At 48.6% G+C, this 982,022-nt stretch overlaps 2 protein-coding genes across 3 annotated transcripts; one reads left to right on the top strand and one right to left on the bottom strand.

Moving 5' to 3' along the window:
• Positions 1 to 7,411: 7,411 nt before the first annotated feature.
• Positions 7,412 to 831,158, top strand: adamts17 (ADAM metallopeptidase with thrombospondin type 1 motif, 17). Of its 2 annotated transcripts, XR_011587458.1 has the most exons (23): positions 7,412 to 7,704; positions 17,344 to 17,503; positions 85,293 to 85,456; positions 118,389 to 118,472; positions 119,009 to 119,163; positions 172,562 to 172,605; positions 275,193 to 275,298; positions 353,273 to 353,413; positions 367,216 to 367,366; positions 437,791 to 437,892; positions 457,579 to 457,724; positions 465,322 to 465,488; positions 483,774 to 483,901; positions 495,671 to 495,791; positions 541,387 to 541,467; positions 552,374 to 552,531; positions 564,271 to 564,430; positions 578,894 to 579,029; positions 586,472 to 586,676; positions 610,706 to 610,858; positions 673,292 to 673,469; positions 826,780 to 827,278; positions 827,439 to 831,158. XR_011587458.1 is itself a non-coding variant. In XM_070858706.1 (22 exons), the coding sequence occupies exons 1-22, from the start codon at positions 7,456 to 7,458 to the stop codon at positions 826,929 to 826,931; spliced, it is 3,141 nt and encodes a 1,046-aa protein (XP_070714807.1). In that variant the 5' UTR covers positions 7,412 to 7,455; the 3' UTR covers positions 826,932 to 831,158. The 2 variants fall into 2 exon arrangements, 1 of the variants encoding a protein (XP_070714807.1); XM_070858706.1 differs by having other exon boundaries at positions 826,780 to 831,158.
• A 7,534-nt stretch (positions 831,159 to 838,692) lies between these two features.
• Positions 838,693 to 839,130, bottom strand: LOC139227974 (uncharacterized). The gene has a single exon (XM_070859132.1). It carries the CDS (start codon positions 839,128 to 839,130, stop codon positions 838,693 to 838,695), a length of 438 nt encoding a protein of 145 aa, XP_070715233.1.
• Positions 839,131 to 982,022: the final 142,892 nt, after the last annotated feature.

The raw sequence follows: 982,022 nt of genomic DNA, 5'->3' as shown, positions 1-982,022 counted from the left end.
CTCTTCCGCCCCCCCCAGTCTCTTCCGCCCCCCCAGTCTCTTCCGCCCCCCCCAGTCTCTTCCGCCCCCCCCAGTCTCTTCCGCCCCCCCCAGTCTCTTCCGCCCCCCCCAGTCTCTTCCGCCCCCCCCAGTCTCTTCCGCCCCCCCCAGTCTCTTCCGCCCCCCCCAGTCTCTTCCGCCCCCCCCAGTCTCTTCCGCCCCCCCCAGTCTCTTCCGCCCCCCCCAGTCTCTTCCGCCCCCCCAGTCTCTTCCGCCCCCCCCAGTCTCTTCCGCCCCCCCCAGTCTCTTCCGCCCCCCCCAGTCTCTTCCGCCCCCCCCAGTCTCTTCCGCCCCCCCAGTCTCTTCCGCCCCCCCCAGTCTCTTCCGCCCCCCCCAGTCTCTTCCGCCCCCCCCAGTCTCTTCCGCCCCCCCCAGTCTCTTCCGCCCCCCCCAGTCTCTTCCGCCCCCCCCAGTCTCTTCCGCCCCCCCCCAGTCTCTTCCGCCCCCCCCAGTCTCTTCCGCCCCCCCAGTCTCTTCCGCCCCCCCCAGTCTCTTCCGCCCCCCCCAGTCTCTTCCGCCCCCCCCAGTCTCTTCCGCCCCCCCCAGTCTCTTCCGCCCCCCCCAGTCTCTTCCGCCCCCCCCAGTCTCTTCCGCCCCCCCCAGTCTCTTCCGCCCCCCCCAGTCTCTTCCGCCCCCCCCAGTCTCTTCCGCCCCCCCCAGTCTCTTCCGCCCCCCCCAGTCTCTTCCGCCCCCCCCAGTCTCTTCCGCCCCCCCCAGTCTCTTCCGCCCCCCCCAGTCTCTTCCGCCCCCCCCAGTCTCTTCCGCCCCCCCCAGTCTCTTCCGCCCCCCCAGTCTCTTCCGCCCCCCCCAGTCTCTTCCGCCCCCCCCAGTCTCTTCCGCCCCCCCCAGTCTCTTCCGCCCCCCCCAGTCTCTTCCGCCCCCCCCAGTCTCTTCCGCCCCCCCCAGTCTCTTCCGCCCCCCCAGTCTCTTCCGCCCCCCCCAGTCTCTTCCGCCCCCCCCAGTCTCTTCCGCCCCCCCCAGTCTCTTCCGCCCCCCCCAGTCTCTTCCGCCCCCCCCAGTCTCTTCCGCCCCCCCCAGTCTCTTCCGCCCCCCCCAGTCTCTTCCGCCCCCCCCAGTCTCTTCCGCCCCCCCCAGTCTCTTCCGCCCCCCCCAGTCTCTTCCGCCCCCCCCAGTCTCTTCCGCCCCCCCCAGTCTCTTCCGCCCCCCCCAGTCTCTTCCGCCCCCCCAGTCTCTTCCGCCCCCCCAGTCTCTTCCGCCCCCCCCAGTCTCTTCCGCCCCCCCCAGTCTCTTCCGCCCCCCCCAGTCTCTTCCGCCCCCCCCAGTCTCTTCCGCCCCCCCCAGTCTCTTCCGCCCCCCCCAGTCTCTTCCGCCCCCCCCAGTCTCTTCCGCCCCCCCCAGTCTCTTCCGCCCCCCCCAGTCTCTTCCGCCCCCCCCCAGTCTCTTCCGCCCCCCCAGTCTCTTCCGCCCCCCCCAGTCTCTTCCGCCCCCCCAGTCTCTTCCGCCCCCCCAGTCTCTTCCGCCCCCCCCAGTCTCTTCCGCCCCCCCCAGTCTCTTCCGCCCCCCCCAGTCTCTTCCGCCCCCCCCAGTCTCTTCCGCCCCCCCCAGTCTCTTCCGCCCCCCCCAGTCTCTTCCGCCCCCCCCAGTCTCTTCCGCCCCCCCCAGTCTCTTCCGCCCCCCCCAGTCTCTTCCGCCCCCCCCAGTCTCTTCCGCCCCCCCAGTCTCTTCCGCCCCCCCCAGTCTCTTCCGCCCCCCCCAGTCTCTTCCGCCCCCCCAGTCTCTTCCGCCCCCCCCAGTCTCTTCCGCCCCCCCCAGTCTCTTCCGCCCCCCCCAGTCTCTTCCGCCCCCCCCAGTCTCTTCCGCCCCCCCCAGTCTCTTCCGCCCCCCCCAGTCTCTTCCGCCCCCCCCAGTCTCTTCCGCTTTCCCCCCCAGTCTCTTCCGCCCCCCCCAGTCTCTTCCGCCCCCCCCAGTCTCTTCCGCCCCCCCCAGTCTCTTCCGCCCCCCCCAGTCTCTTCCGCCCCCCCCAGTCTCTTCCGCCCCCCCCAGTCTCTTCCGCCCCCCCAGTCTCTTCCGCCCCCCCCAGTCTCTTCCGCCCCCCCCAGTCTCTTCCGCCCCCCCCAGTCTCTTCCGCCCCCCCCAGTCTCTCCGCCCCCCCCAGTCTCTTCCGCCCCCCCCAGTCTCTTCCGCCCCCCCCAGTCTCTTCCGCCCCCCCCAGTCTCTTCCGCCCCCCCCAGTCTCTTCCGCCCCCCCCAGTCTCTTCCGCCCCCCCCAGTCTCTTCCGCCCCCCCCAGTCTCTTCCGCCCCCCCCAGTCTCTCCCGCCCCCCCCAGTCTCTTCCGCCCCCCCCAGTCTCTTCCGCCCCCCCCAGTCTCTTCCGCCCCCCCCAGTCTCTTCCCGCCCCCCCCAGTCTCTTCCGCCCCCCCAGTCTCTCCGCCCCCCCCAGTCTCTTCCGCCCCCCCCAGTCTCTCCCGCCCCCCCCAGTCTCTCCGCCCCCCCCAGTCTCTCCCGCCCCCCCCAGTCTCTCCCGCCCCCCCAGTCTCTCCCGCCCCCCCAGTCTCTCCCGCCCCCCCCAGTCTCTCCCGCCCCCCCCAGTCTCTCCCGCCCCCCCCAGTCTCTCCCGCCCCCCCCAGTCTCTCCCGCCCCCCCCAGTCTCTCCCGCCCCCCCAGTCTCTCCCGCCCCCCCCCAGTCTCTCCCGCCCCCCCCAGTCTCTCCCGCCCCCCCAGTCTCTCCCGCCCCCCCCAGTCTCTCCCGCCCCCCCCAGTCTCTCCCGCCCCCCCCAGTCTCTCCCGCCCCCCCCAGTCTCTCCCGCCCCCCCCAGTCTCTCCCGCCCCCCCCAGTCTCTCCCGCCCCCCCCAGTCTCTCCCGCCCCCCCCAGTCTCTCCCGCCCCCCCCAGTCTCTCCCGCCCCCCCCAGTCTCTCCCGCCCCCCCCAGTCTCTCCCGCCCCCCCCAGTCTCTCCCGCCCCCCCCAGTCTCTCCCGCCCCCCCCAGTCTCTCCCGCCCCCCCCAGTCTCTCCCGCCCCCCCAGTCTCCCCCGCCCCCCCAGTCTCTCCCGCCCCCCCCAGTCTCTCCCGCCCCCCCCAGTCTCTCCCGCCCCCCCAGTCTCTCCCGCCCCCCCAGTCTCTCCCGCCCCCCCCAGTCTCTCCCGCCCCCCCCAGTCTCTCCCGCCCCCCCCAGTCTCTCCCGCCCCCCCCAGTCTCTCCCGCCCCCCCCAGTCTCTCCCGCCCCCCCCAGTCTCTCCCGCCCCCCCCAGTCTCTCCCGCCCCCCCCAGTCTCTCCCGCCCCCCCCAGTCTCTCCCGCCCCCCCCAGTCTCTCCCGCCCCCCCCAGTCTCTCCCGCCCCCCCCAGTCTCTCCCGCCCCCCCCAGTCTCTCCCGCCCCCCCCAGTCTCTCCCGCCCCCCCCAGTCTCTCCCGCCCCCCCCAGTCTCTCCCGCCCCCCCCAGTCTCTCCCGCCCCCCCCAGTCTCTCCCGCCCCCCCAGTCTCTCCCGCTCTCTCCCCCCCAGTCTCTCCCGCCCCCCCAGTCTCTCCCGCCCCCCCCAGTCTCTCCCGCCCCCCCCAGTCTCTCCCGCCCCCCCCAGTCTCTCCCGCCCCCCCCAGTCTCTCCCGCCCCCCCCAGTCTCTCCCGCCCCCCCCAGTCTCTCCCGCCCCCCCAGTCTCTCCCGCCCCCCCAGTCTCTCCCGCCCCCCCCAGTCTCTTCCGCCCCCCCCAGTCTCTCCCGCCCCCCCCAGTCTCTTCCCGCCCCCCCAGTCTCTTCCGCCCCCCCCAGTCTCTTCCGCCCCCCCAGTCTCTTCCGCCCCCCCCAGTCTCTTCCGCCCCCCCCAGTCTCTTCCGCCCCCCCCAGTCTCTTCCGCCCCCCCCAGTCTCTTCCGCCCCCCCCAGTCTCTTCCGCCCCCCCCCAGTCTCTTCCGCCCCCCCAGTCTCTTCCGCCCCCCCAGTCTCTTCCGCCCCCCCCAGTCTCTTCCGCCCCCCCCAGTCTCTTCCGCCCCCCCAGTCTCTTCCGCCCCCCCCAGTCTCTTCCGCCCCCCCCAGTCTCTTCCGCCCCCCCCAGTCTCTTCCGCCCCCCCCAGTCTCTTCCGCCCCCCCCAGTCTCTTCCGCCCCCCCCAGTCTCTTCCGCCCCCCCCAGTCTCTTCCGCCCCCCCCAGTCTCTTCCGCCCCCCCCAGTCTCTTCCGCCCCCCCCAGTCTCTTCCGCCCCCCCCAGTCTCTTCCGCCCCCCCCAGTCTCTTCCGCCCCCCCCAGTCTCTTCCGCCCCCCCCAGTCTCTTCCGCCCCCCCCAGTCTCTTCCGCCCCCCCCAGTCTCTTCCGCCTTCCCCCCAGTCTCTTCCGCCCCCCCCAGTCTCTTCCGCCCCCCCCAGTCTCTTCCGCCCCCCCCAGTCTCTTCCGCCCCCCCAGTCTCTTCCGCCCCCCCCAGTCTCTTCCGCCCCCCCCAGTCTCTTCCGCCCCCCCCAGTCTCTTCCGCCCCCCCCAGTCTCTTCCGCCCCCCCCAGTCTCTTCCGCCCCCCCCAGTCTCTTCCGCCCCCCCCCAGTCTCTTCCGCCCCCCCCAGTCTCTTCCGCCCCCCCCAGTCTCTTCCGCCCCCCCCAGTCTCTTCCGCCCCCCCCAGTCTCTTCCGCCCCCCCAGTCTCTTCCGCCCCCCCCAGTCTCTTCCGCCCCCCCCAGTCTCTTCCGCCCCCCCCAGTCTCTTCCGCCCCCCCAGTCTCTTCCGCCCCCCCCAGTCTCTTCCGCCCCCCCCAGTCTCTTCCGCCCCCCCCAGTCTCTTCCGCCCCCCCCAGTCTCTTCCGCCCCCCCAGTCTCTTCCGCCCCCCCCAGTCTCTTCCGCCCCCCCCAGTCTCTTCCGCCCCCCCCAGTCTCTTCCGCCCCCCCCAGTCTCTTCCGCCCCCCCCAGTCTCTTCCGCCCCCCCCAGTCTCTTCCGCCCCCCCCAGTCTCTTCCGCCCCCCCCAGTCTCTTCCGCCCCCCCCAGTCTCTTCCGCCCCCCCCAGTCTCTTCCGCCCCCCCCAGTCTCTTCCGCCCCCCCCAGTCTCTTCCGCCCCCCCCAGTCTCTTCCGCCCCCCCCAGTCTCTTCCGCCCCCCCCAGTCTCTTCCGCCCCCCCCAGTCTCTTCCGCCCCCGCTTGCCCAGTCTCTTCCGCCCCCCCCAGTCTCTTCCGCCCCCCCCAGTCTCTTCCGCCCCCCCCAGTCTCTTCCGCCCCCCCCAGTCTCTTCCGCCCCCCCCAGTCTCTTCCGCCCCCCCCAGTCTCTTCCGCCCCCCCCAGTCTCTTCCGCCCCCCCCAGTCTCTTCCGCCCCCCCCAGTCTCTTCCGCCCCCCCCAGTCTCTTCCGCCCCCCCCAGTCTCTTCCGCCCCCCCCAGTCTCTTCCGCCCCCCCCAGTCTCTTCCGCCCCCCCCAGTCTCTTCCGCCCCCCCCAGTCTCTTCCGCCCCCCCCAGTCTCTTCCGCCCCCCCCAGTCTCTTCCGCCCCCCCCAGTCTCTTCCGCCCCCCCCAGTCTCTTCCGCCCCCCCCAGTCTCTTCCGCCCCCCCCAGTCTCTTCCGCCCCCCCCAGTCTCTTCCGCCCCCCCCAGTCTCTTCCGCCCCCCCCAGTCTCTTCCGCCCCCCCCAGTCTCTTCCGCCCCCCCCAGTCTCTTCCGCCCCCCCAGTCTCTTCCGCCCCCCCCAGTCTCTTCCGCCCCCCCCAGTCTCTTCCGCCCCCCCCCCAGTCTCTTCCGCCCCCCCAGTCTCTTCCGCCCCCCCCAGTCTCTTCCGCCCCCCCCAGTCTCTTCCGCCCCCCCCAGTCTCTTCCGCCCCCCCCAGTCTCTTCCGCCCCCCCCAGTCTCTTCCGCCCCCCCCAGTCTCTTCCGCCCCCCCCAGTCTCTTCCGCCCCCCCCAGTCTCTTCCGCCCCCCCCAGTCTCTTCCGCCCCCCCCAGTCTCTTCCGCCCCCCCCAGTCTCTTCCGCCCCCCCCAGTCTCTTCCGCCCCCCCCAGTCTCTTCCGCCCCCCCCAGTCTCTTCCGCCCCCCCCAGTCTCTTCCGCCCCCCCCAGTCTCTTCCGCCCCCCCCAGTCTCTTCCGCCCCCCCCAGTCTCTTCCGCCCCCCCCAGTCTCTTCCGCCCCCCCCAGTCTCTTCCGCCCCCCCCAGTCTCTTCCGCCCCCCCAGTCTCTTCCGCCCCCCCCAGTCTCTTCCGCCCCCCCCAGTCTCTTCCGCCCCCCCCAGTCTCTTCCGCCCCCCCCAGTCTCTTCCGCCCCCCCCAGTCTCTTCCGCCCCCCCCAGTCTCTTCCGCCCCCCCCAGTCTCTTCCGCCCCCCCAGTCTCTTCCGCCCCCCCAGTCTCTTCCGCCCCCCCCAGTCTCTTCCGCCCCCCCCAGTCTCTTCCGCCCCCCCCAGTCTCTTCCGCCCCCCCCAGTCTCTTCCGCCCCCCCCAGTCTCTTCCGCCCCCCCCAGTCTCTTCCGCCCCCCCCAGTCTCTTCCGCCCCCCCCAGTCTCTTCCGCCCCCCCCAGTCTCTTCCGCCCCCCCCAGTCTCTTCCGCCCCCCCCAGTCTCTTCCGCCCCCCCCAGTCTCTTCCGCCCCCCCCAGTCTCTTCCGCCCCCCCCAGTCTCTTCCGCCCCCCCCAGTCTCTTCCGCCCCCCCCAGTCTCTTCCGCCCCCCCCAGTCTCTTCCGCCCCCCCCAGTCTCTTCCGCCCCCCCCAGTCTCTTCCGCCCCCCCCAGTCTCTTCCGCCCCCCCCAGTCTCTTCCGCCCCCCCCAGTCTCTTCCGCCCCCCCAGTCTCTTCCGCCCCCCCCAGTCTCTTCCGCCCCCCCCAGTCTCTTCCGCCCCCCCCAGTCTCTTCCGCCCCCCCCAGTCTCTTCCGCCCCCCCCAGTCTCTTCCGCCCCCCCCAGTCTCTTCCGCCCCCCCCAGTCTCTTCCGCCCCCCCCAGTCTCTTCCGCCCCCCCCAGTCTCTTCCGCCCCCCCCAGTCTCTTCCGCCCCCCCCAGTCTCTTCCGCCCCCCCCAGTCTCTTCCGCCCCCCCCAGTCTCTTCCGCCCCCCCCAGTCTCTTCCGCCCCCCCCAGTCTCTTCCGCCCCCCCCAGTCTCTTCCGCCCCCCCCAGTCTCTTCCGCCCCCCCCAGTCTCTTCCCCCCCCCCCCCCAGTCTCTTCCCCCCCCCCCCCCAGTCTCTTCCCCCCCCCCCCCCAGTCTCTTCCCCCCCCCCCCCCCAGTCTCTTCCCCCCCCCCCCCCCCAGTCTCTTCCCCCCCCCCCCCCCCAGTCTCTTCCCCCCCCCCCCCCCCAGTCTCTTCCCCCCCCCCCCCCCCAGTCTCTTCCCCCCCCCCCCCCCCCCAGTCTCTTCCCCCCCCCCCCCCCAGTCTCTTTCTTTCTCCCCCCTCCCCTCCCCCGTCCCCGGTTGAAAGCCTCCCACTAACTTGCCCCTTTTTTGCTCCACTCTAGCGGCGGGCGAGCTTACGATCCCGCGGTGGATGGCGGAACCGGGGGATGGAGCAAGGCGACGGGGTCCGCGGTCCATGGACCCCTGCGGTGATGGAGCAGCCAGCGGGGACCAGCTCTACCTCAGCCTGCCGGCGCTTGGCTCCCAGCTGACCCTGTCCCTCCGGCGGGACCTGCACTTCCTGGCGCCGGCCTTCAGCGTGGAGGAGCGGGGCGAGGGGTTGCTGGCCGGCCGACCCAGCCTTGCCCCGCAGTTATGCTTCTACACCGGCCACGTACTCAACCATAGCCGCTCGTTTGCCTCACTCAGCACCTGCAGCGGACTGGTAATGGCTTCATGTGATCCACAAGGGGGGGTCGCTCGGCCCATCGTGTCTGTGCCAGCTCACGGGGATTAGAGAACACGTGAGGCTAAACTCAGTTCCCTGTTAGCCCTGCTGCCTGGATCTGAGAATTTTAGCTATGAGGAAAGATCGGATAGACTGGTTGTTTTCTTTGGAACAGAGGAGACTGAGAGGAGACTTTCTTGAGGTGTAGAAAATTGAGATAGTGAATAGGAAGGACCTATTTCCCTTAACACAATGGTCAAAAACCAGGGGGCATAGATTTAAAGGAATTGGGAGGAGGAGATTTGAGGGAAAATGTTTTCACCCAGAGGGTGGTGGGGATCTGAGGCAGAAACCCTCACCACATTGAAAAAGTACTTGAAGTACCGTAATCTATAGGGCTACGGACCAAGAGCTGCAAAGTGGGATTATTCTTTTAAGCAGGCGTGGACACGATGGACCGAAATGGCCTCCTTCCGTGCTGTAAATTTCTATGATCTATGGGCTAGAATTTGCGCTGGTTCACCGCCCAGTTTCTGGGCGGGATTGGCTGGTTTGGGTGAGAACCGGGTCGCCGCAAAATTTCCCAGCTGAGGCACGCCGGCGGATTCGAAGTCGCGCTGGGAGCGGACCGCTGGCGTGCACCGTCCATAGATCACCCTGGCACCATCCTAGGCTGAGCGGGGACCCATAGGTAAACTGCCCACGAGGATCGGCAGAGCTGGGCAGGAGGTCTGCAACAAGGGACGTGATTGATTTTTAACTATGTTGGGGTGAATTTATTTAAGTGTCTTGGGAATGTTTTTTTGATTTTTTTTTTAAGTTAGGTATTTAAAAAAAATTATTTTTATTTTTCTCGTTCGGCCCAACCTGCAGCCTTGGGGTAAATTTTTATAGATTTTTAAATTTATCACCCATTTTCTTTAGGCACCGCCCAATCTAGCCAAAATTGCACTTTCCTGCCCAGATTAGGGTGGGGCAAGACTCAGATGTATAGGCTGGGCGGATTTAAAAAAAAAATTTGGGAAGTTATCGCCGGTGATAATCTTCTCGGCCTTTGCTGTCCAAAAACATGCTATCAGCCGCTGGTGGGCTTTGGGGAAATTCTAGCCCTATGACTCCTTTCTCTCTCTGTCCTGGGCTACTGTGCGCCTGCCTGCTCCTTTCTCTAGTCTGCCTTTTAGTTTAATTTTGTTGGAGCCCACTGGGATGGGTAGCAGCTTCAGTGACCATTAATGCAGTGAATCAGACTGTCCTGCCCCAGTCCAACCCTTGCACTCGTCCTGGGGCAGGCTGCAGGGTGCTGTCACTTTAAGATGAGGCATCAATAGTTTAGTTTCTCTGTTTTTGAGTGGGGGTGTGGAGGAATGCAGATCTAGGTCTGCCAGAGCCCGAATATGATGCCCTCACTGTGAAAAGGACACTTTCTCCCCCGAGTATCACCACCTCACTCGTTTGTGTTTACACTGAGATTCGTGCAACACTCGTGAGAAAGCGGATCTAACCCAGACTGACTGACTGCAGCAAATAGCACTGAGTGGGGAACAAATTAGAGAGCTGGTAACAATTTACGCACAGTAATCCCTGGCAGGATGGCTTGGATTGAGTGCGAGGGTGGGGCTGGGGCAGGTGTGCAGACCAGAGGCTGGGATTTGGATTGGCAGTGGGAGCTGAATTGAGGACTTGGCTCCAGGTCAGGAACATGGAAAGCGGCGAGAAGTCATGAATCCAGCTTGGAATGGAGCCAGCCAGCGGACACATGCTGTTCGCCCTGACACCTTGCATTCCTTTAGAAGCTAGATGTGGGGGGGAGGTGACTGATCGATGGCATGAGTGTCTCTCCAAGATTTCTCGAACTCTTCAAATCCAATCACTCCAGCTTAAAAACACATTGGAGGGCCTTAATTCAGAGCCAGAAGTGAATGTGACTGAATCTAGGGTAAGGACTAATTAGAGGTTGATTGGAGAAACACTGGTGCTGGGAGTCAGTCTCAGCTTGAACCCGGTGCCCGTTAACTCGGTGCAATTGGTTCATTTAATTTAGCCGAAATATTTCTGCGTGATTGTTTTTTCTTATCCTAGAATCACAGAAATTTACAGCACGGAAGGAGGCCATTTTGGCCCATTGTGTCCGTGCCGGCCAACAAGAGGCTAACCAGCCTAATCCCACTTTCCAGCTCTAGGTCCGTAGCCCTGCAGGTTACAGCACTTCAGGTGCACATCCAAGTACTTTTTAAATGTGTTGAGGGTTTCAGCCTCTACCACCCTTTCAGGCTGTGAGTTCCAAACTCCCACCACCCTCTGGGTGAAGAAATTTCCCCTCAAATCCCCTCTAAACCTTCTACCAATTACTTTAAATCTATGCCCCCTGGTTATTGACCCCTCTGCTAAGGGAAATAGGCCCTTTCTATCCACTCTATCCTGGCCCCTCATAATTTTATACACCTCAATGAGATCTTCCCTCAGCCTCCTCTGTTCCAATTAAAACCAATCCAGCCAACTAATCTGTCCTCAGAGCTTAGATACTCCACTACCGGCAACATCCTCATAAATCTCCTCTGTACCTTCTCCAGTGCAATCACGTCCTTCCAGTAATGTGGTGACCAGAACTGCACGCAGTACTCCAGCTGTGGCCTAACCAGTGTTTTTCTAGTTCAAGCATAAACCCCCTGCTCTTGTATTCTATGCCTAGGCTAATAAAGGCAAGCATTCCGTATACCACCTTAACCACCTTATCTACCTGGCCTACTTTCAGGGATCTGTGGACCTGCACTACAAGGTCCCTTTGTTCCTCTACACTTCTCAGTATCCTACCATTTAATGTGTATTCCCTTTCCTTGTTAGCCCTCCACAAATGCATTACCTCACGCTTCGCTGGATTAAATTCCATTTGCCACTGTTCTGCCCACCTGACCAGTTGATTGATATCTTCCTGCAGTCCGCAGCTTTCTTCTTTATTATCGACCACACAGTCGATTTTGGTATCAACTGCAAACTTCTTAATCATATCCCCTATATTGAAGTCTAGATCATTGATGTATTTCATAAAAAGCAAGGGACCGAGTATTGAGGCCTGCGGAACCCCACTGGATACAGCCTTCCAGTCACAAAAACACCCATCAACCATTACCCTTTGCTACCTGCCTCTGAGCTATTTTGGATCCAACTTGCCACTTTGCCCTGGATCCCATGGGCTTTTACTTTTGTGACCAGTCTGCCATGTGGGACCTTGTCAAAAGCCTTGCCAAAATCCATATACACTACATCATATGCACTGTCCTCATCGACTCTCCTGGTTACCTCCTCGAAAAATTCCATCAAGTGAGTCAGACACGACCTTCCCTTAACAAATCTGTGCTGACTATCCTTGATTAATCCGTGTCTTTCTAAGTGAAGATTTATCCTGTCCTTCAGGATTTTTTCCAATCATTTTCCCACCAATGAGGTTCGGCTGACTGGCCTGTAATTACTCTGTCTATCCCTTTCTCCCTATTTAAACAAAGGTGCAACATTAGCAGTCCTCCAGTCCTCTGGCACCACACCTGTAGCCAGAGAGGATTGGAAAATGATCGTCAAAGCCTCTGCTATTTCCTCTTTTGCTTCATTTAACAGCCTGGAATACATTTCATCCGGGCCTGGGGACTTGCCTATTTTCAAAACTGCTAAACCCCTCTATACCGTCTCTCATACTAGGTTTATTTCATCTAATATTTCACACTCCTCCTTGATGGTAGTGTCTGCATCGTCCCTCTCCTTTGTGAAAACAGATGCAAAGTATTCATTAAGAACCATACCTACATCTTCCACCTCCATACACAGATTACCCTCATGGTCTCCAATAGGCCCTATCCTTTAGTTATCCTCTTGCTCGTAATATATTTGTAAAATATCTTTGGGTTTTCCTTGATTGTACTTGCCAAGAATTTTTCATGCTCTCTCTTTGCTTTCCTAATGTCCTTTTTTAATTTCATCCCTGCACTTTCTATACTCCTAGAGTTTCTGCAGCATTGAGCCTTCAGTATCTGTCATAAACCTCCCTTTTTTTCTTTATCCCTACCCTGTATGTCCCTAGACATCCAGGGGGCTCTAGATTTGTTGATCCCACCCTTTTTCTTTAAGGGCACATATTTGGCCTGAACCCTGCGGATCTCCTCCTTGAATGCTCTGACACTGATTTACCTTCAAGTAGCTGTTTCCAGACCACTATGGCCAAATCACTTCTCAGCTTAACAAAGTTGGCTTTTCCCCAATTTAGAACTTTTATTCCTGGTCTGTCCTTGTCCTTTTCCATAACTACCTTAAATCTAACCGAATTATGGTCACTAGCACCTAAGTGCACTCTCATTGATACCCCTTCCACCTGCCCAGATTCATTCCCTGAAACTAAATCCAGAATCGCCCCTCCCGTGTTGGGCTTGTTACATACTGACTAAAAAGGTTCTCTTGAATGCATTTTAGAAATTCTGCACTCTCTATACCCTTCACTAATTTTAACCCCGTTAATATTAGGATAGTTGAAATTCCCTACTATTACTGCCCTATAGTTTTTGCACTTCAGAAATTTGCCCACATATTTGATCTTTCTCCCTCTTGCTGTTTGGGGGCTCTATAGTACACTCCCAGCAGTGTGATCGCCCCTTTCTTGTTTTTCAGTTCGACCCATATGGTCTCGTTTGATGATCCCTCTAACATATCATCCCTCCTCACCGCTGTAATAGTTTCTTTAATCAATATTGCAACCCCCCCCTTCATTTTTACCCCCCCCCTCTATCCTGTCTGAAGATCCTGTAACCAGGAATGTTAAGCTGCCATACCTTCCCCTCTTTTAACCATGTCTCTAATAGCTATATCATACCTGAGTGTCTACCTGTGCTCTCATAGAAACATAGAAAATAGGTGCAGGAGCAGGCCATTCAGCCCTTCTAGCCTGCACCGCCATTCAATGAGTTCATGGCTGAACATGAAACTTCAGTACCCCCTTCCTGCTTTCACGCCATACCACTTGATCCCCCGAGTAGTAAGGACTTCATCTAACTCCCTTTTGAATATATTTAGTGAATTGGCCTCAACTACTTTCTGTGGTAGAGAATTCCACAGGTTCACCACTCTCTGGGTGAAGAAGTTTCTCCTCATCTCGGTCCGAAATGGCTTACCCCTTATCCTTAGACTGTGACCCCTGGTTCTGGACTTCCCCAACATTGGGAACATTCTTCCTGCATCCAACCTGTCCAAACCCGTCAGAATTTTAAACGTTTCTATGAGGTCCCCTCTCACTCTTCTGAACTCCAGTGAATACAAGCCCAGTTGATCCAGTCTTTCTTGATAGGTCAGTCCCACCATCCCGGGAATCAGTCTGGTGAATCTTCGCTGCACTCCCTCAATATTAAGAATGTCCTTCCTCAAGTTAGGAGACCAAAACTGTACACAATACTCCAGGTGTGGCATCACCAAGGCCCTGTACAACTGTAGCAACATCTCCCTGCCCCTGTACTCAAATCCCCTCGCTATGAAGGCCAACATGCCATTTGCTTTCTTAACCGCCTGCTGTACCTGCATGCCAACCTTCAATGACTGATGTACCATGACACCCAGGTCTCGTTGCTCCTTCCCTTTTCCTAATCTGTCACCATTCAGATAATAGTCTGTCTCTCTGTTTTTACCACCAAAGTGGATACCCTCACATTTATCCACATTATACTTCATCTGCCACGTATTTGCCCACTCACCTAACCTATCCAAGTCACTCTGCAGCCTCATAGCATCCTCCTCGCAGCTCACACTGCCACCCAATTTAGTGTCATCCGCAAATTTGGAGATACCACATTTAATCCCCTCGTCTAAATCATTAATGTACAATGTAAACAGCTGGGGCCCCAGCACAGAACCTTGCGGTACCCCACTAGTCGCTGCCTGCCATTCTGAAAAGTATCCATTTACTCCTACTCTTTGCTTCCTGTCTGAGAACCAGTTCTCAATCCACGTCAGCACACTACCCCCAATCCCATGTGCTTTAACTTTGCACATTAATCTCCTGTGTGGGACCTTGTCGAAAGCCTTCTGAAAGTCCAAATATACCACATCTACTGGTTCTCCTTTGTCCACTTTACTGGAAACATCCTCAAAAAAATTCCAGAAGATTTGTCAAGCATAATCTCCCTTTCACAAATCCATGCTGACTTGGACCTATCATGTCACCATTTTCCAAATGCGCTGCTATGACATCCTTAATAATTGATTCCATCATTTTACCCACTAATGAGGTCAGGCTGACCGGTCTATAATTCCCTACTTTCTCTCTCCCTCCTTTTTTAAAAAGTGGGGTTACATTGGCTACCCTCCACTCGATAGGAACTGATCCAGAGTCTATGGAATGTTGGAAAATGACTGTCAATGCATCCGCTATTTCCAAAGCCACCTCCTTAAGTACTCTGGGATGCAGTCCATCAGGCCCTGGGGATTTATCGGCCTTCAATCCCATCAATTTCCCCAACACAATTTCCCGATTAATAAAGATTTCCCTCAGTTCCTCCTCTTTACTTGACCCTCTGACCCCTTTTATATCCGGAAGGTTGTTTGTGTCCTCCTTAGTGAATACTGAACCAAAGTACTTGTTCAATTGGTCTGCCATTTCTTTGTTCCCCGTTATGACTTCCCCTGATTCTGACTGCAGGGGACCTACGTTTGTCTTTACTAACCTTTTTCTCTTTACATACCTATAGAAACTTTTGCAATCCGCCTTAATGTTCCCTGCAAGCTTTTTCTCGTACTCCATTTTCCCTGCCCTAATCAAACCCTTTGTCCTCTTCTGCTGAGTTCTAAATTTCTCCCAGTCCCCGGGTTCGCTGCTATTTCTGGCCAATTTGTATGCCACTTCCTTGGCTTTAATACTATCCCTGATTTCCCTAGATAGCCACGGTTGAGCCACCTTCCCTTTTTTATTTTTACGCCAGACAGGAATGTACAATTGTTGTAATTCATCCATGGGGTCTCTAAATGTCTGCCATTGCCCATCCACAGTCAACCCCTTAAGTATCATTCGCCAATCTATCTTAGCCAATTCACGCCTCATACCTTCAAAGTTACCCTTCTTTAAGTTCTGGACCATGGTCTCTGAATTAACTGTTTCATTCTCCATCTTAATGCAGAATTCCACCATATTATGGTCATCTTTATTCGTTATACTCCTTGCATTGAAGTATATACCATTTAGTACAGCCAGACCTCCTTGTTGACTACATTCTAGCCTTTATTTCCTCTGTCCTTCAAATTCACTTTCTACATTTCTGCTTTCTGATTCCAGCTTTACTCCCCTCCCTACTGAATCTATTCTCAGGTTCCCATTCCCTTGCCAAACTAGATTAAACCCTCCCCAACCGCACAAGCAACCTTCCTCCAGCGAGAATATTGGTCCCGGCTCTGTTGAGGTGCAACCCGTCCGGCTCGTCCAGGTCCCACCTCCCCCAGAAATGGTCCCAGTGCCTCAGGAATCTAAAGCCCTTCTGCCTGCACCATCTCTCCAGCCACGTATTCTTCTAACTGAAAAATTCTGGAGCATTCTTCTTATTAAAACTGACCCTTGTACAATATTGTCACAACAGCGACCGATTACACTCATTTGTCAGGGGTTATTTTTTATATCCTTCTATAAATGAATCCCAATTATTTTAAAGGAAAATAGTCGATTTTGAGAAGTGGATAAACTTGCCGCAGAGCCTCAGCTCCAAGGCTGCGATACTGGGAACCCGGGGAGAGTCTGCAAGTACAAAGTGTGTGTGCAAGCCTCTTGTTCCCCAGTGCTTGAAACATGTTACGGTCGGGAGACAGTCGGTAGTGCAATGACCAGCCACATATAATTCGTCATGTGAGACCACTTCTCAGTTAAACAACAGCAAACCACATTGTCAGCAAAGTTCCCGCTGTTCAGAAGGTGCTTTATTGAAATCCAACGTTTGGCGAGTCGCCCCACATCCAGCTGTTCAGCGTTAAGCACGTGTTGCATCCTTGGACTTGCTGTACAGATAAAACCTGTAGATGTTGCTGCTGCTGCTGAGCAGATGTTTTGCGGCCAGATGGGCCAGCTGTTTGCAAAAAGGGTTAATCGAGGTCACAGCTCCTCCGAGTGCAAGCACACCATTCCACATTGCAGCTTTACAGGATGGGTTCAGAGACGAGCACAAGGAGGGATTGCGTGTGTTTGATTCCCTGCAACTCGCGATTCAGGCGGCCCAAGTCCAGCTTTAGTTACAGCTCCAGCTTTAATAAGTGCAATGCTCCGCAACCTTTGAAAGAAGAAACAGTAATTATGCAGACATTTTATTCACTTTCGCAACAGTTCTGGCAAATGACAAATGCTGTACTTGCGATTTATTTAACGTTAACCCTTTGATTAATGGAATAATATTTTAAGCTCATCGGAGTTTAAATTTCTTCAGAATATATTAAAACATTGCTCTTTGCACATTTGCAAATCAACAGCCACAATACACTGCCAGTACATCCGTGCATTCCTTGTACACAGGCACTTTGAGGTTTGAAGGGCTCTGAAGATGATCAGTTATTGGAGAATTCTGACCTTATTACTGATGGATGGCACTGCAGGAATGCACCAGGACAAAGACTTACTACACATCGAGGGCGAGCCAGGAGCCCAATATCCCCTCTCCTATATTCACCTTAAACTTACCTTTACACATGGGTTTATAAACTCTCAGCATTCTGCTCAATCATAGAGCAATTCTCAATTTGCACTTGAGGTTCAATAAGCTGACTGCCCCATGCCCCATGTCATGTGCTCTTAGCCAGAAACAACAACAATTTATATAGCCCCTTTCCAAGGCGCTTCACAGGAGCATTGTGAGGTAAAATTTGACAGCGAGCCACAGAGATATATTAGGACAGGTGACTAAAAGCTTGGTCAAAGTGGCAGGTTTTAAGGAGCATCTTAAAGGAGGACAGCCAGCAGAAGAGGACTAAAGTATAATATTTCCATACAATTGGCTATTGAGTGTCCATTATCCAATTTATGTTTCAGAATAGACGGAAAGGAAATAAAGACATACCTGTATTTATATAGCGCCTTTCACAACCTCAGGATGTCTCAAAGCGCTTTACAGCCAATGAAGTACTTTTGAAGTGTAGTCACTGTTGTAATGTAGGAAACACGGCGCCAATTTAGGCACAGCAATCTCCCATAAACAGCAATGTGATAATGACCAGATAATCTGTTGATTGAGGGAAAAATACTGGCCAGGACACTGGGGATAATTCCCCTGCTCCTCTTCGAAGCAGTGCCATGGGATCTTTTACCTTCACCCGAGTGAGCAGATTAATCTCTAATCTGAAAGACGGCACTTCCGACAGTGCAGCACTCCCTCAGCACTGCACTGGAGTGTCAGCCTAGATTTATGTGCTCAGGTCTCTGGAGTGGGACTTGAACCCACGACCTTCTGACTCTGAGTTGGCACTGAGCCGTGGTCCTCAACTCTTTCTCTGCCCTTGAACCTTATGGCTCAAGTGCATGGGAGGAAGTAATGAGATGGCACTTGGCACAGGGATTTTATTTAAAATATAAGATGGATAAATATAAGGCACTTTTTCGAGTCAATGAAAACTGCTTTGAAATGTTTCATTTTTTTCCAGTTTGGGTATATCCAGATTGGGGATGATCTGTTGTCAATAGAACCTGTAAATAAAATGAACTCGTCGTTCAGCGGAGAACCTCACCAGATCTACAGGCACAAACGGTCCTCCACATCCAAGAAGAATCGCCTCTTCCACGACTTCTGCAAAGTGGTCAAAGGTAATCTTCCTTTTTAAAATTCGGGTCCAAAGAGGACGTGGTGCATGTAAACAGCTGGGTGACAAACGTCCATTTTGCGAATCGAGCGCAGTGTGAAGGACTGGTCAGCACCAGCACACGTTGGAAAATCACCGGCACACTCTCAGATTTATCGGCGGGGGGTGGGGGGGGGGGTGATGGAAAGGAATCACTCGGATAAAGATCTGGATTGGGATTTTCCACTTCAGTGTTCCTGGCGCACACATTGACTGCGTATGGGGAAATTGACAGTTGAGAAATGGCGGGCTTGACTTTGGAATTTCCTACATGTGTTTCCACCGTGCGCCAGCAGTTCTGAGGAGGAAAATCCACACCCATTTCATTTCTGTGGATAAAAGCAGGGAAGTCTTGCTACAGTTATGCAGGGTATTGGTGAGGCTACACCTGGAATACTGATGCAGTTTTGGTTTCCATATTTACAAAAGGATATACTTGCTTTGGAGGCAGTTCAGAAAGGGAACACAAGGTTGATTCTGGAGATGAGAGGGTTGACTTATGAGGAAAGGTTGCGTAGGTTGGCTCTACTCATTGGAGTTCAGAAGAATGAGAGGTGATCTTATCGAAATGTATAAGATTATGAGGGGGCTTGACAGGGTTGATGCAGAGAGGATGTTTTCACTGGTGGGGGAGACTAGAACTAGAGGGCATAATCTTAGAATAAGGGGCCGCCCATTTAAAACTGAGACGAGGAAAAATTTCTTCTGAGGGTTGTGGAACTGTGGAGTTCGCTGCCTTAGAGAGCTGTGGAATATGGGACATTAAATAAATTTAAGACCGAAATAGACAGTTTCTTAACCGATAAGGGGTTATGGGGAACGGGCAGGGAAGTGGACCCGAATCCATGATCGGATCAGCCATGATCTTATTGAATGGCGGAGCAGGCTCGAGGGGCCATACGGCCTGCTCCTGCTTCTATTTCTTATGTTCTTATGTTTCTCTAAAAGGAGAAAATGACGTTTGCTTTCCTGCTGCTTGTTTGTAAGAACCTAAGACACGAGCAGAGTAGGCCATCCGACCTTCCGGGCCTGCTCTGCTATTCAATAAGATCATGGCTGATTATCGACCTCAAATCCACTTGCCCGATCCCCATATCCCTCGATTCCCCTAGAGCCCAACAATCTATCCATCTCAGCCTTGAATATGCTCAACGACTGAGCATCCACAGCTCTTTCAGGTAGAGAATTCCAAAGATTCACAAACCTCCAGTGAAGAAATTTCTCCTCATCTCAATCTTAAATGGCCAATCCCTTAACTGTGTCCCCTAGTTCTAGACTCTCCAGCCAGGGGAAACAGCCTCTCAGCATCTACCCTGTCAATCCCCTTCACTACACTTAACCTGTCTATATCCCTTTGCAGGCTCTTTGTGTCCTCCTCACAGCATACTTTCCCACCTTGCTTTGTATCAACAACTAACTTGGATACATTGCACTCAGTTCCTTCAAAATATAAATTGTAAATAGCTGAGGCCCCAGCACTGATCCTTGCTGCACCCCATTAGTTACAGTCTGCCAACCGGAAAATGACCCATTTTTCCCTACTCTGTTTTCTGTCCATTAACCAATCCTCTCTCCATGCTAATATATTACCCCAACTCCATGAGCCCTGATTTTGCATAACAATCTTTTATGTGGCACCTTATCGAATGCCTTTTGGAAATCCAAATATACTACATCCCCTGGTTCCTCTTTATCTACCCTGCTAGTTACATCCTCAAACAACTCTAAGAAATTTATCAAACATGATTTCCCTTTCATAAAACCAAGTTGACTCTGCCCAATCATATGATTTTCTGCGTGTCCTGATGCCACCTCTTTAATAATGGAATCCCGACGACTGACATCAGGCTAACTGGCCTGTAGTTCCCTATTTACTCTCTCCCTCATTTCTTGAATAGTGGGGTTAAATTTACAACCTTCCAATCCACTGGGACCGGTATAGAATCTAGGTAATTTTAGAAGATCATTGTCTTTAAATGTAAGGTTGTTTACAATATTGCGAAAACAATACTTAAAATGGGAAATGGTTTATAGTATGCAGATTATTTCACAATCTGTTCATACCCCAACCCTTCATTACTCTTCAACCTTCCTATGTTCCTGCTGCCCCCACAACTGCCCCATCCTACTCTCTCGCGACTTTCCCACCTAGCGCGCCTGCCAATCTCCCCGTCCAACTCACCCCTCCCAGTGTTGACCCTGTGGCCTCTGACAGTGGATCAGCTATCACTGACCCTCTCCACATCTCCCTCCAGAATGTCTGTTCACTTGTGAACAAGGCTCTTGCCATCCATGAGCTTATCGTGGATGATTGCACCGACATCATGGCCTTGACTGAAACCTGGCTGAGGGGTGGTGACACCCACCCTCTAGATCAAGCCTCCCACTTTCCTATACACTTGCCCTGCCCAGGCCATGGAAGCGGCAGTGTAGCTCTCATCATCAAATCACTAAATGCCTGTCCCCCTACCTCTCTGCACACTTCTCCTCCTTTGAACATTTCATCTTGTTTCACCCCTCTCTCCTCTCATTTAAAATGATCATTCTCCACCGAGATATCTTCACTGCTTTCCTCCACCGGCCTCAGCGACGACTTATCCTCTGTGATTTCAGCCTCCATCTAAATTAACCAAGCACTCTCTCCTGAGTTCACTACCCACCTATCCTCCCTTAATCTCTCACTCCATGTAAACTCCCCAACCCATATTCATGGCAACCCCCTCGACCTTGCCATCTCCCGTGGCCTCGCTACTCCCATCATGTCAATCACCAATAAGGCCATCTCTGACCGCTCCCTCATCTCCCCTTTCTCCACTCACATCCCCTTCCCGCCCCACATAACCCCTACTTCTGAGTTTGCCCCTAGAAAAAACTCTCTCCCAACTAATTTATAACTGCGCTACAAAATCCCAAATGTCCAGTCTTTGGCCCTCCATTCACCATCACATTTTGGTAGCCAATAATCTGCTCAACTACACCCTCACCACCACTTTGATGCCCGAGACACTATTAAAATCATTACTCTCTCTCACCCTGGCAGGTCCCCTTGGTATGGTCCTCATCTTTGCTCCCTTAATTTCTAGGGACACAGACATGAACGGATATGTTGGCAACTGGTTTATCCATTAGCCATTCACCGCCAGATCTGCTGGACCTCCTAAAGCAGCAGATCCTGCTCTTGTCTGCCAAAACTGCTCACTATTCCAAGTTAATTCTAGAAAGCAAAGATAACCCCGGCTTCTTTTCGCGACTGCTAATTGTCCCTCTCCCCTGTCTCCTCCCCTCACCTGCACAGTCCTCATGGACTTTTGTCTCTAAGATTGAGACCTTCCGATCAGCTGCCTCTGCCACTTCCCTTCCTTCCCCCAGCCCACTGGGCCAAACTTCCTCTGAGGTTCCTCCCCTGCCCTAGCCCTGAACTCTCATCTTTCTCCAGTTTCTCTCTGATCTCCCCTCATGATCTCCCCTCATGACCTCTCCGAGCTCATCTTGTCCACGAGACTCACATCCTGCTCCCTATTCCCACCAAACTGCTGACCACCCAACTTACTTTTCTGGCTCCTATGTTAGCTGACATTGTTAACTGTTCGCTTCCTCGGGTACTGTTCCCCTCTCTTTCAAATCTGCCGTCATCACCCCTCTTCTCAAAAATCAACCCTTAACCCCACTGTACTTGCTAGCTACCGCCCCATCTCCAATCTCCCTTTCCTCTCAAGTCCTTGGACATGTCGCCTCCCAAATCCGTGGCCATCTTTCCCAGAACTCCATGTTTCAATCCCTCCAATCAGGTTTCTGCTCCTGCCACAGTACTGAAACGCCTCTCATCAAAGTCACAAATGACATCCTTTGTGTCTGTGACAAAGGTAAATTATCCCTCCTTGTCCTCCTGGACCTGTCTGCAGCCTTTGACACGGTTGACCACTCTATCCTCCTCCAACGCTTTTCCACCATCGTCCAGCTGGGTGGGACTGCACTCGCCTGGTTCCATTCTTATCTATCTAATCGTAGCCAGAAAATCTCCTGCAATGGTTTCTCTTCCCGCCCTCATCGTTGGCTCTGGTGTCCCCCAAGAATCTATCCTTGGCCCCCTCCTGTTTCTCCTTGGCGACATCATCCGAAAACACAGCATCAGTTCTACCTCACCACCACCTTCTCTCGATTCCTCCATGGTCTCTAAATTGTCAGACTGCTGACTGACATCCAGTACTAGATGAGCATAAATTTTCTCCAATTAAATACTGGGAAGATCGAAGCCATTGTCTTTGGTCTCTGCCACAAAATCCATTCCCTAGCTACTGACTCCATCCCTCTTCCCAACCTGCCTGAGGCTGAATCAGACTGTTTGCAACCTAGGTGTCATATTTGACCCTAAAATGAGCTTCCGACCACACATCCGCGCCCATAATTAAGACCTCTCCATAACATCGCCCCTGTCTCAGCTCATCTGCTGAAACCCTCATCCATGCCTTTGTTACCTCTAGACTTGACTATTCCAACGCACTCCTGGCTGGCCTCCCACGTTCTACCCTATGTAAACTTGAGATCACCCAAAACTCGCACCAAGTCCCATTCACCCATCACCCCTGTGCTCGCTGATCTACATTGGTTCCCTGTTAAGCAATCCCTCAATTTTAAAATTCTGACCCTTGTTTTTAAATCCCTCCATGGCCTCACCGCTCCCAATTTCTGTAACCTCCAACCCCACAACGGCCCCAAGATATCTGCGATCCTCTAATTCTGCCCTCTTGAGAAGGGGGTGGGATAGAGTTGCTGGTTAAAGAGGAGATTAATGCAATAGTAAGGAAGGACATTAGCTTGGATAATGTGGAATCTGTATGGGTAGAGCTGCGGAACACCAAAGGGCAGAAAACGCTAGTGGGAGTTGTGTACAGACCATCAAACAGCAGTAGTGAGGTTGGGGATGACATCAAACAGGAAATTAGGGATGCTTGCAATAAAGGTACAGCAGTTATCATGGGTGACTTTAATCTACATATAGATTGGGCCAACCAAACTGGTAGCAATACGGTGGAGGAGGATTTCCTGGAGTGTATAAGGGATGGTTTTCCAGACCAATATGTGGAGGAACCAACTAGAGAGCTGACCATCCTAGACTGGATGTTGTGTAATGAGAGAGGATTAATTAGCAATCTTGTGCGAGGCCCCTTGGGGAAGAGTGACCAAAAAATGGTAGAATTCTTTATTAAGATGGAGATTGACACAGTTAATTCAGAGACTAGGGTCCTGAACTTAAAGAAAGGTAACTTCGATTGTATGAGATGTGAATTGGCTAGGATAGACTGGCGAATGATACTTAAAGGGTTGATGGTGGATAGGCAATGGCAGACATTTAAAGATCACATGGATGAACTTCAACAATTGTACATCCTTGTCTGGCGTAAAAATAAAACGGGGAAGGTGGCTCAACGGGGAAGGGAAATTAGGGATAGTGCTAAATCCAAGGAAGAGGCATATAAATTGGCCAGAAAAAGTAGCAAACCTGAGGACTGGGAGAAATTTAGAACTCAGCAAAGGAGGACAAAGGGCTTAATTAGGAGGGGCAAAATAGAGTATGAGAGTAAGCTTGCAGGGAACATAAAAACTGACTGCAAAAGCTTCTATAGATATGTGAAGAGAAAAAGATTAATGAAGACAAATGTAGGTCCCTTGCAGTCAGAATCAGGTGAATTTATAATAGGGAACAAAGAAGTGGCAGACCAATTGAACAAATACTTTGGTTCTGTCTTCATTAAGGAAGACACAAATAACCTTCTGGAAATACTAGGGGACCGAGGGTCTAGCGGGAAGGAGGAACTGAAGAAAATCCTTATTAGTCAGGAAATTGTGTTAGGAGAATTGATGGGATTGAAGACTGATAAATCCCCAGGGCCTGATAATTGTACCCCAGAGTACTTAAGGAAGTGGCCCTAGAAATAGTGGATGCATTGGTTGCCATTTTCCAACATTCTATAGACTCTGGATCAGTTCCTATGGATTGGAGGGTAGCTAATGTAACCACACTTTTTTTAAAAAAGGAGGAAAAGAAAACGGAATTATAGACCGGTTAGCCTGACATCGGTCGTGGGGAAAATGTTGGAATCAATTATTAAAGATTTAATTGCAACGCATTTGGAAAGCAGTGACAGGATCAGTCCAAGTCAACATGGATTTATGAAAGGGAAATTGTGCTTGACAAATCTTCCAGAATCTTTTGAGGATGTAACTAGTAGAGTGGACAAGGGAGAACCAGTGGATGTGGTGTATTTGGACTTTCAAAAGGCTTTTGACAAGGTCCCACACAAGAGATTAGTGTGCAAAATTAAAGCACATGGTATTGGGGGTAATGTATTGACGTTGATAGAGAACTGGTTGGCAGATAGGAAGCACAGAGTAGGGATAAACGGGTCCTTTTCAGAATGGCATGCAGTGACTAGTGGAGTGCCGCAGGGCTCAGTGCTGGGACCCCAGCTATTCACAATATACATTAATGATTTAGACGAAGGAATTGAAGGTAATATCTCCAAGTTTGCAGATGACACTAAGCTGGTTGCAGTATGAGCTGTGAGGAGGATGCTAAGAGGCTGCAGAGTGACTTGGACAGGTTAGGTGAGTGGTCAAATGCATAGCAGATGCAGTATAATGTCGATAAATGTGAGGTTATCCACTTTGGTGGCAAAAACAGGAAGGCAGACTATTATCTGAATGGTGACAGATTAGGAAAAGGGGAGGTGCAACGAGACCTGGGTGTCATGGTACATCAGTCATTGAAAGTTGGCATGCAGGTACAGCAGGCGGTGAATAAGGCAAATGGTGTGTTGGCCTTCATAGCGAGAGGATTTGAGTATAGGAGCAGGGAGGTCTTACTGCAGTTGTACAGGGCCTTGGTGAGGCCACACCTTGAATATTGTGTGCAGTTTTGGTCTCCTAATCTGAGGAAGGACGTTCTTGCTACTGAGGGAGTGCCGTAAAGGTTCACCAGACTGATTCCCGGAATGGCAAGACTGACATATGAAGAAATACTGGATCGACTAGGCTTGTATTCACTGGAATTTAGAAGAGGGGACCTCATAGAAACATAAAATTCTGATGGGATTGGACAGGTTAGATGCAGGAAGAATGTTCCCAATGTTGGGGAAGTCCAGAACCAGGGGTCACAGTCTAAGGATAAGGGGTGTGCCATTTAGGACCGCGATGAGGAGAAACTTCTTTACTCAGAGTTGTGAACCTGTGGAATTCTTTACCACAAAGTTGTTGAGGCCAGTTCGTTAGATATATTCAAAAGGAAGTTAGATGTGACCTTTACAGCTGAAGGGATCAAGGGGTATGGAGAGAAAGCAGGAATGGGGTACTGAAGTTGCATGATCAGCCATGATCATATTTAGTGGTGGTGCAGGCTCGAATGGCCGAATGGCCTACTCCACCTATTTTCTATGTTTCTATCCCTGATTATAATCGCTCCATCATTGGTGGTTGTGCCTTCAGCTGCCTGGGCCCCAAGCTCTGGAACTCCCTCCCTAAAACTCTCTGCCTCTCTACCTCTCTCTCCTCCTTTAAGACGCTCCTTAAAATCTACCTCTAACCAAGCTTTTAGTTATCTACTTCAATTTCTCCTTGTGTGGTTTGGTGTCAAGTTTTGTTTTATAACGCTCCTGTCAAGTGTCTTGGGATGTTTTACTACGTTAAAGGCGCTAAATAAATAAAGTTGTTTTGTTAAAGATCTAGGTATAATTATTAGATTTTCTGCCTGTGATCACTTGCTGGAAATGTATGTTGGGTGAAGATATGATACAGCTTTCATGATTCATCCATGTGGCTGATTAATCTGGTCATACTTGCTTGTGAATTTTGGTTAAGATATTGGAGGGAGTTTGTACCTCTGGAACCATACTACAGACCCACTGCAGTCAGGGGCAAGCAGAGGTTACACTCCTATTTCAGGGAATGTTCTGAGCTCCCTCAGCTCTTCGATCACTCCAATCTTTTCCACGCCTTGCTGTTGAGCACGTTCGATTGGCCGTACCCCTTTACAGTGATTGCCAGTCATTCATCATCATCATTGGCAGTCTCTCGAAATCGAGGAAGATTTGCTTCCACTCTAAAAGTGAGTTCTGAGGTGACTGAACAGTCCCGTACAGGAATTACAGTCTCTGTCACAGGTGGGACAGACAGTTGTTGAAGGAAAGGGTGGGTGGGACTGGTTTGCCGTACGCTCCTTCCGCTGCCTGCGCTTGTTTTCTGCATGCTCTCGACGACGACACTCGAGGTGCTTAGCGTCCTCCCGGATGCACTTCCTCCATTTAGGGTGGTCTTTGGCCAAGGCCTCCCAGTTGTTAGTATGGATGTTGCACTTTATCAAGAAGGCTTTGAGGGTCCCCTTGAAAAGTTTCCTCTGCCTACCTGGGGCTCGCTTGCTGTGTAGGAGTTCCGAGTAGAGCGCTTCCTTTGGGAGTCTTGTGTCGGGCATGCGAACAACGTGGCCCGCCAAAAGGAGCTGGTCAAATATGGTTAGTGCTTCGATGCTGGGGATGTTGGCCTGATCGAGAACACTGACGGGGATTTGCAGGATTTTGCGGAGGCATCGTTGGTGGTATTTCTCCAGCGATTTGAGGTGTCTACTGTATGCGGTCCACGCGAATCATTAACGTGTGTCCATGCGCAGATTATGGGGATCACTTTACCAGTGCGCACATCCGGGGGAGCCTTGCCCGCTGGGAGTGTATATTGGCAGAGTGCGTCCCACTGTCTTCTGATTTGTGCTCCCGTCAAGCAGGGCAACCCTTGGAGTGCCCATTTGATAAAGGTGCTTCTTGAGCATAGACTTAGAGGACTGATTCACCAATTAGGTGCTCCCAGCGGGGAGTGTCACTAGCTGGGAACACGGGTCAGGGTATCTTAGGCCTGCAGTCCCCGACTTTCCTTCCAGAAAATCAAATTCTGAGGCCCACAATTTCCTGACGCTGCCCCAGTGAGCTGATCCTCGGCAGGAGTTGTCCGATTGTGTGAAAACAATTATATTCAGAACCCCGGCCTTTGAGGACAACACAATTTCACCAGAATGTTTGTTTCTTTTTAAAACTGGGCTGATCTGATGGGTGCCCTCCCGCCTCCCCATGCCAATACTCGCTATCTGCACTGACACACATGAGGAATGCTCAGTTGGATGAAGTAATGGAGAACTCTTATTTAGAATGTGCTAACGTCTTCGGAAAAGGAGAGGAGAAAATTGGGAGGGGACAGTTTATTTTGGATTGTTTGTAGCTCCTCGATGCGACTGCTCCTGTAAAAGGAGATTCAATCCTAGAATGATGGACTGTTACGACACAGGAAAAGGCCATTCAGCCCTTCAAGTTGGTGCCTGTATTTTTTCCATGAGCTACTGTGTCTGATCCCAGTCTCTTACTCACTCCTCAATATATCTCTTTCAAGCACCTATCAAATTTCCATTTTAAAATGATTCCAGTGTAAAAATTGTTTCCCTAACCTCCCGTTTTGCAATCGTCTCCCATTTCTGCCCCCTCATTAATGCCTTGTAAGCCGATGGAGGCCAACTATTGCTATTTACCCAGTCATGGCCCATATCCTCCAGCCTGGAGGATGGGGAATTGTTTGCAACACAGAGTTCTCCAGTGACGGCCAGCGTTGTTTAATCACCAGCTGGGGTGAGCTTCAGTCTCGCTCCCTGTGAACTTGGACATTGGGATAAATGTAAGCGTTTAGTATTTCCCCACGCAGCCCCATGACCGGAGCGTGCGTGAGGAATTCACGTGTGAAGGCCCATGTGCCCAGTCTGCAGCCATCCAATAGTCCATTCTTTAAGCAATGTCAGTTCACATCAGGCCTGCTGATTTCTGGGCTCGTATTCCCAATACACACTCCCATTGAATCAAACTCAACGCTGCCAGATAGCTACATTTATCCCGTTGTTTCCAAATTATGCTTCGTCTATTCTGAGTTTTATGTTTTGTGTTTCAAACTTGACCTGTTGGTTAATCCGCTGATCGAATTGGATGGATTTGCAGCGAGGAATACTCTGAAGGAAAGTTCTGTGTGTCTGCGCATTTCCTTAGGATTTTTGATTTTGTGTTTATGAAGCCAAGGGGGATAGCTGTGAACTGGAACACCTTATTTACTTTGTACACAAAGATGAGTCCCACTCCAAATCCAGCAGTTCTGCAGAGCTCCCTTTACCCTATCGACATCACTCTGCTAAATCGCAACCTCTAAATCAAAACCCACAGACCTTTTCCTCTCCTTTCAAATGTTCATTGGGATTGCATTGAGGGAGCCGACTCTCCTTAAATGTAGGATGAATAAACGCCATTTGGGAACATCTAGGCGAATGGAGGAGATTTTCAGCTCGTCAGCCTAATTTGAGTTCAAATCAGAATTCATTGGCAAATGAATTTCAATACAGATAACTGAGGTGCTGCGTATTGGTAGGAAGAGTAGAGGCCACATACTCCTTGGAGAATGAGTCTAAATGAGGTAGAGGGGATACAGATACACACATCATTAAAAGTAATGATGCATAAGGCCATACAAAAAAAACAAGGCACTAGAGTTCATTTCTAAATTGAATTGTAAAGCAAATAAGTTATGTTAAACTTGTATAGAACTTGGTTAGACCACACTTGGAGTACTGTGCACTGTTCTGGTCTCCATATTATAGAAAGAATAGAGAGGCGCTGGAGAAGCAGCATAAAAGATTTGCTAAGACGATACCAGAGATTATAACGATCAGGAAAGGCTGAACAGGCTGGGGTTCTCTTCCCTCAAACAAAAGGCAAGACTGAGGGGTGACCTTTCAAGAATGAAAGTGATTGATACGGTAGACAGAGAAAATGTTTCCACTTGTGGGGAGACCAAAACATGAGGTCATAAATATAAGATAGTCACTTATAAATCCAATAGGGAGTTCGGGAGAAACTTCTTTACCCAGAGAGTGGTTAGAATGTGGGACTCGCTACCACAGGGAGTAGTTGAGGTGAATAGTATCGATGCATTTAAGGGGAAGCTGGATAAACACATGATGGAGAAAGGACAGAACGATATGATGGAGAAAGGACAGAACGATATGCTGATGTGGTTAGATGAAGAGGGAAGGTGTGCGTGGAGTATAAACTCCGGCAACCAAATGGCCTGTGTCTCTGCTGTAGACTCTGCAAGTTGTTTAATCCCTTTCTCTATATTTGGATCAGTGCATTTCTGTAATTCCTTTGCTCTGGTTCTGTTGTGTTTTTTTGAAGAAAGGCAGCTGTTTCTTGCATTTAATTCACACTGGATCCTACTCTCAGTGCCTGAAAAAATGCCTGTCTGATCTTTGAGTGTTTTCATGATTTTTGGCGATTGAACTTTTCCAGTTCACGTTGGCTGTGTATTAAAACATTTACAGCAACAAGTCATGGATACACTCTGAAGACAGCAAGGCTATGTGGTACAGCATGCCGTTAGTTTGACGATTATGACAAATACAGAACTGTTTTAACAATTAAAGACTGTTTTAACAATCAAAGCTGAAATGTGAAATTGCTGCCCTTGAATCTGTAAATGCAACACTGGTGTGTATTACAAATTGGATCAGCTGTTGATATCTTCTTGGACCATTTACAAGAACAACGAATGCTACTGAACGCGATTGTCTTTCTTTTATGGGGGTTGATGCACACCACCGAATCTCTGGGGTCAAGTTTCGACCTGAGTTGCTCCTATTTTTTTTTTTGGAGCAACTGGTTTAGAATGGAGTATCTTAGAAATTGCAATTCTCGGCATTTAGTTTGCTCCAGTTCTAGTCAGTTAGAACAGTTTCACTTTGAACAAATTTTTTTTTCAAAAGGGGACGTGTCCGGCCACTTATGCCCGTTTTGAAAGTTTAGGCAGTGAAAACTTACTCCAAATTAACTTAGAATGGAGTAAGTGTAGATTTTTGTACGCTCAGCAAAACCTTGCCTACACTTTAACAAATCAGGTGGGGGGGGGGGGGGAAGTAATTAAATTCTACAAGCATTCAACAGTCTTACTTATACAAATAAAGAGCCATCCTGACTAAAAAAATTATAAACAAAGCAAAGACAAAATATTGAATATCCTACCTGTGTGAAGCAGCAGCAGCCTTTGAGCTGCGGTGCTTCAGGTAAGCCTTCCGTGTTGGAGACGGGGGCGGTGGCAGTGGCTGACGGCGGCCCAACAACAACGGCAGCAAGCAGCCTTCGAGCTGCGGTGCTTCAGGCAGGCCTTTCTTCTATGTAGGAGACGGGTGGCGTCAGTGGCTCGACGGCAACCGAAGACACAGCAAGCAAGCAGCCTTCGAGCTGCGAGGGAAGCTGAGGCCATTTGGCCACGGGATAGGGGCGGCGGCAGTGGCTGATGGCGGTCGAAGACACAGCAAGCAGCCTTCGAGCTGCGAGGGGGACTGAGGCCATTTGGCCAGGGACAGGGAGAGGCAGCCAGATAGCCTGTTTGAAACTTAAATTTGCAGAATGGGTGCTGCATTGTCAACACCACGGATTATGCAATGGTTCGCCAGCAATTCACTGCATAGGAGAGAATTGATTAGAGCTCACCACACCAGGAACATCATAGCCCGTAGGCTGATGGGCAGGAGACTTTACCCACGTCGGCAATATCGAGCCAGGCGCTCGTACCTGGACATGAGTGAGGCTAATTGTGTCAAAAGGCTGCGTTTTCGCAGAGAAGTTGTTGCTGAGATCTGTGATATGCTGAGAGCAGATTTGCAGCCCAGAAGCAGAACGCCAACTGCCTTGTCTGTTGAAGTGAAGGTAACAGCTGCACTTGCCTTCTATGCCTCGGGATCGTTTCAGGCTACAATTGGAGATGTGTGTGTCATCTCTCAACGTGCAATACATGCCTGCGTTTACCAGGTCAAGGCTGCACTGTATGCGCGGAGGAATGACTTCATCAATTTCCCAATGACCGCAGAAGCGATACATGAGAGGGCTGTGGGCTTCTTCAGGATTGCCGGCTTCCCAAAGGTACAGGGCTGCATTGATTGTACCCACATAGCCTTGCGAGCACCTATTGAGGATTCCAAGCAGTAGAGGAATAGAAAAGGTTTCCACTCCATCAATGTGCAGCTCGTGTCTAGCGACAAGCAGCGCATCATGGCAGTCGATGCGAGATATCCTGGCAGCACCCATGATGCGTTCATCCTACGCGACAGCGCTATATCTGACATGTTTGAGCAGCAGCCAGAGGGGCAGAGCTGGCTACTGGGAGACAAAGGGTACGGCCTGACCACCTGGCTCATGACGCCCCACGCGTGACACGGGACAGAAGCTGACCATCAATACAACATGGCGCACATTGCGATGCGCAGCATCATTGAGAAGACCGTTGGCATATTGAAACAGCGATTCCGATGCCTGGACCATTCCAGAGGCCACTTGCAATACTCTCCTCAGATTGTCGGTCATTTCACTGTTGTGTGGTGCATGCTCCATAACTTAGCCATCATGAGGCAGCAGGAGCTGGTAGTGGAACAAGAAGACCTACGTGAGGGTCCAGTGTATGATAGTATTACGGAACAGCAGGATGTGGATGATGATGATGACTACGATCAGGAAAGCATGCAAGTGACTGATGCCGGAGCATGAGGTCGGAGGAGGGCCGTCCAAAGTGCTTCTTGAACGATTGCTCGAGTCTTGCGCGAGCAGCTCACCGTGAATGCTTCAACTACTGATGCCTGAGGGCTCTGCGACCACTGTTGCGCATGGACATGTTTATTCTTTGCAGTTGTTCCTACGTTGTGTTGTGTTAATGGAAGATGAATCAGTTTTAATGAAAAAATATTTTATTGAAAAGTTAACGTCACTAATAAAATATTTGTTGTATCAAACTATACTTTTTAATATGACTCTTGAAGATCACTTAATAACTAAGATGATTTATAAACTTGTAAAGTTACAAAACTTAAACAATTTCAATGTGAAAAATGTTGTACTCTTAAGATCACTTAGACTTCAGGATCACTTTTTAGGTGCAAAATTAAGTAAGATACAAAATGAGAGCATTTACTCTAAGATCATTTAAAAACCCTAAGATCACTTAAGTTGTAAGGTTACAAAACTTACGAACCAATTTCAATTTGAAAAACGCTACTACAGCTACATCAAGAACAAGAACAAAAGCAGCAAAGAAAGGCTGCAACCATCTCTCATCCACATCTCAGTGAATGTTCACTTCTTCATGGGGGTGTCATTTGATTGGCGGGGCTGTGTGCCCTTATTGCAGCTGCTATCTCCATGACGGCCTGTGCTGTCGTTTGCACTCCCTTGGACATTCCCTCCCTAAGTTTCCATGTCATTACTACTATTTCTCCCGGCAGGCCCGTCACCTCTTCACCCACTGCAATGACGCCACTGATGAGTGATCGGGTAAGCTCATTGGTCTCCATACCCAATGCCACAACCTGAGCCGCATCTGTTGCACGCTGCATCTCAGGAGAGCGTTTCTCCAATGCCTCGGTCTGCCTCGTGGCACCACTACACAGGGAGGCACGGGCTGGGACGCTCTGTGTTCCAGATGGTAGTACTAGAGAGAGAGGCATGGGCTCCAGACAGCAGTACTAGAGAGAGAGGCATGGGCTGGGATGGTGGGATGCTTTGTGCTCCAGACGACAGCACTCGAGTGTGAGCCGTATGCTGGGATGGTGGGTGAATGGGTGTAAACTGCTCCATTATATCACCAGCACCACTGGGACCTGCAATGTCGGAATCAAAACCATGGAAGGTGGAACCAGAACCTATGCAAGGGGTTGAAACTCTGATGCCCCTTAATGGGGGCTCATAAACATTAATTTGGAAGTTCTCGTCCGCATCTGGTTGTACTGGTTCTTGTTCTGTATCTTCAGGATCCTCAGGGTTGGCGGCGGCAGCAGCAGCATCATCATCATGTTCTGCAAAATACATCAGAACAGTCAAATGTTTAACAGCAAGGGAGGGGGCCGGATGGGTACTCTCACACATAGTAGGCCAGGCAGCAGGTTGATTTGAAGGGCCACGATGCATTTTCAGGACTTCGCCTCTTCCTCGTGTGCGGGCCCAGCTTGTGCTGTACTGATCGCTTTTCTCCATGTACGACTCATCATAGCAACTACCCTCTGTTCCAAGGGTGTCAGTGGATGCAGATTGGGCATGCCTCCTCCTGTTCGAGTTGCTTTCCTTTTGTTGTGGGCCAATTTCTTCTGCAAAGAATAAAATATAACTTTTTACAGAGTGCGTCTTTCTGCAGGGTGGGACATACAGATAGGCACATTACAATTACGATTACATTAAAAATGGAAAATATTACTTACACTAACTACTTGACCAAGGTCGTGCCATTTCTTTTTACACTGGCTTCCAGATCTCATGGTATGCACCGCTGCGCAGTAATCTTCTGTAACTTGGTTCCAGCATTTCTTCTTTTCTTTAGGTGGCACTTTTATGCGACCTCTGTTGCTGGTATCTAGCTCCTGCCATCTCTGCTCAATGACGTTGACTAATATCTCCACTTCCTCATGCAAGAAATTCTTTGTTCTTGGTGGACGTTGTTCCATTGCTGTATTGAATTGACACTTATTTTTCAAAACACACAGTCCTTAATTTGCATGCAGCACTTGCTCTGGAAATTTAGCAGTGAAAAGCAGCACTCACTGATTTCAGTAGGTGATTTATTCAACAGTGCTGCTAAAAGCACTCCTTCAGACACAAAAAAATCACCAAAATTCAATCCCAAACCTTTCCAGGGGTCCACGAGACAAATCAACACTTTTCTTTAAGTCCCTTTAAAAATGGCCAAGTGCCAATGTTTCTGGGCTACTGCGCATGTGCGCGCGCTCCAATGCACACGCGCAGGGCTGCCGGCACGACATTGCCTCATTAAACTTAGCCCCCCCGCCCTCCACTTGCAGAATCGGCGCGACTCTGTGGCTCCGTCCCCCGCTGCTGTGTGCGCGCCGTGCCGAGCTCCCAGGGACCAGCAAGGAGCCAGAGAATTAAGAGGTATTTTTCTGTCGCACTTTTAGGTGCGAAAAATGGGACGCACACGTCAGGGCTGCACCGTTCTAGGCGCGGCCCGAAACTTGACCCCTCTGAGTGGAACCCGGGGGTGTAACATCATCCGTTTGTGACTTGAATCAAATATTTGTGTGGTTTACAATTGTTCTTCAATCCCTCAGAAGACAGACTGAACACTGTGAGACTAGGCATAATGTCACTCATAGAATGGTTACAGTGTGGAAGGAGGCCATTCAGCCCGTGGAGCCCATGCCGGCTCTCTGCAGGAGCACCTCAGCCAGACCCACTCCCCCGCCCTTTCCCCGGAGCACTGCAAATTGTTTTACTTCGGGTACTTATCCAATTCCCTTCTGAAAGCCACGATTGAATCTATCTCCACCTCCCTCAGGCAGTACAGATCTTAACCATTCATTGCGAAAAAGGGTTTTTCTCATGTCGCCTTTGGTTCTTTTGTCAGTCACCTTAAATCTGTGCCCTCTGGTTCTCGACCCTTCCGCCAATGGGAACAGTTTCTCTCTATCTACTCTGCCCAGACCCCTCATGATTTTGAACACCTCGATCAAATCTCCTCTCAACCTTCTCTGCTCCAAGAAGCACAACCCCAGTTTCTCCAGTCTATCTACGTAACTCAAATCCCTCATCCCTGGAACCATTCTTGTAAATCTTTTCTGCACACTCGCTAAGGCCTTCACATCCATCCTAAAGTGCGGTGCCCAGAACTGGACACAATATTCCAGTTGAGGCCGAACCGTGTTTTATAAAGGTTAATCATAACTTTCTTGCTTTTGTACTCTTTGGGCTAGATTTTCGGTTTTCGGCGAAAAGAGTAGTTTTACGGCAAAATTACCGTTTTCGCTGCGCTACCGTTTTTAGGCCTAACTTTCGGCCTTTACGTAAAGTCGGCGTTGCATGAGGACCGCGAGTTTCGGCAACTTTAGTCTGGGGTCGATAGCGCTGCGAGAGAGGCCTTGGGAGGGGGGGAAAAAATAAAACAAACTCAAACAACATTCACAAAACATTCCAAAAACCCTTACCTACTAAATTGCTGAAAAATAATTTTAAAAAAAATAAAGACTTTAACTTACCTTTTTGCAGGTCTTCATACTTACCGCTGCTGGCAGGGCTGCACCCGCTGGTTTGACCCTGTCGGTATTCTGGGCACAGAGTACGGATCAGGAGAGTGCCGAAAGTCTGACGGTAACGCAATCTGCGGTGTTGTTCGTCGGCGCACTCTCCGTGGAAGCGGCGCCGCAAAGAGGTGCCCGAGGATCCCACTGACCGGGTTTTCGCCGCGCAGGGTCAAATTGCAGCGAAAACCTGATCGTAAAGTAGGAGCAAATCCAGGATATGCCTCTATTTATGAAGGCCAGGATCCCGTAAACTTTTTTAACCACTTTCTCAACCTACCCTGCCACCTTCAACGATTTACACACATATACCCCCAGGTCTCTCTGTTCATGCTCCCCCTTTAGGATTGTACCCTTTAGTTTATATTGCCTCTCCTCATTCTTCCTACCAAAATGTATCATTTTGCACTTTTCTGCATTAAATTTCATCTGCCATGTGCCATCCATTCGACCAGCCTCTCTCTGTCTTGTCGTCTATCACTAACCTCCTGACTGTTCACTATACTTCCATGTTTTAATATGCTACTCTAGGTCAACAGTAAGGTGAAAATACAGAACAGGCGTTGTGAACTGACTCACTTAATTCAAACCCTACAACTTATCTTTGCGTAATAATACAACATAAAGAATATGCTTCACTTCCCCCACTTCACATCATTTGACTTGGATATTCCATCCTCTGACTGCACCTCTCCCTGTGTCGGTTTTATTTCTCGCTGTTCACAGCCAGAATAGCAAAGCTGCCAGACCTTCCGCTCAGTGCCTCAGACCATTTACTCTAACAACATGTGCGAGTCATTTATCAATTACTGAGACTAGCTAACCAATTGCTAACCCACAGTCCAACCACAAAAATTTGCATTTATATAGTTCCTTTAACCCAGTAAAACATCCCAAGGCATTTAATAAACAAAATTTGACACAAAAGCTTGGGCAAAGAGGTAAAAGATAGGTTTTCAGGAGCAACTTAAAGGAGGGAATGGAGAGAGGCAGAGAGGTTTGGGGGGGGGGGAATTCCAGAGCTTGGAACCCAGGCAGTTCAACCATAGTCGCCAAAATGGAGCTTTTAAAATTGGAGATGAGCACTGAGATCTGAGGGTTGTGGGGCTGGAGGAGATTACAGAGGTATTGAAGGGTGAGGCCATAGAGGGATTTGAAAACAAGGATGAGAATTTTAACACTGAGTCACTGTGGTTCAGCGAGCACAGGGGTAGATGGGTGAATAGGACTTGGTGGGAGGATAGAAAGCAGAGTTTTGAATTTTACGGAGATTGTAAAGTGGAAGGCTGACCAGGAGAACTTTGGAATAGTCAAGCCTAGAGCTACCAAAGGCATTGATGAGGGTTTCAGCAGCAGATGGGCTGAGGCAGGGTGGAGATGGAAGTAGGTGGTCTTGGTGATGGGGCAGATATATGGTCTGAAGCTCAACTCACGGTCAAATAGAATGTCACGGTTGTGAACGGTCTGGTTCAGTCTCAGACAGTGGTTAGGGAGAGGGCTGGAGTCGGTAGCTAGGGAACTGAGTTTCTGTTGGGGACCAAAGACAATGGCTTCAGTCTTCCCAATATTTAATTGGAAAACATTTCTGCACATCCAGTACTGTATGTTTGACAAGCAGCATGCCCGATCCGAGGCAGTGAACGGGACAAGAGAAGTGGTGGTGAGATGGAGCTGGGTGTCGTCAGCATATGTCTGGAACTGGATGTTATTTTCGGATGGTGTTGCCAAGGGACAGCATGTAGATGAGAAATAGGAGGGGGCCCAAGGATAGATCCTGGGGGGACTCGAGGTAACAGTGTGGGAAGCGAAGCCTTTGCAGGACATTGTCTGGCTGATTGGTTAGATAGGAATGGAACCAGGCGAGTGCAGTCCCACCCAGATGGACAACGGAGGCGAGGCGTTGGAGGAGGATAGTGTGGTCAACCATGTCAAAGGTTCCAGACAGATTGAGAAGGATGAGGAGGGATAGTGTACCACAGTCACGTAGAATGTCCTATGTGACTGTGATAAGAGCTGTTTCAGCGCTGTGGCAGGGGCGGAAACCTGATTGGAGGGATTCAAACATGGGGTTGCGGGAAAGATGGTCACAGATTTGGGAGGCATGTTCAAGGACTTTGGAGAGGAAAAGGAGGTCAAGGGTGAGTTTTTTGAGGCAGGGGTGATGCCAGCAAATTTGAAGGAGGGGGGTGCAGTACCTTAGGAGAGGGAACAGTTAACAAAGAGTCGGGCTTCTTACCCATTTAAAGTTTGAGAATAGGTTGAGATCGTTTCGGCCCCAAGACCTCTAATCATTCGCTTTACCAGATAAAACTGCGTGTGGACGAGCACCAGCTATCCTGAGGGAAACTTCGGAGGGAACCAGCTACTAGATGGTTCGATTAGTCTTTCGCCCCTATACCCAGGTCGGACGATATATCAACTAGGATGGGGGGCCATGAACAGAAGTTGGATGGTCAGCAGTTTGGTGGGAATATGGTCGAGGGAGCAGAAGGTGGGTCTCGTAGGAATGTGTGTTGGCCATTCAGCCCCTGAAGCCTGTTCAGTGAGATCATGGCTCATCGTATCCGAACTTCATCCCCCCTCTCTTGGCTCAATATCCCTAAATACCCTTGGCTAGGGTCTTGTGGGCACGATGTGCTCTGAGGGGCATGAGAGACAGGAGGGAAATGAGAGAAAGATGCAAGTTCATGGCTTGGGCAGCAGGGAGCCTTGGTTTGGTGGGCTGGGGTGAGGGAGAGCTGAGGCAGCTGAATGGATGGTCTCAATCTCTGAGAAAGAAGTTCATGAGCTGCTTCTCATTTGTTGGTGAGGGTCTAAGGAGAAAGAACAACAAATCTCACTTATTAGCATCTTAACCATCTAACGTGTGAATACACAATGCTTGAAACTCAACATTTGAACTAAGTTTATTTCAAATCCTTTCTGTGGGGGAGAAATTGATGTAAAGATCCCAGAGTGTGACGGTTCAGAAACCATTTTCATTTATTGCCACGAGAATCTTTATAACTTCTCTCTGTAATTATTGATGGTTGTGAGAATACCACTTTCAGTTGATTGCTACAGGTTTGTTGTTTCTCTGATGGCGAAGAATCCTAGTTGACAAGGCTGTGATTTGTTTCCAGTCTCTGCTCTCCACTCAGCGCAGCCTCACCACAACCACTGCTGTTAAATGTTCGAGCTTCACCAGATGATCGCAGTGTTTGGGAAGCTGTTTCGAGGTTTCCGGAAGAGTCTGGATGTCGGGAAGAGGCAGTTGCTGTAGTGCACGTGCCAGCCAGGGTCTTTTGATTGTATACATTGGGAGCCCTGTGCCGAGGTAGAGAAACATAATTTTAGTGGACTAATGATTGGGATTGGGGTCTGCAATTTCGGGGGGGGGGTGCGGGTGGGGGCGGCGGGGGCTCCATTTACCGTTGCACTCGCCGGTCACTGGAGCTCTTCCTACTGCACCAGGTCCTTGAGCTGATTAATTGCCCAAAACAAGTCTAGGTGGGTGGTGAGGAGACGATATTGGTGGTTTATCTGGAGCCCAGGTGAGGGGCTTGGAATTTGATGTGTCATTAACCTTTGAGCCCTCCATTTCCACGGTAGATGTGCTTTCAATACGATAACCACTGGCCACAAATGTTTATTTTTGGTCATTGGGGGCGGGGAGCTGTCTGATACACCAGGCACCAGCACTGAAGCCCGGATGGGGCCCACAAGGATACACATTCTCTGCCCCCATTTGCCTCAATCCAGGCAATTTAAGGCTGAAATGGCAAATCCTCTGTCACTGTCCTGGGATGACTGCTAATATTGCGCAGATAGCAGCTAACGGGTATGATGTAATTGGCATCACGGAGACATGGCTCCAGGGTGACCAAAGCTGGGAACTCAACATCCAGGGGTATTCAATATTTAGGAAGGATAGACAGAAAGGAAATGGAGGCGGTGTGGCATTGCTGGTTAAAGAGGAAATTAATGCAAAAGTAAGAAAGGACATTAGCTTGGAAGATGTGGAATCGGTATGGGTGGAGCTACGGAATACCAAGGGGCAGAAAATGCTAGTGGGAGTTTTGTACAGACCACCAAACAGTAGTAGTAAGATTGGGGACAGCATCAAATAAGAAATTAGGGATGCATGCAATAAAGGTACACCAGTTATCATGGGTGACTTTAATCTACATATTGATTGGGCTAACCAAACTGGTAGTAATGCGGTGGAGGAGGATTTCCTGGAGTGTATTAGGGATGGTTTTATAGACCAATATGTCGAGGAACCAACTAGGGAGCTAGCCATCCTAGACTGGGTGATGTGTAATGAGAAATGACTAATTAGCAATCTTGTTGTGCGAGGCCCCTTGGGGAAGAAGTGACCATAACATGGTAGAATTCTTTATTAAGATGGAGACTGACACGGTTAATTCAGAAACTAGTGTCCTGAACTTAAGAAAAGATAACTTCGATGGTTTGAGGCGTGAATTGGCTAGAATAGACTGGCGAGTGATACTTAATGGGTTGACGGTGGATAGGCAATGGCAAACATTTAAAGATCACATGGATGAACTTCTGCAATTGTACATCCCTGACTGGAGTAAAAATAAAACGAGGAATGTGGCTCAACCGTGACTAACGGGGGAAATTAAGGATAGTGTTAAATCCAAGGAAGAGGCATATAAATTGGCCAGAAAAAGTAACAAACCTGAGGACTGGTAGAAACTTAGAATTCAGCAGAGGAGGACAAAGGGTTTAATTAGGAGGGGGAAAATAGAGTACGAGAAGAAGCTTGCCGAGAACATAAAAACTGACTGCAAAAGCTTCTATAGATATTTGAAGAGAAAAAGATTAGTGAAGACAAACGTAGGTCCCTTGCAGGTGAATTTATAATGGGGAACAAAGAAATGACAGACCAATTGAACAAATACTTTGGTTCTGTCTTCACGAAGGAAGACACAAATAACCTTCTGGAAGTACTAGGGGACCGAGGGTTTAGTGAGAAGGAGGAACTGAAGGATATCCTTATTAGGCGGGAAATTGTGTTACGGAAATTGATGGAATTGAAGGCCGATAAATCCCCGGGGCCTGATAGTCTGCATCCCAAAGTACTTAAGAAAGTGGTCCTAGAAATAGTGGATGCATTGGTGATCATTTTCCAACAGTCTATCGACTCTGGATCAGTTCCTATGGACTGGAGGGTAGCTAATGTAACACCACTTTTTAAAAAGGGAGGGAGAGTGAAAGTGGGTAATTATAGTCCGGTTAGCCTGACATCAGTAGTGAGGAATATGTTGGAATCAATGATTAAGGATGAAATAGCAGCGCATTTGGAAAGCAGCGTGGATTTATAAAAGGGAAATCATGCTTGACAAATCTTCTGGAATTTTTTGAGGATGTAACTAGTAGAGTGGACAAGGGAGAACCAGTGGATGTGGTGTATTTGGACTTTCAAAAGTCTTTTGACAAGGTCCCACACAAGAAATTGGTGTGCAAAATCAAAGCACATGGTATTGGGGGTAATATACTGACGTGGATAGAGAACTTGTTGGCAGACAGGAAGCAGAGAGTTGGGATAAACGGGTCATTTTCAGAATGGCAGGCAGTGACTAGTGGAGTGCCGCAGGGCTCAGTGCTGGGACCCCAGCTCTTTACAATATACATCAATGATTTGGATGAAGGAATTGAGTGTAATATCTCCAAGTTTGCAGATGACACTAAACTGGGTGGTGGTGTGAGGGGGACGCTAGGAGGCTGCAGGGTGACTTGGACAGGTTAGGTGAGTGGGCAAATGCATGGCAGATGCAGTATGATGTGGATAAATGTGAGGTTATCCACTTTGGGGCAAAAACTCGAAGACAGGAAAAGGGGAGGTGCAATGAGACCTGGGTGTCATGGTTCATCAGTCTTTGAAAGTTGGCATGCAGATACAGCAGGCGGTGAAGAAGGCAAAATGGTATGTTGGCCTTCATAGCTAGGGAATTTGAGTATAGGAGCATAGAGGTCTTACTGCAGTTGTGCAGGGCCTTAGTGAGGCCTCACCTGCAATATTGTGTTCAGTTTTGGTCTCCTAATCTGAGGAAGGACGTTCTTGCTATTGAGAGAGTGCAGCGTAGGTTCACCAGACTGATTCCCAGGATGCCAGGACTGACATATGAGGAGAAACTGGATCAACTGGGCCTTTATACATTGGAGTTTAGAAGGATGAGAGGGGATCTCATAGAAACATTACTAATGGGAGGCGCAAATGCACCCATATCCCAAGAACAATTTCATTATTTTATGAAATCTGGTAGCTGGTGGAGAGATTGAAGAATATGTAAATATATTGTGGAAGAAAATGGTCTATACCATCACAAGTTGGCACATTGACTCCCACATCTCCCCATAACTGCCAAGCCAATGCTCATTTCAAGGATGGCCATTGCTTGCTCTTCATGCTGAATTAATGTCTGATGTTTACTTGCCCCCAAGTGGCCTGCTAGTATCTGCCAATGTGACCTGCAGGAGAAATGCACCAGCGCTGACTTTAATTCCCGGTGTGTGTCGTGCCGTGGGATTCAAGGCGGCGAGCAAAATGTCTGACCCTCTGCAGCGTGCCTGATCCTTGTAGGTGCTGCCCATCTCCTGGCCAAATCTGACCAAGTGCTAGCTGGATGGCAGCGCGGTATGGGCAGCAGGAGGTCACAGCTTCTTTTGTTGCCAGGATAGCCTCGCAGGGAAGCCACGCACTAAAATTGCAGTCGGGCATTTTTATTTTTACATCAATTGCCTGATCTGCATATTTGAGGGACCCCACTGCTGCTGGTGGGCGTGCCCCTCACCAGCTCAGAAGCAGGTTAAGGTTGCAACCCGCAGAAAGGCAGTAGGATTGGTGCGGGTGAGTCACTGCGGCCATTTTAACAGCTCGGTCCCCCAACCCCCCACCGGCGGACTGGGTTTACATCGCCCCGATAGTGTCCACGCCCTGCTGTCTCAATCTGCCAGGATGGTACTGATGGTCAGTGGGAGGGAACACGGACCCAGGATGGCCTGGGATTAGACTGGATGACCTTTTGTTGGACGGAGCAGATATAATGGTAAGTACTGCAGGGAATAGAATACGGCCAGGGTGATATCCTGGACTCGTTTCGATCGCCTGGATGGGTCGGAGAGGAATTTTCCCAGAATTTTTCTCCCCAAATTGGCCTGGGTTTTTAATCTGGTTTTTGCCTCTCCCAGGAGATCACATAGCTCCGGTTGGGGTGGAATGTAGAATGTTTTAGTATAAGGGGTGTCGCAGTTGTGGTGAGGCGGATTGGTTGGGCTGGGTGCTCTTTGCCTTTCTGGTACTGAGGGAATGATCAGCCATGATCTTATTGAATGGTGGTGCAGGCTCTAAGGGCCGAATGGCCTACTCCTGCACTTATTTTCTATGTTTCTATGTCATTGTTCATAGGTTTATATGTAACTTTTAGTGCTGCTGACCAAGGGCTGTGTGGCTCTTTGTCGGCCGGAGCAGAAACGATGGGCCGAAATGGCCTCCTTCTGCACCGTAAATTTCTATGTTTCAATGGTGTTCTAGTTTACAAGATGTGAGACAGTTGACGAGTGCTGGGCTCCAGTGCTTCTGGTGCAAGGAGCAAGGTGCTGTGAGACAGGACAGAGCTGGAACTCTGGGGCAGGGAATACCCATTCGCTTCACTGTTTCCGTGAGCCTTCCTGTTATTCGGTTGACCATACACTTATTTTTGAGGACCTTGTGAGGTCATTAAATTTATGACACCAAGTGGTAGTTCGGGGAGGAGCAGCTAGCTGCAGCTGGTGCAGGGTCAAAAGTAAGAAAGAAGTAAAAAGAAATCGAAGTGTGACGTCACAGCCACGATGGTAACTGATTGGCTGGTTGATTGGTGAGTAATTTTTCTTTTTCTTTATCTTTTTTATTTTTCTGATCAGTAAGAAACCTTTGGCGTTGTTACCAATTAAGTTAATCTAAGAGTTAAATCATGGCAGGAGAACCCAGATCCGTGTCATGCTCCTCTTGTGCTATGTGGGAAATCAGGGACGCTTACAGTGTCCCTGACAACTACATGTGCAGGAAATGTATCCAGCTGCAGCTCCTGACAGACTGCATTGCGACACTGGAGCTGCGCATGGACTCACGCTGGAGCATCCGCGATGCTGAGGATGTCGTGAATAGCACGTTTATTGAGTTGGTCACACCGCAGGTAAAGATTACACAGCCAGATAGGGAATGGGTGACCATTAGGCAGAGCAGTGGAAGTAAGGTAGTGCAGGGGTCCTCTGCGGTCATCTCCCTCCAAAACAGATACACCACCTTGAATACTGTTGGGGGAGATGACTCATCAGGGGAAAGCAGCAGCAGCCAAGTCCATGGCACCAGGATTGGCTCTGCTGCACAGGAGTGCAGGAAAAAGAGTGGGAGAGCTATAGTGATAGGGGATTCGATTGTAAGGGGAATAGATGGGCATTTTTGCGGCCGCAAACGAGACTTCAGGATGGTATGTTGCCTCCCTGGTGCAAGGGTCAAGGATGTCTTGGAGCGGCTGCAGCGCATTCTGGAGGGGGAGGGTGAACAGCCAGCTGTTGTGGTACATATTGGTACCAACGATATAGGTAAAAAATGGGATGAGGTCCTACAAGCTGACTTTAGGGAGCTAGGAGTTAAATTAAAAAGCAGAACCTCAAAGGTAGTAATCTCAGGATTGCTACCAGTGCCATGTGCGAGTCAGAGTAGGAATTACAGGATAGCTCAGATGAATACGTGGCTTGAGGAATGGTGCAAGGGAGAGAGATTCAAATTCCTGGGACATTGGAACCGGTTCTGGGGGAGGTGAGACCAGCACAAACCGGATGGTCTGCACTTGGGCAGGACTGGAACAGATGTCCTAAGCAGAGTGTTTGCTAGTGCTGTTGGGGAGGGTTTAAACTAATATGTCAAGGGAATGGAAATCTATGCAGGGAGACAGAGGGAAGTAAAAAGGGGGCAGAAGCAAAAGGTAGGAAGGAGAAAAGCAAGAGTGGAGGGCAGAGAAATCAAGGGCAAAAATCAAAAAGGGCCACATTACAGCATAATTCAAAAATGACAGAGTGTTTAAAAAACAAGCCTGAAGGCTGAGTCTCAATGCGAGGAGCATTCGATGGATGAATTGACTGCGCAAATAGCTGTTAATGGGCATGATGTAATTGGGATAACGGAGACATGGTTCCAGAGTAACTAAGGCTGGGAACTCAACATCCAGGGGTATTCAATAGTCAGGAAGGACAGACGGGAAGGAAAAGGAGGTGGAGTAGAGTTACTGGTTAAAGAGGAGATTAATGCTATATGAAGGAAGGACGTGGATGATGTGGGATCTATATGGGTAGAGCTGCGAAACACAACAGGGCAGAAAACGTTAGTTGGAGTTGTGTACAGACCACCAAACAGTAGTAGGGAGGTTGGGGATGGCATCCAACAGGAAATTAGGGACGCGTGCAATAAGGGTACAGCAGTTATCATGGGTGACTTTAATCTAGATATTGATTGGGCTAACCTAACATAGCAATACTGTGGAGGAGGATTTCCTGGAGTGTATAAGGGATGGTTTTCTAGAGCAATATGTCAGGAACCAACTAGAGAGCAGGCCATTCTAGACTGGGTCTTGTGTAATGAGAAAGGATTAATTAGCAATCTGGTCGTGCTTGGGGAAGAGTGACCATAATATGGTAGAATTCTTCATTTAAGATGGAGAGTGACACAATTAATTCAGAGACGAGGGTCCTGAATTCAAAGAAAGGAAACTTCGACGGTATGAGACGTGAATTGGCTAGGATAGATTGGAGAATGATACTTAAAGGGTTGACGATGGATATGCAATGGTGGACATTTAAAGATTACATGGATGAACTACAACAATTGTACATCGCTGTGTGGTGTAAGAATAAAAAAGGGAAGGTGGCTCAACTGTGGCTAACAAGGGAAATTAGAGAAAGTGTTAAATCCAAGGAAGAGGCATATAAATTGGCCAGAAAAAGCAGCAAACCTGAAGACTGGGAGAAATTTAGAATTCAGCAGGGGAGGACTAAGGGTTTAATTAGGAGGGGGAAAATAGAGTATGAGAGTAAGCTTGCAGGGAACATAGAAACTGACTGCAAAAGCTTCTTTATGCGAAGAGAAAAAGATTAGTGAAGACTAATGTAGGTCCCTTGCAGTCAGAATCAGGTGAACAAGGAAATGGCAGACAGATTGAATAAATACTTTGGTCTGTCTTCACTGAGGAAGACACTGATAACCTCCCGAAAATACTAGGGGACCGAGGGTCTAGCGAGAAGGGGGAACTGAGGGAAATCCTTATGTCAGGAAATGGTGTTGGGGAAATTGAAGGGACTGAAGGCCGATAAATCCCCAGGGCCTGATAGTCTGCATCCCAGAGTACTTAAGGAAGTGGCCCTAGAAATAGTAGATGCTTTGGTAGTCATTTTCTAACATTCCATGGACTCTGGTCAGTTCCTGTGGATTGGAGGGTAGCTAATGTAACCCCACTTTTTAAAAAAGGAGGGAGAGAGAAAACAAGGAATTATAGACCGGTCAGCCTGACATCGGTAGTGGGGAAAATGCTGGAATCAATTATTAAAGATGTAGTGGCAGCGCATCTAGAAAGCAGTGACAGGATCGGTCGAAGTCAGCATGGATTTATGAAAGGGGAATCATGCTTGACAAATCTAGAGTTTTTTGAGGATGTAACTAGTAGAGTGGACAAGGGAGAACCAGTGGATGTGGTGTATTTGGACTTTCAAAAGGCTTTTGACAAGGTCCCACACAAGAGATTAGTGTGCAAAATTAAGGCACATGGTATTGAGGGTAATGTATTGACGTGTATAGAGAACTGGTTGGCAGACAAGAAGCAAAGAGTGGGAATAAACGGGTCCTTTTCAGAATGGCAGGCAGTGACTAGTGGGGTGCCGCAGGGCTCAGTGCTGGGACCCCAGCTATTTACAATATACACTAATGATTTAGACGAAGAAATTGAATGTAATATCTCCAAGTTTGCAGATGACACTAAGCTGGGTGGCAGTGTGAGCTGCGAGGAGGATGCCAAGAGGCTGCAGAGGGACTTGGACAGGTTAGGTGAATGGACAAATGCATGGCAGATGCAGTATAATGTGGATAAATGTGAGGTTATCCACTTTGGTGGCAAAAACAGGAAGGCAGATTATTATCTGAATGGTGACAGATTAGTAAAAGCGGAGGTGCAAAGAGTCCTGGGTGTCATGGTACATCAGTCATTGAAGGTAGGCATGCAGGTACAGCAGGCAGTAAAGAAAGCAAATGGCATGCTGGCCTTCATAGCGAGGGGATTTGAGTATAGGAGCAGGGAGGTCTTACTGCAGTTGTATAGGGCCTTGGTGAGACCACACCTTGAGTATTGTGTGCAGTTTTGGTCTCCTAATCTGAGGAAGGACATGCTTGCTATTGAGGGAGTGCAGCGAAGGTTCACCAGACTGATTCCCGGGATGGCAGGAGTGACATGAGGAAAGACTGGATCGGCTAGGCTTATACTCACTGGTATTTAGAAGAATGAGAGGGGATCTCATAGAAACTTATAAATTTCTGATGGAACTGGACAGATTAGATGCAGGTAGAATGTTCCCGAAGTTGGGGAAGTCAAGAACCAGGGGTCACAGTCTTAAAGATAATGGATAAGCCATATAGGACCGAGATGAGGAGAAACTTTTTCACTCAGAGAGTTGTGATCCTGTGGAATTCTCTGCCACAGAAAGTTGTTGAGTCCAGTTCATTGGGCATAATCAAAAGGAAGTTAGATGTGGCCATTACGGCTAAAGGGATCAGAGGGTATGGAGAGAAGGCAGGGTTGGAGTACTGAGGTTGCATGATCAGCCATGATCATATTGAATGGCGGTGCAGGCTCGAAGGGCCGAATGGCCTGCTCTTGCACCTATTTTCTATGCTTCTATGTCATCGGTCACTGCTACGTCTTCCCAACTAGCTGCCTTTGGCTTACTCCCACCAATTCAAACAGTAGCACCCTCTCCTTTCTTCCATTTTAGACAGCAAAACTTCAATAACAGACTCAGAATAATGTGATGCTGATCATGGAATTGCCATTTCATTCCCACGTACCTGGGTCTGCTCATCCCTTTAAATCGACGCGGTCCTTTCCAAATGTAGTCGGTGTGCATCTGTTTCATCCTGTTCCAGAACATTTCACCCCGCCGGGCACACCTGGCCTGTTGCTGGCAGGATTTGCCTCCGTGTCCTACCCAGCGTTTTAGGAAAGAGCTGACCCCGGGGTCGTGCCCTTGGATATCAGTGGGCAGCAGTCTCACCGTGACACACTTTCACCAACGCACATCGGGGACACTGACATTTCAGAGCCTGTGGCTCCATCAGCATCTGAAAAGAAAATAAGTAGATTAATATTTTGGGTCAGATGCTCTACATTACCTCGAGACTCTTTTCGTCATTTCCTTTGATCTCAACTGGGGCTTCTACATCACCTCCATTACTAAAGGGTCAATTTCCTCTTTCATGTTAAATATTTCAGTCCCAGTTATCAGGCAAGTGTAAACCACCCAGCTTCCCCCAAAATTACCGTGCTGCATTTCCTTAGCTACTTGCCCTGAGTCCTAATTGTTGACGGGAACATATCTCTTTTTGTACCCCATTGTCGTTTTCTGTCCCACCACCCTTGCTGGTCATCTGTTTCGCGTGTTTATTGTCCTTTTACTGCGGAAATATAATTGGCTAAATTTCCCATTTTCTGTTATTGTCCTTAATTTGAAACTGTGAATCATTTTTGTTGAACTTCATGCATGCCAAAATCCTCTTCCAAACCACTCGTATTCTTGCATATGTGCTAGAAAATCACACATGATCACTTTTTCAAGGGAGAATAGTCCCAAGGTGACTAACCTAGGACTAACCTTAGGAAGAATTAGGGTGGGCAGAGGTGCATGAGGAGCATAAACACCGACATACACCAATAGGGCCGAATGGCCTGTTCCTACGTTGCAAATTCTATGTACTCTCTCCTCATTGCCCTGTCTCTCCGATTCCGAGAATAATTTAGCAGCCCTCCCCTGAACTACGGTTGGTCAAATTGTATCTGGAACTCTATCAGCTGACGGCATGATATTGAAGTGTGTTGACTTCTAGATTTTATCTCGACAATGGTTCAGACCCGACTCGGTCCCAGGAATACTCCCTGGGGTCAGTTTCATCTGATGTATTTTTTTTTGTCTTGTCTGCTCATCAATCGGATGAGTTTTCACCATCTTGATGTGTATAGAGAGCGTTGTTTTTATCTTTGCTTGAACTCAGGACTTCAGGAAGTCTTGACAGTTATTTGTGTCAATGGAAAGACACAATGATGAAGCACCAACTCGTGAAATGGCTAATGGAATTTATTCAGCTGGTCAACATCCCTCTGATCTCTAATCTCTTTATTCCATGGCTACTTCTTGGTTTCTTTTAGTCAAATTTCCATTGCATCTCTGTGGAGTACGACCAGGAGAGTCGATGAGGGCAGTGCGTATGATGTAGTGAATATGGATTTTAGCAAAGCTTTTGATAAAGTCCCACATGGCAGACTGGTCACAAAAGCAAAAGCCCATGGGATCCGGGGCACAGTTGCAAGTTGGATCCAAAATTGGCTGAGGTAGGAAGCAAAGGGTAATGGTTGATGGGTGTTTTTGCGACTGGACGGCTGTTGCCAGTGGTGTTCCGCAGGGCTTAGTACTGGGTCCCTTGCATTTTGTGATTTACATCAATGATCCTAGACTTGAATACAGGGAGATATGATTAAGAAGTTTGCAGATGATACTAAAATTGGCTGTGTGGTTGATAATGAAGAAGAAAGCTGCGGACTGCAGGAAGATACCAATCAACTGGTCAGAAACATAGAAACATAGAAAATAGGTGCAGGAGCATGCCATTCGGCCCTTCGAGCCCGCACCACCATTCAATAAGATCATGGCTGATCATTCCCTCAGTACTCCTTTCCTGCTTTCTCTCTATACCCCTTGATCCCTTTAGCCGTAAGGGCCATATCTAACTCCCTCTTGAATATATCCAATGAACTTGCATCAACAACTCTCTGCGGTAGGGAATTCCACAGATTAACAACTCTCTGAGTGAAGAAGTTTCTCCTAATCTCAGTCCTAAATGGTCTACCCCTTATCCTATGTCCCCTAGTTCTGGACTTCCCCAACATCGGGAACAGTCTTCCCGCATCTAACCTGTCCAGTCTCGTCAGAATCTTATATGTTTCTATGAGATCCCCTCTCATCCTTCTAAACTCCAGTGTATAAAGGCCCAGTTGATTCAGTCTCTCCTCATATGTCAGTCCAGCCATCCCGGAAATCGGTCTGTTGAATCTTCGCTGCACTTCCTCAATAGCAAGAACGCCCTTCCTCAGGTTAGGAGACCAAAACTGAACACAATATTCCAGATGAGGCCTCACCAAGGCCCTGTACAATTGCAGTGAGACCTCCCTGCTCCTATACTCAAATCCCCTAGCTATGAAGGCCAACATATCATTTGCCTTCTTCACCGCCTGCTGTACGTGCATGCCAACTTTCAATGACTGATGAACCAGGTCTTGTTGCACCTCCCCTTTTCCTAATCTGCTGCCATTCAAAAAATATTGTGCCTTCGTGTTTTTGCCCCCAAAGTGGATGACCTCACATTTATCCACATTATACTGCATCTGCCATGCATTTGCCCACTCACCTAAGTCACCCTGCAGGCTCTTAGCATCCTCCTCACAGCTCACACTGCCATCCAGTTTAATGTCATCTGCAAACTTGGAGATATTACACTCAATTTCTTCATCTAAATCATTAATGTATATTGTAAAGAGCTGGGGTCCCAGCACTAAGCCCTGTGGCACCCCATTAGTCACTGCCTGCCATTCTGAAAAGGACCCGTTTATCCCGACTCTCTGCTTGCTGTCTGCCAACCAGTTCTCTATCCACATCAGTACATTACCCCCAATAACATGTGCTTTAATTTTGCACACCAATTTCTTGTGTGGGACCTTGTCAAAAGCCTTTTGAAAGTCCAAATACACCACATCCACTGGTTCTCCCATATCCACTCTACTAGTTACATCCTTAAAAAATTCCACAAGATTTGTCAAGTATAATTTCACTTTCTTAAATATATGCTGACTTGGACCGATCCTGTCACTGCTTTCCAAATGCGCTGCTATTTCATCTTTAATAATTCATTCCAACATTTTCCCCACTCCTGATGTCAGGCAAACCGGTCTATAATTACCTGTTTTCTCTCCCCTTCCTTTTTGACATTACATTAGCTATCCTCCAGTCCATAGGGACTGATCCAGAGTCGATAGACCATTGGAAAATCATCACCAATGCATCCACTATTTCTAGGGCCACTTCCTTAAGTACTCTGGGATGCAAACTATCAGGCCCCGGGGATTTATCGGCCTTCAATCCCATCAATTTCCCCAACACAATTTCTAGCCTAATCAGTTCCTCCTTCTCACTCGGTCCCCTAGTCCTTCCGGAAGGTTATTTGTGTCTTCCTTCGTGAAGACAGAACCAAAGTATTTGTTCAGCTGGTCTGCAATTTCTTTGTTCCGCTTTATAAATTCACCTGAATCTGACTGCAAGAGTCCAACGTTTGTCTTCACTAATCTTTTTCTCTTCACATATCTATAGAAGCTTTTGGAGTCAGTTTTTATGTTCCCCCCAAGCTTCCTCTCATACTCTATTTTCCCCCTCCTAATTAAACCCCTCGTCCTCCTCTGCTGAATTCTAAATTTTTCCCAGTCCTCAGGTTTGCTGCTTTTTCTGGCCAATTTATATGCCTCTTCCTTGGATTTAACACTGTCCTTAATTTCCCTTGTTAGCCACGGTTGAGCCACCTTTCCTGTTTTATTTTTACTCCAGACAGGGATGTACAATTGTTGAAGTTCATCCATGTGATCTTTAAATGTTTGCCATTGCCTATTCATCGGCAACCCTTTAAGTATCATTTGCCGGTCTATTCTCGCCAATTCACGTATCATACCATCGAAGTTACCTTTCCTTAAGTTCAGGACCCGAGTTTCTGGATTAACTGTGTCACTCTCCATCTTAATAAAGAATTCTACGATATTATGGTCGCTCTTCCCCAAGGGGGCTCGCACAACAAGATTGCTAATTAGTACTTTCTCATTACACATCACCCAGCCCTCTAGTTGGTTCCTCGACATATTGGTCTGGAAAACCATCCCTAATACACTCCAGGAAATCCTCCTCCACCGTGTTGCTACCACTTTGGTTAGCCCAATCTATATGTAGATTAAAGTCGCCCATGATATCCGCTGTACCTTTATTGCACGCATCCTAATTTCTTGTTTGAAGCTGTCCCCAACCTCACTACTACTGTTTGGTGGTCTGTACACAATTCCCACTAGAGTTTTCTGCCCTTTGGTATTCCGCAGCTCCACCCATACAGATTCCACATCATCTAAGCTAATGTCCTTCCTTACTATTGTGTTAATTTCCTCTTTAACCAGCAACGCCACCCTACCTCCTTTTCCTTTCTGTCTATCCTTCCTGACTGTTGAATACCCCTAGATGTTGAGTTCCCAGCCTTGGTCACCCTGGAGCCATGTCTCCGTGATGCCAATTATATCATATTCACTAATTGTTGCCTGTGCAGTTAATTCGTCCACCTTATTACGAATACTCCTTGCATTGAGGCACAGAGCCTTCAGGCTTGTCTTTTTAACATACTTTGCTCTTTCAGAATTTTGCTGTAATGTGGCCCTTTTTGATTTTTGCCTTGGGTTTCTCTGCCCTCCACTTTTACTTTTCATCTTTCTATCTTTTGCTTCTTCCCCCATTCTACTTCCCTCTGTCTCCCTGCATAGGTTCCCATCCCCTGCCATATTAGTTTAACTCCTCCCCAACAGCACTTGCAAACACTCCCCATAGGACATTGGTTCCGGTCCTGCCCAGGTGCAGACCGTCTGGTTTGGACTGGTCCCACCTCCCCCAGAACTGGTTCCAGTGTCCCAGGAATTTGAATCCCTTCCTTCTGCACCACTCCTCAAACTACGTATTCATCTGAGCTATCCTGCAATTCCTACTCTGACTAGCATGTGGCAATGGTAGCAATCCTGAGATTACTATCTTTGAGGTCCTACTTTTTAATTTAACTCCTAGCTCCCTAAATTCATCTTGTGGGACCTCATCTCATTTTTTCCCCAATATCGTTGGTACCTATGTGCACCACGACAAATGGATGTTCACGCTCCTGCTCCAAAATGTCCTGCAACCGCTCTGAGACATCCTTGACCCTTGAACCAGGGAGGCAACATTCCATCCTGGAGTCTCGATTGCGGCTATAGAAACGTCTATCTATTCCCTTTACAATAGAATCGCCTACCACTATAGCTCTCCCACTCTTTTTCCTGCCCTCCTGTGCAACAGAACCACCCACGGTCCCATGGACTTGGCTGCTGCTGCCTTCCCCTGATGAGTCATCCCCCCCTACAATACCCAAAACAGTGTATCTGTTTTGGAGGGGGATGACTGCAGGGGACCTCTGCACTACCTTCCTTGCACTGCTCTTCCTGTTGCTCATCCATTCCCTATCTGTCTGTGTAACCTTTGCCTGTGGTCTGACGAACTCACTAAACGTGCTATTCACGATATCCTCAGCATCGCGGATGCTCCAGAGTGAATCCACCCACAGCTCCAGTGCCGCAATGCGGTCGGTCAGGAGCTGCAGCAGGACACACTTCCCACACATGTAGCTGTCAGGGACACTGGAAGCATCCGAGTTCCCACATAGCACAGGGGGAGCATAACATGTGTCCGAGCTCTCCTGCCATGACTTCATCCCTAGATTAACTTAATTTGGTAATAACAATGATAAAGGTTACCTACTGATAAAGAAAAGAGAAACTACTCACCAATCACCAGCCAATCACTTACTCCCTTGGCTGTGATGTCACCTTTCGATTTCTTTCTACTTCTTTGTTTACCTTTTGCCCCTGCAGCTGCACGGCTGGCCTCACGAACTGCTGCCTCTCCGATGCTGCTACTCGACTCCCCGGACTCACGCTGGGCCTTTTATAGGCTTCACGAACTGCAGCCCGATCTCCCGCCTCTCCGACACTGCTCCTCAACTCCCCGGACTCGCGCTGGGCCTTTTATAGGCCTCACGAACTGCCGCTCGAACTCCCGCCTCTTCGACGCTGCTCCTCGACTCCCCGGACTCGCGCTGGGCCTTTTATAGGCTTCACGAACTGCAGCCCGAACTCCCGCCTCTCCGACACTGCTCCTCAACTCCCCGGACTCACGCTGGGCCTTTTATAGGCCTCACGAACTGCAGCCCGAGCTCCCGCCTCTCCGACGCTGCTCCTCAACTCCCCGGACTCGTGCTGGGCCTTTTATAGGCCTCACGAACTGCCGCCTCTCCGACGCTGCTCCTCAACTCCCCGGACTCGCGCTGGGTCTTTTATAGGTCTCACGAACTGCCGCCCGAACTCCCGTCTCTCCGACGCTGCTCCTAAGGTGGGTAGAACAATGGAAAATGGAGTTTAATCTGGAGTAGTGTGAGGTAATGCATTTTGAGAGGACTGGCCAGGAAAGGGAATACACATTAAATGGTAGGACACTGAAGAGTAGAGGAAAAAAGGAACCTTGGAGTACATTTCCACAGATCTCTGAAAGTAGCAGGCCAGGTAGATAAGGTGATTAAGAAGGCTTAAGAAGTGCTTGCATTTATTAGCCGAGGCATAGAATACAAGAACAGGGTGGTTATGCTTGAATTGTATAAAACATTGGTTAGCCCACAGCTGGAGTACTGCATGCAGTTCTGGTCACCGCATTACAGGAAAGATGTGATTGCACTGGAGAGGGTGTAGAGGAGATTTACGAGGATGTTGCCGGGAGTGGAGGATCTAAGCTATGAGGACAGTTTAGATAGGCTGGATTTGTTTTCCTTGGAACAGAGGAGACTGAGGCGAGACCTTATTGAGGTCTATAAAATTGAGGGGCCGAGATATAGTGGATAGAAAAGGCTTGTTTCCCTTAGCAGAGGGGCCAACCAGGGGGCAATAGATTTAAAGTAATGGTAGAAGGTTTTGAGGGGAAATTTCTTCACGCAGAGGGTGGCGGGGGTCTGGAACTCACTGCCTGAAAGGGTGGTAGAGGCAGAAACCCTCACCACATTTAAAAAGTCCTTGGATGTGCACCTGAAGTGCCATAACATGCAGGGCTACGGACCGAGAGCTGGAAAGTGAGATTAGGCTAGATAGCCTTTTGTTGGCCGGCATGGACACGACGGGCTGGAATGGCCTCCTTCCGTGCTGTAAACTTCTATGATTCTATGATTCCTCAGACGTGTGCCGGATTATAGTTTAAATTTAGGCAACACCCAGGCAATGTTTTTGCAGTGCGCGTTGTAAAATCCCAGTTAGAGCTCTTTCTCCTTTCTCCGCCCCCCCCTCCTCCGCACCCCCCCGTGTTACAGCGTTGCTTTGTGAAGGATGCTGTAACATTACCAACCTTGTGGGGTCGGCACTATTTTCAGAGGGATAACATCCTTCACATGGCATAATTCCCCCAGGCAATCTCCTCGTCCCTGCTGATTATGTTATGGTCCAGGAGTTTTGTAGGAAGCTGTTTTTTGAATACTGTTGGTTGAATGAGAATGGTGCTATTTCCAGGTCCTGTGCCTTTATACAAGGTATAGCCAGTGGGTCACAAGGTGCAAACAATTGGAGCACTAAACACACAATGGGGTGTGATCTGTAATTGCAAGTTTAGCAAAGGCTGTGATGGACCAAGGAAATATTGAACGGGTTACTGTTAACCCTGGGAAAACTCTAGGGCAGAGGGGCATCCCTCCTGAGATGATCTTCCAAAGACCCTCACCTATGATGAAGCACACCTTTCCAGTACAGTGGAGTCCGATATGAGCTGCCTGCCAATAAAACCAACTACTTTTTTGAATTGTTACAAGAAAAGAATGGAGGCAGATGATGTCATTTGAAGATGAAGGCTATGATGCTAAGACTCGTGTTAATGGGAGGAGAGCTCCTTGAGTTTATTTTTCTTATTGGAGGCTGTTGGTGATTCTTGAAGCCGTGATGGTTGCCTCTTAACTCATCCAGGAAGCTCAACACCATCCAGACACTTGATTGGCACCCCTGCCACTAGCCTTATTATCCAGCTCCTCCATTGACAGTGTACGGCGGCTGCAGTACGTACAACCTACACGATGCATTGCAGCAGCTTGCCAAGGTTACTTTTGGCAGCACTTCTTTTTCTCCGCATTCTTTGTCACCAAGAGCAGCAATGACATGGGTGATGCCATCATCTCCAAGTTGCACACCATCTTGACTTGGATGTCTATCACCGTCCCTTCATCGTCAGTGGGTCAATATCCTGGAATTCCCTAGCTAACACCATTGTGGGAGCACCATCAGCACCTGGACTGCATTGGTTTGCAGGAGAAAGTCCAACACCGGTTTTCACGCCAGCTAGGGATGCGGTCTTGCCAGTATCGTCCAGTCCCAAGAAATAAATGGAAACAAACCTGCTAGTTGTTTAAAGTAGTAATCTGTAAAAAGATTCCGGCCTGAGTTATGAACTTGTGCTCCTGGACTACATGTCGGGAAAGATGCACTCTCCATATTGATCAGAAATTGTGGGTAGTGTGACGGTGTTTTCCTGATGGGCCTTCGTGGAGGGCGAGGTTCAGTACCACAAGTGTGAATTCATATAATCGGCCCTTTCACATCAGCTGGGTTTTAATACACCCGTGCCGTACTTGAGCACCAAACCATCTTGTCTGTTGATTCTGGGTTCAATACATGTTCACAGTTTACAGATTCACCACCTGATGTTCTCGATGTTGTGAATCGGTGTCCAAGAATGAGCTGCTTCCATTATGGGTCGATGGAGTTGAGGTATTGATCAGCCAGGATTTAAATGGGGCTCGAGGAGCTGAATGGCTGCCTCCTGTTCCTAGGTGTTTATTGACTGATCCCAACGCAGACTGACCCAGTGGGTGCCAACTCATGTGTTTGTTGGTCTCTACCTCCCTCAGCCACGCATTGTTGGAGATGCTGGGCAGGGGTCTAAGTAGGGTTCCTTTTAAGCAAAATATATATTTTTAAGAGATACTGTGCATCAAAGACATGAAAAGCGACTGTGCTTTGTGTTAAGTATCTGCTCCAACAGCTGACTGGGTAGTGTACCTCCTGCAAGGCTGGCAGACTGAAGAATGGAAAATGCAGCTTATGATGTGGCTTTGAAAATTTATCACCAAATTTTGGGTCATTTCAACATGAACATTTTGACCAGCGATGATTGCCAGTGGAGCAGAAATAGTTGAGGCAAATTTAATGGAATTTTTTGAAATTGTGAAGGGTTTTAAAAAGGGAAAGACTTTCCTCTAAATCTGTCGATCAAAAGTTGAGTGGAGCATAAACGCTGGCAGGGACTAATTGGGCCGAATGGCCTGTTTCTGTGTCGTATATCCAATGTAATCCTATGAAATGCTTTAATTTATATTTTCACGGCCTCGGGACATCCCAAAGTGCTTTACAGCTAATAAAAGTACTTGTGAAGTGTAGTCACTTTTGTAATGTGGCAGCCAAGGTCACAGCAAGGTCCCACAAACAGTAATGTGATAATGAATAGATCATTTTTTTTTGTGATAACTATTGGCCTAGGACACTGGGGAGAACTCTCCTGCCTTTGAATAGTGCTTGAGATCTTTTACGCCACCGGGACCTCGACTAACATCTCATCTGAAAAACAGCATCACCGACGGTGTAGCACTCCCTCAGTACTGCACTGGAGTGACAGCCTAGATTTTGTGCTGCAGTCCCTGGAATGGGGCTCAAACGCCGAACTTTCTAACTCGGAGACGAGAGTGCTACCCACTGAGCCATGGCTGATGTAAGAGTGAGGAGAGAGTATGAGAAATGTCTTTAGTTGTTGGAGCATGGAATGCTTTAGCAGGGAGAGGTGGGTAACATTTGAGCGAAAAGTGGATAGAGTTTTGAGGCAGAGGAAGTTACGGGGCTATAGGGAGAGAGTGGCTCAATGGGATTGCTTTTGGATTATTCGGGAGGGGTGAGGGGCAAACAGCATAGAGGCATAGGCTATATGGCAGCCTCCTGGGCTGTACACTTCAGGTTTCTAGTGCTTAATAATTGCTTTTCTATTTTGAAGTGGGATTTTCAGGATATGAGGTGTAATTTTAACCATCATCATCATAGGCAGTCCCTCGAAATCGAGGAAGACTTGCTTCCACTCTAAAAGTGAGTTCTCAGGTAACTGTACAGTCCAATATGGGAATTACAGTCTCTGTCACAGGTGGGACAGATAGTCGTTGCAGGAAAGGGTGGGTAGGGAGTTTGGTTTGCTGCACACTCCTTCCGCTGCCTGCGCTTGCTTTTCTGCATGCTCTCGGTGACGAGACTCGAGGTGCTCAGCGCCCTCCCGGATCCACTTAGGGCGGTCTTTGATCAGGGATTCCCAGGTGTCAGTGGGGATGTGACACTTTGTCAAGGAGGCTTTGAGGGTGTCCTTGAAATGTTTCCTCTGCCCACCTGGGGCTCGCTTGCCGTGTAGGAGTTACCAAAGTAAAATTCTAAACCTAGAAATGTCCTGCTGATGATATTAGTGGACAAACACTGAAAGTGGTCCATCCACCACTTCATCAGCGTTAACCCCCTTTAGCTGGTTGATGTCTGAATCGAAGGACTGGCTAGAGGAATATCATACGAACGCTTTGAGTGTTTGGCTGTCGATATTGCCTGCAGCCATTTCTTCGTTGTAGTGTTTTTGGAGAATTCATCACCATTTCTTCAGCGTAAGAATATTTCTAGAGACCGTATCCAAGATATTTGAGACCACGCGACAATGAAAATTTTGTTGGGAATCGGCTGCTGTATTTGCCCGAGGACTGGTAATCAGTGCGGTACAGTGGCGGTTTACTACATATTGGAAAAACCCTGCTTGTGTGCTGCTGATTTTGCTGCTTAATTTAAATTGGAAACAGCAGCCGAGAGTTGAGTATGTCCCCGAGATGACGTGTATATACCCAGCTGTGTGCTGGAGTGTGCAGTATCGATCGATCATCTGAGCCAGCCTTTCAACCTAGTCAAAGATTTTGTGTGGAATAATTCACAGGGCTCTGGGAAAAGAGCAAGGGTGAGGGACTAATTGGATAGTGCTTTCAAATAGCCGGCACAGGCGTAATGGCTGAATCACTGCTGTTAAGCTCATATAAAGGATGAAACTGAGTTCTGTGTACAATGAGCAAATGTGACCTTAGCTCCTTTAATGCGACTCCAGAGTGCCTTGTGGGTGGCCTGCTTATATACCATGTTCCCAAGGGATGCTGGGATCCCTTGGGAATCCAACAGGTAGGCCCTCTGGTGGTAGTGTAATACAGGTTACAAGGGGTTAAATACATAACTTCACGGGGAAGTGATATTAACAGTACACTTATTTACAAGGTGAGATGATCTGGGGCTTTTCGCTCCCTTGTCGATCGTCTCGGTACAAATGCGGGTGTGGATGAGTTGGTTAGTTCTTCACTGGGCTGTTGGACAGCCAGCCATGCCGGGCTGCTGGGGATGGTGAGTTCGGCTTCGTGGTCAACCGTGATGTCGGTTGCCACTTGTGTGTGTTGGAGGGTCAAAGTTGGTGTCTTCGGGTTGTTCGTAGCTGTTGATGAACCGCAATTTGATTTGGTCCAAATGTTTTCTGTGCATTTGTCCGTTTGCCAATTTGACCTGAAACACCCTATTCCCCTCTTTGGCTGTGACCGTGCCAGCGAGCCATTTGGGACCATGTCCATAATTGAGCACAAACACAGGATCATTGATCTCAATATCACGTGACAAATTTGTGCAGTCATGGTACACACTTTGTTGATGCCACCTGCCCTCCACGTGATCATGGAGATCAGGGTGGACAAGAGAGAGCCTTGTTTTAAGCGGCCTTTTCAGGAGCAGCTTGGCTGGGGGAACCCCGGTGAGTGAGCGGGGTCTGGTACGGTAGCTGAGCAGTACTTGGAACAACCAGGTCTGCAGGGAGCCTTCCAACACATGTTTCAAGCTTTGCTTGATGATCTGAACTGCCCGTTCTGCCTGGCCGTTGGATACGGGCTTGAATGGGGCAGATGTGACGTGTTTGATCCCATTGCGGGTCATGAATTCTTTGAATTCAGCACTGGTGAAACACGGCCCATTGTCGCTGACTAGGACATCAGGCATGCCGTGTGTGGCAAACATGGCTCGTAGGCTTTCAGACATTATTGCACATTCAATCCATTTTGAGTAAGCGTCCACGACAGCCAAAAACATTTTGCCTAGAAATGGGCCCGCATAGTCCACGTGGATCCTTGACCACGGTTTGGAAGGCCATGGCCTCAAACTTAGTGGTGCCTCTCTGGGTGCATTGCTCAGCTGAGAGCAAGTGTTGCACGGGCACTCGCATGACTCTAAATCTGAGTTGTTGCCCGCCACCGCACATAGGATCTGGCTATGGCTTTCATCATTACAATGTCCGGGTGGGTGCTGTGCAGTTCACAAATGAACGTATCTCTGCCTTTCTTGGGCAAGACCATGCGATTGCCCCACAACAAACAGTCCGCCTGCAGGGACATTTCGTCTTTGCACCTGTGGAACGGCTTAATCACCTCCTGCATCTCCGCTGGGACACTGGTCCAGCTCCCTTGGAGGACACAGTTTTTTTTACCAAGGACAGTAAAGGATCCTGGCTGGTCCAGGTTCTGATCTGGCGGGCCGTAACGGGGGACTTTTCATTCTCTAATGCCTCCATCACCATGAGCAAGTCTGCCGGTGGTGGGCAATGGCAGCCTACTGAGAGCATCTGCGCAGTTCTCTCTGGTGGATTACATAGTTGTATGCCGACAGCGTGAGCGCCCATCTTTGGATGCGGGCAGAGGCATTGGTGTTAATCCCTTTGCTCTCAGAGAACAGCAATATGAGCGGTTTGTGGTCAGTTTCAAGCTCAAACTTTTTTTTACCCTGTAAAAAGCCTCTTTTTCAATCATACTGTTGGCCCTTTCGGCCTTAGACAAACTCCTGGACGCATACGCGACCGGTTGCAAGATCCCCGATTCGTTAGCTTGTTGTAACACACACCCGACCCCGTATGATGACGCATCGAAAGCTAGTACTAATCTTTTACAAGGGTTATACAGGACAAGCAGTTTGTTAGAGCATAATAAGTTTCTGACTTTCTTAAAGGCAGCCTCTTGTGAATACCCCCATACCCAGTCGTCTCCCTTGCGCAGTAGCGCCTGTAGGGGTTCTAGCAGGGTGCTTAACCCAGGTAGGAAATTCCCGAAATAGTGAAGGAGTCCCAGGAATGACCGCAGCTCCGTCACATTCTGTGGTCTCGGCGCGTTCTTGGTGGCCTCCGTCTTGGCGTCGGTGAGTCTGATGCCGTCTGCTGCGATTCTTCTTCCCAAGAACTCGACCTCCTGCACCAGGAAAATACACTTTGAGCGTTTCAACCTGAGCCCCATGCGATCCAACCGACTTAAGAATCTCTTACAGATTCTTCAAGTGTTCAATGGTGTCCCGACCTGTAACCAGTATGTCGTCCTGGAAAACCACGGTGCGAGGAGCCGACTTTAGCAGGCTCTCCATGTTCCGTTGGAAGATTGCCGCTGCCGACCGAATCCCGAACGGGCACCTGTTATAGATGAACAGACCTTTGTGCGTGTTGATGCAGGTGAGGCCTTTCAAAGACTCCTCCAGCTCCTGCATCATGTAGGCTGAGGTCAGGTCCAGCTTGGTCGTCTGCCTTGGGTACTGGTCCTGCAGCGAAAAACGGTTAATCGTTACTTTATAGTCCCCACAAATTCTAACCGTGCCGTCCTCTTTAATTACCGGGACAATCGGACTAGCCCACTCGATGAATTCCACCAGCGCGATGATGCCTTCTCGCTGCAACCTGTCCAGCTCAATTCCTACTTTCTCACGCATCATGTACGGTACCGCCCGTGCCTTGTGGTGAATGGGTCACATACCGGGAACCAAATGGATCTGCACTTTCGCCCATGAGAAGCTTCCAGTGCCTGGCTCAAACAATGACGGGGGTCTTTGGTGGCTGTTGGTGTATTGGGCCTCTCTGTCCCTTCTAGGGGACGGTCCAGCAGCTTATGGCTCGCTGACCACTAAACTGGTGGTTTCGAAGCGCCCTAGCACCCCTATTTGGTTCTAACCTCAGAATTTTGGTGGATTATGAGCTTCCATAAGGGTAAACAAAACACTCAGAGACAAGTCGTCCTTGGAACGAAAAAAATGGGCAAGCCCAATTTATTAACCACGGTAAGTTTCCAACAAGGTCAAACTTCATCAAAACACATATCTGACACACACTTATAAACTATGAAAATCTATGGGAAGAAACAGACACAACGAAAACTTAACACAATTTTATCTTTACAAGACATTTTCAACACCACCTCCACCCCCCTTTTTACCTGACCGACCTAGGCTGACAGTTGGGAAAAGAAACCCCAGGATAATACTTACCATCCCTTTTGACAGTTATTTTTTTAGCCTTAGGATGGTTGGGTTATGGGGTAGCTGGAGTGAATGTTGCCTCTCCCAGTTACTTCGGTTTCCGGTTCTTCAGCTGGTTGGCCTCGGAGTGTTGTTCGGTGTGCGGCTCGGCTTCTTGAGTCGATGTTGGGCCTCTCGGTAGTTGGGTTGTATATTCTGCACACAAGTCGAGTCCAGGGCCCGTTCAATGGTAGGTTTCCCAGCCGGTAACAGTCCGTCTCCGTTCTCTCTCGGTTTTTGTCTGCCTGTGACTGCTACTGCTCCTCGACTCCTTCTCCTACTGCTCCAGCTGCTTCTCCTCCTGGTGGTTCCATAGGTCGTATATTTGTATCCAATTTGTATCCAAGTTCTGGCCTTTTCGCGCCCAAACTCAGTTGGTGGTCCATTGTGTAAGTTTGGGTGGGGAGATAGCTTTGAATATTTAATCAGAAGATGTCACAGGTGCAGGTAGGTGTGAGGACAGGGGTAGTGTTTCAGTGCACATTGGTGCCTCAAAGTCTGCTGGTCCATTGTAACAGTCCTGGGAGTCAATTGGTTTGGGCCTCCCCTTTGATGGGCCATCACCGCAGTGATCTCAGGACTATTGTCCACTGTCCATATTAATGAGGTAGATGATGGTCCACATTCATAATTTGATTAGGGGTGAGTCATATTTTCCAACTGGGCTGGGTAGTTCCCATTGGTTGAGGATTTCCCCGCTTCAGGCCCGACTCGACCCCTGATTGGCCTGCCAGAATGCACTTTTCCCCATTGGCCAGTGCCTCTGTCTCGCTTGTGAGCTAGAGTCCACAATGTCTGCATCCGCCCACACGTTTCCCAGCCTGCCTGGTCTGAGGATTTTACTGGGCCAAAAATGTTCATTTAAAATGTATAGGACGATCCCATCTTGGTTTTCTTGTCCTTAGGGTGTTCCAATAAAATGCGGCCGTGGATTTTCGAACCTTACAAGGCTCCGATTGCATGAACCTCCACACAAAGTCGCTAAATGTTTTCACGTTTGTGTTGCTAATTGTGCAAAAGCTGTACCCTTTTCGTAACAAATTTAAAGTGACTAGTTTGTCATCTAAATCTAAACACAAAATCAACTGGAATGACTTGGGCAGGACCAGCTGTGCTGACCTCGGTCTGAAATGTAGTGATACTTTAAAAGAATGTTGTGATGTGTGACTGGCTCCGATTGTAACTCGGCGGGGCTGGGGAGGGCGGGAGGGAGGGAGGCCTCGGTGATGCCACCGGTCTGAGATGATCTCCATTTTAACTCCCGGGCCTCATTGAAATGATGCAAAACTGATCCCTACCCGAACCTGGGAGGCAGGAGGCCATTGCTGGGTATCTGAGGGAATGGTCCACGGCTAAAGGTTAGTGGCCAAAAGGTGGTCGGGAAGGGAAACCTGTGGCGGGGGAGGCCCAAGGTTATCATTTTCCCTTCCACCCAGCGGACCCTTCACCTATTGGGCCGGCAAATGGCCCGAAGATGAGATTTTGGAATGGTAATGGAGCCCAGTGGGATCCCATACCTGGGAAGATATTCCATTATGGGACCGGAAAAGTGCAGCAATCCTCATCCTGATAAGGACCTTGGTTTCCCCCATTGGGGCGGCAGTGTGCTGCTCTGGGATTCTGTGTGGCGGCCACCCCACCCGCCCAGGAGATCTCACCTTTGACCTCGCCATTGCCGTCGTTCCGGTGCGAAAAACAGAGCGCAAAGAACCGGAAAATCTGCCCCATGTGTTACATGCGTACTCGCACCCAATGCCAAGATCATCGAGGATGCTTTGCCACAGAAGATGCAGACACTGGTCGGCTGAGTTAAACCCTCCAGATGTCTCCCTTCTCCATCTCCAAACCCATGGCTATGGTTTTATTCCATTTATTGTGTTGGTAGCTGCACTGATACTGCAGGCCTCAGCGCCTTCTCACAATTACAATCTCCATTTGTATGTTTTGTGGTCTCGTACAGAAAAACACTGGTGTTTTGGGGTTAGTGGGATTATCAAAGAGCCATTCTACCAAAACAATGATATGGAGACTCCAGCTTAGTGAAGTGAATCTAAATGTTAAACATGTGCAAGACCAGCTCAGAAGCAGGCTATGGTTAAACTTTGTACCGACATTGCACTTAGTTAATAGATGCATTATTTTGTCAAATGATTTCCCTTACTATTTCTTAAACTTAATTTGCTAACAGTGTCTCACTTCAAAAGCATCACTTATCTTGTAGGATCACAAAATAGCAATTGGTTGCAATTACTCTGTTACTGATTGACCAATCATAGGATATACGGCAGAAACAGGCCATTCGGCCCAAGCAGTCCATGCCGGCGTTTATGCTCCACTCGAGCCTCCTCCTGTCTTTCCTCATCTAAATTTTATCAGCATTACCCTCTGTTCCCTTCCTTGTATGCTTGTCTAGCCTCCCTTTAAGTGAATCTATACTATTTGCTTCAATCACTCCCTGTGGCAGCGAGTTCCACATTCTCACCACGCTTTGGGTAAAGAAGTTTCTTCTGAGTTCCCCCCTGGATTTCTTGGTGACTATCTTATATTGGCCTCTAGTTATGCTCTTCCCCATAAGTGGAAACATTCTCTCTGTATCCACTCTTTCATAATTTTAAAGACCTCTATTAGGTCACCCCTCAGCCTTTTTTCAAGAGAAAAAAGACCCAACCTGTTCATCCTTTCCTGATATATATATCCTCGCATTTCTGGTATTGTCCTTGTAAATCTTCACTGCACCCTCTCCAGTATCTCTATATCCTTTTTATAATATAAGAATATAAGAAATAGGAGCAGAGGTAGGCCATAAGGTCCCTCGAGCCTGCTCCGCCATTCAATAAAATCATGGCTGATCTGATTATGGACACAGCTCCATTTCCCTTCCCAACCCCATAACCCCTCATCCCCCCCCAATCGCTCAAGGAACTGTCTATTTCGGTCTTAGATTTATTTAATGTCCCAGCTTCCACAGCTCTCTGAGGCAGCGAATTCCACAGATTCACAACCCTCTGAGAGAAGACATTTCTCCTCATCTCAGTTCTAAATGGGCGGCCCCTTATTCTAAGATCATGCCCTCTAGTTCGAGTCTCCCCCACCAGTGGAAACATCCTCTCTACATCCACCTTGTCAAGCCCCCTCATAATCTTATATGTTTCTATAAGATCACTTCTCATTCTTCTGAATTCCAATGAGTGGAGGCCCAACCTACTCAACCTTTCCTCATAAGTCAACCCCCTCATCCCCGGGATCAACCTAGTGAACCTTCTCTGAATTACCTCCAAGCAAGTATATCCTTTTGTAAATATGGAAACCAAAACTGCACGCTGTATTCCAGATGTAGCCTCACCAATACCCTGTACAGCTATAACAAGACTTCCCAGGTCCCACTGTATTGCAGCACTTTGCAATCTTTCTCCATTTAAATAATAACTTGCTCTTTGATTTTTTTCTGCCAAAGTGCATGACCTCACACTTTCCAACATTATACTCCATCTGCCAAATTCTTGCCCACTCACTTAGCCTGTCTACGTCCTCCTGCAGCCTATTTATGTCCTCCTCATACATTGCCCTTCCTCCCATCTTTGTATCGTCAGCAAACTTGACTACGTTACATTCAGTCCCCTCTTCCAAGTCGTTAATATAGATTAAAAATAGTTGAAGTCCCAGCATTGATCCCTGCGGCACTGCACCGGTTACTGATTGCCAACCAGAGAATGAACCATTTATCCCGACTATCTGTTTTCTGTTTGTCAGCCAATCTTCTATCCATGCTAAAATATTACCCCCAACCCCGTGAATTTTTATCTTGTGCAGTAACCTTTTGTGTGGCACCTTATCAAATGCCTTCTGGATGTCCAAATACACCACATCCAATTCCCCTTTATCCAATCTGTTTGTTACATCAAAGAATTCCAGCAAATTTGTCAAACATGACTTCCCTTTCATAAATCCATGCTGACTTTGCCTGACCAAATTTTGCTTTTCCAAATGTCCTGTTACTGCTTCTTTAAATATGGCGACCAGAACTGTACGCAGTACTCTAACTGTGATCTAACCAAGGTTCAATACAGGTTTACTTTTCAATTCTATACTTCTAGAAATAAACCCGAGTGCTTGGTTTGCATTATTATGGCTTTTGTAACTTGTGTCGCAACTTTTAGTGATTTGTGTATTTGTACTCCAAAATCCCTTTGTTCCTCTACCCCACCTGGACTTGCACCCTCCAAGTAATAAGCGAACTCCCTATTCTTCCTAACAAAATGTAATACCTCATATTTATCTGTGGTGAACTTCATTTTCCAATTATATGCCCATTCTGCAAGTTTATTAATGTCGTCCTGTAATTTGTTGCAGTCCTCCTCAGTATTGACTATCCCCCCTAATTTGGTGTCATCCGCAAATTTAGAAATGTTTGATTCCAAAGTCTAAATGGTTAATATAAATTGTGAACAACAGTGGTCCCAGTACTGACCCTTGTGGAACACCACTACCCACCTTCTGCTACTGTGAATAGCTATCCTTTACTCCTACTCTCTGCTTTCTGTCTTGAAGCCAGCTAGCTATCCATTCTACTACTTGTCCCCTGACTCTGCATTCTTTGATCTTGTTCATCAGTCTATTATGGGGTACCTTATCGAAAGCCTTTTGAAAATCTAGATAAATTACATCTACTGCATTACCATTGTCTATTCTCTCAATTTTTTGTCGAGGTAACAATGAGGTTGGTCAAGCAGGACTTTCCCTTTTGAAATCCATACAGACTATTCGTTATTATATTTTTGGTTTCTAGATGTTCTTTTAGAGTCTCCTTCAGTAGGGATTCCATTATTTTTCCTACCACCGATGTTAAGCTGACTTGTCTATAATTTCCTGGATGTGTCCTATACCTCTTCTTAAATATAGGTATTACGTTTGTTATCCACCAGTCCTCTAGCACTATACCTTTTTCTAATGAATTATAAAAAATGTGTAGTAATGCCTCTGCTATCTTTTCCCTAGATTCTTTTAAAATGCGTGGATGCAATCCATCCAGACCAGGGGTTTTATCCTCTTTGTGTTTGATTAGCTTATTTAATATATCCCCTCTATCTATTTTAAATGTACTTATCTCATTACTAATCTCATCATCCAATGTCATGTCCACCTGTTCTATCTCCCTGGTAAATACTGAAGCGAAATAATTATTTAATATTTCTGTCATCTCTCTATCGTTACCTGTGGTATTCTCCTGTCTATCTCTGGCCCTATTCCCATCCCAACCTTCCTTTTTTATTGATATGCCTGTAAAATATTTTACTATTTTGTTTTATATTCCTTGATAATTTAACTTCATAGTTTCTCTTTGCCTTCCCAATTGTTTTTTGACCTCTCTCCTAATCATTTTGTATTCTCCCTTATCATGCTGTCTATGTATTTATTGTATGCCTCTTTCCTTACCCTCAATTGTTCCCTTAGGGCTTCATTCATCCATGGAGTCTCATTAGTGTTTAGTTTGTTCTTTCCTTTAGCAGAATATATTATTCCTGCTCTCTGTTGAACACCGCTTCAAATGTTTCCCATTGCTGCTCTGTTTTTTGCCAATATTGTTGCCCGTTTTATTTTCCCAAGTTCTATTCTCAGCCCCTCAAAATTTGCTTTTCTCCAATCTATTACCCTGGTTTTCATACTTATGTCTTTCTCAGTTATCATCTTAAAGCGTATTATATTATGGTCACTATTGCTTAGATGTTCCCCTACTTGTACTTCTCATCTGCTCTGGTTCATTCCATATTACGAGATCCAATAGTGAATCCTCCCTTGGGCTTTTTACATGTTGGGTTAGAAAGGAGTCCTGTCCACATTGTAGGAACTCCCTTCCCTTATCCCCTTTACCTACCTCTTCTGTCCAATTAATATCAGGGGTAGTTGAAATCCCCCATGATGATTATTCTATATTTTTTACACATTTCCCTAATTTGTCTGCATATTTCTTCCACCACCTCCCTTCCACTATTAGGTGGACTGTAGACTACCCCTATTAGCGTGATTGATCCTTTATTGGGCCTGAAACCCTGGTTTCTTCGACAAAAAATAGGACAAAAGATGTGCACTTACCCTTTGGTCGAACACCCGCCAGAGATCCCAGACTCGTGACCTCCTTTCTTGCGCAACCGAGCGCGTTCACGTTGTGACGTCCGTAAGAGTGGGTGTCCAGGCCCACGTGAATCACGGTAAAGTATTTTCTCATTCATAGTAATAGTTGTTTCGTAAGTCCGAAACTCATTACTATGAATGAGAAACACCCCCAAACACCCAAATACTACATAAAGCATTGAAAAAACACCTCACAAATACATTAAAGGAATTAAAGTTGATAGACCAGTTAGCCTGACATCAGGAGTGGGGAAAATGTTGGATTCAGTAATTGAAGATGAAATAGCAGCGCATTTGGAAAGCAGTGACAGTATCGGTCCAAGTCAGCATGGATTTATGAAAGGGAAATCATGCTTGACAAATCTTGTAGAATGTTTTGAGGATGTAACTAGTAGAGTGGACAAGGGAGAACCAGTGGATGTGGTGTATTTGGACTTTCAAAAGGCTTTTGCCAAGGTCCCACACAAGAGATTGGTGTGCAAAATCAAAGCACATGATATTGGGGGTAATGTGCTGACGTGGATAGAGAACTGGTTGGCAGACAGGAAGCAGAGTCAGGATAAACGGGTCCTTTTCAGAATGGCAGGCAGTGACTAGTGGGGTGCCGCAGGGCTCAGTGCTGGGACCCCAGCTCTTTACAATATACATTAATGATTTAGATGAAGGAATTGAGTGTAATATCTCCAAGTTTGCAGATGATACTAAACGGGGTGGCGGTGTGAGCTGTGAGGAAGACGCTAAGAGGTTGCAGGGTGACTTGGACAGGTTAGGTGAGTGGACAAATGCATGGCAGATGCAGTATAATGTGGATAAATGTGAGGTTATCCACTTTGGGGGCAAAAACACTAAGGCAGAATATTATCTGAATGATGGCAGATTAGGAAAAGGGGAGGTGCAACGAGACCTGGGTGTCATGGTTCATTAGTCATTGAAAGTTGGCATGTAGGTACAGCAGCGGTGAAAAAGGCAAATGGTATGTTGGCCTTCATAGCTAGGGGATTTGAGTATATGAGCAGGGAGGTCTTACTGCAGTTGTACAGGGCTTTAGTGAGGCCTCACCTGGAATATTGTGTTCAGTTTTGGTCTCCTAATCTGGGGAAGGACGTTCTTGCTATTGAAGGAGCGCAGCGAAGGTTCACCAGACTGATTCCTGGGATGGCAGGAGTGACATATGAGGAGAGACTGGATCAACTGGACCTTTATACACTGGAGTTTAGAATGATGAAAGGGGACCTCATAGAAACATATAAGATTCTGACGGGACTGGACAGGTTAGATGCGGGAAGAATGTTCCCGATGTTGAGGAAGTCCAGAACCAGGGGACATAGTCTTAGGATAAGGGGTAGGCCATTTAGGACTGAGATGAGGAAAAACTTCTTCACTCAGAGTTGTTAACTTGTGGAATTCCCAACCGCAGAGAGTTGTTGAGACTAGTTCATTCGATATATTCAAAAGTGAGTTAGATATGGCCCTTACGGCTAAAGGGATCAAGGGGTATGGAGAGAAAGCAGGAAAGGGGTACTGAGGGAATGATCAGCCATGATCTTATTGAAAGGCAGTGCAGGCTCGAAAGGCCGAATGGCCTACTCCTGCACCTATTTTCTATGTTTCTATGATTTTGAAATTTTTTTTTTCTGATTCTTAAAGTTTTAATTATGATTTAAAATAAAATTACCTGAGTGGGGCAAGGTTTTAAACATAAATATGTATTTTAAAATTTTATTTTTGTGTGTTTTTGATATGTTTTAAAACTCTTACGCTGGTAAAAGTAGCCAAGCGACTGCTTTTACCAGGCGCAAGAGTTTTAAGGACATTCGCTGGGCCATCTGTCAAGCCAGAAACTTAACCGATTGGAAAAGTCGGGTTTTGGCACATGCGCATTGCGCACCGAAAACCGGCTTTTGCGATGCCTTCCCGGTTCCGTACACAGTACGTACGGACCCGGGAAGGCCGGAATTTCAGGCCCATTACCTTTTATCTCTATCCACGTGGATTCTATTTCTGTCTTGCTGATAGCTGCGACTCTTTTTTTTCTACAGCCATTATGTTATCCCTAGTAAGTACAGATACTCCATCTCATCTTTTTTCCCTTTTATCTTTTTTAATTAAGTTATACCCTGCAACGTTTACCCTGTCCTGATTTTTCTGTAGCCATGTCTCAGTAATCTCTGCTATGTCTGGTCCCTCCCAACGCTTGATTGCCTCCAGCTCCCCTGTTTTATTACGGACACTGTCTTAGGATAAGGGTACAGATAGTTTCACTCATTTTAATAGGATTTCCTCTCTTTTTATGTTTAACCATCTTTTTAGACTCCTGTTCTATAACTGTTTATTCCCTGGCCATCAATGTCCTCTCTTACTTTATTATTTTCTATGCTCTCTTTTCCTGTTTTGTTTATATTTAGGCTGGTTACATTTCTTGTAGATCCCTCCCTGCATCTTACTAGTTTAAAGCCTTTGCCACCTGCCTATTTACTCTTTCCGCTAGGACACGGGTCCTATCCCGGTTGAGGTGGAACCCGTCCCATCGATATAGCTCCTTCTTGTCCCAGTACTGGTGCCAGTGTCCCATGAAAATGAACCTGTCGTTCCCACACCAGACCTTCAGCCACGTGTTAATTCTCCTGATCTGTCTGTTTCTATGCCAATTTGCACGTGGCTCAGGCAATAATCCAGAGATTATTACCCTCGAGATCCTGCTTTTTAATTTAGCCCCTAACTCCTGATACTCTTTCAGCAGTACCTCCTCCCTGTTCTTACCAATGTTGTTTGTTCTGACATGGATCACGACAATTGGATTTACCCCCTCCCTTTCCAAGTTGCTCTCCAGCTGCCATGAGATATCCCTGACCCTAGCACCGGGTAGGCCACACACCCTTCGGGATTCTCGTTCTTGGCTGCAGAGGACGCTATCGATCCCCCTAATTAGAGTCCCCTATCACCAACACATTTATATTCTGCTCTCTTCCCCCCCCCTCCCTTGGACAGCTTCTGAGCCATGGTGCCTTGGTCTGCACTGTGGCTGTTCTCCCTGCAGTCTGTCTCCTTGTCGTCACAGGTAGCGAGTACATCGTACATGTTGGAATGGACCAGTGTCTGGGGACCTCCTACTCAGCCTCTCCTAAATCCCTGCTACTCAACTCCCTAACAGTCACACCCACCTTTTCCTGAACCTGTGCTTTCCTCTGGGGTGTGATTGCATTCTGGATAAAACTGTCCAGAAATTCCTCCCCCTCCCTTATGTGTCGGAATGTCTCCAACTCGCACTCCAGTTCAATGACTCTGAGCTGGGGAGATTCGAGATGAGATATCGCCTGCAGACGTGTTTGCTCGGGACAGTCTCGCTGTCCACAAACTCCCACATACTACCATCCAGCCACACCACCTGCTCTGCCATATCTTAGTCTAGCTTTATTAAATTTAATTAGTTAAAGTCTTAATTTAATTTTGTTTATAGTTATATTAATTAGTTTAGCTAGTTAAGCTATAAGTTTAATACAGTATTTTGTAGTTTCTTGCACCTAGATTAAACCACAGTCCTTGGTTAGTGAGAAAAGTGAGAAATAACATCTTTATACTCACCAACCAATCATCTACCTGCTGTCCTTGATTCTTTTGGAAATTGCCGAAGGTCCCACCTCCACTGATATCTTCCCCAATTAGGTCCTTCCCTCTCATCTTCAAATTCCCACTCTTTCCAAATAAACCACTCTGTTTCAGTGGACTCCAGTTAAGACACTCTAGGGCTTAAATTGCCCCTTTCCTTAAGGCCGCTAACACCAGAAATTGGCGGCCGCGCTGAGGGGTGCAATGGCTGCCAACTTTTCGTGTAATGGCTGCCATTATCAAAATTCCGTTCCCGTGTTATCCAGGTGGTGATCCGCTTCGCTGCTGCTGATCTGTGCTAAATCCGTCATCACCGTGTGCACCACCGATCTACCCCACCCCCCACCCGATGGCTAAATTCCACCGTAATAATCTTTGGCCCGCCCAGTGGTGCCAAAACAAGCTTTTTCGCAATGGCCTTCTGCAATGGTGGCACGACTCTCCTTAAAGGGGAGGGCGCACTGCCACTCCCGCTGCCGCTATGTGTTTCTTTGTCGACAGACTGCCATGTCAGCTCGACAATTATGTCTCTGGGTTCGGCTTGGGTGCCAGGCCGCTGGCCCGGCCGAAACCCTCCCTGGTGGCCCAGTGAGCTGAAGTTTAACGATCGTGCAGGCAACGCGGCACCATGATGACGTCATCGGCGGCCATTCCGCACCACCCCCAACTTCCGCCCCTCTAGTGTTGTCAGCGCCGCATATCTGCCCCCATTATGAGCGACTTCCGGACCTGAGTGAAAAAAAAACAAAGAGCAGAATTTCACGCAAGAGGCCATCTCAACCACCGCGGCAGTAAAATCCATTGAAACTAGGTGCGTGCGTGTGTGCGCCTCATTTCGGGTGGGGGGAAATTTCTGTGCTTCTGCAGAACTGTTTACTTTTATACTATAGGAGCCTCACCAAAGTTACAAGTGATGACTCAGCCCCCTGGTCTTGGTGATTAGCAACTCTTCAGGACAAATACTGACAGCTGACTGACTGTTAACTGCCGCTGCCAAAAGCAGTTCCATTCATCAGGCAGGTAGTAAAAGCAACCAGTAACCAGCTCAAAATCGAGCAATCAAATAGGTTACTGTTTTCAAAACTCCCACTCCCGTCCCAGCAAACTCCCGCAGCAAACACCCATTCCCGTCCCAGCAAACTCCCGCAACAAACTCCCATTCCCGTCCCATCAAACTCTCGCAGCAAACTCCCATTCCTGTCCCAGCAAACTCCCGCAGCAAACTCCCATTCCCGTCCCAGCAAACTCCCACAGCAAACTCCCATTCCCGTCCCAGCAAACTCCCGCAGCAAACTCCCATTCCCGTCCCAGCAAACTCCCGCTGTAAACTCCCATTCCCATCCCATCAAACTCCCACAGCAAACTCCCATTCCCATTCCAGCAAACACCACTTACAAACTTTGACCTAGCTTCTTGCTACATCCATCCTGCCTTTCATGACCACAAATAGAATGCTCATCAATAAAAATAAATACTTTCATGTAAATAAATTTGGGATATTTTGTAGTCTAGGTTAATTTACTTGTGAAATATCCACTGCTACAATAAGTACATCAGGTCAAACTTTATTATAGCAAAGTGGATCAGCAGGTAATGATTACAGCAAGAAGTTTAAGCCTCCCACAGCTTTAAGTGTCTCATATGTTAAGTTCAATATCTCTTTGAGAGGCAGCTAGTCATTGAAATATTTCTCGCTGCCACAGACAATCTGGCGAAATGTTCAAACATTCCAAGGAAATAAAACCTCCTTTTCTTGTTGCATGGAGATATTTTAAGGGCAAACAGGTTAGGGATGGATGTAGCAAATGTTGTGACCTGGTGCAACTGTAAAAGAGACAGATTTGATTGACTTTCTCCTGAACATGGATGAACTTAAGTGACCTGGTTAACTGGGCAGGTTGGGTAGGGGGTAGGTCGCATAAAATACTGCTGGAGTGGGAGCGGGGGTTCATTGACATGCTTATTTCCAAGTAGAGATATACCATACAAAAGCAAATGTATCATGGGCCTTTCCCCTCGGCTATTTCTTGTAGCACCGTGGAAGTGCTGTTGTGGAGCTCGGGGCCGGTATAAAGCCCCACGTGTATGAGTGGCAGTACAGGTGCTGGCCCAGGTTCATTATTCTAGGGAGTGGGAGCTGGTTGTTGCACCTTTTGCTGTTTTTGAACCCAAGGAAAAGACAGTCTGTAAAAATAGTGCAGACCTCGGTGTTGTCATTTGTATTGTCACTTGTTAGTGCTAACATGTCACTGTTCTATATTCCCTAATGCAAGTCTTGGTCTGATGGTGATTGTCCTTCTATCAGAAGATCATGAGGGCTTTTGTGACCTGCCCCTGAGCTAAATAAATGAAGGGTTTCAGTGTGACGCCTGGGTTAAGCTACAAAACCAAGGCAACCCAAGGCAAAAATCAAAAAGGGCCACATTACAGCAAAAGTCTAAAGGGGCAAAGTGTGTTAAAAAGACAAGCTTGAAGGCTCTGTGCCTCAATGCGAGGAGTATTCGTAATAAGGTGGACGAATTAACTGCACGGGCAGCAATTAATGAAAATGACATAATTGGCATCACGGAGACATGGCTCCAGGGTGACCAAGACTGGGAACTCAACATCCAGGGGTATTCAACATTAAGGAAGGATAGACAGAAAGGAAAAGGAGGTGGGGTAGTGTTGCTAGTTAAAGAGGAAATTAACGCAATAGTAAGGAAGGACATTAGCTTTAATGATGTAGATTCTGTATGGATGGAGCTGCGGAATACCAAAGGGGAGTTGTGTACAGACCACCAAACAGTAGTAGTGAGGTTGGGGACAGCATCAAACAAGAAATTAGGGATGCGTGCAATAAAAATACAGCAGTTATCATGGGCGACTTTAATCTACATATAGATTGGGCTAACCAAACTGGTAGCAATACGGTGGAAGAGGATTTCCAGAAGTGTATTAGGGATGGTTTTCTAGACCAATATGTCGAGGAACCAACCAGAGGGCTGGCCATCCTAGACTGGGTGATGTGTAATGAGAAAGGACTAATTAGCAATCTTGTGCGAGGCCCTTTGAGGAAGAGTGACCATAATATGGTAGAATTCTTTATTAAGATGGAGAGTGACAAAGTTAATTCAGAGACAAGGGTCCTGAACTTAAGGAAATGTAACTTCGATGGTATGAGACGTGAATTGGCTAGTATAGACTGGTGAATGATACTTAAAGGGTTGACGGCGGATAGGAATGGCAAACATTTAAAGAACACATAGATGAACAATTGTATATCACTGTCTGGAGTAAAAATAAAACAGAGAAGGTGGCTCAACCGTGGCTAACAAGGGAAATTAAGGATAGTGTTAAATCCAAGGAAGAGGCATATAAATTGGCCAGAAAAAGCAGCAAACCTGAGGACTGGAAGAAATTTAGAATTCAGCAGAGGAGGACAAAGGGTTTAATTAGGAGGGGAGAAATAGAGTATGAGAGGAAGCCTGCTAGGAACATAGAAACTGACTGCAAAAGCTTCTATAGATATGTGAAGAGAAAAGGATAAGTGAAGACAAACGTAAGTCCCTTGCAGTCAGATTCGGGTGAATTTATAATGGGGAACAAAGAAATGGCTGACCAGCTGAACAAATACTTTGGTTTTGTCTTCACAAAGGAAGACACAAATAACCTTCCGGAACTACTCAGGGTTCGATGATCGAATGAGAAGGAGGAACTGAAGGAAATCCTTATTAGGCTGGAAATTGTGTTAGGGAAATTGATGGGATTGAAGGCTGATAAATCCCCGGGGCCTGATAGCCTGCATCCCAGAGTACTTAAGGAAGTGGTCTTAGAAATAGTGGATGCATTGGTGATAATTTTTCAACAGTCTATTGACTCTGGATCAGTTCCTATGGACTGGAGGGTAGCTAATGTAACAACACTTTTTAAAAAAGGAGGGAGAGAGAAAACAGGTAATTATAGACTGGTTAGCCTGACATCAGTAGTGGGGAAAATGTTGGAATCAATTATTAAAGATGAAATAGCAGCGCATTTGGAAAGCAGTGACAGGATCGGTCCAAGTCAGCATGAAGTTATGAAAGGGAAATCATGCTTGACAAATCTGGAATTTCTTGAGGATGTAACTAGTACAGTGGACAAGGGAGAATCAGTGAATGTGGTGTATTTGGACTTTCAAAAGGCTTTTGACAAGGTCCCACACAAGAGATTGGTGTACAAAATTAAAGCACATGTTATTGGGGGTAATGTACTGACGTAGATAGAGAACTGGTTGGCAGACAGGAAGCAGGGAGTCGGGATAAACGCTTCCTTTTCAGAATGGCAGGCAGTGACTAGTGGGGTGCCGCAGGGCTCAGTGCTGGGACCCCAGATATTTACTATATACATTAATGATTTAGATGAAGAAATTGAGTGTAATATCTCCAAGTTTGCAGATGACACCCAGCTGGGTGGTGGTGTGAGCTGTGAGGAGGACGCTAAGAGGTTGCAGGGTGACTTGGACAGGTTAGGTGAGTGGGCAAATGCATGGCAGATGCAGTATAATGTAGATAAATGTGAGGTTATCCACTTTGGGGGCAAAAACACGGAGGCAGAATATTATCTGAATGGCGGTAAATTAGGAAAAGGGGAGGTGCAACAAGACCTGGGTGTCATGGTTCATCAGTCATTGAAAGTTGGCATGCAGGTACAGCAGGCGGTGAAGAAGGCAAATGGTATGTTGGCCTTCATAGCGAGAGGATTTGAGTATCGGAGCAGGGAGGTCTTACTGCAGTTGTATAGGGCCTTTGTGAGACCTCACCTGGAATATTGTGTTCAGTTCTGGGGAAGGACGTTCTTGCTATTAAGGGAGTGCAGCGAAGGTTCACCAGACTAATTCCCGGGATGGCAGGACTGACATATGAGGAGAGACTGGATCGACTGGGCTTGTATTCACTGGAGTTTAGAAGCATGAGAAAGGATCTCATAGAAACATATAAAATTCTGACGGGCTGGACAGGTTGGATGCAGGAAGAATGTTCCCGATGTTGGTGAAGTCCAGAACCAGGGGACACAGTCTAAGGATAAGGGGAAGGCAGGAAAGGGGTACTGAGGTGCATGATCAGCCATAATCTTATTGAATGGTGGTGCAGGCTTGAAGAGCCGAATGGCCTACTCTTGCACCTATTTTCTATGTTTCTATGTTTCTAAAACCAGAGATTGTGAGCGTGTAAAGTCGCAGTTGAATTTGTGGGGAAGGGTCACGGGTTCACGTCGAGGGGTGCTCTTTGGTGAGCGCAAGCTGCCTGGTGAAAACCTCCGACCGTAACAGCAGATGGGCAACTCGTTGTTTCAGGTACATAACGCGGAGCGCTCGATGAAGAAAGGAGTTTGTGATAATGAGCATTTTAGCGTACTGTCATTTATGCTTTTATAGTTTGTTGATGGCTGTAACAGTGGAAAGATCATGTTAAATAATCTCTTTTGTACTCCTGGTAATTAAATATTGACCTTTCTTCTGTTTACCACCACACGGACTGCAGCGGTTCAGGAAGGCGGCTCACCACCACCTTCTCGTGGGCAATTACTGATGGGCAATAAATGCTGGTGACGCCCACATCCCATGAACGAATACATTGAAAAATTGCACGAAGATAGAAACAATAATCCGAGAACTCGAATTCTGTAGCGGTGCCATCAATAATTACCTGAGCTGTACTCCATTTAACAAGGGGACTGGAATCAGAGGAGTCAGTTAGTTGGAGGATTAAATCCTTTGTGTGTAAAATTCTGTGTTGCCAGCTTGGGAAGGATTACTCGGTGCTGGAAAAGGAACATCTGTCCTTGTGTTTTAGTGGATATTGGTCCAACACGAGGCACATCACAATGGCACAAGCTTGCGTCGGGACTGGCACACACTCTGAAGTAAGCATCCAAGTGTTGCGAATGTCCTTCGCCCTTCTGCACGTACTCACTCATTGTGCCAAAGATGTTGGGCACACTCTACTTGTAAGAGTTGAGGACTGTCAAGCTGAGAAGGTTACTCTGCTGCTTACAGGGTTTTGCTGTTGATACAGAGGTGGGCTGTTCTCCTGACAGCCACGTGCCCAGCATTCTTCACTTTCAAACAGAGCTTTGTGGGCCTCTGCACAATGTAGGGTTTGTGGCTGATTCCAGGATCAAGGCCATTGACCAGGATAATGATGGCTCTGTGGTCAGATACCTCCTGAACAGTAAATGAATGGGAACCCTCCTTCTATGTAGACCATGAGGTTGATGTGAAGATCTTGGATGACCATGTGGGTGCCTGCATTCGAGGGAGTTCTTGCACTCTGTCCAACTGATCCCTTCTTTCTGCAAGACCAGTGATGATGGTGTTGCCTCTTGTGAGCGGTGTTTGTCATTTGCTTGATGCAGGTGTGTGCGCTGCAGACTGTCTGATGTGGCAGAGGGTCCCTTGGAGTGGATCACCACCACCATGGGCAGTCCCTCGGGGTGGAGGATGACTTGCTTCCACACTAAAAATGAGTACTCAGGTGACTGATGAACTCATTTTAAACGGTAGAAGATGCCTGTGCGTGAATTCTTTTAACATGGGTGGCCGTTGCACACCAGCCACCACACGGGCTTGACGGAGCACGGTCTTGGTCACATCCCTCGGGGTGGATAGCAAGGATGTGATGTCGTGAAAGCATTGTGCTGTGGTACCTTCCCTTCTATGGAACAGCTGCCTTATTCCAGATGTTGACTGCAGATTGTCCTGCAGCAGATGGTGCAACGGTGTGGTGGCTGTATTTGTGTACCGGAGGCAGTAAAGGCAGTCCTCCTGAGCTATCCCCTTCATCATCATAGGCAGTCCCTCGGAATCGAGGAAGACTTGCTTCCACTCTAAAAATGAGTCCTTAGGTGAACAGTTCAATACGAGAGCCACAGTCCCTGTCATAGTCGTTGAGGGAAGGGGTGGGACTGACTCCCAAGTATCGGTGGGGATGTCCTGGGGCCCGACTCCCAAGTATCGGTGGGGATGTTGCACTTTATCAGGGAGGCTTTGAGGGTGTCCTTTTAACGTTTCCTCTGCCCACCTTTTGGCTCGTTTGCCGTGTAGGAGTTCCGAGTAGAGCGCTCGTTTTGGGAGTCTTGTGTCAGGCATGCGGACAATGTGGCCTGCCCAGCAGAGCTGATCAAGAGTGGTCAGTGCTTCAAAGCTGGGGATGTTGGCCTGATCGAAGACGCTAAGGTGCGACAGGTTTAACAAATGCAGAGCATGGGTTATTGACTGGTGTAAGCTAAAGTGCTCTGGTTGCTCCTCATCAACTTGCCTGCCTTATTCACGCCAGTTTCTGTGCTGTCTATTGGAAAGTTGGGCACCAGAATTTCTGACCCTGCTCACCACTGGCAGACCTCTGGATAATCTATTGACTTGTGACTCAGTGGGTGGCACAGTCAGAAGGTTGTGGGTTCACTCGAGGAGCTTGAGCCCATAATCTAAGCTGACGCTCCTATGCGGTACTTGATGGAGTGCTGCACTGTCTGAGGCGCTGCCTTTCGGATGAGACAATAACCTGAGGCGCCGTCTTCCCTTGGGTGGATATAAAAGATTCCATGGTACTATTTTGACGAGGAGCAGGGGAGTTCTCCCTGGTAACCTGGTCACTATTTATCCCTCAATCACCAGCACTAAAACAGATTATCTGGTCATTATCACATTGCTATTTGTGGGAGCTTGCTGTGCACAAATGGCTGCCACGTTTCCCACATTACGACAGTGACTACACTTCAAGAGTACTTCATTGGCTGGAAAGCGCTTTGGGACTTCCTGGGACACCAGTTCTTTCTGCTTAAACGTCACTGGACTGTAAAGCTTTTCATCAAGCTGGTGTTCAGAGTGTGTGTGTGGTCAGTGCTTCAATGCTGGGGATGTTGGCCTAATCGAGAACACTGGCATTGGTGCGTCTATTCTCCTAGTGGATTTGCAGGATCTAGTGGAGGCATTGTTGGTGGTACTTCTCCAGCGTTTTGGCGTGTCGAATGTATATGGTCCATGTTTCTGAGCCATATCGGAGGACAGATATCACGACAGTCCTGTAGACCAAAAGCTTGGTGCCAGATTTGAGGTTCTGGTCTTCAAACACTCTCTTCCTCCGGCGACTGAAGGCTGCGCTGGCACACTGGAGGCGGTGTTGGATCTCGTCGTCGATGTCTGCCCTTGTTTAATAGTAAGCTCCCGAGGTATAGAAAATGGCCCCACATTATCCAAGGCCATGCCGTGGATTTTGATGACTGGGGGACAGTGCTGAGTGGCGGGGTCAGGTTGGTGGAGGACCTTTTTCTTACGGATGTTAAGTGTAAGGCCCATTCTTTCGTATGCCTCGGTGAGGATGTTGACGATGGCTTGGAGTTCAGCCTCTGAATGTGTGCAGACGGATGCCTGTCACAAGACTCCCAAAGCAAGCGCTCTACTCGGAACTCGGACACGGCAAGCGAGCCCCAGGTGAGCAGAGGAAATGCTTCAAGGACACCCTCAAAGCCTCCTTGATAAAATGCAACATCCCCACCGGCACCTGGGAATTCCTGGCCCAAGTCTGCCCTAAGTGGAGGAAGAGCATCCGGGAGGGCGCTGAGCACCTCGAGTCTCGTCGCCGAGAACATGCAGAAACCAAGCGTAGACAGCGGAAGGAGCGTGCGGCAAACTAGTCCCACCCACCCTTTCCCTCAACGACTGTCTGTCCCACCTGTGACAGAGACTGTAATTCCCGTATTGGACTGTACAGTTATCTGAGAACTCACTTCAGGAGTGGAAGCAAGTCTTCCTCGATTCCGAGGGACTGCCTATGATGATGATGATGTTCACCGAGAAGCATTGCGCGACGATTTGCTACAAGCACCTTCACGGATATGTTGCTGCATCATTTCTAAGGGGTGGGTCAGTGTGTGGGAGGTGGTTTGTGTTTCCTTTGTGGATGGAAGTACAGTGCTCAACTCCATTGTCATTTCATTCTGCGATAAGTATACTTGTCGACTTGTGTCAGACATGGTCCAGTTGCATGGATAACACAGGCACTTTGGCAGAATGTCTTATTCTAAAAACAACATGTGAACATTCGCAGTGCATCACCGTTATCGTGCAGCTGACTTTCTACAACTGGTAGGCTTGGAGTACGTGGGAAGTTGCTGCAGCATTTCAATACGAGGACAGTTTAGGATGGCTGGGTTTGGTGCATTAAATAGCCTCCAGCTGATGTTGAGAATCTCTATTTAATCAGATTAGATGAGCAGTTCAGATTAACCACTTCCAAAACTGAAAATGAGAGTATGACTTGTTCTGATTATTCTGAATTTCACCGGCCGGTATGAACACTGCCAGAACTGCTTCACTGACGCACTGACACAGGCTTGGAGCAAACTCTGGTCCTCCAGCATTGCAATGGTCTTCCTGGAACATTGTGGGCTGCCCCGACCTGTGTGAGAACACCACTGCAGGTTAGGGCTATAAATAGAGCTGGAGCGCCGAGCCCTGGAACATCGTGGGTGAAGGTGCAGCGAATGAGGGTACGGGGCCCAGAAGAGCTCAGGGGCAGCACGGGCCAGCCCACACTGCGATATGTGTGTGCACTAGGTCTGTGCAGCAGAGCAGGTTTCCAGTCATCCTATTTAATCCTTGCCACTGGATAAAGGCCTAGCTCTGTCAAGCCCGTGTGGTGGCTGGTGTGCAACGGTCACCACGCGTTAAAAAAAAATCCACGCACAGGCATCTTCCACCCCTTCAATTGGAGTTCAGAACTGGAACATCGAGTCCTTCATTGAAACATCTGTGAACTCGTGGAAGCAAGTCATCCTCGTTCGAGGGACCGCCTATGATGATGATGATGATTTAGTACGACATTATTTCAAAGAATAAGTACAATCTTCAGTGATAAATTGAATAATACAGGTCTGGGTGAGCAGCTGTGAGGGAACATAGTTGGGTGAGGATTGTCATGGTGTTGGACAAGTAGAAACATGGAAACGTAGAAATTTACAGCGCAGAAGGAGGCCATTTCAGCCCATTGTGTCCGCGCCAGCCGACAAAGAGCCGCACGGCCCTCGGTCAGCAGCCTAGAAAGTTACATATAAATCTATGAACAATGATGGAAAGGAAAAGAGCACCCAGCCCAACCAGTCCGCCCCACACAACTGCAACACCCCTTAGGCAATCCCTGCACCAAGGGCAAGGCTTGGCTGGGATGGATGTAGAGCCCTGATCTGAGGTCAATTTAAGACTGGTGTCAGGCAATTCTTCACACGAGTGATTATGAAACAGGACGAGTAGTGGAGGTGAATACCCTGGAATTTTTAAATACCTAATTAGATGCTGAAATGGGGCCACTTTAGGATGTCTCTGATCAGATAAAGTGAGATGGGCCAAATGTCCTTCCTCATCCATAACTATCTTGTGATCTTGGGAATGTAGCATGTTTGCACTATTACTGCTAATGATATGCTGCAAACTGTGTGTCCGAGTCTATCTACATTATAATATTTGGGGGGGGGGAGAAATTCGGTCTGTTGCGCATTGTCCCGGGCGGAGCAGTACATTTTGCGCAGGCATATAGATTGCCTCTCCCGCCGCAAAGTTCATCAGCTGGGCCCCAAGTTTGGAACGGAGTGCGAAGGGAGGCATTGCACACCTCTTTGGGTGGCTGAGCAAGCGAAAATCCCAAGCTAAACACCCGATCTCGGAGCGCCGTAAGAGAGGCCGTGGGCGGGGAGAAAACCACCAAAAACATTCTCAATGCATAACTCACGCCACCACAACATTAATCGCGAAAAAAAAACAATCACGCTGTGACCTCAGGTTGACATTACCGACCTCTCTGCAGCTGCTGCAGCTCGGACCGCCAGCTTCCACGGGCGTTTCAACTAGGACACGTTACGTAGCGCTTCGGGTCAGACGCAAAGCAAATATCGAGCCGTTGTTGCAACCAGGGATATTGCACATCTCCCGGATGGTAATGCTCTGCGCCGCCTCGAAACCGGCACCAAATGTCCGGGGGCACGCTGGAAGCTGGCTGCCCACCCAGAAATGCATATCGGCGCCATTGCTGCCCCTTCGGGGTACTAACAGGAGTGACAGAAGAATGAAAATCCAGCCCTCAAAGTCTTTATTTATTTGAAGTCTTGTTTCAGTGTAACTGATACTCGTCACTCATTCCATCACCCTTTTTCTGGCACTAACTTGATTGTCACTGTCTCTGATGTTGAGTCAAAAGTGAGGCAAGTAACCAGAAAACCAGCTAAGGATTAATGAAAATATTCAATCCTGAATGGCCAGTGAAAAGAAACTAAGGTGTTGTTTGAATGTTTTTTTTGTCTGCCTTGTGAGCTCGGTTTGAAACCAAAAGGGGCGATTTTAACTCTTTCCCGAAAGGAGCGGGGGAGGATTTAAACTGGAGTGGCTCCATTCCGCTCTCCGATCCCACCCATTTCCCCATTTTAATGCCGCTGGTTTTGGCAGTGAATGAGACTCTTGCCAGACACTGGCAGGAACCTATCTAATAAATGCAAATTGACGTATATGGGGCCCTGAAGGGATTTTAACCCCCTGCTGAGCAAGTTGGAAAAGCTTGGACCTGGCAGGAGTATGCGCACTCTGTTGTGAAACCATTGGGAACTGGGATCAGGAGTATGAGACGGGACTGGATTCTGCCCAGAGCCACAGCAGAGGCCCCAAAGGCTGCATTTAGGTGCACGTTAGCCTAGTTACGATGCTGAACTAACAACTTGGAGATTGAGAGTTCAAATCCCACCCTGGCAAGTTGTAAAATTGAATTCTACAATTGAATGTGAGCTAGCACCAAAACAAAGTCACCATGAAAGGTGATGGTTTCATGGAAAACCCATCTGTTTCACTAATCTTCAGGGAGGAGAACCTGCCAGAACTGGCTTATTCCTCGATTCTTTCTGCCCTGTGAAGTGACCGAGCAAGGCACTCAGTTGTACAAGGAATAAATGCTCATAAATATGGCCTTGGCTGCATCGATCATATCTCGTGAAGGGAAATATATTGAATATCATGCACTCTTCTGTTTCTCGCCCCTGATTGTCTTCCCTCCTCTCTTCCTATCTCCTCTGCTCTGTTTTCTTTGTTGAAATGTTTGACGGGCCTGAGTGAAAATCGCAGAAGGACCTCGCCAACGTCAAACAGGCGTCCTTCCTGCCTGCTCAGAAGAGCAGATAAAAATTGTAATTCAGGCAGGAAATCAGCAGGGAAGTCACCCGAGCATTTGCACACTCGCCTGGTTTCTGCTAAAATCCTCACCCACCCCCCCCAACTCCCAAAGTGCCTCACTAGCGTGCTTCGTCTGTGAGATGGCAGAGCAGGCAAGAGCCATTGCCCCAAGATGGTGTCATCTCTTGTCACCAGACTCTGGGTAAATGTCACCAGGAGGACCATGTGGACAAGTCCAAGGTTTGGAAAGTCTGCCCCTTGTGATTGAAGGATGACGTCTAACGTGCAAGAACTGCAGGTTAGAACCTAGTGAGGAAGTACCATAAAATGATGTGCAACTAACCAAAAGCTTGCAAGTTTTGATGAATGTGACATATATATTGTGTATAATATAACGTTTAAAGCATTTGCTTCATTTTGTAGAATTCCAAATTTGATGTTTATCAAGAAATAAATGATGCAAACCCGACATGGGCCTTTGATCTGCATTTCTGTTCTCTTGATAAATGGGCTCGCTCACAATCCTCTGCAGGCTGCATTTCCCACAATAGAAAACAATTATCTAACTTTGAAATGTATTTTGTGAAGCCCGTTTCCCCTTCCCACCTCATTAGGTGTCTTCTGCGCACACATCTGGCCTCCATGCCTGCTCCTTAAGATGATGAGTTGGGATAAATGGTTCATTCTCGGGTTGGCAATCAGTAACCAGTGGGGTGCCGCAGGGATCAGTGCTGGGCCCCAACTATTTACAATCGATATTAACGACTTGGAATTTAGGACTGAGAGTAACGTAACCAAGTTTGCTGATAATACAAAGATGGGAAGAAAAGCAATGTGTGAGGCGGACACACAAAATCTGCAAAAGGACATAGACAGGCTAAGTGAGTGGGCAGAAATTTGACAGATGGAGTATAATGTTGGAAAGTGAGAGGTCATGCACTTTGGCAGAAAAAAAATCAAAGAGCAAGTTATTATTTAAATGGAGAAAAATTGCAAAGTGCTGCAGTACAGCGGGACCTGGGGGTACTTGTGCATGAAACAAAAAAGATTAGTATGCAGGTACAGCAAGTGATCAGGAAGGCCAATGGAATCTTGGCCTTTATTACAAAGGAGATGGAGTATAAAAGCAGGGAAGTCTTGCTACAATTGTACAGAGTATTGGTGAGGCCACACCTGAAATACTGCGTGTAGTTTTGGTTTCCATATTTACGAAAGGATATACTTTCTTTGGAGGCAGTTCAGAAAAGATTCACGAGGTGGATTCCAGAGATGGGGGGTTGACTTATGAGGAAAGGTTGAGTAGGTTGGGCCTCTACTCATTGGAATTCAGACGAATGAGAGGTGATCTTATCAAAACGTATAAGATTATGAGGGGGCTTGACAAGGTGGATGCAGAGAGGATGTTTCCACTGACTAGAACTAGAGGGCATGATCTTAGAATAAGGGGTCGCCCATTTAAAACTGAGATGAGGAGAAATTTCTTCTGAGGGTTGTGGATCTGTGGAATTCGCTGCCTCAGAGAGCTGTGGAAGGTGGGACATTGAATAGATTTAAGACAGAAATAGATAGTTTCTTAAACAATAAGGGAATAAGGGGTTATGGAGAGCGGGCAGGGAAGTGGACCTGAGTCCATGATTGGATCAGCAATCGTATTAAATGGCGGAACAGGCTCGAGGGACCATATGGCCTTCTCCTGCTGTTTCTTATGTTCTTATTAAGCTGGGAGAGTGAGACCAATGCACTTGCATTTCCAAAACCTTTGCCAACATATTCCTCTTGTCAGCTGGCCAGAAGTGAAATGAGATAAATATGGTCCATTTCCCCTCTTTCCTTCTTATCTTTTCCCCCCCCACCCTCCTCCAGCCCCTCCAGGATAGAAGAGTTTTACCATTCAGGTGTATAGAACTCTCCAGAATGGACCAGTCTGTAATCCAGAGGTGATCCACACAGTCCCTGGATAAAGTGAATGAGACAAGAGATGGGCAAGTGGAGTTTGAATGCTGGGCAGCCATAGTTTGTAAATCTGCCTCCATCTGGTCAGGAGACTAGAGCTGCGACTACTGGGTTAATCGGTTGCCGATGCTGTGTATTTCTGAATGATTGCGCTAGTTGAGCGTGTGCCTAAATGTGTAAACTCTCTTTCCAGGAAGAAAGAGACTGAAGAAGGCTGATGGCAGGCGGCCCAGAAGAAACGCCATTCGATTAACCAATGAATACACAGTGGAGACGGTGGTGGTGGCGGATTCTGACATGGTCGAATATCACGGTGCAGAGGCTGCCCAGCGATTCATACTGACCGTCATGAACATGGTATGTTGCTTCAAGTGCTGTGGTGAATGTAAGAGCATAACCAATGGAAGAGACAGTTGGGGCCTTGTGTAGCAGCGATTCTGCTGAGTGTCTGAATAATAGTGTGTGATTCTATGTGAGTCTTCCTCAGGCCCTTTGTGCTGGTTGCTGTGATTAGCCACCCTGCCTCAATACACCCGACATACCCAACACGTGGTGAAACAAGAGATCTGAATGGATTTTCAAGAAGGAACTGGACAGATTCTTGTCAACAAATGAGATTCAGGATTCATTGAAATGTTCCAAGGGAATAAAAAGAAAAGGACGACTTGAATTTCTCTAGCGCCTTTTACTCCTCAGGATGTCCCAATGTGCTTTACAGCCAATCAAGAACTTTTGAAGTGCAGTCATTGTTGTAATGTAGGAAACGCGGGAGACAATTTCCACACCTCACAAAATGACCAGATTATCCGCTTTGGTTATGGGATAAATGTTGGCCAGGACACATACTGTGGCTAGATGGACTGAGCGTCCTCTCCATTCTAAAACTTACTGTCCTCCTATGTAAACCAACAACTTTTGCTGGGCATCGTTGGCATTTGAATGGACTCTTCCAAGAGGAAAAATGAGAAATTGATGTCACTTTATATAGGTTGAAACTTCCCTTATCCGGAACCCTTGGAACCTGGCCTGTTCCGGGTGAGGGATTTTTCCGGACGAGGAGTGGTCACATTAAATTGGATGGTACAGGTACTGAGCAAGGGGATCTTGGGGCTGGGAGTGCGGCAGAGCGATCGTGGTGGGGGAGGGAGAGGCGGTGGATCGCGGGGTCAGGCCAGCGATTGCGGGAATCGGCAGCGAGGAAGGACTTTAATTTGTTTAAGTCGGAGTTCTGCACATGCGTCACCCGGTGGCCGGGAATGGTTCTGGATGAGGGGTGGTTTCGGATAAGGGAGTTCTGGATAAAGGAGGTTCAACCTGTATAGGAAATTAGCTGGTCTGCAGTGTTGATGTGTCATGCAAATGTGATCTGTGTCCAATCTCTTAACAAAAGCAGTTTTCTCTCTTTGGGTTAAATAATTGAGAAAATGTTCATTAAGCAGGTGCCACTATGAATTAATAGTTTGAAAAAAGAACTTCTTGCTCAAGACGAGATGTGAGTGTTCCCTTGGAGTCCAGAGATTGAGGGCATCAGAGAGATGGGTCTAGTGGTCTCGTGACCTGATCTGTGTCCAATTTAGAGTGAGGAATGCAAGCTTCAGTGGAGTGAAGTTCCCAATGGCCAGTGGAGAGCTCCATGCTCCTTGCATATGACCAAATGATCTTTAATGTCCATTTGTGGAGTCTGATGGGACTTCAGTTTAATATCTCTGACAGTATTGCACTGAAAGGTCAGCCTAGATTAGCCCTCGAATGGGATTTGAACCCACAACTTTCTCACAGGAGAACATTCTACCAACCAAATCAGACTGACACATAACTAGTCATGTTACAAATTGTTGTGGACACAAACTTCTGTCCAAAATCCTGATGTGCTCTCCTGATGGTGAAGTTCTGCTCCAGGAGTATAAATTCAAGGTTTATCCTTTACTTTATAGTGTCTGTTTAGAATGTTCTTGTGTTACTTTCCTATTTAAGGGTGGGGGAATGAGGGGAGCTTTAACGGTTGTGGGTTTCTGGTAAGAATCCGCTGGCTCCAGTTAGTTTCCTGCCGCCTGCGGCAGTATGCGGTGATGGCGATTTTAACTGCCGTGCCTCATTAACGTGCCGCTGATCCACTTACCAACCTTGACCACTCGGTCGAGCGTAGGGGAGTGGGCTTTGGGTGGGGGGGTCCTCTGGAGGCACTCCTGCTTGCACAAAGGAAAGGTTTTAAAAAACTTAGCTGGAGGACCTGTTCAGCTTCCCGATCCTCTTCACGCTGACATTCTCCTGCAGGGAAGACCGCTCAGGACAGAGTTACAATAGCTGTCGGGGTCCAACTATGTCATTGCACCCTGATTAGCGTATGTAAATTCGAATCCCACTGGCTCTGGGGTGGCGGCTTTGTTAAAATTGGGAATAGCTGGGCCTGTGTGGCTGCAGGGCGGGTAAGTAACCCGGGTTCATTTGAACTGCCAACCCACACCATTTCTGCTGGCCAGATAGCGTTCGAATCCCTCACTGAACTCTCTCAACCGTGAGGTGTTTGCAGTCCTCTTCGGCAATCCCTGTCTGTTCAACTCAGAACAGAGCGTGAGCATCGTGAGAGAGAGAGAGCAAGGGACAACATTTTGTTCATGTCTAAAATCAAACCAGGAAATGCTGGAGATATGCAGCGACTCAATCGGCGTTAGGAAGGAGAAGGGACTGATCAATCTTTCAGTACCGCACATGCATGAAATGTTAACCTATATTTTCTCTTTCCCGATGCTGACTGACCCGTTGTGCGCTTCTAACACTGTCTGGTTTGATTTCAGACTTGCAGAAGTGATTTATAGTGAGGCTTACAACTAAATCAGCAGGACTAACTGCTTCTGCTCAGGGCACTGTGCGATTATCGCCCACACACAATAGATCAGTCCAGCTGGACTATGTTCACACAGCCCTCTATTTCTACTTGTTTCTTCACATCAGACATCAGTCTGGCTGTTCTTCACAGCCTTGCGCTTGAATTAACTAAAAAATAATCTTTTGAACCCTGTTTTTAGCCAATCAAATGAGCATTTTCTTAAATAAAGTCACTTCCACCAAATGGAGAGTAGTGTGAGGAAAATATTCTAAACTTTAAAAAAAGGAAAAGATAAGTAGAACATATTAAATTAGTTAGGGAAGAAAATGTAAGTTTGAATCAGAGAAAACCTGCAGAGAGTGACCAGAACCGGTGTTAAAATTGTAACTCTAAAATTTTTGGGGATTTAGCATCTAAATAGTGCATGGAAAATTGGCCCTAAGCACAGGAAAATTGGGCTGCAAGCTTTTGCCCGCTGCACCTGAACACTGCAACCGAGTTTTCTGTGGCTTTTCAGCTGGTTGTACCTGACTCTGCCTCTAGAGGGTGCACCAATATAAATTGCAGGCTGCAGCATGTCCGACACGTATCTGATCCCCTGCTCCAGCAGCTCAGAGGCCAACCACTCTCGCCACAGCACCCAACGCTGCCATTTCGATGTCTCTGACATGCTTTTCCTGCAATTTTCCAGAAGTGGGGCTTGCAAACAGGTTGTGGCATGCTGTGTGAAGGGCCAGTCTTGTTTTCTGACTTGCACCAAGATAGGAACAGGAGGCGGCCATTCGGCCCCTCAAATCTGCTGTGCCAATCAGTTTGATCACGGCTGATCTGTACCTCAACTCCATTTACCCTGCAAACTTCAATTGCTTTTCCCCCCCAAAGCAGCTTTATCATTGGATATCAAACCCAAGAAAGAATTGTCAGAGCAGACCACCCTAAGTGGAGGAAGAGCATCCGGGAGGGCGTTGAGCACCGCGAGTCTCGTCGCCAAGAGCACGCAGAAATCAGTGGCAGGGTCGTGTGGAAAACCAGACTCCCCACCCACCCTTTCCTTCAACCACTGTCTGTCCCACCTGTGACAGAGACTGTAATTCCTGTATTGGACTGTTCAGCCACCTGAGAACTCACTTTTAGAGTGGAAGCAAGTCTTCCTCGATTTCGAGGGTCTGCCGATGATGATGATCCCCTGTTTCACTCTCGGGGGTCTAGTGTTATTTTACAAACCCTATGCCACTCTCCCTGGCTTACTGTGCGTTACTCCCCAGCCTCCCCATCCCCTGCACTGGTCCACTCCCAACTTGGGCTGGGACCACTTTAAATGTCGCAACTGCACTCCAGACCCCGGACTACTCGAGAGCAATGCTGCAGGAGATCAGTTAGTAATATATTAAACGTCTTGAGGAGAATCAAACTTCAAAAGTATCTGTAGGACAAAAAAAAAATCCATCATGCTTTTATGATTCCAATACTCAACCAATGTAAAAGCACTTAATACTTACCTCGTAGTCTCTCCAATCGCTAACAAAATGCTTTTCAGTTCCCAGGTTGCACTGATGAACCTTTTGGCCTGGACGTTCCATGAGTGGGGGGTGAGGGGGTGGTTCTGGTAGTTACTGCAGCATTGTGTCCACCATAGAACTTCACCTGCTGAACTGGTGCAGCAAACTGCCAGATATTGAGACTGTGAGGTTCTGCCTTTATTTGAATAAATATGAAAGCTTTAAAGAGGCTGGTGCCCTGGATCAGCACAAGCCGCCTGCTCCCCTAGCGATGCCTGGTCTGAAAACTCATAGTGGCTGCAATGCCTCTGCCTCTCGTGTGCAAGAGCAGAATTTCTACTCTATACTGAACACCCACTGTATCCAGCCCCCTCACATGAGCATCATCATAGGCAGTCCCTCGGAATCGAGGAAGATTTGCTTCCACTTTTAGCATGAGTTCTTAGGTGGCTGTACAGTCCAATATGAGAACCAGTCTCTGTCACAGGTGGGACAAATAGTTGTTAAGGGAAGGGGTGGATGGGACTGGTTTGCCGCACACTCCTTCTGCTGCCTGCGCTTGATTTCGGCATGCGCTCTTGGCGACGAGACTCGAAGTGCTCAGCCACAGGAAAACCACTAGTCGAAGAATCAGGTCAGCTCTCCTCGCCTCATCTTGACTCCTCCTGGTCTTTCTCTCCTTCCTCATCAGTTTGCGAACAAGAAGGCAGTTCTTGTGTTTGTGCAGGATGTGTCTGTCTGTATAAGCAGTAACTCTTTATTTGCAGGAATGGACCTTGATTCTTCCAAGTCATGAGACCAGCAATGGTCACTGTTCACTCCCTAAAACTCCCCAGTTCCCCATGTAATGTCTGGATGGTTGGCCCCACCAGCCAGGCTACCGGCTGATGCTGGGGCTACAGTAAGACCGACTGCTCCCTGGTTAAGTATGATGCAGGTCCCGGTAAGAAAAATTAAACACAAAATCACAAACAAAATGGCCATCAAACTCCAGAAATCAGTTGCGTTGCTATCTGGTGACTTGGCCCGTGCTGCGCCTAAATGTTTGGGTGTAAATCTACGCCAGTGAATCATTTGCGTAAATCCAGGAAACTCGCGCGAGATGGACTTTGCATATGGGCTGGGCTATGTAAAAGAGCAGCCGATGTATCTGCAGTGGTGCAAACGATTGAGGACATTTGCTTTAACTGTGTCTTGGTGTAAAACCAGTGTATATCAATTATGCATGAATTTACTCTCAAAATCGGCGCAACTCTGCACTTGCACCATAGTTAGGCCAAAAAGTTCCATTAAAGTTCGGGCCAATGTGACTAATAATGATCCACTTCCTCTTTGTTCCCCTCTGTGACAAGCACACAGATTTTTGCGTTTGTTTTTTGTTTGACTTTGGTCTGATGAATCAGAAGTCCGATGGTTCCCGCTAGTTGTACCTTTACAGGAATGGCTTTTGTCTGTGACAGTGGAGGATGACTATTCATGTAACCAGTGAGATCCACCACGTAATTGCTGAGTCTTGTGGCTGAGATGGTTTTACTTGATGCCTCTTCAGCAATGGATTATGTCAAAAGGTTACTCTGAGTCAGTGTCCTTTTGAGATCATGACCCCTGCGGCTCAGCTGACTGGCTGGGGAGGCACTCGTTGTTTCTGCTAGCTGAACCATTGAGGGAATGGATGAGAGGAAGTCGGAAAATATCGCGACCATTAACAGCTGCTCCTCACTCTGGAATGCAAACAATTCCTACCACTGGTTGACTTTTTATTCCAAGGTCTTTGGTCTGAAATATGTTGGAGAGATCACTCAATCTTTTGCTCAGTTCAGAATTGAGCTCTGGGTGGTTGACTTGAATCTCAGCACTTGTGTACAACATCACATTGAGTGTTTCATCCAAGAGCCTTGTTGTGGAACAAGTTATATTCGAAATACAGGTACACGCTAGAAAAGGCTATTCATCCCTTGTGAATCGATCCTATCTGTTATTGTCGATGTACTTTTCATTTCCGGCTATAGACAGCAAATTAACCCATAACAATGACCTAAAATAAAGTTCCTACTTTACATTATCTCTATCTCTGCAACTCCTCCAGCTCTATAACCCTGCGCAATCTCTGCGCTCCTCCAATTTTGGCCTCTTGCACATCCCAGATTTTCATCGCTCCACCCTTGGTGGCCGTGCCTTCAGTTGACTGGGCCCTAAGCTCTGAAATTCCCTCACTAAACCTCTTCACTTCTCTACCCCTTTAAGACGCTCTTTAAAGCCTAACGTTAATGGTGCTATATCAATGCATGTTCTGGTTATTATACAAAACAAACATTTAGTTACCTTTACTGCTCAAGTTACCTTTACTGCTCCTAATAATCCAGGGGCCATTGGAGGGAGCAGCATGCGGCGGCCCAACCCGGAAATTGGCGCGGTCCCGGCCTGCAAGACCATCAGCAGGCTGGAGTCATTGGAGGGAGCAGCATGCGGCGGCATACCACTGCAGGGAGCAGCGCATGCTGCTGCAGGAGGGCGATGGCTAGGAAGCAGGTCGCTGATTGCAGTGCGGGAAGGCACAGCAGGAGGGGCGAAAGTGCGGCAAGAGTTTGTAGAGGAAAGTGACCGGGGCCCAGGAGAGGCGTGAATCTGGGGCCCAGAAGAGGTGAGGGCCCAGGGGCAGCACGAGCCAGCCCACACTACGATATGTGTGCATGCTCGGTCTGTGCAGCAGAGCTAGTCTCCAGTTAGTCATGGGTAATCCTTGCCACTGGACCAAGACCTAGCTCTGTCAAGCCCGTGTGGTGGCTGGTGTGCAACGGTCACCCACGTTAAAAAAATCCACGCACAGGCATCTTCCACCCTTCAGGATGTAGTTCGGGATCTGGAATATTAGGTCCTTCATTGAAAACCTGTGAACTCATCTCTTTTTGGCGTGGAAGCAGTCATCCTCGCTTCGAAGGATTACCTATGATGATGAATAATCCTTGGCTGTGGGTGATGTCGGCCGTTTTTGCGTTACCTGATGGAAGGGGATGGATAGGGCTCACAAACCGTGGCATGTTCTGTGAATGGCTGGCCTTACTGCTCATTATTTGTTTTTAAATCCTGATATCTTATGTGCCCTGTTCATTGCCAGCACCTGCTGCAGTTCATTTAACTTAGACGGGAAGTGTAATGTATTTGCTTCATGGGTTCTTTGCTTAAGACATTGCTATTAAGAACTAGTTGGTTTATCAGCAAAAGGTTTAACAATCACACTACACATTACCAGTTCATCCACCAAGCTCACAACCACCTGCCTCATCATGGATCCCCCGAACCCAACTGGCTGGGGTTTTATTGAGTCTTGTGAACATCAAGTGACTGGCTAAGCCACTCCCAACTCAACAGCTCTACAACTATTTTAAAGTTGCACCTGTAAATCAAGTAAATCAAGCAGTCAACTGGTTCAAATTTAAATTTGGTTGCCGGGGGTGATGATGCACTCCAGTCTCTCCGGCGCCCACCTCTCGCGGAAGGCCGTGAACGTACCAGTGGACATCGCGTGCTCCATCTCCAGTGACACTCTCGGATGTAACTGCGAAAGAGAGGCAGGCAGTCGGGCTGAACGATCCCCTTGACCGCCTGCTGCCTGGACCGGCTGATGACCTCCTTGGCCATGCCCAAGAGCAGTCCTACGAGGAGGCATTTTGACTCAACAGCTCTACAACTCTTTTTGATTGGAGAAAAAATAAACATTAACTCAAGTGCCCCCTGATCTGGGGGACACTCCAAACACTTTCAAACAAGTGCCTTTTTTTGTTTTTATTTATGTGTTTTTTTTGTTTTTTTGGATTTTTTGGAGGCACTAAAACCATAAAATTACAAGTGCCCCCTATTAAAGGGGAGGGGGACACTAAAACCCGGCAATTAAAACAAATTAAACTTTAAAACATATAAAATCAAATTAAAATTTGGTTGCCGGGGGTAATAATGCACTCCAGTCCCTCCGGTGTCCACCTCTCGCGGAAGGCCGCGAGTGTACCGGTGGACACCGCGTGCTCCATCTCTAAGGACACTCTGTCTCGAATGTAAGCACGGAAGAGAGGCAGGCAGTCAGGCTGAAAGACCCCATCGACCGCCCGCTGCCTGGACCGGCTGATGGCCTCCTTGACCATGCCCAGGAGCAGTCCTACGAGGAGGCATTCTGACTCAACAGCTCTACAAACCTGTGAGCATCCTCACAGGTGCATACATTGCAGGGAGCAGCCTAATTCATGTTCTTGAAACAAAAATGAGGGGTGGGTTTCGCCATACTTGACATGAGTACCAAAACCATTTTGGTGGAACGATTTTACCTGGTTAGGATATTGGTGAGGCGGTAGAAGACAGAGTAGGGACAATGCATATGTACTTGAATTGGAAGGAAATGATTAGTGGCGTCCCACAAGGATCTGTCTGGGATATCAACTATTCACTATGTTAATAACTTGGATAACACAATGGAGAGCCATATATCCAGGTTTGATGATGACACAAAGACTGGTGGTACAATAAGTAGACTGGACGAGAGCACAACATTACAAAAACATTGATCGATGAGATGAGTGGGCAAAACTCTGGCAGATAGATTTCAATGCAGGTAAGCATGAGGTCATTCATTTTAGACCAAAAAAGGATAGATCTGAGTGTTTTTTAAATGGCAAAAAGGTAGGAAAGGTGGAAGTCCAAAGAGATTTCGGGGTCCATTTACACAGATCACTAAAATATATTGGTCGGTTTAAAAAATTAATCAACAACTAAAGGAATGTTAGCCTTTCTCACTAAAGGGCAAGAGTATAAAGGGGAGCACATTTTGCGAAAGCTATACAAAGTCCTGGTTAGATTACATGTGGAGCACTGTGTACAGCTTTGGGCACCACACCTTGGGATATATTGGCCTTGGAAGGAGCAGCTCAGATTCACCAGAATGTTACCAGGGCTCCATGGGTTAGATGGAGGAGAGATTACACAAACTAAGCTTGTATTCCCTGGAATATAGATGGTTAAAGGGTGATCTGGTTGAGGTTTTTCAGATTTTAAAAGGAATTGATAGGGTAGATAGAGAGAAACATTTTCTGCTGGTGGGGGAATATCCTTAAAATCAGATCCAGGCCATTGAGTAAACACTCAATGGTGGTAGAAGTGTGGAACATTCCCCCACAAAAAAAACAGTAGATGTTAGCTCAGCTAATCATTTTAAATGGGAGATCGATAGATTTTTGTAAGCAAAGGGTATTGAGATAATGAGTTAGGTCACAGATCAGCCATGATCTAATTGAATGGCGCAACAGGCTCGAGAGGCTGAATGGCCTCCTCCTGTTCAATAGGAACATAGGATTAGCAAAATTAAGAATGACAAAGCCCAACTCAATAATCAAAGATCGAGGCAAGTGCTCTAACATGGGCTCCTGACATGAGCTCACTGTGCAATACATCTTTCTAATTCTGGCCTCTTGTGCATCCGTGATTTCCTTTGCTCCAGCATTGGAGACCGTGCCTTCAGCTGTCCAGGTCCTGAACTCTGGAATCCTTTCCCCAGTTGTTCTTGTGAGAATTTGTTTTACAACAGCGTAGTTACAACCTATGCATACAAGCAAGCATTTTACTTCAACTTTAATTTATTTGTGTTATTTTATAGATATTACATATAAATTTTCAAAGATGTCATTAAGAAGGTATTGCAAATCCAACTCTCAAAATATAAGGAGCAATTTGATTGATTTATTTGCTGCTTGCCAATTTGGGATTGGGAAAAAGTTGGGTGATTTAGTGTTCTGACGTATACTTACTAACTGTTCCTGTTCAATCCATGAAATCTTTGGTAACAAGGTACAAGTGCTCTCTTCAGTTGGTCAATAATTTTTTATCGTATGAACACAGCACAACTTGGGGTATGATGCCCTGTGATGTGACAACTCAGGAATGTGACGCCTCAATGTGTTACATTGTGGTCTGTGACACTGGAGATACAGCCAGAGGAAGGGCAGCAGCATTTTGGGTTTTATAAATGGGGGCAGAGTGCAGGAGAAAGGGAGTGATGATGAATTTGTACAAAACACCAGTTGTGTGCAGTTTTGGGTCACCCGTTATAGAAAGGTTATGAAAGCCACAGAGAGTTTGCAGTGTTAATTCACCAGGATGATGCTGCGATGGGGAACTCTCACTGTGAGGAGAGACTTGAGATACTGGGACTGTTTCCCCTGGAGCAGAGAAAGATGAGCGGAGATTTAAGAGGATTTCAAAATTAAGAAGGATTTGATAGATTAAGTAGGGAAAGACAATTTCCTTTTGGTGAGGAATCGTGGATTTAAAGTTCAGACTTAGGAGAAATTTCTTATGTAGAGGGTTGGTGAACTATGGAATGCTTTGTCACAAGGAATGGTTAAGGCAGAGACCATTGCATCTGCTAAGGAATCTTTCAAGTGAAAATTTGATTAAATATTTGCAACAGAAGAATATGTAGGGCAATGGGGAGAGAGTGGGGCAAATGGGTTAGTTTTGGACTGCGCTAATAAAGAGCCGGCTCAAATGATGGTTCGATGGCCTCTCTGTGCTGTAAATGCTATGGTGCTCTATGATGCCTGTTGGATGACACTTTTAGTGGTGATGTCTCGAAGGCACATGGAATGAATGCGTAATAGAAACAGAAAACGTTGCCCCCCCCCCCAATCCACGTCTCCCCTCCCCCCCCACCCACGCCTCCCCCCCACCCCCATCCCCCACCTCTTCTTCTCCCCCCCACCTCTTCTCTCCCCCCCACCTCTTCTTCTTCTCCCCTCCCACCTCTTTTCTTCTGCCCCCTCCTCTTTTTCTTCTGCCCCCCCACCTCTTTTTTTCTGACCCCCCACCTCTTCGCCGACCCCCATTCCTCCTCCCCCCTCCCCCAGCCCACGTCTCGGAGGGAGGGGGAGAGAGATCGGGGAGAGCGAGAGAGGGGAGAGATTGGTGGGGTGGGGGGTGGGGGGAAGAGATCGGAAGGAGGGATAGAGAGAGAGAGAGATCGGAGGGAGGGATCAGATGGGGGGGATGAGATAGAGAGGGGGGGATCGGAGAGTGGGACTGGGGAAGGGAGGGGGATTTGTGGGAGGGGATGGGGAGGAGGAACTCAGTTGGTGGGGTAAAGAGCACAGTGGGGAGAGCGGAAGAATGTGATCCAGGTCTAAAGGTGGGGTGGGTGGGGGGGTGGTTGAGACCGAGAACGTGATGCTGATGGTGAGACTGGATGAAATCTGGAAGTCACTTCACTGTCACTATTCACTTCATACCCAATAAACCAATCTGTGACCCATACACAATGTCCCATCTATGGCAGGGAGGGCAGCAACTTGTTGGGTGGAGAACATCATGAATCTGTTGGGGAGGAACTTGGGGGTTGGGGGCAGGAACTTCTTTGTGGGGTGGGAGAAGGTCTTAACCCGTGAGAGTGAGCCCTGTCTGTTCCAAGTGAGCTCTGTTCTGTCTGGAGTCGGCAGTCAGAGTGGCTCGAATTGATCACATGACCCAGAGTAACTGCTGGGCGTGTCTTATCCTCCAGGTGGACCAATCAGCACTCAGGTCATGTGATCAAGGGGACCCAATTGGAGCTTTTTGGTGTTGCAAATAAACATGTCCAATTAAAATGGCAAGTGACTGGAAACTCAGGGTCACGCTTGTGGACTGAACAAAGGTATTTCAGCAAAGCGCTCACCCAATCAGCGTTTGGTCTCCCCAGTGTAGAGGAGACCACATCGTGAGCAGCGAATACAGTATACTAAATTGCAAGGTGTACGAGTCAATCGCTGTTTCACCTGGAAGGAGTGTTTGGGGCCCTGGACTGTGAGAAGGGCAGGTGTTCCATCTCCTGCGCTTGATGAGAAGGTCCCAGGGGCAGGGGAGGTAGATATTGGGGGTGATGGAGGAGTGAACCAGGGTGTCGCGGAGGGAACGGATCCTTTGGAATGCTGGGAGGGAAGGGGAAGTTGTATTTGGTGGCATCCTGATGATTGAGGTAGCGGAAATGACAGAGGCATTTTCTACTTTAATTTCAGATTTCCAGTGTCTGCAGTATTTTGCTTTTGCAATTGACACGTGTTTGATGCAAGACATTTAATTGAGTAGATATGAGCCCGGATTTTATGGCCCAGAATTTGCTGCTAAAATAACGGTTTAATGACACTCTTGTTATTACTGTGTAAATCACCCAGCAACTTGTGGCGTGGGAGATATGCCGTGAATTCCAAAATGCCACAAGTTGCTGGACAATTTGCGAAACTCCGCCGTTAACCTCGTGAAAACAGCAGCTCGCCCTCCACCTCCCCGTGAGTTTCACGGAATTCTTTAATTGGTGACTAACGCACAAATTCAACTCATTGCAGAAAGTTGGGGCTGGTGATTAACAGTGTAAGTACCTTTCACGTGATAATTGTTAATCTGATGTCAATCAACCGTTCGAGCCCAGAAAGGGAACTATTTAAACTGTTCACTCTCATTCCTAATTGCAGTAAATGCTCCTTGGTGCTTGAAATGTTTTTTTTTTAATTTTAATTTTTTTCTTTTCCTTTCAGTCCAATTTTCCCCTCTCTTTATTTCTCTTTCTGTGCCTGATTTGACTCTAATTCACCCTGTTTCCTCCTCTGTCGTTTCCTGTTTCTTTCTCCATCCCTAAACCTCACGGGTTAAGGAGATACACTGTTTGCCCATCGCTCACCGAGGTACCAGATGCCCCGTTGCCCGCGCCGCCCTGTTATCAGCTCGCTTCCAGTAACTTGCAGGGCACACAATGTTCGGGCTTGAAGAGTGAGGGGAAAATCCAGTTCCTGGTGTACCCCGCTCTAGCAATTTCTGGGTCAATGTCAGCAATGAATGTCTTGCATTAATGAGCCGTAGGTTCATTGATCATTAATGACACTCACTCCCTTCACTGTTCCAATCTCGCATTTTGCTCTGCGCACACCACATTCTGGGTAGCATTAACTAATATTTGAAGACAGATTAGTATAAAGAAGCAAAGTGGTTGAGCAGCACAGTTGGAATTAATTCAGGTTTTAAAACCCACATTCTCAGCTGATTAACAACAGTATAGTAAGGGTTCATTCTGAAACGTATATAAAATATCCAATCGATGGTAACCCAATCTACTCACAGCTGCGATGAATGCTCGAACATCTTGATCCTGAAATGAAGCACTGTGAGCTAGTTAAAGCGTTTATTGCAATTTTCTGGTCCCTGTTCCCGCATAAAACTCACTATATTTCTGTTTATGCAGCGAGTTGTAGTCTTATTTAAAGTGTTAATGGTTTGCACCTTTTGTACCATTCTAGAATTAAATCCTGCAGAAAAACAGCAGGAAGTTTAAGATGATGTCAGCTTGGCTCAGTGGTACCGCACTTGGCTCTTGAGTCAGAAAGTTGTGGGTTCAAGCCCCACTCTCGAGACTTGGGCATATAATCCAGGCTGACACTTCAGTACAGAACTGTCGGAGGCACCGTCTTTCACTGAGATGTTAAACGTGGTTGTGGTGGGTATTGGGGATCCCGTGGCATTATTTGAAGATGAGCAACAGGCTCTCCTGGTGTCCTGACCAACATTCCTACCGTCACCGGCTTCGGTTTGTGGGGTCTTGCTGTGCGCAGATTGGCTGCTGTCTTTGCGTGCATAACACTTCAAAAATAATGAATTGAATGGTTGTGAATTGCTGAGGATGTATATAAGTGCAAATTTCCTCCATTGAATTGATTGCTTAAAACAAGTAAGTCTCAAATGTTCCATTGAAATAAATAGCTGCTGAAAATATCGCTGTTGGAAAACATCTAGTCTGTTACAAGTGGTTTAGAATTTAGGGGCGTACGACAAAATCAAGCACCCCACCCACCCACCCGTCCCTCCAACCACCACCTGTCCCACCTGTGACAGAGACTGTAGGTTCCACATTGGTCTCATCAGTCACCTTAGAACTCATGTTAGTGTGGCAGCAAGTCATCCTCGACTCCAGGGGAACTGCCGAAGAAGAAGTAGTTTAGAATCGACTCTAAAAAGCTCATTTTCTGAATGTTTGCTCCTGCTATCAGGACCGAACATGGGGAAATTGCAGATGCTGGACCATAATATTTTCCTTACGGCACAGGATAGCTCCTGTACGTCACAGCTACTAGAACTGTACCCAGCCCAGAGCACGTCCAACTCCTGCTGCACCTCTCCGTCACAATACCTCGCATTTTCCTGATGAGTATTTCAAGTTGTACAAAGGTGACTGTATGGGAATCGAGTTGCATTGTTTTATCAGCACATTCATTCCTTGTGCTGTGGTGTTTAGACTCTACAGCAGTGGGTCATGTTCAAATGGAAGGAATGGAAAAATAACCCAGAAAAGGTGCCTGTGTGTTTTCTGCTCTGCACTTTGGGAGTAATTAGACCCAATTTCTAAAATGTATAATTGAAAAAAAAAATCAGTTTTTGCTGTAACGTCTGAAATAGTTGGTCTGCTTTTACTAAAGTTACTAAGGGTGTGCACTTTGAATGTTGAGGATTTACTCTGGTGTTTGTGCCCAGTAAAACACTTTCCTTCCAAATCTGAAGATGCTGACGTATCTTCCATTAGAGGAGAGTGGGTGCGTTCTCTGTGGCTGTGATTCCTGTTCTACGTGCCGCCTGGGAATTGTTCCTGTCATTCAGCTTTTACTGCTCCGACATCAGGCTGGTGCCAAAACCGCACTGTAGGAAGCTGTTGCAGCTGGGACTCCTCCAGGCCCAGGACTCCCCGCTGACCAGTAAATGATCCGCATTTTCCTGCCCTTTTATCTATGATGTCTTGGCCACACAGTTAAGAGGCTCCCGGGGTATGGGAACTAGTCCACGTTGTCCAGAGCCGCGCCATGGATCTTGATGACTGGGGGGGGCGCAGTGCTGTGTGGCGAGGACAGCCTGGTGGAGGACCTTTGTCTTACGGATGTTTAGCGTAAGGCCTATGCTTTCTTTTGCCTCAGTAAATACGTCGACTATATCCTGAAGTTCAGCCTCAGAATGTGCGCAGACGCAGGCGTCTTCCGTGTTCTGTAGCTCAATGACAGAGGGTTGGGGTGATCTTGGACTTGGCCTGGAGGCGGCGAAGGTTAAACAGCTTCCCACTGGTTCTGTAGTTTAATTCCACTCCAGCGGGGAGCTTGTTGATTGTGAGATGGAACATGGCAGCGAGGAAGATTGAGAAGAGGGTTGGAGCGATGACGCATTGACGACTAGATTCAACACCGCCTCCAGTGCGCCAGTGCAACCTTCGGCCGCCTAAGGAAAATAGTGTTTGAAGATCAGGCCCTCAAATCTACCACAAAGCTCATGGTCTACAGGGCTGTAGTAATACCCGCCCTCCTGTATGGTTCAGAGACATGGACCATGTACAGTAGACACCAAGTCGCTGGAGAAATATCACCAACGATGTCTCCACAAGATCCTACAAATCCCCTGGGAGGACAGGCGCACCAACATCAGCGTCCTCGTCCAGGCCAACATCCTCAGCATTGAAGCACTGACCATACTTGATCAGCTCCGCTCGGCAGGCCACATAGTTTGCATGCCAGATACGAGACTCCCAAAGCAAGTGCTTTATGCGAAGCTCTCCTTCACGGCAAATGAGCCAAAGATGGGCAGTAGAAACGCTACAAGGACACCCTCAAAGCCTCCCTGATAAAGTGCGACATCCCCATTGACACCTGGGAATCCCTGGCCCAAGACCGTCCTAAGTGGAGAAAGTGCATCCGGGAGGGCGCTGAGCACTTCAAGTCTCAACGCCGAGAGCATGCAGAAATCAAGCGCAGGCAGCGGAAAGAGCGTGCGGCAAACCAGTTCCACCCACCCTTTCTCTCAACGACTATCTGTCCCACCTATGACAGAGTCTGTGGCTCTCGTATTGGACTGTTCAGCCACCAAAGAACTCACCAAGAGTGGAAGCAGGTCTTCCTCGATGCCGAGGGACTGCCTATGATGATGATGATGGCCACATAGTGAAACTTGCTCCTCTCTCGCGGATTGACTCGTTCAGCAAATTGGTCCATTGATGACTTATCTCTGCGGCTGGGCGCTCAGGAGGAGAAAGTGTCTTGGTGTTCTTGCCCTGATGTTGATGAATGTCCCACTGACTTGTCGAGCTGCAGAGGGTGGGGACCTTCCATCAGGCTGCCTGGAGCTCGTGTCCACCTCCGTGGTTCCAGCCCTACCTGCCACAATACAAACACTACATCTCCTCAAACCATTTCTGCTCATGTCTCCACATCTGTGGTGTGCTCGAGTCCTCTACATCCTTGACCACTCTCCTATTCATCATCTACATCCTCCCCCTCCATCACCGGATCTGCAAGCACCGGATCATAGCTTCCTGTCGAGAAATAAAAGAAAGACTTGCATTTATATAGCGCCCTCCACCACCACCGAATGTCTCAAAGCGCTTTACAGCCAATGAAATCCATTTGGAGCGTAGTCACTGTTGTAATGTGGGAAATGCAGCAGCCAGTTTGCACACAGCAAGCTCCCACAAACAGCAATGTGATAATGACCAGACAATCTGTTTTTTAGTGATGTTGATTGAGGGATAAATATTGGCCAGGACACCGGGGATAACTCCCCTGCTCTTCTTCAAAATAGTGCCGTGGGATCTTTTACATCCACCTGAGAGAGCAGACGGTCTCGGTTTAATGTCTGATCTGAAAGATGGTACCTCCGACAGTGCAGCACTCCTTCAGCACTGCACTGGGAGTGCCAGCCTGGATCACTTGAAGAACTCGCCTTGGTTGGGTAATCTGTTCAACCAGCACATCTCTGCCTCCATGCCTGGCTCCAGTTTCCTGCCTGTATTCCAGCATCACAGACTGATCTTTCATCCATCACAATGTCGCCCTTTGGAATTCTCTTCCAAAATCACTTTGCCTCGCTACTTCTCTCCTTGCCTTCAAGAACCCCTCTCTTCAGCCCGGCTTTCTGGTTCCCGTCCGCCCCCAGTGTATTTGTGATATGGCATCATTACCTGGGTGCCACTCTTTCACACATGACTGTGACTACTTTGGATTTGCTGTGTCAACCGTTGAATCAGATGCATTGACCGGCTGATTTAACAGCACAGATTAGCTTCTGCACGGCACGTGCTTGTGTTATAACGATGTCACTGCAAGATCCTGCAAATCCCTTGGGAGGACAGGTGTACCAACATCAGTGTCCTCGTCCAGGCTAACATCTCCAGCATTGAAGTACTGACCACACTTCGCTGGTCAGGCCACATAGTTCGCATGCCGGACTCAAGACTCCCCAAACAAATGCTCTACGTGGAGCTCCTTCATGGCAAACGAGCCAAAGGTGGGCAGCGGAAATGTTACAAAAACACCCTTAAAGCCTCCCTGGTAAAGTGCGACATCACCACTGACATCTGGGAGTGCCTAGCCCAAGACCGTCCTAGGTGGAGAAAGTGCATCCGGGAGGACATTGAGCTCTTCGAATCTCAACGCTGCGTGCGTGAAGAAATCAAGCGCAGGCAGCGGAAGGAGCGTGCGGTAAACTAGTCCCACCCACCCCTTCCCCCGACGAATGTCTGTCCCATCTGTGACAGGGTCTGTGGCTCTCATATTGGACTGTTCAGCCACCAAAGAAGTCACTTCAGGAGTGGAAGCAAGTCTTCCTCGATTCTGAGGGACTGTCCATAATGATGATCATTAAGTAGAAAATAAGCATGTCGCAAATGGAAACTCCCCAGGCCTGTGGCAGTCGGGGATATATTTCATTAAAGACAGCTTCCAGAGCCAACATATATGAGGTAGACACTGCCATTTTGTTTGGAAGCGGATCAGTGGTGTAATAAAACTTAAAATGAGCACATGTTGAATCCTGGCCAGTATGGGAAGAGGAACACACTCAGCACAGCAAAACCCAGGTATCACCGGCAGAATGTCGGCCGCACACCTTCAGCTGTGATGCGACATTTGTAAAAAGGCGATCTACTACCCGGTGTGAGGGGGCGCTTGCCCCGCACAGTGTGAGGGGGCTTTGCCCCACGGTGGGGCAGGACTGAACCGGCAGGTTTTTTTTAATAGACTTGTTACAGGTGATATGTCCACCAGAGGGCAGAATCAGTTTAATGTCTCATCCAAAAGACGGCACCTCCGACAATACAACACTCCCTCAGCACTGCACTGGAGTGTCAGTGTGGATTTTGTGCTCCAGTCTCTGGAGTGGGACTTGAACCTACGACCTGACTCCAAGAGAACTCTCTGCTGTGCTGCAAATGATGAAAGCGGGCTCACCCTCCGATTGCACCCTCTCTATCTCTCGGCATTTCATCTCTTCTCCTGATGGTCATGGCAACGACGGGAGCTCATCAAGTGAAGGAGGTGAGACACTCGCCACAGAATACCCAGCCTTTGACCTGCTCTTGTTGCCGCGGTATTTCTGTGGCTGGTCCAGTTAAGTTTCTGGTCAATGGTGTCCCCACAGGATGTCGACTGTGGGGGATTCGGCGATGGTAATGCCGTTGAATGTTAAGTGGCGGTGGTTAGACACTCGCTTGTTAGAGATGATTGTTGCCTGGCACTTGTGTGGCACGAATGATACTTACCACTCCACGTCTAAATGTCGTCCAGGTCTTGCTGCATGCAGGCATGGACTGCTCCATTATCTGAGGAGTTGTGAATGGAACTGAACACTGTGCAATCATCAGCGAACATCCCCACTTCTGGCCTTATGATGGAGGGAAGGTCATTGATGAAACAGCTGAAGATGGCTGGGCCTAGGACACTGCCCTGAGGAACTCCTGCTGCGATGTCCTGGGGCTGGGATGATTGACCTCCAACCACCACAACCATCTTCCTTTGTGCTAGGTATGACTCCAGCCAGTGGAGAATTTTCCCCCTGATCCCCATTGACTTCAGTTTTACGAGGGTTCCTTGATGCCACACTCTGTCAAATGCTGCCTTGATGTCAAGGGCAGTCACTCTCACTTCACCACTGGAATTCAGATCTTTTGTCCATGTTTGGACCAGAGTAGTAATGAGGTCTGGAGCCAAGTGTTCCTGGCGGCATCGGTGAGCAGGTTATTGATAAGTAAGTGCCACTTTATAGCACTGTCGACGACACCTTCCATCACTTTGCTAAATGATTGAGAGTTGACTGATGGGGCGGTAATTGGCCAGATTGGATTTGTCCTGCTTTTTGTGGACAGGACATACCTGGGCAGTTTTCCACATTGTCGGATAGATGCCAGTGTTGTAGCTGTACTGGAACAGCTTGGCTAGAGGCGCGGCTAGTTCTGGACCACAAGTCTTCAGCACAACAGCCGGGATGTTGTCGGGGTTCATAGCTTTTGCTGTATCCAGTGCGCTCAGCCATTTCCTGATATCACGTGGAGTGAATCGAATTGGCTTCTGTGATGGTGGGGATCTCAGGAGGAGGCCGATATGGATCATCCACTCGGCACTTCTGGCTGAAGATGGTTCCAATCGCTTCAGTCTTGTCTTTTGCACTCACGTGCTGGGCTCCACCATCATATTCATGGAGCCCTCTCCTCCTGTTAGTTGTTTAATTGTCCACCACCATTCACGACTGGATGTGGCAGGACTGCAGAGCTTTGACCTTATCCATTGATTTTGGGATCGCTTAGCCTTGTCTATAGCATGCTGCTTCCACTGTTTAGCATGCATGTAGTCCTGTGTTGCAGCTTCCCCAGGTTGGCACCTCATTTTTAGGTACACCTGGTGCTGCTCCTGGCATGCTCTTCTGCACTCCTCATTGAACCAGGGTTGGTTCCCTGGCTTGATGGTAATGGTAGAGTGAGGGATATGCTGGGCCATGAGGTTACAGATTGTGGTGGAGTACAATTCTGCTGCTGCTGATGGCTCATAACGCCTCAAAGATGTCCAATTTTGAGCTGCTAGATCTGTTCTGAATCATCCCATTTAGCATGGTGGTAGTGCCACACAACACGATGGAGCGTGTCCTCAGTGTGAAGACGGGATTTCGTCTCCATGAGGACTGTGCGGTAGTCACTCTAACTAATACTATCATGGACTGATGCATTTGCGACTGGTAGATTGGTGAGGACGAGGTCAAATAGGTTTTGCCCTAGTGTTGGTTCTCTCCACCTGTCGCAGGACCAGTCTGGCAGCTATGTCCTTCAGGACTCGGCCAGTTCGATCAGTAGTGGTGCTCCCGAGCCACTCTTGGTGATAGACATTGAAGTCCCCCACCCAGAGTACATTCTGTGCCCTTGCTACCCTCAGTTCTTCTTCCAAGTGGTGTTCAACATGGAGGAGCAGTGATTCACCAGCTGAGGGAGGGTGGTAGGTGGTAATCAGCAGGAGGTTTCCTTGTCCATGCTTGACCCGAAGCCACGAGACTTCGTGGGGTCCGGACCCCATGTTGAGGACTCCCAGGGCCATTCCCTCCTGACTGTATAGCACTGTGCCGCCACCTCAGGTGGGTCTGTCCTGCTGGTGGGACAGGACATACCCAGGGATGGTGATGGAGGAGTCTGGGACATTGGGTGAAAGGTACGATTCTGAGAGTATGACTATGACAGGCTGTTGCTTGAGTAGTCTGTGGGACAGCTCTCCCAAGTTTAGCACAAGTCCCCAGATGTTGGTGAGGAGGACTTTGCAGGGTTGACTGGGCTGGGTGTGCCTTTGTTGTGTCTGTAGCCGGTGCCGAGGTCGATGCCGGGTGCCCCGTCTGATTTTATTCTTATTGTTTTTCGTAGTGGTTTGTTACAACTGAGTGTCCCGCTGGGCCATTCCAGAGGGCAGTTAAGAGTCAACTACATTGCTGTGGGTCTGGAGTCACATAGAGGCCAGACCGGGTAAGGGCTGCAGATTTTTTTCCCAAAAGGACATTAGTGAAGTAGATGGGTTTTTACAACAATCTGATAGTTTTTCTTTAATTAACTGAATTTAAATTCCACAGCTGCCGTGGTGGGATTTGAATTCGCGTCCTGTGTCATAACCACTGTGCTACCATATGCATCACTAGTGCTCACAGTGTAATATCACACGGGCTCACAGTGTGGCCAGAACGGGTAAGGGCGGCAGATTTCTGTCCCTAAAGGACATTAGTGAACCAGGTGGGTTTTTACGACAATCTGGTAGTTTCATGTTTACCATTAGCGGCCTATAAAAGGCTCAGCAGTCCGGGGAGCGTCGAGAGAGGCAGCGGCCTATAAAAGGCCCAGCAGTCCGGGGAGCAAGAAGAGAGAGGCGGGAGTCGAGAGAGGCAGCGGCCTATAAAAGGCTCAGCAGTCCGGGGAGCGTCGAGAGAGGCGGGAGTCGAGCGAGGCAGCGGCCTATAAAAGGCTCAGCAGTCCGGGGAGCGTCGAGAGAGGCAGCGGCCTATAAAAGGCTCAGCAGTCCGGGGAGCGGTGCAGCTCCAGCTGAGAGAGAAGGCAAAAAAGAAGTAGAAAGAAATCAAAAGGTGACGTCACAGCCAACGTGCTAAGTGATTGGCTGCGGATTGGTGAGTAGTTTTTCTTTTTCTTTATTAGTAACTTTTAACATTGTTGTCGCCAATTTAAGTGTATCTAAGGGTTAAGACATGGCAGGACAGCTCGGTCACGTGATATGCTCCTCCTGTACCATGTGGGAACTCGGGGACATTTCCGGTGTCCCTGACGACTACGTGTGCGGGAAGTGTATCCGCCTCCAGCTCCTGACGGTCCGCGTTGCGGAGTTGGAGCTGAGGGTGGATTCACTCTGGAGCATCCACGATGCTGAGAACGACGTGAGTAGCACGTGTAGCGAGTTGGTCTTACCGCAGGAGAAGGGTCCACAGCCAGCGAGGCAATGGAAGACCAACAGGAAGAGCAGTGCAAGGAAGGTAGTGCAGAGGTCCCCTGCAGTCATCCCCCTGCAAAACAGATACACCGCTTTGGGTACTGCTGAGGGGGATGACTCATCAGGGGAGGGCAGCAGCAGCCAAGTTCATGGCACCGTGGCTGGCTCTGCTGCACATAAGGGCAGGAAAAAGATTGGGAGCGCGATAGTGATAGGGGATTCAATGGTGAAGGGAATAGATAGGCGTTTCTGCGGTCGCAACCGAGACTCCAGGATGGTATGTTGCCTCCCTGGTGCAAGGGTCAAGGATGTCTCGGAGCGGGTGCAGGACATTCTGAAATGGGAGGGAGAACAGCCAGTTGTCGTGGTGCACATTGGTACCAACGACATAGGTAAAAAAAGGGATGAGGTCCTACGAAATGAATTTAAGGAGCTAGGAGCTAAATTAAAAAGTAGGACCTCAAAAGTAGTGGCTTGAGCAATGGTGCAGCAGGGAGGGATTCAAATTCCTGGGGGAGGTGGGACCAGTACAAACCGGACGGTCTGCACCTGGGCAGGACCGGAACCAATGTCCTCGGGGGAGTGTTTGCTAGTGCTGTTGGGGAGGAGTTAAACTAATATGGCAGGGGGATGGGAACCTATGCAGGGAGATAGAGGGCAACAAAAAGGAGGCAAAAGCAAAAGACAGAAAGGAGATGAGGAAAAGTGGAGGGCAGAGAAACCCAAGGCAAAGAACAAAAAGGGCCATTGTACAGCAAAATTCTAAAAGGACAGAGGATGTTAAAAAAACAAGCCTGAAGGCTTTGTGTCTTAATGCAAGGAGTATCCATAATAAGGTGGATGAATTAACTGTGCAAATAGATGTTAACAAATACGATGTGATTGGGATTACGGAGACGTGGCTCCAGGATGATCAGGGCTGGGAACTCAACATCCAGGGGTATTCAACATTCAGGAAGGATAGAATAAAAGGAAAAGGAGGTGGGGTAGCATTGCTGGTTAAGGAGGAGATTAAGGCAATAGTTAGGAAGGACATTAGCTTGGATGATGTGGAATCTATATGGGTAGAGCTGCAGAACACCAAAGGGCAAAAAACGTTAGTGGGAGTTGTGCACAGACCTCCAAACAGTAGTAGGGATGTTGGGGAGGGCATCAAACAGGAAATTAGGGATGCGTGCAATAAAGGTGCAGCAGTTATAATGGGTGACTTTAATATGCACATAGATTGGGCTAACCAAACTGGAAGCAATACGGTGGAGGAGGATTTCCTGGAGTGCATAAGGGATGGTTTTTTTAGACCAATATGTCGAGGAACCAACTAGGGGGGAGGCCATCTTAGACTGGGTGTTATGTAATGAGAGAGGATTAATTAGTAATCTCGTTGTGCGAGGCCCCTTGGGGAAGAGTGACCATAATATGGTGGAATTCTGCATTGGGATGGAGAATGAAACAGTTAATTCAGAGACCATGGTCCATGGTCCAGAATTTAAAGAAGGCTAACTTTGAAGGTATGAGGCATGAATTGGCTGGGATGGATTGGCGAATGATACTTAAGGGGTTGACTGTGGATGGGCAATGGCAGACATTTAGAGACCGCATGGATGAACTACAACAATTGTACATTCCTGTCTGGCATAAAAATAAAAAAGGGAAGGTGGCTCAACCGTGGCTATCAAGGGAAATCAGGGATATTATTAAAGCCAAGGAAGTGGCATACAAATTGGCCAGAAATAGCAGCAAACCCGGGGACTGGGAGAAATTTAGAACTCAGCAGAGGAGGACAAAGGGTTTGATTAGGGCAGGGAAAATGGAGTATGAGAAGAAGCTTGCAGGGAACATTCAGACGGATTGCAAAAGTTTCTACAGATATGTAAAGAGAAAAAGGTTAGTAAAGACAAACGTAGGTCCCCTGCAGTCAGAATCAGGGGAAGTCATAACGGGGAACAAGGAAATGGCGGACCAATTGAACAAGTACTTTGGTTCGGTATTCACGAAGGAGGACACAAACAAACTTCCGGTTATAAAAGGGGTCGGGGGGTCTAGTAAGGAGGAGGAACTGAGGGAAATCCTTATTAGCCGGGAAATTGTGTTGGGGAAATTGATGGGATTGAAGGCCGATAAATCCCCAGGGCCTGATGGACTGCATCCCAGAGTACTTAAGGAGTTGGCCTTGGAAATAGCGGATGCATTGACAGTCATTTTCCAACATTCCATTGACTCTGGATCAGTTCCTATCGAGTGGAGGGTAGCCAATGTAACCCCACTTTTTAAAAAAGGAGGGAGAGAGAAAACAGGGAATTATAGACCGGTCAGCCTGACATCGGTAGTGGGTAAAATGATGGAATCAATTATTAAGGATGTCATAGCAGTGCATTTGGAAAGAGGTGACATGATAGGTCCAAGTCAGCATGGATTTGTGAAAGGGAAATCATGCTTGACAAACCTTCTGGAATTTTTTGAGGATGTTTCCAGTAGAGTGGACAAGGGAAAACCAGTTGATGTGGTATATTTGGACTTTCAGAAGGCTTTCGACAAGGTCCCACACAAGAGATTAATGTGCAAAGTTAAAGCACATGGGATTGGGGGTAGTGTGCTGACGTGGATTGAGAACTGGTTGTCAGACAGGAAGCAAAGAGTAGGAGTAAATGGGTACTTTTCAGAATGGCAGGCAGTGACTAGTGGGGTACCGCAAGGTTCTGTGCTGGGGCCCCAGCTGTTTACATTGTACATTAATGATTTAGACGAGGGGATTAAATGTAGTATCTCCAAATTTGCGGATGACACTAAGTTGGGTGGCAGTGTGAGCTGCGAGGAGGATGCTATGAGGCTGCAGAGTGACTTGGATAGGTTAGGTGAGTGGGCAAATGCATGGCAGATGAAGTATAATGTGGATAAATGTGAGGTTATCCACTTTGGTGGTAAAAACAGAGAGACAGACTATTATCTGAATGGTGACAGATTAGGAAAAGGGGAGGTGCAACGAGACCTGGGTGTCATGGTACATCAGTCATTGAAGGTTGGCATGCAGGTACAGCAGGCGGTTAAGAAAGCAAATGGCATGTTGGCCTTCATAGCAAGGGGATTTGAGTAGAGGGGCAGGGAGGTGTTGCTACAGTTGTACAGGGCATTGGTGAGGCCACACCTGGAGTATTGTGTACAGTTTTGGTCTCCTAACCTGAGGAAGGACATTCTTGCTATTGAGGGAGTGCAGCGAAGGTTCACCAGACTGATTCCCGGGATGGCGGGACTGACCTATCAAGAAAGACTGGATCGACTGGGCTTGTATTCACTGGAGTTCAGAAGAATGAGAGGGGACCTCATAGAAACATTTAAAATTCTGACGGGGTTAGACAGGTTAGATGCAGGAAGAATGTTCCCAATGTTGGGGAAGTCCAGAACCAGAGGTCACAGTCTAAGGATAAGGGGTAAGCCATTTAGGACCGAGATGCGGAGGAACTTCTTCACCCAGAGAGTGGTGAACCTGTGGAATTCTCTACCACAGAAAGTTGTTGAGGCCAATTCACTAAATATATTCAAAAAGGAGTTAGATGAGGTCCTTACTACTAGGGGGATCAAGGGGTATGGCGAGAAAGCAGGAATGGGGTACTGAAGTTGAATGTTCAGCCATGAACTCATTGAATGGCGTTGCAGGCTAGAAGGGCCGAATGGCCTACTCCTGCACCTATTTTCTATGTTTCTATGTTTCTATTACTTGATACTAGCTTTTCATTCCAGATTTATTTAATTGAATTTAAATTCCCCAGCTGCCGTGGTGGGATTTGAACTTGCGTCATTAGTCCAGGCCTCTGGATGCTCGTGACATAACCAGTCCCATAAACTACCATTCCCATAAACTTGCTCTGGTGGCTCTTGTCTGCTGCACCGATTGTTCACCAGAGCAGCCAGTACCTCCGACACAATGAATGCTATTTCCTCATAACTGGAGTGTGCTGGCAAAAGGGAATATGGTCACCAGTGGGGAGGATAGTAACACACTTCAGGAGGACGGAGACAGCGTGGTGAAGTAAGCAGATTAGATTTAACGCAGAGAAGTGTGAAGTGATACCTTTTGGTCAAAAGAATGAAGAAGAGACAATAAAAACGAAATGGTATAATTTTGAAGGGAGGCTCAGGAACGGAGAGACCGGGGGTGGGGGGTGGGGTAAGTACACTAATCGTTAAAGGTGGTAGGATATGGGATCCTTGGCTTTATTATAGAGGCAGAGTTCAGAAGCAAGGACGTTATGCTTTATAAATCACATTGTGTTCCATTCTGGCAACACACTTTAGGAGGAATGTTAAAGTCGTAGAGAGATTGCAGAATACTAAAATAGTGCCAGGAATGAGGAACTTCAGTTATGTGGATAGACTGGAGAAGCTGGGGTTGTTCTCCTTAGAGCAGGGGAGATATTCAAAATCATGAACTGTTTTTATAGAGTAAATAAAACGAAATGGTTTCCAGTGGCAGAAGGGTTGGAAATCAGAAGGCACAGGTTTAAGGCAATTGGCAAAAGAACCACAGAAAACATGAGGAATTTTTTTATGCAGCGAGTTATGGTCTAGAATGCACTGCCTGAGAGGGTAGTGGAAGTAGATTCAATAGTAACTATCACAATACGTGAAGGGGGAAAATGTGCAGAGCTATAGTGAAAGAGCAGGAGGAGTGATACAATTGGATAGCTCTTTCAAAGAGCCGGCACAGGTTCGATGGGCCGAATGGTTCTGTTTTAAATTTTCTGCTGTGCTAGGACCCTGGTTTGGATAGATTTAGGAGGCCTCCCTTGCCTGCAACTTCAGGTTCTCAGGCTGACCCTGCGCGCACACTGCTCCACTCTCTCTCACTCATTCCCGCATGCTCTCGCACACTCGCTGACACTCGAGTCCTGGATGCTTTATGGGACAAACGATGGCTGCAGTGTAATGTCAAAAATGCAAATCTTATTTTAAGAACATAAGAAATAGGAGCAGGCCATTTGGCCCCTCGAGCCTGCTCCGCCATTCAATAAGATCATGGCTGATCTGATCATGGACTCAGCTCCACTTCCCTGCCCGCTCCCCATAACCCTTTACTCCCTTATCGCTTAAAAATCTGTCTACCTCCACCTTAAATATATTCAATGACCCAGCCTCCACAGCTCTCTGGGGCATAGAATTTCATAGATTTACAACCCTCTGAGAGAAGAAATTCCTCCTCATCTCAGTTTTAAATGGGTGGCCCCTTATTCTGAGACTATGCCCTCTAGATTTCGTTTTAGAGCAACACTAGTCCTTGTACCAACATTCATAAGACAGGCCGGAGGGGCTTCACAGTCCTCGGTTCCATAGCTGGTTGCAGTGAAATATGATTGATAAACTCGTAGAATGCAAATATGAACGTGAATTCAATGGCCTCTTGCAAGTGCGAATGGATTAACCTTCGAACAGCTGCAGCTTGCTGATAGTCATCTGGTTGAATACTCTGTTGTGCATGGAGTGTGCTGATGGATTCTGAGATTAATTAGGTGCTGCAGCCAATACTAGACGAGGATTAAAAAACGTAATTGGGATGTGAGCTGCTTGCGCTCTAGGGCAATTACTAACACAAGTTTCCTGGTGCTGTCTGTGGCACTGCAGGTGTCCCCTCAGCATCACAATGTGTTTCCATCGCTGCCACGTACACCATTCTATGGAATGTAAGTGAGGTGAAACATTATGGGGCCGAAATTGCCCCCCCACTGGAAACTGACCGCTCCCACCCAATTTCTTGTGTTTTCACCGCCGCGGTGGATGAGGTGGCCTCTTGAGCGAAATTCCGTTCTTTGGCTTTATTTTTCAGGCAGACCGGAAGTCGGTCATAACGGGGGCGGATATGCGGCAGTGAGCACAGTCGAGGGGCGGGTGTAGAGACCGCCGCTGTCCGTCAGCAGCGTAATGCTGGTGATGTAATCATGCGCCGCGTCACCACAGCTCTTCCCTTCACTTAAAGAGGAGAGCCAGCGCGATTTTAAAACTTCGGCCCACCGGGGAGAGCTTCTGTTGGCGGCCCGGCCGAACCCGGGGCATAATTGTCAGCCCGATATGGCAGTCGGCTGACAAAAAACAACATGGCGGCGGTGGCAGTGCGCCCTCCCCTTTAATGGGAGCCGCATCGCCATTTCAGAGGGCCACAGCCTCGCTGCACCATCTCAAAAAGCAGCTTTTGGCACCGCCTGGCAGGAAGAAGAATTTCTCGGCGGAATTTCACCGTGGGGGGAGGAGGGAGGAAACATCGGTGGTGCGCACTTTGATGACGCACTCACGACGGATCGGCAGCAGCGGAGCGATGGTGGGAGCGGGTCACCGCCGGGATACCGCAGGAGTAGAATTTTGATGATGGCGGCCATTACACGAAAAGTTGGCGGCCATTGCACTCCGCAGCGTGGCCTCCGATTTCCGGTGTTAACAGTGCCTTAAGGAAAGGGGCAATTTCAGCCCCTATGTTTTATCAAAGCGATACTGTCTTCACAAAAAAAAGTATTTAGCAAACTTGTTGGGGAGGGAGAGTAACAAATGAGCCATGTTTCACTTCCATCGTGTGCAAGTGATGCGCTTTAGCTTGATTTGGGTCATTGCAGGAAATTAGTGTCAAAATTGGTGTCCAGCTGCTTGAGCGACATCAAGTGCTGGGTGAGCAGAAATTTCCTCCAATTAAACATTGAGAAGACCGAAGTCATTGTCTTCAGCCCCTGCCATAAACTCCATTCACTTCACTAGCCAGCAATTCCATCCCTCTCCCTGGTCACTGTCTCAGGCTGAACCAGACTGTTCGCAATCTCGGTGTCCCATTTTGCCTTGTGAGATCACAGTGGGCTCAATGGCTGCCTCCTTCTGTGCTGTAAAAACATTTAAATGATCCTAACTCTCTCAGTGATTATTCATGTAAATAAAATGGGTTGCATGTAAATTGCTCATTGGTGTGTGGCTTGTTGGGCCATTTCAGAAGGTACCAAAAGTTAACCGCAGTCATGTGTAGTCCCAGACTGGGTCGAGGTCAGAGTTCCCTTGAAGCTATAGTCGCGAGGTTGTTTGGTTTTGCGCGCACGCGAAACTGAATGGGCTGCTCAACCTCTTAAAGGGGCCACGCATCCCAAAAATATTAAGGGCAACATTGGCAGAGGTGACAGGTTCTCTCCCCTCAAGGATATTGGGGAACTAGTTATTTTTGTACAACAATCTAGCCATGGATTGCTGTAAAATACTAAATTACCAGATTTATTGAGCTTGATTTTGCAAGTTGTCATGGTGGGATTTATCCTCCTGGATTCTGGATTTGAAATACAGAACCTTAAGCACGACACTGTTGCACTATTCAAGGAAACAGCAACTAAACACCAGACTCTGCTTAAGCATACAAAGTGCTGTTGTTGGAGGTACTTGGAAAGAAGACAAGATAGAAAAGATTAAACTGGAGTTTTGTCAGGTTGTTTCTAAGATCCTATCTCTGACCCACCCCGTCTTTAGAATGTGGCTTCTGGCTAGGAACACGAGGTCACAGATTGAGCACTGATATAAAAAGCCACACCCTAAACAGATGAAGAGTGAAGGCCTGTTCCCCCTATTACAAGCGCGCATTTATTTCAGTAACTAGTTATTTAGCCACTCTACTGTGGTTAAAGAAAGCACCCGGAGGCCATTTTAAACCACCCTGCCCGGTGGGAACTGTGGGCCGTTAAAATGGTGGAAATTGACTCGCCGCTCTATTCCCGCCAACGGGAGGGGCGGGGGGGTGGGGGGGGCGGAGTGTGGGGGAGGGGTATACATATCCGCTGGAAACAGGATGTTGCATTATTAATAAATGCAAGTCAGGGTGCTTTGATTTGGGGCGGGGTGGGGGCATCAGAAACCCTGCCGAGCGGCCAAACCACTCACTGAAACCTCGCGGGATTGCCTTCGCAGACTGACTGACACGACGGAGACACTATTTCAAGGGGCACTCCGTTGCCGGCACACAGGGGTTTGTGTTCTGTTGTGCTGGATGGTTGCCAAGGGATTTCTGAGTTTGGAGATCGCTTGTTTCTGAGTTTCCTTCCTGACTTGCTTGCCCTGAATAAGCTCTCTCAGCTTAAGGTGGGAGCCATTTCTGCTTCTTTGCTTTGGGTTGAGGGGCAGTTGAGGAGGCCGCATCAATGACCAGGGCGAGCAGCAGTTGGATCTGTTGGACGGTGGGTGAGGGGAGTTGCCCAGCGAAGGCCACCCAGCCCACAGCCTCTGTCGACCAAGCGTCAGATTCTTGGATGTTTCTGAGCAGGAGGGAGGAGGGGGGGTGGGGCTGAGATTTGCCAGACAGGCTGTTGCTGATCTCTGCGGCCTGTTGGTCCAGGAGGCCATCCTTGGCTCGTGGCCACCAAAGTCACCACCGCTCTTAATGTCTTGGCCTTCTGCCCCCCTCGCTCGCCTCCTCGCCACCCCACCTCGCTCTCCCCCCCCACCCCTCCCCCCGTCGCTCTCTGAATTTCCAGAAGTATTTTGAGCAGTTTGATTGGTCCCCATTGACCAGGGTGGGATGGAGAGAAGGCTGAGAGGGCAGTTGCTGGGCTTTGTGAGGGAGGTGAGACGGAAGGATTCAGGGTTGGTGACCAGTTGCTCAGAGGGTGTGGTGCAGGGCCTGCTGCTTGCTGCTGGGTTTCTGATTAGTTGGTAGATGAAGTGGGGCGGGGAGAGCGACAGCAGAGCTGGGGCGATCTGCTCAGCACAGCATCGCAGGTTGACTGGAGGTACCTTCCTTGGACCTGGCTTTCATCGTGTGCGCAAATCTGTTGCTGCAAAGTCAGCTCTCAATGAAGGGAGGTTTTAGGAGCAAGTCTGCAGGAGCTTCTCCTGTTTCTGGCAGAGCCCTGTCCCGGTGATCAAGGTGGAATCTGTTCACCCACAGTCTGAGCGAAGGAGCAGCGATTCAAACTCTGATTCAGGATGCATTAATGCAAATGACGACAGCCCTCTTCCCCAGAGAGATAGTGTCATGGCTGGTGTACCTGGCACTCTGGACTTACGCGGTGCGAAGCTGGGTTCACAATGTTCTCGGCCTCTCCTTCGAGTCTCCTGCCACTTTATAAACCTGCTCATTAATGTTAGAGGAAAGTGAACACTGCCAGGCTCTCCCACCACAACAGCAGAGTCACCGAGGCATCGGAGATCTGCGTGCGCATGCACGTGTAAGCTCTCGTGTGCAGAGCTTGTTCCTTGCCGATAGTGCGGTTCTCAGCCTGCAGTATAGCTGTGGTCCAGCCAGCTGTGATTTGCAATCTCCAGCTGCTGGCCCCTGATTGGTAGCGCCATGTAATTGCAGCTTTAAAAGTCTAAAGACCAAAAGAAATGAAAGTTTTACAGTTCCTTTTTATTGTTTAAATGAATTGACCTATAATAAGTCCAGTTATGTATTAAGTATATTCCTATTAATCGTGGCTGGTTAAAGACACATGGCGATTTTGGCAGTGGGTCAGCTAAAGGAAGATTAATGAATGAAGCAGTTTCCTGATTACTGCCTTAGAGTCAGAACAACATTCGATATGGAAGATTTATATCACATAAACTGAAAAACAGAAAAAGCTCATTAGGATAGGTTTACAGAGTGTGAAGCACTTACTTTTTTTTTAAATGTTTAAGTTGGAATGAAACAGTATTAGAAATGGACACTATTTTATTCCTGATATCTTGTCAATAAATAAATACTGGAACTGGATGGTGGGTCCGTGGGGGAGCCACTTGCTGTTTTACTCTCGATATACACCATCTGATCTATATATTGCACTTGCAGCTCGGGGCTTTTGCATTCGATGGTGACACAGAATACTCCTAACTTGTCAGCATGGTGCTGTGGTGGAGATGCCTCCAACCTCCTAACCCCACCTCCCTCTCTCTCCTTCGCACCCCCCTCTCTCTCTCTCTCCTCCGTACCTCCCTCCCTCTCTCTCTCTCTCTCTCTCCTCCGCACGACCCTCTCCCTCTCTCCTCCGCACCCCTCTCACTCTCTCTCTCTCTCTCTCTCCTCCGCACGCCCCCCTCCCTCTCCCTCTCTCCTCCGCACCCCTCTCTCTCTCCTCTGCACCCCCCTCTCTCTCTCTCTCTTCTCCGTACCTCCCTCCCTCTCTCTCTCTCTCTCTCTCCTCCGCACGACCCTCTCCCGCGCTCCTCCGCACCCCTCTCTCTCTCCGCAACCCTCTCTCTCTCTCCACACCCCCTCTCTCTCTCTCCTCCGCGCCCCTCTCTCTCTCTCCTCCACACCCCTCTCTCTCTCTCCACGCCCCCTTGCTCTCTCTCCACTCCCCCCATCTCTCTCTCCACGCCCCCCCCTCTCTCTCCATGCCCCCTGCCTCTCTCTCCACACCCCCTCTCTCTCTCGCCACGCCCCCTCCCTCTCTCTCTCCACGCCCCCTCTCTCTCTCCTCCACGCCCCCTCTCTCTCTCTCCACGCCCCCTCCCTCTCTCTCCACGCCCCCTCTTCTCTCTCCACGCCCCCTCTCTCTCTCTCCACACCCCCTCTCTCTCTCTCCACGCGCCCTCTCTCTCCACGCCCCCTCTCTCTCTTGCTCCATGCCCCCTCTCTCTCTCGCCACGCCCCCTCTCTCTCTCTCTCCACGCCCCCTCTCTCTCTCCTCCACGCCCCCTCTCTCTCTCTCCACGCCCCCTCCCTCTCTCTCCATGCCCCCTCTTCTCTCTCCACGCCCCCCCTCTCTCTCTCCACACCCCCTCTCTCTCTCTCCACGCGCCCTCTCTCTCCACGCCCCATCTCTTTCTCGCTCCACGCCCCCTCTCTCTCTCTCCACGCCCTCTCTCTCTCTCCACGCCCCCTCTCTCTCCACGCCCCCTCTCCCTCTCTCCACGCCCCCTCTCTCTCTCTCTCCACGCCCCCCCTCTCTCTCTCTCCACGCCCCCTCTCTCTCTCTCCGCCCACCCTCTCTCTCTCTCCACGCCCCCTCTCTCTCTCTCCACGCCCCAACTCTCTCTCCACTCCCCCCTCTCTCTCTCCACGCCCCCTCTCTCTCTCTCTCTCTCCATGCCCCTCCCTCTCTCCTCCGCTCTCCCCTCGGTCTCTCCTCCACGCCCCCCTCGCGCTCTCCTCCACACCCCTCCATAGGTATCGGAGAACTAAGAGCATTGTAGCATGTGGGCAGCAGTGTATCTGTGCAGTGTGCCTCTCTCAATTATCGTTACAGCTGAAAATGTCCTCTCTTTGGCAGGTGTACAACATGTTTCAGCATCACAGTCTGGGAATCAAGATCAATATTCGAGTGACCAAACTGATTTTGCTGCACAGTCGTCCAGTAAGTATGATCTGAACAGGAGGAGGCTGTTCAGCCCCTCGAGCCTGTTCCACAAATCAGTTAGATCATGGCTGATCTGTATTTTAACTCTCTCTGCCCACCGTGGTTCTGCAGATCCTAATACCCATGGCTAATAAAAATCCTTTTGGATTTCACCCATCTCAACATCTGCCATTAATCATAACAGCAACTCAGTCACATGACTGGCCAGTATTCAGAGAATGTGGGGAGATCAGATTGGGTTTATTTTGTATAAAATTTCATTAAAAGGCTGAGCTTTTCTAATCTATAAAAATGTTAATTCATTTTAAATTCCTTTTTAATAACAAGAACATTTTCATATCTCATCAATCCAAATGTTCTGCATCAAACTACAGTGGTTACTAAGCAACCAGTCAGTTACTTATTGTAGAATCCCGCAGCATATTTCTGTTTAAAAGCCAAAAGTTACTTTCTTTGGCAGGTAACAATTTTTTGGTTTAAGTAGTTTTTGATTTGCTGCATTTGCATAATACATTTTCAAAACTTTTTCTTAGGAGCGGCTATTGATTGGGCACCATGGAGAGAGGTCGCTGGAGAGCTTTTGTCATTGGCAGCACAGGGAGTTTGGAGCGAAATATCTGGGGAATAACCAGGTTCCTGGTGGGAAAGATGACGTTCCAGCTGTGGACGCTGCTGTATTTGTCACAAGGTACTCCTTCACTTCCTGTCTCGCACACAGCTACTTGTGTTCCTTCAGCTGATGAATCCAGTGCTTTCTTCATCATCATAGGCAGTCCCTCAGAATCGAGGAAGACTTGCTTCCATTCTTAACCTGAGTCCTTAGGTGGCTGAACAGTCCAATACGAGAGCCACAATCCCTGTCACAGGTTGGACAGATAGTCATTGAGGGTAAGGATGGAGAGTCTGGTTTGTCGCACGCTCCTTCTGCTGCCCGTGCTTGGTTTATGCATGCTCTCGGTGATGAGACTCAAGGTGCTCAGTGCCCTCCCAGATGCTCTTCCTCCACTTAGGGCGGTCTTTGGCCAGGGACTCCCAGGTGTTGGTGGGGATGTTGTTCTTTATCAGGGAGGCTTTGAGGGTGTCCTTGAAATGTTTCCTCTGCCCACCTTTGGCTCGTTTGCCGTGAAGGAGCTCCGAGTAGAGCGCTCGCTTTGGGAGTCTCGTGTCTGGCATGCGGACGATGTGGTCTAGTGCTTTAGGTTTGAATAGTAACCCTCATCGTCTCCTTGAGCTAATGTATGATCGTGCAAAACTTGTGGATATCTCGGCCATTTTGACATCGGACTGCAAACAGATTCTTGCACTCTGACCGGGGCCCTGTGTCCATTATTGTGCCTGTGAGACACTGAGCAGAAAGTCAATGGGAAACTGAAAACTTCAAATAACAACTTTATATAGCACCTTTAACGTAGTAAAAATGTCCCAAGGCACTTCACAGAGCATTATCAGACAAAATTTTATGCTGATCATGCAAGAAATATCTGGGGACCAATAGCATTGTAAAAGCGATAGGTTTTAAGGAGCATCTTGAAGGAGGAGCGAGAGGCGGAGAGGTTTAGGGAGGGAATTCCAGGGCTCTGAATAATTAAATAACTTGTATTTCACATCGAACACGCACCTAGTATCCAGTGCCATGCCCTCGCTCATTCTCATCACTTCAGTCATACAGGAAACCATGAGTTCAGTGGGATACTTTTGTGAAATTATCTCATAAATTATAAGCCTCTTATCAAATTGTGATGATGCACTGTTTGCATGAAAATATTGGGAAGTGCAAAACAACTATTTATAAACAGAAAAGTCTCTCTTTTTTAGTTAACTTTGTTCTTGGGATGTGGGCGACTGTGGCCATCCCCAGTTGCCCAGAGGTATTAAGGGTCAACCAGGAAGTGTGGGACTGGAGTCACGTGTAAGCCGGATCAGGTGTAGCGGGTCCACTTCGCCGAAGGACATCAGTGAACTGGTAGCTTTTATGGTCATTTTGTCTGGTGCCAGCCCAGAAATGCCCAGATTGTTTTGAGTGTAATTTTGTGTGCTAGACTGATGTACTTGCACCCTCTGGGTTGCTGGCCCAGTCCCAGTACCACTAGGCTCCAATACCAGTCCCCAGTCGCAAACAATTCCTTGGGGCTGCAATTTCCCCAAAGCCCGATTGCCGGCCAAAAAACCACTAAGGCCGGGAAGATTATCGCTGGCGTAAACTTCCCGAAATTTTTTTTTTTAAATCCGCCCAGCGAAAAATCTGGGCCTTGCCCCCCCCCCCCCCCCCTGCAAAAATCTGGGCGGGAAAGTGCAATTTCGGCTAGATTGGGTGGTGCCTAAAGAAAATGGGCAAAAAATTTAAAAATCTATAAAAATTTACCCCGAGGCTGCGGGTTGGGCCTAACACCAAAAAAAAGAATTTAAATAATTTTTCAAAAAACCTAACTATAAAAAAATCCCCAAAACATTCCCACTTTTCAATTAATTCACCCCAACAGATTTTGAAAATAAATAGTAAAAAACCAATCACTTCCCTTGTTGTTGCAGATCTCCCGCCTAGCTCCACCGATCCTCGTGGGCGGTTTACCTACGGGTCCCCGCTCAGCCAAAGATGGTGCCAGGGCGATCTGTGAACGATGCATGCCGGCGCGACTTCAAATCCGCCGGCGTGCCTCAGCTGGGGAATTTTGCGCTGACTTGATTCTTGCCCAAACCGGCCAATCCCGCCGAGAAACCGGGCGGTGAACCAGCGCAAATTCTAGCCCATATGAAACTAATTAGCAATAATAAAAATTGCATGTGTTGGAACATAGCTTTGCTGTTCATTGTAATACCGGCCAGTCGTATAAATATTTCACGCAGTATATTTTATGCACTTTTGCTGTCAGAGTGAGGCGGAGGGGAAATTTACTCAAAGCTAAAAGTACATCCAAAAAAGACAAAGGTGAGTTGCTATGGCAGCAAAATCACTGGAGCAGGAGTGTGGGAACAGATTGGGGGCTCGCTGGTTGCAGTATAAAAGGAAGCAGTGCCAGGTGCCACCAATAATAGTGAATGTGCGGAAAGTCCGGTAGGCTATTGCACCATCCATATTTTAATGCTTTTCAGGAGCTGCTGATCTCGTCAGCGATGGGAATTTGCAGCCACAGTTGAATCTGCTGTGAACCCATGGTTGGAGCTTGGAGTTACATCAGTGACTACACTCCAAAACTGTACATGATATTGATGAGGCCACACCTGGAGTACTGCGTACAGTTTTGGTCTCCGTATTTAAGGAAGGATATACTTGCATTGGAGGCTGTTCAGAGAAGGTTCACTAGGTTGATTCCAGAGATGAGGGTGTTGACTTATGAGGAAAGGTTGAGTAGGTTGGGCCTATACTCATTGGAGTTCAGAAGAATGACAGGTGATCTTATTGAAACATATAAGATAATGAGGGGGCTTGACAAGGTAGATGCAGAGAGGATATTTCCACTCATAAGGGAATGTAAAACTAGGGGACATAGTTTTAAACTGGCAGCCCCTTATTCTAAGACTGAGATGAGAAATTTCTTCTCTGAGAGTAGTAAATCTATGGAATTCTCTGCCCCAGAGAGCTGTGGAAGCTGGGTCATTGAATATATTTAAGGTGCAGATAGACAGATTTTTGAGTGCTAAGAGTTATGGGGAGCGGGCAGGGAAGTCGAGCTGAGTCCATGATCAGATCAGCCATGATCTTATTGAATGGCGGAGCAGGCTCGAGGGACCAAATGGCCTACTCCTGCTCCTATTTTTTATGTTATGTTAAAACGACTTCATTGGCTGTAAAGTGCTTTGAGACATCTGGTGGTTGTGAAAGGCGCTATAGAAATGCAAGTCTGCCTTTTTTTTCAGCACACCAGGTGGGTCCCACATTTGATCCCAGGGCTCTGCCAAGTTGACTGATCTCGGTTGAGGCGGACAGCTCTGGTGGGGGAGGGGGGTAGCTCTGGTGGGGGAGGGGGGTGGCTCTGGTAGGAGAGGGGGGCGGCTCCAGCTGACCACAGTGTGCCAGGGTGGAGAGGGGAGAAGGACCTGTGTCCCCATGCCACATCGCTTGTCAGTGAACACTGCCGGGGGAGGAGGGGGTGCAGGATGTGGACTGAGGTGAGGGCAGGACTGGGCTCAGCTGTCTTGTTCTCCTCGCTCATTGTGTTTGGACTAGCCTGCTGACAGTCACTCAAAGGCTCACATAAGTGAATGAGTGAGTGGGCAAAGTAGCAGAGGGAGACTGGCCCATGGCCTGCATCCCAGCAAGGACTCAACATCCTCAGGAGAGGAGCTGATGCAGTAACCACCTCTGGCTCCAGCTATGCTGGAGAGCGAGTAGCTGTTAAACTCGTGACTGCAGATTGAGATGGTGCAGTGGGTTAAATACTGGCATTTCACCTCTGGATCCAAGGTGGTGAGTTGAATGTCCCTCGTCCCTGCGGATTGTGAGGGTTGTGTGGGGATTCGGATCTCATGCACCTGGTACACAACTGGTCTAGTCATCATCAGATTTAGCTTGACCATATTGACCATTATACCTTGTTGCCCCTCGTCACATCCTCCTCGTAATCCAGGATCATTCTACAAAGCTCGGGCGCCCCAGGGCTCTGTTTTCCACAATGAATCGGCTCAATGACCTGCATTCCCATTTCCCCCACACATCCTTGCCTCCAATAGCAAGTGTGAAGAACTATTGGATTTACTTACCACTAAGGTTGAGACCCTCCTTGCAGCTGACTCTGTCACTACCTCACCCCCTGTCCTACCCTACTATTGATCTCCTCCATCCTCGTTAGCCTCCCAGCCAACCTACTTCTGATCTCCTTTCACTCTGTGGTTCATTTCCCATCTCCTCTCCTCTCCAAGCTCAACTCCTCCATGAGACCCACCGCCTGCTTTCTAAATTCTCTTCCCCCTCAATTCACCAACCAACGCTCCACCAGACCCCATGCCAACTGACATTGTTAACGGTTCCTTGTGCTCAGGTACCATCCTTTCCCTTTCAAAGTCGCTGTAATCTATCCCTCAAAAAAATCATTCACAACCAATCTGTCCTCTCTAACAACCTCCACATCTCTAACCAGCCTTTTTCTGAAGTTTTCAATGTCATTATCTCCCAGCCCTTACAAAACTCCCAACTCAAATTCCTTCAATTTGATTGTGTCCTTCCCCGTACCAAAATTACATGAGCCAAAGTCACCAACAACAACTTGTATTTATGTAGTGCCTTTAAGGTAATAAAATGTCCCAAGGGGTTTCACAGGAGCTTTCTCAGACTAACAAAGTAACATGAAGAGAAAAAGATTAGTGAAGAAAACGTAGGTCCCTTCCAGTCAGAATCAGGTGAATTTATAATGAGGAACAAAGAAATCCGAAGGAAGACACAAATAACCTTCCGGAAATACTAGGGGACTGAGGGTCTAGCGAGAAGGAGGAACTGAACGAAATCCTTATTAGTCAGGAAATTGTGTAAGGGAAATTGATGGGATTGAAGGCCGATAAATCCCCAGGGCCTGATAGTCTGCATCCCAGAGTAATTAAGGAAATGGCCCTAGAAATAGTAGATGCATTAGTGATCATTTTCCAACATTCCATGGACTCTGGATCCGTTCCTATGGATTGCAGGGTAGCTAATGTAACCCCACTTTTTAAAAAAGGAGGGAGAGGGAAAACAAGGAATTATAAACCAGTTAGCCTGACATTGGTAGTGGGGAAAATGTTGGAATCAATTATTAAAGATGAAATAGCAGCGCATTTGGAAAGCAGTGACAGGATTGGTCCAAGTCAGCATGGATTTATGAAAGGGAAATCATGCTTGACAAATCTTGTGGAATTTTTTAAGGATGTAACTAGTAGAGTGGATATGGGAGAACCAGTGGATGTGGTGTATTTGGACTTTCAAAAGGCTTTTGACAAGGTCCCACACAAGAAATTGGTGTGCAAAATTAAAGCACATGGCATTGGGGGTAATGTACTGATGTGGATAGAGAACTGGTTGGCAGACAGCAAGCAGAGAGTCGGGATAAACGGGTCCTTTTCAGAATGGCAGGCAGTGACTAGTGGGGTGCTGCAGGGCTCAGTGTTGGGACCCCAGTTATTTACAATATACATCAATGATTTAGATGAAGGAATTGAGTGTAATATCTCCAAGTTTGCAGATGACACTAAACTGGGTGGCGGTGTGAGCTGTGAGGAGGATGCTAAGAGGCTGCAGGGTGACTTGGACAGGTTAGGTGAGTGGGCAAATGCATGGCAGATGCAGTACAATGTGGATAACTTTGGTGGCAACAACATGAAGGCAGAATATTATCTGAATGGCGGCAGATTAGGAAAAGGGGAGGTGCAACGAGACCTGGGTGTCATGGTATATCAGTCATTGAAGGTTGGCATGCAGGTGCAGCAGGCGGTGAAGAAGGCAAATGGCATGTTGGCCTTCATAGCTAGGGGATTTGAGTATAGGAGCAGTACAGGAGTTGTACAGGGCCTTGGTGAGGCCTCACCTGTAATATTGTGTGCAGTTTTGGTCTTCCAATCTGAGGAAGGACGTTCTTGCTATTGAGGGAGTGCAGCGAAGGTTCACCAGACTAATTCCAGGGATGGCAGGACTGACATATGAGGAGAGACTGGATCGACTGGACCTGTATTCACTGCAGTTTAGAAGAATGAGAGGGGATCTCATAGAAACATATAAAATTCTGACGGGACTGGACAGGTTAGATGCAGGAAGAATATTGCCGATGTTGGGTAAGTCCAGAACCAGGGGTCGCAGTCTAAGGATAAGGGGTAAGCCATTTAGGACCGAGATGAGGAGAAACTTCTTCACTCAGAGTTGTTAACCTGTGGAATTCTCTACCGCAGAAAGTTGTTGATGCCAGTTCGTTAGATATATTCAAGAGGGAGTTAGATATGACCCTTACGGCTAAAGGGATCAAGGGGTATGGAGAGAAAGCAGGAAAGGGGTACAAAGGTGAATGATCAGCCATGATCTTATTGAATGGTGGGTCGAATGGCCTACTCCTGCACCTATTTTCTATGTTGCTATGAACCAAAGGAGGAGATATTAGGACAGGTGACCAAAGAGGTTGATTTTAAGGAGCATCTTAAAGGAGGAGGGAGAGGCAGAGAGGTTTAGGGGGGGAATTTCAGGACTTGGGGCTCAGGCAGCTGAAGGCACGGCCACCAATGGTGGAGCGATGCGCAAGAGGCCAGAATTGGAGGAGCGCAGAGTTCTCAGGGGGTTGTCGAACTGGAGGAGGCTACAGAGCTAGGGAGGGTGAGGCTATGAGGTTGAATTAGGATATGGGCAGCGGGGTTTTGGATGAGCTCATGTATGAATGAGAGTTTTAACAGCAGCTGGACTGAGTCAGGGGATATGGAGGTGGAAGTGGGCAATCTTTGTGATGGAGAAGATGGGGTCAGAAGGTCAGCTCAGGGTCAAATATGATGTTGAGGTTTCCAACAGTTTGGCCAGGGAGAGGGATGGAATCAGTGGCTGGGAAGCGGAGTTTGTGATATCAATGGCATTGTCTGCTACCCACAACATCAGTCAGTTCCCTTTTTTATATGCACTTACGTGTTAAAAACATAGAAACATAGAAATCTACAGCGCAGAAGGAGGCCATTTCGGCGCATCGTGTCCGCGCTGGCCAACAAAGAGCCACACGGCCCTCGGTCAGCAGCCCTGAAGGTTACATATAAACCTATGAACAATGACGGAAAGGCAAAGAGCACCCAGCCCAACCAGTCTGCCTCACACAACTGCGACACCCCTTACACTGAACCATTCTACACTCCACCCCAACCGGAGCCATGTGATCTCCTGGGAGAGACAAAACCCAGATAAAAACCCAGGCCAATTTAGGGAGAAAAAAATATGGGAAAATTCCTCTCGGACCCATCCAGGCGATCGAAACTAGTCCAGGAGATCACCCTGGCCGTATTCGATTCCCTGCAGTACTTACCATTATATCTGTGCCATCCAATAAAAGGCCATCCAGTCTGATCCCAATTACCAGCTCTAGGTCCATAACCCTGCAGGTTACTGCACTTTAAGTGCCCGTCTCTTAAAAGTGGTGAGGGTTCTGCATCCACCACTCTTCCAGGCAGCGAGTTCTAGATCCCCACAATCCTCTGCATAAAGAAGCCCCCCCCTCAAATCCCCTCTCAACCTTCCACCAGCCACCTTAAAACTATGGCCCATCGTAATAGATCCCTCCACCAATGGAAATAGGCCCTTACTATCCACTATGTCCAGGCCCCTTAATACCTTGTACACCTCAATGAGATCTCCCCTCAACCTTCTCTGTTCCAATGAGAACAAATCCAGCCTATCCAATCTGTCCTCATAACTAAGATTCTCCATTCCAGGAAGCATCCTAGTAAATCTCCTCTGCACCCTCTCAAATGCAATCATGTCCTTCTATAATATGGCAACCAGAACTGCACACAGTACTCCAGCTGTGGCCTAACCAAAGTATTATACAATTTAAGCATAACCTCCCTGCTTTTTTATATCCTATGCCTCGGCCAATAAAGGCAAGCATTCCATATGCCTTCTTAACCAGCTTATCCACTTGGCCTGCTACTTTCAGGGATCTGTGGACAAGCATTCCAAGGTCCCTTTGTTCATCTGCACTATTAAGTGGCCTATCGCTTAATGTGTATACCTTTTCCTTATTAGCCCTCCCAAAGTGCATCACCTCACACTTCTCTGAATTAAATTCCATTTGCCACTGCTCTGCCCACCTGACCAGTAAATTGATATCTTCCTGCAGCCCATGACTTTCCTCTTCATTATCAACCACACAGCCAATTTTAGTGTCGTTTGCAAACTTCTTAGTCATACTCCCTATATTCAAATCTAAATCATTGATATATACCACAAAAAGCAAGGGACCCAGTACTGAGCCCTGCAGAACCCCATTGGAAACATCCTTCCAGTCACAAAGACATCCATCAACCATTACCCTTTGCTTCTGACCTCCAGGCCAATTTTGGGTCCAACTTGCCACTTTGCCCTGTATCCCTTTAACCTTCGTGACCAGTCTACCATGTGAAACCTTATCAAAAGCTTTGTCATGACGTTCCAGGTCCCGAACTTCATTTTGAATGGTGGAAGATGCCTGTGCGTGAGTTCTTTTAACGTGGGGTGGCCATTGCACACCAGCTAAGCAGAGCAAGGTCTTAGTTCAGTGGCAAGGGGGGTCCAAGATGACTGGAGACCTGCTCTGCTGCACGGACCTAGTTGCCGACGGTGGGATGTGGGCCATAAACTGAGCAGCGCCCTTCGGTGAGATGGTGAGAGATCGGAGGAGTGAAGAGTGGGGGTGAGAGATTTGAGGTAATGCTTCCCTCTCCCACGTATCAGCTCCTGACTGAGGGCAGGTATTGGGATGGACAGAGTTACTGTTATAATGTAGGAAACGCAGCAGTCAATTGGCACACACCAATCTCCCATAAACAGCAATGTGACAATAGCCAGATAATCTGTTTTTTGTTATGTTGATTGAGGGATAAATATTGGTCAGGATACCGGGGAGAACTCTCCTGCTCTTCTTTGAAATAGTGCCATGTATTCTTTTTACATCTACCCGAGACTAGACAGGGCCTCGGTTTAGCATCTCATCTGGAAGACGGCACCTCCGACAGTGCAGGACTTCCTCAGCACTGCACTGGGAGCGTCAGCCTAGATTTTCTGGAGTGGGACTTGAACCCACGACCTTCTGGCTCAGAGGCAAGAGTGCTGCCCACTGAGCCACAGCAGACACAGCAGTGCCACCATGCAAATCGCGGTACACAACATCGATCCGAAGCTCCCACATGCAGCTGCTATAGTTTATTTCCAAGCAGAGGGCAAGCTCCTTCCCTCTGGTGCTCGGGGAGCGTCAGATAGTCACAGCCTCTTATAAGCATGTCTTGCTTCAGCCATGGCGAGGGAGCAATGACCATCTCTCCAGTTACATGTGCAGCATCTACTGGCCAGTTACATAACAGAATTGGTGTGGTCCTTCCGTTACTTGGAACAGCCTGGTGAAATCCACTTGAGAAGAAATTCAGAGGAAAATGTACATTAAATCTGCAACATCCAAGAACATCAGCAGGAGTCTCAGCTGGTCATTAGCGTCATTATCATTTGTCTTTTTAATCGAATTTAATGGACATCATCGGCCTCCGTTCTTTTCTTGTACTAATGTAAAAGTCATTGAGAATGTTGGGTTTTTGGCCAGGCAACTCATAAAGATGATTTAACAGTGCTGGGAGGAACATTAGAAAGAAAGACTTGCATTTATTTAGCGCCTTTCACGACCACTGGACATCTCAAAGCGCTTTACAGCCGATGAAGTACTTTTGGAGTGTGGTCACTGTTGTAATGTGAGAAACACGGCAGCCAACTTGTGCACAGCAAACTCCCACACACAGCAACGTGATAATGACCAGATAATCTGTTTTTCTTATATTGATTGAGGGATAAATATTGGCCCCAGGACACCGGGGATAACTCCCCTGCTCTTCTTCGAAATAGTGCCGTGGGATCTTTTACGTCCATCCGAGAGAGCAGACTGGGCCTCGGTTTAACGTCTCATCTGAAAGACAGCGTCTTCGACAGTGCAGTACTCCCTTAGCACTGCACTACATTAGGAACAGGAGGAGGCCAGTAAGCCCCTCGAGTCTGTTTAGAGTAGGAGGAAGTGGAGACTATATGTGTGCAACTGTCCCACCGTGTGCATACAGAGCTCAGACAGCAGCAGGCTTCATTTACAAACCTACCCGACCAGCCCACATCTGTGGGGGGAACGAGCTCGTGATACAAGGACAGCTCAGTTTACTTTAGACGTTAGTAAGGGCTGCTCATTATAGCGACAGCCCGCAGATGGGTGTATACAAGGGAATCTTTGCCAAGGTCATTCTCCTGGAAAGTGTGCTGGGGTCAGTGAGAGCGGTTCCCGGCAGGTGTGCCCGAGCACTCACTTGAAAACCCACCCCTGTGGAATTCTCGCACCGTTGTAACTCGAGGGCAGCAGTTGGTAGCAAGCTAGCTGCCATGGTAGAATCCCACACTGGTCATGTGCTGTGACCTGTATAATAAGAAGGTTTGAAACTGTCTCTCTAAATTATCGTGCCTTTTATGTTATGAAAATCTGGGGTTGAGCCTTATGTACTAATGCTCATTTTACCAGTTAACCTAGGGATTTGTAAATTGAACACTGGATTTGAAAATGGGCCTGGTTTAAATGTGGTAATTCCTTTGGAATGATCACCGCAATCAAAATATATCTCTCTAATAGGTCTGTAGTTCCCAGGTGTCTATCATCATAGGCAGTCCTGGGATCGAGGAAGACTTCCACTCTTAACATGAGTTCTTAGGTGGCTGTACAGTCTAATACGAGAACCACAGTCTCTTGTCACAGGTGGGGCAGATAGTTGTTGAGGGAATGAGTGGGTGGGACTGGTTTGCCGCACGCTCTTTCCGCTGGCTGCATTTGATTTCTGTATGCTCTCGGCGATGAGACTCGAGGTGTTCAGCGCCCTCCCGGATGCACTTCCTCCACTAAGCGGGACCTTTGGCCAGGGACTCCCAGGTGTCGGTGGGAATGTTGCACTTTATCAGGGAGGCTCTGAGGGTGTCCCTGTAACGTTTCCTCTGCCCACCTTTGGCTCGTTTGCCGTGGAGGAGTTCCGAATAGAGCGCTTGCTTTGGGAGTCTCGTGTCTGGCATACGAACGATGTGGCCTGCCCAGCGGAGCTGATCAAGTGTGGTCAGTGCTTCAATCCTGGGGATGTTGGCCTGGTCGAGGATACTAATGTTGGTGCGTCTGTCCTCCCAGGGGATTTGTAGGATCTTGCGGAGACATCGTTGGTGGTATTTCTCCAGTGACTTGAGGTGTCTGCTGTACATGGTCCATGTCTCTGAGCCATACAGGAGGGCGGGTATTACTACAACCTTGTAGACCATCAGCTTGGTGTCAGATGTGAGGGCCTGGTCTTCAAACACTCTCTTCCTCAGGTGGCCGAAGGCTGCACTGGCGCACTGGAGGCGGTGTTGAATCTCGTTTTCAGTGTCTGCTCTTGTTGATAAGAAGCTCCCGAGGTATGCGAAATGGTCCACGTTGTCCAGGGCCGCGCCGTGGATCTTGATGACTGCGGGGCAGTGCTGTGCGGTGAGGAAAGGCTGGTGGAGGATCTTTGTCTTACGGATGTTTAGCGTAAGGCCCATGCTTTCATGCACCTCAGTAAATAAGTCGACTATGTCTTGGAGTTCAGCCTCTGTATGTGTGCAGATGCAGGCGTCGTCCGCGTACTGTAGCTCTACGATCGAGGTTGGGGTGCTCTCTCTAATGGGTCTGTAGTTCCCTGGAACATCGTGCCCCGACTTGCGAGAGGTCGGGAGTATAAGAGCTGGAGCGCGTCACTATAACTTCCAGCACGACTCATCCCAAGTGTGCGACGACATCGAGGTGGGTGACTGGGTGACGTCATCAAGGTCCCGGTCGCCAGTTAGAGCGTGGGCAGGAGCATTGGCGGGGCCCAGGCACAGCGGAGGAGCGGGAAGGTCAGGGCGGATGAGTGGCAAGAGATCATGGCGGAGGTGCGGTGAATGATTGAGGCAGAGGAGCGGTGAGAGGTCGTGGCGCAGATGTAACGAGAGCTGAGCAGTGAGAGATCGTGGCGGAGGTGCGGCAAATGTGAGTGCGGGGCCCAGAAGAGGCGAGGGCCCAGGGGCAGCACGGGCCAGCCCACACTGCAATATGTGTGCGCACTGGGTCCGTGCAGCAGAGCAGGTCTCCAGTCATCCTGGTTTACCTTTGCCATTGGATAACGGCCTAGCTATGTCAAGCCCGTGTGGTGGCTGATGTACAATGATCGCCACACGTTAAAAAAATCCATGCAAAGGCATCTTCCACCCCCTCAATTGGAGTTCAGGACTGGAACATTGGGTCCTTCATTGAAACATCTGTGAACTCAACCCTTTTGGTGTGGAAGCAAGTCATCCTCGTTCGACCACCTATGATGATGTAGTTCCCAGGTGTGTCTCTGTAATGGGGTTTGGCTCTGTAACACATTTTGAATTTGGATACTGCCTGTGTCCAGTCGGAACCTCCTGTTGTTTGATACTCTGTCACCTTCAGTGCTGCACCGATTCCCTCCCTCCCTCCTTCCTCTAAATACCCTGGGGTGAGTTCTCCCAGCTCCTGGGCAGGGAAAGTTACGTAAAAGTGGAATATCGGGGCTAACATGTTTCAACAGTTATGTAGTGTACAGGAATACTTCAGGATAACCCAGAAGTCCATCATAGCAATTGAAATTTGTGCTGGTGTTATAAACTTACTGAACATGCTGCTTTTGTGAATGAAATGGACTGAATTTATTGAGAATTTTAGCAAAGTCAAAGATCTTTAAAATTATTAAGGGTTTTGATAGAGTAGACACAGAGAGATTGTTTCCACTTGTGGGGAATAATAGAATGAGTGGCCATCGATATAAGATCGTTACCAAGAAATCAAATAGGGAATTCAGAAGAAACCTTTTTACCCAGAGAGCGGTGAGAATGTGGAACTCGCTACCACAGGGAATGGTTGAGGCGAATAGTATCGATGTATTTAAGGGGAAGCTGGATAGGCTTATGAGGCAGAAAGAAATGCCGGCATGGACTGGTTGGGCTGAATGGCCTGTTTCTGTGTTGTATATTCTATGTAATAATGAACATTTTAAGATAGTAACTTGTGGCATTGGTGTGGAAGTGAGCAGGATTACATTGGCTACAGATATCCTGTTTGATGCCAGGGATAGAGCGCGGTGGGGCACTGGGTCGTGTAATGGAACATTATGTAGTGTACAGGCATACTTCAGGATAACCCAGAACTCTGCCATAGCAATTGAAATTTGTGCTGGTATTGTACAAGTATCCAAACTTACTGAATTGCATACAGGAACTGTAGAGATAAACACAGGATAAAGTCATCAAAAATAAGTTATATCCAGTGTATTCTGTGTATTTTTAAAATAATTGCCACTATCAACATCCTTTCCTAAAAAGTCATCATCATCATAGGCAGTCCTTCGGAATCGAGGAAGACTTGCTTCCACTCTTAGCATGAGTTCTTAGGTGGCTGTACAGTCCAATACGAGAACCACAGTCTTTGTCACAGGTGGGACAGATAGTCGTTGAGGGAAAGGGTGGGCAGGGAGCCTGGTTTGCCGCACACTCCTTCCGCTGCGTGCGCTTGATTTCTGCATGCTCTCGGCGACCATACTCGAGGAGCTCAGCGCCCTCCCGGATGCACTTCCTCCACTTAGGGCGGTCTATGGCCAGGGACTCCCAGGTGTCAGTGGGGATGTCACACTTTTATTATAATAGTAAAATATTATATTATTATTTCTGACATTTTCTGGGGGTTTTTGAAGCATGGAAGTTTACAACACAAGTGAAGGCTGTTTAGCCCACTGTGTGTGTGTGGCTCTTTGCTAGAGCAATCCAGAACTAATCTCGTACTCCCACGGTCATCTGTGGAGTCAGTCGTTAACCGGAAGGTCATTCAGCATTGCTATGTACATTAATTGAGTTCTTAATGTGGCATTACTCACTATAGGAAATCCACAAGCTGAGCATTACGGAGATGATTCTGTTATTAGAGGAATCTGACATTGTCAGTTTCTTGTGTTTCCCTGTGTTCAGATAATCAGCATTCTGATTGTTTGGCCAAAGAGGAAAATTATTTTGTGTGAGGTTATCGGTTCTGTGCCACTTTTAACATAATAAAATGATCTTGTGCTCTTGTGTTGAAGAACCAGTGTCGCTGTGAATCACTGGGTGGACTATTTACTGCCTTAAACAAGTTTGCTTTAAAGGAAATACTTCAGCATATCTGAAAGCGCTGTATAAATGAATGTTCGTACTCCTTTGCATCCTTCCCTCCTTTTCCCCTTCATTCTTACTTTTTCACGTGTTCTTGGGGTGTGGGCGACACTGGAAAGGCAATGTATTGGTCATCCATTGATATCCTAAGCGAATTAAGAGTCGACCACATAAGCCAGAATTTTGCAATAGGAATAACGGTGAGGCCATCAGCGCTCACCATTATTAAGGAGTAAATCGGACAGCAATCGCCGGCCCACACATACGCAGCTAAGTGCGGCAATCAGGAAGTAGCTGTCCGAGCTGCCCTACTTCTCCACAAGCTTTACTCCATCAGTTCCTCACCGAGAGACTCGGTATTAAAACACCTCCAGGGCGGGAAGTTGCGGTACTTGGTCACTAAACATGCCAGAAAAAGTTAGGGCTGGTGCATTCAGGTGTCAGTGAATTTTTAATGGCATGATGAGTTAATTACTGCTAAACAACCTCTCTGGCACTGAAAATTTAATTTGACAAATGTCAAGTCTCTTTCTTTCAGAATTTAATTATTGGAGATTTAAGAGAGAGAAAAATTAAAATAAAACTTTTTTTTACATTTTCTTCTCTTTTTCTCTCTCGCTCTCTCTCTCTCAATCCCATCTTTCTTTCCCTCACTTTATTTTGCATTCTGTACATGATTTTACATTGAATTAAATATTCTAATTTATATTTCCTGGTCTGCGGGGCCCAAATTGCCCTCAGTGGGAAATTGGGGAGGGCACTTTGATTTATCCGGAGATTTACTGCCCGGTGGGAGTCAGAGGGAAGAGCCAGAAAATTTACCTCTAACTCTTTGGGGCGCTGTTTTAGATGGTATCGGGGCGGGTTCGGGTCGGGAGCAGAGCGGTGACCATCAGCACGATGCAGATGTGCCATGTCGCGCTGATGCATCACTTAAAGGAGAGGGACACCGGGAATGGTTTCGGGGGGCCAGCGGCCTGGCACCAAAGAGGGGGTGCTAAGCTGCCTATTGGCAGCCCGGCCAAACCAGCGGCCGGCGTTGTCGGAGTCGGCTGACAATTAATACAAAATGGCGGCCGCGGCAGTGTGCCCTCTCTCTTTATGGGCGGCCACACCGCCCAGCCACTGGCAGCTTCCCACTGCGGGCAATTTCCCCCGCGGGGCGGGAAAGAGGTCTCTGCCGGGCGGTAAGGGGTCGGCATGCTGGGCGAGGTGTAAAAGCGAGGCATGGCGGAAACGTGCTCCCACCGCCCCCATCCGGGGGCAATTGCGGAAGGGTCAACCCCCGGTAACGGGACTTGCAGTAGGGGGCAATTTCCCCCCTGTGTGTCTGTGAGGATTCTTCAATGTGATTGGTTGAGGAGACTTGCTGTTGTTTGACCTGCTCACACATGCCACAGATCCCTTACAGAAGGCACCAGCACTGAAAAGAATATCTAGGAACCGTAGGTTGCCGCTCAAAAGTCCACAAAGTTTAAGGGCCGCTGTCAGCGTGATGAACGGCAAGTGCTGTTCCTTTGCCACTGACTGCAACATCTGGGCCTCAGTGCCCGACTAGAATCACCAGTAGGGATGACTGGATCGTTCTTTGAAGGACATCAGCGTAGCAGCTATAAACGGTGATTTTTCTCTCAAATGACTAGATTTATTGAATCCAATTTTCCAGCTGTAGGATTGGCCAATATCAAAACCTCCAGCCTATCCTGCCTTGCTGCTGAGATAGTCATCGTTGTCAGAAAACAGTTGCGCTGTAACTAATTTTCTGAATTAGTGAAAATTGCTGAAATATTTACTTGTTTAGCAACTGTATTGATGAAATAAGGGGATTAAGTTTGTATGGGTGAAATGGACCCATTCACCAGATCGACGACCTGGTTAGCTAGCCCACGAGTTGGTTAAAGGTGATGTGGATGACTATGTTACGTGTGCTCAGATCACGTGTCTGATACAGTGCAGCAGCTCAGAGAAAACGTGATGCAATGTTCACTGAGCAACATTACAAGTCTCGATGGTGGGGCAATAAAAATGTCAGGTACTTGATGAGATTCTGGTATTAAATTGAGCTATGTGCTGCACATGAGTAAAAATGAAAATCACAGCATATTTTAGTTTTAAAATGAGTACCTGAGCCAAGAATGAATGTGGGAATGGATGAGAGGTTCTGGTTGTAACAGCTGTCCAAACAATACAAGTCCATAAGCCCCCTTGACAGAACCTGGTTTGACCCAAGATGGATGTAATATTTAATCGTTACATGACATGCAAAGCTGTAGTTTGTCAATTCACCGAAACTGATGAATTTCCGACAATGACTTACAGTCTACTAGCAAAATAACTCCTTTTCATTAAGTTATACCGTGGAGAGGGTAAGGAAAAGAATAACAAGGTTTGCATAAAACTGAAGACTTCTTTAGGGACTAAGAGGGATGTTTTCCAAACGAGGTGTTCATTTAAAAAAAGATTAAGTGCAACGTTTAGAACGTTTTTCCGTTGAGTTTGTTCTGTAGGATTTCATTGGCATTCCAGGAGAAAGCTGGCCAGTCAGGATTGGCCTGTAATGTTAATTTTACACCCCCCGTGTGGGTTAAACAATCCAGCAACAGCTCATGTTCAATGGATCTCTGTCTGTGTGATCCATTAGCCTTGCCTCTCTGTGGTCAGTTAGTTATTTGTGTATAAAGTTCAGCTTCCCCATTGCTCATCACCTGCAATCAATGTGTATGCATGGAGCACTGAATCCTGAAAACCTGACTGGATGTTAGTGCAGCTCCAGACACTGGCAAATGGCCCCAAATGAAACCGAGCAGCCAATTTGTCCAGCCCGACACATTGACATGGCCATTGCCTGATTTATAGACCCGTGTCATTTGAACCAAAGTTTGCGTTTATGGGCGTTATAAAACTCTTGAGCTTCAAAATCAGAGGTGGCGCGCAGTTCGGGTTGGAAAAGTTGCCTGCGTCCTCTTTTTGTGTAGTTTGTGCTGAGAATTATTTTAAATCAAGTTCTTGGTTAGTTTGAAACATAGAAATCTACAGCGCAGAAGAAAGCCATTTCGGCCCATCGTGTACGCGCCGGCCGACAAAGGGCCGCACGGCCCTCGATCAACAGCTCTAAAGGTTACATATAGAAACATAGAATATAGGTGCAGGAGTAGGCCATTCGGCTCTTCGAGCCTGCACCACCATTCAATAAGATCATGGCTGATCATTCCCTCAGTACCCCTTTCCTGCTTTCTCTCCATACCCCTTGATCCCTTAGCCGTAAGGGCCATATCTAACTCCCTCTTGAATATATCCAATGAACTGGCATCAACAACTCTCTGCAGTAGGGAATTCCACAGGTTAATAACTCTCTGAGTGAAGAAGTTTCTCCCCATCTCAGTCCTAAATGGTCTACCCCTTATCCTAAGACTGTGTCCCCTGGTTCTGGACTTTCCCAACATCGGGAACATTCTTCCCGCATCTAACCTGTCCAGTCCCGTCAGAATCTTATACGTTTCTATGAGATCCCCTCTCATCCTTCTAAACTCCAGTGTATAAAGGCCCAGTTGATCCAGTCTCTCCTCATATGTCAGTCCAGCCATCCCTGGAATCAGTCTGGTGAACCTTCGCTGCACTCCCTCAATAGCAAGAACGTCCTTCCTCAGATTAGGAGACCAAAACAGAACACAATATTCCAGGTGAGGTCTCACCAAGACCTTGTACAACTGCAGTAAGACCTCCCTGCTCATATACTCAAATCCCCTAGCTATGAAGGCCATTTGCCCTTTTTACCGCCTGCTGTACCTGCATGTCAACTTTCAATGACTGATGAACCATGACACCCAGATATCGTTGCACCTCCCCTTTTCCTAATCTGCCGCCATTCAGATAATATTCTGCCTTCGTGTTTTTGCCCCCAAAGTGGATAACCTCACAATTATCCACATTATACTGCATCTGCCATGCATTTGCCCACTCACCTAACTTGTCCAAGTCACCCTGCAGCCTCTTAGCGTCCTCCTCACGGCTCACACCGCCACCCAGCTTAGTGTCATCTGCAAACTTGGAGATATTACACTCAATTCCTTCATCTAAATCATTGATGTATATTGTAAAGAGCCGGGGTCCCAGCACTGAGCCATGCGGCACTCCACTAGTCACTGCCTGCCATGATGAAAAGGATCCGTTTATTCCGACTCTCTGCTTCCTGTCTGCCAACCAGTTCTCTATCCACGTCAGTACATTACCCCCAATACCATGTGCTTTAATTTTGCACACCAATCTCTTGTGTGGGACCTTGTCAAAAGCGTTTTGAAAGTCCAAATACACCACATCCACTGGTTTGCCCTTCTGCACTGTACTTGTTACATCCTCAAAAAATTCCAGAAGATTCGTCAAGCATGATTTCCCTTTCATAAATCCATGCTGACTTGGACTGATCCTGTCACTGCTTTCTAAATGCGCTGCTATTTCATCCTTAATGATTGATTCCAACATTTTCCCCACTGCTGATGTCAGGTTCACCAGTCTTTAATTACCTGTTTTCTCTCTCCCTCCTTTTTAAAAAAGTGGTGTTACATTAGCTACCCTCCAGTCCATGGGAACTGAGCCAGAGTCAATAGGCTGTTGGAAAATGATCACCAATGCATCCACTATTTCTAGGGTCACTTCCTTATGTTCTCTGGGATGCAGATTACCAGGCCCCGGGGATTTATCAGCCTTCAATCCCATCAATTTTGCTAACACAATTTCCCATCTAATAAGGATATCTTTCAGTTCCTCCTTCTCACTAGACCCTCGGTCCCCTAGTACATCCGGAAGGTTATTTGTGTCTTCCTTCGTGAAGACAGACCCAAAGTATTTGTTTAATTGGTCTGCCATTCCTTTGTTCCCCATTATAAATTCACCTGAATCCGACTGCAAGGGACCAACGTTTGTCTTCACTAATCTTTTTCTCTTCACATATCTATAGAAGCTTTTGCAGTCAGTTTTTATGTTCCCGGCAAGCTTCCTCTTGTACTTTATTTTCCCCCTCTTAATTAAACCCTTAGTCCTCCTTTGCTGAATTCTAAATTTCTCCAAGTCCTCAGATTTGCTGCTTTTTCTAGCCAATTTATATGCCTCTTCCTTGGATTTAATAAAGAATTCTACCATATTATGGTCACTCTTCCCCAAGGGGCCTCGCACAACAAGATTGCCAATTGGTCCCTTCTCATTACACATCACCCAGTCTCGGATGGCCAGCTCTCTCGTTGGTTCGTCGACATATTGGTCTATAAAACCATCCCGAATACACTCCAGGAAATCCTCCTCCACCGCATTGCTACCAGCTTGGTTAGCCCAATCAATATGTAGATGAAAGTCGCCCATGATAACTGCTGTACCTTTATTGCACACATCCCTTATTTCTTGTTTGATGCTGTCCCCAACCTCACTACTACCGTTTGGTGGTCTGTACACAACTCCCACTAGTATTTTCTGCCCTTTGGTATTCCGCAGCTCCACCCATACCGATTCCATATCATCCAAGCTAATGTCCCTCCTTACTATTGCATTAATTTCCTCTTTAACCAGCAACGCCAACCCGCTTCCTTTTCCTTTCTATCTATCCTTCCTGAATGTTGAATACCCCTGGATGTTGAGTTCCCAGCCTTGGTCACCCTGGAGCCATGTCTTCGTGATGCCAATTACATCATATCCGTTAACTGCTATCTGTGCAAATAATTCGTCCACCTTATTCCGAATACTCCTCGCATTGAGGCACAGAGCCTTCAGGCTTGCTTTTTTAACAAACTTTGCCCCTTTAGAATTTTGCTATAATGTGGCCCTTTTTGTTTTTTCCCTTGGGTTTCCATGCCCTCCACTTTTACTATTCTCCTTTCTATCTTTTGCTTCTGCCCCCATTCTACTTCCCCCTGTCTCCCCGCATAGGTTCCCAACCCCCCTGCCATATTAGTTTAACTCCTCCCCAACAGCGCTAGAAAACACTCCCCCTAGGACATTGGTTCCAGTCCTGCCAAGGTGCAGACCATCCAGTTTGTACTGGTCCCACCTTCCCCAGAACCGTTTCAGTGTCGCAGGAATTTGAATCCCTCCCTTCTGCACCACTTCTCAAGCCACGTATTCATCTGAGTCATCCTGCGATTCCTACTCTGACTAGCACATGGCACTGGTAGCAATCCTGAGTTTACTACTTTTGAGGTCCTACTTTTTAATTTAGCACCTAGCTCCCTAAACTCGTCTCGTAGGACCTCATCCCGTTTTTTACCTATATCGTTGGTACCTATATGCACCACGACAACTGGCTGTTCACACTCCTTTTTCAGAATGCCCTGCACCCGCTCTGAGACATCCTTGACCCTTGCACCAGGGAGGCAACATACCATCCTGGAGTTTCGGTTGCGGCCGCAAAAACACCTATCTATTCCCCTTACAATCGAATCCCCTATCATTATAGCTCTCCCACTCTTTTTCTTGCCCTCCTGTGCAGCAGAGCCACCCACGGTTGCTGCTATTCTCCCCTGATGAGTCATCCCCCCTCAACAGTACCCAAAGTGGTGTATCTGTTTTGCAAGGGGATGACCGCAGGGGACCCCTGCACTATTTTCCTTGCACTGCTCTTCCTGTTGGTCATCCATTCCCTATCTGGCTGTATACCCTTTACCTGCGGTAAGACCAACTCGCTGAACGTGCTATTCACGTCATTCTCAGCATCGTCAGTTCCAGTGCCACAATGCGGTCCGTCAGGAGCTGCAGGCGGATACACTTCCTCCACACGTAGTCGTCAGGGACACTGGAAGCGTCCCTGACTTCCCACATAGTACAGGAGGAGCATAACTTGTGTCCGAGCTCTCCTGTCTTGACTTAACCCCGAGATTAACTTAATTTGGCAACATCAATGCTAAAAGGTTGCTTACTGATAAAGAAAAAGAAAAAGAAAAATTACTTACCAATCACTTACCCCCTTGGCTGTGACGTCACCTTTCGATTTCTTTCTACTTCTTTTTTGCCTCCCTATTGCAGCTCCGCCTCCTCCCCGCCGTCCGGCTCGAACTCCCGCCGACTGATGGGCCTATTGTCGGCCTCCCTGGAGACCCGCTCCTCCTCCTCCCCGCCGTCCGGCTCGAACTCCCGCCGACTGATGGGCCTATTGTCGGCCTCCCTGGAGACCCGCTCCTCCTCCTCCCCGCCGTCCGGCTCGAACTCCCGCCGACTGATGGGCCTTTTGTAGGCCTCCCTGGAGACCCACTCCGCCTCCTCCCCGCCGTCCGGCTTGAACTCCCGCTGACTGATGGGCCTTTTGTAGGCCTCCCTGGAGACCCGCTCCTCCTCCTCCCCGCCGTCCCGACTCGAACTCCCGCCGACTGATGGGCCTTGTGTAGGCCTCCCAGGAGACCCGCTCCTCCTCCTCCCCGCCGTCCGGCTTGAACTCCCGCCGACTGATGGGCCTTTTGTAGGCCTCCCTGGAGACCCGCTCTTCCTCCTCCCCGCTGTCCGGCTTGAACTCCCGCCGACTGATGGGCCTTTTGTAGGCCTCCCTGGAGACCCGCTCCTCCTCCTCCCCGCCGTCCGGCTTGAACTCCCGCCGACTGATGGGCCTTTTGTCGGCCTCCCTGGATACCCGTTCCTCCTCCTCTCCGACGTCCCGCTCAAACTCCTCCCAATAAACCTATGATCAATGAACAAAGGCGGAAAGGTAAAGAGCATCCGGCCCAACCAGTCTGCCTCACACAACTGCGACACTCCTTGCACCGAAACATTCTACACTCCACCCCAACCGGAGCCATGTGATCCCCGGGAGAGGCAAAAACCAGATAAAAACCCAGGCCAATTGGAGAAAAAATAAATCTGGGAAAATTCCTCTCCAACCCATCAGGCGATCGAAACTAGTCCAAGTGATCACCCTGGCCATATTCGATTCCCTGCAGTACTTACCATCGTATCTGCGCCGGCCAACAAGAGGTTAAGAGTTCAGTTCACCTTTCTTCTTCTAGTGATTAATTTAAACAAGTGGACCTTGAGGTTGTCGATTTCTCACAAGGACCAATGGAATTTACAAGATGAGCAGCACACTGGGGCTTTTCAGCAGTTTACAGCTCATCTGTTTACCATCCCCTAAGCCCAGCACGGCTCGGCCCAGCGCTGCTCGGCTAATCTAATAGCAGTGAGCGGTGCACTGTTTAATGCGCACTGGGATCTCGGTCTCCGATGAAACCTGGCTTCCCTTCTCCCACCAACAGCAACATTTAACCAATTAATGTAAGGGCTGCAGTAAAACCCATACTGAACAGACTCTCTTGCAAAGGGTTTAATAAACTCCAATTTGATGGAGCTAATTCATACCCGATCCTTTTTAACATCCCTTGGTAGAAAACCACTGCGTCTTTCTGTGAAAGCACTTTAGCCAGGTACTAATGAGTAACAGCAGAAAATCTTTTCCCATTCACTCCCCTTTGCTAGAACAGTGAGAACTGTCGCACTGAACATCGACCCAGCTGAGCCAGTGGTTTCCCACCAATTATAGTGCCCAACTCTGCTCTCATTTCTGTTCCACAGTGAAAGACACTCCCGAGACACTTCATAACCAGTGTTCACAAAGCAGTGCTAATGAATGGGGATTAGCTCCACCTGAAGAGGTAGCATGAGGGCAAGGTTAGGGTGGGGGACATCAGATTGTGGCGAGTGGGAGTCCGATCGGGGCGGGGGGAAGAGGGGTAGATGGGTGGGGGAGGGCAGTGGGAGTCCCAATCGGGGGGGGGGGGCACGGTAGATGGAGGTCGGTGGGGGAGTGGGAGTTTCTCATCTGCTGGATCCAGCCCTTCTCGCTGCCCTTCAGCTGCCGGATTTCCCGAGCCCAGGAAACTCGGTCCGCAGCAATTAATTTAACGCTGTGCTACAATTTGAGGCACGTAGCCTCATTAAAAAATTCAAATGACTGGCCCGCCTGTGTGAGCAGGTTTGTCAATCCCCCCCGCTCGTCGCCATTAAAACCGGTTGAGGCCGGGTTTCAGACTTCTGATGTTTTAACCCCTTCCCCTCACCCACCCGACCAGGAGTGCTTCCTCCACGGCCCCCACATGCTAACCCGTTAAACTTCCCCCAATGATTCTATTAACATCAAAATCCTTTCTTTAGCTGATCCGATTAGTGATCACAGCTTTCTCAACACTGATAAACTATGCACCATTAAGAGAGAGTCCACGATTGTATCTTTTATTGTGCCTCGATCCGCCACGGGTGTGAGTGAAACTCTTTCAATCAGTTGCCAGAATTCCATGTTGGAGAGATCAACCAATGGGTTGGGTGGATTTAGAACGGGTTTTGTCTATGGGTGATTTTCAGAAGGAGGGATGGAGAAATGGATCACGATAGAAGTCAGCACTTGCCTTAACATCAAGTGTTTTCATTGCAGGACCAAAGGTTTAGTCACCTGTCCTAATGTCCTCCTTTGGCTGGATGTCAATCTCTGTCTAATTACGCTCCTGCGAAGCGCTTTGGGACATTTTACTCAGTTGCCCCTATAAATGGCAGTAGTTGTTGTGAGTCTCCTGAAGGAGCAGCTTTCCTCTATGCACCTTTTTGTTTAGTGTGTAGGATGGGTGGATGGGCCACAGAGTGCCCCATGACCTCCGTTTGCCCTGCCACCAGAGCCCAGCTCCAACAAAGTGTTTGATTTATAAAGTCAGCACGCCAGAACTGCTGACCCGGCTGTTAGCTGCGAACCTCACTGAGCCTGTAGTGGGCGGATCTGAGCAGCAACCCACAATAACAGTTTGAAACAAGGATCTTGAACATTGGCAGTGGATGCAATGAGAGCTCCCAATCGCATGCTCCTTGATTCAACCCAGAGGGATCTATTTACTCAAATTGACTTGCTATAGTTGCTGAATTTCATCAATTGCCCAGATGCTCGGAGTGTGGAGGGAGAGTTTAGGCTGTTGCACATCCCATTAACCAATCACAGAGCATTGTTGATCATGTTGAAACCTGTAGTCGCTCCTTGAGTGGGAAGTGTTGCTGCAGCATTGGGTGCTGGTCCTACACAGGTGTGAGCGAGACTACAAGGAGCATGTTCAGTGAGAGGTTGGTACAATTTGTGTCTCAATATGTCTTGTCCAGGGTCCTGGACGACCAGTGCTGCCTCTATACGGATGTGCAAAGCCCATTTTGCAAGGAAGCTGGAAATGAGGGAAATGTAACAGAATTCCAATCAGGTTTTGTCGGTTTTTGACACATCCTGATTATACTTCCTGGGTGTGCTGGCTCTGATTGCATAGTTCAATAAAACTAGGTTATAGTTTTCACAGCAATGCCTTGGGTCCCGATAATACCCATTACACACTGAGAGACATCCGCGTGCTTTACAGGGTAGTGGTTAGTGAGCAGGACCTTGGCGAAAATTTGGTCACTGCTATATTATTTTAACTAATGGAATAGTATCCACTTTGAACTACTGTGTGTGAAGGTTTTGTGACAGTGTCTTTCATGAAATCTAAATTATAGTGTAAGCAGGAACTTAATAAATGGGAAGGATTTAACTGCAGAAAAACTGAATTCAGTGACTCTATAAATCAACTGGGGGTAGGCTAATTCAAACAACATGGGCATAGCCAGTGGGGCTGATATTCCCAAATGCATGTTCTCTAACTGAGGCCTGTCTAATGGAAGCTCACAACTTGTTATGTGCTTTGGCTGGGTCAGCCTCTGCACCAGGAACATGAAATCATCGGATCGTACCATCCGGCCCGTTGTGCCTGTGAAAGAGCGATCCAATTAGTCCCACTCCCCCCGCTCTTTCCCCACAGCCCCACACATTTCTCTCCAAGTATTTATCCAATTCCCTTTTGAAAGTTACTATTGAATCTGCATCCACCGCCCTTTCAGGCAGCGCGTTCCCGATCATCATAACTCGCTGCGTAAAGAAATTCTCCTCCCCTCCCCTCTGGGTATTTTGCCAATTATCTGAAGCCTGTGTCCTCTGGTTACCGACATGCATTAAGAATGTCAGTGCAAGCATCTCGTAGGGAAAAAGCCGTCAATGTCAAACCAGCCATGAGTTCCCTGTGGGTTCTCATTATCTCGAAATAAATTACCTACAATGCAAACTTCCCTTCACTCCTTTAATTAAATCAGAGCGAGCGGCTGGGCAGACACCGAACAGATGCCGTTTGATTGTAAACTGTAACTATGTGCCGGAAATTCCATTAGTGTCATAGTGTGTGCTGGGTGTGGGGCGCTTATGTTATTAGTGATATAGTTCACCGATGCTCGTTTTAACATAGAGTTTTGAGAATGTTTAAACAGCAGACATCAGTGTTGTCTTGTCCCAGTCTATAAATGTCTAGTTGAAACAAGACTTCATACCATCAGTTTTCCCTATTGATGCTCCTGCAGCATTATCTTTCCAGCAGCTGTATCCATTGTGTCATTGCCAAGTGTCCTGTGCTACAGATTTATCTGAACTGGTTTCCCTGTCTGGCTGACCATGTCTTTGATCGGTGAAGGATGGTTTTCATGTTTAAAAAGTGCCACAGGGCTGATGTTTGTTCAGCTTAGTCTGCCCTGCCATTCCCAATGTTACCCGAGCGTGAATCATTGGAGTTCTGTGGGATTCACCTAAAGATGCACTCGAGGCTCCCTGGCAATGAAATGTCCGTTACAATGAGCAGACTGTCAGTGATGATTGAATTCCAGGCGTTCTGCTCCAGTGAAAGACCTGTGGCTGTCTGTCCTGGGCTAAATTCCCTGCCCATCACACCTGGACTGAGAAAACTGTCGACAAAAGGGTTATGTGCAAACTGTGGCGCACAGTCGCATACTATCCCTCCTCTCTCCTTTTGGATCTCTCCAGATCTCTCGACAGACAACTGCTCCATCCTCCTCAGTGGAGCAGCCGCTTCCTGGTTCCATCTTTCTCTATCCTAATGTGGCTCCTCCAGTGGCTCCACCTCCTTCTATTCTCCCACCACAGTGTCCTCCGGCCCACATATTCCGGCTTTAATGCACTCCTTTTTCTCATCTATATGTTGCCTCCCCAACGATCCAAGGGGCCATTTTAATCCTGACTGCTTGGCAGAAACTGGGCGGGTGGTTAAAATTGCTTGCTCGGCTTGCCTGCTGACGGCCCACACCCATCCTGCCGGTTCCGATTTTAACCTGTTACTCTAAGCTGGCCGGTCCTTCTTTAGATATGCAGATCGGGCTTTGACGTCTTCTGGGCCCGACAGCTGAGTGGGAAAAGGAGTTGGGCCTGGAAGATGTGTGCTTTTATGTTTTTTAGACTTTCCTTGTGGGGGCAGGAGGAGCAGGAGTTCTCCTTTGGGCCCCACAGGGAATGTTTAGACATCCTCTGCCTCAGGATTCTCCCTCCTCCTCCGATTGGGAGGTCCTCCGTCCCTCAGCGGGATTTACCAGAGTACCGGGGACCGTTTCAGCAGCCCTGACAATGTGTTCCCCCTGCTGGCCAGCTGCAGAACCGCCCATGGGGCTGTAAGTGAGGCACTGAGGCCGAATCCCCCAGGGGCTGTGGGCGGGGCACTGAGGCACAATCCCCCAGGGGCTGTGTGCGGGGCACTGAGGCACAATCCCCCAGGGGCTGTGGGCAGGGCACTAAGGCCGAATCTCCCAGGCGCTGTGAGCGGGGCACTGACCGAGGCAGATGAGACTCGAGTTAAAGTTCGCGGACGGCATGTTCCTGAGTTTGGAATAGTTTGTCGCCTGCATTGACCCACTTTCCTCCCCTGCCCCTAAGTAAGGTACTCAAGTGACCACGCAAAATATTGTAACTGCGGCCTAGCCAATGATTTTCATATCTGACACTTTGAAGTGTGGTGGATGTGTTAGATGCAAGACGTTTAATGCTAAATGTAGATACTCACTGACTAATTCCTTCCCTGGCGTGGACATTAAACACGCCTCCATAATTGGAGATAGTGCAAGTTAGATATCAGTGAGACTGCACACAAAATGGGCCTTATCTGGGGTCAACTGGCTTCAGGCAATTTGCATAGGTTGGAGGCTTCTCTGGTGCATATCCAGCCAAGGCAGGGCCTGAAGCTGGAACCGAGGGGAGGTGAGTACGCTGCTGCAGCAGTGAGAGAGCCGCAGTGGGAATGCCCCTTGAGCTTAGGGTCTTCTGCCTGCTGTGCTTGGCCCTGTAACAAAAAAGGCGGCTGCTTTGGGTCCTGTTACCTTTGCTGGTCCTCCGTGATCAGAGAGGGGCTGGGCACAGGGCCTGAGGTGGTCTTTTTCTGGGAGCTCCTCAAAATGGGCAACCTTCCCATGTTGGGGAAGGAAAATGATGCTGGAGATTCAGGGTAGCCCTCCCACCTCATTACGCGGCAGCCCTTAGCCTACACCTGTTCCAGGTGTCATCATCATAGGCAGTCCCTCGAAATCAAGGAAAAAAAGAACATAAAAACATAAGAAATAGGAGCAGGAGTAGGCCATACGGCCCCTCGAGCCTGCTCCGCCATTTAATACGATCATGGCTGATCTGATCATGGACTCAGGTCCATTTCCCTGCCCGCTCCCCATAACCCCTTATTCCCTTATCGGTTAAGAAACTGTCTATTTCTGTCTTAAATTTATTCAATGACCCAGCTTCCACAGCTTTCTGAGGCAGCAAATTCCACAGATTTACAACCCTCAGAAGAAATTCCTCCTCATCTCAGTTTTAAATGGGCGGTCTCTTATTGTAAGATTATGTCCTCAAGTTCTCGTCTCCCCCATCAGTGGAAACATCCTCTTTGCATCCACCTCGTCAAGCCTCCTCATAATCTTATACGTTTCGATAAGATCACCTCTCATTCTTCTGAATTACAATGAGTTAGAGACCCAACCTAGTGAACCTTCTCTGAACTGCCTCCAAAGCAAGTATATCCTTTAGTAAATATGGAACCCAAAACTGCACGCAGTATTCCAGGTGTGGCCTCACCAATACCCTGTATAACTGTAGCAAGACTTCTCTGCTTTTACACTCCATCCCCTTTGCAATAAAGGCCAACATTCCATTGGCCTTCCTGATCACTTGCTGTACCTGCACACTAACTCTTGTATATGTGGACTTGTATTTACTCTCTACAGCCACCAGAGGGCTCATCCCCTGGAGTCCCAAGGGATCCCATAATCCCTTGGGAGCACAGGTATATAAGGAGGCTTCACAGGTTGGAGAGGCATCCTGGAGACCTGCAATAAAAGACTACGGTCACACTTTACTTTGAGCTCACAGTGTTCAGTCTGACTCTTTCTCCATACACAACAACTGGCGACGAGATACAGATAGCAAACCCAAAGATACAGAAAACAGTGGGCATCCTGGAGAAATTTTGGGAGGAAGATGATTGGGAAACTTTTGTGGAGCGACTCAACCAATACTTCGTGGCCAACGAGCTAGATGGGGTAAAGAGCGCTGCCAAATGAAGAGTGATCCTCCTCACCGTCTGTGGGGCACCAACGTATGGCCTCATGAAGAATCTGCTCACTCCAACGAAACCCACGGAGAAATCATACGACGATTTGTGCACACTGGTCCGAGAGCATTTGAACCCGAAGGAAAGCATTCTGATGGTGAGGTATCGGTTTTACACCTACAAAGGGTCTGAAGGCCAGGAAGTAGTGAGTTATGTCGCCGAGCTAATACGCCTTGCAGGACATTGCGAATTTGAAGGACATTTGGAGCACATGCTCAGAGACTTTTTCATACTTGGCATTGTACATACTTCGCAAACCTTTGACTGTAGAGACCCCAACCTTGAGTAAAGCCACAGCGATAGCCCAGGCATTCATTGCCACTAGTGACAATACTAAGCAAATCTCTCAGCACAGAAGTGCTGCTACAAGTACTTGAACAAAGTGGTGTTGTTTTCGAATCGTAACGTACAGGGCAGGTCACACATACCTGCAGCTGCACATCTGCAGATGACTCAGTGTCCACCATCAAGGGTGATGAATGCAAGGCCATTAACACCTTGTTGGCGCTGTGGGGGTGATCATCGTTTCCATTCATGCCGATTCAAAGAGAACGTTTGCAAGGGCTGTGGAACAATGGGACACCTCCAATGAGTGTGCAGGCAAGCTGCTAAACTTGTTAAACCTGCAAACCACCATGTTGCAGAGGAGGACAGAGCCACGGAAGATCACGGCGAACCAGAGCCTAAGGTAGAGGAGGCAGAGGTGCATGGGGTGCACATATTCACCACGAATTTTCCACCGATAATGCTGAATGTTGAACTAAATGGACTCCCGATGTCAGTGGGGCTGGATACGAGCGCAAGCCAGTCCGTCATGGGCAAAAAGACTTTCGAAAGGTTGCCTCAAGGCCAGTCTTAACTCTAGTTCGCACGAAACTAAGAACTTACACTAAAGTACTGATTCCTGTAATCGGCAGTGCTACCATAAAGGTCTCCTACGATGGAACGGTGCACAAGCTACCACTCTGGGTGGTACCGGGCGATGGTCCCACGCTGCTCGGCAGGAGCTGGCTGGGAAAGATACACTGGAACTGGGACGACGTTCGAATGCTATCGCCCGCTGACGACACTTCGTGTGCCCAGGTCTTAAAAACATTTCCTTTGCTGTTTGAACCAGGCATCGGGAAATTCCAAGGAGCAAAAGTGCAGATCCACCTAATTTCGGGGGCGCGACCCATCCATCACAAGGTGAGAGAAGTACCGTACATGATGAGAGAAAGGGTAGAGATCGAGCTAGACCGGCTGCAAAGAGAGGGAATAATTTCACTGATCGAGTTCACCGAGTGGGCCAGTACTATTGTCCCAGTCCTCAAGGGAGATGGCACCGTCAGAATCTGTGGCAATTACAAAGTAACTATCAATCGTTTCTCCCTGCAGGACCAATACCCACTACCAAAGACCGACGACCTCTTTGCAACACTGACGGGAGGAAAGACGTTCATGAAGCTGGATCTGACTTCAGCCTACATGACGCAGGAACCGGAGGAATCATTGAAGGCCCTCACCTGCATCAACACGCACAAAGGTCGTTTTGTTTATACCAGATGCTCGTTTGGAATCCAATCAGCGGCGGCGATATTCCAGAGAAACATGGAAAGTTTACTGAAGTTGGTCCCGCACACCGTGGTCTTCCAGGACGACATCTTGGTCACAGGACGGAACACAGTCGAGCATTTGCAGAACCTGGAGGAGGTTCTTAGTCGACTCAACTGCGTGGGGCTCAGGTTAAAACGCTCGAAGTGCATTTTCCTGGCGCCTGAAGTGGAATTCTTGGGAAGGAGGATTGTGGCGGAAGGCATCAGACCCACCAACGCAAAGATGGAGGCAATCGAGAGTGCACCGAGGCCACAGAACGTGACGGAGTTGCGGTCGTTTCTGGGATCTTTGAACTACTTTGGTAACTTCTTACCGGGTCTCAGTACACTGCTAGAACCACTACATGTCTTACTACAAAAAGGGGGTGAATGGGTTTGGGGCAAAAGCCAAGAAAATGCCTTTGTAAAAGTGAGAAAATTGTTATGCTCAAACAAATTACTTGTGTTGTATGATCCATGTAAACGTTTGGTACTAGCATGTGATGCGTCGTCATATGGCGTCGGGTGTGTATTGCAACAAGCTAATGATTTTGGGAAACTGCAACCAGTTGCATATGCATCCAGGAGTCTGTCTAAGGCTGAGAGAGCCGACAGCATGATTGAAAAAGAAGAGTTAGCGTGTGTCTATGGTGTAAAGAAAATGCATCAATACCTGTTTGGGCTAAAATTCGAATTGGAAACTGACCGGAAGGCACTTATATCCCTGTTTTCCGAGAGCAAAGGGATAAATACAAATGCGTCGGCTGACATCCAGAGATGAGTGCTCACGTCCGTATACAACTACGCCATCCGCCACAGGCCAGGCATAGAAAACTGTCGATGCTCTCAGTAGGCTGCCATTGCCCACCACGGGGGTGGAAATGGCGCAGCCCACAGATCTAGCAATGGTTATGGAAGCATTTGAGAGTGAGCAATCACCCGTCACGGCCCGGCTGATCAAAACCTGGACAAGCCAGGACCCCTTATTGTCTCTCGTCACAAGCTGTGCGCTTCACAGGAGCTGGTCCAGTGTCCCAGTGGAAATGCAGGAAGAGATAAAGCCGTTCCAGCGGCGCAAAGATGAAATGTCTATCCAGGCAGACTGCCTTCTGTGGGGCAATTGAGTAGTGGTCCCCAAGAAGGGCAGAGACACCTACATCAATGACCTCCACAGTACCCACCCAGGCATCGTAATGATGAAAGCGATAGCCAGATCCCACGAGTGGCGGCCCAGTATCGATGCAGACTTGGAGTCCTGTGATCACAGATGTAATACATGCTCGCAGTTAAGCAATGTACCCAGAGAGGCGCCGCTAAGTTTATGGTCTTGGCCCTCCAAACCGTGGTCTAGAGTACACGTCGACTATGCAGGCCCGTTCTTGGGTAAAATGTTCCTTGTGGTTGTAGACGTGTGCTTCAAGTGGATTGAATGTGAGATAATGTTGGCTAGCACGTCCGCTGCCACTACTGAAAGCCTGTGGGCCATGTTTGCCACTCATGGCTTACCCGATGTCCTGGTGAGCGACAATGGGCCATGTTTCACCAGTGCTGAGTTCATGACCCATAACAGGATCAAACATGTCACATCTGCCCTGTTTAAACCAGCGTCCAATGGTCAGGCAGAGAGTGCAGTGCAAACCATCAAGCAAGGCTTGAAGAGGGTAACTGAAGGCTCACTGCAGACTCGCCTATCCCGAGTCCTGCTTAGCTACCGCACGAGACCCCACTCACTCACTGGGATCCCACCTGCTGAACTGCTCATGAAAAGAGCAATTAAGACAAGGCTCTCGTTAGTTCTCCCTGATCTACATGAACAGGTAGAGAGCAGGCGGCTTCAACAAAGTGCATACCATGATAGCGCAAATGTGTCACGCGAGATTGAAATCAATGGTCCTGTATTTGTATTAAATTATGGACAAGGTCCCAAGTGGCTTCCCGGCACTGTCGTGGCCAAAGAGGGGAGCAGGGTGTTTCGGGTCAAACTTTCAAATGGTCTCGTTCACCAGAAACACTTGGATCCACAAACGCAGATTCACGGACTATCCTGAGCAAACCCTCCTTGGACCCTACCTTTTTTGATTCCCCAACATATACACCAATGGCAACCGGCACCACGGTTGACCACGAAGCAGAACCCATCATCCACAGCAGCCCTGCAGGGCTCAACACACCAGGCAGCCCAGCAAGGCCAGCTACACAGCAGTGCAGCGAGGGCCCAACAAATGATTCAACAACACCAGCTTTCACACCGAGTCGATCAACCAGGGCAACAAAGGCCCCAGATCGACCCACACTGTAAATAGTTACACTATTGACTTTGGGGGGGAATGTTGTTTTATATGTGGACTTGTATTTACTCTGTACAGCCACCAGAAGGCTCATCCCCTGGAGTCTCAAGGGATCCCATAATCCCTTGGGAGCACAGGTATTTAAGGAGGCTTCACAGGTTGGAGAGGCACTCTGGAGAGCTGCAATAAAAGATTACGGTCACACTTTACTTTAAGCTCACAGTGTTCAGTCTGACACTCTCTATACACAACATGAACCTTTTGTGTTTCCTGCTGAAGTACCCCAGGTCCCGCTGCACTGCAGCACTTTGCAATCTTTCTCCATTTAAATAATAACTTGCTCTTTGATTTTTTTTACTTGCATCTGCTCAAAAGTGAGTTCTCAGGTGACAGTCCAATATAAGAACCACAGTCTCTGTCACAGGTGGGACAGACAGTCATTGAGGGAAAGGGTGGGTGGGACAGGTTTGCCGCACGCTCCTTCTGCCCGTGCTTGATTTCTGCATGCTCTCGGCGATGAGATTCGAGGTGCTCAGCACCCTCCCGGATGCACCTCCTCCACCTAGGGCGGTCTTTGGCCAGGGACTCCCAGGTGTTGATGGGGATGTTGCATTTTATCAGGAAGGTTTTGAGTGTGTCCTTGAAATGTTTCCTCTGCCCACCTTTGGCTCATTTGCCGTGTAGGAGTTCCGAGTAGAGCGCTTGCTTTGGGAGTCTCGTATCAGGCATGCGAACAATGTGGCTCGCCCAACGGAGCTGGCCGAGTGTACACCCCTCAGGAGATGCCCAACACATCCTGGGGCAATGTAAAGGGGGTGGAGACCCATGGCGCTGACTCTATCCCTTTCCCCTGTACTGTGTGTCTGGATAGTAAGGTCTCCCCGCAATAAACATTCAGTCGGAACTTTGCTCACTAAAGGATTGTGAGTCTACGGAACAGATTAACAGCACTGGGGGAGGGTGGAGGGGGCGGCGAGTGGAGTAAGAAACCTCACTGGATTTCAAGAAGGAACTGAACAGGTTTTTGTCAACAAATGGGATCCAGTGTTATTAGACATGCACCAAGGGAATATTATGGATAGGTGCGCTAGATGGGCCAAAGGAGGACTTCTCCTGTGTAAAACTGTTGGCGTGTTACTGTGCTAAAGTGTACAGCTAAATCATTGGAGTACACGATGGAAGATCTGCTGCAGAAACTGTGGCGCTTTGGTCAGACAGCAGCTCAAGTATGATGCCCAATTTGGTCAAGAGAGTCGCATTCAATGGTGCGGTGAGGACACAAGGTTGCCCCCTAGTGCCAGAGGATTGAATATGAGGAAAGACTGGTAAAAGTTGGGCTTTTCAGCCTTGAAAGGAAGTGAGTTAGCGGGGACCGCCTGGAGGTTAGTGCATAGTATGGAAAATATAAATCCATAACACTGCTTCAAATAAAAATTGGCAGTAGACCAAGGCACAGGTTTACACTAAGTAAAATGTAGCATTGATGTCAGGATGTCCTTCACATAATGAATGGACTTCTGGGTAGTGTAGTAGAGACAACAATGTCAGCATCCTCGTGCTCCTCCACCATCCCTCATCAATATCCTCCATCCCCACATAAAGCATTCCTGGCCATCCGAGCAATTTACTGGGTGAAGGAAAAAAGTGGAAATCAAGTGTGAGAGGGGAAGCAAAATGGAGGATGGGATTAGCAAAAGCACAATTAAAGAGAGGGTCTTTAAGGAGGTGTTGAAAGGAGGGAGAAGGTGGTGAGGTCAGAGGGCCTAGAGAGTGGGTTTGGAAAGACAGGAGCATGCTGATTGAATGAAATTGTTGGCCCTCACACTGGAGAACTCACTCCTCCTCAAATAATACCACGGGATCTTTTACATCCACCTGAATAGACAGACGGGGCCTCGGTTTAACGTCTCATCTGAAAGGCCAGCTTGAGACGAGCACACTACTGTGAAGAGTTTTCCATTACCCGCTACTCCACAGTTTGACATCTCCGAAGCTGCTAATTTGTGCCTAATTCTGAGTTTTGGGTCATGGACTTACACTGGCCATGAGATGAAGAAGAAAAGGACGAATGCTAGATTTCTGAAATAAAACCGTGCTACAACAGCACATTGGGCCAGTCTACATCTGACCGAGAACGATAAATGAATGCTCCGGTTTGCCCAAAGCTCGCTTCACATAGAACCCTTGCATCCTTCCATTCCTTCGGTCTGGGCTGGATTAAAACCAGATCCAGAGATGGTCACTGTTCTACTCCAGGTGTGTTCACCCTGTAACCTCCGATCTAGCTTGGTCTAAGCCCTGGTAACCCTGCCCTCAAAACCCAAGCAAAACCATCCCATTTGTCTTCATATTATGTGTTGGTTTGTTCTATTTGATTCTTATGGGTCTGGAGGCTTAGAAAAGGTCTGTTTTAACTGTGTTGCCTTATTGGTGGATAAATATGGGGAAAGAGGAGGGGAGTAGTCTGAATTGGCTCGCTGTTTCAAAGAGCCAACACGGGCATAATTGGCTGAATGGCAGCCTGTATTGTTCTCTGATTCTACAAATTCCTAACTAAAATCCCCAAATTAATGGGAACGCTGATTTAAACTTGAACATGAGGCCAGAAGCTCAATTGTACACGCCTGTTATAGATTCTGGGTCTGCTGTCGATACCTTCTCGGGTTCAGGAGTATCAGGCACTCCTGGGAGCGGATTCCAGCCCCTTTATGTGTCGGACTTGACTCTTGTTGCCCAATATCTACTTGTACAGTATTTTAACCCAGGAATGTGACAGTGTTCCTCATTTGACGTACAAACTGGATATCGTGTCTGCTGCACGTGGCCTACATGCGCTTCTCCAACCCATCAATACACTGAACTTGTGAATGCTCTGGTCAGCCGAGGCCAGTGACAAATCAAGAAACTGGTTGATTTTGCAGATTTTGCGCATGATCTGAATAAAAGGAGCAATCCCAGACTTTCTCCCGTAACATTGTAAAACAATAATAGTGGATGAAACATTCACTTTGTTTTATTTCCTTTTGGGTCAGTTTCTAGCTGGGAACCCAACCTGCTCTGTCAGGATTCCCAGCTCTGCCTTGTCTCAGCCGTTGTTGGATCTAACGCAGTCTCAACATGGGTTTGTCCCACCTGTTCACTTTTACTCCAAGAGCAGAATCTCACAAGATCACCCCCGGCAATTACTCTTCGGTACAGGTGAAGTGTCTCCTCCAGCAGAATAGTTGGTCTCTTAGAGGCTGAGACATATGACATTATAATGGGGAATAAGGAGATGGCAGAGAATTTAACAAATAGTTTGTATCTTTCTTCACAGTAGAAGATAAAAAAAGTATACCAAAATAATGGGGAACCAAGGGGCTAATAAGAGTGTGAAACCTCTGGTAATTAATATCAGTAGAGAAAATGTACTAGAGAAACTAATGGGACTGAAAGCCAGCAATCCCCTGGACCTGACGGCCTACATCCTAGGGTTCTAAAAGAGGTGCTGCAGAGATGGTGGATGCATTGGTTGTGATCTTCCAATATTCCCTAGATTCTAGAATAGTCCCAGCTGATTGGAAGGTAGCAAATGTAACACTGCTATTCAAGAAAGGAGGGAGAGAGAAAATGGAGAACTGCCTGTCAGTTAGTCTGACATCAGTTGTCAGGAAAATGCTGGAATCCATTAGTAAGGAAGTGGTAACAGGGCATTTAGAAAATCATAATATGATTAGGCAGAGTCAACATGGTTTTATGAAAGGGAAATCGTGTTTAACAAATTTATTTGAAGTTTTTTGAGGATATAACTAGCAGGGTAGATAAAGGGGAACCAGTGGATGTTGTATATTTGGATTTCAAAAAGGCATTTGATAAGGTGCTACATAAAAGCTTGCTATATAAGAGACGGGCTCATGGGGTTGGAGGTAATATATTAGCATGGATAGAGGGTTGGTTAAGGGACAGCAAACAGAGTAGGGGCCATTTTCCTATCGGCACGCTGTAACTAGTGGGGTGCCACAAGGATCAGTGCTGGGGCCTCAGCTATTTACAACCTATACAATGACTTAGATGAGGGGATCGAGTGCCATGTATCCAAGTTTGCTGACGATACAAAGCTAGGTGGGATATTGACCGGTTAAGTGATGGCAGTAAGGTGATAGATGGGGTACAATGTGGGGAAATATGAGGTTATTCACTTTGGTAGGAAGAATAGAAAAACAGAGTGGGGGAGAAATTGGGGTCCTTTGCGGTGCCCAAACGTATTTTCGCCACTAATGACTCCCGCTAAATTCTACGGGGGTTTAGCGGCAGTGGTAATGGTAGCACTCTGCTGCGCCAGCGATGATGACATCATCATGGTGCGCAGTGACCTGTTTTCGTCCTGGAGCGAAAATTCGGGAGCGACCCTTGAAGCTGTGCCGGGCAATGACAGCTTCAGGGGGCCGCTCATCGAGCGCTAGTTAAATGGCGCTCGCAAAAAAAATGCATCCAACTTACTGGCCGCGTCCGTTACATTGTGGAACGCGGGGTCCGTGCCGTGATCCGGCAACCTAGGAGAGTCCCTTCTACACAGCAGCACTACGCGTCACAGTGCACAGTGCTGCGCCCCTCTCTGCCTGCTTCCGCCCTACTCACGCCCCACAGAGCATGTGGGGAGCGTTATTTTGCGCTCCACTTGCTCTCGAGAACGGTAACCCCAATATCGCAAGCGGAGCGGGACCTCCGCTCCTGGCGCAGGAACCCCCGCCACATGGCTGTTACCCCCACCCCAAACTGGGCGCTACACAATTTCACCCCCAGTACTTGTTAAATGGTGAGAAACTATTAAATCTTCAGAGAAATGTAGGTGTTCTCGTACAGGAAACAGAGTTAGCATGCAGTTACAGTAAGCAATTAGGAAGGCAAATAACATTGGAGTACTCTGCACAGTTTTGGTCTCCTTATCTCAGGAAGGACATGCTTGCCTTAGAGGCGGTGTACTCGACAAGGTTCACGAGACGGATCCCTGGGATGAGAGGGGTGTCCTATGAGGGGAGATTGAGTAGATTGGGCCTATATGCTCAGGGGTTTAGAAGAATGAGAGATGATCTCATTGAAACATATAAGCTTCTGAGGAAGATTAGCAGGGTAGATGCTGAGAGGTTGTTTCCCCTAGCTGGAGAGTCTAGAACCGGGGGTGTCGTCTCAGGATAAAAGGTCGGCCATTTAAGACTGAGATGAAAAATGTCTTCACTCAGTGGGTTCTGAATCTTTGGAATTTTTTGCCGCAGAGGGCTGTGGTTGCTCAATCGTTGAGAATATTCAAGGCTGAGGTAGACAGATTTTTGGACTCTCGGGAATCGAGGGATATGGGGAACGGGTGGAAAAGTGGAGTTGAGGTCAAAGATCAGCCATGATCTCATTGAATGGCGGAGTAGGCATGAAGGTCCTACTCCTAATTCTTATGTTCTTATGTAATTGGTCTGAGTAATCACTGAAGTGTCGCAACTAATTTCCAGTGAAATACGTTGCTTCAGACACCCCATCTGAATCTTAAGCTATATCTTTCAGTTCTGCTATTCTATGAATTTAACTCCTTGAGAGCTCAGTTTAGCATTTTTAACATGATGGCCCTGAAATTCCGATGTCCCGGGTCCGTATGAAGTTCCTACGGACCCGGGAAGGCATCGGAAAAGCCGGGTTTCGGCGCGCATACTCGACTCCGGACTCGAATGAGAATCGATACTACACCTGATTGGCTGCTGTCTCTAGCTCTCGGCCTGCGCACGTCCCCACGTGCACGCGCTGCGACGCGCGCTCACGGGAGGCCTCAGGCTCGGAAGTTCCAACGGGCGCAGCAGCAACAGGTAAGTGCGCATCTTTTTTCTCTTTTTCTGTCGTTTGTCCGCGGGAAGAGCTCTACCGGAATTTCAGGGCCATTATACTTCAACGTTCCCAAAGAAGGCATTCTCAGAAATGTGACTGGATCCATTTGGCAACAAAGGCTGAAGTTTGGACACCTTGGTTCCAATATACTCCACCACCAGTGCCCTATCAACAAACCAATTACAAGTATCAATTCGTTTATCTACTGAAGGAAAATGCAACTTTCCGGTAGACAGAATTAGAATAAATGGGTTTTAGTGTCAGCCGTGGCTCAGTAGTAGCCTTCTCGCCTCTGGGTCAGAAGATCGTGTGTTCAGATACTTGAGCACATAATCCAGGGTGACATTGCAGGGCAGTACTGAGGGACTACCTCTTTGACCAAGCTTTTGGTCATCTGTCCTAATATCTCCTTATGTGGCTGGGTGTCAAATTTTGTGTAATAACATTCCTGTGAAGTGCCTTGGAATGTTTTATTACATTAAAGGCGCTATATAAATGCATTTTGTTGTTGAGTGCTACCCTGTCAGATGTGACGTATTTTGGATGTGATAAACTGAGGTCCCGTTTGTCCCCTCGGGTGGACTTCAAAGATCCCACGGCACTATTTGAAGATTGTGGGATTTCTCCTTGTATCTTGGCGAGAGACCACTAATGCCATTTATCTCATTGCTGTGTGTGGGAGCGTGCTGTCACCAAATTGGCTGCCTTTCCTACATTGCAACAGTGACCACACTTCAAAAATACTTCATTGGCTGTAAGTGGCTTGGGGACGTCCTGAGGTTGTGAAAGGCGCAATAAAAATGCAAGTCTTTTTTTTCTTGAAGAGAATAAAATTGCAGCGATGTATCGTGATGCATTTTCTGATGCACATGGGGGTCGAGGGTCATAGGGTCTGCGGAGGGGGGGGAACGAGGGTTATAGGTGTGGAGGGGGGGGAGGTGGGTTATAGGTGCGGAGGGAGGGGGTGGGTTATAGGTGCGGAGGGGGGGGAGGTGGATTATAGGTGCGGAAGGAGGGGGTGGGTTATAGGTGCGGAGGGAGGGGGTGGGTTATAGGTGCGGGGGGGTGTGGGTTATAGGTGCGGGGGTGTGTGGGTTATAGGTGCGGGGGTGTGGGTTATAGGTGCTGGGCGGGGGGGTGGGTTATAGATGCGGAGGGAGGGGGTGGGTTATAGGTGCGGGGGGATTTGGGTTATAGGTGCGGGGCGGGGGGGTGGATTATAGGTGCGGGGCGGGGGGGTGGGTTATAGGTGCGGAGGGGGAGGGTGGGTTATAGGTGCGAAGGGGAAGGTTGGATTATAGGTGCGGAGGGGGGGTGGGTTATAGGTGCGGGGGGGGTGGGTTATCGGTGCGGAGGGGCGGTGGGTTATAGGTGTGGAGGAGGAGGGTTATAGGTGCGGAGGGGGAGGGTGGATTATAGGTGCGGAGGAGGGGTGGGTTATAGGTGAGGGTGGGGGGGTTATAGATGCGGGGGGGAGGGTGGATTATAGGTGCGGAGGAGGGGTGGGTTATAGGTGCGGGGGGAGTGGGTTATAGGTGCGGTGCGGGCTGGGTGAGTTACAGGTGCGGGGGGGATGCGAGGGGTATAGGTGCGGGGGAGGGCGAGTTACAGGTGTGGGGGGAGCGGGGTGAGTTACAGGTGCGGCCGCTTGTTCTCCCTCTGCACTAATCTGCCCCCTTTGTTCACCTCTGCACCAATCTGCCCAGCTTTGTTCCCCTCTGCACCAATCTGCGCCCCTTGTTCCCCCTCTGCACCAATCTGCGCCCCTTTGGCCAGGAGCTGCCACAGAACAAACTCTGCTTTGTATGGCAGTGTTTCATCTGGTCCCGGCAAACAACGTTTCCGTCCGTGTGAAAATGGTGAAGAAAAAACCCGAACCCAGCAACTTGAGCAGTGTTGGGAAAGAGCAAAAACTGTGACAAAGCTTCCAAACCACTTTAAATAAAGCACCTGAGAGATTTTTTTATGTAATATATAAATCTGCATTTCTGCATGATCTAATAGTGAGAGCTTTGGGAAGATAAATACTTTGTAAATGTAAAGTCATGAATATCTGTACCTTTAAACAAAACTATTTGAAAAGCTTCACAGGAAATTCAGCACTGACAAGAGGATATGGTTTTAAATTCCCTGCACATTCTCACGAATACTGAGCTAGTTCAGAGTAAATAGGTCTGCTCTAACTCATACCCGAAGATGATTGTTCTAAGGTGGTTCTACAATAAATACGGCATGTGCAGATAAAACAGCTTTAGGCAAATTTGAATAGCTCCAAATCCCAAGTGTAGACAGAACTCGAGCCAAGCCTGGGGCAGCGGGGTGTTTTGTGTATTTAAGTTTTCTCTGAATAAAGGTGATTTGTAACAGTGCTGATGGCTGTGCGTCACTGAGCCCTCTTGGGCCCACCTCCAGTTGGAGGGCAGGCTGCCATGGACTGATGGTTTGGCAACTACATTGACTGGAACTCAACATGCTGCCTGCCAACGCAGTCCCAGCACTGGCTGCCAACACTTTCTCCTGTGTCTCGACTGCAGACCTGTCTTCCTGTCCTGTGCAACGTGCATTACTGCATCAGAATCGCAGCCCTCTGTGCTGCACGCTCTCTTTGCTTTTCACATTTATTTACTACTTCTGATAAGTTGCTGCGATTCTTCCCGCTGCGTGCGGTTCACTGCATTCACCACACTCAAATGTGAAGCAGCAGGCATGGATCGGAATCCCAGCCCCATAGTTTCAATAACGCATTTCCATTCACCCATAGTTTGATTGTATTATTTTGCACCGTTTTAAATTGCTGGAATCACAGGGCCTCGCTACAAATTGATATGCAAGGATTAAATGTAGAAATTCTTGTAACTGAAAACCATATGGATCTCATTTCATTTCAAGGGACTTGGCAGCCCTTGCACAACACGGCACCCAAAGATTCCAAAACTTTGAGAGGTGAGGAAACTTAGCGCTGGCTTAGCAAAGCTTTTTGGGGTGAAATTGGTATTCAACGAAAGCGCAAAATAGGCAATAGCAATCAGCCGCCCGATTCACCTCCCCCAGCTCCCGATTTATTCACCTCCCGCCAGCGTCCGATTTATTCACCTCCCGCCAGCGTCCGATTTATTCACCTCCCGCCAGCATCCGATTTATTCACCTCCCCCCAGCACCCGATTTATTCACCCCCCCCCCAGCACCCGATTTATTCACCTCCCGCCAGTGTCCGATTTATTCACCTCCCGCCAGCATCCGATTTATTCACCTCCCGCCAGTGTCCGATTTATTCACCTCCCGCCAGTGTCCGATTTATTCACCTCCCGCCAGTGTCCGATTTATTCACCTCCCGCCAGCGTCCGATTTATTCACCTCCCGCCAGCATCCGATTTATTCACCTCCCCCCAGCTCCCGATTTATTCACCTCCCCCCAGTGTCCGATTTATTCACCTCCCGCCAGCATCCGATTTATTCACCTCCCCCCAGCTCCCGATTTATTCACCCCTCGGTCCTATGTAGAACCCCAAAATCACTAAAGCCAATGTGCTGGAGCAGAGATGACGTGTTTGACGTTGGATGGTATGTGTGTATTATCCATGTTTTATCTGATACGAACTCCAAGTAATGGTCCTTTAGCACGATTCCAATCTCCCATTTAGGTTAGGGCAGAGGTTTCCACAGGGCCTGTAGGCCTTGAGCTCTGGAGAGCCAGCCTTGCAGCCCAAGCAACATAGAAACAATGAAAATAGGTGCAGGAGTAAGCCATTCGGCCCTTCGAGCCTGCATCACCATTCAATATGAACATGGTTGATCATGCAACTTTGGTACCCCATTCCTGCTTTCTCGCCATACCTCTTGATCCCTTTAGCCGCAAGGGCCACATCTAACTCCCTTTTGAATACATCTAATGAACTGGCCTCAACAACTTTCTGTGGTAGAGAATTCCACAGGTTCACAATTCTCTGAGTGAAGAAGTTTCTCCTCATCTCGGTCCTAAATGGCTTACCCCTGGTTCTGGACTTCCCCAACATCGGGAACATTCTTCCCTCATCTAACCTATCTAATCCTGTCAGAATTTTATATATTTCTATGAGACCCCCTCTCATTCTTCTAAATTCCAGTGAATATAAGCCAAGTCGATCCAGTCTTTCTTCATATGTCAGTCCTGCCATCCCGGGAATCAGTCTGGTGAACCTTCGCTGCACTCCCTCAATAGCAAGAATGTCCTTCCTCAGATTAGGAGACCAAAACTGTGCATAATACTCCAGGTGTGGCCTCACCAAAGCCCTGTACAACTGCAGTAAGATCTCCCTACTCCTCTCGCAATGAAGGCCAACATACCATTTGCCTTCTTCGCCGCCTGCTGTACCTGCATGCCAACTTTCAATGACTGATGTACCATGACACCCAGGTCTCGTTGCATCTCCCCTTTTCCTAATCTGTCACCATTCAGATAATATTCTGCCTTCCTGTTTTTGCCACAAAAGTGGATAACGTCACATTTATCCACATTATACTGCATCTGCCATGCATTTTCCCACTCACCTAACCTGTCCAAGTCACCCTGCAGCCTCTTAGCATCCTCCTCACAGCTCACAGTGCCACCCAGCTGCAAACTTGGAGATATTACATTCAATTCCTTCGTCTAAATCATTAATGTATATTGTAAATAGCTGGGGTCCCAGCTCTGAACCTTGCGGCACTCCACTTGTCACTGCCTGCCATTCTGAAAAGGATCCGTTTATTCCTATTCTTTGCTTCCTGTCTGCCAACCAGCTCTCTATCCACATCAATACATTACCCCCAATATCATGTGCTTTAATTTTGCACATCAATCTCTTGTGTGGGACCTTGTCAAAAGCCTTTTGAAAGTCCAAATACACCACATCCACTGGTTCTCCTTTGTCCACTCGCATGTTTACATCCTGAAAAAATTCTAGAAGATTTGTCAAGCATGATTTCTCTTTCAGAAATCCATGCTGACTTGGAACGATCCTGTCACTGCTTTCCAAATGCGCTGCTTATTGCATCTTTAATAATTGATTCCAACATTTTCACCACTACCGATGTCAGGCTAACTGGTCTATAATTCCCTGTTTTCTCTCTCCTTTTTTAAAACGTGGGGTTACATTAGCTAACCTCCAATCCATAGGAACTGATCCAGAGTCTATAGAATGTTGGAAAATGACCATCAATTCATCCACTATTTCTCAGGCCACTTCCTTAAGTACTGTGGGATACAGACTATCAGGCCCTGGTGATTTATTGGCCTTCAATCCCATCAATTTCCCTAACACAATTTCCTGACTAATAAGGATTTCCTTGGAAGAAGGGACTTGGAAGAAGGGACTGAGTGTAACATTGCCAAGTTTGCTGACTATACAAAGATGGGAGGAAAAGCAATGTGTAAGGAGGACACAAAAAATCTGCAAAAGGACATAGACAGGCTAAGTGAGTGGGCAAAAATTTGGCAGATGGAGTATAATGTCGGAGAGTGTGAGGTCATGCACTTTGGCTAGTTATTATTTAGATGGGGAAAGATTGCAAAGTGCCGCAGTACAGTGGGACCTGGGGGTACTTGTGCATGAAACACAAAAGGATAGTATGCAGGTACAGCAAGTGGTCAGGAAGGCCAATGGTATCTTGGCCTTTATTGCAAAGAGGAGTATAAAAGCAGGGAAGTCTTGCTACGGTTATACAGAGTATTGGTGAGGCCACACCTGGAATATTGCGTGCAGTTTTGGTTTCCATATTTAAGAAAGGATATACTTGCTTTGGAGGCAGTTCAGAAAAGGTTCACTCGGTTGATTCTGGGGTTGAGGGGATTGACTTCTGAGGAAAGGTTGAGTAGGTTGGGTCTCTCTACTCATTGGAATTCAGAAGAATGAGAGGTGATCTTATCAAAACGTATAAGATTATGAGGAGGCATGACAAGGTGGATGCAGAGAGGATGTTTCCACTGATGGGGGAGACTAGAACTAGAGGGCATGATCTTAGAATAAGGGGCTGCCCATTTAAAACAGCGATGAGGAGGAATTTCTTCTCTGAGGGTTGTAAATCTGTGGAATTCGCTGCCTCAGAGAGCTGTGGAAGCTGGGACATTTAAGACAGAACTAGACAGTTTCTTAAACGATAAGGGGATAAGGGGTTATGGAAAGTGGGCGGGGAAGTGGAGCTGAGTCCATGATCAGATCAGCCATGATCGTATTAAATGGCGGAGCACGCTCGAGGGGCTGGATGGCCTACTCCTGTTCCTATTTCTTATGTTCTTATGTTCTTATATAGATGGGTAGAGGGTTCTATGGGAGGAAATCTGTGGTAGGTTGGGGTGAGGCCAAGGAGAGATAAGTTGGAGCATATTAAAATCAATTTGCTGTGGTATGGGTGCCAGCAGAGGGCAGGATTGATAGGTAAGGACATCAGTCACTGGGGGAAAATGGAATAAATATGGGCTTAAGGCACTAATATCGCCGGAGCGTGAATTTTAGCGCCGGGAGATTTCTGGCGCCGGTAGCAAAATTGATTGTTGCCGCACGAAGAGCGGAGCAGAGTGCTAAGGGAAGCATTCCACACTTCTCTCAGGGCGCGAAGCCGGTAACGTTACTGAAGTTCTGGAGCTAATGTACCCCGGCATCCTGCTGCTCAAAGGGGAGGATCACTGCAAAACATAAATACTTAAAATAAATTGCAAATCAACCAATTCAAACATCACGCACCCCAGATAAAGTTATATCATAGGAAATAAAACAAAGTAAAATCACTAAAACTTATCCAGTACACGAATCCCTTTCATTAGCGCCCCGGGACAGCTCTACACGCCAGCTTTCTCTGGCAAGATTAGCGTCTAGTGGTAAGTCAGACGAGAACATTGATGGTGTTTTCCGTGGCGATACCGGGGCGTTCCATACCAGCGCAATGTTCCCTGGCGCTAATTATTAGCGCTGCTGCTAAACCCCAATCAAGTTGGCGAGCGCCGCTAATATTGCTGCGGCGTGCGCTAACCCTCTAGCGCCCCTCACCAGTGCCGCTAAACTATCCAATTTTTAGCCCCATTGTTTCTTGAATGAGCTATGATAGTGGGGGCGGGGTGTCTGGCTCGGAGAGATCGTGAGAAGTCAAGTTCTGAAGTTGTCATGTATTCAACTATCATTGTAGCCCATGTATAAACTGACTTAAGTTGTACACCTTGAGAACATTGACCACAAGGGGGTGAACTTGTGGGAGACACTCCTAACCTGGACTTTCAGGTATAAAAGGGAAAGCTCCACCCACCTTCATCACTTGAGGTCTTGGTAATAAAGGTAACTGATCACAGAGTGACCTTCTCTCAAGTATGGGCCTCGTGTGCATTTATATTGTATAGTAAGGACATATCATTGGCGACGAGAAACTGGGATTTAAACAACGCGAGCATGGCCACTAGCATCACAGAAGAGAGGTACTGTGTTGGTGATGATTGGGACAACTTTATTGAGAGACTACAGAAAAGTTTTGTCACTAAGGAATGGTTGGGACAGGATTCGGCCGACAAACGTAGGGCTCATCTCCTGACGGTTTGTGGATCCAGAACGTACTCCCTGATGAAGGACCTTCTAACACCATAGAAGCCAGCGGACAAGACATTCGAAGAGCTCAGTAAGTTGATCGGGGAACACTTTAAACCGGCGAGCAGCATGCACATGGCGAGACACCGGTTTTGCACGCACCGGCGGCGAGAAGGGCAAAGCGTTCCCGACTTCGAGGCAGATCTCCGGCGACTGACGAGCCTATGTAAGTTCCCAGATGCATGCAGAGTGGAGATGCTGCGAGACTTTTTTATTGAGGGCATCGGGCACGCTGGGATTTTCAGGAAACTGACTGAGACCAAAGACTTGATCTTGGAAGCGGCGGCTCTGATAGCCCAGACATTTATCTCAGGGGAGGAAGAGACCAGAATGATGTATGACAAATATCTTGGCTCAAATGCGGCAAACGACCGGGGAGTCAACATTGTTAACGCGGCACACAGATCTCGAGGCAGACAAGGGCAATCGGACATGCCCCAGCATGTAGTTGAACCCAAAGAGGGAATTCAACAGAGATAATGGCTAGCTGATGGCGATTCATGCCATCGTAATGGACAATGCGGTCAATAATGGGGCCATCAACACCTGTTAATGGTGCATTTAAGGACAGTTACAGAGACAGTCAGAGACGATCGACTGGTAATGGACCTTTTGTTTCTAACAACGGGGCCTCCAGCTCATGCTGGAGTTGTGGAGGCAAACACCCAGCCAGAGTTTGCAGGTATCAGCAATATACCTGCAGAAACTGCAACGTCAGCGGTCACTTGGCATGTATGTGCAGGAAGCCAGCAGCCAGGTTGATGTACGAGGAGGACGGGCCCGATGTAAGCCCTATGAGGCCAAATGAATACTGGGGGAAATCGCTGGAAGCTGAAGTTCAGTGAGTTCATGTGGAGCACATATACAGTTCATATACCAGGACGCCACCGATAATGATGAAAGTGCTGCTCAATGGCATCCCAGTATTAATGGAGCTAGACACGGGGTATCAAACAGTTCGAAAGGTTGTGGGTGTCCAAGGCCAAGAGGCCAAAATTATTTCCGATTGACGCACAGCTACGGACATATAGAAAGGAGATCATTCCGGTGCTAGGCAGCGCCACGGTAGTCCTGACCCACAAAGATTCGGAGAACAGGTTGTCACTCTGGATTGTCCCGGGGGATGGTCCCGCACTCCTCTGGAGGTGTTGGCTTGCTGTCATGAACTGGAAATGGGGCGATGTCAATTCTCTTTCTTCTGTGGAGCGAGTATCATGCTCACAGGTCCTGGACAAATTTGACTCATTATTTCAATCCGGCATCGGCACTTTCATGGGGGCCAAGGTAGTGATTCACATAAACCGGACGCCAAGCCAGTACACCACAAGGCCAGAGCGGTGCCGTACGTGATGCGGGAAAAGATAGAATGCGAATTGGACCACCTCCTGAGGGAAGGCATTATCTTGCCAGTCGAATTCAGTGACTGGGCGAGCCCGATTGTGCTGGTGCTCAAGGTGGATGGGTCGGTCAGGATATGTGGCGATTACAAGATCACCATCAATTGGGTGTCACTCCAAGACCAGTACCCACTACCGAGAGTGGAGGACCTCTTTACGACGCTATCCGGTGGCAAACTTTTTTCAAAATTGAACCTGACCTCAGCTTACTTGACCCAGGAGCTGGCGAGTGAGTCGAAGAAGCTGACCACCATCACGACACACAAGGGGTTGTTTCAGTATAACAGATGTCCGTTCGGGATTCGTTCAGCCGCCGCGATCTTTCAGCGAAATATGGAAAGCCTCCTCAAGTCGATTCCAAGGACGGTGATTTTTCAAGACGACATCCTCGTCACGGGTCGCGATTCTGAAGAACACCTCCACAACCTGGAGGAGGTGCTACGCAGACTGGACCGGGTAGGGCTGCGTCTGAAAAAGGCGAAGTGCATTTTCTTAGCTCCAGAGGTAGAATTCCTGTAGAGCAGGGTAGCAGCAGATGGGATCAGACGCATTGCGTCCAAAATGGAAGCGATCCAGAGAGCACCCAGATCCTGTAACATGACGGAGCTGCCTTCGTTCCTGGGGCTCCTGAACTATTTTGGTAACTTTCTTCCCAAATTGAGCGCGCTGTTAGAGCCGCTACACGTGCTCCTACGCAAAGGTCACAATTGGGTCTGGGGGGACAGCCAGGAAAGGGCTTTTGATAGAGCACGCAACTTGTTATGCTCCAACAAACTGTTGACATTATATGACCCATGTAAGAAACTTGTTCTAACGTGCGATGTGTCATCCTATGGGGTCGGGTGTGTGTTGCAGCATGTGAATGCCAATGGTCAGTTACAGCCGGTAGCTTATGCCTCCAGAAGTTTGTCACAGGCAGAAAGGGGCTACAGGATGGTAGAAAAGGACGCGCTAGTATGTGTACATGCAGGAAAAAAAATGCACCAGTACCTGTTTGGCAGGAAATTTGAGCTGGAGGCAGATCACAAACCCCTAACATCCCTTTTGGCCGACAACAAGGCCATAAATGCGAATGCATTGGCCCGCATACAGTGGTGGACAATTACATTAACCGCCTATGACTACACAATTCGGCACTCAGCAGGCTCCCACTAGCCATCACTGAGGAGGCAACTGAGCATGATGCTGAGATGGTTATGGCTGTTGAAGCTTTCGAAAGCGAAGGCTCATCTGTGACAGCCCGTCAGATTAAAGTCTGGACAAATAAAGACCCGCTACTGTCTTTAGTTAAAAAATGTGTCCTGAATGGGGACTGGGCAGCCACGTACGGGGCATGCCCTGAGGAATTTAAACCGTTTCATAGGCGCAAGGATGAACTCTCGATTCAGGCCGATTGCCTACAGTGGGGAAACCAAGTAGTCATGCCCCAGAGGGGCAGAGAGGTGTTTATCAGAGAACTTCACAATGAGCACCCGGACATTGTCATGATGAAGGCAATTGCCAGGTCACACGTTTGGGCCAGGGATAGATGCAGACCTAGAACTTTGTGTTCGCAGGTGCAACACGTGTGCTCAGCTGGGCAATGCAGCAAGGGAAGCTCCCCTTAGCCCCTGGTCCTGGCCCGCCAAGCCATGGTCACGCATCCATGTGGCAACGCAGGTCCTTTCATGGGAAAAATGTTTTTGGTTGTAGTAGACGCCTACACCAAATGGATTGAGTGTGCCATTTTAAATTCAAGCACATCCTCCGCCACGGTAGAAAGTCTACGGGCAATGTTCGCCGCCCATGGTCTACCGGATGTCTTGGTCAGCGACAATGGCCCGTGCTTCACAAGCACTGAATTCCAGGACTTCATGGCAGGCAATGGAATCAACCATGTTAGAACGGAACGTTCAAGCTGGCCTCAAACGGCCAGGCGGAACGAGCAGTGCAGATAATCAAACAGGGGATGCTCAGAATCGAAGGGGGTTCCCTACAAAGCCGCTTATCACGCCTCCTGTTAGCCAATAGATCCCGACCACACTCGCTCACAGGGGTTCCACCCGCAGAGCTGCTAATGAAAAGGACGCTCAAAACCAGGTTATCCCTTATACACCCTACTATGAAAGAAATTGTTGAGAGCAGGCATCAGTCACAATGTGACTAGCATGACAGGAATGCGAGGGCGCGATGTATTGATGTCAATAACCCTGTTTTTGTCCTTAATTACGCTGCAGGGCCCAAATGGCTTGCAGGCACTGTGATTGCCAAAGAGGGGAATAGGGTTTTGGTAGTTAAACTTACCAATGGACAAATCTGCCGCAAACACGTGGATCAAACTAAAAGGAGGTTCAGCAACCCCATAGAAGAAGCAGAGGAAGAACACGATGTAGAGTTTACTCCACTACAGGTGACCGAACAGTGGAAACAAGTGGAGGAGAGCCCAATCACTGTGGGCAGTCCGGACAGGCCTGAAGCACCGCCAACAGCAGACACTCAGGCCAGCGCCCAACAACCGGAGACCCAACACAGGCGCTCTACAAGGGAGCGTAAACCACCAGAGAGACTCAACCTGTGATCCCAATAAGACTTTGGGGGGGGGGAGATGATGTCATGTATTCAACTATCATTGCAACCCATGTATAAGCTGACCTAAGTTGTGCACCTTGAGAACATTGACCACAAGGGGGTGAACTTGTGAGAGACACTCCTAGCCTGGACTTTCAGGTATAAAAGGGGAAGCTCCACCCATCTTCATCACTTGAGGTCTTGGTAATAAAGGTAACTGGTCACAGTTACCTTCTCTCAAGTATGGGCCTCGTGTGCATTTATACTGTATCGTAAGGACATATCAGAAGTGATGGTTTGGATTGGGGATTTGTTGGCAGTGAGATATGTGAGTAGAGGCACAAGGGAGGAGATTTATGAAGCACTGACTGTTGAATTGGGAGATCCAAATGAACGTTGGGGATATTTGCAGCCAGTTTTCATTTTAAGGGGTGATTATTTCATATCTGGTGACTACAGACCCATCAGTCTAACCCTGGGCAAACAATCTCAAAACATGTTGAGGAGGCGACATTACAAATTGATGGAGGAAGCAGTATAAATTAGTGTTCTGAACTTCCAAAGGGACTTTGATAAAGTACCACAGGAAAGACTGTTTTGCAAAGGTGATTCATGCTATCGCCAACAAGCAGGTTCTTCTCTGACTCCACGTTCCCAGTGGAAGCAATCCTTGAAAGAGGTGCAGGCTGAAGATCGGGCCCATAGCAGCTCTTTCTTTGACCCACAAATCCTTCCAGCATTCAGGAAATGCAGACTTAGGGAACTTGCCCTGAGACACAGAGGTGGATTAGTGATTGGTTAAATGGAAGGATGCAGTTATAATGGGACTGAGGTTGACATGAGCAGTTGTTGAATGGAATGTTCCCGGGATAGTGCTGAGATCTTTCCTGCTCCTGATGTATGTAAAAGACCTGGATTTGTAGTCTTAGTGCAAGTAGTTGAATTTTTATGTGGCAGAAATCTCGGGAGAGACTATGGATGCCGAGGAGGCAGCCCAGATCATCGAAGAGAGCTCATTCGGGTTTACAGTGGGTAACCGGTGGTAAATTAAGTTTGATATAAGTTACTTCATCCCCAAAGTAAAATCTGGAAGTATATGTATTCCATCCGTGGGATAGAATTTTCCAAGGGAGAAGTGGAAAGAGAGCTATCAGTATGAGCTGATTCCTCATTCACCACGTTTATACAGTGTGCAGAGCAGCAAACAACATGACCAGGGGTTATATCACCAAATCAGCTGAGTTCAGATATTCCGTGTGTATGTCGAAGCAGTTCAGTGCTCTGCTGGGGCTGGAGTAACATAGAAACATAGAAAATAGGTGCAGGAGTAGGCCATTCGGCCCTTCGAGCCTGCACCACCATTCAATAAGATCATGGCTGATCATTCCCTCAGTACCCCTTTCCTGCTTTCTCTCCATACCCCTTGATCCCTTTAGCTGTAAGGGCCATATCCAACTCCCTCTTGAATATATCCAATGAACTGGCATCAACAACTCTCTGCGGTATGGAAGTCTACAGGTTAACAACGCCCTGATTCTGGACTTCCCAACATCTGGAACATTCTTCCTGCATCTAACCTGTCCAGTCCTGTCAGAATTTTATATGTTTCTATGAGATCCCCTCTCATCCTCTAAACTCCAGTGTATAAAGGCCCAGTTGATCCAGTCTCTCCTCATATGTCAGTCCCGCCATCCCGGGAATAAGTCTGGTGAACCTTCGCTGCACTCCCTCAACAGCAAGAACATCCTTCCTCAGATTAGGAGACCAAAACTGAACACAATATTCCAAGTGAGGCCTCACTAAGGCCCTGTACAATTGCAGTAAGACCTCCCTGCTCCTACACTCAAATCCCCCAACTATGAAGGCCAACATACCATTTGCCTTCTTCACCGCCTGCTGTACCTGCATGTCAACTTTCAATGACTGATGTACCATGACACCCAGGTCTCGTTGCACCTCCCCCTTTCCTAATCTGCCGCCACCCAGATAATATTCTGTCTTCCTGTTTTTGCCCCCACGTACAGTTCTGGTTACCGGTGTCAGGTGTGGAATACCGCGTACAGTTCTGGTTACCGGTGTAGAAGGAAAGAAAAGATTTCCGAGAATGATTCCAGGGGGATGAGGGACTTCAGTTACGTAGCGAGACTGGAGAAGCCGGGGTTGTTCTGCTTGGAGCAGAGAAGGTTGAGAGGAGATTTGATCGAGGTGTTCAAAATCATGAGGGGTCTGGACAGGGTCGATAGAGAGAAACTGTTCCCGTTGGTGGGAGGGTCGAGAACCGGAGGACACAGATTTAAGGTGATTGGCAGAAGAACCAAAGGCGGCATGAGAAAAAACTTTTTTACGCAGCGAGTGGTTAGGATCTGGAATGCGCTGCCTGAGAGGGTGGTGGAGGCAGATTCAATCGTGGCTTTCAAAAGGGAGTTGGATAAGTACCTGAAGGAAAAGAATTAGCAGGGCTACGGGGAAAGGGCGGGGGAGTGGGACTGGTTGAGGTGCTCCTGCAGAGAGCCGGCACGGGCTCGATGGGCCGAATGGCCTCCTTCTATGCTGGCTCCATTCCAGGATTCTATGAAACGTGGCGAAAGCTCCACTTGTGCAATTAAGCAACCATGGTCCAGAGTGGGGAATTGGATGGGGCATTGGACAAAGCAAAGGAGCCTTCAAGAACCCTTGCTGCTTTAAGAACATAACAAAGAGGCAGGGAAAAAGGCCATCAAGCTCCTCCTGTTATTCAGGTTTATAATAGGACTTGAAGGGACCGTTTTCATCTTTTAATCTGAAACTCAAAGTACAGCTCCCTTTGGAACCCGGAATATCTCTCCCCTCCTTACTTTTTCAGCTAAATCCATATTTATTGTGGTTTACATTGTGTGGCTCACAAATACGAAGGTATGGACAGGAGAAGACCAGATGGTCCGTCCTGGCACACTGTAACTTACACACACCATCTCTCTCGGTACCACACAGGCAGCTGCCCAATATCCTGGAAAGCACGGAGAGAGAAAGACTTCGGCCAAAACTTGGGGAAATTCATCTCTCAGCCCTGAAGGCAATCACACTTTAGGTGACTGGTGAAATGGCCGAAATGACCCACCTGCCTTCTATAGATGTTAGAATAACGTTGGAATAGACATCTTATTGTGATCATGAAATCGAAATAAAATTGATTAAGAATCTAGTCACAAAAAAATCCTGTTTTATTTTTCGTTTCCTTTTTCCTATATTTAGTTTTTATTGTTACATATCTTCAAGCAGATTGTGGAACAGAACCTTGTGAGGTGATATCTCATTGCACAGCCCACTAACACCCACCCACCCGACCCCGATAACACCCACCCATCCCACATGGCCCCAATAACACAGAATGATAACACTGGCTGTGGTAGGTGGCGGGGGGAATTAACTTTAACTAAAACCCGGCTTTTGGTATGGTTTCGGTTTATCGTTTAACAAACGTCAGTGTCCAGAGTGGACCAATGTCCTGGTGTTTCGTTGTGTAAAGGATTTATCTTCAGAAAGTCAATTTCTCTTCCTATTTATTTGCAGGACTGACTTCTGTGTACATAAAGACGAGCCCTGTGATACTGTCGGTGAGTAGAAGTTCCTTGAAATAAAAAGATCATTTATTTATATATATATATATATATCTTGATTAAAAATTGATTTACTGAACTTACAAGTGTTTGGTCTTACATTTTTAAATTCCTCTTCTATGCTTTGTCTAGTTATTTATAGTGTTTGTTTTTAAAGTTTGTAGAATTTATTCTTTTGTATTGATTTGGATGTAAATATATCTAAGCCCCGGAATTGCAAGACTCCAGTCCCGATGTGAAGTCTTGGTTGACTGGGCTCTTGATTTTCAGGGCTATCAATTTTCCAGTCACTCACATCTGCGCCCATCTCCGCGAGCTGTATCCTGGCCCAGCAAGCCTGCATGCTGGGAGCAGTGTCTACAATTCCAGGGCCGTGGGGTGCTTGGCTCACTTACCCATCCTACACATTCATCGTGAATACTCTGCGTCACTAATCTTAGTGCGGCTCTGCAGGATTTGAGTGGGTTTAGAATCATACTTGCAAATTCTTAATCACGGACATAGACTGATGTTGTCATTGAAAAATAATTCCTACTTGAAATTGGTTGTTGTGTGAAAAATGGAAATCTGAGGAGATGCAGTGGAAATGGAGCGACATTGCATTAAACAGGGCCACTTTGTTGATCTCAGCCCAATACAGGTCTTTGGAATTGATGATTGCGTTTTAATGTAACTGTGGAATGAGCTTTGTGTGACTATGGAAATATTAGTCTCATTTTATTGTATTGGTAACATTTGCAACCAAATCAAACAGTGATAATTAAGTCACTAGTGGATTACCCATTGGCATTGCTCAAGGTATGTCGGAATTATGGCGGGGTAATTTTCACTGTGGAGCCCTCACAGGCAGTTTTACTGCCCACGCACAAAGTGACAATTATTATGACATCCTTTGTAACTGTGACAAAGGTAAGCTATCCCTCCTCGTCCTCCTGGACCTGTCTGCTGCCTCTGACACAGTTGAGCACTCCATCCTCCTCCAACTCCTCTCCACCATCATCCAACTGAGTGGGACTGCACTCGCCTGGTTCCATTTTTATATATCTAATTTTAGCCAGAGAATCTCCTGCAACGGCTTCTCTTCCCACTGCTGTCTCCAAGGATCTATCCTTGGCTCCCTCTTATTCCTCATTTATATGCTGCCCCTTGGCGACATCATCCAAAAACATGGAGTCAGTTTCCACATGTTCGTTGACGACACCCAGCTCTGCCTCTCCACCACTTCTCTCGACCCCTCCATGGTCTCTAAATTGTCACGCTGCTTGTCTGACATCCAGTACTGGATGAGCAGAACTTTTCTCCAAGTAAATATTGGGAAGATTGAAGCCATTGTCTTTGGTCCCCGCCACAAACTGCATTCCCTAGCCACTGACTCCATCCTTCTCCCGAGCATCTGTCTGAGGCTGAACCAGACTGTTCACAACCTCAGTGTCACATTTGACCCTGAAATGAGCTTCCGGCCACATATCCGCGGTATAACTAAAACTGCCTTTTTCCACCTCTGTTACATTGCCCGCCTGCGTCCCTGCCTCAGCTCTTCTGCTGCTGAAACCCTTATCCATGCCTTTGTTACCTCTAGACTTGACTACTCCAACTCACTCCTGGCCGGCCCAATCCTGCTCCTATGACTATTAACACACAGTGCACAATGTCTCATTCTGCTGCTGAAGGGGCAGTGTGATTGTTCCTTTCAGGGCACAAAGTGTAATTGTTGGAACATGCTGGGGGAAATTTGAGCTGCTCATTTGCTCCGAGATATCCGAGGGTTTCTGCTGTTGGGAAGGTTTCTCTCCAGGAAATGGCTTGCTTTCTTTATCTTCTTGAATGATGTTCAAGTTTGGCAGAAATCTGTAAGTGTAACATCAGAAATTCAATGGATGTGTCACACACAACATGGATAGATGTGGGCAGGTTGTATAATAGATCAATGCAACATTGTATTTTGTAAACTCCAGCACCTGCAATTCTTGTGGTGATCAGGGTTGACTGGTTAATAAAAAGGCCTGTTATTTACTTGTGATACAAGCTGTCATAATTACAGGGATTCACTTGATTTAGCTTGACTTCAGCCGTTGGATTCTGACCTAGAGATCAAAAGGGTATTTTGATCATTGAGATTGAGTTGTTTCAGTATGCAGGCTGTTTCCTGGGTGGTGGGGCATGGTGTGATGGGGACCTGACTATGCATTGCACTGCTGTGGTTTGGATAGAACCCAAGCGAGTGCTGCGAATTTGATTGAGCCACTTGCTTGCATATGTGTACATTGATTTACTGTGCATGTTGCATTGTCAATCGTATTTGTAAATATATAGTTAAGCTTATCTGCAAACCTGACTTCAACAGAGTTGAGAGGTGTAATGTATTTCCTTCCTAGGTTCTTTGCTTAAGAATTCCTAGCAACACATTGCTATTCAGAATGAGTTGGTTTATTAGCAAAGGTTTAACGATCACACTCCACCAGGCTCACAACCACCTGCCTCATCGTGGATCCCCCGAACCCAACTGGCTGGGGTTTTATTGAGTCTTGTGTACATCACGTGACTGGCTAAGCCACTCTCAATGCAACAACTCCACAAACCTGTGAGCATACTCACTGGTGCGTACATTGCAAGAGGTTTAAAGTAGGACTCAAACAGTTCAGTAGCATCCTCGAGTGCTGATATTTGGTCAAAGCACTGCTTTCAAAGTTCTGTCTGTGGGTTTTGTGCCTTGCATCATGTTGTGATTGAGTGTGGTATACTAAAAATGGCACCAAGGGATGAGAATAAAGCCGTTTTCTCCCTTTATTTACCAAAATCTGCCTTCACTGTGTGTCTGAAGCAAACTCCTTCAAGGTGGTCACCTTACTGATACAATAGCTGAGGTTTTCTGATTGATGAAGCTAGATTTTGGGGTGTACGGTGGATAGTAATCAACTAGAACAGGGCGAATCTCTATTCTGCTCGATCGCTACCAGTTTAGCTCAGCAATGACCTTTTCTGGTTCTCATTTTGACCATAGGAAATTGCCCCCAGAAAAGCCCATTTCAGGTGGGCACTTCGAGTAGGTGCTACCTCAATGGCAGGAGTGCGTGAGGTGGCTGTTTTCTCTGTTAGATTGAGACGGCCCTTGCCTCCCGACAGTTATTCTTGGATGCCTGCTGCTGAACCACCTGGGCAGCTGGCCCTGTGTGATGTCGCACAGACACTGGCTGTAAATACAGGTGTCTGGAGGCAGGGACTAAGGTGAAGTCACCAAGAGAAAAAAGTGGATGTGGGACTGGCCTGGCAATGACTACGTGTGGACCTAAGAACATAAGAAATAGGAGCATGAGTCAGCCATACGGCCCCTCGAGCCTGCTCGACCATTTAATACGATCATGGCTGCTTTGATCATGGACTCAGCTCCACTTCCCTGCCCGCTCCCCATAGTCCCTTATCCCCATATCATTAAAGAAACTGTCTATTTCTGTCTTAAATTTATTCAATGTCCCAGCTTCCACAGCTCTCTGAGGCAGCGAATTCCATAGATTTACAACCCTCTGAGAGAAGAAATTTCTCCTCATCTCAGTTTTAAATGGGCGGCCCCTTATTCTAAGATTATTCCCTCTAGTTCTAGTCTCCCCCATCAGTGGAAACATCCTCTCTGCATCAACCTTGTCAAGCCCCCTCATAATCTTTTACGTTTCGATAAGATCACCTCTCATTCTTCTAAATTCCAATGTGTAGGCCCAACCTACTCAACCTTTCCTCATGTCAAACCCCTCATCCCCCAAATCAACCTAGCGAGCTTTCTTTGAACTGCCTCCAAAGCAAGTATATCCTTTCGTAAATATGGACAGAGCTGGTTCTTGCCGACAACATCGTAGCCTTGGCCGAAACAGTGCACACTCTCTCCAAAGTGCTCTGAATGTTTGCTCCGAGTGAACAGCCTATCATTGCAGCTACCTTCATAATAGATGGCAAGCCATCGCAAGACAGTGGGATCAGTCGCACAATTCACTTACTTAGGTGGCATGATTTCCTCCATTCGAAACTGGTTTCCTGACTGCTGTAGGTGCATTTCAGGTGCGAAATCTGCGATTAATTCTATCCCATATACGGAGATTCAATAGATGTCGCAATCTCAAAGTACAGCTCTACAACGCATTATTAATATCCATATTTAAATACGGCTCAAACGTGGGTACACAAAGTAATGAACAGGCGAATCAAGGATTCAATTCTAGATCACTTAAGACTCAGAGCAAAATCTGAATTGAGACTGTACATAACCTGACTAAACAACCACTGCTGTCCTGGTTGGTTGATTGGTACCCATTCCTCTCGTACAGACACCTCTTTAGCCACTTTAAGTCTGACCCTCCCAGAGCATTCACCACCAAACCATCAACAACATGGATAATTGTCAGGAGGCAGACCCAAAATAAGATGGGATTAAAGTGCTCCTTAACAGAATGGGCCTTACCCTGATGAGGCACAGGTGAGCACCCCGAACCGTGATGCGTTGGTTAAATGGTGTAATGGTGAGCACTCTGGACTTTGAATCCAGCGATCTGAGTTCAAATCTTGGTAAAAGCTGGTTGGAAGAAGCTGGCAGCAGCAATGTCCATTTATGGATAAACCTTTAGACGAGGGGGTGAGGGCCTGGATGTGTTACTGTCCAGAGAGACAGCATCATTGCCTGATCAACTTCCAGCCCTGCTTCACTGTGGCAACTGATCGGCATGAGGGGAGAACCAATGGTGCCAACAAGCCCTGTACCATGGTCTAACCAGCCTATCCAGGTTGGATGAGCGAGCTTATTCCACCTGACACCTCAGGCACCTGTAGTGTGTGTGTCTTTGCCTGGGAAAATCCCCAACTGACCTTACGGTCTACGCCACAAGGGGTTCAGCTGTGGGTACCCTGGTCGTGGTGGACTATATTGGCAACAATCAGTCATGCGAGGCTGTGCACACGTGGATAATATGAGCAGTCAGTCTGTTTGGCCCAGCCCTCAGTCCCCACCAATACACAAACGTCTGCTGAATGTTGATTCTATGAAGTTCCAGAACCTGGGTTGATTGCTGGAGGGGTGACCTGAGCTGATCCTCTGGATTGCATGTTCCTGCCCTTGCTGTACCAGCGGGGATGTATCTGAGTTGGAGCTTTAGAGCGACAGTGTGAAGTGCTGCAGGGGCCTAGCTCTGATTCCTCTGGTCCATGTAGAGAAATAGAAGTGAAGGACACGTTACACTGGTGTCCTTTTTAGTTTTCAGTGGAAGGATTGATGTTTGTCATCGGTGGGTGGACGAGCGATTAGGTAAGTGAAGAAAGAACAAAAGCAAAATACTGCAGATGCTGGAATCTGAAATAAAAACAGAAAATGCTGGACATTTCAGCAGGTCAGGCAGCATCTGTGGAGAGAAACAGAGTTAACATTTCGGTTCTGTGACCCTTGCTCAGAACTGGAGAAAGTGGTTAGCACAAATCCTGAGCTGGACACAATCCTCCACTTCCCTGTCTCCAGTTCCCTCAATGGCCTCTATCTCCAGGATTGTACGGGTCGATGCACAAAAGCTGGGGGATCCTTCTCCTGTTCCGTCTTTTATTTTCTTTAGCCAGAATGCATGCAAGAAATAATTCGCGAGGAATGCGGGTGGTGCTTTGAGTTGATGGGCATTCATGGCAAGCAGTGGAAGTTACATTGTGGGGGAGGTCATTGTAAGCAGAGGTGTAAGTGTACCTAGTGCACTGAAATAATGTAAAATAACAGTGGGTCTTCTTATCTTGGATGACCTGATAAATTTCATCCTACATTGTCAGCAAGTATGTTACACATGGCACTGCCATCTTGAAAAGATTCCTCTCCAGTTTCATTTCCTCCCATAGAATTATTGCCCCATTCATAGAACGGTTACAGCACAGAAGGAGGCCATTCGGCCCGTCAAGCCTGTGCCGGCTCTCTGCAAAAACACTTCAGCTAGTTCCACTCCTCCGCACTTTCCCCGTAACCCTGAATTTTTTTTTCCTTCAGGTACTTCTCCAATTCCCTTTTGAAAGCTGCGATTGAGTCTGCTTCCACCATCCTCTCAGGCAGCGCATTCCAGATCCTAACCACTCGCTGCGCAAAAAAGTTTTTCCTCATGTCGCCTTTAGTTCTTCTGCCATTCACCTTAAATCTGTGTCCTCTGGTTCTCCAATGGGAACAGTTTCTCTCTCTACTCCATTCAGACCCCTCATGATTCTGATCTCCTCTCAACCTTCTCTGCTCCTCGGAGAACAACCCCAGCTTCTCCAGTCTATCCCCTTAACTGAAATCCCTTATCCTTGGAACCGTTCTTGTAAATCTTTTCTGCACCCTCTCTAAGGCCTTCACATCCTTCCTAATGTGCGGTGCCCAGAATTGGACACAATACTCCAGTTGAGGCTGAACCAGTGTTTTATACAGGTTCATCATAACTTCTTTGCTTTTGTACTCTATGTCTCTATTTATGAAGCCCAGGATCCCGTAAGCTTTTTTAAACACTTTCTCAACCTGCCCTGCCACCTTCAATGATTTGGGCACATATACCCCCAAGGCTCTGTGTTCATGCAACACCCTTTAGAATTGTACCCTTCAGTTTATATTGCCTCATTCTTTCTCCCAAAATGCATCATTTCTCACTTTTCTGCATTAAATTTCATCTGCCATGTGCCCGACCATTTCACCAGCCTGTCTATGTCTTCCTGAAGTCTATCACTCTCCTCCTCACTGTTCATGATACTTCCAAGTTTTATGTCGTACAAATTTTAAAATTGTGCCTTGTACACCCATGTCCAAGTCATTAATATATATCAAGAAAAGCAGTGGTCCCAGTACCGACCCCTGGGGAACACTATTGTATACCTTCCTCCAGTCTGATAAACAACCGTTCACCCCTACTCTCTGTGTCCTGTCACTTGGCCAATTTTGTATCCAGGCTGTCACTGTCCCTTTTATTCCATGGGCTTCAACTTTTCCGGCAAGCCTATTATGTGCCGTTTGGAAATCCATGTACACCACATCAACCACATTGACCTCATCAACCCTTTCTGTTACCTCATCAAAAAACTCAATCAAGTTAGATAAACACAATTTGCTTTTAATAAATCCGTGCTGCCTTTCCTTAATTAATCCACACTTGTCCAAGTGACTGTTAATTTTGTCACGGATTATCGTTTCTAAAGCTTCCACACTACCGAGGTTAAACGGACCGGCCTGTAGTTGATGGGTTTATCTTTACACCCTTTTTTGAACAATGTATAACATTTGCAATTCTCCAGTCCTCTGGCACCGTCCCTGTATCTAAGAAGGATTTGAAAATTATGGCCGGTGCATCCGCAATTTCCACCTTTTTCGCTTAGCATCCTAGGATACATCCCATACAGCTCTGGTGACTTACCACTTTAAGTACAGCCAGCCTTTCTAGTATCTCCTCCTGATCAATTTTAATCCTATCCACCACATCAGCTACCTCCTCTTTCACTATTCCTTTGGCAGCATCTTCCTTGGTAAAGATTGGTGCAAAGTACTCATTTAGTAGCTCTGCCATGCCCTTTGCCTCCCTGCGTAGGTCTCCATTTTGGTCCCTAATCGGCCCCCCACCCCTCCTCTCACTACCCGTTTTCTATTTATATGCCTATAGAAGACTTTTGAATTCCCTTTTATGTTAGCTGCCAATCTATTCTCATACTCTCTCTTTGTCTCTCTTATTTCCTTTTTCACTTCCCCTTTGAACTTTCTATATTCAGCCTGGTTGTCACTTGTATTCTCCACCTGACATCTGTCATAAGCCTGCTTTCTCTGCTTCATCTTACTCGCTCTTTCGGCATCCAGGGAGCTCTGACTCTGATTGCCCTACCTTTCCTTCTCATGGGAATGTACCTCGACGGGAGCAGCGTCGGAGCGGCCTATAAAAGGCCCAGCGGGAGCTCGAGAGCCAGCGGCAGTTGGTGAGAGGCGGGAGCAGCGTCGGAGCGGCCTATAAAAGGCCCAGCGGGAGCTCGAGAGCCAGCGGCAGTTGGTGAGAGGCGGGAGCAGCGTCGGAGCGGCCTATAAAAGGCGTACTTGTGCAGCTACAGCGGGAGAGAAAGCAAAAAAGAAGTAGAAAGGAATCAAAAGGTAACGTCACAGCCAAGGGGGTAAGTGATTGGCTGGTGATTGGTGAGTAGCTTTTCTTTTTCTTTTTTTATCAATAAGTAAACTGTAACATTGTTATTACCAATTTAAGTGTATCTAAGGGTTAAGGCATGGCAGGACAGCTCAGTCACGTGATATGCTCCTCCTGTACCATGTGGGAACTCAGGGACACTTCCGGTGTCCCTGACGACTACGTGTGTGAGAAGTGTATCCGCCTCCATCTCCTGACGGACCGCGTTGCGAATTGGAGCTGAGGGTGGATTCACTCTGGAGCATCCACAATGCTGAGAATGACATAAGTGGCACATGTAGTGAGTTGGTCTTACCGCATGAGAAGGATCCACAGCCAGCTAGGGAATGGAAGACCAGCAGGAAGAGTAGTACAAAGAAGGTAGTGCAGGGGTCCCATCTGGTCATCCCCCTGCAAAACAGATACACTGCTTTGAGTGCGATTGAGGGAGATGACTCATCAGGGGAGAGCAGCAGCAGCCAAGTTCATGGCACCGTGGCTGGCTCTGTTGTACAGGAGGGCATAAAAAAGAGTGGGAGAGCGATAGTGATAGGGGATTCAATCATAAGGGGAATAGATAGGCGTTTCTGCGGCCGCAATCGAAACTCCAGGATGGTATGTTGCCTCCCTGGTGCAAGGGTCAAGAATGTCTCCGAGCGAGTGCAGGACATTCTAAAAAGGGAGGGAGAACATAGAAACATAGAAACATAGAAAATAGGTGCAGGAGCAGGCCATTCAGCCCTTCTAGCCTGCACCGCCATTCAATGAGTTCATGGCTGAACATGAAACTTCAGTACCCCCTTCCTGCTTTCTCGCCATAACCCTTGATCCCCCGAGTAGTAAGGACTTCATCTAACTCCCTTTTGAATATATTTAGTGAATTGGCCTCAACTACTTTCTGTGGTAGAGAATTCCACAGGTTCACCACTCTCTGGGTGAAGAAGTTTCTCCTCATCTCGGTCCTAAATGGCTTACCCCTTATCCTCAGACTGTGACCCCTGGTTCTGGAGTTAAACAGCCAGTTGTCGTGGTGCACATTGGTACCAACGACATCGGTAAAAAAAGGGATGAGGTCCTACGAGACGAATTTAAGGAGCTAGGAGCTAAATTAAAAAGTAGGGCCTCAAAAGTAGTAATCTCGAGATTGCTACCAGTACCACATGCTAGTCAGAGTAGGAATCGCAGGATAGCACAGATGAATACGTGGCTTGAGCAGTGGTGCAGCAGGGAGGGATTCAAATTCGTGGGGCATTGGAACAGGTTCTGGGGGAGGTGGGACCAGTACAAACTGGACGGTCTGCACTTGGGCAGAACCGAAACCAATGTCCTAGGGGGAGTGTTTGCTAGTGCTGTTGGTGAGGAGTTAAACTAATATGGCAGGGGGATGGGAACCAATACAGGGAGACAGAGGGAAACAAAAAGAAGACAAAAACAAAAGTCAGAAAATAGATGAGTAAAAGTGGAGGGCAGAGAAACCAAAGGCAAGAAACAAAAAGGGCCACTGAATATAAAAGGGCTGCAGTAGGGGTCAAAACTAAAAATCATGGTTTAAAAACGAGGATGAAAACACTCTACCTAAATGCACGCAGCATTTGAAATAAAGTAAATGAGTTGACGGCACAAATCATTACAAATGGGTATGATTTGGTGGCCATTACAGAAACATGGTTGCAAGGTGGCCAAGACTGGGAATTAAACATACAGGGGTATCTGACAATTCAAAAAGATAGGCAAGAAGGGAAAGGAGGTGGGGTAGCTCTGTTAATAAGAGATGATATCAGGGCAGTTGTGAGGGATGATATTGGCTCCAATGAACAAAATGCTGAATCATTGTGGGTGGAGATTAGAGATAGTAAGGGGAAAAAGTCACTGGTCGGCGTAGTTTATAGGCCCCCAAATAATAACTTCACGGTGGGGCGGGCAATAATCAAGGGAATAATGGAGGCATGTGAAAAAGGAACGGCAGTAGTCATGGGGGATTTTAACCTACATATCGATTGGTCAAATCAAATCGCACGGGGTAGCCTGGAGGAGGAATTCATAGAATGCATACGGGATTGTTTCTTAGAACAATATGTAACAGAACCTACAAGGGAGCAAGCCATCTTAGATCTGGTCCTGTGTAATGAGACAGGAAAAATAAACAATCTCCTCGTAAAAGATCCTCTCGGAATAAGTGATCACAATATGGTTGAATTTGTAATACAGATTGAGGACAGGCTAATGGGACTGAAGGTAGACAAGTCCCTTGGTCCTGATGAAATGCATCCCAGGGTATTAAAAGAGATGGCGGAAGTTATAGCAGATGCATTCGTTATAATCTACCAAAATTCTCTGAACTCTGGGGAGGTACCAGCGGATTGGAAAGCAGCTAATGTAATGCCTCTGTTTAAAAAAGGGGGCAGGCAAAAGACAGGTAACTATAGGCCGGTTAGTTTAACATCTGTAGTGGGGAAAATGCTTGAAACTATCATTAAGGAAGAAATAGCGGAACATCTAGATAGGAATAGTGCAATCAAGCAGACGCAGCATGGATTCATGAAGGGGAAATCATGTTTAACTAACTTACTGGAATTCTTTGAGGATATAACGAGCATGGTGGATAGAAGTGTACCGATGGATGTGGTGCATTTAGATTTCCAAAAGGCATTCGATAAGGTGCCACACAAAAGGTTACTGCAGAAGATAAAGGTACGCGGAGTCAGAGGAAATGTATTAGCATGGATAGAGAATTGGCTGGCGAACAGAAAGCAGAGAGTCGGGATAAATGGGTCCTTTTCCGGTTGGAAATCAGTGGTTAGTGGTGTGCCACAGGGATCAGTGCTGGGACCACAACTGTTTACAATATACATAGATGACCTAGAAGAGGGGACAGAGTGTAGTGTAACAAAATTTGCAGATGACACTAAAATTAGTGGGAAAGCGGGTTGTGTAGAGGACTCAGAGAGGCTGCAAGGAGATTTGGATAGGTTAAGCGAATGGGCTAAGGTTTGGCAGATGGAATACAATGTCGGAAAGTGTGAGGTCATCCACCTTGGGGAAAAAAAACAGTAAAAGGGAATATTATTTGCATGGGGAGAAATTACAACATGCTGTGGTGCAGAGGGACCTGGGGGTCCTTGTGCATGAATCCCAAAAGGTTAGTTTGCAGGTGCAGCAGGTAATCAGGAAGGTGAATGGAATGTTGGCTTTCATTGTGAGAGAGATGGAGTACAAAAGCAGGGAGGTCCTTCTGCAACTGTATAGGGTATTGGTAAGGCCGCACCTGGAGTACTACGTGCAGTTTTGGTCACCTTACTTAAGGAAGGATATACCAGCTTTGGAGGGGGTACAGAGACGATTCACGAGGCTGATTCGAGAAATGAGGGGGTTACTTTATGATGATAGATTGAGTAGACTGGGTCTTTACTCCTTGGAGTTCAGAAGGATGAGGGGTGATCTTATAGAAACATTTAAAATCATGAAAGGGATAGACAAGATAGAGGCAGAGAGGTTGTTTCCATTGGTAGGGGAGACTAGAACTAGGGGGCACAGCCTCAAAATACGGAGGAGCCAATTTAAAACCGAGTTGAGAAAGAATTTCTTCTCCCAGAGGGTTGTGAATCTGTGGAATTCTCTGCCCAAGGAAGCAGTTGAGGCTAGCTCATTGAATGTTTTCAAGTCAAAGATAGATAGATTTTTAACCAATAAGGGAATTAAGGGTTATGGGGAGAGGGCGGGTAAGTGGAGCTGAGTCCACGACTAGATCAGCCATGATCTTATTGAATGGCGGAGCAGGCTCGAGGGGCTAGATGGCCTACTCCTGTCCTAATTCTTATGTTCTTATGGTTCGACTGTACCCGACCATCTCCTCTTTAATGGCAGCCCATTGTTCCACTACAGTTTTGCTTGCCAATTTTGATTCCAATTTATCCGGGCCAGATCCATTCTCAACCCACTAAACTTGTCTGCCTTTCAATTAAGTATTTTTATTCTAGATTGCTCTTTGTCCTTTTCCATAGCTAATCTGAACCTTATGATACTATGATCACTGTTCCCTAAATGTTTCCCTACTGACACTTGCTCCTTGACCCACCTCATTCCCCAGAACCAGATCCAGCAATGCCTCCTCCCTCGTCGGGCCGGAAACATACTGATCAAGAAAGTTCTCCTGAACACACTTCAGAAGTTCCTCCCCCTCCCTGCCCTTTACACTATTACTATCCCAGTCTATATTAGGATAATTGAAGTCCCCCATTATCACGACTCTATAGTTCTTGCACCTCTCTGTAATGTCCCTGCAAATTTGCTCCTCTATATTCTGCCCACTAGTAGATGGTCTACAGAACACAACGAATAGTGTAATGGCACCTCTATTGTTTCTCAACTCCAACCAAATAGATTCTTTCCTTGACCTCTCCAGGACATTCCCTCCCTCCAGCACTGTGACATTCTCCTTGATCAATACTGTTACACCATCTCCTTCCTTTCCTTCCCTAGCTTCCCTGAACACCTTATATCCAGGAACATTTAGTACCCAATCCTGCCCTTTTTTGAGCCAGGTCTCCGTTATCGCCAGAGCATCATATTCCCATTTGGTTATTTGTGCATACAGCTCACCAAGCTTATTAACCACACTTCATGCATTCACACACACACACTGCAAACCTCCCTGAGAACTTCTTGTCTGACCCCATCTAATACCGTGCTATGTCTTACTCTAGTGCTATCTGGCTCTCCCAATCCTTTGTGCACTTTGTTTCTCCTTTCAAATGCTGCATCCTGGTGCCCATCCCCCTGCCAAATTAGCGTTAATCCTCCCCACCAGCACTAACAAGCCCCCCACGAGGACATTGGTTCCGCCTCTGTTGAGGTGCAACCCATCCGGTCTGTACAGGTCCAATCTCCCCCAGAACTAGTCCCAATGTCCCAGGTATCCAAAGCCTTCCCTCCTGCACCATCTCTCCAGCCACACATTCATCTGCTCTGTCCTCCTATTTCTATATTTGCTAGCTCATGGCACTGGGAGTAACCTTTGAGGTCCTGCTCTTTAATTTATTTCCTAGCTCCCTGAAATCTGCCTGCAGGGCCTCATCCCTCTTCTACCTATGTCGTAGATACCGATATGGACCATGACCTCTGGCCGTTTACCCTCCCCCCCCCCCAAGAATGTTCTGCAGCCGCTCGGTGACATCCTTGACCCTGGTGCCAGGGAGGCAACATACCATCCTGGAGTCGCGTCTGCGGCCGCAGAAACACCTGTCCATTCCCCGAACTTTCGAAAGCCCTATCACTATTGCTTTCCTGATCTTCCTTCTCCCCTCTGTACAGCTGAGCCACCCATGGTGCCGTGGACTCTGGCTGTACTCTCCAGAGGAACCATCGCCCTCACTAACGGTTAGAGAGTGAGATACTCAGGGGTCTGCTGCACTGCCTGTCTGGTCATCCTTGTCTGTCTGCTGGTCACCCATTCCCTCTCTGCCTGCACACTCTTACGCTGCGGGGTGACCACCTCCTGAAACGTGCTATCCACGTAGCTCTCAGCCTCGTGGATGCAGTGACACCAGCTGCTGTTCCAGCTCCGAAATCCAGAGCTCGAGCTCCTCCAGCTGATGACACTTCCTACACATGTGATTGTCTAGGACACGGGAAGCGACCTGGGGTTCCCACATGGCACAAGGTGTGCATTCCACGGGACTGCCCTACCATGTCTCTATTTAATAGATTGTTAACTAACTTAACAGAAATAAACACAAGGCTTAAAAAAAACACCAACTACTGACCAATCAGCTCCTTCCCTTTTGCTGACGTCACTTTAGTTTTTTTCTTGACGCTTGCTCCCTCCGGGCTCTCGGGCCGACCTTTATCTCCAGCTCCTTCTCTCACTCTCCCGCAGGTCTGCTCTTGGTCCTATGAGCATAGAGTTCTTGGGTTCTGTGGTTTCACTCTCCTTTTCAGTGAGGCATCTCACCTGCCTTCCTCCCCTCCACCGATTCCTGTGCTCACCAACTTCCTCACTCTGCTTGCGATACACTCCGGTTGCGTTCGCCCAGCTCTGTGCTCAAGCTCCCATTGGAGAAACACACTTTCACATTTTGGGTGCGCCTTCGATATTCCCTTGGGTTTCGTTGTCCTAGTCCACTCTGGTCAGTGGGTCCCATGTCTTGTGTTCAGGAGTGCGCCCTTACTGCCCAGTATCTAATCACATGCTTGTGTAGTCTGGGGTTGTAACTGGATATTGAGTCTGGATATTGAGTCTTCCAAATGTGGCCTCATGCGCTTTTCCAATCTTTCAGTGCGCAAATTGATAATTTAATGAGATGAGGCCAGTGTAAGTGATTCTGGAGGAGACCAAACCAATATGGTGTGTAACGAGTGTATTTTATTAATAGATTGAAAAGAGCACATAGCTGTCATGGAGTTAACAAGCTGACTCATTAGCAAAACACAATCCTTACGCTCAAGAATGGCCCTGTACTTCAACAAGTTACAGCGATAAATACAACAGACACGATATTGGCCGGTTTTGCTGGGAGGAGCGTTGACAGCAGACTCTTCCTTTGCTGCCTCAACGTGTGAAACGTTTTGTACTGTTTTATGCCTTGCCTTATCGTCTTGTCCGTGTTCTTTTCAGTCTAGCTATTGTGGGACATTGATAGCTTGCTAGATCTCATCGCAAACCTCCCAATCACCTTTCGATTAGGCTCTTTACAGCCTTCTGGATTCAACATTGAGCTCAATGATTTCAGACCATAACCATTGCCCCCATTTGTTCAGACAGCAGGTGCCGCCAATGATTGTGAATGATCCCCCAGACCCATCTTTTGTTACTTTACTTGTCCCATTACCACCCTTAATCTCTCCTGCCTTCCCCCCATCACAGACCTTCCCTTTTGTTCTTTCCTCCCCTCCCCCCTTTCCCTGCCCCTGCAGTTGCTTAAAAACCTGTTACATCTCGAACTTTTCCAGTTCTAATGAAAGATCATCGTCCTGAAACGTTAACTCTGTTTCTCTCTCCGCGTATGCTGCCTGACCTGCTAAGTGTTTCCAGCATTTTCTGATTTTATTTCAGACTTCCAGCGTCCAGTGTTTTTTTGTCTTTACCTCATCTTGTTATTCGCAGCCTGTTTGTCTAGTTATTGTGGGAGGTTAATAGCTATTAGATCTCATCAAGGATGTTGTGGCCTGTTGAAAATGCATGCTGGCTACTTCGCCTTTCCAATACATAAGCAAATGTAGGTTCGAGGCTATATTTTACACCAGGTACGAATTGTTCATCTGCTTTATTTTACAGAAAATAAATAAGTGAGTGTGCAGAGTCACAGTTATAATCACAACTCACTTCACTTAACATTACCCCCCTCTCCCGGTTGAATAGGAAAAAGAATAGACCATATAACCACATGAGCTAAGGACACTTGCTTTTAGTCCATCTTGGCATCTAACCTTCCTGACTGACCGCCCTTCACATCTGCCTCTTTGTTCTCTGCTTTTTTTCCTTCTTGCATTCACAGGAAATTGGGTGGTGGAGGGAGGGGCGGGAAGAGGATATCGCACGGCGGGGGGGAGGGGAGGGGGAAGAGGACATCGCACGGAGGGGGGGAAGGGAGGGGGAAGAGGACATCGCACGGAGGGGGGGAGGGGAGGGGGAAGAGGACATCGCACGGAGGGGGGGAGGGGAGGGGGCAGAGGACATCGCACGGGGTGGGGGGGAGGGGAGAGGGCAGAGGACATTGCACAGACTTCTATCCTGACCACTATCATCATCATCACAGGCAGTCCCTCGTATCAAGGATGACTTGCTTCCACGCCAAAAAGGGATGGGTTGACAGGTGTTTCAATGAAGGACCTAATATTCCAGGTCCCGAAGTACATGTTGAAGGGTGGAAGATGCCTGTGCATGGATTTTTTTAACATGGGGTGGCCGTTGCACACCAGCCACCACACGGGCTTGACAGAGCTAGGTCTTGGTCCAGTGGCAAGGGTTAACCAGGACGACTGGAGACCTGCTCTGCTGCACGGGCCTAGTGCGCACACATATCGCAGTGTGGGCTGGCCCGTGGTGCCCCTGGGCCCTCAGCTCTTCTGGGCCCCGAACTCGCGCCTCTCCTGGGCCCCAATCACATCCCTCTACAATCTCTCGCCGCTCCTGCTGTACCTGCCCACGATCCAGTCAGTGACCTGGACCTCAATGACATCCAATCCAGTCGCCCTCTTTGCTGCCGTAGCCCTCCTGCACCAGCTCACGCTGTAACTTGTAGTGGTATGCTGCCACACTGTTCCCGGGCTGCCACGCAGCTCCAGGCCGCCGCTTGCTGCTCCTTTTATGGCCCCTGCCACTGATGGTCTCTCGCAGGTCGGGCCTGACCACAGGTTGGGAGGCATACGTGTCATTTAGATCAGCTACCCCTCCCCCCAGAGCGGATTCTCATCCGACACCCATACTGGGCTCAAATGATTATCGTCCCAATGATAATAGGTGTGGATGTTTAGAAGCAGCCTGGAGCAAGATAATGAATCATTGTGTAAACATATCTTCTGTGCCTGACTCAAAAAAACATCAACTTCATGTTGACTCTCTGGCTGTAAAGAGAATTTTAAACTTGTGTAAGTCTGTCTTAATTTGAAACATACTACTTAAATGTAACGTATTACCAAATCCTTTCTGCAGACAAATGATTTACTAAACCCCCAACCCATTGTGTGTCCTGCTGAACAGTCTGCAGATGTATTGCCAAAAACAATAGCTCTGATTGTAACCTCCCCAAGCCCAGTGCGGGGGAGATTACAATGGAGACAGTGTGTAACTCACCGGGTCCACACTGTACACATGCCATGCGCCATTTTAGCGGATGCAGCTTGAGCAGCCAGCGAGGGACATAGCCACTGAACTGGAGATTCAGGCATTGGTGTCCGATGGCGGGCGGCAGCTGGTATATTTAAATGGCTTAAAATGGCTCAGGCTCCACTTCCAGGAGCTGGATTGAGCCTTGACACTCCCCCTGTCGGCCCCATCTTCAACTCCAATTAACATCGAGCTGCTTTACAAACTGCAGTGCCTGCCCCTTTAAACCCCTGAATCCTGCAGTAGCGCACAATTTTCCCAGCCAGCAATGGGTGAGATTCCAAATCCAGAACATGGCCCATTGCAAGAGCTCCCTGAGGTTATGCTAATGATACTGCTCCCAGAATTATGCACTGACCCAAGCTCTGGAACTCCCTGCATAAACCGCTCCGCTTCTCTTTCCTTCTTCAAGACGCTCCTTAAAACATACCTCATAACCAAGCTTTTGGTCACTTGCATTAATTTCTACTTATTGATGTCAAATTTTTATTGGGAACACTGCTGTGAAGCACTTTGAGATGTTTAACTATGTTAAAGGCGCTATATAAATACAAGTTGTTGTTGTTACGGAAGGTCCGCTCCAATGTTTAGTACTGATTATTTATGACCGTCTAACTTACACCCGCAAACTGAGATGAAACATTGGTTACATTTCTTGACAACCATTTTAATTCTTAACCCTCTGGTGTAGTGTGAGCTCAAAGTAAAGTGTGACCTTCGTCTTTTATTGCAGGTCTCCAGAGTGCCTCTCCAACCTGTGAAGCACTGTTAAATACCTGTGCTCCCAAGGGATTATGAGATCCCTTGGGACTCCAGGGAATGAGCCCTCTGGTGGCTGTACAGAGTATATACAAGTCCAGATACATAACATTCCCCCCAAAAGTCAATAGTGTAACTATTTACAATGTGAGTCGATCTGGGGCCCTGCTTGCCCTGGTTGATCGTCTCGGTATGAAAGCTGGTGTTGTTGAATCATTTGTTGGGCCCTCGCTGGGCTGCTGTGCAGCTGGCCTTGCTGGGCTGACTGGTGTGTTGGGCCCTGCTGGGCTGCTGCGGGTGATGGGTTCTGCTTTGTGGTCAACCGTGGTGTCGGTTGCCACTGGTGTGTGTGTTGGGGGATCAAAAAAGGTCGGATCCAAGGTGGGTTGCTCAGTGTCGTCCGTGAATCTGAATTTGATTTGGTCCAAGTGTTTCCGGTGAATGAGTCCATTTGAAAGTTTGACCCGAAACACCCTGCTCCCCTCTTTGGCCACGACAGTGCCAGGAAGCCACTTGGAATCTTGCCCATAATTTAATACAAATACAGGATCATTGACTTCAATCTTGCGTGACACATTTGCGCTATCATGGTGTGCACTTTGTTGAAACCGCCTGCTCTCTACCTGTTCATGTAGATCAGGGTGAACGAATGAGAGCCTTGTCTTAAGTGCTCTTTTCATGAGCAGTTCAGCAGGTGGGATCCCAGTGAGTGAGTGTGGTCTCGTGTGGTAGCTAAGCAGGACTCGGGATAGGTGAGTCTGCAGTGAGCCTTCAGTAACCCTCTTCAAGCCTTGCTTGATGGTTTGCACTGCTCTCGCTGCCTGGACGCTGCTTTAAACAGGGAAGATGTGACATGTTTGATCCCGTTACGGGTCATAAATTCTTTGAACTCAACACTGGTAAAACATGGCCCGTTGTCGCTCACCAGGACATCGGGTGGGCCGTGTGTGGCAAACATGGCCCGCAGGCTTTCAGTAGTGCCAGCGGACGTGCTAGCCGACGTTGTCTCACATTCAATCCACTTGGAGTACGCGTCTGTGGTGTATGTAGCACACAAATCACTGACTCCACACGGCCTGGTGTTGTAATAACTGTCGTGACCTTGGTCCTTTATTCTTCAGTTCCAGAGTGCTTCTCAGGTGTGGTGGGCAGCCTTTTATACTGCCTCTTGCAGGTACTTTCAGGTCTCCCACCACAGCGCCCTCTGTGGTGCACCATTGTACTTGTATTATACATTTAATGTATCTGGACAATACACAACAGCGTCCACAACCACAAGGAACATTTTACCCAAGAACGGACCTGCATAGTCGACGTGTACCCTAGACCACGGTTTGGAGGGCCAAGACCATAAACTTAACGACGCCTCCCTTGGTACATTGCTTAACTGCGAGCATGTATTACATCTGTGAACGCAGGACTCTAAGTTCGCATCGATAGTGGGCCACATGGGATCTAACTATCGCTTTCAACATTACGATGCCTGGGTGGGTACTATGGAGGTCATTGATGAAGATGTGTCTGCCCTCTTGGGAACCACTACTCGATTGCCCCACAGAAAGCAGTATAGCCATTTCATCTTTGTGCCGTTGGAACGGCTTTATCTCTTCCTGCATTTCCACTGGGACACTGGACCAGCTCCCGTGAAGCACACAGCTTTTGACTAGAGATAATAAGAGGTCCTGGCTTGTCCAGGTTTTGATCTGCCGGGCAGTGACGGATGATTGCTCACTCTCAAATGCTTCCATAACCATTGCTAGATCTGCGGGCTGCGCCATTTCCACCCCTACTGGCAGCCTACTGAGAGCATCGGCGCAGTTTTCTGTGCCTGGCCTGTGGCGGATGGCGTAGTTGTATGCAGACAACGTGAGCGCCCATCTCTGGATGCGGGCCGATGCGTTGGTATTTATCCCTATGCTCTCGGAAAACAGGGATATAAGTGGCTTGTGGTCAGTTTCCAATTCAAATTTTAGCCCAAACAGGTATTGATGCATTTTCTTTACCCCAAAGACACACGCTAACGCTTCTTTTTCAATCATGCTCTCAGCTCTCTCAGTCTTAGACAGACTCTTGGATGCATAAGCAACTGGTTGCAATTTCCCAAAATCATTGGCTTGTTGCAATACACACCCGACGCCATATGACGATGCATCACATGCTAGTACCAAACGCTTACATGGATCTTACAACACAAGCAATTTGTTTGAGCATAACAATTTTCTCGCATTTACAAAGGCATTTTCTTGGCTTTTGCCCCAAACCCATTCGTCCCCTTTCCGTAGTAAGACATGTCGTTGTTCTAGCAGGGTGCTGAGACCCGGTAAGAAGTTACCAAAGTAGTTCAAGAGTCCCAGGAACGCCCGCAACTAGCAGTGTGCTGAGACCCGGTAAGAAGTTACCAAAGTAGTTCAAGAGTCCCAGGAACGCCCGCAACTCCGTCACGTTCTGTGGCCTCAGTGCCTTCTCGATTGCCTCCGTCTTCGCGTTGGTGGGCCTGATGCCATCCGTGCAATCCTCCTTCCCAAGAACTCCACTTCAGGTGCCAGGAAAACGCACTTCGAGCGTTTTAACCTGAGCCCCACGCGGTTGAGCCGACTAAGAACCTCCTCCAGATTCTGCAGCTGCTCGACTGTGTTCCGACCTGTGAGCAAGATGTCGTCCTGGAAGACCACGGTGTGCGGGACCGAGTTCAGTATACTTTCCATGTTTCTCTGGAATATCGGCGCCGCTGTTCGGATTCCAAACGGGCATCTGTTATAAACAAAAAGACCTTTGTGCATGTTGATTCAGGTGAGGGCCTTCGATGATTCCTCCAGTTCCTGCGTCATGTAGGCTGAAGATCCAGCTTCGTGAACGTCTTTCCTCCCGACAGCATTGCAAAGAGGTTGTCGGCTTTTGGAAGTGGGTATTGGTCCTGCAGGGAGAAACTTGATTGTTACTTTGTAATCGCCACAGATTCTGATGGTGCTGTCTCCCTTGAGAACTGGGACAATAGGACTGGCCCACTCGCTGAACTCGATTGGTGAGCTGATGCCCTCTCTTTGTAGCCGGTCGAGCTCGATTTCTACCCTTTCTCTCATCATATACGGTACTGCTCTCGCCTTGTGATGGATGGGTCGCTTCCCCGGAATTAGGTGGATCTGCACTTTTGCTCCTTGGAATTTCCCGATGCCTGGTTCGAACTGTGAAGGGAATTTGTTTAAGGCCTGTGCACATGAAGTGTCGTCAGCGGGCAATAGCGCTTGGATGTCGTCCCAGTTCCAGCGTATCTTTCCCAGTCAGCTGCTGTCGAGCAGCATGGGACCATCGCCCGCTACCACCCAGAGTGACAGCTTGTGCACCGCTCCATCGTAGGAGACCTTTACGGTAGCACTGCCGATTACAGGAATCAGTTCTTTCGTGTAAGTTCTTAGTTTTGTGCGAATTGGAGTTAAGACTGGCCTTGAGGCCTTGTTGCACCACAACCTTTCGAAAGTCTTTTGCCCATGATGGACTGGCTCGTGCCTGTGTCCAGCTCCATTGACACCAGGAGTCCATTTAGTTCAACCTTCAGCATTATCGGGGGACAATTCGTGGTGAATGTGTGCACCCCATGTACCTCTGCCTCCTCTATCAGAGGCTCTGTTTCATCGTGATCCTCCATGGATCTGTCCTTCTCTGCAACATGGTGGTTTTCAGGTTTAGCATGCCTAGCATCTCGCTTGCACACTCATTGGAGATGTCCCATTGTTCCACAGCCCTTGCAAATGTATCCTTTGAATCGGCTTGAATGGAAACGATGATCACCCCCGCAGCGCCAACAAGGTGTTAATGGCCTTGCATTCATCACCCTTGATGGTGGACTTTCAGACATCTGCAGATGTGTAGCTGCAGGTACGTGTGACCTGCCCTGTCCATTACGATTCGAAAACAACATCACTTTGTTTACAGTACTTGTAGCAGCAGTTGTGTGCTGAGAGATTTGCTTAGTATTGTCACTGGTGGCAATGAACGCCTGGGCTATCGCTGTGGCCTTACTCAAGGTTGGGGTCGCTACAGTCAAAAGTTTGCAAAGTATGGTTTCGTGGCCAATGCCAAATACGAAAAAGTCTCTGAGCATGTGCTCCAAATGTCCTTCAAATTCGCAATGTCCTGCAAGGTGTCTTAGCTTGGCGACATAACTCGCCACTTCCTGGCCTTCAGATCTTTTGTAGGTGTAGAACCGGTACCTCACCATCAGAACGCTTTCCTTCGGGTTCAAATGCTCTCGGACCAATTTGCACAAATCGTCGTACGATTTCTCCGTGAGTTTCGCTGGAGTGAGCAGATTCTTCATGAGGCCATACGTTGGTGCCCCACAGACGGTGAGGAGGATCGCTCTACGTTTGGCAGTGCTCTCTTCCCCATCTAGCTCGTTGGCCACAAAGTATTGGTCGAGTCGCTCCACAAAAGTTTCCCAATCATTTCCCTCTGAGAATTTTTCCAGGATGCCCACTGTTCTCTGCATCTTTGGGTTCGCTATCTGTGTCTCATTGCCAGTTGTACTGTATGGAGAAAGAGTCAGACTGAAAACTGTGAACTCAAAGTAAAGTGTGACCTTTTATTGCAGGTCTCTGCAACCTGTGAAGCACTCTTAAATACCTGTGCACCCAAGGGGTTATGAGATCCATTGGGACTCCGGGGAATGAGCCCTCTGGTGGCTGTACAGAGTATATACAAGTCCAGATACATAACAATTGGCACCTAAGGTGAGCAGTTCAAAGGACCTCCTGATGGTTGTGGTCTGAAGTTGGATCATCAGCTGCTGACTAGGCCAGTATGAATAGGATTGCTCTGTCATGCTCCTCTGGGGCCCTGGAGGGATGGTCCCCGGAGGGACGGGCCCCAGAGAACAGGGTTACAGTCTCCAGTGATTAACCGGAGATACTCCACCACTGGTGGTCATTGCACGAGATTGATTGAGTTGTTCAACCTGATCGGCTACCATTGAAGATTCGCCTATGCTTCACTTGTTTTAGGATATTAGTTTGTACAGCGTGGTGTAATTTTATGAGGCCGTGTTTCTGTCAGGGAGTCTTTCCCATTTGTAGTGCACATTGGAAATTGGTGCAGTTGAGCACGTGGTATGCACAGTGCTTGGAGTGAGTGTGGTACGTCCTGGTGCTCCTCTCTTGGTCATTCTCCTCCTACTTCTCCAATGTGTTCAGCAAAGTGGGACTCCCTTTTGGCTCATTTAAGGCTAGTAGACAGGTATAAAAATCAATCAGAAAGGCTACTAGAATGTTGGCTTCATCTCAAGGGGGCTGGATTACAAAGTGATAGTTCAGTTGTACAGAGCCTTGGTCAGAGCCCATTAGGATACTGCATTATGGACCTCGCACCTCAGGGAGGGTATATTGGTTTTGGAGGGAATGCAGTGCAGATTCATCAGAATGATACTGGGACTTAGAGTGTTAAGTTATGAGGATAGGTTGCATAAATTGGCTTGTATTCCCAGGCGTATAGAAGATCTAATTGAGGTGATTAACATAATAATAACTTTTATTTATACAGCGCCTTTAAGGTAATAAAACGTCCCAAGGCGCTTCACAATTTTACAACACGTTAGATATTGACAATTGAGGGAAAGAGAGAAGTGTAAAACGAGGTTAAAGGCTCAGGTTTGAAGCAGCAGCCAAAATGCGCTCGCAGATAGACACAGACGAAAAAAACAACAAAAAAAGAAATTCAAATGACATTGTAAATAGTACAATAACGAATATACAATAGTAAAATCAGTATAATAAAGATGAATTATAATTAAACAAAATTAAATAATATATACCATAATTATAGATTAAGTTAAAATTAGAAAATCAGCAATTGAATCACATTAAATCAGTTATTAGCTGTCTTTAAGATTCATTCCCTGTCGAGTGATTTAATTAATCTGGAAGAACCAATCACTGTCCTCCAACCTTGTGATGTCATAATTTTATTGCTATTTATTTCTCATTTTGTCCTCTTGCTAGGAGCTGTAATAGCTCCAGGCTCGAGCTACTTCCGTTGTCGGGGAGACATTGATATTTAAATCTCCTTATTTAAACACCGTTATTTAAACAATAAAGGCTTTTGATTCCGAAGGTTGATGCCGAGAAACTTTCCCCTGGTGGGGCAATCCAGAACAGAGGGGCACACTCTTAAAATTAGAGCCAGGCCATTTAGGAGTGAAATCAGGAAGCACGTGTTCACACAAAGGGTAGTGGAAATCTGGGACTCTCTCCCCAAAAGACTCTGAATGTTGGGGCTCAATTGGAGCCTGCGATCAATAAAAAAATTGTGGTTCTTTCAGATTAGAAATTCCCTCCAATTTATAGGGGCTGTAATTGCCCCCTTTTTAAGAGCAGTTACAAACCGTAAACGAGTTTTTGCCCAGTTGGGGCGAACTCTCTGACGATCGGGACATTGTCCCCTTGATTATTTGAGGCGCAGAACTCGACCACCCTGCTTTGTGCGAACGGCAGTAATGACAGTAAAGGTATCTGGTCTCTGCACCGAAGCGACATTGCCAGCAAAAAATAGTTCCACCGCAGGCCGGTGCCCCCGACAGCTTCACGCGGCGGGAAGCTGCCAGTTGCTGGGCGGCACGTCCATTCTTAAGGGGGAGAGTATTCCCCCGCGGCCGCCATTTTATTTTAATTGTCGGCCGACTCTGCGATCGGCCCGACAATAGTGGGCACCGGTTCGGCCGGGCCAACAACGGACAGCGAGGGACCCCCTCTTGTTTGCCGGCCCACTGCCTGGTGGCCCCGTGGGCGCCAAATAGGTCTCGCAACGTCCCTCCCCTTTAAGTGACAGAAGGGATGTAGCTAAGCTGATGACACTGCCCGCCTTCCGCCCCGCTCCTGACTCGCTTCCGCCCCTCTGCCGCACCAAACACTGCCCCGATGATTTTTCACAAGAAAAGAGGGCAATTTCCCTTCGATTGGGGCGGTAATTCACCAAGCAATTTTAATTATCCACCCCAACCGGGGCGGAGGGCAATTTTGGGCCCATAGATCCCAGCCTCCGGGCCCGCTAAGTGATCACAAGCTTCGGATGTGGAGCTGGAGAGATGTGGTTTCGGAGTGCTGCCTTCCCAGCTTGTGGTAGACTGTCACTCAGGAGCATTGTTTTCTTTGCCTGCCCACGTGTGAGAGCGCGGTTAGTTAGTAAGAGTTCATTTTAAGTGTTCGTTTGTACAGCATTTACAGATCTTTAAAGTCCAAAGGGCTCGCGCACATGTTTGCTTGCCTGGGATGAGTAAGTGAACCTGCCTCCAGGCCTGCCCATCACTCATGGGCCTGTAACCACAGCCTGAGCTGCACCTGCTTTCACTTGCTATTTAACCATTTGGTTTGTCTGGTTTCTAATCAGTTGATTCATTTCTAATTTTCAAGCCAAAATGCTCATTTTTTTTTGGTCACATTATCTTTGGCTGGGATTGCCAGGTTTACAGTGAAATATCAAAGTCAGACCGATTCAAAGCGTTCCTCGCAGCTGCAGAATCGCCAGGGCGACCAGACGATCCACCGCCTCATCCGCTCGCAGAGACACAGCTGCTGCTGGCGATAAAATACCCCACCGTGTAAACAGCGAGAGGACAGATATACTGCCAATACATAGCTTGCACTGGGATTTGGGAACCTGTCTCCAAATATATACAAAAAGCCTGACACTAATACTGAATAATGATGATCCAGAGGCAGTCCACCTCAGTCTCAATCCCACCTATCCTTGCCTGCCATTGGTTCTCACCTGGCTCTTGGCTGCTCCCTCATCCTTTCCAGACGTATGTCTAGCCATGACATACTTCCCCAGCACCCGGGAGGCCCGAGACCATCCAGGGCTCGTGGTTAAAGCTCGAGACTAAGCAGGGTTCATGGTCAAGGAAGAGACCCAAGGCCGAGCAGGATTCATGGTCAAATCGAAAGGCCCGAGACTGGGTCACAGCACCAAGAAAGTTATCATACCTGTGATTATGAAATTCTCTGACTACAAGTTAATTTCTTGTTGCCATTCCCCCTCCCCCCTCCTTCCCTTAGTTAGCTAGGTTCCCTGGGGACTGCACCACGGTGGGAAGGCTTGTGTGCTCCTGTGACCCTGGGAGCTGTGCAGGTGGCAGTATAACTCCTAGTTTTCCCTGCATCCTTCATCAAAAACTCAGCAAATTTTGTGGTTCAAATCAAAAGTCTGACAAAGATGTAAAGTAAATAATTTGTCTGGTTGTACCTCTGTGTTTTTAGTTTTGATGAAATTCAGAGGGATTAACCAGTGGAATAAGGTTCTCGCCCTTGAATTGCTGGAGTAAATGCACCTTATTTTCCAAGTACTTTCAAACAGATTGTGTTAATTGTTTCCACCAATTCTGGATCCCACTACCTTGTTCTGAGAAAGCGTTTTGCCGGAGCGCTCCATCCTGACCTGATTGAGCTTTCTATTCCCTGTTCTTTTAATCCTAATTTCTGGGAAACTTTAAGCAAATACTAAAATTTGGTCAGTCTGATGGTTTGGGATTATGCAACTGTACGTAATAAGCAATTATAGTCATCGGAGACCCTAATTGATCCTCTCCTGTAGTCAGACTTGAGGCCCCTGTTGTAAGAAAGGACTCCAGGGTAGTTTGACACTGGGCACAATCCAACATTTACCACATGAATCTGCTTAAACCCCACAACAGCATATCTGCCCCAAATTAAGATGTAACATAACTTGAGCAATCTATTCGAGCTGTTGTGAATGATGAATTGTTAGTCTTTGTATATCCCAGTTCTGTATTGAGCAGGGAATACCTACCACGTGTCTGTAGAAAAGATCCCCAAGGCATCGCGGAGTCGCTTTAAGTGCAGAGATTATCATGATTTCTGCACTGTGACCATTTTATTTTTGAGTTAATTTTCTTTAACCCTTTGACACTCCATTGCTGGTACAGGAGATTTCAGTTGCTGAATAATGTTCCACAATAAAGTAAACAATGCCCAGATGTTGGGAAAAGCTGTATTAATATTAATGTGACATTACTGGTGTCCTGGCCAATATTTATCCCTCAACAAACATCATTAACACAGATAATCTGGTCATTGCTGTTTGTGGGAGCTTGCTGTGTGCAAATTGGCTGCTGGGTTTGCTACAGTGACTACACTCCAAAAGTACTTCATTGGGTGTAAAGCGCATTGGGATATCCTGAGGTCATGAAAGGTACTATAGAAATGCAAGTCCTTCTTTCTATTACTGAAAATACACTGAAAATGTAACGTGGGTGGGTGTGGTAGAGTGGGGGTGGGGTCAGTTATGTGTTGGTGTTGTGGCGAGGGTGGGGTTATATTTGTGATTGGGTGGGGGGGTTGTGTGGGAGGGTTGTGTGCGGGGTGTGGTTGTGTGGGGGTGTTGCGGGGAGCGTGGGTTTGTATTTGGGTGGGGGGGGGTGTGTGGAGGTTTGGGGGTGGGGGGTTTGTGTGGGGTTGGGGGCTGGTTGTGTGCGGGTGTTGTGCTGGGGAGGTGAGTTTGGGGGTGGCGGTTGTATGGGAGTGGGGTGTGGTTGTGTGTTGGTGGGGTGTGTGTGTGTGTGGGGGAGGGAGTGAGGGAGAGGGAGTGTGTATGGAGGTTTGGTGGTGGGAAGTGGTTGTGTGTGGGTGTTGTGGGGAGGAGTGCGTGTGTTTGGGGGAGGGAGTTGGGTATGTATGTGTGGGTGGGGGGGAAGCGTGTGTGTGTGTGGGGGGGGGGAGTGTGAGGGAGGAGGGTGTGTGTGGGGGGGAGGGGGGAGGGAGGGTGTGTGTGTCGGGGGGGGATGTGTGTGTGTGGGGCTATGGGGGTGGGAGAGTGTGGGGGATGGGGAGGGGGGTGGCGTGTGTGTGGAGGGGTGAGAGGGAGTGTGTGCGGGGGGGAAGGAGTGTGTGTGTGTGGGGAGGGGGGAGTGTGTGTGGGGGGAGAGGGGAGTGTGTGAGGGGGAAGGGGGAAGGGAGGGAGAGACGGAGGGAGTGTGTGTGGGGGAGGGAGGGAGTGTGTGTGGGGGGTGGGGGGGGGGGAGGGAGTGGGGGTGGTGTGGGGATGGGGGAGGGAGTGCTTGAATTGTGTTCTGCGCCCTGCTAGTAAAGCTTTAAGCAACTGATAAAATTCCAACAATAATCAGCATTCCAGCGAGGGGGGAATGAAGGAGCTATCGGATGGTAAGCAGGTTTAAAAGCCCTTTCCAGAAACGGCTATATGATGGATTGTTGGTGTTGGAGCCCCCTGGCAGCCAGTGGAGACGGTTCTCTCCTGTCTTTAAATCATGACCAGATTTTTGTGAAATGTTGCTGGCTCCTCGACCCTGAAATTTGTTGGTCTTCAAAATTCACCAGTCAGACCTTCCACTTAGACAGATTATATTGAATGTTTAAGGAGGTATTGGCTTTGAAACAAAGGCAGTGTTTTATAATAAGAGGCATTTCTCTGTATGTACTTATGGAATTGGCTTCTTACTGTAACATTATGAACCACGTTTCACTGGAAGGACCAGGCAATTTCATTGAAAACAAAATAAACTGCTTTCACTCAGCTTTTGATGTGAAACAAAGGCACAGAATTTGACCATCACAAGTTTGGGAAACACTGCTAGAATTTGAGGGAAGTTGCCAATCTCGCAACACACAGTCATTGTAACAAGCAGCAGGATTGACATAAGTAGTCAGGGGTTTAATGATGCAATTTGTTTCGCTACAACAGCTTGCATTTATATAGCACCTTTAACGTAGTCAAACAACCCAAGGCATTTCACAGGGCTGTAATCAGACAAAAATTGCCACCGAGCCAAAAGAGACATTCGCACAGGTGACCAACACCAAGGTCAAAGATGTAGGTTTTGAGGAGCATCTTAAAGGAGGAAAGAGAGGTAGAGAGGTTTAGGGAGGGAGTTCCAGAGCTTGGGGCCCAGGCCACAGAAGGCACGGCCACCGATGGTGGAGTGATGGAAATCAGGGATGCACAAGAGGCCAGAATTGGAGGAGCGCAGAGATCTGTCATGATTGTAGAGCTGGAAGAGGTTACAGAGATAGGGAAACATAGAAACATAGAAAATAGGTGCAGGAGCAGGCCATTCAGCCCTTCTAGCCTGCACCGCCATTCAACGAGTTCATGGCTGAACATGAAACTTCAGTACCCACTTCCTGCTTTCACGCCATACCCCTTGATCCCCCGAGTAGTAAGGACTTCATCTAACTCCCTTTTGAATATATTTAGTGAATTGGCCTCAACTACTTCCTGTGGTAGAGAATTCCACAGGTTCACCACTCTCTGGGTGAAGAAGTTTCTCCTTATCTCGGTCCTAAATGGCTTACCCCTTATCCTTAGACTGTGACCCCTGGTTCTGGACTTCCCCAACATTGGGAACATTCTTCCTGCATCCAACCTGTCCAAACCCGTCAGAATTTTAAACGTTTCTATGAGGTCCCCTCTCACTCTTCTGAACTCCAGTGAATACAAGCCCAGTTGATTCAGTCTTTCTTGATAGGTCAGTCCCACCATCCCGGGAATCAGTCTGGTGAATCTTCGCTGCACTCCCTCAACAGCAAGTATGTCCTTCCTCAAGTTAGGAGACCAAAACTGTACACAATACTCCAGGTGTGGCCTCACCAAGGCCCTGTACAACTGTAGCAACACCTCCCTGCCCCTGTACTCAAATCCCCTCGCTATGAAGGCCAACATGCCATTTGCTTTCTTAACCGCCTGCTGTACCTGCATGCCAACCTTCAATGACTGATGTACCATGACACCCAGGTCTCGTTGCACCTTCCCTTTTCCTAATCTGTCACCATTCAGATAATAGTCTGTCTCTCTGTTTTTACCACCAAAGTGGATAACCTCACATTTATCCACATTATACTTCATCTGCCACGCATTTGCCCACTCACCTAACCTATCCAAGTCACTCTGTAGCCTCATAGCATCCTCCTCGCAGCTCACACTGCCACCCAACTTAGTGTCATCCGCAAATTTGGAGATACTACATTTAATCCCCTCGTCTAAATCATTAATGTACAATGTAAACAGCTGGGGCCCCAGCACAGAACCCTGCGGTACCCCACTAGTCACTGCCTGCCATTCCGAAAAGTACCCATTTACTCCTACTCTTTGCTTCCTGTCTGACAACCAGTTCTCAATCCACGTCAGCACACTACCCCCAATCCCATGTGCTTTAACTTTGCACATTAATCTCCTGTGTGGGACCTTGTCGAAAGCCTTCTGAAAGTCCAAATATACCACATCAACTGGTACTCCTTTGTCCACTTTATTGGAAACATCCTCAAAAAATTCCAGAAGATTTGTCAAGCATGATCTCCCTTTTACAAATCCATGCTGACTTGGACCTATCATGTCACCATTTTCCAAATGCGCTGCTATGACATCCTTAATAATTGATTCCATCATTTTACCCACTACTGAGGTCAGGCTGACCGGTCTATAATTCCCTGCTTTCTCTCTCCCTCCTTTTTTAAAAAGTGGGGTTACATTGGCTACCCTCCACTCGATAGGAACTGATCCAGAGTCAATGGAATGTTGGAAAATGACTGTCAATGCATTCGCTATTTCCAAGGCCACCTCCTTAAGTACTCTGAGATGCAGTCCATCAGGCCCTGGGGATTTATCGGCCTTCAATCCCATCAATTTCCCCAATACAATTTCCCGACTAATAAAGATTTCCCTCAGTTCCTCCTCCTTAATAGACCCTCTGACCCCTTTTATATCCGGAAGGTTGTTTGTGTCCTCCTTAGTGAATACTGAACCAAAGTACTTGTTCAATTGGTCTGCCATTTCTTTGTTCCCCGTTATGACTTCCCCTGATTCTGACTGCAGGGGACCTACGTTTGTCTTTACTAACCTCTTTCTCTTTACATACCTATAGAAACTTTTGCAATCCGCCTTAATGTTCCCTGCAAGCTTCTTCTCGTACTCCATTTTCCCTACCCTAATCAAACCCTTTGTCCTCCTCTGCTGAGTTCTAAATTTCTCCCAGTCCCCAGGTTCGCTGCTATTTCTGGCCAATTTGTATGCCACTTCCTTGGCTTTAATACTATCCCTGATTTCCCTAGATAGCCACGGTTGAGCCACTTTCCCTTTTTTATTTTTACGCCAGACAGGAATGTACAATTGTTGTAATTCATCCATGCGTTCTCTAAATGTCTGCCATTGCCCATCCACAGTCAACCCCTTAAGTATCATTAGCCAATCTATCTTAGCCAATTCATGCCTCATACCTTCAAAGTTACCCTTCTTTAAGTTCTGGACCATGGTCTCTGAATTAACTGTTTCATTCTCCATCCTAATGCAGAATTCCACCATATTATGGTCACTCTTCCCCAAGGGGCCTCGCACAATGAGATTGCTAATTAATCCTCTCTCATTACACAACACCCAGTCTAAGATGGCCTCCCCCCTAGTTGGTTCCTCGACATATTGGTCTAGAAAACCATCCCTTATGCATTCCAGGAAATCCTCCTCCACCGTATTGCTTCCAGTTTGGCTAGTCCAATCTATGTGCATATTAAAGTCACCCATTATAACTGCTGCACCTTTATTGCATGCACTCCTAATTTCCTGTTTGATGCCCTCCCCAACATCACTACTACTGTTTGGAGGTCTGTACACAACTCCCACTAACGATTTTTGCCCTTTAGTGTTCTGCAGCTCTACCCATATAGATTCCACATCATCCAAGCTAATGTCTTTCCTAACTATTGCATTAATCTCCTCTTTAACCAGCAATGCTACCCCACCTCCTTTTCCTTTTATTCTATCCTTCCTGAATGTTGAATACCCCTGGATGTTGAGTTCCCAGCCCTGATCATCCTGGAGCCACGTCTCCGTAATCCCAATCACATCATATTTGTTAACATCTATTTGCACAATTAATTCATCCACCTTATTGCGGATACTCCTTGCATTAAGACACAAAGCCTTCAGGCTTGCTTTTTTAACACCCTTTGTCCTTTTAGAATTTTGCTGTACAGTGGCCCTTTTTGTTCTTTGCCTTGGGTTTCTCTGCCCTCCACTTTTCCTCATCTCCTTTCTGTCTTTTGCTTTTGCTTCCTTTTTGTCTCCCTCTGTCTCCCTGTATAGGTTCCCATCCCCTGCAATATTAGTTTAACTCCTCCCCAACAGCACTAGCAAACACTCCCCCTAGGACATTGGTTCCGGACCTGCCCAGGTGCAGACCGTCCGGTTTGTACTGGTCCCACCTCCCCCAGAACCGGTTCCAATGCCCCAAGAATTTGAATCCCTCCCTGCTGCACCACTGCTCAAGCCATGTATTCATCTGCGCTATCCTGCGATTCCTACTCTGACTAGCACGTGGCACTGGTAGCAATCCCGAGATTACTACTTTTGAGGTCCTACTTTTTAATTTAGCTCCTAGCTCCTTAAATTCTTTTCGTAGGACCTCATCCCTTTTTTTACCTATGTCGTTGGTACCAATGTGCACCACGACAACTGGCTGTTCTCCCTCCCATTTCAGAATGTCCTGCACCCGCTCCGAGACATCCTTGACCCTTGCACCAGGGAGGCAACATACCATCCTGGAGTCTCGGTTGTGTCCGCAGAAACGCCTATCTATTCCCCTCACCATCGAATCCCCTATCACTATCGCGCTCCCACTCTTTTTCCTGCCCTCCTTTGCAGCAGAGCCACCTACGGTGCCATGAACTTGGCTGCTGCTGCCCTCCCCTGATGAGTCATCCTCCCCAACACTACTCAAAGCAGTGTATCTGTTTTGCAGGGGGATGACCACAGGGGACTCCTGCACTATCTTTCTTGTACTGCTCTTCCTGTTGGTCTTCCATTCCCTATCTGGCTGTGGACCCTTCTCCTGCGGTAAGACCAACTCACTACACGTGATACTCACGTCATTCTCAGCATCGTGGATGCTCCAGAGTGAATCCACCTTCAGCTCCAATTCCGCAACGCGGACCGTCAAGAGCTCGAGGCGGATACACTTCCCACACACGTAGTCGTCAGGGACACCGGAAGTGTCCCCGAGTTCCCACATGGTACAGGAGGAGCATATCACATGACCGAGCTCTCCTGCCATGTCTTAACCTTAGATACCCTTAAATTGGTAATAACAATGTTATAGTTCACTTACAGATATAAAAAATAAAAGAAAAGCTACTCACCAATCACCAGCCAATCACTTACCCCATTGGCTGTGACGTCACTTTTTGATTACTTTCTACTTCTATTTTGCTTTCTCTCCCGCTGTAGCTGCACCAGTATGCTTTTGACAGGTCGCTCCCCTCTCACCAACTGCCGCTGGCTCTCGATCTCCCGCTGGGCTTTTGACAGGTCGCTCCCCTCTCACCAACTGCCGCTGGCTCTCGATCTCCCGCTGGGCTTTTGACAGGTCGCTCCCCTCTCACCAACTGCCGCTGGCTCTCGATCTCCCGCTGGGCTTTTGACAGGTCGCTCCCCTCTCACCAACTGCCGCAGGCTCTCGATCTCCCGCTGGGCTTTTGACAGGTCGCTCCCCTCTCACCAACTGCCGCTGGCTCTCGATCTCCCGCTGGGCTTTTGACAGGTCGCTCCCCTCTCACCAACTGCCGCTGGCTCTCGATCTCCCGCTGGGCTTTTGACAGGTCGCTCCCCTCTCACCAACTGCCGCTGGCTCTCGATCTCCCGCTGGGCTTTTGACAGGTCGCTCCCCTCTCACCAACTGCCGCAGGCTCTCGATCTCCCGCTGGGCTTTTGACAGGTCGCTCCCCTCTCACCAACTGCCGCAGGCTCTCGATCTCCCGCTGGGCTTTTGAAGGGCGAGGCCATGGAGGGATTTAAACACGAGGATGAGAATTTTAAATTTGAGGCATTGATGGACCTCACCTTGTCATCAAGTTACAGTCATTTGAATTTGGGCAATTGAAAGTTACATTTACTGACACATTTTCTTTCAAACATTTAACTATTCTCTTGCATAGAAATACACAAATCCAGAATTTCCTGCAATGCGAGTTCGGCGGCGTACATAGCTAACTTACACCAGAATTTCCTGGGTGTCTAATTAGAATCTTCTGCAGCAGGTGCATCAGTGAATCCGAACCGGCCCAACCAGTGTTGTCCATTTTCACAGAAACCAATTCACACAATAGAGGCTTATTCCTTCCTTTCTTCTGAAATGATTTAGTGAATAATTGTACAGAGTCGATCCTCATTGCCCGCCTCAGCCTCTGCCTCAGCTCACCTGCTGCTGAAACCCTCATCCATGCCTTTGTTACCTCTAGACTTGACTATTCCAATGCAATCCTGGCTGCCCTCCCACATTCTACCCTACATAAACTAGAGGTCATCCAAAACTCGGCTGCCCCGTATCCTAATTCGCACCGTCCCGCTCATCCATCACCCCTGTGCTCGCTGACCTACATTGGCTCCCTGTTAAGCAACACCTTGATTTCAAAATTCTCATCCTTGTTTTCAAATCCCTCCATGGCCTCGCCCCTCCCTATCTCTGTAATCTCCTCCAGCCCCACAACCCCCCCGAGATGTCTGCGCTCCTCTAATTCTGCATCTCTGATTATAATCGCTCAGCCATTGGTTGCCTGGGCTCTAAGCTCTGGAATTCCCTCCTTAAACCTCTCCGCTCTCTCCCTCTCTTTCCTCCTTCAAGACGCTCCTTAAAACCTACCTCTTTGACCAAGCTTTGGTCCCCTGCGCTAATTTCTAATTGTTTATCTCATAATACTCCTGTGAAGCACCTTGGGACATTTCAAAATATTAAAGGCGCTATATAAATACAAGTTGTTGTTGTAATATAATATCACACCATCGGCTTAAGCATATTTGCCTTCCAACTAGAAAAAGTATAAAAGTTTGAAAGAGTCAACACCGAGTACCCTTCAAGAGCTCAATAAAATATCCACCCGGTATCATATCTAATATTTAAACCACTTTTACAGCAATACGAATGTGACTTACTGGAGTATCCATACACCGACGGCGCACCATTATTATGGCGCAAGTTGTCAAGTCATTCAGGGCCATAGAAATACAATGAAATTACAACACGAAATCAGGCCATTCGGCCCAATCAGTCCATGTTGGTATTTACCCTCCACCCGAGCAAATAATTCTACTTACATTTACCCTCCCTGGTCCCATCTCTCTCAGCCGCTTTTCCTTCATCCACCTATCCAATCTAATCCTGAGCATTGAAATAGTTTCTGCCTTGAACACTATCCCTGGGAGTGAATCCCACAGTCTCACCACTCTGTGTGTGAAGAAATTTCTCCCACCCTCGGTTCTAAATCTTTTATATTTAATCGTGTATCCCTGGCCCCTCAACTACTGGAAACAGTCTGCTCCTAAGCACCCATCTCATCCTTTCATAATTATAAACACTTCTATTATATTGCGTTGTTTTAATGATAAATCACTCTGAGGGCTAGAAATTGAATAGATTAGTGCCACCTGTTTGCGCTGGCGAGGGGCGTTTCAGGAGCGCGTTAGTGCCCGCACGCAGCGATATTAGCGCCGCTCGCCAACATGATTGGGGTTTAGCGGCAGCGCTAATAATTAGCGCCAGGGAACGTTGTGCCGGTGTGGAACGCCCCGGTAGCACCACGGAAACCACCATCAATGTTCTTGCCTGCCTTACCGCCCGCGCTAATCTCGCCAGAGAAAGCTGGCGGGCAGAGCTGTCCCAGGGCGCTAATGAAAGGGATTCGTGTTTTACAGATCTATTTTAACTTTCTTTGCAATAATTTAAGTTTATTTGTTATTCCTGATGTGCAGATTAGTTTCCTTGCAACTTTTTGTAAGTTTTCCTCCCCTTTGAGCGCTGTGATGCCGGTACGTTAGCGTCAGAACTTCAGTAGCGTTACCAGCTTAGCGCCCTGAGAGAAGTGTGGAACGCTTCCCTTAGCACTCTGCTCCACTCCTGGGGCGCTAAATATCAACATTGCCATCGCAGGCGCTAAATATCGCTGGCGCTAAACTCAGCGACCAGGTGATATTCGCGCCGCATAATGGTCGATAATCAATTTTTAGCCTTTTTTTAATTGTTTCACCCAAAAGAAATATAAATTAAACACCAGCTCAGAATGTTGCCTCCAGACTCGACTATTCCAGTGCTCTCCTGGTCGGCCTCCCATCTTTCACCCTCAATAATCTTCAGTTCATCCAATACCCTGCTGCCCATGTCCTAACCCGCATCAAGTCCCGCTCATCCATCACCCCCGTGCTCACTGCCCGTGTTCTAACCCGCACCAAGTCCCGCTCACCCATCACCCCCGTGCTCGCTGACCTACATTGGTTCCTGGCCCAACATTCCCATTTAGCTTCGGAAGCACTGTTTGTTTTTGCAGTACTGTCAGCTCAAACTGTTGTTCTCGAGGTTGTCAGAAGATCATCACTTAGGCGAGTGAATCGGGGAAATGCAGTCTCCAGTAAAAATCCTGGTGTATTTATATAATATTGATGCTCTTGTGCCATTGCTCATGGTGTGTTGGAGGAGATGCTGTTCTGTAGCAACAGAGATAGATGACCCATCTACCTCCACGGAGGTGTGTGGGGGGCCTGACCCATCCACCTCCATGGCACGAACCTGGTATTGCAGTACTTCCAGGAACGGTGCAGTGGCTCTAGGCCTTTTGGCTAAGAGCATTGGAGCAGAGTGATCCTTGATGTGTGCAAGGTGACCTCTGGCGTTTGTGATTTGACAAAGAATTGGAACGATTGGCTACGAATTTCAAAAAAAAAACAGAGATAGAAGGCAGCATGCATTGCTGATTTACTGAATAAATTAGCTTATGGGTTTTACTGGTGTTTTGGGGATTGAATTCCAGAGGGGTAATTTTAACCCCAAGAACAGGTGGATTCGGGGCGGGTGGGAAGTAACAATTGTAAAAATGTCAGTCCCACCTCCAACCTGCTCTCTTCTGGTTTTAACGGAGGCGGGTCGCTGATTGAAACTGTTTAAGGAGAGTGCGTCTCTCCTTTTTTACATGATCTTTATTTTTAACTATTGTTGGCCGGGTTTCCTGGGACTGGGGAATCCCAGCAGGTAAAGGGAAGCGAGACGGGCCGACTCAATAAGGTAAGTGCACTTAGAGTAAACAGGAGTATTTTCCCAAAGCCCAACAAACAAACCTCTTCACAGACTCCGCCATTGGCTGACCCTTTTCTCCTCACCCCGCGATCTCTGCCTCCCGCCCCCTACCTCTGCCCCAACACCCAGCGATCTCTCCCTGCGCCCCCACCTCTCCCCCAACACCCCGCGATCTCTGCCCCAACATCCAACGATCTCTCCCTGCGCCCTCACCTCTCCCCCAACACCCCACGATCTCTCCCTCCTGCCCCCAGCCCCCAACACCCCGCGATCGCTCCCCACGCCCCTTACCCCCACCCCGATTGCCAACACCCCACGATCTCTCCCTCCTGCCCCCAGCCCCCAACACCCCGCGATCGCTCCCCACACCCCTTACCCCCACCCCGATTGCCAACACCCTGCAATCTCTCCCTCCTGCCCCCCCACCTTTCCCCCAACACCCCGCGATCTCTCCCCCAACACCTGGCGATCTCTCCCTCCCTCCTGCCCCCCAGCTCTCCCCCAACACCCGGCGATCTCTCCCTCCCTCCTGCCCCCCAGCTCTCCCCCAACACCCGGCGATCTCTCCCTCCCTCCTGCCCCCCAGCTCTCCCCCAACACCCGGCGATCTCTCCCTCCTGCCCACCTCTCTGCGCCGCGGCCTTGAGCCACGGGCTTTCTCGCCTGACGGGCAGTCTGTCAATTAGCCTGGCAGTCGGGCGGGAAAACTGCACACAATCTTTAAAAGGCGTGTTGCTGTAAGTTTCAGAAAACCTGTACTCCTGGGTTCCCCGTCTGAAAATCCTCATTCCCGTAAATATCGGGGCACATGTTTCTGCCCATTTTTCTGTGAAAGTTAAATCAGTGGCCTTGATTATTATTGTATGTTCCTTTACCACTCCATAAGTGGCCGCTTACCTTTAAGTGGCTTCATCCCTTTAAATTGTGGCTGTTTACCTCCCAGGGCTGTGACACTCAATGTGCTGCCCATACACTGGTGTGCCATCACCAGCGGGCAAGCCCCTTGTGGGCAGTGCTGAGGTATACGGTGGGCACAGCGCAGTGGGACTATAGCGACACATAGCTTGCTGCAATCTGGAGTCACACCAGTGATCAGTGAGTTTGCAGACTCCAGGCTGGAGGCAGCAAGATCCATCTGAGAGTGCAGGATTCAGCCGCCCTTCCCCAATCCTGAAAACCAGGATTTTGTGCAGCTCGCTTTATTTTAATGATTGCAGCATGTCACTATTTCTGTTCCAGCTCAAAAATATAAAGCTTTTTTTAACAAAGCCAAAAGAACAATGTTGGCCAGAAATTACTCCAGCAGATAATCATCAACAGACACCTAATGCATTGGTATTCGTCCTCAATTCTAATAGAATCATAGAACGGTTACAGCACACCAAGGAGGCCATTCGGCCCCTCGAGCCCATGCCAGCTCTCTGCAAGAGCACCTCAGCCAGTCCCACTCCCCCGCCCTTTCCCCGTAGCCCTGCTAATCTTTATCCTTCAGGTACGTATCCAATTCCCTTTTGAAAGCCACGATTGAGTCTGCCTCCACACTCAATGCATTCCAGATCCTAACCCCTCACTGCGTAAAAAGTTTATCCTCATGTCGCCTTTGGTTCTTTTGCCAATCATCTTAAACCTGTGTCCTCTGGTTCTCGACCCTTCCGCCAATGGGAACAGTTCTCTCTGTCTCTCTATCCAGACCCCTCATGATTTTGAACACCTCGATCAAATCTCCTCTCAACCTTCTTTGCTCCCCAGCTTTTCCAGTCTATCCACAAAACTTAAGAATCTCAACACTGGAACCAATCTTGTAAATCTTTTCTGCACCCTCTCTAAGGCCTTCACATCCTTCCTAAAGTGCGTTGCCCAGAATTGGACACAATACTCCAGTTGAGGCCGAACCGTGTTTGACAAAGCTTCACAATAACTTCTTTGCTTTTGTACTCCATGCCTCTATTTATGAAGCCCAGAATCACATATGCTTTTTTAACCAGAGATATTAGAGGTAATAAAAGGTATTAACCTGTTTATTTAAATGTTTAGGTTCTCCATTAAATAGCAGAGAGGATTAGGATCGTCACACGAGAGTGTTAATCTCCATTTGCTGCCATTACTCACAGTAGTTTCTGGACTTGTGCGTTTTAAGTTTTAAAAGTAGAGAATATTTAAAATGGCAGTTGATCAGCATCTAAAAGAGAAGACATTAATATTTAGCTGTGATACTTCATTAGAAAGATGTAAATAAAAGACGCATTTATATAGCACCTTTCACGACCTCAGCACATCCCAAAGTGCTTTACAACCAATTAGATATTTTGGAGTGTAGTCACTGTTGTAATGTGGGAAACGTGGCAGCCAATTTGCGCACAGCAAGCTCTCACAAACAACAATGTGATAATGACCAGATAATGTGTTTTTGTTACGTTGATTGAATGATAAATATTGGCCAGGACACCTCTGCTCTTCTTTGAATAGTGCCATGGGATTTTTATACGCCCACCTGAGAGGGCCGAGAAGGCCTCGACTTAACGTCTCACCTGAAAGGCGGCACCTCCGACAGTGCAGCACTCCCTCACTACTGCACTGGAATGTCAGCTTAGTTTTATATACTTAAGTCACTGGGGTGGGGCTTGAACCCACAACCTTTTGACGCCAAGGCGTGGGTGCTGCCCATGGAACCATGGCTGGCACTGATCGGAGTTTTGAGAGTGTCAGTTACGCTTACATAGGGCAGCACACAATGTTTCCAACATGCCCAATGTCACACTCGCTTTGTGAATGGAGGGCAGGAGGTCCACCATTCCTCCAGGAATTTCCACACAGCAGACTTAAACCAGGACTATCGATCTGCACAAAAAGTATCATATCCCTTTAAATGTCTTATAAACCTTGCAGAAAGTCCATTTAAATTGTAGCATTAACATGTTCCTGCAAACGGTCCAGCACATGAGTGGTTAACCCAAACGGGCTGTATTGGAATTTAATTGAGTTTCATGGTTTTATTTTCCAGTAAATTGATTATTTAGGGTGAAACCCACTTTCCTGCTTTGACTACATTTTAGGACGAAATTGGAGCTGAGCCTTTCATAACAAATCTGGAAGCCCCGAATTTCAAAATCGGGCGAAGAGCTGACGGAGGAAATACATCAGCTGTTGCACACCAGAGCTAGGGTGGGGGGGCGTGATAAATGCCGGCACTAAATTTAACGGAGTCATTGCGCATGCGCGGAACTCCGATTCAGATTCCGAGAAAAGCCGAGTCTTAAAGGCGCGGCGTGGTAATGCACCTGTTGTGTATGGAGAAAGAGTCAGACTGAACACTGTGACCTCAAAGTAAAGTGTGACCTTAGCCTTTTATTGCAGGTCTCCTGAGTGCCTCTCCAACCTGTGAAGCCTCCTTAAATACCTGTGCACCCAAGGGATTATGGGATCCCTTGGGATTCCAGGGGATTAGCCCTCTGGTGGCTGTACAGAGTAAATACAAGTCCACATATAGAACAACACTCCCACCGCGCCACCCGCCCCCCCCCCCCCCCCCACAAAGTCAATAGTGTAACTATTTACAATGTGAGTCGATCTGGGGCCCTTCTTGCCCTGGTGATCGTCTCGCTGTGAAAGCTGGTATTGTTGCATCATTTGTTGGGCCATCGCTGGGCTGCTGGCCTTGCTGGGCTGCCTGGTATGTTGGGCCTTGCAGGGCTGCTGTGGATGATGGGTTCTGCTTTGTGGTTAACCGTGCTGCCGATTGCCACTGGCGTATATGTTGGGGGATCAAAAAAGGTAGGATCCAAGGTGGGTTGCTCAGGATAGTCCGTGAATCTGAGTTTGATTTGATCCAAGTGTTTCCGGTGAATGAGTCCATTTGAAAGTTTGACCCGAAACACCCTGCTCCCCTCTTTGGCCAGGAGAGTGGCGGGAAGCAACTTGGAACCTTGTCCATAATTTAATGCTTTCAATCTTGCGTGACACATTTGCACTATCATGGTATGCACTTTGTTGAAGCCGCCTGCTCTCTGCCTGTTGATGTAGATCAGGGTGAACTAATGAGAGCCTTGTCTTAAGTGCTTTATTCATGAGCAGTTCAGCAGGTGGGATCCCAGTGAGTGAGTGGGGTCTCGTGTGGTAACTAAGCAGGACTCGGGATAGGCGAGTCTGCAGTGAGCCTTCAGTTACCCTCTTCAAGCCTTGCTTGATGGTTTGCACTGTTCTCTGCCTGACCATTGGACGCTGGTTTAAACGGGGCAGATGTGACATGTTTGATCCCGTTACGGGTCATGAATTCTTTGAACTCAGCACTGGTAAAACATGGCCCTTTGTCGCTCACCAGGACATCGGGTAAGCCGTGTGTGGCAAACATGGCCCACAGGCTTTCAGTAGTGGCAGCGGACGTGCTAGCTGACATTATTTCACATTCAATCTACTTGGAGAATCGACAACCACAAGGAACATTTTACCCAAGAACGGAACTGCATAGTCGTCGTGTACCCTAGACCATGGTTTGGAGGGCCAAGACCATAAACTTAGCAGCGCCTCCCTGGGTACATTGCTTAACTGCGAGCATGTATTACATCTGTGAATGCAGGACTCTGTCCATATCGATACCGGGCCACCACACGTGGGATCTGGCTATCGCTTTCATCATTACGATGCCTGGGTGGGTACTGAGGTGGTCATTGATGAATTTATCTCTGCCCTTCTTGGGGACCGCTACTCGATTGTCCCACAGAAGGCAGTCTGCCTGTATAGACATTTCATCTTTGCGCCGCTGGAACGGCTTTATCTCTTCCTGTATTTCCACTGGGGCACTGGACCAGCTTCCGCGAAGCACACAGCTTTTGACTAGAAATAATAAGGGGTCCTAGCTTGTCCAGGTTTTGATCTGCCGGGTAGTGACGGGTGATTGCTCACTCTCAACTGCTTCCATAACCATGGCTAGATCTGCGGGCTGCGCCATTTCCACCCCCGTGGTGAGCAATGGCAGCCTACTGAGAGCATCGGCGCAGTTTTCTGTGCCTGGCCTGTGGCGTAGTTGTATGTGGACAACGTGAACGCCCATCTCTGGATGCGGGCCGATGCGTTGGTATTTATCCCTTTACTCTCGGAAAACAGGGATATAAGTGGCTTAAGGTCAGTTTCTAATTCGAATTTTAGCCCAAACAGGTATTGATGCATTTTCTTTACCCCATAGACACACGCTAACGCTTCTTTTTCAATCATGCTGTAGACTCTCTCAGCCTTAGACAGATTCCTAGATGCATAAGCAACTGGTGACAGATTCCCGAAATCATTAGCTTGTTGCAATACATACCCAGTGCCATATGACACATCACATGCTAGTACCAAACGCTTACATGGATCATACAACACAAGCAATTTGTTTGAGCATAACAATTTTCTCGCTTTTACAAAGGCATTTTCTTGGCTTTTGCCCCAAACCCATTCGCCCCCTTTTCGTAGTAAGACATGTAGTGGTTCTAGCAGTGTGCTGAGACCCGGTAAGAAGTTACCAAAATAGTTCAAGAGTCCCAGATACGACCGCAGCTCCTCTCGTTCTGTGGCCTCAGTGCATTCTCGATTGCCTCCATCTTCGCGTTGGGCCTGATGCCGTCCGCTGCAATCCTCCTTCCCAAGAATTCCACTTCAGGCGCCAGGAAAACGCACTTGGAGCATTTTGACCTGAGCCCCATGCGGTTGAGTCGTCTAAGAACCTCCTCCAGGTTCTGCACGTGCTCGACTGTGTTCCGACCTGTGACCAAGATGTCGTCTTGGAAGACCACGGTGTGCGGGATCGACTTCAGTAAACTTTCCATGTTTCTCTGGAATATCGTCGCCGCTGATCGAATTCCAAACGGGCATCTGTTATAAACAAAAAGATCTTTGTGTGTGTTGATGCAGGTGAGGGCCTTCGATGATTCCTCCAGTTCCTGCGTCATGTAAGCTGAAGTCAAATCCAGCTTCGTGAACGTCTTTCCTCCCGCCTGTGTTGCAAAGAGGTTATCTGCCTTTGGAAGTGAGTATTGGTCCTGCAGGGAGAAACGATTGATAGTTACTTTGTAATTGCCACAGATCCTGACGGTGCCGTCTCCCTTGAGGACTGGGACAATCGGACTGGCCCACTCTGTGTACTCGATTGGTGAAATGATGCTCTCTCTTTGCAGCCGGTCTAGCTCGATCTCTACCCTTTCTCTCATCATGTACGGTACTGCTCTCGCCTTGTGATGGATGGGTTGCGCCACTGGGATTTGGTGGATCTGCACTTTTTCTCCTTGGAATTTCCCGATGCCTGGTTCGATCAGCGAAGGAAATTTGTTTAAGACCTGGGCACACGAAGTGTCGTCAGTGGGCGATAGCGCTCGGACGTCATCCCAGTTCCAGCGTATCTTTCCCAGCCAGCTCTTGATGAGCAGCGTGGGACAATCGCCCGGTATCACCCAGAGTGGTAGCTTGTGCATCGTTCCAACATAGGAGACCTTTACGGTAGCACTGCCGATTACAGGAATCGGTTCTTTAGTGTAAGTTCTTAGTTTCGTGCCGAACTGGAGTTAAGACTGGCCTTGAGGCCTTGTTGCACCACAGCCTTTCGAAAGTCTTTTTGCTCATGACGGATTGGCTTGCGCCCGTGTCCAGCTCCATTGACACCGGGAGTCCATTTAGTTCAACCTTCATCATTATCGGGGGACAATTCGTGGTGGATGTATGTACCCCACGTACCTCTGCCTCCTCTATCTGAGGATCTGGTTCATCGTGATCCTCCGTGGATCTGTCCTCCTGCAACATGGTGATTTGCAGGTTTGACAGGCTTTGCAGCTTGCCTGCACACTTGTTGGAGGTATCCCATTGTTCTGCATCCCTTGCAAATGTACTCTTTGAATCGACATGAATGGAAACGATGATCACCCCCACAGCGCCAACAAGGTGTTAATGACCTTGCATTCATCACCCTTGATGGTGGACACTGAGTCATCTGCGGACATGTAGCTGCAGGTATGTGTCACCTGCCCTGTACATTACAATTCGAAAACAACATCACTTTGTTCACAGTACTTGTAGCAGCACTTGTGTGCTGAGAGATTTGCTTCATATTGGCACTGGTGGCAATGAACGCCTGGGCTATCGCTGTGGCCTTACTCAAGGTTGGGGTCTCTACAGTCAAAAGTTTGCGAAGTATGATTTCGTGGCTAATGCCAAGTACGAAAAAGTCTCTGAGCATGTGCTCCAAATGTCCTTCAAATTCGCGATGTCCTGCAAGGCGTATTAGCTCGGCGACATAACTCGCCACTTCCTGGCCTTCAGACCTTTTGTAGGTGTAGAACCGGTACCTCACCATCAGAACGCTTTCCTTTGGGTTCAAATGCTCTCGGACCTGTGTGCATAAATCGTCGTACGATTTGTCCGTGGGTTTCGCTGGAAAGAGCAGATTCTTCATGAGGCCATACGTTTGTGCCCCACAGACGGTGAGGAGGATTGCCCTTCGTTTGGCAGTGCTCTCTTCCCCAACTAGCTCGTTGGCCACGAAGTATTGGTCAAGTCGTTCCACAAAAGTTTCCCAATCAACTCCCACCGAAAAACTCTCTAGGATGCCCACTGTTCTCTGCATCTTTGAGTTCGCAATCTGTATCTCGTTGCCAGTTGTGTATGGAGAAATAGTCAGACTGAACACTGTGAGTTCAAAGTAATGTGTGACCTTAGTCTTTTATTACATGTCTCCAGAATGCCTCTCCAACCTGCGAAGCCTCCTTAAATACCTGTGCTACCAAGGGATTATGGGATCCCTTGGAACTCCGGGGGATGAGCCCTCTAGTGGCTGTACAGAGTAAATACAAGTCCACATATATAACAGCACCCTTTGAAGTTTTCAAACTCACTTGTTTCCCCCAGCACTGTTATGTCTGTCTGCCGCTGCACACTCGGAGGTTCACACACCGTGCTGTGTGTAAACGTTGCACTGACTGTGACCTCCGAGGGAAACGCTTCCTTGACCCTTTAAGTAACCATCAGTTAACGATTCTGCAAGCCTGGACCGACTGTTTATCCAGAAGTTGTTCTTGCCGGGCGCTAAATGAAGTGCACACACCGAATTTACCGACTGGGCCGCGAGCTTGGGCATTGCACCAGGAATACATCAGGATCGGAGCGATCGTTAGCAGCCGGGCATTACTGGTTTGCGCCCCTGGTGAGCCTCATGAATTTTCAGTCAGGGTGTTAAAAGCTGCGCTGCCGGACGGTAACCTCTTACACTCCCATTAACGCCCCCCTCTGGCTGCTAACTGAGCCATTAGAGAACCAAAAAATCCAGTCCCTGGTCTTTGTGTGTTGTTGGTGACTGATCTGAAGGCACTGCAAGGTGGTGGTGCAGAGCGTTAGTGGACATGTCAAGCACGGGCCTGCTCGGTGTTGGGGAGCAGCGGACAGGCTTGTTTCCTGAGTGCCTCTTCTGCTGCCTGTCTGCTTTCACTGGAGGAAGCACAGGTGCCCGGATGCTTGGGAAATGAACAGATCTGGCAGGTCACATGCTGAGAGCGTCTGTGCCCCAGGTTAGAGCCAGTTCAAACACCAGCCACGTGGGATGGGAGACCACAATCTCTCTGTCCCACAGCCTAATCTTCTCAAATGTGCCTGTTTGTGTCTGAGTTTCACCCTTGTCAGTACAAGCTTTGATCTATGAACTCTTTTGACTTGGGCAGAATATTTTCCTAAAATGTTAGGCATGTAAACAAACCATCAGCTTATCTCCATAAGATTGTATTAGTATAATCGACCCTTTTTGCAAAGGGAAAAGGGACCATAGCTCCTGGGCACGGTTTAATTTGTACACACTATTCACTGCTGCCGCAGTCTTCACTCGTAATTCTGTGTGTTGTCAAAAGCTGTCGATGTTCTCTTTAATCTTGAGAATTTATCGTAAAATTTAAACACATCCCTTGCTCGTGAAACTGCTGCAGCTGTGCCTGAAAGGCCATGTAGACGAAAGCCTTTATTAGTTTGATAATATTTTACCTCTGCCTGTTTAGCAGTAACTACCGCTGCCCCGAGACTTGAGTATTGCTCCTGTGATTTAACTGCTGCTTCAGGTTACACCGGTATCTGCTTTGTGGCCAGTCAGTTGAGTAGCGATATTTTGGCAGTGCGCGCACCTGCTCCAGTGTCGGAGTAAGCCCTTAACTTGTCATACTAAACATGTTTCGGCTTGTCGCCAGGCTTGAAATGGTCGGCTGCTCACCCCTCGGGCCTGCTTTGAATAATTCCGGTGAGCACCGGGCACATCTCGGGGCTCCTGAGGCAGCTTGCTGCTTTCCTCGTGACCAGTTGGTGCTGGGCGAGACACGAGGGGGGCGGCAGATAGGTCCTGGGGGGGGGGGGTGGGTGGGGAAGCGCGGACTAGCAGCGACCCGTGGGTAGGTCCTGGGGGGGGGTGGGTGGGGAAGCGCGGACTGGCAGCGACCCGTGGGTAGGTCCTGGGGGGGGGTGGGGGGGAGAAGCGCGGACTGGCAGCGACCCGTGGGTAGGTCCTGGGGGGGGTGGGTGGAGACGCGCGGACTGGCAGCGACCCGTGGGTAGGTCTTGGGGTGGGGGGGAGAAGCGCGGAATGGCAGCGACCCGTGGGTAGGTCCTGGGGTGGGGAGGAGAAGCGCGGACTGGCAGCGACCCGTGGGTAGGTCCTGGGGGGGGTGGGTGGGGAAGCGCGGACTGGCAGCGACCCGTGGGTAGGTCCTGGGGGGGGTGGGTGGGGAAGCGCGGACTGGCAGCGACCCGTGGGTAGGTCCTGGGGTGGGGAGGAGAAGCGCGGACTGGCAGCGACCCGTGGGTAGGTCCTGGGGTGGGTGGGTGGGGAAGCGCGGACTGGCAGCGACCCGTGGGTAGGTCCTGGGGGGGGTGGGTGGGGAAGCGCGGACTGGCAGCGACCCGTGGGTAGGTCCTGGGGGGGGTGGGTGGGGAAGCGCGGACTGGCAGCGACCCGTGGGTAGGTCCTGGGGGGGGTGGGTGGGGAAGCGCGGACTGGCAGCGACCCGTGGGTAGGTCCTGGGGTAGGGGGGAGAAGCGCGGACTGGCAGCGACCCGCTGCAATGCCATGGAGTGGGGGGAGGGGGCACCTTTGTTCCTCCTGACTTCACATTCATCATCATCATTCTAGGCAGTCCCTCGCAACGAGGATGACTTGCTTCCACGCCAAAAAGGGATGAGTTCACAGGTGTTTCAATGAAGGACCTGATATTACAGATCCCGAACTACATCCTGAAGGGTGGAAGATGCCTGTGTGTGGATTTTTTTAATGTGTGGTGGCTGTTGCACACGGGCTTAACAGAGCTAGGTCCAGTGACAAGGATTACCCAAGACGACGAGAAACCTGCTCTGCTGCACGGACCTAGTGCGCACACATAGTGTGGGCTGACCCGTGCTGCCCCTGGGCCCCTGGCCCCCAAACTCGTGCCTCTCCTGGACCCCAATCACATCCCTCCACAGTCTCTCACCTCTCCTTCGCCCCGACCTCACCGCTCCTGCTGTACCTGCCCACGCTCCAATCACCGACCTGGATCTTGCTGACGTCACTCTTCGCTGCCGTTGCCCTCCCGCACCAGCACGCACTGTACCTTGCTGTGGTACGCCGCCACGCTGCCCATAGCCGCCGCTTGCTGCTCCTTTATGGCCCCGAACTGACGATCTCCCTGACTTCACATTATGCTCAATTTAAACAGCAAGTACTGACCTTTCCACTGACTGCCTTCAGCTGTCCCTTTCAGTACCACTAGTTCAGCTGCTGAATGAACCAGAAAAACGGATGTGAGCAGCTTCAACCCCTGCAGCATTCACTTCCTGATCAATTCCAGAGCGGGATTCGCAAACAGGTATTGGACCCCTCGTTAACATAGGTAAGGGGGCCGCCAGGGGTGTCTGAATATTGCCTGAGCCAATGTGACGACCGACTGACTGCGAGACAGGACCGTGCCGCCTGCCTCCGATGCACTTTCGGTGAAGTTACACTGGCGGATTGGGAGTGGGTCCGAGGGAATTCTCAGCCCTCGTCTCCGATTGCTGAAATGTTGCTGCACATGTGGTGTCCTGATCTGAAACACGGTTGGTGAAAGTCCTTCGCTACCTGCCAATAGTGGCACTGAAAATGTGTTGTGAAGGTTTCCTGTTTGCTTTTAGTTAGTGAAACTGTAAATGTATAATGTTGGAAATATTAGCCAGAGGAATTCTCAAATGGTGTAATATTTGTTTAATTTTGAACAAATTCCCAGATGGTGAAGTTAAATGAGCAAATATATGTTTGCCTTACACAGCGCGGTATCAATTAATTCATTATTTTCTCTAGTAGCTGTTACAAATAGATGCGTTAAACTTTCAATTAAATCTTCGCACTTCTGCTACATCCTGATAGTGATCATCAGTAACTGGGTAGTTTGTAACCTGGGCTTGGTGTGATGACTGTTAGAATCCATTAGATTTAAACATTTATTCCTGTTCAGGAAATATTTTATCAAAGTTAAATGAACAGTAAATCTAATTTTTCAGATGGATTTCTTAGAAATGAAACTAGTGGAGGGCTGGGATCGTTTGCAAGCTGACCAACATTGTCTCCCGGATCAGCAACATCTCAAATTTAAAACCCTCATCCTAGTCTTCAAATTCCTCGCCCTTCCTTCACTCTGTAAAGTCCTCAAGCCCCACAACCATCCTAGATCTCTGCGCTCCTCCACTTCGGGCCTCTTGAGCATCCCTGATTTCCATCGCCCCACCATTGGCGGCTGTGCCTTCACCTGCCGAGGCCCCATGCTCTGGAATTCCCTCCCTAAGCCCCTCCATCTCTCTCTCCTCCTTTTAAGATGCTCCTTAAAACCGACCAGCTTTTGATCACCGGTCCTAATATCTTGTTTTGTGGCTCCGTGTCAAATTTTGTCTGATAACGGTTCCTGTAAAGTGCCTTGGGAAGTTTTATGACGTTAAAGGTGATCTATCAATGCACGTCGTTGTTGTTGTTCATCATCATCATCATAGGCAGTCCCTCGGAATCGAGGAAGACTTGCTTCCACTCTTAGCATGAGTTCTTAGGTGACTGAACAGTCCAATACAAGAACCACAGTCTCTGTCACAGGTGGGACAGATAGTCGTTGAGGGAAAGGATGGGCAGGGAGCCTGGTTTGCCGCACATTCCTTCCACTGTCTGCGCTTGATTTCTGCATGCTCTTGGCGACGATACTCGAGGAGCTCAGCGCCCCCCCCAAATGCAATTCCTCCACTTAGGGCGGTCTATGGTCCGGGACTCCCAGGTGTTAGTGGGGATGTTGCACTCTATCTGGGAGGTTTTGAGGGTGTCCTTGTAATGTTTCCTCTGCCCGCCTTTGGCTCGTTTGCCGTGGATGAGTTCCGAGTAGAGTGCTTGCTTTGGGAGTATCCTGTCTGGCATGCGAACTATGTGGTCTGCCCAGCGGATCTGATCAAGTGTGGTCAGTGCTTCAATGCTGGAGATGTTGGCCTGGACGAGAACGCTAATGTTTGTGCGTCTGTCCTCCCAGGGGATTTGCAAGATCTTGCGGAGACATCGCTGGTGGTATTTCTCCAGCGACTTGCGGTGTCTACTGTACATGGTCCACGTCTCTGAGCCATACAGGAGGGCGGGTATCACTACGGCCCTGTAGACCATGAACTTGGTGACAGTCTTGAGGGACTGGTCTTCAAACACTCTTTTCCTCAGGCGGCCGAAGGCTGCACTGGCGCACTGGAGGCGGTGTTGGATCTCGTCATCAATGCCTGCTCTTGTTGATAGGAGACTCCCGAGATATGGGAAATGGTCCACGTTGTCCAGGGCCACGCCGTGGATCTTGATGTCTGGGGGGGCAGTGCTGTGCGGCGAGGACAGGCTGGTGTAGGACCTTTTGTCTTACTAATGTTTTGCGTAAGGCCCATGTTTTCATACGCCTCGGTAAATACGTCGACTATGTCCTGGAGTTCAGCCTCTGTATGTTCGCAGACACAGGCGTCGTCCGCGTACTGTAACTCGGCGACAGAGGTTGGAATGGCTTGGACCTGGCCTGGAGGTGGCGAAGGTTGAACAGCTTTCCACTGCTTCTGTAGTTTAGTTCCACTCCAGCGGGGAGCTTATCAACTGTGAGGTGGAGCATGGCAGCGAGGAAGATTGAGAAGAGGGTTGGGGCGATGACGCAGCCCTGCTTGACCCCGGTCCGGACGTGAATTGGCTCTGTGATGGATCCGTTGGTAGGGATCACTTCGAAGATCTCCTCAGTCGGGACTCTGCCTTTGACTCGAGTGTTCTCGACTCCATTCTGCAGCATGCTACCCGCCATCACCTCAGTGAGACCCCAACACTGCACGAGGTAGAAAAGGCCATAAGACAGCTAAAAAACAACAAGGCTACGGGAGCGGATGGAATCCCTGCTGAGGCATTGAAGTTTGGCGGAGAGGCACTACTGACATGAATACACGACCTCATCTGGATGGAGGAGAGGATGCTGGGTGATCTTAGAAATGCAGTGATCGTGACCATCTTTAAAAAAGGGGAGGTCCGACTGCGGCAACTACAGTGGAATCTCCCTGCTATCAACCACTGGGAAAGTCGTCGCTAGAGTTCTCCTCAGCCGTCTTCTCCCTGTGGCCGAGGAGCTCCTCCCAGAGTCACAGTGCGGATTTCGTCCCCTCCGGGGCACAACAGACATGATTTTTGCAGCGTGACAGCTGCAAGAAAAATGCAGGGAACAGCGCCAGCCCTTATACATGGCCTTCTTCAACCTTACAAAGGCCTTTGACACTGTCAACCGCGAGGGTCTATGGAGCATCCTCCTCCGTTTCGGATGCCCCCAAAGGTACGTCAGCATCCTCCGCCTGCTCCACGACGACATGTTGTTGTTAAAGGTGATCTATCAATGCACATTGTTGTCATACTAAGAGCTGGCGAGGGCACAGTGGAACTGGACAACTGGAGAGCCAGGAAATGCCGGGCGAATAATGCAGCCAGTCTGGAACAGTGCCTCTGTCGGTGCAACAGGAGCCTGTGCTCCAGGACACCGTAAGGTCCAGTTCATCCCTCTCAAGAAAAGAATCCCAACTATGTGGTGAATTGTTTAATGATGACTATCATTTTTGGAGAGATAAGCTGAGTCTGATTGTTTCCGGCTTGTCAGATCTACACTTTTAGATTTTGATCTGCAGGCACATTAAACTCGTTGGGCTGTTACCGTTTATCATTTTGGCCCCTTAATTATTGCATTTCTCCACATCTCACAGCACATAGAGATTGTCAACTAGTCTCCAATCAGTAGCAGCAGAACTGGAATCTGAAATAAAAACAGAAAATGCTGGAAATATTCAGCAGGTCAGGTAACATCTGTGGAGAAAGAAACCGAGTTAGCATTTCAGCTCGATGACCTTCCCTCAGAACTGGGACAATGGGAGAGATGAACAACCTTTCATCAATTAGAGGTGGGGAAAAGGGGTCTGTGATAGGGCGGGGGGCCGGGATGATTATATGACTAAAGGGATGATGGTCCAAGAGAAAAGCGGATAGTAATGAAACATGTGCAGAAACAAAAGGGTCCAGTGGAAGTGTAAATAGTTACAGCAGAATAACCGAGGTGGAGGGAAACATGGGAAATCCAGATCGCTGAGGTGTGGAGCCCACATCTCCCCCCTCCTCCATCCCCAGCCCACCCTCCCACTCCCCCAGCACACACCATCCCAGCCCTTCCCTCCCCCCAGCCCTCCCATCCCCAGCCCTCCCCTCCCCCACCCCCAGCCCTCCCCCTCCACCCCCAGTACACACTTCCCACCCCCTCCACTTCAAAGGAGTCATTTTGTAACCAAGATCCTAAAACAGCTCTGGAATCTCTCGGGAGCAGCATAACTGATGCTGCAGAGGCCTTGCGCACTGAGTTCTGTGACTCAGGTCCTACAGGATTGTCCACGTTGGAGATAGTCTTGACAGGACCTTCAGGCTGGGGTTTCTCACAGCAGCCGTGCCCCCCGCCCCCCCCCAGACTGCCCTCACACAGATGGCTACATGCTACATGCCCAGCATCAGTGGAATGGCAGAGGGAGGCAGGGGTGAGAGAGATGTGCCTCTCCCATCATCCACGCCACCCAGCCACTCCACTCAGTTAGACAACCAAATGCCCAAGCAGCTACCACAGCAGCACAAGTGGCACCTGCAGTATCAAATATATCTTCTAACCCTTTTCCACATTGTTGGGTAAATGCCAGTGTTATAGCTGTACCGGAATACTTTTGCTCGGAGGGGAGGGTGGGCAGCTAGTTGTGGTACACCATTCTACAGTACAACCGATGGGATGATGTCGGGGGGGGGGGCTATTGTCGTTGCTGTGTCCAGTACACTTAGCCGCTTCTCAATATCATATGGAGTATATTATGTTTGTGATGCACTTATGAATGACTCCACGAGGCAATGTGTTATACTCAAACTGTAGTGACCTTGGTCCTTTATTCCAAACTTGCCTTTTATACTGGGCCCTGCCACCAGGGCAGGAAATCCCCGGTCTCCACCAGTTGCACCCTCTAGTGGTCCCAGCATGTATATACACAGTGTAACCCTTATTGATAGTATATCAGGTAAACAAGTCTCCATCTTATGCAACTACACAGTGATTACACAGAGTGCATCCATAGTCTGCATATTACAACATCACTCTCCCCCAAGTGCTTTGTGCCAATTACCTTTGCACTATGTGCTCTGGCTTAGCTCTCCCCAGACTTAAGTGCCAATAGCCCTTGCACCTTTGCTGTGCTTTGGCTTGGCTCTGTCCCTGTTAACCCCCAAGTCCTTTTTGCCACAACGTTGGGTAGTGGTAACTAGATTGGATGGTTCAGTGATACAGTGGAGGTTCCAGTGGGTTCTGGGTGTGATCCACGTGTGTATCTATGGCTACATACATCCATTCCACCCCCCCCAGGGAGATCATGTAGCTGGCCTGTTACATTAACATACAGATTTGGAGACAGTGCAAGTACAAAGGAAGACATTTTTTTTTACAGTTTGTATCATGACACCTTGGTTCAGTGACTTATATTCGTTACGTTTTACAGTCGTGCGCCAGGATTGGGTAGATTGCATTCATGGTTCAGTCATGGTCAGTACTGAGGTAGCAGTACAGGTATGTGAGGACGCTAGTTCCAGAGTAACTGGACGGGGTCCTAGTCGTCTTGATGGCGGCACTGCGCCCCTTGCTATCGGGGCGGGCTAGGTTCGCTCACCTAGCCAGGACTCAGGGCCTTTGCCGTTGCCGAGTGGTGGGCAGAGCCACAGATGTTGTGGCCTCCCTGTCCTCCTTTGAGGGCTGCAGAGCCTTCTGCCTGCTCTCTAACGGTGTTGGGAACCTGGCTATTCCAGGTCCCGTTTGGGGAATTCGATGGTTCTGACCTTTCGCTCCTGGACATGGCCAAGGTAGTGACTGGGTCTGGGGGCTGTGCCGTCTCCACCCGGTTGGTGGGCAACGGCGGCCGACTGCGCGTATTGGCGCCGTTTTCGTTTCTGGGTCCGTGGCGAATAGTGCCATTGGGTGCCTGCAGCGTGGGATAGCCCTGGGGCAGGGTATCAGGATCAGTGCCTTCACCCTCCTGAGATTGCTCGCTTGCTACTTTTGGGGACACTCTATTCCTGACATCACGCAACAACATTTTGTTCTTTACGTTAGGAATAGTACCGACAATTCACAACAACATTTTGTTCACAATCTTAATTGGTTCGTTGCATTGATTGCCATGCATACAATGTCTCTTTAAGTTCAGTTGGTTGCAGGTCTCCTTTAAGAGAACCCTGCTGGCTTTACCCCAATCAAATCCTTTGTTAGACACCACGTGTTGGTTCCTCAGCATTGCACCTCGTGATATGGCCGCGGCCATCTTTTTTTTCAGCCACGCTGTACCTCGCTGCAGCAGGGACGCCATCTTGCCTCTGTCCTCGAGGTCGACTGCCTTGATCCTTCTCTCCCGCGATTCTGCCGCAAAAGCTGGAAGAGTGCCTGTGAATTTGATCTTCCTCCCCAGGATTCCTGCCATTGGAGCTGGGAAGGAACTTTAAGTTCGTTCCGGTTGGATCATTGCCACGAGGTCGTGATGATGGTCCGTGCCTCAGGTGCTGCGCTGGTCTGTTCTCTGGTAGTACATCAGGTAAACACGTCTCCATCTTATGCAACCACACAGTGACTACACAAAGTACATCCATAGTCTGCATACACAATAGAGTGAACCTAATTGGATGGAGAATGGCATTCATGATGGTGGAGAATATGCGAGGGACCGAATGGGATCACCAACTTGGTCATTAACCTTGTTTCTTACACTCACGTTCTGGGTTCTGGTTGAGATTGGAGATGTTCACAGACCCATCTTTTTACAATATACATCAATGATTCAGAATATTATCTGAATGGCAGCAGATTAGGAAAAGAGGAGGTGCAACGAGACCTGGGTGTCATGGTACATCAGTCATTGAAAGTTGGCATGCAGGCACAGCAGGCGATGAAGAAGGCAAATGGTATGTTGGCCTTCATAGCTAGGGGATTTGAGTATAGGAGCGGGGAGTTCTTACTGCAGTTGTACAGGGCCTTGGTGAGGCCTCACCTGGAATATTGTGTTCAGTTTTGGTCTCCTAATCTGAGGAAGGATGTTCTTGCTATTGAGGGAATGCAGTGAAGGTTCGCCAGACTGATTCCCGGGATGGCAGGACTGACATATGAGGAGAGATTGGATCGACTGGGCCTGTGTTCACTGGAGTTTAGAAGGATGAGAGGAGATCTCATAGAAACATATAAAATTCTGACGGCACCGGACAGGTTAGATGCTGGAAGAATGTTCCCAATGTTAGGGAAGTCCAGAACCAGGGGATACAGTCTAAGGATAAAGGGTAAGCCATTTAGGATTGAGATGAGGAGAAACTTCTTCACTCAGAGAGTTGTTAACCTGTGGAATTCCCTACCGCAGAGAGTTGTTGATGCCAGTTCATTGGATATATTCAAGAGGGAGTTAGATATGGCCCTTACGGCTAAAGGGATCAAGGGGTATGGAGAGAAAGCAGGAAAGGGGTACTGAGGGAATGATCAGCCATGATCATATTGAATGGTAGTGCAGGCTCAAAGAGCTGAATGGCCTACTCCTGCACCAATTTTCTATGTTTCTATGTTTCTATCTCTTCTTACTAATTATCTGATTCTCCGCCACTGTTCTATATGTAGTCAGGCTCAGCGCTTTGCTCTGATCCAGTGGTAATGGAAAGGCTTAACATTGTCTATGTCCTGCTGCTTTTGGTGTTCAGCATGGAGCTAGCCCTTTGATGTAGCCTCATTAGATTGGAGCTGCTTTTCGCAACTGATGCTGCTCCCTGCAAGCCTGTCATCACTCCTCAGTGAACCACGATTGGCCTCCTAGTTTGATAATGATCGGGACTGAGGGATGTGTTGGGCCATGAGGTCACAGATTGTAGTGCTAGATGATTCTGCTGCTGATGGCCCACAGAGTCACATGGCTGCCCAGTTTTGGGCAGCTAGATCTGTCCTTACTCTGTCCTACTTTGCACCGTGGTTGTGCCACATTACGCAAGGATTGTGAGGTGATCACTCCCACCAATACTATTGTTAAAGGATTGTTGAAGTGCTGTTCCTTTCCTTGCATTGCAAGATGATGATAAGGGTGCTCGCACATTTCTGGTTTCTAATTAATGCCTTGACTATAGACAAATCAATTAGCGCTTAGAACAAAGCCTTTATGCTGACTGACATTCAGATCATCATCATAGGCAGTCTCTCGAAACGAGGATGACTTGCTTCCACGCCAGAAAAGGATGAGTTCACAGGTGTTTCAATGAAGGACCTAATATTCCAGGTCCTGAACTACATCCTGAAGGGTGGAAGATGCCTGTGCGTGGATTTTTTTAACGTGTGGTGGCCGTTGCACACCAGCCACCACGGGCTTGACAGAGCTAGGTCTTGGTCCAGTGGCAAGGATTAACCAAGACAACTTGAGATCTGCTCCTCTGCACGGACCTCATCATCATCATAGGCAGTCCCTCGGAATCGAGGAAAACTTGCTTCCACTCGTAACATGAGTTCTTAGGTGGCTGTACAATCCAATACGAGAACCACAGTCTCTGTCACAGGAGGGGCAGATAGTCGTTGAGGTAAGGGGTGGGTGGGACTGGTTTGCCGCACGCTCTTTCCGCTGCCTGCGCTTGATTTCTGCATGCTGTTAGCGACGAGACTCAAGGTGCTCAGCGCCCTCCCGGGTGCGTTTCCTCCACTTAGGGCGGTCTTTGGCCAGGATCTCCCAGGTGCCAGTGGGGATGTTGCACTTTATCAGGGAGGTTTTGAGGGTGTCCCTGTAACGTTTCCGCTGCCCACCTTTGGCTCATTTACTGTGAAAGAGTTCTGAGTAGAGCGCTTGCTTTGGGAGTCTCATGTCTGGCATGCAAAATATGTGGCCTGCCTAGCGGAGCTGATCAAGTGTGGTCAGTGCTTCTATACTGGGGACGTTGGCCTGGTCGAGGATACTAATGTTGGTGCGTCTGTCCTCCCAGGGGATTTGTAGGATCTTGCGGCGACATCGTTGGTGTTATTTCTCCAGCAACTTGAGGTGTTTAGTGTACATGATCCATGTTTCTGAGTCATTCAGGAGGGCGGGTATTACTACAGCCCTGTAGACCATGAGCTTGATGACAGTTTTGAGGACCTGGTCTTCAAACACTCTTTTCCTCAAGCGGCCAGAGGCTGCACTGGCGCACTGGAGACGGTGTCGGATGTCGTCGTCAAATTCTAGCTCCCGAGGTATGGGAAATGGTCCACGTTGTCCAGGGCCGCGCTGTGGATCTTGATGACTGGAGGTCAGTGCTGTGCGGCGAGGACAAGACTGGTGGAGGACCATTGTCTTACAGATGTTTAGCATAAGGCCCATGCTTTCGTACACCTCAGTAAATACGTTGACTATGTCCTGGAGTTCAGCCTCTGTATGTGCGCAGACGCAGGCGTCGTCCGCGTACTGTAGCTCGATGATAGAGGTTGGGGTGGTCTTGGACCTGGCCTGGAGACGGCGAAGGTTGAACAGGTTCCCATTGGTTCTGTAGTTTAGTTTCACTCCAGCGCGGAGCTTGTTGACTGTGAGATGGAGCATGGCAGCAAGGAAGATTGAGAAGAGGGTTGGGGCGATGACACAGCCCTCTTTGACCCTGGTCTGGATGTGGATTGGGTCTGTAATGGATCCATTGGTAAGGATCACGGCCTGCATGTCATCGAGGAGCAGGCGGAGGATGGTGACGAACTTTTGGGGGCATCCGAAACTGAGGAGGACGCTCCATCGACTCTCGTGGTTGACAGTGTCAAAGGCTTTTGTAAGGTCGAAGAAGGCCATGTATAAGGGCTGGTGCTGTTCCGTGCATTTTTCCTGCAGATGTCGCGCTGCAAAGATCACGTCTGTTGTACCCCGTAAGGGACGAAATCTGCACTGTGACTCTGGGAGGAGCTCCTCGGCCACAGGGAGAATACGGTTGAGGAGGACTCCAGCGACGACTTTCCCAGTGGCTGATCACAGGGAGTTTCCTCTGTAGTTGCCGCAGTCGGACTTGTCCCCTTTTTAAAAGATAGCCACGATCATTGCATCTCTGAGATCTCCCGGCATGCTCTCCTCCATATGAGATATGAGGGACCTCGTGCGCACACATATCACAGTGTGAGCTGGTCCGTGCTGCCCCTGGCCCCGAACTCACGCCTCCCCTGGGCCCCGATCACATCCCTCCGCAGTCTCTCACAGCTCCTTCACCACGCCTGCTGTACCTGCCCACGCTCCAATCACCGACCTGGACCTTGATGACCTCACTCTTCACTGCCGTCGCCCTCCTGCACCAGTTCGCGCTGCTCCCTGAAGGGGCCACCACACTGCTTCCGAGCCGCTGCAACTCCTTTTATGGCCCCGACCTGCCGCTCGTGTTCTCACGCAGGTCGGGGCCTCCACGCTGCTCAATCATCCTGCCTGCTGCTGTGTGCAGTGCACTTTGACCTTCCTTGTGTACTTTGTTGTTGAAAAGCAATTTTATTTTAACTCCATTTCAGAGTTGTATAAAATCAAACCAGAAGTCACCAATTAAGATAATTGGCAAATAGACAAGAGGGACGAAGAGAATTAATTTTACTTAGCGAGTTATTATCTGGAATGCACTGCCTGAAAGGGCGGTGGAAGCAGATTCAAAGGGGAATTGGATGTATACTTGAAGAGGAAAAGCTTGCAGGGCTATGGGGAAAGAGCAGGGGAGTGGGACTGATTGGATCGCTCAAAGAGCTGGCACAGGCACGATGTGCCGAGTGGCCTCCTGTTCTGTATGATTCTATCCCTATTTTGCCACAGTTGCACTGTGGCGCCATTTAATTCAGAGCTGTATGTGTCTTATAATCGTGCTCAATAAGAAAGGAGTGGCCATGGAATGAAACTCAGCTGATGTTAAGGTTTCCAGCGGAGAGCTGGACAGAGATGACAAGATATGAAGCGAGGAGCAGATGCTCAGCTCGTGAAGCGTGAGTACATGTGCGACCGGGCAGATATTGCTCTCACTGGGAAGTGGAAAGATTGGCAGCGTCTCTTAGTGTGCCCAACTGTTGGCTCAGAAGAGCCTTCATTAGTGCTGACGTTGGAGGCGCCGATTCTGACTATATCTGTGCGGCGAGGGAGTTCTATCTTCACAAACCTGCTGCGTTATGTCATTGGCGTTGCTAAAAGTGGAATGTTTTTGCAGTTCTCATTGCCTTTTAATCACCAAAGGATTATACCTCAGCAGATATATGCTAACATGCTCTTGGCTTCCTGGCAGAATTAGCCATTGGCACCATATGTGTATCGACTTACCTCATTCATAAAAATATAAGCAAGCATGACATGAGGAGTAGGCTCTCCCACGGACCCCTGTATGAGTTGCTCCAACATCGACTCTACCCAACCCGTTTCATCTCCTTGCAACATTTTCTTAATAGCCCCTCAGAATTCAAGTAAAACCATATTGAGTTTGGAGTCTGTGGCCCCAAGTTTCCACATGATTTGCTCCTGATTTTTAGGAGCAACTGGTGTAGGACGGAGTATCTTAGAAATCGGAATTCTCGTCATTTAGTTTGCTCCAGTTCTAGTCAGTTAGAACAGTTTCACTTTGGAACAGAATTTTTTTTTCAAAAGGGGGCATGTACGGCCACTTACGCCTGTTTTCAAAGTTTCATCAGTGAAAACTTACTCCAAACTAACTTATAATGGAGTAAGTGAAGATTTTTGTGCGCTCGAAAAAACCTTGTCTACACTTTAGAAAATCAGGCGTAGGTTACAAATCAGGCGGAGGGAATGATGGAGGGGGGGGGGTGTTTAAAGGGAAGTTTACAAACATTAAACACTTCAGTTTTACAAATAAAGAGCCATCATCAATAATAAATGATAAATACATCAATAAATCAACCAATAAATCAATCAAAAAAAATTAATAAGAAATAATTTTTTTAAAAAATCAATAAATAAAACATTTTCTACCAACCCACTGCAGCACCGGGAGCCCTCCAACAGCGTGCTGGGATGCCCCCCTCAGTGTGTCTCTGTCAGTGTCTCTATTTCTCTGTCTGTCTGTGTGTCTCTCATTCTCTGTCAGTGTCTGTGTTTCTGACAGCGAGGGGAGGAGGAGGAGGGGATAGAGGGAGAGAGGGGGGGAGCAGAGGGAGGGAAGGGGGAGAAGGGGGAGGGATGGGGGAGAAGGGGGAGGAGGGGAGAAGGGGGAGGGGGAGAAGGGGGGAGGGGGGGAGAAGGGGGAGAAAGGAGATGGGGGCAAAGGAGATGGGGGAGAAGGAGATTGTGGGGGGGGAAGGAGATGGGGGGGAGAAGGAGATTGTGGGGGGGAAGGAGATTCGGGGGGGGAAGGAGATTGGGGAGATGGGAAGGAGATTGGGGGTGGGAAGGAGATTGGGGGGGGTGGGGGGGAAGGAGAAGGGGGAGGGAGGCTGAACGGGCCGGGCCCGAGACTTCGGGCAGGGCCCGTCCCCAGCACCAGATTTACAGGTAGGTGGCGTTGGGTCGGGTCGGGGGGGTGGGAGGAGTGGTGGGAGGGAGGTCGGTTCGGGTCGGGGGGAGGGAGGGAGCGGGGGGAGTGGGTGTCAGGTCCGGTCCGGAAGCGGGAGTCGAGTCGGGTCGGGAGGAAGCAGGAGCTGGCCGTGGGAGGAGCCTTATTCACGCAGCCCCAGTGAGGCCATTCGGCCAGGGCTAGGGGCTGCGTGCTTCGGGCCCCTCCCACACAGTTTCGAGAGCCTGGAGCTACTGCACTTGCACGCCCACTGTTTTCAGCGCAGGGACCTGACTCCGCCCCCTACAGCTCCTGCTGCGCTGCGCCGAGGGCCAGAGGACCTGCAGGGAGGTGGAGAATCTGGAGGTTTTTTTTAGGCGCAGTCCAGGTCGGGACTGCGCCATTCTAGGCGTGGCTCGAAACTTGGGCCCTGAGAGTCTGGGGCCTCACTAGACATGAGCACAGGTTGGAATGCTTAGATTCTGCATCCATGCTTGCCAAAAGGGAGACACCAGGCAGACAAGAGGACCTTGCTGAATTATACTTGAAATGCCAATTTAGAAACCCAATAAAAACTTCAATAAAATCTATGCCAATTCACCTCATTACTCAAACACTACTCTGATTATAGGCTTATGACATGTAAAGACAAGTAATTACACTGAAATTGCAGTGGGACACAGGCTTGTCATAACGCAGATGTCAGCCTTGGCTCAGTGGGCAGCACCCTTGTGTCTGAGTCAGAAGGTTCTGTGTTCAAGTTCCACTTCAGAAACTTGAGCACATTTTCCAGGCTGACACTTCAGTGTTGAGGGAGTGCTGCACTGTTAGAGGTGCTGACTTTCAGATGAGGTGTGAAACCTGGTCTGCCCTCTCGGATGGATTGAAAAGATCGCATTCTAATGTATTTGCTACATGGGTTCTTTACTTAAGAATTTTGCAACACATTGATATTAAGAACTAGTTGGTTTATTAGCAAAGGTTTAACAATCACACTACACATTACCAGTTCATCCACCAGGCTCAGAACCACCTGCCTCATCGTGGATCCACGAACCCAACTGGCTGGGGTTTTATTGGGCCCAAGTTTCGGGCCGCGCCTAAACCGGCGCAGCCCGAACCTGGACGCCCGTTTTTCGCGCCACAAAGTGCGCCTAAAAAAAACTTACCTATTCTCTGGCTCACTGCAGGCCCTCTGGATCTGGGCGCGGCGCAGCACGAGCTGGGGGGGGTGGAGCCAGGTCCCTGCTCTGAAAACAGTGCCGGGACCTCTGCACATGCGCGCTACAGTGGGCGCGCATGTGCAGTAGCTCCAGGCACCCAAAACTGTGGGAGGGACCCGAAGCACACAGCCCCTAGCCCTGGCCGAATGGCCTCACTGGAGCTGCGTGGATAAGGCTCCTCCCACCCGACTGGACCCAACCCGATCCCCGCTCTCGCCCCCCTCCCCCACCCCCCGGCAACTCGACCTCTGCTTCCCCCCCCCCCCCCAGACCTCCGCTACTCTCTTCCCCCCCCGACCTCCGCGACTCCCCCCCGCCACCCCCCTCCCACCCGGACCTCCGCGACCCCCCCCCCCCCCCCCACCCCCGAGACCCGACGCCACCTACCTGTAAATCCAGCCCGAAGTCTTGGGCCCGGCCGTTCAGCCTCCTACTCTCCCTTCCTTCACCCCCTCCCTCCTCTCTCCTTCCCTCCCTCCCTCCTCTCTCCCTCCCTCCCTCCCTCCATCCTCTCTCCTTCTCTCCCTCCTCTCTCCTTCCCTCCCTCCTTCCCTCCCTCCCTCCTCTCTCCCTCCCTCCCTCCATCCTCTCTCCCTCCTCTCTCCTTCCCTCCCTCCCTCCTCTCTCCTTCCCTCCCTCCCTTCCTCCCCTCTCCTTCCCTCCCACCCTCCTCTCTCCTTCCCTCCCTCCTTCCTCTCTCCTTCCCTCCCACGCTCCCTCCCTCTTCTCTCCTTCCCTCCATCCCTCCCTCCTCTCTCCTTCCCTCCCTCCATCCTCTCTCACTTCTCCCCCTTTCCCCCCTTCTCCCCCGCTCCCCCCCCTCCTCCCCCCTTCTCTTCTCCTTCCACCCCCCTTCTCCCCCCACCCCCCTCCTCCTCTCCCACCTCCCTCCTCCCCCCCAACCTCCTCCCCCCCACCCCTCCTACTTCCCTCCCTTCTCCCCCTCCCACCCCCTTCTCCTTCTCCCCTCGTTGTCAGAAACACAGACACTGACAGACAGAGAGTGAGAGACACACACACAGACAGACAGAGAGATAGAGACACTGACAGAGACACACTGGGGGGGCCGTCCCAGCACGCTGTTGGAGGACTCCTGGTGCTGCAGTCGGTAAGTAGAAAATGTTTTATTTATTGATTTTTACATTTTTTTTTATTTTTTATTAATTTTTTTTGATTGATTTATTGGCTGATTTATTGATATATTTATCATTTATTATTGATGATGGCTCTTTATTTGTAAAACTGAAGTGTTTAATGTTTGTAAACTTCCCTTTAAACCCGCCCCCCCCCCCCCATTACCTACGCCTGATTTGTAACCTACGCCTGATTTTCTAAAGTGTAGACAAGGTTTTTTCGAACGTACAAAAATCTTCACTTACTCCATTCTAAGTTAGTTTGGAGTAAGTTTTCACTGCCTAAACTTTGAAAACAGGTGTAAATGGCTGGACACGCCCCCTTTTGAAAAAGAAATTCTGTTCCAAAGTGAAACTGTTCTAACTGACTAGAACTGGAGCAAACTAAATGCCGAGAATTCAAATTTCTAAGATACTCCATTCTAAACCAGTTGCTCCAAAAAAACAGGAGCAACTCAGGCCGAAACTTGGCCCCATAGAGTCTTGTGAACATCACGTGACTGGTTATGCCGCTCCCAACTCAACAGCTCTACAATTATTTTGTGCAGGAACATTAATTCAACTGCCCCCTGATTAAAGGGTGGGTCACATTCCAGAAACTTTCAATCAAGTGCCCCCTTGTTTTTTTTTGAGGGCAACAAAAACACAAATTAACAATTGAACATAAAGGGAACCTCTGTCAAGTTAAATCCAAATTAAAATTCTGTTCTTGGTTGAAATGATGCACTCCAGTCCCTCCGGTGCCCACTTCTCGCGGAAGGCCGCGTGCGTACCGGTACACCCTGGCTCGGATGTAATCGCGGAAGAGAGGCAGGCAGTCGGGCTGAACGACCCCCTCGACCACCCGCTGCCTGGACCGGCTGATGGCCCCCTTGGCCGTGCCCAGGAGCAGTTCTACGAGGAGGCCATCTGACCTGCCCGCTCCCCTCCGCACAGGATGCCCAAAGATCAGGAGTGTGGGACTGAAGTGCAACCAGAATTTGAGGAGCAGCCCCTTCAAATATTGGAAGAGGGACTGCAACCTCGCACACTCAACATAAATATGGAACACTGACTCATCTAGACCGCAGAAATTACAGGATGCCTGGGAGCCCGTGAACCGACTTAAACATTTATTGCACAGGACTGCTTCATGCAACACCCTCCAGGCCAAGTCCCTAATAAATAAGGGGAGAACTCCCGCATAGAGCGCATTTCATCGGAGACCCCCACCTCCTCCGGATGGCAAGATGCTGCGCCATGGAGTGTCCAGACGGCAGACGAGGATGACAACGTGGAGAGTGTGCAAGAGCAGCCCGTACAGGAATCCCCTCTGCGCAGAACTGAAAGGAGGCTCAAATTGTGAGGCGCCATCTCCCGAGGGAGGTTTCGGGGCATGGCGTCGATGAGGAATTCCGTCCGGACTGGGGTCAGTTCGGATGGGATCGCCCCACATGCTTCAGCCTCCTCGACACACCTATCAACAGCTCTACAACTAGCTCGACAAACCTGTAAGCATACTCACAGCTGCATACATTACACCCATGGCACTATTTGAAGGGAATTCTCCAGTCCTGGGTAGCTTTTATCCCTCAACTAACACCAGTAAAACAAATGATCAGGTGATTTATTCCATTGCTGTTTGAGACCTCGTCAGTGCACAAGTTGGCTGCCAGGATTGGCTACATTGCAACATATCTACACTTCATTGGCTGCAAAGTGCTTTGGGATGTACTGCGGATGTGAAAGGTGCTATATAAATGCAGGTTCGTTCTTTGAGCTGCTGAGCTGATTCTCAACATTATCACATTATAGGATTAGAAAGTGATATAGAGAGCAGGAGGGGGGATGAGATGTTCTGGAAGAGGGAGGTGAACATTGAAGGTACAGCGTTGATTTTCCAAAGGGCTTGGCAGCATGCTCCCACACCAAACAAATGCAGATCTTTGCTAGTTTGGTGTATTTGGAGTATTGCGGAGTTCACTGTGTATGTTTGGATACTCTATTAATCTACGCATATCACTGACTATGGAAGATGTCTTTTGAGCAATTTAGGATCAGTAAATGGAAGTGAAAGGTAACAATAGATGTATAGTGCTAAACAGTGAGGGCATGCGTTCATTTTTTCTTCTTGTATGCGTGCGAGCGCGTACCAGTGAAATGATAATTAGACACAGTTGATAAATTCCGTTGATAGCGGTGTGGGTTAACCATGCTGGTTCCTGCCGTCGGCCACTGATCGGTTGTGCGATCGCACAATTGCAAATCCAAATGAAGGAAATAATTTGTGCAAAAAATACAATTGAGTGAGTAGTTTAGTCCCCGGCTGTATGTCGGGGTAAAACGATTTGAAGATGAAATGTATTTTGTCAATAATCTCTCTGGTAACTGCAGCTGTAGGAAAGGCTGATGGGACGGGTTGTCTGAGCGCGTGCGAGATTGACCCGCTCCCAGTGCGTTCCGGGGAGTGCGAGCCCCATTAGTCTTCGCATCGGGAACACACGTTTGGGGAAGTGTTCCTCTTGGGCACATTCTGATGGTGCTCTCACATGCTGCACAGTTAGTCCAAGTCAGCAATCAAAAGAATGCTAACACCAAGTGTCAAGGAATTTGTGCAGCCACCAATGCATTAAAGCACATGGTCAGCGATGAAACATCACGGGATGCCCTATCTAATTCTATTTAGTAATTCCAAACAAATCAATACCTCCAACTGCCTCCTGACTGTAATTAATTTGTCTCCAGTGCGCCAGCGCAGCCTTTGGTTGCCTGAGGAAGAGAATGTTCGAAGACCAGGACCTCAAATCTGGCACCAAGCTCATGGTCTACAGGGCTGTAGAGATACCCACCCTTCTGTATGGCTCAGAGATATGGACCATATACAGTAGACACCTCAAATCATTGGAGAAATACCACCAACGCTGTCTCCTCAAGATCCTGTAAATCCCCTGGGAGGACAGATACACCGGTCAGTGTTCGCCATCAAGCCAACATCCCCAGCATCGAAGCACTGACCACACTTGACCAGCTCCGTTGGGTGGGCCACATTGTCCGCATACCTGACACAAGACTCCCAAAGCAAGTGCTCTACTCGGAACTCCGACACGGCAAACGAGCCAAAGGTGGGCAGAGGAAACGTTACAAGGACACCCTCAAAGCCTCCTTGATAAAGTGCAACATCCCCACCAGCACCTGGGAGTCCCTGGCCGAAGACTGCCCGAAGTGGAGGAAGAGCATCCGGGAGGGCGCTGAGCGCCTCGAGTCTCGTCACCGAGAGCATGCAGAAAACAAGCGCAGGCAGCGGAAGGAGTGTACGGCAAACCAGACTCCCCACCCACCCTTTCCTTCAATGACTGTCTGTCCCACCTGTGACAGAGACTGTGATTCCCTATTGGACTGTTCAGTCACCTGAGAACTCAGTTTTAGAGTGGAAGCAAGTCTTCCTCGATTTCGAGGGACTGCTTATGATGATGATGATGAATTCATTAGAATTATTACGTGGCCATTATTTTGGATTTTACTGCAACCAATTGCAGGAGATGAAAAGCTTAAAGCTTTGATGGCGTTGTGTTTCTCCATATGGCTCGCTGCTGAAGTCTGCTGCTCATTCAGTTTATCAACACAGGAACAGACAAGGTTTCTTGATTCACTTTTTTTTTCATCAACTTCCTTTGGGTGAACATTGAACATTTTAATCACTTAGCTCTTGTGTTAAAATTGGTCAGCATCTTTTGATTTGATGCCAGGTGACCTGTCTCCCGTGCTCCTTGCCTCGCCAACCATCTCTGGGCGCAGGAGCCCTGTGATATGGCAGCACGCACATTAAAACCCAAGCCTCATAACTCATCGGGCAATGTCACTGAGCGCAGGAGCCCCCGACTTTCAATGGGAACAACTCGTCCTCATGGTAACTTTGAAACCACCTTTCCCCGTGCTCGCGGAGCACTGACCAAGCAGATGCTGTCAGACCATGAATGGTTCCTGGTAAATGCACAGCCTTGTGTGTTGTGTCGTTCTCTGCTGCAGAATAAATGAAGGAAGCTTGGGTATATCTGCAGTTTGGGTGACAGCAAGCTCGACCTGCTCTGTTCTCAGTGTAACTACTTGTTTCCACAGGTCATTCACAAGGCATTTGGGTTTCAGTATTCACAGGATAATGAGCTGCTTATGAAGGATTACAATTTGCAAAACCTTGGTAAAAATGCTGGAAATATTAGTATTAAAATGGAATTGAACTTATTCAGTATTTATTGAGGCCTATTTTTGAATTTTCAGTTTTTTTTAAACTGTTCCTCAGCTTTGCTCATAATCGAGGTTGTCTTTTTATGAATCAATTCTGTTCAATGTTAATAGATGGACAGAAGTATTTACGCAAGGCTTAGCTTGCAAATGCAAGAAACTCTAGATTTGTAGAAGAAATAAATCAGAGTGTGAGCTGCACAGACTGAAATACTATTTTGGCCAATCAAGAAGTGCGACCGGGAAGTTTAAAGTGATGGATGAGAAGTATACGCTGTTGTACAATTTTATATGGATGCGTCTATTTGTACTGCCAAAATGGCTGCCTTTTCTCTGATTGGCTCTCCAATTTCACTGCACCTATTGCTGATTGGTCCCCTTTGGAGGATAAACAACACCCTGAATTTTCTGTGGCGTGTGCAATTGGAACCGCCCAGCCCAAGTTCTGACTGACTTCGCAAATTGTAACTCGATCCATTTTGACTTCAGAAGCCACAGAATTTGATCTCTCCAAAAGCCACCAAGTGCCGGCTAAAATCTCTTATCCCAGCACAAGTGCATCCCTCCCCCAGCCAAAGTCCCTTACCGCCCCCCCACCCCCAGCTGTAGATGGGGCATTATGTACGGATTGTTAACAGGTTTATTGGGTATGAAGTGAATCGTGACAGTGTTGTGACTTCTGGATTTCATCCAATCCAACGATGTCCCTTATAACACATGCGCTGAGCTTTCCGAGAAATCGGGTGTGGGTGTAAAGGGGGTTAGAAGAACGTGATCCGTCTTCCCTATGATTTTGCCACCCACGCTCCCCCCGCCCCCCCCCCCCCCGGCTCGCTCTCTCTCTCTCTCTCTCTCTCTCTCTTCCCCCCCCACCCCCAGGCTCGCGCTCTCGCTCTCGCTCACTCTCTCTCTCTTACCCCTCCCCCAGGCTCTCTCTCGCTCTTTTTCTCTCTCTCTCTCGCTCTCACTTCCTCCGACCCCCGACCCCCCGCCTCACCTCTGCCAGGCTCACTCTCTCTCTCTCTCTCTCTCTTTCTCTTTCCCAGCCTCCCCCCAGGCTCTCTTACTCTCTCTTTCCCTTTCCCTGTCCCCCCTCCCAATCACTCTCACTCTCTCTTCCCCCCAGGCTCTCGCTCTCTCTCATCGGTGGCGTGTGAGAAACCCGCTTCCGGCTCCATCCCGCCCTCTCGAGGCAATCTTCCCTAGATGGGGCTTGTTGAGCCCGCCCTGCGAGGTTCCCAGCCAATTAACAGGAAGCGGGTCTGATAACATCATTTGGTGATGTGGTAATGCATCATCAGCCGGTTTCCTGAAAGGGACCATGCCCACATTGATTTCGACAGTTCTGTCAGTGTTCTACAGCATTGAGGTGCTGCAAACACTGACAATGACTGCACAGAGGTGCAGGGCTGCATCCAGGCTCTCCCATGACTCCCTCCAGATGCTTATGGAGGAAGTCACAGCACGCAGGGAGGTCCTCTTACCTTCCCATGGTCGGAAGAGATGTCCCGAGGACACCAACGCAGCTTGGTTGCACGTTGCACAGGAGGGCACCAGCAGGGATGTTGTCAGGAGGACCTGGCTGCCGTGGTGCAAACTTTTCAATTATCTCAGTAGATCACGAAACATTACTGCAAAGCCACACTGAACCTCATCCTGCTGTGCCACTCATAACATCCCCATCACTCTGCCTTCCCTACTTTATCCCTGCACATCCTAACACCAACTTACCTTGCACCTCCACCCAGCCCTCTCTGTCTACATTGTTAGTTACCCATTTCAGTAGCCACCACTCACACTCGCCCTCATCCTTGTCCAGTCACACCAAATAACAACACACAAGGGTAGATGTTATATTCATGATAAATGGTCAAGCCGAGTACTGTGTGTAATGAGCAATGTCCTCTGTGTAATGTCCTGATCTGGCGGGCCGTAACGGGGGATATCTCATTCTCAAATGGCTCTATGACCATAAGCAAGTCCGCTGGCTGTGCCATTTCCACCCCGGTGGTGGCCACTGGTAGCCGACTGAGAGCATCTGCGCAGTTGTGTAATGAGAGAGGATTAATTAGCAATCTCATTGTGCGAGGCCCCTTGGGGAAGAGTGACCATAATATGGTGGAATTCTGCATTAGGATGGAGAATGAAACAGTTAATTCAGAGACCATGGTCCAGAACTTAAAGAAGGGTAACTTTGAAGGTATGAGGCGTGAATTGGCTAGGATAGATTGGCGAATGATACTTAAGGGGCAATGGCAGACATTTAGAGACCGCATGGATGAACTACAACAATTGTACATTCCTGCCTGGCGTAAAAATAAAAAAGGGAAGGTGGCTCAACCGTGGCTATCAAGGGAAATCAGGGATAGTATTAAAGCCAAGGAAGTGGCATACAAATTGGCCAGAAATAGCAGCGAACCCGGGGACTGGGAGAAATTTAGAACTCAGCAGAGGAGGACAAAGGGTTTGATTAGGGCAGGGAAAATGGAGTACGAGAAGAAGCTTGCAGGGAACATTAAGGCGGATTGCAAAAGTTTCTATAGGTATGTAAAGAGAAAAAGGTTAGTAAAGACAAACGTAGGTCCCCTGCAGTCAGAATCAGGGGAAGTCATAATGGGGAACAAAGAAATGGCAGACCAATTGAACAAGTACTTTGGTTCGTTATTCACTAAAGAGGACACAAACAACCTTCCGGATATAAAAGGGGTCAGAGGGTCTAGTAAGGAGGAGGAACTGAGGGAAATCTTTATTAGTCGGGAAATTGTGTTGGGGAAATTGATGGGATTGAAGGCCGATAAATCCCCAGGGCCTGATGGACTGCATCTCAGAGTACTGAAGGAGGTGGCCTTGGAAATAGCGGATGCATTGACAGTCATTTTCCAACATTCCATTGACTCTGGATCAGTTCCTATCGAGTAGAGGGTAGCCAATGTAACCCCACTTTTTAAAAAAGGAGGGAGAGAGAAAACAGGGAATTATAGACTGGTCAGCCTGACCTCAGTAGTGGGTAAAATGATGGAATCAATTATTAAGGATGTCATAGCAGTGCATTTGAAAAATGGTGACATGATAGGTCCAAGTCAGCATGGATTTGTGAAAGGGAAATCATGCTTGACAAACCTTCTGGAATTTTTTGAGGATGTTTCCAGTAAAGTGGACAAGGGAGAACCAGTTGATGTGGTATATTTGGACTTTCAGAAGGCTTTCGACAAGGTCCCACACAAGAGATTAATGTGCAAAGTTAAAGCACATGGGATTGGGAGTAGTGTGCTGACGTGGATTGAGAACTGGTTGTCAGACAGGAAGCAAAGAGTAGGAGTAAATGGGTACTTTTCAGAATGGCAGGCAGTGACTAGTGGGGTACCGCAAGGTTCTGTGCTGGGGCCCCAGCTGTTTACATTGTACATTAATGATTTAGACGAGGGGATTAAATGCAGTATCTCCAAATTTGCGGATGACACTAAGTTGGGTGGCAGTGTGAGCTGCGAGGAGGATGCTATGAGGCTGCAGAGTGACTTGGATAGGTTAGGTGAGTGGGCAAATGCATGGCAGATGAAGTATAATGTGGATAAATGTGAGGTTATCCACTTTGGTGGTAAAAACAGAGAGACAGACTATTATCTGAATGATGACAGGTAAGGAAAAGGGGAGGTGCAACGAGACCTGGGTGTCATGGTACATCAGTCATTGAAGGTTGGCATGCAGGTACAGCAGGCGGTTAAGAAAGCAACTGGCATGTTGGCCTTCATAGCGAGGGGATTTGAGTACAGGGGCAGGGAGGTGTTGCTGCAGTTGTACAGGGCCTTGGTGAGGCCACACCTGGAGTATTGTGTGCAGTTTTGGTCTCCTAACTTGAGGAAGGACATTCTTGCTATTGAAGGAGTGCAGCGAAGATTCACCAGACTGATTCCCGGGATGGTGGGACTGATCTATCAAGAAAGACTGGATCAACTGGGCTTGTATTCACTGGAGTTCAGAAGAATAAGAGGGGACCTCATAGAAACGTTTAAAATACTGACGGGTTTAGACAGGTTAGATGCAGGAAGAATGTTCCCAATGTTGGGGAAGTCCAGAGCCAGGGGTCACAGTCTAAGGATAAGGGGTAAGCCATTTAGGACCGAGATGAGGAGAAACTTCTTCACCCAGAGAGTGGTGAACCTGTGGAATTCTCTACCACAGAAAGTAGTTGAGGCCAATTCACTAAATATATTCAAAAGAGAGTTATATGGAGTCCTTACTACTCGGGGGATCAAGGGATATGGTGAGAAAGCAGGAAGGGGCTACTGAAGTTGCATGTTCAGCCATGAACTCATTGAATGGCGGTGCAGGCTAGAAGGGCTGAATGGCCTACTCCTGCACCTATTTTCTATGTTTCTATGTTCTCTGTGCCCGGTCTGTGGCGAATTATATAGTTGTATGCCGACAGCGTGACCGCCCATCTTAGGATGCGGACAGAGGCATTGGTATTGATCCCTTTGCTTTCCGAGAATAGCGATATGAAACATAGAAACATGGAAAATAGGCACAGGAGTAAGCCATTCGGCCCTTCGAGCCTGCACCGCCATTCAATAAGATCATGGCTGATCATTCCCTCAGTACCCCTTTCCTGCCTTCTCTCCATACCCCTTGATCCCTTTAACCGTAAGAGCCATATCTAACTCCCTCTTCAATATATCCAATGAACTGGCATCAACAACTCTCTGCGGCAGGGAATTCCACAGGTTAATAACTCTCTGAGTGAAGAAGTTTCTCCTCATCTCAGTCCTAAATGGCCTACCCCTTATCCTAAGACTATGTCCCCTGGTTCTGGACTTCCCCAACATCGGGAACATTCTTCCCGCATCTAACCTGTCCAGTCCCATCAGAATCTTATATGTTTCTATGAGATCCCCTCTCATCCTTCTAAACTCCAGTGAATAAAGGCCCAGTTGATCCAGTCTCTCCTCATATGACAGCTCAGCCACCCCTGGAATCAGTCTGGTGAACCTTCGCTGCACTCTCTCAATAGCAAGAACGTCCTTCCTCAGGCTAGGCGACCAAAACTGAACACAATATTCCAGGTGAGGCATCACTAAGGCCCTGTACAACTGCATTAAGACCTCCCTGCTCCTATATTCAAATCCCCTAGCTATGAAGGCCAACATACCATTTGCCTTCTTTACCGCCTGCTGTACCTGCGTGCCCACTTTCAGTGACTGATGAACCAGGACACCCAGGTCTCGTTGCACCTCCCCTTTTCCTAATCTGCCACCATTCAAATAATACTCTGACTTCGTGTTTTTGCCCCAAACTGGATAACCTCACATTTATCCACATTATACTGCATCTGCCATGCATTTGTCCACTCACCTAGCCTGTCCAAGTCACCCTGCAGCCTCTTAGCGTCCTCCTCACGGCTCCCACCGCCACCCAGTTTAGTGTCATCTGCAAACCTGGAGATATTACACTCTATTCCTTCATCCAAATCGTTAATGTATGTTGTAAAGAGCTGGGGTCACAGCATTGAGCCCTGCGGCACTCCACTAGTCACTGCCTGCCATTCTGAAAAGGACCCGTTTATCCCGACTCTGCTTCCTGTCTGCCAACCAGATCTCTATCCACGCCAGTACATTACCCTCAATACCATGTTTATTAATTTTGCACACCAATCTCTTGTGCAGGACCTTGTCAAAAGCCTTTTGAAAGTCCAAATACACCACATCCACTGGTTCTCCCTTGTCCACTCTGCTAGTTACATCCTCAAAAAATTCCAGAAGATTCGTCAAGCATGATTTCCCTTTCATAAATCTATGCTGACTTGGTCCGATCCTGTCACTGCTTTCCAAATATACTGCTATTTCATCCTTAATGATTAATTCCAACATTTTCCCCACTACTGATGTCAGGCTAACCGGTTGAAAATTACCCGTTTTCTCTCTCCCTCCTTTTTTAAAAAGTGTTGTTACATTAGCTACCCTCCAGTCCATAGGAACTGATCCAGAGTCAATAGACTGTTGGAAAATGATCACCAATGCATCCACTATTTCTAGGGCCACTTCCTTAAGTACTCTTGGATGCAAACTATTAGGCCCCAGGGATTTATCGGCCTTTAATCCCATCAATTTCCTGAATACAATTTTGTGCCTAATAAGGATATCTTTCAGTTCCTCCTTCTCACTGGACCCACTGTCCCCTAGTACATTCGGAAGGTTATTTGTATCTTCCTTCATGAAGACAGAACTGAAGTATTAGTTCAATTGGTCTGCCATTTCTTTGATCCCCATTATAAATTCACCTGATCTGACTGCATGGGACCTACATTTGCCTTTTTTAACCTTTTTCTCTTCACATATTTATAGAAGCTTTTGCAGTCAGTTTTTATGTTCCCTGCAAGCTTCCTCTCGTACTCTATTTTCCCCCTTTTAATTAAACCCTTAGTCCTTCTCTGTTGAATTCTAAATTTCTCCCAGTCCTCAGGTTTGTTGCTTTTTCTAGCCAATTTATATGCCTCTTCCTTGGCTTTAACACTATCCTTAATTTCCCTTGTGAGCCATGGTTGAGCCACCTTCCCAGTTTTATTTTTACTCCAGACAGGGATGTACAATTGCTGAAGTTCATCTTGGTGATGTTTAAATGTTTGCCATTGCTTATCCACCGTCAACCCTTTAAGTATCCTTTGCCAGTCTATTCTGGCCAATTCATGCCTCATACCGTTGAAGTTACCTTTCCTTAAGTTCAGGACCTTACTTTCCGAATAAACTTTGTCACTCTCCATCTTAATAACGAATTCTACCATATTATGATCACTTTTCCCCAAGGGGCCTCGCACAACAAGATTGTTAATTAGTCCCTTCTCATTACACATCACCCAGTCTAGGATGGCCAGCTCCCTGGTTGATTCCTCGACATATTGGTCTAGAAAACCATCCCTAATACACTCCAGGCAATCCTCCTCCACCGCATTGCATCCAGTTAGGTTAGTCGAATCAATATGTATATTAAAGTGGCTCATGATTACTGCTGTACCTTTATTGCACACATCCCTTATTTCTTGTTTGATGCTGTCCCCAACCTCACTACTACTGTTTAGTGGTCTATACACAACTTCCACTAGTGTTTTCTGCCCTTTGGAATTCCGCAGCTCCACCCAGTCTAATGTCCTTCCTTACAATTGCATTGATTTCCTCTTTAACCAGCAACGCCACCCCGCCTCCTTTTCCTTTCTGTCTATCCTTCCTAAATGCTGAATACCCTTGGATGTTGAGTTCGCAGCCTTGGTCACCCTGGAGCCATGTCTCTGTGATGCCAATCACATCGTATCCATTAAATGCTATCTGCGCAGTTAATTCATCCACCAACAGGATATTGGTTCCGATCCTGCCCAGGTGCAGACCGTCCAGTTTGTACTGGTCCCACCTCCTCCAGAACTGCTTCCAATGTCCCAGGAATTTGAATCCCTCCCTTCTGCACCACTGCTGAAGCCACGTATTCATTTGAGCTATCCTGCGATTCCTATTCTGACTTGCACATGGCACTGGTAGCAATCCTGAGATTACAACTTTTGAGGTCCTACTTTTTAATTTAACTCCTAGCTCCCGAAATTCGTCTCGTAAGACCTCATCCCATTTTCTACCTATGTCATTGGTACCTATATGCACCACAACAACTGGCTGTTCACCCTCCCTTTTCAGAATGTCCTGCACCCGCTCCGAGACATCCTTGACCCTTGCACCAGGGAGGCAACATACCATCCTGGAGTCTCGGTTGCGGCCTCAGAAATGCCTATCTATTCCCTTTACAATTGAATCCCCTATCACTATCGCTCTCCCACTCTTTTTCCTGCCCTCCTGTGCAGCAGAGCCAGCCACGGTGCCATGAACTTGGCTGCTGCTGCTCCCCCCTGATGAGTCATCCCCCTCAACAGTACCCAAAGCGGTGTATCTGTTTTGCAGGTGGATGACCGCAGGGGACCCCTGCACTACCTTCCTTGCACTGCTCTTCCTGTTGGTCTTCCATTCCCTATCTGGCTGTGGATCCTTTACCTGCGGTAAGACCAACTCGCTAAACGTGCTATTCACGTCATTCTCAGCATCGTGCATGCTCCAGAGTGAATCCACCCGCAGCTCCAGTTCCGCAACGCGGTCCGTCAGGAGCTGCAGGCGGATACACTTCCCACACACGTAGTCGTCAGGGACACCGGAAGCGACCCTGACTTTCCACATAGTACAGGAGGAGCATAACACGTGTCCGAGATCTCCTGCCATGACTTAACCCTTAGATACACTTAAATTGGCAACAAAAATATTAAAAAGTTACTTGCTGATAAAAAAAAAGAGAACGAAAAGCTACTTACCAATCACTTACCCCCTTGGCTGTGACGTCACATTTCGATTTCTTTCTACTTTTTTGCCTTCTCCCTGTAGCTGCACAAGCACGCCTCTCCAACGAACTCCCGACGCCTCTCGCGGCCTTTTTATAGGCCTCCGACCCCGGGCTCTCGCCTCACCAACGAACTCCCAACGCCTCTCGCGGCCTTTTTATAGGCCTCCGACCCCGGACTCTCGCCTCACCAATGAGCGGCTTGTGGTCAGTTTCAAGCTCGAACTTGAGGCCAAATAAGTACTGGTGCATTTGTTTTACCCCGTAAACGCATACCAGAGCCTCTTTTTCAACCATGTTGTAGGCCCTTTTGGCCTTGGACAAACTCCTGGATGCATATGCAACTGGTTGCAATATTCCCGATTCATTAACCTGTTGTAACACACACCCGACCCCGTATGATGACGCATCGCAAGCTAACACTAGTCGTTTACATGGGTTATACAGAACAAGCAGATTGTTAGAACACAATAAATTTCTGTTTTTTTTAAAGGCAGCCTCTTGTGAATTCCCCCCTACCCAGTCATCTCCCTTGTGCAGTAGTGCATGCAGGGGTTCTAGCAGCGTACTTAACCCAGGTAGGAAATTACCGAAGTAGTTCAGGAGGCCCAGGAACGACCGCAGCTCCGTCACGTTCCGTGGACGCGGCGCGTTCTTGATGGCCTCCGTCTTGGCGTTGGCGGGTCTGATGTCGTCTGCTACGATCCTCCTCCCGAAGAATTTGACGTCCTGTGCCAGGAAAACACACTTCGAGCATTTCAACCTGAGCCCCACGCGATCCAACTGACTAAGAACCTCCTCCAGATTCTTCAAGTGCTCCATGGTGTCCCAACCTGTAACCAATATGTCGTCCTGGAAAACCACTGTGCGAGGAACCGACTTTAGCAGGCTTTCCTTGTTCCGCTGGAAGATCGCTGCTGCTGACCGAATCCCGAACGGGCACCTGCTGTAGATAAGCAGACCTTTGTGCGCGTTGATGCAGGTGAGGCCTTTCGAAGACTCCTCCAGCTCCTGCATCATATAGGCCGAGGTCAGGTCCAGATTGGTGAATGTCTTCCCTCCACCCAGGGTCGCAAATAGGTCGTCTGCCTTGGGTAGTGGGTACTGGTCCTGCGGTGAGAAATGGTTAATCGTTACTTTATAGTCCCCGCAAATTCTAACTGTACTGGCCTCTTTGAGTACCGGAACAATCGGACTGGCCGAGTCGTTGAACTCCACCGGTGCGATGATGCCTTCACGTTGCAGCCTGTCCAGTTCGATTTCCACTTTTTCACGCATCATGTACAGTACCGCCTGAGCCTTGTGGTGGATGGGTCGAGTACCAGGAACCAAATGGATCTGCTCTTTCACCCCCGAGAAACTTCCAATGCCTGGCTTAAATATCAACGGGAATTTGCTTAGAACCTGGGCACATGTGGTGTCGTCAACTGACGAAAGCGCTCAGATGTCGTCCCAGTTCCAGCAGATTTTCCCCAGCCAGCTTCTGCCAAATAATGTGGGGCCGTCCCCTGGCACAATCCACAGCGGGAGTTTGTGTACTGCTCCATCATAGAAGACTTTGACTTCAGCACTGCCAATTACCGGGATTAGTTCCTTTGTTTAAGTCCTTAGCTTCGTGTGAATGGGGCTGAACTTGGGCCTTTGTGCCTTCTTCCCCCACAGCCTGTCGAAGGCCGTTTTACTCATTATGGACTGACTTTCCCCCGTGTCCAGCTCCATAGACACTGGAATACCGTTCAGTTCAACTTTCAACATTATTGGTGGGCATTTCGTCATGAACGTGTGTACCCCGTACACTTCTGCCTCTTCTGTACAAGTTTCCAATTCCGTCTGGTCCACCATGGGCCGATCTTCCTCTGCAACGTGGTGGTTTGCAAGGTTTGCAGCTCGCCTGCACATTCGTTGAAGGTATCCCATTGTTCTGCAGCCATTGCACGTATCGTGCTTAAAGCGGCATTGATGGGGCCGATGATCATCCCCGCAGCGCCAACAGGGTATTAACTGCCTCGCATTATCAGATGATGGCGGACTTGGGTCAGTTGAGGTCGGGCCACAGTAGCCGGCGTGTACGTTCTGCCCTGTACATTTCTGCTCAAAACCGATGATACTTTAGGTACAGAACAGGCCGAAACTTCTTTGTTCTGCCTAATCTACTTGGTGTTGTTGCTGGTGGACGTAAATGCCTGGGCTATCATTCTGGCTTTACTTAGATTCGGAGTTTCTACTGTCAACAGTTTGCGAAGGATTGTCTCATGTCCGATGCCCAGTACAAAAAAGTCTCTGAGCATTTGTTCTAAGAATCCCTCAAACTCACAATATCCTGCAAGGCGCCTTAGTTCGGCGACGTAGCTCGCCACTTCTTGGTCCGCCGATCGTTGACATGTGTAGAACCCACATCTTGCCATCAAAACGCTTTCCTTAGGATTTAGGTGCTCCCGGATCAGCGTACACAGTTATTCGTAGGATTTCTCTGTTGGTTTAGCCGGGGGCAGGAGATTCTTCATGAGGCCATAGGTTGTTGCCCCACAGTTAGGAGGATCGCTGTTCGTTTGGTCACGTTCCCGTCCCCTTCCAGCTCGTTAGCTACAAAGTATTGGTCGAGTCTCTCCACGAAGGCCTCCCAATCGTCCTCCTCTGAGAACTTCTCCAGGATGCCGACTGTTCTTTGCATTTTCACCAGGTTCGTTACCTCGTCGCCAATTGTTATACTCATAATAAATGGTCAGATCGAGTACTGTGTGTAATGAGTAATTGTGGCCTTAGCTCCTTTATTGTAGTTCCAGAGTGCAGGTACCTTGTGGGTGACCTACTTATATACCGTGCTCCCAAGGGATGCTGGGATTCCGACAGTTAGGCCCCCTGTTGGACAGGTGTGATGCAGGTTACAAGGGATTAAATACATAACAGTAGGCACTTGTCGAACATTGAAATCTTTATTTTCAACACTTTGCGTTCTTGGACAGATTCATGTGCACCTTTGGAAGTGGCTTAGTGAGTTGCAGTGAATGGTGAGACATAATGGTACCCCCCGCAATGGTGATAAGTGTGAAAGAAATGGCTTGGGAATTGTAGGGATACTTTATGGAACTGGTGTGGGGTGGTGCCAACCTGGTGCATCATGTGGCAGCCAGGGTGTACAGTGTCAAGTGAAGTATATGTGGCCATAGTGAGGCGATCCCTGGCTCCCGGGCAGCAATGTAGTCAGGTGCTGATATCCCATGCAGCATCAGTTGATTGCGGAGAAGGTTGGTGTTGGTGTTGTTGGTGCTGCTGGTGTGCCTGGTGCTGCTGGTGTTGGGGCTGATCCTGGTGGGATTCTGAGGACCAAGGTGAGAGAGTTTCAAGTGCACCGATGTTGCTGGAATAGATGGCAGCTGAAGTTGAGATAACAGAAGCAATCTGTCAATGGTGGGAGAGGTTGCTCCAAGGAAGTGACAGTGAATAGAGAGTTCACAGCAAACACTTCCAAACTGCATACAGCTTTGCAAATCCTGAAGACTTCAGCTTCTGACATTGGAAAGTGAACAGCTCTGAAATGGTACCTTTTATACTACTTTTGCAGCTGTCAATCAGCCAAAGTAATGGAGAGTCACGGAGAACCCGACACACTTACCTGGTGTGTTCCCCGAGGAACGGCAAACTCGTCAAAAGTGCCTGCTTTTCATCCTCTTAAGTAGCATTCAACTACCTGTTAACAATCTTAATTAACTGGTCTGCCCAACTAAGAGCTCTCCGTCCTAATCCCACTTTCCAGCTCTTGGTCTGTAGCCTTGCAGGTTAAGGCACTTCAGGTGCACATCCAAGTACTTTTTAAATGTAGTGAGGGTTTCTGCCTCTACCAACCTTTCAGGCAGTGAGTTCCAGACCCCCACCACCCTCTGGGTGAAGAAATTTCCCCTCCTATCCTCTCTAAACCTCGTACAATTACTTTAAATCTGTGGCCCTAGTTGTTAACCTCTCTGCTAAGAGAAATAGGAACGTCCTATCCACTCTATCTCGGCCCCTCATAATTTTATACACCACAATGAGGTCTCCTCTGAGCCTCCTCTGTTCCAAAGAAAACAACCCCAGCGGCAGTTGGTGAGAGGGGAGCGACCTGTCAAAAGCCCAGCGGGAGATCGTGAGCCAGCGGCAGTTGGTGAGAGGGGAGCGACCTGTCAAAAGCCCAGCGGGAGATCGAGAGCCAGCGGCAGTTGGTGAGAGGGGAGCGACCTGTCAAAAGCCCAGCGGGAGATCGAGAGCCAGCGGCAGTTGGTGAGAGGGGAGCGACCTGTCAAAAGCATACCGGTGCAGCTACAGCGGGAGAGAAAGCAAAATAGAAGTAGAAAGTAATCAAAAAGTGACGTCACAGCCAATGTGGTAAGTGATTGGCTGGTGATTGGTGAGTAGCTTTTCTTTTCTTTTTATTGTTATTACCAATTTAAGGGTATCTAAGGTTAAGACATGGCAGGAGAGCTCGGCCATGTGATATGCTCCTCCTGTACCATGTGGGAACTCGGGGACACTTCCGGTGTCCCTGGGCGCTACGTGTGTGGGAAGTGTATCCGCCTCGAGCTCTTGACGATCCGCGTTGCGGAATTGGAGCTGAGGGTGGATTCACTCTGGAGCATCCACGATGCTGAGAATGACGTGAGTATCACGTGTAGTGAGTTGGTCTTACCGCAGGAGAAGGGTCCACAGCCAGATAGGGAATGGAAGACCAGCAGGAAGAGCAGTGCAAGAAAGATAGTGCAGGGGTCCCCTGTGGTCATCCCCCTGCAAAACAGATACACTGCTTTGAGTACTGTTGGGGAGGATGACTCATCAGGGAGGGCAGCAGCAGCCAAGTTCATGGCACCGTAGGTGGCTCTGCTGCAAAGGAGGGCAGGAAAAAGAGTGGGAGCGCGATAGTGATAGGGGATTCGATGGTGAGGGGAATAGATAGGCGTTTCTGCGGACGCAACCGAGACTCCAGGATGGTATGTTGCCTTCCTGGTGCAAGGGTCAAGGATGTCTCGGAGCGGGTGCAGGACATTCTGAAATGGGAGGGAGAAGAGCCAGTTGTCGTAGTGCACATTGGTACCAACGACATAGGTAAAAAAAGGGATGAGGTCCTACGAAAAGAATTTAAGGAGCTAGGAGCTAAATTAAAAAGTAGGACCTCAAAAGTAGTAATCTCGGGATTGCTACCAGTGCCACGTGCTAGTCAGAGTAGGAATCGCAGGATAGCGCAGATGAATACATGGCTTGAGCAGTGGTGCAGCAGGGAGGGATTCAAATTCTTGGGGCATTGGAACCGGTTCCGGGGGAGGTGGGACCAGTACAAACCGGACGGTCTGCACCTGGGCAGGTCCGGAACCAATGTCCTAGGGGGAGTGTTTGCTAGTGCTGTTGGGGAGGAGTTAAACTAATATTGCAGGGGGATGGGAACCTATACAGGGAGACAGAGGGAGACAAAAATGAGGCAAAAGCAAAAGACAGAAAGGAGATGAGGAAAAGTGGAGGGCAGGGAAACCCAAGGCAAAGAACAAAAAGGGCCACTGTACAGCAAAATGCTAGAAGGACAAAGGGTGTTAAAAAAGCAAGCCTGAAGGCTTTGTGTCTTAATGCAAGGAGTATCCGCAATAAGGTGGATGAATTAACTGTGCAAATAGATGTTAACAAATATGATGTGATTGGGATTACGGAGACGTGGCTCCAGGATGATCAGGGCTGGGAACTCAACATCCAGGGGTATTCAACATTCAGGAAGGATAGAATAAAAGGAAAAGGAGGTGGGGTAGCATTGCTGGTTAAAGAGGAGATTAATGCAATAGTTAGGAAAGACATTAGCTTGGATGATGTGGAATCTATATGGGTAGAGCTGCAGAACACTAAAGGGCAAAAATCGTTAGTGGGAGTTGTGTACAGACCTCCAAACAGTAGTAGTGATGTTGGGGAGGGCATCAAACAGGAAATTAGGAGTGCATGCAATAAAGGTGCAGCAGTTATAATGGGTGACTTTAATATGCACATAGATTGGGCGAGCCAAACTGGAAGCAATACGGTGGAGGAGGATTTCCTGGAATGCATAAGGGATGGTTTTCTAGACCAATATGTCGAGGAACCAACTAGGGGGGAGGCCATCTTAGACTGGGTGTTGTGTAATGAGAGAGGATTAATTAGCAATCTCATTGTGCGAGGCCCCTTGGGGAAGAGTGACCATAATATGGTGGAATTCTGCATTAGGATGGAGAATGAAACAGTTAATTCAGAGACCATGGTCCAGAACTTAAAGAAGGGTAACTTTGAAGGTATGAGGCATGAATTGGCTAAGATAGATTGGCTAATGATACTTAAGGGGTTGACTGTGGATGGGCAATGGCAGACATTTAGAGACCGCATGGATGAATTACAACAATTGTACATTCCTGTCTGGCGTAAAAATAAAAAAGGGAAGGTGGCTCAACCGTGGCTATCTAGGGAAATCAGGGATAGTATTAAAGCCAAGGAAATGGCATACAAATTGGCCAGAAATAGCAGCGAACCTGGGGACTGGGAGAAATTTAGAACTCAGCAGAGGAGTACAAAGGATTTGATTAGGGCAGGGAAAATGGAGTACGAGAAGAAGCTTGCAGGGAACATTAAGGCGGATTGCAAAAGTTTCTATAGGTATGTAAAGAGAAAAAGGTTAGTAAAGACAAACGTAGGTCCCCTGCAGTCAGAATCAGGGGAAGTCATAACGGGGAACAAAGAAATGGCAGACCAATTGAACAAGTACTTTGGTTCAGTATTCACTAAGGAGGACACAAACAACCTTCCGGATATAAAAGGGGTCAGAGGGTCTAGTAAGGAGGAGGAACTGAGGGAAATCTTTATTAGTCGGGAAATTGTGTTGGGGAAATTGATGGGATTGAAGGCCGATAAATCCCCAGGGCCTGATGGACTGCATCCCAGAGTACTTAAGGAGGTGGCCTTGGAAATAGCGGATGCATTGACAGTCATTTTCCAACATTCCATTGACTCTGGATCAGTTCCTATCGAGTGGAGGGTAGCCAATGTAACCCCACTTTTTAAAAAAGGAGGGAGAGAGAAAGCAGGGAATTATAGACCGGTCAGCCTGACCTCAGTAGTGGGTAAAATGATGGAATCAATTATTAAGGATGTCATAGCAGCGCATTTGGAAAATGGTGACATGATAGGTCCAAGTCAGCATGGATTTGTGAAAGGGAGATCATGCTTGACATAGAAACATAGAAAATAGAAACATAGAAAATAGGTGCAGGAGTAGGCCATTCGGCCCTTCTAGCCTGCACCGCCATTCAATGAGTTCATGGCTGAACATTCAACTTCAGTACCCCATTCCTGCTTTCTCGCCATACCCCTTGATCCCCCTAGCAGTAAGGACCTCATCTAACTCCTTTTTGAATATTCTGGAATTTTTTGAGGATGTTTCCAATAAAGTGGACAAAGGAGTACCAGTTGATGTGGTATATTTGGACTTTCAGAAGGCTTTCGACAAGGTCCCACACAGGAGATTAATGTGCAAAGTTAAAGCACATGGGATTGTGGGTAGAGTGCTGACGTGGATTGAGAACTGGTTGTCAGACAGGAAGCAAAGAGTAGGAGTAAATGGGTACTTTTCGGAATGGCAGGCAGTGACTAGTGGGGTACCGCAGGTTTCTGTGCTGGGGCCCCAGCTGTTTACATTGTACATTAATGATTTAGACGAGGGGATTAAATGTAGTATCTCCAAATTTGCGGATGACACTAAGTTGGGTGGCAGTGTGAGCTGCGAGGAGGATGCTATGAGGCTACAGAGTGACTTGGATAGGTTAGGTGAGTGGGCAAATGCGTGGCAGATGAAGTATAATGTGGATAAATGTGAGGTTATCCACTTTGGTGGTAAAAACAGAGAGACAGACTATTATCTGAATGGTGACAGATTAGGAAAAGGGAAGGTGCAACGAGACCTGGGTGTCATGGTACATCAGTCATTGAAGGTTGGCATGCAGGTACAGCAGGCGGTTAAGAAAGCAAATGGCATGTTGGCCTTCATAGCGAGGGGATTTGAGTACAGGGGCAGGGAGATGTTGCTACAGTTGTACAGGGCCTTGGTGAGGCCACACCTGGAGTATTGTGTACAGTTTTGGTCTCCTAACTTGAGGAAGGACATTCTTGCTATTGAGGGAGTGCAGCGAAGATTCACCAGACTGATTCCCGGGATGGTGGGACTGACCTATCAAGAAAGACTGGATCAACTGGGCTTGTATTCACTGGAGTTCAGAAGAGTGAGAGGGGACCTCATAGAAACGTTTAAAATTCTGACGGGTTTGGACAGGTTGGATGCAGGAAGAATGTTCCCAATGTTGGGGAAGTCCAGAACCAGGGGTCACAGTCTGAGGATAAGGGGTAAGCCATTTAGGACCGAGATAAGGAGAAACTTCTTCACCCAGAGAGTGGTGAACCTGTGGAATTCTCTACCACAGAAAGTAGTTGAGGCCAATTCACTAAATATATTCAAAAGGGAGTTAGATGAAGTCCTTACTACTCGGGGGATCAAGGGGTATGGCGTGAAAGCAGGAAGTGGGTACTGAAGTTTCATGTTCAGCCATGAACTCATTGAATGGCGGTGCAGGCTAGAAGGGCTGAATGGCCTGCTCCTGCACCTATTTTCTATGTTTCTATGTTTTTTTTTTCTATCCAATCTTTCCTCATAGCTAAATTCTCCAGTCCAGGCAACATCTTCATAAATTTCCTCTGTACCCTCTCTAGTGCAATCACATCTTTCCTGTAATGTGGTGACCAGAACTGCATGCAGTATTCTAACTATGGCCCAACTAATTATTTATACAGTTCAAGCATAACCTCTCTGCTCTTATATTCTATGCCTCGGCTAATAAAAGCAAGTATTCCGTCTGTCTTCTTAACCACCTTATCTACCTGATCTACCTTCAGGGATCTGTGGACCTGCACTCCAAGGTCCCTTTGTTCCTCTACACTTCTCAGTTTCCTACCATTTAATGTGTATTCCCTTTCCTTGTTAGCCCTCCCCAAATGCATTACCTCACACTTCTCTGGACTGAATTCCATTTGCCACTGTTCTGTCCACCTGACCAGTTGATTGATATCTTTCTGCAGTTTACAGCTTTCTTCTTCATTATCAACCACACAGCCTATTTTAATATCATCTGCAAACTTCTTAATCATACCCCCTACATTCAAGTCTAAATCATTGACATATACCACAAAAAGCAAGGAACCCAGCACTGAGCCCTGCGGAACCTCACTGGAAACATCCTTCCAGTCACAAAAACACCCATCAACCATTATTCTCTGCTTCCTGCCTCTGAGCCAATTTTGGATCCAACTTGCCACTTTGCCCTGCATTCCATGGGCTTTTACTTTCGTGACCAGTCTGCCATGTGGGACCTTATCAAAAGCTTTGCTAAAATCCATATACACTACATCATACGCATTGCCCTCATCGAACCTCCTTGTTACCTCCTCAAAAAATTAAATCAAGTTGGTCAGACATGACCTTCCCTTAACAAATCCATGCTGACTGTCCTTGATTAATCCATGTCTTTCTAAATGAAGAATTTTTTCTAATAATTTTCCCACCACCGAGGTTAGGCTGACTGACCTGTAATTACTCGGTCTATCCCTTTCTCCCTTTTTAAACAAAGGTACAACATTAGCAGCCCTCCAGTCCTCTGGCACCGCACCTGTAGCCAGAGAGGATTGGAAAATGATGGTCAGAGCCTCTGCTATTTCCTCTTTAGCTTTTCTTAACAGTCTGGGATACATTTCATCCAGACCTGGGGATTTATCCACTATGAAAGCTGCTAAATCCTTTAATACCTCCTCTCTCACTATGTTTATTTCATCTAATATTTCACACTCCTCCTCCCTCATTGCAATGTCTGCATCGCTCCTCTCTTTTGTAAAAACAGACACGAAAGTATTCATTAAGAACCATACCCACATCTTCTGCCTCCACACACAGATTCCCTTTATGGTCTCTAATAGGCCCTACTCTTTCTTTAGTTATCCTCTTGCTCTTAATGTATTTATAAAAAATCTTTGGGTTTTCCTTGATTTTACTTGCCAACATTTTTTCATGCTATCTCTTTGCTTTCCTAATTTCCTTCTTAATTGCACCCCTGCACTTTCTAAACTCCTCTAGAGTTTCTGCAGTATTGAGCTCTCGGTATTTGTCATAAGCCTCCCTTTTTTCTTTATCCTTCCCTGTATGCCCCTTTACATCCAGGGGGCTCTAGATTTATTAGCCCTACCCTTTTTCTTTAAGGGAATATACTTGCTCTGAACCCTCAGGATCTCCTCCTTGAATGCCTCCCACTACACTGACACTGATGTACCTTCAAGTAGCTGTTTCCAGTCCATGTTCGCCAAATCGCCTCTCGGCTTAGCAAAATTGGCTTTTCCCCAATTGAGAACTGTTATTCCTTTTCCATAACTACCCTAAATCTAACTGAATTATGGTCACTAGCACCTAAATGCTCTCCCACTGATACCTCTTCCACCTGCCCAGCTTCATTCCCTAAACCTAAGTCCAGAATCGCCCCCCCCCCCCCCACCCTCCGTGTTGGGCTTGCTTACATACTGACTAAAATAGTTCTCCTGATTGCATTTTAGGAATTCCGCACCCTCTATACCTTTCACATTAATTTTATCCCAGTTAATATCCAGGTAGTTGAAATCCTCTACAATTATTGCTCTATAGTTTTTGCACTTCTCAGAAATTTACCTCAATATTTGCTCTGCCATCTCCCTCCGACTGTTTGGGGGTCTATAGTACACTCCCAGCCTCTCTTTGTTCTTCAATTCGACATATAGCCTCATTTGACGATCCTTCCAACATATCATCCCTCCTCACAGCTGTAATTTTAAAAAAAAATCAAAACTGTGATCTCTCCTTCCTTTTTTATCCCCTTCTCTATCCAGTCTGAAAACTCTATACCCAGGAATGTTGAGCTGCCATACCTGCCCTTCTTTCAGCCATGTCTCAGTAATAGCTGTAATATCGTACTCCCAAGTTTCAATCTGTGCTCATCTGCCTTCTCCCGTATTCGCCTTGCATTGAAGTATATACCATATAGCACTGCCAAACTTTCTTGTTTATTTTCTAGCCCTTATTTCCTCCATCTTGCAAATTCACTTTCCACTTTTCTGCTTTCCAATTCCAGCTTTGCTTCCCTCCTGACTGAATCTATTCTCAGGCTCCCATCACCCTGCACTTTAGATCCAAGAAAGACATCTGAATTTTTTTGAAGATGAAAAACTAGGAGCTGTGGAGGAGCAAAAGGATTTAGGTGTCCAGGTACACAAGTCACTAAAAGCTCATGCACGGGTACAGAAAGGAAGCAGAAAGGCCAATGGAATGTTGACATTTATCTCAAGGGAGTTTGAATTCAAAGGTGAGGAAGTGATGCTTCAGGTACCCAGAGCTTTGGTCAGACCCTATCTGGCGTATTGTGTTCAGCTTAAGGCACCAAACCTCAGCAAAGATACTGGATTTAGAAAGGGTAGAGCGGCGATTCACCACAATGATAACGGGGCTTAAAGGCTTAAATGATGAGACGAGGTTGTGTAATGTATGCACCTGTGAGTATGGTCACGGGTTTGTAGAGCTGTTGACGTCGGCACCTTACAACTTGAGCCTCCTCTGGGAAATCCCCTCCATGCCTTTCAGTTCTGCGCGGAGGGGTTTCCTATCCGGGCTGCTCTTGCACACTCTCCACCTTGTCATCCTCATCTGCCATCCGGAGGAGGCGGGAGTCCCCAATTGAGTGCACTCTACGCGGGAGTCCTCCCTCTATTTATTGGGGACTTGGCCTGGAGGATGTTGCATGGAGCAGTCCTGTGCAATAAGTTCTTAAGTCGGTTCACGGGCTCCCAGGCCGCCTGCAATTTCCGCGGTCTGGAAGAGTCCGTGTTCCATGTTTTTGTTGAATGCACGAGGTTGCAGCCCCTGTTCCATTATTTAAAGGGGCTGCTCCTCAATTTCTGGCTGCACTTCAGTCCCACACTCCTGATCTTTGGGCACCCTGTGCGGAGGGGAGCGAATAGGTCCGAGGGACTCCTCGTAGGACTGCTCCTGGGCACGTCCAAGGGTGCCATCAGCCGGTCCAGGCAGAGGGCGGTCGAGGGGGTCGTTCAGCCTGACTGCCTGCCTCTCTTCCGCGCCTACATCCGGGCCAGGGTGTCCTTGGAGATGGAGCACGCGGTGTCCACCGGTACGCTCGCGGCCTTCTGCGAGAGGTGGGCGCCGGAGGGACTGGAGTGCATTGTCACCCCGGCAACCAAATTTTAATTTGATTTTATATGTTTTAAAGTTTAATTTGTTTTAATTGCCGGGTTTTTAGTGTCTCCCTCCCCTTTTATAGGGGGCACTTGTAAATTATGGTTTTAGAGCCCCCAAAAAAACACCAAAAAAACCGACAAAGATACAAAAAAAACCAACAAAAAATAAAGGACCTTGGGAAATGTTTGGAGTGTCCCCCAAATCGGGGGGCACGATTTAATGTTTAATATTGTTTACTCCAAAAGAGTTGTAGAGCTGTTGACGTCGGCACCTTACAACTTGAGCCTCCTCTGGGAAATCCCCTCCATGCCTTTCAGTTCTGCGCGAGGGGTTTCCTATCCGGGCTGCTCTTGCACACTCTCCACCTTGTCATCCTCATCTGCCATCTGCAGGAGGCGGGGTCCCCAATTGAGTGCACTCGACGCGGGAGTCCTCCCTCTATTTATTGGGGACTTGGCCTGGAGGATGTTGCACGGAGCAGTCCTGTGCAATAAGTTCTTAAGTCGGTTCACGGGCTCCCAGGCCGCCTGCAATTTCCGCGGTCTGGAAGAGTCCGTGTTCCATGTTTTTGTTGAATGTGCGAGGTTGCAGCCCCTATTCCATTATTTGAAGGGGCTGCTCCTCAAATTCTGGTAAGATACAATTAAATACAGTAATGTGAGATACATGACATCACCCTCCCCCAAGGTCTTATTGCCTTTATAGATTCAGTCTCTCAGGTGGTCTGCGCTCTCGCGTGGAGCGTCTTAGTTGTGGTTCAGTTGTTTGCCTTGGTGCCTGTTTTTCGTTCGGTGTGATTGCTGGTATCTCGCCTGGGCTGTCTGTTTCGTTCGTTGTGATTGCTGGTATCTCGCCTGGGCTGTCTGTTGAGACTGCCCTTTCCTCAGGTTGTTCCACCTGTCTGTCCACCAGGTGTGGTGTGAGTTCCACATTGTAGTCTGCCTCTGGTTCTTCAGTGTTATCAGTGAATCTACTTTTTACTTCGTCTACATGCCTCCGGCAGGTTTGGCCATTGTCCATTTGTACAACCAGTAGCCTGTTTCCCTCTTTGTCTGTTACTGTCCCTGCAAACCATTTGGGACCCCGGCCATAGTTTAGCACAAATACTTTGTCCCCTATCTCATTCCACCTCCCCCTCGAATTTCGGTCATGGTACTCAGTTAGCTTTTGACGCTTAGCCTCAACAATTTCATGCATGTCTGGGAGGATTAACGAGAGCCTGGTCTTTAAGGTTCGTTTCATCAATAGTTGCGCGGGGGGAACCCCAATCAACGAATGCGGACGAGATCTGTATGCCAGCAGCAGTCACGACAGGCGGCTCTGCAGCGTGGGACCTTGGATTCTGAGCATGCCTTGTTTAATGATCTGCACTGCTCACTCTGCCTGGCGTTGGCCGGCTTGAAAGGTACCGTCTTAACGTGATTTATACCGTGGTCAGCTATAAAATCGTGAAATTCTGCGCTGGTGAAGCACGGACCATTATCACTGACCAATATGTCAGGAATGCCGTGCGTTGTAAACATGGTTCTAAGGCTCTCCACAGTGGTGGAGGTGGTGCTCGAGTTTAAAATGGTGCACTCGATCCATTTTGAAAATGCATCAACGAGGAACATTTTGCCCATGAATGGGCTCGCATAGTCTACATGCACCCGCGACCACGGTTTGGTGGGCCAGGGGCTGAGGGGGGCCTCCCTGGGGGCATTACTGAGTTGGGCACAAATGGTGCATCGACGGTCGCAGAGCTCCAAGTCTGCGTCAATGCCAAGCCACCAGACATGAGAATCTGGCTATTGCCTTCATACGGACTACCCCCGGGTGCTCGCGATGGAACTCCCGGACAAACGCCTCCCTGCCTCGTAAGGGCATAATTACTCGGCTGCCCCACATCAGGCAGTCTGCCTGTAGTGAGAGTTCATGCATGCGCCTAGGGAAGGGTTTGACCTCCTCGGGGCAGGCATCGCGAGCCTCTGCCCAGTCACCGGTTAAAACGCATCTTTTAACTAGAGATAACGTGGGGTCGCTGGTCGTCCGGGCTCTGATTTGGCGAGCCGTCATGGGCGAACCTGTAGATTCAAAGGCATTGATTGCCAGGACCATCTCACAGTCCTGTTCGTCGGACCCTTCTGTGGTCGCCAGGGGTAGCCTGTTAAGCGCGCTGGCACAGTTGTCTGTGCCTGGTCTGTGCCTTATCGTGTAGTCGTAAGCCGCCAGCACGAGTGCCCACTGCTGAATGTGCGCCGAGGCGTTGGCATTGATTGCCTTGCACTCGGATAGTAGGGACGTGAGGGGTTTGTGGTCGGTTTCTAACGCAAACTTGGCCCTCGAAAAGGTATTGGTGCATCTTTTTGACACCGTACACGCACGCGAGCGCCTCCTTCTCAACCATACCCTACCCGCGCTCCGCCCGCGAAAGTGACCTGGAGGCATAAGCAACGGGCTGCAATTTACCCGCATCATTGATGTGCTGACGCATCACACGTAAGGACTAACTTTTTACCTGGGTCAAAAAAGGCTAAAACACTCTTGGAACATAGAAGATTGCGTGCCTTATTGAAGGCGCGTTCTTGGGTGTCCCCCCAAAACCAATTGCACCCCTTTCTGAGTAGCATGTGGAGAGACTCCAGCAGCATGCATAAAGTTCTGCATAAAATTCCCAAAGTAATTGAGTAGCCTGAGAAAGGCGCGCAGTTCCGAGACATTCCGGGGCCTGGGTGCCAGGCAAATCGCTTCGTTTTTGGATTTGGTTGGGCGGATTCCATCAGCGGCAATCCTTCTGCCCAAAAATTCAACCTCAGGCGCGAGAAACTGACACTTGGATTTCTTAACTCTTAGGCCTACCCGATCCAATCGACTTAGTACTTCCTCAAGGTTGCGGAGATGAGAGTCGGTGTCCCTGCCCGTGATGAGTATGTCATCTTGAAACACAACTGTTCCCGGGATGGACTTGAGCAGACTTTCCATGTTGCGCTGGAATATAGCAGCTGCTGATCTGATGCCGAATGGGCATCGATTGTACACAAAAAGACCTCGATGTGTGTTGATGGTAGTGAGTAGCTTAGACTCTTCGGTCAGTTCTTGCATCATATACGCAGATGTGAGGTCAAATTTCGAGAAAAGCTTTCCTCCAGCCAACGTGGCAAATAGGTCCTCCGCTCTGGGCAGCGGGTATTGGTCCATTAGGGAGACTGTTTATGGTAGACTTGTAATCCCCACAGATTCACAATCAGGCTTCATGGGGCTTGCCCTATCGCTGAATTCCACGCGAGAAATTATGCCTTCCCGCAGAAGACGGTCCAGTTCGTTTTCAATTTCCCTCATCACATAAGGCACAGCTCTAGCCTTGTGATGGACCGGTCTGGCATTCTGTGTGATGTAGATTCTAACTTTAGCCCCTTTGAAGGTGCCCACACCTGGCTGAAAGAGATGTTCAAAACGGCTTAAAACAGTTGAGCAGGAGGTCCGTTCCTCTGACGACATGGCGTGAACATCATCCCATTTCCAATTAAGTTCTGCGAGCCAGCTTCTCCTCAACCGGGCTGGGAGATCCCCGGAGACAATCCACAGGGAAAGTCGGTGCACCATCCCTTTGTGTGTGACTGAGAGCATGGCGCTGCCAAGAACTGGGACGATTTCTTTAGCATAGGTCCTTAGTTTGGTGTCGATCTTTGTGAATTTTGGTCTGTTGCTTTTGTGCGGCCACAGCTGTTCAAATTATTGAACGTTCATGTGGGATTGATTGGCCCCCATGTCCAGTTCCATGTTGACGGGTATCCCGTTGAGTAGAACCCTCATCATAATTGGAGGCGTCTTGGTGTAAGAACAGTGGACATTGATCGTGTTAACCCGCTGTACCTCGGCGTCCCGTGCACTGTTCCAACCGTCTTCTGGTCCGCTTTCTGACCCTTCCGATTCGTATACCAGCCGAGATGCTGTTTTTCTGCACATACGAGCCAGATGCCCTGTGTAATTGCAGTTTCTGCAAATGGCATGCTGAAATCGACACACACTGGTTGAGTGCCTTCCCCCACATCTCCAACACAGACCGTTTCCATTGTTTCCGAAGGATGAGCTGCGTCTGGCCGATCTCCTTTGAGCTTCTCTCAATCTGTTGTTGATTGCTTGCATTGTGGGTTGATGAGGTGTGAACGGCCGTTCATGTGACCCTTGATTTTTATGGCTTCTGGCGCCACTGTCTGCTGTTGAAGGCCTGCTCTCCTGCCTTTGTCTGTGTGTGGGGGTAACGGTTTGTTTCACAATGTGAACCCCTTGTTCCGATGCCTCGTTGGTTGTCGTACCCGAAGTATAGATCAGCCTCGTTTCTTCTTCGCCTGCCAAGAACATCTGTACGACCAGTGCTGCTGCCTCAAGAGTCAAGTTCTTAGTCTCTATAAGCTTTCGGAATATGCCTGCGTGGCCTATTCCTTCAATAAAAAAGTCACTCAGTACTTCTCTCCTTAGTTCATCGGGGAACTCACATGAACTATCCAGCCTCCGAAGTTCCGCCATGAAGTCGGGTATGCTTTGGCCCACACAGTGTCTGTAGTTGTAGAACCTGTGTCTGGCCATGTGTAGGCTGCTCGCTGGCTTCAGGTGGTCTCTCACCAGTGTGCTCAACTCCTCAAACGACTTGCTTGCTGGTTTCTCGGATGCCAGCAGGTCTTTCATTAAAGCGTATGTTTTCGAGCCACAGCTGGTCAAGAGATGGGCTCTTCTCTTGTCTGCCTTATTGTCGCCTAACCAGTCTTTGGTCACAAAGCTTTGCTGGAGCCTTTCTATAAAGTCATCCCAATTGTCTCCAGCATTGTATTTCTCATCTGAGCTGTTGGTAGCCGTTCTGTGGATTCTGTGATCCCGTAACTCGTCGCCACTGTTAAGTCCTGACTCTAATGTACTGACTTACACGAGACACATGCTGAAGTCAAGGTCACTCAGGACCTGTACCTTTAATTCCAGCTCTCCAGTGCTGCACTTGCCTGAGGCCTCCTTTTATATACCACAGTGGGACAGGTATGGAATGTCTCCTGCAAGTGCACCCCTGGTGGTAAGGTATGCTAATTGTTACACGTCATATCCAGTTACAGTCATGTATAGCATGGTAAGATACAGTTATATACAGTAATGTGAGATACATGACAGCCGCCATTGCCGCCCCTCCGGGGCGCTAACGGGGGGGTGGGGGGGGGGAAGACCGAAAATCCAGCCTATTTGTAACAGGGCATTGCAACACGTGCTTCTGCCTGCCTGAAGTTTCTGGAGGTGGGAGAAGAGGGTTAAGGAAAGCAGGTTCTCTTACACTGGAGAGGGAATGCATGCATCCTCTTGTCACACATGCAGCTGTGGTTACAGGCTTAGGTAAACTGAGTTGGAACTGTCTTTGCAGAGTGTGGCTCAGCAGGGTAACCGAGGTGTGCTGTCTGCTGTAATCTGACTTGTCGACAACCTCGACCATTGCCTTTGGCAATCAAACATTCATAGCTCCATCTCCTTCAAAGCTACCACAGGAAACATCCCCAGTATGGGGTCAAGTTTCGGGCCACGCCTAGAACGGCGCAGCCCCGCGAACCACGCCTAATTTCCACGCTCAAAACCGTGCCGAAAACTTACCTCGGTATTCTCCACTCTCTCAGGTCGATCCAGGCCCTCGGCGCAGCGCAGCACAAGCTGTCGGGGGTGGAGCCAGGTCCCTGCGCTGAAAACAGTGCCGGGACCTCTGTACATGCACGCTACAGTGTGCTGCCCCTAGCCCTGGCACCTCCTTCCTCGAGCCCCCCTCCGGCTCCAGCTCCGGCTCCGGCTCCGGCTCCCTCCCTGTTCAGCTCACGCTCCCTCTGGCTCTCTCACGCACCACCCCCCCCGCCCCCAGCTCCCGCTCTGCTGCCATCCGCACGCCCCCCCCCGTCCCCGGCTGACATCCGCGCCCCTCCCCCTCCGGCTCCGGCTCCGGCTCCGGCTCACCCCGCTCCTCCCCCCACCTCTTCAGGTCCAGTCCGCTCCCTCTTCCTTCGGCGGGGCCCGCCGCCCGGCATCTTGCTGGGGGCGGGCCCCGCCCGAAGTCTTCGGCCTGGCTTCTTCACGTCGGCCAAGCCCGCTCAGCCTCCCACCACTCTCTCCTCCCCCTCTCTCTCCCCCCATCCCTCTCCTCTCCCCCCTCCCCTCCCTCCCTCCTCTCTCCCTCCCTCCCTCTCCTCTCCCACTCCCTCCGTCTCCTCTCCCCCTCCCTCTCATCCTCCCTCCCTTCCTCTCTCCTCTCCTCTCCTCTCCCTTCCTTCTCCCTCCTTCCCTCTCCCTTCCCCCCTCTCCTCCTACCCCCTCCCTCTCCCCCCTCTCCTCCTCTGCCCTCTCCCCCTCTGCCCCCTCTCCCCCTCTTCCCCCCTCTCCTCTCTCCCCCCCTCCCCTCCCTCTCCCCTCCCTTTCCCCTCTCCCTCTCCCCTCCCCCCTCCCTTTCCCCCCTGCCCCTCCCTTTACCCCCACCTCTCCCTCTCCCCCCCACCTCCCTCTCCCCCTCCTCTCTCCCCCCCCTCCATCTCCTCTCTCCCCCCCTCCCTCTCCCCCCGCCCCTCCCTCTCCCCCCCCATCTCTCTCTCCCCCCACCTCCCTCTCCCCCTCCCTTCTCTCTCCCCCCTCCCTCTCCTCTCTCCCCCTCCCTCTCCTCTTCCCCCCTCCCTCTCCTCTCCCCCCCTCGTCTCCTCTCCCCCCCCCTCTCCTCCTCCCCCCCTCCCCTCGCTGTCAGAAACACATAGAGACTGACAGACAGAGAGAGAGACACTGACATGACAGACGGGGAGAGAGAGACACTGACACTGACAGAGAGAGAGAGAGACACTGACAAGAGACAGAGAGAGGCACACTGCGGGGGGCCCCATCCCAGCATGCTGTTGGAGGGATCCTCGGTAAGTAGAAACTTAATTTTTTATTTATTGATTTTTACATTTTTTTAATTTTTAATTTTTAATTTTTTTTTGGATTGATTTAGTGGTTGATTTATTGATTTATCATTTATTATTGATGATGGCTCTTTATTTGTAAAAGTGAAGTGTTTCATGTTTGTAAACTTCCCTTCCCGCCCCCCCCCCGTTGTACGCCTGATTTATAACCTACGCCTGATTTTCTAAGTGTAGGCAAGGTTTTTCTGAGCGTACAAAAATCTACACTTACTCCATTCTCAGTTAGTTTGGAGTAAGTTTTCACTGCCTAAACTTTCAAAACAGGCGTAAGTGGCCGGACACGCCCCCTTTTGAAAAAAAAAATAAAAATCTGTTCCAAAACGAAACTGTTCTAACTGACTAGAACTGGAGCAAACTAAATGCCGAGAATTGCAATTTCTAAGATGCTCCATTCTAAACCAGTAGCACAAAAAAATAGGAGCAACTCAGGCCGAAACTTGACCCTGTTAAGTCAACATGCTGTACACAGATGTATCAAGCAAATCACTGAAGCCTTGTTCACCAGGGCAAAAACTTTCATCATTGTCCTGATGGAAATGGAGTAGCAGTATGGTGTTCAATGAATGCAAGGGCTTTCAGTCAGTGCCCAACAGCACAGGAGCATACAGGTGAATGCATCACAATTCTTTCTAAGACAGTCCTTTTGCAAGTTTTAAGTATGTCTCCTAAGGGACCACAGTTGCTGTCTGCTATATAGACATGCATTCATATAGCATCTTTCATGACCTCAGTGCCAATGAAGTACTTTTGAAGTGTAGTCACCGTTGTAATATAGGAAACGCGGCAGCCAATTTGCACATAGCAAGCTCCCACAAACAACAATGTGATAATAACCAGATAACCTGGTTTTAGTGTTGTTGGTTGAGGGATAAATATTTGCCCAGGACACCAGGGATAACTCCCCTGTTCTTCTTCAAAATAGTCCTGTGGGATCTTTTACGTCCATGTGAGAGAGCAGACAGGGCCTCGGTTAAATGTCTCATCTGAAAGATAGCGCCTCTGATAGTGCAGCACTCCCTCAGTACTGCGCTGGAATTTCAGCCTAGATTTTTGTGATCAAGTCACTGGAGTGGGGCTTGAACCCACAACCTTCTGACTCCAAGGTGAGAGTGCTACCCACTGAGCCACCTAGGCTAATGACACCCTTGTGAGAGCCACAGGCAGATGCATGCACAACGATACAACGAGGGCCACACATCTATCAGGGTGGTAATGAAACAAACTATTGGCACCTGGAAGCGGCACCACAAAAGGCTCCGGGAACCCCTTGCTTTATAGTCCCGCTAGGGAGCACCATTATCTTATCCAAATGTTCCATGACCTTACCATGAAAAGAGGTCCGTCCATGGAGGGGGTGTAGGAGAGCCAGATACAGGCAAGGCTAGATCAGGATACTGAAAATGACCCAGAGGATGTTGATTCGTGTACTTTACCCCACTTGGCGATGGTGTTTGATGTGTGTTTGCTACAAACTAAACTGATAGTAGACGCTGACACAGTGGTGGGCTGCAGGGCACCAGCGGGAAGCTCTTGTGGTTGTGGTGGTCTTTACCCTGATTTGATGGTCTTGTAACGGGTTCTGCTGCACTGGCTGGCCAAGCCTATGTTCTGACATCCGTCATTTCCGTAGTTGAGTGGGACTAGTTGGGCCAGATGTGCTGCTACCCTGAGATACATCAGCCTCACTCATGTCTCCTCCAGCCATACTCCTGCGGCTGGGCAGTACTCCACCACACTCGCTGATCTGTGAGGGAGCAGGTGTGGCAGCAGAGCTTTGTGAAATCCTGAGTGATGGATCTCTCGATGGTGAGCCAGCGCGCTAAAGGCAGACCAGGGAGCCTGCTGTACACTTGATCTCTTCTTCTTGGGCGGTCCCTCGAATCGAGGATGACTTGCTTCCATACCAAAAAGGTGTTGTGTATCTGTAAAGCATGCACTCTCATGTTCCGCCACCAGGGAGCTCATCCCCTGAAGTCCCAAGGGATCCCAGCATCCCTTGGGAGCACTGTATATATGCCGGCCCCTAAGGCCTGTTCCTCACTCTGGAGTGTCTTATTACAGACTGAGGTCACTGTTACTTTAACCTCCCTGTGTGCAGCCTCATCTGTGTTAGGAACACAATAACTGGCGACGAGAATACGAATCCAGCACAAAGATGCAGCAAACTGTGGGCATCCTGGAGAAGTTCTCGGAGGGTGAGGACTGGGAAGCCTATGACGAACGGCTAGACCAGTACTTTGTAGCCAACGAGCTAGACGGAGAAGGAAGCACTGCAAAAAGGAGAGCGGTCCTCCTCACAGTCTGCGGGGCACCGACCTACAGCCTCATGAAGAATCTTCTGGCTCCAGTGAAACCCACAGATAAGTCGTATGAGGAGCTGTGTACACTGACGGAGAGCGTGCTGATGGCGAGGTATCGGTTCTACACGTGCCAGCGATCTGAAGGTCAGGAAGTGGCGAGCTACGTTGCCGAGCTAAGGCGACTTGCAGGACAATGTGAGTTTGATGCCTACCTGGAGCAAATGCTCAGAGACTTTTTTGTACTGGGCATTGACCACGAGACCATCCTACGAAAACTTTTGACTGTAGAGACACCGACCCTGCGATAGCACAGGCGTTTATGTCCACTAGTGATAATGCCAAACAAATCTCTCAGCACACAAGTGCTAGCAATGTTCATAAATTAACTGGAACTATGTTTGCGAACAGAAATGTACAGGGCAGAACCCATGAGTCTGCAACTGCCAGCAGGCCTCAGGTGACCCAGATGATGCAAGGCAATTCACACCTTGTTGGCATTGTGGATGCCTCCATTCAGCCTATTAATGCCGCTTCAAAGGGTATGTTTGCAAGAGCTGTGGAACAATGGGGTACCTCCAACGAGCTTGCAAACGAGCTGCAAGCTCTGCAAAACCTGCTAACCACCACGTGGCAGAGAAAGATCGGTCCATGGTGGATCAATACAATTTCGAGCCCCAGAGAGAGGGGGCAGATGCTGAAGTACACGGGGTGCACACATTTTCGACGAAATGTCCGCCTATAATGCTAAACGTAAAATTGAATGGCTTACCCGTAACCATGGAACTGGACACTGGCGCTAGCCAATCCATCATGAATAAAAAGATGTTTGAGAGACTGTGGTGCAACAAGGCACTCAGACCAGCCCTGAGCCCCATCCACACGAAATTGAGAACGTACACCAAAGAGCTTATCACTATCCTGGGCAGCGCCATGGTCAAGGTCACCTACGAGGGCACGGTGCACGAACTGCCACCCTGGATTGTCCCAGGCAATGGCCCCACACTGCTTGGAAGGAGCTGACTGGGCAAAATCCACTGGAATTGGGATGACATCACATGTCGATGAGGCTTCATGTTAGCAGGTTCTTAACAAATCTCCTTCCCTTTTTGAGCCAGGCATCGGAAACATTTCTGGGGTGAACCCACTTGGTCCCAGAGGCACGACCCATTCACCACAAGGCGCGAGCGGTACCTCACATGATGAGGGAGAGAGTGGAAATTGAGCTGGACAGGCTGCAACGCGAGGGCATCATCTCCCCAGTGGAATTCAGCGAGTGTGCCAGCCCGATTGTTCCAGTACTCAAATGTGATGGCACAGTCAGGATTTGCGGCGATTATAAAGTAACTATTAATCGTTTCTCGCTACAGGAGCAATACCCGCTACCTAAGGCAGACAACCTATTTGCGACGCTGGCAGGAGGCAAGACATTCACCAAGCTCGACCTGACTTCGGCCTACATGACGCAGGAGCTGGAGGAGTCTTTGAAAGGCCTCACCTGCATCAACACGCACAAGGGACTGTTCATCTACAACAGATACCCGTTTGGAATTCGGTCGGCTGCAGCGATCTTCCAGAGAAACATGGAGAGCCTACTCAAGTCGGTACCACCCACGGTGGTCTTTCAGGACGACACATTGGTCACGGGTCGGGATACCGTCGAGCACCTACAAAACCTGGAGGAGGTCCTCCAACAACTGGATTGCATAGGGCTGCAGCTAAAGAGGTCGAAATGCGTATTCATGGCAACAGAAGTGGAGATTTTGGGGAGAAAGATCGTGGTGGACGGCATTCGGCCCACAGACGTCAAGACAGAGGCAATCAGGAACGCGCCCAGGCCACAGAACGTCACGGAGCTGCGGTCGTTCCTGGGACTCCTCAACTATTTTGGTAACTTCCTACCGGGGTTATGCACCCTTTTAGAGCCCCTACATGTATTATTGCGCAAAGGTGAGAACTGGGTATGGGGAAAAATTGCTTTTGAGAAAGCCAGACACATTTTATGCTCCTACAAGCTGCTTGTATTGTACAATCCGTGTAAAAGACTTGTGCTAGCATGTGACGCGTCGTCGTACGGAGTCGGGTGTGTATTACAACAAGCTAACATTGCGGGGAAGTTGCAACCCGTCGTCTATGCTTCCAGGAGCTTGTCTAAGGCCGAGAGGGCCTACAGCATGTTTGAGAAAGAGGTATTAGCATCTGTGTTTGGGGTAAAGAAAATGCATCAGTACCTGTTTGGTCTCAAATTTGAGCTGGAAACCGATCACAAGCCCCTCACATCCCTGTTCGCTGAAAACAAGGGGATAAATACTAATGCCTCAGCCCGCATACAAAGGTGGGCACTCATGCTATCAGCGTATAACTATACCATCCGCCACAGATGCTCTCAGCCGGCTACCATTACCCACCATGGGGGTGGAAATGGCGCAGCCTGCAAACTTGTTGATTGTCATGGAAACATTTGAAAATGATAAATCATCTGTCACGGCCCGCCAGATTAGGGCTTGGACCAGCCAAGATCCTCTGCTGTCCCTAGTAAAAAAAACTGTGTACTGCATGGGAGCTGGGCCAGCATTCCCATTGAAATGCAAGAGCCAATCAAGCCGTTCCAGCGGCGAAAGGACGAGCTGTCCATTCAGGCAGACTGCCTGTTGTGGGGTAACCGTGTAGTGCTACCAAAAAAGGGCAGGGAGACGTTCATCTCGGATCTCCATAGCACACACCCAGCTATAGTAATGATGAAAGCGATAGCCAGATCCCACGTGTGGCGGCCCGGTATCGACTCTGACTTAGAGTCCTGTGTACGGCAATGCAGTGTATGTGCTCAGTTGAGCAACGCGCCCAGAAGGGCACCACTAAGTTTGTGGTCTTGGCCCTCCAGACCATGGTCGAGGATCCATGTCGACTATGCGGGCCCGTTTCTCGGTAAAATGTTCCTGGTGGTGGTGGATGCTTTTTCAAAATGGATTGAATGTGAAATAATGTTGGGAAGCACCGCCACCGCCACCATTGAAAGCCTGAGGGCCATGTTTGCCACCCACGGCCTGCCTGACATACTGGTCAGTGACAACGGGCTATGTTTCACCAGTGCCGAATTTAAAGAATTCATGACCCGCAATGGGATCAAACATGTCACCTTGGCCCCGTTTAAATCAGCCTCCAATGAGCAGGCAGAGCGGACAGTACAAACCATTAAACAGAGCCTTAAACGAGTCACAGAAGGCTCACTCCAAACCCGCCTGTCCCGAGTACTGCTCAGCTACCGCACAAGACCCCACTCACTCACAGGGGTGCCCCCAGCTGAGCTACTCATGAAAAGAACACTTAAAACCAGACTCTCGCTGGTTCACCCCAACTTGCATGATCAGGTGGGGAGCAGGCGGCAGCAACAAAATGTAAATGATGGTCGCGTCACTGTGACACAGTAAATTGATCTGAATGACCCTGTGTATGTGCTAAACTATGGACATGGTCCCAAGTGGATCGCGGGCACGGTGATAGCTAAAGAAGGGAATAGGGTATTTGTAGTCAAACTAGACAATGGACAAATTTGCAGAAAGCACCTGGACCAAACGAGGCTGCGGTTCACAGACTGCCCTGAACTACCCACAGCAGACACCAACTTTTTCGAGCCCACAACACACACCCAAAGGGTCAATGGCACCATGCCGGACCAGGAAATCGAACCCATCACGCCCAACAGCCCAGCAAGGCAGGCTCACCTAGCAGCCCTGCAGGGCCAACAACACGCCAGCCCAGCGAGGGCACAGCCAACACACCAGAACAGACATTTGTACCGAGGCAGTCCACCAGGGAAAGAAAGGCTCCCGACCGCCTCACCTTGTAAATAGTTTTCACTTTGACTTTGCGGGGGGGGAGTGATGTTGTGTATCTGTAAAGCATGCACTCCCATGTTCCGCCACCAGGGAGCTCATCCCCTGAAGTCCCAAGGGATCCCAGCATCCCTTGGGAGCACTGTATATAAGCCGGCCCCTAAGGCCTGTTCCTCACTGGAGTGTCTTATTAAAGACTGAGGTCACTGTTACTTTAACCTCCCTTTGTGCAGCCTCATCTGTGTTAGGAACACAATAAAAGGGATGAGTTCACAGGTGTTTCAATGAAGGACCTAATAGTCCAGGTCCCGAACTACATCATGAAGGGTGGAAGATGCCTGTGCGTCGATTTTTTTAATGTGTGGTGGCCGTTGCACACCGGCCACCACAGGGGTTTGATAGAGCTAGGTCTTGGTCCAGTGGCAAGGATTAACGAAGACGACTGGAGACCAGCTCTGCTGCACAGCTGTAGTGCGCACACATATCGCAGTATGGACTGGCCCGTGCTGCCCCTGGGCCCTCGCCTCTTCTGGGCCCCGAACTCACACCTCTCCTGGGCCCTGATCATATCACTCTGCAAATGTCATCCCAAAGCTTCCATAGCAGCAGTGCGAGCATCACGTGATGTTGTGATTCCCATTGTGTGAAGGACCTCTGTCACAGGAGGCTCAGCTGCAAATGCACAGCTGTAGACGCTTCACGCTGCACGACAGATAAACGATGAAGCACGATTACATAGATGCAGCTAGAGACCGCCTCCAGACTCACCTCGAGACCTTCCAGGGCACCGTATCAATTGGCTCCAGAAGGTAATATTGTTCAGATAGAAACCTTTTAGATGTAAGATGCCTGGACCCAGCAGCAAGGAAGGACATGAGTTGGTCCCCTGGCCAGAAGCTGACTGCTCCTCCACTGGCACCACCACATGTCCCTCCTTGTTGGTGCTCTCTGCACTTCCTCAAACTGACTACCCCGGCCCCTCAGGATTGTTGTAGCTTGTAACACATGGACTGAGGAATGGCTGCTTCCATTGCCATGGGAGATGCTGCTGGTTCTTGGCTATACCTATAGAAACAGAAGAGGGACATAAGAACATAAGAAATAACCTTCCCGCCCTATCCCCAAATCACTCGATTCCCTTAATATCCAAAAATCTATCGATCTCTGTCTTGAATATACTCAACGACTGAGCCTCCACAGCCCTCTGGGGTAGAGAATTCCAAAGATTCACCACTCTCTGAGTGAGGAAATTTCTCCTCATCTCAGTTCTCAATGGTCGATCCCTTATTCTGAAATTGTGACCCCTGGTTCTAGACTCCTCATCCTCCTGTCATCTACCCTGCCAAGCCCATTAAGAATTATTTCAAGATCACCTCTCATTCTTCTAAGCTCTAGGCCTAGTCTACTCAATCTCTCCACATAGGACAATCCTCCCATCCCAGGAATCAGTCTGGTGAACCTTCATTGTTGGTGTTTTCTGCGAGGCACCCTCTCAAGCATGGCGTTCCAGCGCTCTGTCATGTTCCGAGTGTACGTCAGTGCTGAGTGGGTGAGTGGAGAAGAGATTACAGGAGAAGGACACTAAGCTGGAATTGGCATTAAAAGACCAATATAAATCCCTGTTTAATTACCCTCAATCCTGTGGATATGTTATTTAAGAATCCGCAGGATATTAGTATTACAGCTTTTAGCATAAACCCAGACAAAATTCAACCAGGAGATGGATTTACATCAGAACAAACCATGTCCTCACCAGGCTCTGGTACCTTCACAATGCCTGATTGATCACAACCCAGAAAGAAAGAAAGACTTGCATTTATATAGCACCTTTCATGACCACCGGACGTCTCAAAGCGCTTCACAGTCAATTAAGTACTTTTGGTGTGTGGTCACTGTTGTAATGTGGGAAACGTGGCAGCCAACATGCGCACAGCAAGCTCCCACAAACGGCAATGTGATAATGACCAGATAATCTGTTTTTTTGCTATGAGGGTAAATATTGTTCAGGACACTCTTCGAAAGAGTGCCGTGGGATCTTTTACGTCCACCAGAGAGGGCAGACGGAGCCTCAGTTTAACGTTTCATCCGAAAGACATCAACGTGGGGCCTTCTGCAAGTTCCAGTTCGCGCCCCCAACCCCACTGTGTCATTTGTCAAGCATCTAAGATAGCTTGTGGCCTAGACTGTAAAATATTTCTTGTTTTTATTAATATGAACCTTACATGGCAACAGAATGTGATGAGGTTTTATAAAAAGCGTTGTGTGAAAACTAAGCCAAAGAGGAGGTTTCGGAGATGATGTAAGTGTGGGACTATGCGAAACCCGGGAGAATACAGCTGGTCCTGAGCTCCCCGTGTTACATATCCGGCATGGAGCCAGACTGCTGCTCTCTCTCAACATTTCTGATTATGAGGTACAAAAATAGGTTTACTTTAAAATGGTTTTAACCTCCAGTTATTTAATTACTGTCCATTTTGGGATTCTCCCACAGGAATCGCATACCTTGGAGGTGCATGCAGTGCAAAGCGCAAGTGTGTGCTTGCTGAAGATAATGGGCTCAACCTGGCCTTCACCATTGCCCACGAACTGGGCCACAAGTACGTTCATACCGAGGGCGTGATAATACTGCAGTAATGGGCTTCCCAACTTCAGGCTGTCATATATTAAACATACTTTATATTCGTTAAGATGTAAAGATCATTAATTTAAATATATCTGAATTCCCAGGTGTTTGCTATATGTTTTGCAGGATGAAGATTAAGGGTTTTCACTTTTGTGTCTGATTGTTGGTTGCAGCTTTAACTTTCTTCTGATAAGCAGTGCAGACATGTCTGAGGCAGTGTTACACGGGCCCTGGTGACGGAGGGAGTGTTACACAAGCCCTGGTGACTGAGGGAGTGTTACACAGGCTCTGGTGTGTCGGAGGAAGTGTTACACAGGCCCTGGCATCTGAGGGAGTGTTGCATAGGCCCTGGTGCTGGAGGGAGTGTTACACAGGCCCTGGTGTAACGGAGGCAGTGTTACACAGGCCCTGGTGATGGAGGGAGTGTTACATAGGCCTGGTAATGGAGGGAGTGTTACACAGGCCCTGGTGTGACGGAGGCAGTGTTACACAGGCCCTGGTGATGGAGGGAGTGTTACAAAGGCCCTGGTGACGGAGGGAGTGTTACACAGGCCACGGAGGCAGTGTTATACAGGCCCTGGTGTGACGGAGGGAGTGTTATGTGGGAGTGTTATGTGGCCCTGGTGATGGAGGGAGTGTTATGTGGCCCATGACGAGACTGAATTTGAAGCAAGACAGAAAAAACTTGCTTTTATATTACGTCTTTCACCCTCAGGACATCTAAAAGCCATTTACAGCCAATGAAGTATTCGCTGAAAGATGGTCAGTGTTGTAATGTAGCAAATGTGGTAGCAATTTGTGCACAGCAATATCTCATAAATAGCAATAAGATAAGTGACACGTTAAACTGTTTTTGGTTGAATGTTAAATGCCGTTGGGACCTGCTTCACCCATCTCAGCAGGCCTTGCTTTAACATCTGTCTGAAAGACAGCAGGGTGGGTTTCTTTCCGACCTGCGAGGTGGAATCTGAGGGATGGCCGTTAAGAACGAGCAAGTTACTTACCTGCTCAGATCCCGAATGTTTCCGATATTATCCTGCAGGTGGATGAGGCAGCTGCCTAAAGCATCAAAAATTTAGGTAAATTGGGGTCCTATTGCATCACTGACATTTTACCTGGGACTGAGCAGGGAAACCATCACCATCCTGCCTCTCGGCAAAAGCCGGCTTGCAGACAGAAGAGGTGCTTCAGGTAAGTCTAAAACTTTCCTCTGTGGGGCCAAGAGGGCAGGAATCCTCTTTTGGGCCCCACAAAGCAAGTTGTGGCCTTCCCCCCGCCCCACCTCCCTCCAACTTCCAGGTCGGCCGGACAGTTATGCTGCCGGGTTTGGCCGGGACACCAACGGGCAGCCTGGCACCGCCCCCCTTGGGTGCCAGACCGCTGGCCCGGCCGAAACCCTCTCTGGGGGCCCAGTGGCCGAACCTAAAGAATCGCTGCTTCCCTCCCCTTTAAGAGACGGAGGGAGCCGTGATGACGTACACACGCGTCATGACATCATTGCTCCGCTGCTGACTGACTCCATCCCGCCTCCACTTCCACCCCTCTCGAGTGCTCACCGCTGCACTTCCGACCCCGTTATGACCGACTTCCGATCCGCTCCAAAAAAAACCGACAAAGGCTGAATTTACCGAAAGAGGCGACCTCATCTGACGCAGTGGGAAAAACACTTCATAAGCAGAAGGTGGGACCCGTTTCGGGCGGGGGTGAATTTTGGCCCCAGGGTCTACCAAGTTTGCAAAGAAAGAAAGACTTGCATTTCTATAGCACCTTTCCCGACTACCGGATGTCTCAAAGCACTTTACAGCCAACGCAGTACCTTTGGCGTGTGGTCACTGTTGTAATGAGGGAAAGACACGGGAACGTTGTGGACCTGCTTCCTATTCCTGACACTCAGGTTCTCTCCTAGTTCTACTTTCTGCTTTGCACTGGGGCTGCCTTTGGTCTCCCAGTGTAGAATGGGTGGGGGGAGGTGGGCAGAGCTGCGGGATGAGTGGGGAACGGGTGCTGATGACCTGCTGTTCCTGGTCGCCCTCCAGCATAAGACAGGCAATGTACTGCAGCAAAGGACAGTCGCTATCGGCCACTCCCCCATTAGCTAATTACATGGTCCTCCAATTAGCTCTTGCCTTTGCCACCTCCAACTGCGTCTGCTCAGTGTTCAGTGAATGCCCCAATATAGTCCCCTCGAACTCACTATCTGTCACATGGGTACCGTTCGGGTCGCCACATTATACACCTTTTTTATACACCTGGATTGGTGCTGAGATGGTCAAAGATGGTTTTCTTCCATTTGGATAGCAGTAATCTCTATAAGCCTTGGTTTAATGTTAGCATTCCCATCTCCGAGCCAGAGTCTGTGGGTTTCAGTCCCACTCGAGGCAGTCCTGTCGAGAGGAGGCGAGAGTCTGAATACTGTGGGATATCCATGTCCACTGGGAGTGGAGTGGCCCCACCCACCCATCGTAGCCACAGAGAGCATGGGCCTCTGAATGCTTGGGTCGAAGCACCGCCCAACCCACCACCTCCACCAAGAAGGATAAGGGAACACCACCACCTCCAGATTCCCCTCCAAGTCACGCACTGTCCTGACTTGGGCACATATTGGTCATTCCTTCATCGTCACTGGGTCAAAATCCTGGAACTCCCTCCCGAACAACAGTATCGGAGTATCTTCACCACATGGAATGCAACGGTTCAGGAAGAAGGCAGCTCTTTTCGAGGGCAACTTGGTACGGGCAATAAATGCTGGCCTTGCCAGTGATGCCCCCGAGAATTAATTAAAAAAAAACATCCAGCGGGATACTAGTGTCCGCTGGGAGTGATGTTCCCCCCACCCCCATCGCATCGAAGCGGCTCTCCGGGTAGGGGGTTGGGAGTCAGACTAATGAGCTGTCCATGTTAATCGGGACTTTGTTGTGGAAACAACTCAAAGCACCATCTGTTGGATGTAAAGCTGCGGAACAAGTGGGTTGCCTCATGCCTCTAGGCACGGAAGAGAAGAATTTGCATAATAAGTGAATTTGTCATCCTACTATGCTTGTCTTGTTTCCCCAAGTGATTTCAGTGCAAATGCTGAGTTCATGGATATAGTGCCCCAAACACACACGAGGAATGCATTTTTTGCAGTTGAGATACTTCAGGGGCGGTCGAGTACCATAACAGTAGTGCGTGTGTGTGTGTGAGGGCGTGTGAATGCGCGTGTCAGGAAGTGCGTGCGAATGTGTATCTGCATGCGGCACATGGAGAACCATGTACATGTGTGTGACTGTGTGGTAGTGTTTGCATGTGAAAATGTGTAAGCGAGTCCGTGTGTGCGCGCACAAGTTGGTGCATGCATGCGTGTGTGTGTGTGTGTGTGTGCGAGTGAGTGAGCGAGCGCGTGCAAGTTGGAGTGTGTGTGCGAGCATGCAAGTTGGTGCATGTGTGCGAGTGCGTGTGTGCGCGCAAGTTGGAGCGAGCGTGGGTGTGTGTAAGCGAGTGCGTGTGTGCGCGCAAGTTGGAGCGAGTGTGCATGCGTATGTGTAAGTGAGTGCGTGTGATCTTAGTAAAGCTCAGCCATGATCTTATTAAATGGCGGAGCAGGCTCGAGGAGCCAGGTGGCTTACTACTGCTCCTATTTCTTATGTTCGTGTGTGTGTGTGTGTGTGTGTTGCGAGCGAGCGTGTGCATTTTGTGTGAAAGTACCACCACTGTTTTAATGTCAGTGCTGTGGTTCAAATGCAGGGACAGATCCTGCTCTCTCGGGGAAAGGTATATAATTGGTAGCCTGGGGTGAAATGACCTTTCACTCTCGCAGAGGGCAGTGCAAGTCTTCTGAATTCGATATACTTGAAACTGGGCAGCTCTGTGACACATTCACTGAAAGCAGACGGCAAGACAGGGAGGCATTTGAAAAGAGCACTGGTCCGTGTAAATGCTCGTTTCTCAGCAATGTGCATGCTTTGCGTTCTCAAGATTACATCTTGGTTCACAGTGGCTGGGGAGTTTTCAAAGATTTATTTCAAGAAGTATGTACCGGTAAGTGCAAGCAGACAAATGTAAATGGTGGATAATGGATGGTGTCCCAGTGTGATCTCACGTGCAAGATATGAGCCTGCTTTGATAGTGATCATTAATGATGGGCAACGGGGCCAATAAATGTGTCTTATATTTCTGATAATCTGATCTCAGTTGGAAGGAAATCTGTGCTTTATGTGGCGGACAGACTCCTGAGTATTGCTAATTATTTTGATCAATCTGCATTTGTTTTACATTTCAAACTTAATTGTTTCAATATTTTAGATAGAGTAATTTTCAAAGTCAAATAATGAAATCCCAGGATTCTTTGAATTTTAATTTAAAATGATCGGTTTTTTAAATCCATGTGGGGCCTGTGGACCATTTTTCATATCTCACACCGCAGGCCTTTGCGAGAGCTTGCTGACTTTAAATTATTTTTCTCGTTCTGTTTAGCAAGAAGAGCTGTAAGCGATACTCCCATTGTTAAAGCAACGGGTCGATAACAACAGTGTCCTCCATGTCACACTCACTGCCTTTATCGGTAATTTGGATTTGTTTCAGATCATTGTCAATAACCAACCCAGCAAGCACTGATCCTTCCGGGCAATGTGAGGCCGGCTGCAGAGATGACATGTGTCGGCTCACGATGGGGATGAATTGGCTACTTAAACTCTTAAAAATGAGTTGTTAGATTTTGCATTTTTTTCTCTTAAGTTGGGTGCACATCCTCCCTTCACAGTGTCCCCTGGGGGGTCGGGAGGCAATAGTGTATGTAAGCCAGTTATTTGAAGCTAGGGGCAAATGGACAATCTTGGCATGACCTCACCTGATTTTTTTTTTCAACAATATACTTTATTCATATAAAATTTTCACAATACACTGGAAAATCGTTCAGTACCTCGCGGTCAGCAATTCCATACAATTAGTTTGGATGCTGACAGCAGTTCCATACAATGTGCTAGCGTGCATTTCATTTCAAGGTACAGTTTAGTACAATCCGTAAATCAAGTTACATGTAATACTGTGCAAATAAGGGTAATACATGGAGCAGATGAGAACAGGTTTACATTACATTCCAGGATACACTTCAATACCGATCATGAATCACGTTACATGTAACACTATGCAGATGAAAGCAGTACACGGAACGGATGAGAGTACATTTACATTTCTTTATAAGTTACTAAGCAGTGCAGAGACTTTCATTACACATGGCACAACACAGGTGTTTTTCAGTACATGGTGCTCTATGTATACAAGCAGATTAACAAGTACAGCCCGAGGGGTGTCTGATTCCATCCCCTGGGTTTACCGTGGCGGAAGGGCCTTAACCTGTGGCTCTTCCCCATCGTGCCTTTGCGGCGACTGCACCAACCCTTAGTGCGTCCCTCAGCACGTACTCCTGGACCTTGGATTGTGTCAGTCTGCAACACTCGGCTGTGGACATCTCCTTGCTCTGGAAGACCAGCAAGTTTCGGGAAGACCAAAGTGCATCTTTCACTGAGTTGATGCTCTCCAGCAGCAGATGATGTCTGTCTCGGTGTGCGTCTCTGGGAACAGTCCGGTGACCTCACCTGATGTGCCGACAGACACTCTGTCCTTGGCAGTAGTTGTTGGAGAGCAATCGAGAGCAGGAGCTAGCCCAGGGCCACTGCTACCCTCTCTGAGATGAGCTGGCTCAGTGCTGACCAGAGTTGAAGATTGGATCTTCATGGCTCGGTGCGACACAGTGTGAACCTTTTCAAGTGCCCCCTTGTTTTTTTTTGAGGGCACCAAAACACAAATTATACAAGTGGTGTGGGGGGGCGGCAGGGGGCACTAAAACCGACAAACTTAAACAAATTAAACTTTGGACATGGTTCAAATTAAAATTTGGTTGCCGGGGGTGATCATGCACTCCAGTCCCTCCACGCCCACGTCTCGCAGAAGGCCGTGAGCATACCGGTGGACACCGCGTGCTCCATCTCCAGGGACACCCTGGCTCAGATGTAACCGTGGAAGAGAGGCAGGCAGTCGGGCTGAACGACCTCCTCGACTGCCCGCTGCCTTGTCCGGCTGATGGCCCGCTTGGCCATGCCCAAAAGCAGTCCTACGAGGAGGCCTTCCGACCTGCCCGCTCCCCTCTGCACAGGGTGCCCAAAGATCAGGAGTATGGGACTGAAGTACAACCAGAATTTGAGGAGCAGCCCCTTCAGATCTTGGAAGAGGAGCTGCAACCTCGCACACTCAACATACACATGGAACACGGACTCCTCTAGACCGCAGAAATTGCAGGCAGCCTGGGAGCCCGTGAACCGAATTAAAAACTTATTGCACGGGACTGCTCCATGCAGCACCCTTCAGCAGCTCTACAAACCTGTGAGCATACTCACAGTTGCATACATTACAGATGTCATGTCTCTAGGACATGGGTAGACTGAGGGGTGACCTGATAGAGCTCTTTAGAGAAGAGGTGAGACCAGAACTAGTGGCCATAAATATGAGATAGTCATTAATAAATCCAATTGGGAATTCAGGAGAAACTGTTCTTCACCCAGAGAGTGGTTGAGGTGAATAATATCGATCTATTTAAGGGGAAGCTCGATAAGTACATGAGGGAGAAAGGAATGTAAGGATATTTTCGGGAGCGATGAAGGAGGGGGGGGCTGAGGATTGTGTGGAGCACCAGCACCAGCATGGACCTGTTGGGGTGAATGTTCTGTTTCTGAGCTGTATGTGAAGTGACTTCTCTGAGATAGTCACAGACTTCAGGAGGACATAGACAGACTGGTGATATGGGCAGACACATGGCAGATGCAGTTTAAGGCGGATAAGTGTGAAATGATGCCCTTTGGGAGAAACAGCATGGAGAGGCAGTATAATGTAAATTGTATTATTTTGAGGGGGTGCAAGAGCAGAGGGACCTGGGGGTGCAGATTCACAAATTCTTGAAGGCAGCAGGGCAAGTTGATAAAGAAATTAAGAAAGCTTCTGGGATACTTGGCTCTGTGACTAGGGCCATTGAATACAAAAACAATGAAGCTATGCTTAACCCGTACAAATATCTGGTTAGGCCTCAGCTGGAGTATTGTTTCTGTACACCACACTTTGGGAAGGATGTCAAGGCCTTGGAGAGGGTGCAGAGGAGGTTTATCAGGATGATACCAGGGATGAGGGCCTTCAGTTAAGAGGAGACCTAAAAAAGGTATTCAAAATGATGAGTTTTCATAGAGCAAGCAGGGAGAAACTGTTTTCTCTGGCAAATGAGTTTTCTTTGACAAATCCGAGGTCTTGGCTTTAAAATACTTGGCAAAGGAACTAGAGGGAAAATGAGAAATTATTTCACACCAAGGGTTATGGTGATCTGGAACGCACGACCTGAAAGGGTGGTGGAGCAGATTCCATAGGAACTTTCAAAGGCAATTGGACATGTGCCCGAAGCGAGCTAATTTGGAGGGTTATAGGGAAAAAGCTGGGTTGTGGGACTAAATTGGACAGCTCTTTCAAAGTGACGGCGCAGGCACGACAGGCCAAATGATGGCCTCCTTCTGCGCTGTAAGATTTTATGGACTAAAAAGTGACTAGCTTAGTGGCACTCGTTAGCGTTCACTAGGGGCGCTCCTGGGGCGGTAAAGGGTTAGCGCCCGGCCGCAGCAATATTGGCGCCGCTCGCCAACTTCAACAGGGTTTTAGCGCCAGGGAACGTTGTGCCGGTGTGGAACGCCCCAGTATCGCCACAGAAACCACCATCAATGTTCTCACCTGCCTTACTGCCCGGCGCTAATCTCGCCAGAGAAAGCTGGCGTGCAGAGCTGTCCCAAGGCGGTAATGAAAGGGGTTAGTGTTCCAGGTAAATTTACAGAACTAATTAAAATTTCTGAGCAATGGTTTAAGTTTATTTGTTCCTGATGTGCAGATTAGTTCCCCGGCAATTTTTAAAAAAGTTTTCAGATGATCCAGTGATCCTCCCCTTTAAGCGCTATGATGTTTGTACGTTAGCGCCAGAACTTCAGTCGCGTTACCAGCTTAGCACCCTGAGAGAAGTGTGGAACGCTTCCCTTAGTGCTCCGCTCCACTCCTGGGGCGTTAAGTATCAATATCGTCATCGCAGGCGCTAAACGTAGTGACTAGGCGATGTTAGCACCGCAAGATGGTCGATACTCATTTTTTAGCTCGATGATTCTATGAAAAGGTTACATTACGAGGGCAGGTTTCATAGACTGGCCTTGAATTCCCTTGCGTATAGAAGATTAAGGTGTGAGATAATTAAGCTGTTTAAGTTCATAGGGTAAATAGAGAGAAACTGGTGGGGGGAGTCCAGAACAAGGGGGAAGAACCTTAAAATTAGAGCCAGGCCTTTCAGGGGTGATGTCAGGAAGCACTTCTTCATACACAGGGTGGTGGGAATCTCGAACTCTCTCCCCCAAAAAGCTGTTGAGGCCGGGGGTCAATTGCAAATTTCAAAACTGAGATAGATAGATTTGTGTTAGGCAAGGGTATTAAGGGTAACGGAACCAAGGTGGGCAGATGGAGTTAAGATACAGATCAGCCATGATCTAATTGAATGGTGGAACAGGCTTGAAATGGCCTCCTCCTGTTCCTGTGTTCCTCACAAGGGATGCACTGAAAATCCTCTGTCAGCTCCAACCACTAAGGAGCAACATCTAAACTGCACTCGCAGTGACAATTAGCACTGCTTCATTGTACAGTAATGCGTCCTTCCAGGCATCAGCAGGAGACATCAGTAGCATTGCCTGTTACATCTTAGAGGTAATGGGAGCCCTCTTTCTACATGCATCTGGCTACATAAAGTTCATCTCTGTATGCAGCAGCAGCTGGAGCACGAGATCGAATGTTTTGAGAGATTAGGGTCCGAGGCACAATTGACGGCGCTCATGTCACCGTTCATGCACCTGTAGTCAATGGCCTCCCTTTTATCAACAGGAAGGTTTCATGCTTCCTTAACATTCACATGCTTTATGACCACGTGCAACAGATTGTACAAGTCGATGCTTGTTTTTTGCAATATTATAGAGTGAATGCTCCTTGATAGAAACATAGAAACATAGAAAATAGGTGCAGAAGTAGGCCATTCGGCCCTTCGAGCCTGCACCACCATTCAATAAGATCATGACTGATCATTCCCTCAGTACCCCTTTCCTTCTTTCTCTCCATACCCCTTGATGCCCTTAGCCGTAAGGGCCATATCGAACTCCCTCTTGAATATATCCAATGAACTGGCATCAACAACTCTCTGCGGCAGGGAATTCCATAGGTTAACAACTCTCTGAGTGAAAAAGTTTCTCCACATCTCAGTCCTAAATGGCCTACCCCTTATCCTAAGACTGTGTCCCCTGGTTCTGGACTTCCCCAACATCGGGAACATTCTTCCCGCATCTAACCTGTCCAGTCCCGTCAGAATCTTATACGTTTCTATGAGATCCCCTCTCATCCTTCTAAACTCCAGTGAATAAAGGCCCAGTTGATCCAGTCTCCTCATATGACAGCCCAGTCATCCCTGGAATCAGTCTGGTGAACCTTCGCTGCACTTCCTCAATAGAAAGAACGTCCTTCCTCAGACCAAGAGACCAAAACTGAACACAATATTCCAGGTGAGGCCTCACTAAGGCCCTGTACAACTGCAGTAAGACCTCCCTGCTCCTCTACTCAAATCCCCTAGCTATGAAGGCCAACATGCCATTTGCCTTCTTCACCGCCTGCTGTACCTGCATGCCAACTTTCAATGACTGATGAACCATGACACCCAGGCCTCGTTGCATCTCCCCTTTTCCTAATCTGCCACCATCCAGATAATATTCTGTCTTCGTGTTTTTGCCCCCAAAATGGATAACCTCACATTTATCCACATTATACTGCATCTGCCATGCATTTGCCCACTCACCTAACCTGTCCAAGTCACCCTGCAGCCTCTTAGCATCCTCCTCACAGCTCACACCACCACCTAGTTTAGTATCATCCGCAAACTTGGAGATGTTACACTCAATTCCTTCATCTAAGCCATTAATGTATATTGTAAAGAGCTGAGGTCCCAGCACTGAGCCCTGTGGCACTCCACTAGTCACTGCCTACCATTCTGAAAAGGATCCGTTTATCCAGACTCTCTGCTTCCTGTCTGCCAACCAGTTCTCTATCCACGTCAGTACATTACCCCCAATACCATGCACTTTGATTTTGCACACCAATCTCTTGTGCGGAACCTTGTCAAAAGCCTTTTGAAAGTCCAAATACACCACATCCACTGGTTCTCCCTTGTCCACTCTGCTAGTTACATCCTCAAAAAATTCCAGAAGATTAGTCAAGCATGATTTCCCTTTCATAGGACTAAGTCAGACATGCTGACTTGGTCCAATCCTGTCACTGCTTTCCAAATGCGCTGCTATTTCATCCTTAATGATTGATTCCAACATTTTCCCCACTACTGATGTCAGGCTAACCAGTCTATAATTACCCGTTTTCTCTCTCCCTTTTTTAAAACGTGGTGTTACATTAGCTACCCTCCAGTCCATAGGAACTGATCCAGAGTCAATAGACTGTTGGAAAATGATCACCAATGCATCCACTATTTCTAGGGCTACTTCCTTGAGCACTCTGGGATGCAGACCATCAGGCCCCGGGGATTTATCGGCCTTCAATCCCATCAATTTCCATACACAATTTCCCGCCTGATAAGGATATCCTTCAGTTCCTCCTTCTCACTAGACCTGCTGTCCCCTAGTACATTCCAAAGGTCCTTCATGAAGACAGAACCGAAGTATTTGTTCAATTGGTCTGCCATTTCTTTGTTCCCCATTATAAATTCACCTGAGTCTGACTGCAAGGGACCTACGTTTGTCTTCACTAATCTTTTTCTCTTCACATATTTATAGAAGTTTTTGCGGTCAGTTTTTATGTTCCCTGCAAGCTTCCTTTCGTACTCTATTTTCCCCCTCTTAATTAAACCCTAAGTCTTCCTCTGTTGAAATCTAAATTTCTCCCAGTTCTCAGCTGTGTTGCTTTTTCTAGCCTCTTCCTTGGTTTTAATTAATTTCCTTAATTTCCCTTGTTAGCCATGGTTGAGGCATCTTCCCCATTTTATTTTTACTCCAGACAGGGATGTACAATTGCTTAAGTTCATCCATGTGATCTTTAAATGTTTTCCATTGTTTATCCACCATCAACCCTTTAAGTATCCTTTGCCAGTCTATTCTAGCCAATTCACGCCTCATACCGTCGAAGTTAACTTTCCTTAAGTTCAGGACCCTAGTTTCCGAATTAACTGTGTCACTCTCCATCTTAATAAAGAATTCTACCATATTATGGTCACTCTTCCCCAAGGGGCCTCGCACAACAAGATTGCTAATTAGTCCCTTCTCATTACACATCACCCAGTCTAGGATGGCCAGCTCTCTAGTTGGTTCCTCGACATATTGGTCTCGAAAACCATCCCTAATATACTCCAGAAAATTCTCCTTCACCGCATTGCTACCAGTTAGGTTAGCCCAATCAATATGTAGATTAAAGTCGCCCATGATAACTGCTGTACCTTTAGTGCACACATCCCTTATTTCTTGTTTGATGCTGTCCCCAACCTTACTACTACTGTTTGGTGGTCTGTACACAACTCCCACTAGTGTTTTCTGCCCTTTGGAATTCCGCAGCTCCACCCATACTGATTCCACATCATCCAGGCTAATGTCCCTCCTTACTATTGCATTAATTTCCTCTTTAATCAGCAATTCTGTCTATCCTTCCTCAATGCTGAATACCCTTGGATGTTGAGTTCCCAGCCTTGGTCACCCTGGAGCCATGTCTCCATGATGCCAATTACATCATACTCGTTAACTACTATCTGCGCAGTTAATTCGTCGACCTTATTCCGAATACTCCTCGCATTCAGGCACAGAGCCTTCAGGCTTGTCTTTTTAACACACTTGCCCCTTTAGAATTTTGCTGTTATGTGGCCCTATTTGTTTTTTGCCTTAGGTGTCTCTGCCCTCTACTTTTACTATTCTCCTTTCTATCTTTTCCTTCTGACTCCATTTTATTTCCCTCTGTCTCCCTGCATAGGTTCCCATCCCCCTGCCACATTAGTTTAACTCCTCCCCAACAGCACTAGCAAACACTGCCCCAAGGACATTGGTCCCGGTCCTGCCCAGGTGCAGACCATCCGGTTTGTACTGGTCCCACCTCCCCCAGAACCGGTTCCAATGTCCCAGGAATTTGAATCCCTCCCTTCTGCACCACTGCTGAAGCCACGTATTCATCTGAGCTATCCTGCGATTCCTACTCTGACTAGCACGTGGCACTGGTAGCAATCCTGAGATTACTACTTTTGAGGTCCTACTTTTCAATTTAACTCCTAGCTCCTTAAATTCATCTTGTAGGACCTCATCCGTTTTTTACCTATGTCGTTGGTACCTATATGTACCATGACAACTGGCTGTTCACCCTCCCTTTTCAAAATGTCCTGCACCCGCTCTGAGACATCCTTGACCCTTGCACCAGGGAGGCAACATACCATCCTGGAGTCTCGGTTACGGCCGCAGAAACGCCTATCTATTCCCCTTACAATTGAATTCCCTATCACTGTGGCTCTCCCACTCTTTTTTTCCTGCCCTCCTGTGCAGCAGAGCCAGCCACGGTGCCATGAACTTGGCTGCTGCTGCCCTCCGCTGATGAGTTATTCCCCTCAGCAGTACCCAAAGCGGTGTATCTGTTTTGCAGGGGAATGACCGCAGGGGATCCCTGCACTACCTTCCTTGCACTGCTCTTCCTGTTGGTCTTCCATTCCCTATCTGGCTGTGTACCCTTTACCTGCGGTAAGACCAACTCGCTAAACGTGCTATTCACGTCATTCTCAGCATCGTGCATGCTCCAGAGTGAATCCACCCGCAGCTCCAGTTGCGCAATGCGGTTCGCAATCAAGAGTTTCCCAACATTTCAGGGAAGACTGCTCAAGGATGGCTCATGGTTGGTTCCTGAGAAATGTGGGTTACCCAATGCAAATATGGCTGATGCTGTGTGCAGAACACGCATACTTATCCACCATTCAATTAAGTCATGGTTGACCTGTACTATCCCATAGCAAACGCTCTACTTGAAACTCCTACACGGCAAGTGAGCCAAAGGTGGGCAGAGGAAACGTTTCCAAGACACCCTCAAAGCCTCCCTGATAAAATGCAACATCCCCACTGACACCTGCGAGTCCCTGGCCAAAGACCGCCCTAAGTGGAGGAAGGGCATCCGGGAGGGCTCTGAGCACCTTGAGTCTCATCGCCAAGAGTATGCAGAAATCAAGCGCAGGCAGCGGAAGGTGCGTGCGGCAAACCAGTCTCACCCACCCTTTCCCTCAACCACCGTCAGTCCCACCTGCGACAGAGACTGTAATTCCCGAATTGAACTGTTCAGTCACCTGAGAACTCACTTTTGAAGTGGAAGCAAGTCTTCCTCGATTTTGAGGGACTGCCTATGATGGTTGACCTGTCTCTTAACTCAGTCTACATTACCCTTAATACCCTTCCCTAACAAAAATCTATCAGTCTCATTGTTGAAATTTGCATAGGGTAAATAAGATCAGAGAGATAAATGCGTGGCTCTAAGATTGGTGTGGGAGAAATGGGTTTCAATTTATGGGGCACTGGCACCAGTACTGGCGTAAGGGGGAGCCGTTCCATCGGGACGGGCCTCATTTGAACCAGGCTAGGACCAGTGTCCTGGCGAATCAAATAACTAGGGCTGTAAAGAGGGTTTTAAACGAATTAGTGGGGGCGGGGGGAACGGCGGAGGAGGGATCCGGTGAGCGGAAACTTAAAAAGTCAAAGAGAAAGGAGAAGGTAATAGTGAAGGGTAGCAATAGGGGTAATAATAACCAGAGTGTGACAGGAAGGGACAGAGTGTATACATATAAGAGTGCATCAGAAAGTGGGGTCAGAGGAGGGATAAATGGTAAAAAGACAAAATTAAAAGCTCTTTATCTAAATGCACGGAGCATTTGTAACAAGATAGACGAGTTGACGGCACAAATAGAAATAAATGGGTGTGATCTGATATCTGATTACAGAGACATGGTTGCAAGGTGACCAAGGCTGGGAACTGGATATTATGGGGTATTTGCCATTTCGGAGAGATAGGCAGAAAGGAAAGGGAGGCAGGGTAGCTCGGTTAATTTCGGATGAGATCAGTGCAGTAGTGAGAAATGATATTGACTCTGAAGATCAAGATGTAGAATCAGTTTAGGTGGAGATAAGAAATAATAAGGGAAAGAAGTCACTGGTGGGAGTAAGTATAGGCCCCCAATAGTAGCTACACTGTAGGACAGAATATAAATCAAGAAATAATGGAAGCTTGTAAGAAATAATCAAAGCAATAATCATGGGCGATTTTAATCTTCATATTGATTGGACAAATCAAATTAGCAAAGGTAGTCTTGAGGAAGAGTTCATAGAGTGTATACAGGATGGTTTCTTAGAACAATACGTTGTGGAACCAATCAGGGAGCAGACTATTTTAGAACTGGTAATGTGCAATGAGACGGGATTAATTAAAGATCTCATAGTAAAGGATCCTCTTGGGAAGAGTGATCATAGCATGTTAGAATTTCAAATTCAGTTTGAGGGTGAGAAAGCTAGGTCTCAAACTAGTATCCTGAACTTAAATAATGGCAATTATAAAGGTATGAAGGCAGAGTTAGCTAAAGTGGACTGGGAAAATAGATTAAAGGGTAAGACTGTAAACCAGTGGCAAACATTTATTTCATAACTCTCAGCAAAGATATATTCCAGTGAGAAAGAAAGACTCTGGAGAAAGATGAACCATCCGTGGCTAACTAAGGAAGTAAAGGATGGTATCAAATTGAAAACAAAGGCATACAATGTTGCGAAGAATAGTGGAAGGGCAGAGGATTGGTAAATCTTTAGAAATCAGCAAAGGACGACTAAAAAAATGATAGAGAGAGAAAATAGTTTGAGAGTAAACTAGCAAGAAATAAAAAACAGACAGTAAGAGCTTCTATATAAAAAGGAAGTGAGTAGCTAAAGTAAATGTTGGTCCCTTAGAGGACAAGACTGGGGAATTAATAATGGGAAACAGGGAAATGGCAGAGAGTTTGAACAAATGTTTTGTATCGGTCTTCACAGTAGAAGACACTAAAAGCATCTCAAAAATTGATAATCAAGGAACTATTGTTGGCGGGGGGGGGAAGGGGGAGACTTAAAACAATGCTATCACTAGAGAAAAAGTACTGGGCAAACTAATGGGACTAAAGGTGGACAAGTTCCCTAGACCTGACAACCTGCATCCTAGGGTTTTAAAAGAAGTGGCTGCAGAGAGAGTGGATGCATTGGTTGTAATCTACCAAAATTCCCTGGATTCTGGAGAGATCCCAGCGGATTGGAACACCGCAAATGTAACGCCCCTATTTAAGAAAGGAGGGAAACAGAAAGCAGGAAACTATAGGTCAGTTAGCCTAACATCTGTCGTTGAGAAAATGCTGGAGTCCATTATTAAAGAAGCAGTAGCAGGACATTTAGAAAATCATAATGCAATCAAGCAGAGTCAGCATGGTTTTATGTTTGTCAAATTTGCTGGAGTTCTTTGAGGATGTAACGAGCAGGGTGGATAAAGGGGAACCAGTGGATGTAGCGTATTTAGATTTCCAGAAGGCATTCGATAAGGTGCCACATAAAAGTTTACTGTACAAGTTAAAAGCTCATGGGTTGGGGATAATATATTAGTATAGATAGAGTATTGGCTAACTAACAGAGAGTCGGGATAATTGGGTTATTTTCCGCTTGGCAAACTGTAACTAGTGGGGTGCCGCAGGGATCAGTGTTGGGGCCTCAACTATTTACAATCTATATTAATGACTTGGATGAAGGGACCGAGTGTAATGTAGCCAAATTTGCTGATGATACAAAGATGGGTGGGAAAGCACGTTGTGAGGAGGACCGCAAAGAATCTGCAAAGGAATATAGACAGGCTAAATGAGTGGGCAAAAATTTGTCAGGGAATATAATGTGGGAAAATGTGAGGTTATCCATTTTGGTAGGAAAAATAAAAAAGCAAATTATTATTTAAATGGGGAGAGATTAGAAAATGCTCTGGGACAGAGGGATCTGGGGGTCATTGTACATGAAACTCAAAAAGTTAGTATGCAGCTACAGCAAGTAATTCGGAAAGCAAATGGAATGTTGGCCTTTATGGTAAGGGGGATGGAGTATAAAAGTAAGGAAGTGCTGCTACAGCTGTACAGGGCATTCGTGAGACCACACCTGGAGTACTGCGCACAGTTTTGGTCTCATTTAAGGAGGGATATACTTGCATTGGAGGCAATTCAGAGAAGGTTCATGAGGTTGATTCCTGAGATGATGGGGTTGTCATTTGAAGAAAGATTGGGCCTATACTCATTGGGGTTTAGAAGACTGAGAGATGATCTTATTAAAGCATATAATATTCTGAGGGGACTTGACAGGGTAGATGCAGAGAGGATGCTTCCCCTCGTGGGGGAATCTAGAACTAGGGGGCATAGTCTCAGAACAAGGGGTCTCCCATTTAAAATGAAAATGAGGAGGAATTTCTTCTCAGAGGATTGTGAATCTTTGGAATTCTCTGCCCCAGAGAGCTGTGGAGGCTGGGTCATTGAATATATTTAAGGTGGAGATAGACAGATTTTTGAATGATAAGGGAGTCAAGGGTTATGGGTAGGGAAGTGGAGTTGAGGCCAAGATCAGATCAGCCATGATCTTATTGAATGGCGGAGCAGGCTCGAGGGGCCAAATGGCCGACTCCTGCTCCTATTTCTTATGTTCTTATGTACCCCTCGAGCCAACAATAATGCACATTCCTGAGGTAAAAATACAATGGGCACATCTTTGGGGTTTTAAATCAAAAAAGAAAGATCTGAATTTATACCATTCCTTTCATAACCTCAGGACATCCCTAAGCACTTTACAGCCAATGAAGTAGTTTTGAAGTGTAATCACTGTTGTAATGTAGGAAATGGCAATTTGCGCACAGCAAGCTCCCACAAACAGTACTGCGATAATGGCCAGATAATCTGCCTTAGTGTTGTTGGTTGAGGAATAAATATTAGCCAGGACCCTAGGGAGAATTCCTCTACTCTTTCTTGAAATAGTGCCATGGGATCTTTTACATCCGCCGAAAGACGGCACCTCTCTGACAGTGCAGCACTCTGTTATGACTCGGGAGGCGAGAGTGCTTCTACTGAGCCTCAGCTGACACCTAACATGAGAAATGCGGCATGAACAGGAGCGAGTTGGCAGAATAATGGTAGTATGTTGTATGCTGCACAATCTAATTGCCTGCTGAGGAGAAGCAGCAAGGAGAGGGTAAGGGGAATATGAGCCCTTTGTGGAGTAGCCATTGCTTGGAGTGGTAAAAGGCATGAGACAGATTCAGCAAGGATGTTCCTGTCCCTTGAGGCTTGCACAGGGCAGTTGCTACAACCAGAACGACAGAATTTAGCGCAGCAATGAGATATATTTTGCTGTGCACGATCGACGTTAAATCTGTTAATTGAGACAATATCTGCTGCCACCAGGTGGTGCTACAGCAAAATGGATGTCTCTTGTTCACAGGTTGGTGTTTAAATAAAGTTTGTTAGTTCAGAACATGTCGGGCCGAACACTTGTGCCTGCTGCAGTTATCTCGTTAAAGGAGGAAATAAAGTCAGTGCTGACGGAATGGTGGCCTCATGGTGTAACTATACTGGACTTGGCAGCTTATGGTGGCATGCGAGATCAATGGGGAAAAGCAGACATTGCTGTTGGACCGAAAACTTTACCCTTCTGTGAAATCTTATAGCTCTTGCAAAGCTTGGTGTTAAGGACCTGCCTTGTGGGAGTTTAACGATGCCATGTTACCCTGCAGCTGGTGGTTATATTTGGGAGATTCATATTTCATTGAGAAAAACCATCTGCCGAGTGAGTCAGTCTCCCAGGCCTTGCCAGAGTTAAGGAACTCCAAGGGTTACTTAGTATAGAATCATAAATGTTCACATCACAGAAGTAGGCCATTCAGTCCCGCGTGTCTCTGCTGGACCCTTCATGATCCTGCCATGTATGACTTACAAATGAAAGAATTTAGATTTAGCACCAACTGTTAGCTGAGCACGATGTTGCCCTGCAGATAGCTGGTGACTCAGCTTGAGGGACTGAAACAGCGAGGATCGAGCACAGCACACGAATGTTTGTTTAGGCAATATGGAGAAAGAATAGTTGGGCTTGGGATTTGCCATTCTCGGCCCTGTGACTGTTGCGATAAAGTGGGACCCAGCCCAGAGAAGTGGGGTTGAAAAAGCTGCTGCTTGGTAGTGTTGGACATGGAGATTGCTGAGCTGCTACAGAGATGGCTGCTAGCCAATCAAAAGTATCACAGCAAAACATGGTTCAGAAGCAAATATGTACTCCCAGTCTGAACCCAGAGAGATCAGAGTGCAATAGCAGTGACTGTGCTGAAGTGTAACTTGTGTTTCATTAAAGTCTGGTCTGCTTGCAGCTGAAATAATTAAAGTGTAGACGCTCGTCAAAGTAAGAACATAAGAACATAAGAAATAGAAGCAGGAGTAGGCCATTTGGCCCCTCGAGCCTGCTCCATCATTCAATAAGATCATGGCTGATCTGAAAATAGACTCAGCTCCACTTCCCTGCCTGATCCCCATAACCCTTTACTCCCTTATCGCTCAAAAATCTGTCTATCTCTGCCTTAAATATATTCAATGACCCAGCCTCCACAGCTCTCTAGGGCAGAGAATTCCATAGATTGACAACCCACTGAGAGAAGAAATTCTTCCTCATCTTAAATGGCGGCCCCTTATTCTGAGACTATGTCCCCTAGTTTTAGTTTCCCCTATGAGTGGAAATATCCTCTTCATCCACCTTGTCGAGCCCCCTCATTATCTTCTGCTTCGATAAGATCACCTCTCATTCTTCTGAACTCCAATGAGTATAGGTTGAGTAAGTTGGGCCTATCTTCATAAGTCAACTCCCTCATCTCCGGAATCAACCTAGTGAACCTTCTCTGAACAGCCTCCAATGCAAGTATATCCTTCCTTAAATACAGAGACCAAAACTGTACGCAGTACTCCAGGTGTGACCTCACCAATACCCTGCTTTTATACCCCATCCCCCTTGCAATAAAGGCCAACATTCCATTTGCCTTCCTGATTACTTGCTGTACCTGCATACTAACCTTTTGTGTTTCATGTACAAGGCCCCCCAGATCTCTCTGTACTGCAGCACTTCGCAATTTTTCTCCATTTAAATTATAATTTGCTTTTCTATTTTTCTGCCAAAGAGGATAACCTCACATTTTCTCACATTATACTCCGTCTGCAAATTTTGTCCACTCACTTAGCCTGTCTATATGACTTTGCAGATTTTTTGTGTCCTCCTCACAATTTGCTTTCCCTCTCGTCTTTGTATCGTCAGCAAACTTGGCTACATTACACTCAGTCCCTTCATTCAAGTCATTAATATAGATCGTAAATAGTTGAGGCCCCCAGCACTGATCCCTGCGGCACTAGTTACTGTTTGCCAACCGGAAAATGACCCATTTATCCTGACTCTCTGTTTTCTGTTAGTTAGCCAATCCTCTATCCATGCTAATATATTACCCCCAATCCCGTGAACTTTTATCTTGTGCAGTAACCTTTTATGTGGCACCAAATCGAATGCCTTCTGGAAATCCAAATACACCACATCCACTCGTTCCCCTTTATCCACCCTTTACCCATTATATCCTCAAAGAACTGCAGCAAATTTGTCAAACGCGATTTGCCTTTCATAAAATCATGCTGAATCTGCTTGACTGTATTATGCTTTTCCAAATGTCCCGCTACTGCTTCCTTAATAATGAACTCCAACATTTTCCCAACGACAGATGTTAGGCTAACTGGTCTATAGTTTCCTGCTTTTTGTCTGCCTCCTTTTTTAAATAGGGGCATTACATTTACGGTATTCTAATCCGCTGGGACCGTCCCAGAATCCAGGGAATTTTGGTAGATTACAACCAATGCTTCTACTATCTTTGCAGCCACTTCTTTTAAGACCCTAGGATGCAAGCCATCAGGTCCAGGGGACTTGTCCGCCTTTAGTCCCATTATTTTACCGAGTACTACTTCCTTAGTGATAGTGATTGTACTAAGTTACTCCATCCCTATAGCCCGTTGATTATCCACTATTGGGATGTTTTTAGTGTCTTCTACTGTGAAGACTGATACAAAATATTTGTTTAACGTTCCTACCATTTCCCTGTTCTCCATTATTAATTCCCCAGTCTCATCCTCTAGGGGACCAACATTTACTTTAGCCACTCTTTTCCTTTTATGTACCTGTAGAAACACTTACTATATATTTTTATATTTCGAGTAGTTTCCTTTCATAATCTATCTTCCCTCTCTTTATCATCTTTTTAGATGTGCTTTGCTGGCTTTTAAACATTTCCCAATCCTCTGGCCTCCCACTAGTCTTGGCCACATTGTATGCCCTTGTTTTCAATTTGACACCCTCCCTTATTTCCTTATTTAGCCATGGATGGTTATCCTTTCTCTTACAGCCTTTCCTTCTCATTGGGATATATTTTTGTCGTGAGTTATGAAATATCTCCTTAAATGTCTGCCACTGCTCATCAACCATCCCATACTTGAATCTATTTTCCCAGTCCACTTTAGCCAACTCTGCCTTCATACCTTTGTAGTCTCCTTTATTTAAGCTTAGGATACTGTTTTTCCCCTTATTATTCCTTATCTCCAACCAAACTGATGCAACATCTTGATCTTCTGAGCCAGTATCGTTTCTCACAAACGTGAAAATTGTGGAAGTGGAAGCAGAGTTGGGAACTTTCATTTCAGTTTTGGGAGGCATGTGACAGAAGGTATTGAAGAAGATTCTCTTGTAACACAGTTGTGGACAGCAGTTTTCAGTTCATGGGATGGATTTTAGGCTTTTATGTTTCTGGGCGATAATGGCGGCAGGGCGGGATAGTTAGTGGCCGGGAATAGTTTGCGCTTTAGTATTTAAGTTTGGGCATCTGGGCCCTGCGTCGGGGGCAGCGCGAAGAGAGGCGTTGTACAGCTTTCGTGGCGCAAGGGTGGGAAACAAGCAGACTAAAGAGCCGGGCCTGCGCGCACTCTGAGGGACATCTGGGGTGGGGGTGGGGGGGGGGAATGAAAGAGAAACGCACAAAAACATTCCCACAATGTAGCCCACGCCATGACAGCACAAATCGCGGATCCAGCAGATTTTGCCCAGCCAGCTCCTTCCAAGCAGTGTGGGGCCATCGCCCGGGACAATCCAGAGTGGCAGTTCATGCACCGTGCCCTCGTAGGTGACCTTGACCATGGCGCTGCCCAGGACAGTGATGAGCTCTTTGGTGTACATTCTCAGTTTCGTGTGGATGGGGCTCAGGGCTGGTCTGAGTGCCTTGTTGCACCACAGTCTTTCAAACATCTTTTTACTCATGATGGATTGGCTAGCGCCAGTGTCCAGTTCCATTGCTGCGGGTAAGCCATTCAATTTTACATTTAGCATTATAGGTGGACATTTCGTCGAAAATGTGTGCACCCCGTGTACTTCAGCATCTGCCTCCTCTCTCTGAGGCTCGAAATTGCTTTGATCCACCATGGACCGATCTTCCTCTGCCACGTGGTGGTTAGCAGGTTTTGCAGAGCTTGCAGCTCGTCTGCAAAATGGTTGGAGGTGCCCCATTGTTCCACAGCTCTTGCAAACATACCCTTTGAAGTGGCATGAATAGGCTGAATGGAAGCCTCCACAACACCAACAAGGTGTGAATTGCCTTGCAGTCATCCTTTGTTGGGAACTCTGAATCATCTGGGTCACCTGAGGCCTGCTGGCAGTTGCAGTCTCGTGGTTTCTGCCCAATACATTTCTGCTCGCAAACACAGTTCCAGTTAATTTATAACATTGCTAGCACTTGTGTGCTGAGAGATTTGTTTGGTGTTATCACTGGTGAATATAAACGCCTGTGCTATAGCAATGGCCTTACTGAGGGTCGGTGTCTCTAGTTTTCGTAAGATGGTCTCGTGGCCAATGCCCAGTACAAAAAAGTCTCTGAGCATCTGCTCCAGGTAGCCATCAAACTCACGTTGTACTGCAAGTTGCCTTAGCTCGGCGATGTAGCTCACCACTTCCTGACCTTCAGATCGCTGGCACGTGTAGAACCGATACCTTGCCATCAGCACGCTCTCCCTCCGGTTAAGATGCTCCTGAACCAGTGTACACAGCTCCTCATACGACTTATCTGTGGGTTTCACCGGAGCCAGAAGATTCTTCATGAGGCTGTAGGTCGGTGCCCCGCAGACTATGAGGAGGACCGCTCTCCTTTTTGCAGCGCTTTCTTCTCCGTCTAGCTCATTGGCTACGAAGTACTGGTCTAGCCGTTCGACATAGGCTTCCCAGTCCTCACCCTCCGAGAACTTCTCGAGGATGCCCACAGTTTGCTGCATCTTTGCGTTGGATTCGTATACTCGTCGCCAGTTATTGTGTTCCTGACACAGATGAGACTGCACACAGGGAGTGTAAAGTAATAGTGACCTCAGTCTTTATTGAGACACTCCAGAGCGAGGAACAGGCCTTAAGGGCTGGCTTATATACAGTGCTCCCAAGGGATGCTGGGATCCCTTGGGACTTCAGGGGATGCGCTCCCTGGTGGCGGAACATGGAAGTGCATGCTTTACAGATACACAACACTTTTAATGACAAGGGAGGTCATTTTGACCTTGTGTAACAGTGTATAACGGATGCTGGTGAATCGGCAGCCCGTTTTACATCACTGACTTCAATGGAAATAAAAATGGGGAGAGCTGTTTCACGCTATCACACAAAGTCAAAATTACCCCCTGTCGAAGCTGAAGAACAAGGCGATGTAGGGGATGGATGTGGGGAGATCAGCTATCATTAGGCCAAATGATGTGAGATGGTTCGAATTGGTGGGCAATTACAGCAAGTCCCTGATAGTTTTGCCCCTCACTAGAACTTCAGTCTAATCAGCAGCACGGTATAAAATGTGCGTGTCCTGCCTCGCTCAGCGTGACAACACTGAAGGAAGCTTCCTGCTGGCCTTGCTGTCAGCAAGTGCTTAGCTCATCGGCATCGCTTACAATGAGAGTTCAGATTCGATTGCCATTCAGGGAAGCCTGTGTCAACAGCAGGAACGGTTGGAATCACCAGCTGGGAACGACCCTCACTCCGGAGCAGGCTGGAAGGGGCAGAACATCAACACTTGTCCAAAATAAATCACGCTGCTGATTAAAATTACATTGCTGGTGACAGGAGAAACTTGTGATTGTAGGTGATAATCATAGGCTGAGTCAGACGATATTGCGAGAAATCACTTTCCCGGCCTGCGTTAATATATGCTGCATTTCTTGGCATAATGCTCCAGCCATTATCAACAGCGTCTCCGCTGACTTATTCTGAGCAATGTCCTGGGACGTGTGCTAATACACATGAAGTATTCATCCGTCACACCAGAAAGTGTCACACTGCCAAATGTTGTGCATTGCCTTAAATATCATTTTCACAAAAATCAACAAATCGCAAGTGACCAGGCTCGTAAAGTACCAAACAGGGCAAAATTGGGGGGAGGTTTAGAGGGGATTTGAGGGGAAATTTCTTCACTCAGAGGGTTATGGTGGTCTGGAACTCACTGCCTGAAAGGGTGGTAGAGGCAGGAACCCTCACCACATTTAAAAAATACTTGGATGCGCACTTGAAGTGCTGTAATCTACAGGGCTATGGACCAACATCTGGAAAGTGGGATTAGGCTGGATAGCTCTTGGTCGGCTGGCGCAGACACGATGGGCTGAAATGGCCGCCTTCCATGCTGTACATTTCTATGAAAATCTTGAGTGGTTTTTACACAGTATTACATAGAATGTACAGCACGGAAACAGGCCATTCGGCCCAACAGGTCTGTGCTGGGGTTTATGCTCCACACGCGCCTCCTCCCACCCGACTTCATCTCACCCCATCAGCATATTCTTCTATTCCTTTCTCCCTCATGTTCTTATTAAGGAGTGGTACTATGTTCTGTTTTGAACTGAGAGGAAGCAAATCAGAATCCTGTTCAATGCCAAAATAATTGTGAGTTTCAGTTTGGGAGAAAAATCCAACAAACACCACCCTTTTCCTCCTCCATGTTGCAGGAGCACGCTGGCGTTGCAGTTTGGGGAAATTCAACACACACAGACTGGGACCGTCCACTCCTTCAATTTAATGGCCAGAAATTGGGGCGAGATTTAGAGGAGATCCCTGAAAATAGCAGGCCAGGTGGATAAGGTGGTTAAGAAGGCATATGGAATGCTTGCCTTTATTGGCTAAGGCATAGGATATAAGAGCAGGGAGGTTATGCTTAAATTGTACAATACTTTGGTTAGGCCACAGCTGGAGTACTGCGTGCAGTTCTGGTCGTCGTATTATAGGAAGGACGTGATTGTACTAGAGAGGGTGCAGAGGAGATTTACTCGGATGCTGCCTGGTATGGAGAATCTTAGTTATGAGGACAGATTGGATAGACTGGGTTTATTCTCATTAGAACAGAGGAGGTTGAGAGGAGACCTCATTGAGATGTACAAAATATTGAGGGACCTGGACATAGTGGATAGTAAAGGCCTATGTCCATTGGTGGAGGGGTCTATTACAAGGGGGCATAGTTTTAAGGTGTTTGGTGGAAGGTTTAGAGGGGATTTGAGGGGGTACTTCTTTACGCAGCGGGTTGTGGGGATCTGGAACTCGCTGCCTAGAGGAATGGTGGATGCAGAAACCCTCACCACTTGTAAGAGATGGTTGGATGGGCACTTGAAGTGCCGTAACCTGCAGCGTTACGGACCTAGAGCTGGTAATTGGGAATGGACTTTTGTTGGACGGAACAGATATAATGGTAAGTACTGCAGGGAATAGAATACGGCCAGGGTGATCTCCTGGACTAGTTTCGATCGCCTGGATGGGTCAGAGAGGAATTTTCCCAGATTTTTTCTCCCTAAATTGGCCTGGGTTTTTAATCTGGTTTTTGCCTCTCCCAGGAGACCAAATCGCTCCAGTTGGGGTGGAGTGTAGAATGTTTTAGTGTAAGGGGTGTCGCAGTTGTGGTGAGGCGGATTGGTTGGGCTGGGTGCTCTTTGCCTTTCCGTCATTGTTCATAGATTTTTGTAATCTTCAGGGCTGCTGACCAAGGGCCGTGCGGCTCTTTGTCGGCCGGCGTGGACACGATGGGCTGAAATGGCCTCCTTCTACGCTGTAAATTTCTATGTTTCTATGTTTCTAAAATCTCCGGTGGGGAAGCTGGAATTTCCCATTATGCAATCCCAGTCCGCTCCAGAGCCTCTGATCTGAAAATACTCGACAGCGTTTCCACAGTTCGATGTATCTGGCACCAAGCTCATGGTCTATAGGGCTGTAGTGATACCCGCCCTCCTGTATGGCTCAGAGACGTGGACCACGTACAGTAAACACCTCAAATCGCTGGAGAAATACCACTAACGATGTTGGCGCAAGATCCTGCACATCCCCTGGGAAGACAGACGCACCAAAGTTAGCGTCCTCGATCAGGCCAACATCCCCATCTTCGAAGCACTGACCACACTCGACCAGCCACATTGTTCGCATGCCTGACACAAGACTGTTCTGTATGGAGAAAGAGTCAGACTGAACACTGAACTTAAAGTAAAGTGTGACCGTAGTCTTTTATTGCAGGTCTCCAGAGTGCCTCTCCAACCTGTGAAGCGTCCTTAAATACCTGTGCTCCCAAGGGGTTATGGGATCCCTTGGGATTCCGGGGAATGAGCCCTCTGGTGGCTGTACAGAGTAAATACAAGTCCACATATATAACAACATTCCCCCCCAAAGTCAATATGTAACTATTTACAATGTGAGTCGATCTGGGGCCCTTCTTGCCCTGGTTGATTGTCTCGGTGTGAAAGCTGGTGTTGTTGAATCATTTGTTGGGCCCTCACTGGGCTGCTGTGCAGCTGGCCTTGCTGGGCTGCCTGGTATGTTGGGCCCTGCAGGGCTGATGATGTGTTCTGCTTCGTGGTCAACCGTGGTGCTGGTTGCCACTGGTGTGTATGTTGGGGGATCAAAAAAGGTAGGGTCCAAAGTGGGTTGCTCAGGATAGTCCATAAATCTGAGTTTGATTTGGTCCAAGTGTTTCCGGTGAATGAGTCCATTTGAAAGTTTGACCCGAAACACCCTGATCCCTTCTTTGGTCACGAGTGCTGGGAAGCCACTAGGGACCTTGTCCATAATTTAATACAAATACAGGATCATTGATTTCAATCTCGCGTGATACATTTGCTCTATCATGGTATGCACTTTGTTGAAACTGCCTGCTCTCTACCTGTTCATGTAAATCAGGGTGAACTAATGAGAGCCTTGTCTTAAGTGCTCTTTTCATGAGCAGTTCTGCAGGTGGGATCCCAGTGAGTGAGTGGGGTCTCGTGCGGTAGCTAAGCAGGACTCGGGATAGGTGAGTCTGCAATGAGCCTTCAGTTACCCTCTTCAAGCCTTGCTTGATGGTTTGCACTGCTCTCTCTGCCTGACCATTTGGACGCTGGTTTAAACGGGGCAGATGTGACATGTTTGATCCTGTTACAGGTCATGAATTCTTTGAACTCAGCACTGGTAAAACATGGCCCGTTGTCGCTCACCAGAACATCGGGTAAGCCGTGAGTGGCAAATATGGCCCGCAGGCTTTCAGTAGTGGCAGTGGACATGCCAGACGACATTATCTCACATTCAATCCACTTGGAGTACGCGTCTACAACCACAAGGAACATTTTACCCAAGAACGGGCCTGCATAGTCGATGTGTACCCTAGACCACGGTTTGGAAGGCCAAGACCATAAACTTAGCGGCGCCTCTCTGGGTACATTGCTTAACTGCGAGCATGTATTACATCTGTGAACACAGGACTCTAAGTTCACATCGATACCGGACCACCACACCTGGGGTCTGGCTATCGCTTTCATCATTACAATGCCTGGGTGGGTATTGTGGAGGTAATTGATGAAGGTGTCTCTGCCCTTCTTGGGGACCACCACTCGATTGCCCCACAGAAGGCAGTCTGCCTGTATAGACATTTCATCGTTGCGCCGCTGGAACGGCTTTATCTCTTCCTGCATTTCCACTGGGATACTGGACCAGCTCCTGTGAAGCACACAGCTTTTGACTAGAGATAATAGGGGGTCCTGGCTTGTCCAGGTTTTGATCTGCTGGGCAGTGACTGGTGATTGCTCACTCTCAACTGCTTCCGTAACCATGGCTAGATCTGCGGGCTGCGCCTAATCCACCCCCATGGTGGGCCATGGCAGCCTACTGAGAGCATCGGCGCAGTTTTCTGTGCCTGGCCTGTGGCGGATGGTGTAGTTGTATGTGGACAACGTGAGCGCCCATCTCTGGATGTGGGCTGCTGCATTGGTATTTATCCCTTTACTCTCGGAAAACAGGGATATTAGTGGCTTATGGTCAGTTTCCAATTCGAATTTTAGCTCAAACAGGTATTGATGCATGTTCTTTATCCCATAGACAACCGCTAATGCTTCTTTTTCAATTATGCTGTAGGCTCTGTCAGCCTTAGACAGACTCCTGGATGCATAAGCAACCGGTTTCCCGAAATCATTAGCTTGTTGCAATACACACCTGACACCATATGACAATGCATCACGTGCTAGTACTAAATGCTTACATGGGTCATACAACGCAAGCAATTTGTTTGAGCATAACAATTTTCTTGCTTTTACAAAGGCATTTTCTTGGCTTTTGCCCCAAACCCATTCGCCCCCTTTTCGTAGTAAGACATGTAGTGGTTCTAGCAGTGTGCTGAGACCCGGTAAGAAGTTACCAAAGTAGTTCAAGAGTCCGAGAAACGACCGCAGCCCCGTCACGTTCTGTGGCCTCGATGCATTCTCGATTGCTTCCGTCTTCGCTTTGGTAGGCCTGATGCCGTCCGCCGCAATCCTCCTTCCCAAGAACTCCACTTCAGGCACCAGGAAAACGCAATTCGAGCGTTTTAACCTGAGCCCCACGTGGTTGAGGCGACTAAGAACCTCCTCCAGGTTCTGCAGGTGCTCGACTGTGTTCCGACCTGTGACCAAGATATCGTCCTGGCAGACCACAGTGTGCGGGACCGACTTTAGTAAACTTTCCATGGTTCTCTGGAATATCGCCACCGCTGATCGGATTCCAAACGGGCATCTATTATAAACAAAAAGACCTTTGTGCATGTTGATGCAGGTGAGGGCCTTTGATGATTCCTCCAGTAACTGCGTCATGTAGGCTGACGTCCAGCTTCGTGAACGTCTTTCCTCCCACCAGCGTTGCAAAGAGGTCGTCGGCCTTTGATGGTGGATATTGGTCCTGCAGGGAGAAACGATTGATAGTTACTTTGTAATCGTCACAGATTCTGACGGTGCCATCTCCCTTGAGGACTGGGACGATAGGACTGGCCCACTCGCTGAACTCGATCGGTGAAATGATGCCCTCTCTTTGCAGCCGGTCTAGCTCGATCTCTATCCTTTCTCTCATCATGTACGGTACTGCTCTTGCCTTGTGATGGATGGATCGCGCCCTGGAATTAGGTGGATCTGCACTTTTGCTCCTTGGAATTTTCCGATGCCTGGTTCGAACAGCGAAGGAAATGTGTTTAAGACCTCGTCAATGGGCGATAGCGCTCGGACATCGTCCCAGTTCCAGCGTATCTTTCCCGGCCAGCTCCTGCCGAACAGCGTGGGACCATCGCCCGGTACCACTCAGAGTGGTAGCTTGTGCAACGCTCTATCATAGGAGATCTTTACGGTAGCACTACCAATTACAGAAATCAGTTCTTTTGTGCAAGTTCTTAGTTTCATGCGAACTGGAGTTAAGACTGGCCTTGAGGCTTTGTTGCACCACAACCTTTCGAAAGTCTTTTTGCCCATGACGGACTGGCTCGCGCCCGTGTCCAGCTCCATTGACACCGGGAGTCCATTTAGTTCAACCTTCATCATTATCGGGGGACAATTCGTGGTGAATGTGTGCACCCCATGTACCTCTGCCTCCTCGATCCGAGGCTCTGTTCTTCGTGATCCTCCGTGGATCTGTCCTCCTCTGCAACATGGTGGTTTGCAGGTTTAACAGGCTTTTCAGCTTGCCTGCCCACTCGTTGGAGGTGTTCCATTGTTCCACAGCCCTTGCAAACGTACTCTTTGAATCGACATGAATGGAAACTATGATCACCTCCGCAGTGCCAACAAGGTGTTAATGGCCTTGCATTCATCATCCTTGATGGTGGACTCTGAGTCATCTGCGGACGTGCAGCTGCAGGTATGTGTGACTTGCCCTGTACGTTACGATTCGAAAACAACATCACTTTGTTCATAGTACTTGTAGTAGCACTTGTGTGCTAAGAGATTTGCTTCGTATTGTCACTGGTGGCAATGAACGCCTGGACTATCGCTATGGCCTTACTCAAGGTTGGAGTCTCTACAGTTAAAAGTCTCTACAAGCAGCACCCTTTTCCTCCCTCCTCAGTGTTGCAGGAGCAAACAGGCAATGCAATTTGGGGAAATTCAACACGCACAGACCTGGACCGTCCACTGCTTCATTTTAATGGCCAGAAAATCTCCGGTGGGGAAGCTGGAATTCCCCATGACGCACTCCTAGTCCGCTCCAGAACCTCTGACCTGGAAACACTAGACAGCATTTGCACAGTTGGATGGGAGGTGCCACCGATCTATCTGGCAGGTTCATGGTCTACAGGGCTGTCGTGATACCCGTCCTCCTGTATGGCTCAGCGACGTGGACCATATACAGTAGACACCTCAAGCCGCTGGTGAAATACCAACAACGATATCTCCGCAAGATCGAAGTTAGCGTCCTCGATCAGGCCACATCCCCAGCATCGAAGCACTGACCACACTCGATCAGTTCCGTTGGGCAGCCCACATTGTTTGCATGCCTGACGCAAGATTCCCAAAACAAGTGCTCTGCTTGGAACTCCTGCACGGCAAGCGAACTCCAGGTGGGCAGACAAAACATTTCAAGGACACCCTCAAAGCCTCCTTGATAAAATGCAACATTCCGACCGACACCTGGGAGTCCCGGGCCAAAGACCGCCCTAAGTGGAGGAAGAGTATCCGGGAGAACGCTGAGCACCTCGAGTCTCATCGTTGAGAGCATGTAGAAATCAAGAGCAGGCAGCGGAAGAAGCGTGCGGCAAACCAGACTCCCCACCCACCCTTTCCTTCAACCACTGTCTGTCCCACCTATGACAGAGACTGTAATTCCCGTATTGGACTGTTTAGTCACCTGAGAACTCACTTTTAGAGTGGAAGCAAGTCTTCCTCAATTTCAAGGGACTGCCGATGAATGACCGCTCATAAAGTTCATCCACTTTATGTTTGAGCTCTTCTAAGGATGCATTTCCATTCCAGCTGTAGAGCAGTGTGAAACAGTTTCGCTTTGCAGTTAGTGTAGATGCAATGGTTACGGTGTAGATTCTTCGGTTATGGTGTAGATGTCCCAGTGAGGGTGTAAATGTCCCGGTGACTGTGTAAATGCCCTAGTGATGGTATAGATACCCCGGTTAGCCCCAGGATGAATTTCTCTCTGGTAGAGATTCGACCATTTTCAGCGGCCGTTAACCCAAGTTACCGGCGATACCGCAACTCTCGTGGCAGCCGTAAATTGCTCCCCCATAAAGTTTTCAAATAGCAATCTTGATATGCAGTTCATTTTTAAATAGTAGCGAATGGCTACAGAACAATATTCACAATTTCAGTGACCACTGCATGCCCTTTAACCAGAATGAAGATTTCCTGTGGGGGAGAGCATTATGTAATGTGGGACAATGAGCTTAGGCTTAAATCTTCACAACACTTCACTTGGTTTCCCTGTATATGATGAGCTTGCCTTGCCACCTCTCTTTCTTTCATGTCCTCCCTGCCAGATGTTTGAAGGCTTGAAACAGGTTGGAGAAGAGATAATGCCGGGCCTGTTTTGCAGCCCAGGCTCGGAGTCGAGTGAGCAGCAGATGCTCAAACTGAGAGGCCAGAGCCTGCATACTTGGGGCGAGCTGCTGGTGCTGGTGGGGTTGAGGGTAAGCTGCCGTTTTCATAAGGCTAACGGTGGAGCGACGCAAATCGGCCAGCGACTTGTGGCGATTCGCAATTCCCACCGTATCTCCCTCGCTACACGTTGCTGGACGACTCACACAGTAATAACGGTGAACGGCGTTAAACTCACGCTATTTTCCCAGAAGCTTCTGGCCCGTTAAGTTTTGCCGAGGGTGTAAATCGTGCCTTCGTGGATTGACTGGTGCCAGTGCCCGTTGCCTGCCTCTGCTGATAATCTATCCTCTTGTCTCAGACTATTCTGGTGTTTCATTTATGTCAAATCTAACTCGGTGAATTCGCAGTGTGCCCAGGGACTGAACAAGAGAACCCCTTTCAGTCTGTTTCAGCTATTGGTTTTATCACGTGTCCTCATGTAATCCTTCCTCACTTCTGATAGCCTCAGATTAACACTACACTCAATATTGATTCGGCTTTAACAGACAAACACATGTATTAAACAGTATAAGGGCAAGCAAATAGCAGCAGTGACACCAAATATATATCTTACAGTAGTTAACCTTTATCTCTCTGAGTAATAGAAAATAATAAATCATTTGTAGTTGCTGCAGTAAAAGCTAGTGATATTCTAGTGTAGTCCCTTGCTTCTATCCATAGCTATGGAAGTTTCAGGTCTTACTATCACTCTTTTATTTGAACAGAAAAGGTAGATACGTTTAAAACAATGACTGGGACAATACAGATTTAAATAAATGTTTTAAGTTTGAAAGAAGGTGTCAAATAAATGGACCTAATCCCAAACGATTGATTGGAATCGAATGGCTTGGTTCTCCTCTCCCTCCGAGGCCCGCCTCTCACAAACTCTCTCATCCTGCAGTTGGGGCATGATTTATTGGGTATGGTAACATCGTGGTTCTGTCACTGAACTAGTAATTCAGCGGCCTGGACTAATGATCTGAAATAAAAAGCTAGTACAGATTGTACCTCTCCAGTCCGGCACCTTTGTGTCCTGACCTATGCCGGACCAGGGAATTTCCCCCACCCAAGTCAACTGGTGACAACGTTGCCGACAGCGATCTGGATGTGATCCGCGCATGCGCTGCCCAGAAGCCGACTGCGCAGCATTTAGTCATCCAGAAGTCGAGCAAAGCGCTGGAGAGAGAAGCGGAGAGATAGAAGAGAAAAGGGGCGGGGCGGAGAGAGAAGGGGCGGGGCGGAGAGAGAAGCGGAGAAGTGAGAGAAGCGGCGAGGCGGGGAGAGAAGGGGCGGAGTGGGGAGAGGCGGGCCGGGGAGAGAAGGGGCGAGGCAGGGAGGGGAGAGAAGGGGCGAGGCGAGGCAGGGGCGAGGCGGGGCGGGGAGAGAAGGGGCGAGGCGGGGAGAGAAGGGACGAGGCGGGGAGAGGCGAGGCGGGGAGAGAAGGGGCGAGGCGAGGAGAGAAGGGGCGAGGTGGGGCGGGGAGAGAAGGGGCGGGGCGGGGAGAGAAGGGGCGAGGTGGGGCGGGGAGAGAAGGGGCGGGGCGGGGAGAGAAGGGGCGAGGCGGGGAGAGAAGGGGCGGGGCGGGGAGAGAAGGGGCGGGGCGGGGAGAGAAGGGGCGAGGCGGGGAGAGAAGGGGCGGGGCGGGGAGAGAAGGGGCGGGGCGGGGAGAGAAGGGGCGGGGCGGGGAGAGAAGGGGCGAGGCGGGGAGAGAAGGGGCGAGGCGGGGAGAGAAGGGGCGGGGCGGGGAGAGAAGGGGCGAGGCGGGGCGAGGCAGGGCGGGGAGAGAAGAGGCGAGGCAGGGCGGGGAGAAAGCCGCGGGGCGGGGAGACAGAGAGCTGAGCTGCAAGCCGCCGGCCCCCGAGCCTCCCGCTGAGCCGCAGCGGAAGGGAGAGGGAGGGAGAGAGACATAGAGCGAGCCTGGGGCCAGACCCAGCTTCGGCGCCTCAGTCAGCCGCCTGCCTTTCCCTTTCCGTGCCCGGACCGCTTACCTCAACGAACAGCGCGGGACGCCACCCACGCTGGGACTGATGCTGGACCAGGGATGTTTCCGGACGAAAGAGTCCCTGGCTGGAGAGGTACAACCTGTATCAGTAATGGTGACCATGAAACTGATAGCTGTAAAAACCCATCTGGCTCACTGATGTCCTTTCGGGAAGGGAATCTGCCGCCCTTACCTGGTCTGGCCTATGTGTGACTCCAGACCCACAGCAATGTGATTGACTCTTAATTGTCCTGTGAAATAGCGTAGGGTGGCTCACCACCACCTTCTCAGGGGCAATAAACGCCGATCTTGTCGGTGACATCTACATCCCGTGAACGAATAAAACAACATGATTTATCTAAGTGACACTCGCCCCGATTTTAATCCGGCTGGTGGGAGGCTGGTGAGTGCCTCCTCCCCCCACTCCCCCAGCATGAGGACTGGGAAATTTTAATTCTCCAAAACGGGCAACAGGCTGGCACCAAAGCAATGGTGACTGGCAACAAGTTAGCTCCCGCTCCGCCTGGCCCCACAGGCAGAGTGAAAAGAAACTTGATCATCGGCCACCATGTCCCACATTCCCCTCCCAGAACACAGTTAAAATTAAAGTGGGGTCGATGACGTCAATTCATTTGTCATTCCTCCCTCTCCCTTTGCCGGTGGGATATTTTCCCAGGTCAAAGGCACTTTATAAATGCAAGTTGTTATTAATGCCTACCAAGTCAAATTAACCCCCTCCCCCCTCTCCCCTCTCCCCTCTCCCCTCTCCCCTCTCCCCTCCCCCTGCTCCCACCCTAGCGGAGCCTGATTTAGGATTATTTCAAATTAAGTCAACTCTGGTTTAGACTCCTGGGTTGGCAATTCCCTCTGCACTCGCTGCCATAATGTCATGATCTTGATCAAAAAATACTTGCATTTACATAGCACCTTTCATGACTTCAGGACATCCTAAAGCGCTTTCTAGCCAATGAAGTAGTCACTTTTGTAATGTAGGAGCCACAAACTGCAATCTGATAATGATCAGATAATCTGTTTTTGATTAAGGGATAAATATTGGCCAGCACCAATATTTATCCCTTAATCCCCTGCCCTCCTTCAAATAGCAGATGGGCCTCGGTTTAACATCTCATCCGAAAGACGGCACCTCCCTCAGCACTGCACTGGAATGTCAGTTTAGATTTTTGTGTTCAAGTTCCTGGAGTGGGACTTGAACTCATGACCTTCTGGCTCAGGCAAGAGTGCTACCCAATGAGCCACGGCTGAGTTTATGATTTCACTGCGCCGAGCTCACAGAGGGAATCTTTGCCTGTAATTGGAGTCTGGTCCATCTCACGGTAGAGCAACCTCCAGATCGAGGTGAAGCCCAGTGTGATTTAATATTGCTACAATATCGGTGTTACGCCTGACACCTTACACGATGATGGTGAATAAATAGTCACCAGCTGCCCAAGGTCTTCGATGCAGGATTCTGAGATTTGCAGCAAGGCATTCTGTCATCAGATGGATCTTGTTATCCTGCAAATCCCCTGGGAGGACAGATGTACCAACGTTAGCGTCCTCGATCAGGCCAACATCCCCAGCATCGAAGCACTGACCACACTCGACCAGCTCCACAGGACGGGCCACATTGTTCGCATGTCCGACACAAGTCCACAGGACGGGCCACATTGTTCGCATGTCCGACACAAGACTCCTAAAGCAAGCGCTCTACCCGGAACTCCTACACGGCAAGTGAGCCCCAGGAGGGCAGAGAAATTACTTCAAGGACACCCTCAAAGCCTCCCTGATAAAATGCAAGATCCCCACTGACACCTGGGAGTCCCTGGCCAAAGACCGCCCTAAGTGGAGGAAGAGCATCCGGGAGGGCGCTGAGCACCTTGAGTCTCGTCGCCGAGAGCATGCAGAAACCAAGCGCAGGCAGCGGAAGGCACGGCCACCAATGGTTGAGCGATTATCATCAGGGATGGTCAAGAGGGCAGAATTAGAGGAGCGCAGAAATCTCGGGGGGTTGTGGGGCTGGAGGAGATTACAGAGATAGGGAGGGGAGAGGCCATGGGATTTGTAAACAAGGATGAGAATTTTGAAATCGAGGCGATACTTAACTATGTAGGTCAGTGAGCACAGGGGTGATGGATGAGCGGGACGGTGCGAGTTGGGGTATGGGCAGCCGAGTTTTGGATCACCTCTAGTTTATGTAGAGTAGAATGTGGGAGGCCGGGCAGGAGTGCGTTGGAGTAGTCAAGTCTAGAGGTAACAAAGGCATGGATGAGAGTTTCAGCAGCAGATGAGCTGAGGCAGGGGCGGAGACGGGCGATGTTACGGAGATGGAAATAGGCGGTTTTAATTAGGCCGCGGATATGTGGCCGGAAGCTCATTTCATAGTCAAATATGAAACCTAGGTTGCGAACAGTCTGGTTCAGCCTCAGATAGATGCTCGAGAGAGGGATGTAGTTGGTGGCTAGGGAACGCAGTTTGTGGCGGGGACCGAAGACTTGGCTGGATTTTTGGCTTTGATGTCTTTAGGGCAATAATGGCGGCGAGGCGGGAAAGTTAGCACCTGAGGAATTAAGTTTGGGCACCTGGGTTCTGAGGCGTTGCACACCTCTCGTGGGCACTAGGGTGGGACACTCCTGAGTGAAAGAGCTGGGCTGGGAGCACTCCAAGTGACGCCTGTGAGGTGGAGGGAGGATGAGGGGGGGAATAAAAACATTTCCAAAACATAGCCCACGCCAACACAACACAAATCGCAAAATAAATTAAAAGAAAAAGCAATCATACTTACCTCAGGAGTCCATTACTCCATAGTTCGTCGACGAGATGGTTGGACAGCCCTGATTTACCAGGCCGTCACTGTGGGGCAGACAGGTCGGGCAAGAGTCAAAACTCGTACCGGTGTCACACCCAGGGGCGTTGCACACCAGCCGCAGCTCTTCCGGGTGGTGCTGCCCTGCGCCGCCGTGAAACCGGGCCCGAGGATCGCTGCAGGGTGCTGGAGGCTGACCACCCGCCCAGAACACCTCACCCCGCCATTGCTGCCGCTCCGGGATGAAAAACGGAGCGCAGAGGAGCCTAAAATCCAGCCCGATGGCTTTGGTCTTCCCAATATTTAATTGGAGAAAATTGCTGCTCATCCAGTGCTGCAACTAGGACCAGCAACCTCCTAGGCTCTATTACCAGTCTCGGCTGAGTTAGCGATTTCAGGCTGCTGCCGTTAGGAAGGGGGAATATGTGGCCTGGGTTCCTGCTCCCGATGCTAGCCAGTGACCCTCTGTAGTGCGTACAAGTTGTGAGAGGGCAGGATGGGATGGAGCTGGGCTGAGATAACCCTCGAATTCTAGTCGCCCGTTGACACTCACTATCTAAGCTCACTTGGGGGCGTTACAGAAGGATGCCTGCTGCCTGTGGAACTAAATCTGGCAAAGATTCGGAAGAGGGGGAAGGGAAAAAGAGGGCAGAAAATTGATAAATAAAGGAGGGGATGAAAGAACAAGGAAAGCTCATTGCCGCCCCTCCGGGGCGGAACAGAGGTGGACAGCAGTGGAAATTCCAGCCCTATACATTGTAGAATGTGGTAACTTGAAGCTTGTGATGAGCTTTTCTATGAATCACTTGCATCGCTGGGCTGCAAGGACATGTCCAGTTGCTGCCCTCTAAACCCTTTACAGAATGTGAAGAAGGGTGATGCCTGTGATTGTATATGACTGAAAGCACATCGTACACCACCTGTCCTGTTCCACTGTTGGTCACTGGTCCAGGAAACTGCACATTCTCAGCAAGGTGACCGAATTGCAAGCACCTGCCTCTGACTCCTCCAATCTTCCAGCCACCTACATTTTAAAAAAAAAATTATCTATTAAATTGCAAATTAATTTGATTAGGGGTCTGAGTGTAACGTCTCGAAGTTTGCTGGCAATACAAAGCTATGCGGGAAGATAAGCTGTGAGGAGGACACAGTGTGTAAGGAATATAGTCAGGTTAAGTGAGTGAGCAAGAAGGTGGCAGATGGAGTGTAATGTGGGCAAATGTGAAATGATGCACTTTAGTAGGAAGAATGGAAAGCAGAATATTTTTTAAACGGTGAGAGACTAGTAAATGTTGTTGTGCAGAGGGATTTCGAGGTCCTTGTACATAAATCACAAAGTTAACATGCAGGTTCAGCAAGCAATTAGGAAGGCAAATGGTATGTTAGCTTTTATTACAAGGGGGTTGGAGTAAGAAAGAAGAATGAAAGTGATACGTTCTTACTACACAGTATAAATGCACACGAGGCCCATGCCTGAGAGAAGGTCAGTCTGTGACCTGTCCTTCATTCCTTAGCACTCAAGTGATGAAGGTGGGTGGAGCTTCCCCTTTTATACCTGAAGGTCCAGGTTAGGAGTGTCTCCCACCTAGTGGTCAGTGTTCTCACGGTGTACAACTTGGGTCAGTTTATACATGGGTTACAATGCTGGTTGAATACATGACATCACCTCCCCCCCCCAAAGTCTTATTGGGATCACAGATTGAGTCTCTCTGGTGGTTTACGCTCCCTTGTAGAGCGCCTGAGTTGGGGCTCCGGTTGTTGGGCGCTGGCCTGAGTGTCTGCTGTTTGCAGTGCCTCAGGCCTGTCCGGACTGCCCACAGTGACTGGGCTCTCCTCCCTTTGGTTCCGGTGTTCGGTCACCTGTGGTGGAGTGAACTCTATATTGTGTTCTTCCTCTGCTTCTTCTATGGGGTTGCTGAACCTCCTTTTTGTTTGATCCACATGTTTGCGGCAGATTTGTCCATTGGTAAGTTTAACTACCAGAATCCTATTTCCCTCTTTGGCAACCACAGTGCCTGCGAGCCATTTGGGCCCTGCAGCGTAGTTGAGGACAAAAACAGGATCATTTACATCAATACATCGCGCCCTCGCATTCCTGTCATGGTAGTGATATTGTGACTGGCGCCTGCTCTCGACAATTTCTTTCATGGTGGGGTGTATAAGGGATAATCGGGTTTAGAGCGTCCTTTTCATTAGTAGCTCTGCGGGTGGAACTCCTGTGAGCGAGTGTGGTCGGGATCTATAGGCCAACAGGAGGCGTGATAAGCGTGTTTGTAGGGAATCCCCTTGGAATCTGAGCATCCCCTGTTTGATTATCTGCACTGCTCGTTCTGCCTGGCCGTTTGAGGCCGCTTGAACGGTGCCGTTCTAACATGGTTAATTCCATTGCCTGCCATGAAGTCCTGAAATTCAGTGCTTGTGAAGCACGGGCCATTGTCGCTGACCAAGATGTCCGGTAGACCGTGGGCGGCGAACATTGCCCGGAGACTTTCTACCGTGGCAGAGGATGTGCTTGAATTTAAAATGTCACACTCGATCCATTTGGAGTAGGCGTCTACTACAACCAAAAACATTTTCCTCATGAAAGGACCTGCGTAGTCCACATAGATGTGTGACCAAGGCTTGGCGGGCCATGGCCAGGGGTTAAGGGGGGCTTCCCTGGGCGCATGGCCCAGCTGGGCACACGTGTTGCACCTGCGAACACAAAATTCCAGACCTGCGTCTATCCCTGGCCACCAAACGTGTGATCTGGCAATTGCCTTCATCGTGACAATGCCCGGGTGCCCATTGTGGAGTTCTCTGATGAACAACTCTCTGCCCATCTGGGGCATGACTACGCGGTTTCCCCACAGTAGGCAATCGGCCTGAATCGAGAGTTCATCCTTGCGCCTGTGAAATGGTTTAAATTTCTCAGGGCATGCCCTGTACGTGGCTGCCCAGTCCCCATTCAGGACACATTTCTTGACTAGAGACAATAGCAGGTCTCTATTTGTCCAGACTTTAATCTGACGGACTGTCACGGGTGAGCCTTCGCTTCCGAAAGCTTCAACAGCCATGACCATCTCAGCATCATGCTCGGTAGCCCCCTCAGTGGTGGCTAGTGGGAGCCTGCTGAGTGCATCGGCGCAGTTTTCGGTGCCCGGTCTGTGCCGAATTGTGTAGTCATAGGCAGCTAACATGAGTGCCCACCTCTGTATGCGGGCCGATGCATTTGCATTTATGGCCTTGTCGGCCAAAAGGGACGTTTGGGGTTTGTGATCTGTCTCCAGCTCAAATTTCCTGCCAAACAGGTACTGGTGCATTTTCTTCACCGCATATACACATGCGAGCGCCTCCTTTTCTACCATCCCGTAGCCCCTTTTGCCTGGGACAGACTCCTGGAGGCATAAGCTACCGGCTGTAACTGACCCTTGGCATTGACATGCTGCAACACACACCCGACACCATAGGACGATGCATCGCACGTTAACACAAGTTTCTTACATGTGTCATATAGCGTTAACAGATTGTTGGAACATAACAAATTGCGTGCTCTATTAAAAGCCCTTTCCTGGCTGTCCCCCCAGACCCATTCGCGACCTTTGTGTAGGAGCACGTGTAGCGGCTCTAGCAGCGTGCTCAATTTGGGAAGAAAGTTACCAAAATAGTTCAGGAGCCCGAGGAACGAACGCAGCTCCGTCGTGTTACGGGGTCTGGGTGCTCTCTGGATCGCTTCCGTCTTGGATGCAGTAGGGCTGATCCCGTCTGCTGCTACCCTCATCCCCAGGAATTCTACCTCTGGAGCTAGGAAGACGCACTTCGCCTTTTTCAGTCGCAGACCTACCCGGTCCAATCTGCGTAGCACCTCCTCCAGGTTGTGGAGGTGTTCTTCAGTATCGTAACCCGTAATGAGGATGTCGTCCTGAAAAACCACCGTCCCTGGAATCGACTTGAGGAGGCTTTCCATATTTCGTTGGAAGATCGCGGCGGCCGAGCGAATCCCGAACGGACATCTGTTGTACTCAAACAACCCCTTGTGTGTCGTGATGGTGGTCAGCTTCTTCGACTCACTCGCCAGCTCCTGGGTCATGTAAGCTGAGGTCAGGTCCAATTTTGAAAAAAGTTTGCCACTGGATAGCGTCGCAAAGAGGTCCTCCGCTCTCGGTAGCGGGTACTGGTCTTGGAGTGACACCCGATTAATGGTGGCCTCGGAATCGCCACATATCCTGACCGACCCATCCGCCTTGAGCACCGGCACAATCGGTCTCGCCCAGTCACTGAATTCGACTGGCGAGATGATGCCTTCCCTCAACAGGCGGTCCAATTCGCCTTCTATTTTTTCCCGCATCACGTACAGCACCGCTCTGGCCTTGTGGTGTACTGGTCTTGCGACCGGGTTTATGTGAATCACTACCTTGGCCCCCATGAAAGTGCCAATGCCGGGTTGAAATAATGAGTCAAATTTGTCCAGGACCTGTAAGCATGATACTCGCTCCACAGAGGAAATTGCATTGACATCGCCCCATTTACAGTTCATGACAGCAAGCCAACTCCTCCCCAGTAGTGCGGGACCGTCCCCTGGGACAATCCAAAGTGGCAACCTGTTCTCCGAATCTTTGTGGGTCAAGACTACCGTGGCGCTGCCGAGCACCGGAATGATCTGCTTTGTGTAAGTCCATAGCTGTGCGTCAATCGGCGATAATTTTGGCCTCCTGGCCTTGGATGCCCACAACTTTTCGAACTGTTTGATACCCATCAGGGACTGGCTGGCACCCGTGTCTAACTCCATTGATACTGGAATGCCATTGAGGAGCACTTTCATCATTATTGGTGGCGTCCTGGTGTATGAGCTGTATACGTGCTCCACATGAACTCGCTGAACTTCAGCTTCCAGCGATTTCCCCCAGCGTCCATTTCTGCAATTTCTGCAGATATTTTGCTCATCTCTGCAAACTCCGGCTGAAAGTATGCCTCCACGTCTCCAACATGAGCTGCGGTTTGAAACAAAAGGTCCCTTGCCAGTCGATCGTCCCTGACTGCCCCTGTTATTGTCCTTGAGTGCACCATTAACAGGTGTTGATGGCCCCATTACTGGCTGCATTGTCCCTTGCAATGGCGTGAATCGCTGTTCAGCTTGCCATTGTCTCTGTCGAACTCCCCCTCTGGGTTCGACTACATGTTGGGGCACGCCTGACTGCCCTTGTCTGCCTGGAGAACTGTGTGCTGCTTTAACAATGTTGAATCTCTGTCCCAACCATTCATTAACGCAGTACCTCTCGTCTGTTCTGCTAGTGGCCATGTTCGCGTGGTTTAAATCCCAGTTTCCTGTCGCCATTGATACGTCCTTACTACACAGTATAAATGCACACGAGGCCCATGCTTGAGAGAAGGTCAGTCTGTGACCTGTCCTTTATTCCTTAGCACTCAAGTGATGAAGGTGGGTGGAGCTTCCCCTTTTATACCTGAAGGTCCAGGTTAGGAGTGTCTCCCACCTAGTGGTCAGTGTTCTCACGGTGTACAACTTGGGTCAGTTTATACATGGGTTACAATGCTGGTTGAATACATGACAGAAAGAAAGACTTGCATTTATATAGCGCATTTCACAACCACCGGACGTCCCAAAGTGCTTTACAGCCGATGAAGTACTTTTGGAGTGTAGTCACTGTTGTAATGTGGGAAACGTGGCAGCCAATTTGCGCACAGCAAGCTCCCACAAACAGCAATGTGATAATGACCAGATAATCTGTTTTTGTTATGTTGATTGAGGGATAAATATTGGCCAGGACACTGGGGTAACTCCCCTGCTCTTCTTCAAAATAGTGCCGCGGGATCTTTTACATCCACATGAGAGAGCAGACGGGGCCTCGGTTTAAAGTCTCATCTGAAAGTACAAGTGTAAGGAAATCTTGCTGCAACTATGTAGGGCTTTGGTGAGACCACACCTGGAGTACTGTGTACAGTTCTGGTCCCTTACCTAAATAAGGATATATCAACAGAAAATGCTGGAAATACTCAGCAGATTAGGCAACATCTGTGGAGAGAGAAACGGAGTTAATGTTTTAGGTCGATGACCTTTCATCAGAACTGGAAAAAGTTAGAGATTTAACAGGTGATAAGCAAATACAGAGGCAGGGAAAGGGGGGAGGGGAGGAACGAACAAAAGGGAAGGTCTGTGATAGGGTGGAAGGCAGGAGAGATTAAATGACACATTTAAAATTAAATTATCATTAAATAACCGTGAACAGGAGGAAGGTGGAAGAAGTCTGATCTGGTACAGGCTGGACAAATGGAAAAGCATCTGAGTGTAGAGTCTGTCTTTGTTGCTGTAGACACGCGTCCGGGACTGCCCCACCATCCCAGTGTTTGGCAATGCCAACAGGACCCACGATTGGAGTACAGGCCATGGAGATATCTGGTCCGGCCCCAGCTCTCAGCTTTAACACTTGTTCACAGCCGAGCGCAGTCTAACACACGAGAGATTGTGAAGCTGCTCACAGAACGCTTTCGTTTCCAGTTTCCACTTTGTGCGATGAGCCAATTACAGAAGCAGTAACTTCCCACCAAGGCCACCCTGATCGTGGACAACCTCCCAGCGCACAGTGGCTGACCTGGCAACACGAATCCAGACATTGGCACTCCATCAACAGGCTTCCAGACTGCTTTCCTGCATTCAACTATGCTGCACTGGAACATACTTGGATAAAAAACATTGGAACATACAATAAAAACAGTCCGTGCATTGGCACTGCCACGGTTTGGGCTACGGAATGGGTGCCAGCCTGGATTCCTTCACTAGGGTGTGTGCCCTACACTACATCAAAAATTAAAACTGCACCGAACAAAAGGAGAGAGAGAGACAGTCAGACAAACAATGATGGCCAAGAAAAGACTCTCTGGTCCATCCAGCCTGTCCCACACAGGGGAGATGCCTTGTGCATCACAATATATACACTCCCACCCAAAGCCATGTGATCCCCTGAGAGAGGCAAAAAACCCAGACACATTTGGGGGGCTGGGAGGGGCAGGGGGAGGAATCTGGGAAATTCCTCTCTGACCCCCTTGGGTGATCTAAACTAGTCTAGGAGATCAGCCTGGCCTGCCGACCTGCAAAAGTGCCGTCAGGCGATGACTTGTTTGCATCCACTAAGGCTAAAAGCGAGTTTGCTGTTGGGAATCGCCGTTCCCAGCTCCCGGAATTATTATCTCCGATTTTTGCTGCCCGCTGCCCTCCGACCCCTGATGCCACGGTCTCCTCAATCCAGCGGCATTGGCCGGTGAGCAGCGAGATAATCGGTAAATACCGGCAATAACCGTGGCATCTAGAAGAGTATCAGCTGGGGAGCATCGCAATTTAGAGTACTGTGTATGGTTGTAGGTCTCCATATTACTAAACGGATATAGATTCATTGAAGAAGGTGCAAAACTCAATTACAAGGTTGGTACCAGACTAAGGGACTGAAATTGCCCGTCTCCTTAAGACCTGTTACCACCGCAAATCGACGGCCCCGCTGCGGAGTGGAGTGGCCACCGACTTTTCGTGGAATGGCCGCTGCTCGCCCAATTGTCCTACTGAGGTTTCCCGGCGGTGCCCCGATCCCTCCCTACCGCTCCGCTGCTGCCGATCCGTGGTAAGTGCGTCATCACTGTGCACACTGCCGATCCCCTCCCGCCCGCCCCCCGCCCCCAACGGCAACATTCCCCTCGGAAAATTTTCGGCCCGCCGGCGGTGCCAAAACCTGTTTTTCCCGGTGGTCCAGTGGGGCTGTGGCCTTCTGCAATGGCGGAGGGGGGCTTCCCTTAAAGGGGAGGGCGCACTGCCGCTGCCACCATGTTTTTTTTTGTCGGCAGACTGCCATGTTGGCCCGACAATTATACCCCGGGTTAGGCCGGGCCGCCAACAGGCAGCCTGGCACCACCCTTGGGTGCCAAGTCGCTGGCCCGGCCGAAACCCACCCTGGTGGCCCAGTGGGACGAAGTTTTAAAATCGCGGAGGCTCTCCCCTTTAAGTGAAGGGGAGCGCCATGGTGACGTGACGCCGTGATGATGTCATTGCGGCAGTCACTCCGCATCACCCCCAACTTCCGCCCCCCTCGTGTACTCACCGCCCTGTATCCGCTCCTCGTGTACTTATTGCCCAGTATCCACTCCTCGTGTACTCATTGCCCCGTATCCACTCCTCGTGTACTCATCGCCCTGTATCCGCCCCTCTTGTGTACTCACCGCTGTGTATCTGCCCCTCTCGTGTACTCACCGCTGTGTATCGGCCCCTCTCGTGTACTCACCGCTTGGTATCCACCCCTCGTTTACTCACTGCCCTGTATCCGCCCCTCGTGTAGTCACCGCCCCATATCCGCCGCTCGTGTACTCATCACCCCGTATCCGCCCCTCGTGTACTCACCGCCCTGTATCCGCCCCCGTATACTCATTGCCCCGTATCCACTCCTCGTGTACGCATCGCCCTGTATCCACCCCCCTTGTGTACTCACCGCTTTGTATCTGCCCATCTCGTGTACTCACCGCTGTGTATCCGCGCCTCTCGTGTACTCACCGCTTGGTATCCGCCCTTCATGTACTCACCGCCCCGTATCTGCCCCTCGTTCACTCACTGCCCCGCACCCGCCCCTCATGTACTCACTGACCCGTATCCGCCCCTCTCATGTACTCACCGCCCCGTATCCGCCCCCTCTGTTGTACTCACCGCCCCGTATCCGCCCCTCTCATGTACTCACCGCCCCGTATCCGCCCCCTCTGTTGTACTCACCGCCCTGTATCCGCCCCTCGTGTACTCACCGCCCTGTATCCGCCCCTCGTGTACTCATTGCCCCGTATCCACTCCTCGTGTACTCATCGCCCTGTATCCGCCCCTCTTGTGTATTCACCGCTGTGTATCTGCCCCTCTCGTGTACTCACTGCTGTGTATCCGCCCCTCGTGTACTCACCGCTCGGTATCCGCCCCTCGTGTACTCACCGCCCCGTATCCACCCCTCGTGTACTCACCGCCCCGTATCCGCCCCTCATGTACTCACTGCCCCGTATCCGCCCCTCGTGTACTCACCGCCCCGTATCCGCCCCTCGTGTACTCACCGCCCCGTATCCACCCCTCGTGTACTCACCGCTCGGTATCCACCCCTCGTGTACTCACCGCCCCGTATCCGCCCCTCGTGTACTCACCGCCCCGTATCCGCCCCTCGTGTACTCACCGCCCCGTATCCACCCCTCGTGTACTCACCGCCCCGTATCCGCCCCTCATGTGCTCACCGCCCCGTATCCGCCCCCTCTGTTGTACTCACTGCCCCGTATCCGCCCCTCTCATGTACTCACCGCCCTGTATCCGCCCCTCATGTACTCACCGCTGTGTATCCGCCCCTCGTGTACTCACCACCCCGTATCCGCCCCTCGTGTAGTCACCGCCCCGTATCCGCCCCTCGTGTACTCATCATCCTGTATCCGCCCCTCGTGTACTCATTGCCCCGTATCCACTCCTCGTGTACTCATCGCCCTGTATCCGCCCCTCTTGTGTACTTGCCGCTGTGTATCTGCCCCTCTTGTGTACTCACCGCTGTGTATCCGCCCCTCTCGTGTACTCACCGCTCGGTATCCGCCCCTCGTGTACTCACTGCCCCTTATCCGCCCCTCGTGTACTCACTGCACCGTATCCACCCCTCGTGTACTCACTGCCCCTTATCCGCCCCTCTCATGTACTCACCGCCCCGTATCCGTCCCTCTGTTGTACTCACCGCCCCGTATCCGCTGCTCTCATGTACTCACTGCCCCCATTAAGAGCGACTTCCGGATCCAAGCAGAAAAAAACAACAAAGAGCCGAATGTCGCTCAAGAGGCGACCTGAACCGCCGCTGCGGTAAAAACCATCGAACCGGGTGGGAGCCCCCAGTTTCGGGCAGGGAGCAATTTCTACCCCTAAGAGTTGTAACTATCAGCAAAGATTGAACAGGTTGGGGCTCCTTTCTCTAGAAAAGCTAAGGTTGAGACGTGACCTAATCGAGGTGTTTAAAATTATGAAAGGATTTGACAGAGTAGGCAGAGAGAGAGTGTTTCCACTTGTGGGGAATCCAAAACTAGGGGAAATAAATATAAGATAGTCAGGACTAAATCCAACAAGGAGAAGCTTATTTGTGCAGAGTGTGGTCAGAATGTGGAACTTGTGACCACCAGGAACAGTCGCGGTGAATAGCATTGCTGCATTTAAGGGGAAGCTCGATGTACATGAGGGAGGAAGGAATTGAAGGATATGCTGATGCAGTGAGATGAAGAAGGGAGGGAGGAAGATCATGTGGAGCATAAACCCTGGCACAGACCAATTGGGCCGAATGGGCTGTGAAGACTGTGTAACTGAACGCAGGCAGGCTCTGTTACGAGTGTATCTGCACAGCTTGGTCTTCACTCTACGTTCTATGCCTTGAGTCCTTTGTGCCCATGTGGTATTGCAGGATGATCTGCCCCTCTACGTTCCTGTACGGCAAAGCAACTGTTTCCAAAACTTTCTTCAACCTACCAGTTTTAAGCTGCTGGAGTGTGATTGCAGAAAGAAATTGCCAAATGTAGGACTGGAATCTCTGATGTTTCAGAGAATTTGAGTGCAGAGTTTTTGCAATATACAAGCAACCTCCCTGAACTAAGCCATTATAGCTACACCGGAATGACGTGAGGTTGCTAGGCAACAAGGTCAGCAATTAAATTGCTGTTAGTTGTGCCTGTTGACACCTTATTGGCATGTGATTTTCAGTGTGCGCTTGGTGTGTATGTAAATAAACAGACTAACTGCAACAGGAGTAAAGTAACTAACTGTGTCCTTTATAGCTCCTCCCAAAACCAGCATGAACCAGGATGTTTACAGCAATTGTGAATAGCTCCCGCAGGGCCCTAGTGCCCGTCTAGTGAGCTGTAACAAACAAATCGCGTCTGAACGCAACACTTGGCCTGCTAATCGGGTATCTGAGCTGCTCGGCTGGGAAACGCTGCAAAACCTGCTGGTTCATCAAATCAAACTCAAGTGCTGGAGTAATTTGAAAGCTAAGTTCTAATATAAGAGCTTCCAATGGAGTGTGTCAATCGACACCATACAAGACAAAGTAGTCCACTTGGTCGGCACCCTATCCACCACATTAAACGTCCACTTTCTCCACCACCAACGCACCATGGCTCCAATGTGCACCATCTGCAGGGTGCACCTCCCAAACCCACAACCTCCACCCCCCAGAAGGACAAGGGCAGCAGGTGCCAGGGAACACCTCCAAGGAAATTGCCTCGCGGGAGTGGATGGGCCGCTGCTCGGCGCCCCCGACAACGTTCCCTGGCAGGAAGCTTCTTGTGGCTGGGCGGCTTGTCCATCCTTAAAGGGGAGGGTGCACTGCTGCAGCCGCCATTTTATTTTAATTATCGGCCGACTCCGAAACCGCCCCGACAGTGGCGGCCACGAGTTTGGATAGGCGGACTGGTACCCCCTCTTGGGTACCGAGCCGCTGGCCCGGTCGAAACCCTCCCTGGTGGCCCAGTGGGTGCTACCCTAAAGTGGCTGCGGAGCTCGCAGCGGCCTGCCCCTTTAACTGAAGGAGGGTGACGTTGCGACACGTCAGCACGGCGCTGATGACTCAGTGCGACGGCCGACCCAACCCAACGGCACTTCCGCCCCGCACCTGCCCAGAACACCGCACCGACACAAAAACAATTAAAGAGCTGAATATCACTCTACTCTCCGCCCCTCTGTTCTCTCCCCGCCCCCCCTCTGTTTCCCCTCTCCCCACCCTCTGCTCTCCCCCCACTCCCCCACCCTCTTCTCTCTCTCCCCCCCCTCCCACTCTCTGTTCTGTCTCCCCCCCCCCCAAGGGTTAGAGGGAGCGATCGGGGAAGTGGAGTTGAAGTCAAGATCAGATCACATCATATTGAATGAAGGAGCAGGCTCGAGGGGCTGAATGGCCGACTCCCGCTCCTATTTCTTATGTTCTTATGACTTTTAAAAAGTACTCTATTGTCTTTGGGAGATCATGCGATTGAGGCTCCAATAATTGCAAGTCTCCCTTTCTTTTCTTTCCTTCTTTCTTTTCTTCATTCCTTCCATCCAACTATTTATCCATCTATCCCAATAGCCTATTATCCCTTAACCGGGGCTCTTTGGCCTTCACCATCAGCGCTGTGCAGGAACATTAACCCCCTTTATTCTAAGAGATTGTGGCTGTGGCTGCAGCTGCCAGTTGGAGTTGGGGTCCCAGAGAGGCAGAAACATGTCTGCATTGCTTGGCTGAATCTGCAGCAGTGTTGCCCAAGAGAGTGTTGTGAAGTAGCTGGGCACAACAGTGGGCACAGCTGTCCCAGCAGTTTCAAATGTAACTGTTGGGGACAACAGTGTGTGGAGAATCCTTGCTCTCTGGAAGGTATGCAAGCTTATAAAATGTCCCTCTGAGCACCTTGTAAACCAGGTTACACACTAAGCTGAATTTACTCTCCATACAGTATCAGGCCGAAGTGCAGTGAGACCTCACCCTCCAGGGAGCCTTGTTCCAGAGTCTGGATGGACCTGGACTTTGGCTTTACTCTGCTAGTTTAGCATCGGTACGTAGTGCAAATTGCTTCTCACAGATGTTAAACCATGCCGTGTTAATGTAACATTAATTACTGCAGTTAATATTGGGAACTAAATATTCTTGACGTTTCGAAAAGACAGGCAGAATGGAAAAGGTGGTGGGGGGGAGCGAGGGCCTGATAATCAAGGATGACACAAGGATAGTAGTGAGAAAGGATCTTGGCTCAGAAGATCAGGAAGTAGAATCAGTATGGACGAAGATAAAAAATAACAAGGGGCAGAACACACTGGTGGGAGTAGTTTATAGGCTATAGCTATACTGTCGGACCATTAATCAACAAATAATAGGAGCTTGTAACAAAGGTAATGCAATAATTGTGGGGGACTTCAATCTTCATATAGACAGGGAAAATTAAATTGGCAAAGGTAGTCTGGAGGACGAGTTCATGGAATGCAGTCGGGATAGCTTCCTAGAACAATACGTCATCGAACCAACCAGGGAACAGGCTATTTTAGATCTTGTATTGTGTAATGAGACAGGGTTAATTACTAATCTCATAGTAAAGGATCCTGTGGGGCAGAGTGATCATAATATGATAAAATGTCTTGTTGAGTTTGAGAGTGAAATACTTCAGTCAGAAACAAGAGTCTTAAACTTAAATAAGGCCAATGACGTAGCTATGAGGAGACTGTTAGCTAAAGTAGATTGGGAAATTAGATTAAAAGGTATGACGGGAGATAAGCAGTTGCAAACATTTAAAGAAATATTCCAAAATTCTCAACAAATAAGGATTCCATTGAGAAATAAAAACTCCAGGGGAAAAGTGATCTATATGTGGCTAACTAAAGAAGTTAAGGATAGAATTCGATTAAAAGAAGAAGCTTATAATGTTGTGAAGAATAGCAGTAAACCTGAGGATTGGGAAACCAGCAAAGGATGACCAAAAAATTGATAAAAGGGAAGAAAATAGAATGAAAATAAACTAGCAAGAAATATAAAAACAGATTGTAAGAGCTTCTACAAGTATGTAAAAGGAAGAGAGTAGCAAAAGTAAGCGTTGGTCCCTTAGAGGCTGAGACAGGAGAAATTATAATGGGGAATAAGGAAATGGCAGAGACTTTAAACAAATATTTTGTAACTGTCTTCACAGTAGAAGTCACAAAAGGCATACCAAAAATAGTGAGAACCAAGGGGTTAATAAGAGTGAGGAACGTAAAGTAATCAATATCAGTAGAGAAAAAGTACTTGAGAAACTAATGGGACTAAAAGCTGACAAATCCCCTGGACCTGGTGGCCTACATCCTAGGGTTCTAGAAGAGGTGGCTGCAGAGATAATGGATGCATTGGTTGTGATTTTCCAAAATTCCCGAGATTTTACAATGGTCCCAGCAGATTGGAAGGCAGCAAATATAACCCCACTATTCAAAAAAGGAGGGAGAGAGAAAACAGGGAACTACAGGCCAATTAGCCTGACATCAGTTGTTGGGAAAATGCTTGAATACATTATTAAGTGGTAACAAGGCACTGAGAAAATCTTCATGTGCTTAGAACATAAGAATTAGGAACAGGAGTAGGCCATCTAGCCCCTCGAGCCTGCTCCGCCATTCAACAAGATCATGGCTGATCTGGCCGTGGACTCAGCTCCACTTACCCGTCCGCTCCCCGTAACCCTTAATTCCCTTATTGGTTAAAAATCTATCTATCTGTGACTTGAATACATTCAATGAGCTAGCCTCAACTGCTTCCTTGGGCAGAGAATTCCACAGATTCACAACCCTCTGGGAGAAGAAATTCCTTCTCAACTCGGTTTTAAATTGGCTCCCCCGTATTTTGAGGTTGTGCCCCCTAGTTCTAGTCTCCCCGACCAGTGGAAACAACCTCTCTGCCTCTAATTTTCCTATACCTTTCATTATTTTAAATGTTTCTATAAGATCCCCCCTCATCCTTCTGAACTCCAAAGAGTAAAGACCCAGTCTACTCTATCTATCATCATAAGGTAACCCCCTTATCTCCGGAATCAGCCTCGTGAATCGTCTCTGTACCCCCTCCAAAGCTAGTATATCCTTAAGTAAGGTGACCAAAACTGCACGCAGTAATCCAGGTGCGGCCTCACCAATATCCTATACAGTTGCAGAAAGACCTCCCTGCTTTTGTACTCCATCCCTCTCGCAATGAGTCAGCATGGTTTTATGAAAGGGAAATCATGTTTAACAAATTTTGAGGATGTAACTAGCAGGGTAGATAAAGGAGAACCAATGGATGTGGTGTATTTGAATTTCCAAAAGGCATTTGATAAGATGCCACATAAAAGGTTGCAATGCAAAATAAAGGCTCATGGGGTTGGGGGTAATATATTAGCATGGATAGAGGATTGAATAATGGACAGAAAACAGAGAGTCGGGATAAACGGGTCATCTTCCAGTTGGCAGGCTGGATCAGCGCTGGGGCCTCAGCAATTTACAACCTATATTAATGACTTGGATGAAGGAACCAAAGTGCAATGTATCCACGTTTGCTGATGAAACAAAGCTAGGTGGGAAACTAAGCTTTGAGGAGGACGCAAAGGGATATAGACAGGTTAAGTGAGTGAGCGATAAGGTGGCAGAAGGAGTATACTGTGGGGAAATGTGAGGTTATCCACTTTGGTAGGGAGAATAGAAAACAGAATTTTTTTAAATGGTGAGAAACTTGTAGAAGTTGCTATTCAGAGAAATTTAGGTGTGCTTGTACAGGAAATACAGAAAGTTAGCATGCAAATAAAGCAAGCAATTAGGAAGGCAAATGGCATGTTGGACTTTATTGCAAGAGGGTTGGAGTAAAAGAGTAAGGGGGGTCGAAATTCAGGGTAAGGCCCGTCACTGCAGTTTTGCGGTGGCCATGCGGCGGAATCAAGTGGCTGCCGCGACCCATATTAAGTGGGGGAGTTTTTAGGGCGGTGTCCTGCGGCCGTGATGACGTCATTAAAATGCGCACCGCTGCCACGTGGCCACGCCACCTATTGTCACTATAAAAAGGCCGTCTGTTTTTGTGACGGTTTATTTCCTCTGCCAGCTTTTTGGGTGGTTGCACTTTGCCGGGCTGCTCGAGAGCGACAGTGGAGGAGAACGGACGTTTGGTGCGATCGGGTATTTTGTGCGCAAACGTTATCGGATATTACTGTGGGTATTTGGTAAATCTGCAGCGGGCATTTGACAACTTATTGAGAGTTGACAACACTTTTTCACTCTCATTGAATAGTCGTGGTCTGTGGGTCTTATTTTCTACTCCACACAGGCCTGCTTGTGAGGGTCGAGCCTGCAGACAGAATGGGCTCGGTGTTGGCAGGGGAGCGCCTTGTTCACATTGCGAGAGGCACGGCGGCACGCAGGAGAAGGCGGCGCCGTCAGCAACGAGTGCAGAGGCAGCGGGCAAGGGAGGCAGCAGCCAGGGCTGCCCAACATGGAGAAGGGCCTGCCGAAGGCCTCAAACCTCCAAGTGGAGAGGGTGGCCTGGAGGGAGATGGTGTGAAGAAGAGGGTCATGTATGCTGACCCTCCATACTATATACTGGGCCAGGAGCCTTGCCAGCAGCAGCCTGCAAGAAGCTGAGGAACATCAGCAGGAACAGGGAGAAGGCAATCAGCCAGGTGCCATCGGAGGGGCCCAGCACAAACCTGGGGGTAGGAGCAAAACAGATACACTGCTTTGAGTACTGTTGAGGGGGATGACTCATCAGGGGAGGGCAGCAGCAGCCAAGTTCATGGCACCGTGGCTGGCTCTGTTGCACAGGAGGGCAGGAAAAAGAGTGGGAGAGCGATAGTGATAGGGGATTCAATTGTAAGGGGAATAGATAGGCGTTTCTGCGGCCGCAACCGAGACTCCAGGATGGTATGTTGCCTCCCTGGTGCAAGGGTCAAGGATGTCTCGGAGCGGGTGCAGGACATTCTAAAAAGGGAGGGAGAACAGCCAGTTGTCGTGGTGCACATTGGTACCAACGACATAGGTAAAAAAAAGGGATGAGATCCTACGAAATGAATTTAAGGAGCTAGGAGCTAAATTACAAAGTAGGACCTCAAAAGTAGTAATTTCGGGATTGCTACCAGTGCCATGTGCTAGTCAGAGTAGGAATCGCAGGATAGCGCAGATGAATACGTGGCTTGAGCAGTGGTGCAGCAGGGAGGGATTCAAATTCGTGGGACATTGGAACCGGTTCTGGGGGAGGTGGGACCAGTACAAACCGAATGGTCTGCACCTGGGCAGGACCGGAACCAATGTCCCAGGGGGAGTGTTTGCTAGTGCTGTTGGGGAGGAGTTAAACTAATATGGCAGGGGGATGGGAACCAATGCAGGGAGACAGAGGGAAACAAAAAGGAGACAAAAGCAAAAGACAGAAAGGAAATGAGGAAAAGTGGAGGGCAGAGAAACCCAAGGCAAAGAACAAAAAGGGCCACTGTACAGCAAAATTCTAAAAGGACAAAGGGTGTTAAAAAAACAAGCCTGAAGGCTTTGTGTCTTAATGCAAGGAGTATCCGTAATAAGGTGGATGAATTAACTGTGCAAATAGATGTTAACAAATACGATGTGATTGGGATTACAGAGACGTGGCTCCAGGATGATCAGGGCTGGGAACTCAACATCCAGGGCTATTCAACATTCAGGAAGGATAGAATAAAAGGAAAAGGAGGTGGGGTAGCATTGCTGGTTAAGGAGGAGATTAATGCAATAGTTAGGAAGGACATTAGCTTGGATGATGTGGAATCTATATGGGTAGAGCTGCAGAACACCAAAGGGCAAAAAACGTTAGTGGGAGTTGTGTACAGACCTCCAAGCAGTCGTAGTGATGTTGGGGAGGGCATCAAACAGGAACTTAAGGGTGCATGCAATAAAGGTGCAGCAGTTATAATGGGTGACTTTAATATGCACATAGATTGGGCTAACCAAACTGGAAGCAATACGGTGGAGGAGGATTTCCTGGAGTGCATAAGGGATGGTTTTCTCGACCAATATGTCGAAGAACCAACCAGGGGGGAGGCCATCTTAGACTGGGTGTTGTGTAATGAGAGAGGATTAATTAGCAATCTCGTTGTGCGAGGCCCCTTGGGGAAGAGTGACCATAATATGGTGGAATTCTGCATTAGGATGGAGAATGAAACAGTTAATTCAGAGACCATGGTCCAGAACTTAAAGAAGGCTAACTTTGAAGGTATGAGGCGTGAATTGGCTAGGATAGATTGGCGAATGATACTTAAGGGGTTGACTGTGGATGGGCAATGGCAGACATTTAGAGACCGCATGGATGAACTACAACAATTGTACATTCCTGTCTGGCGTAAAAATAAAAAAGGGAAGGTGGCTCAACCGTGGCTATCAAGGGAAATCAGGGTTAGTATTTAAAGCCAAGGAAGTGGCATACAAATTGTCCAGAAATAGCAGCGAACCCGGGGACTGGGAGAAATTTAGAGTTCAGCAGAGGAGGACAAAGGGTTTGATTAGGGCAGGGAAAATGGAGTACGAGAAGAAGCTTGCAGGGAACATTAAGACGGATTGCAAAAGTTTCTATAGATATGTAAAGAGAAAAAGAGAGAAAGAGAAAAAGAGTAAAGACAAACATAGGTCCCCCAGCAGTCAGAATCAGGGGAAGTCATAACAGGGAACAAAGAAATGGCAGACTAATTGAACAAGTACTTTGGTTCGGTATTCACTAAGGAGGACACAAACAACCTTCCGGATATAAAAGGGGTCAGAGGGTCTAGTAAGGAGGAGGAACTGAGGGAAATCCTTATTAGTCGAGAAATTGTGTTGGGGAAATTGATGGGATTGAAGGCCGATAAATCCCCAGGGCCTGATGAACTGCATCCCAGAGTACTTAAGGAGGTGGCCTTGGAAATAGCGGATGCATTGACAGTCATTTTCCAACATTCCATTGACTCTGGATCAGTTCCTATCGAGTGGAGGGTAGCCAATGTAACCCCACTTTTTAAAAAAGGAGGGAGAGAGAAAACAGGGAATTATAGACCGGTCAGCCTGACTTCAATAGTGGGTAAAATGATGGAATCAATTATTAAGGATGTCATAGCAGCGCATTTGGAAATAGGTGACATGATAGGTCCAAGTCAGCATGGATTTGTGAAAGGGAAATCATGCTTGACAAATCTTCTGGAATTTTTTGAGGATGTTTCCAGTAGAGTGGACAAGGGAGAACCAGTTGATGTGGTATATTTGGACTTTCAGAAGGCTTTCGACAAGGTCCCACACAAGAGATTAATGTGCAAAGTTAAAGCACATGGGATTGGGGGTAGTGTGCTGACATGGATCGAGAACTGGTTGTCAGACAGGAAGCATAGAGTAGGAGTAAATGGGTACTTTTCAGAATGGCAGGCAGTGACTAGTGGGGTACCGCAAGGTTCTGTGCTGGGGCCCCAGCTGTTTACACTGTACATTAATGATTTAGGCGAGGGGATTAAATGTAGTATCTCCAAATTTGCGGATGACACTAAGTTGGGTGGCAGTGTGAGCCGCGAGGAGGATGCTATGAGGCTGCAGAGTGACTTGGATAGGTTAGGTGAGTGGGCAAATGCATGGCAGATGAAGTATAATGTGGATAAATGTGAGGTTATCCACTTTGGTGATAAAAACAGAGAGACAGACTATTATCTGAATGGTGACAGATTAGGAAAAGGGGAGGTGCAACGAGACCTGGGTGTCATGGTACATCAGTCATTGAAGGTTGGCATGCAGGTATAGCAGGCGGTTAAGAAAGCAAATGGCATGTTGGCCTTCATAGCGAGGGGATTGAGTACAGGGGCAGGGAGGTGTTGCTACAGTTGTACAGGGCCTTGGTGAGGCCACACCTGGAGTAATTCCACACAAAATCTTACTCCAATCCAGCTTCAGTGAGCTCAACCAATTTCTTCCTCGTAAGGCAGGCTTGTTTCCTTTCAAGAGGCAAGTTCTGAAATTGATCTTTATATTTCACCGGTACGGTGTTACGAGCTACCACAGGACTTTTCTCTCCCGAGTAGCCTCGCAGCTCTATCTTGGATTTCTCCAATGGGAAATCACGCAATTTGTCGAGGCACAGCGACTCCAGTACTACACTCATGGATGCACCCCTGTCGATTTCCATTGGTATCTTGAATCCTGCAACAGTTATTTGGATTTTGATACTTTCCGAATCGCATGTCCGTTAACCTCGTGCTCCTGATGATGTGTAACTCTAACATCTCCTCATCCTGTTGTTCTTCCATGCTATGTAGTCTCTTCGGATTTCTACTCATAGCTTTGAACGCTGGACTCATTGCTTTGAACGCTGATTTACCCTTCAGTCAGCATGCCTTCGCAAGATGCCCAAACTTTCTGCAGAAGAAACACACTGCCTTCACGTATGGACAACTTTGAGCAATGTGTTGTCCCAGGCACCTATAGCATGACCTCGACGCTCTGTTAGAATTTCCAGTTTCTGAGACTTTTGGGTCTCCACCGTCTTTTACTTTAAACCTGCAGGTGATTTACATCGGTTGACTGACGACCGTAATTATTATTTAATTCTCGGGAATATTGTTCGGCCATGCCCATCGACCTCGCTGTCTGACAAGCAATCTCAAAAGTTAAGTCATCCATCGTCAATAACTTCCTTCTGATCGCATCATTTTTCACCCCACAAACAAAACGATCCCATAATGCTCGGATTTGAAAGTTTCCAAAATTACAGTGCATTGATAGCTTTTTTAATGCTACGAGGTAATCACCGATACTTTCATCAGCCTTTTGATTCCGAATCCCGAAACGATAGCTTTCAGCAATTTCTAACTGTTTGGGGTTCTAACAGAGCGTCGAGGTCGTGTTATAGGTGCCTGGGACAACACATTGCTCAAAGTTGTCCATATGTGAAGGCAGAGTGTTTCTTCTGCAGAAAGTCTGGGCATCTTGCGAAGGCATGCCGACTGAAGGGTAAATCAGCATTCAAAGCTATGAGTCCAGCGTTCAAAGCTTCATTAAAATCTCTTTAAGCGTTGTGTCCTTTGGCTCATCAGGCACAAGCAGATTTATCAGAGTTTCAAACAATTCCGGTCCAGTTTCCGATAAGAAGATCACGCTCTTACGTTCCAACACAGTCTGATTCTGGACTGCATTGTCTGGAACTTCGATTCTGTTATTTGCAGTGAAATACATTTCTGGCCGATCCACATACGCTTTAAAATGATCCCGGTCGTGTCTATATTCACCCAAATATCCCATTACACCTGCCATTTTAATCTCTAGCTGTTCACACCGTGTGCTGTATTTTACTTCGGATTTTTGTAGCTTTTTCCAAAGACAGAAACTTCCAAAGTGTCTCTGTTGGCTGGCTGAATCTTTCACCAACAAAATTTAAGCTTTAAATCAGCCGAAAAATCCGATCTCATCGCCAAATGTGATACATTCACAGAGCACAGCACACACAGCTCCTAACATGGCAGGCAACTCTCTCGGAAGCCTCCGGAACAGCCTGGTTCTGTTTAATTATTACTCTGCAGTTGAGTACACAATATGTCCACATCCACAGTGTGGAGTTACAAACATTACAAGCTTACAGACATTACACCATGGTGAACCCAGCCGCGAAGGCAACACTGAGGCAACACAGCATCGAGCTGAGACTGCATGAGAGCAGCCAGAGTCTCAAAGCCATCAGACATGGCAGCAGTTTGAGGCTCCGTGGCCGGTTGCCGAGAGAGCATGAACATTCTGAGCTTCCAGGGCCGCGGCCATCCTCTCCAATCCAGCACCGATGCGCTCGTTCCCTCGCGCCTTTGCTGCAATGGCAGCTGCCACTTCACCTTCAGGTTGCAGCATCACAGATGGATCTGCACGGTCTCTCGGGGACTCCACCATCGCCTGCACACTGGCAATGATGGGCTCCATGGTGTGCGCAGAGCTGTCGACAATGTGGGAGGCGGACTCCTCCATACTCCTCACCACTTCCGACAGTCTGTCCGTCACCCTTGCCAGTGCCCCTAATATCTGGGAATGCATGGCCTCCACCCTTCCTTCATAAGCCACTACATTGATGGGCTTGTCTTCGTCCTCCTTGGCAGGACTCCGGTGCAGACTCGACCCCGGAGAGATGGCGTCCGAGGTTCCCTTTACCTGACACCATGCTGCAGCCCACTAGGCCCCGGTGCAACACCCAGCGCAAAAGTGAAATGTCTATACAGGCAGACTGCCTTCTATGGGGTAATCGGGTAGTTGTGCCAAAAAAGGGCAGGGACACTTTCATTAGTGATCTCCACAGTACCCACCCAGGCATTGTAATGATGAAAGCGATAGCCAGATCCCACATGTGGTGGCCCGGTATCGATGCAGACTTAGAGTCCTGTGTGCACAAATGTGATACATGTTCCTAGTTAAGCAATGCACCCAGGGAGGCGCCACTTAGTTTATGGTCTTGGCCCTCCAAACCGTGGTCTAGGGTTCATGTCGACTATTCAGGCCCATTCTTGGGAAAAATGTTTTTAGTGGTGTAGATGCGTACTCCAAGTGGATTGAATGTATGATAATGTCGGCAAGCACGTTCGCTGCCACCATTGAAAGCCTACGGGCCATGTTTGCCATGCACGGCCTGCCTGATGTCCTTGTAAGTGACAGTGGACCGTGTTTTACCAGTGCCGAATTGAAGGAATTCATGACCCTCAATGGGGTCAAACATGTCACGTCTGCCCCGTTTAAGCCAGCGTCCAACGGTCAGGCAGAACGAGTCGTTCAAACAATCAAGCAGAGCTTGAAAAGGGTAACTGAAGGCTCACTGCAGACTCGCTTATCCTGAGTCCTGCTTAGTTACCGCACAAGACCCCACTCGCTCACTGGGGTCCCTCCCGCTGAACTGCTCATGAAAAGGGCATTTAAGACAAGGCTCTCGTTAGTCCACCCTGATCTACACAAACAGGTAGAGAGCAGGTGGCTTTAACAGAATACATATAATTATCGCACAAATGTGTCACGAGAAATTGAAGTAAATGATCCTGTATTTGTGTTGAACTATGGACAAGGTCCCAAGTGGATCGCTGGCACTGTTTTGGCCAAAGAGGGGAGTAGAGTGTTTGTGGTCAAACTCTCAAATGGACTCACCTGCAGGAAACACTTGGACCAAACCAAACTCAGATTTACGGACTATCCAGAACAACCCACAATAGACTCTACCTTTTTCGACCCTCCAACACACACACCAGTGGCAACCGACCCAGCGGTTGACCACGAAGCAGAACCCATCACCCTCAGCAACCCGGCAAGGCCAGCTGTGCAGCAGCCCAGCGAGGGCCCAACAAACGACGCACCAACACCAGCATTTGCAACAAAACGATCAACCAGGAAAAGGAAGGCCCCAGATCGACTCACATGTAAAATAGTTACACTATTGACTTTGGGGATGGGGGGGGCGGTGCTGTTGTTATGTATGTAAACCTGTAATTACCATGTCTAACCACCAGAGGGCTTATCCCCCCTGGAGTCCCAAGGGATCCCACAATTCCTTGGGAGCACCTGTATATAAGGAAGCCTCACAGGCTGGAGAGGCACTCAGGTCTGTAATAAAGGTCTACAGTCACACTTGAGCTTGCGGTATCTAGTCTGACTCTTTATTCAAGACATAACACTTTTCTTAAAATTTTGTAAGTCTTGGTGCATTAGGTGCAGATCCTCTCCGCTTCCTTCTATTTTTTATTTGTTATGACTGCTTATTACTTTTTGTGCTTTGTTTAGTGCTTTGTAAGTCTTGGTGCTTTAGAATGTACTAACCTGCGCTGATTTCTTAACTCTCCGTATAAAAGTGAGTACCTGTTCCACCAATGCTGGCCTAAGTAGATTTGGAGTAACTATTAGCTGGCCAAAGTTGCCTAAATGGCCAGAACTGGCATAGGTGACTGGGAACCCCCCTTCTGAGAAAAAAAAACGAAGCTTAAAAAATCGTAACTAACTCAGTTACTCTGGAGCAAGTTTATTGGGGAAAGTTCGGATTTTTAACTTACGCCAGAAAAACCATGTTACTCCAAAATAAATGGAGCAACTCCTGGCCAATTTTGAGCCCATAGAATGGTTGGCGAGTACCACTGTGATGATGCATCAGAAATGAGTGCACAAGTGTGTGTCCCTGACATGTAACTGTAAGTGTGAAATGAAAGGGAGCCTCCAATGCGAGAATACACGCACATATAGAACACACACACATAGATATACACATCGGCCTCAACAATTAAATGCTGCTTCAGTGACTATATAGTGAAGGTGGGAAATGAGAGAATGATGAGGAGAGGCTCGCAGATGCAAGGTGAGCAGTTGGTGGAACAGGTACTCACTTTCATCAGACGGATGATGTCGTTCAGCCATTTGCTGCACTGCGTGGCGGTGTGGTTATGAATGGAGGTCCCAGAGATCTCCACAGCAATCTCCCTCCAGGCATTGGTAAACACCTCACAAGTGGGTCTCCCCACGTCTGGGTACAGGACTCACCTCCTGCCCTCCACAACCTGCATCAGGTTCTCCAGCTCGGTGTAGGAAAATCGGCTTGCCCTTCTCGGTCCGGCAGCACCAGCCATCCTTCAACACCATTCCGTCCCTTCTCAGGGCTAAGCTGCATTTACCCTAACCCTTTAAGAAGGCCGGGGAGCAGCTTTATCTCCCCGGGGTTATCCCGCTCCAATCAACCCACCCACACTGCTGTAAACTCCCCATTCCCGCCGGAACCCATTCTTAAATTTCAATTGCCGAAAATGGATCGAGTGGCCGCTGCAAACATAGCGGCAGTAAAGTCGCCAAAACAACGATATATGCGCCAGGTTTCTGGTGAGCCTGAATTTCGACCCCAGGATGTCTTACTACAATTGTACAGGACTTTGCTGAGACCACACCTGGAGTACTGTGCACAGATGCCGTAGAGACCGTGCAACAAAGGGTCACTAGACTGATCCCTGGGATGAGCAGGTTGTCCTATGATGAGAAATTGAGTAGATTGGACCTGTACACTCTGGAGTTTAGAAGATTGAGAGGTGATCTCATTGAAACATATAAGGTTCTGAAGGGGATTGGCAGGGTAAATGCTGAGAGGTTGTTTCCCCTGGCTGGAGAGTCTAGAACTAGGGGGCACAATCTCAGGATAAGGGGTCGGTCATTTAAGACTGAGATGAGGAGGAATTTCTTCAGAGGGTTGTGAATCTTTGGAATTCTCTACCCAAAAGTGCTGTGAATGCTGAGTCATTGATTATTCTACCCTACATAGACTTGAGGTCATCCAAAACTCGGCTGCCCGTGTCCTAACTTGCACCAAGTCCCGCTCACCCATCACCCCTGTGCTCACTGACCTACATTGGCTCCCGGTTAAACAATGCCTCGATTTCAAAATTCTCATCCTTGCTTACAAATCCCTCCATGGCCTTGCCCCTCCCTATCTCTGCAATCTTTTACAGCCTCACAACCCCACAAGATGTCTGCGCTCCTCAAATTCTCCCCCTTTCAACAGCCCTCATTATAACTGCTCAACCATCGGTGGACGTGCCTTCAGCTGCCTGGGCCCTAAGCTCTGGAACTCCCTCCCTAAACCTCTCCGCTTCTCTACCTCTCTTTCCTCCTTTAAGACACTTCTTAAAACCTACCTCTTTAAAAAAGCTTTTGGTCATCTGCCTTAATTTCTTCTTTTGTGGCTCGGTATCAAATTTATCTGTTTTGTCTTATAACACTGTTGTGAAGCGCCTTGGGACATTTTACCACGTGAAAGACGCTATATAAATAAAAGTTATTATTAAGTTATTATTATATTCAAGGCTGAGAAAGATAGATTTTTGGACTCCAGGAGAATCAAGGGATATGGGGATCAGGCGGGAAATGTTCTTACTATAGGTCCCTATTCATAGCTTCATAGAATCATAGAATGATACAGTAGAGAAGGAGGCCATTCGGCCCATCGTTCCTATGCCGGCTCTTTGAAAGAGCTGTCCAATTTGTCCCACTCCCTTGTCCTTTCCCCATAGCCCTGTAAATTGTTGGCCTTCAAGTATCTAACCAGTTCCCTTTTGAAAGTTACTATTGAATCATCTCCATCACCCCTTCAGGCAATGCGTTCCAGATCACCACAGATCACTGCATTAAAAACAATGTATCCTGATCTTCCCTCTGGTTCTTTTGCCAATTGCCTTAAATCTGTGTGCTCTGGATACTGACTGTTCTGCCACTGAAAACAGTTTCTCCTTATTTACTCTATCAAAATAATTCAGGAATTTGAACACCTCAATTAAATCTACCCTTAACCTTCTCTAGTCTAAGGAGAACAACCCCAGCTTCTCCAGTCTCCATGTAACTGAAGTCCTGCATCCCTGGAACCATTCTAGCAAATCTCCTGTGCCCCCTCTCTAAGGCCTTGACATCCTTCTTAAAGTGTGGTGCCCAGAATTGGACGCACTACTCTGGCTGGTGCCAAAGCAGTGTTTTATAAAGGTTTACCATCGGTTTCTTGTTTTTGCACTCTGTACCTCGGTTTATAAAACTAAGGATCCCGTGTGCTTTTTTTTAAACAGCCTTATCAGCTTGTCCGACCACCTTCAAAGATTTGTATACGTGCACCCCCCGGGTTTCTCTGTCCCTGTGCCCCCTTGGAAATTGTATCAGTTAGTTTATATTGCCTCTCCTCATTCTTCCTATCAAATGCATCACTTCTCTGCATTACATTTCACCTGTTATGGGTCTGCCCATTTCGCCCGTCTGTCTCTGTCCTCCTGAAGTCTGTTATTATCCTCCTCACTGTCTACTATTATCCTCATTGTCTACTACATATCATCTGCAAATTTTGAAATGATGAACTGTATACCCAGTGTAGGTCATTAACATATACCACGAAGTGCAGTGTTCCCAACACTGGCCCCTGGGGACACCACTGTGTACTTCTGTCCCATGTTCTCTCTGATTCTTTTGGGCCCGCATGGTCCCGTTGACGGGCTGCGTGGGCCGTTCAAAATTCCGCGCATGCGCGGTTCTTCTATTTAAAAGCCGTCTCATCGGCTGCGGGGGACTCTCGGAGCACTGCACAGACGCGCAGCTTAAAGGGAACATTGGTTCCCTCCAGGCTGAAAAATAGCTTCACCACTATATGCTTTATGTCCCTTAGCCAATTTCGTATCAAGGCTGCCACTGATCTCTTAATCCCATGGACTTCAGTTTTGCTAACAAATCTGTTATGTGGTACTTTATCAAATGCCTTTTGAAAATTCATATATATAACATCAACCGCACTACCCTCATCAATACTCTTCATTACTTCATCGAAGAACTCAATCAACTTAATTGAACATGATTAGCCTTTAACAAATCCCTACTGATTTTCATTCATTAATCCATATTTTTTGTGTGACAATTAATTCTGTCTCAGATTATCATCATCATCATAGGCAGTCCCTCGGAATTGAGGAAGACTTGCTTCCACTCTTAGCATGAGTCCTTAGGTGGCTGAACAGTCCAATACGAGAACCACAGTCCCTGTCACAGGTAGGACAGACAGTCGTTGAGGGAAGGGGTGGGTGGGACAGGTTTGCCGCATGCTCCTTCTGCTGCCTGTGCTTGTTTTCTGCATGCTCTCGGCGATGAGACTTGGTGCTCAGCGCCCTCCCGGATGCACATCCTCCACTTAGGGCGGTCTTTGGCCAGGGACTCCCAGGTGTCGGTGGGGATGTTGCACTTTATCAGGGAGGCTTTGAGGGTGTCCCTGTAAAGGTTTCCCCACCACTGGTGTTGGAATGACTTGCATGTAGTTGCTGGGTTTATCCCTCTCCCTTTTTCGAAAAGTCCTTTGGCACTGCTCCCATCACTAAGGAGGATTGGAAGCTTGTAGCCAGAGCCCCTGCAATTTCCACCCTTAGTTCCCTCCGTAACCTAGGATGCATCCCATCCAGATATGGGGACTTCTCAACGTTGAGCCTACCGTTTAAATAGCTCCTAGATTTTTATCTGATCCAATTTCTCTATTTTACTGCAGCATTGGCAGCATCCTCCTCTCTAGTGAAGACAGATGCAAAGTTCTCATTTCGTGCCTCCGCATGCCCTCTGCCTCCACAAGGAGATCTCCTTTCTGCTCCCTAATCAGCCCCACCCTTCCTCTGACTACCTTGTTACTCTGTATATGCTTATAAAAGATCTTTGAGTTCCCTATTGAGATTGAAAGAGACCCAGAATAGCAGAATAAGTAGGGGGCAAAGTCAATGTAAGATTGTAATTTGGCTCACAATCTCACCGTCATTTCCGTAGCTGGAAAAAAAACTCAGAAGCATCACTAACTCTAATCATTCAAAAGTTTCTATCGTTATGGGACAAAGCTTTTCCAATAATTAAACTTCTAATTATTTCATACAGCTTTTGAAATTTAGAAAATGAATTTTCAACATGTAGGATCTTCGAATGGGTTAATCCCTACTGCATGAAGCAGTCTCATTTAAAACTGCACAGTTTGTGCTGGGAATGATTAGACTTTCCGGATTTGTTGTCTAAGTACAGTTTACTCTCCCTGCTTATAATTGAATTCTGTCTGGTTTCGGAGCGACTGTGACTATTAATATAATTTTCCTCATCGCTCTCTAGGCTGGTTTGTACTTCTGCCCCATCTGGCTTGGATTTCAGAGTGAAATATGAAATGATTTTGAGGCTACAACAATTGGGTGAAGGCAGCAAAATAAGTTGATCTAACATTACACCAAATATTTGTATTTGACAAATGTATAGCAGATGCAGGTAGTGTCTAAAAGCATGCGCTATAAAGATCAGTACATGTTTAACTAATCGTCAGTGTGCATTGTCAGTGGTCTGATTTTATTGAACCAGTTGTATCCTTATTATAACTGCCCCTTGCTAACATAACTGTTCTTGGTCTCAGCAACATGCAAGTGGCTTGTGGGCAAATAATTTTCACATCAAGTTACCCACACATAGCCTTGGTCCAGCCAATGTGGTCTTCCCATGCCTGCTTCATCCTATTTTCGCTGTTGGTTCACAGCCCAGCCTGGCAGCCACATGGTTTTTTTGCTTCAGTTAACCTGTCCAGTTGGAAAGAAAGAAGAGAGACTTGCATTTCTGTAGCACCTTTCACACCCTCAGGGTGTGCCAAAACACTTCAGCCAATTAAGTACTTTTCAAGTGTTGTAATGTGGGAAACGCAGCAGCCAATTTGCACCCAGCAAGCAGCAATGAGTCCATGACCAGGTAATCTATTTTTGTGATGTTGATTGAGGGATAAATATTGGAGAACTCCCCTGCTCTTGAACTTGGTTTAACATCTCAGCCAAGAGACAACTCTGCCAACAGAGCAGCTGCCCTCAGCACGGCACTGAAGTGTCTGCCCAGATTTTGTGCTCGAGTCCCTGGAGTGGGACTTGAACCCACAACCTTCAGACTCAATGGCGAGAGTGCTGCCCACTGAGCCATGGATGAAGTCTTGCAAAGCAGCCAGTTGTTCTTTAGGGAAAACTCCAATGCGTGGTTTATCTTCTCACATTTCTGATCAGCTGAATTTTGAGGGATGATGGGTTTAGAAAGAGCACATGGGCAGTTTAGTGATACGCTCAGCTAAAGGTGAAAGTGTCAATGATGTGGGTTGGAAATTCAAATAGGAAAAATTGAGGTACATAGTAAATGAACAAGGAGATGGAGACAGAACTAAAGAATGATCCAATTGTTGTGATCTATAGCGAATGTATCCTGTAATGGTCGTCCTATTATGAATTATATTTGTGTATTTGTTCTCAGCAAAGTGGAGTTTATAGTTATGGGGAAGCTAATTGACAGCATCAAAGTCCTTCTAAGTTTGCCATAGTATACATCAAATAGAAGGAACTAGACTGTGTTACCCAGTCTAGAACTCTTCTGCTTCAGTGGGCCTTTCTCATGCAACAGTCAGAGAGAGGTTGGCAAATCCACAGCATCATGCTCACAGGAGCAACAGTTTATGTAGTGGACCTATGACCACTGGGTCCAGGATTGGAGACTGCACAAACTTATTCCACTTAGGGCACTAAAAATGTATGAAACAAGGCTTTCATCCTACCTCTCTGGGCTGGACTTGAGGCCAAGTGTTGAGTGAAACCGAAGCAGTCTATTGCCAAGCCAGTTCAGTCCGCTCCAATCTTGTCCTTCTTCTTAGGCGGTCCCGCGTATCGAGGATGACCCGCTTCCACATCAAAAAGGGATGAGTTCACAGGTGTTACAATGAAGGACCTGATATTCCAGGTCCCGAACTACATCCTGAAGGGTGGAAGATTGCTGTGCGTGGATTTTTTTAATGTGTGGTGGTAGTTGCACACCAGCCACCACATGGGCTTGACAGAGCTAGGTCTTGGTCCAGTGGCAAGGATTACCCAAGACGACTGGAGACCTGCTCTGCTGCACGGACCTAGTGCGCACACATATCCACTCCAGGCTTGTCCACTCCAGGTTTGTCCACTCCAGGCTTTCCACTCCAGGCTTGTCCACTCCAGGCTTTTCCACTCCAGGCTTTCCACTCCAGGCTTGTCCACTCCAGGCTTGTCCACTCCAGGCTTGTCCAGCCCAGCACACTGCAGTTCAGCGTAATCCAGTTCATCACATTCATTCATGTCTGAAGTTAATATCATAGGGCCCGAATCAATAAGACACAATAAAACACGGGTATCCATGCAGCAACGCGCAGCTCAGGAGGTCAAAGGTATTCATTCCCAAAGTACACTCAATTCACCAAGGTTTTAAAAAGAAAACTTTTCTAAACTGGTGGGATGGAGCCAGATCTCAAAGGCTTCTCTGCATCACAAGAATACGTAAGACTGTGAGGGTGAAGTTAGACTCGGGGAGCAGTGCAGAACGGGCGGTAGCGAATTGGCCGCCCGTTTTACCATTTGTCCATTAAAATAAAATTGGGCAGAGTATAAAACAGGCTGCTGATTCGCTATCGGCACTATGGCACAGGACGGATTCTACCCTGCATTTCCTGCCCCCTCACTGGTCCGCCTAAGTATATCGCACTGTAACAGTGTCCCTGTATCTACTGCACAGCAGTAAGTGCAGACTTTTGTACATTATGGTTGAATTAAAAAAAAATAGTATTTGTAGTTTGAAAGTTGCATTTTATACAGATGGTATAGATTTGTGGTTTGAATTTATATTGCATCTTATCACCAGCTCAGAACCTCCCTCAGAGGTTCACATCCAATCAATGGCTTTGAAATTCAGTCAGTGTTGTGATTCATGCACAAGATCACACAGCCAATCAATGAATGAGGAGATACTGTGTTGTTGGCGCTGGAAGTAAGGGAGGAATGGTGGCAGGCTCACCAGGAAAGCTTCCTGCTCCTCTTTGAATAACGCCATACATCTTTTACACCCTCCTGACCCGCTGGAACAAGTAGACAGGGGCCTTGGCTTCACATCTCATGCACAGGATGGCACCTCTGATAGTGCAGCACTCCATCAGTACTGCAGCCTGGAGAATGTCTGGAGTGGGGCTTGAACCCACGACCTATCTGATACAGGCAGCGCTAGCAGTAACACTGAGCCGCACTGACACTTGGCACAATGCAGCTAATAAAATACTGGCTGCACACACACACACACAATGGGCTAGAACCTCCACTTTTGAGCTTATCGCCCAAAAATGGGCATTATTTCCAGTGTGGGCGGTAAAAAAGGGTTTTCAGATCGCCGGCTTCTCGCCCATTCTCAAAACATCTAGTTTACATTTTTGAAAATGGGCGTTACCGCGAGCGATATCAAATGGGCGGCAGCATTACATTTTTTTTACCTTCTGCCGTAAAGTGTAGTCGTCCTTAGCAACGGCATGGCAACGCTCGATTCCCGCAATTCTGGAGGTCAAGGGTCACCATGACATGCGCAGAAGAGGAGACAGAGAGAGAGGGAGCTCAGAGGGACTGAAGGTGTGGCTGGATGTGGTGTGGCTGCTTTGGGAGGAAGGAGGGAGACTTTAGAGCTTCACAGCAAGTAGGCAAACAAAAATTAGCTGTTACCAGCCACATATTTGATCGAATTCGCCCTATAATGGAGGGAGAGGAGGAGGCATCACAGCACGCTGTGGAGACTGACGCTGGAGAGACCAGTGAGGTGGGAGAGGAGCACATTGTAGACCGCAAAAGAGCCAGGAGGTTCTCGGGCGAGGCAACCCTCCTGCAGGAGTGTAAGGGGTTTCTCAGGGAGTGTTCTTGTGCCTTGGGTGTCTCTCTCTGGGCTTCTGCCCTCACAGCTTATGCCTGGCCTGTGAGGTACCCTGAGTGTTGCAAGAGCATCCCTGGAGAGACTGTGTCCACAGCTTATGAAGGGGGTTTTGAGACTCGTGCGTCCCCACAGCTTATGCCTAGCCTGTGAGGCACCTGTGAGTGTCAAACACTCCTAACCCCTTCTTCCCTAGCCTGTGACACACAGTTGAGCATTTTCGAGGCGCTCCTAGCTTCCCTTACACTGTTCTGACATAAGACTCACGATCAGGGGATGTAATACAATAGAACTGAGACAAGGTGATTCCAAGAGGAACTTTAGGCTTCCAATTTATTTGACAAGGTGTATCTCAACAAACAGCAATACACCAACAAAACAATCCCCCTAAATCCCACTAAACAGACACAACGAAAATCTTTACACAAGTTTAGCAGTACAATGCTCAACCTCCCACCTTTCCTGGCCTAACTGAGTTGGGAGTTCCGGGGACCAGAGGTTAGACTCACTACTGTGCCTTCTGCAAGTCTGGTGGTTTGTTTCTTCTATCTTCGGTGTCTTCGGACACTGGTTTTCCTTCAGTGTCAAGAGACTTGCTGGTTGTTGGATCACGAGGGCAGGGAACCACCCACACTACGTCAGAAACCCCTTTTTATAGCCAGATTATCCAGTCCACCTCTCCTGCTGAAATCGATTCTTCACATTGGTGGGCTTTGTGATTTTGAAAAATGCAGCAGTTTTAGATTATTGCGGGTTTTTTCCACTGATGTTAACCTACTCAAGGTTTGAATGGGTGTTGATTGCGTTGGCCTCCTGTAGCCATTGTGTAGGCCCTTGGTTTGTTTTGGGTTCCCTAGTTTTCTGAAGATCTGCATAATTTCCTTCCATAGTGTAAACATGGGGAAGACAATAGTTCGATAATGGCTGTGAGTCAGTCCCACAGTTTGAGCAAGTGCTCTCCCATTGGCTTGAAAGCCCCATGCCTAGGGCTGACTCTGTCTCACCATCGGCCCTCCGATGTCCTCCCCCATCCAATCACTGCTCTGCCAAGGTCAAACTGTATCGGTTTCAATTCACAGCACAGACTGATCCCACAGCCCTTTTCCTTCTGGGTAAAATGAGGGGGTTTTCGTCCTCCCCTACAGGAGGTCGAGTCACGCTGAGGTGATTTGACTCAGGGAGGGCGTGGGAAGCCCACCCCAAAGGCCTACCAGAGGATATGGACCGAGAAAGCAGAGGTGGTCTCGTCGGCGACCGACGAGGTGTGTGAGGGCAACCAATGCCGCAAACAATGGAATGACCTTGTGGGATCCGCAAGAGTAAGTATTACATTGATTTACATGTACTTATGTATTTATATAATTTGATTTGTAACAGTCATAAGTGACTATCAGCAGATGTGAGGTCTTGCACTTTTACTGGGAATATTTTACTTAAAGCCTGCGGTCACGGTGTATGTCTTTAGGTAAAGAATGATAATCATAATAATCATGATTACATCTGTCGGTTATGTGTTGTATCAATCTCTGTGAAAGTACCTAGCAATGATATCACGCAATGATCTCATGCCATGTCATCCTGTCACCTTTTACAGAAGAAGCTATCGATGATGAGGTCCGTGCAGAGGCGAACGGGTGGGGGACCATCAGTCCCCAGCGACATCACTGAGATGGAGGAGCGAGTGTTCGCACTCGTGTGGAAGCACCCCGGACAGCCACGGACACATCTGCAGACCCTGAAGTGATGCCACGTGAGTAAAGCTTACACCATTACGTGCTGTAAAGTCAATAGATGCCACACCAATTCATATCCGAACAATCATATATGATAGATGATTTCTAAAAGTGTCATAGAAATAATAAGAACATAAGAAATAGGAATAGGCGTAGATCATACGGCCCCTCGAGCCTGCTCCGCCATTCGATAAGATCATGAGTGACCTGATCATGGACTCAGCTCCACTTCCGCGCCCGCTCCCCGTAATCTCTTATCCCCTTATCGTTTTAAGAAAACTGTCTATTTCTGTCTTAAATTTATTCAATATCCCAGCTTCCACAGCTCTCTGAGGCAGCGAATTCCACAGATTTACAACCCTCTGAGAGAAGAAATTTCTCCTCATCTCTGTTTTAAATGGGCGGCCCCTTATTCTAAGATCATGCCCTCTAGTTCTAGTCTCCCCCATCAGTGGAAACATCTACTCTGCATCCACCTTGTCAAGCCCCCTCATACTCTTATGTATTTCAATAAGATCACCTCTAATTCTTCTGAATTCCAATGAGTAGAGGCCCAACCTACTCAACCTTTCCTCTTAAGTCAACCCCCTCATCCCCAGAATCAACCTAGTGAACTTTCTCTGAATTGCCTCCAAAACAAGTATATCCTTTCATAAATATGGAAACCAAAACTACACGCAGTATTCTTAGAAACATAGAAACATAGAAAATAGGTGCAGGAGCAGGCCATTCAGCCCTTCTAGCCTGCACCGCCATTCAATGAGTTCATGGCTGAACATGAAACTTCAGTACCCCCTTCCTGCTTTCTCGCCATAACCCTTGATCCCCCGAGTAGTAAGGATTTCATCTAACTCCCTTTTGAATATAGAATATAGAATATTCAATACCTTGTATAGCTGTAGCAAGACTTCCCTGATTTTATACTCCATCCCCTTTGCAATAAAGGCCAAGATACCTGATTATTTGCTGTACCTGCATACCATCCTTTTGTGTTTTATGCACAAGTACCCCCAGGTCCCGCTATACTGCGGCACTTTGAAATCTTTCTCCATTTAAATAATAACTTGCTCTTTGATTTTTTTTCTGCCAAAGTGCATGACCTCATACTTTCCATTATACTCCATCTGTCAAATTTTTGCCTACTCACTTAGCCTGTCAATGTCCTTTTGCAGATTTTTTGTGTCCTCACACATTGCTTTTCCTCCCGTCTTTGTGTCATCAGTAAACTTGGCTATGTTACACTCGATCCCTTCTTCCAAGTCATTAATATAGATTGTAAATAGTTGGGGTCCCAGCACTGATCCCTGCAGCAGTCCACTAGTTACTGGTAGCCAACCCGAGAATGAACCATTTATCCCGACTCTCTGTTTTTTGTTAGTTAGCCCATCCTCTATCCATGCTAATATATTACCCCCAACCCAGTGAACTTTTATCTTGTGCAGTAACCTTTTATGGCACCTTGTCAAATGCCTTTTGGAAGTCCAAATACACCACATCCACTGGTTCTCCTTTATCCACCCTGTTCGTTACATCCTCGAAGAACTCCAGCAAATTTGTCAAACATGACTTCCCCTTCATAAATCCATGCTGACTGCCTGACTGAATTTTGCTTTTCCAAATGTCCTGCGATTGCTTCTTTAATAATGGACTCCAATATTTTCCCAACCACAGATGTTAGGCTAACTGGTCTGTAGTTTCTTGCTTTCTGTCTGCCTCCTTTTTTTAAATAGGGGCGTTACATTTGCAATTTTCCAATCTGCTGGGATCTCCCCAAAATCCAGGGAATTTTAGTAAATTACAACCAAAGCATCCACAATCCCTGCCGCTACTTCTCTTAAGACCCTAGGATGCAGGCCATCAGGTCCAGGGGACCTACTGAAAATGAAATGGCCTAATGAAAATCATTGCAATGCACAATGAGTTGATGATCATGAAATGTGATGTCTGTGATGATTTTGAGGCGGTGGTGCTTTTGTCGTGCATATGCTGTGTGTAACGCTGGACTCACTTTGTCACCTTAGCACCTGCTTCTTCTCTAATAATCTCATTTATGTCTTGCAGCTCAGCCAGCAGCGCGACCCCAGGCAAGGCCACAGAGGCCAGAAGGCTAGGAGCCGACGGACGATCCTACTACATCTGGTGCTGAGGAGCTCCGATTGTCACCCGTTAATTCGCTGGGTCTGTTCTCAATGGATGAAAGAGCGGACTTCGAAGAACCTGCATCGCCACGCTCCAGAACCCATTCCACCCCAAGGACATCTAGTGGTCCTCCAGTCATTCCTGCCTACACTCTGGAGGTACCGGCCCCAAGCACCTCTCCACATGGCACCCCATTTGTCTCCAGGACGGCGCCAACCCCGCGGAGGCCTCGTGGACGCGGAACGTCTGTTCCACAAGCGCGACATGACAGCCGAGAGATGGTACAGTTGTCCAGGAGGACTGTAGACATTGGTGATCAGCTCATCGAAGCATTGGGGGGCAAATCCCAACACCAGGCCACCATGACCGAGTACATTCCGCGCATCGCTGAATCCCTGGATGCAATAGCCAGGAAAACTGCTGCCACAGGCCTCCCTGTGGTCCCCGAGCATGGCTCTCCACCCCTAGGTTCCACACCACCACTGCGAGCGACAGATGAGAGCAAGGACCAAGATCCTGCTTCTGCATCAGAGAATGTTCCCCCCTCGGCACCCCCCGTTCCCATACCCGTGCAACGACTGCATCTGCCTTCATTCCCCCACCCAATGAGGCACCGCCTGACTAGCTCCTCGGCCAGGTGCCGTGGAGCGAGGAGGGGAAGGGGTAGAGGTGGGGGGAAGGAAAGTGAGGTGTATGTGCATGGGTGATGGCTGTGTTATATCTCCATCTGGGTGTATGCAATTTGTTGCAATGTATGGGGGCTAGGGACCATGCTCCTGCTTTGCCTTTGTATTCTGTGTTGGTGGACATGTTGAACATTTGATTGATGTCAATGGTGAAAAGAGTGGGGTGTGGACGGGGCTTGGGTGTTATTGGCTGTGATACTTGTGATTTCAGATCAATGTTGGTATTAAGCTTTTGTTATTGAACATAACCTTATTGCGCATTGTCTCAGATAGTTAGACCGTTACATACTGGTGATTCCTTACGATGAAAGAGTTAAATACAACTTAACATCAATCAACGTAAACTTTTACTTGTACCAAGGTGATGGGCACCATTGATGTCTGAGCTGCACACACACAGCAGTGTGTCAGCGTTGTCACTCACATCAGCGCTCTTTCAGGCAAATCTTTCCGATATCAGCTCCTCACGTAAGAGTGGGATTTAACAAAAGCCAGCCACACCGCTGGCGTTCGTTCTGGTTAGTTCCACTTTTTGTGGGCGTTTTTTTGAGCGAGCGATATTGTGGCCGATATGTGTGCGAGATGGTGAAATTGAAGATGGGCGATCTCCATGGCCGCTCGTTTGGGTAAATATGCTCTTTATAACAAAAAACAGTGGGCAGGCGTTAATATTGAATCTAGGCGTTAATTCCGTGCGGAAAGTAACGCGGGGCGATATTATGGGCGTTGAATTCACCCCTTCTGCTGATTCCGCCCCCAAAAAATGGCCGGGCGGTAATATTTTTTCTCGGCGTTAAGCCATTGGGAAAATAACACACGGCGATAAGTCTCCTAAAAAAGCCCATCAGTTTCCATGTTGTGCCAGAATGGGCGATATATGGGCGTTATACGACATTTCAGCGGTAAAATGGGTGTTATGCAGGCAAAATAAGTGGAGGTTCTACCCCATAGTTTCTTACTTTAAATCAGACATGATCTTATTGAATGGCGGAGCAGGCTCGAGGGGCCAAATGGCCTTCTCCTGCTCCTAGTTCTTATTTTTAATTCTGAAAAGAAAAGCAGAAAATTAAATATCAGTGAAAGGACATTTGAGAAAGACACTAGATGGGTGGAAGCGTACACGATGCCCAATAAACACCAACCTCACTGAATACCGTCTGACATTTTGTACTTAACCTGAAGCTGGAAGAGATGATGATTTTTACACTCGTATAGTGCATCGGGAAAGCGGTTTGAGACTCCTAATGTGACCGAGCACAAGGAGTTCTCCCGGGGATCAGGGAAGGCTGGGGATCGGGGAAGGCCGGGGATTGAGGTTCGGGGAAGGCCGGGGATTGAGGTTCGGGGAAGGTTGGGGATCGGGAAGGTTGGGGATTGAGGTTCGGGATAGGTTGGGGATTGTGGTTCGGGGAAGGCCAGGGATCAGGGTTCGGGGAAGCCGCAGATCGGGCACACTGACTTTTGCACCGAATTGTCTGCATATGCATAAATGGAATTATTGAACGGTAACAATAACTACTTGTATTTATATATGTAGTAAAACGTCCCAAGGCGCTTCACAGGAGTATTGTAAGACAAAACATTTGACACCGAGCCACACAAGGAGAAATTAGGCCCGATGACTAAAAGCTTGGTCAAAGAGGTAGGTTTTAAGGGGCCTCTTGAAGGAGGAAAGAGAGGCGGAGAGGTTTAGGGAGGGAGTTCCAGAGCTTGGGGCCCAGGCAACAGAAGACACGGCCACCAATGGTTGAGCAATTATAATCGGATGCTTTTGAGGGCAGAATTAGAGGAGCGTAGATATCTCAGGTGGTTGTGGGGCTGGAGGAGATTACAGAGATAGGGAGGAGCGAGGTCATGGAGGGATTTGAAAACAAGGATGAGAATTTTTAAATTGAGGCATTATTTAACTGGGAACCAATATAGGTCAGCGAGCACAGGGGTGATGGGTGAGCAGGACTTGGTGTGAGTTAGGACACTGGCTGCCAAGTTTGGATCACCTCTAGTTTACGCAGGGTAAAATGTGGGAGGCCAGCCAGGAGTGTGTTGGAGCAGTCAAGTTTCGAGGTAACGAAGGCATGGATGAGGGTTCAAGCAGCAGATTAGCTGAGGCAGGGGCGGAGACGGGCGACGTTACAGAGGTGGAATTAGGCGGTCTTAGTTATACTGCGGATATGTGGCCGGAAGCTCATTTCAGGATCAAATAAAGGATTTGACAGGGTAAAAAGGATTTCAAACTGTAGATTTAAGCTAACTCTTCATCACGAATGGCAGATGAAAAATCTTTTATCTTATGAATACTACGAGCTAAGCTGTGTTTTATGTCTGTAGCACTTCCTGTCAACCAGCAGCGGAGGTGCTGCAGTGCCACCACTGGCCACAGCATGTAATTACAGTGTGAGAGTCTCCACGGGCAGATGACACTGTAAAAGTGGGAATTTATCATGGGGAACTATAAAAATAAGGACAATGCTGTTTTTTTTTGCAGATCACAGTTACAGTGCTAGATTGTTAGTTGGGTCGTTAGACAATAAGATTGTTTCTTCAGTATTGTTCCTGATGTTATACCTCATTATCTAATGCTTCATCTGGGGTTCATAGTTGGAACTGTAACTAACCCAGAAAATTATCTCTGCATTCTGTCCATGGAAGCTTTGCCTGTTAGGAACATTTTCTGTATAAACAAAAACTAGTGTTGTTGCACTGTATGTAAAACGATGACCTGCATTTATACAGGAGCTTCTGACGTATAACAAATATCTCAAGTTGCCTCACGTACAATGAAATATCGTGAAGTAATGTTTGTAGGGAAACACGGCTTCCATTCTGTGTCAGGAACTCCCCTGACAGCAGTGAGGCGAATGGCCATTTAATGTGCTTCTGGTGGTAATAGAGGGGCATGCTGGACAGCTGGGAAAGCTCCCTGTTCACAAAATATTCTTCAATGTCTGCTCAAAATGGCAGATGGAACCTCGATTAGTGTCGCCTCTGAAGGATGATGCCTCTGACAGTGCAGCAGTTCCTCAGTTCCCAGCACTACCCTGAGGTGTCAGGCTGAATTATCGGCAAGTTGTCAGTCTTGCTCTAAGTATCAAACATTTGAGCACATGGCTTACTATTTAGGAAATGTCAAACTTGAGCCTTGCCTCAAAAGGATCTGCACGCATAGTGCATTAGGGACTTGCCACTGACATTCTGGTACTTGGACTCGAACCCAGCCCGTTGTGATGTGATGGCCAACTTTCTTTAGTTGTAAGACTCCTAGCTGAAGTAACTTCTGGTCATTTGTTACTTTAAAATTTTTTTATTTTAAGTGAAAATATTTGCTTGAGCAAGGCTGAGATTGGCCAGTCATTGGCCAGGCTGGTCAGTAAACGCTCACCATGTGCTTCACCTCAGGCAGGCCGTGGGAAAACAGGAACATGGAGAGAAAGATTACTTTCCATGTGATCTCAGTCACTCTTTTGATGGGATTAATCTTCGTCATGGAGAATTCAGTGTCTCCTCCTACCTTGCCATGTGCAGGCTGCAGGAAAGTATAACTGTGGAAAGGGCAAGGATATGAAGGACCAGAAATCTCTCGGTCCCTGCTCCCTCTCCAGAGGCGACTCAGAGGGCCACTCCGACCAGCTACGGGTACAGAGGTCGATCCCGTGCCCAGCTTGCAGAGGCAAGACCCACCCGCGTGGTCAGGGTGGTCCCATTGCCGAGAATATTGGAGTGGCTCTATGTCACTGTGACTGCGGAGAGAAGGTCCAGGAAGGATTCAGTGGAATCTGAGCTGTTTCGCTCTCGATCATCAGCTCCTCAGAGAGCTGTGGGGCGCCGCCTTATTGGTACTCGATTCCCTCTGCGATCACTTGTCTCTGGCCATCACAGTCTCGGGGCATTTGACGGGCCTTTGGCAGGACCTACACCAGCTCTCAGTCGGTGCAGGGCCAGCTGGGGTATTTTGACAGTGTATAGAATGGAAATGCTGTGGTGGTGGGGGAGAGGAGGGGGCAGCCTGTGAACACCCCTGGGTGAGTAGCATTGGCATCAGGGAGCGATCAGACAATCGCCTTTGGCTCTGCACATCGGGGAATGGAAAACCTGGGGCGCAATCCTGGCAGGGTTGGACTCTGCCCCATTTTCTGGCTGATTTTGTCAAAAATGGTTTGTCAAAGGAAAGAAGTTTTAATGAATACAAGTTAAGGTAACTCAAGTTATAGGTTCAAAATAGAGATGTTCTATTTCCAATTCTGGACATGTTTCACTGCATCAGATTTATTTTTTTGCTTCTGTTTTTCCCCCTTGGTTTAGTAGGAGCGAGTTCTGTCAGTCGCTGGCCACATTGCTCCCTGGACTATCACCAGAAGCTTCATTGAGGCAGGGAGCAGAGCTGCCACTCCAGTCCCCCAATCTCACCGGTTTCCCGCGGGACGGCTGGTTTGGGCATTGACCTGAGGTGAATCATCCGGCCCCCCCCGAGGTGGGGGAACCGAGACTTCATCGGTCTCCCATCTCTCCAAGTGTGTCTGTCATCGCAGCGAAGGGAGCTATTGGTATCAGAAGCAAAATCAAACGCCATAATCATAACACGAGATGCTCAGCGCACAGTCATCTGGGGATCCAGTCACAGATAAGATTGTGTTTCTGTTACATTTTGTAATTTAAGGCAGATGGTTCTCAGATTTACTGACTAGCACTTTCCAGCTGTGCTATAGTAAATCAGGCACTAATTACAGTCCAGCCTTTCTGATGGTAGATTGCAGGAAAATTAATGGCAGAGATTTATGTGGTGCACATCTGTCAGTTATGAGATTTGGACAAGTTGTTGCGAGTTTTGCTCCCTTACTTATTCTCTCATTCTCTCCCCCTCTCCCACTCTCCCACTCTCCCGTTCTATCTCTCTCTCCCAATCTCTCTTCGCTCACTTCCAAACTTTCTCTCTCCCCTCTCCCTCTCCCTCCCGCTCTTCCTCTCACTCCCCCTCTCCCTCACTCTCTTCCCCTCTCTGACTTTCCGACTCTCCCCCTCTCCAACTCTCTGCTGCTCTCACTCTATCTCCCACTCTCTCCACATCCTTGACACTCTTCCACTCTCCCACTCTCCTGCTCTCTCCCTCTTGCTCTCCCACAATCGCCTTTTCCCCTCTCCTGCTTTCTCTGTCTCGCCCCCGCTCCCGCGCTCTCTCTCCCCATTTCTCCCTCTCTCTCTCCCTCTCCCCCCACTTCTCCTCTCTCTCGCTCTCTCTCCCTCCCTCTCTCCCACTCCCCTTCTCTCTCCCTCTCGCCCGCTTCCTCTCTTCCCCTCTCTCTCCCTCTCTTTCTCCCCTCTCTCTCTTTCTCTCTCCATCTCTCCCTCCCTCCCTCTCTCTCCTTCCCTCTCTCTCCCCCCTCTTCCTCTCCCTCCCTCTCCACCCCCCCTTCGTGCTCTCTCCCCCTCGTGCTCTCGCCCTCTCTCTCTCCCCCTCTCGCCCTCCCCTCTTGCCCCCCTTCTTACTCCCCCCCTCTGGCCCCCCTCGCCCCCCCCTCTCGCCCCCGCCCTCTCGCTCTCCCCCCCGCCCTCTCGCCCCTCCCCTCACCCCATCTTGCCGCTTGCCCCCTTCCTCTCCTCCCCTTCCTCTCGCTCCCCCGCCCTCTCTCTCCCCCCCGCCCTCTCTCTCCCCCCCGCCCTCTCCCTCACCCCCCCGCTCTCTCTCTCTTCCCCCCCGCTCTCTCTCTCTTCCCCCCCCACGCCGCTCTCTCTCACTCTCTCCCACACCCCCCCCCGCGCGCTCTCTCTCTCTCCCCCGCTCTCTCTCTCTCCCCCGCCCCCCCCTCCGCTCTCTCTCTCCCCCCCCCCCGTGCTCTCTCTCTCCCCCCTCCCCCCTCTCTCTCCCCCTCTCCGGAACAGCATGGGGATGAGCCACGATGATGACCATCCATCCTGTGCCGAACACTTCCACATCATGTCTGGTGAATGGGTCAAGGGAAAGAATCCAAGTGATCTGTCCTGGTCTGCCTGTAGCCATGACGACCTGGAGAATTTCCTGAGGTAAGACTTACTCTTCTTTTGAATGGTAACTTTTTCATAGCAGATTATTGCGAGGATAAGACATCACTAAACAGCTGTCCACTGCCATAGCAAATCTAATAACACCACCACCTCCCTGGAGTCTTCTGCAACTGCACTGGACCATCTAGGAGACGTAGCTGATGTCCCAGCAGGTAAGGTCACTGACCCCATGTTTCCAGTATGGTGCCATGCTCGATGGCAGTGCGGCTCGAAGAATCAGCGCCACAGGATGGTAGATCTACATCCGACCGGCACTCTAAGGCTGAGATCGATAGATATCTCTTGGGTACAGATATCCCAGGATATGGAGGAATAGCGGATAAATGGAGTTCAGGCACCGATCAGCCATAATCTAATTGAATGGTGGAGCAGGCTTGAGGGGATGAATGGCCTCTGTGATGTTTGTGAGCATGGTGGCACTGCTAAAATCACCCTTATATCTTAGTTTTTAATCACAATGAGATTACAAACAAACTCAGTACAAATGTCACAATCTATATAAATCAGAAATTGTGGGCACTTCAGCACTGTGTGACTAAAAGTTGTTGGTATTATTATGAAAGTGAGAAATGTGTTTTTAGTGGTGTTGGCTGCGCAGAGTTTAATATCAAATTATTCCTTGGCCATGTAATCAGAAATAAAAGTCATGCAGATAATACGGCAGATTTGTACCTTTACTCTGCAAAATCTCTCTTGCCACCCGATGCAGGAAATGATCAGCTTGGTGAGTACATGGCGATATGAGGGGAAATCTCACCTAGCAGGAGAGAGTGGGTTTTTCCCTTTTGATTGATCCTATTTAACACATCACAGTAATGAGCAGTTAACGACTGATGCTAGATTGGCGCAGTCAAGAATTTGGGGGTGAGGGACCCATTTGAAGAAAAACACTCTCATAATATCGGGGGAGGTTTCCTGACTCTCTCGAACTATCCACGCTTGCTCTGTTTATATCGCCCACTCTGAGCACAGATCCGTAAGCATGCACTACACCCACCAGATTAGCAAAGGAGGCCTCAGGCTAGCACTTGGGCAGTGGAAGAGCAAATGGAGGTGATGGCTTCACTGGGAAATTGCAGGTTCTGGGTAGCTTCAATAATATGTAGAACTGTACTCCTAACAGCTAGTTTCTGCCAAAATTGAACTTTTAGTTTTCTACACAACCAAATTTCAAAGGGAATTTTCCAACAAGCTAATACCAGGTGCTTATTGCTTTGGACAACTTTTAGCAGATCTTCCTGTCCCTCTGGTTGGATTGTGGTTGAGACTATCTCCACTCTCTCGGAGCTCTGTTGTTTTAAGGACATTTCACTCAGTGGGTGCAGGATAGCTATTTACGCACAGACTTTGGTTCAGTCCTGGTCTTTTCTGTTAAACTTACTCAGTTGAAGTTCCTAGGTTCTCTGTGCATTTTCAGGCAGATTACAAGAACTTATGGGGACAGAGAAAGCACGTTGGCTCCAAAACTCCACCCCTGTTTGATAGATCTGTTCCACCCAGGCACTTTCCCGCTACAATTTCATCATTTGCACATGACACCGAATTGGGAGGTGTAGTTAATACTGAGGACAAAATACAGAAAGCCATTAATAAACTTGCAGAATGGGCATGTAATTGGCAAATGAACTTCAATATAGATAAGTGTGAGGTGGTGCATTTTGGTGGGAAGAATAATGGCCTAGAAATCGAGCTCTTCCCAAGGGCAATCGACTGAAAAAGTTAAAAAAAGAAGCCACCTACTTCTTCCTGCTGCGCCCGCTTGAACTTCCAAACCTGAGGCCTTCACTCCCTGCGCATCGGAGCGTGTGCACGTTGGGACGTCCATATGCTGAAGCTGGGCTTTGGCTCTGGGCAACCAATCAAGCTACTGTATTTTCTCATTCATAATAATGGGAACTCTAATTTGGAATTCCCATTATTATGAATGAGAAAGCCCCCCCCCAAGCACACAAAACACTAATAAAAAATAGAAAAATACACTACATATTCAAGATTCATTTAAATTAAAGTTCTTATATAAAAAAAATACTTTCCTGACTTTTTAAAAAGTTTTTTTAATTATGCCTTAAAATAAACTTACCGTAGTGGGGAGGGTTTTTATACAGTGAAATATGTTTTCATATGTGTTTAATTTAATTTTAATGTTTATGCATTTTTTAAACACTTGCGCCTGTAACAGTAGGCTATACGTCTGCTTTTTTCAGGCGAAGATTTTTGAGGACATTTGCTGGGCAAGATATGCGTAAATATGTCAAATCTTGCCCTGCAAGTGTCCTCGCTCCTGATACGCATGAGATCTGTCAAGCCAGAAACTTGACAGATCGGAAAAGCTGGTTTTCAGCGCATGTGTATTGTGCGCTGTAACCCGGCTTCTCCGATGCCTTCCCAGGTCCGTACACACTTCGTACGGACCCGGGACATTGGAATTTCAGGCCCATTGAGTTTGCGCACATCTTTGAAAATAAGTGTGTAAATGGGGCAGAGGAACAGAGGGATCTGGAGGTACAGATACACAAATTAAAAAAAAATAGCAAATCAGGTTAATAAGGCCATAAAAAAGCAAACAAAGCACTGAGGTCCATTTTGAGAGGGAAAGAATTAAAAAGCAGAGAAGTTATGCTAAACTTGAATAGAACCTTAGTTAGACCATACTTGGAGTATTGTGCACAGTTCTGGCCTCCATATTATAACAAAATGATACAGCGACACCGGAGAAGGTGCAAAAGAGATTTACAAGGATGATAGCAGAACTGAGAGGTTCTAACTATCAGGAAAGATTCAACAAGCTGGGGCTCTTTCAGGCTGGGAAAAGAGAAGACAGAGGGGTGACCCAATAGAGGTCTTTAGTCCCGCCAATTACAAGTTTATTGCAAGTTTATTAATGGCTTTCTGTATTTTGTCCTCAGTATTAACTACACCTCTCAATTCGGTGTCATCTTGCAAATGATGAAATTGTAGCAGGAGGGAGAAGCGTGCGGCTGCCTGGCCCGGAAATCGACGTGGTCCCGGCCGTCAAGACCATCAGCAGGCCGAGGCCATTGGAGGGAGCAGCATGCGGTGGCATACCACTGCAGGGAGCAGCGTGTGCTGCTGCAGGAGGGCCCGGGCGACGAAGCCAGGTCGCTGATTGCAGTGTGGGCAGGCACAGCAGGAGGGGAGAAGGAGCGGCAAGATCCGTAGAGGGAAGTGACCGAGGCCCAAGAGAGGCGAGGACCCAGGGGCAGCACGGGCCAGCCCACACTGCTATATGTGTGTGCGCTCGGTCTGTGCAGCAGAGCTGGTCTCCAGTTAGTCTTCGGTAATCCTTGCCACTGGACCAAGACCTAGCTCTGTCAAGCCCGTGTGGTGGCTGGTGTGCAACGGCCACCATATGTTAAAAAAAATCCAAGCACAGGCATCTTCCACCCTTCACGATGTAGTTCGGGATCTGGACTATTAGGTCCTTCATTGAAACACTGTGAACTCATTCCTTTTTGGCGTGGAAGCAAGTCATCCTCGCTTCGAGGGACTGCCTATGATATGATGATGATTAGGATTATGAAAGGGTTTGATAGGATAGATGTAGAGAATATGGGCTTCTAATTGGAGAGTGCTAAATACCTGCTGATGCCACCGCTGACCAAAGTTAACTGTTGTCAAAATTATTGGTGCTTGCCGAACCAGGATATTGGTGGTAGTTGCTAATTAACATTAGCCCAGTTGACAGAGCTAGGTCTTGGTCCAGTGGCAAGGATTACCGAAGACTAACTGGAGACCAGCTCTGCTGCACAGACCGAGCGCACACACATATAGCAGTGTGGGCTGGCCCGTGCTGCCCCTGGGTCCTCGCCTCTCTTGGGCCTCGGTCACTTCCCTCTACGGATCTTGCCGCTCCTTCTCCCCTCCTGCTGTGCCTGCCCACACTGCAATCAGCGACCTGGCTTCGTCGCCCGGGCCCTCCTGCAGCAGCACACGCTGCTCACTGTGCAAGGCTGTTTTTGTGGTGGTAGTCCGGGCAGGAGGCCTAATATGGCATGGCCATATCGTCATTACAGCACCACCAACCAGCCTGCTCTTAAAGCAAGGCTGTCATTTTAAAAAACAATGTCAGTTTCTTAAAGGGGAACTGCCTTCTGAAATGAAAATAAAAATCATTTAAAAATAATGGGGAAAAATTTGTTGTCGCCCGAAAAGTAGTCAGTGTCCTTGCCAACTGCCGTTAACGGCCGCCCAAAATGGCCGCCGCGCTAAACAAGGTAAATGGGTTTGAGGGACATGGTGGCAATGTGCAATGCCGTCCCGGTGGGATTGCACGAGGGATCCGGGACCAGTGTGTTGTGCTGATGCGGCATTACTGCTTCCCCGAGAGTCCGTGTGCGAGGCTGTGAAGCTCACAATGCATTGTGGCTGTGAGGAGCTCAGAAATTTAAAGGGTCATGTACATTGAAGCAAAGGGAAATAAAATGCCGCATTCAATACATTTTTCAGCCCTTTCTGTCTTTTAACAAATAATCAATATTTAAAAGAAGTTCCAAATGTCAATATTTAGCATTTAAAGCTGAATTACCTTCCTAAACTCAACGACTGCCTCAGCACTACCACAAATAGCTCAGCAAGCCCGGGAATGGGCACCCAGCGTCTCGCATGCAGCACTTCAGCTTTGTACAGGGGGTCAACACTGCAAGGCAGGCCCTCTACCCACAGGGGCCAGGAGGCCCTCCAGAAAATGCAATGTGGGACCAGATCACCGAGGCCGTCACTGCCAGTAGTGTCGCCCCACCACCTGGCTCCAGTGCCCAAAGAAGCTTCATGATCTCAGGTCACTGGTCAAGGTCAATCAATGCAAGTACCAACTGAACCACTAGCCTCGCACACTTCTCAATGCAGGACCCCAATAACTCACCTTCCAACAATTTGCACCAATGATGAAGCACATCTCCCATTCTTAGCATCATCTCAGGCCCTTGGAGGAGACGGTGCATGTCATAAGAACATAAGCAATAGGAGCAGGAGTCAGCCATTCGGCCCCGCGAGCCTCTCCGCCATTCAATAAGATCGTGGCTGATCTGATCATGGACTCAACTCCACTTCCCCGCCCGCTCCCCATAACCCCTGACTCCCTTATCTTTAAAAAATCTGTCTATCTCCGCCTTAAATACATTCAATGACCCAGCCTCCACAGCTCCCTGAAGCAGGGAATTCCAAAAATTCACAACCCTCTGAGAGAAGAAATTCCTCCTCATCTCAGTTTTAAATGGGCGACCCCTTATTCTGAAACTAGTTCTAGATTCCCCCACTCGGGGAAATATCCTGTTTGCATATACCCTGTAAAGCCCCCTCAGAATCTTATACGTTTCAGTAAAATCACCCTTCAGTCTTCTAAACTCTAATGAGTATAAGCCCAATCTGCTCATCCTTTCTTCATATGGCAACCCCTTCATCTCGGGAATCAACCTCGTGAACCTTCTCTGAACTGCCTCGAATACAAGCATATCCTTCCTTAAATAATGAGACCAAAACTGTACGCAGTACTCCAGGTGAGGTCTTGCCAACGCCCTGTACAGTTGTAGCAGGACCTCTCTGCTTTTATACTCCATTACCCTTGCAATAAAGGCCAACATTCCATTTGATTTCCAATTACTTGCTGTACCTTCATGCTAATGCTTTGTGTTTCATGTACAAGGATCCCAGATCCCTCTGTACCACAGCATTTTGTAATTTCTCCCCATTTAAATAATTTGTCTTTTTATTTTTTCCACCAAAGTATAATATTTTCCCACATTATACTCTATCTGCCAAATGTTTACCTACTCACTTAGCCTGTCTATATCCCTTTGCAGATTCTTTGCGTCCTCCTCACAACTTGCTTTCCCACCTATTTTTGTATCATCAGCAAATTTGGCTACATTACACTCGGTCCCTTCATCCAAGTCATTAATATAGATTGTAAATAGTTGGGGCCCTAGCACCGATCCCTGCAGCACCACACTAGTCGCCGTTTGCCAAGCGGAAAATGACCCATTTTATCCTGATTCTCTGTTTTCTGTTAGTTATCCAATCCTCTATCTATGCTAATATATTACCCCCAACCCCGTGAACTTTTATCTTGTGCAGTAACTGTTATATATGTGGACTTGTATTTACTCTGTACAGCCACCCTGGAGTCCCAAGGAATCCCATAATCCCTTGGGAGCACAGGTATTTAAGGAGGCTTCACAGGTTGGAGAGGAACTCTGGAGACCTGCAATAAAAGACTAAGGTCACACTTTAGCTTGAGCTCACAGTGTTCAGTCTGACTCTTTCTCCATACACAACAACTGGTGACGAGATACAGATAGTGAACCCAAAGATGCAGAGAACAGTGGGCATCCTGGAGAAATTCTCGGAGGAAGATGATTGGGAAACTTTTGTGGGGTGACTCGACCAATACTCCGTGGCCAACGAGCTAGATGGGGAAGAGAGCGCTGCCAAACGAAGGGCGATCCTCCTCACCGTCTGTGGGGCACCAACTTATGGCCTCATGAAGAATCTGCTCTCTCCAGCGAAACCCACGGAGAAGTCGTATGACGATTTGTGCACACAGGTCCGAGAGCATTTGAACCCGAAGGAAAGCGTTCTGATGGCGAGGTACCGGTTCTACACCTACAAAAGGTCTGAAGGCCAGGAAGTGGCGAGTTATGTCGTCGAGCTAAGACGCCTTGGAGGACATTGCGAATTTGAAGGACATTTAGAGCACATGCTCAGAGACTTTTTCGTACTTGGCATTGGCCACGAAACCATACTTCGCAAACTTTTAACTGTAGAGACCCCAACCTTGAGTAAGGCCATAGCGATAGCCCAGGCGTTCATTGCTACCAGTGCCAATACAAAGCAAATCTCTCAGCACACAAGTGCTGCTACAAGTACAGTGAACAAAGTGATGATGTTTTCGAATCGTAATGTACAGGGCAGGACACACGTACCTGCAGCTGCACGCCCACAGATGACTCAAGAGTTCGGCATCAAGGGTGATGAATGCAAGGCCATTAACACCTTGTTGGCACTGCGGGGGTGATCATCGTTTCCATTCATGCCGATTCAAAGAGTACATTTGCAAGGGCTATGGAACAATGGGACCCCTCTAACGAGTGTGCAGGTAAGCTGCAAAGCCTGTTAAATCTGCAAACCACTATGTTGCAGAGAAGGACAGATCGATGGAGGATCACGATGAACCACAGCCTCAGAATGAGGAGGCAGAGGTATATGGGGTGCACACATTCACCACAAATTGTCCCCCGATAATGCTGAATGTTGAACTAAATGGACTTCCGGTGTCAATGGAGCTGGACACAGGGGCGAGCCAGTCCATCATGGGCAAAAAGTCTTTCAAAAGGTTGTGATGCAACAAGGCCTCAAGGCCAGTCTTAACTCCAGTTCGCACGAAACTAAGAACTTACACGAAAGAACTGAATCCTGTAATCGGCAGTGCTAACATAAAGGTCTCCTACGATGGAGCAGTGCACAAGCTTACCACTCTGGGTGGTACCGGGCGATGGTCCCACGATGCTCGGCAGGAGCTGGCTGGGAAAGATACACTGGAACTGGGACGACGTCAGAGCGCTATCGCCCACTGACGACACTTCGTGTGCCCAGGTCTTAAACAAATTTCCTTCGCTGTTCGAACCAGGCATTGGAAAATTCCAAGGAGCAAAAGTGCAGATCCACCTAATTCCGGGGGTGCGACCCACCCATCACAAGGCGAGAGCAGTACCGTACATGATGAGAGAAAGGGTAGATATTGAGCTAGACCGGCTGCAACAAGAGGGCATCATTTCACTGATCGAGTGGGCCAGTCCTATTGTCCCAGTCCTCAAGAAAGACGGCACTGTCAGAATCTGTGGCAATTACAAAGTAACCATCAATCGTTTCTCTCTGAGGGCCAAATACCCACTACCAAAAGCCAATTACCTCTTTGCAACGCTGGCGGGAGCAAAGATGTTCACGAAGCTGGATCTGACTTCAGCCTACATGACGCAGGAACTGAAGGAATCATCGAAGGACCTCACCCGCATCAACATGCACAAAGGTCTCTTTGTTTATAACAGATGCCCGTTTGGAATCCGATCAGCGGTGTCGATATTCCAGGGAAACATGGAAAGTATACTGAAGTCGGTCCCGCACACCGTGGTCTTCCAGGATGACATCTTGGTCACAGGTCGGAACACAGTCGAGCACCTGCAGAACCTGGAGCAGGTTCTTAGTCGATTCAGCTGCGTGGGGCTCAGGTTAAAATGCTCAAAGTGCGTTTTCCTGGTACCTGAAGTGGAGTTCTTGGGAAGGAGGATTGCGGCGGACGGTATCAGACCCACCAACGCGAAGAAGGAGGAAATCGAGAACGTCCCGAGGCCACAGAATGTGATGGAACTGCGGTCGTTTCTGGGACTCTTGAACTACTTTGGTAACTTCTTACCGGGTCTCAGCACACTGCTAGAACCACTGTATGTCTTACTATGAAAAGGGGGTGAATGGGTTTAGGGCAAAAGTCAAGAAAATGCCTTTGTAAAGGCGAGAAAATTGTTATGGTCAAACAAATTGCTTGTATTGTATGATCCATTTAAGCGTTTGGTACGAGCATGTGATGCGTCGTCATATGGCGTCGGGTGTGTATTGCAACAAGCTAATGATTTTGGGAAACTGCAACCGGTTGCTTATGAATCCAGGAGTCTGTCTAAGGCTGAGAGAGCCTACAGCATGATTGAAAAAGAAGCGTTAGCATGTGTTTATGGGGTAAAGAGAATGCATCAATACCTGTTTGGGCTAAAATTCGAATTGGAAACTGACCATAAGCCACTTATATCCCTGTTTTCCGAGAGTAAAGGGATAAATACCAATGCATCGGCCCGCATTCAGAGATGGATGCTCACGTTGTCCGCATACAACTACGCCATCCGCAACAGGCCAGGCACAGAAAACTGCACCGATGCTCTCAGTAGGCTTCCATTGCCCACCACGGGGTTGGAAATGGCGCAGCCCGCAGATCCAACCATGGTTATGGAAGCATTTGAGAGTGAGTAATCACTCGTCACTGCCCGGCAGATCAAAACCTGGATAAGCCAGGACCCCTTATTATCTCTAGTCAAAAGTTGTGTGCTTCATGGGAGCTGGTCCAGTGTCCCAGTGGAAATGCAAAAAGAGATAAAGCCGTTCCAGCGGCGCAACGATGAAATGTCTATCCAGGCAGACTGCCTTCTGTGGGGCAATCGAGTAGTGGTCCCCAAGAAGGGCAGAGACACCTTCATCAATGACCTCCACAGTACCCACTCAGGCATCGTAATGATTAAAGCGATAGCCAGATCCCACGTGTGGTGGCCCGGTATCGATGCGGACTTAGAGTCCTGCGTTCACAGACGTAATACATGTTCGCAGTTAAGCAATGTATCGAGGGAGGTGCCGCTAAGTTTATGGTCTTGGTCCTCCAAACCGTGGTCTAGAGTACACGTCGACTATGCAGGCCCGTTCTTGGGTAAAATGTTCCTTGTGGTTGTAGATGCGTACTCCAAGTGGATTGAATGTGAGATAATGTCGGCTAGCACGTCTGCTGCCACTACTGAAAGCCTGCGGGTCATGTTTGCCACACACGGCTTACCCGATGTCCTGGTGAGCGACAACGGGCCATGTTTTACCAGTGCTGAGTTCAAAGAATTCATGACCCATAACGGGATCAAACATGTCACATCTGCCATGTTTAAACCAGCATCCAATGGTCAGGCAGAGAGAGCAATGCAAACCATCAAGCAAGGCTTGAAGAGGGTAACTGAAGGCTCATTGCAGACTAGTCTATCCCGAGTCCTGCTTAGCTACCGCACGAGACCCCACTCACTCACTGGGATCCCACCTGCTGAACTGCTCATGAAAAGAGCACTTAAAACAAGGCTCTCGTTAGTTCTCCCTGATCTACATGAACAGGTAGAGAGCAGGCAGCTTCAACAAAGTGCATACCATAATAACGCAAAAGTGTCACGCGAGATTGAAATCAATGGTCCTGTATTTGTATTCAATTATGGACAAGGTCCCAAGTGGCTTCCCGGCACTGTCCTGGCCAAAGAGGGGAACAGCGTGTTTTGGGTCAAACTTTCAAATGGACTCATTCACCGGAAACACTTGGACCAAATCAAATTCAGATTCACGGACTATCCTGAGCAACCCACCTTGGACCCTACCTTTTTTGATCCCCCCAACATACACACCAGTGGCAACCGGCACCACGATTGAGCACGAAGCAGAACCCATCATCCACAGCAGCCATGCAAGGCCCAACACACCAGGCAGCCCAGCAAGGCCAGCTACACAGCAGCCCAGCGAGGGCCCAACAAATGATTCAACAACAGCGGCCTTCACACCGAGACGATCAACCAGGGCAAGAAGGGCCCCAGATCGACTCACATTGTAAATAGTTACACTATTGACTTTGGGGCGGGGGGGCGGGGGGGCGGCGGGGAATGTTGTTATATATGTGGACTTGTATTTAATCTGTGCAGCCACCAGAGGGCTCATCCCCTGGAGTCCCAAGGGATCCCATAATCCGTTGGGAGCACAAGTATTTAAGGAGGCTTCACAGGTTGGAGAGGCACTCTGGAGACCTGCAATAAAAGACTAAGGTCACAATTTACTTTGAGCTCACAGTGTTCAGTCTGACTCTTTCTCCATACACAACAGTAACCTTTTATACGGCACCTTATCGAATGCCTTCTGGAAATCCAAATACACCATATCCATTGGTTCCCCCTTATTCACCTTGCTCGTTACATTCTCACAGAACTCTAGCAAATTTGTCAAACATGATTTCCCTTTCATAAAACTGTGCTGACTCTGCTTAATTGAATTATGCTTTTCCAAATGTCCTACGACTACTTCCTTAATAATGGACTCCAGCATTTTCCCAATGACAGATGTTAGGCTAACCGGTCTATAATTTCCTGCTTTCTGTCTGCCTCCTTTTTAAAATAAGGGCGTAACATTTTCGGTTTTCCAAACACTGGGACCGCCCCAGATTCCAGGGAATTTTGGTAGATTACAACCAATGCATCCACTATCTCTGCAGCTACTTCTTTTAGGACCCTAAGATGCAGGCCATCGGGTCCAGGGGACTTTATTCCAGTTCTAATGATATGAGGACCAGTGGATCCTGGAAGCTCTTCAAATCCTTTCTTGTGTAACGTACCTTGGTGATTACCGGAGATTAGATCCAGAATCACCTCTGGCTGTTTGGATGTTCAACAAGCTGAATAAAGACTCAATCTTGCACCATTATACTGTTAATGTCGAAAATCATTCGAAGCATACACACCGATTGTAGTTTGTCCTCTACATTGTTTCCACTTATTACCTGAAACCCCTCAGGGGTGACGCTCTGCTCTTTGTGTATGTCTTGATCTTTCAGAATATTTCCCTGTTTTCCCTCTCCTGTGTCCAGGCCCTCTCCTCTCAGCCCACTCCTGTGCCAATGATTAAACATTATCTTAATTCAATTAGTATCTGTGAGCTCAGTCCACACTGAGCACTCATCAACTCGGCACTCATTTCTTTCTGTGGATCAGTTCCTCATCGATCCAGATTGTCACTCCATCACCTGCATTCTTGTGCTGATCCTTTTCATCGGTCAAATTCCGCAACATAGGACTTGTCACTCAATGTCCTGGTATAACCAGGTCTCTTTGGGGCCGAAATTGCCCCTACCTTAAGGCCTGTTACCACCTCAAATCGGCGGCCGAGCTGCAGAGTGGAGTGGCCGCCGACTTTTTGTGGAGATGCTGCTGTTAGCCCAATTGCCCTCCCGAGGTTTCCCGGCGTTGCCCCGATTCCACCCCCCCCCCCACCGCTCCGCTGTTGCCGATCCGTGGTACATGCGCCCCATTTTGGGCGGGCGGGGTGCAATTTCTAGCCCTTATTGCAATCATCATATACTTTTCCTTCAACTCCTGTTAGCAATTTTGTTGCTAATCTTATGTGTAGTGCTGAGGGAGTGCTGCACTGTCGGAGGTGACGTCTTTCGAATAAGACGTTAAACTGAGGCCCCATCCGCCCTCTCAGGTGGACATAAAGAGTCACACGGGCACTGTATCGAAGAAGAGCAGGGGAGTTCTCCCCGGTGTCCTGGCCAATATCCCTCAAACAACATCACTGAAAACAGATTTTGGTGATTATCACATTGCTGTTTGTGGGAGCTTGCTGTGCGCAAATTGGTTATGGCATTTTCTACATTACAACAGTGACTACACTTCAAAGTTAATTCATTGACTGGAAAGCGCTTTGGGATGTCCTGAGGATGGGAAAGGCACTATATAAATGCAATTTTTTTTTGTTCTGTACCCTCCTTGCCTTATGATGAGTACAACAATATGTTACTGTTCTCTCCCTGTCTCATGACTTCTGTTGCCTTTGCTTCCCTTTTAACAACATTGCATTTACTTTGGACCTAACAATCCCCTGTTCGTGTTTACAGCATTTCTGCCCCTTAATGCAGCATAACAAACTGCCCGGTGTTTTTCGATATTGGCAGCTAGTCTATTTTCCGACTGGTAAAGCTGCAGCCCATCTCTCCATTCATTACAATATTATTCCTTCCCCCTCCAAAATAAAGGAATGGTGTCTGTAAAACAGCAGCAGCCCTTTATAAGCTCCTGACCCGAGAATCCTGCCCATGATCTTGCTGCTCACCCCACATATCCTGTGCAAGCCGTTGGGATGGCTGTAATAAATAGTCGAAGAAGAATAAATTGATTAGCTGACCTTGCAATGTCCAGCAGAGTCAGCATCTTGGCATTATCCCCTATGCACTGGGGCTGCATTTGTGGCCACATGAAGTCTGCTCTCAAATTGTTAAGGGACTGGAGAGTTCCTGAAAGGTGTATGTATCCATCTGTATCTTCCCAATGGTACTCAGCAGTTGATTCTTCCTCTATACGCCCCTAGTTTTGCTCAGAATGGCACCGTTTCTATAACAGACTCACAGTGTACACTGGGCTGCAGTCCTGATGCTTAATGTTTAGATTTTTTTTTCCATTTTAAGTGACTTCCTGGTCTGTGCAGTAATAGCAAACAGCTGATGTGACAGGTAACATTCAAATAAATATAATACTGTAAATCGACTCCTGAGCGGGATAACACACACAGATAGTTACAGGTTTCAGGCCTGTCTTAGATATCCTTCGGGCTCAGTGATGTTGGGCACTCCCGTAGGCAGTCTGAACGTCTTACATTCAGGAGTGCACACATGCTGCCTAATATCTAATCATACAATAGCATAATCCAGGGGCGTAATAACAGAACTTTCTTGTGATCTGGACTGGATATTTTGTGATTAATGGGTGATCTAATTGAGTTTAAGATGATTAAAGGAGTTGATAGGATAGCGAGAAACTGTTTCCACTGGTGAGAAAGTCCAGAACAAGGGGGCATAACCTTAATATTAAAGCCAAGCCGTTCAGGGGTGATGTCAGGAAGCACTTCTTCACACACAGGGTACTGGAAATCTGGAACGCTCTCCCCCAAAAAGATATTGAGGCTGGGCGTCAATTGAAAATTTCAAAACTGTAATTGATAGATTTTTGTTAGGTAAGGGTATTAAAGGATATGGAACCAAGGCAGGTAGTTGGAGTTAAGATACAGATCAGCCATGATCCAATTAAACGGTGGAACAAACTTGAGAGGCTGAATGGCCTCTTACTGCTCCTATGTTCCTAGTGGCAATTGTTAGTTTTTCGTTTTACTCGCTGTACAGGGCTAAACATAATTAAGACTTTTGTCTTTGTTGTCATTAACAGGTCGAAGGTCAGTGCCTGCCTCCTGCAGACTGACCCGAGAAGTCACTACGCAACGAGACTCCCGCCCAAACTACCGGGCATGCACTACAGTGCCGATGAACAGTGCCAGATACTTTTTGGAACCAATGCAACCTTTTGCAAAGATATGGAGGTAATTTTACACAGTGCTCACCTCAACAGCAGCATAATTGTAATTGTGATCTGTGGATACTAGAAGCATGTGTGTGCATGCTGGTCTCCAATCTCCAGTCGTCTCGGTTAACCCTTGCCACTGGACCAAGACCTAGCTCTGTCAAACCCGTGTGGTGGCTGGTGTGCAACGGCCACTACATGTTAAAAAAAAATCCAAGCACAGGAATCTTCCACCCTTCAACATGTAGTTCAGGACCTGGAATATTCGGTCCTTCATTGAAACACCTATGAACTCATCCCTTTTTGGTGTGGAAGCAAGTCATCCTCGATACGAAGGACCGCCTAATACTAATTGTGATTGGTTGGGATTTGATGATAAAAGAGCAAGCTCAGGGAGGAGGAGTGAACCGGCGGGCCAAACAGACCAAGTGATCTTCGGATTATGGTTAAAATTGTGTTTTTAACCAAAGAAAAAATTTGCATTGACATTGTGCATCCTGAGGAGCTTTACCGAGAGGGAGGGGAGAAAACACACAGATAAACAGGATAAACCATCAGTCACCTAACAAAGGTGGCAGAGTCAGGAAAGCTGATGGGTAGCTTGGTTGAAGGGTGGGTTAAATGAGGGTGGAGCAGCGTGCGGCAGCATACCACTGCAGGAGGGCGACGGCTGGGAAGCAGGTCGCTGATTGCAGTACGGGCTGGCACAGCAGGAGGGGCGAAGGAGCGGCAAGAGTTTGTAGAAGGAAGTGACCAGGGCCCAAAAGAGGCGAGGGGCCAGGGGCAGCACGGGCCAGCCCACACTGTGATATGTGTGCGCACTAGGTCCATGCAGCACAGCAGGTCTCCAGTCATCATGGTTAATCCTTGCCACTGGACCAAGACCACCATATGTTAAAAAAATCTAAGCACAGGCATCTTCCACCCTCCAAGATGTAGTTCGGGATCTGGAATATTAGATCCTTCATTGAAACACCTGTGAACTCATCCTTTTTTGGCGTGGAAGCAAGTCATCCTCAACACGTGGGACGGCCTATGATGATGATGAGGAATTTATAGATGGAGAGACAGGGGAGAGTATGAAGAGTCTATGGGCAATTCCAGAACGGGGCTGAAGATTCTGCTTTCAGTCATGGGACAAAGGAAGTATGGGGGCTCCACAAAAGCCCAGAAAGGTGTGAGAGGGGATAGAATCTGGAAGATGTTGTGCAGAAAGAGTGGGGTGAGGCTGAGGAGGATTTGAAGATGATTTATTTTATGTTGGACAATTAGAAATGAAAACGTGGGGGTGATTTTATCCCTCGCTGCCCAGCGGGATAGGCAGTTGGAAAGGAGTAGGTTACTTGTCCACTTGTAACGCAACCCTTCGCACTGCCTCCCAACTTTAACCTTTGGGGTCCCGCAGGCAGATAATATGTACCCCGAAATCAGGCAGGAGCCCCTGGAATTTATGCAGATGGGTGTCCTATTGCGTCGATAGTACCCTGATTGCATTATAATTGGGGACTGAGCAGGGAAACGGCGAGACTGCAGCAGGTCTGAACACAAGAGGTGAGTGTAAAGCGTTTTGTGGGCCAGGAGAGGTAGGACTACTCCTCCTCTGGACTCCACATGGAAAGTCTCCACCTCACACGCCCCCCCCTCACCCACACCCCCCCCCCCACCCCCCGTCACCTGCCCTGCCCCCCGTCAACTGACCTGCCCCCGCCTCACCTGCCGCACCCTGCCCTGCCCCGCCTCACCTGCCCCGCCCCGCCTCACCTGACCTGCCCCGCCTCACCTGTCCCACCCCACCTACCTGCCCCCCCTCACCCGCCCTCACCCCGCCCACCCCATCTCATGCCAGTGCTCTGGGGCTGCTGATGCCTGAAGTTCCAGCCATCCCCTGCTCCTGCGCTGGCCCAGGAGCACCAGGACATTGTGTAAAGGGGCTGATGTTATGAGCTGAGCTCAGTTTAGCACAGGCGCACTCACTCACCCAGCATTCACTCTGAGCTACGGGAACAAGCGCGGCGTTGGTAGAACTGTTTGATATGATGCCGAGTTTCAATTGGTAAATGCGAACCATGAAAGCACGCTCTGTGATTTTGCGAAACAGCAAATGCCGCCGAAGCCGCTACATTTTCAGCAAACTAAAGCCAGGAAACACATGGGCCATATCGGCAGCAGAGGAGACGCATAAAACAGGGGCTTTGTTCTTGCATGAATTTCCTGAAATTTTGACCTGATTCATGTTGAGCTTTTTCTGCGAACACATGGAGCTGATTAAAGAATGTGAAAAAAAACAACGAAGAGCAGATGGAGGCTGAGGCCGGCTCTCCAAAGCTGCCCTTTACTGTACTCTACTGGTGAGGCGGGGGTGGGCACACTTCAACGCTGCTGCCCAATCCTTGCCTGCAAAACTGGGGCAACCGCTGGTCGTAAATCGGATGGTGGGGGGGTGGGCGGGTGGGAGGGGGGATGTCAGAGTTGGGGAGGTGGGGGGGGGAGTGTTGGAGGTGGGGGGTAGTGGTTGGAGTTGGGGGGTTGGTATGGTTGGAGGTGGTGGGGTGGGTGGGGGGGGGGGATGTCAGAGTTGGGGAGGTGGGGGGGGAGTGTTGGAGGTGGGGGGTAGTGGTTGGAGGTGGTGGGGTGGGTGGTGCGGAGGTGGTGGGGTGGTTGGAGGAGGTGGGGGGGTGTAAATAGAGGAGCAACACTATTTCTGGCGCATATTTGCACGTAATCACTCCTCATAATCCAATCCTCCGTCCCCTCAATCATTCTGGTCGCTCTCCTCTGTATCTTTTCAATGGCTGCAGTCCCCTATTTGTACTGTGGCAACCAGAACCGTATACAGCATTCCAAGTGCGGTCGTCCCAACGATTTACAAAGTATCAGGATTACCTCACTATTTCGGCTCAATATTGACCATTTAATACATTCCAACCAATGTTCCCTTTAATTTTTTTTGGGGGGACGGAGGGTATTTAAGTGGCTGCGCGTGCCGTTCACAATACTGCACGTGCATGTTTTCCCCATTTAAAAGTCGGTGAGCTGGCTGTGAGGGAGCTCCAGAGCCCCGCGGCCCGGCGGGTTCAGGGGAACTTTGATCCCAACAACTGATTTCCTTTGAAAATCTCAGCGCGTCAGGCAGCATCTGTGGAGAGAAACAGAGTTAATGTTTCAGGTCTGCGACCCTTCGTCAGAACTGACAACCTGAAACGTTAACTCTCTTTCTCTCTCCACAGATGCTGCTTGACCGTTTTTTATTTCAGATTCCAGGATCCGCAGTATTTTGCTTTTGTATCTGATTTTCTTTACCCACTGCCAACCAGCATTGTTGCGATACTTCAACTGATTGTCAATCAGGAACCCCAGGTCACTTTCATTTTCCATACGCATCAATATCCTTCCATTTAATTAACAGTCACTTCCTGGGTTTTCTGTCCTCGTGTGAAACACATTTCCCTATATTGAACTTCATCGGCCACCTGTCTGCCCAATTCCCAACGATACTCAAATCCTCCTGTCACTTATCCTGTTCAGCTTTGCAATCTACCACCTTTATTAGCTTTGGAACAGCTACAAATGCAGCCACTGTGCTGGTGACAACTCCTGGCTCCAGATCGTGTCTGAAGATGTCCCAGAACAGCCCCTGAGGCACCCTCTGGTAACATTCTCCCAAGCTGATGACAACCCCTGTAGCACTGCCCTTTGGGTTCTATCGGGCAATTAACATATCCATTGTGAAATATTTCCTCTTGATTCCTGCTTTATTTTCAGTACCAGCCTTTCCAGAGGGACTCTAGCAAAGGCCTTACTGAAATCCATGTACATCACATCCACTGCCTTACCTTATCAAACCCCTGTATCACACGCTTAAAGAAAACCAGTAACTTAGATTGGCAAGACCTCCCCTTCATGAACCAACATTAACTATCTTTTGATATTCCTATCCAGATGCTCCATGATTTTATTATTAACAAGGGTTCCCTTAACTTTACCAACAATGGACATCAAACTCACTGCTCTGCTGTTTCTTAGGTCACTTTTGCTATATTGTTTAAAAGTTGGAGTGAGATCTGCCTTTCCGACCCAGGCACCTCTCAAGTATTCCATAATTTCTGGAAGATTTATGCCTGAATTCCTGTAATTTCCTTCCTTATTTCCTTATGGATCCTGGGATGCATCTTATCTGGCCCCGGAGACTTATTCACCTTAAGTTTGCACAGCTGTTTGGCAGCCATGCTGGTAGTGATGTGAACAGTGTCACAACTTGCCTCTACAACACCCTATAGTTCCCATTCCACCAAATAATCACCTGCCTTCCCCTTGGTAAACAAAACTGAGGCAAAAGTGTAGATGTATGAAACGTTGATTTCATCATCATAGGCGGTCCCTTGAAGCGAGGATGACTTGCTTCCGTGCCAAAAAAAGGACAAGTTCACAGGTGTTTCAGTGAAGGACCCGAACTGCATCTTGAAGGGTTGAAGATGCTTCTGCGTGAATTTTTTTAATGTGGGGTGGCCGTTGCACACAGGCTTGACAGAGCTCGGTCTTGGTCCAGTGGCAAGGATCACCCAAGACAACTGGAGACCTGCTCTGCTGCACAGACCTAGTGCGCACACATATTGCAGTGTGGGCTGGTCTGTGCTGCCCCTGGCCCCGAACTCGCGCCTCCCCTAGGCCCCAATCACATCCCTCCACAGTCTCTAGCCGCTCCTTCGCCCCGACCTCGCCGCTCCTGCTGTACCTGCCCACGCTCCAATCACCTACCTGGACCTTCACAGCCGTCGCCCTCCTGCACCAGCTCGCGCTGTACCCTGTAGCAGCATGCCTCCACGCTGCCCATGGCCGCCGCTCGCCGCTCCCTTTATGGCCCCGACCTGCCGCTGATGTTCCCTCGCAGGTCGGGGCCTCCACGCTGCCATGGCCGACACTCGCCGTTCCCTTTATGGCTGTTGATTTATGTATTCACTGGCACACCTTCACCTTCTCTTAAATCCCGTGTCTAGTTCAAATACTCTCTCGCCATTCTGTCTATCCCCTACCCCCTTTTGTTTAGGTGGTCTTGTACAGACTCCTCCTGTCCCACCATTTGAGGAACAAAATCCTGATTTTATTGATCTTATTGAAACGCATAAGATTCTGAGGGGGCTTGACAGGGTTGTTTCCCCTCGTGGAGTAATCTAGAACTAGGGGGCATAGTTTCAGAATAAGGGGTCGCCCATTTAAAATAGAGATGAGGAGAAATTTCTTCTCTCAGAGGGTTGTGAATCTTTGGATTTCTCTGCCCCAGAGAGCTGGGGAGGCTGGGTCATTGAATGTATTTAAGGTGGAGGGGAAGTGGAGCTGAGCCCAAGATCTCACTGAATGGCGGAACAGTTCAAGAGGCCAAATGGCCGACTCCTGCTCCTATTTCCTATGATTTTATTCCCTACACCAAAGCCTTAGCTACACGTTGGTGCCTAATTAACCTCCATCTCTTGACCAGCACAAGGCACAGGTAGTATTTCAGAAAAGACTACTCTCCATTTTCTTCCCTTAAGTTGCAGGAGCTTTCTTTCTATAATTGCTGAAGGAGGCAGACTATAATATAGAGGGTATGAGTTTTCTGCCTGCAAGTCTCCCTCTGAGTTCCTGTCCCCTCTTTATTCACCCAAATATTTGATATTGTTGATTCCTGAACCTCTTGACTGACAATAATTCGCAGCCGTATTTATAATACTCAGTGACGGAGAATGTGAATATAATAACATGTATTTTAAGAGTCAGTGTATAACCCGCTAACAAGTCACTTGCTTTGTACAGCTGGTGTCTGACACACAATCTCACAGAATACTGGTTTCAACCGGTATTAAAGTACCAGGTTATTTCGGAGATGGAACAATTCACTGTAACTGAGGTTGGGATCAAATTTGCATCCTGCATTTCTGTGTGATTCACACACCAAACTGCACAGGATTAGACCTTTTATCAAATTTCACAAGTTTTTTTGAACATAACCTTTTTGCGAATTCTCACCGAAAATTTCTGTGTGTTTGGAAAATTGGGTCCAGCTTCTTTTTCCTTGTTTCCTGAATGTTTTTCAACATCAAAGGATTGGTCTTTCCTTGCAATGTAATTTATTGAGTCCTAGCCTGTAGTCATGTCACAGGAGGCCAAAATCCTTTGGATGAAGCTCTTATAATCTCGCTGTTTCCAGCCAGTTTGATACTCTTGTTTGAATGTTTCAATTTCCTTTCTCAAATTGCCATTTATAAACATCTTTTTGAGTGTGGTCTTGCATTACAACCTTCTGGGAGGTAGTGCATACTCAGATGGCACTGAAGTTGGGTGCCATAGAGTGGTTGAGCACAGGCATGCGCCTGTAATTCTCTAGACAGCAAGCTGAACTTACAAGCCGGGCTGGCAGAGGGAGCAGCAAGTGGAAGTAAGCTGCAATTCTACAAGCAAAGGAGCGATAAAGCTCCTGGTCGTGGCCCAGGGCTGCCTGATGGGCCTCCTAGTATTGAGTTACTATGTGTGTTTGATGTGGGCCTGCCCATCCGCTAGGCTTGTCGATGGTTGACTTTGGGAGGGGACTGAAAGTCCACACCAGGAATGATTTTTATGTCAGCACAATCACTAACCATGTTTGTTCATAGCAGGGCAATCGGCTTGAGTTATCATCGATAAGGGGTTATGGGGAGTGGGCAGGGAAGTGGACCTGAGTCCATGATCGGATCAGCCATGATCATATTAATGGCGGAGCAGGCTTGAGGGGCCGTATGGCCTACTCCTGCTCCTATTTCTTATGATCTTATGTTCTATACATCCCAAAACCAAATGCACAACTCTTGCTGAAAAATGAATGAAACCATCTCTTCCATAATGCAGCCTATGTCAGTTAGTCTGGAATTTCCTGTGAATTTTCACCCAAAGACACACTAAATCGGGCGTAAAGATCATTTCCCAGTGTAAAAGATTGAGAAAATGAGTGTATTATGAGCGTACCTGCTGTACAGTCGAGTTTGCTCAATCTCTTCCTTCCGTTCACACAGTCCTGTGTCTGGACACATCATGGCTCATTATAATGGCTCCACGCTCATGTTAAAAAGCAAATTTCCTGTGAATACACTGGTTCAAAATAGCTGTAAAATTACGCCCAGAATTTTAGGCGCAGCAAGAACAAAGTCACATTTACATAGAAACATAGAAAATAGGTGCAGGAGTAGGCCATTCGGCCCTTCGACCTGCACCACCATTCAATAAGATCATGGCTGATCATTCACCTCAGTACCCCTTTCCTGCTTTCTCTCCATATCCCTTGATCTCTTTAGCCGTATGGGCCATATCTAACTCCCTCTTGAATATATCCAATGAACTGGCATCAACAACTCTCTGCGGTAGGGAATTCCACAGGTTAACAACTCTCTGAGTGAAGATGTTTCTCCCTTATCCTTAAGACTGTGTCCCCTGGTTCTGGACTTCCCCAACATCAGGAACATTCTTCCTGCATCTAACCTGTCCAGTCCCGTCAGAATTTTATATGTTTCTATGAGATCCCTCTCATCCTTCTAAACTCCAGTGAATACAGGCCCAGTTGATCCAGTCTGTCCTCATATGTCAGTCCTGCCATCCCGGGAATCAGTCTGGTGAACCTTCGCTGCACTCCCTCAATAGCAAGAACGTCCTTCCTCAGATTAGGAGACCAAAACTGAACACAATGTTCCAGGTGAGGCCTCACCAAGGTCCTGTGCAACTGCAGTAAGAATCTCCCTGCTCCTATACTCAAATCCCCTAGCTATGAAGTCCAACATACCATTTGCCTTCTTCACCGCCTGCTGTACCTGCATGCCAACTTTCAATGACTGATGCACCATGACACCAGGTCTCGTTGCACCTCCCCTTTTCCTAATCTGCTGCCATTCAGATAATATTCTGCCTTCGTGTTTTTGCCCCCAAAGTGGATAACCTCACATTTATCTACATTATACTGCATCTGCCATGCGTTTGCCCACTCACCTAACCTGTCCAAATCACCCTGCAGCCTCTTAGCGTCCTCCTCACAGCTCACACCGCCACCCAGTTTAGTGTCATCTGCAAACTTGGAGATATTACACTCAATTCCTTCATCTAAATCATTAATGTATATTGTAAATAGCTGGGGTCCCAGCACTGAGCCCTGCAGCTTCCCACTAGTCACTGGCTGCCATTCTGAAAAGGACCCATTCATCCTGGGGATTTATAACGCGATTTAAAAAATCCCGGCTCTGTGTTTTCTGTTTCTTTGGTTAACAACTTTGGCAGAAATAATAGAAAAGCAGATTATAATTTAAATGGAGAAAAATTGCTTCAGTACAGAGGGACCGGGGGGGTCCTTGTGCATGAAACACAAAAAGTTAGTATGCAGCTACAGCAAGTAATCAGGAAGGCAAATGGAATGTTGGCCTTTATTGCAAGGGGGATAGAGTATAAAAACAGAGAAGTCCTGCTACAACTGTGCAAGGCCACACCTAGAGTACTGCATGCAGTTTTGGTCTCTGTGTTTAAGGAAGGATATACTTGCAAGTGAGGCTGTTCAGAGACGGTTCACTCGGTTGATTCCGGAGATGAGAGGGTTGATTTATGAAAATAGGTTATGTAGGTTGGGCCTATACACATGAGAGTTCAGAAGAATGAGAGGTGATCTTATTGAAACATATAATGGGGGGGCTTGACAAGATGGATGCAGAGAGGATATTTCCATTCATGGGGGAAACTAAAACGAGGGGGCATAGTATCAGAATAAGGGGGCACCCATTTAAAACTGAAATGAGGAGGAATTTCTTCTCTCAGAGGGTTGTAAATCTGTGGAGTTCACTGCCCCAGAGAGCTGTGGTGGGTGGGTCTTTGAATATATTTAAGGCGGAGATCGACAGATTTTTGAGCAATAAGGGTAATGGGGAGCGGGCAGGGAAGTGGAGTTGAGGCCAAGATCAGATCAGCCATGATCTTATTAAATGGCGGAGCAGGCTCGAGGGGCCAAATGGCCGACTCCTGCTTCTATTTCTTATGTTCTTGTGTTTAATGCAAATTGGAAAGATTCCACATTTCCCTTTTCTTAAGCATGCTGGGACTAATGTGCATGAATGATGGTTCGATGGCTTGAAACTTCAATTTCATACAAAGAAGGAATATATACTGTGAGTTTGGCACTTTCCTCAGGCACTAATCGATTTACATTCCGGTGTATGCTAATGAGACGGGTAGGAAATTTTGGCGTACGTTGCTGTTGGTAAAATGGGAGTAACAACGGGCGTAATTTCGACGTAACTTAAGGCCCCACAGGAAATCCCAGGCTGTCATCCTTAGCTCCAGAGCTATGTTGGGATAGATTTTATGCTCACACAGCAGTGTTGTGATTGAATTATAGTGCGCGGCAAGTCTGGTATTGGCCCACTCCCTGCATCCCACTTACTCACAACAACCTTGGACCACCTAAACCTTGACCTCTCTATTCATTCATTTTCATAGGCAGTCCCTCGAACGAGAATGACTTGCTTCCACATGAGTTCACAGATGTTTCAATGAAGGACCTGATGTTCCAGTCCTGAACTCCAATTGAAGGGTGGAAGATGCCTGGGCGTGGATTTTTTTTAATGTGTGGTGACCATTGCACACCAGCCACCACACGGGCTTGACAGAGCTAGGCCTTTATCTAGTGGCAAGGATTGAATCAGGACGACTGGAGACCTGCTCTGCTGCACGGACCTAGTGCACACACATATCGCAGTGTGGGCTGGCCCGTGCTGCCCCTGGGCCCCCGGCTCTTCTGGGCCCTGTACCCTCATTCACCGCACCTTTGCCCACGATGTTCCAGGGCCCGGCGCTCCAGTTCTATTTATAGCCCCGACCTGCGCTGGTGTTCTCACACAGGTCGGGGCGGCCTCCAATGTTCCAGGGCCGTACTATAGACTTGCTATTTGATGTGTTTGATAATTACTATTTATTTAATTAATAGATTTAGTCTGGACTGTGTGACAATATCTGCTACTTGGTAGAGAATTGAGTAGCCTTGTACAAGATGACTTGAAACCCCATCTGCAGATTGCGGAAGTGTGAGCTCTCATGTTGCATCTCTGGAAAGATGGATTATAGAAACGAGCACAGCTTTTGAGCTGTAGGGGACACAAGTCTACGCATGAGAACAGCTGTTAAACTGCTGAGTGAGGTGACATTGCAACCCGAAAGCTGTAAAACCAACGTTCAAAGAATTAGGGTTACTCTTCTCCCAGTAAGTAATCTGCATTTGTACAGTGCTCCTACATAACAGAAACATTTCAGAGTAATGAGGGCAGAATGGGCCCAAATACCATCATTAAGGAGGAGGAGAAGAAACAGTAGTGTTTGCAGCTGAGGAGGATAAGACAAGGCAGAAGACACCAGCTCGCAGGGACTACTCTTGACCACGTGTCTATAGGCAGCTCAAGTCCTTCGAGGAGCACTCTGAGGAACTCTATGTTTGAAGGTTGAGATTGCCCTTGACTGACATTGCACCTCTCTGCCATCTTCTTTGCAATGATCTTTAGCCTGGCTTCACTGCCAGAACTGTTATGTTTGTGTTGCAATGAATGTGACCACTGCTTTGATTTGGTTTTTTTTGGCACTGGATCCTTTTGAGGTGGCACAGTGGTTCCGTGCAACATCAGCCAGGGCGCGGCCATGGCAACGACTCGGCAAGTCGTGGACCGTGATGTTCAACAGGGCCGCTGAGTTCTCTCACCTTGGCGCACGCAGAGGGAGAGAGCCAGTGAGTTCGACCACCTTGCTGGATTCCCCAGGGTGGCACAGATGGAACACACGTGGCACTGAAGGCACCAAAGGAAGATCTGCTGACATTGGTGACAAGGGAGGGGTCCATTCACTAAATGCTCAGATTGTCTATGATGCCAACCACAAGATCTTGCCAATGAATGCCAGGCAAGCCGACAGCTGCCACCATGCTTTCATTCTCTGCCGCATGACACTAGAGGAAAGACATCAATTCGAGTTTGCTGCTGATGAGCCAGAGCTGTGCGAGGAATGGGAGTCACGGGCCCAGGAGTAGCAGTCTGTTCAAACCCTCCCCTTGAAAAATGATTTCACTGTCCATGAACACCAATCATCAGTGTAAATTGTACAGTCATCAACAAACAGGTTCTCCATCTTAAACTAACAACCGTCGCACCTGTACTCACGCCCTGATTCTCCTTGCGGGCCAGGCACCACTTCCTTTCCTCATCTGTTGCTACTTCTAATTCTCACCTTGGGGCCAGGCTTGCTCCACAAAGAACATTGATATAGCGTCTTTCACGACCACAGGACATCCCAAAGCGCTTTACAGCCAATGAAGTACTTTTGAAATGTAATAATGTAGTAATGTAGAAAACACAGCAGCTAATTTGTGCACAGTAAATTCCCACAAACAGCAATTTGAACCAATCATCTGTTTTTAGGTGATGTTTGAGGGATAAGTATTGGCCAGGACGCCGGCAAGAACTCCCCTGCTCTTTATAGAAATAGTGCGGTGGGATCTTTTACGTCGACCTGAGAGAGCAGACAGGGCCTGGGTTTAACGTCTCATCTGAAAGATGTCACCACCGACAGTGCAGCGCTCCCTCAGCACTGCACTGGAATGTCAGCCTGGATTTTATGCTCGCGTCCCTGTAGTGGGACTTGAACCCGTGACCATTCTGATTCTGAGGTGAGGGTGCTGCCCAGTGAGCCACGGCTGACACTGGGACGGAGGTGGCCCTCAGCTCCGAGCAGCTGGCTCCTGATTGTGTGATGCTGCTGACTGTGTCTCTTGAGGGAGTTGCGGGCAGCTGGGTCCCGCCCGCCACCCTCTGCAGGCAGTGCCGAGAGGGACTGACGGATTCCTGCGTACTGCAGTCGTGAGAGACGGCGGGTTCAGGCACAAGGTCTTCAACCACTGCCACCCCCCGAGGCCTGGATCTGCAACTCCACTGAACAGCGGGCCTAATGGCCACGATCAGATCTGTCCAGCCGTGAGACTGGCCGATGTCCGGAAGCTGCATTCAATGCTGCGCTCCGCTGCGTCCCCAATTGTCCTTTGAGCTCCAGTTTGTGGTTCCACAAACGTGGAGGCACCGACTGGTTCTTGGCTGGCTCTTATCTGGGGCTCTTTAGCAGATGACAGTCTCTGCTGAGAAGACAAAGGGGCTGAAATTGATCAAAGGCAAGTTCCACCCATTTACCGTTGGAAAGGCCGCCAAGATCCTGACGGTACTTTGGGCAGAAATTTGGTCAAAAAAAGAGAAAAGTGCCCTGTAACAAAAATGGGCGTTACACGCCGATTCGGGCGGTAGGTGGGATTCTGGGCGGCAAATGCCATGCTGGAGAAAGTAACGCTGAGGCTGCAGTTGGGCCCAGGGAGGGGGGAACGCACAAAAAAAAATGTTCAAAAAAAATGTAAAAAAAGAAACATCACAGAACCCTCAGAGGAGACTTTCACACACAATCGCTGCAAAAGAAGTAAAGAAAAAATTTCACTTAGCTTTTCTTGCAGGTCTTCATACCGACCACCTAGGTAACACCTGCTCCCACACAGTGGTCTTTGCTCCTGCAGGAGCGGAGGACCGCTCGGATAACTCTTGGGTGGGAGGACTTTTTTCGGCATTGCATGCCAGCGGACGCTCCCCAGCAGTCCTTTCAAACCGCCGGCGTGAGGGCCTCACAGAGGGGGGGAATGCCGAAAAAACGGGGCAACTCAGCGGCAGTCGGCGGCAGAACCATCAGTTTCGGGCCCAAAATTCCCAAGATGTAGCAAACGTGAGATGCAGACTCAATATCATCATCATAGGAAGTTCCTCGAAATCGAGGAAGACTTGCTTCCACTCTTAGAATAAGTCCTTAGGTGGCTGAACAGTCCAATATGAGAGCCACAGACTCTGTCACAGGTGGGACAGACAGTCGTTGAGGGAAGGGGTGGGTGGGACTGGTTTGCCGCATGCTCCTTCTGCTGCCTGCGCTTGATTTCTGCATGCTCTTGGCGACGAAACTCGAGGTGCTCAGCGCCCTCCCGGATGCACTTCCTTCACTTAGGGCGGTCTTTGGCCAGGGACTCCAGGTCTCTGTTGGAATGTTGCACTTTATCAGGGAGGCTTTGAGGGTGTCCTTGTAAAGTTTCCTCTGTCCACCTTTGGCTCGTTTGCCATGAAAGAGTTTTGAGTAGAGCGCTTGCGTTGGGAGTCTCGTGTCTGGCATGTGAACTGTGTGGCCTGCCCAGCGGAGCTGATCAAGTGTGGTCAGTGCTTCAATGCTGGGGATGTTGGCCTGGTCGAGGACACGAATGTTGGTGCATCTGTCCTCCCAGGAGATTTGTAGGATCTTGCAGCGGCATCATTGGTGGTATTTCTCCAGCAACTTGAGGTGTCTACTGTATATGGTCCACGTCTCTGAGCCATACAGTCAATGTCAATAATCACACCTGCGAATCGCCGCACATCTTGGCAGATTGTCCTCAGAGTTTGTATGTATAATGTTCCTCAAAATGAGGTGAGTGACCCTGAGCTTCAGCTGTAAGTTATCAACAACTTTCTCTTCAGTCTTCGCAGGCGGCGAGACTTCCTGAACCTCACTGTGTACATTCCCCTGCATAGAACTCCCTGGCCTGATGCCTTGGAAAGGGGCAGCAACTATCTTGGGTGAATGGGTGGGGTCGGGAAAAGTCCAGACGGTGTGGAATCAGTCTGCTGGCTCTGTGCCGTGGTTGGCTGTCTGCTCTCCTCCAGAACCACTACTTTCTGTCTCCATTGCTGAGAATGGGCTCTGGTTCACCGCCTCTTCTTCAGAGTCCTCCTCTGCTATTGCAAGTCGCCATGGCTGCAGTGCATCTGCAGGAAAGGACAGGAGAAGGTGAGGAGGGGTAACTTGCTACAGCTTGGGATGAAGGCAGGATGGAAGGTTGAGTGAGCGTGGTTATGCCGGGCCGGGAGCGTGGCTGTTGAATTGCTCGGCTGTCATTACCAATATTCTGCCAACCCCAGTATCGCCTGTAGCGATGGGGCAGTGCATGGCCAGAATGTCCCTGGCTTTCTGCTGGTAGGGGGCTCAGGGATCTATGCCTCTGCTGGTGCTGAGCATCTTCTAGGCATTCCATCGCCCACCTCTCCTGTCATCATAGGCACTACCTCGAAACGAGGATGACTTGCTTCCATGCCAAAAAAGGATGAGTTCACAGGTGTTTCAATGAAGGACCTAATATTCCAGGTCCTGAACTACATAGTGTAGGGCGGAAGATGCCTGTGTATGAATTTTCTTAACGTGTGGTGGCCGTTGCACACCAGCCACCACTCCTGTAACAAGGTAAGGAAATGAGGGCTAAGTTCACAGTTAAGGAGTGCGTGATGAGCGTAAATGGGGAGCAGAGGTGAAGGAGGAGTGGGTCGCAGAGGGAGGAATGTGTTTTGGGATCATGCAGGGCAGTTGTGCTGTGTTAGGGATGGTGTGTGACCATAGTGCAAGATAGGAAGTTGGTGCCCTGAAGCAGGGTGGAAAGTAAAGGTTTAGCAGTGTGAGTGCTTCCCCGTTCTCAGCCAGGAGTGGGGTGGGGCCTTGGGAGTTTGGACCGTAGGTGGCCTTGACTGCAGTGAAGAATCCTCGCATATCGTGACTGTCGGCCAGTTGTTGTATATCCTGTGCTTTCTCCATCCACCACCTGTTCTTTAGGTCCCGCGTTTTTTGTTGGACCTCAGCCTTGGGCTGTCTGTAACGTTGTTTTGTAGCTCCCGAGTTGGGTACACCGGGAGCTGTCAGGACTTCAAGGACATCGAGGCTGCCAGGGCCCGATGGAAGGAGCACTTTGAAGATCTCCTCAATCGAAACTCTGCCTTTGACTCGAGTATTCTCGACTCCATCCCGAGCATGCGACCCGCCACCAACTCAGTGAAACTCCAACGTTGCATGAGGTAGGCAGAGCCATAAAACAGCTCAAGAGTAACAAGGCTAAGAGTGCGGATGGAATCCCTGCTGTCCGAGTTTGCCAAGCCTTTGCTTATAACTCATTGTTCAGACACGAGGGGTCAGCCTCAGGGTCCTTCATATTGATTAGACAAAGCAAATTGGCCAGGGTAGCTTTGAGGAAGAGTTCATAGAGTGTATAAGAACTTAAGAAATAGGAGCAGGAGTAGGCCATACGGCCCCTCGAGCCTGCTCCGCCATTCAATAAGATCATGGCTGATCTGGTCATAGACTCAGCTCCACTTCCCCGCCCGCTCCCCATAACCCCTTATCCCCTTATCGTTCAAGAAACTGTCTATTTCTGTCTTAAATTTATTCAGTGTCCCAGCTTCCACAGCTCTCCGAGGCAGCGAATTCCACAGATTCACAACCCTCTGAGAGAAGAAATTTTTCCTCATCTCAGTTTTAAATGGGCAGCCCCTTATTCTAAGATCATGCCCTCTAGTTCTAGTCTTCCCCATTAGTGGAAACATTCTCTCTGCATCCACCTTGTCAAGTCTCCTCATAATCTTATACGTTTCGATAAGATCACCTCTCATCTGAATTCCAATGAGTAGAGGCCCAACCTACTCAACCTTTCCTCATAAGTCAACCCCGTCATCTCCGGAATCAACCAAGTGAACCTTCTCTAAACTGCCTCCAAAGCAAGTATATCCTTTCGTAAATATGGAAACCAAAACTGCATGCAGTATTCCAGGTGTGGCCTCACCAATACCCTGTATAGCTGTAGCAAGACGTCCCTGCTTTTATACTCCACCCCTTTTGCAATAAAGGCCAAGATTCCATTGGCCTTCCTGATCACTTGCTGTACCTGCATACCATCCTTTTATGTTTCACGCACAAGTACCCCCAGGTCCCGCTGTACGGCAGCACTTTGCATTCTTTCTCTATTTAATAATATCTTGCTCTTTGATTTTTTTCTGCCAAAGTGCATGACCTCATACTTTCCAACATTATACCCCATCTGCCAAATTTTTGCCCACTCACTTAGCCTGTCTATGTCCTTTTGCAGATTTTTTGTGTCCCCCTCACACATTGCTTTTCCTCCCATCTTTGTATCGTCAGCAAACTTGGCAACGTTACACTCAGTCCCTTCTTCCAAGTCGTTAATATAGATTGTAAATAGTTGGTATCCAGGATAGTTTCCTTGAACAGTGAGTTGCAGAACCAACCAGAGAGAAGGCTATCTTTGATCTGGTACTGAGTAATGAGACAGGATTAATAAACGATCTCCTAGTAAAGGATTCTCTAGGAAAGAGTGATCATAACATGGTTGAATTTCAAATTCAGTTGGAGGGTGAGAAAGTTGGATCTCAAACCAGTGTCCTATGCTTAAATAAAGGAGACTACAAAGGTATGAAGGCAGAGTTGGCTAAAGTGGACTGGGAAAATAGATTAAAGTATGGGACAGTTGATGAGCAGTGACAGACATTTAAGGAGATAGTTCATAACTCTCAACAAAAATATATCCCAATGAGAAGGAAAGACGGTAAGAAAAGGGATAACCATCTGTGGCTAAATAAGGAAATAAGGGATGGTATCAAATTGAAAACAAGGGCATACAAAGTGGCCAAGACGAGTGGGAAGTCAGAGGATTGGGAAACTTTGAAATGCCAACAAAGAACGACTAAAAAAATAAGAGAGAGGGAAAATAGATTATGAAAGTAAACTAGCACAAAATATAACAACAGATAGTAAGATTTCTACAGGTACATAATAAGGAAAAGAGTGGCTCAAGTAAATGTTGGTCCCTTAGAGGATGAGACTGGGGAATCAATAATGGGGAACAGGGAAATGGCAGAGACTTTGAACAAATATTTTGTATCGGTCTTCACGGTAGAAGACACTAAAAACATCCCAATAATGGATAATAAAGGGGCGATACGGAGGGAGGAACTTAATACAATCGCTATCACTAAAGAAGTAGTATTCGGTAAAAGAATGGGACTAAAGGCGGACAAGCCCCCTGAACCTGATGGCTTGCATCCTAGGGTCTAAAAGAAGTGGCTACAGAGATAGTGGATGCATTGGTTGTAATCTACCAACATTCCCTGGATTCTGGAGAGGTCCCAGTGGATTGGAAAACTGCAAATGTAATGTCCCTATTTAAAAAAGGAGGCAGACAGAAAGCAGGAAACTATAGACCAGTTAGCCTAACATCTGTTGTTGGGAAAATGCTGGAGTCCATTATTAAGGAAGCAATAGCAGGACATTTGGAAAAGCATAATTCAATCAAGCAGAGTCAGCATGGTTTTATGAAAGGGAAATCATGTTTAACAAATTTGCTGGAGTTCTTTGAGATGTAACGAGTAGGGTGGGTAAGGGGGAACCAGTGGATGTGTGTATTTGGATTTCCAGAAGGCATTCGATAAGGTGCCACGTAAAAGGTTACTGTACAAGTTCACGGGGTTGGGGGTAATATATTAGCATGGATAGAGGATTGGCTAACTAACAGAAAACAGAGAGTCGGGATAAATGGGTCATTTTCCGGTTGGCAAACAGTGACGAGTGGGGTACTGCAGGGATCGGTGCTGGGGCCTCAACTATTTACTCGTACACTCATAATAAAGGCGGAAACTGAATACTGTGGACAATGAGCAAGTGTGACCTTAGCTGCTTTAATAAGATTCCAGAGTGCAGGTACCTCGTGGGTGGCCTGCTTATATACTGTGCTCCAAAGGATGCTGGGATCCCTTGGAATTCCCAACAGGTGGGCCCTCTGGTGGTCAGGTGTGACGCAGGTTACAAGGGGTTAAATACATAACATCACTTCCCCGTGAAGCCAACAGTACACTTCTTTACAAGGTGAGACGATCTGAGGCTTTATGCTCCCTTGTCGATCGTCTCGGTACAAATGCTGGTGTGGGTGGGTTGGTCAGTTCTACACTGGGCTGTTGGGCAGCCGGCTTTGCCGGGCTGCTGGGGATGATGAGTTTGGTTTCGTGGTCAACCATGATGTCAGTTGCACTTGTGTGTGTGTTGGAGGGTCAAAGTTGGTGGTGTCCTCTTCGGGTCGTTCGTAGCTGTTGGTGAACCGTAATTCGATTTGGTCCAATGTTTTCTGTGCATTTGTCCACTGGCCAATTTGACCTGAAACACCCTACTCCCCTCTTTGGCTGTGACCATGCCAGCGAGCCATTTGGAACCATGTCCATAATTGAGCACAAACACAGGATCATTGATCTCAATATCGCATGACAAATTTGCGCGGTCATGGTAGACACTTTGTTGATGCCGCTTGCCCTCCACGTAATCATGGAGATCAGGGTGGACAAGAGAGAGCCTTGTTTTATGCACCCTTTTCATGAGCAGCTTGCCTGGGGGAACCCCGGTGAGTGAGTGGGGTCTGGTGCGGTAGCTGGGCAGCACTCGGGACAAGCAGGTCTGCAGGGAGCATTCCGACACACGTTTCAAGCTTTGCTTGATGGTCTGAACTGCCCGTTCTGCCTGGCCATTGGATATGGGCTTAAACGGGGCAGATGTGATGAATTTGATCCCGTTGCGGGTCTTGAATTCAACCCTGGTGAAGCACGGCTCGTTGTTGCTGACTAGGACAGCGGGCAAGCCGTGCACAGCAAACATGGCTCGTAGGCTTTTAATGGTGGCCGTGGACGTGCTTACAGACATTGCACATTCAATCCATTTTGTGTAAGCGTTCACAACAACCAAAAACATTTTGCCTAGAAATGGGCCCGCATAGTCTACATGGATTCTCGACTATGGTTTTGAGGGCCACGACCACAAACTTAGTGGTGCCTCTCTGGTTGCATTGCTCAGCTGAGAGCAAGTGTTGCACTGGCGCACGCATGACTCTAAATCTGAGTCGATGCCGAGCCACCACACATGGGATCTGGCTATGGCTTTCATCATTACGATGCCTGGGTGGGTGCTGTGCAGTTCACATATGAATGTGTCTCTGCCTTTCTTGGGCAAGACCATGCGATTTTCCCACAATAGACAGTGCGCCTGCAGGGACAACTCATCTTTGCGTCTGTGGAATGGCTTAATCGCCTCCTGCACCTCCACTGGGACATCGGACCAGCTCCCATGGAGGACACAGTTTTTTACCAAGGACAGTAAAGGATCCTGGCTGGTCCAAGTCCTGATCTGGTGGACTGTAACGGGGGACTTCTTGTTCTCGAATGCCTCCATGACCATGAGCAAGCCCGTTGGCTGTGCCGTTTCCACCCCTGGTGGTGTTCAATGGCAGCCGATTGAGAGCATCTACGCAGTTCTCTGTGCCCGGTCTGTGGCGGATTACATAGTTGTATGCCGACAGTATGAGCGTTTGGATGCGGGCAGAGGCATTGGTATTAATCCCTTTGCTCTCAGAAAACAGCGATATGAGCGGCTTGTGGTCAGTTTCAAGCTCAAACTTGAGGCAAACTAAGTACTGGTGCACTTTTTTTTAATCCTGTTGACACACGCCAGAGCCTCTTGCTGTAGGCTCTTTCGGCCTTGGACAAACTCCTGGACGCATAAGCGACCGGTTGCAAAATCTCCGATTCATTATCATGTTGTAACACACACCCAACCCCCCGTATGACGACGCATCGCAAGCTAGCACTAATCGTTTACAATGGTTGTACAGGACAAGCAGTTTGTTAGAACACAACAGATTTCTGGCTTTCTTAAAGGCAGCCACTTGTGAATTCCTCCAAACCCAGTCATCTCCTTTGCGGAGTAGCGCATGTAGGGGTTCTAGCAGGGTGCTTAACCCAGGTAGGAAATTAGCGAAATAGTTAAGGAGTCCCAGGAACGACCGGAGCTCCGTCACGTTTTGCGGTCGCGGCGCGTTCTTGACGGCCTCCGTTTTGGCGTCAGTGGGTCTGATGCCATCTGCTGCGATTCTCCTTCCTAAGAACTCGATGTCCTGTGCCAGGGAAACACACTTCGAGCGTTTCAACCTGAGCCCCACGCGATCCAACCGATTAAGAACCTCCTCCAGATTCTTCAAGTGCTCCATGGTGTCCCGAACTGTAACCGATGTGTCGTCCTGGAAGACCACTGTGCAAGGAACCGACTTTAGCAGGCTCTCCATGTTCCTTTGAAAAATAGCCGCGGCCGATCGAATCCCAAACGGGCATCGATTGTAGACGAACAGACCTTTGTGCATGTTAATGCAGGTGAGGCCTTTCGAAGACTCCTCCAGGTCTTGCGTCATGTAGGCCGAGGTCAGGTCCAGCTTGGTGAACGTCTTCCCTCCAGCCAGGGTGGCAAATAGGTCATCTGCCTTGGGTAACGGGTACTGGTTCTGTGGCGAAAAACGGTTAATCATTACTTTATAGTCCCCACAAATTCTAACTATGCCGTCCTCCTTGAGTACCGGGACAATCGGACTGGCCCAGTCGTTGAATTCCAACGGCGCGATAATGCCTTCACGTTGCAGCCTGTCCACTGTCTACTTTTTCACGCATAATGTACGGTACCACCTGAGCCTTGTGGTGGATGGGTCGCGTACCGGGAACCAAATCGATCTGCACTTTCTACCCCGAGAAGCTTCCAATGCCTGGCTCGAACAATGATGGGAACTTGCTCAGAACCTGGGTACATGAGGCGTCGTCGACAGACGAAAGCACTTGGATGTCGTCCCAGTTCCAGCGGATTTTTCCCAGCCAGCTTCTGCCAAACAACGTGGGGCCATCCCCTGGTACAATCCACAGCGGGAGTTCATGTACTGCTCCGTCATAGGAGACTTTGACTTCTGCACTGCCAATTACAAGGATTAGTTCCTTGGTGTAAGTCCTTAGTTTGGTGTAAATGAGGCTGAGCTTGGGCCTGTGTGCCTTTTTGCCCCACAGCCTGTCAAAGGCCTTTTTACTCATTATGGACGGACATGCCCCCGTGTCCAACTCCATAGATACTGGAATACTGTTCAGTTCAACTTTCAACATTATTAGTGGACATTTCATAGTGAATGTGTGTACCCCGTACACGTCTGCCTCCTTAGTACAGTGGATCGATCTTCCTCTGCAACGTAGTGGTTTGCAGGGATTACAGGGTTTGCAACTCGCCTGCATATTCGTTGGAGGTGTCTCATTGTTCTGCAACCATTGCACGCAAAGTGCTTAAAGCGGCATTGATGGGGGCGATGATCACCACAGCGCCAACAGGGTGTTAACTGCCTCACATTAACAATTGATGGTGGACTCTGGGTTATCTGAGGTCGGGCCGCAGCAGCCGGCGTGTACATTCTGCCATGTACATTTCTGCTCGAGATCGACGTTACTTTATGCACAGTATTGGCTGAAACTTCATTCTTCTGCAAAATCTGCTTGGTGTTGTCGCTGGTGGACATAAATGCCTGGGCTATCGTTATGGCTTTACTTAGGATTCGGAGTTTCTACCGTCAACAGATTGCGAAGGATTGTCTCATGTCCAGTGCCCAGCACAAAAAAGTCTCTGAGCATTTGTTCTAGGAATCCCCCAAATTCTCAATGTTCTGCGAGGCGCCTTAGTTTGGCCACGCAGCTCGCCACTTCCTGGCCCTCCGATCATTGACACGTGTAGAACCGATATCTCGCCATCAAAACACTTTCCTGAGGATTTAGGTGCTCTCAGATCAGCGTACATAATTCTTCGTAGGATTTCTCTGTTGGTTTTGCCGGAGATTCTTCATGAGGCCATAGGTTGTTGCCCCACAGACAGTTAGGTGGATCGCCCTTCGTTTGGTCGCGTTCTCGTCCCCTTCTAGCTCGTTGGCCATGAAGTGTTGGTCAAGTCTCTCCACGAAGGCCTCCCAATCGTCCCCTTCTGAGAACTTCTCCAGAATGCCGACTGTTCTTTGCATTTTCGCACGGTTGTTTGTTACCTCGTCACCAATTGGTACATTCACAATAACGGTGGAAACTGAGTGCTGTGTACAATGAACAAGTGTGACCTTAGCTCCTTGGATAAGATTCCAGAGTGCAGATACTTCGTGGGTGGGCTGCTTATATACTGTGCTCCCAAGGGACTCCAACAGGTGGGCCCTCTGGTGGTCAGGTGTCATGCAGGTTACAAAGGGTTAAATACATAACATTTACAATCTATATTAATGACTTGGATGAAGGGTCCAAGTGTAATGTAGCTAAGTTTGTGGATGATACAAAGATGATTGGGAAAGCAAATTGTGAGGAGGACACCAAAAAATCTGCAAAGGGATATAGACAGGTTAAATGAGTGGGCAAAAAATTGGCAGATGGAGTATAGTGTGGGAAAATGTGAGGTTATCCACTTTGGCGGAAAAAATAGAAAAGCAAATTATAATTTAAATGGAGAAAAATTGTGAAGTGCTGCAGTACAGAGGGACCTGGGGGTTCTTGTGCATGAACCACAAAAAGTGAGTATATAGGTACAGCAAGTAATCAGGAAGGCAAATGGAATGTTGGCTTTGATTGCAAGGGGGATGGAGAAATCCTGCTACAATTGTGCAGTGTATTGGTGAGGTCACACCTAGAGTACTGTGTACAGTTTTTGTTATGTTCAGAATAACTCCACAAGACTGTATATTGTAAGCCCAAACTGTTGTGACCTTGGTCTCTTTAATATAACTCCAGCGTGAGGAAGCAGCATGGTACACTACCTTTTATACCTGCTTGCCCAAGGTGTGCAGGTGACCCTTGGGTCTCCCACAGGTGCGCCCCCTGGTGGCAAGTCTTACACATTGGTAATGTTTACATACATAACATCATTCTCTCCCCCCGTCCCCCCCAAAGTCCTATGTACAAGTTATTTACGAGTTGAGGCGATCCGGGGCTCTGCGTTCCCGGGTTGATCAACTGAGTTGAAGTCCTGGCATGGGTGAGTCGGTCGGATCATTGCTGCACTGCGGTGTGGCTGGTCTGATCGGACTGTCAGGCATGTTGGGTTCATCCTCGTGGTTGACAGCGAGATCGATTGCTGGTTGGGTGTGTGTGGGTGGGTCAATGATGGTAATGTCCTCTTCAAACTGTTCTTGGTTGTCAGTGAATCGCAGTTTGGCCTGATCCAAGTGCTTTCTGCACGTTTGTCCAGTCAAACGTTTGACACCAAACACACTCTTCACCTCCTTGGCTAACACAGTACCAGCAACCCATTTGGGACCATGACCGTAATTAAGAACAAACACAGAGTCATTAACCTCAATGTCATGCGATACAGCCATGCGATCGTGGTACACGTTATGCCGGTGACGCCGGGTTTCTACATTATCATTGGGATCCGGGTGGACTAAAGAGAGCTTGGTTTTGAGTGCTCTCTTCATTAGTAATTCTGCAGCGGGAACCCTGGTAAGTGAGTGGGGTCGTGTGCGGTAGCTGAGCAGAATTCGAGATAACCGGGTCTGCAAGGAACCGTCCGTCACGTGTTTCAAGCTCTGCTTGATGGTTTGGACAGCCCGTTCCACTTGACCATTGGATGCAGGCTTAAACGGCGCAGACGTGACATGCTTGATGCCATTGCGGGTCATGAACTCGTTGAATTCCAAGCTTGTGAAACATGGTCCATTGTCACTAACAAGGATGTTGGGCAAACCATGGATGGCGAACATGGCCTGGAGGCTTTCAATGGTGGCAGTGGACATACATGACATTATTATACATTCAATCCATTTCGAGTAAGCGTCCACTGCAACTAGGAACATATACATGACCACAGACTCAGTGGGGCCTCCCTTGGTGCATTGCTCAACTATGAGCAAGTGTTACATTGGTGTACGCATGACTCCAATTCCGATTCAATGCCGGGCTACCAAATGTGCAACCTGGCGATAGCCTTCATCATGACTATGCCTGGGTGGGTACTGTGAAGGTCGCGTATAAACGTTTCCCTGCCTTTTTTGGGCAATACTACACGATTACCTCATAGGAGACAGTCCAAATGGATGGACATTTCATCCTTACGTCGATGGAACGGCTTAATTTGGTCTTGCATTTCCTCGGGAACCGCCGACCAGCTTCCATTGAGGACACAGCTTTTTACTAGTGATAGCACAGGGTCCTGGTTAGTCCAGGTCCTGATTTGCTGAGCCGTGACGGGTGACCCCTCGCTCTCAAAAACATCCATTACCAGAAGCAAGTCTGCGGGTTGCACTATTTCCACCCCGGTGATGGGTAATAGTAGCCGACTGAGGGCATCAGCACAGTTCTCAGTGCCTGGTCTGTGGTGGATTACATAATCATACGCAGATAACGTTAGTGCCCATCTTTGAATGTGGGACGAAGCATTGGTGTTAATACCTTTGCTTTCTGAGAACAGCGAAATAAGCGGCTTGTGGTCAGTTTCGAGCTCGAACCGGAGTCCAAATAGGTATTGGTGCGATTTCTTAACCCCGTATATACATGCTAATGCTTCTTTCTCAACCATAGTGTAGGCTCTTTCAGCCTTCGATAAACTTCTGGACACATATGCAACTGTTTGCAGTTTGCCTGACACATTGGCTTGCTGTAACAAACAACCGACCCCGTACGAAGATGCATCACAAGCTAGTACTAAACGTTTACACGAGTCATACAATACAAGTAACTTTTTAGAACATAGCAGGTTTCTGGCCTTGTTAAAAGCTGTCTCTTGAGATTTACCCCAAACCCAGTTGTCACCCTTGCGTAGCAATAAATGCAAAGGTTCCAGTAAGTGCTCAAGCCCGGTAGAAATAGTTGAGAAGTCCCAGGAACGAATGCAGCTCCATCACATTCTGTGGCCTGGGTCCATTCTTGATGGCCTCAGTCTTGGAGTCCGTGGGTTTGATGCCGTCCGCCGCTATCTTTCTCCACAGAAATTTGACCTCTGGCACCAGGAAAGCACACTTAGAGCGTTTCAGCCCGAATCCCACACTGTCCAGTCACTTTCGAACCTCTTCCAGGTTGTGCAAGTTTTCGGTGGTGTTACGGCCAATGATCAAGATGTCGTCTTGAAACACCATGGTGCACGGAACCGATTTCAGCAGACTCTCCACGTTCTTCTGGAAGATAGCCGCAGCCGAGCGAATCCCAAAGGGGCATCTGTGGTATATGAACAGTCCTTTGTGCGTGTTGATGCACGTCAATTTTTTCGAAGGTTCAGCCAACTCCTGTGTCATGTAAAAAGGTTAGATCCAGCTTGAAGAACGACTTCCCCCCTGCTAGCGTTGCGAACAGGTCATCCGCTTTGGGTAGTGGGTACTGGTCCTGTAACGAGACTCGGTTGATCATTACCTTGTAGTCCCCGCAGATTCTGACCATCCTTTTCAACACCGGCACAATTGGACTGGCCCACTCGTTGAACTCGACTGGGCGATATGATCCCCTCTCGTTGAAGTCTGTCCAGCTCGATCTCGATTTTCTCTCGCATCATGTATGGAACCGCTCGGGCCTTGTGATGAATGGGTCGTGCATCAGGGACTAAATGGATTTGCACTTTGGCGCCTGTGAAGTTGCCGATGCCTGGCTCGAATAACGACGGGAATTTCTTTAGCACTTGGGCGCACGAGGTGTCATCCACTGAAGACAATGCTTTGCTGTCGTCCCAGTTCCATCGGATAGCCAGTTTCTCCTTATCAGCGTTGGGCCATCGCCTGGTACAATCCATAGTGGTAAATCATGCACAGCTCCATCGTATGATACCTTCACTGCCAATGACTGGTCTGAGCTCTTTGGTGTAAGTGCGCAGATGGTGTGGATCGGACTTACTTTTGGCCTTTGTGTCTTGTTGCCCCACAGTTTCTCAAGAGCCTTCTGGCTCATAATTGACTGACTCGCCCCCGTGTACAATTCCATGAAAACTGGAATGCCATTTAATTTGACTTTTCGGAGGGCTTTTGGTGGTGAAGGTGTGTACCCCATACACTTCCTCTTCAACCTTTGGTTGAGTTGCCTCTCTTACTCGTTCAGCGTGATCCACGCCGGATCGGTCATCTTCTGCCGACTCTGCCACGTGGTGAGTCGCAGCACGTCTGCACATTCGCTGGAGATGCCCCATTGTTCCACAGCTCTTGCACACGTAGTGCTTGAATCGACATTGATGGGCTTGATGATTACCCCTGCAGCGCCAACATGGTGTTAATGGATTCGCATTCACACCCCATGGCGGACTCTTGAGTCATCCTAGGTTTGGCCTCTGCAGGCGTGTAGGCCCTGCCATGTACAGTTCTGCCTGCTGAAGGCGTTATTTTATGCACAGTACTTACCAGTGAGCTTCGATGCTGCAATGATATCTGTTTAGTGTTATCATTCGTGGACATGAAAACCTGGGCTGTCGTGATGGCCTTGCCCAGATCTAGGGATTCAGCAGACAGCAGTTTGCGAAGAATGACCTCGTGGCCGATTCCAAGCATGAAAAAGTCCCGCAACAGTTCCCCCAAAAATCCAGCAAATACGCACGGACCCAAAGGCATCTTAGGTTGGCGACATAGCTCGCCACGTCCTGGCCCTTGCAGCGATGGTGCGTATAAAAGCGATACCTGACCATCAAGATGCTCTCCTTCGGCTTGAGGTGTTCCCAAACCAGCGTGCACAACTCTTCATATGTCTTCTCCGTTGGTTTCATCGGTGCTAGCAGATTTTAGATGAGGCCATATATCGTGGACCTGCAAACGGTGAGGAGAATCGCCCTGCGCTCGACCGCGGTTTCTTCCGTATCCAACTCGGCCACGAAATACTGGTCAAGACGCTCAACAAAGGCTTCCCAATCATCACCCTCAACAAATCTCTCAAGAATAACAACAGCAGCCATAACCGCATGAATGTTCGTGATCTGTTACTCGTCGCCAATTGTTATGTTCAGAATAACTCCACAAGACTATATTATAAGCTCAAACTGTTGTGACCTTGGTCTCTTTAATGTAACTCCAGAGTGAGGAAGCAGCATGGTAGACTGCCTTTTATACCTGCTTACCCAGGGTGTGCAGGTGACCCTTGGTTCTCCCACAGGTGCACCCCCGGTGGCAAGTCTTACACATTGGCAATGTTTACATACATAACAGTTTTTGTCTCCATATTTAAGGAAGGATATACTTGCATTGGCGGCTGTTCAGAGAAGGTTCACTGGGTTGATTCCGGAGATGAGGGGGTTGACTTATGAAGATAGGTTGAGCAGGTTGGGCCGATACACATTGTAGTTGAGAAAAATGAGAGGTGATCTTATCGAAACATATAAGATAATGAGGGGGCTCGACAAGGTGGATGCAGAGAGGATATTTCCACTCATAGGGGAAACTAAAACTAGGGAGCATAGTTTTAGAACTATTAAAACTGAGATAAGGAGGAATTTCTTCGCTGAGGATTGTAAATCTGTGGAATTCTCTGCCCCAGAGAGCTGTGGAGGCTGGGTCATTGAATATATTTAAGGTGGAGATAGACAGATTTTTGAACGACAAGCGAATAAGGAGCGGACAGGGAAGTGGAGCTAAGTCCATGATCAGATCAGCCACAATATTAATTGACGGAGCAGGCTCGAGGGGCCAAATGGCCATACCTGCTCCTATTTCTTATGTTGTTATATCCCTCTCTGAACTGCTCCCAGAGCCGCAGTGCCCATAACACAGTGCTCGGAGAGAAACATAGAAACATAGAAAATAGATGCAGGAGTAGGCCATTCGGCCCTTCTAGTCTGCACCGCCATTCAATGAGTTCATGGCTGAACATGCAACTTCAGTACCCCATTCCTGCTTTCTCACCATACCCCTTGATCCCCCTAGTAGTAAAGACTACATCTAACTCTTTTTTGAATATATTTAGTGAATTGGCCTCAACAACTTTCTGTGGTAGAGAATTCCACAGGTTCACCACTCTCTGGGTGAAGAAGTTCCTCCTCATCTCGGTCCTAAATGGCTTACCCCTTATCCTTAGACTGTGACCCCTGGTTGTGCACTTCCCTAACATTGGGAACATTCTTCCTGCATCTAACGTGTCTAAACCCATTAGAATTTTAAACGTTTCTATGGGGTCCCCTCTCATTCTTCTGAACTCCAGTGAATACAAGCCCAGTTGATCCAGTCTTTCTTGATAGGTCAGTCCCGCCATCCCGGGAATCAGTCTGGTGAACCTTCGCTGCACTCCCTCAATAGCAAGAATGTCCTTCCTCAGGTTAGGAGACCAAAACTGTACACAATACTCCAGGTGTGGCCTCACCAATGCCCTGTACAACTGTAGCAACACCTCCCTGCCTCTGTACTCAAATCCCCTCGCTATGAAGGCCAACGTGCCATTTGCTTTCTTAACCGCCTGCTGTACCTGCATGCCAACCTTCAATGACTGATATACCATGACACCCAGGTCTCGTTGCACCTCCCCTTAGGTCTCGTTGCACCTCCCCTTTTCCTAATCTGTCACCATTCAGATAATAGTCTGTCTCTCTGTTTTTACCAACAAAGTAGATAACCTCACATTTATCCACATTATACTTCATCTGCCATGCATTTGCCCACTCACCGAACCTATCCAAGTTGCTCTGCAGCCTCTTGGCATCCTCCTCGCAGCTCACACTGCCACCTAACTTAGTGTCATCCGCAAATTTGGAGATACTACATTTAATCCCCTCGTCTAAATCATTAATGTACAGTGTAAACAGCTGGGGCTCCAGCACAGAACCTTGCGGTACCCCACGAGTCACCGCCTGCCATTCTGAAAAGTACCCATTTACTCCTACTCTTTGCTTCCTGTCTGACAACCAGTTCTCAATCCATGTCAGCACACTACCCCCAATCCCATGTGCTTTAACTTTGCACATTAATCTTTTGTGTGGGACCTTGTCGAAAGCCTTCTGAAAGTCCAAATATACCACATCAACTGGTTCTCCCTTGTCCACTCTACTGGAAACATCCTCAAAAAATTCCAGAAGATTTGTCAAGCATGATTTCCCTTTCACAAATCCATGTTGACTTGGACCTATCATGTCACCTCTTTCCAAATGTGCTGCTATGACATCCTTAATAATTGATTCCATCATCTTACCCACTACCGATGTCAGGCTGACCGGTCTATAATTCCCTGTTTTCTCTCCCTCCTTTTTTAAAAAGTGGGGTTACATTGGCTACCCTCCACTCGATAGGAACTGATCCAGAGTCAATGGAATGTTGGAAAATGACTGTCAATGCATCCGCTATGTCCAAGGCCACCTCCTTACGTACTCTGGGATGCAGTCCATCAGGCCCTGGGGATTTATCGGCCTTCAATCCCATTAATTTCCCCAACACAATTTCCCGACTAATAAGGATTTCCCTCAGTTCCTCTTCCTTACTAGACCCTCTGACCCCTCTTATAACCGGAAGGTTGTTAGTGTCCTCCTTAGTGAATACCGAACCAAAGTACTTGTTCAATTGGTCCGCCATTTCTTTGTTCCCCGTTATGACTTCCCCTGATTCTGACTGCAGGGGACCTATGTTTGTCTTTACTAACTTTTTTCTCTTTACATATCTATAGAAACTTTTGCAATCCGTCTTAATGTTCCCTGCAAGCTTCTTCTCGTACTCCATTTTCCCTGCCCGAATCAAACCCTTTGTCCTCCTCTGCTGAGTTCGAAATTTCTCCCAGTCTCCGGTTCACTGCTATTTCTGGCCAATTTGTATGCCACTTCCTTGGCTTTAATACTATCCCTGATTTCCCTTGATAGCCACGGTTGATCCACCTTCCCTTTTTTATTTTTACGACAGACAGGAATGTTCAATTGTTGTAGTTCATCCATGCGGTCTCTAAATGTCTGCCATTGCCCATCCACAGTCAGCCCCTTAAGTATCATTCGCCAATCAATCCTAGCTAATTCATGCCTCATACCTTCAAAGTTACCCTTCTTTAAGTTCTGGACCATGGCCTCTGAATTAACTGTTTCATTCTCGATCCTAATGCAGAATTCCACCATATTATGGTCACTCTTCCCCAAGGGGCTTCGCACAACGGTATTGCTAATTAATCCTCTCTCATTACACAACACCCAGTCTAAGATGGCCTCCCCTTAGTTGGTTCCTCGACATATTGGTCTAGAAAACCATCCCTTATGCACTCCAGGAAATCCTCCTCCACCGTATTGCTTCCAGTTTGGTTAGCCCAATCTATGTGCATATTAAAGTCACCCATTATAACTGCTGCACCCTTATTGCATGCCCCCCTAATTTCCTGTTTGATGCCCTCCCCAACATTACTACTACTGTTTGGAGGTCTGTACACAACTTCCACTAACGTTTTTTGCCCTTTGGTGTTCTGCAGTTCTACCCATATAGATTCCACATCATCCAAGGTAATGTCCATTCTAACTATTACATTAACCCCTTCTTTAACCAGCAATGCTACCCCACCTCCTTTTCCTTTTATTCTATCCTTCCTGAATGTTGAATACCCCTGGATGTTGAGTTCCCAGCCCTGATCATCCTGAAGCCACGTCTCCGTAATCCCAATCACATCATATTTGTTAACATCTATTTGCACAGTTAATTCATCCACCTTATTACGGATACTCCTTGCATTAAGACACAAAGCCTTCAGGCTTGTTTTTTAACCCCCTTTTTCCTTTTAGAATTTTTCTGTACAGTGGCCCTTTTTGTTTTTTGTCTTGGGTTTCTCTGCCCTCCACTTTTCCTCATCTCCTTTCTGTCTTTTGCTTTTGTCTTCTTTTTGTTTCCCTCTGTCTCCCTGCATTGATTCCCATCCCCCTGCCATATTAGTTTAACTCCTCCCCAACAGCACTAGCAAACACTCCCCCTCGGACATTGGTTCCGGTCCTGCCCAGGTGCAGACCGTCCGGTTTGTACTGGTCCCACCTCCCCCAGAATCGGTTCCAATGCCCCAGGAATTTGAATCCCTCCCTGCTGCACCACAGCTCAAGCCATGTATTCATCTGCGCTATCCTGCGATTCCTACTCTGACTAGCACGTGGCACTGGTAGCAATCCCGAGATTACTACTTTTGAGGTCCTACTTTTTAATTTAGCTCCTAGCTCCTTAAATTCGTTTCATAGAACCTCATCCCTTTTTTTTTACCTATGTCGTTGGTACCAATGTGCACCACGACAACTGGCTGTTCTCCCTCCTTTTTTAAAATGTCCTGCACCCGCTCAGAGACATCCTTGACCCTTGCACCAGGGAGGCAACATACCATCCTGGAGTCTCGGTTGTGGCCGCAGAAACGCCTATCTATTCCCCTTACAATTGAATCACCTATCACTATCGCTCTCCCACTCTTTTTCCTCCCCTCCTGTTCAACAGAGCCAGCCATGGTGCCATGAACTTGGCTGCTGCTGCCCTCCCCTGATGAGTCATCCCCCTCAACAGTACTCAAAGCAGTGTATCTGTTTTGCAGGGGGATGACCACAGGGGACCCCTGCACTACCTTCCTTGCACTGTTCTTCCTGCTGATCTTCCATTCCCTATCTGGCTGTGGACCCTTCACCTGCGGTAAGACCAACTCGCGACACGTGCTACTCACGTCATTCTCAGCATCGTGGATGCTCCAGAGTGAATCCACCTTCAGCTCCAACTCCGCAACGCGGTCTGTCAGGAGCTGGAGACGGATACACTTCCCGCACACGTAGTCGTCAGGAACACTGGAGTCGTCCCTGAGTTCCCACATGGTACAGGAGGAGCATAACACGCGACCGAGCTTTCCTGTCATGACTTAACCCTTAGATAGGCAACAACAATGCTAAAGTTTACTCACTGTTATCGAAGAGAAGAAAAAAAAACTACTCACCAATCACCAGCCAATCGTTTACCCTCTTGGCTGTGACGTCACCTTTCTGTTTCTTTCTACTTCTTTTTTGCCTTCTCCCTGTATCTGCACAAGTACGCTTCTCGCTGCTGCTGGGCCTTTTATAGGCCTCCGACCCCGGACTCGTGCCTCACCAACTGCCGCCGCCTCTCGCTGCCGCTGGGCCTTTTATAGGCCTCCGACCCCGGACTCGCGCCTCACCAACTGCCGCTGCCTCTCGCTGCTGCTGGCCCTTTTATAGGCCTCCGACCCCGGACTCGCGCCTCACCAACTTCTGCCGCCTCTCGCTGCCGCTGGGCCTTTTATAGGCCTCCGACTCCGGACTTGCGCCTCACCAAATCACAGAAATTTACAGCACGGAAGGAGGCCATTTCGGCCCATTGTGTCTACACCGACCAACAAAGAGCAATCCAGCCTAATCTCACTTTCCAGCTCTTGGTCCGTAGCCCTGTAGGTTACAGCACTTCAGGTGCACGTCCAAGTTATTTTTAAATGTGGTGAGGGTTTCTGCCTCTACCACCCTTTCAGGCAGTGAGTTCCACACCTCCACCACCCTCTGGGTGAAGAAATTTCCCCTCAAATCTCCTCTAAATCTCCAACCAATTTGTTGACCACTCTGCTAAGAGAAATAGGTGCTTACTATCCACTCTATCTCGGCCCCTCATAATTTTATGAAACTCGATAAGGTCTCCCCTCAGCCTCCTTTGCTCCAAAGAAAACAACACCAGCCTATCCAATCTTTCCTCATAGCTAAAATTTTCCAGTCCAGGCAACATCCTTGGAAATAGAAACAGAGAAACATAGAAATTAGGTGCAGGAATAGGCCATTCGGCCCTTCGAGCCTGCACCGCCATTCAATAAGATCATGGCTGATCATTCAACCTCCGTACCCCTTTCCTGCTTTCTCTCCATACCCCTTGATCCCTTTGGCCGTAAGGGCCATATCTAACTCCCTTTTGAATAGATCTAACGAACTGGCCTCACAACTTTCTGCGGTAGAGAATTCCACAGCTTAACCACTCTCTGAGTGAAGAAGTTTCTCCTCATCTCGGTCCTAAATGGCTTACCGCTTATTCTTAGACTGTGACCCCTGGTTCTGGAACTCCCCAGCAACGGGGACATTCTTCTTGCCTCTAACCTGTCCCATCAGAACTTTATATGTTTCGATGCGATCCCCTCTCATTCTTTTAAACTTCAGTGGATACAAATCCAGTCTCTCATCATATGTCAGTTCTGCCATCCCGGGAATCAATCTGGTGAACCTTCGCTGGACTCTCTCAATAGCAAGAACGTCCTTCCTCAGATTAGGAGACCAAAACTGAACACAATATTCCAGGTGTGGCTTCACCAAGGCTCTGTACAACTGCAGTAAGACCTCCCTGCTCCTATACTCAAATCCTCTAGCTATGAAGGCCAATATGCCATTTGCCTTCTTCACCGTCTGCTGTACCTGCATGCCAAACTTCAATGACTGATGTACCATGACACTCAGGTCTTGTTGCACATCCCCTTTTCCTAATCTGTCACCATTCAGATAATATTCTGCCTTCCTGTTTTTGCCACCAAAGTGGATAACCTCACATTTATCCACATTATACTGCATCTGCCATGCATTTGCCCACTCACCTAACCTGTCCAAGTCACCCTGCAGCCTCTTAGCATCCTCCTCACAGCTCACACCGCCACCCAGCTTAGTGTCATCTGCAAACTTGGAGATATTACATTCAATTCCTGCATCTAAATCATTGATGTATATTGTAAATAGCTGGGGTCCCAGCACTGAACCCTGCGGCACCCCACTGGTCACTGCCTGCCATTCTGAAAAGAACCCGTTTATTCCGACTCTCTGCTTCCTGTCTGCCAACCAGTTCTCTATCCACGTCAGTACATTATCCCCAATACCATATGCTTTAGTTTTGCACACCAATCATGAATTGGCTAGGATAGATTGGCGAATGATACTTAAGGGGTTGACAGTGGATGGGCAATGGCAGACATTTAGAGACCGCATGGATGAACTACAACAATTATACATCCCTGTCTGGCGTAAAAATAAAAAAGGGAAGGTGGCTCAACCGTGGCTATCAAGGGAAATCAGGGATAGTATTAAAGCCAAGGAAGTGGCATACAAATTGGCCAGAAATAGCAATGAACCCGGGGACTGGGAGAAATTTAGAACTCAGCAGAGGAGGACAAAGGGTTTGATTAGGGCAGGGAAAATAGAGTACGAGAGGAAGCTTGCAGGGAACATTAAAACGGACTGCAAAAGCTTCTATAGATATGTAAAGAGAAAAAGGTTAGTAAAGACAAACGTACGTCCGCTGCAGTCAGAATCAGGGTGAACAAGTACTTTGGTTCGGTATTCACTAAGGAGGACACAAACAACCTTCCGGATATAAAAGGGGTCAGGGGGTCTAGTAAGAAGGAGGAACTGAGGGAAATCCTTATTAGTCGGGAAATTTTGTTGGGGAAATTGATGGGATTGAAGGCCGATAAATCCCCAGGGCCTGATGGTCTGCATACCAGAGTACTTAAAGAGGTGGCCTTGGAAATAGCAGATGCATTGACAGTCATTTTCCAACATTCCATAGACTCTGGATCAGTTCCTATGGAGTGGAGGGTAGCCAATGTAACACCACTTTTTAAAAAAGGAGGGAGAGAGCAAACAGGGAATTATAGACCGGTCAGTCTGACATCGGTAGTGGGTAAAATGATGGAATCAATTATTAAGGATGTCACAGCAGCACATTTGGAAAGAGGTGACATGATAGGTCGAAGTCAGCCTGGATTTGTGAAAGGGAAATCATGCTTGACAAATCTTCTGGAATTTTTTGAGGATGTTTCCAGTAGAGTGGACAAGGGAGAACCAGTTGATGTGGTGTATTTGGACTTTCAGAAGGCTTTCGACAAGGTCCCACACAAGAGATTAATGTGCAAAGTTAAAACACATGGGATTGGGGGTAGTGTGCTGAAGTGGATTGAGAACTGGTTGTCAGACAGGAAGCAAAGAGTGGGAGTAAATGGGTACTTTTCAGAATGGCAGGCAGTGACTAGTGGGGTACCGCAAAGTTCTGTGCTGGGGCCCCAGCTGTTTACATTGTACATTAATGATTTGGACGAGGGGATTAAATGTAGTATCTTCAAACTTGCTGATGACACTAAGTTGGGTGGCAGTGTGAGCTGCGAGGTGGATGCTATGAGGCTGCAGAGTGACTTGGATAGGTTAGGTGAGTGGGCAAATGCATGTCAGATGAAGTATAATGTGGATAAATGTGAGGTTATCCACTTTGGTGGTAAAAACAGAGAGACAGAGTATTATCTGAATGATGACAGCTATGAACTCATTGAATGGCGGTGCAGGCTAGAAGGGCCAAATGGCCTACTCCTGCACCTATTTTCTATGTTTCTATGACAGATTAGGAAAAGGGGAGGTGCAACGAGACCTGGGTGTCATGGTACATCAGTCATTGAAGGTTGGCATGCAGGTACAGCAGGCAGTTAAGAAAGCAAATGGCATGTTGGCCTTCATAGCGAGGGGACTTGAGTACAGGTTAGGGAGGTGTTACTACAGTTGTACAGGGCCTTGGTGAGGCCACACCTGGAGTATTGTGTACAGTTTTGGTCTCCTAACTTGAGGAAGGACATTCTTGCTATTGAGGGAGTGCAGCGAAGGTTCACCAGACTGATTCCCGGGATGGCGGGACTGACATATCAAGAAAGAATGGATCAACTGGGCTTGTATTCACTGGAGTTCAGAAGAATGAGAGGGGATCCCATAGAAACGTTTAAAATTCTGATGGGTTTAGACAGGTTCGATGCAGGAAGAATGCTCCCGATGTTGGGGAAGTCCAGAACCAGGGGTCATAGTCTAAGGATAAGGGGTAAGCCATTTAGGACTGAGATGAAGAGAAACCTCTTCACCCAGAGAGTGGTGAACCTGTGGAATTCTCTACCACAGAAAGTTGTTGAGGCCAATTCACTAAATATATTCAAAAAGGAGTTAGATGTAATTCTTACTACTAGGGTGATCAAGGGTTTGGCGAGAAAGCAGGAATGGGGTACTGAAGTTGCATGTTCAGCCATGAACTCATTGAATGGCGTTGCAGGCTTGAAGGGCCTAATGGCCTAATCCTGCATCTATTTTCTATGTTTCTATGTCTATGTAATCTCTTGTGTGGGACCTTGTCAAAAGCCTTTTGAAAGTCCAAATACACCACATCCACTGGTTCTCCCTTGTCCACTCTACTAGTCACATCCTCAAAAAATTCTAGAAGATTTGTCAAGCATGATTTCCCTTTCATAAATCCATGCTGACTAGGATCGATCCTGTCACTGCTTTCCAAATGCGCTGCTATTTCATCTTTAATCATTGATTCCAACATTTTCCCCACTACCGATGTCAGGCTAACTGGTCTATAATTCCCTGTTTTCTCTCTCTCTCCTTTATTAAAAAGTGGTGTTTCATTAGCTACCCTCCAGTCCATTGGAACTGATCCAGAGTCGATAGAATATTGGAAAATGATCACCAATGCATCCACTATTTCTCGGGCCACAGACTATCAGGCCCAGGGGATTTATCGGCCTTCAATCCCACCAATTTCCCTAACACAATTTCCTGACTAATAAGGATTTCCTTCAGTTCCTCCTTTTCGCTAGACCCTCGAACCCCTAGTATTTCCGGAAGGTTATTTGTGTCTTCCTTAGTGAAGACAGATCCAAAGTATTTGTTCAATTGGCCTGCCATTTCTCTGTTCCCCATTATAAATTCACCTGATTCTGACTGCAAAGGACCTACGTTGGTCTTCACTAATTTTTTTCTCTTCACATAGCTATAGAAGCTTTTGCAATCAATTTCTATGTTCCCTGCAAGCTTCCTCTCATACTTTATTTTTCCACTCCTAATTAAACCCTTTGTCCTCCTCTGCTGAATTCTAAATTTCACCCAGTCGTCAGGTTTGCTGCTTTTCCTGGTCAATTTATATGCCTCTTCCTTGGATTTAACACTATCCCTAATTTCCCTTGTTAACCATGGTTGATTTACCTTCCCCGTTTTATTTTTAGTCCTCCATACCCTCTCCAGTGCAATCGCATCCTTCCTGCAATATGGTGACCAGAACTGCACGCAGTGCTCCAGCTTTGGCCTAACTCGTGTTTTGTGCAGTTCAAGCATAACCCCCTGCTCTTGTATTCTATGCCTCGGCTAATATAGGCAAGTATTCCGTATGCCTTCTTAACCACCTTATCTACCTGGCCTGCTACCTTCAGGGATCTGTGGATATCCACGCCAAGGTCCCTTTGTTCCTCTGCACTTCTCAGGGTCACACTTGCGCCCACAACAGGCGCAAGCTTTGATTTTGCTTCGAAATGAGGCAGGAGTGGCATCGCAGAGCCTCGCACCCCATTTCCCTCGGGTGCCAGCCTTGGCTCAGTGGGAGCACTCTCACCTGTGAACAGTCAGTGCAAGTCTCCCGTCTGCCCCATACTTAAAGGAGGCAGTGAAAGTATACTGCAAAATCTCTTAAAATTGTTACCCCGGAACCATTTTACTTTCTTCTTGCTGTGTTTTATTTTGGCTGCTGCGTACTGCATCAACATTAACTTTTTATTTGTACTCCCTCCAATCCAAAGAAGCCACAATAAACTTCCCATTGGGATAACGCTGTATCTGTGTGGTGAATTTTAACCCCAAAAGTGGACGGGTTGGGGATTAGTGGGACGTTAACATTTTTAAAATCGCAAACCCGACCCCAACCCGCCCACTTCCAGTTTAACGGCCAGCCAATCCGCCGCCAGGTGGTGGATTGGCAATTTAAATATTTTAATGATAATGGCATCCTCAGATTTAAACTGCTTTCCTGATGGGAGGCAAAGACAGCTTCGGGGAGAGATCAGGCCTTTACAGCACTGCTTGTGGGCCAGGAGCAGGAGTGCTTCCCCCCACTCCCTCGAGCTTACCCTCTTGCCTTGGATCAGACCCCCACATTCAGACCCTCCCCCATACAAAGACCCCCCTCCCCCCCGGCAATACGCTGAGAAAGCTAGGTTCTGTTCTCACTCTCACTGGGACCTTCCCACGCCCCACAACCTCGCTCCAAGCTCTCTTGGCTTTTTCAGGTTCCTCTTCCGCGAATGTTTCAATCGATTAAATTAAAATAAGGCTTCTCAAAGAAGAGGAAAAAGCAGCAGACCCAGAGTAAGTGGTTAGGGGAAAGCAGGAGCATTCAAGGAAGGGAATTCGTTCGACCCGGTTCGGAAGAGGGGTAGGGGGAAGGGTTATCCCCGGGGAGGGGGTTGGTTATCCCAGGGGAGTAGGGGGAAGGATTATCCCCGGGGAGGGGAGGAAGGATTATCCCCGGGGAGAGGGGGAATAGTTATCCCGGGGGAGGGTGAGGGGGTGGTGTTAGCCCAGGCGAGAGGGGGAAAGGTTTATCCCAGGGGAGGGGCGGAGGGGCGAGGGTTATCCCGGGGGAGGGGGGAATGGTTATCCCAGGGGAGGGGGGCTGGGTGGGGGGAGGGTTAGCCCAGGCGAGAGTGGGAAAGGGTTATCCCAGGGGAGGGGCGGGGGGGCGAGGGTTAGCCCGGGAGAGTGGGGGAAAAGGTTATTGGGGGGGAGGGGGGAAGGGTTATCCCGGGGGAGGGGGGAATGGTTATCCCTGGGGAGGGGGAGGGGGAAGGCTTAGCCTGGGGGAGGGGCAGAGTGAAAAGGTTGGCCCCGGGAGGGAAGAGGACAAAGGCTTGGCCCCAGGGAGGGGGGAGGGGAGAGGGAAAGGTTTGGCCCCAGGGAGGGGGGAGAGTGAAAGGGTTAAGCCCAGGTCAGGGGAGGGGGAGGCCAGTCATAGAATGGTTACAGCACAGAAGGAGGCCATTCGGCCCGTCGAGCCCCTGCTGGCTCTATGCAAGAGTATGTCAGCTAGTTCCTTTCCCCATAGCCCTGCAAATATTTTTCCTTTTGAAAGCCACGATTGAGACTGCCTCCGCCATCCTTTCAGGCAGTGCATTCCAGATCCTAACTATTATGTCTTGAATAAAGCAATGGAACTGAGTACTGCAGACGTAAGTGTGACCTTAGTCTCTTTATTCTAACTCCAGAGTACTGGCACAGCATGGGAGGCCTGCTTATATATAGTGCTCCCAAGGAATCTGGGATCCCTTGGGACTCCAACAGATACCCCATCTGGTGGCGGCAGTGTGCATGTTACATAGGGTTGTATACATAACATCACTCCCTTCCAAATTCAATAGTACACTTATTTACAGGGTGGGACTAGCTGACATACTCTTGCATAGGGCTGGCACGGGCTCGACGGGCCGAATTACCTCCTTCTGTGCTGTAACCCTTCTATGACTGCCCTCCCCCTCCCCTGACCTGGGCTTAACCCTTTCAGCCTCCCCCCTCCCTAGGGCCAAACCTTTCCTTCTCCCCTCCCCCCTCCCTAGGGCCAAGTCTTTCCCCTCTCCCGAGTCGATCGTCTCGGTACAAATGCAGGTGCAGGTGAGTTGGTTGGGCCTTCGCTGGGCTGCTGGGGATGATGCGTTCAGCTTCGTGGTCAACCGTGATGTCGGTTGCCACGTGTGTGTGTGTGGGGGGGATCGAAGTTGGTGGTGTCCTCTTCAGGTTGCTCGTGGGCAGTCTGTGAATCGCAGTTTGGTTTGGTCCAAATGCTTCCTGCAAGTTAGTCCATTTGCAAGTTTGACCTGAAACACTCTACTCCCTTCTTTGGCTCTGACAGTGCCAGTAAATGATTTGGGACCATGTCCATAGTTGAGTACAAATACGGGGTCACTGACTTCAATATCCCGTGACAAATTTGCACGATCATGGTACATGCTTTGTTGATAACGCCTGCCCTCGACATGACCATGGAGATCGGGGTGGACTAGAGAGAGCCTTGTTTTGAGTGCCCTTTTCACGAGCAGCTCGGCTGGGGGAACCCCGGTGAGTGAGTGGGGTCTTGTGCGGTAGCTGAGCAGGACTCGGGATAGGCGAGTCTGCAGGGAGCCTTCCGACACGCGTTTGATGGTTTGGGCTGCCTGTTCTGCCTGGCCGTTAGATGCGGGCTTGAACGGGGCAGATGTGACGTGCTTGATCCCATTGCGGGTCATGAATTCTTTGAATTCAGCGCTGGTGAAGCATGGCCCATTGTCGCTGACAAGGACATCAGGCAGGCCGTGCGTAGCATACATAGCTCATAGGCTTTCGATGGTGGCAGTGGACGTGTTTACACACTCAATCCATTTTGAATAAGCATCCACAGCACCAAAAACATTTTGCCTAGAAATGGACCAGCGAAGTCAACATGGATCCGAGTCCACGGTTTGGAGGGCCATGACCACAAACTTAGCGGTGCCTCCCTGGGTGCATTGCTCAGTTGAGAGCAAATGTTGCATTGACACACGCAAGACTCCAAATCTGAGTCGATGTCGGGCCACCACACATGGGATCTGACTATAGCTTTCATAATTTCTCTGCCTGGGTGGGTACTGTGTCGGTCGCGTATAAATGTTTCCCTGCCTTTCTTAGGCAAAACCACGCGATTACCCCATAAAAGACAATCCACCTATATGGACATTTCGTCTTTACGCCGCTGGAACAGCTTGATCTCTTCATGCATCTCCGCTGAGATGCTGGACCAGCTCCCATGGAGGACACAGTTTTTTTTACCAGGGACAGTAAAGAATCCTGGCTGGTCCAGGTCCTGATCTGGCGGGCCATAACGGGTGACTTTTCGTTTTCAAATGCATCCATCACCAAGAGCAAGTCTGCAGGCTGTGTCATTTCCACCCCGGTGGTGGGCAATGGTAGCCGACTGAGGGCATTAATGCAGTTCTCTGTGCTTGGCCTGTGGCGAATTACATCATTATATGCAGACAGCATGAGCGCCCATCTTTGGATGCGAGCAGAGACATTGGTATTAATACCTTTGCTCTCTGAGAATAGTGATAGGAGCAGCTTATGGTCAGTTTCTAACTCGAACTTAAACCCAAACAGGTACTGATGCATTTTTTTTACCCTGTAAACGCATGCCAGAGCTTCTTTTTCAATCATGCTGTAGGTCCTTTTGGCCTTGGACAAGCTCCTGGACGCATAAGCGACCGGTTGCAATGTTCCCGATTCGTTTGCTTGTTGTAACACACACCCGACCCCATACGCAGACGCATCGCAAGCTAGCACTAAACATTTACAAGGATCATACTGGACAAGAAGTTTGTTGGAACATAACAGATTTCTGGCTTTCTCAAAAGCTGTCCCTTGTGATTTCCCCCATACCCACTCATCTCCCTTGCGTAGCAACACGTGTAGAGGTTCTAGCAAGGTGCTTAACCCGGGTAGGAAATTACCAAAATAATTGAGTCATCCCAGGAATAACCGCAGCTCCGTCACGTTCTGTGGTCTCGGCGCGTTCTTGATGGTCTCCATCTTGGCGTCGGTGGGTCTGATGCTGTCTGCCGCGATTCTTCTCCCTAAAAATCGACCTCTGACGCCAGGAAAACACACTTCGAGCGTTTCAACCTGAGTCCCACACGACCTAGCCGACTTAGAACCTCTTCCAGGTTCTGCAAGTGTTTGATGGAGTCCCGACCTGTGACCAATATGTCGTCCTGGAAAACCACGGTGCGTGGAACCGACTTTAACAGACTCTCCATGTTCCTTTGAAAAATAGCCGCGGCCGATCGAATCCCAAACGGGCATCTATTGTAGATGAACAGACCTTTGTGCGTGTTGATGCAGGTGAGGCCTTTCGAAGATTCTGCCAGCTCCTGCGTCATGTAGGCCGAAGTCAGGTCCAACTTGGTGAACATCTTTCCTCCTGCCAGCGTCGCAAATAGGTTGTCTGCCTTGGGTAGCGGGTACTGGTCCTGCAGCGAAAAATGGTTAATCATGACTTTATAGTTCCCACAAATTCTGACCGTACCATCGCCCTTGAGAACTGGAACAATCGGACTGGCCCACTTGTTGAACTCCACCAGCGTGATGATACTGTCTCGTTGTAGCCTGTCTAGCTCGATCTCCACTTTCTCTCGCATCACATATGGCATCGCCCGTGCCTTGTGGTGAATGGGTCGTGTACCGGGAATCAAGTGGATCTGCACCTTTGCCCCGAGAAGCTTCCAATGCCTGGCTCAAACAATGGACGAAAGCGCTCGGATGTCGTCCCAGTTCCAGTGGATTTTTCCCAGCCGGCTTCTGCCGAACAGTGTGGGGCCATCTCCTGGTACTATCCATCATAGTGGTAGGTCATGCACTGCTCCATCATCGGAGACTTTTACTGCTGCGCTGCCAATTACAAGGATCAGCTCTTCAGTGTAAGTTCTCAGCTTGGTGTGAATGGGGCTCAGCTTGAGCCTGTGTGCCTTGTTGCACCACAGCCTGTCGAAGGCCTTTTTGCTCATGATGGACTGACTCGCACCCATGTCCAATTCCATGGATACTGGAATTCCGTTCAGTTCAACTTTTAACATGATCGGTGGACATTTCATGGTGAAGGTGTGTATCCCGTACACTTCTGCCTCCTCGGTTTGAGTCTCTAATTCAGTTTGATCCGCCATGGATCGGTCTTCCTCTGCAACGTGGTGGTTTGCAGCTTGTCTGCACATTCGTTGCAGGTGTCCCATTGTTCCGCAGCCCTTGCACGCATAGTGTTTGAAGCAGCCTTGATGGGCTCGATGATCACCTCCGCAGCACCAACAAGGTGTCAATTGCCTCGCATTAACGCTTGATGGCGGACTCTGGGTCATCTGAGGTCGTGCAGCTGCAGGCTTGTACGTTCGGCCATATGCATTCCTGCCTGAAAATGACGCTACTTTGTGTACAGTACTTGCCGAAACATCTTTATGCTGCGAAATTTGTTTTGTGTTATCGTTGGCGGACATAAATGCCTGGGCTATTGTTATGGCTTTGCTCAGGTTCGGTGTTTCAACAGTGAATAGTTTACGAAGGATAACCTCATGGCCAATGCCAAGCACAAAAATGTCTCTTAGCATTTGCTCCAGGAATCCATCGAATTCGCAATGTCCTGCAAGGTGCCTTAGTTCGGCGACGTAGCTCGTCACTTCCTGGCCTTCAGACCGTTGACATGTGTAAAATTGATACCTTGCCATCAGATTTAGGTGCTCCTGGACCAGCGTACACAGTTCTTCATACGATTTTGTTGTTGGTTTCACCGGAGCACGAAGATTCTTCATGAGGCCATAGGTTGTTGCCCCGCAGACGGTGAGGAGGATCGCCCTTCGTTTGGCAGCATTCACAGTCCCTTCCAGCTCATTGGTCACGGAGCATTGGTCGAGGCGCTCCACGAAGGCCTCCCAATTGTCTGCTTCTGAGAATTTCTCCAGGATGCCAACAGTTCTCTGCATTTTCACGTGATGGTTCCGTAGCTCCTTGCCAGTTGTTATGTCTTGAATAAAGCAATGTAACTGAGTATTGCAGACGTGAGTAAGTGTGACCTTATTCTCTTTATTCTAACTGCAGAGTATAGGTACAGCATGGGAGGCCTGCTTATATACAGTGCTTCCAAGGGATGCTGGGATCCCTTGAGAAGCCAACAGGTAGGCTCTCTGGTGGCGGTAGTATGCAGGTTACAAGGTGTTGCATACATAACACTAACCACTCGCCGCGTAAAAAGATTTTTCCTCATGTCGCCTTTGGTTCTTCTGCAAATCTGTATCCTCTGGTTCTTGACGCTTCCGCCAATGGGAACAGTTTCTCTCTATCTACTCTGTGCAGACCCCTCATGATTTTGAACACCTCGATCAAATCTCCTCTCAACCTTCTCTGCTCTAAGGAGAATAACCCCAGCTTCTCCAGTCTATCCACGTAACTGGACAATGAGACCAAAGTTTATATATTTTCATGGAGCAACGGAATGTGATAAAATTGAGCTTTGGCGACAGACACACCTGTGTATTTTTTTAATAATTTATTTGCCTAAATTAAATACATTTCATCAATGGGTGTGAACTCATACAGATAAAATCTCTTGTATCAAATGTATTTTGTACTTGGAAATTCAGGGCTGTCAGGTTAAAAACATATGGAGCATTGTAATGTACTTGCTTCATGGGTTCTTTGCTTAAGAATTCATAGCAACACATTGCTGTTAAGAACCTATTGGTTTATTAGCAAAGGTTTAACAATCACACTACACATTACCAGTTCATCCACTAGGCTCACAACTGCATACCTCATCATGGATCCCCTGAACCCAACTGGCTGGGGTTTTATTGAGTCTTGTGAACATCACATGACTGGCTAAGCCACTCCCAACGCAGCAGCTCTACAACTATTTTGGTAGAAACTTTCATTCAATTGCCCCCTTTTTTTGAGGGCACCAAAAACCACAAAGTAACAATTGAACAGTAAAGGTAACCTTTGTCAAATTAAATTAAATTAAAATTCTGTTCCCGGTTGAAATGATGCACTCCAGTCCCTCCGGTGCCCACCTCTTGCGGAAGGCCGCGAGCGTACCGGTGGACACCATCTTCAGGGACACTCTGGCTCGAACATAACCACGGAAGAGAGGCAGGCAGTCGGGCTGTTCGACCCCCTTGACTGCCCCCTATCTGGACTGATTAATGGCCCCCTTGGCCAGGCCCAGGAGCTGTCCTACAAGGAGGCCTTCCGACCTGCCCACTCCCCTCCACACAGGATGCCCAAAGATCAGGAGCATTGGACTGAAGTGCAACCAGAATTTGAGGAGCAGCCCCTTCAAGTATTGAAACAGGGGCTGCAACCTCGTACATTCGATAAAACGTGGAACACAGACTCTTCCAGACCGCAGAAATTGCAGGCGGCCTGGGAGCCCATGAACCAACTTAAAAACCTATTGCACAGGACTGCTCCATGCAACACCCTCCAGGTCAAGTCCCCAATAAATAGAGGGAGGACTCCCGCGTAGAGTGCACTCCACTGGGGACCCCTGCTTCCTCCGGACGGCAAGTCCGGACGGCAGACGAGGATGGCAAGGTGGAGAGTGTGCAAGAGCAGCCCATACAGGAATCCCCTCAGCGCAAAACTGAAAGGCACGAAGGGGATTTCCCTGAGGCGGCTCAAGTTGTGAGGCACCGGCTCCCGAGGGAGGTTTCGGGGCTTGGCGTTGAGGAATTCCGTCTCATCAAAAACATTTTTCAAGTGCCTTTTTTTGGGGGGTTTTTTGGTGTTTTTTTTAATGCACTAAAAAACACAAATTTTACAAGTGCCTCCTGGCTAAAAGGGGGCGGGGCACTAAAATCCAGCATTAAAACAAATTAAACTTTAAAACATTTAAAATTTGGTTGCCGGGGGTGATGATGCACTCCAGTCCCTCCGGCGCCCACCTCTCGCGGAAGGCCGCGAGCGTACCAGTGGACACCGCGTGCTCCATCTCCAGGGACACCCTGGCTCGGATGTAACCGCGGAAGAGAGGCAGGCAGTCAGGCTGAATGACGCCCTCGACCGCCCGCTGGCTGATGGCACCCTTGGCCGTGCCCAGGAGCAGTCCTACGAGGAGGTCTTCGGACCTACCCGCTCTCCTCCGCACAGGATCCCCAAAGGTCAGGAGTGTGGGACTGAAGTGCAACCAGAATTTGAGGAGCATCCCCTTCAAATAATGGAATAGGGGCTGCAACCTCACACATTCAATAAAAACATGGAGCACGGACTCTTCCAGACCGCAGAAATTGCAGGCGGCCTGGGAGCCCGTGAACCGACTTAAAAATTTATTGCACGTGACTGCTCCGTGCAACACCCTCCAGGCCCAAGTCCCAATAAATAGTGGGAGGACTCCCGCGTAGAATGCACTTCATTGGGGACCCCCGCCTCCTCCGGACGGCAAGATGGTGCGCCATGGCGTGTCCGGATGGCAGACAAGGATGGCAAGGTGGAGAGTGTGCAGGAGCAGCCTGTACAGGCAACCCCTCTGCGCAGAACCGGAAGGCACGAAGCAGATTTCCCGGAGGAGGCTCAAGTTGTGAGGCGCCGGCTCCCGAGGGAGGTTTTGGGGCTTGGCGCTGATGAGGAATTCCGTCTCAACAGCTCTACAACTCTTTTGATTGGAGAACAAAATTAAACAGTTAAATCAAGTGCCCCCCGATCTGGGGGACACTCCAGACACTTATAACTGCCCTCTTTTTTTCCTTTTTTTTGTGGTTTATTTGGGCACTAAAATCAAAAAAAAAATTTTCCAAGTGCCCCTGATAAAAGGGGAGGGGGACACTAAAAACACCGGCAATTAAAACAAATTAAACTTAAAACATAAAATCAAATTAAAATTTGGTTGCCGGGGGTGATAATGCACTCCAGTTCCTCCGGCGCCCACCTCTCACGGAAGGCCGCGAGCGTACCGGTGGACACCGCGTGCTCCATCTCCAAGGACACCCTGGCGCGGATGTACGCGCGGAAGAGAGGCAGGCAGTCAGGCTGAACAACCCCCTCGACCGCCCGCTGCCTGGACCGGCTGATGGCACCCTTGGCCTTGCCCAGGAGCAGTCCTACGAGGAGGCCCTCGGACCTACCCGCTCTCCTCCGCACAGGGTGCCCAAAGATCAGGAGTGTGGGACTGAAGTACAGCCAGAATTTCAGGAGCAGCCCATTTAAATAATAAAACGGGGGCTGCAACCTCGTGCATTCGATAAAAGCATGGAACACGGACTCTTCCAGACCGCAGAAATTGCAGGCGGCCTGGGAGCCCGTGAACCGACTTAAAAATTTATTGCACGTGACTGCTCCGTGCAACACCCTCCAGGCCCAAGTCCCAATAAATAGTGGGAGGACTCCCGCGTAGAGTGCACTCCATCGGGGACCCCCGCCTCCTCCGGACGGCAAGATGGTGTGCCATGGCGTATCCGGATGGCAGACAAGGATGGCAAGGTGGAGAGTGTGCAGGAGCAGCCTGTACAGGCAACCCCTCTGCGCAGAACCGGAAGGCACGGAGCGGATTTCCCAGAGGAGGCTCAAGTTGTGAGGCGCCAGCTCCCGAGGGAGGTTTTGGGGCTTGGCGCTGATGAGGAATTCCATCTCAACAGCTCTACAAACCCGTGAGCATGCTCGCAGGTGCATGCATTTAAGCGCGAGTGGCTCATTTAGGTGAATATTTCACCATCGCTTGACAGGGTTTGTTCCTGAATACTTCACTCTGTCTCTTCACCTCTTCTGTGCTTGGGCGGCTTGGCTAATGATAGATTTGTGTACACACTAGCACAGTGTCTCCAATATGATAGGACATCACCATCATTAGATCATCACGACAATGGCTCTTGTAGTTAATTACAATTAAAAACCACACATCTGCCTCTTCACATCATTCCCACCCCAGCAGGCACCGACTGTTCATTTAGTCAAGAGCAGAAATGACCGAATCAATCCATTAAATGGTTAATGTATTGCAGCAAAATCTGTTCTCCACCGCCCTCCCCCCCCCAATAACATCTGGACTCTGTGACTGTGAGTCATAATGTACCACTTAATGATGTCATGTGGAGCTTTTCATTCTGGGTTAAAATCTGTTTCTGCTGTGCTTTAAACAAAAAAAAAGCCCAAAAGCACCTAAAATAATATTGCTGCTATTCGTTTAAAATGAACAGATAAAGGAGGGAGTGGAGCAGTCCGTGTTCTCATCAATGCTGTTGTTTGTGGACCTGGCCCATTAATCAGCTCCTGACTGCACCACCCTTTGATTGAGCAGCTGTGGTCGTGGCCAGAGTGAATGTGATGAACTCTCAGTGTGCTGCTTCCACAGCGGAAGATTTACACAATGCTCATATTTGTTTTTAAAACTATTTCTAAATACTCGCATCTTATGCAATTATATTGGCATTTAGTCCAGTAACTATTGAATAAACGCATACAATCTAAGGCTCTCCATCCATCTTGTATATCTTTCCACTAAGTTTCTGCTGAAGTAATGTTTGCCATTTGCTCTCCAGCGCACTGCTCCCAGTGTATTTATGATAGGTAGTTTAACACCTCGCTGAGCTGTCAGGCTAGCTGTCGGTGATGTTATTGTTTGAACGCTTCAGGTGCCAAATTCCCCTCTATGTTAACCCGTCTAAAATGAATATTTAAACAAGCTACTCCCAGATGCAAATATCCTCAGCTAGCAGACACTGGTGCCAGTTTTGGTATTTTCCTTGCCTTGAGAATGAGCATCGACTGGCATAATGATCCGTGAAATCAGTTCCATTTGATTACCGCTGAATTTGCACCCCGCTGGATATTCTGCGTTTACAACAGATAGAAACAGGAATAGGCCATTCAGCCCATTGAGCCTGTTCCACCATTCTCTTAGATCATGGCTGATCTGTATCTTAACTCCATCTACCTGCCTTGATCCGTAACCCTTAATACCTTTGCCTAACAAAAATCCATCAATCTCGGGTGTGAAATTTTCAATTGGCCCCCAGCTGCATTTTGGGGGTGAAAATTGCTTTATTAAGGTATTTCAATAGGGCCAAAGAGATGTCATTTGAGCATCGATGAATTTTGCATTGATTCTATCCCGATAAAGCTAATTCTGGTCAGGCCAACAAGCCTCGGTATTGAATGATATCAGGGGCCAGTGTAAATAGCTGACAAACTGAGCCAGGAGAAAAGAGACTTAAACCGTGTGCTTGATAAGAATATAAGAAATAGGAGCAGGAGTAGGCCATACGGCCCCTCGAGCCTGCTCCGCCAATTAATAAGATCATGGCTGATCCGATCATGGACTCAGCTCCACTTCCCCACCCGCTCCCCATAACCCCTTATTTCCTTATTGTTTAAGAAACTGTCTATTTCTGTCTTAAATTTATTCAATGTCCCAGCTTCCACAGCTCTCTGAGGCAGCAAATTCCACAGGTTTACACCCCTCTGAGAGAAGAAATTTCTCCATCTTAGTTTTAAATGGGTGGCCCCTTATTCTAAGATCATGCCCTCTAGGTCTAGTCTCCCCCATCAGTTGAAACATCCTCTCTGCATCCACCTTGTCAAGCCCCCTCATAATCTTATACGTTTCGATAAGATCACCTCTCATTCTTCTGAATTCCAATGAGTAGAGGCCCAACCTACTCAACCTTTTCTCATAAGTCAACCCCCTCATCTCCGGAATCAACCAAGTGAACCTCTCTGAACTGCCTCCAAAGCAAGTATATCCTTTCGTAAATATGGAAACCAAAACTACACACAGTATTCCAGGTGTGGCCTCACCAATACCTTATATAGCTGTAGCAAGACTTCCCTGCTTTTATATTCCATCCCCTTTGCAATAAAGGCCAACCCAAAATGGTGTCCCCAAACCAGCATTAAGTGTAATATTATACTGTTTGATTGGTTCACCGTTCCTTTGCCCCCTTTTGATGGAATTGGTATCTCTCCATCACGATACTTTTCTTTGGCCCAAAATAGTTCTCTCGGGCGCTTACTGCTTTGTCGTGTCTTCGATTTGGCCAAAGATGCGTTGGCCTTTGGTGCTTAGGCAATGGATAAGTATTGCCCGGCGGTGAGCTGATGTTATGTTGTCGGCGTCTAACCCCACTTGTCGTGATGTACGTTGAAAAACTTTTTATCCATCTCGGCCGCGGAATTGGAGGGTCCCCAGGTGTGGAGATGAAAGGCGGGGTGGGGGCGTAGGGAAGTTAAGGTTGCTACAGGGGGACATCAGTAACCCGAACCCGAACCCTAACATCAGCCAAGCTGCAGTCCGTACAAGAATGAGGGAGATGGCTGACATATTGATTGCCAGAGCAAAGATTGTCATCACGCTCCTCATGGACATCTGGGAAATGCAGGCCCTTGTATTTTGCTCTGCCTCTGCTACTGGGCTCAACGTGCCCACTGATGTACGTGAGATATGACTCTCGCACCGATTCATATAACCTCCGAGCCTATCCAGAGCAGAGGAGCCCAGGGCTTGCATGCCTACAGTATGAGCATTGCTGAGAGATGCTACTACTGGTGTTACCGGTTCTGTGATGGGGGTAGGCGTGGAGGCCCCGACCTGCGAGAGACCATCAGTGGCAGGTTGGGGCCATAAAAGGAGCGGTGAGCGGCGGCCCGGGAGTAGCGTGGAGGCATGCCACTACAAGGTACAGCGCGAACTGGTGCAGGAGGGCAACGGCAACGAAGAGGGACATCAGCAAGGTCCAGGTCGTTGTTTGAAGCGTGGGCAGGTGCAGCAGGAGCGGCGAGGTCGGGGCGAAGGAGCTGTAAGAGACTGGAGGGATGTGATTGGGGCCCAGGGGAGGTGTGGGTTCGGGGCCAGGGGCCCGGGGCAGCATGGGCCAGCCCACACTGCGATATGTGTGTGCACTGGGTCCGTGCAGCAGAGCAAGTCTCCAGTCGTCTTGGTTAATCCTTGCCACTGGACAAAGACCTAGCTCTGTCAAGACCGTGTGGTGGCTGGTGTGCAACAGCCACCTCACATTAAAAAAATCCACGCACAGGCATCTTCCACCCTTGAGGATGTAGTTTGGGTTCTTCATTCAAAACACCTGTGAACTCATCCTTTTTTTTGACGTGGAAGCAAGTCATCCTCATTTCGAGGGACCGCCTATGATGATGGTGATGATGGGGGTAGGGAGCTCTGCTGCAGCCGGCCCCGGATTGACCAAGCTTTCTCTCCGCACTGGTCGGCAGGGATGGATGCCATGTGTCGGGACCGCTCATCCTCTGCTCCAACCGCCCTTGGTGGAAGCTTCCAGACCCACTGTCCAAGGCCACCCACGCTCAGAAAGCATCAATCTTTTAAAAGCTGAGCTGCTCAATCTGCATCCTTGCCTACTGCAACAGAGGATGGACATGAGCTGGACTGCTGGATCGATTTCCATCTGTGCCACCACCACATGCGTCCGCTACTCCAGGTCTCTGCAGCACCCAGTTCATTCCCCTCAAAGCCATTATCTCTACCCCACAGGATGGATATTAAAGAGCTGCTGCAAGGTAAAGAAAGAACAAATAATGTTTTATATAGCACCTTTCACTACCACTGGATGTCTCAAAACGCTTTATAGCCAATGAAGCACTTTTGGAGTGTAGTCACTGTTGTAATGTAGGTAAACGCTGTAGCCAATTTGCACAGCAAGCTCCCACAAACCGCTGTGAGATAATGACCAGATAATCTGTTTTAGTGATGTTAGTTGAGAAATAAATAGTCGCCCAGGATGCCGGGGATAACTCCCCTGCTCTTCTTTGAGTGGGATCTTTTACGTACACATTCCCTCAGCACTGCACTGGAGTGTCAGTCTAGATTTATGTGCTCAAGTCCCTGGAGTGGGATTTGTACCCACAACCTTCTGACTCAGTGGTGAGAGTGCTGCCCACTGAGCTATGGCTGCTAAGATTGAGTGACGGTGCATTTTCAAGAAGATGTTCCTCGTGGTATTCTGTGGTTCCTACATTACATCAGTGACTACACTTCAAAAAGTGCTTAATTGGCTGTAAAGTGCTTTGAGACGTCCGGTGGTCATGAAAGATGCTGTAGAAATGCAAGCCTTTCTTTTCTTTTCCCTAATTTGTGTTATCCAGTAGCCGCAGGGAAAGAGAAGGGCAAGGGATGAGATGCAAGAGCTAATAACTGGCAGTTACTGCAATATATCCATCAAAATGATATATAAATAGATTGAATTTGTGAAAAAACTGTTCCAGATTGTGAGCAGATAAATTGGTTGAGCTTCTTAAAAGGGTTTCTTTCTTTTACATGCCGCGTACCCACTTCAGTGAATATTGGCTCTTTCCGCTGTAGACATTGCAGTGACAAAAGCAACTTCTTTGTCTTTTCGATCAAATGAATATGGGACGAGATCTCCCTTGTCATTATCCTGGAACGTATAACTTACAACACGATGGTCATTAAACAAAATACGAGACATGAGCTGCTGACAGTTTTACGACATGGAGTGGTTATTGGAACCCATCCTAGTTAATAATGTTTTTGCCATCTGTGCACCCAATGCCTCAGGCAATCTGGCTCATGAGTAAAAGGCGTTTACTCCATCTGAAGACATAAAGCCGTTGAAAACCAATACCTTGAGACCGAATTCCATTCGAGTTTCAGGTCGAACTATTCCAGATTTCCTTTGAAGAATATTATAGTTGTGTCTGACATGGAAGTGGTTCGAATTCTAAGAGACAAAGCTCTTCCGGTATATCATTAATATCATTCATAAAACAAGACTATTGCTTAATTAATTGAGAAATTAATTAATCTTCAATTCCCACTTCAAGAAGGCATTTCTTTATTTCCTTCAGTTTGGCACATGGGTTTGACATTCTACTTAAATAAAGTACTGAGTGGGTCTGTTTAGTGTTCAAGGTGTTTGTCATTGTTTATGTTACAGCTGTCACACACTAATGAACATAATTACACCCAACATTTGTGTGCTGCGCTTACGTTTTTGCATCACTTCAGCGATATAGCCAAGCTGACATTTTTTTCAGTCCAATCAAAGAAGGCCTCTTTGGGAAAGAGGCTGTTGCTGTGCTCCTTGTTGAGTGCAGGTGCCCGACAACATGCTGGTTTATGTCAAACGGTCGGGATTTATTTAGTACTGAAGTCAGAATGAATGAACAAAGCCGCCTGCCTATCTGTCAAACCAGCATCAGTGGCCATTTCACCACATGGTGGTTTTCAAACAGAAATAGAACAAAGTTCAATTGAGTTCAGCTTTTTCCCCTTTAAGTTATTGGCGATTTTCCTCTTGCTCTTTAGACGTGCCAGCGAGATGCTTTCCTTCTCTTGGAGCCTCTGCAAGTGCTGCTCTATAAATATCTTTAAAGTCAAGGTTGTCTGAGCTTAGAATGGCCTTGTGCACCATGTACCATGATGCATTTGGAGTCCACCCGTAAAGTTTAAATCTCTGTTCCCCTTAATTTACATATATCCCACCCTGGTTGCTGATACTTAGAGTTTGCTGTTGCCTACATTACAACAGTGACCACACTTCAAAAGTGCTTCATTGGTTGTAAAGCACTTTGGGATGCCCTGAGGTCGTGATAGGCGCTATATAGATGCTTGTTCTTTCTTTCCTTCTGATTCAGCGCTAAGAACAGCCCTTTCCAAACCTCCGGTCCCTTAAAATTCAGCAGGACAAATCTGTGAGTGACAGCTGCTTTGCCTGGTCTCCAAAGCACAGATTGTCATGGTTTGGGATATTGTAGTTTGCACATCCCTCTGTCAGACAGTGTGCAAGTGTGGCTCAGGGATTCCTATTTCTCCTTCCTCCCACCATCGACCTCCTCCAGCTGAGAGAGCTGAGACCAGAACTCAACCATTTCAGGGCCAGGAACCTACCTCTAGTTCATCAGTGAACGGTCGCATGTACTGGCTGAAACATTTTGCAAAGATAAGTCTTTATTTTTATTTTTTCATTTTCTCAAACATTATTTATAACTGCTACCACTCGCCCCCACGCTCTCATCCCCCTCCTCCTACCCAAAAAGCAAAATTCAGTTGGTTTTCCCTTGAGGTCTTTTTACGTCATCAGCAAGGAGTGGCTCAGTGGATCGCACTTCCTCACCTCTGAGTCAGAGGTTGTGACTTCCAAGTCCCACTCCAGAGACGATCATAGAATCATAGACATTTACAGCACGGAAAGAGGCCATTCGGCCCAACGTGTCTGTGTCGGCCGACCAAGAGCTATTCAGCCTAATCTCACTCTCCAGCTCTTGGTCCGTAGCCCTATAGGTTACGGCACTGCAAGTACTTTTTAAATGCAATGAGGGCTTCTGCCCTTTCAGGCAGTGAGTTCCAGACCCCCACCACCCTCTGGGTGAAACATAGAAACATAGAAAATAGGTGCAGGAGTAGGCCATTCGACCCTTTGAGCCTGCACCAACATTCAATATGATTATGGCTGATCATGCAACTTCAGTATCCCATTCCTGCTTTCTCTCCATACTCCTTGATCCCTTTAGCCGTAAGGGCCACATCCAACTGCCTTTTGAATATATCTAACGAACTGGCCTCAACAACTTTCTGTGGTAGAGAATTCCACAGGTTCACCACTCTCTGGGTGAAAAGGTTTCTCCTCATCTCGGTCCTACATGGCTTATTCCTTACCCTTAGGCTGTGACCCCTGGTTCCGAACTTCCCCAATATCAGGAACATTCTTCCTGAATCTAACCTGTCCAATCCCATCAAAATTTTAAGTTTCTATGAGATCCCCTCTCATTCTTCTAAATTCCAGTGAATATAAACCTAGTCGATCCAGTCTTTCTTCATATGTCAGTCCTGCCATCCCGGGAATCAGTCTGGTGAACCTTCGCTGCACTCCCTCAATAGCAAGAATGTCCTTCCTCAGATTAGGAGACCAAAACTGTGCACAATACTCAAGGTGTGGTCTCACCAAGGCCCTGTACAACTGCAGTAAGACCTCCCTGCTCCTATACTCAAATACCCTCGCTATGAAGGCCAGCATGCCATTTGCTTTCCTCAAATCCCTTCTAATCCTTTTACCAATTACTGCATCAGTTTTTGTATCAGCTGCAACCTTCTTAATCATGCTCCCTACATTGAAGCCTAAGTCATTGCTATCGACCACAAAAAGCAAGGAACCCAGCACTGAGCCTTGCGGAACCCCACTGGAAACAGCCTTCCAGCCACAAAAAACACCAATCAACCATGACCCTTTGCTTCCTGCCTCTGAGCCAATTTTGAATCCAACTTGCCACTTTGCTCTGGATCCCATGGGCTTTTACTTTTCTTACTAGTCTGCCATGTGGGACCAGATCAAAAGCCTTGCTAAAATCCATATACACTACATCGTAAGCACTGCACTCATCGACCCTCCTTGTTACCTCCTCAAAAAATTTAGTCAAGTTAGTCAGACATGACCTTCCCTTAACAAATCCACGCTGACTGTCCTTGATTAATCTGTGCCTTGCTAAATGGCGATTAATACAGTCACTCAGAATTTTTTCTAATAATCTGCTCACCACCGAGGTTAAACTGACTGGCCTGTAATTACTCAGTCTATCCCTTTCTCCCCTTTTAAACAACGGTACAACGTTAGCAGACCTCCGGCACCACGCCTGTAGCCAGAGAGGTTTGGAAAATGATGGTCAGAGTCTCCGCTATTTCCTCCCTTGCTTCTCTTAATAGCCTGGGATACATTTCATCCGGGCACAGACGAGAGCACAATATCTGGGGAGTGCTGCATTGTCAGAGGTGCCGTCTTTCAAATGACACTTTAAACCGAGGCCCTGTCTGCCCTCTCAGGTGGACACAAATGATCCCATGACACTATTTTTCAAAGAAGTGTAGGAGCGTTCTCCCCTTGTGTTTAAGCTGATATTTATCCCTCAATCAACATCACTAAATCAGAATATCTGGTCATCGTCACAGTGCTATTTATGGAACCTTGCTGTGTGTGAATTGGTTTCCGTGTCTCCTACAGTGACTGCACTTCAAAAGTACTCCATTGGCTGTGAAGTGCTTTTGGATGTCCTGAGGGCATGAAAGGCGATATACAAATGCAAGTACTTCCCTTCTTTATTTTACTACTTAGGGGGCTGCAGGGAGATTCAATGGAGCAGATTGAGTCAGCTTCCAGAACTTCTGCTGCAGTGCACTGAGTTAGCACCAAACTGTACGACCTCAACACAACACCTTGCATTTATATGGTGCCTTTAATGTAGAAAAACGCCCAAGATACTTTGCAGGAGCATTATCAAACAAAATTTGACACCGAGCCACATAAGGAGATAATAGGGCAGGTGACCAAAAGCTTGGTCAAAGAGGTAGGTTTTAAGGAGCGTCTTAAAGGAGGAGTGAGAGGTGGAGAGATTTAGGGAAGGAATTCTAGGCCCCAAGTTTCCACACGCGGCAAAACAGACGCCCCTCCGAGCTGGGTGCCCGTTTTTCGCGCCGAAAACAGCGCCTGAAAAAAAACGCGCTATTCTCGAGCGCTTTGCAGCTCGATGGCTGCTTGGCGCAGCGCACAGGGGGCGGAGCCTACCACTTGCGCCGATTTTGTAAGTAGGAGAGGGTGGGTACAATTTAAATGAGTTTTTTTCGTGCCGGCAACCCTGCGCGTGCGCATTGGAGCGTTCGCGCACGCGCAGTCTGAAGGAAACATTGGCACTCGGCCATTTTAAAAAGTGCTGCAGAAAAAGTGAAAATTTGTTTATTGAACCCTTGCAAAGGCTTGTATTTTAATTTTCTTGATATTTCTGTGTGTGAGGGTGAGGGAGTGCATTCTGTAATTAAAGATAGACTGTGATAAACGGGACACATGCACTTGTTTGAGACTATTCAAATTCTTTGTAGCTGTTCAATTTTTAACATTTTTTAATAAAACCATATTGCCCTTCCATGATCAGCACTGAGGCTTCTTGCAGCTTTCTCCCCCTGCCGTCGGTCGGGCCCAACGGCAAACGGCTGCCTCAAGTACTGAGGCTTCCTGCAGCCTTCTCCCTGCCTCCCCACCCCCCCCCCCCCCCCCCCCCCCCCCCCCGCCGTCGGTCGGTCCCGACGGCAAACCGCTGCCTGAAAGGCCTGCCTGAAGCACTTTCACACAGGTAGGAACATGGTTTATTTAATCTTTTCTTTGCTTATAAATTTTTATTCAGGTTGGATTTATTTGTATAATATTTGTATAAGTATAACTAAGGATTTATTGTAGAATTTAATGACTTCCCCTCCCCCCCACCTTGTTCCGGACGCCTAATTTGTAACCTGCGCCTGATTTTTTTAATGTGCAGACAAGGTTTTTTCAAGCCTACAAAAATCTTCACTTGCTCCATTCTAAGTTAGTTTGGAGTACGTTTTCACTGTGGAAACTTTCAAATCAGGTGCCATTGGCCGGACACGCCCCCTTTTGAAAAAAAAATTCTGTTCAAAAGTGAAACTGTTCTACCTGACTAGAACTGCAGAAAACTTAAATGTGGAGAATTGCGATTTCTAAGATACTCTGTTCTCCACCAGTTGCTCCTAAAAATCAGGAGCAAATCATGTGGAAACTTGGGGCCCTAGAGCTTAGGGCCCAGGCAACAGAAGGCACGGCCACCGATGGTGGGTAGAAGGAAGTGGGGGAAACACAAGAGTTGGAAGTTTATTCCAAATTGTCCAAGAACAGAATTCTTTGCAGCGCAGAGGTGAACATGTAACAAGACATTGTGGTCACAAACTTCACCCCTGCTCTGCCTCTCAGTAATCCTTGGTGGGTCCAGGGTCAGACAGCAGCAGCAAGGTTTTATTGCCCGGTTACTGATGGTGCCTCACATTACAAACGTCCCATTTTTATCCCTCAACCAACAGCACTTAAACAGATTATCTAATCATTTCTTATATTGCTGTTGATGGAACCTTGCCGTGCTTAAACTAGCTGCCGCATATCCTACATTGCGACACTTCAGAAGTGCTTGACTTCCAAAGTACATCCCGATATCGTGAAAGGAGTTTTACAAATGCAAGTTTTTCTTTTTTTTAGTAAAGGAAACAAAGAGAAATACAAAGAAAATAAGCTTTTTTAAAGAAAATCTTCTCTACTTTTACTGGGGAACACAGTTCTTGTTTATGTTCAAAGAATTCTAGTGGGTTTTGGAGAATCCTTCATGATATCCCAGTAAAATTAGTCCACATGCATTGCCTTGATGCTAAGATGCTAAGACAAGTTCAATTTGGCAACACTTAAAAATTTGCCAGACGTTTTCACTCTACTCCAGACGTGCACACTCCTGTTAAGCAAGCAATTAAATGTCATTTTCTTGTCTTCCTTCTTGAAAGAAAACTCTGACCAACTCAGCTCAGTGAGGATTTTCACAAAAGCATTTCTAAGTGCCCAACTTGGCTTATCAGGAAGTTATGGGTTCAAGCCCCACTCTAACGTTTGAGCACATAATGCAGGCAGAGCTGTCGGTACAGTACTGAAGGGATGCTACATTGTCAGAGGTGCCATCTTTCAGTTGAGATGTTACACTGAGGTCTACCTTGATGGATGTAGAAGATCTATGGCATTATTTGAAGAGGAGCAGCTAGTTCTGGTCAACATTCCTGCCTTAACCAGCACCTCCAAATAAAAACAGATTCACTTGGTCATTCATCTCACTTGCTGTTTGTCGGATCTTGCTGTATAAAAATTGGCTGCTGTCCTTGCCTACAAAACAGCAGTGACTGTAGTTTATTGGTTTAGTGAGATCCTGAAGATGTAATAAAATGCTGTATAAATTCTGGTTTTTTAACCAGTGCAAAGATTATTGCAGGGAATCAGGATCTATAGTCAGATCTGTTTAAAAAGCATAAAGGCTTTATTAATAGAGGCATAGAGTACAAAAACAAGGGTTATGCTAAACCTATATAACTCACTGGTTCAGCCCCAGCTGGAGTATTGTGGCCAATTCTGGACACCGCACTTTAGGCAGGATGTGAAGGCCTTAGAGAGGGGGCAGAGAAGATTTACCAGAATGGTTCCAGGGATGAGGGACTTCAGTTACATGGAAAGACTGGAGAAGCTGGGGTTGTTCTCCTTAGAGCAGAAATGGTTAGAGAGAGATTTAATAGAGATGTTCAAAATTATGAAGGATTTTGATCGAGTAAATAAGGAGAAACTGTTTCCAGTGGCAGGAGGGTCGGCAACCGGAGGGACACAGGTTTAAGGTGATTGGCAAAAGAACCAGAGGGCAGATGAGGAGACATTTTTTTATTCAGCGAGTTGCTCAGGAACATGCTGCCTGAAAAGGCGGTGGAAACAGATTCAATAGTAACTTTCAAAAGAGAATTGGATAAATACTTGAACTGGAAAAATGTGCAGAGCTACGGGGAACGAGCAGGGAGAGTGGGAATAATTGGATAGCTTTTTCAAAGACTGGTGCGATGGGCCAACTGGCCTCCTTCTGTGATGTATGATTCTGTGCTCTCTAAACTATATGAGCTGTGCCCTGTGGTTCTCTGTGGAGCTGCCAAAGTGATCCTCAATGAAAGAGTCAGTAGTTTGTTAAATATCAGATTTGGGTATTTTTGGAAAGACTTCTGCAGGTTCCTGTGGGTTAAGGGGAGCCTGGTTTTGTTGAAGATTTGCTAATTGTGTCAGTTTTGCAATGCTGAGATCAGCAAATTACTGAAGCACGCTGACCCTGGATTGCAGTGTACTCTTCCAACTTACTGCCACAAAGAAGTGATGGAGGGAGGCTCCCACACTTTCTGTTGAGTAAAACTCACTCCCCACCCCCCCAAATGTGAAGGTATTAACACGTAAATGGAGCAACCCCCCCTATGTAGGATGGGAGTGTCACTAAGGGGTGAAACCATGTAAGGAAACACACTCAAGCTTCCTATGATGGGGACAGCATAATACAATGAAGAAGGGCATTGTTGACTTAATGGAGTTGACTTTAACATCCCCAGGGCGAGGTGGGGCGGAGGGGGCTGGATGGGGACCTGGTGCATGGGTGCGGTCGAAATCATGCGATTGACGTACACCAGCTCCATTCCCAGCTGCCACCATTTTTTCCTGCTGTAGGCAGACAGAGGCTTAACTGAAATATAAATATCATGTACTGATAATGTCCTTGGCACTGCCACGCTTTTGGGCTCAACTTTGCCCAAGCCCGTTTTCTGGCGTATTGCCAGAGTTGTGCCCGTTTTTCTAGGCCAGAAATGAGGCAGAAATATTTTGCCAAAGTTTCCTCAATCTATAATTCAAATTTGGCGCCACACAGTGTGTCCAATCGCTTTGGGGGGGGGGGGGGAGGTGGGGGGGTGATGGAGCCTGCTGTCTGCGGCGAAAAATGATGCCGTACCTTCTGCGCATGCGCGACAAATAAAGTGATGCATGCGCGACAAATAAAGTGATGTTTTGCCGTTATTTCAATGGATGCGCATGCGCAGTACAGCTCCGGGTTGGCAATCGGCCATTTTTAAAGAGTTAGTTGTGTGTGTGACAATGTTGAGTTCTGTGTGAGAGCATTGGAAAAACTGGAGTAGCAGGAAAACAAAATGCAATGCGGTGCAAGGACCAAGAATTTCTTGCGACTTCTCTCCCCCTCCCAACTCATTGCAGTCTTGTGACTTCTCCCCTTCTCCCCCATCCTCCCCTTCCGATCGGCACCTCCCTCCCCGGGCTCAGTGCAGAAGCCTTCCGATCGCCACCTTTACCCCCTCCCCACCCCTATCCCCCGGGCTTGTTTTCCAACCGAGCCCTGAGCCCCTGTGTCTGGGCACAGGGCCGATTCTGACGGCCGACGTTACGACCCTCCAGTCCTGCTTGAAGACGTTCGGTGGTGGCGCGTGAGTAAAAAAGAAAATGAAAATGTCAGAAATCCAAGAAACTTCCATGTACTCCGTTGAAAGGTTCAAAAAAGTTGAACTTTATTGTGGATATTTCAAGTGTTAGAGACTCCCTCCAAAATTTGATGAAAAACAATGGCATCTTTCAGCACCGATTTCTCATTGTGCGCTGTTTCTGTTAGCTCACCAAAGGTTTTTTCAGGAGTGGCCAGATACACCAAAAATTTTGGTTAAACTGCGAAAAATGCTGAAAACTGGCGCAGACATAAGGAAATGTCAAAAAAGCCTAACTTAGAAAAAGCGGGACGAAAGCAGTTACGCCGGCACAGATTCCAGGGGGAAACTTTGAATTAAATAATTACGCCAGAAAAAACGGTGCAAATGACCCGAGAAAATGGAGCCCTTTAACTAGATCTGGTGGGGGGAGCAAGGTGGGGGAGAGGGAAGGAGGGGCCTGGCGGTAAATCCGGCGGAGAAACCTGGCGGGAGGCAGCAGAGACCCGAAGAGGCCAAGGGACGTTTCACTCTGGACTCTTCGGGAAGATTGTTTGGGGGCCAGGAGGGGCAGGAGTGCCTCCCCTCACCCAGCCCCTCCCTCTCCCTCACCACACCGCGATATGTTTGGGAACCTGCGGAAAGATTATTCTCGGGCTCCATCTCACAGCTTAGTGTGGAGCTGGCAATACGCGGGCATTGTAGAGGGAGGGTTGGAGCAGCGGCTGAGGTTCAAACTTTCAGCTCTTTATTTTTAACGTTACAAATGCTGAACAGTTGGTCCTTGCTCTCAGTTCGTGCAGTCGTTCAGTTATAAAATTGTTTTTTTTTAGACACAGAAAAACTGGATTTTTTTTCTCACTGAAACAGGTTAAGAGGATCTAAAGACGATCTAATCGAGATCTTCAACATTTTGGAAGTTTTTCAGAGGAGTAAAGTGGACAGGTTGTATACCATGCGGGCAATCTAATCGCTACACAAGCATTGAAGGTGAAAATTACCCACCCCATTTAAAAGGCAGTTGGATAAGTAGTTAAAAAGGAAGAATATAACAGGATATGGGGAAGAGCAGTGCTTCGGAAATAGAGTCACTTGAATAATGGGATTAGACTACTGCACTCAGGAGCTGGCACAGGCACTTAATGCCTTCTGTGCAGTAAATTTTACAATTCATTAAAACCTAGATTAAAAGGGAAAACCGTTCTTGTTGATCTGTGACTGTTAAAAGACCGTGCGGAGCGGTGAAAGTATTTGTGCTGTTCAACTCCGGGCAATATAGACATTGCACAAAAGATTAAAATTGCTTCAACATCTGTTTTCAATGCAAAATTTACTTTGAATTCACTTAAGCAGCACATAATGATCAGAGAAGAAGTTTATGTTTTTATTATGTGCTGATTATATGGCTGCACAAAGCCAGGGTATTTTCCTGGTTTGGTGGTGCTGCGGCACATACTAGGTTAGACTTTGCCCATGGCCCGTGCACTGGTGGGACTTTGCTGCCCCATGTTGGCTGCTATCCCGGGGTCAGGGTCATACTGTAGGCAGCTTCATACAATCCAAGAAATTTACAGCACGGAAGGAGGCCATTCGGCCCATCATGTCCACGCTGGCCGACAAAGCTATCCAGCATAATTCCACTTTCTAGCTCTCGGTCTGTAGCCCTGCAGGTTATGGCACTTCAGGTGCACATCCAAATTCTTTTTAAATGTGGTGAGGGTTTCTGCCTCTACCACCCTTTCAGGCAGTGAGTTCCAGACCACCACCACCCTCTAGGTGAAAAAAATTCTCCTCAAATCCCCTCTAAAACCTCCGATCACTTTAAATTTATGCCCCCTCGTTGTTGACCCCTCTGCTAAGGGAAATAAGTCCTTCCTATCCACTCTATCTAGGCCCCTCGTAATTCTATACACCTCAATAAGGTCTCCTCTCAGCCTCCTCTGTTCCAAAGAAAACAAGCCCAGCCTATCCAATCTTTCCTCAGTGCTGAAGTTCAGGTAGGTTCCTGCTGGTGCTCATGCCTGGGAAGGGATGGCGAGGGCAATGGCTGTGGCGCCTCTCGCAGTCTAGCGGAGGCTGGAAAAATGACTGAAAAGAAATAAAAGTTTCCCGGCTTGCCTGGTTACTGATCGATAGGCAAGGTGGCACTGTAAAGTTTCAATTGCCCCTCTCCACCCAGATGGGAGACGCACACCAACGGCTCAAGTGCCCAGCATTGCTGTGGTACAAACGACGGAATATAAATATCACGTCATTGTGTTATTTGCATCTCAATACGTTTGACGCCACTTTTGGCAGAAAAGTATAGAAGTAGATATAGAGAAAGAAAGAAAGACTTGCATTTATATAGCGCCTTTCACGACGACTGGACGTCTCATGCTTTACAGCTAATGAATTACTCTTGGAGCGTAGTCACTGTTGTAATGTGGGAAACGCGACAGCCAATTTGCGCACAGCAAGCTCCCACAAACAGCAATGTGATAATGACCAGATAATCTGTTTTTGTTATGTTGATTGAGGGATAAATATTGGCCCCAGGACACCGGGGATAACTTCCCTGCTCTTTTTACGTCCACCTGAGAGGGCAGATAGGGCCTCGGTTTAACATCTCGTCTGAAAGACAGGACATTTCTCCTAATAGCTCCTGTGTTGACCGCTCTAACAAGTGATGCAGATCTTAGTTCTTACTTACGTCTTGTTGAATATGTTTAAGTTACATTTGACATGTGGACGGGGCACTGGTTCAGAATTAACCATCGTGATTACGATAAATCAACCGATTCCTTGAAAAGGAAAGATTGCAGGGCTATGGGTAAAATCTGGGGGAGTGGGACTAATTGGATCGCTCTTTCAAAGAGCTGGCACAGGCACGATGGGCCGAATGGTGGCCTCCTGTGCTGTACGATTCTATGAAGTGATATGAGGTGAGGAGCTGATCGGATGGCTCCCTGCCTGATGTTCCTCCCCCTCCTGCTGCAGAGACACGGCATAACTCCAAAGGAAAATCTGCCCTTGTGATAGAATCCCCTTAAGTCAGCTGTGAGGCTGTAGCAGTATGGCAATGAAACATATCATAATTAGAATGCTGTATGGTCAATGGCTACGTCTCCAGAGGCAGTCCAAGTTGTGTATAACCCATGCAGTGCAGCAATGATGCATGCACGGCCTGAATTTATGCAATCGCGCTTCTGGCAAAGAGTTCTGAACACGAGGAGCACTTATCAGGAAATTGGTGGAGTGCTTGCTATTTTCTGTCCAAATGCAGTCCTGTGGAGCACTGAACCAGTCAGCAACAGTTCCAGACCAATCCATGGTGAGCAGGTTCTGGGTTAGCTGCGCTAACATTGAACAAACTCCAACTCACTGAAGTGTTAATTTCCTCCATTGGGAAACGGCTGGACCTTTTTGTGAAATCGCGGCGAGAAAGTATTCAAGGACAGTGTCATGTATTCAACCAACATTGTAACCCATGTATAAACTGACCTAAGTTGCACACCGTGAGAACACTGACAACTAGGTGGGAGACACTCCTAACCTGGACCTTCAGGTATAAAAGGGGAAGCTCCACCCACCTTCATCACTTGAGTGCTAAGGAATAAAGGACAGGTCACAGACTGACCTTCTCTCAAGCATGGGCCTCGTGTGCATTTATACTGTGTAATAAGGACATATCAATGGCGACAAGAAACTGAGATTTAAACCACGCGAGCATGGCCACTAGCAGAACAGACAAGAGGTACTGTGTTAAGGAATGGTTGGGACAGAGATTCAACATTGTTAAAGCAGCACACAATTCTCCAGGCAGACAAGGGCAGTCAGGCATGCCCCAACATGTAGTCGAACCCAGAGGGGGAGTTCGACAATGGCAAGCTGAACAGCAATTCACGCCATTGCAAGGGACAATGCGGCCAGTAATGGGGCCATCAACATCTGTTAATGGTGCACTCAAGGACAATAACAGGGGCAGTCAGGGACGATCGACTGGCAAGGGATCTTTTGTTTCAAACCGCAACTCATGCTGGAGGCGTGGAGGCATACATTCAGCTGGAGTTTGCAGAGATGAGCAAAATACCTGCAGAAATTGCAGAAATGGATACTGGGGGAAATCGCTGGAAGCTGAAGTTCAGCGAGTTCATGTGGAGCATGTATACAGTTCATACACCAGGACGCCACCGATAATGATGAAAGTGCTCCTCAATGGCATCCCAGTATCAATGGAGTTAGACACAGGTGCCAGCCAGTCCCTGATGGATATCAAACAGTTCGAAAAGTTGTGGGCATCCAAGGCCAGGAGGCCAAAATTATTGCCGATTGACGCACAGCTTCGGACTTACACAAAGCAGATCATTCCGGTGCTCGGCAGCGCCACGGTAGTCGTGACCCACAAAGATTCGGAGAACAGGTTGCCACTCTGGATTGTCTCAGGGGACGGTCCCGCACTACTGGGGAGGAGTTGGCTTGCTGTCATGAACTGTAAATGGGGCGATGTCAATGCAATTTCCTCTGTGGAGCGAGTATCATGCTCACAGGTCCTGGACAAATTTGACTCATTATTTCAACCCGGCAATGGCACTTTCATGGGGGCCAAGGTAGTGATTCACATAAACCCGGACGCCAGACCAGTACACCACAAGGCCAGAGCGGTGCCGTACGTGATGTGGGAAAAGATAGAAGGTGAATTGGACCGCCTGTTGAGGGAAGGCATCATCTCGCCAGTCGAATTCAGTGACTGGGCGAGCCCGATTGTGCCAGTGCTCAAGGCGGATGGGTCGGTCAGGATATGTGGCGATTACAAGGCCACCATCAATCGGGTGTCACTCCAAGACCAGTACCTGCTACCGAGAGCGGAGGACCTCTTTGCGACGCTATCCGGTGGCAAACTTTTTTCAAAATTGGACCTGACCTCAGCTTACATGACCCAGGAGCTGCCGAGTGAGTCGAAGAAGCTGACACCATCACAACACACAAGGGGTTGTTTGAGTACAACAGATGTCCGTTCGGGATTCGCTCGGCCGCCGCGATCTTCCAACGAAATATGGAAAGCCTCCTCAAGTCGATTCCAGGGACGTGGTTTTTCAGGACGACATCCTCATTACGGGTTACGATACTGAAGAACACCTCCACAACCTGGAGGAGGTGCTACGCAGAGTGGACCGGGTAGGTCTGCGACTGAAAAAGGCGAAGTGCGTCTTCCTAGCTCCAGAGGTAGAATTCCTGGGGATGAGGGTAGCAGCAGACGGGATCAGCCCTACTGCATCCAAGACGGAAACGATCCAGAGAGCACCCAGACCCCGAAACACGACGGAGCTGCGTTCGTTCCTGGGGCTCCTGAACTATTTTGGTAACTTTCTTCCCAAATTGAGCACGCTGCTAAAACCGCTACACGTGCTCCTACACAAAGGTCGCGAATGGGTCTGGGGGGACAGCCAGGAAAGGGCTTTTAATAGAGCACGCAATTTGTTATGTTCCAACAATCTGTTAACGCTATATGACCCATGTAAGAAACTTGTGTTAACGTGCGATGCGTCGTCCTATGGTGTCGGGTGTGTGTTGCAGCATGTCAATGCCAAGGGTCAGTTACAGCCGGGAGCTTATGCCTCCAGGAGTCTATCCCAGGCAGAAAGGGGCTACGGGATGGTAGAAAAGGAGGCGCTCGCATGTGTATATGTGGTAAAGAAAATGCACCAGTACCTGTTTGGCAGGAAATTTGAGCTGGAGACAGATCACAAACCCCTAACGTCCCTTTTGGTCGACAACAAAGGCCATAAATGCAAACGCATCGGCCCGCATACAGAGGTGGGCACTCACGTTAGCTGTCTATGACTACACAATTCGGCACAGACCGGGCACCGAAAACTGCGCCGATGCACTCAGCAGGCTCGCACTAGCCACCACTGAGGGGGCTACCGAGCATGCTGCTGAGATGGTCATGGCTGTTGAAGCTTTCGGAAGCGAAGACTCACCCGTGACAGCCCGTCAGATTAAAGTCTGGACAAATAGAGACCCGCTATTGTCTCTCGTCAAGAAATGTGTCCTGAATGGGGACTGGGCAGCCACGTACAGGGCATGCCCTGAGAAATTTAAACCATTTCACAGGCGCAAGGATGAACTCTCGATTCAGGCCGATTGCCTACTGTGGGGAAACCGCGTAGTCATGCCCCAGATGGGCAGAGAGGTGTTCATCAGAGAACTCCACAATGGGCACCCGGGCATTGTCGCGATGAAGGCAATTGCCAGGTCACACGTTTGGTGGCCAGGGATAGACGTAGGTCTGGAACTTTGTGTTCGCAGGTGCAACACGTGTGCCCAGCTGGGCCATGCACCCAGGGAAGCCCCCCTTAGCCCCTGGCCATGGCCCGCCAAGCCTTGGTCACGCATCCATGTGGACTACGCAGGTCCTTTCATGGGGAAAGTGTTTTTGGTTGTAGTAGACGCCTACTCCAAATGGATCGAGTGTGACATTTTAAATTCAAGCACATCCTCTGCCACGGTAGAAAGTCTACGGGCAATGTTCGCCGCCCACGGTCTACCGGACATCTTGGTCAGCGACAATGGCCCGTGCTTCACAAGCACTGAATTCCAGGACTTCATGGCAGGCAATGGAATTAACCATGTTAGAACGGCACCGTTCAAGCCGGCCTCAAACGGCCAGGCAGAACGAGCAGTGCAGATAATGAAACAGGGGATGCTCAGATTCCAAGGGAGTTCCCTACAAACCCGCTTATCACACCTCCTGTTGGCCTATAGATCCCGACCACACTCGCTCACAGGGGTTCCACCCGCAGAGCTGCTAATGAAAAGGACGCTCAAAACCCGATTATCCCTTATACACCCCACCATGAAAGAAATTGTCGAGAGCATGCGCCAATCACAATATCACTACCATGACAGGAATGCGAGAGCGCAATGTATTGATGTAAATGATCCTGTTTTTGTCCTCAACTACGCTGCAGGGCCCAAATGGCTCGCAGGCACTGTGGTTACCAAAGAGGGAAATAGGATTCTGGTAGTTAAACTTACCAATCGACAAATGTGCTGCAAACATGTGGATCAAACAAAAAGGAGGTTCCGCAACCCCATAGAAGAAGCAGAGGAAGAACACGATATAGAGTTCACTCCACCACAGGTGACCGAACACCGGGACCAAAGGGAGGAGAACCCAGTCACTGTGGGCAGTCTGGACAGGCCTGAGGCACTGCAAACAGCAGACACTCAGGCCAGCGCCCAACAACCGGAGCCCCAACTCAGGCACTCTACAAGGGAGCGTAAACCACCAGAGAGACTCAACCTGTGATCCCAATAAGACTTTGGGGGGGGAGGTGATGTCATGTATTCAACCAGCATTGTAACCCATGTATAAACTGACCTAAGTTGTACACCGTGAGAACACTGACCACTAGGTGGGAGACACTCCTAACCTAGACCTTCAGGTATAAAAGGGGAAGCTCCACCCACCTTCATCACTTGAGCGCTAAGGAATAAAGGACAGGTCACAGACTGATCTTCTCTCAAGCATGGGCCTCGTGTGCATTTATACTGTGTAGTAAGGACGTATCAGACAGCAGCAAACTTTTGGGCTGGTGGCGGGGGGGAAATGATGAATGTCGCACCTTATTTGATGGGGGAGGAATATGGAGTTATGGAGAACAGAAAAATGCTGATGGTTTCAATCTAATTCCTTTTGAATAAAACTGCATTTGTATCGAAATATTGAAAACAGGTGCAGGAGTAGGCCATTCGGCCCTTCGAGACTGCACCACCATTCAATAAGATCATGGCTGATCATTCACCTCAATACCCCTTTCCTGCTTTCTCTCCATACATCTTGATCCATTTAGCCGTAAGGGCCATATCTCAGTCCCTCTTGAATATATCCAATGAATTGGCATCAACAACTCTCTGCGGTTGGGAATTCCACAGGTTAACAACTCTCTGAGTGAAGAAGTTTCTCCTCATCTCAGTCCTCAATGGCTTGTCCCTTTTCCTTAGACTGTGTCCCCTGGTTCTGGATTTCCCCAACATTGGGAACATTCTTCCCGCATCTAACCTGTCCAGTCCCGTCAGAATTTTATATGTTTCTATGAGATCCCCTCTCATCCTTCTAAACTCCAGTGAATAAAGGCCCAGTTGATCCAATTTCTCCTCATATGTTAGTCCAGCCATCCCGGGAATCAGTTTGGTGAACCTTCGCTACACTCCCTCAATAGTCCTTCCTCAAATTAGGAGACCAAAACTTCATACAATATTCCAGGGCCCTGTACAACTACAGTAAGACCTCCCTGCTCCTGTACTCAAATCCCCTAGCTATGAAGGCCAACATACCATTTGCCGCCTTCACCGCCTGCTGTACCTACATGACAACTTTCAATTACTGATGTACCATGACACCCAGGTCTCGTTGCACCTCCCCTTTTCCTAATTTGCCGCCATTCAGATAATATTCTGCTTTCGTGTTTTTGCCCCCAAAGTGGATAACCTCACATTTATCCACATTAAACTGCATCTGCCATGCATTTGCCCATTCACCTCACCTGTCCAAGTCACTCTACAACCTCTTTGTGTCCTCCCCACAGCTCACACCGCCACCCAGCTAAATTTCCTTGCATTGAGGCACAGAGCCTTCAGGCTTGTCTTTTTAACATACTTTGCCCATTTTGAATTTTGATGCAATGTGACCCTTTTTGATTTTTGCCTTGGGTTTCTTTGCCCTCCATTTTTACTTTTCTTCTACCCCCATTCTACTTCCCTCTGTCTCCCTGCATAGGTTCCCATCCCCCTACCATATTAGTTTAACCCCTCCCCAAACTACCACTAGCAAACGCTCCCCCTAGGACATTGGTTCCGTTCTGCCCAGGTGCAGACCGTCCAGTTTGTACTGGACCCACCTCCCCCAGAACCGGTTCCAATGTCCCAGGAATTTGAATCCCTGCCTTCTGCACCACTCCTCAAGCCATTTATTCATCTGAGCTATCCTGCGATTCCTACTCTGACTAGCACGTGGCACAGGTAGCAATCCTGAGATTACTACCTTTGAGGTCCTACTTTTTAATTTAACTCTTAGCTCCCTAAATTCATCTTGTAGGACCTCATCCCGTTTTTTACCTATATCGTTGTTACCTATATGCAACACGACAACTGGCTGTTCACCCTCCCCCTTCAAAATGTCCTGCAACCGCTCCGAGACATCCTTGACCCTTGCACCAGAGAGGCAACATACCGTACTGGAGTCTCGATTGTGGCCGCAGAAACGTATATCTATTCCCCTTACAATAGAATCCCAGCATGCGGCAAACCAGTCCCACTCACCCTTTCCCTCAACAACTATCTGTCCCACCTGTGACAGGGACTGTGGATCTCGTATTGGACTGTTCAGCCACCTAAGAACTCATTTTTAAAGTGGAAGCAAGTCTTCCTCGATTCTGAGGGACTGCCTATGATGGTGAGTAAGTCAGCAAGATTAGACCATGAAGGGAATAGCCAGTGAGAAGAGGTCCCTGTTTGGTGCTGAACACCGCAGACTTTCTGAAAGAGCGGCCCCTGGGGACTGGGAGGAGTAAACGCATTGCCGAAATGAGCACTGATAATGGTGCTGCCTTTCAGGGCATTATCATGACTAGAGCCACCCGCCAGTCCGATCTGATGCCCGAACAGGTGCCCAGGCAGTCTGCTCAGTAACAGAATTGTCACAGCTTACAGAAGGTCCATCTCAGGACTCGGGACCCCCCTCTCCCCGCCCCACCCCCAATCCCAGGAGGGTCGTATGTACATGCTCTGCTCAGCTCCTCATCCATTCTGCCACATCGACATGAAGTATCGGACTCAGCAGTGTGGTAACCTCCCCGGTCACTGGTACACCTACAGCTTCAGCGAGGACTCGGTGCAGGCCGTAGGACTGTCCCCCACCCCCCGGACAAAGGCAGTCCTACCGCGTGAACAGGAGTCCGATTGCCATTTTTGAATCAGTTGCTGGCCCTGCTGAAGAGGATCCCAAAGGGGAGTTCCTCTTTCAATTTGTGTGGCCCAGAGGAGCAGAACATCTCCTGCAGGCTCCATAAGTCGCGCCTGGGCCGCTCCACTCCAGCTCCACCCCACTCCGCCCCCCACCCCTCCCCACCAACCCCAGGATCAGGATCGGATCACCTCCACAGCCCACCATTTCCGCCCACAGCCCACCACCTGATCCTAATGAGGTCCACCCATCAGTATTAGCCAGGCTTCACACTGTGACTACCGAATGCACCCTGTTGCTGCGGTAATATTGCCGTATGGCCGTGCTGGGTGAACTGTCGGTGTGTTTAAGGCTGCAGTGGGACTGAGGAAAACATGAGAAGTTGAATTTTGTTACCTAGGTTATTGAGGGATACGGAACCAGGGTGGGCAGATGCAGTTAAGATACAGATCAGCTATGATCCAACTGAATGGTGGAACAGGCTTGGGGGGCTGAATGGCCTATTCCTGTTCCTATGTTCCCGCTCTTGTGATCTGGACTATCTGTGACCAACAACTAGGGAGATCCACCCTTCTTCTTATTAATATTTACAGATATTAATTTGCCATTACAGGATGGGAAATTTTATGTCATTGTTTGTTGATGTTCTGTTTGTTTTGTTGACGGATATAATCAGTTATTGGAAATATGACATGGCCCCAAACTCTAAACCTCAATTCTCCTTTTATTTCAGCATTTAATGTGCGCTGGTCTCTGGTGTCTGGTCGAAGGGGACCAACCCTGCAAAACAAAACTGGACCCACCGCTGGACGGCACAGAATGTGGTGTTGACAAGGTAAGTTAAAGATCAAAAGCAAAATACTGCGGATGCTGGAATCTGGAATCAAAACAGAAAATGCTGGAAATCTCAGCGGGTCAGGCAGCATCTGTGGAGAGGAAGCAGAGTTTACGTTTCGGATCGATGACCCTTCCTCAGAACTGGAGAGTGTTCGGAAATAACAGATTCGTAACAAGCACTGAAAGGGGGAGGGGACGAAAGAACAAAAGGGAAGGTCTGTGATAGGGTGGAAGACAGGAGAGATTAGAGAGACAAAAGGGATGATGGGCCGAATTCAAATGGTAATGCCAGGAATTAGAAAAACATTTGTCAAGATAGGGTGTGAATGGTGGGATAATGACCAGCTGCCATTAGAGACAAGGAGGAAAAAGAAACAGGCTCTGGGGGTGGGAGGGGGGGGGGGGTGGGGGTGGGAGGAGGGAGCCAAAGATTGGCAGCGGTTATGCTCTGAAACTATTGAACTTGATGTTGAGTCCAGAAGGCTGTAAAGTGCCTAAAGGAAAGATGAGGTGCTGTTCCTCGAGCTTCAGTTGAGCTTCGTTGGAACAGTGCAGGAGACCGAGGACGGAGAGGTCAGAATGGGAGTGGTGGAGAATTAGAGTGACAGGCGGCCGGAAGCTCAGGATCACACTTGTGGACTGAACGGAGGTGCTCCGCAAAGTGGTCACCCAATCTGCAATTGGTCTCCCCAATGTAGAGGAGACCACATCGTGAGCAGCGAACACAGTATACTAAATTGAAAGAAGTACAAGTAAATCGCTGTTTCACCTGGAAGGAGTGTTTGAGGCCCTGGATAGTGGGAAATTCAGATAGATTCACACTTCAATTGTTCTATCTATCTCTGTGCATTGATATTATGCAGTCACAGGGTCACCATTGGCCAATTGAATACTGCTATCCCGCAGCTATGTTGCATGTTGTACAGCAAAATTCTAAAAGGACAAAGGGTGTTAAAAAAACAAGCCTGAAGGCTTTGTGTCTTAATGCAAGGAGTATCCGCAATAAGGTGGAGGAATTAACTGTGCAAATAGATGTTAACAAATATGATATGATTGGGATTATGGAGACATGGCTCCAGGATGATCAGGGCTGGGAACTCAACATCCAGGGGTATTCAACATTCAGGAAGGATAGAATAAAAGGAAAAGGAGGTGGGGTAGCATTGCTGGTTAAAGAGGAGATTAATGCAATAGTTAGGAAAGACATTAGCTTGGATGATGTGGAATCTATATGGGTAGAGCTGCAGAACACCAAAGGGCAAAAAACATTAGTGGGAGTTGTGTACAGACCTCCAAACAGTAGTAGTGATGTTAGGGAGGGTATCAAACAGGAAATTAGGGGTGCATGCAATAAAGGTGCAGCAGTTATAATGGGTGACTTTAATATGCACATAGATTGGGCGAGCCAAACTGGAAGCAATACGGTGGAGGAGGATTTCCTGGAGTGCATAAGGGATGGTTTTCTAGACCAATATGTCGAGGAACCAACTAGGGGGGAGGCCATCTTAGACTGGGTGTTGTGTAATGAGAGAGGATAAATTAGCAATCTCATTGTGCGAGGCCCCTTGGGGAAGAGTGACCATAATATGGTGGAATTCTGCAATAGGATGGAGAATGAAACAGTTAATTAAGAGACCATGGTCCAGAACTTAAAGAAGGCTAACTTTGAAGGTATGAGGCGTGAATTGGCTAGGATAGATTGGCGAATGATACTTAAGGGGTTGACTGTGGATGGGCAATGGCAGACATTTAGAGACCGCATGGATGAACTACAACAATTGTATATTCCTGTCTGGCGTAAAACTAAAAAAGGGAAGGTGGCTCAACCGTGGCTATCCAAGGGAAATCAGGGATAGTATTAAAGCCAAGGAAGTGGCATACAAATTGGCCAGAAATAGCAGCGAACACGGGGACTGGGAGAAATTTAGAACTCAGCAGAGGAGGACAAAGGGTTTGATTAGGGCAGGGAAAATGGAGTACGAGAAGAAGCTTGCAGGGAACATTAAGGCGGATTGCAAAAGTTTCGATAGGTATGTAAAGAGAAAAAGGTTAGTAAAGACAAACGTAGGTCCCCTGCAGTCAGAATCAGGGGAAGTCATAACGGGGAACAAAGAAATGGCAGACCAATTGAACAAGTACTTTGGTTCGGTATTCACTAAGGAGGACACCAACAACCTTCCGGACGGATATAAAAGGGGTCGGGGGGTCTAGTAAGGAGGAGGAACTGAGGGAAATCTTTATTAGTCGGGAAATTGTGTTGGGGAAATTAATGGGATTGAAGGCCGATAAATCTCCAGGGCCTGATGGACTGCATCCCAGAGTACTTAAGGAGGTGGCCTTGGAAATAGCGGATGCATTGACAGTCATTTTCCAACATTCCATTGACTCTGGATCAGTTCCTATCGAGTGGAAGGTAGCCAATGTAACCCCACTTTTTAAAAAAGGAGGGAGAGAGAAAACACGGAATTATAGACCGGTCAGCCTGACCTCAGTAGTGAGTAAAATGATGGAATCAATTATTAAGGATGTCATAGCAGTGCATTTGGAAAATGGTGACATGATAGGTCCAAGTCAGCATGGATTTGTGAAAGAGAAATCATGCTTGTCAAACCTTCTGGAATTTTTTGAGGATGTTTCCAATAAAGTGGACAAAGGAGAACCAGTTGATGTGGTATATTTGGACTTTCAGAAGGCTTTCGACAAGGTCCCACACAAGAGATTAATGTGCAAAGTTAAAGCACATGGGATTGGGGGTAGTGTGCTGACGTGGATTAAGAACTGGTTGTCAGACAGGGAGCAAAGAGTAGGAGTAAATGGGTACTTTTCAGAATGGCAGGCAGTGACTAGTGGGGTACCGCAAGGTTCTGTGCTGGGGCCCCAGCTGTTTACATTGTACATTAATGATTTAGACGAGGGGATTAAATGTAGTATCTCCAAATTTGCGGATGACACTAAGTTGGGTGGCAGTGTGAGCTGCGAGGAGGATGCTGTGAGGCTGCAGAGTGACTTGGATAGGTTAGGTGAGTGGGCAAATGCATGGCAGATGAAGTATAATGTGGATAAATGTGAGGTTATCCACTTTGGTGGTAAAAACAGAGAGACAGACTATTATCTGAATGGTGACAGATTAGGAAAAGGGGGGTGCAACGAGACCTGGGTGTCATGGTACATCAGTCATTGAAGGTTGGCATGCAGGTACAGCAGGCGGTTAAGAAAGCAAATGGCATGTTGGCCTTCATAGCGAGGAGATTTGAGTACAGGGGCAGGGAGGTGTTACTACAGTTGTACATGGCCTTGGTGAGGCCACACCTGGAGTATTGTGTACAGTTTTGGTCTCCTACCTTGAGGAAGGACATTCTTGCTATTGAGGGAGTGCAGCGAAGATTCACCAGACTGATTCCCGAGATGGTGGGACTGACCTATCAAGAAAGACTGGATCAACTGGGCTTGTATTCACTGGAGTTCAGAAGAATGAGAGGGGACCTCATAGAAAAGTTTAAAATTCTGACGGGTTTAGACAGGTTAGATGCAGGAAGAATGTTCCCAATGTTGGGGAAGTCCAGAACCAGGGGTCACAGTCTAAGGATAAGGGGTAAGCCATTTAGGACCGAGATGAGGAGAAACTTCTTCACCCAGAGAGTGGTGAACCTGTGGAATTCTCTACCACAGAAAGTAGTTGAGGCCAATTCACTAAATACATTCAAAAGGGAGTTAGATGAAGTCCTTACTACTCGGGGGATCAAGGGGTATGGCGAGAAAGCAGGAATGGGGTACTGAAGTTGCATATTCAGCCATGAACTCATTGAATGGCGGTGCAGGCTAGAAGGGCTGAATGGCCTACTCCTGCACCTATTTTCTATGTTTCTATTATGAGCCAACTGCGTGTTATTTTTGATTGATTTTTCCCACCCGATTTCTCCAAACCGCGTGTTGGTTCAAGTCATTAATCTTTGTTGTCATCCCCTTCTACCCTACTCCCACCATCCTTCTTGTTACTGGTTTCTATTTGTCATTGGCCCTGACATCCCTCTCGTTATTTGTACCCTTTGCTGGCACTCTGCATCAGCCTGACCTTTGGCCTCCAACCTGCAGCTTTTATAAAAAACTGTTTTTCCTCTCCTGGTTCCTGCTCTTCCCCGTTGTCACTTTTTGTTCTCTCGCTACTAGTTCCTCGTCTCCCCCAGATCACAAAATGGCTCGTCCCTTCAAAAAGACTAGTGCGAGAGAGAGAAAAGCAACTCTAACTAAAGCAATAATTGAATCCCAAAAAAAGCAATTGCCTGCCCAACAAACACAAGAAGATGAAAAATGAAGGGCTTTCTGGCCATCGGCCCTGCAATCCCACCCAATGCCAGGCATCAGCTCGTCCTCCATCCCAGAGCCCTGCTCCCTCACAGCTTTCGGCTGCGTTTCCTTTCGTAAACGTTGACACGCTCGGGACGCAGCGGGCGAAATGCACCCAGAATGGGCGGTTCCACCGAAGCGAGGTTAGGCCCAGGTTTCCGCACAAGCTCATCAGCATAAACCCGCACATAAAATCTCCCATCAGTCAGTGGGTCAGCTCGGTCATTGAATATATTTAAGGTGGAGATAGTCAAATTTTTGAACGATAAACGAGTGAAGGGTTATGGGGAGCGGGCAGGGAAGTGGAGCTGAGGCCAGGATCAGATCAGCCATGATCTTATTGAATAGCGGAGCAGGCTCGAGGGCCCAAATGGCCGACTCCTGTTCCTATTTCTTATGTTTTTATGTTCTAATCCATCAGTGCAATCGATTCCTAATCGATTAGTGGCTGGAGCATCACAAAGAGGAATGGGATTGCCAGAAAATTAGCCGTGCTTCAACTTTTGAAACTATGCGATGATTTCTGCAGCAGCAGGGCAGATCAATTAACTAATTTTAATGCTATGGATTTTACTTTTTAATTGGCTTCAATTGACTGCGAGGTGATGTGCGTCCGAGAATCTGGGCATAGTGCAGTGAACCCCTGATATATAATCGGCGCAAACTCGCCTTTCCAACCTGGGGGTGTGGGCAGTCCTGTGGGCGGGGCCGCTTCGGCTAAAGGACTGATTGATGAACTAGCGTAAGAGATGACGGGGACGTGAATGTAAATTAGTTATGGGTGCCAATTATGCTTGAAATTCTGCGATCTTTTGCTCTCGCTCATTTAGTGACAGATTAAGCTGTTTTCTGGGCAGACATCATGTGGAAACTCGAGGCCACAATGCCGTCTTGTCAATAGCTACCTCGAATAAAACATGAGTGAATCAGTGAGGGTGACATATCGACGAGATCGTACACCTTCAGAAAGGGATAGATATAGAGGCGCTAATTAACGGTTGTTACGTTTAGCGCTGGGCGATATTTAGCGCCTGCGATGGCGATATTGATATTTAGCGCCCCAGGAGTGGAGCAGAGTGCTAAGGGAAGCGTTCCACACTTCTCTCAGGGCTCTAAGCCGGTAACGCTACTGCAGTTCTGCCGCTAACGTAACGGCATCATAGCGCTCAAAGGGGAGGATCGCTGCAAAACATAAACACTTAAAATAAATTACAACTCAACTAATTTAAACTTCAGGAACCCCAAATAAAGTTATATCATCGGAAATAAAAGTAAGTTGAATCATTAAATTTACCTGGTACACGAATCCCTTTCATTAGCGCCCCGGGACAGCTCTACAAGCCAGCTTTCTCCGGCGAGATTAGTGCCCGGCGATAAGGCAGGTGAGAACATTGATGGTGGTTTCCGTGACGATACCGGGGTATTCCACACCGGCGCAACGTTCCCTGGCGTTAATTATTAGCGCCGCCGCAAAACCCCAATCACGTTGGTGAGCGGCGCTAATATCGCTGCTTGCGGGCGCTAACTCTTTAGCGCCCCTGTAGCGCCCCTCACAGGTGTCGCGAAACTATCCAATTTTTAGCCCAAAGAGTTAGAAACACATGAGAAGGTTTGTATAAGCGAGAGAGAGAGAGAGAGAAGTGAGATGGAAAGAGTTGAAGATGAAGAAAGAGAGATAAGGGGAAAAGAGGCCATGGGGTAATAGAGAGAGGCCATCACAGAGATAACCTTTTGCGATCAGTTACACCAGCTGGTAGAGTTTGTAAGTTCTCTATTCATGAGGGACAACAATCTCTGGGTGAATCAGGAGTGCTTCCAGATCAGAAGTAAGTTAATTGTAGAGTTGACTTGGAGTTCTAATGAAGAGTGATTGCAGTCAACAAATTCCAAGTCAAAGCCCGTCAGCGATTGATTCCGGTTTTGTTAGACCGCGACCAGATCAGTAGACCACTTTCCGCTAGTAGAGTGTCCTATCTGAGAAAGTAGAGTAAAAACTTGCAAGATCTGCGCATCAGACAGTTGTTGGCAAGTCCATTCCTGAGGATGTTCATTCTCCTCGCTGAAGGAGGACTTGTGGTCAAGAGACAGATTGCTCGAATCGAATTGGGAGCCAAATGCATAAAACTGTTCCCAGTGGGCAACCAGACAGATCTCCGTACCTGCTGTTAATGATTCTTGTAGTCTGGTTTTGTTGTTCACAACCTTGGAGTTGTATTTGGCCCTGAGCTGAGCTTCCAACCCCATATCCTCTCCATCACCAGGACTGCCTACTTGCATTGCCATAACATCGCCCATTTCCGCCCTGCCTCAGCTCATCTGCTGCTGAAACCCTCATCCATGTCTCTACTACCTCTAGACTTGGCTATTCCAATGCTCTCCTGCCTAGCCTCCCACCTGGCAGTCTCCATAAACTTGAGCTCAAACAAAACTCCACTACACATATCCTAACTCGCACCAAATCCTGTTCACCCACACGCCCCTTAAAACCTACCTCTTTGACCAAGGTGTTGATCACCTGTCCTAATAGCTCCTTGTGTGGCTTGATCTCAAACTTTGTCTGATAACGCCCCAGTGAAGCGCCTTGAGACCTTTTACTATGTTAAAGGTGCTATATAAATGCAAGCTGTTATTACAGGTGGTTTTTCACTAACAATGGGCCAGTATGTTAGTTTAAGATGACATACATTTGAGCGGACCAGTGAGAGAGCAGTATTGAGTTGCGAGAGGCCAGTAAAGTGCAATGGCAGTGTAGAGTTCAGCTTCAAAGCAAGTTCAGTCTTGGGTGCAGGTGGTAAATTGGAGGGGTTAAATCAGAAAGATGTTTTTGATTTTATTAAAGTTTGCAAGAAATAATAGTTTAGTATATGAAAGAGCAGAAACCTTTAGTGCTGGTCCTGGATGGCCAATGTCTCCAGTTGCTTGAACTTGAGCTCAAAATATCCACGCGCTCGGAGCAGCTGGTGACTTGCGGTCACATTCAGGAGACTAAGTGTCCTTGGAACGCACACCGCAGGAGGCAGAGCGGGTCAGTGATGGACAGAGGTGGGTAGGGAGATCTCCTGAGAGTGTTGCACCAACACCCCGGGATTCAGTACTGAAGTCCTGGAACAGTGAGAACAACTCAAGGGACAACCCCGATGAAAAATATGGCAAATGGTTCCCAAGGGGTAGAATAAAGTGCAAAGATGCAGCGGTAACAGGGCATTGTGTAGTCAGGGATATTGCCATAGCCACAACTGGCAATTGTGAATGGTGTGTTGCCTCCCAGGTGCCAGGGGAAGGGATAGCTCAGAGCGGGTATAAAAGATTTTGGAAAGGGAGGGGGAACAGCCAGAAGCCGTGGTCCATGTTGGAACCAATGACAGAGGAAGAAATAGAATTGGGGCCCTGCACAGGGAGTTTATGCAACTGTGAGAGTGATTAAATAGCAGGACCTCGAGGGTAGGAATCTCACGTCACGTGCGGGTCCATATAGGAATAGTAAGATAACAGAGGTATATGTGTGGCTGGTGAGATGGTGCAGGAGAGAAGGGTCCTGGTTCCCAGGACATCCGGCCCAGTTCCGGGCCAGGACTGCCTTTGCAGGTAGACGGACTTCATCTGAACGAGATTGCGGCCAGCATCTTCACTGGGAGAGTAACTAGTGCCATGGACGGGTGTTTAAACTAATACACCTGCAGGGACGGGTGGGAAAAACAAGATGGAGAAGCAGAAAGAAAGCAAAAGAGGCCAAGGGTGTAGGAAAGGTCAAAGAGCAAAATGGCTCAGAAGGAGGAGAGAGTAAAAGGCAGTAAGATTGACAGACAGAGGGAGGTTTGAGTGGTATATACATAGATGCACAAAGTATATTGCGAATTAAATTGGTGAGCTCGAGGCACACATTGACAATGCTATGCTGGGTGTGTGATATAATAGCAGTAACAGAGCCGTCACTCAGGATAGGCCAAGAGAGACGGGCGGTGACACAGAACGGGCGGCATCAGACCGGGCGCCCGTTAAACGCAGCGCCCGATATTACGTTGTATTGATTACAATGGATGTGAATATCAGGCGCTGTGTGTAACGATTCCACCCGTTCTGCACCACCCCACGAGATGAATTTCTAGGCCTGGGAATCTTAGTTGCAGATACTCAGATATACAATAGAGTAGAAAGAGGAGTGTCACTGTGAATGAAGAATTCCACCACAGCACCAGGACATAGGGACCGTGTAGGCTGGCCATCCAATCGTATTAAACCTCGATTTGTCATATGCCTCTTTATAAAAGTTTCATTTTCATTTCGACTTCACTTCTCCAGGGAACCCCAGCTTTTGCTGCATGCCCTTTACATGCTGTGGGAATAGGTCAGGTCTGAGCCCAAATCCTCTCCTGTCTGGATGTCTCCCACTCTTCCTGCATTGTCATATTTGCTTGTTTTTCTTTCCAGTTGATCTGGACTCGTTTATTTTACATCTCTTTGAAATTGGCCTTTTTCCAAATATCATTTCAGTTTTTATAATTATGGGATTCGATTGAGTAGAGAGAGAGAAACTTTTTCCTCTGGTGGGGAATCCAGAACAAGGGGGCATAACTTTAAGGTTAGAGCTAGGCCGTTCAGGGGGGATGGCAGGATGAACTTCTTCACACAAAGGGTGGTGAAAATCTGGAACTCTGTAACTAAGGTTACACTAACAGGTCTGTAGTTAACCTAGTTTCTCTCTCCTATCTTTCTTAAATAATGGAGAGAGACATTTGCAATTTCATTTACCCCAGTCTATCTGCCCATCTGGGGCTCCAAGCGATTCAGCCGAATGACAATGTGCCCTGACCCTCTGGACAGCAATACCTTCCTCTTCTTGTTCCACAGTGCGCTGTCAATCACTCCCAGAGACCTGCTTAGAGACTACCATAGGGCCACATTCGAGACTGAGCCTGGGCAGAGTGCCCATGGTGATTTACAGAACACAAGTGGTCAGGAGAAACTGGAAGGCTAGAAGCATGGGAGCCCTTTGCCTTTGTTCCTCACCTGCTTCTTCCTCAGGCACAGGAGGGTTTCCTATAGTTTGTGAAGGAAGAGAAGCAGAATATCACCATGAACCTGTCTTGCTATGGGTTTATTGCCTCCTTCCCCAAGAGCTGCAATGCTTGCTCCTCGTAGGGGTGGAGGGCCCATGTTTGGGGGTCCACCGAATGACTGTTATACATAAGAACATAAGAAATAGGAGCAGGAGTCGGCCATTTGGCCCCTTGAGCCTGCTCTGCCATTCAATAAGATCATGGCCGATCTGATCATGGACTCAGCTCCACTTCCCTGCCCGCTCCCCATAACCCTTTATTCCCTTATCACTCAAAAATCTGTCTATCTCCGCCTTAAATATATTCAATGACCCAACCTCCACAGCTCTCTGAGGCAGAGAATTCCATAAATTTACAACCCTCTGAGAGAAGAAATTTCTCCTCATCTCAGTTTTAAATGGGTGGCCCCTTATTATAAGACTATGTCCTTTTTCCCCTATGAGTGGAACTATCCTCTCTGCATCCACCTTGTTGAGCCCCCTCATTAACTTATAAGTTTCAATAAGATCACCTCTCATTCTTCTGAATTCCAATGTGTATAGGGCCACCTACTCAACCTATCCTCATAAGTTAACTCCCTCATCTCTGGAATCAACCTAGTGAACCTTCTCTGAACAGCCTCCAATGCAAGTATATCCTTCCTTAAATACAGAGACCAAAACTGTACACAGTACTCCAGGTGTGGCCTCACCAATACCCTGTACAGTTGTCGCAGGACTTTTCTGCTTTTATACTCTATCCTCCTTGCAATAAAGGCCAACATTCCATTTGCCTTCCTGATTACTTGCTCTACCTGCATATTAACCTTTTGTGTTTCATGCACAAGGACCCCCAGGTCCCTCTGTACTGTAGCACTTTGCAATTTTTCTCCATTTAAATTATAATTTGCTTTTCTATTATTTCTGCCAAAGTGGATAACCTCACATTTTGCCACATTGTACTCCATCTGCCAAATTTTTGCCCACTCCCTTAGCCTGTCTATATCCCTTTGCAGATTTTTTGTGCCGTCCTCACAATTTGCTTTCCCACCCATCTTTGTATCATCAGCAAACTTGGCTACATTACACTCGGTCCCTTCATCCAAGTCATTAATATAGATTGTAAATAGTTGATGCCCCAGCACTGATCCCTGCGGCATTCCACTAGTTACTGTTTGCTAACCAGAAAATGACCCATTTATCCCGACTCTCTGTTTTCTGTTAGTTAGCCATTCCTCTATCCATGCTAATATATTACCCCCAACCCCGTGAGTTGTCTTGTGCTAGAAATAGTTAGGGAAATGGGACAAATTCGCTTCAGCAATCATGAGTTGCAGTAAAGTCAGGTGTCCGCATGCCCTGACAGGTTAATATAACAAATGGTGACATTCCACGTGAGGTTTCTAGTTGGGTGATGAGAGTGAAGGAAGGGTGGGGGTATAACGAGCATGATATGACCATATCAGCATTGACAATAAGCTTGTCAAGCACTGTGGTGGTTGTCAGTAGCAGACGTGGTTAATGCAGTGCGGTCTGGAAGCTGTGGCTGGCTGCTCCTACCTTGCCTGACCCGCGAAGGTCATTAAACATATTTTACAGCATTGACTGATGGTTTGCCAGCAATTGGACTTGGCACTGAATGCCTTGGCAACCTCCTCCCACTGCTCTGCGGCTGCTTTCCTTGGAGGCTGCTGCTTGTCAGAGCTGAGCCCTTGGTCCTGGTCTCCTGTTGGAACATCTGCTTCTCCCGGGAGATTGTGTGAGGCTGCACCACCTCTGGCGGGCGTGTGGTCTTACCTTGCCATTTGTCTTTCGTTCGTAAGCGGGAGGCTCTGTGTCTGCAGATGACCCATCAGACATTTCAACAGCAGCAGCAGCTTGTATTTATATAGCGCCTTTAACGTAGTAAAATATCCCTAGGAGCTTCATAGGGGCGTTATCAAACAAAATTTGACACCGAGCCATGTAAGGAAATATTAGGACAAGTGACCAAAAGCTTGGTCAAAGAGGTAGGTTTTAAGGAACATCTTAAAGGAGGAGAGAGAGGTTTAGGGAGGGAGTTCCAGAGCTGAGGGCCCAGGCAGCTGAAGGCATGGCTGCCAATGGTGGAGCGATGAAAATTGAGAATGCGCTTGAGGTTACAGAGATAGGGAGGGGCGAGATCATGAAGGGATTTGAAAACAACGATGAAAACTTGACGTTACTGGACTGGGAGCCAGTATAGATCAGCAAGCACAGCGTGATGGGTGAGCGGAACTTGGTGTGAGTTAGGATAGGGGCAGTAGAGATTTAGATGAGCTCAAGTTTACGGAGGGTGCAAAGTGGGAGGCTGGCCAGGAGTGCATTGGAATAGTCAAGTCTAGAGGTAACAAAGGGTACAAATGAGATTTTCAGCAGCAGATGAGCTGAGGCAGGGGCAAAGATGGACGATGTTACGGAGTGGAAGTAGGTGGTCTTAGATGACGCAGAAATGAGGTTGCGAACAATTTGGTTGAGCTTCAGACAGTTTCCAGGGAGAGGGATGGAGTCGGTGGCTCGGGGATAATGTTTGTGACGAGGACCGAAGACTATGGCCTGAATCTTCCCAATATTTAATTTTCGCTCATCCGATACTTGATGTCGGACAAGCAGCGTGACAAATCAAAGACAGTGCAGGGGTTGAGAGAGGTGTCGATTTCCCAAATGAAGAGACTCGTGATCTGCAGCAAATGTCTTGTGATGATGCCTGGCCCTTTACGCTGCTGCAGGCATTTAAAGGCTGCAGTGTTTCCCATTCCCAAACAGGTGAGGCCCCTGTGGAGAAGGTCACAGTGCTTGAGCTCACCCACACTACTGTCTAATGAAGCTGAATGTGGATAATATGGTGGGGTTAGTGGGCATGTGGAACGCTTACACCGCTATGGAAAACCCAGGCGTCAAGAGTGTGTTTCAATCTCACTCGATGCAATCCCTGAAACCTGAGCCCTCTGTGATTGTGCTCCAGTCGTTTGATCCCCGCTGAGCTCATACCAATTGTCCCCAAGGTGCAGCGACGTCTCTTTACAGGTTCCAACAGCATTCCAGACCTCTTTAAAATGGAATTCTCCTGCAAACGATACCAAAGTGTAATGAGGAATTAAATGTGAATCGCCGCGAGCATCTGTGACTTGCTTTTGCCGTCAGCACAGGCTTTCCTGCCACTGATTGTAGAAATGATGTACAGCAGAGAGATAGAGCAAAGGGATTTGGAAATTCAAGCCCACAAGTCACTTATAGCCAGTACACAGGTACAAAAGGCAATCAAAAAAGCTAATGGAATATTGGCCTTTAACGTCATCATAGGCAGTCGCTCGAAATCGAGGAAGATTTGCTTCCACTCTAAAAGTGAGTTCTCAGGTGACTGAACAGTCCAATATGGGAATTACAGTCTCTGTCACAGGTGGTCGAAGGAAAGGGTGAGTGGGGAGTCTGGTTTGTTGCACGCTCCTTCCGCTGCCTGCGCTTGTTTTCTGCATGCTCTCAGCGACGAGACTCGAGGTGCTCAGCGCCCTCCCGGATGCTCTTCCTCCACTTAGGGCGGTCTTTGGCCAGGGACTCCCAGTGTTGGTGGGGATGTTGCATTTTATCAAGGAGGCTTTGAGGGTGTCCTTGAAACGTTTCCTCTTCCCACCTGAAAATCGCCTGCCGTGTAGGAGTTCTGAGTTGAATGTTTGCTTTGTGAGTCTCGTGTCAGGCATGCGGACAATGTGGCCTGCCCAGCAGAGCTGGTCGAGTGTGGTCAATGCTTCGATACTGGGGATGTTGGCCTGGTTGAGGACGTTAATGATGGTGTGTCTGTCCTCCCAGGGGATTTGCAGGATTAAGGGAGTTGGAATACAAAGAGGTGGAAGTTATTCAGCAGTTCTTCAGAGCCTTGGTCAGACCCCATCTGGATACAGCATTGTGAGTGCCACACCTCAGGGAGGATATATTGGCCTTGGAGGGAGGGCAGCGCCGATTCACCTGAATGATACCGGGACTTAGAGGGTTAAATTATGAGGACAGGTTGCATTCCCTTGAGTTTAGAAGAATGAGGATTGATCTGATTGAGCAGGTCAAAAAGTAAACAAGAAATTTCTGAAGGAACGCAACCCACAAAGAGAATCAAAACTAAAAACATAAAAGAATGTGATACAGAAGAAGCCAACAAGAGTGATGGGTAAAACTGCAACAACTGGTGGACAAAGTGGAGACAGCCTTCCCAACTCACTTTTGAATGAAGTTACGTCAAGATCCTGCCTGCTCGATGCCCTTCAGCGCTGACCTCATCAGATTATGTTAACCGAATATGGTCCAGCAAAGTGTCGGGAGCAGCGTCGAGGAGGTGCATTGGTGAGGCCTATAAAAGGCACAGCAGGGAGTCCGGGGCCCAGTGTCAGGAGCAGCGTCGAGGAGGTGCGTGGTGAGGCCTATAAAAGGCACAGCAGCGAGTCCGGGGCCCAGTGTCGGGAGCAGCATCGAGGAAGTGCGTTGGTGAGGCCAATAAAAGGCACAGCAGGGAGTCCGGGGCCCAGTGTCGGGAGCAGCATCGAGGAGGTGCGTGGTGAGGCCTATAAAAGGCACAGCAGCGAGTCCGGGGCCCAGTGTCGGGAGCAGCATCGAGGAAGTGCGTTGGTGAGGCCAATAAAAGGCACAGCAGGGAGTCCGGGGCCCAGTGTCGGGAGCAGCATCGAGGAGGTGCGTGGTGAGGCCTATAAAAGGCATAGCAGGGAGTCCGGGGCCCAGTGTCGGGAGCAGCGTCGAGGAGGTGCGTGGTGAGGCCTATAAAAGGCACAGCAGCGAGTCCGGGGCCCAACGTCGGGAGCAGCGTCGAGGAGGTGCGTGGAGAGGCCTATAAAAGGCACAGCAGCGAGGAGACGTGAGTTCCGGGGTCCGTGGAGAGGCCTATAAAAGGCGGAGCTTGTGCAGCTATAGGGAGAAGGCAAAAAAGAAGTAGAACGAAACAGAAAGGTGACATCACAGCCAAGGGGGTAAGTGATTGGCTGGTGATTGGTGAGTAGTTTTTCTTTTTTCTCTTCTATAACAGTGAGTAAACTTTAGCATTGTTGTTGCTTATCGAAGGGTTAAGTCATGGCAGGACAGCTCGGTCACGTGTTATGCTCCTCCTGTACCATGTGGGAACTGAGGGACGACACCAGTGTTCCTGACGACTACGTGTGCGGGAAGTGTATCCGCCTCCAGCTCCTGACAGACCGTGTTGCGGAGTTGGAGCTGAGGGTGGATTCACTCTGGAGCATCCATGATGCTGAGAATGACATGAGTAGCACGTGTAGCGAGTTGGTCGTACCGCAGGAAAAGGGTCCACAGCCAGATAGGGAATGGAAGACCAACAGGAAGAGCAGTGCAAGGAAGGTAGTGCAGGGGTCCCCTGTGGTCATCCCACTGCAAAACAGATACACTGCTTTGAGTACTGTTGAGGGGGATGACTCATCAGGGGAGGGCAGCAGCAGCCAAGTTCATGGCACCATGGCTGGCTCTGTTGCACAGGAGGGCAGGAATAAGAGTGGGAGAGCGATAGTGATAGGGGATTCAATTGTAAGGGGAATAGATAGGCGTTTCTGCGGCCGCAACCGAGACTCCAGGATGGTATGTTGCCTCCCTGGTGCAAGGGTCAAGGATGTCTCGGAGTGGGTGCAGGACATTCTAAAAAGGGAGGGAGAACAGCCAGTTGTCGTGGTGCACATTGGTACCAACGACATAGGTAAAAAACGGGATGAGGTCCTACGAAATGAATTTAAGGAGCTAGGAGCTAAATTAAAAAGTAGGACCTCAAAAGTAGTAATCACGGGATTGCTACCAGTGCCACGTGCTAGTCAGAGTAGAAATCACAGGATAGCGCAGATGAATACGTGGCTTGAGCAGTGGTGCAGCAGGGAGGGATCAAATTCCTGGGGCATTGGAACCGGTTCTGGGGGAGGTGGGACCAGTACAAACCGGACAGTCTGCACCTGGGCAGGACCGGAACCAATGTCCCAGGGGGAGTATTTGCTAGTGCTGTTGGGGAGGAGTTAAACTAATATGGCTGGAGGATGGGAACCAATGCAGGGAGACAAAGGGAAACAAAAAGAAGACAAAAGCAAAAGACAGAAAGGAGATGAGGAAAAGTGGAGGGCAGAGAAACCCAAGGCAAAGAACAAAAAGGGCCACTGTACAGCAAAATTCTAAAAGGACAAAGGGTGTTAAAAAAACAAGCCTGAAGGCTTTGTGTCTTAATGCAAGGAGTATCCGTAATAAGGTGGATGAATTAACTGTGCAAATAGATGTTAACAAATACGATGTGATTGGGATTACAGAGACATGGCTCCAGGATGATCAGGGCTGGGAACTCAACATCCAGGGGTATTCAACATTCAGGAAGGATAGAATAAAAGGAAAAGGAGGTGGGGTAGCATTGCTGGTTAAGGAGGAGATTAATGCAATAGTTAGGAAGGACATTAGCTTGGATGATGTGGAATCTATATGGGTAGAGCTGCAGAACACCAAAGGGCAAAAAACGTTAGTGGGAGTTGTGTACAGACCTCCAAACAGTAGTAGTGATGTTGGGGAGGGCATCAAACAGGAAATTAGGGGTGCATGCAATAAAGGTGCAGCAGTTATAATGGGTGACTTTAATGTGCACATAGATTGGGCGAGCCAAACTGAAAGCAATACGGTGGAGGAGGATTTCCTGGAGTGCATAAGGGATGGTTTTTTAGACCAATATGTCGAAGAACCAACCAGGGGGGAGGCCATCTTAGACTGGGTGTTGTGTAATGAGAGAGGATTAATTAGCAATCTCGTTGTGCGAGGCCCCTTGGGGAAGAGTGACCATAATATGGTGGAATTCTGCATTAGGATGGAGAATGAAACAGTTAATTCAGAGACCATGGTCCAGAACTTAAAGAAGGGTAACTTTGAAGGTATGAGGCGTGAATTGGCTAGGATAGATTGGCGAATGATACTTAAGGGGTTGACTGTGGATGGGCAATGGCAGACATTTAGAGACCGCATGGATGAATTACAACAATTGTACATTCCTGTCTGGCGTAAAAATAAAAAAGGGAAGGTGGCTCAACCGTGGCTATCGAGGGAAATCAGGGATAGTATTAAAGCCAAGGAAGTGGCATACAAATTGGCCAGAAATAGCAGCGAACCCGGGGACTGGGAGAAATTTAGAACTCAGCAGAGGAGGACAAAGGGTTTGATTAGGGCAGGGAAAATGAAGTACGAGAAGAAGCTTGCAGGGAACATTAAGGCGGATTGCAAAAGTTTCTATAGATATGTAAAGAGAAAAACGTTAGTGAAGACAAACGTAGGTCCCCTGCAGTCAGAATCAGGGTAAGTCATAACGGGGAACAAAGAAATGGCAGACCAATTGAACAAGTACTTTGGTTCGGTATTCACTAAGGAGGACACAAACAACCTTCCGGATATAAAAGGGGTCAGAGGGTCTAGTAAGGAGGAGGAACTGAGGGAAATCCTTATTGGTCGGGAAATTGTGTTGGGGAAATTGATGGGATTGAAGGCCGATAAATCCCCAGGGCCTGATGGACTGCATCCCAGAGTACGTAAGGAGGTGGCCTTGGAAATAGCGGATGCATTGACAGTCATTTTCCAACATTCCATTGACTCTGGATTAGTTCCTATCGAGTGGAGGGTAGCCAATGTAACCCCACTTTTTAAAAAAGGAGGGAGAGAGAAAACAAGGAATTATAGACCGGTCAGCCTGACATCAGTAGTGGGTAAAATGGGAATCAATTATTAAGGATGTCATAGCAGTGCATTTGGAAAGAGGTGACATGATAGGTCCAAGTCAGCATGGATTTGTGAAAGGGAAATCATGCTTGACAAATCTTCTGGAATTTTTTGAGGATGTTTCCAGTAAAGTGGACAAGGGAGAACCAGTTGATGTGGTATATTTGGACTTTCAGAAGGCTTTCGACAAGGTCCCACACAAGAGATTAATGTGCAAAGTTAAAGCACATGGGATTGGGGGTAGTGTGCTGACATGGATTGAGAACTGGTTGTCAGACAGGAAGCAAAGAGTAGGAGTAAATGGGGACTTTTCAGAATGGCAGGCAGTGACTAGTGGGGTACCACAAGTTTCTGTGCTGGGGCCCCAGCTGTTTACACTGTACATTAATGATTTAGACGAGGGGATTAAATGTAGTATCTCCAAATTTGCGGATGACACTAAGTTGGGTGGCAGTGTGAGCTGCGAGGAGGATGCTATGAGGCTGCAGAGCGACTTGGATAGGTTAGGTGAGTGGGCAAATGCATGGCAGATGAAGTATAATGTGGATAAATGTGAGGTTCTCCACTTTGGTGGTAAAAACAGAGAGACAGACTATTATCTGAATGGTGACAGATTAGGAAAAGGGGAGGTGCAACGAGACCTGGGTGTCATGGTACATCAGTCATTGAAGGTTGGCATGCAGGCACAGCAGGCGGTTAAGAAAGCAAATGGCATGTTGGCCTTCATAGCGAGGGGATTTGAGTACAGGGGCAGGGAGGTGTTGCTCCAGTTGTACAGGGCATTGTTGAGGCCACACCTGGAGTATTGTGTAAAGTTTTGGTCTCCTAACCTGAGGAAGGACATTCTTGCTATTGAGGGAGTGCAGCGAAGGTTCACCAGACTGATTACCGGGATAGCGGGACTGACCTATCAAGAAAGACTGGATCAATTGGGCTTGTATTCACTGGAGTTCAGAAGAATGAGAGGGGACCTCATAGAAACGTTTAAAATTCTGATGGGTTTAGACAGGTTAGATGCAGGAAGAATGTTCCCAATGTTGGCGAAGTCCAGAACCAGGGGTCACAGTCTAAGGATAAGGGGTAAGCCATTTAGGACCGAGATAAGGAGAAACGTCTTCACCCAGAGAGTGGTGAACCTGTGGAATTCTTTACCACAGAAAGTTGTTGAGGCCAATTCACTAAATATATTCAAAAAGGAGTTAGATGAAGTCCTTACTACTAGGGGGATCAAGGGGCATGGCGAGAAAGCAGGAATGGGATACTGAAGTTGCATGTTCAGCCATGAACTCATTGAATGGCGGTGCAGGCTAGAAGGGCCGAATGGCCTACTCCTGCACCTATTTTCTATGTTTCTATGATGGAGGTGTTTAAAATATTAAAACCATTTCATAGAATCTTAGAAATTTACAGCACGGAAAGAGGCCATTTCTGCCCATCGTGTCCGCACCGGCCGACCAACAGCTACCCAGCCTAATTCCACTTTCCAGCTCTCGGTCCATCGCCCTGCAGGTTACGGCACTTCAAGTGCACATCCAAGTATTTTTTAAATGTGGTGAGGGCTTCTGCCTCTACCACCCTTTCAGGCAGTGAGTTCCAGACCCCCACCACCCTCTGGGTAAAGAAATTTCCCCTCAAATCTCCACTAAATCTCCCCCCAATTACTTTAAATCTATGCCCCTGGTTGTTGACCCCTCTGCCAAGGGAAACAGGCCCTTCCTATCCACTCTTTACAGGCCCCTCATAATTTATACACCTCAATCATGTCTCCCCTCAGCCTCCTCTGTTCCAAAGAAAACGGACCCAGCATTTCCAATCTTTCCTCAGCCAAAATTATCCAGTCCCGGCAACATTCTTGTAAATGTTCTCTGCACCCTTTTCAGTCCAATCACATCTTTCCTGTAATGCGGTGACCAGAACTGCACACAGTGCTCCAGCTGTGGCCTAACCAGTGTTTTATACAGTTGAAGCATAACCTCCCTGCTCTTGTATTCTATGCGTCGACCGTATGCCTTCTTAACCACCTTATCTACCTGGCCTGCACTCCAAGATCCTTTTGTTCCTCTTTTCAGTATTGTACCATTTAATGTGTATTCCCTTGCCTTGTTAGACCTCCCCAAATGCGTTACCTCACACTTATCCGAATTGAATTCCATTTGCCACTGTTGTGCCCACCTAACCAGTTCATTGATATCTTCCTGCAGTCCGCAGCTTTCTTCATTTTCAACCACACAGCTTATTTTGGTGTCATCTGCAAACTTCTTAATCATATCCCCAACATTCAAGTCCAAGTCATTGTTAGATACTCTCCCCCCAAAAGGCTGCATGCTAGGGGACAGTTGGAGCTTTCAAAACTGAAATAGAGAGATTTTTGTTGGGTCCGGGTGTCGAGGTATATGGAGTAAAGGCGGGAAATGGAGTTGAGATTCAGATCGACTGTGATCTGATTGGATGGCAGAGCAGGCTCGAGGGGCTATGTTAGGAGCAGAGAGTGTATTTGGTGTAGCATTTGGTGAAGCTGCAGATTTTAATATATACTTTTTGCTGTGATTTAAGTGGTGCAGGGCAGGGGAGTGTGTCAGAAAAACCCCAATCCCGGAGCACGTGGATGGAGACTGGAGCACGTGGAGTCAATGGAGTATGTGCAGCCGGACATGTGGAACTGGAGCCAGGTTTCGACAAAGAAAATGCGACAATCCCCCGTAAGTGATTTTGACATGTTCGACTGTAAAATGGGCTGTGAGTTATTGCTGTGCAGCCTCAATAGGAGGTGCCTGCCTTTGGCAGAGTGTATGTGGTAACCAGGATCGCAAGGTAGTGATGATTTAATAATCAAAACAATTACAAACATTAGAGGAAGAAAGTTTCTTATATCAAACATTTAGTAAAAATTAACAGGGATCGTAAGATGTGAGAAAGCTCGTGGTAAGAGCGCACACATTGTTCAAGGTTGAACCCATTTTATCCAAAGAACTTTTGGTTATAAATTCATTTTGAATTCCATTTCTGGATTCCCTTAGTCCCTGTGTGGCTCTGGCCTTCATTGGTGGGATAGAGGCAGTGCATGTGCTATGCGTGGGATAGAGGCAGTGCATGTGCTAACATAGAAACATAGAAACTAGAAAATAGGTGCAGGAGTAGGCCATTCGGCCCTTCGAGCCTGCACCACCATTCGATAAGATCATGGCTGATCATTCCCTCAGTACCCCTTTCCTACTTTCTCTCCATACCCCTTGATCCCTTTAGCCATAAGGGCCATATCTAACTCCCTCTTGAATATATCCAATGAACTGCCCTCCACAACTCTCTGCGGTAGGGAATTCCATAGGTTAACAACTCTCTGAGTGAAGAAGTTTCTCCTCATCTCAGTCCTAAATGGCCTACCCCTTATCCAAAGACTGTGTCCCCTGGTTCTGGACTTCCCCAACATTCTTCCCGCATCCAACCTGTCCAGTTCTGTCAGAATCTTATATCTATGAGATCCCCTCTCATCCTTCTAAACTCCAGTGTATAAAGGCCCAGTTGATCCAGTCTCTCCTCATATGTCAGACCAGCCATCCTGGGAATCAGTCTGGTGAACCTTCGCTGCACTCCCTCAAAAGGAAGAACCTCCTTCCTCAGATTAGGAGACCAAAACTGAACACAATATTCCAGGTGAGGCCTCACCAAGGCCCTATACAACTGCAGTAAGACCTCCTTGCTCCTATACTCAAATCCCCCAGCTGTGAAGGCCAACACACCATTTGCCTTCTTCACCGCCTGCTGTACCTGCATGCCAACTTTCAATGACTGATGAACCATGACACCCAGGTCTCGTTGCACCTCCCCTTTTCCTAATCTTCCGCCATTCAGATAATATTCTGCTTTCGTGTTTTTGCCCCCAAAGTGGATAACATCACATTTATCCACATTATACTGCATTTGCCATGCATTTACCCACTCACCTAACCTGTCCAAGTCACCCTGCAGCCTCTAAGCATCCTCCTCACAGCTCACACCGCCACCCTGTTTAGTGTCATCTGCAAACTTGGAGCTATTGCACTCAATTCCTTCATCTAAATCATTAATGTATATTGTAAAGAGCTGGGGTCCCAGCACTGAGCCCTGCGGCACCCCACTAGTCACTGCCTGCCATTCTGAAAAGGACCCGTTTATCCTGACTCTCTGCTTCCTGTCTGCCAACCAGTTCTCTATCCACGTCAGTACATTGTCCCCAATACCATGTGCTTTAATTTTGCTCACCAATCTCTTGTGTGGGACCTCGTCAAAAGCCTTTTGAAAGTCCAAATACACCACATCCACTGGTTCTCCCTTGTTCACTCTACTAGTTACATTCTCAAAAAATTCCAGAAGATTTGTCAAGCATGATTTCCCTTTCATAAATCCATGCTGACTTGGACCGATCCTGTCACTGCTTTCCAAATGCGCTGCTATTTCATCTTTAATAAGAGGTGGCGGCACAGTGGTATACAGTCGGGAAGGAGTTACCCTGGGAGTCCTCAACATTGACACTTGACTCCATGAAGTCTCGGCAAGGAAACCTCCTGCTGATTACCACCTACCGCCCTCCCTCAGCTGGTGAATCAGTGCTCCTCCATGTTGAACACCACTTAGAAGAAGCACTGAGAGTAGCAAGGGCACAGAATGTACTCTGGGTGGGGGACTTCAATGTCCATCACCAAGAGTGGCTCAGTAGCACCACTACTGACCGAGCTGGCCGAGTCCTGAAGGAAATATCTGCCAGACTGGGCCTGCGGCAGGTGGTGAGAGATATATTAACTTTCAAATTAGAGCTAAGCAACTTAGGAATGAAATCATGAAGCAACTTTCCACAGAAAGGCCAGTGGAAATCTGGAACTCTCTCCCCCAGAAGGCTGTGGATTCTGGGGGTCAATTGAAAGTTTCAAGACTGAGATCGACAGATTTTGTTAGGTGAGAATATCAAGAGAAAGGGTAAATGGAGTTGAGGTACAGATCAGCCATGATCTCATTGAAAGGTGGAACAGGGTCTGAATGGCCTCCTCCTGGTGCTATGTTCACATATTCCAATGTCTCAGATAATACTTAGGAGGAGCATCCGATTTTTAGAATTCATTTTAGAATTCATTTTCATCAGTTGGTGAGGTTGATGTCTCTGTCGCTCAGCTTTGCCAAGAATTTGGAAGTGGCGGTGGTGATATGTGATGAATGAAGTCTGTCTGTGAACGGTAATACAGAGAGATAGTGGGCGTGGTGCATAGGCAGGGGTACTGTTACCTTGAACACTGTCAACTGGGTTTGTGAGGAGAGTTGTTTTTTCGGAGATAATGCCCAGAATGGAATGGCCGTGAATGTCTCGAGCTGCTGGCAAACACTTCTCCCCTGCAGCCTATTCTTGCTGCTGCTGCTCACCTTCTCCCCCCACCCCTGGCCCCCCAACCAGCCCCTGATGCCTTTCTCTCACCTTCCTCTTCTTGGCCGTTCCATGAAGAAGTCTCTTTCCAAAGCATAATTGTGGAGCATGCAGCACGCCGACGCTCCTAGATAACGTGTGCAGGACTGTACTGCAGAGCCTGACCAGACTTAACGGTGACTGAAGCACTGGAGCGCCAGAGATAGAGTGGACCTCGGGGTGTCTTGGAGAGTGACACAGGTATCAACAACTGAGGCCACCTCCAAACTTCCCTCCCTTCCTCAAACAGTCCTGACACCCGGCACTGCTTTTATGTAACAACAACAACTTGTGTTTATATAGCGCCTTTAACATAGTGAGACGTCCCAAGGCGCTTCACAGGAGTATTATGAGATAAAAAATTTGACACCGAGCCACAAAGGAGAAATTCCGGCAGGTGACCAAAAGCTTGGTCAAAGAGGTAGGTTTTAAGGAGCATCTTGAAACAGGAAAGGGAGATAGAGAGGCAGCGAGGTTTAGGAAGGGATTCCAGAGGCTTGGGGCCCAGGCAGCTGAAGGCACGGCCACCGATGGTGGAGCGATTATAATCAGGGATGCTCTAGGGGGCAGAATTAGAGGAGCGCAGACATCTCGGGGGGTTGTGGGACTGGAGGAGATTACCGAGATAGGGAGGGGCGAGGCCACGGAGGGATTTGTAAACAAGGCTGAGAATTTTGAAATCGAAAATATAAATAAGCAGCAGCTGGCGGGGGAATGAGGAATGAGTATTGACATGCAGTGTGCAGTGCTGGTGGTCAGAGACTAGTAACCCCTGTAGATGGAAGATGTGACTAGTGAAAGGACCACGTGGGCTCAAATCCAGCACCCAGAGACTTTTAAAGATCCGGACATGTTCAAAAAAAGAAAAGAAACAACTTCCATTTATATTGAGTGGCTTTTTAAAACCAGAGTGGGTGTGAGAAACCAAAGAGAAACAAAAAATACATTTATATAGCGCCTTTCAGACATCATCAGGATGTCCCAAAGTATTTCACAGACAATAGTTCCCTCAGTACTGCCTCTCCGACAGTGCGGAGCTCCCTCAGTTCTGCCCCTCCGACAGTGCAGCGCTCCCTCAGTACTGCCCCTCCGACAGTGCGGCGCTCCCTCAGTACTGCCCCTCCGACAGTGCGGCGCTCCCTCAGTACTGCCCCTCCGACAGTGCGGTGCTCCCTCAGAACTATCCCTCCGACAGTGCGGCGCTCCCTCAGAACTACCCCTCCGACATTGCGGCGCTCCCTCAGTACTACCACTCTGACATTGCGGCACTCCCTCAGAACTACCCCTCCGACAGTGCGGCGCTCCCTCAGTACTGCCCCTCCGACAGTGCGGCGCTCCCTCAGTACTGCCCCTCCGACAGTGCAGCGCTCCCTCATGTCAAAATGTTGATACTGACAATTATCTTAACTCAAATCATTCTTCACATATATTGTCAGTGCCACTGTCAACGAACCATTACTGATTAAAACCCTTCAGTGCCTACTGTTGTGCATCCTTTCAAAATTGGCCTCTTAATGGCTATGAGGTGGCAGTCACTGCCAATGCCACCTCCTTCCTCAGGCTCAGATCATGCCCTCTATGGGCCTCCTTCCGTTGGGGCATTAAAGCTGTGTCTTTCTTTACAGGGTTATAGACACTGATAGTTCAACTAAAGAGTCTTTGAATTGGAGGTTCAATGCCCTGCAGGAGCTCTAGCCTGAGACATTGCCGTGAGCCACCTTGTTACCATCACCACACGACTGCAATGACCTTTTCAACTACAGCGGCAAAGAAAGAACAAACTAACTTGCATTTACAGAGTGTCACAAAGCACTTCACAGCCAATTAAGTCATTGTTGTAATGTAAGCAGTATTGCATTCCCCACCCACCTCGCAAGTCAAACTACATGTAGAGGACGCCAGTGCACCAGCGCAGCCTTCGGCCGCCTGAGGAAAAGAATGTTTGAAGATCAGGCCCTCAAATCTGCCACCAAGCTCATGGTCTACAGGGCTGTAGTGATATCCGCCCTTCTGTATAGAAACATAGAAAATAGGTGCAGGAGTAGGCCATTCGGCCCTTCGAGCCTGCACCACCATTCAATATGATCATGACTGATCATGCACTTCAATACCCGACTCCTGTTTTCTCTCCATACCCCTTGATCCCTTTAGCCGTAAGGGCCACATCTAACTCCCTTTTGAATATATCCAACGAACTGGACTCAACAACTTTCTGTGGTAGAGAATTCCACAGGTTCACAATTCTCTGGGTGAAAAAGTTTCTCCTCATCTCGTTCCAAGATGGCTTACCCCTTATCCTCAAACTGTGACCCCTGGTTCTGGACTCCCCCAACATCGGAGTATGGCTCAGAGACCTGGACCATATACAGTAGACACCTCAAATCGCTGGAGAAATACCACCAACGTTGCCTCCGCAAATCCTGCAAATCCCCTGGGAGGACAGGCGCACCAACGTTAGCGTCTTCGATCAGGACAACATCCCCAGAATTGAAGCACTGACCACACTCGACCAGCTCCGTTGGGCGGGCCACATTGTTCGCATGCCTGACACGAGACTCCCAAAGCAAGCGCTCTGCTCGGAACTCCTTCACAGCAAACGAGCCTCAGGTGGGCAGAGGAAACATTACAAGAACACCCTCAAAGCCTCCCTGATAAAGTGCAACATCCCCATCGACACCTGAGTGGAGGAAGCGCATATAGGGAGGGCGCTGAGTACCTCGAGTCTCATCGCCGAGGGCATGCGGAAATCAAGCGCAGGCAGCGGAAGGAGCGTGCGGCAAACCAGACTCCCCACCCACCCTTTCCCTCAACGACTATCTGTCCCACCTGTGACAGAGACTGTAATTCCCATGTTGGATTGTTCAACCACCTAAGGACTCATTTTTAGAGTGGATGCAAGTCTTCCTTGATTCCGAGGGACTGCCTAAGATGATGAGAGAACGCTACCAGCACTCAAAGCCCACCTGAATCTGTAATGAATGTGCACTGAGAAAAATTGGATAGGTTTTCAGAGATGCAACACGGAGTGTTTGGCGAACAGTTCCAACACATTCACTGTCAACAGTACGTTCACAGATCAGGAAAATCCAGCTTTATAAGTTATCATCATCATAGGCAGTCCCTTGGAATCGAGGAAGACTTGCTTCCACTCTTAGCCTGAGTCCTTAGGTGGCTGAACAGTCCAATACGAGAGCCACAATCCCTGTCACAGGTGGAACAGATAGTCGTTGAGGGAAGGGGTGGGTGGGACTGGTTTGCCGCATGCTCTTTCCGCTGCCTGCGCTTGATTTCTGCATGCTCTCGGCAATGAGACTCGAGATGCTCAGCGCCCTCCCGGATGCACTTTCTCCATTTAGGACAGTTTGGCCAGGGACTCCCAGGTGTCAGTGGAGATGTTGCACTTTATCAGGGAGACTTTGAGGGTGTCCTTGTAACGTTTCCGCTGTCCACCTTTGACTCGTTTGCCATGAAGGAGTTCCGAGTAGAGCACTTGTTCTGGGAGTCTTGTGTCTGGCATGCAAACTATGTGGCCTGCCCAGTGGAGCTGACCGAGTGTGGTCAGTGCTTCAATGTTGGGGATGTTGGCCTGGACTTTATTAAGCATACTGCTCGCTTGACTATTCGATCAATGAACAAGTGATTCAGTAGATTATTGCAAGTTTGTTCTGATTGACTGTTCAGTTGTGCATTCGTTGTGAAGCAGGCCACCTTGAAGAACATGCATTGAGTTGAGTTGTCTATTTTTGTGAGCGTGTTTAGAAAAAGATAGAATACAAGAATGAATGTGCTAATCCAAGCATTCACATTATTCCTAGTGTCAGGATCGCTCAGTGACTGCATTTGTGTCCTGAATCTGAAGGTTGTTGGTTCAAGCTCCACCGTAGGCCCAGGCTTCAGTGCAGTACTGCATTGTTGGAGGGAGATGTTAACCCACAGCCCTGACTGCCTTTTCACGCTGACATAAAAAATCCGATTGCATAATCTGCAGAATAGCGGGATGCAAGAGTGAAGCGGGCTGGTACACAGCAAGTCCCAGCGCACTTTGTGAATGGCCAGTCTGATTATTCATCATTGATGATATTCGGAAATTGCAGATGCAGATGCGTGCTGGGGACTTGGCCTGCTCCTTGTTGAGTCTTGGCAGCTGACACTGTTAAGGCTGATCCCCAGGCCTCGACATCGGCAAGGGTCTCCAGTGGAAAATCATGTTGCAGGCATTGCTGCAGAATGTGCGATTGTATAGGTAAGCTTAATCAATGATATTGTAAATTTGTCATGTCTTTATTGTGCTACGATCCTTATTTCCATTGGTGAGTTTTGTATCTCAGTGTTTCCTGAAGGATTTTCAACAATACTTCAGCAGTTTCTCTCACTCCCCATCTCTTTTTAGTGGTAGCTTTCACCGACTGCTAATTATTTAGTTGTTGTCATATATCCTTCGTAGCGTTTCACTGTGAGCTTTGCCTACTTCCCTTTGGTACCGTCTATATCTGTTCAGTTGTGTTTTGTTTTAGTTTTATGAAGATGAAATTTGAGCCAAGTGACTAGCAGAGGAGAATGGATGTGTCAGCTCAGGTGTGTCAAAGTTTGCCATCTGCTGTAAATTAACCCGCAGATCTGAAGTTCCTCAAATCGTGCAGAATACCAAATAGTTAAACCTGCTAAGAATTGAAGAAATATATTAGTTGTTGATTGCTGGGGAGTCATTGAGAAGCTTTGAAATCAGTTTATTCTATTTGCAGACTTGTTTCTAAAATGTGTAGCAGCTGGTTTAACATAAAGGGACCAGGGGAAGGAACGGTCCACGATAATCTATGCGTGTCGAGCAACTAACCAGCATGGTGATACTTTGCACCTGTACTTCCCAGCCCAGGGCCAGGAGGGACCAACTGCCAGGGAGCCAGCGTGGAACACAAAGTCTGTGAGAAGCTGCCCTGCACTAAGGGCCTGCCCAGTTTCAGAGAACAACAGTGTCAGTCCCAGGACAGGCAAGGTCATCAGAAGAAAAAGCACTGGACATCTGTCCTCAATGACGGTGAGCAGATGTTAAACTGTTGGTTTGTTGAGTAAGGCCCATTGCAAGACAGAACGATTATTGACAAAGTGCCGACTAAAGGCTGTACTGTTTTTCTTTTCAGTTCCTTCCTTCTGTAAACTGGTTTGAGGCGGTAATGTCAGGCGGCGGATAAATTTAGCACCGGGAAATGGTTTGTGTCGGTACCTAAAAATTCAGCAGCTGTGCCCCGACAGTGGGGCGGGCACAAAGAGAGGTGTTCCACACTTCTCTTGGGGCATTAGACCAGCTGAGCAACTGAATATTCCGAGCTAAGGAGCCGGCTTCGTAGCGCCCTAAGAGAGGCCTCCCTGCTCAAAAAATCCACAAAAAACATCCCATATATGTTACTCGCCCCAAATGAAGTTAAATCGCAAAAAGGACAAAACCAATCACACTTACCTCGTGCAGTCACTCGTTCCCTCACTGCAGCCGGGACAGCTCTGCATGCCAGCGTTCCCTGGCGGGGTCACTAGGGGGCGCTATGGGTGCCGCGTGGACCAGATTTTGAAAGCGGGTGGATACCGGGGGTGTTGCACACCGGCGCCACGCTCCTGGGCGATACTCTGCACCACCGGTACCGGCACGCTGAAATTGCCAAGCAAATGCCGGCGCTCGCAGCTGCCAATCCTTTAGCGCCCCGTTCTAACCCTCGCGAGGGGCGCTGTCCAGCGAATTTCTAGCCCAGTGACTTGCATTAAATTGCATCTTAGCCCCAACAGGCTTCACAGACAATGAAGTACATTTGGGCCACTGTTGGTTTGTAGGCAAATGCAGTGACTAATGTGTACGCAGCAAGGACCTACAAACCTACAAACAGTAATGAGACAAATGACCAGGTATTCTGTTTTGGTGATGTTGTTCGAGGGATACATATTGGTCAGGATATTGGGAAAACTCCCCTCTCCCTTTTTGAATAGTACCATGGGATCTTTTAATCAACTTGAGCAAGCAGACTAGTTCTCACCTTAACGTCTTGTCCAAAAATTGGCATTTCGGACAATGTGGCACTCACTCTGTCCTGCAGTGAAGTGCCAGCCTCGATGGAATGCTTAAGTCCTGGAGTGGACTTGAACCCACAACCTTCTGAGTCAGAGGTAAGAGTGCCAACTGACCCAAACTAGTCATCCAGTTGCTAATTGTATAATATATGTACTGTTACATATTAAAATTAGTGCTTGTCTGCAACATGTCAAAGGTATAGCACCTGTAAGGGGCGCTGTGAGCAGAACATAACTTGACATAACGGTATGTGACACAGCACAGCAGCAATGAAAAACCCACCCTTGGAACTCGGCTTCCAGCCCACCTCCCGCCCACTGATGCTGCCGTCGCTTGCAGGGAACCCTCATGGGTGGTGTTTGTTGGCGGGGCCTCGTGTAAAGGTTCAATTTGGCGCCCCTACATTTTATTAGAAAATGATATTGAATACAGGCAACTCCGGGTACCACAGGGATTGGGCTATTCCGGGTAAACGATTTTTCTGTTAGGGTGAGTCTACATTTTAAAGTTAAAACGTTAATGAAGAAATACAATCGTTAGGGTAAGTTTGCATTTATAAGTTAAAACTTTAATGAATCAATACAATCAGCTACAAAAAGTAACAAAAGATGGACATTATTAGCATGCATGTACAGGTTCTGTGCCTGGAACCTAGTGCTGGCACTGCCCTCGTGCCCAACGTCAGCGGCGGCCGCGAGAGACAGCGGCTGCAGCAGCGCGCACACATACACACACCAGCAAAGCAAGAGCAGGGGAGGGTGATTTTTATGGTGAGTGTGAGAGAGAGAATGAGCAAATACAAATGAGCACAGTATTTGGAAGGAGATTTTTCCAAATTATTTGGGGCTGTCTTTTCATTTGTTAGCAACAGAATTTTAAATCCCGTTACAGCGGTTTTCCGTTGGATCCGTGTACGGATAATCAAGAGTTGCCTGTACTACCGACTTAATCTGGTGTTAAATCCGCAAACGCACAATTGTGAGAAGGCAGGTTTGCAGTAAGTAATATAAAAATAATTGACAAAATGAGAAGTGAGTGATAACACAAGAAAAATGACATCAAGCAATGGTAATGGTTTTAAGTTTTGAAAGGTTATTTCAGTGTATGAGTCGTATGATAACTCAGAAACTAGCTTTTTGTGCTTTCACTGCAGTGAGGGCTTGTACAATATCTGAGTAGACAAGTGGTATTTACATATTCTCCTCCCACCTCAGCTATGACTGCGAGAGGGTGTGTGAGCAGGCTAGGGCTGAGCTCAAAATCCGCTACACGCTACAATCCTCTGCACTACAACTCATATTATCACTGACTCACTGACTCACACTCACTCTCCCTAATCACTCAGTGACACACTCCCGCATTCATTCACTCACTGACTCACACTCTTTCACTGATTTATTCACTTGCTTACTCAGTCTCACTCTCTCAGTCTCTCATTCCCGCACTCACTCACTCATATGTTCTCAGTCATTCCCTCTCTCATTCACTTTCACTGATTCACTCCCTCTCTCCCTCTCTCTCACTCACTCTCACTCTCTGTCTCTCATTCTGCCACTCACTCACACATTCTCAGTCATTCGCTCTCATTCATTCTCTCTCATTCACTCACTCTCTCCCTCTCACTCTCACTCTCACTCTCACTCTCTCAGTCTCATTCTCTCACTCACTCACATGTTCTCAGTCATTCATTCACTGATTCACTCACTCTCTCCCTCTCTCTCACTCAGTAACTCAGTCCCTTTACCTGAGCGTAGAGAGAACTGTACCCTGATTGGAGGACAATTTTAACTCTGCCCAATTGGTGGGAAAGGAGCAGGGGAGCGGCTCCATTTCCGGCTCAGTGCCCGCCGATTTGCCATTTTGACGGCGCTGGTTTAGACAGTGGACGGAGCCAGCGAGCGCCAATCTGTCTCGTGGTCGCCCACCCAAATCAGCCAGCTGCTGCTCTCTGCCGAAACGAGCGAACACCCATTGAGGCCCGGCGGTTAAAATCCACCGTGCTTACGATGAAGACTCTCGCACAGGATTGGGCCACATTCCCACCGGGAGTTAAGATTGGCCCTGGGGTCTGCAGGCCTGTCTGTAGTGGAGCTGATTCTCAGTGCATTCACCAGCCGCTCTCCTGTCACACCGCAACAGTTGGGGCATGGAACATGTGCAGTGTGTGGTTCGGGTTACAAAGCAGCGCTGATATTGCTAGCACTGAAGAAATAGCTTCAAAAGCTCTCTTAGCAGTGAGCAAGAGGAAACAGTGAGGAATGAGTTGCCCGGGAGATTTTCGTCCTGTTTGTTTAATTTCCTCTCCAAGTTTCACATCGAACCAAGCAAACTGGGCTCAACACTCCATCTTTTTTAAAAGTCCTAAAACACACGTGTGCAAACACGACTGATCTGTGACGCGCAACTCGCGATGGAAATTCCATGTTTATTTTTTTTCCTGACACTATTTTTCCAACCGAAATGTTAAAAGTCAGACATCAGAAAAAGATCTTGTTATGTGTAAACTTTTCATGAGCTGGGAAGAAAGTCTGAGTGTTTCTCACTCAGTTGGAACAGAGTGAGAGAGCTGCCAATGTGGAAGCATAGGACCAACAGCCAGAATCCGCACAGTCTGTACAGGCCTGCGAAATGGTTTCAAGGTGATCGCTCGCTTGCCAAGTAGTTCTTTCCTAGAAACTCCACTAAATTAAGTTTCACTTAACACAGGGTGGGCAGGGGGGGTGGGGTGGGGTTGGCGGGGGGTGTATAATTTTCACTTTCAGCGCTTGTGAAATCAATGGAAATTAAAATTGTGTGTTTCGGGAACGAACAACTGATCTGCATTTGGCTGTCCAGGTGTGAAGGTAAAAATTACTTCCTTAAAATGAACCACTTAAACATTAACCAATGGAAATTGAGTTGTGCAACAAAATAACCAGCTTTGGCCTGTTGGGCTGAACGGCCTCATTCTGTGCTGTATATTCTGTGTCATTCTGCATGAAATACAGCACCTGATCAGGAACTAAACTTTAGCACTGGCAAAAGTATGAGTAGATACAATCTGATAGCAAGAATCTAGTAGGCAAAGTTACAGAGAAATATTTGGAACATTCTAATGCAGTTGTTCGCTCGTCTGTCCCTGCCAGAGTCGGAACTTCCATTGACTGAACGGAATTCTCTCATCGTTGACTGGCCTTATGAAGGATTAGCGATGAAAATGAATACTGGGCTATGTTGCAAACTGGCCGGTTGTTTGCTTTTAAAGCTCGTCAAAACTGGAAAGTTGGCCGGTGGAGTTTCCAGCCTTGACTCTGCACAATAACATGTTTAAAAAGCTCGAGTGCAGCCAAATCGAGAGAGATTTGGACTTGGCTCTTATTCAGTCAAAGCAGAGAAATCAGGTACGCTAGCATTTTGAATTTGACTCTCCCCACAGTGCTATTGAAATTGGCCTAACTTAACATAACTGGTGCTGGCCTGGGTTCCTCCCAGGCCAACCCCACCCTTACTAGAACTCATTTTCTGTTAACCTCAGTCATCTGCTCGATTTACATTGGAACGCACAGAAGTGGGAGAGACCATTGTGGTGAAACGAGGCAGTCGCAGAGTTCAAAGCATGCTGTACCCTGTCTCTCTCACCCCTCAATCCCTTTCTCCACAGGAATGCAGGGCTGTTCAGGAAAGAGAGGGGCTATTATGCTCCATTTGGCTGCTCTCAGATTTAGCAAATGGCTTTCTGGCCTGATTTATCAGGAGAATATAACTTTTGGCCCTATTTTGCTATGTGTGGAGAAATGATGAATCACAACTCACAATTTACATCCAGCATTGCAAGAGATTTATTTTTCAGTGAATAACATGTGACAAGTCAACTAATTAACTGAGCCTTGTTTCATTGCGAATGACGTGAACAGATTAATTAAAGATCTCCATGCTGGACGTGCCATATTGCATCTTACCATGGGGGTCCTACACTCTGGGACTCTCTTACTTCAGGACACTGTTCCATGCCAAATCAAATATTCCTTGTGAGCACCACCCTCTGAGAGAACCCTCGACTGTTGAACCTATCGGCCAGGTGAAACTGGTAAACAAACCAGGGTCCATGTTCCTCACCTCTGCCCCCAGACAACATCCACGTCCCAGGTTCAGAAATCGGCAAAAAGGGGCAGAAACTGGCTCCGGATTCCCTTGCCAACAATTCATTTCCACATTTACAGGTGAGACATGTTTAAGATGCTGTAATTACTGAACTTGTTTTTGAAGTGGCTGAAGACATTCCTCAGCTATAACATTACACGTAAAGTATTACCCAGCAATTTCATGCGATGGGCCAGAGTTAGCTATAGAGTGGTTCCCAACCAGGACATGGGTACAGGCAGCCAGTACAATGCTAAAAGGATCATTTCCTCACTTCAGTTTTGTAAACATTGATGTTATATATGCCCATGCTGAAGGCACATCTGCATATATTGTTTCGAGACGAGGGTTGGTGCAATGATGCAGCCCTGTTTGACCCCGGTCCGGCCGTGGATTGATCCGTTGGTCAGGATCACGGCTTGCATGTCGTCGTGGAGCAGGCGGAGGATGGTGACGAACTTTTGAGGGCAGCCGAAATGGAGAAGGACGCTCCATCGTCCCTCGCGGTTGACAGTGAGAAAGGCTTTTGTAAGGTCAAAGAAGGCCATGTACAAGGGTTGGTGCTGTTCCCTGCATTTTTCTTGCAGCTGTCGCGCCGTAAAAATCATGTCCGTTGTGCCCCGTAGGGGACAAAATCCACACTGTGGCTCCGGGAGGAGCTCCTCGGCACAGGAGATGACAGTTGAGGAGGACACTAGCGACAACTTTCCCAGTGGCTGATAACAGGGAGATTCCTCTGTAGTTGCCGCAGTCGGACTTGTCCCCTTTTTAAAAGATGGTCACGATCACTGCAACCCTGAGATCTCCCGGCATGCTCTCCTCCTTCCAGATGAGAGAGATGAGGTACTGTATCCGTGCATTGTTTGCGGGGGCGTGGGGTTGGCAGGGAAGGGGGGAGACTGCAGTGAACTTTTGTAATATAAAGCTCACCTCCTATTTGGAACAGGCTACAGACACAGGAGCTTGGCCTAAACACAATTGGCTGGGGAATGTTCACTATGGTATTGCAACAGCTCTTAAAGGGCTGCAGCTCCCCATTGAAGGGGAAGGTGTGGTGTTGGTAGAAAAGTGAACTGATTTGTGGCGCAGCAGAGAATTGTTGATTACTTTGATGCTGAAGTATTGGCGATCTTGCTGAGCATGTCTGATTATCATCGCTCAATCATTGGTGGCCGTGCCTTCTGTTGCCTGGGCCCCAACCTCTGGAACTTCCTGCCTAAACCTCTCTGCCTCTCTACCTCTCTTTCCTCCTTCAAGACACTCCTTAAAGCCTACCTCTTTGATCAAGTTTTTGGTCATCTCCGCTAATTTCTACTTGTGTGGCTCGATGTCAAATTTCTATCACATAATACTCCTGTGAAGCGTCTTGAGATGTTTCACCACGTTAAAGGTGCTATATAAACACAGGTTGTTGTTGTTGAAGGAGATGCAGCACAGGAAGGTGTCCCTATTTGGCGCTGAAAGGCACTCTCCAGTAAAAACACAAATACCTGCTGCATTACAGGAGCTTGCCCAGCTTCCTCACTCCTGGCTACAATTGAGGAAGAAGTGCGCTGGTATCTGGAGGAAGGTGAATTTGCTTCTCTCAAGGAACAGGAAGCGGCCAGTCAAGCCCCTCCAGCTGTTCCACCATTTGATTACATCACGGCTGATCTGACTCTCAACTCCATTTACCCGCATTTTCTGCCTATCCCTTGATACTGTTACCCAACAAAATGATCAATCTCAGTCTCACTTGACCCCCGGCATCCACAGTATTTTGGAGCGAGAGTTCCAGATTCCTAGTACCCTTTGGGTGAAAAAGTGCTTTCTGATTTCACTGCTAAATTGGCCACCTTTCTTCGGGGTCCTATTCTGTGTGGCACAAACCTACGTCAGGAACTGCTCCATTCTCTAGGAGCTCACCTTTCACAATCACTTCCCTTTCGCACACTAAACTGCATTATATGTTTTTCTCAGAAGTGGAGGTGGCAGCTGAGAAACAGCAAGCAGAGGCGGAGGTGTCCCGGTCAAGGATATCTGCTGAGGTTGGGGAGTCTGCAGCCATGGATGCAGAGAGTGAACCCGGTCTCCGAAGAGCTGTTCACCCAATGTTTCCTCTCCTTCCAGCAACATGAGCATGGTGGACTGCCCGGCACAGAAGACATCTTGGCTACTTCCTGCACAACGGCGACAGATGTGCATAATGGTTCCATGGTCAGAGACCACCTCAACCTTAATTGATTGGTGAACCTATTCTATTCATGCAGATAGTAGGGTTGGTATGAAGAGCCCTGATGCCCACGTGGGTTCCATGTGCAAATCATTGCATCCAAAGGAACTCTGCCACACGGTGAAAGCTGCACACCCGGTCCAACTCATGCCCCTTTTTCCTCAAGGAAAGTGCTGAAGGTGTTGACCTTTGAACACACAGCGGTTGCCACTTCCCTGATGCATGTGGCACCGCAGACTGCCTGGTGTAGTGGCTGATTCATGTGGGCACCGCAGACTGATGCATGTGGGCACCGCAGACTGCTGCACGTGGGCACCGCAGACCGATGCACGTGGGCACCGCAGACTGATGCACGTGAGCACCGCAGACTGATGCATGTGGGCACCGCTAACTGCCTGGTGTAGTGGCTGATTCCGTGGGTTCCCTGGAAGGATGGAGCAGCCGAAAAGCTTCCTGCTGTTGCAACCTTCACTCCTGTCGGAAGAGGTGCCAGCGATCCAGGTGTGTACAGATCATCGTGTGCCAGATGGCACAGCTCTGTGGCAACCTGTTTTTGTGACGTGGAGAGGCGGATGTGGCCAAGGTCAGTTTATCACAAACATCATCCTAATGCCTCTTAAAGGGAAACAGTTGGCTTAATGAAGATCTTGTCTGTATGATTTATCTTGTATTTTCACGTTCCCTTTGCAGCTTTTCCTCCCATGCATTGATTGGTTTTGCTGGGTTGGCCTCTATCTTTGAGTTGCTTTCTCCAACACTTTTCTTCATTATTCTTGTGTATTGCTGACCTTGCCATTGTACCTCACTAGCCATCCGCTACACAGTGACCTTCAATTCTGACATCTCCAATCCCCCTTTACAGTTTCCCATCCAATAACAGTAAAATGCAAGTGGCCTCTTCAAACAAGGTTAGGAGTCTGTATTTCAATGGCCCTACCCCAATGCAAATTGCTCCATCCTCTTGTCTTAGTCTTAGTTCTTATCTATCTAATCGTAGCCAGAGAATCACCTGTAACAGCTTCTCTTCCAGCCCCCGCATCGTTACCTCTGGTGTCCTCCAAGGATCTATCTTTGCGCCCCTCCTATTTCTCATCTGCATGTTGCCCCTTGGTGACATCATCCAAAAGCACGGTGTCAGTTTTCACATATTCGTTGACGACATCCAGCTCTTCCTCACCCCCACTTCTCTCGACCCCTCCACAGTCTCTAAATTGTCAGACTGCTTGTCCGACATGCAGTACTGGATGAGCAGAAATTTTCTCTAGTTGAATATTGGGAAGACCGAAGCCATTGTTTTCGGTCCCTGCCACAAACTCCGTTCCCTAGCCACTGACTCCATCCCTCGCCCCAATTTCTGTCTGAGGCTGAACCAGACTGTTCGCAACCTTGGTGTCACATCTGACCCTGAAATGAGCTTTCGACCACATATCCGCAGCATAACTAAGACCGCCTATTTCCATCCCCGTAGCATCGCCCGTCTCCGCCCCTGCCTCAACTCATCTGCTGCTGAAGCCCTCATCCATGCCTTTGTTACCTCTGGACTTGACTATTCCAATGCACTTCTGGCTGGCCTCCCACATTCTACCCTACGTAAACTAGAGGTGATCCAAAACTCCACAGCCCATGTCCTAACTCGCACCAAGTCCCGCTCATCCATCACCCCTGTGCTTGCTGACCCACAATGGCTTCCAATTAAGCATCAACTCGATTTCAAAATTCTCATCCTTATTTTCAAATCCCTCCATGGCCTCGCCCCTCCCTATCTCGGTAATCTCCTCCAGCCCCACAACCCCCCGAGATATCTGCGCTCCTCTAATTCTGCCCTCCTGAGCATCCCTGATTGTAATCGCTCAACCTTTGGTGGCCATGCCTTCTGTTGCCTGGTCCCAAGCTCTGGAACTCCCTCCCTAAACTCCTCTGCCTCCCTACCTTTCTTTCCTCCTTCAAGACGCTCCTTAAAACATATCTCTTTGACCAAGCTTTTGGTCACCTGCGCTAATTTCTACTTATGTGGCTCGGTGTCAAATTTTTATCTCATAATAGTCATGTGAAGCGCCTTAAGCTGTTGCACCACATTAAAAGCGCTATATAAATACAAGTTGTTGTTGTAGTCCTGCAATTAGAAAAAGAGCTATGAGAGAGGGCAGAGGGAAAACAGTGATACATTCAGGGAGCTGCACACTTTGTGTATCAATCCAATGTAGTGTGTTCCTGGCCAGAACTACGGTGAATAAATTGGCTGGTTTGGGAGGTGTCTCACTGTGCATATACTATAGCAAATGTAGTGTGGGTGAGGTCAGCAACTCGGTTCTTCCCATTCAGTGAATTCCTTCAGTAACTCAGCAGTATAATGGTTAATGTCATAATTCCACTCTCCATGGAGTAGCAGCAGGAGATAAGAAGCTGTTCAAGGCTGACTTGAAGTCACATTAGTGACAGTCGAAGGCAGAGCTAATAATCCCTGCTCTAGTCGTGATTCACTTATTCTTGTCAGTCACCCTCCTTACATTGCTGAGCGATCTGGACGCCTTATTCATCAATTTAGTCAACTCTTGTCATGCCTGGTGACGCTGGCACTTCTGGAGTAGAGTGGGGTATGGGTTTCAAGCGATATGGATCACAGGTGGCCAAATGGAGTTGAAGTGCAGATCAGCCATGATCTGATTGAATGGCAGAACAGGCTTGAGGGGCTGAATGGCCTGCTCCTGTTCCTATATTGTTTCCACATATATTTCCCTCCGATCTCACACTACTTGGAGCAGTGTCATAGAAACATAGAAATTTACAGCGCAGAAGGAGGCCATTCCGGCCCATTGTGACCACGCCGGCCCTTGATCAGCAGCCCTAAAGGTTACATATAAACCTATGAATAATGACGGAAAGGCAAAGAGCACCCAGCCCAACCAGTCCGCCTCAGCACAACTGCGGCACCCCTTATACTAAAACATTCTACACTCCACCCCAACCGGAGCCATGCGATCTCCTGGGAGAGGCAAAAAAACAGATAAAAACCCAGGCCAATTTAGGGAGGAAATATCTGGGAAAATTTCTCTCGACCCATCCAGGCGACCAGAGCCTGATTATCAAACCGGCTTTCTCTTCGCTCTCCTCGATGTTAACTTTCCAAATTAAGTGTACAGACAAGTTCTGCTTTTGAATGAGCTTTCAAACTGCATTAACTTCCTTGTAAGGTCTATAAAACAATGCTTAAAGCTCGATTGGATCACACTCTTGGAAGAAACCCAGGGAGATTGTAATTTAGACAGAGTATCCAACAGTGCTGACAAATTAAAACATAAGCACAATTAATTCCAGTGTAAGACACAAGACAGTCATTTCCAGGCTGTGCTGTACTACAAAGAACACATAAGACTGGTACCAAGGATGAGTCATCTATTGAGGCAACTGCCCAGAGCTGAATAGGGTCGCTTGTAATTTTAGATTGATAACCAGCAACTATGCTTGACTACATTAGGGAGTTCGGGAGCTCTTTAACAGCTTTGTATTATTTGAGGTGTTTGATGCATAATCCATTGCCTGTGTCAGGACGTTCTTGGCCGAGCGAATTGTCCACAGTCCATGGATTGAACAAACTTGATGGGATGGCTGCTCATTTGTTACTCTATGTTTTATAGAATGTTTTAGGTGTCAGTCGTGGCTCAGTGGGCAGCACACTAACCTTTCAGTCGGAAGTTTGTGGGTTTAAGTCCCACTCCAGAGACTTGAGCACAAAATCAAGGCTGACACTCCAGTGCAGTGCTGAGGGAGTGCTGCACTGTCGGGGGCGCCGCACTGTCGGGGGCGCCGCACTGTCGGGGGGGGGCCGCACTGTTTGGGGCGCCGCACTGTCGGGGGCGCCGCACTGTCGGGGGGGCGCCGCACTGTCGGGGGCGCCGCACTGTCGGGGGCGCCGCACTGTCGGGGGCGCCGCACTGTCGGGGGGGGCCGCACTGTCGGGGGGGGGCCGCACTGTTTGGGGCGCGGCACTGTCGGGGGCGCCGCACTGTTTGGGGCGCCGCACTGTCGGGGGGGGGCCGCACTGTCGGGGGCGCCGCACTGTTTGGGGCGCCGCACTGTCGGGGGGGGGCCGCACTGTTTGGGGCGCGGCACTGTCGGGGGCGCCGCACTGTCGGGGGCGCCGCACTGTCGGGGGCGCCGCACTGTCGGGGGGGGGGCGCACTGTTTGGGGCGCCGCACTGTCGGGGGCGCCGCACTGTTTGGGGCGCCGCACTGTCGGGGGGGGGGCCGCACTGTTTGGGGCGCCGCACTGTCGGGGGCGCCGCACTGTCGGGGGGGGGGCGCACTGTCGGGGGGGGGGCGCACTGTTTGGGGCGCCGCACTGTTTGGGGCGCCGCACTGTCGGGGGGGGGGCCGCACTGTTTGGGGCGCCGCACTGTCGGGGGCGCCGCACTGTCGGGGGGGGGCGCACTGTCGGGGGCGCCGCACTGTTTGGGGCGCCGCACTGTCGGGGGCGCCGCACTGTCGGGGGGGGGCGCACTGTCGGGGGCGCCGCACTGTTTGGGGCGCCGCACTGTCGGGGGGGGGGCCGCACTGTTTGGGGCGCCGCACTGTCGGGGGCGCCGCACTGTCGGGGGGGGCCACACTGTCGGGGGGGGCCGCACTGTCGGGGGGGGCCACACTGTTTGGGGCGCCGCACTGTCGGGGGGGGGCCGCACTGTCGGGGGCGCCGCACTGTCGGGGGGGGCCACACTGTCGGGGGGGGCCGCACTGTCGGGGGGGGCCGCACTGTTTGGGGCGCCGCACTGTCGGGGGGGGCCGCACTGTTTGGGGCGCCGCACTGTCGGGGGGGGGCCGCACTGTCGGGGGCGCCGCACTGTCGGGGGGGGCCACACTGTCGGGGGGGGCCGCACTGTCGGGGGCGCCGCACTGTCGGGGGGGGGCCGCACTGTCGGGGGCGCCGCACTGTCGGGGGCGCCGCACTGTCGGGGGGGGGCCGCACTGTCGGGGGCGCCGCACTGTCGGGGGCGCCGCACTGTCGGGGGCGCCGCACTGTCGGGGGGGGGCCGCACTGTCGGGGGGGGGCCGCACTGTCGGGGGGGCGCCGCACTGTCGGGGGGGGGCCGCACTGTCGGGGGCGCCGCACTGTCGGGGGGGGCCGCACTGTCGGGGGCGCCGCACTGTCGGGGGGGGCCGCACTGTCGGGGGGGGGCCGCACTGTCGGGGGCGCCGCACTGTCGGGGGCGCCGCACTGTCGGGGGCGCCGCACTGTCGGGGGCGCCGCACTGTCGGGGGGGCCGCACTGTCGGGGGGGGCCGCACTGTCGGGGGCGCCGCACTGTCGGGGGGGCCGCACTGTTTGGGGCGCCGCACTGTCGGGGGGGGCCGCACTGTCGGGGGCGCCGCACTGTCGGGGGCGCCGCACTGTCGGGGGCGCCGCACTGTCTGGGGGGGGGCCGTACTGTCGGGGGGGGGCCGCACTGTCGGGGGGGGGCCGCACTGTCGGGGGGGGGGCCGCACTGTCGGGGGGGGGCCGCACTGTCGGGGGGGGGCCGCACTGTCGGGGGCGCCGCACTGTCGGGGGGGGGGCGCACTGTCTGGGGCGCCGCACTGTCGGGGGGGGGGCGCACTGTCGGGGGCGCCGCACTGTTTGGGGCGCCGCACTGTCGGGGGCGCCGCACTGTCGGGGGGGGGCGCACTGTCGGGGGCGCCGCACTGTTTGGGGCGCCGCACTGTCGGGGGGGGGGCCGCACTGTTTGGGGCGCCGCACTGTCGGGGGCGCCGCACTGTCGGGGGGGGCCACACTGTCGGGGGGGGCCGCACTGTCGGGGGGGGCCACACTGTTTGGGGCGCCGCACTGTCGGGGGGGGGCCGCACTGTCGGGGGCGCCGCACTGTCGGGGGGGGCCACACTGTCGGGGGGGGCCGCACTGTCGGGGGGGGCCGCACTGTTTGGGGCGCCGCACTGTCGGGGGGGGCCGCACTGTTTGGGGCGCCGCACTGTCGGGGGGGGGCCGCACTGTCGGGGGCGCCGCACTGTCGGGGGGGGCCACACTGTCGGGGGGGGCCGCACTGTCGGGGGCGCCGCACTGTCGGGGGGGGGCCGCACTGTCGGGGGCGCCGCACTGTCGGGGGCGCCGCACTGTCGGGGGGGGGCCGCACTGTCGGGGGCGCCGCACTGTCGGGGGCGCCGCACTGTCGGGGGCGCCGCACTGTCGGGGGGGGGCCGCACTGTCGGGGGGGGGCCGCACTGTCGGGGGGGCGCCGCACTGTCGGGGGGGGGCCGCACTGTCGGGGGCGCCGCACTGTCGGGGGGGGCCGCACTGTCGGGGGCGCCGCACTGTCGGGGGGGGCCGCACTGTCGGGGGGGGGCCGTACTGTCGGGGGCGCCGCACTGTCGGGGGCGCCGCACTGTCGGGGGCGCCGCACTGTCGGGGGCGCCGCACTGTCGGGGGGGCCGCACTGTCGGGGGGGGCCGCACTGTCGGGGGCGCCGCACTGTCGGGGGGGCCGCACTGTTTGGGGCGCCGCACTGTCGGGGGGGGCCGCACTGTCGGGGGCGCCGCACTGTCGGGGGGGGCCGCACTGTCGGGGGCGCCGCACTGTCGGGGGGGCCGCACTGTTTGGGGCGCCGCACTGTCGGGGGGGGCCGCACTGTCGGGGGCGCCGCACTGTCGGGGGCGCCGCACTGTCGGGGGCGCCGCACTGTCTGGGGGGGGGCCGTACTGTCGGGGGGGGGCCGCACTGTCGGGGGGGGGCCGCACTGTCGGGGGGGGGGCCGCACTGTCGGGGGGGGGCCGCACTGTCGGGGGGGGGCCGCACTGTCGGGGGCGCCGCACTGTCGGGGGGGGGGCGCACTGTCTGGGGCGCCGCACTGTCGGGGGGGGCCGCACTGTCGGGGGGGGGCCGCACTGTCAGGGGCGCCGCACTGTCGGGGGGGGCCGCACTGTCGGGGGGGGGCCGCACTGTCAGGGGCGCCGCACTGTCGGGGGGGGCCGCACTGTCGGGGGGGGCCGCACTGTCGGGGGGTGCCACACTGTCGGGGGGTGCCACACTGTTGGGGGGGGGGCGCACTGTCAGGAGAGCTGCACTTTGGGGGTGCTGTTTTTCAGATGAGACATTAAACCGAGTCTGCCCCCTCAGGTAGACGTTAAAAATGCCATGGCACTATTCGAAGAAGAGCAGGGTAGTTGTCCCGGTGTTCTGGCCAATATTTATCCCTCAAACATCATTAAAACAGATTGGGCTCAATTTTCCTCTTTGCCAATCTTTGCCGGCTGATTTTTTTTGTGTCCAATTGCTCCAAATAAAGCTGGAACTTTCGCCAAAGTAAAATTTCATTTTGGCGCTGCGGTACCCGAAGTTAAATCTGGGGGTGGAGCTTCCATCTGCGCCAAAAGCTGAGGTTGCCAGGGTTATGAGAGGCACACTGAGGGGGGAAGCTCCCCCTACCTGCGAGTTGAAGTTCCTTGGGGTGGGGGGGGCTGGAGATTGCAGTGGGACCGGGAGGGGGGGAAGCCAATCGGCCTGGGGAGGCCCAACACTAGAGCAAGTAATCGTTAATGTAAAGCGATGGAAGGAACGTACTTTAACATGATCATTATAAACTATCTTTATGAACAAGACTAAACTGCAAAGAAACAGCCCCGATAAGGACCTCAGCGTCGATTTCCGTAACTTACCGTCGGCTTTTTCTGATCGGTATTTAAGGCCCCCTGCGCCACCTTTAAAAAATCGTGTTGAGGAAAATAGCTTTAACGGCCAAAAACGGCAGAGAAATCAGTTTCCACCCAAACCTGCGCCAAAAAATCCGTCGCTGACAGTCACCACCGGTGTACAAAGTTTGAGGAAAGTTGCAAAATCTAGATTGCTCAAAAAAAATCAGCGGACGCCAAAAAAACGGCTCCCAGTGGTGGCAAAAATTATCTGGTCATTATTTCATTGCTATTGTGGGACCTTGTTGTGCCGTGTTCCATTGACTACACTTCAAAAGTACTTAATTGCCTGTAAAGTGCATTAGGACGTCCTGAGATCCAGAAAGGCGCTACAGAAATGCAAGTCTTTCTTTTGTTTTGTCCTTATCTGTTTTTTGTCAAGTGCTTGCAAGTTGTCCTTACAAGGAAGGTTTGTTCAATAAATATAGACTGTGCGGGGTAGACTGGTGAAGCTGTGTATGACAGGAGCATGTATTGGGAACTCTATGGAAAGCAGCAGGATCTGTTGGTCTCCATAATTGATATGTGCTCTAATCAAGAGAAGCTTTGCACTGTGTGCAATTTCATAAAATCCAACCTTACATTTACACAACTAGAGCATTAGAAATGGTGGAATAATTCCAAAGTGCTTTATAAGGGACTTAACATTACTATTTAGGCTTATGCGGCTTGAAGTCATGTTACTGAAAGGCATATTTTGTATATTTTCATATTAACACATGCTACCTAATAAAGTCATCATGTATTCAGAGTACACTTAAAAACAATCGCATTATCATACTGCTAAAGTGACCTGGCTCAGTGGGTGGCATTCCTGTCAGCGGGTGAATGCTTCAAGGCCTACCTACTTGAGTTTGAGCACATAATCTGAGTTGACACTTCAGTGCAGTACTGAGGGTGTGTTGCACTGTGATGGGACTTTAAATTGAGATTTTGTCTGCCTGATTAGGTGGCTATAAAAGAAGTGTGGGGAATTCTTTAAATCGTCCTTTCATCCAGTACCAACAATGTGTTATTTTGGGACCTTTTCTGGTGCAGATTGGTTGCTGTGTTTGTCTACATACCAACAGTGACTGCACTTCAAAAAGTCATTAATCACCCGTGACGCGCTTTGGGATGTCCTGAGGATGTGAACGCACTATATAAATACAAGTTCTTTATTTAAAATATTAGATAGTTGCTGAGGCATTGTCCTCTGGTAACCATCAGAAAAATATTACTGTAATAATTCATCATCATCATAGGCAGTCTCTCGGAATCGAGGAAGTTTTGCTTCCACTCTAAAAGTGAGTTCTCAGGTGACTGAACAGTCCAATACAGGAATTACAGTCTCTGTCACAGGTGGGACAGACAGTTGTTGAGGGAAAGCGTGGGTGGGACTGGTTTGCCGCACGCTCCTTCCGCTGCCTGCGCTTGCTTTCTGCATGCTCTCGGCGATGAGACTCGAGGTGCTCAGCGCCCTCCCGGATGCACTTCCTCCACTTTGGGCGGTCTTTGGCCAGGGACTCCCAGGTGTCGGTGGGGAAGTTGCTTTATCAGGGAGGCTTTGAGGGTGTCCTTGAAACGTTTCCTGAAATAATTAAGTTAATGGTTAATCTACAATGATATTGAAGTCGGGACTTCAAAACCAAGTGTAATTTTGAGGTAAAGTGGATTAGAAGGTCGGGATAATTGGAACATGGTGGCAGATGTAATTCATTTTACAACAGCCATTTATATAGCATCTTTAACAGTAAAATGTCCCACGGTGCTTCACAGGAACGTTAGCAGCCAAAATTTAACATCAAACCACGTAAAGATATATTAGGGTAAATGACGTAAAGCTTAGTCAAAGATGTAGGTTTTAATGAGTGACTTAAGGGAGGAAAGCGAGGCAGAGAAGTTTAGGGAGTAAAGTTTTGCAGACAGGAAGTGCATGGAGACATACGATTTTTTAATATATTATTGATAATACTTGTCAGATGTTCTGCACTGGCAGCATCTCACAAACAGCAGTGAGGTGAATGAGCAGTGCATCTTGTTTTTTTAGTAGTGATGGTTGAGAGAGGAATATTGATCAGGACTCCGGGAGAAGTTCCTGCTGTTAGTGTCTTTAACGTCCACCTGAGGCGCTGGAACAGACAGGCTGCACTCGGTTGAACAGGGCCAATTTAACCTATTTCCACCTCCGTAACATCGCCCGTCTCCGCCCCTGCCTCTGCTCATCTGCTGCTGAAACCCTCTTCAATGCCTTTGTTCTAGACTTGACTACTCCAACGCACTCCTGGCTGGCCTCCCACATTCTACCCTACGTAAACTGGAGGTTATGAAAACTCGTCAGCTTAACTCGCACCAAGTCCCGCTCACCCATCACCCCTGTGCTCATTGACCTACATTGGCTCCCGGTTAAACAACGCCTCGATTTTAAAATTCTCATCCTTGTTTACAAATCCCTCCAAGGCCTTGTCCCTCCCTATCTCCTTCCATCTCACAACCCCCCCGAGATATCTGCATTCCTCAAATTCTGCCCTCTTGAACATCCCTCATTATAACTGCTCAACCATTGGTGGCCGTGCCTTCAGCTGCCTGGGCCCTAAGCTCTGGAACTCCCTCCCTAAACCGCTCTGCCTCTCTACCTCTCTTTCCTCCTTTATGACGTTCCTTAAAACCTATCTCTTTGACCAAGCTTTTGGCCACCTGCAGTAATTTCTTCTTGTGTGGCTCGTTGTCAAATGTATTCATTTATTTATTGTCTTATAACACTCCTGTGAAGCGCCTTGGGACATTTCACCATGTTAAAGGCGCTATATTAATACAAGTTGTTGTGTTTGGTTTTGGGGTAGAGAGCCTCATCCACCAGCGTGTGGCCAAATTCCAGATGTGTGCTCTTTGTGGGCCAGGCCTCCGAGCAGGAGCTTAAACGCCTGACCCAAGAGACAGCATCCCTCACAACGCAGCACTCCCTCATTGGTGCACCGCAGCGTCGACTCGATTGTGAACTCAAACACTGACATGGACTTTAACCCACAATCTTCTGACCCGCCCAGCAGAGTGCAATTGTTATGTCAACTACAGAAAGACACCAAGAATGGTTTAAGGATCTGTTGAATTTATACAGTAGATGTTAGTTTTATTTAAAGTCAATCACTTATCTCAACCCTATTTACCTTGCCTTTGTAAGCGTAGAAAATGTGAGATTGATGTTTCCCTCTCGAGTTGCATGGAGTTAATAACCTGACTTGTGATCAGACTTTGCTGATCAGAAACTGCCTTTTCCCATTTCAGACAAGCCTTGCGCTTTGTATTGCTCCTCTTTTGGGAAAGAGTCCCCTGTGCTGATCGCCGAGAGAGTTCTGGATGGCACTCCCTGCGGGCCCTACGAGACCGACCTTTGTGTGAATGGCAAGTGTAAGGTGAGTCCCAGCCGTGAGTAACCCCGTTACACAACATACTCTGTCTTGCTCTTCCCTTAACATTAGGTTAATGAAAAAAGGACTGATTCATTGATGGGATGATATTAGATTACAGGTGAACATCGCATCAAATCCCTCCGTCTGCTACTTTATCAAAGGTTTCAGAATCATTTTTAAAGCCTCAGTGAAAAGACTCAACAAAGGAACTTCATAAAGACATGTTTATAGGTTAATATCAACCCATGGGCTGTTTCATAAAGTTGAGTGTTGTCATGGAGACCATTTCAGTTGTGTTCTGTCTCTCAGTTCAATGACGTATTCCAGGAATGTGTTTTCTGCTGTCACGGTGTGTGTCTCAGTTCCATTTGAGATCACATTGTGAACACAAACGAATCACAGTATTTAAGAAAACAATTCAGGGTAAATTTTCTGATTGGCCACTGGGAGAGCATGGCAGAACATCACGTATATCGTCCATAGTTATTGGTTACTACCTGTGGGCCGTGTACACTCCCATTGGCTGGGGCTTGCACCAGCACATTTACTCCATATAAAGGTTGGATCCAATCTTTTTTCAGATCAACCAATTAAAGAATGAAAATAGGCTTGTAATCCCAGTGGCAAATGACGCATTGACAGTTTCACAACTGTGGTGGTGTCAATGATGACACAATGGGGGGGTAGGCGGATAAGAACATAGCAACAGGAAGAGGGCATTCAACTCCTCGAGCCTGCTCCACCATGACTGATCTGTATCTTCACTGTATTTACCTGCTGTGGTTCTGTGTCCCTTAATACTCTTGCCGAACAAAAATCTATCTTAGTTTTGAACTTTTCATTTGATCCCCAGTATCCATAGCTTTTTTGGGGAGAGAGTTCCCAATTCCCACTGCCCTTTGTGTGAAGAAGTGCTTCTTGACATCACCCCTGAATTTCCTGGCTCTAATTTTAAGGTTATGCCCCTTGTTCTGGACTCTCTCACCAGAGGAACAGTTTCTCTCTATCCTATCAACTCCTTTAATCATCTTAAACACCTCAACTAGATCACCCCTTAATCTTCTTTACTTAGGGGAATACCAGCCTAGTCTACACAACCTGTCCTCATAATTTAACCCGTTTAGCCCCGTCTCATTCTGGGAAGATGAACCAGGGTTTCCTGCTCTCTGAAGTATATGGAAATAAATATTGGGAGGGATCTATCTGCATCTATAATGCCCAAAGTCAATATTACAGCTGCAATGTGTACTGTGAATGTATGTGGCTGTGTATTGGGGCTTTGTATAGTAACTGTGAACAGTGAGTGTGAGTGGTGAGTGTAAGCGGGGAGTGTGAACGGTGAACGTTAACAGAGAGCGGTGAGTGTGGATGGTGAGTGTGAACAGTGAGTGTGAATGATGAGCGGTGAGTGTGAATGGTGAGCGGTGAGTGTGAATGGAGAGCGGCGAGTGTGGGCAGCGAGTGTGAGTGGCAAGTGTGAGCATCGAGTGTTAATGGTGAGCAGTGTGTGTGAGTGGTGTGTGTAAATGGTTGTGAACGGTGAGTGTGAGCAGTGAGCGGTGAGTGTGAGCGGCGTGCGAATGGTGAGCAGTGAGTGTGAGCAGCGAGTGTGAATGGTGAGCAGTGAGTGTAAATGGTTGTGAGCGGTGAGTGTGAGCAGTGAGCGTCAGCGTAGTGTGCGAGCCACGAGTGTGAACAGTGAGCGCTGAGTGTGAACGGTGACCGACGAATGTGAATAGTGAGTGTGAACGGTGAGTGTGAGCAGAAATCGGCGACTGTGAATGGTCTGCGGTGTGTGTGAGCAGTGAGTGTGAGCAGCTAGTGTGAACAGTGAGCGGTGAGTGTGAGCCCTAAGTGTGAGTTCTGAGTTTGAGCGGTGAGTCTGAATGGTGAGCGGCGAGTGTGAACTGTGAGTGTGAGTCCTGAATGTGAGTGGTGAGTGTGAGCGGTGAGTTTGAGTGCGAATGGTGTGTGTGAGCCGCGGGTGTGAACAGTGAGCGGTGAGTGTGAGTGACGAGTGTGAGCGGTGAGGTTAAGCAACGAGTGTGAGAGGTGAGTGTGAGCCGCGAGTGTGAGCAGTGAGTGTGAGCGGTCAGCGTGAGTGGTAGCGTGAACTGTGAGCGCTGAGTGCGAGCGGCAAGTGTGTGCGGCGAATGCAGGCAGAGAGTGTGAACGGTGAGTGTGAGCGGGGAGCGGCGAGTGTGAGTTTGAGCGACGAGAGTGAGCGACGAGTGTGAGCGGTGAGTGTGAGCGGCGAGTGCGAGCATGAGCCATGAGCGTGAGCAGTGAGTGAGTGGCGAGTGTGAGCGGCAAATGTGAGCAGTGAGTAAGCGGCAACTGTGAGCGGCAACTGAGCGGTGAGTGTGAGCGTGAGTGTCAACAGCGAGTGTGAATGGTGAGCGCGAGCGGCAAGTGTGAGTGACGATCGTGAGCTGCGAGTGCGAGCAGTGAGTATGAACAGTTTGTGTGAGCAGTGAGTGAGAACGTGAACAGTGTGCGTGAGCAGCGAGTGTGAGCGGTGAGTGTGCATGTTGAGTGTGAGCGTGAGCAGCGTGTGTGAGCAGAGAGTGTAAATGGTGAGTGTGAGCAGTGAGTGAGTGGTGTGTGTGAGCGTGAACGGTGAGTGAGAGCGGCGATTTTGAATGGCGAGTGTGAACAGTGAGCAGCGAGTGTGAGCATGAGCGGTGCGTGAACAGTGAGTGTGAGTGGCGAGTGTGAACGGAGAGTAGCGAGTGTGAACCGCGTGAGCTGTGAGTGTGACCAGCGAGTGTGCGCGGTGTGTGTAAATGGTTGTGAGCGGTGAGTGTGAACAGTGAGCGTGAGTGGTGAGTGTGAGCGGTGAGTGTAAACAGCGAGTGGTGAGTGTGAACGATGAGCAGCGAATGTTCACGGTGAGTGTGAACAGTGAGCGGTGAATGTGAGCCCTGAGTCTGCGCCGTGAGTGTGAACTGTGAGCGGTGAGTGTGAATAGTGAGCGGTGAGTGTGAGTAGTGAGTGCTGAGTGTGAACGGATAGCGGCAAGTGTGAGCCCTGGGCATGAGTGGTGAGCGGTGAGTTTGAGCGTGAATGGTAAGTGTGAGCCACGAGTGTGAGCAGTGAGAGTGAACAGTGAGAGTGAGCTGCGAGCATATGCTGCGAGTGTGAGCCCTGAGTGTGAACAGCGAGTGTGAGCGGTGAGCGTGAGTGGCGAGTGTGAGCAGTGAATGTGAGCTGTGAGCAGTGAGCGTGAAATGTGAGCAGTGTGTGAGTGGTGAGTGTGAACAGTACGTGTGAGCAGTTAGCGGTGAGTGTGAGCGGCGAATGTGAGCAGAGCGTGAGAGCCGGGAGTGGCGATTGTGAGTGTGAGTGACAAGAGTAAGCGGCGTGAGTGTGAGCTGTGAGTGAGTGGCAAGTGTGAGCGGTGAGTACGAGCGTGAGCGGCATGTGAGCGTGAGCCGCGAGTGTGAGCCATGAGTGAGTGGCGAGTGTGAGCTGAGAGTGTGAGCGGTAAGTGTGAGCAATGAGTGAGCGACGAGTGTGAACAGTGAGTAAGGGCGAGTGTGAATGGCGATTGTACATGGTGACTGTGAGCGGCGAGTGTGAACGGTGAGTGTGTATGGTGAGTGTGCGCGGTGTGTGTGAGTGATGATTATGAGCGATGAGTGTGCGCGGTGAGTGTGAGCGGTGAGTGAGCGTGAATAGTGACCGAGAGCGGCGATTGTGAATAGCGAGTGTAAGCGATGAATGTGAGCAGTGAGTGTGAGAGGCATGTGAGCAGTGAGTGTGAACGGTGTGAGTGTAGACGGTGAGTGAGGATGGTGAATGTGGGCAGTTAGTGCGAATGGTGAGTGTGAACGGTGAGTATGAGTATGAACATCAAGTGTGAGCGTCGAATGCGGGTGGTGAGTGTGAGCAGTGAGTGTGAACAGTGAGTAAGTATAATGAGTGTGAGCGGTGAGCGTGAGTGGCAAGTGTGAGCATGAACGGTGAGTGAGATCGGTGATTGTGAATAGCGAGTGTGAGCGATAAACATGAGCAGCGAGTGTGAGCGGCATGTGAGCGATGTGAGTGTGAGCAGTGAGTGTGATCGGCAATTGTGGACAGTGAGTGTGAGCGGTGAGTGAGCAGTGAGCGTGAGCAGCGAGTGTGTGTGGTGAGTGAGCAGCAAGTGTGAGCGGTGATGTGAGCATTAGCGGTTTGTGTGAGCGGCAAGTGTGAGTGGTGAGTGTGAACGGTGAGCATGAGCGGTGAGTGAACGGTGAGCATGAGCGGCGAGTGTGAGCGTGAACTGTGAGTGAGAGCGTTGATTGTGAATGGCGAGTGTGAGCAGTGAGTGTGACCGGCATGTGAGCAGCGAGTGTGAGCAATGTGAGTGTGTGGTGAGTGTGAGCAGCATGTGAGCAGCGAGTGTGAGCGGTGTGAGTGTGATCGGTGAGTGTGAGCAGTGGCCGGTGAGTGTGAGCAGCGATTGTGGGTGTGAGCCTGAATGGTGATTGTGAATGGCGAGTGTGAAGAGCGGCAATTGTGGACGGTGAGCAGTGAGTGTTAACGATGAGCGTGAGCAGTGAGCGTGAGCAGCGTGTGTGAGCCTGAACGGTGATTGTGAATGACGAGTGTGAGCAGTGAGTATCAGTAGTGAGTATGAGCGTTGGCGGTGTGTGTGAGCGGTGAGTGTGAGCATGAGCGGTGAGTGTGAGCAGCGAGTGCGCGGTGAGTGTGAGTGCCGAGTGTGATCGGTGAGCGTCAGCGGTGAGTGTGAGCGGTGATTGTGAACGGTGAGTGTTAGCATGAGCGGTGTGTGTGAACAGCGAGTGTGAGTGGTGAGTGTGAGTGGCGTGTGAGCAGCTAGTGTGAGCAGTGTGAGTGTGGGCGGTGAGTGTGAATGATGAGTGTGAGTGTGAGCGGTGATTGTGAACAACGAGTGTGAACAGTGAGTGTGAGCATGAGTGGCGAGTGTGAGCGGTGAGTGTGAGCGGCGGGTGAGCAGCAAGTATGGACGGTGAGTGTGGCCGGTGAGTGTGAGCGGTGATTTTGGATGGTGAGCAGTGAACGTGGAGCGGTGAGTGTGAGCAGCGAGCGTGAGCAGTGAGCATGAGCGGTGAGTGTGCACAGTGATTGTGAATGGTGAGCGTGAGCGGCGAGTAAACGGTGAGTGTGAGCGACGAGTGTGGGCTGTGAGTGTGAGCTGCGAGTGTGAGCGGTGAGTGTGAGCAGCAAGTGTGTGCAGAAAGTGTGCATGTGAGTGGCGAGTGTGTATGATGAATGTGAGCGGTGAGAGTGAGCCATGAGTGAGTGGCAAGTGAGCGGTGAGTGTGAGCGAGGATGGTGAACGGCGATTGTGGATGGTGAGCAGTGAGTATTCGCGATGAGTGTGAGCAGTTAGCCTGAGCAGCAAGCGTGAGTGGTGAGTGTGAGCGGCAAGTGTGAGTGTGAGCCTGAACAGTGTTTGTGAATGGCGAGTGTGAACGGTCAGTGTCAGCGGTGATTGTGAGCGTTAGCGGCGCATGTGAGTGGCGAGAGTGAGCATAAGCGGTGAGTGTGAGCGGTGAATGTGAGCAGCGAGTGTGAATGGTGGGCGTGAGCGGTGTGTGGGAGTGGTGAGTGTGAGCGGCATGCGAGCAGCGAGTGTGAGCGGTGAATGTGGACAGTGAGTGTGAGCGGCAAGTGTGAGCGACGAGTGTGAATGGCGAGCGTGAGTGGCGATTGTTGATGGTGAGTGTGAGTGTGGAGCAGTGAGTGCGAGCAGCGAGTGTGAGCAGCGAGTGTGAGCAGCGAGCAGGAGCAGCGAACGTGCACGGTGATTGTGAATGGTGAGTGTGAGCGACGAGTGAACGATAAGTGTGAGCGACGAGTGTGAGTGATGAATGTGAACGGCGAGTGAACGGCGAGTGTGAATAGTGTGTGTAAGCAATGTGAGTGTGAGCGGCGAGTGTGAGCCGTGAGTGAGTGGCAAGTGCGCAGCGTGTGTGAGTGTGAGCGGTGAGTGTGAATGGTGAGTGAGTGCGGCGAGTGTGAGCGGCGGTTGTGGATGGTAAGCAGTGAGTGTGAGTGTGGAGCAGTGAGTGTGAGTGACGAGTGTGGGCGGCGATTGTGGACGGTGAGCGTGAGCAGCGAGTGTGAGCCTGAACGGTGATTGTGAATGACGAGTGTGAGCAGTGAGTATCAGTAGTGAGTATGAGCGTTGGTTGTGAGCATGAGCGGTGAGTGTGAGCAGCGAGTGCGCGGTGAGCGTCAGCGGTGAGTGTGAGTGTGAGCGGTGATTGTGAACGGCGAGTGTGAGCATGAGCGGTGTGTGTGAACAGCGAGTGTGAGCAGTGAGTGTGAGCGGTGTGTTAGCAGCTAGTGTGAGCACAGAGTGTGTGGTGAGTGTGAGCAGCGAGTGTGAGCGCCGAGTGTGATAGGTGAGCGGTGAGTGTGAATGATGAGTGTGAGTGTGAGTGGTGATTGTGAACAGCGGGTGAGCAGCAAGTGTGGACGGCGAGTGTGAGCGGCGAGTGTGAGCGGTGATTTTGGATGGTGAGCAGTGAACGTGGAGCGGTGAGTGTGAGCAGTGAGCATGAGCGGTGAGTGTGCACAGTGATTGTGAATGGTGAGCGTGAGCGGCGAGTAAACGGTGAGTGTGAGCGACGAGTGTGAACGGCGATTGTGGGCTGTGAGTGTGAACGGTGAGTGAGCAGCAAGTGTGTGCAGCAAGTGTGCATGTGAGTGGCGAGTGTGTACGATGAATGTGAGCGGTGAGAGTGAGCCATCAGTGAGTGGCAAGTGTGCAACGAGTGTGAGCTGTGAGTGAGCGGCCAGTGAGCGGTGAGTGTGAGCGAGGATGGTGAACGGCGAGTGTGAGCGGCGATTGTGGATGGTGAGCAGTGAGTATTCGCGATGAGTGTGAGCAGTTAGCCTGAGCAGCGAGCGTGAGTGGTGAGTGTGAGCGACAAGTGTGAGTGTGAGCCTGAACAGTGTTTGTGAATGGCGAGTGTGAGCAGTGAGTGTGAACGGTCAGTGTCAGCGGTGATTGTGAGCGTTAGCGGCGCATGTGAGCGGCGAGAGTGTGCAGTGAGTGGCGAGTGTGAGCATAAGCGGTGAGTGTGAGCGGTGAGTGTGAGCAGCGAGTGTGAATGGTGAGCGTGAGCGGTGTGTGGGAGTGGTGAGTGTGAACAGTGAGTGTGAATGGCGAGTGTGAGCAGTGAGTGTGAACGGTCAGTGTCAGCGGTGATTGTGAGCGTTAGCGGCACATGTGAGCGGCGAGAGTGTGCAGTGAGTGGCGAGTGTGAGCGGTGAATGTGGACAGTGAGTGTGAGCGGCAAGTGTGAGCGACGAGTGTGAACGGCGAGCGTGAGTGGTGATTGTTGATGGTGAGTGTGAGTGTGGAGCAGTGAGTGCGAGCAGCGAGTGTGAGCAGCGAGCAGGAGCAGCGAACGTGCACGGTGATTGTGAATGGTGAGTGTGAGCGGCGAGTGAACGATAAGTGAGTGTGAGTGATGAATGTGAACGGCGAGTGTGAATAGTGTGTGTAAGCAATGTGAGTGTGAGCGGCGAGTGAGCAGTGAGTGTGAGCCGTGAGTGAGTGGCAAGTGCGCAGCGTGTGTGAGTGTGAGCGGTGAGTGTGAATGGTGAGTGTGAGCGGTGAGTGTGAATGGTGAGTGAGTGCGGCGAGTGTGAGCGCCGGTTGCGGATGGTGAGCAGTGAGTGTGAGTGTGGAGCAGTGAGTGTGAGTGACGAGTGTGGGCGGCGATTGCGGATGGCAAGCAGTGAGTGTGGAGCGATGAGTGTGAGCAGTGAGTGAGAGTGAGTGTGAGCAGTGAGTGTGAACGACGAGTGTGAGCAGCGAGTGAGTGGTGAGTGTGAACAGTGTGAGTGTGAGAGGCGAGTGTGAGCAGTGAGTGAGTGGCAAGTGTGCAGCGAGTGTGGGCGGTGAGCGTGAGCTGTGAGTGTGAGCGGGGAGTGAGCGGCGATGGTGAATGGCGAGTGTGAGTGCCGATTGTGGACGGTGAGCAGTGAGTGTTAGCGGTGAGTGTGAGCAGTTAGCCTGAGCAGTGAGCATAACGGTGAGTTTGCGCGTGAGAAGTATGTGTGAATGGCAAGTGTGAGTAGTAAATGTGAGTGTGAGCGACATGTGAGCAGCGAGTGTGTGCGGTGGGTGTGAGCGCCAGTTGTGGATGGTGAGCAGTGAGTGTGAGCGTGGAGCAGTGAGTGTGAGGAGCGAGCGTGGGCGGTGATTGTGAATGGTGAGTGTGAGCGACGGATGTGAATGGCGAGTGTGAGCAATGATTGTGGGCGGTGAGTGTGAGAAGTGAGTGTGAACGGCGTGTGAGCAGCGAGTGTGAGCGGTGAGTCTGAACCGTGTGTGAGCCGTGAGTGTGAACAGTAAGTGTGAGCGGCCAGTGTGGGCAGTGAGTGTGAGCAGCAAATGTGAGCGATGAGTAAGTGGCGAGTGTGAGCGTGAACAGTGAGTGAGAGCGGCAATTGTGAATGGTGAGTGTGAGTGATGTATGTGAGCATTGAATGTGAGCGGCATGTAAGCTGCGAGTGTGAGCGGTGTGAGTGTGACCAGTGAGTGTAGACGGTGAGTGTGGACAGTGAGTGTGTACTGTGAGTGTGAGTGTGGGCGGTGAGTGTGGACGGCAAGTGTGAGCGGCCAATGTGAGCGGCGGGTGTGAGTGTGAGCGGTGAGTGTGACCGGTGTGTGCGAATGGTATGTGAGTGGTGTGTGTGAGCGGTAGTGCGGATGGTGAGTGTGAGCAGTGAGTGTGAGCGACGAGTGTGAGCGTGAGCAGTGTATGAGTGGTGAGCGTGAGTGTGAGCAGTGAGTGTGAACAATGAGTGTGCGTGTGAGTGTGAACGATGTGTGTGAGCGGCGAGTGTGAACAGTGTGTGTGAGCGGTGAGAGTGAGCAGCAAGTGTGAACAGTGTGTGAGCGGTGTGTGAATAGTATGTGTGAGCGATGAGTGTGAACAGTGTGTGAGCGATGAGTGTGAAGAGTGTGTGCAAGCGGTGCATGTGAACTGTGTGTGAATGGTGGGTGTGAGTGGTGAGTGTGAACGACGAGTGTGAGTGTGGGCAGTGAGTGTGAATGGTGAGCGTGAGTGGTGAGTGTGAGAAGTGAGTGTGAGCAGCGTGTGAGCAGCGAGTGTGAGCGGTGAGTGTGAGCAGCGAGTATGAGCGGTGAGTGTGAGCTGCGAGTGTGTGCGGTGAGTGTGAGTATGAGTGGCGAGTGTGAGCGATGCATGTTAACGGCGAGTGTGAACGGCGTGTGTGAACAGTGTGTGTGAGCAGTGAGTGTGAGCGGCGAGTGTGGGCGGCGAGTGTGAGCGGCGAGTGAGTGGCGAGTGTGAGCGTGAACAATGAGTGAGAGTGGCGATTATGAATGGCGAGTGTGAGTGATGAATGTGAGCAGTGAGTGTGAGCGGCATGTGAGCGGTGTGAGTGTGAGCAGTGAGTGAGGACGGCGAGTGTGTACTGTGAGTGTGTGCGGTGAGTGTGGACGGCGAATGTGAGCGATGCGTGTGACTGGTGAGTGTGAACAGCAAGTGTGAATGGTGAGGCTGAGCGGTGAGCATGAGCGGTGTGTGCGAATGGTGAGTGTGAGTGGTGTGTGTGCGCAGCAAGTGTGAGCGGCGAGTGTGAGTGGTGAGTGTGAGCGGTGAGTGTGCACGGTGAGTGTGAGCGGCGCAAGTGAGTGGGTGTCAGTGGTGAGCAGTGAGTGTGAGTGGTGAGCGTGGGCAGTGAGCGGTGAGTGCGAGCAGTGAGTGTGAATGATAAGTGTGAACAATGAGTGAGAGTGAGCAGTATGTGTGAGCGGTGAGTGTGGGGAGTGTATGTGAGCCGTGAGTGTGAGCGGTAAGTGTGAACGATGTGTGTGAGTGGTGAGTGTGAACAGTGTGTGTGAGTGGTGAGTGTGAGCAGCGAGCGTGAACAGTGTGTGTGCACGGTGAGTGTTAACAGTGTGTGAGCGGTGTGTGTGAACAGTGTATGTGAGCGGCAAGTGTGAACAGTGTGTGTGAGCGGTGTGTGAGTGGTGAGTGTGAACAGTGTGTGTGTGCGGTGTGTGAGCGGCAAGTGTGAACAGTGTGTGTGAGTGGTGAGTGTGAACAGTGTATGTGAGCGGTGAGTGTAAACAGTGTGTGAACAGTGAGCGTGAACGGTGTGTATGAACAGTGAGTGTGAACAGTGTGCAGTAGATGAGTATGAGCGGTGAGTGTGAACGGTGTGTGAGTGGTGAGTGTGAGCGGTGAGTGTGAATAGTGTGTTTGCGCAGTGAGTGTGAGCGGTGAATGTGAGCGATGAGTGTGAGAGTGAGCAGTGAGTGTGAGTGGCGTGTGAGCAGTGAGTGTGAGCGGTGAGTGTGAGCAATGAGCCGTGTCACAGAGAGAGGTCACAGGATGGCTGCTGGAAGAAATGTCCGAGTGGTGCAGCAGAGTTCTGAGACCGGGGCTTGTTGCTGGGCAGAATGAGGGAGCTTTACTCATCACGTGGCGCTCACACTGGTCTAGCTCTCAAATCCATCACCTCGATCGAACACAAAAATGGAAAAAAGAAAATAAATTCTCGCTGTTGTCGAAAACAGCTGTCGAAAACCATCCTGGCTGTTCACACTGAGCTGTTGTGGCTGGAAGTCAGTGAAGGGGAAGGAGATCTGCTCCACACTCGGTGCACATCTTACTGACTGATCACTGTGCTTATTCGCACTTGTCGGGAGCAGACTGGGACTTGTATATTGCTTTTAAAGAGCATGTGTGGGAGCAGCCTGAGTATTTTAAGATTTAAACACAGCATATTGAAATACAATTTGAGATTCAATTGGCAATAAAATGTCTGTTTAAAAACCACTAGCTGATTTTATGTTAAGCTTGATCTTCAGTGTTTTAAAGACATCACAAATAAGACTTTTAAAATATTTTTTAAACCAGTACTCTTCTTTATACAGAAATAGGGCTTAAAAATAGTATGTCATCCTTTTATTAAATTAAAATCTACACTGTTAGCCTCCCCGGCTGCAATGAAGGATACTGTGGAAACGCAGTGCAATACGTAGTCCTGTCTCAGTGCAATACGTAGTCCTGTCTCAGTGCAATTAGAACCAGGGCCTAATGGAGGATAATGGGTTTGGCTGAAAACATCAGGCAGTGATGTACTTCCTCAAACAAATTGCAGAGATTTAGTCTGCTTGGAAAGATCTAACGTTTATAACTCTCAAATAACTCTCTGTGCGGGGTTAATCTTTTATAAATTGAGTTTTTGGTTGGGGTAAATGTTTAATAACTGGAAATCAAAGATAACTGTGAGAAGGAAATTGTCTTTCTATTTAGTAAATGTGAGATCTTTATCATCAGTGCACAATGTCATTTCTACCCGATGGCTGTGAATTATTGTTCGTGTTCTTATTTTTGCAGCCTGATTATTTCCCGATGACGTGTGAATTTAATTGAGGTTTTCACAAAATGAAATTAGCCCAAGCCGGTTTCCACTTGACTTTCAAAAAGTCAGACAGGCGTTTCAGTTCATTGCGACGTTTCTGTAAAACTGACAGGGTGGCCTGCTGTATTTTGAGCAACGACAGTTAACGCTTTGTCAAACAACCCAAATTCATTTTTTTTACTTGGTAACATTCTGTTGAGTGAAATAGCAGCATGGCTCGGTCAGTTACATGGGTCTCAGGTCCTGTTGTGCCGAAATATTCTGCTCATAATGAAGCCCAAGGTAGCCGGAAACGAAGCCAGGAGGTTGGCTGCCTATAATTAAATCTCGCCGAGTTTCATTATGGAACCAATAACGGAGACACCTGTTTGTTATTAACAGAAGATTGGCTGTGACGGAATCATTGGCTCAGCGGCGAAAGAGGATCGCTGTGGGGTGTGCAACGGAGACGACAAGTCCTGCAAAATCATCAAAGGAGATTTCAATCAAAGCCAAGGAATGGGTGAGGACAATCAATAGAGGCCGCTGTCGCTGGGCCTTTTATCTTCTTCCTGAAAATACGGCTTTAAAGTGTTTATAGAACCTGCACGCTGCAGTGAGCAACATACGTTTAGACAACAACAGCAACTTGTATTTATATAGCGCCTTTAATGTAGTGCAACATCCCAAGGCGCTTCAGAGGAGTATGTGATTTAAAAAATTGATACTGAATCGCATAAGTAGAAATTAGCGCAGGTGACCACAGGCTTGGTCAAAGAGGTAGGTTTTCAGGAGCATCTTGAAGGAGGAAAGTGAGGTAGAGAGGCGGAGGGAGACGTTTAGACAGGGAGTTCCAGAGCTTGGGGCCTAGGCAACAGAAGGCACGACCACCAATGGTTGATTGATTATAATCAGGGATGTTCAGGAGAGCAGAATTAGAGGAGTGCTGACATCTCATGTAATATGTCCTTACTATACAGTATAAATGCACACGAGGCCCATACTTGAGAGACGGTCACTCTGTGACCAGTTACCTTTATTACCAAGACCTCAAGAGGCAGATGGTGGGTGGAGCTTCCCCTTTTATACCAGAAAATCCAGTTTAGGAGTGTCTCCCACAAGTTCGCCCCCTGTGGTCAATGTTCTCAAGGTGTACAACTTAGGTCAGTTTATACATGGGTTACAATGATAGTTGAATACATGACATCACCTCCCCCACAAAGTCTTATTGGGATCACAGGTTAAGTCTCTCTGGTGGTTTACGCTCCCTTGTAGAGCGCCTGAGTTGGGGCTCCGGTTGTTGGGCGCTGGCCTGAGTGTCTGCTGTTTGCGGTGCCTCAGGCCTGTCCGGACTGCCCACAGTGACTGGGCTCTCCTCCACTTGGTTCAGGTGTTCAGTCACCTGTGGTGGAGTAAACTCTACGTTGTGTTCTTCCTCTGCTTCTTCTATGGGGTTGCTGAACCTCCTTTTAGTTTGATCCACGTGTTTGCGGCAGATTTGTCCATTGTTAAGTTTAACTACAAAAACCCTATTTCCCTCTTTGGCAACCACAGTGCCTGCAAGCCATTTGGGCCCTGCAGCGTAATTAAGGACAAAAACAGGGTCATTGACATCAATACATCGTGCCCTCGCATTCCTGTCATAGTAGTCACATTGTGACTGACGCCTGCTCTCAACAATTTATTTCATAGTAGGTTGTATAAGGGATAACCTGGTTTTGAGCGTCCTTTTCATTAGTAGCTCTGCGGGTGGAACCCCTCTGGTTGGGATCTATTGGCCAACAGGAGGCGTGATAAGCGGCTTTGTAGGGAACCCCCTTGGATTCTGAGCATCCCCTGTTTGATTATCTGCACTGCTCGTTCCATCTGGCCGTTTGAGGCCGGCTTAAGCGGTGCCGTTCTGACATGGTTGATTCCATTGCCTGCCATGAAGTCCTGGAATTCAGCGCTTGTGAAACATAGAAACATAGAAAATAGGTGCAGGAGCAGGCCATTCAGCCCTTCTAGCCTGCACCGCCATTCAACGAGTTCATGGCTGAACATGAAACTTCGGTACCCACTTCCTGCTTTCACGCCATACCCCTTGATCCCCCGAGTAGTAAGGACTTCATCTAACTCCCTTTTGAATATATTTAGTGAATTGGCTTCAACTACTTCCTGTGGTAGAGAATTCCACAGGTTCACCACTCTCTGGGTGAAGAAGTTTCTCCTTATCTCGGTCCTAAATGGCTTACCCCTTATCCTTAGACTGTGACCCCTGGTTCTGGACTTCCCCAACATTGGGAACATTCTTCCTGCATCCAACCTGTCCAAACCCGTCAGAATTTTAAACGTTTCTATGAGGTCCCCTCTCACTCTTCTGAACTCCAGTGAATATAAGCCCAGTTGATCCAGTCTTTCTTGATAGGTCAGTCCCACCATCCCGGGAATCAGTCTGGTGAATCTTCGCTGCACTCCCTCAATAGCAAGTATGTCCTTCCTCAAGTTAGGAGACCAAAATTGTACACAATACTCCAGGTGTGGCCTCACCAAGGCCCTGTACAACTGTAGCAACACCTCCCTGCCCCTGTACTCAAATCCCCTCGCTATGAAGGCCAACATGCCATTTGCTTTCTTAACCGCCTGCTGTACCTGCATGCCAACCTTCAATGACTGATGTACCATGACACCCAGGTCTCGTTGCACCTTCCCTTTTCCTAATCTGTCACCATTCAGATAATAGTCTGTCTCTCTGTTTTTACCACCAAAGTGGATAACCTCACATTTATCCACATTATACTTCATCTGCCACGCATTTGCCCACTCACCGAACCTATCCAAGTCACTCTGTAGCCTCATAGCATCCTCCTCGCAGCTCACACTGCCACCCAACTTAGTGTCATCCGCAAATTTGGAGATACTACATTTAATCCCCTCGTCTAAATCATTAATGTACAATGTAAACAGCTGGGGCCCCAGCACAGAACCCTGCGGTACCCCACTACTCACTGGCTGCCATTCCGAAAAGTACCCATTTACTCCTACTCTTTGCTTCCTGTCTGACAACCAGTTCTCAATCCACGTCAGCACACTACCCCCAATCCCATGTGCTTTAACTTTGCACATTAATCTCCTGTGTGGGACCTTGTCGAAAGCCTTCTGAAAGTCCAAATATACCACATCAACTGGTACTCCTTTGTCCACTTTATTGGAAACATCCTCAAAAAATTCCAGAAGATTTGTCAAGCATGATCTCCCTTTCACAAATCCATGCTGACTTGGACCTATCATGTCACCATTTTCCAAATGCGCTGCTATGACATCCTTAATAATTGATTCCATCATTTTACCCACTACTGAGGTCAGGCTGACCGGTCTATAATTCCCTGCTTTCTCTCTCCCTCCTTTTTTAAAAAGTGGGGTTACATTGGCTACCCTCCACTCGATAGGAACTGATCCAGAGTCAATGGAATGTTGGAAAATGACTGTCAGTGCATCCGCTATTTCCAAGGCCACCTCCTTAAGTACTCTGGGATGCAGTCCATCAGGCCCTGGGGATTTATCGGCCTTCAATCCCATCAATTTCCCCAACACAATTTCCCGACTAATAAAGATTTCCCTCAGTTCCTCCTCCTTAATAGACCCTCTGACCACTTTTATATCCGGAAGGTTGTTTGTGTCCTCCTTAGTGAATACTGAACCAAAGTACTTGTTCAATTGGTCTGCCATTTCTTTGTTCCCCGTTATGACTTCCCCTGATTTTGACTGCAGGGGACCTACGTTTGTCTTTACTAACCTCTTTCTCTTTACATACCTATAGAAACTTTTGCAATCCGCCTTAATGTTCCCTACAAGCTTCTTCTCGTACTCCATTTTCCCTGCCCTAATCAAACCCTTTGTCCTCCTCTGCTGAGTTCTAAATTTCTCCCAGTCCCCAGGTTCGCTGCTATTTCTAGCCAATTTGTATGCCACTTCCTTGGCTTTAATACTATCCCTGATTTCCCTAGATAGCCACGGTTGAGCCACCTTCCCTTTTTTATTTTTACGCCAGACAGGAATGTACAATTGTTGTAATTCATCCATGCGTTCTCTAAATGTCTGCCATTGCCCATCCACAGTCAACCCCTTAAGTATCATTAGCCAATCTATCTTAGCCAATTCATGCCTCATACCTTCAAAGTTACCCTTCTTTAAGTTCTGGACCATGGTCTCTGAATTAACTGTTTCATTCTCCATCCTAATGCAGAATTCCACCATATTATGGTCACTCTTCCCCAAGGGGCCTCGCACAATGAGATTGCTAATTAATCCTCTCTCATTACACAACACCCAGTCTAAGATGGCCTCCCCCCTAGTTGCTTCCTCGACATATTGGTCTAGAAAACCATCCCTTATGCATTCCAGGAAATCCTCCTCCACCGTATTGCTTCCAGTTTGGCTAGCCCAATCTATGTGCATATTAAAGTATGGGCCAATGTTGCTGACCAAGACGTCCGGTAGACCATGTGCGGTGAACATTGCCCGTAGACTTTTTACCGTGCAGAGGATGTACTTGAATTTAAAATGGCACATTCAATCCATTTGGAGTAGGCGTCTACGACAACCAAAAACATTTTTCCCATGCAAAGACCTGTGTAGTCCACATGGATGCGTGACCATGGCTTGGCGGGCCAGGACCAGGGGCTAAGGGGGGCTCCCTGGGTGTGTTGCCCAGCTGAGCACAAGTCTTTGGTCTCAATCAGTTTCCTGAAAACCCTAGCGTGCCCGATGCCCTCAATAAAAAGGTCTCGCAACATCTCCGCTCTGCATGTGTAAAGTCCTAACACAATACCACAAATCCACACGAGGCACATTCTATGGACAAGGTCACTCCTTGACCTGAACCTTTATTCACAGGACCAAGAAGTGATGACCCTGCATGGGACCTCCCTTTATATACCTGGATGACCAGGTGAGGAGCGTCTCCCACAAGTTCACCCCCTGTGGTCAAGGTGTGCATTTCTTACGTATATACAGTATTGCAGTGTTGTTACATAAAGGTTACATACATGACATTACCTCCCCCTCAACATCTTATTGGGATCATAGGTTAAGTTTCTCGGGTGGTCTGCGCTCTCTCGTGGAGCGCCGCAGTTGGGGCTCTGGTTGTTGAGCCTTGGTATGCGTGTCTGTCACCTGTGGTGATTCCGGCCTGTTCGGGCTGACCGCAGGGACTGTGCATGCTGCTGAATGTTCTTATTGCTCGTTCACTGGCGGTGGTGTGAATACCATCTCATGATCTTCCTCAGGTTCCTCAGTGTCCACGCTGAACCATTTTTTTACTTGGTCCAGATGCTTCCGGCATATCTGCCCATTGTTAAGTTTAACCATTATGACCCTATTCCCCTCTTTGTCTATTACAGTACCCTCAAGCCATTTGGTCCCCAAAGCGTGATTGAGAACAAATACGGGGTCATCAATTTCTATACATCTTCCACTTGAATTTTGGTCATGGTACTCGTTTTGGGACTGGCGCTTGCCCTCAACAATGTCGGACAGGACTGGATGAATGAGGATCAGCCGAGTTTTGAGTGTTCGTTTCATGAAAGCTCCGCGGGCGGGACCTCCGTGAGCGAGTGCGGTCTGGACCTATAGGTCTCTAGGAGGCGCGATAGGCGGCATTGAAGGGAGGGTTCTTGAATCCGGAGCATGCCTTGTTTTATGATTTGGACCGCACGTTCCGCCTGGCCATTGGAGGCCGGCTTGAATGGTGCTGTCCTGACATGGTTGATGCCATTACCCGACATGAACTCCCGGAATTCGTAGCTTGTGAAACATAGGCCATTATCGCTAACAAGGATGTTCAGCAAGCCGTGGGTCGCAAAGACTGCGCGCAGACTCTCCACAGTGGTGGATGTCGTTCACGAATTCAAAATGATGCACTCGATCCATTTCGAGTACGCATCAACCACAATGAAAAACATTTTTCCCATGAACGGGCCCGCGTAGTCTACGTGAATATGTGATCATGGCCTGGTGGGCCAGGGCCATGGGATGAGCGGGGTCTCCCTGGGGGCATTACTTAGCAGGGCACACGTCGTGCACCTGCGAACACAGTGTTCCAGGTCTGAATCAATTCCCGGCCACCACACATGTGACTGGGCAATGGCCTTCATCAGCACGATGCCTGGGTGCTTGCTGTGGACTTCCTGTCTGCTGCTACCCTCATCCCCAGGAATTCTACCTCTGGAGCTAGGAAGACGCACTTCGCCTTTTTCAGTCGCAGACCTACCCGGTCCAGACTGCGCAGCACCTCCTCCAGGTTGTGGAAGTGTTCTTCAGTATCGCAAACCGTGATGAGGATGTCGTCTTGAAAAACCACCGTCCTTGAGACTTTCCATGTTTCGTTGAAAGATCGCGGCAGCCGAACGAATCCCGAACAGACATCTGTTGTACTCAAACAACCCCTTGTGTGTCGTGATGGTGGTCAGCTTCTTCAACTCACTCGCCAGCTCCTGGATCATGTAAGCTGAGGTCAGGTCCAATTTTGAAAAAAGCTTTACACCGGATAGCGTCGCAAAGAGGTCCTCCGCTCTCGGTAGCAGGTACTGGTCTTGGAGTGACACCCGATTGATGGTGGCCTTGTAATCACCACATATCCTGACCGACCCATCCGCCTTGAGCACCGGCACAATCGTGCTCGCCCAGTCACTGAATTCGACTGGCAAGATGATGCCTTCCCTCAGCAGGCAGTCCAATTCACCTTCTATCTTTTCCCGCATCACGTACGGCAACGCTCTGGCCTTGTGGTGTACTGGCCTGGCGTCTGGGTTTATGTGAATCACTACCTTGGTCCCCATGAAAGTGCCAATGCCGGGTTGAAATAGTGAGTCAAATTTGTCCAGGACCTGTGAGCATGATATTCGCTTCACAGAAGAAATTGAATTGACATCGCCCCATTTCCAGTTCATGACAGCAAGCCAACTCCTCCCCAGTAGTGCGGGACCGTCCCCCGGGACAATCCAGAGTGGCAATCTGTTCTCCGAATCTTTGTGGGTCACGACTACCATGGCGCTGCCTAGCACCGGAATGATCTCCTTTGCATATGTCCGTAGCTGTGCGTCAATCAGCCATAACTTTGGCCTCCTGGCCTTGGACGCCCGCAACTTGTTGAACTGTTTGATACTCATCAGGGACAGGCTGGCCCCCATGTCTAGCTCCATTGATACTGGGATGCCATTGAGGAGCACTTTCATCATTATTGGTGGCGTCCTGGTGTATGAACTGTATATGTCTTCCACATGAACTCGCTGAACTTCAGTTTCCAGCGAGTTCCCCCAGTGTCCATTTGGCCTCGTAGGGTTTACATTGGGCCCGTCCTCCTCGTACATCAACCTGGCTGCAGGCTTCCTGCACATACATGCCAAGTGACCGCTGACATTACAGTTTCTGCAGGTATATTGCTGATACCTGCAAGCTCTGGCTGGGTGTTTGCCTCCACACCTCAAACATGAGCCGTTGTTGGAAACAAAAGGTCCATTACCAGTCGATCGTCTCTGACTGTCTCTTTAACTGTCCTTAAGCGCACCATTGACAGGTGTTGATGGCTCCACTACTGGCCGCATTGTCCCTTGCGATGGCATGAATTGCCGTTCAGTTAGCCATTGTCTCTGTTGAATTCCCCCTTTGGGTTCGGCTGCATTCTTGGGCATGTCCGATTGCCCCTGTCTGCCTGGAGAACTGTGAGTCGCGTTAACAATGTTGACTCCCTGTCCATTTGCTGCATTTAAACCAAGATTTTTGTCAAACATCATTCTGGTCTCTTCCTCCCCTGAGATAAATGTCTGGGCCATCAAAGCCGCCGTTTCCAGGGTCAAGTCCTTGGTCTCAATCAGTTTCCTGAAAACCCCAGCGTGCCCGATGCCCTAAATAAAAAAGTCTCGCAGCATCTCCACTCTGCATGCATCTGGGAACTTACATAGGCTTGCCAGTCGCCGGAGGTCTGCCACGAAGTTTGGAACGCTTTTCCATTTCCGCTGCCGGTGCGTGTAAAACCGGTGTCTCGTCATGTGCATGCTGCTCGGCAGTTTAAAGTGTTCCCCGATCAACTTACTGAGCTCTTCAAAAGTCTTGTCCACCGGCTTCTCTGGCGCTAGAAGGTCCTTCATCAGGGAGTACGTCCTGGATCCACAAACCGTCAGGAGTGAACCCTGCGTTTGTCGGCCGAATCCTGTCCCAACCATTCCTTAGTGACAAAACTTTGCTGTAGTCTCTCAATAAAATCGTCCCAATCATCACCAACACAGTACCTCTCTTCTGTGTTGCTAGTGGCCATGCTCGCGTGGTTTAAATCCCAGTTTCTCGTCGCCAATAATATGTCCTTACTATCCAGTATAAATGCACACGAGGCCCATACTTGAGAGAAGGTCACTCTGTGACCAGTTCCCTTTATTACCAAGACCTCAAGAGACTGAAGGTGGGTGGAGCTTCCCCATTTATACTGGAAAGTCCAGGTTAGGAGTGTCTCCCACAAGTTCACCCCCTGTGGCCAATGTTCTCAAGGTGTACAACTTAGGTCAGCTTATACATGGGTTACAATGATAGTTGAATACATGACATCGGGGGGGGGTGGTGGGGGGAGGGGTTGTGGTGCTGGAGGAGATTACAGAGATAGGGAGGGGTGAGGCCATGGAGGGATTTGAAAACAAGGATGAGAATCTTGAAATCGAGGTGTTGCTTAACCGGAAGCCAATGTAGGTCAGTGAGCACAGCGGGTGATGGGTGAGCGGGACTTGGTGCAAGTTAGGACACGGGGCAGCCGAGTTTTAGATCACCTCTAGTTTACGTAGGGTAGAATGTGGGAGGCCAGCCAGGAGTGCGTTGGAATAGTCAAGTCTAGAGGTAACAAAGGCATTGATGAGCAATGAATATTCAGCATTCATTTATTTGGAAGCTATTTCCTTGGCAAATCACAAAGCTATTCATTTTGTTTTGTTTTGGGAAAATCAAACTCAGTATTTTTGTTATGTCAAAAATTACCATCAACCGAATGAAACTATGACCATCAAATTAGATTTCTGAAGTTGCGGACAGTTTTCTGTTCGCGGGCTGCGGAGAGCTGAGTTCAAAGGCACCGCGGAGAGACAAAGGAAACAGAGGGTCATTATACCAGAGCTGTGTTCTCACTGATCCCTCCATGGTCTTGCCCCTCCCCATCTCTGTAACCTCCTCCAGCCCTACACCCCTCCCTATCTCTGTACTCTCCTCCAGCCCCACAAGCCACCATCACCCCCCCCGCCCCCCCCAAGATGTCTGCACTCCTCTACTTCTGCTCTCTTGAGCATCCCTGATTATAATCGCTCCACCATCGGTGGCCGTGCCTTCTGTTGCCTGGGTCCCAAGCTTTAGAACTCCCTCCCTAAACTTCTCCACCTTTCTACCTCTCTTTCCTCCTTCAAAATGCTCCTTAAAACATACCTCTATGACCAAGTTTCCTGCTCTAATTTCTACTTATGTGGCTCGGTGTCAAATTTTTATCAAATAACACTCCTGTGAAGCGCCTTGGGATGTTTCACTATGGTAAAGGTACTATATAAATACAAGTTTTTGTTGTTGTTGATTGTCCTGGGATTTCCAAGACTTTTCCGAATGGGCAGACCGGAGCCTGCACCTGCAATTTGCAATGTCGGTATTGGTGGGGAACCCGAGGTGGGACCGAGCCTTACACAATACCACAAATTCGCACGAGGCACATTCTATGGACAAGGTCACTCCATGACCTGAACCTTTATTCACAGGACCAAGAAGTGATGATCCTGCGTGGGACCTCCCTTTATATACCTGGGTGACCAGGTGAGGAGCGTCTCCCACAAGTTCACCCCCTGTGGTCAAGGTGTGCATTTCTTACGTATATACAGTATTGCAGTGTTGTTACATAAAGGTTACATACATGACAGCATGCATCTGGGAACTTACATAGGCTCGCCGGAGATCTCAGCAATTTTCCGAGGTGGGACCGAGCCTTCCTGGATCTCCAGCCTCAAGTCCCTCCAAGTATGTCCTGGGGGGGGCAGCACGGTGATCAGAGACACAGGAGGGGCTCCACGATGCTGCCCCTGGGGCTTGTGGGTGACTCAGATCAGAGGTTGTGAGGGGCACCCAGGCTGGTCTGACCAGGGGCCTTGTGCCCACTGATTTCCAATAGCCTGGAATGCCCAAAACTAACAGAGGCAGACCTGTGCCACGGGAACACCTGGGCCAAACTGAGGGTGAAGGGTCCTGATGTTATACACAATCTATTTCGAATCTTACAACACAGAAGGAGGCCATTCGGCCCATTGTGCCTGTGCCGGCTCTGTTGAAAGAGCGATCCAATTAGTCCCATTCCCCTGCCCTTTCCCCATAGCCCTACAATGTTTATCTTTTTAAGCATTTTTCCAATTCCCTTTTGAAATTTACTATTAAATCTGCTTCCACCACCCTTTCAGGCAGTACGTTCCAGGTCATAATAACTCTCATTGATATTCTCCTCATCTCCACTCTGGATCTTTTGCCAATGATTTTAATTCTGTGGTCCCCGGGTTACCGACTCTCCTGCCAGGGAACAGCTTCTCCTTACCGACTCCATTTGATTAACAATACTATTTTCTTTTGGAGCATCACACAGCTAACATTGTAACTGAAGAATGTGGGTTACTTGGCTGCTAAAAATCATTACTCAGCATCTTTTGCAATGTATGGACTTTGAGGAGAATTGCTGAGAAACGTCTTCTGGAAACTATCTGGACATGGTGAAGAATATTGGAGGGGCAGTGGTGTAGCCTTGGCACGTCACAAAATGTAATGAGTAGATGATGCAAAATCCCATCTGAAAATAATTTCATTGCATTTTTTTTGTTACAGTGCCCTCGTGGCTCTGGCACTCGGCCAACAGCCCGAAGGTCCAGAGTTTAAATCCCATCACAGCCAGTTGTGAAATTCACTTCAATTTATCTGCTAATCTGTGGGATGGCACCAGATAAATGAGCATTTAACTTGCCGGATTGTTGTAAATCCCAACTGATTCGTTACAGCCCCCAGTCCCACTCCACATGGTCAGCACTTAATGCCCTCTCAAGCTGACCTTGCAGGCCTCAGTTGTAAATAAGTTGCTGAGAAGGCCTCACCATCACCCTCTCAGGGCGACTAGGGTTGGCCAATAAATGCCGGCCTTGCCAGCAATGCCCACATCCCGAGAGTGAATTTAGCCAAAAATTCTTAGCTGGTGTGGCTTTCGCAGGGCATAACATGGAGCAGCTTGGAAACTTCCCAGACGCACCCCAGTGCAGACTTCTGGCATGGTGGGGGCAGATGGATGGCTCACCCACTTCCCCACCCCCCCGACCAGAATTTGGGCAGCTTGTTAGACGGGGCCCAGCGAATCCGGGTTCCGCCTCAAATCGCACTCCCAGAGACAACCTGCCCATTTTACATCTTTGTTCCAGAAAAAGTGCTAGAGAAACTAATGGGACTAAAAGCCGACATCCCTTGGACCTGACGGCCTGCATCCTTGGGTTCTAAAAGAGGTGGCTGCAGAGATAGTGGATGCATTGGTTTTGATCTTTCAAAATTCCCCAGATTCTAGAACGGTCCCAACAGATTGGAAGGTAACAAATTTACCACCGTTATTCAAGAAAGGAAGGAGAGAAAAAACAGGGAACTACAGGCCAGTTAGCCTGACATCAGTCACCGGGAAAATACTGGAATCCGTTGTTAATGAAGTGGTATCAGGGCACTTAGAAAATCATAACATGATTAGGCAGATCCAACATGGTTTTATGAAAGGGAAATCGTGTTTGACAAATTTATTAGAGTTGTTTGAGGATGTAACTAGCAGGGTAGATAAAGGGGAATCAGTGGATGTAGTATATTTGGATTTCCAAAAGGCATTTGACAAGGTGCCACATAAAAGGTTATTACACAAGATAAGGGCTCATTGGATTGGAGGTAATGTATTAATATGGATAGAGGATTGGTTAACGGACAGAAAACAGAGTGTAGAGATAACTGGGTCTTTTTCGGGTTGGCAGGCCGTAACTAGTGGGATGCCGCAAGGATCAGTGCTGGGGCCTCAGCTATTTACAATCTATATTAATGATCTAGATGAAGAGACCGAGTGTAATGTATCCAAGTTTGCTGACGATACAAAGCTAGGTGGGATAGTAAGGTGTGAGGAGAACACAAAACGTCTGCAATGGGATATAGATAGACTAAGTGAGTGGGCAGTAAGGTGGCAGATGAAGTATAATTTGGGGAAATGTGAGGTTTTTCACTTTGGTAGGAAGAATAGAAAAATATAATTTTTTTAAATAGTGGGAAACTTTTAAATGTTGGTGTTCAGAGGGATGTGGGTGTCCTTGTGCAAGGAACAACGAAAACTCGCATGCAGGTACAGCAAGCAATAAGGAAAGCAAATGGCATGTTGTCCTTTATTTGCAAGGGGTTTGGGGGCTGAAATTCAGGGTCTCACAGAGACTCGTTACTGCCCATTTGTGGCGGCCATTCGGCAAAATCGAATGGCCGCCGCTTTGGCGTCTACTGACCGACCCGATCGAAATTCAGGTCGGGGATTTTTCGGCCTAGACCCGATCCCACCCGATTCTGATATCGCCGAAAACAAGACATCAGTGGTTGCAACGCCAGCTTTAATAAATAAAAATACTTACATCCTGAAATTCAGCTCCATCTGTCGATCCCTCGCTGCGCAGTGCCCTCCGGCAGGCTTCTCTGCCGGTGCACCCTCTGAAGAGTGAGTGCGGCCCGGTAGCGCAGCAGCCCTTTAAGGGGAAGGCCCACTGCCACGGTCGCAATGTAAACATTTTTGCCGGCTGACTACCCGATCGGCCGGCAAACTGCTGCCCCTGGGTTCGGTCGGGCCAGCAACAGGCAGCCTGACACCCCCTCTTGGGTGCCAGGCCGCTGGCCCGGCCGAAACCCTCCCTGGTGGCCCAGCAGCCGAAGATTTAAAATGACAGAATTTCTCCCCTTTAACTGAGGTTGATTGACAGCGGCGGAGTTCCTCTCTGACCGATTTTCAGTCTATGGTCCGCCCCCATTACAAGTCATTCCCTGTGGAACTTTGAAAAACTGTCAAAGTCCTGAAAATGGCTCTTTCCGACTGTACCAAGGATTCCAGCGGTAAGTACCACTCCAAAAATCGTAGGTGCACCAGCTTTCTGGCGCACCTGAATTTCGGCCTCTTGGAGTATAAGAGTAAGGAAGTCTTACTACAATTGTACAGGGCCTTGGGGAGACCACACCTGGAGTACTGTGCAGTTTTGGTCTCCTTATCTGAGGAAGGATATACTTGCCTTAGAGGCGATGCAACAAAGGTTCACTAGATTGATTCCTGGGATAAGAGGGTTGTCCTGTGAGCAGAGATTGAGAAGATTGGGTCGATACTCTCTGCTGTTTAGAAGAATGAGCGGTAATCTCATTGAAACATACAAGATTCTGAAGGGGATTGACAGGGTAGATGCTGAGAGGTTGTTTCCCCTGGCTGGAGAGTCTAGAACTCGGGGTCTCAGGATAATGGGTAGGCCATTTAAAACAGAGATGAGGAGGAATTTTTTCACTCAGAGAGTTGTGAATCTTTGGAATTCTCTGCCCCAGAGGACTGTGGATGCTGAGTCTCTGAATATATTCAAGGGTGAGATCGATAGATTTTTGGAGTCTAGGGGGAATCAAGGGAAATGGATAACGGATGGGAAAGTGAAGTTGAGGTCGATGATCAACCATGATCTTATTGAATGGTGGAGCAGGCTCGAGGGGCCATATGGCCTACTCCTGCTCCTATTTCTTATGTTCTTATGTTCCCCATGAAAATTCAAGTGCTTGAAGCGTTTCCTGATCTACGTGGTTTATGTCATGCCTTCCAAGGCATAGGCCACTCCCTGGTGTTACTGGTTGCAGGTTGCCTAGATGTGGAAGTACACCTGATCTGTTCAGAACAGACGAGAATGTGAATTCAGTTTTCGAAATCTGGAAATAAAAAGCTGTTACCAATAAAAGTCACCATGAATCGTTGGGTTGTCGAAGAAAACCCAAATGGTTCACTCATGTCCTGAGGGAAGGAAATCTGACGCCCTTACCCGGTCTGGTCTATATGTGACTCCAGACCCACAGCAATGTGGTTGACTCTTACCTGCCCTCTGATGTAGCCAGCAAGCCACTCCGTTGTACCAAATCTCTTCAGGGCGACTCAGGGTGGACAATAACTGTTGGACTTCCCAGCAATGTCCCCATCCTGAGATTGTGATTCCGATTTACAAAATCTTCATTTCAAGACAATGGGGATGAATTTCCGTGGCGTGCTCCTGCTTGTCAGCCATTTTTCTCAGGTTTCCACGGATCTTTTGCCAAAGTTGCGGTGAATAAGCCGGAAAATCCCCATGGAAACTCATCTCCTCTATAACACGAGACAATTACTCTGTTTGCAATTTAAGGTACATTATGCTGCAGTTTAATGTACCTTAAATTGCAAACAGAGTAATTGTAAATATACTAAATTAGAATCCTACTTGGTAGTTGATTGGCCTTGGATGATAACCCACTTCCTGCTGTTTGAATTAAAGGATAAATCCATTTTAGAAGCCTGTTATTCTTTTGACTGCCACACGATTGACTGCTTCCTACAGGATTCACTATCATAATAACTAGCATCTGGGACGATGAAGACATGCCACAGGACTTCCGTGACGCTATGATAGTTTCCCTCTACAAGAACAAGGGCAACAAAGCAGACTGTGGCAACTACAGGGGAATATCGCTTCTGTTCATTGCTGGGAAGATCATCGCCCGCATAGTATTGAACCTACTCATAGCTAGTGTCTCAGAAGTAAATCTTCCAGAAACACAATGTGGCTTTCGACCTGGTCGGAGCATAGCGAACATGATCTTTGCACGCAAACAAGTGCAGGAGAAGTGCATTGAGCAGAACATGGACCTGTACGCTGTATTTATTGACCTCACTAAGGCCTTTGATACTGTCAACAGAGCAGCACTGTGGTCAGTCTTGACGAAACTTGGGTGCCCAAGCAAGTTTGTCCACATCATCGAGCTGTTTCATGACAACATGACAGGTGAAGTGCTCTCAGACGGCACAACCACGGCCCCATTTGCCATCTCAAATGGAGTGAAACAAGGTTGTGTACTCGCTCCAGTTCTGTTCAACCTATTCTTTATCTGTGTCTTGAACTATGCCATAAAAGACTTGGAGTTTGGGGTCTACCTGAAATATCGATTAGATGGTTCACTGTTCGACCTCCGCCGCCTTGCTGCGAAGACCAAAGTACGGAAACGACTCATCCTAGAGGCACTCTTTGCTGATGACTGCGCCCTTATGGCACACAAGGAGAGTGACCTACAATTTATACTCAGCAAATTTGCTGAGGCAACAGAATTGTTTGGCCTAACCATTAGCCTTAGTAAAACCGAGGTTCTCTATCAGCCTGCCCCTGGCACCACAGCACCTGCTCCCACATTCTCCATCGGCAGTATACGACTAAAGACAGTGGACAGCTTCAAGTACCTTGGCAGCACCATATCAAGTGATGGGTCCTTGGACAAGGAGATTGATGCAAGGATCTGTAAAGCCAGCCAGGCACTTGGTCGTTTGCGCACTAAGGTGATGAGTCACCACCACATCTGACTGTCAACTAAATTGTTGGTGTATGGAGCAGTCGTTCTCGCATCTCTCCTTTATGGATGTGAGATCTGGACACCCTACAGGCATCACATCAAAAAGTTGGAAGCTTTCCATATACGCAGTCTCAGATCTATACTCCACATACGCTGGCAAGACCGGGTGTCAAACTTTGAGGTTCTGGAGAGAGCACAATCAACTAGCATGGAGGTGATGATCATGTGAGTCCAGTTCCGGTGGGCTGGACATGTCATCCGCATGGATAAGTCAAGGATCCCTCGTCAGCTTCTTCACGGCGAGCTCTGTGAAGGTCGAAGACACCAGGGGCGCCCCCGCAAGCGCTACAAAGATTGCATCAAGGCTAACCTCCAGTACTGTGGCATCCGACCAAAGGACCTCGAGAATACAGCAGCTAATAAAATCCAGTGGCGAACCCTCACGAGGACTGCCTGCCAGACCTTCGAAGAAAGCCGATGTCAACGCCTGCGGGACACGAGAGATAGACGACATCAGGTGGCATTACTGTCAGCATCAGGCACATCGAACTTCCTTTGTCCGACGTGCAAGAGACTATGTGCATCCAGAATTGGTCTATACAGCCACTTGAAGACACATGCCATTGATGATTATCACAACAACATCGTTGTTGGATACAACAGACTACCAAGAAAGACAGGATTCACACGTAGTTCCTTTTAAAATATTTGTTCTCCACTTTTTCAATTGAGTACGTTTTCTGAAATTTGCCAAAATCCCTCCCCCCTCCGCGTGCTTATCTCTGCTACCTGATTGGGAAGGTTAGCAACTGTGGCAGGTGCACAACATCAGCTCTCTCCTGTAGCTTCACTGAACGTCTCAAGCTGTTTGTTGGCTAACCAGTGGCAGGTGGTATCTGGGCTGAGACTCTGCACAAGGCATCATTTTATAGGGCATCTGGCACAGGCTCGATGAGCCAATTGGCAGTCTTCTGGGCTGTAGGTTCCACGCTCTGGATTTTCCGGTCCTCTGCGCTCCGGATCTTGCCCCTGACTTGAACCCGACCCGTACGCCTGGAATCGCGCCTCACAATAGCCTGGGAAATCAGAGCAGTTCACCATGCCGGCGGCGGTGAGGAAGGTGATGTGCTGGAAAGGTAAGTGTAGGTGTTTGCTCTTTTAATTTCTTTAGCGATTTGTGTTATGGTGGCATGGGCAATGTTTTGGGAATATTTTTGTGTTTTATTTTATAAAAGATTCCCTCGCGCACACCCCCCCCCCCACCCCCAGGCCTCTCTCGGAGCGCACACGACCCAGCACTTTAGTTCGCGACGTTCCCATTTTTGCACCTTGAAAGTTGTACAACGCCTCCCTTTGCGCTGCACTCCCTGACGCAGGGCCTAGAAAGCGAAAATTCCTTACTAAAGTGCAACCTATTCCCGGCCGATAACTTTCCCACACGGGCTCCGTTTCCGCTCTGGAAACAGAAAAGCCTAAAATCCATCCCTATGATTTTAACAAAATGCTTGAAACCCGACTCTCTTCATCCAGGAACATTTCAGCAACAATTCAGCATAAATTGCAGAACTGGATCTTAAAGCAAAAACATCAGAAACACAACTTTCAGCACAGAACACTACCAAAAAGGCCAATTCTAGTATTGACAGTTGCATATGTTTAATAAACTTTGATGATTGTGCCATATTGATATTCATAGCTAATGTTTGAAAATATTGCATCCAATAAAATGGGAATGAGATTCTGTAACAGCGCCCGTTATATTGAACAAGTTGGCTGCCTTCTCATTACACTGCTCTGCCATGATTGCTTGAATATTTTGCAAAAAGTGATTAGTATTCTCTGGGTAGTGATTGCTCCCATCACTGAGAAGCTGAGTGCAATAAGATGTTTTTGCTTCTCAATGGCAGAGTGTTTGCCTCCTCCGGTGACCCCGACCTGCAAGGACCATCAGCAGGTCGGGGCCTTGAAAGGAGCATGCCGCTTCAAGGTACAGCGGGTGCTGGAGAACGACGGCTGTGAAGAGGGCGACTGGATTGGACGTCCCCAAAATCCAGGTCGCTGATTGGAGCGTGGGCAGGTACAGCAGGAGCGGCGAGGTTAGGGCAGTGAGAGATCGTGAGCGACGTGATCGGGGCCCATGAGAGGCGTGAGTTCGGGGCCCAGAAGAGGTGAGGGCCCAGGGGCAGCATGAGCCAGCCCACACTGCGATATGTGTGCACACTCGGTCCGTGCAGCAGAGCTGGTCTCCAGTCGTCTTGAGTAACCCTTGCCACTGGGCCAAGACCTAGCTTTCAGCATTACAATGCCTGGATGGGTACTGTGGAGGTCATTGATGAAGGTGTCTCTGCCCTTCTTGGGGACCACAGAAGGCAGTCTGCCTGGATAGACATTTCATCGTTGCGCCGCTGGAACGGCTTCATCTCTTCCTGCATTTCCACTGGGACACTGGACCAGCTCCCATGAAGCACACAACTTTTGACTAGAGATAATAAGGGGTCCTAGCTTGTCCAGGTTTTGATCTGCCGGGCAGTGACGGGTGATTGCTCACTCTCAAATGTTCCATAATCATGGCTAGATCTGCGGGCTGTGCCATTTCCACCCCCGTGGTGGGCAATGGAAGCCTACTGAGAGCATCGGTGCAGTTTTTTGTGCCTGGCCTATGGCGGGTGGCGTAGTTGTATGCGGACAACGGGAGCGCCCATCTCTGGATGCAGGCCAATGCGTTGGTATTTATCCCTTTGCTCTCGGAAAACAGGGATATAAATTGCTTATGGTCAATTTCCAATTTTAATTTTTATCCCAAACAGGTATTGATGCATTTTCTTTACCCCATAGACACGCACTAATAGAAACATAGAAAATAGGTGCAGGAGCAGGCCATTCAGCCCTTCTAGCCTGCACCGCCATTCAATGAGTTCATGGCTGAACATGAAACTTCAGTACCCCCTTCCTGCTTTCTCGCCATCCCCTTGATCCCCCGAGTAGTAAGGACTTCATCTAACTCCCTTTTGAATATATTTAGTGAATTGGCCCCAACCACTTTCTGTGGCAGAGAATTCCACAGGTTCACCACTCTCTGGGTGAAGAAGTCTCTCCTCATCTCGATCCTAAATGGCTTACCCCTTATCCTTAGACTGTGACCTCTGGTTCTGGACTTCCCCAACATTGGGAACATTCTTCCTGCATCTAACCTGTCTAAACCCGTCAGGATTTTAAACGTTTCTATGAGGTCCCCTCTCATTCTTCTGAACTCCAGTGAATACAAGCCCAGTTGATCCAGTCTTTCTTGATAGGTCAGTCCCACCGTCCCGGGAATCAGTCTGGTGAATCTTCGCTGCACTCCCTCAATAGCAAGAATGTCCTTCCTCAAGTTAGGAGACCAAAATTGTACACAATACTCCAGGTGTGGCCTCACCAAGGCCCTGTACAACTGTAGCAATCATGCTTCCTTCTCAATCATGCTGTAGGCTCTCTCAGCCTTAGACAGACTCCTGGATGCATAAGCAACCGGTTGCAGTTTCCTGAAATCATTAGCATGTTGCAATACACTACCGACGCCATATGACGATGCATCACATGCTAGTACCAAATGCTTACATGGATCATACAACACAAGCAATTTATTTGAGCATAACAATTTTCTCGCTTTTACAAAGGCATTTTCTAGGCTTCTGCCCCAAACCCATTCGCCCCCTTTTCATAGTAAGACATGCAGTGGTTCTAACAGTGTGTTGAGACCCGGTAAGAAGTTACCAAAGTAGTTCAAGAGTCCCAGAAACGACCGCAGCTCCATCAGGTTCTCTGGCCTCGGTGCGTTCTCGATTGCCTCCGTCTTTGCGTTGGTGAGCCTGATGCCATCCACCGCAATCCTCCTTCCCAAGAACTCCACTTCAGGTGCCAGGAAAATGCACTTCGAGCGTTTTAACCTGAACCCCACGTGGTTGAGTCAACTAAGAAACTCCTTCAGGTTCTGCAAATGCTCGACTGTGTTCCAACCTGTGACCAAGATGTCGTCCTGGAAGACCACGGTGTGCGGGACCGACTTCAGTAAACTTTCCATGTTTCTCTGGAATATCGCCGTCGCTGATCGGATTCCAAACGGGCATCTGTTATAAACAAAACGACCTTTGTGCGTGTTGATGCAGGTGAGGGCCTTCGATGATTCCTCCAGTTCCTGCGTCATGTAGGCTGAAGTCAGATCCAGCTTCGGAAACGTCTTTCCTCCCGCCAGCATTGCAAAGAGGTCGTCGGCCTTTGGTAGTGTATTGGTCCTGCAGGGAGAAACGATTGATAGTTACTTTGTAATTGCCACAGATTCTGATGGTGCCGTCTCCCTTGAGGACTGGGACGATAGGACTGGCCCACTCGTTGTACTCGATCGGTGAAATGATGCCCTCTCTTTGCAGCCGGTCTAGCTCAATCTCTACCCTTTTTCCCATCATGTACGGTACTGCTCTCACCTTGTGATGGATGGGTCGCGCCCCTGGAATTAGGTGGATCAGCACTTTTGCTCCTTGGAATTTCCCGATGCCTGGTTCGAACAGCGAAGGAAATTTGTTTAAGACCTGGGCACACGAAGTGTCGTCAGCGGGCGATAGCGCTCGGACGTCATCCCAGTTCCAGCATATCTTTGCCAGCCAGCTCCTGCTGAGCAGCGTGGGACCATCGTCCGGTACCACCCAGAGTGGTAGCTTGTGCACCGCTCCATCATAGGAGACCTTTACGGTAGCACTGCCGATTACAGAAATCAGATCTTTAGTGTAAGTTCTTAGTTTCGTGCAAACTGGAGTTAAGACTGGCCTTGAGGCCTTGTTGCACCACAACCTTTCGAAAGTCTTTTTGCCCATGGTGGATTGGCTCGCGCCCGTGTCCAGCTCCATTGACACCGGGAGTCCATTTCGTTCAACATTCAGCATTATCGAGGGACAATTCGTGGTGAATGTGTGTACCCCCTGTACCTCTGCCTCCTCGATCTGAGGCTCTGGTTCGTCATGTTCCTCTGTGGATCTGTCCTCCTTTGCAACGTGGTGGTTTGCAGGTTTAACAGGCTTTGCAGCTCGCCTTCACACTCGTTCGAGGTGTCCCATTGTTCCACAGCCCTTGCAAACGTACTCTTTGAATCAGCATGAATGGAAACGATGATCACTCCTGCAGCGCCAACAAGGTGTTAATGGCCTTGCATTTATCACACTTGATGGTAGACTCTGAGACATCTGTGGACGTGCAGTTGCTGGCATGTGTGACCTGCCCTATACATTACGATTCGAAAACAACATCACTTTGTTCACTGTACTTGTAGCACTACTTGTGTGCTGAGAGATTTGCTTCATATTGTCACTGGTGGCAATGAATGCCTGGACTATCGCTATGGCCTTACTCAAGGTTGGGGTCTCTACAGTCAAAAGTTTGCGAAGTATGGTTTCGTGGCTAATGTCAATTATGAAAAAGTCTCTGAGCATGTGCTCCAAATGTCCTTCAAATTCGCAATGTCCTGCAAGGTGTCTTAGCTCGGCGACATAACTCGGCACTTCCTGGCCTTCAGACCTTTTTAGGTGCAGAACAGGTACCTCGCTATCAGAACGCTTTCCTTCAGGTTCAAATGCTCTCGGACCAGTGTGCACAAATCGTCGTATGATTTCTCCGTGGGTTTCGCTGGAGTGAGCAGATTCTTCGTGAGGCCATACGTTGGTGCCCCACAGACGGTGAGGAGGATCGCTCTACGTTTGGCAGTGCTCTCTTCCCCATCTAGCTCGTTGGCCACGACGTATTGGTCAAGTCGCTCCACAAAAGTTTCCCAATCATCTCCCTCCGTGAATTTCTCCAGGATGCCCACTGTTCTCTGCATCTTTGGGTTCGCTATCTGTATCTCGTCTCCAGTTTTGTATGGAGAAAGAGTCAGACTGAACACTGTGATCTCAAAGTAAAGTGTGACCGTAGTCTTTTATTGCAGGTCTCCAGAGTGCCTCTCCAACCTATGATGCCTCCTTAAATACCTGTGCTCCCAAGGGATTGTGGGATCCCTTGAGACTCCAGGGGATGAGCCCTCCGGTGGCTGTACAGAGTAACTACAAGTTTACATATATAATAACTTTAAAACTACTCCATCAACTTACCACAAACTTTATACTGACTTCAACTCGCTGGGCATTGAAAAGGGGAATGCTGGATCCATCTGCTTTAATTCAGTTGTCTATCTCTAACATAGGAGCATATGAAATAGGAGCAGGAGTAGGCTATTCGGCCCTTCGAGCCTGCTCCGAAAAAGACATTCAATACGATCATGGCTGACCTTCTACCTCAACTTTCCTGCCCTATCCCCATATCCCTTGATTCCCTTAGGGCTCAAAAATCTATCGACCTCAGCCTTGAATAAAAATCTATCGATTTCAGCCTTGAATAAAAATCTTATTGATCTCACGCTTGAACAACTGAGCATCCACAGCCCTCTTGGATCGAGAATTCCAAAGATTCACCACCCTTTGAATGAAGAAATTTCTCCTCACCTCAGTCCTAAATGGCAGACCGCTTATGTTAAGTGTCGAATAACTCCACGAGTACGGTGAGCTAGTTCAGGCATGTCCTTATTCCAGTTTATTTACTCTCAAAGTGAGGATTCAACATGGCTGCCAACATTATATACATGGTTTGCACGTGTCTGCCAGTGACCATTAAGACTCCGACAGTCCCGCCCTCCAATGGCAGGTAAAACCCAGTTAACATACATAACATAACACCTTATCCTGAAACTAAGGGCCCAAGTTTCCACAAGAAAAAAAACGGGCGCCCCTCCGAGCTGGGCGCCCGCTTTTCGCACCTAAAACGGCGCCTAAAAAAATCCTCGGTAGTCTGCACCTACTTACAGGTCCTCTGGCCCTTGGCGCAGTCAGCACGAGCTGTGGGGGGGGCGGAGCCAGGTCCCGGCGCTGAAAACTGTGCCGGGACCTCTGCACATGCGCGCTACAGTCGGCACGCAAGTGCAGTAGCTCCAGGCGCCGAACTGTGTGGGAGGGGCCCGAAGCACGCAGCCCCTAGCCCTGGCCCAATGGCCTCACTGGGGCTCCTCCCACGGCCAGCTCCTGCTCCCCGCCTGACCAGACCCGACACTCGCTCTCCCCCCCCACCCCCCCCTGCCGACCAGACCTGCTCCGACCCCCGCTCCCCCCCCCGACCCGACCCGACACCCGTTCCCCCCCCGCCCCGAGACCCGCTCCCCCCCCCTGCACCGACCCGAGACCCGACACCCGCTCCCCCCCCCCCGACTGACCCGACCCGCGCTCCTGTTCCCCGACCCGACGCCTCCCCCCTCTCCCTCCCTCCCTCCCTCCCTCCCTCCCTCTCTCTCCCTCCCCTCTCTCTCTCCCCTCTCTCTCTCCCTCCCTCCCCTCTCTCTCTCTCCCTCCCTCCCTCCCCTCTCTCTCTCCCCTCCCTCTCTCTCTCTCTCTCTCTCTCCCCCTCCCGCTCAGCGGCACGAACGGCTGCAGAATTCTCCCTGGCTGAAGCACTTTCACACAGGTAGGAAAATGGTTTATTTAATCTTTTCTTTGCTTATAAATGTTTATTCAGGTTGGATTTATTTGTATAATATTTGTAGAAGTATAAATAAGGATTTATTGTCGAATTTAATGAGTTCCCTCCCCCCCACCTCGTTCTGGACGCCTAATTTGTAACCTGCGCCTGATTTTTTAATGTGTAGAACAGGTTTTTTCAGTTCTACAAAAATCTTCACTGGCTCCATTCTACTTTAGTTTGGAGTACATTTTCACTGTGGAAACTTTCAAATCAGGCGTCAGTGGCCGGACATGCCCCCTTTTGAAGAAAAAATTCTGTTCTAAACTAGAACTGTTCTACCTGACTAGAACTGCAGAAAAAAAATGTGGAGAATTGCGATTTCTAAAATAGTCCGTTCTCCACCAGTTGCTCCTAAAAATCAGGCGCGAATCATGTGGAAACTTGGGCCCTATGACCCTAGTTTTGCACTCCCCCGCCAGGGGAAACAGCCTCTCAGCATTTACCCTGTCAATCCCCGTCAGAATGTTATATTTTTCAATGAGAACATCTCTCATTCTTCTAAACTTCAGAGAATAATAGATCCATTCTACTCCATCTCTCTTCATATGACAGCCCTCTCATCCCAGGAATCAAACTAGTCTCCCTCAGCTCTCCCTCTCTGGTGATGTGTTTGCCTTATTTATGAGGGCTAGAAATTGCTGCTTGGATTGTGTTTAAAGTTCAATACATCTCTCTACAGGAGCCAGTTGCATTCACTCCCAATTAACTGCTCCCATCGACTGACCATTACCTCGCATCACCATCAAGAAATGAGTTCAATATTCAACTGTGACTTAAAGGTTAGAATGTGAGTTGGGTTCAGACTGGTGTGATGATGACACCAGTACAGAAATAATGCCAGCACATGATTTTGAAAAGATTTACACCCGAGGCTGCAGAATTCTGTATCTCTGAAATTTGTAAAGTAGTCACAGGGTATTTGGAACGTCAGCATCAGTAGATTGTCTGTCTATGAAAATAAAAGACTCAACAGCGAGGGTTATTTCAACTTTATGTGATGGGTGTAAATCGGGCGACAGTGAATTAGCCACCTGTTATGCACCCACCCCATTTTCTCTTCCACTGGAGTCAATGTAAAATTGGGCGTGGTGTATAACGGGCGGTGAATTCAATATCGGCTGTTTTACACCATCGCCCAAGCCACCCAGTGTGTGACTGATGTTGCAGGCAGGGAACTTGAACTTGATTAGAAAATGCAAGCCTTTCACGTGGACAATTTGACTTGTTTTCTAACTTTTAAAAGCAAAAAAATGTGATGCAAGATCAGAGAGAAAGTAAGTCAGGTTTGTAAGGTGTGATTGAATGCGACACTTCAAATAAAGTCCTATTTACATTAACAATAAGAAGCTGATTGATAAACACAACATTTACAGGAGCCTGAGCTCCATACAACTCATTAACAGGAACTATGCTCCACAACCAGCTCTGCAGCATCACAATCCTTTGAGAATCACTTAGTTATATTCTCGAAAGGTAACGTGCAAATTTGATCTCCTCAGCAATTGTCTGTCAATGGAATTATGCAAACCTGTAATGATGTCAGGTTGAAAAGATTTACAATAATAAGTTACAAATATATACAGGAAGACTGAATGTGAAGCTAGGAATTGATATTCAACTTCCTATTTTACCTGTGCTAAGCCTCCAGTTCCATATTATCCCCATCACAAAGACCACCTACTCTCACCTCTGCAATAAAAATCTGGAATAAAAAGCTAGTACAGGTTGAACCTCCCTTATCCGGAACCCTTGGGACCTGGCCTTTTCTGGATAAGGGATTTTTCCGGACGAGGGGTGGTCTCATTAAATTGGATGGTACAGGTACTGAGCAAGGGGATATCGGGGCTGACTGGCTTGGGGCTGGGAGTGCAGCAGAGAGATCATGGCGGGGTGGGGGGGGGGGGCGGTGGATCGCGGAGTCAGGCCAGCGATTGCGGCAGTCGACAGCGAGGAAGGACTTCAATTTGTTCATGTCGGAGTTTTGCGCATTGTGGCCGGGAATGGTTCTGGACGAGGGGTGGTTCCGGATAAGGGAGTTCTGGATAAGGGAGGTTCAACCTGAATCAATAATGATGACCATGAAACTACAGGATTGTCGTAAAAACCCAACTGGTTCATTGATGTCCTTTAGGGAAGGAAACCTGCCGTCCTTACCCAGTCTGGCCTTTATGTGACTCCAGACCCACAACAATGTGATTGACTCTTAACTGCCCCCTGAAATGGCCCAGCGAGCCACTCGAGGGCAATTAATGATGGGCAATAAATGCTGGCCGTGCCAGTGATGCCCACATCCTGTGAATGAATTAAAAAAAAACCTCTGTAACCTCTGCCTCAGCTCATCTGCTGCTGAAACTTTTAGTCATGCCTTTGTTACCTCTAGACTTGACGCACTCCTGGCTGGCCTCCCACGTTCTACCATATGTAAACTTGAGGTCATCCAAAGCTCGGCTGTCCATGTTCTAACTCGCACCAAGTCCCGCTCACCCATCACTGCTGTACTCGCTGACCTTCACTGGTATCCGGTTAAGCAATGCATTGATTTTAAAATTCTCATCCTTGTTTTCAAATTCCTCCATGGTCTCGCCCCTCCCTATCTCTATAATCTCCTCCAGCCCCAAAAAACCCCGAGCTACCTGCGCTCCTCTAATTCTGCCCTCTTAATCATCCCTGATTATAATTGCACCACCATTGATGGCTGTTCCTTCTGTTGCCTAGGCTCTAATGTCGCCGAGGAGTAGCATTTTGGAAGAAAAATACGAGAGGGTCTTATGGGACTCCAGAGGTACAGATGCGTGAATATTGCAGATGATTCTCTGGATAGATAGGAATGGAACCAAGTGAGGGCAGTCACAACCAGCTGGATGACAGTGAGGCATTGGAGGATGGTGTGGTGAACATGTTGAAGGCTGCAGGCAGGTCGAGAAGGATGAGGAGGGATAGTTTACCATAATCACATGGGATGTAATTTGGGACTTTGATAAGGACGTTTCAGTACAGTGGCAGGGGCAGAAACTTGAGGCGGAGGGATTCAAACACGGACATGGGAGAAAGATGGGCACGGATTTGGGAGGTGACAACACGTTCAAGGATTTGGAGAGGAAAGGGAGGTTAGAAATGTTTGCAAGGACAGATGGGTTAAGGGTTGGTTTTCTGAGGCAAGGGATGATGATGGTAGATATTAAGGGGAGAGAGACTGTTCCTGAGGAGAGGGGACCATTAACAATATCAGCTAACATGCAGTAAGGGAAGTTGAGCGGTCAGCAGTTTGGTGGGAATAGGGTCAAGGGAGCAGGACTTGGGTCTTATCGACAAGATGAGCTCGGAGAGGGCATGAGGGGGGGAGAAGAGAGAAACTTGAGAAAGATGCAAGCTCAGGCTAGAGCAGAGGGGACCCTTAGAGGAAGTTTGGCCCGGTGAGCTAGGGGAAGGGAGGGAAGTGGCAGAGGCAGCTGAACAGATGGTCCCAATCTTAGTTACAAAGAAGTCCATGAACTCCTCACACTTGTCATTGGAGGTGAGGGTGGAGGAAGCAGGGGAGAGGGTTTTAAGAAGACAGTTTGTAATGGAAAAGAGAAGCCGGGGATTAACTTAGTATTCCAAGATGATCCTGGAATAGTGAACAGTTTTGGCACAGGCGAGCAGGACCTGCTAATGCATTATGTCGTCCAGCCAGATTTGGTGATGAATGGCTAAACCAGTTGTCCGCCATAAACTTTCAAGTCTGAGAAAGATACCAGGAATGAGGGGTTATAGTTGTGAAGAAAGGCTCAAAATGCTGGGGCATTTTCACTGAAACCGAGATGATTAATGTGAAATCAAATAGAAATTTTCAAAATTGTGAAAGATTTTGAAAGGATAGATAGTGAAAGATTGTTTCCACGAGTTATATAATGTCAGCCTTGGCTTAGTGGTAGCATTTCACAGCTTTTTCAGGTCGTGGCTTCAAGCCCCACTGTTGGGCCTAATCCTCATTGCCTTGAAGGAAAGTGTCATGTATCTAGATGCTCTGATAATGACTCCACGAGGCAATGTAGTGTACTTGAACTGTAGTGACCTTAGTCCATTTAATGTAACTCCAGAGTGAGGATCACACATGGTGGTCTGCCTTTTATACTAGGCCTGGCACACCTGTACAGGTAACCTACAAGTCTTCCATTGCACTGCCCTCTGGTGGCACACCTTAGTGACCATACAGCTGGTGTACAAGTTTCCCATAGTAGTGCCCGCTGGTGGCACATCATATGTAATAGTACAGGAGGTAACATGTCTAGATACATGACATCACTCTCCCCCAAATCCTTAGTGCAAATCGCCTTAATGCATTGACTGTGCTCTGGGCTTAGCTCTGTCTAGTTGACCCTTGGGGGGTCGTTTCCATCTTGGGTGAATAGGTGGTGTTTCGTTGGCAGTAGAGGTGCTGGTGGTTTCTGTTGTGAGTCCATGACCACTCCATTCTCTCCCCCCCCACACACATATCGGTTATGCCGATGGCTAGTTACATTCATATACATTTGTGGTACAGTTGTGAGGCAAGTATATTTGACTGGTGAGGTACATTCTTGATACATACTTGGACTCAGTGCTGGTGGCAGCACCGGTGCATGAGGACAAACCAGTTCCAGAACTGCTGGGTGGTGTCCAAGTAGTCTGGTGGCGGCACGGTGCCCAGTGCTGGCAGTGGGAACCCAGTTGGCTTAAGTTGCCTGCTCTCGGGTCTTTGCCGTTGCTCCAAGCATTGGGCAGGTTCACAGATGCCTGTGACATCCCTGTCCTTTCCTTGCGCCCTGGGTCGCTGCTGCTCCCTGAGGGGCAGTCGTCTGGCAGTGCGCAGGGGACTGCTGACTCGCTTGCCTGGGCATTATTTGGTTTGGGATCCTGGCTGGTCCCGGTCCCATTTGGGAGAACCGTTGCGGGTGACCCTTCGTTCCCGGGTGTAGCCTTGTTGGTGATAGGGACTGGGGGCTACGCCTTGGCGCGGTGTGCTCTTTCAGGCTCATGGAGGTTGGTGCCATCGGGTGCCTGAGAGGTGGAGCCGATCAGGGGCAGGGTATCGATACCAGTACCGTTGCCCTCCTGAGATCGCTTGTTCTGCAGCTTGTCTATATTAGCTGCTTGTCTCCGTGGTGCATCACTCTGGTCCCAGGGACACAGGCTACAGCATCGGGTAGCCTGCTGGACCTGTGTGCTCCCGATGGGTGTTTGCCCGCTACATGATCAGAATACAGTTGAAATCCTACATCACACAACATTTCATTACTCATTGTCGATAAACTGTATCTCCGATCGCAATCGCACAACTTTTCTTTGCTTATTACATGTATAATACTCTGATCATCAATTACAAGCTTTACATTTGACTCACAGTTGCTATTACATTGATTATGTGGAACTGTCCCTTTAATTGTGGTGGGTTGCTGGCCTCCTTTAAGAGGGTCTTGCTATCTTTACCCCAATCCTTTTCTTCGCTTGGTACCACATGTTGTTCCATCAGCGTTGCACTTCGTGGTCTGGCCGTCGCCATCTTTTCCTTCAGCGCTTCACCTCGTGGTTTGGGCGCCATCTTTCTTCCATCCACGATGTCAACTGCTGTGATCCTCTTTTCCCCGGGTTCTGCCACCGAAGCTGGGAAGTCGCCTTTGAATCCGATTTTCTTCCTCCGGAGTCCTGCCATTGGAGTCTGTAAGGTGCGTTCGGGTTGTCTCAGCTGAATCATCGCCACGCAGTCGTGCTGAGTGGTCTGTGCCTCGGGTGCTGTGCTGATCTGCTCTCTGGTGCCGGATCCAACCTTCGGTCGGGGCTTGCTTTGCCTCTGAGCACGGGGGACGCTGATCACTGGAGGGGTGAAATCTTCCTAGCTCCAATGGATCTTCTTCATCCACCTTCTTCTGAGTAGCGTTGGTCCATCACCTGCAACAATCCACAGAGGTAACTTGTGCATCGCGCTATCATGGAGTACCTTTACCTCCATACTACCAATGACTGGGATAAGTTCACTGGTGTAGGTGCGCAGCTTTGCCTGTATCGGGACCAACTTGGGTTATTCAGCTTGATTGTCCCATAGCCTCTCAAAGGCTTCTTGATTCATTACTGACTGGCTCACTCCGTGTCCACTTCCATGAAGACTGGAACGCCATTTATCTCGACTTCCATTCTCAATGGGGAACATTCTGTGATGCAGGTAAACATGCCGTACTCCACATCGTGGGGCTGAGCTGCCTCTCTAACTTTCGTTTCATAATCCGCGCTGGATTCATGGCCATCTGCAGACTCTTCATCAACACAGTGAGTCATATTTCTTTTACACATTCACTGGAGGTGGCCCTTTGTGCTGCAGCCTTTACATACATAGTCTTTAAAGTGGCACTGGTAAGCCCTGTGATTCCCTCCGCAACACCAGCATGGTGCTACTCGATTAGATCCCCTCGGCGGACTCTGAGTTAAGGGACTCGGGGGCCTGTTCTCTCTCCCCTGAGGAGATTCACGTTCTACAGTCCAGCCTCTAAAAGGCGCCATTCCATGCAAGTACTTGCCGGGTTTGAGTCCTGAGGATGAGTCATCTGCCTAGAGCCGCAGGTTGAGGTCATGAAAGCCTGGCTCACGGTGATGGCCTTCTGCAGTGTGACTGTGGTATCCGCAGACAGTAGCCTGCGAAGAAGGTCCTTGTGGCCGATTTCGATGACAAAGATATCCCGCAGCGCTTCAGTGAGGTGGTCGCCAAAATCACACGGTGCCGCCAGCCTCCTGAGGTCTGCAGCATATTTTGCGATTTCCTGGCCTTCGGGCCGTCGGTGGGTATAAAACCGGTATCTGGCTGTGAGGATGCTCTCTTTGGGCTTGAGTTGTTCTTGGATCAGCGTTACAAGCTCCTCGTACGTCTTGATCGTTGTCTTTGCTGATGCCAGCAAGTCCCTGATGAGGCCATATAAAGTGGGCCCACAGCTGGTTAGCAGGATAGCTCTGCGCTTGTCAGCCAGTGTGGCCGGGTTGTCGCCAGCCAGGTCACTTGCTGTGAAGAAATGGTCGAGCCACTCCACAAAGGTGTCCCAATCATCACCATCGGCGAACTGCTGCAACGTGCCAAGGTTAGCCATTTTTGCTTGAAAGTCCATAATCTCGTTGCCAATTTTTATATATCTAGATGCTCTGATAATGACTCCATGAGACAATGTATTGTACTTGAACTGTGGTGACCTTAGTCCTTTTAATATAACTCCAGAGTGAGGATCACACATGGTGGCCTGCCTTTTATACTAAACCTGGCCCACCTGTACAGGTAACCTGCAAGTCTCCCACTGCAGTGCCCTCTGGTGGCACACCTTAGTGACCATACAACTGGTGTACAAGTTTCCCAGAGGAGTGCCCTCTGGTGGCACATCATCTGTAATAGTCCAGGCAGTAACATGTCTAGATACATGACAGAAAGAATGTCTTGCATTTATATAGAACCATTCAAGACCTCAGGATGTCACAAAGTGCTGTACAGCCAATGAAGTACTTTTTTGATAGTCACTGTTGTAATCATCATCATCATAGGCAGTCCCTCAAAATCGAGGAAGACTTGCTTCCACTCTAAAAGTGAGTTCTCAGGTGACTGAACAGTACAATATGGGAATTACAGTCTCTGTCACAGGTGGGACAGACAGTGGTTGAAGGAAAGGGTGGATGGGACAGGTTTGTCGCATGCTCCTTCCGCTGCCTGCACTTCTTTTCTGCATGCTCTCAGCGACGAGACTCGAGGTGCTCAGGAATGAAGGAAATATGGCAGTCAATTTGCACACAGCAAGGTCCCTCAGTACTGCACTGGAGTGTCAGCCTCAATTGTGGAGTGTCTGGAGCTGGAACCCACAACCCTCTGACATGGAGGCGAGAGAGCTACCCTGAGCCACGGCTGACACCTTGCCCACCTCCAATGTTCAGCTGTGCCTTCTGTTGAACAAAATAAAACAAAATGCAACAGTTTATTTCCCCAGTTGAGCTCTGTTTCGCTGTTTAGTTTCCTGATTCTGCTGTATCATCTGCCCCATCGCCTCACGCTGCTTCTAAGTCTCACCACCGCACGTGCTTCTGCTCGGGGGAGACCTCATGCCTCAGCTGCGGAGATTCCCCTCTTACTCCCGGGATATCCCGACAATGACAGCAGCACTTCAGCTCCTCGATTGGTTGGCTGCTCCTCTCAGCTAGTGACGACTCATTCTGTGCCTCTCCCAGCCCTGCTCGCTGATATTGGCTCTATTTGGACAGTGTCCCCTCAACACCAACAATGGCCAAATCAGCCTGCCCCACCTCCAGGCTTTCTCCTGTGAAGGGCACAGTTCTCAGCTCCTGAAGACATTTTCCAAGGTGCAGCAATAAGGGAAGTTAGACATCGTGCCTTTAAGCACTGCCGCACTCCTCATTCCCTGGCTACCAGCTGCAGGAACGTTCCCAGCACCTTATGGAAATGAAGTGACCCCACTGAATCCGGCTGGGATGGATGATCACTGCAGCGAAGTGGAAGCACGGAGAGTATGCTTGTTTTATCCCTGCGATTGAGAGCTGCAGATTTGTAGCCACTAACTCTCTGCCCGTCAACACTGACTTGCTGCTTGAATAAATTTAAAACAGTTCAGTGGATTTGAAGCTGATTTGACACGGGATTTCCTTTCATCAGAGTGGGAACAGTGGCCCCAAAGATCCGTGAGACTTCCGGAGCAGTCCTGCTCTGAATCAGGGTCAAGTGCAGCAGAAAGCCCATGGTTTCAGGTAGGAGCTGAACACAAAGGGCTTGCGGGTTCCATTGCCAGCATGTGTTTGAGGCGAGATCTCCGTCAGAGAGGCTGTGGCCGGGGAAGGGTCTCCCAGCCTGGGATCCACTGAGCAGCCGAAACGTGGTGTGAAAGGAAACATACTGGCCTCCCAGCTGCTGGAAATTGGAACATAGGAACAGGAGTAGGCCATTCAGCCCCTCGAGCCTGTTCCGCCATTCAATGAGATCATGGCTGATCTGCGACCTAACTCCATAAACCCGCAATTGGCCCATATCCTTTAATACACTTGGTTAACAATCTCAGACTTAAAATTAACAACTGCTGTTTGCGAAAGAGAGTTCCACCCTTTGCGTGTACATGTGCGTCCTAACTTTACTCCTGAAAGATCCGGCTATAATTTTTACACTATGCCCCCTAGTCCTAGACTCCTCAACCAGCAGGAATAGTTTCTCTCTATCTACCCGATCCGTTCCCCTTAATATCTTGAAAACTTGTTCAAATCCCCTCTTCACCGTCTAAATTCTGGGGAATAAACCCTGCTTTGTGTAATCTCGCCTCGTAATTTGACCCTTGAAGTCCTGGTATCATTCCCTCCAACACCAATATACCCTCCGAAGGTGTGATCCCTGGAGCTGAACACAGCACTCCAGGTATGGTCTAACCTGGCCTGTGCATAGCTGGAGCATGACTTCCTTGTCTTCTAGTCCTCCAGATACAAAGGTCAGCATCCCAATAGCCTTTTTGATTTTTTTATGTACCTGTCCATGACATTTTAATGATTTTTTTTATTCGTTCGTAGGATGTGGGTGTCGCCGGCAAGGCCAGCATTTATTGCCCATCTCTAATTGCCCCTTGAGAAGGTGGTGGTGAACTGCCTTCTTGAACCGCTGCAGTCCGTGCGGTGAAGGTGCTCCCACAGTGCTGTTAGGGAGGGAGTGCCAGGATTTTGACCCAATGTCGATGAAGGAATGGCGATCTATATACATGGACCCTTAAGTCCCTTTGAACCTCCACTGTTTCTAGCATTTCACCATTTAGAAAGTACCCTGTTCTATCATTTTTAGGTCCAAAGTGGATGACCTCATATTTGTCGACATTGAAATCCATTTGCCACCGTTTTGCTCTTTCGCTTAATCTATTAATATCACTTTGTAATTTTATGCGAATGCCTCCTGCCTTTGTATCATCGTCAAACTTCGATATGTGGCTTTCTATCCCATCATCTAAGTCATTAATAAATAAGTGGAGCTCAGCCAGGGGTCTTACCCTGGATTTCCCCTCCCCCCCCCCCCCCGCTCCCAGCCTTTTGGACTGGTTGGACCCCCTCATAAGTGGGGTCAGTGGACCCTTTGAAATGTCTTCCTTTGGTCGGATTTGCCGAAGTCATAAACTCACCGTCAATCTGCTCAACCTCCGCCAGCGAAGTGTCAATTGGGGAACTTGGCTTGACCCCAGGTACTCTGGTGGGGCCAGCACTAGGTGTTCCTGGTGGGCACATCCCCACACTTATACCACAATCCTGGGCATGCGGTGTATCTGACGTCCATCTGTAAAAGTGGAATGGGCATTTCCATAATTTAAAATTCTTTCTTGAGTGTTTATATGACTTTACAATCCAAAACCTCTCATTAGACTCTTGGGGAATGGATTATATAGGATATACAGCACAGAAACTGTCTTTGCTCATCTAACTCTATCAACATAACCCTCTGCTCCTTTCTCCCTCATATGCTTGTCTAGCCTCCCCTTAAATGCATCTATTTAAAACTATTAAATCCCATGGCACTATTTCGAAGAAGAGCAGGGGAGTTATCCCCGGTGTCCTGGCCAATATTTATCCCTCAACCAACATCACTAAAACAGACTTTTTGATCATTATCACATTGTTGTTTGTGGGAGCTTGCTGTGCGCAAATTGGCTGCTGCGTTTCTTACATTACAAGAGTGACTACACTCCAGAAGTGCTTCATTAGCTGTAAAGTGCTCTGGGATGTCCAATGGTCGTGAAAGGCACTATATAAATGCAAGTCTTATTATGTCAAAAATGAGCAACACGGCAGTAAACTCAGTGATTCTAATAATTTCCCGCACGTGACCCTCAGCTGTGAGGGGCACCGGTTGCAAGATCAGCCCTATAATGTTAAGAGAGCTATCTGCAACCCACTCCTCTTCAGTGAGGTAACCCCCCGCTTGGTGCACAACCTTGGTCAATTACCCCACAGAAAGATGTACACATGCACAACAGGCTCGAGGGGCTAAATGGCCTACTGCTGTTTCTGTGTTCCGATCTAAAAAAGCAATGTTCAAGCAGTAAAACAGTGCAAACACATTGTGAAACATTTCTCAGGCCGTTTCAGCTTGCTGCATGTCAGTGCTTACTTCATTCTCTCGAGTGGAAGGAGATAATTTGATGAACTTTGCACAAATTTCTGGTTTGCTTTGCATATTTAGTTTAGTATCGAACTGATTACAGACTGCGGGGAGTGCATGGAACACAAGTGGAGCACGGAGCCCCGAAGGTCCGTGAGTATTGGATGTCGGACAAAGGTTGCTCGAGTTTCTCTCAGCTTTGAAAGACTCAGATTTGTGTGTCTTTATGAAGAGGTTTGATAGGGTAGACGTAGAGAAAATGTTTCCGCTTACAGAGGAGACCAGAACTAGGGGCTATAAATATAAGATGGTCACTAATAAATACAAGAAGGAATTCAGGAGAAACTTCTTTACCCAGAGAGTGGTTAGAATTTCAAACTCGCTACCACAAGGAATAGTTGAAGTGAATAGCATAGGTGCACATAAGGGGAGGCTGGATAAGTACAAGAGGGAGAAAGGAATAGAAGGATATGCAGAGAGGGTGAGATGAATAAGCGTGGGAGGAGGCTCAAGTGGAGCATAACCACCGGCACAGAACTGTTGGGCCGAACGGCCTGTTTCTGTGCCATATATTCTATATAATTTTGGCAAATAAATCTGCCACTTTGGTTTGTCTCAGATCCGAATGGAACTCTGCCATGATTACCAAACATTCTTTTTTTTTAAAAGCAAGGTATATTTTAATGATGGAGTTATTCAGTGCACATAAAGATAAATGACCTCAAGAAGGTAACTCATAATGGATATTACTATTTTAAATTGAGCAGCTTATTTTGTTCCAGTGAAATTAGTAATAATTATCACAGCAATTGTCAGAGTGCAATCTTTCTCACGAACTGACTTTCTGGGTTAACATTCGAGATCTGTGTAGTCGTTCCTGCTGCTCCCACCCAATTGGTTTTCAGCTGTGAGATGAATAGAGATGGATAATTCTGACACTGTTGGTTGTCACGCAAATGAGGGGCAGAGTTTCAGCAGGGCTTTGGTGTTCTTGATCATGGATTTAACACCAAAACCACTGACTCTGCCATTGAAGTGCTCAGCTTCCGCTCTGGGTGATGTTTAGCCTGCTGTGTTAGGAACGTTGACTGTGCAATAGCAGTGTGGCATGTTCAGTCACCGTTGGGCTATTTGGACCTGTGGGTTACGTTCAGGGTACCCCTGGAGGCAGTGCTCATTATTTAAGTGAAGCCTGTTTGAAAGGCCCAGTTTAGTTTGCTGCCCCTATCTTTGGCGCATTGTATAACAGCTACAACAATACAGTGCAGGTGCATTGCTCATTTGCTGGTTTTGCTAACCTAACACACCACTTCAAAATGTACCCTTTTACACAAAGTCTCATTCAGCATTGCAATGTTACTTACTGCAACCAATCGCAGCAAAGAGACAAATCTTGGACTCAACTGGAACAATGTCAACTCTCATCCATAGTAACAAATTATGTGAAGACGTATCAAGGAAAGAGCTTTTCTACAGCGCCATTCATGACCTCAGGACATCCCAAAGCACTTCACAGCCAATTAAATACTTTTGAAATGTTGTATTGTAGAGAAACGCAGTAGTCAATTTGTGCACAGCAAGCTCCCACAAACAGCAAAGAAATAAAGGACCAGATAACTTGTTTTGGTGATGTTGATTGAGGGATAAATATTGTCCAGGACACCGGGGAGAACTCCCCTGCTCTTCTTCAAATAGTGCCATGGGATCTTTTACATCTGCCTGAGAGAGCAGTAGGTTTCAGGTCTCATCCAAAAGATGACACCTCAAACAGTGCAGCACTCCATTAGAGTATCAGCCTGTTGCTCAAGTCTCTGGAACCACAACCTTTTGACTCTAAGGTAAGAGTGCTACCCACTGAGCCACGGCTGACACTGTAGGCCTGATTTTAACCTGACCCGCCAGGTGGGGACGGGGCAGGTTCGGTAGGATGCCCGTTTTATACGGCATCTGATTTTACTCTCCATTGATGTCTAGTTCCTGCTTAGTGGCATAGGTTAAAATCAGGGTCTATAACTTGCATATCACCTTGGATCTAGAGCTATGGTCCAGAAATGTTCAATCCAGAAAACAAGTCAATTAGAAACCAATCCACAGCCAAATTGCAGAAGAGAAAACTGGATTACTTAAGGGGCCTAATGCCAGCCCATAACTTTCTACATTCTTGTGCAGAACTTATGCACTTCCTTTGCTCGGTAGTTGGGAGAAGATTCAGACCCCTTCCTGACTGTCAGACACTTGGGATAGTCTTCTACATTGAAGAGGTTACATAAATACATGTTGCTGATGGGAACATCAACGATGTGACTGGAGCAAAACACCTGCCTGTCTTCTCTCTCAATACAGGTCTAATTAGTGACCGGCAGAGTCCATTTTTAAGGTGATTTGTAAGTTTGACTGTTAGCACTGCTGTGATATAAGCTGCAGCTCCAATAATGGCAAGCGCACATATGGGCAAGCGCACATCTGGGTAAGCGCACATCTGGGCAAGTAAACATCTAGTTTGCTCATTGAATAAATATGCTGTCTTCAGCTGTTTGTTTAAAAGCTCAGAATCTGGTCAGACTGCCATTGAAAGGAATGCCCATCAGTGCCTTGTTGGAACAGACCATCAGTGCTCTCAGATGACTTGGCAGTCACCAGCACTCTGGTCCGTCTCTTGTCACACAAGCTGAGTGCTGGCTGAACACGTCCAGCTGGTTCTTAGTTATCTTTTCATCCTTTAAGTATCAGCTTTACGCCCCCAATGCAACCTTATCCACCATCTGTCATCCATTGAAGGCACATGTGCTGAGCAACAATGGCATTGGCTGAAATAAAATATAGTATAAATAAAAGCAGTAGTTTGGAACCAATTACCAGGGGCAAGATGTGGTGTTTTGTTAACTGGAGGATGCATCATTAGGCAATGATTGTTTCAATGCTTTATCTCAACTGCCGTTGCTTTACCACAAGGTTATGTGAATAAAGGATTTTATTTAAGTTCAGGTTTCACAGACATATGAAAGTATAAAGAAGGACAGGTAAAGTCTGGCCCATGGAACCCATCCTATACTGGCACTGTGTAACGTGCCCACACCACCATCCCCATCCTGTCTCCCCGACCCACCAGCCATGTTGTCACCTAGGAGAGGGAAAACACCGTGGGCCAACTTAGGAAAGGACTGGAGGAAATTCCTCTCCGAGCCCTCAAAGGCACTGAAGCTAATCCCAGGAGAACGCGGAGACTGTGAGGTACATCTCCGGGTGGCCCACCTGCCTTCTCTATGTAGTTATGTTGACCAATATCAGGAACTTCTCCAGCTCCCTTTTGAATGCTGGCAGCAACTCCACACCCACGGCACGAGCCGGCAGCTTATCCTAAATATAGAAACAGAAAATGCCTCATCCGGTCAGGCAGCATCTGTGGAGAGAGAAACAGAGATAGTGTTCTGTAGATTTACAACCCTCTGAGAGAAGAAATTCCTCCTCATTTCTGTTTTAAATGGACGGCCCCTTATTCTGAAACTATGCCCCTAGTTCTAATACCATTCTTAAAAGTTTCACCAATATAAAATTTCAAATTCATCTTAATGCCTATCCAGATGATGACATCTGAAGTGTATACTACTGACCTCTGAGCCTCCCTGACCTGTCCAGGTTGAATAGATAACATACAAAGTATGTAGTAATAAATCAGTACTGTTCTTCACACGAGGAAATGCTGACAAACTGTCTCAAGACAACACACACCAGGGCCTCCTTACACTTGCCCAGAATGTGATGTCAGTCACTTTGCCTGGCTTAGTTCAGTCTGGTAACCCTCACAATGCGCGGCAAATGATGGAGAAGTTGACACTACATCAAGTTCCTCATCTATGTAATATTTTTTATCAAGTTACAAATGCAATTTTTGATTTGGAAATGGTGTTGGTCGGTTTAACATTTCATCTAATAGACGGCACCTCCGACAGGGCAGCACTCCCTCAGTGCTGGAGTGACAGTCTAGACTTTGTGCTGAAATTTCTGGAGTGAAGCTTGAACCCACAATATCCTGACTCAGAGACTCGAGTGCTACCCACTAAGCCATGGCTGACAATGCAAGTGATCTGGTGCGTTGGCAGTGATAATGTCCCTGGGTCTCTCCTTTGTGCACCCAGACAATGTCAACTCCTGAAAGCAATGGGGTAACTGACATATAACGGTGTGGAAATTGCAATAAGGAGCAGATAACCTGTTAACCGTTGAGGCGAAGTTACACTTCCAGATGTCATCATCTGGGTGGGCACTAAGCTGAATTTGAAGTGAATTTGAATTTTTATATTGGTGCTACTTTTAAGAATGGTATTTGAATTGTGTGTAAAATGTCATGACAAAACATTTCTGCTTTAAAAACAAGAGGTACAGTAATAGCGCGTCGTCAACATGTCAAAATTCTACTCCCTTCCTCACACCATTCACACAGGAATAATGGGCTAGACTTTCCACTAGGTGGCTAAGGCACAAAAAAATTGGACTTATTCCAGCGATGTGTGATGTATCGCCCATGTGCGTGGAGAGGTGGCGGCAGTCCGAGAGGCGGGAGTGCGTGGCGTTGGTGAGGCCTATAAAGGCCCAGGTGCGTGGAGAGGCGGCGGCAGTTCAAGAGGCGGGACTGCGTGGCGTTGGTGAGGCCTATAAAGGCCCAGGTGCGTGGAGACGCGGCGGCAGTCCGAGAGGCGGGAGTGTGTGGCGTTGGTGAGGCCTATAAAGGCCCAGGTGCGTGGAGACGCGGCGGCAGTCCGAGAGGCGGGAGTGTGTGGCGTTGGTGAGGCCTATAAAGGCCCAGGTGCGTGGAGACGCGAGCCGGTGCAGCTGCAGCAGGGAGCGAAGGCAAAAAAGAAGTAGAAAGAAATCAAAAGGTGACGTCACAGCCAAGGGGGTAAGTGATTGTCTGGTGATTGGTGAGTAGCTTTTCTTTTTCTTTTTTATATCAGTAAGTAACCGTTTAACATTGTTGTTGCCAATTTAAGGGTATCTAAGGGTTAAGTCATGGCAGGAGAGCTCGGTCACGTGATATGCTCCTCCTGTACCATGTGGGAACTCAGGGACACTTCTGGTGTCCCTGATGACTACATCTGTGGGAAGTGTATCCGCCTCCAGCTCCTGATGGACCGCGTTGCGGATTTGGAGCTGAGGATGGATTCACTCTGGAGCATCCTCGATGCTGAGAATGACGTGAGTAGCACGTGTAGCGAGTTGGTCTTACCACAGGTGAAGGGTCCACAGCCAGCTAGGGAATGGAAGACCAGAAGGAAGAGCAGTGTAAGGAAGGTAGTGCAGGGGTCCCCTGCGGTCATCCCCCTGCAAAACAGATACACTGCTTTGAGTACTGTTGAGGGGTTGACTCATCAGGGGAGGTCAGCAGCAGCCAAGTTCATGGCACCATGGCTGGCTCTGTTGCACAGGAGGGCAGGAAAAAGAGTGGAAGAGCGATAGTGATAGGGAATTCAATTGTAAGGGGAATAGATAGGCGTTTCTGCGGCCGCAACCGAGACTCCAGGATGATATGTTGCCTCCCTGGTGCAAGGGTCAAGGATGTCTCGGAGCGGGTGCAGGACATTCTAAAAAGGGAGGGAGAACAGCCATTTGTCGTGGTGCACATTGGTACCAATGACATAGGTAAAAAAAGGGATGAGGTCCTACGAGACGAATTTAAAGAGCTAGGAGCTAAATTAAAAAGTAGGACCTCAAAAGTAGTAATCCCAGGATTGCTACCAGTGCCACGTGCTAGTCAGAGTAGGAATCGCAGGATAGCGCAGATGAATACGTGGCTTGAGCAGTGGTGCAGCAGGGAGGGATTCAAATTCCTGGGGCATTGGAACAGGTTTTGGGGGAGGTGGGACCAGTACAAACCGGATGGTCTGCACCTGGGCAGGACCGGAACCAATGTCCTAGGGAGAGTGTTTGCGAGTGCTGTTGGTGAGGAGTTAAACTAATATGGCAGGGGGATGGGAACGAATGCAGGGAGACAGAGGGAAACAAAAAGGAGACAAAAGCAAAAGACAGAAAGGAGATGAGTAAAAGTGGAGGGCAGAGAAACCCAAGGCAAAAAACAAAAAGGGCTACTGAATATAAAGGGGCTGCAGGAGGGGTTAGAGTGTTTTAACTAGGATTAAAACACTCTAACTAAATGCACGCAGCATTCGAAATAAAGTAAATGAGTTGACGGCACAAATCATTACAAATGGGTATGATTTGGTGGCCATTACAGAAACATGGTTGCAGGGTGGCCAAGACTGGGAATTAAACATACAGGGGTATCTGATGATTCGGAAAGATAGACAACAAGGGAAAGGAGGTGGGGTAGCTCTGTTAATAAAGGATGATATCAGGGCAGTTGTGAGAGACGATATTGGCTCGAATGAACAAAATGTTGAATCATTGTGGGTGGAGATTAGAGATAGTAAGGGGAAAAAGTCACTGGTGGGCGTAGTTTATAGGCCCCCAAATAATAACTTCACGGTGGGGCGGACAATAATCAAGGGAATAATGGAGGCATGTGAAAAAGGAACAGCAGAAATCATGGGGGATTTTAACCTACATATCGGGGTAGCCTGGAGGAGGAATTCATAGAATGCATTCGGGATTGTTTCTTAGAACAGTATGTTACAGAACCTACAAGGGAGCAAGCTATCTTAGATCTGGTCCTGTGTAATGAGACAGGAAAAATAAACGATCACCTAGTAAAAGATCTTCTCGGAATGAGTGATCACAGTATGGTTGAATTTGTAATACAGATTGAGGGTGAGGAAGTTGTGTCAGAAACGAGCGTACTATGCTTAAACAAAGGGGACTACAGTGGGATGAGGGCAGAGTTGGCTAAAGTAAACTGGAAACACAGACTAAATGGTGGCACAATTGAGGAACAGTGGAGGACTTTTAAGGAGCTCTTTCATAGTGCGCAACAAAAATATATTCCAGTGAAAAAGAAGGGCGGTAAGAGAAGGGATAACCAGCCGTGGATAACCAAGGAAATAAAGGAGAGTATCAAATCAAAGACCAATGCGTATAAGGTGGCCAAGGTTAGTGGGAAACTAGAGGATTGGGAAAATTTTAAACAACAGCAAAGAATGACTAAAAAAGCAATAAAGAAAGGAAAGATAGATTACGAAGGTAAACTTGCAAAAAACATAAAAACAGATAGTTAAAGCTTTTACAGATATTTAAAACAGAAAAGAGTGACTAAAGTAAATGTTGGTCCCTTAGAAGATGAGAAGAGGGATTTAATAATGGGAAATGTGGAAATAGCTGAGACCTTAAACAATTATTTTGCTTCGGTCTTCACAGTGGAAGACACAAAAACCATGCCAAAAATTGCTGGTCACGGGAATGTGGGAAGGGAGGACCTTGAGACAATCACTATCACTAGGGGGGTAGTGCTGGACACGCTAATGGGACTCAAGGTAGACACGTCCCCTGGTCCTGATGAAATGCATCCCAGGGTATTAAAAGAGATGGCGGAAGTTATAGCAGATGCATTTGTTATAATCTACCAAAATTCTCTGGACTCTGGGGAGGTACCAGCGGATTGGAAAGCAGCTAATGTAACGCCTCTGTTTAAAAAAGGGGGCAGACAAAAGGAAGGTAACTGTAGGCCGGTTAGTTTAACATCTGTGGTGGGGAAAATGCTTGAAACTATCGTTAAGGAAGAAATAGCGGGACATCTAGATTGGAATAGTGCATTCAAGCAGACGCAGCATGGATTCATGAAGGGGAAATCATGTTTAGCTAATTTACTGGAATTCTTTGTGGATAAAATGAGCATGGTGGATGGAGGTATACCGATGGATGTGGTGCATTTAGATTTCCAAAAGGCATTCGATAAGGTGCCACACAAAAGGTTACTGCAGAAGATAGAGGTACGCGGAGTCAGAGGAAATGTATTAGCATGGATAGAGAATTGGCTGGCAAACAGAAAGCAGAGAGTCGGGATAAATGGGTCCTTTTCGGGTTGGAAATTGGTGGTTAGTGGTGTGCCAAAGGGATCGGTGCTGGGATCACAACTGTTTACAATATACATAGATGACCTGGAAGAGGGGACAGAGTGTAGTGTAACAAAATTTGCAGATGACACAAAGATTAGTGGGAAAGCGGGTTGTGTAGAGGACACAGAGAGGCTGCAAAAAGATTTGGATAGGTTAAGCAAATGGGCTAAGGTTTGGCAGATGGAATACAATGTCGGAAAGTGTGAGGTCATCCACCTTGGAAAAAAAAACAGTAAAAGGGAATATTATTTGAATGGGAAGAAATTACAACATGCTGAGGTGCAGAGGTACTGGGGGTCCTTGTGCATGAATCCCAAAAAGTTAGTTTGCAGGTGCAGCAGACAATCAGGAAGGCGAATGGAATGTTGGCCTTCATTGCGAGAGGGATGGAGTACAAAAGCAGGGAGGTCCTGCTGCAACTGTATAGGGTATTGGTAAGGCCGCACCTGGAATACTGCATGCAGTTTTGGTCACCTTACTTAAGGAAGGATATACTGGCTTTGGAGGGGGTACAGAGACGATTCACTTGGCTGATTCCGTAGATGAGGGGGTTACCTTATGATGATAGATTGAGTAGACTGGGTCTTTACTCGTTGGAGTTCAGAAGGATGAGGGGTGATCTTATAGAAACATTTAAAATCATGAAAGGGATAGACAGGATAGAGGCAGAGAGGTTGTTTCCACTGGTCGGGGAGACTAGAACTAGGGGGCACAGCCTCAAAATACGGGGGAGCCAATTTAAAACCGAGTTGAGAAGGAATTTCTTCTCCCAGAGGGTTGTGAATCTGTGGAATTCTCTGCCAAAGGAAGCAGTTGAGGCTAGCTCATTGAATGTATTCAAGTCACAGATAGATAGATTTTTAACTAATAAGGGAATTAAGGGTTACGGGGAGAGGGCGGGTAAGTGGGGCTGAGTCCACGGCCAGATCAGCCATGATCTTATTGAATTGCGGAGCAGGCTCGAGGGGCTAGATGGCCTACTCCTGTTCCTAATTCTTATGTTCTTATGTTCATGCTGATCACCGGCATAAGGCCCATTTTTTTTTTTGCCTTATCTCGGCCTTACCCCAGCGATGTCAAATGGGCAATCTGATTTCTCAGCGATCTCACGATCGCCCAAAAAAAGAGAAAGTGAAACGGAAGTCCAAAAAAAAAGCTTCAGTAACAACGATATTGTGCACATGTGTGGGATTTCTTTTGGGGTCGTTTTTTTTGCCGCGTTTGGAGAGTTCATGGGTCATCGCACATGCACAGAAGGACAGAGAGAGTCGAGAGAGCGGGAGAGAGAGAAGGAGAGAGTCATCGAGGAAGAAATTTATATTTTGTATTTTGCTAATTTGATTTAAAATTCAAGAATGGAAAGACCAAATAGAAGGGAGATGGAGAGGCAAAGGGCAAAAGCCTTTAGTGAGGAGGTGAACGAGGCCCTCGTAAATGTTGTTTCCACAAGGTGGGATGACTTGACATGGGGTGGCCTTGGGAATCCTCCACCCCGTGCCTATCGACGGATCTGGCTGGAGATTGCCGATGTGGTCACATCGGCATCCAATGAGGTGCGGACGGGTGACCAGTGCCGCAAGAGATGGAACAGCCTGTTGGCAGCTGCCAGAGTAAGTTGGATTTTAGATATGTCTTTAAAACATATTTAAAAGTCATATTTAAAAGTACATATATGTATTATTTCGTGGGGGGGAACAACCTGCGGCCATCTCAATTGAGATGGAAGAAGCACCGGGACCAAGCGGTGTGCAGGTGGCGACTCCAAGGCGCATCATTTTGCAAATGCCGACCCCACGGAGGTCCGGTCAGCGTGGGGAGCAATCGCCTACCATGGAGGGCCAGATAGAGAGCTTGATTTCCCTGTGCAGGAACACGGTCGCGATTGGTCGCGACCTTATCCAGAGGTTCGCGGGATTCTCTGCGAACTGGAGCCAGTTTCCAGCATCCTGGAGTGAGTTCTGCACGAACTTCTCCATTTGGTCTTCCGAGCAGGCACAGACTGCAAGGGAGACCTTGGAGGCCATTTGGCAGCAGACAACCGCAACCAATGCCCCACGGCATGCGTTGCTGGCTGGACACAGTGCTGTACCCCAAGGTGTCGTGTCTGCTCGCAGTGAGACCCCGATCATGTAAGCGAGTACGGAGGACACAGTTCCTCCTGACTCGGAAATGGAGCTTCAGGCTTCCACTTCCGCTCCGTCACCTCCACCACGGCAGGAAGTCTTGCCGTCCCACTCTATATGACGTCTTGGTGTCGGTCTGCGTAAACCAAAACAGGCGGGTGGGGTTCAAACATGGGGTGGGACTGGACCTGGAGGGAAATGTGGCCGCAAGTAAGGAGGGGGGCGTTTTTTCACAAAGTTTGTTCACTTGTTCAATTGTTCTTGTTCCTGTTTTGTTAGTTTTGTTTGTTGTTATTGCTTAATTGTTAATTGTTAAGATTTTGTATTTGAGGGAAGGGTGGGTTGTTGCGGGGGACGGGGGGTTGGAGGGATAGTTTTTCAATTTTTATTTGCGTTTTTGTTAACAAAATTTTTTTTATTTAATTCAATAAATTGTGTGTGTCTTCTCTCTTAATTAGTTATCAACTATACAGATGTTATTCAATATCTGAGCATGCTATTAATATAGGAGTACTTTAGTAACACCGTCTAATAAATTCTATTATATAAAACCTATTCACAAAAAACAACGTAATAATACCTACCGGTATATGAAAAATCACATCTCTCATCCTTATTAAATTCTATTATATAAAACCAAAAGTAATGATAACTACATGAAAACTTACAGCTCTCAGTAAATTATACTATATAAAACCTATTTAATAAAAATAATGTAATAATACCTATTTATATTCCCTGTCTCAATATTCTGAGTAGAACTAGATCTCTAATTAAATCACAACTAATCCTCTACCCTTCCATTGAAGTCAAAATGGTGTCCGTAGTGCCCATTTTCCTTCTCTTAGGTCCAGAAAAAGCAACTATTTCTCAGCACCGCTTTGGGCCTTACATCGGTCCAGTGACGTGCATGCTCGGTGCTAACACTTGAGATGGGCCTTGTATGGACATTAATTTCGGCGATCTCCTCGACGATCAAAGTGGAAACTTAGGCACCTGTTTTTGGGCGATATTTTGGGCCTAGTTTCCACTTTTTACTCAAAATGGGCAAAAGAGGACCGTTTTGGGCCATATATGGGCCATAACTGGTCGATGTGAAGTGGAAAATCTAGCCCAATAATTCCCAACCTAATACCATCATCACCACTCAACTGTAACAGGGTTCGGAGTACTTCCTTCCCATCTCAGGGCACTGAGGGATGGGCAATAAATGCTGGCCTTGCCCATGTCACCCATGTCCTGACATTAAGAATTGAGGAACAGATTAAGACCCATTAAGAACAGCGATACTGTCTGAGGTGCAATCCTTGTGCGAGCTGAGATCAACCATGCGTGTTAGAGTTCGGTAGTGCAAGCGACGGGCGTTAGTGAGTGTCTGAAGGAGCCACTGACTGTGATTGTGCTAACATTCTCTTTGGCCAACAGCTCACTCCTGCCGACCAGTACCTTCTCAACGTGATACCTAGTTGTATATTTTGATGGAGTTCCAGCACTCTTCAGATTTAGCCTGCATAATTGGTCATTTTCCAAAACCTGTACCATGTGTAGATTTTTCATGTGGTTTAACCTGTTGACTCTTTGTGCGATTCCTGGATTGAGGCTTTGGAACAGAAGCTGCTGAACGCCATTCTTGTAAGACTCTCCTGATCCATTTAACCTTTGTTGCCTCAGGATACGTCGAAGCTGCTGTCATCCCTGTCGGTGCCAGGAGGATTCGCGTGGTGGAGGAGAAACCAGCCCACAGCTTCCTGGGTAATTAATGGTGCTTTCTGCCTTCCTGAACTTTTCTGTCATCGTGTTGGCCAAAGACACAAAATCAGCCAGGACAGATTTCACTCTTAATACATTTGGGCGTAAAGGGGCACCAGAGCGGAACATGTAGAGAGAAACCAGGGTGGGGAGGAACACTGCGGGTAACAGACCCTAACCCTAACCCCACCTCATTCCTTATCTATTGAAGTTAGAGGGCAAAGAATCAGACTGGGTCTGTTACTGGCTGGGGTCCTCCTGCCTGAGTGTGCTCTGCCCAGACCATTCATTATACCCAATTATGGGATCAGGAACGTTGGCCCTAATATCTGTCTTATTGTTTTACTATGTTAAAGGCGCTCTAGAAATACAGACTGTCATTGCTTTATTCTTGCTTTTGTTCCTTTTGCTCATTGACAAAGTAAAATCTATTTCTCTGTAAACAAATTTAATTCAGTTATTACCATGTGTATTTCTGACAGTTAGGCAATACGGTCACTGCCGGTCCCAGTAAGTCGCCTTCTATTTTTCTATTTCCTCTTTACCTGTTGCATGTGATGTCATCGTTGTGCTATTTATAATTATCTGAATGTGAAGCACTTTATATTATCACCTTCTGTGTGTGTGAGTCATGTGGGAATGGTTTTTTCAATCATTTCCTTGGAAGATTTCTATGAATACATTGACATTATTGCAAGTGTTTTCATGTTGGGAGAATTACTGTGTTCGAGGGATGAGCTGCAATGGGCAGAATGACCTTTACATTAAAGAAAAGATCTGAAAGAACTTGCATTTATATAGCACCTTTACACGGCATCAGGGCGTCCCAAAGTGCTTTACAGACAATGAAGTACATTTGAAATGTAGTCACTGTTGTAATGTAAGAAACGCCAAAGCCAATTTGCGCACAGCAAGCTCCAACAAACAACAATGTGATCATGATTTTAGTGATGTTGGTTGAGGGATAAATATTGGCCAGGACACCAGGGAGAACGTCCCTGCTCTTCTTCGAAATAGTGCCATGGGATCTTCTACATCCATCTGAGAGGGCAGGCATGGGTTAACATCTCATCCGAACACTGAGAGTGCAGCACTGGAGGGTCAGCCTGGATTGTGTGCTCAAGTCCTGGAGTGGGACTTGAACCCACACCTCTGACTCTGGAGCGAGAGTGCTCCTCACTGAGGCACAGCTGTTATGTTGTTATGCTCGATGCAAGTCATTGCTTCGTTCAACCAACCAGTGAAAATTGCAGAAAGAGATAACTCCTTGCAACCTTTTCACACTCCCTGTACTCCTTGCATTGTGTGCTTGGTGTGCTGCCCAAATATTTCAGTTAGCTGAACTCATGTGATGGTTAATGTGAGCTTGTGGCCCCATATGTGCAGCCTGTACCCACTTGAACTGTATCATCAACCTCAATACTACCAGCTAAAGCGGAATTATATAAGCATTTGAAAGCAAAAATTATAGAAGTCTTGGGGAAAAGCCAGGAAAAGGGATTAGAGTAGATAGTTTCAGTTGATGAACTCGCACCAGAACAGGCACAATCGGCCAGAGGGCATCCCGCTCTGGAAACTACAGAACCTGCGAATCGAAGAGTGCGGCATTTATTTATGCAGTGCGGGTTTATTTTCATTACCTCCAGTGATTTGGTTAATTTCAGAATATTTTCTAGGAAAGTGTTTTGTCAGCAAGCTAATATTCTCTTTATTCCCAGATGTCTGGGGCAGCTATCGAAGGATAAATATTAGTGCAGTTAGTCATTAAGATACAGAGCAGCCACGATCTAATTGCGGAACAGGCTCAAGGGGCTGAATAGCCTAATTCTGTTCCTGTGTTCTTCCATATGGAGTGAAGTATATATACTTAGTACCGGTAATGAGATATATTTATCACTACAACTATTGAATATATTATTAGTTATTTAAATGTGCTTCCTAAGTTTATTGGGTGTCCCCTCCCCGCCCTGTGTTTGATGGTGTGCGCCCCTTGCCCCTCTGGGATAATGGCTGCTCCTCACTCTGCCCGAGGAGCCCCAAGAGTCCTGTTGTCTTTGTTGCATCACAAATTGTCCGGCGGATTACCAGAGCCATTAACTTCTCGTTGGCTCGGTAACGAGTGACCCCGCAGCATCAATGGAGCTGCATGCTGATTGGCTCACCCAGGGGGCTGTGTGTTGTAGTGAGTCCTGTCTTGCCAATGCCGGTGTGCTGCCCATCGCGTGTTCCGGAGAGTGCGTAAGGAGTTAGCGCAAAACACTTAGGTCTCATTTAACACACGAGTCACATACAAAGAGGAATCTCAACCCCAGATATATTCGTTTAAACTGCTTTCTTAAGCACATTTTAACGCAATATACAGTTCCACGCTCCTAGTTGGGAGCCTCATTATTTAAATATTCACTCGTGTTTGGCTATGGAAATGTCTGGTTAGACCACACTTGGGCTACTGTGAGCAGTTCTGGTCTCCATATTATAAAAGGTCAGAGAGGCACTGGACATGACGCAAACAAGATTCACAAAGGTGATACCAGAACTGAGAAGTTATAACTATCAGGAAAAGCTGAAAAGACTGGGTCTCATTTCTCTAGAAAAGAGAAGGCTGAGGGGTAACCTGATAGAGGTCTTTAAAATTATGAAAGGGTTGAATAGGATCGACGTAGAGAAAATGTTTCCACTTGTGGGGGAGACCAAAATGAGGGGCCATAAATATAAGATAGTCACCAATAGGGAAATCAGGAGGAACTTGTTCACCCAGAGAGTGGTGAGAATGTGGAACTCGCTGCCACAGGGAATAGTTGAGGCAAATAGAATTGATGTATTTAAAGGGAAGCTCGATAAGTAGCTGAAGGAGAAAGGAGTAGAAGGATATGCTGATGGGGTGAGACGGAGAGGGGTAGGAGGAGGCCTGTGTGGAGCATAAACACCGGCACAGACCTGTTGGGCCGAATGGCCTGTTTCTGTGCTGTAAATAGTGTAATGTTGAAAATTGCAGACTGTGAGTACCTGAATGTATGACAAGCGTTGTCGATGAGCGAGGTTTCGTGTCAGTACTACAGGCTCGTAAAGTTACGAAATAACTTTATCTGTTTTATTGCTGGAACGACTGACTACAGTGTGCAGCTGTGGGATCGAAACCATCCACCATGAAGCTGTTTTTGCTGAGCGAGCTCTAACCAGGAACACAGTAGCTTAAAGGTCACATGTGGCCACTGTGTGTACAGCCAGCACACTCACTGCTGCCAGCTGTGAGATATATAAACTGAGCTTGTAAACCAGACTGATTATGGAATGAAAATCCTACACCATGGCCAACAGCTTTGCACCCAAAGTTTTACGGGAAACTTGCTAAAGGTTTTTTGGAAACCTACAAGCAAACAAGAAGAGTAAGCTGAGGACCAGAAGTTACATATGAACATAAGAAATAGGAACAGGAGTAGGCCATACGGCCCCTCGAGCCTGCTCCGCCATTTAATACGATCATGGCTGATCCGATCATGGACTCAGGTCCACTTCCCTGCCCGCTCCCCATAACCCCTTATTCCCTTAACGCACCAACGTTAGCGTCCTCAACCAGGCCAACATCCCCAGCATTGAAGCACTGACCACACTTGATCAGCTCTGCTGGGCAGGCCACATTGTTCACATGCCAGACACGAGGCTCCCAAAGTAAGCGCTCTACTTGGAACTCCTTCACGGCAAACGAGCTAAAGGTGGGCAGAGGAAACATTACAAGGACACCCTCAAAGCCTCCTTGATAAAGTGCAACATCCCCACTGACCAAAGTCCCTGGGAGTCCCTGGCCAAAGACCGCTCTAAGTGAAGGATGTGCATGCTCTTTGAGGGTGTCCTTGTAATGTTTCCTCTGCCCACCTTTGGCTCGTTTGCCGTGAAGAAGATCCGAGTAGAGTGCTTGCTTTGGGAGTCTCGTGTCTGGCATGCGAACAATGTGGCCTGCCCAGCGGAGCTGATCAAGTGTGGTCAGTGCTTCAATGCTGGGGATGTTGGCCTGGTCGACGACGCTAACGTTGGTGCGTTAAGGGAATGAGTGGTTATGAGCACCTTGAGTCTCATCGCCGAGAGCATGCAGAAATCAAGCGCAGGCAGCGGAAGGAGTGTGCGGCAAACCAGTCCCACCCTCCCTTACTCTCAATGACTAGCTGTCTTACCTGTGGTTCTCGTATTGGACTGTTCAGCCACCTGAGAACTCACTTTTAGAGTGGAAGCAAGTCTTCCTCGATTCCGAGGGACTGCCTATGATGATGATGACATCGGTTGTCGTTCTCGAGGATCGATTTGCTGTGTTTGATCCCCGATAAGGACTCTCGCTTGCCAGCTGCACGTGTTGGGAAACCCAGGGCATTCTGCACATGATGTTCCATCCCACCTCCCCGCTAACAGCGCTTTCTCAGCACATCCATCCTTTGCTGCAGTGTTACTCACCAGCTCTCTCTCAGGTAGTCTCAACCCCAACCAATGACTTGTTGAACAGCCAGCCTCAGGAATGCTGCAAAACCCAACTCGTTCACTGATGTCCTTGCCCGGTCTGAGCCTATACGTGACTCCAGTCCCACACCAACGTGGTTGACTCTTATTTACTCCCTGAAGAGGCCCAGCGAGCCACTCAGTTATATCAAACTTGGGCTGGGCAATAATAGTTTGCCTCACCAGCGATACCCACATCCCGAGAATGAATAAGAAAAACCTTGAAATGATGGGCTGGTAGTCTGTGTCTGCGCTTTCTCACCCAGTGAGTTTTTGATTTCAACACTGCTGTTGCCAATTGGAAATAAGATGTTTTCACACAGACAAAAAAAAACGAGTGAGCTAGCCAATAGCTCAGTGAGTTTGTTCCGTTTAACTGGTCCTTTGACTTGTGGTACAGAGGCTGTGGGGTTACCCTGCTTCCGAACAGCATCCCTTTACGGTGTGCGAATAGCATCCAATCCCAGTGTGCTCGGCGACAGGCCAGCGGACAGGCCAGGATCGAGGGACACCGGGAGCACCGGCTGGGAGAGGTCGACAGGTGACGGGGAGGTGGGCCACAAGTGGCCCCTGGCCCATGTTAGCACACAACTGACTTACTGCAAACACTGCATTGTCGTCCATCGACTTTCAAAGAATATTGAGCAAATTACATTTCCTTTGAGGTGGTCCAGTTTGTAATTATAACAATCATGTATAATATCAAGTACTTGCTTGCAAAAAATGATTAAGATGGAGTCCCAAAAGATTACAGTTGCATTAACTAGTAATATAAGCCAGAAATGATTAAATGAATATATGGCAGGTAATAAAACGTAACTGATTGAATCATTTGTCCAAACTCTAATTTTGGATCGGCTGCAATAATCGAGGAGGTGAAGCATGTCACATGATCAGTAACAACTCAGAAACTGCACAATGTTGCTGAGAATTACCGAGATTATTTAGATCCTCCAGTGGAGTACAGCAACACTCTGCATGCGTTAGGAATAGCTCACAGGCTGATTGTGCATTACAGTGCAGCAATTCTGTTCATTAGCGTTAATGAGATGGACACTAATTTCAGCCTCGCTTCCAATTGCACCCAGCAGTAAACAGGTGTAATGTATATTAATATGCAGATTCAGATGCAGTTATCTGTGTTGTTAAGTCTTTGTTAAGGAGCAATTTGCTCTGATTCATACGTCACGTTGAACTTGCAGAATTAAAGCTGGCATGAAAACACCAGAGGATTCGAGCAGAGAGCAGAGCGCACAGATATCGCCAAGGAGAAGGATTAGGGTGTGAACTGGGGCGTGAGTTTGGCAACAAATCTCTCTTTACTGGGTAGTTTGAAAGAAGCGGAGCAGAATAATGAGGCCAAGACCCTAGGAGGGTCAAGGACACAGCAGGTGGTCATTCAGCACTTGCTACTTATCAAGGCAAGGTGAGTTGTGAAGATCTCTAGTTACCTGGACCATCGCAAGGAACAAGGCTTCACCTTATCAGATTCAGGTTGCCTGGCCTATGTCAGCTCCTCAAGCCTGACCTGCAGCAAGGAGTAACATCTCAATGGAAGTGGAATGACCATTGCACTTGACACTAGGTCCTTCAGCCAGCAGGTGCCAGCACCCCTCGAAACCTTCTACCAATTAATTCTGGCCTAGAACCCATTCTAGGTCTGAAGAAGGCTCTGACAATGCTGCAAAGCCCAGGAATCAATCCCCTTTGCACCCTGCAATAGATTTTTGGAGGCTTTCATCTACAGCCCCCATGACTCTCAGACTATTCCCCACTCCACCCTTACAACGGACTGACGCCACTCCAACTGTCCAGCAGCACAAGGGCGCGAACATGCTGATTATTAAACCAACCAGGATATAGGGGCACTGGAGAGGGTGCAGAGAAGATTTACAAGGATGATACCAGAAATGCGAGGGTATACATATCAGGAACAGATGAACAGACTATTCCTCATTTTCTCTTCAAAAGAGAAGGCTGAGGGGTGAACTAATAGAGGTCTTCAAAATTATGAAAAGTTTTGATAGGGTGGATATAGAGAGAGTGTTTCCACTTGTGCGGAAGAGCATAACTATGGGCCATCAATATAAGGTAGTCCCCAAGAAATCCAATAGGGAATTCAAAAGAAACTTCTTTACCCAGAGAGTGATGAGAATGTGGTACTCACTACCACAGGGAGTGGTTGAGGTGAATAGTATTGATGCATTTAAGGGGAGGCTAGACAAGCATATGAGGGAGAAGGGAGGAGGCTCAAGCGGAGCATAAATGCCGGCATGGACTGGTTGGGCCGAATGGCTCTTTCTGTGCTGTACATCCGATGTAATCCGATGTAAAACCCTCTCCCTGGGATTTTGGAGAGGATCCCGAGAATGCGGAGGTCCCACCCAGCCACATGTTAATGCCCCTCAGAGTGACGGGAATTTGTCAGCTGTGTGAAGGCGAAGAGTGTTCCTGGTTTATTTTTGTGTTTAGTTGATGATGCCAGCCTGATGTGAATCTCCAGATTTACAGCTGTTCCAGAGATGGGAACTCCAGGAATAATCTCTGCAACCTCCTCCAGTCCTTAAAACCTACCTTTTTGACCAGGCTTTTGGTCTCCTGCCCTAATATCTCCGTACGCGGTTCGGTGTCAACTCTTTTCTGATAACGCTCCTGTGAAGTGCCTTGGAATGTTTTACTACGTTAAAGGTGCTATTGTTGTTGTTGAAGTAATTGCATATTCACGATACAGATTGGCCCTTGTGAAGGTCAATCTGAGGCTTTAGCAGGAAAGAGATTGGAGACTTCAGTGGTGTCTGTAGGTGCACCAATCACACCCCAGATTCTCATGGTGGGAGGAAAGCCTTCGGTTGGGAATTGTAACCTAACTTGTCCAGCGGGAAGCTAACGGGATCGGACCAGCCGCCCGATTTACACCCGATCCGATAACTTCAATGGAAAGTGAAATTGGGTGGCCAATCCAACCCCATCAGCTTCCCGCCGGGCGCGCAGGTTAAAATAACCCCCAAATTTGTCTTCCACACTGGGCCATTCCAACTGGCAGCAGGGATTTCTCCCGTCTACGCACATCCGATCTGTTTGCCCTTTTGGAAGATCAGCCATTCTGGACGCTGATAGATATCACCTCACACTGGGCCCCCAGTCTCGACCAGACTCTCAGCTGCTAGCCATCTGCTCTCTATTTTTACAGCTAATTAGGCTGCTGAAAGATTTTGGAAGACTAAAAATGAGGCTAGCTATTAAAACTTGCCAACGTTTTGGAGGTTTACATATGAAGCAGTTTTTCTCCGCATGCCTTGCGGCAAGGTACCAATTAAACATTGACCCACAGGGGGACAGGGAGGATCAGCACAGCAGTATCACTGGGCTGAGCTTGGGCCCCTCCTAGTGGCTGATCGAGAGCAGTGGTGGCAGAGGCCTGGAAGGAGGCAGACAGTCGGCAAAAGTCACGGCAAATGCTGGAAGTCTAAAATAGAAGCAGGGGTTGCTGGCTGAATCAACGTCTGTATCGGGAAACGACAGGTTAATGTCGCAGGGGTAGGCCCTTCATCAGAAGTGAGAGCTGAAAGATAAGCAAGTTTTTTAATCGGGTTAGAAAAACAAGAGAGAAGGGGAGGAGGAAAAAGCATCTGATACTCCCGTCACAGAAAGGAAGCTCGTTGGTTGAATGGTCCTCAAAATGCTTAATAGAGAAACAGCAATCCAGTAAATGATATAAAAGATCATCTCGGTGTGACAATGGAAAGCGTCAACAGATTAAAATATCTGATGGTGACAAAGGATGTGAGGGCCCGTCACAAGGGAGAAAATGGAGGAGATTTTAAGAAAGGGAAAGAGAGCTGCAGATACAGAAGGTCTGAAATGTGTGTTGGCCGAAAGATTGGACAAAAATGCAAATGCATTCCTTAAAAATGGGGAGGAAATATCTGTGGAATATAGTTCGTGTTACAGGGTGTGGGAGTGAGGCACCTCGCCACTGGAAGTGCTGTGTGATTGGAAAGCATTGAGAACCGATTACCTCAAATTCAAAAATGTAAGAGTGGAAGATTGCTGAAATACTGCAGTGACCTGCAAGAAACAATACCAACCACAGGGTACTTTTTCTCAATTGTTCCCTTATTAAAACGAATGATTTGGGTGCTTTCCCCACACAAGTGAGGAATCGCACCTGGAGCAAAATGAGCCGCAGCATCTCGTGGTGTTTGTGCAGTAAGCATGTGTTGTCGCCATCTTCTCTGAAGGCCGTCCCCAGGCTGAGACAGGAGCCACTCACCCTGCGACAGTGCATAAGGGCAGCCTGGTCAGCTGGTCGGAAGTTGCCCTGCATTGCCAAAGACCCTGCAAGAAATGATGGCTATAGCCCTGTATGAGAAAGGGTGGACACAGCTCTGGCCTTCCATCCATGTTGTATCATCATGTTCATTGTATTTTGCATAAAACATCTATCTGATCATTCCATGTAGTATTAGTCCAACATTTCGAGCTCTCTCACCTCTCAGTCAGTGCAGCCTGGACTCAAGACCCACTCCAGGGACATAATCTAGGCTGGCACTGAAGTCTTTTGGATGAGGCAGTTAACCAAGATTGTGTTTAGTTTGATTTAAAGATCCCACGACACTTGTCAGACGCATATCCCTCAACGAACACCTCCAAAGTCAAAGTAGCTGGTCATCTATCTGGTTTGCTGTTTGTGGGAGCTCGCTGTGCATAAATTGGCTGATGCTGGATCACAGCAGTGACTGTACTTCTAAAGTAATTAATCGGCTGCGAAGTGCTTTGGGACATCCGCTGATGTGAAAGTTTCTATATAAATGCAATGTTTCTCAGCACCGAGCCACAAATGAGGCGACTGAAACACCTGATGTGCATACAGCTGTGGAGGCAGCAGACCGCTTCCATTCCACAGGACTTTCCCCAATCAGTGTATTGAAAGGAACCCTTTACTTGCTGTGCCAGGATTCCAGAACTTGTTGGGAGCTGAAATTGGCTTTTGACAGGAGCACTTCATGAATCGACAGCCCATTTTACACCACTTTGATTTCAATAGAAAGTGTAGAATGAGCTGCCGGTTTGCTCTGAGCATATTCTACACGACCAGCGAAGACCAATTTCACCCCCAGTCAATCTTCAGCAACTGTACATCTGACTTGAGGGCAATCAAATGAAAAGTAGCGCCCTACTTTCAAAATGAGCTACCTAGCATCATAGCACTGAAGGTGACCATTCAGCTCATCACGCCCATACCGGGCTTTGAAAGAGCTATCCAATTAGTTCCACTCTGTCCCATAGCCCTGTAGTTCTTTATCCAATTCCTTTTTGAAAGTTACTATTCATTCTGCTTCCACCACCCTTTAAGGCAGCGCATTCCAGATCACAACAACTCGCTGTACGACAAAAATGTTTCCTCATGTCGCCTCTGGTTCTTTTGCCAATCACCTTAACTCTGTGCCCTCTGGTTACCAAACATTTATCCATTGGAAGCAGTTTCTCCTTATTTACTCTATCAAAACCCTTCATTATTTTGAACACCTCTATCAAATCTCCTCTTTACCTTCTCTGCTCTTAAGCACAACAACCTCAGCTTCTCCAGTCTCTCCACGTAACTGAAGTCCCTCATCCCTCATACCATTCCAGTCAATCTCTTCTGCACCCTCTCCGAGGCCTTGACCTCCTTCTCAGCAGTTGCACATAATACTCCAGCTGAGGCCTAACCCATATTTTATAAAAGTTCATAACTTCCTTGCTTTTGTACTCTCTGCCTCTATTAATAAAGGCCAGGATCCCATGGGCTTTTTTTTAACAGGTATCTCAGCTTGTCCTGCCATCTTCAATGATTTGTGTACAGGAACCCCCAGGTCTCTCTGTTCCTGCACCCCCTTTAGAATTGTACCATGTAGTTTATATTGCCTCTTCTCATTCTTCCTACCAAAATGAATCACTATTATCCTCCTAAAGTCCATTCCTAGCCTGGATCCATGCTTGCAGGAACCTCCGAATCTATGCCCTCCTGTTTATTATTGAAGTAATTCGGGGAACAGTTATAAGTCGACCGTGTGACAGCCTCTTCAGAAAAGTTGCATTGAGGTTGTCTGACTCTGTCTGGAGCTGTAGCCAGTTGGCTTTTCATGCAGCACAACCAGATGGTGGGTTCGAGAGTGTGCGAGCCACAATTCTGCTCCTAGTTTATTAAATTGCATTGTAGCTGTTGAAAAAAAACCTCTAAAGTATAGGTCCTGGCAATAATCCACACCCACACTTCAGATGTTTGGAAATCTATTGAAACTGTTCTTGGAAGATGCACATTCTAAGCCAGCTGTTTAAGTGTTTCTATGAAGCTATTTGCAGATTTCTCTCAGACTGAGAAAAACATGTTTGATCACAAATGTCTCGCGAGTAAATTTGTTTGATATTTGTATTTCACCAGCTTTAAAGGATTCCACAAAGCAATCCATCAACAGCGACTGGAAGATCGAGCTTCCCGGGGAGTTTCCAATGGCAGGGACCACTGTCCGATACGTGCGACGGGGGCTATGGGAAAAGATGTCTGCCAAGGGACCAACTAAAACACCGCTTCACTTAATGGTAGCTCTCTAATCTTTCTGTCTTCTCCTTTATCAAAACAGATATACCGCTTTGGGTACTGTTGGGGGGGATGATTCATCAGGGGAGAGCAGCAGCAGCCAAGTTCATGGCACCGTGGCTGACTCTGCTGCACACGAGGACAGGAAAAAGAGTGGGAGAGCGATAGTGATAGGGGATTCAATTGTAAGGGGAATAGATAGGCATTTCTGCGGCCGCAACCGAGACTCCAGGATGGAATGTTGCCTCCCTGGTGCAAGGGCCAAGGATGTCTCGGAGCGGGTGCAGGACATTCTAAAAAGGGAGGGTGAACAGCCAGTTGTCGTGATGCATATAGGTACCAACAATATAGGTAAAAAACGGGATGAGGTCTTATGAGACGAAATTAGGGAGCTAGGAGTTAAATTACAAAGTAGTACCTCAAAAGTAGTAATCTCAGGATTGCTACCAGTGCCACGTGCTAGTCAGAGTAGGAATCGCAGGATAGCTCAGATGAATACGTGGCTTGAGGAGTGGTGCAGAAGGGAGGGATTCAAATTCCTGGGACATTGGAAACGGTTCTGGGGGAGGTGGGACCAGTACAAACCGGACGGTCTGCACCTGGACAGGATCGGAACCAGTATCCGAGGGGGAGTGTTTGCTAGTGCTGTTGGGGAGGAGTTAAACTAATATGGCAGGGGGATGGGAACCTATGCAGGGAGTCAGAGGGAAATAGAAGGGGGGGCAGAAGCAAAAGATAGAAAGGAGAATAGTAAAAGTGGAGGGCAGAGAAATCCAAGGCAAAAAGCAAAAAGGGCCACATTACAGAAAGATTCAAAAGGGGCAAAGTGTGTTAAAAAGACAAGCCTGAAGGCTCTATGCCTCAATGCGAGGAGTATTCGAAATAAGGTGGATGAATTAACTGCACAGATAGCAGTTAATGGATACGATGTGATTGGCATCACGGAGACATGGCTCCAGGGTGACCAAGGCTGGGAACTCAACATCCAAGTGTATTCAGCATTTAGGAAGGATAAACAGAAAAGAACAGGAGGCGGGGTGGCGTTGCTGGTTAAAGAGGAAATCAATGCAATTGTAAGGAAGGACATTAGCCTGGATGATGTGGAATTGGTATGGGTGGAGCTGCGGAATTCCAAAGGGCAGAAAACGCTAGTGGGAGTTGTGTATAGATCACCAAATAGTAGTAGTGAGGTTGGGGACAGCATCAAACAAGAAATAAGAGATGTGTGCAATAAAGGTACAGCAGTAATCATGGGCGATTTTAATCTACATATAGAGTGGGCGAATCTAACTGGTAGCAATGCGGTAGAGGAGGATTTCCTGGAGTGTATTAGGGATGGTTTTCCAGACCAATATGTTGAGGAACCAACCAGGGAGCTGGCCATCCTAGACTGGGTGCTGTGTAATGAGAAGGGACTAATTGGCAATCTTGTTGTGCGAGGCCCTTTGAGGAAAAGTGACCATAATATGGTAGAATTCCTTATTAAGATGGAGAGTGACAAAGTTAATTCGGAAACTAGGGTCCTGAACTTAAGGAAAGGTAACTTCGACGGTATGAGGTGTGAATTGGCTGGAACAGACTGGCAGAGGATACTTAAAGGGTTGACGGTGCATAAGCAATGGCAAACATTTAAAGATCACATAGATGAACTTCAGCAATTGTACATCCCTGTCTGGAGTAAAAGTAAAACTGGGAAGGTGGCTCAACCATGGCTAACAAGGGAAATTAAGGATAGTGTTAAAACCAAGGAACAGGCATATAAATTGGCTGGAAAAAGCAACAAACCTGACGACTGGGAGAAATTTAGAATTCAACAGAGGAGGACTAAGGATTTAATTAAAAAGGGAAAAATAGAGTACAAGGGGAAGCTTGCAGGGAACATAAAAACTGACTGCAAAAGCTTCGATAGATATGTGAAGAGAAAAAGATTAGTAAAGACAAACGTAGGTCCCTTGCAGTCGGATACAGGTGAATTTATAATGGGGAACAAAAAAATGGCAGACCAATTGAACCAATACTTCGGTTCTGTCTTCACAAAGGAAGATACAAATAACCTTCCAAATGTACTAGGGGACAGTGGGTCTAGTGAGAATGAGGAAACTGAAAGATATCCTTATTAGGCAGGAAATTGTGTTAGGAAAATTGATGGGATTAAAGGCCGATAAATCCCCAGGTCCTGATAGTCTGCATCCCAGAGTGCCTTAAGGAAGTGGCCCTAGAAATAGTGGATGCATTGTGATTATTTTCCAACAATCTATCGACTCTGGATCAGTTCCTATGGACTGGAGGGTAGCTAATGTAACGGCACTTTTTAAAAAAGGAGGGAGAGAGAAAGCGGGTAATTACAGACCGGTTAGCCTGACATCAGTAGTGGGGAAAATGTTGGAATCAATCATTAAGGATGAAATAGCAGCCCATTTGGAAAGCAGTGACAGGATCGGACCGAGTCAGCATGGATTTATGAAAGGGAAATCATGCTTGACGAATCTTCTGGAATTTTTTGAGGATGTAACTAGTAGAGTGGGCAAGGGAGAACCAGTGGATGTGGTGTATTTGGACTTTCAAAAGGCTTTTGGCAAGGTCCCGCACAAGAGATTGGTGTGCAAAATCAAAGCGCATGGTATTGGGGGTAATGTACTGACATGGATAGAGAACTGGTTGGCAGACAGGCAGCAGAGAGTCGGGATAAACGGGTCCTTTTCAGAATGGCAGGCAGTTACTAGTGGGGTGCCGCAGGGCTCAGTGCTGGGACCCCAGCTCTTTACAATACACATTAACGATTTGGATGAAGGAATAGAGTGTAATATCTCCAAGTTTGCGGAAGGCACTAAACTGGGTGGCGGTGTGAGCTGTGAGGAGGACGCTAAGAGACTGCAGGGTGACTTGGACAGATTAGGTGAGTGATCAAATACATGGCAGATGCAGTATAATGTGGATAAATGTGAGGTTTTCCATTTTGGGGGCAAAAACACGAAGGCAGAATGTTATCTGAATGGCGGCAGACGAGAAAAAGGGGAGGTGCAATGAGACCTGGGTGTCATGGTTCATCAGTCACTGAAAGTGGGCACGCAGGTACAGCAGGCGGTAAAGAAGGCAAATGGCATGTTGGCCTTCAAAGCTAGGGGATTTGAATAGAGGAGCAGGGAGGTCTTACTGCAGTTGTACAGGGCCTTAATGAGGCCTCATCTGGAATATTATGTTCAGTTTTGGTCTCCTAGTCTGAGGAAGGACGTTCATGCTATTGAGGGAGTGCAGCGAAGGTTCACCAGACTGATTCCAGGGATGGCTGGGCTGTCATATGAGGAGAGACTGGATCAACTGGGCCTTTATTCACTGGCGTTTAGAAGGATGAGAGGGGATCTCATAGAAACATGTAAGATTCTGACGGGACTGGACAGGTTAGATGCGGGAAGAATGTTCCCGATGTTGGGGAAGTCCAGAACCAGGGGACATAGTCTTAAGATAAGGGGTAGGCTATTTCGGACTGAGATGAGGAGAAACTTCTTAACTCAGAGAGTTGTTGGCCTGTGAAATTCCCTGCCGCAGAGAGTTGTTGATGCCAGTTCATTGGATATATTCAAGAGTGAGTTAGATATGGCCCTTACGGTTAAGGGGACCAAGGGGTATGGAGACAAAGCAGCACTGAAGGAATGATCAGCCAGGATCTTATTGAATGGCAGTGCAGGCTCGAAGGGCCGTATGGCCTACTCCTGCACCTATTTTCTATGTTTAGGGATGCTGAGCTCCCAATGGATCTTTTCTAATTTAATACTGTTACTTTTTTGGAAACTATTGCGACTAAGAGATTACATTTGGTTAATATTCAGATCTGGCACAAACAGAAACAATGTCATTTTAGCAGTGACTGTCTTGACAGGAGTCTGGTAACCTTTTGAAGAATGTATTTCATTGGTGTCCAGGTACATGGTAAGGTTTTGCCACATGGAGACCGAGAGAAACAAGCTGTGAGGTTCTGCCAGGCCACAGATGGAGATGGAGCCCCATTTCCTACAATTTTAATCGCTCCACCATTGGCGGCCGTGCCTTCAGCCGCCTGGGCCCTAGGCTCTGGAATTCTCTCCCTAAACCTCTCCGCCTCTCTACCTGTCTCTCCTCTTTTAAGACGCTCCTTAAAACCTACCTCTCTGACCAAGCTTTTAGTCATCTGCCCTAATATGTCCTTCGGTGGCTCGGTGTTAAACTTGTTCTATAACCCTCCTGTGAAGCACCTTGGGATGTTTTACTACGTTAAAGGCACTTTATAAATGTGGGCGAAGCTGGTGAGGCTGCATTCATTGTCCATCCTTAGCTGCCCTGAGGTATTTTGGTCATTTGAGAGGGCATTAAGAGTCAACCATGTCATCCATCATCATAGGCGCTCCCTCAAAACGAGGATGACTTGCTTCCACGCCGAAAAGGGATGAGTTCACAGGTGTTTCAATGAAGGACCTAATATTCCCGATCCTGAACTACATCTTGAAGGGTGGAAGATGCCTCTGCGTGGATTTTTTTAACGTGTGGTGGCCGTTGCACACCAGCCACCACACGGGCTTGACAGAGCTAGGTCTTGGTCCAGTGGCAAGTATTAACCAAGACGACTGGAGACCAGCTCTGCTGCACGGACCCAATGCGCACATACATATCGTAGTGTGGGCTGGCCTGTGCTGCCCATGGGCCTTCACCTCTCCTGGGCCCCAAACTCTCGCCTCTCCTGGACGCCAATCACATCCCTCTACGACCTCTTGCCGCTCCTTCGCCCTGACCTCGCCGCTCCTGCTGTACCTGCCCGCGCTGCAGTCAGCCGTCGCCCTCCTGCAGCAGCACGCGCTGCTCCCTACAGTGGTATGCCGCCGCACGCTGCTCCCTCTAATGGCCCCGGCCTGCTGATGGCCTTGCAGGCCGGGACCACACAGATGGGCTTGCACCATGTAGGGCTCCTTTCTCTGACAGACGCTGTTGACAGTCGGCACCTTTCATGATCTGTTTGTCCTGGTGCCAGCCCACACATTCCCAGATTTATTAAATTCAGTTTCTGAGCTTGGAAAGCTGGGATCTCACCTCACTGTCTCAGAGTTGCTCGTCCAGGAGCTCAACCAGTAGACTGCCACACGCACGTAACAGAGTACACTCGTCCAGCGCACCATTCATTTACAGTGTTAGCAGTATGTTAAAGCTGCTAAATCTTTGCTCTGCTGCATTGCAGTGACATATGCATCTATGCACAGGGACATGAACGAATAGCCCATTTACCTCCCAGAAGGAGGCCATTCGACCCATCATGCTTGTACTGGCTCTCAGACAGAACTGCCCACATAGTCCCATTCCCCGGATTTTTCCCAATTATTTTTTTCATTTTCAAAAGTTTTTTCACATTTAAAAGCTATTCTGGATTTTGCTTCCCCGCTGTATCTGATATTAAGAATTGACAGTAGGAGTAGGCCATTCGGCCCCTCGAGCCTGCTCCACCATTCAGTGAGATCATGGCTGATCATCGACCTCAACTTCAATTTCTTGCACTATACCCATATCCCCCTTGATTCCCGTAATATTCAAAAATCTAGCGATCGCTGTCTTGAATATACTCAAAGACTGAGCCTCCATAGCCCTCTGGGGCAGAGAATTCCAAAGATTACCAACCTCTGAGTGAAGAAATTTCTCCTCATCTCAGTCCTAAATGGCCGACCCCTTATTCTGAGACTGTGACCCTTGGTTCTAGACTTCCCAGTCTGGGGAAAACATCCTCCCTACATCTACCCTGTCAAGCCATGTAAGAATTTTGTATGTTTCAATGAGATCACCTCTCATTCATCTAAACTCTAGAGAATATAGGCCTAGTCTACTCAATCTCTCCTCATAGGACAATCCTCCCATCCCAGGAATCAGTCTGGTGAACCTTTGTTGCACTCCCTCTATGGCAAGTATATCCTTCCTTAAGTAAGGAGACCAAAACTGTTCACAGTATTCCAGGTGTATTCGACTATTGGACTATTCTATACCCTTAAGAGGTGAGACATGTTCAATAATGGGCTTGATGAGTCTGCAGATTAACACTACACCCTGGTTCATTTTGTTAATGATACAAGAGGCCTTAGGGTGATGTGACGTAGTGACTGTGCAAGGAACATGTGCTAGGCCTGTCAAGCCTGCTCCGCCATTCATCTAGATCATGGGTGATCTGGAGCACAGCTCCATGTACTGCCTTAGCTCCATATCCCTTGATAACTTTACCGAACAAAATCGATCAATCTTAGTTTTGAAAGCTGTAATTGACCCACAGCCTGTTTGGGAGAGTTCTAGATTTCTACTCAAACCCTGAGCTTGTGTCTACATCAACTGTACCGTGTTTTAAATTAATTGGCGTCAGCTTTGACCAATTGGAAATTTAAATCCAAATCCTCTACCAAGTAATATTAGTGCCATGTGATAACTTTAGGCTTCTCATTTTAAAGGTGCAGCTACTTTCTCTATATCTGCCAACTATCACTGCACTGTGGTTTATAAGGGGTTAAAATATCCTCTAATCATACACCCAGAGTGTTATTGTGTGTGCATTATAAAAGCTATGGGCTACATTTTCTACCCGTTGACTATGAAAAGACAGGAAAGCCAAACCCACAGCAATCTCTTAGGCGTTGAAATATGGGAGATATCGATCAGTTTAAGTTTACAGTGATAACGAGCTAAAATGCCAGTGAGCGCTTTTAATTGATTTTACACAGATCCTGGTCCATGCTCAATCAGGATGAGTCGTTGTATGTGATTCCCCAGTAGCTGATAACAGCCTTGGATCTGAGATAATTTGTTTCAAATTTGACATCCAAATTCAAGCCTTTGAGTCCAAGAAAGCAGCACGAGATGAGCTGCTATCATTTATTTCAAGAATTACATTTTTAAATTGGAAAATCCAGGGGTCTTATCTGCACTGCACCAGTGTTAGTGTCCTCGACCAGGCCAACATCCCCAGCATTGAAGCACTGACCACACTTGATCAGCTCCGCTGGGCAGGCCACATAGTTCGCATGCCTGACATAAGACTCTCAAAGCAAGCGCTCTACTTGGAACTCCTTCACGGCAAACGAGCCCAAGGTGGGCAGCAGAAACATTACAAGGACACCCTCAAAGCCTCCCTGATAAAATGCAACATCCCCATTGACACCTGGGAGTCTCTGGCCAAAGACTACCCTAAGTGGAGGAAGTGCATCTGGGAGGGCGCTGAGCACCTCGAGTCTCATTGCCAAGAGCATGCAGAAAGCAAGCGCAGGCAGCGGAAGGAGCGTGCGGCAAACCAGTTCCACCATCCCTTCCCTCAACGACTATCTGTCCCACCTGTGACAGGGACTGTGGCTCTTGTATTGGACTGTTCAGCCACCTAAGAACTCATGCTAAGAGTGGAAGCAAGACTTCCTCGATTCCGAGGGACTGCCTATGATGATGATGATGCTGGGAAATCTGATGTTAAATAGTCCACATGGACTGCAGTGGCTCAAGAAGAAGGCTTACCTTCTCAAGGTCAAATAGGAATGGGCAGGAAATGCCGGCCTTGCCAGCGACGCCCACATCCCGAGAATGATTTTTATTTAAGGCGTCTCTGATTCACAATGCTGTGGACTATCGAGAGGATGGTGGCCAATCGCAGAGCCACGGGACTGCAGTGCTTGCATTGCTGCCTTGCGGGGACAGGAGGATTGTTTCTGCTCAGAGCAGTGCGGACACATGCCGCTCAGCCCCCACATTTGTTGGAAGCGGTCATTAACCTCACACATGTGATGCAGATTAAGATGTAAAATGTGAACTGAGGATGCTGAATGCCACTTAGTTGAAGTGTTGCAGGAAATTGTTGGCTGATCAATACTGAGAAATAACTGAAGAAGCTACCAGCGGTTCTGGAATGTGTCTTTATTAAATCAGTTCATCTCAAATTGGCCAAGGCAGGAAGGCTGAGGTGCGGGTCTGACTGCACAAGTTTCCCATAAGGATTCGAGGAGGTACTGAGTGGAGCGTTCCCGATTTGAAGGACATAACCCAGGCAGTTATTGTATTCCTGTTTGCTTGACTAAAGAATGGTGTATAAGTGGTTCTGACTTCCACATTCTGCCTTTGCATTCTAGCATCAGTTTTAAAAGGTCACTTGTTCCATCACAGGAAAGGCGTCCAAGTCTAATGAGATTCGATCGTACATACAGCTGCGTTCTTGTACGCAATTAAAGCTGTTACATGTACATGCCAGCAAAAGCTGACTAATGATGTTGACAATTCAACACCAGCGTTTTTTGTAATCTGGGCCTATGGCATGCAAGGTGCTGCTAGTGATCATCTGCAGACTTGTACTATTTAAAAATTCAATCTCGGGATGTGGCCGTCGCTGGCAGGGTTGGCATTTATTGCCCTGAGAAGGTGGTGGTGGTGAGCCGCCTTCTTTAACCATTGCAATTGCGGTTTGGTACAACTGCCAGGCTACTTCGGGGGGCAATTAGATGTCGGCCCAGACCAGGTAAGGATGGCAGGTTTTCTGCCCGAATGGATATTGCAACAATCCCACAGCTTCATGGTCACTTTTACTGTCACCAAATGTTTTACAACTGAACTCAAGTTCTGAATTCACTAGTGGTTCGGTATTCACTAAGGAGGACACAAACAACCTTCCGGATATAAAAGGGGTCAGAAGGTCTAGTAAGAAGAAGGAACTGAGGGAAATCCTTATTAGTCGGGAAATTGTGTTGGGGAAATTGATGGGATTGAAGGCCGATAAATCCCCAGGGCCTGATGGTCTGCATCCCAGAGTACTTAAGGAGGTGGCCTCGGAAATAGCGGATGCATTGACAGTCATTTTCCAACATTTCATAGACTCTGGATCAGTTCCTATGGAGTGGAGGGTAGCCAATGTAACCCCACTTTCTAAAAAAAGGAGGGAGAGAGAAAACAGGGAATTATAGACCGGTCAGCCTGACGTAGTGGGTAAAATGATGGAATCAATTATTAAGGATGTCACAGCAGCGCATTTGGAAAGAGGTGACATGATAGGTCCAAGTCAGCATGGATTTGTGAAAGGGAAATCATGCTTGACAAATCTTCTGGAATTTTTTGAGGATGTTTCCAGTAGAGTGGACAAGGGGGAACCAGTTGATGTGGTGTATTTGGACTTTCAGAAGGCTTTCGACAAGGTCCCATACAAGAGATTAATATGCAAAGTTAAAGCACATGGTATTGGGGGTAGTGTGCTGACGTGGATTGAGAACTGATTGGCAGACAGGAAGCAAAGAGTAGGAGTAAATGGGTACTTTTCAGAATGGCAGGCAGTGACTAGTGGAGTGCCGCAAGGTTCTGTGCTGGGGCCCCAGCTGTTAACATTGTACATTAATGATTTAGACGAGGGGATTAAATGTAGTATCTCCAAATTTGCGGATGACACTAAGTTGGGTGGCAGTGTGAGCTGCGAGGAGGATGCTATGAGGCTGCAGAGTGACTTGGATAGGTTAGGTGAGTGGGCAAATGCATGGCAGATGAAGTATAATGTGGATAAATGTGAGGTTATCCACTTTGGTGGTAAAAACAGAGAGACAGACTATTATCTGAATGGTGACAGATTAGGAAAAGGGGAGGTGCAACGAGACCTGGGTGTCATGGTACATCAATCATTGAAGGTTGGCATGCAGGTACAGCAGGCGGTTAAGAAAGCAAATGGCATGTTGGCCTTCATAGCGAGGGAACTTGAGTACAGGAGCAGGGAGGTGTTACTACAGTTGTACAGGGCCTTGGTGAGGACACATCTGGAGTGTTGTGTACAGTTTTGGTCTCCTAACTTGAGGAAGGACATTCTTGTTATTGAGGGAATGCAGCGAAGGTTCACCAGACTGATTCCCAGGATGGCGGGACTGACATATCAAGAAAGACTGGATCAACTGGGCTTGTATTCACTGGAGTTCAGAAGAATGAGAGGGGATCTCATAGAAACGTTTAAAACTCTGATGGGTTTAGACAGGTTAGACGCAGGAAGAATGTTCCCAATGTTGTGGAAGTCCAGAACCAGGGGTCACAGTCTAAGGATAAGGGGTAAGCCATTTAGGACCGAGATGAGGAGAAACTTCTTCACCCAGTGAGTGGTGAACCTGTGGAATTCTCTCCCACAGAAAGTTGTTGAGGCCAATTCACTAAATATATTCAAAAAGGAGTTAGATGTAGTCCTTACTACTAGGGGGATCAAGGGGTATGGCGAGAAAGCAGGGATGGGATACTGAAGTTGCATGTTCAGCCATGAACTCATTGAATGGCAGTGCAGGCTCGAAGGGCCGAATGGTCTACTCCTGCACCTATTTTCTATGTCTATGTCTATGTCTAACCTGCCATGGTGGGATTTGAACCTGTGCTTGTACTGGATCAGCCTAAGCCTCAAGGGTTACTAGGCCACTAACATTATCACAACACTACCGTACGCTCTAACAGCTGTCCCCAAATCCATAAATACAGAGAGGTTGATGCCTTTATCTCCAGCACCTGCATGCCCCATGCTGCACCTGCGGACCACCGGTACAGGGTGTTGCCTTGACCCCCGACCCTGGCCACGTGCTCTTTCATCCCTTGTTAAGGGGGTATGCAAGAATTTTTAGCAGGCTTCAGTGCCGGCCGCTTGGACGGCCCCTCTCCCATACCCCCTTCCCCCCCACCCTGCCCACCCTGCTGAGACCACTTGTTCTGGGGCGGGCCGCCACAACCGACTCAAGGTGCCAGCCTCCGGTACTGCACGGGGCCCAGAGTGAAGCCGGGAAATGGGACTTCCCGATTTAGGGCATCGCCTGCCTCCTTGGTGTCGATGTTTTGTACGTAAGAAATAGGAGTAGGAGTCGGCCATTTGGCCCCTCGATCCTTCTCCGCCATTCAATAAGATCACGGCTGATCTGATCTTGGCCTCAACTCCACTTCCCTGCCCGCTCCCCGTAACCCTTGACTCCCTTATCCTTCAAAAAAAATGGGCAGAACCTCTGTCCCTGATAAAGGAGGTCAGGAAATCCCAGAAAGGGGATTTGTGCTCCCAGACAGACAAATGATGTTGGCAGTGTAAAATGTTGCTGTGATTTCACCACACTCCCTTGTGACTGGTGATGAGAGCCGGCTGCTGCAAAGTGTGGCAGCAAAAACAGAAAAATAGGTACATTTTCAGCTTCACTGGACGCCTCACCATTTCTCCATCTCCCAACTTATTTTCTCTGCTCTAAACAGTTAGCACATAACCTACATACAGATCAGTTCATTTCTGCCTGAGGACTAAACAGTTCGCATAGCTTCTTGCACAATATATCCTTGAAATTCTCTATTAAAAAACACTTATTTTTATGTGTTTAATTTCTGATGAACACTTCGCAATGTGATTCTCAAAACGTGCCGTCAAAAAGATCGATGGTAATGGCTGCAGAAAGACATCTTCTCAATAACTGCACTGCGAACATCCCAGTTACCCAGCCTCATATTCTTCAGCAGCTTGTAGTGAGATCCATTAACTCGCAGTTTTCGGATGATTTTAATTCCAAGGCAGTGCACGTTCTTACTGATGCTACCACTGATTCATTATTTAAGGGCAAACAGTGTAAAAATGACGGACATTAATTGGGGGAGCTTTGCTCGGATTCAAACCTGATGCGTTGATAATGACATCATTAATAAAGCTCTCAAACTAACAGTGCAATTTCACAGAGAGATAAGAGGCTGGTGTAATTTGCTTTCTAACATACCCTTGTTTCACAAATTAGGTGCTGCTATTCCACGATCAAAGTTACGGTATCCACTATGAATACACAATCTCGGTGAACAACTCGATTGAAGGAAAAAGCAAGTTGCAGAAACAGCTGGAGCCTCTTTACTTGTGGACAAACACTGGCTGGGGACAATGCAGTGTACAGTGTGGAGGAGGTACGGTCAATAAATAGCTGACATTTAGCGTTTATCACAGACAGGTGAAGGGTATCAGAGACACTCCCAGATTCCAGATATATTTATATAGCATTGTCAGCTTTGCTTCACAACAACAACAACTTGCCTCAACGAGTGCCTTCACCGTAGCAATGTTACGCAGGACGCTTCAAAGGGGTGTGAGGATAAAACGGTCACTGGGCCAAAGGAGAGATGGTGACTTGGGCAAAGAGGTGGGTTTTAAGAAGAGGAAGGAGTAAAGGGGTTTAGAGAGGGAATTCCAGAGTATGGTTACTGTTAAGGTCGCCAACGGTGGGGTGAATTATGAGGGGGCTTAACAAAGTGGATGCAGAGAGGATGTTTCCACTGATGGGGGAGACTAGAACTAGAGGGCATAATCTTAGAATAAGGTGCCGCCTATTTAAAATTGAGATGAGGATGAATTTCTTCTCTCAGATGATTGTAAATCTGTGGAATTCACTGCCTCAGAGAGCTGTGAAAGCTGGGTCATTGAATATATTTAAGACAGAAATAGACAATTTCGTAACCGATAAGAGGTTATGGGGAGCGGGCAGGGAAGTGGACCTGAGTCCATGATCGGATCAGCCATGATCGTATTAAATGACGGAGCAGGCTCGAGGGGCCATATGGCCTACTCCTGCTCCTATTTCTTATGTTCTTATGTGAAGGGAGATAAACAAGAGGAATGGAAAGTTTGGGATGTGGTGTGGGACTGGAGGAAGTTACTGAGATAGGGAGGGGTGAGGTCATGGGGGAATTTGAAAACAAGGATGAGAATTTTAAATATGAGGCAGTGGGGAATGAGGAGCAAATGTAGGTCAGCAAGGATACGAGTGATGGACGAACATCCTATTGTTGCAATATAGGAGACGGGAGGCAGAGTATTGGATGAGCTGAAGTTTAGGGAGGGTGGGGCCAGCCATGAGAGAATTTGAACATTCGAGTGTGGAAGTGAGCAAAGGCATGGATGAGTGTTTCAGAGACAGATGAGCTGAGGCAGGGGCGGAGATGAGTGATGTTATGGAGTTGGAAGTAGGTGGTCTTTATGATGGTGAAGTTAAAGGGTTGGAAACTCAGCTGAGGTTCAGACAGAGTGCTGAGGTTGTGAACAGTCGGATTCAACCTCAGACAGTGGCCGGGGAGGGGGACGGAGTCGGTTGCTAGGGAATGGAGTTTGTGGTGGGGGCCGAAGACAATGCCCGCAGAAACAGTTTGTCGACACAACAAATTTCGGAGTTAAATGTAAAAGGGTGGATTTCACAAAATGGCGGCTGTGGTGAGACGCCTCATCAGTCGGCAGCACGTCCCAGAATATCGCAGGCTCACTCCACGCCTGCTCACCGCAAACAGGTTCGCCAAAATCCACCTTTTAAACGTATAAATTATTCATCAATGCTTAAAGGGAACAATTGATTGAAATTGCGAGCAGGAATTAGTAAAGTTGGTGTAACTGGGAAATGGCCACATAGGATATACAGCACAGACACAGGCCATTCGGCTCAACCAATCCATGCTGGCGTTTATGCTCCACTCGAGCCTACTCCCGTCTTTCCTCAACTAAATCTATCAGCATAACCCTCTGTTCCCTTCTCCCTCATATGCGTGACCAGCTGCCCGTTAAATGCATCGATACTATTCACCTCAACCACTCCCGGTGGTAGCGAGTTCAACATTCTCATCGCTCTCTGGGTAAAGTTTCTTATGAATTCCCTATTGGATTTCTTGGTGACTATCTTATATTGATGGCCTCTAAGTTTGCACCTCCAACAAGTGGAAACACTCTCTCTGTATCTGCTCTATCAAAACCTTTCACAATTTTAAAGGCCTCTATTAGGTCACCCCTTAACCTTCTCCCAGCCTGTTCATCCTTTCCTGATATGTATACCCTCACAGTTCTGGTATCAAGCTTGTAAATCTTTTTTGCACCCTCTCCAGTGCCTCTATATCGTTTTATAATATGGCGACCAGAATTGTACACAGTACTCTCAGTATGGTCTATCCGAGGTTCGATACAGGTTTAGCATCACTTCCCTACTTTTCAATTTAATCCCTCTAGAAATAAACCCTGGTGCTTGGTTTGCTGTTTTATGGCCTTGTTGACCTGCGTCACAACTGTTAGCGATTTGTGTATTTGTACTCCCAGATCTCTTTGAAACATAGAAACATAGAAATTAGGTGCAGGAATAGGCCATTCGGCCCTTCGAGCCTGCACCACCATGGCTGATCATTCACCTCAGTACCCCTTTCCTGCTTTCTCTCCATACCCCTTGATCCCTTTAGCCATAAGGGCCATATCTAACTCCCTCTTGAATATATCCAATGAACTGGCATCAATAACTCTCTGCGGTAAGGAATTCCACAGGTTAACAACTCTCTGAGTGAAGAATTTTCTCTTCACCTCAGTCCTAAATGGCTTACCCTTATCCTTAGACTATGTCCCCTGGTTCTGGACATCCCCAACATTGGGAACATTCTTCCTGCATCTAACCTGCCTAAACCCATCAAAATTTTATATGTTTCTATGAGATCTCCTCTCATCCTTCTAAACTCCAGTGAATGCAGGCCCAGTCGATCCAGTCTCTCCTCATATGTCAGTCCTTCCATCCCGGGAATCAGTCTGGTGAACCTTCGCTGCATTCCCTCAATAGCAAGAACGTCCTTCCTCAGATTAGGAGACCAAAACTGAACACAATATTCCAGGTGAGGCCTCACTAAGGCCCTGTACAACTGCAGTAAGACCTCCCTGCTCCTCTACTCAAATCCCCTAGCTATGAAGGCCAACATGCCATTTGCCTTCTTCACCGCCTGCTGTATCTGCATGCCAACTTTCAATGACTGATGTACCATGACGCCCAGGTCTCGTTGCACCTCCCCTTTTCCTAATCTGCCACCATTCAGATAATATTCTGCCTTCGTGTTTTTGCCACCAAAGTGGATAACCTCACATTTATCCACATTATACGGCATCTGCCACGCGTTTGCCCACTCACCTAACCTGCCCAAGTCACCCTGCAGCCTTTTAGCGTCCTCCTCACAGCTCACACCGCCACCCAGCTTAGTGTCATCTGCAAACTTGGAGATATTACACTCAATTCCCTCATCCAAATCATTAATGTATATTGTAAATAGCTGGGGTCCCAGCATTGAGTCCTGCGGCACCCCACTAGTCACTGCCTGCCATTCTGAAAAGGAAGCATTTATCCCGACTCTCTGCTTCTGTCTGCCAACCAATTCTCTATCCACGTCAGTACATTACCCCCAATACCACGTGCTTTAATTTTGCACACCAATTTCTTGTGTGGGACCTTGTCAAAAGCCTTTTGAAAGTCCAAATACACCACATCCACTGGTTCTCCCTTGTCCACTCTGCTAGTTACATCCTCAAAAAATTCTCGAAGATTTGTCAAGCAGGATTTCACTTTCATAAATCCATGCTGACTTGGACCGATCCTGTCACTGCTTTCCAAATGTGCTGCTATTTCATCTTTAATAATTGATTCCAACATTTTCCCCACGACTGATGTCAGGCTAACCGATCTATAATTACCTGTTTTCTCTCTCCCTTTTTCTATAAAAGTGGTGTTACATTAGCTACCCTCCAGTCCATAGGAACCGATCCAGAGTTGATAGACTGTTGGAAAATGATCACCAATGCATCCACTATTTCTAGAGCTACTTCCTTAAGTACTCTGGGATGCAAACTATCAGGCCCCGGGGATTTATCGGCCTTTAATCCCATCAATTTTCCGAACATAATTTTCCGCCTAATAAGGATTTCCTTCAGTTCCTCCTTCTCACTAGACCCTCAGTCCCCTAGTATTTCCGGAAGGTTATTTGTGTCTTCCTTCGTGAAGACAGAACCAAAGTATTTGTTTAAGTGATCCGCCATTTCATTGTTCCCCATTATAAATTCACCTGAATCTGACTGCAAGGGACCTACGTTTGTTTTCACTATTCTTTTTCTCTTCACATATCTATAGAAGCTTTTGCAGTCAGTTTTTATGTTCCCAGCAAGCTTCCTCTCATACTCTATTTTCCCCCTCCTAATTAAACCCTTGTCCTCCTCTGCTGTATTACAAAATTCTCCCAGTCCTCAGGTTTGCTGCTTTTTCTGGCCAATTTATATGCCTCTTCCTTGGATTTAACACTATCCTTAATTTCCCTTGTTAGCCACAGTTGAGCCACCTTCCCCGTTTTATTTTTACTCCAGACAGGGATGTACAATTGTTGAAGTTCATCTATGTGATCTTTAAATGTTTGCCATTGTCTATCCACCGTCAACCCTTTAAGTATCACTCACCAGTCTATTCTAGCCAATTCACGTCTCATACCATCGAAGTTACCTTTCCTTAAGTTCAGGACCCTAGTCTCTGAATTAACTGTGTCACTCTCCACCTTAATAAAGAATTCTACCATATCATGGTTACTCTACCCCAAGGGACCTCGCACAACAAGATTGCTAATTGGTCCTTTCTCATTACACATCACCCAGTCTAGGATGGCCAGCCCTCTCGTTGGTTCCTCGACATATTGGTCTAGAAAACCATCCCTAATGCATTCCAGGAAATCTTCCTCCACCGCACTGCTACCAGTATGGTTAGTCCAATCTATATGTAGATTAAAGTCGCCCATGATAACTGCTGTACCTTTATTGCACGCATCCCTAATTTCTGGTTTGATCCTGTCCCCAACCTCACTACTACTATTTGGTGGTCTGTACACAACTCCCACTAGCGTTTTCTGCCCTTTGGTAATCCGTAGCTCCACCGATACAGATTCCACATCATCCAAGCTAATGTCCTTCCTTACTATTGCATTAATTTCCTCTTTAACCAGCAACGCCACCCCATCTCCTTTTCCTTTCTGTCTATCCTTCCTAAATGTTGAATACCCCTGGATGTTGAGTTCCAGCCTTGGTCATCCTGGAGCTGTGATGCCAATTATATCATATCCGTTAGCTGCTATCTGTGCAGTTAATTCGTCCACCTTATTCCGAATACTCCTTGCATGGAGGCACAGAGACTTCAAGCTTGTCTTTTTAACACCCTTCGCCCCTTTAGAATTTTGCTGTAATGTGGCCCTTTTTGCTTTTTGCCTTGGGTTTCTCTGCCCTCCACTTTTATTTTTCTTCTTTCTATCTTTTGCTTCTGCCCTCATTCTACTTCCCTCTGTCTCCCTGCATAGGTTCCCATCCCCCTGCCATATTAGTTTAACCCTTCACCAACAGCACTAGCAAACACTCCCCCTAGGACATTGGTTCCGGTCCTGCCCAGGTGCAGACCGTCCGGTTTGTACTGATCCTACCTCCTCCAGAACCAGTTCCAATGTCCACGGAATTTGAATCCCTCCCTTCTGCTCCTCTACCCTATTCTTATTTTATAAGTAATATGTGACCTCCTTATTTTTCTTACCAAAATGTAATATCTCACACTTACCTATGTTGAAATTAACTTGCCAATGATATGCCCATTCTGCAAGTTTATTAATGTCTTCTTGAATGTTAGGTACATAAGAACACTGTTAAAGGACCCCTGTCACCCCACAGGCCAGACTACTGGAAGCAACTGCGTCTGTCACATTTCCTCTGAAAGATATCAGCATCTGCTCAAACAAAAATGATTATGTAAACTAATAAAATTGAGCATGTGGCTCCGTTCAAAAGGGCTTTACAGCCAATTCAGCACTTTTGGAGTGTAGTCGCTGTTGTAAGGTAGGAAACACGGCAGCCAAATTGCACACAGCAAGCTCCCACAAACAGCAATGCAATGATGAGCAGATAATCTATTTTAGTGATGTTGATTCAGGGATAAATATTGGCCAGGACACCAGGGATAACTCTCCTGCTCTTCTTTGAATAGTGCCACAGGATCTTTTGCATCTGCCTGAGAGAGCAGGCTTGGTGTCATGTCTCATCCGAAACATGACATCTCCGACAGTGCAGCACTCCCTCAGTAGGGCACTGGAATGTCAACCTAGATTTTGTGCTCAAGTCTCTAGAGTAGGACTTGAACCCACAAGAGTGGAGTTAGTTAGTAGTTGCAGAATTGAGAATTAAAGTATATTATTGGGTACTTGGGGGCCTGTTCCCCATTAGCCTGTCATTATCCGGTGTTACTGTAAAACAGACCATTGTGGCTTTGGGGGAGTGTGGTGAATCATGTAAAAGTTAGCCAGTGTGACCTGACGATTCTGGGAATATCGCCCATTGTACAGCGGGCTTATGGTGTCCATTTCGTCTTCAGGAAATGAACACTCACGGCAGTCTGCCCAGCTCTCCACTGCAAGAGCTGCCAGACCACCAGACTTACAGCAATGTGTAAATCAGCATAATAGCAGTACCACATCGAGGGTACTGCTAACCTGGCAAGTTTTGCAAACAGATGAGTAAAAATATATTGCTTTGTGCTCCGCTTTTCAGATTTACAGCTGCTCTCTCAAGTATGAACTTGGTCCCCGCAAAAAGCAATTGGATAACTATTTGATGGGGAAAGGGCAGGGACCAGGACTAGTTGGATCGTTCTTTCAAGGAGCCGGCACAGGCACGATGGGCCGAATAGCCTTCTCTGCTGTATCATTCTGTGCTGTACAGAAATGCCCACCGTGTCCGTAATAAAACAGGAGAACTGGAGGCAATTATGCGTTGTGAGGAACCAGACATAGTAGGGATTACTGAGACATGGCTACAGAAAAATTAGGACTGGAAAGTAAACATATTTAGAAAAGATAGAGAAGGAAAAAGGGGAGATGGACAAGCTATACTTATTAGAGATATCAAATTAAGCAAATGAGTAAAAAACATAGGGGCCGAAATTGGTGAAGGCCCCGGCCTGCCCAAGTGCTACCCAAAGGACCGCCGATGGCCGCCAAGGTACCTGACGGTACTTTGGGCGGAGTTTTTGTCATAAAGGTCCTTGGAAGGGCGGCAGGCTGCAAAAGAGGGACTTACGCCACCAATCTGGGCGGCAACCAGCGGGAGCTCCCAATCTCGGCGGTAAAGGCGCTTGCCGCCCAAGTGCCGCTGAGGATGGAGTCGGGCCCATGGAGGGTCGAAGACCTGAAAAGGAAAATCATCAAAAAAAAAACATCGGAACACCTTCAGGGGACCCCATCCAGCGGTAAAAAAAACATGTATAAATTGTTTACTAACCTTTTTTTTCAGCTCTTCATACTCACCATCGGGGATAGAGCAGCCTCCAGCCAGCGGTCCTTCCCCGTTCTGGTTCCAACTCCCGCCTGCATCAATATGGCATCTCGGCAGGAGGGAGGTCAGTTGCGCCACTCGGCCATCCGCTGATGTCAGCGGGGGTTCCCGGCGGCTCTCCCCTCCCGCCCGCTCCACACCAAATGGAAAGTGGCACTGGGCGCAACTTCGAGAGTAATGTCGGCAGCAGTGGACAGTAAGGCCTTCAATTTCGGGCTCATAGAATAATATCATGGGTGATTTCAACTAGCCCGATATTAATTGGCCAGGAGAGTTTGGTAAAAGGACAGGGACTAGAGTTCCAACAATGTGTATAGAACTCTTTTGTAACCCAGTATGTAAGAAGCCCAACAATGGAGGATTCACTGTTGGATCTTGCAATGGGGAATGAACCAGAGCAGATAAGAGAAGAAAAAGTAGGGGAACATCTGGGCAATAGTGACCATAATATAATACGATTTAGGATAATAATTGAGAAGGACATAAGTCTGATGAAGACCAGGATAATAGATTGGAGAAAAGCTGTCTTTGTGGAGCTGAGAATAGAACTTGGGAACATAAAATAGACAAAAATATTGGCAAACAGTGATGTAGAACACCAATGGGAAACATTTAAAACAGTGTTCAACAATTTCCAGGAAAAATATATTCTGCTATAAAACAAGAAAAAATGAAATACTAATGAGATGCCATGGATAATTAAAGACATAAGTGAAAAATCGAGAGCAAAGGAAGAGGCATACACTAAGTACCTATATCCTCCCTGCTTTCATCCCTCAACGTCTGCACTGAACGACTTCTCATTCTCTGTGACTTCAACCTCCATCTCAATTCATCATGCTCTCTTTTCTCTGAGTTCACTACCCTCCTTTGCTCCCTTAATCTCTCCCTCCATGTGAACCCCTCAACCCATATTCACGGCCATCCCCTTGACTTTGCCATCTCTTGTGGCCTCGCTATGCCTACCGTATCAATTACAGATAAGGCCATCTCTGACCACTTCCTTATATCGTTCTCCACCCACATTCCCCTCCCCCCACTTAACCCTACTTCCTTCTGCATCCGCCCCTGGAAAAAACTCTCTCCAAATTCTCTTACACCTGCACTTATTAACTCAAAACTGTCAAACCTTTGGCCACCGATCTGCTCAACCACACCCTCACCACCACCTTTGATGCCCTAGTCCCTATTAAGACCATTACTCTCACCCTGGCCATTCCCCCTGATACAGCCCTCATCTTCGCACCCTCAAGTCCGAGGGGCGCAGGCTTGAACGGATATGGCGGACAACTGGTTTAGCCATTCGCCGCCAGATCTGACTCGACCATATAAAGCATTATCGAGTCCTATTTGTCTGCAAAAACTGCACACTATTCCAGGATCATTCTGGATTGCAAAGATAACACCTGGCTACTATTCTCTACTGCTAACTGTCTTACTAAACCCCTTTCCCCTGTCTCCACCACACTCACCTCCAACAACAAATGTGAGGAGCTCATGGACTTCTTTATCTCAAAGATCGAGACCATCCGATCAGCTGCCTCTGCCTCCTCCCTTCCTTCCCATCGCCCACCGGGCCAAACTTCATCTGAGGCTCCCCCTGGCCTAGCCCCAAACTCGCATCTTTCTCCAGTTTCTCTTTAATCTCCCCTCTTGACCTCTCCAAGTTCATCTTGTCCGTGAGACCAATTTCCTGCTCCCTTGACCCTATTCCCACTAAACTGCTGACCACCCAACTTCCTTTTTTGGCTCCCATGTTAGCTGACATTGTTAACGGTTCTCTGTCCTCGGGTACTATTCCCCTCTCCTTCAAATCTGCCGTCATCACCCCTCTCCTCAAAAAAAACCCTTGACCCCTCTTTGCTTGCTAGCTACCGCCCCATCTCCAACCTCCCTTTCCTCTCCAAAGTCCTTGAACATGTTGTCATCTCCCTAATCCGTAACCATCTTTCCTGGGTCTCCATGTTTGAATCCCTTCAATCTGGTTTCCGCTTCTGCCACAGTACCAGAATGGCTCTCATCAAAATCACAAATGACATCCTTTGTGACTGTGACAAAGGTAAACTTCCTCGTCTTCCTGGACCTCCTTTGACACAGCTGACCACTCCATCCTCCTCCAACGCCCCTCCATCATCGTCCAGCTGGTTGGGACAATACTCGCCTGGTTTCATTCTTATCTATCTAATCGTAGCCAGAGAATCTCCTGCAACAGCTTCCCTTCCCACATCATTATCTCTGGTGTCCCCCATGGATCTATCCTTGGCTTCCACATATTTCTCATCTATATGCTGCCCCTTGGCGACGTCATCCGAAAACATGGAGTCAGTTTCCACATGTATACTGAAGACACCCAGCTCTACCTCTCCACCAGTTCTCTTGACCCCTCCATGATCTCTAAATTGTCAGACTGCTTGTCCGAATCCAGTACTGGATGAGCAGATATTTTCTCCAATTAAATATTATGTAGACTGAAGCCATTGTCTTTGGTCCCCGCCACAAACTGCATTCCCTAGCCACTGACTCCATCCCTCTCCCTAGCATCTGTCTGAGGCTGAACCAGTCTGTTCACAACCTAGGCGTCATATTTGACCCTAAAATGAGCTTCCGGCCACATATCCGCGGTATAACTAAAACCGCCTATTTCCACCTCCTTAACATTGCCCGCCTGCGTCCCTGCATCGGCTCTTCTGCTGCTGAAACCCTCATCCATGCCTTTGTTACCTCTAGACTTGACTCCTGGCTGGCCACCCACATTCTACCCTACATAAACTTGAGGCCATCCAAAACTCAGCAGCTCGTCTCCTAACTCGCACCAAGTCCCGCTCACCCATCACCCCCTGTACTCGCTGACCTACATTGGCTCCCGGTTAAGCAGCACCTCAATTTCAAAATTCTCATCCTTGTTTACATGGCCTCGCCCCTCCCTATCTCTGTAATCTCTTTCAGCCTCACAACCCCATGAGATGTCAGCGCTCCTCAAATTCTGTCCTCCTGAGCATCCCTGATTATAATCGCTCAACCATTGGTGGCCGTGCCTTCAGCTGCCTGGGCCCCAAGCTCTGGAACTCCCTGCCTTAAACCTCCCTGCCTTTTCACCTCTCTTTCCTCCTTTAAGACACTCCTTAAAACCTACCTCTTTGACCAAACTTGGTCACCTGCCGTAACTACTTATGTGGCTCGGTGTCAAATTTATCTATTTTGCCTTATGACACTGCTGTGAGGCGCCTTGGGACGTTTTAAACTGTTAAAGGCGCTATATAAATAAAAGTTGTTGTTGTTGTACATGGAGAGCAGAGGAGAGCATGATAAGGGAGAATATGAAGAGACTGGAGTGAAGTAAAGAAACAATTAGGATGGCAAAGAGGAACTATGAAATGAAATTATCAAGGAACATAAAACAAAATAGTAAAATATTCTGTAGGCAAGACTTTCCCTTTTGAAATCTATGCTGATATATATTTTTTCTAGATGTTTTTCTATTTTCTCCTTTAGTAGGATTCCATTATTTTTCCTACTACTGACGTTAAGCTGACTGGTCTGTAGTTCCCTGGACGTGTTCTATCTCCCTCCTTAACTATAGTTATTACATTAGCTATCCCCCCATCCTTTGGCTCTAACCTGTTTCTAACAAATTATTGTAAAAAAAGGAAAGACAGGATGGGAATAGGGTCATTGAGGGGCGGTCAGGATAAAATCACAGGCAGCGATAACGAAATAGCAGAAATATTAAATAATGACTTTGCTTCAATATTTATACGAGAGAGAAGGATCAAGTGAACATGACATTGGAAGATGAGATTAGAACTGATATAACTACATTTACATTAAAAAGTGGAAAAATATTAAATAAACTAATCAAACTCAAAGAATATAAAACCACTGGTCCGGATGGATTACATCCGCACATTTCAAAAGAATTCAAGGAAGAGATAGCAGAGGCACTATTACACATATTTTAATAATTCGTCACACACACCATCTTGACTTGGAAATATATCGGCCATTCCTTCATTGTCACTGGGTAAAAATCCTGTAACTCCCTCCCTAACAGCACTGTGGGAGCACCTTTACCACACGGACTGCAGCGAGTGAAGAAAACGGCTCACCACCACCTTCTCAAGGGCAATTAGGGATGGGCAATAAATGCCGGCCTTGCCAGCGATGCCCACATGTCGTGAATGAATAAAGAAAAGTAGCTAATCAGAGTGGCAGAAGGTGGGAAGTGGGGTCCCATAAGTTTCAGTGCTGTGACAACTGTTACTCACAATTTATATTAATGATTTAGACTTTGGAATCAAAAACACAATTTATAATTTGCGGAAAAATCCAAATTAGGAGGGCTAGACAACACTGAGGAGCACTGCAACAAATTACAAGAAGACACTAATACATTTGCAGAATGGGCATATAATTGGCAAATTAATTTAAATGGAGAAAAGTGTGAGGTATTACATTTTGGTAAGAAAAATAAGGAGGTCACATGTTACTTAGAAAATAAGAATGGGGTAGAGGAACAAAGGGATCTCGGAGTATAAATACACAAATCACTAAATGTTGCGAAACAGGTTAGCAAGGCCATAAAACAGCAAACAAAGCACTAGGGCTTATTTCGAGAGGGATAGAATTGAAAAGTAGGGAGGTTATGCTAAACCTGTATCGAACCTTGGTTAGACCACAGTTAGAGTACTGCGTACAGTTCTGGTCGCCATATTATAAAAAGAATATAGAGGCACTGGAGAGGGTGCAGAACTGATTTACAAAGATGATACCAGAACTGCGAGGGTATACATATCATGAAAGCATGAACAGGTTTGGAGAAGACTGAGGGGTGGCCTAATCGAGGTCTTTAAAATCATGAAAGTTTTTGATAGAGTAGACACAGAGAGAATATTTCCACTTGTGGGGAAGAGTATAAAGTAATCACCAAGAATTCAAATATGGAACTCAGAAAAAATGTCTTTACACAGTGAGTGGTGAGAATGTGGAACTCGCTCCCACAGGCGGTAGTTGAGGCAAATAGCACAGATGAATTTCATCATAGGCAGTCCCTCGAAATCGAGGAAGACTTGCTTCCACTCTAAAAGTGAGTTCTTAGGTGACTGAACAGTCCAATACGGGAATTACAGTCTCTGTCACAGGTGGGACAGACAGTGTTTGAGGAAAGGGTGGGTGGGACTGGTTTGCCACACGCTCCCTCCGCTGCCTGCGCTTGGTTTCTGCATGCTCTCGGCGATGAGACTCGAGGTGCTTAGCGCCCTCCCGGATGCACTTCCTCCACTTAGGGCGGTTTTTGGCCAGGGACTCCCAGGTGTCAGTGGGGATGTTGCACTTTATCAGGGAGGCTTTGAGGGTGTCCTTGAAACGTTTCCTCTGCCCACCTTGGGCTCTACTCGGAAGAGTTCCGAGTAGAGCGCTTGCTTTGGGAGTCTTGTGTCAGGCATGTAAACAATGTGGCCCGCCCAGCGGAGCTGGTCGAGTGTGGTCAGTGCTTCAATGCTGGGGATGTTGGTCTGGTTGAGGACGCTAACATTGGTGCGTCTGTCCTCCCAGAGGATTTGCAGGATCTTGCGGAGACATCGTTGGTGGTATTTCTCCAGCGATTTGAGGTGTCTACTGTATATAGTCCACATCTCTGAGCCATACAGGAGGGCGGGTATCACTACAGCCCTGTAGACCATGTGCTTGGTGGCAGATTTGAAATGCATTTAAGGGGAGGCTAGATAAGTATATGAGGGAGAAGGGAATAGAGGGTTATGCTGATAATTTTAGATGGGAGGAGGCTCGAGACGAGACGGCAGTAATTAACGTGGAAATGCACGTGATTGAAACATAAAGCGCTCGCAATCTGTAGGAGCAGCTTGTGGCTCAGATGCAGCATTAGATGTAGACGGGTACATTTTACAAATGCGTGATCTCAGCATGGAGCCTCACATGCCATGAGCACACCTCAGGAAACCATCCCCGGACCCCCATGAAATCTGCGGAAAATCGCGGGCAGCGTGAGATTCCATACAATGGATACCAGCTTGTGTGTGACTCCATTTTAATTTTATATATCAGTGCAGTTCACCAGGCCAAGAATGACTTTTTGCTGCAGCCTGCCCAAGCCCCACAGTTGCTTTGCAGTGTACCAGTGTCAGGCTGTGATATTTTAATACATGACACGAGGCTCCGTCCAAGGATTGAAATGAGCTATTAGGAACAATTTATAATATTTCTCAGCGCCTGAGGCCACGTCAAGTTGATTGGATTGAAATGTGGAATAAATCAATTCACAGGTTTGAAAGCAGCAAACACTTAAAGGTACACACACGGCCCTTTCATATCCTGGGCTTTGGAGACAGTCCTATGGGAAACTTCTGCTGAATTTCCACTGTGGTCATGGGGCCGATCTCCCTCTGAACCAGTGGCAGTGTGCCCAATGAAGACGTGCCGACTGATAGACCATGTACAATCTAATTGTATCATCAGTCTGGGGTTCCCATTCTGAGCCATCATCATCATAGGTGGTCCCTCGGAATCGAGGAAGACTTGCTTCCACTCTTAAAATGAGTTCTTAGGTGGCTGAACAGTCCAATACAAGAACCACGGTCCCTGTCACAGGTGGGACAGATAGTCGTTGAGGGAAAGGGTGGGTGGGACTGGTTTGCCGCACGCTCCTTCCGCTGCCTGCGCTTGATTTCTGCATGCTCTCAGCGCTGAGACTCAAGGTACTCAGCGCCCTCCCAGATGCACATCCTCCACTTAGGGTGGTCTTTGGCCAGGGACTCCCAGGTATCAGTGGGGATGCTGCTGCACTTTATCAGGAAGGCTTTGAGGGTGTCCTTGTAATGTTTCCTCTGCCCACCTTTGGCTCGTTTGCCGTAATTGCATCACAGTGTCACTAAAAGATCCCGTGCTTTCTTCGGCATGTTACATGGCCACCTCATCACTGAGCTTTCCGAATTCCCTTGCGGGTCATCCTGCCATCATTGCCGACAGCGTTAGACCAGCAGCAGGCTGCAAGGACCAGTGTAACTACATCCTCCTGGCCGGTGCTACAGGTCATTGGGCCATGAGTAGCAGGAGGGCTGGGGGCTATAGGAGCCAGTGCCTGAAGGCAACACAAGAACAGCTGTAGACATCGGACGTAAAAGCCGAGTGCGCAGTCCTGGGTCAAACCTGCGTCAGTAGGCTGCTTCCCTACATTCAGACCCCAGTATCCTTATTTTTTTTCTTCACACTATGTTCCTTGTTTTCAGGTGAGCGCAAAACGCTTGTCCGTTGCACCAAGATTGTCAATAAGACGCTGGCGGTGGCGAATGACAATGACTGTCTACACATGGCTCGCCCCGACCCGCAGGTCAGGAAGTGCAATATACATCCATGTCAGTCACGGTAAGAACCTCTGTCGTCTGCAAGAACCGTTCATGGGTACACAAGTGCCTTGGACACTGATTCCTCCTGCTAAAGGTTAACATCCTGGGGCATTACAAAGAAAGCTTGTATTTATATCGTGCCAGAAATGAACAAGTGCTTCACATAATTTGTTGTTGGGACGTAGTGACTCTTGCCAAGTGGGTGAATGTGGCACAGCAAAGAACCATGGGATCAGTGAATCTGATCGTGATGGTGTTCCTTGGAGCCGGTATGTTAGCCAAGGCATCCTGCTCACCCAGTAGTGGGATCTTTAACATCCCCGAGCCTCGCCCTTTGCTGACAGTGTGTGCTGTGTCTCGCCCCCTTCCTAGTCTCCTTCTAACTGCCACCTCAGTGGGAGGAGCAAGTCTGTCTGAGTTTGGTGAGAGTGGGAATGCGATGCAGAGGGGGAAGGAGGTGCTGCCATCAAGGCCGGGGGAAACTAACATTCACGTAAGGACACACTGGTTGCATCGAGTTTGGAATATTTGGAGTTGAATCTTTGGACAAAAGGGACATATGAACGCAGGCACTGGGAGAAAACAGATTGTGCTAAAGGAAGGGGAGTTTGGATTAGCACATTGGTGTGGGACGACTGTGGTACGGAGAGGGGCATAGGACTGGCCAGGTAGGGAATCCAGGGCTCTTTCAATTTCAAGTCCTGTCAATCAGTCCTTCATGCACCAGTCTGCCTGTCCACCTGTAAAAGGTTGGCAGAACTCAAAGTAGAAAAGTCACCCGGGTTCGGATAGGATGCATCCTAGATTATTGAGGGAAGTAAGGGTGGAAATTGCAGAGGCTCTGGCCACAATATTCCAATCTTCCTTAGATATTGGGGTGGTGCCAGAGGACTGGAGGATTGCAAATGTTTATACCCATGTTCAAAAAAACCCAGCAAATACAGGCCAGTCAGCTTATCATTGGTGGTGGGCCGCCCTAACCTGTGTGAGAACACCACCGCAGGCAGGGCTATAAATAGAGCTGGAGCACCGGGCCCTGGAACATCATGGTGGGGGGGCGGCGAATGAGGGTACGGAGCCCAGAAGAGCCGAGGGCCCAGGGGCAGCATAGACCTGCCCACATTGCGATATGTGTGTGCACTAGGTCCGTGCAGCAGAGCAGTTCTCCAGTCGTCCTGGTTAATTCTTGCCACTGGATAAAGGCCGAGCTCTGTCAAGCCCGTGTGGTGGCTGATGTGCAATGGTCACCACACGTTAAAAAAATCCACGCACAGGCATCTTCCACCCTTCCACTGGAGTTCAGGATTGGAACATCGGGTCCTTCATTGAAACATCTATGAAATCGTGTGGGAGCAAGTCATCCTCGTTCAGGGGACATGATGATGATGTTGGTGGAAAAACTTTTAGAGACACTAATCTGTGACATAATTAATTAATTAGAAAAGTATGGGTTAATAAATGAATGGATTTGTTAAAGGTAAATCATGTTTACTAACTTGATTGAGACCTTTGATGAAGTAACGGAGAGGGTCGACAAGGGTAGTGCGGTTGATGTGTATATGGATTTTCAAATGGCGTTTGATAAAGTACCACAAAGTAGACCTGTTAGCAAAATAAAGCTCATGGGATTAAAGGGACAGTGCCAGCATGGATACAAAATTGGCTGAGGGACAGAAAGTAGAGAGGAATGGTGAAGGGTTGTTTTTCAGACTGGAGAGAATTATACAGGGGTGTTCCCCAGGGGTCGATGTGAGGACCAGTGCTGTTTTTGATATATATTAGTGACCTGGACTTGGGTATACAGGGCATAATTTCCAAGTTTGCAGATTACACAAAATTTGGTATTGTAATAATCAATGAGGAGGATAATAATAGACTTCAGGAGGACATAGGCAAACTGGTAAAATGGGCAGACACAGGGCAGATGTAATTTAATGCAGAGAAGTGTGAATGATGCATTTTTCTAGGAAGAATGAGGAGGGGCAATTTAAAATTGGTACAATTTTCATCATCATAGGCAGTCCCTCGAAATCGAGGAAGACTTGCTTCCACTCTAAAAGTGAGTTCTCAGGTGACTCTACAGTCCAATACGGGAATCACAGTCTCTGTCACAGGTGGGACAGACAGTGGTTGAGAGAAAGGGTGAGTGGAGAGTCTGGTTTGCCGCACGCTCCTTCCGCTGTCTGCCCTTGATTTTTGCATGCTCTTGACGACAAGACTCGAGGTGCTCAGCGCCCTCCCGGATGCTCTTCCTCCACTTAGGGCGGTCTTTGGCCACGGATTCCCAGATGCTGGTGGGGATGGTACAGTTTTACAGTTAGTGCAGGAGCAGAGAGAGCTGCATGTACGCAAACCTTTGAAGGTGCAGGACAAGTCAAGAAGGCTGTTAAGAAAGCATATGGATCCTTGGCTTTATGAACACAGGCATAGAGTACAAATGCAAGGAACTTACGCTAAACCTTTATAAATCACTGGTTAAACCTCAGCTGGAGTATTGTGACTAATTCTGGGCACCACACTTTAGAAAGTCTGTCAAGCCTTGGAGAGAGTGCAGAGGAGATTTACTGGAATGGTACCAGGGATGAGGGACCTCAGTTATGTGGAGGGGCTGGAGAAGCTGGGGTTGTTCTCCTTAGAGCAGAGAAGGCTAAGAGGAGATTTAAGAGAGGTGTCTTCAAAATCATGACTGGATTTGATAGAGCAAATAAGCAGAAACTGTTTCCACTGGCAGGGGCTCGGTAACCAGAGGACACAGATTTAATGTGATTGACTAAAGACCCAGTGGCAACATGTGGACATTTGTTTTAATGCAGCGAGTTGTTGTGATCTGGAATGCACTTTCTGAAAGGGCAGTGGAAAATGATTCAATCGTAACTTTCAAAGAGAATTGGATACATACCTAAAGGGGAAAAAATTGCCGGGCTGTGGGGAAAGAGCGGGGGAGTGGGATTAATCGGATCGCTCTATCAAAGAGCAGGCACGATGGGCCGAATGGCCTCCTCCTGTGCTATATAACTTTACGATTCCATGAAATACCATTTTGGCTGAGTCATGAGTTCACTGCCAATCAAGGCCTTGGGATCGGCCCACTCAGCTGCTACAGGCCTCTATCTGCCACTTCCACTCACCGCTGAGGGGGTCGGCTGGGGCAGCAGAGAGCCCATCATCCAACGGTTCTGGAATTTTCCTTCATTTATCTCTGGGAGTCAGGCGTATTTATGCAGAAGAGTCTCCTGGGCAATTAAACAGAGTAGAATCTGGCGAGGCAGAGTGTAAGACTTTGGGCTGGATAGATGGTTTTGTTCAATAGTTTTTTAATCTACATATTACTCTTCAAAGAAGAATCAACTAAATAAAAGGCTATTAAGTTCAAGAGATCTGAATTTTGGCATTCTCTGCTAATAGCAGCTCTGTCCCCGAAAACGCCTCAGTACACAAGTGCCAATTAATGTGAGTTCAAGTGACTGTGTCAGAAATGTCACTCGGTGCCTTAACGTAATTAAATGGCACTTTCACTTACTGACGTCTTTGCTGGATTCGTGCTGATAGTTTGACACTGGTAATTGTTGAAGGACATGGGTTCCAGCTCCGTGGCAGAATGGTCTGTTTAATTGTCAAATCTACCCATGATTCCATCTGTGGTCTTCCCCTTGGGGGCCAAAAATGGCCAATGATACTTGGACTTGGACATTTACCCACAATCCTGCCCCAAGACAGGTGGGAGATTGGCGGAAACAGCGGAAAACTCGTCGCACCCAACATTACTGTCTCCCTGACCGAGCTACAACAGCAGCTCGGCCCCTCTGTCCTGCACCGTGCATTACGGTCAGTGGCAGGAAACAGGCCTGGTGGCAAGCCGCCCCATTTCCCCACCGCTCCCCCCCCCCACTGCCAGGACAGTGTTAACAATCCTCCCGTTGGATAGAGAGGGCTTCGCCCCCTCAATTTGGGCTCCTCCTCCTCATCGTGGGCTCCTCCCCCTCATTGTGGGATCCTCCCCCTCACTATGGGCTCCTCCCCCTCACTATGGGCTCCTCCCCCTCAACGTGGGCTCCTCCCCACAACGTGGGCTCCACCACCTCACTGTGGGCCCCTCCCCCTCATCAAGGGCCCCTCCCCTCATCAAGGGCTCCTCCCCCTCACTGTGGGCTCTTACCCCTCACCGTGGGCTCCTCCCCTTCACTGTGGGCTCCTCCCCCTCAATGTGGGCTCCTCCCACTCATTGTGGGCCCCTCCCCCTCACTGTGGACTCCTCCCTCTCACTGTGGGCCCCCCTCACTGTGGGCTCCTCCCCTTCACTGTGGACTCATCCCCCTCACTGTGGGCTCCTCCCCCTCACTGTGGGCTCCTCCCCCTCATCGTGGGCTCCTCTCCTTCAATGTGGGCTCTTCCCCTTTTAAGGCTCCTTTTCCCTTGAATGAGGCACTGCGGCTACTGAAGAGAATCTTCAAACCTCTTCTAGCCCCTTAAGAGCTCCTCCTCCTCCTGCTCGTCTTCCTCCACCTCCTGTACCTCCTCCACCTCCTCCTCTTTTTCCACCTCCTCCTGCTCCTCATCATCCTCTTCCTCCTCCTCCTCCTGCTCTTCCATCTGCTCTTCCTCCTCCAGCTCCTGTCCTCCACCTCCTCTTCCTCCTCCTGCTCCTCCTCCTCTTGCTCCTCCACCTCCTCCTCCCGCTCCCCATTCCCCTCCTCCTGCTCTACCATCAGTCTCTGCAGTACTGTGATCCCAGACTCTGCTCTCCCTCTCCCAGAACCCTCACAAAGTGAAAACATTGTCTGGAAATCTTACAGTATCTCACAAATTTTGGTTGCAAGGAATTCTAAGTCATTTTATTAGAAGTTTTCTGAATATATTTGTTGAAGGGGCGAGCATTCAGTTTGGAATGAGTTGCCAAGCATGCCGATGAGGGGACTGAATGATGCACATGTTGAAATGACTTGGTGACTGAAACACTCAGTTTTGAGCAGAATTCACATTTACTTCGACATTAATTTGGTGCAAAATTCCAGCACAGACAATCCAACTGGCTGATCGACCTATGCTGCCCTCATCAACTTCTAACAAATAGATACACTACATCAAATGTACATTATCATCATAGGCAGTCCCTCGGAATCGAGGAAGACTTGCTTCCACTCCTGAAGTGAGTTCTTTGGTGGCTGAACAGTCCAATACGAGAGCCACAGACTCTGTCACAGGTGGGACAGGGAGTCGTTGAGGGAAGGGGTGGGTGGGACTGGTTTGCCGCACGCTCTTTCCGCTGCCTGCGCCTGATTTCTGCATGCTCTTGGCGATGAGACTCAAGGTGCTTAGCGCCCTCGACTTAGGGCGGTCTTTGGACAGGGATTCCCAGGTGTCAGTGGGTATGTTGCACTTTATCAGGGAGGCTTTGAGGGTGTCCTTATAACGTTTCCGCTGCCCACCTTTGGTTCATTTGCCGTGAAGGAGCTCCACATAGAGCACTTGCTTTGGGAGTCTTGTGTCTGGCATGCGAACTATGTGGCCTGCCCAGCGGAGCTGATCGAGTGTGGTCAGTGCTTCAATGCTGGGGATGTTAGCCTGGGCGAGGACACTGATGTTGGTGCGCCTGTCCTCCCAGGGGATTTATTGGATCTTGCAGAGACCTCGTTGGTGATATTTCTCCAGCAACTTGAGGTGTCTATTGTATATGGTCCATGTCTCTGAGCCATACAGGAGGGTGGATATTACTGCAGCCCTGTAGACCATGAGCTTGGTGGTAGATTTGATGGCCTGGTCTTCAAACGCTCTTTTCCTCAGGCAGCCGATGGCTGCACTGGCACAATGGAGGCCCACCTGCTCTGTGCCGGGGTTTATGCGCCACACGAGGCTCCTCCCACCCTGCTTCAGCTCACCCTATCAGCACACCCTTTTATTCCTTTTTCCCTCATGTGTTTATCCAGCTTCCCCTTAAACACATTATTGCTGTTTGTCTCAACCACTCCCTGTGGAAGTGAGTTCCATGTTCTCACCACTCTCTGAGAAAAGAACTTTCCCCTGAATTCCCCATTGGATTAATTCATGACTATCTTACACTCATGGCCCCAAGCTTTTCGACTCCCCCACAAGTGGAAACATCGGCACTACACCTACCCGATCAAACCTTTTCATAATCTTACAGATTTCTATCAGGTCACCCCCCTCCCTCAGCCTGGTCCATCTTTTCTGATCGTTATAACCTCTCAGTTCTGGTATGATCCTTATAAATCTTTTTTGCACCTTTTCCAATGTCTCTATCCCATCTATAATATGGAGACCAGAACAGCGCACTGTACTCCAAGTGTGGTCTAACCAAGGTTCTATACAAATTCAGCATAACTTCTCTGCTTTTCAATTCCATTCCCTTAGAAATAAACCCCAGTTGTATGGTTTGCTTTTTTTATGGCCCCACTAACCTCTGTCACAACTTTTTGTGATTTCTGTATCTGTACTCCCAGATCCCTCTGCTCCTCGACACCATTTAGATTCTCATTTCCCGAGGACTGTGTAGCCTCCTTATTTTTCCTACCGAAATGCACCATCTCACAGTGATCTATATTGAAATTCATTTGCCCAATCTGCAAGTTTGTTTTCGGCTTGTTGCTGCTTCTGTTTTCGCCCCGGAGGGGCGGCCATCGTCTAGCGCCCCGCCAGGGTTTTCGGGTTTGTTTTCGGCGAGTCGTGGAGAATTACCACCTGGGAGAGGCAAGCCGGTGTGCAACAGCCTTGGTTGCGACACCAGCTCGATTTCTGACTCCCGCCCGATCTGCGTAGCGGCCCTGCTGGGAACGCCTATTAAAGCGGGCGGTCCGACTTGTAGCGGCTGCAGTGAGGTAAGTCATGTCGACCTGAGGTCGGTGTGATTGTTTTTTTTTGCGATTTATGTTGTGGTACCGTGATTTATTTATTGGGGAATGTTTTTGATGGGTTATTTTCAGGTTTCTTTCCCCCCCCCGAGCCCTCTCTCAGGGCGCTCCCAGGCCGGTTGTTTAACTCGGGATTTTCACATGCTCAGCCGGCCTAGTGCTCTGAGAGAGGTGTGTAACACCTTCCTTAGCACTCCGCCCCACACTCAGGGCCCAACTGCCTAATTTTGCTGACTGAGGCGCAAACTGTTCCCGGGCGCAAACTTTACCGCCCGAAATGAGCAAAGCCGAAAATCCAGTTCTTCTTGTATTTGGTTGCAGTCTTCTTCAGTATTAACAATCCACAAATTTTGAAATTGTGCTTTCCAATACCTTGGAACTAAAAGACGTTTACCGCACAGAAGGAGGCCATTTATCTTGGCTTTTTACTAGAGCACATTGTAAATAGGAAACACTCTAAAGCAGGATGGGAGCAGCAGTAGAAATATCCTTTATCAGTTCTATTTTTGTTCATTGCTCCTACTTTTAAATGTATAAACTGATTTATATCTTTTGGCAGTGACTGAGATACAGATGTGCTGTTCTTTGTCCCCAGCTGGGTGGGAGGTGTTTGGACGCCATGTTCCAGCACTTGTGGAAAAGGCACCCAGTTTCGGAATGTGACCTGTGTCTATCAGCTGCAGAACGGCACGTATTTCAACACAAGAAGTCTCTATTGCCTTGGTCCAAAGCCTTCTCTGGTACAGGGCTGTGAAGGGCGTGACTGTCTGACTCTGTGGGAGGCCTCGGACTGGTCAAAGGTATGTGCTTTTCAATGACTAAACAAAGCCCTCGTCATGGGCAGGCAAGTTCATAGTTAGAAACCGGAGCCTGATGTCCTCGCCCCCTTCACCCACACTGTGCCTGTCAGTAAATTAGTTCTTCCTCAATCATCTAAAGAATTATACTCATTGCTAGGGTCCCATAGACCATATTTGAATTGTGAGATTTGTTCGATTCTTGCTATACTGTTTGTTTCTTTGCAGAGTTAAAGCGACAATGCATATTTAGTATTGTCACAGTACCAATTTTACTATTGCCTCAGAGCCAAAAGCTTGTTGATCAAATCCCATTCCAGAGACAATCTAGGCTGACATTCCAGTGCAGCGCTGAGGGAGTGCTGCACTGTCGGAGGTGCCGTCTTTCGCCTGAGACATTAAACCGAGACTCCGTCTGCTCTCTCGGGTGGACGTAAATGCACAGCACTATTTCGAAGAAGAGCAGGGGAGTTACCCTCAGTGTCCTGGCCAATATTTATCCCTCAATCAACATCACTGAAAAAAACATTTAATTGGTCATTATCATAATGGGAGCTTGTTGTGTGCAAATTGGCTGCCGTGTTTCCTACATTAAAAGAAAAAAAAATAAAGATTTGCATTTATATAGCGCCTTTCACGACCACCTGACGTCTCAAAGCGCTTTACAGCCAATGAAGTACTTTTGGAGTGTAGTCACTGTTGTAATGTGGGAAACTCAGCAGCCACTTTGCGCGCAGCAAGCTCCCAAAAAACAGCAATGTGATAATGGCCAGATAATCTGTTTTCGTTGTTGATTCAGGGATAAATATTGGCCAGGACACCAGGGATAACTCTCCTGCTCTTCTTTGAAATAATATTGTTATGTCTTGGATAAAGAGTCAGACTAGATACTGCAAGCTCAAAGTAAGTGTGACCTTTATTACAGATCTCAGAGTGCCTCTCCAGCCTGTGAGACCTCCTTATATACAGGTGCACCCAAGAGATTGTGGAATCCCTTGGGACTCCGGGGGATAAGCCCTCTGGTGGTTAGACATGGTAATTACAGGTTTACATACATAACAAATATGGGATTTTTTACGTCCACCTGAGAGAGCAGATGGTGCCTCTGTTTAATGTCTCAGCCAAAAGACGATACATCTTAAAGGAGGAAAGAGAGGCTGAGAGGTTTACGGAGAGAATTCCAGAGCTTGGAGCATAGGCAGCGGAAGGCATGTCCACCATTGGTGAAGTGATTAAAATTGGGCTCCTCAAGAGGCCAGAAGTAGAGGAGCGCAGAGATCTCGTTGGGGGTGGGGGAGGGGAGGGTGGAATCGAGGCGTTGCTTAACCGGGAGCCAATGTAGGGTCAAATATTCAAAATCCTGAAAGACCCTATAATTTTAACATGATATAAAAAAGGGCCTTCTTTTTAATTCCCGGAAGCTGTTTGAAAATCTCAGAGGAGGAACTGATCAGTTTGCATTTTCAACAAATAGTTTAGATTAATTAGAAATTTTGCAAAAAAGAGCAGAGGCAAATTAAATAAGAACATAAAACACAAAAATTGGACTTTCGTTAAAAGTAAAACACATGTAAATTCAAGTCCATAATGTGCCAATTGCATAAGAACATAAGAAATAAAAGGAGACCACTTTTGGCTCTTCAAGCCTGCCCTGCCATTCAGTATGATCATGGCTGATCTTCTACCTCAACTCCACCTTCCCGTGCTATTCCTATATCCCTTGGTTCCCTTAATATCCAAAAATCTATCGCTCTCTGTCTTGAATATACTCAAAGACTGAGCCTCCACAGTCCTCTGGGGTAGAGAATTCCAAAGATTCACCACCCTCTGAGTGAAGAAATTTCTCCTCATCTCAGTCCTAAATGGCCAACCCTTTATGCTGAGACGGTGGCCCCTGGTTCTAGATTCCCCAGCCAGAGGAAACATCCTCCCTGGATCTACCCTGTCAAGCCCCTTAAGCATTTTATACATTTCAATGAGATCACCTCTCATTCTTCTAAACTTTAGGGAATATAGGCCTAGTCTACTCAGTCTTTCCTCATAGGACAATTCCCCCCATCCCAGGAATCAGTCTAGCGAACCTTCGTTGCACTCCTTCCAAGGCAAGTATATCCTTCCTTGTAGGAGGCCAAAACTGTCAACAATACTCCAGGAGTGATCTCACGAGGGAAGATATTTCCACTAATATAAAAACAGAAAATGCTGGAAACACTCAGCAGGTCAGGCAGCATCTGTGGAGAGAGAAACAGAGTTAATGTATCAGGTCGATGACCTTTCATCAGATATTTCCACTTGTGGAGGAGTCTAAAACTAGGGGTCAAGATAGTCACCAATAAATCCAATAAGGAATGCAGGAGAACATTCTTTATTCAGAGAGTGGTTAGAATGTGGAACTTACCACCACAAGTAGTTGAGGCAAATAGTATAGATGCCTACAAGGGAAAGCTAGATAAGTGCGTGAGGGAGAAAGGAATAGAAGGATGTGCTGATGGGGTGAAATGAAGTCGGGTGTGAGGAGGCTCGTGTGGAGCATAAACACCGGCACGGAGTGGTTGGGCCCAATGGCCTGTTTCCGTGCTGTAAAATTCTGCGTAATTATATGAAATTGTAACGCACTTTCGATGAACAAATTGTTTCGGGCCTTTTATATTATTGGCCGGGTAGTTGATATTATCGAGACAGTGGTTGTTCTCCCACATTAACCTTTGAATCGCTGGTCTCACTGCGGCCGGGTGGTGGAGTACAAGCACCTGCTGAGCCGGGCCATGAGGTTTGGGCCTGGACACCTGCGCAGAACGTTTACAGCGGACCAGTGGGGAAATGAATACATGCATTTTTCGTGATGACATCATAGGGGCATTTTGGTTAATACGGAAATGATCAGAGAATCGTGGGCAGCACAGATTGACCACAGACCACAAATGATGCCCCTCCACAATAGGCTGCTGCCCCTTTAAAACTGGTGATTGCTGAAAGAGCCAGTGAAAAACCAGCCCGTCTCGTCCCCAGTTTAAAAACTGCGATAGACCTGCGCTACCACAGAGCGATATAAAGGCAGCTTTGGTTGTGATGGTATAGAAGGATAGACTGCTCATTATCACTACATTTACAGAGCACATTTAGCATAGAAAAATCTTCCAAGGGGCTTCACTTCAGGAACAAAATGGATGCCGAGGGAACAAAGGGGAGATTAGGGGCCCTTGCTCAAAGATACGGCGGGGGGACGGGGGCGGGGGATTGAATAAATGCAGTCTTAAGGTACTAATATCGCCAGGACGTTAATTTTAGCACCGGGAGATTTCTAGCGCTGGCGGTAGCAAATTGATTGTTAGCACCCTAAGAGTGGAGTGGAGCATTATGGGAAGCGTTCCACACTTCTCTCAGAGCGCTAAGCCGGTAGCGCTACTGCAGTTCTGGCGCTAACGTACCCCGGCGTCCGAGAGCTCAAAGGGGAGGATCGCTGCAAATCATAAACACATAAAATAAATTACAACTCAACTAATTTAAACATCAAGCACTGCAAATAAAATTATATCACAGCAAATAAAAGTAAGTAAAATCACTAAACATTACCTGGAGCACTAATCCCTTTCATTCGCGCCCCGGGACAGCTCTGCACGCCAGCTTTCTCTGGCGAGATTAGTGCCGGGCGGTAAGGCAGGCGAGAACATTGATGGTGGTTTCCGGGGCGTTCCACACCGGCACAACATTCCCTGATGCTAATTATTAGCGCCGCAGCTAAACCCTAATCAAGTTGGCGAGCGCCGCTAATATCACTGCGTGCGGGCGCTAACCCTTTAGTGCCCCTGTAGCGCCCCTCACGGGTGCCGCTAACCTATCCAATTTTTAGCCTAAGGGTTTTAAGAGGAAGAAAGGGAGGTGATGAAGAAGGGAGGAATTTAGCATGGGACCTAGGCAGCGGAAGGCATGGCCCTCCATTGATTGGATGAAGGGAGGGCGGGCGAAGCCAGAATCAGAGCAGCAAAGAATTTGAGGGAAGGAGTTGTTGTTCTGGAGGCGGTTACAGAGATGGTGCAGGGTGGGGTGAGGCAATAGAAGGGTTTAGATGAGAATTGGGCCACTTTGTACTATGAACAACGCATCTACTGATGCCCCAGTTGCATTTCTTTATATATTCAAAATAAACCAGTAAAAAATGCCACATCTTGCATAGTCCACATACAGCCCTTTACGTGAAGGAAGTTACATTCCAGTTCCAGGCTCCTTGGTATTTTGCAGTTTAATTTGATAACTATCATGTGTCACCTTCCTTACCTGTGATGGCAGTCCATATAACACTGCACTTTGCAGCTGTGTTAAATCCTTTGCTCACTCTACAATCAGCCAGCGTTCCGCCTTCAATAAGCTCCGATGAATTTAGCCAATAATGAAGACGAGGTTTGTATTTCCAGGAGATTTATTGTGCCAGACTTTGTTTCAGTCTCGGGCAAAGGCACATGAAAAAAAAAAGACCTGCCTTGTCTATCATTGCCGTTTAATCCTTAACCCCTTTTAGTAACTTCTGAGTACATCAGTAACGGAGCTTTAATTGTGCTAAATTGAGTTTGATTGACAGTTTGCTGTATCAGTACCAGACGGCATCTGGACATTGTGCCACAGCTACCGCTGGCGCGTTCCCAATGCTGCATTGGCTAATTGCCGCGCTCTGATGCTGATTTCAGACTGAGCGCGCGGTGATTCATTGAGAGAGGACTTAATTCAAGGCAGGTTACTGAGGTAAAGAGAAAAACACAAATACTGGAAATCCGAAATATAAACTTAAATTTCTAGAAATACAGCAATTTGGGAGGCATTTAGAAGTGAGAAGAGGGTTAATATTTCTGATGGTGGCCCTGTGAAGGGAGTGAATTTGTCGCCTTTCCCATTTAAATTTGAGGTAATGGTCGAGATGAGGATGATTTATTTTTACGCAGTGAGTTGTTAGGATCTGGAATGCGCTGCCTGAAAGGGCGGTGGAAGCAGATTTAATGGGAACTTTAAAAAGGGAATTGGATGAATACTGGAAGGGGAAACTGGCTGGGCTCTGGGGAAAGGGTGGCACTAATTGGGTAGCCCTATCGAAGAGCTGGCACAGGCACGATGGACCAAAGGGCCTCCTTCTGTGCTGTATGATTCTATGATTAAATCAATTGTGATGCTGTGTAAAGTCACAATGAGTTAAAATCATCTTTACTTTTGCCGGTTTTGTTTGATGTTCCAACCATTTAAAATCCAAAGCTGCAGCCAGCTGCTGACTCCTGGATTTCTGCCCGATGTCAGTCACCAACTTCTGCTTCTTTCTGTGAAGTAAGGTTTTAAAGAGTTTCATTCCGTGTGTTTGTGCATTTCTCTCCCCGCTGACTTGTGGCACTGAAACTGAACATTATAATTCACTGGAATGAATTACTGTTTAACCAAAATGATCACCGCTGCACCCAGGGTAAGCAGACAGTGGCAGCAGTGACAGCCTGTTTAGACTGGCCCACCACCCTCCCCTCTCCCCAGAGAGAAAACCTTGCATAACTCCCCCATGTCTGGGACACGCATGAGTTATGGGTCTTTCGTAGTCTTAAATGTATCCTTGCAGCACCATGTCCTGAAACGCACCCAACAAGAACAGCGGACCAAAATCAGACAGACATACACGCTGGCCACAAGCCCAGCAAAATCCTGACCAACTTCAGAGACCCTGAAGCAGGCTCCAAAAAATATTGGCAACTCAAGATTTTTGAGGTCTAATTTCGAAGTCAATGAAATGAACACAAGTAGTCGTGGGAGGGCTTTGTGATTTAAATTATAGGAATACAAACATTCCTGAACTCCGCCTCTCCCTCCCCTGTTAATACTGGAGTTCTGTCTCACTTCACCCATTAATATAGGCTGCTTGGGCCTGGTCTATGATCCTATACATCATAGGATAGTGCAGCACAGAAGGGGGTCGTTCAGCCAATTGAGTCTGCGACAGCTCTTTCGAAGAGCCATCCAGTTAATCCCATTCCCCGACTCTTGCCCCATATTCCTGCAATATTTTCCCCTTCAAGTATTTATGAACTTCCCTGTTAAAGGCCACTGTTGAATCTCAGGCAGTGCATTCCAAATCCTAATCACTCGTTGCAGAAAAACGTTATTCCTCATGTCGCCTCTGGTTCTTTTGCCAATCACCTTAAACCTGTGCCCTCTGGTTATCGACCCTTCAGCCATTGGAAACAGTTTCACTTTATTTACTCTATCTAAACCCTTCCTGATTTTAAACACCTTTATCGTATCTCCACTTAGCCTTAGAATCATAGAATCATAGAAATTTACAGTACGGCAGGAGGCCATTTCGACTCATTGTGTCTGCGCCGGCCGACAAAGAGCGACCTAGCCTAATCCCACTTTCCAGCTCTCGGTTCATAGCCCTGTAGGTTACGGCACTTCAGGTGCACATCCAAGTACTTTTTAAATGTGGTGAGGGTTTCTGCCTCTGCCACCCTTTCAGGCAGTGAGTTCCAGACCCCAAGCATTCTCTGGGTGAAGAAATTTCCCATTATGTCTCCTCTAAACCTCCCCCAATTACTTTAAATCTATGCCCCCTGGTTGTTGACCCCTCTGCCCAGGGAAGCAGGTCCTTCCTATCCACCCTATCCAGGCCCCTCATAATATTATACACCTCAATAAGGTCTCCCCTCAGCCTCCTCTGTTCCAAAGAAAACAGACCCAGCATCTCCAATCTTTCCTCAGAGCCAAAATTCTTCAGTCCTGGCAACATTCTTGTAAATCTCCTCTGCATCCTCTCCAGTGCAATCACTTCTTTCCTGCAATGTGGTGACCAGAACTGCACACAGTACTCCAGCTGTGGCCGAACCAGTGTTTTATACAGTTCAAGCATAACCTCCTTGCTCTTGTATTCCATGCCTCAACTAATACAGTTATTCCATATGCCTCCTTAAACATAGAAACATAAAAAATAGGTGCAGGAGCAGGCCATTTGGCCCTTCGAACCTGCACCGCCATTCAATAAGATCATGGCTGATCATTCCCTCAGTACCCCTTTCCTGCTTTCTCTCCATACCCCTTGATCCCTTTAGCTGTAAGGGCCAGATCTAACTCCCTTTTGAATATATCCAATGAACTGCCATTAACAGCTCTCTGCGGCAGGAATTCTACAGGATAACAACTCTGCGAGTGAAGAAGTTTCTCCTCATCTCAGTCCGAAATGGCCTACCTCTAAGCCTAAGACTGTGTCTCCTGCTTCTGGACTTCCCCAACATCGGGAACATTCTTCCTGCATCTAACCTGTCCAGTCCCATCAGAATCTTATACGTTTCTATGAGATCCCTTCTCATCCTTCTAAACTCCAGTGAATAAAGGCCCAGTTGATCCAGTCTCTCCTCATATGTCAGTCCAGCCATCCCTGGAATCAGTCTGGTGAACCTTCGCTGCACTCCCTCAATAGGAAGAACGTCCTTCCTCACATAAGGAGACCAAAACTGAACACAATATTCCAGGTGAGGTCTCACCAAGGCCCTGTACAACTGCAGTAAGACCTCCCTGCTCTTATGCTCAAAACCCCTAGCTATGAAGGCCAACATACCATTTGCCTTCTTCACCGCCTGCTGTACCTGCATGCCAACTTTCAATAACTGATGAACCATGACACCCAGGTCTCGTTGCACCTCCCCTTTTCCTAATCTGCTGCCATTCAGATAATATTCTGCCTTCGTGTTTTTGCCCCCAAAATGGATAACCTCACATTTATCCACATTATACTGCATCTGCCATGCATTTTCCCACTCACCTAACCTGTCCAAGTCACCCTGCAGCCTCTTAGCATCCTCCTCACAGCTCACACCGCCACCCAGTTTAATGTCATCTGCAAACTTGGAGCTATTACACTCAATTCCTTCATCTAAATCATTAATGTATATTGTAAAGAGCTGGGATCCCAGCACTGAGCCCTGCGGCACCCTACTAGTCACTGCCTGCCATTCTGAAAAGGACCCATTTATCCCGACTCTCTGCTTCCTGTCTGCCAACCAGTTCTCTATCCATGTCAGTACATTGCCCCCAATACCATGTGCTTTGATTTTGCACACCAATCTCTTGTGTGGGACCTTGTCAAAAGCCTTTTGAAAGTCCAAATACACCACATCCACTGGTTCTCCCTTGTCCACTCTGCTAGTTACATCCTCAAAAAATTCCAGAAGATTCGTCAAGCATGATTTCCCTTTCATAAATCCATGCTGATTTGGACCAATCCTGTCACAGCTTTCTAAATGCGCTGCTATTTCATCCTTACTGATTGATTCCAACATTTTCCCCACTACTGATGTCAGGCTAACTGGTCTATAATTACCGGTTTTCTCTCTCCCTCCTTTTTTAAAAAGTGGTGTTACATTAGCTACCCTCCAATCCATAGGAACTGATCCAGAGTCGATAGACTGTTGGAAAATGATCACCAATGCATCCACTATTTCTAGGGCCACTTCCTTAAGTACTCTGGGATGCAGGCTATCAGGCCCTTTCAATCCCATCAATTTCCCTAACACAATTTCCTGCCTGATAAGGATATCCTTCAGTTCCTCCTTCTCACTACACCCTTGGTCCCCGAGTACATCCGGAAGATTATTTGTGTCTTCCTTCGTGAAGACAGAACCAAAGTATTGTTCAATTGGTCTGCCATTTCTTTGTTCCCCATTATAAATTCACCTGAATCTGACTGCAAGGGACCTACGTTTGTCTTCACTAATCTTTTTCTCTTCACATATTTATAGAAGCTTTTGCAGTCAGTTTTTATATTCCCGGCTTTATTTTCCCCCTCTTAATTAAACCCTTAGTCTTCCTCTGCTGAATTCTAAATTTCTCCCAGTCGTCAGGTTTGCTGCTTTTTCTATGCCTCTTCTTTGGATTTAACACTATCCTTAATTTCCCTTGTTAGCCACGATTGAACCACCTTCCCCGTTTTACTTTTACTCCAGACAGGGATGTACAATTGTTGAAGTTCAAACATGTGATCTTGAAATGTTTGCCATTGCTTATCCACCATCAACCCTTTAAGTATTATTTGCCAGTCTATTCTAGCCAATTCACGCTCATACCGTCGAAGTTACCTTTCCTTAAGTTCAGGACCCTAGTTTCTGAATTAACTGTGTCACTCTCCATCTTAATAAAAAATTCTATCATATTATGGTCACTCTTCCCCAAAGGGCCTTGTACAACAAGATTGCTAATTAGTCCCTTCTCATTACACATCACCCAGTCAAGGATGGCCAGCTCTCTCGTTGGTTCCTTAACATATTGGTCCAGAAAACCATCCCTAATACAGTGCAGGAACTCCTCCTCCACTACATTGCTACCAGTTTGGTTAGCCCAACCAATATGTAGATTAAAATCGCCCATGATAACTGCTGTACCTTTATTGCACGCATCTCTTATTTCTTGTTTGATGCTGCCCCCAACCTCACTACTACTGCATGGTGGTCTGTACACAACTCCCACTAGTGTCTTCTGCCCTTTGGTATTCCGCAGCTCCACCCATACCGATTCCATATCATCCAAGCTAATGTCCCTCCTTACTATTGTATTAATTTCCTCTTTAACCAGCAACGCCACCCCGCCTCCTTTTCCTTTCTGTCTATCCTTCCTAAATGTTGAATACCCCTGGATGTTGAGTTCCCAGACTTGGTCACCCTGGAGCCATGTCTCCGTGATGTCAATTACATCATATCCATTAACTGCTATCTGCGCAGTTAATTCGTCTACCTTATTCCGAATACTCCTCACATTGAGGCACAGAACATTCAGGCTTGTCTTTTTAACACACTTTGCCCCTTTAGAATTTTGCTGTAATGTGGCCCTTTTTATTTTTTGCCTTGGGTTTCTCTGCCCTCCACTTTTACTATTCTCCTTTCTATCTTTTGCTTCTGCCTCCATTTTATTTCCTTCAGTCTCCCTGCATAGGTTCCCATCCCCCTGCCATATTAGTTTATCTCCTCCCCAACAGCACTAGCAAACACTCCCCCTAGGACATTGGTTCCGGTCCTGCCCAGGTGCAGACTGTCCGGTTTGTACTGGTCCCACCTCCCCCAGAACCGGTTCCAATGTCCCAGGAATTTGAGTCCCTCCCTTCTGCACCACTTCTCAAGCCACGTATTCATCTGAGCTATCCTGCAATTCCTACTGTGACTAGCACGTTGCACTGGTAGCAAGCCTGAGATTACTACTTTTGAGCTCCTACTTTTTTATTTAGCTCCTAGCTCCCTAAATTCGTCTCGTAGGACCTCATCCCGTTTTTTACCTATATCATTGGTACCTCTATGCACCACGACAACTGGCTGTTCACCCTCCTTTTTCAGAATGTCCTGCACCCGCTCCGAGACATCCTTGACCCTTGCATCAGGGAGGCAACATACCATCCTGGAGTCTCGGTTGCGGCCGCAGAAACGCCTATCTATTCCCCTTACAATCGAATCCCCTATCACTATAGCTCTCCCACTCTTTTTCCTGCCCTCCTGTGCAGCAGAACCACCCACGGTGCCTTGAACTTGGCTGCTGCTGCCCTCCCCTGATGAGTCATCCCCCTCAACAGTACCCAAAGCGGTGTATCTGTTTTGCAGGGGGATGACCGCAGGGGACTCCTGCACTACTTTCCTTGCACTGCTCTTCCTGTTGGTCACCCATTCCCTATCTGGCTGTATACCCTTTACCTGCGGTAAGACCAACTCGCTAAATGTGTTATTCACAACATCGTCAGCATTGCGCATGCTCCAGAGTGAATCCACCCACAGCTCCAGTGCCGCAATGCTATCTGTCAGGTGCTGCAGCCAGATACACTTCCCGCACATGTAGTCGTCAGGGACACTGGCAACGTCCCTGGCTTCCCACATATTACAGGAGGAGCATAACATGTCCGAGATCTCCTGCCATGACTTAACCCTTAGATTAACTTAATTTGGCAACAACAATGCTAAAGGTTACTTACTGATAAAGAAAATAAAAAGAAAAACTACTCACCAATTACCAGCCAATCACTTACCCCCTTGGCTGGGACATCACCTTTCGATTGCTTTCTACTTCTTTTTGCCTTCTCTCCTGCTGCAGCTGCACTGGTTGGCCTTTATAGGCCGCTAGCCTCCTCGACGTCCCGCTGCTCCCATGAACTCTCGCTCCCCGGACCTTATTTACCTGGCCTGCTACCTTCAGAGATCTGTAGACCTGCACTCCAAGGTCCCTCTATTCCTCTACACTTTTCAGTGTCGTACCATTTAATGTGTATACCCTTGCATTACCTCACACTTATCTGGATTGAATTCCATTTGCCACTGTTCCGTCCACCTGACCAGTACATTGATATCTTCCTGCAGTCTGCAGCTTTCTTCTTCATTATCAACCACACAGCCTATTGTATCAAGTCCAAGTTATTGATATATACCACAAAAACAGGGACCCAACACTGAGCCCTGCAGAACCCCACTGGATACAGTCTTTCAGTCACAAAAACACCCATCAACCATTACCCTTTGCTTCCTGCCTCTAAGCCAATTTTGGATCCAACTTACCACTTTGCACTGGATCCCATGGGCGTTTACTTTCGTAACCCGTCTGCCATGTGGCTCCTTATCAAAAGCTTTGCTAAAGTCCATATACACTACATCATACCCTCATCGACCCTCCTTGTTACCTCCTCAAAAAATTCAATGAAGTTAGTCAGGCACGACCTTCCCTTAACAAATCCGTGCTGACTGTCCTTGATTAATCCATGTCTTTCCAAATTAAGATTTATGCTGTCCCTCAGGATTTTTTCCAATAATTTTCCTACCACCAAGATTAAGCTGACAGGCTTGTAATTACTCAGTCTATCCCTTTCTCCCTTTTTCAACAAAGATGCAACATTAGCAGTTCTCCAGTCCTCTAGCCAGAGAGGATTGGAAAATGATGGTCAGAGCCTCTGCTATTTCCTCTTTGGCTTCTCTTAATAGCCTGGGATATATTTCATCTGGGCCTGGGGATTTATCCACTTTCAAAGCTTCTAAGCCCCTTAATACTTCCTCTCTCTCTATGTTTATTTCATCTAATATTTCACACTCCTCCTCCCTCATTGCAAAGTCTGCATCACCTCTTTCTTTTGTGAAAATGGATGCAAAGTATTCATTAAGAACCATACCCATTGCTTCTGCCTCCACACACACATTTCCTTTATGGTCTCTAATAGTTCCCACTCTTTCTTTAGTTATTCTCTTATTCTTAATGTATTTATAAAACCTCTTTGGGTTTCCCTGATTTTATTTGCCAACATTCTTTCATGCTCTCTCTTTGCTTTCCTGATATATTTTTCAACTACATCCCTGCACTTCTTATACTCCTCTCGAGTTTCTGCAGTATTGAGTTCTCGGTATCTGTCCTTGATATCCAGGGGGCTCTAGATTTGTTAGCCCCACCCTTTTTTTACGGGAACATACTTGCTCTGTACCCTCAGGATCTCCTCCTTGAATACCTCCCATTGCTCTGACACTGATTTACCATCAAGTAGCCGTTTCCAGTCCATTTTGGCCAAATCCCATCTCAGTTCAGCAAAGTTGGCTTTACCCCAATTGAGAACTTTTATTTCTGGTCTATCTTTGTCCTTTTCCATAACTACCCTAAATCTAACTGAATTATGATCACGAGCACCAACATGCTCTCCCACTGATACCCTTTCCATCGGCCCCTCTTCATTCCCCAAAACAAGTCCAGAACCATCCCCTCCCTTGTTGGACTTGTTACATACTGACTAAAAAAAGTGCTCCTGAATGCATTTTAGGAATTCCGCACCCTCTGTATCATTCACAGTGCTGTTTTTCCCAATTAATATTCGGGTAGTTGAAATCCACCACAATTACAAATCTATAGTTTTTGCAATTTGCCCACATATTTGCTCTTCTATCTCCCTCTGGCTGTTTGGGGGTCTATAGTACACTCCCAGTAGTGTGATCACCCCTTTGAAGTTCTTCAGTTCAACCCATATGGCCTCGTTTGATGACCCCTCTAATATATCATCCCTTCTTACAGATGTAATTGTTTCTTTAATTAATACTGTGACCCCCCCCCCTCTCCTTTTTTACCCCCCTCTCTATCCCGTCTGTAAATCCTGTAACCAGGAATGTTGAGCTGTCATATCTGTCCTTCTTTCAGCCATGTCTCAGTAATAGCTGGCGGGGTGGATTTTCGGCTAATTTGCGCCTTGTTTTGTGACGTGGCGGGGTGGCAAATGGTGTTTCTGGGCGTCAATTGGGGTGTGCATGACTTTGTGCCCGGGCGGAACTTTCAGCATTGGTTTTGCGGCAGTGTTAAAAGTTACCGTCCCGCCCTCCATTTGGACCCTCATGATGACGTAAATCATCGTGCAAGGCTGCGCTAGCGCCCTGGGCGGAACTTTCGGGCCTTACGCCTGATTTAACGTCCGCCTGAAAAACCGACAGGTAAAAGCTGGCGTTCCCATGGTGCAGCAGGTGCTATAGCGGCACCTTTGAACGGAAGTCAGACCATCTCATACCGGAGTTGTCACACACGGCAATGGTTTAGCGCTGAACACTGTGTGAGTCTACCTTTCATGTGAGTTAACTCTTTGACAGCCAGGTCGCAAGGGCTTCGTACGCACGGCGACTGAAATTTAGAGTTCCCAATGAGCAGGACTGCCAGGCAGAGAGGGCTATGAGATGTGAGCGCTTTGCTTGAACGGGGCAGGGGAGGTTTGAGCGAAGCCTCGCGACTCAATGCCACCGTGCTGGCTATTCCCCCAATTACTCTGCAAATGAGACAGAAGACAGCATTGTTTAAGGTCAAGGAAATATTTTATGAAAAATGTAAAAGTATCAACCCCTCCCCCGCCCAACAAAGCCCACAATAATTCAGCGGATACACACTTATGGACACAAATCTGCATCCTGCAAAGAACAACATTAATATAAAAAGAAAAACTGCATCTCCCACTCGACAAATGCAGCGTTCATTAGCAATGCATTCTGCAGCGCACTACATTTTTGTAGCACCCTAATGTTTATGGGTCATGATTTTACCCCCCCAACTTCCCTTCATCCACCTCCCATTCCTGCTATTCCTCCTCAATGTGGCGTCAGGGCGTGCAGCAAGGCTGCTAGAGGGCTGCCGTGTTGGGGGCTCAAACAATATAGACGACGTCTGAGGACGCACTGGACCAGCTCCTGGCCTAGAAGGCCCGGCTTCCGATTGGTTCACCTCTTCCTTGGCATTGCCAGTCATAAGTGGTTCGGGTCTCAACAGATGTTGGCGCTTGGTTGGCGAGTGAGTGGGGGGGAGACAGGATGCTGCCATCTTGAGAAATGCCAGCATCTCCCATTTCCCTGGAGCCACTCTGTCACTGACAGGGCTGGCCCTTAGCAACCGGAGCAGGATGTAAAGGAGCACCTTGCTGGCCTGCTTCGGCACCGTCACTTCCCCCTGGGATAGTGGGGAATGCAGAGAGTATGGAGGCAGACATGGACTGCATCGCTTGCCCAAGCTGAAGCAGAGCTTGTGCCTGTGATGCGCTCGAGTCTGCGACGTACTCAAGGACACGCGCCACACTGTCCGGAACTCCACTGTCGCTGCTCGAGGCCACTGGCCTCTGTGTGTGGGCAATGATGGCCTCGCTGGACTCATGGCTCGCAGCAACAATCTGCTACCCCTACCTCTGTAACAGTCGCAGTGAGCTTGTCGATGCTCGAGAGGATCCGTCCCAATGCAGCAAGGATCTCACGGTGCATTGCTGGGCTTTCCCTGGACATTGCCACCAGGTTCAGTTCCACGTCTGCCTGTCTGTTAGCAGCCCGACTTTGCCAACTCACCCTCTGGAGAGCTGGCCTGAGGGATTCCACCCCACCACTGCGTTGCTCCACGCCACTGGGCCCAGGAGCCTCCAACTCCTCAAACCTCGGGAGTGCAGCGTCCTCCCCAGAGAAACTCAGTCCAGATGGGACATGAGGTGGGCTGTGATGCTCCCCAGAGCGGTATCATCCATCTCGTCCTCCTCCAAACCATGGCCTGACTTGGAGGGCTCCCTCGAGGGATACTGTGCCTGTGGCTGGTCATCTGGAAGTAGAAAGCAACAGATGAGGTTAGCAGCAGGGGAGGGGAAGGGGTGACAAGAGGAAGGTGGCATAGTACAGGCTCATTTGAAGGACTGTCGCTACTCCATTATATGTCTCAATGCAGTGTTTTGAGTCGCGCGATCCATTTACTTACCCTCAGTATCCGAGGGGGGCTCAGTAGGCCCACCAGCAGCTGCCCGACCTGTGACTCCGATGAGGACTGAGACTCTTTCCTCCACATCAGTGAGTGGCAGTGTCTGATGCGGACCCCTGCCTGTCCGCAGTTGCTCCCTGCGATTGTGGGAGTGCTTCGACTGAAAAAAATAAAAATGTGAATGGTTACAAAAAGGTCCATCTGTTGTTGTTGCACAAAAGGCCACCAAAGTAGTTTCGGCCATACTGTGTGAATGTTCTAGGGGCCTCTGTTTATTGCGCTTGGATCTTGCATGTGCTTCGTCAGGAGGTTATCGAAGTCTGCAGGCATCTAAGATGAGGTGTGTAAGAGATCTTTCAGAAAGCGATAGGAGTAGTTGCAGTGCATTGCGATGAATGATGTTAATTATGTGCATAGGTCATTCAATGCAAATAGGGTGCCGCAGTAAGCCTTCCTTTCTGTTATGCATTGTGGGAGGCAACCCATAGAGTGTTGAGAGGCACAAAAAGCATGAGAATAATCAGATGGTGTGTGAGATTTATCTTTGAAGTCATGGAGGAGTGCACAGTTGAAAATGTTACTCACCCTGATGACCCTCGTGAGATCGTTAAAGTTTTTTCAACTTTGTGTGCCAGACTGTAGCAGACACCTGTCGGGCTATTTCCTTCCAAATCTGCATGAAGATAGCAGGCAGTGGCCTGGATCCCCCCCGGTCTCCCCCCCCGAAGATGGAGTGCAGCCCACCTCCTCTCCACCGCACCCGCCAACGCTTCATTGGCCTCATGCGTGAAGTGCCTGGCACGCTGCCTTCCCTCCTGCTCCTCCATCTCAGCAGACGTGGCTGAAGTGGGCCGGTTTAAATGCGCATGGGCGCAGGAAGTTGCCGCGTCCTGCATTAGAGTCTGCAACTGGAAAATAAACCAGGAACTGGGAAAAAAATTCAAAGCACATGTGCAAAATGAACGCCTCCTTCAACCCCGGAAGTTTTGGCCCTGGCGCACAGACTCTGTCGTGCAACGCCAGACTTAACGGCAACAATTCTCTGGAGCTTTCCGTTGGCGAAAGTTTCTCGCGAGGTCACTAACATTTTCCCAGCACAAACCACGAATCGTTCCCGGAAATCCTAAAACCCAAAAATCCAGCCCAAAATATCATTCTCCCAAGTGTCTATCTGTGCTCTCAGCTCATCTGCCTTATTCCCTATGCTCCTTGCATTGAAGTATATACCACTTAGTGCTGCCAAACTACCTTGTTGTCTATTTTCCAGCCCTTGTTTCCTCTGTCTTCCAAAATCACTTCTCCACTGCCCAATTCCAGCTTTACTTCTCTCCCCACTGAATCTATTTTCCGGTTCCCATCCCCCTGCCAAGCTAGTTTAAATCCTCCCCAACAGCACTAGCAAATCCTCCCGTGAGGCTATTGGTCCCAGCTCTGTTGAGGTGCAACCCGTCTGGCTTGTACAGATCCCACCTCTTCCAGAAGATGTCCCAATGCCTCAGGAATCTAAAGTCCTCCCACCTACACCATCTCTCCAGCCACATATTCATCTGCTCTATCCTCCTATTTCTGTACTCACTAGCTTGTGGCACCAGGAGTAATCCGGAGATTACTACCTTTGAGGTCCTGGTTTTTAATCTCTCTCCTAGCTCCCTAAACTCTACCTGCAGGACCTCATCCCTCTTCCTACCTATGTCATTGGTACCAATATAGACCACGACCTCTGGCTGTTCACTCTCTCCCCCCAGAATGCCCTGCAGCCGTTCAGTGACATCCTTGACTCTGGCACCAGAGAGGCAACATATCATTCTGGAGTCACGTCTGCGGCCGCAGAAATGCCTGTCTGCTCCCCTGACTATTGAATCTCCTACCACTATAGCTCTTCCATTCTTCTTCACCCTCCCTGTGCAACTGAGCCACCTGTGGTGCCATGTACTTGGCTCTGGCTGCACTCCCCAGAGGCACCATCGCCCCCACCGGTACTCAGAACAGAATACTGGTTGGAGAGCGAGATGGACTCCGGGGATTCCTGCACTATCTGCTTAGTCCTCCTCTTCTGTTTGCTGGTCATCCACTTGCTCTCTGCCGGCACACTCTTTAGCTGCGGGATGACCATCTCTAGAAACGTGCTATCCACATAGTTCTCAGCCTCGCGAATGCACGGCAGTGACCCCAGCTGTCGCTCAAGCTGCTGTAACTGGTGACACTTCCTGCACTCGTGGTCATCCAGGCTACGTGAAGCGTCTAGGACTTCCCACATGGCACAGGATGTGCACTCCACGGGACTGAGCTGTCCTGCCATCCCGCAAGTTAATTGACGATAAACTAAACTATTAAATAAACTTAATACTAGAAGACACAAAAAAAATACTCACCGGCTACTCACCAATCAGCTCCTTCCCTTGTGCCTTCTCTGCTGTAAGGAGAACAACCCCAGCTTCTCCAGTCTATCCACGTAACGGTAATCCCTCATCTCTGGAATGATTCTCATAAATCTCTTCTGTACTCTCTCCAAAGCCTTCATGTCCTTCCTCAAGTGTGGTGCCCAGAAGTGGACACACTTCTTCAACTGGGACACAACTAGTGTTTTACACAGGTTTAGCATAACTACCTGGCTTCTGTACGAGGCAGAAATTGCCCTCCGCCTGAAACAGGGTGCACCTATTGTTTTTGAAGTGTTCTGTCCGCCGCAATGGATGCGACCAATCCGTCAAAATTCAGCTCCTCATGGGTATGTTCCAGCGGGATGGATGTGGCCTCATCATGAGGCAGGACGGAGTGTCCGCATCTGTGAGTCATCAGCGCCGCGCTGATGACATCATCGCGCCGGCGCATCACAACGTCTCTCCTTCAGTTAAAGAGGAGAGCCGCTGCGAGCTCTGCATTCATTTTAGTTCGGCACACTGGGCCACCAGGGAGGGTTTTGGCTGGGCCAGCGGCCTGGCACCCAAGAGGGGGGTACCAGGCTGCCCGGCCGAACCCAGGGGCATTATTGTCAGACAAAAAAAAACATGTCATCGACGGCAGCGCCACCTCCCCTTTAAATGCGGCCGTGCTGCCATTTCACAGAGAGTGAACCGGCAGCACAAGCTCTCAGGAACACCGGCCGGCGGTGGGCAGATCCCACGGGGCAATTCCACGAGGGGGTCCTCGCCAGATGGTAAGTGGTTGGCACGAGCACGCCGCGGCAGGAAAACGGGCGGAGTGGTCCCAAACACCGCTCTGCTTCTGAGGAAGGGCAATTTACAAAATGGCGACCTCTCCACGGGGAGTCGGCGGCCATTCCGCGCCACCCCGTGGCCACCACTTTCAGGCGGTCAGAGGCCTCATCGGGTGGGGCAATTTCGGCCACCATGCCTTTATTTATAAACCCAGGATCCCATATACTTTATTAACTGCTATATTAACCTATCCTGCCACCTTCAAAGATTTGTGCTCAAACACCCCCAAGATCTCTCTCTTCTTTCACCCGCCTTTAAAATTGTAACATTAAGTCTGTATTTTCTCTCCTCATTCTTTCTACCAAAATGTATCACCTCACACTTTGCTGCATTGAATTTCATCTGCCACATGTCTGCCCATTCCACCAGCCTGTCTAAGTCGTCTTGAAGTCTATCACTATCTTCTTCACTGTTTACTACACTTCCAAGTTTCATGTCATCTGCAAATTTTGAAACTGTGCTCTGCACCCCCAAGTCATTAATGTATATAGAAACATAGACATAGAAACATAGAAAATAGGTGCAGGAGTAGGCCATTCAGCCCTTCTAGCCTGCACCGCCATTCAATGAGTTCATGGCTGAACATGCAACTTCAGTACCCCCTTCCTGCTTTCTCGCCATACCCTTTGCTCCCCCGAGTCGTAAGGACTTCATCTAACTCCCTTTTGAATATATTTAGTGAATTGGCCTCAACTACTTTCTGTGGTAGAGAATTCCACAGGTTCACCACTCTCTGGGTGAAGAAGTTTCTCCTCATCTCAGTCCTAAATGGCTTACCCCTTATCCTTAGACTGTGACCCCTGGTTCTGGACTTCCCCAACATTGGGAACATTCTTCCTGCATCCAACCTGTCCAAACCCGTCAGAATTTTAAATGTTTCTATGAGTTCCCCTCTCATTCTTCTGAACTCCAGTGAATACAAGCCCAGTTGATCCAGTCTTTCTTGATAGGTCAGTCCCACCATCCTGGGAATCAGTCTGGTGAATCTTCGCTGCACTCCCTCAATAGCAAGAATGTCCTTCCTCAAGTTAGGAGACCAAAACTGTACACAATACTCCAGGTGTGGCCTCACCAAGGCCCTGTACAACTGTAGCAACACCTCCCTGCCCCTGTACTCAAATCCCCTCGCTATGAAGGTCAACATGCCATTTGCTTTCTTAACCGCCTGCTGTACCTGAATGCCAACCGTCAATGATTGATGTACCATGACACCCAGGTCTCGTTGCACCTCCCCTTTTCCTAATCTGTCACCATTCAGATAATAGTCTGTCTCTCTGTTTTTACCACCAAAGTGGATAACCTCATATTTATCCACATTATACTTCATCTGCCATGCATTTGCCCACTCACCTAACCTATCCAAGTCACTCTGCAGCCTCATAGCATCCTCCTCGCAGCTCACACTGCCACCCAACTTAGTGTCATCCGCAAATTTGGAGATACTACATTTAATCCCCTCGTCTAAATCATTAATGTACAATGTAAACAGCTGGTGCCCCAGCACAGAACCTTGCGATACCCCACTAGTCACTGCCTGCCATTCTGAAAAGTACCCATTTACTCCTACTCTTTGCTTCCTGTCTGACAACCAGTTCTCAATCCACGTCAGCACACTAGCCCCAATCCCATGTGCTTTAACTTTGCACATTAATCTCTTGTGTGGAACCTTGTCGAAAGCCTTCTGAAAGTCCAAATATACCACATCAACTGGTTCTCCCTTGTCCACTTTACTGGAAACATCCTCAAAAAATTCCAGAAGGTTTGTCAAGCATGATTTCCCTTTCACAAATCCATGCTGACTTGGACCGATCATGTCACCATTTTCCAAATGCACTGCTATGACATCCTTAATAATTGATTCCATCATTTTACCCACTAGTGAGGTCAGGCTGACCGGTCTATAATTCCCTGTTTTCTCTCTCCCTCCTTTTTTAAAAGTGGGGTTACATTGGCTACCCTCCACTCGATAGGAACTGATCCAGAGTCAATGGAATGTTGGAAAATGACTGTCAATGCATCCGCTATTTCCAAGGCCACCTCCTTAAGTACTCTGGGATACAGTTCATCAGGCCCTGGAGATTTATCTGCCTTCAATCCCATCAATTTCCCCAACACAATTTCCCAACTGATAAAGATTTCCCTCAGTTCCTCCTCCTTACTAGACCCTCTGACCCCTTTTATATCCGGAAGGTTGTTGGTGTCCTCCTTAGTGAATACCGAACCAAAGTACTTGTTCAATTGGTCTGCCATTTCTTTGTTCCCTGTTATGACTTCCCCTGATTCTGACTGCAGGGGACCTACGTTTGTCTTTACTAACCTTTTTCTCTTTACATACCTATAGAAACTTTTGCAATCCGCCTTAATGTTCCCTGCAAGCTTCTTCTCGTACTCCATTTTCCCTGCCCTAATCAAACCCTTTGTCCTCCTCTGCTGAGTTCTAAATTTCTCCCAGTCCCCGGGTTCGCTGCTATTTCTGGCCAATTTGTATGCCACTTCCTTGGCTTTAATACTATCCCTGATTTCCCTTGATAGCCACGGTTGAGCCACCTTCCCTTTTTTATTTTTAGGCCAGACAGGAATGTACAATTGTTGTAGTTCATCCATGTGGTCTCTAAATGTCTGCCATTGCCCATCCACAGTCAACCCCTTAAGTGTCATTCGCCAATCTATCCTAGCCAATTCACGCCTCATACCTTCAAAGTTACCCTTCTTTAAGTTCTGGACCATGGTCTCTGAATTAACTATTTTATTCTCCATCCTAATGCAGAATTCCACCATATTATGGTCACTCTTCCCCAAGGGGCCTCGCACAATGAGATTGCTAATTAATCCTCTCTCATTACACAACACCCAGTCTAAGATGGCCTCCCCCCTAGTTGGTTCCTCGACATATTGGTCTAGAAAACCATCCCTTATGCACTCCAGGAAATCCTCCTCCACCGTATTGCTTCCAGTTTGGCTCGCCCAATCTATGTGCATATTAAAGTCACCCATTATAACTGCTGCACCTTTATTGCATGCACCCCTAATTTCCTGTTTGATACCCTCCCCAACATCACTACTACTGTTTGGAGGTCTGTACACAACTCCCACTTTGCCCTTTGGTGTTCTGCAGCTCTACCCATATAGATTCCACATCATCCAAGCTAATGTCTTTCCTAACTATTGCATTAATCTCCTCTTTAACCAGCAATGCTACCCCACCTCCTTTTCCTTTTATTCTATCCTTCCTGAATGTTGAATACCCCTGGATGTTGACCAGGGGTCCTGGTACTGAACCCTGAGTCAATGCTGTATCGATGCTGTTACTGTCCCTTTTATCCCATGGGCTTCAATTTTGCTAACACGGCAAATATGTGGCACTTTACCAACCGGCTTTAGAAAGTCCATATACATATCATCAATTACACTGCCCTCATCCACCCTCTCTGCTCCCTCATCAAAAAACTTAATCCAGTTAGTCAAACACGATTTGCCCTCAACAAATCCACGCTGGCTCTCCTTTACTAGTCCGACTTTGTCCAAGTGGCTGTTTATTTTCTCCCGGATTATTGTCTCTAAGTTTCCCCACCACCAGCGTTGGACTGTAATTGCCAGGTTTAACCTTCTCCCCTTTTTTGAACGAGTGTGTAACATTTGCAATCCTCCAGTCCTCTGCCAGTCCCCCCCACCCCCCGCCGCCCCCTGTATCTAAGGAGGATTGGAAGATTGTGGCCAGCACCTCTGCAATTTCTACCCTTGCTTCCCTCAGTAACCTAGGATGCATCCCATCTGGACCAGGAGACTTACCCACACTAAGTACTGCCAGTCTTTCTTGTACCTCCTCTCTATCTATTTTTATCTCATCCAGTATCCCGGCAACATCCTTCCCATAGCTTTGGCAAAGTCCTCTTCCTTGGTAAACACCGATGCAAAGTCCTCGTTTAGTACCTCAGCCTTGCCCTCTGCCTCCACCAACAGTTCATTTTGCGTCCTAATTGGCTCCACCGCCCCTCTGATAAACCTTTTACTGTTAACATGCCTATAGAAGCCCTTTGGATTCCCTTTTATGTTAGCCTCAATCTATTCTCATACGAGAATTCTCTTTGCCCCTCTTTTATTTCTCCTCTGGACATTTTATATTCAGCCCGATTCTCCCTTGTATTATCAAGCTGACATCTGTCCTACGCCCCCTTTTCCTGCTTCATCCCACTCTCTAACTCCTTCGTCACCCAGGGAGCTCTGACTTTGAACCCTCCCTTTCCCCCTTGTGAGAATGTACCTCGACTGTACCCCAACCATCTCCTCTTTAATGGCCGCCCATTGCTTTATTACATTTTTGCCTGCCAGTCTTTGACTCCAATTTAACCGGGCCAGATCCCTCCTCATTTTGCTGAAATTAGCACTCCTCCAGTTAAGTATTTTTATTTTCTATTGTTCCTTGTCCTTCTCATAACTAATCTAAACAATACTATGATTACTATTCCCAAGATACTCTCTGACTGCTCCACTTGACCCACTTTATTCCCCCGGACTAGATCCAGCAATGCTCCCTTCCTCGTTAGGCAGAAACTTACAGATCAAGAAAATTTTCCTGAACACACTTCAGAAATTCCTCCCCTTCTCTGCCCTTAACACAATCACTGCCCCATTCGATACTGGGGTAGTTAAAGTCTCCCATTGTCCTACTCTATAGTTCTTGCACCTCTCAGTATTTTCTTTGCAAATCTGCCCCTCCATCTCCTTCCCTCTATTTGGTGGCCTATAAAATAAACCAAGTAGCGCAATTTCTCCTTTATTGTTTCTTAAGAACATAAGAAATAGGAGCAGGAGTTGGCCATTTGGCCCCTTGAGCCTGCTCCGCCATTCAATAAGATCATGGCTGATCTGATCTTGGGCTCAGCTCTATTTCCCTGCCCGATCCCCATAACTCTTCACTCCCTTAATTCTAACCAAATAGATTCTGTCTTTGACCCCTCAATGACATTTTCTCTGTCTAGCATTAGTAATTTCCTTAATGAAAGCTGTTATATATGTAAACTTGTATATACTCTGTACAGCCACCAGAGGGCTCACCCCCTGGAGTCCCAAGGAATCCCATAATCCCTTGGGAGCACAGGTATTTAAGGAGGCCTCACAGGTTGGAGAGGTACTCTGGAGACCTGCAATAAAAGACGAAGATCACACTTTACTTTGAGCTCACAGTATCCAGTCAGACTCTTTCTTCATACATAACAAAAACTGCTACCCTTCCTCCTTTTTTCCTTCCCTATCTTCCCTGAATACCTTGTACCCAGGAATATTAAGCATCCAATTCCCCCCTTTGATGAGCCAGGTCTCAATTATCGCCACGACATCATATTCCCACATGTCTATTTGCGCCTGCAGCTCACCAACCTTACCAACCATACCAATGCAAGTTGTAGTTTTATCAGTGATCACTGAAAGTTGCCATTTTGCAGAACAAATATATGAAGAAAACATTTGTTTATATTGATGAACTATTTTTATTACTGGGTAGGAATCCTGCAGAGCAGGGTGAGGACATGAAAAAATAGCAACATCTAAAAAGCGTGGATAGAGAATTGAAAGACTAATTGTGAGCAATTCCTGTAGTGCTCAACAGACTGTGGCCGAGGAGTCCATCGAAGGACAGTGAATTGCACCAACTCACAAGGCAAATGTGATCGTGCAACGAAACCCTTGGAGGAGGAGGAGTGTGAGGACCACACCAACTGCTACGAGTGGCGAACAGGAGAGTGGTCAAAGGTGCGTAACTCCTTTCTTACCCGTTATTACCAGTGTGAGTTAACTTATCACCAGAGTAACCTTTGCCCTGCGTTTGTTAATGGTGCCCATTTTAATGTTGAATAAATTTGCTCTTTCAACTTCTGACAAACAGTAGGCACAGAAATAATGATGCTCTGCATTCCCCTTCATGTAAACCACATGAATATGCAATCCTTAGGGCAAGCACTTCATCCACAAGGGAAATACAAAGTAATATAAAATCGGGGTACTTGTGCATGAAACACAAAAGGATAGTACAGCAAGTGATCAGGAATGGTCTTTATTGCAAAGTGGATGGAGTATAAAAGCAGGGAAGTCTTACTACAGCTATATCAGGTATTGGTGAGGCCACACCTGGAATACTGCGTGCAGTTTTGGTTTTCATATTTACAAAAGGATATACTTGCTTTGGAAGCAGTTCAGAGAAGGTTCACTGGGTTGATTCCGGGGATGAGGGGGTTGACTTATGAGGAAAGGTTGAGTAGGTTGGGCCTCTACTCATTGGAATTCAGAAGAATGAGAGGTGATCTTATCGAAACGTACAAGATTATGAGGAGGCTTGAGAAGGTGGATGCAGTGAGGATGTTTCCACTGATGGGGGAGACTAGAACTAGAGGGCATAATCTTAGAATAAGAGGCTGCCCATTTAAAACAGAGATGAGGAGAAATTTCTTCTCTCAGAGGGTTGTAAATCTGTGGAATTCGCTGCCTCAGAGAGCTGTGGAAGCTGGGACATTGAATAAATTTAAGACAGAAATCGACAGTTTCTTAAATGATAAGAGGATAAGGGGTTATGGGGAGCGGGCAGGGAAGTGGAGCTGAGTCCATGATCAGATCAGCCATGATCTTATTAAATGGCGGAGCAGGCTCGAGGGGCCATATGGCCTACTCCTGCTCCAATTTCTTATGTTCTTATAAGTTAATTTGATTGCAATTCAGATGTATCTGTTCCATTGAGAAAATTACTCATCTCATTCCATGGATGGTAGGTTTCCATCCTTAAAGGAGATTAGTGAACCAGTTGTGTTTTTACAACAATCTGACAGCTTCATGGTGAGTTTACTGATGCCGGCTTTTTTATTTCCAATTTTTGTATTTAACTGAATTCAAATTCTCACAGTGCTATGCTGGGATTTGAACTCATAATCTCTGGATTATTAATCCAGTAACATACTCACTACACTACTGTGCCCTGGTATAAAATAATGTGCTTGAGCTAACACAGCAGGAAGACGATCTGGCAGTTTGGTGGATGGGTTATTGTAACTGTTCGCAGTCGCTTGGAAAGCAACTAAAATGGCGGGTTGTATAATGAGGGGGGGTGACATCTAAGTCAAAAAGTCAAGCTGACAGTGACGTTGTATCTGGCCTGGGTTAGGCTGCTTCTGGAGTACCACATCGAGTTTTGGTCTCCATTTAACCAGGAAAGCTGTATAAATAGAGGAGAGCTTCGAGATTGATTCCTGAACTTAAAGGCTGAGTTATGATGAAACTTTGTTCACCCTGGGACATTACCCTCAATGGTCTTCTCCTGCCCAAAACATGACAATTGCTACTATTTCAGTCTTTATAGAGTTAAGAATGGTTGAACGTAAGAAAGAATTTTGATGAAAGAAAGTTTTTCTGGAGGCTGTTGAGAGAAGATCTTTGGACGAGATCTGGGAGTTTTATTTGCGATCAGATGAATACTGATTCTATTCTATGTTCACGAGCTTGCCTCAGTGTGTGGCTCAGTGCAAAGAGCAGCCACGCCTTCATTTCTAACAGTGCAAGTTAAAAGTTGTTTGAACCTGCACGAGACGTCAAGAAACCGTGTCTACCAGGTACTGAGAGAAACTGGTTCCCACAGCAACCAGGAGTTGTTATAAACCGCAAGGGATATTGGTCCATCAATGCGCAGCTGGTGTGCAGCCACAAGAAGAGGTCCATGCAGATCTGTGCCAGATTCCCGGGAGCTGTCGTGATGCCTTCATACATTCCAGACCTGTTCATTCCAGGATGGAGACTTAAGGGCTGGCTGATAGAAAACATGGGAGGCCCCCTTCAAACCTGGCTCCCCCACCAACAAGGCCCGGGAGCGGCACAGCAAGAGCCACATGACCACCAGGCGTGTCATCGAGCGCGCCGAGGGAATGTTGGCGATGCGCTTCAGATGCTGAGATCGGTGTGGAGGCGGCCTTCAGTACTCGCCGGCGAGGGGGTCCAGAATGTTCGTGGCGTGCTGCGTCCTGCACAACATCGCACGGCAGAGAGGATCACAGGTGGATTACGATGAAAAGGCTCATCGCTCATCTTCAGGATGGAGGAGATAAAGGAGGAGGAGGAGAAGGAGGATGAAGATGGGATATCCATGGCCAGACCAGCCACTTACATTGCTGCCGGGGGTGCCCTAATATTGCGAAGGTTCACCTGGTATGAAACATAAGCAATAAAATCCTGCGGTCCGCTCCCACCCCGCCCTCCCTCCCCACCACCGCGCCCCCCCACACCTTGCACTAATCCTGCGGTCCGCTCCCCCCACCAGCACCCCCCAACCCCCATCTTGCATTAATCCTGCGGTCCACTCTCATCACCAGCCCCCCACCTTGCACTAAGCAGCCCTCCAACCACTCACCCAACCATTGCATGTCCGCCCAGTGGGCCCCGCCATGTATTGACATCCATCCTGAATCCAGTGAAAGGGCGAGGTGTCCCTCGGGACTCAGTGATGGGCACGATGTGGACGTGGTGCTAATCAATACATTCTATGTGGCATTTAACAAAAGGAAAGTAAACAACATTAACAATCTGTCAGGCACCCATGTGCGTACCCTCGGTGAATTACAATTTCCTGAACGTACGCTTCCTACTACTGCTACCTGGTGCATCCTGTGTGGATTCAGTAGAGGTAGAGACAGGCTGCTCGGGTGCCTGCTCCGACTGCTGAGTTGCTTTGGGCCGACAGCCTCTGAGTTTTGGAGCCCCTGAGAGCCCTGCCAAAGACTGCTCCACCTGCACCTGCGCAGGGCCAACTCGGCCATCGGGAGACGAGGCAGCGTGTTGGGTACTGACTGGGGGGGCAGTGGGTCGGGTACTGGCTGGGGGGGCAGGATGTTGGATACTGGCTGGGGGGGCAGCATGTCGGGTACTGGCTGGGAGGGGCCGCGTGTCGGGTACTGGCTGGGGGGGGCAGCGTGTCGGGTACTGGCTGGGGGGGGGCGCAGGTCGGGTACTGGCTGGGAGGGGCCGCGTGTCGGGTACTGGCTGGGGGGGGCAGCGTGTCGGGTACTGGCTGGGAGGGTGGGAGGGGCCGCAGGTCGGGTACTGGCTGGGGGGGACAGCGTGTCGGGTACTGGCTGGGAGGGTGGGAGGGGCCGCAGGTCGGGTACTGGCTGGGGGGGGGCAGCGTGTCGGGTACTGGCTGGGAGGGGCCGCAGGTCGGGTACTGGCTGGGGGGGGCAGCGTGTCGGGTACTGGCTGGGAGGAGCCGCAGGTCGGGTACTGGCTGGGGGGGGGCAGCGTGTCGGGTACTGGCTGGGAGGGGCCGCAGGTCGGGTACTGGCTGGGGGGGCAGCGTGTCGGGTACTGGCTGGGAGGAGCCGCAGGTCGGGTACTGGCTGGGGGGGGGCAGCATGTCGGGTACTGGCTGGGGGAGAAGGGGCAAGAGGTGAGCAGTGGGAGTGCTTTGAGAGCAGCCCCCACTTCCATGTCCCTTTTCGCCATCATCGGTCTCCTGGGCCTGCGCCACATCACTCCGACCACACTGCTGCACACCAGCTTGGTGGAGATCGGTGACGTGCTATAAAGCCATGAATAAGGTATCTGCCATCCCGATAAATCCCAGCTCGATGGAGGCGGCCTGTCTCTCTAGGGCAGACATTCTCGCAATTCCCTGCCGCACCAATCCACCATTGGTCGAGTTGGACTTCTCCACGTCTGATGCACTTTTAGCCTTCTCCTTCCCAACGATCATTCTGGGGTTCAGCATCTATGTCCCGTTGAGCAGAGCTTGGAGAGGATTGCACCCCTCGCCATGGACTCTCCACAGCTGTCCCCACCATCGTGTCTGTTCGTGTTCACTTGCGAGGTGTGACTCACCAGGTGAAATCCAGCTACCTGTCTAAGTGGACTCATCAAAGTGCGAGTATCTGCACTGATGGCTGGCTGAATGAGGATCTCATGGATGTCCTGCGACACTTGCTGTACATTTGAAGATCCTGTAAGACAATAGAAAGATATGATTTCATCGTGGCCAAGTCACAATCTGGCCAATCACCATATTCAGACTTCCCACAGTTCAGTCATTGATAAAATGAAGTCCACATATGTGTGTGCGATATATTTGTGATTCTGTCACCAGCTATCTGAGCTCCCTATCTCTCCATCTCCGACTGAGAGAGATGTAGATGTGCCACCTATCTCCAGGGCCTCCTCTGCATCAGTGACTATTAGTGATGGCCCACCTCCAGTCCTCTCCCTCTCCCCTTGCATTTTTCACACTCTTCTCCTACAAAGGGTGAAAAAACTAACCTGTGAGTGAGTGAGAGTCACAGTGATGGGCAAAATGTGGAAGTGGTGCTGATCAATACATTCCTGATGGATGTAGTGCATTCAGTGAGAGACACGCATGGCATTGCATAAAGATTGGGCTGAGTGTCAACGGTGGATGGATAAATGGGGAGGTGAGAAAGTGCACAGAATGTGAAAGCTGGGTGCCGCGGAGAGTTGAGTTGAGTGGGTGTGAGGCCTGTTGTGATGGACCATGCTTGGCGAGACAGAGTGAAAGCTGGGGGTGGGGGGGCAGGCGATTAAACCACAGGATGGAGGTGAATATGTACTCATTTTTCTTGACCTACTTAGCTCATTAAATCAATTTTTATGTTACACCCAAGGCCGGGACCCAGTGCTCCTGCTGCTCACCTCCTCAGCAGCCTCCAATCACACTTTCTTGGCGAGAGCAGCAGGTTCCCTCCCAGTGCTGGGGAAGGGTCTGTCCCTCCTGTTCCTGACCGCCCCCAGCAGTAACTTAGTGATGCATCATTGAATCTGGGTGCTGCCCTTGCTCTGTGTCCACCATTCATCCCAAACACCTCCAAAATCCATTTGTGGACAGACTGTCCCTTTAAATACAGCCGAAGGCCCGTCCTGTGAGAGCGCTTCCCGCCTGCTGCGCAGCTTGGCGAGGCGAGACCTGGGAGACAAAGTTAATTCGGTTGAGTAGAGCGCAGAATCCCACCAGCGCAGTTGACTTCCGGGTTTCCCCCACGCAATACACCCTCTCCCGCTCGGAAGCGTCTCCTGCTTAATATCGGGGCCGTGGTCTCTGGGAGACAAGGTTCCTTTAACAAGTGAACGAGATTCACGTCCTGTTCAAACCACTTAGCAAGTTAAAAAGCCCAAAGCATTAACGTTGTGAACGGGACTTTATATTGTGAGGATGATTGTCGAGACATTGACGGCAGACACTGAGCAGCTAGGCGTTGCGAATCCGTTGTATAATCCCTGCTGTTTCTTCACATATGCCAGTCACATTGTAAATTAATCCCCTGCCACATCTGAGTCCTTGCTAGTGAAAGCTCACGTACATTGTGCAAGGATATATCCGTCATTTCCCAGTAAGCCCATGTTATGGGAACCACAGGCAGAGGATTGGAGAGCAGCTGTTCCTCCAACGTGGATATTCTGCCACTCGATATTCCCCCTACTCTGGTTTAGCAGATTCAAATATACAATGCAGCAGAGAGAAGGAGATTTAAGATGACCGGTACAATTTATTGTTCCCTTGCAAACTATTTCATGATTATAATAAATTCTGTTGTATTTGCATTAAGTCACATGTGGTAGACAAGGCTTTTATTGGCTGAAACCTTGGAAAATATATATGCTGTGCAATTAACAACTATTCATAAATAATCGTCACCTTAGCTAGCCTTTCCTCAAAAGCTGTCAAACCAAAGGGAAAGTTTAAAGTCAAGAAATTAAATTAAAAACGACAAAATGAGGTGTGATTCTGCTTGAGACGGTGAGAATGTTTTCATTCAGGTCTACGAGTGGCATCATCGGAGACCGAGGCTTCTGGGAAAGGCCCTTCCGCTCACCGTGGAGTGAAGTAACTTACTTGTTGGGAACAAGATAACCGAAACAATACACTTCACTCCATCACCTGCCAGTCAGCAGCAATGGGAAACAGTATTCTCAGTTTTGTGGACAGTTCCGTATTGTATTCTGGGGATTAGAAGTGTCGGCTGAGAATGTGGGGAAAGATTTCAGGAACTCCACTCCCAGCGCAGGTCAGTCAGTCAGGCACAGAGGTCAGTCAGGCACAGAGATCAGTCAGTCAGTCACAGAGGTCAGTCAGTCAGTCAGAGTTCAGTCAGGCACAGAGGTCAGTCAGTCACAGAGATCAGTCAGTCACAGAGGTCAGTCAGTCACAGAGATCAGTCAGTCAGTCACAGAGGTCAGTCAGTCACAGAGATCAATCAGTCAGTCACAGAGGTCAGTCAGTCACAGAGATCAGTCAGTCAGTCACAGAGGTCAGTCAGTCAAAGAGATCAATCAGTCAGTCACAGAGGTCAGTCAGTCACAGAGATCAGTCAGTCAGTCACAGAGGTCAGTCAGTCACAGAGATCAATCAGTCAGTCACAGAGGTCAGTCAGTCACAGAGATCAGTCAGTCAGTCACAGAGGTCAGTCAGTCACAGAGATCAGTCAGTCAGTCACAGAGGTCAGTCAGTCACAGAGATCAATCAGTCAGTCACAGAGGTCAGTCAGTCAGAGTTCAGTCAGGCACAGAGGTCACAGCGTTCTATCATGAACACTGATTTACAGTGACTGAATGTGTAAAATTCCACTTGTATTAAATAGTATTTGGGGATTTTAACTGGTGCTTTGGATGTTGCATTAGTGTCCTTTGTATACTACATATACTCCTTTATCTGTACATGCAAATTGTTATGCCTTACAATTCTGAAAGTTGATGATACATAGCAAGGTGTACCAGTGAGAGGTGGGCACTGGGTACTGGTGGCGATGGGTTTAACAGCAGTGGGGGCACAGTCCTGGGAGGTGTGTTTGTGTTATTTGGGCTCATGATGTGGGCAATGCTGGCAAGATGACATTTATTACCCATTACCTCGTTACCCTGAAAACGCAGTGCTGAGCCTCCTCTTTGCTTCACAGTGACTGATTTTACAACTGAGTGACTTGCTGGGCCACAGGGCACTAAAGCCCAGCAGGTTGTGCAAGGCTGCAGTCACTTGTAGAGCAGAGTGGTTCCCAGGGGCAACCTCCCTTTCGCTCACGGACATTGGTGAACGACAATCCAGAAACTTTCACGGCCACTTTTTCTGAAGTTATCGCAAATTTATTGAATTCAACTTCACAACTTGCTATGGTGGGATTTGAACCCATGACCTCTGTGCTGTGAGACCAGCAAAGGGTTCTCAAAAGCCTGATCGTTGAGTTAATTATAAGTAATAGCACTTCTTGCTATTGAGGGAATGCAGCGAAGGTTCACCAGACTGATTCCGGGATGACAGGACTGACATATGAAGAAAGACTGGATCAACTAGACTTATATTCACTGGAATTTAGAAGAATGAGAGGGGGTCTCATAGAAACACATAAAATTCTGACGGGATTGGACAGGTTAGATGCAGGAAGAATGTTCCCGATATTGGGGAAGTCCAGAACCAGGGGTCACAATCTAAGGATAAGGGGTAAGCCATTTAGGACCGAGATGAGGAGAAACTTCTTCACTCAGAGAGTTGTGAGCATGTGGAATTCTCTACCGCAGAAAGTTGTTGAGGCCAGTTCGTTAGATATATTCAAAAGGGAGTTAGATGTGGCCCTTATGGCTAAAGGGACTAAGGGGTATGGAGAGAAGGCAGGAGTGGGGTACTGAAGTTGCATGATCAGCCATGATCATATTGAATGGTGGTGCAGGCTCGAAGGGCCAAATGGCCTATTCCTGCACCTATTTTCTATGTTTCTAAAGTAATGTATGACTACACTCTGGGAACATGAGCATGCGACAGAAAGCTACATGCTTATTTTAAGGCTAGATCCAACACTGTAACTATAATCATGTGCTCTTCTCTGGCACATGTTATGCCTTGCAAATATTTTCATAATTAGCCTTGTGTAGCATTTATTTATAGTGAAGCACAGTACTGACGATAGTTGATGTTACATAGGGCTTGGTCTTGTACCTTGGAGTGCTCTGAGTGATGCTTTTATGAGCTATCTTGGAAATAATGTGCTGTGTACTTTTTATTGGTCTATTAAGTGTATTTAATTATTGAATTAAACCAGTTACCTGGCACACAAATTAAACAGAACTCTTGTTTTTGGAGGAATAAATTTCAGTGAAATGTTCTTCAGGCTGCCAGATAAAAGAGCTCGAGTTCCTTAATTTGGTTTATAAATCGGCGTGGTACTTACAGCCAATCAGCAATAACACTGTGCATTTATATAGTGCCATTAATGTAGTAAAACGTCCCAAGGCGCTTCACAGGAACATAATCAGACAAAAATTTGACACCAAGCCACATAAGGAGATATTAGGACAGGTTGGTTAAAGAGGTTGGTTTTAAGGAGCATCTTAAAGGAGGAGAGACAGGCGGAGAGGTTTAGGGAGGGAATTCCAGAGCTTAGGGCCCAGGCAACTGAAGGCACGGCCGCCAATGGTGGAGCAACGAAAATCGGGGATATGCAAGAGGCCACTCAGGAGCACAGAGATCTCGGGGGGCTGGAGAGTGGTTACAGAGACAAGGAGGGGCGAAGCCATGGAAGGATGAAAATTTGAAAATTGAGATGTTTCTGGACTGGAAGCCAATGTAGGTCAGCGAGCACAGGGGTGATGGGTGAACGGGACTTGGTACGAATTCAGATGCGTTTATGGAGGAGCTCAAGTTTATGGAGGGTGGAAGATGGGAGGTCAGCCAAGAGAGCGGTGCAATAGTGGAGTCTGCAGGAAACAAAGGCTGGAATGAGGTTTCAGCAGCAGATGGGCTGAGGCAGGGACAATGTGATGGAGATGGAAGTAGGCAGTCTTGGTGATGGAGAGGATATAGGTCGGAAGCTCAGCTCAGGGTCAAATATAACGCCAAAGTTGCGAACAGCCCGGTTCAGCCTCAGACAGTAGCTAGGGAGAGGGACGGAGTCGATGGCTAGGGGACAGAGTTTGTAGGGGGGACTAAAGGCAATGGTTTCGGACTTCCCAATATCTAATTGGAGGAAATTTCTGCTCATTCAACACTGCATGTCAGATAAGCAAACAGAGGCAGGGGAGGGCTCGAGAGAAAGAGAGAGAGCGAGAGAGAGATGTGAGGCAGAGCTAAGTGTGTCGGTGTACATGTGGAACCTGGTGTTGTGTTTTTGGTTGTTGTCGCCAAGGGGCAGTGTGTAGATGAGAAATAAACAGGGGCCAAGGATAGATTCTTGGGCAACTCCAGAAGTAACGGTGCAGGAGAGGGAAGAGAAACCATTGCAGGCGATTCTCTGGCTACGATTAGATAGATATGAATGGAACCAGATGAGGTAAGTCCCGCCTCGCTGGACAAAGGAGGCGAGGTGTTGGAGGAAGAGGGTGTCAAAGGCTGCAGGCAGGGTGAGGAGTGTTAGTTTGCCACGGCCACAGTCACAGGATGTAATTTGTGACTTTGATAAGGGCCGTTTCAGGGCTGCGGCAGGGGCTGAAACCTGATTGGAGGGATTCAAACATGGAGCTGTGGCAAATCTGGGCATGGATTTGGGAGGTAACAATACATTCAAGGAAAGGGAGGTTGCAGATGGGGTGGTAGTTTGCAAGAACGGAGGAATCAAGGGTGGGTTTGGGTTTTTTGAGGAGAGGGTGATGACAACAGATTTGAAGGGGAGAGGGGCAGTAGTATTACATGGTATTTACAGCACAGAAACAGGCCATTCATCCCGACTGGTCCATGCTGATGTTCATACTCCACACCAGCCTCCTCCCCTCCTTCATCTCACCCTATCATCATATCCTTCTATTCCTTTCTCCCACGTGTGTTTACCCAGCTCCCCCTTAAATGCATCGATACTATTCGCCTCAACCACTCCCTGTGGCAGCGAGTTCCACATTCTAACCACTCTCTGGGTAAAGACGTTTCTCCTGAATTCCCTGTTGGATTTATTAGTGTATCTTATATTTATGGCCTCTAGTTCTGGACTCCCCCACAAATGGAAACGTCTTCTCCATGTCTACCCTATCAAATCCTTTTATAATCTTAAAGACCTCTATTCAGAATTCAGAATTGAAGTGCTTGACTGGCCAATAATTCTTTTGCTTGCTCTTTCTACATATTCAATACCTCACAATTGTGTTCATAATCCTCCAGCGACATCAATTGTGCTATCATTCCACCCAACTAAACACACTGGAACCAGTTGTGAAAGATCAGTGCCAACAATTGTAAACTTGTGGGAGATTAACCGCGTAAAAAGCACTGAAGTATCTGTAATGTGGACCCTGGCAGGTTGTACTCCTGAAAGTCGTGGGTTCAAGTCCCGCTCCAGGGACTTGAGCACATAAATCCAGGCTGACACTCAGTGCAGTGCTGAGGGAATGCTGCACTGTCGGAGGTGCCCTCTTTCAGATGAAACGTTAAACCGAGGCTCCGTCTGCTCTCTCGGGTGTCTGTAAAAGATCCCACGGCACTCTTTCGAAGAAGAGCAGAGAAGTTATCCCCGGTGTCCTGGGGCCAATATTTATCCCTCAATCAACATAACAAAAACAGATTATCAGGTCATTATCACTTTGCTGTTTATGGGAGCTTGCTGTGCGCAAATTGGCTGCCGCGTTTCCCACATTTATCATCATCATCATCATCATCATAGGCAGTCCTTCGGAATCGAGGAAGTCTTGCTTCCACTCCCAAAGTGAGTTCTTTGGTGACTGAACAGTCTAATACGAGAGCCACAGACTCTGTTATAGGTGGGACAGACATTCGTCGAGGGAAGCGGTGGGTGGGGCTGGTCTGCCATGCGCTCTTTCCGCTGTCTGGGCTTGACCTCTTTGCGTTGAGACTTGAAGAGCTCAATGCCCTCCCGGATGCACTTCCTCCACCTCGGGCGGTCTTCGGCCAGGGTCTCCCAGGTGTCAGTGGTGATGTCGCACTTTACCAGGGAGGCTTTGAGGGTGTCCTTGTGACGCTTCCGCTGCCCAACTTTGGCTCGTTTACCATGAAAGAGCCCGCGTAGAGCATTTGCTTTGGGAGTCTCGTATCTGGCATGCGGACTATGTGGCCTGCCCAGCGAAGCTGATCGAGTGTGGTCAGTGCTTCAAAATTGGGGATGTCAGCCTGGCCGAGGACACTGATGTTGGTGCGCCTGTTTTCCCAAGGGATTTGCAGGATCTTGTGGAGACATCGTTGGTGATATATCTCCAGCGACTTGAGGTGCCTTCTATACATCGTCCATACCTCAGATCCATATAGGAGGGCGGGTATTACTACAACCCTGTAGACCATGAGCTTGGTGGTAGATTTGAGGGTCTGGTCTTCAAACACTCTTTTCCTCAGACGGCCGAAGGCTGCACTGGCGCACTGGAGGCGATGTTGAATCTCCGCATCAATGTCTGCCTTTGTTGATAAGAGGCTCCCGAGGTATGGGAAATGGTCCACGTTGTCGAGGGCCACGCCGTGAATCTTGATGATTGGAGGGCAGTGGTGTGCGGCGGGACAGTGGGAAGCTGTTTAACCTACGCTGCCTCCAGGCCAGGTCCAAGATCACCCCAATCTCTGTCGTTGAGCTGCAGCATGCATCTGCGCACATTCTGAGGCTGAATTCCAGGATATAGTCAATGTATTCACTGAGGCATATGAAAGCATGGGCCTTACGCTTAGCATCCATAAGACAAAGGTCCCACATTACAACAGTGACTACACTCCAAAAGTAATTCATTGGCTGTAAAACGCTTTGAGACGTCCAGTGGTTGTGAAAGGCGCTATATAAATCCAAGTCTTTCTTTTTGAATCATAGAAATCTAGAAGTGGGTGCAAGGCAGTTTCAGAGTAGGAATCGCAGGATAGTGCAGATGAATACGTGGCTTGAGCAGTGGGGCAGCAGGGAGGGATTCAAATTCCTGGGGCATTGGAACCGGTTCTGGGGGAGGTGGGACCAGTATAAACCGGACGGTCTGCACCTAGGCAGGACCAGAACCAATGTCCTAGGGGGAGTGTTTGCGAGTGCTGTTGGGGAGGAGTTAAACTAATATGGCAGGTGGATGGGAACCAATGCAGGGAGACAGATGGAAACAGAATGGAGACAGAAGCAAAAGACAGAAATGAGATGAGTAAAAGTGGAGGGCAGAGAAACCCAAGGCAAAAAACAAAAAGGGCCACTGTACAGCAAAATTCTAAAGGGTCAAAGTGTAATAAAAAGGCAAGCCTGAAAGCTCGGTGCCTCAATGCGAGGAGTATTCGGAACCCAGGAGAGGGCTCTGAGCTAGTTAGAGTGGGTGAGAGCGCAGATGAACATGACCCCAAGAAAGAATGCAAAAGGCAGGAGGCAACAGAGCAGAGTAGCACTGGGGTAAGTGTAAACCACAAGGTGATAGGAAGGGACAATATGTGAATATAAAGGGGCTGCAGGAGGGGTCAAAACTAAAAATCATGGTTTAAAAACTAGTATTAAAACACTCTACCTAAACGCACGCAGCATTCGAAATAAAGTAAATGAGTTGACGGCACAAATCATTACAAATGGGTATGATTTGGTGGCCATTACAGAAACGTGGTTGCAGGGTGGCCAAGACTGGGAATTAAACATACAGGGGTATCTGACAATTCGGAAGGATAGATAAGAAAGGAAAGGAGGTGGGGTAGCTCTGTTAATAAAGGATAATATCAGGGCAGTTGTGAGAGATGATATTGGCTCTAATGAACAAAATGTTGAAACATTGTGGGTGGAGATTAGAGATAGTAAGGGGAAAAAGTCACTGGTGGGTGTAGTTTATAGGCCCCCAAATAATAACTTCACGGTGGGGCGGACAATAATCAAGGGAATAATGGAGGCATGCGAAAAAGGAACAGCAGTAATCATGGGGGATTTTAACCTACATATCGATTGGTCAAATCAAATCGCACGGGGTAGCCTGGAGGAGGAATTCATAGAATGCATTCGGGATTGTTTCTTAGAACAGTATGTTACAGAACCTACAAGGGAGCAAGCTATCTTAGATCTGGTCCTGTGTAATGAGACAGGAATAATAAACAATCTCCGAGTAAAAGATCCTCTCGGAATGAGTGATCACAGTATGGTTGAATTTGTAATACAGATTGAGGGTGAGGAAGTAGTGTCTCAAACGAGCGTACTATGCTTAAACAAAGGGGACTACAGTGGGATGAGGGCAAAGTTAGCTAAAGTAGACTGGGAACACAGACTAAACGGTGGCACAATTGAGGAACAGTGGAGGACTATTAAGGAGCTCTTTCATAGTGCTCACCAAAAATATATTCCAGTGAAAAAGAAGGGTGGTAAGAGAAGGGATAAACAGCCGTGGATAACCAAGAAAATAAAGGAGAGTATCAAATCAAAGACCAATGCGTATAAGGTGGCCAAGGTTAGTGGGAAACTAGAGGATTGGGAAAATTTTAAACGACAGGAAAGAATGACGAAGAAAGCAATAAAGAAAGGAAAGATAGATTACGAAAGTAAACTTGCGCAAAACATAAAAACAGATAGTAAAAGCTTTTACTGATATATAAAACGGAAGAGAGTGACTAAGTTGGTCCCTAAGAAGATGAGAAGGGTGATTTAATAATGGGAAATGTGGAAATGGCTGAGACCTCAAACAATTATTTTGCTTCGGTCTTCACAGTGGAAGACACAAAAACCATGCCAAAAATTGCTGGTCACGGGAATGTGGGAAGGGAGGACCTTGAGACAATCACTATCACTAGGGAGGTAGTGCTGGGCAGGCTAATGGGACTCAAAGTAGACAAGTCCCCTGGTCCTGATGAAATGCATCCCAGGGTATTAAAAGAGATGGCGGAAGTTATAGCAGATGCATTCGTTATAATCTACCAAAATTCTCTGGACTCTGGGGAGGTACCAGCGGATTGGAAAGCAGCTAATGTAACGCCTCTGTTTAAAAAAGGGGGCAGACAAAAGGCAGGTAATTATAGGCCGGTTAGTTTAACATCTGTAGTGGGGAAAATGCTTGAAACTATCATTAAGGAAGAAATAGCGGGACATCTAGATAGGAATAGTGCAAGCAAGCAACCGCAACATGGATTCATGAAGGGGAAATCATGTTTAACTAATTTACTGGAATTCTTTGAGGATATAACGAGCATGGTGGATCGAGGTGTACCGATGGATGTGGTGTATTTAGATTTCCAAAAGGCATTCGATAAGGTGCCACACAAAAGGTTACTGCAGAAGATAAAGGTACGCGGAGTCAGAGGAAATGTATTAGCATGGACTGAGAATTGGCTGGCTAACAGAAAGCAGAGAGTAGGGATAAATGGGTCCTTTTCGGGTTGGAAATCGGTGGTTAGTGGTGTGCCACAGGGATCGGTGCTGGGACCACAACTGTTTACAATATACATAGATGACCTGGAAGAGGGGACAGAGTGTAGTGTAACAAAATTTGCAGATGACACAAAGATTAGTGGGAAAGCGGGTTGTGTAGAGGACACAGAGAGGCTGCAAAGAGATTTAGATTGGTTAAGCGAATGGGCTAAGGTTTGGCAGATGGAATACAATGTCGGAAAATGTGAGGTCATCCACCTTGGAAAAAAAAACAGTAAAAGGAAATATTATTTGAATGGGGAGAAATTACAACATGCTGAGGTGCAGAGGGACCTGGGGGTCCTTGTGCATGAAACTCTTTGTGCATGAATCCCAAAAAGTTAGTTTGCAGGTGCAGCAGGTAATCAGGAAGGCGAATGGAATGTTGGCCTTCATTGCGAGAGGGATGGAGTACAAAAGCAGGGAGGTCCTGCTGCAACTGTACAGGGTATTGGTGAGGCTGCACCTGAAGTACTGCGTGCAGTTTTGGTCACCTTACTTAAGGAAGGATATACTAGCTTTGGAGGGGGTACAGAGACGATTCACTAGGCTGATTCTGGAGATGAGGGGGTTACCTTATGATGATAGATTGAGTAGACTGGGTCTTTACTCGTTGGAGTTCAGAAGGATGAGGGGTGATCTTATCGAAATATTTAAAATAACGAAAGAGATGGACAAGATAGAGTCAGAGAGGTTGTTTCCACTGGTCGGGGAGACTAGAACTAGGGGGCACAGCCTCAAAATATGGGGGAGCCAATTTAAAACCGAGTTGAGAAGGAATTTCTTCTCCCAGAGGGTTGTGAATCTGTGGAATTCTCTGCCCAAGGAAGCAGTTGAGGCTAGCTCATTGAATGTATTCAAGTCACAGATAGATAGATTTTTAACGAATAAGGGAATTAACGGTTATGGGGAGCGGGCGGGTAAGTGGAGCTGAATCCACGGCCAGATCAGCCATGATCTTATTGAATGGCGGAGCAGGCTCGAGGGGCTAGATGGCCTACTCCTGTTCCTAATTCTTATGTTCTTATGTTCTTATGTTTATACAGCTGGATCCGAAAACTTAGCTTTGAATTTAATGCCCTGTGCAGCACTGCAACATTAAATAAAACGCCTGAAAAATGAAAAGTATTTACTGAGATTAACATAAATAAATCTGATCTGTGCAATTAGAAATTCATGCTGTGGTAGACTTAGTGCTGACTTAATCATTTATTAAAGGGATTCACACTCAGTCAGCTGTCCCTCAAGGCAGATTACCAGGTGGGTGAAGAACAAATATTCTTCCTCGTTCATTTATCCGCCACAAACAAATTTGAAGGATTATTTAAATAAGAGGAAATCATGGGGCACTCACCCCATAAGAATTTTAGAGCCACACTTGCTCAAAAGCACAATCAATTACACCACTTTTGCTCATTGCAACTCGTACAGTCTCCTTCAGTTGTTGCCCGATACCTGTCAGCTGGCTTGCTATCAGCCCCAGGCACTGCCTACCTTCAGCCAGTCTGGATCTGGACTGTGTCTGCTGGTACCAGGATTTGAGCTGCAGAGCCACTGACCAGCTCAACCCAACCACCTTCACTGGGCTTCAGTGTCCCACAAGTTATTGGTTGAGATAGTCCATTGTCTCTTGTCAATTTTCACTTCTTCAATGATGCATGTGTACATTGGCCAGTGTAGCTCCTGTCTCTCCTCAGGTGTCATGTCAGAGAAGGGGACTCTTCTCAGGTATTGTAACAGAGCAGGACTCCACTCAGGTGGTGGCTACAGGGTTGCTACAGTTCTTCAAAAGGGAACCTGACATGTTCATGCAGAGTTATGGGGTACTATAGTGTGCTTGGGCCTTGCTTCACTTTGTTTCTCTTTGTTTTTCCCAAATTGACCACTATTTTTTTCTATGTTTTGCACGTTTGAAGGGCATGTGGACAGTGTATAAGGTGTCACCGTTGTGTGGATGGGGCGGTTTGACAGATCTGATGGTCTTTTCTCACTGATCTCTTGTGTTAAGTATGTTATGTGTCAGTTGCAGTGCTATTCCACGTAGTTTTGCCTCTCAGAGGTCGTGAGCTGCCAGCCATGATTGTAGCCCAGCTGAATTTGATTTCACATATTAACTTTGTGGTCCCGAGTGTAAATAATGCCACCTAGTGGACTACTGGTGTACTGCAACTACTGATGTAAATAATAAAAGATCATGTGGTAAGGACACATGATGACAGTTTCTCTGCAAGAGCCATCTTGTGCAGAATGTGTTTGTTAGTGATGTCGTAAGAATATATCACACCGAAGACTCTACTACAGTTGCTACAGAAAGTTCCATCACAGGGGGCCAATAAATTGTCCCATTGACTTGTCACATCAGTTGCAAATAGAGCATCATGTTTACTATGTGGCTTCTCCCTACATGTCTCATTTCAAGCAGTTTCAGAACTCTCAACAGTTATTTGTTTCTATTGGTTCAAAGATTCCAGACATATGGATGAGCATTGCTCCGATGCCAGACCCAGCCAACATCAGTCTTTACAATAGAGGACACTAACAATATTCTGACAGTGGATAGTCTAGGGGCTATAGGGAAGGAGGAACTTAACACAATCACAATCACTAAGGAGGTGGTACTCAGTAATATAATGGGACTAAAGGCAGATACATCCCCTGGACCTGAAGGCTTGCATTCTAGGGTATTTAGTGGCAGGGATTGTGGATGCATTGGTTGTAATTTACCAAAATTCCCTGGATTCTGGGGAGGTCCCATGCAGATTGGAAAACTGCAAATGTAATGCCCCTATTTAAAAAAGGAGGCAGACAAAAAGCAGGAAATTGTAGACCAGTTAGCCTAACATCTGTGGTTGGGAAAATGTTGGAGTCCATTATTAAAGAAGCAGTAGCAGGACATTTGGAAAAGCAAAATTTGGTCAGGCAGAGTCAGCATGGATTTATGAAAGGGAAGTCATGTTTGACAAATTTGCTGCACTTCTTTGAGGATGTAATGAACAGGGTGGATAAAGGGGAACCAGTGGATGTGGTGTATTTGGATTTCCAGAAGGCATTTGGCAAGGTGCCACATAAAAGGTTACTGCACAAGAAAGGTTCACTGGGTTGGGGGTAATATATTAGCATGGATAGAGGATTGGCTAACTAACAGAAAACAGAGAGTCGGGATAAATGGTTCATTCTCTGGTTGGAAACCAGTAACTAGTGGGGTGCCGCAGGGATCAGTGCTGAGACCCCAACTATTTACAATCTATATTAACAACTTGGAAGAAGGGACTGAGTGTAACATTGCCAAGTTTGCTGATGATACAAAGATGAGAGGAAAAGCAATGTGTGAGGAGGACACAAAAAATCTGCAAAAGGACATAGACAGGCTAAGTGAGTGGGCAAAAATTTGGCAGATGGAGTATAATGTTGGAAAGTGTGAGGTCGTGCACTTTGGCAGAAAAAAATCAAAGAGCAAGTTATTATTTAAATGGAGAAAGATTGCAAAGTGCCACAGTACAGCGGGACCTGGGTTCTTATACATGAAACACAAAAGGATAGTATGCAGGTACAGCAAGTGATCAGGAAGGCCAATGGTATCTTGGCCTTTATTGCAAAGGGGATGGAGTATAAAAGCAGGGAAGTCTTACTACAATTGTATAAGGTATTGGTGAGGCCACACCTAGAATACTGCGTGCAGTTTTGGTTTCCATATTTACGAAGGGATATACTTGCTTTGGAGGCAGTTCAGAGAAGGTTCACTAAGTTGATTCCGGGGATGAGGGGGTTGACTTTTGAGGAAAGGTTGAGTAGGTTGGGCCTCTACTCATTGGAATTCAGAAGAATGAGAGGTGATCTTATCGAAACGTATAAGATTATGAGGGGGCTTGACAAGGTGGATGTAGAGAGGATGTTTCCACTGATGGGGGAGACTAGAACTAGGGGGCCGCCCATTTAAAACAGAGATGAGGAGAAATTTCTTCTCTCAGAGGGTTGTAAATCTGTGGAATTCACTGCCTCAGATAGATGTGGAAGCTGGGTCATTGAATAAATTTAAGGCAGAAATAGACAGTTTCTTAAAATTTAAGGGATTATGGAGAACAGGCAGGGAAGTGGAGCTGAGTCCATGATCAGATCAGCCATGATCTTATTGAATGGCGGAGCAGGCTCGAGGGGCCGTATGGCCTACTCCTGTTCCTATTTCTTATGTTCTTATCCAGCCTTGCACTGACAAGTGGCAGGTAACAGTTGCACCCCGTCAGTGTCAGGCAATGATCACCTTCAGCAAGAAAAGGCCCAACCACCATACCCAGACCTTCAATGGCACCACCATTGCCAGATTCTCCATCATCAACATACCTGGGACCACCAGTCCTGGCCCACAAAGGAAAGCTTTCCACTGACCATGGACGATCTCTAGACCTTCCGGATAGCTCCCGACCTGTTTTCAGCTGTCGAGAAAAGCGCAAATGTTCCCTACTCAGGCCCCCGATAAAATGTAACCGTGGTCCCATTGACAACATAGGGCCACAATATCCGCCTGCCAAATCCTGCAGGTTCAAATTGTCAATATCGAGAGCGGGTCGAGTTACCATCGGGTAAGTAACTCTCTCGTTTAAAGCTGGCTGGCTGCCCACTTTCCACTGGGGGATAGGGTTGAAATCGAGCTGTGCGATGTACCTGGAAATTGTAGACCAGTAAGTGAAGACTTGGGAAAGTATAACTCAATAAAGGGTAGTCAGCGGGGATTCTAGAAGGACATCACATTCGACTAACCTGATATGGAGTTGAATTTTCGATAGCTTTGGACAAGGTTTCACATTGGTGATCAATATTCTGTGGTGAGTCACAGAACAAGTAAAATTATGGCATAGAATGGAAAATACATTAACGTGCAGCAAAGGGAAGCCTTAAATGGAAATCTTTCAGGCTGGAAAGAGATTATTACTGGGGTCAGACTTAGCACCTTTTAATATACTTGTTCAGTTCGTCACTTTTAAATGACTTGGACACATATATAATTGTAGTAGAATCTCCAGACCAAAGCGGTATGAGATGACCCACCTGAGAGGGTCCCACCAGGCTCGGCACTGAAATCACTTTACAAAGGGGGACCTCAGGCACCTGGGCCAGTAGGCGACAGATGCAGTTCAATGCGGAAATGGAAAATAATTAGCAAGAAACCAAAAGAGTGAACAGGTGCTAAATGAAAATCACAAAAAAGGTGCAGAGTTACATCAGCAGCGGGACAGAGAACAAATCTAACGCTGTATTGTTGATGTACATTGTGGGGTGCAGGCACGGTGCGGGCAGATTGTGCGTCCCTCAACCTGCCCACACGCCACAATCTCCCCGCTCCCCACAATCTCCCCGCTCCCCACAATCTCCCCGCTCCCCACAATCTCCCCGCTCCCCACAATCTCCCCGCTCCACACTCTCCCCGCTCCCCACAATCTCCCCGCTCCCCACAATCTCCCCGCTCCCCACACTCTCCCCGTGCCCCACAACTCCCCGTTCCCCACAATCTCCCCGCTCCCCACAATCGCCCCGCTCCCCACAATCTCCCCGCTCGCCACACTCTCCCCGTGCCCCACAATCTCCCCGCGCCTCACACTCTCCCCGCTCCCCACACTCTCCCCGCTCCCCACACTCTCCCCGCGCCCCACAGTCTCACCACTCCCCACAATCTCCCCGCTCCCCACAATCTCCCCGCTCCCCACACTCTCCTCGCTCCCCACAATCTCTCCGCTCCCCACACTCTGCCCGCTCCCCACACTCTCCCCGCTCCCCACACTCTCCCCGCGCGCCATGCTGTCCCCGCGCCCCACACTCTCCCCGCTCCCCACACTCTCCCTGCGCCCCACACTCTCCGTGCGCCCCACGCTCTCCCCGCTCCCCACACTCTCCCCGCTCCCCACACTCTCCCTGCGCCCCACAATCTCCCCGCCCCCCACACTTCGCCCGCGCCCCACAATCTCCCCATGCCCCACAATCTCCCCGCGCCCCACAATCTCCCCGCTCCCCACACTCTCCCACTCCCCACACTCCGCACCCCACAATCTCCGCGCTCCCCACAATCTCCCCGCTCCCCACAATCTCCCCGCTCCCCACAATCTCCCCGCTCCCCACAATCTCCCCGTTCCCCACAATCTCCCCGCTCCCCACAATCTCCCCGCTCCCCACAATCTCCCCGTTCCCCACAATCTCCCCGTTCCCCACACTCTCCCCGCGCCCCACACTCTTCCCACAACCCACAATCTCCCCGCTCCCCATACTCTCCCCGCTCCCCATAATCTGCCCGCACCCCACAATCTCTCCGCACCCCACAATCTGCCGCACCCCACAATATCTCCCCGCACCCCACAATCTGCCCACACCCCACAATCTCTCCGCACCCCACAATATCCCCACACTCCACAATCTCCCCGTACCGTCTCCGCACCCCACAATCTCCCTGCTCCCCACAATCTCCCTGCTCCCCACAATCTCCCCGCTCCCCACACTCTCCTTGCTCCCCACAATCTCCCTGCTCCACACAATCTCCCTGCTCCCCACAATCTCCCCGCTCCCCACAATCTCCCCGCTCCCCACAATCTCCCCGCTCCCCACACTCTCCCACTCCCCACACTCCGCACCCCACAATCTCCGCGCTCCCCACAATCTCCCCGCTCCCCACAATCTCCCCGTTCCCCACAATCTCCCCGCTCCCCACAATCTCCCCGCTCCCCACAATCTCCCCGTTCCCCACAATCTCCCCGCTCCCCACAATCTCCCCGCTCCCCACACTCTTCCCACACCCCACAATCTCCCCGCTCCCCACAATCTCCCCGCTCCCCACAATCTCCCCGTTCCCCACAATCTCCCTGTTCCCCACAATCTCCCCGCTCCCCACAATCTCCCCACTCTCCACAATCTCCCCGTTCCCCACAATCTCCCCGCTCCCCACACTCTCCCCGCGCCCCACACTCTTCCCACACCCCACAATCTCCCCGCTCCCCACACTCTCCCCGCTCCCCATAATCTGCCCGCACCCCACAATCTCTCCGCACCCCACAATCTGCCGCACCCCACAATATCTCCACTCCCCACAATCTCCCCGCACCCCACAATCTGCCCACACCCCACAATCTCTCCACACCCCACAATATCCCCACACTCCACAATCTCCCCGTACCGTCTCCGCACCCCACAATCTCCCTGCTCCCCACAATCTCCCTGCTCCCCACAATCTCCCCGCTCCCCACACTCTCCCCGCGCCCCACAATCTCCTTGCTCCCCACAATCTCCCTGCTCCCCACAATCTCCCTGCTCCCCACAATCTCCCCGCTCCCCACAATCTCCCCGCTCCCCACACTCTCCCCGCGCCCCACAATCTCCTTGCTCCCCACAATCTCCCTGCTCCCCACAATCTCCCTGCTCCCCACAATCTCCCTGCTCCCCACAATCTCCCCGCTCCCCACAATCTCCCCACTCCCCACAATCTCCCCGCTCCCCACAATCTCCCCGCTCCCCACAATCTCCCCGCTCCCCACACTCTCCCCGCGCCCCACACTCTCCCCGCGCCCCACACTCTTCCCACACCCCACAATCTCCCCGCTCCCCACACTCTCCCCGCCCCCCATAATCTGCCCGCACCCCACAATCTCTCCGCACCCCACAATCTGCCGCACCCCACAATATCTCCATTCCCCACAATCTCCCAGCACCCCACAATCTGCCCACACCCCACAATCTCTCCACACCCCACAATATCCCCACACCCCACAATATCTCCACACCCCACAATCTGCCCACACCCCACAATCTCTCCGCACCCCACAATATCCCCACACCCCACAATCTCTCCACACCCCACAATATCCCCACACTCCACAATCTCCCCGTACCGTCTCCGCACCCCACAATCTCCCTGCTCCCCACAATCTCCCCGCTCCCCACAATCTCCCAGCTCCCCACAATCTCCCCACTCCCCACAATCTCCCTGCTCCCCACAATCTCCCCACTCCCCACAATCTCTCCGCACCCCACAATCTGCCGCACCCCACAATATCTCCACTCCCCACAATCTCCCCGCTCCCCACAATCTCCCTGCTCCCCACAATCTCCCCGCGCCCCACACTCTTCCCACACCCCACAATCTCCCCGCTCCCCACAATCTCCCCACACCCCACAATCTCCACGCTCCCCACACTCTCCCCGCTCCCCATAATCTGCCCGCACCCCACAATCTCTCCGCACCGCACAATCTGCCCGCACCCCACAATCTTTCCACTCCCCACAATCTCCCCGCACCCCACAATCTGCCCACACCCCACAATCTCTCCGCACCCCACAATCTCCCCACTCCCCACAATCTCCCTGCTCCCCACAATCTCCCCACTCCCCACAATCTCCCCACTCCCCACAATCTCCCCGCTCCCCACAATCTCCCTGCTCCCCACAATCTCCCCACTCCCCACAATCTCCCCACTCCCCACAATCTCCCCGCTCCCCACAATCTCCCCGCTCCCCACAATCTCCCCACTCCCCACAATCTCCCCGCTCCCCACAATCTCCCCGCACCCCTCAATCTCCCCGCTCCCCACAATCTCCCCGCACCCCTCAATCTCCCCGCACCGTCCCCGCTCCCCACAATCTGCCCACACCATTCCAGCACCCCACAACCTGCCCACACCATGCCTGCTCCCCACAATCTCTCCCCGCACATTCCCCGCACCCCACAATCTCCCCGCACCGTCCCCCCACCCCACAATCTCCCCGCACCCCACAATCTGCCCACACCGTGCCCGTACCCCACATGCAGTTGCTTTCCTGGGTCCGCTGCTGTCAGAACATGCTTGGGGTGGGAGTGGGGAGAGCAATGTTAGCATCGCTTGCCGCTGCACCATGTGACCAGCGACCCCGGCAGGGGGAAACATTACAAACTTTGCCAAAATAGATGATCATTTCCAGCCTTGCCTAAGGCAATCGATCGCTCTGTGATCGATGACACTGCGCAAGGCAGGCATTTCAAGTTAAATCTGAGCAACCCTGAAGACGAGGACCACCCTGCCCAGCCTTAGTATGTTGCAAATGACATATGAAGGTTTTGTTATTTGCGATGAATTGTAATGCGAGCTTACACTTGCCTGAACATATTGTACACCAACCGTCACTCCCAGCCGGTGTCTGCGGAAACGGCCTCAGGTGACACCGAGACATCGATGAATGGCTCCCTGCCAGATGTTTCCCCCCCCCGCCAAGAAACCAAATTTAACTGCAGAGAATCATCTGCACTCAAATATCCATAAGCTGATCCACTGAAATTTTGCAGCTGTTGAAGGGAATTAACATAAATCGATGCAGGAAAAATGTTCACTTTGGGAAAGGTTTTAAATACCAGGGGACACAAGTTAACGGTCAGCAAGTCAGTAGAAGGGAGGAACATTAGGTGGATCTTTTACTCAAAGTGTAACAGATCCTGAAATTGTACAGTACTGACATTCCCCTGGTCTCTCGCTGTAACCACTGAAACCCCATTTACCTAATTTTCCTCGGATTTCCACCAGTGTCTCCTGAAGTTAGGGTGACAGAGATTTACAGCCCCACAGAATTCCAGGGCTGTAAAGTTATGGAATAAATTACCGTAACATGTGATTGTAGTATACAGTAGAAATAGACAATTTGATGCGTTTCTGAAGGGCTAGAGAGATATGCCGAGAAATTTGGTTGGTGCAGCTGATCTCGTTGGGTATGTGTTGTGTCCCCCTCGGTATGTGTCCCCATCAGCACATAGCTCCATCCACTTTAGCTCCTGCTTCTGCACAATGAGATTTTTGGTGGGGAACGTGCCCCCCCCAAAAAATAAATGAATGAATGAATGAACTTGCATTTCTACAGCATGACCTCAGGACGTCCCAAAGTGCTTTACAGCCAATGAAGTATTTTTGGAGTGTAGTCACTGTTGTAATGTAGGAAACATGGCAGCCACTTTGCGCACAGCAAGCTTCCACAAACAGCAATGTGATAACTGACCGGATAATCTGTTGTAGTGATGGTAGTTGAGACATAAATTTTGACCAGGATACCAAGAAGATCGCTCCTGCTCTTCTTTGAATAGTGGGCATGGGATCTTTTACATCCACCATGGCCCCAGTGAAAGACAGCACCTTCGACAGTGCAGCATTCCCTCAGCTCTGCACTGGGAGTGTCAGCCTGAACTTTTGTGCTTAAGGTTCTGGAGGGGGACTTGAACTCGCAACCGTCTGACTCAGAGACGAGAGTGCTGCCCACTGAGCCACAGCTGACACCTTCATGTCAATACTCTGAGGATCTGATGGGATGAGGGACGAACTTAAAAAAGAGCACAAAGGTATGACATAAATATTACTCTGAAATCGCAGCACAAAAAGTAGTAATATTTGCTAAAGGTACATGCGAAAGATGCTAAACCGGTGCAGGATGTATCAAGTAAGAAGGTAGGAATAACAGGGTTTTGCGGATTGTGTGATGATCCCATAGCCATGATGAGGAAGATCATTTTCTGCACCATGGGCTAGCTCACACAGCCTCTATGCGCACTGCTTTTATGTTTCAAAAGAAACTTGTATATGACTGGAGGTCACAGCTCGGAACAGATGGTCGATGTACAGATGCGAGACAGCTCAGTCCTCCTGGGCGCGTCTGTCGAGCTGTTTGGGAGGGAGCGGTTGAAGACACACAGCTGCAGCAATTGTTGGAGCGTGCAGAACCTCATAAATCTGTGCAGCCCGAAGGAGGCCATTCAGCCCCTCACGGTGCACAGGCTCTTTGCTAGAGCAATCCAAACTAATTTATTCCATAACTAGTAAAAGGGGAGGTGCAATGAGACCTGGGTGTCATGGTACATCAGCCATTGAAAGTTGGCATGCAGGTACGGCAGGCTGTTAAGAAAGCAAGTGGCATGTTGGCCTTCATAGTGAGAGGATTTGAGTATAGGAGCAGGGAGGTCTTACTGCAGTTGTACAGGGCCTTGGTGAGACCACACCTTGAATATTGTGTGCAGTTTTGGTCTCCTAATCTGAGGAAGGACATTCTTGCTATTGAGGGAGTGCAGCGAAGGTTCACCAGACTGATTCCCGGGATGGCGGGACTGACATATGAAGAAAGACTGGATTGACTAGGCTCATATTCACTGAAATTTAGAAGAATGAGAGGGGATCTCATGGAAACATATAAAATTCTGACGGGATTGGACAGGCTAGATGAGGGAAGAATGTTCCCGATGTTGGGGAAGTCCAGAACCAGGGGTCACAGTCTAAGGATAAGGGGTATCCCATATAGGACCGAGATGAGGAGAAACTTCTTCATTCAGAGAATTGTGAACCTGTGGAATTCTCTACCACAGAAAGTTGTTGAGTCCAGTTCATTGGATATATTCAAAAGGGAGTTAGATGTGGCCCTTACAGCTAAAGGGATCAAGGGGTATGGAGAGAAGGCAGGAGTGGGGTACTGAAGTTGCATGATCAGCCATGATCATATTGAATGGTGGTGCAGGCTCGAAGGGCCGAATGGCCTGCTCTTGCACCTATTTTCTATGTTTCTATGTTTCTAATCCCACTGCCCTCCCATTCTCTCCCCATAGCCCGGTATCTTAAATGCTGCAATGGTCTCTGCACATGTAAAATGGAATTTCTTCTCTCAGAGGGTCGAGAATCTTTGGAATTCTCTGCCCCAGAGAGCTGTGGAGGCTGGGTCATTGAATATACTTAAGGTGAGATGGACAGATTTTTGAATGATAAGGGAATCAAGGGTTATGGGGAGCAGGCAGGGAAGTGGAGTTGAGGCCATGATCAGATCAGCCATGATCTTATTGAATGGCGGAGCAGGCTCGAGGGGTCAAATGGCCGACTCCTGCTCCTATTTCTTATGTTCAACCACTCCCTGTGGATCCAAAACCCTCTACACACAGAAATGTGTTGTAACCTCTCTTTCGCTGTCTTAATAACCAGCCAGAGAGGGTCGAGTGAACAGTGAATGACTACCAACACCCTTCATAATTACAAGAAAAGCTATTATATTTCCTCATGGTAATTCTGAGATTATTCCAGTGTTCTATGATTTGCAGTGTTACAACAGCATATCCATATATAATAGTACTCATAGTAAGAATGCAGTAACCAAACGCATAAGTATGTTTATTTATTCATACATACCAACTATTCTCATCACAGTGCCGCTGCTCCTGAGCCAAACCTGAAGAGCATTGCTTACCACAGTACCAATTGTCACATCCACATTGAAACAGGCACCGGCACAGGTACCCACACTGTGGGAGGCTTTGGGGCAATTTTAATCTAACCTGTCCGCTGGGAGACTGCCTGCAATGCTGGATTTTAAAAAAATTAGTTGATGGGATGTGGGCATCTTTGGCATGGCCGGCATTTATTGCCCATTGAGAAGGTGGTGGTGAGCCACTGCAGTCCGTGAGGTGAAGGTGCTCCCACAATGATACTTCTTTGTAGTGGTTTGATACAACTGAGTGCCTTGCTGGGCCATTTCAGAGGTCAGTTAAGAGTCAACCACATTGCTGTGGGCCACATATAGGCCAGACTGAGCAAAGGCAACAGATTTCCTTCCCTAAAGGACATTAGTGAATGAGGTGGTTTTTACAACAATTGGTAGCTTCATGGTTACCTCACATTTTATTTCCAATTTGTTTAATCAATTGAATTTTAAGTCCCCAGCTGCCATGGTGGGATTTGAACTCATGTCTCCAGGTCATTAGCCCAGACCTTTGGATTACTAGTTAGGTAACATAACCACTGTGCTACCTTACCCGACTTACACACTGCTCACACTGAGCACACTCGACCAGCTCTGTTGGGCGGGCCACATTGTTCGTATTCCTGACACAACAAGACTCCCAAAGCAAGCGCTCTACTCGGAACTCCTTCACAGCAAGCGAGCCCCAGGTGGGCAGAGGAAATGCTTCAAGTACATCCACAAAGCTTCCTTGATAAAGTGCAACATCCCTACCGACACTGGGGAGTCCCTGGCCAAAGACCGCCCTAAGTGGAGGAAGTGCATCCGGGAAGGTGCTGAGCACCTCGAGTCTCATCGTCGAGAGCATGCAGAAAACAAGCGCAGACAGCGGAAGGAGCGTACGGCAAACCAGTCGCACCCACCCTTTCCTCAACGACTATCTGTCCCACTTGTGACAGGGACTGTGCTTCTCGTATTGGACTGATTAGTCAACTGAGAACTCACGTTTAGAGTGGAAGCAAGTCTTCCTCGATTCCGAGGGACTGCCTATGATGTTGATGATGACACACAGCCCAATTCTACTCTCCATTAAAATCAATCAATCCATTGGTTAAGCAGCATTTGACTGTGTGCATGTAATAAATAGCAGCACGCACACACAAGCAACAATGTACCTCAATGCGAGGAGTATTCGAAATAAGGTGGACGAATTAACTGCGCAGGCAGCTATTAACGAATATGATATAATTGTGATTACGGAGACATGGCTCCAGGGTACCAAGGCTGGGAACTCAACATCCAGTGGTATTCAACATTCAGGAAGGATAGACAGAAAGGAAAAGGAGGTGGGGTAGCGTTGCTGGTTAAAGAGGAAATTAATGCAATAGTAAGGAGGGACATTAGCTTGGATGATGTGGAATCGGTATGGGTGGAGCTGCGGAATACCGAAGAGCAGAAAACGTTAGTGGGAGTTGTGTTCAGACCACCAAACAGTAGTAGTGAGGTTGGGGACAGCATCAAACAAGAAATTAGGGACGCGTGCAATAAAGGTACAGCAGTTATCATGGGCGACTTTTATCTACATATTGATTGGGCTAACCAAACTGGTAGCAATACGGTGGAGGAGGATTTCCTGGAGTGTATTAGGGATGGTTTTCTAGACCAATATGTCAAGGAACCAACGAGAGGGCTGGCCATCCTAGACTGGGTGATGTGTAATGAGAAAGGACTAATTAGCAATCTTGTTGTGTAAGGCCCCTTGGGGAAGAGTGACCATAATATGGTAGAATTCCTTATTAAGATGGAGAGTGACACAGTTAATTCAGAGACGATGTGTGAAGAGAAAGAGATTAGTGAAGACAAACGTAGGTCCCTTGCAGTCAGAATCAGGTGAATTTATAATGGGGAACAGAGAAATGGCAGACCAATTGAACAAATACTTTGGTTCTGTCTTCACGAAAGAAGACACGAATAACCTTCTGGAAATACAAGGGGACCGAGGATCTAGTGAGAAGGAGGAACTGAAGGAAATCCTTATTAGTCAGGAAATTGTGTTAGGGAAATTGATGGTACTGAAGGCTGATAAATCCCCAGGGCCTGATAGTCTGCATCCCAGAGTTCTAAAGGAAGTGGCCCTAGAAATAGTGGATGCATTGGTGATCATTTTCCAACAGTCTATCGACTCTAGATCGGTTCCTATGGACTGGAGGGTAGCTAATGTAACACCACTTTTCAAAAAAGGAGGGAGAGAGAAAACGGGGAATTCTAGCCTGACATTGGTAGTGGGGAAAATGTTGGAATCAATTATTAAAGATGAAATAGCAGCACATTTGGAAAGCAGTGATGGGATCGGTCCAAGTCAGTATGGATTTATGAAAAGGAAATCATGCTTGAAAAATCTTTTAGAATTTTTTGAGGATGTAACTCGTATAGTGGACAAGGGAGAACCAGTGGATGTGGTGTATTTGGACTTGCAAAAGGCTTTTGACAAGGTCCCACACAAGAGGTTAGTGTGCAAAATTAAAGCACATGGTATTGGGGGTAATGTATTGACGTGGATAGGGAACTGGTTGGCAGAGAGGAAGCAGAGAGTCGGGATAAGTGGGTCCTTTTCAGAATGGCAGGCAATGACAAGTGGGGTGCCGTAGGGCTCAGTGCTGGGACCCCAGCTATTTACAATATAAATCAATGATTTAGATGAAGGAATTGAGTGTAATATCTCCAAATTTGCAGATGACACTAAGCTGGGTGGCGGTGTGAGCTGTGAGGAGGATGCTGAGAGGCTGCAGGGTGACTTGGACAGGTTAGGTGAGTGGGCAAATGCATGGCAGATGCAGTATAATGTGGATAAATGTGAGGTTATCCACTTCGGTAGCAAAAAACAAAGGCAGAATATTATCTGAATGGCGGCAGATTAGGAAATGGGGAGGTGCAACGAAATCTGGGTGTCATGGTACATCAGTTATTGAAAGTTGGCATGCAGGCAAAGCAGGCAGTGAAGAAGGCAAATGGCATGTTGGCCTTCATAGCTAGGGAATTTGAGTATTGTACAGGGCCTGGATGAGGCCTCACCCAGAATATTGTGTTCAGTTTTGGTCTAATCTGAGGAAGGACATTCATGCTATTGAGGAAGTGCAGCGAAGGTTCACCAGACTGATTCCCAGGATGCCAGGACTGGCATATGAGGAGAGACTGGATCACTGGGCCTGTATTCACTGGAGTTTAGAAGAATGAGAGGGGATCTCATAGAAACATATAAAATTCTGAGGGGACTGGACAGGTTAGATGCAGGAAGAATGTTCCCGATACTGGGGAAGGCCAGACCCAGGGGACACAGTCTAAGGATAAGGGGTAAGCCATTTAGGACCGAGATGAGGAGAAACGTCTCCACGTAGAGAATTGTGAACCTGTGAAATTCTCTACCGCAGGGAGTTGTTGATGCCAGTTCTTTCGATATATTCAAGAGGGAGTTCGATGTGGCCCTTATGGCTAAAGGAATCAAGGAGTATGGAGAGAAAGCAGGAAAGGGGTACCGAGGTGAATGATCAGCCATGATCTTATTGAATGGTGTGCAGGCTCGAAGGGCCGAATGGTCTACTCCTGCACCTATTTTCTATGTTTCTATATAAGCAACACAGGGACATCATTCACACAATAGGTATAGGCACCGTCAAAACCAATTCACACAAACCCCACTAGCACTGCACAACTCAATAAAATGAGTTCACTTTTAATATATTTCTCAGTCTTTTATTTGGGCAGAAAATAATAAAAGAATGGGTGACTGCAAGATTGATTAAAACTGAATCAATTTTTAATATTTAATATCTGAGGAAATGGAAGGGCAGATCTTCTGAGGAGGAAGCCTGGTCTAATGGCCGCATGTTTGGAAAATTATTATTCAGAAAATTGCCCCAATCAAGCTCTCTGTAAAAACTAAAGCAAAAATTAACTCCAGCATTGTAAATATCAATAGGCTCAAGCTCTGGGGAATACCTGGCCAGTGAGAGGCCACTCACCTGTCCCCCTGCCTGCTGTTGTGGCCTGGGCCTTCCATCGCTTGCAGTTACTCATTCACGTTCACGGTTAAGCTTTTCAGGTGTAAGGGGACTCAGTTGGTCGCACTCTCGCCTCTGCGTCAGAAGGTTGTGAGTCCAATTGTGGGGGAGTTCTGGTACTGTGGAGTGTGATTGTTAAACCTTTGCTAATAAACCAACTAATTCTTAATAGCAAGGGAACACAATGGCAAGAGGTGCCCTCCTGAATAGCCAGACAATGTAACAAATTGCTTATTGTTTTGACTCTTCCGATTAGCAGATTAACAAATGTGTTGCTATGAATTCTTAAGCAAAGAACTTGTTATGTATGTAAACACTATCAAAGTGTAAGACTTGCTACCAGGGGGTTCATCTGTGGGAGACCCAAGGGTCACCTGCACACCTTGGGCAAGCAGGTATAAAAGGCAGACTACCATGCTGCCTCCTCACTCTGGAGTTACAATAAAGATACCAAGGTCACAACACTTTGAGCTTAAGATGTGCAGTCTTGTGAAGTTATTCTAAACTTAACAATTGGCGACGAGTAACAGATCATGAACTTTCACGCAGTTATGGCTGCCGTTGGTATTCTTCAGAGATTTATTGAGGGTGATGATTGGGAAGCCTTCGTTGAGCACCTTGACCAGTACTTCATGGTCAACAAGCTGGAAAAGGAAGAAACTGCGATCAAGCGCAGGGCGATTCTCCTCACCGTTTGCGGGTCCATGGTATATGGCCTCATCAAAAATCTGCTAGCACCGACAAAACCAACGGAGAAGACATATGAAGAGTTGTGCACGCTGGTTTGGGAACACCTCAAGCCGAAGGAGAGCATCTTGATGGCCAGGTGTCGCTTTTATACGCACCACCGCTCCGAGGGCCAGGACGTGGCAAGCTATGTCGCCGACCTAAGACGCCTTGCGGGACAGTGCGTATTTACTGGATTTTTGGGGGAAGTGTTGCGGGACTTTTTCGTGCTTGGAATCGGCCACGAGGTCATTCTTCACAAACTGCTGTATGCCGAAACCCTAGATCTGAGCAAGGCCATCATGATAGCCCAGGCTTTTATGTCCACGAACGATAACACCAAACAGATATCATTGCAGCATCGGAACTCACCAGCAAGTTCTGTGCATAAAATAACGCCTTCAACAGGCAGAACTGTACATGGCAGGGCCTACACGCCCGCAGAGGCCAGACCTAGGATGACTCAGAGCTTGCCGTGGGGCGTGAATGCGAATCCATTAGCACCATGTTGGCACTGCGGGGGTAATCATCAAGCCCATCAATGTCAATTCAAGCACTACGTGTGCAAGGGCTGCGGAATAATGGGGCACCTCCAGCGAATGTGAAGACGTGCTGCGACTCACCACGTGGCAGATGAGGAAAGACTGGATCGACTGGGCTTATATTCACTGGAGTTTAGATGAATGAGAGGGGATCTCATAGAAATATATAAAATTCTGATGAAATTGGACAGGTTAGAGGCAGGAAGAATGTTCCCGATACTGGGGAAGTCCAGAACCAGGGGACACAGTCTAAGGATAAGGGATAAGCCATTTAGGACCAAGTTGAGGAGAAACTTCTTTACTCTGAGAGTTGTTAACCTGTGGAATTCTCTACCGCAGAAAGTTGTTGAGGCCAGTTCGTTAGATATATTCAAAAGGGAGTTAGATATGGCCCTTACGCTAAAGGGATCAAGGGGTATGGAGAGAAAGCAGGAAAAGTGTACTGAGGTTGGATCAGCCATGATCTTATTGAATGGTGGTGCGGGCTTGAAGGGCCGAATGGTCTACTGCTGCACCTAATATCTATGTTTCTATGTAAGATGACCGATCCGGCGCGGATCACGCTGAATGAGTAAGAGAGGCAACTCAACCCGAGGCTGAAGAGGACGTGTGTGGGGTACACACCTTCACCACCAAAAGCCCTCCGATAATGTTAAAAGTCAAATTAAACGGCATTCCAGTTTCCATGGAATTGGACACGGGGGCGAGTCAGTAAATTATGAGCCAGAAGGCTTTTGAGAAGCTGTGGGGCAACAAGGCACAAAGGCCAAAACTAAGTCCGATCCACACCAAGCTGCGCACTTACACCAAAGAGCTCATACCAATCATTGGCAGTGTGGCAGTGAAGGTATCATACAATGGAGCTATGCATGATTTACCGCTATGGATTGTACCAGGCGATGGCCCAATGTTCTTCAGTAGAAGCTGGCTAGGAAAGATCCGATGGAACTGGGACGACATCAAAGCACTGTCTGCGGAGGATGAAGCCTCGTGCGCCCAAGTGCGAAACAAATTACCGTCATTATTCGAGCCAGACATCGGTAACTTCACAAAGTGCAGATCCATCTAGTCCCTGAAGCACGATCCGTTCATCACAAGGCCCGAGCGGTTCCATACATGATGCGAGAGTAAGTCGAGATCGAGCTGGACAGACTTCAACGAGAGGGGATCATATCGTCAGTTGAGTTCAACGAGTGGGCCAGTCCAATTGTGCCGGTGTTGAAGAGCAACGGGACGGTCAGAATCTGCGGGGACTACAAGGAGTCTTGTTACAGGATCAGTACCCACTACCCAAAGCAGCTGACCTGTTTGCAACACTAGCAGGAGGGAAGTCGTTCACCAAGCTGGATCTAACCTCTGCTTACATGACACAGGAGCTGGCTGAACCTTCAAAGAAATGGACGTGCATCAGCACGCACTGAGGACTGTTCATATACCACAGATGCCCCTTTGGGATTCGCTCGGTGGCGGCCATCTTCCAGAGGAACATGGAGAGTCTGCTGAAATCGGTTCCGCGCACCGTGGTGTTCCAAGACGACATCCTGATCACTGGCCGCAACACCACCGAATACTTGCACAACCTGGAAGAGGTTCTCAAGCGACTGGACAGAGTAGGACTCAGGCTGAAACGCTCCAAGTGTGTTTTCCTGGCACCAGAGGATGAATTTCTGGGGAGAAAGATTGCAGCGGACGGCACCAGACCCACGGACTCCAAGACGGAGACCATCAAGAATGCACCCAGACCACAGAATGTAACGGAGCTGCGTTCGTTCCTGGGACTCCTCAACTATTTTGGTAACTTTCTTCTGGGGTTGATCACTTTGGTAGAACCATTGCATTTATTGCCACGCAAAGGTGACGACTGGGTTTGGGGTAAAACTCAAGAGACAGCCTTTAATAAGGCCTGAAACCTGCCATGTTCTCACAAGTTACTTGTATTGTATGTCCCGTGTAAACGTTTAGTACAAGCTTGTGATGCATCTTCGTACGGGGTCGGTTGTGTGTTACAGCAAGCCAATGTGTCAGGCAAACTGCAACTGGTTGCATATGCGTCCAGAAGCTTATCTAAGGCTGAAAGAGCCTACAGTATGGCTTAGAAAGAAGCATTAGCATGCATCTATGGGGTTAAGAAAATGCACCAATACCTATTTGGGCTCCGGTTCGAGTTCGAAACCGACCACAAGCCGCTCATTTCATTGTTCTCTGAAAGCAAAGGTATTAACACCAATGCTTCGTCCCGCATCCAAAGATGGGCACTAACGTTATCTGCATATGACTATGTAATCCACCACAGACCAGGCACTGAGAACTGTGCTGATGCCCTCAGTCGGCTACTATTACCCACCACCGAGGTGGAAATGGCGCAACCCGCAGACTTGCTCCTTATAATGAATGCTTTTGAGAGCGAGGGGTCACCTGTCACGGCTCGCAAGATCAGGACCTGGACTAGCCAGGACCCGGTGCTATCACTAGTAAAAAGCTGTGTCCTCAACGGGAGCTGGTCGGCAGTCCCAGGGAAAATGAAAGACCAAATTAAACATTCCACCGACGCAAGGACGAATGTCCATCCATTTGGACTGCCTCCTATGGGGGAATCATGTAATTTTGCAGGGAAAAAAAGGCAGAGAAACATTTACACGCAACCTTCACAATACCCACCCAGGCATAGTCATGATGAAGGCTGTCGCCAGGTTGCACGTTTGGTGGCCCAGCATTGACTCGGAATTGGAGTCATGCATACACCAATGTAACACTTGCTCACAGTTGAGCAAAGCACCAAGGGAGGCCCCACTGAGTCTGTGGTCATGGCCCTCCAAACCGTGGTCAATGGTCCACGTAGATTTTGCTGGCCCCTTTCTAGGAAAGATGTTCCTAGTAGCAGTGGACACTTACTCTAAATGGATTGAATGTATAATAATGTCATCATGTACGTCCACTGCCACCATTTGAAAGCTTCCGGGCCATGTTCACCACCCATGGTTTACCCAACATCCTTGTTAGTGACAATGGACTATGCTTCACCAGCTCGGAATTCAACGAATTCATGACCCGCAATGGCATCAAGCATGTCAGGTCTGCGCCGTTTAAGCCTGCATCCAATGATGAACAGGCAGTCCAACCCATCAAGCAGAGCTTGAAATGCATGACGGACGGTTCCCTGCAGACCCGGTTATCTCGGATTCTGCTCAGCTACTGCACGTGACCCCACTCGCTTACCGGGGTTCCCCCTGCAGAATTGCTAATGCAGAGAGCACTCAAAACCAGACTCTCCTTAGTCCACCCGGATCTCAATGATCATGTAGCAACCCGGCGTCACCGGCATAACATGTACCATGATCGTGTGGCTGTATCGCGCGACATTGAAGTTAATGACCCTGTGTTTGTTCTTAATTACGGTCATGGTTTCAAATGGGATGCTGGCACTGTGTTAGCCAAGGAGGGGAATAGAGAGTTTGTTGTCAAACTTTTGAACGGACAAATGTGCAGAAAGCATTTGGATCAGACCAAACTGCGATTCACTGACAACCAAGAACAATTTGAAGAGGACATTACCATCATTGACCCACCCACACACACTCAACAAGCAATCGACCTCGCGGTCAACCACGAGGATGAACCCACCATGCCTGACAGTCCGATCAGACCAGCCACACCACAGTGCAGCAATGATCCGACCGACTCACCCAGGCCAGGACTTCAACTCAGGCGATCAACCCGGATCGCCTCAACTCGTAAATAACTTTATCTAAGACTTTGGTGGGGGGAATGATGTTATGTATGTAAACACTACCAAAGTGTAAGACTTGCCACCAGGGGGTGCACCTGTGTGAGACCCAAGGGTCACCTGCACACCTTGGGCAAGCAGGTATAAAAGGCAGACTACCATGCTGCCTCCTCACTCTGGAGTTACAATAAAGAGACCAAGGTCACAACAGTTTGAGCTTAAGATGTGCAGTCTTGTGGAGTTCTTCTAAATGTTGTTCTGAAGCAAATACATTAAAAAGAGATATACCAGCACGGATCCGATGTGCCAAATAGTCTGTTGCTGTGATGTTCTACAATTGTGGGATTCATCCTCTGGAAGCTTCTTGTGAGACTGTTTATAAATAGTTATTTCTAAGGTTAGTGTTTTATCACAAGTATGTGATCATTTATCTCAGACCACACACAGTGTAATACAGCACAGCCTCCTCTCATTCTCCAGGCAAACATTTTACAACTTGCAATAATCATATACAATTTCTAACAGTTAAAGGGAGAGAGGGTGGCAATTTTCTGATTGAAGCACTTTGGTTTGAATGGAATAATCTGATAAATGAGGTGGTTCATTTCAGTCGATTATTTTGAAGTGTAAGTGGCTCAATCATTTCCCGATCCCTGCGCATTGTGTGAAGGCAATCATCCTGTCAGGGAGCGGCGGGATAGCAGTCAGCACAAGTGCAGCTGCCGCTGAATGAGGTACCAGTGACTAATAGCCTTGGTTTTCATTTGGCTTATATTTATACACTGCTGGTGTCAGCCACTGCTGTTATAGCACTCTCGCCTCTTGTGGGTTCAAGTTCCACCCCAGAGACGTTGAACCGAGGCCCTGTGGGTGTCAAAGATTCCATGGTACTATTTCAAAAAATAACAAAGGAGTTCTCTCTGGTAGCCTGGCCAATATTTATCCCGCAAATCTGGTCATTATCACATTGCTATTTGTGGGAGCAGAACCATTCTCTCTGCAGTCCCGCATCCTGTTTTTGGTGGCCTTTGCCTGCCCGCCTGCCTGTTTTCCAAAAGCCCGACTGCCTTTCCTGGTGTTTGTGTACTGTTCTTAAAAACCTCTCACTCTGTCAAAAAGCCTATCCCTCTGTCAGACCGACAGAGGTCAAAGGGAACTCAATGGCAAGAGGTGTCCTCCTGAATAGCCAGACAAAGTAACACATTGTTTATTGTTTTGTCTCTTCCCATCAGCAGATTAACAAATTAGCTTTTTAATCATATAAGCATATTATCCATATTTTGTTTGGGAGCTGCTTTTCTATTAATTGGTGAGAATGCATATTGCTTTTAAAGTAACTCTTTTCCCCACTTCCTTCTGTGGAAAATGGTAAAACAATCCAGAAATATGCAGCCACAAAGTGTAAATGTTTTATTCGTTCACATGAAGTGGGCGTCGCTGGTAAGACCAGCATTTATTGCCCATTGTTAATTGCCCTTGAGAAGGTGGTAGTGAGCCACCGCCTTGAACCGCTGCAGTCCGTGTGGTGAAGGTGCTCCCTCAGTGCTGTTAGGGAGGGAGTTCCAGGATTATGACCCAGTGATGATTAAGGAACGGCCGATATTTCCAAGTCAGGGCAGTGTGTGACTTGGAGAGGAAAACGCATATGGTGGTGTTCTCATGCGCCTGCTGCCCTTGTCCTTCCAGGTGGTGGAGGTCATGGGTTTGGGAGGTGCTGCCGAAGAAGCTTTGGTGAGGTGTTGCAGTGCATCTTGTAGATGGTACACACTGCAGCCACGGTGCGCCGGTGGTGGAGGGAGTGAATGTTTAAGATGTTGGATGAGGTGCCGATTAAGTAAATGAGATAAATGGCCAGTTAATCTGTTTCTAGTGGTGTTGATTGAAGGAGCAGTAAAGGGCCAGGACTGAAGGAGATATTTCATTCAAGTACTGCCTGGCGATCTGAACATTCAGCTGAACAGGCAAATGGAGGTTCCGCTTAATGCCTCATCTCAAAGACGGCACAAACAACAATGCAACACCCCCACAGTACTGCACTAAGTGTCAGCCTAGATTATGTACTCAAGTCCTGGAGTGGGCCTTGAACCCACTGCTGCCTGACTCAGAGATAAGGGTGCTACCAATTGAGCTGAGGTGACACTTAAAGACCTTTAAATCACAACCATGTGGAATGTGACAAATTTCCCTCAACCAATGGGTTACTGGTCTATACAGCTGTTCTGAAATTTGCTTATAAGCCACGTGAGAGGAAGCAATATAATAAGTCTGATGGCATGGTTGCACAAACTGGGATAGTATTGTTAGAAATGTCATGATCAGGAGGTTCTGTTGCTGGTGATCGGGAGGCTGGGGAATTGAAGGGGGCAACTGGGAAATGTTGCAAAGGGACTGACCTATCTTGTCTGGTGACACCAGTGAATTGAGTCATTACCCTTGTGGTCTGTCCAGTCAGTGTAGCTGCCTGTCCTTCCCTCCATGGGGTTGGAGAGATAGGTATTGATAGACCATTGGGAGAGGGGTCCAACTGCCTTGTATTTTTCCAGCCGTAGTCAGACATTGAATATCATTTATTCCAGCTGCTACACCACCCACTGATATTGAGTGCACATAGAATAATAGAAATTTACAGCGCAGAAGCAGGCCATTTCGGCCCATCGTGTCCACGCCAGCTGTCAAAGAGCTATCCAGCCTAATCCTACTTTCCAGCTCTTGGTCCGTAGCCCTGCAGGTTACATCACTTCAAGTGCACATCCAAGCACTTTTTAAATGTGGTGAGGTTTTCTGCCTCTACCACCTTTTCAGGCAGTGAGTTCCAGACCCCCACCACCCTCTGGGTGAAGACATTTCCCCTCAAATCCCCAATAAACCTCTTAGCAATTACATTAAATCTATGCCCACTGGTTGTTGACCCCTCTGCTAAGGGAAATATTCCTATCCACTCTATCTAGGCCCCTCATAATTCTATACACCTCAATAAGGTCTTCCCTCAGCCTCCTCTGTTCTAAATAAAACAACCCCAGCATCGCCAATCTTTCCTCATAGTTAAATTCACCAGTCCAGGCAACATCCTCGTAAATCTCCTCTGTACCCTCTCTGGTGCAATCACATCTTTCCTGTAATGTGGTGACCAGAACTGCACGCAGTACTCTAGCTGTTGCCTAACTAGTGTTTTATACAGTTCAAGTATAACCTCCCTACACTTGTATTCTATGCCTCGGCTAATAAAGGCAAGTATTCCATAGGCCTTCTTAACCACTTTATCTACCTGGCCTGCTATCTTCAGGGATCTGTGGACCTGCACTCCAAGGTCCCTTTGTTCCTCTGCACTTCTCAGTTTCCGACCATTTAATGTATATTCCCTTGCCTTGTTAGCCCTCCCCAAATGCATTACCTCACACTTCTCCAGATTGAATTCCATTTACCACTGTTCCACCCACCTGACCAGAACATTGATATCTTCTTGCAGTCCGCAGTTTTCTTCATTATCAACTACACAGCCGATTTTAGTATCATCTGCAAACTTTTTGATCATACCCCCTACATTCAAGTCAAAATCATTAATATATCCCACAGAAAGCAAGGGACCCAGCACTGAGCCTTGCGGAACCCCACTGGAAACAGCATTCCAGTCACAAAAATACCCATTACTCTTTGCTTCCTACCTCTGAGCCAATTTTGGATCCAACTTGCCATTTTGCCCTGGATCCCATGGGCTTTTACTTTCATGACCAGTCTGCCATGTGGAACCATATCAAAAGCCTTGTTAAAATCCATATATACTACATCAAATGCACTACCCTCATCGACCCTCCTGGTTACCTACTCAAAAAATTCAATCAAGTTAGTCAGACATGACCTTCCCTTAACAAATCCATGCTGACTGTCCTTAATTAATCCGTGTCTTTCGAAATGAAGATTTATCCTGTCCTTCAGAATTTTCTCCAATAATTTTCCCACCACCGAGGTTAGGCTTTTCCTTTTCTAAACAAAGGTACCACGTTAGCAGTCCCCCAGCCCTCCAGCACCACACCTGTAGCCAGAGAGGATTGGAAAATGATGGTCAAAGCCTCTGCTATTTCCTCTTTTGCTTCTCTTAACAGCCTGGGATACATTTCATCTGGGCCTGGGTGTTTATCCACTTTCAATCCCCTTAATACATCCTCTCTCACTATGTTTATTTCAGCTAATATTTCACACTCCGCCACCCTGATTGCAATGTCTGCATCGCCCCTCTCTTTTGTGAAAAAAGGTGCAAAATATTCATTAAGAACTATACCCACGTCTTCTGCCTCCACACACAGATTACTTTTATGGTCTCTAAGAGGCCCTACTCTTTTTTTAGTTATCCTCTTGCTCTTAATGCATTTATAAAACATCTTTGAGTTTTCCTTGATTTTACTTGCCAACATTTTTTCATGCTCTCTCTTTGCTTTCCTGATTTCCTTTTTAATTGCACCCCTGCACTTTCTATACTCTAGAGTTTCTGCAGTATTGAGCCCTCGGTATCTGTCATAAGCCTCCCTTTTTTTCTTTATCCTTCCCTGTATACCGCTTGTCATCCAGAGGAGTCTAGATTTGTTAGTCCCACCCTTTTTCTTTAAGGGAACATACTTGCTCTGAACCCTCCGGATCTCCTCCTTGAATGCCTCCCACTGCTCTGACACTGATTTACCTTCAAGTAGCTGTTTCCAGTCCACTTTGGCCAAATCACTTCTCAGCTTAGCAAAATTGGTTTTCCCCAATTGAGAACTTTTATTCCTGTTATATTTTTGTCCTTTTCCATAACTACCCTTAATCTAACTGAATTATGATCACAACCACCAAAATGCTCTCCCACTGATACCCCTTACACCTGCCCAGCTCCATTCCCTAAAACTTAGTCTGGAACCGCCCCCTCCCTTGTTGGGCTTGCTACACACTGGCTAAAATAGTGCTCCTGAATGCATTTTAGGAATTAAGAACCCTCTATACCTTTCACACTAATTCTATCCCAGTTAATATTTACTATTACCCTCCCCTATAATTTTTGCACTTAGAAACATAGAAACATAGAAAATAGGTGCAGGAGTAGGCCATTCAGCCCTTCTAGCCTGCACCGCCATTCAATGAGTTCATGGCTGAACATGCAACTTCTGTACCCCATTCCTGCTTTCTCACCATACCCCTTGATTCCCCTAGTAGTAAGGACTTCATCTAACTCCTTTTTGAATATATTTAGTGAATTGGCCTCAACAACTTTCTGTGGTAGAGAATTCCACAGGTTCACCACTCTCTGGGTGAAGAAGTTCCTCCGCATCTCGGTCCTAAATGGCTTACCCCTTATCCTTAGACTGTGACCCCTGGTTCTGGACTTCCCCAACATTGGGAACATTCTTCCTGCATCTAACCTGTCTAACCCCGTCAGAATTTTAAACGTTTCTATGAGGTCCCCTCTCATTCTTCTGAACTCCAGTGAATACAAGCCCAGTTGATCCAGTCTTTCTTGATAGGTCAGTCCCGCCATCCCGGGAATCAGTCTGGTGAACCTTCGCTGCACTCCCTCAATAGCAAGAATGTCCTTCCTCAGGTTAGGAGATCAAAACTGTACACAATACTCCAGGTGTGGCCTCACCAAGGCCCTGTACAATTGTAGCAACACCTCCCTGCCCTTGTACTCAAATCCCCTCGCTATGAAGGCCAACATGCCAATGCTTTCTTAACCGCCTGCTGTACCTGCATGCCAACCTTCAATGACTGATGTACCATGACACCCAGGTCTCTTTGCACCTGCCCTTTTCCTAATCTGTCACCATTCAGATAATAGTCTGTCTCTCTGTTTTTACGACCAAAGTGGATAACCTCACATTTATCCACATTATACTCCATCTGCCATGCATTTGCCCACTCACCTAACCTATCCAAGTCGCTCTGCAGCCTCATAGAATCCTCCTTGCAGCTCACACTGCCACCCAACTTAGTGTCATCCGCAAATTTGGAGATACTACATTTAATCCCCTCGTCTAAATCATTAATGTACAGTGTAAACAGCTGGGGCCCCAGCACAGAACCTTGCGGTACCCCACTAGTCACTGCCTGCCATTCTGAAAAGTCCCCATTTACTCCTACTCTTTGCTTCCTGTCTGACAACCAGTTCTCAATCCATGTCAGCACACTACCCCCAATCCCATGTGCTTTAACTTTGCACATTAATCTCTTGTGTGGGACCTTGTCGAAAGCCTTCTGAAAGTCCAAATATACCACATCAACTGGTTCTCCCTTGTCCACCTCTACTGGAAACATCCTCAAAAAATTCCAGAAGATTTGTCAAGCATGATTTCCCTTTCACAAATCCATGCTGACTTGGACCTATCATATTACCTCTTTCCAAATGCACTGCGATGACATCCTTAATAATTGATTCCATCATTTTACCCACTACCGATGTCAGGCTGACCGGTCTGTAATTCCCTGTTTTCTCTCTCCCTCCTTTTTTAAAAAGTGGGGTTACATTGGCTACCCTCCACTCCATAGGAACTGATCCAGAGTCAATGGAATGTTGGAAAATGACTGTCAATGCATCCCTATTTCCAAGGCCACCTCCTTAAGTACTCTGGCATGCAGTCCATCAGGCCCTGGGGATTTATCGGCCTTCAATCCCATCAATTTCCCCAACACAATTTCCCGACTAATAAGGATTTCCCTCAGTTCCTCCTCCTTACTAGACCCTCCGACCCCTTTTATATCCGGAAGGTTGTTTGTGTCCTCCTCAGTGAATACCGAACCAAAGTACTTGTTCAATTGGTCCGCCATTTCTTTGTTCCCCGTTATGACTTCCCCTGATTCTGACTGCAGGGGACCTACGTTTGTCTTTACTAACCTTTTTCTCTTTACATATCTATAGAAACTTTTGCAATCCGTCTTAATGTTCCCTGCAAGCTTCTTCTCGTACTCCATTTTCCCTGCCCTAATCAAACCCTTTGTCCTCCTCTGCTGAGTTCTAAATTTCTCCCAGTCCCCGGGTTCTCTGCTATTTCTGGCCAATTTGTGTGCCACTTCCTTGGCTTTAATGCTATCCCTGATTTCCCTTGATAGCCACGGTTGAGCCACCATCCCTTTTTTATTTTTACGACAGACAGGAATGTACAATTGTTGTAGTTCATCCATGCGGTCTCTAAATGTCTGCCATTGCCCATCCACAGTCAACCCCTTCAGTATCATTCGCCAATCTATCCTAGCCAATTCACGCCTCATGCCTTCAAAGTTACCCTTCTTTAAGTTCTGGACCATGGTCTCTGAATTAACTGTTTCATTCTCCATCCTAATGCAGAATTCCACCATATTATGGTCACTCTTCCCCAAGGGGCCTCGCACAACGAGATTGCTAATTAATCCTCTCTCATTACACAACACCCAGTCTAAGATGGCCTCCCCCCTAGTTGGTTCCTCGACATATTGGTCTAAAAAACCATCCCTTATGCACTCCAGGAAATCCTCCTCTACCGTATTGCTTCCAGTTTGGTTAACCCAATCTATGTGCATATTAAAGTCACCCATTATAACTGCTGCACCTTTATTGCACGCACCCCTAATTTCATGTTTGATGCCCTCCCCAACATCACTACTACTGTTTGGAGGTCTGTACACAACTCCCACTAACGTTTTTTGTCCTTTGGTATTCTGCAGCTCTACCCATATAGATTCCACATCATCCAAGCTAATGTCCTTCCGAACTATTGCCTTAATTTGCTCCTTAACCAGCAATGCTACCCCACCTCCTTTTCCTTTTATTCTATCTTTCCTGAATGTTGAATACCCCTGGATGTTGAGTTCCCAGCCCTGATCATCCTGGAGCCACGTCTCCGTAATCCCAATCACATCATATTTGTTAACATCTATTTGCACAGTTAATTCATCCACTTTAATGCGGATACTCCTTGCATTAAGACACAAAGCCTTCAGGCTTGTTCTTTTAACACCCTTTGTCCTTTTAGAATTTTGCTGTACAGTGGCCCTTTTTGTTCTTTGCCTTGGGTTTCTCTGCCCTCCACTTTTCCTCATCTCCTTTCTGTCTTTTGCTTTTGCCTCCTTTTTGTTTCCCTCTGTCTCCCTGCATTGGTTCCCATCCCCCTGCCATATCAGTTTAAATCCTCCCCAACAGCACTAGCAAACACTCCCCCTAGGACATTGGTTCCGGTCCTGCCCAGGTGCAGACCGTCCGGTTTGTACTGGTCCCACCTCCCCCAGAACCGGTTCCAATGCCCCAGGAATTTGAATCCCTCCCTGTTGCACCACTGCTCAAGCCACGTATTCATCTGCGCTATCCTGCGATTCCTACTCTGACTATCACGTGGCACTGGTAGCAATCCCGAGATTACTACTTTTGAGGTCCTACTTTTTAATTTAGCTCCTAGCTCCTTAAATTCGTTTCGTAGGACCTCATCCCTCTTTTTACCTATGTCGTTGGTACCAATGTGCACCACGACAACTGGCTGTTCTCCCTCCCTTTTTAGAATGTCCTGCACCCGCTCCGAGACATCCTTGACCCTTGCACCAGGGAGGCAACATACCATCCTGGAGTCTCGGTTGCGGCCGCAGAAACGCCTATCTATTCCCCTCACCATTGAATCCCCAATCACTATTGCTCTCCCACTCTTTTTCCTGCCCTCCTGTGCAGCAGAGCCAGCCACGGTGCCATGAACTTGGCTGCTGCTGCCCTCCCCTGATGAGTCATCCCCCTCAACAGTACCCAAAGCAGTGTATCTGTTTTGCAGGGGGATGACCACAGGGGACTCCTGCACTACCTTCCTTGCACTGCTCTTCCTGTTGGTCTTCCATTCCCTATCTTCTCAGAAATCTGTCTACATATTTGCTCTTCTACCTCCCTCTGACTGTTTGGGGGTCTATAGTACTCTCCCAGCAGTGTAATCGCCCCTTTTTTGTTCTTCAGTTCAATCCATATGGCTGCATTTGATGACCCTTCCTTCAAATGTCTCGGAGCGGCTGCAGGGCTTTCTGGAGGGTGAACAGCCAGTTGTCGTGGTGCATATAGGTACCAACGATATAGGTAAAAAGCGGGATGAGGTCCTGCAAGCTGAATTTAAGGAGCTAGGAGTTAAATTAAAAAGTAGGACCTCAAAGGTAGTAATCTCAGGATTGCTACAAGTACCATGTGCTAGTCAGAGTAGGAATTGCAGGACAGCTAAGATGAATATGTGGCTTGAGGAGTGGTGCAAGAGGGGGGATTCAAATTCCTGGGACATTGGAACCAGTTCTGGGGGAGGTGGGACCAGTACAAACCAGATGGTCTCTACCTGGGCAGGACCGGAACCAATGTCCTAGGGGGAGTGTTTGCTAATGCTGCTGGGGAGGGTTTAAACTAATATGGCAGGGGGATGGGAACCTATGCAGGGAGACAGAGGGAAATAAAATGGGGGGAGAAGCAAAAGATAGAAAGGAGAATAGTAAAAGTGGAGGGCAGAGAAACCCAAGGTAAAAATCAAAAAGGGTCACATTACAGCAAAATTCTAAAGGGAGAAAGAGTGCTAAAAAGACAAGCCTGAAGGCTCTGTGCCTCATTGCGAGGAGTATTTGTAATAAGGTAGATGAATTAACTGTGCAGGCAGCTATTAACGATTATGATATAATTGGGATTACGGAGACATGGCTCCAGGGTGACCAAGGCTGGGAACTCAACATCCAGGGGTATTCAACATTCAGGAAGGGTAGACAGAAAGGAAAAGGAGGTGGGGTAGCGTTGCTGGTTAAAGAGGAAATTTTCAATCGTAAGAAAGAACATTAGCTTGGATGATGTGGAATCTGTATGGGTAAAGCTGCGGAATAACAAAGGGCAGAAAACGCTAGTGGGAGTTGTGTACAGACCACCAAACAGTAGTCGTGAAGTTGGGGATGGCATCAAACAGGAAATTAGGGATGCGTGCAACAAAGGTACAGCAGTTATCATGGGAGACTTTAATCTACATATAGATTGGGCTAACCAAGCTGGTAGCAATGCGGTGGAGGAGGATTTCCTGGAGTGTATTAGGGATGGTTTTATAGATCAATATGTCGAGGAACCAACTAGAGAGCTGGCCATCCTAGACTGCGTGTTGTGTAATAAGAAAGGACTAGTTAGCAATCTTGTTGTGCGAGGCCCCCTGGGGAAGAGTTACCATATTATGGTAGAATGATTCATTAAGTTGGAGAGTGACAGTGTTAATTCAGAGACTAGCGTCCTGAACTTAAGGAAAGGTAACTTCACTGGTATGAGACGTGAATTGGCTAGGATAGACTGGAAAATTAGACTTAAAGGGTTGACAGTGGATAGGCAATGGCAGACATTTATAGATTACGTGGATGAACTTCAATAATTGTGCATCCCTGTCTGGAGTAAAAATAAAACGGGGAAAGTAGCTCAACTGTGGCTAACAAGGGAAATTAGGAATAGTGTTAAATCTAAGGAAGAGACAGATAAATTGGCCAGAAAAAGCAGCAAACCTGAGGACTGGTAGAAATTTAGAATTCAGCAGAGGACAAAGGGTTTAATTTGGAGGGGGAAAATAGAGTATGAGAGAAAGCAGGGAACATAAAACTGACTGCAAAAGCTTCTATAGATATGTGAAGAGAAAAAGATTAGTGAAGACCAACGTATGTCCTTTGCAGTCAGATTCAGGTGAACTTATAATGGGGAACAAAGAAATGGCAGACCAATTGAACAAATACTTTGGATCTGTCTTCACTAAGAAAGACACAAATAACCTTCCAGAAATACTAGGGGTTCGAGGGTTTAGCGAAAAGGAGGAACTGAAGGAAATCCTTATTAGTCAGGAAATTGTGTTAGGGAAATTGATGGAATTGAAGGCCGATAAATCCCCAGGGACTGATAGGCTGCATCCCAGAGTATTTAAGGAAGTGGCCCTAGAAATAGTGGTTGCATTGGTGATCAATTTTCAACATTCTATTGACTCTGGATCAGTTCCTATGGACTGGAGGGTAGCTAATGTAACACCACTTTTTAAAAAAGGAGGGAGAGAGAAAACAGGGAATTATAGACCGGTTAGCCTGACATTGGTGGTGGGAAAAATGTTGGAATCAATTATTAAAGATGAAATAGCAGCGCATTTGGAAAGCAGTGACAGGATCGGTCCTAGTCAGCATGGATTTATGAAAGGGAAATCATGCTTGACAAATCTAGAATTTTTTGAGGATGTAACTAGTAGAGTGGACAAGGGAGAACCAGTGGATGTGGTGTATTTGGACTTTCAAAAGGCTTTTGACAAAGTCCTACACAAGCGATTAGTGTGAAAATGAAAGCACATGATATTGGATGTAATGTACTGACGTGGATAGAGAACTGGTTGGCAGACAGGAAGCAGAGAGTCGGAATAAATGGGTCCTTTTCAGAATGGCAGGCAGTGACCAGTGGGGTGCCGCAGGGTTCAGAGCTGGGACCCCAGCTATTTACAGTATACATCAATGATTTAGATGAAGGAATTGAATGTAATATCTCCAAGTTTGCAGATGACACTAAGCTGGGTGGCAGTGTGAGCTGTGAGGAGGATGCTGAGAGGCTGCAGGGTGACTTGGACAGGTTAGGTGAGTGGGCAAATGCATGGCAGATGCATTATAATGTGGATAAATGTGAGGTTATCCACTTTGGTGGCAAAAACAGGAAGACAGAATATTATCTGAATGGTGACAGATTAGGAAAAGGGGAGGTGCAACGAGATCTGGGTGTCATGGTGCATTAGTCATTGAAAGTTGGCATGCAGGTACAGCAGGCGGTGAAGAAGGCGAATGGCATGTTGGCCTTCATAGCGAGGGGATTTGAGTATAGGAGCAGGGAGGTCTTACTGCAGTTGTACAGAGCCTTGGTGAGGCCACACCTGGAATATTTTGGTCTCCTAATCTGAGGAAGGATGTTTTTGCTATTGAGCGAATCCAGCAAAGGTTCACCAGATTGATTCCCGGGATGGCAGGACTGACATATGAGGAGAGACTGGATCAACTGGTCTTGTATCCACTGGAGTTTAGAAGAATAAGAGGGATCTCATAGAACCATATAAAATTCTGACGGGATTGGACAGATTAGAGGCAGGAAGAATGTTCCCGTTGCTGTGGAGTTCCAGAACCAGGGGTCACAGTCTAAGAATAAGCGGTAAGCCATTTAGGACCGAGATGAGGAGAAACTTCTTCACTCAGAGAGTGGTTAACCTGTGGAATTCTCTATCGCAGAAAGTTGTTGAGGCCAGTTCGTTAGATATATTCAAAATGGAGTTAAATATGGCCCTTACGGCCAAAGGGATCACGGGGAGAAAGCAGGAAAGGGGTTCTAAGGTTGAATGATCCGCCATGATCTTATTGAATGGCGGTGCACGGCTCGAAGGGCCGAATGGCCTGCTCCTGCACCAATTTCTATGTTTCTATGTTTCTAAATCATCCCTCCTCACAGCTGTAATTGTTTCTTTAATCAATACAGACGCCCTCCCTCCTTTTTTACCCCCTCTCTATCCCGTCTTTAAACCTTGTAACTAGGAATGTTGAGCTGCCATACTTGCCCTTCTTTCAGCCATGTCTCAGTAATAGCTCTAATATCGTACTCCCGAGTGTCTACCTGTGCTCTCAGCTCATCTGCCTTATTCCCTTTACTCCTTGCATTGAAGTATATACCGCTACTGAATCAATTCTCAGATTCCCATCCCTCTGCCAAGCTCGTTTAAACCCGCCCCAACAGCACTAGCAACACTCCCCGCCCCCCCGGGAGGATATTGGTCCCGGTTCTGTTTATATGCAACCAGTCCGGCTTGTACAGGTCCCACCTCCCCCAGAAACGGTCCCAATGCCTTCGGAATCTAAAGCCCTCTCTCCTGCACCATCTTTCCAATCACGCATTCATCTGCTCTATCCTCCTGTTTCTGTACTCACTAGCTCTTGGCACCGGCAGTAACCCGGAGATTACTACCTTTGAGGTCCTGCTTTTTAATCTACTAGCTCCCTAAACACTGCCTGCAGGACCTCATCCCTCTTTCTGCCTATGTCATTGGTACCGATATAGACCACGACCTCTGGCTGTTCACCCTCTCCCCCCAGAATGTCCTGCAGCCGCTTGGTGACATCCTTGACCCAGGCACCAGGGAGGCAACAAACCACCATCCTGGAGTCATGTCTGCGGCCGCGGAAACGCCTGTCTGCTCCCCTGACTATCGAATCCTCTACCACTATAGCTCTTCCATTCTTCTTCCCCCCCCCCCCTGTGCAGCTGAGCCACCTGTGGTTCCATGGATTTGGCTCTGGCTGCACTCCCCAGAGGAACCATCGCCCCCACCGGTACTCAGAACAGAATACAGGTTGGAGAGCGAGATGCAGACAGGGGACTCCTGCACTACCTGCCTGGTCCTCCACATATTGGTATTAATGACAGAGTTCTTCACCATAGTGGGGGACTGCATTTTCTTGCTATTAGAACTGACTGTTGTTGGGAGCGGCCTGTCCTGATCCCCTGGGATCCAACACAGCCGGCAAAAGAGTGGGTCTGAGGAGATCTTTTGGCCTTTGCAACATCCTAGACTATCTCTAGAATGGCTGGAGTTGTGCAGAAGATGTACAGAAATGCGTTCGCCTGCTCTCGGCCTCCTCAGCCAGAAAGGAGTGGAACGTGTGCAGTTTGTGCAGGAATCCTCCTGTTATCCTGCAATCGATCACAACTGGATTGTGCAGCTGTCCTGCCTTCTCCCTCTATGTTTGGCTTCATGTTGCAGGCACCATTCAGCACTGTCAGCGTTTCTGAGGCTGAAGATACCGCTACATAATCAGACAATTACAGCAAGTGTCTGACTATTGTTTGTCAGAACTGTTGGCTTGTCATGGGTTCATCGGAGGGGAATGGGAAGGGAATTCACATCTGCGACAAATGTGATCATGCATTTTTACCCAGCTGGAACATGTGTTTGCCTGTGGCTGGAATATCTGTGGTGAGTATCACTTGTGCCCACAAAACCATGTAAGTGGATGCTTAGCTGTCGACGCTGAGGATGGTGATAGACTTAACGGTTTGTACCAGAAGTCCCTTTTCAGAGAGGGGCAGGGGAGGGGGCGGGGTGAGGGAGGGGAGGGGTTGGGGGGAGGAGGAGCAGGGGCAGGGGCGGGGGAGGGGAGTGGGGGGGCGGGATAGTGGGGTGGGGGAGGGGAGGGGGCGGGGGAGGCCAGATTCGAGGCTCTATCCTGACCAGTAGCTCCGTGATGACCCGCCCCTCACTTGAGGAATAAGCCTGGAAGTACACTAATACAGGCTCTGACATTCGCGTTGTGCCTGGGTCTAGTGCACAACATTTTCAAACCTGGCCTCAGTGTGACTTCTGGAATTCTTTGTTGTCATTTTCTCAATATCTGAGTTATACTCTCAGAGACTCCCTCTCTCCATTTCATGTCTTGTTCACTGCCTTCCTCTTTCCCTAGCTCATTCCTTTTCCTTTCATACTCTCATTCTACCTTTCATTCACTCCCTCTGTCCCATGCTTATTACACCTCCCTCTCATTCATCATCTTTTTTTTTATTCCTTCCCTCTCTCATCCACCATCCTTCTCACATTCAACCTTCCCTCACTCCCTGTCTCCTTCCCTCACCCACTTCCTCTCACTCCCTCTCCTTCCCTCTCCCTCTCTCTCACTCCCTGTCTCCTTCCCTCTCCCTCTCTCTCATTCCCTGTACTGTATAAATCCATGACATGTTTTGTATATTGACACTAGATTGAAAGATGCCTTTCACGACATTAGGATGTTCCAAAGCGCTTTACAGCCAATGAAGTACTTCTTGAAGTGTAGTCATTTGTAATGTGGGAAACACAGCAGCCAATTTGAGTACAGCAAGCTCCCACAAATAGCAATGTGGTAATGATCAGATAATCTGTTTTAGTGATGTTGATTGAGGGATAAATATTGGCCCCAGAACACCGAGGATAACTCCCCTGCTCTTCTTTGAATAGTGCAATGGGATCCTTTACATCCACCTGAGAGGTCAGACCGGGCCTCAGTTTAACATCTCATCCGAATTATGGCTCCTCTGACAGTGCAGCACTCCCTCAGCACTGCACTGGAGTCTGCGTTCAAATCTCTGGAGTGGGACTTGAACCCACGACTTTCTGACTCAGAGGTGAGAGTGCTGCCCACTGAGAATGCTGAGGCCTAAAAGACTGCTCCAGAAAACAAAGCTGAAGGAATTGAAGAGATCTGCAGACGTGTTAAAGCAATGAGTAGGATGTGCTCCCTCAGGATACATCATAAACCGGTCGGAGTAATTTTCCAACTGGACACTCCCAGTGGGGAAGGCTCCTTTCCCCCTTTATAGGGCCCAAGTTTCCACAAGAAAAAAAACGGGCGCCCCTTCGCGCCTAAAACGGCACCTAAAAAAGAAATTGCGATTCTCGAGCGTTCTGCAGCTCCTTGTCTGTCTGGCGCGGCGTGCAGGGGGGCGGAGCCTACACTTGCGCCGATTTTGTAAGTGGGAGGGGGCGGGTACTATTTAAATTAGTTGTTTTCCCTGCCGGCAATTGTGCGTGTTGAAGCGTGCGCGCGCGCGTTGGAGCGTTCGCGCACGCGCAGTGTGAAAAAAACATTGCCTGCCCCTCCCTCTCCCTCCCTCCCCCCACCTCTCCCTCCCCCTCCCCCTCCCCCGTTAGCGGGAACATCGCTGAGCTGACTAAGGCTTCCACCTCAAGTGGAAAGCTGTTTGCTGCCTCGTTACTGCCTGCCCCTCCCTCCCCCCCATTCGCGGGAACATCGCTGAGCTGCCTGAAGCACTTTCACACAGGTAGGAAGATGGTTTATTTAATCTTTTTGCTTATAAATGTTTATTCAGGTTGGATTTATTTGTATAATATTTGTATAAGTATAAATAAGGATTTATTGTCGAATTTAATGAGTTCCCTTCCCCCCCACCTTGTTCTGGACGCCTAATTTGTAACCTGCGCCTGATTTTTTAATGTGTAGAACAGGTTTTTTCAGTTCTACAAAAATCTTCACTGGCTCCATTCTACTTTAGTTTGGAGTACATTTTCACTGTGGAAACTTTCAAATCAGGCGTCAGTGGCCGGACACGCCCCCTTTTGAAGAAAAAATTCTGTTCTAAAGTAGAACTGTTCTACCTGACTAGAACTGCAGAAAAAAAAATGTGGAGAATTGCGATTTCTAAAATAGTCCGTTCTCCACCAGTTGCTCCTAAAAATCAGGCGCGAATCATGTGGAAACTTGGGCCCAATGTAACCAGAGAAAGTGCCTCTTCTGCTTATTGTTAATTTCTCTGCTGGTCGGCTTTGCTGTATCGGTAGACTAAGGGGCACCAATCTCAGAGAATAATTCCCTATGATGACTTCTCTTTATATTGTGTAATGTGAAGAATTTCCTATATTCTTCCTTAGAGTGAGCCATTCTGCTAACGCTGTGTTCTGTGGTGGTCCCTTCCTGCACTGAATCGGGTGCCGTTGTGTCTAATACAGCAGGGGTGGTCACATGAGATTGAACTATGGAATCTCAGTGGCCACATTTAAGTTTAAGTCTATTAATTTGCCGATATCTCAAGTTGCTGACACAAACAGATCAGCTTCTGGTTTATGTTTTATCCACCAATGTGGCAACAGCACGAAGATTGGTCATTTTCCAGTAGCCAGACCCATGAAATTCAAACAGGAGAACATAGTGAATATTAAATGTAAGTCACTCTTTGCTGCCGTTGCCCTCCTGCACCAGCTCGCGCGGCTCCCTGAAGTGGCCTCCACGCTGCTCCCGGGTCGCCGCACCTCCACTCCTTTTATGGCCCCGACCTGCCGCTGGTGTTCTCATGCAAATCAGGACCTCCAGGTCATCAAGGTCCAGGTCAGTGATTGGAGCGTGGGCAGATACAGCAGGAGCGACACGAGACTGTGGAGGGAAGTGATCGGGGCCTTCATTGAAACACCTGTGAACTCATCCTTTTTTGGCGTGGAAGTGGGTCGTCCTCGTTTCGAGGGACCGCCTATGATGATGATAAATGTAAGTATGTACAACTCTGTTTCCCACGCTTCAACACCAGAATGCTGCATCCCTATCACACCTGCTGCAACTGTACAGGGTATTGGTGAGGCCGCACCTGGAGTACTGCGTGCAGTTTTGGTCACCTTACTTAAGGAAGGATATACTAGCTTTGGAGGGGGTACAGAGACGGTTCACTAGGCTGATTCCGGAGATGAGGGGGTTACCTTATGATGATAGATTGAGTAGACTGGGTCTTTACTCGTTGGAGTTCAGAAGGATGAGGGGTGATCTTATAGAAACATTTAAAATAATGAAGGGGATAGACAGGATAGAGGCAGAGAGGTTGTTTCCACTGGTAGGGGAGACTAGAATTAGGGGGCACAGCCTCAAAATACGGGGGAGCCAATTTAAAACCGAGTTGAGAAGGAATTTCTTCTCCCAGAGGGTTGTGAATCTGTGGAATTCTCTGCCCAAGGAAGCAGTTGAGGCTAGCTCATTGAATATATTCAAATCACAGATAGATAGATTTTTAACCAATAAGGGAATTAAGGGTTATGGGGAGCGGGAGGATAAGTGGAGCTGAGTCCACGGCCAGATCAGCCATGATCTTGTTGGGTGGCGGAGCAGGCTTGAGGGGCTAGATGGCCTACTCCTGTTCCTAATTCTTATGTTCTTCTGTTCTTATGTTCTTATTAATGTTGGGGAAGCCCAGAACCAGGGGTCACAGTCTAAGGATAAGGGGTAAGCCATTTAGGACCAAGATGAGGAGAAACTTCTTCACCCAGAGAGTGGTGAACCTGTGGAATTCTCTACCTCAGAAAGTTGTTGAGGCCAATTCACTAAATATATTCAAAAAGGAGTTAGATGTAGTCCTTACTACTAGGGGATCAAGGGGTATGGCGAGAAAGCAGGAATGGGGTACTGAAGTTGCATGTTCAGCTATGAACTCATTGAATGGCGGTGCAGGCTCGAAGAGCCGAATGGCCTACTCCTGCACCTATTTTCTATGTTTTTAGATCCCCATTTCATAGAATTTTCATAAAATGATGCAGTGCAGAAGGAGGCCATTTGGCCTATTGTGCCTGTACCAGCTCTTTGGGAGAGAATGTTGTTCTAGAGTAACTGTCCCCCAAGAAAGCCTTTGTACACAATCCCGGAGGTTACACCCACTAGCGCTGAGCCCTCTGGAGTTTGTCGAGTCAGGGGGAGGGTACGCAATGTGCAGGGGCAGACACAAGCACCACTGCAGAACATCTCCAGTACCCACCTGCCCCATTCAGCCGGAGACTCCAGCATCTGCCCAGCACTGGGACGTTCCTCAGATTTCAGCCTTCAGCACCTGGGTAAGGGGCTGATCAAGAGGGTTTTTTAAATGTTGCCATTTCTCTAGAGCCCAGGTTCTCATGCCAGGCCATAGATCTAACCGCTACAAACTCCATTCCCCAGCCTCCGACTCTATCTGTCTCTCTGGCCTCTGTCTGAGGCTGACCACAACTTCAGCATCCTATTTGAACCTGAGTTGAGTTCTCGACCCCATATCCTCTCCATCACCAAGACCACCTACCCCCACCTCCATAATATCTCTTGTCTCCACCCCTGCCTCAGCTCATCCTCTACAGAAATCCTCATCCATGCCTTTGTTACCTCTAGACTTGACTATTCCAACGCTCTCCTGGCCGGCCTCCCACCCTCCATAAACTTCAGCTCATTCTGGCTGTATCCTAGAATGCACCAAGTCCTGTTCAACCACCTCCCATGTGCTCGTTGACATACATTAGCTCCTGGTTCGGCAACGCCTTGATTTTAAAATTTTCATCCTTTCATTCAAATCCCTCCATGGCCTTGCTCCTACTCCAGCCCTACAACCCTCGAAGATCCCTGCACTTCTGCCTCGTGCGTATCTCCAATTTTCATCGCTCCACCATTGGCTACCTAGGCCCTAAACTCTGGAATTCCCTCCCTAATCCTTTCCGCCTCTCTACCCCTCTCTCCCCCTTTAGGTCACTCCTTAAAACCTACCTCTTGGACTAAGCTTTTGGTCATCTGTCCCAATATCTCTTTCTGTGGCTAGTGTCAAATTTTATCTGATAACACTCCAGTAAAGCGCCTTGGGGCATTTTTACTCTGTAATGGTGCTATATAAATACAAGCTGTGGTTGTTGTGTGAGCTGGAACTGAAACAGGCAAAGGACTAACTGGAGCACTGCTCTGCTCCAGGCATCAGCTGATTTCCATCAGTCCTATATTTATCTTCCTCACACAAACTACATCTGTTGCTGTGCCCATCTTGCTGAGTGCTTGTCCTTATATAACCTGCTGTCTAACACAGCACACAGTTAGAGGGTACAGAATGCTTCGACAAACATCACCCATCCGAGGGATGGAGTTCCTTTTCATATTTCAAAGCTCTCATTTGCTAAAACATCTCAGGCCCAAAATTCTTACAGAATATGATGGGGATGAATGCCTGTTCTGTGTTCAGATAACAAACTGCTAACGGCATTGTGGGAAATGCATGCTTGGAAATTTCCTGAGAGTTCAAGGTAGCCATCGAGGGGACATGGCCAGGACTAGTCTCGGTAACTGAAGCAACACAAGTCTGAATTGGACAGACTGGCACTGGTCTTCAGGAGCAAGACTTGAGCACATAATCCACACCGGCACTCCCACTGCAATACTGAGCGAGTGCTGCACTGTTGGAGGTGCCGTCTTTTGGACGAGACGTTAAACCGAGGCCCCGACTCCCATCTCAGGTGGATGTAAAGGATGTAGGAGGGTGAATTGTTTACCAGGGGCTAGAGTGGGGCCCACTGAGATTAGAAGGACAATGTAAGATACCTATTGGAGCAGCCAGTGTATGACTAACCTTCAGATCAGGCCCTCAAATCTGGCACCAAGCTTATAGTCTACAGGGGTGTAGTAATACCCGCCCTCCTGTATGGCTCAGAAACGTGGACCATATACAGTAGACACCCCAAAACGCTGGAGAAATACCACCAACGATGTATCCGCAAGATCCTGCAAATCCCCTGGGAGAACAGACACACAAACGTCAGTGTTCTCAATCAGGCCAACATCCCCAGCATCGAAGCACTGACCACACACGACCAGCTCTGCTGGACAGGCCACATTGTTCGCATGCCTGACACAAGACTCCCAAAGCAAGCACTCTCCTCAAAACCCCTACACGGCCAGCGAGCCCCAGGTCGGCAAAGGAAACATTTCAAGGACACCCTCAAAGCTTCCCTGATAAAAATGCAACATCCCCACCGACACCTGGGAGTCCCTGGCCAAAGACCGCCCTAAGTGGAGGAAGTACATCCGGGACGGCGCTGAGCATCTCGAGTCTCATTGACGAGAGAATGCAGAAATCAAGCGCAAGCAGCGGGAGGAGTGTGCAGCAAATCAGTCCCACCCACTCTTTCCCTCAACAACTGTCTGTCCCACCTGTGACAGAGACTGTAATTCCCGTATTGGACTGTTCAGTCACCTGAGAACTCACTTTTAGAATGGAAGCAAGTCTTCCTCAATTCCGAGGGACTGCCTATGATGATGATGATGAACCTTCACAGAGAGAAACTATCATAGGGGGCTTAAAATCCACATTAATGAGGATCACCTCAAAACTCAAAGATAGGAGATGCAAAATAATGTTCTCTCATACACTTCTGGCATTTGGCAAAGAAGGGAGTTCAGATGGAACATTGAGGATGTAACTAAGTGGCTAGCAATCTGGTGTGAAGTTAATGATGTTATTTTGCTAAGTAAGTGGGAACATTGTCAGCACACAAAGTGACTCATTCAGGAGTGACACTCTGCAGCCTTACACAGCAATGAGACGTTCCAGGAGCCGCTATTAAGAATTATTGAGAAGGTTTGAGGAGGGCAGGGAGGAACTAGGATCCCAGGCGAGACTGATTGTAGAATGGAAGGGTGTCAAGCGGCTGGGGATACAGAAACTGGCAATGCCAGAGACACACAGGAAGCAGGGACAAGGGACAGCTGGTCACAAAGGGTCAATAAAGTTGGCACATCTGCAGTAGGATGAATGCTAGAAGCATTAGAAATAAGATACTGGAACTGGGCTCTGTAGGCAGTAGGGACATCTGTTGTAGTAGGAATAACAGAAACATGGCTGACTCCAGAGGATGGGAATGAATACAACATAGACATAGAGCGGTAGGAAAATATACAACAGACAGGAAAGGAGGCAGTGGAACAATATATGTCAGGGATACCTGGGAGGCTAATGACATTGATCCTGTCAGAGGTCAAATGTCATACCATGAAATATTTTGGTTGGGTATCCTTAACATGACAAAGAGAAAGCTAACACTTGTGTTTGCGACAGACCACCAAAACATAAAGGAAGACAATATGGCCTGTGATGGGATAAGGTTATTTTCAAACAGAGAGCAACAATGAATTACATTTATAAAGCGCCTTTAATGTAGAAGAATGTCCAAAGGCGCTTCACAGATCAGACAAAAATGGATCTTTAAAAAAAATGATTCTTGGGATGTGAGCATTGCTGGCAAGGCTGGCATTTATTGCCCATCTCTAATTGCCCCTTGAGAAGGTGGTGGTGAGCCACCTTCTGGAACCGCTGCAGTCCGTGTGGTGAAGGTGCTCCCACACTGCTGTTAGGGAGGGAGTTCCAGGATTTTGACCCAGCGACGATGAAGGAACGGCGATATATGTCCAAGTCAGGATGGTGTGTGACTTGGAGGTGGTGGTGTTCCCATGCACCTGCTGACCGTGTCCTTCTCGTGGTAGAGTCACGGGTTTGGGAGGTGCTGTTGAAGAAAGTTATTCAGAGGATTTACCAAATGCTTGGCAATTGGTGGGTTTAAGGAGGATCTTAAACGAAGAGGGGGAAGAATACAGACAAAGGACTATCGGAATGGAATTCCAGAGCGTGGGCCTTAGTTGGCTGAAAACACGGCTGCCAATATTGGGGTGAAGAGAGAGGGGAATGCACAAGAGGCCACATTTAGAGGAATGGAGAGTTATGCAGGGGAGAGGGTGTCTGAAGGGCTGGAGGAAGTTACGGAGATAGAGAGGGGTGAGGCCATGAAATGATTTAAGCACAAGGAAGAGAATTTTAAGTTGGAGGTGTATGGAAACCAGTAGACAATGTAGGTGATAGATGAGCAAGACTTGGTGCATGATATGATATGGTCAGTTGTGTTTTCAATGAGCTGAAGTTTATGGAGGATGGGAGATGGGCCATGCTAGGGAGATGGAAGTAGGCGTTCCTTGTGATGGAGAGGATATAGTTTAGTCGGCAGGTCATAAGAACATAAGAAATAGGAGCAGGAGTAGGTCTTTTGACCCTTCGAGCATTACTCTGTCATTCAATGAAATCATAGCTGATCTTCTACCTCAACTCCACTTTCCTGCACTATCCCCATATCCCTTGATTCCCTTAATATCCAAAAATCTTATCGATCTCAGTCTTGAATATACTCAAAGACCAAGCCTCCACAGCCCCCTGGGGTCGAGAATTCCAAAGCTTCACCATCCACTGAGAGAAGAAATTTCTCCTCATCTCAGTCCTAAATGGCCAGCCGCTTATTCTGAGACTGTGACCCCTGGTTCTAGGCTCCGCAGCCAGGGGAAACATCCTCCCTGCATCTACCCTGTAAGAATTTTGTATGTTTCAATGAGATCACGCTCATTCTTCTAAACTCTAGGAAATATAGCTTAGTATACTCAATCTCTCCTCATAGGACAATCTCCTCATCCCAGGAATCAATCTGCTGAACCTTCGTTGCACTCCCTCTATGGCAAGTATATCCTTCCTTAGGTAAGGAGACCAAAACAGCACACAATGTGGTCTCACCTGGGCCCTATATAATTCCAGTAAGACGTCTTTACTCTTACATAAGAACATAAGAAATAGGAGCAGGAGAAGGCCACAGGGCCCCTCGATCCTGCTCCGCCATTTAATACGATCATGGCTGATCTGATCATGGACTCAGGTCCACTTCCCTGCCCACTCTCCATAACCCCTTATTCCCTTATCGTTTAAGAAACTGTCTATTTCTGTCTTAAATTTATTCAATGTCCCAGCTTCCACAGCTCTCTGAGGCAGTGAATTCCACAGATCCACAACCCTCTGAGAGAAGAAATTTCTCCTCATCTCAGTTTTAAATAGACGGCCCCTTATTCTAAGATTATGCCCTCTAGTTCTTGTCTCCTCTATCAGTGGAAACATCCTCTTTGCATCCACCTTGTCAAGCCCCCTCATAATCTTATGCGTTTCAATAACATCACCTCTCATTCTACTGAATTCCAATGAGTAGAGGCCCAACCTACTCAACCTTTCCTCATAAGTCAACCCCCTCATCTCTGGAATCAACCTAGTGAACCTTCTCTGAACTGCCTCCAAAGCAAGTATATCCTTTCATAAATATGGAAACCAAAACTGCACGCAGTATTTCAGATGTGTCCTCACCAATACCCTGTACAACTGTAGCAAGACTTCCTGCTTTTATACTCCATCCCCTTTGCAATAAAGGCCAAGATTCCATTGGCCTTCCTGATCACTTGCTGTACCTGCATACTAACCTTTTGTGTTTCATGCACAAGTACCCCTAGGTCCCGCTGTACTGCAGCACTTTGCAATCTTTCTCCATTTAAATAGTAACTTGCTCTTTGATTTTTTTCTGCCAAAGTGCACGACCTCACACTTTCCAACATTATACTCCATCTGCCAAATTTTTGACCCACTCACTTAGCCTGCCTACGTCCTTTTGCAGATTTTTTGTGTCCTCCTCACACATTGCTTTTCCTCCCATCTTTGTATCGTCAGCAAACTTGGCAATGTTACACTCGGTCCCTTCTTCCAAGTCGTTAATATAGATTGTAAATAGTTGGTGTCCCAGCACTGATCCCTGCGGCACCCCACTAGTTACTGATTGCCAACCCGAAAATGAACCATTTATTCCCACTCTCTGTTTTCTGTTAGTTAGCCAATCCTCTCTCCATGCTAATATATTACCGCCAACCCCGTGATCTTTTATCTTGTGCAGTAACCGTTTACACTCACATCCTCTTATAATAAAGGCTAACGTACCATTTGCTTTCTTAATTGCTTGCTGTACTTGCATGTTAACTTTCAGTGATTCGTGTAGAAGGACACCCAGGTCCCTCTGAACACCAACATTTCCCAATCTCTCACTATTTAAAAAATACTCTGCTTTTCTATTTTTCCTACACATGTGGATAAGTTCACATTTCTCCACATTATATTCCATTTGCCAACTGTCTGTCTTTATCACTCAGGATATAAACAGCACATTTCACTGCTTCCCATTCTTCACTTGGAGTAAAACCCCTGCGCAGCCGAGAAAGTGGTGACCGGCTTATTTGAAATAAAGAAGTTTTCTTTCACATTCCTGCAATTATTAGAAGTTAAATATCACAGAGCTCTGAAACTTCTGATGGTGCATCTTCCAGCTTGTTTTGTACTGTCTAATCTGCTTCTATCCTCTTAGTTTACCAGACTCCCTCTTTAGTTCAGTGCACAGTCTGAGCTTTAAGGTGACGGTCAGCATTTCAGCCCTTGTCAGCTTGCTTATGTCTTTCGAGGAAATCGAGGCTGCATTGCTGCGATTGGAATTGACCAGTTTCCCCACATCGGTTCAGTTGGACAGCAGGAGCACGTCAGAATCACATTGGCTGGAGTGCAGGATTGGGGCCTGTTGGTATCAGACAGATCGATTTGAGGTCACAACTGGAATTTGCTATCACTTTCTCTCACAGATCGTTGCATATAAACTTGAGACAGAAAAGTTTTCAGATGAGCTGATGGCCTTTGAGAGTCACAGTTCCAGACGTGTTCATTTACTGTTCGTCCACAAATAATTTATATGAAACAAATAAACCCTACAGCTTTTAAAAGCTTCTAATCTTCCTCTGAAGAACTTGTGGTGCAATGCCATGATGCCATCCAATGCAAATTATTTTCTTTGCGGCTGCTGGAAGCCGTGTTTTGGAGATAGCGAAGATGTGAATGCGTGGACCAGCTTTATTTCAGATTGCCTCTGATTGCACCACGCAGTCTCCAGTATCTTGGCGTATTTTGCAATTGCTTCCCAGCAAATGCTGATCGTTTAATAATTAGCGGCAATTTACAAACTGTGAACGCTTCATATTTCTCACAGGAGTTAGTTCACCAATCCCATGCTCACAACCAAGAAGCCGCATCGACTGGAACACAAGCTGAGTATCGTATCATACTGCTGTAGTCTGTCTCAGGTCTGCACGCCCTTCAACTGGGAGCATGGGGTCAATGAACTTATCTTATGAAGATTAAGGACTAGCCTTGTTAACTTTTTTATAGACCTCGCCCCATCCTATCTCTGTAATCTCTTTCAGCCTCACAACCCCCCGAGATGTCTGCGCTCCTTAAATTCTGCCCTCTTCAGCATCCCTGATTATAACTGCTCAACCATTGGTGAGCGTGCCTTCAGCTGCCTGGGCCCCAAGCTCTGGAACTCCCTCTCTAAACCTCCCCGCCTCTCGACCTCCTTTAAGACACTCCTTAAAACCTACCTCTTTGACCAAGCTTTTGGTCATCTGCCTTAATTTCTTCTTATGTGGCTCGGTGTCAAATTTATTGTTTTGATTTATAACACTGCTGGGACATTTTACTACATTAAAGGCGCCATATAAATAAAAGTTGTTGTTCTTTATTAACCTTCCATTTACTTTTCTCAATGTTTTGTTTCAATAATGAATGTGATGCCATTATCATGGTGACACTGACATATCGCAGTGTGGGCTGGCCCGTGCTGCCCCGGGCCCTCGGCTCTTCTGGGCCCCGTACCCTCATTCGCCGCACCCTCGCCACGATCTCTCACCGCTCCTCCGCCACAAACATTCGCCGCACCTCCGACCTCTGCCACGATCCCTCACCGCACTAGGTCCATGCAGCAGAGCAGGTCTCCAGTCGTCCTGGTTAACACTTGCCACTGGATAAAGGCCTAGTTCTGTCAAGCCCGCGTGGTGGCTGATGTGCAACAGTCACCACATGCACAGGCATCTTCCACCCACTCAATTGGAGTTCAGGACTGGAATATCGGGTCCTTCATTGAAACATCTGTGAACTCATATGGAAGCAAGTCATCCTCGTTCGAGCGACCGCCTATTATGATGATGATGACAGTGACTGTATAAATGAGCTCAGTTAATTTGAACTGGCAGAATAACAGAATCAATCGTGTTACTAATCGTCCGTCTGCTGGTGTTAGCTCACCTCCCTCGCACCATCAGACTCATTAGGGTGGATTTTACAAATTCACCATCTGGGCACAGAGCCTTGTGAGCGGGTACGTTGACAACCGCATCCCAATTCCCGCTCAGCCTGCCCTCTGCACAAGGCACTGCAAGGGAAGCATGGATTTGTAAAACCTCCCCACTGACACAGAGCAGTGAAAATACATCACCTTTTATAGCAGCTCTTCTAAATTTGTCTTTTGTCAAAGAAAATATCCCTATTTTTAAGGCAACGGTCAATAAAGTTTCACTCACATACAAATTGTTTTCTAAATGTTGAAGATTTCACCTGTTTCCTAATTGCTCATTCAGGAGCTATGATGTATAAATATTGTTGAGTGTGATTAATTATTTGCTGATGATCCTGTGTGTTGGTGTTCCAGTGTTCCTCCACATGTGGCAAGGGCCTGCAGTCACGTGTGGTTCAGTGTATGCACAGAGTCACTGGTCGCCATGGCAATGAATGCCCATCTTTAACCAGACCACCAGCTTACAAGCAATGCCACCAGAAACCCTGCAATGGAAGTATCAACATCAACACCATCACATCGCCCAGGCTTGGTGAGTGTCCGTACATCGGTTTTACTGTGACAGTGGATTGTAGCGAGATCATTGGGGGGAGCGAGCTTAACGCTCATACTGAGCAATTATCTGACCAGCCCAGAACAAAGTACAGACTATGATCGGGGCTGGCTGGGTCTGTGTATATAAATACAGACTGTGATCAGGGCTGGCTGGGTCTGTGTATATAAATATAGACCGTGATCGGGACTGGCTGGGTCTGTGTATATAAATACAGACTATGATCTGGACTGGCTGGGTCTGTGTATATAAATACAGACTGTGATCGGGGCTGGCTGAGTCTGTGTATATAAATACAGGCTACGATCAGGACTGGCTGGGTCTGTGTATATAAATACAGATGATGATCGGGACTGGCTGGGTATATGTATATAAATACAAACTGTGATCGGGGCTGGCTGGGTCTGTGTATATAAATACAGACTATGATCGGGACTGGCTGGGTCTGTGTATATAAAGACTGACTGTGATCGGGGCTGGCTGGGTCTCTGTATATAAATACAGACTATGATCGGGGCTGGCTGGGTCTGTGTATATAAATACAGACTGTGATCGGGGCTGGCTGGGTCTGTGTATATAAATATAGACTATGATCGGGACTGGCTGGGTCTGTGTATATAAATACAGACTATGATCGGGGCTGGCTGGGTCTGTGTATATAAATACAGACTGTGATCGGGGCTGGCTGGGTCTGTGTATATAAATACAGACTATGATCGGGGCTGGCTGGGTCTGTATATAAATACAGACTATGATCGGGGCTGGCTGGGTCTGTGCATATAAGTACAGACTATGATGGGGGCTGGCTGGGTCTGTGTATATAAATACAGACTGTGATGGGGGCTGGCAAGGTCTGTGTATATAAATACAGAATGTGATCGGGACTGGCTGGGTCTGTGTATATAAATACAGACTATGATCGGGGCTGGCTGGGTCTGTATATAAATACAGACTGTGATCAGGGCTGGCTGGGTCTGTGTATATAAATACAGACTGATCAGGGCTGGCTGGGTCTGTATATAAATACAGACTGTGATCAGGGCTCGCTAGGTCTATATATATATACAGACTATGATCGGAACTGGCTGGGTCTGTGTATATAAATACAGACTGTGATCGGGGCTGGCTGAGTCTGTGTATATAAATACAGGCTACGATCGGGACTGGCTGGGTCTGTGTATATAAATACAGACGATGATCGGGACTGGCTGGGTATATGTTTATAAATACAAACTGTGATCGGGGCTGGCTGGGTCTGTGTACATAAATACAGACTATGATCGGGACTGGCTGGGTCTGTGTATATAAAGACTGACTGTGATCGGGGCTGGCTGGGTCTGTGTATATAAATACAGACTAGGATCGGAACTGGCTGGGTCTGTGTATATAAATACAGACTGTGATCGGGGCTGGCTGAGTCTGTGTATATAAATACAGGCTATGATCGGGACTGGCTGGGTCTGTGTATATAAATACAGACGATGATCGGGACTGGCTGGGTATATGTATATAAATACAAACTGTGATCGGGGCTGGCTGGGTCTGTGTATATAAATACAGACTATGATCGGGACTGGCTGGGTCTGTGTATATAAAGACTGACTGTGATCGGGGCTGGCTGGGTCTGTGTATATAAATACAGACTATGATCGGGGCTGGCTGGGTCTGTGTATATAAATACAGACTGTGATCGGGGCTGGCTGGGTCTGTGTATAAATACAGACTGTGATCGGGACTGGCTTGGTCTGTATATAAATACAGACAATGATCGGAACTGGCTGGGTCTGTGTATATAAATACAGACTGTGATCGGGACTGGCTGGGTCTGTGTGTATAAATACAGACTATGATCGGGTCTGGCTGGGTCTGTATATAAATACAGACTATGATCGGGATTGGCTGGGTCTATATATAAATACAGACTGTGATCGGGACTGGCTGGGTCTGTGTATATAAATACAGACTATGATCGGAACTGGCTGGGTTTGTATATAAATACAGACTGTGATCAGGGCTGGCTGGGTCTGTATATAAATACAGACTATGATCGGGACTGGCTGGGTCTATATATAAATACAGACTATGATCGGGGCTGGCTGGGTCTGTGTATATAAATACAGACTGTGATCGGGGCTGGCTGGGTCTGTGTATATAAATACAGACTGTGATCAGGGCTGGCTGGGTCTGTGTATATAAATTTAGACCGTGATCAGGACTGGCTGGGTCTGTGTATATAAATACAGACTGTGATCGGGGCTGGCTGGGTCTGTGTATATAAATACAGGCTATGATCGGGACTGGTTGGGTCTGTGTATATAAATACAGACGATGATCGGGACTGGCTGGGTTTATGTATATAAATACAAACTGTGATCGGGGCTGGCTGGGTCTGTGTATATAAATACAGACTGTGATCGGGGCTGGCTGGGTCTGTGTATATAAATACAGACTATGATCGGGGCTGGCTTGGTCTGTGCATATAAATACAGACTATGATGGGGGCTGGCTGGGTCTGTGTATATAAATACAGACTGTGATGGGGCTGGCAAGGTCTGTGTATATAAATAAAGAATGTGATCGGGACTGGCTGGGTCGGTGTATATAAATACAGACTATGATCGGGGCTGGCTGGGTCTGTGTATATAAATACAGACTATAATCGGGGCTGGCTGGGTCTGTGTATATAAATACAGACTATGATCGGGACTGGCTGGGTCTGTGTATATAAATACAGACGATGATTGGGACTGGCTGGGTATCTGTATATAAATACAGACTATGATCGGGACTGGCTGGGTCTGTGTATATAAATACAGACTATGATCGGGGCTGGCTGGGTCTGTGTATATAAATACAGACGATGATCGGGACTGGCTGGGTATCTATATATAAATACAAACTGTGATCGGGGCTGGCTGGGTCTGTGTATATAAATACAGACTATGATCGGGACTGGCTGGGTCAGTGTATATAAAGACTGACTGTGATCAGGGCTGGCTGGGTCTGTGTATATAAATACAGACTATGATCGGGGCTGGCTTGGTCTGTGCATATAAATACAGACTATGATCAGCACTGGCTGGGTCTGTATATAAATACAGACTGTGATCGGGACTGGCTTGGTCTGTATATAAATACAGACAATGATCGGAACTGGCTGGGTCTGTGTATATAAATACAGACTGTGATCGGGACTGGCTGGGTCTGTGTGTATAAATACAGACTATGATCGGGTCTGGCTGGGTCTGTATATAAATACAGACTATGATCGGGATTGGCTGGGTCTATATATAAATACAGACTGTGATCGGGACTGGCTGGGTCTGTGTATATAAATACAGACTATGATCGGAACTGGCTGGGTTTGTATATAAATACAGACTGTGATCAGGGCTGGCTGGGTCTGTATATAAATACAGACTATGATCGGGACTGGCTGGGTCTATATATAAATACAGACTATGATCGGGGCTGGCTGGGTCTGTGTATATAAATACAGACTGTGATCGGGGCTGGCTGGGTCTGTGTATATAAATACAGACTGTGATCAGGGCTGGCTGGGTCTGTGTATATAAATTTAGACCGTGATCAGGACTGGCTGGGTCTGTGTATATAAATACAGACTGTGATCGGGGCTGGCTGGGTCTGTGTATATAAATACAGGCTATGATCGGGACTGGTTGGGTCTGTGTATATAAATACAGACGATGATCGGGACTGGCTGGGTTTATGTATATAAATACAAACTGTGATCGGGGCTGGCTGGGTCTGTGTATATAAATACAGACTGTGATCGGGGCTGGCTGGGTCTGTGTATATAAATACAGACTATGATCGGGGCTGGCTTGGTCTGTGCATATAAATACAGACTATGATGGGGGCTGGCTGGGTCTGTGTATATAAATACAGACTGTGATGGGGCTGGCAAGGTCTGTGTATATAAATAAAGAATGTGATCGGGACTGGCTGGGTCGGTGTATATAAATACAGACTATGATCGGGGCTGGCTGGGTCTGTGTATATAAATACAGACTATAATCGGGGCTGGCTGGGTCTGTGTATATAAATACAGACTATGATTGGGACTGGCTGGGTATCTGTATATAAATACAGACTATGATCGGGACTGGCTGGGTCTGTGTATATAAATACAGACTATGATCGGGGCTGGCTGGGTCTGTGTATATAAATACAGACGATGATCGGGACTGGCTGGGTATCTATATATAAATACAAACTGTGATCGGGGCTGGCTGGGTCTGTGTATATAAATACAGACTATGATCGGGACTGGCTGGGTCAGTGTATATAAAGACTGACTGTGATCAGGGCTGGCTGGGTCTGTGTATATAAATACAGACTATGATCGGGGCTGGCTGGGTCTGTGTATATAAATACAGACTGTGATCGGGGCTGGCTGGGTCTGTGTATATAAATACAGAATATGATCGGGGCTGGCTGGGTCTGTGTATATAAATACAGACTATAATCGGGGCTGGCTGGGCCTGTGTATATAAATACAGACTGTGATCAGGGTTGGCTGGGTCTGTGTATATAAATACAGACTATGATCAGGACTGGCTGGGTCTCTGTATATAAATACAGACTGTGATCGGGGTTGGCTGGGTCTGTATATAAATACAGACTGTGATCAGGGCTGGCTGGGTCTGTGTATATAAATACAGACTGATCAGGGCTGGCTGGGTCTGTATATAAATACAGACTGTGATCAGGGCTGGCTAGGTCTATATATAAATACAGACTATGATCGGAACTGGCTGGGTCTGTGTATATAAATACAGACTTTGATCAGCACTGGCTGGATCTGTATATAAATACAGACTGTGATCGGGACTGGCTTGGTCTGTATATAAATACAGACTGTGATCGGACTGGCTGGGTCTGTGTGTATAAATACAGACTATGATCGGGGCTGGCTGGGTCTGTATATAAATACAGACTATGATCGGGATTGGCTGGGTCTGTGTATATAAATACAGACTATGATCGGAACTGGCTAGGTTTGTATATAAATACAGACTGTGATCGGGGCTGGCTGGGTCTGTATATAAATACAGACTATGATCGGGACTGGCTCGGTCTATATATAAATACAGACTGTGATCAGGGCTGGCTGGGTCTGTATATAAATACAGACTATGATCGGGACTGACTGGGTCTGTGTATATAAATACAGACTATGATCGGGACTGACTGGGTCTGTGTATATAAATACAGACTATGATCGGGACTGGCTGGGTCTGTGTATATAAATACAGACTGTGATCGGGACTGGCTGGGTCTATATATAAATTAAGACTATGATCGGGACTGGCTGGGTCTGTATATAAATACAGACTATGATCAGGACTGACTGGGTCTGTGTATATAAATACAGACTGTGATCGGGACTGGCTGGGTCTGTGTGTATAAATACAGACTATGATCGGGTCTGGCTGGGTCTGTATATAAATACAGACTATGATCGGGATTGGCTGGGTCTATATATAAATACAGACTGTGATCGGGACTGGCTGGGTCTGTGTATATAAATACAGACTATGATCGGAACTGGCTGGGTTTGTATATAAATACAGACTGTGATCAGGACTGGCTGGGTCTGTATATAAATACAGACTATGATCGGGACTGGCTGGGTCTATAGATAAATACAGACTATGATCGGGGCTGGCTGGGTCTGTGTATATAAATACAGACTGTGATCGGGGCTGGCTGGGTCTGTGTATATAAATACAGACTGTGATCAGGGCTGGCTGGGTCTGTGTATATAAATTTAGACCGTGATCAGGACTGGCTGGGTCTGTGTATATAAATACAGACTGTGATCGGGGCTGGCTGGGTCTGTGTATATAAATACAGGCTATGATCGGGACTGGTTGGGTCTGTGTATATAAATACAGACGATGATCGGGACTGGCTGGGTTTATGTATATAAATACAAACTGTGATCGGGGCTGGCTGGGTCTGTGTATATAAATACAGACTGTGATCGGGGCTGGCTGGGTCTGTGTATATAAATACAGACTATGATCGGGGCTGGCTTGGTCTGTGCATATAAATACAGACTATGATGGGGGCTGGCTGGGTCTGTGTATATAAATACAGACTGTGATGGGGCTGGCAAGGTCTGTGTATATAAATAAAGAATGTGATCGGGACTGGCTGGGTCGGTGTATATAAATACAGACTATGATCGGGGCTGGCTGGGTCTGTGTATATAAATACAGACTATAATCGGGGCTGGCTGGGTCTGTGTATATAAATACAGACTATGATCGGGACTGGCTGGGTCTGTGTATATAAATACAGACGATGATTGGGACTGGCTGGGTATCTGTATATAAATACAGACTATGATCGGGACTGGCTGGGTCTGTGTATATAAATACAGACTATGATCGGGGCTGGCTGGGTCTGTGTATATAAATACAGACGATGATTGGGACTGGCTGGGTATCTATATAAATACAGACTATGATCGGGGCTGGCTGGGTCTGTGTATATAAATACAGACTATGATCGGGACTGGCTGGGTCAGTGTATATAAAGACTGACTGTGATCAGGGCTGGCTGGGTCTGTGTATATAAATACAGACTATGATCGGGGCTGGCTGGGTCTGTGTATATAAATACAGACTGTGATCGGGGCTGGCTGGGTCTGTGTATATAAATACAGAATATGATCGGGGCTGGCTGGGTCTGTGTATATAAATACAGACTATAATCGGGGCTGGCTGGGCCTGTGTATATAAATACAGACTGTGATCAGGGTTGGCTGGGTCTGTGTATATAAATACAGACTATGATCAGGACTGGCTGGGTCTCTGTATATAAATACAGACTGTGATCGGGGTTGGCTGGGTCTGTATATAAATACAGACTGTGATCAGGGCTGGCTGGGTCTGTGTATATAAATACAGACTGATCAGGGCTGGCTGGGTCTGTATATAAATACAGACTGTGATCAGGGCTGGCTAGGTCTATATATAAATACAGACTATGATCGGAACTGGCTGGGTCTGTGTATATAAATACAGACTTTGATCAGCACTGGCTGGATCTGTATATAAATACAGACTGTGATCGGGACTGGCTTGGTCTGTATATAAATACAGACTGTGATCGGACTGGCTGGGTCTGTGTGTATAAATACAGACTATGATCGGGGCTGGCTGGGTCTGTATATAAATACAGACTATGATCGGGATTGGCTGGGTCTGTGTATATAAATACAGACTATGATCGGAACTGGCTAGGTTTGTATATAAATACAGACTGTGATCGGGGCTGGCTGGGTCTGTATATAAATACAGACTATGATCGGGACTGGCTCGGTCTATATATAAATACAGACTGTGATCAGGGCTGGCTGGGTCTGTATATAAATACAGACTATGATCGGGACTGACTGGGTCTGTGTATATAAATACAGACTATGATCGGGACTGACTGGGTCTGTGTATATAAATACAGACTATGATCGGGACTGGCTGGGTCTGTGTATATAAATACAGACTGTGATCGGGACTGGCTGGGTCTATATATAAATTAAGACTATGATCGGGACTGGCTGGGTCTGTATATAAATACAGACTATGATCAGGACTGACTGGGTCTGTGTATATAAATACAGACTATGATCGGGACTGACTGGGTCTGTGTATATAAATACAGACTATGATCGGGACTGGCTGGGTCTGTGTATATAAATACAGACTATGATCGGGACTGGCTGGGTCTGTGTATATAAATACAGACTGTGATCGGGACTGGCTGGGTCTATATATAAATTAAGACTATGATCGGGACTGGCTGGGTCTGTGTATATAAATACAGACTATGATCGGGACTGACTGGGTCTGTGTATATAAATACAGACTATGATCGTAACTGGCTGGGTCTGTGTATATAAATACAGACTATGATCAGGGCTGGCTGGGTCTGTGTATATAAATACAGACTGTGATCGGGGCTGGCTGGGTCTGTGTATATAAATACAGACTATGATCGGGGCTGGCTGGGTCTGTGTATATAAATACAGACTATGATCGGGACTGGCTGGGTCTGTATATAAATACAGACTGTGATCGGGATGGCTGGGTCTGTATATAAATACAGACTATGATCAGGACTGGCTGGGTCTGTGTATAAATACAGACTATGATCAGGACTGGCTGGGTCTGTGTATATAAATACAGACTATAAATGTTGCCACCGGTTGGATAAGGCACCGTGTCTTGTGTCAATGAGCGATCTGAGGGCTCGACCTGGCAGAGAATGTGGAAGGGAATTTCACCTTCACCAGTCGGACAGTAAACTATCAGAGTGCAACACACACACCCATGAAAGGAGATGCCCCATTTTCATTTTCCAAATCCGCAAAAATGAAAAGTTGTGTGGATTCTAGATCTGGCGGATGATCTGCTCTGATAGGTTATCGCTCAGGATGCGTGTGAACCCCGGGGCATTTCCTATTGTCTCAGGAAGGATCTTGGGCCAAAAATCTAAATCTCAAACGTGACTTTTTCTGTTTTTAATTAGGTATTCCACTTTTTTCCCTTTGGTGGAGCCCATCAGCCCATGTTGGAATATCATGGCAGGCTGCTTCCTGCACAGAGCCAATCAGTTCGATGGGCCAATTGATTCTTTCTTGTCCCATGCCAGTGGGTGCACCTTGTACAGCCAACAGATCCTGTGCGTTTACTTTATAGATATGGCAATGGGGCCGGGTGTCTCACACATTGTCCCCAATTTCAACCCAACCACCCATAACAACACAACTAATTTGGGTCAGACTTATGATTTACCCTCGCCTGATTTATCCATGCCTGATTTACCCCACCTAATTTACCGCACCTAATTTACCCCCACCTGATTTACACCCACCTGATTTACCCCCTGTCTGATTTACCCCCTGTCTGATTTACCCCCGCCTGATTTACCCCACCTAATTTACCGCAGCTAATTTACCCAACCTGATTTACCCCCACCTGATTTACATCACCTGATTTACCCCCACCTGATTCACACCACCTGATTTACCCCACCTGATTTACCCCATGTATGATTTACCCCCACATGATTTACTCCCAGCTGATTTACCCCACCTGATTTACCACCACCTGATTTACCCCCACCTGATATATCCCGTCTGATTTACCCCCACTCTGATTTACCCCCAACTGATTTACCCCAACTGATTTACCCCCTGTCTGATTTACCCTCACCGGATTTACCCCCTGTCTGATTTACCCCCACCTGATTTACCCACTGTCTGATTTACCCCCAACTGATTTACCCCAACTGATTTACCCCCTGTCTGATTTACCCCCACCTGATTTGCCCCACCTGATTTACCCCCTGTCTGACTTACCCCCACCTGATTAACCCCTCCTGATTTACCCCCACCTCATTTATCCCACCTGATTTACCCCCACCTGATTTATCCCCTGTCTGATTTACCCCATGTATGATTTACCCCCACCTGATTTACCCCACCTGGTTTACCCTCAACTGATTTACCCCATGTAAGATTTACCCCCACCTGATTTACCCCCACCCGACTTACCCCATGTATGATTAACCCCCACCTGATTTAACCCCTATCTGATTTACCCCACCTGATTTACCCCACCTGATTTACCTCCTGTCTGATTTACCCCACCTGATTTACCCCATGCATGATTTACCCCACCTGATTTACCCCCTGTCTGATTTACCCCCACCTGATTCACCCCCACCTGATTTACCCCATGTATAATTTATCCCCACCTGATTTACCTCTACCTGATTTACCCCCTGTCTGACTTACCCCCACCTGATTTACACAATGTATGATTTACCCCCACCTGATTTAACCCCACCTGATTTACCCCACCTGATTTACCCCCACCTGATTTACCTCCACCTGATTTACTCCCACCTGATTTACCCCACCTGATTTGCCCCCACCTGATTGACCCCCACCTGACTTACACTACCTGATTCACCCCCACCTGATTTACCCCCACCTGATTCACCCCGCCTTATATGCCCCACCTGATTTACCCCCACCTGATTTGCCCCCACCTGATTTGACCCCACTTGATTTACCCCACCTGATTTACCCCCACCTGATTCACCCCACCTGATTTACTCCCACCTGATTTAACCCCACCTGATTTACCCCACCTGATTTGCCCCCACCTGATTGACCCCCACCTGACTTATACCACCTGATTCACCCCCACCTGATTTACCCCCACCTGATTCACCCTGCATTATATGCCCCACCTGATTTACCCCACCTGATTTACCCCCATCTGATTTACCCCCACCTGATTTGCCCAACCTGATGTGCCCCACCTGATTTACCCCACCTGATTTACTTCCACCTGATTTGCCCCCACCTGATTGACCCCCACTTGATTACCCCACCTGATTCACCCCCACCTGATTTGCCCCCACCTGATTGACCCCCACTTGATTCACCCCACCTGATTTACCCCCACCTGATTTACCCCCAGCTGATTTACCCCCAGCTGATTCTCCCCAGCTGATTTACCCCACCTGATTAACCCTCACCTGATTTACCCCTACCTGATTTGCCCCCACCTGATTTACCCCACCTGATTTGCCTCTACCTGATTTACCTCCACCTGATTTGGCCCTACCTGATTTGCCCCACCTGATTCACCCCCACTTGATTCACCCCCACCTGATTCACCCCCACCTGATTCGCTCCCACCTGATTTAGAAACATAGAAACATAGAAAATAGGTGCAGGAGTAGGCCATTCGGCCCTTCGAGCCTGCATCGCCATTCAATGAGTTCATGGCTGAACATGCAACCTCAGTACCCCATTTCTGCTTTCTCGCCATACCCCTTGATCGCCCTAGTAGTAAGGACTATTTCTAACTCCTTTTTGAATATATTTAGTGAATTGGCCTCAACAACTATCTGTGGCAGAGAATTCCACAGGTTTACCGCTCTCTGGGTAAAGAAGTTTCTCCTCATCTCAGTCCTAAATGGCTTACCCCTTATCCGAAGACTGTGACCCCTGGTTCTGGACTTCCCCAACATTGGGAACATTCTTCCTGCATCTTAACCTGTCTAAACCCGTCAGTATTTTAAACGTTTCTACGAGATCCCCTCTCATTCTTCTGAACTCCAGTGAATACAAGCCCAGTTGATCCAGTATTTCTTGATATGTCAGTCCCGCCATCCCAGGAATCAGTCTGGTGAACCTTCGCTCCACTCCCTCAATAGCAAGAATGTCCTTCCTCAAGTTAGGAGACCAAAACTGTACACAATACTCCAGGTGTGGCCTCACCAAGGCCCTGTACAACTGTAGCAACACCTCCCTGCACCTGTACTCAAATCCCCTCGCTATGAAGGCCAACATGCCATTTGCTTTCTTAACCGCCTGCTGTACCTGCATGCCAACCTTCAATGACTGATGTACCATGACACCCAGGTCTCGTTGCACCTCCCCTTTTCCTAATCTGTCACCATTCAGATAATAGTCTGTCTCTCTGTTTCTACCACCAAAGTGGATAACCTCACATTTATCCACATTATACTTCATCTGCCATGCATTTGCCCACTCACCTAACCTATCCAAATCACTCTGCAGCCTCATAACATCCTCCTCGCAGCTCGCACTGCCACCTAACTTAGTGTCATCCGCAAATTTGGAGATACTACATTTAATCCCCTCGTCCAAATCATTAATGTACAATGTAAGCAGCTGGGGCCCCAGCACAGAACCTTGCGGTACCCCACTAGTCACTGCCTGCCATTCTGAAAAGTACCCATTTACTCCTACTCTTTGCTTCCTGTCTGACAACCAGTTCTCAATCCATGTCAGCACACTACCCCCAATCCCATGTGCTTTAACTTTGCACATTAATCTCTTGTGTGGGACCTTGTCGAAAGCCTTCTGAAAGTCCAAATATATCACATCAACTGGTTCTCCCTTGTCCACTCTACTGGAAACATCCTCAAAAAATTCCAGAAGATTTGTCAAGCATGATTTCCCTTTCACAAATCCATGCTGACTTGGACCTATCATGTCACCTCTTTCCAAATGCACTGCTATGACATCCTTAATAATTGATTCCATCATTTTACCCACTACTGATGTCAGGCTGACCGGTCTATAATTTCCTGTTTTCTCTCTCCCTCCTTTTTTAAAAAGTGGGGTTACATTGGCTACCCTCCACTCGATAGGAACTGATCCAGAGTCTATGGAATGTTGGAAAATGACTGTCAATGCATCCGCTATTTCCAAAGCCACCTCCTTAAGTACTCTGGGATGCAGTCCATCAGGCCCTGGGGATTTATCGGCCTTCAATCCCATCAATTTCGCCAACACAATTTCCCGACTAATCAGATCCTCCTTCTTACTAGACCCTCTGACCCCTTTTATATCCGGAAGGTTGTTTGTGTCCTCCTTAGTGAATACCGAACCAAAGTACTTGTTCAATTGATCTGCCATTTCTTTGTTCCCCATTATGACTTCCCTTGATTCTGACTGCAGGGGACCTACGTTTGTCTTTACTAACCTTTTTCTCTTTACATATCTACAGAAACTTTTGCAGTCCGTCTTAATGTTCCCTGCAAGCTTCCTCTCGTACTCTATTTTCCCTGCCCTAAACAAACCCTTTGTCCTCCTCTGCTGAGTTCTAAATTTCTCCCAGACCCCAGGTTCACTGCTATTTCTGGCCAATTTGTATGCCACTTCCTTGGCTTTAATTCTATCCTTGATTTCCCTTGATAGCCATGGTTGAGCCATCTTCCATTTTTTATTTTTACACCAGACAGGGATGTACAATTGTTGTAGTTCATCCATGCGGTCTCTAAATGTCTGCCATTGCCCATCCACAGTCAACCCCTTAAGTATCATTCGCCAATCTATCCTAGCCAATTCACGCCTCATACCTTCAAAGTTACCCTTCTTTAAGTTCTGGACCATGGTCTCTGAATTAACTGTTTCATTCTCCATCCTAATGGAGAATTACACCATATTATCCCTACCTGATTTGCCCCACCTGATTTGCCCCACCTGATTTGCCCCACCTGAATTACCCCACCTGATTTACCCCACCTGATTTACCCCATCTGATTCACCCCACCTGATTTACCCCCACCTGATTCACCGCACCTGACTTACCCCACATGATTTACCCCACTTGATTTGCCCCACCTGATTTACCCCCACCTGCTTTACCTCCACCTGATTTACCTCACCTGATTCACCCCACCTGATTTACCCCCACCTGATTTACCCCCACCTGCTTTACCTCCACCTGATTTACCCCACCTGATTTACCCCACCTGATTTACCCCCACCTAATTTACCCCCACCTGCTTTACCTCCACCTGATTTACCCCACCTGATCTACCCCCACCTGATTTACCCCATGTATGATTTATTCCACCTGATTTACCCCACCTGATTCACCCCTCCTGATTTACACCCGATTCACCCCCACCTGAATTATCCCACCTGATTTACCCCCACCTGATTCACCCGCACCTGATTTACCTCACCTGATTTACCCCCACCTGATTTACTCCCACCTGATTTACCCCCACCTAATTTACCTCCACCTGATTTACTCCCACCTGATTGATCCCGACCTGATTTACTCATAACCTGATTTACCCCACCTGATTTACCCTCATCTGATTTACCCCACCTGATTTACCCCCTGTCTGATTTACCCCCACCTGACTTACCCCCATTTGTTTCGCCCCACCTGATTTACCCCACCTGATTTACCCCCATCTGATTAACCCCACCTGATTTATCCCCACCTGATTTACCCCCACCTGATTGACCCCACCTGATTTACCCCACCTGATTTACCCCATCTGATTTACCACCATCTGATTCACCACCCCTGATTTACCCCCACCTGATTGACCTTCACCTGATTTACCCCACCTGATTTACCCCCATCTGATTTACCCTACCTGATTCACACACCTGATTTTCATACCTCTGATTCACCACCCCAGATTTTCCCCCCTCTGATTCACCACACCTTTTTTACCCCACCTGATTCACCCCATCTGATTTACCCCCACCTGTTTTACCCCACCTGATTCACCCCACCTGATTTACCCCCACCTGATTTACCCCACCAGATTTACAACCACCTGATTTACCCCACCTGATTTACCCCATTTGATTTACCTCATGTGATTGACCCCACCTGATTTACACCACCTGATTCACCCCACCTGATTTACCCCCACCTGATTTACCCCACCTGATTTACCCCCACCTGATTGACCCCCACCTGATTTACCCACACCTAATTGACCCCCACCTGATTCACCCCACCTGATTTACCCCCACCTGATTTACCCCACCTGATTGACATCCACCTGATTTACCCCACTTGATTTACCCCATCTGATTGACCTTCATCTGATTTACCCCACCTGATTTACCCCCATCTGATTTACCCCACCTGATTTACCACACCTGATTGACCACACCTGATTTACTCCACTTGATTTACCCCACCTGATTGACCTTCACCTGATTTACCACACCTGATTTACCCCCACCTGATTGACCTTCACCTGATTTACCCCACCTGATTTACCCCCATCTGATTTACCCCACCTGATTTACCACACCTGATTGACAACACCTGATTTACCCACACCTGATTGACCCCCACCTGATTCACCCCACCTGATTTACCCCCACCTGATTTACCCCACCTGATTGACATCCACCTGATTTACCCCACTTGATTTACCCCATCTGATTGACCCCACCTGATTTACCCCCATCTGATTCACCACCCCTAATGTCCCCCCCTCTGGTTGAGCACACCTGATTTCCCCCCCTCTCATTCACCACCCCTGATTTCCCCCCTCTGATTCACCACACCTGATTTACCCCACCTGATTCACCCCATCTGATTTACCCCCAGCTGATTTACCCCACCTGATTCACCCCACCTGATTCACCCCACCTGATTCACCCCATCTGATTTGCCCCCACCTGACTTACCCCACCAGATATACACCCACCTGATTTACCCCACCTGATTTACCCCATTTGATTTACCCCATTTGATTGACCCCACCTGATTTACCCCACCTGATTCACCCCACCTGATTCACCACACCTGATTTACCCCACCTGATTTACCCCATCTGATTGACCCCACCTGATTTACCCCACCTGATTCACCCCACCTGATTCACCCCACCTGATTTACCCCAGCTGATTGACCCCACCTGAGTTACCCCATGTATGATCTACCCACACCTGATTTACACCCACCTGATTCACCACACCTGATTCACCCCCATCTGATTCGCCCCCACCTGATTTACCCCACCTGACTTACCCCATGTATGATTTACCGCCACCTGATTTACCGCCACCTGATTCACTCACCTGATTTACCCCATGTATGATTTACACCCACCTGATTTACCCCCACCTGATTTACCCCCACCTGATTTATCCCAATCTGATTTACACCACCTGATTTACCACCCCAGATTTATCCCACCTGATTTACCCCCACCTGATTGACCTTCACCTGATTGACCCCCACCTGATTTACCCCCACCTGATTTACCCCATGTGTGATTTACCCCATCTGATTTACCCCCATCTGATTTACCCCCACCTGATTTACCCCAACTGATTGACCCCCACCTGATTTACCCCACCCAATTTACCCCACCTGATTTACCCCCACCTGATTCGCCCCCAGCTGATTTATCCCGCCTGATTTACCCATGTGATACACCCTACCTGATTTACCCCCACCCGATTCACCCCACCTGATTTACCTCCATCTGATTTACCCCACCTGATTTACCCCACCTGATTGACCTTCACCTGATTGACCCCCACCTGATTTACCCCCACCTGACTTACCCCACCGGATTTACCCCAAGTGTGATTTACCCCACCTAATTTACCCCATATGATTTACCCCCATCTGATTTACCCCCGCCTGATTTACCCCAACTGATTGACCCCCACCTGATTTACCCCACCCGATTTACCCCAACTGATTTACCCAACCTGATTTACCCCCACCTGATTTACCCCATGTATGATTTACCCCCACCTGATGTACCCCCACCTGATTCAGCCCACCTGATTTACCCCACCTGATTTACCACACCTGATTTAGCCCCACCTGATTTACCCCATGTATGATTTACCCCCACCTGATGTGCCTCCACCTGATTCAGCCCGCCTGCTTTACCCCCGCCTGATTTACCCCCACCTGATTTACCCCATGTATGATTTACCCCCACCTGATGTGCCTCCACCTGATTCAGCCCGCCTGATTTACCCCACCTGATTTACCCCATGTGTGATTTACCCCACCTGATTTACCCCACCTGATTTACCCCCATATGATTTAACACCCCTGCTTTACCCCCACCTGATTTACCCCACCTGATTGACCCCCATCTCATTCACCCCACCCGATTTACCCCCACCTGATTTACCCAATGCATGATTTCCCTCACCTGATTTACCCCCACCTGATTGACACCCACCTGATTTACACCCACCTGATTTTCCGCACCTGATTTACCCCATCTGATTTACCCCATTTGATTTCCCCCACCTGATTTACCCCACCTGATTTACCCCAACGGATTAACCCCAACCTAATTTACACCCACCTGATTTACCCCCACCTGATTTACCCCCACCAGATAGACCCCACCTGATTTACCCCATCTGATTTACCCCAGCTGATTTACCCCCAGCTGATTTTCCCCACCTGATTTACCCCACCTGATTTACCCCCACCTGATTTACCACACCTGATTGATCCCCACCTGATTTACCCCCACTTGATTTACCCACACCTGATTTACCACGCCTGATTGATCCCCACCTGATTTACCCCCACCTGATTTACCACACCTGATGTACCCACACCTGATTTGCCTACACCTGATTGATCCAACCTGATTTACCCACACCTGATTTACCACACCTGATTGATCCCACCTGATTTATCCCACCTGATTTACCACACCTGATTTACCCCCACCTGATTTACCCCCACCTGATGTACCACTCCTGATTTACCGCCACCTGATTTACCCCACCTGATTTACCCCCACCTGATTGACCTTCACCTGATTTACCCCACGTGATTTACCCCCATCTGATTTACCCCACCTGATTTACCACACCTGATTTAGCACACCTGATTTACCCCCACCTGATTTACCCCACCTGATTTACATCCACCTGATTTAACCCATTTGATTTACCCCATCTGATTGATCCCACCTGATTTACACCCATCTGATTCACCACCCCTGATGTTCCCCCCTCTGATTGACCACACCATGATTTTCCCCCCTCTGATTCACCACCCATGATTTTCCCCCCTCTGATTCACCACACCTGATTTACCCCACCTGATTCACCCCATCTGATTTACCCCCAGCTGATTTACCCCACCTGATTCACCCCACCTGATTCACCCCATCTGATTTACCCCCACCTGATTTACCCCACCAGATATACACCCACCTGATTTACCCCACCTGATTTACCCCATTCGATTTACCCCATCTGATTGACCCCACCTGATTTACACCACCTGATTCACCCCACCTGATTCACCCCACCTGATTCACCACACCTGATTTACCCCGACCTAGTTTACCCCACCTGATTTACACCCACCTGATTTACCCTAGCTGATTTACCCACACCTGCTTTACCTCCAACTGATTTACCCCACCTGAGTTACCCCATGTATGATCTACCCACACCTGATTCACCCCACCTGATTTACCCCCACCTGATTCACCCCTCCTGATTTACCCCCACCTGATTCATCCCACCTGATTCAACTCATTTGATTTGCCCAACCTGATTTAGACCCACCTGATTTACCCCCACCTGATTTATCCCCATGATTTACCCCATCTGATTTACCCCACCTGATCTACCCCCACCTGATTCACCCCACCTGATTTACCCCCACCTGATTTACCTCCACTTGATTTACCCCATGTATGATTTCCCCCCACCTGATTCAACCCACCTGATTTACCCCACCTGATTTTCCCCATGTATGTTTTAACCCCATGTATGATTTACCCCCACCTGATTCACCTCCACCTGATTTACCCCACCTGATTTACCCCCTGTCTGATTTCCCCTCACCTGATTTCCCCCTACCTAATTGACCCCCACCTGAATTACCCCATATGATTCACCCCCACCTGATTTACCCCACCTCATTTACCCCCACCTGATTTACCCCACCTCATTTACCCCACCTGATGTACTCCCACCTAATTTACCTCCATCTGATTTACTCCCACCTGATTTACCCCCACTTGATTGACCCCCACCTGACTTACACCACCTGATTTACCCCCACCTGATTCACCCCGCCTTATATGCCCCACCTGATTTACCCCACCTGATTTGCCCCCACCTGATTTGACCCCACTTGCTTTACCCCACCTGATTTACCCCACCTGATTTACCCCCACCTGATTTACCCCCACCTGATTCACCCCACCTGATTTACTCCCACCTGATTTAACCCCACCTGATTTACCCCACCTGATTTGCCCCCACCTGATTGACCCCCACCTGACTTATACCACCTGATTCACCCCCACCTGATTTACCCCCACCTGATTCACCCTGCATTATATGCCCCACCTGATTTACCCCACCTGATTTACCCCCTCCTGATTTACCCCCACCTGATTTGCACAACCTGATGTGCCCCACCTGATTTACCCCACCTGATTTACTTCCACCTGATTTGCCCCCACCTGATTGACCCCCACTTGATTACCCCACCTGATTCACCCCCACCTGATTTGCCCCCACCTGATTGACCCCCACTTGATTCACCCCACCTGATTTACCCCCACCTGATTTACCCCCACCTGATTTACCCCCAGCTGATTTACCCCCAGCTGATTCTCCCCACCTGATTTACCCCACCTGATTAACCCTCACCTGATTTACCCCTACCTGATTTGCCCCCACCTGATTTACCCCACCTGATTTGCCTCTACCTGATTTACCTCCACCTGATTTGGCCCTTACCTGATTTGCCCCACCTGATTCACCCCCACTTGATTCACCCCCACCTGATTCACCCCCACCTGATTCGCTCCCACCTGATTTAGAAACATAGAAACATAGAAAATAGGTGCAGGAGTAGGCCATTCGGCCCTTCGAGCCTGCATCGCCATTCAATGAGTTCATGGCTGAACATGCAACCTCAGTACCCCATTTCTGCTTTCTCGCCGTACCCCTTGATCCCCCTAGTAGTAAGGACTATTTCTAACTCCTTTTTGAATATATTTAGTGAATTGGCCTCAACAACTATCTGTGGCAGAGAATTCCACAGGTTTACCACTCTCTGGGTAAAGAAGTTTCTCCTTATCTCAGTCCTAAATGGCTTACCCCTTATCCGAAGACTGTGACCCCTGGTTCTGGACTTCCCCAACATTGGGAACATTCTTCCTGCATCTAACCTGTCTAAACCCGTCAGTATTTTAAACGTTTCTACGAGATCCCTTCTCATTCTTCTGAACTCCAGTGAATACAAGCCCAGTTGATCCAGTCTTTCTTGATATGACTGATGTACCATGACACCCAGGTCTCGTTGCACCTCCCCTTTTCCTAATCTGTCACCATTCAGATAATAGTCTGTCTCTCTGTTTTTACCACCAAAGTGGATAACCTCACATTTATCCACATTATACTTCATCTGCCATGCATTTGCCCACTCACCTAACCTATCCAAATCACTCTGCAGCCTCATAGCATCCTCCTCGCAGCTCACACTGAAACCTAACTTAGTGTCATCCGCAAATTTGGAGATACTACATTTAATCCCCTCGTCTAAATCATTAATATACAGTGTAAACAGCTGGGGCCCCAGCACAGAACCTTGCGGTACCCCACTAGTCACTGCCTGCCATTCTGAAAAGTACCCATTTACTCCTACTCTTTGCTTCCTGTCTGACAACCAGTTCTCAATCCATGTCAGCACACTACCCCCAATCCCATGTGCTTTAACTTTGCACATTAATCTCTTGTGTGGGACCTTGTCGAAAGCCTTCTGAAAGTCCAAATATATCACATCAACTGGTTCTCCCTTGTCCACTCTACTGGAAACATCCTCAAAAAATTCCAGAAGATTTGTCAAGCATGATTTCCCTTTCACAAATCCATGCTGACTTGGACCTATCATGTCACCTCTTTCCAAATGCACTGCTATGACATCCTTAATAATTGATTCCATCATTTTACCCACTACTGATGTCAGGCTGACCGGTCTATAATTTCCTGTTTTCTCTCTCCCTCCTTTTTTAAAAAGTGGGGTTACATTGGCTACCCTCCACTCGATAGGAACTGATCCAGAGTCTATGGAATGTTGGAAAATGACTGTCAATGCATCCGCTATTTCCAAAGCCACCTCCTTAAGTACTCTGGGATGCAGTCCATCAGGCCCTGGGGATTTATCGGCCTTCAATCCCATCAATTTCGCCAACACAATTTCCCGACTAATCAGTTCCTCCTTCTTACTAGACCCTCTGACCCCTTTTATATCCGGAAGGTTGTTTGTGTCCTCCTTAGTGAATACCGAACCAAAGTACTTGTTCAATAGATCTGCCATTTCTTTGTTCCCCATTATGACTTCCCTTGATTCTGACTGCAGGGGACCTACGTTTGTCTTTACTAACCTTTTTCTCTTTACATATCTACAGATACTTTTGCAGTCCGTCTTAATGTTCCCTGCAAGCTTCCTCTCGTACTCTATTTTCCCTGCCCTAAACAAACCCTTTGTCCTCCTCTGCTGAGTTCTAAATTTCTCCCAGACCCCAGGTTCACTGCTATTTCTGGCCAATTTGTATGCCACTTCCTTGGCTTTAATTCTATCCTTGATTTCCCTTGATAGCCACGGTTGAGCCATCTTCCATTTTTTATTTTTACACCAGACAGGGATGTACAATTGTTGTAGTTCATCCATGCGGTCTCTAAATGTCTGCCATTGCCCATCCACAGTCAACCCCTTAAGTATCATTCGCCAATCTATCCTAGCCAATTCACGCCTCATACCTTCAAAGTTACCCTTCTTTAAGTTCTGGACCATGGTCTCTGAATTAACTGTTTCATTCTCCATCCTAATGGAGAATTACACCATATTATCCCTACCTGATTTGACCCACCTGATTTGCCCCACCTGATTTGCCCCACCTGATTTACCCCACCTGATTTACCCCACCTGATTTACCCCATCTGATTCACCCCACCTGATTTACCCCCACCTGATTCACCGCACCTGACTTACCCCACATGATTTACCCCACTTGATTTGCCCCACCTGATTTACCCCCACCTGGTTTACCTCCACCTGATTTACCTCACCTGATTTACACCACCTGATTTACCCCACCTGATTTACCCCCACCTAATTTACCCCCACCTGCTTTACCTCCACCTGATTTACCCCACCTGATCTACCCCCACCTGATTTACCCCCACCTGATTTACCCCATGTATGATTTATTCCACCTGATTTACCCCACCTGATTCACCCCTCCTGATTTACCCCCGATTCACCCCCACCTGAATTATCCCACCTGATTTACCCCCACCTGATTCACCCGCACCTGATTTACCTCACCTGATTTACCCCCACCTGATTTACTCCCACCTGATTTACCCCCACCTAATTTACCTCCTCCTGATTTACTCCCACCTGATTTATCCCCACCTGATTCACCCCGCCTTATATGCCCCACCTGATTTACCCCACCTGATTTACCCCCACCTGATTTGACCCCACTTGATTTACCCCACCTGATTTACCCCCACTTGATTTACCCCCACCTGATTCACCCCACCTGATTTACTCCCACCTGATTTAACCCCACCTGATTTACCCCACCTGATTTTCCCCCACCTGATTGACCCCCACCTGACTTATACCACCTGATTCACCCCCACCTGATTTACCCCCACCTGATTCACCCTGCATTATATGCCCCACCTGATTTACCCCACCTGATTTACCCCCTCCTGATTTACCCCCACCTGATTTGCACAACCTGATGTGCCCCACCTGATTTACCCCACCTGATTTACTTCCACCTGATTTGCCCCCACCTGATTGACCCCCACTTGATTACCGCACCTGATTCACCCCCACCTGATTTACCCCCACCTGATTTACCCCCAGCTGATTTAACCCCAGCTGATTCTCCCCACCTGATTTACCCCACCTGATTAACCCTCACCTGATTTGCCCCCACCTGATTTACCCCACCTGATTTGCCTCTACCTGATTTACCTCCACCTGATTTGGCCCTTACCTGATTTGCCCCACCTGATTCACCCCCACTTGATTCACCCCCACCTGATTCACCCCCACCTGATTCGCTCCCACCTGATTTAGAAACATAGAAACATAGAAAATAGGTGCAGGAGTAGGCCATTCGGCCCTTCGAGCCTGCATCGCCATTCAATGAGTTCATGACTGAACATGCAACCTCAGTACCCCATTTCTGCTTTCTCGCCGTACCCCTTGATCCCCCTAGTAGTAAGGACTATTTCTAACTCCTTTTTGAATATATTTAGTGAATTGGCCTCAACAACTATCTGTGGCAGAGAATTCCACAGGTTTACCACTCTCTGGGTAAAGGAGTTTCTCCTTATCTCAGTCCTAAATGGCTTACCCCTTATCCGAAGACTGTGACCCTTGGTTCTGGACTTCCCCAACATTGGGAACATTCTTCCTGCATCTAACCTGTCTAAACCCGTCAGTATTTTAAACGTTTCTACGAGATCCCCTCTCATTCTTCTGAACTCCAGTGAATACAAGCCCAGTTGATCCAGTATTTCTTGATATGTCAGTCCCGCCATCCCAGGAATCAGTCTGGTGAACCTTCGCTCCACTCCCTCAATAGCAAGAATGTCCTTCCTCAAGTTAGGAGACCAAAACTGTACACAATACTCCAGGTGTGGCCTCACCAAGGCCCTGTACAACTGTAGCAACACCTCCCTGCCCCTGTACTCAAATCCCCTCGCTATGAAGGCCAACATGCCATTTGCTTTCTTAACCGCCTGCTGTACCTGCATGCCAACCTTCAATGACTGATGTACCATGACACCCAGGTCTCGTTGCACCTCCCCTTTTCCTAATCTGTCACCATTCAGATAATAGTCTGTCTCTCTGTTTTTACCACCAAAGTGGATAACCTCACATTTATCCACATTATACTTCATCTGCCATGCATTTGCCCACTCACCTAACCTATCCAAATCACTCTGCAGCCTCATAGCATCCTCCTCGCAGCTCACACTGAAACCTAACTTAGTGTCATCCGCAAATTTGGAGATACTACATTTAATCCCCTCGTCCAAATCATTAATGTACAATGTAAGCAGCTGGGGCCCCAGCACAGAACCTTGCGGTACCCCACTAGTCACTGCCTGCCATTCTGAAAAGTACCCATTTACTCCTACTCTTTGCTTCCTGTCTGACAACCAGTTCTCAATCCATGTCAGCACACTACCCCCAATCCCATGTGCTTTAACTTTGCACATTAATCTCTTGTGTGGGACCTTGTCGAAAGCCTTCTGAAAGTCCAAATATATCACATCAACTGGTTCTCCCTTGTCCACTCTACTGGAAACATCCTCAAAAAATTCCAGAAGATTTGTCAAGCATGATTTCCCTTTCACAAATCCATGCTGACTTGGACCTATCATGTCACCTCTTTCCAAATGCACTGCTATGACATCCTTAATAATTGATTCCATCATTTTACCCACTACTGATGTCAGGCTGACCGGTCTATAATTTCCTGTTTTCTCTCTCCCTCCTTTTTTAAAAAGTGGGGTTACATTGGCTACCCTCCACTCGATAGGAACTGATCCAGAGTCTATGGAATGTTGGAAAATGACTGTCAATGCATCCGCTATTTCCAAAGCCACCTCCTTAAGTACTCTGGGATGCAGTCCATCAGGCCCTAGGGATTTATCGGCCTTCAATCCCATCAATTTCGCCAACACAATTTCCCGACTAATCAGTTCCTCCTTCTTACTAGACCCTCTGACCCCTTTTATATCCGGAAGGTTGTTTGTGTCCTCCTTAGTGAATACCGAACCAAAGTACTTGTTCAATAGATCTGCCATTTCTTTGTTCCCCATTATGACTTCCCTTGATTCTGACCTCAGGGGACCTACGTTTGTCTTTACTAACCTTTTTCTCTTTACATATCTACAGAAACTTTTGCAGTCCGTCTTAATGTTCCCTGCAAGCTTCCTCTCGTACTCTATTTTCCCTGCCCTAAACAAACCCTTTGTCCTCCTCTGCTGAGTTCTAAATTTCTCCCAGTCCCCAGGTTCACTGCTATTTCTGGCCAATTTGTATGCCACTTCCTTGGCTTTAATTCTATCCTTGATTTCCCTTGATAGCCACGGTTGAGCCATCTTCCATTTTTTATTTTTACACCAGACAGGGATGTACAATTGTTGTAGTTCATCCATGCGGTCTCTAAATGTCTGCCATTGCCCATCCACAGTCAACCCCTTAAGTATCATTCGCCAATCTATCCTAGCCAATTCACGCCTCATACCTTCAAAGTTACCCTTCTTTAAGTTCTGGACCATGGTCTCTGAATTAACTGTTTCATTCTCCATCCTAATGGAGAATTACACCATATTATCCCTACCTGATTTGACCCACCTGATTTGCCCCACCTGATTTGCCCCACCTGATTTACCCCACCTGATTTACCCCACCTGATTCACCGCACCTGACTTACCCCACATGATTTACCCCACTTGATTTGCCCCACCTGATTTACCCCCACCTGCTTTACCTCCACCTGATTTACCTCACCTGATTCACCCCACCTGATTTACCCCCACCTGATTTACCCCCACCTGCTTTACCTCCACCTGATTTACACCACCTGATTTACCCCACCTGATTTACCCCCACCTAATTTACCTCCACCTGCTTTACCTCCACCTCATTTACCCCACCTGATCTACCCCCACCTGATTTACCCCCACCTGATTTACCCCATGTATGATTTATTCCACCTGATTTACCCCACCTGATTCACCCCTCCTGATTTACCCCCGATTCACCCCCACCTGAATTATCCCACCTGATTTACCCCCACCTGATTCACCCGCACCTGATTTACCTCACCTGATTTACCCCCACCTGATTTACTCCCACCTGATTTACCCCCACCTAATTTACCTCCACCTGATTTACTCCCACCTGATTTACCCCCACCTGATTGACCCCCACCTGACTTTCACCACCTGATTTACCCCCACCTGATTCACCCCGCCTTATATGCCCCACCTGATTTACCCCACCTGATTTACCCCCACCTGATTTGCCCCCATCTGATTTGACCCCAGTTGATTTACCCCACCTGATTTACCCCCACCTGATTTACCCCCACCTGATTCACCTCACCTGATTTACTCCCACCTGATTTAACCCCACCTGATTTACCCCACCTGATTTGCCCCCACCTGATTGACCCCCACCTGACTTATACCACCTGATTCACCCCACCTGATTTACCCCCACCTGATTCACCCTGCATTATATGCCCCACCTGATTTACCCCACCTGATTTACCCCCTCCTGATTTACCCCCACCTGATTTGCCCAACCTGATGTGCCCCACCTGATTTACCCCACCTGATTTACTTCCACCTGATTTGCCCCCACCTGATTACCCCACCTGATTCACCCCCACCTGATTTGCCCCCACCTGATTGACCCCCACTTGATTCACCCCACCTGATTTACCCCCACCTGATTTACCCCCATCTGATTTACCCCCAGCTGATTCTCCCCACCTGATTTACCCCACCTGATTAACCCTCACCTGATTTACCCCTACCTGATTTGCCCCCACCTGATTTACCCCACCTGATTTGCCTCTACCTGATTTACCTCCACCTGATTTGGCCCTTACCTGATTTGCCCCACCTGATTCACCCCCACTTGATTCACCCCCACCTGATTCACCCCCACCTGATTCGCTCCCACCTGATTTAGAAACATAGAAACATAGAAACATAGAAAATAGGTGCAGGAGCAGGCCATTCGGCCCTTCGAGCCTGCATCGCCATTCAATGAGTTCATGGCTGAACATGCAACCTCAGTACCCCATTTCTGCTTTCTCGCCATACCCCTTGATCCCCCGAGTAGTAAGGACTATTTCTAATTCCTTTTTGAATATATTTAGTGAATTGGCCTCAACAACTATCTGTGGCAGAGAATTCCACAGGTTTACCGCTCTCTGGGTAAAGAAGTTTCTCCTCATCTCAGTCCTAAATGGCTTACCCCTTATCCGAAGACTGTGACCCCTGGTTCTGGACTTCCCCAACATTGGGAACATTCTTCCTGCATCTAACCTGTCTAAACCCATCAGTATTTTAAACGTTTCTACGAGATCCCCTCTCATTCTTCTGAACTCCAGTGAATACAAGCCCAGTTGATCCAGTCTTTCTTGATATGTCAGTCCCGCCATCCCAGGAATCAGTCTGGTGAACCTTCGCTCCACTCCCTCAATAGCAAGAATGTCCTTCCTCAAGTTAGGAGACCAAAACTGTACACAATACTCCCCTCGCTATGAAGGCCAACATGCCATTTGCTTTCTTAACCACCTGCTGTACCTGCATGCCAACCTTCAATGACTGATGTACCATGACACCCAGGTCTCGTTGCACCTCCCCTTTTCCTAATCTGTCACCATTCAGATAATAGTCTGTCTCTCTGTTTTTACCACCAAAGTGGATAACCTCACATTTATCCACATTATACTTCATCTGCCATGCATTTGCCCACTCACCTAACCTATCCAAATCACTCTGCAGCCTCATAGCATCCTCCTCGCAGCTCACACTGAAACCTAACTTAGTGTCATCCGCAAATTTGGAGATACTACATTTAATCCCCTCGTCCAAATCATTAATGTACAATGTAAGCAGCTGGGGCCCCAGCACAGAACCTTGCGGTACCCCACTAGTCACTGCCTGCCATTCTGAAAAGTACCCATTTACTCCTACTCTTTGCTTCCTGTCTGACAACCAATTCTCAAACCATGTCAGCACACTACCCCCAATCCCATGTGCTTTAACTTTGCACATTAATCTCTTGTGTGGGACCTTGTCGAAAGCCTTCTGAAAGTCCAAATATATCACATCAACTGGTTCTCCCTTGTCCACTCTACTGGAAACATCCTAGTCAGAGTAGGAATCGCAGGATAGCTCAGATGAATACGTGGCTTGAGCAATGGTGCAGCAGGGAGGGATTCAAATTCCTGGGGCATTGGAACCGGTTCTGGGGGAAGTGGGACCAGTACAATCCGGACGGTCTGCACCTGGGCAGAATCGGAACCAATGTCCTCGGGAGAGTGTTTGCTAGTGCTGTTGGGGAGGAGTTAAACTAATATGGCAGGGGGATGGGAACCAATGCAGGGAGATAGAGGGAAACAAAAAGGAGGCAAAAACAAAAGACAGAAAGGAGATGAGGAAAAGTGGAGGGCAGAGAAACCCAAGGCAAAGAACAAAAAGGGCCATTGTACAGCAAAATTCTAAAAGGACAGAGGGTGTTAAAAAAACAAGCCTAAAGGCTTTGTGTCTTAATGCAAGGAGTATCCGCAATAAGGTGGATGAATTAACTGTGCAAATAGATGTTAACAAATATGATGTGATTGGGATTACGGAGACGTGGCTCCAGGATGATCAGGGCTGGGAACTCAACATCCAGGGGTATTCAACATTCAGGAAGGATAGAATAAAAGGAAAAGGAGGTGGGGTAGCATTGCTGGTTAAGGAGGAGATTAAGGCAATAGTTAGGAAGGACATTAGCTTGGATGATGTGGAATCTATATGGGTAGAGCTGCAGAACACCAAAGGGCAAAAAACGTTAGTGGGAGTTGTGTACAAACCTCCAAACAGTAGTAGTGATGTTGGGGAGGGCATCAAACATGAAATTAGGGGTGCGTGCAATAAAGGTGCAGCAGTTATAATGGGTGACTTTAATATGCACATAGATTGGGCTAACCAAACTGGAAGCAATACGGTGGAGGAGGATTTCCTGGAGTGCATAAGGGATGGTTTTTTAGACCAATATGTCGAGGAACCAACTAGGGGGGAGGCCATCTTAGACTGGGTGTTATGTAATGAGAGAGGATTAATTAGCAATCTCGTTGTGCGAGGCCCCTTGGGGAAGAGTGACTATAATATGGTGGAATTCTGCATTGGGATGGAGAATGAAACAGTTAATTCAGAGACCATGGTCCAGAACTTAAAGAAGACTAACTTTGAAGGTATGAGGCGTGAATTGGCTGGGATGGATTGGCGAATGATACTTAAGGGGTTGACTGTGGATGGGCAATGGCAGACATTTAGAGATCGCATGGATGAACTACAACAATTGTACATTCCTGTCTGGCATAAAAATAAAAAAGGGAAGGTAGCTCAACCGTGGCTATCAAGGGAAATCAGGGATCGTATTAAAGCCAAGGAAGTGGCATACAAATTGGCCAGAAATAGCAGCGAACCTGGGGACTGGGAGAAATTTAGAACTCAGCAGAGGAGGACAAAGGGTTTGATTAGGGCAGGGAAAATGGAGTATGAGAAGAAGCTTGCAGGGAACATTAAGACGGATTGCAAAAGTTTCTACAGATATGTAAAGAGAAAAAGGTTAGTAAAGACAAACGTAGGTCCGCTGCAGTCAGAATCAGGGGAAGTCATAACGGGGAACAAAGAAATGGCGGACCAATTGAACAAGTACTTTGGTTCGGTATTCACGAAGGAGGACACGAACAATCTTCCGGTTATAAAAGGGGTCGGGGGGTCTAGTAAGGAGGAGGAACTGAGGGAAATCCTTATTAGCCGGGAAATTGTGTTGGGGCAATTGATGGGATTGAAGGCCGATAAATCCCCAGGGCCTGATGGACTGCATCCCAGAGTACTTAAGGAGGTGGCCTTGGAAATAGTGGATGCGTTGACAGTCATTTTCCAACATTCCATTGACTCTGGATCAGTTCCTATGGAGTGGAGGGTAGCCAATGTAACCCCACTTTTTAAAAAAGGAGGGAGAGAGAAAACAGGGAATTATAGACCGGTCAGCCTGACATCGGTAGTGGGTAAAATGATGGAATCAATTATTAAGGATGTCATAGCAGTGCATTTGGAAAGAGCTGACATGATAGGTCCAAGTCAGCATGGATTTGTGAAAGGGAAATCATGCTTGACAAATCTTCTGGAATTTTTTGAGGATGTTTCCAGTAGAGTGGATAAGGGAGAACCAGTTGATGTGGTATATTTGGACTTTCAGAAGGCGTTCGACAAGGTCCCAAGAGATTGATGTGCAAAGTTAGAGCACATGGGATTGGGGGTAGTGTACTGACATGGATTGAGAACTGGTTGTCAGACAGGAAGCAAAGAGTAGGAGTAAATGGGTACTTTTCAGAATGGCAGGCAGTGACTAGTGGGGTACCGCAAGGTTCTGTGCTGGGGCCCCAGCTGTTTACATTGTACATTAATGATTTAGATGAGGGGATTAAATGTAGTATCTCCAAATTTGCGGATGACACTAAGTTGGGTGGCAGTGTGAGCTGCGAGGAGGATGCTGTGAGGCTGCAGAGCGACTTGGATAGGTTAGGTGAGTGGGCAAATGCATGGCAGATGAAGTATAATGTGGATAAATGTGAGGTTATCCACTTTGGTGGTAAAAACAGAGAGACAGACTATTATCTGAATGGTGACAGATTAGGAAAAGGGGAGGTGCAGAGAGAACTGGGTGTCATGGTACATCAGTCATTGAAGGTTGGCATGCAGGTGCAGCAGGCGGTTAAGAAAGCAAATGGCATGTTGGCCTTCATAGCAAGGGGATTTGAGTACAGGGGCAGGGAGGTGTTGCTACAGTTGTACAGGGCATTGGTGAGGCCACACCTGGAGTATTGTGTACAGTTTTGGTCTCCTAACCTGAGGAAGGACATTCTTGCTATTGAGGGAGTGCAGCGAAGGTTCACCAGACTGATTCCCGGGATGGCGGGACTGACCTATCAAGAAAGACTGGATCAACTGGGCTTGTATTCACTGGAGTTCAGAAGAATGAGAGGGGACCTCATAGAAACATTTAAAATTCTGACGGGGTTAGACAGGTTAGATGCAGGAAGAATGTTCCCAATGTTGGGGAAGTCCAGAACCAGAGGTCACAGTCTAAGGATAAGGGGTAAGCCATTTAGGACCGAGATGCGGAGGAACTTCTTCACCCAGAGAGTGGTGAACCTGTGGAATTCTCTACCACAGAAAGTTGTTGAGGCCAATTCACTAAATATATTCAAAAAGGAGTTAGATGAGGTCCTTACTACTTGGGGGATCAAGGGGTATGGTGAGAAAGCAGGAATGGGGTACTGAAGTTGCATGTTCAGCCATGAACTCATTGAATGGCGGTGCAGGCTAGAAGGGCCGAATGGCCTACTCCTGCACCTATTTTCTATGTTTCTATGTTTCTATCCTCAAAAAATTCCAGAAGATTTGTCAAGCATGATTTCCCTTTCACAAATCCATGATGACTTGGACCTATCATGTCACCTCTTTCCAAATGCACTGCTATGACATCCTTAATAATTGATTCCATTATTTTACCCACTACTGATGTCAGGCTGACCGGTCTATAATTTCCTGTTTTCTCTCTCCCTCCTTTTTTAAAAAGTGGGGTTACATTGGCTACCCTCCACTCGATAGGAACTGATCCAGAGTCTATGGAATGTTGGAAAATGACTGTCAATGCATCCGCTATTTCCAAAGCCACCTCCTTAAGTACTCTGGGATGCAGTCCATCAGGCCCTGGGGATTTATCGGCCTTCAATCCCATCAATTTCGCCAACACAATTTCCCAACTAATCAGTTCCTCCTTCTTACTAGACCCTCTGACCCCTTTTATATCCGGAAGGTTGTTTGTGTCCTCCTTAGTGAATACCGAACCAAAGTACTTGTTCAATTGATCTGCCATTTCTTTGTTCCCCATTATGACTTCCCTTGATTCTGACTGCAGGGGATCTACGTTTGTCGTTACTAACCTTTTTCTCTTTACATATCTACAGAAACTTTTGCAGTCCGTCTTAATGTTCCCTGCAAGCTTCCTCTCGTACTCTATTTTCCCTGCCCTAAACAAACCCTTTGTCCTCCTCTGCTGAGTTCTAAATTTCTCCCAGTCCCCAGGTTCACTGCTATTTCTGGCCAATTTGTATGCCACTTCCTTGGCTTTATTTCTATCCTTGATTTCCCTTGATAGCCACGGCTGAGCCATCTTCCATTTTTTATTTTTACACCAGACAGGGATGTACAATTGTTGTAGTTCATCCATGCGGTCTCTATATGTCTGCCATTGCCCATCCACAGTCAACCCCTTAAGTATCATTCGCCAATCTATCCTAGCCAATTCACGCCTCATAACTTCAAAGTAACCCTTCTTTAAGTTCTGGACCATGGTCTCTGAATTAACTGTTTCATTCTCCATCCTAATGGAGAATTACACCATATTATCCCTACCTGATTTGACCCACCTGATTTGCCCCACCTGATTTGCCCCACCTGATTTACCCCACCTGATTTACCTCACATGATTTACCCCATCTGATTCACCCCACCTGATTTACCCCCACCTGATTCACCGCACCTGACTTACCCCACATGATTTACCCCACCTGATTTGCCCCACCTGATTTACCCCCCCCTGCTTTACCTCCACCTGATTTACCTCACCTGATTTACCCCCACCTGATTTACCCCCACCTAATTTACCCCCACCTGCTTTACCTCCGCCTGATTTACCCCACCTGATCTACCCCCACCTGATTTACCCCCACCTGATTTACCCCATGTATGATTTATTCCACCTGATTTACCCCACCTGATTCACCCCTCCTGATTTACCCCCGATTCACCCCCACCTGAATTATCCCACCTGATTTACCCCCACCTGATTCACCCGCACCTGATTTACCTCACCTGATTTACCCCCACCTAATTTACTCCCACCTGATTTACCCCACCTGATTTACCTCCACCTGATTTACTCCCACCTGATTGATCTCGACCTGATTTACTCATAACCTGATTTACCCCACCTGATTTACCCTCATCTGATTTACCCCACCTGATTTACCCCCTGTCTGATTTACCCCCACCTGACTTACCCCCATTTGTTTCACCCCACCTGATTTATCCCACCTGATTTGCCCCCATCTGATTAACCCCACCTGATTTATCCCCACCTGATTTACCCCCACCTGATTGACCCCACCTGATTTACCCCACCTGATTTACACCCACCTGATTTACCCCATCTGATTTACCACCATCTGATTCACCACCCCTGATTTACCCCCACCTGATTTACCCCATGTATAGAAACATAGAAACATAGAAAATAGGTGCAGGAGCAGGCCATTCAGCCCTTCTAGCCTGCACCGCCATTCAATGAGTTCATGGCTGAACATGAAACTTCAGTACCCCCTTCCTGCTTTCTCGCCATAACCCTTGATCCCCCGAGTAGTAAGGACTTCATCTAACTCCCTTTTGAATATCTGATTTACCCCCACCTGATTGATCCCACCTGATTTAACCACACCTGATTTACCACACCTGATTGATCCCCACCTGATTCACCCCCACCTGATTTACCCATGTATTATTTACCCCCACCTGATTTACCCCCACCTGATTTACCCCCACCTGATTTACCACACCTGATTTACCCTCACCTGATTTACCCCCACCTGATTTACCACTCCTGATTTACCGCCACCTGATTTACCCCACCTGATTTACCCCCACCTGATTGACCTTCACCTGATTTACCCCACGTGATTTACCCCCATCTGATTTACCCCACCTGATTTACCACACCTGATTTACCCCCACCTGATTTACCCCCACCTGATTTACCACACCTGATTTACCCCCACCTGATTTACCCCCACCTGATTTACCACTCCTGATTTACCGCCACCTGATTTACCCCACCTGATTTACCCCCACCTGATTGACCTTCACCTAATTTACCCCACGTCATTTACCCCCATCTGACTTACCCCACCTGATTTACCACACCTGATTTACCACACCTGATTTACCCCCACCTGGTTTACCCCCACCTGATTCACCCCACCTGATTTACCCCCACCTGATTTACCCCACCTGATTTACATCCACCTGATTTAACCCATTTGATTTACCCCATCTGATTGACCCCACCTGATTTACACCCATCTGATTCACGACCCCTGATGTTCCCCCCTCTGATTGACCACACCATGATTTTCCCCCCTCTGATTCACCACCCATGAATTTCCCCCCTCTGATTCACCACACCTTATTTAACCCACCTGATTCACCCCATCTGATTTACCCCCAGCTGATTTACCCCACCTGATTCACCCCACCTGATTCACTCCATCTGATTTACCCCCACCTGATTTACCCCACCAGATATACACCCATCTGATTTACCCCACCTGATTTACCCCATTTGAATTACCCCATCTGATTGACCCCACCTGATTTACACCACCTGATTCACCCCACCTGATTCACCCTACCTGATTCACCACACTTGATTTACTCCCACCTAGTTTACCCCACCTGATTTACACCCACCTGATTTGCCCACACCTGCTTTACCTCCAACTGATTTACCCCACCTGATTGACCCCACCTGAGTTACCCCATGTATGATCTACCCACACCTGATTCACCCCACCTGATTTACCCCCACCTGATTCATGCCTCCTGATTTACCCCCACCTGATTCACCCCACCTGATTCACCCCAATTGATTTGCCCAACCTGATTTAGACCCACCTGATTTACCCCCACCTGATTCGCCCGCACCTGATTTACCCCACCTGATTTACCCCCACCTGATTAACCCCCACCTGATTTACCCCCCTGATTTTCCCCACCTGATTGACCCCACCTGATCTACCCCCACCTGATTCACCTCCACCTGATTTACCCCACCTGATTTACCCCCTGTCTGATTTACCCTCACCTGATTTCCCCCCACCTAATTGACCCCCACCTGAATTACCCCATATGATTCACCCCCACCTGATTTACCCCACCTCATTTACCCCCACCTGATTTACCCCACCTGATTTACCCCCACCTGATTCACCCCGCCTTATATGCCCCACCTGATTTACCCCACCTGATTTACCCCCACCTGATTTTCCCCCCACCTGATTTGACCCCACTTGATTTACCCCACCTGATTTACCCCCACCTGATTTACCCCCACCTGATTCACCCCACCTGATTTACTCCCACCTGATTTAACCCCACCTGATTTACCCCACCTGATTTGCCCCCACCTGATTGACCCCCACCTGACTTATACCACCTGATTCACCCCCACCTGATTTACCCCCTCCTGATTCACCCTGCATTATATGCCCCACCTGATTTACCCCACCTGATTTACCCCCTCCTGATTTACCCCCACCTGATTTTCCCAACCTGATGTGCCCCACCTGATTTACCCCACCTGATTTACTTCCACCTGATTTGCCCCCACCTGATTGACCCCCACTTGATTACCCCACCTGATTCACCCCCACCTGATTTGCCCCCACCTGATTGACCCCCACTTGATTCACCCCACCTGATTTACCCCCACCTGATTTACCCCCACCTGATTTACCCCCAGCTGATTTACCCCCAGCTGATTCTCCCCAGCTGATTTACCCCACCTGATTAACCCTCACCTGATTTACCCCTACCTGATTTGCCCCCACCTGATTTACCCCACCTGATTTGCCTCTACCTGATTTACCTCCACCTGATTTGGCCCTACCTGATTTGCCCCACCTGATTCACCCCCACTTGATTCACCCCCACCTGATTCACCCCCACCTGATTCGCTCCCACCTGATTTAGAAACATAGAAACATAGAAAATAGGTGCAGGAGTAGGCCATTCGGCCCTTCGAGCCTGCATCGCCATTCAATGAGTTCATGGCTGAACATGCAACCTCAGTACCCCATTTCTGCTTTCTCGCCATACCCCTTGATCCCCCGAGTAGTAAGGACTATTTCTAACTCCTTTTTGAATATATTTAGTGAATTGGCCTCAACAACTATCTGTGGCAGAGAATTCCACAGGTTTACCACTCTCTGGGTAAAGAAGTTTCTCCTCATCTCAGTCCTAAATGGCTTACCCCTTATCCGAAGACTGTGACCCCTGGTTCTGGACTTCCCCAACATTGGGAACATTCTTCCTGCATCTAACCTGTCTAAACCCGTCAGTATGTTAAACGTTTCTACGAGATCCCCTCTCATTCTTCTGAACTCCAGTGAATACAAGCCCAGTTGATCCAGTCTTTCTTGATATGTCAGTCCCGCCATCCCAGGAATCAGTCTGGTGAACCTTCGCTCCACTCCCTCAATAGCAAGAATGTCCTTCCTCAAGTTAGGAGACCAAAACTGTACACAATACTCCAGGTGTGGCCTCACCAAGGCCTTGTACAACTGTAGCAACACCTCCCTGCCCCTGTACTCAAATCCCCTCGCTATGAAGGCCAACATGCCATTTGCTTTCTTAACCGCCTGCTGTACCTGCATGCCAACCTTCAATGACTGATGTACCATGACACCCAGGTCTCGTTGCACCTCCCCTTTTCCTAATCTGTCACCATTCAGATAATAGTCTGTCTCTCTGTTTTTACCACCAAAGTGGATAACCTCACATTTATCCACATTATACTTCATCTGCCATGCATTTGCCCACTCACCTAACCTATCCAAATCATTCTGCAGCCTCATAGCATCCTCCTCGCAGCTCACACTGCCACCTAACTTAGTGTCATCCGCAAATTTGGAGATACTACATTTAATCCCCTCGTCCAAATCATTAATGTACAATGTAAGCAGCTGGGGCCGCAGCACAGAACCTTGCGGTACCCCACTAGTCACTGCCTGCCATTCTGAAAAGTACCCATTTACTCCTACTCTTTGCTTCCTGTCTGACAACCAGTTCTCAATCCACGTCAGCACACTACTCCCAATCCCATGTGCTTTAACTTTGCACATTAATCTCTTGTGTGGGACCTTGTCGAAAGCCTAATGAAAGTCCAAATATATCACATCAACTGGTTCTCCCTTGTCCACTCTACTGGAAACATCCTCAAAAAATTCCAGAAGATTTGTCAAGCATGATTTCCCTTTCACAAATCCATGCTGACTTGGACCTATCATGTCACCTCTTTCCAAATGCACTGCTATGACATCCTTAATAATTGATTCCATCATTTTACCCACTACTGATGTCAGGCTGACCGGTCTATAATTTCCTGTTTTCTCTCTCCCTCCTTTTTTAAAAAGTGGGGTTACATTGGCTACCCTCCACTCGATAGGAACTGATCCAGAGTCTATGGAATGTTGGAAAATGACTGTCAATGCATCCGCTATTTCCAAAGCCACCTCCTTAAGACTCTGGGATGCAGTCCATCAGGCCCTGGGGATTTATCGGCCTTCAATCCCATCAATTTCGCCAACACAATTTCCCGACTAATCAGTTCCTCCTTCTTACTAGACCCTCTGACCCCTTTTATATCCGGAAGGTTGTTTGTGTCCTCCTTAGTGAATACCGAACCAAAGTACTTGTTCAGTTAATCTGCCATTTCTTTGTTCCCCATTATGACTTCCCTTGATTCTGACTGCAGGGGACCTACGTTTGTCTTTACTAACCTTTTTCTCTTTACATATCTACAGAAACTTTTGCAGTCCGTCTTAATGTTCCCTGCAAGCTTCCTCTCGTACTCTATTTTCCCTGCCCTAAACAAACCCTTTGTCCTCCTCTGCTGAGTTCTAAATTTCTCCCAGTCCCCAGGTTCACTGCTATTTCTGGCCAATTTGTATGCCACTTCCTTGGCTTTATTTCTATCCTTGATTTCCCTTGATAGCCACGGTTGAGCCATCTTCCATTTTTTATTTTTACGCCAGACAGGGATGTACAATTGTTGTAGTTCATCCATGCGGTCTCTAAATGTCTGCCATTGCCCATCCACAGTCAACCCCTTAAGTATCATTCGCCAATCTATCCTAGCCAATTTACGCCTCATACCTTCAAAGTTATCCTTCTTTAAGTTCTGGACCATGGTCTCTGAATTAACTGTTTCATTCTCCATCCTAATGGAGAATTACACCATATTATCCCTACCTGATTTGCCCCCACCTGATTTACCCCACCTGATTTGCCCCACCTGATTTACCCCACCTGATTTACCCCACCTGATTTACCCCATCTGATTCACCCCACCTGATTTACCCCCACCTGATTTACCCCCACCTGATTCACCGCACCTGACTTACCCCACATGATTTACCCCACCTGATTTGCCCCACCTGATTTACCCCCACCTGCTTTACCTCCACCTGATTTACCTCACCTGATTCACCCCACCTGATTTACCCCCACCTGATTTACCCCCACCTGCTTTACCTCCACCTGATTTACCCCACCTGATTTACCCCCACCTAATTTACCCCCACCTGCTTTACCTCCACCTGATTTACCCCACCTGATCTACCCCCACCTGATTTACCCCATGTATGATTTATTCCACCTGATTTACCCCACCTGATTCACCCCTCCTGATTTACCCCCGATTCACCCCCACCTGAATTATCCCACCTGATTTACCCCCACCTGATTCACCCGCACCTGATTTACCTCACCTGATTTACCCCCACCTGATTTACTCCCACCTGATTTACCCCACCTGATTTACCTCCACCTGATTTACTCCCACCTGATTGATCCCGACCTGATTTACTCATAACCTGATTTACCCCGCCTGATTTACCCTCATCTGATTTACCCCACCTGATTTACCCCCTGTCTGATTTACCCCCACCTGACTTACCCCCATTTGTTTCACCCCACCTGATTTACCCCACCTGATTTACCCCACCTGATTTACCCCCATCTGATTTACCACCATCTGATTCACCACCCCTGATTTACCCCCACCTGATTGACCTTCACCTGATTTACCCCACCTGATTTACCCCCATCTGATTTACCCCACCTGATTCACCACGCCTGATTTTCCCACCTCTGATTCACCACCCCAGATTTTCCCCTCTCTGATTCACCACACCTGATTTACCCCACCTGATTCACCCCATCTGATTTACCCCCACCTGTTTTACCCCACCTGATTCACCCCACCTGATTTACCCCCACCTGATTTACCCCACCAGATTTACACCCACCTGATTTACCCCACCTGATTTACCCCATTTGATTTACCTCATGTGATTGACCCCACTTGATTTACACCAACTGATTCACCCCACCTGATTTACCCCCACCTGATTTACCCCACCTGATTTACCCCCACCTGATTTACCCCCACCTGATTTACCACACCTGATTTACCGCCACCTGATTTACCCCCACCTGATTTACCCCACCTGATTTACCCCCATCTGATTTACCCCACCTGATTTACCACACCTGATTGACCACACCTGATTTACCCACACCTGATTGACCCCACCTGATTTACACCCACCTGATTTACCCACACCTAATTGACCCCCACCTGATTCACCCCACCTGATTTACACCCACCTGATTCACCACACCTGATTCACCCCCACCTGATTCGCCCCCACCTGATTTACCCCACCTGACTTACCCCACGTATGATTTACCGCCACCTGATTTACCCCCAACTGATTTACCACACCTGATTTACCCCCACCTGATTTATCCCAATCTGATTTACCCCACCTGATTTACCACCCCAGATTTATCCCACCTGATTTACCCCCACCTGATTGACCTTCACCTGATTGACCCCCACCTGATTTACCCCCACCTGATTTACCCCATGTGTGATTTACCCCACCTAATTTACCCCATCTGATTTACCCCCATCTGATTTACCCCCACCTGATTTACCCCAACTGATTGACCCCCACCTGATTTACCCCACCCAATTTACCCCAAATGATTTACCCCACCTGATTTACCCCCAGCTGATTTATCCCGCCTGATTTACCCATGTGATACACCCTACCTGATTTACCCCCACCTGATTCACCCCACCTGATTTACCCCACCTGATTTACCTCCACCTGATTTACCCCACCTGATTTACCCCATGTATGATTTACCGCCACCTGATTCACTCACCTGATTTACCCCATGTATGATTTACACCCACCTGATTTACCCCCACCTGATTTACCCCCACCTGATTTATCCCAATCTGATTTACCCCACCTGATTTACCACACCAGATTTATCCCACCTGATTTACCCCCACCTGATTGACCTTCACCTGATTGACCCCCACCTGATTTACCCCCACCTGACTTACCCCACCTGATTTACCCCATGTATGATTTACCCCACCTAATTTACCCCATATGATTTACCCCCATCTGCTTTACCCCCGCCTGATTTACCCCAACTGATTGAACCCAACCTGATTTACCCCGCCCGATTTACCCCAACTGATTTACCCAACCTGATTTACCCCCACCTGATTTACCCCATGTATGATTTACCCCCACCTGATGTACCCCCACCTGATTCAGCCAACCTGATTTACCCCACCTGATTTACCACACGTGATTTACCCCCACCTGATTTACCCCATGTATGATTTACCCCCACCTGATGTGCCTCCACCTGATTCAGCCCGCCTGATTTACCCCCGCCTGATTTACCCCATGTGTGATTTACCCCACCTGATTTACCCCACCTGATTTACCCCATCTGATTTACCACCCCTGCTTTACCCCCACCTGATTTACCCCACCTGATTGACCCCCATCTCATTCACCCCACCCGATTTACCCCCACCTGATTTACCCAATGCATGATTTCCCTCACCTGATTTACCCCATGTGTGATTTACCCCACCTAATTTTCTCCATCTGATTTACCCCCATCTGATTTACCCTGCACCTGATTTACCCCCATCTGATTTACCCCACCTGATTTACCACACCTGATTTACCACACCTGATTTACCCCCACCTGGTTTACCCCCACCTGATTTACCCCACCTGATTTACATTCACCTGATTTAACCCATTTGATTTACCCCATCTGATTGACCCCACCTGATTTACACCCATCTGATTCACCACCCCTGATGTTCCCCTCTCTGATTGACCACACCATGATTTTCCCCCCTCTGATTCACCACCCATGACTTTCCCCCCTCTGATTCACCACACCTGATTTACCCCACCTGATTCACCCCAGCTGATTTACCCCAGCTGATTTACCCCACCTGATTCACCCCACCTGATTCACCCCATCTGATTTACCCCCACCTGATTTACCCCACCAGTATATACCCACCTGATTAACCCCACCTGATTTACCCCATTTGATTTACCCCATCTGATTGACCCCACCTGATTTACACCACCTGATTCACCCCACCTGATTCACCACACCTGATTTACCCCCACCTAGTTTACCCCACCTGATTTACACCCACCTGATTTACTCTACCTGATTTACCCACACCTGCTTTACCTCCAACTGATTTACCCCCACCTGATTCACCCCTCCTGATTTACCCCCACCTGATTCACCACACCTGATTCACCCCAATTGATTTGCCCAACCTGATTTAGACCCACCTGATTTACCCCCACCTGATTCGCCCCCACCTGATTTGCCCCACTTGATTTACCCACCTGATTTACCCCCACTGATTAACCCCCACCTGATTTACCCCCCTGATTTACCCCACCTGATTTACCCCACCTGATCTACCCCCACCTGATCTACCCCCACCTGATTTACCCCCACCTGATTTACCCCATGTATGATTTCCCCCCACCTGATTCAACCCACCTGATTTACCCCACCTGATTTTCCCCATGTATGTTCTAACCCCATGTATGATTTAACCCCACCTGATTCACCTCCACCTGATTTACCCCACCTGATTTACCCCACCTGATTTACCCCCTGTCTGATTTACCCTCACCTGATTTCCCCCCCACCTAATTGACCCCCACCTGAATTACCCCATATGATTCACTACCACCTGATTTACCCCACCTCATTTACCCCCACCTCATTTACCCCACCTGATTTACCCCACCTGATTCACCCCACCTGATTTACCCCATCTGATTCAACCCACCTGATTTACCCCACCTGATTTACCGCATCTGATTTACCCCACCTGATTCACCCCACCTGATTTACCCCACCTGATTTACCCACACCTGCTTTACCTCCAACTGATTTACCCCACCTGATTTACCCCACCCGATTTACCCCAATTGATTTACCCCCACCTGATTTACCCCATGTATGATTTACCCCCACCTGATGTGCCTCCACCTGATTCAGCCCGCCTGATTTACCCCCGCTTGATTTACCCCCACCTGATTTACCCCACCTGATTTACCCCATGTGTGATTTACCCCACCTGATTTACCCCACCTGATTTACCCCCATCTGATTTACCACCCCTGCTTTACCCCCACCTGATTTACCCCACCTGATTTACCACACCTGATTTACCCCCACCTGGTTTACCCCCACCTGATTCACCCCACCTGATTTACCCCACCTGATTTACATTCACCTGATTTAACCCATCTGATTGACCCCACCTCATTTACACCCATCTGATTCACCATCCCTGATGTTCCCCCCTCTGATTGACCACACCATGATTTTCCCCCCTCTGATTCACCACCCATGACTTTCCCCCCTCTGATTCACCACACCTGATTTACCCCACCTGATTCACCCCATCTGATTTACATCAGCTGATTTACCCCACCTGATTCACCCCACCTGATTCACCCCACCTGATTTACCCCCACCTGATTTACCCCCACCTGATTTACCCCATGTATGATTTATTCCACCTGATTTACCCCACCTGATTCACCCCTCCTGATTTACCCCCGATTCACCCCCACCTGAATTATCCCACCTGATTTACCCCCACCTGATTCACCCGCACCTGATTTACCTCACCTGATTTACCCCCACCTGATGTACTCCCACCTGATTTACCCCACCTGATTTACCTCCACCTGATTTACTCCCACCTGATTGATCCCGACCTGATTTACTCATAACCTGATTTACCCCACCTGATTTACCCCCTGTCTGATTTACCCCCACCTGACTTACCCCCATTTGTTTCACCCCACCTGATTTACCCCACCTGATTTACCCCCATCTGATTTATCCCCACCTGATCTACCCCCACCTGATTGACCCCACCTGATTTACCCCACCTGATTTACACCCATCTGATTTACCACCATCTGATTCACCACCCCTGATTTACCCCCACCTGATTGACCTTCACCTGATTTACCCCACCTGATTTACCCCCATCTGATTTACCCCACCTGATTCACCACGCCTGATTTTCCCACCTCTGATTCACCACCCCAGATTTTCCCCCCTCTGATTCACCACACCTGATTTACCCCACCTGATTCACCCCATCTGATTTACCCCCACCTGTTTTACCCCACCTGATTCATCCCACCTGATTTACCCCACCTGATTTACCCCCACCTGATTTACCCCCACCTGATTTACCACACCTGATTTACCGCCACCTGATTTACCCCACCTGAATGACCCCCACCTGATTTACCCCCACCTGATTTACCCCACCTGTTGACCCACACCTGATTGACCCCCACCTCATTCACCCCACCCGATTTACCCCCACCTTATTTACCCCATGTATGATTTACCCCACCTGATTTCCCCCACTTGATTTTCCGCACCTGATTTCCCCCACCTGATTTACCCCATCTGATTTACCCCATTTGATTTCACCCACCTGATTTACCCCACCTGATTTACCCCACCTGATTTACCCTGACCTAATTTACACCCACCAGATTGACCCCCACCTGATTTACCCCATTTGATTTACCCCAGCTGATTTACCCCCAGCTGATTTACCCCACCAGATTTCCCCCACCTGATTTACCCCCACCTGATTTACCACGCCTGATTGATCCCCTCCTGATTTACCCCCACCTGATTTACCACACCTGATTTACCCCACCTGATTTACCACACCTGATTGATCCCCACCTGATTTACCCCAATCTGATTTCCACCACCTGATTTAGCACACCAGATTTCCCCCACCTGATTTACCCCATTTGTGATTTACCCCACCCAATTAACACCACCTGATTTACCCCATGTATGATTTACCCCCACCTGATGTACCCCCACCTGATTCAGCCCACCTGATTTATCCCACCTGATTTACCCACACCTGCTTTACCTCCAACTGATTTACCCCACCTGATTGACCCCACCTGATTTACCCCATGTATGATTTACCCACACCTGGTTCACCCACCTGATTTACCCCCTCCTGATTTACCCCATGTATGATTTACCCCCATGTATGATTCACCCCACATCTGATTAACCCCCACCTGATTTACCCCCACCTGATTTACCCCCACCTGATTTACCCCCACCTGATTCACACACCCGATTTACCCCATATATGATTTACCCCCACCTGATTTACCCCCTGATTTACCCCCACCTGATTTACCACACCTGATTTACCCCCACCTGGTTTACCCCATGTATGATTTACCCCACCTGATTTACCACACCAGATTTACCCCACCTGATTTACCTCCACCTGATTGACCTTCACCTGATTGACCCCCACCTGATTTACCCCCACCTGATTTACCCCATGTGTGATTTACCCCACCTAATTTACTCCATCTGATTTACCCCCATCTGATTTACCCCCACCTGATTTACCCCAACTGATTGACCCCCACCTGATTTACCCCACCAGATTTACCCCAACTGATTTACCCCCACCTGATTTACCCACACCGAACTTACCCCATGTATGATTTACCCCCACCTGATGTACCCCCACCTGATTCAGCCGCCCTGATTTACCCCACCTGATTTACCACACCTGATTTACCCCCACCTGATTTACCCCATGTATGATTTACCCCCACCTGATGTACCCCCACCTGATCCAGCCCGCCTGATTTACCGTCACCTGATTTACTCCCACCTGATTTACCCCACCCGATTTACCCCAATCTGATTTACCACGCCTGATTGATCCCCTCCTGATTTACCCCCACCTGATTTACCACACCTGATTTACCCCACCTGATTTACCACACCTGATTGATCCCCACCTGATTTACCCCAATCTGATTTCCCCCACCTGATTTACCACACCAGATTTCCCCCACCTGATTTACCCCATGTGTGATTTACCCCACCTAATTTACCACCACCTGATTTACCCCATGTATGATTTACCCCCACCTGATGTACCCCCACCTGATTCAGCCCACCTGATTTACCCCACCTGATTTACCCACACCTGCTTTACCTCCAACTGATTTACCCCACCTGATTGACCCCACCTGATTTACCCCATGTATGATTTACCCACACCTGATTCACCCACCTGATTTACCCCCTCCTGATTTACCCCATGTATGATTTACCCCCATGTATGATTCACCCCACATCTGATTAACCCCCACCTGATTTACCCCCACCTGATTTAACCCATGTATGATTTACCCCCACCTGATTCACCCCACCTGATTTACCCCCACCTGATTTAACCCCAACCTGATTTACCCCATCTGATTTAACTCATGTATGATTTACCCCCACCTGATTTACCCCCACCTGATTCACACACCCGATTTACCCCATGTATGATTTACCCCCACCTGATTTACCCCCCCTGATTTACCCCCACCTGATTTACCCCAATCTGATTTACCCCACCTGATTTACCACACCAGATTTACCCCACCTGATTTACCCCCACCTGATTGACCTTCACCTGATTGACCCACACCTGATTGACACCCACCTGATTTACCCCATGTGTGATTTACCCCACCGAGTTTACCCCCACCTGATTTACCCCATGTATGATTTACCCCCACCTGATGTACCCCCACCTGATTCAGCCCACCTGATTTACCCCACCTGATTTACCACACCTGATTTACCCTCACCTGATTTACCCCCACCTGATTTACCCCATGTATGATTTACCCCCACCTGATGTACCCCCACCTGATTCAGCCCGCCTGATTTACCCCCGCCTGATTTACCCCCACCTGATTTACCCCACCCGATTTACCCCAACTGATTTACACCACCTGATGGATCCCCACCTGATTTACCGCCACCTGATTGACCTTCACTTGATTTACCCCCACCTGATTGACCCCCTCCTGCTTTATCCCCACCTGATTTACCCCACCTGATTTACCCCATGTGTGATTTACCCCACCTGATTTACCCCCATCTGATTTACCCCATCTGATTTACCACACCTGATTTACCCTCACCTGATTTACCCCCACCTGATTTACCCACACCTGCTTTAGCTCCAACTGATTTACCCCACCTGATTGACCCCACCTGAGTTACCCATGTATGATCTACCCACACCTGATTCACCCCCACCTGATTTACCCCCACCTGATTCACCCCACCTGATTTACCCCCACCGGATTCACACCACCTGATTCACCCCAAATGATTTGCCCAACCTGATTTAGCCCCACCTGATTACCCCCACTTGATTCGCCCCCACCTGATTTGCCCCACCTGATTAACCCACCTGATTTACCCCACCTGATCTACCCCCACCTGATTCACCCCACCTGATTTACCCCCACCTGATTTACCCCAACCTGATTTACCCCATGTATGATTTACCCACACCTGATTTAACCCCTCCTGATTTACCCCCTGAATGATTTACCCCCGTGTATGATTTACCCCACATCTGATTCACCCCCACCGGATTTACCTCCACCTGATTTACCCCCACCTGATTTACCCCATGTATGATTTACCCCTACCTGATTTACCCCACCTGATGTACCACCACCTGATTGACCCCCACCAGATTGACCCCCACCAGAATGACCCCCACCTGATTTACCCCACCTGATTTACCCGCATCTGATTTACCCCCACCTGATTTACCCACACCTGCTTTACCTCCAACTGATTTACCCCACCTGATTGACCCCACCTGAGTTACCCCATGTATGATCTACCCACACCTGATTCACCCCCACCTGATTTACCCCCAACTGATTCACCCCACCTGATTTACTCCCACCGGATTCACACCACCTGATTCACCCCAAATGATTTGCCCAACCTGATTTAGCCCCACCTGATTACCCCCACTTGATTCGCCCCCACCTGATTTGCCCCACCTGATTAACCCACCTGATTTACCCCACCTGATCTACCCCCACCTGATTCACCCCACCTGATTTACCCCCACCTGATTTACCCCAGCCTGATTTACCCCATGTATGATTTACCCACACCTGATTTAACCCCTCCTGATTTACCCCCTGAATGATTTACCCCCATGTATGATTTACCCCACATCTGATTCACCCCCACCGGATTTACCTCCACCTGATTTACCCCCACCTGATTTACCCCATGTATGATTTACCCCTACCTGATTTACCCCTACCTGATGTACCACCACCTGATTGACCCCCACCAGATTGACCCCCACCAGAATGACCCCCACCTGATTTACCACACCTGATTTACAGCCACCTGATTTACCCCACCTGACTTAACCCCACCTGATTGACCTTCACCTGATTTACCCCCATCTGATTCACCACCCCTGATGTTCCCCCCTCTGATTGACCACACCTGATTTTCCCCCCTCTGATTCACCACCCCTGATTTTCCCCACTCTGATTCACCACACCTGATTTACCCCACCTGATTTACCCTCACCTGCTTTACCTCCAACTGATTTACCCCACCTGATTGACCCCACCTGAGTTACCCCATGTATGATCTACCCACACCTGATTCACCCCCACCTGATTTACCCCCATCTGATTCACCCCACCTGATTTACTCCCACCGGATTCAGCCCACCTGATTCACCCCAAATGATTTGCCCAACCTGATTTAGCCCCACCTGATTACCCCCACTTGATTCGCCCCCACCTGATTTGCCCCACCTGATTAACTCACCTGATTTACCCCACCTGATCTACCCCCACTTGATTCACCCCACCTGATTTACCCCCACCTGATTTACCCCAACCTGATTTACCCCATGTATGATTTACCCACACCTGATTTAACCCCTCCTGATTTACCCCCTGAATGATTTACCCCCATGTATGATTTACCCCACATCTGATTCACCCCCACCGGATTTACCTCCACCTGATTTACCCCCACCTGATTTACCCCATGTATGATTTACCCCTACCTGATTTACCCCACCTGATGTACCACCACCTGATTGACCCCCACCAGATTGACCCCCACCAGAATGACCCCCACCTGATTTACCCCACCTGATTTACCCGCATCTGATTTACCCCCACCTGATTGACCACACCTGCTTTACCCCACCTGATTTACCCCATTTGATTTACCCTATCTGATTGACTCCACCTGATTTACCCCACCTGATTTACCCCATCTGATTTACCCCCACCTGATTTACCCCCACCTGATTTACCACACCTGATTTACAGCCACCTGATTTACCCCACCTGACTTACCCCCACCTGATTGACCTTCACCTGATTTACCCCCATCTGATTCACCACCCATGATGTTCCCCCCTCTGATTGACCACACCTGATATTCCCCCCTCTGATTCACCACCCCTGATCTTCCCCCCTCTGATTCACCACACCTGATTTACCCCACCTGATTCACCCCACCTGATTCACCCCAACTGATTCACCCCACCTGATTCACCCCATCTGATTTACCCCCACCTGATTTACCCCACCAGATATACACCCACCTGACTTAACCCCACCTGATTGACCTTCACCTGATTTACCCCCATCTGATTCACCACCCCTGATGTTCCCCCCTCTGATTGACCACACCTGATTTTCCCCCCTCTGATTCACCACCCCTGATTTTCCCCACTCTGATTCACCACACCTGATTTACCCCACCTGATTTACCCTCACCTGCTTTACCTCCAACTGATTTACCCCACCTGATTGACCCCACCTGAGTTACCCCATGTATGATCTACCCACACCTGATTCACCCCCACCTGATTTACCCCCATCTGATTCACCCCACCTGATTTACTCCCACCGGATTCAGCCCACCTGATTCACCCCAAATGATTTGCCCAACCTGATTTAGCCCCACCTGATTACCCCCACTTGATTCGCCCCCACCTGATTTGCCCCACCTGATTAACCCACCTGATTTACCCCACCTGATCTACCCCCACTTGATTCACCCCACCTGATTTACCCCCACCTGATTTACCCCAACCTGATTTACCCCATGTATGATTTACCCACACCTGATTTAACCCCTCCTGATTTACCCCCTGAATGATTTACCCCCATGTATGATTTACCCCACATCTGATTCACCCCCACCGGATTTACCTCCACCTGATTTACCCCCACCTGATTTACCCCATGTATGATTTACCCCTACCTGAATTACCCCACCTGATGTACCACCACCTGATTGACCCCCACCAGATTGACCCCCACCAGAATGACCCCCACCTGATTTACCCCACCTGATTTACCCGCATCTGATTTACCCCCACCTGATTGACCACACCTGCTTTACCCCACCTGATTTACCCCATTTGATTTACCCTATCTGATTGACTCCACCTGATTTACCCCACCTGATTTACCCCATCTGATTTACCCCCACCTGATTTACCCCCACCTGATTTACCACACCTGATTTACAGCCACCTGATTTACCCCACCTGACTTACCCCCACCTGATTGACCTTCACCTGATTTACCCCCATCTGATTCACCACCCATGATGTTCCCCCCTCTGATTGACCACACCTGATTTACCACACCTGATTCACCACCCCTGATCTTCCCCCCTCTGATTCACCACACCTGATTTACCCCACCTGATTCACCCCACCTGATTCACCCCAACTGATTCACCCCACCTGATTCACCCCATCTGATTTACCCCCACCTGATTTACCCCACCAGATATACACCCACCTGATTTACCCCACCTGATTCACCCCATTTGATTTACCCCATCTGATTGACCCCACCTGATTTACCACACCTGATTTACCCCCACCTGATTTACCCCATGTATGATTTACCCCTACCTGATTCACCCCACCTGATTTACTCCCACCGGATTCAGCCCACCTGATTCACCCCAAATGATTTGCCCAACCTGATTTAGCCCCACCTGATTACTCCCACTTGATTCGCCCCCACCTGATTTGCCCCACCTGATTAACCCACCTGATTTACCCCACCTGATCTACCCCCACTTGATTCACCCCACCTGATTTACCCCCACCTGATTTACCCCAACCTGATTTACCCCATGTATGATTTACCCACACCTGATTTAACCCCTCCTGATTTACCCCCTGAATGATTTACCCCCATGTATGATTTACCCCACATCTGATTCACCCCCACCGGATTTACCTCCACCTGATTTACCCCCACCTGATTTACCCCATGTATGATTTACCCCTACCTGATTTACCCCACCTGATGTACCACCACCTGATTGACCCCCACCAGATTGACCCCCACCAGAATGACCCCCATCTGATTTACCCCACCTGATTTACCCGCATCTGATTTACCCCCACCTGATTGACCACACCTGCTTTACTCCACCTGATTTACCCCATTTGATTTACCCTATCTGATTGACTCCACCTGATTTACCCCACCTGATTTACCCCATCTGATTTACCCCCACCTGATTTACCACAACCTGATTTACCACACCTGATTTACAGCCACCTGATTTACCCCACCTGACTTACCCCCACCTGATTGACCTTCACCTGATTTACCCCCATCTGATTCACCACCCCTGATGTTCCCCCCTCTGATTGACCACACCTGATTTTCCCCCCTCTGATTCACCACCCCTGATCTTCCCCCCTCTGATTCACCACACCTGATTTACCCCACCTGATTCACCCCACCTGATTCACCCCAACTGATTCACCCCACCTGATTCACCCCATCTGATTTACCCCCACCTGATTTACCCCACCAGATATACACCCACCTGATTTACCCCACCTGATTCACCCCATTTGATTTACCCCATCTGATTGACCCCACCTGATTTACCACACCTGATTTACCCCCACCTGATTTACCCCATGTATGATTTACCCCCACCTGATTCAGCCCGCCTGATTTACCCTCGCCTGATTTACTCCCACCTGATTTACCCCACCCGATTTACCCCAACTGATTTAGCCCACCTGATGTATCCCCACCTGATTTACCGCCACCTGATTGACCTTCACTTGATTTACACCCACCTGATTGACCCCCACCTGATTTATCCCCACCTGATTTACCGCACCTGATTTACCCCATGTGTGATTTACCCCACCTGATTTACCCCACCTGATTTACCCCCATCTGATTTACCCCCATCTGATTTACAACCCCTGCTTTACCCCCACCTGACTTACCCCACCTGATTGACCCCCACCTCATTCACCCCACCCGATTTACCCCATTTGATTTCCCCCACCTGATTTATCCCAACTGATTAACCCCAACCTAATTTACACCCACCTGATTTACTCCCACCTGATTTACCCCCACCTGATTTACCCCATCTGATTTACCCCAGCTGATTTACCCCCACCTGATTTAACATACCTGATTTACCCCACCTGATTGACCCCCACCTCATTCACCCCACCCGATTTACCCCCACCTTATTTACCCCATGTATGATTTACCCCACCTGATGTACCCCCACCTGATTTACCCCATTTGATTTCCCCCATCTGATTTACCCCACCTGATTTACCCCATTTGATTTCCCCCATCTGATTTACCCCACCTGATTTACCCCAACTGATTTACCCCATCTGATTTACACCCACCTGATTTCCCCCACCTGATTTACCCCATCTGATTTACCCCATTTGATTTCCCCCACCTGATTTACCCCACCTGATTTATCCCAACTGATTAACCCCAACCTAATTTACACCCACCTGATTTACTCCCACCTGATTTACCCCCACCTGATTTAACCCATCTGATTTACTCCAGCTGATTTACCCCCACCTGATTTAACATACCTGATTTACCCCACCTGAATGACCCCCACCTGATTTATCCCCACCTGATTTACCCCACCTGTTTGACCCACACCTGATTGATCCCCACCTCATTCACCCCACCCGATTTACCCCCACCTTATTTACCCCATGTATGATTTACCCCACCTGATGTACCCCCACCTGATTTACCCCATTTGATTTCCCCCATCTGATTTACCCCACCTGATTTACCCCATTTGATTTCCCCCATCTGATTTACCCCACCAGATTGACCCCCACCTGATTTATCCCATCTGATTTACCCCAGCTGATTTACCCCACCTGATTTCCCCCACCTGATTTACCCCCACCTGATTTACCCCACCTGTTTGACCCACACCTGATTGACCCCCACCTCATTCACCCCACCCGATTTACCCCCACCTTATTTACCCCATGTATGATTTACCCCACCTGATGTACCCCCACCTGATTTACCCCATTTGATTTCCCCCATCTGATTTCCCTCACTTGATTTTCCGCACCTGATTTCCCCCACCTGATTTACCCCATCTGATTTACCCCATCTGATTTCCCCCATCTGATTTACCCCACCTGATTTACGCCAACTGATTAACCCTGACCTAATTTACACCCACCAGATTGACCCCCACCTGATTTACCCCATCTGATTTACCCCAGCTGATTTACCCCAGCTGATTTACCCCACCTGATTTCCCCCACCTGATTTACCCCCACCTGATTTACCACGCCTGATTGATCCCCACCTGATTTACCCCCACCTGATTTACCACACCTGATTTACCACACCTGATTGATCCCCACCTGATTTACCCCAATCTGATTTACCCCACCTGATTTACCACACCAGATTTACCCCACCTGATTTACCCCCACCTGATTTACCCCATGTGTGATTTACCCCACCTAATTTACCGCCACCTGATTTACCCCATGTATGATTTACCCCCACCTGATGTACCCCCACCTGATTTACCACACCTGATGTACCCCCACCTGATTTACCCCAATCTGATTTACCCCAACTGATTTACCACACCAGATTTACCCCACCTGATTTACCCCCACCTGATTTACCCCCACCTGATTGACCTTCACCTGATTGACCCACACCTGCTTTACCTCCAATGATTTACCCTACCTGATTGACCCCACCTGATTTACCCCATGTATGATTTACCCACACCTGATTTACCCCCTCCAGATTTACCCCATGTATGATTTACCCTCATGTATGATTCACCCCACATCTGATTAACCCCCACCTGATTTAGCCCCACCTGATTCACCCCATCTGATTTACCCCCATCCGGATTCACCCCACCTGATTTAGCCCCACATGATTTACCTCAACCTGATTTACCCCATCTGATTTAACTCATGTATGATTTACCCCCACCTGATTTACCCCCACCTGATTCACCCCATGTATGATTTACCCCCACCTGATTTACCCCCCCTGATTTATCCCCACATGATTTACCACACCTGATGTACCCCCACCTGATTTACCCCAATCTGATTTACCCCAACTGATTTACCCCATCTGATTTACCCCCACCTGATTTACCCCCACCTGATTTACCACACCTGATTTACAGCCACCTGATTTACCCCACCTGACTTACCCCCACCTGATTGACCTTCACCTGATTTACCCCCATCTGATTCACCACCCATGATGTTCCCCCCTCTGATTGACCACACCTGATTTACCACACCTGATTCACCACCCCTGATCTTCCCCCCTCTGATTCACCACACCTGATTTACCCCACCTGATTCACCCCACCTGATTCACCCCAACTGATTCACCCCACCTGATTCACCCCATCTGATTTACCCCCACCTGATTTACCCCACCAGATATACACCCACCTGATTTACCCCACCTGATTCACCCCATTTGATTTACCCCATCTGATTGACCCCACCTGATTTACCACACCTGATTTACCCCCACCTGATTTACCCCATGTATGATTTACCCCTACCTGATTCACCCCACCTGATTTACTCCCACCGGATTCAGCCCACCTGATTCACCCCAAATGATTTGCCCAACCTGATTTAGCCCCACCTGATTACCCCCACTTGATTCGCCCCCACCTGATTTGCCCCACCTGATTAACCCACCTGATTTACCCCACCTGATCTACCCCCACTTGATTCACCCCACCTGATTTACCCCCACCTGATTTACCCCAACCTGATTTACCCCATGTATGATTTACCCACACCTGATTTAACCCCTCCTGATTTACCCCCTGAATGATTTACCCCCATGTATGATTTACCCCACATCTGATTCACCCCCACCGGATTTACCTCCACCTGATTTACCCCCACCTGATTTACCCCATGTATGATTTACCCCTACCTGATTTACCCCACCTGATGTACCACCACCTGATTGACCCCCACCAGATTGACCCCCACCAGAATGACCCCCACCTGATTTACCCCACCTGATTTACCCGCATCTGATTTACCCCCACCTGATTGACCACACCTGCTTTACTCCACCTGATTTACCCCATTTGATTTACCCTATCTGATTGACTCCACCTGATTTACCCCACCTGATTTACCCCATCTGATTTACCCCCACCTGATTTACCACAACCTGATTTACCACACCTGATTTACAGCCACCTGATTTACCCCACCTGACTTACCCCCACCTGATTGACCTTCACCTGATTTACCCCCATCTGATTCACCACCCCTGATGTTCCCCCCTCTGATTGACCACACCTGATTTTCCCCCCTCTGATTCACCACCCCTGATCTTCCCCCCTCTGATTCACCACACCTGATTTACCCCACCTGATTCACCCCACCTGATTCACCCCAACTGATTCACCCCACCTGATTCACCCCATCTGATTTACCCCCACCTGATTTACCCCACCAGATATACACCCACCTGATTTACCCCACCTGATTCACCCCATTTGATTTACCCCATCTGATTGACCCCACCTGATTTACCACACCTGATTTACCCCCACCTGATTTACCCCATGTATGATTTACCCCCACCTGATTCAGCCCGCCTGATTTACCCTCGCCTGATTTACTCCCACCTGATTTACCCCACCCGATTTACCCCAACTGATTTAGCCCACCTGATGTATCCCCACCTGATTTACCGCCACCTGATTGACCTTCACTTGATTTACACCCACCTGATTGACCCCCACCTGATTTATCCCCACCTGATTTACCGCACCTGATTTACCCCATGTGTGATTTACCCCACCTGATTTACCCCACCTGATTTACCCCCATCTGATTTACCCCCATCTGATTTACAACCCCTGCTTTACCCCCACCTGACTTACCCCACCTGATTGACCCCCACCTCATTCACCCCACCCGATTTACCCCATTTGATTTCCCCCACCTGATTTATCCCAACTGATTAACCCCAACCTAATTTACACCCACCTGATTTACTCCCACCTGATTTACCCCCACCTGATTTACCCCATCTGATTTACCCCAGCTGATTTACCCCCACCTGATTTAACATACCTGATTTACCCCACCTGAATGACCCCCACCTGATTTATCCCCACCTGATTTACCCCACCTGTTTGACCCACACCTGATTGACCCCCACCTCATTCACCCCACCCGATTTACCCCCACCTTATTTACCCCATGTATGATTTACCCCACCTGATGTACCCCCACCTGATTTACCCCATTTGATTTCCCCCATCTGATTTACCCCACCTGATTTACCCCATTTGATTTCCCCCATCTGATTTACCCCACCTGATTTACCCCAACTGATTTACCCCATCTGATTTACACCCACCTGATTTCCCCCACCTGATTTACCCCATCTGATTTACCCCATTTGATTTCCCCCACCTGATTTACCCCACCTGATTTATCCCAACTGATTAACCCCAACCTAATTTACACCCACCTGATTTACTCCCACCTGATTTACCCCCACCTGATTTAACCCATCTGATTTACTCCAGCTGATTTACCCCCACCTGATTTAACATACCTGATTTACCCCACCTGAATGACCCCCACCTGATTTATCCCCACCTGATTTACCCCACCTGTTTGACCCACACCTGATTGATCCCCACCTCATTCACCCCACCCGATTTACCCCCACCTTATTTACCCCATGTATGATTTACCCCACCTGATGTACCCCCACCTGATTTACCCCATTTGATTTCCCCCATCTGATTTACCCCACCTGATTTACCCCATTTGATTTCCCCCATCTGATTTACCCCACCAGATTGACCCCCACCTGATTTATCCCATCTGATTTACCCCAGCTGATTTACCCCACCTGATTTCCCCCACCTGATTTACCCCCACCTGATTTACCCCACCTGTTTGACCCACACCTGATTGACCCCCACCTCATTCACCCCACCCGATTTACCCCCACCTTATTTACCCCATGTATGATTTACCCCACCTGATGTACCCCCACCTGATTTACCCCATTTGATTTCCCCCATCTGATTTCCCTCACTTGATTTTCCGCACCTGATTTCCCCCACCTGATTTACCCCATCTGATTTACCCCATCTGATTTCCCCCATCTGATTTACCCCACCTGATTTACGCCAACTGATTAACCCTGACCTAATTTACACCCACCAGATTGACCCCCACCTGATTTACCCCATCTGATTTACCCCAGCTGATTTACCCCAGCTGATTTACCCCACCTGATTTCCCCCACCTGATTTACCCCCACCTGATTTACCACGCCTGATTGATCCCCACCTGATTTACCCCCACCTGATTTACCACACCTGATTTACCACACCTGATTGATCCCCACCTGATTTACCCCAATCTGATTTACCCCACCTGATTTACCACACCAGATTTACCCCACCTGATTTACCCCCACCTGATTTACCCCATGTGTGATTTACCCCACCTAATTTACCGCCACCTGATTTACCCCATGTATGATTTACCCCCACCTGATGTACCCCCACCTGATTTACCACACCTGATGTACCCCCACCTGATTTACCCCAATCTGATTTACCCCAACTGATTTACCACACCAGATTTACCCCACCTGATTTACCCCCACCTGATTTACCCCCACCTGATTGACCTTCACCTGATTGACCCACACCTGCTTTACCTCCAATGATTTACCCTACCTGATTGACCCCACCTGATTTACCCCATGTATGATTTACCCACACCTGATTTACCCCCTCCAGATTTACCCCATGTATGATTTACCCTCATGTATGATTCACCCCACATCTGATTAACCCCCACCTGATTTAGCCCCACCTGATTCACCCCATCTGATTTACCCCCATCCGGATTCACCCCACCTGATTTAGCCCCACATGATTTACCTCAACCTGATTTACCCCATCTGATTTAACTCATGTATGATTTACCCCCACCTGATTTACCCCCACCTGATTCACCCCATGTATGATTTACCCCCACCTGATTTACCCCCCCTGATTTATCCCCACATGATTTACCACACCTGATGTACCCCCACCTGATTTACCCCAATCTGATTTACCCCAACTGATTTACCACACCAGATTTACCCCACCTGATTTACCCCCACCTGATTGACCTTCACCTGATTGACCCCCACCTGATTGACCCCCACCTGATTTACCCCACCTGATTTACCCCATGTGTGATTTACCCCACCTAATTTACCCCCACCTGATTTACCCCATGTATGATTTACCCCCACCTGATGTACCCCCACCTGATTCAGCCCGCCTGATTTACGCCCGTCTGATTTACCCCCACCTGATTTACCCCACCCGATTTACCCCAACTGATTTACCCCACCTGATGTATCCCCATCTGATTTACCGCCACCTGATTGACCTTCACTTGATTTACCCCCACCTGATTGACCCCCTCCTGATTTATCCCCACCTGATTTACCCCACCTGATTTACCCCATGTGTGATTTACCCCACCTGGTTTACCTCCACCTCATTCACCCCACCCGATTTACCCCCACCTGATTTACCCCGTGTATGATTTACCCCACCTGATTTCCTCCACTTGATTTCCCTCACCTGATTTACCCCCACGTGATTGACACCCACCTGATTTACACCCACCTGATTTTCCGCACCTGATTTCCCCCACCTGATTGACCCCATCTGATTTACCCCATTTGATTTCCCCCACCTGATTTACCCCACCTGATTTATCCCAACTGATTAACCCCAACCTAATTTACACCCACCTGATTTACTCCCACCTGATTTACCCCCACCTGATTTACCCCACCTGATTTACCCCACCTAATTTACCGCCACCTGATTTACCCCATGTATGATTTACCCCCACCTGATGTACCCCCACCTAATTTACCCACACCTGCTTTACCTCCAACTGATTTACCCCACCTGATTGACCCCATCTGATTCACCCCACCATATTTACCCCCTCCTGATTTACCCCATGTATGATTTACCCCCATGTATGATTCACCCCACATCTGATTAACCCCCACCTGATTTAGCCCCACCTGATTCACCCCACCTGATTTACCCCCACCTGATTCACCCCACCTGATTTACCCCACCTGATTTAACTCATGTATGATTTACCCCCACCTGATTTACCGCACCTGATTTACCCCATGTGTGATTTACCGCACCTGATTTACCCCATGTGTGATTTACCCCCACCTGATTTACCCCCATCTGATTTACCCCCATCTGATTTACCACCCCTGCTTTACCCCCACCTGACTTACCCCACCTGATTGACCCCCGTCTCATTTACTCCACCCGATTTACCCCCACCTGATTTACCCCATGTATGATTTACCCCACCTGATTTCCTCCACTTGATTTCCCTCACCTGATTTACCCCCACCTGATTGACACCCACCTGATTTACACCCTCCTGATTTTCCGCACCTGATTTACCCCACCTGATTTACCCCATCTGATTTACCCCATTTGATTTCCCCCACCTGATTTACCCCACCTGATTTATCCCAACTGATTAACCCCAACCTAATTTACACCCACCTGATTTACTCCCACCTGATTTACCCCCACCTGATTTACCCCACCTGATTTACCCCACCTAATTTACCGCCACCTGATTTACCCCATGTATGATTTACCCCCACCTGATGTACCCCCACCTAATTTACCCACACCTGCTTTACCTCCAACTGATTTACCCCACCTGATTGACCCCATCTGATTTACCCCATGTATGATTTACCCACACCTGATTCACCCCACCATATTTACCCCCTCCTGATTTACCCCATGTATGATTTACCCCCATGTATGATTCACCCCACATCTGATTAACCCCCACCTGATTTAGCCCCACCTGATTCACCCCACCTGATTTACCCCCACCTGATTCACCCCACCTGATTTACCCCACCTGATTTAACTCATGTATGATTTACCCCCACCTGATTTACCGCACCTGATTTACCCCATGTGTGATTTACCGCACCTGATTTACCCCATGTGTGATTTACCCCCACCTGATTTACCCCCATCTGATTTACCCCCATCTGATTTACCACCCCTGCTTTACCCCCACCTGACTTACCCCACCTGATTGACCCCCATCTCATTTACTCCACCCGATTTACCCCCACCTGATTTACCCCATGTATGATTTACCCCACCTGATTTCCTCCACTTGATTTCCCTCACCTGATTTACCCCCACCTGATTGACACCCACCTGATTTACACCCACCTGATTTTCCGCACCTGATTTACCCCATCTGATTTACCCCATTTGATTTCCCCCACCTGATTTACCCCGCCTGATTTATCCCAACTGATTAACCCCAACCTAATTTACACCCACCTGATTTACTCCCACCTGATTTACCCCCACCTGATTTACCCCATCTGATTTACCCCAGCTGATTTACCCCCACCTGATTTAACATACCTGATTTACCCCACCTGAATGACCCCCACCTGATTTATCCCCACCTGATTTACCCCACCTGTTTGACCCACACCTGATTGACCCCCACGTCATTCACCCCACCCGATTTACCCCCACCTTATTTACCCCATGTATGATTTACCCCACCTGATTTCCCCCACTTGATTTCCCTCACTTGATTTTCCGCACCTGATTTCCCCCACCTGATTTACCCCATCTGATTTACCCCATTTGATTTCCCCCATCTGATTTACCCCACCTGATTTACCCCAACTGATTAACCCTGACCTAATTTACACCCACCAGATTGACCCCCACCTGATTTACCCCATCTGATTTACCCCAGCTGATTTACCCCAGCTGATTTACCCCACCTGATTTCCCCCACCTGATTTACCCCCACCTGATTTACCACGCCTGATTTACCACACCTGATTGATCCCCACCTGATTTACCCCAATCTGATTTACCCCACCTGATTTACCACACCAGATTTACCCCACCTGATTTACCCCCACCTGATTTACCCCATGTGTGATTTACCCCACCTAATTTACCGCCACCTGATTTACCCCATGTATGATTTACCCCCACCTGATGTACCCCCCACCTGATTCAGCCCACCTGATTTACCCACACCTGCTTTACCTCCAACTGATTTACCCCACCTGATTGACCCCACCTGATTTACCCCATGTATGATTTACCCACACCTGATTTACCCCCTCCTGATTTACCCCATGTATGATTTACCCCCATGTATGATTCACCCCACATCTGATTAACCCCCACCTGATTTAGCCCCACCTGATTCACCCCACCTGATTTACCCCCACCTGATTTACCTCAACCTGATTTACCCCACCTGATTCACACACCCTATTTACCCCATGTATGATTTACCCCCACCTGATTTACCCCCCCTGATTTACCCCCACCTGATTTACCACACCTGATGTACCCCCACCTGATTTACCCCAATCTGATTTACCCCAACTGATTTACCACACCAGATTTACCCCACCTGATTTACCCCCACCTGATATACCCCCACCTGATTTTCCGCACCTTATTTCCCCCATCTGATTTCCCCCATCTGATTTACCCCATTTGATTTCCCCCACCTGATTTACCCCACCTGATTTACCCCACCTGATTTACCCCAACTGATTAACCCCAACCTAATTTACACCCACCTAATTTACTCCCACCTGATTTACCCCGACCTGATTTACCCCAGCTGATTTACCCTCAGCTGATTTACCCCACCTGACTTACCCCCACCCGATTTAACACACCTGATTTACCCCACCTGAATGATCCCCACCTGATTTACCCCCACCTGATTTACCCCACCTGTTTGACCCGCACCTGATTGACTTCCAACCTCATTCACCCCACCCGATTTATCCCCACCTTATTTACCCCATGTATGATTTACCCCACCTGATTTCCCCCACCTGATTTTCCGCACCTGATTTACTCCACCTGATTTAACTCATGTATGATTTACCCTCACCTGATTTACCCCCACCTGATTCACACACCCGATTTACCCCATGTATGATTTACCCCCACCTGATTTACCCCCTGATTTACCCCCACCTGATTTACCACACCTGATTAATCCCCACCTGATTTACCCCAATCTGATTTACCCCACCTGATTTACCACACCAGATTTACCCCACCTGATTTACCCCCACCTGATTTACCCCATGTGTGATTTACCCCACCTAATTTACCGCCACCTGATTTACCCCATGTATGATTTACCCCCACCTGATGTACCCCCACCTGATTCAGCCCACCTGATTTACCTCACCTGATTTACCCACACCTGCTTTACCTCCAACTGATTTACCCCACCTGATTGACCCCACCTGATTTACCCCATGTATGATTTACCCACACCTGATTTACCCCCTCCTGATTTACCCCATGTATGATTTACCCCCATGTATGATTCACCCCACATCTGATTAACCCCCACCTGATTTACCCCACCTGATTCACCCCACCTGATTTACCCCCACCTGATTTACCTCAACCTGATTTACCCCATCTGATTTAACTCATGTATGATTTACCCCAACCTGATTTACCCCCACCTGATTCACACATCCGATTTACCCCATGTATGATTTACCCCCACCTGATTTACCCCCCCTGATTTACCCCCACCTGATTTACCACACGTGATGTACCCCCACCTGATTTACCCCAATCTGATTTAGCCCAACTGATTTACCACACCAGATTTACCCCACCTGATTTACCCCCACCTGATTGACCTTCACCTGATTGACCCCCACCTGATTTACCCCCACCTGATTTTCCGCACCTTATTTCCCCCATCTGATTTCCCCCATCTGATTTAGCCCATTTGATTTCCCCCACCTGATTTACCCCACCTGATTTACCCCAACTGATTAACCCCAACCTAATTTACACCCACCTAATTTACTCCCACCTGATTTACCCCCACCTGATTTACCCCAGCTGATTTACCCTCAGCTGATTTACCCCACCTGACTTACCCCCACCTGATTTAACACACCTGATTTACCCCACCTGAATGATCCCCACCTGATTTACCCCCACCTGATTTACCCCACCTGTTTGACCCGCACCTGATTGACTTCCAACCTCATTCACCCCCCCGATTTATCCCCACCTTATTTACCCTATGTATGATTTACCCCACCTGATTTCCCCCACCTGATTTTCCGCACCTGATTTACTCCACCTGATTTACCTCCCTGATTTACCCCCACCTGATTTACCACACCTGATTTACCCCCACCTGATTTACCCCAATCTGATTTACCCCACCTGATTTATGACACCAGATTTACCCCACCTGATTTACCCCCACCTGATTGACCGTCACCTGATTGACCCCCACCTGATTGACCCCCACCTGATTTACCCCACCTGATTTACCCCATGTGTGATTTACCCCACCTAATTTACCCCCACCTGATTCAGCCCGCCTGATTTACCCCCGCTTGATTTACCCCACCTGATTTACCCCACCTGATGTATCCCCACGTGATTTACCGCCACTTGATTGACCTTCACTTGATTTACCCCCACCTGATTGACCCCCTCCTGATTTATCCCCACCTGATTTACCCCACCTGATTTACCCCATGAATGATTTACCCCACCTGATTTCCTCCACTTGATTTCCCTCACCTAATTTACCCCCACCTGATTGACACCCACCTGATTTACACCCAGCTGATTTTCCGCACCTGATTTCCCCCACCTGATTTACCCCATCTGATTTACCCCCACCTGATTGACTACACCTGCTTTACCCCACCTGATTTACCCCATTTGATTTACCCCATCTGATTTACTCCCACCTGATTTACCCCCACCTGATTTACCCCAGCTGATTTACCCCCAGCTGATTTACCCCACCTGATTTACCCCCACATGATTTAACACACCTGATTTACCCCACCTGAATGCTCCCCACCTGATTTACCCCCACCTGATTTACCCCACCTGTTTGACCCGCACCTGATTGACCCCCACCTCATTCACCCCACCCGATTTATCCCCACCGTATTTACCCCATGTATGATTTACCCCACCTGATTTCCCCCACTTGATTTCCCCCACCTGATTTACCCCATCTGATTTACCCCATTTGATTTCCCCCACCTGATTTACCCCACCTGATTTACCCTCACCTGATTTACCCCCACCTGATTTACCCCATGTATGATTTACCCCCGCCTGAGGTACCCCCACCTGATTCGGCCCGTCTGATTTACCCCCGCCTGATTTACCCCCGCCTGATTTACCCCACCCGATTTACCCCAACTGATTTACACCACCTGATTTACACCACCTGATTTACCCCATCTGATTGACCCCACCTGATTCACCCACCTGATTCACCCCACCTGATTCCCCACACCTGATTTAACCCCACCTAATTTATCCCACCTTGTTTACACCCACCTGATTTACCCCACCTGATTTACCCCACCTGATTTACCCACACCTGCTTTACCTCCAACTGATTTACCCCACCTGATTGACCCCACCTGAGTTACCCCATGTATGATCTACCCACACCTGATTCACCCCCACCTGATTTACCCCCGCCTGATTCACCCCACCTGATTTACCCCCACCGGATTCAGCCCACCTGATTCACCCCAAATGATTTGCCCAACCTGATTTAGCCCCACCTGATTTACCCCCACTTGATTCGCCCCCACCTGATTTGCCCCACCTGATTTACCCCACCTGATCTACCCCCACCTGATTCACCCCACCTGATTTACCCCACCTGATTTACCCCACCTGATTTACCCACACCTGCTTTACCTCCAACTGATTTACCCCACATGTTTGACCCCACCTGAGTTACCCCATGTATGATCTATCCACACCTGATTCACCCCCACCTGAATTGCCCCCACCTGATTGACCCCCACCTGATTCACCCCACCTGATTCACCCCCACCTGATTTGCCCCGCCTGATTTACCCATGTGATACACCCTACCTGATTTACCCCCACCTGATTCACCCCACCTGATTCACCCCAATTGATTTGCCCAACCTGATTTAACCCCACCTGATTTACCCCCACCTGATTTGCCCCCACCTGATTGACGCCCACCTGATTTACCCCCACCTGATTCACCGCCACCTGATTTTCCCCCACTGGATTGACCCCCACCTGATTTACCCCGTCTGATTCACCCCACCTGATTAACCCCCACCTGATTCACCCCACCTGATTCACCCCCACCTGATTCGCCCCTACCTGATTTGCCCCGCCTGATTTAGCCATGTGATTTACACCCACCTGATTCACCCCACCTGATTCGCCCCATCTGATTTACCCCCACCTGATTTACCCCACCAGATATACACCCACCTGATTTACCCCACCTGATTTACCCCATTTTATTTACCCCATCTGATTGACCCCACCTGATTTACCCCACCTGATTTACCCCACCTGATTTACCCCACCTGATCTACCCCCACCTGATTTACCCCATCTGATTCAACCCACCTGATTTACCCCACCTGATTCACCCCACCTGATTTACCGCATCTGATTTACCCCACCTGATTTACCCCACCTGATTTACCCACACCTGCTTTACCTCCAACTGATTTACCCCAACTGATTGACCCCACCTGATTTACCCCATGTATGATTTACCCACACCTGATTTACCCCACCTGATTGACCGCCACCTCATTCACCCCACCCGATTTACCCCACCTGATTTACCCCATGTATGATTTACCCCACCTGATTTCCTCCACTTGATTTCCCTTACCTGATTTACCCCCACCTGATTGACACCCACCTGATTTACACCCACCTGATTTTCCGCACCTGATTTCCCCCACCTGATTTACCCCATCTGATTTACCCCATTTGATTTGCCCCACCTAATTTACCCCACCTGATTTACCCCAACTGATTAACCCCAACCTAATTTACTCCCACCTGATTTACTCCCACCTGATTTACCCCCACTTGATTTACCCCATCTGATTTACCCCAGCTGATTTACCCCCACCTGATTTAACACACCTGATTTACTCCACCTGAATGACCCCCACCTGATTTACCCCCACCTGATTTACCACACCTGATTTACCCACACCTGATTTACCCACACCTGATTGATCCCCACCTGATTGATCCCCACCTGATTTACCCACACCTGATTGATCCCCACCTGATTCACCCCCACCTGATTTACCCATGTATTATTTACGCCCACCTGATTTACCCCCTGACTGATTTACCCTCACCTGATTTCCCCCCACCTAATTGACCCCCACCTGAATTACCCCATATGATTCACCACCACCTGATTTACCCCACCTCATTTACCCCCACCAGATTTACGCCACCTGATTTACCCCACCTGATTCACCCCACCTGATTTACCCCCACCTGATTCACCCCACCTGATTTACCCCCACCTGATGTACCCCCACCTGATTCAGCCCACCTGATTTACCCTCACCTGATTTACCCCCACCTGATTTCCCCCATGTATGATTTACCCCCACCTGATGTACCCCCACTTGATTCAGCCCACCTGATTTACCCTCGCCTGATTTACCCCCACCCGATTTACCCCAACTGATTTAGCCCACCTGATGTATCCCCACCTGATTTACCGCCACCTGATTGACCTTCACTTGATTTACCCCCACCTGATTGACCCCCACCAGATTTACCCCATGTGTGATTTACCCCACCTGATTTACCCCACCTGATTTACCCCACCTTATTTACCCCCATCTGATTTACCCCCATCTGATTTACCACCACTGCTTTACCCCCACCTGATTTACCCCACCTGATTGACCGCCACCTCATTCACCCCACCCGATTTACCCCACCTGATTTACCCCATGTATGATTTACCCCACCTGATTTCCTCCACTTGATTTCCCTTACCTGATTTACCCCCACCTGATTGACACCCACCTGATTTACACCCACCTGATTTTCCGCACCTGATTTCCCCCACCTGATTTACCCCATCTGATTTACCCCATTTGATTTCCCCCACCTAATTTACCCCATCTGATTTACCCCAGCTGATTTACCCCCACCTGATTTAACACACCTGATTTACTCCACCTGAATGACCCCCACCTGATTTACCCCCACCTGATTTACCACACCTGATTTACCCACACCTGATTTACCCACACCTGATTGATCCCCACCTGATTGATCCCCACCTGATTTACCCACACCTGATTTACCACACCTGATTGATCCCCACCTGATTCAGCCCCACCTGATTTACCCATGTATTATTTACCCCCACCTGATTTACCCCCACCTGATTTACCCCACCTAATTTACCCCCACCTGATTTACCCCCACCACCTGATTTACTCCACCTGATTTACCCCCACCACCTGATCTACCCCATGTATGATTTACCCCCACCTGATTTACCCCACCACCTGATTTACCCCATGTATGATTTACCCCCGCCTGGTTTACCCCCACCTGATTTACCCCCCCTGATTTACCCCACCTGATTTACCCCCACCTGATTTACCCCATGTATGATTTACCCCACCTGATTTACCCCATGTATGTTTCACCCCCATGTCTGATTTACCCCACCTGATTAACCCCCACCTGATTTACCCCCACCTGATTTACCCCACCTGATTTAACCCATCTGATTTGCCCCACCTGATTAACCCCCACCTGATTCACCCCCACCTGATTTACCCCCACCTGATTTCCCCCACCTGATTGACCCCACCTGATTTACCACACCTGATTTACCGCCACCTGATTGACCTCACCTGATTTACCTCACCCGCTTTACGCCACCTGATTTACCCCCACGTGATTGACCCCTACCTAATTTACCCCCAACTGCTTTACCCCCACCTGATTTACCCCACCTGATTTACCCCCACCTGATTTACCCCACCTGATTTACCCCCACCTCATTTATCCCCACCTCATTTACCCCACCTGATTTACCCCACCTCATTTACCCCCACCTGTTTTACCCCCACCTGATTTACCACACCTGATTTACCCCACCTGATTAACCCCCACCTCATTTATCCCCACCTCATTTACCCTACCTGATTTACCCCACCTCATTTACCCCCACCTGATTTACCACACCTGATTTACCCCACCTGATTTACCCCACCTTATTTACCCCCACCTGTTTTACCCCCACCTGATTTACCACACCTGATTTACCCCACCTGATTTACCCCCACCTCATTTATCCCCACCTCATTTACCCCACCTGATTTACCCCACCTCATTTACCCCCACCTGTTTTAACCCCACCTGATTTACCACACCTCATTTACCACACCTGATTAACCTCCACCTGATTTACCCCCACCTGATTTACCCCACCTGATTTAACCCATCTGATTTGCCCCACCTGATTAACCCCCACCTGATTCACCCCCACCTGATTTACCCCACCTGATTTACCCCCACCTGATTGACCACCACCTGATTGACCTCACCTGATTTACCCCACCTGATTTACCCCACCTGATTTTCCCCACCTGATATACCCCACTTGATTTACCCCACCTGATTTACCCCACCTGAGTCACCCCACCTGATTTGCCCCCACCTGATTAACCCCCACCTGATTGACCTCACCTGATTTACCTCACCCGCTTTACCCCACCTGATTTACCCCCACGTGATTGACCTTCACCTGATTTACCCCCACCAGATTGACCCCCACCTGATTTACCCCCAACTGATTTCCCACCCTTGCTTTACCCCCACCTGATTTACCCCACCTGATTTACCCCCACCTGATTGACCCCGCCTGATTTACCCCACCTGATTAACCCCCACCTGATTGACCCCACCCGATTTACCCCACCTGATTTACCCCCACCTCATTTACCCCCACCTGATTTACCCCACCTGCTTCACCCCACCTGAATTACCCCACCTCATTTACTCCCACCTGATTTACCCCCACCTGATTTACCGACACCTGATTTACCCCCACCTCATTTACCCCACCTGATTTACACCCCCAGATTTACCACACTTGATTTACCGACACCTGATTTATCCCATGTATGATTTACCCCATCTGATTCATCCCACTTGATTTACCCCCACCTGATTTACCCCATGTATTATTTACCCCACCTGATTCACCTCACCTGATTCACCACCACCTGATTTACCCCATGTATTATTTACCCCACCTGATTCACCCCACCTGATTTACCCCACCTGATTAACCCCACCTGATTTACCCCACCTGATTTACCCCCACCTGATTTACCCCACCTGAATCACCCCCACCTGATTTACCCCATCTGATTTAACCCATCTGATTTGCCCCACCTGATCAACCCCCACCTGATTCACCCCCACCTGATTTACCCCACCTGATTTACCCCCACGTGATTTACCCCACCTGATTTACCCCAGCTGATTTACCCCACCTGATTAACCCCCACCTGATTTGCCCCCACCTGATTTACCCCACCTGATTAACCTCAACCTGATTTACCCCACCTGATTTACCCCCACCTGATTTACCCCCACCACCTGATTTATTCCATCTGATTTACCCCCACCACCTGATTTACCCCATGTATGATTTACCCCCGCCTGATTTACCCCCACCTGATTTACCCCATGTATTATTTACCCCAACTGATTCCCCCCACCTGATTCACCCCATCTGATTTACCCCATCTGATTAACCCCCACCTGATTTACCCCCACCTGATTTACCCCACCTGATTTCTCTCACCTGATTAACCCCCGCCTGATTTACCCCCACCTGATTTATCCCACCTGATTTACCCCCACCTGATTTACCCCAGCTGATTTACCCACACCTGATTTCCCCCACCTGATTTACCCCCCACCTGATTTACCCCATCTGATTTACCCCACCTGATTAACCCCCACCTGATTTACCCCCACCTGATTTACCCCACCTGATTAACCTCAACCTGATTTACCCCACCTGATTTACCCCCACCTGATTTACCCCTACCACCTGATTTATTCCACCTGATTTACCCCACCACCTGATTTACCCCATGTATGATTTACCCCCACCTGATTTACTCCACCTGATTTACCCCATGTATGATTTACCCCCACCTGATTTACCCCACCACCTGATTTACCCCATGTATGATTTACCCCCTCCTGATTTACCCCACCTGATTTGCCCCCACCTGATTTACCTCATGTATGAATTACCCCGCCTGATTTACTCCATGTATGTTTCACCCCCATGTCTGATTTACCCCTACCTGATTCACCTCCACCTGATTCACCCCACCTGATTGACCCCACCTGATTTACCCCCACCTGATTTACCCCCACCTGATTGACCCCGTCTGATTTACCCCACCTGATTAACCCCCACCTGATTGACCCCACCCGATTTACCCCACCTGATTTACCCCCACCTCATTTACCCCCACCTCATTTACCCCACCCGATTTACCCTACCTGATTTACCCCCACCTGATTTACCCCACCTGATTTACCCCACCTGCTTCACCCCACCTGAATTACCCCACCTCATTTACTCCCACCTGATTTACCCCCACCTGATTTACCGACACCTGATTTACCCCCACCTCATTTACCCCACCTGATTTACACCCCCAGATTTACCACACTTGATTTACCAACACCTGATTTACCCCATGTATGATTTACCCCATCTGATTCATCCCACTTGATTTACCCCCACCTGATTTACCCCATGTATTATTTACCCCACCTGATTCACCTCACCTGATTCACCACCACCTGATTTACCCCATGTATTATTTACCCCACCTGATTCACCCCACCTGATTTACCCCACCTGATTAACCCCACCTGATTTACCCCACCTGATTTACCCCCACCTGATTTACCCCACCTGAATCACCCCCACCTGATTTACCCCATCTGATTTAACCCATCTGATTTGCCCCACCTGATTAACCCCCACCTGATTCACCCCCACCTGATTTACCCCACCTGATTTACCCCCACGTGATTTACTCCACCTGATTTACCCCAGCTGATTTACCCCACCTGATTAACCCCCACCTGATTTGCCCCCACCTGATTTACCCCACCTGATTAACCTCAACCTGATTTACCCCACCTGATTTACCCCCACCTGATTTACCCCCACCACCTGATTTATTCCATCTGATTTACCCCCACCACCTGATTTACCCCATGTATGATTTACCCCCACCTGATTTACCCCATGTATGATTTACCCCCACCTGATTTACCCCACCACCTGATTTACCCCATGTATGATTTACCCCCACCTGATTTAGCCCACCTGATTTACCCCCACCTGATTTACCCCCACCACCTGATTTACTCCACCTGATTTGCCCCCACCACCTGATCTACCCCATGTATGATTTACCCCCACCTGATTTACCCCACCACCTGTTTACCCCATGTATGATTTACCCCCGCCTGATTTACCCCCACCTGATTTACCCCCCTGATTTACCCCACCTGATTTACCCACACCTGATTTTCCCCATGTATGATTTACCCCACCTGATTTACCCCATGTATGTTTCACCCCCATGTCTGATTTACCCCCACCTGATTCACCTCCACCTGATTTACCCCACCTGATTTACCCCCACCTGATTTACCCCATGTATGATTTACCCCACCTGATTTACTGCATGTATGTTTCACCCCCATGTATGATTTACCCCCACCTGATTCACCCCACCTGATTTACCCACACCTGATTAACCCACACCTGATTTACCCCCTGTCTGATTTACCCCCACATGATTTTCCCCACATGATTCACACCCACCTGATTTACCCCACCTCATTTACCCCCATCTGATTTACCTCCACCTGATTCACCCCCACCTGATTTATCCCATGTATTATTTACCCCACCTGATTCACCCCACCTGATTTACCCCCACCTGATTTACCCCACCTGATTAACCCCCACCTGATTTACCCCCACCTGATTTACCCCACCTGATTTACCCCACCTGATTTACTCCATCTGATTTATCCCACCTGATTAACCCCACCTGATTTACCCCCACCTGATTTACCCCCACCTGATTTACCCCACCTGATTAACCCCCACCTGATTTACCCCCACCTGATTTACCCCACCTGATTTACCCCACCTGATTTACTCCATCTGATTTATCCCACCTGATTAACCCCACCTGATTTACCCCCACCTGATTTACCCCACCGTATTTCCCCCACCTGATTGACCCCACCTGATTGACCCCACCTGATTAACCCCCACCTGATTTACCCCACCTGATTTACCCGCACCTCATTTACCCCCACCTGATTTACCCCACCCGATTTACCCCACCTGATTTACCCCCACCTGATTTACCACACCTGATTTACCCCACCTGCTTCACCCCACCTCATTTACTCCCACCTGATTTACCCCCACCTGATTTACCGACACCTGATGTACCTCCACCTCATTTACCCCACCTGATTTACACCACCAGATTTACCGACACCTGATTTACCCCATGTATGATTTACCCATCTGATTCATCCCACTTGATTTACCCCCACCTGATTTACCCCATGTATTATTTACCCCACCTGAGTCACCCCACCTGATTCACCTCACCTGATTCACCACCACCTGATTTACCCCATGTATTATTTACCCCACCTGATTCACTCCACCTGATTCACCCCACCTGATTTACCCCCACCTGATTTACCCCACCTTATTAACCCCCACCTGATTTACCCCCACCTGATTTAACCCATCTGATTTGCCCCACCTGATTAACCCCCACCTGATTCACCCCCACCTGATTTACCCCACCTGATTTACCCCCACCTGATTTACCCCACCTGATTTACCCCAGCTGATTTACCCCCACCTGATTTCCCCCACCTGATTGACCCCACCTGATTGACCCCACCTGATTGACCCCACCTGATTTACCACACCTGATTTACCGCCACCTGATTTACCCCCCTGATTTACCCCACCTGATATACCCCACTTGATTTACCCCACCTGATTTACCCCACCTGATTCACCCCACCTGATTTGCCCCCACCTGATCAACCCACACCTGATTGACCTCACCTGATTTACCTGACCCGCTTTACCCCACCTGATTTACCCCCACGTGATTGACCCCCACCTGATTTATCCCCAACTGCTTTACCCCCACCTGATTTACCCCCACCTGATTTACCCCACCTGATTTACCCCCAGCTCATTTATCCCCACCGCATTTACCCCACCTGATTTACCCCACCTCATTTACCCCCACCTGTTTTACCCCCACCTGATTTACCACACCTGATTTACCGACACCTGATTTACCCCCACCTGATTTACCCCCACCTCATTTACCCCACCTGATTTACCCCACCTGATTTGCCCCAACCTGATTCACTCCCACCTGATTTACCCCATGTGTGATTTACCCCCACCTGATTTACCCCATGTATTATTTACCCCAACTGATTCCCCCCACCTGATTCACCCCATCTGATTTACCCCATCTGATTAACCCCCACCTGATTTACCCCCACCTGATTTACCCCCACCTGATTTACCCCACCTGATTTCTCTCACCTGATTAACCCCCGCCTGATTTACCCCCACCTGATTTATCCCACCTGATTTACCCCCACCTGATTTACCCCAGCTGATTTACCCACACCTGATTTCCCCCACCTGATTTACCCCCCACCTGATTTACCCCATCTGATTTACCCCACCTGATTAACCCCCACCTGATTTACCCCCACCTGATTTACCCCACCTGATTAACCTCAACCTGATTTACCCCACCTGATTTACCCCCACCTGATTTACCCCTACCACCTGATTTATTCCACCTGATTTACCCCACCACCTGATTTACCCCATGTATGATTTACCCCCACCTGATTTACTCCACCTGATTTACCCCATGTATGATTTACCCCCACCTGATTTACCCCACCACCTGATTTACCCCATGTATGATTTACCCCCTCCTGATTTACCCCACCTGATTTGCCCCCACCTGATTTACCTCATGTATGAATTACCCCGCCTGATTTACTCCATGTATGTTTCACCCCCATGTCTGATTTACCCCCACCTGATTCACCTCCACCTGATTCACCCCACCTGATTGACCCCACCTGATTTACCCCCACCTGATTTACCCCCACCTGATTGACCCCGTCTGATTTACCCCACCTGATTAACCCCCACCTGATTGACCCCACCCGATTTACCCCACCTGATTTACCCCCACCTCATTTACCCCCACCTCATTTACCCCACCCGATTTACCCCACCTGATTTACCCCCACCTGATTTACCCCACCTGATTTACCCCACCTGCTTCACCCCACCTGAATTACCCCACCTCATTTACTCCCACCTGATTTACCCCCACCTGATTTACCGACACCTGATTTACCCCCACCTCATTTACCCCACCTGATTTACACCCCCAGATTTACCACACTTGATTTACCGACACCTGATTTACCCCATGTATGATTTACCCCATCTGATTCATCCCACTTGATTTACCCCCACCTGATTTACCCCATGTATTATTTACCCCACCTGATTCACCTCACCTGATTCACCACCACCTGATTTACCCCATGTATTATTTACCCCACCTGATTCACCCCACCTGATTTACCCCACCTGATTAACCCCACCTGATTTACCCCACCTGATTTACCCCCACCTGATTTACCCCACCTGAATCACCCCCACCTGATTTACCCCATCTGATTTAACCCATCTGATTTGCCCCACCTGATTAACCCCCACCTGATTCACCCCCACCTGATTTACCCCACCTGATTTACCCCCACGTGATTTACCCCCACCTGATTTACCCCACCTGATTTACCCCACCTGATTAACCCCCACCTGATTTACCCCCACCTGATTTACCCCACCTGATTAACCTCAACCTGATTTACCCCACCTGATTTACCCCCACCTGATTTACCCCTACCACCTGATTTATTCCACCTGATTTACCCCACCACCTGATTTACCCCATGTATGATTTACCCCCACCTGATTTACTCCACCTGATTTACCCCATGTATGATTTACCCCCACCTGATTTACCCCACCACCTGATTTACCCCATGTATGATTTACCCCCTCCTGATTTACCCCACCTGATTTGCCCCCACCTGATTTACCTCATGTATGAATTACCCCGCCTGATTTACTCCATGTATGTTTCACCCCCATGTCTGATTTACCCCCACCTGATTCACCTCCACCTGATTCACCCCACCTGATTGACCCCACCTGATTTACCCCCACCTGATTTACCCCCACCTGATTGACCCCGTCTGATTTACCCCACCTGATTAACCCCCACCTGATTGACCCCACCCGATTTACCCCACCTGATTTACCCCCACCTCATTTACCCCCACCTCATTTACCCCACCCGATTTACCCCACCTGATTTACCCCCACCTGATTTACCCCACCTGATTTACCCCACCTGCTTCACCCCACCTGAATTACCCCACCTCATTTACTCCCACCTGATTTACCCCCACCTGATTTACCGACACCTGATTTACCCCCACCTCATTTACCCCACCTGATTTACACCCCAGATTTACCACACTTGATTTACCGACACCTGATTTACCCCATGTATGATTTACCCCATCTGATTCATCCCACTTGATTTACCCCCACCTGATTTACCCCATGTATTATTTACCCCACCTGATTCACCTCACCTGATTCACCACCACCTGATTTACCCCATGTATTATTTACCCCACCTGATTCACCCCACCTGATTTACCCCACCTGATTAACCCCACCTGATTTACCCCACCTGATTTACCCCCACCTGATTTACCCCACCTGAATCACCCCCACCTGATTTACCCCATCTGATTTAACCCATCTGATTTGCCCCACCTGATTAACCCCCACCTGATTCACCCCCACCTGATTTACCCCACCCGATTTACCCCACCTGATTTACCCCCACCTGATTTACCCCACCTGATTTACCCCACCTGCTTCACCCCACCTGAATTACCCCACCTCATTTACTCCCACCTGATTTACCCCCACCTGATTTACCGACACCTGATTTACCCCCACCTCATTTACCCCACCTGATTTACACCCCCAGATTTACCACACTTGATTTACCGACACCTGATTTACCCCATGTATGATTTACCCCATCTGATTCATCCCACTTGATTTACCCCCACCTGATTTACCCCATGTATTATTTACCCCACCTGATTCACCTCACCTGATTCACCACCACCTGATTTACCCCATGTATTATTTACCCCACCTGATTCACCCCACCTGATTTACCCCACCTGATTAACCCCACCTGATTTACCCCACCTGATTTACCCCCACCTGATTTACCCCACCTGAATCACCCCCACCTGATTTACCCCATCTGATTTAACCCATCTGATTTGCCCCACCTGATTAACCCCCACCTGATTCACCCCCACCTGATTTACCCCACCTGATTTACCCCCACGTGATTTACTCCACCTGATTTACCCCAGCTGATTTACCCCACCTGATTAACCCCCACCTGATTTGCCCCCACCTGATTTACCCCACCTGATTAACCTCAACCTGATTTACCCCACCTGATTTACCCCCACCTGATTTACCCCCACCACCTGATTTATTCCATCTGATTTACCCCCACCACCTGATTTACCCCATGTATGATTTACCCCCACCTGATTTACCCCATGTATGATTTACCCCCACCTGATTTACCCCACCACCTGATTTACCCCATGTATGATTTACCCCCACCTGATTTAGCCCACCTGATTTACCCCCACCTGATTTACCCCCACCACCTGATTTACTCCACCTGATTTGCCCCCACCACCTGATCTACCCCATGTATGATTTACCCCCACCTGATTTACCCCACCACCTGTTTACCCCATGTATGATTTACCCCCGCCTGATTTACCCCCACCTGATTTACCCCCCTGATTTACCCCACCTGATTTACCCACACCTGATTTTCCCCATGTATGATTTACCCCACCTGATTTACCCCATGTATGTTTCACCCCCATGTCTGATTTACCCCCACCTGATTCACCTCCACCTGATTTACCCCACCTGATTTACCCCCACCTGATTTACCCCATGTATGATTTACCCCACCTGATTTACTGCATGTATGTTTCACCCCCATGTATGATTTACCCCCACCTGATTCACCCCACCTGATTTACCCACACCTGATTAACCCACACCTGATTTACCCCCTGTCTGATTTACCCCCACATGATTTTCCCCACATGATTCACACCCACCTGATTTACCCCACCTCATTTACCCCCATCTGATTTACCTCCACCTGATTCACCCCCACCTGATTTATCCCATGTATTATTTACCCCACCTGATTCACCCCACCTGATTTACCCCCACCTGATTTACCCCACCTGATTAACCCCCACCTGATTTACCCCCACCTGATTTACCCCACCTGATTTACCCCACCTGATTTACTCCATCTGATTTATCCCACCTGATTAACCCCACCTGATTTACCCCCACCTGATTTACCCCCACCTGATTTACCCCACCGTATTTCCCCCACCTGATTGACCCCACCTGATTGACCCCACCTGATTAACCCCCACCTGATTTACCCCACCTGATTTACCCGCACCTCATTTACCCCCACCTGATTTACCCCACCCGATTTACCCCACCTGATTTACCCCCACCTGATTTACCCCACCTGATTTACCCCACCTGCTTCACCCCACCTCATTTACTCCCACCTGATTTACCCCCACCTGATTTACCGACACCTGATGTACCTCCACCTCATTTACCCCACCTGATTTACACCACCAGATTTACCGACACCTGATTTACCCCATGTATGATTTACCCATCTGATTCATCCCACTTGATTTACCCCCACCTGATTTACCCCATGTATTATTTACCCCACCTGAGTCACCCCACCTGATTCACCTCACCTGATTCACCACCACCTGATTTACCCCATGTATTATTTACCCCACCTGATTCACTCCACCTGATTCACCCCACCTGATTTACCCCCACCTGATTTACCCCACCTTATTAACCCCCACCTGATTTACCCCCACCTGATTTAACCCATCTGATTTGCCCCACCTGATTAACCCCCACCTGATTCACCCCCACCTGATTTACCCCACCTGATTTACCCCCACCTGATTTACCCCACCTGATTTACCCCAGCTGATTTACCCCCACCTGATTTCCCCCACCTGATTGACCCCACCTGATTGACCCCACCTGATTTACCACACCTGATTTACCGCCACCTGATTTACCCCCCTGATTTACCCCACCTGATATACCCCACTTGATTTACCCCACCTGATTTACCCCACCTGATTCACCCCACCTGATTTGCCCCCACCTGATCAACCCACACCTGATTGACCTCACCTGATTTACCTGACCCGCTTTACCCCACCTGATTTACCCCCACGTGATTGACCCCCACCTGATTTATCCCCAACTGCTTTACCCCCACCTGATTTACCCCCACCTGATTTACCCCACCTGATTTACCCCCAGCTCATTTATCCCCACCGCATTTACCCCACCTGATTTACCCCACCTCATTTACCCCCACCTGTTTTACCCCCACCTGATTTACCACACCTGATTTACCGACACCTGATTTACCCCCACCTGATTTACCCCCACCTCATTTACCCCACCTGATTTACCCCACCTGATTTGCCCCAACCTGATTCACTCCCACCTGATTTACCCCATGTGTGATTTACCCCCACCTGATTTACCCCATGTATTATTTACCCCAACTGATTCCCCCCACCTGATTCACCCCATCTGATTTACCCCATCTGATTAACCCCCACCTGATTTACCCCCACCTGATTTACCCCCACCTGATTTACCCCACCTGATTTCTCTCACCTGATTAACCCCCGCCTGATTTACCCCCACCTGATTTATCCCACCTGATTTACCCCCACCTGATTTACCCCAGCTGATTTACCCACACCTGATTTCCCCCACCTGATTTACCCCCCACCTGATTTACCCCATCTGATTTACCCCACCTGATTAACCCCCACCTGATTTACCCCCACCTGATTTACCCCACCTGATTAACCTCAACCTGATTTACCCCACCTGATTTACCCCCACCTGATTTACCCCTACCACCTGATTTATTCCACCTGATTTACCCCACCACCTGATTTACCCCATGTATGATTTACCCCCACCTGATTTACTCCACCTGATTTACCCCATGTATGATTTACCCCCACCTGATTTACCCCACCACCTGATTTACCCCATGTATGATTTACCCCCTCCTGATTTACCCCACCTGATTTGCCCCCACCTGATTTACCTCATGTATGAATTACCCCGCCTGATTTACTCCATGTATGTTTCACCCCCATGTCTGATTTACCCCCACCTGATTCACCTCCACCTGATTCACCCCACCTGATTCACCCCACCTGATTAACCCCCACCTGATTTACCCCCACCTGATTTACCCCACCTGATTTACCCCACCTGATTAACCCCCGCCTGATTTACCCCCGCCTGATTTACCCCCGCCTGATTTACCCCACCTGATTAACCTCCACCTGATTTACCCCCACCTGATTTACCCCACCTAATTTATCCCCACCTGATTTACCCCCACCACCTGTTTTACTCCACCTGATTTACCCCCACCACCTGATCTACCCCATGTATGATTTACCCCCACCTGATTTACCCCACCACCTGATTTACCCCATGTATGATTTACCCCCGCCTGATTTACCCCCACCTGATTTACCCCCCTGATTTACCCCACCTGATTTACCCCCACCTGATTTACCGTATGTATGATTTACCCCACCTGATTTACCCCATGTATGTTTCACCCCCATGTCTGATTTACCCCCACCTGATTCACCTCCACCTGATTTACCCCACCTGATTTACCCCACCTGACTTACCCCATGTATGATTTACCCCACCTGATTTACTGCATGTATGTTTCACCCCCATGTATGATTTACCCCCACCTGATTCACCCCACCTGATTTACCCACACCTGATTTACCCCCTGCCTGATTTACCCCCACATGATTTTCCCCACATGATTCACCCCCACCTGATTTACCCCACCTCATTTACCCCCATCTGATTTACCCCCACCTGATTGACCCCCACCTGATTTACCCCACCACCTGATTTACCCCATGAATGATTTACCCCCACCTGATTTACCCCCACCTGATTTACCCCACCTGATTTACCCCCACCTGATTTTCCCCATGTATTATTTACCCCACCTGATTCACCCCACCTGATTCACCCCACCTGATTTACCCCCACCTGATTTACCCCACCTGATTTACCCCCACCTGATTAACCCCCGCCTGATTTACCCCCACCTGATTGACCCCACCTGATTTACCACACCTGATTTACCGCCACCTGATTTACCCCCCTGATTTACCCCACCTGATATACCCCACTTGATTTACCCCACCTGATTTACCCCACCTGATTCACCCCACCTGATTTGCCCCCACCTGATTAACCCACACCTGATTGACCTCACCTGATTTACCTCACCCGCTTTACCCCACCTGATTTACCCCCACGTGATTGACCCCCACCTGATTTACCCCCAACTGCTTTACCCCCACCTGATTTACGCCCACCTGATTTACCCCACCTGATTTACCCCCAGCTCATTTATCCCCACCTCATTTACCCCACCTGATTTACCCCACCTCATTTACCCCCACCTGTTTTACCCCCACCTGATTTACCACACCTGATTTACGACACCTGATTTACCCCCACCTGATTTACCCCCACCTCATTTACCCCACCTGATTTACCCCACCTGATTTGCCCCAACCTGATTCACTCCCACCTGATTTACCCCATGTGTGATTTACCCCCACCTGATTTACCCCATGTATTATTTACCCCACCTGATTCCCCACACCTGATTCACCCCATCTGATTTACCCCATCTGATTAACCCCCACCTGATTTACCACCACCTGATTTACCCCACCTGATTTCTCTCACCTGATTAACCCCCGCCTGATTTACGCCGACCTGATTTATCCCACCTGATTTACCCCCACCTGATTTACCACAGCTGATTTACCCACAGCTGATTTCCCCCACCTGATTTACCCCACCTGATTTACCCCATCTGATTTACCCCACCTGATTAACCCCCACCTGATTTACCCCCACCTGATTTACCCCATGTATGATTTACCCCACCTGATTTACCCCATGTATGTTTCACCCCCATGTCTGATTTACCCCCAACTGATTCACCTCCACTTGATTTACCCCACCTGATTTACCCCCCAGATTTGCCCCATGTATGATTTACCCCACCTGATTTACTGCATGTATGTTTCACCCCCATGTATGCTTTACCCCCACCTGATTCACCCCACCTGATTTACCCACACCTGATTAACCCACACCTGATTTACCCCCTGTCTGATTTACCCCCACATGATATTCCCCACATGATTCACCCCCACCTGATTTACCCCACCTCATTTACCCCCATCTGATTTACCCCCACCTGATTGACCCCCACCTGATTTACCCCACCTGGTTTACCCCCACCTGATTTACCCCCACCTGATTGACCCCACCTGATTTACCCCACCTGATTAACCCCCACCTGATTGACCCCACCCGATTTACCCAACCTGATTTACCCCCACCTCATTTACCCCCACCTCATTTACCCCACCCGATTTACCCCTCCTGATTTACCCCCACCTGATTTACCCCACCTGATTTACCCCACCTGCTTCACCCCACCTGATTTACCCCACCTCATTTACCCCCACCTGATTTACCCCCACCTGATTTACTCCACCTGATTTACCCCATGTATGATTTACCCCCTCCTGATTTACCCCACCTGATTTACCCCCACCTGATTTACCCCATGTATGTTTCACCCCCATGTCTGATTTACCCCCACCTGATTCACCTCCACCTGATTCACCCCACCTGATTCACACCACCTGATTAACCCCCACCTGATTTACCCCCACCTGATTTACCCCCACCTGATTTACCCCACCTGATTTACCCCACCTGATTTTCCCCCACCTAATTAACCACCGCCTGATTTACCCCCGCCTGATTTACCCCCACCTGATTTACCCCACCTGATTAACCTCCACCTGATTTATCCCCACCTGATTTACCCCACCTAATTTACCCCCACCTGATTTACCCCCACCACCTGATTTACTCCACCTGATTTGCCCCCACCACCTGATCTACCCCATGTATGATTTACCCCCACCTGATTTACCCCACCACCTGATTTATCCCATGTATGATTTACCCCCGCCTGATTTACCCCCACCTGATTTACCCCCTGATTTACCCCACCTGATTTACCCCCACCTGATTTACCCCACCTGATTTACCCCCACCTGATTTACCCCATGTATGTTTCACCCCCATGTCTGATTTACCCCCACCTGATTCACCTCCACCTGATTTACCCCACCTGATTTACCCCCACCTGATTTACCCCATGTATGATTTATCCCACCTGATTTACTGCATGTATGTTTCACCCCCATGTATGATTTACCCCCACCTGATTCACCCCACCTGATTTACCCACACCTGATTTACCCCCTGTCTGATTTACCCCCACATGATTTTCCCCACATGATTCACCCCCACCTGATTTACCCCGCCTCATTTTCCCCCATCTGATTTACCCCCACCTGATTGACCCCCACCTGATTTACCCCACCACCTGATTTACCCCATGAATGATTTACCCCCACCTGATTTACCCCACCTGATTTACCCCCACATGATTAACCCCCGCCTGATTTACCCCCACCTGATTGACCCCACCCGATTTACCACACCTGATTTACCACCATCTGATTTAACCCCCTGATTTACCCCACCTGATATACCCCACTTGATTTACCCCACCTGATTTACCCCACCTGATTCACCCCACCTGATTTGCCCCCACCTGATTAACCCACACCTGATTGACCTCACCTGATTTACCTGACCCGCTTTACCCCACCTGATTTACCCCCACGTGATTGACCCCCACCTGATTTACCCCCAACTGCTTTACCCCCACCTGATTTACCCCCACCTGATTTACCCCACCTGATTTACCCCCAGCTCATTTATCCCCACCGCATTTACCCCACCTGATTTACCCTACCTCATTTACCCCCACTTGTTTTACCCCCACCTGATTTACCATACCTGATTTACCGACACCTGATTTACCCCCACCTCATTTACCCCCACCTCATTTACCCCAGCTGATTTACCCCATCTGATTTGCCCCAACCTGATTCACTCCAACCTGATTTACCCCATGTGTGATTTACCCCCACCTGATTTACCCCATGTATTATTTACCCCACCTGATTTCCCCCACCTGATTCACCCCATCTGATTTACCCCATCTGATTAACCCCCACCTGATTTACCCCCACCTGATTTACCCCCATCTGATTTACCCCACCTGATTTCTCTCACCTGATTAACCCCCGCCTGATTTACCCCAACCTGATTTATCCCACCTGATTTACCCCCACCTGATTTACCCCAGCTGATTTACCCACACCTGATTTCCCCCACCTGATTTACCCCCCACCTGATTTACCCCATCTGATTTACCCCACCTGATTAACCCCCATCTGATTTACCCCCACCTGATTTACTCCACCTGATTTACCCCATGTATGATTTACCCCCACCTGATTTACCCCACCACCTGATTTACCCCATGTATGATTTACCCCCTCCTGATTTACCCCACCTGATTTACCCCAACCTGATTTACCTCATGTATGAATTACCCCACCTGATTTACCCCATGTATGTTTCACCCCCATGTCTGATTTACCCCCACCTGATTCACCTCCACCTGATTCACCCCACCTGATTCACCCCACCTGATTAACCCCCACCTGATTTACCCCCACCTGATTTACCCCACCTGATTTACCCCACCTGATTTACCCCACCTGATTTACCCCCGCCTGATTTACCCCCACCTGATTTACCCCACCTGATTAACCTCCACCTGATTTACCCCCACCTGATTTACCCCACCTAATTTATCCCCACCTGGTTTACCCCCACCACCTGATTTACTCCACCTGATTTGCCCCCACCACCTGATCTACCCCATGTATGATTTACCCCCACCTGATTTACCCCACCACCTGATTTACCCCATGTATGATTTACCCCCGCCTGATTTACCCCCACCTGATTTACCCCCCTGATTTACCCCACCTGATTTACCCCCACCTGATTTACCCCATGTATGATTTACCCCACCTGATTTACCCCATGTATGATTTACCCCACCTGATTTACCCCATGTATGTTTCACCCCCATGTCTGATTTACCCCCACCTGATTCACCTCCACCTGATTTACCCCACCTGATTTACCCCCACCTGATTTACCCCATGTATGATTTACCCCACCTGATTTACTGCATGTATGTTTCACCCCCATGTATGATTTACCCCCACCTGATTCACCCCACCTGATTTACCCACACCTGATTAACCCACACCTGATTTACCCCCTGTCTGATTTACCCCCACATGATTTTCCCCACATGATTCACCCCCACCTGATTTACCCCACCTCATTTACCCCCATCTGATTTACCCCCATCTGATTTACCCCCACCTGATTTACCCCACCACCTGATTTACCCCATGAATGATTTACCCCCACCTGATTTACCCCACCTGATTTACCCCCACCTGATTAACCCCCGCCTGATTTACCCCCACCTGATTTACCACACCTGATTTACCGCCACCTTATTTACCCCCCTGATTTACCCCACCTGATATACCCCACTTGATTTACCCCACCTGATTTGCCCCCACCTGATTAACCCACACCTGATTGACCTCACCTGATTTACCTCACCCGCTTTACCCCACCTGATTTACCCCCACGTGATTGACCCCCACCTGATTTACCCCCAACTGCTTTACCCCCACCTGATTTACCCCCACCTGATTTACCCCCAGCTCATTTATCCCCACCTCATTTACCCCACCTGATTTACCCCACCTCATTTACCCCCACCTGTTTTACCCCCACCTGATTTACCACACCTGATTTACCGACACCTGATTTACCCCCACCTCATTTACCCCCACCTCATTTACCCCAGCTGATTTACCCCACCTGATTTGCCCCAACCTGATTCACTCCCACCTGATTTACCCCATGTGTGATTTACCCCCACCTGATTTACCCCATGTATTATTTACCCCACCTGATTCCCCCCACCTGATTTACCCCCACCTGATTTACCCCCATCTGATTTACCCCACCTGATTTCTCTCACCTGATTAACCCCTGCCTGATTTACCCCCACCTGATTTATCCCACCTGATTTACCCCCACCTGATTTACCCCAGCTGATTTACCCACACCTGATTTCCCCCACCTGATTTACCCCCCACCTGATTTACCCCATCTGATTTACCCCACCTGATTAACCCCCATCTGATTTACCCCCACCTGATTTACCCCACCTGATTTACCCCACCTGATTTACCCCCACCTGATTTACCCCCACCACCTGATTTATTCCACCTGATTTACCCCACCACCTGATTTACCCCATGTATGATTTGCCCCCACCTGATTTACTCCACCTGATTTACCCCATGTATGATTTACCCCCACCTGATTTACCCCACCTCCTGATTTACCCCATGTATGATTTATCCCCTCCTGATTTACCCCACCTGATTTGCCCCCACCTGATTTACCTCATGTATGAATTACCCCACCTGATTTACTCCATGTATGTTTCACCCCCATGTCTGATTTACCCCCACCTGATTCACCTCCACCTGATTCACCCCACCTGATTCACCCCACCTGATTTACCCCACCTGATTTATCCCACCTGATTTACCCCACGTGATTAACCCCCGCCTGATTTACCCCCGCCTGATTTACCCCCACCTGATTTACCCCATCTGATTAACCTCCACCTGATTTACCCCCACCTGATTTACCCCACCTAATTTATCCCCACCTGATTTACCCCCACCACCTGATTTACTCCACCTGATTTGCCCCCACCACCTGATCTACCCCATGTATGATTTACCCCACCTGATTAACCCCCCCCTGATTTACCCCATGTATGATTTACCCCACCTGATTTACTGCATGTATGTTTCACCCCCATGTATGATTTACCCCCACCTGATTCACCCCACCTGATTTACCCACACCTGATTAACCCACACCTGATTTACCCCCTGTCTGATTTACCCCCACATGATTTTCCCCACATGATTCACCCCCACCTGATTTACCCCACGTCATTTACCCCCATCTGATTTACCCCCACCTGATTGACCCCCACCTGATTTACCCCACCACCTGATTTACCCCATGAATGATTTACCCCCACCTGATTTACCCCCACCTGATTTACCCCACCTGATTTACCCCCACTGATTTTCCCCATGTATTATTTACCCCACCTGATTCACCCCACCTGATTTACCCCCACCTGATTTACCCCACCTGATTTACCCCCACCTGATTTACCCCCACCTGATTGACCCCACCTGATTTACCACACCTGATTTACCGCCACCTGATTTACCCCCCTGATTTACCCCACCTGATATACCCCACTTGATTTACCCCATATGATTAACCCACACCTGATTGACCTCACCTGATTTACCTCACCCGCTTTACCCCACCTGATTTCCCCCCACGTGATTGACCCCCACCTGATTTACCCCCAACTGCTTTACCCCCACCTGATTTACGCCCACCTGATTTACCCCACCTGATTTACCCCCAGCTCATTTATCCCCACCTCATTTACCCCACCTCATTTACCCCACCTCATTTGCCCCCACTTGTTTTACCCCCACCTGATTTACCACACCTGATTTACCACACCTGATTTACCGACACCTGATTTACCCCCACCTGATTTACCCCCACCTCATTTACCCCACCTGATTTACCCCACCTGATTTGCCCCAACCTGATTCACTCCCACCTGATTTACCCCATGTGTGATTTACCCCCACCTGATTTACCCCGTGTATTATTTACCCCACCTGATTCCCCACACCTGATTCACCCCATCTGATTTACCCCATCTGATTAACCCCCACCTGATTTACCCCCACCTGATTTACCCCACCTGATTTCTCTCACCTGATTAACCCCCGCCTGATTTACCCCCACCTGATTTATCCCACCTGATTTACCCCCACCTGATTTACCACAGCTGATTTACCCACAGCTGATTTCCCCCACCTGATTTACCCCACCTGATTTACCCCATCTGATTTACCCCACCTGATTAAACCCCACCTGATTTACCCCCACCTGATTTACCCCACCTGATTTACCCCATGTATGATTTACCCCACCTGATTTACCCCATGTATGTTTCACCCCCATGTCTGATTTACCCCCAACTGATTCACCTCCACCTGATTTACCCCACCTGATTTACCCGCCCCGATTTGCCCCATGTATGATTTACCCCACCTGATTTACTGCATGTATGTTTCACCCCATGTATGCTTTACCCCCACCTGATTCACCCCACCTGATTTACCCACACCTGATTAACCCACACCTGATTTACCCCCTGTCTGATTTACCCCCACATGATATTCCCCACATGATTCACCCCCACCTGATTTACCCCACCTCATTTACCCCCATCTGATTTACCCCCACCTGATTGACCCCCACCTGATTGACCCCCACCTGATTTACCCCACCTGATTTACCCCACCTGATTTACCCCCACCTGATTTACACCCACCTGATTGACCCCACCTGATTAACCCCCACCTGATTAACCCCCACCTGATTGACCCCACCCGATTTACCCCACCTGATTTACCCCCACCTCATTTACCCCCACCTCATTTACCCCACCCGATTTACCCCACCTGATTTACCCCCACCTGATTTACCCCACCTGATTTACCCCACCTGATTTACCCCACCTGCTTTACCCCACCTCATTTACCCCCACCTGATTTACCCCCACCTGATTTACTCCACCTGATTTACCCCATGAATGATTTACCCCCACCTGATTTACCCCACCACCTGATTTACCCCATGTATGATTTACCCCCTCCTGATTTACCCCACCTGATTTACCCCCACCTGATTTACCTCATGTATGAATTACCCCACCTGATTTACCCCATGTATGTTTCACCCCCATGTCTGATTCACCTCTACCTGATTCACCTCCACCTGATTCACCCCACCTGATTCACACCACCTGATTAACCCCCACCTGATTTACCCCCACCTGATTTACCCCACCTGATTTACCCCACCTGATTTACCCCCACCTAATTAACCACCGCCTGATTTACCCCCGCCTGATTTACCCCCACCTGATTTACCTAACCTGATTAACCTCCACCTGATTTATCCCCACCTGATTTACCCCACCTAATTTACCCCCACCTGATTTACCCCCACCACCTGATTTACTCCACCTGATTTGCCCCCACCACCTGATCTACCCCATGTATGATTTACCCCCACCTGATTTACCCCCTGATTTACCCCCACCTGATTTACCCCATGTATGATTTACCCCACCTGATTTACCCCATGTATGTTTCACCCCCATGTCTGATTTACCCCCACCTGATTCACCTCCACCTGATTTACCCCACCTGATTTACCCCCACCTGATTTACCCCATGTATGATTTATCCCACCTGATTTACTGCATGTATGTTTCACTCCCATGTATGATTTACCCCCACCTGATTCACCCCACCTGATTTACCCACACCTGATTAACCCACACCTGATTTACCCCCTGTCTGATTTAACCCCACATGATTTTCCCCACATGATTCACCCCCACCTGATTTACCCCACCTCATTTACCCCCATCTGATTTACCCCCACCTGATTGACCCCCACCTGATTTACCCCACCACCTGATTTACCCCACCTGATTTACCCCCACCTGATTAACCCCCGCCTGATTTACCCCCACCTGATTGACCCCACCTGATTAACCCCCACCTGATTGACCCCACCCGATTTACCCCACCTGATTTACCCCCACCTCATTTACCCCCACCTCATTTACCCCACCCGATTTACCCCACCTGATTTACCCCCACCTGATTTACCCCACCTGATTTACCCCACCTGATTTACCCCACCTGCTTTACCCCACCTCATTTACCCCCACCTGATTTACCCCCACCTGATTTACTCCACCTGATTTACCCCATGAATGATTTACCCCCACCTGATTTACCCCACCACCTGATTTACCCCATGTATGATTTACCCCCTCCTGATTTACCCCACCTGATTTACCCCCACCTGATTTACCTCATGTATGAATTACCCCACCTGATTTACCCCATGTATGTTTCACCCCCATGTCTGATTCACCTCCACCTGATTCACCTCCACCTGATTCACCCCACCTGATTCACACCACCTGATTAACCCCCACCTGATTTACCCCCACCTGATTTACCCCACCTGATTTACCCCACCTGATTTACCCCCACCTAATTAACCACCGCCTGATTTACCCCCGCCTGATTTACCCCCACCTGGTTTACCTAACCTGATTAACCTCCACCTGATTTATCCCCACCTGATTTACCCCACCTAATTTACCCCCACCTGATTTACCCCCACCACCTGATTTACTCCACCTGATTTGCCCCCACCACCTGATTTACCCCATGTATGATTTACCCCACCTGATTTACCCCATGTATGTTTCACCCCATGTCTGATTTACCCCCACCTGATTCACCTCCACCTGATTTACCCCACCTGATTTACCCCCACCTGATTTACCCCATGTATGATTTATCCCACCTGATTTACTGTATGTATGTTTCACTCCCATGTATGATTTACCCCCACCTGATTCACCCCACCTGATTTACCCACACCTGATTAACCCACACCTGATTTACCCCCTGTCTGATTTAACCCCACATGATTTTCCCCACATGATTCACCCCCACCTGATTTACCCCACCTCATTTACCCCCATCTGATTTACCCCCACCTGATTGACCCCCACCTGATTTACCCCACCACCTGATTTACCCCACCTGATTTACCCCCACCTGATTAACCCCCGCCTGATTTACCCCCACCTGATTGACCCCACCTGATTTACCACACCTGATTTACCGCCACCTGATTTACCCCCCTGATTTACCCCACCTGATATACCCCACTTGATTTACCCCACCTGATTTACCCCACCTGATTCACCCCACCTGATTTGCCCCCACCTGATTAACCCACACCTGATTGACCTCACCTGATTTACCTCACCCGCTTTACCCCACCTGATTTACCCCCACGTGATTGACCCCCACCTGATTTACCCCAACTGCTTTACCCCCACCTGATTTACCCCCACCTGATTTACCCCACCTGATTTACCCCCAGCTCATTTATCCCCACCTGATTTACCCCACCTCATTTACCCCCACCTGTTTTACCCCCACCTGATTTACCACACCTGATTTACCGACACCTGATTTACCCCCACCTCATTTACCCCCACCTCATTTACCCCAGCTGATTTATCCCACCTGATTTGCCCCAACCTGATTCACTCCCACCTGATTTACCCCATGTGTGATTTACCCCCACCTGATTTACCCCATGTATTATTTACCTCACCTGATTCCCCCCACCTGATTCACCCCATCTGATTTACCCCATCTGATTAACCCCCACCTGATTTACCCCCACCTGATTTACCCCCATCTGATTTACCCCACCTGATTTCTCTCACCTGATTAACCCCCGCCTGATTTACCCCCACCTGATTTATCCCACCTGATTTACCCCCACCTGACCCCCAGCTGATTTACCCACACCTGATTTACCCCACCTGATTTACCCCACCTGATTTACCCCATCTGATTTACCCCACCTGATTAACCCCCACCTGATTTACCCCCACCTGATTTACCCCACCTGATTAACCTCAACCTGATTTACCCCACCTGATTTACCCCCACCTGATTTACCCCCACCACCTGATTTATTCCACCTGATTTACCCCATGTATGATTTACCCCCACCTGATTTACTCCACCTGATTTACCCCATGTATGATTTACCCTCACCTGATTTACCCCACCACCTGATTTACCCCATGTATGATTTACCCCCTCCTGATTTACCCCACCTGATTTACCCCAACCTGATTTACCTCATGTATGAATTACCCCACCTGATTTACCCCATGTATGTTTCACCCCCATGTCTGATTTACCCCCACCTGATTCACCTCCACCTGATTCACCCCACCTGATTCACCCCACCTGATTAACCCCCACCTGATTTACCCCCACCTGATTTACCCCACCTGATTTACCCCACCTGATTTACCCCACCTGATTTACCCCCACCTGATTAACCCCCGCCTGATTTACCCCCGGCTGATTTACCCCCACCTGATTTACCCCACCTGATTAACCTCCACCTGATTTACCCCCACCTGATTTACCCCACCTAATTTACCCCCACCTGATTTACCCCCACCACCTGATTTACTCCACCTGATTTGCACCCACCACCTGATCTACCCCATGTATGATTTACCCCCACCTGATTTACCCCACCACCTGATTTACCCCATGTATGATTTACCCCCGCCTGATTTACCCCCACCTGATTTACCCCCCTGATTTACCCCACCTGATTTACCCCCACCTGATTTACCCCATGTATGATTTACCCCACCTGATTTACCCCATGCATGTTTCACCCCCATGTCTGATTTACCCCCACCTGATTCACCTCCACCTGATTTACCCCACCTGATTTACCCCCACCTGATTTACCCCATGTATGATTTACCCCACCTGATTTACTGCATGTATGTTTCACCCCCATGTATGATTTACCCCCACCTGATTCACCCCACCTGATTTACCCACACCTGATTAACCCACACCTGATTTACCCCCTGTCTGATTTACCCGCACTTGATTTTCCCTTCATGAGTCACCCCCACCTGATTTACGCCACCTCATTTACCCCCATCTGATTTACCCCCACCTGATTGACCCCCACCTGATTTACCCCACCACCTGATTTACCCCATGAATGATTTACCCCCACCTGATTTACCCCCACCTGATTCACCCCACCTGATTTACCCCCACCTGATTTACCCCACCTGATTTACCCCACCTGATTTACCCCACCTGATTAACCCCCGCCTGATTTACCCCCACCTGATTTACCCCACCTGATTAACCTCCACCTGATTTACCCCCACCTGATTTACCCCACCTAATTTACCCCCACCTGATTTACCCCCACCACCTGATTTACTCCACCTGATTTACCCCCACCACCTGATCTACCCCATGTGTGATTTACCCCCACCTGATTTACCCCACCCCCTGATTTACCCCATGTATGATTTACCCCCGCCTGGTTTACCCCATGTATGATTTACCCCACCAGATTTACCCCATGTGTTTCACCCCATGTCTGATTTACCCCCACCTGATTAACCCCCACCTGATTTACCCCCACCTGATTTACCCCACCTGATTTAACCCATCTGATTTGCCCCACCTGATTAACCCCCACCTGATTCACCCCCACCTGATTTACCCCCACCTGATTTCCCCCACCTGATTTACCCCCACCTGATTAACCCCCGTCTGATTTACCCCCGGCTGGTTTACCCCCACCTGATTTACCCCATGTATGATTTACCCCACCTGATTTACCCCATGTATGTTTCACCCCCATGTCTGATTTACCCCCACCTGATTCACCTCCACCTGATTCACCCCACCTGATTCACCCCACCTGATTAACCCCCACCTGATTTACCCCACCTGATTTACCCCACCTGATTTACCCCACCTGATTTACCCCCACCTGATTAACCCCCGCCTGATTTACCCCCGCCTGATTTACCCCCACCTGATTTACCCCACCTGATTAACCTCCACCTGATTTACCCCCACCTGATTTACCCCACCTAATTTACCCCCACCTGATTTACCCCCACCACCTGATTTACTCCACCTGATTTGCCCCCACCACCTGATCTACCCCATGTATGATTTACCCCCACCTGATTTACCCCACCACCTGATTTACCCCATGTATGATTTACCCCCGCCTGATTTACCCCCACCTGATTTACCCCCCTGATTTACCCCACCTGATTTACCCCCACCTGATTTACCCCATGTATGATTTACCCCACCTGATTTACCCCATGTATGTTTCACCCCCATGTCTGAATTACCCCCACCTGATTCACCTCCACCTGATTTACCCCACCTGATTTACCCCCACCTGATTTACCCCATGTATGATTTACCCCACCTGATTTACTGCATGTATGTTTCACCCCCATGTATGATTTACCCCCACCTGATTCACCCCACCTGATTTACCCCCACCTGATTGACCCCCACCTGATTTACCCCACCACCTGATTTACCCCATGAATGATTTACCCCGAACCTGATTTACCCCCACCTGATTCACCCCACCTGATTTACCCCCACCTGATTTACCCCACCTGATTTACCCCACCTGATTAACCCCCGCCTGATTTACCCCCACCTGATTTACCCCCACCTGATTTACCCCACCTGATTAACCTCCACCTGATTTACCCCCACCTGATTTACCCCACCTAATTTACCCCCACCTGATTTACCCCCACCACCTGATTTACTCCACCTGATTTACCCCCACCACCTGATCTACCCCATGTGTGATTTACCCCCACCTGATTTACCCCACCCCCTGATTTACCCCATGTATGATTTACCCCCGCCTGGTTTACCCCCACCTGATTTACCCCATGTATGATTTACCCCACCTGATTTACCCCATGTGTTTCACCCCATGTCTGATTTACCCCCACCTGATTAACCCCCACCTGATTTACCCCCACCTGATTTACCCCACCTGATTTAACCCATCTGATTTGCCCCACCTGATTAACCCCCACCTGATTCACCCCCACCTGATTTACCCCCACCTGATTTCCCCCACCTGATTGACTCCACCTGATTTACCCCCACCTGATTAACCCCCGTCTGATTTACCCCCGGCTGGTTTACCCCCACCTGATTTACCCCATGTATGATTTACCCCACCTGATTTACCCCATGTATGTTTCACCCCCATGTCTGATTTACCCCCACCTGATTCACCTCCACCTGATTCACCCCACCTGATTCACCCCACCTGATTAACCCCCACCTGATTTACCCCCACCTGATTTACCCCACCTGATTTACCCCACCTGATTTACCCCACCTGATTTACCCCCGGCTGATTTACCCCCACCTGATTTACCCCACCTGATTAACCTCCACCTGATTTACCCCCACCTGATTTACCCCACCTAATTTACCCCCACCTGATTTACCCCCACCACCTGATTTACTCCACCTGATTTGCCCCCACCACCTGATCTACCCCATGTATGATTTACCCCCACCTGATTTACCCCACCACCTGATTTACCCCATGTATGATTTACCCCCGCCTGATTTACCCCCACCTGATTTACCCCCCTGATTTACCCCACCTGATTTACCCCCACCTGATTTACCCCATGTATGATTTACCCCACCTGATTTACCCCATGTATGTTTCACCCCCATGTCTGAATTACCCCCACCTGATTCACCTCCACCTGATTTACCCCCACCTGATTTACCCCATGTATGATTTACCCCACCTGATTTACTGCATGTATGTTTCACCCCCATGTATGATTTACCCCCACCTGATTCACCCCACCTGATTTACCCACACCTGATTAACCCACACCTGATTTACCCCCTGTCTGATTTACCCCCACTTGATTTTCCCTTCATGAGTCACCCCCACCTGATTTACGCCACCTCATTTACCCCCATCTGATTTACCCCCACCTGATTGACCCCCACCTGATTTACCCCACCACCTGATTTACCCCATGAATGATTTACCCCCACCTGATTTACCCCCACCTGATTCACCCCACCTGATTTACCCCCACCTGATTTACCCCCACCTGATTTACCCCACCTGATTTACCCCACCTGATTAACCCCCGCCTGATTTACCCCCACCTGATTAACCTCCACCTGATTTATCCCCACCTGATTTACCCCACCTAATTTACCCCCACCTGATTTACCCCACCACCTGATTTACTCCACCTGATTTACCCCCACCACCTGATCTACCCCATGTGTGATTTACCCCCACCTGATTTACCCCACCCCCTGATTTACCCCATGTATGATTTACCCCCGCCTGGTTTACCCCCACCTGATTTACCCCATGTGTTTCACCCCATGTCTGATTTACCCCCAGCTGATTAACCCCCACCTGATTTACCCCCACCTGATTTACCCCACCTGATTTAACCCATCTGATTTGCCCCACCTGATTAACCCCCACCTGATTCACCCCCACCTGATTTACCCCCACCTGATTTCCCCCACCTGATTGACCCCACCTGATTGACCCCACCTGATTTACCACACCTGATTTACCGCCACCTGATTGACCTCACCTGATTTACCTCACCCGCTTTACGCCACCTGATTTACCCCCACGTGATTGACCCCTACCTGATTTACCCCCACCTGATTTACCCCACCTGATTTACCCCCACCTGATTTACCCCACCTGATTTACCCCCACCTCATTTATCCCCACCTCATTTACCCCACCTGATTTACCCCACCTTATTTACCCCCACCTGTTTTACCCCCACCTGATTTACCACACCTGATTTACCCCACCTGATTAACCCCCACCTCATTTATCCCCACCTCATTTACCTCACCTGATTTACCCCACCTCATTTACCTCCACCTGATTTACCACACCTGATTTACCCCACCTGATTTACCCCACCTTATTTACCCCCACCTGTTTTACCCCCACCTGATTTACCACACCTGATTTACCCCACCTGATTTACCCCCACCTCATTTATCCCCACCTCATTTACCCCACCTGATTTACCCCACCTCATTTACCCCCACCTGTTTTACCCCCACCTGATTTACCACACCTCATTTACCCCACCTGATTTACCCCCACCTGATTTACCCCATCTGATTTAACCCATCTGATTTGCCCCACCTGATTAACCCCCACCTGATTCACCCCCACCTGATTTACCCCTCCTGATTTACCCCCACCTGATTGACCGCCACCTGATTGACCTCACCTGATTTACCCCACCTGATATACCCCACTTGATTTACCCCCACCTGATTCACCCCACCTGATTTACCCCAACTGATTTACCCCCACCTGATTGACCGTCACCTGATTTACCCCCACCAGAGTGACCCCAACCTGATTTACCACCCCTGCTTTACCCCCACCCGATTTACCCCACCTGATTTAGCCCCACCTCATTTACCCCCACCTCATTTACCCCACCTGATTTACCCCACCTGCTTTACCCCACCTGATTTACCCCACCTCATTTACTCCCACCTGATTTACCCCCACCTGATTTACCGACACCTGATTTACCCCCACCTCATTTACCCCACCTGATTTACCCCACCAGATTTACCACACCTGATTTGCCGACACCTGATTTACCCCATGTATGATTTACCCCATCTGATTCATCCCACTTGATTTACCCCCACCTGATTTACCCCATGTATTATTTACCCCACCTGAGTCACCCCACCTGATTCACCTCACCTGATTCACCCCCACCTGATTTACCCCATGTATTATTTACCCCACCTGATTCACCCCACCTGATTCACCCCACCTGATTTACCCCACCTGATTAACCCCAACTGATTTACCCCACCTGTTTAACCCCCACCTGATTTACCCCCACCTGATTTACCCCACCTGATTTAACCCATCTGATTTACACCCGACTGCTTTACCCCCACCTGATTTACCCCCACCTGATTTACCCCACCTGATTTACCCCCACCTCATTTATCCCCACCTCATTTACCCCACCTCATTTACACCCACCTGTTTTACCCCCACCTGATTTACCCCCACCTGATTTCCCCCACCTGATTGACCCCACCTGATTTACCACACCTGATTTAACGCCACCTGATTGACCTCACCTGATTTACCTCACCCGCTTTACGCCACCTGATTTACCCCCACGTGATTGACCCCTACCTGATTTACCCCAACTGCTTTACCCCCACCTGATTTACCCCACCTGATTTACCCCCACCTGATTTACCCCACCTGATTTACCCCCACCTCATTTATCCCCACCTCATTTACCCCACCTGATTTACCCCACCTCATATACCCCCACCTGTTTTACCCCCACCTGATTTACCACACCTGATTTACCCCACCTGATTAACCCCCATCTCATTTATCCCCACCTCATTTACCCCACCTGATTTACATCACCAGATTTACCACACTTGATTTACCGACACCTGATTTACCCCATGTATGACTTACCCCATCTGATTCATCCCACTTGATTTACCCCCACCTGATTTACCCCATGTATTATTTACCCCACCTGAGTCACCCCACCTGATTCACCTCACCTGATTCACCACCACCTGATTTACCCCATGTATTATTTACCCCACCTGATTCACCCCACCTGATTTACCCCACCTGATTAACCCCACCTGATTTACCCCACCTGATTTACCCCCACCTGATTTACCCCACCTGATTAACCCCTACCTGAATCACCCCCACCTGATTTACCCCATTTGATTTAACCCATCTGATTTGCCCCACCTGATTAAACCCCACCTGATTCACCCCCACCTGATTTACCCCACCTGATTTACCCCCACGTGATTTACTCCACCTGATTTACCCCAGCTGATTTACCCCACCTGATTAACCCCCACCTGATTTGCCCCCACCTGATTTACCCCACCTGATTAACCTCAACCTGATTTACCCCACCTGATTTACCCCCACCTGATTTACCCCCACCACCTGATTTATTCCATCTGATTTACCCCCCACCTGATTTACCCCATGTATGATTTACCCCCACCTGATTTACCCCATGTATGATTTACCCCTACCTGATTTACCCCACCACCTGATTTACCCCATGTATGATTTACCCCCACCTGATTTAGCCCACCTGATTTACCCCCACCTGATTTACCCCATGTATGATTTACCCCACCTGATTTACCCCATGTATGTTTCACCCCCATGTCTGATTGACCCCCACCTGATTCACCTCCACCTGATTTACCCCACCTGATTTACCCCATGTATGATTTACCCCACCTGATTTACCCCATGTATGTTTCACCCCCATGTCTGATTGACCCCCACCTGATTCACCTCCACCTGATTTACCCCACCTGATTTACCCCATGTATGATTTACCCCACCTGATTTACCCCCACCTCATTTATCCCCACCTCATTTACCCCACCTGATTTACCCCACCTCATTTACCCCCACCTGTTTTACCCCCACCTGATTTACCACACCTGATTTACCCCACCTGATTAACCCCCACCTCATTTATCCCCACCTCATTTACCTCACCTGATTTACCCCACCTCATTTACCTCCACCCGATTTACCACACCTGATTTACCCCACCTGATTTACCCCACCTTATTTACCCCCACCTGTTTTACCCCCACCTGATTTACCACACCTGATTTACCCCACCTGATTTACCCCCACCTCATTTATCCCCACCTCATTTACCCCACCTGATTTACCCCACCTCATTTACCCCCACCTGTTTTACCCCCACCTGATTTACCACACCTCATTTACCCCACCTGATTAACCCCCACCTGATTTACCCCCACCTGATTTACCCCACCTGATTTAACCCATCTGATTTGCCCCACCTGATTAACCCCCACCTGATTCACCCCCACCTGATTTACCCCTCCTGATTTACCCCCACCTGATTGACTGCCACCTGATTGACCTCACCTGATTTACCCCACCTGATATACCCCACTTGATTTACCCCCACCTGATTCACCCCACCTGATTCACCTCACCTGATTCACCCCCACCTGATTTACCCCATGTATTATTTACCCCACCTGATTCACCCCACCTGATTCACCCCACCTGATTTACCCCACCTGATTAACCCCAACTGATTTACCCCACCTGATTAACCCCCACCTGATTTACCCCCACCTGATTTACCCCACCTGATTTAACCCATCTGATTTACACCCAACTGCTTTACCCCCACCTGATATACCCCACTTGATTTACCCCCACCTGATTCACCCCACCTGATTCACCTCACCTGATTCACCCCCACCTGATTTACCCCATGTATTATTTACCCCACCTGATTCACCCCACCTGATTCACCCCACCTGATTTACCCCACCTGATTAACCCCAACTGATTTACCCCACCTGATTAACCCCCACCTGATTTACCCCCACCTGATTTACCCCACCTGATTTAACCCATCTGATTTACACCCAACTGCTTTACCCCCACCTGATTTACCCCACCTGATTTACCCCCACCTCATTTATCCCCACCTCATTTACACCCACCTGTTTTACCCCCACCTGATTTACCCCCACCTGATTTCCCCCACCTGATTGACCCCACCTGATTTACCACACCTGATTTAACGCCACCTGATTGACCTCACCTGATTTACCTCACCCGCTTTACGCCACCTGATTTACCCCCACGTGATTGACCCCTACCTGATTTACCCCAACTGCTTTACCCCCACCTGATTTACCCCACCTGATTTACCCCCACCTGATTTACCCCACCTGATTTACCCCCACCTCATTTATCCCCACCTCATTTACCCCACCTGATTTACCCCACCTCATATACCCCCACCTGTTTTACCCCCACCTGATTTACCACACCTGATTTACCCCACCTGATTAACCCCCATCTCATTTATCCCGACCTCATTTACCCCACCTGATTTACATCACCAGATTTACCACACTTGATTTACCGACACCTGATTTACCCCATGCATGACTTACCCCATCTGATTCATCCCACTTGATTTACCCCCACCTGATTTACCCCATGTATTATTTACCCCACCTGAGTCACCCCACCTGATTCACCTCACCTGATTCACCACCACCTGATTTACCCCATGTATTATTTACCCCACCTGATTCACCCCACCTGATTTACCCCACCTGATTAACCCCACCTGATTTACCCCACCTGATTTACCCCCACCTGATTTACCCCACCTGATTAACCCCCACCTGAATCACCCCCACCTGATTTACCCCATCTGATTTAACCCATCTGATTTGCCCCACCTGATTAAACCCCACCTGATTCACCCCCACCTGATTTACCCCAGCTGATTTACCCCACCTGATTAACCCCCACCTGATTTGCCCCCACCTGATTTACCCCACCTGATTAACCTCAACCTGATTTACCCCACCTGATTTACCCCCACCTGATTTACCCCCACCACCTGATTTATTCCATCTGATTTACCCCCCACCTGATTTACCCCATGTATGATTTACCCCCACCTGATTTACCCCATGTATGATTTACCCCCACCTGATTTACCCCACCACCTGATTTACCCCATGTATGATTTACCCCCACCTGATTTAGCCCACCTGATTTACCCCCACCTGATTTACCCCATGTATGATTTACCCCACCTGATTTACCCCATGTATGTTTCACCCCCATGTCTGATTGACCCCCACCTGATTCACCTCCACCTGATTTACCCCACCTGATTTACCCCATGTATGATTTACCCCACCTGATTTACCCCATGTATGTTTCACCCCCATGTCTGATTGACCCCCACCTGATTCACCTCCACCTGATTTACCCCACCTGATTTACCCCATGTATGATTTACCCCACCTGATTTACCCCATGTATGTTTCACACCCATGTATGATTTACCCCCACCTGATTCACCCCACCTGATTTACCGTCACCTGATTTACCCCCACCAGATTGACCCCAACCTGATTTACCACCCCTGCTTTACCCCCACCCGATTTACCCCACCTGATTTGGCCCCACCTCATTTACCCCCACCTCATTTACCCCACCTGATTTACCCCACCTGCTTTACCCCACCTGATTTACCCCACCTCATTTACTCCCACCTGATTTACCCCCACCTGATTTACCGACACCTGATTTACCCCCACCTCATTTACCCCACCTGATTTACCCCACCAGATTTACCACACCTGATTTGCCGACACCTGATTTACCCCATGTATGATTTACCCCATCTGATTCATCCCACTTGATTTACCCCCACCTGATTTACCCCATGTATTATTTACCCCACCTGAGTCACCCCACCTGATTCACCTCACCTGATTCACCCCCACTTGATTTACCCCATGTATTATTTACCCCACCTGATTCACCCCACCTGATTTACCCCACCTGATTTATCCCCAACTGATTTACCCCACCTGATTAACCCCCACCTGATTCACCCCCACCTGATTTACCCCCACCTGATTTACCCCACCTGATTTACCCCCACCTCATTTATCCCCACCTCATTTACCCCACCTGATTTACCCCACCTCATATACCCCCACCTGTTTTACCCCCACCTGATTTACCACACCTGATTTACCCCACCTGATTAACCCCCATCTCATTTATCCCCACCTCATTTACCCCACCTGATTTACACCACCTCATTTACCCCCACCTGTTTTACCCCCACCTGATTTACCACACCTGATTTACCCCACCTGATTTACCCCACCTTATTTACCCCCACCTGTTTTACCCCCACCTGATTTACCACACCTGATTTACCCCACCTGATTTACCCCACCTGATTTACCCCCACCTCATTTATCCCCACCTGATTTACCCCACCTGATTTACCCCACCTCATTTACCCCCACCTGTTTTACCCCCACCTGATTTACCACACCTGCTTTACCCCACCTGATTTACCTCCACCTGATTTACCCAACCTGATTTAACCCATCTGATTTGCCCCACCTGATTAACCCCCACCTGATTCACCCCCACCTGATTTACATCACCTGATTTACCCCCACCTGATTTACCCCACCTGATTTACCCCAGCTGATTTACCACACCTGATTTACCGCCACCTGATTGACCTTACCTGATTTCCCCCACTTAATATACCCCACTTGATTTACCCCACCTAATTTACCCCACCTGATTTGCCCCCACCTGATTAACCCACACCTGATTGACCTCACCTGATTTACCTCACCCGCTTTACCCCACCTGATTTACCCCACCTCATTTACTCCCACCTGATTTACCCCCACCTCATTTACCCCCACCTCATTTATCCCCACCTCATTTACCCCACCTGATTTACCCCACCTCATTTACCCCACCTGTTTACCCCCACCTGATTTACCACACCTGATTTACCGACACCTGATTTACCCCCACCTGATTTACCCCCACCTCATTTACCCCACCTGATTTGCCCCAACCTGATTCACTCCGACCTGATTTACCCCATGTGTGATTTACCCCACCTGATTCACCCGACCTGATTAACCCGCACCTGATTAACCCAAACCTGATTTACCCGCTGTCTGATTTTCCCCCACCTTATTTTCCCCCACCTAATTGACCCTCATCTGATTTACCCCACATGATTCACCGCCACCTGATTTACCAAAACCTCATTTACCCCCACCTGATTCACCCCACCTGATTTACCCCCATCTGATTCACCCCACCTGATTTACCCCATCTGATTCACCCCACCTGCTTTACCCCTGCTGATTCAACCCACCTGATTTACCCCACCTGATTCACCTACCACCGGATTTACCCCATGAATGATTTCCCCTACCTGATATACCCCCACCTGATTCACCCCCACCTGATTTACCCCATGTATGATTTACCCCTACCTGATTTTCCCCGACCTGATTTATCCCCACCTGATTGACCTTCACCTGATTGACTCCCACCAGATTGACCCCCACCTGATTTGCCCCACCTGATTTACCCCCACCTGATTGACCACACCTGCTTTACCCCACCTGATTTACCCCACCTGATTAACCCCCACCTGATTTACCCCCACCTCATTTATCCCCACCTGATTTACCCCACCTCATTTACCCCCACCTGATTTACCACACCTGATTTACCCCACCTGATTAACCCCCACCTCTTTTATCCCCACCTCATTTACCCCACCTCATTTACCCCCACCTGATTTACCACACCTGATTTACCCCACGTGATTTACCCCACCTTATTTACCCCCACCTGTTTTACCCCCACCTGATTTACCACACCTCATTTACCCATCCTGATTTACCCCACCTCATTTACCCCCACCTGTTTTACCCCCACCTGATTTACCACACCTCATTTACCCCACCTGACTAACCCCCACCTGATTTACCCCCACCTGATTTACCCCACCTGATTTAAACCAGCTGATTAACCCCCACCTGATTCACCCCCACCTGATTTACCCCACCTGATTTACCCCCACCTGATTTACCCCACCTGATTTACCCCAGCTGATTTATCACACCTGATTTACCGCCACCTGATTGACCTCACCTGATTTCCCCCACTTGATATACCACACTTGATTTACCCCACCTAATTTACCCCACCTGATTTGCCCCCACCTGATTAACCCACACCTGATTGACCTCACCTGATTTACCTCACCCGCTTTACCCCACCTGATTTACCCCCACATGATTGACCCCCACCTGATTTACCCCCAACTGCTTTACCCACCACCTGATTTACCCCACCTGATTTACCCCCACCTGATTTACCCCACCTGATTTACCCCCACCTCATTTATCCCCACCTCATTTACCCCACCTCATTTACCCCCACCTGTTTTACCCCCACCTGATTTACCACACCTGATTTACCGACACCTGATTTACCCCCACCTGATTTACCCCCACCTCATTTACCCCACCTGATTTACCCCACCTGATTTGCCCCAACCTGATTCACCCCACCTGATTAACCCCCACCTGATTTACCACATCTGATTTACCGACACCTGATTTACCCCCACCTCATTTACCCCACCTGATTTACCCCACCTGATTTGCCCCAACCTGATTCACTCCCACCTGATTTATCCCATGTGTGATTTTACCCCACCTGATTCACCCCACCTGATTTACCCCCACCTGATTTACCCCATGTATTATTTACCCCACCTGATTCCCCCCACCTGATTCACCCCATCTGATTTACCCCATCTGATTAACCCCCACCTGATTTACCCCCACCTGATTTACCCCCACCTGATTTACCGACACCTGATTTACCCCCACCTGATTTACCCCCACCTCATTTACCCCACCTGATTTGCCCCAACCTGATTCACTCCCACCTGATTTACCCCATGTGTGATTTACCCCACCTGATTCACCCGACCTGATTTATCCCCACCTGATTGACCTTCACCTGATTGACCCTCATCTGATTTACCCCACATGATTCACCGCCACCTGATTTACCCCACCTGCTTTACCCCACCTCATTCACCCCCACCTGATTTACCCCATGTATTATTTACCCCACCTGATTCCCCCCACCTGATTCACCCCATCTGATTTACCCCATCTGATTAACCCCCACCTGATTTACCCCCACCTGATTTACCCCCACCTGATTTACCGACACCTGATTTACCCCCACCTGATTTACCCCCACCTCATTTACCCCACCTGATTTGCCCCAACCTGATTCACTCCCACCTGATTTACCCCATGTGTGATTTACCCCACCTGATTCACCCGACCTGATTTATCCCCACCTGATTGACCTTCACCTGATTGACCCTCATCTGATTTACCCCACATGATTCACCGCCACCTGATTTACCCCACCTGCTTTACCCCACCTCATTCACCCCACCTGATTTACCCCACCTGATTCACCCCCACCTGATTTACCCCATGTATGATTTCCCCTACCTGATATATCCCCACCTGATTCACCCCACCTGATTTACCCCATGTATGATTTCCCCTACCTGATATATCCCCACCTGATTCACCCCCACCTGATTTACCCCATGTATGATTTACCCCGACCTGATTTTCCCCGACCTGATTTATCCCCACCTGATTGACCTTCACCTGATTGAACCCCACCAGATTGACCCCCACCTGATTTGCCCCACCTGATTTACCCCCACCTGTGACCTTCACCTGATTGACCCCCACCAGATTGACCCCCACCTGATTTGCCCCATCTGATTTACCCCCACCTGATTGACCACACCTGCTTTACCCCACCTGATTTACCCCATCTGATTTACCCCACCTGATTGACCCCCACCTGATTGAGCCCCACCTGATTGACCCCCCACCTGATTTACCCCACCTGATTTACCCCCACACGATTTCCCCCAGCTGATTTACCCCCTCCTGATTGACCTTCACCTGATTGATCCCCACCAGATTGACTCCCACCTGATTTACCCCATGTATGATTTACCCCACCTGATTTACACCACCTGATTTACACCACCTGATTGACCCCACCTGATTGCCCCCAGCTGATTTACCCCCACCTGATTGTCCCCCACCTGATTTACCCCCACCTGATTTACCCCTCACCTGATTCATGCCACCTGATTCAACCCCACCTGATTGACCCCAGCTGATTTATCCCCACCTGATTGTACAGGGCATTGGTGAGGCCACACCTGGAGCATTGTGTACAGTTTTGGTCTCCTAACCTGAGGAAGGACATTCTTGCTATTGAGGGAGTGCAGCGAAGGTTCACCAGACTGATACCTGGGATGGCGGGACTGACCTATCAAGAAAGACTGGATCAACTGGGCTTGTATTCACTGGAGTTCAGAAGAATGAGAGGGGACCTCATAGAAACATTTAAAATTCTGACGGGGTTAGACAGGTTAGATGCAGGAAGAATGTTCCCAATGTTGGGGAAGTCCAGAACCAGAGGTCACAGTCTAAGGATAAGGGGTAAGCCATGTAGGACCGAGATGCGGAGGTACATCTTCACCCAGAGAGTGGTGAACCTGTGGAATTCTCTGCCACAGAAGGTTGTTGAGGCCAATTCACTAAATATATTCAAAAAGGAGTTAGATGAAGTCCTTACTACTCGGGGGATCAAGGGGTATGGCGAGAAAGCAGGAATGGGGTACTGAAGTTGAATGTTCAGCCATGAACTCATTGAATGGCGATGCAGGCTAGAAGGGCCGAATGGCCTACTCCTGCACCTAGTTTCTATGTTTCTATGATTGACCGCCACCTGATTGACCTCACCTGATTTACCCCACCTGATTTACCCCACCTGATTTTCCCCACCTGATATACCCCACTTGATTTACCCCACCTGATTTACCCCACCTGATTCACCCCACCTGATTTGCCCCCACCTGATTAACCCCCACCTGATTGACCTCACCTGATTTACCTCACCCGCTTTACCCCACCTGATTTACCCCCACGTGATTGACCTTCACCTGATTTACCCCCACCAGATTGACCCCCACCTGATTTACCCCCAACTGATTTCCCACCCTTGCTTTACCCCCACCTGATTTACCCCACCTGATTTTCCCCACCTCATATACCCCACTTGATTTACCCCACCTGATTTAACCCACCTGATTCACCCCACCTGATTAACCCCCACCTGATTTACCTCACCCGCTTTACCCCACCTGATTTACCCCCACGTGACTGACCTTCACCTGATTTACCCCCACCAGATTGACCCCCACCTGATTTACCCCCAACTGATTTCCCACCTTTGCTTTACCCCCACCTGATTTACCCCACCTGATTTACCCCCACCTGATTTACCCCATGTATAATTTACCCCACCTGAGTCACCCCATCTGATTCACCTCACCTGATTCACCCCCACCTGATTTATCCCATGTATTATTTACCCCACCTGATTGACCCCACCTGATTTACCCCACCTGATTAACCCCACCTGATACCCCCACCTGATTTACCCCACCTGATTTACCCCCACCTGATTAACCCCCACCTGATTTACCCCACCTGATTTACCCCCTCCTGATTTACCCCACCTGATTTACCCCATCTGATTTACCCCACCTGATTAACCCCAGCTGATTTACCCCCACCTGATTTACCACACCTGATTTACCCCCCCCTGATTTACCCCACCTGATTTACCCCAGCTGATTTTCCACCACCTGATTTCCCCCACCTGATTGACCCCACCTGATTTACCCCACCTGATTAACCCCCACCTGATTCACCCCACCTGATTTACCCCACCTGATTTACCCCCACCTGATTTACCCCCACCTGATTGACCCCACCTGATTTACCCCCACCTGATATACCCCCACCTCATTTACCCTCACCTGATTTACCCCACCTGAATTACCCCACCTCATTTACTCCCACCTGATTTACCCCCACCTGATTTACCCCACCTGATTTACCCCCACCTGATTTACCCCACCTGATTTACCCCAGCTGATTTTCCACCACCTGATTTCCCCCACCTGATTGACCCCACCTGATTTACCCCACCTGATTAACCCCCACCTGATTAACCCCCACCTGATTGACCCCACCTGATTTACCCCCACCTGATATACCCCCACCTCATTTACCCCCACCTGATTTACCCCACCTGAATTACCCCACCTCATTTACTCCCACCTGATTTACCCCCACCTGATTCACCACCACCTGATTTACCCCATGTATTATTTACCCCACCTGATTCACCCCACCTGATTTACCCCACCTGATTAACCCCACCTGATTTACCCCACCTGATTTACCCCCACCTGATTTACCCCACCTGATTAACCCCCACCTGAATCACCCCCACCTGATTTACCCCATCTGATTTAACCCATTTGATTTGCCCCACCTGATTAACCCCCACCTGATTCACGCCCACCTGATTTACCCCACCTGATTTACCCCCACGTGATTTACCCCACCTGATTTACCCCAGCTGATTTACCCCACCTGATTAACCCCCACCTGATTTGCCCCCACCTGATTTACCCCACCTGATTAACCTCAACCTGATTTACCCCACCTGATTTACCCCCACCTGATTTACCCCCAACACCTGATTTATTCCACCTGATTTACCCCCACCACCTGATTTACCCCATGTATGATTTACCCCCACCTGATTTACCCCATGTATGATTTACCCCCACCTGATTTACCCCACCACCTGATTTACCCCATGTATGATTTACCCCCACCTGATTTAGCCCACCTGATTTACCCCCACCTGATTTACCCCATGTGTGATTTACCCCACCTGATTTACCCCATGTATGTTTCACCCCCATGTCTGATTGACCCCCACCTGATTCACCTCCACCTGATTTACCCCACCTGATTTACCCCATGTATGATTTACCCCACCTGATTTACCCCATGTATGTTTCACACCCATGTATGATTTACCCCACCTGATTCACCCCACCTGATTTACTCCACTTGATTTACCCCCACCTGATTTACCCCCACCTGATTTACCCCACCTGCTTTACCCCACCTGATTCACTCCACCTGATTGACCCCACCCGATTTACCCCAACTGATTTACCCTCACCTGATTGACCGTCACCTGATTTACCCCCACCAGATTGACCCCAACCTGATTTACCACCCCTGCTTTACCCCCACCCGATTTACCCCACCTGATTTACCCCACCAGATTTAACACACCTGATTTGCCGACACCTGATTTGCCCCATGTATGATTTACCCCATCTGATTCATCCCACTTGATTTACCCCCACCTGATTTACCCCATGTATTATTTACCCCACCTGAGTCACCCCACCTGATTCACCTCACCTGATTCACCCCCACCTGATTTACCCCATGTATTATTTACCCCACCTGATTCACCCCACCTGATTCACCCCACCTGATTTACCCCACCTGATTAACCCCACCTGATTTACCCCACCTGATTAACCCCCACCTGATTTACCCCCACCTGATTGACCCCACCTGATTTACCCCCACCTGATATACCCCCACCTCATTTACCCCCACCTGATTTACCCCACCTGAATTACCCCACCTCATTTACTCCCACCTGATTTACCCCCACCTGATTTACCCCGCCTGATTTACCCCCACCTGATTTACCCCACCTGATTTACCCCAGCTGATTTTCCACCACCTGATTTCCCCCACCTGATTGACCCCACCTGATTTACCCCACCTGATTAACCCCCACCTGATTAACCCCCACCTGATTGACCCCACCTGATTTACCCCACCTGATTTACCCCCACCTGATTTACCCCCACCTGATTTACCCCACCCGATTTACCCCACCTGATTTACCCCCACCTGATTTACCCCACCTGATTTACCCCACCTGCTTCACCCCACCTGAATTACCCCACCTCATTTACTCCCACCTGATTTACCCCCACCTGATTTACCGACACCTGATTTACCCCACCTGATTAACCTCAACCTGATTTACCCCACCTGATTTACCCCCACCTCATTTACCCCACCTGATTTACACCACCAGATTTACCACACTTGATTTACCGACACCTGATTTACCCCATGTATGATTTACCCCATCTGATTCATCCCACTTGATTTACCCCCACCTGATTTACCCCATGTATTATTTACCCCATCTGATTCACCTCACCTGATTCACCACCACCTGATTTACCCCATGTATTATTTACCCCACCTGATTCACCCCACCTGATTTACTCCACCTGATTAACCCCACCTGATTTACCCCACCTGTTTTACCCCCACCTGATTTACCCCACCTGATTAACCCCCACCTGAATCACCCCCACCTGATTTACCCCATCTGATTTAACCCATCTGATTTGCCCCACCTGATTAACCCCCACCTGATTCACCCCCACCTGATTTACCCCACCTGATTTACCCCCACCTGATTTACCCCACCTGATTTACCCCCACCTGATTTACCCCACCTGATTTACCCCAGCTGATTTTCCACCACCTGATTTCCCCCACCTGATTGACCCCACCTGATTTACCCCACCTGATTAACCCCCACCTGATTAACCCCCACCTGATTGACCCCACCTGATTTACCCCCACCTGATATACCCCCACCTCATTTACCCCCACCTGATTTACCCCACCTGAATTACCCCACCTCATTTACTCCCACCTGATTTACCCCCACCTGATTCACCACCACCTGATTTACCCCATGTATTATTTACCCCACCTGATTCACCCCACCTGATTTACCCCACCTGATTAACCCCACCTGATTTACCCCACCTGATTTACCCCCACCTGATTTACCCCACCTGATTAACCCCCACCTGAATCACCCCCACCTGATTTACCCCATCTGATTTAACCCATTTGATTTGCCCCACCTGATTAACCCCCACCTGATTCACGCCCACCTGATTTACCCCACCTGATTTACCCCCACGTGATTTACCCCACCTGATTTACCCCAGCTGATTTACCCCACCTGATTAACCCCCACCTGATTTGCCCCCACCTGATTTACCCCACCTGATTAACCTCAACCTGATTTACCCCACCTGATTTACCCCCACCTGATTTACCCCCAACACCTGATTTATTCCACCTGATTTACCCCCACCACCTGATTTACCCCATGTATGATTTACCCCCACCTGATTTACCCCATGTATGATTTACCCCCACCTGATTTACCCCACCACCTGATTTACCCCATGTATGATTTACCCCCACCTGATTTAGCCCACCTGATTTACCCCCACCTGATTTACCCCATGTGTGATTTACCCCACCTGATTTACCCCATGTATGTTTCACCCCCATGTCTGATTGACCCCCACCTGATTCACCTCCACCTGATTTACCCCACCTGATTTACCCCATGTATGATTTACCCCACCTGATTTACCCCATGTATGTTTCACACCCATGTATGATTTACCCCACCTGATTCACCCCACCTGATTTACTCCACTTGATTTACCCCCACCTGATTTACCCCCACCTGATTTACCCCACCTGCTTTACCCCACCTGATTCACTCCACCTGATTGACCCCACCCGATTTACCCCAACTGATTTACCCTCACCTGATTGACCGTCACCTGATTTACCCCCACCAGATTGACCCCAACCTGATTTACCACCCCTGCTTTACCCCCACCCGATTTACCCCACCTGATTTACCCCACCAGATTTAACACACCTGATTTGCCGACACCTGATTTGCCCCATGTATGATTTACCCCATCTGATTCATCCCACTTGATTTACCCCCACCTGATTTACCCCATGTATTATTTACCCCACCTGAGTCACCCCACCTGATTCACCTCACCTGATTCACCCCCACCTGATTTACCCCATGTATTATTTACCCCACCTGATTCACCCCACCTGATTAACCCCACCTGATTTACCCCACCTGATTAACCCCCACCTGATTTACCCCCACCTGATTGACCCCACCTGATTTACCCCCACCTGATATACCCCCACCTCATTTACCCCCACCTGATTTACCCCACCTGAATTACCCCACCTCATTTACTCCCACCTGATTTACCCCCACCTGATTTACCCCGCCTGATTTACCCCCACCTGATTTACCCCACCTGATTTACCCCAGCTGATTTTCCACCACCTGATTTCCCCCACCTGATTGACCCCACCTGATTTACCCCACCTGATTAACCCCCACCTGATTAACCCCCACCTGATTGACCCCACCTGATTTACCCCACCTGATTTACCCCCACCTGATTTACCCCCACCTGATTTACCCCACCCGATTTACCCCACCTGATTTACCCCCACCTGATTTACCCCCACCTGATTTACCCCACCTGCTTCACCCCACCTGAATTACCCCACCTCATTTACTCCCACCTGATTTACCCCCACCTGATTTACCGACACCTGATTTACCCCACCTGATTAACCTCAACCTGATTTACCCCACCTGATTTACCCCCACCTCATTTACCCCACCTGATTTACACCACCAGATTTACCACACTTGATTTACCGACACCTGATTTACCCCATGTATGATTTACCCCATCTGATTCATCCCACTTGATTTACCCCCACCTGATTTACCCCATGTATTATTTACCCCATCTGATTCACCTCACCTGATTCACCACCACCTGATTTACCCCATGTATTATTTACCCCACCTGATTCACCCCACCTGATTTACTCCACCTGATTAACCCCACCTGATTTACCCCACCTGTTTTACCCCCACCTGATTTACCCCACCTGATTAACCCCCACCTGAATCACCCCCACCTGATTTACCCCATCTGATTTAACCCATCTGATTTGCCCCACCTGATTAACCCCCACCTGATTCACCCCCACCTGATTTACCCCACCTGATTTACCCCCACCTGATTTACCCCACCTCATTTACCCCCACCTCATTTACCCCCACCTCATTTACCCCACCTGATTTACCCCCACCTGATTTACCGACACCTGATTTACCCCCACCTCATTTACCCCACCTGATTTACACCACCAGATTTACCACACTTGATTTACCGACACCTGATTTACCCCATGTATGATTTACCCCATCTGATTCATCCCACTTGATTTACCCCCACCTGATTTACCCCATGTATTATTTACCCCACCTGATTCACCTCACCTGATTCACCACCACCTGATTTACCCCATGTATTATTTACCCCACCTGATTCACCCCACCTGATTTACCCCACCTGATTAACCCCACCTGATTTACCCCACCTGATTTACCCCCACCTGATTTACCCCACCTGATTAACCCCCACCTGAATCACCCCCACCTGATTTACCCCATCTGATTTAACCCATCTGATTTGCCCCACCTGATTAACCCCCACCTGATTCACGCCCACCTGATCTACCCCACCTGATTTACCCCCACGTGATTTACCCCACCTGATTTACCCCAGCTGATTTACCCCACCTGATTAACCCCCACCTGATTTGCCCCCACCTGATTTACCCCACCTGATTAACCTCAACCTGATTTACCCCACCTGATTTACCCCCACCTGATTTACCCCCAACACCTGATTTATTCCACCTGATTTACCCCCGCCACCTGATTTACCCCATGTATGATTTACCCCCACCTGATTTACCCCATGTATGATTTACCCCCACCTGATTTACCCCACCACCTGATTTACCCCATGTATGATTTACCCCCACCTGATTTAGCCCACCTGATTTACCCCCACCTGATTTACCCCATGTGTGATTTACCCCACCTGATTTACCCCATGTATGTTTCACCCCCATGTCTGATTGACCCCCACCTGATTCACCTCCACCTGATTTACCCCACCTGATTTACCCCATGTATGATTTACCCCACCTGATTTACCCCATGTATGTTTCACACCCATGTATGATTTACCCCACCTGATTCACCCCACCTGATTTACTCCACTTGATTTACCCCCACCTGATTTACCCCCACCTGATTTACCCCACCTGCTTTACCCCACCTGATTCACTCCACCTGATTGACCCCACCCGATTTACCCTAACTGATTTACCCTCACCTGATTGACCGTCACCTGATTTGCCCCCACCAGATTGACCCCAACCTGATTTACCACCCCTGCTTTACCCCCACCCGATTTACCCCACCTGATTTACCCCACCAGATTTAACACACCTGATTTGCCGACACCTGATTTGCCCCATGTATGATTTACCCCATCTGATTCATCCCACTTGATTTACCCCCACCTGATTTACCCCATGTATTATTTACCCCACCTGAGTCACCCCACCTGATTCACCTCACCTGATTCACCCCCACCTGATTTACCCCATGTATTATTTACCCCACCTGATTCACCCCACCTGATTCACCCCACCTGATTTACCCCACCTGATTAACCCCACCTGATTTACCCCACCTGATTAACCCCCACCTGATTTACCCCCACCTGATTTACCCCACCTGATTTAACCCATCTGATTTGCCCCACCTGATTAACCCCCACATGATTCACCCCCACCTGATTTACCCCTACCTGATTTACCCCACCTGAATGACCCCACCTGATTGACCCCACCTGATTTACCACATCTGATTTAACGCCACCTGATTGACCTCACCTGATTTACCTCACCCGCTTTACGCCACCTGATTTACCCCCACGTGATTGACCCCTACCTGATTTACCCCAACTGCTTTACCCCCACCTGATTTACCCCCACCTGATTTACCCCACCTGATTTACCCCCACCTCATTTATTCCGTCCTCATTTACCCCACCTGATTTACCCCACCTCATTTACCCCCACCTGATTTACCACACCTGATTTACCCCACCTGATTAACCCCCATCTCATTTATCCGCACCTCATTTACCCCACCTGATTTACACCACCTCATTTACCCCCACCTGTTTTACCCCCACCTGATTTACCACACCTGATTTACCCCACCTTATTTACCCCCACCTGTTTTACCCCCACCTGATTTACCACACCTGATTTACCCCCACCTCATTTATCCCCACCTCATTTACCGCACCTGATTTACCCCACCTCATTTACCTCCACCTGTTTTACCCCCATCTGCTTTACCCCACCTGATTAACCCCCACCTGATTTGCCCCCACCTGATTTACCCCACCTGATTAACCTCAACCTGATTTACCCCACCTGATTTATCCCCACCTGATTTACCCCCAACACCTGATTTATTCCACCTGATTTACCCCCACCACCTGATTTACCCCATGTATGATTTACCCCCACCTGATTTACCCCATGTATGATTTACCCTCACCTGATTTACCCCACCACCTGATTTACCCCATGTATGATTTACCCCAGCTGATTTAGCCCACCTGATTTACCCCCACCTGATTTACCCCATGTGTGATTTACCCCACCTGATTTACCCCATGTATGTTTCACCCCCATGTCTGATTGACCCCCACCTGATTCACCTCCACCTGATTTACCCCACCTGATTTACCCCATGTATGATTTACCCCACCTGATTTACCCCATGTATGTTTCACACCCATGTATGATTTACCCCACCTGATTCACCCCACCTGATTTACTCCACTTGATTTACCCCCACCTGATTTACCCCCACCTGATTTACCCCACCTGCTTTACCCCACCTGATTGACCCCACCCGATTTACCCCAACTGATTTACCCCCACCTGATTGAGCGTCACCTGATTTACCCCCACCAGATTGACCCCAACCTGATTTACCACCCCTGCTTTACCCCCACCCGATTTACCCCACCTGATTTACCCCCACCTCATTTACCCCCACCTCATTTACCCCACCTGATTTACCCCACCTGCTTTACCCCACCTGATTTACCCCACCTCATTTACTCCCACCTGATTTACCCCCACCTGATTTACCGACACCTGATTTACCCCCACCTCATTTACCCCACCTGATTTACCCCACCAGATTTAACACACCTGATTTGCCGACACCTGATTTGCCCCATGTATGATTTACCCCATCTGATTCATCCCACTTGATTTACCCCCACCTGATTTACCCCATGTATTATTTACCCCACCTGAGTCACCCCACCTGATTCACCTCACCTGATTCACCCCCACCTGATTTACCACCATGTATTATTTACCCCACCTGATTCACCCCACCTGATTCACACCACCTGATTTACCCCACCTGATTAACCCCACCTGATTTACCCCACCTGATTAACCCACACCTGATTTACCCCAGCTGATTTTCCACCACCTGATTTCCCCCACCTGATTGACCCCACCTGATTTACCCCACCTGATTAACCCCCACCTGATTAACCCCCACCTGATTGACCCCACCTGATTTACCCCACCTGATTTACCCCCACCTGATTTACCCCCACCTGATTTACCCCACCCGATTTACCCCACCTGATTTACCCCACCTGATTTACCCCACCTGCTTCACCCCACCTGAATTACCCCACCTCATTTACTCCCACCTGATTTACCCCCACCTGATTTACCGACACCTGATTTACCCCCACCTCATTTACCCCACCTGATTTACACCACCAGATTTACCACACTTGATTTACCGACACCTGATTTACCCCATGTATGATTTACCCCATCTGATTCATCCCACTTGATTTACCCCCACCTGATTTACCCCATGTATTATTTACCCCATCTGATTCACCTCACCTGATTCACCACCACCTGATTTACCCCATGTATTATTTACCCCACCTGATTCACCCCACCTGATTTACCCCACCTGATTAACCCCACCTGATTTACCCCACCTGTTTTACCCCCACCTGATTTACCCCACCTGATTAACCCCCACCTGAATCACCCCCACCTGATTTACCCCATCTGATTTAACCCATCTGATTTGCCCCACCTGATTAACCCCCACCTGATTCACCCCCACCTGATTTACCCCACCTGATTTACCCCCACGTGATTTACCCCACCTGATTTACCCCAGCTGATTTGCCCCACCTGATTAACCCCCACCTGATTAACCCCCACCTGATTTGCCCCCACCTGATTTACCCCACCTGATTAACCTCAACCTGATTTACCCCACCTGATTTACCCCCACCTGATTTACCCCCAACACCTGATTTATTCCACCTGATTTACCCCCACCACCTGATTTACCCCATGTATGATTTACCCCCACCTGATTTACCCCATGTATGATTTACCCCCACCTGATTTACCCCACCACCTGATTTACCCCATGTATGATTTACCCCCACCTGATTTAGCCCACCTGATTTACCCCCACCTGATTTACCCCATGTGTGATTTACCCCACCTGATTTACCCCATGTATGTTTCACCCCCATGTCTGATTGACCCCCACCTGATTCACCTCCACCTGATTTACCCCACCTGATTTACCCCATGTATGATTTACCCCACCTGATTTACCCCATGTATGTTTCACACCCATGTATCATTTACCCCACCTGATTCACCCCACCTGATTTACTCCACTTGATTTACCCCCACCTGATTTACCCCCACCTGATTTACCCCACCTGCTTTACCCCACCTGATTCACCCCACCTGATTGACCCCACCCGATTTACCCCAACTGATTTACCCCCACCTGATTGACCGTCACCTGATTTACCCCCACCAGATTGACCCCAACCTGATTTACCACCCCTGCTTTACCCCCACCCGATTTACCCCACCTGATTTACCCCCACCTCATTTACCCCCACCTCATTTACCCCACCTGATTTACCCCCACCTGATTTACCGACACCTGATTTACCCCCACCTCATTTACCCCACCTGATTTACACCACCAGATTTACCACACTTGATTTACCGACATCTGATTTACCCCATGTATGATTTACCCCATCTGATTCATCCCACTTGATTTACCCCCACCTGATTTACCCCATGTATTATTTACCCCACCTGATTCACCTCACCTGATTCACCACCACCTGATTTACCCCATGTATTATTTACCCCACCTGATTCACCCCACCTGATTTACCCCACCTGATTAACCCCACCTGATTTTCCCCACCTGATTTACCCCCACCTGATTTACCCCACCTGATTAACCCCCACCTGAATCACCCCCACCTGATTTACCCCATCTGATTTAACCCATCTGATTTGCCCCACCTGATTAACCCCCACCTGATTCATGCCCACCTGATTTACCCCACCTGATTTACCCCCACGTGATTTACCCCACCTGATTTACCCCAGCTGATTTACCCCACCTGATTAACCCCCACCTGATTTGCCCCCACCTGATTTACCCCACCTGATTAACCTCAACCTGATTTACCCCACCTGATTTACCCCCACCTGATTTACCCCCAACACCTGATTTATTCCACCTGATTTACCCCCACCACCTGATTTACCCCATGTATGATTTACCCCCACCTGATTTACCCCATGTATGATTTACCCTCACCTGATTTACCCCACCACCTGATTTACCCCATGTATGATTTGCCCCACCTGATTAACCCCCACATGATTCTCCCCCACCTGATTTACCCCCACCTGATTTCCCCCACCTGATTGACCCCACCTGATTGACCCCACCTGATTGACCCCACCTGATTTACCACACCTGATTTAACGCCACCTGATTGACCTCACCTGATTTACCTCACCCGCTTTACGCCACCTGATTTACCCCCACGTGATTGACCCCACCTGATTTACCCCAACTGCTTTACCCCCACCTGATTTACCCCACCTGATTTACCCCCACCTGATTTACCCCACCTGATTTACCCCCACCTCATTTATTCCGTCCTCATTTACCCCACCTGATTTACCCCACCTCATTTACCCCCACCTGATTTACCACACCTGATTTACCCCACCTGATTAACCCCCATCTCATTTATCCGCACCTCATTTACCCCACCTGATTTACACCACCTCATTTACCCCCACCTGTTTTACCCCCACTTGATTTACCACACCTGATTTACCCCACCTGATTTACCCCACCTTATTTACCCCCACCTGTTTTACCCCCACCTGATTTACCACACCTGATTTCCCCCACCTGATTTACCCCACCTCATTTACCCCCACCTGTTTTACCCCCATCTGATTTGCCCCACCTGATTAACCCCCACCTGATTAACCCCCACCTGATTCACCCCCACCTGATTTACCCCCACCTGATTTACCCCACCTGATTTACCCCAGCTGATTTAGCACACCTGATTTACCGCCACCTGATTGACCTCACCTGATTTCCCCCACTTAATATACCCCACTTGATTTACCCCACCTAATTTACCCCACCTGATTAACCCACACCTGATTGACCTCACCTGATTTACCTCACCCGCTTTACCCCACCTGATTTACCCCCAACTGCTTTACCCCCTCCTGATTTACCCCACCTGATTTACCCCCACCTGATTTACCCCACCTGATTTACCCCCACCTCATTTACCCCACCTGATTTACCCCACCTGATTTGCCCCAACCTGATTCACTCCGACCTGATTTACCCCATGTGTGATTTACCCCACCTGATTCACCCGACCTGATTAACCCGCACCTGATTAACCCAAACCTGATTTATCCCCTGTCTGATTTGCCCCCACCTTATTTTCCCCCACCTAATTGACCCTCATCTGATTTACCCCACATGATTCACCGCCACCTGATTTACCAAAACCTCATTTACCCCCACCTGATTCACCCCACCTGATTTACCCCATCTGATTCACCCCACCTGATTTACCCCATCTGATTCACCCCACCTGCTTTACCCCTGCTGATTCACCCCTGCTGATTCACCCCACCTGATTTAACCCACCTGATTCACCTACCACCTGATTTACCCCATGTATGATTTCCCCTACCTGATATACCCCCACCTGATTCACCCCCACCTGATTTACCCCATGTATGATTTACCCCTACCTGATTTTCCCCGACCTGATTTATCCCCACCTGATTGACCTTCACCTGATTGACTCCCACCAGATTGACCCCCACCTGATTTGCCCCACCTGATTTACCCCCACCTGATTGACCTTCACCTGATTGACCCCCCACCAGATTGACCCCCACCTGATTTGCCCCATCTGATTTACCCCCACCTGATTTTCCCCGACCTGATTTATCCCCACCTGATTGACCTTCACCTGATTGACTCCCACCAGATTGACCCCCACCTGATTTGCCCCACCTGATTTATCCCCACCTGATTGACCTTCACCTGATTGACCCCCCACCAGATTGACCCCCACCTGATTTGCCCCATCTGATTTACCCCCACCTGATTGACCACACCTGCTTTACCCCACCTGATTTACCCCACCTGATTAACCCCCACCTGATTTACCCCCACCTGATTTACCCCACCTGATTTAACCCATCTGATTTGCCCCCACCTGATTTCCCCCACCTGATTTACCCCACCTGATTTACCCCCACCTGATTTACCCCACCTGATTTACCCCCACCTCATTTACCCCCACCTGTTTTACCCCCACCTGATTTACCACACCTGATTTACCCCACCTGATTAACCCCCATCTCATTTATCCCCACCTGATTTACCCCACCTCATTTACCCCCACCTGTTTTACCCCCACCTGATTTACCACACCTGATTTACCCCACCTGATTTACCGCCACCTGATTGACCTCACCTGATTTCCCCCACTTGATATACCCCACTTGATTTACCCCACCTAATTTACCCCACCTGATTTGCCCCCACCTGATTAACCCACACCTGATTGACCTCACCTGATTTACCTCACCCGCTTTACCCCACCTGATTTACCCCCACGTGATTGACCCCCACCTGGTTTACCACACCTGATTTACCCCCACCTGATTTACCCCACCTGATTTACCCCCACCTCATTTATCCCCACCTCATTTACCCCACCTGATTTACCCCACCTGCTTTACCCCACCTGATTCACCCCACCTGATTGACCCCACCCGATTTACCCCAACTGATTTACCCCCACCTGATTGACCGTCACCTGATTTACCCCCACCAGATTGACCCCAACCTGATTTACCACCCCTGCTTTACCCCCACCCGATTTACCCCACCTGATTTACCCCCACCTCATTTACCCCCACCTCATTTACCCCACCTGATTTACCCCACCTGCTTTACCCCACCTGATTTACCCCACCTCATTTACTCCCACCTGATTTACCCCCACCTGATTTACCGACACCTGATTTACCCCCACCTCATTTACGCCACCTGATTTACCCCACCAGATTTAACACACCTGATTTGCCGACACCTGATTTGCCCCATGTATGATTTACCCCATCTGATTCATCCCACTTGATTTACCCCCACCTGATTTACCCCATGTATTATTTACCCCACCTGAGTCACCCCACCTGATTCACCTCACCTGATTCACCCCCACCTGATTTACCCCATGTATTATTTACCCCACCTGATTCACCCCACCTGATTCACCCCACCTGATTTACCCCACCTGATTAACCCCACCTGATTTACCCCACCTGATTAACCCCCACCTGATTTACCCCCACCTGATTTACCCCACCTGATTTAACCCATCTGATTTGCCCCACCTGATTAACCCCCACATGATTCTCCCCCACCTGATTTACCCCCACCTGATTTCCCCCACCTGATTGACCCCACCTGATTGACCCCACCTGATTGACCCCACCTGATTTACCACACCTGATTTAACGCCACCTGATTGACCTCACCTGATTTACCTCACCCGCTTTACGCCACCTGATTTACCCCCACGTGATTGACCCCTACCTGATTTACCCCAACTGCTTTACCCCCACCTGATTTACCCCACCTGATTTACCCCCACCTGATTTACCCCACCTGATTTACCCCCACCTCATTTATTCCATCCTCATTTACCCCACCTGATTTACCCCACTTCATTTACCCCCACCTGATTTACCACACCTGATTTACCCCACCTGATTAACCCCCATCTCATTTATCCGCACCTCATTTACCCCACCTGATTTACACCACCTCATTTACCCCCACCTGTTTTACCCCCACTTGATTTACCACACCTGATTTACCCCACCTGATTTACCCCACCTTATTTACCCCCACCTGTTTTACCCCCACCTGATTTACCACACCTGATTTCCCCCACCTGATTTACCCCCACCTCATTTATCCCCACCTCATTTACCGCACCTGATTTACCCCACCTCATTTACCCCCACCTGTTTTACCCCCATCTGATTTGCCCCACCTGATTAACCCCCACCTGATTAACCCCCACCTGATTCACCCCCACCTGATTTACCCCCACCTGATTTACCCCACCTGATTTACCCCAGCTGATTTAGCACACCTGATTTACCGCCACCTGATTGACCTCACCTGATTTCCCCCACTTAATATACCCCACTTGATTTACCCCACCTAATTTACCCCACCTGATTAACCCACACCTGATTGACCTCACCTGATTTACCTCACCCGCTTTACCCCACCTGATTTACCCCCAACTGCTTTACCCCCTCCTGATTTACCCCACCTGATTTACCCCCACCTGATTTACCCCACCTGATTTACCCCCACCTCATTTACCCCCACCTCATTTACCCCACCTGATTTACCCCACCTGATTTGCCCCAACCTGATTCACTCCGACCTGATTTACCCCATGTGTGATTTACCCCACCTGATTCACCCGACCTGATTAACCCGCACCTGATTAACCCAAACCTGATTTATCCCCTGTCTGATTTGCCCCCACCTTATTTTCCCCCACCTAATTGACCCTCATCTGATTTACCCCACATGATTCACCGCCACCTGATTTACCAAAACCTCATTTACCCCCACCTGATTCACCCCACCTGATTTACCCCATCTGATTCACCCCACCTGATTTACCCCATCTGATTCACCCCACCTGCTTTACCCCTGCTGATTCACCCCTGCTGATTCACCCCACCTGATTTAACCCACCTGATTCACCTACCACCTGATTTACCCCATGTATGATTTCCCCTACCTGATATACCCCCACCTGATTCACCCCCACCTGATTTACCCCATGTATGATTTACCCCTACCTGATTTTCCCCGACCTGATTTATCCCCACCTGATTGACCTTCACCTGATTGACCTTCACCTGATTGACCTTCACCTGATTGACTCCCACCAGATTGACCCCCACCTGATTTGCCCCACCTGATTTACCCCCACCTGATTGACCTTCACCTGATTGACCCCCCACCAGATTGACCCCCACCTGATTTGCCCCATCTGATTTACCCCCACCTGATTGACCACACCTGCTTTACCCCACCTGATTTACCCCACCTGATTAACCCCCACCTGATTTACCCCCACCTGATTTAACCCATCTGATTTGCCCCCACCTGATTTCCCCCACCTGATTTACCCCACCTGATTTACCCCCACCTGATTTACCCCACCTGATTTACCCCCACCTCATTTACCCCCACCTGTTTTACCCCCACCTGATTTACCACACCTGATTTACCCCACCTGATTAACCCCCATCTCATTTATCCCCACCTGATTTACCCCACCTCATTTACCCCCACCTGTTTTACCCCCACCTGATTTACCACACCTGATTTACCCCACCTGATTTACCGCCACCTGATTGACCTCACCTGATTTCCCCCACTTGATATACCCCACTTGATTTACCCCACCTAATTTACCCCACCTGATTTGCCCCCACCTGATTAACCCACACCTGATTGACCTCACCTGATTTACCTCACCCGCTTTACCCCACCTGATTTACCCCCACGTGATTGACCCCCACCTGGTTTACCACACCTGATTTACCCCCACCTGATTTACCCCACCTGATTTACCCCCACCTCATTTATCCCCACCTCATTTACCCCACCTGATTTTCCCCACCTCATTTACCCCCACCTGTTTTACCCCCACCTGATTTACCACATCTGATTTACCGACACCTGATTTACCCCCACCTCATTTACCCCACCTGATTTGCCCCAACCTGATTCACTCCCACCTGATTTACCCCATGTGTGATTTACCCCACCTGATTCACCCGACCTGATTAACCCACACCTGATTAACCCACACCTGATTTACCCCCTGTCTGATTTACCCCCACCTGATTTTCCCCCACCTAATTGACCCTCATCTGATTTACCCCACATGATTCACCGCCACCTGATATACCAAAAGCTCATTTACCCCCACCTGATTCACCCCACCTGATTTACCCCCATCTGATTCACCCCACCTGATTTACCCCATCTGATTCACCCCACCTGCTTTACCCCTGCTGATTCACCCCACCTGATTTACCCCACCTGATTCACCTACCACCTGATTTACCACATGTATGATTTCCCCTACCTGATATACCCCCACCTGATTCACCTCCACCTGATTTACCCCATGTATGATTTACCCCTACCTGATTTTCCCCGACCTGATTTATCCCCACCTGATTGACCTTCACCTGATTGACTCCCACCAGATTGACCCCTACCTGATTTGACCCACCTGATTGACCTTCACCTGATTGACCCCCGCCAGATTGACCCCACCTGATTTACCCCATGTTTGATTTACCCCACCTGATTTACACCACCTGATTGACCCCACCTGATTGCTACCAGCTGATTTACCCCCACTTGATTTACCTCACCTGATTTACCTCACCCGCTTTACCCCACCTGATTTACCCCCACGTGATTGACCTTCACCTGATTTACCCCCACCAGATTGACCCCCACCTGATTTACCCCCAACTGATTTCCCACCCTTGCTTTACCCCCACCTGATTTACCCCACCTGATTTACCCCCACCTGATTTACCCCACCTGATTTACCCCATGTATAATTTACGCCACCTGAGTCACCCCATCTGATTCACCTCACCTGATTCACCCCCACCTGATTTATCCCATGTATTATTTACCCCACCTGATTCACCCCACCTGATTTACCCCACCTGATTTACCCCCACCTGATTTACCCCACCTGATAAACCCCCACCTGATTTACCCCCACCTGATTTACCCCACCTGATTTACTCCATCTGATTTACCCCACCTGATTTACCCCCACCTGATTTACCCCCACCTGATTTACCGACACCTGATGTACCTCCACCTCATTTACCCCACCTGATTTACACCACCAGATTTACCACACTTGATTTACCGACACCTTATTTACCCCATGTATGATTTACCCCATCTGATTCATCCCACTTGATTTACCCCCACCTGATTTACCCCATGTATTATTTACCCCACCTGAGTCACCCCACCTGATTCACCTCACCTGATTCACCACCACCTGATTTACCCCATGTATTATTTACCCCACCTGATTCACTCCACCTGATTCACCCCACCTGATTTACCCCACCTGATTAACCACACCTGATTTACCCCACCTGATTTACCCCCACCTGATTTACACCACCTGATTAACCCCCACCTGATTTACCCCCACCTGATTTAACCCATCTGATTTGCCCCACCTGATTAACCCCCACCTGATTCACCCCCACCTGATTTACCCCACCTTATTTACCCCCACCTGATTTACCCCACCTGATTTACCCCAGCTGATTTACCCCCACCTGATTTCCCCCACCTGATTGACCCCACCTGATTTACCACACCTGATTTACCGCCACCTGATTTACCCCCCTGATTTACCCCACCTGATATACCCCACTTGATTTACCCCACCTGATTTACCCCACCTGATTCACCCCACCTGATTTGCCCCCACCTGATTAACCCACACCTGATTGACCTCACCTGATTTACCTCACCCGCTTTACCCCACCTGATTTACCCCCACGTGATTGACCCCCACCTGATTTACCCCCAACTGCTTTACCCCCACCTGATTTACCCCACCTGATTTACCCCCAGCTCATTTATCCCCACCTCATTTACCCCACCTGATTTACCCCACCTCATTTACCCCCACCTGTTTTACCCCCACCTGATTTACCCCCACGTGATTTACCCCACCTGATTCACCCCCACCTGATTTACCCCACCTGATTTACCCCCACGTGATTTACCCCACCTGATTTACCCCACCTCATTTACCCCCACCTGATTTACCCCCACCTCATTTATCCCCACCTCATTTACCCCACCTGATTTACCCCACCTCATTTACCCCCACCTGTTTTACCCCCACCTGATTTACCTCACCTGATTTACCGACACCTGATTTACCCCCATCTCATTTACCCCCACCTCATTTACCCCACCTGATTTACCCCACCTGATTTGCCCCAACCTGATTCACTCCCACCTGATTTACCCCATGTGTGATTTACCCCACCTGATTCACCCGACCTGATTAACCCGCACCTGATTAACCCAAACCTGATTTATCCCCTGTCTGATTTACCCCCACCTTATTTTCCCCCACCTAATTGACCCTCATCTGATTTACCCCACATGATTCACCGCCACCTGATTTACCAAAACCTCATTTACCCCCACCTGATTCACCCCACCTGATTTACCCCCATCTGATTCACCCCACCTGATTTACCCCATCTGATTCACCCCATCTGCTTTACCCCTGCTGATTCACCCCACCTGATTTACCCCACCTGATTCACCTACCACCTGATTTACCCCATGTATGATTTACCCCTACCTGATTTTCCCCGACCTGATTTATCCCCACCTGATTGACCTTCACCTGATTGACTCCCACCAGATTGACCCCCACCTGATTTGCCCCACCTGATTTACCCCCACCTGATTGACCTTCACCTGATTGACCCCACACCAGATTGACCCCCACCTGATTTGCCCCATCTGATTTACTCCCACCTGATTGACCACACCAGCTTTACCCCACCTGATTAACCCCCACCTGATTTACCCCCACCTGATTTACCCCACCTGATTTAAGCCATCTGATTTGCCACACCTGATTAACCCCCACCTGATTCACCCCCACCTGATTTACCCCCACCTGATGTCCCCCACCTGATTGACCCCACCTGATTGACCCCACCTGATTTACCACACCTGATTTAACGCCACCTGATTGACCTCACCTGATTTACCTCACCCGCTTTACGCCACCTGATTTAGCCCAACGTGATTGACCCCTACCTGATTTACCCCCAACTGCTTTACCCCCACCTGATTTACCCCACCTGATTTACCCCCACCTCATTTACCCCCACCTGTTTTACCCCCACCTGATTTACCACACCTGATTTACCCCACCTGATTAACCCCCATCTCATTTATCCCCACCTCATTTACCCCACCTGATTTACCCCACCTCATTTACCCCCACCTGTTTTACCCCACCTGATTTACCACACCTGATTTACCCCACCTGATTTACCCCCACCTGATTTACCCCACCTGATTTAACCCATCTGATTTGCCCCACCTGATTAACCCCCACCTGATTCACCCCCACCTGATTTACCCCACCTGATTTACCGCCACCTGATTGACCTCACCTAATTTCCTCCACTTGATATACCCCACTTGATTTACCCCACCTAATTTACCCCACCTGATTTGCCCCCACCTGATTAACCCACACCTGATTGACCTCACCTGATTTACCTCACCCGCTTTACCCCACCTGATTTACCCCCACGTGATTGACCCCCACCTGATTTACCCCCAACTGCTTTACCCCCCACCTGATTTACCCCATCTCATTTCTCCCCACCTCATTTACCCCACCTGATTTACCCCACCTCATTTACCCCACCTGTTTTACCCCCACCTGATTTACCACATCTGATTTACCGACACCTGATTTACCCCCACCTGATTTACCCCCACCTGATTTACCCCATGTGTGATTTACCCCACCTGATTCACCCGACCTGAATAACCCACACCTGATTAACCCACACCTGATTTACCCCCTGTCTGATTTACCCCACATGATTCACCGCCACCTGATATACCAAAACCTCATTTACCCCCACCTGATTCAGCCCACCTGATTTACCCCCATCTGATTCACCCCACCTGATTTACCCCATCTGATTCACCCCACCTGCTTTACCCCTGCTGATTCACCCCACCTGATTTACCCCACCTGATTCACCTACCACCTGATTTACCCCATGTATGATTTCCCCTACCTGATACACCCCCACATGATTCACCCCCACCTGATTTACCCCATGTATGATTTACCCCTACCTGATTTTCCCCGACCTGATTTATCCCCACCTGATTGACCTTCACCAGATTGACCCCCACCAGATTGACCCCCACCTGATTTGACCCACCTGATTGACCTTCACCTGATTGACCCCCACCTGATTTACCCCATGTTTGATTTACCCCACCTGATTTACACCACCTGATTGACCCCACCTGATTGCCCCCAGCTGATTTACCCCCACTTGATTTACCTCACCTGATTTACCTCACCCGCTTTACCCCACCTGATTTACCCCCACGTGATTGACCTTCACCTGATTTACCCCCACCAGATTGACCCCCACCTGATTTACCCCCAACTGATTTCCCACCCTTGCTTTACCCCCACCTGATTTACCCCACCTGATTTACCCCCACCTGATTTACCCCACCTGATTTACCCCATGTATAATTTACCCCACCTGAGTCACCCCATCTGATTCACCCCCACCTGATTTATCCCATGTATTATTTACCCCACCTGATTCACCCCACCTGATTTACCCCACCTGATTTACCCCACCTGATTTACCCCACCTGATTTACTCCATCTGATTTACCCCACCTGATTAACCCCACCTGATTTACCCCCACCTGATTTACCCCCACCTGATTTACCCCAACATATTTCCCCCACCTGATTGACCCCACCTGATTGACCCAACCTCATTTACTCCCACCTCATTTACCCCCACCTGATTTACCGACACCTGATGTACCTCCACCTCATTTACCCCACCTGATTTACACCACCAGATTTACCACACTTGATTTACCGACACCTGATTTACCCCATGTATGATTTACCCCCACCTGATTCATCCCACCTGATTTACCCCAGCTGATTTACCCCACCTGATTTGCCCCCACCTGATTAACCCACACCTGATTGACCTCACCTGATTTACCTCACCCGCTTTACCCCACCTGATTTACCCCCACGTGATTGACCCCCTGATTTACACCACCTGATTGACCCCACCTGATTGCCCCCAGCTGATTTACCCCCACTTGATTTACCTCACCTGATTTACCTCACCCGCTTTACCCCACCTGATTTACCCCCACGTGATTGACCTTCACCTGATTTACCCCCACCAGATTGACCCCCACCTGATTTACCCCCAACTGATTTCCCACCCTTGCTTTACCCCCACCTGATTTACCCCACCTGATTTACCCCCACCTGATTTACCCCACCTGATTTACCCCATGTATAATTTACCCCACCTGAGTCACCCCATCTGATTCACCCCCACCTGATTTATCCCATGTATTATTTACCCCACCTGATTCACCCCACCTGATTTACCCCACCTGATTTACCCCACCTGATTTACCCCACCTGATTTACTCCATCTGATTTACCCCACCTGATTAACCCCACCTGATTTACCCCACCTGATTTACCCCAACTGCTTCACCCAACCTCATTTACTCCCACCTCATTTACCCCCACCTGATTTACCGACACCTGATGTACCTCCACCTCATTTACCCCACCTGATTTACACCACCAGATTTACCACACTTGATTTACCGACACCTGATTTACCCCATGTATGATTTACCCCCACCTGATTCATCCCACCTGATTTACCCCAGCTGATTTACCCCACCTGATTTGCCCCCACCTGATTAACCCACACCTGATTGACCTCACCTGATTTACCTCACCCGCTTTACCCCACCTGATTTACCCCCACGTGATTGACCCCCACCTGATTTACCCCCAACTGCTTTACCCCCACCTGATTTACCCCCACCTGATTTACCCCACCTGATTTACCCCACCTCATTTACCCCCACCTGTTTTACCCCCACCTGATTTACCACACCTGATTTGCCACACTTGATTTACCGACACCTGATTTACCCCCACCTCATTTACCCCACCTGATTTGCCCCAACCTGATTCACTCCCACCTGATTTACCCCATGTGTGATTTACCCCCACCTGATTTACCCCATGTATTATTTACCCCAACTGATTCCCCCCACCTGATTCACCCCATCTGATTTACCCCATCTGATTAACCCCCACCTGATTTACCCCCACCTGATTTACCCCACCTGATTTCTCTCACCTGATTAACCCCCGCCTGATTTACCCCCACCTGATTTATCCCACCTGATTTACCCCCACCTGATTTACCCCAGCTGATTTACCCACACCTGATTTCCCCCACCTGATTTACCCCCCACCTGATTTACCCCATCTGATTTACCCCACCTGATTAACCCCCACCTGATTTACCCCCACCTGATTTACCCCACCTGATTAACCTCAACCTGATTTACCCCACCTGATTTACCCCCACCTGATTTACCCCACCACCTGATTTATTCCACCTGATTTACCCCCACCACCTGATTTACCCCATGTATGATTTACCCCCACCTGATTTACTCCACCTGATTTACCCCATGTATGATTTACCCCCACCTGATTTACCCCACCACCTGATTTACCCCATGTATGATTTACCCCCTCCTGATTTAGCCCACCTGATTTACCCCCACCTGATTTACCTCATGTATGAATTACCCCACCTGATTTACCCCATGTATTTTTCACCCCCATGTCTGATTTACCCCCACCTGATTCACCTCCACCTGATTCACCCCACCTGATTCACCCCACCTGATTTACCCCCACCTGATTTTCCCCACCTGATTTACCCCACCTGATTTACCCCACCTGATTTACCCCCACCTGATTAACCCCCGCCTGATTTACCCCTGCCTGATTTACCCCCACCTGATTTACCCCACCTGATTAACCTCCACCTGATTTAGCCCCACCTGATTTACCCCACCTAATTTACCCCCACCTGATTTACCCCCACCACCTGATTTACTCCACCTGATTTGCCCCCACCACCTGATCTACCCCATGTATGATTTACCCCCACCTGATTTACCCCACCACCTGATTTACCCCATATATGATTTACCCCCGCCTGATTTACCCCCACCTGATTTACCCCCCTGATTTACCCCACCTGATTTACCCCCACCTGATTTACCCCATGTATGATTTACCCCACCTGATTTACCCCATGTATGTTTCACCCCCATGTCTGATTTACCCCCACATGATTCACCTCCACCTGATTTACCCCACCTGATTTACCCCCCCCCCCCTGATTTACCCCATGTATGATTTACCCCACCTGATTTACTGCATGTATGTTTCACCCCCATGTATGATTTACCCACACCTGATTCACCCCACCTGATTTACCCACACCTGATTAACCCACACCTGATTTACCCCCTGTCTGATTTACCCCCACATGATTTTCCCCACATGATTCACCCCCACCTGATTTACCCCACCTCATTTACCCCCATCTGTTTTACCCCCACCTGATTGACCCCTACCTGATTTACCCCACCACCTGATTTACCCCATGAATGATTTACCCCCACCTGATTTACCCCCACCTGATTTACCCCACCTGATTTACCCCATGTATTATTTACCCCACCTGATTCACCCCACCTGATTCACCCCACCCGATTTACCCCCACCTGATTTACCCCCACCTGATTTACCCCCCTGATTTACCCCACCTGATATACCCCACTTGATTTACCCCACCTGATTTACCCCACCTGATTCACCCCACCTGATTTGCCTCCACCTGATTAACCCACACCTGATTGACCTCACCTGATTTACCTCACTCGCTTTACCCCACCTGATTTACCCCCACGTGATTGACCCCCACCTGATTTACCCCCAACTGCTTTACCCCCACCTGATTTACCCCCACCTGATTTACCCCACCTGATTTACCCCCAGCTCATTTATCCCCACCTCATTTACCCCACCTGATTTACCCCACCTCATTTACCCCCACCTGTTTTAGCCCCACCTGATTTACCACACCTGATTTACCACACCTGATTTACCGACACCTGATTTACCCCCACCTGATTTACCCCCACCTCATTTACCCCACCTGATTGACCCCACCTGATTGACCCCACCTGATTTACCACACCTGATTTAACGCCACCTGATTGACCTCACCTGATTTACCTCACCCGCTTTACGCCACCTGATTTAGCCCCACGTGATTGACCCCTACCTGATTTACCCCCAACTGCTTTACCCCCACCTGATTTACCCCACCTGATTTACCCCCACTTGATTTACCCCACCTGATTTACCCCCACCTCATTTACCCCCACCTGTTTTACCCCCACCTGATTTACCACACCTGATTTACCCCACCTGATTAACCCCCATCTCATTTATCCCCACCTCATTTACCCCACCTCATTTACCCCACCTCATTTACCCCCACCTGTTTTACCCCACCTGATTTACCACACCTGATTTACCCCCACCTGATTTACCCCACCTGATTTAACCCATCTGATTTGCCCCACCTGATTAACCCCCACCTGATTCACCCCCACCTGATTTACCCCACCTGATTTACCCCCACCTGATTTACCGCCACCTGATTGACCTCACCTGATTTCCCCCACTTGATATACCCCACTTGATTTACCCCACCTAATTTACCCCACCTGATTTGCCCCCACCTGATTAACCCACACCTGATTGACCTCACCTGATTTACCTCACCCGCTTTACCCCACCTGATTTACCCCCACGTGATTGACCCCCACCTGATTTACCCCCAACTGCTTTACCCCCCACCTGATTTACCCCCACCTGATTTACCCCACCTGATTTACCCCCACCTCATTTCTCCCCACCTCATTTACCCCACCTGATTTACCCCACCTCATTTACCCCACCTGTTTTACCCCCACCTGATTTACCACATCTGATTTACCGACACCTGATTTACCCCCACCTGATTTACCCCCACCTCATTTACCCCACCTGATTTGCCCCAACCTGATTCACTCCCACCTGATTTACCCCATGTGTGATTTACCCCACCTGATTCACCCTACCTGAATAACCCACACCTGATTAACCCACACCTGATTTACCCCCTGTCTGATTTACCCCCACCTGATTTTCCCCCACCTAATTGACCCTCATCTGATTTACCCCACATGATTCACCGCCACCTGATATACCAAAACCTCATTTACCCCCACCTGATTCAGCCCACCTGATTTACCCCCATCTGATTCACCCCACCTGATTTACCCCATCTGATTCACCCCACCTGCTTTACCCCTGCTGATTCACCCCACCTGATTTACCCCACCTGATTCACCTACCACCTGATTTACCCCATGTATGATTTCCTCTACCTGATACACCCCCACCTGATTCACCCCCACCTGATTTACCCCATGTATGATTTACCCCTACCTGATTTTCCCCGACCTGATTTATCCCCACCTGATTGACCTTCACCAGATTGACCCCCACCAGATTGACCCCCACCTGATTTGACCCACCTGATTGACCTTCACCTGATTGACCCCCACCAGATTGACCCCCACCTGATTTACCCCATGTTTGATTTACCCCACCTGATTTACACCACCTGATTGACCCCACCTGATTGACCCCACCTGATTGCCCCCCACTTGATTTCCCTCACCTGATTTACCTCACCCGCTTTACCCCACCTGATTTACCCCCACGTGATTGACCTTCACCTGATTTACCCCCACCAGATTGACCCCCACCTGATTTACCCCCAACTGATTTCCCACCCTTGCTTTACCCCCACCTGATTTACCCCACCTGATTTACCCCCACCTGATTTACCCCACCTGATTTACCCCATGTATAATTTACCCCACCTGAGTCACCCCATCTGATTCACCCCCACCTGATTTATCCCATGTATTATTTACCCCACCTGATTCACCCCACCTGATTTACCCCACCTGATTTACCCCACCTGATTTACCCCACCTGATTTACTCCATCTGATTTACCCCACCTGATTAACCCCACCTGATTTACCCCCACCTGATTTACCCCCACCTGATTTACCCCAACATATTTCCCCCACCTGATTGACCCCACCTGATTGACCCCACCTGATTAACCCCCACCTGATTTACCCCACCTGATTTACCCGCACCTCATTTACCCCCACCTGATTTACCCCACCCGATTTACCCCACCTGATTTACCCCCACCTGATTTACCCCACCTGATTTACCCCAACTGCTTCACCCAACCTCATTTACTCCCACCTCATTTACCCCCACCTGATTTACCGACACCTGATGTACCTCCACCTCATTTACCCCACCTGATTTACACCACCAGATTTACCACACTTGATTTACCGACACCTGATTTACCCCATGTATGATTTACCCCCACCTGATTCATCCCACCTGATTTACCCCAGCTGATTTACCCCACCTGATTTGCCCCCACCTGATTAACCCACACCTGATTGACCTCACCTGATTTACCTCACCCGCTTTACCCCACCTGATTTACCCCCACGTGATTGACCCCCACCTGATTTACCCCCAACTGCTTTACCCCCACCTGATTTACCCCCACCTGATTTACCCCACCTGATTTACCCCACCTCATTTACCCCCACCTGTTTTACCCCCACCTGATTTACCACACCTGATTTGCCACACTTGATTTACCGACACCTGATTTACCCCCACCTCATTTACCCCACCTGATTTGCCCCAACCTGATTCACTCCCACCTGATTTACCCCATGTGTGATTTACCCCCACCTGATTTACCCCATGTATTATTTACCCCAACTGATTCCCCCCACCTGATTCACCCCATCTGATTTACCCCATCTGATTAACCCCCACCTGATTTACCCCCACCTGATTTACCCCACCTGATTTCTCTCACCTGATTAACCCCCGCCTGATTTACCCCCACCTGATTTATCCCACCTGATTTACCCCCACCTGATTTACCCCAGCTGATTTACCCACACCTGATTTCCCCCACCTGATTTACCCCCCACCTGATTTACCCCATCTGATTTACCCCACCTGATTAACCCCCACCTGATTTACCCCCACCTGATTTACCCCACCTGATTAACCTCAACCTGATTTACCCCACCTGATTTACCCCCACCTGATTTACCCCACCACCTGATTTATTCCACCTGATTTACCCCCACCACCTGATTTACCCCATGTATGATTTACCCCCACCTGATTTACTCCACCTGATTTACCCCATGTATGATTTACCCCCACCTGATTTACCCCACCACCTGATTTACCCCATGTATGATTTACCCCCTCCTGATTTAGCCCACCTGATTTACCCCCACCTGATTTACCTCATGTATGAATTACCCCACCTGATTTACCCCATGTATTTTTCACCCCCATGTCTGATTTACCCCCACCTGATTCACCTCCACCTGATTCACCCCACCTGATTCACCCCACCTGATTTACCCCCACCTGATTTTCCCCACCTGATTTACCCCACCTGATTTACCCCACCTGATTTACCCCCACCTGATTAACCCCCGCCTGATTTACCCCTGCCTGATTTACCCCCACCTGATTTACCCCACCTGATTAACCTCCACCTGATTTAGCCCCACCTGATTTACCCCACCTAATTTACCCCCACCTGATTTACCCCCACCACCTGATTTACTCCACCTGATTTGCCCCCACCACCTGATCTACCCCATGTATGATTTACCCCCACCTGATTTACCCCACCACCTGATTTACCCCATATATGATTTACCCCCGCCTGATTTACCCCCACCTGATTTACCCCCCTGATTTACCCCACCTGATTTACCCCCACCTGATTTACCCCATGTATGATTTACCCCACCTGATTTACCCCATGTATGTTTCACCCCCATGTCTGATTTACCCCCACATGATTCACCTCCACCTGATTTACCCCACCTGATTTACCCCCCCCCCCCTGATTTACCCCATGTATGATTTACCCCACCTGATTTACTGCATGTATGTTTCACCCCCATGTATGATTTACCCACACCTGATTCACCCCACCTGATTTACCCACACCTGATTAACCCACACCTGATTTACCCCCTGTCTGATTTACCCCCACATGATTTTCCCCACATGATTCACCCCCACCTGATTTACCCCACCTCATTTACCCCCATCTGTTTTACCCCCACCTGATTGACCCCCACCTGATTTACCCCACCACCTGATTTACCCCATGAATGATTTACCCCCACCTGATTTACCCCCACCTGATTTACCCCACCTGATTTACCCCATGTATTATTTACCCCACCTGATTCACCCCACCTGATTCACCCCACCCGATTTACCCCCACCTGATTTACCCCCACCTGATTTACCCCCCTGATTTACCCCACCTGATATACCCCACTTGATTTACCCCACCTGATTTACCCCACCTGATTCACCCCACCTGATTTGCCTCCACCTGATTAACCCACACCTGATTGACCTCACCTGATTTACCTCACTCGCTTTACCCCACCTGATTTACCCCCACGTGATTGACCCCCACCTGATTTACCCCCAACTGCTTTACCCCCACCTGATTTACCCCCACCTGATTTACCCCACCTGATTTACCCCCAGCTCATTTATCCCCACCTCATTTACCCCACCTGATTTACCCCACCTCATTTACCCCCACCTGTTTTAGCCCCACCTGATTTACCACACCTGATTTACCACACCTGATTTACCGACACCTGATTTACCCCCACCTGATTTACCCCCACCTCATTTACCCCACCTGATTGACCCCACCTGATTGACCCCACCTGATTTACCACACCTGATTTAACGCCACCTGATTGACCTCACCTGATTTACCTCACCCGCTTTACGCCACCTGATTTAGCCCCACGTGATTGACCCCTACCTGATTTACCCCCAACTGCTTTACCCCCACCTGATTTACCCCACCTGATTTACCCCCACTTGATTTACCCCACCTGATTTACCCCCACCTCATTTACCCCCACCTGTTTTACCCCCACCTGATTTACCACACCTGATTTACCCCACCTGATTAACCCCCATCTCATTTATCCCCACCTCATTTACCCCACCTCATTTACCCCACCTCATTTACCCCCACCTGTTTTACCCCACCTGATTTACCACACCTGATTTACCCCCACCTGATTTACCCCACCTGATTTAACCCATCTGATTTGCCCCACCTGATTAACCCCCACCTGATTCACCCCCACCTGATTTACCCCACCTGATTTACCCCCACCTGATTTACCGCCACCTGATTGACCTCACCTGATTTCCCCCACTTGATATACCCCACTTGATTTACCCCACCTAATTTACCCCACCTGATTTGCCCCCACCTGATTAACCCACACCTGATTGACCTCACCTGATTTACCTCACCCGCTTTACCCCACCTGATTTACCCCCACGTGATTGACCCCCACCTGATTTACCCCCAACTGCTTTACCCCCCACCTGATTTACCCCACCTGATTTACCCCCACCTCATTTCTCCCCACCTCATTTACCCCACCTGATTTACCCCACCTCATTTACCCCACCTGTTTTACCCCCACCTGATTTACCACATCTGATTTACCGACACCTGATTTACCCCCACCTGATTTACCCCCACCTCATTTACCCCACCTGATTTGCCCCAACCTGATTCACTCCCACCTGATTTACCCCATGTGTGATTTACCCCACCTGATTCACCCTACCTGAATAACCCACACCTGATTAACCCACACCTGATTTACCCCCTGTCTGATTTACCCCCACCTGATTTTCCCCCACCTAATTGACCCTCATCTGATTTACCCCACATGATTCACCGCCACCTGATATACCAAAACCTCATTTACCCCCACCTGATTCAGCCCACCTGATTTACCCCCATCTGATTCACCCCACCTGATTTACCCCATCTGATTCACCCCACCTGCTTTACCCCTGCTGATTCACCCCACCTGATTTACCCCACCTGATTCACCTACCACCTGATTTACCCCATGTATGATTTCCTCTACCTGATACACCCCCACCTGATTCACCCCCACCTGATTTACCCCATGTATGATTTACCCCTACCTGATTTTCCCCGACCTGATTTATCCCCACCTGATTGACCTTCACCAGATTGACCCCCACCAGATTGACCCCCACCTGATTTGACCCACCTGATTGACCTTCACCTGATTGACCCCCACCAGATTGACCCCCACCTGATTTACCCCATGTTTGATTTACCCCACCTGATTTACACCACCTGATTGACCCCACCTGATTGACCCCACCTGATTGCCCCCCACTTGATTTCCCTCACCTGATTTACCTCACCCGCTTTACCCCACCTGATTTACCCCCACGTGATTGACCTTCACCTGATTTACCCCCACCAGATTGACCCCCACCTGATTTACCCCCAACTGATTTCCCACCCTTGCTTTACCCCCACCTGATTTACCCCACCTGATTTACCCCCACCTGATTTACCCCACCTGATTTACCCCATGTATAATTTACCCCACCTGAGTCACCCCATCTGATTCACCCCCACCTGATTTATCCCATGTATTATTTACCCCACCTGATTCACCCCACCTGATTTACCCCACCTGATTTACCCCCACCTGATTTACCCCACCTGATTAACCCCCACCTGATTTACCCCCACCTGATTTACCCCACCTGATTTACCCCACCTGATTTACTCCATCTGATTTACCCCACCTGATTTACCCCCACCTGATTTACCCCCACCTGATTTACCCCACCATATTTCCCCCACCTGATTGACCCCACCTGATTGACCCCACCTGATTAACCCCCACCTGATTTACCCCACCTGATTTACCCGCACCTCATTTACCCCCACCTGATTTACCCCACCCGATTTACCCCACCTGATTTACCCCCACCTGATTTACCCCACCTGATTTACCCCATGTATGATTTACCCCACCTGATTTACCCCACCTGATTCACCCCACCTGATTTGCCCCCACCTGATTAACCCCCACCTGATTGACCTCACCTGATTTACCTCACCCGCTTTACCCCACCTGATTTACCCCCACGTGATTGACCTTCACCTGATTTACCCCCACCAGATTGACCCACACCTGATTTACCCCCAACTGATTTCCCACCCTTGCTTTACCCCCACCTGATTTACCCCACCTGATTTTCCCCACCTCATATACCCCACTTGATTTACCCCACCTGATTTACCCCATGTATAATTTACCCCACCTGAGTCACCCCATCTGATTCACCTCACCTGATTCACCCCCACCTGATTTATCCCATGTATTATTTACCCCACCTGATTGACCCCACCTGATTTACTCCACCTGATTAACCCCACCTGATACCCCCTCCTGATTTACCCCACCTGATTTACCCCATCTGATTTACCCCACCTGATTAAACCCAGCTGATTTACCCCCACCTGATTTACCCCCCTGATTTACCCCACCTGATATACCCCACTTGATTTACCCCACCTGATTTACCCCACCTGATTCACCCCACCTGATTTGCCCCCACCTGATTAACCCACACCTGATTGACCTCACCTGATTTACCTCACTCGCTTTACCCCACCTGATTTACCCCCACGTGATTGACCCCCACCTGATTTACCCCCAACTGCTTTACCCCCACCTGATTTACCCCCACCTGATTTACCCCCAGCTCATTTATCCCCACCTCATTTACCCCACCTGATTTACCCCACCTCATTTACCCCCACCTGTTTTAGCCCCACCTGATTTACCCCCACCTCATTTACCACACCTGATTTACCGACACCTGATTTACCCCAACCTGATTCACTCCCACCTGATTTACCCCATGTGTGATTTACCCCCACCTGATTTACCCCATGTATTATTTACCCACCTGATTCCCCACACCTGATTCACCCCATCTGATTTACCCCATCTGATTAACCCCCACCTGATTTACCCCCACCTGATTTACCCCACCTGATTTCTCTCACCTGATTAACCCCCGCCTGATTTACCCCCACCTGATTTATCCCACCTGATTTACCCCCACCTGATTTACCCCAGCTGATTTACCCACACCTGATTTACCCCACCTGATTTACCCCATCTGATTTACCCCACCTGATTAACCCCCACCTGATTTACCCCCACCTGATTTACCCCACCTGATTTACCCCATGTATGATTTACCCCACCTGATTTACCCCACCTGATTCACCCCACCTGATTAACCCCCACCTGATTGACCTCCACCTGATTGACCTCACCTGATTTACCTCACCCGCTTTACCCCACCTGATTTACCCCCACGTGATTGACCTTCACCTGATTTACCCCCACCAGATTGACCCCCACCTGATTTACCCCCAACTGATTTCCCACCCTTGCTTTACCCCCACCTGATTTACCCCACCTGATTTCCCCCACCTCATATACCCCACTTGATTTACCCCACCTGATTTACCCCATGTATAATTTACCCTACCTGAGTCACCCCATCTGATTCACCTCACCTGATTCACCCCCACCTGATTTATCCCATGTATTATTTACCCCACCTGATTGACCCCACCTGATTTACTCCACCTGATTAACCCCACCTGATACCCCCACCTGATTTACCCCACCTGATTTACCCCCACCTGATTTACCCCACCTGATTAACCCCCACCTGATTTACCCCATCTGATTTACCCCCTCCTGATTTACCCCACCTGATTTACCCCATCTGATTTACCCCACCTGATTAAACCCAGCTGATTTACCCCCACCTGATTTACCCCACCTGATTTACCCCCACCTGATTTACCCCACCTGATTTACCCCAGCTGATTTTCCACCACCTGATTTCCCCCACCTGATTTCCCCCACCTGATTGACCCCACCTCATTTACCCCACCTGATTAACCCCCACCTGATTGACCCCACCTGATTTACCCCACCTGATTTACCCCCACCTGATTTACCCCCACCTGATTGACCCCACCTGATTTACCCCCACCTGATTTACACCCACCTCATTTACCCCCACCCGATTTACCCCACCTGATTTACCCCCACCTGATTTACCCCACCTGATTTACCCCACCTGCTTCACCCCACCTGAATTACCCCACCTCATTTACTCCCACCTGATTTACCCCAACCTGATTTACCGACACCTGATTTACCCCCACCTCATTTACCCCACCTGATTTACACCACCAGATTTACCACACTTGATTTACCGACACCTGATTTACCCCATGTATGATTTACCCCATCTGATTCATCCCACTTGATTTACCCCCACCTGATTTACCCCATGTATTATTTACCCCACCTGAGTCACCCCACCTGATTCACCTCACCTGATTCACCACCACCTGATTTACCCCATGTATTATTTACCCCACCTGATTCACCCCACCTGATTTACCCCACTTGATTAACCCCACCTGATTTACCCCACCTGATTTACCCCCACCTGATTTACCCCACCTGATTAACCCCCACCTGAATCACCCCCACCTGATTTAACCCATCTGATTTGCCCCACCTGATTAACCCCCACCTGATTCACCCCCACCTGATTTACCCCCACGTGATTTACCCCAGCTGATTTACCCCATGTATAATTTACGCCACCTGAGTCACCCCATCTGATTCACCTCACCTGATTCACCCCCACCTGATTTACCCCATGTATTATTTACCCCACCTGATTCACTCCACCTGATTCACCCCACCTGATTTACCCCACCTGATTAACCCCACCTGATTTACCCCACCTGATTTACCCCCACCTGATTTACACCACCTGATTAACCCCCACCAGATTTACCCCCACCTGATTTAACCCATCTGATTTGCCCCACCTGATTAACCCCCACCTGATTCACCCCCACCTGATTTACCCCACCTTATTTACCCCCACCTGATTTACCCCACCTGATTTACCCCAGCTGATTTACCCCCACCTGATTTCCCCCACTGGATTGACCCCACCTGATTTACCACACCTGATTTACCGCCACCTGATTTACCCCCCTGATTTACCCCACCTGATATACCCCACTTGATTTACCCCACCTGATTTACCCCACCTGATTCACCCCACCTGATTTTCCCCCACCTGATTAACCCACACCTGATTGACCTCACCTGATTTACCTCACTCGCTTTACCCCACCTGATTTACCCCCACGTGATTGACCCCCACCTGATTTACCCCCAACTGCTTTACCCCCACCTGATTTACCCCACCTGATTTACCCCCAGCTCATTTATCCCCACCTCATTTACCCCACCTGATTTACCCCACCTCATTTACCCCCACCTGTTTTACCCCCACCTGATTTACCCCCATGTGATTTACCCCACCTGATTCACCCCCACCTGATTTACCCCACCTGATTTACCCCCACGTGATTTACCCCACCTGATTTACCCCACCTCATTTACCCCCACCTGTTTTACCCCCACCTGATTTACCCCCACCTCATTTATCCCCACCTCATTTACCCCACCTGATTTACCCCACCTCATTTACCCCCACCTGTTTTACCCCCACCTGATTTAACTCACCTGATTTACCGACACCTGATTTACCCCCATCTCATTTACCCCCACCTCATTTACCCCACCTGATTTACCCCACCTGATTTGCCCCAACCTGATTCACTCCCACCTGATTTACCCCATGTGTGATTTACCCCACCTGATTCACCCGACCTGATTAACCCGAACCTGATTAACCCAAACCTGATTTATCCCCTGTCTGATTTACCCCCACCTTATTTTCCCCCACCTAATTGACCCTCATCTGATTTACCCCACATGATTCACCGCCACCTGATTTACCAAAACCTCATTTACCCCCACCTGATTCATCCCACCTGATTTACCCCCATCTGATTCACCCCACCTGATTTACCCCATCTGATTCACCCCACCTGCTTTACCCCTGCTGATTCACCCCACCTGATTTACCCCACCTGATTCACCTACCACCTGATTTACCCCATGTATGATTTCCCCTACCTGATATACCCCCACCTGATTTACCCCATGTATGATTTACCCCTACCTGATTTTCCCCGACCTGATTTATCCCCACCTGATTGACCTTCACCTGATTGACTCCCACCAGATTGACCCCCACCTGATTTGCCCCACCTGATTTACCCCCACCTGATTGACCTTCACCTGATTGACCCCACACCAGATTGACCCCCACCTGATTTGCCCCATCTGATTTACCCCCACCTGATTGACCACACCTGCTTTACCCCACCTGATTAACCCCCACCTGATTTACCCCCACCTGATTTACCCCACCTGATTTAAGCCATCTGATTTGCCCCACCTGATTAACCCCCACCTGATTCACCCCCACCTGATTTACCCCCACCTGATTTCCCCCACCTGATTGACCCCACCTGATTGCCCCCACCTGATTTACCACACCTGATTTAACGCCACCTGATTGACCTCACCTGATTTACCTCACCCGCTTTACGCCACCTGATTTAGCCCAACGTGATTGACCCCTACCTGATTGACCCCCAACTGCTTTACCCCCACCTGATTTACCCCACCTGATTTACCCCCACCTGATTTACCCCACCTGATTTACCCCCACCTCATTTACCCCCACCTGTTTTACCCCCACCTGATTTACCACACCTGATTTACCCCACCTGATTAACCCCCATCTCATTTATCCCCACCTCATTTACCCCACCTGATTTACCCCACCTCATTTACCCCCACCTGTTTTACCCCCACCTGATTTACCACACCTGATTTACCCCACCTGATTTACCCCACCTTATTTACCCCCACCTGTTTTACCCCACCTGATTTACCACACCTGATTTACCCCACCTGATTTACCCCCACCTGATTTACCCCACCTGATTTAACCCATCTGATTTGCCCCACCTGATTAACCCCCACCTGATTCACCCCCACCTGATTTACCCCACCTGATTTACCCCCACCTGATTTACCGCCACCTGATTGACCTCACCTGATTTCCCCCACTTGATATACCCCACTTGATTTACCCCACCTAATTTACCCCACCTGATTTGCCCCCACCTGATTAACCCACACCTGATTGACCTCACCTGATTTACCTCACCCGCTTTACCCCACCTGATTTACCCCCACGTGATTGACCCCCACCTGATTTACCCCCAACTGCTTTACCCCCCACCTGATTTACCCCACCTGATTTACCCCCACCTGATTTACCCCACCTGATTTAGCCCCACCTCATTTCTCCCCACCTCATTTACCCCACCTGATTTACCCCACCTCATTTACCCCACCTGTTTTACCCCCACCTGATTTACCACATCTGATTTACCGACACCTGATTTACCCCCACCTGATTTACCCCCACCTCATTTACCCCACCTGATTTGCCCCAACCTGATTCACTCCCACCTGATTTACCCCATGTGTGATTTACCCCACCTGATTCACCCTACCTGAATAACCCACACCTGATTAACCCACACCTGATTTACCCCCTGTCTGATTTACCCCCACCTGATTTTCCCCCACCTAATTGACCCTCATCTGATTTACCCCACATGATTCACCGCCACCTGATATACCAAAACCTCATTTACCCCCACCTGATTCAGCCCACCTGATTTACCCCCATCTGATTCACCCCACATGATTTACCCCATCTGATTCACCCCACCTGCTTTACCCCTGCTGATTCACCCCACCTGATTTACCCCACCTGATTCACCTTCCACCTGATTTACCCCATGTATGATTTCCCCTACCTGATACACCCCCACATGATTCACCCCCACCTGATTTACCCCATGTATGATTTACCCCTACCTGATTTCCCCCGACCTGATTTATCCCCACCTGATTGACCTTCACCAGATTGACCCCCACCAGATTGACCCCCACCTGATTTGACCCACCTGATTGACCTTCACCTGATTGACCCCCACCTGATTTACCCCATGTTTGATTTACCCCACCTGATTTACACCACCTGATTGACCCCACCTGATTGCCCCCAGCTGATTTACCCCCACTTGATTTACCTCACCTGATTTACCTCACCCGCTTTACCCCACCTGATTTACCCCCACGTGATTGACCTTCACCTGATTTACCCCCACCAGATTTACCCCCAACTGATTTCCCACCCTTGCTTTACCCCCACCTGATTTACCCCACCTGATTTACCCCCACCTGATTTACCCCACCTGATTTACCCCATGTATAATTTACCCCACCTGAGTCACCCCATCTGATACACCCCCACCTGATTTATCCCATGTATTATTTACCCCACCTGATTCACCCCACCTGATTTACCCCACCTGATTTACCCCCACCTGATTTACCCCACCTGATTAACCCCCACCTGATTTACCCCCACCTGATTTACCCTACCTGATTTACCCCACCTGATTTACTCCATCTGATTTACCCCACCTGATTAACCCCACCTGATTTACCCCCACCTGATTTACCCCCACCTGATTTACCCCACCATATTTCCCCCACCTGATTGACCCCACCTGATTGACCCCACCTGATTAACCCACACCTGATTTACCCCCACCTGATTTACCCCACCTGATTTACCCCAACTGCTTCACCCCACCTCATTTACTCCCACCTCATTTACCCCCACCTGATTTACCGACACCTGATTTACCCCCACCTCATTTACCCCACCTGATTTACACCACCAGATTTACCACACTTGATTTACCGACACCTGATTTACCCCATGTATGATTTACCCCCACCTGATTCATCCCACCTGATTTACCCCAGCTGATTTACCCCACCTGATTAACCCACACCTGATTGACCTCACCTGATTTACCTCACCCGCTTTACCCCACCTGATTTACCCCCACGTGATTGACCCCCACCTGATTTACCCCCAACTGCTTTACCCCCACCTGATTTACCCCACCTGATTTACCCCCACCTGATTTACCCCACCTGATTTACCCCCACCTCATTTATCCCCACCTCATTTACCCCACCTGATTTACCCCACCTCATTTACCCCCACCTGTTTTACGCCCACCTGATTTACCACACCTGATTTACCCCACCTGATTAACCTCCACCTCATTTATCCCCACCTCATTTACCTCACCTAATTTACCCCACCTCATTTACACCCACCTGATTTACCACACCTGATTTACCCCACCTGATTTACCCCACCTTATTTACCCCCACCTGTTTTACCCCCACCTGATTTACCACACCTGATTTACATCACCTGATTTACCCCCACCTCATTTACCCCACCTGATTTACCCCACCTCATTTACCCCCACCTGTTTTACCCCCACCTGATTTACCACACCTCATTTACCCCACCTGATTAACCCCCACCTGATTCACCCCCACCTGATTTACCCCACCTGATTTACCCCCACCTGATTGACCGCCACCTGATTGACCTCACCTGATTTACCCCACCTGATTTACCCCACCTGATTTTCTCCACCTGATATACCCCACTTGATTTACCCCACCTGATTTACCCCACCTGATTCACCCCACCTGATTTGCCCCCACCTGATTAACCCCCACCTGATTGACCTCACCTGATTTACCTCACCCGCTTTACCCCACCTGATTTACCCCCACGTGATTGACCTTCACCTGATTTACCCCCACCAGATTGACCCCCACCTGATTTACTCCCAACTGATTTCCCACCCTTGCTTTATCCCCACCTGATTGACCTCACCTGATTTACCCCACCTGATTTACCCCACCTGATTTTCCCCACCTGATTTTCCCCACCTGATATACCCCACTTGATTTACCCCACCTGATTTACCCCACCTGATTCACCCCACCTGATTAACCCCCACCTGATTGACCTCACCTGATTTACCTCACCCGCTTTACCCCACCTGATTTACCCCCACGTGATTGACCTTCACCTGATTTACCCCCACCAGATTGACCCCCACCTGATTTACCCTCAACTGATTTCCCCCCTTTGCTTTACCCCCACCTGATTTACCCCACCTGATTTACCCCATGTATAATTTACCCCACCTGAGTCACCCCATCTGATTCAGCTCACCTGATTCACCCCCACCTGATTTATCCCATGTATTATTTACCCCACATGATTCACCCCACCTGATTTACACCACCTGATTAACCCCACCTGATACCCCCACCTGATTTACCCCACCTGATTTCCCCCCACCTGATTTACCCCACCTGATTAACCCCCACCTGATTTACCCCACCTGATTTACCCCCACCTGATTTACCCCACCTGATTTACCCCATCTGATTTACCCCACCTTATTAACCCCAGCTGATTTACCCCCACCTGATTTACCCCACCTGATTTACCCCCACCTGATTTACCCCACCTGATTTACCCCAGCTGATTTTCCACCACCTGATTTCCCCCACCTGATTTCCCCCACCTGATTGACCCCACCTGATTTACCCCACTTGATTATCCCCCACCTGATTGACCCCACCTGATTTACCCCCACCTGATTTACCCCCACCTGATTGACCCCACCTGATTTACCCCACCTGATTAACCCCCACCTGATTGACCCCACCCGATTTACCCCACCTGATTTACCCCCACCTCATTTACCCCCACCTCATTTAACCCACCCGATTTACCCCACCTGATTTACCCCCACCTGATTTACCCCACCTGATTTACCCCACCTGCTTCACCCCACCTCATTTACCCCACCTCATTTACCCCCACCTGATTTACCCCCACCTGATTTACTCCACCTGATTTACCCCATGTATGATTTACCCCCACCTGATTTACCCCACCACCTGATTTACCCCATGTATGATTTACCCCCGCCTGATTTACCCCCACCTCATTTACCCCCCTGATTTACCCCCACCTGATTTACCCCATGTATGATTTACCCCACCTGATTTACCCCATGTATGTTTCACCCCCATGTCTGATTTACCCCCACCTGATTCACCTCCACCTGATTTACCCCACCTGATTTACCCCCACCTGATTTACCCCATGTATGATTTACCCCACCTGATTTACTGCATGTATGTTTCACCCCCATGTATGATTTACCCCCACCTGATTCACCCCACCTGATTTAGCCACACCTGATTAACCCACACCTGATTTACCCCCTGTCTGATTTACCCCCACTTGATTTTCCCTTCATGAGTCACCCCCACCTGATTTACGCCACCTCATTTACCCCCATCTGATTTACCCCCACCTGATTGACCCCCACCTGATTTACCCCATGAATGATTTACCCCCACCTGATTTACCCCCACCTGATTCGCCCCACCTGATTTACCCCCACCTGATTTACCCCCACCTGATTTACCCCCACCTGATTAACCCCCGCCTGATTTACCCCCACCTGATTTACCCCACCTGATTAACCTCCACCTGATTTACCCCCACTTGATTTACCCCACCTGATTTACCGCCACCTGATTGACCTCACCTGATTTACCTCACCCGCTTTACGCCACCTGATTTACCCCCACGTGATTGACCCCTACCTGATTTACCCCCAACTGCTTTACCCCCACCTGATTTACCCCACCTGATTTACCCCACCTGATTTACCCCCACCTGATTTACCCCACCTGATTTACCCACACCTCATTTACCCCACCTGATTTACCCCACCTCATTTACCCCCACCTGTTTTACCCCCACCTGATTTACCCCGCCTGATTAACCCCCACCTCATTTATCCCCACCTCATTTACCTCACCTGATTTACCCCACCTCATTTACCCCCACCTGATTTACCGCACCTGATTTACCCCACCTGATTTACCCCACCTTATTTACCCCCACCTGTTTTGCCCCCACCTGATTTACCACACCTGATTTACCCCACCTGATTTACCCCCACCTCATTTATCCCCACCTCATTTACCCCACCTGATTTTCCCCACCTCATTTACACCCACCTGTTTTACCCCCACCTGATTTACCACACCTCATTTACCCCACCTGATTAACCCCCACCTGATTTACCCCCACCTGATTTACCCCACCTGATTTAACCCATCTGATTTGCCCCACCTGATTAACCCCCACCTGATTCACCCCCACCTGATTTACCCCACCTGATTAACCCCCACCTGATTGACCGCCACCTGATTGACCTCACCTGATTTACCCCACCTGATTTACCCCACCTGATTTTCCCCACCTGATATACCCCACTTGATTTACCCCACCTGATTTACCCCACCTGATTCACCCCACATGATTTGCCCCCACCTGATTAACCCCCACCTGATTGACCTCACCTGATTTACCTCACCCGCTTTACCCCACCTGATTTACCCCCACGTGATTGACCTTCACCTGATTTACCCCACCTGATTTACCCCAGCTGATTTTCCACCACCTGATTTCCCCCACATGATTTCCCCCACCTGATTGACCCCACCTGATTTATCCCACTTGATTAACCCCCACCTGATTAACCCCCACCTGATTGACCCCACCTGATTTACCCCACCTGATTTACCCCCACCTGATTTACCCCCACCTGATTGACCCCACCTGATTTACCCCACCTGATTAACCCCCACCTGATTGACCCTACCCGATTTACCCCACCTGATTTAGCCCACCTCATTTACCCCCACCTCATTTACCCCACCCGATTTACCCCACCTGATTTACCCCACCTGATTTACCCCACCTGCTTCACCCCACCTGATTTAGCCCACCTCATTTACCCCCACCTGATTTACCCCCACCTGATTTACCGACACCTGATTTACCGACACCTGATTTACCCCATGTATGATTTACCCCATCTGATTCATCCCACTTGATTTACCCCCATCTGATTTACCCCATGTATTATTTACCCCACCTGAGTCACCCCACCTGATTCACCTCACCTGATTCACCACCACCTGATTTACCCCATGTATTATTTACCCCACCTGATTCACCCCACCTGATTTACCCCACCTGATTAACCCCACCTGATTTACCCCACCTGATTTACCCCCACCTGATTTACCCCACCTGATTAACCCCCACCTGATTAACCCCCACCTGAATCACCCCCACCTGATTTACCCCATCTGATTTAACCCATCTGATTTGCCCCACCTGATTAAACCCCACCTGATTCACCCCCACCTGATTTACCCCACCTTATTTACCCCCACGTGATTTACCCCACCTGATTTACCCCAGCTGATTTACCCCACCTGATTAACCCCCACCTGATTTGCCCCCACCTGATTTACCCCACCTGATTTACCCCCACCTGATTTACCCCCACCACCTGATTTATTCCATCTGATTTACACCCACCACCTGATTTACCCCATGTATGATTTACCCCCACCTGATTTACCCCATGTATGATTTACCCCCACCCGATTTACCCCACCACCTGATTTACCCCATGTATGATTTACCTCCACCTGATTTAGCCCACCTGATTTACCCCATGTATGATTTACCCCACCTGATTTACCCCATGTATGTTTCACCCCCATGTCTGATTGACCCCCACCTGATTCACCTCCACCTGATTTACCCCACCTGATTTACCCCATGTATGATTTACCCCACCTGATTTACCCCATGTATGTTTCACACCCATGTATGATTTACCCCCACCTGATTCACCCCACCTGATTTACCCCAACTGATTTACCCCCACCTGATTGACCGTCACCTGATTTACCCCCACCAGATTGACCCCAACCTGATTTACCACCCCTGCTTTACCCCCACCCGATTTACCCCACCTGATTTACCCCCACCTCATTTACCCCCACCTCATTTACCCCACCTGATTTACCCCACCTGATTTACCCCACCTCATTTACTCCCACCTGATTTACCCCCACCTGATTTACCGACACCTGATTTACCCCCACCTCATTTACCCCACCTGATTTACCCCACCAGATTTACCACACCTGATTTGCCGACACCTGATTTACCCCATGTATGATTTACCCCATCTGATTCATCCCACTTGATTTACCCCCACCTGATTTACCCCATGTATTATTTACCCCACCTGAGTCACCCCACCTGATTCACCTCACCTGATTCACCCCCACCTGATTTACCCCATGTATTATTTACCCCACCTGATTCACCCCACCTGATTCACCCCACCTGATTTACCCCACCTGATTTACCCCCACGTGATTTACCCCACCTGATTTACCCCAGCTGATTTACCCCACCTGATTAACCCCCACCTGATTTGCCCCCACCTGATTTACCCCACCTGATTTACCCCCACCTGATTTACCCCCACCACCTGATTTATTCCATCTGATTTACCCCCACCACCTGATTTACCCCATGTATGATTTACCCCCACCTGATTTACCCCATGTATGATTTACCCCCACCCGATTTACCCCACCACCTGATTTACCCCATGTATGATTTACCCCCACCTGATTTAGCCCACCTGATTTACCCCATGTATGATTTACCCCACCTGATTTACCCCATGTCTGATTGACCCCCACCTGATTCACCTCCACCTGATTTACCCCACCTGATTTACCCCATGTATGATTTACCCCACCTGATTTACCCCATGTATGTTTCACACCCATGTATGATTTACCCCCACCTGATTCACCCCACCTGATTTACCCCAACTGATTTACCCCCACCTGATTGACCGTCACCTGATTAACCCCCACCAGATTGACCCCAACCTGATTTACCACCCCTGCTTTACCCCCACCCGATTTACCCCACCTGATTTACCCCCACCTCATTTACCCCCACCTCATTTACCCCACCTGATTTACCCCACCTGATTTACCCCACCTCATTTACTCCCACCTGATTTACACCCACCTGATTTACCGACACCTGATTTACCCCCACCTCATTTACCCCACCTGATTTACCCCACCTCATTTACCCCCACCTGTTTTACCCCCACCTGATTTACCACACCTGATTTACCCCACCTGATTAACCCCCACCTGATTTACCCCCACCTGATTTACCTCACCTGATTTAACCCATCTAATTTGCCCCACCTGATTAACCCCCACCTGATTCACCCCCACCTGATTTACCCCACCTGATTTACCCCCACCTGATTTACCCCACCTGATTTACCCCAGCTGATTTACCACACCTGATTTACCGCCACCTGATTGACCTCACCTGATTTCCCCCACTTGATATACCCCACTTGATTTACCTCACCTAATTTACCCCACCTGATTTGCCCCCACCTGATTAACCCACACTTGATTGACCTCACCTGATTTACCTCACCCGCTTTACCCCACCTGATTTACCCCCACGTGATTGACCCCCACCTGATTTACCCCCAACTGCTTTACCCCCCACCTGATTTACCCCACATGATTTACCCCCACGTGATTTACCCCCACCTGATTTACCCCACCTCATTTACCCCCACCTCATTTATCCCCACCTCATTTACCCCACCTCATTTACCCCACCTCATTTACCCCCACCTGATTTACCAACCTGATTTACCGACACCTGATTTACCCCCACCTGATTTACCCCCACCTCATTGACCCCACCTGATTTGCCCCAACCTGATTCACTCCCACCTGATTTACCTCATGTGTGATTTACCCCACCTGATTCACCCGACCTGATTAACCCACACCTGATTAACCCACACCTGATTTACCCCCTGTCTGATTTACCCCCACCTGATTTTCCCCCACCTAATTGACCCTCATCTGATTTACCCCACATGATTCACCGCCACCTGATTTACCAAAACCTCATTTACCCCCACCTGACTCACCCCACCTGATTTACCCCCTTCTGATTCACCCCACCTGATTTACCCCCACCTGATTTTCCCCATGTATTATTTACCCCACCTGATTCACCCCACCTGATTCACCCCACCTGATTTACCCCCACCTGATTTACCCCCACCTGATTTACCCCACCTGATTTACCCCCACCTGATTAACCCCCGCCTGATTTACCCCCACCTGATTTACCCCCACCTGATTAACCTCCACCTGATTTACCACCACCTGATTTACCCCACCTAATTTACCCCCACCTGATTAACCCCCACCTGATTTACCACACCTGATTTAACGCCACCTGATTGACCTCACCTGATTTACCTCACCCGCTTTACGCCACCTGATTTACCCCCACGTGATTGACCCCTACCTGATTTACCCCCAACTGCTTTACCCCAACCTGATTTACCCCCACCTGATTTACCCCCACCTCATTTATCCCCACCTCATTTACCCCACCTCATTTACACCCACCTGTTTTACCCCCCACCTGATTTACCACACCTGATTTACCCCACCTGATTAACCCCCATCTCATTTATCCCCACCTCATTTACCCCACCTGATTTACCCCACCTCATTTACCCCCACCTGTTTTACCCCCACCTGATTCACCTCCACCTGATTTACCCCACCTGATTTACCCCCACCTGATTTACCCCATGTATGATTTACCCCACCTGATTCACCCCACCTGATTTACCCACACCTGATTATCCCACACCTGATTTACCCCCTGTCTGATTTACCCCCACATGATTTTCCCCACATGATTCACCCCCACCTGATTTACCCCACCTCATTTACCCCCATCTGATTCAGCCCACCTGATTTACCTCACCTAATTTACCCCACCTGATTTACTCCATGTATGATTTACCCCCACCTGATTTACCCCCACCTGATTGACCCCCACCTGATTTACCCCACCACCTGATTTACCCCATGAATAATTTACCCCCACCTGATGTACCCCCACCTGATTTACCCCACCACCTGATTTACCCCACCTGATTTACTCCACCACCTGATTTACCCCCACCTGATTTACCCCCACCTGATTTATCCTACCTGATTTACCCCCACCTGATTTACCCCCACCTGATTTACCCCACCTGATTTACCCCATGAATGATTTACCCCCACCTGATTTACCCCCACCTGATTTACCCCCACCTGATTTACCCCACCACCTGATTTACCCCACCTGATTTACCCCCACCTGATTTACCCCCACCTGATTTACCCCACCACCTGATTTATCCCACCTGATTTACCCCCACCTGATTTACCCCACCACCTGATTTACCCCCACCTGATTTACCCCACCACCTGATTTACCCCCACCTGATTTACCCCCACCTGATTTACCCCCACCTGATTTACCCCACCACCTGATTTACCCCCACCTGATTTACCCCCACCTGATTTACCCCACCTGATTTACTCCATGTATGATTTACCCCCAGTTGATTTCCCGACAACTACCCCCAGCCTGATTTCCCCCCCCCCCACGGCTGCCTGATTTAAGAACTGTCAGATAATCAGGGGGCGGTGGGGTGCAGAATTTCCAAATATGCACATAAAAAATTTGCCAACGTGATACCGGGTTTAAAGGGTTAAGCAGTGGAAATTCGGAACACTTGCTCCCAAAGAGCTGTGGATGGTGGGATCAGCTGAAGCTTTCACGACTGAGATTGACAGCCTTTCACTGGTTGAGGGTATGGAGGGATAGGGAGTAAAGGCGGGTTAAAGGGGTTGAGGGAGCGATCAGCTGTGCTCACGGCTGACCACTTTGGGGAAGTTAATATGTGTATGTTACTGTTGCCCATTGAGAACTTTTTTTAACATCCTGCCTTGCTGTGACAGCGGCCCTGACGTACAAGTGCACGGGGGATCAGTGGACGGTGTACTGCCAAGTGATCCGGGAGAAGAACCTGTGTCAGGACATGCGATGGTACCAGCGCTGCTGCCAGACCTGCAGGGACTTCTACGCAGACAAGTTGCACCACGGAAGCTAGTCGCAGGCTTTACTGCAGCGTGAGCTAATCTAAGAGGAGCTTTACTCCATCTCTCCCCCGAGCAGCATTGCGGGGTGCGTACGGATTCTAAAACTGGAAGAGGACAGTGCTTGGACCTGCTGCGGGCTCCACGCCATACTTACCCACACTCTGCAAAAGATCTCTGCAGCTTTGGACTGTGCTGCGTAAACTGCGGTTACAGCGTCAGAAGCCAAACCAGCGACCTTTGCGAGAACCGTTGCCTGTGAATATTCTACACTTAATCATCACTGTACCACCAGCAGCCGGACCTTAATCAGTGGGAAAATGCTCAAACAGCAGCCTCCATTTTAACTAAACAAAAAAAGGTGTTATAGTCTCTCACTGCATGTTTTTGTGGAGTTAATATTATGGACTTGAACTATTTCCAGCAGAAAGTGAAGGAGCTGGAGAATCATCACTTCAATGCATTGTTCAGGTGGCGATGTGTTCAGAATCTCAATCCACTCTTTGTTTTCACTCCCCTAGTTCTGGAATCCATGAATAATGTAACAGGAAGTCTCGCCATCCAGAGTATCGATCAAATCACTTGCTTCAGGAAAACATTTGCGACTTGATAACTTCATTTATAGCAGCAAGAGTATTTACGGTTTTTAGCAATGCGAAGGCAAGCTTGAATGGTGCTGTTTAACCTTTTCACTACTGTTGCAGGTTTTAGGCTGACCCTCCTGTGATTGTAGCATGAATCCTGTTAGTGATATAATGGGACCACAGGAGGCCGTGACAGACGCTGGCAAAAGACATCTTTGAGCACAGTTTACACTCTGGTGGCGATCGGGGGCAGTGTCACTGCTCGTGGCAACTTGGATTTCTCCCTCCTGGTTAACTCCTAAGCTAACTCTGTTGAGTTTCCCCATCTTTTTGAGCACGTGGGTTGCGCACTGCATTGGGTGTAGAGAGATTGGGCACATTGCTGTACGAGGATGTAATCTTGGAGTGGCACCGATTTTCCACTTTTGTGTTCGAGGCTGCTGCCAATAAGCACATGAGTGGTGCAAGCTAGCCCTACCCCCTGCGTGACCGTCAGTAAAACATTCAATGCCTCTCAGAGAGAATGTCAATTGGAGTACTGGCCCCATCAGAACTGTGGGAGGCAGGAAACCAACCAACATACAATGGCCTGCAAATGTGCCAATCAGGTAGCACTCCAACAACAAGAATTTATATAGCGCCTTTAATGTAGTAAAAAGTCCCAAGACGCTTCACAGGAATATGATAAGACAATATATTTGACACCGAGCCACATAAGGAAAGCTTGGTCAAATGGGCACAGACTGAGGGAAGTGGCCCCCTTGCCATGGCATGATAGTCATGTCAATGTTACCATTTCCCCATTGAGAGGGAATTGTTGGCCTTGACTGCGCTGCTCACTCCTACCCTCCCTGGTGAAGGTTTATGCCCCTGATTCACACCTGAACATCAGTGAGATGTAGAAACTGCCCCAGATGCATTCCATGTGAACGTCACTCTCTGCATATATTTGCGTGGGATACATTGAAGTGATTGTCATTGACAAGCAGACATGTGCTGGTTCAAAGCTTCACTAAGAAGTCCATGTCTTAGACACACCAATACCCTAGCACAGGGATGGACTAGGCTCAGTTTTCCAATATAAGCTCTACTCCCTATTTTGACTGGCCTACAGGGGAGCTTGCCCTGCAGCACGATTTGTTAGGCTTTAAATATCTGAATGCAGAGCAGCGTTTAAAGGGCTGCAGTCCAATATACAAGGGGTAGATACGGTGGGATGGAACAGCTGCCTAGTTATCCACAATGGCACAGGGGAGATATTTGGGAAACACAATTACTCGAGTCAAGGCCCAACCCGGCTCCCTTGTACCCGGTTGGAAATGCGGAAGAAATATCCTGCTCCCAGGAGCAAGGTGAAGGTGAGTGTGCTTCTCTCTTTTGCACACATTTCGAGCAAGGCCCACCTAGCGTGGGACAAACCCAAGTTGGAAACTCACCAATTTTCTGGGAAGTTTCATTTTGAGTGTTGTGCACAACCCAGGAGGCAGGAGACTGAGTCTGTGCCGAGTGCTGGTGTCACACAACCCTGTTTTGATGCCTGGCAGAATGGAGGTGATGCTGCATGGTGATGGTAAGGAAGTTACATAGAACGTACAGTACAGAAGCTGGTCTATGCTGGTGTTTATGCTCCACACGAGCTTCCTCCCATCCTATTTCATCTCACCCTATCAACATATCCTTCTATTCCTTTCTCCCTCATGTGTTTATCCAGCTTCCTCTTAAGTGCATCTGTGCTGTGCGCCTCAACCACTCCCTCTGGTAGTGAGTTCCACATTCTAACTGTAATGTATTTGCTTCATGGGTTCTTTGCTTAAGAATTCATAGCAACACGTTGCTATTAAGCACTAGTTGGTTTATTAGCAAAGGTTTAACAATTACACTACACATTTCCAGTTCATCCACCAGGCTCACAACCACCTGCCTCATCGTGGATCCCACGAACCCAACTGAATGGGGTTTTATTGAGTCTTGTGAACATCACATGACTGGCTAAGCTACTCACGATGCAACAGCTCCACAACTATTTTAAATAGAACTTAAAGCCGAGTGCCCCCTTATTACAGGGACACTAGAACACACAAATTAACAAATAAAACTTTACAGTTAACTTAAACCAATCAAATTAAAATGTTGTTCCCTGTTGAAATGATGCAGCCCAGTCCCTCCGGTGCCCACCTGCTGTGAGCGTACCGGTGAATACTGCGTGCTCCATCTCCAGGCGTGACAGCATCCTCACAGGTGCATACATCACACCACCAATTTCTCCTGAATTCTTTATTGGATTTATTAATGACTAACTTATATTTATGGCCCCTAGCTTTGGACTCTCCTCCTCTGTTTGCTATTACTGAGAACTCTCGCCATAGGTCAGAATGAAAGGAGGCAGAGCTGTTTGTTCCTCAATATTGGCTGACGGTGTCCTTGCAGCCCACAGCACAGTTCCAACACTGCCTCCTTGGTAATTCGGAGCATCTACAAGCAGAGTAACTCTGACAGATCCATGTAGGTGTGCCGCAGCTTGCAAATGTGGGTGTGCAGGCACCAGTGGGCACAAGCTGCTATCAAGTCTCTTACTCCTCTCCCTCCAAAGAATTCCCATTGGGCAATCCCCTTGTGCCATCATGGACATTCCAAAGCCAGCAGAAGTGCCAAGACCTCGGGACAAATTTTCTGAGCAACGAGTGCCTCAGGGAACAAGGAAACAGAAATCAATGAAAAAAGCCTCCAAATACGGCAGTGTGTCTGCTCACAGCCTTCATTAAACACCAGCACACAGCAGCACTCTCGCTGCCCCTACACCTACTGTATACGGCCAGCACAGACTCTGGCAAATTGCACGAGCATCTAAGTGACATTATCAGGATCTCATTTAAATATTGCAGCTGGGTAACTGCTGGACAGAAAACCGGGTCAGAAAATGAAACAGGCCGTTAAACAGTCGGGCATCCAATGGAACGAGTCTCCACCCACAGTTCTGATCACCGTGCACAGTGTAGTGTGAGCCTGTGTGTGAAGCGGGTATTGTGACTCAGTGGGTGATCGGGCAAACTTGGTGCTTCAGCAATCAGCACCGTGCTGGAAGCTACACATGGTCACACTACCACACATACACTCACACTCACAAACACATACACTCACTCACACTCACAAACACACACACTCACACTACCACACAAACTCACACTACCACACTCACACTCACACACAAACACACACACTCACACTACCACACACACACTCACAAATACACACTCACACACAAACTCACACTACCACACACACACTCACACACCACACTCACACACAACACTCACAAACACACACACTCACACTACCACACACACACTCACACACAACACTCACAAACACACAATCACACTCACACACAACACTCACATTACCACACAACACTCACATTATCACACACAACACTCACAAACACACACAATCACACTCACACAACACTCACACTACCACACAAACTCACACTACCACACACACTCACACACAACACTCACACTCACACACAACACTCACACTACCACACACACACACACACCACATACACACACTACCACACACACTCACACTACCACACAAACTCACACACAACACTCACACTACCACACACACACCACATACACACACTACCACACACACTCACACTACCACACAAACTCACACTACCACACTCACACACATACCACACACACACACACACACACACCACATAGTCACACACTCACCACACATGGTCACACTACATAAGGTAAAATGAAAAGGGCACTGAGGGTGGCACATTGGGGGCCTTATCAGGAAGCTACCAGGAGCGGCCAATCACAAACCCAGTAGAGAAGCTGGTAAAGATGCAATAAGATGAATGGGTGAGCAGGTGTCTCATGGGCCCCTGCGCTTCACAACCTGCTGACGTTTCACACGTAGCACAGCCCTGTGAAAACAACACCGGGATCCCTCTCCAGATCTGTGGCTCAACTTAACCACTAAACTCGCCTTTAGCCCCTGTTAAGAGTCAGTAGTGAAAAGGTTATTCTGTTTGTATGTGTGGCACAGCTTGTAAGCCACAAGGTATTTTTTAGTGTTTATTTTAGTGCTGCTATTTTTTCTGCAATCATTACTTGTTTTATTTCCATTTTACACAGTCGGCAATGTACTATTCCAGTTGTACTGTTAAATGTTAGTTGCACAAGTGACTGCCACTATATTCGACATGGTGCTATTCTATTGGAACAATATTCTTTGTCAGAAGGTGCTTGTTATTATGGTAATGTGATACTGAGATATATTCATCATGACTAGCTTTTTATTTACAAAATGACATGTCACGTTGGCAGTCTTGCTAACACACGTACTGTATCGATGACCTACAGTATATTTATAGTCTTCATGAGACAGAAAAAAATGCGGAAAATGCTTGAGAAATTATAACAAGGCTCATGAACCCAGGCAGACAGTCCTCCCATTAGTGGAAGAATATTTTGCGGAACATTTCATATTAAATTTATTTTCATCAAGTAAGAGTCCCCGGTGCTATAGTTGGCTGTCTGAGTTTGATTTTCTGCTCTGCCATTAAGTGGATCCTTTTCTGGGGGAAACATAGGAATTGCTTGATGAAAAAAGACCAAGATCCATTTAGTTCGCCTTCTCCCACAGAAACATAGAAATTTACAGCGCAGAAGGAGGCCATTCCAGCCCATCGAGTCCGCGCCGGCCGACAAAGAGCCACACGGCCCTCGGTCAGCAGCCCTGAAAGTTACATTTAAACCGATGAACAATGGCGGACAGGTAAAGAGCACCCGGCCCAACCAGTCCGCCCCACAGAACTGCGACATTCCATGTATCGCAATATTCTACACTCCACCCCACCCAGAGCCTAGCGATCTCTTGGGAGAGGCAAAAAACCAGATAAAAACCCAGGCCAATTGGTGAAAAAATCTTGGGGAAATTCCTCTCCGACCCGTCCAGGCAGTCGAAACTAGTCCAGAAGATCACCCTGGCCGTATTCGATTCCCTAAAGTACTTACCATCGTATCTGCACCAGCTGACAAGAGGTTACCCAATCTAATCCCAATTACCAGCTCTAGGTCTGTAACCCTGCAGGTTATGGCACTTCAAGTGCCCATCCAGGCACCTTTTAAATGTCGTGAGAGTTTCTGCCTCTACCACCTTTCCAGGCAGTGAGTTCCAGACCCCCACAACCCTCTGCGTGAAGAAGCTTCCCCTCAAATCCCCTCTAAACCTTCCACCAACCAACTTAAAACTATGACCCCTCATATTTGACCCCTCCACTAAGGGAAATAGGCCCTTGCTATCCACTATATCCAGGACTCTCAAAATTTTATACACCTCAATGAGGTCTTCTCTCAGCCTCTGTTCCAATGAGAACAAACCCAGCCTATCCAATCTGTCCTCATAGCTAAGATTCTCCATTCCAGGCAGCATCCGAGTAAATCTCCTCTGCATCCTCTCCAGTGCAAATTTGTCCTTCCTATAATACGGCGACCAGAATTGCACGCAGTATTCCAGTTGTGACCAAATCAGCGCATTATACAATTTAAGCATAACCTCCCTGCTCTTGTATTCTATGCCTTGGCCAATAAAGGCAAGCATTCCATATGCCTTCTTAACCACCTTATCCACCTGGCCTGCTACTTTCAGTGATCTGTGGACAAGCACTCCAAGGTCCCTTTGTTCATCTACACTTCTAAGTGGCCTACCGTTTAATGTGTATACTCTTTCCTTATTAGCCCTCCGCAAGTAATCACCTCACACTTCTCTGAATTAAATTCCATTTGCCACTGTTCTGCCCACCTGACCAGTAAATTGATATCCTCCTGCAGCCCATGACTTTCCTCTTCATTATCAACCACACAGCCAATTTTAGTGTCATCTGCAAACTTCTTAATCATACTCCCTATATTCAAATCTAGATCATTGATGTATACCACAAAAAGCAAGGGACCCAGTACTGAGCCCTGCGGAACCCCACTGGAAACATCCAGTCACAAAAATATCCATTAGCCATTACCCTTTGCTTCCTACCTCTTAGCCAATTTTGGATCCAACTTGCCACTTTGCCCTGGATCCCATGGGCTTTTACCTTCATGACCAGTCTGCCATGTGGGACCTTATCAAAAGCCTTGCTAAAGTCCATATATACTACATCGTATGCACTACCCTCATCGACCCTCCTGGTTACTGCCTCGAAAAATTCAATCAGGTTAGTCAAATACGATCTTCCCTTAACAAATCTGTGCTGACTGTCCCTAATTAATCCTTGCCTTTCTAAATGTAGATTTATCCTGTCCTTTTGGATTTTATCCAATAATTTTCCCACCACTGAGGTTAGGCTGACAGGCCTGTAATTACTCAGCCTATCCCTTTCTCCCTTCTTAAACAAGGGTACTACATTAGCAGTCCTCAGGCACCATGCCCAGATCCAAAGAGGACTGGAAAATGATGTTCAAGGCCTCTACTATTTCCTCTTTTACTTCGCTCAACAGCCTGGGATGCATTTCATCTGGACCTGGGAAGTTATCCACTTTCAAAGCTGCTAAACCCCTTAATACTTCCTCTCTCACTGTGTTTATTTCATACAGAAATTCACACACCTCCTCGCTAACAGTATCTGCATTACCCCTTTCCTTTGTGAAAAAGACGCAAAGTATTCGTTCAGAACCCTACCAACATCTTCCGCCTCCACACACAGATTACCCTCATGCTCACCAACAGGCCCTACCCTTTCTTTAGTTATCCTCTTACTCTTAATATATTTATAGAACATCTTTGTTCCTTGATTTTACTTGCCAAGAATTTTTCATAATCTCTTAGCATTCCTAATATCCTTTTTAATTTCACCTCTGAACTTTCTGTTTTCTTCTAAAGATTCTATAGTATTTAGCTGTTGGAATATGACATAAGCGTCCCATTTTTTTCTTTATCTTTCCCCGTAAGTCCCTAGACATCCAGGGGGCTCTAGAATTATTTTTTCCAGCCTTTTTCTTTAAGGCTACATGTTTGGCCTGAGCCTTCCGGATCTCCTCCTTGAATGCCTCCCACTGTAACGACACTGATTTACCCACAAGTAGCTGTTTCCAGTTCACTATAGCCAAATCACTCCTTAACTTCACAAAATTAGCTTTTCCCCAATTCGGAAATTTTATTCCTGGTCTATCCTTGTCCTTATTCATAACCCACTTGAATCTGACTGAATTATGGTCAATGGCACCCAAGTGCTCTCCCACTAATACCCCTTCAACCTGCCCAGCTTCATTCCCCAAAATTAAATCCAAGACCACCCCCTCTCGTGTTGGGCTTGTTATATACTGACTAAAAAAGTTCCCTTGAATGCATTTTAGGAATTCTGCACCCTCTATACCCTTCACATTAAATTTGTCCTAATCAATATTAGGATAGTTGAAATCCCCTACTATTACTGCCCTATGTTTTTTGGACTTCACAGCAATTTGCTGACATATTTGCTCCTCTATCTCCCTCCCAGCTGTGTGATCGCCCCTTTTTTATTTTTCAGTTCGACCCATATGGCCTCATTTGATGATCGCTTTAACATATCATCCCTCCTCACCGCTGTAATAGTTTCTTTAATCAGTACCACGACGCCCCCCACTCCTTTTTACCCCCCTCTTTGACCTGTCTAAAAATCCTGTAGCCAGGAATATTGATCTGCCAAACCTACCCCTCTTTCAGCCATGTCTCTGTAATGGCTGTAATGTCATACTCCCAAGTGTCTACCTGTGCTCTCAGCTCATCCGCCTTGTTCGTATTGACATATATCCCATTTAGCACAGGAAGACCTTCTTGATTACTACTTACTAACCCTTGTTTCTTCCGTCTTACAGATTCACTTTCTCCATTCTTGCTTTCCAATTTCAGCTTTACTTCCCTATTGAATTTGTTCTCAGGTTCCCATCCCCCTGCCAAGCTAGTTTAAACTCTCCCCAACGACATTAGCAAATCTCCCCATGAGGATATTGGTCCCGGCGCTGTTGAGGTGCAACCCATCTGGTTTGTACAGGTCCCATCTCCCCCAGAAGCGGTCCCAATGCCTCAAGAATTTAAAGCCCTCCCTCCTACACCAACTCTCCAGCCACACGTTCATCCTCTCTTACATTCTCTTCTTATGCTCATTAGCACGTGGCACCGGTAGTAACCAGGAGATTACGACCTTTGAGGTCCTACCCTTGAATTTTTCTCCTAGCTCCCTAAATTCTACCTGCAGGACCTCATCCCTCTTTCTACCTATGTCATTGGTCCCGATATGGACCACGACCTCTGGTTGTTTACCCTCTCCCCCCAGAATGCCCTGCGTTCGCTTTGTGACATTCCTGACCCTGGCACCAGGGAGGCACCATACCATCCTGGAGTCATGACTACGGCTGCAGAAACGCCTCTCTATTCCCCTAACTATTGAATCTCCTATCACTAAAACTCTTTTATTCTTTGTCCCTCCCCCCCTGTGCAGGTGAGCCCTGTGGGGCCTTGGACTTGGCTCTGGCTGCACTCCCCAGAGGCACCATTGCCCTCACCGGTGCTCGGAAGAGAATATCGGTTGGAAAGCGAGATGGATTCAGGGGGGTACTCCTGCACTACCTGCCTAGTGTTCTTCCTCCATCTGGTGGCCACCCACTTCCCCTCTGCCTGCACGCTGTGGAGTGACCACCCCCTGAAACGTACTATCCATGTAGCTCTCAGCCTCGCGGATGCACCGTAGTGACTCCAGCCACTGCTCAAGCTCCGAAACGTGGAGCTCGAGTAGTTGAAGCTGGGGACACCTCCTGCACACATGGTTGTCTAGAAGCATCCAGGACTTTCCACATGCCGCAGAACATGCACTCCACAGGACTGAGCTGCCCTGCCATCCCTCTAATTGGACTTATCTGCTATAAAAGAGAAAGAGAGATACTTATCAATTAACCAGCCAATCACTTACCTGCCCAGACGAGGGCAGTGAGCGGGCAGAGGTCGGAAACACAGTTTGAAGCCGAATCCGAAATCAACGGGGCACAGGGGAGTAACGCACTCGACAGCGGGAGGCACGGAGGCCATCAAAGAGCGGGAGGCCCGGGTGTCGGCGAGGAGCAGGCGGCCCGGAGGTCGATAAGGAGCGGGAGGATGGCGAGGGGCGGGAGGTCGGCGAGGGGCAGGAGGTTGGAGGTCAGCGAGGGGCAGGAGGTTGGAAGTCAGCGAGGGGCGGGAGGTCGGAGGTCGGCGAGGAGCAGGAGGTCGGTGAGGGGCGGGAGGTCGGCGAGGGGCGGGAGGTCGGTGAGGGGCGGGAGGTCGGTGAGGGGCGGGAGGTCGGCGAGGGGCGGGAGGTCGGCGAGGGGCGGGAGGTCGGTGAGGGGCGGGAGGTCGGTGAGGGGCGGGAGGTCGGTGAGGGGCGGGAGGTCGGCGAGGGGCGGGAGGTCGGCGAGGGGCGGGAGGTCGGTGAGGGGCGGGAGGTCGGCGAGGGGCGGGAGGTCGGCGAGGGGCGGGAGGTCGGCGAGGGTGGGAGGTCAGCGAGGGGTGGGAGGTCGGAGGTCGGCGAGGAGCAGGAGGTCGGAGGTTGGCGAGGAATGTGAAGTTGGTGAGAAACGTGAGGTCGGCGAGGGGCGGGAGGTCGGCGAGGGGCGGGAGGTCGGCGAGGGGCGGGAGGTCGGCGAGGGCGGGAGGTCGGCGAGGGTGGGAGGTCGGCGAGGGGCGGGAGGTCGGCGATGGGCGGGAGGTCGGCGAGGGGCGGGAGGTCGGCGAGGGGCGGGAGGTCGGCGAGGGGCGGGAGGTCGGCGAGGGGCGGGAGGTCGGCGAGGGGCGGGAGGTCGGCGAGGGGCGGGAGGTCGGCGAGGGGCGGGAGGTCGGCGAGGGGCGGGAGGTCGGCGAGGGGCGGGAGGTCGGCGAGGGGCCGGAGGTCGGCGAGGGGCGGGAGGTCGGCGAGGGGCGGGAGGTCGGCGAGGGGCGGGAGGTCGGCGAGGGCGGGAGGTCGGCGAGGGCGGGAGGTCGGCGAGGGGCGGGAGGTCGGCAAGGGTGGGAGGTCGGCGTGGGTGGGAGGTCGGCGAGGGGCGGGAGGTCGGCGAGGGGCCGGAGGTCGGCGAGGGGCGGGAGGTCGGCGAGGGGCGGGAGGTCGGCGAGGGGCGGGAGGTCGGTGAGGGGCGGGAGGTCGGCGAGGGGCCGGAGGTCGGCGAGGGGCGGGAGGTCGGCGTGGGGTGGGAGGTCGGTGAGGGGCCGGAGGTCGGTGAGGGGTGGGAGGTCGGCGTGGGTGGGAGGTCGGCGAGGGGTGGGAGGTCGGCGAGGGGTGGGAGGTCGGCGTGGGTGGGAGGTCGGCGAGGGGCGGGAGGTCGGTGAGGGGCCGGAGGTCGGTGAGGAGCGGGAGGTCGGCGAGGGGCGGGAGGTCGGCGAGGGGCGGGAGGTCGGCGTGGGGTGGGAGGTCGGTGAGGGGCGGGAGGTCGGCGAGGGGCCGGAGGTCGGCGAGGGGTGGGAGGTCGGCGAGGGGTGGGAGGTCGGCGTGGGTGGGAGGTCGGCGAGGGGCGGGAGGTCGGCGAGGGGCGGGAGGTCGGCGAGGGGCGGGAGGTCGGCGAGGAGCCGGAGGTCGGTGAGGAGTGGAAGGCCCGGAGGTCGGCGAGGGGCGGGAGGTCGGCGAGGGGCGGGAGGTCGGCGAGGGTTGGGAGGTCGGCGAGGGGCGGGAGGTCGGCGAGGGGCGGGAGGTCGGCGAGGGTTGGGAGGTCGGCGAGGGGCGGGAGGTCGGCGAGGAGTGGGAAGTCCGGAGGTCGGCCTGTGGCATCACAGGAAAGCAGGAAACGGAACTGGAAGTCAGCAAGACCACAACGATAATGGAGTTGTGGATCAATCACAGCGATCAAAATCTATCAAAGAGTCGACAACAGACCCGGACACCAGGCGAGAAACTCCCAGTGGGGGAGAGCTTTGGGAACCAGAGGCCCCCTGTTCCTCCCCAGCACACTACACTCACCACGCGGCATGTCTCAGATTATTCATATACTGAATCCCAAAATGTTACTTTCTGAAAGAAATCTAATTTCCGTTTTAATGAATCAATACTAACTGCTTCTACCATCTACCGAGGGAGCCTGCTCCATTTCACTCACTGAAATATTGTTTCCACAGACTAGTTTTGAATTAACCCCATCCCCCCTCTCCCCCCCTCCGTCCCACCCCACCCCATTCAAACGCAGGCCGGGTCCACTGCGTCCACCGGAGCCTCTGGGTCCACCGGGACCTCTGGGACCTCTGGGTCCACCGGGACCTCTGGGTCCACTGGGAGCTCTGGGACCTCTGGGTCCACCGGGACCTCTGGGACCTCTGGGACCACTGGGACCTCGGGGACCTCTGGGTCCACTGGGAGCTCATGGTCCACCGGGCTCTCTGGGTCCACCGGGACCTCTGGGTTCACCAGGACCTCTGGGACCTCTGGGTCCACCGGGACCTCGGGGAGCTCTGGTTCCACTGGGACCTCGGGGACCTCTGGGTCCACTGGGACCTCTGGGTTCACCAGGACCTCTGGGACCTCTGGGTCCACCGGGACCTCGGGGAGCTCTGGGTCCACCGGGACCTCTGGATCCACTGCTCTGGACAAGGTGGATTGGCTTGAAATGGTCGACATTATCCAGTTCCTTTAGAATCGTAAAAACTCAACCTTCTCCTTTCCAGTGCCCAATTTACATAATAATTCCTCACAATCCAATCCTTCCATCCTCTTAATCTGGTTGCTCTCTTCCTTATCCTAGAAAAATTTCAGTTTCTAATTTCTGGACATTTGAATCTTGAGAACTTGGAAACTGATTTAAAAATGTTGAGCTGATTGATTTGGTCTGGCTCCATGCTGATGCTATTTTTCCCCGGCCAATCAGTCTGCCCTCACTCCACCTCCCAGACTTGCTACTCTTTCAGCCAATGTTCACCCTGATCCCGCCACAAGGAAATGCAACAAAATGGCAAGATTATTAATTTTTCTCCTCCTGCCTATGGACAAACTGCCTGGACTCCATTTAGTAACTTTCTCTTGCAACTTGAACTGGACTTGAACACAAACTCCTGACTCAGAGGAGGAGGAGGAATGAGGAGGAATTTCTTCTCTCAGAGGGTCGTGAATCTTTGGAATTCTCTGCCTCAGAGAGCTGTGGAGGCTGGGTCATTGAATATATTTAAGGTGAAGATAGACAGATTTTTGAACAATAAGGGAGTCGAGGGTTACGGGGAGCGGCAGGAAGTAGAGTTGAGCCCAGGATCAGATCAGCCATGATCTTATTGAATGGCGAAGCAGGCTCAAGGGGCCAAATGGCCGACTCCTGCTCCTATTTTTTATGTAAGAGTGCTACCCACTGAGCCAGGCCTGACACACTGGTCAGGCTGGAGACTAGAGTTTAGAAGAATGAGAGGTGATCTCATAGAAAGGGGGTCTTGGCGATGCATAGAGTATTGGGTTTGAAGCTCAGCTCAGAGGCGAAGAGATGATCGGGGTTATGGGCTGTCAGTGTCAGCCTCAGCAAAGAGGTGTGGAAGCGGGAGTCGGGGCGAGGGTGTGGAGTTTTCGGTGAAAGCCAAATGTTGTTTTGTCGATGTTCAGAGATAGAGATGGTGGAGGAGGATGGGGTGGTAAACTGTGCTGAACGTGGCAGAATGGCCAAGGAGGGATAATGTCTGCAAACACTGTGGCCGATTTATGCACAGCAAGGTCCCACAAAGAGCAATGAGATAATGAGCATACAAAATTATCGGGCAGGGAAAAACCACCTGGTCCATCAAGCCTGCCCTACACCATGATGGCCAGGCCATCGTGACCACACAATCTGTTTTTCTGGTGTTGGTAAAGGGATAAATGTTGGCCAGGATAGCACCATGTGCTTCATCAAGTAGTGTCATGTGACTGTTTACGTCCACCTGAACTGGCCAATGGGGCCTCAGTTTAACGGTTTGTTCAGGAGCGGGAACCTCTAACAATGCAGCACTGTGTGGATGTATCTAGATTATGTACTCAAGTTCCTGGAATGGGATTTGAATCTACATTCTAACTCAAAGACGAGAATGCTACCACTCAGCCAAGTACAAATATAAAATAACCACTGCCAAGAGGGGGACTGGTGATCCTTGACCTCGGTCAGTGCGAGTCCGGAACCCACCACTTGGTTGGTGAGTGAGATGCCACATCCTGTAATTTCCTTCCCTCTACGAGGGCCTCTCATTGTGTCAGCCGCTGCTCAGTGGGCAGCACTTTCACCTCCGAGTCAGATGGCCATGGTTCAAGTCCCACTCCAGAGACTTGGGTACATAATCTAGGCTGACACTTCAGTGCAGTGCTGAGGGAGTGCTGTATTGTCAGAGGTGCAGCTTTCAGATGAGACGTTAAACCGAGACCCCATCTTCCCTTTCAAGTGGACGTAATAGATCCCACGGCACTATTCGAAAATGAGTAGGGAAGTTCTCCCAACATTTATCCTTAACCAACAACCAGCTTAACTGGTCATTTATCTCATTATTGTTTGTGGGAGCTTGCTTTGCGCAAATTGGCTGCTGCATTTCCATACGTAACAACAGTGAGCACACTTCAAAAGTACCTCATTGGCTGTGAAGTGCTTTGAGATGGTGAAAGGCGCTTTAGAAATGCAAGTCTTTCTTTCTCTCTGCCCACAGAGACGTGACTGAGATCTGGAAGTGAACAGATGGAAGATTGTCTCTGTGCACTGTGCCAGGTAGAAAATATCATCATCTTAAATTATTGGGATTAGAAGTTATATAAATACATGTGAAAGATTTCCACTTATGCACTTAATGGATGAAAAATTAAGGCCACGTATGGGATTTCCGCCTGGGTGCACAGAACTTACCCTACAGTTCACCTGGCATCAAAGCACTTATGAAAGAAGCCCCCTTATAAAAACATCTGATTAAAATTCAACACAACATTGTGAAGTTATGGAGGTGTTACAGAATGTTAGCACGGTCCAACAGCTCACTGAGGAAGGACATTCTTGCTATTGAGGGAGTGCAGCGAAGGTTCACCAGACTGATTCCCGGGATGGCGGGACTGACCTATCAAGAAAGACTGGATCAACTGGGCTTGTATTCACTGGAGTTCAGAAGAATGAGAGGGAACCTCATAGAAACGTTTAAAATTCTGACGGGGTTAGACAGGTTAGATGCAGGAAGAATGTTCCCAATGTTGGGGAAGTCCAGAACCAGGGGACACAGTCTAAGGATAAGGGGGAATTTCTTCACCCAGAGAGTGGTGAACCTGTGGAATTCTCTACCACAGAAAGTTGTTGAGGCCAATTCACTAAATATATTCAAAAAGGAGTTAGATGAAGTCCTTACTACTAGGGGAATCAAGGAGTATGGTGAGAAAGCAGGAATGGGGTACTGAAGTTGCATGTTCAGCCATGAACTCATTGAATGGCGGTGCAGGCTAGAAGGGCCGAATGGCCTACTCCTGCACCTATTTTCTATGTTTCTATGTTTCTATGAGATCAATGAACAGTGACTGAGCAATTTTGATGAATATCTAAAACTAAGTTGATGAAAGCTATCAAAACGTATAAGATTATGAGGGGGCTTGACAAGGTGGATGCAGAGAGGATGTTTCCACTGATAGGGAAGACTAGAACTAGGGGGCATAATCTTATAATAAGGGCTCGCCCATTTAAAATTGAGATGAGGAGGAATTTCTTTTCTCAGAGGGTTGTAAATCTCAGAGAGCTGTGGAAGCCGGGACATTGAATAAATTTAAGACAGAGATAGACAGTTTCTTAACCGATAAGGGAATAAGGGCCTATGGGGAGTGGGCAGGGAAATGGACCTGAGTCCATGATCGGATCAGCCAAGATCGTATTGAATGGCGGAGCAGGCTCGAGGGGCCCTGTGGCCTACTCCTGCTCCTATTTCTTATGTTCTTATGAGTTATGGTGATGAACGATTTCACGTAAATCCATTGATGTCGGCGATTCAAAGCACATTGCCAGTAGAAAGGGGCCTTGTAACTACAGAGGGAATTAAAGCACACGCCTATATAAAGTGAATTAATAAAATATCATTATTCATTCGATGATGCTTCCTGCAGCAAGATGTTTGCCTCTGTGCCCCAGAGGAGAGGACGGGAGAGATGGGGTTTCAAAATGAAATTCCAAACTCACTTTCTGTTCTCCTGAGCAATCATGTGCTAATTTCAGAGAGAAATTGGTCTTCGCCCGATTTTCATCGCACCCAATTTTCATTTCTATTGACTTCAACGGAAAAGAAAACTGACGCAGTTTGAACATGTGGTGCCGATTCACTATTGTGCACGATTGGTGCAGACCAATCTTTCACTCATTATTTGGAGGGTGAGAGTCTGGGTGGGGTAGAGGAACAAAGGGATCTGAGAGTATAAATACACAATTCACTAATTGTTGTGACACAGGTTAGCAAGGCCGTTAAAAAAGCAAACCAAGGACTAGGGTTTATTTCTAGAGATATAGGGCTCAATTTTCTCCAAATCATTTTTTTGGTGTACTTGAAGAGTTACGCCCAATTTTTGGGGCCTAAGTATGCCAAAAAAAATATATTCTACGTTTCCCCGTTGGATTTCTTTATTTTGGCATGGCGTAACCCGACCTTTAGTTTTGGGGGTGGAGCCTTGATCTGCGCCAAAAAGATCAGGCTGCCATGGTAACCAGGGACACAATGCGAGCTGAAGCATACAGCCAGCTCCCAACACATTAAAAGAATTGAAAAATACATTGCAGCAACTTACCTCCAACCCCACCCGAAGGGCTTGCCGGTCCGCTCCCATTCTCGGTCCCCATTCTCCCGGTCCGCTCCCATTCTCGGTCCCCATTCTCCCGGTCCGCTCCCATTCTCGGTCCCCATTCTCCCGGTCCGCTCCCATTCTCGGTCCCCATTCTCCCGGTCCGCTCCCATTCTCGGTCCCCATTCTCCCGGTCCGCTCCCATTCTCGGCCCCCATTCTCCCGGTCCGCTCCCATTCTCGGTCCCCATTCTCCCGGTCCGCTCCCATTCTCGGTCCCCATTCTCCCGGTCCGCTCCCATTCTCGGTCCCCATTCTCCCGGTCCGCTCCCAGTCTCGGTCCCCATTCTCCCGGTCCAGTCCCATTCTCAGTTCTCTCTCCCTCCAAAGCCCTTCGGGCAGGATTGGAGGTAAGTTGCTGCTATGTGTTTTTCAATTCTTTTACTGTGTCCGGGCATCTGCTGTGCTGATTTCCTTACCTGCGCCGATTTCCTTAACTCTCCGGAAGGGTTTTCTGCAAAGGCCACATACGCTGGCCTAAGTAGAACTGGAGTAACTCTCAGCTGGCCAAACTTCCCTAAATGGCCAGAATTGGCATGGGTGGCTGGTTACGCCCCCTTTGGCTGAAAAAAAAACGACCTAAAAAATTGTAACTAACTGAGTTACACTGGTGCAAATTGATCGAGGAAACTGGGGTTTTTCAACTTAGGCCAAAAAGAGCAGCCTGCTCCAAAAAATTGGCGCAAATCACTGAGGGAAATTGAGCCCATAGAATTGAAAAGTAGGGAAGTTATGTTAAACCTGTATCGAACCTTGGTTAGACCACACTTGGAGCACTGCGTACAGTTCTGGTCGCCATATTATAAAAGGGATATGCAGGCACTGGAGAGGGTGCAGAGAAGACTTACAATGATGATACCAGAAATGCGAGGGTATGCACATCAGGAAAGGATGAACAGGCTGGGTCTCTTTTCTCTTGAGAAAAGAAGGCTGAGGGGTAACCTAATAGAGGTCTTTAAAATGATGAAAAGTTTTGATAGAGTGGATACAGAGAGAATGTTTCCACTTGTGGGGAAGAGCATAACTGGAGGCCATCAATATAAGATAGTCACCAAGAAATCCAATAGGGAATTCAGAATAAACTTCTTTACCCATAGAGTGGTGAGAATGTGGAACTCGCTACCACAGGGAGTGGTTCAGGCAAATAGTATAAAGACTTGGATTTATATAGTGCCTTTCACGACAACTGGAAGTCTCAAAGCGTTTTACAGCCAATGAAGTACTTTTTGGAGTGTAGTCACTGTTGTAATGTGGGAAACGCGGCAGCCAAGTTGCGGACAGCAAGCTCCCACAAACCGCACTGTGATAATGCCCATATAAAGTGTTTTTGTTATGTTGATTGAGGACACCGGGGATAACTCCCCTGCTCTTCTTCGAAATAGTGCCATGGGATTTAATAGTTTTAAATAGATGCATTTAAGGGGAGGCTAGACAAGCATATGAGGGAGAAAGGAGCAGAGGGTTATGTTGATAGAGTTAGATGAGCAAAGACAGTTTCTGTGCTGTATATCCTATATAATCCATTCCCCAAGAGTTTAATGAGAAGTTTTGGATTGTAAAGTCATATAAACACTCAAGAAAGAATTTTAAATTATGGAAATGCCCGTTCCACTTTTATAGATGGACGTCAGATACACCGCATGCCCAGGATTGTGGTATAAGTGTGGGGATGTGCCCACCAGGAACACCCAGTGCTGACCCCACCAGAGTACCTGGGGTCAAGCCAAGTTCCCCAATTGACACTTCGCTGGCGGAGGTTGAGCAGATTGATGGTGAGTTTATGACTTCGGCAAATCCGACCAAAGGAAGACATTTCAAAGGGTCCACTGACCCCACTTATGAGGGGGTCCAACCAGTCCAAAAGGCTGGGGGTGGGGAATCCAGGATAAGACCCCTGGCTGGGCTCCACATATTTATTAATGACTTAGATGATGGGATAGAAAGCCACATATCGAAGTTTGACGATGATACAAAGGCAGGAGGCATTGTAAGCTGTGTAGATAGACGCATAAAATTACAAAGTGATATTAATAGATTAAGCGAAAGGGCAAAACTGTGGCAAATGGATTTCAATGTCGGCAAATATGAGGTCATCCACTTTGGACCTAAAAATGATAGAACGGGGTACTTTCTAAATGGTGAAATGCTAGAAACAGTGGAGGTCCAAAGGGACTTAAGGGTCCATGTATATAGATCGCCATTCCTTCATCGACATTGGGTCAAAATCCTGGCACTCCCTCCCTAACAGCACTGTGGGAGCACCTTCACCACACGGACTGCAGCGGTTCAAGAAGGCGGCTCACCATCACCTTCTCAAGGGGCAATTAGAGATGGGCAATAAATGCCGGCCTTGCCAGCGACGCCCACATCCTATGAACGAATAAAATAAAATCATTGAAATGTCATGGACAGGTACATAAAATAATCAAAAAGACTCGTGGGGTGCTGGCCTTGAGATCTAGAGGACTAGAATACAAGAGGTTATGTCTTGAATAAAGAGTCAGACTCGATACTGCAAGCTCAAAGTAAGTGTGACCGTAGTCCTCAGATTTCAGAGTGCCTCTGCAGCCTGTGAGGCCTCCTTATATACAGGTGCTCCCAAGGGATTGTGGGATCCCTTGGGACTCCAGGGGATAAGCCCTCTGGTGGTTAGACATGGTATTTACAGGTTTACATACATAACAACAGCCTCCCCGCCCCTCCCCAAAGTCAATAGTGTAACTATTTACAATGTGAGTCGATCTGGGGCCTTCATTTCCCTGGTTGATCATCTCGGGGCAAATACTGGTTTTTTGTGCGTCGTTTGTTGGGCCCTCGCTGGGCTGCTGTGCAGTTGGCCTTGCTGGGCTGCTGGGGGTGGTGAGTCCTGCTGGGCTGCTGGGGGTGATGGGTTCTGCTTCGTGATCAACCGCTGGGTCGGTTGCCACTGGTGTGTGTGTTGAAGGGTCGAAAAAGGTAGAGTCTATTGTGGGTTGTTCTGGATAGTCCGTAAATCTGAATTTGGTTTGGTCCAGATGAGTCCATTTGAGAGTTTGACCACAAACACCCTACTCCCCTCTTTGGCCAAAACAGTGCCAGGAAGCCACTTGGGACCTTGTCCATAGTTCAACACAAATACAGGATCATTTATCTCAGTTTCGTATGACACATTTGTGCGATCATGATAATTATTCCGTTGAAGTCGCCTGCTCTCTACCTGTTCATGTAGATCAGGGTGGACAAACGAAAGCCTTGTCTTAAGGGCCCTTTTCATGAGCAGTTCAGCGGGAGGGACCCCAGTGAGCGAGTGGGGTCTTGTGCGGTAGCTAAGCAGGACTCGGGGTAAGTGAGTCTGCAGTGAGCCTTCAGTTACCCTTTTCATGCTCTGCTTGATTGTTTGAACTGCTCGTTCTGCCTGACCGTCGGACAGATGTGACATGTTTGATCCCATTGTGGGTCATGAACTCCTTGAACTTGGCACTGGTGAAGCACGGCCCATTGTCACTCACAAGGACATCAGGCAGGCCGTGCATGGCAAACATGGCCCGTAGGCTTTCAATGGTGGCAACGGACATTATCTCACATTCAATCCATTTGAAGTACGCATCTACAACCACAATTTGAGCGCGAACAGATATTGATGCATTTTCTTTACCATGTAAACACACGCTAACGCTTCTTTTTCGATCATACTGTCGGCTCTCTCAGCCTTAGACTGACTTCTGGATGCATAAGCAACCGGTTGCAATTTCCCAAATTCATTAGCTTGTTGCAATACACACCCGACCCCGTACGACGATACACCACATGCTAGTACCAAACGATTACATGGATCATACAACACCAGCAATTTGTTTGAACATAACAGCTTCCTAGCTTTCTCAAAGTCATTTTCTTGGCTTTTACCCCATACCCATTCATCTCCTTTACGCAGTAAAGTGTGCAGGAGTTCTAACAATGTGCTAAGACCCGGTAAGAAGTTACCAAAATAGTTCAGGAGTCCTATAAACGACCGCAGCTCCATCACGTTCTGTGGCCTTGGTGCATTCTCGATTGCCTCCATCTTCGAATCGGTGGGCCTGATGCCGTCCGCCGTGATTCTTCTCCCCAGGAACTCCACTTCAGGCACCAGGAAAACGCACTTCGAGCGTTTTAGCCTGAGCCCCACAAGATTAATCCGACTAAGAACCTCCTCCAGGTCCTGCAGGTGCTTGACCTGTAACCCAGATGCTGTCCTGGAAGACCACGGTGCATGGTACTGACTTCAGCAAGCTTTCCATGTTCCTCTGAAATATCGCCGCAACCGATCGAATCCCAAACGGGCATCTGTTGTAAATGAAGAGACCTATGTGCGTGTTGATGCACGTGAGGCCTTTCAATGATTCCCCCAGCTCCTACATCATGTAGGCCGAGGTCAAGTCCAGCTTCATTAACGCTTTCCCTCGCACCAGCGTCGCAAATAGGTCGTCTGCCTTTGGTAGTGGGTATTGATCCTGCAGCGAGAAATGATTGATAGTTACTTTGTAATCACCACAGATTCTGATGGTGCCGTCTCCCTTGAGGACTGGAACGATCGGACTGGCACACTCATTGAATTCGATCGGCGAAATGATGCCCTCTCGTTGCAGCCTGTCCAGCTCGATCACCATCCTCTCTCATCATGTAAGGTACCGCTCTCGCCTTGTGATGGATAGATCGCGCCCCCTAAATCAAATGGATCTGCACTTTTGCTCCTTGGAACTTCCCGATGCCTGGTTCGAACAGCGAGGGGAACTTGTTTAGGACCTGGGCACATGAGGTGTCATCGATGGACGAACGCGCTCGGACGTTGTCCAAGTTCCAGCTTATCTTTCCCAGACAGCTCCTGCCAAACAGCGTGGGGCCATCGTCCAGTACCACCCAGACTGGTAACTCGTGCACCGCTCCATCGTAGGAGACATTTACGGTAGCACTGCCAATTACGGGAATCAGTTCCTTTGTGTACGTTCTCAGTTTAGTATGAATGGGAGTCAGGACTGGCCTTGAGGCCTTGCTGCACCACAATTTATCGAATTGCTCATTATGGACTGGCTTGCGCCTGTGTCCAGCTCCATGGACACCGGGAGTCCATTTAATTCAACCTTCAGCATTATCGGGGGACACTTTGTGAAAAATGTGTGCACCCCATATACCTCTGCCTCCTCGGTCTGAGCCTCTGGTTCATCGTGATCCACCGTGGATCTGTCCTCCTCTGCAGCATGGTGGTTTGCAGGATTAGCAGGGTTTGCAGCTCGCCTGCACAGGCATTGGAGGTGTCCCATTTGTCCACAGCCCTTGCAAACATATCTTTTGAAGTGGCATGAATGGAAACGATGATCACCTCAGCAGCGCCAACAAGGCCTTGTATTCACCACCCTTGATGGTGGACTCTGAGACATCTGCAGACGCGCAGCTGCAGGCATGTAAGTCCTGACCTGTACATTTCGATTCGAAAACAACATTACTTTATTCACAGTACTTGCAGCAGCACTAGTGTGCTGGGAAATTTGTTTGGTATTGTCACTGGTGGCGATAAACGTCTGGGCTATCGCTATGGCTTTACTCAAGGTTGAGGTCTCTGCAGTCAAAAGTTTGGAAAGTATTACTTCATGGCCAATGCCAAGTACAAAGAAGTCCCTGAGCATGTGCTCCAAGTGTCCTTCAAATTCGCAATGTCCTGCAAGGCGCCTTAGCCCGGCGACATAGCTCACCACTTCCTGGCCTTCAGACCTCTTGTATGTGTAGAATCGACACCTCGCCATCAGAATGCTTTCCTTTGGGTTTAGATGCTCCCGGACCACTGTGCACAACTCATTGTACAACTTGTCTGTGGGTTTTGCTAGAGGGAGCAGATTTTTCATGAGGCCATACGTTGGTGCCCCACAAACGGTGAGGAGGATCACTCTTCGTTTGGCAGCGTTCGCTTCTCCTTCCAGCTCGTTGGCCACGAAGTATTGGTCAAGTCGCTCCACAAAGGTTTCCCAATCATCTCCCTCCGAAAATTTCTCCAGGATGCCCACTGTTCACTGCATTGTTGCGGTGGGGTTCGTCATCTGTGTCTTGTCGCCAGTTGGTATGTCTTGAACAAAGAGTCAGACTAGATACTGCAAGCTCAAAGTAAGGTGTGACCGTAGTCCTTTATTACAGATCTCAGAATGCCGCTCCAGCCTGTGAGGCCTCCTTATATATTTACAGGTTTACATACATAACACAAGGGGTTGGAAGTCATGCTACAGCTATGCACAGCCCAGGTTAGACCACACCTGGAGCACACCTGTTCAGCTCCAAGGACCACACCTTAGGAGGGTATATTGGTGTTGGAGGGAATGATACTCGAACTTCAAGGGTCAAATTACGAGGTGAGATTACACAAAGTATGGTCTATTCCCCAGAATTTTGATGGTTAAGGGGGGATTTGAACAAGTTTTCAAGATATTAAGGGGAACGGATCGGGTAGACAGAGAGAAACTATTCCTGCTGGTTGGGGAGTCTAGGACTAGGGGGCATAGTGTAAAAATTATAGCCGGATCTTTCAGGAGTAAAGTTAGGACGCACATGTACACGCAAAGGGTGGAACTCTCTTTCGCAAACAGCAGTTGTTAATTTTAAGTCTGAGATTGTTAACCAAGTGTATTAAAGGATATGGGCCAATTGCGGGTTTATGGAGTTAGGTCGCAGATCAGCCATGATCTCATTGAATGGCGGAACAGGCTCGAGGGGCTGAATGGCCTACTCCTGTTCCTATGTTCCAATTTCCAGCAGCTGGGAGGCCAGTATGTTTCCTTTCACACCACGTTTCGGCTGCTCAGTGGATCCCAGGCTGGGAGACCCTTCCCCGGCCACAGCCTCTCTGACGGAGATCTCGCCTCAAACACATGCTGGCAATGGAACCCGCAAGCCCTTTGTGTTCAGCTCCTACCTGAAACCATGGGCTTTCTGCTGCACTTGACCCTGATTCAGAGCAGGACTGCTCCGGAAGTCTCACGGATCTTTGGGGCCACTGTTCCCACTCTGATGAAAGGAAATCCCGTGTCAAATCAGCTTCAAATCCACTGAACTGTTTTAAATTTATTCAAGTAGCAAGTCAGTGTTGACGGCAGAGAGTTAGTGGCTACAAGTCCGCAGCCCTCAATCGCAGGGATAAAACAAGCATACTCTCCGTGCTCCCACTTCGCTGCAGTGATCATCCATCCCAGCCGGATTCAGTGGGGTCACTTCATTTCCATAATGTGCTGGGAACGTTCCTGCAGCTGGTAGCCAGGGAATGAGGAGTGCGGCAGTGCTTAAAGGCACGATGTCTAACTTCCCTTATTGCTGCACCTTGGAAGATGTCTTCAGGAGCTGAGAACTGTGCCCTTCACAGGAGAAAGCCTGGAGGTGGGGCAGGCTGATTTGGCCATTGTTGGTGTTGAGGGGACGCTGTCCAAATAGAGCCAATATCAGCGAGCAGGGCTGGGAGAGGCACAGAATGAGTCGTCACTAGCTGAGAGGAGCAGCCAACCAATCGAGGAGCTGAAGTGCTGCTGTCATTGCCGGGGTATCCCAATATAAAATTCTTACAGGGCTTAACAGGGTATATGCTGGGAGGATGTTTACCCTGGCTAGAGAGTCTAGAACTAGGATAAGGGGTCAACCATTTAGGACTGAGTTGAGGAGAAATTGTTTCGCTCAAAGGGTTGTGAATCTTTGGAATTCTCTGCCTCAGAGGGCTGTGGAACCTCCGTTGTTGAGTATATTCAAGGCAGAGATCAATAGATTTTTGGATATTAATGGAATCAATGGATGTGGGGACAGTACGGGAAGTGGAGTCGAGGTAGAAGATCAGCCATGATCTTATTGAATGGCGGAGCAGGCTCGAGGGGCCGAATGGCTTATTCCTGATACTATCTCTTATGTTCTTTTAAGGACAATGATCCTGTCCTCTTCTCAAGAGGTTTCAGAAACATCTGTCAATCAAAGTCCCTACTTTAGGCTGAGTCTATGTCTGATCTGTGAGCAGGTGGCTTGTGAACACGCTCAAAGATTATGAAACAGTGATTGCATCTCTTATCAATATATTGGAACAAATAGCTATCCACCAATCATACATTAAGACAGTCTTTGACAATGGCAAAGATATTTGATAAAGGAAAACTTTATAACTTACTTTAGAGGGTCCAACTATCTTTTTTAAAATTCATTTCCGGGATGTGGGCATCGCAGGCAAAGCCAGCATTTATTGCCCATCCCTAATTGCCCTCACGAAGGTGGAGGTGAGCCGCCTTCTTGACAACTGAGTGGCTTGCTGGGCCATTTCAGAGAGGCAGTAAAGAGTCAATGGGCTGGACCTTCAGTTGTCTAACGCCTCAGTTAGCGGCCAGAGGAGGCGTTACTGGGAGCGTTAGAGCTTAGTGACCGGGCGCGCAGCGTTTAGTGCGACGACTGAAAATTCATTAGTGCCTCACCGGGGGCGCAAACCAGTAACACTGTCTGGAGAAACAGTGGGTCCAGGCTTGCAGAGTCGTTAACTGGTAGCTACTTAAAGGGATGAGGAAGCACTTCCCTCGGAGATCACAGTCAGTGCAAGGTTTACACTCAGCACGGTGTGAGTCTCAGTCACAGTCAGTGCAAGGTTTACACACAGCACGGTGTGAGTCTCAGTCACAGTCAGTGCAGCGTTAACACACAGCACGGTGTGAGTCACAGTCAGTGCAAGGTTTACACACAGCACGGTGTGAGTCTCAGTCACAGTCAGTGCAGCGTTAACACACAGCACGGTGTGAGTCTCAGTCACAGTCAGTGCAAGGTTTACACACAGCACGGTGTGAGTCTCAGTCACAGTCAGTGCAGCGTTAACACACAGCACGGTGTGAGTCTCAGTCACAGTCAGTGCAAGGTTTACACACAGCACGGTGCGTGAGTCTCAGTCACAGTCAGTGCAAGGTTTACACACAGCACGGTGTGAGTCTCAGTCACAGTCAGTGCAAGGTTTACACACAGCACGGTGTGAGTCTCAGTCACAGTCAGTGCAAGGTTTACACACAGCACGGTGTGAGTCTCAGTCACAGTCAGTGCAGCGTTAACACACAGCACGGTGTGAGTCTCAGTCACAGTCAGTGCAGCGTTAACACACAGCACGGTGTGAGTCTCAATCACAGTCAGTGCAAGGTTTACACACAGCACGTTGCGTGAGTCTCAGTCACAGTCAGTGCAACATTTACACAGAGCACGGTGCGTGAGTCTCAGTCACAGTCAGTGCAAGGTTTACACACAGCACGGTGTGAGTCTCAGTCACAGTCAGTGCAGCGTTAACACACAGCACGGTGCGTGAGTCTCAGTCACAGTCAGTGCAAGGTTTACACACAGCACGTTGCGTGAGTCTCAGTCACAGTCAGTGCAACATTTACACAGAGCACGGTGCGTGAGTCTCAGTCACAGTCAGTGCAAGGTTTACACACAGCACGGTGTGAGTCTCAGTCACAGTCAGTGCAAGGTTTACACACAGCACGGTGTGAGTCTCAATCACAGTCAGTGCAAGGTTTACACACAGCACGATGTGAGTCTCAGTCACAGTCAGTGCAAGGTTTACACACAGCACGGTGCGTGAGTCTCAGTCACAGTCAGTGCAAGGTTTACACACAGCACGGTGTGAGTCTCAGTCACAGTCAGTGCAAGGTTTACACACAGCACGGTGTGAGTCTCAATCACAGTCAGTGCAAGGTTTACACACAGCACGATGTGAGTCTCAGTCACAGTCAGTGCAAGGTTTACACTCAGCACGGTGTGAGTCTCAGTCACAGTCAGTGCAAGGTTTACACACAGCACGGTGTGAGTCTCAGTCACAGTCAGTGCAAGGTTTACACTCAGCACGATGTGAGTCTCAGTCACAGTCAGTGCAAGGTTTACACTCAGCACGGTGTGAGTCTCAGTCACGGTCAGTGCAAGGTTTACACACAGCACGTTGCGTGAATCTCAGTCACAGTCAGTGCAAGGTTTACACACAGCACGGTGTGAGTCTCAGTCACAGTCAGTGCAAGGTTTACACACAGCACGGTGTGAGTCTCAGTCACAGTCAGTGCAAGGTTTACACACAGCACGGTGTGAGTCTCTCACAGTCAGTGCAAGGTTTACACACAGCACGGTGTGAGTCTCAGTCACAGTCAGTGCAAGGTTTACACACAGCACGGTGTGAGTCTCAGTCACAGTCAGTGCAAGGTTTACACACAGCACGGTGCGTGAGTCTCAGTCATGGTCAGTGCAAGGTTTACACACAGCACGGTGTGAGTCTCAGTCACAGTCAGTGCAAGGTTTACACACAGCACGGTGTGAGTCTCAGTCACAGTCAGTGCAAGGTTTACACACAGCACGGTGTGAGTCTCAGTCACAGTCAGTGCAAGGTTTACACACAGCACGGTGCGTGAGTCTCAGTCACAGTCAGTGCAAGGTTTACACTCAGCACGGTGTGAGTCTCAGTCACAGTCAGTGCAGCGTTAACACACAGCACGGTGTGAGTCTCAGTCACGGTCAGTGCAAGGTTTACACACAGCACGGTGTGTGAGTCTCCCAGTTTGCAGTGGCAGACAGACACAACAGTACAGCTTGAAAACTTTAATGGGTGCATTGCTATACCGTTTTAAGAGTCGACTTTTCCCGTGATCTGACTCAGAGTTCCGCGCATGCACAATGCGTCTGTGAAATGTACCGACCCAACTTTCGTTATCGCCCCCCCCACCCCCAGCTCTGGCGTGCAAAGGCTGATGTTGTCCCTATTAGCTCTTCGACCGATTATGGCGAATTTCTGGGTGGGAGGTGCAAATAGTACCGATCCGCCTGCATTAACGCCGCAATAGAGGCGCGACAAAATTTCTCCCCCAACCACATTGCTGTGGGTCTGGAGTCACATATAGGCCCAGACCGGGTAAGGGCGGCAGATTTCCTTCCCTAAAGAACATCAGTGAACCAGATGGGTTTTTCCAACAATCCGGTAGTTATATGGTCACCATTACTAATCCTAGCTTTTTATTCCAGCTTTATTTAATTAACTGAATTTAAATTCCCCAGCTGCCGTGGCCATATCTCCGGATCATTAGTCCAGGCCTCTGGATTACTGGTCCAGTAACATAGCCGCTATGCCACCATTCCTGACAGCTTTACCTGACAGGTTCTCCACTCATGGAAACATAGAAACATAGAAATTTACAGCGCAGAAGGAGGCCATTCCGGCCCATCGTGTCTGCGCCGGCCGACAAAGAGCCACACGGCCCTAAAGGTTACATATAAACCTATGAATAATGACGGAAAGGCAAAGAGCACCCAGCCCAACCAGTCCACCTCACCACAACTGCGACATCCCTTATACTGAAACATTCTACACTCCACCCCAACCGGAGCCATGTGATCTCCTGGGAGAGGCAAAAACCAGATAAAAACCCAGGCCAATTTAGGGATAAAAAAATCTGGGAAAATTCCTCTCCGACCCATCCAGGTATGATCGAAACTAGTCCAGGAGATCACCCTGGCCGTATTCTATTCCTTGCAGTACTTACCATTATATCTGCACCGACCAACAAAAGGTCGTCCAGTCTAATCCCAATTACCAGCTCTGGGTCCATAACTCTGCAGGTTACAGCACTTTCAGTGTCCATCCAACCATCTCTAAAAGTGGTGAGGGTTTCTGCATCCACCACTCTTCCAGGCAGCGAGTTCCAGATCCCCACAACCCTCTGCGTAAAGAATCCCCCCTTCAAATCACCTCTAAACCTTCCACCTTAAAACTATACCCCCTCATAATAGACCCCTTCACCAATGGAAATAGACCTTTACTATCCACTATGTCCAGGCCCCTCAATATTTTATACACCTCAATGAGGTCTCCTCTCAACCTCCTCTGTTCCAATGAGAACAAACACAGCCTATCCAATCTGTCCTCATAACTAAGATTCTCATTCCAGGCAGCATCCTAGTAAATCTCCTCTGCACCCTCTCGAGTGCAATCACGTCCTTCCTATAATACGGCGACTAGAACTGCACGCACTACTCCAGCTGTGGCCTAACCAAAGTATTATACAATTTAAGCATAACCTCCCTGCTCTTATATTCTATGCCTCGGCCAATAAAGGCAAGCATGCCATATGCCTTCTTAACCACCTCATCCACCTGGCCTGCTACTTTCAGGGATCTGTGGACCAGCACTTCAAGGTCCCTTTGTTCATCTACACTATTAAGTGGCCTACCGCTTAATGTGTACACCCTTTCCTTATTAGCCCTCCCAAACTCACTCAGGCATATATTGAAATGCTGTCAGGGTTCTGTGTGCATAATAACTTCAATTATTAATGAGGGTCCTACCATCGTCCATCGGACTCCTCCCACCACCAAAACCAGTGGCATTAAACTGGAGAATCAACGGGAAATGGAACCATTTCATTTTAACTGCTCTCCCCCGCTCCTTTTCCGCCAACTGGGGAAAGTTAAAATTGCCTGTAAGTGTTTCCCTTGTGAGAAATATCCTATGTAACCCTGTTTTAACCCTTTATTTTCTCACCCTAGCAGTATAAAAATGCAAGTTAAAAAATTCAACACAGACTGAAAGACTGTGACATTTTGTTCGGACTCCCGACTTCTGGATTCGTCCAGAGTGAAGAGACAGTAATATCTACCCTGTTAACGCCTTTCTAACCTCAGGCACAGCACCCCTTCAGCAATGTTCCCTCTAACTGTTTTTGTACTGAGGGGGCCACGAACTCTTTTCAACACGACCGTTTTGTCTGGGGGCAAATTTTACGCAACAACAACAACCACTTTTACAACAACAACCATTTAAACACATATATAGAATAATATTACCACCCATCATCTCAAATCATAACACAATCAGACAAATTGCTAAAAACCAGAACATCAGGTGCTCTTTTCTGGTTTATAAACCTCATTCGTGGCTTTATTTAATCTCGAACAGATCACAGCGATTCCATTTTTTACTCACGTGTCTTGTGTTAGAGCTTTCTCTGTCAGGTGTCCCATCAAAGTTCATCACAGATCTCAGAGTCATTGTCCGATTAGGATACGTTAATATTGGAGATTAGTTGGGACAATGATAGTGTAGTGTGAAACGAAGAAGGATGTTACCAAGATCCAGGTCAGTGATTGGAGCGTGGGCAGGTACAGCAGGAGCGGCGAGGTCGGGGCGGAGGAGCTGCGAGAGATTGTAGAGGGATGTGACCGGGGCCCAGGAGAGACATGAGTTCAGGGCCAGAAGAGCCAAGGGCCCAGGGGCAGCACGGACCAGCCCACACTGCGATATGTGCGCGCACTAGGTCTCCAGTCATCTTAGTTAACCCTTGCCACTGGACCAAGACCTAGCTCTGTCAAGCCCGTGTGGTGGCTGGTGTGCAACAGTCACCACACGTTAAAAAAATCCACGCACAGGCATCTTCCACTCTTCAGGATGTAGTTCGGGATCCGGAATATTAGGACCTTCATTGAAACACCTGTGAACTCATCCCGTTTTTGGTGTGGAAGCAAGTCATCCTCGATACGAGGGACCGCCTATAATGATGAGTGTAAAACAGGATGGTTGGGACTCAGCCCATGTGAGGTGTTAATGGCAGATTGATCAGAACAATGGCGGTGCCAAAGCTAACACATTAGCAACTATTAGCAAGCTCACATTAACTAATAATACAAAAGCAAAATACTGCGGATGCTGGAATCTGGAATAAAAACAGAAAATGCTGGAAATCTCAGCGGGTCAGGCAGCATCTGTGGAGAGAAACAGAGTTAACGTTTCGGGTCGATGACCCTTCGTCAGAACTGGAGAGTGTTTGGAAATAACAGATTTTTAAGAAGCCATGAAAGGGGGAGGGAAAGAAAGAGCAAAAGGGAAGGTATGTGATGGAGTGGAAGATAGGAGAGATTAGAGAGACAAAAGGGATGATGGACCACGTTGAAATGGTAATGCCAGGAGTTAGAAAAACATTAGTCAGGATAGGATGTGAATGGTGGATAATGACCAACTGCCATTAGAGACAAGGAGGAAAAAAGAAACAGGGTGGGGCACGGGGAAGGGAGCCAAAGATGGCCAGAGATTATGCTCTGAAACTGTTGAACTCGATGTTGAGTCCAGAAGGCTGTAAAGTGCCTAAACGAAAGATGAGGTGCTGTTCCTCGAGCTTGAGTTGAGCTTCATTGGAACAGTGTAGGAGACCGAGGACGGAGAGGTCAGAGTGGGAGTGGTGGAGAATTACAGTGACAGGCGACCAGAAGCTCAGGGTCACACTTAGGGACTGAAGGGAGGTGCTCCGCAAAGCGGTCTCCCAATCTGCCCTTGGTCTCCCCAATGTAGAGGAGACCACACAGTGAGCAGTGAACACAGTATATTAAATTGCAAGAAGTACAAGTAAATCACTGTTTCACCTGGAAGGAGTGTTTGGGGCCCAGGATAGTGGGAAGGGAGGAGGTAAAAGGGCAGGTATTGTACATCCTGGGCTTGCACGGGAAGGTGCCATGGGGAGGGGAGGGGGTGCTGGGGGTGACTGCGGAATGACCAGGGTGTCGTGGAGGGAGAGGCATTAACTATCTGAGATTGTCCAGGTCATCTCCTGTTCCCTTGTAAATTCAGACAGGAAACATCAGGTTAAATTGATTCGCAGTTAAACCATCAAAATTGCCATTATGTCAAGGTCTGGAGGTTTGGTGATTGAGCATGGTCAATGCTTCAATGCTGGGGATGTTGGCCTGAGTGAGAACACTGACGTTGGTGCACCTATCCTGCCAATGGATTTGTAGAATCTTGCGGAAACCGCGTTGGTGGTACTTCTCCAGTGCTTTGAGGTGCCTGCTGTACATTGTCCATGTTTTTGAAACAGCAAAGCATTGACCACGCTCGATCACCTCCGATGGACGGGCCATGCCCGATATTGACTCCCAAAATAAGCGCACTACTCGGAGTTCCGACATGGCAAGCGAGCCCAAGGTAGGCAGAGGAAATGCTTCAAGGTCACCCTCAAAGCCTCCTTGGAAAAGTGTAACATCCCCACTGACAACTGGGAATCCCTGGCCCAAGACTGCCCAAAGTGGAGGAGAAGCATCCGGGAGGGCGCCGAACACAGAGTCTCTTCGCTGGGAGCACGCGGAAGCCAAGTGCAAACAACGGAAGGAGTGCACGACAACCCAAGCTCCCCACCCACCCGTCCCTCCAACCACTGTCTGCCCCACCTGTGACAGAGAATGTAGGTCCCGCATTGGTCTCATCAGTTGTAATGTCTGTAAGCTTGTAATGTTTGTAGCTCCACACTGTGGATGTGGACGTATGGTGTACTGCAAGTGCAGGGTTAACAATAAACAGAACCAAACAGATTTCCGGAGACTTCCGAGAGAGCTGCCTGCCATGTTAGGAAGCTGTGTGTGCTGTGCCTGTGAATATAATCACATTTAGTGATGGAAGATGGGATTTTCGGATGATTTAAAGCTTAAATTTTGTTGGTGAAGGATTCAGCCAGCCGACAGAGGGACTTTGGAAGTTTCTATCTTTGGAAAAAGCTACAAAATCCAAGGTAAAATACAGTACACGTGTGAACAGCTAGAGATTAAAATGGCAGGTTTATTGAGACCTTTGGGTGAATATAGACATGACCGAGAATGTTTTAAATCATATGTGGATCGGCTAGAAATGTATTTCATTGCAAACAACATAATCGAAGTTCCAGACAATGCAGTCCAGAACCGGGCTGTGTTGGAACGTAAGAAAGCGATCTTCTTATTGGAGGCAGGTCCGGCATTATTTGACACTCTTGTAAATCTGCTTGTGCCTGACGAGCCAAAGGACACAACGCTTAAAGAGATTTTAATGAAGCTGGAGCAGCACTACAACCCCAAACCGTTAGAAATTGCTGAAAGCTATCGTTTCTGGATTCGAAATCAAAAGGCTGATGAAAGTATCAGTGATTACATCGTAGCATTAAAAAAGCTATCAATGCACTGTAACTTTGGAAACTTTCAAAACAGAGCATTACGGGATCATTTTGTTTGTGCGGTGAAAAATGATGCGATCAGAGGAAGTTATTGACGACGGATGAGATTGCTTGTCAGACAGCGAAGTCGATGAGCTTGGCCGAACAATATTCCCGAGAATTAAATAATGATTACGGTTGTCAGTCAACCGAGGTAACTCACCTGCAGGTTCAAAGTAAAAGACGGGCATGGCCGAAAGTCTCAGAAACTGGAAATTCTAACAGAACGTCGAAGTCGTGCTATAGGTGCCTGGGACAACACATTGCTCAAAGTTGACCATACGTGAAGGCAGAGTATTTCTTCTGCAGGAAGACTGGGCATCTTGTGAAGGCATGCCGACTGAAGGGTAAACCAGTTTTCAAATATATGAGTCCAGCGTTCAAAGCTATGAGTAGAAATCCAAAGAGACTACATAGCATGGAAGAACAACAACAGGGCGAGGAGATGTTAGAATTACACGTCATCAGGAGCACGAGGTTAACGGACAGCGATTCGGAAAGCATCAAAATCCACATAGATGTTGCGGGATTCAAGATACCAATGGAAATTGACACGGGTGCCTCCGTGAGTGTAGTGCCGGAGTCACTATACCTCGATAAATTGCGTGATTTCCAACTGGAGAAATCCAAGATAGAGCTGCGGGGCTACTCGGGAGAGAAAATTCCTGTGGTAGGTCGTATCAATGTACCGGTGAAATATAAAGATCAATTTCAGAACTTGCCTCTAGTAGTAGTGAAAGGAGACAAGTCTGCCTTACTAGGAAGAAATTGGTTGAGCTCACTGAGGCTGGATTGGAGTAAGATTTTCTGTGTGGAAGCGAAATTTTCATCAACGGGTGAGGTTATCAAGAAGTATCCGAAGGTGTTCTATGAAATGAGCAGTCTGATCCAAGACTTCAAGGCGAGTGTCAGAGCACAGAAGGATGCTAGATCGGTTTACTACAAGCCACGTTCCGTACCATCAGCACTCAAGGTGAAAGTTGAGCAAGAACTCAAAAGACTAGAGACTGAGAACATTATATGTAAGATAGATCGATGTAATTGGGCTACACCCATTGTTGTTGTACCTAAGTCTGATGGTAAGGTAAGATTGTGTGGTGATTATAACGTAATCGTAAACCAGGTTCCAGAGGGTAATGTCCCCAATACATTGCCGAATATAGAAGATTTGTTCACAACACTGACAGGTGGTCAGATCTTCTCAAAACTGGATCTTACGAATGCCTACTTACAGCTTGAACTAGATGAGGAGTCCAAGTCATTTTTGACTATAAATACTCATCTAGGCCTATATCAATATATAGGCTACCGTTTGGAGTGTCTTCCGCCCCTGCCATATTCCAAGGGGTGATGAGCCAGATTTTGTAAGAACATAAGAACATAAGAATTAGGAACAGGAGTAGGCCATCTAGCCCCTCGAGCCTGCTCCGCCATTCAACAAGATCATGGCTGATCTGGCCGTGGACTCAGCTCCACTTACCCGCCCGCTCCCCGTAACCCTTAATTCCCTTATTGGTTAAAAATCTATCTATCTGTGATTTGAATACATTCAATGAGCTAGCCTCAACTGCTTCCCTGGGCAGAGAATTCCACAGATTCACAACCCTCTGGGAGAAGAAATTCCTTCTCAACTCGGTTTTAAATTGGCTCCCCCGTATTTTGAGGCTGTGCCCCCTCGTTCTAGTCTCCCCAACCAGTGGAAACAACCTCTCTGCCTCTATCTTGTCTATCCCTTTCATTATTTTAAATGTTTCTATAAGATCCCCCCTCATCCTTCTGAACTCCAACGAGTAAAGACCCAGTCTACTCAATCTATCATCATTAGGCAACCCTCTCATCTCTGGAATCAGCCTAATGAATCGTCTCTGTACACCCTCCAAAGCTAGTATATCCTTCCTTAAGTAAGGTGACCAAAACTGCATGCAGTACTCCAGGTGCGGCCTCACCAATACCCTATACAGTTGAAGCAGGACCTCCCTGCTTTTGTACTCCATCCCTCTCGCAATGAAGGCCAACATTCCATTCGCCTTCCTGATTACCTGCTGCACCTGCAAACTAACCTTTTGGGATTCATGCACAAGGACCCCCAGGTCCCTCTGCACCGCAGCATGTTGTAATTTCTCCCCATTCAAATAATATTCCCTTTTACTGTTTTTTTTTCCAAGGTGGATGACCTCACATTTTCTGACATTGTATTCCATCTGCCAAACCTTAGCCCATTCGCTTAACCTATCTAAATCTCTTTGCAGCCTCTCTGTGTCCTCTACACAACCCGCTTTCCCACTAATCTTTGTGTCATCTGCAAATTTTGTTACACTACACTCCGTCTCCTCTTCCAGGTCATCTATGTATATTGTAAACAGTTGTGGTCCCAGCACAGATCCCTGTGGCACACCACTAACCACCGATTTCCAACCCGAAAAGGACCCATTTATCCCGAATCTCTGCTTTCTGTTGGCCAGCCAATTCTCTATCCATTTCTCTAATTCTCTAATACATTTCCACTGACTCCGCGTACCTTTATCTTCTGCAGTAACCTTTTGTGTGGCACCTTATCGAATGCCTTTTGGAAATCTAAATACACCACATCCATCGGTACACCTCTATCCACCATGCTCGTTATATCCTCAAAGAATTTCAGTAAATTAGTTAAACATGATTTCCCCTTCATGAATCCATGTTGCGTCTGCTTGATTGCACTATTCCTATCTAGATGTCCCGCTATTTCTTCCTTAATGATAGCTTCAAGCATTTTCCCCACTACAGATGTTAAACTAACCGGCCTATAGTTACCTGCCTTTTGTCTGACCCCTTTTTTAAACAGAGGCGTTACATTAGCTGCTTTCCAATCTGCTGGTACCTCCCCAGAGTCCAGAGAATTTTGGTAGATTATAATGAATGCATCTGCTATAACTTCTGCCATCTCTTTTAATACCCTGGGATGCATTTCATCAGGACCAGGGGACGTGTCTACCTTGAGTCCCATTAGCCTGTCCAGCACTACCCCCCTAGTGATAGTGATTATCTCAAGGTCCTCCCTTCCCACATTCCCGTGACCAGCAATTTTTGGCATGGTTTTTATGTCTTCCACTGTGAAGACCGAAGCAAAATAATTGTTTACGGTCTCAGCCATTTCCACATTTCCCATTATTAAATCCCCCTTCTCATCTTCTAAGGGACCAACATTTACTTTAGTCACTCTTTTCCATGTTATATATCGGTAAAAGCTTTTACCGTCTCTTTTTATGTTTTGCGCAAGTTTACTTTCGTAATCTATCTTTCCTTTCTTTATTGCTTTCTTAGTCATTCTTTGCTGTCATTTAAAATTTTCCCAATCTTCTAGTTTCCCACTAACGTTGGCCACCTTATACGCATTGGTTTTTAATTTGATACTCTCCTTTATTTCCTTGGTTATCCACGGCTGGTTATCCCTTCTCTTACTGCCCTTCTTTTTCACTGGAATATATTTTTGTTGAGCACTATGAAAGAGCTCCTTAAAAGTCCTCCACTGTTTCTCAATTGTGCCATCGTTTAGTCTGTGTTTCCAGTCTACTTTAGCCAACTCTGCTCTCATCCCACTGTAGTCCCCTTTGTTTAAGCATAGTACGCTTGTTTGAGATACTACTTCCTCACCCTCAATCTGTATTACAAATTCAACCATACTGTGATCACTCATTCCGAGAGGATCTTTTACTAGGAGATCGTTTATTATTCCTGTCTCATTACACAGGACCAGATCTAAGATAGCTTGCTCCCTTGTAGGTTCTGTAACATACTGTTCTAAGAAACAATCCCGTATGCATTTTATGAATTCCTCCTCAAGGCTACCCCGTGCGATTTGATTTGACCAATCGATATGTAGGTTAAAATCCCCCATGATTACTGCCGTTCCTTTTTCACATGCTTCCATTATTCCCTTGATTATTGCCCGTCCCACCGTGAAGTTATTATTTGGGGGTCTATAAACTACGCCCACCAGTGACTTTTTCCCCTTACTATCTCTAATCTCCACCCACAATGATTCAACATTTTGTTCATTAGAGCCAATATCGTCTCTCACAACTGCCCTGATATCATCCTTTATTCGTAGAGCTACCCCACCTCCTTTCCCTTCTTGTCTATCTTTCCGAATTGTCAGATACCCCTGTATGTTTAATTCCCAGTCTGGGCCCCCCTGCAACCACGTTTCTGTAATGGCCACCAAATCATACCCATTTGTAATGATTTGTGCCGTCAACTCATTTACTTTATTTCGAATGCTGCGTGCGTTTAGGTAGAGTGTTTTAATACTAGTTTTTAAACCATGATTTTTAGTTTTGACCCCTCCTGCAGCCCCTTTATATTCATACATATTGTCCCTTTATATCACCTTGTGGTTTACACTTACCCCAGTGCTACTCTGCTGTTGCCTCCTGCCTTTTGCATTCTTTCTTGGGGTCCTGTTCATCTGAGCTCTCACCCACGCTAATTAGCTCAGAGCCCTCTCCTGGGTTCCGAATACTCCTTGCATTGAGGCACCGAGCTTTCATGCTTGCCTTTTTATTACACTTTGACCCTTTAGAATTTTGCTGTACAGTGGCCCTTTTTGTTTTTTGCCTTGGGTTTCTCTGCCCTCCACTTTTACTCATCTCCTTTCTGTCTTTTGCTTTTGTCTCCATTTTGTTTCCCTCTGTCTCCCTGCATTGGTTCCCATCCCCCTGCCATATTAGTTGAACTTCTCCCCAACAGCACTAGCTACATATTGTAAGGTATTGAAGAGATAGTATGTTATTTGGATGACATACTAATTTTAGCACCAAATAGGCAAATTCATAATAACACATTGAATGAAGTCCTCAAACAGCTAGAGAAGCACAGAGTGCGAGTGTCTGCTCATACATGTGAGTTATTTAAAAACTCAGTGGAGTACTTAGGGTACAGAGTAAACAAAGATGGTTTACACCGAACCATGGAAACATTGGATGCAATTAGAAATGCACCCACTCCTAGGAATGTCACTGAACTTGGTTCATTCTTGGGTCTTTTGAACTTTTGAACTTTTGAAGTTCCTACCAAATTTGGCTACAGTATTACATTCACTGAATGAACTTTTGAAAAAACAGGTCCATTGGAAGTGGTCAAAAGAATGCGACATAACATTCAAGGAGTGTAAAAGCAAATTGGTAGAGAGCACCATGTTAGTTCACTATGACATATCTAAGGAGATTAAGCTATCATGTGCTGCCTCTCCGTATGGAGTTGGGGCAGTAATCTCTCATGTATTAACTAGTGGGGAGGAGAGACCAATTGCTTTTGCTTCACGCACTTTCAGTGCCGGTGAGAGTAATTATGCGCAAATTGAAAGGGAAGCTTTGGCATTAATTTTTGGGGTCAAGAAGTTTCACAAAGACTTGTATGGTCATTAGTTTACCATCGTTACAGACCATAAGCCCCCAACAGCAATCCTCCATCCAAAGTCCCCAGTTCCAACATTAGCTGCAGCCCGAATGCAGAGATGGGCTTTGATTTTGTCAGCTTATACATATGATATAGAATACAGATGATCAGCTGATCACAGTAATGCTGATGCAATGTCTAGATTGCCTTCCCCATCACAAGTTACACCCGATAGGGAAGAAGTGTTTTATTTTTCATACATTGATGAACTGCCAGTCACAGCTGAAGAGATTGGTAGAGCAACCAAACGTGACCCAGTGATGTCAAAGGTGTATGAGTATATTGCAAATGGATGGCCAAATCAGGTAACAGACAAAGATACACATCCATTCTTCATTCGTAGGAATGAATTATCAGTCGATAAAGATTGTATCATGTGGGGTGCAAGAGTAGTTATACCAAATAAATTCAGGTCCAAATTATTAGGAGACCTCCATGACCAGCACCTGGGAATGTGCTTGACCAAGAGTTTTGTACGCAGTTATTTATGGTGGCCAGGTCTTGATAAAGATATAGAGTACATCGTGGGTCAGTGTACGACATGTCAATCGGTAAGCAAGCAACCACCACCAGTACCATTACAGCCATGGAAATGGCCCCCCAGGGTGTGGCAAAGGCTACATATTGATTTTGCTGAGCTAGAAGGACAACAATTGTTCATTGTGATTGATAGCCATTCGAAGTGGGTTGAGATGTTCCCAATGTGGAAAATAACAACAAGTAAAACATTGGACATTTTACGAAAATTATTTTCTTCATTTGGCCTCCCTGAAGAAATTGTTTCGGATAATGGATCACAATTTCATTCAGAAGAATTTGCACAATTCACGAGCAAAAATGCTGTGAAACATACCAAGGTTCCACCATACCATCCTCCTTCGAATGGTGCAGCAGAGTGCACTATACAAATTGTAAAACGCGCCCTCATAAAACAAATGTTAGATCCAAATCCAAGGAAACGACAGTTGTCATTGGATCACAAATTGGCTAATTTTTTGATTCCATATCGAAATACTCCTCATACAACTACTGGTAGAACACCAGCAGAGTTGTTTCTCAAATGACAGCCTCGAACCAGATTCTCGTTGTTACAGCCAAATATGGCACAATCCGTAGAAGAGACACAATTAAGACAGAAATAGAATCAGGATAGAGGTAGAGTAAAAGAGAGAAGTGTGAAATTAAACCAGAAGGTGAGAGTGAAGAACCATCAGCATAAATGGTTAAAGTGGTTACCAGGAAGAGTGGTGAAGATATGTGGCCCTCGCACATATTTGGTGAAGAAGTTTGATAATGGACAGGTTAGGTTTGTTCACATTGATCGTATTTTACCTACAGACATGAAAGGAGTTGAAGGTGGGAATGATTCAATTATTTCTGACTTTTCAGATAGTTTTGATATACCAGTAGCAAATCCTAAATCCAATGTACTGGAAACAAATCCAGGAGAGAATCAGAATGAAAGTCTGAGTCCGAAAACAAAGAGCCTGAAGTTAGAGTGACTTCAAATGAAAATCAAGGAAATTCCATGGAGGAAAACGTTCCTCATGATGAGCCTCGAATGAGTTTAGATTCGACACTGTGTTTGGAAGGTTCTGTTCGAGAGCGAAGGTATCCTCTTCGAAACAGAAAACAAGTGGTAAAGTTAAATTTGTAAATGTGGAAAAAAAAAGTTTATATCCTGTGTTATGTATAAACATGAAAGTTATGTATGATGTTAGTTATGATGGCTTCTTCATTAAGGAGGGAGAAGTGTAATGTCTGTAAGCTTGTAATGTTTGTAGCTCCACACTGTGGATGTGGACGTATGGTGTACTGCAAGTGCAGGGTTAATAATAAACAGAACCAGACAGATTTCCGGAGACTTCCGAGAGAGCTGCCTGCCATGTTAGGAAGCTGTGTGTGCTGTGCTCTATGAATATATCACATGAGTCACCTGAGAACTCATATTAGTGTGGAAGCAAGTCACCCACGACTCCGGGGGACTGCCTCAGAAGAAAAGGAGGTTTGGTGAGAATGAACCTTGCTTCAATATACATGCTGGACACAGTCTCACAAATCCCATTCTACCTTTACTCCTGCTCACTATTCACAACAATGCCAAGTTTTGTATCATTTGCAAACTTCAAAATGGTTCTCCCAATACCCAGGTCCAGATCAATTATATACAACAAGAAAAGCAATGGTCCTAACATGGACACTGGGGGATACTTCTCTCCAGTCAGAAAACCAAGCGTTCACCACTACTCTCTGCCTCCTCTCCCACAGCCAATTACATACCCGAGTTACCAGCGCCCCTTTAATACCATATGCTTCTATTTTCTGAATACGTCTGTTATATGGTACATCACCAAATACCTTTTGAAAGTCCCTGGGCTGAAATTCAGGGTCCCTATGAGGCCTGTTTCCACCGTTTTGCGTCGGCCATGTGGTGGAATCCCATGACCGCCACGTCGCAGTCCAAAGGCCGCGGGTCGGGGATTTTTCGGCCTGTCCCCACTTTGGCCCAGCTGCCGAGGACCTTGCACTGCCGCTCTCCCTCACCTACAGGAGACTTTAATCCATATATAGGGGGAAAAAATCGTTGCCCCATTGCGCGCTGCCCCCGACAACTTTCTCTGTCAGTGCGCCTTATCCGGAGTGTGTGGCCCGACAGCGCTGCGGCCCTTCGAGGGGAGGGCCCACTGCCGCGGCCGCCATGTTGTTATTCTTGCCAGCTGATTTCCCGATCGTTATGGCGACAGTTTCGGTAAGCAGACCACATCTCTTATGAACTGAGAAACAGCGTATTTTACTCTCTGACACACCAAGTTATTGCAGCTCAGGTCTAACAGTTAACCCCGATCACGGTAAATCACTTCCTGAAGACCTGTATGATATGCATTACATCTCCTGTAGGATATTCACTATACCTCGGAAGGCAAAAAATGCTCACAACGCTAGAATACTTTCTACAGATTGAACTACTCTCCAGATGGCATCATATTTTACGGGACCATAAAGGGAACCTCAATGGCACCAAGCATCTGGTGGAAAAGGCCCTGCAGCCACCTTTGTGTTTGGTGGCAGAGCCGCAATGCCGCCATATTAACGGGGCGCAGGTGTCCTGCTGCTCTGTTCATTGAGCAACACTGGCATCTTTGTCTCGGGCCTGGGTGCAGCCTCTCAGTGTGGCCAGGATTTCTCCCTTATGCAGTGTGTCAGGACACCAGCTGTGTCTCGGCACTGGTGACATTTTCGGCCCCTCCCCCGCTCCAGCTCACCGCATGGCCTGTGAATCTAACCTCACAGATCACTGCACAGCCGCGCTCCTTACAGGGAACGTAGCCCTTAACCTTCTCATCGCCAGGGAATGTAACACAAACTTAAGTCTATCATCACAGCCTGGGCCCTTCATCTGGGGTACCACCTTGCTGACTTTCCCCAAGGTCACTATATCCTTCCTAAAGTGGGGACTGAAGCTCCTAGGGGCGAGGCAGGTCTTGGGCGGTAACACAGACTGGCCGCTATCGAATCAAAAGCCAGTTTTATACACCGGCCAAAACAATCTCACCCATTTTGTGCTACCCCTCCCCCCTCTCCCCGGACCAATTTCGCCCGCATACTGTACATGACCTTGAACTCTGCAGTTTAACACAAAGGCCTCGATCTGATTTCCAAGGTGTGTTCCATGTGTTTAACTGCAGGGCATCTTTTCATTGGTTTTCTGTAGGTTTCCCGCCCACAGCCAGCCTAATTGACAAGCTGAGAGCAGGTGGGGGAAGGTGAGGGGGAGATGGGAGAGAACGTGGCTGGGGGGTCGGTGGGGGTGGGGGAAGAGCCGATGGACATGTTGCATCTGGACAAAGCTGGCACCAAAGTTCTCGCTGAGAGATAACTAGTACTGCTGGGGAGGGTTTAAACTAACTTGGTCGGGGGACGGGAACCAGAGAATAGCAGAAAGAAGCAGCAATGAGATCAGAGGACAGAGAGATAATGACGGCAGTAAAATTAGAAATAGCTCAATAATTGCAGGGACCACATTGAGGAAAATAGCAAAAGTACAAAGCTATTAAAATGTATGTACGTCAATTTCCATAGTGTCATTAATAAGCTTGGAGAGCTGCAGGCACAGCTTGCTACATGGGATTATGCCACAGTTGCAATAATAGAGACATGGCTCAACAAGGTCAGAGTGAGAAGGAGATAAATGAGCAAATGTTTAGCAAATTTCAAAGGCTTGTAACAAAAAAAAAAGAGTACAGGTAGTAATATTAGGAGACGTTAATTACCATAGTGCTAAGGTTAGGGAAGGAGAGGAATTTCTGATTTGTGTACAGGAGAATGTTCTTGAACAATATGTCTCCAGTCCAACAAGGAAGGATCTGGGTCTGGGGAATGAAGTGGGACAAGTGGAGGGAGTTACTGTCAGAGATCACCTCACTCACTGTGACCACAACATCATTCGATTTAACTTCTTCCTCGAGCAGAGGCCCAACCAGTCCCCATCCACCACCCCACTCCTCCATCTGGCTGAACTTGTTCTCACATTGAACAACTTCTCCTTTAACTCCACTCACTGCCTCCAAATTAAAGATGTTGCTATGGGAACCCGCATGGGCCCTAGCTGTACCTGCCTTTTCGTGGGATATGTGGAACATTCTTTGTTCCAGTCCTACTCGGGTTCCCTCCCTCTCCTCTTTTTCCGGTACATTGATGACTGTATCGGTGTCGCTTCCTGCTCGCGCCCTGAACTGGAAAATTTTATTCACTTTGCATCCAATTTCCACCCTTCCCTCACCTTCACATGGTCCATCTCCGACTCTTCCCTTCCCTCCCTCGACTTCTTCGTCTCCATTTCTGGGGATAGGCTATCGAGAAACATTCACTATAAGCCCACTGACTCCCACAGCTACCTGGACTACACTTCCCCTACCCCGCTTCCTGTAAGGACTCTATTCCATTCTCCCAATTTCTCTGTCTCCGTCACATCTGTTCTGACGATGCCACCTTCCATACTCGTGCTTCCAATATCTCTTCCTTTTTGTAGTCTGTGTTGCTGGACATGTTGAACATTTGATTGATGTCAATGGTGGAAAAAGTGGGGTGTGGGCGGGGATTGGGTGTTATTGGCTGTGATACTTATGATTTCAGACCAATGTTAGTATAAACTTTTTGTTATTGAACATAACCTTGTTGCGAATTGTCTCAGATAGCTGCATCGTTACACACTGGTGATTCTTTAACATGAAAGGGTTAAATGCAATTTAGCATCAATCAACTTAAACTTTAATTGGCACCAAGGTGATGGGCACCATTGATGTCTGAGCTGCACACACACAGCAGTGTGTCAGCTTTGTCACTCGCATCAACGCTCTTTCAGGCAAATCGTTCAGATATCGGCTCCTCACGTAAGAATTCGAGGTTAAAAATGCCAGCCACACCGCTGGCGTTCGTTCAGAACAGTTCCACTTTTTGTGGCCGTTTTTTTGGGCGAGCGATATTGTGGGCGATATGTGCGCGAGGTGGTGAAAGTGACCCTCGTAAAGAGTACATCTGGCGAAACTAACGCCAGATGTGCTCTTTACGACAAAAAAAAGTGGGCGGGTGGTATTATTGAATCTCGGCATTAATTCCGTGTGGAAAGTAACGCTGGCCGATATTATGGGTGTTGATTTCGCCCATTCTGATGATTCCGCGCCAAAAAAGTGGGCGGGCGCTAATATTTTTTCCCGCCGTTAAGCACATGGGGAAAGTAACGCTCGCTGATAAGTTTCCTAAAAATGCCTGTCAGTTTCCATTTTATGCCAAAATGGGCGATATATGGGTACTATACGTCATTTCAACGGTAAAATGGGCACTAAGTGGGTGTTAAGCAGGCAAAACAAGTGGAGATTCTAGCCCCAAGAGTCACAGTCTCTGAATAAAGGGACTATAGGCCTAGTCTGGGCCATCTCTCCTTATAGGACAATCCCCCCCCCCCCATCCCAGGAATCAGTCTGGTGAACCTTCATTGCAAGTCTATCCTTCTTTAGGTAAGGAGACCAAAACTCCAGGTGTGGTCTCACCAGGGCCCTATATAATTGCAGTAAGACGTCATTACTCTTATACTCAAATCCTCTCGTAATAAAGGCCAACATACCATTTGCTTTCTTAATTGCTTGCTGTACCTGCATGTTAACTTTCAGTGATTCGAGTACAAGGCACCCAGGTCCCTCTGAACACCAACATTTCCCAATCTCTCACCGTTTAAAAATTACTCTGCTTTTCTATTTTTCCTACCAAAGTGGATAACTTCACATTTCTCCACATTATATTTCATTTGCCATGTTCTTGCCCACTCACTTATATTCCCTTGAAGCCTCTTTGCATCCTCTTCACAACTTACATTCCCACCTCGCTTTGTATCATCAGCAAACTTGAATATATTACATTTGGTCCCCTCAGCCAAATCACTGATTATAGATTGTGAATAGCTGGGGCACAAGCAGTGATCCTTGTGGTGGCCCACCAACCCGAAAATGACCCGTTTATTCCTACTCTCTGTCCATTAACCAATCCTCAATCCATGCCAGTATATTACCCCCAATTCCATGAGCCCTAATTTTGTTTAATAACCTCTTGTGTGGCACCTTATCGAATACCATCTGAAAATCCAAATCCACTGGTTCCCCTTATCTATTCTACTAGGTATATCCTCAAAAAACAGATTTGTCAAACATGATTTCCCTTTCATAAATCCGTATTGACTCTGTCCAATCTTCTTCTTATTTTCTAAGTGCCTTGTTACTACATCGTTAATAATAGATTCTAGCATTTTCCCTACTACTGATGTCAGGATAATTGGTCTGTAGATCCCTGTTTCGCTATTCCCTCCTTTCTTAAATAGCAGGGTTACATTAGTTACCTTCCAATCTGTGGGAACCGTTCTAGAATCTATGAAATTTTGGAAGATGACAACCAATGCATCCACTATCTCTATAGTCACCTCTTTCAAACCCCTAGGATGTAGGCCATCAGGTCCAGGGGATTTATCAGTTTTCAGTCCCATTAATTTCTCGAGTATTACGTTTTTGCTAATGCTAATTTCTTTCAGTTCCTTATTCTTGTCAGACCCTTGGTACTCCACTATTACTGGGAGGTTTTTGTGTCTTCTTCCGTGAAGACAGACTCAAAGGGGCCGATTTTCATCAAGGCCTCCGCCTGCCCAAGTGCCGCCCAAAGTGCCACCGATGGCCGCCGAGGTACTGGATGGTACTTTGGGTGGGATATTCATCGCTAAGGTCCCTCGAAGGTCGGTGGGCGGCAAGTGAACGATGTACGCCACCAATCTGGGCAGCTGTGGGCGGGAGGTCTCATTCTCGAAGACCTGGAAAAAAAAGTCAACAGTAAAAAATAAAAAAACTATCGGAAGACCTTCAGGGGATCCCATCCAGGTAAGTCACTGTGGAAATGTTATTTTTAAATGTTCACTTACCTATTTTTCTGGTTCTTCATACTCATCGTCAGGGACCCTGTTCTGCCGCTGAGTCCCGCCGACTCCTGCCCGCAGGAGTATGAGAACTCGGCGGGCGGGAAGTTAGTTGCACCACTCGGCCGTCCGCTGACGTCAGTGGATAGTTCCCGCCGGCTGCTCCAGCCCACTCCAGGCCACCTCCAAAGTGGCACTGGACGGATTTTCAGGAAGAATGTTGGCGGCAGTCGGTGATAGCGGGCGGTGGGCTGATGAATTTCGGTCCCAAAGTAGTTGTTTAATTTCTCTGCCATTTCCTTATCCCCCATTATAATCTCTCCTGTCTTAGCCGATAGGGGACCCACATTTACCGTCGCTAATCTTTTCCTTTTTTATAAACCTATAGAAGCTTTTACCATCTGTTTTTGTATCTCTCGCTAGTTTATTCTCATAATCTATTTTCCCTTTCTTTATCAATTTCTTCGTCCTCCTTTGCTGAGGTCTAAAATTCTCCCAATCCTCAGGCCTGCTGTTGTTTTTGGCAACATTATCAGCCTCTTCCTTTGATCTAATACTATCTGTAACTTCTCTTGTTAGCCACGGTTGCACCACTTTTCCTGTCATGTATTCAACCAGCATTGTAACCCATGTATAAACTGACCTAAGTTGTACACCGTGAGAACACTGACCACTAGGTGGGAGACACTCCTAACCTGGACCTTCAGGTATAAAAGGGGAAGCTCCACCCACCTTCATCACTTGAGTGCTAAGGAATAAAGGACAGGTCACAGACTGACCTTCTCTCAAGCATGGGCCTCGTGTGCATTTATACTGTGTAGCAAGGACGTATCAATGGCGACAAGAAACTGGGATTTAAACCACGCTAACATGGCCACTAGCAGAACAGACGAGAGGTACTGTGTTAAGGAATGGTTGGGACAGAGATTCAACATTGTTAAAGCAGCACACAGTTCTCCAGGCAGACAAGGGCAGTCAGGAATGCCCCAACATGTAGTCGAACCCAGAGAGGGAGTTCGACAGAGACAATGGCAAGCTGAACAGCGATTCATGCCATTGCAAGGGACAATGCGGCCAGTAATGGGGCCATCAACACCTGTTAATGATGCACTCAAGGACAATAACAGGGGCAGTCAGGGACGATCGACTGGCAAGGGACCTTTTGTTTCAAACCGCAACTCATGCTGGAGGCGTGGAGGCATACTTTCAGCCGGAGTTTGCAGAGATGAGCAAAATACCTGCAGAAATTGCAGAAATGGACACTGGGGAAATCGCTGGAAGCTGAAGTTTAGCGAGTTCATGTGGAACACACATACAGTTCATACACCAGGACGTCACCGATAATGATGAAAGTGCTCCTCAATGGCATCCCAGTATCAATGGAGTTAGACACGGGTGCCAGCCAGTCCCTGATGGGTATCAAACAGTTCGAAAAGTTGTGGGCATCCAAGGCTAGGAGGCCAAAATTATCGCCAATTGACGCACAGCTACAGACTTACACAAAGCAGATCATTCCAGTGCTAGGCAGCGCCGCGGTAGTCGTGACCCACAAAGATTCGGAGAACAAGTTGCCACTCTGGATTGTCCCAGGGGACAGTCCCGCACTACTGGGGAGGAGTTGGCTTGCTGTCATGAACTGGAAATGGGGCGATATCAATGCAATTTCCTCTGTGGAGCGAGTATCATGCTCACAGGTCCTGGACAAATTTGACTCATTATTTCAACCCGGCATTGGCACTTTCATGGGGGCCAAGGTAGTGATTCACATAAACCCGGACGCCAGACCAGTACACCACAAGGCCAGAGCGGTGCCGTACATGATGCGGGAAAAGATAGAAGGCGAATTGGACCGCCTGTTGAGGGAAGGCATCATCTCGCCAGTCGAATTCAGTGACTGGGCGAGCCCGATTGTGCCGGTGCTCAAGGCGGATGGGTCGGTCAGGATATGTGGCGATTACAAGGCCACCATCAATCGGGTGTCACTCCAAGACCAGTACCCGCTACCGAGAGCGGAGGACCTCTTTGCGACGCTATCCGGTGGCAAACTATTTTCAAAATTGGACCTGACCTCAGCTTACATGGCCCAGGAGCTGGCGAGTGAGTCGAAGAAGCTGACCACCATCACAACACACAAGGGGTTGTTTGAGTACAACAGATGTCCGTTCGGGATTCGCTCGGCCGCCGCGATCTTCCAACGAAATATGGAAAGCCTCCTCAAGTCGATTCCAGGGACAGTGGTTTTTCAGGACGACATCCTCATTATGGGTTATGATACTGAAGAACACCTCCACAACCTGGAGGAGGTGCTACGCAGACTGGACCGGGTAGGTCTGCGACTGAAAAAGGCGAAGTGCGTCTTCCTAGCTCCAGAGGTAGAATTCCTGGGGATGAGAGTAGCAGCAGACAGGATCAGCCCTACTGCATCCAAGACGGAAGCGATCCAGAGAGCACCCAGACCCCGTAACACGACGGAGCTGCGTTCGTTCCTGGGGCTCCTGAACTATTTTGGTAACTTTCTTCCCAAATTGAGCACGCTGCTAGAGCCGCTACACATGCTCCTACGCAAAGGTCGCGAATGGGTCTGGGGGGACAGCCAGGAAAGGGCTTTTAATAGAGCACGCAATTTGTTATGTTCCAACAATCTGTTAACGCTATATGACCCATGTAAGAAACTTGTGTTAACGTGCGATGCATCGTCCTATGGTGTCGGGTGTGTGTTGCAGCATGTCAATGCCAAGGGTCAGTTACAGCAGGAGTCTGTCCCAGGCAGAAAGGGGCTACGGGATGGTAGAAAAGGAGGCGCTCGCATGTGTATATGCTGCAAAGAAAATGCACCAGTACCTGTTTGGCAGGAAATTTGAGCTGGAGACAGATCACAAACCCCTAACAAGGCCATAAATGCAAACGCATCGGCCCGCATACAGAGGTGGGCACTCACGTTAGCTGCCTATGACTACACAATTCGGCACAGACCGGGCACCGAAAACTGCGCCGATGCACTCAGCAGGCTCCCACTAGCCACCACTGAGGGGGCTACCGAGCATAGTGCTGAGATGGTCATGGCTGTTGAAGCTTTTGAAAGCGAAGGCTCACCCGTGACAGCCCGTCAGATTAAAGTCTGGACAAATAGAGACCCGCTATTGTCTCTAGTCAAGAAATGTGTCCTGAATGGGGACTGGGCAGCCACGTACAGGGCATGCCCTGAGAAATTTAAACCATTTCACAGGCGCAAGGATGAACTCTCGATTCAGGCCGATTGCCTACTGTGGGGAAACCGCGTAGTCATGCCCCAGATGGGCAGAGAGGTGTTCACCAGAGAACTCCACAATGGGTACCCGGGCATTGTCACGATGAAGGCAATTGCCAGGTCACACGTTTGGTGGCCAGGGATAGACGCAGATCTGGAACTTTGTGTTCGCAGGTGCAACACGTGTGCCCAGCTGGGCCATGCGCCCAGGGAAGCCCCCCTTAGCCCCCGGCCATGGCCCGCCAAGCCTTGGTCACGCATCCATGTGGACTACGCAGGTCCTTTCATGGGGAAAATGTTTTTGGTTGTAGTAGACGCTGTGGAAATGTATTTTTATCTAAGCTGATACCAAACGGTATTTGTGTGCCTTTTGATTAAAATGGAGTCCTGGCCCTTCCAGAACTTTCTGCATTTTAGCAGCCAGCTTATTTTAAACAGCTAAACCTGCTGTTAGATGGCTGATGGTTATCAGACAGCTAGGAGACAAGTCATGCTGAGACAAGTAACCCCCCATGGTGCTCTCCTATTGTCTACACTACAGGAGTTCCATGTCACCCCACCCTTATCTTCTAGCCATTATCTCTTTCCTTTACCTCATCCATTTGAAGCAAACAGGTAAACTGACCAGGAAATTGGATAATCCTGACACAATACAAGACAGGTGATAGCCCATTACCTATGACTCATGGAGTAATGGCCGTTTGGCTTTCTGATAACCCTGACAAAAGGAAATATCTTGACACCATTTCAGGACCAGGATATAGTAATTAACTCTTTATCTGTATTCACTGACTGTGAGACAGAGCAATACACAGGGAGAGGCCAGAACTTGGGTTTTACTGTATAAATATCTTGTGAAGCTGTACCATTGCGGAGGTTTCATTTAGCCCTTGACTGAGTGAAACCTACCCCTTGCGAGCAAGTAAATTAAAAGGGAAACTTCCATCGGAGCTGTAAGTGTCGGAGTCATTCTTTTCTGAGGTCGAGATTTCGACAGTTATTGGAGGTCCCACCGAGATGCATACTCTCTGTTCTGTGAGTAAAACGGATACAGGCATAGTGCCTCTCCAGTGAAAGGCTTCGGTGGCCAAACAAGGTGAGCCTTTGCTCACAAGAGGTTTCTTCACTGTTGAATCGCAGATGTAATCTGTTGTCCACAGCTGAGGTACTGCATCTACAAGACTCGGCATTTAAAAGTTAAAGGTATTTTTTTTATAACCATTTCTTTCTCAGCTCGCCAGCAGAAGAGAACAGGTTCTGGAAAAAATCTCGAGACAGCCCGGGGAAGGTTTCAGTAGGTAAGGAAGCGCTAGTCGATCGAAAAGGGTTCCAGGTTCTTATGTGATAAGATTTTTATTGTTTTTAATTCGGAAGGGGTTCTTATGTGATAAGACTATTAAAAGAAAAGAAAAAAAAAAGAAAGCGCTAATAATCGATCGAAGGTTCTTATGTGATAAGATTTTTATTGTTTTTAATTCGGAAGGGGTTCTTATGTGATAAGACTATTAAAAGAAAAGAAAAAAAAAAGAAAGCGCTAATAATCGATCGAAGGTTCTTATGTGATAAGATTTTTATTGTTTTTAATTCGGAAGGGGTTCTTATGTGATAAGACTATTAAAAAAAAAGAGCGCAATCGATCAAAGAGTTTGGGTACGGAACCTTAAGTTTTATCAGCTGTTATTAGGATAAGTTAAGGACTCGGTCTGTAGTGGCGTACAACGCAGACTGAGAATTTGTTTAGAGGTTATGATTTGTGTACTCACGGGAATATTGTTTGTTGTCCTTGTATTACTGTTGTGTGCAATACCTTTGTGAGTCATTGCCATTGGAGAAACGGGAAGAGTCACTAGGGAAAATTGTGATTCGGGAAAAAAAAAACACAAGGATTGATTAAGAAAAGAAACAGTAACTGATTGATCAACTACGATTGGTTCGTGCCAACATATCTCACACACCCAGACTGAGCCCGAATTAAGAGCCTTTTCAGGCCACGTAACGGCCAGGAGAAGTGGGCGTAGAGAACTCGGTTGGCCGAAAGGATTGTGAGATCAGAAACTGTGGTAAAATCTTAAATCATCCAGAATGGGGGCTGGAGCAAGTAAACCACCACCAAAAGGGACCCCAGCCCATTTTATGCTCCAGAATTGTGGTCAGTCTTCAATTGACCACCTAAGAGAATGGGTAAAATGGACTAAGGGTGAAAACAGGCCATTTCCACCCGATGGTTCATTCAATTTAGAGAGAATAACCTGTCTAGAAGAATGCCTTATAGACAGAGACCCAGGTAGAAGAGGGAAAAAAAAAGTGAATTGGTCAGCGTTTGGAGATTGGAAAAGGGAAGCTGAGGAACGACACGAGAAGAGCCTAAGAGTTAGCAAGCAGTGTACTAGAGGGAGAAAGCAGGGGGATGAACGGGTAGAGCAGGTGAATCGCCCTCGACATAACAAACACCCATCCGTTATGGTTGCTAAAGAGACAAAGGCACACTCACCTAGGGCTCCGGAGGGTTGGGATAAGGATGAGGATGAGGACTGGGATGAGGATTGGACTCCCTACAGCCATCGACCACCGCCGTATGTTCCATCCCCGGGGGGTGCTCCAGGCCAAGGAGGTGATGATCCTCGGGCCGGAGTACAGGGAAACGGGGTAACACCCGCTCCCAACAATACAGGTGAGGCTGCAGGAAATATAAGTCAGTCACAAGGGAATCAATACTGTGACGGCCCTGCAGGGGGCACACGAAGTCATACCCGTGGACCAGAGCCCAGTGCCCTGGAGCCATCATCATCAGTATACCCAGTAAGACTTTTTCCCAGTCCACTCTCGGGGGGGGCTCCGGTCCCTATTTATCGACCATGGTCACCAAGTGAATTAAGAATAATTGTGGAAGGATTGGCAGACCCCAAAACCAATATTGAAAAGGCCATAGACCAGTTAAAAGTAATCATCTTGTGCCACGAACCCAGTATATTAGATGGTCAAATCTTACTGAAAGCATGGTTAAAGGACACAAAATTTGCCGAACTTGAGATAAAATTCAAAGATTTTAAAACCCATCGAGAGGCTCCGGATGCAGATCCCAGCACGAAGCCAGGAGAGGGGTTCTGGGGAAGATGTTGGGAAGCCTTACATTCGGTGTTCCCGAGGAAAACGAATTGGTCCAAAATTATGGAAACTACACAAAGAAAGGAGGAGGATGTTGAGGATTATGTAGAAAGAGTGCGAGAGATCATGAACCAATGTTCAGGCATGAAAATGGAGGAGGTAGAGGCTCCTATGATCAGCGCCGTGGTAAACGGGCTACGGCCCGAACTCAGAGATCCCTTTAAACTAGTTTGTCTCGGATGGCGACAGGAATCGCTATCCAAGGTTGTATCTATGTTAAAGGACATACAAGAGCGAAATAGAGAATCTAAAAGCAAGGTCACCATGTTTGTAGGACAAGCAGCTCCAATGACACCCACCCCGGTGACACCGTCCTACGCCCCACCCCAGGGTAGAGGAAGAGGGCGAGCCAGAGGAGGATATTACAGGGGAAGAGGGAGAGGAGGTGCAGGGCAGGAACAATATTATACCTGTCACAATTGTGGACAGATTGGACACTGGGCTAGAACTTGCCGGGCAAAACAGCAACAACCAAATCATGATTGGACTCAACAGGCAGGTAATAGAGCACACCCTCCCCCTTCAGAACCCAACCAGTATGCGACCCAAGTCCAGGTACATGCTAGACCTCAGACTAATTTCTCTGTGCAAGATCCATTTGGATCACAGAATCAAAAGCAATTCGGCCAACCACCAAATTGCCCGTATAATGATCAATGACGCCCAATCCCAGACCCGAGTGCTGCGAACAAACAGCTTCCTGTCGTTTCGTTAAATGCCATAGGAGAACCTGAAGTAAAAATACGAATACAAGGAAAGGATGTCCCATTCCTAGTGGATACTGGTGCCACCTATTCGGTCCTTTCAAGGGAGGATACGAGGGGAATTCCCACTTCCACTAATCAAACCTCAGTGATTGGACTATCTGGACACGCACAGCAAATGTTTTTCTCCAACCCTATCAATGTACAAATAGAGGATTACGAAGATAGTCATTCATTCCTACTGTCTAAAGAGGTTCCAGTGAATCTGTGTGGACGTGACCTGTTATGTAAAATGAATGCCACGATCCTCTGTTCCCCAGCTGGTCTGGAGGTTCGAGTCCCCATAGATAAATGTGGCGCATATCCACTACTTCAACCCACAACTCCCATATTGTATGCCTGGGAAAATTTGGACCCCACACTAAGCAAAACCCTATCCTATTTGGTTGGTTCATATTGGTGTGTAACAAGGTTAATCACAGACTACCTCAAATCTCAAACCTTGGGCAAGTGGTACGAAACATTACACTGCACAGCATATTGTGACAAAACGGGATCAGACGCTACAGCACAAATCTTTTATCAACCATTCCTGCACCAGAAACATCAATTGATGATCGGAAAAATCTTTATCGGACCCGAAGGGATAGCGGCAGGGGTTGAATTATCCTCCCACAGTCAGAGCTTGTTTAGGGTTAAAGGGAGCGTTCCACACTGCACCCTTGCGGTTGCAGGCACGTATAAACCCCAGGATTTAGGACAGATGGTTAAAAGAATGCAAGGATCCCCAGTACAAGAGGAATGGCACACACGTAATGGAACTTTGGGGCAACATGAAAAGGGGGGAGGCTATTCTGTCAAGTTGAATGGGAAAGTATACTTCGATGCTGTCTTAGAAGAAAGGATGCTCTCAGCCACTAGCTTCCCAGTACGACAAAGCACAGCAGAGCTTCTTGCTAAAGTTCCAGAACAACTATGGTCTACACACGCTAATGAAGTAGGGAGGATGCTTACCGCACAACCCTATAAGGTAGCAATCAATTCAACCGCCCCGCTCCCCAAGAAGCCCCAATACCCCTTGTCCCCAGCCGCAGAACAAGGTATTGAGCCAGTCATTAAGTCCCTGCTGGCCCAGGGAGTAATCGTTCCAACTAGAAGTCCATGTAACACACCGATCTTTCCGGTGCAGAAGCCCAATAGTGACAAATGGAGATTTGTCCAAGACCTACGAGCCGTGAATCATTCGGTATTCCCAACTTATCCAGTGGTACCCAACCCGGCAATTATACTTGCCAGTATTCCGGCATCATCAACGTATTACACAGTAGTTGATCTGTGTTCAGCATTTTTCTCAATACCTATTCACCCAGAGTCTCAATTCCTGTTTGCCTTCACGTATAAAGGACGCCAATATACGTGGACAAGACTCCCGCAGGGATTTACCGAGAGCCCTACCATATTCTCACAGTGCCTAAAGAGGGATCTGGAAGATGTAATTTTACCAGCAGGTTCTACACTTGTGCAGTATGTTGACGACTTATTGCTCGCCTCACCCTCCAAATTGGCCTGCGAAACGGACTCCCTTGTGTTATTAAAAGCTCTGGCCTCGAAAGGACACAAGGTGTCAAAGGCAAAGTTACAATTTGTCTCAGAAAAGGTTCGGTATCTAGGGCACGAATTGGTCAGGGATACGAGACAATTGACACAAGACCGAGTAAAAGCAATCTGCTCTGCCCCACTACCAGTAACCAAGAGAGAAATGAAACACCTCCTCGGCATGACAGGATACTGCCGGCAATGGGTTACGAGTTATTCCGAGATTGTTAGACCACTGTTAGACATGTCCATGCCCGCACTACCAGAGAAGTTGATTTGGAATGAGGTATCCCGGAATGCTTTTCAGAACCTTAAACAGTCCCTCACTTCAGCACCCGCCTTGGGATTACCAGATTACACTAAGCTATTCAACTTATTTGTGCATCACAAGTCGGGTTTTGCACAATCTGTTTTGACTCAGTTACATGGGGACAGGCAGCGACCGGTAGCGTATTTCAGTACCCAACTAGACCCAGTGGCACGCGGACTACCAGGATGTCTTCCTTCGTTGGCAGCAGCTTATTATGCTATGCAACAGGCTCAGACAATAACTCTAAATCATCAGACCATTTTATATATCCCACACTCTGTCGAGATTTTACTTACTAAATGTGCCACCCAACACCTAACCTCCGCAAGAACCACCAAATACGAGGTCGAACTGTTATCAAATCCGAACCTTGTCATCAAAAGATGTACTACCTTAAATCCAGCCACTCTACTCCCCACGGAAGACGACGGCGAACCCCATTCATGTGAAATGGTAACCGAATTAGTGACTAAACCACGTATCAGTCTAACAGATGTACCAATGTGTAACCCTGAGCTAGTGTACTATGTTGACGGATCAGCCTTACGAAATGATAGGGGCCAACCTAGAGCGGCTTATGCAATTGTAACTCAGTTTAATTTTGTCGAAACAGCCTCTCTTCCAGACTCCTTTTCAGCCCAACAAGCCGAATTGTTTGCGTTAACTCGAGCCTGTATTCTGGCTGAAGGACACACAGTTAATATCTACACTGACTCCAGGTATGCTTTTGGGGTATCACATGACTATGGACAAATTTGGAAGATTCGCGGGTACCTGACTTCTTCAGGAACCCCTATCAAAAATGCAGAACAAGTGGAAAATCTCCTGCGAGCCATTCAATGCCCCTTAAAACTTGCCATTATCAAATGCCAAGCACATACAGGCCAGTCGAATGAGGTGGCACTTGGGAATGCCAGAGCTGATAATGCAGCTAAGTCAGCAGCTCTGTCGAAAGGGGGGATGCAGGTGTCATTGTTCCCACTAAGGAAAAATAATTGCTCAGACCCGCCACCCACTATTAATGACGTGCTGGCCTTTCAGACACAGGCCAGTACGGAGGAGGTGGTGACCTGGACGAAGGATCAATGTTATAAAAATCCAGAAGGAATATGGGTTCACCATGACGGCCGCGTGGTGGCCCCTAGATCCTTACTTCCATGGATTGCCCGATGTGTTCATACATTCACACATGCAGGCAAAGGGGGATTGGCAGATTATATTTTGGCAACTTGGTATGCACCAGGTATTTCGGCAATTGCAAAACAAATCTGTGAAAATTGTGTTACCTGTCAGACAATGAATCCGGGTAAGACGGAAAAAGTAGAATCTGCCTCCCACCCAAATCCAGTCGGGCCTTTTGTACATTTACAAATGGATTTTATTGAATTACCTATGTGTATGGGATTCAAGTATGTATTAGTTATTGTAGATGTGTTCTCTAGATGGATTGAAGCCTTTCCATGTAAAAAGGCCGATGCCACTACTGTTGCTAAATGTTTGTTAAAAGAAATTGTACCGCGCTTCGGAATCCCTGCTAAGCTTTCCAGTGATAACGGGTCACATTTCACGGGAACTGTCATAAGAGAAATGTGTAAAGCTTTACAGATTAATCAACGTTTTCATTGCAGTTATCATCCACAATCAGCTGGACTTGTTGAAAGATATAATGGAATGCTTAAAAATAAGCTGGCAAAACTATGCAATGACACTGGACTGAAATGGACAGAACTGCTGCCCTTAGCTTTGATGGTAATGCGATCTGCAACCAACAGAACAACAGGCTTGTCACCACATGAGATAGTTATGGGACGTCCCCAATGACTACCTTTTACAGCACCATTTACTGCAAAACAGATGGACATCCACAAAATGGAGGAAAATATGTTGAATTATTGTATTGCACTAACCAAATGTATTTCCAGCTTTCATTCACAGGTAAAGGAAGCCCAAGTCAAGCCAGCGGAAGGGAAGTGTCATAACCTGGAGCCAGGGGAATTCGTTTACATCAAGATTTTTAAAAGGAAAAGCAGTCTACAGCCAAGATTCGAAGGACCATACCAGGTCCTGCTGGCGACCAATACTGCAATCAAGGTAAAGGAAAGACCAACATGGATCCACGCATCCCATTGCAAACGGGCACCCGACCAGGAGGAAGGGACGAAGGAATCAGAGGAACAGAAAAAGGAAGACTGAATAAAGAACTGTATGGACTATGGGGACTGATGGTGCTGGGCTTGACAGGGTTTTACTTCGCATTATTGATTACACCAGGGGTACAGACCCACCACCGAAGGGAATTGCACGTAAACGTATTTATGGCACTGAGTCATAGGTATGCTCAAGAAAGAAACTTGTCGAGTTGCTGGATATGTTCCCATGTACCTGTCCACTCCAGGGGGGGTATTCCCCTGAGATCTGTCCCCTTTAACGAATCAGAAATGGTAGAATGGTTGACAGTGCAAAACAGGACAAAACTAACTAAGGGGCCAGAAACGAAGGAGCAAACAGAATGGAGGTCGGCAGGGTATAAACTTACAGCCTTCCAGGGATGGTACCAGCCCAATTATGATAATAACCATCAGCCTCCCTTCCTAAGCATTACTCCCAGAATAAGAAATCCTGAGGGTATAATATGCCTAGTGAGTAATGAGACAAAAGGACCAGAAATGGGACGCAGCAAGTGTTCCCAAATGATTAAATGGCAAGCCACAACTAATCCGACTGAGAGAAAGATAGCAACCGTTGGCTGGACAACGGTCCATAACAAAGCCCCAGGTGAAGGGTGGGAAGGTGAGACCACTCGAGTAGGGACAGTGCGAAAGGACCAGGAGCTGACCTACTTTATTTGTGGCCATAAAGCCTACCCATGGTTACCAGCCAACTGGACAGGGTCCTGTTACTTAGGATATGTGGTACCCCTTATCAGATCAGTAAGGACTCTAAGGGAGGCCTATGGAAGCCACAGATTTAAACGGGATTTGACGTGGCTAAACGGAATATTCAAGGTAATGGTGCCACCCTATGGAATAGCATCGACCGAATGGCAGTTACGGGAACTGGCTAACTTAGTAGAATCAGTAGCCAACGCAACTTCCCAAGCCTTTGAAGGGATAAATGACGAAATGGTAGCTATTCGAACAGTGGCTCTCCAAAATCGTATGGCCTTAGATTATCTCCTAGCCAAGGAGGGAGGGACATGCGCATTAATAGGTGAAGAATGCTGTACATATATCCCAGATAAATCAGAAGATATCGGCAGTCTAGCTGAAAACATCAGGAAAAAGGTAATAGAGTATAAACAGACAGTTGGCCAGGACGGTATCACCTTGTGGGGTTGGGCATCAGGATGGTTGGGAGCCCTGGGGAAATCTGTGGTACAGGGTTTGATCATATTCCTGCTGATAGTCTTCGCCCTGTATCTATTATTTGTCGTCATTAAGTGTTGCTGTGCCAGGGTTGGAGAAACTATGTTACCTACCGAGACCACGGCTAGAGTTATGGTAGCAACAACTGCTGAAGGCTCTTGTGTAGAAATGGAAATGGAGAGACTGTACAAGATCAGAATGGATTGAGTTGTCCTTGTGAAGGACAAAATGGGGGAATGTGGAAATGTATTTTTATCTAAGCTGATACCAAATGGTATTTGTGTGCCTTTTGATTAAAATGGAGTCCTGGCCCTTCCAGAACTTTCTGCATTTTAGCAGCCAGCTTATTTTAAACAGCTAAACCTGCTGTTAGATGGCTGATGGTTATCAGACAGCTAGGAGACAAGTCATGCTGAGACAAGTAACCCCCCATGGTGCTCTCCTATTGTCTACACTACAGGAGTTCCATGTCACCCCACCCTTATCTTCTAGCCATTATCTCTTTCCTTTACCTCATCCATTTGAAGCAAACAGGTAAACTGACCAGGAAATTGGATAATCCTGACACAATACAAGACAGGTGATAGCCCATTACCTATGACTCATGGAGTAATGGCCGTTTGGCTTTCTGATAACCCTGACAAAAGGAAATATCTTGACACCATTTCAGGACCAGGATATAGTAATTAACTCTTTATCTGTATTCACTGACTGTGAGACAGAGCAATACACAGGGAGAGGCCAGAACTTGGGTTTTACTGTATAAATATCTTGTGAAGCTGTACCATTGCGGAGGTTTCATTTAGCCCTTGACTGAGTGAAACCTACCCCTTGCGAGCAAGTAAATTAAAAGGGAAACTTCCATCGGAGCTGTAAGTGTCGGAGTCATTCTTTTCTGAGGTCGAGATTTCGACAACGCCTACTCCAAATGGATCGAGTGTGACATTTTAAATTCAAGCACATCCTCTGCCACGGTAGAAAGTCTACGGGCAATGTTCGCCGCCCACGGTCTACCGGATATCTTGGTCAGCGACAATGGCCCGTGCTTCACAAGCACTGAATTCCAGGACTTCATGGCAGGCAATGGAATTAACCATGTTAGAACGGCACCGTTCAAGCCGGCCTCAAACGGCAAGGCAGAATGAGCAGTGCAGATAATCAAACAGGGGATGCTCAGATTCCAAGGGGGTTCCCTACAAACCCGCTTATCACGCTTCCTGTTGGCCTATAGATCCCGACCACACTCGCTCACAGGGGTTCCACCCGCAGAGCTACTAATGAAAAGGATGCTCAAAACCCGATTATCCCTTATACACCCCACCATGAAAGAAATTGTCGAGAGCAGGCGCCAGTCACACTATCACTACCATGACAGGAATGCGAGAGCGCGATGTATTGATGTAAATGATTCTGTTTTTGTCCTCAACTACGCTGCAGGGCCCAAATGGCTCGCAGGCACTGTGATTGCCAAAGAGGGAAATAGGATTCTGGTCGTTAAACTTACCAATGGACAAATCTGCCGCAAACATGTGGATCAAACAAAAAGGAGGTTCAGCAACCCCATAGAAGAAGCAGAGGAAGAACACGATATCGAGTTCACTCCACCACAGGTGACCGAACACTGGAACCAAAGGGAGGAGAGCCCAGTCACTGTGGGCAGTCTGGACAGGCCTGAGGCACTGCAAACAGCAGACACTCAGGCCAGCACCCAACAACCGGAGCCCCAACTCAGGCGCTCTACAAGGGAGCGTAAACCACCAGAGAGACTCAACCTGTGATCCCAATAAGACTTCGGGGGGGGAGGTGATGTCATGTATTCAACCAGCATTGTAACCCATGTATAAACTGACCTAAGTTGTACACCGTGAGAACACTGACCACTAGGTGGAAGACACTCCTAACCTGGACCTTCAGGTATAAAAGGGGAAGCTCCACCCACCTTCATCACTTGAGTGCTAAGGAATAAAGGACAGGTCACAGACTGACCTTCTCTCAAGCATGGGCCTCGTGTGCATTTATACTGTGTAGTAAGAACGTATCATTTCCTGTGAGGTTTTTGTGCCTTAAAGGAAAGTATGTTTGTTGTAAGGTATTTATTAATTCTTTAAATGCTAGCCATTGCTTGTCTTCCATTATACTTTTTAATGTAGTTTCCCAATCTACCTTAGCTAAGTCGCCCCTCTACCTATGTAGTTTGCTTTGCTCTAATTTAAGACGCTAGTTTTGGATTTAACTAAATTACTTTCAAACTCAATATAAAATTCTATGATGTTATGGTCTTCCCTAAGGGCCCCTTTACTACAAGGTTATTAACTAACCTTTTCACATTGCACAATACTAGATCTAAAATAGCCTGCTCCCCAGTTGGTTCCTTAACATACTGATCAAGAAAACCACATTGTATACAATCCATGAATTCAACCTCTGCACTATTGCTGCAAATTTGGTTTGCCCAGTCTATATGTAGATTCAAGTCCCCCATGATTACTGTATTACCCTTGAGAAGAGGGTTGGGGCGATGACGCAGCCCTGTTTGACCCCGGTCCAGACGTGGATTGGTTTTGTGATGGATCCATTGGTAAGGATCACAGCCTGCATGTTGTCGTGGAGCAGGCAAAGGATGGTGACGAACTTTTGGGGTTGACAGTGTCAAAGGCCTTTGTAAGGTCGAAGAAGGCCATATGTAAGGGCTGGCGCTGCTCCCTGCATTTTTCCTGTAGCTGTCGCGCTGCAAAAATCATGTCCATTGTGCCCCGGAGGGGACAAAATCCACACTGTGACTCCGGGAGGAGCTCCTCGGCCACAGGGAGAGGACGGTTGAGGAGGATTCCAGCGACAACTTTCCCAGTGGCTGATAGCAGGGAGATTCCCCTGTAGATGTCGCAGTCGGACTTGTCCCCTTTTTTAAAGATGGTCACGATCACTGCATCTCTGAGAACCCCCGGTATGCTCTCCTCCCTCCAGATGAGAGAGATGAGGTCATGTATTCGCGCCAGTAGTGCCTCTCCGCCATACTTCAGTGCCTCAGCAGGGATTCCATCTGCTCCCGTAGCCTTGTTGTTCTTCCTTGCTGCCATGCTCCACCTCACAGTCAACAAGCTCCTCGCTGGAGTGGAACTAAACTACAGAACCAGTGGGAACCTGTTCAACCTTCGCCATCTCCACGCCAGGTCCAAGACCACCCCAACCTCTATCGTCGAGCTACAGTACGCGGACAACGTCTGCGTCTGCGCACATACAGAGGCTGAACTCCAAGACATAGTCGACGTATTTACTGAGGCGTACGAAAGCATAGGCCTTACGCTAAACATCCGTAAGACAAAGGTCCTCCACCAGCCTGTCCTTGCCGCACAGCACTGCCCCCCCAGTCATCAAGATCCACGGCGCGGCTCTGGACAACGTGGATCATTTCCCATACCTCGGGAGCCTCTTATCAACAAGAGCAGACATTGATGACGAGATTCAACACCGCCTCCAGTGCGTCAGTGCAGCCTTCGGCCGCCTGAGGAAGAGAGTGTTTGAAGACCAGGCCCTCAAAACTGCCACCAAGTTCATGGTCTACAGGGCTGTAGTAATACCCGCCCTCCTCTATGGCTCAGAGGCATGGACCATGTACAGTAGACACCTCAAGTCGCTGGAGAAATATTAGCGTCCTCGAACAGGCTAACACCCCCAGCATTGAAGCACTGACCACACTTGATCAGCTCCGCTGAGCAGGCCACATTGTTCGCATGCCAGACACGAGACTCCCAAAGCAAGTGCTCTACTCTGAACTCCTTCACGGCAAACGAGTCAAAGATGGGCAGAGGAAATGCTACAAGGACACCCTCAAAGCCTCCCTGATAAAGAGCAACATCCCCACCGACACCTGGGAGTCCCTGGCCAAAGACTGCCCTAAGTCGAGGAAGTGCATCCGAGAGGGCACTGAGCACCTCGAGTCTCATCGCCGAGAGCATGCAGAAATCAAGCGCAGACAGCGGAAGGAGCGTGCGGTAAATCAATCCCACTCACCCTTTCCCTCAACGACTGTCTATCCCACCTGTGACAGGGACTGTGGTTCTCGTATTGGACTGTTCAGCCACCTAAGGACTCATTTTAAGAGTGGAAGCAAGTCTTCCTCGATTCCGAGGGACTGCCTATGATGATGATGATTCCCCTTGTTACATGCACCTCTAATTCCCTGATTTATACTCTGCCCTACATTACCATGCTGTTTCGGGGCCTATAAACAACTCCCATCAATGTTTTCTCCCCTTGTTTCTTAACTCCACCCAAACTGATTCTGCTTCTTGATTTTGCGAGCTAAGATCCTTTCTCTCTACTGTCTTTGTCCCATCCTTGAGCACAGGAAGCATCGTCCACTGAAGATAGTGCTTTGACATCTTCCCAGTTTCACCGAATCTTCCTCACCCAACCTCTGCCAAGCAGCGTGGCCCGTCGCCTGGTACAACCCACAGTGGCAATTCATGTATCTCTCCATCATAGGATACTTTTACGTTCGCACTGCCGATAACTGGGATCAGTTCCTTGGTGTAAGTGCGCAGCTTTATCTGAATCGGGTTCAGCTTGGTTCTTTGTTCTTTGTTGCCCCACAGCCTCTCAAATGCCTTCTGGCTTATAAGTGACTGACTCGCCCCCGTGTCCAACTCCATGGAAACAGGAATGCTATTTATCTTGACTTTCATCATCATGGGGGGACTTTTGGTAGTGAAGGCGTGCACCCTGTGCACTGCTTCCTCGGGCTGGGTCGCCTCTCTAGCTTGTACTTTATGATCCTTGCTGGATCGGAAACCTCCTGCCGACTCCTCTGCCACGTTTTGAGTCGCAGTTCTTCTGCACATTCGCTGTGGGTGGCCCTTTTGGCCGCAGCCTTTGCATACATAGCGTCTGAAGCGACACAGACGGGCCCGATGGTTACCCCCACAATGCCAGCATGTTAAACAATTCACATTTACATCCTTGGTGGACTCTGAGCCGGACTAATTCTTTGATCAACAGTTATTTTCTGCACAGTACTTGCCAGTGAGTTTTGATTCTGGGAAAATCCCAACGTTGAGGTCGTGAACGCCTGGCTTAAGGTGATGGTCCGCTTCACGTCCCGTCCCGTCGCGAAAACGTCCCGCAACACATTGTTGAGGAATTTGCCAAATTTGCACGGTTCCGCGAGCCTTCGTAGGTCTGCGACATATTCCGCTAAATCCTGGCCCTCGGTGCCGCGGTGTGTGTAGAAGCGATACCTGGCCAGCGAATCCCGAGTAAAGGCTTCACCCTCTGTAAACTTTTCTAAACTATCAACAGCAGCCATCTCTGCGTGTAAGTCCATGATCTGTACTTGTCGCCAGTTAATATGTCTCTACTTATCTGTAGAATAACTCCACGAGACCTAGTGCTGTGCTTCAACTGCTGTGACCTTAGTCTCTTTATTATAACTGCAGAGTGTCTTCACCGCGTGGTGACCAGCCTTTTATATAGCTCCTGCCTGGGCCTCCCACAGTTGCACCCTCTAGTGGTACCAGCATAATATATACACAGAGTCTACATATATGGACCACGACAACTGGATTCTCCCCTTCCCACTCCAAGTTTTTCTCCAGCCCCGAGGAGACATCCTTAACCCTGGCACCGGGCAGGCAACACAACCTTTGAAACTCCCGGTCGCGGCTGCAGAGAACAGTATCTGTCTCCCTGACTATACTGTCCCTTACCACAACTACATTCCCTTTCATTCTCCCCACTGGAATGGCCTCCTGCACCATGGTGCCATGATCAGCCTGCTCATCCATCCTGCAGGCTTTCCCCTCATCCACACAAGCAGCAAGAACCTCATACCTGTTGGATAAGGGCAAAGGCTGAGGCTCCTCCAGCACTGCACCTGGGGTCCCCTTACCTGCCTGAGCTGCAGTCATACCCTCCTGTCCCTGACCACTAACCAGACCAGTACCACTACCTAACCTAAGGGGTGTGAAGCCTCCTGGATCAAAGTGTCCAGGTAACTCTCCCCCATCCGGTGCATCACAACGTCTGCAGCTTGTACGCCAGCTCAACAACTCTGAGCCCAAGTTCATCGAGTTGCCACTCACCACCTGCCCTGCCGTCTCTAACCTTGTTTTATCTATTAATTCAATAAAAGCTTTTATTCAATCGATATTTTAGTTTTATTGTTTAATTATTTTATCTGTTCTAAGTTGTTAATTTAATAAGTACCAGCAAGCTACTGTTTCTCAACTCTTAATTTAACCCGCTTCCCTAACTTACAGCTCAATTTTGGCCAGGAGTTGCTCCGTTTTTTTTTGGAGTAACTTGGTTTTTCTGGCGTAACTTAAAAATCCCCATTTTCCACAATCGATTTGCCCCAGTGGTAAGTGAGTTAATTACAATTTTTTTTACTTTCGTTTTTTTTCTCTCAAAAGGGGGCGTTACCAGCCACCTACGCCAGTTCTGGCCATTTAGGCGACTTTGGCCAGTTAATAGTTACTCCAAATCTACTGAGGCCAGCGTATGTGGCCACTTCAGAAAACCCTCGCGGAGAGTTAAAGAAATCGCGGCAGGTAGGTACATCGGAAGCCATTTGGCCTGGGATAGGGACGGGAAGTGGAGCAGACCTGCCTGCACCTAAAGCACCAAACCTTACAAACCACCAAACCTTGCAAACAAAAAGTAATAAGAATTCAATTAGAAATAAAAAATTGAAGTAAGTCCTCCCTTCATCTTCAAACTCGGCCCAGGAAGGCAGTGGGTCAGCCGGTGCGGGAGGCCACTCAGCCTGGTCTAGGAGCCGGCGGGCAGGAGAACTGATAGAAATGATCCAGGCTGGAGCTGCTGAAGGATTAAAAGCCCATCTGTCCCAAAGGTTTTAAACGAGGAATGTACGAAAGTTCAGACTTCCAGTGTGACAGCGTGCCTTTGTTTTTTTCTGGAAGCTATGAAAGGGCTGACTACTGCAGTGATCCTGCCCATCTGTGTGTGTATGTGTGAGAGTGAAGTGCTCACAGCTGAACTGCTTTCCCTGTGTGCGCGACATTTAGTGCAGTGTTACACTTGCGGGAAAATGCATCATCTAGATAGGAGCACTATCAGTTCTCCTGCCCGCCCGCCCCTAGCCCTGGCTGAGTGGCCTCCCGGTGCGATCGATCTCTGAGAAGTGCTTCCAGTGGGCTGCTTCAGGTCCACAGAGCGGCTGCAGCAAGGCACGGAGAGGCTGGGGGTGAGGAGCTACTGCACATACGCGGACACTCCACCGCGCATGTGCAGACGTCCCGGCACTGTTTTCGGCGCCGGACGCTGGCTCCACCCCCGACTCGACTGGCCACGCTGCGCGACCACAGGGAAGAAGCCGGACAGTGGCCAAAGTGGGAAGGAAATTTTTCGGCGCACTTCTGAACAGAGAAAAGTGGCACATCTCCGGTAAGTGCGCCGAAAAACGGGCTGGGCCAAAATTGAGCCCTTAGAAAGCAAAGTAAAGCTATAATACTCACCAACCAATCACCTACCTGCTCTCCTGTGACGTCACTGTGTTTTTCCACGGTGCTCCTTTTAAACGGCCCGCTCTGGCTCTGCCTCCTGTGGCTCAGAGGCTGGAAGCAAAGGGTAATGGTCGATCGGTGTTTCTGTGACTGGAAGGCTGTTTCCAGTGGGGTTCCGCAGGGCTCGGTACTAGGCCTCTTACTTTTTGTAGTATTTATCAATGATTTAGACTTGATTTAGACTTGAATGTACGATTAAGAAGTTTGCAGATGATACTAAAATCGGCTTTGTGGTTGATAATGAAGAATAAAGCTGTAAGCTGCACTGGAATGGAATTCAATCTGGAGAAGTGTGAGGTAATGCATTTAGGGAGGGCTAACAAGGAAAGGGAATACACATTAAATGGTCGGATACTGAGAAGTGCAGAGGATCAGAGGGACCTTGGAGTGCAGGTCCATAGATCCCTGAAGAATGCAGGCAAGGTAATTAAGAAGGAATACGGAATACTTGCCTTTATTAGCCGAGGCATAGAATACAAGAGCAGGAGGGGTTATGCTTGAACTGTATAAAACACTAGTTAGATCACAGCTGCATGCAGTTCTGGTCACCACATTACAGGAAAGATGTGATTGCACTGGAGAGGCTACAGAGGAGATTTACAAGGATGTTGCCTGGACTGGAGAATTTTAGCTATGACGAGAGATTGGACAGACTGGGGTTGTTTTATTTGGAACTGAGGAGGCTGAGGGGAGACCTCATTGAGTTGCATAAAATTATGAGGTGCCTGGATAGACTGGATAGTAAGCGTCTATTTATCTTAGCAGAGGGGTCAACAACCAAGGGGCATAGATTTAAAGTAATTGGAGGAGGTTTAGAGGGAATTTGAGGGGAAATTTTTTCATTCAGAGGGTGGGTCGGGGTCTGGAACTCATTGCCTGAAAGGGCGGTAGAGGCAGAAACCCTCACCACATGTAAAAAGTACTTCGATGTGCACTTGAAGTGCCATAACCTACAGGGCTACGGATCAAGAGCTGGAAAGTGGGATTAGGTTGGATAGCTCTTTGTCGGCCGGCGCGGACACGATGGGCCGAAATAGCCTCCTTCCGTGCTGTAAATTTCTATGATTCTTTCTATTCTATGAGGAGAAATTTCTTCACTCAGAGGGTGTTGAATCTTTGGAAGATTGGATAGAGGCTATAGTTAAGAAGTTTGCAGATGATACTAAAATCGGCTGTGTGGTTGATAATGAAGAAGAAAGCTGCGGACTGCAGGAAGATATCAATGAACTCATCAGGTGGGCAGAGCAGTGGCAAATGGAATTCAATCTGGAGAAGTGTGAGGGAATGCATTTGGGGAGGGCTAACAAGGCAAGGGAATACACATTAAATAGTAGGACACTGAGAAGTGTAGAGGAACAAAGGGACCAGGGACCTTGCAGTGCATGTCCACAGATCCCTTAAGTTAGCAGGCCAGGTAGATAAGGTGGTTAAGAAAGCACCCAGAATACTTGCCTTTATTAGCTGAGGCATAGAATACAAGAGCAGTGAGGTTATGCTTGAACTGAATAAAACACGAGTTGGTCGCCACATTACAGGAAAGATGTGATTGCACTAGAGAGGGTACAGAGGAGATCTACAAGGATGGTGCCTGGACTGGAGAATTTTAGCTATGACGAGAGATTGGACAGACTGGGGTTGTTTTATTTGGAACTGAGGAGGCTGAGGGGAGACCTCATTGAGTTGCATAAAATTATGAGGTGCCTGGATAGACTGGATAGTAAGCGTCTATTTATCTTAGCAGAGGGGTCAACAACCAAGGGGCATAGATTTAAAGTAATTGGAGGAGGTTTAGAGGGAATTTGAGGGGAAATTTTTTCATTCAGAGGGTGGGTCGGGGTCTGGAACTCATTGCCTGAAAGGGCGGTAGAGGCAGAAACCCTCACCACATGTAAAAAGTACTTCGATGTGCACTTGAAGTGCCATAACCTACAGGGCTACGGATCAAGAGCTGGAAAGTGGGATTAGGTTGGATAGCTCTTTGTCGGCCGGCGCGGACACGATGGGCCGAAATAGCCTCCTTCCGTGCTGTAAATTTCTATGATTCTTTCTATTCTATGAGGAGAAATTTCTTCACTCAGAGGGTGTTGAATCTTTGGAAGATTGGATAGAGGCTATAGTTAAGAAGTTTGCAGATGATACTAAAATCGGCTGTGTGGTTGATAATGAAGAAGAAAGCTGCGGACTGCAGGAAGATATCAATGAACTCATCAGGTGGGCAGAGCAGTGGCAAATGGAATTCAATCTGGAGAAGTGTGAGGGAATGCATTTGGGGAGGGCTAACAAGGCAAGGGAATACACATTAAATAGTAGGACACTGAGAAGTGTAGAGGAACAAAGGGACCAGGGACCTTGCAGTGCATGTCCACAGATCCCTTAAGTTAGCAGGCCAGGTAGATAAGGTGGTTAAGAAAGCACCCAGAATACTTGCCTTTATTAGCTGAGGCATAGAATACAAGAGCAGTGAGGTTATGCTTGAACTGAATAAAACACGAGTTGGTCGCCACATTACAGGAAAGATGTGATTGCACTAGAGAGGGTACAGAGGAGATCTACAAGGATGGTGCCTGGACTGGAGAATTTTAGCTATGAGGAAAGATTGGATAGGCTGGGTTTCTTTGGAACAGAGGTGGCTGAGGGAAGACCTTATTGAGGTGTATAAAATTATGAGGGGCCTGGATAGAGTGGATAGGAAGGACCAATTTTCCTTAGCAAAGGGGTCAACAACCGGGCCATAGATTTAAGGTTTAGAGGAGATTTGAGGGGCAATGTCTTCACACAGAGGGTGGTGGAGGTCTGTAACTCACTGCATGAAAGGGTGGCAGAGGAAGAAACCCTCACCACATTTAAAAAGTACTTGGATGTGCACCTGAAGTGCCGTAACTCACAGGGCTATGGACCAAGAGCTGGAAAGTGGGATTAGGCTGGATAGCTCTTTGTCGAAGAGTGTGGACACAATAGGCCAAAATGGCCTCCTTCCATTTCTATGATTCTATGATGAATTCTCTACCCCAGAGGGCTGTGGATGCTCCGTCGTTGCGTATATTCAAGACAGAGATTACATAGAAAATAGGTGCAGGAGTAGGCCATTCGGCCCTTTGAGCCTGCGCCACCATTAATACGATCATGGCTGATCATTCCCTCAGTACGCCTTTCCTGCTTTCTCTCCATACCCCTTGATCCCTTTAGCCGTAAGGGCCATATCTAACTCCCTCTTGAATATATCCAATGAACTGACATCAATAACTCTCTGCGGTAAAGAATTCCACTGGTTAACAACTCTCTGAGTGAAGAAGTTTCTCCTCATCTCAGTCTTAAATGGCCTATCCCTTATCCTAAGACTGTGTCCCCTGGCTCTGGACTTCCCCAACATCGGGAACACTCTTCCCGCATCTAACCTGTCAGAATCTTATATATTTCTATGAGATCTCCTCTAATCCTTCTAAACTCCAGTGTATAAAGACCCAGTTGATCCAGTCTCTCCTCATATGTCAGTCCAGCCATCCCGGGAATCAATCTGGTGAACCTTCACTGCACTCCCTCAATAGCAAGAACGTCCTTCTCCAGATTAGGAGACCAAAACTGAACACAATAGTCCAGGTGAGGTCTCACCAAGCCCCTGTACAACTGCAATAAGACCTCCCTGCTCCTATACTCAAAACCCCTTGCTATGAAGGCCAACATACCATTTGCCTTCTTCACCGCCTGCTGTACCTGCATGCCAACTTTCAATGACTGATGTACCATGACACCCAGGTCTCGTTGCACCTCCCCTTTTCCTAATCTGCCGCCATTCAGATAATATTCTGCCTTCCTGTTTTTGCCCCCAAAGTGGATAATCTCACATTTATTCACATTATACTGCAGCTGCCATGCACCTAACCTGTCTAAGTCACCCTGCAGCCTCTTAGCATCCTTCTCACACCGCCACCCAGTTTAGAGTCATCTGCAAACTTGGAGATATTACACTCAATTCCTTCATCCAAATCATTAATATATATTGTAAAGAGCTGGGGTCCCAGCACTGAGCACTGCGGCACCCCACTAGTCACTGCCTGCCATTCTGAAAAGGACCCATTTATCCCGACTCTGCTTCCTGTCTGCCAACCAGTTCTCTATCCACGTCAGTGCATTACCCCCAATACCACGTGCTTTGATTTTGCACACTAATCTCTTGTGTGGGACCTTGTCAAAAGGCTTCTGCAAGTCCAAATACACCACATCCACTGGTTCTCCCTTGTCCACTCTGCTAGTTACATCCTCAAAAAATTCCAGAAGGTTTGTCAAGCATGATTTCCCTTTCATAAATCCATGCTGACTTGGACTGATCCTGTCACTGTTTTCCAAATGCGTTGCTATTTCAGCTTTAATAATTGATTCTAACATTTTCCCCACTGCTGATGTCAGGCTAACTGGTCTATAATTACCCATTTTCTCTCTCCCTCCTTTTTTAAAAAGTGGTGTTACATTAGCTACCCTCCAATCCCTAAGAACTGATCCAGAGTTGATAGACTGTTGGAAAATGATCACCAATGCATCCATTATTTTTATGGCCACTTCCTTAAGTACTCTGGGATGCAGACTATCAGGCTCCAGGGATTTATCAGCTTTCAATCCCATTAATTTCCCTAACACAATTTCCCGCCTAATAAGGATATCCTTCAGTTCCTCCTTCTCACTAGACCTACGGTCTCCTAGTATTTCCGGAAGGTTATTTGTGTTTTCCTTCGTGAAGACAGAACCAAAGTATTTGTTCAACTGGTCTGCCATTTCTTTGTACCCCATTATAAATTCACCTGAATCTGACTGCAAGGGACCTACGTTTGTCTTCACTAATCTTTTTCTCTTCACATATCTATAGAAGCTTTTACAGTCAGTTTTTATGTTCCCGGCAAGCTACTTCTCGTACTCTATTTCCCCCCTCTTAATTAAACCCTTAGTCCTCCTCTGCTGAATTATAAATTTCTCCCAGTCCTCAGGTTTGCTGCTTTTTCTGGCCAATTTATATGCCTCATCCTTTAACACTATCCTTAATTTCCCTTCTTAGCCACGGTTGAGCCACCTTCCCCGTTTTATTTTTACTTGACAGGGATGTACAATTGTTGAAGTTCATCCATGTGATCTTTAAATGTTTGCCATTGCCTATCCACCGTCAACCCTTTAAGTATCATTTGCCAGTCTATTCTAGTCAATTCACGTCTCATGCCATCGAAGTTACCTTTCCTTAAGTTCAGGACCCTAGTCTCTGAATTAACTGTGTACTCTCCATCTTAATAAAGATTGATAGATTTCTGGATAATAAGGGAATCGTGGGATATGTGGAGAGTGCATGAAGGTTGGAGTTGTGATTGAAGTTCAGACTTAGCGGAGCAGGCTTGAAGGGCTGAATGGCCTACTCCTCCTAGTTATGTTATTATGGGTCTCTATGTCTGTCTCTCTCTGTCTCGCAGTTTCTCTTTCTGTCTCTCTCTCTCACTGTCTCGCTTTCTGACTCTCTCTCTTCGACCTCTCTTTCTGTCTCTGCCTCTTTCAATATCTCTGTCTGTCTCTGCAAGTCTGTCTGTCTCCCACTTTCTGTCTCTCTTTTTCTCTCACTCTCTGTCTCTCTGACTCTCTCTCTGTCTCTCTCTCTCTCTGTCTCTCTTTTTCACTCTCTTTGTCTCTCTCTGTGTCTTTCTCTCTTTCTCTGTCTCTCTCCTTTCTGTCTCTCTCTCTGTCTCTCTTTCTCACTCTCTTTGTCTCTCTCTCTCTGTCTCTCTCTCTCTTTCTCTTTCTTTCAGTTGCTCTCTCTCTGTCTCTCTATGTGTCTCTCTCTCTTTCTCTCTCTTTCTCTCGCTCTCTCTTTCTGTCTCTCTCTCTCTGCCTCTTTTCTGCTTACCAGAAACTTTTTCATATAGTTTTCTTCTGCATTTAAAAATTCTCAAATCTGTGTAGTCAAAATGAACAAATTATACTTTTGGATAAATAGAGAAAAGATATAGAAAGGATGGAGTAAATTATGGTTCCATTTGCTTAAGTAATGATACCGTTTAACAACATAATTGCTGAGGTTTGTGAGCAAAGCTGCTCGCTTGCTGCCGACTGCAACACCGACAAAGCCCTGGGCAGCGAGCGGCTTGCAAAGCCGAGTCTGTTGCCAACCCTGCCACTCCACTTTAATATCAGCTAAATATTTAGAAGTGTCAAATCGGGGGTTTCAACTTGTGGCCAACTTGTGCAAGGCCAACACTGGTGCAGGCATGGTGGGACAAACAGCCTTCCCCTGTGCTTGAGTCTCTGGAACACATTGCACTGAGGGCCTGGCAATGTGTCAGCTGGGTCTCAGAATCGTGCTGATGTGGCAGTGCAAGTTCTACCTCCATCACCCCCGATGTTGCCCTCACAGAGCTCCAACGTGGAGAGCACAGCTGCTTTACACGGTTTGTCCTGGATTTACAGAAATTATGGCACAGAAGAACATAAGAACATAAACAGGCCCCTCGCGCCTGCTCCGCCATTCAATAAAATCATGGTTGACTTCTACATCAACTCCTTCATCCTGCCCTCTCCCCATCTCCCTTGATTCCCTGTGCCCAAAAGTCTATTGATCTCAGTCTTGAATATACTCAATGACTGAGCCTCCATAGCCCCCTGGGGGAGAGAAGGAGGCCATTTGGCCCACTGCCCAGTGTTAGCCCTTCAACCAGAGCTGTTGCCCTATAGATTCTGCAAACCTCTTGGAGTCGATGAAAGTGAGACCTCCATCTGCCATTTAGGCCTCGCTAAAACCCCATCCCAAGCCTAGGGGACAGGATCACTTGAATAACTGGGGCAGGAGACCCGGACTGTGGAAGTGTGACAGAGGTGTTTGCCCGACAGTGTCACCGCATTCTCAGAGTGCACACTGACGCCCGGGGAGGCGGAGCCCGAAGGGTTGTCCTGGAATCTCCAGGAGATGAAGATTATTTACCAGGACACACTGCGAACCAATCTCGGGAGATAACTCATTGGGGCATTAAAACATTGTGTGGGCTTTTTCATTTTCTTCGAACACTTTTGTTTACTAGTTCTGAAAAATATTGGAGATGCAGAAAAGAATGACAGACAACAATCAACCAATCAGGTAATGAAGAGTATGGTCACTGTCATGTATGTAACCTTCATGTAACTGTAACCTTCATGTAACAACACTGCATACTGTATACACCTAAGAAATGCACACCTTGACCACAGGGGGTGAACTTGTGGGAGACACTCCGCACCTGGTCATCCAGGTATATAAAGGGAGGTCCCATGCAGGGTCATCACTTCTTGGTCCTGTGAATAAAGGTTCAGGTCACAGAGTGACTTTGTCTGCAGAATGTGCCTCGTGTGAATTTATAGCAGTGTGTAAGGACATTACAGTCACCATCCAGCTCAGTGTCAGCTGTGGCTCAGTGGGTAGCACACTTGACTCTGAGTGTAGGGGTTCAAGAAGGTTGTGGGTTCAAGTCCCTCTCTAGGGGCTTGAGCACAAAAAAATCTAGGCTGACACTCCAGTGCAGTGCTGAGGGAGCGCTGCACTGTCAGAGGTGTTGTCTTTCAGATGAGATTTTAAACCGAGGCCCCATTCCCTCTCTCAGGTGGATGTAAAAGATCCCATGGCACTGTTTCAAAGAGTTATCCCTGGTGTCCTGGGCCAATATTTATCCCTCAATCAATATAACAAAAACTGATTATCACATTGCTGATTGTGGGAGCTTGCTGTGTGCAAATTAGTTGCTGCATTTCATACGTTACACCAGTGACTACACTCCAAAAGTACTTCATTGGCTGTAATGTCAGGTGGTTGTGAAAGGTGTTAAATAAATGCAAGTCTTTCTTTCCAGTTGGATGGGATGGGGTGTGCTGTATCAGGTGACCAATGGCGGGGCACTTGGAGGCAAGCTGTTATGCGCTGAAAGCCCCAGAAATATGTTCAGCCAGGGTTAACAATCCTCGGAGCCTGGGGCCTTTATCGAGCAGTAAGCAGGGAGTGTGTTCCCAAACATTGGAAGTACTCAATCGCTCTGGGATTTGCAAAATCTCATCCTTTAGCCAAGCCACGACAGAATCTGAGCCTGTTGTCAGGGGATGGTGTGCGCTGGGTGGAAGTGAGATGTAACTGGGCAGACTCCCCGGGGGAACCCGGAAACAAACCCCCAACATGTTTCTGGGCGATACATGCGTCGACGCACACCCACCCCCTGCCCCAGGACTGGAATCTGTGAGTATGTGAGACGGGGCAGATACCCAGCAGATCTAGGGCAGGCCAAAATTCCAACTCCCCCACCATCCCTTGTCTTACCACACGTCCACCTGAGATTTACGTGTCCAAGAGATGGAATTTCTAGTTATCTACTCATCCCATCGCCCTCCCCTTTCCCCGAATCCTTTTATATTCTTCCTTGTTAAATTCCTGTCCGATTCCCTTTAAAATGGTGCAAACATCCAGTGACAGCATATTGCCGAGGCTGGAAATCTGACAGGTCAGCGTTGGGAAGCGCTCAGCCTATGGGCAGCAGAGCAGTTGATGTTTTGGAAATTAACCTTTAACCAAATCGCCCTGCTGGCAGAGAAGGGGTGGTGTGTCAAACAATATCAAAAAAAGAGCAAAAAACTGCAGAGGCTGGAAATCTGAAATCAAAACACAAAATCCGGAAAATGTTTTGACGAAAAGTCTACACTTGAAACGTTAACTCTGTTTCTCTCTCCACAGACGCTGCCTGACCTACTGAGTGTTTCCAGCATTCTCTCTTTCCGTTCCCCTTTAAATGATGTAAGCAGCCCAGAATTTTAGCAAAGCTCCCTCAGTTTGGCAGGTACCCTGTTTACATGTGGAAGGCCAGGGTTCATCGTCAGACTCTTCTTCAGCTTGTGGATCAACCCCCGGCACACGACCTGAGGTTGGTCTGGGAATTGGAAAGTGAGTGTCAGCAGTTGATGCTGCCAATTGCTGTTGGGCAATGACAGCCTGGGTGTGTCCATTTATTGCAGCAACTATCCCTGACATCCCCTCCCCCACCTGTCCCGACAGTGCTCCCATTCCTCCAGACAGTGTTGCTACTTCTACTGACAGTCCCCCTAATTCTACCCTCACTCCACCCATGGTGCCCCGGAGCGATCTGGTTAGCTCAATGCTCTCCCTACTCATTCCCATGAGCCGGCCTATGTCCCCTGCATCCTGCATTTCAGGTTGAGCTCTCCTTCCCACCCTCCTCGGCCATCTCCCAGGTGTGGCTTGCTGCAACTCACTGGGACCCGCAGCCTCAGACTGTATCCCATGAAATGTCGCGTCGGTTGTATCGCTCAGCAAAGGGCTTGGTGTCCTCAGGGAGTTCACCCGCTCCAATTCCAACGTAAACATCTCAATTCCTTCTGACGAAGGATTATCGACCTGAAACATTAACTCTGTTTCTCTTCACAGATGTTGCCTGACCCGCTGAGATTTCCAGCATGCTCTGTTTCTATTCCAGATTCCAGCATCCACAGTATTTTGCTTTTGTAAACATCTCAGTATTGGGGTCTTCCTGCTGCCCTTCATTGTCCTGCTCATCCTCGTCCTGATGCTGATGAAGAATATCTGGACTGACGACTTCCTGATCATGCTCTGCTTCTACTTCTGTCTCTTCCTGATGTGCAACATCTGCAAAACGTAACAGAGCAGATGTTTGGTTAGCAGCAGGGGAGAGGGCAGAGGGGGCAGGATGACATGAGTACGTGGCAGGGCTTGTCCTCGCTCGGTAACCTGGGCCCAGCGTCCACATTGGTGGTTGATCTTCCCTTGCGAGATTGAATCATATCAGCGACCCTCTGTCCCACGGCTGTTAGTTGCAGCCTACTTGGCGCACCTCCTCCAGTTTTTGACCTTTCTCAGTTGATCTGTGACACCTTCCTCTGCAAAGATGAAAATAGAACTTTTTAAGAGAGGGTCCTTCTGCTGTGGTGGTCTCTCATACACTCACACACACACATTAGTCACATTTACAAATATAATTGCAGTGCATAAATACATACAGTAACTGCTTGGCCAAGGTCCTGCCACTTCTTTTTGACCTGCGTGCCGCTTCTTGGGGTCATGGCCACTGCATTAAACTCTTCTGCAACTTCCTCCCAAAGTTTTGCTGGTAGAGAGTGTGTCAGTCTCTTTTGTCCCGTTCTCTCTTTGCTCTGCAGCACATCCCATCTCCTCTCAATGATGACGACCAGGGGCTCAATTCCTTCTGCTAGAAATCTTCCCCCTTCCCCTTTCCCTTCCTCTTCCCTGGGATCCATCTCTTGCAGCTAAAATGTAAATGTCCAGATCCAGCCCCGATCTCAATGTGTTCTCACGAGCTGCTGATCCAGACCAGGAAGTTCACCGTGATGCGCGGACACACCCGTCACGTGGAAAAACAGGTACCGCAGCGCCATAATTACATTTTACTTTGGCGAAAGTTGTCTTTTTTTTGCCGCAATTGGGCACAAAAAATTCGTCCGTTCATCCTGCTGGGCACCAAAAATTGGCAAAGAGGAAAATTGAGCCCTAAATATCTTTATAAATGTACAGAGTGATTATTTGCACTCATTTTTTGAGCATCCACCCAAGCATGCGCAGACACCTTCAGCCCGACATCGGATGTCGGCCCTGTATCGTGAGCTGGAATTGTACCGCGTGGAGCTGTGCTGTGTGTGTCCAGCTTTTGGGTTATCTTAAGGACTTTTGTCTAGAATATCGCTGTGATTATCTACACAAACATTTTTACTGCCTTCTGTGGGAGAGAAAACATTGGAGGTGGGTGAGAGGCTGGGGAGAGAGAGAGACTGGGGTGAGAGTGAGAGAGACTGGGGAGAGATAGAGAGGCTGGGGGGGGGCGGGAGGGCAGAGAGTGGAGGGAGAGAGAGAGTGCTGGGGAGAGAGAGACTGGGGGGGGTGGGGAGAGAGAAAGAGATTGGGGGAGAGAGAGAGAAAGACGGGGTGGGGAACAGAGAGAGGCTGGGGGGTGGGAGGGAGAGACTGGGGGAGAGAGAGAGTTCCAGAGAGAGAGAGACTGGGGTGGGGAGAGAGAAAGAAATTGGGGGAGAGAGAGAGAGAGAGAGACAGGTGGGAGGGGGGGTTGGCCAGAGAAAGGCTGGGGGATGGGAGGGAGAGACTGGGGCAGAGAGAGAGTAGGGGAGAGAGAGACTGGAGGGGGAGAGAGAGAGAGAGTGGGGGGGGGGGAGAGAGAGAGTAGGGGAGAGAGAGACTGGAAGGGGGAGAGAGAGAGAGACTGGGGGCGAGAGAGTCGGGGGGGAGAGAGAGAGTAGGAGAGAGAGAGACTGGAGGGGGAGAGAGAGAGAGAGACTGGGGAAGAGAGAGTGGGGGAGGGGGAGAGAGAGAGTAGGGGAGAGAGAGACTGGAGGGGGAGAGAGAGAACGACTGGGGGGGAGAGAGTGGGGGGGAGAGAGAGAGTGGGGGGGAGAGAGAGACTGGGGAGAAAGAGAGAGCGATTGAGGGAGAGAGAAAGGCTAGGGGGAGGGAGAGAGCGAGAGATTAGTGGCGAGAGAGAGACTGGGGAGGGGAGAGAGAGACTGGGGAGGGGGAGAGAGAGACTAGGGGGAGAGAGAGAGTCTGGGGGAGAGAGAGGGGATGCAGGAGAAGGGATTGGAGGGAAGAGGGGCGCCTTAGGGAAGACGGATCATGTACTTGCAACCCCACCCCTATTACACCCACACTTGATTTCTCAGAAAGCTCGGTGTGTGTGTGACAAGCGACATCATTGGAGTGGATGAAATGCGGAAGCCAACAATTCGTGACCCGCACACGATGCCCCATCTATGGTGCGGCGGTTGATCTGGGAGGGGGGTGGGTGGGGGAAGGTCAGGACCTTGGGCTGGGGGGGTGGGTTCAGGACCTTGGGCTTGGTGGGGGTGGGTGGGGTCAGGACCTTGGGCTGGGTTGGGGGAGCTCTATCATGGCTAGAATCAACAGTCAGAATGAGAATGAGAATACCCCTAAAATCAAATAAAACACAAACATAAGTTAAAAAAAACACCACTTAAAAATGTTTTATAGAAGTTGCATTAAATTAAATGTTTCAGAGAAAATGTTAGTTTTTTTTAAATTAAAATTGTTTTAATAGTGTTAAAAATAAACTTACCTTCAAAGACAGGGTTTTTAACATAAAAATAAGTAATAACATTTATTTTTTCTATCTATTAAAACTCTTACACTGGTAAAAGCAAGCCTTATACCTGCTTTTACCAGGCGTAAGAGTTTGAAGGAGATTCGCTGGACATTCGCTGGGCAAATAGCCCAAATCTCCGCCCGCGAAGGCCCTCCTTCCGGGAATGGGCGCGGTCTCGTGAATGCCGGTTTTAGGTGCATTCGCATCACACGCCTAAAGCCAGCACTTCCGGGGTCTCTATGGGTGTGTACGCACATCATACGCACCTGGAGAGGCCGCAATTTATGGCCCACTATGAGTACTACGAGGGTGGCTGAGGCAGATATGGCCCATTAATGACAGACACACGTGATACTGTAATAGATAACAAAGGAATGGCAGATTTATTAAACAAGAAATTTGTTTTCATTTTACCAGTAGTGGAAGAGGATAAAATAGATGTGAAGCTAAAAATAAATCACGGGGGGGAACTTATTGCATTCAATATAAGTAACAAAATGGTACTGGAGAAAATAAAGGGACTTAAGAAAGATAAATCTCCAGGACCTGATGGTTTTCCACCCCAAGGTATTAAAAGAAGTTGATGAGGAAATTGCAGAAGTGTTAGTCATAATCTATAGTCATGAGTCGGTGGCAGTCGGGAGCAGCGTCGAGGAGGTGCGTGGAGAGGCCTATAAAAGGCACAGCAGGGAGTCCGGGGCCCAGCGTTGAGAAGGTCCGTTGGTGAGGCCTATAAAAGGCGTACTTGTGCAGCTACAGGGAGAAGGCAAAAAAGAAGTAGAAAGAAATCAAAAGGTGACGTCACAGCCAAGAGGGTAAGTGATTGGCTGGTGATTGGTGAGTAGTTTTTCTTTTTTCTCTTCTATATCAGTCAGTAACTTTTAACACTGTTGTTGCCAATTTAAGTGTATATAAGGGTTAAGTCATGGCAGGAGAGCTCGGTCGGGTGTTATGCTCCTCCTGTACCATGTGGGAACTCAGGGACACTTCCGGTGTCCCTGACGATTACGTGTGCGGGAAGTGTATCCGCCTCCAGCTCCTGACAGACCGCGTTGCAGAGTTGGAGCTGAGGGTGGATTCACTCTGGAGCATCCACGATGCTGAGAATGACGTGAGTATCACGTGTAGCGAGTTGGTCGTACCACAGGGAAAGGGTCCACAGCCAGATAGGGAATGGAAGACCAACAGGAAGAGCAGTGCAAGGAAGGTAGTGCAGGAGTCCCCTGTGGTCATCCCCCTGCAAAACAGATACACTGCTTTGGGTACTGTTGAGGGGGATGACTCATCAGGGGAGGGCAGCAGCAGCCAAGTTCATGGCACCGTGGCTGGCTCTGCTGCACAGGAGGGCAGGAAAAAGAGTGGGAGAGCAATAGTGATTGGGGATTCAATGGTGAGGGGAATAGATAGGCTTTTCTGCGGCCGCAACCGAGACTCCAGGATGGTATGTTGCCTCCCTGGTGCAAGGGTCAAGGATGTCTCGGAGCGGGTGCAGGACATTCTAAAAAGGGAGGGAGAACAGCCAGTTGTCGTGGTGCACATTGGTACCAACGACATAGGTAAAAAGAGGGATGAGGTCCTACGAAACGAATTTAAGGAGCTAGGAGCTAAATTAAAAAGTAGGACCTCAAAAGTAGTAATCTCGGGATTGCTACCAGTGCCACGTGATAGTCAGAGTAGGAATCGCAGGATAGCGCAGATGAATACGTGGCTTGAGCAGTGGTGCAACAGGGAGGGATTCAAATTCCTGGGGCATTGGAACCGGTTCTGGGGGAGGTGGGACCAGTACAAACCGGACGGTCTGCACCTGGGCAGGACCGGAACCAATGTCCTAGGGGGAGTGTTTGCTAGTGCTGTTGGGGAGGATTTAAACTGATATGGCAGGGGGATGGGAACCAATGCAGGGAGACAGAGGGAAACAAAAAGGAGGCAAAAGCAAAAGACAGAAAGGAGATGAGGAAAAGTGGAGGGCAGAGAAACCCAAGGCAAAGAACAAAAAGGGCCACTGTACAGCAAAATTCTAAAAGGACAAAGGGTGTTAAAAGAACAAGCCTGAAGGCTTTGTGTCTTAATGCAAGGAGTATCCGCAATAAAGTGGATGAATTAACTGTGCAAATAGATGTTAACAAATATGATGTGATTGGGATTACGGAGACGTGGCTCCAGGATGATCAGGGCTGGGAACTCAACATCCAGGGGTATTCAACATTCAGGAAAGATAGAATAAAAGGAAAAGGAGGTGGGGTAGCATTGCTGGTTAAGGAGCAAATTAAGGCAATAGTTCGGAAGGACATTAGCTTGGATGATGTGGAATCTATATGGGTAGAGCTGCAGAATACCAAAGGACAAAAAACGTTAGTGGGAGTTGTGTACAGACCTCCAAACAGTAGTAGTGATGTTGGGGAGGGCATCAAACAGGAAATTAGGGGTGCGTGCAATAAAGGTGCAGCAGTTATAATGGGTGACTTTAATATGCACATAGATTGGGTTAACCAAACTGGAAGCAATACGGTAGAGGAGGATTTCCTGGAGTGCATAAGGGATGGTTTTTTAGACCAATATGTCGAGGAACCAACTAGGGGGGAGGCCATCTTAGACTGGGTGTTGTGTAATGAGAGAGGATTAATTAGCAATCTCGTTGTATGAGGCCCCTTGGGGAAGAGTGACCATAATATGGTGGAATTCTGCATTAGGATGGAGAATGAAACAGTTAATTCAGAGACCATGGTCCAGAACTTAAAGAAGGGTAACTTTGAAGGTATGAGGCATGAATTGGCTAGGATAGATTGGCGAATGATACTGAAGGGGTTGACTGTGGATGGGCAATGGCAGACATTTAGAGACCGCATGGATGAACTACAACAATTGTACATTCCTGTCTGTCGTAAAAATAAAAAAGGGAAGGTGGCTCAACCGTGGCTATCAAGGGAAATCAGGGATAGTATTAAAGCCAAGGAAGTGGCATACAAATTGGCCAGAAATAGCAGAGAACCCGGGGACTGGGAGAAATTTAGAACTCAGCAGAGGAGGACAAAGGGTTTGATTAGGGCAGGGAAAATGGAGTACGAGAAGAAGCTTGCAGGGAACATTAAGACGGATTGCAAAAGTTTCTATAGATATGTAAAGAGAAAAAGGTTAGTAAAGACAAACGTAGGTCCCCTGCAGTCAGAATCAGGGGAAGTCATAACGGGGAACAAAGAAATGGCGGACCAATTGAACAAGTACTTTGGTTCGGTATTCACTGAGGAGGACACAAACAACCTTCCGGATATAAAAGGGGTCGGAGGGTCTAGTAAGGAGGAGGAACTGAGGGAAATCCTTATTAGTCGGGAAATTGTGTTGGGGAAATTGATGGGATTGAAGGCCGATAAATCCCCAGGGCCTGATGGACTGCATCCCAGAGTACTTAAGGAGGTGGCCTTGGAAATAGTGGATGCATTGACAGTCATTTTCCAACATTCCATTGACTCTGGATCAGTTCCTATGGAGTGGAGGGTAGCCAATGTAACCCCACTTTTTAAAAAAGGAGGGAGAGAGAAAACAGGGAATTACAGACCGGTCAGCCTGACATCGGTAGTGGGTAAAATGATGGAATCAATTATTAAGGATGTCATCGCAGTGCATTTGGAAAGAGGTAATATGATAGGTCCAAGTCAGCATGGATTTGTGAAAGGGAAATCATGCTTGACAAATCTTCTGGAATTTTTTGAGGATGTTTCCAGTAGAGTGGACAAGGGAGAACCAGTCGATGTGGTATATTTGGACTTTCAGAAGGCTTTCGACAAGGTCCCACACAAGAGATTAATGTGCAAAGTTAAAGCACATGGGATTGGGGGTAGTGTGCTGACATGGATTGAGAACTGGTTGTCAGACAGGAAGCAAAGAGTAGGAGTAAATGGGGACTTTTCAGAATGGCAGGCAGTGACTAGTGGGGTACCGCAAGGTTCTGTGCTGGGGCCCCAGCTGTTTACACTGTACATTAATGATTTAGACGAGGGGATTAAATGTAGTATCTCCAAATTTGCGGATGACACTAAGTTGGGTGGCAGTGTGAGCTGCAAGGAGGATTCTATGAGGCTGCAGAGCGACTTGGATAGGTTAGGTGAGTGGGCAAATGCATGGCAGATGAAGTATAATGTGGATAAATGTGAGGTTATCCACTTTGGTGGTAAAAACAGAGAGACAGACTATTATCTGAATGGTGACAGATTAGGAAAAGGAGAGGTGCAACGAGACCTGGGTGTCATGGTACATCAGTCATTGAAGGTTGGCATGCAGGTACAGCAGGCGGTTAAGAAAGCAAATGGCATGTTGGCCTTCATAGCGAGGGGATTTGAGTACAAGGGCAGGGAGGTGTTGCTACAATTGTACAGGGCCTTGGTGAGGCCACACCTGGAGTATTGTGTACAGTTTTGGTCTCCTAACCTGAGGAAGGACATTCTTGCTATTGAGGGAGTGCAGCGAAGGTTCACCAGACTGATTCCCGGGATGGCGGGACTGACCTATCAAGAAAGACTGGATCAACTGGGCTTGTATTCACTGGAGTTCAGAAGAATGAGAGGGGACTTCATAGAAACGTTTAAAATTCTGACGGGGTTAGACAGGTTAGATGCAGGAAGAATGTTCCCAATGTTGGGGAAGTCCAGAACCAGGGGACACAGTCTAAGGATAAGGGGGAAGCCATTTAGGACTGAGATGAGGAGGAATTTCTTCACCCAGAGAGTGGTGAACCTGTGGAATTCTCTACCACAGAAAGTTGTTGAGGCCAATTCACTAAATATATTCAAAAAGGAGTTAGATGAAGTCCTTACTACTAGGGGAATCAAGGGGTATGGTGAGAAAGCAGGAATGGGATACTGAAGTTGCATGTTCAGCCATGAACTCATTGAATGGCGGTGCAGGCTAGAAGGGCCGAATGGCCTACTCCTGCACCTATTTTCTATGTTTCTATGTTTCTATTAAAGCTCGGTATTGATTCGGGAATTGTCCCCTTGGATAGGAAATTTGGCAATGCCACTCCATTATTTCAGAAGCGTGAGAAAATGAAACCAGGTAACTGTAGACTTGTCAGTTTAACTTCAGTTGTGGGAAGCTACTAACATCTGTCATTCGGGATGTGACTGAGAACTTGAACAAATATCCGAGAGAGCCAGCACGGCTTTGTTAAGGGTAAGTCATGTCTGGCTAATCTAGTTCCATTTTTTGAGGAGGTCACTAATAAAGTAGATAAGGGAGTGAGTGTCTGTGGATGTTGTCTAGATGGGCTTCAGAAGGCATTTGATAAGGTTCCACACAAGAGATTATTACCTAGAATGATAGCATATGGAATTAGAGGTAGCCTTTTGAATTAGGTTGGAAATTGGTCAGAGAGTGAGATAAATGGTAAGTTCTCTGATAGGCCGCATGTGAAAAGTTGTGTTCCGCAGGGATCTGCTCTGGGGCCTCCATTTTTCACCATATTTGTTAATGACATGGTTGAAGGAACAGAGAGTCGTGTATATAAGTTTGCCGATGATTCTGTGTTAGGATGGATTGTAAGTTGTGCAGATGGGTGCAGGAAGTTGCAAAGAGATATAGACAGATTAAGTGAGTGAGCAGTATTGTGGCAAATGGGGTTCACTGTGGGCAATGGTGAGGTCATCCACTTTGGATCCAAGAAAGACAAAACGGATATTTTCTAAATGGTGAGAAGCTAGCAGAGATTTGGACATCCAAGTACACAGATCATTTAGAGACAGTGAACAGGTACAAAAAGCAATCCAAAATACTAATGGAATGTTGGCCTTTATCTCAGGGGCTGGAATACCAAAGGGAGAAAGCGCTGCTTCAGTTGTACAGAGCCACGGCCACCCCCATCTCGGGAAGGATATATCACACTGGAGTGCAGATTCATCAGAATGATACCGGGGCTTAGAGGGTTAAATTACGAGTGCAGGTTGGCTTGTATACCCTTTGGTGCGGGAGACTGAGGGGATGATCTGATCGATAGATTAGATAGAGAAAAACGATTTCCTCTGGCACAGGGAGAATCAAGACCAAAGGGACACAACCATAAAATTATAGCTGGGCCATTTCGGAGTGAAATCAGGAAGCACATTTTACACAAAAGGTATGAACATTTAGAACTCTCTCCCTGAAGAGGCTGTGGATGGCGAGGGTCAGTTGCAGCTTTCAGGACTAGGATTGTCAGGTTTTTGTTGGGTAAGGGTATCAAAGGCTATTGAGCAAAGGCTAGTAAATGGAGGTAAGATGTGATCTAATTGAATTCTAGAACAAGTTCGAGGGGATGAATGTCCCACTCCTGGTCCTAGTGTTCTTATGTCCCGACCCACACCAAGCATCCACAGTGACCCAAGAAGCCAGTGACCATATTTAGAAAATTGAAAATAAGTTTTAGGCGCAAAACGATGCAACTGTACATCAATTCTGACTTTGGCCTTGATATTGATTCTGGCCAAAGAGTATTTCCAGATTGACTGATGTTGCTGATATCTCCAGTGGTAGCTTGTAAAGAGCCCGAGGCATGAACACTCAATGCTGTGATGACTTGATAGCCAGTTGCAGTGACGTCCCTGTGGATCTGAGTAGAGCAGACAGCACACGTCTGTCTTTGCCTCTCTGTAACAGGCCTTGCTTGGGCAATTTGCCTCAGAACCCCCAGCTGGATGCGGCTGGGCCAATGAGCGTCCCTCTGCATGTGTAAGGGGTGCGATGAAACCTGCCTCAAATCCCTACTTTCATCATCATCTTCTTACAAGTAATACAACATGAACAGAATGCTCTTTGGAATTCCTGTATCCAGAATTTTGATTGCAGTTGTGATAAATCTTGCTGCTAATTATCTGGGGAATACAACTCCAAAAAATGAATAAATCGCCAAAAAAGAAACAATCAGTGAAAAATTCAGCTCCCAAAAATCCAAAGATAAAGTAAACGTTCATATGTGCTCCTAATATAAATACAGCTGTTTCCCCTTCAGCCGTGCAGTCAGATCAGGACATGGCCTGACCCATCATCATGGGTCTGTAGATACAGGCAGACTAAACACGCAGCGCTTTCCCCGTGAGAAATTGAGAATCACGCTAGCACTGATTTCCACCTCGCTGCCATTCACAGTAATATTCAAATGAAGCTCTCACAGATTTTGCAGGAGGACATCTTAGACCAGTCGGCAATTCCTCCCCGGATTTGCTGTGCATCGATTGCCGTTTCCATCCACGCACCACCAGCAATAAATAGAAAGAAAGACTTGCATTTCTTTAGCGCCTTTCACGACCATTGGATATCTCAAAGCACTTTACAGCCAATGAAGTGCTTTTTTTTAAAGTGTAGTCACTGTTGTAATGTGGGAAACACCGCAGCCAATTTGCGCATAGCAAGCTCCCACAAACAGCGACATGGTTTTTTTTGTGATTTCGATTGAGGGATAAATATTGGCCAGGATACCGGGGATAACTCCCCTGCTCATCTTTGAAATAGTGCACTGGGATCTTTTACATTCATCTGAGAGGGCAGACGGGGCCTCGGTTTAACATCTCACATGAAAGATAATGGCAAGCAGAAAACTAGTGTAAGATTTGCAGATATAAAGATTGTAGGTTGTAATTTGTAAATAGCATAGTTTAACTGTTGACTAATAAACAAGAGCCCATTGACCTTATTATCAGCCCTAAAGATACACTTTGAATCGGTTCGCCCACCAGCAGAGGTAGCTCCACCCTCAGACTTGGTGTTAGCCCTGCGTCTCCACTGTTGCTATGGGTTTGGATTAGCAAATCATCCCTTTGAAATAAGTCATGTCTCTCTCTCATTTTTTCCTTTCCTTGTCCCACACCCAGGGAGAATGTCTAAAAATAAATACAAAATTTATCCAGGGTTAAAAATATATATATGTGTTGAAAGATTTTTACCGCTGGATGCGTCCATTGCTTTGGTACTCTACAAATTCATTTTCCAATTGAGTCACAATGCCATCAAGGGCTGTGAACTGAGAGGTCTCAACACTCCAACTAAACATCAAGATGGAACAAAGCTCCGGAACTCACACTAGGTGTCACTTCCGGCCTGGAGCCTTGTGAGCTGGGGGTGTGCGTCGCAGATGGGCGATATCATCATAAGGCCGATTCTGTGGCAGTCATAGGATATTAGATCGCATGCAGAAACTGAGAAAAGCCTACACTATGTGATGCACTGGATGGTTGTTCCCTCGCACTGTTCTAAATAATGGCAGATCATTGGTCATCGCCATTAGTAGCTGCACATCTTTTAGTTAATTACAGTAAGGAAGGAAGGAAGAAAAGGAAGGAAGAAAGGAAGGAAGGAACGAAGGAAGGAAGGAAGGAAGGAAGAAGCCCTCTCTACTCTACTTTGTCTCACCTTATAAGCTTCTGTTCCTTTCTTCCCGATGTGTTTTATGTACCATTCCCTTGATACTAGACAGGTTGCCCTATTCACCTCACCTTTTACTGCAATTACCCTGCTGTCCGTTTCTAAATCGCTCCAAGTCCTGTCCGCCCATCACCTCTGTGCTTGCTGACCTTCATTCGCACCCGGTCCAACAGCCCATAAATTTTAAAATGCTCATCCTTGTTTTCCAATCCCTCTATGGCCTTGTCCCTCCCTATCTCTGTAAGCTCTTCCAGGATTACAAGTCTTTGAGAGCTTTGTGCTCCTCCAATTCTGGCCTCTTGCGCATCTTCAATTTTAGTCGCTCCACCATTGGCGGCCGTGCCTGGGCCCTCAGCTCTGGAATTCCCTCCTTAAACTTCTCTGCCGCTCTCTCCTCTTTAAGATGCTCCTTAAAACCTACCTCTTTGATGAAACTTTTTCTCATCTGTCCTGATATCTCCTTCTATGGCTTGGTGTCAAAAATTTTATTTATTGATATTGTACCTGTGAAGCGCCTTGGGATGTTTTACTACATTAAATGCGCTATATAAATATAAGTGGTTGTTGTTGTATCGAGTTCCTCATTCTCACCACTCTGGTAAAGAAGTTCTTCCAAAAATCCCTATTCCCACTCTGGTGTGGCTGCTTGTAAGTGTCCAAGCCTTATGGGCAGCCTGTGCCCAATTTTCAACATGCAATGCCGGTGGTTAAGACCTCTGGAGTCTGTAACCAACCTTTCTCATTTCTAAATGTTGTCACCAATTCTCCTGTCCTTTTCGATTGGTCAGCTGACAGTAGCAAAGCTGATGCAGGATGTCAGTAACACAAACTCTCACCAGTAACACCAAGAGTTCCTTACACTGCATATAACTGCAGGGAAGAGTGACCCCCTCTGGTTACAGCCATGGTTTGCCTAATGGTAACCAAACTATCTGTTAAGATGGTTTTCCTCTTCGATCAGTGCATTGGCCATGGTGAATGTCGGAAAATCGGGTGGTTTCCTGAACAAGTGTGAGCTCGGACCTGTCCCATTCTCCAGTAACCGCTGCGCCCAGGTGTCCGGTGCACCTGGGAGCACTCCAGGTAAACCTCCCCATGCCTTGCGGAAAGCACTGAATCCAGGAACAAGCAATGTGCTGGATGTTCCCTAAGCTGCTGCCTCTGTTTGCGCCCCGGAGGGGCGGTAATGGCGGCGGGGATGGCTTCCGGGCAGGTGGCCAGCTCCCAGCGCCCCGTCGGGAAATTAGTTCCTGGTTTTGCGTGGGCACAGAGCAGCACCGCCCGGGGGTGTCGAGCCGGTGTGCAGCGCCGCTGGTTACGACTGTGCGGTGAAATTTGTTGTGCGCTGACCCTATAGTGCCCTGTAGCGCGTCGTGGTAGGACCGCCTGGAAAACCAGAGTTGTCACGGCGACAGTGAGTGATGGAATTGGTGAATGAGGTAAGTTTGATTGTTTTGCTTGGTTTTATTTTTGCAATGTGGCTTATTGTTGGGTGTTTGAGATATTGGTTGGTTGTCTCTTTAGGTGCGATTTCTTTTTTGTTGCTACAGAATCCTCTCTTCGTGTGCTCCAAGGCCGGCTCATTAGCAACGGATTTTCAGTTGCTCAGCTGGCCCTGCGCCCTGAAAGAGGTATGCAACGCCTCCTTAGCGCTCCGCCCCAGCTGACGAATTTTGCTGACTAAGGCGCAAACTGTTCCCGGGGGCAAACTTCACCGTCGCGCCACTATTACCTCCCCGCCGCCATTACCTCCCCGCCGCCATTACCTCCCCGCCGCCATTACCTCCCCGCCGCCATTACCTCCCCGCCGCCATTACCTCCCCACCGCCATTATCTCCCCGCCGCCATTACCTCCCCGCCGCCATTACCTCCCCACCGCCATTACCTCCCCGCCGCCATTACCTCCCCGCCGCCATTACCTCCCCGCCGCCATTACCTCCCCGCCGCCATTACCTCCCCACCGCCATTATCTCCCCGCCGCCATTATCTCCCCGCCGCCATTACCTCCCCACCGCCATTATCTCCTCGCCGCCATTATCTCCCCGCCGCCATTATCTCCCCGCCGCCATTACCTCCCCACCGCCATTATCTCCTCGCCGCCATTATCTCCCCGCCGCCATTACCTCCCCACCGCCATTACCTCCCCGCCGCCATTATCTACCCGCCGCCATTACCTCCCCGCCGCCATTATCTCCCCACCGCCATTACCTCCCCACCGCCATTATCTCCTCGCCGCCATTATCTCCCCGCCGCCATTATCTCCCCGCCGCCATTACCTCCCCGCCGCCATTATCTCCCCGAAATGAGCAGAACCGAAAACCCAGTCCATGAATCTCCATCATAGCAACTTCAAAATACATCTCAAGAATGAAAAAATGAAACCCACAATAGATCGGTTTAATCAGACAACTAGCTGTTCTCTCAGTGAGGATTAATATACGGTGCACACAGGTGGGGGATTTGGGGAATGTTGGGAACAACAGCAAGGCAGCATTTATTGATCATCCTTATTGATCTGAGGGCAGATAGTATGGGGCTGGAGTCTCGTGTCAGCCCAGACTGGTTTGGGCAGGAAGCTTCCCTTTCCCTGAAGAACATCAGTGAACCAGTTGGGTTTTTCTGGTAATCCAACAGCTTTTATGGTTTTTATTTTCTGGTATGAATCCACAAATTACCAGATTTGTTGAATTTCATCTTTAATTTGTTGTGTTGGGATTTCCAATTCCCAATCTCTGGGATGCTAGTCCACTACCATAACCACTGGGTTACCTGCTCCATAACTGTGATGCATTTAACAGTAAAGAGCCAGTTCCGCAGGCACTAGGGTACAAGTCCCCTTCTCCACAGCTCTCTCTGGGCAAGAATTGGACTCCCCACCCCTGAATCAACCAGCAGCAGGAACTACTGGCAGAGAGGAATGACCTCTCCTCCCAATTCACAGCTATTAAATGGCACCACTGAATATCTGTGGAAAGTGAAATCACTTTGCTGCAGTTTCCCATAAACCAGTAAACCTGTGGCAATATGAACAAACTGGCCAACACATGCACAGGATTAAAAGGCCCTTTGAACATGTCCGTGACAATGGCAGTGTGCTAATTGCCAATTTGTTTCAAAGCTTTTTAATTAAATTCAAAGTATTCACCTTCACTAAATGCACAGCCTACTGAATAAGCTCAAAATAATCTCTTGTAGGTCACATCGAGGGCAATTCAACCGTGGTCCTTACTAAACGGCAAGCTGCATGGAAGGGGATCGGGATTATTCAATATTCCATCCGCAGCAAGCACACCTTAAGCCAATGAGGAATGGAGCTTCTGCATCATGTGTTAGGTTGAACTTGTCCTCATCCATCGATTCAATTGGAAACACCACCATCCCTCATCGAAAGAAACGATTTGCATTTATATAGCGTCTCTCGTGACCTCAGGACGTCTCAAAGCGCTTCACAGCCAATTAGATGCTTTTGAAGTGTAGTCATTGTTATAAACCAGGAAACAGTTTGTAAGGAAATACGAGGTTACAGGGAAAAAAATGGGGAAAGATGGGTGAACCAAATCGGATCGACCTAAGCTTTTCCACCATGTAATGAGGGGACATTTACAAACATGGACAAGGAAAGAACAAAGGAAATTCAGTAGAACCTTTGCTCACTAAAAGGTAGGTGAATATGTGGAACAGGTTACTGGCACAGGAGATGGGGCAAGGAATTTCGACGGATTGGCCACATCCATTGCGGCGGACAGAACACTTCAAAAACAATAGGCGGAGGGCAATTTCTGCCCCTACAGAAGCCAGGTAGTTATGCTAAACCTGTGTAAAACACTAGTTGTGTCCCAGTTGAAGAAGTGTGTCCACTTCTGGGCACCACACTTGAGGAAGGACATGAAGGCTTTGGTGAGGATACAGAAGAGATTTATGAGAATCATTCCAGAGATGAGGGATTACCGTTACATGGATAGACTGGAGAAGCTGGGGTTGTTCTCCTTACAGCAGAGAAGGCACAAGGGAAGGAGCTGATTGGTAAATAGCCGGTGAGTATTTTTTTTGTGTCTTCTAGTATTAAGTTTATTTAATAGTTTAGTTTATCGTCAATTAACTTGCGGGATGGCAAGGCAGCTCAGTCCCGTGGAGTGCACATCCTGTGCCATGTGGGAAGTCCTAGACGCTTCGCGTAGCCTGGATGACCACGAGTGCAGGAAGTGTCACCAGTTACAGCAGCTTGAGCGACAGCTGGGGTCACTGCCGTGCATCCGCGAGGCTGAGAACTAAGTGGATAGCACGTTTCTAGAGATGGTCATCCCGCAGCTAAAGAGTGTGCCAGCAGAGAGGAAGTGGATGACCAGCAGACAGAAGAGGAGGACTAAGCAGGTAGTGCAGGAATCCCCGGAGTCCATCTCGCTCTCCAACCAGTATTCTGTTCTGAGTACCGGTGGGGGCGATGGTGCCTCTGGGGAGTGCAGCCAGAGCCAAGTACATGGCACTATGGGAGGTTCTGTTGCACAGGGTGGTGAAGAAGAATGGAAGAGCTATAGCAGTAGGGGATTCAATAGTCAGGGGAGCAGACAGGTGTTTCTGCGGTCACAGGCGTGAATCCAGGATGGTATGTTGCCTCTCTGGTGCCAGAGTCAAGGATGTCACTGAGCGGCAGCAGGGCATTCTGGGGGGAGAGGGTGAACAGCCAGAGGTCGTGGTCCATATTGGTACCAATGACATAGGTAGAATGAGGGATGAGGTCCTGCAGGTAGAGTTTAGAGAGCGAGGAGAGAGATTAAAAACCAGGACCTCAAAGGTAGTAATCTCCAATGTTAAGTCCTTACATACAACTAAAAATTCACACGAGGCACATTCTGCAGACAAGGTCACTCTGTGACCCTAACCTTTATTCACAGGACCAAGAAGTGATGACCCTGCGTGGGACCTCCCTTTATATACCTGGATGACCAGGTGAGGAGTGTCTTCCACAAGTTCATCACCTATGGTCAAGGTGTGCATTTCTTAGGTGTATACAGTATGCAGTGTTGTTCCATGAAGGTTACAGTTACATGAAGGTTACATACATGACATCACCTCCCCCCAACGTCTTGTGGGGTCAAAGATGAAGTCTTTTGGGCGGTCAACGCTCTCTCGTGGAGCGCCGCAGTTGGGGCTCTGGTTGTTGAGCCTTGGCATGGTCTCTGTCACCTGTTGTGATTCCGGCCTGTCTGGGCTGGCCGCAGGGACTGTGCCTGCTGCTAAATGTTCTTGTTGCTCATTAACTGGCAGTGGTGTGGGCAACATTTTGTGATCTTCCTCAGGTTCCTTACTGTCCATGCTGAACCTTTTTTTTACTTGGTCTAGATGCTTGTGGCATATCTGTTCATTGTTAAGTCTGACCACTATGACCCTATTCCCCTCTTTGCCAATTACAGTACCCTCAAGCCACTTGGGTCAAAGCGTGATTAAGAACAAATACAGGGTCATCGATTTCTATACATCTCCCCTTTGAGTTACGGTCATGGCACTCATTTTGGGACTGGCGCTTGCCCTCAACAATGTCTGACAGGACTGGATGAATGAGGGACAGCCGAGTTTTTAGTGTACGTTTCATGAGTAGTTCCGCGGGCGGGACTCCCGTGAGCGAGTGCGGTCTGGACCTATAGGCCAGCAGGAGGCGCGATAGGCAGCATTGAAGGGAGGATGCTTGAATCCGGAGCATGCCCTGTTTTATGATTTGGACCGCACGTTCTGCCTGGCCATTGGAAGCCGGCTTGAATGGTGCCGTCCTGACATGTTTGATGCCATTATCCGACATGAACTCCCGGAATTCATAGTTAGTGAAACACGGGCCGTTGTCACTAACCAGGATGTCCGGCAAGCCGTGAGTCGCAAAGACCGCACACGGACTCTCCACAGTGGTGGATGTCGTGCACGAATTCAATATGATGCACGTGATCCATTTCGAGTACGCATCAACAACAATGAGGAACATTTTTCCCTTGAACAAGCCCGTGTAGTCTACGTGAATACGTGACCATGGCCTGGTGGGCCAGGGCCATGGGCTGAGTGGGGCCTCCCTGGGGGCATTGCCCAGCTGGGCACATGTCGTGCACCTGCAAACACAGTGTTCCAGGTCTGAGTCAATTCCCGGCCACCATACATGTGACCGGGCAATGGCCTTCATTAGTACGATGCCTGGATGCTCGCTGTGGAGTTCCCTGATGAATGCTTCGCTTCCCTTCTGGGGCATGACTACCCGGCTGCCCAATAGTAGGCAGTCGGCTTGGATGGAGAGCTCATCCATTCGTCTGTGAAACGGTCTGACCTCCTCGGGGCATGCTCCGTGTGCGGGTGCCCAATCCCCCATCAGGACACATTTCTTAATCAAGGATAGGAGGGGATCTCTGTTGGTCCAGATTTTGATCTGGTGGACTGTGATGAGGGAACCTGCGCTGTCAAAAGCATCAACAGCCATGATCATCTTAGCGCTTTGCTCCGCCGCCCCCTCAGTGGCGGCCAGTGGAAGCCTGCTGAGTGCGTCAGCGCAATTTTCGGTGCCTGGCTGGTGCCGTATGGTGTAGTCATACGCAGCCAGCGTGAGAGCCCATCGCTGTATGCGAGCTGATGCACTGGCATTGACAGCTTTGCTGACTGACAACAGGGATGTTAACGGCTTGTGGTCTGTTTCTAACTCGAACCTTCTGGCAAAAAGGTACTGGTGCATCTTTTTCACCTCGTAGACACATGCGAGTGTTTCCTTTTCAACCATCCCATATCCCCGTTCAACTTGGGAGAGCGACCTGGAGGCATAAGCCACAGGTTGGAGTTGGCCCTCATCATTACTCTGCTGCAACAAGCACCCAACCCCATAGGATGATGCACCACATGTCAAAACCAATTCCTTACAGGGGTTGTACAGGGTCAACAGCTTATCAGAACAAAGCAGGTTCCGTGCCTGATTGAACGTCTGTTCCTGACATTCCCCCCAAAACCTTTTGCAACCCTTACGCAGGAGCACATGTAGCGGCTCCAACAATGTGCTTAAGTTCAGCAGAAAGTTCTCGAAATAGTTCAAGAGTCCCAGAAATGAACGCAACTCCGATGTGTTGCCGGGCCTGGGCGCACGATGAATCGCCTCCGTTTTGGATTCGGTAGGCCGGATCCCGTCTGCGGCAACCCTCCTGCCCAAAAACTCGACCTCAGGGGCCAAAAACACACACTTGGACTTCTTTAGTTGCAGGCCTACCCGATCCAATCGGCGTAGCACCTCCTCCAGGTTGTGGAGGTGTTCCTCGGTGTATCGACCCGTGATAAGGATGTCGTCCTGAAATACGATTGTTCCAGGGATGGAGCAGGCTTTCCATGTTCCTTTGAAAGATAGCGGCTGCTGCACGAATGCCAAATGGACACCTGTTGTAGACAAACAGCCCCTTGTGCGTGGTGATGGTGGTCAGTAGCTTGGATTCTTCGGCCAGTTCCTGGGTCCTGTAGGCTGAAGTGAGGTCCAACTTGGTGAACAGCTTGCCGCCTGCCAGCGTGGCAAAAAGATCCTCCGCTCTTGGATGCGGGTATTGGTCTCGGTTGATAGTGGCCTTGTAGTCGCCACAGATCCTGACCGAGCCATCCGTTTTTAGGATAGGGACGATGGGACTTGCCCAGTCGCTGAATTGAACAGGCGAAATTATGCCCTATCTTAGCAACCTGTCCAACTCACTCTCAATTTTCTCATCACATCACATACGGCACAGCACTGGCTTTGTGGTGCACTGGTCTGGCGTCCGGAGTGATGCGTATCACTAGTTTGGTACCTTTGAAAGTCCCGACACCAGGTTGAAATAGTGACTCAAACTTTTGTAGGACCTGTGAGCATGAACTTTGCTCCACAGATGAAATGGCGTGCACATCCCCCCATTTCAAGTTCATCTCGGCTAGCCAGCTCCTCCCCAAAAGCACGGGACCATTTCCCAGGACAATCCAGAGTGGCAGCCGGTTCTCTGATCCATTATGTGTGACCACCAACATTGCACTGCCTAGCACTGGGATGATCTCTCTGGTGTATGTCTGTAATTGCGTGTCAATGTGTTCTAGTTTGGGTCTGCTAGCTCTGAGTGGCCATAGTTTCTCGAATTGCTGGGCACTCATAAGTGACTGGCTGGCCCCTATGTCCAGCTCCATGTGTACCGGGATGACGTTTAATAGGACTTTCACCATCATAGGTGGCGTTTTTGTATATGAGCTGTGAATGTTTGCCACATGAACCCGCTGAACTTCAGTGTCCATTGCTTTGTCCCAGGCATCAACCTTCCTTGAAGACCATTCTTGTGGTTCATCTGCCTCATAAATTAGCCTCGCTGCGGGCTTCCTGCACATTCTGGCTAAATGTTCACTGAAGTTACAATTTCTACAGATAAATTGTTGAAACCTACAGGTTTTTGCAGCATGTCTGCCCCCGCACCTCCAACATGAGCTGAGATTGTTGTGAACAAAAGAGCTGTTACCAGGCATTCCTCTCTGATTGTCTCTTTGATTACTCTTGATCACTCTGTTAGTAGGTGTCAGTGTCCCGATCCCGGGACATATTGTCCACAGTGATGGCGTAAATGTCCGTACAACCTGCCATTGTCTCTGTTGAGGACCCACTCTAGAGTCTGTTGCTGCCTGGGTGGTGTCGAATTGCCCTTGCCTACCTGCGGGGTTCTGAGTCGCGTTTACAATGTTAACTCGCTGATCCATCGTTGGATGCAGAGTTGCGCGCGCATATTACCTTGGTTTCCTCCTCCCCCGCCATGAAGGTCTGAGCCATCAACGTCGCCGCTTCCAAGGTCAAGTACTTGGTCTCAATTAGCTTTTTTAAAATCCCGGCATGACCAATGCCCTCAATAAAGAAATCCCTTAACGCCTCCCCACTGCAGGCGTCTGTGAACTTACAGAGGCTGGCCAAGTGCCGAAGGTCCACAACGAAGTCCGGTATGCTCTGTCCTTCCCGACGTCGGTTGTATAGAATCGGTGTCGGGCCATGTGTAAGCTGCTCGCCGGTTTGAGGTTCTCACCAATCAGTTTGCTGAGCTCTTCAAAGATTTTGTCCGCCGGCTTCTTGGGTGCGAGCAGGTCTTTCATCAGTGCGTACATCTTAGGTCCACAGCTAGTCAGTAGATGTGCCCTACGCTTGTCAGCCGCTGCATCTCCCACCAGCACTTCGTGACAAAGCTCTGCTGGAGCCTCTCAACGAAATCGTCCCAGTTCTCACCAACACAGTACCGTTCCTCTGTGCTACCGGTGGCCATTCTCGTGAGTCGTTGAGTCCCGTTTCTCGTCGCCAAATGTAGTGTCCTTACACACTACTATAAATTTACACGAGGCACATTCTGCAGACAAGGTCACTCTGTGACCCTAACCTTTATTCACAGGACCAAGAAGTGATGACCCTGCGTGGGACCTCTCTTTATATACCTGGATGACCAGGTGAGGAGTGTCTCCCACAAGTTCACCTCCTGTGGTCAAGGTGTGCATTTCTTAGGTGTATACAGTATGCAGTGTTGTTACATGAAGGTTACAATTACATGAAGGTTACATACATGACATCATCTCCCCCCCAACGTCTTGTGGGGTCAAAGATTAAGTCTTTTGGGCGGTCGACGCTCTCTCGTGGAGTGCCGCAGTTGGGGCTCTGGTTGTTGAGCCTTGGCATGAGTCTCTGTCGCCTGTGGTGATTCCGGCCTGTCTGGGCTGGCCGCAGGGACTGTGCCTGCTGCTGAAGGTTCTTGTTGCTCATTCACTGGCGGTGGTGTGGGCAGCATCTCATGATCTTCCTCAGGTTCCTCAGTGTCCATGCTGAACGTTTTTTTTACTTGGTCTAGATGGTTGCAGCATATCTGTCCATTGTTAAGTCTGACCACTATGACCCTATTCCCCTCTTTGCCAATTACAGTACCCTCAAGCCACTTGGGCCTCAAAGCGTGATTAAGAACAAATACAGGGTCATCGATTTCTATACATCTCCCCTTTGAGTTACGGTCATGGCACTCATTTTGGGACTGGCGCTTGCTCTCAACAAGGTCTGACAGGACTGGATGAATGAGGGACAGCCGAGTTTTTAGTGTACGTTTCATGAGTAGTTCCGCGGGCGGGACTCCCGTGAGCGAGTGCGGTCTGGACCTATAGGCCAGCAGGAGGCGCGATAGGCAGCATTGAAGGGAGGATGCTTGAATCCGGAGCATGCCCTGTTTTATGATTTGGACCGCACGTTCTGCCTGGCCATTGGAAGCCGGCTTGAATGGTGCCGTCCTGACATGTTTGATGCCATTATCCGACATGAACTCCCGGAATTCATAGTTAGTGAAACACGGGCCGTTGTCACTAACCAGGATGTCCGGCAAGCCGTGAGTCGCAAAGACCGCACACGGACTCTCCACAGTGGTGGATGTCGTGCACGAATTCAATATGATGCACGTGATCCATTTCGAGTACGCATCAACAACAATGAGGAACATTTTTCCCTTGAACAAGCCCGTGTAGTCTACGTGAATACGTGACCATGGCCTGGTGGGCCAGGGCCATGGGCTGAGTGGGGCCTCCCTGGGGGCATTGCCCAGCTGGGCACATGTCGTGCACCTGCAAACACAGTGTTCCAGGTCTGAGTCAATTCCCGGCCACCATACATGTGACCGGGCAATGGCCTTCATTAGTACGATGCCTGGATGCTCGCTGTGGAGTTCCCTGATGAATGCTTCGCTTCCCTTCTGGGGCATGACTACCCGGCTGCCCAATAGTAGGCAGTCGGCTTGGATGGAGAGCTCATCCATTCGTCTGTGAAACGGTCTGACCTCCTCGGGGCATGCTCCGTGTGCGGGTGCCCAATCCCCCATCAGGACACATTTCTTAATCAAGGATAGGAGGGGATCTCTGTTGGTCCAGATTTTGATCTGGTGGACTGTGATGAGGGAACCTGCGCTGTCAAAAGCATCAACAGCCATGATCATCTCAGCGCTTTGCTCCGCCGCCCCCTCAGTGGCGGCCAGTGGAAGCCTGCTGAGTGCGTCAGCGCAATTTTCGGTGCCTGGCTGGTGCCGTATGGTGTAGTCATACGCAGCCAGCGTGAGAGCCCATCGCTGTATGCGAGCTGATGCACTGGCATTGACAGCTTTGCTGACTGACAACAGGGATGTTAACGGCTTGTGGTCTGTTTCTAACTCGAACCTTCTGGCAAAAAGGTACTGGTGCATCTTTTTCACCTCGTAGACACATGCGAGTGTTTCCTTTTCAACCATCCCATATCCCCGTTCAACTTGGGAGAGCGACCTGGAGGCATAAGCCACAGGTTGGAGTTGGCCCTCATCATTACTCTGCTGCAACAAGCACCCAACCCCATAGGATGATGCACCACATGTCAAAACCAATTCCTTACAGGGGTTGTACAGGGTCAACAGCTTATCAGAACAAAGCAGGTTCCGTGCCTGATTGAACGTCTGTTCCTGACATTCCCCCCAAAACCTTTTGCAACCCTTACGCAGGAGCACATGTAGCGGCTCCAACAATGTGCTTAAGTTCAGCAGAAAGTTCTCGAAATAGTTCAAGAGTCCCAGAAATGAACGCAACTCCGATGTGTTGCCGGGCCTGGGCGCACGATGAATCGCCTCCGTTTTGGATTCGGTAGGCCGGATCCCGTCTGCGGCAACCCTCCTGCCCAAAAACTCGACCTCAGGGGCCAAAAACACACACTTGGACTTCTTTAGTTGCAGGCCTACCCGATCCAATCGGCGTAGCACCTCCTCCAGGTTGTGGAGGTGTTCCTCGGTGTATCGACCCGTGATAAGGATGTCGTCCTGAAATACGATTGTTCCAGGGATGGAGCAGGCTTTCCATGTTCCTTTGAAAGATAGCGGCTGCTGCACGAATGCCAAATGGACACCTGTTGTAGACAAACAGCCCCTTGTGCGTGGTGATGGTGGTCAGTAGCTTGGATTCTTCGGCCAGTTCCTGGGTCCTGTAGGCTGAAGTGAGGTCCAACTTGGTGAACAGCTTGCCGCCTGCCAGCGTGGCAAAAAGATCCTCCGCTCTTGGATGCGGGTATTGGTCTCGGTTGATAGTGGCCTTGTAGTCGCCACAGATCCTGACCGAGCCATCCGTTTTTAGGATAGGGACGATGGGACTTGCCCAGTCGCTGAATTGAACAGGCGAAATTATGCCCTATCTTAGCAACCTGTCCAACTCACTCTCAATTTTCTCATCACATCACATACGGCACAGCACTGGCTTTGTGGTGCACTGGTCTGGCGTCCGGAGTGATGCGTATCACTAGTTTGGTACCTTTGAAAGTCCCGACACCAGGTTGAAATAGTGACTCAAACTTTTGTAGGACCTGTGAGCATGAACTTTGCTCCACAGATGAAATGGCGTGCACATCCCCCCATTTCAAGTTCATCTCGGCTAGCCAGCTCCTCCCCAAAAGCACGGGACCATTTCCCAGGACAATCCAGAGTGGCAGCCGGTTCTCTGATCCATTATGTGTGACCACCAACATTGCACTGCCTAGCACTGGGATGATCTCTCTGGTGTATGTCTGTAATTGCGTGTCAATGTGTTCTAGTTTGGGTCTGCTAGCTCTGAGTGGCCATAGTTTCTCGAATTGCTGGGCACTCATAAGTGACTGGCTGGCCCCTATGTCCAGCTCCATGTGTACCGGGATGACGTTTAATAGGACTTTCACCATCATAGGTGGCGTTTTTGTATATGAGCTGTGAATGTTTGCCACATGAACCCGCTGAACTTCAGTGTCCATTGCTTTGTCCCAGGCATCAACCTTCCTTGAAGACCATTCTTGTGGTTCATCTGCCTCATAAATTAGCCTCGCTGCGGGCTTCCTGCACATTCTGGCTAAATGTTCACTGAAGTTACAATTTCTACAGATAAATTGTTGAAACCTACAGGTTTTTGCAGCATGTCTGCCCCCGCACCTCCAACATGAGCTGAGATTGTTGTGAACAAAAGAGCTGTTACCAGGCATTCCTCTCTGATTGTCTCTTTGATTACTCTTGATCACTCTGTTAGTAGGTGTCAGTGTCCCGATCCCGGGACATATTGTCCACAGTGATGGCGTAAATGTCCGTACAACCTGCCATTGTCTCTGTTGAGGACCCACTCTAGAGTCTGTTGCTGCCTGGGTGGTGTCGAATTGCCCTTGCCTACCTGCGGGGTTCTGAGTCGCGTTTACAATGTTAACTCGCTGATCCATCGTTGGATGCAGAGTTGCGCGCGCATATTACCTTGGTTTCCTCCTCCCCCGCCATGAAGGTCTGAGCCATCAACGTCGCCGCTTCCAAGGTCAAGTACTTGGTCTCAATTAGCTTTTTTAAAATCCCGGCATGACCAATGCCCTCAATAAAGAAATCCCTTAACGCCTCCCCACTGCAGGCGTCTGTGAACTTACAGAGGCTGGCCAAGTGCCGAAGGTCCACAACGAAGTCCGGTATGCTCTGTCCTTCCCGACGTCGGTTGTATAGAATCGGTGTCGGGCCATGTGTAAGCTGCTCGCCGGTTTGAGGTTCTCACCAATCAGTTTGCTGAGCTCTTCAAAGATTTTGTCCGCCGGCTTCTTGGGTGCGAGCAGGTCTTTCATCAGTGCGTACATCTTAGGTCCACAGCTAGTCAGTAGATGTGCCCTACGCTTGTCAGCCGCTGCATCTCCCACCAGCACTTCGTGACAAAGCTCTGCTGGAGCCTCTCAACGAAATCGTCCCAGTTCTCACCAACACAGTACCGTTCCTCTGTGCTACCGGTGGCCATTCTCGTGAGTCGTTGAGTCCCGTTTCTCGTCGCCAAATGTAGTGTCCTTACACACTACTATAAATTTACACGAGGCACATTCTGCAGACAAGGTCACTCTGTGACCCTAACCTTTATTCACAGGACCAAGAAGTGATGACCCTGCGTGGGACCTCTCTTTATATACCTGGATGACCAGGTGAGGAGTGTCTCCCACAAGTTCACCTCCTGTGGTCAAGGTGTGCATTTCTTAGGTGTATACAGTATGCAGTGTTGTTACATGAAGGTTACAATTACATGAAGGTTACATACATGACATCATCTCCCCCCCAACGTCTTGTGGGGTCAAAGATTAAGTCTTTTGGGCGGTCGACGCTCTCTCGTGGAGTGCCGCAGTTGGGGCTCTGGTTGTTGAGCCTTGGCATGAGTCTCTGTCACCTGTGGTGATTCCGGCCTGTCTGGGCTGGCCGCAGGGACTGTGCCTGCTGCTGAAGGTTCTTGTTGCTCATTCACTGGCGGTGGTGTGGGCAGCATCTCATGATCTTCCTCAGGTTCCTCAGTGTCCATGCTGAACCTTTTTTTTACTTGATCTAGATGGTTGCAGCATATCTGTCCATTGTTAAGTCTGACCACTATGACCCTATTCCCCTCTTTGCCAATTACAGTACCCTCAAGCCACTTGGGCCTCAAAGCGTGATTAAGAACAAATACAGGGTCATCGATTTCTATACATCTCCCCTTTGAGTTACGGTCATGGCACTCATTTTGGGACTGGCGCTTGCTCTCAACAAGGTCTGACAGGACTGGATGAATGAGGGACAGCCGAGTTTTTAGTGTACGTTTCATGAGTAGTTCCGCGGGCGGGACTCCCGTGAGCGAATGCGGTCTGGACCTATAGGCCAGCAGTAGGCGCGATAGGCGGCATTGAAGGGAGGATGCTTGAATCCGGAGCATGCCTTGTTTTATGATTTGGACCGCACGTTCTGCCTGGCCATTGGAAGCCGGCTTGAACGGTGCCGTCCTGACATGTTTGATGCCATTACCCGACATGAACTCCCGGAATTCATAGCGAGTGAAAGACGGGCCGTTGTCGCTAACCAAGATGTCCGGCAAGCCGTGGGTCGCAAAGACCGCACACAGACTCTCCACTGTGGTGGATGTCGTGCACGAATTCAATATGATGCACTTGATCCATTTCGAGTACACATCAACAACAATGAGGAACATTTTTCCCTTGAACAAGCCCGTGTAGTCTACGTGAATATGTGACCATAGCCTGGTGGGCCAGGGCCGTGGGCTGAGGGGGGCCTCCCTGGGGGCATTGCCCAGCTGGGCACACATCGTGCACCTGCAAACACAGTGTTTCAAGAATGAGTCAATTCCCGGCCAACATACATGTGACCGGGCAATGGCCTTCATAAGCACAATGCCAGGGTGCTCGCTGTGGAGTTCGCTGATGAATGCTTCCCTTCCCTTCTGGGGCATGACTACCCGGCTGCCCCATAGTAGGCAGTCAGCTTGGATGGAGAGCTCATCCATCCGTCTGTGAAACGGTCTGACCTCCTCGGGGTATGCTCCGTGTGCGGGCGCCCAATCCCCCGTCAGGACACATTTCTTAATCAAGGATAGGAGGGGATCTCTGTTGGTCCAGATTTTGATCTGGTGGGCTGTGATGAGGGAGCCTGCGCTGTCAAAAGCATCAACAGCCATGGCCATCTCAGCGCTTTGCTCCGCTGCCCCCTCAGTGGTGGCCAGTGGAAGCCTGCTGAGCGCGTCAGCGCAATTTTCGGTGCCTGGCTGGTGCCGGATGATGTCGTCATATGCAACCAGCATGAGAGCCCATCACTGTATGCAAGCTGATGCATTGGCATTGACAGCCTTGCTGTCTGACAACAGGGATGTTAACGGCTTGTGGTCTGTTTCTAACTCGAACCTTCTGCCAAAAAGGTACTGGTGCATCTTTTTCATCTCGTAGACACATGCGAGTGCTTCCTTTTCAACCATCCCATATTCCCTTTCAACTTGGGAAGAGCGACTTGGTGGCATAAGCCACAGGTTGGAGTTGGCCCTCATCATTACTCTGCTGCAACACGCACCCAACCCCATAGGATGATGCACCACATGTCAAAACCAATTTCTTACAGGGGTTGTACAGAGGCAACAGCTTATTAGAACAAAGCAGGTTCCGCGCCCGATTGAAAGCCCATTGCTGACAGTCCCCCTAAAACCAATCGCAACCCTTACGCAGGAGCACATGTAGCGGCTCCAACAATGTGCTTCAGTTCGGCAGAAATTTCTCGAAATAGTTCAGGAGTCCCAGAAATGAACGTAACTCCGATGTGGTGCACGACGAATTGCCTCAGTTTTGGATTCGGTAGGCCGGATCCCGTCTGCGGCAACCCTCCTGCCCAAAAACTCGACCTGTGGGGCCAGAAACGCACACTTGGACTTCTTTAGTTGCAGGCCTACCCAGTCCAGTCGGCGTAGCACCTCCTCCAGGATGTGGAGGTGTTCCTCGGTGTCTCGACCCGTGATAAGGATGTCGTCCTGAAATATCATAGTTCCAGGGATGGATTTGAGCAGGCTTTCCATGCTCCTTTGAAAGATAGCGGCCGCTGATCGAATGCTAAACAGACACCTGTTGTAGTCACCACAGATCCTGACCGAGCCATCCGTTTTTAGGATAGGGACGATGGGGCTTGCCCAGTCACTGAATGCAACAGGCGAAATTATGCCCTCTCTGAGCAACCTGTCCAACTCACTCTCAATTTTCTCCCGCATCACATACGGCACAGCTCTGGCTTTGTGGTGCACTGTTCTGGCGTCCGGAGTGATGCATATCACTACTTTTATACCTTTGAAAGTCCTGACACCAGGTTGAAATAGTGACTCAAACTTTTGTAGGACCTGTGAGCATGAACTTTGCTCCACAGATGAAATGGAATGCACATCCCCCCATTTCCAGTTCATCTCGGCTAGCCAGCTCCTCCCCAAAAGCATGGGACCATTTCCCGGGATAATCCAGAGTGGCAGCCGGTTCTCTGATCCATTATGTGTGACCACCAACATTGCACAGCCTAGCACTGGGATGGTCTCTTTGGTGTACGTCCGTAATTGCGTGTCAATGCGTTCTCGTTTGGGTCTGCTAGCTGAGTGGCCATAGTTTCTCGAATTGTTGGTCACTCATAAGTGACTGGCTGGCCCCTGTGTCCAGCTCCATGCATACCGGGATGCCTTTTAATAAGACTTTCACCATCAAAGGTGGCGTTTTTGTACGTGGTGATGGTGGTCAGTAGCTTGGATTCTTCAGCCAGTTCCTGGGTCCTGTAGGCTGAAGTGAGGTCCAACTTGGTGACCAGCTTGTCGCCTGCCAGCGTGGCAAAAAGATCCTCCACTCTCGGAAGCGGGTATTGGTCTTGTCGTGACACTCGGTTGATAGTGGCTTTGTAGTCGCCACAGATCCTGACCGAGCCATCCGTTTTTAGGATAGGGACGATGGGGCTTGCCCAGTCACTGAATGCAACAGGCGAAATTATGCCCTCTCTGAGCAACCTGTCCAACTCACTCTCAATTTTCTCCCGCATCACATATGGCACAGCTCTGGCTTTGTGGTGCACTGGTCTGGTGTCCGGAGTGATGCATATCACTACTTTTATACCTTTGAAAGTCCCGACACCAGGTTGAAATAGTGACTCAAACTTTTGTAGGACCTGTGAGCATGAACTTTGCTCCACAGATGAAATGGAATGCACATCCCCCCATTTCCAGTTCATCTCGGCTAGCCAGCTCCTCCCCAAAAGCACGGGACCATTTCCCGGGATAATCCAGAGTGGCAGCCGGTTCTCTGATCCATTATGTGTGACCACCAACATTGCACAGCCTAGCACTGGGATGGTCTCTTTGGTGTACGTCCGTAATTGCGTGTCAATGCGTTCTCGTTTGGGTCTGCTAGCTGAGTGGCCATAGTTTCTCGAATTGTTGGTCACTCATAAGTGACTGGCTGGCCCCTGTGTCCAGCTCCATGCATACCGGGATGCCTTTTAATAAGACTTTCACCATCAAAGGTGGCGTTTTTGTATATGAGCTGTGAATGTTTGCCACATGAACCCGCTGAACTTCAGCATCCATTGCTTTGTCCCAAGCATCAACCTGCCTTGCAGACCATTCTTGTGGTTCATCCGCCTCGTAAATTAGCCTCGCTGCGGGCTTCCTGCACATTCTGGCTAAATGTCCACTGAAGTTACAATTTCTACAGATAAATTGTTGAAACCTACAGGTTTTTGCAGAATGTCTGCCCCCGCACACCCAGCATGAACTGAGATTCTTGTGAACAAAAGGGCTGTTACCAGGCATTCCTCTCTGATTGTCTCTTTGATTACTCTTGAGCACTCTGTAATTGGGTGTCAATGGCCCCATCCCAGGACGTATTCTCCACTGTGATGGTGTAAATGACCGGTGAAACTGCTATTGTCTCTGTTGAGGACCCACTCTAGAGTCTGTTGCTGCTTGAGTGGTGTCGAATTGCCCTTGCCTGCCTGTGGGGTTCTGAGTTTACAATGATAACTCCCTGATCCGTCGCCATGTTGGAAGCAGAGTTGTGCGCGTATATTATTTTGGTTTCGTCCTCCCCCGCCATGATGGTCTGAGCCATCAATGCCGCGGCTTCCAAGGTCAAGTCCTTGGTCTCAATTAGCTTTCTGAAAATCCTGGCATGACCAATGGCCTCAATGAAGAAATCCCATAGCATCTCCCCCCTGCAGGCGTTTGTGAGCTGCACAAGCATGCCTCTCGCCGAACTCACCACACTGGGCCTTTTTATAGGCCTCCCCACGCTGCCTCACCGATGCTGCTCGATCTCCCGCTGCCTCTCGCCGAGCTCACCACGCTGGGCCTTTTTATAGGCCTCCCCATGCTGCCTCACCGATGCTGCTCGATCTTCCGAAGGTCCGAAGGTCCGCAACAAAGTCCAGTATGCTCTGTCCTTCCCGACGTCGATGTGTATAGAATCAGTGTCGGGTCATGCGTATACTACTCACCGGTTTGAGGTGCTCACCGATCATTTTGTTGAGCTCTTCAAAGATTTTGTCCGCCGTTTTCTCGGGTGCGAGCAGGTCTTTCATCAGCACGTACGTCTTAGTTCCACAGCTGGTCAGTAGATGTGCCCTCCGCTTGTCAGCTGCTGCATCTCCCAGCCAGTCCTTCATGACAAAGCTCTGCTGGAGCCTCTCAATGAAATCGTCCCAGTCCTCACCAACAGTACCATTCCTCTGTACTACTGGTGACCATTCTCGTGAGTCATTGAGTCCCGTAGTGTCCTTACACACTATTATAAATGCACACGAGGCACATTCTGCAGACAAGGTCACTCTGTGACCCGAACCTTTATTCACAGGACCAAGAAGTGATGACCCTGCGTGGGACCTCCCTTTATATACCTGGATGACCAGGTGAGGAGTGTCTCCTGTGGTCCTCCTATGGTCAAGATGTGCATTTCTTAGGTGCATATAGTATCAGTGTTGTTATGAAGGTTACAGTTACATGAAGGTTACATACATGACAAAGTGATTGACAGATTGATTGATGGGCTGAATGGCTGATTAATTGGCGTGGTGATTGATGGATTGTTTGATGGGCTGTTTTACAGAGTAATAGTGTGTTTGATGGGCTGATTGATGGATTAATTGCTGGATTGATAGATTGATTGTTGGGCTGATTGATGTATTGATTGATTGATAGATTGATGGATTGATTGATTGATTGATGGGCTATTGACAGATTGATCGATGGATTGATTCACGGGCTGATTGATGGGCTAATTGACGGGCTGATTGATGGAATGCTTGACAGATTGATTCATGGGCATAGTGCCGGATTGATTGATGGAATGATTGATGGTTTGATTGATGCATTGATTGACAGACTGATTGATGGATTGATTGATCGGCTGATTGATGGATTGATTGATGGGCTGATTGCCGGACTGTTTCACAGATTGCTTGATGGATAGATTGACGGGTTAATTGACTGATTGATTGATGGGGTAATTGATGGGCTGATTGATGGACTGCTTGACAGATTTATTGATGGATTGATTGATGGGCTGGTTGATGGATTGATTGACAGTTTGATTGACAAATTAATTGACAGGCTGATTGACAGATTGATTGACGGCTGGTTGACGGGCTGATTGATGAGCTCATTGATGGATATGATTGATGGATTGATTGACGGGCACTGTACGAGTCTAACAACTGTTAAATTTCTAAATTCTTCCCAAGCGATTCCTTCACATATCGCTATCTACAATACATGGTGATTTACCAAACCCAATCCAACAGGATGTCAATGAGGAGAATAATCAATTGTGTTGCGGCAGTCAATAAATTCTGAGCACAAATCAGTGAATTAGACCTTTGACCTCTGAACTGGGCCGCTGCCCTTTGCCGCTCTATGAGAGACACTTTAACCTCTGACCCTGAGTACTTTTAAAATGAAATTATTCCATTAAATCATATTTCCCAGGAAATTATAAGCCAAAAACTTGCTATTTCTCCATTAAATGAAAGGAGTGCCTGATGTTTCCAAGATTAGTTTGATATTTATGATAGTTCCCTCTTTGATCCTTTTGCAATGAACGGCTTTTTGAAGCAGGCTGGCTTGGCTTCTAATGGCATTTCTTTAATAGGCCAGTGATTTACTCATTGGTCAATGTAGCCAGCAGAATGAATAGGTCATTCTCAAATTAGTTCCAGAATCTGTCTAATACATACACCAGCTGAGAAGATGTTGCACATTCTCCCCTCGCTGCTGGCATGAGATAGCCACATCCTGACCAACCCTACCCGTTCCTGAGGCTCTTATCTGTATGATTTGGAAAGTTTTGTCAACTGTGCATTAAACCGGGGCTGGTCAATTCATTCCCAGCAACAGTGCCCAGCAACGTAGGAACAGGAGGAGACCATTCAGCCCCTCCAGCCTATTCCATCGTTCAATTACATTGTGGCTGATCTGTATCTCAATTCCATTTTCCTGCCTCTGCTCCTTTTGCCTTGATAATCTATTGTTATCAATCTTGAAAGCTCGAACTGACCCCCAGCATCCACAACCTGGCAAGTGTTAGCCATGGCTCAGTGGGTAGCACTCTTGCCTCTGAGTCAGAAGGTTATGGACTCAGAGACTGGAGCACAAAAATCTAGGCTGACACCCCAGAGGGAGTGCTGCACTGCCGCAGATGCTGTCTTTTGAATGAGACATTAAACCCCTCAGGTGGGTGTAAAAGACCCCATTGCACTATTTCAAAGAAGAGCAAGGGAATTATCCCCGGTATCCTGGCCAATCCCTCAATCAACATCACAAAAATAGATTACCTATTCATTATCACATTACTGATATGGCCCTTATGGCTAAAGGGATCAAGAGTTATGGAGAGAAAGCAGAAATGGGGTACTGAAGTGCATGATCAGCCATGATCTTATTGAATGGTGGTGCAGGCTTGAAGGACCAAATGGCCTACTCCTGCACCTATTTTCAATGTTTCTATGTTTCTACTGTTTGTAAGAGCTTGCTCCAAAAGTACTTCATTGGCTGTAAAGCGCTTTGAGACATCTGGTGGTCGTGAAAGGTGCTATATAAGTCTTTCATTCTTTTGGGAGAGAGAGTTCCAGACTTCTACTGCCCTTTGTATGAAAAAGTGCTTGCTGAAGTCACTACTGAATGGCATAGCTCAAATTTTAAGATAATGCCCCCATGAAACATTTAAAAAATATATTTATGTTAACATATGAATATTTTTCATATCTTTGGTGATTTTTGTCACTGTCATGTGGTTGGTTATGAGTTCACCTGCCTTTTGCACCCAGAGAGGTCAGTGTTATGCGTTAGTGCTCAGGGAGGGCTTCATGTGACACATCAAAGCTATAGATCAGACCTGCCACTCTCCATGCCAAACACCTGATAGGCATTCCCCTCACTTGATGATCTGGGCTGGAAGTGTTAACCCGTACAGTGTAGCCAAGAGTGGCGATCCTGACAGAAAATAATCGGTTTGGTATTCAGCACTGTGCTCGGGTTTGATGCAAATCCTGGTCCCAAAATCCTCGTTGCTCAGGCCACCATGTGCAGCCACATCGCAAATACTTTCACCGAGATTTGCTCTGCCTGTAACTTTTTAGGAGAATCGTAAATTTAGAATACGTAACAATTTCAATAGAAATACCAAATGGGAAATATTTCTAAACACAGTTACAGCAGGGCATCAAATGCACGGCAGGTACTGATCAAACAGAGGAGTCAGCTATCCACCTGTGCAGAACCAAGCCTGATGGCTTTGCAGCACTGCAGTCTCTACTGAAATGTACGGCAACTCTGGGGTTTCTGCAGTGGAGACTCCATGACAGGAGCGCTGCAAGTAGACTGTTCTTCCTTAGTCAATGCCCAGCCTACTGCCATAACGCCTGGGAACCGTACTGGAGAGCTCTCTTCACCAAAGAATTGTTGCAGAGTTGGAGATACGAATCTCACAAGGCTTTGCCCATCTCTTTGGCAACATGTCTACTTTCCTCCAGATTGATGGCCAAGGCAACTGAGAGGATGAACACGTGGCTGGAAAGTTGGTGTAGGAGGGAGGGCTTTAAATTCCTGAGGCATTGGGACCACTTCTGGGGGAGATGAGACCTGTACAAACCGGACGGGTTGCATCTCAACAGCGCCGGGACCAATATCCTCGTGGGGAGTTTTGCTAGTGCTGTTGGGGAGAGTTTAAACTAGCTTGGCAGGGGGATGGGAACCTGAGAACAAATTCAATAGGAAAGGAAGTAAAGCAGAAATTGGAAAGCAAGAATCTAGAAAGCAAATCTGTAAGACAGAGGAAACAGGGCTTAGTAAGTAGTAAGCAAGGAGGTCTTCCTGTGCTGAATGGTATATACTTTAATGCAAGGAGTATAGCGAATAAGGTGGAGAGCACAGGTAGAAACTTGGGAGTATGATAAAATAGCCATTACAGAAACATGGCTGAAAGAGGGACAGGTTTGGCAGATCAATATTCCTGGCTACAGGATTTTTAGACAAGATAGAGAGGGGGCGGGGGCGCTGGGAGGGGGGGGGTTGTGGTACTGATGAAAGAAACTATTAAATCGGTGAGGAGGGATGATATGTTAGAGGGATCATCAAACGAGGCCATATGGGTCGAACTGAAAAATAAAAAAGGGGCGATCACACAGCTGGGCATGTATTATAGACCCCCAAACAGTGGGAGAGAGATAGAAGAGCAAATGTGTAGACAAATTGCTGTGAAGTCGAAAAACCATAGGGTAGTAATAGTAGGGGATTTTAACTACCCAAATATTGATTGGGACAAATTTAGTGTGAAGGGTATAGAGGGTACGGATGTCTAGGGACTTACAGGAGAGAATTAAGACAAAAATGGTCGCTTATGTCATATACCAACGACTAACTACTATAGAATCTTTAGAGGAATATAGAAAGTTAAGAGGCAAAATTAAAATGGATATTAGGAATGCTAAGAGGGAGCATGAGAAATTCTTGGCCAGTAAAATTAAGGAAAACCCTAAGATGTTCTATAAATATATTAAGAGTAAGAGGGTAACTAAAGAAAGGGTAGGGCCTATTAGAGACCATGAGGGTAATCTTTGTGTGGAGGCGGAAAATATTGGTAGAGTTCTTAACAAATACTTTGCATCTGTTTTCACAAAGGAAAGGGGCAATGCAGATACTGTTAGCGAGGAGGAGTGTGATATTCTGGATGAAATAAAGATAGTGAGAGAGGAGGTATTAAGGGGTTTAGCAGCTTTGAAAGTAGATAAGTCCCCAGACCCGGATGAAATGCATCCCAGGCTGTTGTGCGAAGTAAAAGAGGAAATAGCAGAGGCCTTGACCATCATTTTCCAGTCCTCTTAGGATTTGGGCATGGTGCCGGAGGATTGGAGGACTGCTAATGTAGTACCCTTGTTTAAGAAGGGAGAAAGGGATAGTCTGAGTAATTACAGGCCTGTCAGCCTAACCTCAGTGGTGGGAAAGTTGTTGGAAAAAATCCTGAAAGACAGGATAAATCTACATTTGGAAAGGCAAAGATTAATTAGGGACAGTCAGCATGGAAGATCGTGTTTGACTAACCTGATTGAAATTTTTGAGGAGGTAACCAAGAGGGTCGATGAGGGTAGTATATTATGGACTTTAGCAAGGCTTTTGATAAGGTCCCAATAGTAGACTGGTCATGAAGGTTAAAGCCCATGGAATACAGGGCAAAGTGGCAAGTTGGATCCAAAATTGGCTTGGAGATAGGAAGCAAAGGGGAATGATTGATGGATGTTTTTGTGACTGGAAGGATATTTCCAGTGGGGTTCCGCAGGGCTCAGTACTGGGTCCCTTGCTTTTTGTGGCATATATCAATGATTTAGATTTGAATATAGGGAGTATGACTAAGAAGTTTGCAGACGATACTAAAATTGGCTGTGTGGTTGATAATGAAAAGGAAAGTCATGGGCTGCAGGAGGATATCAATCTACTGGTCAGGTGGGCAGAGCAGTGACAAATGGAATTTAATTCAGAGAAATGTGAGGTGATGCACTTTGGGAGGGATAATAAGGAAAGGGTATACACATTAAACGGTGGGCCACTTAATAGTGTAGATGAATAAAGGGACCTTGAAGTGCTTGTCCACAGAACTCTTTTTGGTTGGATAACGAAATAAACATTAAATCAAATGCCCCCCAATCTGGGGGACACTCCAAACATTTTTCAAACAGCCCTTTTTTTGGTTTTTTGTTTGGTTTTTTTGACTTTTTTTATGAATTAAAAAAAATAATTTTTGGGCCATAAAATCATTAATTCTACAAGTGCCCCCTATAAAAGGGGAGGGGACACTAAAACTGGCAATTAAAACAAATCAAATTGTAAAATAAATAAAATCAAATTAAAATTTGGTTGCCGGGGGTAACGATGCACTCCAGTCCCTCCGGCGCCCACCTCTTGCGGAAGGCCGCAAGCGTACCAGTGGACACCGCGTGCTCCATCTCCAAGGACACCCTGGCGCGGATGTACGCGCGGAAGAGAGGCAGGCAGTCAGGCTGAACGACCCCTCGACCGCCTGCTGCCTGGACTGGCTGATAGCACCTTTGGCCGTGCCCAGGAGCAGTCCTACGAGGAGGCCCTCGGACCTACCCGCTCCCCTCCGCACAGGGTGCCCAAAGATCAGGAGTGTGGGACTGAAGTGCAGCCAGAATTTCAGGAGCAGCCCCTTTAAATAATGAAACAGGGGCTGCAACCTCGTGCATTCGATAAAAACATGGAACACGGACTCTTCCAGACCGCAGAAATTGCAGGCGGCCTGGGAGCCCGTGAACCGGCTTAAAAATTTATTGCATGGCACTGCTCCGTGCACCACCCTCCAGGCCAAGTCCCCGATGAATAGTGGGAGGACTCCCGTGTAGAGTGCCCTCCATCGGGGACCCCCGCCTCCTCCGGATGGCAAGATGGTATGCCATGCGTGTCCGGACGGCAGGCGAGGATGGCAAAGTTGAGAGTGTGCAGGAGCAGCCCGTACAGGAAACCCCTCCGCGCGGAACTGAAAGGCACGGAGGGGATTTCCTCGAGGCGGCTCAAGTTGTGAGGCGCCGGCTCCCGAGGGAGGTTCCGGGGTTTGGAACCGATGAGGAATTCCGTCATGATGGGGGTCAGTTCGGACGGGATCTCCCCACGTGCTTGAGCCTCCTCGATGCACCTAACGGAGTCAGGGCCCAGAGCTGTTTTTAGCGACTTGATGGCATCGGCTGCGCGGCGGACATTGGCCAAATTTCGGCGCCGTGCCACCATGTCTGGCGCCATCCAGACCGCTCCTCCGCCATCGAGCAGGTCCCTGACCCTGGTCACCTCACCAGCCACAGCCCTCTCGTCCGACCGCCACCTAAAACCTCGGTCGTGGAGGTACGGTTTCCCGAGCAGCGGCTCCTGCAGGACAGCCGCCACTCCAGCCGGTGGAGAGCTGCCCTTGGTGGAGACTTTGTTCCAGACCCTGGTGAGTTCCTTGTAAAAGACAGGCAGCTCCTGGACGGTGGTTCTGACGCCCCCCATGCTCACAAACAGGAGCTGCGTGTCGTAGTTGAGGCCGTGCTGCTGCCGGAAGAAATACGTCGCCAGAGCACGCCACCTAGGAGGGGGCTCGACGTAAAGGTATCTCTGCAGGGTCTGAAGACGGAAAGTCGCGAGCTGGGTGCTGATGCACACCAACGACTGACCGCCCTCCCCAAGCGGGAGACTCAAGACCACGGCAGAGACCCAGTGCTTCCTGTTGTTCCATATGAAGTCCACCAGCTTCTTCTGTATCTTGGTGACAAACGCAGGGGGAGGGGTCAAAGTAACCAGCCGGTACCACAGCATAGCGGCCACCAGCTGGTTTATGACTAGCGCTCGACCCCTGTAGGACAGCACTCGGAGCAGTCCTGTCCAGCGCCCTAGGCGAGCGGCGACCTTGGCCTCCAGCTCTTGCCAGTTCGTCGGCCAGGCTTCCTCGTCGGGGCTAAGGGAGACTCCCAGATAGAGGAGATGGGTCGTGCTCCAGGCAAAAGGCCTGAGCTCCTCCGGCAGGGAGTCCACCCGCCACTGACCCACCAGGAGTCCGGAACATTTCTCCCAGTTGATCCTGGTGGAGGATGTGGCCGAGTAAATCTCCTGGCACTCACGCATCCTCAACAGGTCAGCGGGATCCTCTACCGCGAGGAGCACGTCATCGGCGTAAGCCGAGAGGACGACCTCCACGCCCGGCTCTTGCAGAGCCAGTCCCGTCAACCTCGTACGCAGGAGGCGCAGGAGAGGCTCCACGCAGATGGCATATAACTGGCCGGACATGGGACATCCCTGGCGCACTACTCTCCCAAAGCGAAGGGGCGCCGTCAAGGACCCGTTAACCTTTATCAGACACTCCGCGGTGGCGTACAAAAGTCGGATCCGAGCGACGAAATGCGTCCCGAACCCGAAAGCGCGCAGAGTCCCGAACAGATAGTCGTGATCCACCCTGTCGAACGCCTTCTCTTGGTCGAGAGATAGGAAGGCGACCGACAGACCAGCCTCCTGGGAATGATGGATGAGGTCCCGGACCAGATGGATGTTATCGTGGATTGTCCGGCCCGGGACCGTGTAGGACTGGTCGGGGTGGATCATGTGGTCCAGCACGGCGCCAAGGCGAGCAGACATCGCCCTGGCGAAGATTTTGTAGTCCGTGCTGAGAAGGGAGACCGGGCGCCAGTTCTTAAGGAGGCAGAGATCGCCCTTCTTAGACAGCAGGACGATGACTGCCCTGCGCCAAGAGAGGGGCATCTCCCCGGTCGCCAGACTTTCCCCCAGGACCCACGCGTAGTCGCCCCCCAGGACGTCGCAGAACACCCTGTGGAACTCCACGGTCAGCCCGTCCAGCCCCGGGGATTTTCCCCTCGAGAGCCAGGCTTAGCGGAGCTTCCAGATTTTCGGCGCCCTCCGGGCTGACCTTCGGCAGGTCCTCCCACAAAACTCTACGCGCTTCCTCACTGGACGGCTCCGGAGAGAACAGAGCCCCGTAATATTCACGGGCCCTGTTGTTGACGCCCTCCGGATCCGGGACGAGAGAGCCGTCGTCGGCCAGCAGCGTCAAGAGCTGCTTACGGACACTCTGTCTTTTTTCCAGCGAGTAGAAGAAGGGGGAGCCGCGGTCCAGATCCCGCAGGAACCGTATCTGCGACCTCACGAACGCGCCTCGGGACCCGATGAGATGCAGGTCCTTCAGCGCGGCCTTCTTCGCTTCGTACACCGTCCGCAAGGCCGGGTCCTCGACGACTTGACTGAGACGGGACTCCAGGTCGAGCACCTCTTTTTCTAGGCGCCCGACCCTGGCCGCCCGCCCCTTGGTCGACCCCCTCGCGGACTCTTGACAGAAGACACAGACGTGAGCATTGCCCACGTCCCACCATAGCCTCAAGGAGGGGAAGCTCCCCTGCTTCCTTCTCCAGTCAGCCCAGAAACGACAGAACGAGTCCTGGAACCACACGTCCTCCAGCAGCTGGTTGTTAAAATGCCAGTACGCGGACCCCGTCCTCGCGCGGAGCGAAGCTAGCTCCGCCCACACCAGGTGGTGGTCCGAACATGGCACCGGCCACATGGAGGCCGCCGGGACGCAGGAAACGTACGCCCGAGACACGTAAAGGCGGTTGACTCTGGACCATCCTACTCCAGGCCTCACCCAAGTAAAGGCGCTGGAGTCGGGGTGGAGATTTCGCCAGACGTCCACTAAGTCGAAGGACCCGACCAGGTCCCTCAACTTCTCCATCGCCGTTATGCTCTGCGGGGCACCGGAGCGGTCCCTCGCCTCGAGGGTGCAGTTAAAATCCCCCCCGAGGACAATGCAGTCGCCGACGTCGACGGAGCCAAGAAGAGCGGACACTTCTTCGAAGAAGCGCGCTTGCTGCGGGCCGGGCTGAGGGGCGTACACGTTCACGAGATGGAGCGGCACATCCCCCAGGCGAACCGTGATGTGCAGCAAGCGGCCTGGCACGGGCTCCTCGACCCCCAAGATCTCCGGCTGAAAATGCAGGGCCAGCAAGATGGCCACCCCAGAAGAAGTGGTAGTGAGGTGGCTCATGCGGACCTCTCCTTGCCATTCCAGGAGCCACGTGGCTTCGTCTCCCGGAACGGTGTGGGTTTCTTGCAGGAAGCACACCGCATATTTCCCCTCCCGCAGGAGCGAAAATTTGTTAAATCTATGGCGTGCCTCTCAGCCGCCGTTGATGTTGAGGCTGGCTATGGTTATCTTCATGACAAAAGCATAGTGCAACCTCTACCGAACCTATTGTGGGGAAAGTGGAGTCGTTTTTTGACTTCCACTCCTTCAGCAGCCCAGCGAGGAACCTTTTGAGCCGGCGCAGCTCAAGGCTATGCGCCTTTGGCAAGGGCCCGCCCGCGGCTATGGTTTTAGCGGCGGCGCGGATGGACGCGATGAGCAGCCCCGGCTCAGACCATCTTTCCCGGGCCAGATGGGCTCGGTTGCGGCGACCCTGGCTCTGGGCCAAAAAGTCCCGGAGTTCCTCTATGGGAATGAGGGGGGACTCAGCGGCGGGCACGAGGAGATCCACCGCCTCACTGGCGATGGACTCGAGATCTTCTCCCGAGTCCTCCACCGAGTCCCCGTCCCCCTCCGGGAGGTCGCCGCTAGCAGCCGGCCCGTCGACCGCACGAGGTACGGCAAATGGCCCGGCCGCTCCATCCGACCCTGGTTCTGCCCCGATCCCACCCCCAGGATCGTCGGCAGAGGAGTCCCCACTGGGCTCTTTTAAAAGTGGTGCTGGGTCAGGAAGTGACAGCGGAAGGGGTTCCTCCTCCGCCCCAGGAACCGGGGAACACGGAGAGACCTGGCCAAAGTAATGTTCCAGGCCCTCCAATTCCCCCAGCTTCAAAGTAGGGGGCGAGGGTTGGTGTTCTTCCCCCTCCCCGCCGCCGCCCCCCGGCCCAGCGTGTACAGAATCATTAAAATTGTTAACACTTTGTAATTCTTCCGGGCCGAGCGACTCCCGGGGGAAGTTGGTTAATAGCTGGGCGGGCTCAGGTTCGGCCTTTTCGGCCCCGCCCGCCTCAGTCCCTGGGACGCTCGACCCGGCGGCAACGCATTCCTCCGCTGGCCCCACGCCCCCCACGACAGGCAGATCTTCCATGCCATCCCCAGGAGGCAGAGGCTGGGCAGCCTCGACTGCCCCTCCCTCCCCGGGGACAGATTCCTCTCGCCTACGGCACAGTTTGGGGGCACTGGTGGGGGACGCGGGACACGCGGCGAGCACCGCCTCCTCCGCGGAGGGATGTTGTTCCGCCTCCACCTCATTGGAGCGGCGCCTCCTTTTGTTCCTGGGGGGGCGCGGAGACAGGGAGACCTCCATGTCTGCCGAGGCCTCCCGCTCCACCCCCGCCTTTTTCTTTTCTTGCCCGCGCCCGAACCCCTCTGCGGTATTGGTCAAGGGCTCGGGCACGGGCTCAGGGCACCCTGCGCTCGCCGGTGACTGGGTTGGGCTGAGCGCGGTGATCAGACTGTCTGGCGCACTGAGGGGACCCGCCTCGAGATGTTTCGCCTTCCTCCGCGCCTTCTTTCCGCCCGGACGCTCTCCCTCCCCCCCGCCCGAGGCCGTGAAAACAAAGGCCCCCGACGATGCCTGCGCACCCACGGCTCCCGGTACGCGGACGCTACTAGGGGGAGGGTTGGCGGCGGCGCCAGCCTTGGCCGCCTTCGGTAGTTTGGCGGCCTTGGAGGCGGGGCAGTTCTTGCGAACGTGCCCCACCTCCCTACAGGCATGGCACCGCACGCCGTCCGACGTCCAGATGACGTGGTAGGCAGTCCCCTCGTGCACCACATTAAATGATCCCTCCGTCGTCTCCTCCCACACCAGTTGGACAAAGAGCTGGCAGCGGAAGGAGAACACGTGGCGCAGGCTGTTCTCCCTGAGGCCGAGCGCTATGGGGCTTATCCCTGACCTTACCTCCCCCAGTTGGTGTAGGTGAGGGAGGAGGAGCTCAGCGGGAACAAAGGGCGGGACGTTTGAAAAGATGGTCCTCGAGGCGGTGGCCCACCGTGAGCCCCTTTTCAAGGGCCAGGGACACCGCCCGCTCCGACCCCAGGAAGAACACCGCCTTCCCAGACATCTTGGAGGCTGCGACAATGGCCGAGGGTCCGACCATCCCAGCCAGCGCCCGCACCCACTTCTCAATGCTCATTGTGGGGTGAGTGTTGCTCTTGACCCCGTGTTTCTTTGTTATTAGTCTAAAAGGTGGCAGGGCAGCAGGAGGCGCAGGAAGCGCCGTGGATGTGGACGCCGCCTGCGCATATGTCTTTGCTGGCCCTGCCACCGGCGTGGATGGGGTCGCCATCACGGGGTCGCTTTAAGGGCTACACCCACCCCAAAGTCACAGGCCTTAATGGTCTTAAATGGCCTCATTGGTGTTTGAACAGAGGGAGCTCTGAAAGAGGCACACCTCTCCCCTAGTTGACGATTGGGGAGGGGCCTTGCTCCCTCTGCTCAGTTGTCTTGTAATTGATTTTTCCAATTAGGAGAAAGGGGCTCTCAGAGAGAGAGGGGAGAGACAGAGAGAGTGACAGAGAAAGAGAGGGGGGGGTGGTGGGAAAGAGGGAAGCTGTGAGGGCAGGTCTCCCCTCACAGTGATGGGTGGGTGTTGCTGGGGTGCACCCTCCAGATGGCAAACAAAACAGTCTTTGTAGATAGTCTTCGGGTGGGGGGAGAAGATGTCTTCACCTGGGGTAGCTGGAGCCACCCAGGCACAGCACTCCCAACGATGTTAAATAGGGTGATTAATCAGTCTTCAGCCAGGTAGCTCCAGCTATCCCAGGCTAGGCAAGGGGGGAGGGGTGCTTCAGTGGTGTGTGGGGCCTAGTTATTTAGCACGAGCCCCACACACACTTCCACACACACACAACCCCCGCGATGTCCCGGCCCTCTAGCAAGTCTTCTTTCCTCCCACCACCAATATAACAAAGTCTTTCGGGGAATGCACCAATACACCCACCTGTAGAATAATAATGGCTCTCCCTCCTTCCACACTGGATGTTGTTATTTCCTCCTCTCTCCAACTCTCTGCAGAAGTAATAATGATGTTGAATTTTCTGCTCTCCTCCTCTCCCTCTGGATGAATTGGAATTGTAGTAAGCCCCTTCCTCCTCTTCCTTGGCTGTTTCACAGGGCACACAAAGGCCTTCCAGGCAGGAGCAACAGCAGGGAGCTCCTTCTCTCACTGCAGCACAGCTCCAAGTGAATAGGCCACGCCTCCAACAGCTCCACCCTTGTCCACAGAAATCTTTTTGGGAGGAAACTAAAACATTAAATCGTGTCCCCCCGATCTGGGGGACACACCAAACATTTTTAAGGCCCTTTTTTTGTGTTTTTTTTGGTTTTGTTTTTGTGTTTATGTTTTTTTTTAGGTTTTTTTGGGGCACTAAAATCATATATAGTTTTTTTCTCCAAGTGCCCCCTATAAAAAGGGAGGGGGAGACTAAAAACACCGGCAATTAAAACAAATTAAACTTTAAAACATAAAAGCAAATTAAAATTTGGTTGCCGGGCGTGATGATGCACTCCAGTCCCTCCGGTGCCCACCTCTCGCGGAAGGCCGCGAGCGTACCGGTGGACACCGCGTGCTCCATCTCCATGGACACCCTGGCGCGGATGTACACGCGGAAGAGAGGCAGGCAGTCAGGCTGAACGACCCCCTCGACCGCCCGCTGCCTGGACCGGCTGATGGCACCCTTGGCCGTGCCCAGGAGCAGTCCTATGAGGAGGCCCTCGGACCTACCAGCTCCCCTCCACACAGGGTGCCCAAAGATCAGGAGTGTGGGACTGAAGTGCAGCCAGAATTTCAGGAGCAGCCCCTTTAAATAATAAAACAGGGGCTGCAACCTCATGCATTCGATAAAAACATGGAACACGGACTCTTCCAGACCGCAGAAATTGCAGGCGGCCTGGGAGCCCGTGAACCGGCTTAAAAATTTATTGCACGGCACTGCTCCGTGCACCACCCTCCAGGCAAAGTCCCCGATAAATAGTGGGAGGACTCCCGCGTAGAGTGCCCTCCATCGGGGACCCCCGCCTCCTCCGGACGGCAAGGTGGTACGCCATGGCGTGTCCGGACGGCAGGCGAGGATGGCAAAGTTGAGAGTGTGCAGGAGCAGCCCATACAGGAAACCCCTCCGCGCGGAACTGAAAGGCACGGAGGGGATTTCCCCGAGGCGGCTCAAGTTGTGAGGCGCCGGCTCCCGAGGGAGGTTCCGGGGTTTGGCGCCGATGAGGAATTCCGTCCGGACGGGGGTCAGTTCGGACGGGATCTCCCCACGTGCTTGAGCCTCCTCGATGCACCTAACGGAGTCAGGGCCCAGAGCTGTTTTTAGCGACTCGATGGCATCGGCCGCGCGGCGGACATCGGCTGAATTTAGGCGCCGCACTAGCGTGTCTGGCGCCATCCAGCCCGCTCCTCCGCCATCGAGCTTGTCCCTGACCCTGGTCACCTCACCAGCCACAGCCCTCTCGTCTGACCGCCACCTAAAACCTCGGTCGTGGAGGTACGGATTCCCGAGCAGCGGCTCCTGCAGGACGGCCGCCACTCCAGCCGGTGGGGAACTGCGCTTGGTGGAGACTTTATTCCAGACCCTGATGAGTTCCTTGTAAAAGACAGGCAGCTCCTGGAAGGCGGTCCTGATGCCCCCCATGCTCACAAACAGGAGCTGCGTGTCGTAGTTGAGGCCGTGCTGCTGGCGGAAGAAATACGTCGCCAGAGCATGCCACCTAGGAGGGGGCTCGACGTAAAGGTATCTCTGCAGGGTCTGAAGACGGAAAGTCGCGAGCTGGGTGCTGACGCACACCAACTACTGACCGCCCTCCCCAAGCGGGAGACTCAAGACCGCGGCAGAGACCCAGTGCTTCCTGTTGTTCCAGAAGAAGTCCACCAGCTTCTTCTGTATCTTGGTGACAAACGCAGGGGGAGGGGTCAAAGTGACCAGCTGGTACCACAGCATGGCGGCCACCAGCTGGTTTATGACTAGCGCTCGACGCTGTAGGACAGCACTCGGAGCAGTCCTGTCCAGCACCCTAGGCGAGCGGCGACCTTGGCCTCCAGCTCTTGCCAGTTCGTCGGCCAGACTTCCTCGTCGGGGCTAAGGGAGACTCCCAGATAGAGGAGATGGGTCGTGCTCCAGGCAAAAGGCCTGAGCTCCTCCGGCAGGGAGTCCACCCGCCACTGACCCACCAGGAGTCCAGAACATTTCTCCCAGTTGATCCTGGTGGAATATGCGGCCGAGTAAATCTCCTGGCACTCATGCATCCTCCGCAGGTCAGCGGGATCCTCTACCGCGAGGAGCACGTCATCGGCGTAAGCCGAGAGGACGACCTCCACGCCCGGCCCTTGCAGAGCCAGTCCCATCAACCTCGTCCGCAGGAGGCGCAGGAAAGGCTCCACGCAAACGGCGTATAACTGGCCGGACATGGGGCATCCCTGGCGCACCCCTCTCCCAAAGCAAAGGGGCGCTGTCAAGGACCCGTTAACCTTAATCAGACACTCCGCGGCGGCGTACAAAAGTCGGATCCGGGCGACGAAATGAGTCCAGAACCCGAAAGCGCGCAGAGTCCCGAACAGATAGTCGTGATCCACCCTGTCGAACGCCTTCTCTTGGTTGAGGGATAGGAAGGTGACCGACAGACCAGCCTCCTGGGAATGATGGACGAGGTCCCGGACCAGATGGATGTTATCGTGGATTGTCCGGCCCGGGACCGTGTAGGACTGGTCGGGGTGGATCATGTGGTCCAGCACGGCGCCAAGGCGAGCAGACATCGCCCTGGCGAAGATTTTGTAGTCCGTGCTGAGGAGGGAGACTGGGCGCCAGTTCTTAAGGAGGCGGAGATCGCCCTTCTTAGACAGCAGGACGATGACTGCCCTGCGCCAAGAGAGGGGCATCTCCCCGGTCGCCAGACTTTCCCCCAGGACCCGCGCGTAGTCGCCCCCCAGGATGTCCCAGAATGCCCTGTGGAACTCCACGGTCAGCCCGTCCAGCCCCGGGGCTTTTCCCCTCGAGAGCCGGTTGAGGGCGCCGGTCAGCTCCGCCAGGCTTAGCGGAGCTTCCAGATTTTCGGCGCCCTGCGGGCTGATCTTCGGCAGGTCCTCCCACAAAGCTCTATGCGCTTTCTCACTGGACGGCTCCGGAGAGAACAGAGCCCCGTAATATTCATGGGCCCTGTTGTTGATGCCCTCCGGATCCGAGACGAGAGAGCCGTCGTCGGCCAGCAGCGTCAAGAGCTGCTTACGGACACTGTCTTTTTTCCAGCGAGTAGAAGAAGGGGGAGCCGCGGTCCAGATCCCGCAGGAACCGGATCCGCGACCTCACGAACGCGCCTCGGGACCCGACGAGATGCAGGTCCTTCAGCGCGGCCTTCTTCGCTCCTTGACGACTTGACCGAGCCGGGACTCCAAGTCGAGCACCTCTTTTTCTAGGCGCCCGACCCTGGCCGCCCGCCTCTTGGTCGACCCCCTCGCGTACTCTTGACAGAAGACGCAGACGTGAGCCTTGCCCACGTCCCACCATAGCCTCAAGGAGGGGAAGCCCCCTTGCTTCCTTCTCCGTCGGCCCAGAAATGACGGAACGAGTCCTGGAACCGCACGTCCTCCAGCAGCTGGTTGTTAAAATGCCAGTACGCGGACCCCGTCCTCGTGCGGAGTGAAGCGAGCTCCGCCCACACCAGGTGGTGGTCCGAACACGGCACTGGCCGCATGGAGGCCACCGGGACGCAGGAAACGTACGCCCGAGACACGTAAAGACGGTCGATTCTGGACCATCCTACTCCAGGCCTCACCCAAGTAAAGGCGCTGGAGTCGGGGTGGAGATTTCGCCAGACGTCCACCAAGTCGAAGGACCTGACCAGGTCCCTCAACTTCTCGATCGCCGTCATGCTCTGAGGGGCACTGGAGCGGTCCTTCACCTCGAGGGTGCAGTTAAAATCCCTCCCGAGGACAATTCAGTCGCCGACGTCAACGGAGCCAAGAAGAGCGGACACTTCTTCGAAGAAGCGCGCTTGCTGCGGGTCGGGTTGAGGGGCGTACACGTTTACGAGATGGAGCGGCATGTCCCCCAGGCGAACCGTGACGTGCAGCAAGCGGCCTGGCACGGGCTCCTCGACCCCTAAGATCTCCGGCTGAAAATGCGGGGCCAGCAAGTTGGCCACCCCACAAGAAGTGGTAGTGAGGTGGCTCATGCGGACCTCTCCTTGCCATTCCAGGAGCCACGTGGCTTCGTCTCCCGGAACGGTGTGGGTTTCTTGCAGGAAGCACATTGCATATTTCCCCTCCCGCAGGAGCGAAAAATTGTTAAATCTACGGTGTGCCTCTCTGCCGCTGTTGATGTTGAGGCTGGCTATGGTTATCTTCATGACAAAAGCATTTTGCTACCTCTACCTAACCTATTGTGGGGGGAGGGGGGAGTGGAGTCGTTTTTTGACCTCCACTCCCTCAGCAGCCCAGTGAGGAACCTTTTGAGCCGGCGCAGCTCAAGGCTTTGCGCCTTTGGCAAGGGCCCGCCCGTGGCCATGGTTTTAGCGGCGGCGCGGACGGACGCGATGAGCAGCCCCGGCTCGGACCATCTTTCCCGGGCCAAAGTCCCGGAGTTCCTTTACAGGAATGAGGCGGGACACAGCGGCAGGCACGAGGAGATCCACCACCTCACTGGCGATGGACTCGAGATCTTCTCCCTCGTTCCCCACCGAGTCCCCGTCCCCCTCCGGGAGCTCGCCGCCAGCAGCCGGCCCGTCGATCGCACGAGGTACGGCAAATGGCCCGGCCGCTCCATCCGACCTTGTCTTTGCCCCGATCCTACCCCCAGGATCATCGACAGAGGAGTCCCCACTGGGCTCTTTTAAAAGCGGTGCTGGGTCAGGAAGCGACAGCGGAAGGGGTTCCTCCTCCGCCCCAGGAACCGGGGAAACCAGAGAGAGGGTTCCGAGGGTTGGTGTTCTTGCCCCTCCCCGCCACCACCCCCCGGCCCAGCGTGTACAGAATCATTAAAATTGTTAACACTTTGTAATTCTACCGGGTCGAGTGACTCCCCGGGGAAGTTGGTTAATAGCTGGGCGGGCTCAGGTTCGGCCTTTTCGGCCCCACCCGCCTCAGTCCCCGGGAAGCTCAACCCGGCGGCAACGCATTCCTCCGCTGGCCCCACGCCCCCCACGACAGGCAGATCTTCCACGCCACCCCCGGGAGGCAGAGGCTGGGCAGCCTCGACTGCCCCACCCTCCCCGGGGACAGATTCCTCTCGCCTACGGCGCAGTTTGGGGGCACTGGTGGGGGACGCGGGACATGCGGCGGGCACCGACTCCTCTGCGGAGGGATGTTGTTCCCCCTCCACCTCATTGGAGCGGCGCCTCCTTTTGTTCCTGGGGGGGCGCGGATGCAGGGAGACCTCCATGTCTGCCGAGGCCTCCCGCTCCACACCCCTCTTTTTCTTTTCTTGCCCGCGCCCAAGCCCCTCTGCGGTAATAGTCAAGGGCTCGGGCACGGGCTCAGGGCACCCCGCGCTCGCCGGTGACAGGGTTGGGCTGAGCGCGGTGATCAGACTGTCTGGCGCACTGAGGGGACCCACCTCTAGATGTTTCACCTTCCTCCGCGCATTCTTTCCGGCCGGACGCTCTCCCTCCCCCCCGCCGGAGGCCGTGAAAACAAAGGCCTCCGACGATGCCCGCGCACACATGGCTCCCGGTACGCGGACGCAACTAGGGGGAGGGGTGGCGGCGGCGCCAGCCTTGGCCGCCTTCGGTGGTTTGGCGACCTTGGAGGCGGGGCAGTTCTTGCGAACGTGCCCCACCTCCCTACAGGCATGGCACCGCACGCCGTCCGATGTCCAGATGACGTGGTAGGCAGTCCCCTCGTGCACCACATTAAATGATCCCTCCGTCGTCTCCTCCCACACCAGTCGGACAAAGAGCTGGCGGCGGAAGGAGAACACATGGCGCAGGCTGTTCTCCCTGAGGCCGAGCGGTATGGGGTTGATCCCTGACCTTACCTCCCCCAGTTGGTGTAGGTGAGGGAGGAGGAGCTCAGCGGGAACAAAGGGCGGCACATTTGAAAGGATGACCGTCTAGGCGGTGGTCTCGAGAGGGTCCACAGGCAGGAACGTCCCGCCCACCGTGAGCCCCTTTTCAAGGGCCAGGGACACCGCCCGCTCCGACCCCAGGAAGAACACTGCCTTCCCAGACATCTTGGAGACTGCGAGAATGGCCGAGGGTCCGACTACCCCAGCCAGCGCCCGCACGCACTTCTCAATGCTCACTGTGGGGTGAGTGTAGCTCTTGACCCCGTGTTTCTTTGTTATTAGTCTGAAAGGTGGTAGGGCAGCAGGAGGTGCAGGAAGCGCCGTGGATGTGGACGCCGCCTGCGCATATGTCTTTCCTGGCCCTGCCACCGGCGTGGATGGGGTCGCCATCACGGGGTCGCTTTAAGGGCAAAACCCACCCCAAAGTCACAGGCCTTAATGGTCTTAAATGGCCTCGTTGGTGTTTGAACAGAGGGAGCTCTGAAAGAGGCACACCTCTCCCCTAGTTGACAATTGGGGAGGGGCCTTGCTCCCTCTGCTCAGTTGTCTTGTAATTGATTTTTCCAATTAGGAGAAAGGGGCTCTCAGAGAGAGAGGGGAGAGACAGAGAGAGTGACAGAGAAAGAGAGGGGGGTGGGTGGGAAAGAGGGAAGCTGTGAGGGCAGGTCTCCCCTCACAGTGATGGGTGGGTGTTGCTGGGGTGCACCCTCCAGATGGCAAACAAAACAGTCTTTGTAGATAGTCTTCGGGTGGGGGGAGAAGATGTCTTCACCTGGGGTAGCTGGAGCCACCCAGGCACAGCACTCCCAACGATGTTAAATAGGGTGATTAATCAGTCTTCAGCCAGGTAGCTCCAGCTATCCCAGGCTAGGCAATGGGGGAGGGATGCTTCAGTGGTGTGTGGGGCCTAGTTATTTAGCAAGACCCCCACACATACTTCCACACGCACACAACCCCCGCGATGTTCCGGCCCTCTAGCAAGTCTTCTTTCCTCCCCCCACCGATATAACAAAGTCTTTCGGGGAATGCACCAATACACCCACCTGTAGAATAATAATGGCTCTCCCTCCTTCCACACTGGATGTTGTTATTTCCTCCTCTCTCCAACTCTCTGCAGAAGTAATAATGATGTTGAATTTTCTGCTCTCCTCCTCTCCCTCTAGATGAATTGGAATTGTAGTGAGCCCCTTCCTCCTCTTCCTGGGCTGTTTCACAGGCTCACAAAGGCCTTCCAGGCAGGAGCAACAGCAGGGAGCTCCTTCTCTCACTGCAGCACAGCTCTAAGTGAATAGGCCACGCCTCCAACAGCTCCACCATTGGTCCACAGAAATCTTTTTGGAGGAAACGAAAACATTAAATCGTGTCCCCCCGATCTGGGGGACGCACCAAACATTTACAAGGCTCTTTTTTTTAAAAAGTTTTTTTTTTGGGCACTAAAATCATATTTTTTCTCCAAGTGCCCCCTATAAAAGGGGAGGGGGGACACTAAAAACACCGGCAATTAAAACAAATTAAACTTTAAAACATAAAATCAAATTAAAATTTGGTTGCCGGGCGTGATGATGCACTCCAGTCCCTCCGGTGCCCACCTCTCGTGGAAGGCCGCGAGCGTACCGGTGGACACCGCGTGCTCCATCTCCAAGGACACCCTGACGCAAATGTACGCACGGAATAGAGGCAGGCAATCAGGTTGAACGATCCCCTCGACCGCCCGCTGCCTGGACCGGCTGATGGCACCCTTGGCCGTGCCCAGGAGCAGTCCTACGAGGAGGCCCTCGGACCTACCCGCTCCCCTCCGCACAGGGTGCCCAAAGATCAGGAGTGTGGGACTGAAGTGCAGCCAGAATTTCAGGAGCAGCCCCTTTAAATAATAAAACAGGGGCTGCAACCTCGTGCATTCAATAAAAACATGGAACACGGACTCTTCCAGACCGCAGAAATTGCAGGCGGCCTGGGAGCCCGTGAACCGGCTTAAAAATTTATTGCACGGCACTGCTCCGTGCACCACCCTCCAGGCCAAGTCCCCGATAAATACTGGGAGGACTCCCGCGTAGAGTGCCCTCCATCGGGGACCGCTGCCTCCTCCGGACGGCAAGATGGTACGCCATGGCATGTCCGGACGGCAGGCGAGGATGGCAAAATTGTGGGTGTGCAGGAGCAGCCCGTACAGGAAACCCCTCCGCGCGGAACTGAAAGGCACGGAGGGGATTTCCCCGAGGCGGCTCAAGTTGTGAGGCGCCGGCTCCCGAGGGAGGTTTCGGGGTTTGGCGCCGATGAGGAATTCTGTCCGGACGGGGGTCAGTTCGAACGGGATCTCCCCACGTGCTTGAGCCTCCTCGATGCACCTAACGGAGTCAGGGCCCAGAGCTGTTTTTAGCGACTTGATGGCATCGGCCGCGCGGCGGACGTTGGCCAAATTTAGGCGCCGCGCCAGCGTGTCTGGCGCCATCCAGCCCGCTCCTCCGCCATCGAGCAGGTCCCTGACCCTGGTCATCTCACCAGCCACAGCCCTCTCGTCCGACTGCCACCTAAAACCTCGGTCGTGGAGGTACGGATTCCCGAGCAGCGGCTCCTGCAGGACAGCCGCCACTCCAGCCGGTGGAGAGCTGCGCTTGATGGAGACTTTGTTCCAGACCCTGGTGAGTTCCTTGTAAAAGACAGGCAGCTCCTGGAAGGCGGTCCTGACGCCCCCCCATGCTCACAAACAGGAGCTGCGTGTCGTAGTTGAGGCCGTGCTGCTGGCGGAAGAAATACGTTGCCAGAGCACACCACCTAGGAGGGGGCTCAACGTAAAGGTATCTCTGCAGGGTCTGAAGACGGAAAGTCGCGAGCTGGGTGCTGATGCACACCAACGACTGACCGCCCTCCCCAAGTGGAACACTCAAGACCGCGGCAGAGACCCAGTGCTTCCTGTTGTTCCAGAAGAAGTCCACCAGCTTCTTCTGTATCTTGGTGACAAACGCAGGGGGAGGGGTCAAAGTGACCAGCTGGTACCACAGCATGGGGGCCACCAGTTGGTTTATGACTAGCGCTCGACCCCTGTAGGACAGCACTCGGAGCAATCCTGTCCAGCACCCTAGGCGAGCGGCGACCTTGGCCTCCAGCTCTTGCCAGTTCGTCGGCCAGGCTTCCTTGTCGGGGCTAAGGTAGACTCCCAGATAGAGGAGATGGGTCGTGCTCCAGGCAAAAGGCCTGAGCTCCTCCGGCAGTGAGTCCACCCGCCACTGACCCACCAGGAGTCCGGAACATTTCTCCCAGTTGATCCTGGCAGAGGGTGTGGCCGAGTAAATCTCCTGGCACTCACGCATCCTCCGCAGGTCAGCGGGATCCTCTACCGCGAGGAGCACGTCATCGACGTAAGCCGAGAGGATGACCTCCACGCCCGGCACTTGCAGAGCCAGTCCCGTCAACCTCGTCCGCAGGAGGTGCAGGAAAGGCTCCACGCAGATGGCATATAACTGGCCGGACATGGGGCATCCCTGGCGCACCCCTCTCCCAAAGTGAAGGGACGCCGTCAAGGACCCGTTAACCTTTATCAGACACTCCGCGGTGGCGTACAAAAGTCGGATCCGGGCGACGAAATGAGTCTCAAACTCGAAAGCGCGCAGAGTCCAGAACAGGTAGTCGTGATCCACCCTGTCGAACGCCTTCTCTTGGTCGAGAGATAGGAAGGCGACCGACAGACCAGCCTCCTGGGAATGATGGATGAGGTCCCGGACCAGATGGATGTTATCGTGGATTGTCCGGCCCGGGACCGTGTAGGACTGGTCGGGGTGGATCATGTGGTCCAGCACGGCGCCAAGGCGAGCAGACATCGCCCTGGCGAAGATTTTGTAGTCCGTGCTGAGGAGGGAGACCGGGCGCCAGTTCTTAAGGAGGCGGAGATCACCCTTCTTAGGCAGCAGGACGATAACTGCCCTGCGCCAAGAGAGGGGCATCTCCCCGGTCGCCAGACATTCCCCCAGGACCCGCGCGTAGTCGCCCCCCAGGACGTCCCAGAACGCCCTGTGGAACTCCACGGTCAGCCCGTCCAGCCCTGGGGCTTTTCCCCTTGAGAGCCGGTCGAGGGCGCCGGTCAGCTCCGCCAGGCTTAGCGGAGCTTCCAGATTTTCGGCGCCCTCCGGGCTGACCTTCGGCAGGTCCTCCCACAAAGCTCTACGCGCTTCCTTGCTGGACGGTTCCGGAGAGAACAGAGCCCCGTAATATTCACGGGCCCAGTTGTTGACGTCCTCCGGATCCGAGACGAGAGAGCCGTCGTCGGCCAGCAGCGTCAAGAGCTGCTTACGGACACTCTGTCTTTTTTCCAGCGAGTAGAAGAAGGGGGAGCCGCGGTCCAGATCCCGCAGGAACCGGATCCGTGACCTCACGAACGCGCCTCGGGACCCAACGAACTGCAGGTCCTTCAGCGCGGCCTTCTTAGCTTTGTACACCGTCCGCAGGGCCGGGTCCTCGACGACTTGACCGAGACGGGACTCCAGGTCGAGCACCTCTTTTTCTAGGCGCCCGACCCTGGCCGCCCGCCTCTTGGTCGACCCCCTCGCGTACTCTTGACCGAAGACGCGGACGTGAGCCTTGCCCACGTCCCACCAGAGCCTCAAGGAGGGGAAGCCCCCCTGCTTCCTTCTCCAGTCGGCCCAGAAATGACGGAACGAGTCCTGGAACCGCACGTCCTCCAGCAGCTGGTTGTTAAAATGCCAGTACAAGGACCCCGTCCTCGCGCAGAGCGAAGCGAGCTCCGCCCACACCAGGTGGTGGTCCGAACACGGCACCGGCCGCATGGAGGCCGCCGGGACGCAGGAAACGTACGCCCGAGACACGTAAAGGCGGTCGATTCTGGACCATCCTACTCCAGGCCTCACCCAAATAAAGGCGCTGGAGTCGGGGTGGAGATTTCGCCAGACGTCCACCAAGTCGAAGGACCCGACCAGGTCCCTCAACTTCTCGATCGCCGTCATGCTCTGTGGAGCACCGGAGCGGTCCTTCACCTCGAGGGTACAGTTAAAATCCCTCCCGAGGACAATGCAGTCGCGGACGTCGACGGAGCCAAGAACAGTGGACACTTCTTCGAAGAAGCGCGCTTGCTGCAGGCCGGGCTGAGGGGCGTACACGTTCATGAGATGGAGCGGCACGTGCCCCAGGCGAACCGTGATGTGCAGCAAGCGGCCTGGCACGGGCTCCTCGACCCCCAAGATCTCCGGCTGAAAATGCGGGGCCAGCAAGATGGCCACTACACAAGAAGTGGCGGTGAGGTGGCTCATGCGGACCTCTTCTTGCCATTCCAGGAGCCACGTGGCTTCGTCTCCCGGAACAGTGTGGGTTTCTTGCAGGAAGCACACTGCATATTTCCCCTCCCGCAGGAGCGAAAAATTGTTAAATCTACGGCGTGCCTCTCTGCTGCCGTTGATGTTGAGGCTGGCTATGGTTATCTTCATGACAAAAGCATAGTGCAACCTCTACCTAACCTATTGTGGGGGGGGAGTGGACTCGTTTGTTGACCTCCATTCCCTCAGCAGCCCAGCGAGGAACCTTTTGAGCCGGCGCAGCTCAAGGCCTTGAGCCTTTGATAAGATCCCACCCGCAGCCATGATTTTAGCGGTGGCGCGGACGGACGCGATGAGCAGCCCCGGCTCGGACCATTTTTCCCGGGCCAGATGGACTCGGTTGCGGCGACCCTGGCTCTGGGCCAAAAAGTCCCGGAGTTCCTTTACAGGAATGAGGGGGGACTCAGCGGCGGGCACGAGGAGATCCACCGCCTCACTGGCGATGGACTCGAGATCTTCTCCCGAGTCCCCCACCGAGTCCCCATCCCCCTCCGGGAGGTCGCCGCTAGCAGCCGGCCCATCGACCGCACAAGGTACGACAAACGGCCCAGCCGCTCCATCTGATCCTGGCTCTGCCCCGATCCCACCCCCAGGATCGTCGGCAGAGGAGTCCCCACTGGGCTCTTTTAAATGTGGTGCTGGGTCAGGAAGCGACAGCGGAAGGGGTTCCTCCTCCGCCCCAGGAACCGGGGAACACGGAGAGACCTGGTCAAAGTAATTCTCCAGGTCCTCCAAGTACCCCAGCTCCAAAGTAGGGGGCGAGGGTTGGTGGTCTTCCCCCTCCCCGCCGCCACCCCCCGGCCCAGCGTGTACAGAATCGTTAAAATTGTTCATATTTTCTGTTTCTTCCGGGCTGAGCGACTCCCGGGGGAAGTTGGTTAATAGCTGGGCGGGCTCAGGTTCGGCCTTTTCGGCCCCGTCCGCCTCAGTCCCCGGGACGCCCGGCCCGGCGGCAACGCATTCCTCCGCTGGCCCCGCGCCCCCCACGACAGGCAGATCCTCCACGCCATCCCCAGGAGGCAGAGGCTGGGCAGCCTCGACTGCCTCACCCTCCCTGAGGACAGATTCCTCCTTCCTACGGCGCAGTTTGGGGGCGCTGGTGGGGGACGCGGGACATGCAGCGGGCACCGACTCCTCCGCGGAGGGATGTTGTTCCCCCTCTGCCTCATTGGAGCGGCGCCTCCTTTTGTTCCTGGGGGGGCGCGGAGGCAGGGAGACCTCCATGTCTGCCGAGGCCTCCCGCTCCACTCCCCCCTTTTTCTTATCTTGCCCGCGCCCGATCTCCTCTGCGGTATTGGTCAAGGGCTCGGGCACGGGCTCAGGGCACCCCGCGCTCGCCGGTGACAGGGTTGGGCTGAGCGCGGTAAACAAATTGTCTGGCGCACTGAGAGGACCCGCCTCGAGATGTTTCGCCTTCTTCCGCGCCCTCTTTCCAATCGGACGCTCTCCCTCCCCCCCCCGCTGGAGGCCGTGAGAACAAAGGCCTCCGACGATGCCCGCGCACCCACAGCTCCCGGCATGCGGACGCTACTAGGGGGATGGGTGGCGGCGGCGCCAGCCTTGGCCGCCTTCGGTGGTTTGGCGGCCCTGGAGGCGGGGCAGTTCTTGCGAACATGCCCCACCTCCCTACAGGCATGGCACCGCACGCCGTCCGACGTCCAGAAGACGCGGTAGGCAGTCCCCTCGTGCACCACATTAAAACTTCCCTCCGTCGTCTCCTCCCGCGCCAGCCGGACAAAGAGCTGGCAGCGGAAGGAGAACACATGGTGCAGGCTGCTCTCCCTGAGGCCGAGTGGTATGGGGTTAATCCCCGACCTTACCTCACCCGGTTGGTGTCAGTGAGGGAGGAGGAGCTCAGCGGGAACAAAGGGCGGGACGTTTGAAATGATGACCCTCTGCGCGGTGGCCTCGAGAGGGTCCACCGGCAGGAACATCCCGCCCACCGTGAGCCCCTTTTCAAGGGCCAGGGACACCGCCCGCTCCGACCCCAGGAAGAATACAGCCTTCCCAGACATCTTGGAGGCTGCGACAATGGCCGAGGGGCCGACTACCCCAGCCATCGCCCGCACGCACTCCTCGATGCTCATTGTGGGGTGAGTGTAGCTCTTAACCCCGTGTTTTTTTGTTACAAGCCTGAACGGTGGCAGGGCAGCAGGAGGCGCAGGAGGCGCCGTGGATGTGGACGCCGCCTGCGCATATGTCTTTGCTGGCCCTGCCACCGGCGTGGATGGGGTCGCCATCACGGGGTCCCTTTAAGGGCCACACCCACCCCAAAGTCACAGGCCTTAATGTTCTTAATTGGCCTCGTTTAAGTGTCTGAGCAGAGGAGCTCTCAATGAGGCACACCTCTCCCCTAGTTGACAATTGGGGAGGGGCCTTGCTCCCTCTGCTCAGTTGTCTTAATTGTTTTTTTTCCAAATTAGGAGGAAAGGGCTCTCAGAGAGGGGAGAGACAGAGAGAGAGAGAGAAAGAGAGTGGGCGGGGGATGGGAAAGAGGGAAGCTGCGAGGGCAGGTCTCCCCTCACAGCGATGGGTGAGTGTTTCTTGGGGTGCACTCCCCAGATGGCAAAAAAAAACAGTCTTTGTAGATGGTCTTCGGGTGGGGGTAGAAGATGTCTTCACCTGGGGCAGCTGGAGCCACCCAGGCACACACTCCCAACGATGTTAGATAGGGTAATTAATGATTCTTCAGCCAGGTAGCTCCAGCTATCCCAGGCTAGGCAATGGGGGAGGGGTGCTTCAGTGGTGTGTGGGGCCTAGCTGTAAGCAAGATCCCCACACACACTTCCACACACACACACCCCCCGCGATGTTCCGGCCCTCGAGTTATCTTCTTTCCTCCCCCCACCAATAAAACAAAGTCTTTCGGGGAATGCACCAAAATACACCCACCTGTTGAAGATTGTAGAAATGGCTCTCCCTCCTTCCACACTGGATGGTGTTTTCTCAGGTTGTTGGTCTTTTCCCGCTCTCGCCAACTCTCTGTAGCAGTAATAAAGTTGATAAATTTTTCTGCTCTCCTCCTCTCCCTCTGGATGAATTGGAACTGTAGTAAGCCCCTTCCTCCTCTTCCTGGGCTGTTTCACAGGGCTCACTCAAGGCCTCCCAGCCAGGAGCAACAGCAGGGAGTTCCTTCTCTCACAGCAGCAGAGCTCCAACTGAATAGGCCACGCCTCCAAAGCTCCACCATTGGTCCACAGATCACTGAAAGTAGCAGGCCATGGGGATACAGTGGTTAAGAAGACATACGGAATGCTTGCCTTTATTGGCCGAGGCATAGAATATAAGAGCAGGGAGGTTATGCTTAAATTGTATAATACTTTGGTTAGGCCACAGCTGGAGTACTGCATGCAGTTCTGGTCGCCGTATTATAGGAAGGACGTGATTGCACTCTAGAGGGTGCAGAGGAGATTTACTAGGATGCTGCCTTGAATGGAGAATCTTAGTTATGAGGACAGATTGGATAGGGTGGGTTTGTTCTCATTGGAACAGAGGAGGTTGAGAGGAGACCTTATTGAGGTGTACAAAATATTGAGGGGCCTGGACACAGTGGATAGTAAGGGTCTATTTCCATTGGTGGAAGGGTCTATTACTCGGGGGCATAGTTTTTAGGTGGTTGGGGGAAGGTCTAGAGGGGATTTGAGGGGGGGCTTCCTTGCGCAGAGGGTTGTGGGGATCTGGAACTCGCTGCCTGGAAGAGTGTTGGATGCAGAAACCCTCACCACTTTTAAGAGATGGTTGGATGGGTGCTTAAAGTGCCGTAACCTGCAGGGTTACGGACCTAGAGCTGGTAATTGGGATTAGACTGGATGACCTTTTGTTGGACTGCGCAGATATAATGGTAAGTACTGCAGGGAATCGAATACAGCCAGGGTGATCTCCTGGACTAGTTTCGATCACCTGGATGTGTCCGAGAGAAATTTTCCCAGATTTTTTTCTCCCTAAATTGGCCTGGGTTTTTATCTGGTGTTTGCCTCTCCCAGGAGATCACATGGCTCCGGTTGGGGTGGAGTGTAGATTGTTTCAGTATAAGGGATGTCGCAGTTGTGTGAGGCAGACTGGTTGGGCTGGGTGCTCTTTGCCTTTCCGTCATTGTTCATAGGTTCAAAGGTAATAATCTCAGGATTGCTACCAGTGCCACGTGCGAGTCAGAGTGGGAATCGCAGGATCGTTCAGATGAATACGTGGTTTGAGGAGGGGTTCAGAAGGGAGGGATTCAAATTCCTGGGACATTGGAACCAGTTCTGGGGGAGGTGGGACCAGTACAAACCGGACGGTCTGCACCTGGGCAGGACCGGAATCAATGTCCTAGGAGGAGTGTTTGCTAGTGCTGTTGGGGAGGAGGTAAACTAATATGGCAGGGGGATGGGAACCTCTGCAGGGAGAAGAGGGAAGTAAAATAGGGGCAGAAGCAAAAGATAGAAAGAAGAAAAGTAAAAGTGGAGGGTAGAGAAACCCAAGGCAAAAATCAAAAAGGGCCACATTGTAGCACAATGCTAAAAGTGCGAAGTGTGTTAAAAAGACAAGCCTGAAGGCTCTGTGCCTCAAGGCGAGGAGTATTCATCATAAGGTGGACGAATTAACTGCACAGGCAGCAATTAATGAATATGATATAATTGGCATCACAGAGACATGGCTCCAGGGTGACCAAGGCTGGGAACTCAACATCCAGGGATATTCAACATTCAGGAAGGATAGATAGAAAGAAAAAGGAGGTGGGGTAGCGTTGCTGGTTAAAGAGGAAATTAACGCAATAGTAAGGAAGGACATTAGCTTGGATGATGTGGAGTCTGTGTGGGTGGAGCTGTGGAATACCAAAGGGTAGAAAATGTTAGTGGGAGTTGTGTACAGACCACCAAACAGTAGTAGTGAGGTTGGGGACAGCATCAAACAAGAAATTAGGGATGCGTGAAATAAAGGTATAGCAGATATCATGGGTGATTTTAATCTACACATAGATTGGGCTAACCAATCGTAGCAATATGGTGGAGGAGGATTTCCTTGAGTGTATTAGGGATGGTTTTCTGGACCAATATGTTGAGGAACCAACTTGAGGGCTGGCCATCCTAGACTGGGTGATGTGTAATGAGAAAGGACTAATTAGCAATCTTGTTGTGCGAGGCCCCTTGGGGAAGAGTGACCATAATATGGTAGAATTCTTTATTAAGATGGAGAGTGATACAGTTAATTCAGAGACTAGGGTCCTGAACTTAAGGAAAGGTAACTTCGATGGTATGAGATGTAAATTGGCTAGAATAGACTGGCAATTGATACTTAAAGGGTTGATGGTGGATGGGCAATGGCAAATATTTAAAGATCACATGGATGAACTTCAACAATTGTACATCCCTGTCTGGAGTAAAAATAAAACGGGGCTAACTGTGGCTAACAAGGGAAATTAAGGATAGTGTTAAATCCAAGGAAGAGGCATATAAATTGGCCAGAAAAAGCAGCAAAGCTGAGGACTGTGAGAAATTTATAATTCAGCAGAGGAGGACAAAGGGTTTAATTAGGAGGGAGAAAATAGAGTATGAGAGAAAACTTGCCAGGAACATAAAAACTGACTGCAAAAGCTTCTATAGATGTGTGAAGAGAAAAAGATTAGTGAAGACAAACGTCGGTCCCTTGCAGTCAGATTCAGGTGAATTTATAAAGGGGAACAAAGAAATGGCAGACCAGTTGATCAAATACTTTGGTTCTGCCTTCACGAAGGAAGACATAAATAACCTTCTGGAAGTACTAGGGGACCGAGGGTCTAGTGAGAAGGAGGAACTGAAGGAAATCCTTATTAGGCGGGAAATTGTGTTAGGGAAATTGACGGGATTGAAGGCCAATAAATCCCCGGGGCCTGATAGTCTGCATCCCAGAGTACTTAAGGAGGTAGCCCTAGAAATAGCGGATGCATTGGTGATCATTTTCCAACAGTCTATCGACTCTGGATCGGTTCCTATGGACTGGAGGGTAGCTAATGTAACACCACTTTTTAAAAAAGGAGTGAGAGAGAAAACGGGTAATTATAGACCGGTTAGCCTGACATCAGTCGTGGGGAAAATATTGGAATCAATTATTAAAGATGAAATAACAGCGTATTTGGAAAGCAGTGACAGGATCGGTCCAAGTCAACATGGATTTATGATAGCGAAATCATGCTTGACAAATCTTCTAGATTTTTTTGAGGATGTAACTAGTAGAGTGGACAAGGGAGAACCACTGGATGTGGTTTTTGACAAGGTCCCACACAAGAGATTGGTGTGCAAAATTAAAGCACATGGTATTGGGGGTAATGTACTGACGTGGATAGAGAACTGGTTGGCAGACAGGAAGCAGAGAGTCGGGATAAACGCTTCCTTTTCAGAATGGCAGGCAGTGACTAGTGGGGTGCTGCAGGGCTCAGTGCTGGGACCCCAGCTATTTATAATATATATCAATGATTTTGATGAAGGAATTGAGTGTAATATCTCCAAGTTTACAGATGACATTAAACTGGGTGTCATTGTGAGCTGCGAGGAGGATGCTCAGAGGCTGCAGGGTGACTTGGACAGGTTAGGTGAGTGGGCAAATGCATGGCAAATGCAGTATAATATGGATAAATGTGAGGTTATCCACTTTGGTGGCAAAAACACGAAGGCAGAATATTATCTGAATGGCGGCAGATTAGGAAAAGGGTAGCTGCAACGAGACCTGGATGTCATGGCACATGAGTCATTGAAAGTTGGCATGTAGGTACAGCAGGCAAATGTATGTGAAGAAGGCAAATGGTATGTGGCAGGTGAAGAAGGCAAATGGTATGTTGGCCTTCATAGCTAGGGGTTTTGAGTATGGGAGCAGGGAGATTTTACTGCAGTTGTACAGGGCCTTGGTGAGGCCTCACCTGGAATATTGTGCACAGTTTTAGTCTCCTAATCTGAGGAAGGACGTGCTTGCTATTGAAGGAGTGCAGCGAAGGTTCACCAGACTGATTCCCAGGATGGCTGGTCTGACATGTGAGGAGAGACTGGATTGACTGGGCCTTTATTCACTGAAGTTCAGAAGGATGAGCGGGGATCTCATAGAAACATATAAAATTCTGACGGGACTGGACAGTTAGATGCAGGAAGAATGTTCCCGATGTTGGGGAAGTCCAGAACCAGGGGACACAGTCTAAGGATAAGGGGTAGGCCATTTAGGACTGAGATGAGGAGAAATGTCTTCACTCAGAGAGCTGTTAACCAGTGGAATTCCCTGCTGCAGAGAGTCGTTGATGTCAGTTCGTTGGATATATTCAAAAGGGAGTTAGATATGGCCTTAATGGCTAAAGGGATCAAGGGGTATGGAGAGGAAGCAGGAAAGGGGTACTGAGGTGAAAGATCAGCCAGGATCTTATTGAATGGTGGTGCAGGCTCGAAGGGCCGAATGGCCTACTCCTGCACCTATTTTCTATGTTTCTATGTTTCTATGTTTATATGTAACATTTAGAGCTGCTGACCAAGGGCCCTGCAGCTCTTTGTCGGCCGGCATGGACACGATGGGCCGAAATGGCCTCCTTCTGCGCTGTAAATTTCTATGTGTCTATGAAGGCATGGCTTGCAATGGTGGGGTGAAAGAGGGGTTATGCACAAACTGCCAGAGTCAGAGGAATCGGGAGTTCAGGAGAGGGTGAAGGAGGGTTGTCGGGGTGAAGGAGATTACAATGCTTACTCACATGGTAGTAGTAGAAATTGGCATGCATGTTCCTGCTGTCTCTATAGTACAGCGACACAGGCAAGCCCTCCCAACAGACCCCTTGCTTGCATATATGGCTAGAAGGATACAGGGCTAGGCTCCAGCATAAGACATACAGCCTGCTGTAAGCCTGACATAGTTTCAGTGAGATGTGGGTCACCACTGTCCCAAGAGGCTCATACAGAAAGCAACAGCCAGACACTGCATTCACTCCTGTCACCATCGAGGAGGAGGACAGGTCCAGGTTTAAGAGTGCACACTTCAGGCACTGGAGCCAAGAATAAGCATGGCAGTAAGGTGCACCATCATATACACAAGATGGGATTCCACTCAATTCTGTTTAGACTAAAGTTGTGTATGGACGTTATTCTCGACAAGGTTTGCAAACTGTTTTCATCAGGTGCCTTGAATGGGGCTAGTGCATATGGAAAGGTTCTGTAGCTGATGGGATGTTAGTGATGAGACGGTAGGCAGGACTCTGAATTACAAGCAAAAGAATGCCTACTGTATCAGCGTGTCACGAATATTATCCTCCGATCCTCATCTGCCCACTGCTTCATTTGCTGATCTTGAGGCTGAAATCCCACAGGGGGTGGGGGGGGGGGTTCAGTGGTTTAGCACTGGGGTTACAAGACGAGACCCAGCGGAACCCTGTGGAACCTGAGCACCCCCATTTTCTGCCCACAGAGACAGTTTTTCAGTATGCAGCACATGTCACTATCCTTGAGACCCAACCTGGACTCTATTGCAGTATACTCTCAGACAGATTTGTGTGCTCGAAGCCTGCCTTCAGCATGTCGATGGTGCACCTGATTATTACTCTGGCACGAGTGAGCTTCAATATACTGGTGCTCAGTTTGTACTATCAGCAATGGCCACACAGGACAGCCTTGATCTCCCACAACCCATTCAGTATTTTATGAGTCAAAGAGTGCTGGCACGGTGAACTGCCATAAAATGAAGGCATGTGGCAGCTCCCGGGGAGCCAGCAATCCTTCACATGGTGCCGATCTGCTGCTCCCTAACAAGCTGCACCTCGAGAGAGTGGCTCCTCTCCTGTTGATGTAGACGGTACATGGAGCAAAGGAGCATGTAGAGTCCACAGGAGTGCAATCTGGAAAACAGGCCGAAAGCAATTTCCACCTCAAAATCACTTAGAAACATAGAAACATAGAAAATAGGTGATGGAGTAGGCCATTCAACTCTTCGAGTCTGCACCACCATTCAATAAGATCATGGCTGATCATTCCCTCAGTACCCCTTTCCTGCTTTTTCTCCATACCCCTTGAATCCCTTAGCCGTAAGGGCCATATCTAACTCGCTCTTGAATATATCCAATCAACAACACTCTGCGGCAGGGAATTCCATAGGTTAACAACTCTCTGAGTGAAGAAGTTTCTCCTCATCTGAGTCCTAAATGGCCTACCCCTTATCCTAAGACTATGTCCCCTGGTTCTGGACTTCCCCAACATCGGGAACATTCTACCCGCATCTAACCTGTCCCATCCCGTCAGAATCTTATATGTTTCTATGAGATACCCTCTCATCCTTCTAAACTCCAATGTATAAAGGCCCAGTTGATCCAGTCTCTCCTCATATGTCAGTCCAGCCATCCCGGGAATCAGTCTGGTGAATCTTCGCTGCACTCCCTCAATAGCAAGAACGTCCTGCCTCAGATTAGGAGACCAAAACTGAACACAATATTCCAGGTGAGGCCTCACCAAGGCCCTGTACAACTGCAGTAAGACCTCCCTGCTTCTATACTCAAATCCCCTAGCTATAAAGGCCAACATACCATTTGCCTTCTTCACCTTCTGCTGTACCTGCTGCCAACTTTCAATGACTGATGAACCATGACACCCAGGTCTCGTGCACCTCCCCTTTTCCTAATCTGCCGCCGTTCAGATAATATTCTGTCTTCGCATTTTTGCCCCCAAAGTGGATAACCTCACATTTATCCACATTATACTGCATCGGCCATGCATTTGCCCACTCACCTAACCTATCCAAGTCACCCTGCAGCCTCACAGTTCACACCGCCACCCAGTTTAGTGTCATCTGCAAACTTGGAGATATTACACTCAATTCCTTCATCCAGATTATTGATGTATATTATAAATAACTGGGGTCCCAGCACTGAGCCCTGTGGCACTCCACTAGTCACTGCCTGCCATTCTGAAAAGGACCCGTTTATCCCGACTCTCTGCTTCCTGTCTGCCAACCAGTTCTCTATCCACGTCAGTACATTACCCCCAATACCATGTGCTTTGATTTTGCACACCAATCTCTTGTGTGGGACCTTGTCAAAATCCTTTTGAAAGTCCAAATACACCACATCCAGTGGTTCTCCCTTGTCCACTCTACTAGTTACATCCTCAAAAAATTCCAGAAGATTTGTCAAGCATGATTTCCCCTTCATAAATCTATGCTGACTTGGACCGATCCTGTCACTGCTTTCCAAATGCACTGTTATTTCATCATTAATAATTGATTCCAACATTTTCCCCACTACTGATGTCAGGCTAACCGGTCTGTAATTACCCGTTTTCTCTCTCCCTCCCTTTTTAAAAAGTGGTGTTACATTAGCTACCCTCCAGTCCATAGGAACTGATCCCGAGTCGATAGACTTGCTCCATCAAACAATGCATCAATCACTTGCTTGATACATCTGTTTGGCCAGTGTTACTGATGTCCCCGGCAGCAGCATGACATGAGCCCATGGCACTGTAGTTAAGTGCCTTCACAACCACTGCCAGAGCAGTGCCTGTGGTGAAAGTGTACTGTCGATCTGGGTCCAGCATGTGACATAACTCTGTGACAGCTTCCTTTTAAAAGTGATACCTCCATAGGCACAGTTTAACTGACTCTAGGCTCATGGAGTGGGTGTATCGGTGCTGGTGTGTGTCTCTACAGGAGTGGGGGAGTGGGTGTATCGGTGTGGTGTGCATCACTATAGGAGTGGGTGTATCGGCGCTGGTATGTGTCATTAACTCAGGGAGTGGGTGTATTGGCGCTGGTATGTGTCATTAACTCAGGGAGTGGGTGTATCGGCGCTGGTATGTGTCATTAACTCAGGGAGTGGGTGTATCGGCGCTGGTATGTGTCATTAACTCAGGAAGTGGGTGTATCGGTGCTGGTATATGTCACTATAGGAGTGGGTGTATCAGCGCTGGTATGTGTCACTGTTGGAGTGGGTGTATCAGTGTAGTGTGCGTCACTATAGGAGTGGGTGTATCGGTGCTGTTATGTGTCATTAACACAGGGAGTGGGTATATCGGTGCTGGTATATGTCACTATAGGAGTGGGTGTATCGGTGTGGTGTGTGTCACTATAGGAGTAGGTGTATCGGTTCTGGTGTATGTCACTATAGGAATGAGTATATTGGTGAGGTGTGTGTCACTATAGGAGTGAGTATATTGGTGAGGTGTGTGTCACTATAGGAATGAGTATATTGGTGAGGTGTGTGTCACTATAGGAGTGAGTATATTGGTGCGTTGTGTGTCACTATAGGAGTGAGTATATTGGTGAGGTGTGTGTCACGATAGGAGTGAGTATATTGGTGAGGCGTGTGTCACTATAGGAGTGAGTATATTGGTAAGGTGTGTGTCACTATAGGAGTGAATATATTGGTGAGGTGTGTGTCACTATCGGAGTGAGTATATCGGTGAGGTGTGTGCCACTATAGGAGTGGGTGTATCGGTGAGGTATGTGTCACTATAGGAGTGGGTGTATTGGTGAGATGTGTGTCACTATAGGAGTGGGTACATTGGTGAGGTGTGTGTCACTATAGGAGTGGGTATATTGGTGAGGTGTGTGTCACTACAGGAGTGGGTATATTGGTGAGGTGTGTGTCAATATAGGAGTGGGTATATTGGTGATGTGTGTGTCACTATAGGAGTTGGTATATTGGTGAGGTGTGTGTCACTATAGGAGTGGGTATATTGGTGAGGTGTGTGTCACTATAGGAGTGGGTATATTGGTGATGTGTGTGTCACTATAGGAGTTGGTATATTGGTGAGGTGTGTGTCACTATAGGAGTGGGTATATTGGTGAGGTGTGTGTCACTATAGGAGTGGGTATATTGGTGAGGTGTGTGTCACTATAGGAGTGGGTATATTGGTGAGGTGTGTGTCACTATAGGAGTGGGTATATTGGTGAGGTGTGTGTCACTACAGGAGTGGGTATATTGGTGAGGTGTGTGTCAATATAGGAGTGGGTATATTGGTGATGTGTGTGTCACTATAGGAGTTGGTATATTGGTGAGGTGTGTGTCACTATAGGAGTGGGTATATTGGTGAGGTGTGTGTCACTATAGGAGTGGGTATATTGGTGATGTGTGTGTCACTATAGGAGTTGGTATATTGGTGAGGTGTGTGTCACTATAGGAGTGGGTATATTGGTGAGGTGTGTGTCACTATAGGAGTGGGTATATTGGTGAGGTGTGTGTCACTATAGGAGTGGGTATATTGGTGAGGTGTGTGTCACTATAGGAGTGGGTGTATTGGTGAGATGTGTGTCACTATAGGAGTGGGTATATTGGTGAGGTGTGTGTCACTCTAGGAGTGGGTATATTGGTGAGGTGTGGGTCACTATAGGAGTGGGTATATTGGTGAGGTGTGTGTCACTATAGGAGTGGGTATATTGGTGAGGTGTGTGTCACTATAGGAGTGGGTATATTGGTGAGGCACTATAGGAGTGGGTATATTGGTGAGGTGTGTGTCACTATAGGAGTGAGTATATTGATGAGGTGTGTGTCACTATATGAGTGGGTGTATCGGTGAGGTGTGTGTCACTTTCAGAGTGGTTATATTGGTGAGGTGTGTGTCACTATAAGAGTGAGTATATTGATGAGGTGTGTGTCACTATAGGAGTGGGTGTGTTGGTGAGGTGTGTGTCACTATAGGAGTGGGTGTATTGGTGAGGTGTGTGTCACTATAGGAGTGGGTATATTGGTGAGGTGTGTATCACTATAGGAGTGGGTATAGTGGTGAGGTGTGTGTCACTATAGGAGTGGGTATATCGGTGAGATGTGTGTCACTATAGGAGTGGGTGTATTGGTGAGCTGTGTGTCACTATAGGAGTGGGTGGATTGGTGAGGTGTGTGTCACTATAGGAATGGGTATATTGGTGAGGTGTGTATCACTATAGGAGTGGGTATATTGGTGAGGTGTGTGTCACTATAGGAGTGGGTGTATTGGTGAGGTGTGTGTCACTATAGGAGTGGGTGTATCGGTGAGGTGTGTGTCATATTTGGATTGAGTATATCGGTGAGGTGTGTATCACTGTAGGAGGGGGTATATTGGTGAGGTGTGTGTCACTATAGGAGTGGGTATATCGGTGAGGTGTGTGTCACTATAGGAGTGGGTATATTGGTGAGGTGTGTATCACTATAGGAGTGGGTACATTGGTGAGGTGTGTGTCACTATAGGATTGGGTATATTGGTGAAGTGTGTGTCACTATAGGAGTGGGTGTATCGGTGAGGTGTGTGTCACTATAGGAGTGAGTATATTGGTGAGGTGTGTGTCACTATAGGAGTGGGTATATTGGTGAGGTGTGTGTCACTATAGGAGTGAGTATATTGGTGAGGTGTGTGTCACTATCGGAATGAGTATATTGGTGAGGTGTGTGTCACTGTAGGAGTGGGTGTATCAGTGAGGTGTGTGTCACTATAGGAGTGGGTATATTGGTGAGGTGTGTGTCACTATAGGAGTGGGTGTATCGGTGAGGTGTGTGTCACTATAGGAGTGAGTATATTGGTGAGGTATGTGTCACTATAGGAGTGAGTATATTGGTGAGGCGTGTGTCACTATAGGAGTGAGTATATTGGTAAGGTGTGTGTCACTATAGGAGTGAGTATATCGGTGAGGTGTGTGTCACTATAGGAGTGAGTGTATCGGTGAGGTATGTGTCACTATAGGAGTGGGTGTATTGGTGAGATGTGTGTCACTACACGAGTGGGTATATTGGTGAGGTATGTGTCACTACAGGAGTAGGTATATTGGTGAGGTGTGTGTCACTATAGGAGTGGGTATATTGGTGAGGTGTGTGTCACTGTAGGAGTTGGTATATTGGTGAGGTGTGTGTCACTATAGGAGTGGGTATATTGGTGAGGTATGTGTCACTACAGGAGTAGGTATATTGGTGAGGTGTGTGTCACTATAGGAGTGGGTATATTGGTGAGGTGTGTGTCACTGTAGGAGTTGGTATATTGGTGAGGTGTGTGTCACTATAGGAGTGGGTATATTGGTGAGGTGTGTGTCACTATAGGAGTGGGTATATTGGTGAGGTGTGTGTCACTATAGGAGTGGGTGTATTGGTGAGATGTGTGTCACTATAGGAGTGGGTATATTGGTGAGGTGTGTGTCACTATAGGAGTGGGTATATTGGTGAGGTGTGTGTCACTATAGGAGTGAGTATATTGGTAAGGTGTGTGTCACTATAGGAGTGAGTATATTGGTGAGGTATGTGTCACTATAGGAGTGGGTATATTGGTGAGGTGTGTGTCACTATAGGAGTGGGTATATTGGTGAGGTGTGTGTCACTATAGGAGTGGGTGTATTGGTGAGATGTGTGTCACTATAGGAGTGGGTATATTGGTGAGGTGTGTGTCACTATAGGAGTGGGTATATTGGTGAGGTGTGTGTCACTATCGGAGTGGGTGTATTGGTGAGGTGTGTGTCACTATAGGAGTGGGTATATTGGTGAGGTGTGTGTCACTATAGGAGTGAGTATATTGATGAGGTGTGTGTCACTATAGGAGTGGGTGTATTGGTGAGGTGTGTATCACTATAGGAGTGGGTATATAGGTGAGGTGTGTGTCACTATAGGAGTGGGTATATCGGTGAGGTGTGTGTCACTATAGGAGTGGGTGTATTGGTGTGGTGTGTGTCACTATAGGAGTGGGTATATTGGTGAGGTGTGTGTCACTATAGGAGTGGGTATATTGGTGAGGTGTGTGTCACTATAGGAGTCGGTATATTGGTGAGGTGTGTGTCACTATCGGAGTGGGTGTATTGGTGAGGTGTGTGTCACTATAGGAGTGGGTGTATTGGTGAGGTGTGTGTCACTATCGGAGTGGGTGTATTGGTGAGGTGTGTGTCACTATAGAAGTGGGTGTATTGGTGAGGTGTGTGTCACTTTCGGAGTGGGTGTATTGGTGAGGTGTGTGTCACTATAGGAGTGGGTATATTGGTGAGGTGTGTATCACTATCGGAGTGGGTATATTGGTGAGGTGTGTGTCACTATAGGAGTGGGTATATTGGTGAGGTGTGTATCACTATAGGAGTGGGTATATAGGTGAGGTGTGTGTCACTATAGGAGTGGGTATATCGGTGAGGTGTGTGTCACTATAGGAGTGGGTGTATTGGTGTGGTGTGTGTCACTATAGGAGTGGGTATATTGGTGAGGTGTGTGTCACTATAGGAGTGGGTACATTGGTGAGGTGTGTGTCACTATAGGAGTGGGTATATTGGTGAGGTGTGTGTCACTATAGGAGTGGGTATATTGGTGAGGTGTGTGTCACTATAGGAGTGGGTATATTGGTGAGGTGACAGGTTCACTCATTAAGTGACCCCCTGAAACCACAGATTACAATACAGAAGGCAGACATTTGTCCATTGTATCTTTGCCCATCCCTTTATTAGAAACTAATCGCACAGCCTTGCTGTCTCACAGGGTGCTGCTTGTTTCAGTTGTTCTCACAATATGGGCAAGGTGCGGCTAGTTCTGGCGCACAAGTCTTCAGCACTACAGTCGGTATGTTGTCAGGATCTGGAGCCCTTGCTGTGTCTAGTGCATCTAACCATTTCTTGATGTCACGCGGAGTGAATCGAATTGGCTGAAGGCTGGCTTCTGTGATGGTGGGGACCTCAGGAGGAGGCTGATATGGATCATCCACTCGGCACTTCTGGCTGAAGATGGTTGTAACGCTTCAGCCTTGTCTTTTACACTCACGTGCTCGTCTCCGCCATCATTGAGGATGGGGATATTCATGGAGCCCTCTCCTCCTCTCATTAGTTGTTTAATTGTCCACCACCATTCACGACTGGATGTGGCAGGACTGCAGAGCTTTGACCTGATCAGTTGATTGTGGGATTGCTTAGCACTGCCTGTAGCATGCTGCTTCTGCTGTTTAGCATGCACGTAGTCCTGTGTTGCAGCTTCCCCAGGTTGGCGTCTCATAGTAGGTACGCCTGGTGCTGCTCCTGGCAAGCTCTTCTGAACTCCTCACTGTACCAGGGTTGCTCTCCTGGCTTGATGGGAATGATAGAGTGAGGGATATGCCGGGCCATGAGGTTACAGATTGTGGTGGAATACAATTCTGCTGCTGCTGATGGCCCACAGCGCCTCAGTTTTGAGCGCCGGGGTTTCACGTTGAGGAGGCCCGAACGGTTTGTCTCGGCCCTCACTGCCATGTCTCTGGCCCGAGTTAAAAGCCACCCTGTTGTTTCTACAACAGAGTGGGAATTGACAAATAACAGGACAAATTCTGTTCAAAATGAACGTTTTGTGGTTTCACTTCACTGGTTAAATGGCTAATATGGAATTCAGGCCACAGGAGGTATGCCCTTATAACTGAAGAAAGGAAAGCATCATTAATTCATATGGGGCAGCTTAATTCTTATGTCCTAGCAACCATTAATGCCATCCTGCTCATCTGCTTTTATACTGCTCCACATTGATTACTGTCTTTTACCTTATAATCAGTAAGGATTATCCAATATTAATGGGATATACAGTGTTCAATGTGCACCCTGGTGACACAGCTTTTAATATTTAATGTACCTGAGTGATATAATTGATTAACTCCTGCAGCATGTGTTGTGCATTCCTATAAATCTCCAGCAGTCATGAATTCCCATGGCAACAACAGAGATTCAAAACAGACAATCGTGCAGTCAATCAGGCCCATACTCTGAGGGAGAAGATTTATCACATCTTTTCCGTTATTTTATGTTATTTACCTGCTCAGAGAGCTCCAGTCTACCAGTGAATTGTGGCCTTACCAGCGACGCTCACATCCCATGAATATAAATATATATATATATATATTTCATGTCCTTTCTGACCTGTAGGTGAGCATTGACAAGCATTTACTCCACTACTGATATCAAGCTTGTTATATATGTAAACCTGTAAATACCTTGTTTAACCAACAGAGGGCTCATCCCCTGGAGTCCCAAAGGATCCCACAATCCCTTGGGAGCACCTGTATATAAGGAGGCCTCACAGGCTGGAGAGGCACTCTGGAGACCTGTAATAAAGGACTACAGTCACACTTTAGTTTGTGCTCACAGTATCTGGTCAGATTCTTTATTCAATATATAACAACTGGCGACGAATCCCATCGCAACGATGCAGAGAACAGTGGGCATCCTGGAGAAATTTTCAGAGGGTGATGATTGGGAAACCTTCGTGGAGTGAATCAACTAATACTTCGTAGCCAATGAGCTGGAAGGCAAAGCGAACGCTGCCAAACGAAGGGCGATTCTCCTCACCGTTTGCGGGATGCCAACGTATGGCCTCATGACAAATCTACTTGCTCCAGCGAAACCCACAGAGAAATCGTACAATGATTTGTGCACACTGGTCCGGGAGCATCTAAACCCAAAGGAAAGTGGTTTGATGGCGAGGTACCGCTTCTACATGTACAAGTGGTCTGAAGGCCAGGAAGTGGCAAGTGGCAAGCAACGTCGCCGAGCTAAGATGCCTTGCAGGAAATTGCGAATTTAAAGGACACTTGGAGCACATGCTCAGGGACTTCTTTGTACTTGGCATTGGCCATGAAGTAATATTTCGCAAACTTTTGACTGCAACCTTGAGTAAAGCCATAGCGATAGCCCAGGCGTTCATCGCCACCAGTGACAATACCAAACAAATCTCTCAGCACACGAGTGCTGCTACAAGTACTGTGAACAAAGTAATGTTGTTTTCGAATCATAATATACAGGGCAGGCCTCACATGCCTGCAGCTGCACGTCCGCAGATGTCTCAGAGTCCACCATCAAGGGTGGTGGATGCAAGACCATTAACACCTTGTTGGGGCTGTGGAGGTGATCGTTTCCATTCATGCTGCTTCAGAGGATACGTTTGCAAGGGGACACCTCTAACATATGTGCAGGCGAGCTGCAAACCCTGCTAATCCTGCAAACCACCATGTTGCAGTGGAGGACAGATCCACGGTGGATCACAATGAACCAGAGGCTCCGACCGAGGAGGCAGAGGTATATGGGGTGCACACATTTACCACAAAGTGTCCCCCGATAATGCTGAAAGTTGAATTAAATGGACTCCCGGTGTCGATGGAGCGGGACACGGGCGCGAGCCAGTCCATTATGAGCAAAAAGACTTTCGATAAATTGTGGTGCAGCAAGGCCTCAAGGCCAGTCCTGACTCCCATTCGCACTGAACTGAAAACGTGCACAAAGGAACTGATTCCCGTAATTGGCAGTGCTACCGTAAAGGTCTCCTACGATGGAGCGGTGCACGAGTTACCACTCTGGGTGGTACCGGGAGATGGCCCCACACTGCTCAGCAGGAGCTGGCTGGAGAAGATACACTTGAACTGAGATGATGTCTGAGCGCTTTCTTCCGTTGACGACACTTTATGTGCCCAGGTCCTAAACAAGTTTCCCTCGCTGTTCGAACCAGGCATTCGGAAGTTCCAAGGAGCATAAGTGCAGATCCACCTGATTCCGGGGGCGCGACCCATCGATCACAAGGCGAGAGCGGTCCCGCACATAATGAGAGAGAGGGTGGAGATCGAGCTGGACCGGCTGCAACGAGAGGGCATCATTTCGCCGATCGATTTCAACGAGTGGGCCAGTCCGATTGTTTCAGTCCTCAAGGGAGATGTAAGGGGTAGTCACTATGACGGGGTCAGGTTCCCTTCTGACCAACTTGAGCGGTTCAAATCGCTCCCACTCCCTTGGGTTCTAGACTCTGGATTTATCTGGGGATGTGACAAAGTGCAAAGGACACTGATTTGATGCAAAGAACTTTGATTTTATTACAGTCAAGAAATTACAAACTTATAATTACTCTAGCAAGGAAGTACAATGTCAAAACATATAATCACTCTAACAAAGGACAATACATTACACATTCAAGGGGGGTACAGTAAAATTACACCTCCCACCTCCCAATACGTAATCCTAGCTAGGTTAGTCTCCAGGGTAGGCAGGGACTATGCTTACCAATCCTTTTGACAGTTCGCGGTAGATCGCGGTTTCGAGGTTCGCTGGATGTGGTAGGGTTTGCTTGCCATACCCCGAACGTCGGAGAAGACTTCTTGCTGCGCAATCTTCAGTTGGGTTGAGTCCGCTGATGCGGTAAGGCGTGTTTTGGATCTGTGGGGTAAGTAGCCGTTTTCTTTGGTTAGAAATAGGTATCTCAGTCTTTTAGCTAATGTTTTACCCGTTGGTAGGTCAGGGTTAGATTATAGAGTGGAAACTTTCCGATTCTTCGTTTTTTCCCGTTGGAGTTTTGTTTTGAGTTTGGTCGATCGCGGTGGTTTTCCGTTGATACCACGTTGATTGCGATCAGTTGCCACTGCGATGGTGATATTCGTCCTTCCTTCAGAACTTTAGGACTTCAAGGCTGGAGAAGTTAGTTTACAACTGTCACGTTGGTTTCTCTCCTTGTCTTGATGACACAAGTGTGGTCTCGGTTGTGTAGCCAAGTATGTCATACCCTCTGTTAAAACAGGGGGCCAGTTATACGGTTTGAGTGGTTCTAATTTTGGCGCCAAATCTGTTCAGAATTCTTTGGTTAAATTTGGCGGGCTTGACTCTTTGTAATATTTTGGCGGGCTCCTTAAAAGTTGATATGTTTTGGGTGGGTTGATTTTCGAAAACTGTTTAGATAGTCCCAAATTAAATTTCCTTTCAAATGAGCCCAAACACAGGGGGGGCGGGGGGGGTTCTTGTGAATTTTGCAACCTTTCAGAGATGCACCGTCAGAATCTGTGGTGATTACAAAGTAACTATCAATCGTTTCTCCCTGCAGGATCAATACCCACTACCAAAGGCAGACCACCTATTTGCGATGCTGGCAGGAGGAAAAACATTTACGAAGCTGGACTTGACCTCGGCCTACATGACCCAGGAGCTGGAGGAATCATCGAAGGGCCTCATCTGCATTAACACGCACAAAGGTCTCTTCATTTACAACAGATGCCCATTTGGGATCCGATCAGCTGCAGCGGTTTTCTAGGGAAACATGGAAAGCTTACTGAAGTAGTCCCGTGCACTGTGGTCTTCCAGGAGGACATCTTGTTTACAGGTTGAGCATCTGCAGAACCTGGAGGAGGTTCTTAGTCGGCTTAATCGTGTGGGGCTCAGGTTAAAACACTCGAAGTGCATTTTCCTGGCGCCTGAAGTGGACTTCCTGGGGAGAAGAATCGTGGCGGACGGCTTCAGGCCCACCGATTCAAAGATGGAGGCAATCAAGAACGCACCGAGACCACAGAACGTGATGGAGCTGCGGTGGTTTCTGGGACTCCTGAACTACTTTAGTAACTTCTTACCGGGTCTTAGCACACTGTTAGAACCACTACACGCTTTACTGCGTAAGGGAACCGAATGGTTATGGGGTAAAAGCCAAGAAAATGCTTTTGTAAAAGCTAGAAAACTGTTATGCTCAAACAAATTGCTTGTGTCGTATGATCCATGTAAGCGTTTGGTACTAGCATGTGATGCGTCATCATATGGGTGTGTATTGCAACAAGCTAATGAATCTGGGAAATTGCAAAGGGTTGCTCATGCTTCCAGAAGTCTGTCTAAGGCTGAGAGGGCCTACAGCTTGATCGAAAAAGAAGCGTTAGCATGTGTTTATGGGGTAATGGAAATGCATTAATATCTGTTTGGGCTCAAATTTGAATTGGAAACCAATCATAAGCCACTGATATCCCTTTTTTCTGAATGTAAGGGGATAAATACGAATGCATCGGCCCACATCCAGAGATGAGCGCTCGCATTGTCCTCATACAACCACGCCATCCGCCACAGGCCAGGCACAGAAAACTGTGCCGATGCTCTCAGTAGGCTGCCATTGCCCACCACCGGGGTGGAAATGCACAGCCCACAGATTTAGACATGGTAATGGAAGCATTCGAGAGTGAGCAATCCCCTGTTACCGCCCAACAGATTAAAACCTGGACGAGCCAGGACCCCTTAGTGTCCTTAGTAAAAAAACTGTGTGCTCCACGGGAGTTGGTCCAGTGTCCCGTTAGAAATGCAGGAAGAAATAAAGCCATATCAGCAGCGCAAAGATAAAATGTCTATACAGGCAGACTGCCTTCTGTGGGGTAATCGGGTAGTGGTACCCAAAAAGGGCAGGAACACTTTCATTAGTGATCTCCACAGTACCCACCCAGGCATTGTAATGATGAAAGCGATAGCCAGCGGGAGTTTGAGGAGGCGGAGCGACAGCATGGGGAGGCCTGCATAAGGCCAGCCGGTGCAAAAAAGAAGTGGAAAGAAATCGAAGGGTGACATCACAGCCAAGAGGGTAAGTGATTGGCTGGTGATTGGTGAGTAGTTTTTCTTTTTCTTTTCTTTATCAGTAAGTAACCTTTTAGCAATTTTGTTGCCAAATTAAGTTAATCTAAGGGTTAAGTCATGGCAGGAGAGCTCGGGCATGTGTTATGCTCCTCCTGTGCTATGTGGGAAGTCAGGGACGCTTCCAGTGTCCCTGACGACTACATGTGCGGGAAGTGCATCCGCCTGCAGCACCTGACAGACCGCTGTGTTGTGCTGTGTTAAAAAGACAAGCCTGAAGGCTCTGTGCCTCAATGCGAGGAGTATTCGGAATAAGGTGGACGAATTAACTGCGCAGATAGCAGTTAACGGATATAATGTAATTGGCATCACGGAGACATGGCTCCAGGGTGACCAAGGCTGGGAACTCAACATCCAGGGGTATTCAACATTTAGGAAGGATAGAAAGAAGGAAAAGGAGGTGGGGTGGTGTTGCTAGTTAAAGAGAAAATTAATGCAATAGTAAGGAAGGACATTAGCTTGGATGATGTGGAATCAGTATGTGTGGAGCTACAGAGTACCAAAGGGCAGAAAATGCTAGTGGGAGTTGTGTACAGACCACAAAACAGTAGTAGTGAGGTTGGGGACAGCATCAAACAAGAAATTAGGGATGCGTGCAATAAAGGTACAGCAGTTATCATGGGCGACTTTAATCTACATATTGATTGGGCTAACCAAACTGGTAGCAATGCGGTGGAGGAGGATTTCCTGGAGTGTATTAGGGATGGTTTTCTAGACCAATATATCGAGGAACCAACAAGAGGGCTGGCCATCCTAGACTGGGTGATGTGTAATGAGAAAGGACTAATTAGCAATCTTGTTGTGCGTGGCCCTTTGGGGAAGAGTGACCATAATATGGTAGAATTCTTCATTAAGATGGAGAGTGACACAGTTAATTCAGAGACTAGGGTCCTGAACTTAAAGAAAAGTAACTTCGATGGTATGAGACGTGAATTGGCTAGAACAGACTGGTGAGTGATCCTTAGAGGGTTGATGGTGGATAGGCAATAGCAAGCATTTAAAGATCAATTTAATGATGAACTTCAACAATTGTACATCCCTGTCTGGAGTAAAAATAAAACAGGGAAGGTGGCTCAGCCGTGACTAACAAATTAAGGATAGTGTTAAATCCAAGAAAGGGGCATATAAATTGGCCAGAAAAATAGCAAACCTGAAGACTGGGAGAATTTTGTAATACAACAGAGGAGGACAAAGGGTTTAATTAGGAGGGGGATAATAGAGTATGAGAGGAAGCTTGCTGGCAATATAAAAATTGACTGCAAATGCTTCTATAGATATGTGAAGAGAAAATGATTAGTGAAGACAAATGTAGGTCCCTTGCAGTCAGACTCAGGTTAATTTATAATGGGGAACAAAGAAATGGCAGACCAGTTAAACAAATACTTTGGTTCTGTCTTCACGAAGGAAGACGCAAATAACCTTCCGGAAATACTAGGGAACCGAGGGTCTAGTGAGAAGGAGGAACTGAAGGAAATCCTTATTAGGCGGGAAATTGTGTTAGGGAAATTGATGGGATTGAAGGCCGATAAATCCCCTGGGCCTGATAGTCTGCATCCCAGAGTACTTAAGGAGGTAGCCCTAGAAATAATGGATGCATTGGTGATCATTTTCCAACAGTCTATCGACTCTGGATCGGTCCTATGGACTGGAGGGTAGCTAATGTAACACCACTTTTTAAGAAAGGAGGGAGAGAGAAAACAGGTAATTATAGACTGGTTAGCCTGACATCAGTAGTGGCGAAAATGTTGGAATCAATTATTAAAGATGAAATAGCAGCACATTTGGAAAGCAGTGACGGAATCGGTCCAAGTCAGCATGGATTTATGAAAGGGAAATCCTGCATGACAAATCTTCTAGAATTTTTTGAGGATGTAACTAGTATAGTGGACAAGGGAGAACCAGTGGATGTGGTGTATTTGGACTTTCAAAAGGCTTTTGACAAGGTCCCACACAATGGATTGGTGTGTAATATTAAAGCACATGATATTGGGGGTAATGTACTGACGTGGATAGAGAACTGGTTGGCAGACAGGAAGCAGAGAGTCAGGATAAACGGGTCCTTTTCAGAATGGCAAGCAGTGAATAGTGGGGTACCGCAGGGCTCAGTGCTGGGACCCCAGCTCTTTACAATATATATTAATGATTTGGATGAAGGAATTGAGTGTAATATCTCCAAGTTTGCAGATGACACTAAGCTGGGTGGCATTGTGAGCTGTGAGGAGGACGCTAAAAGGCTGCAGGGTGTCTTGGACAGGTTAGGTGAGTGGACAAACGTGTGGCAGATGCAGTATAATGTGGATAAATGTGAGGTTATCCACTTTGGTGGCAAAAACACAAAGGTAGAATATTATCTGAATGGCGGCAGATTAGGAAAAGGGGAGGTGCAGCGAGACATGGGTGTCATGGTACATCAGTCATTGAAAGTTGGCATGTCGGTACAGCAGGCTGTGAAAAGGCAAATGGTATGTTGGCCTTCATAGCTAGGGGATTTGAGCATAGGAGCAGGGAGGTCTTACTGCAGTTGTACAGGGCCATAGTAAGGCCTCACTTGGAATATTGTGTTCAGTTTTGATCTCCTACTCTGAGGAAGGACGTTCTTGCTATTGGGGGAGTGCAGCGAAGGTTCACCAGACTGATTCCCGGGATGCCAGGACTGACATATAAGGAGAGACTGGATCGACTGGGCCTGTATTCACTGGAGTTTAGAAGGATGAGAGGGGATCTCATAGAAACATATAAAATTCTGATGGGACTGGACAGGTTAGGTGCAGGAACAATGTTCCCGATGTTGGGGAAGTCCAGAACCAGGGAACATAGTCTAAGCATAAGGGGTAAGCCATTTAGGACTGAGATGAGGAAAAACTTCTTCACTCAGAGAGTTGTTAACCTGTGGAATTCCCTATCGCAGAGAGTTCATTGGGTATATTCAAGAGGGAGTTCGATATGGCCCTTATGGCTAAAGGGATCAAGGGGTATGGAGAGAAAGCAGGAAAGGGGTACTGAGGTGAATGATCAGCCATGATCTTATTGAATGGTGGTGCAGGCTCGAAGGGCCAAATGGCCTACTCCTGCACCTATTTTCTATGTTTCTATGTTTCTATGTTTCTATCCCACGTGTGGTGGCCCGGTATCGATGCAGACTTAGAGTCCTGCGTGCAGAAATGTAATACATGTTCACAGTTAATCAATGTACCCAGGGAAGCGCCACTAAGTTTATGGTCTTGGCCCTCCAAACCATGGTCTAGGTTCCATGTCGACTATGCAGGCCCGTTCTTGGGAAAAATGTTCCTCGTGGTTGTCGATGCGTACTCCAAATAGATTGAACGTGAGATAATGTCGACAAGCACGTCCATTGCCACCAGTGAAAGCTTGTGGGCCATGTTTGCCGCGCACGGCCTGCCTGATGTCCTTGTGAGTGACAACGGGCCATGTTTCACCAGTGCTGAGTTCAAAGAATTCATGACCCGTAATGGGATCAAACATGTCACATCTGCCCTGTTTAAACCAGCGTCCAATGGTCAGGCAGAGAGAGAAGTGCGAACCATCAAGCAGAGCTGGAAGAGGGTAACTGAAGGCTCACTGCAGACTCGCCTATCCCGAGTCCTGCTTAGCTACCGCACGAGACCCCACTCACTCACTGGGATCCCACCTGCTGAACTGTTCATGAAAAGGGCACTTAAGACAAGGCTCTCGTTAGTCCACCCTGATCTACATGAACAGGTAGAGAGCAGGCAGCTTCAACAGAATACATATGATCGCGCAAATGTGTCACGCGAAATTGAGATTAATGATCCTGTATTTGTGTTGAACTATGGACAAGATCCCAAGTGGCTTCCCGGCACTGTTGTGGCCAAAGAGGGGAGTAGGGTGTTTCTGGTCAAACTTTAAAATGGACTCACCTACAGGAAACACTTGGACCAAACCAAACTCAGATTCACGGACTATCCAGAGCAACCCACAATAGACTCTACCTTTTTTGATCTCCCAACATACACACCAGTGACAACCGACCCAGTGGTTGACCACGAAGCAGAACCCATCACCTGCAGCAGCCTAGTAAGACTCATTACGCCAGGCAGCCGAGCAAGACCAACTGCACAGCAGCCCAGCGATGGCCCAACAAACAACTCACCAAAACCAGCATTTGCACCAAGACGATCAATCAGGACCAAAGAAAGGCCCCAGATCGACTCACATTGTAAATAGTTACACTATTGACTTTGGCGGGGGAGGGGGAGGGGGGGGAGGGGGGAGTGTTGTTATATATGTAAAACTGTAAATACCTTGTTTAACCACCAGGGGGCTCGTCCCCTGGAGTCCTAAGGGATCCCACAATCCCTTGGGAGCACCTGTGCATAAGGAGGCCTCACAGGCTGGAGAGGGACTCTGGAGACTTGTAATAAAGGACTACGGTCACACTTTACTTTGAGCTCACAGTATCTGGTCAGACTCTTTATCAGAGAGGCTTACAAAAGGCCGCGAGGTCGGGAGGTGCGTCGCTGAGTCGGGAGTCCGTGAGTCAGAGAGGCCTACAAAAGGTGGAGCTTGTACAGCTACAGGGAGAAGGCAAAAAAGAAGTAGAAATAAATAGAAAGGTGACGTCACAGCCAAGGGGGTAAGTGATTGGCTGGTAATTGGTAAGTAGTTTTTCTTTTTTCTCTTCCATATCAGTGAGTAACATTTAGCACTGTTGTTGCCAATTTAAGTTAATCTAAGGGTTAAGTCATGGCAGGCGAGCTCGGACAAGTGTTATGCTCCTCCTGTACTATGTGGGAAATCAGGGACGCCTCCGGTGTCCCTGACGAGGACGTGTGCGGGAAGTGTATCCGCCTCCAGCTCCTGATGGTCCGTGTTGCGGAATTGAAGCTGAGGGTGGATTTACTCTGGAGCATCCACGATGCTGAGAATGACATGAGTAGCACGTGTAGCGAGTTGGTCTTACCGCAGGTGAAGGGTCCACAGCCAGTTAGGGAATGGGGGACCAGCAGGAAGAGTAGTGCAAGGAAGTTAGTGCAGGGGTCCCCTGCGGTCATCCCCCTGCAAAACAGATACGCCGCTTTGAGTATTGTTGAGGGGGATGACTCATCAGGGGAGGGCAGCAGCAGCCAAGTTCATGGCACCATGGCTGGCTCTGCTGCAGAGGAGCGCAGGATAAAGAGTGGGAGAGCGATAGTGATAGGGGATTCATTTGTAAGGGGAATAGATAGCCGTTTCTGCGGCCGCAACCGAGACTCCAGGATGGTATGTTGCCTTCCTGGTGCAAGGGTCAAGGATGTCTTGGAGCAGGTGCAGGACATTCTGAAAAGGGAGGGTGAACAGCCAGTTGTCGTGGTGCACATTGGTACCAAAGATATAGATAAAAAAAGGGATGAGGTCGTACGAGACGAATTTAAGGAGCTAGGAGCTAAATTAAAATGTAGGACCTCAAAAGTAGTAATCTCGGGATTGCTACCAGTGCCATGTGCTAGTCAGAGTAGGAATCGCAGGAT

The sequence above is a fragment of the Pristiophorus japonicus genome, chromosome 17 (assembly GCF_044704955.1).
Source record: "Pristiophorus japonicus isolate sPriJap1 chromosome 17, sPriJap1.hap1, whole genome shotgun sequence".
Taxonomy (NCBI): Eukaryota; Metazoa; Chordata; class Chondrichthyes; family Pristiophoridae; genus Pristiophorus; species Pristiophorus japonicus.
Note: the sequence above shows the minus strand (reverse complement) of the source record. Positions and strands in the feature narration are given on the sequence as shown.

Excerpts from the sequence above, each read along its gene's own strand:
- adamts17 (XM_070858706.1), top strand. The coding sequence starts at position 7,456 with ATGGACCCCTGCGGTGATGGAGCAGCCAGCGGGGACCAGCTCTACCTC. Across the intron at positions 17,504-85,292 it reads CTTCTGCAAAGTGGTCAAAG|GAAGAAAGAGACTGAAGAAG; the intron begins GTAATCTTCCTT and ends CTCTCTTTCCAG. Across the intron at positions 85,457-118,388 it reads TACTGACCGTCATGAACATG|GTGTACAACATGTTTCAGCA; the intron begins GTATGTTGCTTC and ends TCTCTTTGGCAG.
- LOC139227974 (XM_070859132.1), bottom strand. The coding sequence starts at position 839,130 with ATGTCGACCATTTCAAGCCAATCCACCTTGTCCAGAGCAGTGGATCCA.